The sequence below is a fragment of the Malaclemys terrapin genome, chromosome 13 (assembly GCF_027887155.1).
Source record: "Malaclemys terrapin pileata isolate rMalTer1 chromosome 13, rMalTer1.hap1, whole genome shotgun sequence".
NCBI classification, from domain to species: Eukaryota; Metazoa; Chordata; order Testudines; family Emydidae; genus Malaclemys; species Malaclemys terrapin.
In genome coordinates, this window is record NC_071517.1 from 19,259,575 (window position 1) to 20,413,007 (window position 1,153,433).

The 1,153,433-nt window shown below is 43.6% G+C and overlaps 8 protein-coding genes and 1 non-coding gene across 18 annotated transcripts; 6 read left to right on the forward strand and 3 right to left on the reverse strand.

Moving 5' to 3' along the window:
• Nucleotides 1–1,174: 1,174 nt before the first annotated feature.
• Nucleotides 1,175–48,652, reverse strand: RAB40B (RAB40B, member RAS oncogene family). Its single transcript, XM_054047728.1, has 6 exons — nt 47,667–48,652; nt 12,671–12,731; nt 11,292–11,352; nt 7,595–7,672; nt 5,204–5,426; nt 1,175–2,300 (listed from the first exon to the last, which is right to left on the reverse strand). Exons 1-6 carry the CDS (start codon nt 47,806–47,808, stop codon nt 2,029–2,031), a joined length of 837 nt encoding a protein of 278 aa, XP_053903703.1. The 5' UTR covers nt 47,809–48,652; the 3' UTR covers nt 1,175–2,028.
• Nucleotides 48,653–67,432: 18,780 nt separating this feature from the next.
• Nucleotides 67,433–81,850, forward strand: FN3KRP (fructosamine 3 kinase related protein). The gene is made up of 6 exons (XM_054047276.1): nt 67,433–67,649; nt 71,668–71,819; nt 77,173–77,264; nt 77,757–77,839; nt 78,657–78,779; nt 79,922–81,850. Exons 1-6 carry the CDS (start codon nt 67,509–67,511, stop codon nt 80,258–80,260), a joined length of 930 nt encoding a protein of 309 aa, XP_053903251.1. The 5' UTR covers nt 67,433–67,508; the 3' UTR covers nt 80,261–81,850.
• A 10,613-nt stretch (nt 81,851–92,463) lies between these two features.
• On the forward strand, nt 92,464–103,408 carry LOC128847693 (fructosamine-3-kinase-like). Its single transcript, XM_054047305.1, has 6 exons — nt 92,464–92,725; nt 95,795–95,946; nt 96,456–96,547; nt 97,927–98,009; nt 99,361–99,483; nt 100,166–103,408. Exons 1-6 carry the CDS (start codon nt 92,585–92,587, stop codon nt 100,502–100,504), a joined length of 930 nt encoding a protein of 309 aa, XP_053903280.1. The 5' UTR covers nt 92,464–92,584; the 3' UTR covers nt 100,505–103,408.
• Nucleotides 93,505–93,627, forward strand: LOC128848495 (U6atac minor spliceosomal RNA). The gene has a single exon (XR_008447055.1). It is a non-coding gene; the product is annotated as a U6atac minor spliceosomal RNA (small nuclear RNA).
• Nucleotides 99,466–355,617, forward strand: TBCD (tubulin folding cofactor D). 4 transcript variants are annotated; one of them, XM_054047295.1, is made up of 40 exons: nt 99,466–99,483; nt 107,208–107,426; nt 117,498–117,548; nt 117,772–117,869; nt 119,571–119,672; nt 122,981–123,127; nt 123,897–123,952; nt 126,827–126,959; nt 141,908–141,953; nt 145,411–145,543; nt 148,742–148,875; nt 154,928–154,988; nt 155,471–155,545; nt 158,670–158,764; nt 204,943–205,099; nt 221,857–221,914; nt 230,798–230,827; nt 236,818–236,903; nt 243,020–243,100; nt 245,981–246,054; nt 246,840–246,957; nt 248,575–248,635; nt 250,957–250,979; nt 264,426–264,457; nt 266,632–266,694; nt 267,723–267,799; nt 276,190–276,271; nt 281,550–281,668; nt 287,475–287,566; nt 288,916–289,056; nt 299,968–300,051; nt 305,703–305,861; nt 310,747–310,885; nt 324,265–324,386; nt 325,622–325,699; nt 332,194–332,283; nt 333,388–333,475; nt 346,524–346,633; nt 349,967–350,051; nt 354,967–355,617. In XM_054047295.1, the coding sequence occupies exons 2-40, from the start codon at nt 107,234–107,236 to the stop codon at nt 354,979–354,981; spliced, it is 3,588 nt and encodes a 1,195-aa protein (XP_053903270.1). In that variant the 5' UTR covers nt 99,466–99,483; nt 107,208–107,233; the 3' UTR covers nt 354,982–355,617. The 4 variants fall into 4 exon arrangements, with proteins under 4 accessions (XP_053903270.1, XP_053903268.1, XP_053903266.1 ...); XM_054047293.1 differs by lacking the exon at nt 99,466–99,483 and adding an exon at nt 106,315–106,399; XM_054047291.1 differs by lacking the exon at nt 99,466–99,483 and adding an exon at nt 106,393–106,479.
• ZNF750 (zinc finger protein 750) lies at nt 164,476–173,456 on the reverse strand. The gene is made up of 3 exons (XM_054047296.1): nt 173,365–173,456; nt 166,830–168,473; nt 164,476–166,392 (listed from the first exon to the last, which is right to left on the reverse strand). The coding sequence occupies exons 2-3, from the start codon at nt 168,266–168,268 to the stop codon at nt 165,675–165,677; spliced, it is 2,157 nt and encodes a 718-aa protein (XP_053903271.1). The 5' UTR covers nt 168,269–168,473; nt 173,365–173,456; the 3' UTR covers nt 164,476–165,674.
• B3GNTL1 (UDP-GlcNAc:betaGal beta-1,3-N-acetylglucosaminyltransferase like 1) lies at nt 354,993–714,539 on the reverse strand. 7 transcript variants are annotated; one of them, XM_054047297.1, is made up of 13 exons: nt 713,741–714,539; nt 704,606–704,722; nt 704,386–704,485; nt 690,683–690,747; nt 670,117–670,182; nt 613,460–613,555; nt 433,981–434,076; nt 418,877–419,001; nt 386,662–386,797; nt 373,532–373,600; nt 371,640–371,714; nt 360,274–360,362; nt 354,993–355,091 (listed from the first exon to the last, which is right to left on the reverse strand). In XM_054047297.1, the coding sequence occupies exons 1-12, from the start codon at nt 713,948–713,950 to the stop codon at nt 360,282–360,284; spliced, it is 1,236 nt and encodes a 411-aa protein (XP_053903272.1). In that variant the 5' UTR covers nt 713,951–714,539; the 3' UTR covers nt 354,993–355,091; nt 360,274–360,281. The 7 variants fall into 7 exon arrangements, with proteins under 7 accessions (XP_053903272.1, XP_053903274.1, XP_053903275.1 ...); XM_054047299.1 differs by lacking the exons at nt 704,386–704,485; nt 704,606–704,722 and having other exon boundaries at nt 713,741–713,781; XM_054047300.1 differs by lacking the exons at nt 690,683–690,747; nt 704,386–704,485; nt 704,606–704,722; nt 713,741–714,539 and adding an exon at nt 679,960–680,032.
• A 28,671-nt stretch (nt 714,540–743,210) lies between these two features.
• METRNL (meteorin like, glial cell differentiation regulator) lies at nt 743,211–776,257 on the forward strand. The gene is made up of 4 exons (XM_054047472.1): nt 743,211–743,565; nt 750,772–751,160; nt 774,495–774,554; nt 775,333–776,257. The coding sequence occupies exons 1-4, from the start codon at nt 743,456–743,458 to the stop codon at nt 775,647–775,649; spliced, it is 876 nt and encodes a 291-aa protein (XP_053903447.1). The 5' UTR covers nt 743,211–743,455; the 3' UTR covers nt 775,650–776,257.
• Nucleotides 776,258–968,075: 191,818 nt separating this feature from the next.
• On the forward strand, nt 968,076–982,251 carry TRIM16 (tripartite motif containing 16). The gene is made up of 6 exons (XM_054048419.1): nt 968,076–968,676; nt 971,898–971,993; nt 975,257–975,490; nt 976,378–976,549; nt 979,734–979,829; nt 980,188–982,251. The coding sequence occupies exons 1-6, from the start codon at nt 968,110–968,112 to the stop codon at nt 980,823–980,825; spliced, it is 1,803 nt and encodes a 600-aa protein (XP_053904394.1). The 5' UTR covers nt 968,076–968,109; the 3' UTR covers nt 980,826–982,251.
• Nucleotides 982,252–1,153,433: the final 171,182 nt, after the last annotated feature.

Here is a 1,153,433-nt window from a genome sequence, read left to right on the forward strand (position 1 = left end):
CTAACTTTTATTTCAGTTGCAGAATGCAACAGCACAAATTGCTTATGTACAGTAATTAAAAACTACAATGAGAGATGAGTGATCTATTATCAATTCAGATAATGCTTTAAACTGATCCCCTAAAATAAACATACTATTAAAGATACAAGTAGAAGTCAGTTGTACTGCTTACCATTTAGGGTTTGCTTTGGGCATTTGGCTTTACATATCAAATCTTATTCTGGAAAATGATCTCACAGTCCAAACTTTCCATTTCCCTCTTGTGCTTGTTTGTTTACCCCTTATTTATTCTGATGAGTAAGGGCAGAGACAGAGCAGTGTTTCAGGATCCAACTATAAATTCATTTGGTGTTTTTAAGAGAATGAAGATTTTACACTTTTACTATTGGACCACAAGTAACGAATGTCAACTTGAGGGAGTGTCAGAGCTAATAATAACCCAACTGACCTGCCTTGGTGTAAGAGTTCTAGCAAAACATGCTCTGCCCTTGCAAAATAGAGACTTTGCTTCTATCCACATGCCTGCTTTGGGGTGCTCTGTTTCTGGCTGCACCTGCAAGGATCATTCATTCATTCATTCATTCATTGATTCCCAAAAAGAAAAAAAGGGAGTGTGTGTTTTCCCTCACCCCAATTTAATCTTTATAACAGAGCCCCACTTTACTTGAGTGTTACCATCTGATCTTCTAACACATCTGCATCTTGTTATCATTTATTAATCTTTTTGTTGTGCATAACCTATTGGCTAGAATCCCAATATAGCCTTGGCATTTTGTACCTGATAGACTTGCACCACTAGTGGTCTATTGCTATGGAGATATAGGGACATCTATGATGATTCAGAACTACTGCTACTGCAAGATGTTACCAAATTACATTTCAACAGAGGCACTTGTAAATGCTGCAGTGAAGCTACATACCACTCTCACCAAGGGCGCTGGAAATTGGTGTTATCACTCCTCTGCGTGTCAATGAGCCCAGGTGCATGGTGTCACACCATTTCCATCATTTAGACACCTTTCCCCACAAACTGAGGATTTAACTCATACTGCTCTTCAAAACTTCTTATGCCACTTTTGAAGATTTATGCTGTAAGAAGAGCATCCCCATGATCTATGGAACAGCCTCGCCATAAAAGGAGGGCAAGCCACCTACTGAAGAATAAACAACAGGCTTTGTTTTTCCAGGAACATTTATTTTTAAATAATATTGTTCTTTCCCTATAAAGCAGCTCTTCAGTCACATTCTTCTTATGCTTGTTGCAACTATTGTCTTTGGCATTTTCTTCCTAGAACTACCTTGTAGAACATCTGGTACAAAAAGTGTAGATTTACAGAAAAATAAGAATATAAACCACAGATTAATCCCCAGAAGTATTAAATAACATAGCAAAAACGTTATCAAATCTGCTTCATACACGAATGGGACAAAAACATGTTGTGCATAATATTCTATATACACATTTGCAGCTTAGTTAAATTAGTGCTTCGAGGTTACCAAGGAAGTTGTACAAAAAATAATCATATCCACTACTTCAATAGTACTAGAATGTCTCACCATTTGTAAAATGTACAATGTATACAATACATTGCATTTAAAAAAAAATCTCTGCTTTAATCTACAAACTGACACACTAATTTTTGCCTATTTGTAAATGAAGTTTGTGATAAAACAGATTTTGATCTAGTGAATTACACAAGTCACTTCCAAGATCTCTTGTAATTAACAACTCAATAAAATGATAATTATTCCCTTTATAAAAAACACATCTCAAAACACAGGCATTGTGCACATCAAAAATTCCAATCTAAAAGTCCAAAAGCAAAGTGTCACATCCACTTCTGTTGCACAGAACACATCATTCATTCCAAAGCAGCATTGTTATGGTGAGCACACTGTAAAATAAGTCTTTCCTTATTTTTGTCAATGTCATGTGATACACGGAGCATGCTCAGCTATTCAACAGGACTCCTTGTGTTCAAGGTTCCATGTGAGGAAAGTCAACCTTGTTTTTCAGCCACATCAGGTTTAGGAAATTTTACAGCTGTTTCTCGTACAGTTTTTTGGTGGGCTCTGTGGGGGACGGATAATTTTAGCTTTCTTTAGGCTGTTCCTTTTGTTGTTGTTGCTGGCAGTGAGTGAGTAGGAGCGTCCATGCATCATCCTGGCATTAAGGCCATTGGCCATAGAGAAAGATTTGAGATGACTTCGTAAGGCAACAGGGAGCGGGAGCTTGTCAACAAGATGCACTGGGGTGCAGGAAACTATGGCACGGCAGCAGAGATCTTGCAGACTCAGTACTTAAAAAAAAAAAAACACAACATATTATAATACATAGTATGCTTTTGTAAGCCACCTGGTGGCAGCACACACAGTATCATGCGTGTCCATTGTACGTTTAAAACCAATCCTCTAGTTTTTCCTCTTTTTACAGTTCATTATACCCTTTCTCCAGTACTAGATACTTGCCCATAACTCTAACCTGCCCAATCTCGCAAGCCCTACACACATGGAACTTTCATTGGCTTCAATGAGAGATCTTGCAAAATTGTTCCCCTCTCACCCAAGTTGAATAGAACAAGGGTACCATTTTCAAAAACACCTCAGTGACTTAGAAGCTTAAGTGCCATTTTCAAAAATTACTTTCATTTCAGTCTCATGGAATGTCAAAGATTTTGAAAACTTTTACCCCAACTCTGCCTAACACTCATACTGAACTCTCATTACACTGCTTTCCAGTTAGCTGGAATCCCATCTGAATAATAAGACTATTCTTTGAAGCTTTGAATCTCTCACTCTAGTACCCTTATTTCATCCAGAACTGGAGGGAATCATTCAAGCTCATAAGTAAATGTTACTGGTTAAATTATACTTCAAACTCCAGCAAAAGACAATTTCAATCTATATTTTTTAAAAAATTAAATTAGCTGCATATTAATTGCTCAGAGCCAGGAAATACATTTAACTTGGATAAATCCCTTGTTGGCATTTGGCAAGGAAAGAATGAATGTTGGAAGTGATTAATATTTTTACTCCCCCCTCCTAAGACTTAAAGCTTAGGAAAGACAGCATCTAGTACAAACGCCTAAAAACGCCACTCCCTGCTGCTATAACCCATTCATACATCTCCAGACTTTTCTTCAGAGACTGGGATAATTTGGGATTCGGGATCTGGTGCTCTTGTAAGATTTTTGGGATGTCCAATTGTTTTTTTTTAAGTCTGTGAAGAATATTCTTGTCTTACTGCTTAAGTGAATAAGGAGTGTGATACTCCACAAATCAAAATAAACTTACACCGTTTGTTAATCTAGTTTCTGGTAGGGTACCTACTTAAGTTAAGGAAATATAAAGCTTCTTCAAAGCCAGTAAGTCCTTTTAAAAGACACTTACATTTTGCTACAATTTGTATCAAAAAACCCCATCCCATTTTTATTCCAATAGAAAAACCCTCTTTAGATATCCAACAATGAGGTCAACTGAGCCCATTTTCATTTAGAAAAACAGTTATTTGTACTCTATGATCCAGTTTTCATTAACCGTCTTAAAGGTTTTGAGACATTTATTATAGACATCAGTTATATGGTAGGTTGGTGGATATCCCTCACAGCAGTACAACCTGTGGGAAAAAAAGCATGACAATCTACCAGCCCAGGTACCAAGTCTGCTCTCTCACCTTTACAATGATAAAGAAAAAAATTCATCTGCTCCAGGTAAGAGAGCAAGGAGAATTTTCCAACACTGCAAGAATAGTTTACAACAAGTCAAACTAAAAAGATCCAGAACAAACCAGAACTAACATTTACTGACAGGTAACCTAAAGGAGTCATTTAGAGGGTGAGGACAGCACTGTATCAATATTTGCTCATATACTTCTTATATCCAAGAAACATATTGCTCTATTACCAATCTCTTATTTGTGTCAGAATAGTGAGAAGGTCCAGAGTATACATTTTGGGGAAACATTTTAACAACCTGAAAGAAAGAAAACCTTGGGGCAGATCCACAGATGGTGTAACTGTGTTAGGTGGGGTGTGGTTTTGTTTGTTTCTCTGCTCCTCCTTTTCCATGCTTTTTATCTTGGAATCAGCTGAGGTGAGCCATCTAACAATGTACCTGTTCCAGAAATTACTTTGTCAAAGCATAAATTGTAGTAATCCTCAGACAGAGTCCGATCCTGCGAAATGCCGAGCATCCTCAATTCCCGTCGACTTCAAATGGAAATAGGGAGTGCTCAGCACCTTGCAGGATCAGACCTCTACAGTCTGATTGCTATTAAAAATAAATCATATAAGCCAGTGACTCAATGAAATACTTAATAGACCCAAATGAATCAGTAGATGTCTGTCACTGCACAATTATTTTCAGATGCTTTTAAAAAAAGCTTGTAACACGAGAAGTTCATCATAACGAAGTAATGGGAATACAGAATTACCATACTTGATTAAACCAATGGGTCCCTCAAGTCCAGTAGTCTCTCAGCAACAGCTGCCACTACCAATGCTTCTCAGTAAAATGCAAGAAACCCTCCATTAAGTAAATATGGCATTATCTGTCTCCAAGGAACGTTTCCTCCTTACCTTCAATAAACGGAGGCTGGCTTAAGTCCTGAAGCATGCGAGTTTATATCTCTTCCAAAACATTTTTTGAAAGTATTTACTATAACAACTATGCATATTCCTATTGTTCCTAAATAATCTCTTCTTGAATCTTGCTCAGCCCTTGGTGATATCCTGTGGCAATGGGTTCCACAAGCTAATTATGCATTGTGTGGGGAAAGTATTTTCTTTCATCGGTACTGAATCTGTCACCTTTCAATTTATTGAATGTTCCCTTGTTGTGGAATTATGAAAGGGTGAACAGAAGCTCTCAGTTTAATCTTCCCTAAATGATTCATTATTTTGTACACTTATCACTTATTTAGGGTAAAAACAAGAAACAAAAAAACCCCAATTTTTTTCAGGTTCTATTCACCCTGTTTCACTGTCAGCATGTGTCATTTAAGGAAAGATCAGCTAATAACATTGTTAGCAAACCTAGTCTCTTTACATTTTTATTTAACAAAAATAAATTAATAAAGCATTTAAGGTACATGTCTCAATGTTTTCAGCTTTTCACTATTACTTTTAAGGCTTTAGGAGGTTCAGTCTGAAAGGTCTAAGAGTGATGAACTAGAATGAACAAATGCGTATTGTGTTTTGCCTACCCTTGTTTGGCCTCCAGAGCCGGTCCATCCCATGTCTCATTAACACTATTCTTGCCAGCTCAGTAAAAGACTCTGTGATGTTAAAGTTACAAAGTGGGCTAACTTCAAAAAAAGTCATGCCAAGTCTCTCGGCATAGGCTTGTGCTTGTTCAGTGGAGACTTGACGCTTGAAGGCTAAATGAAGGCGGTTTCCAACCAGGATTTTAGGTACACCGGGAGCATGCTGAGTGAAGAGAAGCAATAATAGATTAGTGTTATAACCCTTCACCCCATCTTCAAATAAAATTTGTAAGCTTTTCACAAAGATTCAGAAACAATGCTCTACTCATGAAGCATGTCAAGTGGCAAAAGGATATATGACATGATGGAAAAGGCAGCATCCTCATATCTACAAGAGACTGGGTTGGGATGAGAAATGAAGGGACTATGCTTAGTTCTTGGGAAATGGGGCAGTAATTATTTTCTCCCATCCTTGAAACCTGTCTTTTCCCAAAGCTTCCTCATTCAGTTTATTACAGAGAACAAACATTATAAATTTTCATTGTTAAGTTGCTTTTTTAAAAACATAAGTACTGTATCTTCATGGCTAAATTCAGGACAGAATTCTCTTTTGGGGGTATGTCGACATTGCAGAGAGGGTGTATGATTGCAGCACACGTACGCATACCCAAGCTAGTTTTAATTTAGCTAGCTCAGGTTCCAATAGCCGTGAAGCTTCTTCAAGCCCACCTGGGACTCTGGGGTGGCTGGCCTGCACTGAAACCTGTACTGCCACAGTTTCACTACTCTCAATATTCAAGCTAGCTAGTTTAAAGCTAGCTCAGATTAGTGGCATGCTGTGACATTTTTAGTCTGGCATGCAATTCTACACTTACATGGAAAATGGCATTTCCTCTATTCGGCACTGGTGAGGCCACAACTGGACTATTGCGTCCAGTTTTGGGCCCCCCACTACAGAAAGGATGTGGACAAACTGGAGAGAGTCCAATGGAGGGCAACGAAAATTATTAGAGGGCTAGGGCACATGATTTATGAGGAGAAGCTGAGGGAACTGGGTTTATTTAGTCTGCAGAAAAGAAGAGTGAGGGGGGGGGATTTGATAGCAGCCTTCAACTACCTGAATGGGGGGTTCTAAAGAGGATGGAACTAGGCTGTTCTCAGTGGTGGCAGATCACAGAATAAGAAGCAATGGTCTCAAGTTGCAGTGGGGGAGGTCTAGGTTGGATATGAGGAAAAACTATTTCACTAGGAGCGTGGTGAAGCACTGGAATGGATTACCTTGGGAGGTGGTGGAATCTCCATCCTTAGAGGTTTCTAAGGCCTGGCTTGACAAAGCCCTGGCTGGGATGATTTAGTTGATGTTGGTCCTGCTTTGAGCAAGTGGTTGGACTAGACCTCCTGACGTCTCTTCCAACCCTAATCGTCTATGATCTTCCATGTGGTGTGACCTTGCACAAAAGGTGTGTGCAAGATCATGATGTGCGGAGGATGCAATCTTGTTCTACAACATGGTGTCCTCCATGCGCATTTGGGGGCCAGAGAGAATCATCCCTTGGGCACACCACGTCCTGGGACATGCAGTGCATGCCTGGCATACACAGACAGCACGCCACCGGCTCAGATATGTGAGATTAGATATTTTTCTACAAGATATGCTCTAGTTCATACAGAAATTAACTCAGGGAAGTTCTATGACCTGTGTTATGCAGGAGGTCAAATGAGATGATCGAAGGGATCCCTTCTGGATTTATAATATGTAACTCTATGAACTAGGAGTGTTGACAAATAGCATTATTATTATAGTATCAAAATCCCACATCACATGTGCAGGATTTTAGGCCCATTTTCCTCTTTTACAGAATACATATTTTCACATTATACAAGTAAACTGCTTTTAATTTAAGACAGTTTGTATGCATCAGAGAAGTAGTCACTTGCATTCAAAAATCCAAGATAGTCTTTTGAGATCTTCGGATGAATGCACTATAACAGTGCTGAAGGCTTTATAAATAGTGACTTAAACCTCATAATCCCCATATGAGATGGGAAAGCATTTTTTTTTTCATAAGAGGAACCGAGTCAGAGGTAAAGTGATTTGCTGAAGTAACACAACAAATCTGTGGCAAAAGTGGTTATTGAACCTAGGAATCTTGATCTCCATCTCCATTTTCTTCATCTAGAATTGACACCTTTTTAAATAAGTGGGCAGTTCACTTGTTTGTTTCAGTCTAAAAGTATAACAAAAATACAAGACTGTCATCTTGGATTCCTGTAATGAATTCGGACTGCAGTTACATAGTATAAACCAGTAACTGGAAAACACCATGAGCAAAACACATGCTTAATCACTAGTCTTGTTATACATAAATGATGTTTTAGGATGCACCTTACCTCATCTATCTCCTTTATCCATCGATCAATACCATCAAATGACCAGCGATTTGTAATGTCATATACCAGTATCACCCCCTATGTGAAAAAATATTAACGTGAATTTCACTTAACATATACAAAATGCAGAACATATAGTACTATCTTACTCTAACATCATTCTATTATCTGTATCAGGATTATGGGGCTTACAATCCTGCCAGATGCTGCATGCTCCGAGTGGAGAGGAATCTCACAGCATCTTCCAGAATCAGCACCTTTGTCCCGATATAGAACTGGGAATGGAAGGACGCATGGAGAGTGGAAAGCACTCAGCAACTTGCAGGATCAGGCCCAGATTTAGCAGTTTGTGATCAATGTTAATTCAACTATAAAATCAAATTATGAACACGTTTGGGTGATGTATACATCACAAGTCACACAGACATATTGCTTTCAGTAACACTGTATAGTGTCCAATAGCTAAGGGCCTCAAATTCTATGGAGGTCCAAATACCTCACTACCAGAAGTAACCAATGCACATTATCATTGTTTACAGCAATACTTTTAGGAGCCTACCCCATGTTTTCAACCTGCAGCTAATAAACTGATGTGTCAGAATGCAAAAACACTAAATATAATGTAGCTGCACAAACATCTGAGACTGGATTTATAATTTCCCCCAATTCTTGACTAAGTTACATTAACTATTTATCCTTCTAGTTACACCCAATTTGAGAAAGTTTAACATATACAGTACACTTGGGAGTTTTAGTCAAGAAGCAAACGTCCATTATGCTTCTAGCTTTTACTGCAACCTCTATTCCAGAGGTTCTCAAACTGGGGGTCGGGACCCCTCAGGGAGTCGTGTGGTTATTACATGGGGGGTCACGAGATGTCAGCCTCCACCCCAAATCCTGCTTTGCCTCTATCATTTATAAGGGTGTTAAACACTTTTAAATATATTTTTAATTTATAAGGGGGGTTGCACTCAGAAGCTTGCTATGTGAAAGGGGTCACCAGTACAAAAGTTTGAGAGCCACTGCTCTATTCAGAGGTGTAATGATAAGAAGGACTGGATATGTCTGTAGAGCATATACATCCTGCTCTCTCTTTTGGTAGAGATGTAGTGGTTGCTAGAGGGCAGTATTAGGCATGTAATTCCTCTAAGGCAGGGGTCGGCAACCTTTCAGAAGTGGTGTGCTGAGTTTTCATTTATTCACTCTAATTTAAGGTTTCACGTGCCAGTAATACATTTTAACGTTTTGAGAAGCTCTCTTTCTATAAGTCTATAATATATAACTAAACTATTGTTGTATGTAAAGTAAATACGGTTAAAATGTTTAAGAAGCTTCATTTAAAATTAAATTAAAATGCAGAGCCCCCCGGACCGGTGGCCAGGACCCAGGCAGTGCGAGTGCCACTGAAAATCAGCTCGCGTGCTGCCTTTGGCATGCGTGCCATAGATTGCCTATCCCTGCTCTAAGGGCTCCTCCCTTTCTTACTGTAGCTTCAGATTGTGGCATCTTGTTAGGCCTGATACTCTCCCTCTCAATGAAGACAGCAAAATTATGACAAGTAGGACACCTACATGAACATGAAACTTACAAAAGTGCTTTATTTATACAGCATATTTATATGTACACCTCTACCCCGATATAACGCTGTCCTCGGGAGCCAAAAAATCTTACTGCATTATAGGTAAAATCATGTTATATCGAACTTGCTTTGATCCGCCGGAGTGCACAGCCCCGCCCCGCTCCCCCCAGAGCGCTGCTTTACCGCGTTATGTCCAAATTCGTGTTATATCGGGTCACGTTATATCGGGGTAGAGGTTTATTTTTATAGCAGCGAAAGGTGGATCTGGCATTTTAGATGAAACTCCCCTTCTTCTGAAATATACAGCTCCAACCTCAAAGAGTTTACAATCAAAGCCCTTAATCCTGCCAGGGGAACCATGTAGACAGAACCCTGCATCCAGATGGAGTCCCACTGATGTCAATGGGGGCTCATCTGCATGGGTCTTGCAGGATCAGGCCCAAGATTAGATTTTATTATCCTGGCTTGTTACATCAACACTATGGAGTGGGGAGGAAGGCCAGTGTTTACAGCAATATGATCAGGCAGTGACTCAGGTCAGGCATATAAAAATCATGATGTATTTTTTAAATTTATAATTATGATTTATTTGACTTGTGGCTATTGTGGAAGGAGTGAGCCTTGGGGGATTTAAATGAGGAAAAGGTAGCAGATTAGAAGACCAGAAATGGGAGGGCATTCTATGCATAGGGGCAGCACGGAGAGTATTGTGCAGGAAGCAGATGAATGGTGCATCAATACTGGCACTGAAGTTGGGGTAGGAGGGGCAATGTAGTTCAATAAAATATTTTAGACAGACGGACAGACAGCTCAGAGCTATAGAGGGCTTTCAAGGAGAAGACAAGAAGTTCAAACTTGCTGTGGGGGTGAAGGTAGGGCCCAGCGGAAGGAGTCAAAGACGGGGGTTGACACTGCCAGATCAAAAGGCAACCAAGACCATTTTAGTGACTGCATTTTGAATTGTCTGAAGGAGGCCACATGGGTGTCCTAGGGGCTGAAGAGGACCAGGCTACAATAATCAAGATGGGAGATTATCAGGGAATGGATGATAGTTTTGACTCTAGGAACACAGAGGAAGGACTGGAATTTAAATTAAGTTTAACTGATTCAAAGAAGCCCCGGGGGCAGTTCCGATCCTGAAGCGAGGCTAACACTAAACAGAGAGAGTCTGAGGAAAAAAACAAAGATAAATTAAAGCAGACTAAGGACCTGATTATCTCCTATAGCATAAAATTCTACGCAATATAATGACATTCTGCTACAGCAAGTCATACCTTCCCTTTTGGGATCAGTTTCCTCTCTTTTGGCATTAGCTAATCTTCTTGTTTTGCATGCTATGCAAATTTACAATCTTCTTATAATTTCCCCTCTTTTAAGCACATGCTTAAATCCATCCCTATTCAACAAAGCACTTAAGCATGTGGTTAACTTTAAGCACATGCTTTACTGAATAGGGATGGACTGTTGTAATAGGGTCTAAAAGTACAAGTCCCTAGTGCAGTGATTCTCAAACTTTTGTACTGGTGACCCCTTTCACATAGTAAGCCTCTGAGTGTGACCCCCCTAATAAATCAAAAACACTTTTTAATATATTTAACACCGTTACAAATGCTGGAGGCAAAGCCGGGTTTGGGGTGGAGGCTGACAGCTCGCAACCCCACATGTAATAACCTCGCAACCCCCTGAGGGATACCGACCCCCAGTTTGAGAACCCCTGCCCTACTGCTTGAGCTAAAGGGAAAGCTACTTTAGCTTTGGGCAATAACAGGCCGTTGTAGTCACTGGGGCCTCCTGGGAGGAGTAAGACATAAGATTATGCATCAAGTTAGTGTATTACACTACCATTTCCTAAGTTTAGTCTTTTTCTTCATTTATTTAATAAGAAAGTAAACGATACTGTCCTTTTGCTCTCATTTCTTTCCCCCCAAAAAACCCTGTGTTGTATTCAGGAATATTACAGTATCTGTGTGCAAATTTACTTTATACAGTGATCTTTAAGAGCCGGTGTAATAAGGTTCGCTACTCTTGTGATATATCTTTACCAGCTCTACACTACATTCATTCATCCATCCATCCACCAGCAATTACATATTAGAATGAAGATAGCTTTGAGCTTACCTGAGCACCTCTTGAATAGGAACGAAATATGGTGCAGAATCTCCCTTGTCCCGATGTATCCCTAAACAAAATAAGTTACAGGCTATTAAGAGAAGCAGGGCAACTTCTTATGTTAAGAGTTAGATATTAGCAACTCATACACACATCAGCTCATACTAACTGGACAGCATCAATCTCTTCCCATCTGTTAGGCAGTAGCAGCCACCAATGGTGGGAGGGATAGCTCAGTGGTTTGAGCATTGGCCTGCTAAACCCAGGGTTGTGAGTTCAATCCTTGAGGGGGCCACTTGGGGATCTGGGGCAAAATCAGTACTTGGTCCTGCTAGTGAAGGCAGGGGGCTGGACTCTATGACCTTTCAAGGTCCCTTCCAGTTCTAGGAGATGGGATATCTCCATTAAAAAAAAAAAAAAAAATACACAGAAGAGCTTTTCAGCGCTCTGCAGTTATTTACACACTAACTTGCTTTCTGTGTTAGCGTTCTACCCCTTGCTCTAAAACAGGGGTTCTCAATCTTCATGGCACCATGACCCCTTTCTGACATCAAAAATTACTACACAACCCTAGGACGGGGGGACTGAAGCCAGAGCCTGCCTGAGCCCCATTGCTCTGAATGGGAGGGCCAAAGACTTGCTGAGGCCTGTAACCTAAGCCCTGCTGCCTAGAGCTGTGGGGCTCGGGCTTTGGCTTTGGCCCCAGGCCCCAGCAAGTCTAAGCCAGCCCTGGCAACCCCATTAAAACAGGGTCGTGACCCACTTTGGGGTCCCGACCCACAGATTGAAAACTGCTGCTCTAAAAAGAGAGTTGCTCAGCTTAACCAAAATAAGAGGACAAGAACTTCCAAGCCTTACTCAAGCCACTGGCAGTGGAAAATAAGGAATATGAATATTATTAGTCAAATATATTTTACAGCACCATCCCTTGAGCTTACTTCATCTCAAAAGAAAGTGGTCTCCTGGTTTATGAAAGAAAAGCCCTTCTTTTGCAGCAAAAGAAAACAAAGCAAATGAGGGCTGTCTCCAGGGGAACTGAATGTGAATACAATAGGTTCTCAATGGGGGGCACTGAGCACCTAACAATCTTTTGTTTATTTATCCTCACAACACTTCATGAGGTAGGAAAGCATTATTATCCCCACTTCATAGATGGGGAAGTGAGACTAAGTGACCTGCTGAAGGTTATAAAGAAAGCCTCCGGTGGAACAGGAATTGAATCCAGATTTCCCAAGTCCTAAACTAGCATTCTAACCACTAGACCATTCTTCATCGCTTTGCTCGGTGCTTTCAGATTGCAGAACGCATTACCTGCCTTGAAGAGTTACAGTCCACTGACTAATACTGTTTAAAAAGCACTGAGGAAGAACAATGGAACAAACACTTACCACAGCTGTAATTTTATTCGACGGCCATCCAGAAGTATTGTTGTCGTCTTGTAATCAATACCTGGAAAATAAATTTTGTTTAGAGTTAGAATCTTAGACCTACTGCATTAAGTGCAGTGTCTAGATATTTATATCTTTAAAAGAAGTTAACAGGAAGGAAAAAATATTTCCATTAGTGCAATGTGCATGGGTCAAACATATTCTGTGGATTTGAAGTTATGGAGACCGCTCAAAGTATGAATGTGGTCTCCTCATTCAGGAGCACATTTTCCCAGCTCCGTCTGATGGGCCACCTCTCTTCCCATTCATGATTATACAACATTCTTGCAGCAATTATCTCCACTGTTCCATGTAAGCAACTGGTGTATGTTCAAAAGAGTTTCATCCTTTTTGAAAAACAGAAGATGACACTGTCCTCTTCCCTCATCCCCCTCCACAGACTTTGCTGCCACCTTATCCTCCTTACCAACTGCAGATACTGCCCAGCTAAATGCTATTCCTTTCCTTCTGTTCCCCTGGACATACTGCCTTGTTCATCTCTCCCCTGGAAATTACTCTCCCATGGTAGCTCTAGACCCACTGGCAGCTCTGGTTTCCAAGAACAGCTCCCACGTTCTCTCTTCTTATAAAGCAGCTGTAAGAAGCTGGGCTGGCAGCTTGTTTCCAGCTCTTTTCGCATTCTTATTGATACATTAAGGTCAGAAAGGACCTTTTTAATCAAGTCTAATTTCCTGCATAACACAGACCACGCAATTCCACCTAGCAAGTCCTGTATCAAGCCCTTAACTTTTGATTGAGTTCCAGCGTCTTTTAGAAAAAAGTGAGTTACCACTCTAGGGATTTAAGACATAGCTCTGTCTCCATCCCAATGGCACCTGAGACTACATTATGAATAGTACTTGTGGTGGTATGTTTACAATGCAGACACCAGTCTGCTATTAACTGGATCAAACGGGACCAAAACCATCAACCCCATTACACATGAACGACATAACAGGTTGTCAGATGTTCATTAATAACCTGAACTGAATGGCCTTGGGATAAAATTTGACCAAGTACAACAATATTAAGCCCTAGCTATATCACTTTCCGGGGGGGGGGGGGAAATGTAATAGTCATAATTCATTAGCTTAGAAAATAGTAGTCAGAAGTGGCTATGTGGTTGTGGGTGGCACTACAAAACCCCACCATAATGCTAGCTAGCATCAGTGCTCTGAAACACTGGGCTTGGGTACTACATCTACAAAGCATACAGTTAAGGACCTTAATAGACCCTAAAATTCAACAGATCTATCAAATTCAATTATTAAACATTTTTACAAATGTGCAACAGTCTGACCACTGAGCCAAACCATGCACTGGTAAATGCTCTTCAAGTGTTCTCTAAACATTTGGCTTTGTCGTAGGTCAGTCATTTCCTATTTAATTCAACATGCTTATTCAAGAATTCCCCCAAATCAGTGACAACGGTGGAGACTAGGTCTGAGAACTTACCCAAACGTGACTTGACTCATATTTATGAAGACTAAAGATGATATATTTTATTACCTGACGGCAAAGTACTAGATAAGCAAAACAAGATTGAAAAGAAGGGAAAATGTGTTGCTGTGGAAAAAACAAACATGCAAGGAATAGGGTTTATCACAGCTGAAATCTTCAATAAATCTTTATCTGAGGAAGAAAAAATGGTAGATATAGTATTGTTATCTGCCAGTTACTTAGACACACAGTTATAAAGCACTATTTTTGGGGGGGTTGGGGTAGGAATACTGCACATTGTACTTTTCTGTGAATGGGTAGAAGGAGGGAAATACCAGGCGTCACAAACAGCTAGTATGGGTAACACTTCTGTGAGATCAGTGCCATCTTGTCCCAACCTTGTCAACTGCACGAACATCAGAGCTGCTCTATGTGCTGGACAGCCGCTCCCCCCGCATATGGATCAACCAGTGCTCCCTTCTGCCTCCATCCTAACTGCAGAGAACTTGAGGGTGCAGGCAGGGGAGCAGTGGTTCCTCACCCATTCTGTTCCTTACCTAGTGTGTGTATCCATCTCCCAATGCTGCTGTCTACCCAGGCCTGAGAAGAAAGGGGTGTAACAATTTTATGTTGTCCTGTGGCAGGGAGGGGAGAGCCTTTTGTTGTGTTGTCTGTATCCCTGTGTGTATGTTGGGGGAGATCTGTGGAAAGGTCTGTAATCTGTATGGTGTTTATCAGATGCGTGTGTGGTGTCTGTATCGACTGAGTTGATGAACTGCAATGTGCAGGGATTGCATCAATTTTGCATGTTTTGGGTGGGATTTTCTTGATTTTTTAAAATTTATTTTTGTTTACATTGTGTATTATAGGGCAGCAGTGGGTGGGGAGGGAAGGAAAAAGCTGTTAGGTAAAATGAAAAGAAAAGAAAGAAGAGGGGACATTTAGGTGAGGGAGATAAGGACAGAAAAAAGCTTGGAAGGCAGATAGCATGAAACTGAAGTGAAGCGACTGTAAGAAGAGGCAGGAGAGAACTGGAGCAAACAGCTGCTACTCAGCAGAAGATAAAGTGCAGAATGTAAGAAAGGTAGAAAACAGTCTGACATTACCACTGTCCAAAGGATTGGTGAAGATAACAGGTCATAATAAATTAAAGCAATGATATCAGTTATCTTTCTATTTTCACACAGAAGGAAGAGAGAATATCTACTAAACTAATTCCAACTGCGATCTTGGCATTTGGTCACATCCAAGTACTCACTATGCTCAACACTACTTTTCCTATCAGATCTGATCAGATTCCAGCCAAGGCTGGAGTCATGCATCTGGGTTTGGGACATTAGGATATGTTGCTGTGAAAATGGAGAGATCTCTCTAAATTTGTTGTGCTATAGACTTCTTTCCAGTCTCCTTCCTGGAGTTCAACTGAGATGAAGTGCATTCTCTATGAAGTTATATTACATATTTCTGATTTATAAAAGCCTACCTAGATACCATTTTGACCTGCTCTAACAAGTCAGAACACTGGCTGTACAAGACTATGTAGGAAAAATAAACTAAGGTATGAATTTAGCTTGTATATACAAACAGCTAATAACAGAATCTGAACTTATCAGTTAGCATTAGTCACTGTGATGTGACTTTTAGAATGAAAGGCAAAGGCTTTTGCCATGAATCATCAGAAACAGCATGAAACCATAACAATGAGACCAAAAGATGTCAATTGTGTGGTTGTAGAAGTCTAATGTTCTTCTGAATGAATAATGTTCTTCTATGGAATAGCTCTGTCTGGCTTCAGCTTTAATATACACAACCTGAAATCTATTTCTATGGCGTAGAGGGAGATGAATGAGGCTGTTAGAGCAAAAGGTACAGTTCGTGTCAAGAGCCTACTGTAAGAGCAAGCAACAATAAGGTAATCTGTTTCTTCAGCTTCCTATTATACAATAAGGATTACAGAAGAGTTCTACAGAATTTCTACTGAACCAATCTGCATTTATTAGAAGACAAGAAAATAAACCCTTTAACTCTGCTGGGAGCAATATTTGAATTTTGGTTTTGCTTTTGTAAAGAACATTTTAATTTGTTGTAAGTTCTAAATTGTTACGGCTCTGGCCCAATTTGTGAAAGAATGTATTTGAACTCCAAGTCACACTTTGGAGTAATTATGCCTTATTATTATTTACATCTGCAAAACAGTAAAGAGAGTCTGGAACAGTAATTATAATATATCTACCATGGAAAATTCAAATGAAGCATATCATTCACAGATGTGGGCATCAGAGAGGGTCATTGACAGAGGGACAAATTAAGGACCCAATTTGGGAAGGTGCTTAATGTTAAGCATGTGCTTATATACACCTTGCTGAACTGGGACATCCAGCTGAACAATTTCTTTGAGGTAATTATTTGTGGGAAACACACCCCTTTCTTTTTGTAAATCATACTTGAACTGCTCCCAATTTCGATTAACATTTATTTGTAACTATTCACCAGATAGTTTGGAACAACATTTTTCAACCAATTGGTTGTTTGTGCTCAGCTTGAATACTATATTTACTATTTGTGGCCTATGAGAGATCACCTAATCTACACTGTACTGTTTCTGCTCCTTGGCTGGATGGCAAACTTTTAAATAAAAGGGAGAGGGGGAGAAAAAAATCAGATAACTAGTGAACACTCCTGTTTGCACACAAATGCCCTTGCTCACATACAGACATGGCTATCCATATATAGAGTAGCCATTTTTCTCCAAACAAGAGTCACGTGAATTATTTCAAAAGTGAACAAGGCAGAACAAACATAGTCAAAACAGCATTTCAGGACTGAAAATAAAATTTGACCTGCTCTAAAATCAATTATGGTTTGATAAATATGGCACAAAAGAGATGCATTAGTCCCTTCATATAAAGCTTCATTAAAGGTGCAGTTGTCTGAGAGTATATTACTTTTGAAGAATACTTTTTATTTTTATAAAACCAAGGAGAAGCAAAGTTAAGGCTTCACTTAAACAAGTATCTTAACTCCACTCCTGTAAGAGATACCTTTAGAAAAATCAGGTCACATTATTGTCTTCAACTATAACCTCATTTTATCCGTGATCATGAAGAACAGAATTCTTTAGTCTTACAATGCTTGTGCCACTTTACAGACTTATGAGCCTTTTGAAGGAAAAATTCTCTCCCATGCTTCACTGACAATCACCCTAGTGACTGGGTTACATTTTAAAGTCTACCTCTATGGAAAGGGGTTAAACTTTTTCCCTCTACAAAAACTGAATGTCAATCTCCAGCAATCATTGAATGTGCTAGACCAGAGGTCCCCAAACTTTTTTTTGCTGAGTCCCCTTTTGGAGATTCGTGTCCCGGGCACGGTCCCCTGGGCACAGGGCAAAGGGTGGGACCTTGATGGTGTCCAGTTTGGACCAACACACACTGGTTACCCTGAAGAAACAAGAAAAAACTCATAACCAGTCAAGTCCTTCAGCTTGTTGTGCCCCACCAGGGGGACCACCCCACAATTTGAAATGTTTGCTAGCTGACATTCCCTAGAGATGTTACAAATGCAAGAGTTAAACTTCTGAAGTTAGCACCGAAATTTAGTTGTCTTAAGGTCTATCTTCTAGATCACTGCTAGGGAAATCCAATAAAGCAAGTTTTATTTCTTGCCTGATTTCTGCTACAAAATGGCTAAAAAAAAAAAAAAAATAGTGCATATTTTTCTTTTTTTACTCCAAGGAACACCTTTAAGTTTAGGAACTTATAATTCAGGGACCCCTTGTCAATTTCACTTCAAATTTGGTAAAAAAGTTTTACCTTGGCCCCAGATCCAATCTACCAATGATGAGGCCACTGAGATTTTTGTGCTTTTAAAGGAGTGTAAGCCCCCCCACCCCTCAAAAAAACCCACCAGGCTTACAAATGTACAACCTCAGTTACTATTTTAACTACGGTGTGACTAACATTGCTTCATAAGCTAAACTAGCATTACTGCAGTCATTACCAGTGCCATAAGAAACATTTCCAAGTATAGAGCTATAAAAATATTTGTGGCTATTTCTGATGATATTTAATACTGGCCTCGTATATGTTTACCAGTGCAGCTGCTAATATTAATGTGTAGGAGTTGCTACTAGCAAGCTTTTTTTTATTTATTAAATAAAAGCATTATATAATATCTTTTGGGTCTCATTAACAAAGTAGTTTCCTAAAGATAATAAAAGGCATATTTACAAAAAACAAACAGCCAAGTAAAGAGAAATCGATCAATAAATGAAACATAAAAATACAGAATGCCATTCTGAGACACATCACTGTCTGTTAAATGATATCCTCATGTAAATCCGCCAAAGTCTATTCGTCAGCAGAATTGCTTAAGTACATTATTTGACTTTCTTCAATGAACATTTTCCACACAGAGTGGATTTAAAAAAATACTCACATTTCATTCATATAACATTACTAAGAAAGTTTAATTTATCATTTTCAAAAAATACTTTTAAGTCTTGTATTTCAAATAACAGCCCCACTCCATTACTGCTGGACAACACTACATAAACAAGTTCAGGAAATTGGTTATCATCTTGATGTTCACAAACAACAGAGAAAGATTGTGTGACTGTTTTCTTTTAAAGCTCATCTGTTTTGTTTTTATAGGCAAGACTGATTTATAATTTAAAATGTACAAGAAGCCTGCTAAGTATATATCCTCCTCATAGGAACAAAAGACAGAGTACAAGGCAAATAACTATCTATATCCTTATTGTACACATAACCAGTACCTTGTAGGACACAGGTTTGCAAGCTTTTTTTTTTTATCTGATGAAATGTTATGTAGGTGTATTAAAGTAAGTCACACAAAAACCCCAGTCAAGTAGTGTGAATGGAGAGGTTATTTGCATAAAAAACAGATTGCTACTTCCTTGAGCTTAAATCTTTGCATTTCAGTTTTTATGGCACAGCCACTAACTAATCTCAAATCAGTTCCGCGTTTTGAAAATGAACTTTGACACCTCCTGAATGAAGCTGATGTTGACAAGCCTGGACAGATTCTTAATTATCCTCACAGCTGCATTTTGATGAGAATGGCACAGAAAGTGTCTCAATTATGTCAAGATAAGAGACTTACAGCAATATCAAATGGATAAAAAGCTATGCATTAGGGTAAGTCAGGGATCGACAACCTTTGGCACACGGCTTGCCAGGGTAAGCACCTTGGTGGGCCAGGCCGGTTTGTTTACCTGCCGCGTCAGCACATCCCTCGGCCCGCGCTGCTTCCCGCAGCCCCCATTGGCTTGGAGCGGCGAACCGCGGCCAGTGAGAGCCCTGATCAGCCAAACCTGCGGACGCGGCAGGTAAACAAACCGGCCCAGCCCGCCAGGGTGCTTACCCTGGCGAGCCGCGTGCCAAAGGCTGCCGGTCCCTGAGGTAAGTATTGTGTCACCCTTGCTTGGATTTAGGTAGGTTATTAGGGAAAAAAAGTTAGCCACAACAAGAATATGCATGCTTTCAATAAAAAAGGTTTCAAAAGACAAAATCCGCTCACTTGCAGGATCACACACACACACACACACACACACACACACACACCTCTCAATATTCTGTTCTTCCACTTCACTAGGACCACTTCTTCCACTAGGAATGGTCTAGATAATACTTGAGTTGCCACGAGTGCAGGGGACTGGATTAGATGACCTCTCAAGGTCGCTTCAGTAGTGAAAGATTTTATTCAATGCCATATTTGGCCTTGACAAATCCAAAGAAACCAATTTTCTGTACTTTTTGAGATAAAAATTAATCCTTTAATCTTTGTACTTCTCACACAATAATATTTACATTTTACTTTTAAAAATAACTCCATTTTCATTAGCTTACTTATTTCTCTCTTCCTTTAACTGTATGCATATTGTGTCAGCTAAATTCACACACTGGTGTTTGTCAGACCCCAATCACCCATCACAGTACTGATCAGCAACTTTCATACTTACTACAGTTGATACAAGAGACCATCACCTAGTCAGTGAATTCAACATTAAGACTGAAAAAAATAAAATAGATTACCTAGAACAACTTTATCAGATGCTCTGCCCATCTTCCATAAGCTTCTGGATTCCAGCAAACCAAGCCCCACCCTAGCAGTGCACAACTCCATCAACTTGTACATCTTCAACAACCAGTGATAGCTGATTCCACCCACTAGCCAAAGCCTCTTCTCCTGTCACCACTACCACCACCCATTCCTCACACATACACACACTTACTTCTAGACATTTCAATGTTTTATTGTTTCCTAAAGAATATCAAGAACTTGATGTGCCCATCATTTCCATTCTAAAATAGCTGGAGTTTTTATTTACACATTGAAATTACAGTCTGTTTTTCATAAGAGAGGCTTTCATGTGTGTTTATGTATTTCAAAGTGACGCAGGAGTTCAAATTCCATCCATTACCCCTTACCCCTCCCTCCAAAAAAGACCACACCATGACAAAAGCCACTGATTCATAATTCAGTATTTTTTTATTTTAATAAGATGTTAAAAACCAAGTCCTATACTTATGAATATCATTCCACAGAGAGTTTATAGCAAAAAAAAAAAACAAAAATCAAATTAAAATAAAATAAAATTGGGCTGCATCTCTTAACGTTAATGTAAAACAAAGGTCCGGTTTAGTGTCAGAGCCATTTTTGCCTTCTGCTTACTTGTCATTCAGAATGATCATTCTCTAACTTTCAATCCCTTCTGTCAAACTTAATTACTGTACTAAAAACTATCTGTTTAAAGTGTACAGACTGTACACATACTGAGAAAAATATAGTCTTGGCTCCCAAGTTATTGGATATGTAAAATGAAGCCAGGAATTATAATACACTCTCTCACACTTTAAGGGAAGCTGTTGTTTCAGTCATCCCCCGACATGCTAAAGATCTGAGGCTGCATGGTAAATAAAGGTGAAGCTCACTCATCAACTGTGGCACCCAAATATTAGCTACTGCACTTTCAAAGGGCTTGATAAAATCCTATCCCAAATTATTCATGTAACTCAGGTGAGGTTCATCCATCACAGACATTGATCTGACAGTTGCGTCAAATGATTAGCATCAATGCAGTTTTGAGGGAGTCAAAGGATCTTCTTACTGCCACGTCCCTGGATGCAGAGAAGGCCTTTGACTGTGTATCCTGTCATTACCTTTTTTTACATACTTGCTACATTCAGATTTGATACTCAATTTATCTTCCAGATTAAACATCTTTATATGAATCCCTTTTCCAGGGAGGGTTACGAATAGCATTATCACAGAACCATTCCCAATTCACAGGAGTACAAGACAGGGTTGCAGTTTGACCTAGCCCTAGTACCATTAGCTATTGCTGTCTGTATAAAACAACATATACATGGAATCAAGGTAAGTCAAACAGAGCACAAGATCATGCTTTATGCTGACAACACTCTTGGCCTAGTATCCAAACTGAAGATTCTATTAAAACTAATAAATGCATTTGGACACCTCTTGGGACATAAAATCAATAGGGAAAAAGCAAATTCTGGGCATAAGCAAAATGCTAATAGGGAATCTCTGACAACTGGAATTTTAGGTGGTATCCCCAACATATGAAATATTTAGGGACACTTCCCCAATGACATCGAGAATCTGGTCAAAAATTATCTAGAGGCCATTTTAACCAAGACAGCAAGAGATCTGGGCAGATGGTAAACCCTAATCCTTTGAGGCACAATTCATATTATTAAAATGAATGTGTTTCCCAGAATATTGCATATCTTGAGAGGTTTCCCAGGTACTATTTGTCAGCTTTATTTTAGGAAAATTAATGACATTTAAAAAACATTTCTCTAGTGGATGGGAAGCCAAGAGTGGCTTTGTGTAAATTGCAACTCCCCAAAACACCCAAAAGCTTCCATTTCCCCAACTTGCAGCATTATCATACAGCCTTTATTCTTAGTCAGGCAGTCACTCCTGTGGTTCCAGAACATAACAGGATGATCACTATGATAATGGATACCTCCTTAAAACTAATTTCTCAAAACTGTGTTTTGAGATACAGCCCATCATCTTAGAAACTATCTAAGGGTATGTCTACACTACGGGATTAATCCGAATTTATATAATTCAAATTTTGGAAACAGATTGTATAAAGTCGAATGTATGCAGCCACACTAAGCACATTAATTTGGCGGTGTGTATCCATGTACCGGGGCTAGCGTCGATTTCCGGAGCGTTGCACTGTGGGTAGCTATCCCATAGTTCCCACAGTCTCCCCCGCCCATTGGAATTCTGGGTTGAGATCCCAGTGCCTGATGGGGCAAAAAACATTGTTGCAGGTGGTTCTGGGTACAGCCTCACCCCTCCCTCCATGAAAGCAACGGCAGACAACCATTTCACGCCTTTTTTCTTGGGTGAACACTGCAGACTCCATACCACGGCAAGCATGGAGCCCGCTCAGCTCAAGACAGCAGTCATGAACATTGTAAACACCTCGCTTATAGCCAACAATTCATATTCCTCAGCTGAAAGAGCAGGCTGGCTCCAGGCACAGAAGCTTGGCTCAGCAACTTGTCTGACATGACAGCTAAAAAGCGGGTAACGTTCCGGAGAAGAGGGACCACAGATAAATTTGAAATTTTTTTAGAAACCTTTTATTAATCTCTAGCAAATGGAAACTGCAATGTCGTTCTCCTTTTCCCTTCCAGCTTCCCTTACTTCCTTTACTTTTTTGTTCCTTTGCCCCCCCCCCCGCCCATTTTCCCCTTATTTTTGAAAAAAAATCAATACAATATAAACTAATAAAAAGAAAAACAGGGCCAATTGAAATTACAAACTAATCTACAATATTTTAAATCCTAAATGTATTCTTTGATTCATTAACTCAATCATAAAGCACAATTAAGAAAGTAATTATACACAATTTGCTGATTCCTGAATATGACAATTTTCTCATTTTGAAATCAACAGATGCTATTTGAAAAAGACAATGTTCTGGCTAGCAGGCACATGGATAGGTCTCTTTCTATCCTTTCACTCTGACTGCCTAGTTCCTTCTAAGTGGCCAGAATATTGAAATTTACAAGAATTCTACACTCACAGGGGGTGTTCTTCAGTCATTAGATAAAAGCTCCTTCATAGCTAGAGCTCCTTCTTACATAAATTTTAAGAATGTTGTTGGAGCCATGTTGGTCCCAGGAAATGAGAGAGACAAGGTAGGCAGACAATATCTTTTATTAGACCAACTTCTGGTGGTACAAGCTACAAACTTTCAAGCTTCACAGAGCTCTTCTTCAGGTCAAGTGAAGATCTGAAGAAGGGCTCAGTGAAGCTTGACAGCTGGTACCTTCCACCAACAGACATTTGTCCAGTAAAATATATTACCTCACCTACATTCCCTTTCTTATAAACTTTAAGAGTCAGGTTACTTAGACTTTGGCGACTCTTTCAGAAGACTTCCCGTCAGCTTTAACTCATATTATTGACTCCAATACTATATCAAACCAGTACTGTAAATAAAGTTTGTTGTGTATTTTCCATCAGTTGCCTCTCTTCATTAAAAACACAAAACAGAAAGCAACACGTACTAAACCAAAAAAGCCCCACTTGAAACAAACAGAGAAATAAGGGGATAAAACCTGTGTACTTAGAACTATTTTTGTTTTCCTCTCACTATTCGTGCCACTAGATGAAAAATGGAATCGTTGATAGTCATGTTGTACACCAAATCCAGACATTTTTGATGGATTTGGTATACATACTTCTTAAAATCCAGATTCAGTTTACAGTAATGTAATCTAAGATGACTAAATATACTAAACACATAGGAAAAATATTTGTTCAGAAAAGAAGGAAACTCCATTTGGCATCAGCTAGTGAATTGTCTTTTAACTGAAGTAACAGCCAGTGAACCATGCCTATCACTATAAATAGAAAGGAAGTAGAGAGCATAACTGAAATCATATTTAATTCTATCCTGTCCTAATATTTACTAGTAAGTGATGAAATAGTCTGTTTTTATCTGCATATCACTATAGACTTATCTTGCCATGGGAATTAGAATTAAAAAACTTTCCACTTCAAAAGGAAGCATCAATTACAAACTTCAGTTCATCATTTCCTCTCCTCCGTTCATCTCAAGGAAAGGATATCAGAGGCTGGCAGTAGCTCCTAAACAGAATGTTTACTACAGATTTCAGTTAGCATCCTCAGATGAAAGGTGCTATATATAACATGTTATTGTGTATAAGTATTATTAGTATTACCGGAGGAAAACATGCTTCCCCTATTTTGGTGCATTTTAGTCATGGCTTTCGGAAAAGCAGAAGGGAATATCACCCTGCAAGTTTCAGAAATCTCAGAAAACTCATCAAGATTTGTTTTTTAGACAGAGACAGGATACTATACAGAAATAGTATTTCTCTCTCCTCAAAGGGAATGTATGAAAGGTGGTCCTCCTTCAGTTTATTCTGTAGGAGGTTGGTCCTGTTTCCTCCTGGGGCCTGCTCCTGATTGGGAGATTTGCCATTGACTAGCATGGGAGCAGGAACAGACCTTAGATATTCCTACCTTCTACCCTGGGAAACCATTTGCTTATGGTTATTACCACAGGATTTTATACTACCCCTTCCCGCATGAGTGAGTGAGTGAGTGTGTGTGGCCAATCAACACCAACAGAGAATCTAACTCTTCACTAGTTATCTGCCTCTCCACACAAATGTGTTTTGCCAATCCCAAACCAGTTTACTTCAGCTACCCCTCTGGTCAGCAATGCTCAGAATTAAGTATATTTCAGAACATGTTACAAATTAGAGAAAATAATGTGATTTTTTATAAATCTAAGAATTTTTTTTAAATCCTATTATCTGGGATTTTTTAAATCTTTTTCAAACAGCAATTCTTCCCCTATACAAAACTGATAAAAGATCTAATATAAGAGAGTGTCAGTGTTGCCTTGGAATGGTTTTCTAACTAAGACTGTCAAGTATTTGTAGGTCTCAATCCTTTGCTCAATTTCACACTGGCATACCAATGGCTGGTTTTGCGCTCATTTTTGTTTTTATAAATTTACAGTCCTGTATTTGTTGCTATAGGCTGGGGGAGGGGAGCCTGGGAGAGGGTGAAGGAAGAAAAGAAAATTGTTTTACACAATAAGATATATGGAACTATATGGGCAAGTATAAAGAGAATTTGGAACTGTGTACACCCGCATGTATGCTTTTATGGTGTTCTGTTTTTTAAATCCTCCAGCAAAGTGAATGTATGTGACAGTTATTTGTAATGGCTTTGAACGCACAAAATGCTAAGGGGCTTATTCTCAGAGAGTCATTATTACATAACAGCAAACAAACAATAAGTGCACAATTTGCCAGCGCTAGACAGACTACTAAGTTTATTCCTGATCTGCAAGCAACTGAGCACAATAAGAGCGTCAAATACTGTACTGAAGTAGCAGTAGTTTGAAGGCCAATAGGTAGATTTTGTCTTTTTAACAGGCGGTCATGGGATTTTTAGTGATGGCATTTAAATAATAACAACAACTTCTCAAAACACAGTTCCTTGTTTTGCTTTATGTTGGTAGAACAACTAGCACAATGGGGTCTGTGTGTGATAGTGCAAAGTAACAACAACATTCTGAAGAGTAACAAAACAGAGGTGAAGTTATGGATCTTACCTACCTTCTGTACACCTCTACCCTGATATAACGCAACCCGATGTAACACGAATTCGGATATAACGCTGTAAAGCAGTGCTCCGGCGGGGCGGGGCTGCGCACTCCGGCAGACCAAAGCAAGTTCGATATAACGCGGTTTCACCTACAGTAAGATTTTTTGGCTCCCGAGGACAGCATTATATTGGGGTAGAGGTGTATCGCACTTTTCATCTAAATGTTCCTCTGCTATCGGTTTCCAAATGATGTTAGTCAAATGGTATTATGATGCTTTCACCATACACTTTGCCAAAGCACAAGGACATATGCACACTTACACAGGATTTGGTTGGGGAGAGAGAAAGAAAATCCTTAAGCCAACATAGTAACTCAGCCTACAAATACATTTTATACCCAGATGGTTCCAGTTAAAATCATTGTTACTTATAAAATAGTAACCACATTTTAGAGTAATACATGAAGTTAGTTCACATTGCCATTTATTTTTAAAAAAAATAATGCCAGCAGTTTGCTGGTGTGCCAAAACCACTGCCTTTAATGCTGACCAATACTGTCTTACTGTTTCCCTGTACTTCCTGTTGACCTGTCTGTAGCCATCTGTTGTCTCTTATCTTATATTTTGATTGCACCCTATTTGGGACAGAGACGATCTTTTTGTTCGGTATTTGAACAGTGCCTAGCACAACAGGGTCCTGGTCCATGACTAGGACTCTTAGGAGCTACAGTAATGTACACAAATAGTACATTTAATGGCAAAATTAAAGACAACTCCACTCCAGGGTTGCCAACTGTCTAATCACACAAACCCAAACACCCTTGCCCCAGCTCCATCTCTGAGGCCCCACCCTGCGCACTCCATCCCCCCTCCCTCTGTTGCAGGGGGTTGGGGTGCAGGAGGGAGTGTGGGCTCTGGGCTGGGGCTGAGGGGTTCAGAGTGTGGAAGGGGGCTCTGGGCTGAGCCTGGGGCAGGGGGTTGGGGTGTAGGAGGGGGTGCAGGGTGCAAGCTGTAGAAGGGAGTTTGGGTGTTGGAGGTGGCTCAAGGCTGGGGCACAGGATTGGGGTGTGGGAGGGGGTGAAGGGTGCGGGCTCTGGGAAGGAGTTTGGGTGTAGGAGGGGGCTCTGGGCTGGGGTAGGGGTGCAGGAAGCGATGTGGAGTGCAGGATCTGGGCGGGAGTTGGGGTGCAGGAGGGGATGAGTGGTGTAGGCTCTGGCCGGGAGGCGCTTACCTCAGGCAGCTCCCAGTCAGTGGCACAGAGGGGCTAAGGCAGGCTCCCTGCTTGTCCCGGCCCCGCCCCGCCCCTGGAAGTGGCCGGCACGACCCTGTGGCCCCCGGGGGTGGGGTGACACCTGGGGGCTCCGCACACTGCCCGCCCCCACAAGCGCCGGCCCCACAGCTCCCATTAGCTGCAGTTCCCGGCCAATGGGAGCTGTAGAGTAACTGCCCGGGGCAGGGTACCATGAAGAGATCCGCTCCCCGCCAGGGACAACAGGGTCGTGCCAGCCACTTCCAGGAGCGGCGTGGGGCCAGGGCAACCAGGGAGCCTGCCTGAGCCCTGCTGTGCCGCTGGATTTTTAGCATCTAAAATCTCCTGGTTTGGCTTCAGTAGCCTCCAGGAGATAGGATCTGACTCCAGGAGACTCCAGATGAAACCGGGATGGTTGTCAACCCTACTCCACTCTGAAGGAAAACAATTTGGTTTAGAAATTAAAGTGTTCTATCAGCTGAAAAGCCATTCCAACAGGATTACTCTGCTTTCTGCCTTCCCTACACCTTCTTCCATCTATTGCTGCCTTATGATCACAGTGGATGGTGGAATTATGACACCAGTGGAGAGTCAGTCCTCCCCTTTAGTTCATCTGCATACTTCAAGTCTGTTGGTAAAAGTGCCTTACAATTCTAAAACCTCAATTTAAAAAGAATATTAACTCTCCGGGGCAAAGTCTGTCTTCTTTGTGCTTCTATAGTGCCTAGCATGTTGTGGGTCTTACTGGAAATACACACAACTTCAACCTCCTTATCTTCTGCCCCCTTTTTTGTGGTATACACAATCTCTATGAACACAATTCAAGCAAACAATATAAGATCAGGCATTCTGTCCATCCAGGAAAGAACAGTAAATGGACGCTTGGCAGATCTGAAGTACTCTGACACCACAAAAAGTACCATGACTTTATGAAAAGTTGTCTTATCTAAGCTTCCCTAAGTATCTGCTTTTGGATTAATGTGCACACCCAGTTTAGGCGTAATAACCACTCATTTGCCTACTAACCGTAACCTAAGTTTCCTGTAAGCTGTGCAGCCGCATGGTCACATAACAGCCTATTTAGCACCGCTCAGGGAACTTGTCCGGCCTGGACCTGCCGCAGATGGGGCAGGGGCGCCCTTCCCCCAGCCCCAATTCAGCCCCAGACCTGCTGTGGCCAGGGGAGAGACAGCCCGAACCCAGATCCGGCCCAGACCAGCCGCAGCGTCCCTCCCCTGGCCTCAACTCAGACCTGGCCCAGCCCAGTCACAGCCGGTGGAGGGGCGCCTATCCCGCGGCCCCAGCCCCGGAGCTGCCGCGGTGGGGAGAGGCGCCTCTCCCCCCCAGCCCAGGTGCTGCTACAGGGAGAGAGCTGGGGGGAGTCCTCTCTCCCTGCCGTAGCCCCAGAGCACCCTCCTGTGTCCCAAATCACTCATTCCCGGCCCCACCGCAGAGCCCGTACCCCCACCTGGAACCCTCACACTCCATACACCCTGGTCCTGAGCCACTGGCCCTGAGCCACTCATCCCTGGCCCCACCCCAGAGCCCACACCCCAACCCTCTGCCCCTCAGCTCCACCCCAGAGCCTGCACCCTCAGCCAGAGCCCTCAAACCCCGGCACCCCAATCCTCTGCCCCAGCTCTGAGCCCCCTCCCACACTGCAAACCCCTCGGCCCCACCCCCGCCACATGAATTTTGTGATGTGCACCAATATGAAGGTTCTGTGTCACACATCCCCTCCATATTGATGCACATCACAACATTCATTCCGCACGGGTTGGGAAAATTAGAGGGAACTCTGACTGTAACTGTTCAGCTTCTCATTGTACATTTACACTAAGGCAAGGTTGGAAGGGATGTACACAGAGCGGTTACAATAACAATAAAAGACTCTGCTTTCCAGTTCTTACGAAACTTTAGTTTACTTACTTCTCAAAACACAAAGTTTAAACACAGTCAGAGTTTGTACTAGAGAATGGCTTCAAAACTCAAATAATATTGAAAACAGATGCAATACTTCACATTGTGCAACATATTCCAGAAGAAAAACACAATGGCCTCTCACATCTTGGCACTTAATAGTAAACAAGTTTAAAATATTTGGCTCAAGAGAATCATGTACTCTGAGTTACTGAAGTCAGCAAGAGTCTTTCCAGTGATTTCTTCAGGCTTTGGATCAGGCCTCATATGAAGAAGCTGATCCTAAAGGAAGAGACAAACCCATTTCAGTTAAAAAGATCAAGCTATGTTTATGAAATGGGACAAGATGCAGCCAAATTTCATAATTTGTATTTTGTAAATCTACACTGTGCTACCACAAGCACTCTCAGAGGTCGTGATGACCTTTGCTACAATGCAGCAAGCTTTGACAGAGCAAGGAGAGATCCAAAGTACAGCTGTAGTGTCAGAATGACAGCATTCTCCTGAAGCCTATATATTGTACATTCAAATGGAATAAAGAGAATATTTGAAAAATGTTTCTTCAACCTGAAAGAGCTGCACTTTAAGTTCATCCTCTATAGTAAAAGAAGAGGAAAGTTGGTATTCCCAGCCAGTGCATATATATACAATGGTCATTTAATTAAATACTAGCAAACAAATTCTTATTGATGAATTCATAATTCACTCATGTCCCATTCAGTAAGCCTTGTCATTAATTCAGTCTCCATTGAGGAGGTTTCTTTATGCCCTGAAGGTTTCATGACCCCGAGACAACACCTTTGCATCTAACCTTGGAACCATGACTCCCCAGGCTAAAAGCTACTGCCTGAAAAATCAGAGACACCACCTACGCAGCATTGGTACTTACAAAAACAGAGATTTCACCAGAAACTGTATGTTTCCAAGCACAGTAGAAAAACTACTTTGGCACTTCTAAAATGTGAGATTCTAAGTCACTTTACAAATATTAATGAATTCAAACACCCCATGAGGAATGTTATGGGGATAAAACTTGGCAGTCCCACCTTTACAGATGACAATCCTGCAAATCTCAGAGTTCAAAAATCATGAGACCCCCCTCAAAAACACACACATACATACATACAATAAATCCCATGCATTTGGGTTCTGGCTTCTGATTGAACTTTCAGCAGAAAGCACCAGTGTGTGCACTCATCTTTCAGGACAAAAACGCAACACAAAATGCATGCAAAAAATGGGGTTCTCCTTTTAACAAGGACTTCTATATCATAACCTATGGTGTGACAGCCTCTCTTTCATGGTCCCCTGTTCACACTCCAGTCCCTGGATCTCCCAGTTTCTCTTGTCCCTCTCCAGAAGTTCCAGCTTGCCAGCGAAACTGTTCTGCTCCTGGCAGAGTAAGCAAGATAGGTATCTTTTCCAATACTTCCTGACGTTCTACATGGATTACTTCCCAACCTTCCTTAGTACAATGGAGAAAGATCCAGCTCCCTTGTGCTCTCCCATACTGCTGTTTCTGCAAGATTCTGAGCACAAGAATCATAGTGAGCTGTCTGCTCAAGAAATGGAACCAAAGTCAGCAGCAGAAACTGCAGGCAAATGAGCCAGAAAATCCAAGTTGCTCACAACCCTTCAGGTGATCCTGGATAGTGTGGAAAAAAAGCTGCCCCAAAATTATGGTACAAATAATAGTCATGCAGTGCTGGCAACTCTGATGACACTGTCACACACAGGTTAGTTTACTTGTTCATGATACTGAAGAACCCATGGCAGAACCAGGAACACAATATGTAGATCTCTCAACCCCTTCCCAATACAACAAAATCATCCTTCCGATTAAGGACGGAACTCTCGGATCAACTGAGATCTACAGGGACATATTAACAAATAGGTGCATGAAATCAGGCCTAATGCACGGCAATTTTGGAGACTTTGGAGAGGATGCCAAGTGAGCAGAGAGGAGCAGCAGCAAAAAGCTGAGTCTTCAGATTCAGAGTTGCCAGCATTGAATGACTATTATTTGTACCCTAATTTTGAGGCAACTTTTTTGCAGCTGAATGGTGGTCATGCACAGTGAAGGAGCCACACGTCTTCTCTTGGAGTTAATGGGGGTAGGGAGGGCACGTATAATCGGGGAAAAGCCGCTCAGGGAAGATCTGCAGAGCTAGAGGAGGACATTTGGCGTTGTGGAAAGATCATCAGGATCTTGACATGCCACTTCAGAAGTGCATCAAAACTAAAAGGTTTAAAGACAGCAATGGAAAGTGAAAGAAAGCAGAAATATGAAAACATTTAATGCACTCAATGGGTTAATCTGGCCTGGTGGACTGAATGTATATCCCAGGGGTAGACAACCTATAGCACGCGTGCTGAAGGCAGCACGCAAGCTGATTTTCAGCGGCACTCACACTGCCCGGGTCCTGGCCACCAGTCCGGGGGGCTCTGCATTTTAATTTAATTTTAAATGAAGTTTCTTAAACATTTTAAAAACCTTATTTATTTACTTTACATACAACAATAATTTAGTTATATATTATAGACTTATAGAAAGAGACCTTCTAAAAACATTAAAATGTATTACTGGCACATGAAACCTTAAATTAGAGTGAATAAATGAAGACTCGGCACACCACTTCTGAAAGGTTGCCGACCCCTGGTATATCCTGTCATGACCCACCTAGTCGGAATAGGTTATAAACAGATTTATATATTTACCAAAGCAAATTGCATCACTTATCCACTACAAACCCTACAGTTGTTATTTCCATTTAATGTGTAGTGCAACGGCTGTCACTGCTATGTTTAACTTTGAAGGAAACATTGATGTCAGCACCCTAGCATTCACAAGTAATCCACAACAAAAGCATTGCTGCACAGAAATAGTGCTATATTTCTCTTACACCAGCTGAGATTTATTAGGAAGCAAAGAGCCAAAAAGATTTAAGTGAAACCATAATGCTGCCCAAGAGAATGTGCCTTTTCCAGGATGGGGAAAAAAGGTGAGATACAAGAGACATCTCAAAAAAGAGTACAGCAAACATTTACAAGTATTAGGAACTATATAGAGTGTGGTCTTTAAAGCAAGATAATAATTTCAGTGTAATTAGTTATGCGTTCAAGCCTTAATGCAAATTTCTATTAAAAATGCTTTACAAGCTAAGAAAAAAGTAACTCTAAAATCATGTATGGCTATCATTGCTACACGAGCACATACATTTCTAGAGCAAGTTAATGAAAATGGTCTACAACACCAATACACGATCTTAAAATTAATCACAACACAAATTCTGTATATCCATTCAAGCAATGAAGTCTGATGAAAGACAGTTACTTCATGAAAAAACAGATACTATCTTTAGCTACAAGTACTTGTTTAAATATTGTAATTTACTGGCAGAAAGCCTAAAGTTTCCCATTTACAGAGTATATATAAACACGTATAAACGATTTCTCACTACCAGTAAGAATCCTACTTTAGTGGGTTATGTAAAAGTAGACATTTTTCATATCCAAAATGGAGGTTTGTATTTTTATATTCAAAACATTTAAAAGAAAAAAAGGTTATGTATGTGTCAAAATGGATGAAAGCAGAGAAAACTGAAAATATCATAAAAGTAAACTTGCTCTTCTGCCATTCTCCCACCATCAAATAAAGCACTGCTTTTGAATAGAACCGAGATCTCTGGAGTGGAGAACACACTATGCAATATGCACACATTTGTTTTTCCTACTGTGATCTGTGTTGTCCTCTAGATGGCTAAACAAAACCTCTTATCAATCTGAAGGAGTAAAAAGAAAGAGCCTACACTTCTAGGCCAGTGGTTCCCAAACTTTAACAACCTGTGAACCCCTTTCACTAAAATGTCAATCTTGCAAACCCCCTCCTAAAAATGAATATTTCCAGGGATTTTCTCCTTTACCTGAGTATAAATTATAAAAGCAGCGATCTTGGAAATATAACATTTGTTTTTACGACATGCGTATTACACACTATTTATTATTAATTATTTATCATTACAGTATTTTTATTACATTATGAAAACAGCAACACTCTGCCAAGATCTCACTTTCGTAGCTTTGAATAAGCCTGTTATAAGACAAGGCTCCTATGTTTTTCATCAAAGAGTATCAGATGTGAAACAGCATGAAGGTATTTAAAAGGCCAACTCAAAGAGTTCCTCCTACACAAGCATTCAGGTCTTGAGCAGTCCAGGAAAACAACAACAAAGCTTAAACTTGTTCTTCATAATAATTTTAAAAACAATACTAGCTGCCTATTTAATTTTAAAAACAACAAAAAATATCCACCTCCCTTTCCATTTCTTATAAAAGGAGTCTTGAAGTTTAAATCGCCTCAGTGTGACAGATACACTTGCTTTGATCTGCTTAGCTCTTGGAAATCCAGGGGCTCCAGGGCTGCTGGCCCCGTGCTGTCCAGGGTTCCTAGGGACAGCTCTGTTCGCCATTAGGGAATTTTTTCCCGGGAACCCTCTGTAACATTTCACGAACCCCAGTTTGGGAACCACTGTTCTAGTGTAAATGTTTATAAAAAAAATGTGTGTCATTCCCCAATCAGTCTGCACCAAAGGATTTTTAATTACATTAAATACACTGGTTTCCAGTTGAATAGAAAGATGATGCAAGTCTGTGTTCTGCTGGACTTCAGTATAAGTTATTAGAATTGCAGCTTTTTAGTCAATCAAAGACCATATAATTATTTCCCATGTAATTTTCTACACTCAACTGTCTGGCTTGCAGATGTCAGAGAAAAATCCTATGTAGGCGGAAATGAGATAGTAGCTGTCAACTAAATTACACTTCTCTCAAATACTTTAAGGAAAAACACACCCTGCTTGGAGATAAAGACTAATATTTAAAAGAAAAATATTGCATTATAGAGTTTCACTAGCAATGCTATGGTTAAAGAGGTGTTTGTATTCTCAGCCTCTATTTAGAATATACAGGCTTTAAGTTGTTTTTTTAAAGACATTCTTCACGCTGAAATCTTTCATACTTTGTCTCAGTCCAGAGATGCACTTTTCCAGAGAGTGAAGAAAATCCATTTAAATTATTTGAGTCTTTAAATAAAAAAAAAAACAATTTTTCATGCTTTAATAAAAGTTATCCACATGCATTTTTTGCACACCAGTAACTCAAAAGTGGTTTGAAGAGACAAGGCTGGCCTGTATGCAGTCCTCAATAAGTATGTGTTAGTAAGTGTGAGGAAAGATTGGATAAGAATTAAGTCAAGAATGATTGAGATAATTATTGTGCACACTGAACATTTTTCCTTGCTGATGCAACTGTGCACTGAGTGTGGCTATCCAGATACCAACACACTGGGTCTTCATCCACAGGACTCTCTCCAGCCTGAATCAATCATTCCCTTCACTGCATAGCCCATTGTATCTCCCTTCCCAGATCTACCCTTAAAAGGCTGACAGACTTGTTGAGTCCCTTCTGGAGTTATGTGGCTGCGGCTTTCACATTTCATGCATGGGAAATTGTAGATTAGTTTGTGAAGACATATGGACACCTCTCCTTTCCCCTTTTGTTTAGGGACAAGGAAGTTACATTCATATAGTGTTGTCGCAGATTTTAAAGGGATATGGTCAATTTTAATTTTACATTTACTAATTAAAAAATTCAATTTTCTGATAAATCTACCTTTGACAAGCAAGTACAGAATTTCTGTTGTGGATTAAGTTTTGTAACACTTTTCTATTCTCATGCAGTTATTTAAGTTTTTTTTCCAGCAAGGATTTCTGGGCAGACCTAACCATATTACCACTAAAAATACTTTCAATAATTTTCCTTCTGTGCACATATGTACCTGCTGCCTTTTCAGTTCTACTGCTGCAGTTATTGGGAAACACTTATTTACAGAGCCTGGGGAATATCCTGCATGCAACCTGACTCCACAGCAGTGGATGAGGGTGATGCAACTGACCCTCAACAAAACAGTGAAACTGACTATACACCAAGTGCTGCTGACTTGCAAAGAAAGGTGAAAAAATAGAGAAGTGTTTCTCTGTTAATCTCAGATACTATTTGCAACAACGGATGGAAATGTGATGTTCAAGTTTATAGTGTCCTTTTAGAACTACAGAAAATTAGTTTGGCTTTCCCCACAGCAATCATAACTGAGCCACATTGCATATATTTAATCACACCTACCCAGAAACCAATGTTGCTAAAGTGACGGTTGATACAATAAATAACAATGTTAGGAAAAATACTGCGAAACTTACTTAGAAGAAATAAGTAAAGACAGTATACGTAAAGATGTAAAAACCCTTTGTTCAGGCATTTGCCAACTAACATCTAGACATGCAAAGGTTAAGTATAGGGACTCTGGAAACCAAAGCCATTTTTTCAAGTATGCAAGGGGTTAGTTAATTTAACTACTAACTTCAAAACCATCTAATTACTTCCTTTTTTACGATATATTCCATCCTAATGGTAATCACAAACATTTTTAGCAGAGTCTTTTCCGTCTCCTACAATAAACAAAGTGAAAGATTGGATTTAGAATACAGGCTTGGTTTCATCCTTATGACAGATGGACAAGGTTGTCTCTCCACAGATTTAAATTTTTTATTAAAGCTAATGTTAAAATTATATAATACACAGGTTGAGAAAAGAGTGTCTGTACATCTGGGTATAGTGCTTGAATTATCCACAAATACAAAGTTTGTTTAAAAAACTCATAGGATACATATAGTACATAATCTGCAATAACCCCAATTTAGATAAATTTAACAATATACTTTGGATATTAGAAACTAAAAACTCGGGTACATCACTCATGAAAAGTTATACAGACAGTTAGTTGTAGAAAGCAAATATAGGAATGAGTGTAGTCCCTTAGTAATTGAACATTTAAGATTGGGTTGTCCCTTAGTAGATACAATACGTCAGAGAAGTATGTTAGTTACTTGCACTTCAAGAGTGCATGGCATTTTTACAGAAGCTACTGTGGTTAACAGGCAGATTTAAGGCATTGAAGTTCACACTATATGAATAGGAATATACTGCATATGTGAAGAGAGACCCTAGTTACTGGTGCTATGGGAAACATAACTTTGAATCTTCTGACTTTGGGGTATTCAAAATCTCAATATTGAAGCTGCATTAATGTAGTGTGCATTTATGAATTAGGATCACAGGAACGGCTACACAAACTAACCAGTCATCCACTTACTCTGGTCAATGCTGAATGCTCCAGAATAAGTAATCAAATTCTGTTTTTTCTTGTATTAAAGAAACCAAAGTGGCTTTTTTATTTCATTATAATTTTATACTGCTCTTCCCTAAGAGAAAACAGACCTAGGTAAAACCTTCCAAAAGCACTTAAATTAATTAGGAGCCTAAGTCCACTTTCAAAAATGAACTAGCCACATAGTCACCCAAGTCCCATTGAAAGTCTATGAGGCTTAGAATCTCTAGTAATTTTTTACCCTGAGTCTTGTTACCCTCGTGTTGGATAGCAGCCCTCCCAACACAGGCACTCCATCCAACCCTAGTTGCTTGTTCGGAGAGCTTTTATATAAAATTTCTGCTAAAAGAATCACTCTGAGCTCACTCATTTCACCTCATGGAGTAGGTTACCAGTAGCCTTGAAACCAAGATTTCTTCATGCTCAGGCAAGATTTTGATGTTCACTTATGATTTTGAAGCAATATTATTTGTCCATCTAAACTGTGTACATTTTCTACCCTTGGCTCACCAATTATTGCTTAGTTACCATCCCCTTTTGAAATTGATTTATTACATTTATTTCAAACTTCTGTCACATTTGTTAATTATATGTAGGGTGAAAGAATTTGCTTCTACCATGTATTTCAACATCAAAAGCTGTGAACAACTCAAGTTGCAGCAAAGTGTTAAAGTCATACTATAACCAGCAAGCCAATTTCTCATGAGAAATAAATAGCTCTCCCATTTCCCGGTCCGCCCCAACAACAAAACTCAACGCCCTTTATCACAGCTGTGTCTCTGCCTACACAAAAAGAAGAACAGGAGTACTTGTGGCACCTTAGAGACTAACAAAGCAATCACAAATTACTGTGCTTGCAGAAGGTGCTTTTATATGGAAATTAGGGTATTTACATTTCTAAATCTTGCCCCTCCCTGTCACAGTTGCCAAAGACTCACCTTCTTCACCCTGCAGAGACTGCCCTACTGACCTCACCAATCTCCACATTACATGTACCTGAGAACTCACCAGTTCTCTAAGGATTTGCCTTTTTGGTTTAAAACCCATGTTTTAATGAAAGCGGCACAAATACGGTACTACTGGCTAAAGACAGCTGACAAATATAAGCCCATGACCAGTGTACAGACAGATTAACAGCCTAATTAACATGTCAGACAGGTATGTAATTATACCAAGAGTGGGTAGTACATGTTATAGCCCGGGGCCTTTATACTTCAGCACATTGGATCCAGCTTACATAGCCCCTCCAAATTCTGCTACCAACACAATTTTCTCTCTCCTCCCTATCCCAGTCCAGATGAGACACCATCTTCTTGTCCACTGCCACACGCTGTTGTAAAGTATTAAGACAGTTTAACTATGCATGAGATCTTAACTCTCCTCTCTTTCATGAGATATGGAAGAAAGGGAAAATTGTGACAGTGGGTGGGTGGAGCATTTTGTGAGTTAGCGTGTGTGGACTCTAGGTGAAAGTTTAAAGTCACTCATGTTTAAAGCCACAAGCCTCCAAATTAAAGGTGAGGCAGAGACTATGTCTACGCTAGCACTTGTGTCAGTAAAACTTTTGTTGGTCGGGGTGTAAAAAAAACAACACACCCCTGATCGACGTAAGTTTCACTGACAGATGCACCAGTGTAGACAGTGCTATGTCAGCAGGAGACACTCTCCCACCAATATAGTTACCGCCACGTATTAGGGGTGGTTTAATTATGCCAGTGGGAGAGCTCTCTCCCGTCAGCACAGAGTGGCTACATGGGAGACCTTGCATCTGCAGCAGTACAGCTGTGCTGCTGTAAGGTCTCTAGTGTAAACATAGCCAGAGATTGTCTTTTTGTTCTGTGTTCATACACTGTTTAACACAATGAGGTCCCGGTCCATCACTGAGGCTCCTAGGTACTATTATAATAAATAAAGGTTTAAAGGCTATCAATTCATATTCAAAACTATGCAGAGCCAATTTTGTAGATCTCATTTAAACAAGCCAAACATTAAAGTAGTATGTATTTGGTTATAATTTATGGCACTGAATGTAAGACTGGGCATTATGGGTTGTTGTATTATTACATTATACTACTTACAATTTTTCTTTCAATACTAATAAATAAGCCATAATTAAGATGTATGAATACGGGGCAAGTTAGTGTTAAACTTCAGTCTTAACTCTGGAACTGAGTGTTTTCTTCTCAGTCATAATTCTGCATTAACACTAGTTGGCTAGACTATGATACTTATGTATTACAACAGATGAAAACAGAAAAGAGAAAAAACTATTATTTACTTGTGTATAACCCACTTAATCACTAAACAGTTTTGGGTTCCCAATTGAAAAATTCAGCCATCTGGGTGGTTTTCACAATAGCCAACCAAAAAGAAACATGTTGGGACTATTATATAAGGAGATTCTCCACACCAGGTAAAAGTGCAAATGTTCTTTAAAAAAAAAAAAAAAAAAAAACTAAGGCAAACACACCCAGCTCATATTGGGTAAATATTTAACCCAGTATTATTTCTTCCTCACAATTCTCAACCTGAGTTCGAGAAAACAAACAATCCAGAGAATCCGAGTAAGAGCCTGACACAAATAAAACATTCTAAGGCCTTGTCTACACTGCCACTTTACAGCGCTGCAACTTTCTCACTCAGGGGGGTGAAAAAACACACCCCTGAGCACTGCAAGTTTCAGCACTGTAAAGTGACAGTGTAGATAGCGCACCAGCGCTGGCAGCCATGCTCCCAGCGCTGGTAGCTACTCCCCTCGTGGAGCTCTCCCAGCGCTGGTAGCTACTCCCCTCGTGGAGCTCTCCCAGCGCTGGTGCTGTGACTACACAGCCACATTAAAGTGCAGTCACGTTGCTAGTGAAGACGTAACATTAGTAAGTTGATTTCTGCTTTTCAAGCCAATGATCTCAGATATTTTGCATTCAGAGTTCAAATCAGAAAAGAAATGGGCTCCAGCAACACATTAAAAATTAGCCAATACACTGGCCCACATTCAGCCTGACTCAGAGTTCAGTCCTGGTTGGTTTAATGGGACATGGTTAGATTGAAGTCTGATTATTTTTGTAAAAGTTCAAGATACTTTCAAATAGTGTACCTGTTCTAAGCCCCTTGCCAATTTTGTGTTTTTACAGCTGCTTTTCCCCCATGTTTTTCGCTGTCTTGCAGCTGTGAAAAACCTACACAAGCAACAGGGAGACTGATTGCACATGACAAAAGCTGAAATTGGCTACATGCAGAGAGATGTTGAATGCACAAAGTAAACTAGGGAAAAAAAGAAAACTACTGTATTTTTCTTTAGTGTCTTTCAGTTAAAATAACCTTAGGTGCTACATGTAATAATAGCAAATTAAAGTCACTTGTGTGAATTTAGTAACAGAATCTGAGATAAGAAACACTACACCAGTGTCAGATTTTAGCACCTCAGATTTTAGCACCTAATTATTCTTCTAAAATACTAAATCATGTAGAATATATTTGATCAAAGACACATTTCATTTTGAAAAAGGTAAGTTAGGGGAAAAGTCAGTTAAGTCATAAAAACGATATTCGTGAAAATCAGGTATTTTAAAGGTTAATCATTTAAATTAAATGATCCACTTAAACAAACTACCATGTTTTTGAAGGGGGCACAGACAATATAAGCCTACTGATCAATTTGATTGAGAAGCATTCGTCTAAAGATCCTGTCCTATGCTGAAATATGGTGCTGTGGCATACATCTAATGTATGGAGGAATAGATACTATCACACCGACGTACCTGAGCTACACCATGTCAGGCCAGACAGATGATCAACAGAAGAGTCAAAGTGGAAAGAACGTGGTGTGCAGTGAAGCAACAAAAAAAACTAGTCTCTGCACAAGGCTGGAAGAGATATGGGTCCCTGTGACTACCTTGCCTAAGTAGGATGAAGGTCTGTCTTCTATTTCCTTTAGTAATGAAAGCTGAAGATACAGACATGATTCCGTTACAAGGTCTGTAAAGTCTATTGACCTCCATAACAGCTATAGATTCTCTGCTAATTGAAGTCTCTAAACCACAGGATTTGGGGACTTCAACAGCAGAGTCAAGGGAAAGGGTTGGGACGGCTTTGTGGCCTGCGTCATGCGGGAGGTCAGACTAGATGATCATAATGGTCCCTTCTGACCTTAAAGTCTATGAGTCTATGAGATTGTGTCATGTTGCTTGAAGCCTGGAATGAGGAAATGCCAAAGCCTTCTTTGCCACGTGGCTTAAGGAAGGTTCTGGGAATTGGGACATCTTGAGTTTTCTCTCTGTGTTGCTGCATATCAAATTTTGGAAAAGACCAATTAGGCTATATGCCTGAGAAATAAAAATTGAATTAGCAAAAAAGTCTGCAATCTTCAAAATATGACAAAAAAATTTCAAACTAGATTCCAGTCCTGTTTTGAGAGTAGAAAGAATTTGTAGCAACTAGTCTAGTTCCCCAACCCATGCAGGTGCCAACTGCTTGCACCCGATAATTTATTAATGGTAACGACACCTAAATGCTGGGCACTTTTCAAACATTTAGGAAGGATGGTCCCTGCTCCGAGGAGCCCATGATCTTAGGACAGATGGAGGTTATGGGAATAATAGACAATGTGATATGAAATTAAGGAGAAAGGAGACAGTGACTGAGGGAACAGAGCAAGAGGGAGAGACAGTCAAAACTCATAGATTTTAAATCTGATGTTCCATATAGAGAAGGATTTAGGAGGAACACAAGTTTCTATGAGAATTACATTAGCTTTTCATGCCAAGCAGTCTTAGTGCAAATTCAGTTTTCTCTTTTCTAGTATGAAAGCAAAACTAAAAATACAGTGGATAAAAACTAAATGCTAAACACCAAAATATTGGTCAACCCAATGACAGCAAATCTGAGATTTCATGTTTCAGTTTAAAGGCAATTCTCTCTCTTAAATTTAATTCTGAAGGATAATTTAATGACACTCAAAAGCAGATTTAAATTCCTATAAACCCAAATTTATAGAATTTCTCATAAGTTCTTTACTGGGTGAGACTGCTTTTTTGAATCTAGTTCAGAGTCAGTCTACTGGGAATTGCAATTCTGATTTCAAGGAGGATTTGGAAAATCTACCAGACATATATTACCCCAAGAATTAAACCTACTAACTAGCCCTCACTATCCCTGACTCTGGGAGAATGGGAGATTTTCTACCAAGGAGTTCTTCGTGGACCATACTTACATGTTCCATCTTTCATGCCAACCCTTTGCTAGTATGGTTCTGATAAAGCTCCCTTCTCTTTCCTTTCCAGAGCTCCCTGGTTGATATGAAGGTGCAGAATGAGGGCTTCTTCATTATTCTACCCCTTCCTCAGCCTCAGGGTTGCTGTGAGGGGAGGGGAGGAAAGGAAGGGGATTTTGCAATCCTGCCCCAACCCCAGCCTCCTCTACAGTGAACTAGAGCCTGCATGCACTAGTCTGTTTTCCCATATTGTAGCAACCATGTAAAATTGTTACATGGTTGCTACATGTCTCATTTCTTTTTTCTAGTTAATAAACTTTTAGAAAGTTTATTACAGGATTGGCTACAGGCATTGTTTTTGGTGTAAAATCTAGGATACCAATTGATCTGGGGTAAGTGACTAGTTTCTTGGGACTGGGAGCATAGGCGGTGCATGACTCCCGCATTTGGGGAGGTTAGGCGGGAGCGCCAGAAGCTTCCTAGAAGTGAGGTTTGTGCAGTTTGTCTGGGTGGCAAGATGGACTTGAGAGTCTAAAGGGACTGTCTGTGACTCCATGGTATGACTGTTATAATGACCCAGGAGTTGACATTTGTCACTGGGTTGGTGAAATCTAATTATAGAACACACCACTAGTTTTGGGTGTCTGCCCTGTTTTTGACAGTCTGTCCTGGGGTAGGCACTCACAGGCATGAACCACTCCAGACAGCATGACAGATATGTCTGCACATTTTGCATCTGTTCTCGCAGGATCTGGTGCTGCTTTGACTGATGTGTCCAGGTCTGTGTGGAGCTTGCTTCTGATGAGGAGTCTGACAATGTATTAGGGGTGGATAGGTGAAAAAACAACAACACCCTATCACCTGTGGGTGAACACTTTGCACAAAGTGACCACTCTATCAGTCCTCATCCTCAAAGGAAACCTGCACAGCACTTTCAAAAGATGATCCTAGAAGCTTAAATTCGTAACTTTGCTAGACATTAAAAATCATGTTCTTAATAAAGACACAAATTGTGGCTTATTACAACAATCTTTAACCCACTAATCCCACTTTTTTTGTCCTGTGACTGCACAGGTCTTAATGGCCTAATTCACCTTGAATGGTCCCTTAGAATATGCACTAACTATTTATGTGAAACTATCTGTTTGACCTAGTATTTAGCCATGACACTTTCACAGACCTGAGGAAGAATTCAATGTAGCTCAAAAGCTTGTCTCTCTCACCAACAGGAGTTGGTCCAATAAAAGGTATTACCTCACCCAGTTTGTATCTCTAATATGTTCATTTAACTCTGCCACTATGAGCAGCAGCAGAGGCGCCTGAGTCCTGCAAACTCAGAAAGACATCACTGCATTCATTTACATTTGGAAAGGGATCTATGCAACTATAGTGGCTAAGAACATCTTTTTAATAATGAAGATTTATGTTCTGTAGAAATTAAGGCTTAGGTCCACGTTAGTCTCTAAGGTGCCACAAGTACTCCTGTTCTTCTTTATTCATTCGTGAGTGGATTTCTCTCTTTGTGCCCTCCCTCATAAACCCTCATTTCAGATGCAAGGGTATTAGAGTCATACCTAAAATACCCATAATGCAACCTTTCATTTGTTTGTGAGTCGCTGAAAATGTCAGTCATGAAAACTGTCCAATTACAACATCAGCAACATATAATTTACACTAGTTCATGAGCAAGGCTCTGTGTCAGAACATTGATGTTTAGGCAACAACAGAGAAGCTCTCCTTTACATAAAAAGGGTAATAAAAAAAAAATAGAGACGTGGACTAAGATTTCTTTACAATGGTTTTAGTAGTTTCTTGCTCACAGACACACTCCTGGAAAAACTTTTAAACTCAACCCAGCAGGCTGCATCCACAACCCCGCTAAGCAATGCTCATAGGAATTCAGGAGCATAAACTGAAAGCTAGTTACATAAGTGGAAAACACTGCAGTTTTATTTACCAAAGATCGTTCTAATACAGCACAGGCAGAATCAGTAATGTATTGCCATTCAAACCATTTGCATTTATTCCCCCAGTTTTAGCAGCAAGTAGATCAGTTCTAATAGAGCTTTGCTTTCTTTCAGAGTACTGAGAAAGGAACAGCAACCATGACTTTTAGAATTGGTTTTAAGTTTGAAATTCCCCACTAATGAAGAGAGAAACATTTAGGATTGCACTGATGTAAACAAATGGAATGCCTGTTTAAACATACTGCTAAGGCAACTCAGAATCTCACAATACATCTGTCCTTCAGGACAAAGTCCAAAGACAGACCTCAGGGAAACTAAACTTACTATGACTACTTAACTACAGGTGCTCTAACTGACCTGTGGACCATGGGTGATCTGCAGAGAGCTGGCTGCTCACATAATGCCAATCTTCCCAATCCTTAAAGAAACCACCCTTCAGCCCACTTCTCTTGCCAACTATTGCCCCAACTCCCTTCACCTTTAAGCTTATCAAATGTGCCATTACAACCAATACCTCAACTTCCTTTCCTCCTGCTCACTCATGAATCCCTTTGACTTCTGTCCTCGCTACTACATTGAAACTGTTCTCAGAATTTCTATCTATTTTGCCCAATCTCAGAGCCTCTACTCCTACCCTCATCCTTTTAGACCTCACATCTGCTTTTGAAACTGCTAATCACATTTTTAAAACCTTGGTCTTCCCTCATCCATCATGACTTGTCCTCACTTGGTTCTTCTTCTTCTTCTACCTCTTTAATCATACCTTCAGTGTCCCATTTGGAGTCCCCTCCTCCTCTATCCATATGAGTCACATAGGACTTGATATATGACCCCTTCCTATTCTCATTTTACAAGCTCTCTGGGCAATCTCATCTGCCCATCTGGTTTTGACAATCTTATGTCAATGACTTACAGCTCTCCCCTGTATCTAGTGTTGGACTGCAGCCTGTCTCTCTGACATCTCTTGAAGATTACATGGTCAACTTAAACCTAACATGGCCAAGACAGAATTCTTGACCTTTCTTCCCACACCCTTCCCTTGCTTTTTGTTCTGTTACTTTTGCCATCAATGCCAGCCTCTTCCACCCATGTCATCTTCATGCAAACCTCTCCATGCCTTCGAGCACACCACCTTTACCCAAGGAACATCCTCTTTGAGCTGATCCATCAGCTAACCTCTCTTCCCTCAAATCCAATCTCAGGACTCACCTCTATAGTTATTGGACCCACCTCTATTACTTATCAGCCTATTATACTCCAGGTGCTTACAAACTGATTGTTTAATAATTTTTCCAATATCTTTCCATGTATCAAAGTTGCCTGACTGCTCTATAATTCCTTGGGTCCTCTTTGTTCTCCTTTTTAAAGACAGGTACTAAGTTTGCCCTTCTCCAGTTCTCTGGGACCTCACTCAACCTCTATTAGCTCTCAAAGATAACCATTAAAATAGTTCCACAGTTGCTTCAGCAAGTTTCTTAAGTACCATGCCATGAATTGCACTAGGCCTTGTTGACTTAAATACATCTAATTTATCTAAATATTCTTTAATATTTTCTTTCCCTATTCTGGTTTAAGTTCCTTCCCCCTTGTTGTTGCTAATAATCACCAACCACACTCCTTCTTCAGGCCCACCTCTTCAAGCATTCTCTCCTTCTTACATCCAATAATTCCTTCACTCTCCTTCTGATTTATTACCCTTTTGTGGGCACAAACCACTGTGTTTGTTTAATCTTTATAATTTAGAGTGTAATTTCTCTGTCAGGGTGTCTTATCTGTTTGTGAAGTGATATGTAAACTTACTGCCTTATATGCATTTGTGTATGATTATTATTAATCATAAACAACGGATTTCGAAATGTGTTCAGAGTGCTAGTGAAATGCTGCAAGAGAATATTTGTATTACTTGATTGCCAGGATCTCTACTCACAGGAAAGCTACGCTAGTTATATTATACAATTTAGAGAATTTTTACCAGCAAAACAAAATCAATGGAAGTTTTACATAAAACTGACTGATGCAAGATTGGCGACACTGGGAGCTATTTCAACATTCTCTCTTACTTACATTAAGATACATTCAGGGACGGAAGTGTTGGCCCAGTGTGGCCTTCTGTATGTAAAGACACAGTATACAATGAGTGCTCTTAGGAAAAAAAAATGCTGTTTTTGCCTTGGTTGAATAGGTATTATTATCTTAGTATTTAATATCCCAAATAATATGGGCCTGATTCAAAACCCACGGAAGCCAATGGAAAGATCCCTACAGACTTCAATGCTTGGTGTATCAGGCCCATACTAAGGGCTTGTCTTCATGTACAGCACTGTAGCAGTGAAGTGTGCCATTGTAGCACGTTAGTGAAGACACTCTTATGCCGATGGGAGAGCTTCTCTCGTTGACATAGTTACCTCCTCTCGTGCCGTGCCGGTGGATTAATGATGCTGACAGGAGAAGCTCTGCCACTGGTGTAGTAGCATCTTCACTGAAGAGCTAGAGCGGCACACTGCACTGGTGCAATGCTGTATAAGACGACAAGCCCTTAGTATGGGCCTGATACACCCACTGAGCATTGAAGTCTGTATGGATCTTTCCATTGGCTTCCATGGATTTTGGGTCAGGCACATATTATTTGGAATATTAAATACTCAGTTCTCCTCTTGTCATAGCACTGTCTACACCGGGGGTTAGGTCGGTATAACTGCATCACTCAGGGATGTGGATTTTTCACAAACAAAAAATCCACAAAGGACATCTCTTTTGCCTACACACAACCCATCAGAATTCAGTTTTGAATCAGTTTATGTAGCTCACAATTCTCTGCTTTGCAAATATATCTGGTATTGATGGGGGCTCTTCAGTCTCATTCCTTAAAAGGTTAAATGAAAGAACAAACTACAAATAGAAACTCCATCTTAGAGGGCCACTGTTCTGATGTCACAAATTTTTTATACACCAAAAATATAAAACTGACATATGGTAACATTTCATTGCAACTTATAAGTCTTACATTACCAATTTGAGTGATTTTAAAAGTAAGGGACAAGGGAAGAAAAGGGTAATCCACCTTTTTGGCTTTTTGCAATCAGTGCATCATTTGCTGACTACTCATTTTAGAATAAGTATTTTTGTATAAGAATTTAAAAAAAAAACCACTTTTGTGATGCACGAAAATTATAATGAGCACATCCTTGAATCTCTATTTAGCACACAATCCTAAAATATTGACTCTGTGTGTTTATTTCAACAGTTACTGGGTTTGCAGCTAAAAGAAATAATATATATCATCTTATTTAGTTATACTTTTTAAAAAATATATACCAAAATGCAACCATGTTAAATATGTAATGAATTTGTAAAAGGGAGGTTGGTTTAGAGTGTTATAGCCCATCCCTTAAAAATGGTTTGCTTTTAATGGCAACACTTCAACAGAGGAACAAACACCCCAAAAACATTCTGCTGCAAATGACTAATTTATAAATAAAGAAGACTCTACCAATGCTCAACGCCCCTCTTTACTTATTGGTCACAGGAAACATGGAACAGAATGTTATTAGGACAGCTTGGGTAGAGTGACAAGATGTCACGATTTTATAGGGACAGTCCCGATTTTTGGGTCTTTTTCTTATATAAGCTCCTATTACCCCCCACCCCCGTCCCGATTTTTCACATTTGCTGTCTGGTCACCCTAACATTGGGTAAGATGATCCCTACTTCTTTGACCAGTGATCTCTACTTGCTATTGACGAAGCATGTCTCTCAAGTCTTAGCTCCCAAAGTAGTTTCGAAGTAGAGACTTGCTGGCATGGGATTTGAAACCAAAATAAATAGTGATTCTACTCCCCTCTTCAAGAGTATAGGTGCAGGAAAACATCACACCTCATCACACCTCCTCTACTTTCCATGTACCCTTCCCATTCCAACTATGCCTGGGAACATCACAGTCATATCAGGAGAGATATGTGGAGGCGGCCGTTTGTCAGGCAACTGTCACTCTAAGGATTTAGGTGCACCAGATAGTACCTCTGCCTCCCATTCAATTGTGAGTTCTCTAATTCACAATGGAATTTGATTGCTGGAATCTGGAATAGCCTAATTGTGCCTTTGAGCACACACAGTTAAAAGGGAGGCAGCCAGCAGCAGACTGAGGCTCCAGAAGAGAAGTTCATCATTGTCATAGGGAGGGGAAGCCTAGCAGCACTGAACAACGGAGGCTGGGAAGGGAACTAGTGGGAAACGAGTTACCATCTCAAAAACCACTTGCAGGAGTGGTATAGCCTCTGTCCTACTTACCCATGTTGTACCCATAGGGTGATTCAGTGGCTCCATCCTGCAGGCTAGCCAGGATCTCTCCTTTGCCCACGTCGCTGTCCCCCACCAGCAGAAATTTCAGCAAGAAGTCATAGGCTTTCACTGGGCTGCCCACGTGGCTCATCCTCTTTTTCCCTTACCCCCCGAAAAAAATCTCTCCGGCGAATCAGCTCCCAGAGCCCATCACGGGAACCCAGGAGGAAAAAAGTCACCGTGGGAGCAGCAGCAGCAAACAGCAACAGGAGACAAACAGAGGCATGTTCAACAGCACCACCGCTCAGGGCAGGCTGCAATGGGGCAGGGGGCGCCAGCCACGCACGGAGGAGGTAACAGGTGGTGCAGGGCTATATACTGCGACATGAAAACGCATCTGGTGCCAGGGAACGGTCTCAGACTGCGTGACCCTGGGGACATTCGCTACAGCCCAACTTCGCACAGGCACGGGGGCTGGCTGCTGTGTCACAACACAGGCAGCAGCAGCAAGGGAGATGCGGACGCGCACTCTCTGGCGCTGGGGGTCCAGCACCCCCACTAGCGGGGGGTAGTTACTGAGCAACGGGGACACCCGTCATGTCATGACAGAGTAGAGGCAGGCGTCCATCGCTACAGGAGAGGGGGTGGCGAGCTATCAGGGAGACGGGCCGCTATCCCAGGGGGCAGCCGCGGGGGGGAGGCCTATGGAAGGGAGGAGGCTCCTGTTGTCGGAGGGGTCACGGGACAAGCCCGGGCCAGAGCGGGATCCAGTCGCGGGGCTCCAAAGTGCAAGTGCGCGACGCCCCGTCCCGGCACCACCGCCCTGGCTCCCCAGGGGATCGGGGGAGTCGGTGCCCAGCCCGGGCTGGAACTCGGTCCCTCCGGCCGCGAGCGAAGCGCGGGTCTGGGTCTCGCACTGCTCCTGGCCGCGATCCTAGGTCCCCGCTACCTCCCCTCAGCTCAGCGAGTTCGGCACTGCAGTGACCCAGACTCTCTACCCCCGCTTTGCCCCAGCACGCAGCACCGTGACAGCAGACCCGGCCCCACCCAACTCGGCTCCCATTGGTGCCTCAGGATCCTGGTCCCCGCCCATCTCTTCTTCTATTGCAGCACTACACTAAGGGCCACGCCCACCCCTTTTTCCATTGGGCAACGGATCTCCCAGCCTCGCCCGCCTCTTCTTCTATTGGGCTATCGAAACCCCCAGCCCCGCCTTGCTCTTTCTCCATTGGGGGCAGGGGATTCGGAATCCCGCCTCCTCTTGTTCCCAGGGGGGCACAGCGGCTCAGTTGCTAGGCTAGTTCTCCCGCGCTATTGATGCTGTCGCCCGTCAATCACGGATTTCCACGCCCCCTGCAGGAGCGGGGCGGCCTGTTTAATTGAAAGTAGAGTTTTGGGAGTATTTAAACTGGAGCAGAGGCCTTGGGTTCGAATCCAGACCCCGCCCCTGGGATCCCAGCCTACTCCCACGACAGCGATTTGAGGCTGTAGGGGGCTAAGCCAACTCCCAGCAAAGCTGGGCCTCATGCATCTGAAGGGTTTGTACCTGCAGCCATTGGCTTCAATAGAGCCCTACTCCCAGGGCTGGGCTGGGCAGTGCTGTGACCACATGGGCAGCTGGCCCTGGCCATTTGAAGTCTCCAAACAGCAACTGTGGCATGAGGCCTGGGCAGCCATTGGTCCTGTCAGCCCTGATCCTGTGGGTATAACTCCCGAAGGGCTGGGTACTGGCTGCTTTTCTGAGCGCCTCCCCCCAGTAGTGTGACATATTACCCCGTTCTCCCCTTGCGATCAGGTTGAGTAACCAGATGTCCCTATTTTATAGGACCATCCCAGTATTTGGGCCTTTTCTTAAATAGGCATCTATTACCCCCATCCTGATTTTTCACACTTGCTGTCTGATTCCTATCCTCAGGTCATTTGAATGAACAAGCCCTAAGAACAACATAACAAGGAGCCCACTGGTTTGGGGAGGCAGGAGACATAGGCTTTGATCTTGGCTCTGTTAACCCAGGCTGCTGGCCTGCTCACATCAGGACTGAATGAGACCCAATGGCTCTCCTGGCTCACACCTCAGAAAGCGCATGTGAGAATTCAGCGTGTTGGGATGTCAGCACAAGAGGCATTTCTACCTTTCTAGGGACATTGGAAGGGCTAATGAGCAGCAATGTAGCCAGGTCAGGCAGGAAGTCGGAGGAGAGGTAGCTTCAGGCCCATCTACAATTTCAAAGTAGACATTAAGAAAATTCATTTTTTTTCACTGACAGAGTTTGTCTAGAGATGGTTCCCCTGGAGGCTAGAATTATTAATTATTTATATAGTGCTATAGGTGATCCTGGCACAAATAAGCAAGGTCTCTCTGTACAACAAACGTCTATCTTTGGCTATAACTGATTGCTTGCTTATACACTCAAATATGAACACACCAGAAATGCATCACTAACTTAAATAGAATAGCTGGGATTCTATGTAAATTATTACAAATAATATTCGTTCTTAGACATAATGCTGTTTGTCAGTACACTAAGGTATTCAGTAGTTAGAAATCAATGGTTTCATGGAACAAAAATCTAAAATGGTGTTTAGCTCATTGCTATGGTCTGGCACTGAAGAGTCAGCACTAAACATAGATGAAAATGGGCACAAATGGAAATTGGAATGAGGATTTTTAAAAATGGAAGTTGTTTAAAGTTGCCTGTAGCCATATTCCTTTTAAGTGTGATTTTATCAGATCTCACAGGCTTAGGCTGGGCTGAGCCTAGGGTGACCAGACAGCAAGTGTGAAAAATCGGGACAGGGGCTGGGGGGTAATAGGAGCCTATATAAGCAAAAGACCCAAAAATCGGGACTGTCCCTATAAAAGCGGGACATCTGGTCACCCTAGCTGAGCCAATCATGAGCCAGGAGACTGCCAAGCAAAATCTCTATGTGGCTGAAAAGAGTGGTTGTAGTACTCATTTTGGTTCAGTACTGAACCAGTATCTCACCAAGGTACTACAAGACAGTATGGTATTGGAAGTGTCCTGCTGTGGAATGCGTGCTCATCCTCCTCCTTTCCCCATCAGTAATATAAACTCTGCACATCTACCATTAGAGGTTAGCATTAGTGCAGCTAGATTAGTGTCATTAGACCAATGCAAAAAAAAAAAAAAAAAAATCAGCAGTAGACCAAGCCTTACTGTTAAAATTGTAGTTTTATATGGTTTGTTTGCAGCATTTCATAGCAAATAAGTACAGTTTTGATAAATCACATGTTCATAAAAAATCCAGTAGCATTCAATATAAACATGTTTCTCTAACATGTAGGACAAATATAGAACTGCCTAGATGGCATAAATATATATTTTTAAAAGCAGGAAGACATACAGTAGCATTAGAGGTGACATTAAGATAATAAGGGCTTTAGTAAACACAACAGCATAATGCTGTGCAACTACAAAATATAACAGCATACAGGGCCCTTTGAACTGGAAAAACAAGCAAATCTTGTTTTGCTCTGTTTTGTTGGAAACCTAAGCATCATTACCAAGAGCATATTGCTGTTGGGAGCAGCAGCAAATACAGCCAGTCAGGGTTTACTCTGGGTCATCTCCCTTATCATACTTTTTATTGATAACAAAAGAACTTTCTTCACTGCTAAATCCTGTGCACATAGGTATAGCAGAAAGCCAGTCTATAGGAGTTGTATTTCAAAGCTTCACCCCAGTCCCATACCAAGCTATTTAATTGCTTGTTTAACCCCTTTGGATTAGATGCACCCAACCTTTGCAATGCATACATACACCTAAAACAGCAACTTGTCAAGAGCACAGGGTCTACATTTTGGCCTGTTTCTGGGCAGTGCTGAGTGCCTTCACCTTCCATTGATTAAGGTGGAAGTTGAAACTATCCAGCATCTTACAGGACTGGGCCCTTCATTTGTAAATACATAATAGGATTATACCATTATACTGATCATGTAAATAATTGGTTTAAATGGATTTTACTTCTAATTTACACCTTTTTAAATTAAAGAAAAATCTAAGCTACTTTGACAGGAGATAGGTGTGTGACACACTAAAACTGTCAGATATAAGTAACAGCAGAGCTCTGTAAGGTCTTGAAGACAAGGATGAGAAGTTTAAACTTGATGTGGTGAAAAAGATGGAGCTAATGGAAGGATTCAAAGGAGTGACATAGACCAATAGGTTTCAGGGTAGCAGTCGTGTTAGTCTGTATCCTCAAAAAGAACAGGAGTACTTGTAAATTTGTTAGTCTCTAAGGTGCCACAAATAGACCAATAGGTAAGTGAGAAAGTTTTAGCAGCCCCATTTGGAATAGAGGAGAGCATGTAGGTGTCGGGGAAAGGGGTGATTTACATTTGTATAGCACATATAGTCTAGTGAATGGTAAGGGTTACAGGTTAAAAATTAAACATGCAACTTTTTTTGTAATATTTACAAAGTACATGAAATTCACTGTGCATATACATATATCTTGCTGTGTGTATCCATGTCAATCTCTAGGTGCATACAAATGTGCAGCTGTGTTGCTTGATTTGCAGAAATAGGAATATTCAGAGGTATTTTACCAGCTTTCCAGTTAGTAACATTCAGTTAGAATTATTTAAAAGAGAGATGTTACTGTATAGCACTCTTTGCTCAAGTTTTAGCTATCAGCCCCAATCAGAGGAGCACAATTGGAAGCTGAGGTCTGAAAACTGGCCAACTTAAATTCACAGCAACTTTTGTTTTCGAACTTTTTTTTTTTTTTAAATATATGTATATCAAACTTCCATAGGAACTTCTAAGACTGTCAGGGAATGGTTCAGAGTCATTCACAATGTGAACATAGTACAACCAGAAACATTTGTGTTTGTAATATATGTACTTTATTTCTTTGACATGGCACAGAATACTGCACTCCTATCTTTCATTGTAAATCAGGAATTTGAATTTAGTGTAATCACTCAGATGATAGTTATTGCTCTGTGTGCTCCATTCATTACTTTATAGGCTCAAAGTCCTTCCGAGAGTATTGGAAATTTGTTTTCTGCAATAAATTCTAGTTTCAGTGGTGTGATAATGTGATCTTTGGCTTAATGCATGAGCTAACCGTGGAACTTCATCATAGAGTAGCATGTTGCTGGAACTACTGCTTATATATATATATATATATGTGTGTGAGAAGTGTACTTTTTTTCCCCCAGCTGCTCTCTGTGTCAAATCATGTATTTCTAATTTTTAAATTTGAGCTAACAGACATATACTGCTGTCTTGGTAGTTTTCAATCTTTTTGCTCTGCAGGCAACATTCGGTGCTGGCTAGAGCACAGCACTGGAGAGCAGGAGACTAGTGTTCTAATCCCACTACTAACACTAACTTGTCTTGTGATCTCAGGCAAGTCATTTTGGTTCTCTGTGCCTCAGCTTTCCCATCTTTAACATAAAGGAAAGAAATTACTCAGCTTCTTTACATAGGTATGGTCTGAGGTTTAAACCACAAATGGTTGTAGAGTGTTTTGAAATCCTCATATGGAGAGTGTTATACAAATGCTAAGTATTAATTATGATAAATTATATACATTACATGTAACAATTGTGCGTGTGTAGTTTTTTTTTTTCATATATAGTGGTAAAACCTTCATGCTGGTGGTAATCTGTTCATTCCTTACATTTCTTCAGGTTTCGTTATGGCAGACAGCTAAAGGAAGGACAGGAGCTAAATTCTTGAAGTGGTAGAACTGATGGTTAAATTGTACTTCACTGGATTTTTACTGTTTGTTGGGATTGTTTAGCTTATTATGAAACACTGTAAGAATATGAAAATAAAATATTAAAAATAATCATTTTTATAACAGGGAATGGGAAACATAGTGGGTGGGTTCTGTTAATCTGTTCTATTCCTTAAATTTGCAGTGGTTGTTTTTCAATTGTTTCTAAGTTATAGCAATAAAACTTACACTTTTCAAATGTTTATTTTGATATCAAACTATGAAGCACTGGAGTGTTTCCCTTTTCCTGAATATTTCCACTTACCTTTGACATTTACTTGTAATCATGTTAGGAACAAATGCTTGGGACGAGCCCAGGTTTGTTTTGCACAGCAGTTCATAGTTACACTTTATACAGGAACTAGTGGACTAGGAATACGCCCACAATTCCTTAACCCATAGATTGTTCAAGTAGATGTAAAAGTATCTGCTAATCCACTTTAAAGTATCATCATTGCCTGGTTAGTAACAGTTGAAAATAATGGTTTTAAAAACAGGAAAGGAAATAAAAAAATTCCCCAGATTATATATTGTTTTATATATAGATCAAGTCTGAGTTGCAAAAAATGAACTACCTACAGTTCAAGATAAAGGAATAACTCACAAACATTGGTTTCCAAAAGTGACAGCTTTGCAATAAATCCTTTGGTTTATTTTTTTCCTTTTGTTATGAAAAATTTAAACAACTGTCCTGTTAATTACCATGTGCAGTTTCAAAACAGCAGTCTCCCTATTAGAAGTGAGTCAGAACATGAAGATTTTATCTAAACTTCTCACCAAAATGTGATTTGGAAAGAATGGAACCTAATGGGGCAGGGTTTGCCACACATGAAATGGACCATGGGCCCAATGCCCAAACCAAACTACTCTAATTTAGACTGGGGGCCAGGGACTGAACACAAAGGGGTGGCAAGGTGATTTCTCCTCTCACCAGTTCCTGCACTGACTGCACCTCAGCGAGATAGGTCTTCTGACTTTAGTCCCACTTTCATTAACATTCTGCCTAAAGGATCTCTTTGGAAGGCTGTAGAGAGTTAGAGTGTTACTAAGGCCTGGATCCTGCAAACAGTTATGCATCTGCTTAACTTTACTACCATGAGTAGTATGTTTGCAGAATCAGGGTGTAAGTGCTGAGTCATTTGATTTTCTGCTTGTTTCATTTACTCTTGTTTGCTCATAGAGCTAGTCAGAATCTATAGCTACACTAGAGAGCTTACAGCAGTGCAGCTGCACTGGATCAGCTGCGCTGCTAGTGCAGAGGTTCTAAGCCAATGGGAAAGAGTCTCCTGTTGACTTAATCCACCCCCAATGAGTGGTGGTATCTATGTTGGCAGGAGGCAGGAGAAGCTCTCCCACTGATGTAATACTGGCCACACTGGTGCTTAGGTCAGTGTAACTTACATCAGTCAGAGGAGTGGCTTATTCACACCCCTGAGTGACATAAGTGGTAGTGTAGCTGTAGCCTTTTTTTAAAACCAGATTTTTCCTTTTTTTTTTTTTTTTTTTGGTGAGAGGTACACTTAAAGAATGATGAAAACAAGCATTAACAGCAAATCTGTGACCATGTTAAATAATTTATTTCTGGAATGGAAATTCCTACATCCTTCTGGAACCACCATCTATGGAGGGGGGAGGGGGGGAAGGGAGTGGAGCCCAAAGCGTATTTGCCTTACAATGTTTTTTCAGACTCCAAGTCTCTATTTGTGTGAATGTATGTGTGTGTGTACACAACCCAACCAATAAAAAGCTCCAAATGCCAATTACCTTTTCTTTTTTTGTACATACTGTCAAGCAGTAAATAGAAATTAGCAGCTGCTGCAGTGTTTTATTCAGGATGTATTAACTGATGACTCATCAAATAATTCACAGCCCAGGGTACCAGTTGTCTTCTCCTCTACAGAGGGAAACACTATTTTAAACAGAAAGTTAACCACCAAGGACATCACAGGAATGCCAACATGTATCAAAAAAAAGAGAGAAGCTTTGATGAAGAACTCCCTCCAGGGCTTAGAGAAGGGCAATGTTTATTTTTTAATGAAAGGTGCTGGAGCTGAATAAATTTGTTTACATTCATAACTGATGCAGGAAGCCCAGAGGTGCCAGGGCTATCAACTGCCAAGCCTAGAGGCGCTGTGGCTCAGCCCTGGCATCAATTAAGCACTGCAGATGGGTGTGGTCTCAAGAATCTACAGCAAACGTTTTTTTAAATGTTCAAAATCAGGAGCAAGCAATCTACAGAAGAGGAAAAAAATGATTATACACTATGTCAACCCACTCTTTTCCCTCCACAGCATGGCCTTGTGTATCATTAACTTCTTCTTTCTCATCAGGAAGAATCTGCATTGTATTACTTTAACATCAGTATTTGGTTAAGATTTATTTTGATACATCTTTATGAGAAGATTGGAGATATGGTCTGATGGTTTCTTTAGATTCTTTTCAAGATGTAATTAATGAGGCTACCACTACTGCTTTGGCCAATAGGCAAGCACTTGTTATACCCACAGCAACCCAGTTTGTCCCCCCAAATTTTGAGCTAACTGCACTCCAATCCCTTACGATTAAATATTGAACTATTCTTCAGTACAGCTTGCTATACAATTATTTACTGATGGCATTATGGAGGAGTGTATTGCAACTCCATAATTAAGACCGTCAGCAAAGTGACTCAACACCAGCTGGAGCACTACCTCCTGGTTAGGAGCAGCATTGAAGGGTTTTGTCCTACTGCTCAGGTCTACTAGTGGTCCTATTTTGCATTGTGTCTCAGCCTTCCAGCTGGGTCACCTTTGGTCTCACCACTTTTGGGTTTTCATCTAGTACTCCCAGGCCCTCACACACGTTGATAGACCTCATCCAAGCCCAATAATGCTTCTAGCCTCTTGTGCCTGGGATCTTCTGGCTAGTCTTCCCTGTGAAGAGGTAGGGGAACCCATCCCTCCCTCCCTCTACCGTGGGTTCAAGCCCAAGGATCCTTGTGGCAAGTGATTAAGGTCTGTTTGGTCAGACCTCTTGCTTCTTCCTGGGACTACTTCCTACAGTACATCTACTCTCTCTTCAGGGAACTCATATTCTCAGCAACAGCTCAGCCCCTAGTCTCAGTCCTCAAGGTAACAAGTGAAAATAAACTAAATTAACCCAAATAAAAAGCAGCTCCACCTTTTCTGTCCTACCTTGAGCCTCCAGCCATCTGTCCTAGTGTTTGGTTTTTGCATTCAACCTAAGCTAGCTTGGTGCTCTACTATATTCCTTCCTGAGAGCTGAGGATGAACACTCTGTTCCCCGCCCCACACTAGAGCTTTCTGAAGTGAGCTTCTTGCTTTTGAAGGCTCCTCTTCCAAGACTGGCATGTCTCACAGGTATGAGGTTGTCTGAGCCCAAAGCTATTCTGTAACCTCTTCATGCCTGGTGCAGGGTTGGTACACCTGTCACAAAACCAAATGGAATTTCCATTCTAAGATGCATTGTCTAGCTTCCATTAAATTTTGGTTGTAATAACCAATTTGTTTTCAAATTGCTTGGCTTAAAAGTCAGGCATGAGCGGAATTTTCCCTGAGAATTTAGGAAGTGCTACTTAAATAAAAATTACTCAAGGTTTAAGTTTTTCCCCAGTCTTGTAATTTTGCAGCCCATGTGTTCTCCAAGCTCCCAGTGTCAAACACAGAGGCAGCATCTCAGACACTTGACACTGGGCATTTCTCAGGTTAGTTTTATTGAGCGGTCATATGTCCTTATGGCTTGGAGCCATAGAGAATACGGAGAGATCAGACTGGACAAGTTAGTTTAAGTATCCTGGAAAGTGCCTTGCCTGTTTGGTACTATTCTTTATAATTCTGCAGAGGGGAAGCCAGGGAGGAGGGGAAGATGTGTGGATTGTGGAAGAGACACTTCCCCATGCCTCCTAGTGCTCCCTGCCTCTGTAGAGAAATTCCAGGGGAGTGAAGACTGATTCCATCCTCCATTCTTCCTGCTGTTTCCCAGGCTCCATGCAGGGGGTCCAGACTTCCTCCACATTATCTCTTCTCCTCTCCATAAGCCACAGTAGGCTCTTCAACCTACTGTGGCTTCTGGGGAGGAGAGGAGATAATGCAAGTTGTTGGGCTTGATAATGTCACTTACGTAACAGGGAAGCATAATTCTCTCCACTGCAGGAATCACCGAGAAATTCTCTGGTCTGTGATATACAGCAGGTCAGACTAGATGATCAAAGTGGTGTCACCAAATCTAGGAAAGCCATTCAACGTTCCACAATAGGCTCATCAAGGTTTATGATCCTAATTAGGCTCATGGGGTGGCCGACAAGTTGGGGGTAAGGTAAGAAGCAGATTCCTGGGGAGTGAAGTATTTCTACCCTTCAGGGGCAGCAGGTTTGTACAATTTTTGCTGGTGCCCAGAACGGGTCCAAGTCCCATCCCCCCACACCTGCCTTGTAAGCTGATACATATTTTTGTAAATAATGTAAAAATGGATTGGAAACAGTAAGTGTTTAACAATTCCTATATTGCACAATGTGGGGGGTGTAGGGGGATGAGGGCTCTGGCTGGGGGTGAGGGCAGTGACGGAGCTGAGGCCAGAAAGGAGGACTCCACAGTCCCCCCAGCCCTCTCCCCCGCAGCAGCACACTCACCCAGCACCGTCACTGCATGTGCTCCTAGGGGCTGGGCCCCTCTCAGGTCCAGGAAGCCCCTTCACCTCCCCTGTGGTGGGTGCCGGGGGAGGAGAAGGAAGACTGCTATCATGTGTGTGCGCCTCCTCCCAGGAGCGGCGCCAGGGCTTTGCCACCCTAGGCGGCAGCGCTCCTCCTCTGAGCATTCGGTGGCGGGGGTCCTTCCGCGCCGCGTCTTCGGGGCACTTCGGCGGCGGGTCTCGGAGCGAGTGAAGGACCCGCCGCTGAATTTCCGCTGAAGACCCGGAGCGGAAGGACCCCCCACCGCCAAATTTCCACCGAGGATGGCAAAATGCCACCCCCCAAATCCTGCCGCCCTAGGGTCACCTAGTGGAAGCGCCAGCCCTGCCTCCTCCCTCCACAGGTGGCGGCTATGCTGCCACCTCAGCCTGCTGCCGGCACCACTCCCTTTTGTAGCTGGTAGTGGCCGGCGAGGGAGCGCAGCATGGCCGCCCACTGCCTAGGGCACAGGCAGGGATGCTCCGGGGAAAGTGTGCAGAGAGAGACCCAGCCCCAAACATTGGTGGAGCTGGGCCCCTGTGTCCTGAATTTGCTGAAGCTCGGGCATTACGGGCCCATATAACTCACCACTCTGCTACCCTTCCAGGGGTGAAAGTAAGCCGGTACAGTGTACTAGTAAAAAGTGGCCACCAGTACCGGCCCGTACTCAGCTGATGTTAAAGCGCTGCCGCGGCAAAGGACCCTGCTTAAAATGCTTCCAGGGCAGTGCTTTAATGTCATTGCCCCTTTTGCCCTACCCCCACCCCATCCGCCAACTGGGGGCGGGGGAGGGATGGGACAAAAAGAGCATTTGCCCTGGGGCTGTAATTTAAAAGGTTCTGGGGCTCCGGCTGCAGCTGCCGCTAGTACAGCAGCAGCCAGAGCCCCAGGTCCTTTCAATCACCGCTGGAGCCCTGGGCAGCATGGGCCAGGCAGTGTGGATGGGCTGGCTGGATGACGCTGACCCACAGCCCTGCCCCTTCCCCCCGAGGCCCCGCTCTATCCGGGAGCCGGAGCCGGCCCCCGAACCAGTAAGTGTTGACTGTTACTTTCACCCCATATCCTTCCCATCTGCCAAGTACTCCCGCTGCCCCAGATCCTTGTTGCAGAGGGCCCCAAGCTGTGAAGAAACTATAGCACGCTCCCCCTACATTGGGCCCCAAGAGCATAAACATTTCCAAATTAAAAATAAAAGAAAAATTACGAGGATAAAAACATTGCTAAGGATGAGATTACATACCAGTAACTTTGAGGTTAAAAAAACATTAATTACATTCTGGCTTTAATGTAGGAAAGATTAAAAGAATTAAATATGCCTAGTTTAGCTAAGCTAGTCCAAAGCAAGAAGGTAAGTTTCTACAGATACTGTATCAGAAGAGTTTTCACACAAAGTAGGGAAGGATTTTTTTGTGTGTGGTGAACCAGGAATAATGGGGTTAAATTAAGAAAGGGAAAAATAGGCTGAATATCAACATGTCATCATGACAGTAAAATGTAGTCAAGTATGGAACACTCTCCCAAGGGAAGCAGTGGGAATACCATCACTTGAAATATTTAAGACTAAACAAAATACTAGAAAATAAATGGAAGGGTGCAATCCTGCACTGGCAGGGAGATGAATGGAAGATCTAAAGCAGTGGTTCTCAACCTTTTGGGGCTCATTACCCATTTGTAAATGTTTATGGCCTGTTGCAACACAGTAAACAGTGTGGGGGGTGGAGGCCCTTTCACTCCAATCCTGCTCCCGAGGGGATTGGGTGCTGCTTGGCACTCACCCCACAGTGGGCTCCTGCAGCTTCTGTGCTGTTGGGCTGGCTGGGTTTGTCTCTCCACTCCAGACAATGCAGCCTCCGAGGTTGCAGTGCCGCTCAGGTTTGTCCCTGCCCCCCTGACTGGACCAAATTTGTGTGATTGGAGTTGTGACCTGGCTCATGGGGTTGCAGTGCCACTTACTCAAATTCGGCCTATCTGGATTCCTGTCATCATGACAGCGAGGGTAAACCTGAGTGGCGCTAGACCCCAGAGGTTGCAGTGCCTTGGAGAAGGGAGGCAAGCCCAGCCATCCCCCTGGGACAGGAGCTGCCTATGACCCTTGGAAACAATCTGGTGACTGTGATGGGGTGAACAAACCCCAGACTGGGCAACAAGGGTTTAAGGGATTATTTTGGGCCCAGCCAGTCCCACCTCACCACACCTGAAGCAAATGCTCCATCTGGTGGAGGAATTAAAAAAATACCAGGAAACAGCTCATTTGGTGATAGACTTGCAGTGGGAAGGTTGAAGTCTCTAACAAAACTAGTCCAAAGGGCCATCCCTGAGGAAAGAGAGGACCTATTCCAGAAACAGTCAGAGAGGGAAGTATTCCCCTCTCCCTTATATATGGACATTGGCATGGACTATTTATTTTCATGGTTTCCCCAGCAGAGGAAAGTCTTGGACTGAGTTGGGGGGAGGTTGCCCTCTCTAGAAAGTGGCCTAGAGAGGGCAACCATAAGTAGCCTTGGTTGCCAGGCCACCCTGGGTCAGAGCCTGGTGGAGTTGGAGGTCCTGCACTCCCCTAACAACCACCCTTTCTCCCTCCCCTCCACTCCTGCTGGTCACGGGATTGTGGCCCTGACTGTTCGGCCATGCTTCCTGACCAACTGCTGAGTGAGGATTGTTATACCAATCTAATGTGGAGTCCTGGGTGGAGAAACTCTGATTTAAAGGATCTTTTCCACTTCTAAATTTGGCAATTCTTAGTTGCCATAGAAAATTCTTTGTGAAATAAATTAACGAAAACACTTTCAGTAGGAAAGGAACGTTATCATTCTGCATCATTTCAGACAACATATTGCTATAGCTGCTCTGGTTAGTTCCTACTATTAGCAAAATATTCTTGTTGGAGAAATCTAATATATTATTCTGTAATAACCAGAAAGCACTGAATCCAAATATTTTTAAAAGCACAGTATTTTGCTATTATCTTGTTTCACTGACATATTTCCCTACAAACTGTTTTCCTCTACATGTGCTTTCTTTGCACTTATATTAGGAAAGAATCTAAACACACCCTAGGGAAACAAGTTGAAAGAGAACCATTTTCACATTCTGTTTGTGAAATAACACTCCAAAAGAGGAACAACTGTTGGCAATATTAACTAGACTAGCGTGGGTACCTGCCCAGTGTGGACCAAACAATCAGGAAAAGATCCAAAATTATTTGGCCTAGTCATTACATTGATAAGGGGTGGGGGATGTGGAAAAACAGTGGCTCCCCTTTGGTCCTTATCTCCTGCTGGGCCACGATTCCCTCTCCCCTCCCTCTGCCCCACACGCAAAGCAGTGACTACTCTTTAGTTCACATTTTTTTCTGGGGTTCAGCTTTCTCCCCCATGCAGTCTGTAAAGCACAGGGCAAGGGTGTATCAGCACGAAACACAACCCTCCCCTTTTGCAACTGGGTGCGGTTTCTGCCACGCAACGTAGCAGTTTGGTAAACTGTTAACTTGCTACCGCCTGTCCATGGGGTTGCGAATTAGGAGGGGATGGGGTATGTGGTCAAAAACGATCCCGATCTGCTTCCTGACCAGAGTGGCTGCTTTCATTGAATTTGTGAAAGGGGAGGTAGGGTTTGTGGGTATGGAGCGTGCCCCTGACCCCAAGTTGAGACCATAGTGGCCCCTTTCATTTTTTCCACTGGCTTCTCTTTGCTTAGTTCCAATGACTGGGCTGCTCATGCACCTGTCACTGGTCCAGGGATGGTTGCAAAACGGGAGGGATGGGGTTTGTGGTTGAAAACACTCACAGTCTGCTTCCTCCTGGCTAATGTGCCAAATTGATCTATTGCATGATTGAGGCATGCTGTTTTACTTTTTTGTGTGTGAATCCGTGAAAAGGGAGGTAAGGTTTGAGGGAACGGAGCATGCCCCTGAGCCCAAGGTGAGACCAGAGTGGCCCCTTTCATTGAATTTGTGAAAGGGGAGGTAGGGTTTGTGGGTATGGAGCGTGCCCCTGAGCCCAAGTTGAGACCACAGTGGCCCCTTTTCATTTTTTCCACTGGCTTCTCCTTGCTTAGTTCCAATGACTGGGCTGCTCATGCACCTGTCACTGGTCCAGGGATGGTTGCAAAACGGGAGGGATGGGGTTTGTGGTCGAAAACACTCATGGTCTGCTTCCTCTGGGGGGGATGGTTGCAAAACGGGAGGGATGGGGTTGTGGTGGAAAACACTCACGGTCTGCTTCCTCTGGGGGATGGTTGCAAAACGGGAGGGATGGGGTTTGTGGTGGAAAACACTCACGGTCTGCTTCCTCTGGGGGATGGTTGCAAAACGGGAGGGATGGGGTTGTGGTGGAAAACACTCACAGTCTGCTTCCTCTGGGGAAGGTTGCAAAACGGGACGGATGGGGTTTGTGGTGGAAAACACTCACGGTCTGCTTCCTCCGGGGGATGGTTGCAAAACAGGAGGGATGGGATTTGTGGTGGAAAACACTCACGGTCTGCTTCCTCTGGGGGATGGTTGCAAAACGGGAGGGATGGGGTTTTGTTCAAGCAGGGTGTGTGTATGTGTGTGTCTTGCAGACTGGATACTGTGCCCTGATTCCCCAAGAAGACCGTTATTATCTGTGACTGCAGAGATCTTAACACAGCATTGAGCATAAAATGAGCTTTAACAATATGTTGTGACTACTTACATTAAAGAAATCCAGTCCACCTTGGTTTAGGAGAGAGACCACTGATTGACCAATAAGAATCGGCTGTTGCAGATCCCCACAGTGCAATTTTTTTTTCTTTTCCATTGTCAGTGCAGCTTTTATTTTGGTGAGTTTTGCACACAGATGCAGAAATGTGGACTTGCGCATCCAAAAGTTCTGCAGCCACTGGTTATGAGCCCAAGCCTTCATTGTTTCAGAAGATTTTTTGCCCTTGGGAAGGATGTAAGATGACACCATATAATACACTACACTGAATATTTGTGAATCAGCTTCTACACACAAGTCCAGCACACAGGTCTTGCTGTCTTTTCACTGCAGTCCTTGATCTTGGTGACAAATCTGTAGAGAATTACTGGAACCATAAACTCCCTGAACATTAAATCTCACCAAATGAGGGTCAATCCATCCTCATCATTATATCTACCCATTATACTCCACACCCGTACATAGCCACTATATGAACTTCATACCCTCATATCTCAATGCCTGTACTTTGACCCATCAACCTTTTACCCCCAATCGGGGATATTGCAGATTATGTATTCCTTATGCCACCTGATTTTAAACCAAACTGCACCATCGATAATTCTGTACAGTATTCCCTGATAACCATAAACTTCTATGCTCAAACTCTGTTCACTTTTTTTTTAAATCATCTTAATAAAAAATTTAAATCTGTTGAAACTGGTCTAGGTCTAGGCGAGAGAATGTCTCAGGGCCGCCCGGGGGGGGGGGGGAAGGGGAGTGGTGCAATTTGCCCCAGGCCCCGGGGGCCCCGCAGGGGCCGCCATGAATATGTCGGAGGCTCCCCCTGCATCCATCTTCCCCCATCCCCCGGCGTCTCAGTGCGCCATGTCCGGGAGCGGCCCTGGCGTGCTGCAGCTAAGCAGCTGGTATACATCCCATTAAAGCATTTAATGTTTTTAAATAATGTATTTAGTGTATTTTCAAATTATTACAAAGCAAAGCAATTTTTGGGGCCCCTTCCATAAAAAAAAAGTTGCAATACTATAGTAACGTGTATTTGGAAATGTAAAAAATAACCAGTGAAATACATTCAAAAATTAATTTGTAATAATTTGAAAATACACTAAATCCAGCATTTGAAAACATTAAATGCTTTAATGGGATGTAGACATTTGCAGTTACATAATGGGCTGTCGCTGGGTGATGGTGATGGTTGGTGCAAATGGACTGTCGCTGCCTGGGGGTGGTGCTGCTGTTGCCCAGGGCTCCGGGCGGAGCTGGGCTCTGGGTTGGGGGGCACCTGGCTCACAGGGGCTGGGCTCAGGGATGTGGGGAGATGGGGTCAGGGGGTGTCCAGCTCAGAGGGGCTGGGCTTGGAGCTGGGGGTCATGGCTGTGGGGGGATGGGGTCAGGGGGTTGTCCGGCCCCTCCCTTACCATGCCGCTTACCCCCTCTACCGGAGCCTCAGCGTGCCACATCCAGGACGCCGGGGGATGGGATGGGGGAAGACGGAAGTGTGGGGAGTCTTAGACATACTCCGGGCCTGGGGCAAATTGCCCCACTTGCCCCCCCTCTGGGCGGACCTGCTGAATAGTGGTGACTGGGAATGGGCGGGGGAGGGGGGGAGTGTAGCAGATGACAATTTGAGGTGAATATTCTCTTGGCCAGATTCTACTGGGTTTATGGTGCTGTGTGCTATGGACTTGAGCAAAGTGGCTGGTGAATAACCAAGAATCTGGTTAATAATTATTCTCTAAATTCAGCTTTCTTCTTTCGCTCTCTGTGAATTATCACTAATTCAAAATAGTGGGGTGCAAGTTGACTGGATAATGATAATAGCATAATCTCTTGTTAGAACATTGTAAACCCTACTACCTGATTTTTATATAATACACTCACTATACATAATACAAGAAATCCCTGATGTTAGAACCTGGCTATGCCGCTGCTGTAGGGGGCTCATCACCCAGCAGCTGGGGGCCACCATGTGGGCTCGGCAGGGCTGCTGGCCACGGGGCCAATGGGTGTGGGTGGGATCTTAGGAATCATGTCCCAGGGATATGCCCCACTCCCCAGCACTGCTCCAGCTCTGAGCTGTCTCCACTGCCACTGCCTGGGACTTGTGGGGCCCCACCTGCCTCCCCAGGGAAAGAGCCACCTGGGACTGGTGCAGAGGCTGGGCCAGTCTCAGCCAGTCCCAGAGGACAGCTGGGGGAGGGGGAGAGTGTGGGAGGCTCAGCTGGGTCCTGCCAGGCATGTGGGTCCTGAGGGAGCCTGGCCCGGATAGGCCCTGCTCCTGCTCCAGCCTGGCTGATTGCACCCCCAAGGGGCCGGAGTTATCCTGCCCCAGGACAAGCTCTGGCTGCGCTGCTGGCTCAGCCTGGCAGACACAGTCACCTCCCATCAGGGCCGGGTATTGTGGCTGGGGGTTAGGGTGTGGGAGAGTAGGTCTCTAGTGGGTCTGGGGGGGGTGCTGTGCAGTGGGGGGTGGGGAGATCTGTGTGTGTTGGGGCACTGGGAAGTGTGCAGGGGTCTGGGTGGGGCACTGTGCAGTTGTGGCAGTGGGGCGCTAGGGGGCACCGGGCAGTGAGAGGATCTGGGGGGGGGTTCGGAGTGGTCTGTGGGAGGGCACTGGGCATGGGGGCTTGTGGAGGTCTTTTCACGTATTCACACACAAAAACGTGAAACAGCGTGCCTCAATTGTCCAATAGATCAATTTGGCACATTAGCCAGGAGGAAGCAGACCGTGAGTGTTTTTGACCACAAACCCCATCCCTCCTCATTCGCAACCCCATGGAGCAGTGACAGGTGCATGAGCAGACAAGTCATTGGAAATAAGGAAGGCGGAAGCCAGTGGAAAAAATGAAAGGGACCACTCTGGTATGACCTTGGGCTCAGGGGCATGCTAGCCAGGAGGAAGCAGATCGATGAAAGGGGCCACTCTGGTCTCACCTTGGGCTCAGGGGCATGCTCCGTACCCCCAAAGCTTACCTCCCTTTTCACGTACTCACACACATAACGTGAAACAGCACGCCTCAATCATCCAATAGATCACTGTGTCACATTAGCCAAGAGGAAGCAGATCGATGAAAGGGGCCACTCTGGTCTCACCTTGGGCTCAGGGGCATGCTCCGTACCCCCAAAGCTTACCTCCCTTTTCACGGCCCTGGACAGCGTTGGAGCCACCGCGCTGCAGTGCGCCAGGGCCGCTCCCGGACGCGGCACACTGAGACACCGGGGGAAGACGGAGGCGGGGGGCAGCCTCCGACATATTCGTGGGGGCCCCTGCGGAAAATTGCCCCACTTGGCCCCCCCGTCTGGGCGGCCCTGGCCCTGCAACACTTGTATAGGATAGAGAGGAGCTGCGGTGATTAAGCTTTGACAGGCTAGGAATTGGAGGCCTATGCCTTTAAGACCCCAGTCCCAGGAACCCGCCCCCTGCTCCAGGGCTGACATGCAGTGTCCCTGTGAGAACAACAAAAACAGCCTCTGCCCCCCCCCCCCCCACCCCTAGATTAGCGAGCACAGTGGGTGGCTCATCCCACGGCGTCACTGTTCCCTCCCTCCCTAAACGGGGGTTTTGTACCCGCACGGGGTCTGGCAGTGTCTCTCTTCCCCCCCCCCCCCCCCCGCTTAACCCCGGCTCTCACCCCCCCCACCGATTTTTGCCCTTCAGCCCCTCTTCTGCCCCTAGCTAAGGTAGCTTGAACCCCCCCAGGCCAGTAAAATTCTGCCCCCTGCTCAGACCCTGACAGCCCCCCGCTGCGATTTGCCCCCCTTAATCCTTTTAAACCCCCCCCAAAGAGGAGGCAGCAAATCGTAAGTAGAAGTAAGGGCAGAGAGAGGGCAGTGGCTACAACGAAGGTTACTGAGCATGCTCAGCTCGAGTGAGCATGCTCAGTACACCCAAGGTAGCGAAACGGGAGCGAGAGCAGTTTGTGCTGACCTGCTCTGGCTTTTTGGCCACCCCAAGCAAAAAAAAACACACACCAAAAAAACGGGGCGGCCAGAACAGTAAAGCAATAAAAAAAAACCTGTGGCGTGTCCGGAGCGCGGGTTCAGGGGGACCGGCTGGGGGCGAGGAGCAGGCGGGAGAGAGAAGGGGGCTGCCAGGGCTACAGCAGGGACACTGCCGCCTGCCGCGAGGGCTCCGCTCCGGTTGGCAGGGAGGGAAGGAAGAGGACTGCCCTGCAGGGCGCTCTGGTTCTCCGCGCCGCCGCCCCTTACAGGGCGGCCGGAGCAGAACAAACAAACAAACAAAAAGCGGCCGTGCCGCCCTAGCATTGGGCAGAATGCCGCCTCCAACACTCTGCCGCCCCAAGCACCAGCTTGCTCAGCCGGCCCTGGGAAAGCAGCAACCCCTTCCCCCACCCACAGCACCTATCTGCCCTCCAAGTCACTGACCCCATCAGTCCCTAGCTGCCTGCCCCAATGCAAAGCCGTTTCCCCTCCCCCTCAGCCCTTCTCTTCTGCCCCACAGCAATGATTCCCCCTCGATCCCTCTCTACCGCCCCAATACAAAGCCGTGGTCCCCCGGCGCTGGCGGCTCCCCCAGAACAGGCAGCCTCGCGCCCTAATCCCCAGCGCCCCCCCCGGGGACTCAGATCCAGCCGGTGACTGCCTAGGCGGCTCAGGCGGTTGTCACTGCGCATGCCCAGTGACAGCAAGGGAGGAGGCGCCTGGCGCCCTAGCGGCCGGGCTGCTGCAGCTGCTCTGCTCTGCTCGGCGCGCGCCCCGCCCGCCCCGGCTCGTGAGGGCCGCCAGGGGAGCAGCATGGAGGCCGCGCTGAAGCGGGAGCTGGGCACCTCAGTGCTGCGGTCCACGGGCCACTCGGGCGGCGGCTGCATCAGCCAGGGCCAGAGCTACGACACCGACGGGGGCCGGGTCTATGTGAAGAGCAACTCCAAGGCGGAGGTGCAGGGGGGCTGCGTTAGCAGGGGGCCCGGGGCTCCCCTGGGCTGGGTTAGCGGCGGGCAATTGGGCAAAGGGGCAGGGGGGTTCCCTGGGGGTTTGCATACTGAGCAGGGGTTTCACTGGGAGCTTGGATGCTCTTGTAGTTCTTTTGGGTAATGGGACTAATTGGAGGGCTGTTGGTGCTAAAAATGAGCTGGCTTCACCTTTCAGGATTGGCTGGAGAGAGCATTGCTTAGGCTCGGGTGTAAGAGTGAGTAGTTGCACAGCTGGCTGTACCACGCAGGAGGTTGCTTAGGGGCAGCAAAATGCCTAGTAATTCCTGTGTGAAGGACCGTGCTGGGTGGATGTTTGCTAGCCTGCCTAAGGCAGTACTATTCCAAGAGCTGGTTTGGGGCATAGTTAGGCTTATGCCACATGCTTGGAGATACAGACTCCATCTTCTGGGTGGGATGGAATTAAGTATCTATCTTCATTGACCGCTAGGGTGGGTGGCAGCATCTGGTGGTCCTTGAGGTGAGCAGTTGTATCTGTATCAGGCACCTGGCAATATCAGCTAGCCATAGACTGCAGCACAGTGGTATTATTTAATATCCTTCATGATAACATGGCAATGGTAATGCTCGCTACAGATATTATTGTGCCCCATCACTTTACTACAAAGGTCTGAAATAGACTGCTTTATCCTTTCTAATGTATTGGGGATGTAATCATAGAATTATAGAACTGGAAGGGACCTCGAGAGGTCATCTAGTCCAGTCCCCTGCACTCAAGGCAGGACTAAGTATTATCTAGACCATCCCTGACAGGTGTTTGACTAACCTGCTCTTAAAAATCTCCAATGATGGAGATTCCACCACCTCCCTAGGCAATTTAATCCAGTGCTTAACCACTCTGACAATTAGGAAGTTTTTCCTAATGTCCAACCTAAACCACCCTTGCTGCAATTTAAGCCCATTGCTTCTTCTCCTATCCTCAGCAGTTAAGAAGAAAATTTTTTCTTCCTCCTTGTAACAACCTTTTATGTACTTGAAAACTGTTATCATGTCCCCTCTCGGTCTTCTCTTTTCCAGGCTAAACAAACCCAATTTTTTCAATCTTCCCTCATAAGTCATGTTTTCCAGACCTTTAATCTTTAATTTTTGTTGCTCTTCTCTGGACTTCCTCCAGTTTGTCCACATCTTTCCTGAAATGTGGCGCCCAGAACTGGACACAATGCTCCAGTTGAGGCCTAATCAGCGTGGAGTAGAGTGGAAGAATTACTTCTCGTGTCTTGCTTACAATAATCCTGGGTCCTGTACTAGTCAGTATTTTTGGATAATGGAGCAAGAGTATGCTTATAACGTTTGCAGATGACATTGAGCTGGGAGGAGTTGCAGGTACTTTTGAGGATAGGATTAGAATTCAAAACAACCATGACAAATTAGAGAACTGTTTTGAAATCAACAAGATGAAATTCAGTACTTCACTTAGGAAGTAAAAATCAAATGCACAACTACAAAATGGGGAATAATTGGCTAGTACTGGTTAAAAGGATCTGGGGGTTATAGTGGATCACAAATTAAATACGAGTCAACAATGATGCAGTTGTGAAAAAGTCTAATATCCTTCTGGGCTGTATTAACAGGAATGTCATATGTAAGATAGCGGTACTTGGCACTGGTGAGGCCTAAACTGGAGTATTGTGTCCAGTTCTGGGCGCCACATTTTAGGAAAGCTGTGGACAATTTGGACAGAGTCTAGGGGAGAACAACAACAATTATAAAAGCTTTAGAAAACCTGATGTGTGAGGAAAGGTAAAAAAACAACAACAACTTAGTCTTGAGAAAAGACCAAAGGGGACCTGATAACAATCTTCAAATATGTTAATGGCTATTATTAAGCAGATAGATGGTGGTTGATTGTTCTCCATGTCTGTTGGTTGAAGGTTGGACAAGGAGTAATCAGGTTAATCTGCAGCAAGGGAGATTTAGGTTCAATATTAGGAAAAACTTTCTAACTTCAAGGATAGTTAAGCTCTGGAATAGGCTTCCAAGGGAGGTTGTGAAATCCCAGTCTTTGGAAGCATTTAAGAACAGGCTAAACACCTGTCGTGGTGTTTGGTCCTGCCTCAGCGCAAGAGGCTGGATTAGATGATTTCTCTAGGTCCCTTCCAGTCCTACATTTCTATGTTTCCGTGATTCTTTAGGACGTAAGTCAGTCTGTAACTGCCTGCACTTAGGAAGAAACTTCCCTTATGGAGCAGGGTTTTCCATAATTGTGTTTGTGGGGTTTCTTGCATATTCTTTTGCAGTATCTGGTATAAGCCATTGTGTGAGACAGGATAGTGCATTAGATGAAACGTTGGTCTTATACAGAATGTTTGTTCTGTGTTTCTGTTGGAAGTGAGGAAAATTATAAGAGGAAGATATTCTAAGGGTACACTTGATTTAGGCCCTAGGTGGAAGGAGAACAATGGGCATATGCAAGAAAGCACGCACTATTTACCTGTAGTACAACAGCTGTCCACTATGTCTGTTCCCAGTCTTTCTACCCTTTCCTGCTTGGCTGTATGAGCAGCAGGGTAACAATGTCACTCAAGTATGCTGAGGTCCCAGCTGGAAAGGTGATGGAAGGGCTTGTTGTCTAGTAGTAGACTTAGAGCACCTAATAGTGATGGCAACCTAGTACTTCCATTTGGGCCTCAGTTAATACATACAACATTCTGTTTGGCAATAATTCTTTCAGCACATTTGGGAGTGCTTGAGAGAACTAGGAGCAGGATGGTGCTGAGTAATAAAGGAGAGGTGTTGTTTTCAACAAAAAAGTCAGAAGACCTGGATTAATTTGCTATTCAGTTGGCGACTGTTTTCTATGCTTTTGCATGTGTCTATAAATGCAGAGTGCTGATGAAAGCAAACTTCACCTGACTGTATTATAATGCTGTGCTGTGTATGCAGCAATGTGCTATATCAGCAGTTGTATTATAAATGTTTGTTTTTAGTTATTTACCCTATCAAAATTTGCAACTGGCTTAAGCCTGGCATAATATTTCTGGCAGAGATACAAATGTCTACATTGGTTAAATAAAATTGTAAATCATAAAGTATCAAACTCCTTAATAGATAATCCAAGAATTCTTACTTGCCTCCAGTCTGGGGAGTTTGTAATCAATGCCCACTGCAGTTTGTCCTGTGACTTTAATTCCTGTATCTGTCCCCAAACTGTTCTGTTGCTATTTTATTCACTAGGCAGTTATATTTAATTAGTTTCATTAATGCTTATAACATAGACTACAGCTTCTCTAAGAGACCTTTTGTCCAACCCTTTCTCTCTTTGAGTAGTATTTACTTATGTGATTAGTCCCATTGAAGTCAATGGAGAGTAAGTACTACTCAACATGTATGGCATTGGCAGAATAAGGACCTAAAGTTATAACTTGACGAGATTCTCACTTGAAAGAACATCACAGCTGCAGGTTAGCCACAAAGTCATTCTTTATATTTCAGCTGAGAACACAAACTTAAGGGATGGCAGCAGCTATTTTAATATTTATAGCTAGACTTTTAGGTAGACTGTTAATTTTGTGCAAAGCTACACAGAATACCAACACCTACCACCGTCCTTTTAATGTATTTATTGATTGTATCCATTTTTCTACTCGGATGCTGCACATCACGTTAACACAGTATTTTTGTCAGCAGTATGCATGTGAACTCTGTTCCATGAATGGAGATGGAGCCTCCGACGTGTGACCCAGGCTTTGATTCAATTGTTGAGTTATTTGCCTGACCCTATAAAATGCTAGAAGCCACACTGCTTCTATAGGGGCAGGTTTATGGATAGGAACTTCTGTAATTCTGAAATTATTATAGGTCAGACTTAGCAGTGTAGGTATCACAACTCTGGACCGCAGGTATCTTGTACCTGCTCTAGCAAAAAACAAGCTATTCTCTGTTTAAAATGTTTACTTGGGGAAAGACCCTTCATTTAGCCATAAGAGCTTTCAAGGGGAGTGACGCTTTTCCTTTGTATTTGACAGGCCAGAAGAATGTTTGAGGGAGAAATGGAAAGTTTGTCAGCCATCCTACAAACACAGACAGTAAAGGTGCCCAAACCGATCAAAGTTATAGATGTGCCAGGAGGCAGCACTCTATTTGTGATGGAGCATTTGGAAATGAGGAGTCTTAACAGGTAAATTCTAAATGTGTCATTGCTTATTGCTGTGACCAGAAATTTAGATTTAAGGGAAACCATTTAAATTACTTGTTTTGGGGATGACAATCCATTTTGATATGTTGTTTTTTTCGCTAGATCTGGGACAGGAGGGGAAGCTGCACTCTGTATATGGTGCCCCTTAGTATCTCACAATACTTTTATACCATGAATCAATCATAAACTGAAGAGACGCTCCAGTTATTGGGAAGAGACAGGTAATAGTTATGGGGGATTCAATCATTAGAAACATAGATAGCTGGGTTTGCGATGACCGGGAGAAACATATGGTGATTTGCCTGCCTTGTGCAAAGGTTGCGGATCTCTCGAGACATCTAGGTCAGGGGTTGACAAACTTTTTGGCCTGAGGGACACATTGGGGTTCTGAAACTATATGGAGGGCCAGGTAGGGCAGGCTGTGCCTCCCCAAACAGTCTGGCCACCACCCCCTATCCGCCCCCTCCCATTTCCTGCCCCCTGACTGCCCCCCTCAAAACCCCCGATCCATCCAACCCCCCTCCAGCTTCCTGTCCCCTGACTGCCCCAACCCCTATCCACACCCCTGCCCCCTGACAGGCCCCCCAGGACTCCCATGCATATCAAACCACTCCCTGTCCCCTGACTGCCCCCTGGGACCCTCTGCCCCTTATTCAACCCCCCCGCTCCCTGCCCCCTTACCATGCTTCTCAGAGCACCAGGACTGGCAGCCGCGCCGCCCGACCAGAACCAGCCACGCCGCCGCGCTGCCCGGCAGGAGCTCGCAGCCCTGCAGCCTGGAGCGCTAGCGGCACAGCGAGCTGAGGCTGCGGGGGAGGGGGGACAGCAGGGAAGAGGCCGGGGGCTGGCTAGCCTCCCCGGCCAGGAGCTCAAGGGCCGGGCCTTAGTTTGCCCACCTCTGACCTAGATAGACTTATGTGTAGTGCTGGGGAGGAGCCGGTGGTCGTGATACATGTAGGTACCAATCACATGGGGAAAGATAGGAGAGAGGTCCTGGAGGCAAAATTTAGGCTGTTAGGTAAGAGATTGAAGTCCAGGACCTCCATGATAGCATTCTCTGAAATGCTTCCAGTTCCATGTGCAGGGCCAGTTACATAGGCAGAACTGGAGGGTCTCAATGCGTGGATGAGACAATGGTCTAGGGAGGAGGGATTTAGATCTATTAGGACCTGGGGAAACTTTTGGGAAAGGGAGAGCCTATACAGAAAGAATGGGCTCCACCTTAACCAAAATGGAACCAGATTGCTGGCACTTATAATTAAAAAGGTCGTAGAGCAGTTTTAAAACTAAGGGTTGGGGGAAAGCTGACAGGTGCAGAAAAGCAGGTGGTTCAGACAAACACATCCCTTAGGGGAGGATCTATTAATGGAAATTCTCTGTCGTCATAAGGAGGAGAGGATGGAAGATGATAAAATACGGGTAGGATCTGATGAGAAACAGTCTATTGAAAGAGTCTCATTCAATTACATAATGTAATGACAGACAGCTAAAAAGTGACAAGTTTTAAAAATGCTTATATGGAAATGCTAGAAGTCTAAATAATAAGATGGGTGAACTAGAGTGCCTTGAATTAAATGAGAATTTTGATATAATAGGCATCACAGAAACTTGGTGGAATGAGGATAATCAATAGGATACAGTAATACCAGGGTACAAAATATATTGCAAGGACAGAACAGGTCATGCTGGTGGGGGAGTGGCACTATATGTGAAAGAAAGCATAGAATCAAATGAAGTAAAAATCTTAAATGAACTAAACTGTACCATAGAATCTCGATGGATAGTAATTCCATGCTCTAATAATAAGAATATAGCAGTAGGGATATATTACCGACCACCTGACCAGGATGGTGATAGTGACTATGAAATGCTCACTGAGATTAAAGAGGCTATAAAAGCCAAAGACTCAAAAAGTAATAGCAAAAAATTTTTTAAGTACATCAGAAGCAGGAAGCCTGCTTAACAACCATTGGGATCACTGGACGATTGAGCGGCTAAAGGAGCACTTTAGGCAGATAAGGCCATTGCGGAGAAAGTAATTGAATTCTTTGCATCAGTCTTCATGGCTGAGGAGTGAGAGAGATTCCCAAACCTGAGCCATTCTGTTCAGGTGACAAATCTGAGGAACTGTTCCAGATTGAGGTGTCATTACAGGAGGTTTTGGAACAAATTGATAAACTAAACAATAAAAAGTCACCAGGATCAGATGGTATTCACCCAGGAGTTCTGAAGGAACTCAAATGTGAAATTGCAGAACTACTAACAGTGGTTTGTAACCTATCATTTAAATCAGCTTCTGCACCAAATGACTGGAGGATAGGTAATGTGACTCCAATTTTTAAAAAGGGCTCCAGAGGTGATCCTGGCAATTACAGGCTGGTAAGCCTGACTTCAGTACTGGGCAAACTGGTTGAAACTATAGTAAAGAACAAAATTGTCAGACATATAGATGAACATAATTTGTTGGGGGAAAAGTCAACATGGTTTTTGTAGAGGAAAATCATGCCTCAGGAATCTACAAGAATTCTTTGAGGGGGTCAAGAAGCATGTGGACAAGGGGGATCCAGTGGATATAGTGTACTTAGATTTTCAGAAAGCCTTTGACAAGGTCCCTCACCAAAGACGCTTAAGCAAAGAAAGCTGTCATGGGATAAGAGGAAAGGTTCTCTCATGGATTGGTAACGGTTAAAAGATAGGAAACAAAGGGTAGGAATAAATGATCAGTTTTCAGAATGGAGAGAGGTGAATAGTGGTGTCCCCCAGGGGTCTGTACTGGGACCAGTTCTATTCAACATATTCATAAATGATGTGGAAAAAGGGGTGAACAGAGAGGTGGCAAAATTTGCAGATGATACAAAACTACTCAAGATAGTTAAGTCCCAAGCAGACTGCAAAGAGCTACAAAAGGATCTCACAAAACTGGGTGACCGGGCAACAGAATGGCAGATGAAATTCAATGTTGACAAATGCAAAGTAATGCACATTGGAAAACATAATCCCAACTATACATGTAAAATGATGGGGTCTAAATTAACTGTTACCACTTACAAAAGATATCTTGGAGTCATTGTGGATAGTTCTCTGCAAACATCCACTCAATATGCAGCAGCAGTCAAAAAATGAACAGAATGGGCATCATTAAGAAAGGGATTGATAATAAGACAGAAAATATCATATTGCCTATATATAAATCCATAATATGCCCACATCTTGAATATTGCGTGCAGATGTGGTCACCCCATCTCAAAAAATATATATTGGAATTGGAAAAGGTTCAGAAAAAGTCAACAAAAATTATTAGGGGTATGGAATGGTCGCCATATGAGTAGAGATTAACAAGACTGGGAATTTTCAGCTTGGAAAATAACTAAAGGGGGATATGATAGAGGTCTATAAAATCGTGACTGGTTTGGAGAAAGTAAATGAGGAAGTGTTATTTAATCCTTCTCATAACAGAAGAACTAGGGGGTCACTCAATGAAATTAATAGGCAGCAGGTTTAAAACAAACGGAAGTATTTTTTCACACAATGCACGGTCAACCTGTGGAACTCTTTGCCAGAGGATGTTGTGAAGGCAAAGACTATAACAGGTTTCAAAAAATAACTAGATAAGTTCATGGAGGATAGGTCCATCAGGGGCTATTAGCCAGGGTGGGCAGGGATGGTGTCCCTAGCCTCTGTTTGCCAGAAGCTGGGAATGGGTGACAAGGGATGGATCATTTGATGATTATCTGTTCTGTTCATTCCCTCTGGGGCACCTGGCATTGGCCACTGTCAGTAGACAGGATACTGGGCTAGATGGACCATTGGTCTAACCCAGTATGGCTGCTGTTATGAAGATTTCAGAGTAAGAATTGTGGGAGTTAGGGAAAAGAACTATGAGATCATCTTGCCGTGTGATTCTCACCTTTGGGGGATATGAAGCACTATTTATTGTTTCTTCTATAGCACAGGAGGGGTGTACATTGCACTTCCAGATAGATAAAGTTTGTGTCCTGAATATTGATAGCTTAAAATCTGAGGGTCTGATTGTCCCCTCTCCTGGAAGAAAACCCACTATGGAGGTTGTTCTCAGTTGTTCCATCAGGGAGCTGAGTTGCGCCCTCCTCACCCCTCTGGGCTTCTGCAGCTGGCTTAGAGAGCCCATCAAGTAGCTGGGCTGCAGAAATGTAATAGTGTTTGGTCGCGCTACAGATCCTCCTTGGTCTGTGCTGGGCTCAGGCGATAGAGATGCATGTCTGCTCAGTTTGCTCACTCCTCTTCCCCCCTGCTGTCTTGTTGGATGCTCAGGTTCATAGGGAGCCCGCCGTGAGGTCCAGGGAATCAAAGGGATCCTGCTGCAAAGGTGGCTGAACTCCCTTTCTGTGAAAGTTGGGGAGAGATGAGCATGAATATGACCCTTGATGTACTAATTTCAGAGGTATGATCAGGCCCCGTGTTAGAACAGGAACAACAAGAAGAGATGACCATGCACTGGATTCAGGGAGATGATGTGGCAGGTGAAGACTAAGAGAGTGAACATAAGGTAACTTGGGAGGCTAGTATCTTGAGTATTACATGGTAGGCTTCTATCTTGTGGGAGGAGTTGCAAAATTTTCTAGAGAATATGAGCTTGTACTTGGAAAAAGTCTAAGAATGGAGGGTTAGAATGAGAGGGCAGAGGAGACCGATATGAGCTCAGAAGTCAAGAGGAGCAAATTCATATGGAGTTTTAAGCAGAAGGATAACTTTCAATTCTGTTTGGAGATAGATAGGAAGCCAGTGAAGGTGCTACAGGAGATTTGGTCTTTCCTGGAGGGTGAGAGCAGTCTAGCTTTAGCATACTGGTCTCTGATGTTGAGAGCAGAGGTCTCGGAGAGCCTTAAAATTGCAATAAATGAGGCATGAAATGATGAAAAGAATAGACACTTTAGCAGAGGTAGAGCCCAGGAAAGAGTAAATCCAACTTATCCCCTGCCTCTAGAATGTATCTGGAGGTACAAAAACTAATAGGCTATATGATGCATGATCTTCTCATAGGCTGATTATTAAATGTACAGGCCTCATGTAGAGCTAATACATAGCAGAAATGTTGTATTGCAGTAATTACTTTGTATTAGGGTTTCTCTCACTTTCATTTCAATGTCACATTGTGAGAAATAGCCATTGTGTCCTAATAAATGCAATTTTCAGAACTTGCTTTTTCCCCTCCTCAAGAGGATGTGTTTGCTCCAGATAGAGCATGTGGAAAAGTTCTCAGCAAATGTACATGAGTAATTCCCTGCATATCAAGATGTGAATTCACTGCTTACTATATGATTCAGTGATGCTAAAAGAAATTATTTTGGTTTCTTAGGCATTCAGCGAAGCTTGGAACGCAGTTGGCTGATCTCCACCTTCACAACCAGAAACTTGGAGAGAAGTTGAAGAAAGAGGGGAACACTGTTGGTACAGTACATAGTTGTCTGTAAATTTAATGACATTAAGCTAGTTAACAGATAACCTGTAAAACAGGCAGTTGCTAAAATGACCTTGTTATTTCAGGAACATGTATTTGGCTCCAATAACACTGTCATGCAAATAAACTTGGAACAAATTCCTTTTTGTGTTTGAAACAAGATTCACAAATATCAAAAAGCTCTTTATCTCTTTCGTGGGCAAAATATTTCTTAGACTTGCTGTCCCCACTATTTATTCCAGATCATTACCTACAAAAGCTTTGTTTCAGAGGTGATCTATCACCAGATGGTGTGATTAAGATTAAAACTTAAACATTTCAATCTTGTCCTAAAGTTAACTGAAGGCAGTTGAATAAAGATACTGCAGGGTAAGCTGTCTGCTACCAGCAAACTACTATATCTCCATCTGATTTAAAGCCTACCTACACTGCAAATACTTCTAATCTTTGTAATCTATGTTTTTATTTTTTTGGTTTGCAAGGTAAAAGTGAGGGGCAAACAGACATCCAGTTCGTGGATCGATTTGGCTTTCATACAGTCACCTGTTGTGGCTATCTCCCACAAGTAGGTTCTGCTTAAGTCTTGGAACTTATTTAACCTATTGGCATTTCTGTTTTACGTTCTTAGGGATTTAAATGAAACACTTTAAGATTTTGCTATACATTTTTCTAATTGTGGAAGAGCAAATGTTTGGATTGTAAGAGATGAGTTTTTGCTTTGCTTTGGAAAACACAAAGGGCCAAGATTATTCTAGATGTAACTCCATTGATTTCAGTGGAGTTACACTAGGAATTAATATGTTCCAGATAGCTTGGAAAGCAAAAGCCCAAGAAAGGGTTTGGTGCTACAGGGTTTGGGTACCTGTGATATCTCTGCTGTTGCTTTTATTCAATGAATGAGATTTTAAAGGAGACTTGAACCTTTCCTGAACACTGGTTAGAATAGACAACTGAAATAGTAACACCTTGCACTAGACAGACATCAAGGGTATGTCTACACTACCCACCGGATCGGCAGGTAGTGATTGATCTATCGAGGATCGATTTATCGCCTCTAGTGTAGACGTGATAAATCGATCCCTGATCGCTCTGCTGTCGACTCCGGAACTCCACCATGGCGAGAGGCGGAAGCGGAGTGACGGGGGAGTGGCGGTCGTCGATCCCGCGCCACGAGGACGCGAAGTAAGTGATTCTAAGTCGATCTAAGATACGTATTCTCATAGCTGAAGTTGTGTATCTTAGATCGACACCCCCCCCCCCCCCCCCAGTGTAGACCAGGCCTAGGCACAAATTGTTTTATTTCCTCAAAGGCTATATTTAAAAAATACTACCCTGTCTTATGTTGTGTGTCCAATGCCTAACCTCTGCTCTTGCTTTTCCAGGTGAATGACTGGCAGAATGACTGGGTAACTTTCTATGCCAGGCAGCGAATCCAGCCCCAGATGGATATGGTTGAAAAGAATTCAGGAGACAGGGAGGCAAGAGAACTTTGGGCACAGCTTCAGGTAGAAGAGCTCCCTGTGACTCTTAATTTATTGATAGCTAGGTGTGGGTTAGTTGGTTTTTCTTTTAATAAAGAAATTAGCTCCAATCTTCTGTTGGAATGTTTTAGGATTTTGTGAGTTAGGAACATATATTCCCAAAGACCTACAACACCCTTTATGTGGAGGTAGAATGGCTTCATGCAGTGTCCCCCAATGCTACGCTCTAAAGCAAATCCGTATAGGCTAGCTCTTTGGGTAGTGCTTTGCATTGCCAGTCAAGAGATCTTAGTTCAAGTTCACAACTCCTATTCTCTGGACTGGGAGTGGTACATGCTTACTACCTGAAACACACATGGGGAATGCCATGGGTTACTCAAGAGCACCACCATTTCATGTAAGAGTTGCATTCAGTTTTTTGAGTGGATGCACTTTTAGCTATTTTCTCACTATTTTGTGGAACATAAGAATGGTCATACTGGGTCAGATCAAAGGTCCATCTAGCTCAGTATCCTGTCTTCCAACAGTGGCCAACGCCAGGTGCCCCAGAGAGAATGAACAGAACAGGTAATCATCAAGTGATCCATCCCCTGTCACCCATTCCCAGCTTCTGGCAAATAGAGGCTAGGGACACCATCCTCTACTCATGGATAATAGGAGGTTTCTTACCCCTTCTTCCAGTGGAGCAGTATCTTTGAATTTTGTTTGCAACTGGCTAAATTTGGCGTACTGAGTGAATTTTTAACTTTGGACTTTATAACACTGAAAAAGCAGTTATGACACATACTGAAGTTAGGAAGAAATGACAGAAATACAAGATGGAATCTTTAACTGAGACATTCCCCTGTATTGCAGGCTTGGGGATGGGATATATGATTGGATGACTATGGTCTTCAATCACTAGTATCTATGATTCTGTAAAAGTAGAAACCATGTTGATCTCCCTCTGAAGTTTTTTATTTTAAGTGTCAAAAGGCACCAGTCTGTTTTGATTGGCAGTTAACCAGCTAATTTTTAAGAATGTTTAATTCATATTTTGTAACCTGTGTGTGTATGTATGCTTACTCTGGTGATTTCAACATCTGCTGTCTAAAGTAACTCTCACCCCACCATTCTTCATCTTGAGGCATTTCACTGATAACTCTTGCTTTCTTTTCCCTCCCCAGCTGAAGATACCCAGTTTGTTCTGTGACATGGAGATCGTTCCTGCTCTCCTTCATGGGGATCTGTGGGGAGGAAATGTAGCCGAGGATGACTCTGGCCCCATTATTTTTGACCCTGCCTCCTTCTATGGTCATTCAGAATATGAACTTGCGATAGCCGGGATGTTTGGTGGCTTCAGCAACTCTTTTTACTCTGCTTACCACAGTAAAATTCCCAAAGGTCCAGGGTTTGAAAAACGACTCAAACTGTACCAACTTTTCCACTATATGAACCACTGGAACCATTTTGGATCAGGGTACAGAGGGTCTTCTCTAAACATCATGAGAAACCTGGTAAAATGACTTCACCCTCAAGCAGAGTATCTCACCCCCCACTTAGGAAAACCCACACTTGTTGGTGAGGCAATTACAATAATATTAAAACAGATACTTGACCCTCTCCCTCTTTGCACAGCTAAAGATCTAGAATCAGAGAGTCCTGCTGAATCCCAACTGTGGCATTTTCCATCCCTTTAAGATATAGTCACTTGTTGCAGGAATAATTTATTAGTTTGCTATCCAAGGTGGTGCTAATTCCAGAGTTACATGAAAGAACTTGCAGGGTCAGGGTGTTGTACAATTCTGTTTTGGCAGATTGAATCAGAGAAGAAAACTCTTGAGTGTAAATAACTTGGAAGAGGTCCTATGACCGAGACCAACTGTGCCACATATTGTTAAGTATTTGCACTTGCACATTGACTCAAAAATCAACACGAAAAGCTTGGTGAAATGGAAGGATGGCCTCATTGAGACTTTTCTTTCTGGTTGCTTGTTCGGGCAAATTCTTTTAAGCCATGCATTTCTAGGTACAGCTACCAAAGCAATAGCATGTTAACATGAAATCCAGAAAGGAATAAAAAGTGATCAGGGCTACCATGAACAATTTTAATATGGTTCAAATGGGTGAAGTCCTCTGCCCATCCTATTGCATAGTACTGTGTACAGACTTCTCAAATGTTTCATGTTTTGTGTGACACCATGTGTTTGGGTTTTGTTGTCTGTCCCATGTCTGCTAGTCAACCAGCTTCTAGCTAGAGCGTATTTAGAACTGATACCATCCTGCTTTTTGAATGGAGCTGTTTGATAGGGTTTCCTGTCCTGCTGGATGTCTTCAGGCAGGGCTAGCTGCATGTACACTTCCTCTGGGGAGGTACTGCTGACTGGCACACACAACTGACTATCATTTTTGTGGTTGCCATCTCCCACAAGTAAAGAGAGGGCAGTTCAGTGCCATTAGATCGGTGGGTAGTTTCCACATAATTTGTCCAGAATTCACACTGCAGGCGCCATGATGTCTCTTTTTGTATTTCCGAGAGCCCCACAAACTGCACTACTTAGCTGTTGGCACTCGGCATTCAAGACCAAGGGAAGTCAAACGTGGACTGTTGGTGCATGTAAGAGCATCTCACCACTTAATATCTGGGTCACTAAAATTTCTTCAAAGAATTAATGCAGGAAAACATTAGGTTGCAGGATAGTAGCTGTTCCATGTGTGCTTGCAGGACAGTAACACTAAAACAATAGCTCTGCTGTCTAGTTGTGGGCTTCTATGATGTTTTGACGAAAGGACCAGGTAGGTGAGAGAGATGCATGATTCCTTACATGCATGTTAAGTATATGGGAGTGATTTTTATTGAACTAAAATGTTTTTCACTGGATTTAAGTTGGTACTCTGATTTGCTGAATTTCTCTGACTGCTGGTTTTGCTGTGAGTACTGATATGAATTTTGGTGTCTACCAAATATATTTGCTGAATATTTCTCCTCCCCTAATCCTAGTAGTAGTTTCACTGGCTGTTAATTGTTGGCTGAAAAAAAAACCCCAACCTTGCTTGGCAGCATAGGTTTTTACTCATCTCCTGCTGTTTAAATAAAATATTAGTTTCCTAATTGATTATTGTTGTCTGTCTCTTGTCTGTATGAATAGCTTGCGGCTTACTTTCACGACTGGGAAGCTGCTCTAAACTCCTGCAAAATAGGTAGGTCCTATATCAGGGGTAGGCAACCTCTGGCACATGTGCTAAAGGCAGCACGTGAGCTGATTTTCAGTGGTACTCTCACTGCCCGGGTCCTGGCCACCGGTCCAGGGGGCTCTGCATTTTAATTAAATTTTAAATGAAGCTTCTTAAACATTTTAAAAACCTTCTTTACTTTATATACCACAATAGTTATAGAAAGAGACCTTCTAAAAACACTAACATGTATTACAAGCAGGAGCGCCACCAGCTTTTCTGCTGCCCTAGGCAGCGGAAGGTCCCGCCCCGAAATGCCACCCCCCACAGAGGCGGCGGAAGGTCTCGCTGCTGAAATACCGCTGCGGTCGCCACCCCAAATTGTAGTGCCCTAGGCGACCACCTAGGTTGCTGAATGGGTTGCACCGACCCTGATTACAGGCACGCGAAACCTTAAATTAGAGTGAATAAATGAAGACTCGGCACACCACTTCTGAAAGGGTGCCGACCCCTGTTCTATATCCTTCCCAATAAAAACCCAGTGTGATGGTTCTTGGGGCACCCCGGACAGTGAGTTAGTGTGTTACCTCCTTCCTTCAGCATTGAGGTAGTCTTGCATGTGCATGTAGGTGTCAGCTTCCTAACACCACCAGCTCTGTCATTCAGGCCCTTTCCTGTGGGCCTTGCCTTGCAGGTTAGCAAGAAGCACACCCCAATCTCTGAGTTTCTTTGAAGTGTTCCCCTATGGTATACAATCCCTGACACTGGTTACTCACAGAAATCACAGATCCTCTGCCCCAAAGGTGCAGTGTACCCCAGCTTTACCTTGTATACTGTTCCTGTATAGCACACCGCACTTGTAATGACACAAAAAGAGGTTTACTTAGGAAAGAGATTCTACTAGAAACAAGAGGGAATGATGGAAACAAATTGTTACAAAACAAAAGAATAAAACGTGAACCTGGGTATATACTTAACTGTTAAACCTTTCCTAGCTAATAAAGTAGGTTCTGCCCCTCTACTCCCAGTTCAGTCTGTTACAGAGCTAGCTGGCTGGCTTCATAGCAACCAGGATCGAATTTTTCACATGAACATCCCTGCTTCTCAAGATGTCTCCTCAATAAAAGGATCAAGAGTGCCTTTCCCCACCCTGTGTTGTACTGAAAGAGGCTTTTGTCTTATTCATAGGCAGGGTGATTCTTTGTTGGTTGTAATTTTCCTTTTTTTTACCCTGAATGGTTTTGATTGTTTGCAGTTGTCTCTGGGGGTTTTCCATTTAAAGCCTTGGGATGGATCAAAGCTAGACATCTGGTTCTGGCTACCCAGGGTAGGGTGACAACTTCTTCCTGCTTAAATGTGCCATCACAGAGACATTATTCCCTGATGACTAACTTTTATTTCAAGTCCATAAAGCATACTTTCAGTATATTATTACTCAATTATTACCTGTATGTAGATTTAACAATGATTATGAATCTTGACACATTGTGATGTGGCTGGTGTAGTGAGTTTGTCAGGTCTGAGATGTTGTTTGCACAGAACAGGGGACCCTTTGCCGATGATTCTGTGTCACACCCAGATCCTGCTTTTACTCAAGGACAAAACTCCCATTGACTTCAGCTGGAGCTGAAGTAAGCTCAAAGAGAGCATATTTGTGGAATCTGTCACTGAATAAATTAACCTAGTTAATAAATTAATTAGTTGGGGGAGTGCCTGTCCATGTTGCCAGATAGAAACAAACATGTCAATGTCACTTGCACTAAGGGGGTGATATGTTGTCATGCTATTACTCCAGCTGGTTTACAACATCCACACAAACTTGATGTTTGCTTCCTGGGTAGTGGTGGGGGGCAGTAATGATGATTGTTAGGCAGTGGCCAATGTGGCCGGAGCCCTTACTGTTCACTTCCAGACTTTCATGTTAAGGGTCATATTATTTCTGGGTGTTGTTGGGACTCAACCGCAACGCGTTTCTAACCTGAGCACTCTTTAACTTTTGTTTACAAATCTCTTCAGCAAATTGGGATTTTTTTTAAGAGTGTCTCAGACTGATAGCCTGCAACCAGAAGGTCAACTCTGATCTGAAAACAATGGCAGATTTTGGATCAGTCACTTTCCAGAGCGCTAAAACTCTCCAGAGCGAGTAGCCCTCCCACATGCAATAGAATTTTAGAAAAAAATGATTATAGTGTATCTAGGCACTGAACAAAGATTGCAAATATAAATGGAGATTGAGCAAATAGAAATAATCATGTTGAAAGCAATAAATTTTTTCTAGCATTTGGTTGCTTTTCTTTAATCTACATTTTGCTATAATTAAGGACCAAAGTATATTATACAAGAATATACATGACATGCAAAGTGGCATCAGGCTCTGCTGTACCACCAGGCCTTGGCTGCAGTGCTTCCTTCACCCTGTAAGTGACAGCAGAGTCCCAAAGGGTGGCTAGAGTCTCTTCTGTAGAGAGGCAGCCAGTGGGTTTTCTTAGGAATTGCTATGTCCTATAAGGTGAAAAAGTGTGATCAGATATTTTCTTCCCCAATGTGTAATTCTACATTACTGTGTTATAACTCTCCTCTCTCCTGCCCTCTTTTACTACCCTTTTCCTCCCACCCACCCCCCGTGCTCCTAAGTTCTCCTGTTGCCTCCTACATGCCTGATCGATGTCCTGCTCCTTCCATGCGTCCCTCAGCCTTTCTGCAGTCTGACACTAGGGAGCCTGGTTCATTTTGCCTTTACCCTCATGCCATGTTTCCTGGTTCTATACCCCCACTACTTCTGGGGCTGTTTCCAATCCGTGCCCTTGCCCACTTTGCTCAGCAGCTGGAGATAGAAAATCAGTTGAGATGTATAAAAGTTGCTCTTTATACTAGTACACTTCAAAATAACTTATCTTTTCACATCCACGCTCCATCTTTTTTTTTTTTTTTTTTTTTTGCAAGTAAAAGTTGCTTCTCAATAAGGTCACCACCCCCACAGAATCAGCATTTCTAGGCCAAGTCATTTTGGAAATTCACTGAGAAAAGTTTTTTAATTTTTTAAGAAGTGAACAAGTACATTTTCAAAAAACACAAAATTCAAAATGAATATTTGGAATTAAACTCCCTAGAACAATTCCACCCTGGGGTGAGATGTGATCTGCACAATTGCAGAAAATTAAGCTTCTCGAGGAGGAAGTTATAGTGGAGGAAAGAAGACTGGGCTTATAAAGAGAAGCTGGTTTCAACCATCAATCCTCCAGGATTACATGCTCCTCAGGTTACAAGCTGCTATCCCTTCGTGTTAATAACTGGAAGAAGGATAAAATGTGTTCTGCAGATCACAGCTGTGAGGGTGGAGTATATATATCTATATATAAAGTGTGTTAAAAATAGACCTATGATTTTGAATGTCAGGCTGAGATGCCCCATTACTGACATATCCACCTTGTGGAGTCATGCAGGAACCCTGGCAAACAGATGTGTGAAAAGCTTGTGGGCAGGGGGATGGCTTTTAACTGTATATAATAATTATCGAAATATAAGGCTAGAAGAGACCTCAAGAGGTGATCAAGTCCAGCCTCTGCATTGAGATAGGATCAAGTAAACCTAGACCATCCCTGACAGGTGTTTTTTCCAACCTGCTTTTAAAAACTTCCAATGATGGGGATTCCACAGCCTCATTGGGAAGCCTATTCCAAAATTTAACTACCATTAGAGTTAGAAAGTTTTTTTATAGTTGCTGTTTTAGAGTGGGATTTTCAAGAACTGATTGGAGTAGAGAAAGGCCAATGCTAAGTCAAAAGTAGAGAGAGGTCAGTAAAGAGTGTGTTTGAAAGTCCTGCCTATAATATCACTCCCTAATCCCAGGACTGCATCTCTCTTGGTCACTGACCTGTGGAGTCATCATTATCCCTGGTTTTCAGTTTGATATTTTCACTCACACAGACCTCAACCACCATCACAGTTGCAAAAACTGCCTGGGGAGGTAAATTTTGCAGTTCCATGCTGCTTTTCTTCATGTCCTTCATCTCTATTATTCTGGTTTCAGAATGGATCCCACTCAGTGATCTTGTTGGCCACTGGTTGTTCTCGTAGAAATAAGCAAGACTGGTTAAATCCAAGTTTAATGAGCTAGTCTGCCAGATGCTTTTCATGAGAGGAGGAAAAAAAACCTCTTCATGACACCAGACTGCCTGTATCCTGCCACCAGAATAACTTCTCTTTATTCTTTTACAAAGCAAAAATATAGTCTCTTACATTCAAGAGAGTTACCATGTTCCTGGTTTAAATCTTCCGTCTCTGAGCGGGGCCCAAATTATATGCTGAGCTATAGCCTACACATCTTCAAGTCCAGGGGGGTTACAGGATTAAAGGAGTGCTGATTTCTTTGGCCCTGAAAACTTAGATGAATAATTGTAAAGGCTCTCCAGCACAAGCATGGATTTTCTAATGAGAAATTGTTGCCTCATAGGCTCATACAGTTCTCAGTAGTGTGTTGATGGCTAGTCAACTTTCTTATGGTTCTAGAGATCTTTGTTATTCCCAGGAAGAAAAATGCATCCCTCTCAAATAGAAAGTAGAGGGGCCTCTGCATTTTTCTGAGTGGCCCTGAGACTTGTGCGAAGATAAAATCTTTTTGCAAACACTTCTAGAGCTGTCATTGCAACTAGAGCTGGCCAGGGGACAATTGTTCTGTTTTGTGGCTACTTTCAACTCGTTGAAATTTGTTGTTGTTTTGCATTGCAATGAAAATAAAACCTTTCAACTGTTTTTGCAAAACAGAATTGTTGAAACATCCATTTTCAGATCTAAAAGATCAGGTTTTTTATTTGGGTCTCTCTGTGGAGTCAGAGCACGCTGGAGCTCAGAAACTGTCCCATCAAAATTGATATTTCTCAATGAAACATTTCAGCTTTGATGAAATGACATATTTTGATTAAAATCTGTTTGGTTGGAAATGTTCTATCCAGCCCTAATTGTAACTAAGTAGAGGTTACTAGAGGTCAAAACCAGATTTCTAAATATGATCTCACTCACCTGTTTTACTAAGATTACAGTATGTACCTAATCTTCTGCTCCTTGATAGGACAAAAATGTCTTAAAATCAAATTGGCAGTTTTTTTTATTTACTTCAACTAGGTTAATGTTGCAAGGAAAATGGCTCTGCTAGGATGTGGATGAAAATAGTGAACATGAAAGACAGCTGGAAGAGTTGTTTTGGGCCTGTCATTTGAGCTTTGTTTTGGGAATACAACAAAATAGACAAACCCCCCATACCACAGTGAAAAAGGATCTGTGCAAACTCCAGTTGGGGGGGAGAGCATCAGTTCTTGAAACGTAACAACCTGTAGCAGTACTATATACATAGAAGTGGCTGAAAATAGAGAACAAAATATGTTTTCCTCCATGCCACACATTTATGCATAAACTCTATTCTCCCTTCCCAAAGACACCAAAGCATCAGAGGAAAGTATCTGTTGCTTATGCTGCTGAAGTACATTACTTGGTAGTGTGACATTTAATTTCCTGCAATTCAAACAGTGGCCATTCCTCTCCAATCAGTGATTTATTTTATTTTATTGTCCTAGTTTATGCAGGTGACTGGAAGATACTGTAGACTTGAAGACTGGATGTTTTCCTGGCTTCTCTATCCTACAAAACCAAATGGAAATCAGAAGCCCTTTCTTGGCAGGGGCTCCTTTTTAAATATAAACACAGACTATACATCCAGAGCAGTAGAGGTTTCAAGTTTTGATGGGCTAGAAATTATTTTTTTTTTTAAATGACAAGCATGGAGGGTTTGGGGCAAATCTGTTTATATTACAACTACCCCTGATCAGAGACAATACAAGTTCACAGCGATAGGGCATATCAGACCTGAAACGTGTTTTGTAAGTGGTTTAATGACTTGGATGTGTCCTGAGTTTCCTCTCACTCTTGCATCTACAGACTTGAATGGAATTACACCTGACTTTCACTGGTGTGAGATCAGAATCAGGCCCTATATCACTACCCATCACAGCCATGATAATACCTTTATTTGTTTCTTACAGTGGATTGTGTTCTGCCACCCTTACACTGAGCAGTGCCTTACTCCCCAGTGGGATTGCCTGACAATTAAAGTATTACTCTACCTTAGTAAGGGTAGCAGAATTTGGCCCTGAATTTGCTGCTTATTAGTGATAAGTTAGTGTAGTGATTTTCCCAACCAGAGAGGAAAAATAAAATGGTGACTATCTACAGTATATATCTAAATGCAAAGCAACACTTATGAGTTTCAAAAGCAGCCTTTAAGGAAAATATACTTTCTATATAAGCAAGCTATATTTTATGTTTTAAAGGGTCATTCAGCAAACTTCAAATCATTATTAATATTCAGTGCAGTCATTTGCTTTCTAACATTAAGTGATAGTCACTAGAAGGTGTTACTACAGTTGCTGTTTGCTGTTCTGTCTAGAGCTGGCCTATTCTGCACTCATTTATTGAGGTGCAACTCCACTCCGAGCAACTTCAGCTGGGCCCAGAGTCTGCAGTTTGGTCTTATGAAGTGTTGTGCCTCTGTTTTATCTCATAATTGTAATTCTATTTTAATTAATTAATAATCATACATCTTAATAAAAGAAAAAAGTCACCCATGCATTTAGAGGTATAAGTGAACAATATGGTATTAATCTATAATGTACAGCACAGAAAATACTTCTGACATCCACTCAACAACATTAAGAATATATTTCATGTATATTTTAGCTATACGTAAAATAAATTAACCTTGTTCTGTGACCTTGTAAGCCATATCAAAATCACCCTAACCTGCAAGGTTACTTTGTGTTTTAGAAGACACTATATATCCCAGTATATGAGATTATGACATATGCATCTGAGAAAGGTGGGCAAAATTAATTACATTGATCTGGTTTAGTTCTTTGGAAAATGTATTTTTGTATTCCTACTGAGCTCTTATTCCATTGGAACATCGCTGCTGTTACAGGCACTTACTCCCTGTTGTCAGATTTAATCCATTGGCAGAAATGGTCACCAGCACAAACTAATATTTCTCTCAATATGATAAGAAATGTAGTTCAGTGGAATCATCCCCAAGAGTGCTGATTCAACTGTCAGCTTGAATGGCTGTAGCCAATACCATTGAAAATAAGCACACTTCTGGGCAGCAGCCCAGGTCCCTGGGCTTTGCAGTCACTGAAACAGCTCCCTTTTCTGAGGGGGGGTCTTTTCCCCTTTGCCATGGCATGCCAATTTTAGCTTTATGCATCTAGCCATTTGCCTCGTTCCTCTCATCTGATTACCATACACTTATGAGGCATAATACTTACACGTAAGCTTGAAAATGTTTGTTTGAGGGTGGGGGGAACTAAACTACTTACGTAGAAGGCATTACATCTGAGCTGAGCCAAAATACAAGAGACAAAGTGTTACAAGTTCTATTCAAGTTCTTATACTGCCCTCATTATCACACTCAGCAGATGTACACACCACATGCCTATATAGAAAATTAAAACCTACAGCACTGGGGCCTCTCCAGATCTCAAACAAGTTAGTGTGTTTTAGTCTGTCGTTGTATGTGTGTACTGTCCAATAATAACCCCTCTTACCTGGCCTTTGTTTATAAATGCCAAACAAAGTGAAAAATGTAAATACATGTTGGGAGGGATTGAGAGAGGGAGGGGCGGTTTGCTTGCTTGAAGTAAAAGGGGTATGTATCACTGTTATGAATGTCATTCTTACAGTAGAAAGGCCTTTTTGAAGAGGAAGGTTCTGGAGTGTTTTCCTAAAACTGGTCTGACTCTGGAGTCACATAATCTCTTCAGGGAGTTTGTTCCATAGCCAGATCCTTTGAGTGAGACTGTCTTTCCCCAGCTCTCATGCACTTAGTCCTGGACTTTGTGAACTGGTGATGCTTTGCGATTTCAGTGTCTCTAACTTCCAGGTACATGGACAAGGTGCACCCTGGTGCAGCCACTGGAATGTCCCTTCTACATCCCTGTTGAACTCCCAATATGTAGAAGAATATTGCCATGTTCCACTGTACTACAAACAACAATGAAGGGGTTAAAGGAATGTGTTGTAATATACCTTGAGACTTTTTCCCTTCTCCCCATTGTCTGTCTCAGTTCTTTGTCCTGGAATAATGAACAGCTGGTATACATAGCTCCTGGCTGCTCTGACTGATGGATGCATGGCCCTTCTGGATCACTTCTCAGGAATTGCTGGAAAGCCTTTTTCCTTCGCTTGCTCAATACAAACAGGTTGCTTGGTGATTAATCATGAAGCATCATACCTTGCAGAGCAACCTTTAGATTTCTGTGTCTCAGGTAAGCTGAATGATATGATGTGACATCACATGTTTGTATCATAAACTGACTTTCAAGCTACTGAATAGAGCCAAGGCCCACCACCCTTGCTACAGCTCAGTTTTCTGTTCAGGGCCAGTTAGAACATCATAGGCAACAGCAATAGGCGACAAACAGAACTACAGCAAAAGAATAAATGGACACAAATCAGATGTCAAGAATTATAACATTCAAAAACCAGTCGGAGAACACTTCAACCTCCCTGGTCACTCAATTATAGACCTAAAAGTCGCAATTCTCCAACAAAAAACATTCAAAAACAGACTCCAATGAGCAACTGCAGAATTGGAATTAATTTGCAAACTGGACACCATTAAATTAGGCTTTAATAAAGATTCGGAGTGGATGGGTCATTACAGAAAGTAAAAACTATTTCCCCATGCTAATTTTCCCCTACTGTTACTCACACCTTCTTGTCAACTGTTGGAAATGGGCCATCCATTTTTTTTCTCCTGCTGATAATAGCCCATCTTAATTGATTAGTTTCGTTATAGTTGGTATGGCAACATCCATTTTTTCATGTTCTCTGTGTATATATATCTCCTACTGTATTTTCCGCTTCATGCATCCGATGAAGTGGGTTTTAGCCCGCGAAAGCTTATGCCCAAATAAATTTGTTAGTCTCTAAGATGCCACAAGTACTCCTCGTTCTTTTTGTAGAGCTACAGAACTTGCACGAAAACAAAACAGTTTGTACCTACCTGCAGCTAACTCCACTCCAATCTATGGCAGCATAATCCAGAGGATAGACTCTGAGCTTTGGAGTCCAGAAATGGTCCAATAAATAATCCCTTCTCCCAGCTCCTCACGGCTCCCCTTTAATTTCCCCCTCATATTTCATTGTTGTTTAAATGTTAGCCTTTGTGATCTGACCGTGGTGCTGAACTGCTGATGGGACAGGGCTGGGTTTACTCCAAGGTGGTTATTTTCAGGCACTTTTGTTATTAAAAACCCATCTGGGTCATTTCTGAGTTAGTTTGTTTCCAGTGTATTAAAGCAGGACGATTTAAACATGTTGATTTAAAAAAACAACACAACTTAATAATAGGTTGTGAAGCCTTTCACCTCTAGGTCATTAATTCAATTCCAGCCCAGGTCAATAGCAAATATCATCTCATGGATGTTCCATAACTTATGTGAAATAATTGGATTATCTCAGTCAAGTTCTGAGTGGATACAGGTCCACAGCACAAAAAGACACCACAATTGGTAGCAACTGGAAACCTTGTTAGAAATCTCACCAAAGAAGCCAAAGACTATTTGTATTGTGGAAACGGAAAGTGAAGTCCAGGGCAGGATTCAGGAACAGTCATTGCAGTGTGGGTGAAATGTGCCCAGCTGCATCCTTTGCTATACCTATTCAGTGGGTAGAGAGAGGATTTAAGTCTCCAGGCTTGACAATCTGGCACTTTTCACTGGCACCATTTGACGTTCTCTGCACTGGCATAGCAGAGGATGACATCTCTCACTCAGTACTGAAAGTTCAACTCTCACTTTGATGCCAGCCTCCATCACCCCCTTGTTAAATTTTCAAAAAAGAGTCTGATCCTGAGCATTGCCTGAAAAATGCTCAGTTCCATTAACCTCCATTGTCTATAAAAAGGTTTGGTGGCATTTGACTCCAATTGAGGGCAAAGGGAATCTTTCCATTTACTTTAATGGGAGCAGGGCCATGCCCTGAAGAAGACATGCGGTCTAATGTGTGACACAATGGTTCCTAGTCTATACAAAGCAAGTACGAGCAGGGAAAGATCATTGTTTTTTCCATATCCCAATTTGCTGATTTGTGGTTATATTGTGGCCTTTGAGTCTCCCGATCTTAAACATTTACATGTACAACACCACCACCACCAAACTCTGCCTCTTGTACAGTCTTTCATAAAACATAACCAGTTTATGTTATTGTGTGTAGTTTTCATTGCTGAGCTCCCTCTGGTGGTTGATGATTTAAACTTTATCTCTTTGGTACTCATGTGAGCAGGGGGGAGGCAAAGAAGAGGTCCATACTGATTACTCAGCGAGAGGAACTACAAATACCAGAAGCTCTCGGGACAGCCATCGAAGGACCCCAGGATATTCCAACAAATTAAATATTTCCTAAATATCTATTTTTAAAAAAACAAGTAAAGCTCTAATCTCCAGAAATAAACATTTTGGGGAATTATTGACTGATTTGATTTTTCTATCAGCTGTTATTTTTCTCTTTGGTGTGTGTCAATTTCTACCTCGTAGCAAAGACACACCAAAAAAGGAAGGACCCAGACCTTTAATCCTGTTTTGCAGTGGATTTAGGAAGAATCAATTGCAACAGGCTGGAATTAGCCAATGGAAAAGCTCCTGAAAACCGAATTGAAGACCTCCATTCTGAAGGCATTTGGGAGCTCAGGAGGAGGGTATATTAGCAGAGGGCAGAGCTATGAAACTGACAGCGGGCGAGTGTTTGTGAAAATCAATCACAAGCCTCAGGTTAATGCTGATACTATTGCTGCATGTTCACTGCAATGTGCTTAATTGTCTGGAGATGTTTGTTGATGATTGTAAATTGTGCGTTTTCAAGATTAATGTATTTTTCTCATTTTAAGAACTGAAATCTTTTTAAAGCACATTTTAGACAGCAGACCAAGTTAATGTTAATTTGTAATGCTGTTGTAAAGCAACTTGACATTCCTTCACAATACCAGGTGCAAAAGAACTTACATTGCTGCATAAAAAAGCATAGAGCAGAGCAGTTGCCCTTGTGCTTAGAATTTGTTATTGGGCCAAATACCATCCCAGAAATGGCTATTCCCACACAGGGCTGGGGAACAGCATGAGCTTCCAGTAGCAGAGAACATTCTTTTATTGGGGAAAGGGTTTTGTTGAGCATCTGCAGTGCTTCCTGGCACCATGGCAACATAACTCCTACAGGAGATATGCTCCCATCGGCTTCCGTATCCATCCTTGCTTCTCAATCCCCCTTAAGAAAGTGGTTTCACTTGATGTAGTGGAAACTGAAATATGTTAATGCTGACAGTATCAGGAATCCTTGAATGGTTGTGGGAGAAGAAGGGACTACTTCCTAAACTCCACTTCCACCCATTCTGATCTTACCCATAGAGTCTGTTCCCCATGGCATGGGGAGGAAGAAGGGAGTGTGCCATGGTGCTGGCGAGCCACCATCCTGGATCTTCTAATTTTTCCTACCCTCTGTTCACAGAAGCAAGGGAGCATGTGGGCCACTGTTATGTTGTATAATTATTTAAATTGTGTCATATGAAAGGAGAGGAGGTTAGCACTCACCTTGATAAGAGTGGGAGAGTTGTAGTGGCCTTTTCAACACACATATGGTTAAGGCATTCCCACTTACTCATAGCACCTAATCACTTTTGGGGAGGATGCCTAGAGCCCTGCATACGTATCCCTTCTTATGTTTTGTACAATTCCAAAATAATAAACAATTGTTTCATGTTAAGGCAAAACTAAAAAAAAAAAAAATACTTGAACTAAATCTCCAGCTCCAAACACCCTATAAGTTTGGGAATATTGTTATTCAACTGTAACGTTTGTGGATTGGGTCGTCTGCTAGTCAGAACAAGACTATCGGTCAATTTACAGTTGAGAAATGGGAGTTTAGGAGGAAATGTGTGGAATCCAGATGCACAGAGGAGCTGAGGGAGATCCAGGCTAGGGGCAACTGCTTGACCACTGTCTGCTGGCTGATTTTTAACACAGAGTTGCCATAGACTCCCCTGGAACCTGCTTTCAGGTAAGAGGTATCGGTGCCGCATTGGTGGAGTCTGCTTCAGAAAAATAGAAAGACTGCCTCAGCCAGGAGAAGAGAAAGAAATCAGTTTAAATGTGCATCTTGGGATTTTTGTTTCTATCACATTTAGGAGATTTTTTTAAGTGGTTGGTAACATTTGGCTGAGTTAGAATGTTTTAGCCAGGAGTCTGAGAAGGCTAAGTCATCAGATCCCAATTGTTTAGGTTTACCAGATGGTTCTGGGTGTGCATGAATTAAATCAGCTATCAGCTGATTGCTGTAAAAACCTTGATTAACACAGTACAACCCCGTAAGAGTTTAAAAATTCTTTAAAAGATAATTGATATATAATTGGAAAAAAGTCTCCAGGCTATCTAGAAACCTGTTTTATTCTTCATCTTCCTTTTTAGGAAAAGATTAATCTTTCCACAACCCAAGGAACTTAAACAAGAAACCCAAAATTATATTGCACATGCAATCTCTGTATTCCTTACTAATACCTGTACCTGCAGCTTGTTGCATGTAAATGGGTTCCTCCATCTGTGTGGAGCCCCACTGACCTCAATAAGGCAATCACAATAAGTAGTAGGATTGGGGGCTAAAGGCCTGATCCTGTCTATAATCCTTACTGAAGCAAAGTGTCCATTGACCTTAATGGGGGTTTATCTGTGTAAGGAGTGTAGGGTTGGGCACATAGGCATTTTACAATAAGGAAGAGACTGACTTTCTATACTGTTATTAAGGATGGTCCAATGCCTAGGGCAATAGTTTAGGGTTTATGAGACTTGGGTTCAAGTCTCTATTTTGCTACAGACTTCTTGTGTAACCATAGGCAAGTCACTTAATCTCTCAGTTCCCTATCTGTAAAATGGGGATATTAGCACACCCTTACCTCCCAGGAGTGTTGTGTGGATAAAGATTGTGAGCTGTTTAGCTACTACGGTAATAAGAGTATGTGAGAACCTAAGACAGACAAACCCTTTCCTTATCCTCCTAAAAGAGAATAAAAAGTAACATAAAAGTGCTCAGAGATTTCTATTCCTGAACCCAGCAATCAAGTATGCAGCAAACATCTACCAGAAAGGTAACATTTCCTTACAGAAGAAAACGTGGGGGCTGCAGTTTTCGCTCAGTGGGATATTTGAAGGAAAAGGCTTTAATTTTCCAGGACATACTCTTAGCTCTTCTGTTACTAAATAAAGGCAGAACAAAAAATTCAGCCATTAATTTGTATTTCAGTATATGGGAAACTGATAAGTCTGGGTTATTTCATTTAAAAATATACAATTAAAAATGGGTGGAAAGAGTAATACTGTCACTTTGAAGGTCAAACTGTTCAGCAGTACACAGACTTAATTAATATGATCATTCTCCATCTAGGGGCTTGCTGCTTGGTCACAGTCTAAGGATTTACTCCTTTATTTCAAGTGGCAGGGGTTTGTACTTTTGTTGTTGAAAGTTTTGGGTTTTAACCCCACTGATAACCCTGCTGTACCTAGGTAGGAGGCCTGGCCAGAGATTAACTACACATAGATGCTTTGAGCATTTACAGTGGTAAGTTGTGTAATGTGTTGTACTGTGCTGAACTTGCAAGAAAAGCAATAACAATACAATCAAACAAATCTATCCTGGCTGGGACTGAAGCCTTGCTAATTTGCTGCTACATTTTATTATGAAGGATGAATAGATTCACAGATTTATAAACAACAAATATTTTCCAATACACCTATTGCAGAAATCACATAATTTAGGCCAAGGATATTTGCCCCAGTGAAATTCTTGTTTCTGAACAGGCTAGAACAATGTTTGAAGGTGAAATAGCAAGTTTAGAGGCTATCCAGAAAACCAACACCCTGAGGGTGCCCCAGACCATTAAAGTGATTGATCTTCCAGGAGAGGGTGCAATGTTTGTCATGGAGTACCTGAAGATGAAAAATCTCAACAAGTATGTCTGAACTTCATACTTTGTTTGTTACTATGATTTTGAGAGAATCTGCTTATAATGCTCTTGTGTTGGTGAGAATCTCTGAAAGAGGCTATTGACTATCTTCTGCAAATGATATCACTCGTGAGTCTGATAATTGTAAAAGTGAAATTCAAATCAACAATCAAGCTTCTAGGCCAAATTCTCTGCTGAATTTGGCCCTTTATCTCTTTCAGCAATATGTAGTCTATACCTGACTGTTCACATTTGTCAGAGCAGCTTTATTGACAGATAGCAGCCATGTGATGTACATTTCTCAGACGATTAACTTGTCTTTGAGAGGTGCCTACTGTTGAGTTAACCTAGTCCATTGCTTTCTCTTTTTCCTGATTTTTAAATTGCCTCTTGCTGTAGAGTTGCTCCTTGCTTTCTCTTGTCTTTAATTCTTTCTTATGTAATAAATGGTGTTTAAAGGCATATTTTAAATGAACAGATAAAGAATGTATGGTTTTGTTTCTCTGATCTTACAGACACTCTGCAAAGCTTGGTGAGCAGATAGCAGATCTTCACCTTCACAACCAGAAACTTGGAGAGAAATTAAAAAAGGAAGGAAACACTGTTGGTAGAGTATAGATTTAAAGTACTAGTGCAACACTGATCATCTCTTCTGGATATCACACAATATTTAATACATGTAGCATTATAATCCTTATTAATGGAGAAAACCAGTCTAAAGGGCCACTGTCTGCTAAAATACCAAATATATATACAAAGTATCTTTTGATCTATAGAACACTAAACTGAAATAATTTGTAACTCTTTACTTTTCCGCTACGTTGCTAAATTAAAAAAACTGACAATAATAAAAAGATTTCTATTGGTTTTAGTTTGTGATTTTTTTTTAAACAAATAAAAAAATTGGGTCAGATTTACCTTTCAGTATCTCTGTAAGCCTTTCATCATCATGTACTATCAAGATATAATCCTCTGAAGGTTTTTGAACCAACAAAGTAAAAAAAGAACAACTATTAAACATGTCTATAGGTCAGGTACAGCTAACTTGTTATTATAACATGTAATACCATTTAATACAAAATATACAGAAATTCACATTTACTTACACTAGAGATATTTTACAACTCACACTTGCAGTAAAATACATAGCACTTTTTATTAAAATAATAAAGGAATGTATCCTTAGCTTACTAAAGAGACAAATTAGTTCTGCTGAGTATAACTGTTCTTCTTGAAGGCAAAGTTAATTCAGTAGGGTTCTGATCCAGTTTCCACTTAAGTCAATGGGAGTCTTTTCAATGACTTTTTCTACAGCTTGATCCAACTCCCACTGAACTACACATGAAGCAAAGCAAGATCATTTGCTATGTCAGGTTTAGTAGTATTCAAATCTAATGCCCAGATTTTGCACCTAGTTGGGTTTGCATGGTTTCAATTGATTTCTGGGGAGGACAGAATGTGCCCTATAGTGGTATGCCTATTACCAAGTAATTACAATATTTGTGAGTGAGGTGGTAGATTGCTGATCTGTCTGAAATAATGTACAGTATGAGACACAGAGTCAGAAGTTTTGGTTAGGAGGCAGCAGGGTAAAGTGGTTAGAAAATGGTGAGTACAAATCAAGAGACCTGGGTTTTGTTCCTGATTCTAACACTGACTTGCTCTGTGCCCTTCATCAAATCAATTAACCTAACTGTACCTCAGTTTCCCTAGTTGAAAAATATTGTAGGTTTATTACTTCCATCTTTAATAGGTCTGTGATCCCCCAAAGAAAAAAGCTATATATACACATGCACAGAATTAGTACTATTAGTGTTTTAAACTATTTAGTTAACCTATTGTTTAATTATGTTTTTTCCCAATTTTTTTCTGCCTAGTCATTATCAGAACTGGATTCATAAACCTATTGCTTTTGCAAAGTTCAGGATTGGAGGGGGAAAAAAGCTGGTTTGCCCTTTGGACATGATCAGTCTTTTTGTTTGCTAGGTAAAGGTGCAGAACATTCTGAATCTCAATATGTGGATACATTTGGATTCCATACAGTCACATGCTGTGGCTTTATACAGCAGGTAAGTCTCAGCTCTGTGAAAGTTATTATTACACATTAAAATCAAACACAAATTCTATATTCAGTGGCTTGTTTTAACCACCAGTTTTGTTCTCACTGTTTAATTTTCATCTTAAAAGTTTTTAAAGTATAAACAAAATATAAATTTTACCTCCGATGTGGGAAAAGATGGGGTTTGTTTTCCTGCACAGGACTGTTACTTTCCTGGACTGACAAGGTTTTGTTCCTATTTCAAAAATGTAAGAGTTCTGATAGACAAAAAACTTATTAATTACATAACCCTGTCTCAGTCACTGAGCAGTGCCTATTCTGTGCAATCAATAAAGTGGGAGTCCTGTGGAAAAAATAGTATATAATTTTTTACATGATCCTAATGCATATGCATAAGGAAGAAGAATTAAAGTTACATGGGCTTTCTTAGATTTGGCATTTCCCAACTTTTGTTTGAGCTTCCTAATATTTATGAGTGCTTAATTTTGCAACTGTAATAATACTCCTTTAAAGTAGTTTATTTGTCTGTGTATATATATACACATAAAAAAACTGGAATAATTTAACCATTACTGAAATATAGCCACTTCTGAGGTGGAACCTGGCAGCACAAAGCAAGCCTACACAGCAGTTTTGGACAGGAAGTGAAGACTACTCATTGATTCTCCACTTGCTAAGAAAAGGATCCCTTCACAAATTACTGTGCTTCCATCCTCTCCCAAAACCCACTACATAGTTCTCAAAAGGTGAAATTCCCCCCATCCAAAGGGCCAGTGGCAAAGTCTATGCAACACTTAAATTCCACTTAAAACCCTCAGAGCAGGCTTTATATGGTGCTTCGGCCTTCTTCTGGCTCTCTGCACGGGGTGAATTTCAACCAAAATATTTAACCGTGCAGACCATTGAGAAGGACTTTGTAGACTACTAGTTGTCCCTGAACCACAATTTGAGAACCATTATCTCACTGAAATGTCAGGGGGAATTTTGGCTATCCAGAGCTAATATAACTTGGATAAAGGGTTAAGAGATGTTTAATATCTGCAAGTGCCCAGAACCTTAAGTTTATTTCTCATATCAAAGATAGCTCCTCTGTAATATGGACTCAGAAGGAAGAATAGCCTTAAATGAATGATCAACAAAACATTTAACAGCATCCTAAATTTTTCTTGGTGGTCACCCATCCAAGAACTGACTAGGTCTTGATCCTCTTTGGTTTACAAGCACCCAGGTAGCAAGGCAACAGGCCATAGTATCAGTAATATACAGTTTAATTTTACAGATATATCAGCAGAAAATCTTTACAGTGCTGTTTCCTCTTCAACTGATCATGATCAGCTGAATCTTGATATCTTATTTTCCAGGTGAATGAATGGCAAAGTGATTGGCCTACTTTCTTTATACGTCACCGACTCCAAGCTCAAATGGATTTGATTGAGAAAGCTTATGGAGACAGAGAAGCAAGAGAACTGTGGTCACAGCTTAAGGTAGGTAAATAAATACACGAATGTGTCTCAGAGATAAAAGGTCCATTGTACTTATAAAAAATATACAAGAGAAATACTTCAGTGGAATTTTACACATTTTTTATGGCAAACTTTATATGGCTTTAGTAAACAGGTCTAATTTCACTTAAGGTCCAGATGCCAGAGTTAAGAAAAAAGGGTGTATGTCACTGTACTAGCCTTTTAAAATGAGAAAGTGAGTGTAATCATGTGGCTGCTTGCTTGGTTTTCAGAATCACTGTTCTGTTCTGACACTAAAGCAACAAATTTATAGTTATTTGTTCCATAATGGTACATCAGTGAGCACAGGAGACTCAGGATTTTGGTGCTAAAAGTTGTTTACTTCTTAGAACTGTTCTAATGAAAGGAAGTTGTTCTTTATTTATTGTGATAACCTGTATTGTCTATGCCTGCAAGCAATATGACAGTAGCGAATGTGGGTACTAGTAAATGATTAAACTCTGCGTGACGTGAATCAGAATTATTCTTGTTGATTAACACTTTTGACCTGCTTCTGCATCCATTGACTGTAGTTTTAATAGGGCTTCATAATGACTGAAAAGAGACAATGACTTTTATTTATTCTGTTATTTGTATTGTATTGACTTATTTTTTTTCCTTGGTCAAGTAATAGTTTTTGCTTGATTGGTCATGCTTTTTCCAGCTGAAGATTCCTGAGATGTTCTGCGATGTGGAGATTGTTCCCGCTCTTCTTCATGGGGATTTGTGGGCAGGAAATGTTGCTGAGGATGATTTTGGCCCAATTGTCTTTGATCCTGCTTCCTTCTATGGTCATTCTGAATTTGACTTAGCGATTGCTGGGATGTTTGGTGGCTTTAGCAGCTCTTTCTTCTCTGCCTACCACAGTAAAATCCCCAAAGCTCCAGGTTTTGAGAAACGAAACAAGTTGTACCAGCTCTTTAATTATATAAACCACTGGAACCATTTTGGGACAGAGTACAGGGGATCTACTCTAAATGTAATGAGAAAGCTCTTAAAATAACCATTTAGAGGGTGTTCCTCAAAGAGAATCTATCACAGCCTCTTACTAATTCACATGGCCTACTTGTTGATAGCAACACAAGCTAGAAAGAGTGAAACATTGATGAGAAACCCACATGGCAGATGTAAAAGACGAGGGGGCCTTTGTACACATTTGAGCCCACTAAATACTTGCAGTGGTTGTGTAATTCCTGCATCATGTTCTAGTTTACTAGCACATATCCACACTGGTGAGTTAGGAGATTGTGTACAGTCTGTTATTTAGTTGGTGAAACTCTACATGTTTGAAAAGCAGTCTGATGGACAGCCTAATCTCATTCTCCATGGGATAACCCAGTTTTTCCCACTCTTTGCCCTTCCTGCCCTATAAGGATTTTATTATGGGGTTGTGGTATTGGAAATAATCACTAATTTATCACTTCCTCCTCCTCCTCTGCTTTTCCATTTGACTTTTCTCCTCTTTCTCTATTCTCCTCTGTTCCCCTCTACCTACCTTCTAAAGGATCAGCTCCAACATCTGTTGAAGTCAGTGGGAGACATTTTTGGCTTTGAGGGCAGTTGAACTGTGTCATAATTCATTTGCATAGTGCAGTCTATGAGTTAGTATTTCTTAAATTTATTTTAAATTAAAATTTATGACTCTCCTTTCTAAAGGAAATATTCAGTTCAACTGATACCCCCTAAGAGTAGGTCTCTGCGCCTACTGGAGAATGAAATATATAGACAGAAAATGGATTGTCATGACATAAGATGTAGATAAAAAATATATTTTATTTAAAACAGCCTTTTAAAAAACATACTAAAAAACTCCCTGCAATGTAACAGACATAGCTGTTTGAGACGAAGAAATCAGCAATTCCAGATACTATATTGATTAGTACTCAATATATACACAAGTTATATAGAATTAATCTTAATAGATAGTTGCGGAAACTACCCTATTCCATCATTTGCTGATTTACTAAAGTAAAGGCACATTGTCAAAATGGTGAGGTCCAAAATTTAATTGTTTTATACTTGTTTGCAGAGTCCCTGTAATTATTTATGACAGGGCTGCCTTCTCCACCCTTTGCAGTACCGCAAACAGGCTGGATGCTTGTCAGATTTATAAGAACCAGAGTATTATTTATTAAGTCCCCTCCAACAGTTCATCAGTATATCCTTGTGCAGTAACATACATGTAAACATAAACTTCCCCCTTAGACTGCTTTCTAGGGAGGAAGGGGGAAAGATCTCTTAATTCTGTATCCTGTCCTTACCTGTCTCCTCTCCTTGTACTTCCTTCCTCTTCTTCTACTATTCCCTGATGATGGGTTGATTGTTCTCAGTAGCTCAGCATCCTCCTGCCTAATTAACAACCCTCTCCCAATTAAATCCACTCCAGGGGGAACAGCTAGCACCATAGTGACCAGAGTGCTGGGTTAGCTCTAGGTTCCTAGCACTCTTTCAAGTTGTTGAACAGCTTTTCTTTTAAAACAGATTCTGCTTGCTCTCTTTATTTTTAAAAACAGAATAGATGTAGGTTTCAGAGGGGTAGCTGTATTAGTCTGTATCAGCAAAAACAACGAGGAGTCCTTGTGGCACCTTAGAGACTAACACATTTATTTGGGCATAAGCTTTCGTAGGCTATAACCCACTTCATCAGATGCATGAATGAAAAATTCAGTAGGCAGGTATCAATATACAGCACATGAAAAGATGGGAGTTGCCTTATCAAGTGGGGGGGGTCAGTGCTAATGAGGCCAATTCAATTAGTGTGGATGTGGCCCATTCCTAACAGTTGACAAGAAGGGGTGAATATCAACAGAGGGAAAATTACTTTTTGTAGTGCTAATGAGGCCAATTCAATCATGGTGGATGTGGCCTATTCCCAACAGTTGACAAGAAGGTGTGAGTATCAGCAGAGGGGAAATTTATTTTTTGTAGTAACTCAGCCTCTCCCAGTCTTTATTCAGGCCTAATTTGATGGTGTCAAGTTTGCAAATTAATTTCCACTTCTGCAGTTTCTTGTTGAAGTCTGTTTTTGATTTTTGTTGTTGTTGAAGAATGACCACTTTTAAGTCTGTTATTGAGTGTCCAGGGAGATTGAAGTGCTCTCCTACTGGTTTTTGAATGTTGTAATTCTTGATGTCTGATTTGTGTCCAAATAGATGTAGTATTAGCAGCCCAGAATTGTGAGCAGCCATACAATAACAAACCTAATTAACCTTTTAATGGAAGAAAAGAAGTGGTAAATAAAGAAAGCAGTTATAATTAAAATCCTACAAACACATACATGAATAAGAATATATGTTTGGGCGGGATCATGCCTGTAATTGTAGGCTTCCAAAGATTTATAATTACCAATGAGTAAAACAGAGTTAAAATGGTCAAATTTACTTTGCCACTTTTCTTTTATTGTTAACACTGCTATTATGAATCACAACTTGAAAAACATCATTCTTCCAATGAAGTAAATCACAGCAGCTATTGAAACAATGTAGCTTTGTTTTATCTATTTTTGCATGCCTTTCATTTTGCTTAATTTATATAATTCACTTTAAAGTCTCAGAAACTTTGGACAGTAATCAAGTGGATTTTCTTTCATTGTTCACAGATATAATGGCAGAATCAGAAGGTTAGATTAAAAACCATACTGCTTTTGAATTCAGTTAAAATGATGCCAAATTATCACAAGTAATGAAAGTGATTATGCTTCTGTGATTGAAATGGAAAGGTGGAATAATCTTGTTTATAACTAAATTGATTGTGTAGTTATTAGATTGAGAATCCAGATCTGAGATAACAAAGTCCACGAGAGCTAATATGTATTACCTAAAATGTGAACTAAAATATATGTACAGCTTTGTAAAATGTGAAATTAAGATATGTGCACATCAAATAAAATCTAGATATTTGCACTGCATTAACAAGATCCTGATGTTTCTATATCTTGTGCTTACAGCTTTTCTGGGTTAGTGAAGTTGAAACTAATGATGGGACTGTTATTTGGGAAGGGGGTGGAATTGTTGGGTAATGGGACTCTCAACACCAGGAGGCATGGCAGAAGGAGAAAGTGGAAGATTGGATGCTGGGTTCTTGGAGGGAACACAGCAATGGATGGGAATAAGGTCCTGGAATAGAGCTGAAGTGTGGCTGGAGGGTGAGCTATTGGTCTGGAATTAACTGAGGTGGAGAGTTTCTGGGGATAGGTAATAGCCACTGGGAAGGGAAACATTCCTAACATAAGTGATCACTGTCATGGTAGCAGCCATTTTTAGTATCTGCACAGTGACACTTGTTAGAGAGCTTATTCCTTCATCCTCCCACTTCCCTGGTCCTTCTTGTGAGAACAGAGACCAATAATACCCAAAGTCTGAAGGTGCAAACAATTTTGATGTTTATTGGGGTGAACTTCCAGGAAGCTTAAATCCAAGTTCCTTTTTCCTTATTTGTGAATCCCAACTTGCTTCCTGTTTGCTCCTAATTTATATAGTAATAGTCTCAGCTATACATTAACCAATCATTTTACTGAAATTTACCTAACCAATCCTAACATATTGTAACATGATTAGTTAACCAATTATATCCCACCACCTTAATTAGTTTACACCCAGCAAAATTAATTATACAGCAGACAGAAACAATCACAGAACCAGACAGAGACCATGCAAATAAACAATAGCAAAAGTGGGAACTATAATGACAAAATAATACAGAAGTGAGGATTTCGCAACTGCATCTATAAAGATATAAGCAGGGCCTGCTCCAGGCATCAGCCCAGCAAGCAGGTGCTTGGGGCGGCCAACGGAGAGGGGTGGCATGTCTGGCTCTTCTGCGGCAATTTGGCGGCGGGTCCCTCACTCCCTCTGTGAACGAAGGACCCGCCGCCGAAGACTGAAGTGGCGGCGGTAGAGCAGATCGCGATTGTGGCTTTTTTTTTTTCCCCACTTTTTTTCTTTTTGCTGCTCGGGGTGGCAAAAATCCTGGAGCTGGCCCTGGATATAAGGGTTTCCAAACTATGTCTATTGATAACTGTGTTCTTACCAAACAGAAAACTATCAAACTAAATTTCCTTTTACATCTTCTAGGCTCTTCCCTTTATCTGAAGGTGATAGATTGGATCACCTTTCTAACAGTCCCAGATTGCCTTATTTCAATATGACTGGTTTGAAATGTGTCCGGACGTGACCGTACACTTTCCAGCTTATGGCTGCTCCCACTGCTTAGCCAAAGGCCTTGGCTTAAGAACAGGGCCTCAGACTGTCACAGTGAGAGAAGGCCCTTACACAGGCAGATGGTGATTTTGATTCTTTCTTTTATACTTTTATAACTAGCTAAATGATAAACATATACCTAAATTCTTAAAGTATATGCCTTTACAGACAGGCCTGAATATCTATATCCTACCACTCCACCCCCCTTTTTTTTAAAAATTTTCTTTTGGGATCCTCCTGCCCAGGTATCCCTGGAAAAGCATAGGACATATGGCGATACACTTCCTGATAGCACCAGGCATCAAGGTGGAAGGTGTCAAGGTTCCTAACATAGGTGATCACTGTCATGTGGTAGCAGCTGTTTTTAGTATCTGCACAGTGACACTTCTTTCCCTCCATCCCCCCTGGAATGACTGTATGAAAACAGTTCATCTTACTTCCAGGACTGAATATGATTTGGCTCAGGACTGGGCATTGTCTTATTCTGTGCTAAAGCATATACTGCATGTTTCTGTAGACAACATGCAACTGCTCATGAAATAGGATCATAAATGGAGTGATCTGATTGTCTGCTAGCCATTCTGCTTACAACCTATGCAGAGTGACTCCTGAGACAAACTCAGTGCAGCTCTTACTGGCATGAGCAGGGTTCTGCATTTGCTGAGCTGGACAAAGATGCTATCTTGGGACCACAGACATCCTAGTGTGAATTTTGATAGTCTAATAATGCATAGCAAACAGATCACATGCACCCAGAGCAAATCCAAGACTTGATAGGGAAGCTCTACAAGTAGGTTGACTTCCAGCTGACTACTAAGCTGGCAGACACTACAGTCTTTTTATTGGAGTGTAACAATATTAGTCAGAACTGATTAGCTCAATCACCTCATATAGCATGTGCACCCATTTCCAAAGGCTGTCAAGAAGGGTTCTCACTGATGAGTCTGCTTTCTAACACCTGCTGTAAGTGTTAAACTAGAGGCAGATGTCCCCCAGGGCTAGGGGCCAGAAACACCTGAGTTCTAATGCCTGCCTTGACAATGACCTCCTCTGGGCCCTTTGGCAAGTAATATAGGCCAAAATTTTCAAAAGGGTCAGTGAATGTTGGTGCCTCAGTTGTATAACACCCAGCGTTGAAATATGTAGGTCCTGATTTTCTGAGGTGCTCAGCGCTGGCAGCTCCCACTGACTTCAAATGGAGGTGGGGATGCATGATGTTTCTGAGAACAGGGTCTGAGGCATCTCAAACTGGGCATCTAGAACTAGCGAATGCTGGATGAAGGGGCCTGACCTTGCATGTGCTGAGGGGGGACACCTGCCTGGCACACAGACCCAGTGGGAGGACTACATAGCTAATGGGGGGCAGTGGAGTGGCTGCTAGCTCCCCAAAAGTCATCAAAATTTCAGACCCTGCAACTCTGATACAAAGGAAAGTTCACAGCATGAGGACACATTTAACACCTCCCCACAGTGCTTTTGTTTGGCAAGCCACTGGCTCTGAGGCTAACAGAGACAGACTGTTCCCACAACCCCACCTCCTCACCCTCCATGCTTGTGAGTGGAGCTCATGGAACTGGGTCTCTGCAAGGCCCGCCTACTCCCCGCCCTCTCGCCGCAGCAACAAGGAGAGGAGTGGCCGCGTTCAGAAACTGAGTCGTGCCTGCGTTCTTCTGTGCCGCGCGGCGCCCCGTAGCCGAGAGGCAAGTCGGGCAGGGCTGAGCACGGGACAGGCAGGTTCTGTCCGCTGAGAGGCCCCGGTAGCGGAGCAGCGGTTGCCAGGGTAACGCGGCAGCTCCTGGTTCTGCATTGCCCCAGCCAGTGGGGACGAAGAGCCCCGCCCGTGGCTCCGGGTGCAGCAGCTCCGCGTATGGACGGCGTGAGGGGTCCCCGGGGAATGGGGTAGCTGGAGATGGAGCTTCCTCTCCGGCAGTGATTCCCAGCCTTGGGGGGGAGCTGTGGGAGTTCGGGCCGCGGCGGGATGGGGCCTGGCGGTGCGGCATCTGCATCCCGCGTGTCGGGGCTGACGGGCGGGAGGGGCCCACGAGAGAGTGACCTGCAGCGTGGGAGTGGCTCCTGGTCTAAGATGGAGCGGGAGTCAGCTAGGAGAAGAATGGCCCCTGGAGAGGATGGCGTCTCTTTCAAACCCCCTTCCCCAGCTGTGGGATGCTGGGTCTTGGGAGAGTGGGGGTGGCATAGGTGCAGGAACTAGGGGTGCTGCCACACCCCTTGGCTTGAAGTACATTCCGTTATATCCGGTGTTTACAATTTGGTTCAGTGGCTCTCTGCACCAGATTGTTCCAGCACCCCAGAGTGGTGGCCTCTCTTTCAATGCCACCCACCCCTTGGCATGGGATGTTGAGTCTCAGGGGATGGTGGCCCCTCTTTCAGTCCTGCCCACTCCCTCGTGTGGGATGTTGGGTCTGGGGTGGTGGCAGCCCCTCTTTTATCTCACCCTGCCTCGTGGGGTTTAATTACATTGTAAATGCTTGTTTGCTCTTATGTTACCAGGGAAGAATTGGCTGCTGGCTTTGGAAATGGCTTTGAGTGAGATGAACGGGGATGGCTCTGAACAAGAGGAAGGCGGATGCCAGGAGCCAGATGTCATTGCCAGGGGAAATATACTGGAGAGTTTTGCAGAGAGTCAAGAAATCAGAGGGTTAATTAACAGCCTGAAAGGAGTGTATGGGGATCTGGGAACACGAGAGGTGACAATTGAAAAATTTATAGGTAAGATTTCTTGGTTTGAGGATGTACAATCTATAGGGAGTGTATTTTTATGTTGGTTGAAATAACCGCATAGGACAGGGGTAAACAAATGTTTTTAGACCAATTCTTGCTTTTACAATTATTCAGAGGAAGATTAGTTTTATTATTTATTCACTTTACCTTCCAGATAGCTATACCAAGCTTATTAGTTGTGATAATGGGAGACAGTGCTATCTTGGCTGTCTGAACTGTCATATAACACAAGATCCTCTCAGTGTATCAAGGAAACCGTTCCAGAATAAACAAGCAGTAGGTTTAGATATATTTTTTAATAATTGACTTTAAGGGTGAATTATCTATCCTTGGGCTCGGTCCTAGTCCCATTGAAATCAATGCAAGCAGGAAGTGGACCTTTTTAGTTAGTTCCTGTCCTTGTAATACTGCTGTTTGATTATTGGTTTCATGAAATGAAGTGTTGCTATCTAGCTGTTAAAGCACAGGTCTTGGAGTTGGAAGATCTGAGTTCTGATCCCAAGTTAGCTTCTTGTCTCCTGTGTGACTGTTGACAAGTAACTTAAGCTTAAATTATCCGATGTGTTTACTAGCTTTGTGTGCTCAAATTGTGACATGTAGGCCCTGATTTTTTTGGAGTAAGAACAGAGTAAAATTATGTTAAATAACTTCTCCCTTAGCTAAAGGTCACTTGCGGTTTTGTAGGGAGTTCTGGGTAAGTGGACAAAGGCAGGCAGTGGCCTGCTTAGAACTCTGGTCTTAAGTACAACTGTAACACAGTTACAGAAATCATGATAATGGTACATAGCAGACCAGAAATGGGCTGGTCACTTTAGGACTCCTGAGGGACCTCTCTCCTCTTTTTAGGAAGAGTTCTTTGAGAGCTGCTAACTGTGCCAGGAGTGGTGGGAGCTAATCAAGCAAGAACAGTCTGTAGACACCAACAGCTCAAAGACAGTGGCTGTTCACTGATTCCAGTTTCTAGACTATGCTGACTGAGTTGTATCATGATTGGATTATTCTTGTCTGCCAAATGCTGACAGCATGCTTGTGACTGTACAAGACAATTGACAACCTGTGCTTTGGAAAGCTTAGAGTATGTCTATACTACCCGCCGGATCAGCGGGCAGTGATCGATCCAGCGGGGGGTCGATTTATCGCATCTAGTCTAGACATGATAAATTGACCCCTGAGCGTTCTCCCGTTGACTCCTGTACTCCACCAGCATGAGAGGTGCAGGCCGAGTTGACGGGGGAGCAGCAGCAGTTGTCTCACTGTGGTGAAGACACCACGGTGAGTAGATCTAAGTACGTTGACTTCAGCTATGTTATTCACGTAGCTGAAGTTGCGTATCTTGGATCGATTTCCCCCCCAGTAGACCAGGCCTTCATCTAGGAGGGACATAGAAAGTAGGTAGTGTGAGGCCCTGAAGAATGAGTTGCTTAGGAAACTTTCCTCAAACTTTAAATTCTGTTCATTTGTTTTGGGGGCTGATTCCTAACAAAAGTAGGTCTCTCTGAGGGATTTGAGGAAAGGGTTATTGCCCTGGTATCTGGGGAGTGGGAGGGAATTCAGTGCATAGAGGAGATATAGATATAGATAAGAGAGAGAGAGAGAGATAAAATGATGAACAAGGAATAGAAGATCAGGGTGGAAAGAACATGGGAGTAAGAGTTCATGGTTGTGCTAAGCAAAAGGAAAAATATGCTTTAGAAAAGAGCCTTTAGAAATATCATATTGCCTCTATATAAATCCACGGTATGTCCATGTCTTGAATACTGTGTGCAGATGTGGTTGCCCTATCTCAAAAAAGATGTATTGGAATTGGAAAAGGGCAACAAAAATGATTAGGGGTATGGAATGGCTTCCGTATGAGGAGAGATTAATAAGACTGAAACTTTTTAGCTTGGAAAAGAGATGACTAAGGGGGGATATGATTGAGGTCTATAAAATCATGACTAGTGTGGAGAAAGTAAATTAGAGTTGCTGATCATCTGCAACTTCCATTGAAGTCAACAGGAATTGTAGGTGCTCAGCAATTCTGAAAATCAGAACCGTGTCTCAAATTAGACACCCCAAAATTAATGGATGTTTTCTGAAAACTTAGGCCTTAGGTCTTGTGTGCGTTTCCCCATATTATGACTAATATTTAAGTATGTCACGGGGTATTGTGAAGATTAAATCACTGTTATATGTGAAATGGTTTGAGATCCTTGTATAGAAGGTCCTGTAGGTGTACAGAGTATATTAGGCAGCTACTGTGATGAAGTTAAGAGAAGTATCACAGAGAAGTGACAGTTACCAAAGGTGATACCTGCAGCAAAGATACCTGAGGGAGATCTCAATTGGGTGGGCCAGATTGTCATGATACATATTCAGCTCTGTACAAATATGGAAATAGTGAAGAAGTGACTTATTTTCTCCAGCAATTATTTAAATAATGTCAAGAAAACATTATATTTTTGGCTTTTTGAAATATTATTCCTGAGGTTATGTTGTTTTGACATAATTACTATTGAACATACATTTCATGGAAGAGGACTTAATATTAGAATGTTAAGATTGTGTGATTAAGCACTCAAGTCAAGAAATATCCAAGTTAAGGTTGTGTGTGCACAATCTTAACTTGGCTTTCTATGGGTCACAGTAGTCTCTAATTATACAATTGCATTCTGTTTTTCAGATACCGTAGTACAGTGTATCATACAAAAAATCTAGGTCTACAACCTTAGATGCACATGTATTATAATGTGATATGTTCAGTTTTTTAAATCAACAAACATCAGTTTAATTTTTATAGTGTGCCAGTCTATCATCTTTTGTATTAATTTTATATAATGTTCTTTCTGATATTTTAGTTATTTTATCATTACCATGTCCTGTATATTTTCTTTTCACCAATAAGTGTTGCCTTCCCAGAGTGTAATTTTTAGGGGATGAGGCAGTAAGCTACAAAACTAATTTAATTATGTGTTAACAAATTTTCACAAGTACTTAGTATCAGAGGGGTAGCCGTGTTAGTCTGAATCTGTAAAAAGCAACAGAGGGTCCTGTGGCACCTTTGAGACTAACAAGTATTGGGAGCATAAGCTTTCGTGGGTAAGAACCTCACTTTTTCAGATGCAAGAAGAAGTGAGGTTCTTACCCACGAAAGCTTATGCTCCCAATACTTCTGTTAGTCTCAAAGGTGCCACAGGACCCTCTGTTGCTTTTCACAAGTACTTGTGAACTTTGTACAGTGTACTTGGGAGTAGGCACAATGTCCATAGATCCTTCAGGGTAGAAAGGACTGAGTAAGAGTTACTGCTTGCTTTGCGTGGTGCAGAGAGGGAAACCTCACTCTGCTGCTCTATAGAGTCCTGTGCACTTACAAATACTAAGTATGCAGCTAAGTGATCCATGTGTGAAAATGCAGCGAAACCTTACGCAGCTGTGTATTTCAAGAGGTTACAAAAAGTCTACCATGCATGTTCAATTTGTGATATTCAAAGATTGATAACTGTATCAAACTAAAGCCAGTTTTTCATCCATTAAAAGGGATAAAATGACACTAAACTTTAGAAAGGGAGACTTCAATAAAATGCAGACTAGTCAAAAAGGCCCTGAAGTTGAACGTAAAAGAAGTAAAATCTTTGAGATGACATGGATGCTACTTAAAAAACAAAACCAAACCAAGAAGAGCCTCAGAAGGTATGCATATTGCTGAACAGAATGGGAACCAGGCAGGCAAGTAGTAAAGCAGTGTGGCTAAATGACAAGGTTTGAGAGGCTATTCAAGCCAAACAAATCCTTTTAAACTTGGAAATGTGATCCAGGTGAAGCCCACAAGTAGGAACATAAATTACAGCATGTGGTATATGAGGGAAATTAAAGGACTGGAATGGATTTTGAAGAGCCAGTAGCTAAAGCTGTAAAAACAAAGATTCCCAAAGTATATCAGAAGCAGGAAGCCTGCAAAAGAATTGGTGGGTCCACCTGATAAAATTCAGCACTGCCAAATAAAAGGTAATGCGCTTTGGAAGGACTTAACTAGAACAACTCACGGATGCTTGCTGGGTTCTAAATTAACTGTAGCTGCTCAGGAAAAAACACTTGATCATCACTGTGTACAGCACACTGAAGAGATATTTTCAGTGTGCTTTGGTAGCCAGAAAACATACCACAAGAACAAGTGGTTGTCCTGTGAATCTGAAAGGTAACACACATAACACTGATAAAAGGAAATATCTTTTTTACACAGTGCATAACCTGTGGAATTTACTGTCAAAAGCTATCACCTAATCCAAGAATTCACCAGTTTTAAAAAATGGGTTAGACACCTTTATGTGTAAAATGAGAATTTTCTACAGTTACATTAGATCCTATATAATGTTTTTCCTACCTAAACCTTCGTGCTTCAGGGCATAAGCCAACCAATAACTGCCTAATAATAGGAAGAAATTTACCATATATGCCCGTTCATTTATAAGCCGACCCCCCGAGATGGTTAGGTAAAAATAGCAAAACCTGTATGACCCTTTCATAAGCCGACCCTATATTTCAGGGGTTGGCAAACTTTGGCTCCCGGCCCATCAGGGTAAGCCGTTGGCGGATCGGGACGCTTTGTTTACTTGGAGCGTCTCCAGGCACGGAGCCCCTTGGCTCCCAGTGTCTGCGGTTTGCCGTTCCCAGCCACTTCCCGCAGCTCCCATTGGCTGGGAACGGCAAACCGCGGACACTGGGAGCCGAGGGGCTCCGTGCCTGGAGACGCTCCAAGTAAACAAAGCGTCCCGATCCGCCAGCGGCTTACCCTGATGGGCCGAGAGCCAACGTTTGCTAATCCCTGCTATATTTTAAAAGCTGGCATCACATGAAACACTCAAAAGTTTTGTTGGAATTATTTTAATGAAAAACCTGTTGTTGTTATGATAACTGGACAAATATGTATTCACCTTCAAAATTACAGTCAATATTTAAAATCAGCAAATGGATATTTAAAACAAGTAACTTAGAACAATATGAGACTTTAAAAAGTCTTAAAATCCTTCAAAGTCTGAATCAGTCTCTGATTCACCAAACAGTTAATTAAACTCGGCCTCAGTCACAGCTGCACCTGCATTGTCATCGTAGATGTCGGCAGTGTCATCTTCAGAGTCGGATTCCTTCTCATCATCAGCCTCTGTTGTGGCATCATCTTCTGACCCGTCGAGTGCATTGCTGATAAAGCATTTTCTAAATGACTTCTCTACCATTTCCGAGGGAATGGACATCCACGCGTCCTTGATCCACTGGGCAACCAGATTGATTTTGGGCTTCATAAGATTCGCGCCTTTTTGTTAACTTTGCCAGGCCTGAGCACATCCATCCGGACCACATTTTGCGTAGCTTATCTTTAAAGGGTTTGTTCAGGCAGACATGAAGCGGTTGTAGAACTGAAGTTAAGTCTCCAGGTATTACAGCCAAAGTAGTTTTCATATTTTTGGACACATTGTTCACCTCATCCATCTTGTGTGCCCTGAACATGTCCCAAACGAGCATAGTAGGTTTCTTGAAAAGTGCTCCTGGTCTCTTATTCCACACTTTTTCCAGCCATTCAGTAGTCCCACTTTCATCCATCCATCCCTTTTCGTGTGCACGTACGATGACACCAGCAGGAAATTTCATGTTTTTAGGCAAGGTTTTTATTTTAAAAATAACAACGGGAGGGAGCTTTGATCCGTTTGCCAAACATGATAAAACCACCATAAAATGGATTTTTTCATGGCCAGTGGTCTTAATTAAAACTGTTTTTTCACCAACACCAGTTACTGTTCTGTTTGCTCGGGAGATCGAATGTCATTGATGTTTCGTCCATATTTCCTATTTGTGACAGTTCAAATGCATATTCCTTTTGATATTTTATAATAAACCTTTGGAAAGATTTGGTTTTTTTCTTCCCGATCTCTAGGCAGCTTTTGCGCTATCTTTGTTTGCCGACGAAGATCGAGACCATGAGGGTTCATGAAGCGAGTACACCAACCCACTGATGCGACAAACATTGATGGCTTTACTGACTTGTATTTGTCATCTTTCGACGTTTGCAGAGCACGCACACGAATTCAAGTTCTAGTTACAATGTACCCGTTTTGTTGACATTCAACAACACAATTATTGAGATCTTTCTCTAGCTCAGGAAATGACGCACACCTCGTTGGACATTTTTTCTTGTTTCTGGTGGGACGTTTTGTTTACCTGGAGCATCTGCAGGCATGGAGCCCCTCAGCTCCCTGCGGTCGCGGAATGGCGAACCGCAGTCACAGGAAACTGAGAGGCTCCATGCCTGCAGATGCTCCAGGTAAACAAAACGTCAATGTATTAGATATTCAATTCAATGATTCCATAGAGTTTAAAATCATCAGATTTTGGTGTAGACCCATTTATAAGCCGACCCCCACTCTCTGATGCGTCACATTTTTACCAAAAATATTCAGCTTATGAACGAGTATATACAGTAATACGTGGGCAGAATATTCCATAATTGTCCATTACAGGGTGTTTTGACACTGTCCTCGAAAGCAGTGGCTCTCAAACTTTCCAGACTACTGTACCCCTTTCAGGAATCTGATTTGTCTTTTCTACCCCCAAGTTTCACCTCACTTAAAAACTACTTGCTTACAAAATCAGACATAAAAATACCAAAGTGTCATAGCACACTATTACTGAAAAATTGCTTATTTTCTCATTTTTACCATATAACTATAAAATAAATCAATTTAAATTTTAATTTTGTACTTACGTTTCAGTGTATAGTATATTGAGCAGTATAAACAAGTCTTTGTCTGTATGAAATTTTTAGTTTGTACTGACTTCAGTAGTGCTTTTTATGTAGCCTATAGTCAAAGTAGGCAAATATCTAGATTAGTTGATGTACCCCCTGGAAGACCTCTGTGTACCCCCAGAAATACGTGTGCCCCTAGTTGAGAACCACTGCTCTAAAGTGTCTGGTACTGGGCATTGTCAGAAGCAGGGTACTCAATACATGGGCTACTAGTCTAATCTGGCGTGGGAATTCCTATGAAGATCTATCCAGTGGTACCAATTTAATTTATTGAACCCTAAAGAGTGAAATTTATAGCATGAAATAAAACTATTTTCCCAGTTCACTCTTTCTAACATTATGATCTTAGGGCTTGTTTCAAGTTGCTGGATAGTGATGGGCATGCAATTTGTCAGGGTACTGAGACTATGTACATGCTACCACTGTCTATAGTATAACTTACGTTGCTCAGGGGTGTGAATAAGTGTCTGCCCTCCCTCCCAGTGATGCAAGTTAGGGCTGGTGTGGACAGCGCCATGTCAATGGGAGGGCTTCTCCCACTGACATAGCTACTGCCGCTCATGGGACTGGAGTAATTAAGTCGACAGGAGAACTTTCGCCCTGTTGGTTTAGAGTGTCTGCACTAGCAGCGCTACCTGTAAGGTCTCTAGTGTAGCCATAACCTGAGTTGTAGTTAAACCCCCTGGGGGACTGCTTAGTTGCCTTCCTGATCCCCTCCTGGGGGAGTCAATAGAGTTCATCAGTTTGCAATTGCTTAGATCTAATTACACAGTCCCTTCACAGGTAAAGCTACCATTGACTTCAATAGGATATTGGCCTTTGTAAGAACTGGAGAATTGTGATTGTTGCTAATAGATAGCATTGTTTCAGAGTAGCAGCCGTGTTAGTCTGTATCTTCAAAAAGAACAGGAGTACTTGTGGCACCTTAGAGACTAACAAATTTATTAGAGCATAAGCTTTCGTAGGCTACAACCCACTTCTTCGGATGCATTGTGTTACCCATATCAGTGGAGTTATGGGGATGAACATAACAATATTAGTGAATTTGGTTTAAGTTTGTTCCATAGTGCCATCTAGTGGTATTTTTAGTACAATGCTGTTAAACTTGCATTGCATCTGGGTCCTAACAATTGGTATGGTGAAAAGAGGAAAAAACAAAAGTGGAGGAGCAAATGAATAAAGAGCAGAATGATTTGCATAGGAAAAGAAATGCAGAAAAAAGGAAGGGTTAGAAGGATGTTTTGGTTTTAAAGGACAAAAGAGTACGTTTTTCCTAAGAGAGATAAGGGATACATAGGAAGAAGAATAACCCGATGGGATGAGAAGGAAATAGACAAAAGAAGAAAGGATATGTTAGAGTGTAGTGAGGGGGGGAAAAACATCATCATTTAAGCTATAACGTGATTTCCCTGGCAGTTATGTCCTATAGTAATATCTATATGTTACACATCTCCATCTCAGCATGGTTCATTATTGCTGAGATGATGCAGTTTTACTTGGACTTGCTTTTCTGGGACTTGCTGTTGTTTAATTGCTTTTCTTGTCATTGTGGGCAAGACCTTTACTACTTAATCTTGATTTTTTTGGTCCATTGTTGATAGGACATTTTCCTACTTGAGTAAATTTCTAAAATGACGCAGGTTATCATTGATGCAACACTTTTTTTTGCTGCATGATCTTTTCTGAAATTTAATTCTTATTTCTCGAGATTCTTTAGATTGGTTTTTACTTCTTTAAATTAAAGGTGCTTTATTTGTAGAGGTTGTGGCAGGTTGCATTCCTGGCATTACAAATACTAAAATGTATAGTACAAGTTGTTTGGAGTCAGAATTTCCCTGAATAAAAAAATACATTGCTGTGACCACAATATAGTAGGTGACATGGAAATCTCTTGCAGGTGTACAGTATTTGACTGTAGAAAGGGTTTCTTTAGATTTTTTTTGCAGTGGTTTCAGTTTGTAGCTGTTCAGGCAGGGCATGAGAAATCCATTTGCCAACAGTGAGTAGGAAACTTCCCTGGCAAGTCGGGGTAGCGGCTTTACCTGTCAGTTTCTGAAAAATGCTAGCCCTTATACTGGTGAAGAATACCTTCCAAATGTGAAATGATGCAGTATTGTCTTCTGAAGTCTGCAGGCAGGCAGCTTGAAATAGTAGAGAGGTGTGAACTCTACAAGGCCCTACATCCTGGCTTCAGTGCATAGCCAGAGTAGCTGAGCTGTATGCTGAAGAGTTTCTCCAGTCCCGGAGAGAAGAAATGGTGGAGCTGCTTCATGGTTGCTTTCCTGTGTCCACTTCCCCAGCACTGGCGTAGCCTCTCTACTGTGATCCATTGATTGCTGTTGGATCTGCATGATAGTGGCTCCAGCAGCCTTTTTCCTACCCTGCTTGGACTCTAGAAGTCTGTTTGAGGATTTTCAGCTTGAATCAGCAGCTGTTGATGGTGAAGGACAGAATAGATTGCAATAGCTTGAAGATGGGTGGGGAAAAGGAGTATGTCAAAGGGACAAGCAATGGGAGGAGTGAAAGGGGAATAAGTCTGAGCTATTGGGGGTGCAGGATAAGGCTGGTCTACTTGCAGCAGCTACAGTCCACACTTACTATAATGGTGTCCTTCATTTGCAGTGCTGTATGAGACATATATGACTGACTGCTTGATCTTGGGAATGGAGAGCTACAGTGAGATCAGCAAGTGGAGCACAGCAGCACACAGGGTGGGGAGGTATAACAGTGGCCTCACTCACACCTCTTCATCTCTGTGCTTATAGGTTTTCCCTTAGCAATGTGGAAGAGGCCTAGAGGAAATTGAGTCTGTGGATGTCTTTACTATGAACCTCATACTACATTAATGGACAGGATGCATGATACACGGAACCTCTCTGAGAATTTTGTACTCTTTGGTACTCTGATATGCAGTGGAGGGCAGTGTCAGCATTTAGCCATTAAGGTGGAAAAACTTTAGTATAAGTTTTGTAGCAGGGAGTATATTTAAATAAAATTAACACTGTCTTCACTCTAAAGATACTGTCTACACTACAAGCTAAGGATAGGATTCCCAGCTCACCTACACATAGTAGCACAGGCAGGTGCTGAGTATGTATCCCAGGGGTTCAGGCAGGTTTGTACTCAGCAGAACTAAGCTGTGCCTCCGCTATCCATGCTACTGCGGCGACACTAGTATTTATACAGGTGTGTGTATGGAGGTGGAAGTCACACCCCTACCTCACAGTGTAGATTTAGCCTAATTAAGGACATCACACTTAAATAATTTAAATCTCTTTTTTCAGTTATTATGGACAAGTACCAGGAACAACCTCACTTGTTGGATTCACATCTAGGTAGGAACATTATCTCTGTATGTTTTTTGTGAATATTTTTTGACACAAGCTGCTAAACTTAAATGATTCATGTTTGCCTTGTAAGCCTGCTGTGGCTTGTGTTAAACAGTATGCTATGTACTGTTGTACAGCCACTTCCTAACTTTTCATGATTAGAAACATGCAAGCTAATTCTAATGCTTCCTGTGTTTTATTTCTCCCCCCTCCCCTCCTTCTTCTCTAGAGTGGATGATGCACTTATTGCTGGATATAGTGCGGGATAAAAGGTCTCCTTCTCCACTAGTACATCTGGCTTTTAAATTTCTTTACATCATTACAAAGGTATAAATGAGTTTTTTAAATAAATGTAAAAACTTTCATCAACTTATTTGTTGGTTAAGAATGACTTTCTTTTTAAAATATTTGGAGTGATTTTATATTTCAAAATATTGCAGTTGAGTTTTGAATTAAAAATAACACAATATAGCTTTCTGACTTACACTGTTGTATTTTAGAACACATTAAAATAGATTTTAAAATATTATAAGATATTCATCCTTTTTTTTTTTTTATAGTGTTTGATCACAGCTTAATAAAGAGCGATTATCTTATGGGCACCTCCTCTCCCATTTGTGGCCATGAGGATCACTTCCCCCATTTGCAGTCCCATAATGTATCTGTGGCTGCTGCAGCAGCAGTTGTCTACATGCAAAATATTTAGATACATTTAGCTGTCTTTTAAATGTGATAAGTGTTTAATCTCTCTTTGAAAAAAGATACATCTACTGTGTGCTTTTGTTCTTCATTTTTATCTCTTGTTCCCATCTGTTCTGTTTCTCTTTTTCCATCTCCACCCTTGCTCATGTTTTTTGCCGCATTCCCCTCCTCTTCTCTCCCTGCATATGTTTTTCTGCTGCTTGGACCCTTCTCTCATAGACATTCTAGTCCCATTGGTGGCTCTGGTCCCAGCATGTGAATTTTGTTTCCTCTCTTCCTCCTTTTACTTAGCTGTGGCCCCTAGTGCAGGGAACTAAATAGGCTATTCCTCCCCATTTCCTGCTACTTTGCCTGTTTTTACAGGCCTCTTGACTCTTCTTTGCATTGACGACACTGGACAACTGTAGAAGCAGTTGGAAACAACAAGTTGGTACCATGTGACCTATCACCTCTCAGTGTTGAACCATTCCAGTAAAAGATCTTAAAATCAGAGAAGATATAAAACCTTTGTTCAGCAAAAGTGTTAGTTGCTCATGAGGCTCAAAGTGGTAATTCATATGCTTTTCTCACCAGTAGGGTTGCAGACTAAGTTAATGCTGAAGCAGTCAGGGCCAAATCCTGGTCCTGTGGAGTTCACCTTTGACTTCAGTGGGGCTAGAATTTGGAGATTCTAGAATGGTGTCCATTTTGTGTCGCAGTGGCATGTCTCCCCATTACGTGAATTTAAGAGCCACCTTGAGACACCTACTCAGTGGGTGATATCATGTAGGTAGTGTTCTGACTGCTCATCTCTTTGGTTTGCCTGCTATCTTATTAGCAGAGGGGTAGTAATGGTATTCTCATAGTTCTGGATGGGAAGGGTGGGGTGGAGAAGAAATTTTGCCATAAAAGTCAAGCAAAAGAAGGGATGATGAAAAAAATGTTATGGATCTCACAATTACATGGTTGGTTTCGTCATATGGGGCTGGACTACTGAAGTACTAGTATCAACAGCAACATTAAATGCATTAGGAGGGTGCTGGGCATTTCTTGAGCAAATTATTAGAAGTTAATATTTTAAAGTTGAGCTAGTTAAATTCTGCTAATTTATCACCAACTCTAAATTAGTTGGTGATAAATCAAAAGACAAGATATCCCAGCTTGTCACCCAGTAACAGTTTTAGTTTGTGACGTGTAGTATTTTAAGATATTACCAGTTTATTTGAAAGTTAATTCATATCACTACTGTATGTACTGAACATCATATATAAGATGCTTCCAAAAGTCATTTTTGTATTATTTTCCTTGAACATGTTTTATTAAATTATGAAGTCATTTCTTTGGTAGGTACGAGGGTATAAAATTTTCCTCCGACTGTTTCCTCATGAAGTAGCTGATCTACAGCCTGTTTTGGATATGTTTGCAGATCAGAATCCTAAGGACTATGAGGTGAGATTCTCCTCCTCCCCCTTTTGTTTGTTTTAAAAGGGGGGAAAAAAAGCCAAAGAAGGTATTGTGTAGAAATGAAAATGGCGCAACATAGCTTGATGCAATTAATCTCAAACTGGATATAAAAGTATATATTATATGTCACTTCATATCATGAAACACTTAGAAATGTCAAACTGGATAGCTAGATTTAACATTCTGAAGTGTCCTTTTCAGAGGAAAAATGTAGTCTTACTAAAAGATGTTCTATTGGATTTTTCCATTTTTATTTTTGGGAGTAGGGAGGTGTATAGGGAGTTTTGAGTTTTAGTAAAATTGGTGTAAACACCAACAATAGAAGATGCAAGGGCTAAAAATAAACTATAATGGACAAGGGTTAAACTAAATTTAAAGGGAAAATAGGAAAGGGTTAAATACTGAAAAAAAATTAAGTAGAGGGGAGAGAACACATAGGCAAAGAACTAAGGAACAATTAAAAAAAAAAAAAAAAACAACAAGCTTTCTATCCCAGATCTCCCCAGACAAAGGGGGTTATATTATAGTTTGTTGCATCGAAATGGTGGAAAATTGTGAAAATAAAATCACAGAAGACAGGATAGTTCAGTCCTGTCAGATTTTAAGGCCTTAATTCCTGTCCAGACAACTTGGCATCAAGTGAGTATGTTTTAAGCCACGTGCGGATACAAAATGTATATCGGCAGATATAAAGTGGATATCCACGGAGCTGCAGGGCTCTGCCTGGAACGGCAGCAGCGAAAGCAGCAGCATGTTGGGCACTGCTGCCGCTCGCAGGAGCCAGTGTCTCGTGCGGGCAGCTCTTCCGGTGTGGCTGTACCGCCCTCAGCCCCACCTGCTGGAGTGGGCACCAGGCTCACTGGCAGCTGTCCCTTTTCACGCAGGTGTGTGCAAGTGCCTTGCACGCTCCTGGAAAGGAGACGCAGACCTCTCTGTGGAAAGGACTCTTGTCAGGGAAGGCGTGAGCCCCCCCCCCGGCAAAAACCAAGTTATATTTTGGGGACATTGAGGAAAATCATAAGGTATCTGGGCAAAACATATCAGTTACATTTTTCAACTGTTGAGTGCCCAGTCCTGAAAAAAACCCAAAACATTAAACTGTTTGTTTGCTGACACCTTTTGCCTTTTCACTGAGGAGTAAATTCAGGAGACTGAGTTATGAAACTGTATTATGAAAAGGCAAAAAATGATTTTGCCATGTAGCCAGCTGATGTAATGTTTGAGATGGCTGAGAATGTTCTAGGTAGGAGAGTCTGTTTGCTTAAATATTTTTTTTCTATCCAACAAGATGACATGGTGTGAACTGTAGTTCTTGAATTCCTGCTAAAGGTGGTGATTGAGTCCAAAATTTGTGGTGTTTGACTACTCAATGAGGAAAACTATACAAATGTCTTATTGAGATTGAATTAAAAAAATAAATACTTCCTTTATACTGCTCAAGCAACAAGGCTCATCAGTATCAAACAGTGAATTGCACTGCAGTTGGGGGCTCAAAATTTACATTAGCCAGTTGCTAATTATGAATACTCATTATTGTTCCTGCCTGTGCTATGATCCAATATACCATTGTTATTAATAACCAACACACAAATGATAAAACGTTCAAACATAGATGTGGGGTTTTTATTCTATCAATGTTTTGATTAAAATACAAGAAATATTTTCTCTCAAAATTGGCAATTTCTACTAAATTATTCAAAGATAATTTTCAACACTTTAATCTGTGAATAAGTATCTTTCCAGACTGTAGAAATGCATATATAAAGGATGAATTTGCTTGCACAGTGAAACTTTGATTTCTCAAGTGATTATATTGGGGAAGCATAGACATGAGAAGTTATGAAAAAGTTGCAGATGCTTTCTCTTGTTGTTAATTTAAAATGAGTATGTAGGAATTGCCCTTCAGTGTTTGAGGAGACGTATCAATTTAAACCACACTCCTGTCTGAAAATCTATTGTTGTTACAAGTAACATCTAAAAATACTGTTAAGAGATTAAAGTAGAACACATTTTTCTTTTTAGTTTTGTGCACGTGACAATGTCTACAGTAAGTTTCACTTTTACTCCTGTATAGTCAGTTTCCCCATGTTTGTGTTGGTCTTTCACACAACAAGAATAGAGAGAGAGATTTTTTTAAAAAGACCCAAACAAACAGGAAAATGGCAATAGCTGATTTTTTTTTTTTTTTTTTTTTTTTTTTTTTTTACAGAGACTCTCAGGACAGGTGTGGTACCTGACACTTCTTTTAAACTAATTTTTATAAGTTTGTTAGATTTCAAGTTGACGGGGCCACCCTGAGATTGCTTAATCAGGGCAGACGATCCCAAAAACTGGTGGTTATTCTAATACTTACCTTACCAGGTCAATGAATATTTCAGATCTTACCCAAATACACGCTTACAGCCAATTTCTTATTAACTAAACTACAATTTATTAAGAAAAGAGAGCGTATAGGTTAAAAGATCATTATACATACAGACATGAATAAAATTCTTAGGTCAGTTTCATTCTGAGGTCAAAGCTTAGGTAAGCTTTAGAGTTGCAAAGAGTTCTTTCAGAATTAGTTCCACAGGTTATAGTCCAATATCAGGGTGATCCAGACTGGAGCCGGAGACCTCAGTCTTGTGACTGAAACTTCCCCTGATAAAGCTTAAGTAGATCTGAGATAACAGGATCAGGGCCCCAGAGTTTGTTTTATAATTCTCTGGGAGCCTCTTGACAGCAGGCATTCCTTGGGTGAAGCATTGTGACTTTGAAGTAAGACTTCCTGTTTCATCTTCACCACCGGTAATTAGCTGCATGGATTAGCATAAGGCAACTTCCCATCTCCAGCCATTTACAGGTAGTTTACTACAGACTTCAAAGAGAAATAAAGGCAACGATATTGTTACACCCAAACTTCATCAAAATGTTAATATTCCCTTTTGATCTTTGAAATAATAGAACATAGTGACAGACAGGAACCATCTGATTACATTGTCAGTATCTAACAATATGAATGTAAACACACACAAAATTACAATCATTATCTGTTAATATGTCTCGAAAGGTTCAATCTGGGTACTTTTATCCTGCTAGTTGCTTAACCCCTTCTGGCTCAGTGTCACAGCAGCTCTTAGTATTTGGGTCCTGCCACTCTCCTATCTCCTGTGATATTCTAGGGCATCTCACATCTGAATGGCTTTCCCTGTATACTTAGGTTGCACACTCCTGAGAGCATGGGCTGTGTCTTTGCTCCAACAGCATACTTGGAGCAAACAAATAAAGTTTGTTTTATTATAATTTTTTCCTAGACGTGGGAGACTCGCTACATGCTCTTGTTGTGGCTCTCCATGACATGTCTGATACCTTTTGATTTGGCTCGTCTTGATGGAAATATCCTTTCTGAAGAAGGATGCACTCGGATGCCAATAATGGATCGCATACTCAATGTAGCAAAAGTAAGTGCTAATTGGATTTCTACACAAAGACCTCACTGTATTTTATTATGTATGATACATTTTGACCTCTTAATTTCCAGGCCTCATTTTGCTTGTGTAATACGAAAGGGTTTAGTCCACAGTTGTAAATCCTGCATAAAGTTTTTTCCATTCTTTAATGTTAGAAGGAAATTAAGTTTTTCATTCTTCTAAACTGGTAGACTATTTAATTTTAAGACACTATATGGTATAAATGCATATCTTGTTAGACTAGTTGATTTCAGAAGTAAATGGCTAGTGTTTTCATGCTATAAACCCAGGTTAGTCAACTTACAGTCCCAAAGGAAATTAGTTTCACTAGAGCGAACAATGATATATGAAATAGATGTGAAAAGGTGCTCAACAGATTACAGCCAGCTTGTCTGAAAAGTAGCATCTGTGCAGATGCTTTCCCACAAAGCTTAATCTGATGTAAAATGAAATGGTTAAATTATAAATCCCTTCAGGATGGTTTTATAATAGCATCAAAAATGAATAGCTGATGTTATGGACATTAGTCTGTATTGCTTTAATGCAACAGTACAGAAAAGATGATCCCACTTTGAAAGACATTGAGATTTCTGGCATGTGGCTTGCTAAATGGAAGATTGTTTAAACTTCTTACTTTCGTAGGCTTAGTCCAATGTTCATAAGAATAAAAATTAAGAAGTGCATATTTTCAAACCTGTTGTGTAGTTTTATTAACTGTGTCTCTGCAGACTCTGACAGTTAATTTTCTTTTTACCTTTAGTCTTACCTGGTTGTCAGTGATAAGGCTCGAGATGCAGCTGCTGTACTGGTTTCCAGGTAAGTCTTGTGCTGATCTTGGCAAAAAAAGAAATTTTAATTTCTTAGCTTGAAAAAATTTCTATTGGCAGTACTGGGTGGATTTACAGTATTGGCAATAGGACATGGAATACTTTACTTGTATGAATGTAGCCCCAATATATGGTGATGAAAAGTCATTGCCATCAGGCAGCTGTTTGGCCTATCTGAAATAAGCATATTACTTTCTCTTTATGAGAGGACTGGTGTCTATCACAGTTGATGCTTTTAGCAGTCTCCATCAGTACTGCCAAAAAAATGGAATTTGAATTTCATTTTCTTGCCTGTAAGGAGTGCTCTTTAATATAGGATTCAGAAAGGGTGGAAAATCATTCCCTACTGCTGCTGATCACATAATGTATTATATGGATTATGAGAAGATTTCTGTCATCAGTTCTGTTAATTGAGTATGTTCTTGGAACACTAAATTCATGCAGATGGACTAGTAATATTTAATTTCATTCTGTGTAACAGTCCTTTTGTCATCTTTCTTCTCCCCCCTCCCCTCCCCCCCCCCAAAAAGTAGTGCTGCTATTTTCTTTGTTTTTTATTATTGTCAAAGAAGCCGTAAAGTGAGTTAGACTTAGGATGTTGGAACATCCTAACCACTTATCCTACATTACATGTGTTCGAGCACCAAATAAACCTGCCTATAACAAAGGTACAATAATTCTCTGTCACAGAGCTGTAAGATCGAAAGTTTGTTTCTCTCACCAATAGAAGTTGGTCCAATAAAAGTTATTATCTCACCTACCTTGTCTTTCTAATAGGCCAGTGGATGTATATTTGGCGCTGACAGCAGCCTGTCATGTTTTCTTGTTCTAGTCCAGGGGGCGACAACCTTTAAAGAAGAAGGGCCATTTTTTTGTTTTTGTCTCTGACCAAAATGTTTTGAGAGCCGCATCACACACAAAGCTACTTGTGGAGTTAGAATTTATTAACTAATAATAACTGAACATATTAAAATTATTGCTACTCATCCATACTTGTAATGCAACTTCTGCAATTTGAATATAAACAGGATGGGGTAGGGGGCTGGGGTGTGGGGTCTGGGAAGGAGTTTGGGTGCAGGAGGGGGTTCTGACCTGGCACAGGGGGTTGGGGTGTGGGAGAGGGTGCGAGGTGTAGGCTCTGGCCAGGAGGCACTTACCACAGGCGGCTTCTGGCCGGCGGCACAGCAGGGCTCTGGCCCCATGCTGCCCCCGGAAGTGGCTGGCTGCTGGCATGTATCTGCATGCCCCTGGCGGGAGGGGAGGTGGCTCCGCGCGTTGCCCCCAGCACCGTCCTCACAGCTCCAATTGGCCGGGAACTGGCCAATGGGAGCTGCGGGGGCAGGCAGCGCACGGAGACCTGCTGCCCCGCTTCCTCCAAGGGGCATGCAGATATGTGCCACAGCCAGCCGTTTCCGGGAGCAGCATGGGGCCAGAGCCCTGCTGTGCTGCCGGCCCGGAGCTGCCTGTGGTAAGCACCTCCCGGCCAGAGCCTGCACCTTGCATTCCCTCAAAAAACGGCTCCCTGCAAGGGGGCAGCCAAAGAGCCGCATGCGGCTTCAGAGCTGCAGGTTGCCGACCCCTAGTCAATTTTTAATATGGGCTCCCACCCTGTCACTTCCCAAAAAAACAAACCTAACCAAACTCTTCAAAAGAGCTAATCTGCATCTTTTTTTATCATCCCCCCCCCAAATTAAAATTCCATCCACCACTTTGTACTGTAAATTCAATTACTATAAGGCATTCATAAAGATGAGTTATTCATGAAAAGAGAGAAGTTTAATAGTTGGACTGAAACTAATGTCCAATCTGACTCCCCAGTAATACTGTACATTAATGTAAGTTTCAAGCACTTGCTAACAGGATGACTTCACAAAGAAGCCCTGTGTTTCTGTGCAGGGTGCTATTCTGCCACCTTGTTGTCAGTCCCCCACCGCCTTTTTAGTTAAAATCTGATTTGCATATGGATATGTACTCATAACAAATACCAGATAATTGAACTGGAGAACATTCTGAAAATATTTTGATACACAATTGGATCTATTGATTCTTAATGTAAGGTTGTAACATTAGCAAAACTATCCTTTGGCGATAAATTCCAGTGACTCTTTAAGGCCTTACGTTTTACTTGGGAGGGAATTTGATCACATGATTAGTGTACAAATCAGGGAACCAGGACCCCTGGAATTAATCTCTTTGGGACTCTGGCTACTTTGCTGTGTGGCCTTAGGGAAATTGTTGTAAATTTTCTGAGTCTGTCTGTTTTCTCTGTAAAATGGGTATATTACTATATTTCTCAGGATGTGGTGAGGATTAAATAATATGTTTTTCATATGCTCAAATAAAGATGCAACAAATACGGATGATATATTCCTTGCAATATCTAAGACTAACATGACTATACTGCTGGTGATTAACACTGAGCAGTAGTGACACATCTTATAATTTTTGAGCAAATTCTTAAAATTTGCAGAGGTTGATCATTTTTATTTTTGTTTTGTTTGAGTGCAGTGGCTTCCCATAAAATTGAAACAGGAAAAATAATGGAAAGCATCTTTTTGGGGATTCCTGAAAAAGCTTAATAATTTGTAGTTCCCTACAGTTAAATTGATAAATTTCTTAAGATAAATTTCCAGTTACAGGACGCTGCATTTATAAATAAAATGAAATATTCTAGGCTAGGAGTTCATTTGGAAATAGCAGGGTTAAACATCTGACATTTGGAATGTCCCTACCAAAAATGTCTTGGAAAATGTCCATTTGACAGTTGCCTTTAGGAACTGAAACCAGTTTGGGTAACAAGCAAAAATAGTTGTTAATTGGATTGCTCTGAATGGGTAACTTGCAATGTGTTTTTCTGTGACAGGTTTATTATCCGCCCTGATGTCAAACAAAAAAGAATGGCAGACTTCCTGGACTGGGCCCTTTCAACATTATCTAAGTCCTCCTTCCAGACCATGGAGGGGACTATTGTAATGGATGGCATGCTTCAGGCCCTGGTAAACACCTGTTGATACTATAAAAGATAGTCCAAGTAAATTAATGTGTTTATGGTGTTTTGTTCCACAATGTGCTGGTACTAAGGCATGTTCCTGTTAAAATGTTCAGCCTTACAGAATTATGTTTGTATGATATGTCATTTGGGTTTTTACTAGAACACTTCTAAATTCGTGCAGGTTCTCTCATTGGAGAATTACTGTTTTTGCCATTGAAAGATAAAATATAAAAGTTGGTACCCATTGTAATTTTTAAAATATGCGTTTGAATACAAACTGGTCACTTCCTAATTCATCATTTATTTCCAGTTTGGTACAAAAAGCTGAATAAGTGGCATAATGGTGGTATTAACTGACAATGTCCAAAATGGAAAGGCCAAGATTTTCAAAAGTCTGTATCCCTTGTAAGATCATTCAGATTGGATACCTAAAATTGATAGTGATTTGTGAAAGTCTTGGCCCAGTGTTCTATTGAACTGGAATAATGATCTAACCATTTTTAACAGGCTATTTTATTTGGACTGTCTTTGTATAATCCAAAAAACCCCAAAACCAGCAACCCATGTTATGTAGTATTTTTGCATTAGTCTGTTTTTCAGCTGTTGCTTCCTCCAGTGACATTGCTTGCATTAAATAGTACTAATAGAGCCTATAAATCAAAGAGGTTTATTCCAAGATTGACATTAAAGACTAAAATAATTTTTCTCCTATGAATAGTATATTAATTTCATATCGTGTCTAACTGTAACCACTCTCCATCAATGATCTTTTGGGTGATTGCACTCCCCTTTCATACGTACAAATGTCCAAGATGTCATATGTAAATAAGATCGTGTTTGTGGTTTGTCCTTATTACATATAGATAACTTTAAGGGTGATAGGTTTCAGAGTAGCAGCCGTGTTAATCTGTATCCGCAAAAAGAACAGGAGTACTTGTGGCACCTTAGAGACTAACAAATTTATTAGAGCATAAGCTTTCGTGGGCTACAGCCCACTTCTTCGGATGCATATAGAATGGAACATATATTGAGGAGATATATATACACACATACAGAGAGCATGAACAGGTGGGAGTTGTCTTACCAACGCTGAGAGGCCAATTAAGTAAGAAGAAAAAAAACTTTTGAAGTGATAATCAAGATAGCCCAGTACAGACAGTTTGATAAGAAGTGTGAGAATACTTACAAGGGGAGGTAGATTCAATGTTTGTAATGGCTCAGCCATTCCCAGTCCTTATTCAATCCTAAATTGATTGTATCTAGTTTGCATATCAATTCCAGCTCAGCAGTCTCTCGTTGGAGTCTGTTTTTGAATTTTTCTGTTGTAAAATAGCCACCCGCAGGTCTGTCATTGAATGATCAGACAGGTTAAAATGTTCTCCCACTGGTTTTTGAGTATTATGATTCCTGATGTCAGATTTGTGTCCATTAATTCTTTTGCGTAGAGACTGTCTGGTTTGGCCAATGTACATGGCAGAGGGGCATTGCTGGCACATGATGGCATATATCACATTGCTAGATGTGCAGGTGAACGAGCCCCTGATGGTATGGCTGATGTGATTAGGTCCTATGATGATGTCACTTGAATAGATATGTGGACAGAGTTGGCATTGGGCTTTGTTATAAGGATAGGTTCCTGGGTCAGTGTTTTTGTTCAGTGATGTGTGGTTGCTGCTGGGTATTTGCTTTAGGTTGGGGGGTTGTCTGTAAGCAAGGACAGGTCTGTCTCCCAAGATCTGTGAGAGTGAGGGATCATCTTTCAGGATAGGTTGTAGATCTTTGATGATGCGCTGGAGGGGTTTTAGTTGGGGGCTGAAGGTGACAGCTAGTGGTGTTCTGTTATTTTCTTTGTTGGGCCTGTCTTGTAGGAGGTGACTTCTGGGTACTCATCTGGCTCTGTCAATCTGTTTTTTCACTTCAGCATTTGGGTATTGTAGTTTTAAGAATGCTTGATAGAGATCTTGTAGGTGCTTGTCTCTATCTAAAGGATTGGAGCAAATGCGGTTATATCTTAGAGCTTGGCTGTAGACAATGGATCGTGTGGTGTGTCCTGGATGGAAGCTGGAGGCATGTAGGTAAGTGTAGCGGTCAGTAGGTTTCCGGTATAGGGTGGTATTTATGTGACCATCGCTTATTAGCACAGTAGTGTCCAGGAAATGGACCGCTTGTGTGGCTTGATCTAGGCTGAGGTTGATGGTGGGATGGAAATTATTGAAATCATGGTGGAATTCCTCAAGGGCTTCTTTTCCCTGGGTCCAGATGATGAAGATGTCATCAATGTAGCGCAAGTAGAGTAGGGGCGTTGGGGGACGAGAGCTAAGGAAGCGTTGTTCTAAGTCCAGCATAAAAATGTTGGCATACTGTGGGGCCATGTGGGTAACCATAGCAGTGCCGCTGAGGTATATATTGTCCCCAAATGTGAAATAGTTGTGGGTGAGGACAAAGTCACAAAGTTCAGCCACCAGGTTAGCTGTGACATTATCGGGGATACTGTTCCTGATAGCTTGTAGTCCATCTTTGTTTGGAATATTGGTGTAGAGGGCTTCTACGTCCATAGTGGCCAGGATGGTGTTTTCTGGAAGATCACCGATGGATTGTAGTTTCCTCAGGAAGTCAGTGGTGTCTCGAAGATAGCTGGGAGTGCTGGTAGCGTAGGGTCTGAGGAGAGAGTCCACATAACCAGACAAGCCTGATGTTAGGGTGCCAATGTCTGAGATGATGGGGCGTCCAGGATTTCCAGGTTTATGGATCTTGGGTAGCAAATAGAATACCCCTGGTCGGGGTTCTAGGCATGTGTCTGTGCAGATTTGTTCCTGTGCTTTGTCAGGGAGTTTTTTTAGCAGATGGTGTAGTTTCTTTAGGTAATCCTCAGTGGGATCAGAGGATAATGGCCTGTAGAATGGCTGTGTACTCATAACAAATACCAGATAATTGAACTGGAGAACATTCTGAAAATATTTTGATACACAATTGGATCTATTGATTCTTAATGTAAGGTTGTAACATTAGCAAAATTATCCTTTGGCGATAAATTCCTGTGGTGTTAGAGAGCTGTCTAGCAGCCTCTTGGTCATATTCCAATTTATTCATGATGACGACAGCACCTCCTTTGTCAGCCTTTTTGATTATGATGTCAGAGTTGTTTCTGAGGCTGTAGATGGCGTTGTGTTCAGCATGGCTGAGGTTATGGGGCAAGTGATGTTGCTTTTCCGCAATTTCAGCCTTTGCACGTTGACAGAAGCAATCTATGTAGAAGTCCAGTCTGTTGTTTTGACCATCCGGAGGAGTCCACGCAGAATCTTTTTTTTTTTTTTTTTTTTGTAGTGCTGGTAGGGGGGATTCAACATCTGGTATTTATTGTGATGTTTTTAGTGCCTAAATATATCGGAGTGTGCTTTTGTTTTGGTTGGTTGTTTTTCATCAAAGCTGAAGTACCATAAGTGCCATTAAATAAAGTGTAGTCTTGCATAGTCTTATTGGATTCAGGATTTGCTAACATGCAGTGAGACTTTCCATAACTTGCATAAATTTGCCACTCCCAAATAACAGCGTTGTATGTTTGTTGTGGTGCATTACTAAACTTTGATGCAAGTTTCTGGGGCTGTAGTTGACTTTTTTTGGTCTTCACTAGCATCCCCAAATCAGAAAAAATGACCGTGAGCTACATTTAGAATAACTTGTCTTAAGCCTTGTTGTTCAAGAAAGAGGAAGTGTTGCTCCGTATGCATTGCAGTGCTTTTTCAAAAGAGTTAGAGAACAATGTTTCATCATCTCCTTGTCAGATCTCGAAAAGCAGACTGTAGACTGTTCTGAGGTGCATGATGAAACCTGCAGGGTGTATATTACATTAGTGTTTTGTCATTCCTTTGAGTTTGGCTTTGGTTTTATCCACCTGTTCATTAATGCGTGTTAAGCGAAACAGGTGAACACTTAACAAGTAGAATCGAAACCAGAGTGTGATTTAATCCCTGGAAGCAACAGGTTTGATATGATTTATTTTCTTCCCCTTGTGGGAAGGGAGCAACTGTTTGGCAAATTTATGTCACTTGTGTGTTCTACTGTTGGTAACTCACATTCAAGTCATTATTGGCATTAATTGTTTAAAATGCCCTTAAACCTTTACTTGCCCTCAATCCTGAAAGGTTTCATATCAATTGTAGAAATGAGAAACAAATGGACTCAAAAGGAAGAGAGGCTTTAAAAAAAAAAAAAAATCTTAAAAGTAGAGTAGAATATGAGTAAATGAGTAATTATTTCTTTCAGGAAATTCATTTTAGGAAGCTCTACTTTTTTTATACTGCACACCTGTTGAAGTAAAATCATTAGTCAAAATATAAATTATTTTTTTTCCCTTCTCCATGGGAGAGGCTATATGGATTACATCGTACTATTCACCCTAGTTAGAATTTTGAATAACTGATATTCAATAAATCATTGCTGGGTGGTGTGGAACAAAATGCAGCCTTGGCATGTGAGCACTGAGATTTAATAATCTCCAGAAATCTTTACGCTATCCTTTTTGACCCTTATAGTACCTATTTTGTGATGATAGCCCCACCTGCACAGTCTCCCTTGACTGTGCGTCTGTCCCATCACAAACAAATGAGCAAAGACCACACCCCAATCATGCTAAATTAGCATGATAGTAATTGATTCTGGTAAGGGATGGTCAGAAATTTATTACCCTCGTGGAGCAAGGGTGAGAAGAGACACAATTTCTTCCCTGGGCTGATTGAAATGCTTTCTGAGATTCATATTCAAAGAATGTACTTTGGAACTTGCTTTTAGTGAGCTTGGATATGGTAAGACTGTTTTGAATTAGAATGAAACTCACAAATTGTTTCAGTGCAAGTTTCAATTCTGGTTATAGTGGATCCTCCACCTACTGCAAAAACTTTCTCTTTGTGTGCCAGAAAACCTTGGCTATAAGAATATTCCACGGATCACACACAAATGCAGGAGTTCTACATTGCTTCTGGTTAGTCTGCCTCTTCCTCGGTTTAAATTTCAGTGACTGGTTATGTTACTGTTTAATCTAACTCAGCATTTTAAATGGAGCAGGTACTATTGTGTCATGATTCTTGTTGAAACATGCACTATGCATTACACATCTAAATTCCACTGAGGGGCTTGGTTTTTTTTACACCTGCTGACAGTAATACATCATTTCACAACAGGTGTGCCTTAGCAGGAAGCACTTCTTGTAGTATTTCAGACTCAGTTTTTAAAAGCTTTTTTCTTTTTCTGTAACTAAAAATGCAACATTTTAAAATGTACTGTGTATGTATATATGATTTTCTACTTCTATAGAATAGGCAAGGTCACAAAAACTGAATTATGAGGAAATGATTTATAAAATCTTAATTTATGGAAACATCTAACGTATTTCAAGGATCTGCATTCTAAATTATCTTGGTCTGAAGGTTTGCTTTTAAACCTGCCATTATATCAAGTAGCCTTTTAGTTATTGCTGCAGGGTATAGCACTCCCAGTTCTTGCGTGACAAAGATGACATAATGTTGAAGTAGCTTAGGGCATTGAAACTTATTAAACCTTATTTAATTTGCTTTATAAGTGACTCAGTATACAAACCTGAATAATAATTAAAAATAAAATGCCCTACACAGTGATTTGATGAAACTTGGGAACCTGAAGAACTACATTTATTTGTATCTAAGAACAGGGCATTTCCCTGAGCTGCCTCTGGTGTAAGGATTGCTTGGTAATAGTTTCACACTTATATGAATTGTGCCTCAGGGAAGAGTCAGCTCTTCTACACTGTCCTTTCTGACCCAGAGGCACAAAAATAAATATTTGGTGTAAACATTGCCTGAGTCTTTTTATATTTTTGGTGTTATCAGATAATTAGTGATTTTGGGGCTGTCTATTGCTCTTAAGGATTTTATCTTTTAAAAGAAAATTGCTTAGTTCAGGGCTATTTTAAAAAAAAAAAAAAAAAGCTGCACAAATGTAAGGAGAATGAAGCTGGGGGGGGAGGAGGGAGAGAAAGGCATATCTTTCCAAACCCTATAGATGGGGAGACCACTGGCCTCTTCACTGCAGTAATATCCCTGTCCCCTTCCTGATGGGCTTAAATGTTCCAATTTCCCATTGTGTCACCTTTGCAACTTTTCCCATTTCTCTTTCTCAAATAAACAATTCGTTTAAACTTTTTATAGGAGTTTTCATAGTGACTAGTTTGAAGTTCAGAATTTTAAGTATCAGAAGCCTGCTTCATTTCTTGCCAAGCCTTTATGCTGCCTGGGGCTGCTGATACTAAAGTTGTAGACGTTCAAATCTGTATGTGTTCAGTTAGTCTCATCCCTTGACCTCTGTGTAGTTAACATGGACGTGAGTTAGGCAGATAAATTTCCTCTGCCCCCAATGGTTTTAAAATGTTGCTTGTACCGTCAAACTTCTTGTGGGGGACAACACACTATAACTTCTGCTTTGCCCTGGATCTGTTTCGTGTGTTCCTATTAATGTGTGAAAAGCAGGTAGTTGCATACTTTATTACCACCCTTTGAATTAGTTGCTGTGCAGAGTTTCACACAAGAATAATTTGAATGCAATGTTGAGCGTGGTGCAGAGCCAGACGGTAGCAATTCCTGGTGGTAAAGTTTTGGTATTAAAATACTTTTATACTTCAAACCAAGAATCTTTAATAAAATATATTGCATGAGGACATGATTTTAAGGTTTGTCTTTTTTGCAAAAGGTTCTATTATTTTATTGCTTTACTGTCTGATATAGTTATGCTATTGGGAGGTAATGAGACAGCTCTAGCTCTTCCTTATGTACTTACGGAGTCTTTGTATAGGACCACGCAACTCAAAGATTTAAAAAACCACGAAGTCTGAAGTTTGAAAGTAGATGAATACAAACTTAGCTTTCAGTTGATCAAAATTTAGAGAACTTGTGGCAACTGAACTGTTTTGATCAATCTGCATAAAATTATGCTACATATTGAAGTTTGCATGACAATGTACTAAACAGCAAGTTCAAATATGCTACATATCGCTATATGTAGCATATAGAGATAAATGTGAATGCTCTACTGAAGGAACACATTTATGAAATATGCTAGTTTCCCATCTGATGTAAACAGAAATTTTATGAGGAATAAAATAATAAAGGGTCATAATTGAGTTACTTTACCATAAATTACATTAAATAATCTTTTCATTTCGGTGAGGTCCATTATTCTGATTGTTTTTCATCTTAATGTATTGTCTACATTATTGTACCTAGCCCAGAGGTTGACATAGCTGATAGTTTTCTGGATAATATTCATTTGACCTCTAGGGGTTGCTCCAGAGTGATAGAATATGCTGTTTTCTTGCCTCCCTCTGAAGGTTGGGATTATCCCTCCTCATCTTGGTTTATTACAGCCGGAGGATAGCTTCAAACTTGTGTCTCCTGTTTGACAGCAAGACATGCTTGTTGCCAAGCAGTCAGGCCACCCTTAATAGTGATGATTTGTATAGCTTGGGGAATGTGTCCCAGAGGTAGTACTGATTCATGCATCTCATAAAGGCCAGGCCTAAATGGGATATTTAGACAATTGGAAGGTGAGGGGTGTGTGTGTATGGTGGTTGGTTTTTTTTTTTCTTCATGATTACTAAAACTAGTTTTTGTTTGTACCTTACACCATGTTGTTTCTAAAACAACAAAACCAGACTTGACAGTCAGATCATTAGTTATATGGCAATGCTCTTCTCTAATTTATAGGTGGCCTAATTACTTAAAGGAGAGGGAGTTACATACCTTTCAACAGGTTAGTTAAGTTGGCATATATTTTATGTTCTTATTAAAGTGGAAGGAACATGGCGTAATTTTATGATTACCTGGTGCATCCAATAGGCAGCTTCCTTACGTTCAATATTATTTGTTGCTGACCTTAAAATTTTCTAAATAGGAGGAAAACAAAGAATATTAATTGTTTCCCTTGTATCATATTTTGATACAAGGGAAACTTGCTTAAAGGCAAGAAAACTGAATCTAAATAATCTTATTTGCTCTCTGTTTACTCTCTGACTTTTCTCCTTCTCTTTTCTTTTCCATTCTCCTTTCATTGGAGCAAAATTTAATGTGTTTTTTTTTTTTTTTTTTTTTTTAAATTTTTAAAACCATCCAGTGTGTGCTCTAGGATTGCGGAGTTGTTCTGAGTCCATCACTATATCTTGTACATATAAACAACCAATCCTGTATGCCAGGAAAAAATATCCATGCTACTTTTTTGAGACTATCATGCAATTAAAATGCCTTTTATTTTCCCTAGAAAATAAATCTTGTACATTTTGAAGTTATTTAGTGGTGATACAAAAAGGATTTCTTTAAAAATTGGGCCTATGCTTGGTTTTTGCTTTTTTTATAATGTATAAAGAAAGCATGAAATTTTGTTTTTTGTTGTGTTTTGAATGTCAGAAATATCTGGACTATCAAGTCAGATTTTCCCTAGCTCTTCTGGAAGATCTCTTGGGCATCTAAGAACACATTTATTTGGAGTTCTCACAACTTGATTACTACTTCACCTGGCATCTTAAAACCTAATTTGCTGGGAGAAAGTAATATGGGTGTTTGTCTACTTTGAGGAGACACGTTTATCTAAAACATCTTTTACAGGAGCATAATAATTTAGTGGACGGTTTTATCTGTCCCTGTATTGTATTTTTGGTTGTGCAAAAGAAGTCTTTTGATCTTTTTGACTTACTGCATCTCTTCAACCATGACCATTTTATCTCCTGGTGAAAACATGCTAGCTGTTAAGTTGAGGTTTCTTTAGGTGGACAGAGATTTTAAAAATGAATTGTCTGGTTGAACGTTTGCATTTATATAACACCTGCTCTAGTGTTAACTAGTTGTCTTGTAGTTATATTAAAAACAACAAATGTTTGTCAGCCTTGTGTTGGTGCCGTTAAGGGGTGGGAAGGAAGCCTTGCCTTGTGTCCGGAAGCTTGCTAAACTCAGAGCTGCTGTGGACCTCAAGGAAAGCTGATTCTGTAGGTATAGCACCCAATTTGAGTGCCCTACCACTGGTCCTAAAGACTTCAGGAACTGTTAGCAGTAGTGATCCACCCAGTATCAATACATGAAACAAGATATGGGCAGATAATCTCATCTATAACTAGTGCCAGGCCATTAGGTCTTCAAAGACCATAGCTAGTTCCTTTTAGACTGTTCCATGAAGTGAATAGGTCACCAATGCAAAGCATGGAGCTTGGTGTTATTTGCTCAAAGCCTCCAACCCTATTAAGCAGGTGAGTCACTGCCTTATGTACCAGCAGGAACTTTTGGATGCTTTTCAAACAGAGCCCTAAGTAGAGCACATAATTATGTGCAGTGTATATTGGAATATACATATATATATTAGAATATAGAAAGATCCACTCATAGGAGTCGACATGAAAAATATGTTCTTTATATAGCGCATTGTGCTGTAGACCCACTACAATGATTATTTCATTCTATTAATTGCTGGTAATTATAGTGAATTAACCTCCTATTACTAAATGATCCGATAACTCAATACTTAGAGTAGATGCAGGGTTATTCTTTTCAACATTCATGGTAATATTTGTGTGTATGGATATGTCTACACCGCAAGTAAAAACCAGCGGCTGGCCCGTGCCAGCTGGCTTGGGCTAAGGGGCTCTTTAATTGTGGTGTAGCCTGAGCTCTGGGATGCTGCAAGGTGGGAGGGTCCAGAGCTCAGACTCCAGTCTGAGCCTGAATGTGTGCACTGCAGTTAAGCAGCCCCTTAGCCCAAGCCCCATGAACCCAAGTCAGCTGGCACAGGCCAGCTGCAGGTATCTAACTGCAGTGTAGACATACCTTTAGTGTAATTTGCCTTTTGAAAAGAGGCAGCAGCCATCAGGTTTTCTAGTATAACTAACAGTTCTACAGCAGAGCTGTCTCAGTGATTTTATTAACACTTGAGTATATACTGTAAGTAGAAGCCTTCCTTCACTGCTGCAACTAGTGGTGGAGTGGTTCTCTACCGGAAAGTAGGGAATAAAGTAGTTCAGCTTATTTATGTAGCAAAATCTTTGTAGGAAAATTGTTGCATGTTTTATTCCACTGTTCACCTTTCAGAGAATATGATATGAAGGAAAGCATTACAGAGAAACTGTCAACTTTAATTTTTTAAAATTGGCTATAGGAAAATCAAAATAACTTTTAAAAAGTTTCCTTTAAATAGTATGTGCTGAATAGTTTTTAAAAATCCTCTAAAATATTTTGTTTCCCTGCTCTCCTTTTTATGTCTAGAAAGATTTTTTTTTTTTTTTTTTGGCCCTGAGAGCAATGTCCCCAAATATTATCTAACTTAAAATTGCTCACCTGTTAATTACTTGCTGCTGCTTGTTTATATAGGGGGAGGTACCTTCTAGTTGCGTTTCCTGAGGGGACAGGATAAAACTCTCACAGTGGCCATTGAGGATGTGAAACTTAAAGGCTGGTTCACTTTCTCTCATGGAGAAGCCTATAGGATGAGGCCAGAATGGAGGGACTACAAAATCCAAGTTTCAATTCAAGGACTTTTCAGAAAATTGTTCTAAATGGGAGGATTTAGGGGTGCTGTGGAGAAGCTGAGGGTGAAAGTAGGCTTCCAAAATCTAGACATCAAGGCGATCCATGGAAAAGGGCAACCCCAGAGTTTCATGAACAGCTGCCCATCTGTATTCCTGCAGGAATTCTACTGCCCTTGGCTTGAGTCCCCTTTGCTCACTATAACTCTGTAGGAGTTTATTGCTTGAAACAGCATTTGTTCTTGCCTGTATTTCCACACAGAAATAATGTATTTCTGTTATGGTAGTGTCCAGAAGCTGTAATCAGAATATAAGGACGTTGTGCTAAGATAATACAAAGATAGATGAGTTGCGTATTTTGGTGAGTAGAAGATGGTGCTGTGGTTAATGGTTGGTCTAGTAATCTACCCCAAATTCTGCAGAATGGCTTCCTCATGGTCTTGTGGACTTGGTGGTAGATGGCAGATGGTGTAGCAGAAGTGTCCACACAGGGTGGCGATGAAATAGGCCTAAGTAGCTTGCTGCAATGATCTTTCTTTAGTAAACATAGAGACAATCTAGACTAGTTTGTCGTGATAGGTGTTTGAGCAGAATTGGGCTGTATATTTGAAAATTAATTATTTTTTTATATAGATTTGGTACCTGTATTACAATGTTATTTATGATGGTAACTATATTGCTACTGACTACATTTTTGAGGGAGTTTGCACTTCATAGGTTATTTAGGGCTCAATCACGTGCTTGAAAATTTCCCTAGTACTAATGTAAGCTGTCTGGGACAGGATATTGGGAAAGATGGACCACAGTCTGACCCAGTATGGCAGCAATATGTTTAAATATAAAAAAAACCGATATAAATCTTCAAAGCCCACTGTGTTGCTTGTAATACAGTGATCAGAAATACTACTTTAGGATCCTAAAATGCAATTTAATAACAAACTAAAAGCAGGTGCCTAGCCTGAGGGTATTTTTGTTGCTTTTAAACTATACTTGAAATGACATAGGCATGTAAATAGAGTGTGTGTGTGTGTGTGTGTGTGTGTGTGTGTGTGTAAATATTTCTAGGGTAGGGCTGTGTTCCTATTACTTTAACTCCTCGCCATATTTACCTTGGAGATTTCTTTCCTTGTGAATGACAGAGGAAAAATAAGGTTCTCTATACAGTAGCTTTGCTGCATATTTAGAGGAGTGTTTACAGATTGTGCAGAAAAATTCTTTGGGTACCTTTGGTCATTTTTGTTTGGCTTAAATAGCTTTCTCTTGATTGTAATGCTAACTGAAGCCTAATCCTGTTGAGATTTTTAACAGTAGCTCTAAATATGCCTCAGCAAATTCTTTTTCCAGAATAGATTTCATTTTTATATGGGTCAGTGTTGTGTTCTGATTTTCAAAAGGTTTATCTACATTGTTGACTGGGTGGGCAAAAGGATAAGATAGGAAGGTGAATTGTGTATTTGTGAAGCGACTCAAGTTTTTGGTTACTCCATCATTTTCTAAGAGTTATAGATTATTAAAACCTTAACTAAATCCTTCATATATGGGAAATGCTATTTTTCTTCATTTTGGATCCTTGATTATTATGTATTGTTGCTGTAAGCTGCTAATAGCTGCTTCATATCACTCTAGTTGTACAGTAGCTGCATTTCAGTAGTGGGTAGAATCTTTCCTATAACTTGTTACATTATAGAGGATCCCAAAATAAAGCAATGAAGCTGAATAAATACAAGGTTGTTATATTCTTTTTTTTTTCTGTGCTACCATCCTAAAGGGCCCAGGACACAGCCACAGTTCTTGTGGCTGAAGGGGTGTGTGTGTGTGTGTGTGTGTGTGTGTGTGTGTATATATATATATATATATAATATATATATTCTTGTAGCTGTATATTGCACAACTCCTTGGGTGTAGCCACACATTTGAAATTAGTGTGCATGCTGGCCAGCTTTTCAGTTGTAATTTTCTCAAGCAGGTCTGCTATTCATCCAAAATGAACTGTAACACAGTGGAGGTTGTTACATAGAGATGACTGTTACATGTGATAAATGGCATAAACAGGCACCCCTCATCCACCCACAACTCTTGCTGTTCACTACAAGATAATCTTCCCCATAGAAATTAAAACTGAAATATGCAGCAAGTGGCATTTATTGTGAGAGACTCACGAATTTCAGTTGCTGAGCTTTAATATAGCAACAGTCTAAAACAGTAAGTGAAGGAAATTGTAGCTAATTGAAACTAGTTGGGTGCTTTTCTCCTGCATAGTTTTGATTTCTGAGGAAAAAAATAATCTGATTTAAAAAAAAAAAAAAGTTGGAGAAGTTCACTATTCTGACAAAAATTACTGTGCTTTGAATATACGTGTGGCTTTTGTTGTCATTATAAATTTGTAATGAGTTTAGATACTAAGGCTGGACATACAGAAATCTTATAGAATTGATTAATATGGTGTTAGTGAAAGTGTAAAGGGAACACATTTTAATAACTTTTACTAGCAAAAGAAGATGAAGAGCAAGAATGTTTTTTAAAAATATTAATGAGTGATGTAGGATTTTATATTTCAGTATCTCTTTCATAGATTCATAGATTCTAGGACTGGAAGGGACCTCGAGAGGTCATCGAGTCCAGTCCGCTGCTATTTGTAAGCTATTAAATGTACAACGTTGAGAAATGTAATTAGGCAGTGACCTTATGTCCTCCAGACACGCAGACTTTGCCCATCATTTGACATAGCACCTTGTTTTGAGATGTCTTTATTCTACTTGGCTGACCATAAGGGAGCCTCCTGTGCCAAATTCTGTCTTCTGATACCCATAACTTTAACGGGAGCCCCACATGCATATCAGATGGCATAATATGGACTGCACTATATTTTTATGGTGTCTTGTCTCATAACAGATTTTGTTTTCCTCTGTAGATTGTCCTCTGCCCTCAGCTCGCATTTCACCATTTCAGCTCATAGTATATGTCCAGGGAGAGAAGGTTCTATGATTGTCAAATTGTTTAGAAAAAAATGCATTTTGAGTGTGTGGGAATATATAGGCTGTGTTGCATTTTATGCAGAAAGATAGAGTATTTTTATAAATTACTCCAATAACGTATAATGTGCTTTGAATATATAGATGATGTGCTGCAGAACTAGATGGCAGTCTACATGTAACTTTTAATCTCCTAGGCATTCAGGATTACTGATATCTTTTGTTCACGCTAGGAAAGATATTGTGATTGAAATCTTCACCCTGGCTCTGGCCCATTTAAGCTGGGGAAAAGGGCCGGAGCGGTGTAAAGGGGTTCTAAATACCTTGGTTATGGTTGGAGAAGAATTCCTCTGATGCAGGAAATGTGAAAGCTAGTTGTAAGATTGCTTGTGAGAAACTGCCTTCAAGTCCTGACATAGGGGCTGGTAAGGGAAGGCTTGGGGTGGGGCTGCAGTACATAGACCAGCATAGATTCAGTGCAGCACTGTGTCACATTGAGTGACCTGGAGTGACTGGTGTAATTTAGACAGGCCCCCAGGGTATGTCTGCACTGCAATAAAACACCTGCAGTTGGCCTGTGTCAGCTGAGTCGGGGCTCTAATTGTAGATGCAGCCCATGCCTGAACATCTATACTGCAGTTTCATAGCCTCTCAGCCTGAGCCCCACAAGTCTGAGTCAGCTCCCATGGGCCAGCTGCAGGTGTTTTATTGCAGTGTAGACATACCCTAAGTTAGGTCATGGGTCTCTTCAGCCCCCATACCAGCCCAGTGTCAGAAGGGCACAGATGTGGCTTAAAGCTACATTAGGCCTCTCCTGTGTCTGCAAGATGTGTGCTTTGCCTCAGGGTACATCTACACTGCAATCTGGGTGTGTGATGGCTTCACTGCTATATGTGCTGCAGTGGCATCACTGGCTTCAGTATGGGCTATACAAAGCCCACCGGGGAATCTGAGTATGTACTTAGGAAGCTAGCCCACGCTGAAGTCTGTGCTGCTGCAGCTTCACTACTTCACCTCTACCTCGATATATTGCTGTCCTAGGGAGCCAAAAAATCTTACCGCGTTATAGGTGAAACCGCGTTATATTGAACTTGCTTTTATCCGCCGGCGTGCGCAGCCCCGCCCCCCCGGGAGCACTGCTTTACCGCGTTATATCATAATTCGTGTTATATTGGGGTAGAGGTGTATTTGTATCCAAGATACTTGACTTAGCTTTAATTTAACTATGTTTATATGTGCTGCATTCACACCTCCGATTGCAGTATAGACTTACCCTTTGAGGTGCATCACAGTATGTCATATTGTATGTTTATATATTATGGTGAAATATGTATTATTGCAAGAACATTGAGGAATGCTTTGGATCCATAGGTTGGTAAATTGTGCTTTATAAGTTTGTCAAGTTTATAAGTTACCATGTTTCACAAATATTTTTCTTTATTTTTTTCTTAGGCGCAGTTATTTAAACATGGCAAGAGAGATGATTGTTTACCATATGGTAAGGCATATATGCTCTGTGATATTTATTCTTAAGGGGAACTATTATCAGTTCAATTAGTTAAGAGAAATTGTTTTAAAAAAAGAAATGTGTTATAGTCAGCTTTCAGTGCTTTTTAGTGTGACACCTTGAATCTGCTTTTGGGCTCCTGTATTATGCAGGCTTACAGCAGCCTGGCTAAGAGACGTTCCTCTTAATTCAATATTAAATACTCTTCTTTTTGATCACTAATCCTGGACCAATGGTTGGGAAAATTTTTTTGGTCTTGAAAACATTTGTGTTGGGCTACTAAAGACTTGGTTAGATTCATCCTTAAAATTGTCATGAGTTTCCCAACTTGAATTTTGACACGGCTGACTTCAGTAGTCTCTCTCTCTCTAGAACTGATAGAGATGAATTGTTAATGCAATTGTAAAGCTGGAATGATCTCAGGCTTTCAGAAGGCATAAAGCATTAATTTCTATAACTGAAATAGGGGACCACTAAGACAGTGGTTCCCAAACTGGGGTTTGCAAAACGTTACAGGGGGTTCTCTGGAAAAAATTCCCTAATGGCGGACAGAACTGTCCTTAGGGACCCTGGACTGCATTGGGCCAGCAGCCCATAGCCCCTGGACTTCCAAGAGCTAAGCAGATCAAAGCAAGCATATCTATCACACTGTGGAGATTTAAACTTCAAGACTTCTTATAAGAAATGGAAAGGCAGGAGGATATTTTTTGCTGTTTTTAAAATTAAGTAGGCTAGTATTGTTTTTAAAATTATTATGAAGAACAAGTTTAAGCTTTGTTGTAACGTGCGTTGTTTGCCTGGACTGCTCAAGACCTGAATGCTTGTGTAGGAGGAACTCTTTGAGTTGGCTTCTTAAATACCTTCATGCTGTTTCACATCTGATACTCCTTGATGAAACATAGGAGCCTTGTCTTATAACAGGCTTATTCAAAGTGATACAAGCTACAAAAGTGAGATCTTGGCAGAGTGTTGCCATTTTCATAATGTAATAAAAATACTGTAATGATTAATAATAGTGTCTAATAAGCAGTCATAAAATAATTATATTTCCAAAATCACTGCTTTTATAATTTATACTCAGGTAAAGGATAAAATCCCTGGAAATATTCATTTTTAGGAGGAGGTTTGCGAGACTTGACATTTTAGTGAAAGGAGTTCACAGGTTGTTAAAGTTTGGGAACCACTGCACTAAGTCCGTGGTAGAATTAAAGATAGTGATCGGAAAGATGTGTTTTTTAAGACAAACTATTTTGAAATTTGCCAAGGCTAGAAAGAGATGCTTTATAGCATTTGAAAGTTAGGAACTTGTAGATGGCTTCCAAATTGGATTTTGAAACTGTTACTATTAGGTGAAGGGATTAGTATCTTTTTTTTTTTTTTTTTTTAAATCACTTTTATACAGGACTAGTTGCAGAACACTTAGGCCAGTGTAATGTTTAAATCTTTACACTTGTAGCACATTCTGTAAGAATTAGGGCTGTCAATTAATCACAGTTAATGCAAGCGATTAACTCAAAACTAATGTGTTTTTTTTTTTTTTTTTTTTTTTTTAACAAGCGTTAATTGCACACCAGGGTGTCATTCTCAGGGAGGCACTCCTGTGTGCCTCTGGGACAGGAGTGCCCCTCTTCCTGCTGCCTTGCTCCACTGCTGCTCCCACCGCCTCCTCTCCCCCTACTTTCTTCCCCCCCCACATGGAGCTTCCCCGGCCAAGCTATTCTGGACCGGGAGCCTGTCTGCTGTGCTGAGTGGGATGGGGGGCAGGAGGGCTGATGTCAGGGTGTCCTCCTCCCCCCGCCCAACGTCGCTGCTGAGTTGGGGTTGGGGTACGGGAAACCAGTCTGTTGTTGCTGCTGGCTCAGGAGTGAGTGCTGCCCGGCTCTAAAATGTTCAGGCTCCTGAGTGCTCTGCTTTAAAGAGACAGCTCACCCCCAGAACCCAAAATATTTCAGTAAATGGCTTTCTATTATTGTTTAACAGTATGTTTAAAACTGTGATTTAATCACAACTGTTTTTTCAGTCTTGTGATTAATTTTTTTTAATCGTTTGACAGCCCTATTAAGAATAAAATAAAAAAATATATGGGGATATACCTATCTCATAGAACTGGAAGGGACCCTGAAGGGTCATTGAGTCCTGTCCCCTGCCTTCACTAGCAGGAACAAGTACTGATTTTGCCCCAGATCCCTAAGTGGCCCCCTCAAGGATTGAACTCACCACCTGGGTTTAGCAGGCCAATGCTCAAACCACTGAGCTATCCCCCTCCATGATAACTGCATGGGTCATACATCAAAGCATTCAGTAATCATTTCAGGTTTCAAATATAAAACGCTTTGTTTTTATTTGTAATAAAAAATGGAGTCTCCATCTCGAGTACCTTTAATACTACAACTTTATACTGAGAGAGTTTTGAGTTACTCATTTATGACAAGTCTCCCTCAGCTCTCACTTTCCACCAGGTTTTGAAACTTGTGATACATGAATGTACTGTATGTCAGTGATTAAAGATAAACCTTGTAACAATACTTTTGGTCATATGTGTGTATGTGTGTGTGTGTGTGTGTGTGTATGTATATAATATGAGAGAGAGGGGAAAAAAAAAAAAAAAACTTGTCATGTTCAAAGTGCTTTACAAACATTAATCCTCACAAAACTCTCCTGGAGGAGAGGTAGGTAGGTATTCTCTCCAATTTATATATCGGGAAAACAGATGACTTGCTCAAGGACAGAGAGAGAGGCTGTGTTGGAGCCAGGATTAGAATTCCTGACTCTGTCCTGTTCTCAGATCACTCATCATAATATTTCGTGCTTTTCATGTTCAAAGCTCTTAACATATGTTTTTAAAATGAATCCTTCATGACATCCCTGTGAGGTACGTAAGTAATGTTACCCCCATTTTATCAATGGGGAAACTGTTGCAGTGTGGTTAAATAGTAATAATAAGTTATTTGCACTTCAATAACACTGTAAGATGAGGATCTCAAAGCACAAATATTCATGAATTTTGCTACCTGACTCTCCTGGGAGATAGGCATGATCCTTTTCTTTTGCAAATGAGGCACGTGAGCCACAGAGAGGTTAAGTGACCTGCTTAAAGTCAAATAGGAAATCGGTGGTGCAGCCAGGCATATAACTTAAATCTCGTAAGTGCAGTCCTGGCCCTTAACCAAAAAAACATTTTTTCCTCCTCTAAAACCAAAGTGAGTTAGTGATGGAACCAGGTTTTAGAACTTGGAGTTCCTGGTTTCAGATTCAGTTGCTCAAACCATTAGACCACCTTCTCTTAATTATAATTATGCTTATGTATTAAACATTTGTTGTTTCAGGATATTGATGGGTAGCAATATAAGACTGTAAGGTAGATGGATTAGATATAGACATTTTAAATAAGATTGAACTTTATTAACAGAAGCATTTTTGTTCATCACATTTCCTTTCTCTTTTACAGCTGCTACTGTACTTGAATGCCTTGATAATTGCAAGCTGTCAGAAAGTAACCAGACGCTTCTTCGTAAACTAGGGGTGAAACTTGTTCAACGACTTGGATTGACATTTCTAAAACCAAAGGTGGCAAAGTGGAGGTTAGTTTAAAAGAAGTAGAGTAAACTTACATGCATTAGTCCTTTAAACAACAGTATTGGATTTTGTGATTCAGATTTACTTATACAGTGGATGAGTAATAAAACTGTACATATTCATTTGGTTACAAGATTGTCTAGTTTAAATGTTCAGTTAGATATCCTTCATCGAAGTTACTTGAATACAGTAGATTTTTTTCTTTGTTGCACTGTGAATAACTTCTTGTCAGTGCCTGGAGTTAATGTGTTCTATATTTAACTTAGCAATTATATAGCAGGTTTCAGTGTAAATTAAAGTCCTGTGACGTACTATATGTAACAAAAAAAGGGCACAAGCATAAACATATTCATATACAGTGGAGAACTTTTTCTAACCTGTTGCAAAGATGGAAATGTAATGACCTCATCACCAAGTTTGATTTAGTTCAATGTACTATAAAAGTTACACCCAATACTGTATTACAGAATTTTTACTCTCTGATCAAGTGTAATGCCCATTTGGGGAAAAAAAAACTATTCATAAACTGACATAGTTTAGTCAAATTCTATTGTCACCTTTCCTCTAGTGCCTGATTTTATTTATTGCCATAGGGCAGACCCTTTTTCAGATTTCTCACACTGATATTTTAAAATTGCAGGCTCCCTTGTCAGCTATTTTTATCATTTTGGATTGTATCTTTCACCTTTGAGAAAGTCCCTAGGCTTAGGAAATTCTTTTTAGTTGTAGAATGTTCCCTCCTGCCTGCCAGAAACATATACTTGTTTATCAAGCTGAATACTTTCACTTCATTGCATATTGTGTTTTCTCTAAGTTGCACAAATGGTGGTAGTAGTGGCTTTGAGTAAATTGTCTTTTATTAAGGTTTTTTTTAGAATTGAACCATTTCAGTCTTGGCACTAGTGGAAAACTGTTTATATTCAGATTTATTTTAGTCTCTAATATATTTTGTAATCTTTCAGTTAATCAAATTCCCTTTCTTGTGTCTTTCCCTTTTACCATCTTAAGAGTTTGCTTTCAATGATAAGGGTCAAAAATTGCCTGCTCACCACACAATTTGAGTTTGATGGGAGCAGGGAATTTGCATGTAAGTGCAGAACTTATCCGTATTTTTTTTTTCATTTTAAACATGGACGTGTCAGATGTTGTAGCATTATTTACTTTTTGTGTACATAAGTTACAAACCTAGCTCTCGTGAAGAATAATATCATCTGTAATTGTTATGTTGTATATGTCTGAGTGTACAAAAAGTTAAATTGTCAGTCATGTAGTGTGTGTAATCATATTGGCCTTTGACAACTTCATTATTTAATATTACAGTTTAGCTCTTACCATGGCTAATTTCTATCTAATTAATCTTTCATAGTAATAAAATGCAGTGACTAAAATGGAAAAGTTCTAATATACATTTCTACAGTTCTATACCTTTTTCTCACATTTGGCATGATTTTCAAGCACCATGGAATACAAAACAAGCCAAGTTTTGAAGCTTCAGTTATTTGAGATATTGGAGTATAAAATTTCTCATTTAAAAAAAAAAATAAGAAAAGTATGTGTATATGCTTGAAAAAGTGAAGTTGCATTACAGCTAAGACCAAGCATGGAAAATTACTGTCCAAAAGAAACTTGTTTCAGAAAGTTGTGAGCAAGTGACAAAGATTAGAATTGAATTTGGAATTCAACTTTAACTATACTTAGTCTCTTTAGGTCTTTTATAATAATGATTTGCATTTGTTGAGTGACTTTCCTACCAAAGAAACTTTGATCACTTAATAAATGTAAACTGATAGACAAAACTCGTATAGGAATCACTTCACTTGCTGCTGAGTTACAGCTATCTCTGAGGTAGTATTTTGCAGTTGTTTTACAGTGCACAGCAATTTAGTGCAGGAAGTGCTGATAAACACGACGTCCATGTGAATTGAGATGGGGAATTTGAGGCAGAAAGTAGTCATTCAGCTTGTAATTTTTCCAGGATGCTGGAGTTAACTAACTATCTTGCTGTTGCTATAGGTGACATGGGATCTTAATTTTAATTGTTTGTTCTTTCTATGAATCAATTATCCTACACTATGGGTGTACACGGTGGTTAACGGGCAACAAAAAAGATATGGTCCCTTTCTCCAAGAGACTCGTAGTATAGCTGAGATAAATGTCTGAGTTAAAAAGTAAATGGAGGAGAAAAGGAGAGAAATTATAAACTCTCAAATTCTCTAGTCTTTGCATGTTAATTTTTTTTTTAAAATATACAAATGTATTTAAGTTGGCATGGAAGTGGAAAGAGGTGAAGGAGGTTGTATATATAGTTTCATTTCAGGGATTTGGAGAAATAGCTGATGACAGTTGTGAAGGAAAGCAGGGCTGGAGGAGTACAGGGTCCAGATGGGGAATAGTATATGCTGAGAGAGAAGCAGGGATTTGAGGAGTAATTAGAATTTGAAGATGGAAAATAATTACCACACTTAACCTGATACTTACATCTTGTCCAAAAGATGATACCTTCAGTAGCACCGTGCTTCCTGGTACTGTGCTGGAGTATTGATTTCTTGTTGTCTTAAGCTATGCCTACACTATGAGCTAGGGCTGTGATTCCCAGCTAGCATACAAGTTCTTAAGTTATTGTGGGTGTAAATAGTAGTATACCTGTGGTAGCATGGGCAGCGGTGACACGGCTTAGCTGTGCTGAATACAAATCCTTCCCGACCTGTGGATATGTATTCAGCAATCAACATTGCTAAGCTTTTCTGCTACTGCCTATGGTACCGTGGCTACGCTGCTATTTATACTTGTGCTAGTTCTCACTGAGCTACCGCTGGTACATGTATGCAAATTGGGAATCACACTCCAAGCTCATAGTGTATATAGCTGTAGAAGGAAGGATGCTACCTACTGAATCTCCAGCATATTTTCTGAGGGAATTAGGTGTTTAAGGAGGTCTTTCAAAGTGCATCTGTTTTGCTCGTGAAATCTGATAGCTCACAGCATAAGGTACTGTTAGAACACAAGTGCTATTATATGAACATACATATGGTGTTCTTTGCGTACTAGAACAGTGGTTTTTCCACAGTAGATAAAAAATACTACAGTGAAAATGTACTACACTGGGAGAAAGTTTTGAGGATGGCTTATGCTGTGTTCCAGGATCAACTTAGTAGGCACAAACTTAGACAAAAAATTGCAAATAAACTTTGTTTCTTGTACAGGTATCAACGTGGTTGCAGATCTTTGGCTGCCAATCTGCAGTTTTCTGCCCAGGTTCCAGTTGCGCAGAACCTAGTAATTGCTGCTGATGATGAAGAGGAATATGACATTCCAGGAGAGGTTGAGAATGTTATAGGTGTGTTGGATCCAAATAGAAATATTTTGTTTAGCCAGCAGGCATTACAACTGGCAACAACCTGGGTTGGGATTAAGAAGGAATTATGGTTACACAAACTGCTGGTAAAGTAATGGAGAAAATTATAACATAATGTGTCTGTATATAACTGGACAGGGTTTACCATATTTTGTAAAACTATGTCATGGTTTTCAGATTGTCACTTTTCCCACAAACAAAAATGAAAAACTCCCATGTAGGAAAAAACAATTATTTTACTTTGAAACACACTTTCCCAATCTTATCCACTAACATGATTCAGATCTTTCTGCTTTTGGAGTGGGACAGGATGAATTATATTATTAGTTTTTAAAAAAGATCCAAATTGTGTTCAAATAAAGTTAAAGATGTGGTAGGTCTGATGATTGACATTTAAAGCTGTGGTAGCACGAATGGGACAGCTTATTGTACCTAGGAATCCTAGCATATAGGGTATGGTCATAAACTTAGTGCTCAGTTCATTGATTGGTATTTTATAAATATCTAGGCATTAACAGCAATAAAGGGCTCACAGCACTGGGCAATGTAACAAGCCACTCAAAATACCAAATTTTGTTTAAAAATGTCTGTTTAAAAAATACCAGTACTTCTGCTTTGAGTATGTGTCAGCGTAGATCTCATTTTAGGTGCTTTTAAGCCTCTCACACAATTGGAGTCTTTCGAATAGCCATGTCTGAGCCTGTGCATGCTCCCTGTATCACCTTGTGCTCCTGTACAAGGACATAAAAGGTGGGACAGTTATGACTCCCTGTACAAGGCAGCTCAATCACTCCTGGTGTATTCAAAGCCTTTAGGCTTCAAACCTTGCACTTCCTCTGATGGGCTAATCCTGCAAACAGATGAGTATAGCATATGCTTGTTCTGCTTGGATGAGACTTGTATACCACAAAGATGCCCTAGGATGCTGATCATTTTCTTCTAGGACTTGAAAGCCACAGAATGCTCAACTGAAGCTTCACTTACTGGCACAGTCAGTGAAGGTTTCTTTGAACTGAAGAAGTCGGGTACCGGAGAAAACAATGTCTGCAAACACCCCCTCCAGCAGACAAGTGACACCCAAGGCTAGCACAGAGAAAATCCTGGAAATGAAAAAAGGCCTGGGGCCAGTACTGAAGTCCAACATGGAGAGAAATCTCTCTGAGCATAAGGACAGAAACTCTAAATGGAACTCAATGCCTTCCAATCGAGAAAGATCACATAAAGCCTCTGTGGGAAAAACTCACTGAGCCCCTCAGTGAATCCAGGGTTATTGAGAAGGTGCCATCTACTATCATGGCACCCATGAAGTTTACCATGATTCCATCTCCTCTGATCCAGATGACTGCAATCATCTGCGTCATCTTAATTGGCAGTTGCTAATGGTACCAATGTGCATGTCATTGGAGTCTCTCGCATGTCGTTCTGAGACTGTCGGAAATTACCCTGGCACCAAGACAACTACTGGTACACTGTGGACCTGATACCAGGAGTGCCATATGTATCAGTGCTGCCCTTAGAGGAAATCTGTTCTTCCTTCTTGTCACTGGGACATACTTTCTTGCCTTCCTTGAGCAGGGAGCCCTCTCCCCTGAGGTCAGCAGGTGAGACCATGGACAGACAAGGCAGTTCTCCCTATAAGGCCCTACTGCAATCCCTCTGGAACTGGTATTGGATTGGCAACCATCACACAAGCCAGCCGTACCCTTTTGGAATATCACCATAGTCCTATTGGACTCAGTGGGTGTTACAACCCAGTGGCCCCCACCCTTACGGGGTCCCCTGGGGAGGAAAATTAGCATTGTATGTTGCTAATGCTGTTGCAAGCATTACAAGGCATTTAGGGAAGGGTTAAAGGTGTGAATGTGGAGAAGGAAAATTTTTTTGCAGGTTGCAAGAGGCCGCAGGGGGAGGAAGGAAGAAGAGTGGGTTAATGTGATGCCTTAGCTTAGTTTGAAGATAAGACACTGGCTTTAGTTTGAGGTTACTGCGCTTGAATAGATTTTATGCAGCTAAGAAGCTTGCAGCTGCACTTGGAGCTTATTTAACCCCAGCCAATTGTGTTCTTAAAAAAAAAAAAAAAAAAAAAAAAAAAAAAAAGGGCAAGCTGGACTAGATTGCAGGGGATTGCAAAAAGATCGGGAGATGGTGAAGGCCAGTGAGGGGTGGGGGGGAAAACCAGCTTTAGGGACATAAAATGGTTGTGTTTTGGGAATACTAAGGAGGCCACAAAAAGCCGATCTGAACTGGTACAAGGAGCACGGGGGACAGAGGTCCCTGAATGAAATACCCCCAAAAGACCCCAGGACTTAAAACCCTCCCTAGAGCTAAAGCAAATCGAAGATCACCAGTGGACCCTGGACGGCCTGTGCACAGGACAGAATTCTCGTCCACCCTTCCCCCTCTTTTTCTTACATTACACCCAGGCTTGGCCAGCCTTGGATTGTCTGTATGTGAGTATGAAAGTGGGTTAGGGCACAGACACTAACGCTTTCTTCCTTCCTTTGAGTGATGTGGGGAGCCCCCGCACTCACCGCTGTAATTTTATTAATAAAGCTTTAAAACTTAGACCCTTGGTGTGCTCCTTCATCTCCTTCCCTAACAATCCTGCGGCCTCAGTCTATCACCTAACGCCTCAAGCAAATTAATAACAAAAATCTGCCACATGAGGTCCTCCTTCACATACTTCCAGGAGCATCCACATCTGGAGAAGGAGGTTGTGCTGCCTGGTGACGTCCATGGCCAGACCACTGTCGCTGGGCCATGAAAAATGCCAGGAAATACCAGACATGGGACCAGAGGAGCAACACAGTCCTCCTTCACCTTCCAAAGATTTGTTGTCCTTGTTACCAGATGAGGTAGTAGCCCCAGCACTGATACTGGTGCTGAACTAGTTTAAGATGTTCCAAGATCTGCTTATGAGAATAAAAGACAATCTAGAAATAGAGATGTCAGTTATCTAAAAAGATTCTCAGGTTGTTCAGTTACACTGATGACATCCATGACGAGGGCAGTGATGATGTGAGAGCCCTTGTGGCTTCACATTTCAGGCATTCCCAAGGAGGTGCAAGCCATGATAGAAGATCTACCCTTTGAAGGGAAGGAGTTGTTTAGTAAACACACAAAGCTCTGCATTCCTTGAACTCCAAAGCTATGCTGTGCTCCTTGGGAAACCATATCCAGCCCCCTTACTGAAAACTGTCAACAGTAACCATGGATGGTAGAGAGGAACCAGGCATGTCACACATGCTTGATTATCCTTCCAAGAAAAAGCTCAGAAATAGCAGGGATCTTCCTCCTTCCTCCTCTGGCACATGGTGCTAGCATCACATCAACAAATTTGATGGGACTGTCAGGAACCGCATCAGAACCAGTTCCAAGCATGTAATCGTCGGAAGCCACCTCATCCTATTCTGCTGGGTATGGTCCGCTATACCTTCAGACATACATCATTGTCCATGGCTACTCTATCCAATTTAATTCCTTACTACCCTCCATTCTTTCCCTTCCCTCTTCAGAGGCCCTTCTCACGAGAGTCTACCATAAGTAGAAGTGGCCTTGTTGCTTTGGCAAGGAGCCATAGAAGAGCTGCCACCTGAATATAAGGGAAGAGGCTTCTGTTTCTGCTATTTTCTTACCCTTTCTTCTTCAGAATATTTTTGTCCTGGGGAGACTCAACAAATACCTAACCCACCTCCGGTTCAGGATGGTAATGCTTGCCTCCATTACCCCATCTCTTCAAGTTCAGGACTGGTTTGTGGCTCTTGACGTGTGTGGCATGTACTTCCATATAGCCATCCTACCCAATCCAGAGGAAGTACCTAAGATTCATAGTGAGGCCCAACTATTACCAGTACAAGGTACTGCCATTTAGACTCTCAATGGCACTCAGATTCTTCATGAAATGGTTAGAGGTGGTAGCAGTATGCTTAAGGAAACAGGGCATCCATGTCTACCTGTACGTAGACGATTGGCTGGTCAGAGGCAGGTCTCTGCAGGAGACAGAGATAGCCCTAGAGTATGTCATCCTCTTGTTTGTCCAGTGGTCACTTGTTGTGAACTACAAGAAATCATCTCTGTCCCCATCACAGTCAGATGAGTTAATAGAGACTGTGATAGACTCTCAATTGGCAAAAGCCTACTGTGCATTATGTATATAAGCAGGAAGCAATCCTGTGGATGGGGAGTCATCATCCTGGGATAACCCCATTGGCTATGCACCTTCCATGAGTCAGCAACATCCTGGCAGACTTTTTGAGCAGACCTGCAGCAATCAACCATGAATGGTTAACTGTGGAAGTCCATCATAGAGCTGATACTGGCTCATTGGGGGACTCCCAGTATAGACCTTTTCACCATGAAAGACAATACCAAATGCCGGACCTTTTGCTCCAGAGAAGGCATGAGCCTGGGCTCATTGCCAAACTCCTTTCTGGTACAGTGGATTCAAGATGTCCTATATCCCTTTCCACAGACCCCCCTGAACTCCAGGGTGATATCCAAAGGACAGATGGGACAAGGCCACACCTTATTGACCAAGGCAGTTTTGGCTGTCAGACTTATTGTAGATATCAATCTGCTGTGATCGGCTTCCCTTCCCTCCTTCCAATGTCCCAACCTGTCTGAATATAATATCCCAGAATCATGGTCAGATACTGCACCTGGACCTACAGTGATTAAATCTGAGGGCTTGGATGTTGGCTGGTTCAGCACTACTCACAGAGACTGCTCCTGACAAGTTCAGGAAATTCTCGTGCAGAGCAGAAAGCAATTTATGAGAAAGACCTATTAACCAAAATGGAAAAGGTTCTCTATATGGGCAGTCCAATATGATCTAGATGCAACAGAGGACTGGATACTGAAAATAATTGACTGCTTGCTGCTATTGAAGCTTTTAGGAGTCCTCAGCAGCTAGGGTCTTTGAATTGCAAGGCAACTGACAGAGGGTTGCAGCCACCCTACCCTTTTTGCTTTCAGTGGGAGCACAGGAATATTGCGTGTGAGATCCAGAGCTCCCAGCTATTAAAATGTTTCTGAACTTGCACGATTGAGGTGCATGTGTGCCTATAATGGGATCCATGTTGACTACAACAACATCTCAGAGAACCACAGTTACTGTAGGATAAGTAACAGTTCTGTAAACATTGCCCCAGCCTAGTCCCCTGCATCCCAGGGACAATTAATTGCGTAAGAAGACAGGTGGCAGCACCACTGATTCCCCACTTTGGGAGATTGCACAGTGGGAGCTGCTTTAAATTATGGTCTGGGTTCTGTAATAGCCTAGACAGTATAGGCAAGAGAGATGTGCAGATTCATTGTATTCCCTGAGTCATTTGGCCATATTCTTCTCTGGCTAGTGCTGGAGAGTGAGTCTCTCTGGTGCTGACTGATTTGTAGGCTCTCTGGCAGGACATTGTAGCCTTCCATCTGAGTGCCTGTTCCCCCCTCCTCTCTGTCACCTTTGTCTCAGGGCCTCAGCCAAGATATGCAAAAGCAGACCTAGGGTTAAGTGTGCACTGCAAGCAGAACTATGGCTGTAGCACCTGTAGACATTTCCCAAGCTATCTTTGAACTATCTAGCTTGGGTAGCAATACCAGTGACACTGTGTGGTATCATGGGCTAGCTGATGGGGCTGTACCAGCCGGCCTGGGACTCCATCCTGGGTATGTACTCAAGAGCTAGCCTTTTGCTGCCCTGGCTTCACTGGTATTGTTATCCAAGCTAGCTAGATCAAAGCTATCTCAGGATGGCTGCACATGCTGCAGTCACACATCCTGAGTACAATGTAGATATATCCTTAGTCTTTGTACTAAATTACAGAGCTACCATCTATTCAGAAAGTACTTGTATCACCTATTTGATTTTTGTGTCTTCAAATTTCATTCCTGTCACAAACACAAGTAGTATGGATACAAATGTTTTGGTTTAAATTAAGAGCTGGTTTTGATAATCGGGAAATGAGTTTTGAACATTGTAGGAGAATTGCTCTAAAGAACTTAGAGTAATCTGCTTTGTTTAAAATAATACTCTCTACAGAACAATTGCTGATTGGATTGAAAGACAAAGACACCATTGTCAGATGGTCTGCTGCAAAAGGGTAGGTTTCTTCTATTTAATTTAAAACTAATATATTAACATAATAGCTGAATGTTTCCCAGGGTGAAATAATTGCATGTTGTTTTCTCAGTGTTATTAGTTACTTATGATGGTTGTAGCACAAGTGATGACATGGAGCCCATATCTGCTAGTGTTCTTGGATGGAGGTGGAAGTGGGGCAGCGAACTAGGAAATTGTAACTAGGGTTGAGATTGGAATGATGTGAAAGGATTTTACTTGGGGCTTTTTTGCAATAGTGTTTTTTCCCCAGTTGGCTAGTCCACGTTTTCTTCTTTTCCATTTGAAAATCTCATTTCTTTGTTAGGCACGTTATTTTGTCGCCTGACATTTGTGTCCTAGTGCGACACCATTGAAACAATGCATTGTGTCATCTGTAGTTTGAATCCTGTTATCTTAGTGTAAACTTGTATCTTAAATTACTGTAATTATACAACAAATCACTTTTCTTCTCTTTTTTTGCAGGATTGGTAGAATAACTGGAAGGCTTCCAAAAGAGTTAGCTGATGATGTGGTTGGGTCTCTGTTGGACTGCTTTAGGTAATGCTATTTTGTATTTATGCAATGGCTTGCATCCTTAGATCTCAATATGCTCCTGTGCTGTGTACATAATTTTACAGCTGCCATGTGGCCATTTCTGGAGCGGGAGGGCAACATTCAGGCAGGCACCTGGCCCAGAGCACATATAAAACGATAAGGAGAATTTGAATTTTGGCCAAGGGTATGGGGCAAACACCTACATGTGTGAAAAGTACTTTTGGAACTTTAACGTCCATGCAAGTTTGGACCTCATTGTTAGGGTCTCATAGAAAGAATAGAACAGAATTTTGTGGTGGTAGGTGGTGATTTGGATTAGTGCACTAACTTTTTCATGACAGATCTGTGTTCAAGTTGTGATATGCTATATGTGAAATTGAACTTGGTGGTCTTTCCTATCCTAGGTATCTAGTGAATATTTCTACACACAGCTATGATTTGCAATGTGGCATGGTTCAGGTCAGGGGTGAGGTGTATTGGCAGAGCAGTGTGGGAAAGTTTGAACAGTGTCCTCCTACACTGTTTGTGGCTCTGGCTAGTATTGATGTAGTTTTAATTAATTAATTAATTAATTAATGGAGATATCCTATCTCCTAGAACTGGAAGGGACCTTGAAAGATCATCGAGTCCAGCCCCCTGCCTTCACTAGCAGGACCAAGTACTGATTTTGCCCCAGATCCCTAAGTGGCCCCCTCAAGGATTGAACTCACAACCCTGGGTTTAGCTATCCCTCCCCCCTGAACACCGCAAAATTGATTCAAAAGTATAAAAAGAAAGATGGAATGTTTTCTTGTACATGTAATAGCAGAATTGTTGCATATGTGAAAACTAAATTGCTATGAAACCCTTTTTTTCCCATTTAAAGTTGCCTATTGTGTTTAAAATCAGCAGAAAAGCTGAGGAGTACATGTACGTTTGGTTTGCAGGTTACTTGTCCTAGAGTTAAACGTTCAGAAGTAATGCTTGGCTTCTTGATGTGGAAGTGTATGGTCATGGTTGTCTTGCTAAAAACTATATAAGCATATTGCATACAGGATCCATACCTACCTTTTGTTACTCAGTGTTGGCAACTTTGCAAGCATCTAGTCAGTATTAAATGTTCCGCCTTAGATGTGTTTTTTTTCTTGTATGTAGCCTCTAGCATGCCCAGGAACAATTTAAGGAGTGTAGTAACTGTGTGTCAGATATTGGCTTGCAGTTTATCATTTGTAACCTAAATAAAACATATGTAAGAATTTCTTATAATGGGAGTATTTAAATAAAGAAATGTCTAAGAATGAAACAGCAGTAGTTCAAAGTGGGGGAGGGATAGCTCAGTGGTTTGAGCATTGGCCTGCTAAATCCAGGGTTGTGAGTTCAATTCTTGCGGGGGCCATTTAGGGATTTGGGGCAAAAATCTGTCTGGGGTTGGTCCTGCTTTGAGAGGGGGTTGGACTAGATGACCTGCTGAGGTCCCTTCCAACTGTGATATTCTATGATTCTGTGAAAGGACACTACAGAACTTTTAGCGATGATAGGAGGGTATACGCAGCCAGTTAGTCTGCAACAGGCTAGCATTGTAGATTTACACCCCAGTTTGCTGCACACTAACTCACCAAGTAGACATTCCCTTTGTGTAGCAGGAAACTGAGTCTTATCTGCTTTATTTTTTGAATGTTGGAGTAGATTTGGAAATATTTTATATTCAGATAATCTCATTCTGGGGATGAAGAACTAGATGTACCTTTTTAAAAATCTCTGAGGATACTCAGAAACTGTTAGCAATAATGGTCTCATAGAATGTCAATCAAAATATGTAGAAAATGTATTTTTGTCTGGATCAAGAAGAGGGAAACCACATTATATATTACACCTCAGACCAGAGAGTAAGTGACTAAGAAGAAGAATAAAAAACAGGAGGGACTAATTAATACAAATGATTGATGCTGCTTTTTTCTATGGGAGTCACAAATTCTGTGATTCTTCTCCCCCCTCCCTCCATCAACATTTATTTTTAAACCACCATCATAGTTGATATTCTGTGAGACTCTTTTTGGCCTGTGGATTAATGTGATACTAAGCATGTGAACCAGTTTCACTTAGAATCTTGAGCTGCCCAATTAAAAAATTGTCCAGCTTAGGTGGCTAAGCAACCACACTGTGTCAGCACAAAGAACCAGACCAGTGAGATGTTTCATTGCTCCAGGGTTAGAAAGCTTTACCTTCCCTCAAGGTTTTTAAAAAAAAAAAAAAAATACAAAAAAAATACAAAAAACAATCTCAAAACATTTCAGAAATCAAATTCAGACAGAGATGGGCTTGGGTGCAGTGTTACAGCTGCCTGCTATTAACACAATACAAGTATGGTTAGTTAATTGTACTTAATTGTATAAATGTATTTTAGTTACTAATTTGCACTTTACTTTGACTTTTTTTCACAATTATTCTCCCATGGCTTCTCCCAAAATACTAGAATAAAAATGCCTTATTTCGGGTGGTTGACACAATGTTGGAATATTGACTTCAGTCAGCAATGGCAATAATTCTAGCATTCCTTGGCTGATCTCATCTGAAATTGGTGTAAAACGGACACATGGCAAACTCTTCCTCTGTTTTGTATTCTAGCAAGGAAAGTGCTATGGGGGAGCACCCAGTAGGTATGCATCCATTTTGTGCTGGAGGATATAACTAGACCTTATGCAGAGAGGCCAGGACTTGTAAATCAGCACTAGGTGTGGCAAACTGGTTAGCAAGTAGACCCAACAGAAAATTATTCAATAAATCCAACTTCAGGCTTAGTATCTTTAAGTTCTATTTCAGCACAGCCTGTTTGTATGTTTTAGATGTCTAGATGAATTCTAATTAACAACTAGATTTCATAATCTTAAGTGTACATTGAAATTCATAGAACTATCCAAAGTAATAAGTAGCTTCAGTTGCTTCCTTGGATTCTCTTTCACAGGATTGCCATCTTGGATTTTGTGATGAGCTAGCAATGGTGAATAAATTAAATTGGAGAAACATTTACTTGAATTGAAGAGTAAAGATGTGAATACAAACTGCAGTAGACAAACAATTATTTGGATTACACATGATAAAACCCAGAAAGCTCAAGTTATACTTAAGTGTTTCTGTGTTCTAAAATTAGTTTCCAGGAAACGGACAATTCTTGGCATGGCGGATGTCTGGCTCTGGCTGAATTAGGCAGGAGAGGATTGTTACTCCCTTCCCGAATCACAGATGGTAAGTTTCTTGAACCCCAATAAGTCTACACAGTAATACTATATAATAGCATGAGAGTTCTGTATTTGGCAACAGACTTGTATTCACTGACATAAGTGGGACCAGTAATGGCTGTAGCAACATATCCATGAAAGATATTTAAGACATCTTTGTCAATAGAATTCATTGTCTTGGGTGTTCTTTAAAACCAAATAAATTTGCTCTCCAAAATAATTATTAGGATTTTATTAATGTGACTGTATATAATAGTTTTATATACGATGTCTGTTAATGCATTTATTCTACTTTTAAATTATGTGTATACACAAGTTAACTAATTGATCGTTAACTTGCATATTTAGGTTGAGAGTTTGCATTAATCTGTACTACTTAATCAGAATTGAAAAACCTGGTGTAAATTAGAATTTTAGTAATTTATGTTAGTCATTATTTAACTTCTGCAATCAGTGACATTGGCATTGGTTATTTTGTAGAAATATCTTTGCATGCATTTCATACACAGTAATGGTTGCAAGAATTTTTTGGGCACCATGGGACAGGGCAGAGTACAAGAGTCTGTGTGTTTAAAATCTAATACCACAAGGGTATTAGATTGTAAGCACTTTGAGATAAGGATGCTCTTTTTGTTATGTGTATTTTAACTACTAAAAAGTGCCATATTCTTCTAATCTAGTGTTGTTGTAAAGAACTTTGGCAGTGTTTATATATAGGAAAATGTAAAATACAAATTGAAGCAACCTCCCCTCTCCAGAATTGGAGTCTTAGACCTTTTATTTCTGGAATGCCTGATAATGCAACATTTTTCAGTAATAATATGGAGAATGTCAACTGTAAATTAAGGGGTTCCAGGAAGTTTGGAATCAAATGTGGTTGGTTGGAATCCTGGCTCTGCCAGTAATTTGCTGTATGACATTGAGCCACATCACTTTACCTCTTAGCCTCAGCTTTCAACATGTATGAAGTGGGGATGACAGTTATACCTCCCCCACATAGATGTTAACAGTACAAACATCAGTAAATCTTATCTGAATATGCATGGGCTATATATGTATAATTTTTTTCATGGACATTCTGAGGGGTAAAGAAAGATGGGGGGAAAAAAAAACCCATTATGCTTTGCAGCAGCCTGTTTACTTTGATTGCACATCTACATTTTGTGATGTGAGAATGTAATGACTCTCCTGCAGAATTCCTGCTTATGATATAGTTGTCTTTATATCTCTGTCTATGATACTCTTATTTAAACAGTTGAATACCTATATCCTCAAAATGAACCTTGATAAAATAATATAGTGGTAATCTTTAACAGGGCCTTGTAACAGGTTCACAACAACACCAACCCCCTTTTTCCTCCCCTCCTTTCCATTTAGGGCTTTATAGATCAAAACCCACATTTTCAAACTCCACCCTGAAGGCAGCCAGTGCAGGATATGCAGCATAGAAGTCATGCTTTCTCACAAAAAATTATGCTTTAAAAGTGGGCTGCTCTGTCTTGCCACTTTGATGTAAGGTGTATCCCCGTATAAGAGTGCATTACAGTAATCCAGTCTTGAGGTGACAAAAGCATGGCTTATGGTAGCAAGGTCTACACCTGAAAGAAATGGTCACAATCTCTAGGTAGACCCAGATTAGAAAAAAAAAAAATTCCTGGACACTGCTGCTATTTGATCATTTAACAGCAACTAGGGCCCCAGTCCTACCCTCTGGGTTGCAAATATAAGTCCCAAATGAAGGGTATGTATCCTCAGTTAAAGGAGATGTTATTTCCATATGCTTCTCCCAACTAATCAGTGTCATAATCTCAGTCTTATCTGGATTAAGCTTCAGGCAGCTACCTCTCCTTGATGCCCCACTTTCCCCCAAACATTGGGCCAGGAACTCAACAGCACTAGATGTTTAGCAGCATACTGAAAATACCAGATTCTGTAACTTTTCAGTAACCCTTTAAGCAGCTCCCTGTATACACACTGCACAGGTGAGGGAGACAAGATGCACTGCATACAGATCCTTTAGGAGGAAGAAGCATCTGTCCTTTCCCACCTTCTGTGAATACTCATTGAATAAAGAGTGGAATTGCTCAAGAGTATCATCATCCACTCCTACTGTGATCTGTCTGTGCAACCATACTTCTGAACCAACTCCTGGGTGACTCAGTAAGTGCTCGTGTACAGATGCACTTAGTCTGCATGGCAAGCTGGGATATAAATCTACATTGCTTCAGTGTGCTATGCACTGACTCTCCATATGGACTGTTCTGTTGCCATATAAAAAGTTCCCCTAGTGTGCATTGACCTACTGCAGCTTCGAACAGCAGGATACAAAGCACACTTAAGAGCTGGTTGAAAAATTTGCCATGAAAAATCACCCAAGTGCTTTGTTTATATAAGGCTGAAGCACTTCATTTTGATTTTTTGTTTTGATATACTGTAAATGAAACACTTTGATCTTGTCAGAACAGCATTGTGGGAAATTTCAAAATTTTGACTTTTTTTGTTCTGATTTAGGATGAGAAAAAACTTCAAAATGTTAGAATTTGTCCTGGATTGGAAATCTTGAATTTCAACCAGCTCTAGTCAAGAGTAACCTCTCCTCTTTTAGGGCCCAGAACAAACTGTTCCAAGAAGCAATAGCTGATAGTATGGAGACATAACACCTCTAAACCATGTCCTGATATGACATTCAACAAGTTTATACCAGTAATTGAATTGCCCATTATTACTGTCTAGTAGGTTGTTGTCTTTCTCAACTTTCTGCAATCACCATCACTTATCTGATACAGAGGTTAGTAGCATGCATAAAATGTTCCTGTGTCTCACCCTCTGTGTGTTATGCTACACCAGGCTACCTTTAAAGAAAACTCCTTAAGGGACTGAAGATGAGGCACTATCTAGGGTGGGTGGATATTAAAGATGTAGAATAACTTGAGAAAATAAATTACACCACCCTGAGCTGAAGGGCATTTCATACAAGAGCTTTAATGATCTACGGAGCGAAATATCTGTTCTACTTACAAAAAACATATACCTTATCATTAGAAAAGAGCTTATCTTCAGGAAGGCGAGTCAACATTGTACCCATCTATTGTTAACGAAAGTGCTGAGGGTGGTTTGGGAAATTGTAGGTTGGTAAATCTTACTTTAAATAACAAGAAAAAAAAAGAAAAGTTTAGCTAGTAAGTTATAAAGCATCAGTCTGAATATAGTGGGCAAACTAGCATTTAACCTCCTACTATGAACCATGCCTCTTTTAACTCTGTTAGAACACTATTGAAAATTAAAACAGGTAAAGGAGAACTGGTGGGTGTAGTTTAAAATGGCCTTTGATGAAGTGCCTCACAGAAGGCCATTAAGCAAAATGAGTAATAGGTGGGTGGAAGATGAAGTCCTGCAATGGATTTTTTTTTTTTTTTTTTTTTTTAAGGCTTGGGATAAGAATAGATAGAGTAAGAATAGACTGTTTTCAGTGTGGAAGGAGATTCTGAGAAGGGCAGTGGGAATTTTGGAGGCATGGTGGTAAGAGAACATGTTTTTATAAAATAAGATTATGAAGTTTGGCTCTGAAAATATATAAAAGAGTTAGTAATGAATGGGATGGAGGAGATCAGCCAATTACTCAGGTCTGTCCTTTCCAATAGGTGGACTTGTGAAGAAAGCTGCAAGCAAGCTTGCACAAGCATGAAAATGGGTACAAGGAATCTTAAAAAGTATCTCTAGGTATGTCGACACAGCAATGTAAGCTGAGGGTTAGTGGGACTTGAGTCAGCTGCCTGTGTCAGGGAACAATGGGCTTGAGTGTCTACGTTGTATTTTAACCCTAGGTGTAGGGCTCTGGTGTCCACAGTGCAGTGCCCAGACTGAAGTCAAAGTAGTCCTATCTCAGAGTGCCTAGCAGCCTGTGTCTCACCCCCCACTGTGTCGACACTCTAGTCCTACGAATGTGTTGCACTGTGGGAAAATGCAGCTGCTATTGATGGGACTCAGGTGCCCATAAGGAGCACATGAGTACATAAACTGCATAATTGACTGTCTCAGTAGAATGACTGCAGTTTGAGAACACTTTAAACTGAATTACCATGTAATCTGAGAATTGGCTGTCCACCGTTAGGTTGAGTAACATTCTGCTGGAAACTCTGGGATACATCTGGAGAACTTCCAGGACCTGAGTCTAGCTGGGACCGCATGCACACAAGAAAGCAATAGGGCTCAGGATCCTAGGTCCCAGCTTAACATGGGCTTGGACCCTCCAGCCATACAGGGTCCCGGGACTCTAGGTCCAAACTCTAGATTAGCACAATTGGTGTGTGGATGCAAGGGTGGTTAGGCTTTAGCCTGGGCTCAAACCTTTGTAGACATACCTAATGTGTAGCTAATCTATGGAACTCCCTGCCTTGGTATATTACATCTCTACCCCAATATAATGCGACCTGATATAACACGAATTCTGATATAACGCGATAAAGCAGTGCTCGGGGGTGGGAGGGGTTGCGCAATCTGGCGGATCAAAACAAGTTCGATATACGTGGTTTCACCTATAACGCGGTAAGATTTTTTTGGCTCCCGTGGACAGCGTTATATCGAGGTAGAGGTGTATTGATGAAATTGGCTTAGTCCTGCTCAAAAAAAAAAAAAAAAAATTGGGCTCTAGTAACAATTGTATGTACAGTACTAAGGATAAAGTAACCCTTGTCTTTTATCTTCATACTTCAAGGAATTAAACTGAATACCAGCTGGAATCTGGGAGAAATTCTCCCTACTCTCTTCATCATTTGGTATTATACAGTTAGGTACATTATAGGTATCTTACACCATATTCAGAAAGAGCCAGAATTCATGACAGTTGGATTTCATTGGCCTCTTCTGCTTGGTCTGGTTGGCTTTCATTGGCCTAGTTCCTCAGTTCAAACTCAAATTGGTATTCTGTTTGAAAATCTGTGGGAAATCCCTTTTTTTTCCTCATGAAGGAATGTAAATTAGTAACCAAGTTATTAGTGTCGGTTGTTAGAATTATCAAACATCTAATTCCTGTAGTCTGCAGCTAATATTGTATCTAGCAGAACCTTGCCTAGCCAAATCCATCTTATCCCAAGATACCATATTATTTGGAAATTAGATTATGCCCCCAAAGTGCATCAGTTGCATTGAAAAAGCATCGTTCTTCTTTAAATGCATTTTATGGCAATTGATGTCTTTTGTATAAATGGGGATTTCCTGTATCTGAGTAATTAGTTGATGTGAAAGGTGTACATATGGTTTAAATTGGTTTATGATTGATCTTTCTTTGTTTTACTCAAACTGATTGGGCAGTTTCAATTTTTTAATACCAGTTACATTAGCAGCTGCTGTACAAGTCCAAACATGATGATGATTTATGAATCCTAAGTAGTACAGTTTTTTGTTAAACCTTTGGCAAAGCTTGTCTGGATAACATCTTTGTGGGATTTTAGGGAGTGCCTGTAATTTCCCAAATGGCTGGGATGTACAGTATGCAGATTCATTCACCTGTAGCTTTCCAGTGACGGAAACTCATCTTAATATAATAAGATAAGTGATTGATATGCTAGGCCATGATTTACTTTAATTGCTAGCTCAAAAGCCAATAGTTATGTTTAATCTGCTGTTGATTATATTTTGTGCAAAACATACTTTACCAACAATAACAACATAGACAATTTATTCCTTAATCATTAAAATATATGGAATTAGTAATTAAAGTACAGTACATAGCTTTATTTGAAAAATGAGAAGTTCTTATACACAATTATAGAATTAGAAAATAGTTTGTCTGCAAAAGCACATTAAGATACAGAATTAGTGATACATATTTACTGAAATTGAAACCTTCCCCAGCAGTGCTTTCCTCAAGTGAAATAAATTATTGGCATAACTATCCTTTTAGGCTGGGATTTCCAAAGGAGCTTAGGGGTGTTAGGTGCCCAAATCCTGTTGAACTTCAATGGAATTTAGACACTTAACTCCTTGGAAAATCCCAGCCTTAGGGCTTGTCTGCACACAGAGTTGTACTGGTTTAATTCTAGCTGTAAATTTAAACTGTTTCAGTTAAACTGGTGCAAACCCTGTGTGAGCATTTATATTTCAACTTGAGAACTTATTTTGGTTTAAATTTAAACCTGTTCTTAGCTGGCTAAATTGGTTTCTGGGCCTTTGCTATGTCTGTGTTCTCCTGCAGGACTAATTTGATGAAGAACAGGTTTAATTTAAACCAAAGTAAGCCTCTGAAGCTGGAATAAAAGTGCTCATGCAGAGATTTGCACTATTTTAACTGACTTGATTTAATTAAACTGGTGCAAGCTTGAGTGTACCCAAGATCTTAAATTTATGAATGTTTCGTCAGTACAACCATTGTGGTATATTCACATTCAAAACAGAGTTTTCAAACTGAGGTCTAAATAACAAATTTAAATTTTAAGCTGAATTTAAACTACCGCAGAATTAAAGAAAAATTATTTGCTAGGAACAAAAAAAATTAGATTAATTAAACAAAATTAAGTTAAATATGGTATGACAGCACATGATGAACAGTATATTGTTTCTAAAGTTTATAAGTCTTGTAGTAAAAGCAGATGTAATAGGTATTTTACCATATTGCAATTCCCCAAGACATTAAACATCCATCCCATGTACTTTGATTTGGCTTAAATTATGAATGCAAAAGGTTACTCATGAAAATCTGAGTTTACACATAGGACATTTCAATTACTTAAAAACATTAGTACAAAATTATAAACACATTCTATTTACATGGTAGTTTATACATAGCTTCTTATGTATAAAACAAAAAAGTCAGCCAAATGAACAAAAAAAGATGGTACAGAGAAACTGTGTAATCTAGCAGATAAGTTTAATAGTTGCTCCATGATGTAAAAGGAAATATATTAGCAAGTGAAATAATATTATGATACTCGTGTTCTCTTTCTCAGAGTAAACACTCTGCTGCAGTCATTGGGTCTTACTCTTTTAGACCCTTGCTGTGCTTTTGTGGATTCTTTTTGATTTGTCCTTTTTTGTCCTTTTGCTTTGTGATTGCGGTGATTATCCTGAGTATCTGAAGGACTGAGGGTAGGCTCTGTACATGGAGTACTACAGTCTTGAGAACTTTGCTCTTCCTTGTCCAGTCTCATTTTACTAGGACTATATGCAGCTAGCTGACAAAGAGCAACAGCTGCTGTTTGTTTTTGTTCATCAGAATTGTCAATTACTCTTAAATCTTGGACTTCAGTACTCTGTGCTGTGAAAGAAGGCTTGTCACAGGCACTGTTAGGATTCATTGTGTTGTATACATCTTCAGAATTTTCATTTTCATTGTTTGGAGTGGTGGCAGTCCCAGCATCATGTGATGAATGCTGAAATGAAGTTTTCAGGCTGACGGTGTTATAGGAATCTTTCACTGAGAGATTCAGAGGCATGTCTTGCAATTCAATAAAACTCTGAATTTCCATTTTGGAAGCATTTTTGTATAGGTGTTCATGAACAACTCTTGTGTGTGTGTCAGGCTTCTTTGAAAGATTAAGCGGAGTTATCCCTGTGTCGTCCTCTGTGTTGGACAGAGAGGCCTCATTCTTTGCTTGACATTCAGTCTGCACATGTGTATCTTCCCCAATGACGTGAATACTGAAAGAAATGGAAACAAAAAACATAATTCACTAAGTTTTTTATTTTCTGATGGGGGGTAGAAGGAGGAGAATAGTTTGACCAGAACTCTAACTACATTGGACACCCTTTAAATGTGAAAATCACTGTAGCTAATATCAGATTTGGTAGTGTTCTGGATATTTCTTTAGAGTAGGTATAGGGAAATGCAGATAGTAATGAAGTTATATATTTAAGGAAAGCTGGCAAGCTCAATTATGTAACCACTGTACTTACAGGTTTTATGGGAGCTGGTATTATACTTTGCATAGATATACATAGAATATTTTAAAACATTTTTTAAACATCCCGACAGTGTAATCTTTCATATACTAGACATTTAAAATATGAATAGAGTTGTCTTTGTTTTCCCCTAGTAAATCTTGAAAAAGCAATTTGCAAAGGTGTTTTTAAATTACCTGGTAGATGAATCTCTATCTTGCTGGTTCTGCACATTTTGAAGTAGAGTTGATTGATCTATGCTTTTCCTCGCAAGTCTGAGGGCTGAGAAATTTTCTTCCTGTTGGTCATACTTCTCAGTTACAGTGGAAGATGATTTGTTAGAGAGGTCAAACAGACCTTCACAAACATGGCTTGTCTGAGTGAAGTTAGTTGGGCTGGGTCTACCAGGTGAGCCTGTTGCTGCGCTCCCTGCACGGGGGCTCATTTTGGCATTCTCTCTTTCATTTGGGTCTTCTTTTGAATGGTTTTTGGCATGCAGCAGTGGAATTTCTTTTTCATAATCAGTCTGCTTTTTATGGGAGCTTAATGAGTATTGTTGAGATGGACTTGAAGAAGTTGGGTACAGCAAGGTAGTTTCCTCCATTAGATGAGAACTTGTATCTCTACTAATACCAGCTACATGTGGAAATCTATAAAATGGAGGATCTGTTGGTCTGCAAAATCCATATGGCACTGGGGGACTGGAATGATATTGAGGAAGTAATCGGTAGTGCTCATATGATGATGGATTTATTGGCTTTGGGAGTGGCCCTGGGTGGGGAAGAAAATGTCTTTGATCTTGGGTCCCATAGACAGACAGCACAGAGTTTTCACACTCTGGTGAGTTACTTGGAAGCAAGTAAGGTGCATAGATAGCCAGTCCATGCTCATAAAAAGGGGGTGAATACTCTGGAATCATTGGATGCATGTAAGGTGGAATGGGACCAAAACCTTTTGTGGGAGGAATTTTATGTGGAAACTCTGGTGGGATAAAAGTAGAACCTGATTTCCATGGATGGTTTGGAGCATGAAATGCAGACTTTGCATGAAAAGGCAAGCTTTTGTTGTTCGAATTAGACAGGGATATCATTTCAGCAACCTCATTAGTTTCTGGGCCTTTACTATGTCTGTGCTCTCCTACAGGAACAAAAGCTGAGGGCCTTACAATGCCATCCAAACCAGGCTGCATGTTGATTACACTTTCTGCGGTAGTACTGGCAGGAGTTAATTCCTTCTGTATTACAAGCTTTTGTCCTTGAGCTGATTTATTTGTTGTCTGATTTTGTAATTCTACATTTTCCTTGGCATCATCTTTTGAAAAAGCATATTGAGGCTTAGAATCAAGATTTGATAGACCATTTGTGATAGATTTAGAAGAAGTTGGTTTAGCTGTAGGTTCTATCTGATTGATCTGTTTGGGCTCCAAGGAACCAGACTTTGGGCACTTGATAACTCTATCCTGCTCTGATACTAAAGTAATTGAGTTTTTGCAGAGACCGTACTTCATATGGTTAAAAAGGTGGGATTTCTCATTGCAAGTAAAGGGGCACTGAAAACACTTATATTTAAATGGTTTTCCTGGAGGCCTTGGGATATAATGAGGTTTCTTTGGTTTGCGCTCTTTGAGGAGACTCATTTTTCTGCTTTAATGCTTATATTTAATGTTCCTTTTATAAAATATTTTTGCAGTTTTCTTCAGTTTCAAACTGTTGATGTTTTCAGTTTTTCAGGTTTCAAGAATCTCTTCTTCACATTAGAAAGGATAATTTGATTTGAAGCCAGCTCCTCTGTTGCAAGATGTCAGGGAAAAATCAACACTCCAGTAACTTATAGTACAGGAACTGTAACAGAAAAATTAAAATCAAATATGCTGGCTCACAAGAATTAAATAAAAAATGAATGCATTCTTCTGACCACATCTATCTGAAGTTTTTTCCCCATTGAAATGTGTCAAGCACATGTATTACCCATATGTAATATCAAGTGGGTGCATAGAAAGCTGAAGTCCAAGTTTTCAGACTTGGATGCCTAAAGGCATCCATGTGCATATTTAGGCATCTAAAGAAGTGGCCTGTTTGTTTTTTTTTTTTTTTTTTTTTTAAGAGATGCTCTTTTAAAAAAAAAAAAAAGTCTTCCGAAAGCTGAGGGAACATTCACTCAGAAGGTAAATGGGACAAAAAGAGTATAGGTAGGTGGAGCTGTAGGGAGGGATGAAAGAAGAGGGGGAAGAAGGCAAAGGGTAGGTTCTGGCAGCAGCAGGTGGTATGGGGCAAGCCTGCCAGGCCAGCTGGAATCCCTCCTCCTCTTTCCCTTGGCTGGGATGTTAGGGTGGAGAGTGGGATTGGCTCCACCCTTGAGAACTGATCCAGTCTTTCCAGAGACCGACCAACACTCCCTCCTGCCTGGCATAGCATCTCCCGGCAGTCTAAGCAAATGTCTGAAAGCTGGTCAGTCTGAATGTGTATGTTAGGACTGGCTAGTGTCTCAAGGATAAAACCAACTCCCATTTTGGGTCTGTCTTAATTCAATTAAAAGACATGGGCATTAGAATCTCTAGTTAATAGAAGAATGGTCTGCTTGACTAACATTTAACATTCTTCATCTGTGTAGGGGACTGTGGGGGCAAGGGGAGTGAGTATGTGTACAATATTTAATATTCAGGTAGAAACATGTGTCAGACAGCCATTGATTTATAGGGGTATGATCCACTTGCCTTCTTTCAGAAAACTAAAGAAGTGGATACTTTATATAGTCTGATGATTTTCGTGGTAGATAAGTCAGGAGGGCTTGTATCAGCTTGTTCCAGTATGTTCACTGATTCTGAAGGCGTGAGAACCTCTCAGAGTCAAGTTCTCATGATTTTATAGGATGTGTTATGGCAGAGATCTAAAAACTGATGATTTCATCACGAACTATAAGCATCATTATCAAAATGATGACTGTTGCAAAACCATGTACTGTATCTATTGTGTTACCCGAAACTTCAGGAATCCTAATTGTGAGTGACTAGTATAGTTTGATATTTTTCTAAAAGCTTTACTTACATAAAAGGTTGAATTAGAAGTATTAAAATATTAGATTTAGGAAAATAATTACTGGTAACTACATGCTGTTGAGATTTTATTTAAAGTATCAAGATGTCTTGCATTTCTCAAATCAGACACTTTATTAATAGAAAATGATGTGCAAGACATTAATATTGAAACCTGAAGGCACAGCTAGAAAATTGCTGCTTATTTGAACAGGTATAGTAATTCTAGAAAAATGTTCTTATATTTAATATATTTTGTGTTTTTGCTATCATAGAAATTTAAGTATTTACTGTTTTTAGTAGAATTGTAATCTTAAAGGCAGCTTGAATAAATTCAACAGCACTTTATGAAAAAAAAGCTACATTTAGATTTATCTATAAGAATAAGCCTGATTTTGATTCTTACAAACATTTTTAGTTAAGTATGTGATTTAAATATATAGCTTTACAACAATTTAAATAACTAGAAACCAATAACAGCATGGTAATATTTAATGTATTTCTCTACATCAGGAAAAAAAATTCAAAGCTCTTTCTGTTTTTTTCAGAAATAGATCCTAGTCATCTCAGCATGATGTTAGTAAAATACATGCCAGCATGTTAAGATTTTGTCAGTATCAGTCACTTGTTAGAATTATGATTCAGTACACAGAAAATAAATTGCCAGACAAATGAAATTTATCTAGAATCTCTATAAAATGTGCAAGCATTGCTCTTGCTAAAATAAGAAATGGAAAAAAAAGTTGTGTGATTTGCCCTTGTTTTGACTGAAATAAAGTTTGCTGCATTTTTGACTAATGTATAACTAAAGTGGAGAGCTTATAATAACTTGGTCAAGTCAGTTTGGACATGTTAATCTTTGTGCTTTCTTGAAAGTACCAGAAATAATTGTACTTGAAGATAGTGTTGTCAAAACAAACTACCCCGGGCATGCATACTTGAGCAGTTTACATCAACAGTTTGAGTTTGTATTTGAATTTCAGATGACAATATTTATTATCAAGAGAATGTTAATTAGTTTTTCTTGTTTAATAACGTAAATTCTCATACTTTCCTCTTTGTGTATGTGTTTTTTCCTGTTGTTGAACAGGAATATTTTGAATAATATTTTAACTATCCTTTCTTAATCATGTAAGTGGATTGCTGCACCTCTCAAAGCTAAAAATTCATATTGTAGGAGTTGGCAATGTCTTTGCAATCTGCGTATAAAAGGGCGAGAACTATAAAAACTTTATATATATTTTTTTAAAGTTTATTTTACCCTAGTGTGATTCTTACCTACCCAGCGTGATGCCAGTAATGCTTATAGAGGAAGATGCCCTGACACCTCAGGCAACGAATAAGTACATTGAGGGTTATTTTGAGGTTTTCACCCCTCTTAATTTTAGGCCAGAGTCTGCCTGTTGTATCTGTCCTCTCCTTATTTGCAGTGCTTCCCTGAGCACTAGCTAAACCTCTTCTGGTTGAAAATGCCAAGAATAAAATGCTTCTGGTCCCAGCAAAGACTGAGAAATCCAGTTCCATTCTCTTAAGTAAAACCCAAAAATATTTGCAGGGGAATATATTTCATAATTTAAAATAATATTCACAAAATAAATACAGCTAGGAAATATATTGGATGGTCTAAAATAGCTGTTAAATTTTTAAAGTTGCTGTATGCACAGTACATGAAAAAAATAATTACCTCATAGCTGCACTATATGTTGTTTGTGTACTGGGGAAATTAAAATGTAAACTGTTAATATTAGAATAGCATTGTCAATGTTTTCATGGGGGGGAAAAATCTAAAATTTATCATAATCTTCAGTAATAGTCATAATTTTAAAGTAACACTTTATTTCATTATTACTATGGTTATCTCATTTTTAAAATTCACATTGTTATAATAATTACATAATTATCCAAAGTTCCTATCCCTAGTTTCCAACCTCGCTGGTATTTTTAATGGAAAATACATTTGGTTATTGTTTGGTGAAACTAGAACAGAAAGGTTCATTGGCCTTTTATGAATTGCTTGTCTATGGTAGGTCTTTTAATGCAAACCGGGGTAGTCAATTATTTTTTTTGTCAAGATCCAAATTTCTTGGTCAAGGACCAGACTCCAGAGAAAATACAATACTACAATAACGATAATAAGTAAATAAAAAGGTTTTGAGGTCTGTTCAAAAGCATCTGGTGGTTCGGATTTGGCCCATGGTCTGCCTGTTGAATATCCCTGTACTAGATTGTCCTTTTGCATAACAGCCCCTTACTCCTACCCCTCAGCATAGATGTGTGTCATTTTGGGTGGCCACAAGTTTTTTGTCCTGGTTTTTAAAGAGACAAAACTGTTACCAGCCTCTTATTTTCATACTATGCTAGCAAATCCTACAAGAAAGAATATTGTGAATTTGTCACTATATAAATATAAATAGTTGGTATGGGGGTTCTAAATGGTAAAAGTTATTTTAAAAAGCCTAATCTACCAAAGGGGTAGTTCCAGAATTGCTTTTATTGCAAACAGTGGTGGTAATTATAATCTATCTTTGTAGGACATTGCTATGACAGGTTGCGTAACAGTTTGTCATACACATTAATATATATGTTCAATTGTTGTTGCAGTATTCCTTTTGCTGATGTTGATTTTACTGACCAGGAGTACTCATTGGGGTGGAACATTTTGAAGGGCATGCTATAATTAAAATATTGTGATGTGGCATTATTGCATAATTCAAGGACATGCCATTGTCACCTAACTTGTGTGTTGCAAGAACAAGATTTGTGAGTTTTATTCCAGTTGAGATTTTCCAGTGATTAACTGCCACTCCCTCCTAGACTTTCAGTTCTTTTTCAACTGAAAAATAAATGTTAGCACAACTATTAGTTGATTGGGAGGAAACATCGGGAAGAGGGGCGGTTTGGTGGGTAAATAGAATAGGACACAGGAGGTTGGGGAGAGAAGGATTTAAGGCTGTATGAATAGCTCAGCCAGGAAGCACAATATAGTACCCCAAATCTGTGGTGTAAATACAAGGTTAATAGCTTCAAACCTCAGTTATTCAGTAAACTGAGTTCAGTCATTTTTATAAATCAGTGATGCACATTTAAATAATTTAAAACTGAAGTTGTTACTTTGTATGTGCTTAATCATGATACATTTTAATTAACCAAAGAGACAGATGATTGTGACTAATAAAACTGCTGTATTCTCTCATACTGTGTAGAGTATACCTCCTAGAAGCTTAAAAAAAAATTGAAACAAGGACTCAAGATCTTATTTTGCACAAATTTTTCAATTGGTCAAAATATTAATATTTTATAGTTAGAGAATAATCAAAAGAATATCTGGTAACTAAGATATTTTTGTTGTCATAATTGTAAAACAGTTAAAATTGTTAATGTGCTTGGTAAGCAGGTGCTTTAAAATATTTTCATTGGAAAAATATAGTAATTAATGTAAAAAGTCAATGGGAGCTAAAATGAAGAAAAAATCCTTTCTTTCTCACAAAACAAAATCACTATTTCACTTAAAAAGTCTTGTTAAAGTTTTATCATAAAGCTTCTATGCAATAAGTGCACCTGCTAGAAGAGGAGTTATTTTGCTTACAGAGATAGTGAAATATAAATGCTAAAAGAATGATAAGGGAATACATTTTGATCACTTAGTATTGGGTGTCAGTCTGATTACAATTAATTGAATTTACGTTTAAAAAAGTACTCACCAGATACGTAGATGGCTGAAGTATTCAAGGTGTTCACTGTTGCTAAGCTGAAGCTGTCAGTGCGGAGAGAGAAGTACCTGTTCTGTGCTTGATGGCCAAGTGAAACTGAAGGAGGCTGTTTCAGTGGGAGGGATTTAAAAAGTGTAGGAGTTGAGCCCTCAGGGTGTAGAGATGCACCTGATATTACTCCAGCCTGAAGCTACGATTCATGTATTTGTATCCACTGCTTTCGTTCAGCATTACCTCAGCGTCTGAGCTATCAAACAAAACTCTTGTCACTTTTGTGCCCTCCAACAAGCACATTTCTCTGTTCCCACGGACTGTCATGTTTGTGCCACTGCGTAATGATCTACTGTATAAGTGGGGTGAAGCATGGTGTAGATATGTGTTTAGCTTATGATCTTTTAAATCCGTTTAGGTGGGACACAGATCATAATGATTAAGTGGTTGGTAAACTGTAGACAAAATTGCATGTAAAACACAGCAAGCTGCAACGAACAATATTTGGTTTTAGTTCTATAGAAACCATAGTTTTCTATGAATGCCTTTTGTATGGTCGGCTTTTTAACACACTTGCTTATTATCTTTTTTCTCTCCTTTTATTGAAATCGCTTTGTCCTTCCAGAGTCTCTTCTCTGGCGAAGGCGGGACTCAGCTAACCCCAAGCTTGCTTGCCACAGGAACCTGCCAAAGCTTGCTTATGATCGACAGCCAAATGCACAGATACTGTAAATGGAAAGGAGACTCCTCAGTAGGAAATTGATTATCACATCCACGCATTCACTCCTTTTGCAGTTTATGGTTGTTGAGCAAACCAAATTATAACCCTTTGCTAGCACTGACACTTGCTTTTAGTTAGATTTATAAATATGAAAAATTTATTACTGTGTTTACCAGAACTAAATTAGACACCTAAAAGTTAACTTTGCAAAGCTATTAATTGAGGGAATGTAGCTCTTATATTCTATCCCTTTAAAAGTCTTTATGATGATTCATACTTTCTCTGAAATAAATTCCTTAGTTTTTGAAAGTCAGAACTGGATATAGGCAGAGTCAAAGTTCATGTAAAAGAGGGCTATGAAACAGCTCTCCACATTTAGTTTAACAAATTCCTTCATTTATTTCCCCTGTGAATTCATAGTGTAGTCATGCAGTCAGCTTCAGACTGGGCACAAATTATTTTGTCTGATTTCCCCCCCCCCCCCCCCCCCCCAGCGTGAGAATCAGTTGTGGAATTTTGAAAGAGTTTCTGCTGATCTGAAAGGGAAGGGTGGGTTTTTCTCACTGGGTGTGTTACTTCAAGAAAGGAAAAACCAGAGGGAATGTTTCTGAATGAATATGAGTTTGATAATTTGCCATTGAGAGAGCTCTTTTGACAAGAGTGTTGTGTCAGGCCTCTACAACAGGAATATGGAGACCAATAGAGAATTAGTTCTGTAAATGCTGTTTCTTAGTGTGTAGGCCATATTCACTGCTGGCATAAACAGGCATAGTTCTGGGAGTTGTTTGTTTACACCAACAGTGATTTTTGCCTTCCATAGTTATTTAAAATCTATGTGCCAAATCCTGTTATCAGTCTGCACTAATGTTTCCTATGGACTAAAATTGGAATTGTGCATGTGCAAGTTAATTTCATATTAGGCAGTAAGGTGTTTGGTTCAGGTATGGGTCTGTCTTCGTTTGCACAGCATTTCACATGATAGAGTGCTGAGTCTCAGTGAGGTACTCAGGTGCTACTGCAATATAGATAAATAATAAATTTTAAGGCCCAGTGAGACAATAACGTTATGTTTGTATTACAAAAATCATACAAAACTATACTTGTCTAAAAAGGTATGATTTACTTGTACAAGTATTGCTAAGAAAAGGGACATAGTGTATCCTGTTTTGGCTTAATATGGGACGTAGGACCTTCTGCTCAAAGTAAAGGTCATTTAAAAAAAAATCTAAAACTGAAGTTTTCAAACTTTTTTTTCTAGTGGGACCCAAAATTTAATAGATGGATTGACTTGTGGATGTCTCCAGTTCTATTCACGGTTGCACAGATCACGTCCCTTCCCTTTTTTCAATTGCACAGCATCTCTGTGGCAGTTACAGTGGAGGAGTAACATTAGGAAAACGTATTTTTAGCAATTTAGCAGTTTGAAAAGGAGTACCATCAAGCTCTGCCTGCACCATTTGTCTGTAAGGACTGTTATTTCCCCCCCTCTACCCCCTTAGGTAGGTAGGAGAAGTCTTAGAAGATAGTCAGTCTGTTTGTACTCTTGAGAAAATTTTAATCACAGGGGAGTTTGTCATGTTCTAAAAACACTGTTCCTGAAAAAAGAGGTCCTTTGTTTCCTCAAATATTTGGGAGGTTTTCCTTTAGTATTCCTTTTCCCACTGTAGGAAACCTTTCTCTTGTGCTAGTGAGACTGAAATGCAACATGAACGATATACTTGCCAGTCTCCTTGTGTCTTCTCTAAAACTTGCAGCATTTGTTTGTTTTTTCCATCCCTTTTCCTTGGCATGAGAGGATACATTTTTTTTTGTCTTTCATTCGTTCCCTTAAGAGAGATGGGCCTGTTTGACTCTTGGGAAGCTGAGGTATGTTTTCCTGGATAGATTCTGATAAAATATTTGTAAGTACCTGAGAGAACTTTCCAGCTTCTGAGAGTTAAAGGAAACTTGGGAAGTTGAGGAAGTTTTTGGGTATTTTGTTAATACAGGGTGACATTTATTGAGCTGGGACAGAGAGGCAGTTAAGTTTTAGAAACTACTGATTTGTTTTGTTTTTCTGGTCCTGCTCTGGCAAGTGTGAGGGAGGCAGTGAAGTGCTGTCCTCCTGCTGCCTTGATCCAGATATAACATGGAGCCTATTAAACACTTAGCCACTCCCTAGAAATGGCTGTTGTTAGGCAGGCCGGCCCAGCTCAGCTGTGGCTGAAGTACAGCTGCAGCAGGGAACAGCTAAAAAAATTGGAGGTACTATTTGTATGTTAAAAGGGTATAAAAGACATGAAATCCAAAGCCTTAGGGAAATTCCAACTGGTAGAACCTATGTGATAGGATAGCTCCTGTATAACCTCTGCTAGGAATAATAAATTCCGGTAACACAAAGACCTAGTAAAAGCTGGTAACCAATATATATTTTATTGTATTTTGTTAATTCATTGTACTTGCAGCTTCTATCGTTATTAGATAAACCTAGCCAGTCACCTGATGGGTGACACCGCTTTAATATGACTGTTGTGCTCATCGTCTTTTGATAGTATAAACTCCAGGACTGATGTAACACTCTGGTGTTTATCACTGGGCTGTCCTTTTAGCATTGTTTTAAATAGCCTTTTATTTCTGCAGAGGTCTGTATCTATAGTTTAAGTCCTGCCCCTTCTGTAGGCCAGGAAATGATTCCTATGAATCTTAAATGGAATTTAGACCAGTGTTCCTAACAATCAAATAAGTGTTACCTAGTGGGCGTAGTTGGTTTCCTCTGACAATTGTACTGTAGCAAATAGCCTTTCTTTAAGATGCCTAAATACTAGAGTATTGGTGCTCTCTATGTAGTAAGGAAGGTAGCTAAAGATCTATGTTTAATTTATCCCTTTATTTCTGAGACTCAAAAGTGTAGTTGACTTGGTCAGAGAAAAGCTGTAGGGAATTTTTGTAACAGCCTATGATTTCCTCACCTAAAAACATGGAGGGTTTTTGGTCTGTCTTTGATATAAAGAGCTATTTTTAATACAGCAAATTGTTCACCTACATTTAATTTCCCTCACCAATTTTCTCTTATTTGATAACACCACCCTTCAAGGTCTGTGTAACAATGTCCACTACCCTGCTGATGGTTATTTTTCCCCACAGTCATTTTGGCCTTTGCCATTGTTGGGGATCCTCTGAAAGCAGGAATCTAAGTTCCCACCTCAGATGAAGCAGAGTCAAAAAGGGCGTAATAGTTTAGGCATCTTGTCCAGGGCAAAGGGAGTTGTGAATCCCCTCCCCAAACAGCTGCAAAAGAGATGACAATCTCCAGCATTAAATTTCTGCATCCTACTAAAGTTGTCTTAAAAGTATAAATATATTGAGCAGCTAGTACAGATAATGTAGAGAATCATAAAAGATAACTGTAATGTAACTCATCTGGTTGGATACTACAGATGCTTTCATTTAAGAAGGGAAATATTACCTGAAAACATAATCACATGTCCAGGAAGTCCCCGCTTTCCACTGCAGAACCTGTCGATGTAGTTAAGTGTTGACAGATCCAGTAACAATTAGCTTGCTTTGGATTACATTACCCTAGCCAATCCCAAAATAGCAGAATCTTCTTTGAATCTATTTGGTATGACTCCAGCGTTATGGTTCCTGCTGTGCCCCAAAACATGCATGGATTTTACACAATATCCTCTTAAGTATCCTCTTCCAGTTCCATATGGATAGTTATTAGTTTTAATGATTCTCCAGTAACACCTTTTGAGACATATCTTTGTTCTTCCTAACGACTTCGAGTTCCTGATTTTGGAGATATGTCTGGGCATGTTAGCTTCGCAATCTTTTATAAGCCATTTGTCCAAGCTCACTAGTTCCAACATATTCATACAGAAAATATATAAAAATTCTGAAGTTTAATACCAGACTACAAATGATATTTTCAGATGTTTATTGTGGCCTATATTGTAACTGCCTTTTTAGTATTGGAAACTAGGATGATTCTTGTGCTGGCTCCTAACATCTCCCCTGGGTAGTGAACCAGCATGGGGGAAGCAGGTTACTTTGGAAGTAGATGCTTGGGGCAGACTGTTTATAATGAGGGGTTTTAGTAGTCATTGTTTTCTTTGCGTATCAGTCCAGCAGAGAACCAAAATATGCCTTTCTTCTATTTGTGGTTGGCACTTGTGTTTTTTATTTTGCTCCAATTTCCATGTTTGCTTAGGATCGGTCGCACAAATCCATTTGCTGATATACTATCTAGTGTTTCATTTAGAATTAATTTGTACATACCTTAATTGTTCCATGTTCAGTCCTACTATACCTAAAATTGTTTTAGACACTGTCAGAATACTAAACTTGAGGGGCTAGTCTTATTAGTTATATGTGATCTATTCCAAGTACGATTCTAGGTATAGTTTATTTTGTGTTTTTCTCTTAGAAATTTGACTCCTGCTTCCTTGAAAGAAGATGTTAATAAGTTAAAAAATTTAGGTAGAATTTTTAAAGACTTTCCACTCGAGAGAGGAAATATTCCTTATGGTGTGTTTTCTTATCTGCCTTAGAAATCTGTAATAATAAAGCGCATAAATCAACAGCTAAAACATATTTAGTTGAATAAGATATTTGTCCTATTTCTGAAAAAGATTTTAAGAGTGAAATTCCTGTACTATTCTTACTAATTGATTATATTATGTTATCTATTCTAAATATTTAGGTATAGATAAACATTTCATGTTTGCAATTAGCCACATGACTTCCATTAACTTTAACTTTAGTTGTGAGGCTAAATTCTTGCACACTGAAAATTTACTCCTTCAAGCAAAATTACTAGAAGTCATTTAGGCAGATGAGGTGATTGAGGCAATGTCTTTTATTGGACCAACTTCTGTTGGTGAAAGAGACAAGCTTTTGAGCTCTCAGAGAGGTCTTCTTCAGGTCTGGTAAGGTAATCAGAGAGGCACAGCTAAATATATGGTGGAACAAATTAAGAAGTTAACTTGTTATAAGAGACCATTTGAGGAGAAGTGGGCAGTTAAGATGTCTGCAGTCATAGGATGAAGGAGGGTTAGTGGTTTACAGATTGTTGTAATGGGCCATAAATCCAGTGTTTTTACTGAATCTGTGGTTTTAATGTCTAGCAAAATTATGAATTTAAGCTCCCCGGCTTGTCTTGAAGGTGTTGTGCAGGTTTTCTTTGAGGATGAGGACTGATAGGTCAGATATGGAGTGATCATTTTGTGAAAAGTGTTCACCCAGAGGTGCTATGGTGTTTTTCATCTTTTATCATTCTTCTTTGTGAGGTCACTTGAGAGCACAGTGATTTTTTTTTTTTTTTTTTGGTCTGGTTTCACTCACATAGTTGTTATTGGGGCAGTTAGCGCACTGGAAGCGGTACACCCCATGTTGTGATAGGCATGTATAGAACCCCGGGATGTTGAAACTGTGTTGTGGGAGGTATTGATCATCATAACAGTTGGATGTATGTCTGCAGGTTTTGCGTCTGTTGTTCTGACAGAATTTGGTGCTACTTTGAGTTGGTGTAGCTGGTCTGTGGGGAGCTTGCTTCTGATGAGCATAGTGAGATTGGGGGTTGTTTGAATGCTAAAAGAGGAGGTTCAGGAATGGTTTCTTTCAGGATGTCATTTAAAATGTTAATACCAGGAATCATTGGAGAACTAGAATGAACTACTACACTGAGGATTGTAGCTCTCTTAAATGAAAAGCTTCTTACCGTACAGCATTTGGTAGGTGATGAAATCTTAATATGCGAACTTGGTTGCTGTATGATTTAACATCTCTTTGGTCTTGCTGCTGTCTTTGTAATTTTGTAGGCTTCAGCCTTTTTTTCTTTCTTTCTTTTTCTTTTTTTTAAGTTAATTGGGTGGGGATAAATACTAAACCAACAAGAGAATCCTCGTTTACTTGAATTTCCGGTTTGCTTCTGAAAGGACCTTATTAAAATTTCTCTTGATGACATTACAATATAAATTTTAAAATCCCAAGGGTTTCCTAATATGCCAGCAGTGAGATTAAAAGTGTTTATACTGAACTCTCCACAGCTTCTTGATCACTGCAAATAGTCAGAGCTATATCTAATTAGCAGCTGTAAAATTAGGGGGCTGATCTTGCTCCTATTAAAGTCAATGTTAATTTGTAATTGATTTCATGTTTGCAGGTAACTTAATTTTTGCATAGTTCACTGTATGCTCCAAGCACATTCTTACTCTTTTTTTTTTTTTTTTTAATTTAAACATACTAATTGTTAAAGTAAGATTGGAAGCAGTTGCTTCATGGAGATTAGAGGAAATGAAGCAGAGGGGAGATGAGAGGCGCAGCAGAATGACTTTGCATGGTTGAACATGAAACTGGATTGGTGTTAATTTGGCAGGATTCCAGTAAGGAAAACACTTTTGTTGTCAACCAGCCTACACATTCATACTCACTTATTCACTCGCAGAGGATGAATTTCATCTCTCTTCCTGTACTGCGTCTAACAGTGAAAGCTGCTTTTTATACAACATTTTATATGGAAAGCATTCACTTTGATGTACATAAAGAGTTGAATATGTGGTTGGCTCAGAGGCTACTGACAGTTCAGTGTAGGTGATCCAAGTTCAAAACTTGGTTTCTCACTCCCAAACTAGTGGGATCTGGGAACATTATGGATGCAGTAGAATCAGTTTCTGATATAGAAGGTGGAAGAGAATGGTTTGCATACCTCTTTAGCACTCAGTGCATAGTAGGAGGAGGGAAATAACTTACAAACGGAAGCAACTATTTTCAGGAGAGGGAGGGAGGTGGGGAAAAGGGGTAGAGGATAGAAGGAAGGAGGAGTGGAACGTGGAGGGCCGAGAGGAGAGGAACTATGAGAGATGGGGTGGGAAGCAATCAGAATAAACAGAGAGCACATAAAAGAAAAGTCCAGGGACTGAGAAGGACATTCAGCTGCTTCTGGGGAATGGCTTTTCCTCCGATGGCTTGCTCTGCCCCTGGGAGTGCCTGCTTTTACCTTTGTAATTCGATGTAGCTGGGATCAGGGGTCCAGGGGGCTTGATGTCTCTCTTGATCTCCTATAGGAGGAACCTTGGCTGACCTCATTTTTTGCCCTTGCTGTGGCTCAGGTTGCTGTTTGGAGGGAGTCTCTATAGCTTCCAGGGCTTGCTGCATCCCTGGGGCTCCTTGCTTTACTGCCTCCAAACAAGAGCATGGAATCTAATGCTGTCAGTACAGAAAAGACCAGTGTGCTGATTTAGTGGAATAAATTGACTGTACTGTTCCAGTGAATAGTAATCATGGCGTATTCTTTCTGTAAGAGGCATAGAGGTATACACTATGTAGAAGTACACTAATAAATATTTCTGAAAGATATTGAAAGAATGGTCTAGGTCCTCCGCCAGTATAAATTGGCATAGCACCATTAACTACATCAGTTTACACCAACTGAAGATCTAGGGTAGAATTATCAAAAAAACCTAAGAGACTTAGCCTGAGTCCCATTTTCAAAACATTTGGAAGCCTCAGTCTCACTGAAAGGCAATGGGACTTGTGCTTCTAAATTCCTTAGGTGCTCTTGAAAATTTTACCCTGGACCACTATTTCAGCAAAGATTTATGTAAATTAAGCAGCCTTTCAGTCCTTGCAGCCACCTTTCAGTTGTCATTTCTGTTCTATTCCCGAAATGTATGCCATATCCATCACCAATTAAATAGATACAGCTTTTTATGCTGCCATCATCGCTGTGCTGAGGTTTCACTAATCTCAATGGCAGACATTTATATTTATGCAAGGTCACTATCAGACTCTGTAGCCAAGGAGAGCAGGAGCCAAGAGTGAAATAATCCAAGAGAATTATAGTTTCTGTTGATAATGGTATACTTGTCTTTACAGGCAATTGAGTTGAATGTTAAAAAAAATTCTTAAAACTGTTTCATTGAGAAGGTCTAGCACCTTCATGGTTTGGAGCAAGGACTTGAAATCTTGTTAAGGGGATTGCATTTGTGTCAGGAATGTGCCTTTTGTTGTTCCTATGTAAAAACTGCCAGAATTTGCCAAGTTAGAAGTATTAGAAAAATCAGTTTGCACATGCGCAGTAGAGGCTTTAGAGTTTGGCAGCTAAATTCCTCAAAGATTCCATCTGTACTGAGCATGTTCCATCCTGGGTCTGGAGGGCTTGAGGAAGACTTTGCCTGTCCTTGTTCCTCCTGGCAGCCAGAGGCCAATGTGGTTCAAAATGCCAAAATTGAGAACAGAGTAGTGTCTGTGGTGCTCTCAATACTGCCCCCTGTTGGTGTCCACGCAGTGTGGAGGAAAAGTATCAGAGGGGTAGCGTGTTAGTCTGGATCTGTAAAAAGCAACAGAGTCCTGGGGCACCTTTAAGACTAACAGATGTATTGGAGCATAAGCTTTCGTGGGTGAATGCCCACTTCGTCGGATGCATGCAATGAAGTGGGCATTCACCCACGAAAGCTTATGCTCCAATACATCTGTTAGTCTTAAAGGTGCCCCAGGACTCTGTTGCTTTTCAGTATGGAGGAAGAAACTGGCTGTGGGGAGTTGGGCAGACTGGGACCCAGTTGGCGGAAGTGGGTAGGTGCAGGAAGACAAATTTGACAAAGAGGTGGCGTGGAAATTGAGACTGGCTGGGCAGTGAGACTGGAACAAGGAGGCTGGGGAAAGGGAGGAAGATGACAGGGATTCAGGTGAGGATCGTGGAGGGGGACATTGCTAGTGGTTTGGCAAGAAAACTAGAACTGGGATGAGAAGCCAAGAGTGGCGGTGATGTTATGGATTGGTATTCTGTTCTTATGGAAATTGATGATATGTTCTATATATGTATTGATTCCTTTCTCTTTTCTGCCTCTAGAGTAGGTTGTTTAATAGAGTAGGGGGTTTTTTGGAAAGAGAACCCATCAGGAAGTCAGGCTACTGAGGTGTATTATTATTCTGCTTTGTGGTGTTAGTTCATTGTGAGGCTTTTGGCAGGTGTCCAGATACTTTTAATCCTTTTCATCATTAGCAGGGTGGTGAAGCACTGGAATGGGTTACTTGGGAGGTGGTGGAATAGCTATCCTTCGAGGTTTTTAAGGCCCGACTTGACAAAGCCCTGGCTGGGATGATTTAGTTGGGATTGGTCCTGCTTTGAGCAGGGGGTTGGACAAGATGACCTCCTGAGGTCTCTTCCAACCCTAATCTTCTATGATTCTATGATAAAAGAAGAAATGGAAGATTGTTTTCCTAATTAAAATAATCTAAGAACACAAGGACTTACAAAGGCTAATTACAGAAGAGTAGCTTTCCTTTAACTCTTGGAGGGATTTTAAAAATGAAATAAGGTTTCAAAAATAATACATTGAGGAAAAATTATTGGGCATTGTGATGGGATGTACAAATCCCACACTGGAGAGCAAGGGGTTAAGGAACAGCTCTGGGCTTAGGTGGCCCTGCCTAGCCACACCTGCAAAGCCTGCACATGCTGGAGGCAGTACTTTAAAAAGGAAGCAGAGAAGCTCAGAGGCAGGCAGTGGAACAGAGCAGATGGCCTCTCTGAGCTCTTAGAGGAAAGAACTACCCAGGAGCTCATTGGTTGAGACTTGACAACACAGACCTGTACAGACCTACAAAGGAAAGGCAGGTGACTGAGTGTACGGGTCAGAGACTTGATTAAGTTTCTGTGATGCTAAAGGAGACTGGAGTAGGAAGTGGTCCGGGAGGCCTGCTGCTTTCATAGCTGTAGTATTTTTAACCCTACCCCCAAACCCTGTTTCAGGACAGCACTTAAGCACATAGTTAAATGTTATCCTGAGTAAGATGCTTTCCTAAATCTGGGCCAAAAATCCAAATATTCAAAAATAACCACAGCACATAAATATTAAATGCATTCTTTTGCTGGACACTAAAGTGAAAATTTCAAACCTAGGTGACTGAAATAAATATAAGTGGCCTGATTTTCACAGATGCTGAGCATCCACAAATCCCATCAAGGACACTGAGAGCTGCATACTCGCATCTGTGAAAATCAGGCCTCTTAATTTTAAATGTGTAAATATGTGTTTAGGAGCCTAATTTTAGGTACCTTGGTTTCAAAACTTTGGTCTTAATCTTGAAACTGCTTGTGATCGCAAAATTAAAATTGCTTATGATCTAAAATGAGAGAACTTTCTTTGACATTTGAGTAATGATGATGGATATGCCCTATGTAAAATGTGGCATGTTGACTTGCTGCACAGAGTGCATGATCTTTTCAGTCCTCATTATTGTTTTAGGCTCTTAAACAAGTTAAACCCACCTAAGGATACATCCACAATATGTTTGTTTTGGGGAGTAGTATTTTTGTGCTTCAAATGTATGAATTTAATATGTTTTTTGAACAAAATTAATTCTACCTACCTATGCTTACAACTTTGTTTTATACTTTGTGATTCATTAATAATCCTGACATGCTTAGTCTTTTTAAAAGTGTATTTTACACAGTACTTTACTAGTAGTAGCCACCTAACTTTTTGTTAGAAATAATTATATATCCGTTTACTATTTCCATCTTATTTATGATCCTAAAATACTAGGAACTTTGCTTACTATTCTTACACTAATTTGGGTTATCTGAATTACATAATCCCAAGTAAAGTAAGAGAAAAAGACCTGCCCAAGGAAGTTGCACCAGCTGAATTCAAGTTATTTTTTAAAGAGTGGTTTATTTTAGGTTAGCTTAAACCAGTTCCTAACTGACTTAAGCTAAACTGAAATAAACATGGGTTAAACCAAAATAGTGTCTGTCAACACAGGGGTTTGCACAAGTTTATAATCAGTTAAACCTTTGCAAGTTTCTCATGTAGATGAGCCCTAAGGCTAAAGGAGGTTTCTTTTTGTTAATTGCACTATCCCTGTGTCTTATATACTAAACATTGCAATGAATGGAAAGCACATCAATGTGTGATAGTGAGATCTAAGTGCATTTGTGATTCTTGATGATATTTGCTATATTCCATCTGCATGCAGAACACTTTTGGAAAAATCAGTTGATTTAAAGACTGAAGCTAGAAGTATTTTTTGTTCATTTAGATTGAAATGTCTGACTTGACAAATATTGCTTGTTAGTTTCATTAATTGTAAAGTGTTTTAAGATTTTCTGTGCAAGTTGTTGTTATAAGGTATTGTTTAAAACCTGTGTTAAAAAGCAAAATATTTTTTATATTCTTGTTTCCCTCCAGTCTTTGAGAGAATATTCTAATCTATGTAAAGATGGGAGGACAGAAGTTTTCTGTTTTTCACAGGACCTGAAGAAAATGCTGTGTTGCAACCTGCAGTTATGTTGTTAGGTTAGGTAGGGTGGAGTGTAACAGGTGCTTATTAATACCTCTAGGCTATAGCTAAAGGTGACTGTATTTTCTTGAATGTTCACAGAGCTCAGCAGGTGGATACTATTTTAATAACTGGATCGAGAGTGGATTCTGTTTCCTATCTGAACAAGATGATGTACATCCAATACATAGCAATTTTACAAATTCAAAAATTGTTCATTTCAACCACGTTTGTTCAGTTATTCAAAATAAAGTAGCATGTTCCCAGTTTTCTCAAAGTATGATGAAACACACTAGCTCCTGCATTTCTAGTCCCTTCTTGTTTTTTCTTTTGGAAGTTGATTTTAGCTACAAGTTAATGAAATTCTTTTGAATTTGTGAAAATTGGAAGTAATGTAGACATACATAGCAATGTAAAAATAGAGAATATTTGACAGTTGACTGCATAACAAATTAAAATTGCATCACTGATCAAATACAAAAGCTGATTGTAAAGCACTAGAGTCTTTTACTGCTCAACACGCCAAACAAAGCTGTAGGAGAGAATGAACCTAATCTGTTTACTCTTAGAAAAAGCTTAGGCAAGATTTAATTAATTTAAAAAAGTGTGTGCCTGTGAGGAAGTATGAATAATTTCCACATAATAACAAGCTGCACAATATCAAGAATGTTGGTGAACAGTATTATGAACAAAGGGCCAGATGCTGCAAATATTCTGCCCACACTACTCTCTATTAACTTCATATGGAATCTCATGTACGTAGCAGCTATAGCACCAGTCTTTTTGAGTGGTTTCTGTGTTGCTAGAACTGTGGGTTAAAAGGTACATCAGTATACTAAGAGTAGTTTTGATATTTATGGTACTTGAATACCAAGATAAACACTCTTCATGCAAGCTTTATAATTGATTCTAAAGTTTGATCGTGAACCTGCAAATGCTTAAGGCCCTGAATAATCCTGTTGAACTAAATCAGGTGGCATATGTTACCCACAGAAATGAAAGAATTTGTAGCATTGGGTCCTAAGCACTTAAGACTATCTAGTAATGTATTTATGTAATCTTGTGGGTATTTTTGTTCCATTTCATTGTCAAAATTATATAATATGTTTTTGTTGTACTAGTTTTGACATTGTCAAAATTATATAATTTTGACAATGTCAAAACTAGTACAACAAAAACATATTAAGCAGATGTAAAGGTGTGGGGGAACAAATCATGCCAAACAACCTAATTTCCTCATTTCACAGTGTTACTGGCCTAGTGATACAGCACTTCAGAGGACAAGGTTAGAATTCAAAATGACCTTGATAAATTGGAGGATTGGTCTGAAATCAATAAAATGAATTTCAGTAAAGACAAGTGCAAAGTACTTCACAGCTACAAAATGGGGAATAACTGATAGTACTGATGAAAAGGAGCTGGGGATTATGGCAGATCACAAACTGAATACAAGTCAACAATGTGATGCAGTTACAAATAGATTAATATTCTGGGGTGTATTAATAGGGCAGTTGTACATAAGACATGGGAGGTAATTTTTCTTATCTACTTGGGACTGGTGATGCCTCAGCTGGAAGATTATGTTAGGGTTTGAGTGCCATGCTTTAGAAAAGATATCAATTAATTAAAGAGGGTCCAGAGAGAGCAACAAAAATGCAGGGCTGGATTAACTCTGTGTGGGACCAGCACCAAACATATTTGTGGGTCCCCATGGGGAATGATTGTAGAATGAAAGGGTTGGGTGGGCAGAAGGCTCAGGGCTGCGGGTCGGGAGCGAGGGGCACCAGCAGAGTGTGTGGGGGAGTCCAGGGCATGGCCTGGCTGCAGGAGGCTGCCCAGATCAGTCCCCGAAGCGAGGCAGAGGCTGGGGGTAAAAGCACAGCGGGGCATGATGATGGGGAGAATTTGTCTCTGCTGGCTGGAGTGAGGCAGGGGCTGGAGGCAAGAGCACTGTGGGGCGTGGTAGGGAGGATTGAGCCCCAATCAGAGAAAGGCAGGGGCCAGGGGCAACCATAGGTGCTGGAACTAGGCGTGCGGGGGGTGCTGCAGCACCTCCTGGCGTGAAATGGTTTCCATTATATCCAGGGTTTACAGTTAGGTTCAAAGGCTCTCAGCAGGATGGTGGGGGGAGGGGACAGGAGACTGTGGGGATCAGCTGACAGCGTGTCCCAGCCCATGGCAGCACAGAGCAGGGATCCCCGTTCTCAGCACATTGTTGCACTTGATGCCCCCCCACCTCACACCCAGGGCTGGCTCCAGCTTTTTTGCCACTTGGCGGCGAAGAAAAGGAGAGGAAAAAAAAAAAAAAAAAAGCCTGATTTGAGCGGAGCGATTGAGCTGCCGCCAAAGAGGAGGCGAAGCACTGAAGGACCCACCACCCAATTGCCCCCGCAGACCCGGACGTGCCGCCCCAACAACAGATGGGCTGCCACCCCTTTCTATTGGCCGCCCTAGGCACCTGCTTCCTTCGCTGGTGCCTGGAGCTGGCCCTGCTCACACCTGACCCACCAACAAAGGGCGAGCGGGTTGGGAAAGCTTGGGTGCACAGAGTGGCCCCACCCCCTCAGCAGCCCCATTCCTGCCCCCCACGGCCACTGCCTGCGATGGAGTTGTGACGCAGGTGGAGGAGAAGATGTTTCAGGGAGCCTGCGGGGGGGGCCCCGTCCACCCACCGCTATTCCGCTGCAAAGCTGAGCAGCAGGCAGGGGGGCTGCCGGTGACGGTCCATGGCTTTCGGGCTCACTGGGAGAACCTGAAGTGGCAGACCATCTGTCACCGGCGGCCTGGAGGAGCGTCAGCAGCTGTGGGCTCCCTCCCTCCAGTCACTGGCAGGCAGCCTGTGGGTGCTGTCCGCTGGTGACGAAGGGTGGAGAGAGGAGCCCTCAGCTGATTGGCTGAGAGGAGCGAGTGGGCGGGGAAAAGCGCAGGGCTGGAGGGACTGGAGAGGAGAAGACCAGGAGAGGAGCCAGTGCTGCAGCCGCTGGGCTGCAGTGCAAGTGAAGTGAAGCCCCGGGCTGGGCTGGCGGGGCCCCTGCTGAGTGTGGGCATGGCGTCGTACTGCAAAAATTATAAAAAGTTTAGAAAACATGACCTATGGGAAAAGGTTATTTAAAAATAAGGTGGGAAAAGGTTATTTAAAAATAAAGTGGGGGGGGAGGGAGACTGGGCGGGGGGAATCTGATGATAGTTTTCAAATATAAAAGATTGTTATAAAGAGGATAATGATCAGTTACTTTCCATGTCCGCTGAAGGTAGGACTGGAAGTAATCAGCTTAATTTGCAGCAAGGGAAATTTATGTTGGATATTAGGAAAAACTTTCTAACTATAAGGATAGTTATGCACTGGAATAGGTTGCCAAGGGAAGTTGTGGAATACCTGTCATTGGGGATGTTTAAGAATGGGTTAGACAAACACTTGTCGGGGATGGACTACGTTTACTTGGTCATGTCTAGGCGCAGGGAACTGGAGTTGATGACCTCTCGATGGCTTTTTCAGTCCTACTTTTTTATGATTCTATAATCCTGATAACTTGGTACCACAGTGAATAGGTGTCTTAGGGACCGAATGTTGTCTATGGTGTATAAAAAGTAACACTAAATTTTGGAGTTATCAGATTTTGCAGATACCGACATCTTGAATGATTAAGTACAAATTGTTGTGAACTAAATACTGTTTACAGAGTAAAATAGATAAAGTGTACTGTATTTTATACTTTCAACAAGTATAGGCCTGTGAATAATTAATTGTTAAAAATTATAGGGTTTTATCTAATAATGGAATTATGTTATGACTTTATTCCAGAATAATTACTCACTTTCAAAAACCCATGATATATCTAGAGGCTTTGAAGAGAGGACAGAATCACTGTAGGTCCTCAGACATGAGAATGCAGTACTTGGTTCATCTGCTTTGGAAGGATAACTGGCTGAATTCACCCAGGCAGGAATAAAAATAGTAACTGTGGGTTTTTTTGTATAGTGACAAATGTGTCCTCAGCTGGCTTTAGGGAGTTTACATGATAATATCAGAAGATGACTCTCATTTTCTTTTAATATACTTGAGATGTATCTTATGTCTTTCTCCGCCAGGTTAAAGAGCTCTCTACTATCAGAAATGTTTTCTTCGTGAAGCTGCTTCTAGACTTGTAACAGTCCTTTTGACAAGTTTAAATAGCGTTCCCTTTGATAAGTCCTCAATTCTTTCACTGTAAGATGGGTTTTCCAGACCTCAGATCATTCATGTACCTCTTTTCTAAACACTTTCATGTTTTTCAGCATTCTTTTTGAATTGTGAACACCAGAACTGAACACAGTATTCCAGTGAAGGTTTCACCAGTGCATTATACAAAGATAATACCACCTCCTTATTCCTGTTCAGTATTTTCTTGCTTACTCATCCTAGGAATGCATTAGCCCTTTTAACCACAGCATGGCATTGGGAGTTCATGTTCAGATGGTTATCCCCCATGACCCCTAAATCCTTTTCCGAATCACAGCTTTATAGGATATAGTCCCCCTGTAACTGGGACATGTGTTCTTGTTTCCTAGATATTTGACCTTAACTACCACTCCATCTCCCTTCTCCATAAGCTCATTGAACATGCTTTTTACAATCACTGTTTGGAATTCTTCTCTTCCAAGTCTATCCTCTCCAGTCTGATTTTTGCCCCTTTCACTCCAGTGAAACCACTCTCACCAATGTCTCTAATGACCTCTTCCTAGCCAAATCTTAGAACCATACTCAATCCTCATCTTCCTTGATCTGTCAGCTGCCTTCAACACTGTTGACCATGTTGTTGTTCTGGAAATCTTAGCTTCCCTTGGCCTCTGTGGCTCCATTGTCTTCTGATTCTCTTCCTACCTCTCTAATCACTCCTGCAGCATATCCTTTAGCAGATCATTTCCCCCCCTCCAACTTTTGGAGGGGATTCTGCATGGCTCTGTCCTTGGCCCTCTTCTTTTCTCTCTACACCTAATCTCTGGGTTTTGTCATCCATGAACACAAGTTCAGCTACCGTCTCTATACTTATGACTTACAGACCTACCTCTCTACACCAGGCCTGTCTCCTGTCTAAACTAAAATCTCAGCCTGTCTCTGTCTCCTTGTGGATGTCTAGCCATCAGCTCAACCTCAACATGGCTGAAACACAGCTCTTAATCTTTTCTCCCCAAAGCCCTCTATGATACCTCCTTTCTCGATCAGTATGGACAATGGCACAAGCCTGTCTGTCACTCAGATTCTTAAGCTGGTCACCATCTTTTCATTCAGACCTTTCTCTAGGTCCTAACATCCATTTTGTCCAGGGATGATGTCAGGCTAACGGGCCTAGTTATCCTGGTTATTTTGTTTGCTCTTTTTAAAAGATTGGCACGATGTTAGCTTTTTTTCTGGTTCCATAGAACTTCCCCAGTATTCAGAGCTATTAAAAATCAATATCAATGGTTCAGAGAGCTTTTCTGTAAAACCCTGCAGGGTTACAAAAAATTCCACATCCAATCCGCAAAAATTGTCTGAAGATATCCCCAGGTATCCACAGATTTGCAGGGCTCTACAAAAAGCTCCATAGGACACTGTGCATCAGTGACACAGGGCTGCGCCAAACTCCCGCCCCCCACTTCTCCACAGAAACCTCTTGCCCCACCGCCCGCCCAGCCTCCACCATACTACCTTCCCTGCTCTAGGCAGGGAGGCTACATCCTGGGCCCTTGTGTGCATTGCCATCTTCCCAGTGGGGGAAGGGGGGACTCAGACACCCCAGTGCAGCCGCAGTGGCTCTAACGCACTCAGTGCTTGGCTCACTGCGCAGGAGCACACAGTTGTGCTCCCTTCTGGGAGGAGTTGTCCCCATCTTGCTCAGATGTAGGAGGTAAAACTATAACTCCCAGAATGCCCAGCGGGCTATTGCAACATATCACAGCCTACTGCTGTGTGATTCAGAGAACCGAGCTGGTGTCTGAGTGCTGGGTGACAGCTGGTTCATTTGGATTAGTGCAGTGGTTCCCAAACTGTGGGGTGCTCTCCTCTATGAGGTCGTGGAGGAACGTTCAGGGAGAGGATGCTGCAGGGCCCAGTGGCCAGCCCCCATGGAGGGTGGGGAGGGAGTGCTGCCCTGACTCTGCTCCTGCTCCCACTCTACCCTCAGCCCTTGGCCCCAGCCCCAATCTTGGCTCCTGACTATGGCTCTGTTACTGGCCCCATCCCCACTTCTGGCCTGGCCTGGCAATATTCTTAGATTCTCAATTATCTCTCTCCTTTTTCTATTAAAATTATTTCTTCCAGTCAGAGCTGCTCATGATTGTTTTCAGCTTTGGGAAATTGGCCCCAAGTATCTGTATTACTAGGTGCAATTGTATTGTCTTTGCACATAATTAATGTTAACAAGTCATAATAACTTATACCTAGGCAAGCACTGATTTTTTAGTTCAGTGATCAATTCATATTTATCCATTAGAATGAGGTTGTCTTATAGAATTTCCCCAAACTGGGAACACTTTTGTGTTAGGAAGCAGTTTTGTATTAGAAAATTCTCATCTCTAATCTGTAGAAACACTAGAAATGCTATTGGCATTATAAGACTTTCAGTACGTGTTCCCCAGTTTGAAATTGCACAGTTTTTCTTTCTACATATTCTAGATAGATGATTAAGGAGCTACTTTTTCCTTTCTCTAGTCTTGTTCAGTTAAAGGGGGAGGATAGCCATAAATGTCCAAAGTAGGTGGAGTAATCAGTCTTTGCTGAAGGAAATTTGTAGTAATTTTGTAAAAGTGCCTCTGGGAGCTGTTTCAGCGTTCTTGTAGAACCAGCTAATTCCATTTTTCCATCAGTTAATACAGCATTTTTCAAATCGAGTTGGACTGCATTTTTGAAGATGGTGGTATTGCTGTTTATTTCAGAAATGGAAAAGAAAATAGCAAAATATCAACTTTGCTGTGCCATTTTCCTTTGGAGAGGGGTTGTATGCCCCATATTTCTTTTATGTAATATTTGTCATCCTATTGGACCTTGAATATTTTTCTGATTATGACTATTTTATTTATCAGGCTAAAATCCATTTTAAAAGTTGTTTTGAATACATCCCTTTCCATTTGTTGTGGCTTTAGTGTTTTCCAACAGTTAGTGATTGAAATAAACGTCATAAACTGACCTTATGTATATTGACATTCAATTTTTTTCTTCTTGTGATCTAAGGGTAATTCACTAAGGGTAAGTCTACACTACAAAATTAAGTCGACCTAAGTTATGTTGACGTACAGCCACCACAGTAATCGGTTTTACATGTCCACACTGCGCTCCTTGTGTTGGCAACAACAGTCGATGTAAGCAATGCAGTGTCTACACTGACACTGCATTGACCTAACTACATCGACATCAGTGCTACACATCTCGCGGAGGTGGAGTTAAGTCGGTGTAGTGAGCAAGTTACATTTTAGTATAGACACTTACAAAGTTAGGTCCTTTGGACCCATGTATTATGAGAAACAGTGTGGTCTGCAAATCTGATATCTCAAAGAGAGGATTAAGAGTTAAATTACTTCTGTTTCCCCACCGGCTGTTGTTTCTCCAGGCGTTATTAGTTTATTAAATTACATGCTGTCTAGAGAGAAATGTATTTAAATTTTATTACTGGACTCATTGCCAAAAGGAAGCCCTCCAGGAAACTTAGTAGATGTGACAAACTTCGACAGTATGTTACAGGAACTGTGTAAAAAACTTCATTCAAAGGCATTCTGAAGCTTCCTCATTCTTGAAAGGAGTGAAATTAGGACCTGAGCGCTGTAAATTTATTTTTAAAAGCTGTTTTTTCCCATACATAACAGAGGCAGTACGGTTTAGAAAAACATGCATCATCTCTTTCAGTTTTGTTTGTGACGGGGACCCCCACAGACTTTGGAGCTGAGGTTTTCACTTGCCCATTGTCTCGACCATATTCTCACCACTTTACTGCTTGTGACTGCAGGATCATTTGGCCAGTCTGGTTAGGTTCTGGGGTTTTCATTTGACTTTCCCTTTGGTGATTTCTGTTTTACTTTTAACTCAGTAGTTACCACTTTTCCCATGTGACTAAGAAAGCAAAGTACTTTTCTGTGGCTGTTCTGCACGAAGTATATGATTTATTTTATTCAGATTGGGAATCAAGAATAGAAGCCAGAACACTTCAGCTCCTTATAGTAAACTGACACTTCACTGTTGATAGTTTTATTTATTTATTTTATGTTATAAAACAGACCAAAAAACCCCCACATATCATAAACTCTGAGCGAATATAACCGTTATCTAAAGCCACGAATAACTATGAAGATAAGACGAGCAGCAATTTTTACTATATCCAGGAATAGTTGGTACAACCTAACCGTGTGCATCTTTCTCAAAATTATGCCTTACGTAACTTCCCCATTCACAAAGCCCTGCAACAAGATGAACTTTTAAGTGTGCCCTGAAGGTCAACAAATTCTGGCTCTTTTAGACCAAATGCTGCGGCTGTTGGGTGTGGGGTAGGGTGGTGAGCTGCAAAGTTTATTTGGAGGGGTCTTATGGAGAATACTCTGGCTGTAGTGTCCCCATTTTTATATTGAGTGAGCTCTAGCTCGAGTGCCTTCGCAATATGGCAGAGGGAGAGAGGTGGTATAATAAGTAGTCAGATCCTATGTCTTTTAAGACTTTATAGGTCAAAACAAATACTTTCTGTTCAACCTGGAAACTCACAGACCGCAGTAAATCAGGAAGCCTTGGTTTAACTTCACAGTAAGCTGCTCCAGTTAACAAGCCCCTACAGGCAACCCCATCCCATTCTGCCCCCAGAGGTAAGGAAATAATATCCTGCAGAATACTTCTGGACCATAAATAGCTTTCTGAACCCAGGTTATCTCCCTCTACCCCCAGAACACAACTCACGCTGTCAGGAATCCTCTTATTCTTCTTCGAGTGCTTGCTCATATCGATTCCAATTAGGTGTGTGTGCGCCGCGTGCATGATCGTTGGGAGATTTTTACCCTAGCAACACTCGGTGGTGCCAGATATATGCCCTGGCCGACCCAGTGCCCCCTCAGTTCCTTCTTACCGCCTGTGACAGTCGTTGGAACTGTGGAGCGCGGCTTAGCTGATCTCCACTCTCCCTAGCATTCACTTTAGTACCTGTTAATAGTTCCTAATTAGTTATTTATAGTTGTTAGTAGTTAATAGTTAGATTTAGTTTTCTTAGTGGGGGGGAATGGGGTCTTCTCCCCTGTCCCGGTACCCAGGCCCATGCCTGGGTCTCCGGGCTTCAAACCCTGCTCAGCTTGCCTGAAGCCGATGCCAACAGGAGACTCCCACGACTCTTGCCTAAAGTGTCTGGGGGAATCCCACCAAGCGGACAACGCATTTGCAAAGCCTTCAAGCCAAGGATCAGAAAGGAGCGGGAGTTTAGACTGAAGCAACTTCTTATGGAGGCGTCTCTTAGCCCAGTCCCTTCCTCCGTGCGCTGGGACTTGGCACCGTCGTCTTCATTGCGGAGTGCCCCTGCAGCACCGACTGGTCCAGCACCATGTTCGGCCTCTGCTAAAAACCTGCGGCGCCAGATCCCCCTGGTACCTCCCTATCTCCGGGCCAGAAGAAGCAGCAGCCCAAGCAGGTGCCGGCTGCTGCTTGTTTGTTGGTTCAACAGCCACCGATGCTTCCCGCATCGCAGTTGGAGCCGCGTCCATTGCCTGAGTGTATAGGTCAAGTAACGGCTCCTGCACCGTCGACTCCGGTGCCGCAAGGACCGTCAAGTCCGGTGCATGTAAGCTCCCCGGTTCATACCGCGGTCGAGCTGAAACTGCCCTCCACACCAGAGACCTTTTCAATGGTGCGGGACTTGATCGCGCTCACAGAGCCGACTTCTCTGCAGCTGGCAGCACCTCCGGTGTGGGCGGTGCTGTCGAAGGGAAAACTGTCCCTGATGCGACCGCTGTTGCTGAACGAAGAAGGATGGCACCGGTCTCGGTCCTGATCTTGGTCCCAGCACCCATCATGGTGTCGCTCGCAGTCCCGGCACTGATCTCGTTCTCGGCGCTGGTCATACTCACGATACCGCTCCGGCTCGCGGAGATCCGAATTGTGTTACGGCCGGTACCGATAGGCCTCCCGGTACAGGTCAGAGCGGCACTCGACCCAGAGCTGCTCCTGGCGCCGATCTCGCCAGAGGTCGCCATCGAGATCCAGATCAGGTTCCCGGTACCGATACGACTGCAGGCACCGATAGACCTCTCGGTACCATTCTGCATCATGTCCCCGGCCCACGGCACCATACAGCACCGGGGGACTCGGCGCTGATGCTTATAGCCTGCATTGGCAGTCTCACTCTGCCTCTGTCTTGTCTCGCTCGCAAAGTGGCTACCACGCCCAGGACCAGGGTGAGGGCGGTACAGGCCAGTGGCTGGATGAAGGCCAGGACCTGGGCCAGGAACCTCCACAGTGGTCTTTTTGGGCCCCCTGGGCCTACCATCAGGCCCAGGGGGTTCCTTCAGGGGCTTCCCGTTCCGTGCCTTCGGAACCCTGAGTACCGGAGACCACTGTGTCTCTGCTCTCTCTCTCTCTCTCTCTCCCCCCCCATCCCCCCCCCCCCAGGAGGGCGCTGAGGCAACTGCTCCAGCGCCAATACAGGCCCACGCTCCTAGTGTGGTGGACCTTGATCAACAAGATCCTCCACAAGAGGACCTCATGCAGGATCCCTTAGTCCCGGGGTTATCTTCCGCGTCCTCTCCTGATGAGGCGGTGGTGGGGACTACGGTTTCAGGCCCTCCTCCTATGGACCTCCGCACCCACCAGGAACTGCTTTGCAGGGTGGCGCGCAATATGAACCTCCAGGTAGAGGAGGTGGTGGAGGTAGAGGACCCTGTGGTGGACCTTCTGTCCGCGGAGGCACCGTCCAGAGTGGCCCTCCCCATCATACGAACTATACAGGCCAATGCCAAGACAATCTGGCAATTGCCAGCCTCTATTCCACCTACGACCAAGGGGGTGGAAAGGAAGCACTTTGTCCCCTCAAAGGAATACTAGTACCTCTCTATGCACCCCCAACCATGCTCCCTTGCCATGGCTTTGGTCAATGAGAAGTAGCGGCACGGTCAGCAGGCCCCAGTGCCTAAATCAAAGGACGCTAGATGCCTAGACTTGTTTGGGCGCAAGGCGTACTTGGCCGGACGCTTGCAGCTGAGAGTGGCCAACCAGCAGGCACTCCTGAGCCGATATGACTATAATTCGTGGCACTCTATGGAAAAATTCAAAGAGTTGGTTCCACAGGAGTCCAGACAGGAATTTGGGGCTCTAGTAGAGGAGGGCAAGAAGGTGGCCAGAACTTCCCTACAAGCCTCTCTGGATGCGGCGGACTCGGCGGCTAGGACCCTGGCCTCGGGCATAGCCATGCGACGCATCTCGTGGCTGCAGGCCTCTGGCTTACTACCAGAGTTGCAGCAGACCCTCCAGGACCTGCCCTTTGATGGCCAGGGCCTATTCTCCGAAAAGACAGACTCAAGGCTGCAGAGTCTGAAGGACTCGAGAATTATCATGCGCTCTCTGGGAATGCATACCCCAGTAATGCAGAGAAGGCCCTTCAGACCACAGTCTCAGAGATCCTACCCTCCCCCTCGGCCAAGACAGGACTTGTTTAGAAGACGTGGCCGAGGTGGTTAAAGAAAACAAACTGGGCACCAAGCCAGCCAAGGCCAGGGCCTTCCCAAGCCATCGGCAGGGCCTAAGCAGAACTTTTGAAGGTGCACCTGAGGACGGAGCACCAGTCTCCCATTCAGGATCCTTCCCTGCCTTTCCAAAATCGTCTCTCCCATTTCTCCGTGCGTGGTCCCATATAACATCAGTCCGTTGGGTCCTATGCATGGTGGAAAGGGGATACTCCCTCCAATTTGCTCCCCCTCTCCCCCCTCCTTCCCCATCCCTCTTCAGGGACCCTTCTCACGAGCACCTCCTTCTACAGGAGGTCCAATGACTCCTAGCTTTGAGAGCGATAGAGGAGGTTCCGGGAGAGTCAAGAGGCAGGGGTTTTTACTCCCCCCTACTTCCTAATCCCCAAGGCCAAGGGCGGGCTTCGGCCCATCCTGGACCTACGTGGACTCAACAAATTCATGCTAAAGTTGAAGTTCTGCATGGTCTCACTAGGGACCATTATTCCTTCCCTAGGTCCTGGAGACTGGTACGCCGCCCTTGACATGAAGGACACATACTTCCACATTGTGATCTACCAAGCGCACAGATGCTTCCTTCGCTTTGTGGTCAATCAACAGCACTTTCAATTCACCATCCTTACTTTCGGCCTGTCCAGGGTGTTTACCAAGTGCATGGCTGTTGTGGCTGCCTCCCTTCATCGACAACAGAGCCAAGTGTTTCCATATCTCGACAACTGGCTTATTCGGGGTCGCTCCAGGGATCAGGTGCAGTCTCATGTTCAGCTCACCATGAACATGTTCAATCAACTGGGCCTCCTGCTCAGTGTCACGAAATCCACTCTGGTACCAATCCAGAGAATAGAATTCATAGGAGCAGTCTTAGACTCAGGCCTAGCCCAGGCACTTCTACCGGAAGCACGCTTCCAATCCTTGGCAAACACCGTCCACAGCCTGCAAAGCTTCCTGACCTCGACCGTGAAAACATGCCTATGCCTCCTGGGACACATGGCCTCTTGCATATAATTGACCAGGCATGCCAGGCTGTGACTACGTCCACACCAAGCCTGGCTATCAACAGTATACCGCCCAGGTCGGGACAGCTTGAACACGGTGGTTACCATCTTGCCAGGGATATTAGCCTTTCTAGGCTGCTGGCTGGTCTCCAAATCAGTGTGCGAAGGGGTGTCATTTCATGCCCCGCAGCCCTCCGTGTTCCTAGTCACGGATGCGTCATCCCTGGGATGGGGAGCCCACCTTGGGAACCTCCGTACACAGGGGCTATGGTCGGCAGGAGAGTTATCCCTGCACATCAACATACGGGAACTCAGAGCAGTGCGCCTGGCGTGTCAAGCATTCCGAGAGTGCGTTCAAGGCTGTTGTGTTGCAGTCCTCCCAGACAACACAACGGCCATGTTTTACATCAACAAGCAAGGGGGAGCCCAGTTGTCCCCCCTCTGTCAGGAGACCACTCGTCTGTGGGAATTCTGCATAGTCCACTTGATCCATCTGGTGGCGTCGTTTCTCCCAGGAGTCCAGAACACCTTAGCGGACCACCTCAGCAGATCATTCCAGTCTCACGAGTGGTCGGTTTGCCCGGACGTCATCCACTCCGTCTTCCTGAAGTGGGGCTTTCCCCTGATTAGACCTATTCGCCTCTCGCAAGAATCGGAAATGCCAGGTGTTCTGCTCTCTCCAAGGACGCTCTCCAGGTTCCCTGTCGGACGCCTTCCTCATACAGTGGAAGGATCACCTGTGCTACGCCTTTCCTCCATTCCCATTAGTCCACAGGGTCCTGATCAAGCTGCGCAGGGACAGAGCCCGTCTGATTTTGGTCACCCCGGCGTGGCCCAGACAGCACTGGTATACCACACTCCTAGAGCTGTCGATGGACACTCCGATTCCACTGACGCTGTGGCCAGACCTGATCACACAGGACCACGGATCCCGACCTGCAATCTCTTCACCTCACAGCTTGGATCAATCTGAGCTGTGCTGCTCTCGCTTGGTTCAGCAGATCCTTTTGGGTAGCAGGCAGCCCTCTACCAGGTTCATATACTTAGCCAAGTGAAAGCTTTTTTCCTGCTGTTGTGCTCAGTCATACAGCCCCCCTACAGGCGTCAGTACCTATAAACAGCAGGGCTTGGCAATATCATCCATCAGAGTGCACCTGGCAGCTATTTTGGCTTTCCACCTGGGTGAAAACGGGCGTTCGGTCTTCTCCAATCCCATGGTCAGCAGATTTCTCAAGGGGTTGGAGTGCCTGTTCCCACGAATTCGACAACCGGTCCCTAGGTGGGATCTTAATCTGGTCCTATCCAGACTCATGGGTGCCCCGTTTGAGCCGATGGCCACCTGCTCGCTCCTGTACCTTTCCTGGAAGACAGCCTTCCTCGTCGCTATCACCTCGGCGGGTATCTGAGCTCAGGGCACTCACATCAGAACCACCGTATACAGTGTTCCACAAGGACAAGGTACAGCTGCGACCCATCTGGCCTTTCTCCCTAAGGTGGTGTCTGCCTTCCATGTCAACCAGCACATCTTCCTCCCTGTCTTCTACCTGAGGCCGCACGCCTCTTGACGGGAACAGCAGCTGCACTCTCTGGACGTTCACAGGGCCCTGGCCTTCTACATCGAGCGAATGAAACCTTTCAGGAGATCGTCACAGCTGTTTGTTGCAGTGGCAGACCGAATGAAGGGCCTTCCGGTCTCCTCCCAGCGCATCTCATCCTGGATCACATCATGCATCCGTGCGTGCTATGACTTGGCTGGTGTCCCAACTATGCGCCTTACCGCCCACTCCACACGGGCTCAGGCTTCATTCTCTGCTTTCCTGGTGCACGTGCCCATACAGGAGATATGTAGGGCAGCGACTTGGTCATCGGTGCATACCTTCACCGCCCACTATGCGATAGTGCAGCAGTCCAGGGGTGATGCTGCATTTGGTTCAGCGGTCCTTCACTCTGTGACATCTCACTACGACCCCACCGCCTAGGTAAGGCTTGGGAGTCACCTAATTGGAATCGATATGAGCAAGCACTCGAAGAAGAAAAGACGGTTACCCACCTTTGTAACTGTTGTTGTTGGAGATGTGTTGCTCATATCCATTCCAAACCCGCCCTCCTTCCCCTCTGTCAGAGTAGCCGGCAAGAAGGAACTGAGGGGGTGCTGGGTCAGCCTGGGCATATATCCGGTGCCATGAAGGCGCCACTCCATTGAGTGTTGTTAGGGTAAAAATCTCCCAATGATCGTGCACACGGCGCGCGCACACACCTAATTGGAATGGATATGAGCAACACATCTCGAAGAACAACAGTTACAAAGGTGAGTAACCGTCTTTTTCACAGAAACCATTGCCTGCAATCAGCATGGCCTCATAAATGAAAAGAACAAGCTGAGAGCAGGACGAGAAACACAACCGGATCCTTTCAAGAATTTTGCCCAAAAATCAATTGCAGAAGCATTGATGGCAATAGGAGCCACTTACCTGTAACCTGCCCTTCCAGGAAAAAAAGAAAACATTTGGTACACTTTCTTTGATGATGGGACTCTACCACTCACTCTCTAAAGCATGCAGTAGTATGACCATACTAAGAAAACATAAACCCCATTGCTGAAACTCAGAGACTTTGCTAAATAATGCCTTGTGTCTAGATTCCATTTTCTAAGAAAGTCAACTGAGAAGTAGCAAAAGAGTCTCCAAAGACGACACGTAGCTGCTGGTGTCCTAAATTTCTCTGCCAGGCCTTATTGCAGGACATGCTGATGAGACAGCACTTAACCTTGTGGGTGACAAGGTAGGTATATTCATGCTCGTTCTTCTGGGCACCTCTGTGGCATTTGATAAGGTTGATCACCGAATACTCCTGTTTAGCTTCTGGCAAGCTGCATGGATGAAAAGAAACTGAAATGCCGGAGGTCGGTCCTCTGTGTCAGAATATAGAGATAGTTGTGGATAACTACACTCCACCTCCACAAGACTTAATCTTCAACATTGAAAATTTCTGTGAAGCCATTCTGAGAGCTGGGGGGACGTGGACTGAAGCACCAACAATGACAGACAACACCTGGCTCCACATTTTTCTTATGTCAAACATAAACAGGATTGTCTTTCATCTTTCTCAGTACCTGGCTGAAATCAATATTAGGATGAAAAATAGGTACTTAAAGTCTAACTGAGGCAAGATTGCTGGCAGGAAGAGAAAAATGCATTGAAGAATTTATCTCCTTTATAACATCTCTCTCTGTCAAGGGCCCCTGTCCTCACATTGTTACAGTGCAGCTTTAGGTGTCTTGTTAGATTCCGTAGTGCTCTTGGAAGCCCGAATAGCTATGACAGCAAAAAACCCCACCTGCTTCTATCTGCATTCTATCCTGTCAGACATATTCTGGTCATGGTTTAGTCCAGGTGATCTGTGCTTTCATGACAATGCTGTTTGTCGCAACTTCTTATATCTTGGAATGGAAAAGCTCCAAATGGTACAAAATGCAACTACTCACCAGGCTTCTGTTGTATGCAGAGGCTATCCACTCAATATAGTATCCAGTTCATGATCTGTGTTCTGATTGATCCAAAGCCCTTGTTAATTAAAAAGTGTCAGACTGTTGAGAACATGTGTTGCAACAGATACTGGCCAACCACAGGTGAACTGTGTTGTTTTTATTTTATAGTATTCACAAGCCAGTATTTATTTTTAGAATTAGCTATTACTTTGTAGTATGATAGACAGTGCTATAGCAAGAAATAAACAATTGTATCCTAATGTCTACTACTGCTAAATTGTGTTTAGACTTGATCTTAATAAAAGTAAAAATCCACTCTAAAATCTCATTTAAAAGAAAAAGTATGTGTCTGATGTTTGAATGCATCAGTTTTAAAACCCTGTATAGTTTAATCATTCTTAAAGCATGTTTTCTACTTCATAGCCATGATACTTTGTAACATCCAATTTCATTATTCTCTGCTGTAGAAGCAGCTTTGTGGCCACTGAAATTATAGAAGGGGGCAGAGTGTGAAATTCAGAAAACATCGAGGAAGGGGAAAATAGATGCACAGAAACTAGCAGAGGGAACATCAAGAGTATGAAGGAGACCTCAGATCCAGCAGGAATTGGAACTATGGGGAAGGGAGGATGAGAAGAGGGGGAAGGAGAAAATGCCAACTATGCTTCTTACTTAAAATGCTGAGAGAGAACTTGTGAGGGTAGATAGAGAATTTCATTTCTGTTTGGCAAATTAAATCCCAGAGTTAGTCGTAAGATTGTGTTTGGAACAACATGTCTGTCTGTGTCTTTGCTAATACTGTGTATTTTGTTTGAATGTTCATGATACTGGCAGCTGAAGAAACAACTTAAATGGATCACAGTATGCGCCTGCTCAGTAGTTAGTGTGTGTGTGTGTGTGTGTGTGTGTGTGTGTCTCTCTCTCTCTCTCTCTCTCTTTCTCTCATATGTCTGGCAGCTGCATAAATGACTTGGATGAAGATCTGTCAGTTTCACATGTCTGCTGTTGCCACAGAGAAATGTTATACAGGAATTACTTGCAATGTTAATATGTTCAGTTGTGGAATGTTTAATACATAATTCCCATAACAAATGGGATCATGGTAATTATTGGTTAAAAAGATCTCATTAACCCACCCTGAAATTGTACGATGTAGTCCTCCAACAAAGGGTACACAAGATACACTTGACCTTGGCTAAAAGGCCAAGAAGCAGAGAGAAATTGATCCTTAGTTGCTGAATGGAACTCTCCATTACCCAGAGTTGTCATGCAAACTGTTCAGAAACTGTTCTGTGGTTCTCAGTGGTATTGCACAATTTGTGGGGTTTCTGTGGGCAAATTAAATTTTCAGTGAATTTCCTTCCCCGTAATTGCAAGCTAGTCTGGGTTATTTAGAGAGGTTTAGATCATCTTCAATACTTCTAAAAGTTTAGGGGAATTAGGGACAATTTTATACATATGGTTCTAACTGTTCATTTGGATGGCAACTTGGAAATTGAATGTTAATAGGTAGATGTATTTTTAAAACATTAACTATTAAGTGTCACTCATCTCATAAAGATTACCATATATACTCATTCATAAGCCAAATTTTTTTAGTAAAAAAGGGAAGCACCAGAGAAGCGGGTCGGCTTATGAACAGGTATAGAGAGGGAGTGGTGGGACACAGCCCCTACCCCAAACAGAGGGAGCAAGGAGAGGCAGCAGAGCCAGAAGGCAAGAGGTGGGGCCAGAGTCTCTTCGCTTCTGGCCACAATGTTCCCCCCCCCAGCCTCTGAAGCAGCTGCAGTTCCAGGGCTGGCAGGCTGCAGCCGTGCTGCTCGGTCCTGCCCCCCAGAGCAGGCTGTGGATATGCCCCTCGGCCCACCGGAGCACGCTGTGGCTGTGCCGCCCAGCCTGCTGGAACATGCTGTGGCCGCGCCACCCGGTCTGGCCCGCTGGAGCAGGCTGCGGCTGCACTGCCCAGCCTGCTGGAGCAGCTCCAGCCAGGCCAGAGACATCCTACCCTGGCCCTCCCCAGATAAGGTGGGAAGGGATGGGATGGGGAGAATGTGGAGGTCCCAAGCTGGAGTGGGGGTCATGTGGGGGATGGTCACAGGGGTTACTCCCCTGACTCCCAGCTTCTCTCTTCCCCCCCCCCCCCCCAAAAAAAAAAAAAAAAATTCCCCACCAGTTGCTGTCCCGGCCCGTCAGGGTAAGCAGCTGGCGCGCTGAGACACTTTTTGTTTAGGCTCGAGGTAAATAAACCATCTTGGCCCACCAGCGGCTTATCCTGATGGCCCTGGAGCCAAAGTTTGCTGACCCCAGAATTATAGGGTCGGCTTATGAATGGGTTTTACTTATCCATCTTGGGGAGCGTGGGTGGGGTCGGCTTATAAACGAGCCGGCTTATGATTGAGTATATACAAATTTGCACTTTACTAAACTCAGTGGTAAATTAGAGAGACAAGGTGGGTGAAATAATAGCTTTTGAGCTTACCCTGAGTTCTTCAGTGTTAAATGTTAAGTCAATATTCTATATACAATTTAGGGCACGCTGTCAAATATGATAGGTCTAAAAATATACCTACAATACTTTGAAAATAGTGCCATTTTAGGCATCTGAAGGCAAAATGTCAGACATGCCATTTTTATAACAGGCAGTGCCTGCTGTAGTTCACAGGTGGTGGTGGAGTAGGTGCATTTAAATGATGTATAGTGCAACTCTGTCAAAGTGGAGCATGCATATTATTTTATATTCCATAAGTAAATCTTTTACCCCTCACCACACCTGTCTTTAATCTATGGTGTGTGTAGGTTGGGGAAAAAATATACACACTGTACTTTGAACCTTCAAAGGAAAGTCTAGGAAATAAGGTTATTTCCAAAACCGCATAGTGTGTCAATTTTAGGCCTACCAGTCTGAACATCCATTTTAATTTAATAAAACAAACCTGTAGAAATTTTATCAACTTTCTTTCAGCAATGTAAAAAGACTAGAGAGTCAAGCTTTTTATCATTTGAAGCAACTTTCTGTTGTACTTCCTTATTTTGTTAATATCCCCTTTCTAACAAGATACTTAGAACAGTGCAAGATACTCCTTATGTGGACTCACTAGTATTCAATCCATGTACTGTCTCTTAAATCTTTGCTAATCTAGGGTGTTGCCTTCTATGTACTTTTGAGTATGAGAACAATGAAATACAGTTGAAGGGGACGAGAAAAGAAACAGAGGTTATTAGTCAAGAAACAAAATGCCATGTTAAGTCAAAATCCTGCTTTTTTTAATTTAGTCCTAGAACCACAGCCTTTATCCCCTGAGAACAGCATTCAACTTGTTCTAGTGAACACAGGCAAATATGTACCTTTCCTTATGTCTTTTCATTTAAAACTTATTGAATGGCCTTGTATTTTTGTTATTTACTGTGTGTTCATATTCCTAATTCTTGTGAATTTCTTCACTCCACAGTTGTTCCTGTTATTTTAAAAGCATTGACATATGACGAGAAGCGGGGAGCCTGCAGCGTGGGTTCCAACGTAAGAGATGCAGCATGCTATGTTTGCTGGGCCTTTGCTCGTGCCTATGATCCCTTAGAACTGAAGCCATTTGTTAATCAAATTTCAAGGTGGGTTGCAATGGCGAGAAACTGAGAGAATTCATTTTTTTTCTTTAGGCTATTTACAGTACAGAAAATGGAAGACAGTTAATAGAGATTTCAGAGACTTAACACCTAGGTTAATGTTACAATTACTGCACATCTAAAAACTTTAAGGCAATCTTTTAAAAATGAAGTAAGGATAATTTGTTAATGTTGTTCAAGAGGAAAACATCTGTTCAGGGGAAGTATTCTCTCCATTAAAAAATTGCTTTGTTGTCACAGGTGATGTCAATGAGATTAGATGAGCTATGAAAATTCTCACTTTTTAATCTTTGTATTCTGTGGCTGTCCAGAAATTTGTTTAAAAAAAGGCATAAACATGATCTGCTCTTGGTGGTACTGACAATTATACTGGACATCTTAATCAAGGTACAGCAGCAGTGTAATGTTTGGCCCTTAGTTCTGGGAGGCCCTCCCTCCCTTTTTCCTTCAGATTTTCAGAGTTTAAGGATCATCACTGAAATCTAAATGTTGTTTGATTTTTTTTTCAGAGAACACTGTTAAATCAATTTTTAATAGACCTAAATGTTTTCTTATTGTGTGTGATGACTCATTTTCTTATATTTCCCTGTTGTTCCAAACAAAGATCAAATCTAAAGAAATCCACAAGCAAAAATTACTGAGTGACTGATGCTGCTTGGTGTGGAGGCTCCTCCCATCTCTTCTGCCCAGTCTTCAGCTCTAGGGCAGCGCCACTCTAAGGGACTGTGAAACCAGTGCTGCTTCCTCTGCCTCAGATCAAAGCGAAAGAGAGGTGGAACTGATATTCTGTTCTAGAATTGGGTTGCAGGTTTGCAGAGTGGTATGAGGTGGAAGCAGTAGCAAGGGGGAAGGCTAAGGCATAAAGCTGCTTCTTCCCCTTACTTTCTCAGACACTCACTGAGTTCTAGTGATCCAAGGATTTTGCTGCTTTCTCAGATGGTGAGGTGCAACCCACTAATCGCTCCCTCACAACCAACTTCTAGTTTGCAGCCTGCAGGTGGAGCAGCACTGGTCTAGAAGACCTGGACTCTTGCTCTCAATCTAGTGAGCCATTTTTAGATCCTTTGGGCTTTTATATACCAATATTTCTTTTGATTCTCCTTTGAGTGATCCAGTTAAAAAACTCCTGTGAAGAATAGCTGATGCAGGCTTCTTAAGTAGCCTTTATGGGATGATTTTTTGCTTTAGATACTAGACCTGGCTTAGTTTGGAAAAACTTGACTGGAAGATATTGTCAGAATATCTGATTGAATTACAGAATACTCTCCAGCAATATTTCACTCTTCTTTCATTGAAACTGGAGAAATGATAGTCTAGCCATAGTAAATCTTACTTATTTGCACTTCGTTTATCCATCCACTTCTTATATACTACATGTTTCAGCCGTAGTCTCTCCCCGTTTCTCAGAAAGGTTTAAGAACTGAGTGGTGTCTTGTGTTAGTAAAAAATCATTTATTTTGCAGAATATCCTGTAGAGTTTTACTACTGGTAACAGGAAGCTTTATCATAATTGAAACCAAACCAAAATTACAAATAAATGAGCAAAGTATGTTGTGCCTTCCAGTTCTTTTGTTTTCGTGGAATAGCCCTCTGCCAGTCCAGAGTCACTACAGGAGTAAACTCTGCTCTCTGTGGTTTGGCTGGAGAAATGTGCCACCTCCTGTTCCTTAGGGTATATCTGTGCTGCAGCTGGGAGTGAGCGTCCCGAAGTGTGGTGTATAGACATGCCAGTGGGGCTTGCGCTAGCGTGCTAAAAATAGCTTCATGGACATTGCAGCTCTGGCAGAGACTAGGCTAGTCAGCTGAGCTCAAGCCCACCCGGTCCCCTACGCTTGAGCTCAGGAGACTAGCCCAAGTCTCCACTGGAGCTGCAATAGTCATACATGTTTTTAGCATCCTAGCTCCGAACCCTGCTAGTGTGAGTCTGTCTTCCTGGACTGAGAGGCTCGCTCCCAGATGTAGTACAGACGTATCCGTAAAGACCCAGCCCTTGGTGAATAAAATAGACTAGAAACTTCTAGCAGTAGACTAGAAACTAATGCAGCTTTCCTCTTCCACTACTGGGACTGTTTTTCTGCTACAACTCTCGCCCTTCCTTCTTTTGCTTTTGTCTTCTTTCTGCCTGACTTATGAGATTCTCTCCTCTGGGATACAGGTTTTTTCTCCCTGTTGCCCCCTGACTGGTGGTTTAGGGGTTCTTTGATGGCTACTCTGCGTCATAAGCTTGTAGCGATAGCTCCTCTTGGCTTGCTGGCAAATTTCCAGTGCTCCTCATCTATAACAGCTCAAGCAGCTTTGTTTTTGTCTCCACTGAAATAGCTTTTGACCAGCTGGCATTGGTCTCCAAAAATAGTGTCTGTTTCTTTAATCCTAGGCTTCCCTTCTTGGCCCTGGCCTGCTACTACTTGATACCTTCTCCAGTCACATTAGTTCTTAGGGCTCTGAAGCAGTGGTGCCCAGTTGGGTTTCAGGTTGTCTTCCAGGATCCCTGTGGTTGCTATACTAATGTCCAACTGAAATGAACTATAGTTGTCATCTCCTCCAATTTATTTCCTATGCTGAAACACAAGGCAAAGAAAAAAAGCACTTGAAAATTCAGAGATCAAAGGGGTCATTGCCTTGGGATAAGGAAGTTTCATCTTGTTCTGATCTTCTGCTCCTTTAATTTGTAGGATGCTTTTGATGAGGGAAGAGTGCCTATGGGGAAGCCTGATAGACAGTCCAATTCTCATGGATGTTTTTCAGGAGGTGGTGAAAGTCATCTCCAACAGGCACTCTTTCAAGCTATGGAAATACATAGAGGAGCTGGTCTTTCCCATACCAGGCTCCCAGAGGGAAAACCTTGAGTCCAAGGGTGTCATATGTAGACCTACGAGGTCCAACTGGACCTGTCACAAATGGTATGTGGTCTAGAAAGACCAGTATGCCAAATTTGCCTCTTAGTCAAGACTAATTAAAAAGATGAGGATCCTGGTTAAAGGTGCTGCCTTCTTCAAAAACCTGGTCAACGTGGCCTGGGTGATCACATCTAGGATCTCTCTTACTTGATTCCAACTAACTCGTCCCTTGTCAAATCTAAAATCAATGATAGCAAAACTTCTGAGCGCTCCTCAGTCTTCCTTTTTATCATACTTTTCTTTTGTCTGTGATGTCACATGTACTTGCGCCATTTTCTCCTTTGCTCTATCATGGTACAACAATATCTGGGTCTATATGTGGGATGCAAATTCTCCATTAAGATTTTATCTGATTAATGCTCTATTTGATGACATGAAACTGTTTGGCAGAACCTTGGGGCTGAGTAAGCTCTAGTTGCCAGACTGGAAAAAAAAAATTTTTTTTTGGCTTTCAGGTCTCTGGGAACGGTTTCAGAAGGGATTGAAAGGTATCCCTTTTAATAAAAGGCCAGACTCAAATAGACCATCTTTTCTGCCTACAATACTAATACCAAGTAACAATGAGATTATGCTAGCCCAGGCTAACCTCAGCTGGGTGGGAGGAGGTTGAGGAAATTCCTGAGGGTCTGGATTGGTTTGAGCAGTGAGAGATTGTACACAAATAGCTATAGGCTGAGTTTGCTAGCATAGCTGACAAGTATACCATATATACTCATTCATAAGCTGAATTTTTTTTAGTAAAAAAGGGAAGCACCAGCGAAGGGCGTCGGCTTATAGACGGGTATACAGAGAGAGCAAGGAGAGGCAGCACAGCCAGCAGAGCCAGAAGGGAAGAGGCGGGGCCAGAGTCTGTCTGCTTCTGGCCACGCTGCTCTCCCCCCAGCCTCCGAAGCAGGTGCAGCTCCGAGGCTGGTAGGCTGCAGCCGTGCCACTCGGCCCCGCCCCCCAGAGCAGGCTGGTGTAGAGGCACAAATAGCAACTCTCCACTTTTGCAACTAGTTGCAGTTTCCGCCACGCAAAAGCGAAGGTTACTGGGCATGCTCAGTTCGGGTGAGCATGCTCAGTGCACCCAAAGTAAGGAATTGGGAGAAGGAGCTTTTTGTGTCATCACACCGGCCCGCTGGAGCACCGTGTGGCCGTGCCACTTGGCCCAGCTCGCTGGAACATGCTGTGGCCGCATTGCCTGGTCTGGCCCACCGGAGCAGGCTGCGGCCATGCTGCCCAGCTTGCCGGAGCAGCTCCAGCCAGGCCAGACACATCCTCCCCAGATAAGGTGGGAAGGGATGGGATGGGGAGAGTGTGGGGGTCTCGGGCTAGGGGTGAGGTCATGTGGGGGGTAGTCACGGGTTACTCCCCTGACTCCCAGCTTCTCCTCCGCAAAAACATTTTCTCACCAGTTGCTGTCCCAGCCTATCAGGGTAAGCAGCTAACATGCCGGGAAAGTTTGTTTACTTAAGTTTACCTCCGTGCCTGCGGATGCTCAAGTTAAACAAACCATCTCGGCCCACCAGCAGCTTATCCTGATGGCCCGGGAGCCAAAGTTTTCTGACCCCTGAATTATAGGGTTGGCTTATGAATGAGTCATAAACATTTTCCATTTTTACTTATCCATCTTAGGGGGGTTGTCTTATAAATGAACCGGCTTATGATTGAGTATATACAATACACTTTAGCTAGTGCTAGTCTCGTAATAAAGTTATATGAAAGGTTCTTGTAGTTAGATTTGTCAGTGTCTTTTCTGAATATATTAACTTAGTTTGCACTCTCTCAGAAGTAAAGTTGCCACTTTGAGTAGAAACAGGTAATAAGTATTCAAATACAGCATGACACACAGTTTCACCTACTGTGTCAGCACACTTTGGTTAGGGGCCAATGCAATGATCACACACATTTTTTTCTTTTGTTGTTTTAAATCTAGCCTTAGGTGTGTCGCTATTTCACTTTAAGAAGAGTTATACTTTTAGCCACAAGCAAATTGTTGGCTAACTTGAAAATGAGAAACTCAGCATCTTAGAACAAAGAACTTGATGTTCATTGTGGGTTCAGTTACACAGCAAAAACACGTTCTTTCTCTCTGTCTCTAAAAATAAGCAGCTAAATTGTTACAGAAAAAGAACACTGGCTAACTTTTTTTTTTTAAAAGCGCTCGCTTTAAAATGCTGTACTTGAATCTTTTCAAACATATGAGCCCTGCATCACAAATACTATCTGTCTGGATAACAAAGGTTGAAAGAGTTGTCCTTCATGGTCCTTTAAAACTATTTAACTGGATGGAGGTGCTCACGTACTACTGTACTGGGAGGAGTGTAGCAACATAGGTAGGTATCAGCCTTGAAGGACAAGGTGGTGGTCATAGAGTAGGTGCATTGAAAGGTTGGTAATAACCAAAAGTTAGTACTGTCTGACGGTTGTTGACTGGATATGCAAATTAAGTGATGATCCATTTCATGTCTACATCAATTTTGACATAAATTGATGTTCTTGTTGGGGGTCTCGGGAGAGAAGCAGCATGTGAACTGAACTACATTTTTGCCCATTACCAGTTCAGGTTGTGGTATTGAGATTACAGACCAAAAGTGTGGGTGTTTTTTTTTTTTTTTTTTTTTTTTTTTTTTTTCACCCGTCACTGATGCCTAAAGCATTACTGGTTCAAACAAGCATTCCCTTTACTTCTAATGAAGAGCATTGATAGAATTGATAACATCTTACCAGTTGGCAAAAAGGGAAAACTTTTTAATTGAGCCACTCTACATTGGTAGGGCAGCGTGCTCAGTCACTTCGTGTGCTGAACCTGGTCGGTAGTTAAATAGGGGACTTAGGTTTATCATCTTTCACAAGTGTTAATGTTATTTTAAACAAAAATATATAATAATCTTCCTTTATAATGAAGTATTCTGCTATACAGAAAAAATCCTTTGATTCACAAAATGGTGACTCGTCTCTGCCTTTTTGTGGGCCTAAGTGCTGTGTTATTAAAAAGTGTTGTTCAGCATACTGATGTGACAAACTTGTTAAGGTGCCAATAGGACCTAGACTACTTACTCCTACTCTGAGCTCTGTACTACTCCTCTTAACTAATCAAAATTGCAGATGAACAGTCTTTGCCTCAGAATTATAATACTTTTATCTTGATACTTATCTTGACTATTTTTATTTCTGTCCTTATTTTGGTATCTGAACCAACACAAATGCCCTTTGGAGTGTTTATTTTTTTAAAGTCCGGTTTAACTGGTTTCTAAAGGAACAGTAGTTCTAACCCTTCCCTGCACTATCCAAACTACGAGCCCACATGCAACACAAAAAGAAAATTGTTGGGAGCATAGATAATTTAAAAATTAAGTAACTGCTGAATTAATTGCAGGACTGCCTTACCTTCTTCTGGAATATTTGCATGTACCAAAAGTATCATATTGGGCGTATTTTTTAGGTAATTTACCATTTGTTTATAATGCTTGATTTAAACCCTCCCCCCACTATTTTACTCAAAACTAGTGAATGTTTCTTCTATACTAGGAGAGTGTAAATAATGTGTAGTTTAAGAACTGTGAGGCATGTAATGATAATTCTATTCTCATTCCCCCCAGAAAAAATCCAAAGAAATACATTCTAGACTAAGAAGCAGCTGTGCACTACGAAGTAGAGACGTTCTGCCAGTTTGTCTAAAGCCACTATGCAAAAAGAGAGTAGGGAAATGCATTTCTACTATTTGTATAGCATTTTTTGAGTAACTTCTAAATTGTGCTTCGGTTGTAACCTTCTAGATTTATTACATTGAGCAGTTGGAATGCCTTTTCATGTCCCTAACTAAAATGACACAAGTGATCAATAAATGAATTGTTCTTAGCATTTGTACCTCTTTTGTTAACTTATGAAGACTGACTACTCTCTCCCCTTCCGCCTCCCTCCCCAATTCAGCATAGCACTGTACTATACAAATAATGCGTGCAGTATAGGAGTGTAAGAAGTTTAGTTTTCCCTGCGGTAGTGTGTTGTTTGTGGTAAGAAGAAAAAGAGGGTGTGGCTATCTGATAAACTGAGGTAGCTTGCTCCAGGGCAAGATTGTCATATAGAATCAGGAAATTTGAAGCATTGCTCTGAGCTACATCTTGTGCCCGGATGAAACAAAGATGTACAAAAATCTATTTGTTGATTGAATACTGTCTTCAGAAGAGAGTTGTTGGATAAAATTTGCACTGTTTGATGGTTGGTCTTGCTTTTCTATAGTGTAAAGCTGTTTGCTAAAAGTTAATCTTGAATTTAAATGCTGTCGCCTTTTTTATTTTTTATTCATTTGCAGTGTGTTGTGTTTAAGGCCCATTACTATGATCTCTACTAATAGTATTCTTTCAAAAGATTTATTTACTGAAATACACACAGTTTTCACATAATATATCTGGCATTGCTATGGCCTCTTGAAATTTTTATTTAAGAAGTGATGCAAATTTCTTTACTTTTAATATTGAGGTGTCTCTTAAAAGTTAGACACTGCTAAATTCTGATTTCTAGTATGCTGCCACAACTGCCTGGGACTAAAGTATCATTAAAGATTCCAACACAGTTCTTTCTAATAGTTAAATTAAGTTAAGCTAAAGATAGTACAGTATTGTAACAAAAAGTTAAATATACTTGGAACTACAAAAGGTGTCTCCTGGAGACTCAAATGAGTGAGCCATTGTTTGCTCTACCTGTTAGAAATCAGGTGCGGTAAGTTCCAAACAAGTCAAGACAAGTTTCTTTACCTGTCTTAAAAAAAAAAAAATCCCATTTTGTTTTACATGAGCTGTTCCTTTACATTGTTTGTATCACATAAACTCCCACAATGAAAGCAAACAGGTGAAGACGCCTTAAAAATGTTTCATCTTAGAAAGACCATTCTCATTGCTAGTTGTATTGCATATCACAGCAGAGTGTCTGCATGCACTTATTTAAAATATGAAATGAACTTGAACAATTTATTAACACAGCTTGATGAGTTTTAAATGTTCTTAGTAAAAGGATTAACACACAACTATGATCATAGAGAAAAGGCTTGATTTGTGAATGTAACAGTTAAGGGGCAATAAACTCTGTTGTACTGCTGCTCAGAGTTATTCACTTCTAAGCATGTAAAATAGTATATAGTCTGCTTCATGGTTTCTCTTGTGTGGTCAGAAGATCAATTTCCCCTTTTGTTTGTGTGGGTCTTTCATACACTAACAGAGGAGAGAAAAAATGTGATTTGGTAAAGCTACAAAAATTGGCCACAGGGCCTCTGTTAGGTTTAGTAACCTGAAACTATTTTGAATTCAGTTTTTGGAATTGATTAGATTTCAAGTTTACATTTTCCCTTTTAATTACAAAGCAGAAAGAACAGGACTTGCTCTCAAGCTGGTAGCTGAAAACTTGTAATGTTTAATTCTAACCTTTAAGATCAGCATATTAATTATGAAGTCATTGGGAGAGAATAAAATGACGTGTCATATTTTTAATAGAAGCTGATTTTTGCATCTTAATCTCACCATTGTTACAAGAGAAACTGAGGATAGGGTAGATAACTAAAAGCTAAAACTGATACTTAGTGTGTAACTGTTGTTTTAGCAAAACTATCCCACAGTTGAGTTAAGGACAGCATATGTAATGCTGAACTGCCTGGCTTGGATAGTTCATGTCGCAAAAGAACACTGTCAAAATGTTTCATAATTTACAATTAATGTTTTCACCTTATGATGGTTCATATTTAACCCTTTGGAAACTTGAAACAGAAATCTGGTTCTTTTTCTTTACCAGCATAATATTTTCCTAATATTGTGTATACTCACTGTTTAAAGGGTTGCTGGCACCAAAAAACACATCCCTCAAATTCCCTTCTTTGTCCCCCAAATGGGGAAATGTTGTTTATCTATTCCAGGGATTTTCACACTGTTTTGTAGTGTAGACCACATTTTAATAGAGAGTATATTGTAGTCACCTATTCTCCCGCTCATCATTATACAGATCGTCACCCCTCCTAGTTCATAATCACATAAATTCTTGTGGTGACAGCAGTTTTGTGCACATGGAAAAGTAATATTAGGAAAGTATTTAATATACTTCTTTAGCTGTCTTCAGTGCAATAAGAGTTATATCCTCTTAGAAAAAAAGATTAACTACTCTGTATATTTTTGCAGATAACGATTAGTACTCTAAATACAGGTTGATTTGATGGCATCATGTAATTAATATCTTTATGCTGAAGCAAAGCCATTGTGAATTTACCTTTCAGCTAATATTTATTTCCTGTTTTGCCTAGAGTCAATAAATAATGTAATGAAGAATTTCAGAGTCCGAAAGAAATAATTTTCTGCTTAAATGATTCTGCTGAAATGGCTATTATTTGCCAAAGCAGTTAGTTAATTGCTGAAGGTAGGTTTCTAGAGATGTAGACTAGATCTTCTGGGATATACTTTACACCTCTCTTTATATGGCATGTTTAAACGCCAACTTCTGTTAATGTGAATGGATACTGAACTGTGCAAAATCACGATATATTGTGCATAATGATTCCTCTTTTGTTTTGTCTGCTAGTGCCATTGTAAATACTCTTCTTCGAGTGCTTGCTCATGTCCATTTCCTATTATGTGCGTGTGCTCACCACATACACCGGGGCCGGAAGTTTTTTCCTCAGTGGTATATGTAGGGGACTGTCTCTGGTGCCCCTTGAAGTAGTGTGCACATACTGCAGTATAAGGGTGCCACTGACTCCCCCACCCTCAGTTCCTTCTTGCCACCAGTGATGGTGCTGGAATGTCTGCTGTTTTAGCTAGCATAGCATTTCGTTCAGTGTTTCTTCCAAATGTTTCCTGTAAAATAATTGTAAAATAGTTGACAGTTAATCGTTCCCTTAGTGTTAGTTCTAGTTTTAGTTGGTCCTGGATGGGACTCAGCCTAGGGATGGGTCATGCCCCGGTCCCCAGGCTTTAAGCCCTGCGATCATTGTAAGCAGCCTATGCCCATCAGCGACCCGCACGCTAGTTGTTTGAGGTGTCTAGGCGAAGGACACATAAGCAACAAGTGTCGCTTCTGTAAATCCTTCAAACCCCAAAGAAAAAGGAGAGACACATCCGTCTCAGGGCACTCCTGATGGAGACGGCGCTGACCCCGGCACCGGAGCAGAGATCAGACTCAGCCCCAAGCACCGCAGTGTCTGTGTGGAGCACCCTGCTGGCGCCATCTTCAAGCCGGCACCGATCCTCCTCCCCATCTCCAACCAAGAAGCTGAAGAGAACCATGAGGGGATGATCCCCCACTTCCCGTAAGGGAAAGGACAGGGCTGGAGGAGAGCCAAGACCCATGCTGGGAAGCTCAACGCCTCCATCAGGTTGATGGAGGTCAAGTTGAGCTGTCTAGCCCATCCCATAGAATGCCTGCCACCCAGGACAGTAATGAGGGCCTCCGTCATTTAGCTGTCCCATCGACATCAGAGGCTCTGCAGGCAGTGCAGGAGATCCTGACGCTACTGGTGCTGCCCACACTGGTGAAACCCCGGTCGAAGGGCAAAGCTGCCTGATCTGTTTGAGCGAAAAATGTATTAGTCTTCTAGCCTTCAATTGAGAGTGGCCAACCACTAAGCTCTCCTCGGTCGCTACGATTACAGCATGTGGCAGGCCATGGCCAAGTTTCAGGTTTCGCTTCCTCAAGGTCCCAGGAAGGAATTCCGGGCGATCCTCGAGGAGGGCACTGTTGCGGCCAGGGTGGCCCTCCAGACAGCTTCAGACACAGCAGATTCTGCGGCTCGCACCATGGCCTCGGCCATCTCCATGCGGCGGGCATCCTGGCTGCTCCTCGCTGGCCTGTCGACAGAGGCTCAGCAATCAATGCAGGACCTTCCCTTCGACGACCAGGCCCTGTTTGCAGAACAGATGGACAGTAAGATGCATGGACTCAAGGACTCCCGCATTACCCTGAAAACTCTAGGACTGTACGTCCCTGGTCCAGCCTGTAAGCGGTTCACACCGCAGCCAGCTCAGAGCCAAGGGAGCCAACCTCATCAGGAGCTGCCCCACAAAAAAAGCAGGGGCTACAAACGCCACCCAAGCCACTTACCTCCGTCCAATCGGGCTTAACCCGCAATAAGCAGGGGAGCAAGTGGGCGTTTTGAGGGTGCACTTGAGGGCAACCTACCAGACTATACCCCGGATCTATCTTTCCTGCCTTTCTTTCTCCCAGCATGGACCACCATAACTTCGAACCACTGGGTCCTCAATACAGTGGCGCAGGCTTATACCCTCAGGTTTGTCTACCCCTCTCTACCCCATGTCCCCATCCCTCTGGAGAGACCCCTACCTCCTGCGTGAGGAGACTCTCGTGAGAGAAGGGTTGCTGCAGCTGGGTGTGGTGGAAGAGGTTCCTCACGAATACAGGAATAAGGGGTTCTATTCCTGGCCTTTCTTAATCCCAAAGGCTAAGGGCGGTCTACGGCCCATTCTGGACCTACGAGACCTCAACAAATACCTAAAGAAGTTAAAGTTCTGCATGGTCTGGTCTCCCTGACCTCCATCATCCCCTCCCTGGATCCGGGACACTGGTATGCCGCTCTTGACTTGAAGGACGTGTGCTTTCATATAGTGATCTTCCAAGGACACAGGTGGGATCAGAGCACCACCAATTTGCGGTCCTCCCTTTCGGCCTAGTGACATCACTGAGGGTGTTGACCAAGTGCATGTCAGTAATAGCAGCTTACCTCAGGGATTGGGGTATCCAGATCTACTCGTATAGTCACAACTGGCTGGTCAAAGATCCAAAGGGATGTCATGGTGTTGCAGGCCACGTGCTAATCCTTTGGCCTGCTGGTAAACAACAAAAAGTGGACGTTAGTTCCTGTGCAGAGGCTAGAGTTCATCAGAGTGGTGCTCGAGTCCACCTGCACCAGAGCAGTTTGTGCTGCAGGAAAGGTTCCAAGTGTTGGTGGACCTCATTGCGGGAGTCTCCACATTCCCCCTCACCACGGCCAGGATTTGTCTGCACCTGCTGGGACACATGGCAGCATGTATGTATGTTGTCTGCCATGCCAGGCTCCGGATGTGGCCTTTACAGCAGTGGCTGGTGATTGTCTATTCCCAGTCCAGAGATCACCTGGAAAAGGTCGTTACCATCCCACTGATGATACTTACTTCACTGCAATCGTGGACCGACCCCAAGGCAGTCCTGGAAGGAGTTCCATTCGACAGCCCTTGTCACTACATCGAGCTGATATCAGATGCTTTGGACCTAGGCTGGGGAGCGCATCTCTGTGACCTCCAGACCCAGGGCATGTAGTCCCCAGAGGAGATGCCATTGCACATAGATGTCAAAGAGCTCAGAATGGTACAGGGTCTTTCTACTGCACCTGGCGGGCAAGGTGGTGAGAGTGTTGACAGACAATACGGCCTTGATGTTCTACATCAACAGGCAAGGAGGAGCACGCTCATTGGCTCTGTCAAGAGCAGGGCCAGCTCCAAGTTTTTTTGCCGCCCCAAGCAAAAAAAACTTTCCTGTGCCCCCCCGCCCCAACTCTGCCCCTTCTCCGCCCCATTCCAACCCCATTCCCAAATCTCTGGACCTGCCTCCTCCCCTGGGCGTGCCACATTTTCCCTCCTACCTCTCCCTCCCAGGCTTGCCTGGGGGGGGGTGGGAGGGACGAGAAGCGGAGTGGCGGTGTGCTTGGGGGAGGAGGCAGAGGTGAGCTTGGGGGGGGGGGTGCGGTTCCTTTGCCCTCCCCAGGGTTACTTTCTGCGGCCCTCCCCGCACCCCCCACTGCTGCAGCTCACCTCCGCTCAGGGACGGCTCCTGGCTTTTTGCGCCCCAACCAAAAAAAAAATAAAGGAGCCGGAGTGCCGTCCCTTGGAAAGTGCCACCCCAAGCACATGCTTGGAGCGCTGGTGCCTAGAGCCAGCCCTGGTCAAGAGGCTCTCTGAATGTGGGATTTCTGCATCGAGCACGCAATCCATCTGGAGGCCAGTCACCTCCATGGTGTTAGGAACACGCTAGCAGATCCTTTTTCTCTCACCACAAATGGTCACTCCATCTGGAGGTAGCCCGGATGCTCTTCCAGAGGTGGGGAACTCCCCAAGTGGACCTGTTTGCCACCAGACAGAACAGGAATTGCTATTGCTTCTGTTCCCTGCAGGGTCTTGGGAGGGACTCCCTCTCCGACGCCTTCCTCTTGTCATGGTCGGGGGGCCTGATTATGTGTGTCCCCGCTCGTCAGCAGAGTCCTGTCGAAGATCAAGAGAGACAAGGCTCAGGTTGTCAGGCTTGCCCCGGCATGGCCGCACCAACATTGGTTCGGCACGCTGATGTACTTGACAGTGACCGCTCCCTGGCCCCTTCCCAACTGACCGGATCTGCTCTCGCAGGATCACGGGTGTCTCTTACACACTAGCCTTGCCCCCCTCCACCTCATGACGTGGATGCTGTGTGGTTGAACTCGAAAGAGCAGGCCTGCTCTAACGAGGTCCAGCAAATCCTCCTGGAGAGCAGGAAGCCTTCCACTAGAGCAACCTACCTGGCCAAGTGGACGAGGTTCTCCCACTGGGCGTCTGAGTGTAACGTTTCCCACAACACACTCCTCCTTACAATCTATCTTAGATTATCTGCTCCTTCTTAAGAACCAGTGGCTGGCCCAGTTTTCCATCAGGGTGCACCTTGCGGCGATCTCCGCTTTCCACCTGCCGATTCAAGGTCAGACGGTATTCTCGCATGACATGTTAGTCTGCTTCCTGAGAGGCCTCGAGAGAGACTTCCCATCAGCCCGAGACCCTGTCCCACAGTGAGAACTTGGTTCTTTCTAGGCTCATGGACCCGCCTTTTGAGCCTATGGGCTTCTGCTCCCTCTCCCACCTGTCATGGAAGGTTGCTTTCCTTGTGGCCATAACATCCATAAGAGGAGTGTCTAAGCTTAAAACCTTGACATCGGAGCCTCCATATACGGTGTTCTATAGGGACAAAGTTCAACTGCGATCCTATCTGGCTTTTCTGCCAAAGGTGGTGTCTTCCTTCATGTTAATCAGGACATCTTCCTCCTTTTGTCCCAAGCCACACACCATTAGTAGGAAAGGAAGCTACATGCCCTGGACGTCAGACATGCTCTGGAGTTTTACCTGAAGTGTACCAAGTCCTTCCGCAGGTTGACCCAGCTCTTCATCATGACAGCGGACAGGATGAAGTGCCTTCTGGTGTCCTCACAGAGGATTTCCAACTGGATCACCTCCTGCATCCGGGCCTGTTATGAGCTTGCACAGGTCCCACTGCCACCGATTGTGAGGGCCCACTCGACCAGAGCTCAGGCATCCTCTGTGGCCTTCTTGGCGCACGTCCCTGCCCACGACATTTGCACAGCCATGACGTGTCTTCAGTTCTCATATTCATGGCGCACTACACCATCACTCAGCAGGCCAGAGATGATGCTGGGTTCGGCAGAGCTGTGTTACGATCTATACGTCCGTGAATTCCTACCCACCTCCAGGGGTACTGCTTGGGAGTTACCTAATATGGAATGGACATGAGCAAGCACTCGAAGAAGAAAAGATAGTTACCTTTTCCTTAATTGGTGTTCTTCGAGATGTGTTGCTCATGTCCATTCCATAACTTGCCATTCTTCCTCACGGTTGGAGTTTCCGGCAAGAAGGAACTGAGGGTGGGGGGAGCTGGTGGCGCCCCTCATACCGCGCCATGCAGGTACCACACCAGAGGGCGCCAGAGCCGGTCCCCTACGGATACTGCTGAGGGAAATACTTGCGTCACTGGTGCATGAGCACACACACCTAATATGGAATGGACATGAGCAACACATCTCGAAGAACACCAGTTATGGAGAAGGTAACTGTCTTTTCAGATATTAAAAATTTGCATTGCAATTAATCTTTAGGAAGCATGGTTTACTCATGCTTTTTGTAGCAAAGTTTTTACGTCATCTTGTGGTTCTGTAATCCCTTCTAAGCTTCAAGGTGTAGTGTATGTTATTGCAATGTCTTGTATGGTTGTCATTACTTCGGTTTGTTTTACATATATCTTACATAATACATTTGACTTGCTGTGTTGACCCGTGGGGTAGTTCGTAACCTATTACTTTTTAATATTCTTTTAAAAAGGTGCTATGTTGATTCCAACTCCAGATAAGTTAGGCACTTGTGTGCAAACCTAATGTTCTGCTAAATTAAAAAACCGAAAACTTGTCAGAGAATCAGGGCATAATTTTAAGTGTTTGCCATTGACAGCTTAATACATGTATTTAAAACGAAAGTAAATCTAACATTTACTACAAAAAGGTATATATTCATAGACTATTCATCAAATATTTTGATACAATGTGACTTTATTCATTTGCATTGAGTGGGAGATCTATTGCATATTAGGGGAGTAAGTGAAAACACACACGGATAATGTATCAAAAGTTGTATTTTTGTCAATTGTAGTACAGTTTTCAGTGTTTGATACTACTAAATGGTATACTAGTAAGTGTACTGGACCATACTTTGTTTAAAAAAGTAATCTTAGTGACTTGAGACATCGGAACATTGTCTTCTATCAAATCATTACTGAAAGATGGGGATTAATCACCAATTGCTGAGCTCTATAATCTAAAACATAGCATAGTAGAGCAGAAAGTAATTATTTTATGTTCCAGACTTGTAATCTTGCCTATCACCATGTCTCAGTAGAGATACTACACTGAGAATGGTATCTGATTCTTTGTTCTAGAATTGACTATGAGATGCTATTGAACTGACACCAATGACTAGTAGAGCTTTGATTTTAATTGAATTTAAAAGTTAGTCTTTTTAAAATGTCTTGAAATCCTAATTTAGTTTTATTTTCATGTATGTCTAAATATTTTCGGCATAAATATATTTAAAGACGTGTTCATGTAATGTGAAGGTTATACATTAAAATACTGAAAAGTTTGGTATTGAAAAAGCAATGGGATAATATTAACAATGTTACAGTTCTTGTTGGTTGCTGGTCCATGATCCTTAAGCTACCCAGTGGATTCAAATAGACGGTATCTACTGTGGATGAGCATTAATCAGAATTGCCAGTGCAGGCCAGTTTCTGGCTTTTCCAATTTGTGTTCCCCTTAATTCCTGCTGTCCGTTGGCCAAGGTGGGATGAGAACTTGATTATTTTTGAACTGGGAAATATTTTATCCTATGCTGCAGAGAATTAAACTATGCCTAATCATGTCTCTGGATTGTTTTTCCCCTTAATGAGCTGTCTTAAATAAAATTCACTTGTGCATTTGTTCTTATTCAGTGTATCAAAAGGGGTAAGGAAGTTTGCTCTTTAAAATACAGTCCTGTCCATGTGTAACTTCCATTCATCTGAGAATCTCAAGACACTGTTAATGAAGCCTCATGAAACTCCAGAGATTACATGCTGCTAAAGTGTGTTTTTAATGCTCTAGTCTTCTGGCTGTCGGTAATGCAAATAGAAAGAACTCTGTACTGTGAATTGACTAGATATACTATTTATTGCCTTTAAGGTTTTCTACTTATCAGATATTCTTTTATGAATGTCTCCATTCTACAAATAATAACAAAAGTTTGCAAGACCTGTTTAATAATGTGTGCATATTGTGGATTGTGTCAATACTCTCTTTTGCCAACTCACTATAAAGTCATGTCAACTGTGCTTGAACCGGGCTTGCTGCTTGCACATTTCCTTAATTTCCAAAAATGTGGGAAACAATTCTATGAATACATAAACTATAACTCTGGTTTGCATTAACAAATTGTAACTTCTTTCCAGGGAATCCTGAGTATCCATATGGAAGGTTAAATGTTGGCATGCTGTTTGTAAATTGTTAATTTTTATATTTTATTACTTATACACTGTGTTTTTCTTTTCCAGTGCATTGGTAATAGCTGCAGTGTTTGACCGTGATATTAACTGCAGAAGAGCTGCCTCTGTAAGTTACTGGTTTTGTTTATGCCTTTCTTTTTTAAAAATTCCTTTATAGTTTGCTTGCAATACAAGCTAATTATGTAGAGCTAGAGTATTTGAACAAAATATTGTATGTCATGAACAGTAAGTACTTTGTTAAACCCCTAAAGAATATGGTCTGAGTGCATATTAAAAATACAAAAAACACAGCTTTACATTTCATATAATGGGTCCATAGTTAAAATCTGAGCTATTGTTACCACATTTCCATAGTGCAATATATGTCATGTCTCAGAAGAGCTATTTAGTAATACACTGTGACTATGTAATATACATAAGGGTCACTACTAATATATAAAACTCTACTGAATCTTAACTATGCTATGTGGCATCTAGTGTGAAGTTGTTCTGTTCTCATTGCGTGTCCATTCTCATTTTCTAACTGCAGTAAATTTTTTAAAAATTCATTTATGTAGAAGGAAAGAGGTTGACTTGTAAAGATTAAGCTCCTTTTGTAGAGCTAGGACATTTGTTAGTCACCTATGTAAGTATCTAGGCTAGGATAAGAAGGAAGGGCCAGGAACACCAAAGTGTGTCGTATAGAAACTCTATGCAGGACACTGATGGTGGCAAAAAGATAGGAAGAAAGCTTGACTGTCGAGGAGGAGGAAGTGTAGAAAGCTTGACTGTCGTGGAGGAGGAAGTGTATGGAGGGGAAGTTATGATATTCAAGTGGGGTGGGGGGAAAGGGAGGAGAGGAGAGGCTTGTTATGCCTGGGGATGTAATTCCATATGATGTAATGTATATGTAACTTGATTAGATTGGATTTTTTACTTATAAAGATCCTAGCCCTGAGGAAGGAGTCTCAACCTTACAACAACTAGAACAAACAATATCTCATGGAAAAGTTAAAAACCTATAACATATTTAATGAATAGTCTATATAAATAACACAAAAAACATAAAAATATCCATCAACAAACCCATGTGTCCCTATCACATGAACCATCTTTCCAGTGCCCAAAAAGAACAGTGGGCTCTGTAGCGTACCCAGAAAGTTAAGAAATCTAGTCTCTTAATTGGGTTAATGTATTCCAAAGCCAAGAAAGATTCCTCACAGAAAATGCTCTGATAGCATCTCTGTCTCTTACAGTCCCCTCTATTTAAAAGCTCAAGCTGCTGACTGAAGCTGCCGCATTACCACTTAGAGAGGGAGTCAGTTGTCTGTGTGACCAGATCCCAAACCATTTGTGGCTTTATAGGTTAAAACCAAAACCTTGCATTTCACCTAGAAGTTAATAGGAACAAGAGCAGAGCATAGACTACTGGTATAATATGATCCCTGCGTAATGTCTCTGTCAACAAATGGGTGGCAGCTACGCTTGCTGCCCTAGTTTCAGCTTCTGTATAGTCAGAACATGTTGCCCCATGTAGAGTGCATTGTACTAGACTAATTTCAAAATCACAAATTATTGCAGTAAGGTCTGTGTATGAAACTAAAGGTTTACACCCTCTTTATTCTAGGCATAGATGAAGAAAAAGCACTGAGAATGAAATTGTCTAGAAACTAATTACCAGAGTTAATTTTCATTTTTCAAACTGAGAAATATAGGGGAAAAAACGAGTAGTATAAATGGTGAAAAATGAATTAAATTTTAAAAACTTGTTTTAATAATCCAAATAACTTGTTGTAACATATGTATAAAAACATGATTTTCAACCTGACTGCACCTTTGAGTGCACTGCTAAAAAGAATTTTGTATGAATGCTCCATATACATTCTTTATTCATTGATGCAACAAATTAACTAATTTCAAGAGCAAAGTGATTCTCAGAATTCTTTTCTGAAAGAACATTTTGTACTAACTGATTGTAGATTGATTCCCAGTGCCATTTCTACATCTGAACTGGTTCACATAAGCCTTGGGTAAAGTGAAGCTGTTTAAATAATTTTTTTCCAGGGTGTGTACTCTGTCCTTGCAGATGATTTGCTTAGTACTCTAATGGGATTTTATTTGTCTCTAAGTTTTATGATTCTGTGTCTAAATAGTAAAACTGATAGTTTGACTATGAATAAGGTGTCAAAATTAATACTGATTAGAACAATACTTACTAATTAGGCTTAGTGTGGATTGCCATTCTGTATTTCAAATGGATACAAATTAAAATACAATGATTTGGTTGTTTTTGCTATTACTGTCCTTGTATACCTAGCAGACAGCTTGAAAACATGATTTTAACGTGGTTCATCACTAAAAAGTTAGTGTATTATATAAGGCTTTGGCACATTTTTATTGTGTGCTATTTATCTCCTTCCTTGGTTTAGGTGTGGTTTTTGTAGATGGGTATGGAAAGCAGGGCTACTGTCTATTGATGGTAAAATGTACCTTCTGTGCTGTGCTTTGGCTAGTTTCTGGATGGAAGCTTACACTATTTGAAGGAATCAAAGACTTTGGTAATTTAATCATACTGATCCTTCCCAGTTCAGATTGTGCTGTAATCATAGCTGCAGGGTAACGTTGCATACGGTATGTCTGTTAAGTCCCACCCTAACTGCACTCCTCATTGCACCAAAGAATTGCTTCTCGTAGAGAACTGAAACTATTTTAAGAGGAAGTCTGTAGAAAATAGTCACCCAGTGCGGTAAATGTTTTTATGAATATGCTCTAGTTGATATCAGGTAGATTCTTGAAACTCTTGCATTTTTATGTTTTTACAAAAAATAAACCAACAACAAAACAAATACATAAATAGAATTTGAATTTCTTTAAAAAACTGAGGGCAGAACCACAATTGCAAGGGATTTGTTTAGTATCTAAATTAGTGGGTTTAAAAAAGTATACAAATGTATCATTTTGAAAATGTGTATAAGGTGGGTTGTTTGATTTGTATATTACTAATGTCAATTCAAATTGGAAACCCTGTAAAGAATGTGGGAATATGATGAAGCATATTTCTCTCTCAAAACAAATTAAATTGTGTGCTCTGTAAATGTATTTCAATTTAAAAAATGGTATCTACAGAAAGTCATTCAGAATATTGTGTTGCGTTTATAGTTTGCTGAATTAAGAATTTTTTAAAAAAAAGTATGACCAATTCATAGTTGTATATTTCCACTTCCGTTATTTTCTTGCCAATTTTAACTTGGTGTAATTAAAAGGCCATTTCTTTTGCTTAACTTGGTGGCTTGATAATACCACCTGGCATAATGTTTTTTAAATTAGCCTCTCCTTCTCTTGTATCAGTGGTTGGTTTAAGGGAGGACTGGTACCACTGATTTCACTGTTTGGATTGCTCTATTGCATGAACTAGAAACGTATAGTTATAGCTTTTTAGTATATCTGTAATTAGATGTTTCTGTTAGCATTTTCTGCTTTGAATTTGGAAGCAGGGCTGAGAAATATTTTCTTGAGACGCAAGATGGGTGAGGTAATCTCTTTTATTGGACTAACTTCTGTTTGTGAGAGAGGTGTTGGTGTATGTTAAAAAGTGAGGTCAGCCCAGCTACATTACTCAGGGGTGTGAAAAATCCACACCTCTGAGCGGTGTAGTTAAGCTGACGTAACCCCCAGCGTAGACAGTGTAAATTGAAGGAAGAATTCTTCAGTTAGTGTAGCTATTGCCTCTTGGGAAGGTGTATTACCTATGCCTCATGGAAGAATCCCTCCTGTTGGCGTAGGAAGTGTCTACGCTGAAGCACTACTGTGGTGCAGCTCCCTTTCACCCACTAGATACCTGTAAATTCAGTTTCTTATATGAAGGATTTCATCCCTGATGTCCGTGACTTCAAGTCTGTTCATAAGAGAATTTAAAATTCTAGTGACTTGCAACAAATTATATTTTATAATGATAGTTACTTTGTGTTTGTCTTAAATTGTTTACACAGAGCTTAAGCAATCCTTCCAATCAGTGGCCGTGGAGCACCTTTAAAGTTTGGAGGCATGGAAGGAGGCAGGGCCGGCTCCAGGGTTTTTGCTGCCCCAGGCAGCCAAAAGAGGGAAAAAAAAAAAAAAAAAAAGAAAAGCTGTGATCACGATCTGCGGCAGCAATTTGGCGGGAGGTCCTTCGCTCTGAGCAGGAGTGAAGGACCGTCCGCCGAATTGCCGCCGAATAGCCCCCCTCCGGAGTGGTCGCCCCAAGCACCTGCTTGCCAAGCTGGTGCCTGGAGCCGGCCCTGGAAGGAGGTGTCAGTTCCAGCCCCTGGTGGGGGTCAGAGGTACCAGGATGGGGTTGAGTCTTGCTGTGGATGGGCAGGGGGATGGAGGGAGAGATGAAGAAGAAGCCTGCCTCAAACTCACCCTGCAGCATCTCCTGTTCTGCAGAGCTGGCTCAGCTCTCTACTCTAGCCCCTTGAGTCTCAACGCAGTGTGCAGGCAGGCAACCTCCCACCCCCACACACAGTGATTCTGGTGTCTCTGGATCCCTTGCCATGAGCTGGGCTAAAAATTTTTAAAAAAGCCTGTGGTTTGGGTGCCCTCCTATTCCCATCTCAGTTGCCTGTTCTTCCAATATTTTTCTAATACCTTTATGTCCATTCTTTGTCAGCACTTCACCATTCAGATTTATGAAGATACCTCTGTTTTTTATTTGAAGGGTACCAAAGCCCTTAATTCATCCCCTTTTGTCTCCCTTGAGATCAACACATTAGATCAAATTGTGTTCAAGAAGATTATGTGTAGAATGGTTGGCTGACTGCGTTTCCTACTGTTATTTCTTAGTGGAACCATTTCAAGGCCACGTTAAGGCTCATCATGCAGTTAGATGCATGCCAACAATCATTGCCAGCCTAAGGTCAGTATCCATCCTGGAGATTTGGAGAGTGGTCACATGGAGTATTAACTGTTGCTTAGAATCACTGTTGCATAAGGAATCCAATTTTTGTCTTAAATTGCTCTTCACTCCCCCTAACCTTCGGAGGAGGATGCAACAGGAGCTGATTTGAACTTAAAGAGAAGACCATATGGAGTCTGCTGCCTTCTAGGTCAGCCTAAAGATTCCCCACTGGATATTAGACGTTTAGAGCTTTAAAGCTTCTGTGGGGTTGATGGCAATTTGATTTCTTTTTTCAATTGTACGGGGATAAGAAAGCTGGAGGGGAAGAGATGGTAAAGATACCCAAGTTAGTTATTGGGAATGGGAATGGAAGAGTAAGTGAAAAAGCAAATGATAGGAATTTAAAAGGAATCAAACAATAATTAGGTATGGAGACAGGGATAGTTTTAAAAAAAATGAGGAATTGGATGATGTGCGTCCATTACTTTCCTTATGTGTACCGATACTATGTATGTTTTTCTCTCTGTAAGCCCTAGTCCTGCATGCTGATAGACATGTGTGGATCCTTGATGCTGTTGAGCACTGGGAAGGTGTGATTGAGTTAGAACATAAAAAAGCATCTAAAAGAATCTGACTTCTTTGACCCTTTAATATTGGTAAAAACAAATGAAAAAATAATTCCCAAGAGAGATGATTTATATCAAGTTTTAATTTTTAAGCCCAAATTTTGTAGAACTCCAGAAATCGGGCTATCTAATGGAAGTGCTGACACAATTTAACCAGAGTAATGTGAAAAATGAAGCTCATTTTAGAGGTACATGCAGTAATGTTGGTAGTAGCCAGGTGGTTTCTGAATATGAAGTTAAAATAAACTTCTGGAGACTATCGTTGTTTAACACGCCTTTCTTTCTTTTGGCTTTTTGTTTGAATTCTGTTGACAGTATTTTCTCATTAAAATGAGTCACATTTCACCGAGACTTAACAAAAGATAGTAGGTACGAAAGTATCCATTGGCTTTTTTGGATACTTACCAACAGTTCAAGCTAAGACAGGTTCAACTTGACACAAATACAAAAATAATAAAAATAAAAATTAATCCTAAACAACCACTCCCCGCAAATGAAATTGGCTGTCATAGTTTTAACCAAAATTAGCTTACAGTTATGGAAAGTTTCAAAGAGCTGTTGAATTGTGTTTGGCAAATAAAGCAAATGTTTAGATATTTTACAAATTGTAATCTGTATAGCGTCTAATGCTTGTACAATATATTGAAACATACATTTTTTTCAAAGTCTGTTGGACTGAAATGTTAGATTGTTTCATTGAACAATAAAAACTCTTAATGCCAACATCTAGACTAAGAAATATGAAAAGAAAACTTTTTGAAGTCCGTGGGAATTGTGCATGTTTACCTGAAGGCAGAACTGGTCCTTAGTAAGTCATTTATGAAGTTTAGTAGTCTCTTACTAAATTATCTTTTGTTGAGGGCATTTCTTTTCAGTTTACCTAATTAATATATTTAATGAAACCAATTTATTCATTATAGAAGGCATATTTTACTTGGTTAGACGAATGATGTTTCTACCATGTTTACTTTAGCGAATTCGGTTTAGATTTTCATCTGCATGTTGTTTTTTAAACTGATATAGAAAATGCAAAAGTAAAACAATAGCAGAATGTAAAAATATACAGTACATTAAGGATGGTTATTCTGTAAAGGCTTCACTTATAATAGCTATCTGGCTAACATGTTATATTCAGTGTAAAATTCCTCTTTCCATTAATGACTAGTTTATGGTTATACTACAATATATTACACTGAATGGAGACTTATCCAGACAGTCAGAATGCTGGTTGGCTGTTAATTGCAGATATTTTATAAATAAAACAAAAAAACTTCAGCCAGTCTGAAATCAGTACTGTAGAGCTTAAAAATACAGATGTCCAAACTCTGCTATTACTGAATTTGGTCCTGTATATTTATGGATAATCTGGCCACTTACTTGATTAAAACACTTCCTAAGCTAATCATAATGCAGCTGGTCAGTGATTGAATTGCTGAGTCACCTTAGGGGTATAGGCATTAAGGGTGAGAGCCATATCCCGTTGCAGCCCCTTTATGCCAGGGAAAAGGGCCTGAGCAGTGTGTAAAGGAGTCCTATGAAAGCCCTGTATCTGACCAGGAAGAATTACCCTGATTCAGGCACTGAGAGAGGCCACTGTCAGTTGTCTTCTGAGGACCTCCTTGCAGGTCATGGCATAGGGGTATGCTGGAGGATAGGGATGTAAAATAGTAAATGGTTTACAGATTAACCCAGGGGTCAGCAAACTTGGGGCCCCTGGGGTTCTCACCTCTGTCCCTGGCGGGGCCGGCTCCAGCCCGCCCGGCTGCGGCGGGCGGTTCGGCCAGGAGAGTGGGGCTGCCGTGGTCCAGCTGGGAGAGTGGGGTGGGGCTGCGAGGCTGCCGTGCTCCGGCCGGCGTCGCGGGGCGGGGCTGCCGCGCTCCGGCCGGCGCTCTGGCCTGCGGAGCGGGGCCCCCGAAGACGACCGCCGCCGGGGCGAATCGGCCTAAAGCCGGCCCTGCTGGCTGCCCCCCATCTCTCTCCTCCCCCCGCTCCCTCCCTCCCGCTAGCCAGAGCGCACACTCTGCTGCAAACTGAACACAAGTACAGTGGAACCCCACTATAACGTGACCCCTCATTTACCACGATTGAATTTTTTGGACCCCAATGATCGCGTTATATGGGGTTCCACTGTATATATGTAGTGCTCTAATTATATGTATTCTATTTTCTTTATGATCTGTTTATTGCCAGGCATAAGAAGTGTACATCAATTAAGATGCCTTCAAGTTTTACAAGCTCAGAGACTGATATTTTAACATGCTTTCATACCTGAATGTTTCAAATATCAGTGTTCAGTACTCAAGAATAAACAGCTAAAGCAGTAGGGTCCCAATCATGCTGCTCTCAACAGCCTCTAAGTATTGTATTTAACTAAGCTTGGCAGAATTAGATTTTTATTTTTTATAATTTTGATTGGATAATATTGGTTTATTTTTAAGCATTTTTTTCTATTTATATCTAGTTAAATTTTCAGTTGTGAAAAATTATGGGGTGTGTGTCAGGCAATGAGGGAGTTAGACAATTATTTAATGACAGTTGATGTTGTGATTAAAAGAATTAAACCTTTAATTGTTAAAACACAAATTGCCAACATCACATGTCAAAATATACGAAGTAAATATCCTTAAATCAAATTCTAAGTTCTCAAGCATCATTTTTCTTTCTTTGTCTATCTGTAAAATTCGATTATTATGGATGGAAATTTTTGTTGGTTTGTGTGACTGACATTTACCAACATATACTGATAAAACGAATCCTTCCAAGCCTATACATCACATGAACAAGGCATTATAACCGTGATATTATCTAAGGCTATGTCTACACTATCTGTTTTGTCAGTAAAACTGTTGTCAGTCAAGAGTGTGGGGGAAAAAGAACAAAGAAGACCATCTCCGTGACCAACATAATTTTTATCGACAAAAAGGTTGGTGCGGATAGCGCTATGTTAGCGGGAGGTGCTCTCCAGCCAACATAGCTACAGCTGCTTGTTGGGGGTGGTTTAATTGTGCCGACGAGAGAGCTCTCTACCATTGGCATAGAGCTGTGCTGCTGCAAGATCTGTAGTATAGACATAGCCTAAGATTCTTTATGGAAGATATCTGAAACTTTCCTAAAGCAGCTAAACAAGAAGAGCTGTCCTGATTCCTTTTGTCAAAGGGCACTGACTTTTGATTGTACTGTGAAGCCTTGTCTTAAGAATCAAAGGCTACTCTTATGGCTGTGATTGTTTTAGTCAACTTGCATTCTTAATCTGTTGTCCTGCAACAGACAGATTTGAAAGAGTATTGGAACAGAAAGCATCAGTGACCCCCCTCCACCCCCCAAAAAAACCCCAAAAAACAAAAAACCAACCCTTGAGGGCTTGTTCAAATAACAAAGCTGACTTTATTTTAAAAAGTAAAGCCATGGGTCATTTATATTGCTGTGTGTTTGTTTTGAATTCATCCTCTGGTGTTTATCAAAAAGCAAACTGACTCATTTTTGTATGTTTGTTCTCTCTGTTCTTTAGGCTGCCTTCCAGGAGAATGTTGGAAGACAGGTATAGTAACTTTTCTGATTCTTCATTAAACAAACTTCTTATATGTACATTGTAACATATAACTCCTAAAACCAAATGAGTAAAAGAACAACCAAATTTGGGGAACATTGTTTCAAAACAATCATGTAACATATTTTCATCATTTGAACCACAGGTTCTCATGTACTTTTTTCCCCTTTAAACTTAATTATGAGCTTTTAGGACATTAGTTCCAGAAAAAGCCTTTTAGCAAGTTGCTTCTAAAAAGCAAAACCTTGATGTAAAGTCACACAATATGCCTTAACTCGCATTAAGGTAAGTTAAGTGAACTACACAAGGCCTCACAGCAATTTGATCGCATAGTTAGGACTAGAACTCAGGAGTCCTCACTTCTGGTCCTGTGCTTTGTCCAGTAGGTCATGCTTTTTCTCAAACCATAATCTGAATTTTCCAATAAATTGGTTAGTTTTGAAGAAGTATGAGTTGCTCAAGTAGAAAAATCTGCTTTATTTCCATGTCACTTGGGAGGCAGATATTTCACAGCATAAAAGACTTAGAACAGTGGTTTTTCAACCTTTTCTCATTTGCGGACCCCTAAAAAATTTTGAATGGATAGACCCCGTTGGAAATCTTAGACATAGTCTGCGGACCCGTAGGGCTAAGTTTCCTCTAAGCTGCGCAGCTGGGTGGCCGTTAAGCAGGCTGTCAAGTGCCACGCGCTTCAGGTGTCCCTCCCCCAACTGCCATGCTGCTCCTGGGAGCCTCCTGCTTGCTGTGCAGAGTTGGGGTGCGGAGGGGGACACTGATGTCAGGGTGTCCCACTTGCCCCCTGCCCCTGTACCCCATCTCCACAGAGCAGGGTGTGGCACACAACAGGGCTCAGGACAGAGTAAGCTTTCTGGCAGTTGCTGTTGTGTCTGAACATGCTAATCTACTTAAAAGGGCAGCGTTCTCTCTCTCTGTCTTTCACACTCACCTCCCAACACATACTTGTATTATTATTGTTGTTGTTGTAACTTCTTGATACTACTTTCAAAGTGTGTTATTTTAGTTTTTTGACTGGTCTATGCATTTTATAATTTTTATTTCTCTCTTACGCTTAAATTTAATTCTTTGAGTAGTGAGTTCTAAAATGCCCAACCTCTCCTGGCTGGAGTAATTATCCCTATGGTAACTTCTTAAAAATATATATTATATCAAGTTTTTGGTTTCTCCTGGTGGCGCACATCCACACATTATCTCGATATGGTGTACATAACAAAATTCATTTCACACATGGATGGAAAAAATTAGAGGAAACACTGCCCCAGGGGTCCATGGACCCTAGGTTGAAAACTACTAATTAAAAACATCTTCATCTATGTGCTGAATACACTAACTGCTAAGGTTTCTAGAAGAAAGAAAAAAATTAGCCATGCAGTTATTTCCCATTCACAGTGCTAAAATAGTGTAAATACATTAACAAAATCTTTGAGATTGCAAATCAGGTGCATGACGTATAAAAAAACAAACAAGGACATTTAAGGTGATCTGAGAAGCTTCTCTGCAAGAGTCTGTGTTCAGGCACTCATGATGTTTTTTTTTCTCCTCTAAGAGCTGACATCACTGACACATACAGCAGAGCAGGAAGCTGTGTTCCATACACTAATATAGGTGTTAGTGATGTCATGTAGGTAAAGAAGCACAGAAGCTTCAAAACCTGATTTTAAACTATGCTGTAGTGCCAATATATTCCTGGCACTCTGCAATCTCACCATATCACATTTCCAGTATCTTGTTAAGGTTATCTGGGGTGTTCATTGGTATGGTATTTCCTCACTGCATGGTGTTATCTTGATTCTCATTTTACTAAGATTCTTTTATGCCACTTTGGCAGTGTAAAGAGGCCTTATAGTTTGTGTAAATGTGATACTGTACTGGGTATGTGTTGGCTGCTGTATTAAGGTCAAAACAAGATGTAGCTAATGATGGTCTCATCTTGCTTTCATCAGAAATAGGGGTGGGGGCAGGGGGCCATGGGCCCATTGCTTTTAAAAGTGGGAGGGGGAAAACCGTGATATGATAAAGTTTGCAGGCAATACAGAATTACTCAAAATAGTTAAGTCCAAAGCTGACTGCAAAGAGTTACAAAAGGATCTTGCAACTCGGGTGACTAGGCAACAAAATGGTAGATGCAATTCAGTGTTGATAAATGCAAAGCAATGCACATTGGAAAACATAATCCCAACTTTACGTAAAAAAATGATAGGTTCTAAAATTACTGCTACCACCCAAGAAAGATATCTTGGAGTCATTGTGGCTAGTTCCCTGAAAACATCTGCTGTGTGCAGCGGCAATAATAATAATAATAATAATAATATAATAAAAAGGTAATTTAAGAACCATTAGGAAAGGGATAGATAAGAGAGAAAATGTCATAATGACACTACATACATCCTTATTACACATATTATACTGTATTCTGGTCACCCTATCTGAAAAAAGTACAGAGAGGAGCAACAAAATAATTAGGGGTATGGAGCAGCTCTTTCCATATGAGGAAAGATTAAAAAGACTGGGACTGTTTAGCTTAAAAAAGAGACAGTTAAAGGGAGATATGATAGAAGTCTGTAAAATCATGAATGGTGTGAAGAAAGTGAATAAGGAAGTGTTGTTTCTCCTTCACATAACACAAGAACCAGGAGTCACACAATTAAATTAATAGGCAGTAGCAGGTTTAAAGCACACGTAAGGAAGTACTTCTTCGCACAACTCAAAGTCAATCTGTGGAACTTGTTGCCAAGGGATGTTGTGAAAGACAAAAGAATAACTAGGTTCAACGAAGAAATAGATAATTTTATGGAGGATAGGTTCATCAGTGACTATTAGCCAATATAGTCAGGGCTGCAAACCCATGTGACATGAGCTACTGTTGGATGACAGGATACTGGGCTAGATCAATTATGTTCTTATTCAAAAGGCCCCTATTCTAAGGTCAGTTTTCAGTGTTAGGCTTTCTGCACTCCAGCTGCCCCAAATTCTCTGTCATGCCAGCTGGGTGTTCACTCCTCTAGTGATGAGAGGGAGGCAATAAGGAATGTGTCCAGAACTGATGTGTTTTTCAGGATGAAGTTAGGATAATAGTGGAGGAAAGCTTCAAGGGTGGGTATCTTTTGTGATCGTGGCCTAACTAGGGCTGAGGTAAAACAGGAGGACATCCTGATTTCCTTGATACTCCAGAGTGTCTAGTCATTGCAGAGCAGTTCATACTGCCTCCACATCATGTGGTACTGGATAAAGCAATAAAACACCTCCCTATGATTTCAGCTTATACCAGATGGGGTGCAGCCCAAAGATGATGCAGGTTTTAAGCCAGCCCTACATATATATGAATGAGTCAGGTTTGTTTAAATGACTTCTCAAAAGTATCCAGGCAATTCCAACAAACTTTGGATGACTATGCTGCTTTAATTAAAAAAAAAAAAAAAAAAAAAAGTGTATGAACTGTCAACACCTGAAGCTAAGAAAATACATACTTGTCTTGGTGAGATGATAATTTTGATTATGCATACTTATTTTATAATGGAAGTGATTGTATAAATGGCTAAAATTATTTTTGCCTTATCCATAATATTGAGATTTCAGGATATTCTCTATCAGATCTAGATGTTTTCAATACATTATAACAGACTTCGGCTGAACAGATAGAACCACATATCCACGCAATTTGTTGTAGAATGGCCTGTGGGTTAAGTATTCATTTATGCTCTTCTTTTTCTGAAAATGTCAACTTTATTCCACCCTTTTACTAGGGAGGTCAAGAGAACTATACACAAGCTTACACTAACACTCTCATGTCCCTAGTACTAAATTTACTAAACCAGTTTCAGTTTCCCCTATGAGAGTTTATGCATTTTACATGTATGCCACATCCAGAAAATAAGAGTTCCCGTTGCAAATCTTAGCATTGTTTCTTTCGTTTTTAAAGATGTGGGCAAATTGAATGAATATTTGGCCACACATTTTCATTCAATGAAAGATTTATAGGGTTGTTTTTAGGTCAGTCAAAGAGGTTCAATCCCAAATTAACGTATAGGCAAAAAAGGTCATTGCCAGGCGTATGTTGATACATAAGGTCTGCATTTAAACTCATTACAGATTTAGCTAATGCACAGATAGACAACAGATACTGCATATGTTCTGGAGGGATCTACAACAAAATAGTAAATTAGCATGGCACAGATCTGACAGTGAAATGGAACAATATCTGTGACTCACCTCCTTCCTGTGGGAGGAGTAATGAACCATTTCTTGCTGCCTAGGAGAATGGCTACTTCAAACCATCAGATACACCCATTATATCTCTTTATCTCTGTATAATATGATGCAACAGACATCCTTTCTCTGAGTAGGTGGGAAGTAAAGTACTGATTCTACATCCAAAGCACTAATACCTTTAGTAATTAGATGAGGAAAAAAAGTGCTGTTTTGTTGCTTTCTTGTTCCTGACTGCATCAGCTCTGTAATGTGTCCTATCCTGGAGGTAAGAGAAGTATATGTGTCCGTGCCACAGCAAATATGTTGCTGTTCACTGTTACGGTGGATTTAAAGATTCCATGTAGGTGAAAGTTTTTTTTTTTTTTTTCTTTAAAAAGTCCCAGAATATATTTAAGAATAAATCAAAGTAGCACTCTTTTAAACAAAATTAATTTTAATATTGAAGTGCACTTTTTAAAAATCCTTTGACAGAATGGACACTTTCTAGATTATTTTGCATTCCTGTAGCCCCAGTGGAGAAGGAATGTAAACAAAAGAAATTCTCCAGTTTTCCTAGAACCTGTACTCCTGCACAGCATTCATTGTTTACATATCATGTGTCCTATCCCTTTTGTAACTGGGTGTAATGTGTTTGGTTATTGGCTAGTTTATGTTTGCCCTTAATTATGGGTCAAGTAGGCCATGCTATCTCCTCCATCAGGGAATATAACTTTGTATCAAAACATTATACTAAATGAAATCGGGGTCAGCCAATCAAAATTCTGAATATCTGAGCTATGTATGAGCAATTAGACATGACTGGCGGTGAATTTACAGCTGATGACTACGTGCATGATCATATGTTATGAGTGTTTTCTGAAAAGAGCAATAATACATTTGTATAGCACAATCAGAAGTGTGATTGCTGCTGTGGAATTAAATTTGTTGAAAAATTGCTGGGTTCTGTGAAAACTTTCTTTAGTTAAGGATAAACACATCATGAAATATATATAAACAGAGACTAGTAAGTAACTCTTATTTTTTTATATGTGGTGATTTTCTTTCCACTTGTCCCCTCCTACACAGTCGATACTGGGTGTTGTTCCTTTCATATGATCTGAAAACCTGATTCTGCTTATATGTAAAACTTGATAATATTTGTGTGATGTGTATATAGACAACATATAGTATGTGTGTATGTCTGTATATACAAGATTTATACAACATTATTTTCTGTAATAGTAACAATATTGCTAGTGTGGAACAAGTACACCTCTACGCCGATATAACATGACCCGATACAATACGAATTTGGATATAACGTGGTAAAGCAGTGCTCGGGGGGGCGGGGGCAGGGCTGCGCACTCCGGCGGTTCGATATAACACGGTTTCATCTATAACGCGGTAAGATTTTTTGGCTCCTGAGGACAGCGTTATATCGGGGTAGAGGTGTAATTGAAGGAAAAGCTCTTGTTTATAATGAAATTTGTCTTAAATGTAAATATCTACTCCAGCACATAGCTCGCCCGTGCCGCTTCTCGCCGCCCCCATTGGCCCGGGATGGCGAACCGCAGCCAGTGGGGGCTGCGATCGGCCGAACCTGCCGCGTCAGCAGGTAAATAAAACTGGCCCGGCCCGCCAAGGTAAGCACCCTGGCGAGCCGCGTGCCGAACGTTGCCGACCCCTGGTATAGGTGATATTTTAAACTGTTGTTGACCATTAATACAAAATTTGATCAGTCATAATAATTTTTTCTCTTCTATTAATATTGATAGGGGACTTTTCCACACGGCATTGACATTGTGACTGCAGCTGATTATTTTGCTGTTGGTAACAGAGTTAATTGTTTCCTTAATATAAGGTAAGTTCCCATGCATTAGTTTTCCTACACTTAAAGTGCCTGCTTCATTTAATAGAGATTTATCACCTTATTTTATGTTGTATTACCTTATAATATTATGTTTTTTAATAAAAAGAAAACTAATTTTTCTTATTCCTATCTGTGAACACAGATTATGTTTGGAACATGGCAAAAGTTTGAGTGAGGTGGCCCAAGGTTCTAAACTAGGTCTGATGTTTTTCAGTGTTAATTAACGATCAGTAAAAGGGGGTAACAAGCAAAGTGGTAAAATTTGCAGATGACCCAAAATTATTTAGTCAAGATTTGAGTAGATTCTGAGGGACTTAGAGGGAATCTAACACGACTAGGTGCACGGGCAGCATGATGGGAGAATAAATTTAATTGCTGACATATGCAAGGTAATGCCCGTTGAAAGGAGTAATTTGAACTACTTGTATCATTGCTGAGGTCTTGTCTATGTGGAAAGTTACAGTGAGGAAGCCAGGTGTGTGAATCTACAGCGCACCAGTTTCTTGTGTAGTAGTGTCCTGTGTGGACACTCCTTTAGTGCAGTGAAAGTCCTGGACTGCGGCTTAGTATGCTACTACTTCAAAGCACAGTAGTCTAAGCTGAATTCTGAGACTTTCACTGTGCTGTAGAAGTGTCCACATAGGAGATTACTGTGCAGCAAGCTGGTACTCTAGATTCACATGATGGCTTGCTGTGCAGTAGCTTGCCATATAGACAAGCCATAATTTCTATATTAACTGTAAACACTAATGATAAAGACCAGTGCATCATGATGGACAGCTCATTGAAAATCTTGACTCAATGTGCAGCAGTAGTTGAAAAAGCAAACAAAATGTTGTGTAGGCTGTATAAAGAGTTGGACAGAGAATAATAGTTAAATAATTAAAATGCTGTTGTAAATAAATGGTGTCTCTTTAGCTGGAATACTATGTTCAATTCTTGTAACCCATGTAAAAAACTGCTAACACAGAAATAGAGTGGTTTCAAAATCAGGTGATAAAAATGACTGGTAGCACAGAGACTTCCTTGTGAAGTGAGATTGAAAGACCAGGACTGTTTAGTTTAGAGAGATGGATTAGAGAGGGTCTCCTATTAATCTTCTCCTGATACAAGAGTAAGGGGACATTCAGTGAAACAGAAAACACATTTAAAACTGATACAAGGAAATATTAATTTCCCAATACAAACTTAATTTGTGGAACTTATTGCCAGAAGGTATCAAGACCAAGAGCTTAGCAAGATTCAGGGTATGTCTACACTGCAATGTAAGCCCTGGGTTAGTGGACTTGAGTCAGCTGACCCATGTTAGGGAGCCCTGGGCTTGCGCGTCTACATTGTATTTTAATCCTACATTAAGACTTTTCTAACCTGTATTTGAACCTAGGGCTTTGGCCTCCATGCTGCAATACACAGACCTGAGTTATAGTAACCATATCCCAGATTCGCTAGCGCCTCATCCCCTTTTTCCCCAGCCCCCCAATGTGGTCACTTTAGTTCTAGGACCATGGTGTACCGTGGGAAAACTTTGCTGCCCGCCCTGATGTTACAGGAAATTTGAAGTAACTTGCTTAGCAAAAGACTTGGTTGGTTCGCTCTCCATTGCAAACCCAGGAGGCTCTATGATAGTGTGCTTGTGGATTGGTGATCAAAAGAGAATGGGTTAATGCTGACCAGAGCTGCTGCCATTTGCAGAGTGAGGGTGGATTTCGTTTTCAATAGAGTGGATTGCAGATTGTTGGGATAGAGAGGACTAAGGAACTTTTCCCATGGAATTGTGGGATTTTTCCCGGCTGACTCCTGGGACTCAAGTCAGGTGGGGCTGCATCTACACTGCAAAGCAATAGGGCTTGGACCCTACATCCTGGCTTAACTCAAGTTCAGACCTTCCAGCCCTGCAGGGTCCACGCCCTGGGTTAGTGCAATTGCAGTGTAGACGCAAGTGGGGCTATGCTTGAGCCTGGGCTCAAGCACAGGCTTATGTTGCAGTGTAGACAATTAATTGCTTTATATTCAGCATATTTTTTTTTGTTTGCTTCAGGATGTGTTGCTCTGCTATGGGCACTGTATCTTGACTTGAGCCTACTCTGCTAGCAGCATAATGATTTAAGTATTCCCTTATCTCTGTGACTACACTTCTCTTTATTGTTGCATTATATGGAGTGCCATCTTAAAGTCAGAAGCATGTTCAGTTTTGGCCACCCTGTATTTCCCCCCTCTCTGTGTCAGTCTCCTGTTGCATTTGAGTAAGGGGAGGTGAAAAAGAATGGCTGTTGCACACATCATGCAAGGAATTATGCATTAAAAAATATAACAGATATCACACTGGGGTGTCGTGCCCACTCAGACAGTCAGGGCCGGCTCTGGCTTTTTTGCCGCCCTAGGCAAAAAAGCCCCCAGGGCCCACTGCTGCGGGCCCGCAATCCCCGACCTGCTGGAGCGCCGGGGGAAGGGCGGCGAGCCCGCTGCGGCTCCGCTCTCCCTGGCGGCCAGAATGCTGGGGGGAGGGCGGAGAGCCCCCGGCGGCCAGAGTCCCGGGAGGAGGGCGGAGAGCCTGGCCGGGGCTCTCCGCTCTCCCTGGCGGCCAGAGTGCCGGGAGCAGGGCGGAGAGCCTGGCTGGGGCTCTCCGCTCTCCCCGGCGGCCAGAACGCTGGGGGGAGGGCGGAGAGCCCCTGGCGGCCAGAGCGCCGGGAGGAGGGCGGAGAGCCCTGGCCGGGGCCCCGCTCTCCCCGACTGGCCGGAGCGCCGGGGGGAGGGCGGCGAGCCCGGTCGCGGCCCCGCTCTCGGGCCGGAGCGTCCTGCCGTGCCGCCCCCCTCCAGGCGCCGCCCCAAGCACATGCTTGGTGGGCTGGTGCCTGGAGCCGGCCCTGCAGACAGTATAGAGCTACAGACCAAATGCTAGGAAAACAAATGGGGAAACGGCACTCTCTGTACACGTACCTGCTTTTTAATTCCCACAAAGCAGAACAACAGGTTTAATGTTTTCCAGTCATCTTATTGTGATCCTATTCCCTTTGCTTGGGCTATATAGTGTTTTGTTTTGTTTTGTTTTCATTTAACTGATCTTTCTTTGTATTTGTACATAATTCCCAACTTATACCTCCTCTTTCCTTTCCCTACTCCACATGCTTTTTTTTACACATTGCTCATATCCCCCAACTAGCCTATCTTCAACCAAACCAAACTAGGGAAATGCAATTGGTCATATTCTCTGAAGTCTGTGGAACTGCACCAGTTTGCACCCGCAGAGCATATGGCCTACTACTTTTAAACTTTAAAAATGTACACAGCCTTAAAAGAAATAGTAGATTTTTCTGGCTTGGGAGTAGCGAGAAGTTTGTTTCTCTTCACTTTTTGTTTTATTTTGTTGATGCCTATGCTGTTATCTTTTCTTCCAAGCTCTCTGTTTCAGCTCTCTTTTTTTCATTGTGACTTTCAGTGTGATGTTACGCATTGGTGATAAAAATGTTTCTTTTGCTTAAGGGCAAAAATATTCTAAATTAAGAAGTCCTTTTTTATTTTGCCTGCTTACCAAGCTGATGATAAAGTATTTCACAGCTCACTCTAGATCCTATGGCTGTGCTTTTCTTTCCTTAATTGCTGCTGCACTGATCACTTTAAAAGGAATTTCACCTAGTTACTAAAGTGTGATTCCTTGAAACCATATTCACTATTCTTAATCAAGTTTTTGTTCATGAAGTGTGTTTGTCATCCCATCTGAGTTGTAATTAATTGGGTCAATACTTCATTAGTTCCTTAATTCTTTGTGTGAATGGCATCAAAACACAAGGGGATAGGTATATAGAAAATATGTACCATTACGTTATGGATGGAAGAATGGACCTCTCTGACAGGGCCTGTCTCCTTGATTGCTTGGGTATAATTGCTTAGGTAGTTTTAAAAAGCAGTAACATGGTGTACAGAGTCCATAGTTGTGATTTAGAATCTCAGCCCTTCCCAGAGGTCTGTCACATGACTCTTATGCCTGCATAGATTCCCATTAACTATAAAAGGACTGTGTCTAGGTGTAAAAGTCTGTACATAGCTTCCTTTTAGCAATCACAGCATTAATAAAGTTCTGACTCTGGATGTTTATTGTTCTATGCCTTTGAACTGATAGAAATAATTTTCTGCATTTGACTATTTTCATTAATGAAGGCATATTTCAGAGGTACAATAGCATATATAAAAAGTTGTATGGATATTGCCACATTATAATTTTTACTATATTATTAGATGGGCTGGTAGCCCTGCATATTATTAAAGTTGCCCAACAGTTCCAATAAAAACCCAGTTTTCAGTTTCTTATAACTTTGCTAAACTTAACTATTTGGGCTGAAATTTTCTATGCTGAATGTCTAAATTCAGTAGTAGTACTTCGGCCATTTCTCAGAACAATGAAAAACAGTGTTTTGTCCATTTTAAAAAAATCTGGTGACTTTGTCTTTGAGAAGCTCTTGATGTACCTATGCTTTAGAGCAGGCACTTAAAATTTGGCCGGGGGAGGGGTGGGGCTTTGTATCAGAGATGTACCTTTTGCCATTCCAGTGAAAATCTGCCCAAATTTGGCCAAGTTATAAGCCTTTACAAAATCACACCTCGTACATACTCAGTAAAGACTTAGATTTTAGCAGCTAATTCCCCAAACATTCTGTCAGCAGTGGGTGTGTTCCAGCCCAGGAGTGAGCAGTTGCAGCTGTGAAATGCAGGTCATGCTGGATCTGGGTATCTGAACTGGGTGTTGGGATAGATGGGAGTCTGAGACTGGCTAGGCAAGGAGGCTGAGATGGAAAGACTGAGATTATCTGAACAAGGAGATGGGGCCTGGTTGGTCAGGGAGAGTGGGACTGGGCAATGGGAGGTTGGGAATGGCTGGGCAAGGAGACTGGTAGCCAGGTAGGGGAACAGGGATTGGAGAATGGGATTCCGTAGGTAGGGCGGTCAGATGAGGAGCTTGGGGAACCGGAATTGACTGGGCAAAGGACTGGGACTGAAACCAGTGGAACGGAAATGGGGAGGTGGACAGACCTGAAGAGGTGTAGAGGTATGCGGGTGTCAACATGATGCCACATGATGGAGTTCGTGTTTTCAGTTTGCTTTTTTGACACCTATGTGGGTCAGCAGTAGAGTTGGAACCTTTAGATCCACTGCACAGATCTTGGTCACTTGAGCTAATGGAGTAACGCATAGTAATAATAGACTGTCCTCCATGTACACCAGCACTAGAGGGGGATGATGCACACACTATGCCAATATAGTATAATAATACTGTACTATGTACTTGCAAAAAAAGCACTTTTCCCCACTCTAATCTTGTAAATAATTATAAATGTAGAATGTATTAATCATTTTATTTAAACAGTAAAATCTATAAGCAGTTTATTTTTTCTAGTATTTATTGATCATATAATTCTTTATATGTGTGTACAATAGTTTTCACTGATAATCTCAAAATATTTTACAAAAGTGTTGTAAATATTAACATAATGAATTTTACATAATATGGAATATCCTGTTTTTATGCACCCCTTTAAATAGACAAATAGGTAGTACATTTTGAAGGTTTTTTTTGTTTATTGCATTAAAAGCAATTGGGTCAAAATCTTCAAAGCAGTACAGTAGAATCTCAGAGTTACGAACATCGGAGTTACCAACTGACCAGTCAACCACACACCTCATTTGGGACTGGAAATATGCAATCAGGCAGCACCAGTACCATATTTTACTGTGCTAAACGTAAACTGTTTAAAAAAATAAATGGATTTTTTTTTTAAATTGACAAGGTAATGAAGCTGTTTCTGTGCTTGTTTCATTTAAATGAAGATAGTTAAAAGCAGCATTTTTCTTCTGCATAGTAAAGTTTCAAAGCTGTATTAAGTCAATGTTTAAACTGTAAACTTTTGAAAAAACAACCATAGCATTTTGTTCAGTTATGAATATTTGAGTTACGAACCATCTCCATTCCTGAGGTGTTCATAACTCTGAGGTTCTACTGTATATGCCAAAATTCAAACTGATATACATTCTTTGTGTGTGTGTGTGTGTGTGTGTGTGTGTGTGTGTGTATATCTATTATAATAAAAATATGGATGTACTTATTTCTTTTTCAGTGTGTACATTGCTAGTTTTCCTGAGTATACACAATCAATGATTGACCACCTGGTTAACATGAAGATCAACCATTGGGATGGGTATGTTTCAAACATGTAACTTATATTATCTGGAAGTCAGATATTCTGTAAGTTTTACTTTTCGGAACTCTTTAGTTACCTTTCTTTAAAGGGAGAGGGTGGTTGTTGTCTATTTGTTCTTATCTGTATTGTGGTAGGAACTAGAAGCCTCGATCAGGATCAGATTCCATTGTGCTGGGATTTACAAATGCTAGTTATATTTTCCTGAATCAGGGATTAAGGGTCTGAATCATATTCCTTAGAACTTTTAAAAATCATATTATGGTAATTATTTTTTAAATAAAACAGGCCCCTTTGAAAGCTGTTTTTAAAAGTATTAGCAGATTTGTGCTCCTTTTTAATCTTGGAAATTTGTAATAACTCTTTTCCATGAATGATAACATTAAAAAAAAAGAAATGTTAACATATTAGTATTGCTAATGTATTTGATTGGGCAGGCAATGGTTTACCTCAGTGGTTCTCAATGTGGGGAAGGGCCTTAAAACTTTCTAGTGGGGCATGAAGTGCACTCCCACTTACTCATGGAGTCACAACAGCACTCAAATTTGGCCCCTCTGTAATGACATCATGGATTGCGTGGACATAATGAAATTATTCCAACACTTTCGATTTTTTCAACAGCAGGGAGGTGGATGTGGGCACTTCCCCACTGTTTGAAAGCTTCACTTAAAACATGTTTTTAGTTTTCGTGACATTTAAACCTAGTTTTAGGAGATGAATAATTATTTAATACATTACATAGTACATCTGAGTGTAAACATCATCACCATATAATTATCATTAATTAAGTAGACTTAATACGTGAAGATAAATGTTGCATTGTTGCATGAAGATTGAAATGTGTACGTATAACACAAATGTGATGAAACACTACTATAAGCTATTATTATTGCTCATGATGATCCTGGAAGATCTGGGATGAGCCCTGAGGTGCTACCATCCATATTTGTTTTGCTTTTCCTTTCCCTTTGTTTCTTTCAGCAGTAAGTTTTTATTCATGTAGCCAAGAGCTAACTGTAGGCTGCCTGGTTTGGGCCACTAGTATTTGGGAAAATGCCATATTCCGTAACATTGAGCGGTGTCTTTATTTGTGGTGTGGAAATACAGTCATACACTGTAGCCGTGCTTTTTTACATGACAACGCTCAACTGGATTGGATATTTGAATTAAGTATCAGAAACATTTTTTAATGGTAATTTACATTCAGGAATGCTAAACAGCGTTCTCCTTAAAATCTCTCATTTTGGCGTGGAGAAATGAAGGGGAAAAAAACAAAGCACCCATTTATCTCTTTGTGAGACTTATTGTCTTAGTCACAGTTTTGTTTAAGTTCACGTTGATTAAATGTTCATACATGTGTCTGTGTAGGACACTCAGAATTCAGAAGTTTGTCCTTTCTGTTGTAATTTCACTGTGTTGTAAGTGTTGCAGAATCAAGAAATGTTAGAGGTAGAATAAGAAGAATCTTCTGTTAGAGAATTGTGAGGGGGTATTTTAAGGCTTGATCTTAAGAAAAGCCTAAGAATTTTCAATTGGAGTTGGGCACGTAACTCTTCTAGGCTCCTTTTGAAATCCCAGTCTAAACCAATTCTGAGACGTAAACTAGTTGATTAATTTCCATTTAAAGTAGTATTTTTAAAAATAGGTGGCACAAAATATGTTGATTTGTTATGGAACCTTTGATACTTGGATCCAATGGATGATTTTTTTAATTAAGATTTCCAATATTTGACCTATTACGTTTAAAAAAAACAAACTCAAGTGTTTATTCGTCTAGAATGATTGCACAAAACAGTCTGCTAAATGTTCTTTTGCAAATAGAATGACACACATAAGTGAAGCCATAATAGTTTGTACATGTCTGGTGTATGTTGGATTTCCTTTGACTTCCCCCTCACCATTCATCAACTTGTAATAATTATTGGTATTGCGCGATGTGGTGAAAATGTATATTTAATAATATATAGGTTACACAGAGCTTTTGTGATTAATCTTATTGAGTTTGTGAGCTGTTAGATATACATATTTTAAAATGAGTCTAAGCTTATTTACTAGGTTTTTCAATATTCTTTCTTTTAAAAAAAAATAAATAAAAACCAACAACACTTGAAATAAGAATGAGGTACCTGTAAACTTAAATTTAAAAAGCTGTAACTATGGTCTTGCTGCTCCAGGACCACAATTATCCTTTTCTTTTGCTAGACCATGACACAAAACATCTGCAGCAACAAAATGTTTTTCTTTATTTCTGATTTCCTTACTCTTAAGAAAAAAACAATTTAGCCAGTATTCTGTATAAAAGGTAGTTTGACTCTCCCTGAATTAAGAGTAGTAATCAGCAAGGGAGAATAACAGCATTAAAAATGGAGGTAAAACATTTCTCATTATCTGTGGATTTTCTTAACATGGTTTCTCAGAGCATTTTTGTTTCTTACATAATTGTGTGGCCTATAGTTTAGTCAACATTTCTATCCTTTTGTGCCCTCTGAGGGTCTTTTAGTGTGTGTGTGGGCTAGTGTGGGATACAATATCTACTGAAGAGTGTCCCAATATATAGAATTCAAACAATATATATGAAGCGGATTCATTTTTCATTCCTCCATTTAATAACACAAATACATTTCTTCACTGGAAAAATGTTAAATTCTCTCACACGCAAAAAGATAGAGGAAGCTTGAGGTACTGAAACAAGGGTATACTACTAGGCCTGTATGGAACCTATTGAATTCAGCAGGATTCTGTGCTGTGCAGGGGTTGGTCTGTGCAGATCTAATTGGGGTCATAATATGTAACTGCTTTTGCTATGAAGAGCAGCAGTCAATAACTGATACTACAGTGATTTATGGAAGCTGAACAAAAAACTTACTTTAATCTCCACAGTGTTATTCGAGAACTGTCAACCAAGGCTCTGCATAACCTCACTCCACAGGTCCCTGAGTATATGACAAATGTGGGTAAGTAGCAATATATCTGTGTTTTATATAGCACCCCATATCAAGCGTCTCTGGGCACATAGCAAAAACATACCAATAAAACAAGACTTAGAAAAAAATACAAGTTAATATGGCTTAATAAGAGATTAAGCAAGGTTTTCCCCACAACTGGGTATAGTAGTGCTGTAATTCTGATGGTGTTAAAACTTTCTTTTCATGAATTACAGTGACATTTAGGAAATGGGGAGGGGAAAAGGCAGCAGAATTTTCAAGTTCAGCTTTAAGCCACTCCAAAATGTAAAGTGACTAATGTTTAAAACAACAGTCTAAAGCAACTGAAAAACTACTTTATGCATAAACTAAAAAAATCAAGAAATGACTGAGTATCTCGACTAGCACATGTAGCAGCTAGCAAGCCACAGATTTCTATAAATCTTTCCAACATGTGTGGTTAGGGTAGATAAATGAAATACATTGCATTTAATATGTGGCTAAGAGAGAACTAAAGGAAGTATTTGCTCGTAGTGTGTCTTTGGGCGGGGAACCATTTTTATTACACCAAATTGAAAAATCTAACTGTGGAAATGGAAATTCTTGCTGTATTTTGATAACACAGGAAAATCTTATTCCCATTTTTAAAACTGATTTTCATATTTAGGGATCTGAAAATGTTCTTGCTCTATATCTCTCTAAGATACAGCTCTGGGGAAGATGACTTTTCTAGAAATGATTTTTCCACATTAATTTCTAGACAGAAGTGTTTACATGTAATATGTAATTACTATTTTTTATCTCATTTCTTGCAGTTTTGCCAAGACTGCTACCATTAGCAGTGGGCACAGATTTACACACTCGCCATGGGGCCATTCTTGCCTGTGCTGAGATCACCCATGCACTGTACAAACTAGCAGCAGAGAATAATAGGTATAAAGACATTATCTAAATTAACATGTTTCTTTCTAATGTATAATCTTTCAGAAACCTCTCCAATATAATTATGAAAATCTCCATCTTAGAGAACTTCTCTTCTGTTGTGATTTGTTTTCATCAGTGCTGCCAAGCCTTCACACTTTACTTGATGAGGTTATATACCTCAGATCTAAATCCATGAGTAATCATGAAAGTGAGACCACCTGTTGTCACTCTCAAGCAAGAATAGGGAAGACATTGTCAAAAGTGTGGTTTAACCATGACAGTTTACCAGACTACTACTGAATGAAGCATGTTTCCTCCTTTGCTGTGAGACAAATAATCCCTCACATTGCTATTTGAGTGGATTGATGTAATTTTTCACTTATTTAATTTTGGTCCAGAAATGCAGTTTATAGATATTAAATTTAGCATATGTATCCAGCATGATTGCCATAAATTAGTTGGTGGAGTTACTTATTCTCTCTTCAACCTTCACTGGAATGGGTGGTGTTGTGTACACCTGTGCAAAACGATTGTAAAACACTACCAAATTGTAATTTGCCACTCACTCACACTAGTAGTAGCATTTTAAATTTACTCTGTACTGATAGGTATACATAATTACACAAGATCAAAGCAGCAGATAGTTAGGCCTTTGAATGTAAAGCTGAATAAAAGTAAAGAAACAAAATTCTGTAAAATTTTTAAGGTGTTTATTAATCAAATGCATTTACAGAATTTTGTTTTAGTTTGTCTCATTTCTTCCGAAGCTCTGATATCCAACCTAACTCTTGTATCCCAGGGGAGCTGAACTTAGGAAGGGGTAGGAAGAGGTAACTAGGTAGTAAATAAGTCTGCTTTTTTGATCCCTGAAGTTGTTCAGATGTACTGTTACGAAAAGTACTTGTGCATGTCAGCAGTATAACAGTGGTACTTAATGTAATTATTTTATTAATGTAATGATTGTACATAGAAGCTAAGTATGTTTTGTAAGAAAATCTATTAAAGGTAGTGAATTTGGATGAATTAAATAAAATAATAGGAATTAAAGGAGTAAGCAAAACTATCAGTCTTGAGCTGGCTTATGTTTGCCACCAATTAAAATGGGACGTGGCTGGTGAGTGGGGAAAAAAAATCCTCTTTCTGGAGGAATATGCTTTCTACTCAGAGATTCTGAGAAACCTGTCTCATGGTCTGTAACTAAAGTGAAAATCTAGAGAAAGTGTCATTTGGCAGTTGTGGTACTAGAAATTGAGGCAGACAATTTAAATATTACAATAGTGGGAATGCAAAAATGTTATTGCTTAAAGGTAAAACCAAATTGGAAAAATGTTAGAATTATGTCATTACGTATAGCCTTATTCTGTTACAAAAGTGTTATTTTATAATTCTGCAGAAATAATACTTCTAAGTGCTTGTAGGAAAATAGGCTGTTTGTATGTTTCCTAAACCCATTTAATGAACATGAATGAATGTTACACATTTGTTCCGAGAATCACTTAGTCATAAACTTAAGTTTTTTCTGTCACTTTAAAAGTACAACATATGTCTGTTAAGGCGAGGCTGTTTCTGAATATAAGTTCAGGAAATTGCCATGTTTGGACTTAAAATCATTTTGTAACATTGCAGATCAGTTACGAATTATTTCAATGAAAAATCGTTGGAGGGACTTAAGCAGATCCATTTGGAGGTTTGTGCCAAGTATAAATAGCTGTTGGACTCTTAAGTATGTTGTTTCATTTTTATACAAAGGATGCTGAAAGGTGGTTTTTTTTTTCCTTTTAAAAAAATTCCCCCAAATCCTGCATATGGTTGGCCTCCTCCTGACATCCTCTTTTTCCGCTTCTGCTCTCTTGCTGCTGAGTGTGTCTGGTGGGAATCCTGTGATCATGCTGACTGACTTCACTACAGATTTGTTCTCTCCACTTTGACTTCTGCCATCTTCCTAGTTAAGCAACTCTACTTCTTTATCCTAATTCAATCCCATATTTGAAATCTCAGCTGCCATTTCACCACCTTTGATTCCCTCCTTGCACCCTGGCACCCTTCTGCCCCCACTTCTCTCTCTGCAGATTCTCACTTCTTCAATAAGAAAATCTGCAAAATACCACATGAACTTCTCCCTTCCATCTCACCTCCTGCCCTTCCTCTCCAACTCTTCTTCTCTCTTGTTTATTTGCTCTCCTCCTCAACCCCCTTCATTTACTCCAATAACCCCATCCAATCTCCTCACCTCCCGTGCACCCACTCTCATCCCCTTCCTTGCCCTTCTCTTTAATCTCTCACTCTCTAGTCATTCTTTCCCCTCACAAGCATGCTTTAGTCTCTCCCATCTTTTATGGAAAACCCACCAGTGACCCCATTTGACTCTGCAACTATTGCCCCATCTACCTTCTTCCTTAAACTCACTGAATGAGTTCTTTTCTTCCACTTCCTTCTTAGACCCTCTCCAAACCTGGTTTCTGTCCCTTGCATTTAATTAAAATGGCTGTTACCAAAGTCTCTAATGACTTACTTTTCTTTAACCTGTCAACTGCTTTGACATAGTCAACCACACTCCTCCTCTTGAAATCTTATCCTCCCTTGCTTCCAGGACTCACTTTTTTCCTGGTTCTTCTCTTACCTCTCTAATTACTCCTCCAGCATCTTCTTCAGAGGATCCTCATCTGCTCTCCAACTTTCTGTGGGAGTTCCACAAGGCACTGCCCTTGGTTTACTTCTCTTCTCTTGCTACACCTTGTTTTTGGGTTATCTCCTTCACAAATACATTCAGCTATCATCCATAGGACAACTCACAGTTCTACATCTATTTTGGCCCTGTCTCTTTCTGTTCCAGACTAAAAACTTGGCCTGACTTTTTGATATCTCCTTGTGGATGTCCAGCCACTAGCTCAAGCTCAGCATGGCAAATAATCTTCCCTGCAAGCCCTCCCCCGGCACTCCTTTTTTGATCTTCAGTGTAGGCCTCTCTCTAGATTCTCATATCCAGGCTGTGTCTCAATGTTGCAGATTCTTTCTGTATGACATCTCTGGGATATGGCCTTTCCTGTCCATCCACACAGGGTTAATGTAATCTCTCATCATCTTGCAACATTTTCTTCCCTGGTCCTGACAAATGTCATTTTGTCCCACCCACATCCATTCGAAATGCTCCCTCAAAATCACTTTCCTGGCTCATCGCTTTCACCCTCTCTTTTCATCACTCCTCTTGCTACCCTTTCTCCATTGCATCAAATGTAAGCTGCTTGTTTTTACTTTAAGGACATTTCACAGCCTAATTACATGCTGTATATCATCTTTCATATGCTTTGAGGTGTCAACTCCTACTTCCGGTTGGCTAGTATGGCCAGCCTTCATTGCCTGCGTATTAAATTTTCAAACACCTTTGTGCTTTCTCGTATGCTGCCCCTCATGCATAGGAATTACTGCCCATAAACATCCATGAAGCTACCTCATTGTCCTCCTCCTGATCCTTCCTTAAAACTCTCTTTGCTGTGATGCCTACGGAAAAACTTGGCAGTGGTTAGGCAGCCGGTGTGATGAGACCACAGCCTGTCATGCTGTCTAGCATTGTTTTCTTGTGCATCCCGTCTGTTTCATTTGTCCCTTGTAAGCTCTTTGGAGCAGAGGTTTTTTTCTGTATTCTTTCAAACTCTGCAATGTAGAATCTTTATTTAAAAGGACCAAATTTTTGAAAGCAAATGTTTCAAAAAAGTGCACCTAGCTGCCAGTGTAAATACAGAAGCAAACAGGTTGTGGAATGATGGTAATAAAGAACTATATTTGTTTGCCTTGAGTATGAATTCTGACTAGATTTGTAAAGTTTATATGTTTTTGAAAATTAGTTCTGTGAAAGAACATCAACATTTTTTTTTTTCAAATTATGCCTTTGAATTCCCAAGTCCTAAAGAAACACTTTTGTTACATAATACGTATTACACAAGAATGACATTAGGCTGAGGGGAAAAGACTCAATTTATAAATCAAATGTTTTCATCTGTTTTATTGCAGCTTTGCAGTCGTCAATTGTACAGGTAAGAAATTTGAAACCAAAACAGTTGTTGTCTATTGTGGCAATTAATATTGTTTAAACCCAATAAATATTTGAAATTCAGCTTTTTAAAGTTGAGTAACATAGGTATGTTACATCTAATATACCTTAGAACCTCAATTCACGGAAGGGAAAACTCAAATTCTTTTTGACCCTGCCCAGACCTAGGACTTTGTTCTTATTAAACCAGTGTTGTTGAACTGGAATTAGGATTGTTGATGCATGTTATGTGGTCAATCCTAATTAAAAGGTGGTGAGAACTGCATTTGATGCTGTATTGTAGATGGGATTGGGATAGACAGAGCCAAAGAGTGAGGGGAAAAAACTCCAAATAAAGCAGCATATTTGCTAGTCCACAACTTCAGTAATTTGTAGTTTTTCTTCCTCATTACTATGCCTGAGCTCTGCATTCCTGAACTTAGTCTAGAGAAGTGATTTGTAATCTCTCCTTATCCTACAAAGTGCTAAAATGGCCAAAAGGTTGCCTTATGGTCAAATTATATTTTTACTTTCTCCATCCTCAAATCCTCAAACTTTTAATCAATACATTAGAAGCAAGAGGAAGACCAAAGACAGGGTAGGCCCACTGCTCAGTGAAGAGGGAGAAACAGTAACAGGAAACTTGGAAATGGCAGAGATGCTTAATGACTTCTTTGTTTCAGTCTTCACCGAGAAGTCTGAAGGAATGCCTAACATAGTGAATGCTAATGGGAAGGGGATAGGTTTAGCAGATAAAATAAAAAAAGAACAAGTTAAAAATCACTTAGAAAAGTTAGATGCCTGCAAATCACCAGGGCCTGATGAAATGCATCCTAGAATACTCAAGGAGCTAATAGAGGAAGTATCTGAGCCTCTAGCTATTGTCTTTGGAAAATCATGGGAGACGGAAGAGATTCCAGAAGACTGGAAAAGGGCAAATGTAGTGCCCATCTATAAAAAGGGAAATAAAAACAACCCAGGAAACTACAGACCAGTTAGTTTAACTTTTGTGCCAGGGAAGATAATGGAGCAAGTAATTAAGGAAATCGTCTGCAAACACTTGGAAGGAGGTAAGGTGATAGGGAATAGCCAGCATGGATTTGTAAAGAACAAATCATGTCAAACCAATCTAATAGCTTTCTTCGATAGGATAACGAGTCTTGTGGATGTGGTATGCCTAGACTTTAGTAAGGCATTTGATATGGTCTCGCATGATATTCTTATAGATAAACTAGGCAAATACAATTTAGATGGGGCTACTATAAGGTGGGTGCATAACTGGCTGGTTAATCATACGCAGAGTGTTGTTATTAATGGTTCCCAATCCTGCTGGAAAGGTATAACAAGTGGGGTTTCGCAGGGGTCTGTTTTGGGACCGGCTCTGTTCAATATCTTCATTAATGACTTAGATATTGGTATAGAAAGTATGCTTATTAAGTTTGCAGATGATACCAAACTGGGAGGGATTGCAACTGCTTTGGAGGATAGGGTAATAATTCAAAATGATCTGGACAAATTGGAGAAATGGTCTGAGGTAAACAGGATGAAGTTTAAAAAAGACAAATGCAACGTCCTCCACTTATGAAGGAAAAATCAGTTTCACACATACAGAATGGGAAGAGACTGTCTAGGAAGGAGTACGGCAGAAAAGGATCTAGGGGTTATAGTGGACCACAAGCTAAATATGAGTCAACAGTGTGATGCTGTTGCAAAAAAAGCAAACATGATTCTGGGATGTATTAACAGGTGTGTTGTGAGCAAGACACGAGAAGTCATTCTTCCGCTCTACTCTGCGCTGGTTAGGCCTCAACTAGAATATTGTGTCCAGTTCTGGGCACTGCATTTCAAGAAAGATGTGGAGAAATTGGAGAAGGTCCAGAGAAGAGCAACAAGAATGATTAAAGGTCTTGAGAACATGACCTATGAAGGAAGGCTGAAAGAATTGGGTTTGTTTAGTTTGGAAAAGAGAAGACTGAGAGGGGACATGATAGCAGTTTTCAGGTATCTAAAAGGGTGTCATAAGGAGGAGGGAGAAAACTTGTTCACCTTAGCCTCTAAGGATAGAACAAGAAGCAATGGGCTTAAACTGCAGCAAGGGAAGTATAGGTTAGACATTAGGAAAAAGTTCCTAACTGTCAGGGTGGTTAAACACTGGAATGAATTGCCTAGAGAGGTTGTGGAATCTCCATCTCTGGAGATATTTGAGAGTAGGTTAGATAAATGTCTATCAGGGATGGTCTAGACAGTATTTGGTCCTGACATGCGGGCAGGGGACTGGACTCAATGACCTCTCGAGGTCCCTTCCAGTTCTAGAATCTATGAATCCTTTTGTAACACTGGTCTACAATTTTTGAGAAGTCGTCTGCTTCAGAGATAAAATGTGCTATTTATTATGTATTTTGATGTGCTGAATTCAAATATGACAATTAAAACAATTGATTGGCTACTGTTTCTAAGATATTTAAGTTTTTACATTTTATGTATATGTATATTGTGTAGATAGTAGAGTTTTAATCATAAATTGTAAACCTAGGTCTTTTAATGTGTTTATGGTTGCTTTACATGATAATATTTCACCTGTCTTGTTTATGTAACACTTTAAAAATCAGCAAAAGGGTTATATAAACCAAATTTATTATGCAACAAAAGGCAAAAAACTATTCTGTACATAGTTTAGTCCTATTCAGTGTCTACTCGGCGCTTCTTGGCTTGTCTCTTGTATTCATTAAATGGAGCATCTCTTGTTACTGTCCAGCAATAGTCTGCAAGCATTGATGGGCTCCATTTGCCCTGATAGCGTTTCTCCATTGTTGCAATGTCCTGGTGAAATCGCTCGCCGTGCTCGTCGCTCACTGCTCCGCAGTTCGGTGGAAAAAAATCTAGATGAGAGTGCAAAAAAATGTATCTTTAGTGACATGTTGCAACCAAGGCTTTTGTATGCCTTGAGGAGCTTTTCCACCAACAACCTGTAGTTGTCTGCCTTGTTGTTTCCGAGAAAATTTATTGCCACTAACTGGAAGGCTTTCCATGCCGTCTTTTCCTTGCTACGCAGTGCGTGGTCAAATGCATCATCTCGAAGAAGTTCACGAATCTGAGGACCAACAAAGACACCTTCCTTTATCTTAGCTTCACTTAACCTTGGAAATTTTCCACGGAGGTACTTGAAAGCTGCTTGTGTTTTGTCAATGGCCTTGACAGAGTTCTTCATCAGACCCAGCTTGATGTGTAAGCATGGTAACAAAATCGTCCTTGATTCAACAAGTGGTGGATGCTGAACACTTTTCCTCCCAGGCTCCAATGACTGTCGGAGTGGCCAATCTTTCTTGATGTAGTGGGAATCTCTTGCACGACTATCCCATTCGCAGAGAAAACAGCAGTACTTTGTATCCAGTCTGCAGACCAAGCAAGAGAGCAACAATCTTCAAATCGCCACAAAGCTGCCACTGATGTTGGTCATAGTTTATCCACCTCAAAAGTTGTTTCATGTTGTCATAGGTTTCTTTCATATGGACTGCATGACCAACTGGAATTGATGGCAAAACATTGCCATTATGCAGTAAAACAGCTTTAAGACTCGTCTTCGATGACTCAACGAACAGCCTCCACTCATCTGGATTGTGAACGATGTTGCGGGCTGCCATCACACCATCGATGTTGTTGCAGGCTACAAGATCACCTTCCATGAAGAAGAATGGGACAAGATCCTTTTGATGGTCACGGAACATGGAAACCCTAACATCACCTGCCAGGCGATTTCACTGCTGTAGTCTGGAGCCCAACAGCTCTGCCTTACTCTTGGGTAGTTCCAAATCCCTGACAAGGTCATTCAGTTCACCTTGTGTTATGAGGTGTGGTTCAGAGGAGGAGGATGGGAGAAAATGTGGGTCCTGTGACATTGATGGTTCAGGACCAGAAGTTTCATCCTCTTCCTCTTCCTCGTCTGACTCAAGTGAGAATGATTCTGGTGCATCAGGAACCGGCAGTCCTTCTCCGTGGGGTACTGGGCGTATAGCTGATGGAATGTTTGGATAATGCACAGTCCACTTTTTCTTCTTTGACACACCTTTCCCAACTGGAGGCACCATGCAGAAGTAACAATTGCTGGTATGATCTGTTGGCTCTCTCCAAATCATTGGCACTGCAAAAGGCATAGATTTCCTTTTCCTGTTCAACCGCTGGCAAAGATTTGTTGCACAAGTGTTGCGGCATATGTGTGGGGCCCACCTCTTGTCCTGATCTCCAGTTTTGCAGCCAAAATAAAGGTGATAGGCTTTCTTAACCATAGTGATTATACTGTGCTTTTGTGATGCAAAAGTCACTTCACCACAAACATAGCAGAAGTTATCTGCACTGTTCACACAAGTACGAGGCATCTCGCTCACTTTGGCTAAACAGAAATGTGTCCCTTTGCAAAATCAAACACTGACAAATAAGAGAGCACAACACTGTATGATTTCTAGAGCTGATATAGGGCAATTTGTTCAGCAGAGTGATGTAAGCTTCATTATGACTGCATCATCCATGACTTCTAGGAATAACATGATGCAATTCATATCATGTATGATGCAATACCAGCTTCAGATTGCATCATTCATTGTTTTGCCTAAAAAGCAAGTACTGTCCAAACCTAGTCATAGATTTATTCATAGATCCAGTCAAAGATGTATTTTAGTCATTTCTGGTTTAAATTGAGATCCCTTCCCTTTATAACTCACTTATCCTCTGCCATTCCCAAGTCAAGGGTCGTATATACTGACCCAATAGCATATCTTGAAAACTAGAGCCAATCAACAATTTTAAGCATCATTTTGGTTCTCAGTGACCCAGAATTAGTAAAGTTTGACTACATTTATTTCAGAAGCATTTTGGCTGTAGAGCAGTGTAATCGATTGTCAGCAGTGCTACAAGAAGTTCAATTCTGTTTTTCAATTCTTGGGCCAGATAGAAGCTTTATTGAATTGTTTCTTTTTCATTCAGTTCTTATTCAGTAAATCCTCTAGTAAGTAAAGGGTAATTTGCGTGAGAATTTGGATAAAAAGTGAGTTAACACTGAAATCAGGCTTCAAGTTTTGGCCCTTTGATCTAAGGGAATCAATATCCAAATAAACAACTTGTGTTAAGTAAAACTGCGGTGTATGTTCTTGATGTTTGTGTTGCTGAGCTCTTTGGACATGGTGTATCTGACTGTAAGATGCTGTATTATTTCTGTTGGTGCATTTGTAGTGTAGAATTGAATATCTATGACAGTAACATTACTTAAAATTTTTCCCATTCCATGAAAACACATTAGGATTTGTCAAAGTTTCAAGATAATAAAATTTGCTTTTTAAAGGCCGTACTTGTTGATTTGAGCTAGCTTCTACTAGTTTATGGCTTAATGTGCCTTAGTTTATAACACTGATGCTACATGTTATAGTGGCTTTGTGGGTGGCTGTTTTGGCTGTTATAAATTCTTTAATGCCAGGGTGGAGCTTGGGTATAATTTTGTTTTTGTCACAAAGTGCACATCTTGCACTTACTGGTGTTCATAAGATGCCTACTAATGTTTTCATCACAGATAAGGCTTCTAAATTTAATTCTCTGTCAAGTAGCATACCGATTAACCATAATTTGCACTAAGCAATAGTTGTATACAAGACAGATATGCCTAATTTAATGCACATTTTAAAAATATTATTGTTATGGATAAAAAAATTCTTTAAAATTGCCTAAGAAAAATAAACCTTTGGTTCAGGTTCTAAAAGCAAACCAGCAATTTGACTTAGGTATGACTAGGCAAGCACTTGGTGGAACAAGTTGAACTTGTTTGATGATGAGTAATTACTGCACATAATGCTTTCCATTTGAGAAATGACTCCCTGGAATCTTCAGGGTATAACAAGACCCAGTAAGAATGTTGAAAATGAAATTGCTTCACCTGAGTAAATTTTATTTCCATCTTTCTGTTCTTAAACTTTAAACTACCTCAAAAGATTTTTTTTATGCATTCATGAATGTCATAAATGTATATTTAATACTGGACAAAAGTGAAACTATAATAAAGTATTTAGTTTTTCTGATGCTAATGAATTTTAACATGATGAATAAGCTAGTTTCACAATAAAACTTCAAAGGCCTGCCAGAAAATGAAGTTGAGGTAAAGTGTAAAGAGTTGCATGTTTAAAAAGTTGTAATTAACAAGTTTTAATAGCTGTAAAGTACATTTTGAGAGGCTATGAGCTTGCTAGTCAGCTATATCGCAAGGTCTTTTCATACACCTAATATCTCCCATCTAGGATTTAGTAAAAGTCTTAATGCTCTAAATGGGGTATTGATTTACCTCATACTACATGTAAATTAGCCTTTTATTAATGATTACCATTAGTGAAACTGACCTAATTATGAACTGTGGACTTAAGTTATGCCTGAAAGAATTATAGGGCAGATCATGTTTTTTAATATGCAAACAAGATTTTGCATTGTCTCAGAAATTGAGATATTGTGTAATACATTTGCTGTAATCAGATCTTTATTTTTATATGCTGTTAAGACAGATCTCCCTGCCCTCTGGTTCATTAATCATTTTTTCATACATTAGTTCCTCCCTTACCTCCTACTTAAATGTTTTTGTAGATTTACTATTGTCATGAAAAAGTTAGTCTACACAAATTCAGTATTTGCCTACATTCTCCTTTCCTTTAGACATGGTATTGACTAATTCTGTCCAAAAGCTTTCTTAAGAGTGCTGGTTGGCTGAAGAATTTTCATGTATGTTTTTAGTTAAGCATGAGATACTATGGGCTTGGTTTTGATTTCAATCTAATGTAAATCAGGAGTAATTCCAGGGAAAACAAATGAAGTTACATCAGTGTGAGCCGAGCATCAGGTCCAATCAGGGCTGACTCCAGGGTTTTTGCCGCCCCAAGCGGCGGGGGGAAAAAAAAAAAAAAAGCCGCGATCGGCAGCAGTTCCACCGTGCCGCTTTCTTCTTCGGCGGCAGGTCCTTCCCTCCAAGAGGGCCAGGGACCCTCTGCCGAATTGCCGTCGAAGAGCCCGACGTGCCGCCCCTTCCCCTTGGCCACCCCAAGCACCTGCTTGCTCAGCTGGTGCCTGGAGCCGGCCCTGGGTCCAGTATACCTTTTTGTGTGTGTATGATATTCTGTAGTTTGGGAAAAATTGACATGCCCATACCTACTTTAAGCATTACCTAGTGCAAACAAAAGCTTCAAACATGACACATGTGGAGAGTTATGTCTTAAGATATCTCATGTGGGAAACGAGGTCAATATCCCAGCCTAATTATATTTGAAGCACTTTAAATCCAGTCTGTGTGGTGGTGACCTTGAAACAAGTATGGTTGATGCCTTTTCTTGTTAGCTGGGACGTTATTGTAATGTACTTAAGGCATTGTAGTAGCATTCATTATCAAAGAAGCTTTGAATAAAGTTACATTTTAAATAATGATCCTTTTCTTTAAAAGGCATCTTTTTGCATATGATTGAGAAGGAAACATGAGGTTGAAGAGCGATTCTGAACATTAACTTGTATCTCGTTTCTTGACTCCAGTTCTGAAGCTGATATATATCTTGCCATAAAGACTGGGGTAACATGGTGATTTAGAGATGAGTAAAGTATTGATACAAGCTGAAGTTGCTGTGCCTCTTCCAGATAGTTGTCTCTGGCTTTTATACTACTAACAGTGGATTTATTAGGCCTTCAAGATTTCAGTCAGTGCTGAATATGCCATGATGCATAGTGTTAATCATAGAATTATAGAAATGTAGGGCTGGAAGGGACCTTGAGAGGTTACCAAGTCCAGCCCCCCGCACTTAGGCAGGACCAAGTAAACCTAGACCATCTCTGACTGGTGTTTGTCTAACCTGTTCTTAAATTCTCCCTTCCAAGGGAGCTTGTGGAATCCCCACCATTGGAGGTTTTTAACTACCTTTAGAGTTAAAGATTTTCCTTATATCTAACCTAAATCTCTCTTGCTGAAAATTAAGCCCATTACTATTTGTCCTATCTTCAGGGGACATATTTGAAGACTGTTACCAGGTTCTTCCTCAGTCTTCTTTTCTCAAGACTAGACATGCCCAGTTTTTTAATCTTTCCTCCTAGGTCAGGTTTTCTAAACCTTTCATCATTTTTGTTGTTCTCCTCTGGACTCTCTCCAGTTTGTCCACATCTTTCCTAAAGTGTGGCACCCAGAATTGGACATGGTACTCCAACTGAGACTTCATCAGTGCCGAATAGAACAGAAAAATTACAGAAAAATTACTTCCCATGCCTTACATATGACATTCCTGTTAATGCAGTCCAGAATACTAGCTTTTTTGCAACTGCATCATATTGTTGACACACATTCAATATTTGATCCACTGTAACCCCCAGATCCTTTTCACCAGTACTACCACCTAACCAGTTATTCCCCATTCTGTATTTGTGCATTTGATTTTTCCCTTCCTAAGTTAAGTACTTTGCGCTTATCTTTATTTAATTTCATCTTGTTGATTTCAAACAAATTGTCTGATTTGTCAAGGTCGTTTTGAATTCTAATCCTATTCTCCAAAGTACTTGCAACTGCTCTCAGCATGGTGTCCATATATATATATATATATATATTTTACCAGCATATTCACCACTACGTTATTCAAATAACTGAGACCCAACTAGATATGCCCTCCCAGTTTGACAGCAAACCTTTGAGTACAGTCTTTCAACCACTTGTGCACCCACCTTATAGTAATTTCATCTAGCCCACATTTCCTAGTTTAAAGCAACAGAGGGTCCTGTGGCACCTTTGAGACTAACAGAAGTACTGGGAGCATAAGCTTTTGTGGGTAAGAACCTCACTTCTTCAGATGCAAGAAGAAGTGACTTGCATCTGAAGAAGTGAGGTTCTTACCCACGAAAGCTTATGCTCCCAGTACTTCTGTTAGTCTCAAAGGTGCCACAGGACCCTCTGTTGCTTTTTACAGATTCAGACTAACACGGCTACCCCTCTGATACTTGATTTCCTAGTTTGCTTATGAAAATGTCACATGGATTGTGTCAAAAGTCTTACAGAAATCAAGATACGTCCTGTCTACTGCTTCCCCATTTCTCCTAGGCCAGTTAACTTTGTCAAAGAAGGAAATTAGGTTGGTTTGGCATGATTTGTTCCTGAGAAATCCATGTTGGTTATTCCTTACAACCCTAATATCCTTTAGGTGCTTACAAATTCATTGTTGAATAATTTGTTCCAGCATCTTTCCACGTATTGAAGTTAGGCTGACTGGTCTATAATTCTCTGGGTCCTCTTTGTTCCCTTTTTTAAAGATAGGTACTATGTTTGACTTTTCTCCAGTCCTTTGGAGCCTTACCTGTCCTCCATAAGTTTTCGAAGATAATTGATAATGGTTCTGAGATTGCCTTAACTAGTTCCTCAAGTACCCTAGGATGAATTTCATTGGGCTCTGTCTACTTGAATACATCTAACTTATTTCTGTATAATTTAACCTGTTCTTTCCCCATTTTGGCTTGCATTTCTTCCTCCTTGTTAATATTAATTGTGTTGAGTATCTGGCCACCATTAACCTTTTTAGTGAAGAGCAACTCCCACTTGCTTGAGTCATTTGTTGCCACATACTGCATGTTGTTTTGCTTTGATCTAATTGCTTTGAATTCAGAGACTGTCTGTATGTTGTAGATGGCTACATATATAAGAAGGTATTTCACATTTGTAATATGGTAAACATGGAACTTTGAGTTTAGACTATCGTGTTCTGTGTTGGGATCGTTCCTTGTGTGCTAACTAATGTGTTCAGCTGTTGTTGCAGCATCCTTATGCAACAAAATGTGATGACTTGCCTAACTTTTAAGAACTGGCTGATCAAGCACAGCTGTTTTGCAATGAGTTGAAATATAAGTATGTATCATGGCTCTGATTACTGGGGTGACAAAACTTCCAAATCAAGTATTCCAAATCCCACCCTTTTTTCCCTAACAAACCTCCTAGACATGGCTCAAGTGTTGCAAAAGCTTTGTGCTTCCAATGAAAAGTCTAGGATATTTCAACCTTGTTGAGAGGGTAAGACAGCCTGCAGGTATCTGCAAGTACCAGGCTAAGGATAATAAGCTTGCCTCATTGTTAACAACCTCAAAGGTCTTTGAAATCTCAGTAGTTTCAGGGCAAGCATGTCTCTTGGCATGCATCCCAGTGAAAGACTCTGAGGCATCTAAACTTAGTGGGAGGCAAATTCCAGTCTTGCGAAAAGATTGCTCTTTCAATTCCCACAAATCCAAATAATTTTCAAATAATTTTACACCCAGCAACACTGGTTCTTCCTTATGTCTTCAAGAACTGCTTTTTGTTTAAACTGATATTCAGATGGTGGTGATGTATTTTATATCTACAAGCAAAGTATTTTATATCAGCCTTCAAGTTTTGAAATCGGGTAATGTCTAATGAGACTTTAGTGGTTGCTAGAAGGAAGAATGATTGCAAATAGATTTAGTAGCTATGAAAGATAGGTCCCTCTACTAGCATGTAGATCAGCTAGTTCTCAGCTTCTTTGTGTTCAGGGAAACCTATTTTTTTGTCAGATGTCTGAAAAGGAGGCAAAAAGTGAGAACTCTGTTTACATCATTTTCAAAATTACTCTTGACTTCAGTTGAGTCAGGATTTCACCCATAGTCTTGTGTCTACAGGGGAAAAAAAAGTTTTTTTGTTTTTTTTCCCCCTATGATCCAAATTCTATGATTCAGTGACCTTTGGTTGGTTCCATGCTAGTTGAGCCTAATTTAGTTTCCACATCATTTGAAGATGAGCATAACAAATCCCATCAGATTTTTTTGCTGTAAGATGGCTACCTTTACATCTGCTATTGTGTGGCCAGGGAGGCTGAAGTGTTCTCCTACAGGTTTTTGTATATTGCCATTCCTGATATCTGACTTGTGTCCATTTATCCTCTTGTGTAGTGACTGTCCAGTTTGGCCAATGTACATAGCAGAGGGGCATTGCTGGGACATGATGGCATATATAACATTGGTGGACGTGCAGGTGTAAAGGTAGCCATCTTACAGCAAAAAAACTTCAGGACCAGACTCCAAAGAGAAACTGCTGAGCTCCAGTTCATTTGCAAAATTGAGACCATCAGATCAGGATTAAACAAAGACTGTGAATGGCTATCCAACTACAGAAGCAGTTTCTCCTCCCTTGGTGTTCACACCTCAACTGCTAGCAGAGCACCTCACCTTCCCTGATTGAACTAATCTCGTTATCTCCATACTGATTTATACCTGCCTCTGGAAATTTCCATTACTTGCATCTGAAGAAGTGAGGTTCTTACCCACGAAAGCTTATGCTCCCAATACTTCTGTTAGTCTTAAAGGTGCCACAGGACCCTCTGTTACTTCAGAGCTAAAATGTCCAAACTTGATTCCAGTCTTAATCTGGCTTGATAAGTCTCTTAATGTTTTTCAGTATAGAACATTTATGTTTTATAGGTAATGGTGACCATCATATATATTGGTAGTGTTTTTGTACCACTTGAGGAATTTGTGCACATGAGAATGCTACTAATGTTTTAATTCTTGTTATTTAAGTATGTTTAATTATCTTCAGTTGGCACTCTAGGTCTGTTAGCAAATAGGTGAGCTGCAAACTTCTCTGAAGAAATTCTTATATGTGTAACATGTGAAGAAAAGATTGTTAATGAACCTCTATGTGGAAAAGAATTTACAATCTAGCCTAAAGTCAAAACAGAATCAACAAATAATGTGAATATCAGTGAGCAGTTGCTTTATGTAATGAAAGTATGAAATGTTTTGGTATTGTGTATATGTGCATATAAAGTTGGAAATCAGATAGCAGGTTTTTAAGTTTTGGGAAGGGGGAAGCATACTCTTTGGGATTCTGGTGTTGTGAAAGCATGGCAGGACTTGTTTAATAGTTTCCATTCAACAAAGACCATGTAAATCACCATTAATCCAAGACTAATGCTAATATGGAATACTGTATGTCAGCAGAGGTTCTTGACTTTCTGGAAAGCTTCCAGATTGATGTATTCAGACACCTGAATAACACTTACTGCTTATGATGCCATAGAAGCTGTTCAGTTCTAAAACACTCCATGTAAGGTTATCCTTGTAATTTGAAAAGGAGATTCCGAACTTCTTTCAAAATTATGACTTTAAAAATAATTCTGTGAAAGTAATTTGAATTTGCATGTAAATTAAAAACAAAGTACTGTTACTTGGTTCTAATTGGGGTCTAAATAAAGTGGAAGTAAACATTCATGTTCAAATAAATATTAGGTCTGCGATCTGGAAGCTTTACCATTCCAACTCTCCTGCAAGGGATTTCCTACCCCAGTGAGTGAATTTCATTGAATTACACTGAGCTTCTATTAAAAAGTCATTTTCTGTAGAACTGAGTTAGCATTTTAAGGCTCCAGAATTGTATGGAAAGTAGTTGGTTAATGGAAACTGGTACTGCAGCAGTCAGTTTAAGGACTAAATTTGATCTATAAACCTTGAAGGAAGCACGTTCAGGTAGGTCATGAAATTTGCAGATAGTGTGTGGGTTTTTAGGGGAGTGGGGGAGGGAAATAGGGAGTGCCAACACTACAGTAACACTTAGAATATAAGTAGGTTGATACCTTGTGTCAGTTTAGTGAAATGCTGAATAATGGATTGATTGCCCTTCCTTAGGAGGCAGGGGTTATGAGGAACAGCAGCCAAACCCAGCAGATTTCCCCATAGAAAGGTCTGCAAATCCATAACTTATGGGAAAACCTGTAGGGTTGGCAGGTCTGCATTGCCTGGACTACCAGTGTAATTGTGTTGAGTGGTATATTGTAGGAGAGCTCTTCCAAAAATCCATCCTATGTAGAAGGCATGTATCTGTATTCTAAAGCTTTAAACTTAGTTTTTCTATTACCAGATAACACTAAGCAAAGAGGCTTTGAAGCTTTATGCTCTGATATAAAAGAATAAACTAGAGAATAAAGTTCTAATATCTTTTGAAAAGATTTTCAAACAATTGCTTCTCAAGTGGAAAGACTGTAGTATGGTGACAGATTTTTGTGACTGAAAAATCCTGTGGTAAATTCCACGAGGCCATAGTATTTCTAAAGTGAGGCTATTAGAAAAAAGCATGAACCTGAGTGCCTTTTATTTTTCAAATAGGATTAGAGAAATTAGGTCTGTGTTCTTTGGAAAAGAAAAGATGGAGTGTACAATAAGGTTTTGTATAGAGCATTTTGTAGTGAATTAAGGCAGTAGATGGGACAGTGCTGTTTGAGAGTTGGTCAAACATAAGGGATTGGAGGGATTACAAACCTAATCTTGGGAAGACTTGAGTGTTACTTGTTGAATTTCTGTGGATACTTTTCATCTAAAAACTTCTTGTGTTCCAGTAAGCAGCATACCTAATTGTATATAGTAATTGATCATCTGAAAATAATACCTTTTCATTTCTATTTTCCAGGGGTTTAGGTGGAGAACTAATGAGACCAGCCGGTAGGTGTCCCTCTGCACGTTCACTGGCTGGCGCTATTTTCATTGAATTAAAATAGCAAATATATGTTAGTTAATTTACTCTATTTACCTCAACTTTGCATCTCTCAGCATTCCATTGTTTTCTTGCAATATCAGTACTGTATATATAAGATCTCTCTCTCTCGAATGCACATCCCACCCACCCATCTATACAACTTACATTAAAAGAACGTTAAAATTGCAAAGTCAAGTATTCAGAATTAAAGAAATGCCAGTATTCAGATTGTTGATGCAATCTTAAATTTGGCCCCGGTATCATATGCATTATGACCGTGTCTAATTACATGATCACATACTATTTTTTTGCACAGGACCCCTACCTCATTCAGTGCACAGGATAGAACCACTCTGGAGATGAATCAGGGTAGTGTAGTGAAGGAGACATCATTGGTATTGGGGTGGCATCTGGCACTGAAGCTGGATCTGAGGCATTATCCTATGGCACTGCTATTCGAAAAGCTCCCAAACCACCTGGAGCTGATCTTATGCACTATGGCCAGATGCTTCATCCAGACTTGAAGTCATTGCACCTGAAGATGTGGCTATTGGGTGTTTAGTACCATTGACCAGGACTGCTCCCTACAGGTCCCGGAAATCTTGATACAGAGCAGGAAAACTTTATTCTTTTAAATGGAAGAGGTTCTTGATATGCAAAGTCCACTTTGACTACTGATTGCACTTATAGCAGGCTGGCCTTTTGTTCAACATGGATTAATATCCATGTCACAGCAATTTCAGCTTTGCATGCACCTGTGCAATTGTGTTTGGTCTTCTCTCACCCAATGTTACCAAATGTTAAGCCACCAGTATGAGAACCCACCCCTGCCTGGGACCTCAATAATACTCTAGATTTTCATGGAGCCCCAATTTGAACCTCTTGAATCAGAATGCCCCTTGCATCACCTCACTCTGAAAGATGATCTTCCTTGTGGCTATCACTTCAGCCAGAAGAGTGAGGGAGCTTCAGGCACTTATGGCTGAACCTTGCTATATGACATTACATAGGAACAAGGTGTTGCTGAGACCTCACCTGAAGCTCATTCCTAAGGTTGTCCTCAGAAGTTTACCTAAACCAGTTAATCAACCTGCCTGTCTTCTTCTTGAAGCCATGTTTGGCAATGGGGGAAAAGAAGTTACACACATTAGATTACATTGACAGGATGAAACCATTCAGATTTTTTCCCTATCTACTTTTAGCCCTAATCAGGTGTTCTAGAGATCTAACCATCTCATCACAAAAACTATGGAAATGGATAACACACTAAGTCTTGCTATGGCTTGTGTACTCTCTCACTGAACATCAAGTGCTCTCTCCACCAGAGCACAAGTAACATCTTCTGCCTGCTTCAGGCATGTGCTATCAGAAATCTATAAGGTGGCTATGTAGAGTAATACCCCTGGCCTTCATCAAACATTGCTCCTTGGTTTTAGTGGATAGGTTGGATGCCAGTTTTGGGAGAGCAGTACTACAATCACTGTTTGACCGATACAACTGAAACTCCTCATTCATTCCCAGTGTCCTATAGGGATACTGCTTGCCAGTCACCTACAATGAAGTCCACACTGACACCATACTCAAAGAAGAGAGAATGGTTACTTACCCTACAGTAACTGTCCTTCTCTGAGATATTGTAGTCAGCATAGATCCCATTTCCCGTCCTCCAGTCCCCACATTTTGGAGTCTTCAACCAAGATGGGCTTTGAGTTGTGAGGGAACTATGAGAGATTCTTGGCCACTCCGCTCTTTGTCTTCGCATGGGAGCATGAGGAGGCACAGAATGCATTTATGGCCCCAACAGACACAGCTATTAAAAATAAAATCTGATCTCACATGCCTAAGTATCTTCCAGTGGGACTACCACATCTGGAAAGACCCCAGTTACTGTAGCGTAAGATCTTTTTTGATGTTGGAACCACAAGCATAATTCCATTTCAGTTTCCTTGTTGCATATTTATTTTTGAGCTATAATGTTAGAATATTTTTATTTGCAACATTTTTTTGCTCTTCTGTTTTAAATACTCTTTTATAACCGTATTTATTACATCAGTATTGGTATGTGACTGCATTTTGTCAAAATTATTGCAAGTTACTATTTTCAGAAATGATATAATTGCCTTTTTTCCCCCCCTCACAGTCTGCACTTTAATTGAAAAGTTGTCACTTTCAAAAATGCCATTTAGAGAGGATCCCATAATCGGTATGTGATACTTACAATGGTCTTACATTATGACATAATTCTAATTATAATTCTCTAAGGTTACATAGTATGAGCCAGTGATGTTATCCAAGGAAACTAAGTTTTGATTACAAGATGTTAGTGTGTTAGGGTAGGTTAACAAATCTCAAAAAGGTACACAAATCTGTGGTTGAAGATATTGCATTTAGCAGTGTACTAAGAAAATTTTTGTTTGTGTCACCCCCAAACAAGCCTCTTTCTCTTAAAGTTGTCAAAAAGTATCTGAAAATCATAAAATTTAGCAGTGGGAAAATAAGCGTCTCCTTTTCAGCATTTCTTCTTGATTAAGGGTTGGTCAGTAACCTTTATTATTTTTTCTTCAAATAGAGGGTTCCTGATGAAATGCCCTTTTTTTTGTACTCCCCACCTACGAAATCCTGCATCATGGTGATTGTTTTTGACTGAGGGCTAGTCTACACTAGAAGCGCTACATCGGCACAGCTGCATTGATGTAGCACCTCTGATGAAGACACTCTATGCCAATGGGAGAGAGCTCTCTTGTCAGCATAATAAATCTACCTTTGCGAGAGGTGGTAGCTATTTGGGTAGGAGAAGCTCTCCCATTGACCCAGCACTCTCCAGACCAGAGCTTAGGTGGCGTAACTTACGCTGCTCGGGGAGGGTGGTCGCCACTTATTCACACCCCAGAACGACATAAGTTACCCCAAAGTAAATTGTAGTGTAGAGCTGGCCTGAGAAGGGCTGGATCCTTAGCAGCATCTGTCCTAAATAAGTTGTTACAAATTGTTTCTTCCTATGTGTTCCTCACATTACAGGCTCAGGAGAAGAACACAGAGCCCTATGGCTTGTGTATTCAGTGAATTGAAACAAAATAACTACATTCATTGTAATTCACACCTTCAGTTATTTTAGAAAGAGCAACGAAAAATAAGTAATTTTTAATGAATTGCTGACCACTATAAATAGATGTCAATATACCTAAGATTATGTCACTAAAATTATACTGAATATCTTTTCTACTGCTCCAGATGGCTGGCAATGGTTGATAAATGACAGTTTAAGAAGTCTGCCTCTTGTTTCAAGCACTGCAAGACAGCAAATAAAGGTACAGTAATTCTATCCTCTTTGGCTTTATTAAACAAATACTCTGAAGGTAAACATTCCTGATGATGTATTTTCTTTGTTGCTCTCAGCAGCATTGTAGCCTTTGTTATACTAGAAGTTCTCACTTCCTGATGCGGGATAGGAGAACTAATGGTTTTAAAAAAACAGAAATTAACAGTGGAGCTAAAAGGACTAGGAAGACAAATGGTTTTGTCCTTTTTGGAATTCTGTCTCCTCCTGCTGTAGAATGGTGTAACCTGACTGGATTGCCTTGTGTGGAGTTTATCAGAAATGCTTTCACAACTTTAAAACCAAGCAGTATCATCTTTGCTTTTGTAAATTTCCCCCTTTGTGATTATTTATTCTGTAGTTCTCCAGTCTCCTTTTCTCTTAATACTCTGTGTACTGTATTTGTTTGCATGCACACTTAAACAGACAACTCTTTTGTAGGCTCTTAAGTGGTCTGTGTGTTTTGCCTTGTGAAAGTTTCATTTTCTTTTCCTGAGGGATATGAGAGATTCCTGAATGTTCATCTCTTAAGTTGGCTAAAGGAGTTCCTTTCTTGTAATGATACAGTCTCCAGAATTCCAAAAATCATCTTTTGAGTGATACTTTCCACCTTCGACAGTTGATATTGTAAAGGTATTCTTATTAGCACATTTGAAGAGAGTAATACTCATGAGCTAACAATGGCAGTTACTGACAGTATTGCTTCATGCTGACGTCTCCTATCTGTCTGCCATTTGATGATTGCCTTTGAAGTTATCTTGCTTTGCTGATTTTATTTTATTTAAGGGGCTTCACTTTGCCTTTCCTGCTGTTTTATTTTGTATGTCTTAATTTTCATTATGGTAGTGGCAGTTTAATGCAATGTTGTTATGCATACAGTTATAAATAGTATGTGTTGAACTTGCTGCCCTGCTTTCCCAATGATTGGAGAAAGGATGACATTTCACATTTCATATGTCTTTCCCTCTTAATACCAGGAGACTCTGGTTTGAGATTGCTTTATCTATGCTATGTATAGAATAAAGTTTGCTGACTGGGGAATTATGGGGGCAGAGGGAGGGTTCTCAGGGAATTCCTTTAAAAGCTGCCACAATTATCCTCTCCTGATGACTTTTTCAAATCAGATTTAATGTGGTTGTCCAATTTACCAGGACTACCAACTCAGCGATGTAAAAATCCAGCTGTGTTCCTTCTACCTCTAACATCATTCTGAAAATGTTACTGATGTGTGAAGCAGAATAGTATCTAGCTTGCTGGAACATAGTTTTGTTGACTCCGTAGTGCTAACCTGAATTAAAAAAAAGTTTTTGTCAGTAAAGCAAGCAAATATAACTCAAAACACACACGTTACATTGAGTGGAAGGTAGCATTCTTCTTCGAGTGATTGCTCATGTATATTCCACAATAGGTGTGCATGCTCACCATGTGCACCGGTGCCGGAAGATTTCCCCCTAGCAGTACCCTTAGGAGAGCACACTAGCGACCCCTGGAGTGGCACCTCCATGGCATGGTATAAGGGGCGCTGTGAACTCCCCCCAACCCCCCCCCCCCCAGTTTCTTCTTGCCACCAGTGAAGGTGCTTCGGAACTGCTCTGCTCCTGCTTTGCTGTAGTTCATGCCCAAAACTGCTTGTTTGTTCAGTGTATGGTACATGTAGGTAGTTAGATGTTTAGTTAGTTTAGTTTAGCTAGAACACCCGGGCCAGGGCATGCCCCGTGCCCCGGATTTTAAATCGTGCGACACTTGTAGCGATCTATGCTAGTGAGTGATCTGCATGTGGACTGTTTACGCTGTTTGGGGGAAACCCGTCTCAGCGATCGCTGCAAGATTTGCAAGTCGTTTAAGCCTCGGATGAAGAGAGAAAGGGACATTAGGCTCTGGGCTATTCTGATGGAGTCAGTGCTAACCCTGGCTCCGGAGCGTCGCCCCGAGTCGGCACCGGGCACTGCAGTGTCGGTGTGCGGCGACCCTTCGGTGCCATCGACTAGTCGGCACTGCTCCCCGTCCACGGGGCATGCCAAGAAGGTTAGAAAGAGGGCTTCTTCCTTGCAGCACCGGAGTAAACCCGGGACAGAAGCTAGACCCATGTTGGGCAGCCCTCGATCCCCACGGGCCTCTAGGCCTCCGACTCAAGTCGAATGGAGTAGCCCGGCCCATTTGGAGCAGGCCTCCCCGGATGTCTGGATTCCTTCCACACTGGAGGCCCTGCAGGTGGCCCAGGACGTTATGTCCATGCCGGTACCAGGAGCACCGCCGATGTTGGTCCCGTGCTCCAGAGGCAAGCCGCCGCTGTGATCTCCGTAGTCACCCCCGGCTCGGTACCGGTCTCAGTTGAGGGAATGTTCCTGATGCTGTTTGCTGCCCAGCGTCCGTTCAGGTCAAAGTCCATGTGGATCGCCCTCGACGCCCACCAGGCTGTCTGGTTGGGTTCCGTCTGATAGAGACTCTCGGCACCACTCCGCCTCAAGGAGTGAACACCAATGGGACCAAGGCAGACGACGCCAAAGTTCCTCGTCTCGCTGGGGCTATTGCAGTTGGTCATGGCATGAACATTGACATCGTCCCAGTTCGTTGTCCCGCTCCAGGACCCTGCCATGGCACTGCCTCCGCAGCCCTGGATGTCGATCGTTGGCGTCTTGTCATCGCAGGTCTGCTTGCCGGAGCCAAATGAGGAGCAGCTGTTACCGATGGTACTGGTCCTCCATGTCGGGATCATGGTCCCGTGGTCCGCATTGCTCCCGGCACCACTGCTCCTCCTGGTCCAGGGACAGTGGCAGGTTGTATGTCAGCCCAACCTCCCTTGGTAGTTGTCCATCGATGGGCCAGGCCGAACAGCCAGCTCCGCCGGTGCCACAGCAGGTGCAGTGGCACCGGGTCCCGTGGCCAGCCCAATGGTACCAGTGGGCACCATGGCCCCCGACGGAGGCCCTGGTAGGGGCTAGCTCGGTGGCCGGAGCCTCAGAGGGACCATCAGCTTCCCTTTCCAGACCTCTGAGGAAGGAGTCGGTGGGACGTACATCCTTGGCACTGGGCCTGGAGACCAACCAGGTGGTTGCCAGTGGATACACACCATACCGCACTGGCCTCCTCACTCTCCCCGGATGAGGTGATTATGGCTCCTCCTCCCTCCGTCCCACAGGAGGACTTTAGGGCCCCCCAACAACTCTTAAAAAGGGTGGCATCAAGCCTCCACCTCCAAGCAGAGGAGATGGAAGAGCCCTTGGACTCTCTGTTTAATGTACTGTCCTCCTCGGCACCGGGCAGGGTGGCCTTGCCTCTCCACGAAGGGGTGGTGAAAATTTCAAATGCCCTGTGGCAAACCCCGGCCTCATTGTGCCCCCATCTCTAAGAGAGCGGAACGAAAGTATTTTGTAACCGCCAAGGGGCATGAATACTTATACACCCACCCTGCTCCTAACTCCCTGGTGGTCGAGTCGGTTAACCACAGGGAATGGCAGGGCCAACCAGCCCCTACCCCAAAAAATAAAGATTCAAAGAGGCTGGACTCATTTGGAAGAAAAATGTATTTGTCCTCAAGCTTCCAGTTATGGGTGGTGAACCACCAGGCTCTCCTGGGCCACTGTGAGTTCAATCTGTGGGGCTCCCTGCCCAAGTTTGAGGACTCCCTCCAGGAACGTGACAGGAAGGAGTTCAAAGCACTGGTGGAGGAGGGCACAGCGGCTGCCAGGGCAACCCTGCAGGCAGCTTCGGATGCAGCGGACACAGCCGCGCAGTCCAGGGCCTCCGCGGTGTCCATGAGAAGGGTGTCATGGCTCATGCTCTCTGGGCTGTCCAGCAAGGCACAGACCTCCCTGCAGGACCTCCCATTTGACGGCAAAGCTCTGTTTGCAGAACAAATGGATACAAAGCTGCATGGCCTGAAAGACTCCCACATGACTCTCCAGACTCTGGGTCTCTGTGTTCCAGCTCTGGCTAAACCAAAGTTCAAGCTGCAGCAGACTCCCGCTCAGGCAACCCATTCAAAATACGAGACCGCTTATAAGAATTATAAAGAATTATAATCGTGGGATTATAAAGGCGCCCACAGAGACAGTCTCGGCCTGCCCCCCAGCCTGGGTCTTCCAAGGGCAAGCAACCAGGAAAAAGGTGGTTTTGACGGGGTTTTCCAGGGGCACTCTGCCAGTTCTCATCAGGGATCCACCCTCAATAAAGTTTCCCTTCTCCAGTCGGTTGGGTGCTTTCCTCCTGGAGTGGTCGTGGCTGACCTGGGACCGGTGGGTCCTCAACATCATCTCCTGGGCTACATCCTCCAGTTTACTTCCACCCTGCCCAACCACCCCTTGCCCCCATTCCTTCTGGGGCACCCCTCGCACCAGGCTCTGCTCGAGCAGGAGGTGGGGCGGCTCTTGGGTCTAGGAGCGGTGGAAGCGATACCGGGGAAGTTCAAAGGCAAGGGGTACTACTCCCGCTATTTCCTTATCCCAAAGGCCAAAGAGGGGCTCAGGCCCATCTTGGACCTGCGAGGCCTGAACCAATACATGGTGAAGCTCAAGTTCCGCATGGTCTCCCTGGCCTCCATCATCCTCTCCCTGGATCCCGGGGACTGGTACGCTGCCCTCGATCTGCAGGACGCGTACTTCCACATTCATATATTCAAGGGGCACAGACGCTTCCTCTGTTTCATGGTGGGGCAGGAACACTACCAATTTATTGTCCTCCTGTTTGGCCTGTCCACTGCCCCCAGGATATTCATGAAATGTATGTCGGTGGTGGCCTACCTCAGGCGTCGGGGAGGTCCAGAACTTCCCCTATCTGGACGACTGGTTGGTCAAGGGCAGCTCCCGATCACAGGTGCGGGATCACGTGGCGCTCCTTCTGTCCACGTGCACCACTTTGGGCCTGTTGGTGAACAACACCAAGTCCATATTAGTCCCGGTACAACGCATAGAGTTTATTGGGGTGGTCCTGGATGCCTCGTTGGCCAGAGCCTCCCTCCCACCGGACAGGTTCGAGACCCTGAATGGGCTCATCGACACGGTCACAAGGTTTCCGGTGACAACAGCCAGAGCATGCCTTCAGCTCTTGGGTCACATATGTGGTCTGTCACGCCAGACTCAGGATGAGGTCCCTCCAGCTCTGGTTGGCCACGGAGTTCTCCCAGGCCAGGGACAGGATGGACAAAGTCCTCACGGTGCCCGAGCCGGTAATCACCTCCCTATGGTGGTGGTCCTCCACGAGAAACGTGCTCCAAGGAGTCCCGTTCAGGGGCAGGGCCCTGTCGCTGGAACTGGTGTCCGACATGTTGGACCTGGAATGGGGGGCCCGTATGGAGAACATTCAGACCCAAGGTCTGTGATCGGCTCAGGATCTGACCCTCCACATAACCATCAAGGAGCTCAGGGCGGTACGGCTGTCGTGCATGGCCTTCTGCTCGCACCTGGAGGGCCGGGTGGTCAGGGTCCTCACAGACAACATGGCCTCGATGTTCCACGTCAACAGGCAAGGCGGGGCACGATCCTCTGCCCTCTGCTGCGAAGGCCTCAGGCTGAGGGACTTCTGTATAGCCCATAACATCTGCCTACAGGCCTTCCATCTGCCGGGCATGCGGGACGCATGGATGGATCGCTTGAGCAGGGACGTCTCCTCTCCGCATGAGTGGCCTCTCCACCCAGAGGTGGTGCACAGGCTTTTGCAAGTGTGGGGAACTCCCTAGGTGGACCTGTTCGTGACTCGGCAGAACTGTCGCTGTCCCTGGTTCTGCTCCGGTGGGGGGCTAGGACAGGGCGCTATCTCTGATGCCTTTTTCCTGTCCTGGTCAAGTCAGTTACTCTATGCCTTTTTCCCCCCATTACCGCTGATCGGCAAGGTCCTGGAAAAGATAAAGATGGACAAGGCCGGTGTCCGTCTGATTGCCCCGGCATGGCTCTGGCAGCATTGGTACGGGACCCTCTCTCAGGACCAGGGCCGCCGCCTCCACCCCAACCTAGTGGCATGCCACCTCACGGCATGGCTGCTCAATGGTTAGGTAGAGAGGAAAGGACGTGCTCGGAAGGGGTTTAGCGCATCCTCCTAGAAAGCAGGCGCCTCCCCCTCCCCCCCCCGAGCCGAGCCTACTTGGCAAAGTGGTCTCTGTTTTCCAGATGGGCAGATGAGCGGGGCGTTTCCCCGGTGACTGCCCCGATCCAGCTTATTCTGGACTACCTCCTTCACCTTAGAGCCCAGGGCCTGGCGCCCTCGTCCGTCAAGGTACACCTGGCGGCATATCGGCCTTCCATCCGCCGGTGCAGGGCCACACGGTATTCTCCCATGTTATGACTGGCCGATTCCTCAAGGGGTTGGATCGTCTCTTCCCATATGTTAGGCCCCAGTCCCACAGTGGGATCTAAACCTGGTGTTGGCCTGTCTCACAGGGCCCCCGTTTGAGCCACTAGCCACGTGCTCTTGGTCACACGTCTCGTGGAAGGTGGCCTTCCTGGTCCCGATCACGTCAGCTAGGTGGGTCTCGGAACTCAGGGCCCTGACCTCCGAGCCCCTCTACACGGTATTTCATAAAGATAAGGTCCAGCTCTGCCCACACTCTTGGTTCCTCCCAAAGGTGGTCTTTGCCTATCACATGGGTCAGGACATTTTTCTGCCGCTCCTCTGCGCCAAGCCCCATGCGTCCAATGAGAAGCTCCGCCTCCACACATTGGATGTGAGATGGGCTCTGGCTTTTTACCTGGAGTGGATTAAGCCGTTCAGAAAGTCATCGCAACTGTTCATTGCCTCGGCCGAGTGCATGAAAGGTCGGCCAATCTCCACTCAGTGGCTTTCAAACTGGATCACCTTGTGCATCCGTACCTGTTATGACCTGGTGGGAATCCCTCCGCCACCAATTGTGAAGGCGCACTTGACTAGGGTGCAGGCTTCGTCGGCTGCCTTTTGATGTTTCAAGGACAGAGAGTTAATCTTTTTTCTTGGCATGCGAACATCTACTTTACTTATATAATGCAGTTTCATGCAAGTAAACAGTGAATAGCGATGGTTTTTACATCCAGGTATTTTATGTGATGCTAAGATATGGCTCCATGTTGGTGAGAAGATAATTTTTCATGTTTCCAAGTACCTGCCTAGTACGGCGTTTTAGAGTAATCAGCAATTTTAAAATAAATACGATTCCTTCTTCAAAATCTCTGGCTCAGCATAGGGATCAAATCTGATGAATATTTTTGAGGTGTTTGTAGTGTTATAGCTGTTTTGGGTCCAGGATACTTGAGAGAGCGGAGGTGAGGTCATATCTTTTATTGGACCAACTTCTGTTGGTGGAAGGTACACGCTTTCAGGATACACAGAGCTCTTCTTGACCTGAAGGCACAAGCTTTCATCCTTGAAAGCTTGTACCTTCCACCAACAGAAGTTAGTCCACTGAAAAGATGTTACCTGATCTGCTTCATATCTCAAATATTTTTTTTAGTAGAATTGCGAGATGACAGAGAAAACTCTTGTCTTACCAGTCCTTATTATTCACAGTTGAGAACACCTATGTTATTATGAAAGTATCATTATTATTATTATTATTAATAGGGAATGAAGAGTACATGCTTCTTTTCTTTTCATATGCTGTCAACTGTATTATTATGTTGGTCATCACTATTTTATTGGCTGAAAAAATGTAGCTCTACTGTGAATTTTATGAGAAAAGTTGCCATTCATTTCTCAAGCAATGTCTGTGTCAGAATTGTTTGCTGCACCTGTCACAGAGATAAGTCGTCTAAAGGTGTGGAAGTCGATGTGTACAGTACTGCTCCCCATCCCCATTCTAAACTGAAAATATGTAACCATGTTGAGGGACTTTCAGACAAAAGCTGTGCTTTATATTGGGTTCCAAGATTTTAAATATTTTATACCCCTTAGCATTTCTTAGATGTTATTTCTGAGTTCATTTTACATTTTTTGAGGAAATACAGTTGTTGCATATGAATCTGGAAATAATGTCGATTATAGAATAGAGAAAAAAGATTCCCATATCGTACACTTCTAGGTACAGCAAGAAAACTCTAAAATGAACTGAGAACGTGGTACACAGAAGTCAGTAATAATTTCTTAGATTTTAATCAGTATAATCTATTAGGATGCAATTTATATAATCAATATAATTCATAATGTCGTCTTAAGAAAACATGACAATTGTAAGGATACATTGGCTTAAAGATACTCTCAGAATAATGTACAAGCGGTTTAATCAAAATAAAAAAGAAGTTGATTTCAATAATTGTTATGGGGAATAGTATAAAGAAATAATTATAAGTAGGATTAATATAAAAATTCAGTTCTATTTTCTTATCCATTATCCTATCTCTGGACACAGTTATATTAGAGTAGACATTTAAAGAAATATTTTATCAAATATAAGTTGTATTAAAGCTTACAATTTTATTTCAGGAAGCTGCAGTCTCTGCACTTGCTGCATTGTGTAATGAATATTACATCAATGAACAGAGAGAAGCCAATCCAGCTCTTCAGGGTAATGATTCATATGTATTGTCTCTGTTTCCATTAACAAATGTCTTTTAATTATTCATGTTGGTTGTACAGGTAGAAGAGATTCATAGGAGGCAAAATAGGTTGTTTAAAAAGCACCACAGTGGATTAGCAAATTCTGAAGGCCCAGCCCAGTTCTGTACCATTTTAAGTACACTTAATTGGATGTACATATTTATATAATTAATATACACCATCCCTATGTTCCATATGGAAAAATGCCTTGGAGGGATGAAAGAAAAAAATTGCATGTGTATAGGACAATGTTGTTTATAATGTCTTGGTATTTACTTTTTGAATTGCTGCTCTCAGTATACATGCTCATCATTTGTGTGCACTCCTGAAAATACCCTTTCTTCTATTTAAATCCATGTAATTTGAACATTTTACCTTTAATAACCAAACCAAGGTGCTTAGAAATACCAATAATTTACAGTTCAGGGAGAGATTCATACATACCCAAGAACTAGTTTACATCTCTTTTTTTTTTTTTTTTTTTGGTCATAATCTTTCTAAAAAGAAATGATGGAATGTGACTATTTGTGATTCAAAGGACTTTAAAGAGACTCAGAGAAGAGCAATGAAAGTGATTAAGGGCTCTGAAAAACTCCCACATGAAGAGAGATTGAAAAGAGTGGAAATGTTTATTTTAGAAAGGAGGTGAATACAGGGGAACATAAGTGTACCAAATAATGACTGGAACAGAGAAGGCATATAGGTTTTGTTCTCTCTGTTGCAGACCACAAGAATAAGAGGACATTCTGTGAAATTGAAAGATGGCAAATTCAAAACTAATAAAAAGAAATACTTTTTCACATAACATTTAATTAGTCTTTGGAACTCATTGCCATAAGATGTTGAGGCCAAAAACTTAGCAAGATTCAAAGAAGGAATGGCGATTTGCAAGTTTAACAAGGTTAACCAGAGTTGTTATAGTTAATGCTTTATTTGTTTAATATAAAACCTCATGCTTTTAGGGTTTAAACCAATCACTTATTATTAGGGGTTTGGGTGAGACATTCATTGTGGGGCAAAGTATCCCATGGTTGCCTAATGTCAGGTTTCTTGCACCATCCTCCTAAGCATCTGGTGTTGACCATCATCAAAGACAGGCTGTTGGACTAGATAGATCACTGGTCTTATCCAGTATGGCAATTCCTACATTCCTGTATTTAAATAAGATAGTTAAATTGCATACATTTTGCACAGGAATTATGTGACTATTTCCCCATATTTATTTTCTTTGTCATTCCTATATCACATATGTAATAAATTGTTCATTATTTATTTCCATTCCAGTAGTTCCCAGAATGTGCTGTACTGCACACCTCTACAGGAAGATGCAATCCTTTCCCCAAAGAGCATACAATCTAAGCGTACATACAAGCAACATATAAAGGGTAGAGAAGAGAGATGCACTTAAGAAATGTACAGTTATTAAATATACTTTGGGGCTTTTGTTTTTGTTAAACAAATGCATGTCAACCATACTTTGTTGCCTCTCAAACAATTCATTATTAATTGACCGGTTACTTATAGGGGTCTTTTGGGCAATGTTGAAGGAGAGGAAGTGGTAGTCAGAGGGCAGAAATTGATAGATTAAAGAAGGAGTAATGTTTACTGATGACAATGTAGAGTGTTTTCATCATTTTGGAAAGTGGGAAGTTTGAATGTTGAAGGTCAAAAAAAGGAGAACTAATAGGTCAGACTAGACATAAACGTTGTTGTTGAAGTCTTGGTAGATGAGGGTAGGGGACTGTGTGAAGAAGAAGATAGGAAGGTGTCCAAATCAGAAAGGAGAATGGACATGGTAAAGTAAGAGGGCAGCAGATGACTTAGGCCTGGTCTACTCTGAAAAGCTATATTGCCATAGTTGCATGGGTCAGGGATGTGAAAAAAACACATCCCAACCAACATAGCTTGTGCCGACATAGCTGCGTCTACATTGGTGTTTAGTCAACGGAAGAGTGCTTCCATAGATGTAGGTAATGTCATTTGGGGAAGAGGTGTTCCTACACTGGCTGTGTCTACGCTAATACTTTTATCACTATAACTCTCCTTCTGACACAGCTACTGCCACGCGTTATAGTCTAATTATGCCAATAGAAGAGCTCTCTCCTGTTGACATAGAGTGGCTACATTGGAGATCTTACATTGGTGCAGCTGCATCGGAATACCTGTCATCTACCAAGGTTTTCTGGGCATCCATACACATGGTGATAAAAATTGCTCCAAGAATGTAAACAATTTTTAAAAATAAATGTCAGTATGCCTAGCTTTGTATATTTCTGTGGAAATTATCGTTTTCTCTGTACTACCCATAACATGTACATGCTATGTATCTGTAATCTATCTATTTTTAGGAACTTCCCCAGAATTCCTGAAAAAGTTATGTGAGCAGAGACTATATCCTACAGTGTATCCACTGAGCAGCATAGGTACCATGATAATAGATATTCCTATTAGGTACCATGATAATAGATATTCTTAAATCCAAGCAGCAGTGGAGGGGTTAAGCAAATGGGATTTTGATATATTGCGCCAGTGTTACATGACTGCGTGGTAGCTAAATAATACCATAAACTTTAGTGGATCAGAACCTAATTTTTTCACAGCAAGAAAGTCCCAACTAGCCTGTAATGTTGCTATCACATCACTTCTTTCATTTCTCTTTATTTTCTACTTTCTTTTCTCTGCACTCTCACTTCTCATCTGCTATATCTTTTCTTTCTTCTGTGTTTTTATTTTCACTCTGTTTCTCTTGTATGCCTGCAGCTCACTTTTGAGATTTTTCTCTTCTGATCTCCTCTCAGTAGCTGCAGGTCCTGTTTAATGAAAATTGTAGAAACTTCATGGGCTGTGCTATTTTACTAAGCACATATCCATAGGGGGCATGTAATGTCACATTGCTGGAGGTAGAGTAATTATTACTGCTTAGCAGTTATCAGTAAATAGCTACTGGTTTGCTTTCTGTCACTTCTGAATTTTCTATCATTCGGCTAAGACTGTCAGTTTGAAATAAACATCAATCATAGCAATGCTACTGCAACCCCATTGTCTGAGGAGATGTCACTGAGTGCCTACGCAAGCATGGTATCTGCATATGGCCTCAGGGCTCTCTATTATGGGCCTGTGGTTAGGAAGGTTTTAAAATAATAAATATGTCTATATGAAAATGTGTTAGCTCTTGAATAGGTAGCTAGTTTCCTGTTTCCTGATGAGATACAATAGTTAAGACCTGCTGACTGTATGGGGATTTAAAAAAAAAAAAAAAAAAAAAAAACAGAATGGAGTCATGAGTTGTGATTAAATGCATTCTTATGGCAAACTATCTTTCTTCCTCTAGCAAATATTGCCTAATCATTTAACCCTTAGATGACCGGTAGCAACTTCACTGTTTTGATCTTCATAGCCATTCTGATTTCTATGTCCCTTGCAAACACTTAAAAAAAAAAATACATATCTTGTAAAGCTACTTATTTTTGAGACCTAACTTTTTTTTAGAGATTATGTAAATTGCAACTCTTAATCAGAAGTATTTTAGTTGTGCATAGTTAAAGGTTACACAGGTTTTACTTGATCATATATTTTACTCTTCATTTAAGAAAAAGTTTGGTACAGTAGCTGAAATCTGGTCAGTCAAGAACATCTCATTTGGTCCACGATGTCTACAGTAAGAAATACATTGCCTACACATACAGTTTATTGTGGCAATAGGCTGTGTGCAGTACATTGTATTCTTTATGCATGGACAACATGCAATAAAAACACAGAGATGGAAGGTTCCACATACCTCCCTTCCCTATCTCCATTTTCTTTGTTCTCTTTTTTTTAGTCTATCCTCATTTTGATCTGCATGTTACTTCCCCCTCTGGTTGGATCCTATTTTTCTCCAAGTCAGTTTTTTCCCTCCCTTTCCTAGAATCTAGCCAGTTCCTCTTCTCAGTTTCTGGGTGCATCTTCTCATTCCTCTATTATCGTTAAGGCCACTGTCCCTGCCTCTTCAGACTGCAGTATAGAGATCCGGAGTTCTGGAGGATGAGGATTTCTGTCTTGAATGTACTCTGTGCCTCAAGGAAGCCCTATGGATTTTTAAAAATCTCGAGCACAAATTGTGGCTAGACAGTTACCATGATCAGAGCAGCAATGACAGAATCATGGAGAGGATTCAAAGAGACATGAAAATGAATAAAGGGTTAGAAAACTTGCCTTATAATGATAGGCTCAAGAAGCTCGATCTGTTTAGCTTAACAAAGAAAAGATTAAGGGGTGACCTGATTACAGTTCATAAGTACCTACATGGGAAACAAATATTTGATAACGGGCTCTTCAGTCTACCAGAGAAAGGTATAATACAATCCAGCAGCTGGAAGTTGAAGCTAGATAAATTCAAACTGGAAATTAGGCATAATTTTTTAAAAGTAAGAGTAATCAACCATTGGAACAATTTACCAAGGGTTGTGGTGGATTCTCCATCACTGGCAATTGGTAAATCAAGATTAGATGTTTTTCTAAAAGATATGTTCTGGGAATTATTTTAGGGAAGTCCTCTGGCCTATGTTGTTCAGGAAGTCAGATTGGATGATCACAGTGGTCCCTTCTAGTCTTGGAATCTATGGTACTGAAGCTGTGTTGGGTATAAGAGAATGTGTCCCTCCGTGCCTGCATTGAGTGTCCTGCTTTATTATAAGTTCTGTTTAAGCCCTTGGTTTTGGATAAAAAAACCAAAACACGCAGAAACGTTAATATTACATAAACTTAACCTGTGTCACTCTTTGGAAAGAGCAGGGTTAAAAATCAGTCTAAACTGACTTTGTTACATGAATAGTATTCAGAGAACTATAACTGACGACTCTTAAAATGTTTGTAAAATCAATACTTTTTCTGACAGAACAGACTATCTTCCATTTTAGGGTTATTGAATTGAAGAGAATCTTCATCAAGCCTCCCTGTTCTTCTATTGGTAGCCTAGCTCAGTGATCTCCAAACTTTTTTGATCGCGCACCCCTATCATTAAAAAAATTTTGAGCACACGCACCCTGCCGCGCCGAAGCAAATAAATAAATAAGCTGCTCAGACTCCTGCCCGAACTGCTGAAGCAAAAAAAAAAAAAAAAAAAAAAAAGTGCTCCTCCTGCCGCGCACCCCCAAGGATCCTCTTGCGCACCCCCTGGGGTGCGCGCACCCCACTTTGGAGACCACTGGCCTAGCTAATATAATGATGCAGTAGCTGGGTTACACTTTGCAATTATATTTTTCTAGGTGAACTGTTGCAGCAATATATTTCAGAACTTCAGAACACAGAGGAAATGATTCGTTGTGGGTTTTCGCTAGCCCTGGGGGCCCTTCCAAGATTTCTGTTAAAAGGCAAGCTCCAGCAGGTGAGAGAAAGTGTGGTCCTTACCACAAAAAAAAAAAGTGGGGGGTACAAGTTTTATCTGATTCAGGAAATAGTTTGAGTGATATCTGAATGCTTAATCAAATAAATAATAGAGGATCATTGCTATGGGTGTTGATGTGAAGGGGTTAGTTTATAATACAGTAACCCAGTCAATCTTAATGACTTTGGCTTAACATATATTCAGATAATTAAAATTGAGGCCTTTCTCCACACTCTTAGTATAGAAGCCAAAGACTGACTGGGCATGGAGAATGAGCTATCTTTTTGCTAAAGCCCTTTGTTTTCATTTTTTTAACAATTGTCCCTGAAAAATTCCTAGCTTTAAAACAAAACAAAACAACCCATTGTTCTTCTTCGATATGTCCATTCCATATTAGGTATGTGTGCTCGCCACATGCACCGGTGCTGGAAGTTTTTCCCTCAGCAATATCTGTAGGGGACCAGCTCTGGTATAAGGGGTGCCGCCGGTTCCACCCACCTTCAGTTCCTTCTTATCGCCAGTGACGGTGCTGGAATGTCTGATGCTTTGGCTAGCATTGATTCCTTTTCTGTTCTTGCGAACTTTGAAATCCTGTAAAATAGTTATACGTAGTTAGTAGTTTTCTTAGTTACTCTTAGTAGTAGTTCTCAAACTCTCCATTAGTCCCAAACGGCACCCCGCTGGGGGTCTGGGCATGCCCCAGTCCCCAGGCTTTAAGACCTGTGATCGCTGCAAACTGCCTATGCCCGTCCGCAATCCCCATACCAGCTGCCTCAGGTGTTTAGGCAAAGGGCACATAAGTGACAAGTGCCATATCTGCAAGTCCTTCAAATCTAGGACGAAGAAGGAGCGCAATATCCGACTAAGAGTGCTCCTAATGGAATCGGCACTTACTCCGGCACCGGAGCAGCGGTCCGACTCCACACCGAGCTTTGTTGCCTCTGTGCGCACTGCTCCCCCGGTGCTGGCCATGAGCCGACACTGATCTCCATCCATGACTCTGGGGAAGAAGCTGAAAAAGACTGTGAGGGGAAGCTCTCCTGCCTCCTTCAAGGGAAAGGAGAGGGCAGGGGGCAAGCCAACACCTGTGTCTGGCAGTTCAATATGCCCCTCGGGAAGTCGGGCCCCAGTTCAAGTCGAGCGGTGCAGCCTATCCTACACCTTGTCTGTGACTCCAGATAGCGATGCAGGTCCCAGCCAGCTTCAGGTGCCATCAATGCCCGAAGCCCTTCAAGTAGCTCAGGAGATTCTGACACTCCTGGTGCCACCCTCACCAGCTCCTGTGGTACTTCGGTCTCAGGGAAAACCCACATTGGGACCTATGCGTGTGTCCCCACCTCAGCGGTACTGTTCCCCATTGAGAGGGACATCCTGCCAGCGTTTGCCCATCTGCAGCCGTCACATCTCTGACGGAAGAGGCGGGCTCAGCTGAGCCCTCTTCGGTCCCCACACTGGGGGCACTGATGGAGGGACTTGAGGCGTACCTCGCCGGTAGATTGGCGAAGACCATCTGAGGCACGTGTGACCCGGCAAGAACTCCAGGACTGGCCCCGACCATCTTCAAGGGCCCGGTACCGATCGGGCACCAGAAACCACTGATTGCCAGGTATCTGATGCAGATCTGCCGAATGCTGTCGGTCCCTGAGAGCCCGACCAAGACAGTCTCGCTCAGACAGGTCAGCTTTGGGACGCAGCAACCGGCACTGGTCAGACAAGAGCCACTACTCAGCCCTATCCTGGTTGCCCGGGACCGACTGGTCTGCTGGTAGTTCTGGCTCGGAGTGAGGTTCCCTGACTGTGGGACAAGCCCCGGTACCGACGGTGCTGACTAAATCATCAGCACTGAAACCTGTCCCATGGCACCAAGCACAGTGGCCAGTGCTATGGTACCCATGGAACCCTTGGGGGTTCACCCAGCCTTCCTAGGCTGCCCAATCGATGTCGGGGGCCTCGGAGAGGCCAGCGGCCTCGGTATCCTGTCCCCCTCCGCTGCTGGAAACTTTGCGGGGTAAGACCCTTCCGGCCCAGGAGGACCCATGGGAGCAAGCTGCTGGACCACCAATGGACGTGGAGGTTCCCGCACTGTCTTCGTTGTTGCCAGGAGAGGCTATCATGGGGCCCCCTCACCCAGTTCGTCAGGATGATAACAGGGCGCACCAGGAACTTTTGAAGAGGGTCACTTCTAACCTGGGGCTTAAGGCAGAGGAATTGGAAGAGCCCTCGGACTCTCTGTTTGATGTCCTCTGCTCCTCGGCTCCTGCCAGAGTGGCTCTACCCCTTCATGAAGGGGTTTCCAAAATCACTAAAGCCCTGTGGCAGACCCCCTCTTCCCTGGCCCCTATCTCTAAAAGGGCTGAATGCAAGTACTTCGTGTCAACCAAAGGCCATGAGTACTTATACTCCCACCCAGCCCCCAATTCCCCTATGGTCAAGGCGGTTAACCACAAGGAGAGGTAGGGACAACACGGGGCCACCCCCAAAAATAAAGACTTGAGGAGGCTGGATCTTTTTGGGTGTAAGGTTGATTCATCTTCCAGCCTTCAGCTGGCCAACCACCACGCCCGCTTTGGCTGATATGACATCAATATGTGGCAAGCCATTGGCAAGCTCGAAGGGTCTCTCCCTGAGGCTTCCAAGAAGGAGTTCCGAGCGATCTTCAATGAGGGCATGAGTGCGGCCAAGGCGGCCCTCCAGGCAGCATCAAATGCTGCGGATGCTGCTGCCTGCACGATGGTTTCCACTATCTCCATGCGGTGAGCCTCTTGGCTGCTCCTCTTGGGGTTGTCCACCGAGGCTCAGCAGTCAATGCAGGACCTGCCCTTCGACGGCCGGGTCCTATTTGTGGAGCAAACAGACAGCAAATTGCATGGCCTCAAGGACTCCTGCAGCATCCTAAAAACCCTGGGTCTCTACCTCCCAGTCCCTGCGCGTAAGTGGTTCAAACTGCAGCAGCCGCAGGGCCAGGGGAGTCAGCATTGGCAGGACCAGTCTCATAAACGAGCCAAGGGTTATAAGCGCTGCCCGAGCCACCTGCCACTACCCTCTGCCCAGTTGGGCTCGACCCGTAATAAGCAGGGGCCAAACAATCATTTTGAGGGTGCAACCGAGGGCAACCTACCAGACTATTCCCTGGATCCATCCTTCCCTGTGTTCTCCAACCACCTTTCCCCCTTCCTCCCTGCCTGGATGGCTATAACCTCGGACTGCTGGGTCCTCAACACGGTGGAATGGGGTTATACCCTCCAGTTCCTTTCTACCCCCCCCATTCCCATCCGCCTTCCCATACCCTCTTCAGGGACCCCTCTCACAAGAGTCTCCTTGTGTAGGAGGTAAAGGGGTTACTACAGCTGGTTGCGGTGGAAGAAGTTCCTCTTGAGTACAGGAACAAGGGGTTCTATTCCCGATACTTTTTAATCCCGAAGGATAAGGGCGGTCTACGGCCCATCCTGGACCATAGACCTCAACAAGTACCTAAAGAAGTTAAAGTTCCGCATGGCGATACTTGCCTAACTGCAATGGTGGACCGACTGCAGGACAATTCTGGAGGCGGTTCTGTTCGACAACCCCCTTCATTTGTTCGAGTTGGTGTTGGACACCTCGGACCTCGGCTGGGGTGCGCATCTCAGTGACCTCCTGACACAGGGGATGTGGCCCCGGAGGAGGTGAAGTTGCACATAAACGTCAAAAAGCTCCGAGCAGTCCGGCTGGCGTACAGAGTCTTCCTGCCCCACCTGTCGGGCAAGGTGGTACAAGTACTGACGGACAACGCAGCCTCGATGTTCTACATCAACAGGCAAGGGGGAGCGCGCTCGTCGACTCTGTCAAGAGACACTTCGTCTATAGGACTCCTGCATCAGCCACGAAATCTACCTGGAAGCTTGTCAGCTTCCCGGTGTCAAGAATATGCTGGTGAACCAGCTCAGCAGGAACTTCTCCTCTCACCACTAGTAGTCGCTCTATCCAGGAGTAGCCTGCAGGATCTTCCAAAGGTGGGGACCTCCCAAAGTGGACCTGTTTGCTACCAGACAGAGCAGGAAATGCCACTGATTTTGGTCTCAGCAAGGTCTGAGCAAGGGCTCCCTCTCTGATGCCTTCCTCTTGTCCTGGTCAGGGACCCTGATGTACGTGTTTCCTCCAATTCTACTCATCGGCAGGGTCCTGGCAAGAGGGACAAAGTGCAGGTTGTCATGATCGCCCTGGCATGGCCTCGCCAATATTGGTTTGGCACGCTCATGAGCTTGTCAGCGGCCCCTCCCTGGCCCCTGCGCGACTGCCCAGACCTGGATTGGATTACCTTGTGCATAAGGACCTGTTACGACCTGGCGGGGGTTCCGCCGCTGTCGATGGTCAGAGCCCAGTTGAGAGCGCAGCCGTTTTTGGCGGCCTTCCTGGCACACATTCCTATCCAGGATATCTGTAGAGCCGCAACATGATCCTCTGTTCACACGTTTTACCGCTCATTATGCCATCACTCAGAGGCCAGAGACGACACTGGGTTTGGCAGAGCTGTGTTGCAATCTACACGTCTGTGAACAACTACCCATCTCCAGGGGTACTGCTTTGGAGTCACCTAATATGGAATGGACATGAGCAAGCACTTGCAGCGTCCCCTCTGAATGGCACAGTACACCTGTGCAGAGTAGGGTAGCTACTGGTTGATGGCTGCTGTTCTGCAGTGGGGGGGGGGGGGGGGGGGGGGGAGGAAGATGGGCAGGGAGCTGGGTCCTGGCAGCCAAGACTACATCTGACAGGCCTTCAGGAAGTGGAAGGCTTCTTCAGCTACTACATCATGGTGAGTACTGGGCATCCCTTACCCCCACCCATAGGTCCCAGTGAATGCTGGGCACACCCCATCCCCATCCCATTGCACCCTTTCCCTCCCAATCTGCTGCACTCCATCAGTACTGTTCTCTATGAATAGACCCTGTGAGTAGCTTCACCTTCAGCTCAGCCCTGGGGACGTGTCACCACCCAGAGAGGAGCCCCGGGGCACAGAGCCTAGTCAACTTCCCCTTCCAGACAGTGCTCCCTCCTAACCCTGGTTCTTCTGCCCCTGGGCTGGGAACTTGGCATCTCAATCCCCCTGCAACTCAGGGGAATGGAGCTGAGGAGCAGTGATGTCCGCCCATTTGCTGGTGGGTCTGTGTGTCAGCGTGACTGGGATCTGCGGGAGCAATGTTGGGTGTCAGTGGCAGGATTACTTCCTGTTCATTCGTTCCCTTCTCTGTCATGGCTCCCAACCTCCTGCTCTTCCTCTACCCTCTGCCCATTTTCCCCTGCGCTCTCCTGGCGCCCACTCCTGCATCCCAACTCTGTGACAGACTAGATGATGACTTGGAGATAGGGGTTCTGTTCAAGTAATATTTTTTGTCACCAACAGTAAATGATTTTAATGACACTTTGTTTTGTAATGGGGATTAGATATAATGGTTTCACAACCCTTACTTTTCTTTACTTGTTGTTTTTTCCTCCCCCGTCCTACCATCCCACAATATTAACTCCAGTATTTACCTGGAAAACTGTAGTTAATCTTTTGCACTGATTTTCATGCAAATTTTAATTTTTGTAATAAACACTGATAAATTTCTGGAAAATTTAAAAAAATGGAAATGAAACGCTTTACCCTTTGCCCAAAGAAGTTGTCTGTCCATGTGGGAGGTATAGCGTATTGAGGGGGCAGCGTGTAGAAGCTTGCGCTGCCTACTGCTTGTGCAGCACTTGTTATATGGATAACTTCATTCTCCAGTGTTTTTAAATCTAGTGTCCATCATGAACATATCGTAAGTATGTGTTTGTCTTTTTTCAGGTTTTAGAAGGTTTGAAAAAAGTTATCTGCATTTCCCGCAAAGATGTGAGCTTTGCAGAATCAAGAAGAGATGGCCTGAAAGCAACTGCAAAGTATGTTTTGTTGGCTTTATTTTTATCTGACTTTAAATCACTGTATGTAAGATTTTCAGTGTTCACGTAATTTTCTATTCTAATCTGGCGATGTTGGGTTACATTCACTCCCAGAGGGGTGATTATACATTCTTGATGGGGTCGTATGGATCCCCACTATTTTTCTCACTTAAATCCATCCTTGATGCTACATGTCATCCTTTTCTTCGGACTGAGGAGAACTGTGTGGAACTACTTTTGGAGGTTGTCAGCATTGTTTCTTAATCAGCCAAATGGATGTCTATTGCGTGTTGGGAAGCTCTTCCCTTCTCATGAACTGGAAGTTAGTGAGCTCAGTGGTACGAACCTGGGCTACTAGAAACCAGAATTAATTTGAGTTTCTTCATTTCACTTTCAATAATATATGAAGCCCCAAATAATACAAATATCCTGCATTTTCTTTCTTTCAAGGGATATTTTCAAGGTTGATGAGTCCAAAATGTTACCAGTTTTTAAAGTATCATCCACATATATTATATGTTCTTAACCTGTTGGTGTAATTCAGATAACTCTGTTACATCTTTCCTCAGTGTAAATTAGGTGTGCAGTGCATATAAAAACAAAGTTAGCTATTAATCTCAAATACATGGCCCTGGATTTATTTTGTGATCATATGTAAAGACATCACATTGGTCCTCTGCTCTACCTGTTTGATCCATTATAGTAAATAGTCAGGGTGATGAGATGTAAAATACTCCTGCTTCTTTTTGCATTTATCCTACAAATAAAAACCAATCTCTTAGGCCAGGTCTGCACTACAAACTTACATTGGTATAACTATGTCACTCAGGGGTGTGAAAAATCCACACCCCTGAGAGCTGCAGTTATATCACCCTAACCCCCAGCGTAGACAGCACTTTGTCGGCGGGAGAGCTTCTCCCATCAACATAGCTACAGCCTCTTGCAGAGGTGGATTAAGTATGCCAACTGGAGAAGCTTTCCCACCGGTGTAGTAGCATCTTCATTAAAGCACTACATCAGCACAGTTGCACCACTGCAGCACTGTATGTGTGGACAAGCCCTTAGTTTGTTTAGACATACAAGCCTTGATACCATGTCACTTTAAGTCCTCCAAATATATTGTTTATGTAACTATTTCAGTGTTGAATCAGAAATGATAAAATCAGAATGCAAAAGCCGCACACAGAGGATCATGTCTTTGTCCTTCTGTGATGGGTATTTTTAGACATTTTCTGAATTTGTATGGCAAGGAAGTTTGTATGTCCAAAATACTGAAGTGTAAACAAAACAAAACTTGGCATGATTTTGTCCTTTTTCTTTAGAATTTCTTCTGTATTTCTCTGTTACAGAGTTTGTCAGACAGTTGGTGTGAAGAGAAACGGACCACAGGATGAATTTGTCTGCAAAGATAATGTTGTTCAGATCTATACAATGTTACTTAATGGTATGAGTGACTATACCACAGACAGCCGAGGAGATGTTGGAGCATGGTAAGGCATCACATATTCTGAGACAAAGAAATGAAATTTCTTTCTATTGGTACTTGTTCCAACTGATGTGGTCTACTTTAAGTCTGTAATTAGGAGCCATTGAGACTCAGTGGTTTTCCAAAGGCTACAAAGGGAAAAATTGGATAGCCAGACACATGGAGATTCAAGTAAGGCTAGAAATAAATATTGTGTAGAAAATTAGGTCAGTAATTATTTCTCCTTTGCCTCAGAAAAAAACTAACCCCACACTGGGCCCTTCTCTGGCTTATACCATCCTCTGTTTCCAGGTGATGAAATAAAGCATCAAGGTAAATGAGAGTCACTTGTGAGGGTGTTATCAGATGCAGGAACAATTAAAGTCATGACATCTATCCAGTGTTCACTTTCTGCTTATAGTTACTTTAAAATATCATGTATGCTCTTAGTCATGCCTCTGACTAAAAGAAGAGCTGAATAGGAACTCTTCCTATCACAGTTTCATATGTGGCCGACTGACCAGCAGATGGCGCCATTGTATAATTTGTTAGGTGCTCCTATTTCATTATTGAGTTTAAAACACCCATTTAAAAAAAATTAAATAGTATATTTCTTAAAGGCATAGTAGTCTTTGGCTACACTGACTTTAGGGTTTCAATGGCTTCAGCTTTTGCGTCTAAAAATAATCAAAGTTTTGTGTTGATTGTGTGCTTTAGTCTTCAAATCGTAATATGTACAACATGAGTAACATGTTACCAGAGTAACAACATGGTGAGAAATTATTCAATACAGTGCAAATTTACATGACCGCTTCTGCTTGCAGACGGACATGTCCCTTTAGCTTAGTTTCTTTGAATGTGTGTCAGGATGGATTCCACTGTAAGTGTGCATGTTCCTCATGAGTAAGGCTACGAGTCTGTCTTGGAGGTTGTGGAAGTCACAGATTCCATGACTTTCCATGACCTCCGTGACTTCTGCAGCTGCAGTGGCGGGCCCAGGGGCCTGCCGCTCCGGCCGCTGCTGGGGCGGGCCCAGGGGACCATCGCAGCAGCGGTGGTCCTGGGACTGCCCCAGAGGCGGCCAGAGCAGTGGCCCCAGCTGCGCCCAGAGGCACTTAACTCCCACCGCCAGAGCAGGGGCGTGCCGGGGGCCCCGCAATGGCACCCTACGAGCAGCTAAGATTTAGTCAGGGGTATTTATAGTACGAGTCATGGACGGGTCATGGGCAGTGAATTTTTGTTTATTGTCTGTGACCTGTCTATGACTTGTACTAAAAATACCCATGACTAAATCTTAGCCTTTCTTATGGGAAGGGGTAAATGACACTTCCCTATTCACTTTTTCCACATCATTCATGATTTTATTGACCTCTATCAAATCCTCCCTTAGTTACCTCTTTTCCAAGCTGAACAGTCCCAGTTTTTTTAATCTCTCCTATATGGAAGCTGTTCCATACCCTAATCATTTTTGTTGCCCTTCTCTGTTCCTTTTCCAACCCGTATATCTTTTTGATGGGGTGACCAGAATTGCATGCAGTATTCAAAGTGGGGGCATACTATGGATTTATATAGTGGCAATATGGTATTTTCTGTCTTATTATCTATCCCTTTCCTAATCATTCCTAACATTCTGTTGACTGTCACTGCACATTGAGTGGATGTTTTCAGAGGACTATCCACAATGATTCCAAGATCTTTCTTGAATGGAAACAGATAATTTAGACCCCTCATTTTGTATGTATAGTTGGAATTATGTTTTCCAATGTGCATTACTTTGTATTCATCAACATTGAATTTCATCTGCCATTTTGTTGCCCTGTCACCCAGCTTTGTACTTAACTATCTTGAGTAATGTGTATCACCTGCAAAGTTTGCCATTTCCTGTTTACCTCTTTTTTTTCCCAGTTCATTTATGAATATGTTGAATAGTACAGATCATTCTGAAAATTGACCACTTATTCCTACCCTTTGTTTCCTGTCTTTTAAGTAGTTACTGATCCATGAGAGGACCTTCCCTCTTACCCCATGACTGCTTAGTTTGCTTACGAGCCTTTGGTGAAGGACATTGTCCAAGGCTTCCTGAAAGTTCAAATGCACTATATCCACTGGATCACCCTTGTCCACGTGTTTGTTGATCCCCTCAAAGAATTCTAATAGATTGGTGAAGCATGAGTTCTCTTTACAAAAGCAATGTTGATTCTTCTCTAACAAATTGTGTTCATTTATGTGTCGGGATAATTCTATACTTTATTTTAGGCCTGGTCTACACTGGGGGGCGTCAATCTAAGTTATGCAACTTTAGCTACGTAAATAGCTGTACTTAGATCGACTTACCGTGGTGTCTTCATCGCGGTGAGTCGACTGCTGCCCCTCCCCCATTGACTCCGCCTGCACCTCTCACGGCGGTGGAGTACAGGAGTTGACGGGAGAGCACTCGGGGATCAATTTATCATGTCTAGACTAGATGTGATAAATCGACCCCCGTTGGATCGATCGCTGCCCGCCGATCCGGCGGGTAGTGTAGACATACCCATAGTTTCAGCCAATTTACCTGGTACTGAAGTTAGGCTTAATGGTCAGTAACTGCTAAGATCATTGCTGGAGCCTTTTTAAAATTTTGGCATTATTTAGCTATCCTCCAGTCATCTGGTACAGAGGCTGATTTAAGTTAGCTACCACAGTTCTTCAATTTCATATTTGAGTGCCTTCAGAGACCTTGGGTGAATAATATTTGGTCCTGGTGACTTGTTACTGTTAAATTTATCAATTTGTTCCAAATCCTCTGCTGTCAAAACCTCAATCTGGGACAGTTCCTCAGATTTGTCACCTAAAAAGAATGGCCAAGTGTGGGAATCTCCCTCACATCCTCTACAGTGAAGACCAATGCAAAGAATTCATTTAGCTTCTCCACAATGGCCTTGTCTTCCTTGAGTGCTCCTTTAGCACCACAGTCGCCCAGCGGCCCCACTGGTAGTTCGGCAGGCTTCCTGCTTCTGATGTACTTAAAATAAATTTTGCTATTAGTTTTTGCCTTTTGCTAGTTGCTCTTCAAATTCTTTTTTTGTCCTGCCTAATTATACTTTTACACTTGATTTGCCAGAGTTTATGCATCTTTCTATTTTCCTCTGTAGGATTTGACTTCCAATTTTTAAAGGGTGCTTTTTTGCCTGTAACTGCCTCTTTTACTCTATTGTTTAGCCATAGTGGCATTTTATTGGTCCTCTTACTGTAATTTTTTATTTGGAGTATACATTTATTTTGAGCATCCACTATGGTGTTTATAAATTGTTTCTGTGCAGCTTTGTAGGCATTTCACTTTTGTGACTGTTCCTTTTAATTTCTGTTTAACTAGTTTCCTCACTTTTGTGTAGTTTCCCTTTTTGAAGTTAAGTGCTACTGTAGTGGGTTTCTTTGGTATTTCCCCATCCCCGCACAAGAATGTTAACTTGAATTACATTGTGGTCACTATTACTGAGAGGTTCAGCTATACTCGTCTCTTGGATCAGATCCGGTACACTATATAGGACTAAATCAAGAATTGTCTCTTCTCTTGTGGGTTCCAGGACTAGGTGCTCCAAGAAGCAGTCATTTATGGTGTCTAGGCATTTTATCACTGCATCCCGTCCTGAGGTGACATGTTCCCAGTCAATCTGGGGATAGCTGAAATCCCCCCTTATTATTGGTTTTTCTGTTTTTGTAGCCTTTCTAATCTCCCTGAGCATTTCACAATCATGTCACTGACTTGGTCAGGTGATCGATAGTATATTCCTCTGCTAAACTTTTATTATTCATGCATGGAATTTCTATCCATAGAGATTCTATGGTACAATTTGATTCATTTAAGATTTTTACTATGCTTTCTTTCAAATACAGAGCCACTACCCCACCAACAACTTGAGCTAAAATAACACAAAATGCTGCAATTCAACCTATTCCTTTTTTTAAAAATGTGGGTCAGCTATAAAACAGGACATAATAGTTCTGAAATACTTTTTTTCTTTTGCATTTTTGCATTTTATATACCTTCTGAAAAACAAAAAGGTACTTCAAAGGTTGTTTGAAAGCCTTACTTCTGACTGAGTGGGCGAGTGGCTCCCCCAAGACTGGTCCTTGGATTTATGCAACAACACTGATGATTGAGTTCTTGAAGACTGATGTCTGTGATGTGGTTGGCTTCTGCTGACCTTTAGCCCAGCAATGCCAGCCAATTTCTGAACTCAGTACTCATGTTGTTCAGTATTGTGTAAACCTTTGCTAGCTGCAATTTTAAAAGAGGGGAGAAAACTTCTGTTGCTTTTCTGCCATAAAAGCTTACTTCCTTTCTGTTTAAGTAACAAAGTTTTTATTAATAGATTTATTTGTGGTGTTCGTAAAGTTTTATACATGTCTGAAATAGTATGATACATTTATGGAAGTGTCTCCTGTCTTATATTGAATTGGAGGTATTTTTTAATAAGGTTAATGCTGTACGCAGCGAGTTGTATTTTCACTGTGGGTCTTTCTAATTCACAAAAAATTATTTTGGCTTATATGGATTCTTTATTATACTCTCAAATTATGCATACCTAAATCAGGATTGCTAATGTAATTGTCTGCTGGATTTCAGGTATACATGTCAGTTCTTAATCCATCTCTTCAGCTATTGCATCAAGGCACTACTACTGTCTACCTAAATATAACTAAAACAACCGAATTCTGTAGACAGGTAAGTGCTAAGCACTATCCTCAGAGGTCTGACAAGCTGTCTACAGAGTTCTGTTTCTTTGTTGTTATTCAGATTTGAAATTTAGTGTCATTCTGGTCCTGAGTGTCTTTTGGGGATCACCTTCTATTGTCCCCACCTTTAAAAGGTCTTGAGTAAGGCTAACCTGCACTTCTAGCCAGGGAGCTGGGTCAGCTGGAGTAGGTTGTTATGAAATATTGTAAGTTGCTCACTCCTGTTATGGACTGTTCATGATGCTTCCACAGTATTCAGTTCCAAGTAGGATATTTCTCTGTATGTCGGCAATTTTCAGTTTATTCAGTTATGGATACATTAATTAACTGACTCTAAATCTCCCTGTTCATTTAGTGGATTTGGGTGGCAAGACCCTATATACATTGTGCTGAGATGCACCCAAATAAAGCAGCAAGAGATGATTACAGGACCTGAGTGGCTCCAGGAGGAATGTTGTGACCATTAAACTTGAGCCCCACCCAGGTACCGAGAGTTCTAATCCAACTCTGTGCAGAAATCTGAAATAAAAAAGGAGGCTCGTTGCTCCAATCTGCTGTTTCATTTGCAAATGCTACAGCTGCAAAAACATGGAGTATACAGAATGCTGGTAGAATGCATGTTAAGCATGCTTTTAAAAAATATACCAAAAGTATGTAAATTTATATTGGCAATGATTAGGAATGAGGGGAAAGTAGTTTGAACATTTCAAACTATCTTTTTGCTCATCCATACTTCGCAACCTACAGTGCTACACTATCTAAATAAACAGTCTGTCTCCCATACTTTGTCAAGCAGCCAAGAATCTGTTGTGATTTAATAAAAATCAAATTCATCCTTAAGAACCTTAAACATGTTCGCTTGAACCCAAAGGCAGATGCTTTAAGCTAAATATGTAATTGCCATCATGAATGGTAGCACAGCCTATAACCAGCTACATAATCTAGATATGGAGAATGACAATCAAATTTTATTTGTAAGATTGTATATTATGATAGTGCTTTTCATCCCAGCAGATCACTGTACAGTTCAAAACAAGAACAAACCCACTCTCTTTTCCTCCTTCCCCTGCCATATACAAGCAGTGTACAGGGATCATATAATTTGCTGCTGAGATCTAGCCATCTCTGGGATGAACCTGCAGCAATTATTTAATAGTGTTCAATAACACTACACCTCTGTTTAGGACAAGAAGTGAAGAATAAGTCATCTAGCCTAAACTACAAGCAGAATTTTAGACAGACTATTTCCTTGAGAGCCATGATAATATGGAGTCAGTACGCTTTATTGTTAATTGACAGATCTAATTCTACAAGATGCTCTGTCACAATGCTTAGTAATCTCCTTCTTGTTGAAGTTCAGTTTTGTTTCCTTGTGTTTGTCAATACATGTTCTGAGGTGAGAGTGCCCAGCTCTCCTATCTCCTATATTCGCCTTCCAAACTGTTGTGAAAGCTTACCGTTGCAGACACAGTATGTGCTCCTTATGATGATGGAAAGGAGGGGAAAGAAAATAACTTGTGACCATAAAAAAAACAAAAACAAAAAAAGCGTTAAAGGGCAAGTAGACATTTGTAAGGCTGTCCTATATATGGTAAGGATTGTAAATATTTTAGTTGTGATATTTCTGTGTCATAGTTAGAAAACTATGCTTGCCTACCAGTGACTGATAACCTGCATTTGATAGTTTTTCCTTGTGGCTGGTGTTCATTTTACAATAGTGACCATCCCTGGAGCTTTTTAGTAATAACAGGTCTACACACTCCCAACCACCTTCTTGGCAAAGGTGGTGATGCATATTTGAACCTTTTGAGCAGAAAAGGAACTAACATACAGTAGAACCTCAGAATTACGGACACCTTGAGAATGGAGGTTGTTCGCAACTCTGAACAAAATGTTATAGTTCTTTCAAAAGTTTACAACTGAACATTGAGTTAATATAGCTTTGAAACTTTACTATGAAGAAGAAAAATGCTGCTTTCCTTTTTTTTTTTTTTTTTAGTAGTTTACATTTAACACAGTACTCTACTGTAGTTGCCTTTTTTTTGGTTGGTCTCTGTTGCTGTCTGATTGTGTACTTCTGGTTCCAAATGAGGTGTGTGGTTGACTGGTCAGTTCCTAACTCTGGTGTTCATAACTCTGGTTCTGCTATATGCTGGTGGTTATTACACTTTTTCTCACAGAGGTGAAATGTAGCACCTCCTGAGGGTATGGCATGAATAGCTGCCTTTAGAACTCTCTTCACTTCCTGCCACTTATGTGATGAGAGCATGATCCCAGAAATATGCATTTGCTAATGTTTCTTTTCTGAAGGTTTAAGAGTAAATACTTTTCTCATACACAATCCTCCCTTTGTCAGCATCTACCATTCAGCTGTTGATATGCTAGCCTTATGGCAAAAGTATTTACGACATGCCTCCTAATGTGCTGAAATTTTCAGAAGCCATTTTCAGTACATTCAATAGTAAATGCAGCTGCACAGACATTTTAATAGGAGTTTTACCAAACATTGCTATTTTAATTCAGTGCTATAAGTTTAGGACATGGGTTTTCACACCCAGAATGGAACATCTCTTCATAGCGATTGTCTTGTGAACCAGTTTATTTCTCATTCACAATCACATAACATCTGTGTGGCAACTACATTAATTGCTTATGTGGAGAAATTAATATTAGGGAATTATTTGATGATGATTTGTGCTGCATTAAATACGATACAGCACCTGGAAACAAACAAGAATCCTCCTTCCTACACCTCCTGAAGACTCACCACTGCTGTGATGTTACAAATCCCTGACTGGTAACCCATACTTAGGTTAGTAATAACCTGGGCCTGTCCCTTTTTCCTCCTACTTCCTTGGGCTTGTCTACATGGGGCAATTACTGGAATAGCTATTGCAGAATAAGCTATTCCAGAATAGCTCCTTGTGTGTGCAGCCTCTTCCGGGATAAGTGTGTCCATGTGGAGTAGTGTATTCTGCAGTAGCTATTCTGGTCAATTAACCCATCTAGATTCACCCTGATTAACTTTCTCATTCCTCCCTCTACTTTTGCCTTTAATTAAAAATAAAATCTTCAATAGAGCCTGGGATTTTCAAAGGATCCTAAGGGATGTAGCTGTCATTGAAATTCAAGTGAGATTTGGGTGCTGACCTCCCATAAAGCTCCTTTGACAATGCCAGCCAAAATCAACAATAACATGTAACTAAAGAAAGCAGTTCTCAGTGGGGACTGTTGAAAGCTGTGTACTTTTGAAAAACTGGCCCCTAAAGTGTGAATATTTCCAGTTTAGTTTCTTTCAAACAAATAGATTTAGGTGGAAGAACTGTAGGGAAAAAAAAAATCTCAATTTCTGCGTGAAAGAGACCTTTTCTTTAGTGTGTGATTTTTTTCTTTAAAGGATTTGTGGGAAAGTTAATCAACTTTACTTTTCATATGAAAACTTAACATTCCTTATGACAAGTTGTTTGCTGGGACTTGTCCAATCTGTCTACAGATGTTAATAATGAATATCTAATAGCAAGTTACTGTATGAACAAGAGAAAATACCCCACGATGAAAGATTTTCAAGCTGTTGTATTGAATTTCATCATTTGTTTTCCAAGGCCTGGTCTACACTGGGGGGGATCGATCTAAGTTATGCAACTTCAGCTACGTGAATAACGTAGCTGAAGTTGACGTACTTAGATCGACTTACTGTGGTGTCTTCACCACGTTGAGTCGACTGCTGCCGCTCCCCTGTTGACTCTGCCTGCGTCTCTTGCAACACTGGAGTACAGGAGTTGGCGGGAGAGCCCTCCGGGATCGATTTATCGCGTCTAGACTAGACACGATAAATTGACCCCCGCTCGATCGATCACTGCCCGCTAATCCAGCGGGTAGTGTAGACATATCCTTTGTAGTATAACTTTCTTACTAACACTTTAAGTGGATCACCCATTTTTAGACTTCATACACAATCACCTTGTATTGCTCTTGGAAATTCTACAGAACCACTAGACTATGTTGTCTTCACAATATACAGGTGCAATTCTCATAAAGTTTGAGGAATTATGATGGGTTTTGTATTGAGAAGGGAAGATGCTGCCAGGAGGGTTGATGTGGTAAATTTGATGGGGTAGTTGGTCCTTGAGAGCTTTTAAAATTTATACCAGCTGAGGATTTACCCCTGTATTTCCCATATGCTGGAAAGAAGTTAACTTTCAATACCTGTGAGTTTATAAGATGATGTGGCTTTTAGAGATGGTGACATTTTGTTCTTTAAAATTGTTACCTTATTCACCTTGTAGCCTTTATATTGAAATGATCATATTTAATCATTATGAAGACGAAGAACTTTTACAGCATATTCAATATACTTAAGATATAGAAAAGATAAATATTACAAGCACCTTGTAGTGTTACTGTACATAATAATCTGTTAAAAATATTTTCTGGTATTTATAATTAAGCCACAAAACTAAAGAGCTCTGCTCATATGCAGTTAACATGTTTTGAATTGTAGATTTTTTTTTTTTTGGTTGAGAAGATTAAAGTCAGAACTTTACACTTCTTTGAATCCTTTAAATACAAATGATAGTCCTATGTTTTGAAATGAGAATGTGCCTGTTAGTCTGTTTGCAGGAAGATGGTGAACTGAAACAGCCAAAATATTTCGGTTTAAAACAATTTACTAGGCCTATATTCTCACTAATTTCCATGAAGGTTACACTGGGTATTAGGGATGTATAATACACAGTAAATGATAGTGCAGACTGTATACTATATTTTATTACTGATACATAAACCCCACCTAAATCTTTAAATACTTGCATGATAAATAGAATCACAGAGGCTCACTTCCCTTTCCCTATTAGCAAGGATTTCAATAAAACATACACTGTCAAGACAACCATCACAAAAAGATGACAAAAGGAAATGATGCTTCAAAAATTACTTTACATTTCCTTGATTTTTTTTTTTTAAAGAAAGATTCTAAACAATTAATAATCAAGTTTAAAATACTTTCCCCCACTTCCTTCTGAAGGTGGGAAAGGTTTTATCTATAAATATTCCACAATATCTAGGCATGTGTGTATGTCAGATACTTCCAAATAGCTTAAGACAATTAAGTGGATTGGGCCAAAAAAAACCTGATGAAGTTCAACAAGGACAAGTGCAGAGTTTTGCACTTAGGATGGAAGAATCCCATGCACTGCTACAGACTAGGGACCGAATGGCTAGGTAGCAGTTCTGCAGAAAAGGACCTAGGGGTCACAGTGGACGAGAAGCTGGATATGAGTCAACAGTGTGCTCTTGTTGCCAAGAAGGCTAACTTCATTTTGGGCTGTATAAGTTGGGGCATTGCCAGTAGATCGAGGAACGTAATCGTTCCCCTTTATTCGACATTGGTGAGGCCTCATCTGGAGTACTGTGTCCAGTTTTGGGCCCCACACTACAAGAAGGATGTGGAAAAATTGGAAAGAGTCCAGCGGAGGGCAACAAAAATGATTAGGGGTCTGGAGCACATGACTTATGAGGAGAGGCTGAGGGAACTGGGATTGTTTAGTCTCCAGAAGAGAAGAATGAGGGGGGATTTGATAGCAGCCTTCAACTACCTGAAGGGGGGTTCCAAAGAGGATGGAGCTCGGCTGTTCTCAGTGGTGGCAGATGACAGAACAAGGAGCAATGGTCTCAAGTTGCAGTGGGGGAGGTCTAGGTTGGATATTAGGAAACACTATTTCACTAGGAGGGTGGTGAAGCACTGGAATGCGTTACCTAGGGAGGTGGTGGAGTCTCCTTCCTTGGAGGTTTTTAAGGCCCGGCTTGACAAAGCCCTGGCTGGGATGATTTAGTTGGGAATTGGTCCTGCTTTGAGCAGGGGGTTGGACTAGATGACCTCCTGAGGTCCCTTCCAACCCTGATATTCTATGATTCTAAGTGCTACTCATAGAAGTGACAAACATATATGAAGCTTACTGATATCAAACTAAACATTATAAATGGCCACAGTTTTTGACTTTGGGTGCCTAAAGCTAGGTATTTAAATCCATATTTTGGCAGAAGTCAATGGGAGAGCTCATCCTTTTGAATTGAGGGGTACTCAGCCATTTTGAATATCATACCATTTATTTAGGTGCCTACTTTCTGCACTCACACTTGAACTTTTTGCCAACATATCTGTTTGATTAGATGAATTGTATCTGTGTGTTTATTTTAAAATTGTTGTACTTCATTTCCACAGGGTACGAGAAGCTGCTATGACAAGTTTAATGGAGGTGACACTTTTGTTGGTACAGAATGAGCCAGAGTTGCTGGATGCTAACATGTAAGTAGCTTGTACATTTTGTATGCTGTTCTGAGAGTTCATGTTTAGTAACTTCCAGTCCCTACAAGAGAGTATGTGACCATACGTATAATATTGCCTGCATACTGTATGTAATACCTCTTACCAAGTATTACAAAGCTTTTCACAAAAATGTATGTATTCAGCTTCACAGATAGGGTGACCAGGTGTCTGATTTTCGATTGGAACATCCGGTTGAAACTGGACTCTGGTGGCTCCAGTCAGCACTGCTGACCGAGCTGTTAAAAGTCCGGTCGGCGGTGCTGCGGAGCTAAGGGGCGAGGGATAGCTCAGTGGTTTGAGCATTGGCCTGCTAAACCCAGGGTTGTGAGTTCAATCCTTGAGGGGGCCACATGGGGATCTGGGGCAAAATCAGTACTTGGTCCTGCTAGTGAAGGCAGTGGGCTGGACTCAATGACCTTTCAAGGTCCCTTCCAGTTCTAGGAGATAGGATATCTCCATTATTTTTTTATTTTATTTTTTTTAAGGCAGGCTAGTCCCTACCTGTCCTGGCTCCATGCTGCACCCCGGAGGTGGCCAGCAAGTATGGCTCCTAGGTGGGGGGGCATGGGGCTCCGCGCGCTGCCCCCACCCCAAGCACCAGCTCCGCTCTCCCATTGGCCAGGAACCACGGCCAATGGGAGCTGTGGGGGCAGTGCCTGCGGGCGAGAGCAGTGCATGGAGCTTCCTGGACCCCCTGCTTAGGAGCCGGTCCTGCTGCTGGCTGCTTCTGGGGCACAGCACGGTCCGCAGTCCTAGAACAGGTAGGAAGCCTGCCTTAGCCCCCCTGCTGCGCCACTGACCGGGAGCCCCCCAGCCCTGAGCCACCCCCAAACCCGTAGACCCTCCCATGTTCTGAACCTCTCATCTCCAGAGCCCGCATCCCCAGCCGGAGCCCTCACCCCCCCCCCCCCCCCAGCCCAGTCCCCTCCTGCACCCCAAACCCTTCATTTCTGGCCCCAACCCGGAGCCCATACCCCCAGTTAGAACCCTCATCTCCTCCTGCACCTCAACCCCATGCCCCAGCCCAGTGAAAGTGAGTGAGGGTGGGGGAGAGCAAGCCACCGAGTGGAGGGGGAATGTAGTGAGCCGGGGGCAGGGCCTTGGGTAAGGGGGCATGGCCTCCGGAAGACTGGTCCCCGAATATTTCCTTACAGAACTTCTCTGTTCCTATCCCCAGTTCTCTTTCCCTCAGAGAGACTTTCTTACCCTTTTATATTTCTGGTTTGGTGGCAATAAAACTCACCTGGTCTGACACTGGGATGAGCCAAAAGAACAGATTTGCATATCTGTGTAGTGTCTTAGAACCTAACTTGGTAGAAGGTTGTTAGAAGAGCATTGCATCTCTAACCAGGGTCCTAGAACTTGACAGAGAGCATAGCTGATTTCGTATTGGCCTAATTCTTCTTTTTTAATATAATGAAAAAGGAAACACAAACCAGAAACACAATTTCTCCATATTTTGATTTATTTTGTGTAGTAGTCTCAATAACCCACAGAATCCAGACATCGGAGCTGATGTAGGTTCACTTGCAGCAGAACCTACATAAGAACTTTAGAAATCAATATGGATCTACAGAATAGAGTGGATAAACCAGTCAGCTAAATATGTGCACTGTTTCCTTTCATATGCCTCAACCTGATTCTATGCAATAGTTCGTTGTCCCAGAAGTTAAATTTTAGATGAGACTTAAAACAATAAGCCTGATGGCTTGACAGAAGATGACAAAATCTTGTCATATTTGCTAAAATAGGTGTGTTAGCCCGGGTGTCCTGATTAAACTATAATGTGAGTAATTCTAGGTATATTTACTACTACTATTTGCAGTGGTATTGTAGCCGTATTGATCCTAGGATATGGGAGAGACAAGGTGGTGGGGGTAATATCTTCAATTGGACCAACTTCTGTTGGTGGAGGAGACAAGCTTTCAAGCTTCACAGAGCTCTTCTTCGGGTCGGAAAAGATAACCAGAATGTCACAGCTAAATATAGGGTGGGACAGATCCTTAAACATCAGGAGTTAACACGTGGCAGGAGTCTAAAATGAAGTGAGCAATTAATACCTCTGCAGTCAGTGTCTTTTTTGAGGTCATGATTTGTAGTGTTTAACAGAGTGATTCATTTATGTTCCGAGGCTCGTCTTTTGAAGGGGTTGTCCGGGTGTTTTTGTCTTTTATCATTTTTCTTTGAGAGTTCATTTGAGAGTGCAGTGATTGTCTGCTTTCACGCACATAGTTGTTGGGACATTTTGATGCCCGGGATGAGTTGTGCCACATGTTGTGATAAGCATTAGTAGGACCCATGGATCTTGAAAGGTCTTGTGGGGGATATTGATTAGTCTAGCAGTGGAGAAATGTCCACACATTTTGCATCTGTTGTTCTGGTAGGGTGTGGTGCTGCTTTGAGTGGTGTGTCCTGGTCTGTGGGGAGCTTGCTGCTGAGCTTAGTGAGGTTGGGGGGTTGTTTGAAAGCTAACAGAGGCGGTTCATGAAAGATTTCTTTCAGGATGTGGTCCATATCAAGTATGGGCTTTAATTTTTTGTTGATACCCCGTATGGCCAGTGTGGGATGGTAGGGGACAACTAGGGTTGTGCGGTTGGTTGGTCCCCCCCCCCCCCTTGAAGCAGGTTCTCTCAGGGCATTTGGGTGGCCCATTCCATGATGCAATCTACTTCTCTGGTGGAGTGTCCTTGTATGGTGAAAGTAGTTTTAAGAGCTAAGTGTATATCCCAGACTTTTTCCTGGGAGCATATTCTGTGACATCTGAGTGCCTAGCTGTAGATAACAGATTTCTTGGTGTGTCAGGGTTGTTACTGGATCTGTGGAGGTAAGTGTAGTGTGGGTTTCTTGTATATAGCTGTCTGTAGGGTTCCACTGTTGACGCTGATAGTGGCAGCCATTAAGTCAGTGGTGGTATGTGAGTGTTCTAGAGAGAATTTGATGGATGGGTCAGTGGTGGTTGAAGTTGTGGTGGAAATCTGAGGGAGTTTAGGTCACCTGCCCAGAAAATGGAAATATCTTCAATGTATCTCAGGCATATCATTGGTTTTGTGTTTTTTTTTTTTTTTTTTTTTTTCCCCCCCAGAAATTCTTCCTCAAGGTGGCCCATGAAGAGGTTGGCATATTGGAGAGCCGCCCTAGTGTAGCCATGGCTGTTCCCATAGTTTGGACAAAGTGTTTGTTGTTAAAAGTAAAATTGTTGTTGTAGATGGGGATGAAATGGAAGTGTGTGGCGATGTGTTTGAGTTGGATATATAAGTGTTGTCTATTGCCTTGTAGATATTTGAGACAATGCTGTCATGGTGAGGGATGCTGGTATATAGGGAGGGGACATCCGTGGTAGCAGTGTTCTGCTGGAGATGGTTAATGTTGTGGAGTTTCTGGAGATAGTAAGTTGTGTCCTGGAGGAAATTGGCCCTTTGTATGCTGAGTGGTTTGAGGATGGTTTCTGAGAGTCCTGATATTACTTCAGAGTGCCATGGACAGACATGATAGGTTTGCCTGGGTTCTCTTGTTTGTGTATCTTGGGAAGCATGTAGAAGGTCTTTTGGTGTGTCGGGGATGAGGTTGTAGAGTTTCTCTTGAAGTTTTGGGAAGGATTTGATAATATCCTTACATTCCTGGGTGAACTGAGGTATGAGGTGGTCTTTGAGTTTTTTATAGTAGGTGGTGTCTGACAGTTGTCAGTTGACCTCATTGATGTTGTCATAATTGAAGACTACAATGGGTTCCCTGCTTTGTGTGTTGTTTGATCACTATCAGGTGTCTGGATTTCAAGGACTGTATAGCTGTCCTGTCAACAGTGGAGAGATTGTGGTGGATGTGATGTTCTGTTAAGGATTTCAGTTGATTTTTCCCCCTAAGCAATTGATATAATGATCAGCTGTGTAGTTTTGTCCAGAAGGGGTGTCCAATGAGATTATTCTTTCTTATGATTGTTGGTGGGGGTCTGATAGTTGTGGGTGGTGGTATCTTTGTGGAATAATTCTTCTAATTCTCCACATTCGTTATGGTATCAGGTTTTGTGGCTCATTACAGCAATTTGTAACCCACTAACCCTCCTTTGTCCTACGACTGCACTGGTGTCAATTGCCCACTTTATTTGAAGTGGTCTCCTGCAACATGTTTTAACCGCTTGTGCTTAACAAGCTATCTCATCTTGTATTTAGCTGTAACACTCTGGTTACTATTTCCAGACCAGAAGAAGAGCTCTGTAAAGCTTGAAAGCTTGTCTCTTCCACTAACAGAAGCTGGCCCAATAAAGGATATTATCCTCACCCATCTTGTCTCTCTCATTTACTATTGTAATTTGTGCCATGCCCAAAGGTATGGTGGAGCCTCATAGAAGGGAGAGATCTTTTTCCTGAAGGACTTACAATCTAGATACATGAGTTAGGGGGGAGAAAAACAGGTGGGGTTGAACAGACACATTAAAAAGGTGAAGTAATTACTCAATGAAACACAGTTGTATCAGGGTTTTTTCTACATTCCCACCTTAATGGTGGCTAAATTTCATTGGTGATCCATATACAACATCCAGTCGATAAAAAGCATCTTGGTCTCTTTCTGGATGGAAGGTGCTACATGAGTCCAAGGTATTAGTAATATTACTATCATCTAGTTCAGAGGTGGGCAAACTATGGCCCGCAGGACCGTCCTGCCCGGCCCCCGAGCTCCTGGCCCGGGATGCTAGCCACGGCCCCTCCTCAGCAGCCTCAGCTTGCTCGCTCCGCCGCTGGCGCAATGCTCTGGGCGGTGTGGCTGTGAGCTCCTGGGGCAGTGCAGCTGCAGAGCCTGGCCTGACCTGGTGCTCTGTGCTGTGTGGTGGTGGTGGCGTGGCCCGGCTCCAGCCAGGTGGCACAGCTGTAGCGCCGCAAGCTACCTGTGCTCTAGGCAGCGCGGTAAGGGGGCACTGAGTAGGGGGGTTGGATAGAGGACGGGAGTTTCGGGTGGTGGTCAGGGGGTGGGGCTGTGGATAGGGGTTGGGGAAAGAACAGGGGTTGAATGGGGTAGGGGTCCCGGGGGGGGGCAGTCAGGGGCAGGGGTTCTGGGGGCAGTCAGGGGACAGGGAGAAGGGGTGGTTGGATGGAGCAGGGGTCCCGGGAGGGCCATCAGGAATGAGAGGAGGGGTTGGATGGGGCGGAAGGGGTCAGGGGACAGGGAGAGGGGTGTGTGTGGATGGGGCAGGGGTCCTGGGGGGGCCATCAGGGAACATGGTGGGTTGGATGGGGCAGGAGTCCCGGGGGTGGGGGAGAGGGCAGATAGGAGGTGGGGGCCAGGCCACGATCCCCTCCCCTAACCGGCCCTCCATACAATTTATGAAACCCGATGCGGCCCTCAGGCCAAAAAGTTTGCCCACCCCTGATCTAGCTGCTTGGATCTGGAGGTGTTTTACAAATTAACTTGTGGCTGTTCTTAAAGATTCTGTACCACAGTAGGTAATTCATGCATCATCTAAATGTTCACTATAAAAAGTCAAATAGAGTAAAACAGCAATCCCATTCCACAGTTCAGTGCGTGCAAGAAATTATTTTTAACCATTTCTTTAAGCAATTTCTGTTTAAAGTATGTACATTTAATTATGTATTGTGATGTGATGGATTGAAGTATTTTTTTTGTCTCTTAATTTGTAGCTGTAAACAGATTATGTGCTGCGTGGCCCAGCAATCGGCTGAAAAAATAGATAGATTTCGTGCTCATGCAGGATTTGTGTTCCTCACTCTTCTGAACTTTGACAACCCTCCGATTCCACACATACCCCACCGGGAAGAATTGGAGAGGATATTTCCAAGGTAATCTAGATCTTTATCACCTTCTTATTTATTAAGGAAGGCTTGTGGGTTGGATCCTGTCTGTTAAAATCCTTCCTGGTCTACATCAATGTAATGAATAAATCAGTGTGTAAAAACACCCAAGCAAACTAGGATTTCTTTCTAGTTAAATAGAATTAAGAACTAATTTTTTTTTCCAAAGAAGATATTGATGTAAATGCCAATAGAAAGATATATTCCAGATAATTAGGAATGTATTTATTGTAAATGTCTGTTAGAATCCATCAGCTATTTAATATCTCTAACGGGTGGTTAGGAGCGTTAGGGTATGGTTACACTTAAACTGCTACAGCAGCAGCGGTTCAAGTGTAGGTAATCCATTTCCCCAAGACACCAGGGGTTAGGTCAGCATAGCTACGTGTCTCAGGTGTGTATATTTTTCACACCCCTGAGAGATGTAGCTATGCTGATGTAAGTTCCCAATTGTAGACCAGCCTGTAGAAATTTCCATACTGGATTAGTTCAGTAGTCTGTCTAGAGTAGTATCCTGCTTCTGACAATAGTCGGCACCAGATCTTGCAGTGAACGGTTACTGGATAACCTACCCCAGGGAAAGTTTCCACCTAACCCACAATAGTTAGAGGTTGGTTATGCGTCAACAGTTGAGAGAGTATATCCTTTCCAAGTATATCCTTTGCAGTTTTTAACATTTAAATAAATTAATATTTGGTTTAGAGCAGTAAAAATCTTCCTCTCTATTCGTATAGTATGAAACTGGCCAATCATGACTGAATAATCTTATGCTATAATGTGGTTGGTTCTAAGATTGTTCAATATTTTGAAAGTTCTAAACTGAACTGTCCTGGACCAGCATTAAAATGAAATCCAGTTTACCTACTTGGTTCCTGTAGCTGTCAGCATATGTAATAGGGACAACACCAGTATGGTTTTTGGGATGCTTGTTACATATCCTGCTGTGTCTTTAAAGGCTTGGAGGTATGCCATACTGAAGGGGGAAGGAAAGGATATGATTAATTTCAAACATAGAGGAATTTTGTTGAAATAATATATCCTGTTCATTTTCCTGATTTTATTCTCTTCAATATGGCAAGTGGCAAACAAAAAATACAGTGAACCACATAATCTAGCTGGAATCAGGGGAGCAGATCCCTCTATTCCTGCATTTATATGTGTATGGGGGAAGGGATCAGCTGCCTATGTGGTGCCATTCTCACCCCACATTTTCTGTAATGATGCTATGAAAATAATTCAAGGGGATTCTTGCAGGGTTTTCCAGTCATTCAACCCCATCACCTCCCACGAGCAATTCCATTGGAGGAGGTGCTCTATGCCAATGGAAATTTAAAATATATATAGCAAAACTTACTTAATTTAGCTACTGTATGCAAATACACAATGAGATTTTATAGAGTATTTAAGGAGGAGTTGGAAATTGTGGCACGTGGCTGAATATATTGTAAGGATTGAAAGAATGTATAAAAATTATGAAATATAGACAAAATAAAATGAAATGGGCATTTAACTCAAAAAGTGTTAGTTTTGTCATATGATTTAATTTGTTGCACCCTTAATGATATTGCAGTGATTGAAGTTCTTCTTTTAATGCTGGTCCCTATGGGCATTCACTGTGGATGTACATGCACACCATGTGCTTGAAGCCAGAAGATGTTTTTCTGTAGCAATGTCCATTGGTCTGTGTCTGCACTGTCTGCCTTCCTTATGCTCCAAAGCAAGGGCATCAGGGGAGACACAGACTCTCCAGTTCCTTTCTACTGCTCATGGTTTGAGACCAAACCTTCCAGTGTCCCTAGTTTCTGCTAGCTTTTCTGCCCGAATTTCATGTATGTAAATATATTTTTTTCTTAGTTAGCTGTTGGAGTTAGGTAGTTTTCTTTATTGGTGGGGGGAAGGGGGATTTCACCCTTTTGTTACCCTCAGTCCAAATGAGACTTCACACCCAGGTATAGGTGTTTCTAGAGCTCACAGAGAACATGTGCCAGCACTGACAGTACCAAGAGCGGTGAACTACAAAAGCATCTACACAAGGGGCAGGACCAATCCCTGCACCATCTAAGGACAAAAGGAATTGTTCAGCTTCTGCAGCAGCGGTACTGCACTGCAAAAAGACTGCTGGACCCAAACCTGCAATGGCAGATCCACCTATATTACAAGCCCCTCTCATCCTCTGCCTGTTAAGCCTCGATATGCCCTGGTTGCAATCCACATGGATCCAGAATCATTGAGCCTTTCAGATCCCGTTTTGTCCAGAGACACCTGTACACTGATGTCATGTCATTCACCAGCCCCAAGTCGTGGAGTAGAGGTGCTGACATTGGTATGCTACTCGCCAGTTCCTTCCTGTAGTCCGAATGTTATAAGATGAATAGTACCATTGGCTCCATCAGTAGACTTAGGTGATTCTTATTGCTCCTATGATCACCATCGGCAATACCAGCAGCTTCCCTATCTGTCCAGAGACAAGAGTCATGCCCTGACAGGGCTTTCAGAGCCTTCCAGATGCTATCTCATCCCCATGGAGCACATTCGCCCAGGGACCAATGGTACCCCATGGGTCCGTCTGCCATACCCATACAATCCAACCCACTGGCGATACAGGGTCTCTGGGACCCTTGCAGTAGACCAGAGACCCCTGGATGATGAGGACCCTGGACAATACAAGGGATAGAGGTCCCCTTCCAGGGAGGAATCTAAGTGCATCTCCCCCTCCAGAGTACCTCAAGGAAGTAGAACAGCCAGTCCTGCCAGATCCATCATCAGCTCTTTCTTCCTCCTCTCTAGACGAGCAAATGACACTGGCCTCATCCTCACCACCAGATGATCATAGGCAGTATTAGGCCCTCTTAAGGAGGAAACCCTCGAGATCCCACTGTAGGACATTCAAGATGCTACACATAAGCTCCTGGACATCCTTCAGATTACAGGCCCTAACAAGGTAGCCCTCCCTATTAATGAGGCAATACTGGACCCTGCTAAGGTGGTTTGGCACACCCTAGCTACATGTGACCCAATCCTGAAAATGGCAGAAAAGTATTTTATTCCATCCAATGAGGTGGAATATTAATTTTCCCATTGTAATCTGAACTCTCTTGTGGCCCAGGTTGTCACAGAGTGTAACAGACTATGCCACCTAGCTCCACTTTTTTGGACAAGCATACCAAGAGGCTCTTTGGCAGAAAGAACTTCCCGTCTGTTAGCCTCCTTTTCCACATAGTGAATTACTAGGCATTAATGTCCAAGTATGACTTTACTAATTACAATAAACTGTCATAATTCGCTAATAAACTGCCACATGAATTTAGACCCCAGGCCATCCTTGATGAAAGGAAACTAGTTGCCAAACCGTCACTTCAAGCATCACTCAGTGCGGTGGATACAGCTCATGCTCCATGATGATTTCGGTTATCATGAGCAGACTTCATGGCTGCAATCCTCAGGATCCCCAGAGAGGTCTAGGCAACAGTGGAAAATCTCCCCTTCAGGGGTAAAAATCTGTTTAGTTAGAGAACCGGTGAATCACTCCATTGCCTTAAGGACTGTCCATGGCATGCTCAGCTCTTTGGGAATATATCCCCCTGAATCCTGGAGGAAATATTCTAGGCCACATTCTCATAGAAACCATCCTGCCTCTCAGCCCTTCTATCATCAAAGGGTCTTTGAACCATGTAAGATGTTCCGGAGGATGCCACACAGCAGGCAGAATTACTCCACCGCCATCCTCCTTTCACTCCTAGCCTCCCATCAAGAAGTCAATCTTTCTCCACTCAACAACTCACTGCACACTTTGGTGGCCATCTGGGCTGTTTCCGTCTGATGTGGCAGCATAACACATTGGACAAATAGGTTCTGGAGACCATTTTGGCAGAGTACACTGTAGAATTCCTTTCTGCCCCTTCTCCAAAACCCCTCTTCAGGGACCCTTTTCACGAGACATTTCTCAAACAAGAGGTGGACTCCCTAATTCACCTAAGGGTGATATAGCCTGTATCTCTGCAACACTGGGACAAGGGCTTTTACTCTAGATATTTCCTGGTTCCCAAAAAGAAGGGCTGGAAACCCATCCTGGACCTCAGATGGCTGAATGTCTTCATATGTCATTCAAGATTCAGGATAACCATCTTGGCCTGAGTCATCTCCCTAAATGAAGGCAACTGCTTTGCAGCCCTTGATTTAAAGGATGCCATATAGGCATTAATCTAGCACACCGGTGATTCCTGTGCTTTATGGTGGGGCTGGAACACTTTCAATACAGGGGTCTTCCTTTTGGCCTCCTGACAGCGTTTACAAAGGTACTCTCTCCTGTAGCATCCAGTGTACATCAACAAGGCAGTCTAATATTCCCTTACCTCAACGATTGGCTACACACAGGATGATTGAGAAATGATTGAGAAATTTATTCAAGCTTCATCCTTGGATGTGTCCTTTGGTTTAGTGATCCTGTGATTGGTGGTGCAGCATACATCCTCATACTCTCCTTAATGAGTATTGCCTAGGGATCACCCACAGTGAATGCCTGTAGGAACCAGCACTTGAAGAAGAAATGAAGGTTACTTACCTTACAGTAATGAGGTCTTTGAGATGTGTAGTCCTTATGGGTATTCCACGACCCACATTCCTTCTTCTCTGCTCAGATCACGCTTGATTTGTGGTAGAGCGGGAATTGCAGAGTCCCTGGGGCTGGTGGTGTAGGGTGCAGGCTTGGACCAGCGAACATGGCTCCTGAAAAATCTTCTGGTCTCAGGCACCTGGAGTGGATGTGCATCCCACAGTGAATACCCATAGGGACCTCACATCTCAAAGAACACCAAATACTATGCAGAGAGGTATAAAGATAAAAACATATGATTACTTTCTTTTCTCTGGACAGGTCAGAGGCTGTAACTTTAAACTGGAATGCTCCCTCACAAGCCTTCCCTCGAATCACACAGCTTTTGGGTTTGCCAACATATCAGTATTATGTACTACTGGGTCTCACGGTGTCTGTCGGTGGATTAACAGAGACAACGGTAAGATATCAGGCACAGGCTGTTTATTTGCTAGAGGTTGTATAATTCCCCTTTAACTACATGCTGATTAAAATCCATACTTTCAGTGGACATTGTAGACTTTAATTAGTGAATTCCAATTACAAGCTTTTAAAAGTTGTCTGGGAAGCATATTCAGTTTATAAATAAATATGTTCTTGGTCCATTGAGCATGCAGGAGACAAGGAGTGAGGACACCTGTGACTCACTCCTTCAACTCGCAGAAACTAGGAATGTCGCACAGGTAGGTAGTGCAGTCAGACCTAAAGGAGATTACTCAGTATCATCCGTCTCTATCTGACCAACAGCATTGAAGAGCATTGGAGGAAGTCCTCTCCTGCTCTTTGTGGCTGGGATGATAGATTCCATTGAAGTAAATGCTAAAACTCCCATAGACTTCAAAGGGGCCGAGATTCACCCTTAATGACACTGAAATGACAGTATGGTTGGGGTCTTTGATTGTTTCCGTTTTTGAGAGACATCCATGTCTGGGATTTCTTTAAAAAAGCATATTCTAGATACAGTGACCAGGAAAAAAAACATTCTATCTAGTTTGATGTTCTTTTTTGCGCTTGCTACATTATTCACATAGACTGTACATTTATCATTGCTTTTGGTAGTCTATTCCTCTGCCACTATCATTATGTTAACAATATTATTCTACCCTAAATTTACACTTTAGGCCATTACTACTTGTCTTATCTTCCAAATTCTTAATTAACAGGTAGAGGTGTGGTTTAAATGTGTGGTTTTTTTTTTTTTTTTTAGGGCATTTGTAATTATGATTTTATTATTTTCCTATTTTATTTTAGCACAACTTGGGCTTTCGGGGAGTTCTCCATGTCATGTTATGGGGTTCAACCCAGACCAGTGAGAGGTTGTCACTGCTTGTCCTGTAACCCTGAGTGCCTTAAAATGCTCTGCTCCTGTAGCTCTCTGTTTGGACACTCCCAGCCATCATACAAGCATGCACTGAGACTGTGTGTGTTAAGCAGCCCTGGTTCAGCTGGTTTGACTCCAGCAGCCTGCTTGTTACACCACAGCCACATACTCTGGTCACCACCAGCCTTGGTTACTCCTGGCCATGGTGACTCCAACACTTTCCCCAGTCCTGAATTTCCCCCAGTATCCCGAAATGTCTGCCCTGAAATCTTCAGCCCTTTCCTGGAACATCCAGAGAAGTTATAAGGCTTGTTGCTCCTTTAAAGAGATAAAAGCACAGCTGCTTGTTGCTTTAACGGGAGTTAATCATCAGTCCAGTTCAAACACAGCACTGGGTTGATTTAGATTAATAGTAAACAAATGTACCGACAAACAGAGAGAGGTTTTAATTGAATTCAAGTATAAGGGATAAAATCAGAAATGGTTACAAACAAATAAAAGTGAAAATAGACACAAAATTAATCTAGCAAGATGTTCAAGATGTTTTTTCTCTGACCCACCAGCTTTTTACTGTCTGGCCCGGCTAAGATCTGTTCACAGAGGTCAAATCGCTTGGTTTCTTTGTCTCCTTAAGGTTTAGGATAATGTAGGTGTTTGTTCCCCCTCTTTATAGTTCAATGAACCTTTTGAGATATATTCTCTGAAGGGTACTTCTAGATAAAGTGAATTAGTTCCTGCTTAGTAAAGGAGCCATGAGGTCTGGAAGATAAGGCTTCATGCTGGTTTGTCCTCTGTTGGCGGTTGCTACTATACAAATTATCTATTCCTACTGCAACCTCTGATACAAATGAATAGCACAGTGAATTTAGTACACACCTCATTTGAGGTGTCAGCATCTTTCCATGGTCTGAAGAAAACCTATTTATCAAATCCCCCTGATATATCTGGTTGAAACACTTTTTTTTTTTTAGTCACAGACTTTAAAGCGTAATACTAGTGAGAATCCATAATCTTACACACCGCATTGTTACGTATATTTTATAATGATGTTATTGCCAGTGTGGTGTTTGTCAAATGATACCTCACAAGGCATATTTTATATAAAAATCTCTGCAGTAGTGTATAGGGTGTGAGTGCGGGGGTGCCTAGAGTCATGCTCCATGCTTGCTTTTCACCTGCTCAGAGCCTAGGCTCCAGTTGATCTCTTTATCTGCAGCCTTTCCCATGGGATTATGCCCAAGAGCCCAGGCTTCAAACTCTGCCAGACCTGTCACAAGACCTTCCCCCTCAGCAATGGGCATTGTAGCTGCCTTGGAGAGACTCATGTCCTCTTCAAGTGCTAGGTCTACTCCAGATTCAAAAGCACACCCAGAAAACAGAGGACACACTGAAACTACTGCTTTATGGAGTGCTTTCTGAGATCTCCCTCCCCCCACCCCATGACATCAGCCTCAGCCATGCAGTCTGCTCCAGTGACTGCACAGAGCTTGACTCAGGTAAGCAAAAACCCTGGGGGCCTACAGAATCTTCAAGACCGAAAAAGAAGAGACCTCATTCTCCTGAAAGAGAGACCAAAAGAAGGGGAAAGCCACCTTCTTGACTTTGGAACAAGGAGAACTTGCACCCTGGTACCTCTTGTCACGTACCAAGAAACCTCACAGCAGGTAATCTCGAGTGGCATCAGTGGTGATACCAGAATTGGTACCTTCTAAGCATAAGGATTCCTCTAAGACCAAGGTCTCAAAGTAATCATCCTCTTGCCGTCCTTCTCAGGCTATGGTAAAGAGAGCATGGACTGCCCCTCTGTCCTGTCCCTGGTACCTCCCAACGTGCAGACTCCTGAGGAACGCTATCCAGGTTCCCTTCTCGGTGGGGCCTCCAAATCCTGAAAGAGCCTGAATCCCCTTCATTAAATGGTACCAAGAGAGGTTTCCCACTGGTACTGACTTTTCCTCCAGAGCAAGCTTACCCTCTGGTTCTTCTGCATCCTTGCACAAATGCTTGACCGCTAATTACTGATACCTCACTAACCTCTGGGTATTGACACTTCTTGCTCCTTTTCTGGATGTAGGTGAAGATGCTTCTTCTGACTCAGATGTGTCCGTACAGGATTCCACCTTTTCCCTTCCAGCCTCCCTCTCTTGAGGTGCATCCTGAAGAAAAGCCCCCCCAACAGCTGACTGACATGTCAGCCCGGCAAGAGCAGCCTTGGGGTCTTGCCCCCTTTCTTATGTCTCACCACAGTGAGTGTTTTGGAACCTTTGGGTCCTTTATGGTGAATAGTTCTACAGGGTGCCCTCACATAAGAGGTCCCACCAAGAACACCAGTACTGGCTCCCTTTCTGCAGAAAAATCCCCAAACAGTAGGAGCTAGGTGCAGAAGAGGAGACACCACCTCACAAAACCTCCTTCTCTCCAGATGAGGCTCTTATGCCCCCCTAGACCTACATGAATGATTTCAAGGCCTTTCAAGACCTCATGAAAAGGATCGGAGAGGCCTTACAGGTCCCTGATGGAGGAGATACAGGAATCTCAACTTTTTTTGCTGGACATTCTACACACTTTCCCCAGGGCAAAATTGTTTTGCCTATCAATGATGCTTTGTTGTTGCCAGCCCGTACGGTGTGGCAAACACCACCTGTAAGCAGGCGGATTAAAAACAACTATATCCTGGCCAGGGGTTCGGACTTTCTTTTCTCCCATCCTACCCCAACTCAGTTTTTCATACTGTCAGTGAAAGAAATAGACAGTATTGGTCTAGATCAACACCTTCTGATGAGGAACTTAAACACCTGGACCTTCTCGGCCACAAAATCTACTCCCTAGTTAGTCACTTTATAGTTATGAATGTCCAAGTATCAGGTCTTAATGGCAAAACATGACTCTACAAATTATTCAGGTTTTCTCATTTTATTGAACATGTGCCACAAGATCAGAGGAAACAGTTTCAGGTTCTCATTGCAAAAGGCCAGACGATTGCCAAGGCTTCCCATAAGGCCTCACTCGATATGACTGACATAGCTTTATCCTCTATGGCTATGTCGGCGTTCTGTTCAAAGGGATGTCATGGTAACAACTCCCTGGGAGACACCCTCCTTACCACTTGGCCTCATGCCCTACTGTATGCTTACCTCTCAATGCCGCTGCTTCTCAAGGTCATGAACAAATTGAAACAGGAGAGATTGGTGGCCATCCTCAGGGCTCCATCTTGGCCAAGATAGGTACAGTTCCCAGATCTGGTCTGCCTCTCTCTGTGATCGCCGCTTCACCTCCCTCTGACAATAGACCACCTGATCCAAGATCCACCCCAACCTCCTGTCGTTACACCTCAAGGCCTGGCTCCTTGATGGCATACTGACATAGAACAGGATTGCTCTGCAGAGTTACTTAAAATTCTGTGGAATCACAAGGACAATTTACCTGCAGAAGTGGAAGTGTTTCAAATCATAATGTGCCCAACAATTCATACCTTCTCTTGAGTCTCCTCATGCACTTTCTCGATTACCTGCTAAATTTAAAAAACATGGGTTTATCTATGAACTCAGTTAAGGTTCACCTGGCTGCCATTTCAAAGGTTTTCAGTCTTCACTCACTCCACCACTGAGAGATTAATTAAGGATTTGTTTAATCTTTTTCCTCCCATCAAAGAACATACTCCACCATGGGACTTCCATTTAGTCTTCAATGCCCTTGAGAACATCCCATTTGAACAATGGGGAATTGTTCCTTCTTCTTTGGTCCTTTAAGACCTTGTTGCTTATAGTCATCACTTTACCCAAAAGAGGAGGAGAACTAGGAGCTCTTATGGTTGACCCATTGTGCATGGTGTTCTATTGCAATAAGATGACATTGTGTCCCCATCCTTGCTTTCTACCTAAAGTTTTGTCAACATTTCATAATAATCAGGACATTCACCTACTGGTGAGTACTCCTTGAGAAAGGCAGCTAGTCTCCATACTGACTGTAAGAAGAGATCTTGCCTTTTACTTTAACATGACTAAGCCCATAAGAGCTTCTCCCAAAATCTTTATATCCATTGTAGAAAGAATGAAAGGTCAGCTCATTTCCACCAAAAGACTGTCAAAATGGGTTTCAGGATGCATCTTAACCTGATATGATGTCTTACGAGATGCATCCTCCACCTAGGGTGATTGCCCATTCCACCAGGGCTCAGTCTACCTCTTTGCTTTACTGAGGAACGTTATTCATCTCAGACATTTGTAAGGCTGCCACCTGGTCTTGGGTGCACATGTTTTCCCAAGACTGTTATTGTGTGTGCTTGTCGAGCAGACATGGCCTTTGGTGAGACTGTTCTGTGATCAATGCTGAATCCACCTCCTCAGCACCCTCCTCCATATTGAGGTACTGCTCAGGAATCTCCTGACGTGGAGGAGGAGGAGAGGTTATTTACCTGGACAGTAACTGGCGTAAAATGTTTTGTCCCTATGGGTGCTGCAATACCCACCATCATTCTCTCTGGACTTGGTGACTGAGAAGGAACTGAAGCAGTGGTGGGTCTGTCCCTCCCTATGTACTCTCATCCTGGATCACGAAGTGTTGGGTGTGCAGGTGCAGACTCATGGACACTGTTGACAAAGTCTCCACTCAAGAGGGCATGGGCACGGGCACACACGTTTGATGTGGAGCACACACAGGGACACAACATCTAGAAAAACTCCAGTTACTGTACAAAGTAACTAACCTTGCTTTCATCTGTATAGGCAGTAGAGGAGGATCATAGGGTTAGAAAGGACTGTAAGGATCATCTAGTCTAACCCCCTGCCAAGATGCACGATTTGTTGTGTCTAAACCTTCCAAGACAGATGGCTACCCAGCCTCTTTTGAAAACCTCCAGTGAAGGAGCTTCCACAACCTCCCTAGGCTGTACTAAAGGAGGATTGCCTACCAAGCAGAGACCGAGATGATGAGGATAATAGTAACATAACTGAGCAAAGAATGAGTTCATGAATGATAGTTAGAAAATATTGGGAATAGGTGATTTGGTTACATGAATGAAGCTGCTGCAGTAAGGTAACTGACTATAACCCAAATCTCTGCTTTTCATAAGGATGAAGTATGTACAAGGTTTCAGACAACCAGCAGCTACTTTTATATGAGTGAGCCAGTTATCTCAATGCTTAGTATACATTTCTGGGTGGCTTCCTTACTTGTGAAGGTGGGCAGCACTGTTTTATGTAGTCTTTGTGTTTGTTCACTCCATCTTTAAATGTAGTGGTAAGGGCATGTGCTTGCATTAGCTTTAGAGGTTGAGGGGAGAGGAGCTGAGCCTGAGTCTTCCTAGCATTGTTGCTATAAAGACCAGACAGCCACATTAAGAGGTGTTGTTCAGCAGCTGATAGGTTTGACAGGGAGCAGGTAATAAGAGAGAGAGGGCTTTCTAGGTAGAATGGCATATTACCAGGAAGGCTGAAGTTCTGGGATGACAAGGGGAAGAGGAAAAGAAATAACTTGGGTTTCTTCTTGTGTTTGGGTGTAAGGCAAACTAGGGAAAACTGAGGGTATGTCTGCACTACGAAATTAGGTTGATTTTATATAAGTTGATTTTTAGAAATCGATTTTATACAGTCGATTTGCGTATGTCCCCACTAAGCGCATTAAGTTGGTGGAGTGTGTCCTCACTACTATGGCTATCATCGACTTATGGAGCGCTGCACTGTGGGTAGCTATCCCACAGTTCCCGCAGTCTCCCCCGCCCATTGGAATTCTGGGTTAAGCTCCCAATGCCTGATGGGGCAAAAACATTGTCGCGGGTCATTTTGGGTACATGTCGTCAGTCTCCCCTCCCTCCGTGAAAGCAATGGCAGACAATCGTTTCGCGCCTTTTTTCCGCGCAGACGCCATACCACGGCAAGCGTGCAGCCCGCTCAGCTCACCGACAGCGCCGCTGTTGTGTCCTGGGTGCTGCCGTCAGCAGACGGTGCAGTAGGACTGCTAACCATCGTCATACACCACTTCTGCTACAACTCTGCTCTGCTGCTATTGCCTCGATAGCGAATTTCTCCATGTTGTCTGTCATGGGCTCCCGGGTATGTGTGTTCTTCCTCGGGAAATGTGTGTGGTGCTAACCGTCATCCTCCACCACTTCCACTGCAACTCTGCTCCCCTGATGTCATGAATCCATCTCGCAGGTCCTCTCGTTGTTCTGTATAAATATCTATTTTCATGGCATCCGTTGTCATCCACCGATTTCACTGCAACTCTGCTTTCCTTCAGACGCCATACCACGGCAAGCGTGGAGCCTGCTCAGCTCACCGCTGCTGTTGTATTATCCTGCAGTATGTGCAGAACCTGCAAAAGCAGGTGAGGAGGCGATGATAGCGCAATCACGATAGTGATGAGGACATGGATACAGAGTTCTCTCAAAGCATGGGCCCTGACAGTTTGGACATCATGGCGGTAATGGGGCAGGTTCATGCCATGGAACGCTGATTCTGGGCCTGGGAAACAAGCACAGACTGGTGGGACCGCATAGTGTTGCAGGTCTGGGATGATTCCCAGTGGCTGCAAAACTTTTGCATGCATAAGGGCACTTTCATGGAACTTTGTGACTTGCTTTCCCCCTGCCCTGAAGCGCAAGAATACCAAGATGAGAGCAGCCCTCACAGTTGAGAAGCGAGTGGCGATAGCCCTCTGGAAGCTTGCAACGCCAGACAGTTACCAGTCAGTTGGGAATCAATTTGGAGTGGGTAAATCTACTGTGGGGGCTGCTGTGATCCAAGTAGCCAGCTCAATCACTGATCTGCTGCTATCAAGAGTAGTGACCCTGGGAAATGTGCAGGTCATAGTGGATGGCTTTGCTGCAATGGAGTTCCCTAACTGTGGTGGGGTGATAGACGGAACGCATATCCCTATCTTGGGACCGGACTACCGTGGCAGCCAGTACGTAAACCACAAGGGGTACTTTTCAATGGTGCTGCAAGCACTGGTGGATCACAAGGGACGTTTCACCGACATCAGCGTGGGATGGCCGGGAAAGGTGCATGACGCTCGCATCTTCAGGAACTCTGGTCTGTTTGAACAGCTGCAGGAAGGGACTTACTTCCCAGACCAGAAAATTACCATTGGGGATATTGAAATGCCTATAGTTATCCTTGGGGACCCAACCTACCCATTAATGCCATGGCTCATGAAACCATACACAGACACTCTGGACAGTAGTAAGGAGCTGTTCAACTATAGGCTGAGCAAGTGCAGAATGGTGGTAGAATGTGCATTTGGACATTTAAAAGCTCGCTGGCGCAGTTTACTGACTAGGTTAGACCTCAGCGAAACCAATATTCTCATTGTTATTGCTGCTTGCTGTGTACTCCACAATATCTGTGAGAGTAAGGGGGAGACATTTATGGTGGGGTGGGAGGTTGAGGCAAATCGCCTGGCGCTGGATTGATCGCTGTCCGTTGATCCAGCGGGTAATGTAGACAAGCCCTCAGTGTTTCCTTTTAAATGCAAAAGAGAGTCAACATTTAGCTTTGGATCCTACATAAGATGATTACCCTTGACCCAGTCTAAAACTATATAGTCAATACCTTATTATTCCAGTTATGTGAAACAGTTTTAAATATTTTTCAATTTCAGGAATCCCTTATTGCAATTATGGGGCTAACTTTTTTCTATGTGTAGAATGAATAACTGCATTTGCAGTTATGTGTGATTCTCAAACTACTTTGTGACTGGAAGTTGTACCTAAATAACTTGAATGTGTTTGAAGTTTTGGTCCATGAGATTTTTTGAGATGAGAGAGCAGTCAGTGAAAATTTAGTTAATTCAGAGTATACCCTGTATAGCGGAGACTCCAGTCTTCCCAGAAATTGTTGCTATAAATACAATAGAATCCTGGTAGAACCATGAAACACCTGGAAACTCCTGCTGTAAAGCATTCAAACAACTGCACAGCTCATTATCAGAGCTATTAAATATTCAACCTGTGTAATGTTGCATGTACCACTTTTCCCTCTGTTTAAAGGGTCCAAGTGTAATAACTTCAGTATGCTGTGAATGAAGGTCACATTTCTAATGAGGGGGGTTCTGGCTTCAGAATGCCATATTTGAAAGGGTAAGAACATGCTTAATTTATCAGTAAGCTATATTTGTCAGGTAGACTCAGCTCATCCATGAGTTCTTTACACAAAGTTTTTAATATTTCTTATTAAGGTAGTGATTCCCAACCTGTGGGGTAGGTCCCTGGGATGAGACCATTTGAGGAGGGCATATTAATTCCTACTTATGCTACTCTGCCTGTAGCTCCAGAGATGAAAAAACTAAGCAAAGCAGAGCTCCAAGAAGCTCCCTACCTCCTGTGTCTAAATAACCTCTCTGTGATGGGGAGGAGATGGGGCAATGAGCAAAGCAGTAGAGAAATGAGAGGAGTGGTGGGGTGAGGTTGGGGAAACTACTGTAATCCTGTCTTCTCAGTAAAAGGGTGGTTGGTAACTATGGGAATGTGCTACTTTTTAGCTTCCGCCCTAGTTGGGAGAGAAGGCGGCAGCTCTTTAGAAGCCACCTGTTTGCCTCTTCTTGGTGCTTTTGTATTCCAATACAGCAAAGTCATTGGCAGGGGTGTTTCTGAAGCAGCCATTCACCTGGACTAGAGTAAACAGGCAGACAATGAATTTCTCACAGCAACTCAAGTGGCTCCTCCCAGGACTGTGTGTGTGTGTGTACACATACTGTGTGCTGTGTTCATATGTAGGTAGGGGTAGCAAAACTTCACTTAACTTCCATCAATTATTTGTGAGCACAAGTTGAGGAGACTCTTGATGGGAAAGGAAATAGGAAGTCTGTTTCTTATGAGTAATAGCTTTATAGAGAGTGAAGATGGGGATGTTTTGAGACTTTTGGTTGTGGTATTTTTACTTGATTTCCAAAAGAGAGTTTCTCTATCACATGCAGTTAAAATAAGACCGAAAAACGTTTGTTCTCTCTCTGTCAGTAACAGAAATGAGCACAATAAAATATGGCATCAGCATGTAACATTTGTCATATAGAGCAGACAGGCTACAGTTTCATTTTTTGAAAACTAAAGACAACGGCTTAGAGGAACTGTGTGGAATATGTCTCACTCAGAAGCATTTTGGTAGCAGATGTTTTCTTTTGAAATAATTTTAGCCCAAGTAATTTGAAAAAGTAATTGTCATTTGGGGTTTGAGTTTTGGCATTCTGCAGCATTCCTTTGGTTCAAAGGATATTTTGTATAAAAGAATCTTCTAATAGTATAACTGGCTTATGATAATGCATATTTCTTATGGCTATGTAACAGAAAACTTCCTGGTGTATGGGGTCTTGAGAACAAAATGGTGTACTCTGCAGTTCTCTAACGCTGTAATTTCAAGCATGTTGCATGATGATGTTACATGATTATCATCAGTCTCCACTAAATAACAGAATGTCCTCATGGGATTTGTTCAGTACTAATAAAAAAGTACAGTGTGAAATGTTATAGATGTTTAATAAGTAAAGACATATCTTCAAGAAGATACTATTTTGTAAGACAGTCTCATTGGAGAACTGCAGGTTTTTGCCTGGCCACAAATATAAAACAATTCTAGAGAGCTGTGCTGAAGTACAGCAACAAGATTTATACCAGCCATTGCCGGATCGGTCTAGCTATTAAGTGAGTTAATGAGTCAAATGACAAAACATAAAAATCGTAACTACACCAGATTTATGTCCGTGTTCTGTATGCACAGAATCTATTGTGTGTGAGCATTAATCTTTCTCGAAAGTAAAGTTCTGAAATAGACTCACAGCTTGCCAAACACTGTAGTGACTTCTTATGCTGCTTTGGAAAAACTGCTGCCTCTTTGAACAGTTTTGTCTTAGTTGCCTTACTAAATTAAAATACAAGGACATAGTTAGATGGTTTGAAATTTGAGAAAATAAATGTAGTTCTACAATATCCAATTAGCCTGCCTGACACTGCAATCCACAATCAGAAGATAATCCTTTACCCTGGCAAGCAGTCTACTGGTTTAGAAAAGTTTGCAGGAGTGGGTCCATGGGTCTATATTCTGAATTTACAAGTTTGTTATCAAGCAGAATGCATTTGAGACTGATTTCAGGCAACTTTAAAAGAAAGTATTGTGAATTGTTTATTACTTTATATTAAATGTCCCTGACATAGAACTTCAGAAGGGTTATTTGCCTTTGAAGATTGGGAGTATTAAAAGAAGTATTGTGAGCAGAACCATGCAGGCATGGGCTCACTTTTACTAACTACTAGACTTTATTATTTTTTAGTTCTAAGGAAAACACCCTGCTGCCACTTAAGTATAGTAAATATGTCAGGATTTGAAATGAGCCAGGAACAGTGCTATTTATTGAGCATAACATACCCTAATGTACATTTCATCTTTTTCCTGCACATGTGCGGGAATGTTCTGACTCTGTGAATAGGTCTTTATCTGTACAATGAAATGTATGTATATCAGTTATATGAAAATTGTAACTTGAAGCAACTCTGATAAAACTGTAAAAGGCTCATTTATTTTTAGATTCTTTTGGTATGTATGTGTATCCTGTTCCCTTTACCACTTTTGATGAAGACAGTCTTTTTAGTAGCCATTACATCAGCTCGAAGGGTAGGGGAGACTCAGGCTCTCGTGGCGAGTCCCTCTTACACAGTGTTTCATAAGGACAGTCACTCTCAGGCCTCATCCCAAATTCCTGCCCAGTTTTGTCTCCGGTCTGAGTTCCATGTGAATCATCACCTCCCAGTTTTCTTTTAATTGTTTAAAGGGGACTCCTCCTACCCATCTCCAAGCAAACACTTTACTGCTTGTTAGTCACCAAGAATGGAATCGATGAGGACAATCACTCAAAGAAGAAAGAATGTTACTTATCCTATAGCAGTGATTCTCAAACTTTTGTACTGGTGACCCCTTTCACATAGCAAGCCTCTGAGTGTGACCTCCCCCCCCCCCCCCGTTATAAATTAAAAACACTTTAAAAAATATATTTAACACCATTATAAATGCTGGAGGCAAAGCGGGGTTTGGGGTCGAGGCTGACAGCTCGTGACCCCCTGAGGGGTCCCAAACCCCAGTTTGAGAACCCCCGTCCTCTAGTAACTGTAGTTCTTTGAGATGTGTTGTCCATGTGGATTCCATAATCTGCCCTTCCCCATTTCTATGGAGTCCTATTCCATGCATTTCTCTGTTTTGTTATCTTATTCTACATGCTTATGTTGACTCTGCTCACTGTTGTCTTTTAATGACATTTCTGTGGCACTGCATTGTTAATTTTTTGAGACTTTCAGGGAAAAACATCTGGGGACTTGGCTCTCTTCAAAATTATGGTGGTAATCTGAGACAGCTGAAAATTAGTCAGTATGAAATATAAATTAGGAATGTGGCAAAAAAATGTATGGTTAGACACATGCTTTTTGAAATACTGTATTTCCATGAGTCTTTACAGATTTCTTCATGTCAACCTTCTGCAATATTTGGATAGGGAAAGTGCTTGATTTATTAAAACTTTATTTTACTCAAAGAAAGGGGAACTGTTTGCAATTGTGTATCATTTCTTTCCTTTGCAAAAAGTCAATGGAAATATTTCTTTATAATGTATAAAATAATTCCTTGGGTATTGAATTTTTCAGTAAATGTCTTGTACCTTTTTATATACTGTGAAGACCTTAAACATAAGCATGCAGCATAATTTCAGCATGTGCAGAAACTCCTTTAAATTACTTTTGACATATGAAAGAACAATATTTACTCAATTCAGTTCAAATTTTCTTTGAGGGCAATTGGCTTTTTCAAACATCTACACCTAGGTACTATCAAAGCTTGATTATTTGTTTTGAAACTCAGCATACCTCAGTAATTATCTACTTAATTTGAATGACCTCTAAATGTAGATAGCCCAACTTTTGCTAGTTTGGGGGAACTGCAGTATGCTATTTCTAATGTGTTTGTATACTACTGTTAAAACTTATTAAAATATATTATAGAAAAGTATTATTTACATATTGGCTTAGGTATTTGAAAACTAATTCTGTCGGATAAATATTTAAAACACTGTAGTCCTGATGCTCCAATGCACATGCATATCTGCCATTGATTTCTGTGCAGGTTATAGGCCGTGCACAAGTTTGAAGTGTAGAAGTACAATAATGGATTTTCTAGGTTATTTTTGGTCTAAATATGAATCCTTTACTGAATCTTTTTTTTCCCTTTTAGTTAAGCTACTACAGTGGCAAAACTTTAACTGGAAAAAACAATACAGCTTAAATGGAAAGTGAAATAGCTGTCTTCCTGTCAAATGCTGGCAGTGAATTTGTACACTCAATCACTGTTGGATATGATATAAAGGAGTATCTTTTCATGGTAAAAATGTGCAGCTAACATAGTCAGGGATGAACATTCATATCCAGTTCATGAATGTTATCTTTTTAATTTATTTCAGCCACAGCCAGGTGTTTTGCACACTGCTTCACTTGAAATATTGCTCTTTTGTAGGTCAGGTACTCTGCACAGAGTCTGTTTGACTATATGAAGAAAATCCAAAATGATCTAGGTGCCATGAATAACTTTTGTGAGACATTGCTACAGGTCTTTGAGGATAACCTGCTGAATGACAGGTAATCTTTCTCTCATAAAGGAGTTAGTTGAAACAATGTGCACTGAGCAGATCTTTCAGAGTATGAACAGTTGTCTAAAATTGTACCATATAAATGTTTTAAGATATTGGGGAAGAAAGAAAATACCTTCAACAAAACCCCCAGAAAAGATGGAATTATGGTATAGTATCGAATATAAAGAAGGAAGCATTTACCTTCGTGCAATACTGAACTTATTGTGATAAGCTGTAATATTTTCATGTAATGCAATATTCTGGGGAGCGGATTTTCACCTTGATCGATCGGTCCATCAGCCCTCACAGAGAGAGCGCTGATCACAACACGTCAGTCGTGTTGTTTTAGCCAGTCCTGTTGTTTTAGCCAGTCCTTCAGCCACTTGCTGGCCAGGCTGTCAGTGTTACTGGACATCCAATCAACGTAGCGCACTGCAGTCCAGAACCCCTGAGTGATCCACCAGCCTCAGCCTCCCAAGTAGCTGGGATTACAGGCGTGTGCCACCATGCCCGATGAAGCTGATATTGATGAGATAAAATAAATATATGTGCAATTTGTAGTGCAATCCACCATGTATTTATTTAGGAAGGGTTTCTTTAGGAATATGCAGATTGTAACTCTGTAACATAAAAACAGGCCAGTTGAAAGACCAGTTTTTTTACATAGCACGATTTATTCACCTAAACCCCTCTTACCAAACATGTTTGCAAGTTAGTTTATTTTCCTGGGGATTTTTTTCTGTTCATGACATTTAGCAGAATTTTCAGTCTTACTTTCAGAGTTAACTCAGCAGTGGTAGCTGGGAATATGTAGCTGTGTAGCTGTTTTGGCTGTCATACTACATGCTCTAATCCATTCAATAACTAGGCTAAATGAAAAGTTTTTGCAACTTTTAATAAACTCAGTGAAGTATGTTGTTCAGATTCATAAAAATTATCCTACAGGTTTTAGTTGGGTTTCCAGGCCCCTACAGGCTTACATCCACGCTAGCTGTTGACCAGCCTCTTCCCTTTGGCTGCAACAGAATGCAGCCGTGTCAGCCAACTAGAATGATTTAGCCAACTCACAGAAGTTACCTAGCAACCTTCCCCTAGGTGGAGTGGAATTCTAATTGAAATAGCTGTATGGAGATGGGAGGTGTTCCCCCCCCCCCCCCCCACCTTGCTTCCTATAAAAATAAGTGTATAAATGAAATCTGTGCCAAGAAATGTCTTTACGGTGTGTATTTTTTTTTACATTAGGGTGTCTGTGCCCTTGCTAAAGATGCTAGATCAGATGCTGGCCAATGGCTGCTTTGATATCTTCACTGCTGAAGAGAAGTAAGTGCTAATTATTCTGCTTTGAAATTGCTGTTTTATATCAGAGGACACTGAAGAGGATAGCTGCTGCTGTAGCTAATTTACGTTTGTGTTGTGTTACTAGTGAGAATGTTGTTAGCAGTTGAATATCAATGTTCTTAAAACATCTCTACCTTGACAGTGGTGCTTTCTCAGAAGATCTTTTCTTCTGTTGAAAAATGCATCAGAAAACCTGATAATTACAATTGCTGGGGGAGTTTTGGTTTCACAATATGCTATGTGCTTTTTTAAATCTTGCAACAGACTAATGTACATATAGTGGTAGTGCCAATGAACAGCTGCCTTAGACTGAGGTGCATGCTATGCTGTATATTAGGCAATTTAATAATTTTGTTTAATTTTCCCTGAAGTTACAATAATCCATTGAGCAGCTATCAAGAAAGGTCAAATCCAGAGGTCAAATATTGGGGCTAAGAGCCTTGGCAGTATATCCCTTTAACCCATTTTAGCTCTCTCTTTATCACTGTTTTATGACCTGCAAATGAACTAGATTCAATCTGCATATTTTCATCTGGAGAAGGTGTGGCAGTGACAGATTCATACAATTGCTGAGAATTGTTGTATAGCCATAACTAGCTGTACATATTCTTGGGAATAAATATATATTGGTCACCACGCGGTGTACATTTCACTGGCAGTGTTTCCCAATGTGACATGCTGAGGCAAAATGCCTCTGCTGGCCTATCATTTTTAAAAATACATTCTTCTGTGAGTTGCAAGGCAAGGCCCAAAGTTTCCAGTCAAGTTAAATATTCTGGAAGGACTGAATATTCTTGGGACTGAATAAATGTGAATAAGCATTCCATTTGAAGTCTGACAAACAGTATGTCTGCACATCTGCAGATACCCGGCAGAGTTGTACTGCAGTCAGTGCACTATATGCAATTTTATACTGGATTTGGCATCTATTTTTAAAAGTTTCTCTTTATTTTAATGTTAAAATCACTCACAGTGGATGCACTTTAAAAGTTTTAACTAATTATTCAAATATTTCCAATTATATGTATAGGGTACATTTCTTAAACTGGTAACATATTTCTAAATGGTAGAAATTGGAATATTAAAGATTAATAAATATCATCACTCTCAAACAAAATAAAACCATATATTAATCTGATGAATTCCACTCCCTTCCTTATTTAGAGGATTAAGACTCCAAGAACTTCATTTAGAAATCTTGCAATGCAGATCTAATTTATCTGGGAAGAGCGTAGAGGGTGCTATAGAAGACCCTAAGCTAGCTAGAAAGAGTTCCAGAGTGCAGCCCTATGTTTGCAGTAATTATAGTTTGTTCTGGGAAAATCTTCCTGGGATGGTTAAAAAATAGTTAAATACTGGACCTGGCTCACTGATGCCTGCTGCATGCAGTGTGAAAGAATATGGGAGTGTGTGACTGCTGGAGCGGATTGCTTGAGCAGAACCACTTGTATGCCCCCTCGGCCAAAGAAACGTGCCAAAAAGGATGCGAAAATACAATGCAGAATGAGTTGGACTGAATTGCAGACACACTACCCTATAACACGCAGCATGCAATTTCAGAGCTAGAATGTAAATAAAAAGTGCTGGGGGTTAGGTGGCGGGGAGACAGAGGTGAATGCTTTGTCTCATTTTTAATGTCAATATGTGTGTCCCACAAAAAATCAGCTATGAATTATAGTGCTGGTTGATGTTTTCTTTTTTTTAATAACATGAAAAATGTCCTGTTATACAGTACATTACATCTGATCTATAGAGTATGCAACTCTTGCTCAAAAGCCTGAAACATCAGCCTGTAAAATTATTTGTTGGGGTTTTTTCTTAATCTGGGCAACTATGTCTTGGCAAGATCCCCTTGGATTTAGAAAGTTCCAACACCTATGATTATGATGCCAATGACTGCTTAGCCTTCAGCTGACTATTATTAAATTCGTTATAAAAAAATGAGTATTTGCAAATGCAAATTTCTATTCTGTTACAGTAAAAAAAGGTTTGTATACAGTATACTAGACTTCCCTTTTTCCCAACAGCAGTTGCAAAAAATATTAGCTGTCCACAGCAGGTAAATAATAATTTGTTGCTGAATTCTATAGTTAAGTTATAGCTATTGGATTAATGGTTTGATACCCCTTGGGACATAAATACTTTGCATTAGCCTGAATTGCCACTGGATGTCATTCTTGCTTCACAGGAACAAAGCTTGGAGTGCATGTTCTTGCCTGTTCACAAGATGCCCCCCTAAAGCTGGGTTTGGAAAAGACAGTGGAAAGCATTCTCATAGCTCTGTCTAACTGACTTTTAGTGCTCATGAAATGTGCTGGGCTGACAATGCTAGGATTCTTTAGTATATACTGGACAAATACATCACTTGGCAGTTTCCCCAGAACTGTCCTGTCAGTATGCTTCAACCCTTACTAGATTGATAACCTATAAGGTTGAGAACGGAGCTGAATCTTCATAATCCATTAAGTCCTTTGCACCTCTGCTGAGGTTGCCAACAAGGAGGCCAATTACCTCCTTGGACACCTGCTTAATAGGAAATGGCATAACCCAACTCTTTCCCTAGGTGACCAAACTGCTGCCAGTAACAACTTTCATTTTCTGTTGCCCTTGGCCAGGTTTGAATCTGTGCTATTGAGGTGAAAAGTCTGTTTGCCATTTCTCATTCACCATCTAGTCTCCTTTTCCCCCCTCTGATAGCTGCAGTACTTTTCCATTGAAGTGTAATGGTTCCTCTGTGCAGGCACACACTGTTCCATAAAACTCTGAATTTTAACCTAATAAAAATTGTGAATTTGTATGGAATTCATATTCACCCATATGGCCTCTTCACCATTCCTCTTCATTTTAAAGAATAATGTAATTCTGGCTGGACCGTTAGTTGGTCAGGAATGGTGGCAGAGGCCAAGGCTAGCACATTTGAACAGTATTTTTAAAGTCCATCATAGTCTAGGCCCTGTGTGGCAGGGTTTTCAAAATGCTTGCTGAAGGCTGATCCTGCAAGATGCTTAGTGATTGATGTGAGTGGGAGATGGGGAGCATTTGGCATCTTGCAGGACTGGGCTGTAATACAACAGGCTCAGATTGTGAATCTCTTGCCCTCAGGAGTAGTTCCATTGAAGAAGTATCTAATTCCTGGAGTTAAAAATACTTAGACGTATTCTAGCATACAGTACCTACTAAGTTTGAACAGAATAGTCTCTAAATCATCATTCCATTGCTATAGTGTGCACCTGGCAACATCACATAAGTAGTATCTGTATAGTAACTCCTCACTTAAAGTCGCACAATGCTCCCTTATAATGTTTGTCCACTGCTTGGAGAAAAAGCAGCCCATTGGAGCTAGCTGGTGGGGGCTTGGAACCAGGGTGGACCGGCAGCCCACCATCCGCTCCCCGCTCCCCTAAGTTCCCTGTGCAGCAGCCGCCCAGCAGGCTATCAATTGCCAGCAGTTAGCTGTCTCTACCCCCACTGCCATGTACTGCTCCTGCCCTCTGCCTTGGAGCTGCTCCCGGGAGCCTCCTGCTTGCTGTGCAAGGGGGGAAAGAGGTGCTAATGGCAGGGTCTCCCCCTGCTCCTGCCCCCCGCTTACCCCATCTCCGTAGAGCAGGGGGGACACGACAGGGCTCAGGATGGAGGGAGCTTTCTGGCAGCAGCAGCTGTCTCAACTTGCTGATCTACTTAAAAAGGCAATATACCTAGAGTGGGGTCAGTGTACTTAAAGGGGCAATGTGCATCTCTCTCTATCTGCCATGCTGTTTCCCCTCTCTCCATTTGTGCTGCCTTGTAGAGTGTGAGGCTACATTAACAACAATGTGTTAACCCTTGAGGGCTCAGTCGAGTGCTAGTTCATCATTTAGCCAGTAAGGCATTCCCTGGGAAATATCCCACCCTCTTCCAATCCTCTGACTTCACCATCTCAGCCAAGCTTCACAATCATTGCTGTGCACAGTATTAAATTGTTTGTTTGTTTAAAACTTATACTGTGTGTGTGTGTAAGTGTAATATATATATAAATATATTCTTTTGTCTGGTGAAAAAAATTTCCCTGGAACCTAACTCCTCCCCCCCCCCCCAGCCCCCATTTACATCAATTCTTATGGGGAAATTGGATTTGCTTAACATCCTTTTACTTAGTCACATTTTTCAGGAACATAACTACAACATTAAGCGAGGAATTACTGTATGTGTTCAGCTATTAGGGCCTCTCATTTCTAAAACCATCGATATAACAGTTTGCAGAAGGTTTTATAAAGTGCCATAAGATGGCATGTGTCATTACTGATGTGGCTCTTAGATTTTAATACTACAGGCGATTCTTTAAGTAGTGGTAATTCCATTCCTTAATAGAGCCTAAGCTGAAAAGGGCACAGCATGGCTCTCCTCTGATTTCAAGACCACCCCAAGTAATGTCATGACTGATCTAATTGAAATGCAGCTCACCTTAAAACAAAAATTCTTTTTGCAGGAACACGTGTGCCCAATTTGCATAATGTAAAGACTTCAGACTGATCTCTTTTCCCCAGATACTGATTCTGTTTCTGCTGGAACCATGCCCACACAGAAGAAGGAATTTTCTCAATTTCCTTTAAAGAGGCCAAGCTATTTGAGTCATCTGAGATCACATATAGGTTAGGTTTAGTTATTACAAATGTGAAATTGGCAGATGACAGAAAGGAAAGTGGGTCTGTTTTAAACACCAAATGCTGCACATAAGGTTACATGTACTAAATTTTTTCCAGATGCTCTGTTCCAATTGGCCTCTTTGTTGCTGTGCTTTTCAGCAATGTCTATATTGTTGAATCAGTTTAAAATCTCACCTAATTCACCATATTGCTGTTATCCTGTGCTGAAAGGCAGGCACGCACTGCAGATACTGTAATTAAACTCCTGTAACTTTCAGCCAGGCTGGAAAATAGCCTTGTGTAATTTGCCAGCCCAGGAAAAGATACCTAGCCTTTTATTATTTAACAACACACACAGTTCATCCCACGCATACAGCCATACTCATGTAGTTAGGGATTAATACACACACCTACCTACCTACCTGCCTAAACATACACCCTTGGACATTGATACACATGAACTCTCAAATTCATGCATGCATGTACACCATCCCCCTCAAATGTCTCACACATGCACACTTCTCACCAACCTCACTCTCTTTGCAGGGTTGGAGCAGAGCTGATGTGACTTGTGGCTATGGTGGTGGCGCAGAACTTACCACTGCACGCCTCTGAGTTAGAGATCTTAGCCACTTCAACATAACTACACCAGTACTTTTTCTGAAATTACCTTTTAAAATAATGTAAAGCATACTGACGCCTGTTGTATGGAAATTATAACTTTATCATTCCTCTCACCTTTGTATTGTGCAAAATAGATAAATTATATTGTACACCTTAATCTTATTTTTAGATCCACAGTTTAAATCAACATAACAGAGAGAAATGTCTGGATTTTGCTTTATGCTTTTCATATGTAGTACAGTGGAGGTTTCCTAAATGCACAATCTAGGAATTTCTTTGCCAGTGTTACTTTTTACTAAACAAATATGAAATGGTTTCATGCTACATTTATGACACAGCAAATTACTCTGCTGTTTGTTTTTTTATCAGATGCCTAAGAGTATTGAGCAGAAGATTAAACAAGTTATGCTGCAAATATAAGGATATATTCTAAGGGCCCATGAAATATGAACAAACAGAATATTAAACAACACTGTTTGTGTAAGCATCTGGGAAAGAACTGTGAGAACCACATTTCCCATATGGTGTGTGGAAAAAACACACTTGCTAAATATATTTCAAGATGGTGTCAAACTGTACTGCATTTAGCAGTAAAGCTTTGGAGAACTGCAATCCGAGGAATCACTAAGAGATCATGACAGTACAATAGTTTAAAGTGCATTGATCATCACTTGATGCAAAAAAAAAAGTTTTCGATGAATTTTAAAACAGCAGGGGATGATTAAGGGCTAGGTAACAGCAATGCATAACATAAATAGATTTTTATGTGGCTATAGAATGTTTTCTCTCTTCCTTTGCATTTCTGATCCAACACAGGTTGGTAGTAATAACAAGACGTGGCATCTAATTGTTTGGTGGCATATGTGGAATGAATTTGGTTATAGTTCATTCCCCCAGTGGACAGGTAACCGCAGCACAAAACAATTAGCATTTATTTCTCTCTTGTCACTATAGAGGTCAGTGATTGAGTAAGCATTGAGGCTGAAGTAAATTCTCACCATTAGAAAGGAGGTCCTTCAAGAAAGGGGTGAATCAGATTGGCAGAGCATTGTGGGGGAAGCTTCCTATACTGCTGTCTGTTCTGTATTTGTTGTATGAATAATACTATTAATCTGGCACCCTCCACGACAACTATATTCATTTAGAAATAGAACTCTTTTAGGTTGACATTCTGTTAAAATCTGTGCGCCTTTTAAATTAATAACTAAAATAAACTTTTAAAAATTTCAGCCATCCGTTTTCTTTGAAGTTACTTACTCTATGCAAAGAAGAGATCAAGAAATCCAAAGACATTCAAAAACTTCGCTCCAGCATTGCAGTGTGAGTTTGTATAAAAAAATCTTCCTTTTTTAATTCAGGGAATGGAGATTTAACTTCTGAACATAGAGTGGTGGGGTGGAGTGATTGGAGAATTGTTCTCCTTTTTCTGTTTGTCATTAAATATATCTGAAAAAAACACATGTGAATGAATGTAACTGAAAGTTTCCATGATATTTATAAGTGTGTTTTAAGAAAAGCACACACAAAGAATCAGTAAAGATTTGATTCCAGGTGTCCCCAACCCAAATGATTAAACTGCTGGTGCCCTAAGGGGTGGGTTAAATCATTAGCTTTTTACTTCTGGAGAGCTTGATTCAAATGCTGGCTAGATAACAAACATAATTAAATAAATCACCCTAGATCCTATTTGTGAGTTAGAACACAAAATCAATTTGGATGTTTCTGCTCCAGAGAAAACCACAGCTGGAGTAGCAGGGAGAAGTTGCAAGTCAGGATTGAGGTGCTTCAGCAGCATTGTAGGTGGGTGGGTGAGATCATGGGGCTGGAAACAGTGATGTTAGTCTGGATTGACGTTCCTTGGCAGAAGTTGGTATGACACTGTCAGTTGTAACTCTACTGAAAGCAGAGGATACAGCTAAGGATATTCTTGACTCAATGTGTCAATGCTCTTAGTCTACCACTAGTTCACTTTTTCTACTCCAGTATTTGAAAGTGTTCTTGAAAGCTTAAAATGAGCAATAAACCATATATCCAAACTATCCTTTACTCCTAACTAAATCTTGCATTAGCTTACACTGTGTCCTTATTTCCCTATGTAAGAGCTTGTTTCACTTTGTGGTGATTTTCACACACATTCTTTGGTGCTGCCTGTCAGTAGTTTTAAAACCATATTTGTTTTTGGCATAGCTGTGTGGCACCCCAGACATTGTTTACTAACCCTTAATGATTTTTACTATACTTTTCTTCAGTTTGCTTTCCCACGGTGGTTGGAAAATAAAGTGATACTTTTTGAGGGAAGCAAAACTTTTATTTTATTTATACATATTTATACATCTTTATTATTAACCTCAACAATAAAATGTACTTTTGTGATTGACTAGTGAAAGGAAACCACTCAAGCTCTATACATTGTTATTTTTCTAGGTTTTGTGGCATGATTCAGTTTCAAGGTGACATGAGAAAGCAAGTTTTATTTCAGCTGTTTCTTCTTCTTTGCCATCCATTTCCTGTGGTAAGTATTGGAGGTTTTGGAGAAAAGAATATTATCTTTTTACCAAGAAATAATGTTGTTAAATACTACTTCAAGTGAAAAGGGATTAAAGTACATTTGACATGTACACATTTTTTAACAGATATTTAAAAACCATATACTTTTGGGTAGGTTTTTCTCTGGATGTTACTCATCTGAAATCTTAGTTCCTGCTAGTTCTTTACCTTATTGATTTGCTTGTATGTTGTTTCCATATCCTTTCCCCTTTGTCTGAGTCTTTACCCCAAAGCATTTACGATCTAGAAATTGCTGCTGTCCTGTTTGTACAGCCATAATAAATTCTTCCTTGAGTTACTGGCCCTACTGTTGCGCGCTGTGTGTGTGTGTGTGTGTGTGTGTGTGTGTGCTTTTTGTTAGCAGTGCTTTGGATCTGCACCAGCACCCTATGCCTTCTTGTGCTGTGGTATGAGGGAAATATATGGAAGAGTGGCCCACCACTGCTCCAGTTACTTCTCCGCCACCTGTGGTTTAAGATGGAGTATCATAGTTTCCACTTGCTAGCTGATGCAGATTTTTTTATTCTTTTATTCTATTTTATATTTCTTTATATTTTATTATAGCTCAGGCTTGTGGGGGAGGAGGTTACACCTTCCCCTTTTATTTCATGATCCTCCAGCCTTGCAGCCTTTCCTAGTGGGTTATGCCAAAAAAACCACAGGATTCAAGCCCTGCCAGACCTGCCATAGGTTTTCCCCCCTCAGTGATGGGCATTCCAGCTGTCTCTGCTGCCTTGGAGAGTCCCCTGTCCTGTCCATGTGTAAGGTCTGCTCCAGCTTCAAGGACAGATCAACAATACTGAGGAAAGATAGACTGAAACTGTTCCTTATGGAGCATTCCTTGAGAGATATGTGGGGTCCAACACCCTCCTCTCTCTTGATAAATCTGCCTGACCAGCTCAGAGCACTCCAGTAATTTCCTTGGCACCAGCTTTATTAAGCAGAGACCTCGGAACAACTTCAGGCTCTTCAATGCTTTTCTAAATGGAAAAGACCCACCTTCCCTGAGAGAGAGCTCAAGAGGGAAATGTCACCCTAAGACCAAGGAGTCAGGCGACTTCACGTCCTTGTGCGGGTCCTGTTGAGGCTTCTACCTTTCCCAGTACCGAGATACTGGGTCTACCAAGAAAGTAAGCCACATACTTAAGTCTTCCAACAAGCAGCCTCCACATGGCATCATTGTTGGTACCAGGATCGGAGCCCTCCAAACACACGGACTTTAGAAGAAATCCACTTCAGCTTCTTCTTCAATACCATCTCCCTAAGGCAACTGCCAACAAGAGCGCACAGCTCTACCATCTCCGGTACCTCTAGATGTGCTTCACCCTGAGGAACTATGCCAGGCCCTAGGCTCACCAGTACCGTTCAGGTTCTTCTCCCATAAGGATCTCCAGACTATGGAGGAGCCCAAATCCCCTCTGCTGAGGGATACCAGGAGGACTTCCAGCCAGTATTGACATACTCTTCAGAGCCCCTTTCAGCGCTGGTGCGTATTCATACAAATACTTAACTGAGGGTTCTGACATGGTCGCTAGTCTGCATTGGCTGCTGACACAAGCCCTGGTACGGGCACCTATAGCTCATCCACTGGATGTGGGAGATGACTCAGAATTCTCCATCCCAAGAGTCCACTGCCTTCCCTTTCCATTCCATTCCATCCTTTCTCCCTCCCTTCAGGTATTTCCTGAAGACAAGACCCCCAGGAACCAATTGACAGATGACCTGTCAGCCTTGACAGGAACATTCCTGAGGTCCCACTCCTTTCCGTTATGTCCCACTCCATTTGGCCTTTTGGAACCCTTGAGCGCCTTATGGTGACCAGTTTTACAGGTGCTCTAACACAGAAGGACCTGCCAAAATCAACTGCCACCTTGATCTTTTTCCCCAGGAAGACCCTCTGAAGAAACAGGAGTAAAGGATAGAAAGATGACATCACCATCCTCCTCCTCTCCATAGGAGGCAGTTATGCCCCTCTGCCTCCTACATGGATGACTTTGAGGCTTTTCAAAACCTAATGAAACACATAGTGCAGAAGCTTTACAGGTCCCTTTGGAGGAAGTATACAAACCTCAGCATTCTCTGGTGGACAGATTGCATACCTCCTCTCAAGGTAAGATCGCTTTAGACATAAATGAGGCCTTACTATCACCAGCCTATATGGTATGGCAGACACCAGCAACCATCCCTCCCACATGCAAAAAGGTTGATAAGTATTGTGTGCAGGCCAAGAGTTTGAAGTATGTATTCTCCCCCCCCTTACCCTAACTCTTTGGTGGTGGTTGTTGTCAATGAAAGAAATAGACTATTAATTCAGATCAACACACTCTGATAAAGAACTTAGGTGCCTGGATCTTCTTGGCTGTTCCTCAGGGTTGGCAAAATATTACACTACAAATTACAGCAACTTTTCACATTTTATTAATCATTTGCATCAAGGGAAGAAGGAGCAACTTCAAGCTCTCATTATGGAAGGACAGATGATCACAAAGGCTTCTCTACAGGCTTTTTCTGACATGGTGGACACAGCTTCATGTTCTGTGACAACTGCTGTAGTCATGCATCAAGTCTCCTGGCTGCAATCTTCTGCCCTTCCCAACAAGGTACACAGTACTGTGGAGAACCCGCCTTTTGATGAGCCTAAGCTCTTCAGTGATGACATAGATCTCTCCACTTGCTCAAAGACCGATTTCTTGGCATCTATATGCCTTCGAAAAGGAGACAATACAGCAAGGCCCAGACAGCACAGCAATCTCGACTAGTCCACTACCCAAACTTCTTAAGACCAGCTGAACTCCCACAATATGGTGCAGGTTCCACAAGAATGAGCAGTCGTCTACAATGACCTCTCAGTTGGCGACCTCTTCCAAATAACCATTTTGACCCATTGGTCGAGGGTCATGAACCGCTCCTTATACTGGATCTTCTGCTGCAGCAACCCATTCTCCATCCACCCTGTAGAGACCACCTCCCATTTTCACCTCAGACAGATGGAGCGAAAGGGTGGTATCAGTGGGCTATTCCATCCAGTTCAGCTCTATCCCTCCTTCCCATCACTAATCAGGGACTCTTCTCACAAGGATCTCTCAAAGCAAGAGATGAATCTCTCATGCTTTTGGGGGCAATTGAATCCCTTCCTCTGGTCTTCATTGTTAAGGGTTTCTGCTTCAGGTATTTTCTAATTCCCAAGAAAAAAGGAGGATGGAGACCAATCCTGGATCTTAAGACTCTGAACACCTTTATCCTTAAACAGTGATTCAGGATGGTCAAGCAGTGAGAATTCTATCTTTACATCCTGGGGACTGGTTCATCGCCCTCAACCTCCAGGATGCGTATTTTCATATAGCCATGCAGCCATTGCATGAGCACTTCTTTAAGATTCATTGTTTGCAAGAACTACTACCAGTACTGTGTTCTACCATTTGGCTTATCAACCACCCCGAGTCTTCACAAATGCCTTCTCAGTCTTTGCGGCCCACCTTTGTTGGATGGGAAATCTTCCATATCTGGCTGACTGGCTCCTCAAGGTACAATCAGCTATCAGAAAGGCCCTGGGCCTCTTACACTCTCTGGCCCTTTGTCTCAACATGGAAAAGTCTACTTTGATACCTATGCAGCCACTCTAGACTCCACAACAGCCAGAACATATCTGCCCACAGACAGGTTTGTCACCATGTCCAACCTCATTTCCACTCTGCAACGCAGCCCACAAAACACTGCAAGTTCAATTTTTGGGCCACTTGGTGGACTGTACATTTGTAAAACCCCATGGAAGACTACACTCCCGATGTCTTCAAGCCTGGCTCAGGTATGTCTGTACTTCCAACAAACACAACCTGTCCAAGTGAGTGTCTGCACCATAGAGAGTCCTCAACTCCCTCAGCTGGTGGAAGGATCCCCCAAAAGGTCTGTGTAGAAGTTCAATTCTTGCATCTTCCCCCCCCTCCCCCCCAGCAGAGATCATCACCACAGATGCCTCCCTGGTAGATTAGGGTGCTCATCTCCAGGACTTTACAGATGAAGGCAAATGGACTTCCCAGGAAACCTCTCTCCATATCAACCTTCTTGAACTCTGAGCAGACATGCACTATCATCACTTCCTGCCCAATATCAGGGTCCACTCAGTCAGAGTAATGATGGAAAAAGGAGCAGTCATAAATTGCCAAGGAGGAGCAAGATCCCAGTCCTTATGTGTGGAGTCAATAAACATATGGAATTGTTGCATATCCCATCAAATAGACATCTAAGTGGTTTACCTGCTGGACTCGCTGAGCAGGAATTCCATCAGGACCACAAGCGAAAGCTGAATGACTCAGTTTTTCAGAAGATTTGACTCCCCTTGTGTTCTCTGGCGATAGATCTTTGTGATGCTCTCCAGCATGAAATGCCATTGCTTCTACTCAATGGGAGAGAACAGTCACAACTTGTTGGGAGATATCCTCTTTCCCTCGGCCTCTCTTTCTGCTGTTTTCTTATCCTCAAACACCGCTACTCCTCAAAGTTCTGAACAAGCTGATACAAGAGAGAGCAGTGATCATTTTCATAGTGCTGTCATGGCCCATGTAGGTATGGTTCCCAGACCAGATATGCTACCTCTGTGTCCATGTCTTTTCTTTCTTCTGACAGCAGACCTTCTGACTCAGGAATTGAGCTCCATAATCCACTCCAACCTCTCATCACTGCATTTCAAGGTGTGATTCCTCTCAGTGGCTCTTGGATATAAAACAAGATTGTTCTCTTGATGACCAGACAGTACTGACGAGTAGTAGAAAGCTATCACAAGGAAAACTTACCTACAGAACATAAGAGTTTCCAAGTCTGGTGCGTCCATATCTCCTTCCAAGTGTCTTATCCTGAACATACTCAATTACCAGCTGAATCTGAGTACTCTGGGTTTGTCACTGAGTTCTGTTAAGGTTCACCCAGCCACTATGACAGCTTTTCACACACGAGTTGAAGGCTTCTCAGGTTTTCACACATCCTACAACTACGAGATTCCTTAATGATCTGTCTAACCTAATTCCTCCTGTAAAAGAGCAAACATCCACCATGTTAGAACCTTAATTTAATTCTTAATACCTTCTCTTAGGAAAAACCTCACTTAAGCCCACAGGGACCTGTTTGTTTCTTCATCTGTCCTTCAAAACCTCTTTCCTCATAGCTGTCATCTTGGCCAGGAGGATAGGAGACCTTAGAAGTGCTTATGGCTGATCCAGCACATATGGTGTACTACCACAATAATTATGCCCCCATTCTTGTTTCCTACTTAGTCTCATTGTGTTTCTATATCAATCAGGGCATTCAGTTACCAATGATTTATCCCAAGCCTCACTCTTCGAAAAAGGAAGCCAGTGTTCATACTCTGGATGTGAGAAATGCTCTTGCCTTCTACTAGATAGGACCAAACCCTTCCAGGTTTCTCCCAGACTCTTGGTTACTGTCACTGAGAGAATGAAGGGGACAGCCAGTCTCCTCCACCCAAAAATAGTCAAAATGGGTTTTAGGTTGCATTTTGGCACATTATGAGGATTCAGGGTGCATACCCCCTCCCCCAGATAATTGCCTATTCCACTAGGCTTAATCCACTTCTATAGCCCTACCTAAAAACATACCCTGCGTGGACATTTGTTTAAAGCCTCCAGCTGGGTGTTTGTACACACATTTTCCCAACGTTATTCTACAGCGTATGCTTCCAGAGAGGATGCATCCTTTAGCAAAGCTGTTCTTCAGTCTGTACCATACCTGCTCCTCAGCTCTCTCCTCTGTAACTGAGGCACTGCTTGGGAATCTCCTTACTAGCACCCATAGGGACAATAACTCGAAGAAGGAGAGGTTATTCAATTGGTACAATAACTATGATTCTTGGAGATTTTTTGTCTCTATGATGCTCCACTACCTTCCCTCCTCCTCTGCTTTGGAATCCTGCTAGGCTTTGAGGTTGAGAAGGAACTGTAGTGGTGGTGTGTCTGCCCGTCACCTATATGCCCTCATACTGGAGCACAAGAGGCACAGGGCAAAGAGACAGACCCATGGGCACTGTGGACAAAAAATTCTGATCAAAAGTGCCTGGGCGCGCACACATCCTCACGTGGAGGACCCATAGGGACGAAACATCACTAAGAACTCCAGTAAATATACAGGTAAGTAACCATATCCTTATTATTCATAATAATGATAGTTACTCAAATTAAACTAGGAAATCACAGGTTCTTAAGAGATTCTTAGTCCATTGAAGCCAAAAATGTGTTAGTCTCATAGGATTGGGCTCATGATTTAACTATCTTATTTTTGGTGAGTCACACAATATGCTGGCTTAGGTGGTTGGGGGTTACTTTTAATTTAAAATAAAATCCTTGGGATATATGGTAGAAGCAGATATTTAAGAATGTTTTTCCCAGAACACTATTAAGTAATGGCGCTGGTGTCCACATGGGAGTATAAAGGCAAGCTAGTCATGCTGGCTTTCTGGCCAAATGGAGAAGGGAAAAGTTAGAGTAGCAAGAATTCAGGTTTCAAAGAAGGTCTAATAATAACCCAAGGAAGGCAAAGAAGAAATTATAGGCTATTTAAAAAAAAAAAATCTGTGCCCATCTGTAAAAACAAAATATCCTTATGAAATAAGAGCGATAAAATATGAAATTGAAACAAACTCTCTAGTTTTTGCTCCATTTTTACCCACCACAATATAGTCTTAAACCAGTAAGTAAACACAAGTTGAAAATGTTGTTCCTAAAATGTAAGTATTTACTGTGCAGAGTATAGTATGATTTTAACCTTAGTTCAAAAGTAAGCAAAATTAGAAAAGAAAATGTTCATTTTTATTGGCTAAACAGAGCTAATCGATATGTTGTCAAAACATTTCAAGACCTCATTGGTTTTCAGGTTGTTTTTGGTATGCTCTCTTGCAGTCATTTCAGCTACTGTGGTGACCACTTCCTTTGCTCTACCCCACACTGCCCCACTTTAGAAACAGCTTTACAATTTATTATTTTACAGCAGAATATAGCTTTAGTTTACATAATAGCTGGCATTTTAATAATAAATACAGAGAGAGAGAGAATGCGTAGATTCAGCAAAATCTCCATAAACATTCCAAGGTGAATGTAGTTTTGTGGAACACAAGGGCCATACTTGTTTTATTGGTTAGGCCACTGGGAAAGCTGTTAACCTGGTCTTCTGGAATCTGGAAAGATTCCAGCTTTTTTACATCTAATACAGATCTTTCTCTCAAAAAACAAACACAAACAACACACTACAGAGTTGTGAAGGAATGCTAAGGGGCTAGAAAGTGAATATTCTAAAAATGGACTTTTGAATTCCTGAACTACAAATTAATCACTCTTCAGTCATTTTCCAGTGCTTTTTTCATTACATCCTAGAAACTCCTAACAGACATCCTTTAAAATTCTATATAATTATTTAATTCTGTAAAGATAATTTTCAAAATGTGTTGGAGAATCCAAGGTCTCTACCTCAGTCTAGCATTTAGATCTGGATCTGGACCCCACCCTCTGTTTGGGATATGTGTGTTGCACCTCCCTTCCCTCATGAAGGCTTCAGATCTTTGCCATGCTGTAGGCGGTCCCTCTCCAAATTTTGTCTTTGATCAGCTTCACAGAGCGGGGCCCAGCTCATCTTCCTGTCCTTCCCCCTCCACCCCCACAGTTGCTAAAGCCAATTTGGTGCAAGAATGAGCTGTCTGCCCCACCCCCCATCTGCTGCTTTCCTATATGTGGTCCTTCTTCTGTATGCTCTTCCTTGCTGGGTGAGGATGAGCAGTCCTCCCAGGAGCCCCCAAAAGAGAACTTGGCCACGATTACGCCCAGCCTGTGGGACAGTTGCTCAGCTAGGGGAAAGGGACTGTGTCTGCTGGGTTGTTGGGGCCTTTGCATCCCCCCACACACAGGGCTGGCTCTAACTTTTTTGCTGCCCCAAGCAGAAAAAAAAAGCGCCGCCCCCCGAACCCCCCCCCACCGAGCGCCGCACCGCCGGAGCCCGCCCGCCCCCCCCGCCGGAACCCCCCTCCCGAGTGCCGCGTCCCGTGCTGCCCTCCCGCAGAGCGCCGCTGAACCCACCCCCCGAGCACTGTGCCCTGCGCCGCCCCCCCCGCCGACCGCCGCCGGAACCCCCTCCTGAGCGCTGAGCCCCGTGCCGCCTCCCTGCCGACCGCCGCGCCGCCGGAGCCCGCCCCCGCCCCCCACCGAGCGCCACCGGAACCCCCCCCACACACCAGCGCCGCCCCCCCGCTGAGCGCTGCCGGAAACCCCCCCCCCCCGCTGAGCGCCGCTGGAGCCCGCCCCCGCCCCCCCACCGAGCGCCGCCGGAACCCCCCACACACCCACACCAGCGCCATGCCTGTGCCGCCGCCCCCCGCCCCCTGCTGAGCGCCGCGCCATGCTCCCCCCGCCGCCCCTTACCAGGTGCCGCCCCAAGCATGTGCTTGGTTGCCTGGTGCCTGGAGCTGGCCCTGCCCACACAACCTGAGGCTCCCTTGGGGCCTCTCTGCAAGAGCAGACAGGGCTATCTTCCAGGGTGGATTTGATTTAAATTACTAGTCAAGAAGACTTAAATTAATCATGATTTCTACATAAAAGTGCATTGTTGTTGGTTGTTATAACCTTAATACATATTCTTCACAACTCAGAGATAGATGTAGGTTTCATTTTTAGAAGGTACACACTATACATTTTTAAAGTGATTTATTTTGAAAACTTTTCAGATTAGTTTTACAGCAATATCAGAAAATGAATCATTGTTTGGTTATTTCATTTACCAAAGGTAATTGAAGCAGATATTTATGAAGTCATTGGGAGGTGAACTATCTCAATTCAACAGGTTAATCATTAATATTTGGAGGATTTTCTTGCAATGCAGTTTTAGGAGGAGAACATCACCAGACAGACATTTTAATTGTTTTATTTAACTAAAACAACAAAGTTATGTATTCTGGATTTTTTTCTTCAACAGCAAACATATAATATTTTAACAAAACAAGCCTATGGATTTTTGAATTTTTTAAAATCAGGTTTGTTTTTGTTAAAATTGTTTTTAACTAAAATAGTTAAACGAAATATTAAAAAAAAAAATTAAATTGACTATGTCAGCCAGGTCAACATGAGAAACTTAAAATATTGGCCTCTGCAGCTAAATCCATGGTCTTCACCTTATTTTCCTGTTTGTTCATAATCTGGAAAAGAAAAACAAGCTTTCCTGCTTTTTCAGGTCCCAAACGATTTCCTAATTTGGAATGAATTAGTCCAAAGGAAGAAAATATTCTTTCTACACCGGCAGAAGAAGCTACTGCTGTTAAAAGTGAGATTATCACTTCAACAGTCTCTGAATCCAAGTGCTTAAGTGACTTCCACCAGTTCACTGGTGTGACTTTCTTTAAAACATCATCAGCAAATATATATTTCTTGAATGGTTCTTATTCCCAAACTGGGTCTCTTTTACGGCTTGCTGTCATTATAGGTTTTCCCTTTTAGTGAGAGAATGGTATGGTAGATCTCAAATCAATGAAGGCTGCACTCAGAAAGACTTCTAGAATATGCTGCTCAAGCAGTTCCACTTTTGTTTCTACTGCCTGTCCCTCCCTTCTCACATTTATCTCCAGACTTCTTCTCCTTGTCCAGATCTATTCCGCCCCCAACAATCTTCTATTCATTGAACTTTTTGAAACTTTGCACTTTTAGAGAGAGGTAAGGGATTGTCTCTGTGTACACAAATTTGCAGAGAGACAATAGGGTTGAGGTCTGTTATTTCTTACCTCTATATATTATTTCTTTAATAACATGTTTGCTGTTAACAAGCATGTTATCTCTGGAGATACAAATCCACAGTTTGAGAACTGCAAAACTAAGCATCTCTGATAGTATCTGCTAGACTGAGCACTGAGTCCCATTGGGTAGATAAAAAGATTAACATAAATAATCTATACAGAAGCCCCTGGAATCCCATAAGATTGGGTCCCTAATCCATGAACTATTGGAACTCATTTACAAAACTTTTCTTAAACATTACATGAATATATTGTCTCATATTATAGAATTAGAATTTATAATCCCTATTCCATGATGAGATATCGTTGAGCTATAATGTATCTTAATTAAAACTATCTTTGGATAGGTTTTTCCCCTCAAAAAGCATTTTATCAAAAAAAAAAAAAAAAAAAATCATTGTTATCCACCCTGCTGCTGTCTTCTCCAATCAGACTTGGTAGGGGTAAGTCTGAATATTTCCCCCACCACTGTCTTGTCCCTTCACATCTGCTCAAATGGAAAATAGTCACTTGGCAAGGAGTCTGGTGTCCTCTCCAACCCCAACTCAGCCCACTCAGGAAGGTCCCCCTATATGTCCTCCACATTGGACATGACTTGCTCAGAAACCCCCTGTGGGTTAAGACTCAAAGGGGAGTACTGCCCTCAGAAAAAGGGACCAACATCCTGATCAAAGAAAACTAAATGAGAGGTGCAACTCCAATATCTCCAAGAGGGGAGAAGTCACTCCCAGAAAGGAAGTGATTGGGCTGCAAACTTTCTAATCAAGTTAATCGTCACATCTGTCATGACCTTTGTAATAAAAATAAATAAATAGACATAATTTTAATTCACCTCCTGAAAGTAAATTCATATGGCAACATTTCAGAAACAAATGCCTTTTTTTAAAATTGCAGATCTGCAACTATACAATAAAGACACTCATCCAAGGATCTTTGGTGTAACTTTAAAATCCAAATAGTCCATACTAAATCTAAGAATCTAAACCAACTCCAGTGAGAACTTTTAAATACAGCATAAGATGGGGATTTCAAAAGCACACACCTTTGGCCTAAGTCTGCTGCCATTGAAGATGATGGTCAAATTCTCATTGACTTCAATGGGAGCAGAGTTAAACCAACACTGAGAACTTCTGAAACTTGCTCACACAGCTTGTATGTCAGTATGTTCATTATAATCCCGTATTTTTAAATACCATATTAACATATTATCAATATCATCAGTAACTACCCAGGTATACCCATCTTACCTATTATCAGTTGCCTATTTATCTCTCTGCAGATTTAGGTCCCCATTCAGTATGGTGTATTCCAAATTTTAAGCATGTGAATAGTCCCATTGGAATTGAGTAGAACTACTCATGTGCTTACAGTTGAGTCCCTGCTTTAGTAATTTTTTGAATTGGGCTGCTATCTATGTATCTTCCTATAAAGACAAACTCCTTTTTAAACATAAATAAATGTTAAGAAAACAACAACCCTAAACAATACTTAGCAGTAAAAGTTGAATGTAGGCTGAAATTTAGCTTACAAAATCTTAAACCCAGGGTGATCTTAAAAAAAAAAAACAAAAAAAACAAAAAACAGTTTAGACTGTTTTAAATTGATGAGGTTAATAATATTCAAGTGTAATCTTGTCTCATAACTCCAAAGTGGCTTAAATTTTGAAAAAGAAATTTAATTACTGTTGCTGTTTTCAAAAATACAGTCATCTGAATCATTTAACATATGAAGTTTCCTACTGTGTTTGCACAGGAAGTAGTTTTCATAAGTAATATTACTACATATGCTTAATGTACCTTCCAAAATCCATATTTACAGTACACAGTATATGGTGATATAACAGTTGTAAAGGAGTCATTATAATCTGTTGTGTAAATAATATATGATTTTAAAATGTTTTAAACAGGTATTTACATGGTAAACCAGAGTAGCGTATTGTAATAACACTTTCATATTCCCACGAGACAGTATTTTGTGGCCTCTAGTTACTTGCTTATTTAAATATTGACTAAATGCAGAAATCCCTCTGCTTAAACAGTTGTTATGCAAGTCAAAAGTGAAGAAATTCAAAGTTCTTTCAAATTGCATCCTTCCGTTTTTGTTCTCTGCCCTGAGAGGTGCCAGAGTAGATGGATGAGGAACCATGCTGGCATAAAGGGAGTCACTTGGACCTTACATATACCAGGAGATAGGGACTAGCTGTTACAGGGATCTCCAGGTGCCTTGATCAATGCTTGGATTTCATTGATGAAGCAAGGCAGTGTGTGTTGAATAGATACTGGATGGAGCAGATTGGGAAGCATCACCTATTGCAATTAATTACTTCCAAACAAGCTGGGAGGTTCCCTGTCTTCTGTAGTAGAAAATAAGGTATTTATGGTTCTGAACAGTTAGATTATCTAAAAATGTGTTGTCTTCTAGACTGTTGGCTGTCTATTTGGCTAATTTGTCCACAACTAAGTATATACCAGCACAGAATAGAAGGCAAATAATATGAACCTTTTTTTTGGTGTCCTAAAAGTAAGTATATCTGTCTGTACAGTAGTGTTCTACAACATTGCATGAACATGCTAGAGAAGAACATGATATATTCTACAATGAATACGTGAGTATGCATCTATAGAATATAACTCTCAGAATTTTAAGCCACATTTTGGGGAACTACAGGAAATATTAAGGAGATTTTTTTATATGCAAATCCAAATTATATTGCTAGTTCTGCCAAAAAAAAATGCCTATCTGACTCTCTACCTTGGCATTCCTGTCTGTAAAATCAGGGATATACTTCTCTGCCTCATAGATTTGTTGTGAGGGTACTATTTGTAAAGCACATTGCAATTCTTTAGCATCTTCCGTCTGAGGAGTTCAAAGTATTAAAGTAGAACATAAATCATCAAATAGCCATCTCTGAATAAGTGATTTCATCTTAGGAGCTCCACACATTTAATAAACATTACACTCACAACCTTCTTTGAGATACAGAAGACATGCTAGAATATCAATGTGCAAATTACAGCAGGGAGGTGAAGTCACTTTCCCCAGGTTCCACAGCATATCACTGGCAGACTCAGGAATATCACTCCTAGTTCTGCATTCTGAACATTTATACAACTTTCTCCACTGAAGTATTCTGAAAATACTGTTAATAACAACTGTAACTAACACGTAGCTCTTATGTAGCAGTCTGGATAATTTCACTGTTTTCAGCAACTAAAAATTATCTCTGCCTTCTCTCTAGATAAGGAAAACAACAGCTAGTCAAGCATATGAAATGTTGATCACCTACAGTGATATTGTCGATCCTGATATTCTGGATGAGGTCATGACAGTACTTAGTGACACCAACTGGTAAGTGAATTCATTGTCAGAGAAATGTTTAATAATAAGGCCAATTTTAATAATTCTCATATCTATAAAATATTTGTTCATGAGGAAACGTGGAAAAGGAACTGTAAACGACGTGGTATCTGTAACAAGATCCACTTATCGCTTTATACATGTTTTTTAGGCCAAAAAGGATGTTGCTGAAAGGGACCTTCCTGCCCTGAAAGCTTGTATATTCTATATTGGTGGTAAATAAAGGTGTTATGAGTTTTATTTTTACTTGTCCAATGGTGTTTACTAAAATACCCATAATTTCGAATAAAGAAAAAGGGGAGGAAATCCTGGCAGTTCTTTGTGATACAAAAAAGAAAAGGATTGTGGAAACAGACAAACCTCAATTGCAGACCCATTTTCTTAGCATTTTTGAGCACTTGCAGTACTCTGAGAAAGGGGTGGTGTGTGGGCAAAGAGTTGAACAGTGTCATCATGAGAAGAATTACTCATATTTTCCTATGAAATATAGGCTTCAGAAATGTTGAAACCTCCTTCAAACAAATATTTTGAAATAGAGTCTGACATTCCCCAGTGGAACTTTCATATTGTAGTATCAATTAAGTAACTACATTAATAATATAATTTAAACTATCTTCTGTTGTCTTCGTCATTAAATCTCTTCTGGAAAGAAGACCTTGCATACAATCATGAATTAATATAGCTGAATGTACCACAACTACTTGCCAGGATTTTGAATCATTTCTGTTACTCTATTAGAACAACTCTTGTATCAAATGCTCTGCTGTAATGGCAACATTGTCTTGTCCATGCCAGGTGCAGTGGGTTATCACTGACCCAAAGGTAGTAAAAGTGTCAATCAGAGGTAGTGTGGGCTCAGTTTCTGGTTGTAGTCTTTCACTTGAAATTCACCTAGTGGTGAAAAAAGGGACTTCTAGCAGTCTTCTTACACACAAAAAAACCAGGGGTTCTCAAACTGGGGGTCGGGACCCCTCAGTGGGGTCACAAGGGTATTACAGGGGGGGGTCACGAGCTGTCAGTCTCCACCTCAAACCCTGCTTTGCCTCCAGCATTTATAATGGTGTTAAATATATAAAAAAGTGTTTTTCATTTATAAGGAGGGTCGCACTCAGAGGCTTCCTATGTGAAAGGGGTCACCAGTACAAAAGTTTGAGAACCACTGCAATAAAATAACAGAATAGAAACACATGACTATAGGGAAACTGAATGCTATAAGAACTGTTGATTATATTTATGCTTAAATATTCATTTTTTCACAGCTTTATGTAGCGTTGCATTATAATGAGCCTGAAATATTAATCATTAGGAGAGATAAAGACTCTGACTATATAGTTCTAGATCCACAGAGGGTGCAGGATAGGTGTTTTAAAGGTGTCACTGCTTAAAAGATAAATTAGTTCATTTGCTTTGAGTACCATTTGATGCCCTTTTCCTTAGTTCTGTGAATGCAACAAGTTATGTTCGCATCATTGTATTACAATAGATGTGTTCATGACTTAAACATTTCCAAACTCTCCCATTTTAGTGAATTTTGATGTCTTCAAGGAACAAGTAGACTTAGGGCACTCTTTCACAGTTTCTCTGAAGCCATGTAAAAACACATTGGCGTTAGTCACTGGTTTTGGATAATTGTTCTGCATGAACTTAAGTAGATTTTCAGTTTGCACAGCTTGTTTTTGGCAAGCTAAATGGTGCTGGATCTGAAACTCTGGGGAATTATTTTATGCCACAGTTTAATCTCATTCTGCTCTGAAATTCCTGACTGGTGATAGATTTTAAAATAAATGATGTGTCAGTGTTTAAAAGCTGTCAGTATAATGATTGGCTGCTACTACTTTTCTTAATCTTTCAGTGCAGAATTAGAACAACTATGTGAGCTTTTCTCAGATTTGCAGAATCTATTTCTTTTCAGTCTTCTATTTTGGTTAAATTACCACATGAACTCTACAGTTAAAATAATGTTTCCACAAACTTTTGAAATTGCTCCTCTTGTGTTAATATCTTTCAATATTCACTGAAAGTTAAAGATTGTTTAGCTATTTTGGCATTAAATCCCTCTTTCATCTCCATAAATTGTGAAGAAGGGAGGGAGCAGTGGCTGTTGCTACATCATATACAGAAATAATGCTGAGACAAGCAACTGGTTTGAGAACAATGTTGTTTGTATTGTAGATTCCCCTTTATTAATTTGTCACTGAAGTAATCAAACTAAAGCAGGAATATTAAAATCAAAATCATTACAGAAAATATGGTTGTTACAGGTCTGGTCTTAAATTAGTCAGCCATCAGAACCCTGCCTTGTACTCACTAAAATTATGTGGCTACCTGCCAGTTCTATTCTCTGTTGGTCCAGTACTTAGACTTCTATTTGAATTTGGCATGTATACTAATACTTTGAAATTTAAGACAGAGTTCTAGATTAGTTGGTGTGCGCTGGTTTCACCTGGGGAGACTTGGTAGATAAAGCAGTTGAAGAATGTACTGTCATGTTTATTAAAGAAGACTTATGACACCTTGCAGGGGATCATCAAGAGTATGTTAAAATTCTCAAACTCTCTGGGCACTACAGGAATGACTTTATACTTCTGAATTAAAATAAATCTGTGTTGACATCAGGAAGCTGAACCAGCCTCAAATATTTGGTAAAAAAGACAATAACCAGGATATGCATGTTTGAAATATTCTCCCTGTTAGAACTACCATGGGTTTAGGGTACAATTGTTACATTATAATATAACAAAATGTGCCTTTTGTTTTTGGCTCAAAGCAAGTTTGCAACTTGCCAAAGTTGTCAAGTATCTTTGAAAAAGGCCAGAGGTATTCAACATGTAGATTGTGTGCACCCTTTTCTGTAGTACTGGAATCAGTTTTGTCCTCCCTAGAGAATTAAGTCACTGGGTATGAGACTATATACCATAGCTACCTTTACAAAATCAAAATGATATACATGGTTGTGTCAGAGGTACCAAAGGTTTCCCTTTATTTTGGGCTCGGAAATACCTTCAGTATCGAATAATCGTTTAGGGACAATGACGCTTCTAGGAGACATACTGTTAAGAGTCCTCTGGTTTAATGCAGTGCAGTAAAAATGTTATACTTTTTTTGTATCAATCAAATCAGAATTTATTAAGAGTAAATATGTTTCACTATACTTTGAAAGGATACTGTATTAAGAATACAGTTAAACAGTAAATAGTATTGTCAAACTGTTCATTAAGCTTTTCTTTTCATTGCATGTTACAAATTGAGTTACAAAAATTATTTTCTTTTTAGATGGACTGAAAGCATGAACATTAAAAGGAATTCTCTTATCTTCCCTTGTAGGGATGCTGAATTACCACTAGTGAGAGAGAAGCGCAACTATCTCTGTGACCTAATGAAAGTGCCGAAACCGCAACTAGTGTCCAAGGTAGAGTGTGGAGTTTTTGCTATAGAATTTTCCTGAAGAAACAAAATTAGAAGCATCAGTTATTTTACTAAATATTCTGTACTTGTTAATGACATCTAGAAATCCGAGCCCCATGGGATTGTGCTACAAGCCTAAGACATAAGTACAGAATGTATGGAATTGTCTAAAACAGTTTTTATAAAACCCTCCAATCCAATTCCTTGAAAACATTCCAGACTTCTGGTGTAAAGCTCAACTTACTAAGACAATGCAAGCATGAAATAATGTAGCACAGATGCCTGTGTGTACAGTGTGTGTGTCTATGTTTTGTGGAAAAGAATGGTAAGAATTTCCCCTTCAAATTTAATAGCAAAACTAAAATTCCATGACTTATGTGACTTCCTATAAATTGATTCTGCATTTAGGACAAAAAAGGTATTGAAAGATTCAGGAAAGTTATATTCTAAAACCTAATAATAAATAAAGCACTCCTGAGAAGTGACGACATGTAACCTTAGGAAAGAATTTCCTTACTCAGTTTAATGTACATATGATGGGCCAGATTTGCAGAAGTATGCAGCATGAAGCCATAACAGTTTTGAGTACAGCTCATCTTCCACAGGAGGAGAACTCTGTTTTGATCACTGTGACCCTAAGCCAGAAAAGCATGAGAGAGGATCTTTTCCTTCAGATATGTCAGACAATGGGGAGGAAGATGTTGGCCACCAGGATAAGCAGGCTCAATAGAACCAAGGACGAATATTAAATACACTTGTCCTCCCCCTTCATGCAAATTGTTAGGGAGACATAGAAAATGGTTCAGGTGGCAGGCCCTGAAATTCTACAAGGTCACTCAAAGGTGCACTCTTCACTGTCTAAACTTGATGCAATAGATAATTCCTGCAGAGGGAGTTTTCTTACTAAAGGACCTTGCAGGCATAAAGATAGATGCTGTTCTTAGAACAGATTTCAGCAGCCCTACTGTCTCTAGGAAGCACATGCCTGCTAGTGCTACAGTGTCCTGCTGTGATGAATTAAAAACTTCTACCCTCAGACCAAAGAAGAACTCACTGATACCTAAAGAAATACCTTTAGCTGCTGCATTCATAAAAAGAGGATGCATGGACTCTCAGTTGTCCTGGCCCTAATTCTGGACTTAAGCCCTGATCAGTGTAAAATTTATCCGCATCTCAAAAGTCTTAGTTGGAATCCCATTCATGGAGAAGCTTGATAAGATGGTAACATATTATATGAACAAAGTATTAGTTTCCTATTCTTGTGAGATCAGAGACAGACGGGGCAGAATCTCATTTCAGTCCTATTCACAGCAAAAGTAAGAGTAGAGATTCTTCCTGTTCCAGGAGAAACACCTAGGCTCAGAGTTTGGATTTTATGTAACTTTTCTTCCAATCTGAACAGAGTGACTGCGATAGGGCCTGCTTCCCTTCAAAAATAGGACCCAGGTTAGGATATCCTGTGTTGCAGGCATCCGATTCCAATCCAGTTCAGAGAGATGATAGTGTAAGATGAATATTATCTGGAGCTTCAGGCTCTGCAGCTTCAACAGATGAGAAACAAACCACACCAAAAGCAATAGAGCTTGTCCCTTAAGGCACTTCCAGGGCTCTCTTCCATCATCATCATTGAAGAAAGGTATCAGGAAGAGTATTGGACTGCAAGAGTATGAACAGCCTGATGAAGAAAAATTTCAGGACTACTGTAGTCTTTCTGGAAGATCTAGCAGACATTTACCTCCATATTCCAGTGAGATTCTCAAATAGGGTGGAGCATGCACTGGGACATATACTTGAAGTATAGCTAATAATTCTGAACAAAAATAATCCAACCAAAATGTAAAGGCGAAGTTCTTCATCAGGGAAGCGGACCAAAAATTGCTGGGACTAGACTCTAGTTCACAGATGGTCAAATCTCTGCTCTCCCCACTTCAACTATTGAGAGGATCAAGGGACACCAAGAATGCTGGGATAGTTGAGCTTCCACAGAGGTCTCCACTCCATTTTCCCAATTGGTAGGATTTCCTACACCGGAGCTGTATGCTGCATCTCATTGTAGACAGCTAGGTTTTTAAGACTTGCAGGTTCTCCATCTCTTTTGCCCGTGTGAGACTTGAGACAACATGCTGTCACTTCAATATTGCAAAGTCAGAGCAGTGCTCTCAATCTTTCCAGACTACCATACCCCCTTCAGGAATCTGAGTTGTCTTGCGTGCTTAAAAATTACTTGTTTACAAAATCGTCACAGCCACTATTATTGAAAAATGGCTTACTTTATCATTTTTACCATATAATTATAAAATAAATCAATTGGAATATAAATATTGTACTTACATTTCAGTGTATATAGAGCAGTGTAAACAAGTCAGTGTGTCTCTGAAATTTTAGTTTGCACTGACTTCGCTAGTGCTTTTTATGTAGTCTGTTGTAAAACTAGGCAAATACCTAGATGAGTTGATGTACCTATCCCCTAGAAGACCTCTGTGTACCCCTGGTTGAGAACCGCTTTCTTAAAGGATGGCCTAGACTTGGCCTGCAATCACTTTGCATTCAACACACTAGCTCATCTACATTTCTAGGTACATCACCAAATGATATTGAGGTTCCATAGAGTAGCATATGTGGCCAACCAGCAGTCAAACCTCTTCCCTAGCTAGATTCGGTCTACAATGCAAAGACCCTCACATTCAAACTTATGGCATTTTATTCCTTTCCCATAACGATATGCTTCTTCATTGCAACCATGTGAGCTAGAAGAATTTTCAAAATCTTCATTCTCAGATACTACCCATAATGCATCTTCTGTGAGGACAAGACAGGTCTTAATCTTGAGTACAGATGACTCTAGGGTAATTCTTCTTTTGTTTTTCCCAAAGTCTCAACACCATGTGGCAGATCTGAGACGAGCAGTTCAAGTATTCCTTAGTAGACTCAATTAGCTTAGTAAAACTTCATTTTTATTCTTCTCCCTGTAAGTTACATGCATATGCTTGAAAGTATCTAAAATCATCCATTCTTAGCTAGATTAAATACTGTTGCTGAAGCACATTCATCAGCAGAAGAGGTTGGAACCTACTCAACGCTTCCACAGTCAGCAGCCAGAACAAAAATCTGTAAAATGGCTACCTGGTCATTCATCAACACCTCACATGCTTGACCCTTCATTCTTCTTCAGAAGAAAATGTCAGCAGGAGCATGCCCTCAGCTGTGGATTTAAAATAGATTAACACTACTTACTTTCAGGAAAGGGTAACATTCTTCTGTCCCATTTGTCATTCAATCCCTATTCATTCTTCTTTATTGCTCTCTATGCCCCAGACTGGGGGAAAGATTGTGATACAGAAATGTTAAAATGGGGCAAACTGTGGGAAGTAAGGATTTGCTGGTAATTTATACTTAAGCTCTTACTTAAAATGCAGAATTTCCCCCACAAATTTGGAGGTATTCATACTGGTGGAAGGGTTGTGGCCAAGCCCTGGAACATCAGATAAGATGCAACTGCCTCTGGTGTTTGTAAGTAGAGATACAACCCAACTGTGTTGAGCTGTAAGAAGTCAGGTTCAGAATGGAAATAATCATGTAACACATTAAGTCACAAAACCAGTTTTTGTTTTGTTCTGAAAACATTGATAGTAAAAGGGCCAAGAAAACCAGCTGCTGAAGCGATTCTTACTCCCCTGATATACAGTTAGTTAATTTGTACAGCAACTGGAACAGATAATTTTGTAAATTTGATAAAGAAACATTCTTAAAGTTCTCATCTAGTAAATCACTCTTGTTTAAAGTGAAAGCTAAACTTGTGAGAGCTGGTGTTTTAATGAAGTGGAAGATTAAGAAACTTGTTTTACTATCAGTGTTGACTGCTCTTTGCTTCATCAGTTTTATGATTAAGCATTTCAAAATGTAGAGGGTATAAATAATTGATAAGAAAATTGTCTTGAGAGCCGGGTGAGTTTTATTCTTAAAACTTGAAGACTTAGATGAAAGAGTAGAAAGAAAAGTGAATCCTTTGATATAAACAAGATATGATGCACCTGTGTGTGTGTGTGTGTGTGTGTGTGTGTGTGTGTGTGTGTGTGAGAGAAAATATTATTGCAAATACTGTAATGCAGATCTTTCCTTTGGTATCCCATCAAAGTCATTAAGGTTTCAGGGCAGAATTTGGTGCTTTACTATTTCCTACGCATGTTTTCTAGTAATGTTAATTAAACACTTGCTAGAACAAATAGAAGTTTTCAAGTAAACTGCAAGGTTATTTTCATTTTTGCTAGTACACCTCTACCCCCATATAACGCTTTCCTCGGGAGCCAAAAAATCTTACCGCGTTATATTGAACTTGCTTTGATCCGCCAGAGCACGCAGCACTGCCCCCCCCCCCCCCCTCCCCGAGCACTGCTTTACTGCATTATTTCGGGGTAGAGGTGTATTAAAGAATGACAATCCCACCTGCAACCTACTGTGTATTACTAGTGGACGAGTTTCACAGCAGTGAAATCCAGTGACACAAACACTTTTCAGTGGGGAGGGGGAGAGGGTGTATGAGAAAAGACACACCACCTTCTACCTTTCGCTGAGAGCTTGCTTCATAAAAGTAGAGGAAAATAACAAACTTGATTAGATAAAGCCAGGCATAACATTTGAATATTTTCATTTTACAAGCCACTTGAACTTTATTTATCTTTTTGAAAAACCTGTCAGATGAATAATATTTTAAAGGTTGATTCAACTTTTTTTTTTAAATCTAGCAGTTGTGATATTTACCCTCTGTTAAAATACAATTCACTTTTAAAACAAAGTCCTATTTTCCTTTAGTTTGCTCTAGTTGATAACATGCATTCAGTTATTAGCTGGATTAAAAGTAGCTGAGTACCCTACCTAAAAGGAATTTCATAAGTTCTTCTTTTTTTGTTTCCTGTATGTAGAGTGCAGCATCGTAATGCAGTCAGTCTTCTCTGTTGCTTTGAAAACTGAAGCTCTCTGGCACTTGCGTCATGAAGAAGGAAGTGATCTGTGCTGCAGCATCTTGATAAACTGGAGTTTGACTGAGCTACAAAATATGATTAACAAAATTAACGTAAAGAGTAAAAGCATGTGTTCAAAAGCATCACACAGAGAGATACCACTGAAAAAGCAGGCTGTTTATTTGTCAGTATCTCTGACCACACTATAAAGTAGGCAACAAAGGTCCATTATGTTTTCAATTCTTAAATTTATCTGTAGCCACAAGATGGCAGTTTGTCCTCATGATCTTTGTCTTAATTGAGCTGCTTTTGAATGCCAATGTCTTGCATTCCCCTCAGTAAACCTGAATTAGTGTGTCTCCTCTAAAATCATTGAGCTTGTACTTGTGTATTATACATTTACAGTTGTGGATAATGCTTGTGGTCAAGACAAATATTTAAGATGATAATGTAACAGTTCAGAGTGGCAATACTTAATGGTAATACCTCTCTCCATAAACTGTTCTTTCATTGCCTTCAACCCTGATATCTAGTCTGCAAGCGAAAGCAGACCATCTTCGTTCTGGGTAAGGTCAAAGCCTAAAATAAACAGAGACTGTCGACTCGTGTAAATGAATGGTGACTTTGTGTTATAAGGTAGAATTCAAGAGACATCAAGCAGAACCTCACTTTTCCAACGGCGGAGTACAGAGGTGACAGGTCAGTGCTTCAGCCACTGCCCTTACTGTTAGACATTTTTAAAAATCAATCATCCGCATTTTCAAAACCAAAATTGCACCCAGTCATTCTCCATAAAGAGGCACCTAATAAGAAATGATACAACACTGATTTTTTTCCCCCTACAGAAAGGCCAACTATAAAAAGCCATAACTTAACTGCATTTGATGTTGAGAAAACCTACCTCTACTGTATAGTAGAAGAAAAGTGAGTGACAGGGTAAGCACTTGCAGCATGCTCTGCTCTAACAGAGGGGTGTGTGGAAACTGATTTTTAAGCTTATGTGACATACAACAGTAGAAGGACAAACAAAAAGGTAGCACAGGCTCTTTTGACTGGGTTTATATAGCATACTAATTCTTTCTCTAGATTCACAAGGGAAGTTAAATATATGAATTATTTGTGACCAGTGTATTAAATTGTTCTCTTCCTGAAGCAGAAGGGAAGGAGAAATATTCAAATGCTAGTGTGGCATGATTTTCAATTTTGCACAAGTGAACAAGCCCAGAAAACTAGCTTTTATTAATATTCATACCAAAATGACTTTGCAATGTATATGTATTTGAGATCTATCCCAAAGAAGTGGCCCGTTACCCTTGAGGACCTACCTTCACAGGTGTAGGAATGGCTCACACCTCAAATGCCACTCCTAGAAGGTGGCTGTGTAGCTTGTAGAACAGAGGTTTTTTAAACTGGGGCGCATCCCCAGAGGAACATTGCAGCAGGTGAGCAGCCATGACATGCAGCTTGGGCTTCAGCCCAGCATAGCAGGGCTTGAGGAGGGAGCGCAACCTCCATCCCCTGACTCACCTCTTTTTGTCTGGGTTCGGGGTGGCGCAACCAAAAATTGTAATTCCAGGGGTGCATTTCAAAAAGTTTGGAAACTGCTGTTATAGTGGCATCTTGGTCCTAGCCCAGACATATATCAAATCCCCACTGATTAAGGGTGCAGATGTCAAGATCCCTTTAGATCATTACTGCTCATATAGCAACATTTGTTCCTTGCTTGGTGCAAAAACAGCACTGGGCCAAATCAAGACAGAACCTTCTCCCCCACAAAAGGGTGAACTCGTTCATTTAAAATCTATGAAAAATTAAGATGGATTGTAACACATCAATACAGACATGTCAAAATATGTTTAAATCAGAAAAATTAAACTAAAAACAAACTATTACTAAAATGTTTAGATTTGGCACTTTAGAGGTATCATTTCCACTGATAACAGAATTAGACAAAATCTTCAGCTGTATCATGTATTACTAACTAGTCCTTTAGAGAGCACTTTATTACTAGAATCTAGAAAAGACTTTTACAGAAATATTTCTTTTAAATTGTTGCCCGAGAATAATCAAGCAATTGACAATCTTATGAAGGGTTCATCATCGAGATGTAGCTTGGAAAATTCTAGGTTTCAGAAATACAGGAGTATATTCCTTCACAGTCTAGAATGGACATATCTCTTCTCTCATGCCTATCCTTGTGGGAAGTTGTGTACCAACCATTTTTTGCTCAATTTTACACTACCTGAATGGTTATGGGCACTACTGGAAACAAACAGCAAGTAGTATAACCACTGTTTGAATTGTACCAGCTGAAGATAATAGTTGGCTGTAAGAATAACTTTGCGGCCCAGTTTGGCAGCTGGCTATATAAACCTGACATGTTTCCTTTTCTTTCCAAGTAGACTCAAAAAACCCCTCTACTACTACTACTACTATTTCATTACCAACTCTCATCCTTGTACTCCCATTCTTAGCATGGGCCTTTTTTTTTTTTTTTTTTGGTGAAGATTTGCTATAGGGTATGTTCCGAAGTAGGAGTGTGAGCTGTGGATCAAGGTCAAAATGGATAAAGCTCCAATGGAATCCCCACACTATCAGAAGCTTTAGTTTTATAAAGATTGTGGTATAAAAATATTCAATCATCATTAAAAAACAGTCATATGAAACTCAAATGAGAAATACCCTCTGTGCTATGAACCTCAGCATTGGCTCTTAAAGGTAATACTCCCAAACTGGGGTTGGCTTCACAGCCATGCAGCACAAAACCCTGTATTAATTCACAGAACAGGTACGACATGGAAAATGACCGGACAAAGTACGCAATCCTGAACAGGACCCACCTACATGAGTGACAGACTTGGTCTCCATAGCTCTCACAATCTTTAGCTTTGCTGAGATTACCAAATCTGGTCTCAATTGAAATTCAATGAATAGATACCAATCTGCTGCAGCATAATAGTTAGGGATGCTGTTAATTGGAGTGAGATCAAAACAAAGCCACTACTAAAGCAGGCTGGATTTAAAATGGCCATTTAGAGCCAGATTTTCAAAAGCGCTTAGTACCCAATCTGGTTTTAAATAATATGCAGTAACAGAGATCTTTTGTGCAGTCACCTGTAGATCAGGGGGATGAGTATAAAAATTGAACCATTTCATCTCTCTACGAGAAACTGACAATGCAAAATTCTAGTGCAGGGATCACGCTCTCTTGAAAATCTGGGCCTTAGGGGTTTAGTTACCAATCCCGTGGTGTGAGAAGCCAAGAACACCTTTTTCTGTACTATTCTAGAAAAAAAGCTCCAGCCACTTTTTTCATGTAAATATTACATTCTGAGCAGCAAAGGATAAACACTGTGAATTTATAATAGCCTTTTCCTCAGCTTCTAGCTGGTAGGCATAGACTGCAATTTCAGGCTGTTTTACATGTAACTGGGAAATCAGAAATATTTACCAGAAGCACAGAACATGATCAGCAACTGGGGAGGGCAATGGAATGGGGGTCTCAATATTGATAATCTATACATGGAATTATAAACACTGAAGCAGGGGTGGAGTCCTGGGAACAAGAGTGAAGTGATGCACATGATTAATCAATTCAAAACAGGGTATGCACGGCAGTAGCAGGGAAATGGAGAGGCAGGCTCAAAGTTACAGGCCTCTTTTCTGAAAGGAACCATTATTAACCAGGAGTTTTGGAGGTGGGGAGGCACTCTTCTCCATACAGATTGTATAAATTAAATTCTGCACAGCTGGTCAAGGAAGCAAAGACAGCAGCACCCTTTTACTAAACAGAGTGACAGCACTTGCTGGAATTCTTTAGAATTTGAACTTAGTATATTTTTGTATTAAATTTGAGTATATTGATGGTATAACATACAGCCTGATAGGGAGTGGCTCTGGGTGCTGTGAGCCATTTCACCAGCTCAGACCAACTAACATTCAAGTAGGCAACACTTCTTGGCGTCCAGCCTTGTATCATGCAGACAGAGAAAAAAGTCAAAAGATAGTGTATACTATATGGCCCCTCAGTGCTATGCAATTCTCAGGCTGTCAGAATCACCCAACGAACAAGAAAGATGAACACAAAAGATAAAGATACTGATAAGGGAACAACAGTAACTAAGACAACCCTTTATTCTGTGATTAAATAAGTAGCGTAACTAGCAACAAAATATCTGTTACTTAACCAGAGTAGAGATTTTCCAAAATAATTAGTGATTTTAGGTGGCCTACTTAAGAAACCTTAAATGGGTCTAAGTTTTATAAAGTGCTATGCAATTAGAATCAGACCCAGCTAATGTGTCAAGCTCGGGTCCCGGAATCCCTAGGTAAAGTAAATTACCTCTTGATTATGTTAATTCACATATTATAAACCACAAAGTGGCATATTTCAGTTGAGAGATAGTCTAAAGCAGAAGCTGACCTGAGGTTTAGTTCCTTCTTGAGCAAAGGTATAACTTGAGGTCACCAGTGCAAGAAAAATGTTACTTCCATGTTAGAAAAATCTACTTATTTTTAAGCATACACAATAGGAGGCTGAGTGAAAGCTCTGAGCATCTATATACATTATCCTCTGGCTTCCAAATCACTTCCCATATACACTGTACTCCTAAAACGCCCGAATCACAGGGATGCCATAATTTAGGGCCTCTTTAATCCCTCAGCACTAGCAGTTCACATAGATACAAAGCAGTAATGCAAAGATTTTACCTCAGGAAACACCAGCTGCTGTTGTCAGTAGCAGGAGATTAACCAACTCCAGGGAACGGCTTGGGGCCCCTGACCACTCTGGACAGAACCTGAGTCACCAAGGTCTCAACACTTTCATTGTTGTGAACATTTAAACTGCTGTGTACATTGTTTGCTATGGCTTTAGTGTTTTCTTATGGTAGCAGCTTGCTCTGTAATCTAATGGATAATACTGGACGGGCCACTTACACCAAGAGTATAAGCAGCAGTAACAAATTTTGTACACTTAAAATTAGCAACAAAAATAGCACTTTCACTATTGTTTTTGTGATAATAAGCAGGAAGAATCACGATTATAAACTGACTGCTAAGCCAGTAATGTGGCATATTAACAACTGGTAAATATAGATATCAAAGGAATAACTTTATCCTGCCTTTAGAAAAGAATAAATGATTAGAAGAGATACATTGGGTGAAGTTCAAATTACTAACTACAAAACCTAACCCTCTCTGGACATAGTTTTGTTTTTAACATACACATCACTCAGGATACATAAAGCACCAATTTCACTGCTGTACCTCAGAGTTCAGTTGAAATGATGATAATCCAGTCCCTCTTTCAAGTGTAGTGTGGCCAAGTTTTCTTCAAATCCTCCACCTGTCAGATCCTGTGGGATGAGACACAGCATTAGTTCATTCAGGTAAAATGAAGAAAATGGGATCAGTTGTTGATCTAAAAATTAATAAAAAAAACAGTTGAGAAATCTATCTGTGCATACATCCCCCCACATCCTTCTAAAATGATTGCATTAGTTTAGAAACTCATGACCCTAGACAGCTTATTTCAAGAGAATAGAGAAAGCAAAAAAAAAGTTTTACTTCTATCTCTGAGTTCAAAGTCTGTTTTGTTCTTTCCTTCCCTAACTGGTCATGTTCTGGATCAACCCCCAACGCACCCCCCCTGCCAACCCCTGGAAACAAAAACCTTGTAACTCCAGAGAGAAATACTGGCAGCTTTCAGACTCTCTTTTCATCCTCAGCTCATGGGGTGAAAGCCGGCATGTTCAAGAACTTTTCCAAGATAGCCCAGGGGGGATAGTCACCAGTTCAGACTGCTGGCAAACAGCTCATTCTAACTGCTAAGCACAACACAGGATTTGCACTGAAACCAGCTCTGCAGAAGACTGTGTGTGTGCTTTTGTTTTGTTTTTTAAGAACACACACATTTTAAGAGACTGGAACGAGGATGCCATTTAACAAAATAGTAATAATTGTGGATTTTGCACAATGTGCTTGGCTGGTGAAATACACCTTTCAACAAGCAACTGGCATATTAACCATAGTTACAGGTGTTTCCTTCAAATCCTTTTTACTGTCTGGACAAGAAACTCTGTATTTTTGTTCCATGCACAATATTGCAAGACAGTGATGTCATTAAGTAAACACGCCAACCTCAGCATTTCTGATGTGATACTTCGCCCTCCTATAGTCTTTAATTTCACAAATCTTTAAGCTCTTCATAAATAATTTATTAATCATGACAATACCTTAAGATGTAAGTAAGGGATAAACCAGGATTGCTGCAGCATCCCTTTGAGTGAAACACAGCAGCTGTGTTAAGAGCTTTAACAACGCACACCACCACTATGAAATCATACAGGAAAGAAGTGAAGCATAATACGTACAACTGAAATGGCTGGAGGAATTCAGGGAGGCAGAATGTTCAACTGTCCTGGTCAAAATCTGATGAAAAAATTGCTGTGGGATCTTTAATGACCACAAACTGTCAGAACCTCAGCTTTACTTCTCACCCAGCTGAGGACATCTCCAACTTCCCATATCACCGAGGGGCAGTCAAGGAAGAGAGCCATCAACAGAATCTCTTACAAACACGACTTCCCTTAGCATCTGAGTGTTCCCTGGAGGTCTCCCATTCAAAAAATGAACTGCCCTAATCCTGCTTTAGCACATAAGATGTGAGAATGCTAACAAAAGTATCCAAGTAGTGCTAATGTCATGTCTATAACCTGGATCATTGCTGCCTTTGGGGAAATAAATGTTGGATTGTGTGAGCATCAGTAAAGCTGTGTTACTCCCTCCTTTCATGTTCCTCCACTTCTCAGAGGGTCAGGTTTGTGGTTCTGACTTTTTAAAGAACAACTCTTCATTCTTTCTCCTGCTTGAACTGACAGATGAAAGGAAACATCTGCAGGCACATTGCTTCAGACCTCAAACCCACCCCAGCGAGCTGTGCCTCAAAACCATATGGCTCTCATTACCTTTTTTCAGTTCTTCCACTTTAGTCTGCTCGGCAAAAAGTATTAAGAAAGCTGCTGCTGATGCTGTGCTATTTCAGCAACACGGTAACCACAAGCCCTAGTGCTTGTATTTATTGAACTCTGATGCTTTCTGTGCCTGAGAGTGATATAGTGGTAGCTAATACATAATTTACATAGCACCTTTCATCCCAAAAGAGTCTAAAGCAATTGACAAAGTGCTCAACAAAATACTTAAGTAGGGTATATGCCACTCACCACCCAAACACTGCTAGCTCTGGGGCAGAATGTGGCAGCTGGACACAGCAACACTAAACCGTTTAGGACAGGAAGTACAGATTATCACACCTAGCTGGAAGTGTGAAATAAAATGAAATGTGACTATTTACACATGGACACTAAACACAGAATCTGCAGACTTCAGAAGTGAGAAGCTTTTTTAAGGAAGTCCTTGCTTTACAAAACTAACGCCCAATTGCTCAAAACCGTTTGACAGGTTCATTATGTTTCTTTAGAGACTGCTGAGCTGGGGTGTTGGGAAGGTCCCTTTTTGTGTGTGATCTGTCCATCTCCCATTCCCTTGGAGAGACACCTCTCCCTCCCAACTACAGGGACTGCAAGTGTGCCTGTCCCTTGCACAAGGAGCCCAAGATGTGGGGGAAGCTGTGCCCTCTTCCCCCTGGCACACCTAGGTAAGAGCCAGGCACAGGATACACTTAATTCCCATGCCACCTTCCCCAGTCATTGCCACAGCACCTCTCCTCCCACTCAGGAGACAGGATAGTCCCCATATCCACAGTATGCGCTTTATAAACAGAGCGGACTCTTCCCCTTCACCACAAAACCCCACTTCTTTTTAGAAGACCAATAGCTTCAGGGCCCCAACTCTCTCATTTGCTGAGCACCCGCTTCACCTATTGCAATCAGTGGTAGTTGAGGGCATTCAGCAGTTTGATGGACTGGGCCCTTGTTTTGTGATTCACTTGCAACCACATACGTCAGTGATCTATGTGCAAGATTCCCCACTCAAGTTAATGTGGAATTCTACATAACAACGTATGGCTAAGTTATGACCCATGGTCTTCACCTCTCTCAAGGCCAGGACAGAGGGAGCTGGATGAGCCTCCCACTACATGGTCAGAATTCTGGGTGTAGGTTTATTTTCAAGTTTTGTTTTGTTCTTTAAAACTCAGATGCTAAATTAAGCCGTGTGGTTAAAAGGAATCCCATCATTCCCTGAGCAGCAGGCTGGGGAGCTGAAACGAGGCATGGCTTTACACAGCTGAACTAATGCAAGAAGCTGCCAGGAAAACCTACTGTATTTCTCACACACTAGCTTTTGGCTTCTTAATTGAGATTTGAAAGTAGAAAAGCCCTTTTCACTTCAAGCACTTGGAATCTAACCTGAGCCACAATACTCTGTGGAATAGAACTGGAACAAGAAAGAGCATGCTCCTCTCGCCTACTCTGGAGAAAGTGAGAAAACATAAAGAATGCAAAGCTGTAGGTGAAGCAGGTTTTAAGATTTTGGGATAGAATTTGGACCATCAAGAGCAAAGATTTTAGTCTCACAATGAGCAAAACACGCAACTGCACACACACCTCTTTTCTACCTCCACAGAATTGCAGCTGTAGCTCTTTGGCCTAAATGCACTGAAAGCTTTTTACAAATGGAGCAGGGACTGCATAGTGTAGCTTTTCCTTTCAAGAACTAATTTTAAACGTTAATGACAAATAATGCCAGCATAAGCCAGAAAGATGCTGCCTGCAAAATCCAGTGAGCAAGCAAGCACTATACTGAGTAAATGGCAGTCACGGAAGTTCCACAAAAACAATACATTTATTATCTAATCTTCTCAACAGAATAGGCACAAACCAGACTTGTTTCGCAACAGCTTTAAAATCTACACTGGAACTGAAAAGAAGCTCTTCTTGTCCTGGATCGCAAAAGAAAGGAAAATAAGCCTATGGAATGCATTCTTGGACAATATTTTAAATACTAGGACAAGTCTTCAGGAGAAATGCCATCTCATCCCAGAGCACAGGAATTGAAGCCCAGCATGGCAAGAGACCTTGCCATGATCAATTCTCTCAAACTGATACCACTTTAACACAGTCATTCGCCAGAACAAAACTGCTCTTTAGTTAGTGTGAGACCTCTCTTGCAAGAGCTACTGAAGGAATCATAGATAGGTAACATGCTTAGCTTCACAATGCTAAACAAGTAAGATGAATGGGTGATTAGTCCTGCCAAGTTTTTGATGTAGGGATAATTGTTTCATATTTGGTTCTGTAATTTATATTATGCCCACCCTGTACAGCAATATATGGGGGAGAATCCTGTCCATCAATGGGGATGTACGGGTGCAACAGCCCAGGATGTTTAGAAGTCTGTTAATGACTTTTATTTAAGAAGAACTTGTCTAAGAGCTGAGAGGATGTGCTGCTAATTCTGCCTTCCAGAAATCTCCGACAATTGCAGGTAACAAGTTCAGCAGGGATTAATTTGTGTCAAAAGGACTACAACGCCAAAGATATCCATGACTATGGAAAAGGCTTCTCATTTAATCAGCCTTAATATCAGTTTGTGTTAATTCCCCTCCCACTCCATGACTGATTATATCACTGTTTTTCTGGCTATTGCACCTAGTTTATTAGTTGTTTTTGATGAGCTGCATAACTGTGTCTACAGGCTGCTCTGCTACCTCCAACTCCTTTGTGATCATTAGCAGAGATGGGATTGTGAAAGCTCAGATCTGACAGCCCGTTCTGGGGGGAGGTGAATTAAATACATAGCAGTGAGGTAGGTTTGTTGTTCAGCTCATGTTTCGGATGTGGGCGGCACAGAAAACAAAGCAAGTTCAACCAGTCTAAAAATATAACAAAGACCGAATCCTCAGCTTTATACTTAGTCTGCACAATATCATCACAGATCAATGAAAGTTCAACATCTCTGCAGATTTCAATCAGTTTAGAAACCATTTCCTCTAGTGGTCAGGCCTAAAGTTTGAGGACTTCTCCACACAGGAGACCTAAATGTTTTAAACCACAGTCAGTTACAGGCTTGTTTTGTTTTTGGCGTAGGGCTGCTTTCCAGAGCAGATTAAAAATGACTACCGAAAGGTGTGGTCATTCAAGTCCAGCCACAATAGCACAGGCAGTAAGAATGAGATTTCAATTTAAACCAAGCTCATGCAGCCTCTGCGAGAAGGTGTCATACTAACATAAGTTATACTATGTGTATTGTTGGCAGAAAGGGGGACTGATGGAAGAACACTACATAAAGGTGACCTGCAAAGGCAAAAGGGGAGAGAGAGGAAACAAGAGAGGCAGAATGGTCCAGTGGACAGGGCCCTGGAGTGGGACTCAGGAAACCACTGAACCTGCTGGGTGATTTTAGGCAAGCCATTTCACCTCTCTGTCCCTCCCCCGCCCCCATCCTTTGTCTTGGCTGAGTAGACCGCAAGCTCTTTGGGGACAAACCCTTGCTGTATATTTGAACAGTGCTTAGCGTCAGGGCCTCTGGGCACTATTATACTACAAATCATAATAATTAATAATAAACATGGCTTGAGATCAGGTTTCAATTCCTGGATCTACCACAGACTTCCTATGTATCCTTGGACAGTCATTTAAGCTCTCAGTGCCCCATTGTTAATGTGTACAAATTGATTTGAGTTCCTTAGAAGAAAGAAATCTGAAAAGAAACCCTTTCCCTTTTCAATTTAGTCCTTGTCCACTTGGCCACTATTGTATTCTCTTATGTTTTTAATATTGCTAAAAGCCTGCGCAGTGGCCTCTTTCTCTGCTCTTTCTCTGAATAACAGAGACTTGGTGGGATAACTCACATGACTGGAGTACTGTCATGGATGGGTATAAACTGTTCAGGAAGGACAGGCAGGACAGAAAAGGTGGGGGAGTTGCATTGTGTGTAAGAGAGCAGTATGACTGCTCAGAGCTCCAGTATGAAACTGCAGAAAAACCTGAGAGTCTCCGGATTAAGTTTAGAAGTGTGAGCAACAAGGGTGATGTCGTGGTGGGAGTCTGCTATAGACCACCAGACCAAGGGGATGAGGTGGACGAGGCTTTCTTCAGGCAACTAACAGAAGTTACTAGATCACAGGCCCTGGTTCTCATGGGGACTTCCATCATCCCTATATCTGCTGGGAGAGCAATACAGCAGTGCACAGACAATCCAGGAAGTTTTTGGAAAGCGTAGGGGACAATTTCCTGGTGCAAGTGCTGGAGGAACCAACTAGGAGCAGAGCTCTTCTTGACCTGCTGCTCACAAACAGGGAAGAATTAGTAGGGGAAGCAAAAGTGGATGGGAACCTAGGGGGCAGTGACCATGAGATGGTCAAGTTCAGGATCCTGACACAAGGAAGAAAGGAGGGAAGAGAATACGGACCCTGGACTTCAGAAAAGCAGACTTTGACTCCCTCAGGGAACTGATGGGCAGGATCCCCTGGCAGAATAACATGAGGGGGAAAGGAGTCCAGGAGAGCTGGCTGTATTTTAAAGAATCCTTATTGAGGTTGCAGGAACAAACCATCCTGATGTGTAGAAAGAATAGTAAATATAGCAGGCGACCAGCTTGGCTTAACGGTGAAATCCTTGCTGATCTTAAACACAAAAAAGAAGCTTACAAGAAGCGGAAGATTGGACAAATGACCATGGGGGAGTATAAAAATATTGCTCAGGCATGCAGGAGTGAAATCAGGAAGGCCAAATCACACTTGGAGTTGCAGCCAGCAAGGGGATGTTAAGAGTAACAAGAAGGGTTTCTACAGGTATATTGGCAACAAGAAGGTGGTCAAGGAAAGTGTGGGCCCCCTACTGAATTGGGGAGGCAACCTAGTGACAAATATGTGGAAAAAGCTAATGTACTCAATGCTTTTTTTGCCTCTGTCTTCACGAACAAGGTCAGCTCCCATACTGCTGTATTGGACAGCACAGTATGGGGAGGAGGTGACCAGCCCTCTGTGGAGAAATAAGTGGTTCAGGACTATTTGGAAAAGCTGGACGAGCACAAGTCCATGGGGCCGGATGCAGTGCATCCGAGAGTGCTAAAGGAGTTGGCGGATGTGATTGCAGAGCCATTGGCCATTATCTTTGAAAACTCATGGTGATCGGGGGAGGTCCCGGATGACTGGAAAAAGGCTAATGTAGTGCCCATAGGAGGATCCGGGGAACTACAGGCCAGTCAGCCTCACCTCAGTCCCTGGAAAAATCATGGAGCATGTCCTCAAGGAATCAATTTTGAAGCACTTTGAGGAGAGGAAAGTGATCAGGAACAATCAGCACGGATTCACCAAGGGCAAGTCATGCCTGACTAACCTAATTGCCTTCTATGATGAGATAACTGGCTCTGTGGATGAGGGGAAAGCAGTGGATGTGTTATTCCTTGACTTTAGCAAAGCTTTTGATACAGTCTCCCACAGTATTCTTGCCAGCAAGTTAAAGAAATATGGGCTGGATGAATGGACTATAAGGTGGATAGAAAGCTGGCTGGATCGTCAGGCTCAACGGGTAGTGATCAATGGCTCCATGTCTAGTTGGCAGCCAGTATCAAGCGGAGTGCCCCAAGGGTCGGTCCTGGGGCTGGTTTTGTTCAATATCTTCATTAATGATCTGGAGGACGGCGTGGATTGCGCCCTCAGCAAGTTTGCAGATGACACTAAACTGGGAGGAGTGGTAGATATGCTGACAAGGTAGGGGTAGGATACAGAGGGACCTAGACAAATTGGGAGGATTGGGCCAAAAGAAATCTGATGAGCTTCAACAAGGACAAGTGCAGAGTCCTGCACTTAGGATGGAAGAATCCCATGCACTGCTACAGCCTAGGGATCGAGTGGCTAGGCAGCAGTTCTGCAGAAAAGGACTTAGGGGTTACAGTGGACAAGAAGCTGGATATGAGTCAACAATGTGCCCTTGTTGCCAAGAAGGCTAACGGGATTTTGGGCTGTATAAGTAGGAATATTGCCAGAGATCAAGGGACGTGATCATTCCCCTTTATTCGGCATTGGTGAGGCCTCATCTGGAGTACTGTGTCCAAATTTGGGTCCCACACTACAAGCAGAATGTGGAAAAATTGGAAAGAGTCCAGTGGAGGGCAACAAAAATGATTAGGGGTCTGGAGCACATGACTTACGAGGAGAGGCTGAGGGAACTGGGATTGTTTAGTCTGCAGAAGAGAAGAATGAAGAGGGGATTTGATAGCTGCTTTCAACTACCTGAAAGGGGGTTCCAAAGAGGATGGATCTAGACGGTTCTCAGTGGTACCAGATGACAGAACAAGGAGTAATAGTCTCAAGTTATAGTAGGGGAGGTTAGGTTGGATATTAGGAAAAACTTTTTCACTAAGAGGGTGGTGAAGCACTGGAATGGGTTACCTAGGGAGGTGGTGGAATCTCCTTCCTTAGATGTTTTTAAGGTCAAGCTTGACAAAGCCCTGGCTGGGATGATTTAGTTGGGGATTGGTCCTGCTTTGAGCAGGGGGTTGGACTAGATGACCTCCTGAGGTCCCTTCCAACCCTGATATTCTATGACTCTATGCTGCCTCACTAGCAGAATGTATGATCTCAGCTCCAGTAACATCAGTGTTACCATCAGCCAACAAGACACCTCAGACAGTAGGGTGCAAAAGTGTAAATGAGGATGTTACTTGGCCATGGTCTCTGGGTATTTGACACCAAAATTGTGACTATTTTCATTCTTAATTTTACAGCAACAGAAAGGTGATTAAAAGATATTGAGATTCCAGAGGCCATTCCACAAAGATTCCATCTAAGTAGACCGAATTGTGGCTCCAAAAACATTGTCTTTAAAGGTGCTATGCAGTATAATGTAGTCTGCACACAGAATACAGTCACTGATAGAGAAAAGTACTGTAAAATTACAGTTGAAATCATGGACCAGAGTTTTCAGAGCAGACAAGATATTGTATAATAGCTTCCTTGTCAGGGCTTCAGAAATTAGATGTACTTTATAATGGGTTATGCAGCTGTTTTGTCCTTGGTCTTCTATCCACCATTATGTTTCATATGAAAAATTAAATTAGTTGCAATATTACTAGCCAATGTCAGGCTTATTACCAACCTGTCTACATGATAATGCCCTGGGGTACTTGCAGCCTGGTTTTACAACTGTGAAGTACTTTGATCTCTGCGCTGACCCTAACCTTGGGGGTGCTAAGGTCAAAGGGGATTGTAGGGGATGAATTTCAGCTAAACAATCATAAAAACCGAATAGGTTTTAAATGTCTTTGTTTATATGAAGGAAACCTGCCAATATGGTTTTTAAATATGTAGCGTTAGTTGTAAGTTTCAGTAACTTTTAGTATTCACAGTGAGAGGGTATTTGCTATCATGCCTTTCAGCATCTGATCTGATGCTTTTGTTTTGTTCCTTATTTGTGTTGTGCTATGTTGTTATTTTAATGTAATAGCAGAATATCTGCTGCTCATCGTTTAGTAATTCAGGAGTCAACCGAATGAGTGAAAGAGAAAGCAGTTGCAATCTTTGACTCTCAGCAGTACTCAGACGCAGAAGAGGCTTAAGGATGGGCATGTTGCACACAATGACTTACGGGCCTGGTTTATAAAACAAAGTCTCTGTTTCTGCACCCACAGTTTCTGTGCCTGAACACAGTTATGGTTGCAATATTTTGGGTACAAACAAGGGCAAGTGACCAACCATGTCTGCAACATGCAAGGACATTTGTGCCCACAAAATGGTACGTCAAAAAGGGAGAACAGATTAAGGACCCTTTAAAGATATCCTTACTTTTATTACTCTTAATATTACTCCAACATTTCCATTCCCTCCCTGCAATAATCTCTAAAAACGATTTCACAAAATTGGCCTCTACATTTTAGGATGAGTTTTGACTAAAAACTAGGGCTGTCGATTAATCGCAATTAACTCATGCGATTAATTCAAAAAATTAATTGCGATAAAAAAAATTAATTGTGATTAATCACACTGTTAAACGATAGAATATCAATTGAAATTTATTAAATATTTGTGGATGCTTTTTTATATTTTCAAATATATTGATTTCAATTACAACACAGAATACAAAATGTACAGTGCTCACTTTATATTATTTTTTATTACAAATATTTGCACTGTAAAAATGATAAACAAATAGTGTTTTTCAATTCACCTCATACAAGTACCATAATGCAATATCTTTATCATGAAAGTGCAACTTACAAATGTAGATTTTTTTTTGTTACATAACTGCACTCAAAAAAAACAAAACAATGTAAAATTTTAGAGTCTACAAGCCCACTCAGTCCTATTTCTTGTTCAGCCAATCGCTAGGACAAACAAGTTAGTTTACATTTACGGGACATAATGCTGCCTGCTTCTTATTTACAATGTCACCTGAAAATGAGAACAGGAATTTACATGGCACTTTTGTAGCCAGCATTGCAAGGAATTTACGTGCCAGATAAACATTCATATGCCCGTTCATGCTTCCGCCACCATTCCAGCTTCCATGCTGATGACGCTCGTTTAAAAAAATGCACTAATTAAATTTGTGACTGAACTCCTTGGAGGAGAATTATATGTCTCCTGCTCTGTTTTACCTGCATTCTGCCATATATTTCATGTTATAGCAGTCTTGGATGATGACCCAACACGTTGTTCATTTTAAGAACACTTTCACTTCAGATTTGACAAAACACAAAGAAGCTACCAATGTGAGATTTCTAAAGATAGCTACAGCACTCAACCCAAGATTTAAGAATCTGAAGTGCCTTCCAAACACTGAGAGGGACGAGGTGTGGAAAATGCTTTCAGAAGTCTTAAAAGAGCAACACTCCAATGCGGAAACTACAGAACCCAAACCACCAAAAAAGAAAATCAACCTTCTGCTGGTGACATCTGACTCAGATGATGAAAATGAACATGCGTCGGTCCGCACTGCTCTGCATTGTTATCGAGCAGAACACCTCATCAGCATGGATGCATGTCATCTGGAAGGGTGGTTGAAGCTTATGGGGACATACGAATCTTTAGAGCATCTGGCACGTAATTATCTTGCGATGCTGGCTACAACTGTGCCATGCAAACACCGGCTGTCACTTTCAGGTGAAACTGTAAACAAGAAGCAGGCAGCATTATCTCCTGCAAATGTAAACAAACTTGTTTGTCTGAGTGATTGGCTGACCAAGAAGTAGGACTGAGTGGACATGCAGGCTCTAAAATTGTACATTATTTTATTTTTGAGTGCAGTTATTTTTTGTACATAATTCTACATTTGTAATTTCAACTTTCACGATAAAGAGATTGCACTACAGTACCTGTATTAGGTGAACTGAAAAATACTATTTCTTTTGTTTTTTATTGTGCAAATATTTGTAATAAAAATAATATAAAGTGAGCACTGTACACTTTGTATTCTGTGTGGTAACTGAAATCAATATATTTGAAAATGTAGAAAACATCCAAACATATTTAAATAAATGGTATTCTATTATTCTTTAACAGTGCAATTAATCACAATTTTTTTTTAAATCACTTGACAGTCCTACTAAAAACACTTCTGTAAACCACTGGAAAATGAGTTTTATAATAAAACAAAAGCACATCCTTAATTAGGGTGATGCTAGCAGATACAGATGTGGTTCATTTAGCTTATGCCAAAAACTGTACTCACCAACTTTACACAGATAATGAAAGGTGGGGTTGCGTCTCTGAAATGTTGTATGGGAATTTGGGGTTTTGGTCTCTCCTGCAAACAGTGAAATTTCATTAGAAGACATAAAGAGTTATTTTTAGCTCAATAATGGGGGTTATTTGGCATTAAAGAGTGAAATTGTATTCAAAGATCATGTATTAGAATGGCTCATTACTTTGCCTTTCACTTCAAATACAATGTAGTTTCTGGGTCACCATAAACAACTACTTTCTGTAACACCCAATAACTAATTTCATCTGACCATTACTCTTTTGTACAATCAGTTTTCTTAACTCCAATCTACAGAATGTTGTTTCCAGTGCACTTTTTTATATGACCACTGATTTGAGATGTGTACATGCCTTAGATAGATGCACACATGATTTCAGGCCAGAGCTTATTACACAAATATTTCAACTGGATCATCAAGAATGAAGACCCTGGATACTACAAAGTTACTAAACACCCTCAATTCCCATTGCCTTCAGCAGGAGCTGATGGCATACATCAGCTTCTCAGAGTCCTGAGCTCCAAGGGTCTGACTGCCCAGTGAAATCAAGAGCACTGAATCTGGCCTTATGCTTACAGTAGAATCTCATGAATGGCGCTAAATTGTTTTATTACCATAAAAATCAATATTGCTCCAGGACTGTGACACTTTCTTTTTAGATGGTTCATTTACTGCCATTTAAATATCTTCTTCCTTTATCTTGAGTAACACAAAAACCTACTGCCTACATTTGTCCAGGTGATTCCCAGCTGGGCTAGTGAGAGACATGTCACCTAGGGAGCATGTTACAATCTATCCTTTGGACTCTTCTTCAAAGAGAAACACTGTGCTAGGTTGAATATAGCTCTATAAATAACCACTAAACTTTTCTCTCTTTCTTTCTTCCTTCCTTTCTTTCACCATAGATTTTAGCTTTTATGCAACATGGGCCAAATCCTGCTCCCACTAAAGTCGGTAGTAAAACTCACTTCAACAGGAGTTTGGCCCCATACACAGAATACATTAAAAAGACATTTGTTTTTCTTCCCCTCTAAACTGACCACATTTTCAGTGACTGCAGTGTGCTCCTGGCTCCCTCTCAACTACAGTACAAAGAACTTCCCTTACCTTAGATCTAGAAACTGACCTCTCTCCCACACAGACTTGCTCTGATCATGCTTTTTATTGGTATAATTTATTGACGCAGGAGATGCTAAGTCATGAAACCCCACATCATTCCATTTCCCCTCTCCTACTAAAGAGCAGTTGAATCTTCATGGAAAACAGTCTTCAGGGAAATAATTTTGCTTCTATAAATCTCTCCCCCTGCCCCCTCCCTCCAACTCAACCCACGTAATTCCCTTTCTTATTCTGCATTTCTAGAGATATCTACATGAAAACAGGATCCTTGTTCCTGAAGAGCCTCTGTTCCTGCCTGCTTATTCCCCACATGTAGCAATATCTATTGGTGAGGAGACTGGAGGGTGCAGGATTGCTAACATAAGAGAGGCCAATGGTTTCATTCTAGCAGGGGTTGGAACTGACCAAAACTTACCACCATCTGTTCTATGCAGTATGTGAAATGAGTTGCTGCTCTCATTTGGTTCTCATATTACAAAAAACCACAATCACAATTGGTGCTAAATGTCACTCTGGCTCCCTACTGTATAGGAAGACAAATTCCACACATTCCATTACCCATCCCCAGCCATCTAGACCCCTAATTAAATAAATATAGTATGGACTGCATACTATAATTCTTCACTATATTTAAAATTAGTGACACTCTTTTTGTTGTTGTTTGTCTAATGAGCTTAGAATGTCACTTCTCACAAGATAATTCCAGATGACAGTAATGGAAGTGACACTAATTGTTACTAACCTTGGATTCTTGGTAAGTGTAGAAACCTTTTGCTATTTTATTTTCATCAACATCACAAAATGCAGCTACCTGGTGAAAACAGAAAAAGGAGACAAAGGATTTAATAAAGCTCAGTACTACCAGCAGACGTCTCACTTGCTATCATATCCCCACTAACCTTGCCCCTCTATTCCCTTTCTCACCTTCACAAAGCCCTCAAAAGGAATCTGATCTTCAGCTCCTCACAAGCCATTCTGAAAAGAGTGCAGGATGGTGGATTTCAAACTGTCTATGAATCACACAGCGAATGCTGGTACGTGGAGGAGTGCAGGCTGGTTACATGGGCCTTTATCCTGAAAATGCTTATTCCTATGAGTAAAGTTGAGCACATGTGTGAGTGAGTGTAAGATTGGGCCGATGGTTCTGGCTCTCCTACTTGCTTGGAGCTGCTGAATCACATTAAAGACAGCTTTCCCCACACTATTCTTGAGGCAGACAGTTGCTGTAGTTTGCCACAGGGGTGTAATGCGCCTCGGAATGGGAAAGCAGGTGCTTTGTGTGATTGCCAGTAGGAGGGAAGGTATCCATGAGACGTGCACTCTACTTACATGATGAGTAGGGCTAATCAAATTATTTCTGTTTGAAACTTTTCTCCAGTGGAAAGCTGGATTTTCTACTGAATGAAAAACCATCCCATTATGAAAAAGTTTGAGAACTCCTGATATAAGCATTGTCAAGTTCTAACAGGTTGTCCTTTCTAAAGTTCTAGAATAACCAAAGGGGGGAGGGATAGCTCAGTGGTTTGAGCATTGGCCTGCTAAACCCAGGGTTGTGAGTTCAATCCTTGAGGGGGCCACTTGGGGATCTGGGGCAAAATCAGTACTTGGTCCTGCTAGTGAAGGCAGGGGGCTGGACTCGATGACCTTTCAAGGTCCCTTCCAGTTCTAGGAGATGGGATATCTCCTATGTAGGCACGTGGTGAAAGGAAAAACTTAAATGTCCCCTGAGAGATGTCAGTTAACAAGAAGCGTGTTGAATCTCGCTGATAACAAATCCATCATTCTAGCCCATTCCTTGAAAAAATGTTTAAATATTAAAGACTATTAAAGATTACTTTAATGTGATTTAGTAGTTCACTGCACACACATTTTCTGGGACAGATTTCAAACATTTTGCTCATATACAGAAAAAAGCTACAGAAAATCTTTGACATACGTCTGAATTAAAAAAAAAAAAAAAATCCAGCCTAGGAGACTTCCTGCTGCTAAACACACACGCAGAGCCACAAGACAACTAAGAATATTAATAGCAGCATCAAGTGAACTCATCACAACCTTATGGCTCAGAATAGGAAAGCTTGTTGCTATTGTTGGCTCAACAATAGACCAGAACTACAAAACATAGAACAGACCATAGTTCGGATTGGACAGTCTCAATTCTAGGTGGGAAGTGTTGTGCCTTATAGTCACTTGTAATGCACAAGGAACAAAAGCAAAACAAGAGGACCTTGAGCTAAAATTACACTATAACACCCCTACACAAATGTACTTCTCATTTACATTCTGGATAACCAATACCTGCACATTTACCTGAGTATCACAATTCTGAACTAAATATCCATTAACCTACAGATGTTAAAACACTACAGAAACTACCTGTGGAGCTAGTATATTTCACCAGATACCTGTGTATAACATGGCTGCAATAATACGTGCGAACATTTCTGTAACAGTACAATACATTCTTAACCACAGTGCACCAAAATTTGGGGAGCCTGTATTCTTACCTGTATTTTATATTACACCTAAATTCTACGTGTGTGTTTTGTACATACACATCTATGTACTTGTAAACTGCCTTACAAAATGCAAACAGATTTTTAAAAAATGGCCGAGTTAAACAGATTTAAGGAACATTGTAAATTACCACAGAAATACTTTGGTTTCTCTTATTGTATGCTGTAATGAAGCATTATTTCTGGATGCAAACTTGCCAAATATTTCAAATGTTTACTTATTTGCATTCCTCACAAATATGCCTGTGATCCCAGTTATATGGTGGCTCCAAAATAAAGCATGGGTTGCCAATAACATTTTCCAGAGAATTTTACAAATGCAGCCTGTTTTCCTTTGGTTTCCATTGCCCTGTTCATGTTACCCTCTCAGGCCTGTCAGAATGAAGCAGAGCATTTGTTTGTAGATATTTAGTTAAGGTCTCATAAAAATCAATTATTCTGTGGAGGGATGGGTGGCATTTTTCTACCCTTTTTATTTTTGCATTAAAAATTGATTAACAAGACTTAAAAACTAGAAAACTTGAAAATTCAGACAGCTGGGTTTTTATTTCTTAAAGTCACATAATGTTACAAAAGGCTGGATCCTTTTCATAGCAGCAGCCACCTCATTTTCTTCCTATGATTAAGATAATCATTTCCCTTAACCTAGTGATCCCCACTCCCTCTGAAGACAATGAAAGTCTTTTCATTAATGTCAGTGGGAGTTACATCAGTCCCATCAGCTATGGCTACACTAGAGAGCTTACAGGGGCGCAGGTGCACCGATACAGCTGCGCCCCTGTAAGCACTCTAGTGTAGCCGCTCTAAGCGGACAGGAGAGAACTCTCTCATTGGCTTAATTACTCCAGCTCCCGCGAGTGTCAGCAGCTACATTGGCGGGAGAAACTCTCCCATCAACATAGGACTGTCCATACTAGTGCTTAAATCAGCATAAATTATGTCACTCAGCAGAGTGGCTAATTCACATCTGAGTGACGTAAATGACATAGAGTAAATTAGTCAATCTCCCATTGTTAATCTACTCTTGGTCTGAAGGCTAAAAGTGATATGGAATTGCCAGCCCTCTGCCCTTCCAAGCCAGGGCAAAATTCCTTAGCAATAGAATTAGGCCCTCAGTGCCGTCAGGCAATTCTCAGACCGAGCTTTTTTTCAGTTACAAAATAAAGACTGTCTAGTGCAAAAAACCTTTGGGGTGAAGGCCGGGTACTATCAGTTGGGGCTCTTTTCAAGCCCTAGGTATAATCAGTCTTGTATCAGCCCTTCTAGTATAGGCCAATCCGTGAACAACAGAGACAAAAGATAAATAATAAAGGAACACAGAGTGACTAGAAACATGAGCAGAAAATAACAAACGGAGACTCAATGGGGAAAAATATAGCTATTAAAATCTGGAGGAAACTAATCAAACACACCAGGGGAGGCAGATGTTTGTGCTTGGAAAGCAGGACTGCTGGAAGAGCGTGAGGATGACAATGGACTGCTAATTAGATGAGAATTGAAAATCAAATTAATGGCGTTTCGGTCTGCAAGTACAGAGGCATCACATCACAGACCAACAAGATGAGAGTCCCCCACCAATGCTGGTTGTGAGATCACACTGAGAATATTGTATTGCAGTACAAGAGAAAGATCAACCAACTGGACGGAACTCACAGTAAAGTAGAAGTGATTAAGGAGCTAGTGGAATCGATGTCTGCAAAAAGAATTTACCCAGTGACTGACGGGGTGGGTAGGACATTGGCATGTGATAACCACGATCAATTATTTGAAGCCAAAACACTAAGATTTTAGCTCTTTGGGTTACTCTCTCAAATGGCACAAATTAACATGTTTTTCATTCCTGTGAGTTCTGACCCAAACACTCCTCCATATTTCAACATGTAAAGAGCCTATGGCATGTCAATTACATGTTATAGGGGAGCCAGGATTGGGCATGGTAGTGGCATCCTAAACTTTCCCTCTGTGCCTCTCTTCTGACATATACATGTGCGGACAAACCATGGGATGGGAGTCATCTGACTGTGCAATAATCTTCTAAGGTTCCCCATTACAAGAGTCATTTAAAATGGAAGTGTACAAACCAATGGAGAATACTTGTAGGGAACAATTATGTGTTTCCCATCTCAGTTTGTGTGGCAACAGGCTAATGTTTCCTTTTAGGATGCACATTTTTTGTATCAGTACTTTGCATGCTGCATTTACCTGCTTTCAAACTCTTCACTTCCCTGCAAGAGTTAAGTTTCCCCACCAATGACTTTTTTGCACTATCCATGGCAATGATGAATGGTAAAACAGCATTTAACAAACATAAAAGATGTTCCATTACTAGCAGCAGATCATATTTGCTAAACTTTGCTTTACTATTATCCCATTATTGTTTCCACTCCTAGTGCAAAAAAGTCATTGGTGGAGGAACTTAATTCTTGCAGGGAATATAAAACAATACCTTGGATTTCTGTTCCAAGGATCTGAGCTATCTTTTTAGCAATATCAATGCTGTTATGGATAATTTATTTAATTATTTTTCCAACTTTGTGACCAAAGAATAAACTGTTCACCTTTCAGCTAAGATAAAAGGGAAAGCTTTATCCAGGCTTCATTCCCAAGGAATTAAGTTGAAAATTCAATTCCAGGCCCTGAGATGAAGAACATTATTGTGCTGAGCATCAGCATGATTTTTTTCTTAAATAACTAAGAAAAAGTCTTGATCTGTCCATGGACTGTATTTATAGCCACTCAATGTTGTGTACCCAACAACCTTTCCTGTATGACTAGGTCCTTGACCACCATATTACCTCCCCCATGTACCAACTACGGCCACTACCTGCTGCAAAGTATAAACACCATGTGTTGGCCACCCTACACATCCAGTCCTGAGGTCATCTGACATATGAAACTCCCAGTAAAGGCAATAAAAAAAAGCATGAAAGAATCAAGCAAATACAACATATGATTTTACATAGCAGGTAAGTATATGAAACAAATTTCCCTTGGAAGATGGGGTTGATTCAATCTGAGTTTAAGTTTTCTTATCAGAAAGATGAATGCCTAACACAGAGGTATCTTTATATGTAACTTCCAATGGTTTTAGGCAGTTTAAACCCGATAATTATAGTACTGTAAAACACATTAGCCTAGAATAGGTAATTCTTCCACTGGATTATAGGCCATGTGGGTGGTCCAAGAGACAGTTGATTATTTTTCTGCCACCACTATTTATTTTTTAATTTTAAAAAATGTGTGTCCGGAAACTGGATACAGAACTTGCACCCAATTGTTTATGCAATAAGCAGAACTCAGAGCATCAGGCTTACATGACCTGTTTACTTTAGACTAATAGGCTTAACACAGTCTCTCTTATTTATTTTCCTCCACCAATTAATTCCAATCTTGTGTCTTTTATGAAGACTATCCATGTCTGAAGTACTGTGTATCCTGGGGTGAAACCTATGAATTATAAAATAATGTAATGACTGAAAAATACTCTCAAGATTCCTTGCTGCAACTAGAACTACACGCTGGATCATAAATAAATGAGTTAGTAACTCTAAGTCTTATTTACTGCTTTCAGTTGGCTCGAAAGCCAAAATAGTCACTATTAGGAAACAACAGAATGCAATATTGCAACGGCGTCTGAGTATGTGTGATTGATACATCAGATCACTTTTTGGTTGTAAAAAAATGAATAAGTGGCAAAATATTTTTTGTTTTGATACTGTTTTACTGAAATCTTCACAATGCCGAAAGAAAAAAGAAAAAAAGATTGCTACTTTTCCAAGCTAAAATACAGCAAGGGAAAAGCACAATTCCAGCAGCTACCCATAAGTCATCAGTTATACAGTTATTATGAGAAATAGTGCTTTATTGGCATGGCTCACATAATATGTAAACAAATGTAGCATTAAAACCAAACCAAAACAACACAACACAACACTCTTTCACAACAAAAAGTCTCTCTGGACCAAATTCCAAAATCCTAACTCTGACAAATCTCCCTCTGGGGGAGATATTCCACATTTGGGGAAGAAGAAAATATTTTTCTGGCAGGTTGTTTTTAACAAAAACGGAAGCTGTTTGAAGACGGTTAGAGACTAGAAATGTTAGATAGTGCTGCGCACTCAACTTCTGAAAATTAGGCCTCTTTAAAGTCTCTCGATTTGGGGACCCCAAAATTGAGGAACTCCAAATCACTAGCCGCTTTTGAAAATCCATATTGGGTGGGAGTTTCCCGTGAAGTCAATGCTTAATTCTGCTGCCAATGAAGTCAGTGGAAGTTTTACCATTGATTTCAATGGGAGCAGAGTTAGGCTAACACTGAGCACTTCCTGGAACCCCCAATACTAATATACAGTACAGGAAATCAAGAGGATTCACCTTGGAATATATTATTATTATTTTTCCAAAACTAGTTTTTTGAAAGTGTCTAATAGTTGTAACAAGAGGAACAGTAGCTCATTTTATACTTGATGTGCCTTCTGATTTCTTGTTCACTACAGGAAATGGCTTTTTACACTTTCTCCTCTGCTCATCATTAGGGTTACCATACGTCCGGATTTTCCCGGACATGTCCGGATTTTTGGGCTCCAAATCCCCATCCGGGGGGAAATCCCAAAAAGCTGGACATGTCTGGGAAAATCGGACATGCGGTGCCGGGCCGGCGGAGCGGGGCCTGGCCAGGCCGGGGGCTCGGGGGCTTGGCCGGCGGTGCCGGGCCGGGTGCTCGGGGGCCGGGCCGGGGGCTCGGGTGCCGGGCCGGGAGCTCGGGGGCTCGGCCGGCGGTGCCGGGCCGGGGGCTCGGGTGCCGGGCCGGCGGTGCCGGGCTCGGGGGCTTGGGGGCTCGGCCGGCGGTGCCGGGCCGGGGGCTCGGGGGACGGGCCGGGGGCCAGGCTGGGGACCTGCGGTGCCGGGGGTGGGCCGCGCCTCCTCCCCCCACGCCCCCCCTTACCTGCTTCAGGCTTCCCGCGACTCAAATGTTCGCGGGAAGCAGGGGAGGGGGCGGAGACTTTGGGGAGGGGGCGGAGTTGGGGCAGGGGCGGGGCTGGGGGTGGGGGCGGGGCCCCGTGGAGTGTCCTCCTTTCGGAGGCACTAAATATGGTAACCCTACTCATCATTGTATTAGAATTTCCAGTGGTAAGGCCTATGCAGAGTTTAGCAACCTAAGAATACTACTTTTGATAGCAGGGTCTTCTTCACAGTATTTTTTTCCCTCAAAATTATATTTCACCTTGAAAATGAGCTTGATATCAGTTGCAATGTGCTTTACATGTAGGCTGATGATTTATAGCATGCTGTGGAACCTGATTCTAGCAAACTGAGAAAGTGACTTCTACAATGAAGTACAATGACTCTGCTACTTGATTTTCTCTACCACCTCCCTAAACACTGTGATGCACAAAATGCAATGCTAGCTATAATGAACCTCTACATATAGTGAAGCTGTTATTTGAAAAAGCATACTTTACTGTAAGCTAGTCCTATGTGAATAAGCCTTAGAAAACTGTACAAAACACCTACCAAGTCCTCTCTAGCACATTTTCCCTAGACCATATATTGCAGAATTATGATAGGGGATTTTATTGCCTGGGCTCATGTATCCTTCATATATTTTAAATCTCTGATGAGCTTCACGATCCTTCTCTTTGTTCCAACTTTTTACATTGATAGTTGCTTGAAGGCCTAGGGATTATTTTAATATACGTTTCTGGAAAGTTAAAATCTATTCTTTCAAAGCACCTCAGAAAAAAATAACTCAGAGTGTAAGCATCATAGTGTAATAAAAGAAAGTGAAGTTAATGTCAAACAAAAAGAGACACCACGTCAGATGTACAGGCCTTCCAGTCTGTCTCAACTGGAACCACAACGCTAATGAGCATGACCATTCTTACACAAGATCCAAAGATCATAATCAGCATCAAAGTGCCAATCTCATTCCACCTGTTCATCTTTACTGCTGAACCACAGGAAGTGGGTGTGCCTTTTAATTCCAAGCATGTGCTTCATTGAGGTCCCTTCCAACTCTGATATTCTATGATTCTATCAGATCTGAGACACTGCTCAGTTAGAGACAGCATTACTTTCCCTCAATACACATTGAATGCCAGAATCCAGTGCCTATGTTATAGCCAGCATACAATGTAAACACCTCTAATCATACACACAATCCCTTATTACATGCAACAAATAGCTCCATTCACGGAAAAACAGCTTGGGACCCATTTGTAAGTTTCTCTTCTCTAGAAATGGAGGATGGCCTTTGGTCATTTCTTTAGCAGCCAATTCCTATTAAAAATATTGAGATTGCTTCTTGTGCCTCTGTCCGTCATCTCCTCTAGTTTGTTTTAATTGATTCAATAGCTTGAAAACCGAAGCCTGACATGTGATGGCCAAAATCATTAAAATGCTTTGAAACAGATGTAATACCTTCTCTAAAATTACACTCTTGTGGTCTGGTATTAATCACTAGACTACACAGGCATGTTACCCTATACAGGAAGGGTCTGTCCAGCATAAAAGTTGTACCAGTATAGTACAGTTAAAGTGGTAAAACTCCCCTAGTGTGAGTGCAGTTATACAGGCATAAAAGTGCTTATTCCATAAGGGATGGGAAATAAGCTACACAAGGTATCTTTCTACAATTATAACTGCATCCAGATTACGAGGGGCTTGTACAAGGATAACTAGTTCAATAAAAGAATCAGACCCCAAAACAAGAGTTATGCCAGTAATATTTTCAATTGCAGATTAGGTGTAAACTGCAGTCACTGTGCTGCAGCATCTGTACTGCAAGTGCTTAAGGTACTGAGCATCATAATAGCTTTCAGAACGGGAATGGCGAAGAGATTTCCTTGCTATCTTTAATTCATAAGTCATATTTCTGTTAAGTCAATAACGGGGCTGTTGGAGGCAGGGAGTCTCCATTTACAGGCTCTCTACATCTGGGTTTTACTGAAACTTGTACTTCTTCCCCACTCTTATTTCCTTGTTGCCTTCTCTCTTTGAGCTCTCCTGTAAAACAGGTTCATAACAGCGTGATTTGTTGCTTCACTAAAAGCAGGGGTGTAAGATTGGTTTCCTTTACTTATATCTCTAGAGTCTCAGTTCTCCCATCTTCACTCCCTGAGGCCCTTCACATATTTTATTAAGTATTTTGAAACCACTGCAAAAGTTAGAAGTTTTCTGAACTTGTAGAACAGGTACAGGACTGTAGTCTCAGCACAGACAAATGACCCTGTTACTGATAAACCATAGTACCTTGTAGATACAAAAGGTCAGTATCAGACTCAAGCATTTGATTTAAAACTATTAAATGGAAAGGATTGTCATTCAGAGGCTTTTATGGGGTTGGGTTAACCATGGCATTATGGGCGCACTTCTAGAGATGCTATCCCCTAGTAGCTTAATTACATAACTAGAGCTAGAGCTTATTCATTGCGTCTCTCACTGTTTTTCAGTTAGCTGCTTATGTGCTGTTCTCTTTGGAGCACTATTTCCAGCTGTGGCTTTAGGGGAAGGGTACAGAAACAGAGCAAAAGTATTCCTTTTAGCTGAGGTTTGACAAACAACAATAGAATAGACAAGACAGCACCAAAAAATCCCTGAAGGCATACATAGCATCCCTGAAACATTTGGTTTCCATCTTCAACTGCACATTACAGACAAAACGGATGTGTTTTAAACAAAAAAAGGTCTGTTTAGTTTCACTCTTGCAGAAATGCTAACACTACCCCACTGTCAACTGTTTGAATCAAGAAGGGTACAGTCAGGAAGCAGCATTTCCTTAAGAATACTGAGATACTGGCAATCAATTCATTAAAAAAATACTAGTTAAACAAGTATTGTTCCTGCTAGGTTACTATCAGGCTAGCATAAACACTGAACTCGGAATTCATGCCTGGACTCTTTGGAGACAAAACATTATTTCTTTTAATCACCATCACATTCTTAGGGAGGAGAGGAGGATATTAGCTAGGTGTCCTTTTTCTTTAGAACATAGTCTGAAATGGCATTGTGGCAATTTTCAAAACACACTTGGATAACATTTTGCAAGTATCTCTGAACAAAGGAAGACTGATGTTTCCAGAAAATGCCAAGTTCTGTTTCTGAAGCAGTAGTGCTATTAAGTACACAATTAGTATACTTTTCAAATACTTCATATACATCTAATAAATATAGGATATCCCGCTCCTAAGTATATCAGACACATCCAGTGTTTCAAAAGGGTCAACAGCTCAGGAGAGGCTGCATTATGCTTTCCACTGGACAGTCCAAACCGATTAATCCCCATAATGAAATTCAGACACATTTAGATTTTCGCATAGCTCCAACCGGAATCTAATCTATAAATAAAATGTTCACAAGTGCCTACATGACTAAGGAGTCTGAGTCCCATTTTCAACATTGAATTATGTACTACAGAGACTAATTTTTACTGAGGCACTAATACTTTGATAGTAATAGGATACAGCAGTAATAAAGTTGAATATGGGTACAATTTTCAAAAGCATCTAAGGCCTTAGGCCCTAAGCATATATATCTAAAAGTCATTAGCATAGAAGTGATGTACCAGATTCTACACCAGTTTATGCTAACACAACTTCATTGAAGAAAATGGTGTTGCATTGGTCTAGTATAACAGATTTTGTTGTTAATTTCCATACTAAAGTAGGCTATTTTCAATAGGTGACACATTTTCATTTGGGTCCTTGGGCCTTCACTTAGTATTGCGGTTCAGTACCTGACTACTTGTAGATTCAAGAACATGGAATACCACTTTCATGTTTTTAATCTAAACCATACTAAAACTTTCAGATTACCCTGTAAAGATAACTTCCCTATATCACCCTGAAAAGATCATTTTATGATTTTAGGCTGTAAAAGGTGAAGCAAGAATTATTTAAAACCTCTGAGCATGTGGAATTTTGTTGTTTCAAGTCTTTGGCACCAGTTAGAGATGAGTCATACAATACTTGACAGATTTCTGAGGAAAAGTAAAGATCAGATACTTTGGGTATTTTTCTCTGTTGATTTAGACAGAATTTGATCTGCTTTGAGTCAGATATAGCAAACTATAGTAACTTGTTTTTTTAAAGGCAGGCAGTATGAACTCGTATGGTATGAATTGCTTGGTACTGGGAGTCAGGAGACTTTGGCTTTGTTCCAAAGCTTTGCCATTGACTTGCTGTGTGATCCTGAGCAAATCACTTAGACCCGAAGTTTGAAAAGCATCCACTGATTTTGGGTACCCAGTCTGAGACACCTAGGGCTTGATTTTTAAACATGCTGAGAATCTACAATGACAACGGAAACCAACTGAGATAGCTACAGAGACTTTGTTTTAATCATTAGTTGACATTCCCTCTTAAAAACGGCCGTGATATGCCTATATTTTACCAGAATTTTTCTGCAGAACACCACTGAAATGAATCATACAGCGGTGTGCATTTGGCATGTACACCTGCAACAGGCAAGTGTGTTTCCCAGATGTAGCTGGTACAGCATTTAGTAACCAATGGGTTAATGGCTAAAGCCATGTTTCAGTACCCAAGTACTGCATACTGAAATATGCTTAATTACAACCTTGACAGAAGCAAAATAATATCATGGTCTGAAGCATTGCCAAAGCAAACATTATACAAAGGTCAGATGGAAAGAATGTCAGGATCCCAGTTAATTTGAAGCACATCATCAGTGCTAGAGTATTGCTGAAGCAGGGCTGCTCCATATTGCACAAGGGATAAGTCTGACCCTCTCAGCAGCAAAACAGCTCATACAATACCATGACACTTTTCTTGCCCTTTTCATCTACTTTGTGATGGCATCCTCAGTTATCGCTGTTTACTACAGCACAGGATATTAACTAGGTGTCACTTGCATCACAGAATTAGAGAATTATTCTATCTTAAATCCAGCTGCATTTTAGATTGGTGTATATATACATATTTAATAAAGCTAAGGAGGTGATGGGTTGCAACACAAAAACCACAGACTGTTTTCTGGTTTTCATTTCAGAAGTTCTTGCCTGTGTAGTGTCACCAAACACCCTCCCATCTCTTATCGATGAAATTATTTCCTAATTCATACAGGGCCATCAGCTGGAAAGTGTGGTGAACTTGAGAGAGTTAGGGGAATTCACACAGCACTTCGCAAAATACTGACTACATACAGAGTGCCTTTTTATAGAAATCTCACAGACTCATGCACACTGCATCGAGGGGCCAAGATGACTCAACACTTTGAGGCAAATTGTTCTGTCCTTTTTACTGAAGTAATTTTTCTTATGTGTCCAGCAATAAACTTCTCATTCCTTGCAGTTACTTTACCCACTGCCTCATTCACAGATAAAGAAGGATGGCACTCGAAGGACATTCAAGAGATTGCGGTTCAATACCCGCTACCACAGACTCCTTATGTGGCTGTCTCCCATTTCCACCCAATGAATTCTACCGTGGGTGTATTCATTTGTTTTACTTTCTTACTGGACGTATGTAGTCTGAGGCCCACTGGATTAATCAGGTTATCGTATCTTCATTCTCCTGCCTTCCTCCCATATTTTTCATAAAAAGACATTAAAATGGATGTTTCAAGACTATTTATAGGAAACAGACATATGACATTAACCCTGGAGCCTTTATCTCACAAAGTTATAAGACAAGAAGAAAATGATATGAGAGCAAAGTATTTTAATTCCCATACAAATCTCTTCTGAGCAAAATTCTCTCATTGCCAATTCTAAGTAACTACCATGTTCAGAAAGAAATGCGTTATAAATTAAATCCTATATTCATGTACAACATTTTCTCCTCTATGTTTAACAGTCATGATTTCTACTGGGGGATATAAGGTGTCTATTCCATATAACACAAACCAGATTACTTAGCATGTCACGAGGACCTTGTCCAGTATTCATTTACGTCATAAGGACTTTGTCCAGTCTTCACTTCAAGACAGAGATGAATGTTATGCACATATGAAAAATTTCAAGCCAACATATTTTAGTGCTGTCCCATCCAGAGAATCCTTTTTCTTTAGTTCACCTGGACCTGCTAGGTGGTGTGAGGCTTATACAGCAGCAAGGCCATGAGTTGTGACATACGGTATTTATTACATGCAGTCACCAGCAGGCAAACACAATATAACAGTACATCGGTTGGAATAGAGATGAATACCATGATTTAAAAAAAGATAGCAGCACAGCTGACACACAGACTTGGAAACTAAGAACATTTTTGAAAAATGCTAGGGACACACGTTATGCTACAATGACCTTAACTATCAAGGAGCTAGTGTGCGTAGGAAGGAGAGAAGAAACTGCTCTTTTTACAGCTTTTACCCACACTTGATTTTCTTGACATCTCACCTTTTTCTGATTAGCTGTTGATAAGCTTCTATAGAGCTTCCTGCCCTGTTTGCCAGCATTCCAAATGGTGAAAGATGTCCAGTGCTTGAGGGCTCTGTCTTCCAGAAACCTGACTCGGTGATTCCAGATGGTTCCCCTGGGGAATTGGAAAAGAGGTGAGTCCGTCCCCTAAATGCATTAACAATGTAAGAAATAGCACTGTCAACACAGACCACTCTTGATGCAAAAAGCACACAAAGATCACACTAGCAACAATTCCAGTGGAAATTAATGCCGTGGCTGGAAAAAACATCTCTTGTTTAAACATTAAACTTGTTGGGTCTGCCTCTGCGGGTGGGAGACTATGTTCTATTTACAGTATTCAGTTCATATGACATGCTCTTTCAATTAACAGTGAAAGATTTTGAACAAACTAGAGTCACAACCTACATTTCTTCTTCTCCATCTGCTAGCTCCGACGAGCTGCTCTTCCAGTGAATCCTACAAGTAGTGGACAAAGTATTGTACTAGCAGACGGCGGACAGACGTTATAAGCAAACATTGTGCAACTTTAAATGAGTATGTTCTCTAATAGATCAGTGATGTAACAATGAAACGACGTTAACCAGGACGACGTTAAGTGAGGAGTTACTGTAGTAGGAAAAACATTGCCATAAAATTCCTATAAGGGTTACATTTTCAAAAGCACCTCAGTGATTTAGGAGCCTATGACCCATTTTCGTTAATGACTTAGGCACTTAGAAGCCTAAGACCCATTGAAAGACAATGAGATTTAGGCTCCTAAATTGCTTAGGCGCTTTTGAAAATTTTACCCTAGGTGATTTATCCCTATGTGATTTAAGAGCCTAAATCCGATTCACTTTCAATGAGACTTAGGCTCCTAAGCATCTAAGTCACTTTTGAAAATGTCATCCTAAATAATTTGTAGCTTTTCCCAATCAGGGTCTCAACAATTCACTACACTAGCGTTCTCTTACATGGCTACAATTTAGGATACATTTTGTAAAGGCTGAATTACTGGATACTATAAGGGACTCAAAAGATGGATATTTATGTTACTAGAGAGAGTGTGCATGTGCATACACATGTATATACACCCCCCCCCACACACACACCTTTATCTGGATGGTACACACATATAAAGTTGTTATTGACAGGTTTTGACTACCATGATCTCAAACTCCTGCAATCATGTCATTCTTATCCCCTTGTTCTTAGGCCTGTACAGCCTCCCTATTTGCGCCACACCCCAACCCCTTTTTTGGCAATTTCCTTCAATAACTGAGGGTGGAACATGCAGGCTGTGTCCTGAAAGATATTGTTAATTGATCTTCCAAAAATGCCTCCCACTTCTCCCAAGAAATTAACTCAGGGCCCAACCTGTGAGATTCTGAGCACCTTCAACTGCACTTGAGAGAGCTCAGTGCCTCATGGCAATGGACAGTAAAATGAAACAGGTCTACCATGGTCCAAAGCTTTTTGAACTAGGTCTCAAAACATCCAGTAGTGGAGCCTACTGTCATTCTATGCTCAGTCTATGCAGCATGAATGTTACAATTTTAGGAGTAATATAGGGTTATACGTCCGGTTTTTCCTGGACATGTCTGGCTTTTCGGCAATCAAACCCCCGTCCGGGGGGAATTGCCAAAAAGCCGAACATGTCCGGGAAAATGCCGGCCGGGCATTTCCCCTCCCGCGGCTGCTCTGCTCCTCCCCTGACTCTTCGGCTTTGTTTAAGAGCCGAGCTGCCCCAGCGCTATGGGCTTCAGGCAGCCCCCTTGCCTCTGGACCCCAGCCGCCGGCCGGGCACTTCCCCTCCCGGGCTCCGGCGGCGCAGGGTCCGGAGGCACGGGGGCTGCCCGAAGCCTGTAGCGCTGGGGCAGCTCAGCTCTTAAACAGAGCTGAAGAGTCAGGGGAGGAGCAGAGCCTCCGGCCGCGGCGGCTCTGCTCCTCCCCGACTCTTCGGCTCTGTTTAAGAGCCGAGCGCTATGGGCTTTGGGCAGCCCCCATACCTCCGGACCCTGCGCCGCCGGAGCCCGGGAGCGGAAGTGCCCAGCCGGGGGCGCAGGGTCCAGAGGCATGGGGGCTGCCCGAAGCCGGTAGCACTCGGGCAGCCCAGCTCTTAAACAGAGCCGAAGAGTCAGGGGAGGAGCAGAGCCTCCGGCCGCGGCGGCTCTGCTCCTCCCCTGACTCTTCGGCTCTGTTTAAGAGCCGGGCTGCCCCAGCACTTGGGCAGCCTCCAGACCCTGCGCCCCCGGCTGGGCGCTTCCCCTCCCGGGCTCCAGCTGCGCTGGGGAAGCGCCGGCCAGGGGCGCAGGGTCTGGGGGCTGCCCGGCAAACCGTGAAGCCGGTAGCGCTCGGGCAGCCCTTTCCGCATGGCTGGGAGTGGGAGGGAGGAGGGGTCGGAGTTAGGGCGGGGTTGGGGCAGGGAAGGGGCGGAATTGGGGCGGGGCTGGGGGTGGGAAATGGGCAGGGCCAGGACCCCGTGGAGGGTCCTCTTTTTTTATTTGTTAAGTATGGTAACCCTAAGTAATAACAAGAGACACTGACTTGAGGTAATTCTTTTATAAGATGATTTTTTTAAGATAGCTCACAAAGATGTTAGTATCTTTAAAAAACATACTATTATAACTAGGAATACTTAAGTTTGAAACCATACTGCTGAGCTGAATCCAGAGGTGAAAGTGGGCCGGTACGGTATACCAGTAAGAAGTGGCCACTGGTACGGGCCCATACGCAGCTGATGTTAAAGCTGTATGGGCCACCGAGAGGGGGGGCAAAAGGGGCAGCTGCGATTTATAAGGGTCTGGGGCTCCCAGCCTCTGCCGCCGTGGCAGGAGCCCTGGGCCCTTTGAATTGCGGCCGGAGCCCCAGGCGACGTGGGCTGGGTAGCGCTGAAGGGCTGGCTGGAGGAGGCTGACTTCCAGCCCCACCCGTTTTGCCCTGCCCCTTTCAGGGGCCCAGAGCGTGGCCCCCACACTGGTAAGACTTTTAAGTTACTTTCACCCCTGGCTGAATCAAAATAATTCAAGAGACATCTGGATAGTGAAAAGCTATATTTAGAAAACTGAAATGTTGATAGCTCTCCTGAATATTACAGTATATAAAACTCCTTCTAAATAATAAACTTCTACATTTCCCTTGACTAGTTTCCTAAAACCCTAAAATGTTCTAATTGAAAACATGACTTGGATGTCAAATATTCTGGTTATATATAGGTTTTCCAGCTATCTATAATTTCTTTCCATGTTACTTAAATATAAAACCACTCCTTAGCCCTGACCGTATCCTTGGTATTTTTTTAAAATATAAGAACCTCAACTTTCCCTTTCAAGATGTTGTGCCTCTTAGCAGTGCTAAAATATAGAAGAACTAATCGCACTATATAAATACACCATCTTTCCAAGTACTAGTTTCCCACAAATTAGCACCATGGACATTTTCTAGGGCTTTTAACGGATTTATATTTTAGAGTTTTAGATATGTTAACCGTAAGAAGTCCAAAAATATCTCAAAGTGCAGAACTGAGGGATAAAGGAGCTTTTAGTGCTTGTACTCTGCTCTTTATCTGAAAAGATGGACCTAGGCCTGTCATTCCCAAAATGCAAGTGAGTAAGGCCGGGGAAGGGGGGTGCGGGGGGAGGGGTGAGAGAGAGAGAGAGTGTGTGTGTGTGTGATACTCCTAACAGAACATGTTCTGTGTCATAAAAAACAGTTCCCTGTTACTAGACTGTTTCAACGAGTGAGTTGCTGTGGTAGAGTATTAAATATCTTGAGAGTCACAGTAACTTCTTGCATTAAAATGGTTTCTTTAAAATTATCTACAATGAAGAGTTGAGCTATACCATAATCCTTCCTGAGTTAAGAGTGTGACTCACTTTCTGTTTTAAGTGCAATTTTGAACTACACCCAACTTTGCCAAAACCAAATTGATTGACCAAATTTCTCAGGTGTGTAACTGCCTCAGGAGAGTGGATTGTTGTTTGTTGAGGGAAGATGAATTTTGATATTTACTGGACAATGAATTTGTGACTTGTTCTTTTGGGGGGGAGGAGACAATGAGGGACAGGGCCAACATAGCTTAAAATGGCCTGGCCTAGAAACCGCAGATGTGATTTGTTCATTTATTCTCAATGAGAATTCATGCCCTGGAGTTTGTTTTTTTGGGGTAGGCTGGGTGATTAATTCTCAAATTATTCATTATAGGATTTTGTGGACATCTGGGAACTATGAATTATCTACAGACTCTGCCAGGCATATGCTTAACTAGAAGTGCTCTGATAAACCTGCAGGATCAGCCTGACAATGATTCCTTAAAGTCGAAAGCCAAACCTGTCAGGTTGCAGGACGTGAAGTTCAGCTTGAAGCAAGCTTTGAGTAAAAAATGGTTACTTATCTTCTCATAACTGTTGTTTCTGAGCTGTGTTGCATATATCCATTACACTGTAGTTGTAATGTGCACAGGTGCCAGAGAGTTTTCCCAAGCAATACTGGTAAGGGAGGGTCCTCCACACACCACCAACCTCCTTGTGTCTCAAAGTGAGGGAAATAAAAGGTGGTGTCGCCCTGCCCTTCTTTCAGTTTCTTCACACTGGAAACCAACAGCCTCTGTGGTGTTAGGGAAGGAGAATGGGTGTATAATGGACATATGCAACACATTTTGAAGAACAGCAGTAACAAGAAGGTAAGTAACTATTTTTTTCTTTGAGTGCTAGCGTGTATCTATTACACTGTAGGTGACTCCTAAGCCATTACCCCAGGCGGTGGGTCTCAGTATCTCATCAGAAGAGGGACTGTAGGACTACCCTGCCAACACTGGCATCTTCCATTGATGCGGTAGACAAGGTGTAATGTCTGGTGAATGCATGACTCGAAGGCCAGGTTGCTGCTCTACAAATGTTCCTGATTGGGATGTTTGCCACAAATGCTTCTAAGGTCGAATGTGCTCTGGCTGAGCGTGCCATAAACTTGCCAAAAGGCATTAACGGTATTCGTTTGGCAGCATAACACACTGTAATGCAGCTGGTGATCCATTTTGAGAGTCCCCAAGTTGTGATTGGACGACCTCTCATGTTCTGCGTAAGAAACAAAGAGCTGGAAAGAAACCCTAAAAGGCTTTGTCCTATCTAGGTATCAAGCTAATGCGCGACGAACATGTGAAGTCTTCACTCGTCCTTATACATATGTGGCTTCAAGAAGAAAACTGGGAGGCAGATGGACTGATTCAGGTAGAAATCAGAGACCATCTTCAAGAGAAATTTAAGATATGGTCTAAGCTGAACCTTGTCCTTGTACAAAACTCCATCTAGTGGATGAAGGACCAATGCATTCAGTTCTTTCAACCTTCTGGCAGAGGTGATGACCACTAAAAAGGCTATCTTGGCTGACAGGTGTAGAAAGGCACATGATGCTAAGAGCTTGAAAGGAGGATCCATAAGCACAAACACCACCAAATTCAAATCCCAGGAAGATGGTGAGTCTTTGACAGGTGGGAACAATCAATCTAAACCTTTCAAGGACCTGGCCATGATTGGGTGAGTGAAAATATTTCTCCCCTCTATGCAAGGGTGCCGCCAGATGCACTGTAACCGCCAAGATGGCCGCCAGATGCACTGTAACAGAATGCCCCTCTGTCATGTACATTGGCCAAACCGGACAGTCTCTATGTAAAAGAATAAATGGACACAAATCAGACGTCAAGAATTATAACATTCAAAAACTAGTTGGAAAACACTTCAATCTCCCTGGCCACTCGATTACAGACCAAAAGTTGCAACATTACAAAAAAACTTCAAAAACAGACTCCAATGAGAGACTGCTGAATTGGAATTGATTTGCAAATTGGACACCATTAAATTAGGCTTGAACAAAGACTGAGAGTGGATAGGCCATTACACCAAGTAAAACTATTTCCCCATGCTTATTCCCTCCCGCCCTCCAGTTCCTCATATCTCCATGTCAATTGCTGGAAATGGGCCATTTTCATTACCACTACAAACAGTTCTTTTTCTCTCCTGCTGATAAAAGCTCACTTTAACTGATCACTCTCCTTATAGTGTGTATAGTAACACCCATTGTTTCATTTTCTCTGTGTATATCTATCTATCTTCCTACTGTATTTTCCACTACATGCATCCGATGAAGTAGGCTGTAGCCCACGAAAGCTTATGCTCAAATAAATTTGTTAGTCTCTAAGGTGCCACAAGTACTCCTGTTCTTCTTGTAACAGAACTGAAGACTAGACCTAACTCTAAGTTGCAAAACGATAGTCCAGAATTCTTTGAATATTAGACTGGGTGGGGAAGACACTGTGAGAGCCCATCCAGATGGAAAAATGTCTCCACTAAGATAAGAAGTCTTTGTTGAAGATTTTCTGCTATTAAGGAGAACATTCTGGACTGCCACCAAGCAGTGTGCCTCTTTTGCATTCAACCACTAATGAATCACGCCATAAGGTGCAGCATTTGTGGATTTAGGTGCAGCACCCGGCCCTGGTTCTGTATTTGGAGGTCTCTGGTTATTGGTAACAGCGTTCTTCAGTGGACAGTTTATGGACATCTGAATACTACATTTGTCTCAGTCAGGTGGGAGCTATAAGGATCATTCTGCCACGATCTTGCTTGAGCTTGATAATAACCCTGGGAATCAGGGGAACTGGTGGGTATGCATGGAGGAGGTCTTTGTTTAATGGAAACAGGAAAGTGTTTGATAAAGATCAGGGGCTCTGATACTCTGGTACAGGACCGGGAACACTTCCTGTTCTGCCAAGTTGCAGACACATCTATTTATCGATAATCTCCTATGCAGAATACCCAAAGTAGGATATCCCTGTTGAGGGACCAGTCATAGGCGGCGCGTGACTCTTACATTTGAGGAAGCTGGGTGCGAGTGTGGGAAGCTCCCTATAAGTGGGAAGAACCACTGGTGCCTGGCCCGGGCCTTGCCCCTGCTCGGCTTCCTCAAGCAGAGGCCAAGCCCACGTTCCACTCTGGGGCCCCACTCCACCTCTTCCCCTGAGGCCTCCCTGCCTGCTGCTTCCTCCTCTTGGCCCCCTCCCTCTTCCCCTCCACTGTGCTTAGTACCCATTTGTGCAGGGTGATGGATTGCCCCGCACATGGGAAATGGGATAGCATGTTCCAGAAAGGTGGGGAATGGGCAGTGAGAGCCAAGTTGGGTAGCGAGTTGTCCTTTACATAAGAGGAAATCTGCTGCTTTGAGGCCTGGAGATGCCTTGAGACCAACAAGGCCCTTGTCTTCTCCTCTGTGACCTTTGCCTCCTCTTAGAATGGTAAGCCTTATGGAAGAGTTAGTATTGTTCTCTAGGCTGGTACTGAAGATAATATTTTGTCCTCTTCATCACTGGGGTGTAGAGGCTCAAAGACTTCAGAACCTCCTTAAAGCTGGGGAAGATTCATCCATTTTGGCTGAAAACAAGGCACATCCCTCAAAAGGGGGAACACCCCTAAGGGTACTGCTACGGAAAACTCTCTGGCACTAGTGCACAAGATGCTCACACACTTACTGTGTAATGGACATATGCATGCACTCGAAGAAAAAACTCTGTTACAATTCCAGCATGCAGAAGAACAAGTTTAACTATTTAGCACAGTTAACCTATCTAATGTATATTCTTGAGAATAAGTAGATTTAAATAGCAGGGATGCTGCTACTTTTATCTTGACAAATGTATTAAAAACACTAATGAAATTCCCAGACAAAAGTTCGTTAAGTCAGAATTAAGGTTATATTTAAAAATCATTTATTTAAGAAAAGCCTGATTAGAAAATTGCAGTTATAAAAACAAAGAAAAGATTCAAAATCATGGAATTCTGAATCAATGCCAGCACTCTACCTAGCCATCAACAACCCATTTATACCCAGCCACTATACAAACATAATACTGGACCACAAACTCACAGCTCAAATACTGTAAATACATAACTGCAAACTGCCTCCCACCCATTACATATAGGCCACCAACCCTGAGACAAGTCCTCCCTTCTCCCAACTTCATCTGCTCATACATCCACACACTGACATAGCATCACTTTTAACTCTTTATAGCCTTCCTTCAGCCCTTTCTTCCTCAACCTACACAATTATTTCCATGTCCCTTTTTCCATTAAATTACAAAACCACACACATTTACAATGCAACAAACCAGTGTGCATAGCCCAGTGACACAAGAAAAGTCAGTTTGCACCCTGGTGCTCATGAGCTTGCCTACAACAACAAACCAAGTAAGCAAAGCTTAGAACTTATGAGCAGCCCTGCAACAAAAAACAGTCTGCCATGACAAACAGTAACAAGTAACCCCTAACCACAAATCGGTATGTGTAACCCAACATTCATGATCAATCAGACAATAACAAAACAGTGTGCCTGTGCATTCACACCAGAAAAAAGGAAATTGATCCAGAGAGTGACAACTTTGAAACTTCCTATGGATTATTTAAGAGTAACACCAAGAAATCAACTGTTTTCTCTTTTTTTTTTGCTTGGTTTTTGGTTGGGTTTTTTCTGTTTGTTTTTTTCTGAAGGAAACATTTATAACAAACAACATAAAGAAAAGAAAAGAAGCAGTGGAAGAAATCATTGGAAAAACAATCCTTTCAAATAAAGTTGTAAGGATGACAAAATGACTAAAAAATGTGCTCTAAAATAAAATCAGCAAGCTAGCAGATGTCTGTGTGTCCGAGTGCATTTTTGTGTCTGCACATTTGAAATAAATTCCACAATGTAATTTATACAAATCAGACAATGTAAACAAATGTTAGACTGATACTAAATGTTGAGTCCACACGGCTGTGGGACCGTAACAAGGAAACATCTGTAAATGCTGAGGATTGGGTGGGATTATCAATTTCAGCAAATTCAAAGGGTATTCTCAACAAGAAAAGGCGATCCAAGGCAGGCGTTTTGTTCTTGATCCCTTCATCCCGATTTGGCTGAATCACTTCTGTTTCGTGCTTGCAACAATTTCTTTTATTTTTTCATTTGTTCTCATTTCCTACTGTCTTCATTTTACTTAGATTTTTCAAATAACTATTCCCACTGTATAGTGTAATATTAAAGATTGTATCATTTACAGTGGTTTAAAGAAAATTTACTGTGCTGAAAAGATTGGTTTATGTTCAGGATTCTTTTAGTATTTAAAGTAGGATTCCACTTCACATTTAAAAATAACTACTCTACTAGGTACAATACAGGTAAGTCTCATCTTACGCGGGGGTTCTGTTCCGTGGTTAGCGCGTAAAGCGAAAACCGCGTATAGTGAAACACTCATTGAGTTCAATGGCGGGCAGAATCGCCCGCACTACAGATGCAGTTTTTATATTGTTGTTTTTCTTTTTTTGCCGACTGCGCAAAGCTGAATTCGCACATGTTAAATGCGCCTAAGATGCAACTTGCCTGTAAATTGATTTCCAATGAATTTATGTCTCAAGTATAAAGGTAGTTGAAAACTGGCACATTAAAGATGCACTACTTTAATGCTACTCACACAATTAAAAAAAAAAACGTGGTCCCTGTCTAAGAGGCCTTATCCAAAGACCACTGAAGACAATGGAAAGACTCCTATTGATTTCATTGGGCTTTGAATCAGGTCTTAGGCTAACATATTCTGGAGCACCATAAGTGTACAATGTTTGTACATGGTGTTGTGTTCATACACAACAGCCCTGCCAGGAATTTTACAAGCATTAGTGATGCAGATTGGTTGCAACACTTGAGTATGGTCTTTAGCTGAGGACTGTCTGACCTGATATGGGAAACAATGACTTTCTCCCGAGTGTGGATGGGGAGTCAAAAGCACTGTAGTCTCAGCAGTTCAATTGGTCCTCTTAACTCCATTCTACAGTGTAGCACACAGCATTTGGGAACTTACAATAGTTCTCTATTCCCAGCAGCAGTGCTTGGTAATCGGGGGTAGGTGCTTTAAGAGTCCCAGAATACAGTGTTACAAACATGTTTGTAAGGTTCACAGCATGTGGGTGTGCCAGAATAGTTGTCAGAAACACTGTTGCTGTATGCAAGTGGTAAAGCACTGCATTTAACAAGCAAAACCACCATCCATTTTGTAAAAAGAAGAACAGGAGTACTTGTGGCACCTTAGAGACTAACAAATTTATTAGAGCATAAGCTTTCGTGGACTACAGCCCACTTCTTCGGATGCATATAGAATGGAACATATATTGAGGAGATATATATACACACATACAGAGAGCATAAACAGGTGGGAGTTGTCTTACCAACTCTGAGAGGCCAATTAATTAAGAGAAAAAAAACTTTTGAAGTGATAATCTCATGAGGACTCCTCAAGAATCTCCCAAATTCTTAAAATGCTAAATTTACATACAAGTGAAAGTAAATGATTTCACTAGCACACCCTGCAGATTTAACCCTGAAAAAGCCAAACTAGTTATTTTTTCACATCAGTCAGCCTGACTAAGCACCAGCACCTCTATCAAGTTACACAGACCTGACAAATCAACATGTTACATGGTCAATGCTTCTATCTGCCTGAGTTTTGGATTAATGTTTATACTGATTCACATGCACGAGGCAAATTATATGTGGGGAATATGTGCTGGGGATTGTATCCCAGAGATCAGAAATGTTTTAAACAAATGTGTGGGAAAACATTTGTGCCTAAATATACAGTGAACTGTAACAACCCCCCCCCCCAAAATGAATATTACCATAATTTTTACTATATATTTATGAGAAATCCAGATTGTTTTAATTTACAGTATTTGTAATACACTCATCATCAGATTATACATGTATGAAATGTCAGATCTTCCTCTGGAATTGTAGTTAAGAGTAATGGTACAATAAGTAATTTGCTCACCGTATCCCCAAGCTGCCTGTTGTTTTCCCTGCATACCTAATGGAATCTTGGGAAGAACCTGCTTTTCCTCGCAAGAAATGGTCCTTACCTCTCATCTTTGGAACCTCATATTTTCAACCATCCTTCTGAACCCTGTTCACTTGGTGTGTAAGTGCCAAATATGCCAAAGATCTGGAAGAGGAGATACATTTCTCATCCTATTTTAACTTAGATTTTTTTTTATTCCTTATTCTGCTTCTCGGTGTGTGTTATAGTAATTCAGATTCACTTATAAATCTGTAAATGGTGTCAGTAGGTCTACAAGAATGTGTGTGGGGATAGAACTTTAACCTCATTTCTGAATTTGGCATAACATTTCTAACTTTTCCTCCATATAGTGGGATATCAATGACAAAAAATATGAACTGAGTTGTTCCAAATTATTTTTATAAAGTGGGTAATGTTAAACTATATGCAAAAAAATCTCAAAAGTTTTAATGTACAGAGGCTAAACTGAACCTACTATTTTCCTTAATCTGGTACTGGCATTTTGTTTTTATAAACTTTTCTAAACTTTAATACTGGGGAAATCTGTATTTTTATTAGAGTCTTGATCATGTACCAGCCCTGTGATTTGAGAAACTTAAAACCGGAAGTAATACATGTAGCACTGAGGCGTGAGGATTTCAGCTGGGGATTATTAGATGGCTTCAGAGACCTCAGTTAACATTAGCATCTATGAGTTTTTGAGCACAGCCAATCCCATATATGGCTACTTAGCACTTCATCACTGGTGGTGGTGTCATAACTTGGAAACACTTCATACCCATAAATAAATGAACCCACTAGGAATAGCCATTCCATGTGAAATTTCAGCAATGTCTTGAAGGCCAAGGGGTATACTCCCAACAGCCATGCCAGCAAATGAAAAGAATCTTGGATTTGGCACAAAGTATCTTTTAATGCAATCACAAAGGCACATTCCTGACGCAGGGCTTTAGCTGTTGCTGTCATCCTTTGACATTTGCCTTTTTCGTATTCTTCATAGCATGCTATATTCCCAGAAGGAAAGTTAATGGCAAGAAATATGAAGGTTAAGTATTTTTCCAGAATTAGATGTTAGTGGAAATTCTAGACTTCTGCTAGTTTCTCAAAAAGAGAGGTTAAGTGAAAAGTTTTTTTTTTTAAATGATTCTACGCTGAAAAGTGACTGTGTAGAAATGGCCCCTTAACTCATCAGATCTGCTCTCTGTAAGTATTCAGAATCAGACGTCACTTTAGTGATACAGAAAATTTTTTACTTGTATCAGAAGTGAAGAATCAACACAGCTAAAGAGAACGCAAGCCAGAGTAATGCTGGTTTACACAGCACCAACAGAATTGTTAATTATCTTCCAACTGCAGGGTCAAATTCTGCCTCCTTTTGGATCATCACACCACCAGTGAAGATGCAGCAGTTATAGGGCTGCTGTGAGGGCAGAATATGTTGCAGAATCATTACTACAAGAGCCAGGCCCAGAAAGAATCCAGCATGACTCTCAGAACTGAGGTAGTATGCATGGCTGGCAGTTAGGGAAAAAACCCTCAAAAACATCCATTTGGTTCAACTGCCAGTTTCTGCTAAAAAGAACCCTAAGCACTGTATCAGAAGGTGATACAGGTCAAGACTGAAAGGCAGTCACTTGCACTGTGGAGAAGTCACTTTAGTGATACCCAATATTCTAATTTGATAAGATTTGCTCTGTAGAAGACACCCTGAAACATAAAAATGCTAAGAGCTAAAATGATAGTAATGGTTTCTTTAGTAACAAGAATTACAACTAACCATATCCTAGTATATTTTCTGTCCATGTACCACATTGCCAGGCTATTCTGAATGCACAAAAACCCCGTTACTGTGATTCAATGTTAATAACATGCATAGTAACATGTAATTTGTGGGATAAAACATCTCAGGACTGTCAAAGTAGAATACCAATTTTATTTTTGTGTTTAAAATTCTTCATAGTAAAATAAAAAGAGTGATGTTACGATCTGGCAAGCAGATACATGGCTTATTTCTGCACACTTGATATAAAACAGAATTTATACAACATATAAAAAGCAAAAAGTCAGCAATGATCATAAAGGAACAGTGCATATATCTATATACAAACACAGTTTTATGCAGTTTTGTAGCTGTGTTGGTCCCAGAATATTGAAAAGACAAGGTGGGTGAGGTACTATCTTTTATTGGACCAACTTCTTGAAACTTTGTCTCTTTCACCAACAGAAGTTGGTCACATAAAATATATTACCTCACTTTCTTTCTCTACCTACAAAGTATATACATATTATACATACAAACAATACATTAAAAGAATGTTATTTAGGTGATGGCAGGTAGAGGGAATATAGGAGTTTTAGATGGGGACAGGATTTGCAGGGGGAACAGATAGCATGGAGAGGAATGGACGAGAGAGGAACTGGGACTGGAAATATGGGATGCCAAGGGGTTGTGGAATGAGGGAAACAGGAGAGGCAAGGAGGGCAGCAGGAAATTTTGGTGGTATGTGGGAAAGTAGTAGAATTAGGCAGGGAATATAGGGTTGGTGGGGAATATAATGAGTCAGGATGGGAAAGAAGAGGAGCAGAGACAGGGCATGAGGAAACAGGTAGATCGGTAGCTCAAGGAAGCACCACTCTCTATTGGGCAACATTCTCCTGTGCTGAGGAATCCTCATCCATATTTGGTGGGGATCACCCTGCACAGAGAAAGCACACCCAACAGCATGCTCAGTCTGCACCAGCTGTCCCAATGCCCCACCAGTGAGAGAAAGGCAAATGGCCCTATTCCTAAAGACTTTGATGACTGTCATGGAATAGTGCTTGGGCTCATTTAGTGACCATTCCCAAAGACAGATGATCGGAGTGGTCTCAGTGGCCAGCCTCAGAAGACATGGGAGGGGATGGGGAACATCTGCCAGGTTGCATCTCTCAAAAGACAACTCCAGGGATGTCCTTTTCTTTTAATTTCATGCTTGTTATGAACTGCCCTACATCAGTGTTGTGTTCAGGATTGACAAGTGTGGAAAGTTCAAAGTATGTGAATAGCACCATTTACTAAATCAAGTAGATCCCAAAATGCATTAGATTCCCAACTAAGTGGATCATTGTCCTGGACACAAGAAAACTGATAACTAGCTTCAGTGACAATAAGATGTTTTCTCAAATACCTATTTTAGGCTATATAAATAAGGTGAATAAATATTAAAACTATAATCCCCTTTGTCTGTATCATAGTTTATGAGAGATCACTTTTATGGCATCTTTTGAAGATTCATTACCAAAGAACAACTATTATGGGCAGATCCACTGATCCTCAAAAGACAAGGCAAACAGGTAAATGTTTGCATGGCATCACCATATCCTACATGCTCATTTGTAGAAAATTTAAAATAAGCCAGAGAGTTTGCATTGTGTGGTGTAACCTTGAGATTCCTTTAATAGTTTCAGGCCACATCATATGAACGAATACTAAGTGAATGTGGGATTGAAGGGGAGAAAAATGTGAATGACTTCTAATCAATATGATAATTAAAGATTTAGTCTGTGTGAACCAGCAATGAACACATAATGTAGCTCACCTATTTTAGCAAAATGTAACTTAAGGAGTGTCAAAAGAGATAATTTCAGTTATACCCCTTAGGTTTCCGGTTCACCTAGGATGCCCCTTATGATGGGATGTTCCCAGAACAAGTACCCTGTTTCCCCGAAAATAAGACATCCTCCGAAAATAAGGCCTACTTACAGTTTTGCCTCTCGTTGTAATATAAGGCATCCCCCCAATAATAAGACCTCCCCGATAATAAGGCATCCACCGATAATAAGGCATTTTTCATTTCTGAAAAATAAGACATCCCCTGAAAATAAGACCTAGCGCATCTTTGGGAGCAAAAATTAATATAAGACACTGTCTTATTTTCGGGGAAACAGGGTAGCTGGGATTCCTGCCTTGGGGGATAAAGGAATGCCATTTTCCCAGACTTCAAGAGCCAGTGCAGGTGCAAAAGAAGGGAACTGTAGCAACTTGCAAACAGCAATTAAAGGAAGTGCCTGAAACAAATAAGACTAAAAGCAATTATTTTAGCTATACAAACCACCTCCCAAAAAAGATTCTCACACAGTTATTTTCAGTCTTTGCATTACTACATGTTCATAGCCATCAGCAATAACTACAAGGTATGATTATGCTCAGTTACTGCCAAATTGTGGTTCCCGTGATGGAAAGGATTAAGCTGCACTAGCAAAATAGCTACTGCTTTCCCAGTGGCATTGAGTTGCATTTCCTACCTTTTGTTCAATTTGTGAAAGATGGGCCTGAACAGAAAAGCTGGATCCAAATATCCCTGAATGTGAAGAAGTTCAGATCTGGATTCTAACTTGCCATCTTGGGCCAAACTCTTGAACTAGATTTTATTTCTGTTTCTTTCATTTTCTGGTGACTTTCTTGTACTCAAAATCTGTTGGTAGTGTACATTTTTCCATTTGGAAAATTATTCCTAAGTCTTTCATAATTTCCCCAAGATCTTTCTTGCTATGTCTCCTATGCACCCACCAGTCATTAGGGATGGACGGAAGTACAGGAGCCAAAATTTTGCAGGAGTGAAGTGGGGGCATTCATGCAGAGTGGTAATGTAGCTATGTAGTATGTTCCTCTGCTCCTGAACAGCTATAACTATCCCATCCACACCAATAATGCAACAATGGAACTCTGTGTTAAAATGCGCAGTGACCGGCTGGGTGAATGCAGAAATCAGGGAACATCTGCTCTATGCAGCATATTTCTAGTCTGAAATGGCAGACAGAGTGACAATAAAAGCCATATGATTTAAGTTTTCTCTGAGCAGGATTAACTTCTCCTCCATGTTGTTTGAGCCCCACACTAACCCCTTGGATGGGGTTACAAAAGTGAATCAACAGAGCAATACCACCAGATGCACAGACATAAATCCCACATTTGGCCTGAGAGTCTACCCATGGATGCCTGGCTTTTTATGCAGAAGAGAATCATAGAGGCCTATAACAGAGACGAATCCAAAAGTGTAAAGAATTCAATGAGGGCTGGAGAGAGACCTTTTCAAATATAAGGTTTTGAAAGAAAAAAGTAACAACTTTCAATCTAAACTACAGATGGACTCTATCTCGGACTCAGGATCCAAGCACCCCAGGATTTGCAGTAAGTTCAGAACCTGATCTTAACCTCGCAGAAAGGCCCATTTCTCAGTTGAATCCTACGACTGTATTGGTGGATGAACTGATTTGTTTTTGTTTATTTGTTCTGTTGAACTTTGTGTGAACTTCATTTAATTGCTGGATTCTAATGTCCCACTGAGTTACTACATTTATACTGTTAAAAGGTTCTATTACTGTCTGAGTTCACCATCAGGTCACGGGTCATTGAGACAGAGTTTGTAGTGCGGCCTCTTTTTCATGAAAGACTTATTAAGCAAAGACACAGACCATCAAATGTTAGAGTCGTCTACTTTTCAAGACACTAATGAGGTCATTAGTTCCTATGGTATTTAAAATGCCAAATGCAGAAGTGGAAGTGAAAGTTAAAAACGTAACTGACCTCAACTTTGTTTCAGTTCTACAAATATATGTTACACTATTATTTTTGTATGTTTATTTTAGGATGAATATAGTATTGTAAGAAATGAGCTAACTAACTACTCCTATGATCATCACTTAAATGAGGTCCCTTCCTCAGAAAACCACTAAAACTACCCAATCATGGCTGTTTGGTACTGAATATTCTCTTTTCCTTTGCTTGGATAGCACTGCAAGTCTATGGGCTCTGAATCCACGTGATGTCTGTGAGCTATTATTTGTTTATACCTATTTCTTTTCAAGGGTGCAGAATCAGGATCTATAAAGCTAATTTCATTTTCAACATGCAATATATCATGAAAATTCTTTGATATTACTGTAAACCATTTGCTTTGGTCTGTCTCATTGTTTCTGGATAAAAATTCTGACTTGTCATTTTTCAGTGCAAAAAAGGTAATGAAATTTCTCTTAATCAAAATTTGCAGACTGGTAAAAAACAATGACACCTTACATATAAATATCAGTCTTCATGTGTAATACTGCAGAAAAGGAAAATTGTAAGGCTTTATTACTGCTCTCTTTTACTAAGCTGATTTTATTCCACAATGAATTCAATGGTTTAAGGTATGGCTCATTTTTCTCCCCTTTGGCATGCTAAAAATCAGTGCTTTTTACAAACTGCCTTAACTGCCTTACTAGATAGAATACATCTCATTAATAAACTACCTCTGATATTCCATGAGATTGGAGAATCCTGGCTCTGTAGCACAAAGCATACGTAACCAAAGAATATATGTCAATGAGAGCTAAAACTGTTTGGATCCCAGAGATGCAGTTTGTGGGATTTTAATACATTGTATGTATTAAACTTTGCAGAAACATTGAAGAACAATTTTGTGAAACTTATGCTGCTTGCAGGGCCGTCCCTAGCCATTTGGGTGCCCTACGCAGCCCCCCCCCATGGATGGGCTGTGTGGGGCCCCAGGCCTCCGCCCACCCAGGGCCTGGGAGGCAGGAGCTGTGGGAGGCCACTTTTGGGGGCCCCACAGGCCCAGAGTGGCCCGGGGGATTAGTGGGGGGCCGGGAGCAGCCCGCTCCATTTCCCTCGCCCCGGCCCCAGCCATGTTGCTTGGGGGAGGGGGTTTGGGGGAAGGGATCCCCCCACACCCACCGGCAGTGGTGGGAAGCGGAGCAGCCCGGCCCCAGCCCGCTCTAATCCGCCAGCTCCCAGCCGCGGCGCTCCGCTTCCCGCTGCCGGTGAGAACCTGGGGCAGTCCTTTTCCCAACCCGCATGACATGGCTGGGGCCGGGGCAAGGGAAGCAGAGAGGGCTGGGGCTGCGTCTCTCTGCTTCTCACTGCCGGTGAGTGCGGGGGGCGATCCTTTCCCTGCACTCACCGGCGGCGGGAAGCCGAGCGCCGCAGCTGGGAGCTGGCAGAGTACAATGGGCTGGGGCCGGGTTGCTCCACTTCCCGCTGCTGCCGGTGAGAGCGGGTTGCTGGGGGAAGAGGTGGAATGGGGGCAGGCCGGGGGCAGAGCAGGGGGGAAGGGTAAGAGGCAGGGCAGAGGGAGTTGTCTGGGGCCCCACACCTCCCTAGGGACGACCCTGCCCCTTGGTGCCCTATGCAGCTGCATATGCCTAAGGATGGCCCTGGCTGCTTGTTCCTACAAATAGCATGTGTTTGCCATATCTTTTAGCTGATAGTATGATGAGAACATTTATAACCATGTATCAAAGGGGAAGTCCTGTTAGTCTGGATCTGTAAAAGCAGCAAAGAGTCATTTATAACCATGTTACTATTTTTGTATGAAATGGAATAACATATTTTAAGTGCATATTGCACTTCACTCAGACTCTATCCTTACACAAAGAAAGTTACATTTCTGTAGCTGTACTGTAACTGTGGTTCTTTGAGATGTGATGCAGATGTGTATTCTACTGGGGTGTGCATGCCCAGCGCACCAGAGCTGGAGACATTTGCCTAACAGTACCCATAGAGCAGCATTCATGTCTCATGGCCATAGCCCCGCCCCTGGCTATATGAGGCAGCACTGCCTCGACCCCTCTCAGTTCCTTCACATTGAATGCCCAGAAACTAGGCTCTGATGTGGAGGGGATAGAGGGTGGGTTGTGGTATACACGTCTGCATCACATCTCGAAGAACCACAGTTACAATAAGTAACTTTGTATTCCACTTAGACTCCAAATCCTGCCTCCTAGGGTGGGTACTGCATGTGAATCACCTATCTAAACTAGGATTGCAGGACCACCCCACCAAAACCTATATCTGCTCTGGAAGATGCAGTAACAGTATAATGGTTCGTAAACGTATGTATGGACAACCATGTAGTTGCCCTGCAAATGTCCAGTACTGAGATGTCACCAAACACCGCAATTGATGTTGCTTGCATTCATGGGCGCCGACTCCATGAGTGCTCCGGGGCTGGAGCACCCACCGACAGCCCCCCTATCAGCTCCCCCACAACCCCACCCCAGCACCTTCCACCTGCCGGCGGGCCCAGTGGATCAGGACCGCCCTCTCCCTCCCTGCTGTTTTGTGGTGCGCAGGAGGCTAGGAGGGAGGGGGAGGAGCAAGGACGCGGCACACTCCGGGGAGGGGCACTACTGAGCAGGAAGAGGCGGGGTGGGGGTGGAGCGAGATGAGGCAGGGCGGTAATGGAGCGGGACAGGAAGAGGCGGGCAGGTGAGGTCCTGGGGAAAGGGGTGGAGAGGGGGCAGGGCCTGGGTCAGAGCCAGGGGTCAAGTACCCCCCAGCAGTTTGGAAAGTCGGTGCCTCTGCTTGCATTCTCATAGAATGAGCTCGCACCAACTGAGGAGGTGTAGCCAAAGCTATTTCATATGCAGTCTTGTCATAACTATAAAGGGAAGGGTAACAGCTGTCCTGTGTACAGTACTATAAAATCCCTCCTGGCCAGAGACTCCAAAATCCTTTTCCCTGTAAAGGGTTAAGAAGCTCAGGTAACCTGGCTGGCATCTGACCTAAAGGACCAATAAGGGGACAAGATACTTTCAAATCTTGGGAGGGGAAGGCTTTTGTTTGTGTTCTTTGTTTGGTTGTGTGTTCGTTCTCGGGACTGAGAGGGACCAGACATCAATCCAGGTTCTCCACATCTTTCTAAACAAATCTCTCCTATTTCAAACTTGTAAATAAATAGCCAGGCAAGGCGTGTTAGTTTTCCTTTGTTTTCTCAACCTGTAAATGTACCTTTTACTTGAGTGTTTATCTTTGTTTGCTGTACTTTGAAGCTAAGACTAGAGGGGAGTCCTCTGAGCTCTTTAAGTTTGATTACCCTGTAAGGTTAATTTCCATACTGATTTTACAGAGATGATTTTTACCTTTTTCTTTAATTAAAAGCCTTCTTTTTAAGAACCTGATTGATTTTTCCTTGTTTTAAGATCCAAGGGGTTTGGATCTTGATTCACCAGGAGTTGGTGGGAGGAAGGAGGGGGGATGGTTAATTTCTCCTTGTTTTAGATCCCAGGGGGATTGGAACTGTATTCACCAGGAGTTGGTGGGAGGAAGGAGGGGGAATGGTTAATTTCTCCTTGTTTTAAGATCCAAGGGGTTTGGATCTTGATTCACCAGGAGTTGGTGGGAGGAAGGAGGGGGGATGGTTAATTTCTCCTTGTTTTAGATCCCAGGGGGGTTGGAACTGTATTCACCAGGAGTTGGTGGGAGGAAGGAGGGGGAATGGTTAATTTCTCCTTGTTTTAAAATCCAAGGGGTTTGGATCTGTATTCACCAGGGAATTGGTGAAGGTTTTTCAAGGCTTCCCAGGAAGGGAATCCATTGAAATGGTGGCAGCGGAACCAGAGCTAAGCTGGTAGTTAAGCTTAGAAGTTTTCATGCAGGCCCCTACATTTGTACCCTAAAGTTCAAAGTGGGGATCCAGCCTTGACAAGTCTCGATACAGGATGTTATCCATTTAGAGACAGTCTGTGAAAAGACTGCTTAACCCTTCATACAATTGGCATATGACACAAACAGGTGAGGCAATGCACAACATGGTTTAGTCCTGTCCAGGTAGAAGGCTAGACATCCCTCAGCCATACCAGAGCAATGAAAATGAGCTTTGTCTGATCCGCCTTCAGCTTGAGGATGACCTGTGGGATGATCAGGATCTGGGGAAAGACATACAGGAGAGCCAAAGGCCAGCTGAGATGGAAAGCTTTGGACAAGGAGCCGGGACTGAGGCCCTCTCAAGACCAGGACAAGATTTCCTGTTGTCCCTCATAGCAAGAAGGTTGAACATCAGAATGCCCCAAACTGTGAAAATGACCTGGAGGACACTTGTCTTCAGACATCACTCATGACTAAGGGAGAAATTCCGGCTGAGATGGTCAGTGACGTGATTCTGGAAACTGGGCAAGTGGGTCAGCTAATGGAGTGATGTTCTCCTCGATGCATAACTGCCACAACTTGATTGCCTCCTGGCAGAACATCGTGGAGTGTGGTTCCCCCTTGCTTGTTCACATCGTGGTGGTATTGTCAGTAAGTATGTGAACCACTGAGCTCCTGTTATGGTCCACAAAAGTGTGACATGCATTGCATATAGCCCAAATCTCCAACACATCGATATGCAGTGTGGATTCCTGCTCTGACCACATACCTTGAAATTTCAGTGACCCCAGATGTGGTCCTTAACCCATGAGGGAGGTGTCGGTGACAACAGACCTGGTTGGTAAGGGCCAGATGAAGGAAATGCCCTGGAAAACCTTCTCTGGATATGTCCACCACTGCAAAGTGTCCAAGACCAAGTGAGGAAGATGGACTAGTCTGTCCAGGGGGTGAAGAGTCAACAGTAAATCATGCTGAGCCACATCTGTAAAAGGGTGAAGGTGCCACCTTGCAAACTGGGCCACATGTTTGCAAGCAGACATGTGATCCAAGAGCCTCAGGCACATCCGAACTGTCATGGAAGGCTGAGAATGCAGACTGAGGCAAAGGTAGTGAACTGCCTGAAAATGGTTGGTCAGCAGAAACACTCTTGAACTCGTGGAGTTTATTAGGGCCCTGCTGAACTTGATTTTCTGAGTGGGAACCAAAGCGGACTTCCTGGTATTTAGGATGAGACCCAGATGGTCAAGTGAAGAGTAGTGCAGCACAGAGTCAACATGAGCAAGAACTTCATCTTGGACCTATCCTTCAGTCACCAGTCATCCAGTTACAGGAAGGTATGGATTCCTTTCTTTCTGAGATATGCGGTGATGATGACCATGCATTTCGTAAAAACCCGAGAGGCTGAATGGAAGCACCGTACACTGAAAATGGCGCTCCACTATGACAAATCGAAGAAATTTTCTGTGAGCTGGCAAAATTGCCACATGACAGTAGGTGTCCTGAAGGTCCAGAGTAGCAAACCAGTCATTCTGAGACAATGCGGGGAGGATAGCCCCAGAGCCTCATGTATCTGATATATTTGTTGAGACTACGAAGGTCAAGAATGGATCTTAATGCTCCCTTGGATTTGGGCACCAGAAAGCTCTGGGAATAGAAGTCGTGACCCAGTGTTCTGGAGGAACCTCCTGTCATGCTGTCTGGAGTGGTTCATGACCCTGAGTGCCAACCTCAGGGCAGACTGTCAAAAAGCTGAGCTGATACCCCAAACAGGAACGTTCTATAATTAGATTTCACCAACCCAGTAACAAATGTGAACTCCTACAGCATTATACCAATCTTACCATGGAGTCACAGACAGTGCCCTTGGGCACTCCAGTCTATTTTGCCACCCAGGGAAAGCTGGACTTAGTGATAAATGGTCACTTACAGGAAAGATCACAAAATATTCAGGTTGCTCCCAGATCCAAGAGACCAGTCACTTACCCCAGATCAATTTGTACCTTAGATCTCATAACAAAGACAATGCTGGTAGCCAGTCCTATAGTAAACTAACTAAGAATTTACTAACTAGGAGAAAGAAACGAGAGAGTTATTTACAGGTTAAAGCAGGCAACATATATGCACAAATGAGGAGACAGAGATGTAGTAAGCTGTCAATTCAAAGTGTCTTTCAGGACAGACCCAGAAGTAACCCTTGGGATCTCTGCTCCAGTTTAATGTCTCTAGATCTGAGAGAGTTCAAACAACAAACAGATAGCTATTTCTTCTTATGAGCATCTATACGCTTCCCCCAGAGTCAAATCAATTGGACGAGTGCCCCTGCACATAACTTCTTCATAGGCAGATGGGGCAATCAACAAAGTTTTTGTCTTAGAATGGCCCATTTAGTTTTGATAGTCCTTCTTGACGGGCAGGGGAACCACTCTTCCTCCCAAGGTTCATAAGTAGAGCAGGCACTTTTACAGTTATAAAGCAAACTTATATTTTACCTTGAAGCATAGGATATAGACATTACAAGTCAGACTAATGCATGCAACAACTTACAAGCATTTTAGAGTCTGAACACTACACACATTCTTACAAGTCTAATACCTATCATGAACAATACTAATATATAGATGAGCTGATCTGGCTTCCAGCTATGAATTTGTCAGTGCTCAGCTGATGCCTACAGCCTTGGCCAAAGCTGGCACCTGGTCTGCCGGTGTCACACCTCCTCCATTGCTCCCAAAGCCAGTAGAGAGTGAACCTGTTTGAGGAGCAGTTTCTCGGGAGAGGGGTCCCTGAAGAGGGATAGTGGGAGGAGGGATGGAGAGAAATCAGATAGCATAGCCTGATCTGATGGTGTTTGGAACCCAGCTGCCGCTAGTGATCGAGCCCCAAGCATTGTGAAAGTAGGCTAGCCTGTCCACAAATGGAGGGGATAGAAAGAAAGGACTGGAATACTGCTCAGGATGAAGGAGTCAGATGGGCTCTTGTGAGGCACCGGGGAAGTTTGTATAGACTGGCTGAACCCCGGACACAACTGCTTCCGCCTCTCGGATCTATGCCCCTTTCTGGGATAGTCCAGCTGTCATAGGTTTCACCCCCACTCTGGACTTCAGAGTACAGATATGGGGACTTTCATGTGAACCCCTAAGCTCAATTAACAGCTTAGATCTGGTCTGGCTGCCACCACCCAAATGATTTATGAATTATTTGGGAAACTCTGTCTCCCCCCGCCCCAAAACCTTTCCCTCCCTGGGTAGCCTTGAGAGACTCCTCCACCAATTCCCTGGTGAACACCAATCCAAACCCCTTGGATCTTAACGCAAGGAGAATTTAACCATCCCCCCACTAATTCCTGGTGAGTTCAGACCCAATCCCCTTGGATCTTAAAAACAGGGAAAAATCAATCAGGTTCTTAAAAAGAAGGCTTTTAATTAAAGAAAAGAAAGGTAAAAGAAAACCCTCTGGGAGAGATTAGCATACCAGCTACTCTCACAGACAACAGATTCAAAACACAGAGGATGTTCCCCTGGGCAAAAACTTAGTACACAAAAGAATACCCAATTTGATTATTCCCTAATTACACAAGACAAGTTACAAAAGAAAATAAACATAAACCTATTTATTCCCTTCACTAATACTCCCTACTTGATAAAAGGCTGAGTTCTGGAGCTTTCCCACTCCGGTCAAAAGTGAAACTGACTCAGACAAAGGGAACTTCCCTCCTTCCTTTTGAACCATCTTGTCCTCCCATTGGTTCCTCTGGTCAGGTGTCAGCTAGTCTAGGTGAACTTCTTAACCCTTTACAGGTAAAAAAGGCATTAACCGTTAACTATCTGTTTATGACACCAGCTGTCTCAGGATAGAAAAAGGCTGCCCAAACATATGTTGTGGATGATACTGCTACTGCTGCTGTTGAACATGGTAGTGGCGCCTTTGCACCGCGACATGCACTGCAGACGTCTATACCCCCAAGGATACCCATTAAGTCTTTGAAGTAGTGCAGAGTCTCATCCGTCTTGACTGAAAACAGTGCTTGCCCATCGAAGAGCAAATCATCTATGGCCTGCTGCACATCAGGAACAATGCCCTAATTCTGCAGCCAGGAAGCCCTTCTCATGGTCACCGCCAAAGCCATCACTCTGGCCAAAGCATCTGTGACGTCCAGTGTGAACTGCAACAAAGTATTAGCCACCAAGCAGTCTTTGGTAACAAATACCCAAAATTCCTGTGTTGAGACTTCAGGCAGCTGGTCTAACAAACTCAGACATAGCCAACCAGTTCACAAAGTTGTTTCTGGACAGCAATGCCTGCTGGTTGGCAATCTGCATTTGGAAAGGAAGAGGACATGTAAATCTTCCTACTCATCAGCTCCATTAGTTTAGAGTCCTTATCCTTGGGAGTGGACTTAAACCTGCCCTGACAGGCTCTATCATTCACTGCAGTTGAGACCAGGGAATTTGGGACTGGATGGGAGTAAAAACCCTCAAATCCCTTCACCGGAATGAAGTAGCACTTCTCCACATGTTTTGCTGCAAGTGGAGTGAGCGTGCTCCAGAGGACCTTAGCAGACTCAAGAAGTGCATCATTAATAGGGAGGGTAACTCTCCTGGGGGCAGATGGCTGCAGGATATCCACTAACTTGTGGGTGTTGTTCTGCAGGAACTCTGCTTAAATACCTAGAGAAGCAGCCACATGCCACAAAAGGTCCTGGTATGCCTTATAACCATCCAATACCAAAAGGGAGAAAGAGCCAGGGACCGTGGAATCATCCAAGGATGAAAATGAAGCAGTCAACTGTGCCAGACCTGGATGCTGGTGCCAATACGGCACTGGTGGTCAGCAGGCATTGGGCCAGGGGCCCCTATCCTGACCATGAGATGATTGCCAATCCTGGCATCCATAGAGCTCCATGAACGATCTCTGATGTGGGTCAGGTGATGGAGAGTGAGAGGAGAAAGATCCCTACCTGGATGCCAATGAGTCCCAGGCTTCAGGGGATAAAAGTGGAGCCAGCCAGTCTGACTCGTCCTCAGCCCAGAATGACAAGCGAGCTGGCACCAACATTGGAAATAATACTGGTGGTGCTGAGTATGCCTCCCTCATTTCTCTATGCTGGAAGCTGTGTTGACCTCAAAGTTGGCAGTGGTACCAAGGTAACTGACGGTGCCGAAGTGGAGGGTAACATCAGTGGCACCGGTCACAGGGGTGCTGAAGACACTCCTGATGCTGGGAAGGTCTTTTGCGCTGAGCCCGGCACCAGTCCCACTTCCACTGACTGCAAAAAGGAAATATTGGGGTATGCTGATGACAGACTCAGCAGCCCACCCAGCCAATGGGGCTATAAAAGACATAGCCCTGGCAAAGCCCTGGACCAAGGGCAAAGTTGGAACAGAAAGGCAAAGGAGATCTGTTGCTGTCTAATATCACCCTCAATGGACACCCCGGGGCCAGAATCAGAGTGTGACGGGTTGGACCCCCCTTATGGGATGCCACCTGATGTACTGTGATTTCATTGAGCCTGCCTCCTCCACTAGCCTGGGCTCCCTCTCGATGTTTTGCTGAATTAGGCTCTCCGGCCTCTGGCAGCACGCACGCGCACACACACACGCACACACACACACACACACACACAGAGGTAGGGATGCACCAGCTGTAGAATAACACAGAATCTGCAAATAGCTCTCTATGAGAAGACTCAGCTAGGAAATCTCCCAGCACTCAAATGCAGCTCCCCTCTGGAAAGTACACCCAAAATAATATTCTCTTGCGCTGTAGAGAAATCTATACAATGTAAGCTCATAAATTCACCCCCTCCCTCAATGTGGAGGAAGATATGCACAACTTCTTGCCCCCCCCCACAGTTAGAAATTGCACAAACTGGGTTTAATAATAAACAAAACAAGTTTATTAACTATAGAAGGCAGATTTTAAGTGATTATAAGGGATAGCAAACAGAACAAAGCAGATTACCAAGCAAATAAAACAAAACACGCATACTAAGTTTAAGATCTTAAAGAGACTGGTTTCAAGAAGTAATTCCTTGCCCTAAATGTTGTTTTAGGCAAGTTGCCGAGTTTCTGTAGCTTAGAGTTCCAGTTATTTCTCTTTCCAGACTAGTATCTTAGTCTGGACCTAGCCCTCGCCTTTACCACTGCTCTTTTGTCTCTTCAGGTACCTTCAGCAGTCTTTCTTCTTGGGCAGGAAGGCAATGGAGACCTGTTTGCGTTACTCCCCAGCCTTAAATAAGATTTACATAAGGCAGGAATCTTTTGTTTTCCAATCTTGACCTCCCCCTCCTTTTGGTGGAAAATTACTAGAAGTCCAAGATGGTGTTTAGTACCAGGTGACAGGTAGTGTCACAGCTACGTTCCAGAATGCCTCTCAGTAAGGAGAGAGATTAGTATCTTCAAAGTCTTATTGTTTCTTCCTAATGGCCCATCAAGGCTGATGGCCTGTTGTCTGGTGGGTGTCTCCCAAATACACACACAGTTGTTATTGTTATATAGTCAATATTCCTAACTTTAGCTACAGAAATGATACATGCATACAAATTGGATAATCAAATTCTGTAAATTATAACCTTTCTAGTGATATCTTACAAGACTCATCTTGCATAAAATATATCTCAGTTATGCCATATCCATATCTCAACCATATTTCCATAAAGAATATGGGGTGTAACATCACACAGAGTCAATGGTACAGGATCTCTGACCTCCCTGTGTGGTACCGGGGAGTGGTTGAAGGGATCTGCTCCATCCCAAGCACCGGCAGTCCTCGCAGAACCTGGAATGGCCTCGGTCAGTCTTATGCAACCTTTTCCTCTATGCACTTGATGGGAATGACTCCTCGGTCTCTTCAGAGAGGCACCAGCTCCAGCAGGTGAAGTAGCAATTCTCTCAGAACCCCAGGGCAACCTCGGATCTGACGAGGGACTTGGTGCCGAAGAAGGCTGCATGGCCTGTTCGACCAAGTGCAGTTTCAAATGAAGTTCCCTCGCCTCCCGGGTCCATTAGATGAACAATCTGCAAATCGAACATCGCTCCTTGATGTGGGCTTTACCTAGACACAGCAAGTACCACGTATAGGGATTGTTGTTGGGGATCGCTCAACGGATGGTAAAAAGAAACTGAGGCGGGCTGGGGCAGGGCCGCCTCATATAGCCAGGGGAGAGGTGTGGCCACGAGGTGCATGTGCCACCCCCATATGAGTACTGCTAGGCCAAATTCTCCAGCTCCGATGCGCTGGGCACATGCACACCGAAGTGGAATACATGGCTGCCTCTACTCAAAGAAGAACCAAAACATCTAATAATGTAGTCTGATGCCTCTAGTATAGAAGAGGGTAAGAGTTTTTTTTCCCAACTTCGCAGCTACTTCCACCCTCTAGTCATCTGGACTATAAAGTATATTAATAATTGAAAGTGACAAAAGATCATCAATGTCTACAGTTAAACATCATCAAATGTTTGGCTAACTGCCATTGGCCAGTTGCTTTTTTTTTTTTCTCTGTGTAATAAATAGGGAGCTGCAAAAGTCAGCAAATGCTGCTTTTTTCCCCCCGAAGGGTAAAAAGGGGCCTCACACACTCTGTGATCAGCCCCATGGAAGATTCAGAGTGATTGCTACCTTTGTTGAAAGATTGGATGATACACCTTTACATAAACAAACCATATTCTTCATCTTACTGAAGAATTATTTCTTCTTCTTGAAGTCTGGGACTACTCTTGTAAATAACTTTTTGCTCTCAGACAAAAAATATATTCTTGTTTTGTTGCTTACTGCTTCAAAATTCATGCCAACTCAGATATCCATAGACAATTCCTGCAAGCCAATTTTAAAATTTGAGTCACTTGGTTTCTTTGCTCATAATTTAATTGTACACATTTATTTCTTTGGAATCTGAAAACCACTAAAAAAATGGAGGGATGGATAGTATTATGGAGAACCTGGGAAATTTCTGTATTAATGTTATGTGTAATTCAGTTACCACACTCACTTAATGTCTTGCTATCCACTGCGTATGAGTGGTTAATTTCTTTCCAGAAACAGAGGAACAAGCGATGAATTGACTGCATGTTGGTCACACAGACATGTCAAGTTTGGTGTGAATAGACTATCCAGAACTGTCTGACACGTGAATGGAGATACTCTGGAGACACAATGGAGACCAATGACCAGAATATTAACTTTTAATGACTCCAGCCAAGGGGACTTTTTGGATGTGGATGGGCAAATTACCTGTTTGACCACAAACCCTCCCCTACCTGAATACCTGGGGAGAGCAGTACATGTGAAAACAGCATGGCTGGAACTTGGGACAAAGGACTGAGGTGTTAGGAGAGAGGGATAGGAATCCTGCTCTCTTAGGGGATGACACAATTCAATCCAGAATGGTTGGGCAAGGCCAGGGAAGTTGGGTGCAAGGCAAGTCCTGCCTACTTAAACAAGGAAAAGCTGGCAAGTTAGGCAAGACACATTTGTTCAGGCTTTGCTTTATCATTTTAACCCTAAATAGTGTGTGTGACAGATATTGCAACCCCATGCAATATCTTTGGGGACCATATAGTATTAAGTTTACAAATGGTTTATATATCACAATGGGCCTGGGACTTTATGCAACTCTGGACAGGTGTGTGGGATAGTTGCCACAACTCCTCCAAGAACCAAAAACTGTGGGTGGGGTGATTAAGGTTGTAAGTTGTAAACACCTCCAGAGAGGTAGCTACACCCCAGAGAGGCTTAAATATGCTGGTTTCACACTAGGTTATTCAGAGACCAACAGACAAAGAAAGGGCTTTTGATATAAAAACGGTAGGTTTAAACTTTAAACTGACTCAGGACCTTATTTCTGATCCAGAGAACAGAGGGCCTTCTAGCCAAAGGGGGATCCCAACCCTTGCGGAAGGGTTGGAATGGCTATGGCCTGCTAAGACCTCAGTAGACTGATGGATGTCTCCAGGTATGTTTAGTGTGCGTTTAAATCTGTTTATTGTTTTTATGATGTTTTGTCTGTAATGCTTTTACCTTAAGAATAAATGAGCTTGTCTAGAAGGAGCTGTGTGGTTACTTGTAACTGCCGGCAATACACTGTTCATAGCCCTAGAAGAGAAAGCAATGCACAGATACTGGCTGTTATCTCCAGCAAGCCAGTCTCCCTGTCACAGTGTAAGGCAGGGACCTGTGCAGCCTAAAAACTCTGGGTCAGAAAGGAATGGGACAAGGGTTGCTGCCTAGAGACAGGTGATGCTGGAGACCTGAGATCTGACTGGGGCACTCCTGGAGTGGACCGTGGGGGATACAGGTGCAATTAACCTGAAACTGGGTCACTATGTTCCAGTTGACTAACAAATAAAGTCTTGTTTTGAAAAGGCTGTCCTTTGCCTCTGAAAACATCTGCTGGTTGCGGAGCTTCTAAGAGGGTAAATCTCAACGGTAGTCTAAGCTCATCAGGACCTGCTGAAGGAGCCACAGTGAGAAAGAGCCACAGACCCAGTCTGGATATAACATAGCCAAGAGGATCCCCTTTAGCAAAGTGGAGGCCCAGGGTTGTCATTAAGAAAGGTACCCCAGAAAGACAGTATATAGGATGGAGGCATAGCACACCCTATGGATCTAGGAAACTACTCAGATGGAACATGGAGGGATAGGCTTCTTGAAGAGGTGGAGGATACTGTGAGGCAACTTATGAAGACCTGATGTTACTAATAAGGTTAGGCTTTTGCGCAGGTGACAATGAACTTCTGTTTTTCACTGTTTCCGCAACAACACACCTTGAGGTCATCCGCATCAAGTGGTTCCCAAAGTTATTTACAACTTTGGCACAGCATAGTGTAGGCATCCAAGAAAAAAGATATTACACAACTTCATGTTAAAAAAAAAATCACATAAAATAATACTAATAGCAACAATAATAATAATGGGATGGGGAAGCCAACAGGAAAAACAGCAAGACAGAAAAATGAGACAAGGAAGGTGCCAATTTGGATGCCTAAAACTGCACATCTGAAACAGTTTATAGAAGTTCCACATTCTCAGTAAATGTTGTAATCCAGGATGCTTATGCCGTACAACCTTGCACATTTGAATAAGCAATAGCTTGCAATAAATTCAGAACATGCTCATTTCCAAAAATAAGATGCTTTCCCACAGAAACAAGCAACAATCTTCCAAGAAGATTTAGCATCCTGTGGTGCATGGCTGAGAAGTCTGTAACTAGCTGCCAAATTGGTCATACATATGAACAGAAAGAAAAGCCCTTATATTTAAATAATAGTAAAAGGGAAGTAATTCACATTATATTTATTTGCAAAACTAACATTTTTTCTATCTGATTTAAACAAATGCTTCAGAGTTTATTATCTATATTAAAAAATAGCATATAGTTGCACCCTACAGCTTACCATCAGCAACTCTTTAAGAACTAACCAATGTATGGAGACAAAACCAGGTTTTTAGTTTTACTAATTAACCCTGTAGAGCCCATACAGCTAAGACTGAGGGTATGTTTAGACTGCCATAAACAAAGAAACAAAAACCCTTGGGTTAGCTACCTGCATTAGCTAATTCAGGTTAAAATCATAGTGAAGACATGCAACTCAGCTTTTAACTTTGGTTAGTAGCTTGAGTTAAAGCTTATAGGAGAGCCTGGGGCTGAATTCAAGCTGCTAACCCTAGTTAAAAGCTGAATTGCTACATCTTCACTCCTATTTTAACCCAAGTTAGCTAAAGTGGGTTAGCTAACCCAAGTTAGGAACATACTTTTTTTTCCAGTATAGACATACCCCAAGTGAGTGAAAATCCTATTCTATTTCATGCATCTACAACAAAATGATTTAGAGTACTGCTGCAACTGCAATGAAGGAACAGGTCTCTCTGAAGAAATAACTTGGCTCACAGAGCCCTTTATTAGTAGGTATGGATTATTACTAGTCAAGATGTACAAGAAGGAAACAGCCCAGTTTGCTTCTCAGATCCCAGGCTGAGCTTACCTGACTGCCAATTAGGAAGATCATCTTTTGATGGGTAAGATGATATAGGGAATTACCAATAGCATTTTACAGAATTTCTTTTCAGGATACAATAGCACTCTAAATGCAGTGACTGATGAGAAAGGTCTTGAAATAATTATTTTGCAACATCATGTGTTTTTCAAACTTCAGAAACTGAATCAGTTTTTTAAGTTGTTTGAGGGAGGGAAAGAAAATAGACCAGTAACAATGAAATTATCAGATGAGAAGTTCACTGCCAGCTCAATTTTTTACTTTTTTAAATCATCTTTTTTGTTAACATGTGACAAAACTCAATACTAAGTATGGTAGTTCTTTTTTAAATTAAAATTTCAATTACTCCTTATTCGTTTCCTATTTCAGGACTCTCGTACCAACTTTTTATCTGAAGCAAATTAAAGAAGATTAGTCATAAAAGACTAATACTAACTTGCAATTACAGAGCACCTTTTGTTAGAGGATCTCAAAAACACATTACAATGATTAAGTAATTAAGTATCATTTCGTATGGTTAGGTATAATTGTCCCCCTTTTACAAATTGGAAAACTGAGGCACAGAGCGATTAAATGAATTGGCCAAAGTTAAGCAGTGAATGAGTGAAAGCATTAGAACCCAAGAAGTCCTAAGTGTTTGAACACCAAGATCCCACTACTTCTCTCAAACTGGGATTATAGTGAGAAAAGAAAAGGTAAGCAGCCTGCCACTGTTAGAAGATTCCATTACCGGTATACTAAGTTATACTCTCCATATCATTGCAACATTGATGCATAGTTATAGTTAATTATCCCGTCACTAAGGCCCCTTATAAAAGTGCTAAAAGGAACAAGTGTCTTGACCATCTACACTTGGGAAAGTGATTAACCACTTCACTTTCACTGCCAACAACCCAAGAAACAAGCAAGTTTTATCTATTACAAAAATACAACTTACTCTAGAACAGAATGAGTTGCTGCCTGTGGATGGTAGCGATACTGGAGGAGGCACTGGTCAACTCGAAAGACTCCACCACCCTTTCGGATATGTTCATAAAAGAACAGCAAGTCTTCTGGAACACCCTGTAGAGAGAGAGCTCATTCAATACAAAAGCCGCTGGCATTCCTCATTAAAATATTACAAGTGACAGAGTGCATATTTCATTGTTTTGCCAAATAGATAATTTTAAAATTTGTCTCCTAAATCTCTTTTTGTGTAGACCCAAAAGTTGTCTAATGGGTCTTTAAAGAAATTTACCCAAATATAAGATAATGCTAGTTGAAAACCAGTCAACACTGCTTGAAACTGAAGCACTGTCAGCCAATGCTGACCATGGGAACAAGAATGGCAAAAGAAAGGTCTTTTCATTTTGACCAGGCTTGTAAAGCTTTATGCATGATAGCCCCCAAAGAGGCAAACCTAACTGCTTAAAAGTTCATAGATTCATAGATTCATAGATTATAGGACTGGAAGGGACCTCGAGAGGTCATCGAGTCCAGTCCCCTGCCCGCATGGCAGGACCAAATACTGTCTAGACCATCCCTGATAGACATTTATCTAACCTACTCTTAAATATCTCCAGAGACGGAGATTCCACAACCTCCCTAGGCAATTTGTTCCAGTGTTTAACCACCCTGACAGTTAGGAACTTTTTCCTAATGTCCAACCTAGACCTCCCTTGCTGCAGTTTAAACCCATTGTTTCTGGTTCTATCCTTAGAGGCTAAGGTGAACAAGTTCTCTCCCTCCTCCTTATGACACCCTTTTAGATACCTGAAAACTGCTATCATGTCCCCTCTCAGTCTTCTCTTTTCCAAACTAAACAAACCCAGTTCTTTCAGCCTTCCTTCATAGGTCATGTTCTCAAGACCTTTAATCATTCTTGTTGCTCTTCTTTGGACCCTTTCCAATTTCTCCACATCTTTTTTAAAATGCGGCGCCCAGAACTGGACACAATACTCCAGCTGAGGCCTAACCAGAGCAGAGTAGAGCGGAAGAATGACTTCTCGTGTCTTGCTCACAACACACCTGTTAATGCATCCCAGAATCATGTTTGCTTTTTTTGCAACAGCATCACACTGTTGACTCATATTTAGCTTGTGGTCCACTATAACCCCTAGATCCCTTTCTGCCGTACTCCTTCCTAGACAGTCTTTTCCCATTCTGTATGTGTGAAATTGATTTTTCCTTCCTAAGTGGAGCACTTTGCATTTGTCTTTGTTAAACTTCATCCTGTTTAACTCAGACCATTTCTCCAATTTGTCCAGATCATTTTGAATTATGACCCTGAACTAAACGTTTTAGTTTCATGAAACTAAAACGTTAAGTAATCAAATAACTTATTTAATGGAATCTGTGACTTTATAATAGTGTTATTTACAAAGTTACAGTTCTTTCGTTGGCTGCCATTCAAACTTTCATACTGGTCCCCACTAGGGACAGGTTAACCAGGTCCAATAAAATGAGAACCAAACCTTTACTCAAACCTTAGACTGATTTAAGGTTTGAAGAAGTTCAGTGTTGTTTTCTTTCCTTTTAATTTTCATGAACTGGTCTCTGCTTCTGACTAGGATTGGAAGCAGCAGTGTTGAAGCAATGCAAGAAAAGTTGTTTTCCCAGAATTCCTGAACCAACACAATCTAAGAAGTATCAGAAGTCTTATGAATAAGGCTATGATTATGTCACGGAGGTCACGGAAGTCATGGAATCTGTGACTTTTATTGACCTCCACGACATTTTCTGCCCCTGGGCTGGAGCTCCCAGCCAGCTTCTCCTTCCCCGCAGCCCCTAACCCCCGCACTGGTGGGGGCACCCCACAGCTGTCCAGCCGGAGATGACGAAGACTCCCTGCAGCTGGTGGTGGGGGGACTCCCTGCAGCTGCCCAGGTGTGGCGGGCGGCTGATGGTCCCCACAGCTGCCCAGCCATAGTGGGCGGGGAGGGGACCCCCCGCAGCTGACCAGCCGTGGTGGGCAGCTGGGGGACCCTACAGCTCCCAGCCACGGTGGCTGGCGGGGGACTCCCATGAGTGCCCAGCTGCCCCAGGAGCGAGGGTACCCTGCAGCAGCCCAGCCCCGCAGGCAGGATGACCCCGCAGCTTCCACTCCCCACAATGACAGGGGACCCCAGAGCTCCCAGTGACCGCAGCGGTGGGGGATCCAGGAGCCCCAGTAGCAGTGGGTGCTGAACCCACCTCCCCATTTTGTCAGGGATATTTTTAGTGAAAGTCAGAGACAGGTCACGGGCTGCCATGAATTTTTGGTTATTGTCCATGAGTTTTACTAAAAATATCCATGACAAAAACTTTGCTTTACTTATGAATAGCTGCAATATTTCTAACCTGCTTTGTAGAGCAATGAATTTGGGATAAGCAATCCAACCATACTCCAGTGATTGAATTAGAACCTCAAACATGACCAATGAGACAACCTTGAATCAGACTTAAAAAAAGTAAATGCCTTAGGGCAGGTCTTCACTACGGGGGGGAGAGGGAGGGGATCGATTTAAGATACGCACATTCAGCTACGCAAATAGTGTAGCTGAATTCGATGTATCGGAGCCGACTTACCCTGCTGTGAGGATGGCGGCAAAATCGACCTCCGCAGCTCCCCGTCGACGGCGCTTACTCCTACCTCTGCTGGTGGAGTAAGCGCGTCGATTCGGGGATTGATTGTCGCGTCCCGATGAGACGCGATAATTCGATCCCCGAGAGATCGATTTCTACCCGCCGATTCAGGCAGGCAGTGTAGACCTAGCCTTAGACAAAGTGTAAAAGGGGCAGTGATATGGCCAATGGTTCTGTATTACATGTCAGCCATACCTTGGATTATAAAACCACCTTGAATAGCATGGCCCTATTCTATATGCCATTATAAAAGATGGGAAGAAGAGTATGTGTTTGTACTTAGCAATGGTGCAACCACTTGAAAAAATTAAAGTAAAACATGGTTTAAAATATATAATTGCCACACACATTTTCAAACACTGTTTTTCTCTCCTCCCACTCATTGTTTCTGAGAGATCATGTGACTACCATGCAAATAAACATATAATACAAAGAGTATTCATTCAGTATTTGAGTGTGGCACCTAATAAAAGCTGAAGAGGCAATATAACAATGACAAGCACAAAGAAGAGAAAGAAAAAAATTTACATTAACTATCTCAGGTGGTGACAGTAGGCAGAAAGAGCCTAAAGCTTATGTATTTATTGCAGGTATTTTATTTCTACAGAAAAAATTATAAATACACTAACTAAATAAAATGATAAAAAATATTGTGGCTATTGCCATAGCTTGTGTGCACCTCAAAGCATTAAGAAAATACAATTAAAATAAAAAATTTCTACAACCTCGGACCCTACCCTTCACTCAAGTTCACATTATTGGTAGTATGTGGGGAAAGAGGTGTAAAGTTATGATTAGAGATGGAACTGCAGTGTCTGTTGTAGCAGAGAAGAGACAATTTGGTTGAAATGAGTAAAAAAGGGGTTCCTGGTGAAGGCTGCTGGACACAGACTCACTCTGTGGTCCTCAGCCATGGGTGGAACAGCTTACTGCAGTAGAGGCTTTCTAGCTCCCAAAGTGACTAACACAGTTTAATGTGTTAATGTCACCACATTTAGAGTATCCCTAAGAACTGGCCTGGACTAAGCAGCCATGGAAGAACAGTTTAGTACACTAAAGGATGACTCCAGAACACCCAATGCAACCCTCTCTGCATTCTGGGAGAGTTCAGAACTAGAACTATACCTCTACCCCAATCTAACGCAACCCGATATAACATGAATTCGGATATAATGCAGTAAAGCAGCGCTCCGGGGGGATGGGGCTGTGCACTCCGGTGGATCAAAGCAAGTTCGATATAACGCGGTTTCACCTATAACGCAGTAAGAATTGTTGGCTCCCGAGGACAGCGTTATAACGGGGTAGAGGTGTAGTTCTAAATTTTGCAACTCTATAATTGGTTGAGCTGGAACACTGAATCTGATCCCACTCCTAAACTCTGGGGAAGTGTGGATTCAAATCCAATTGCTGGGTGACAATGGCCCATCTCTAATTGGTATGTTTATATTATGAGACACTTGTCCAGTTTTCTCATCCCAGTGCTCAGATGCCGGAGCAAGCTTTCACAGAGTTTTGTGCAGTTTGCAATTTACATGGATATCTAATGCTTCAGAGGTCACTAAAGGAATCTGGGTGAGGGTGCAGGAAGAGAAAGCAGCTGTTCCCATCAGAAAGAAAATAAAATACCATTTATACTGAAATTCTTTGTTCCCCAAATCACACACTAAGTTGAGTTAGGCTGAGTGCATGGTGTTATTAAATATCAGCCTACTGCACTTGTCAAATTCTAGTTTGGAAATATCATTACACCACTTACAAGTACTGGTAAATCATTTTCATGTGGAGTCTCATTTTCATGCTTAAAATTGCTACGGCTGAAACATTTAGCAACATATTTCAGCATAAACTGATTAAAAACAGTTATTGTCAAAATAAAATGATCCCTCTAAAACTGGGATTTGATTCACGGACCTTATTTATTTTCTATTTCTTCTGCTGAAAGGAGCATTTCAGAGCAATATGCCCAGTTCCCAGGGGCGAGCAGATGCCTTGCATTGCTCAGCAGTGACCTCTCAGCTAACGAAGGAGCAGCATTGCCGAAGGAAATGCATACATTTTGCAAGGGATGGAAAGATGTTGACTATGCCATGGGTCCTGCCGGGATAGGACTACTTAGGGCTCTGGCATACGTACGGTGCTTTCACTGCGGCAGTTTCTTCCATTTTGAGATATTATCAGTTCCAGCTGTATTTCCCATTTTAATCACCAGACATCCATCTCACACTCGTACCACCTTTCAAAATAGAAGAATCTGCAACCACTCTAGGGATATTTTTTTAATGCTTTTTGAAAACTGATGGCTAGATATAAGTACAGTATAACAAGATATAGAGTAATGCAGCTAAAATGCATCTTGCAAATAATTTTCATGCTCTACAAAGACAGTTGAATAGCACAGTATCACAAGTCAGTGAAATATGTAACAGCAACCCAGAAAATAAGCAAAAAAATAACTTCAGATGCTCTCTAGAATAGTTTGTTACTACTAATATTCTACCTGGACTTACACAAACCATGGCCCTTTCTTCTTCTACTAGGGTTTTGTTTTGTTATAATTCTACTACTGCTACTCAAAATGATCGCCACATTTTTTTCAAAAATTGCTCAAGACTCCAGATCACTATAGAAAAGCCTTAAATTCTATAAAAAAAACTAGTGCAGAATTCTCTCCTTTGCCTCAGAAACTGCAACTGGAGGGCCCTGGCTAAGAGAGATATAATGCATTATCCTAGGATTTTCATTTCAATAGCATGCTTCACAAATTTCACTCATAATGGATCATCAGCAAGGAAACGTCACATGCTTTATAAAAGGTGTTCAGCGTATTTTTTTTAATTACATAAAAGACAAAATAAAAACACTTTTTTCATGTATTAAATAAACCAACAACTAGTTGAAAAGGCAAACGAGGGGTACTTGTGGCACCCACAAGTACTCCTTGTTCTTTTGGCTGATACAGACTAACATGGCTACCACTCTGAAACCTGTCACCATGCTAGTTCAAAAGGGGTTTTCAAGTGACAGAATCATGCAGCTAGTAAAATATATTAGCTTGCCCACTTTACCTCTATCCTGGTATTTAACATCAGGAAGAGCATTTTGGGGGGCAATTTTCCAACAGCAAATAGAAAATAAACCCTCTATAGCTAACAATCTAGACTCTTGCAGAATTTGTAACTACTCAAAATAAACGTAAACAAAAACAAACAGAATTTTGGCTGCAGAACTCATGGTACCTATAGCCTGTCTGAATAGCAGTTACCGTACTTTCTTTTTCTTGTGCAGTTGCTCAAAACAGATTATCCAAATTTCTATTATTCCATACAAAACAAAAACTACATTAAAAAACCATTAAGGTTGCAAAGTGAGGCTCTCAAAAGTTAGGTAATGTCAAAATTACAGTAGAAACTTTAATTCTGTCTCTATGTGTATGCATTATGATACAATCTTTACTTACATAATCACAAGAGAGTTTTTTCCTCAAAGGACCTCAGACTCATTAAATGAGGCATCTGTTCAATATTTCTTATTATTCTCATCATTTGCTGTATGACCCTATCAAGTTACTAGAACATAGGAATTGCCAGACTGAATCAGATCTGTGGTCCAAAGTCCAGCATCCTATCTCCAACAATGGCCAGCAGCAGAGGCTTCAGATAGTACATGAAATCCAAAAGTAGGTAAATGTGTTGCCATAATGCACCCCATCTTAAACCTGAACTGAAACAATAATGTTTTTATTTCTTCAGAGGTTTCTCTATGGCATTCATCACAATAGTATTTCAAGTGTCTCAGAAACATTAATGAATTTATCTTTACCAACACCTGTGAGAAGTATTCATATCCACATTTTACAGATGGGGAACTGAGACAGGGAAAAAGAACAATATTTTCAATAGTGTCAACCAATTTTGGAAGTCCCAATTTCCAGATGCCCAACTTGAGATACCTGGGGCTGATTTTTCACATATAAAGTACCTATTCCTAGACCTATGTCACAAGACATACCAATGGTTCAGGATGGAACACCTCACACCACTGAGCAATATACTTTGGGGGCTATTTGAAGGGGAACAGAAGGGACTATTTTTCTGGCAGGCTGTTTTTGTTTAAAATGGTTGGCATTCAGTTGCTTGAGGTGTTCCAGGCTCTACTGTGGAAGAGATGGATCAGTGGGTATAGGGCAGGTGAGGCAGACAAAGTTGCATGAAGAAGGCAATAAATCACTTAATTCTGTAATTTATCACATATCTCTACATATGTACTATAGGCACATCACACATACACTGGCTAATATTTTCAAAGTCAACTGGGGAGTTAGCCACACAACTCCCGTTAAAATTAATGGAAGTAATGTAGCTAAATTTCCTAGCTGGCTTTGAAAATCTCAACCACACTTCACATTTTCTGCTCCTCCATTTTTATAAAATGAAGAAATAAAAATTGAGACCTTTCCCTAAGAATGATGGTGCTTGCCATTAAAAAGAAGCTTGCATTACCACAGTATTAAGTATTACCTTTATTTGAGAGGAAATGCAACAGAGGGTAATACTGAGTATAGGTCTGACGCTCTCCTAAACGCTCTTAAGAGAACTACCCATCTTGCATTTTGGGCTCAATTCTCCATTATTCCTGAGCTAAACATAGGTATAGTGAACAGCAGGGAGAGGTGCTACTGACAATTACTCCCTAATTCTTAGCTGCTTGGCTCCAGTATAAGCTAAAGCTGGCAAGAAAGCTGCTTTAAATTAAGGTGCTGGTGGATCTTCTGCCAGCTGAGAATCAGGCCAACATGCTCCCTCCTTCCCTGATGCATCCACACCCTTCCGTAACTTTGACATATGCCCCGCTTCTTCTGACTATGTCTTCTTCCTTTCCTCTTTACACCGAGCAGTATAGTTCCAGTGTAGGAGGTGGTGGTGGAAAGTTGGTGTGGGAGGCAGTGGAGCTGCGTCGTCTGTTAGCCTTGTGCCGATGAAAATTTGCCCTATATTATGGAATCTCCAGCTGGCGAAACTGGAGAATCCAGCCCTATAGATTTTATAATTAGGTTTTACATGCCTTGTTTAAAAAAACAGGACAAGAAAGGCAAATCTACCATTACAACTACGCTATTAAGGTAATATATTACGAAAATCTGAATTGTGGGGGAGAAGAGCTAGCCAAGTCTCTTGATCAGAACTCTCAAGAGAAATCAGGCTGTAATTGGGAACACTTTTTTTTCTTACCGATAAGCATATGATGGAAAAGGCTGGAACCAGAGGGAGCCAAATTTATCTCAGTCCTCAGAGGAATCTCAAAGTGCTGAGAGAAAGAGTGAGTGGAAGAGGAAATAACTTTTGTCTCCATACTTACCTGATTAATGAAGTATTTTAGCAGGATTCTGTTGCCAAAGTTTTAAAGCCTATTCATTCCATACTTTGTACCGTGGGCCATGCCTTTAAAAACAACAACCCCAAAACACTGCAATAGTAATATTACATTGGAGTTGCACTAAAAGCCGTTCAAGTGATTAAATGGAAATAACATAGTACAAAACATTTATAGAATGAACTTCCAAATCCTTATTCCTAGAAAGACCCAAGAGTATCTCATAGAAGGTTCTGAGCTAAATTTTAAACTTACAGCAGCAGCATGTGCTGTGGTGTTAGCCACATGTTGCTGGATATACATCTGGCACAAGAGACATCCTGGTTACATCTTCACTACGGGGGGGGGGGGGGGGGGGGGGGTCGATTTAAGATACGCGTAGCTGAATTCGACGTATCGCAGCCGACTTACCCCACTGTAGGGACGGCAGTAAAATCGACCTCTACGGCTTCCCGTCGACGGCGCTTACTCCCACCTCCGCTGGTGGAGTAAGAGCGTCGATTCGGGGATCGATTGTCGCATCCATCGATCCCCGAGAGGTCGATTTCTACCCGCCGATTCAGGCGGGTAGTGTAGACCCAGCCCCTGTCTCAAAGAAAGTTCTCTCACTTCAGGCCAACACACTGTATTGAAAGGGATTTTTTATGGCTCATATCAGCAACAGGAACATGCTGGCTAAAACTGCTGCCTTCTAGAGCAGTGGCTCTCAACCTTTGCAGACTACTGTACCTCTGTCAGGAGTCTGATTTGTCTTGTGTACCCTCAAGTTACACCTCACTTAAAAACTACTTGCTTACAAAACAGACATAAAAATACAAGTGTCACAGCACAGTATTACTGAAAAATTGCTTATTTTCTCATTTTACCATATAATTATAAAGTAAATCTATTGGAATATAAATATTGTACTTACATTTCAGTGTATAGTATATAGAGCAGTATAAACAAGTTGTCTGTATGAAATTTTAGTTTGTACTGATTTCATTAGTGCTTTTTATGTAGCCTGTTGTAAAACTATGCAAATATCTAAATGAGATGCTGTACCCCCTGGAAGACCTACGCGTACCCCTGGTTGAGAACCACTGTTCTAAAGTTTACTGCTGATGAGAGCGCACGTGCTTGTGGACTGCTATCCAATGGCTGGAAGTTGAAGCTAGATAAAAAATTGCACCTTGCCTAAATGTAGCCGTTAGGGTAATTAACAATTGGAACAATTTACCAAGGGATGTGATGGATTTCCCAACACTTGAAGTCTTCAAATCAAGATTGCCTGTCTTTCTAAAATATAAGATCTAGCTCAACCACTAAATACGGCCTTGAGACAGAAATTATTGGGTGAAATTCTATGATCTGGGGTATACAGCAGGTCAGTCTAGATAATCACACGGCTCCTTTCTGGATTTAGAATCTATGGAATTATGTCCCATTTGTAGCTAACCATGGATCTACAGCTACACTGCATTCCACAGTATGTCTGGTGGGCCTAACAGCTGGCACCACATGCACTGCGGCAGACTGCCATCCGTTATTTCATGCCAGCTCGGGTAATTCCATCTTGCACACCTGGCTGTAGCTTCTTATGGCATGTCTACACTGCAAAGCGAAGGTGTGAATGTAGCATGGGTAGGCAGATCCATGTTAGCTTTAATCTAGCTAGCACAGATGACACAATAGACACAATAGCATTGCAGATGTGATATCATGGGCTTCAGTATGGGCTACACCAGTCTGGTTGCTAGCCTGTGCTGAAGCCCGTGCCACCATGTCTGCACTAAAGCTAACACAGGTATGCAATCCCATGCTACAATCGCATCTTAACTTTGCAGTGTAAGACATAGCCTTAGATGTTTTAAGCAAGCTAGATTTGTGGCTGTGGGTGTGCACTGAAATTTTTTTTCCAACACTGAGCATTGACTCACAGAACATAATCTGAAATCTCTAGGATCTTACAGGTTTGGTACTCTATCTTTGCAAATTTTACATTAAATTTTTCTGTCTTAAGGAAATCTTGTTAATTTTACATCATTAAACTGTTTTTTAATCGCCATTAGTTTGACTTCCATTAGGACAGTCACCAGAAATAGGCTGGAGGACCCATTAGAAGCCACCCCATTAAATTATTGCACTGAGTAATATTTGAATTGGCTTCTCTTCAAAATTATCCAAAACACTCTTAAGCCTCTTAATCTTTCTTTAAATCTGTGACTCTGTCCCTTTGCTCATACCCTGATAAGGCCTTTAAATCATTTTGCCCTGATTATAAAACAGGAAACCTGTGACAATGTTATATTTGCTTCAGTGTTTGTGAAATAATGTTAAAGGGTTACTAGAGACTCTGCACATTTTCTTTTTTCTAAAAGAGAAATGTTTCTGCTCTTCTGGCAAAGAGCAACTAAATTAAACAAGGAAAAGGTGAAAGCCAAAGGGTCAGGGCGGGGTGAATTCTAAAGGGCGCTTAATAATACACTAGCAAGAAATGTCTTTAGAAGTGGGGGAGGAGGTGGGTTTTCAAATACTATGTAAGTATAATTTATCATTGGCTCCAGCACTTTCTTGTCTTCCTGGATACTACTCAAATACTGATCTCTGTTCAGCTTTAACTGTACCATGCCAAGAATATCAGAGCCTGTGTTTTGTCCTCATTTTTCCCCAGAGCACCTTGACAGGTCATTTGACAATATTCTAATTCATGTTCCAAAACCCCACAAATTTCTCCTTAACCTTTCAGCTTCCGGGGCTTATTATAAATGCTTGTCAAGTATCAGAGGGGGTAGCCGTGTTATTCTGAATCTGTAAAAAGCAACAGAGGGTCCTGTGGCTAAGACTAACAGAAGTATTGGAGCATAAGCTTTTCGTGGGTGAATGCCCACTTCATCAGACGCAAGTAATGGAAATTTCCAGAGGCAGGTAAATGCTTTGTTTCTTGAGGGAATTCTGACAGCTCTCTTCTGGCCCAGAGAAATGGAGAAAGGTATTAGCGAGCCCCACAAAGGCTATAAAGCTCCTTTAGACATTTGGAGTACTCACTGCATTCTCCTGTGCACCAAGATGTATATCAACACCACCTCAGTTCCTTCTTTCCATGACCCTTTATCACAGGAACAGATCAGAGCTGAGAGTCAGCCACTGCATTCTAAACTGCAGTTTGTATTCAGAAATGCTAGCTGCTCACACTACATGATTACACCTGGGGCTCATTAAAAATAATTTCCCTTTGTTTGCACTTTTAGATACATTTTAAAAAGTAGCAAGACTTATGTAAAATTCTAGTCTGGATACACTTAAAAAGGAATGTTAAGGTTGGGAGTGGGGTTAGGGGGGCAGGATAGACAGAGAATTTAGTTAGAACAGAAAATATTTTACACTGATCTGCCCTGGGAATCAGGGATAAAATGATTGTGGTGTTTCTCATTCTAATCTTATGGTGAAGTTAGTCTATATAAAAGCACAATTATGCAAACTGCCATTTTTGATTCTCCTTTGTTCAGTAGAAGTTTGAAGAAAGAAGAGGAGTTTGCTGGTTAGGCAGGCCAGAAAAGATGTTGGTGTTACCTATGGCTTATGTGCTTTAAGTATCTCAAAATTATTTACCAAGCAGTAAATTAGGGTATCTTAGTGTAGTAATTGTGTAGCCATTACACACTTACAAATAGTTCACACAAGACATTAGAATTAAGAAAATGTTGGCCAGAATGCAGGTTATTTGTTTTTTCCAAAAACACCATGGGAACTTTTACTTGGATGTCCACAAGAGACAGAGCAAAGCTCTGTAGTCTAATGTTTCATCTGAAGGAGGGAGGATATGTTTAGGCACAGCTACGTGCAGACCCATAACTAGAATAGCAAAAGATGTTGTTGGCCAAAGGTTGAGGTGCTCTGATAAAGATATATAGTGGAAACTTCACATAGCACCAGCCTCCACTATATCTGTCCCTGGCCAAGGCTATCAGTCCCCCACTCTCATGGGGGATCAAGTTTTGAAATGTACCAGTCATTTAATGATACACTGAAACTGTACATAAGGCTGGAACCCTTCATTCTCTGTGTGTGATATATGTGAAGCCAGTGATGGCTTTTTAATAACATTTCTATGTGTTGGAATAAACGTAAAGCAAGGTGCCACAAACTTGATCAAATAAATTAGATGGCGTCACACACACAAGTTTCCCAAAGAGAAAACTTTCACATACTAAGCTCACAAAGTGTAAATAAAATTTTGCCACTCATTCCAATAACAGAGGTCTCTACATTTAATTTGTGTGGGATGGATGCACTCCAGGAAGAGTCTCTCTCTTCAGTTTTCTGATAAAGTTCCTCAAAAATACGTTCATTATATCACCATCCTTCTACCTCTGGATGTACTGTAGAAAGGACACTATCCTAGATAAAGTGGTTGTCATTAAAATCTTTACACTCTTGCCTAGATTTCAGTGGTATTCCATATAACTCAGTATACCATGAACACATTAAAATCAGTTACTTGCAAGGCAATTATATAAAAGTTAGTAGCGATAGCTTTACTATCTATTTCAAAATATTTCAATCCTGGCTCTTATAATTAAATAACTAAATATTCTCCTCACTTATATATAATTGAAGTGAACAAACATAATTAAAAACATATCACGGTGACAGCCATTCTGCTCTCCTTATTTACATTGGGTAATAGGATTTTTATCATTGTACTTGGATAGTGCACAAAGTATATTTGTAATTCTGGCCTTTGAAGTACAGTCAAGATTTTTAATCACAAGTAGACAAGTCCCATTTCAGAAGAAGTCATTTATAATTCTGTTTGGATATTGCAATAATGCTAATGCAGAGAAAATATGTCTTCCTAGTGAACGAACATCTTGAAGGAGAGGAATTTTGTTAATAAAATGGAGTCTTTGTAAACAAATGCTTTAAATCTCCCATGAAGTATTGGGACAATTACATATATTTTACCAATAAGAAGGATTTACACATTGGTTAACATTTGATTATGTTCCATCATTCCATGTGCTCTGTTTACTTAGTTCTTCAAATCACAACCTCTCCAACATTTGACATATGAAGAACAGGTGTTCAGATTTAATTCCAAGTGAGAAATGCAGCTTTTTGGTATGGAAACAGTTTTGCAAATGGAAAGACTAGAATCTAGAGATTTCTTGATCTATTTCTGTTTATTGGCAGCATCATGACACCTGTAGGGGCATAATTAATACTAACTCAAGAAGGTGGAGGGATGTGATTAACAAGTCAGATGATGAGTCAAGTCAACATATACACACACAAAGAGAACCCAGAGTTGACCAATAACACTGTTCCCATTGATGTGTATAGCAAATCTCCCATTTATTCCAAAATGAGGAGCTAAGCCAATGCTGTGCACTTCTGAAAATCCCACCTCAGAAGTGATTAAGGATGAGATGACTTGGAAAATTGGTGCTTTCCTCCCTTGTCACATCCTGCAGTTGTGGGCAGTGGAACTGTTTGAACGAGAGACTCCTGGGTTTAGAGATGAGGAGGCTATTAGCAGGGCATTTTCTTTGAAGGTCCCTGGCCTCCAGAACTCAATCCCCTCTGTCTGCCAGAGCCTGGATTTATTGACCTCCTGGACACCCCAACAAAGCTACTCTTGTCCCGCCAGGAATTTGGGGAGGGAGTAGACTGTGGGAAATGAGGCCAAATTTAAGGATTTTTTTATTATTGATTGGCAGGTAATTATTAGAGCTATATGTGCATGACCTATATTATAAATCCAAAACCCCTTACACTTGGCATTGATGCCATTTAAGCAGATCACATTTTACTCACAGGAGGCACATATGCTGTAAAATAAAATTTAAAAAAAGTAGGAAGGCACAAAACCCAAACCAAACCAAACCATATGGTTACATGGCAAAGTTCAAGAGGCGATTTAAGTCAAATGGGTATTCTTCAGAAAATGGAAAGTCAACCCCAGGGTAAAGCGAGTGAGTGAGTGAGAGAGAAAAAAAAAAAAGTCAGTATGTTCTGTCTATTGGATAGAGCATTGGATTGACTCAGGAGACCTGGGTCTTATTCCAAGCTCTGCCACTGACCTGCTGTGTGACCTTAGGCAAAACATTTCACCACTCTGTCTTTGTTTCCCCTCCCACCCTTCTCCGTCTTTTCTATTTGGACTATAAACTCTTTGGGATAGCGATTCTCTCTCACCATATATTTTTACAGTGCTTAGCACAACGGGGCCTCACTGTCAGTTGGGGTCAGTAGGTGGTACTGTAAATTCAATAACAGCAATGATAATAATCTAGTATTGTAATAAGTAGTATATAAATTAGATTAGGAATTACCTTCAGGAGTACTGCAATGCTACGTCTGGCAGTATTAGATAGAAGAATTCAGAAACAAAGTGGGATATAAGTGTGCTTGTTAATTACCAGAATGTCCTTCCATCACACAGGATAGATCTACATAGCAGCTAGGAAGTGTGACTCCCAGCTCGGTTATACGTACATTGCAAGTTCTGTTTGAGCTAACACCTAAAAATAGCAGTGTGTTCGCAGTGGCATAGGCAGTAGCTCAGGTTAACTGCCCAAGTTGTACCAAGGAGGTTGGGCAGGATTATACTCAGGTGGCTGGCCTGAGCTGCTCTCTGTGCCACTGTGGCCACACTGCTATTTTTAGGCCCTACTTCGAGCACAGTTAGTGCATGTATGTCTATCCAAGCTAGGAATCACACCCCTCAGCTGTTGCATAGACAAAACCAAAGTGGTTTCAGCGCTGTGCGCCAAAGCCTTAACTCTAGAAACATACCAAAAAACCGGAGGAGTGTTTGTTGATGAACTGAAGACTTTTCTGAAATTTGCAAGCCAGAAGAGGAAATGCTTTTCCTCGGTTTTATCCCCTATAGTATTTCAGTTTAGTTATCCACACATGAACTAGCATTCTAATTGTAAACACTTTTCACTGTGGCCCATTTAATAGCAATAGGAAAAGACCACTTGAGAGCATAACACTACCAATTGTCCTGCTAACTAACACTTCTTAACAAAAAGGAATCTAGAATGGAGTATCAATTTTGTTTCTATCAGTTGCACTCACCTTTCCACCCTCATCAAATTTGCCCACGTGACAAAACCATTCTCGGGAGCAGAACCAGGTAGGCATGATCACAGTGGGTCCATGGGAGGTAAACACCTAGGGAAAAAAGGTGATAAGAAACAACCTTAGTGAAAAGGACGAATAGTTCCTAACAGATATACTCTTTGATAATAAAGTTTATTTTCATTTATTAACTTATGCCCTGGTCCTGCAAACACTTAGCCTTATCTTGGACTTAAAACACATCAGAAGCCCCATTAAATTCACTGAGACTACTCATGTACTTAAAGTTCAGCACAAGTCTTTGCAGAATCATGGCCTAAGAGATTAAATCTAGTATTTCCTACTTCATATACTGTAGCACTGTGACTGTTCCTATTAGTAATAGCAAGTTTTATAGCAAATCCAAAGATCTTGAAACTATAATTCAAGTTTTGAGAGATCCACCACAACTGAAAGTTCTACTAGTTTTACTAAAAATACTAATCTCAATAATGAAAGTACATATATAATGGAAAGTCTGTGTCCAACTCTAGGGCTCCAGTGTGCATTCAGAAAGCACAAAATTACAAACTTTGATCTATCTTCTATGATTTTCTGTGGAAAATTGGGGAAAGTGAAGTACAGCTTGATTTTAAACCAGAACAATATGTATACAGTATTTAATGCTACCTGGTTAAACTAAAAGTCTTGGAAAGAAACATATGATTTGACAGACAACATGAATGTAGTTATTTTAAATTTTTGAATGCTCACAGCTTCAGTGACTAGCACCAACACAGCCAGGAACTGTACATAATCAACCTTTGCTGCCTTAAACAAACCTGCCATAATCACAACTATGAAATAAACCAGAATATCCGGATTATGTCAGATAAACAAATTATCACTTTTATTACAAGGAAAAATATCTAGCAAATCAGGAAACTGAACTTGTCAAACAGAAATCTGAAGTTAAAAAGGCATATTGTGTCCAACTCCAAAGAAAGCTACCTGTACAAGCAGGTTTATGGAAACAGAAAAATAAAAAACAAATGTATTGCCAGTTTCAATCACTAATTAAAATATATTGGTCTCCAGAAGATCATTTCAAAGTATGCTATAGATGAAATAATTAATATTACTCTGCAGCTAAAATTCTCCAACTCAGTTGCATAAATTTAGCCTTCTGAAACCATAGTTAGATACCTGTTGCTCTTATTAACTTCAATATGAGCTGGGGTTGCTCAGTTCCTCAGGCCACTTTTCTTTTTAGATGGATAAATAGGGATTTAGGATCTTAACTTTAGGCCCACAGATTCAAATCTTTTAAATTTAATTCCGTATTGAGGCACCTAGGGATGATATTTTCAAAAACATCTAAGTGACTTTGTAACACAAGTCCCACTTTAAGGGCTTGCCTTCACTACTGGGGTAAGTTGACCTAAATTATGCTACTCCAGCTCTGTGAATAACATAGCTGGAGTTGATGTAGCTTAGATCGACTTACCCCGGTATCTTCACTGCGCTGCATTGACGGGAGACACTCTCCGGTCAATTTCCTTTACTCTTCTCAGAGAGGTGGAGTACTGGGGTCGACCGCAGAGTGCTCTGCAATCGATTTAGTGGGTCTTCACTAGACATGCTAAATCGACCCCTGCTGCATCAATTGCAGCAGCATCGATCTCCCCATAGTGAAGACCAGCCCTAAGTCAATAGTCTTCTGCTGAGACTTGTGCTGCTAAGTCACTGAAGCATATTTGAAAATCCCATCACTAAACAGAAATGGCCTGCCTTTCAGAGGGGCTAAGCACCAGACACTCCCAGTGAAGACACCGGGAGCTGAAGGGCACTCAGCATCTCTGAAAAATCAGACCACTTTTATTTAGGTGCTTAAATATGGATTTAGGTGCCTAACTTTAGGCACCTAAGTCGGAAAATCATGGCTTATATGTATAAGAGTGTAGTATGCTGCCAGTATTTTCCTGTGAAACAATCTGTTAGCAGGTGTTGATTTTGATGGGAGATGCTGAGCCTGGCAACTGATTAGCAGGTGTTGATCAGCTGACTCATTATTGCAAGTACTCATTAGCTTCACCATAGATACCAAGGAAGTGGGAGTACTCACAGTGGAACTGTAGGATGAAAAAAAGCTTAGGAAGAAAAGTTGGACGGCAACTGAGTGGAAACTTCTTTGTCAATAAAGCAAAATTCCAGAAGGGGGACAAGTCCTGAGCCTGTTTGGGGTATGCCAAATGTATTTGAAGGTGAAGGAGACTGGAAAAGCCACTTGCTCATTAAGGCCCTGATTCAACAGAGCACTTAAGCATGTGCTTAACTTTAAGCAATGCAAGTAGTCCAATTAACTCCAATGAGACTAATCAGATACTTAAATGCTCTGTAAAGAACACACTCTCCTAAGGGTTAATGCTGATATTTTGGACAAGTTTTATTTCACCACACAACATATAGAACACCTAATGAAACTGGTTATAAGTAAGGCTATGTTTTAGTCATGGATATTTTTAGTAAAGGTAATGGATGGGTCACAGGCAGTAAACAAAAATTCACAGCCCATGACTTGTCCTATATACCCCTGAATAAATCTTGGGTGCTCTGGGGCAGGGGTGGCCCAGAGGCACCGCCGCAGGCGCTCGTGTGTGTGTGTGTGTGTGTGTGTGGTCTGGGGACCCCTGCTGCTGCTGCTGGGGCGGGAGGGCGTTGGTGGGGCTGACAGGTTCCCTACCTGGTTCCACAAGGCTCCCCGGAAGCGGCGGCATTTCCCTCGGTTTCAAGGTGGATGTGCGGACAGGGGGCTCTGCACACTCTCCACGCCCTGAGCGCTGGCTCCGTATCTCCCATTGGCCAGGAACCACGGCCAATGGGAGCGGTGCCTGCAGGCAGAGGGACCGCGCAGAGCCGCCTGGCCGCACCTCCATCTAAGAGCCGAGGCACATGTTGCTGCTTCCGGGGAGCCCCCCAAGGTAAGCACTGCCCGGAGCCCTCACCCCGTCCTGTGCCGCAACCCTCTGCCCCAGCACTGAGCTCCCTTCCACATCTAAACTCCTGCTGCTGCTGGGGAAAGGGGCACGGTGGCTCGAGATTGCCCCAGAAGCAGCCAGTGCGGCTGGCCCCAGGCCGCCCCAGCTGCTCAGGTGGCTCCTGGGCCAGCAGAACCGGCTGCTGCAGAAGTCCCGGAAGGTCATGGAATCCATGATTTCCGTGACGGACTCGCAGCCTTATTTATAAGCCAAAATAAATCCCTTATGTGTATGGACAGAGCATGAAAATGTTCTTTGCATCTCTTGCAAGGATTTGTTCTCACATATGCACAGTAATACAGATATTTTTATGCAATTTCTATACACTAAACTGTAAAAGTACAGTACTGTCAATGTACATGGGCATTCAAGCAACATTTTAAGGACAAACCAATGTTCTGTATTTTTCTTTGGAGATGCAAATAATTTTTACAGGGTTAGGTTGAGAACAGGACTAAAATTAATCTAATGATAGATGTATTAACTTGAGCAACACCTGGTCATGCCAGTAAAGTTATTCATAGTGAAAACAATGGGGAGTGAGTTGGATGACGACTATGGAAAAGGAGACAAAGAATTTTATTATTATCCTGAAGGAAACTGTCCCAAGCAATCACTTCATGGAAGCTGTACAGTTACTGATGCATAACTATTTTTTGTTCTTAGTTCTTTAATTCTCTGCATCATTGCTCCATAAGAATGGCCATACTGTGTCAGACCAAGGTCCATTTAGCCCAGTATCCTGTATTTCGACAGTGGCCAATGCCAGGTGCTTCACAGGGAATGAACAAAACAGGTGATATATCCCTTGTCGCCCATTCCCATCTTCTGTCAAACAGAGGATAGTGATACCATCCCTACCCATCCTGGCTAATAGCCATTGATGGACCTATTCTCCATGAACTTATTTAGTTCTTTTTTGAACCCTGTTATAGTATTGGCCTTCACAACATCCTCTGGCAAAGAGTTCCACAGGTTGACTATGCATTGTGGGAAGAAATACTTCCTTTTTTTGGTTTTAAACCTGCTGCCTATTAATTTCACTGAGTGACCCCTAGTTCTTCTGTTATGAGGAGTAAATAACACTTCCTTATTTACTTTCTCCACACCAGTCAAGATTTTATAGACTGCTATCATATCCCCCTTTATTCATTTATTTTCCAAGCTGAAAATTCCCAGTCTTATTAATCTCTCCTCATATGGCAGCTATTCCATATTCCTAAAATTATTTTCGTTGCCCTTTTCTGTACCTTATCCAATTCCAATGTATCTTTTTTGAGATGGGGCGATCACATCTGCATGCAGTATTCAAGACGTGGGCATAGCATGGATATATAGAGAGGCAATATTATATTTCCTGTCTTATTATCTATCCATTTCTTAATGATGCCCAAAATTCTGTTAGCTTTTGGGACTGCTGCTACATTGAGTGGATGTTTTCAGAGAACTATTGACAATGACTCCAAGATCTCTTTCTTGAGTGGTAACAACTAATTTAGACCCCATCATTTTATATGTATAGTTGGGATTATGTTTTTGCAATGTGTATTACTTTGCATTTATCAACATTGAACTTCATCTACAATTTGATTGCCCGCTCACCCAGTTTTGTGAGGTCCCTTTATAACTCTTCACAGTGTGCTTTGCACTTAACTATCTTGAGTAGTTCTGTATCATCTGCAAATTTTGCCACCTCACTGTTTACCCCTTTTTCCAGATCATTTATGAATATGTTGAATAGTACTGGTCCAAGTACAAAACCCTGAGGGACACCACTATTTACCTCGCTCCATTCTGAAAACTGACCATTTGTTCCTACCCTTTTTTTTCTATCTTTTAACCAGTTACCGATCCATGAGACAACTTTCCCTTTTATCTCAAGATACCTCTTTTGCTTAAGAACCTTTGGTGAGGAACCTTGTCAAAGGCTTTTTGAAAATCTAAGTACACTATATCCACTGGATCACCCTTGTGCACATGCTTGTTGACCTTTTCAAAGAATTCTAGTGGATTGGTGAGGCATGATTTCCCTTTACAAAAACCATGTTGTCTCTTCCCCAACAAATCATGTTCACCTATGTGTCTGACAGTTCTGTTCTTTACTATACAGTAACTTCTCACTTAACATTGTAGTTATGTTCATGAAAAATGCTACTTTAAGTGAAACGATGTTAAGCGAATCCAATTTCCCCATAAGAATTAATGTAAATAGGGAGGGTTAGGTTCCAGGGAAATTTTTTTTGCCAGACAAAAGACTATATTATATATATACATACATACACACACACAATAAGTTTTAAACAATTTAATACTGTACATAGCAATGATGATTGTGAAGCTTGGTTGAAGTGGTGAAGTCAGAGAGTGGGATATTTCCCAGGGAATGCCTTACTGCTAAATGATGAACTAGCACTTGACTGAGCCCTCAAGGGTTAACCCATTGTTGTTAATGTAGCCTCACACTCTACAAGGCAGTACGAATGGAGGGAGGGGAGACAGCATGGCAGAGAGAGACAGAGACACACACCCTGTGTGTGAGAGAGATGCGCATTGCCCCTTTAAGTACACTGACCCCACTCTAAGTACATTGCCTTTTTAATAAATAGATTAGCAAATTGAGACAGCAGCTGCTGCCAGCAAGCTCCCTCCATCTTGAGCCCTGTCGTGTCTCCTCCGACCCCCCGGAGATAAGGTACAGAAGCGGGATGGGGCAGGAGTCGGGGGAGAGGGACATCCTGACATTAGCACCCCTCTTCCCCTCCCATCCCCCCGCACAGCAAGCAGGATGCTCCTGTGAGCAGCTCCAAGGCAGAGGGCAGGAGCAGCACAGAGCAGTGGGGGGAGGGACAGCTGACTGCCCAGCAATTGATAGCCTGCTGGGTGGCTGCCGCACAGGGAACTTCGAGCGGGGAGCTGATGGGGGGCTGCCGGTCCATCCTAGTTCCAAGCCCCCACCAGCTAGCTTCAAAAGGCTGCTCTTTCTGTAAGCAGTGGACAAAGCAGACGGCTGCCAAACAACGTTATAAGGGAGCATTGCGCAACTTTAAACGAGCATGTTCTCTAATTGATTAGCAAGGTAACAACGAAACAGCGTTAACCGGGACAACTTTAAGTGAGGAGTTACTGAAGTTTCAACCAATTTGCCCTGTATTGAAGTTAGGCTTGCCAGCCTGTAGTTGCCGGGATTGCCTCTGGAGCCTTTTTTTTTTTTTTTTTTTTTAAAGTGGCATCACATTAGCTGTCCTCCAATCATCTTGTACAGAAGCTGATTAAAATGATAGGTTACAGACCACAGTTGGTAGCTCCATGTTGTAGAACAGATTTTGACACAGATATATAATCAGCTTGATGAAAATAAAGTTAGTTTAACTGCTAAAACTTATAGAGCACACAAAGTTTAAATAAAAATGATATAAACAAAAAGAACAGTTACCCGTTCCGTAACTGGCATTCTTTGAGATGTGTTGCTCAGGTGTATTCCACTCTAGGTGTACGTGCTCGCCACGTGCACTGGTGCTGGAAGTTTTTCCCTTAGCAGTACCCATACTGGGGGAGCACCGCTGCGACCCCTGGAGTGGCGCCGGTACATCGCGCCATAAAGGGGGCTGCGTGCTCCTCCCACCCTCAGTTCCTTCTTGCCAGACAACTCTGACAAAGGAGAAGGAGGGCGGGATGTGGAATACACCTGAGCAACACATCTCGAAGAACGCCAGTTATGGAACAGGTAACTGTCCTTTCTTCTTCGAGTGATTGCTCATGTGTATTCCACTCTAGGTGACTCCAAGCTATACCTGATGGAGGTGGGTAGGAGTTTAAGTCTAAAGTTTTAAGGGTTACCCGGGCGGAGTACCGCCCTACCAAACCCAGTGTCATCCTTTGTTTGGGAGACGATCGCATAATGCGAGGAGAAGGTGTGGACCGAGGACCACGTAGCAGCCCTACATATGTCCTGAATAGGGCCATGAGCCACATAGGCCACTGACAAGGCCTGAGCTCTTGTCGAATGAGCCTTCAAGATAGAAGGCGGGGGTACCCCTGCCAGGTCGTAACAGGTGCAAATGCACGAGGTGATCCAGTGGAAGATCCGCTGGGTGGAGACTGGTCGTCCCCTCATGCACTCAGCCGATGAATGAACAGCTGGGGGGATTTCCTAAAAGGCCTGGTTCTGTCTAAGTAAAAAGCCAGAGCTCTATGCACATCTAACATGTGCAGGCGTCGTTCCTCACTTGAGGAATGGGGCTTCGGACAGAGGACCGGGAGGAATATATCCTGATCCATGTGGAAAACCGAGACTACCTTCGGCAAAAAGGCGGGGTGAGGGCGGAGCTGAACCTTCTCCTTATGGAAGACCATATAGGGCGGTTCAGAGGTCAGTGCCTTAAGCTCGGAGACCCTGCGGGCTGAGGTGATAGCCACTAGGAATGCCACTTTCCACAATAAGCGGGACCACGAACATGTGGCTAAAGGCTTGAAAGGAGGCCCTGTGAGGCGGGAGAGCACTAGGTTCAGATCCCAGAGCGGGACCGGGGGTCTGGCATAAGGGAATGCCCGATCTAACCCCTTTAGAAACTGGGACGTCATATCATGTGAAAACACTGAAAAGCCTTGCACCGGGGGTGGAAAGCTGAAATGGCCGCTAGGTGTACCTGGATTGAGGAGGGAGCCAGCCCCTGGGTTCTAAGGGACAGGAAGTAATCAAGGACAAGCTGGATAGATGCAGAAGAGGGAGAGGAACCTCTATCCCTGGCCCACATAGAGAACCGATACCACTTGGCCAGGTAGGTTCAACGCGTGGAGGGTTACCTACTTTCCAGCAGGACCCGCCTCACATCCTCAGAGTACCTCCCTTCCTCCTCATTCAACCACGGAGGAGCCATGCTGTCAAGTGGAGTGGGGCCAGGTTGGGGTGGAGGAGATGATCTTCCTCCTGGGAGAGGAGGTCTGGGCGGAGCGGCAGCCTGCGCGGGGGGCCACTAAGAGCTGCAGTATTGTCCCGTACCAATGTTGACAGGCCCAGTCCGGGGCTATGAGGATATCTCGCGCCCCGTCTGACTTCACCTTCTGTAGGACCCTGGCGATCAGGCGGAAGGGCGGGAAGGCGTATAACAGGGGCCCCGACCATGGGAGCAGGAATGCATCTGATATCGCCCCATCGCCCTTTCCTGCTCTGGAGCAGAATCGGGGACACTGGTGATTCTGGGCGATGGCGAGCAAGTCTACCTGGGGAATACCCCACTGTAGGAAGATCCACCTGACCACCTCCCTGTGCAGTGACCACTCGTGCTGTTGGGAGAAAACCCTGCTCAGGCGGTCCGCGAGTGTGTTGCTCTTTCCGGGCAGGTAAAACGCCCGCAGGAGTATGTTGTGGGCTATACAGAACTCCCACGGGAGCTGGGCTTCCTGGCATAAGGTCCAGGAACGCGTGCCCCCCGGTTGTTGACATAATACATGGCGGTCTTATTGTCCGTGAGGACTCTGACCACCTTCCCCTCTATATTCTAGCAAAAGCCCACGCACGCCAGGCGTATGGCCCTGAGCTCCCTGACATTTATGTGCAGGGTCAGTTCCTCGGGTGACCACATACCCTGGGTCCTGAAGGCCCCCATGTGGGCTCCCCAGCCCAGGTCCAAGGCATCCGACACTAGATCTGGTGAGGGAGGGGGCTTTCGGAAGGGGATACCCTCGAGCATGTTGCTCGGGAGGGACCACCATTGCAGGTCTGCCACCACCGTTGGCGGCACTGTGACTACCTTGTCCAGGCCGTCCCTGGCCTGGGAGTACCAGGAGGCCAACCAAAGCTGAAGGGGCCTCATCCGGAGCCTGGCATGTCGCACCACGTAGATGCATTCTGCCATGTGGCCTAGGATTTGAAGGCACACCTGTGCGTAGTTACCGGAAAGGCAGTGACTGAGTCGATGAGAGCTTTGAGCGTCTCGAATCTGTCCCATGGGAGGGAGGCCGTGGCCACCCGGGAATCTAACAGCGCTCCTATGAAACTTATGCGCTGAACGGGACTAATGTGGATTTCTCCTCGTTCACCACTAGGCCCAGAGCTGCGCAGGTGTTTAGCAGAAAGGTCGTCTGCTCCTGCACCTGAGAGGGCCGCCACCACCGCCATACACTTTGTGAAGACCCTGGGGGCAGTAGAAAGGCCAAAGGGGAGGACCGTAAACTGGTAATGGTCCTGACCCACTGGGTAACGGAGGAAGCGCCTGTGATCTTCGAAAATGTGGATGTGAAAATACGCATCCTGGAGATCCAGAGCCGTAAACCAATCCCCCTGTCTAGGGAGGGAATAATAGAGGCCAGGGACGCCATGCAGAACTTGCAGCGAATCAGGAACTGGTTGAGATTCCACAGGTCGAGGATAGGCCGAAGCCCTCCCTTCATCTTGGGGATAAGGAAATACCTGGGCTAAAAACCTTTGCCCTGGAATTCCCGAGGTACCCTCTCCACAGCTCCCAGGGAGAGGAGGCGCTCTACCTCTTGGCTGAGGAGGAGGGCATGCTCCGGGTCCCCGGCAGGCTCCCGAGATGGAGGATGGTGGGGAGGGAGCAAAATGAACTGCAACCTGTACCCTTGGGAGATGGTGCTGAGGACCCATCGGTCCGACGTTATACGGGACCATTGCAGTCGGAAAGCCGATAAATGGTTGGCAAAACTCAACTTTATTAACTGGGGGGAGGGGTACACTGGCAACAGGCCCGGTGACCCCCCGCAATGAGTCAAAAATGCCGTTTCCCAGGCCTCTTGGCCTTGGAGGGGCCAGGTTGTGGGGACGAACGGGATTGGCGTTGGGATCGACGCCTCTGTTCTCTCTGCCTTTTCGGCGGGGGCTCGTATCTGCCCCGAGCCGGAGGAGCGGCGGTCTGAGCCCTGGGCTTGTCCTTGGCAGGCGGGACATACAGGCCTAGCATCTGCAAGGTCGTACGGGAATCCTTCATCCCGTGCAACTGCGTGTCCGTTTTTTCCGCAAACAGAGCCCTGACGTTGAATGGTAGGTCCTGCATAATGGACTGGGACTCCACTGACAGGCCCGAGAGCACGAGCCACAATGCCCTCCGCATGGAGACGGCCGCAGCCATCGAATGGGCGGCTGTGTCTGCTGCATCCGAAGCCGTCTGAAGTGCCGCCTTTGCCGCCGCAGCACCTTCGTCCACCAAGGCCCGGAACTCCTTGCCCCGAGCCAGGCAATAACGAAAGAAAAGTTCACCGAACTGGATACTACTAAAGGCTATAAACGCTGCAGCCAAGGCTGGAGCAAGTTCCAACTACCTTCACTGGCGGCAAGAAGGAACTGAGGGTGGGGGGTTCACGCAGCCCCCTTTATGGTGCGATATACCGGCGCCACTCCAGGGGTCGCAGCAATGCTCCCCCAGCACGGGTACTGCTAAGGGAAAAACTTCCGGCACCGGTGTACGTGGCGAGCACACACACTTAGAGTGGAATACACATGAGCAATCACTCGAAGAAGAAAAAAATGTTAGCACAATATGAAGCAAAAAAAGTCTCCCATAACCCAAAACATTCTGTTCCAGTGCTTTTAAAAGCTAGAAGCTGAATACCTGACATCAAACCAAATGACAGACTGAAATATTTTGTTTCTCAAACTCCTAAAATTATAGTGTAGCAATTTCAAACAAAAGATATGATGTGCAACAGAAAGGATGCATTGTAATTTACAACATGTTATTACCAGGATCACATCACTACTGATTGACACACTGTATCTGCTTTTAAAAAGAAATCCAAAACTAACAAACAAAATCAAATCACTCACTTAAATCAAACAAGCCGACTTTTTGTTCCATATGGTGCCATTTAGAAAAGTCTAGCTCTATGATGGAACAGATGTCTAGCAAGTTGAAGGGCACACATTTCAATGCAATGTTTTTAAAACTTACTATTGCCATATATAAGAAAAATATGAAAACTATTCAGATGCTCGCCTGTCCCCCACAGGAACTTTATCAGGATGATATACAGCAAATGTAAAGAACCGTGACAAAAAATGACCTTGGTAGTTCTAGATCAAAATTTTACATGGGTAATGTAAACCCTTCCACTCATGGATGTGTACTTATTAATGAAAGAATACTCAGTACCTTGCAAGATCAGAATCTATGATTCTCTGTGCAAGCCAGCTGCATTAGCTAGAGATAGTATGTACAACCCTCACAGGTAAGGAAAGCACCATTGCCTAGTGAATAGGGCACTGGAGTGAGACTCAAGAGACCTGGGTTCAATTCCCAGCTCTGCCACTTCAATTCCCAACTCTGCCACTAGTTTGCTGGGTGACCTTGGCCAAAGTCACTTCCCTCCCTGTGGCCTCAGTTTATCTATCTATAAAATGGAGATAACATCTCTCCTTTGTAAAGTACTTTCAGATCAGTGGGTGTAAAGCACTATGTAAGAGCTAAATATTATTAGGTCCAGATGATATATTACAGCACACAAAGGTTAGAGTTGCTGCAAAGCATCCTACATTGGATCAGAGACATGTAGCTATGGAATCAATTATAAAACCAGTGCTTGCAGGTGTACATTTTTAATGCTACACCTGTAAAGAAGGGAAGATATAGGAGGCTGCTGTCTCCTTGGAGGGCAACTGAAAGTAGGTTGGGTACTTTATCTTGGAATTTCCATATTTTCAAATGTTGGGCGTTTTAAGTTTAGTGCTAATTTTTTAAGATGTTTTTTGAAAACAACATTTTTGCTTTCCCTGCCTTGGTCTCATAAACCAATTCCACACTCTAAAGTCCTTCCCCTAAGCAGTGCTCTAGAATTAGAGTTGGTCGGGAATTGTGCCAGTTACTCAAAAGAAACTTTTTGTGGGCATGTACCAGTTTCAACAAAGCTTTTATCGGGAAGGATTCTCAGGTCCAGGATGGAATTTTGGGCAGGCAGGCACACATACACACATTCCTACCTCACCTTAGAATAGCCAATTACCTGATGGTTATGGCACTCACCTAAGATATGGGAGACTCAGGTTCAAATCCTTGCTCCAAAACAGGCAGAATGGGGACCTGAAACTGGGTTTCCCACATCCAAGGTGAGTGCTCTAACCCCTTTGTCTAAGCTAGGGTTTCTCTCTCTCTCTCTGCTTTTTTTTTTTTTTAAGTGAACATTTTGTCCCAATGCAGAAAAGAAAAAATATCTGAAATTTTTGAAAATTTTTGTGGAATGAGAAAACGGTTTCCCATCCAGCTTTAACTAGAATCCACTGCACATGTCAGGAAAGCAGTGCTGAGTGAAAGATCACAGAACAAACTCAGAGAAAGTAATAAGACTTTGACATCTGACTTCAGGCTCAAGGATTTCCTTCAAAAACAGGACCAAGGGAGAGAAAGGGACATTGGCTGGAAATCATAGAAGATTAGGATTGGAAGAAACCTCAGGAAGTCATCTAGTTCAACCCCCTACTCAAAGCAGGACTAACCTCAACTAAATCATCCCAGCCAGGGCTTTGTCAAACCAGGCCTTTAAAATCTCTAAGGATGGAGACTCCACCTCCCTAGGTAACCCATTCCAGTGCTTCATCAAATCAAGGAAGAGGAGAAGGGATGAGACAGCTCTTTAAGTAGCAGTGACAGAACATTCAGACTGCAAGTACTGGCAATGATGGGAAGGAGAGTTGGGTGGGGAAAAAGCCTTTTAAAGCACAGTAGCACTTATAATTACTGTAGCCCCTGCAAGCCCTAGTTATGGACCAGGACTCCACTGACCATTACAATGGTTCTAACAGTGTTTCTCAAAGTTTTGAAAGCTGAGCCTGTGTCAGGAAATAAAAATCTATCATGAAATCCCACCATGTGCAGTTAAAGACCTACCCATTCACATATACATCTCCTGTAGCATTGGAACACTGGGTTATGATTTGGTTCAGACAGATGTGAGAGCCTTTGTTTGGCCTGCTCTGGATTTTTTCCAAACTATTTTTCATATCCCCGGTCATTGTACATTTGTTGAAACACTGCAAAGTTGGTAGAATGGATTAATAGGGTCTGCAACAAAAACATTCAGCAAGTTACCTGGTCCAGGTTTTATTGCTGAATTGTTGTTTTATTTCTTTTAGACTGCAATGGTTGCAACCAGAGAAACAAACAAGACAGTCTCACCATAACCAGAATGTTAACCAAAAAAAAATCTCCACAGCCTGCATTACAGCCATACTAACCAACACATTATAAAATTAATGTCAGAGAGATTTGTGACCCCCTTGGTCCCAACCCAAGGCTGCAGCATAGCACCCTCTCCAGGAGCTGTCCACTCCTCCTTGGCTCTGTTCCCCCACTCCTTACACATCTGCCACCCAACAGGTCTCATGCCACTTGCTACTGTGCCTCCTCCTGGGGTGCTTCTCCTGACTCTTTCCCCTGGGCACCACTTGCTGAGCAGCAGCCACAGCCCGGCATCCCTGCCCACTTCTGCTTGCAATGGAGAAAGCACAGGTGGGGTCTCCTGTGGGATTGATTGCTCGCAGAAACCCTGATGGCAGGGAGAATTTACTCAGCACGGATTGTCCAGGGTTACTGTGCTTCTGCCACCCCTGTGGTATCAGGAATGCAAGTACTAGGAACAGAGGCCCAGCAGCTCAGCGCACACCAAGTGCCTGTGCTGCGGTCAAACACAATGATATAACAGCAGCACCTGTGCAGGGAAGAAAGGGGCAGGGCTCAAGGGAAAAGGAACTGGATGGGTTGACAGGGGGTTGGGACTCTGGGGAGAGAGGAGATTTGGTGCTACCTCTGCCAGTAAATAACAATTACAAACACAGGAGGCGAGAGTTTTTTGGTTGTAAACAGGAGTAGTCTCTCTGGTATATTGGGAGACTTGGTCAGTCTTGTTAAAGCAGAGCTATATAATAACTAGGTTTGGTTTTCTGAGAGACCTGCCTACTTTTGCTTACCAAACAGCTTTTTTATAATTTCCTGTATTCTCTCAGTTTCCAGTCCTGCCTCCCTAATGGACCCTGCACATCTGTGTGAGGTCTACATAAGGAGTTAATTCCCTGCTTACAGGAAAGCAAGCAGAGCCTTTGTGTTCTATCACAAACATCGTCAAAAGTCTTGTCATGTTTATACTCTATATCAGCTAAAGTTGCTGTTATTTATACTGTATTAGTTATAAACTGGCCAAAAGAAAGCAATAATTTGTTAAAAACAATGGTACAGGTTAATTATCAGTGAAGGTATAGATCTTAACCAGATTTTAGAATTCCTAAACAATATCTTCAAGATTCTGCATGCACCATTGTCATAATCAAATTGTAATCCAGTTACATAAAGTTCCAAACAGAAAATGACATAATTGTACAGCAATCTTCACAATTTAATGAAGTAATCTGTTAAACTATCTACACCTAACAATCTTGTATTGTCAACAGGTTTTGTTCTTAGTGGTAAGTTTCTGGGTTTAGTTTAATCAGATCTGTGCTCACTAATTATTCTTAGTTGAATCACTCTAAATTCCAAAAGAAAATGTTAGGAACAAGGGCTGAAAATGTCAAATTGTTTTACTCCTCAAAACCAGATTGAGGACATAGGTCAGCTGATATTTTTTAATTACATTAACACTGTCAATAAAATCACATGTGATTTTAGGCCCACAGAGGCGTGTGCTTCAGGTGATGTCAGTGTCTGATGAGAAACAAATTCATGTTCTCTGAGTGATGTTCATCTGTTTACGGTGGTCTTCAAGGAAAGGATTATCTGCTTAACCAGTGGATCAGAATCCAACACATAAGTGTCAAATGGATAAATGCAGCTGGTGGGATACTTTATCATATTCTCTCATGCAGGAGCAAAACAGGAAACAGGAGGATAGTTCACAAGTTCACATGAGTAAGATATTGAGTCAGCAACTCTACCTGCCATCCAGCATTTGTGAAAAATATATAGGTTTAGACAAAATAAAGTGATCTTCTCTGATACTTTAAGAGGTTAAGGCACTACTCCAGCTTGTGAGCGTACTAGCCTTTCACTTCTGGTGTTCATGTCCACAATCAGACACGCATCATCATCCTGCCCCGAAGTAGGGAGGAGAACAAAGATTTATCAAACAAAACCATAACACAGTTCACTGAAGCTTTAAAAACCTAAAAATTGATTCTAGTTTGGTTTGGCTTGTGCAGAATGAGGCCTGAATTGGTTCTTATGGTATCTGAACTGATTTTGCCCATTCCTATTCCCTTACAGACATTTGTCAGTATCACCAAACCAATGCTTGCTTCACTTTGGCTGTTAATCCCTGTTCCAGAAAAGCCACAGACTGGAACAAGGCCTGCTGAAATGTATATGGAAAGCTGTTGCTTGTACTGCATATAGCAACTGCCTGATACAGGTTTGATGCAAGTCAGCACTACTAATCCTTCAGTCTCAAGACTATGTGCACCTGAAAACAAATTGGGGGGGGGGGGTGGAATTCTCTCTTTTAGGCACTAGAAAATTAAGTGATTTGTCATGAGATAGTGACAGATAAATAAGATACATCTATTACAGGCAAAGTCAGCCAAACTAATACAAAAATTCAAGAGACGACAGCAAAAAGATGGGTCCTGTCCTGAGAGACACAGAAGCCAGTGAAAAGTTAAGAGCACTCCACCCCTTCCAGAAACCAATTTGGGTCAGATCCTGGAAGACTTGATCACTCACACTGACTTCTTCACCAATTGTGGACGGACTTCATCAGGAGTTGACGGTGCTCAGTACCCCAATGGAGGCATTTAGTATCTTGCCGGTAATGCCCAACTTTAGCAGTAGATTAATTGTGCACTGTGTTGTCAAGGTGATAACTTGAAAAGTTATTGTGTGGTGTTTCACACAAGATATAACTTGCTTTTAGTTTTGTTTATTAAACAAGCTTTTGAAAAGCACGGTACTTGCCAGTCATCAGTTTTACCTTCAGTAAAACCAGTGTTTTAATTTATCATTGTATAAAGCTTATTGTCTTGAACACTCCAGTATAGTCACCATGCCAAGACGTGTAGTATTTCTTACTCAACAGCAAATGCACAGATCCAGTTTTCACTCTGCATACAGGTGTGCCAGTCCTTTTCTCCAATATAAGCAAATAAGCAACTTATCGTAGACTTTAATAGCTAGTTCTTGTTGAATATTTCCAGTTCACATGCTGTGTGTGAATACTCACAAGTCCCAGGTATTTCAATTAAATCAAAGCAAACTATTCTCAATTTGTAAGCAACTCCCCCTACCCTCTTGCAACTCAGAGGCAGAGGCCAGGCATAATAGCAGTCCCCATCCTCTCCCAAGGGCAGGCACTGCTCCCTGATGCAATAGCCACTCCAGAGAGGCCAGAAGAGGAGAGTGGGGTCATAGCTGCCCAAATACAAGCCTGCCTGATCTACAACCCATGCTATTATCCATGCCACAATGTCAACACTACTATTTTTAGTGCACTAGCACAAGTGGAGAAAACAGGTGCCTATCTACTCAGGCTGAGAGGCATGCTCCCAACTGCAGTGTAGACACATCCTTTGTGAATCAAGCCCCCTCTCCATGGAGACCACTGAAACCAGTTTGAAGAAACCCTCAGATATAAGATGATTTGGGCTTGCTAGAAGAATTTAAGTTGGTTTCTTTTCTGTTCCTGCAACTTAAGAGGAAAGCATGTCTAACTTAGCCTGTAGTGAAGTACAAGATAAGATAAGATTAAATATGCAAGTAGGCTGTTTGTTTTAAAGTCTCCTTTTCTCTCATTCTTACTTCCAACTTCTAAATAAAAATCCTTTGTTTTAAGGAGGCTGATGGCCAATATCACTGGTCCCAGGTTCCCAAACCCCAGTCAGAATTGCAGTTTGATAAGCACTGGGTACAGAATAGCATACTTGGGTCCTGGTCTAAGAGTGGAAGAATTGAGATTCCAGTCTGAGACAGGTAAGAGCAAGAGGCCAAACACCTGTGATGAGAAACCAGACAGGGGACAAAGATGCAGTTAGCCCCATAGCCAAGACACTTATCAGTCCTAAGTAAGCTGCTTCCTTTTTCCTTGCTGTAGTAGTGTTTTTCTACTTTAAGTGAAGATGAACGACTTCACATGACAACAACAACCCAGCCAATAAAATATTTTTATTTCTACAGCCAAACCCTAGATCGGTGGGAACTCTCTTTATTTGGTGATCATGGGATGAGAAAAGGATCATATACACATATTAATGCCAAGATTTGAAATTTACTGGACAAACTGGTAAAACCTCATCAAGAACTGGTTCAAAAATTAAGCTGTAAGTGCAGATCTGGCTTCTCAGATGAGATAATGAGTTTATTCTTCATTTTCTGGCTTGCCTTAGGGAAGCTTAAGTCATACTTTTAGCAATCTGTGGCTTTTGAGTCAGTCACATCAGCTTGATTTCCAAAAGCTGTGGGGAGAAAATGCCAACTGACAGGGTGTTTCAGAGCATTCTTACCTAAATGGATAAATTGCCTCGTGTCTCTAAAAGACTTGCGTGGGTGTCTTTATTCAGTGGCACAGTGCAGCATGCATCAGTCTATTGAGTAAGTTCACATTGCTATGCAAAAATGTTTATGGAACAAAGCTCCTTCTGTCACTACTCACTGATGCCTCTTCAGTTCATTTGATTCTGTTGCTTTAAGTTACTGATGTTGAGAACGAGATAGCACCATGTTTTTTATGCTGAATTTCTCAAAAACTGAGCACTCCTTTACGGGCAGCTTTCTTTGGTAGCCTCTAGGATAGGGTTGACAACTCTGACTGAAGCTATTCCGTGAGATTCCCCTGCCCCCCCCCCCCCCAACATGACAATGTCATTTTCTTAAAATATCCTATTAAAATCTCCAGGATTGCTTTCAGTAGTCACCAGGAGATTGATGGGGATTCTGGGAGACTCCAGGCCAATCCTGAAAGGTTGGCAACCTACTCTAGGACAGAAACCTTCTGAACAGCAAACTAGTAAGGTTGTGAAGGCTTCTGCTATATTGGGAACAACACTGTGACGCTGTAGTCTCAGCCTGATGCTCAGGCTGTAGTCTTTCCCTTAGTTAGTGTAACACTATTTGAATGTTTTCCCAGATGAGTCTCTACATAAGCTTTGGCATATGCAGAAAGGTGCAGTCAAATTCTTTATCCTTACTAAGATCATATGTGAATCCCATGCTTCAGTTAATAGTTTGGATGCTGTTTAACCTGATTTGCACAAAATTTACCACTACCTAGGATATTTTCCATAAACCCATTTTGATTTCCTAGTGACACAAATTTCTTTTCTCCACCATGTCGTGTCATGCAGTTTGAAGATGTAGCATTCTCATGTGCTCCTCCTGTTTTTGTCTTTATTACTTTTGCTACTAAATGGAAAAGTGAGTCAAGGCGACCTATACCTGTACCGTCCTGTGACCTCAGTAATAGGGCTTATTGCCAGTGCTTGGCATAGATGGAGGGGTGTCCTCCTTCTGGCCATCGTTGGTGTTTGTCCAGATTAAAGTTAAAAGATCTCATAGCACTGTGTCAGTGATAAGTGATGTTCTAGACCCGGGATTCTCAAACTTTTCATTGCACTGCAACCCCTTTCTAACAACAAAAATTACTACACGACCCCAGGAGGAGGGAATGAAGCCTGAGCCTGCCCGTGCTGGCAGGGCTTCAGCCCCAGGTGGGGGGCTGTAACCTAAACCCCACTAGCCCTGGCGACCCCATTAAAACGGGGTCATGACCCACTTTGGGGTCCAGACCCACAGTTTGAGAACCGTTGTTCTAGACAATTTTCCCCTTGTCAGTAAAATACGCTTGAATGTCCAAAGCTGTATGTGAGCTATAGCTGAGAATTTTACAGCTGATGTTTTTGCTTACACAGTATTGTTGGCATTTCTTTGTAAAGTACTTGGGGATAGGTATAAAAGGTACTCTATAAAACAAAACTTTAACTATTCACAGGTTCAGCCACATGATATCTCTGCATTGGATAAAATATCATCCTCATCGCTGATTATTTACAGAGTGCCATAGATGTCCATTAATAAACAAAAGACAGGGTCGCTGCCTCAAGTTGGTTACAATCCCAGTTAGATACTATTTACAATAGCACATAGGAATTTGCAAGCTGCGGTGAATTTATTATATTTCATACATGGACTTTTTTCTGCAAGCATATATAGTAACTTTGGTTAATCTTAGCAGTAAATATTGTGACATAAAAAGCTGATCTTTGGTTTTTATTTTATCTTGATGTGCAATGTAAACTATAAGTTTAAAAAGAAAAATGATCACTAAATTTTTAAGTACATTTTAACACTTAAGTATATCTAACCCAACTGCCTTGAGGGACACGTTGCATGAATCATTCACATAAATCCCTGTCTCTCTCCTCTCCCACCCTCCCAACACTTCCCATTGTAATTATGTGACTAGAGGAATTGGTAGGAGGGTAAAGCAGAGAGAAATTTGCTTGTATCAGTTGGTGTAATAAACTCCCTTACTGTTTATTACCTTCTTGGTATGCCAACCCAGGACACCAATTTTAAGGACAGCAAACACTGTGGTCCTTTGTATGATGATTCTTAAATATGAAATATTACATAAATAGAAGTTTCCATCCAGTAAAAATGTTGGATATCAAACCCCAACATTTGGGGTGTGGGGAGGGTGAAATAGTAAGTTTATTTCCCTAAATTAGTCAATTGCTGACTATCCAAATAATTAGTTCCATGTTCCCAGTATGAGCTAACAGCAGATGCCTTTCCTTCCCCCTCCTCTTTCCCTAATAAAGCCGGCTTCTAATGATGATAACATATTAACCTACTGCTTAGTGCTGAAATTAAGAGAATCTCAGCTAGCAAAAGGAATTGTGTGTATAGTTTCAGGAAGTTATCACAGGTCTGGTACCCTGTTATTTTCCTGAATAAACTGTTAAAAAGTCATCTTTTAGCATTCATGCCTCAACAAGTGTCTCCGATTCTTGGAAAGGTTCCAGTGCTTAAAGAGTCAAGTGTTTATAAAACAGGAATTATTCCATCCAGTAGAATGAAACACTCAGTACCTAAAGGTTATCTACACAACTTCTAGAAGTTTTGCGGTTTATGCTGGACTTGTGCCTCAGAAAGGAAAGAAAAGAACCAGTTTAAAGTCATATTAACAGACAAACTGTAAAGGAGAACAAAACAAAAATCTGTATGTTAAGACATCACACAGACCAATGTTTATGTAATCAATCTTTAAGAATGGCCTTAATATTTGACTTGCTTTCATTTTATGCAAGATGGCCACATAGTTATTTACAACCTTAGAATGATGAAAAATAGATAGACAGAATCCCTTTCATAACTGAAATAGCAAGTAATCTCAAGCTATTCTAGATCACATAGAGTTAGATTTACAAAAGGATGCACCTCTGATGAAAGGCTATGTAAAAATGGCAATTGGACAGGCAACTGACTTTCACATACTTAAAAAGAACAGGAGTACTTGTGGCACCTTAGAGACTAACAAATTTAGTTTCTCAACAGGTGGTGCTAAGGAGTGCCACAGTGCAGGGCAACTGCACCTCTATTTCCCCTCAAAGGTCCAGCAAGGCCACTCACTCTCGGGCTTCCAGCTCTCCAGCCATTGCCTTTCTGAGCAGAGGCCTACATCTCTCTCCCTTCTGAATGGGGTTTTTCCAGGCGACACAGTTCCCTGCCTTTGTTGTGTCATTCCCAGCAGAGGAAGGCTGCCCAAGCACACCTGTTTTCTTTCTCTTCAGAGACTGATAACAGAGTGATTGTCAACAGTTATAAATTACCGCACAGCTCTTTTTATGGAAGCCTATTTTATTCTTAAGGTAAAAAAAGCACTACAGAGAAAACATATTAAAATCAATACAAGAACCTAGACGCATGCTAATAAGCTTACCAGAATTAACTCCGAATTAACATGGGCTCTGGCAGCAGCAGTCCTTCAAACCCCCCACCCAAGAGGGATTCTTTGTGGTTACAAGTTCATCTGAGCTTCAGCTCAGAACAAGCACTTAATCTTATGGGACCTCAGGAAACATGGACTGGCCGCTGTCCATTTGCTGGAGGAGGAAAAAGGCCACAAGCCAGTTTAAAACCAGGCTATTTATCCAAGAATCCTTTCTTTGTCTGCTGGTCCCTGGAGAATCCAGTTTGGACTAGTACAAATATCAGGGGGTAGCCGTGTTAGTCTGTATCTACAAAAACAACAAGGAGTCTGGTGGCACCTTAAAGACTAACAGATTTATTTGGGCATAAGCTTTCGTGAGTAAAAACCTCACTTCTTCGGATGCATAGAGTGAAAGTTACAGATGCAGGCATTATATACTGACACATGGAGAGCAGGGAGTTACTTCACAAGTGGAGAACCAGTGTTGACAGGGCCAATTCAATCAGGGTGGATGTAGTCCACTCCCAATAATAGATGAGGAGGTGTCAATTCCAGGAGAGGAAAAGCTGCTTCTGTAGTGAGCCAGCCACTCCCAGTCCCTATTCAAGCCCAGATTAATGGTGTTGAATTTGCAAATGAATTTTAGTTCTGCTGTTTCTCTTTGAAGTCTGTTTCTGAAGTTTTTTGATAGTGACTTTTAAATCTGTAATAGAATGACCAGGGAGATTGAAGTGTTCACTTACTGGCTTATGTATGTTACCATTCCTGATGTCCGATTTGTGTCCATTTATTCTTTTGCGGAGGGACTGTCCGGTTTGGCCAATGTACATGGCAGAGGGGCATTGCTGGCACATGATGGCATATATGACATTAGTGGATGTGCAGGTGAATGAGCCCCTGATGGTGTGGCTGATGTGGTTGGGTCCTCTGATGCTGTTGCCAGAGTAGATATGGGGACAGAGTAGGCAACGAGGTTTGCTACAGGGATAGGTTCCTGGGTTGGTGTTTCTGTGGTGTGGTGTGTAGTTGCTGGTGAGTATTTGCTTCAGGTTGGGGGGTTGTCTGTAAGCAAGGACTGGCCTGCCTCCCAAGGTCTGTGAGAGTGAGGGATCATTTTCCAGGATAGGTTGTAGATCGTGGATAATGCGCTGGAGAGGTTTTAGCTGGGGGCTGTATGTGATGGCCAGTGGTGTTCTGTTATTGTCCTTGTTGGGCCTGTCCTGCAGTAGGCGATTTCTGGGTACCCGTCTTGCTCTGTCAATCTGTTTCCTCACTTCCCCAGGTGGGTATTATAGTTTTACGAATGCTTGATAAAGATCTTGTAGGTGTTTGTCTCTGTCTGAGGGGTTGGAGCAAATTCGGTTGTATCTTAGGGCTTGGCTGTAGACAATGGATCGTGTGATGTGTCTTGGATGGAAGCTGGAGGCATGTAGGTACGTATAGCGGTCAGTAGGTTTCCGGTATAGGGTGGTGTTTATGTGACCATCAATTATTTGTACTGTAGTGTCCAGGAAGTGGATCTCTTGTGTGGACTGGTCCAGGCTGAGGTTGATGGTGGGGTGGAAATTGTTGAAAGTCCAGGTGGAATTCTTCAAGGGCCTCCTTTCCGTGGGTCCATATGATGAAGATGTCATCAATATAGCGCAAGTAGAGGAGGGGCATTAGGGGACTACATCCACCCTGATTGAATTGGCCCTGTCAACACTGGTTCTCCACTTGTGAAGTAACTCCCTGCTCTCCATGTGTCAGTATATAATGCCTGCATCTGTAACTTTCACTCTATGCATCCAAAGAAGTGAGGTTTTTACTCACGAAAGCTTATGCCCAAATAAATCTGTTAGTCTTTAAGGTGCCACCAGACTCCTTGTTGTTTTTGGACTAGTACAGTGGTTCTCAATCTATGAATCGGGACCCCAAAGTGGGGTGTTAGACTTGCTGAGTCCCTGGACCAAAGCCAAAGCCTGACCCACACCACCCGGGGCCGAAGCCCAAGAACTTCAGCCCTGGGAAGCAGGGCTCAGGTTACAGGCCCCCCACCATAGGGCTGAAGCCCTTAGGCTTGGGCTTTGCCCCCTCCCACAGCCTAGGGTGGCAGGGCTCCAGTGGGCTCAGGCTTTGGTCCCTGTTCCTGGGATCGTATAGTAATTTTGTTGTCAGAAGGTGGTCGCAGTGCAATTAAGTTTGATAACCCTTGGACTAGTATATGTGCACCTCTCTAGGGAATGGCTTCACAGGATTGAGAACCAGAGGAATTAAAGTAGCATATACCCCCTTCCTCCTAGACTAGAGAAAGGTCCTTTGAAGGTTCTTGCAATCCCACAATAGTATATAACCATTTGCATTTTTAATACAATAAACTCCAAAGATGTTAAACTTAATTCAATAAGGTTTAATTTAATTCACTGAAATTTGTCCAGGATCTTACAGGATATTGTCCGTCTGTCACAAGAAGTACATAAACTCTTGTGTGCTTAAATAAGCCATGGGGGGGAAGGATAGCATCCAGTAGTTAAAAGGGAAGTTTGTTTTGCACTGCAACAGAATAAGATGCCAACCTACCTGTGCTAATATAATTAATATATTTCTACATATAATTAAGATTTATTTAAAGGAACGGTATAAGTCTTTGAATGCTGCTGCCCTGAAACCACATTACTGAGCAATGTATTTTATTTTTAAGTGACTTTTAAAATGTTTATTTTTTTATTTATTTTGCATTACATTTTTAGTGTTAAAATGACTGGCTCCCCCATATCCCTACACAGGCCATCAAGGACAAGCACAAAGTATAAAAACACCAGTAGAAGAAAATAGATACACATAGGTCAGACCTAGCAGTTATACTCAATGCATCATATTCCTGTCTGATCAAGTAATAAACAGATATGCATATGTCCAATCATTTAAATTCTGATTTTTACAGAAATAATCAAATTGCAACTAAACTTTGGAATCCGAGAACATATGAATCCCGCCTATCTCTTATTTGTTCATGGCATATATTGAACGAGAGGAAAGAAGGAATTTCTAAACAAAGAGTTGTTTTGTTAAGCCCTTCAGAGCCAATGACATAATAACTGTTCTCTGTTTTACATGGGATTTCTTCAAACACCAGGCCTCTCAATGCAAGGAGCTCAACCTTTCATGTATAGATAGCATAGTTGCAGTGACAACATTAGATAACTTCCAAAACCTGAGGCCATTCAAATGGTTTGGAAGAGACAATACATTTCTTTCACCTGCACCAGCCTATACAGAAAAAATATCATGTGATTTACTTGTAATATATCAAAGAGGAAAGAAAGAAAAGTCACTCAAATTTATGAGAATAAGCCATTTAAAAGTAAACTATAGCAAATTCTGAAGGAGTTCAATCACAGCTTTGCCATCACTTCCACATATATTTGCTTGCACTCCTAAATCATTGTAATCCCTTCCTATATGTCTCAATAAAAGTAGCAAAACTATATCCTGATGTATCAGAAATTTGAATATCCACCACTATTAAGTGTAATACACAAGGGTAATGGGAATTTTATGTAATGAAAGAATTTTCAAAGACCTTGCAGATCCAGTATGTGGCCAGGTTCATGTTTTCATCTGAACTGAACGATACATAACTAGTTAACAGACTGCTTCAGTGTGCCAAGACATAACCCAGAGACCAAGGAAGTTCAGGAAACAAAAGGGATTCAACTCTCACTCTGAGATTCAAGTTAAAATAACTCATTTTACATTGGAAAGTTGGTATTTTTAAAAACTGTTTCATGAAAAGGAAAATGCTTAAATTCCTCCAGCCCACCTCAAATCAACACACTTTTCATTGTAGTAAGTGTAAGTGTAGATTATTTGGTAGCACTTTCATCTCTGGGGCAAATTGTCTCAGGATCTTCTATTATAATAATCCATTGAAGTACTGTCTTTCAAAATGACAGGTTTCAGAGTAGCAGCCGTGTTAGTCTGTATCCGCAAAAAGAACAGGAGTACTTGTGGCACCACAAGTACTCCTGTTCTTTTTGTCTTTCAAAAGATATCTTAAACCAAGATTCCTCCTTTTCCATCTCTGGTGACTGTTTACATTAAAGTTAAAGTTAAAGATCCTTTGATATCTTGTCTAGAAAAAATAAGAGATAACTCAGGATTCCTGGTACACAATCCTTCTGTCTGTAAAAGAGATTGTAATGTTCAAGGTTGTGCACAATGTTAAATATCTGTATTAATTATTCTGCAATAACCTAAAAAAAAGACAACCTTTTAGTGTAGCAAAACTGAGATGTAGTTCAAAATAAAGTGCCATCACTGATGTCTCCTGGGCTAAGCATAACAACTGGTAATTTCAGATGTGGCAAATGATGATTTTTCAGTGGCAACCATTGCTGCTAAGCATAACCCAATAAACTGTGTAACCTTCATTTATACTGATCAAAAGTATTTTTATTGGCTGGGTATGCCAGGAAAAGGTTTCATAACATTCAAGAATAGAGAAAATAGTGAAGAAAAATAATTGATTTTTAAGTCACCATTTCTCTCCATATTTCAATTTTCTGAGAGTTCTGAGTAACCACCCAACATATAGGCATACATTTGAGAGATCAGAATTAAGATGCTCATGGAACACTGCTAAACAAGTAGAAAATGAGAGGAGGTGATATCTAGAAAAAAGCAATCATCATACATGATCTGAGAGACTATATCTAAGGAAAAAACAGCATTTTATGCTTTGGTCTTAATCAGTGTTTTCAGTTACTGATGTTAATCTGTAAAAGCACGAGGAACTCTTTATACATGAAACTCATAATATATTTCTTTAGAATTTATTTGCAAGGCGAGCAAAGCAATACTTGCCAACTTTGGTCATTCTGCTTTAATTTATATAATTTGTATTCAGAATTTTTTTATAGTCTTAGTATGACTACAATACAATTTGCATTTAATGCATCATGAATATTAAAAAAAAATCATATTTTGCTGATTTTTTAAACTTAAGAATTATGTAACCGTTATACCTGTTAAAAAAAATGATAGTGACCAACAGAAACCGAGACTGGAGCTCACTGTAGGTAACTTTTTACTGACTCTCTAGTCCTGGTCAATCCAACACAAACCTAGAGACAGTACTGCAAAAACAGTCAGGAACGAAAAGTATGAAAAAATAAATACAAAACCTCTATACTTCCACCAGGAGCAAGTCTCTGGCAGGTTCAAGCTTGGTAGCATGGTTGGCTGGGGACTAGAATTGGCTAACTACTATCTTTCTCCTGTCCCCTTTTGCCAAATCACATTGGCCTTTCAGCTAGATTCTACACCCTGAGGAGAGTTGCAACAAGGGGGCTCAAAATGTCCTCAGATGGAATAACACTGCTGATAAGGATGGATAACAATAGATTTCAGGTCAATTATTCTATAGCTTCATTTTTATTCTCTCTGTTTATGGATAAATCTTATACCAGTCTTTTCACAAAAAGTAACTGACCTATTGTAAAAGGAAGCTATGACCCTTTCAATAGTTCAAATGCCAACAAAATAAAAAAATCAGCAGAACAGCCAACTGATACAAAATAAATTTCCTGTCCACACATGATTAGACAGCTCTCAGTCTGTTTTTCATTTACCCTAATATAAATCCTATTCTTCGCAAGAACACCCACTTTTATGACATCACATGCAACATATTAAGTAGCTTTCAGACTGCAAAGCTGCATAACAACATATAGTAACTTTCCTTTACAGAGCCCACAACAAAACAAATCTCTGAATTATGCTAATAAAATCTACAGATTCAGTAAATTCTAACAAAGCTTATGATCCCCCTGCTGACAGAACCTTCATGGGAATAACAATAGCAAGATCTTGCTAGGTCTGAGTTTCATATATTGAGTCTGCAATATTTTTAAAATCTGCCACAATAGGTTCATAATAACTCATGAGCTAATTTGGTTGCCTGTCCTATCTGAACTGGTCAATTTGGTTAGCAGCATACAACAATAAAATAACAGAAGTATTGGGAGCATAAGCTTTCGTGGGTAAGAACTCACTTCTTCAGATGCAATAAGCATAAGCTTTCGTGGGTAAGAACCTCACTTCTTCCTCTTGCATCTGAAGAAGTGAGGTTCTTACCCATGAAAGCTTATGCTCCCAATACTTCTGTTAGTCTTAAAGGTGCCACAGGACCCTCTGTTGCTTTTTACAGATTCAGACTAACAAGGCTACCCCTCTGATACTTAACAATAAAATAGTGAACAAGCTGTCACTGCTTCAATTCTTGCTCAAACAGTGACCCCCTATTTACTGACCTCTATAAACTTAGCCTGGCTAAAGAGCAACTGTAACAGCCTCTTCTTGTAGAAAAATGGTAGTTACAACACGGGACGGAAGGGAGGTCTCTACAGTTAGTGAAACTCAAGGGAAAGTGGAAAATGCTTTTAGGGTGTGATAGGAATGCTGAGAAACCCAGAAGGTAGAAAAGGAAAGGTAAAGAAGATCTTCTAAAAATGAAGTCCCAGGTGTATAGGTGTATTCACATAAATGGCAGGCCACAAAGTTTCTAATGTGAGACTTCCTGAGGACAAGTCATTCACATTTTAAGATAATCCTTCTGACACTGACCGGGAGAAAGTAAGTGAAGCTGAAAGGAGAGCTTGTTGCTATATTGTATTTTACATTTATATAGCATCGTTCATTCCAAGGAGCTTTACAAGAAACCCAAAACCAAAGAACAAAACCCAGCCCCCCAACAACATAGAAGCTCTAGGAGAACAAAACTCAACTCTTATCAAAAGACTGATGGGGTCTTTAATGTTCATACAAGGCAGGTAAGGATTATTTTTTAAGGTGTCAATGATTAAGCTGTTTCATTTTGTGACTTAAAGCTTTTGAATTATTTTCCCCCCAGGTAGTATATCTCTGAAGAGGACACTTGTTTTGAAACATCAGCTATATTTGTTCGGTATTAATTTTATTTATTAAATATTTATTAAATTTAATAAATATTTAATAAAGTATTACATATTCTGAATTTAAATACTTCTGAGTATTTCTTCTTTTTGGAGTTGTGAGCCAGAGTCTGGCTTTTGATAACTTATTCAATATAAAAAATCATAAAACCCCATCATCCTGTATTCCACATGAAATTTAACCCTGGTCCACAATACAGGGTAGGTTGAAGTTAGCCGCATTAGGTCGATTTTATAATGAATGCGTGTACACAAGCAATCTCGTTCCGTAGACCTAAAGGGCTCTTAAAATCGACTTCTGTACTCCTCCCCGGTGAGGGCAGTAGCGCTAAAATCGACCTTGCTGGGTCGAATTTTGGGTAGTGCGGATGCAAATTGACGTTATTGGCCTCCGGGAGCTATCCCAGAGTGCTCCAATGTGACTGCTCTAGACAGCACTTTCAACTCCGATGCACTAGCCAGGTACAAAGGAAAAGCCCCGGGAAGTTTTGAATTTCATTTCCTGTTTGGTCAGCATAGTGTGATCAGCAGCACAGATGACCATGCAGTCCCCCAAGAATTGCAAACGAGCTCTAGCATGGAGCGAATGGGAGACACTGGATCTGATTGTTGTATGGGGAAAAGAATCTGTGCAGGCAGAAACTTGGATCAAAAAGAAGAAATGCTAATATATATGCCAAAATCGCACAGGACATGATGGACAGAGGCTACAACAGGGACACAGAGCAGTGCGGCGTGAAAGTCAAAGAGCTCAGGCAAGCCTACCAAAAGACAAAGGAGGCAAACGGTCGCTCTGGGTCAGAGCTACATACATGCCACTTCTATGATTAGCTGCCTGGCATTCTGGGGGGGGACGCTACCACTACCCCACCACTGTCCGTGGACACCTGAAAGGGGGGAGTTTCACGCAACAAGGAGAGGATTTTGTGGATGAGGAAGAGGAGGAGGAGGAGGAGGAGGAGAACGCACAGCAGGCAAGCGGTGAATCTGTTCTCCCAGGCAGCCAGGACCTTTTCATCACCTGGAGCCAATACCCTCCCAAGGCAGGATCCCCGACCCTGAAGGCAGAGAAGGCACCTCTGGTGAGTACACATTTGTAACTACAGTACAGGGTTTAAAAGCAATAGTGTTTAATGTTTGATTTGCCCTGAAGACTTGGGATGTATTTGCGAACAGTACAGCTACTGGAAAAGTCTGTTAACGTGTCTGGGGATGGAGCGGGAATCCTCCAGGGACATCTCCATGAAGCTCTCCTGGAGGTACTCTGAAAGCCTTTCCAGAAGGTTTCTGTGGAGGGCTGCCTTATTTCGTCCTCCACGGTAGGACACTTTACTATGCCAAGCCAGTAGCAGGTAGTCTGGAATCACTGCAGCACAAAGCATCGTAGCGAATGGTCCTGGGTTTTGATCACATTCAAGCAACATTCGATCTATATCTTTCTGTGTTAGCCTCAGGAGAGTGATATCTTTCATGGTCACCTGGTTGAAATAGGGGAATTTTTGTAAGGGAACAGTAAAAGGACCCCGTTCATGCTGGGCTGTTTGCGCTTGGCTAAAAGAGATCATCCCTGAGAATAGCCACGCGTGGGGAGGGGTGAAGGGATCATCCCAAATAGCGACGGGGTGGGGAGGGGTGTGTGCTGCACATCCACCTGAAAACTGCAGCCCCTCCTTTTAAATGGCAAACACAATCGGCATTGCTTGCTATGGGAAAGGAGGGCGCCGCAGTTTGAAAACATTCCCACATGTTATGAAGGTGTTAGAAGCCAAACCTGCTTACCCTTTGGCTTACCATGGCTGCCTGGAAACCGAATTCTGATGTCCAGCCGTGTATGATGTGTCACCATACCGGCAGGCACTCAATATAAAAGGCAAAATGCGACCTTGTACCTAAAGCACATGTGCTGTCTGCTGTGAATTGTTTGATTCACTGTGAAAGAGGCTCCCTTTTGTTCTCAGAAATGTATCATCTTAAATTTTACTCTCCCTTTTTATCCCCCTGGAGGTGCAAACGTTTCTATGCTCCCCCTATCATCTCCGTTCCTGAGGCTATCGCAGATTAGAAGGCGAAAAAAAACGCACTCACGAGGACATGTTTTCCGAGCTTATGCAGTCCTCCCGCACTGATAGGGCACAGCTGAATGCATGGAGGCATTCAGTATCAGAGTCCAGGAAAGCAGTAAGTGAGCGCGATGAGAAGAGGCATGATGCAATGCTGAAGTTAATGGGGGAGCAAACGGACATGCTCAGGCATCTGGTGAAACTGCAGGAAAGCCAACAAGAGCACAGACTGCTGCTGCATCCACTGTACAACCGCCTGCCCTCCTCCCCAAGTTCCATATCCTCCTCACCCAGATGTCCAAGAACACGGCGGGGGGGGGGGTAGGTGGGATTCCGGGCACCCAGCCGCTCCACTCCAGAGGATGGCCCAAGCAACAGAAGGCTGTCATTCAAACTGTTTTGATTTGTAGTGTGGCTACAATAAGCAATGGGGCCTTGTCCTTCCCTCCTCCCCCACCGCATCCTACCCCACACAGGCTATCAGTTATCTCCCTTTGGTTTTTTAATTAATAATGAAAGAATGCATAGTTTCAAAACAATAGTGACTTTATTTCCTTTACCAGCTGTGATTGAAGGGGAAGGGTGGTTGGCTTACAGGGAATTAAAATCAACAAATGGGGCAGGTTTGCATCAAGGAGAAACACATACAACCACAGGCGCCAACTTTTTTCTGCGCTGGTGGGTGCTCGCACCCCTGGCCCCGCCCTGACTCCACCCATGCCCTAAAGTCCCCGCCCTAACCCCACCCCTCCCTACCTCTATTGGACCCCTCCCCAAATCCCCACCTCCTCCCCCAAGCACGCCACGTTCCCCCTTCTCCCCTCTCCCTCCCAGGCTTGCCACGTGAAACAGCTGTTTTGCGGCGCAAGCATTGGGAGGGAGCGGGGAGAAGCAGGCGCGCTCAAGGGAGGAGGCAGAGCTGAGCTGGGGTGCGGGGGCAGGCGGGGAGCTGCCTGTGGGTGCAGACCACCCACCAATTTTTCCCCATGGGTGCTCCAGCCCCAGAGCACCCACGGAGTTGACGCCTATGCACACTACTGTCACACCGTAGCGTGGCCAGTCACGAATCTGGTTTTCAAAGCCTCTCTGATGCGCAGTGCGCCTGCCTGTGCTCTTCTAATCGCCCTGGTGTCTGGCTGTTCAAAATTGGCCACCAGGCGATTTGCCTCAACCTCCCATCCCGCCATAAACGTCTCCTCCTTACTCTCACAGATATTATGGAGCACCCAGCAAGCAGTAATGAGAATGGGAATATTGGTTGCACTGAGGTCTAATTTAGTCAGCAAACAGTACCAGCGAGCTTTTAAATGTCCAAAGGCACATTCTACCACCATTCTGCACTTGCTCAGCCTATAGTTGAACTGCTCCTTACTACTGTTAAGGCTGCCTGCATATGGCTTCATGAGCCATGGGAGCAAGGGGTAGGCTAGGTCGCCAAGGATAACTATTGGCATTTCAACATCCCCAACTGTAATTTTCTGGTCTGGGAAATAAGTCCCTTCTTGCAGCTGCTCAAACAGCCCGGAGTTCCTAAAGATGCGAGCGTCATGCACCTTTCCCGGCCATCCCACGTTGATGTTCGTGAAGCGTCCTTTGTGATCCACTAGTGCTTGCAGCACCATTGAGAAGTACCCCTTGCAGTTTATGTACCGGTTAGCAAGGTGGTCTGGTGCCAAGATAGGGATATGTGTTCTGTCTATCGCCCCACCACAGTTAGGGAAACCCATTGCAGCAAAGCCATCCACTATGACCTGCCCATTTCCCAGAGTCACTACCCTTGATAGCAGAACGTCAGTGGTTGCATTGACTACTTGAATCACAGCAGTCTCCACAGTAGATTTGCCCACTCCAAATTTATTCCCGACTGACCGGTAGCAGTCAGGCATTGCAAGCTTCCACAGGGCTATCACCACTTGCTTCTCAACTGTCAGGGCAGGTCTCATCTTGGTATTACTGCTTCAGGGCGGGGGAAAGCAACTCAGAGTTCTAGGAAAGTGGCCTTATGCATGCAAAAGTTTCGCAGCCACTGGGAATCATCCCATTCCTGCACCACTATGCGGTCCCACCAGTCTGTGCTTGTTTGCCAGGCCCAGAATCGGCGTTCCACTGTATCAACCAGCCCCATTGCTACCATGATGTCCCAATTGCCACATCCCGTGCTTTCAGAAACGTCTGTGTCCATGTCCTCCTCACAATCGTCCTCGTGCTGCCGTCGATTAGCCAGGTTCTGCACATACTGCAGTATAATGCGCGAGGTGTTTACAATGCTTGCAACAGCAGCGGTGAGCTGAGTGGGCTCCATGCTTGCTATGGCGTCTCCAAGGGTAACCCAGGAAAAAAGGTGCAAAATGATTGTCTGCAGCTGCTTTCACGGAGGGAGGGAGGGGAGACTGACAACATGTACCCAAATTGACCCATGATAATGTTTTTGCCCCATCAGGCATTGGGAGCTTAACCCAGAATTCCAATGGGCAGCGGAGACTGCTGGAACTGTGGGATAGCTTCCCACAGTGCACCACTCCGTGAGTCGATGCTAGCCACGGTAGTGAGGACATGCTCCACTGACTTAATGCGCTTAGTGGGGACATACACAATAAACGGTATAAAATCAATTTCTAAAAATCGACTTCTATAAAATCAATCTAATTTCATAATATAGACATACCCTTAATTTATTTACCGCATAGGACTGAAAGGCTTAGATTTGAACCTATGGCCCCGTTTGTCACATTCAGTGTTTGTACAACACGCAGCACAATGAAGTCCTAGTCCATGAATGGAGCTCCGAGACATTACTTCAATACAAATAATTATAATATGAAGGTTTGAAAAATCCATAATATATGTTTCTCCTAACTGAAACGTAGCATGGGTTCAAAAACTGTGCAAACAAAAAAGCCGTCTATTATCAATAGGTTTTTAACAGATCAACATGATGTGATTTGAATAGTAAAAAAGGAACAGCATATAAAGTAATCTTTCTCAAATCATTTAGAATTTAATGAATATATATTAAGCTTAATCTCCATGCTCAGTACACTTCAGGCTTTCTCCCCAGTGACTGAGTCACAGTACACACATTTTCTCCACCATCTGGAGCTACCAACAGCATTTACAAGAGGTATTTCACCCTTTGAGAGTCACTTAGTCTGATACTCATCTGTTATCCCTCCTTTGGAATGTATAACTGACAGTCATCACTGAAGATTCTGGTCCTCCCATCAATACCATATGTACTACTGATTCATTGTCTGAAGCCTACCAAATCTGACAGAAGTGTCTCATTTCCCTATACAGCAATCTGCCAATGATATGTGAAGTTATGGAGGGGCTGATGATAAGAAATTCTAATAGAGAGGGGGGCTCTTTTCCTGGCTGACTCACAAGTTCATTTCTGCCATTCATCTAGATTTGGAGATGTGCTTCTACTAATGCTAGGACTAGTGCAAACTTTTATTTAAAAGTTAGGCTTGGGGAAGAAAAAAATAAACAGTTCAGCCAGAAGGGGGAAAACCACCTTCTACGGTGTACTGTTAAAATGACAAGTTATCACTTTAAAAATAAGGGGTTTACTGGCCCTGTTTGCAGGGAGAAGGATCTGTAGGGAAGTCTGAAATCATCTGAGTCACTCTGCAAATCAGCAAGTTGGGCTGAGTTGTGTATCGCTGCCTTAGGGAGCAGACTGCTTTGTCTCTCTCTGTTTTTGGTTCTTGTCTGTTAGGATTCTGGATTCTAAGAAACAATTTTTGGAAGGTTCACTACAGAGTATTTTATGTTTTTGTCTAATTTTTCTGTGTGAATGCTGTGAACATAACACTATCCACCTCTGGCAAGGTAAAAAGATATTTTATCAGCACTGGTTTTCTGAGCTGGGAGCATTTTAAAAATGAGAAGCTTCTCAGACATCCAAAAAATTCAAATGTGCAGTTTCAGAAGGACAAAAACTTTTAATCAATCAGATGCTGTGAGCTACAGAAATCAGATGATTCATGCACAAGTTGACCACCTTGGGGACCGTTCTATGATTGCCACTTCAAGAAATTGCTTTGTTTTTAAACAGAGCTCTAAAACATATTCAAAAATGAAATTTCAATACGAACATTCCCATTTCACCTATCTTAACCTATTTACCCTGGGCCTGAAATACTGGGAAGCATGTTCTCCAATTGTGAGATTTAATCATCGCCTCTTGAAGTTACAAAAGAGAAGTCGAAATCAAAGGCAAATATTTACACATTAACAATTTAATTTCACTTAAATGCTGTGCCTGTGCTAGAAGTATGTAATTAACTTTGTTTAAATTTGTTTTGTGCTTCTTCATAGAGAGCTTCACAGTCAAATGCAAGTTTCATGAGGAAGTGTAAAGACAAATACATCCAAGTTCTGAAATCACACACTTGACTTCAAACAGCTCCAAGTTAAGACAAGATGCATTAAGTTAAATCTGTTCTGGCCCATTCCATTTATTTTGAGTGTTTCTATGTGTTCTAGATTTATAGCTGAAGATTCATTGTAGCAATTCATGAATTTATATTCTGCAGCACAATGTGATTCAGAAGGCACATTCCTTACACAAAGCCACCTATATTGCACCTCAACAATACTGTATTTTATTGGCATCAACACATTCCTGATTTAAATTTAAATGTATCTGATTGGAAAACAAAATGTTTTTAATCTTTTATGGTGGACATTTTCGGGGTTCTTCAGTAAATTATCCATCCCTACTTCCTGTATGCCACACCTTTAACATGCATCAAAGATATAGCTCAAAAATAATCATGGGAATTTCACAATCATTTTTTTAAATCTTCAAATGAAGGTGAAGACAAGAAAAATCTCACACTGTCACCCAAAATATAATGTACTAATACAAAACATATAGTTTCACTAAGGGAAGTTAACGGTACTTCTCAGAACAAAACTCTCTTATATAATTTATGTGATGGAACACATTGTCTGATGGGACTACAGGGGGAAAAAACACATCCTCTGGATTTCTGCACAAAATCAACAGTACATGGTAGCACTGAGGTCTGGATATGAACCATGGCAATGGCCTTATGTTTTATTATATGTGGAACATGAAAAATCTGATGGGACTTAAAAATATCCATCCCTTGATGGAGAAGTCAGCATGGTAAGCACTGAACTCTGGATAGGTGCCATAACAAGCAATGTTATTGCAACATATTGCAGCAAGAAGAAGCTAGTGTTTCAGTTGAACTACATTGTATCGCCTTCAGGCTAACAAAATAAAGTATGGTTTTTGTCCTTTTCCTGGATTAGAACATTGGCATTAACTCCTCAGAAATGCTTCAAAATTCTTAATTCTCTGAGACCACAAAAGCACCCCCCCACACACCAACTCTTTCTTAATGCACTGCTTTTTAAACATTTTTTAAGCATGGCTTCTTTCCTAGAAAGAGGGAAATGCACAATTATCATAAATCATTATATTGAAGGACATATTATTGTTTATTATTTATATTGCAGTAACACCTAGAACCCCAAGCAGAAATCAGTGTCCCATTGTTCCAGTCACTGCACATACATATAATGAAAAGACATTCCGTGTCTCAAAGTGCTTATACTTTATCTTCCCTGCATCACATTATGAAGTAGTGTACAAGAAAAATAAAGGGGGGTGAGATAACATCTTTTATTGGATCAACTTCTGTTAGTGAGAGACAAGCTTACGAACCCCACAGACAGAGCTCTTCTTCAGGTCTGGGAAACTTACTCAGAGTGTTACAGCTAAATACAAGTTGTTCCACCTTGTATTTCGCTGTGACACTCTACGTTTCCCAGACTTGAAGAAGAGCTCCATGTAAGGTCGAAAGCTTGTCTCTCACCAACAGAAGTTGATCCAATAAAAGATGTTTCCTCACCCACCTTGTCTCTCTAATGTCCTGGGACCGACACGGCTACACCACTACTACATATTACAAGATGAAAGTTCCATCTCAAGCCACGAACACCAATCTCAGTGTAGGTGAAAGAAAGGTATGATCCAAAGACTTAGTGCCGCAGGGATTTAAAAATAACATTATTAACCTTGACTCTTTGCATATAACTAGATAAGATTTCTCTATAGATAATCTTTTCTCCACAATCCATGTCTTTCCACATACATGGCAGCTGACCTAGCTTGGCCTAGACTAGTGACATCTGTATCCATATTGGAACAAAATCTGCCTATAAGAACAAGATAAACTAAATTTTCTTCATTAATGAATAGATTTATATGTTTTTTTGTTCAGTCATGTTTTATATACCATTGGACCTAACTGCTGTAGGATGCAACACTTCTGTTGACCTTTACAATTTACAGATGCCTTAACTTAGTCACTCTTATTTTGAGGTTACAGCCATATGTTTTTCTTTAAACTACTGTTATTCTTGAAGCTGTGCTTAATTATAAAAAAAACCCAACCCCAGAGCTTCATACTTATCCTGTTACATACATGCTATCCCCTTTCATAGCATATGTGCTCTGGTGTTCCTAGAGTGAATCGTGCTGTCAGATATTTATTATTTATGTAATAGTGTACTATTGTAAGGCCAGTCCAGTACAAAACACTGGGGGTAAAAACACAGTCCTTCTCTCAAGGAGCATACAATCAGTATCAGACACACCGTATGTCTACACTGTAATCAGAGATTGCAGCTTTGATCCACCTAGCTCGAGTAACAAAGCTGTGGCAGCACGAGCTGTCCAACCCTGCCCAGGATCCTGGGTACGTACTTGAGCAGCTATCCTGTGTTGCCACGGCCTCACTGCTATTGTTACTCAAGCTAGCTAAATCAAAGCAAACTTGGGTATCTCTACACATGCTGCAATCACACCAGAGATGTCAGAGTCGAAATAAAACTCTGTACAGACATTTTAAAAGGGACTATATCAATCTTAAATTTAGTCATTTAAAGGTACCATACCTCTTCTTCAATTCATCCTGTTAATTTCTGGGATGTATAATCACAGTATCCAATTTCTTAAAAATGTCTCACTCTCTCTCTCCTGCTGCTGTGCGAAAGACCCACACAATCAGCAGTGGAAACTGAAGGACTGCGGGGGAAACAATGAAACTAACAAGGTAAAGTTCTGTCACATTAACTGAGTAAAATGAAAGAACAGAGAAAAATACTTTTTCAATTATCTTTGGTGTCGACTGTAACTATAATAAGTAAAACATTTTCGAACAGAAGTGTAATTTTTTAAGTTGATAGCTTGCTCCCCTTTCAACAGTCTTACATAAAGCACACATGATGCAGAAGATAAAATGTGGAATGCCATGATTCAGTACTAGGTGGGAAACCACTGAAAGGCCTCATGGAAGAAGGGTGTTTTAAGGAAAGATTTGAATGTGGACAGGGAGACTGTCTAGTGAGCAATAAAAAGGAGTACATTCCAAGTGGAGGGTGATGTTATAGAAGATGACAAGAGGCAGTAGGAAACAAAAGGAATGGTAGTACGGTTTTGTACGACACAGTCCCTGCTCTAGAATAATTGATAGTTATCACTAACTGCACAAAGTGTTGTCAATGTACTTATACTAGTGTATGTATTTGTATAGTGCAAAGCCAATGGGATCCTGATCTTAGCTGGGACCTGTTGGCAGTAAGCACTGACATAATACCAAGAAGAAGAACAGCACATCTGTCAAGATGGGAGCAGGAAGAATTAAGAGCAGATATATTGGCAGGAGCAGTTACATACTGCCTTGAAGATAAGGACAAGAAGCTTGAATTTGATGTGATGGAGAGTGGAAGCAAGTGATGGGGTTTAAAGAGGGAAGGGGACGCAGTCAGAGTGCCAGGAGCGGAAAATAAGTTTAGCTGCAGTTCTTACCAAGACTGGAGAAGAGCAAATTAAAAAGCAGGAAGACCAAGAAGGAAGTCACAGTACTAAAAGCAAGAGATGCCCAGTGCAGAAATATATAGATAAGAAAGGACTGATTTTGGTCTTATTTTAGAGGGAGAATTGATAGTATTAGGTGACACTCTGAAGGGGTAGGGAGGGACAAAGTTGAAAATAATTGCCTTAAATGACTGCTTATTGGAACAGCTAGTTCTACAGTACACAAGAAAAGAGGATATACTCAACTTAGTCCAAGTTAACACACAAGAGTTAGTTCAAGAAGTAACTTCAGTTGTACCACTTGTAAGTGGTCACAATATAATTAAACTCAACATCCTTGGGGAAGGAAAAGTACCAGAAACTAGCATGATGACACTAAACTGTAGAAAGGGAGATTTTTTTGAGTGGGGTGGTGGTGAGGAAGTTGAGAGAGAGAGAAAAAAAAAGCTTGTCAAAAAGGCCCTAAAGTATAAAGCAAAGAAATAAAAATCCTTAGATATGGCATGGATACTGCTTAAGAAAACAGTAACAGTTTAAAAAGTAATGCATACTTCTCAACACAAAGGGAAGCAGGCAGGCAAGAAGTAAACTAACTTGCAAGGTTCAAAAATTTACTCAAGCCTTCAGAAAATGGAAATCCAACCCCAAAATAAGCACAAGCTACAGAAGGCAACATAGATGAAGGAATTAGGAGGGCTAAGATGGAATTTGGAGAACAAATAGCTAAGGGTATAAAAATAAATAAGAAATTCTTTAACTATATGAAAAACAAAGATGGAGATAAATCGTGGGTTTGCTGGATCACCAGGGGGCACAGGGAGCAATTAAGGAAGAGAAAGACATGACTGAGAAGCTAAACAATTACTTTGCATCGGTCATCACCACAAAGGATGGTGAAGAGATATCTACCTTAGGGCTTTTCTTTTCTAGTGATCTAAATGAGGGACTAAAAGTAATTGATGTGACAAAAGTGTGACGGGAAGAGGGGCTGGAACGAATTAAAAATAATGGTGAATGGGCAACACAATGGCAGATGAAATTCATTGCTGACCAGTGCAAACTAATGCAAATTGGAGAGAACAACTTGAATTACTCATAGACTGGGTTCTAAACTAAGGCCATCTCTACAGTACAAAATTATGTAGACTTAAGTTATGTCGGCATACAGCCACCACAGTTATTATATCACTTGTGCGTGTGCACACTTGGCTCCTTGTGTTGGCGATGCACATCCTCACCAGAAGCACTCGTATCGATGCAGAGTGCAGCGCATTGTGGATTAGTATCCCACTGTGACACTCGTCACCCTCCAGGACAGGGTGTTTGGGGAAGTTTTTGCTATGCCTAATGAGGCCGAAACAAGTTCTGCAGGAGTGACTGGGAGCATGGGGTCAACATCCCATAATGCAGTGTTCTCCATCCATAATTTAATCTGCATCCAATAATATTTTACACCTTCTTTCAAAATCCCCATAAATCTATACATCCCTCCTCACTGTTTGCTATCTTTGACAGAAGCATGGCGCTTGCACAGTGCTGCACTATTGTCATGAGCATTGAACGCACAAGGCACATGATCCTGAAGTATATGTAGTGCCACAAAAGGAGCCACAGAGAACATGATGATTCTTTGGAGGCTAGATTGCTGTGGTACAGAGAAAAACAATTTGAGGTTGTTGTTGGCATTCATGAAGCACCTGGAGATAGTGGAATGCCAGTACTTGGCCCCAGAAACAAGCACTGGCTGGTAGGATTGTATTATCGTGCACGTTTGGGATGCCGAGCAGTGGCTTCAAAACTTTCAGATGAGGAATGTGTAATGGGCCAGGTCATAGGTGCTTTTGCCTAGCAGTGACAACTGGGCTGAGGTTTACCCACCAGGGACGGGAGTAGGGTGACAAGATAGCAAGTGTGAAAAATCGGGACGGGGTGGGGAGATAATAGGAGCCCATATTAAAAAAAGCCCCAAATAAAATCGGGACATCTGGTCACCCTAGACAGGCAGTACCAGGTGAAAATTGAGAGGCAGAAATTGGGGTCAAAGTCAGGCTGGAGTCAGAGACCAGAGATCAGGTGATGAGGTGAAGTCTGGCATCGCAGGAGGCCAAGGTCTGTGTAGTGGCCCAGATAACTTCCTGAGACAATCCCTGGGGTTTACTAGGGGCACTTAGCAAATCAGAGGGCCGTAAGGTACTGTCACTCAGGGTCTTGTGGGCGGCACTTCCTGCGGTGCATATTCTGTACAGTGCTCCCTGGCTGTGCCACTGTATAGCCTCCTGGTGGCAGTGTGGGAATATCAGCTGCCCCAGGCTCTGTAGACCTGGATTCTAGTCCTTGGGTCTTTACACAAGGCCACGTTTCTGGATCTGTGCGCCAAACTCACCCTAGGCCTCCAGTGCAGGGACACCAAAATGAGATCTGTACTGACAATTAAGAAACAAATGGCAATTACACTGTAGAAACTTGCAATACCAGATTGATTCCCGGGGGGAGGGATAGCTCAGTGGTTTGAGCATTGGCCTACTAAACCCAGGGTTGTGAGTTCAATCCTTGAGGAGGCCACTTAGGGATCTGGGGCAAAATCAGTACTTGGTCCTGCTAGTGAAGGCAGGGGGCTAGACTCAATGACCTTTCAAGGTCCCTTCCAGTTCTAGGAGATGGGATATCTCCATTAATTTATTTATTTACTGACCAGTAGTGATTGGAGTAAGGAAATCCTCAGCAGGGACTGTTGTTATGCAAGTCTGCAGAGCCATTAATTGCATCCTGCATAGCACTATTTTAGCACCAGACTACGTTGCCATCAAATATATCAACAGAAAGGGCTACTTTTCTATTGTAATGCAAGAGCTTGTGGATCGCCAGGAGCGCTTGATCGACATCGATGTGGGACAATCAGGAAATATACATGACGTGTACATCTTTAAGCAAACCTGACCGTTCAGAAAGCTGCAAGCAGGGACTTTCTTTCACAACCTGCATATTACACTGGGAATATTGAAATGCCAAGAGTAATGCTCTGAAACCCAGCCTACCCCTACTCCCACGGATCACAAAGCCGTATACCAGCCAGCTTGACAGCACCAATGAGCACTTCAACTATAAGCACAGCAGATGCAGAATGACAGTTGAATGTGCCTTTGGTTATGTGAAGGGTTGCTGGCATGGTTTACTTACTAAATTGGACCTCACTGAGAAAAATATCCCAGTGGTTATAACTGTCTGCTGTGTCCTGCAGAATATCTGTGAAGCAAAGGGGGAAAAGTTTCTGCTGGGGTGAGGGTGGAGGTGGAGTGTCTGTCTGCTGAATTTAAACAGCTGATACAAAGGCTATTAGAAAAGTTCAGCATGGAGCTATACAGCTCAGGGAGGCTTTGAAAGAACATTTTAATGGTGAGCCAGAGTAGTGTGTGTTGCTGTATTGTGATCTACCGGGCCTTGCTCTTTTGCATGAATCTTTTGAATGAATCTTGTAGTGATTGCTGTGTATGTAGGAATATAACATTCTCAATGCATCTATTAATATTGTCTGTGAATGATATTATGGGTTCTGTGTCAGACCTGCTCAGCATTAGACAGTGTATATTCTGAACTAATAAAGATTAATTCTGTTCCAAAACATAGAATTTTATTCTGTAACATGAACCAGGCAATTAAAAAATAATTTAAAAACTTTATAAATTAAGAGAACTGATCTTATGGAGGAGAAAGAACATTCATTTCCATTTCAGGTATACAGACACCAACTGTGGCTTTCACAGGTCAGTTATGTGACGCTGTGATTGTCTTTAATGTCTCGTCTCCTCTCCTCTCTCTCTCCCCCCCCCCCAGTGGAGTGGTAAGGGTAGTGTGCCGACCCCGGATGCCACATAGAATGTTGGGGGGGGGGGGGGATAAGGACATCCCGATATTGAGTTCTCTATGAGCTGCAGAGGTAGGTGAGCATGGGATGGTTGAATCTGCAGGCTCTACCAGACATCTGCAGCAGGTCTGTTTGCTGTCTGAGAAGTGCTAGCGTTTCCTGCTGCATGTCCCTCTCCTTTTCCTGCATCTGTCTCCTCTCCACTCTATCATTCTCCATGTTCTCTATAAGGGTGGTCGTCCAAGCCCTGTGCTCATTCTCTGATGCAGCACTGGCTTGCAGGATCTCCTGGAACATGTCATCCTGAGTCCTTGTCTTTCTCCTCCTTATCTGGCTCAGGCATTCCACTTGTGGGGAGGGGGAGACCCTGAAGGCCACAATGGCAGCAACTTCAGATACAACACACAGAAGTACCACTGTCAGTGTATTCATGATGGAAACTGAAACTTAAGATATTGAACTCACTCCCCTTGGTCCCCAAAAGTTGTAAAGCATTACATTCTCATTTCTTCTTGGGATGATAGAGCACAGTGCCACGGGGAGTATGGCCCTCATGGGGGTTGGGGAAATGAGGGGGGGGAATAGCTCGCTGGCATCATTATAGGCGTATATGGCAATGGAACTGAATACAGGCACAGTTTTCCACAGATAATGGTGATTGTAGCTGATATCTCACTCCGGAGGGCAACAGAGGCAGAGAGCACAACTGCTGCTGTTGTCCAGGTGCTGATCGTGCGCTGCTAGCCTGTGTACTGCAGCGGTGCCAGCCAAAGTAACTGCTGAATGGTGTGGGAGAGTGTCCTAATTCAGCGTAAGAAATAAGACAGCTCTCTTCAGAAATCTTCAGCAGAGTACCTCCATGAAAGTTTCATCAACATGTCTACAGATGGGACATCGTGGTGCATATAAACAAGCTGCTCTGCGTGGCCCCCTTTGTCTAACTCTAGAGGGGAATGAAAAGCAGATAGCAACTCTACCTCTCTTGGTTGTTCCACTACCTCTGCTAGCACAAGTAAAAAAGAGTAACTAAAACACATGTCCTGCTACTTGGGGGTTCCATCCCTGTAATTTCAAAAGCAAACTGCGTACTTACCAGAGGTTCCTTCCCCTGCATCAGGCTACCCGTGCTTGACTGTTGGGACTGGCTGGACTGAGGTGGAATCAGAAACACATGCTGGCTCACCACGCAGCTGGATTCCCTGGTCGCCTCTCCCCATTACTAGTCCTCCTCGCTGTTTACGGCAGGGGCCTGTGACTCAATCTCAACGGAAATATCTATGGTGCTCTTGGGGGGGGTGGTGAGGTCTCCGCCAAAAATGGCCTGTAGCTTTTTGTAAAAATGGCAGGTCTGTGGCTCTGCAGCAAATTGATTGTTGGCCTCCCTGGCCTTCTGCCCACTGCAGCTCCTTGTCTTTCATGCAACACTGCTAGTTGTCCCTGTTGTGGCCCTTTTCTTACATTCCCCCAAACAATCTGTTGGAAGATATCTACATTTCTACAGCTGGCTCGGAACTGTGCCTGCACAGTCTCTTCCCCCCATAGGCACAGGAGATCCAATACCTCCTGCGTACTCCAGGCAGGAGCATGTCTGCAATGTATAGCTGGCACAGTCAGCTGGGCCGTGATACTGAACAATGGAGAGCTGCTAGGTGTGCTTGCCAAGCTGGACAATCAGGAAAAGAAATGTCAGAAATTTGAGGGGCTTTAAAGGGGAGGGATGGCTTCCTGGCTACCTGACCCTTGGGCAGTGGAGTTCACAACGTTGATCAGAGCAGTCAGCATGGGGCAGTGTGGAGCAGACAGCTCCTGGAGGTCAGTAACAGTCGATGTAAGTTATGCAATGTTTATATTATTACTGTGTCACCTAAATACATTGACCATGATTCTACGCTGCTTGGGGAGGTGGTGTTATTAATTTGGCATAGTGGGGCACGTATATCGGTGGGAGCCAAATTTATGTAAAAAGACATCCACAGCTAGCTTGAAGTAAGCTGTCTTGCATCTATATAATCATTTAGCATAGACCAGGCCTAATTGTATCAACAGGAAAAAGTTCTGGGCATCCATGTAGACAGCTCAATGAAGACCTCTACTAAGTGGTTAAAAAGGAAAGAATGGAGAATAATATGGAAAATGTTATATTACCCTTATTAGAAAGTCTCTCTAATATCCTGGGACCAACACGACTACAACAGCACTGCAAACAACATATTACCCTTATATAAAGTAAAGGTATAACATCAAAATATTGCATTCAGTTCTGGTAACCCCATTTCAAAAAGGATTTAGCAGAAACAGAGAGGATTCAGAGACAGGCAACCAGAATGATTACAGGCATGAAATTTTTTTTTATATGAAGACAGACTGAAAGACTGGGACTTTTTACCCTAGAGAGGAGAGGAATAAAATTTACCAAATTAGAAATTAATCAAAGTTAGAAATAAGGCACAAGTTTTTAACAGTGTGGGTGACTAACCATTGGAACAAAATATCAAGGGAAGTGGTGGATTCTCCATCTCGATGTCTTCAAATCAAGACTGGAAGTCCTTCTGGAAGATATGCTTTAGTCAAGCACAAGTTATCAGGCTCAGTACAGGGGTAACTGGATGAAATTTAATGCCCTCTGATATACATGAGTTCAGATTAGATGATCTAATGGTCCCTTCAGGCTTAAAAGCTATGAATCTGTAACAGGGCGAGATGATGAAAGTATTCAAAATAATGAATGAATGAATGAAATAAAGATGGCAAATAGGGTGAGTAGAAGTTCTCAATCTCATAATACACAAATTGTGGGACATTCAATGACACTGAAAGGTGACAAATTCAGCACTGATAAAAAGAAATGCGTTTTCACACAATCCACAATTGGTCTGTGGAACTCACTGCTATGAGATATGATTGAGGCCAAGAGCTTAGTAAGATTAAAAAAAGACTTAAATATCTACATCAATAATAAAAATATCCAGAGTTATAACAGTATTCTTTCTACAGTAAGTGTTTTGGAAAGGATATAAGCCTTCATGCATAAAGGCATATGCCAAGCTCTAACTAGAGGGGTACAAGATTAAAATTTTCTTGGGGACTGGTTCTCCCCTAACTGCTTATTGCAGGTTTTTCTTGTATTGTCCTCTAAAGCAGACAGTACCACCCACTACTGCAACAAGATCTTGGATTAACTGGACCACTGGCTTGATCCAGCGAAGTAATTCTTACATTACTATGTGAAGTTTAGAGCTTCTGTGATGAGGATTGGGGAATCTTCAATGCAGATGGATAAAGAAGGGAAAGGAGTAGAAATTAGCAAACAAGAAACCTACTTGGTCATGCAGGACATCTTTGGCTAGTGCAGGGTCATTTCCAACTGTGTATTTCCTATTATTGTTAATTATTCATATTATCATAGCACATAAGAGCCCCAGTCATGAACCACATCCCCATTGTGCTAGGTACTGTATAAAAGAGCATAAAAAGACTGTCCCTGCCCCAAAGAAAGCATTACTTAGATTGTAAATTATCTTGCTGCTGAAAGGAGTCATTAGAAAAAGATTAAGATAATTAAAACACGAGTAAACAGGACAACTATCTGGTACTTTAGATTAATGTTAAGGGCCAACAAGCTTGACAATTAAGAAAGGAGCTCAGTGGTTTCAAAGGTAATGCGAAGTTTTCTTTTATAGGAGTTTGCTTACCTTCTTTCTTGGATTTCCCTTTATTATTCCTTTTATATTCTGTCACTCTTTTTTATAATGTGTGTATATATTTATATAAAGTCCTTCCCACAGTGCAGCTTCCATAATCAGGCCTAGATCAAACACTTATGAAAATATTTCCTCATTTATTCTGGTCTCCCCTCAACTCCCTTCTGAAGCCGGTTTATGCCACATGAAAATTAAACGCATGTTGCCAACTTCTGCATGTGTTCATTTTTGTGGTCAGGCTGTCCTGTTATTTTAAAGGTGTAGTCATGCAACAAAAACAAAGAAAATCTCTTCCTTAGTCTCCTATTCCTTTCTAGCATTTGCCATCTGGCCACAGAAGAAAAAAAATGAAAGTAATTTAAAGCATTTAATAATAAATATTACATTGTTTTCCCATTCAGCCATATTTAGCTTGCAGCCCAGAGTAAAGACTCTAGAGAACAATTTGCTACCGTTAGCTGAGCACTTTATTAATCAGAGTACTATGTGCTATCAAGGATGATTGTTTTCCCACCTTTCTGCATTCTTCAACTCACACAATGTCATCGCTCTAGGAGGTATGAAGCAATGAACTGGAATTACTTTGGTGTTAAAAGTGGATGCCACCATTTATGCATTTCATGGAGTACTCAACTGTACCATGTTTCAAAACCTGCCTGTTACAATGAAAACCCACTAGACAGAATACAAGATGCTTTCCACGTGAAATAAAATAAACAACACCTCAACATAAAAATAGACATGGGGCATATTCTGGTCTTTATTACATTACTGTAGGTCTGAAGATTCTCTCTATTTAGACCAATGTATGAGAGATCAGAATCTGGCCAACTTATTATTTTCCAGAGTACACAGCTAATTTTGACCATTTTGAGTCAACTATCATTTTATGAGACCATTAATTGTGCTGCTCAGTAAAGCCATTTAATCACACATAGAGAGTAATAAGAGGTTGACCAAACACAAATGGTTATTTTAAAGGTAACAAATACAGGTTGTGAATAAGATTTGTTAAAACTAGTATGGGAAGTTCATGAATTTTAATAATGATAAAATAGTTATAAAGGACAACAAAAATCTCACAATAATATTAACCCTAACTGTCCCTCATTTGGCAAATACATAACCTCTTGAATATATCTGGCAGTACACTGTGGAAATTAACACAAAAGAACATAAGAATGCCCATACGGAGTCAGACCAATATCCTGTCTTCCGACAGTGGCTAATTCCAGATTCTTCAGAAAGAATGACCAAATCAGGGCAATCCATCCTCTGTCATCCAGTTCCAGCATCTGGCAATCAAAGGTTTACGGACATCCAGAGCGTGGAGTTATGTCCCTGACCACCGTGGTTAACAGGCATTGATGGACCTATCTTCCATGAACTTTTCTAATTAGTATTTGAATCTAACTGTACTTTTGGCCTTCTCAACATCCCATGGCAATGAGTTCCATGGGTTGACTGTGTGTTGTGTGAACAAGTACATCTTTTTGTTTGTTTTAAACATGCTGCCTATTAATTTCATTGGGCGACCCCTGGTTCTTGTGTTATGTGAAAGGGTAAACACCACTTCCTTATTTACTTTCTCCACACCAGGCATGATTTTCAAGACCACTATCATATCCCTCCATAGCCGTCTGTTTTCTGAGCTGAACAGTTCGTCTTTTTAATCTCTCCTCATACGGAAGTTGTTCCATAACCCTAATCTCTCCTCTGTACCCTTTCCATTTCCAATATTTATTTTTTTAAATCAGGCAACCATAACTGCAGGCAGTATTCAAAGTGTCGGTGTACCATGGCTATGTATAGTAGCATTATGATATTTACTGTTTTATTATGTATCCCTTTTCTAATAGGCCCTAACATTGTTATCTTTTTTGATTGAAAACATCTGCTTAATGTGCAATGGCAGAGGACTCTCCACAATGACTCCAAGATCTTTTTCTTGATTGGGAACAGTTAAGTTAGACCTCATCATTTTGTATATATAGTTGGGATGTTTTCCAATGTGCATTACTTTGCTATTATAAACACTGAATTTCATTGCAATTTTGTTGCCCAGTCACCGTTTTGTAACATCCCTCTGTAACCCTTTGCAGACTGCTTTCAGTTTAACTACCTTGATTAATTTTATATTATCTGCAAACTTTGCCACCTCACTGTTTACCTCTTTTCCAGATCATTTATGAATTCATTGAACAGCACTGGTCCCAGTACAGATCCTCGGGGGATCCTGCTATTTATCTCTGTCCAATATTAAAACTGACCATTTATTCCTATCCTTTGTTTCCTGTCTTTTAATTAGGTACATGAGAGGTCCTTCCCTCTTATCCCATGACTGCTTATTTTGCTTAAGAGCCTTTGGTGAGGGACCTTGTCAAAGGCTCTCTTACATTCCAAGTACACTATATCAACTGAATCACCTTTGTCCAAATGCTTGTTGACCATCCCAGAGAATTCTAATAGATTAGTGAGGCATGATTTTCCTTTACAAAAGCCATGTTGACTCTTCCCCAACATATTGTGTTAATCTGTGTGTCTGATAATTCTGTTCTTTACTATAGTTTCAACAAATTTGCCTGATACTGCAGTTTGGCTTACCGGCCTGCAATTGTCAGGATAGCCTCTAGAGCTTTTTTAAAAAATAGGTGTTACATTTACTACCTTCCAGTCATGTAGTAGAGAGGCTAATTTAAGTGATAGGTTATATACCACTGCTAGTAGTTCTGCCATTTCATATTTGAGTTCTTTCAGAATCGGTCCCCGTAACTTCTTATTGTTTAATTTATCCATTTGTTCCAAAACCACCTCTATCAACAACTGAATCTGGGACAGTCCCACAGACTGTTCCTGATATAGATATTCATACAAATAGGATGAGATATTAAAAGCAACATAGGGGATTTAGACATACATATTCCTCTAAAATGAATGATCAACTGACGTGTACCTAAATCCCCTGCACTGCTTGGGAAAATCTCAGACTTTGTTAACTTCTGTAGATTATCAAATCAACAGACTGGATTTTAACTAGCCTGTGGAGTCAGGTTAACACTTTACATCATATGTAACGTGTTTAATTGGTTCTGAATTTTAAATTATTTTTGGTATTGTTACATCAGTTGCAATATAGAAATAGGGGAGAGAGGGGAAGTACTAGAGTGATTCATGGAGGGTAAGGGGAAATGTTAAAGGGAAGCGATTTAATTTTTTTTAAATTGGTGCTAATAGAAACAAACTCTAATGCAAGGTAACACAAACTGAACAACAGCCGCTAGCCACACTCAAGGTACATGCAAGATTTATATGTCCCAAAATTCCCACTTCCTTGAATTTAGCTCTAAAGGATCCTTTTATTATATCTAGCTCATTGTAAGGGAACTTTCAAAGTCTACAGATACAGATATAAATACATATTACCTATCCTGAGTAAGAACAAAGTTAACAGAACAGTGAACTAATGTCTTTAGGGAATGAAGACAAGAAAAGTAAGTAGCAGCAATGAACAATGTTTTCATTTTCTAGTGTTAAGGGAAAAGGTTTGGTTTTCTGCAAATAAATATTTGCACATCTTTGGCCCAATTCAGTTTAAAGAAAAAGATCACAATGTGGCATCTGTAAGTGCTTTGGGAGCTATGGAAAATTGGCTTTTTGCACCACTGAAGCCCATGCCAGGCTATAAGAGCCAAGTTAAACCATACAATTTAAAAAAATGACCTAGGCTTGAATGCTTATATTTCAGACAAATATAGAACTAGAACTCTGGACATATGCACTTGTGAAATTGAATTGGCCAACTAAACAGTACTTGCAAATTTCATGCAAAAGATCCACAGCAGAATCATTAAACATTCATGTAACCTGGCTGAATTTATTTTAATATATATAGCATTACATTTCATTTTCTCTCAAAGGCCTTTAGGATTTACAGAAGATAAATAAATTAGGATCAGATCTGAGTCTCTAGATTCTGAGTATTTGACTAGTAACCTCACCAGTAGAATGTTTTCTTTAGGAAATCAAACCAACCTTTAATTTAATCTTTCCCTGATGTCTTTCTATCACAAGTCTTTGGGGGATGCCAGAGTACTGTGTGCATTACAGTGACCTGAGGGAGTTTAATTTACTTTCTATGATCACTTCAAAATCAGAACAGCAAGAACAAAGAAAAGATTGAAAATAAAAACAAGAGTCGCTTAAATTTTTCTAAATGACATAGTTGGCTCACAATAACAAAAAGTAGCAGGTTTCATGTAAAAGACAAATACTTCCCCCCCCAACAGACACTATCATTGTATGCAATTGGGAAAAGCTCAATACTTCTGCAGTTTATGTTTCAAATTGTTTCCCTTGAAATATACATACAATGATGATTAAAAAGTTGGGAAAGGAGACATCAGCATCTTAAGAAAGGTAGGAGAGTGTGTCTGCATGCGTGATATAACATGCCAGAATGCTCTGATGTCTTACAGTAATTTGTTCTGCAACAGAGCAGAAGAAGTTTCCCAAGTCCTCAAACAATGATGTGAATGTACAGGAAATAAAAATAAAGAGTCCATTAAATTGTAAAGTTCTGCAAAAACACAGGGCTAAGAGGAATAAAAGGTTTTTCTCTTCTATTAACACTTGCCTGCGTTAGCTTCCCAAGTAACAGGTTGATAGGTTTACACATAAGATTAAACTTTGCAGCTTCATTCACTAATATTCGCCCAGTACCCTGATTAAGAATCCTGCTATTTATATTTGTTTACTCCACCACAAAAACTCTCATAGCATCAGGACAGAAATTGGAAGACACCACCTACTCCAATAAAATCAGCTCAAGTCTACATACACCTCTACCTCGATAGAACGCTGTCCTCCGGAGCCAAAAAATCTTACCGCGTTATAGGTGAAACCGCGTTATACCGAACTTGCTTTGATCCACCGGAGTGTGCAGCCCCTCCTTCCCCCGGAGCGCTGCTTTACTGCATTATATCCAAATTCGTGTTATATCGGGTCGCATTATATTGGGGTAGAGGTGTACTATGACCAGTCTTTGTTCCTGCTTTAATCCTGTTTGCACTTGGTGCTCCTTATCACTGGCTTGAATTATTTACTATCCACCTATCAACTGAGTGTGTTAAAAACATTTCAGAAGTCTTAAAATCCTGATATCGGAAAGAAGATATCCATACTTTGAGATCATCAAAAGGATGCTCATAACCATTAGTTTTAGGATCCTCCTACTCCAATTTGATCAAACAGACCATTAAAATTCAATCATTAGAATTTAACAACATGAAGAAAGGGTTAAATGTCATTTGTCTAAACTTTATAGATATCTGTGGACTACAACGTCTGCAAGTGTGGATTTATCAAATGAAATTCTGTATAGTGTGCCTGCACTCTAGGGGCTGACAAAACTACTTGCCCAGTGGTGAGTAGGGAGCTTTGTTTAGTGAGCCCATCAGTCCTTAGAGAATGTAAGATTTAATTTAAAAAACGTGCCCCTCCAAATGTGAACTACTGTTGCAATGCATTCCCGAGTCTGCAAACAACCACTGCTGCTGCTTGTAGTTTTCGGGAGCAGCGGAAGACTCTAAATCCTGTGCAAAGCAGTGAAACGACAAGAAGAAGATAGATGCGGTTGATTGGGAAAGCCTTGAACAGCAGGGGCAGTTGGCACTGGAGTTTTTCATGAGGAGGGTACCGAAGCATATAGTTTTGGCAGGTTCTTTGTATGAAGTGACGTGGCTAAGACTTGGGGCTGTCATATTAAAGGCTTAGATTCTATTCCCAGTTTAAACATAAATAACCTTCTAGAACATCCTCAGTTACTCCTGTAAAATAGGGAGTCTGGATGCTAGCCTCCATTGTAGGATACTGATTACTGAGCTGTGCCTCATACCACTAAGTGAAGTACACAGAGTTATTAACACCAGTCAACAAAGAAGTGAGACTTGAATTCATCCCCTGGTTCTCAGTCTACTGCAGGGGTAGGCAACCTTTCAGAAGTGGTGTGCTGAGTCTTCTTCATTTATTCACTTTCATTTAAGGTTACGCGTGCCGGTAATACATTTTAACGTTTTTTAGAAGGTCTCTCGCTATAAGTCTATATTATATAACTAAACTATTGTTGTATGTAAAGTAAACAAGGTTTTCAAAATGTTTAAGAAGCTTCATTTAAAATTAAATTAAAATGCTGATCTTACACTGCCTGCCTGCTCAGCCCGCTTCCAGCCTGGGGTTCTGTTCACCTAGGCCTGCTGCAGGTTGAGCGGGGCCTGCGGCTGGGACGCCAGCTGGCAAGGGACCGGCAGCCAGGACCCCAGACCTGGGGGGGGGGTTTCAGGGGTCAGGGCAGAGGGCTGGGTGTGTGTGTGGGGGGGGTTCAGGGCAGAAGGCTGTGTGTGGCGGGGGGTTCTGGGATCAGGGCAGAGGGCAGTGGGGATGTGGGGGGGTTCAAGGCAGAAGGCTGGGGGTGTGAAGGGGTTCAGGGGTCAGGGCAGTGGGGATGTGGGGGTACAGGGCAGAAGGCTGCATGTGGGGAGGTTCAGGGGTCAGGGCAGAGGGCTGGGATGTGTGTGGAAGTGCAGGGCAGAAGGCTGGGGGGGGGGGTTCAGGGCAGAGGGCTGGGCTGCTCAGCTCGTGGGGGTGCTCCCAGCCCCCTGCCCTGAGCAGCTCATGGCAGGGGGCTGGAAGGGATATGCCCTGTTCCACCCCCTTCTCCAAGGCCCCATCCCTACCTCTTCTCTGCCTCCTCTACGGAGCAGGGAGCATGCTGCCACTCCTCTCCCTCCCCCTCGCAAGGGCCATCAGCTGATTGGCACAGGGAAGGAGGAGGAGGAGGGGCAGGAAAGCACCACGCTGGGGGAAGAAGCGGGGGGAGGGGGGAAGCTTGGCTGCTGCAGGACCAAGCTTCTGCCTCCTACCCCCGCAGGGGAGAGCGGTGGGCGGGGGGGACTGAGTGAGGCTGGGGGCCAGGACCCCCCCCACACCACTCTCCCCTGCAGGGGCAGGAGGCAGAAGCTTGGTCCTGCGGCAGCCAAGCTTCCCCACTCCCCCCGCTTCTTCCCCCAGCGTGGTGCTTTCCTGCCCCTCCTCCCCACCTCCTCCTCCTCTCACCGGGCAGGCAGCAGTGTGCCACTCAAAATCGGCTTGCGTGCCGTGTTTGGCACGCGTGCCGTAGGTTGCCGACCCCTGGTCTACTGCATCTTCCCATAGGCCAAAACATATTTTAATGGGGAAATGAAGCAAATGTTATTTTGTCTGTGTCCTGTCCAGAAGTTCTGGTCCATGTGGTTGCTTCAGCAGGCTCTATGGAGCATGACAGCAAGTGCAGTGCAGATGGAACATCCAGAGAATTGGAGAACAAGTTTCTAAGACCTTATACTGTGGATATGCAAATCATACACATTTTCCCATCAGACCACTATCTCACTCTGTCACAGATAATATATATGCTCAACATGATGCAGTTAACTACCACTATACTGACACCATGCTAATATCATCAGTGATGATGTTGCACAAACATGGAAGTAAACAAAAAGAGCTGTAATAATAATTCCAACTCCTTCAGAAACATAAATGAAAAAGCTTCAATGTATGTCAAATGGAAGATAATTGAGTTAAAAGGGAAAATGCTATTTTTTTAATCTCCTTTAAAAAGCTGAAGGACAGTAGGGAAAATATACAGTAGACCTGTATTTAATTTTAATACTAGAAACAAAACAGCAGTTTTGGTTGCATTTAAACTCAACTACACTCAGAGCAACAGCTGGCAAGAATCTGCTAAACAGTCCTTCTGATTTACAGCTTCAGAACTTTCATGGGTCATTCAACACAAACACCTTTGTCACACACAACCTACTAAAAAAAAAAATGATTACCATTTAAATGAGGCTTTAAATCTCTAAATGACATGTTCTGAAAGCTAGGACATTGTTCGTACTGCTCCCTCTCTTAAAAGTAAAAACGCAACCGTTTATGCAAACTTTATTATCAATATTTTTGGAAAGAAATAACAATTTAAGCTATTCCATTACAATCTGGGGCAATTATGACTTACCTTGTTACATTTAGCTAGAAACTAAGCTTTGCTAACTTTCAACCCATCAAAACTCATTTGGTGAAAATCTAAGTACAGGAAAATAAGGTGAATTTTGATAGGATGTTCCCATAGATTATCTGGAAAAGTAAAACTAGAAACCCATATTTAAGATAATTATATAGTCATATACACCTCTACCCCGATACAATGCGACCCGATATAATATGAATTCGGATATAACGTGGTAAAGCAGTGCTCCGGGGGGGGAGGGGGAGAACGGGGCTGCGCACTCTGGTCGATCAAAGCAAGTTCGATATAACACGGTTTCACCTATAACGCGGTGAGATTTTTTTGGCTCCTGAGGACAGCGTTGTATTGGGGTAGAGGTGTATAAGGTAATTATTATTTGTTTCTAGAAGCACCTGTAATATTCTTGGGGCTGTTCAAATACAAAAAGGCATGTAAATAACTATTTAAACTATAATCTCTTTAAATAGTTATTATGATATATAGATATCCTGTTTCCTGTCTTTTAACCAGGTACTGATCCATGAGAAGTCCTTCCCTCTTATCCCATGACTGCTTATTTTGCTTAAGAGCCTTTGGGCATCTAGGCATGAGTGAAGGCATACATTGCTGATAGAAGGCTTGTTTTATGGATCACAATTCTAACCTGATACTTTTCTACTAGTTTGACATTATAAAAACAAATGAGAGTTTCCCCTTGCATCGCTCATCAGTGGTGTCACTATAGTCTCAAATGCAAAGTCCTGGAAACTGTAATACTCACGGCGACTCGGGGCAACTGTAATAATAAATTCAGTGCTAGTGAAGGTCAGACTGCCAACAACAAAGAGAAAATCCTTCTCTATACATACTTTTAAGCTTCCTGTTTCCGGAAGTTTAAAAAATCAACAGTACTGTTCTTTGTGCAATATGTTCTGTATAGAGACACACAATCCCCCACAGAGGCATAACATCCATGAAATACATTGTTTTCTTTCTGTTGTCTTCATCTATATATTCTAATACATATTTCCTCCAAAATTCCTATTTTATTATAAAAAATTGGAAGATAATATTTTTCAAATGGGGAGACAATATTTACTTTTAACATCTTGTTATACTTAAAACAGAATCTCAGTAGAATTAAATATTGTCATCAAAAATGGCCTTGTTGCTTGATAAATGCTGAAGCAAAATCAACAAAGAGGAAGGATTGTCTTGTGGCTGGGGTGCTAACATGGGACTCAGGAGACCCAGGTCCAATTTTCTGCTCTGCCACAGACTACATGTGGGATCTTGAGAAAATCTTTTAGTGTCTCTTTGTGCCTTACTTCTCCATCTGTAAAATAGGAATAATAGTACTTCTCTATCTTACAAGGGTATGCTGAAGATAAATACGCTAAAGACTGTGAAGTGCTCCAATACCACAGTAGCAGCGGCCATACCATAGATAAATTAGATACAACAGATTAATATAACAGAAGGCCAACGGATAATCTCTTTGACACTGATTCAGGAAGCCATTCTTATATAGCAGAGCGCTTAACCACTTGAATAGGGATAGACTTAAGCACATGTCGAGTTTTTAGGTGAATTGGGATATCTATGAACAGTTGTAACCTGCCACAGGAAGTCCTGTCCTGCACCAACAAAATCCTCCTGAGACTTCAAAATCAAGAGGTTGGAAGGGTACAGGACAGGATCAGAAACGCAGTGGGATCTACAAAAGTAGCTTTCTTAAAATAAGGTGATTGATCTATAAAAGCTACAGTTGTGTTATGTTGTTTACTTGGGTCTTCTTTGTTGATTACAGGTCACTGTTGTTAATCTGAATGTGGAGGAACAGAAATTTGTAAACTTTCAAAAGCAGCTGAAAAATTTTAGTCATGCACAGAGTGCCATGATAGCAAACATGTTCCTCCCCCTCAAAAACTTCAAATACTGCCCCAAAGGCTGTAAAACTAATCAGGTATGATGCCTTTAGGACTTGTTATTCTGGCACACTTCACCCAATACCCTATGAAAAAATGACAGACATGCTGGACCAGTGAAATATAACCTACTCTAGCTCAATACTGCTGCTGAAATATCAGTCAAGGAAGAAAGGAATGCCATGCAGTAATTTTCTGGATTCAAAATTTCAAACTAAGCAATGTTTTTTTATTTGCAAATATACACAATTACAGGGTGGCAAAGCTTTCCAGCCTGCCAATGACAATGGTTAAAGGAATTTGTTCTTTAAAGGTCACATTGGAAAAGGAAAATGATCCTATAGAATCTTTTGAATTAGGTTCCACTTCTTTTTCTTCTTTATGTCAGAAATTTTAATTTTGGTGAGAGGTGAAGAATGTAGTAATGTACCTCCTTGCTACTATTTGTACTGTACTGTACTTTTGCCTTTTAGGACAAAGTAAGAAAACACCCACTTGGCTGAGGAAAGGCTCCATTTAATGCAAGTATTGGAGGCATTCAGTGAAATGCACTTATTTTAAATCCACATGTATGCTCCAGCTGCATCCCTGCCCCTGGTGTGTCAGCTTGATAATGTTGAAGCAAGTGCGACTTTCAGACACTTTAATTTCAATTTTGTTGCTTCTAATACCCTTTATTTCTAAGGAGAACTTCTCACATATTTCATTCCATGTGATTATTCCATGTTTATTCCATCTGCCCTTAAAAGAGACATAAGCCAGGTTTATGTACAGTATCTGCAAAATGTAAAGTTAAAAAATTTCATCGAGATGTACAAGTACTCCGTTCTTTTTAAAGTTAAAAGGGGAATGTGTGTTTTCATTTAGACCAATGAAAATACAGAGTAACTCCATAGACTTCAGTAGTTATTCTGGTGCATGTGAGAACAGTCCAGTATTTGTATTTCCTGATCTATAGTGCATTTAGTTAAAAAAATACTGTAGAAGGACTCATAAAATGACCTACCCTACTGACACTGGCATCAAAAAAGGGGGGAGGGATAGCTCAGTGGTTTGAGCATTGGCCTGCTACACCCAGGGTTGTGAGTTCAATCCTTGAGGGGGCCACTTAGGAATCTGGGGCAAAATCAGTACTTGGTCCTGCTAGTGAAGGCAGGAGGCTGGACTCAATGACCTTTCAAGGTCCCTTCCAGTTCTAGGAGAGAGGATATCTCAATTAATTAAAAAGGTCTTGCGTGAAAGACTTCAAGCTTCTATATTATTTTGAATCTTTGTTGCAACAGGAAATTTAATACACATACACAGCACGTGAATTTTCATGCCACTCACTGTAACAAACCAAGACAGATGAGTTACAGTATGACAAGAAACTGAACGCAGCCCAGTTTTGTGTTTTGAGTAATAAAAAGTTAATTATAGGGCTTTCCTGATACAACAAAAGATTAGGCAAGAGACTTCCTGCCTTCCATGACATTCACACAAGGCAAAGATGATAAGTTTCAGGCCTTACAATGTTAATTTAATCACCACCAAAAATGATGTAGGTAATTTTCTTCCTAATCATCATTGTGATCTTTGTATGTCAGACTGAAGGTCTGGCCTCAATTCCCAATCATAATAAAATTAAGCCATCAAGCCACTCAATTACTGTTACCGCCCAGGGCAAGTGTACCAGTATTTATCCTCAGTGGGCCAGCAAGGGCACCCACTCTCAGGCTTCCAGCTCCCCTGGCCGTCACCTCTCTTGGGTGAAGACATACGCTTCTCTCCCTTCTGACTGGGGTATCTCCAAGCTGAACAATTCCCTGCCTTCACTATATTATTCCCAGCAGAGACAGGCTGCCCAAGCAGACCTGCTTGCTTTCTCTTCAGACTGTTAATAGTGTAACTGCCCATGGCCATAGACACAATACAGCTCTTTTTATGCAAGCCTATTTTATTCTTAAGGTAAAAGCACTACAGAGAAAATCTATTTAACACTAAAAAACCCTACATGCATTCTAATAAGTTTACCAGAGATCACTCCAACCCTAATATGGCGTATGGCAGGAGCAGTCCTTCAGCATGCCACCTAAAGGGTTTCCTTGTGGGGTTACCATTTGTCTGTATTTTCCCGGACATGTCTGGCTTTTGCGTCTTTAAATAGCCATCCGGGAGGAATTGGTAACAAGGTTAAAAGGTCCGGGATTTTTCCCCCTCCCTTCCCCCCCTCCCTCCCATACAGAGTGTGGCGCGGCTGAATGGGTGGCTGGGCTTGATTGAGCCGCTCCCATTGGCCTTCAGCAGCCAGAGCCCCTCCCCTGCTCCCCGCAGCCCAGTGTAACACCACAAACAGCCCCGCCGGCAGCGTGTTTTGCCTACATGTGGAGCCAGCATCTGACCAGCATGGGCATGGTAAGGGGAGTCCCGGGGGGCAGTCAGGGAGCAAGGGGAGGGTTGGATGGGTCCCCGGCCTCCACCTGCCACCCCCCCTCCATGCGCCCCCCCCCCCACGGGTCCCTCCCCCACACCTCTCCCGTGCCTGCTTGTGCTACCCACATTCCTATGCCCTCCCGCCAGCAACTGCTGTCTGCTGCTCCAGGGTCCTAGTGCCCCCCATCCACTAATGGCAAGGCAGGCTGCCCTTACCCTACCCTTCCACCTTAGCCCTGAGCCTCTCCAACGCCCCAAACCCCTCATCCCCAGCACCCTAATCCTCTGCCCCAGCCCTGAGCCCCCTCCTGCATCATGAACCCCTTATTCTCAGACCCACAACCCTCACCCCAGCACCCCCTCCTATCCCCAAACTCCCTCCCAAACCCCCTCCCCACATGCCCTCTCCTGCCCTCAAACTCCCTCCCAAAGCCTGCACCCCCTCCCTTTGCACCGCCTTCCACTCCCAAACTCCATCCCAGAGCCTGCACCTCTCACCTCCTCCTGCATACCCACCCCCTTCCCCTGCACCCCTCCTGCACCCTAATCCCAGCCCAGGACCTGTACCCCAGACCTCCTCCTCCCACCCAACCCCCCTCCCAGAGCGTTAGGCGGGAGGGGGGGGCGCGGCGGGTTCTGGGCACCACCAAAATTTCTACAAACCTGCCACCCATGCGAGTGGATAAGGGTTGGGGCAGTCAGGGGCAGTAAGGTTTGTCCACAATATTGCCAGTCTTGCCACAATCACTATTTACCTTTCAAAACAATCAACAGACTTGCACTGATACCAGGCTTTATTGGATTTCCTTGGGAAAGTGTTTACACATGCTTTTCTATCTGCAATACCACTATACATTTGCATTCTCACTTCTATCAGTTAAGATACACTGGACTAAGCTGAAAGCAAAATCTGACTTTCTTCTAACTACCTTCAACTTTATATTGAAATGGTGTGATGGGTGCCTTTTATTTTCTTTCACCTACAGGAAGTCATTACCCTTCTGGATGAAACGTTTAGCTAGAATCACAAAAATACAGAAGTAGAAGATGTTGTATCCCCCTCTTAAAAATGTGCTAGTAGTTATCCTAGACATTACAGATCAACAAGACTTGCGTTAGTATCCCAAGCTGGTTGAAATGTTAATGTAAAGCAATTTTAAAAACACATATTCATCAGAAATGCATACAATATCCTTCATCTGTAGTGAAAAGCAAAAATGGTCAGGTCCATGAACACTTAATCTGACTCAGACCTGTTCCTTTTCCCCCCATATGATCCTCTGACCACTGAAAATTATGAAGGAGAAAGGTATATGCAGAGAGGCTGTGAGATTCAGCCTCTCGCAGTATCCTGCTCCTATATTTCCATTGGCTCTCTTCAGAGCAATATGTACCCTCTGGGTCCATTCACGCACACTTGCTCTTACAATTACCCAGCACCGGGATTACTGATTCAGTGCCAGCAGATAGTATTTTGCCTTTCATGCCTGCAACTCAGAATAAAAAAAAAGGAAAAATGTGGCTCTCGGCTTTGTTTTTGGGGACATAAAATAAATAAGTAAAAGAAAAAGGATAAGAACTTACAGATACAAAGAGAAAACATTAAACTTCTCAAACTGCCCAGCTGTCATCACAGCTCTAGTTTTGCTGCTTGCATTCTGTTTGAATATTTTTATTCATTTGTTTACATAACCGTCAAACAGTTCCGGATAACATAATGCATATGCTCTAAAACTACTATAGTTGTTGCTCCACAGCAGCAACTAAACCTGCCTGAACCTGTCATTCAAACAAAGTGAATTAAATAATAATAATTTATAGTTAAAAGAAAAACTGTCTTTCAGACCAGTTCCTTGACATACGATTCAGATCTCACCCCTCTTCTTGCCAAATTTCAGAAAGCTAATTGTTTCTTTTGATTGCAAAATGTTTGTTGTAGCTCAAGGAAAATATTGTACTTATGATCTAACATTTTTGGCAGAAGGATGCTTGTACATATTGGAACATGTGACAAAGTTCCTCCTCTATCTTGGTGGATCCTGCACTTATTGGCGGATTTTCTTGCCTCAGAGATTCACCATGTGGGTTGGGGAACAGCCCAGAAACCTTCCCTTCTGGGAGAACCCACAGTCCAGGTCAATTGGTAGGTTCCAGCCCAGGGCCCTGTGGACTGCAGCTGTCTATAGTGCCTCCTGTAACAGCTGCATGACAGCTACAACTCCCTGGCCTACTTCCCCATGGCCTCCTCCAAACATCTTCCCTAGTCTCACCACAGGACCTTCCTCCTGGTGTCTGATAATGCTTGTGCTCCTCAGTCCTCCAGCAGCACACTCTCAGCTCCTTGCGCCTCTTACTCCCAGCTCCTCACACTCACACCACAAACTGAAGTGAGTGCCTTTGAAAACCCAGGTGCCCTGATTAGCCTGCCTTAATTGATTCTAGCAGCTTCTTAATTGGCTCCAGGTGTCCTAATTAGCCTGCCTGCCTTGACTGGTTCTAGCAGGTTTCTGATTACTCTAGTGCAGCCCCTGCTCTGGTCACTCAGGGAACAGAAAACTACTCATCCAGTGACCAGTATATTTGCCCTCTACCAGACTCCTGTACCCCACTGGTCTGGGTCTGTCTCAAACAGTATGATGCCAGTACACATTACAGTAAGTGTGTATGTTTTAAATAAAACAACACTATTATTCTTGGGGGATTATTTGTATTTTTATATTTTTTCAGCTAGAAACAAAACATCAAGTAGATAGCTATCAGGGACTTAGACTGTAGTTAATTTATATGAAAGACCACAAGTTTCAAAATACCAACTCCTCTTCTCTTTCCACAAACGCATACCCATATTTACTAAAAATGACACTTGAACTAAATTCCAGTTTTTATTTAATCATTACCATTAGTAGTTCACTAAAGAGAAGGTAAGGCAAAGTTTGTCATAATGTACTGACAAACAAACCCTATCATAAATCAAAAGTGTTAGGAAACAAGAATGGACACCAAAAACATCACACAGCTGATATTTTCATGAGTTCCTAACATTCTGAATGTTGAGTTACGTTTATTAGTGAATAAAATTCACACAAAGGTTTCCCCTTTTAAGTAAATTCTTTCTGTTCCTAATAAAATGGTTCACTGTTCCTGTTTTTAAATCAAACTGTACAGAGCATTAACAAGATCTTACAGTTTAACTAACTTTTCCAAGCATACCATCTGTTGTCACAAGACACATTTGTAACTGTTTCTAGACACAATTTGTTTTTTTTTTAGCTTAGCAAGAATCATCCATACTTGTTTTAAGATAAACAGTTAGCCCCCTACATTTAAACATCATTTCTCCCCTGCCAGCTGTAGTGAGAAAACACCCTCAGTGCTGCAGCTGCTTACCAAAACTAACAAAGATTTTAGCTGGAAATATTTAACAGGACAATTGAAGTTTACATCCAAAACTTGACCTACATAAAAATCATCATCTGCTGAGCAACATCCTCTGGGCTCTGTATATATATATTTGTTTAAAAGAAATTAATCTGTCAGCAAAAATGTAAAAAATAACCATGCTTTTGTAAGACCTACGAAATTTTGTGTCTTGCATTTGCAAAACACAGACAGAGCATAAATCAACTAACAAATGCTAACAGAAATTTACTGCTGGGCCCACCCAAGAAAGTAAACAGAAGTGCCATGTTGATTTCAAATTCTAGCAGAAACAAGGGGGATAAGTGTGTAAAATGAGAAAATAAAAAGTGTTGAGGGCCTGATTTTCTGCTGCCTGGCACACACACATCATTTATACCTTTGCAAAGATGTAGAACTCTGCTACCGGTAGCAACAAAGGAAGTTTATGATTTGGTAATGTTTTTTTGCACTAATTCTGCACAATTATAAATGAAGACAGAGTAGAATCAGGACCTTAATTTTCAAACTTCCTTGACGAGACAATGGATGCATTTTTTAAAAAAATTAATCGTTATAGACAGTTCCCTTTAAAAACGTGCATAGAATGTATGGTATAATGTTAGGTATTGCTACTATTAGGGCCTCATGTATCATATGCACATGATTTTTGTGGCTGCTTAAATTGACACACTTGTGCTTCATTTTAAAAAAAATTAAGCTGTAGGCTTTTGTTTGCGAACATAACCTTCAGAATATAAATGATGAGATGATATCTGAGTATGCCAAAGGCTCAGAGAAGAGTGAATTGGCCTGTTCTCAATGTGATGTTAGCAATGAATTATAATAAAAATACTTTAAATGTTAAGTATTCCACTGCTGATAATTTTATACGTAATGTACTTATTCATCATTGTTGGACAAACTGGCATTTATTAGAATTCAGTGCAGTGGGGCGGCTAGCTGAGGTTGAGGTTATGCTGGAGTGGAGAAATAAGTAATTCAACCATCTCCCAAAATTTAAAGTCAGCTGCAGGGCTGCCAAAAAGAGAAAGGGAAAGGGAACATGCATTCCTTTCTCAGAGCCAAAATTATCAATGTATTGTATTTTCAATACAAAATCTTGCAGCACATTGAAAATTGAGAATTTGGAGGCAGTGTCAAATAAACTGAATTTAATATCAAAATAAACAAGGGATAAAGTGCTGATTGTCAGACTGAACTTGAGGGATTAAGTGACATGGAGAAGGACTAGGGAGGTTAATGCTTCTTAATTCTGGGGCTCCTGCTACATAGCTCAGGGGTCCCTGGACCAGGTGTGCGCAAACTTTTTGGCCCAAGGGCCACATCTGGGTGGGGAAATTGCATTTAGGGCCATGAATGTAGGGCTGGGGCAGGGGGTTGGGGTGCAGGAGGGAGTGCAGGGTGTAGGAAGGGGTGTGGTGTGCAGGAAGGGGCTCAGGGCAAGGGGTTGGGGCACAGGAGGGATGCGGGGTGCAGCAGGGGGCTCAGGGCAGGGGGTTGAGGTGCGGGGTGCAGGGGGGTTTGGGGTGCAGGCTCCCTGCCTGCCCTGGCCCCATGCCGCTCCCGGAAGCAGCCGGCACCACGTTCCTGCGGTCCCTGGGGGAGAGATGGGGCAGAGGACTCCGTGCACTGCCCTTACCTGCAGGTACCTCCCCTGAAGCTCCCATTGGCCACTGTTCCCTGTTCCCGGCCAATGGACGCCGCCGGGGGCGGTGCCTGCAGTTGAGGGCAGCACGCAGAGCCCTCTGCCTGCCCCCATCTGCCAGCAGCTGCAGGGATGTGGTGCCGGCCACTTCTGGGAGTGGCGTGGGGCCAGGGCAGGCAGGGAGCCTGCCTTAGCCCCACGGCACCATGGGGGTGGCAATCCCACGGGCTGGATCCAGCGAGCATGCCATAGTTTGCCCACCCTTTCCCTAGACTCATATTATGCAGCAATGTGTAACACTGGCCACAAAACCTTGGCAACTTTCAATTCTCTCCTTTGCATACAACATAGATTGGGTCCTTCACAATGCCTCACTAACTAGAATTTGGGGAAAGTTTTATTTTCCACTGCAATGTCACACATGTAGAATATTTCCATTTTATTCACCTACCTTTAATAAATACGAGGCACCTTGATACTATGGCCACCGGAGAAATATCCAATATAGGTAAGTTTGTTTTATCTTTCAAACTATCATCTTTACAGACTACATTTAAAGAAGTGAAATCTGTTGTCACGTTGCTTAAACCAAATCCTGCAGTCCTTATTTCTGCAAAATTTCCATTGAAGTTTATGTACCTAAGGAATCAGAATTCGGTCCTTAATTTGTAAGAGTTAAAGTATCTGAAATCCCTTCTAAGTTCAGTGTCAGTTGGAAACAGAACTATGAATATCAAACAATAGTATTTTTCACGGGGGAAAAAGCCCTGTGTTTTTCTTGGCCACTTGACTATCTTAGGATGGAAAACATCCCTGTAAAGGGGCATCCATATATAAGTACGTTATACATATTGTCATTCTAATGCTGTTCATTTGGAACTGACATCATAACCCTGGAAAGACATGCATCTAGAGGTACACAGAGCTTTGGTGTGCCAAGCATACACTACTCTACATTTCTGTTCCTGTTATGCAACGATACTTAGTTGGGATTTTTCTGAATTTTAGCTACAAAATTATTTTAGCCTACTGCCTCTTCATTAGTCACTGTTTCAAGAACTACAGCTCTATAAGCAACCACTTAATATATAGAAAGAATGTGAAAAGCAACTATCTAAGGACACAAAAATTAACAGCAAAAAAAAAAAATTAAGTAAATCAGAAGCAGGAAGTCTGCCAAAGAGTCAGTGGGGTCACTGGATGACCGACGTGCTAAAGGAGCATTCAAGAAAGACAAGAACATAGTGGAGAAGCCAAATTAATTCTTTGCATCGGTCTTCACTGCAGAGGATATGGGGAAGATCCCCACATCAGAGCCAATTTTTTTGGTGACAGATCTGAGGAACTGTTCCAAAATGAGGTGTCAAATAAGGGAGGTTTATGGACAAATTGGTAAATTAAACAGTAATAAAGTCATTAAATGGTATTCACCAAAGACTTCTGAAGGGACTCACACATGAAATTGCAGAACTACTAACTGTATCATGGAACCTATCACTTGAATCAGCCTCTGTACCACCTGACTGGAGGATGGCAAATGTAACATCTATTTTTAAAAAACGCTCTGGAAATGATCCTGGCAATTACAAGCCGGTAAGCCTACCTTCATTACCAGGTAAACTGATTGAAACTATAGTAAAGAACACAATTATCATACATAAATTAACATGATATATTGAGGAAGAGTCAATATGGCTTTTGTAGAGGGAAATCATGCCTCACCGATCTATTAGAACTCCTTGGGGGAGTCAACAAGCCTCTGGACAAGGGTGATCCAGTCGATATAGTGTACTTGCACTTTCAGAAAACCTTTGACAAGGTCCCTCAACAAAGGACTCTTAAGCAAAGTAAGCTGTCATGGGATAAGAGGGAAGGTCTTCTCATGAATCAGTAACTGGTTAAAAGATACCAAACAAACTGGGGAATTACCAGTTGGAAGCGACAGAGGAGGAGAAAAATCTAAGTGTACTGATTAATCACAGGATCACTATGAGCCACCAATGTAATGGAGCCATGAAAAAGATTAATGCAGTCCTAGGATGCATTAGATGAGCTATTTCTAGTAGAGATAGGGAAGTGTTATTCACCATTGTACAGCGCTGGTGAGACACTGGCCTTGTCTTCACTACCGGGATAAGTCGACCTAAGTTACACTACTCCAGCTATGTGAATAATGTCGCTGGAGTCGATGTAGCTTAAGTCGACTTACCCTGGTATCTTCACTGCGCTGCGTCGATGGGAGACGCTTTCTGGTCAACTTCTCTTACTCTTCTCGGGGAGCTGGAATACTGGGGTCGACTGGAGAGTGCTCTGCCCTCAATTTAGCAGGTCTTCACTAGACCTGCTAAATCAATCGCTGCTGCATCGATTGCAGCAGTGTCGATCTCCCTGTAGTGAAGACAATAGTGGAATACTATGTGCAATTCTGGTCTTCCATGTTTAATTGAAACTGGAATAGGTGCAGAGAAAGGCTACTAGGATGATCAGAGGAATGAAAAACCTGCCTTACAAGAGGAGATTTAAGTAGCTTAGCTTGTTTAGCCTGACAAAATGAAGGCTATGGGGAGATATGATTGCTCTTTATAATTACATTAGAGAGATAAACACCAGGAAGAGAGAGGCATGATTTAAGTTAAGGGCCAATGATGGCACAAGAACAAATGGATATAAATTGGCCATCAAGGAGTTTAGGCTTGAAATTAGATGAAAGTTCCTAGCCAATAGACGAGTGAAGTTCTGAAACAGCCTTTCTAGGAAAATAGTGGGGGCAAAAACACCTAACTTGTTTTAAGACAGAGCCTGATAAGTTTATTGCAGAGATGGTATGATGAGATTGCCTATAATGGCATATGGCCCATTCCCATTTGCTATTAGCAAATATCTCCAATGGCTGGAGATGAGAGGTGTCTGGCTGGTGGGTCTCACCTACATCCTAAGAGCCTAACTGACTGCCATATTTGGAGTTGGAAAGGAATTTCCCCCCAGGTCAGATTGGCAGAGATTCTAGTTTGTTTGTTTTTTGCCTTTTTCTGCAGTGTGGGGCATGAATCACTTGTTGGTTTGGATTAGAGTGAAAGTTACAGAGAATCCACCATCTAGTCTTTAAATCAAGATTTGAGGGCTTCAGTAACTCAGCCAAAGGTTTTGGCACTACTGCAGGAGTAGGAGGGTGAGGTTCTGCGATCTGCAATATGCAGGAGGTCAGACTAGATGACCATGATGGTCTCTTCTGGCCTTAAAATCTATGAAACAAAGCATAGGAATAAATGGTCATCCTTCACCAACAGAGAGAGGTTCCCCAAGAATCTATACTGGGACCAGTGCTGTTCAACATATCCATAAATGATCTGGAAAAAGGGATAAACAATGTGGTGGCAAAATTTGAAGATGATACAAAATTATTGAAGATAGTTAAGTACAAAGCTAACTATGAAGAATTACAAAGGGACCTCACTAAACTAGGGTTACCATTCGTCCGGATTTACCCGGACATGTCCTCCTTTTTGTGCTAAAAATAGCGTCCGGGGGGAATTTGTAAATAACTCAAAATGTCCGGGATTTCCCCCCTCCCCCGGCAGAGCAGAGCGAGCGGCTGGGAGGGCTGCAGGAAAGTCCCGGGCTGGACTCCGGAGCAGCTGTAGAGGAGCTCGCCCTGCATTCTGAGCCAGTAGCTCTCCCCTGCAGCCCGGCTCCGGCAGCACTGTGCAGGGCCAGGGACCGGGTTTTGTTGTGCTGGGGAGCGCAGCCACGTGTCCGGCTCGCACAGAGCCCAACACCCTGTTCTGAGCAGCAGGGTAAGGGGGCCAGGGGGCAGGAGAAGGGGCAGGGAGGTTCTGGAGGGGGCAGTCAAGAAATGGGGGGGGTCGGGAGTTCATGGGGGGGCTTTTTGGGGGGAGTGGAGAAAGTTTTGGGCAGTCAGGGTACAGGTAGGGGGTAGGGTCCTGGGGGGCAGTTGGGGGGGGTCTTAGGAGGGGGCAGTTAGGGGACAAGGAACAGGGAGTCTTAGGTAGGGGGTGGGGTTCTGGAGGGCAGTTAGGAGCAGGGGTCCCAGGAGGGGGCAGTCAGGGGACAAGGAGCGGGGGGTGTGGGGGGTTGAGAGTTCTGGGGGGGAGCTGTCAGGGGGCAGGAGTGGGGAGAGGGATCGGAGCAGTCAGGGGACAGGGAGCAGAGGGGTTTAAATGGGTTGGGAGTTCTGGGGGGGGCTGTCAGGGGGTGGGGAGTGGTTGGATGGGGCGTGGGAGTCCCAGGCGTCTGTCTGGGGGTGGGGGTGTGGATAAGGGTTGGGGCAGTCAGGGGACAAGAGACAGGGAGGCTTAGATAGGGGGTGGAGTCCTGGGGGGCAGTTAGGGGCAGGGGTCCCAGGAGGGGGCAGTCAGGGGACAAGGAACGGGGGGAGGGTTGGGGGTTCTGGGGGGGCGGGAAGTGGGAGGGGCAGGGGCGGGGCTAGGGCGGGGCTCCTCCCGTCCTCTTTTTTGCTTGCTGAAATATGGTAACCCTAGATCTGCAAATATGGTCCGCGGATATCTGCAGATTTGCAGGGCTCTATAAACAAGCCCTTAGACTGGCAACCCTTCAGGACAGGGACAGTCTCTTCTCATCTGTCTGAAAAGCATCCAGCCCACCATGAGTGTTACCAAAGACAAATAATAATAAACTTGAATTAGCATATTACTTTAAATGCGACCTGATGTTTAGCTCCCATGTCCTAGATAGCTAAAAATAGTGAATCCCTCACTTAGAGCCTAATCCAAAACCCACTGAAGACATTACAAAGACTCCCCTTGATTTTAGTGAGTTTTGAATCAGGCCCACAGTAAAGTGCATTTTAATCTACACAAGACACTACAAGCAGAGCTTCACTATCCTGGAGTCCCTTCCACTCTTTGCCCCTTGTGTAGTGCTGTCTTCACCCCCTTTAGTAGCACAGGGTACCATCAGCTGGGTAGTCTCTCTCTGTTCCCCCTATTACCCACAGAGCGGTGGACACTCCAGGTCCATTCCTGTCCTAACCAATGCTCTGCAACCTGCCCTTTCACGTGACATCCTCAGGGCCATACAGGTATTATATATATTGTATGGATGTGGCCCACATAACACATATGCAGCCCGCAATGGTAATTAGATTGAGAACCTCTGCCTTAGAGGTACAGGTAAGAAGTGTTATGTTAGGGTTACCATACGTCCGGATTTTCCCGGACATGTCCGGCTTTTTGGGCTCCAAATCCCCGTCCGGGGGGAAATCCCCAAAAGCCGGACATGTCCGGGAAAATCGGGACATGCGGGCGGCGGTGCTGGGCTGGGGGCCGGCGGGGCCGAGCGCCGGGGTGCCGGGGACCAGGTGGGTCGGGGGCCGGCAGGGCCGAGCGCCGGCAGTGCCGGGGACCGGGGGCCGGGAGCCAGCGGAGCTGAGCGCCGGGGGTGCCGGGGACCGGGAGCACCGAGCGCCGGTGGGGCCGGGGACCAGGGGGGCTGGGGCCGGCGGGGCCGAGTGCCGGGGACTGGGGGCGCTGAGCGCCGGGGGCCAGCGGGGCTGAGCGCCGGCGGGGCCGGGGACTGGGGGCCGGCGGGGCCGAGCGCTGGCGGAGCCGGGGGGGTGATCAGCCAGGGGTCCGGGGGCCGGGGGGGTGCTGAGCGGGCCAGGGGCCCGGCGGGGCTGGGGGGTGCTCGGCCGGAGGTCCGGGGGCCGGGCCAGGGGGTGCTGAGCGGGCCAGAGGTGTTCGGCCGGGGGCCGGCGGGGCCAGGGGGTGCTCGGCCGGGGGTCTGGGGGCCGGGCCAGGGACCGGCAGTGCTGGGCGGGCCGGGGGTGCTCGGCCGGGGGCTGGGCCCGGGCCCGGGGCCGGCACCCCAGGGCCCGAGCCGACCCAGGCTGGAAACGCCGGGGGGGCCAGCCTGGGCCGCGCCTCCTCCCCCCACACGCCCCCTTACCTGCTTCAGGCTTCCCGCGAATCAAATGTTCGTGGGAAGCAGGGGAGGGGGCGGAGTTGGGGCGGGGACTTTGGGGAAGGGGAGGAGTTGGGGCGGGGGTGGGGCCCCGTGGAGTGTCCTCCTTTTGGAGGCTCAAAATATGGTAACCCTAACTAAACTAGATGAATTTCATCTGCCATTTTGTTGCCCAGTCAAGGTTGGTAAATGCCAAGCCATGCACATTGGACAACATATTCTCAACTCCACATATAAAATGATGGTGTCTAAATTAGCTGTTACCACTCAAGGAAGAGGAGATCTTGGATAGTTCTCTGAAAACATCTCCTCAATATGCAGCAGCAGTCCAACAAGCTAACAGAATCTTAGGAATGATTAGGAAAGGGGCAGATGATAAAACAGGAAATATCATAATGCCTTTATATAAATCCATGATATGCCCACATCTTAAATACTGCCTGCAGTTCTGGTCACCTCATCTTCAAAAAGATATAATTGGAAAAAGTAAAGAGAAGGGCAACAAAAATAGTTAGGTATCTGGAACAGCTTCCATATGAGGAGAGATTAAAAAGAACTTGTTGCCATGGGATTCTCTGAAGGTCAAAGGTATACAGTTTAAAAAAAGATTTAGACAAGTTCATGGAGGATTGATTTTGCTTCCTTCTTCATGTTGTGGAGTTTACATTTCAGACCAATACAAAATATTACCTCACCCACCTTGTCTCTCCAATATCTTGGGACCGATACAGCTACAACAACGCTGTATATGTTGAGGATAGGTCCATCAATGGCTATTAGTCAAGATTGTCAGGGATGCAACCCTATGTTCCAGGTGTCACTAAGTCTCCAACTGTCAGAAGCTGGGACTAGATGACAGGGGATAGGTCACTCAATAAATTGCCCTGTTCTGTTCATTCCTTTTGAAGCATCTGGCTCTGGTCACTGTCATAGACATGATAGTAAGCTAGATGGACCGTTGGTCTGACCCAGTATGGCTGTTTTTGTGTTATGTTCTTATGAGAAGGATACTTCATGCTTCTGCCAAGACTTACAGAAATGATGATTAAGGCTAAAAGTTGGTCACGGATTCCATGATTTTTCATAACTGCTGCGACTTCAGCTGTGGGTGGCAGGGCTTGGGCAGTCAGTTCAAGAAATACGGAATTCCTTTTAGTTAAAATCACTGCTTTTTGACTGTATATATGAACAAAAACTGGGAACGAAGCCTCAAAGCACCTTTTCTGAATGCAGTGTATGCAACATGCACTGCATATCTTCTCAACTTAGTGGGCAAAACCTGGAGAAAAACATTTGGAAAAGTAAATGAACTTGTCATTGCTGTAAAACATGCATTCACTGCTTCCCCTGTCCGCAAAGCATGGTTCTGTCAATTGATGCAGGAAAATGGGAAAGTGCCTGCAATTCCACCTTTCCCAGTAATCACATGGTGGAACAGCTAGTTTGAAGGTATACATTTTCATACCAACCACCTGCAGGATTATGTGGATTTGTTTGATGAGGAGTGGGAGCGAAGCTGTAGTTCATCTGTTGAAGATGTTGTAACATTAAGTAAATCAATAGAAATAAAAGCAGATATTGCAGCAATTGAAGCGTTTGTACCAAGAATAATGGCAATTTTCACTGCTTATAAAAAAACAGAAATCAGATTGCATAAGGTGGCAAATGATTTGGCCGATCTTGCCAGTTGTGCAAAGTCGTTCAGTGGCATGACTGACAACCTGTTACCTTAGAAAGCCCTTTGCAAAAACGATAAAATCAAAGTCTACATGACTGGTTTTGAATGGTTTTGTCAACCCACTGCCATTTTTTTTTAAAAGCTTGCCAAGTGTTTTATCCCAATCAGGCCAAACTTCATGATCTTGCATCATTAAATGTATCTGAGTCTATTCCCATGTTTGAAGACAATGAGTTAGCAAAAGCCCAGTTTTGTATCTACAGCAGTGCACTTTCTAAAATGAAGTGCCTTGACATTCTGGAATTTTGGTGCAACTTAAAAGAATGCTTTCCAAGTCTGGCATGATAGCTCTGAGGTTTTTATCAGTGCCGGTTAACATTGCAGACTGCTAGAGATCATTTTTGTCTTACAAAGATATCTTGCAAGATGACAGATGCTCTATCAAAGATGACAATCTGGCAATGTACAACATGCTGTTTCAGAATCATGGAAAGCTTTGTTAGTAAATGACTATTTTACGCTGTAACAATTAATCTTGTTAGTAGTCAAAATTATATAAGGTTTAATAGGCAATTTAAAAGCTTCTGTACTGATGTAGTTTCAGAGTAACAGCCGTGTTAGTCTGTATCCGCATGTTCTTCTTTGTACTGATGTAGCGAAAACTGCGTTACTGTGTCACATTTCCATGCTCTTATTGTTTATTGCCCATGTCCTGTCTGTGACTTTTAATAAAAAAATACCCATGACAAAATCTGAGCCTTAATGATGCTGTATATTTAAAGACATAATTTGTCCTTTCTGGCAAAGGACCACTGGGTCAGTTGCTTCGAGGCTAAAAGATGACAAGACTAATGTGACTGGGTGCAAGGACACTTAACGGTTCTAGACGAAGAATGGATTGACTTCAACTTGTTGCACCATGTCCTGTGTACAGGTATTCAGGGGAAGATTGACAAGTAGTGGCTGTTTGAGGAGACAGAAGAATAAAACACAATATTTTAGGCAAGTTTGGCTCCACACCAGATGTTATAGGACTGGCTGTGAACTCCACACTGGAGACTTTGTCTACTTACATTCTAGTAACGTTAACTTATTTTACTTTATCAGAAACATTAACTCTTGAGCAAAGACCTTGCTGACTACAATTGATTTTTTTTTTCTTGTTGAGTTATTCCACTGTCTTACAAAACAACACTCAGGCTATCAAAAATGGGGCCCAATGGCACCTGCAAAGTTTTCAAAAGTGTTGCTTTCATTACTGATAATATTGTTAAGTGTAATTGGAATCTAAGTTATCTATTGTGAGTTTTCATTTATATATCATTAAAAACTCATTATTTAACCAAACATTACCAGTTATATCTGAAATACTAATTCTTCAGTAGCCACTGAACAGTAACGATTAGTGAATACTGACTTTTTAGTGGCGTCTGTATACTTTTTGCCACATTAATCAAGAGATTGTGTCTTACTCTGCCAGAACGTTAGGCTGCAATTAAGGCAGTTATACTTCTATGTTCAACTTGCATACTACTCAGCTATTTATTACTACTGCTCAAGAAGGTAGGAAGAATGCCTTCATGAAAAGTCAGTGTCAGTATTGTTAAAAGTCTAGACTAGAAAATATCATGACTTGAGTCGTTGTAGACAAATTGGTATTGCTAATAGCATGATCACACCATCTCTGAACTGAGTTCAATCCTCTCCATCACATCTCCCAAAGAGCAGTATATTACTGCAGACACAGACGCACACAAAACTGGGCCAACCCTTAGTTACCATTTGATTAAAGACCTTTGGCCTGTATTACATCTGAGTCAAAAAAGAAATGGAAAGATGTCTCTAAACATGTGAGACTACTCATTAGAAGGACAGCACATCAAGTTACATATAAATCCTAAGGAAATCTGGAAAAACCCTGTGAATGGCAGTGAAGGAGAAATTTAATTCTGTAAAACACTAGTAAGAATTGAGAAAAATATGCAAGTACTCACTACTTGAAAACATGCCCCAAAAAGAATAAAATAGCAAAGAGATTTATGAAACTTCACACAGAGTTTTAACTCCCAAATCCTAGCGGATTGATCATCCAAGCCCTTGACCTTGGTGTCATGTGTCAGAAAAGACATCCCTCATTCAAAAATATTGGTCTTCCCTTGCTAATAGAATAAATATGTTTTACTTAAGCATATTACATATACAATATATAGGCACTTGTGCAAACATGCACATATAAAATCCTCAGAAACAACTTTGTTAACTTGGAGTTTAGACTGTGCACCTTTTCCCCCCCTCCTTTTAATATGAACATTAAAAATCTAGGAAACCACTAGTTAAGGCATCACTAGCAACCAGACAAACCTTAATTCGTGGGCCTTGCCGCCCAAGTGCTCTCACCCACTCCTCTCTCCACAACAAATTCCCTTTCTCCTCCAACAACCACTCAAAATGGAGCAGAGTGGGTAGTATGTTCAAGGGCAATAGTAGTGTTGAGCATGGGAAGCACAGAGCTAGTAGGGGGTGTGACGGGTTCACCCCAGGGTGCCACCTGGAACTTTTTCTCACACTGTACTGCTGTAACAAGCTACAACACCCTCCAGCCTGCACTTTCACTAGCATACATACAGGTAGGGACACTCCCAGCTGCAGTTATAAGCAGGCTCTCTGACCAGCCCCTGCAAGGAAAGGCAACTCCTAACTCCTCAGGCATGCACCTCCTCTGGAGTATAAACCCAAAATTATACTGTCTTGTGCTGCATAGGGAACTGCACAGTGTAAGCTTATACAATTTGCCCCCTCCCTCAATGTGGAGAGAATATGCAACAGTTTTTTGTCCCTGAGTTATGATTCCCATACACTTCACTCCAACTCACTGGTTTAGATAAAGCAAAACCAAGTTTATTAACTACAAAAGTTAGATTTTAAGTGATTATTAGTGATAGCAAACAGGTCAAAGCAGATTACCTAGCAAAAAATGCAAATTAAACTTAATATACTAAATAGATTGGTTATGAATAGCAGATTCTCACGCTAAGAAATGATACAAGCACACTGCAGATTCTTAAGAGGCAAAATGCACTTGCTTTACAGCTTGGAATCCCCAGGTGTTTCATTCACAGGCTAAAATCCCTTTAGCCTGGATCCAGCACTTCCCAGTTCAGTCTTTGCTTCTCAGGTATTTCCAGGACTCTTCTTGTGTGGGAAGCGAAGAACACCAGATGATGTCACTCCCTGCCTTATATAGCTTTTGCATATGGCGGGAACCCTTTGTTCCCAAAGCTTGGTTCCCAGACTGGTCTGTGGAAAAATACTGACTTCCCAAGATGAAGTCTAGAGACATGTGGTCTCATCACATGTCCTTGTAGAGTCATAGCAGCCATCACTCACAGGCTGTTTGGAGTGTTCACAGGAAGGCTCACCAGGTGGGAGATAAGCTTCTCCTAACGCCTATTGTTTTTTCCTAATGGCCCATTGCTCTGAATAGGCCCTTCACCACCCACTATCTAGACTGACAGGTTTCAGAGTAGTAGCCTGTGTTAGCCTGTATCAGCAAAAACAACGAGGAGTCCTTGTGGCACTTTAGAGACTAACACATTTATTTGGGCATAAGCTTTCATTGGCTAGAACCCACTTCATCAGATGCATGAAGTGAAAAATACAGGAGCAGGTATAAATACATGAAAGGATGGGGGTTGCTTTACCAAGTGTGAGGTCAGTTTAACGAGATAAATTAATTAACAGCAGGATACCAAGGGAGGAAAAATAACTTTTGAAGTGGTAAGAGAGTGGCCCATTACAGACAGTTGACAAGAAGGTGTGAGTAACAGTAGGGAGAAATTAGTATTGGGGAAATTAAGTTTAGGTTTTGTAATGATTCAACCACTCCCAGTCTTTATTCAGGCCTAATCTGATGGTATCTAGTTTGCAAATTAATTCCAGTTCTTCAGCTTCACGTTGAAGTCTGTTTTTGAAGTTTTTTTGTTGAAGAATTGTCACTTTGAGGTCTGTTATTGAATGACCAGAGAGATTGAAGTATTCTTCTACTGGTTTTTGAATGTTATGATTCCTGATGCCAGATTTGTGTCCATTTATTCTTTTGCGTAGAGACTGTCCAGTTTGGCCAATGTACATGGCAGAGGGGCATTGCTGGCACATGATGGCATATATCGCATTGGTAGATGTGCTGGTGAACAAGCCCCAGATGGTGTGGCTGATGTGGTTAGGTCCAGGATAGATTGTAGATCCTTGATGATGCACTGGAGATGTTTTAGTTGGGGGGCAGTAGGTGACGGCTAGTGGAGTTCTGTTACTTTCTTTGTTGGGCCTGTTTTGTAGTAGGTGACTTCTCAGTACCCTTCTGGCTCTGTCAATCTGTTTCTTCACTTCACCAGGTGGGTATTGCAGTTTTAAGAATGCTTGATAGAGATTCTGTAGGTGTTTGTCTCTGTCTGGGGGATCGGAGCAAATGCGGTTGTATCTTAGAGCTTGGCTGCAGACAATGGATTGTGTGATGTGGTCTGGATGAAAGCTGGAGGCATGTAGGTAAGTATAGAGGTCAGTAGGTTTCCGGTATAGGGTGGTGTTTATGTGTCCATCACTTATTAGCACTGTAGTGTCTAGGAAGTAGACCTCTTGTGTGGACTGGTCCAGACTGAGGTTGATGGTAGGGTGGAAATCATTGAAATCTTGGTGGAATTCCTCAAGGGCCTCTTTCCCATGGGTACAGATGATGAAAATGACATCAGTGTAGCACAAGTAGAGTAGGGGCGTAAGAGGACGAGAGCTGAGGAAACGTTGTTCTAAGTCAGCCATTATCTAGACTGAAAGCATCTTGTCTAGTGGGTGTTACCCAGGTGTAACTACATTTGAAATAGTTACATAGTCAATATTCATAACTTCAGATATAAAAACGATACATGCATACAAATAGGATAATCATATTCAGCAAATCATAACTTTTCCAACGACATCTCACATGACCCATCTTGCATAAAATACATTATTATGTCAATCATATCATAATAATATCACTGTGAAGAATATGGGGTGCAGTGTCACGAAGGAATCAGGGGTTGCTGGGGAGACAGTGGGGCATGTCAAAACAGGGATAAGGAAAGATGGCAGTCCTGGATATTTGGTAGGGATACTGGAAGCCTCATCCCTCTATGGGCAGGGTTTCCCTGTACCAAGGGAACAGACTCCTTCTTGAAGGAAGTGAAAAAATAGGAACATCACATCAAAACAGAACAGTAACCAGTACTTCTATTTTGAGATCTGAGGAACTACATGAAGAAAAACACCAATGGCATAATAAACAAAATGTATAGCAACTGTGGGGATTTCAGGGCTCCTAGTGAGAATCCTTAAGGTGGGCTCAAAGACAGCAAAGTTTTAGCAGGGATTTTCAGACAAGATTAAGCTTTAGGATCTCATCTCACTTTTGTGTATTTGGAGAGTTTATGATTTTTTAAATAATGATTACTACAACTGTCAATGCACCTTTGCCAGGCCACAAGTGTATGAGCAGACTACAGAATTGCAGAGTATTATTATTGTAAATTAAGATCTGTTCCCAATGGATTTAAATCAGGCTCATTCAGCGGTGGTGCAAGAAGGCACAACACTGTTGACTCTAGGATTGAACTCGTCTCTTACAAGAAAATTCCATGTACTTAATGTAATATCTGGCATTCTCTTCTAAGCGTGTTCATATGACAGAAAGTAATGGGCTTAATCTGCAGCAAGGGAGATTTTTGTTAGATATTAGGAAAAACTTTCTAACTATAAGGGCTGGTCTACACTCGGGGGGGGCGGGGAGGTCAATGTAAGATACACAACTTCAGCTATGGGAATAGCGTAGCTGAAGTCAACATATCTTATTTCGACTTACCTCGAGTCCTCATGGCACGGGATCGATGGCCGCGGCTCCCCAGTCGACTCCGCTACCGCCGCTCGCCCTGGTGGAGTTCCGGAATAGACGGGAGTGCGTTCAGGGATCGATATATCGTGTCTAGACGAGATGCGATATATCGAACCCTGATAGATCGATTACTACCTGCCGATTCGGCGGGTAGTCTGGACGTACCCTCAGAGTAGTTAAACTCTGGAATAAGCTTCCAGGGGAGGCTGTGGAAACCCCATCATTGGAGGTTTTTAAGAACAATTTAGATAACACCTATTAGGAATAGACTAGATTTAGTTGGTCCTGCCTCAGTGCAGTGGGCTGGACTTGATGACTTCTTAAGGTCCCTTCCAGCCTTATATGTCTATGATTCTATGACATTACTAATGTGCAAGCACTGTAAGGCAGAAAGCAAAAGACTCTGCCTCCATCTGGTTTAAAATATACAAAAGATCCAAATTTAACTCTCAGGGAGAAAACAGATCCCACTGACTACACTTAGGAGCAGAATTTGGTGCTTAAATCTCTAATAAGTAACAAGCCGTCATCTACTGCTGATAGATTTCCCACATCTCAATCCTCAAAAGAGAAAATCACAACTAACATTGTTTGCAATAAAGAGTAGCCTCTTACATCACTGTGTAAGTAATTTTCTTAATGAAAGAAGAGAACTATTAGCACAATCACGTAATGAAAGGTACTAAGACTATGTCTATACTAAAAGCTCTATAATGACACAGCTGCAGCACTGCAGCTACCCCACTGTGTTGCCATACAGTAGACACTTACCATAGCAATGGAAGAAGTTTTTCTCATCACTGTAGTAAAGAGGTGGTAGCTAGATTGGCAGAATTCTTCACACCCCTGAGCAATATAGCTAGGTCAACCTAAGTTTTAGGTATAGACCAGATCTAAATCATCTTCAAACAGAATACAAATTTTACCCCTTCCATTGAAAAGAAAGATAAAATATCAGTATCTTTTGAATGTATCAAACTAGTCTGAATTATAAATTAAAAGATTGGCGGATGAAGGAGGATTAAAATGTAACATAACTGATAGACACCCTCTGTCAGCCCTCCATGCACATGCTATACATTATACAGTACACACGCACAGATCTAAATATGTTTATACATGTGTAGACCGAATACCCTTCAACATGTTCCAACACATCTCATTATTCTACCGTTGAGTCTAATTCACATGAAGTCATCTTAAAGAACAACAAAAGTAACAGGATATGCTGATGTAATTTATAGCTGTCTGTTTTTACAGACTAAAACATATGGATTTAATTTTAATCTATACATTTTTACTGTTGGGTTTACTTTTTCCACCCAAAAATCACCGTCCATCACATAGATAAACAAAACCAAATTTTCCTAAGGTTTCTCACTCTTTTGCTTATCTGCAATAAATATTGAAGATGATCATAAAATCCCTTTTACAGTTTTTGTGTTCTATTTGCTGCACGGATGGGATCATTTTAAAAACTTATCCTTCTCCAAAAATTAATCCCTTGTCATTAAAGCTTTTACTCTGTTTTTCCTGACAATTTTCGAGTTTGAAAAAATTTTCAAGAGTTAATGAGCAAGGTACAGAACCACACTGAATAAAAGGACTGACTAGTGAAAGCTCCAAGACAGAAACTTTTCAAAAAAGAAGACTCATTGCTTGCCTTGCACAAAATATCTTTGTCTCCCAATTCAACATCCCGTTGTGATTTTAGTTGCATAAAACATTTACTCTTTTGAGATATTTGAAAATATAACCCCCTAACCTTTCTGAAATCCACACTAAAGTCTGCACTGTGAAAAACACAAATGCTAAGCAAACCCTCCAACTGTTACTTTTCCTTGTTCTCTAACCACAAGAGAACCAAGAAAAACACGATGGTTTTAAAACTTTTCTTCCTCAAAATAAGGATAGGCATTATTTTAATCACGCCATATTTATTATGCACAATGCATTGTTTTTGTATTGTATTTGCTCTCCTACAGCACTGAAGACAAAGGACTGTTCTATAGTGCTTCTGTGGCAAGTATTCACAATGAAATGTCACAGGCATGTGACTTTCACTGAGTTGTCCCAACACTGAAGGTCCAAGTTTATCTCCCTTCTATGCAAATATAATTTAATCTCCCTTTTTATTACACATTATTTAAATCATTAAAACAAGATTACTGAAAAAGATAGTTTAAAAATATTCCAGCATAGTTCCTCACATCTTCGGACACTATTATTGTTGAGTTCCTTATTTCACATTGATCCCATAAGTTTGGGCCTTGACAGGCTGAAGGCCATATACATGAAAATGTATGAGTTGTGCCAGAAAGATTTGCTTTAGGAACCGTTTACATCCTGGCCCTTTAAAATTCTTCCTGCTCCTTGGGCTGAATTACCTACCCCTCCTTATCCCTGCTCAGCTACTGTTTTCTATTCCTTCTTCCCATTATGCTCCTCCACCTGAGCCAAATCTTTTCTCTCAGTTCCTAATCCTTCTCATATACTCCACCTATTCCTCCCATACTTGTCTGTTGACCTACTCATTGTTGCTTTCCTTTACAATCTCACTTTTGTCATTTATTCACTATTTCTGCCTTTAGACTCTCTAGTCCCCAAAATTTACCCTTTCCCTCTAACCTAACCTTACTCATCCATCAACCTCACTTCCTTCTCCCATCTCACTGACTTCAACAAGTTTACATCTACGCCTTTCCTGCTACCTGTGTCCTCTCCCTCATCCAATTCTCACCCTCATAATACTTCTACCATCATCCATCACCATTGTGCCTTTCACTCTACATACTTATTTCTCTCACATCCTCCCTCTTTATTTCCATGCTATCCCTTCCTTTTCCTCCTTTTCTAACTCCCTCAAAGTTTCTTCTTTCCTTCCATTAGAAAAATCATTTCAGCCTGTGATACATGAGTCCAAATACACAGGCAGCAACACACAATGGACAGTCAGTCACATGGTATCACTGCATTGCAAGAACAGTGGCACAGCTAATCTATTTCAGATAGTGGGAAAAAGGAATACAATCCAAAACCATGTCTACAGTGAATGGTGCATTTAAAGAATCAGAAATAAAATTTAAACTTTACAGAATATTTGTTCTTTCTTGGAGTCTCTTCTCTATAACTCCTATCTCCTCTTTAACCTGCCAGCAGTTTCCCTATTACTCACTTCCTAGGTAGCACATGATCACTATTCTGTAGGGACAGGAGACATCACAATGAAGCAATATTAACAAAGAGATATGTCAGTAATTACATCAGCACTGGAACCACTCCTACATGTAGTGTTACTAAGGCTATCTTCCGCTTAACAGAGGAAGCAATAGTGAAGCTGTTTTATTAACTGATTCTTCTACAAGTGCAGCACAATAACAGAACCATAGTACTACACATCACATGAAATCTAGATATGGCAGCAGTTCTTCCTTAAGGAAATCCCTAAGCATCTCCTACCTTTCTCCATCTTTATACCACCCATCCACCAACTTTGCAAGCTTAGGCTGAACATGACTCCCTTCCAAATCCATCAATTCTACTTACTAACGGAGGAGAAGTGATGGTGTTGCTATTGAGACACAGTCCTGGTCCACACTAACCCCCCACTTCGGACTAAGGTATGCAAATTCAGCTACGTTAATAACGTAGCTGAATTCGAAGTACCTTAGTCCGAACTTACCGCGGGTCCAGACGCGGCAGGCAGGCTCCCCCGTCGATGCCGCATACTCCTCTCGCTGAGCTGGAGTACCGGCGTCGACGGCAAGCACTTCCGGGATCGATCCCAGAAGATCGATCGCTTACATCCGGACCAGGAAGTAAGTATAGACGTACCCACAGAAGCATCACCTCCTGCCCATACTTGTGAGTATGCTGCCTCCATACCACTCCTAATTCCTGATTAAGGGTTGCTGACGGTCCTGTTTTATCCAGAAATATCCTGATTATGAGATGGAGGTGCTTTATTCTGCATTGTATTGGAACTTGATACAACTTAATCACACAAAACCATATTGCCAAGAGTGCATGAGTTAGTCCCATTCAACACAATCATGCAAGTTATAACCTGGACCTCCTGGCCTGAGAAGCATGATTGAAAATTGATTACAGGTCTCCTCCACAGCAATGAAAAACAAACTTCACTGTCCTGTTATTTTAGATATCTACAGCACACAGTACTACTAGTATTATAGAGAGGATCTAGGATCATTAGAATTACAGATAGGAAATCCTGTTGAGTCTACCAACTTGATACAAACGGATGTATCAAATATTAAACTTCTACTACATTTATTCATCAGACACAAGAGTAGATACATAGGGAGCAGAAAACTGAGTTAAAGCTTTAATTAAAAAATCATACTGAAGCTGTTTGTCTCTTCATGAATGCAACCAATGGATGGAATTATTCTGAAGCTCAAGGCTCAGACCCTTTATGGCGTACCCCTACTAAAGAGGAGGTATACTACACTAACCAATAGGCCATTGTTCTGACTCAGAAGCCTGCATTAGCAACCTACCAAGAGGGCTACACATAAGCATATATTACCAAAATAAATGCATACAACCATACTGTCTGCTCACAATTGTACCTTGCTTCATAGATTAATATAAGTAGATGTTTGAGTTCACCAACTTTGTCCTAACTCTGCATCTGCGGTGAGAAGATAATGTAACAACGGACTTGAAAACTATCAACTATTTCACATAGCACGGATTGCACATGAGAACTCATAGTTATCAGTTGAGAAAGAGCCTGGTAACTTCTGCTCTCAAACTCAGAGCTAAAGAAGAATCTCTTCTGGCCTGTACCCTCTGTCAGAAAGCCACAAGCTGCCGACATGATCACACTTGCTTAAGTCAACATTCCATTCAATGGGAAGAAGTGGTGCACATACAGTTACAGACTACAGAGGCCACAAGCTTCATGTCATGACTCTGTATGCCACAGCTGAATGTCAAGCATCCCTGTTTTAAATTAGCATTTCTTAACCAGATAATTTTAATTCGACATATTTTACCATGGAAATGAACTTACAAAAACATCTCATTTGCATGTTGTCATCCTAGTATGTGATTTTATTGTTGCCGACTAAGTTATGCTTCACCAGACACCAGGCAGACCTGTGTGGAGGAAACAGCCTGCCAAATCTAGAATTACAGTTTAAAAAACAGACAACACAAAAATGAACAGGACAGGATTCATAAATCTCAGGTACCATTAAACTAAATAAGGTTTATTATTCCTTTTGATCTCAGTCTTCAGAGCAGCCAGACCTTTCCATCTATCGGTACCTGACACACTGAGAGAAGACATACAGAAAACTGGTCACTTTTGTAATTTATTTCCAATACTTACACTTCTTTATTGGTCTTTCAAAGAACTGATATTTAGAAGCAACTGCAGAGGAATTTAGAGGAGTTGGATAGTTAATCTACAAGGACCCCAAAGAAACCGATTGTTCTTTGCCCTTAAATTAATGTAAGAAAAAAATATTTACAAATGCAAATTGTACACTGATTTACAATAGTGGGAGTAAAAAGCCGTATCTACTAAGAAATGTTTTAATCCACTCTTCTAACCCATGCAAAGCAAGAAACAAGCCAATTGTGTCCTAGTATTTTGGCAACGATCTTTGTGTAGGATTATGTTTAGCTCTGAAGCAAGTACCATAACATCATTTACACTGGTTTCCATTTCACCTTAACAAATAAAATAATAAATAAAGCAAGAACAGTTGTAAAACGAGCTTTAAAAATAAGTGAAGGAGAACTTTTACATCTAAATTTCTTCTGGGGACTCATTTACATGCTTGGTGGTCTTGCCCTCAGGTCAAAGTTTTTGGAAATGGTTTGAATAAATTTCCTATCTATCTCAAACTCCAGTGGAACTTCATCACAGGTTGTTCCTATTAAAACAGCAAACTAGTTAGAAGCATAGCAGCCCAGTTTGATCAACAACTGGCAGGCACCATTATGGTCAGTAGTGTTGATATGTACCATTAAGGACGTTTATACATGAATTACTGAAATTCTGTTGTTTGAAGCAGATGAGGGTCTGATTCTCCAGGGGTGAATGTAAAACACTACCATTCTGATTTGGGAGTACTTTACACATACTTGGTGTAAACAGCTATACAAGGTGTAAGGCATTTACATTCTTGCCAATTTCTCAGCTGAGAACGTCACCAACAACCAACGCAAGAAAATGAGTTTTAACAGATTCTCGTCAGTGTCAATATCCCACATGCTGAAAAGAACTGTGAAAGAAAATGAAAAAACAGCATGACAACGTATCCTATTGATTATGACTAGGTCACTGGAGTGAGGAACTGGGATTTTAACAATGTTGCAGTGCTCCATTTGGTTAACCTACTGAAAAATAGTTTATGAGGATGCATTTCAAAATGAATTTTTTGGAAGTTACATTTTGGGTTTATTTATTTTGATTTAATAAAAAATCCATCCATCCAGTGCCTTAGGTATATATTCAATATTTATTAACAAAAAAAAGAAAAGAAACACCACACCCATATCAGTTAGGCCCAATGACCAAAAACTGGGTTTGACACCAGAGAGAGCATGCCTATACGCTGTTTAAATATATTTTTACAATTTCTCTTTTTAATACCATATAAAAGTAGTGATTGGGATGGAGGAACAATATTCACTATAAATACATTTGCAAACTTACAGTATGTGAAAATACTCAGATGCACCTTACTGTATAAAAATACAACGTCTATGACAAAGACTCCTATTTCATGTAAATTTCATTTATTTCATGGAGAGCACTGGGAAATGTGCATTTTTATGGTAAGGAATGAAATCCCATAGAATTCCTGCTTGAGAGAGAAAGTAATATGACCACACAGTTCTAAAATGTTTTTGTCATTTTACTGGTTTTGCAGAGTTAATTTCAAAATAATAATTAAAATTTTGTCAGATAAATAAAAGATCCTACCCATTGATATACAGAAAACAAGAACATTATACAGTAATTTAAATCTGTATTAGAAGCTAGAGACAGTGTTTTAAAAAGCAGTATAGTATTTCTATTGTTCTAGGCATTCTTTGTGTAAAGTAGAAAAATCACATCCAGACGTTCCATTCTGGCCATAATCTAGCTGCCTTTGCCTATTTCCTAATTATCTAGAGGAAAAGTGCCATTTTTGAATTTTCGGAAACAATTAATATGAGCCAACTTACAAAACTGTTTATCCTTTGTGGTTTTGTTTTGTTTTTTGTTTCCAAAAAATTGTGAATCAATGTCATGCTCAAGAAAATGAGAGGCATGGGGCCAGCTCCAGCTCCTACTGAGGTCAATGGGAGCTTTGCCATTGACTCCAACAGGAGTAAGAGCAGGCCCATAATGGGGATAGATACTATGCAAGTTTTATAGGTCGTAGCTTGAGCCATCAAAAATGCTGATTGTGACGAGTGCAACAGCACCAGTTTGATAAGAGTGACTGACATACCATTTGGTAATCTGCCCTCCCTTGACTTTCTCTCTCATTTTATCTGTCCATATCTCCTGTTTCCCCTGGCCCCTTTATGTCTCCCTGACAATTACACTTCTAGTTTTTCTGTGAAGACCTGGCCTAGATAAAGTTACTCAAAAATCAATGTCTTTTTAAGAGCAATTAAATAATATATTTTTTTCATTTTTAAATGCATAATATTTCTCGCTGTTTAAGGTGTTTCTAGACTAGAAAGCCCCCTTGTGAGATTGCATTACAGCAACTGGACACATATCCTTCAGTTTAATTAAAACACAGTACAAATCCAGACTGGGAGTGGTTGGGTCATTACAAAACCTAAACAATTTCCCCAATACTAATTTCTCCCTACTGTTACTCACACCTTCTTGTCAACTGTCTGTAATGGGCCACTCTCTTACCACTTCAAAAGTTATTTTTCCTCCCTTGGTATCCTGCTGCTAATTGATTTATCTCGTTAGACCGGCCTCACACTTGGTAAAAAGAACAGGAGTACTTGTGGCACCTTAGAGACTAACAAATTTATTTGAGCATAAGCTTTCGTGGGCTACAGCCCACTTCTTCAGATGCACTTGGTAAAGCAACCCTCATCCTTTCATGTATATATACCTGCTCCTGTATTTTTCACTTCATTCATCTGATGAAGTGGGTTCTAGCCAACAAAAGCTTATGCCTAAATAAATTTGTTAGTCTCTAAGGTGCCACAAGGACTTCTCGTCGTTAGTACAAATCCAAATAATCATGTATGCTGAATTGCCTTGGCAATTATTCTTACACAAAAAAGTAATGGTTGCAGAATCTAGCTCAAAATTAGTGATAATGCTTATAAATGAGGATAACTAGTTGTCTAGTGCAGGCTCCCCACATTTAAATCCTGTGGATAGCCACTCATAATTGAATTGTAATAGTTTTATGATGTCTCAGTGGACCAGCAGCGGAAAACAGGTAAGGTGATCAAATATTCATGATAAAATGTATCACTCGCATGGATATCTCTTCCATACATGATGTGGGGTGTATATATACCCACCTGTACACTTTCCCCAGGATTATCAATCAACATTTTTCAAGTAAGAACAAGGCCAAGAGAGTCTTACTATCATTTTTATGAAAAGGAGACAGCATATTTTAAAACAGCTAATTGTTCTTTGGCTTAAATTCAGCTTGAAATACATGCTTTATCTTGAAAAGGCAATTTCACTTCAAAAAATTAGATATATGATGTATTATTTACCACAAAGCACACAAGTTGAATAGTTCATATACAACTGTGCCCAGGTCAACTCAAAAGTATGGCTCCCCTTCATAACCAATCCAATGTTATGATTACGGACTGTAGACTTTGGCAGCTTCTCTATGTCACACTGTTGCAAGCATGATTTGAAAGCACTGCATATAGCTCAGTACTGAGACAGGAAAAGAGATTAGAAATGAAAATCTTGTTCAAAGTTGTTACTTATGCCAGACCTACCAAGTTGCCTAGAGAGAGCATTATTCAGAGAGTTAAAGCCCCTTTGTTATGCAGCTTTGGCGATATTTGTTGAGCTGTGGGAACTCTCCCCTACACCATGAGTACTTTCATGACCCAGAAGCCAATTCCAAATGCCTGAAAGCTTACAAGAATGTTGAGTTGTCTGCAATACAATATTTAATTTATATGCTTTCATTTTGTAAAGTAAATTTCTCCATGCTACAGCAATCTGGACCTCCTACACAATGAAAATGATTACTTTTGGTGTAATTAATTGATCCCAGACAAAAACTTTACTTACTGTGTCAATGTTTACTTCTGCCATAACATGGAACCAAAAAAGAATCACTAAATAATTGACTAAACTAAAGTGAACACAAGTTAGAAAGAAGAAGCTCCAGGGAGACGAAAGAGGTTCGCATTCATTTTTGGCATGTGATGGGAAGGAACTGAGGTGGTGAAGGCACTCTGTTCCTTTATAGCCTTGCCCTCAAAATGGCAATCACATGGAGGGGAGGGGTTGGGGGTATGAGAGCACTCTAGCAGACACTGCTGGGAGAAGGTTCTACCACAAGGCACCACAAACTGGTGCAATATCTCATAAGTAGGAATAGGCAGAGCCTCTCAAAGAAGTAGTTGTGGGGGTTTTTCAGCCAGAGGAAAGGTGTCCATCAGACATCCCAACATAAGGACATACAATAACAAGTTGCCCTTTAATCTTAGAGTAATTATTTTACACAGATAGGTCATTCAACTTTTGACTGTCTTATGCAATTTCTTTTTCTGAAGCCACAATATAGTCCTAGAAAAAATGAGTCCCAGCAGTCCCAAGAAATGTAACAGTTGTAAGAAATACTAGTTTCAAATATATGTTTATTTATCCTGGTTCTAGCTGAAAATTGGACAGGATTTAATTTAAAATTAGACACATTTCAAGGGACAAATTGCAAAATTCTTCAGATCAGCTTCCAAACAAAAGCCCCTTTAGCAAGCAAGGCACATTCACTCTCTGAATGATTCACAATGGTTTTGTTTCTGCGGCTGTTTTCCACATGTTTTTTTGGAACTAAAGCTTGTACAAAAACTCTGTAACTCCAGTGTTTAAAATGAATTTATGTAAAAAGCCCCAAATCAATATTGGTTGAAACCAATCTCCTCACACTAAAAATTTACTTGTTTGTCAGTTTTACCACATTATTTTACCTATGTTGGTAAATTGCTCTCAACTTTCAACCTCCCTTCCCTTTCTTCTATAAATGCAGATGGGAATGCAGAACTCCCTAAATCAAAATCTTTATCCTTCCTTTCTTTCAGCTTCTTTAGCTAGAAGTTATGCATGTTCCTAGTTCACTTTTCACCACAAACCCAAGTTTAACGTATTTTTAGGGCTTGCCTTAACACTTATTATGCAAAATGAAGAGTTGATAAAACACAGGTATATAACATACTCTTTTCAGACTGCAGTCTCTCACACTGCTAATTTCTTGAAATTACTTAGATATAATTCGGAGTTTTCTTTCCCCCAGATACTTACACGCAGCTTTCAATGGAAGATTTCATGGCAGAAACCCATTGGAGTACAGCAATTAGAATGAAACACAACCACCACCAATAATAAAACAGTTACAACTTAAAAATTATCACATGGGAATTATGGCAGGGCATAGATGTTTTCAAACCTTTAGAAATGCTGTCAGATTTAATTTATATATAGCAAGATTTTGACTAATGCAATAATGAATGTACAGCAAAAGCTGAAACTACAGTATAATTAAACTTTTTTCCAACACAAAATATTTCTTGGCAAAAGAGCTAAAATAATTCTCCAGTGTAATCATAGTGAAAGCATCTGGATTTTTGGGCTGGTCATTTGTGCTTTCAATCATCTTTATTGTAGATGTTTAACTGTAATGGTTTTATACATGTATTTATTTCTTTTTTATACAAATGATTAATTATATTTCATTTGTGATAGATTTGCCCTTTCTTTCCCTCTACATTTTTCAATCAGAAGTACTTCATTTTATTCCAGCAAGGTCAAGTATTAAACTAGACATAACACACTTTTAACTCAGTACTATACAAGCTTTATTGTATCTCATATTTAGTTCAAAACACAGAGTATCCTAGTAGAGGTAATTAGAGTAATTTCTTACTTGTTTTATTCTGTGCATTAGATGCAGCAATCCCTATGGATTAATGTAAACTTTGAGCAAAAGTAAATTATTACATATTTATAATTTGTATTCTGGTGGTGATAGAAACCTTCAAACCAGCTTGTGTCCCAAATGGCTTCCAATCTAAAGAGACAAGACAAACTGCATGAGGAAACACATCAACTGTCATCCAAACTGAGTAATCAGAGTGATGGTGTCACCGAGTGTGGGTGAGTCAGGGCCCTGCAACCCCCCTTCCCCCCCACACACACACTTCCTACGATTCACCATGACTCTCAGCCAGCCAGTAAAACAGAAGGTTTATTAGTCTACAGGAACACAGTCCCAAGCAAGGCTTGTAGGTACAACCAAGACCCCTCAGCCAGGTCCCTCTGGGGGCAAGGATCTTAGACCCCAGACTTGGGGTTCCCTGCTTCTTCCCAGCCAGCCCAAAACTGAAACCAAAAACCCCTCCAGCAGGCTCTCTCCCCCTCCTTCTCTCCTCCTCTCCCTTTGTCCAGTTTCCCCAGCAAAGGTGTCGACTCGCCCCACCCCCCTTCCTGGCTCAGGTTACAGGCTCAGGTACCGTCCCACACCTAAAGTCATCCCCTGCTCTCCCATCCCCCATGCAGACAGTCCCAGTAAAACTAAACGACAGTCCCAGGTCAATCCATCCCGCTCCCTACTGCATCACAGATGGATAGCAAGCATCACATGATTTCTACTTCCGCTAAAGAAGAAAGGGTAGAAAGTTTAGGTCTCCTAGCTGGCATACAGACACAAGGTATATTCTGAAAGGGAAGAATCTTCTATCCTCTTTTTCTGATTCTCCCTCTACTGCTTCCTACTTCTACAAGAAGGACTTAGGAGCCTGAAAATGAGCCGCTTTGTACAGTCCCATTTATATAGTTCAGTAGAGCTAACTTTGTCCTTGCCAGAGCCAAGGTCCTGTGCCACCTCCTTGTGTGAGCCACGGCCTCTCAGATCAGGTTCACGATCATCAGGTGCTGCCAACACTCGGGTTTTTTCATTTTTTGTGTGGTCTATGGCAGCGTGCTTCTCTCTAGCACACTGGGAAAAGGCTCATCAAAACAGCGGCCACTGAGGATGCCTTCCTCCTTGGTTAGAAGCAGGACACAAACTGGGGATGAGAAGAGGGTCTCCCTGCTTAGCATGAAAAACCTTTAAATTCAATCAATCATCATCCAGTTTGCAACACAAGAAGGATTCTTTTGCACAAGTTGTTACAGAACAATCCACAGAAACAACATTTTTATATAAACAATTACCCCTCCTGTACACTAAAATCACTAACACTGAATTCAAATCAGTGAGCAACACTAGGCATAACATTTGGGTGGAAAACAACTAGGGTCACCAGATTAGTAGTATAAAATATCGGGATGGGGGCGGAACAAAAAGAAAAGGGGGGGGGGGCGGAGCAAAAAAAAAAGAGTTTTAAAGGGGCCTGGGGCATTAGCAGGCCCCGCGCGCTGCCCTCCCCGCGGAACCTCCCGCCCCCTGGCCCGCCACGGGCATATGCGGGGTGTGCTGGGTCCGGGCAGGGGCAGCGCGGAGCGGGCAGGAGCCGGGTGAGCGTCAGGGGCCAAATCCCCGCTGCTGCCAGGGAGCCCCACGCCTCTCCCTCCCGCTCGCGGCTGTGGCTCCTTCCCGGCGGGACGCGCCTCCCGCTGCCCCGGGCATATGCGGTGCGCATCCCCCGCACCTAGTCTCCCTCCCGCCGGGAAGGAGCAACTGGACGCGCGCCGCATGTGCGCGGGGCAGGCCGGGGGGCGCGTCCCGCCGGGAAGGAGCCGCAGCCGCGAGCGGGAGGGAGAGGCACGGGGCTCCCCAGCAGCAGCGGGGATTCAGCCCACGCCCCCGCACCACCCACCCAGCCCCTGCCCGCTCCGCGCTGCCCCCGACCAGACCCACCGCGCTGCCCTGCGGGCTGCAGGGCTGGAGCAGCCTCCAGGCTGCGCTCCCAGCCCCGGGTGCAGAAGCCTCTGGTGCGGCGGGAGGGTTCACAGCTGAGCCCCCCATCTCCCTCCCTTGCCAGCCCCCCTTTGCCGGCCCGGGTGCTGGAGCTGACTCACCAGCTCCAGGATCCAGGCACCGCCGCCACCCCCTCCCTCCAGGCTTGCGCCGCCATGCTGCAAGCCTGGGAGGGAGGAGGAATGCTGTGTGGTTGGGGAAGAGGCGGGGCCAGGGCGGGGATTTGGGGAGGGAGCCAATGGGGGAAGGAGAGAGAGGAGCCGGGGCGGGGGGGACGCGAGCGCCAGAGCGGAGGGCAAAATTTCTTTTTTGTCCAGTGTCCCGACCAAACACTGGTCGGGACGCGGGACAAAGAAGCAAATATCGGGACAGTCCCGATAAAATCTGGACGTCTGGTCACCCTAAAAACAACACAGGGCTTGATCACAAACACCAGCACCTCCAGGGACCAAAAGTCACACTTGACGCATTCCCAAGCATAATAAAATAAAGCCTTGTCCCCTTCAAACTGAACCAATGATTTCAGATTGATACAGCTAGGATAATAAAAGATGGAACTTGGCTATTTGCTGAGACAAGGATTCAGAAGATGGGCATTCTATTTTCTTTTGAATGATAATTTCTGACCTGTTACAGACTTTACAGCTTGCATTTCACAGATACAAACAATAGAGCTTCAGTACACCACCACAATTTGCAAATAGTTTGAAAAACAAAGGATTACTGATAGATTTCATTCAATGAGGATGACATTAACTGTCAACAAACTGAAGACTAAGAATGAATTGGGATTCCTTTACTAGATTAAAAGCCCCTAATTACACAATTGCTGCTTGTTAGGACAAGTCCTCTGTACAGTCCTTCTGTCAACAACAGATAATCTGCTTCACCCACCTGAAAATTATGATGCCCTATCTGAAAAAAGGAGGGAGACCCACATGAGTCTGCTCTTTGTCTTCAACCAACACAACACTGCTAAGACATGTGAAAAGCATAGATCAATTTGCCTAGTTCTGAGTGGGAGTACTCCCTCACAGATTGCTCAATTATGGCTCCAGGAGTCTGAGATGTTTTGGGTGGGCCCCCGGGGCACCGGCCCAGCAACACTGGAGCTGTAGGAACACTAATAGCATAATTACTTCTGTAGAACAAGTGTAGCATGTACTTCCTCAGAGAAGCCTTAAAGCAAATAGCCACAGTGGGATGGGGCCATGGCCAGTGCTGAATTAAGCCTAAATGGAGTCTAGTTCCAATACAATAAAGGGATCCCAACAAACCAAAGTGTCTGTGGTACTCCTGGACCCTTATCTTGGCAAGGCCGTTTCCTTCTCCCCAGCCTTCATGGTAGTTTCCAACAATTTCTGGTGGCAGAACCTGCTGACCCTGGATTCTTGGATAGTCTGCATAGTCTGACTCATTGGATACAATGGTGGTTGCAGTTCAGATGGTGGAACCTTACCATAACAGCACCCGTTAGAGAAAAGACGGGTTACCTTTTCCATAACTGGTGTTCTTCGAGATGTGTTGCTCATGTCCATTCTATATTAGGTGTGTGTGTGCTTGCCATGTGCACCAGTGCCAGAAGTTTTTCCCCTCAGCAGTATCCGTAGGGGACTGGCTCTGGTGCCCCCTGGAGAACAAAACTGATGGCATTTCTTGTCCTGTCTGGTAGCGAACAGGTCCACTTGAGGAGTTCCCCATCTTTGAAAAATTATGCAGGCTACCTCTGTATGGAGCAACCACTCGTGGTGAGAAGAGAAGTCCCTACTGAGCTGGTGTGCCAGCGTATTCCTGATGCTGGGAAGGTGACAAGCTTCCAGGTGGATTTTGTGGCGGATGCAGAAGTCCCACAGATGGAGCATCTCCTGACAGAGACAACAAGCATGTTTCCCCTTGCCTGTTGATGTAGAACATTGAGGCTGCATTGTCCTCAGGACTCGTACCATCTTGCCCAACAGATGGGGCAAGAAGACTCCACACGCCAGCCAGACTGCACGGAGCTCTTTGACGTTTATATGTAACCACGCCTCCTTTAGGGACCACATCCCCCGTGTCTGGAGGTTTCAGAGATATGCCCTCCAGCCAAGGTCCGAGGCATTTGACACCAACTCGATAGAGTGAGGGTTGTCGAATGGAACCCCTTCCAGGACTGTCCTGCGATTGGTTGTTCCACCATCTCAGTGAGGTAAGTATCACCTGGGGAACAGTAACGATCTTCTCCAGGGGATCTTGGGACTGGAAATAGACTGTCCCCAGCCCTTGTTGCAGGGGCCGCAGCCAAAGCCTGGCATGGCGGACCACATAAATGCATGCTGCCATGTGGCCCAGCAGACGCAGGCAGACCCTGGCTGCAGTCAGAGGGAACGCGGAGACTTCTGCGATGAGGTTCGCCATCGTGTGGAACCTTTCCAGTGGCAGGACCGCTCTGGCACAGGTAGAGTCAAGGACCACTCTGATTAACTCTATCCTCTGCACTGGCACTAACATCAACTTTTTGTCGTTCACTAGTAGGGCCAGAGAGCAGCTTGAAGCACTGCAATATCCCTTCGGACTTGAGACCTGGAGCTGCCCTTGACAAGCAGGTACGGGTAGACTTGGATACCCCGGCACCTGAGTTAAGCCGCCACCACCGACATGCACTTGGCATACACCCTTGGTGCTGTCGCCAGGCCGAACGGGAGGACCTTAAACTGCTAGTGGTGGGGCCCACCATAAACCGGAGAAAGCATATGTGTCCTTGAAAGATGGCTATGTGGAAGTATGCGTCCTTCAAATCAAGGGTGGCATACCAGTCTCCCGGATCCAGGGAGGGGATAATAGAAGCCAGAGACCATGTGGAACTTTAGCTTCTGTAGGTACTTGTTGAGGTCTCGCAGGTCCAAGATGGGCTGTAGAATCCCCTTGGCCTTTGCGATTAAAAAGTACCAGGAATAGAACCCCTTGTTCCTCTATTCAAGGGGAACGTCTTCCACCGCACCCAACTGTAATAAGCCCTTTTGCGCCTGCGCAAGGAGACTCTTGTGAGAGGGGTCCCTGAAGAGGGATGAAGAAGGCGGGTGGGAAGGGGGGCTAGAAAGGAACAGGATGGTATAACCCCATTCCACTGTCCTGAGGACCCTCCCACGCCAGGAGGAAAGGCGGCCAGAGAACACTGGGAAAGATGGATTCGGGGAATAGTCTGGTAGGTTGCCTGCAGGCGCACCCTCAAAACGACTGTTTGGCCCCCTGCTTATTACAGGTCGAGCCTGACCAGGCTGAGGGTGGAGGCGGGTGGCTCGGATGGCGCTAGTTACCCTTGGCCCGTTTATGGGGCTGGTCCTGCCAAGGCTGGCTCCCCTGGCCCTGAGGCTGCTGCGATTTGAACTGCTTACACGCTGGGGCTGGGATGTAGACACCCAGGGTCTTCAGGGTGGTGTGGGAGTCCTTGAGGCCATGCAACTTGCTGTCTGTTTGCTCCTCAAATAGGGCCCCGCCGTCGAAGGGCAGGTCCTTCAATGCCTGCTGGGCCTCGGTGGACAACCCAGAGAGGAGCAGCCAAGAGCCATGGTGTGAGCAGCAGCAGCATCTGATGCTGCCTTGAGAGCCACCCTGGCTGCAGTCGTGCCTTCATCAAGGATCGTTCGGAACTCCTTGGTAGCCTCGGGGAGCGACCCTTCAAACTTGTCCATGGCTTGCCACATACTGAAGTTATAACAGCCAAGGAGGGCTTGGCGGTTGGCCACTCTCAACTGAAGACTGGAAGACGAATAAACCTTACGTCCAAAGAGATCCAGCCTCCTCGAGTCTTTATTTTTGGGGGTGGCCCCGGGTTGCTCTTGCTTCTCCTTGTGGTTAACCGCCTCAACCACAAGGGAATTAGGGGCTGGGTGGGAGTATAACTACTCGTGTCCTTTGGTCAGCATGAAGTACTTGCTTTCGGACCTTTTAGAGATGGGGGCCAGGAAAGAGGGGGTCTGCCACAGGGCATTAGTGATTTTGGAAACCCCTTCATGAAAGGGTAGAGCCACCCTAGCAGGAACCGAGTAGCAGAGAACATTAAACAGAGAGTCTTCCAATTCCCCTGCCTTAAGCCCCAGGTTAGAAGTGACCCTCTTCAAAAGTTCCTGGTGCGCTTTGGTATCATCCTGGGGAACTGGGTGAGGAGGCCCCGTGATAGCCTCATTCGGTGATGACAAGGATGATGCCGGTGCCGCAGGAACTTCCACGGCTATTGGTGGTCCAGCAGCTTGCTCCCCTGGGTCCTCCTGGACCTTTGGGGTCTTACTCCCCAATGCCTTGAGCACCGGAGGGGACAGGATACTGAGGTCACTGGCCTCTCCGCGGCTTCCGATACCTATCGGGCAGCCTGGGAAGGCTGGGTGAAACCCCAAGGGTTCCACGGATACCACGGTGCAACCCACTGCGCTTGGAGCCATGGGACAGGTTTTGATGCTGATAATGTAGACAGTAACGCTGGTACCAGGGCTTATCCCGCAGGCAGGGAACCTCACTCCGAGCCAGAGCTACCAGTGGAGTGGTTGGTCCCAGATGACCAGGATCAGGCTGGGCGGTGGCTCTTGTCCAACCAGTGCCGATCACTGCACCCCGAAGTTGATCTGTCCAAGCGAGACGGTCTTGGAGGGCTCTTGGGGACCGATGGCGTTCGGCAAATCTGCGTCAAATACCTGGCAATCGATGCCTCACGCTACTCGACTAGTACCGGGACGTGGAATGGGACCAGAAGCTACTACGGGCCGGTGGCTGGGAGGATCGTCCTGAATAGGGTGACCTCCTTCTTGGAGACAGGTGATGACAGCCCAGCGATCAGCAGTCTCTGGTGTCCGATTGGTCCCAGGCCCTTGGAGATGGTTGGGGCCAGTCCCAGAGTTCTTGCCGGGTGGCACAAGCCTCAAAGGGTCTGTGTCAATCTACCAGCGAGGTACGCCTCGAGTCCCTCAATTGGTGCCCCAGGAGCGGGGACCGAAGAGGGCTCTGCAGAGCCTGCCTCTCCAGTCCTGAGGCATGATGGCTTCAGACAGGCAAATACTGGTGGGATGTCCCTCTTAATGGGGATTGGTACCGCTGAGGTGGGGACAGGCGCAGTCCCAACACAGGTTTTCCCTGAGACTGGAGTACCACAGGAGCCGGTGAGGACGGCACCGGGAGCGTCAGGATCTCTTGAGCTACTCAAAGAGCTTTGGGCGTCGACGGCACCTGAAGCTGGCTCGGGCCTGCACTTCTATCCGGGGTTGCAGGCAAAGCATGGGATGGGCTGCACCACTTGACTTGAGCTGGGGCCCAACTTCCCAAAGGGTGTGTTGAGCTGCCCAGCATGGGTCGTGGCTCACCCCCAGCCCTCTCCTGTCCCTTACGGGAGATAGGAGATCTTCCCTTTACAGTCTTTTTTGGCTTCTTTCCTGGAGCTAAGGTCCGGGTGCTGGATCATGGATGGCGCCAGCGGAGCGCTGCTATGGTGTCTGGTGCAGAGTCGGACTGCTGCTCCAGTGCTGGAGTGAGTGCAGACTCCATTAGGAGCACTTTCAGACGGATATTGCGTTCCTTCTTCATCCTAGGTTTAAAGTACTTGCAGATACGGCACCTGTCACTTATGTGCCCTTCGCCTAAGAACCTTAGGTAGCTGGTATGTGGATCGCTGATGGGCATAGGCCGTTTGCAACAATCGCAGGGCTTAAAGCCTGGGGACCGGAGCATGCACCATCCCCCAGCTGAGTCCGAAGACTCAGAAAACAAGATTTACAGTCAAATCCCAAAAATGGGATTACAGCAGTGGTTCTCAAATATTTACCATTGTGGGCCGCACATGCAGCTCTCTGTGTGTTATGTGGGCCACATCCATGTTGAGATGAGTTCCTGTCTGCATCCTGTAAAACTTGCCCATACCGGTATTGCCCTGGCCTCTTCTTTTGTCATTCAGTGTTGCACGCATTCTAAAACAATATGCATTTCCACACTGTTTGGGGGCGAAGCCAGACTTTGAGGCACCTGCTCCCCTACTTGGTGTAAACTTTGCTTTGCTTGTGCCAATCAGAAACGAACACAAACAGGTTTTGGGCCCCGTCCCCTATGACACTTCTATGATGTCATAATTGGTACTTTATGGGCCTGCCTGCCATGTGCAGGCAGGGAGAGGAGAAAGAAAAACGAATCCTGTGTATCCTGTGTACACCCGTAACCGAGCCTGATCACCTCGAAGCCTCTCTCTCAGCTCACGTGTTTCAAACAGAGTTTCTACGTTTGCCGGTCGTTATGCGTTGGTTTGTATTTGTAAGTATCAGTTATTACTAAATGCTGCATCTTTGTTTATAAATATTGTTAGTAGATATTTTAGTCATTGTGTGTTTTAAGTTTCATTAACTCTATTAGCTATCAAATCAAACGCTGCTCCTTTACCCCTTGTAATTATCCCCAATAAAACTTTAAATTGATTAATTTTAGTTGTGTGTGTGTGTGTGTGTGTGTGTGTGTCTGCAGTTTGCATCGTGACCCATACTCTCCTTGCATCCCTTACCAATATAGTCTATTGCCATGTGCAGCCTGGTAAATAACAGGCCTGCATTTTCTTTCGCCCCTGCGTGCCCGTGGCAATCCACAATCCACACTATATATATACTACCTGAATGACCCTCAGGATGTCCCATGGGCTGCAGCTGTGTACTGACTGGGCTACAAGTGGCCCACCAGCTGAGAACTACTGGATTACAGTTATCATGCAATTGTTTTATGAAAGTCTTCAATCCAACCTGTTGTCAAGGTTGTTTAAGCAAATGTGACTCAAATGATCCTGCTACCTTTTATACAATAGCATTAACACCATTTAGTATTTATTGTATATAGCACTTCATGTCTTCCAAATGCTTTACAAACATTGATTAATTCTCACAACAACCTTGGAACTATTTTTGCAATTTTAACACATGGAGAAACAGACAGAGCATAAGTGAGTTGCCCGAGATGTCACAGTGAGTTTGTGGCAGATTTAGGCATTAGAACTTCGGAGGTTGTCCCAGTTCCTTGGTCAGTCCACTAGGATCCTCCTCCAATACCCATAGTTTTATGTGAGGGATAGAAAAACGAGCAAATAAATTTTTAAAAAATCCATGAAGAAATTAGTGGGATTTTTTTTTTCAGTTAACTAGCCAACATTGTCTCATACAATGTCCATGTCTACAGTGCTCACCAAAAAAAGGCATTAATTGAAATTTGTTTATCTTGCCAAAATGTGAAGTCAGGTCTTTGCACAACCACATCACTGTCTGTGCTGCTAGTAACATTTTATCAAACTTTCTGTTATGTTTTTTTCTCTAAGCTATTCAATGTCTTATCCAAATCAGAATATTATGAATATTAGTTTTCCTAGGACTTTTATAAAAACTATATGAAGTTTGGGATTCCAGAGCAAGAAATATGATGCAAGATTTCAGTCATACAACAAATATTCTGAAAAAACCCAAGTCTGCAGGTGCAAAATTATACCTGCTGTGGATTATTTTTATTATTAAACATCAGCAATGCTGAGCTGTATAGACCACTATATTATGAGTATTTATTATTTGTATTACCATAGTGGCTAGGAGCCCCAGTCATGGACCAAGACCCCATGGTACTAGGCACTTTACAAACACAGAGCAAAAAGACAGTCACTCCCCAAAGAGCATACAATCTAATAATAAAACAAGAGCTAATAGATGGATACAGAGAGATGGCAGAGTACAAGGAAAACAGTAAGACAATATCAGTCAGCATGATATGCAGTGGTCTCAGCACAGCAGAAACCTAACCTATCATGCAGAGAGATAATCTATGCCTTGAGGAATTTAGGCTGTGATTTCAAAGGTGCCTGAGAGTTAGGCACCCAATTCCCATAGAATTTGAATGGTATTTGAGTGCCTAACTCCTTTAGGCACCTTACAGAGGTAATTTGTATTTTGTTTCATTTTCTTGATTTAATTCTCCTCTTACCTAAAGTAACACTGGAGTGAGGAAAGCTTCACATAGGTCAGTGTTTGCAAGTGCCACAGGAAAAGTATGCCATTGAGATTGGTGTAATTGGTGGAGTATAAGAATAAAGGGGACACGATAAGAGATCAGGGATAACATTTTTAAAACTGCCTAACTGAATTAGAAGTAGAGCTGGGTGAAATTTTTTTGGCCAAAACATTTTTTTGCCCAAAAATGCAGATTTGGGTTGACTGAAACATTTTGTGAATTCAAGTCATTTCAGAAAATTCTTTTGTTTGAACTTTTTCTTTTTCTAAATGATTGTTTTGCTGGTATAAGCTGTGTCTCCTCTAGTGAGGCTTGCTGATATAGTTCTACCAGAACATATATACTTAAGTGTAGACAAGGCCAGAAACTCTTAGGGTATGTCTACACTACGAAATTAGGTCGAATTTATAGAAGTCGGTTTTATAGAAATCGGTTTTATACAGTCGATTGTGTGTGTCCCCACATAAAATGCTCTAAGTGCATTAAGTCGGCGGACTGCGACCACAGTACCGAGACTAGTGTCGACTTCCGGAGCATTGCACTGTGGGTAGCTATCCCAGAGTTCCCGCAGATTCCACCGCCCATTGGAATTCTGGGTTGAGATCCCAAAGCCTGATGATGCAAAAACAGTGTTGCGGGGGGTTCTGGGTACATGTCGTCAGGCCCCTCCCCCTCCATCAGAGCAACGGCAGACAATTGATTCACGCCTTTTTACCTGGGTTACCTGTGCAGACAACATACCACGGCAAGCATGGAGCCCGCTCAGCTCAGCTCAGCTCACTGTCACCATACGTCATCTGGGTGCCGGCAGACGTGGTACTGCATTGCTACACAGTACCAGCTAATTGCCTTTTGGCAGTAGACAGTGCAGTATCATTGGCAGCCGTCATCGGCTATCCGGGTGCTGGCAGACGTGGGGCTGCATTGCTACACAGCAGCAGCTCCTTGCCTTTTGGCAGGGGATGGTGTATTACGACTGGTATCCGTCATCGTCGTATTCCTCAGTGAGTTCAATCAGAGGCACCTGGGCAGACATGTTTTGTCTCCTGGCCTATTGAACCGTCTTGACGATGATGGCTAGCAGTTGTAGTACATCATTTTCTGCCAAGCACCCAGAAGATGCCGATGGCTATCAGTCATGCTGCACCGTCTGCTGCCAGCTTAAGACAGAAAAAATAAATGGAACAGATTTGTTTTGTATTCATTTGCTTCCCCCTCCCTCCGTGAAATCAATGGTCTGCTAAACCCAGGGTTTTGAGTTCAATCTTTAGGGGGGCCATTCTGTGTAACAGGTGTTTGTGTTTCTCCCTGATGCACAGCCACCTTTGTTGATTTTAATTCCCTGTACCTGTAAACCATGTCGTCATTCGCCCCTCCGTCAAACAATAGTTTCGCGCCTTTTTTCAGCCCAGACGCCATAGCACTGGGATCATGGGGCCCGCTCAGATCACCGCGGCAATTATTAGCACTATGAACACCACGCGCATTGTCCTGGAGTATATGCAGAGCCAGAACATGCCAAAGCAAAACCAGGTGAGGAGGCGATTGCAGCGCGGTGCCGAGAGTGATGAGGAAATTGACATGGACATAGACCTCTCACAAAGTACAGGCCCCAGCAATGTGCAAATCATGGTGTTACTGGGGCAGGTTCATGCCGTGGAACGCCGATTCTGGGCCCAGGAAACAAGCACAGACTGGTGGGACCACATCATGTTGCAGGTGTGGGACGATTCCCAGTGGCTGCGAAACTTTCGCATGCATATGGGCACTTTCATGGAACTTTGTGACTTGCTTTCCCCTGCCCTGAAGCACCAGAATACCAGCATGAGAGCAGCCCTCACAGTTCAGAAGTGAGTGGCGATAGCCCTGTGGAAGCTTGCAACGCCAGACAGCTATCGGTCACTCGGGAATCAATTTGGAGTGGGCAAATCTACTGTGGGGGCTGCTGTGATCCAAGCAGCCAACGCAAACAAAGTCCTGCTGATATCAAGGGTAGTGACTCTGGGAAACGTGCAGGTCATAGTGGATGGCTTTGCTGCAATGCGATTCCCAAACTGTGGTAGGGCGATAGAGGGAAACAATATCCCTATCTTGTCACCGGAGTACCAAGCCACTGAGTACATAAACTGCAAGGGGTACTTTTCAATGCTGCTGCAAGCCCTGGTGGATCACAAGGGACGTTTCACTAACATCAATGTGGGATGGCCGGGAAAGGTACATGATGCTCGCGTCTTCAGGAACTCTGGTCTGTTTCAAAAGCTGGAGGAATGGACTTTCTTCCCCGACCAGAAAATAACCGTTGAGGATGTTGAAATGCCTATCGTTATCCTTGGGGACCCAGCCTACCCCTTAATGCCATGGATCATGAAGCCGTACACAGGCAGCCTAGATAGGAGTCAGGACCTGTTCAACTATATGCTGAGCAAGTGCCGAATGGTGGTGGAATGTGCATTTGGACGTTTAAAAGCGCGCTGGCGCAGTTTACTGACTCGGATAGACCTCAGCGAAGCCAATATTCCAATTGTTATTGCTGCTTCCTGTGCACTCCACAATATCAGTGAGAGTAAGGGGGAGACATTTATGGTGGGGTGGGTGGTTGAGGCAAATCGCCTGGCCGCTGATTATGTGCAGCCAGACATCAGGGCGGTTAGAAGAGTACACCAGGGCGCGGTGCGCATCAGAGAAGCTTTGAAAACCAGTTTTGTGACTGGCCAGGCTACGGTGTGAAACTTCTGTTTGTTTCTCCTTGATGAACCCTCCCCGCCCCCCCGGTTCACTCTACTTCCCTGTAAGCTAACCACCCGCCCCTCCCCCCTTCGAGCACCGCTTGCCGAGGCAATAAAGTCATTGTTACTTCACATTCATGCGTTCTTTATTAATTCATCACACAACTAGGGGGATAACTGCCAAGGTAGCCCGGGAGGGGTGGGGGAGGAGGGAAGAACAAGGACACACTGCAGTTTAAAACTTTAACTCTTATTGAAGGCCAGCCTTCTGATGCTTGGGCAATCATCTGGGGTGGAGTGGCTGGGTGGCCGGAGGCCCCCTCACCGTGTTCTTGGACGTCTGGGTGAGGAGGCTATGGAACTTGGGGAGGAGGGCTGTTGGTTACACAGGGGCTGTAGCGGCGGTCTCTGCTTCTGCTGCCTTTCCTGCAGCTCAACCATACACTGGAGCATTTCAGTTTGATGCTCCAGCAGCCGGAGCATCGACTCTTGCCTTCTGTCAGCAGGCTGACGCCACCTATCCTCTTCAGCCCGCCACTTGCTCTCTTCAGCCTGCAATTCAGCCCACCACCTCTCATCTCGTTCATATTGTTCTTTTTTGCACTCTGACACCAACTGCCTCCACGCATTCTGCTGTGCTCTGTCAGCATGGGAGGACATCTGGAGCTCCAAGAACATATCATCCCGAGTCCGCCGTTTTCTCCTTCTAATCTTCACTAGCCTCTGCGAAGGAGAAACATTTGCAGCTGGTGAAGGAGAAGGGAGAGGTGGTTAAAAAAGACACATTTTAGAGAACAATGGGTACACTCTTTCACGTTAAATTTTGCTGTTCACATTACACAGCACATGTGCTTTCGTTACAAGGTCGCATTTTTCCTCTTATATTGAGAGCCTGCCGGTTTGGTGTGAGAGATCACTCACGCAGTGCCAGGCAACAGAATTTGGCTTGCAGGCAGCCATGGTAAGCCACAGTCTTTTGGCTTTTTTAACCTTCATAACATGTGGGAATGGTTTCAAACAGCAGCGCCCTCATTTCCCATACCAAGGACCCGTTGGGTTGGCCATTTAAAATGGGTTTGCAATGTACAAGGAGGGGCTGCGGTTTCCGGGTTAACATGCAGCACAAACCCAACTACCCACACACCCAATTCTCTGGGATGATCACTTCACCCCTTCCCCCCACCGTGTGGCTAACAGCGGGAACATTTCTGTTCAGCCAAGCAGGAACAGGCACCTCTGAATGTCCCCTTAATAAAATCACCCCATTTCAACCAGGTGACCGTTAATGATATCACTCTCCTGAGGATAACAAAGAGAGATAAGGAATGGATGTTGTCTGCATGCCAGCAAACACCGGGACCATACGCTGCCATGCTTTGTTATGCAATGATTCCAGACTACGTGCTACTGGCCTGGCGTGGTAAAGTGTCCTACCATGGTGGACGGGATAAGGCAGCCCTCCCCAGAAACCTTTTGCAAAGGCTTTGGGACTACATGAAGGAGAGCTTTCTGGAAATGTCCCTGGAGGATTTCCGCTCCATCTCCATACACATTAACAGACTTTGCCAGGGCAAATTAAACATTAATCGTTAAACATGCTTGCTTTTAAACCATGTGTAATATTTACAAAGGTACACTCACCAGAGGTCCCTTGTGTGCCCTCAGGGTCTGGGAGCACACCTTGGGTGAGTTCGGGGGTTACTGGTTCCAGGTCCAGGGTGATAAACATATCCTGGCTGTTGGGGAAACCGGTTTCTCCGCTTCCTTGCTGTGAGCTATCTTCATTGTCTTCATCATCATCATCTTCCGCGTACCCCGAACCCGCTTCCCTGTTGCGTGATTCTCCATTGATGGAGTCAAAGCACACGGTTGGGTAGTGGTGGCTGCACCCCCTAGAATGGCATGCAGCTCCGCGTAGAAGCGGCATGTTTGCGGCTCTGCCCCAGACCTTCCGTTTGCCTCTCTAGCTTTGTGGTAGGCTTGCCTTAGCTCCTTAATTTTCACGCGGCACTGCTGTGCATCCCTGTTATGGCCTCTGTCCTTCATGGCCTTTAAGACTTTTTCTAATATTTTGCCATTTCGTTTACTGCTACCGAGTTCAGCTAGCACTGATTCGTCTCCCCATATGGCAAGCAGATCCCGTACCTCCCATTCGGTCCATGCTAGAGCTCTTTTGCGATCCTGGGACTCCATCATGGTTACCTGTGCTGATGAGCTCTGCGTGGTCACCTGTGCTCTCCACGCTGGGCAAACAGGAAATTAAATTCAAAAGTTCGCGGGGCTTTTCCTGTCTACCTGGTCAGTGCATCTGAGTTGAGAGCGCTGTCCAGAGCAGTCACAATGAATCACTGTGGGATAGCTCCCGGAGGCCAATAACGTCGAATTCCATCCACACTACCCCAAATCCGACCCACAAAGGCCAATTTTAGCGCTAATCCCCTCGTCGGAGGTGGAGTAAAGAAACCGGTTTAAAGGGCCCTTTAAGTCGATAAAAAGGGCTTTGTCGTGTGGACGCGTCCAGGCTTAATTCAATTTAACGCTGCTAAAGTCGACCTAAACTCGTAGTGTAGACCAGGCCTCAGGAGCCAAAGTCTCACTGAAAATAATGGGACCCCCTGCTGCAAAGACATTTTGAAAACGTATTTCCTTCCCTTACATCTTTATATATTCTCCTTATAAATCTGCATAATACAAGTATTTGTAATACAATAATTAAGAACACTTCACATGAATGCAAACTGTAGTGTTTCTGCTACTTTCTGCTCTCTCTCAAAGTCTAACTTTTCCTCCTTTATTTTCCAAATACAGCCTTTTCTTCAGAAAGTTGTTTTCCTGCCCTTGACTTTAACAGAATTTTATGGTATCTACTGCACAAAATAAACAAACTAAAAATAATTCATAGCACATGGGGACTTTGGGGTAAGCCTTTCCAATACTTTTAAAGTTATTTCAATTAACTTTTGCTTTTTATCTAATGGCTTGGCTATTTGAAATGATAAAAGTATTCTATTCACAGATATGTATCGCAGAGTACTGTAACATATTTGTTAATTCTATAACCTCTTTGTTTCAATCACTTCACATTTTGGCAAGCAACAACCATGGTTTAGTTTAAATATTGAATCATGATTGTACAAAGTGAAGTCTTGAAGCTTGCTAAAACCGACATTTAATTTCTCATTGACACACTAACGTAGGCAAGCCAATTCAGTAGCTCAGCCACAGCATTAAAAGTGGCAGTCAGCTGTTTAATAAAGGCTGGTTATAGTCAGTAGCCTCTTGGAAGTGACCCAGCGTGCAGCATGAATAAGGGCCCGAGCCCTTCAAAATCCCACCTTCTGTATGTACTTCATAACTTCTTCACAGATCATACCTGGTATCTAGAGGCCCCTCAAATTCCTGGTGTGTCCTGGTGGCCTAGGAGAACTTTTATTGTTTAAGGCTTCATCTTAAGGCAGGAGTCCAGGTTCGGGGCTGCCAGTGAGTCCCACCAGATCGGGGCTCTTGGCCAGCCCTGTGGGGTCGGGGCTCAGGGCAGCCGCCCGGCCCTGTGAGCTCCGGGGTCTGGGGCAGCCACCTGGCACACTGGGTACAGGGTTGTACAACAAGGGTCAGGCTGTCGCTGCCCTGCCACCTGGCCCATCACTGCCCTGCCATCTGGCCCCTGCAGCCCACAATGTGTAATCAGTTGTGAATCACTCATCTAAGACAACTCTATCCCATCCCGCCACCAGTCCAAGAAGATTAGAAACATTGTAGGAAGTAACTAGAGCAACTAATTGGAATCTAGCAGAGGTGTAGGACTGGGGGAGATGCACAAAATGACACACCAGGAGGTACAGGGTTCATGGCCTCATTCATAGAAAGTTTCAACTTACTGTTATGATGAAAGATTATACTGACTGCCACTAAGGGCTGATCTACACTGGGCGGGGGGGAAGAATCGATCTAAGATACGCAACTTATTTGCGTAGCTGAAGTCGAAGTATCTTAGATTGAACTACCTGAGGTCCACACGGCGCGGGATCGACGGCCGCGGCTCCCCGGTCGACTGCGCTACCACCGCTCGCTCTGGTGGAGTTCCGGAGTCGACAGTGAGCGCGTTCGGGGATCGATATAGTGCGTCTTAACGAAATGCGATATATCGATCCCGGATAAATCGATTGCTACCCGCCGATACGGCCGGTAGCGAAGACGTACCCTAAGTGAGTCTTTGATCCAGCAACAATCACAGACCTCATTAAAGCCAATGGGTGTATCAAGTACAGTACTCACTTTCAGGCACATTGGAATGAGCAATTAAGCCCTTTTATGTAGTAATGACAACTGGAAACAAGGGCGGGCAGGGGAGAGACTGCCCAAGGCAATGGGCCACATGGCAGGTTAGAGTTAAGCCATGTAGGCTGAGGGGTATGCCAGCTCAAAAATACAGGGGAGCTAGGAGTTTTGAGTTTACAGGCTGAATGCGTTAGAGGCAGAAGGCCTGGGGAAGGAGGTCTGAGTGGGAACCTGAGATGAAGCAAGGGTGGAGCTTCTTGGCTACAAAGCTTGCTGGAGTGGCAGAGTTGGGGATTTGATACAGACATAGTCATAGAATCATAGGACTGGAAGGGACCTCAAGAGGTCTTCTAGTCCAGTGCCCTGCACTCAAGGCAGGACTAAGTATTAGCTAGACCATCCCTGACAGGTGTTTGTCTAACCTGCCTTTTAAAACCTCCAATGGTGGAGATTCCACAACTTCCTTAGGCAATTTATTGCAATCCTTAACCACCCTGACAGTTAGAAATTTTTTCCTAATGTCCAACCTAAACCGCCGTTTCTGCAAGTTAAGCCCGTTGCTTGTTGTCCTAGCCGCAGAGGTTAAGGAGAACAATTTTTCTCCCTCTGATTCGTAACAACTTTTTATGTACTTGAAAACTGTTATGTCCCCCTCCTCAGTCTTCTCTTCTCCAAACTAAACACATCCAATTTTTTCAATCTTTCCTCATAGGTCACGTTTTCTAGACTTTTAATAATTTGTGTTGCTCTCCTCTGGACTTTCTCCTATGTGTCCACGTTTCCTGAAATGTGGCACCTAGAACTGTGCACAATACTCCAGTTGAGGCTTTATTAGTGCACAGTAGAGCAGAAGAATTATTATATCTTGCTTATAACACTCTGGCTAATACATCCCAGAATGATGTATCCTTTTTTTGCAACAGCGTTACATTGTTGACTCATATTTAGTTTGTGATCCACTATGACCCCCATAGACTTTCCATAGTACTCCTTCCTAGGCAGTCATTTCCCATTTTGTATGTATGCAACTGATTATTCTCTCGTAAGTGAAATACTTTTCATTGTCCTTAATGAATTTCATCCTATTTACTTCAGACCATTTCTCCAGTTTGTCCAGATCATTTTCAATTTTAATTCTATCCTCCAAAGCACTTACAACCCCTCCCAGCTTGGTCTTGTCTGCAAACATTATAAACTGTCTAGGCCATCATCTAAATCATTTATGAAAATATTGAACAGAACCAGACTCAGGACCAATCCCTGCAGCACCCCACTCAATATGCCCTTCCAGTTTGACTGTGATGCACTGATAACTATTCTCTGGGAATGGTTTTCCAACAAGTTATGCACCCTCCATCTAGATTATATTTCCCTAGTTTGTTTATGAGAAAGTCATGGAAGACAGTATCAAAAGCATTATTAAAGTCACGATATACCACATCTACTGCTTCTCCCCTCCCCTATCCACAAGGCTTGCTACCCTGTCAAAGAAAGCTATTAGGTTGGTTTGACACAATTTGTTCTTGACAAATCCATGCTGATTGTTACTTATCAACTTATTATCTTCTAGGTGTTTGCAAATTGATTGCTTAATTCTTTGCTGCATTATTTTTCCGGGTACTGAAGTTAATATGTCTGGTCTGTAATTCCTCGGGTTGCCTTTATTCCCATTTTTAGGGATTAGATTTCTGACCAAGGAAACTGCCTGCAGTTTCTTTATACTGTGTTCAGGGAAATAGGATTTTGTGACATTTTTGGTAAATAAATAATATTACACCAAGAACATACCTGACCCATATTATCAATTTCCCCTTCTAACATGAACAACCCTGCAAGATCCCAAATACTGAATAACTATTCAGGCCAGAGGGACAACATTATTTTCAACAGTCTGGACCTGTGAGGCAGAACTACAGACTGATAGGAAATATTGGTGACTCAAGTAACTTCTGGACACCAGAGAGGCCTTAGGATTTACAAAGTGCCCCACTAGGTTGGAAAGACATTCTAAGAGGCCTATCACTCACTGCCATTTCATAATATTTTCCATCAGGATTTGATTCAGATACATGTTTTCACAAATTTGTGGGAGATGGCTGAAATCCCCAGGCTTCTTCCTATTTGGTCCAAACATCAATCTAATCTCTAATGTGCAAGAAATCATATTCTGGAGAAGGGTTGTTTTTTTGTTTTGGTTTTGGTTTTTTGGGAGGGCAAAGGGGGGATTACTTACTTGTAAGATACAGAATTTTGCTAATAGAAAAAATTCTTCTCATGGCAAACATAGCATATTTCACTACAGCTCAAGTCACAAAAATGACCTTTCCAGGTACATTCAATGGAAATGAGCTATAGAGAAAACAAAATAAATAAAAACCAAACAGGCCAAGAAGAAGGATAAACTATATTGTAAAGTAATCGTGTTTTCCCTCCTGGGCTTTAAAATACTGCAGCAAGAATTCCAACATTTAGAGAGCTAAATGAAGTAAGAATGACAACAAATAAAACATTACACAATGCAAAGAAAGATGGATTAAGAAGATCCAACTCCCTTTTACATCTAAATAGTGCTTAAAATGAAGTTATAAAAATGAAGCAAGCAGCATTTTGCTTTCTGTTCTGCTGACACGCCAGGCTTGTGAGATTACTCTGTAAACAGGGCCAACAATACAAATAATGGCTCTTTTGACACAGTCATCTGGAATTGGATTTAGCCTCTGAAAATAAATTTTCCAAAGGATTGACTCAGTTGCTTAGGAATTCCCCTCTTAATTTTTATAAACGTACATTTGAAACTAAACTATACAAGTTCCCTAAGAGAAGTTTGTTAAAAGAGAGGGCTTTTGTTATCAAGGAATACCATATTGAATGGAGACCAAATCTAATGTATATTATTCTATCTTTCAGAACTTTAGCTCCTATTGTAATTTATTGCCCTTCTAGGAAAAATCAAAGAAATTGTCTGTATTGTTCAGATTTACTATTTTATTCCCCAGTAACTGACAATAAGAGTCCTTCTGAGTCAGATTAGTATGAGGGTTGTTAAATGCTGGAAGACGATAGAAGACCCGCAACATGGCCGCGGCTGGCCGACATCAGCTGACTGGGGCTCATGGGGCTAAAAATTGCAATGTAGTTGTTTGGGCCTGGGGTGGAGCCCGGGCTCTGAGACCCCGTGAGATGGTGGGGAGTGAGGAGACAATTTTGATGATAAAATGTAGCAGAATAATATCTGAGCAAACTAGTCTGATGGCCTGGTTCACAATGACCTTAAGATTCTTACTCTTCATGCTGGCAGGAACTTGGTGCAATGTGAAGGTGATACGTTTATGTTCTACAGGGGTGTTCATATCCTGCATATCAGCAACAATCTCTGCTGCTAATTAGTGGAGCAGGGTGTCTCTGATTTCACAAGACAGCAGCAGCCTTGCGTTTCTTTCTTTCTTTTTTTTTCTTTTTTTTTTTTTAATATGGAGATATACCTATCTCACAGAACTGGAAGGGACCTTGAAAGGTCATCGAGTCGAGTCGAGTCAAGTCCAGTCCCCTGCCTTCACTAGCAGGACCATGTACCAATTTTGCCCCAGATCCCTAAATAGCCCCCTCAAGGATTGAACTCACAACCCTCGGTTTAGCAGGCCAATGGTCAAACCACTGAGCTATCCCTCCGTCTCCCAAGCTTTCCTAATCAAGGATGAACAGAATCAGCAACTACACTTGGAAGAAACTGTCTGAGTTTCCTAAAAGGTAGAAACTGAGCTCAAAATAAAAATAAAGTAAAAAAAACAAACAAACAAGGAAGCCATTTGGACTAGACTGGATTTTTTCCCCTGAATTCTTGCATCAGGTAGATGGACATCTACATTGTAGACAAGGACTACACATTACCCAAGAGAAAAACAGTTCATCTTAAAAAGATCTCAGCACTGGCTGCTGCTCTTAATACCGATGGAAAGCTATCAGCAGGACAGCTAAATTTATATTTAGTCAGCATTAATCATACATGCATGTATTATTCCCACATGTTTTCCAGGGATATAAAGATAGTTCCCAGTAGTTTTTTTTCCTTTCAGGTTCATTTAATTTGTCATGTAAACTGCCATTAATAGCATCATTCCCACTAGCAATATTACTTCCTTCAAAGAAACCTCTTTTCGCATTGTCATACTGTCTTTCTGAACAGGAAAACTCCTATAACTTATATTGCAAGATCTCATGTCTCCTCATTTCTATATGTACCCATACAGAATTTAGAGTACATCTAATTAGAATACCCTGACAATGTATAGAACATAGTATTTTACATGCTTTCTCTGAGTATCCAAAACAGACCCAAGTATCAGGCACTCTCCAAATTTTCAGATCATATAGAAAGTTTATGTTTGGTTAAAATTAGTTTTTAATATAATATTCCAAGACAGGGATTTCTAAGAAACACCACCATTAGTTGCTGTGACATTAATCTGAAATACTATGTATTTAAAAAACAGTTTTTACTTAACACTTTGTTGAGCTTTAAAGCAGCTAATATTGCAGACCCCCAGGACTGAATTTTTCAGAGAGGTTCACAGTATTCTGAAAGGACCTCCTTTGAGCAGGTCTGCAAGCAAAGGCAGAATGACTGAGTGATATTAAAATTTGAATGTAGCATGCATAGCTGTCTATAGAATCTGCTAAATGGAGCTCTCTCCATTTTCCCATATTGGCTTTAGAAGAGGGGTTTTAGCTTTCATGGCATGTATTCTATTAGTAATGAGCACCCCTGACAAAATTCTTGCCCAAACTTTTACATAATGTACATGGGACCTCTTGCGTGAGTAAAGTTGAACATCCAAGTTTTAATAGTGTTTTACTTTATCAATTACAGCAATCTAAGTAAAAATCCAGTCCGCTGAGAAAAGTGCAATCCCCCCATAGCCTGTTAAGTCTGGATTTGTGTTTCTCCAGCTTCAATATTTTTGCATTGTTTTGGCTTACTGCGAATGCAGTCTGCAATAAGCAGATTGTCTCAGCTTCATTAATGTAACCTCTTTCAGTCTGACCTCCCAGACTGTATTGTACTCAAACTCTACAACCTTACTTCAAGACTCTACCATAAATTGTGCCCTCACTTATACATTCTTCTCTTATTTCCTCTATACTCCTCGTGATTATGCCCCTTGCCATGCTTCCTCACATTCTTGGCTTTGCATCTTTTCTCATGCTAACCTCTATACCTGGCCCAGTATTCAAGCAATATCTTTTATCTTATTTGTCCTTATAAACAATCCCACATGCTCCCTCTCATGAACTCCTTGTGCTTTGTCCTACTTAGACTGCAAACTCTTTGGGGCAGAGAACATATGAAGCTTTGTAAAGCACTGGGTAAACTTATGGGACTATGTTGTTATGTTCAAAGATAATATAGTATTACTTACCGTATCAAATAACGCTGAACAATTTCCTCCCATATTAAAAATATGTGGAACTTATATGGAGAAGGGCTCTGTCAACTGTAAAAAGCATTTGCTGAAAAGCAATTAGACTATTTGTGCATTGATCCATAATTCCAGCCTGAAGCCCCTTCACCACAAATCATTTTCATCAGTGTGACCTCATTGATTTTTATCTGGAGACACTGACATGTTGCCAACAAAGCTCTCTCTGTGGAGTTTTCTATCATCTCTTTCTACTTGACAAAAGTATAGGCTTGGTGTTTAAATAGTATAATTTAGTATCTTGAATACTTGCATTAATAGAATTAATTTCTTATTTCTATCTTTGAAAAGCATTTGCTAATTTGATACATAGCCACTCTATGTAACCACAGTTCAATCAACTTTACCCATGTCCTTCTCTCTCAACCCCTCCAATCATTGTTTACACCAGTTTGTCGTCTCTTTGTGTTAAACTAGTTATAACCTCTTTGGTGCAGGAACTGTCTCCTATGTGTTTGTAAAGTGCTTAATACAATAGGGGACCAATTATGTAATAATAATAGTAACTGTAATAGTAATTAGGTGTTTTCTACAAAATAAATGCTATGGTGATAAGGGCATTGTAAATTATCGAGCTAGCTAAAGAGCTACTCGAAAATATGGTATAATAAAAAATAACTGATACAATATTTTCAACAAAATAGGTCTGTTGTGCACATGTGAAAAAAAAATTACAACTCTAAATAGGAATTCAGTTGTACATGTTTTACAATTTTCAGCAGATGGCACTTAATAGAAATAATTGGGCATATTAAAAAGAGAAAAGTAACAGCAGAACAGGCCTGACAATATAGTAACTGTCTAATCATACAATTGCTTTTTCAAAGCAGTCACCTAAATGTTGGTGTGCAATTAGTCAATGTATTTGCAAACACTTTATATTTGCTTTGTTCTCCATTCCTTCCAAATGAAATCAATGAGAGAAGTATTTCATTTTGAAGTTTGTTTAAATGTCCTTTGGATTAATCTTTACCGAGAAGAAAGACAATCATTGGAAAATACTGTCAACAAGATAAAAGAAAAGAAAATACAAATTAAGGGGAAAATGACAAATAGATTACTAAAGAACACTGTAAATCACAACTAATGAACCAATATAAACACATTTTCAAATAGTGAGACACAAACAGCAAATATTTATTAATTTTTCCACCTACAGATGAATTACCATTCTTGTGATGACTTTGGTGTATCTGTGAGGAATCAGATGTACAGACAAGTACCATCAGTGTATCATTGGCTTTGGAACCTGTAATGTCTCTCCTCTGCTCCAAATGGTCTCATGCAAAAATTGAGTGGGACCCAATGGCGTGACTGGAGCCATGGTAATGCTGTCCCATCAATACCTGCTATGTCATTTAAATGGGTCAGTATCACCTTCAGGATAACTGTATTAAAAGCCACATAATGGTATGAGCACTGAGATGTATTAGAGCTGGTCAACATATTTTCAACTAAACTTTTTCCTTCAAAAATGCTCTTATTTATTGAAACCTAATATGATGGGTTGGATCACAGAAACCCTCTTGGAGCTGCCAACTGATGAGCCAAGACTACTTCTGCCCCTGCTTTCTCTGACAGCTTAGGACTCCAGCACCCTGTCTTGTTGAGCCAGACACGCCAGTCTGCTCCAGCACAGACCCAGGGTCTGAACCACGTGCCCCAAAACTGCAGACTTAACTGAAAGCAACTTAAGACGTGTTCCTGTCTTTAACACTCAGATGCCCAACTCTCAATGGGTCCAAACCCCAAATAAATCCATTTTACCCTGTATAAAGCTTAGACAGGGTAAACTCATAAATTGTTCGCCCTCTATAACACTGATAGAGAGACATGCACAGCTGTTTGCCCCCTCCACCAGGTATTAATACATACTCTGGGTTAATTAATAAGTAAAAAGTGATTTTATTAAATACAGAAAGTAGGATTTAAGTGGTTCCAAGTAATAGCAGACAGAACAAAGTGAATTACCAAGCAAAATAAAACAAAACCTGCAAGTCTAAGCCTAGTACAGTAATAAAACTGAATACAGATAAAATCTCACCCTCAGAGATGTTTCAATAAGTTTCTTTCACAGACTGGACACCTTCCTAGTCTGGGCACAATCCTTTCCCCTGGTACAGCCCTTGTTCCAGCTCAGGTGATGGCTAGAGGATTTCTCATGATGGCCGCCCCCTTTGTTCTGTTCCACCCACTTATATATTTTTTGCATAAGGCGGGAATCTTTTGTCCCTCTCTGGGTTCCCACCCTTCCTTCTCAATGGAACAGCACCAGGTTAAAGATGGATTCCAGTTCAGGTGACATGATCACATGCAAGGGTTCTCAAACTGGGGGTCGGGACCCCTCAGGGGATCGTGAGGTTATTACAAGGGGGGTCGCGAGCTGTCAGCCTCCACCCCAAACCCTGCTTTGCCTCCAGCATTTATAATGGTGTTAAATATATTTAAAACTGTTTTTAATTTATGGGGGGGGGGTCGCACTCAGAGGCTTGCTTTGTGAAAGGGGTCACCAGTACAAAAGTTTGAGAATCACTGATTACGTCACTGTAAGGCTTCATTACCCACTTGCCAGCACACAGGTATACAGGAAGACTTACAAGTAAAACAGAGCCTTCTACAGTCATTGTCCTGGTTAATGGGAGCCATCAAGATTCCAAACCACCACTAATGGCCCATGCTTTGCGTAACTACAATAGGACCTCACAGTTATATTTCATATTTCTAGTTTCAGATACTAGAGTGATACATTTATAGAAATAGGATGACCACACTCAGTAGATTATAAGCTCTGTAATGATACTTTACAAGACCTTTTGCATGAAGCATATTTTAGTTACATTATAGTCACACTCATCAGCATACTTTCATAAAATCATATAGAGTGCAACGTCACACCTAAATTTTCACTGACAATTCTGTTGGGAAGGCTTCTCAAGTGCAGGATCAAATCTGATTTTGAGCAGGGACTTGAACCATCAGTCTAGGGCACACACATTCTCTCTCTCTATGCAGCATAATAAAAACAATTCTGAATCCTTGAAACGTTTCCAGAAACAAAAGCATTTTCTGGCCAGCCCTAGATGTGTCTGATATCCACTGCCGTGAGGGTGTAACTTTTTAGTGTTACTAGGGCTGTCCCTATACTGTGCCCCAGCCTAAAGCCCAACTGTGAAGTAGCATGAATGTTGGCAGGAGTCACAAGTGTGAAGGAAAGAATTTAAAATGCTCATTTGCCCATGGATAGGTATGTGTAAAATCTGTATTTTTGTTATTTCATCCCTTATTTTCGTGTCTCATCTTCATTCTGCACTTGGATTTTTTTCTAATCACATGCTAGAGGGAAATTCTATTGCACAGCCATCAATACACTTAGTTGAATAATGACTGCATATAAACTGGCGCTACTCTGAAAACTGATTATGGAAATATGGTACCTTCTTAGTCCATAGATCTTCTCTTTGTGTAAACTGAATGATATCTGCTTACTTAAGTGACAAAACTAGTGATTTTACCACTTTATTCTCCTTTCATTGTTTAATTGCTTACAAAATTCCAATCAGAAACACCTGTGAAAATCTACTAAAGGCAAACGGGTTTGCATGGGTGTCACTAAGGGAACAATTTGAAGAAAATGGTATTGCAAAGTTGTAACTAAGCACTGAATTGTGCTGCGGAACCTTTATTACTGTTTATGGTGTCTGAGACAGAAAGCTAACTTGATTCTTACAGGTTTCAGAGTAGCAACCGTGTTAGTCTCTAAGGTGCCACAAGTACTCCTGTTCTTTTTGATTCTTACCGCGTATAGGATCAGTTCACAGTTCTGGGTTTTACAAAAACCATGAGGAAAGAGAGCACAGTTGATCTGGAGTCATCGAGAGACAACAGACATGGAGCACAACTACCGGTATGTCTTTTTTATTAAGTCAATTTTTGGAGTGGAACTGTACTTTAAAAGGACATTGGTAGGTCCAAAATTAGATAGCTCTTGAACAGTCTGCTCTTCACTCTCTGCCAGCTCCATTCATGTGATTTGCTATACATTCCTACTTTGGGAATTTTGTGCTAGAGCAGGGGTAGGCAACCTACGGCACGCGTGCCAAAGGCGGCACGCGAGCTGATTTTCAGTGGCACTCACACTGCTTGGGTCCTGGCCACCGGTCCGGGGGACTCAGCATTTTAATTTAATTTTAAATTAAGCTTCTTAAACATTTTTAAAACCTTATTTACTTTACATACAACAATAGTTTAGTTATGTATTATAGACTTATAGAAAGAGACCTTCTAAAAACGTTAAAATGTATTACTGGCACACAAAACCTTAAATTAAAGTGAATAAATGAAGATTCGGCACACCACTTCTGAAAGGTTGCCGACCCCTGTGCTAGAGCAAAGGATTCTTGCAGCTCTTGTTGTGATACCACCTTACAAGAATGGAAGTAACTGACAGAAGCTTGGTGTAATGTGAACAGTATGTATTTATGATTTGTATAACACCCACAAACCTAAACAAATCTGGTTTCATATACACTTCTAACTGCCATTATCCTTTAATTAAGTGTTTTTAAAGTATATTTAAAAACTGGCTGGCAATATCAAAATTGTTCAGGTAATTTTATTTGCAAAAATGAACTGAACAAAGTTAGCCCTTCAATATCGTAGCTCAGCCATGTCCATGCTGCCTGGCAAGATATATATGCTAAGGTTATCTCCTTTGAAACTGGTGGTAGAGGATTTGGAGACTGTGGAAAAAATAAAAATAAGCCACGAGGATGTGGGTCAGTCTTTTCAGGTATTATAGAGCTCGGCATGATCTCCTATAACTGTTGTTGATGCCTTACTTGTTAAATGTTAAAATTTTATTTTAAAAGTTAATAATCTTGAAATTGGCTTGATTTGGACTTGCTGTAAATATAGCATTTTGTTCTGTAATTGAAAGTACCTCAGCCATGCAGAGATTACTCTTCACCCTAGCTACCCGCCCACACATATCAATATACCAAGATAAGGCAAGAAGAAAAGCAGAACTTTCCATACAATCATAAGACAATGAGTCAAAATCTATATTTAAATATATTAGTCATTTTTTGCACAAGGGCCGTATAGACAATATCAAATACAAAACAGGAAAGTCAAAATGCAATTATCAGGTCAACCCCAGTTTATCGATCCGATCTTGATGTCCATTTAGGACAGACAGATTCTTTCTAAAGGGGTGGGGAGAGAGAGGGAGAAGTTGGAGAAACCATCAAAAGGGAAAGCAACCTGTTGAGGCAGCTGTAATGGCACTCCGACAGTTTGATGAGTCATCAGGGAAAAGAGGGGTTTGCACAAACTTGGATAACTAAAATGGGGTGTGTCAGATTGTCTGGACATCTCTGATCTGTCTTCAGTGGAGGCTTAAAAGCAACAATTAGCTTAAAAGCAACAATTAAAGTAACAGACTCTAGATTTCACTGAAGTCAGCTGGAAAACTATATTCGCTGCAAAGACACTAACATGCTGAATGATGCTTCTTAAAAATAAAAACATGTTGCCTGGTTTGAGTAATAGAAGGCAAAACCAAAAAGACAACAGTCACACCCACAATATTCACACTTACTCAACTGTGAAGATTGGAATATTTTCTGCGTGTTTGTTTCAATATTACCATTTACTGGAAATCTTCTGAGCATCCTCCCCCGTGTCTTTCACTTTATTGTTAAAACAGGTAAAGAAGTCACACACATCTATAGACTAAAAGGGATCTGAAACACAGGCAAAGTATACTGGAGCAATAATGCTAATTATCTTCTGGGTAGCAGATGCACAGATGACAGCCATTAGCTTTTTTGAAGACATTAAATGTCATATAGTTTTTGTACACCATGACTTGTCAGTTGACAGCAGCTAGAGATAGTTTCCACAGTTAGTGAAAGTTCCCAATAATTCACTACACCACAATGATACTACCCAATAACATGCAGAAATATCATATTTCACTGCTGTATTTTGGCCAAGTTGTAAAGAACAAAGGACTCCGGGATCATGTCTTCAATTTCCAATGTTCAGATGTTACCTAAGAACAGTGGTGACTGTGCTCAAACTATGTGGCAGGGTAAGGCTGGCAAATAGGTGTAACACAATCATTTCTGACCTCCCAAATAAAATCTAATAACTAAATAGCATGGGGCTCTTCCTCCTTCCTTTACCCAATATTTCCTTTACTAAAATTCCTAACACTGTTCCCCAACTGCTCCTGAAAATGATCACGCAGTTGGGCAGACCCATTCTGCTCTGTTCCCTCCCATTCCTCCCTGACTTGGGCACAGAATCTCCTTGCTCCCCATTTCAATCTCCCCTCTCCAGTCAGAAACCCCCCACACCTCTTTGTAAGGTCACAGGCTGACAAGTCTCTACAGAGCATGTGCAAACAGTTTTTTCAAAGGCATATAACTTGGTCAAATGTGGGCAGTCTTTCATGGGAACAACAAAAGGCATATCCCTGACACCAAGGCAATTTCCTCCTTTCCCCCTCTGCTAAATTTCAAGTTCCTGCTCCAAAGCATCCAGGCACTACAATGTCTCAATGGAATGTCACAGGGACCACCTGTGTGTGTCCCCTTATGGCCCAATGGAGCACTATTCACTTGTCACAGGGCCTCTGACATTTGGTTACCGCCTCTCACAGGGTGCAGTGCAATAGTTCTTTAGCCCTCTAAGGTATTGTAGTGGGTATTGTGTTAAAAGCAGCCCTGGAAAGGGCTGCGGCTGGAAATAAGGGGAGTTAGAACAGCTGGGGGAAGCTGACTATGTTGCTGACCACAGGTGTGGCCAGTTCAATCAGGGCCCAGCTGGCCCTGATAAGAGGGCTGTGGAACAGGAGCTGGAGGAGATACTCTCTAGTAGGGTTACCATATCTCATAAATAAAAAAAGAGGACCCTCCACGGGCCATGGCCCCGCCCATTTCCCCACCCCTAGCCCCGCCCCAACTCCACCCCTTCCCCCACCCTAACTCCGCCCCCTCCTCCCTCCCACTCCCAGCCAGGGGGAAAGGGCTGCCCCAGTGCTACCAGCTTCACGGTTTGCCGGGCAGCCCCCAGACCCTGCGCCCCCGGCCGGCGCTTCCCCAGCGCAGCTGGAGCCCCAGCGCGCAGGGTCTGGAGGCTGCCCAGCAAACCGTGAAGCTGGTAGCGCTCGGGCTTTGGGCAGCCCCTATGCCTCCGGACCCTGCGCCCCCAGCCGGGCACTTCCCCTCCAGGGCTCCGGCGGCTCTGCGTAACTTACACTGTATAAGTTACACAGAGCCGAAGAGGAGCAGAGCCCCCGCAGCTGGAAGCTCTGCTCCTCTTAGGCTCTAAGAGCCGGGCTGCCCCAGCGCTACCGGCTTCGGGCAGCCCCCGTGCCTCCGGACCCTGCGCCGCCGGAGCCCGGGAGGGGAAGTGCCCGGCTGGCGGCGCAGGGTCCGGAGGCAAGGGGGCTGCCTGAAGCCGGTAGCTCTCGGGCAGCCCGGTTCTTAAACAGAGCCTCTGTGTCAGTTACACACAGCCCAGGGGGCTGGAGGCTTTGCTCCTCTTTGGCTCTGTGTAACTGACACTGTGTCAGTTACACACAGCCCCAGGGGCTGGAGGCTCCAGCCGCCCCCGCTCTGTTTAAGAGCCGGGCTGCCCGAGCGCTACCGGCTTCGGGCAGCCCCGTGCCTCCAGATCCTGCGCCCCCAGCCGGGCACTTCCCCTCCCGGGCTCCGGCGGCGCAGGGTCTGGAGGCACGGGGCTGCCCGAAGCCGGTAGCGCTTGGGCAGCCCGGCTCTTAAACAGAGCGGGGGCGGCTGGAGCCTCCAGCTGCGGGGGCTGTGTGTAACTGACACAGTGTCAGTTACACAGAGCCGCAGCCGCTGGAGGCTCTGTTTAAGAACCGGGCTGCCCAAGCGCTACCGACTTCGGGCAGCCCCCTTGCCTCCAGACCCTGCGCTCCCAGCCGGGCACTTCCCCTCCCGGGCTCCGGCGGTGCAGGGTCTGGAGGCACGGGGCTGCCCAAAGCCGGTAGCGTTCAGGCAGCCCGGCTCTTAAACAGAGCCGCCATTTTCCCGGACATGTTCGGCTTTTTGGCAATTCCCCCCGGACGGGGGTTTGACTGCCGAAAAGCCGGACATGTCCGGGAAAAAGAGGATGTATGGTAACCCTACTCTCTAGCTTTCTTGAGAGAGAAGGACCTGGCTGCCTAGGAAGCTGAGGTGGGTACCTAGGGTGGAGCAGTACTGGGGAAGGGCAGAGGGAGCTGGGGAGCTCCAGCCTAGCAAACGCCAGGCTGCAGGCCAAGCTAAGGCCCCACAAAAGAGTACTAGGGCTGCAGAGGGGCAGCCCAGATACAGGAAGAGGCAGCTGGTCCAACCCTCCCTTGCCGATGATGAGTGGTTTACAGACTGCAGTCTGCCCCAGAAAGCGGGGGCTAGACGATGACTGGCAGTAGCCACTGAGGCAAGGGGAGGATAGGGGGTTGGTGGTTCCCCTGGGAGGGGAGAGCCAGACAGAGGGGGTACTGCAGAGAGCAGAACCCTGAGAGAAAGGGTACCGGGGTCCGGGAGGGACACGGGGGCCAACAGCAGGCAAGACATCAGCTGGCAGAGGGCGCTCCAGAGCTGGAAAAGAGCTAATTCCCTGGACAACCAGCAGGAGGTGCCATGCCGGTGAGTCATTGCCCTGCCACAGGTATGTTTATGTTCCATCCCTTATAAGGTATTCAAGTCTAAAAATACAGGAATGCTACAAATGCAAAAGCAGGTTTGTCTGATCAGACTTTGACAGGACCTTGGCCAGTCTCCCTAGGCCCAGCCACTTGGAGGTTGGTCCTGGAGCAAGCGGTCTCTAACTCTTGGCTAAAACCAGGCTTCCCGGACCGAGCTGGGACTTCTCCTCTTAACTTCCCTCTCCATATCAGATATCTGTTGCAGGTGTAACAGGGTGGAGCTAATTGGGTTCAGAAGCCTTCATTAGACCCCTCCTTGCCAGCCTGGGACTTGTATGCCCTATTTCAGGGATAGTTGTAAAAATATTATTTTAATCACAGGCAAAACAATGTTTTTTTTCCTAGCCTCGTTCTCAGAAATGCCTGAACAATTTTTCCTGAAACTTACTGGCATGGAAAATTTAACCTAAATGGTTAAAGTTTGGTAAAGTTATAAGCAACAGAAAACAGGGTATTATAATGGGACATGACAGACAACCTTAAGTAGGCATTGCTACCTCTGCCACTTATAATACATTAAAAAAAAAAAGAGAGAGAGTTTATGTTGGATAACAACGTAAAGGGAACACTGTAGTGCATCTGAACAATCCTTCATTATTCAGCCTTTGGTGTACACTACAAAATAATGGTTAACTTGTATGATCCACATTTGGCTCTATAGTGATGTCACTGGCACTCATCCCATACTATGTATGTACAGTAGCAAAGAAAATAAAAAACAAATGTAGTGATACTATGGACAAAATATAATGGATAAATGGTACTTTAAAGAACAAGTTTGCATTCATAGTCAAAGCCACTTAAGGAAACCATAATGAACTGCATCAAATTCATTCTGAAGGCAAGGTTTTTGCTCTAGTGTTACACTTAGTTGAACATATCTCAGAACTGCAGGTACTTTTCATGCTTTTCTGATCTTCACTTAATATGCCTCAAAAAAACCCTCCATTCTGAAGTCAAATTCTGAGCCATTTCCTGAAGACAAAACTTTATCCTTAATTTTAAGCAAATATCAGCCAGCAAACCACAAGTAACTGCACTGTGCCTTCAGCAACGCTGAATGTATACCGAGAACAGTCGCTTGCAAAGGGCAATGTTTCTAACTACAAAACAATTTCATTGTGAGTTTTCACATTAATTCCATATTAATTGAATACCATCCCAGTACTTCTGCACACTTCCAAACAAGGTAACCTGCTTTCTGTAGTGTAGCATAATGTCAACTCAGTGCTTGGTGCTATACAAATAGCAAAGAAATACTTAGGCAGTTAGAGCACAGAGACAACCAATTTGCTTTGCAATAGAATAAATGATGGATACTTCTCTCTCCTGGAATTTCATGAGTAAAGGGTTGCCTTTACTGTATCTTCTGTTTCTCTTCCACTGTAGAACTGGTTCCAACAACACAACTTTGCTAGAGAATTACTTTTAAAGTGAAATAAAATTAGTTCTTTATTCCACTTTTCAACATCATATTCCTCATTTTTACTTACTTTTTATTTTTTGGGAAATTTAAATTATAGTTTGAAGAGTGTAAGCATCTTGAACATTTAGGACAAAATGGCTAAAAGAAAAACCTTCATGGTTTAACACATTGGCCCCAATCCTTACTCAAACAAAATTACTATTGACTGTAAGTAATGGGATGAAATTCTGGCTTCCCTGAAGTCAATGCGAGTTTTACCAGTGCCAGGAGTGCACTACATACCGATGCTGAGGTGCTCACCAATTCTTGGCGGGAGGGTTCGGACACCAGGCGAGGGGCCTATTCCATTAGGAGAGCTCAGAGATGGATATCCTGCTCCTTCTGAGTTTGTGACAGAAACTTCTTACAAATACAGCACGTCTCCTTGACGTGCGAGTCGCCGAAGCACTTGAGACAGCTGCTGTGGGGCCTGCTAACAGCCATAGGCCTGTTACAGTCTGTGCAGGACTTGAACCGGGGCATGCCCTGCCTGGGGCAAAGTCCCACTGGGACTCTAACTACTAACTATCTACAACTATAGCTAACTATTAAGAACAATTAAAATATTTACAAAGCCCTAAGGCTGAATGGCTCTTAACGAGGCAAGAAAAACCACTAACCACTTGGGAAGCAAGGGAAAGAGGTGCTGAGACTAGACACCCTGGGCGGTAAGAAGGAACTGAGAGGGCGCAAGGCCGGCAGTGCCTGATATACCTCGGCATGAGCGCAGCACTCCAGAGGGCACCACAGGCGGCCCTACAGATACCGCTAAGGCAAAAGTACCTGACAGCTGCACATGTGGGCGCACACACACCTAGAATGGACTCTACATGAGCAAGCACTCAAAGAACTATGCATCCTCCATAACAGAGGAAATCCCTCTTTCCTGCTTTAAAGAAATGAGGGATGGTCTTGTAGCACAGAGAGGCAGAAGTTAAGCCAGAATCCACCCTGGTCAAACCAGTGCCCTGATTCTCATAGACTCTAAGGTCAGAAGGGACCATTATGATCATCTAGTCTGACCTCCTGCATGATGCAGGCCACAAAAGCTGACCCACCCCCTTTACCTTAACTCAGCTGTTGAAGTCCCCAAATCCTGTGATTTAAAGACTTCAAGTCGCAGAGTATCCCCCAGCTACCGACCCCCGCCCCATGCTGTGGAGGAAGGCGAAAAACCTCCAGGGCCTCTGCCAATCTACCCTGGAGGAAAATTCCTTCCCGACCCCAAATATGGCGATCAGTAGAACCCCGAGCATGCAGGCAAGATTCTCCAGCCAGACCCTCATTGACCACTGATACTATTTACCAGCGATGCCACGTTGTTGACCAATTGACTAAAATCACGTTATCCCATCAAACCATGATGAGCTAGCCAAGGTGTGATGGACTCCATCCCTTGTTCCCTCTCTCTAATCCTTGTATAGTGGTGGTGCTGAGAGTCATTGAACCAAACTGTAAACCCTGTCTATGATGGAAACCCCTTCAAGTCAGGGGGTGCAGCAGCACTCCCAGTGCCCCTAGTTCAGTACCTATGCTCCCTTACCTGTCTTCCCAGAGTTTTCTGCTGTTAGGTGTTGATTGTTTAGTCACTGGGCATCACTTTGCCTTGCTGGATGCTCTCTTGATTTGAGTCAGTTCAGCCAGTTGTTTAACGGCTCTATTCACTCCACCCAAACTGCCAGGTGACACCTATATCCCATGCTCCAGCTGTGTTTTAGCAGGAAACAAACTTTTTTTTTTTTTTAAACAATTCAAAGTGTAGAGGGATACTGATACACACTTTGGATTCATAAAAATATGACAGAAAATTCCACTTCACCACAAGATACTATAATATCAAACTGTAATGTCAAGTGCCTCAAAATTTATGATATGTTTAGCATCATGACACCCCTGTGAGGTTGGGAAGTACTTTTATCTCCATTTTACAGATGGGGAACTGAGGTACAGAGAAACTAAGAGACATCTCCAAGGTCACACAGGAAGTCTGTGGCAGAGCAGGCAACTGAACCCAGGTCTCCTAAATGTCAGGCTAGCACTCTCTCCCTCCAGGCTAGCATACTTCCGCTCTTTTAAAAAAAACATACCTAAAACACTGCCTTATTTTATCCCCTGGTTGTATGTGAAGGTACAGACCAAATTGATCTTGATTCACTATTCACTGATTGACCATGGAAGTCGCTTAACCAGTAAAATGTCCAGTAGATGGTCTTGATAATGCCCTGACAAGTAGCACCTGAATGACATAAATATAAAAATCATTAGTACATGACCCCTGAGTGAGTACATTGCAGGAAATCACAATAAAAAAATTATGAAAGTTTTAACAAAATATGTACCAAACAAGGGACCCCAACGCTGAGCTAAAAGCTCCTTTTTTCCCTTCCTAATTATAGATACAAGTATTTTACCCACAAACCAATGCCCACTATTGTCAGTTTCCTCTGGAGGCAACAGAAGTGTAACAGCAGATCCCTAGGTATGAAAAGCCAAAACATTTAGAAGTTCATTATATTTGTCAGTACACCGGAAACTTCCTTATAGTTATTGTCTATGCTATAAAAGTATGATCTCAATAATTTTTCAACTGAAAGTCATTTTGGAAAAAAAAACACAAATCACATTTGCTTTCTGTCAGATAAAGTAAAGGATAGAAGAAGTCCAAATGAAATTCTTGCATACTTTCCAGTGTTCATTACATAGTGTACAGTAACTGGCTTGGTGCCATTGCCAGAAACAAAATCTTAATCAACGTACTTCATAATTACTATCGTGCCTGAATGTGGCTAAAGCTTACTGTTGAACTCCATGTTAATACAAGCTTTCCAATATTACCCCTTTTCTGAACTGCTGGTAAAACAGGAATGAAGCAGGGTACCCAACATTTATCAGAAAACCTGATCCCAAGATAGAACAAACTCACTGTAGTCTTAAAATTCATTGTATCTTTAATTTGGCTTTGAATTCTATGCAGCTGGCAGAATTAAGAATAAACATGACTACTTGTAGAACACTGACACCGAAATACTAAACATTGAGCAGCTGATTTTATGTGCATGCATAATAGTGCATTCCCTGATGTAGTTTTCAACTTGGAAAACCCTGAGAGTCTTTTATTTTAGATTCCCTTTAACAGTTAACTACTGAAGGCCTTATTCATGAGGGAAATTTATCTTGGGAAATGCCCTGAAAGCACAGACTGTACTCTTCCTATGTACAATAGTTACTATTTTCTGCAGATTTAGCACACATTTCCCCAAACAGATTACCTCTTAATTGATACATGATTAGGTATCTCCGGAACAGAGAATAAACTCAGGTAAGGGAGGGCACAAAGGGAAGAATAAAACACAAAATGGACAGCAAGTATAACCGTTTTTTTTTTTTCTACTTCAGTATTTCCAAAATTTAAGGTTAGAATATTTTATCCACTGCTTTAGTTAAAGATGTTCACTTTTTCAATTAACCTTTTATTTTGGACAGATTTACCTGGCTAAATTTATTGTTTCATTAAAGAATTTATGGCAAATCATTTTTTCTCTTTGTTGTCTTGCTTTTTATTTATTGGTACAGTGGTAGCTGAAAGTAAAGATCCCATAAGGTACAAAATTCCTGTTGACTTTGACACTATACGTGTCCAGCCAACCTCTCCATGATCACATGAGTAGTGAACTATGGTGAGCCATTTTTAATTTATTACAAGATTTCTTTTCTTGGCAACATTAGATCTCTATTCAGAGAATCATGTCCAAAGTCTAGATGGCACTGGATTCTGGTTTAAAGTTCATTCTTTACTTTCGCTAAGATGAAAACAAATAAATAAAGTGGCCATATAATGGAGTACAGTTGTTGTCTACAAAGATTTCTCTGATACTGAGAAGGCAGGGATCTGACGGAAGAAAGTCAAACAGGAAAAATGAAAGGATACATACTGAATATGTGTAAGAGAATTAAATTTTATGTACTATTCTTCTCTTTTGCTGCTAAGGAGGTAAACTACAGCTAGACGTCTCCTGAGAAGACATCCTGTTCATGAATGGATCACAAAAGTAACAAATTACAATGGTCTCTGCGCTAGAAAATGTAACAATGGGAAGTTATATATAATCACATGCATTGTATATCGTATACAATAAATGCTCTGGCTGTATTTAGGGTTACCATACGTCCTCTTTTTCCCGGACATGTCCGGCTTTTCAGCAGTCAAACCCCCGTCCGGGGGGAATTGCCAAAAAGCCGAACATGTCCGGGAAAATGGCGGCTCTGCTCCTCCCCGACTCTTCGGCTCTGTTTAAGAGCCGGGCTGCCCGAACACTACCGGCTTCGGGCAGCCCCGTGCCTCCAGACCCTGCGCCGCCGGAGCCCGGGAGGGGAAGTGCCCGGCTGGGGGCGCAGGGTCTGGAGGCAGGGGGCTGCCCGAATCCGGTAGCGCTCGGGCAGCCCGGCTCTTAAACAGAGCCGAAGAGTCGGGGAGGAGCAGAGCCACGGCGGCTGGAGGCTCTGCTCCTCTTCGGCTCTGTTTAAGAGCCGGGCTGCCCGAGAGCTACCGGCTTCGGGCAGCCCCCTGCCTCCAGACCCTGCGCCCCCAGCCGGGCCCTTCCCCTCCCGGGCTCCGGCGGCGCAGGGTCCGGAGGCACGGGGGCTGCCCGAAGCCGGTAGCTCTCGGGCAGCCCGGCTCTTAAACAGAGCCGAAGAGGAGCAGAGCCTCCAGCCGCGGGGGCTCTGCTCCTCTTCGGCTCTGTAACTTATACAGTGTAAGTTACGCAGAGCCGCCGGAGCCCCGGAGGGGAAGTGCCCGGCTGGGGGCGCAGGGTCCGGAGGCATAGGGGCTGCCCAAAGCCCGAGCGCTACCGGATTCACAGTTTGCTGGGCAGCCTCCAGACCCTGCGCCCCCGGCTGGGCGCTTCCCCTCCCGGGCTCCAGCTGCGCTGGGGAAGAGCCAGCTGGGGGTGCAGGGTGTGGGGGCTGCCCGGGAAACCGTGAAGCTGGTAGCACTGGGGCAGCCCTTTCCCCCGGCTGGGAGTGGGAGGGAGGAGGGGGCGGAGTTAGGGTGGGGAAGGGGCGGAGTTGGGGCGGGGCTAGGGTGGGGAAATGGGCAGGGCCAGGGCCCATGGAGGGTCCTCTTTTTTTTTTATTTATGAGATATGGTAACCCTAGCTGTATTGTACTCTGGGCCATATATCCTCTCAGGAAATGACCAAAATTAAATATGTTGTTGTGATGCTGGCAAACCGGGTGACAGCTCATCACTTAGAGCTTGTCTACACTGGCACTTTACAATGCTGCAACTGACTCGCTCAGGGGTGTGAAAAAACACCCCCTGAGCACTGCAAGTTTCAGTGCTGTAACGTGCCAGTATAGACAGTTCACCAGTGCTGGTAGCTACACCTCTCGTGGAGGTGGCTTTTTTTAATGCTTTAACATTGCCAGTGAAGACGTGCCTTTATAATATCTATATCCTACTTAATAAGTAATATTTAAGTATTTGCTCTATAACTAGAAAAATGTTTGCTATGAAACTGGAAACCCCCAGTCAGGAGAGAAGCATTACGAATATGAAATACTAGTTTACCACAAGAAGTGTAATCTCCTCCCAAAAAAAGGTGGTCTACAAACATCAGACAAGCCATTGTGTAACACCAGAGAACAAAAGACGTTGTTGATTGCTCCCCCCACGCCCATGAAGAGGATATATGCACAAATGCTGGGTCCATCAGTTTGAACTCTGAGGGAAGGGAATAAAAAATGTCTCACTGGGAAGAACTTTATCTTTATGCTGTTTGGACTCTAGGTTTAGGAGTCTTTGCCCCTTAAAGAACCCAGTTGCTTAGCTTGGGTTAGCCCTAAAGGACATAAAAGCTTGCTTATTATAGAAGCTTTTATTACCTTCTGAAATTAAGATTGTATCTCATTGGAGTGTGTATGTTTACCTGCTTTAACCTTGTAAATGACTCATTTCTTTTTCCTAGGTAATAAACCTTTAGTTAGTTTATTATAGGATTGGCTACAAGCGTTGTCTTTGGTTTGAGATCTGAGGTGCAATTAAACTGGGGTAAGTGATTGGGACTGGGAGCAACCTGAATATTATTGTGATCTGTGGTGTAAGGGACCATCTATCAAAGGCAGGTTTGCCCAGGTGACAAGATAGACCTGAGTGCCCAAGGGGATTGTCCATGTTAAGGCTCTTATAGTGCTTGAGGAGTTCACACTTGTTACTTGGTTGGTGAAATCTAAGTAGAGAACACATAAGCAATTTGGGGTTTGTAGCAATCTGCTCTGATGTTGGCACCCATGTTTGTGAGGCACTCAACACAGCTTGACAGTTGTATGCAACAATGAAGGTAAGAAAGTTAGGAAATTCTCAGGATCTCTTACTGGTTATAATGCATGAATTAATGTCCTTACCTAGAAGTATTTTATTTGCTTTAGGATTTGACATTTTCTAACAGATATGTAAGGAAACATATCAAGTACACCAACCTTTACAAAGTACCTTTTGTTTAGATAGGTTCTTCAGAATTAACCCCACATGCAAATCACAGCACAATCAATCCTATGTGGCTTCCTGCGCAGCAGTGACAATAGATAGTTTAAAACCAATTCTCTCTCTCTCTCTGCCTCTCCATCCCCCACTCTCCCACCTTGTGAAAGATAACTTGCAAAGGAATTTAACAGAATTCCAACACCCTTTACCAACAGCTAGCCAGAGAGGCATTCATTCATTATTATATGTGATTAAATTTAAACAGCCTTTTCTTCTTAAAGTTCTGCAAGGTCCAACCCCACCACAGATCAGCAGCTCCCACTTGAATTGCACTATGCTGGTAATGTCACCATGTAACCCACTCAACCAATGCTGGCTTGCTGCTATTTTATGCTGTATTTGGCCAGATCTGAGAAGTTGCTTTTCTGTTTCCATTTAGATTAGCCTAAAATAATGACAGCTTTCCAAAGCCAAACGCACCCAAAGTAACTTTTAGCAGATTTAGATATCCCAGACCTGACCTCGTTTTGCACTTACTTCAACCTATATTTCATACAAATGTCCAATTTTGAGGCAAAAATTAATCTTTAAAATGTTCTTCCTACTTAAGTGTTTATATTTTATTCTATCTTTATGCACTTTTAACAGGTGCCCTGATTAAACCTTATGCTGAGGCCCCTTTTACACCACTCCAGTCACTTAAGGGGACCATAACGGGGGTATAGATTGACGCACTATATGGGGTTTTCTATCTAGCATAGAGGCTGTATGCCAGAGTAGGGGATATACTGGGGACAGGCTGGAATGCACTGTACTGAAGCTATTTTGTGCTAGTGTAACAGCCCACAGAAAGCCATTGCAAACTGGTGCTACTTGATGCAGCTTTGGAGCTGCTCCAAGTTGTGCACGGTCCAGGCAGGTGCCTGGCCTGGGCCACAATGAAGAAGGTTGCAAGATGCCTTAAAGCAGTGGTGGGTAAACTTTTTGGCCCGAGGGCCACATCTGGGTATGGAATGCTCATGAAATTGGGGGTGAGGGCTCTGGGGTGAGGCCAGAAATGAGGATTTCAGGGTGTGGGAGGGGGCTGTGGGCTGGGGCAGGGGGTTGGAGTGCGGGGGGGAGGGCTCCAGCTGGGAGTGAGGGCTCTGGGCTGGGGCTGCTGGGAGGGAGATCAGGGCTGGGGAAGGGGATTGGGGTGCTGGAGGGGGTCAGGGCAGCGCTTATCTCAAGCAGCTCCCAGAAGCAGCAGCATGTCCCCCGTCCAGCTCCTATGCAGAGCCGCGGCCAGGCAACTCTACACGCTGCCCTGTCCACCGGCGCTGCCCCTGCAGCTCCCACTGGTTGCAGTTCCCAGCCAATGGGAGCTGTGGGGGCAGCATGCAGAGGCCCCCGTCTGCCCCTACGTGTAGGAGCTGGAGGGGGGACATGCCTCTGCTTCTGGGAGCTGCACAGAGTGGGGAAAGCCCCTGACCCCGCTCCCCAGCTGGAGTGCCAGAGTGGGGCAAGTCCTAGATCCCACTGCCCAGCAGGAGCTTGAGGGCCGGATTAAAACCTCTGGAGGCCCAGATGTGGCCCCCGGACCGTAGTTTGCCCACCCCGGCTTAAAGCCACCTTTGCCTGAAGGAAAGGAGTTATGGAGAATCTAGCTCTTAGTGAGAATTTTTATTATTGATTTAAGATGTTCTTATTAACAATATTTTTTGCTAACTGTAACAGGTTTCTGGTCTTTGATATACACATGCATTGCGAAGTGCCCATGTTCAGGCCCTTGACTGTTTGATACCAAGAATGCTGGAATGGTAGAGCATATGATCAGAGAAGATCATGTGGCTAGGAGATCATGTGACAGTATAAAACTAAGGAATGTTATAAGTTTAGTCTCTAGGACCCCAAAGTCAAAGCAAGACAACGTATGGGTGCTCCTTAGCGTACATCTACACTGCAGTTAGACACCTGTGGCTGGCCCATGCCAGATGGCTCAGGTTAAGGGGCTGTTTAACTGTGGTGTAGACATTTGGATCAGGCTTCAATCGAACCTCTGGAACCCTCCAACTTCCAAGGGTCCTAGAGGCCAGAATCTAGCCCGAGCCCAAATGTTTACACTGCAATTAAGCAGCCCCATAGCCCAAGTCAGCTGGCGTGGGCCAACTGTGGATTTTTAATTGCAGTAGACATACCCTTAGTGACCAGGAAGCGGGTGAATGAAATAGGCAGAAAATAGCCCAAGGAAAGATAACCACTGCATATTGAGGGTCTTTAGGCTGGAACCTACAATAGACAAAGGGCCTGGATCTGTCCCCCCAATGTCTCTCAAAGGTTCCTGGATGATCCCTGAAAGAGGAACTACAGAGTGATAGAATCTGGAGAAGGGTGGAAAAGTGCACTAGAATCCAGAGAGAGGCCTAAAAGATGACAGGTTTCAGAGTAGCAGCCGTATTAGTCTGTATCCACAAAAAGAACAGGAGTACTTGTGGCACCTTAGAGACTAACAAATTTATTAGAGCATAAGCTTTTGTGGACTACAGCCCACTTCTTCGGATGCATCCGAAGCTTATGCTCTAATAAATTTGTTAGTCTCTAAGGTGCCACAAGTACTCCTGTTCTTTTTGCCTAAAAGATGGGCGGCTGGATACAGAAGCAGGCTGGGAGAAAGACTGGTTCTGTTGAATTTTTATTACATCAGAAAGGGACAGACTCTGTTAAGACTAGCTGCTAAGGCCTACCTGTTGGATATTTCTTTTATCACATCCAGATCTGCTAACTTGGACACATACATTTTGCAGAGATTTACAATAAATTACCTGCAGAGAATTCCTCTGATCACCAGTACAACCAGCTGTTAACCACAGCGTAGCATTCTGTGGGTGAAATCCTGTTTTCTTTTTAAACAAACATTTGAAAGGAAAAGGTTTCCTTTGGAAATCATTTGATATAACCTCTGACAAACAGTTTGTTTCAAGCATCGAGATTATTCTATCTGGCCTTCATCAGCTCGAAATGGGAAAACATGCCCTTTGCCAATTATAAATATTTCCAACTAAGCATTTTCTGGTGGGAGGAGGAGAGGGAAGAGGATTCAAAGAAAACTGATTCATGCTGAGAAAGTAGGGCAATCGGCTAGTTATCTTAGGTGCCTGTACATGAACGCAAGAAGCCTGGGAAAAAGGCAGGAAGAATTGGAAGTCCTGGCACAGTCAAGGAACTATGATGCAATTGGAATAACAGAGACTTAGTGGAGTAACTCACATGACTGGAGCACTGTCGTGGATGGGTATAAACAGTTCAGGAAGGACAGGCGGGGAAGAAAAAGTGGAGGAGTTGCACTGTATGTAAGAGCAGTATGATTGCTCAGAGCTCCAGTATGAAACTGGAGAAAAGCCTATTGAGAGTCTTTGGGTTAAGTTTAGAGGCGAGAGCAACAAGGATGATGTCGTGGTGGGCGTCTGCTACAGACCACCAGACCAGGAGGATGAGGTAGACGAGGCTTTCTTTGGACAACCAATAGAAGTTTCCAGTTCACAGACCGTGGTTCTCATGGGGGACTTCAATCACCTTGACATCTACTGGGAGAGCAATACAGCAGTGCACAGATAATCCAGGAAGTTTTTGGAGAGTGGTGGGAACAACTTCCTGGTGCAAGTGCTGGAGGAACCAACTAGGGGCCGTGCGCCTCTTGACCTGCTGCTCACAAACAGGGAAGAATTAGTAGGGGAAGTAGAAGTAGGTGGCAACCTGGACAGCAGTGACCATGAGATGGTCAAGTTCAGGATCCTGACAAAAGGAAGAAAGGAGAGCAGCAGAATACAGACCCTGGATTTCAGAAAAGCAGGCATTGACTCCCTCAGGGAACTGATAGGCAGGATCCCCCGGGAGGCTAATATGAGGGGGAAAGGAGTCCAGGAGAGCTGGCTGTATTTTAAAGAAGCCTTATTGAGGACGCAAGAACAAACCATCCCAATGTGCAGAAAGAATAGCAAATATGGCAGGTGACCAGCTTGGCTTAACAGAAAAATCTTCAGTGAACTTCAACACAAAAAGGAAGCTTACAAGAAGTGGAAACTTGGACAGATAACTAGGGAGTATAAAAATACTGCTAGAGCATGCAGGGGTGTAATCAGGAAGGCCAAAGCACAACTGGAGTGAAGGGTAATAAGTAGGGTTTCTACAGGTATATTAGCAAGAAGAAGGTGGTCAGGGAGTGTGGGACCCTTACTGAATGGGGGAGGCAACCTAGTGACAGATGATGTGAAAAAAGCTGAAGTACTCAATGCTTTTTTTGCCTCGGTCTTCACAGACAAGGTCAGCTCCCAGACTGCTGCACTGGGCAGCACAGTATGGGGAGGAGGCGAGCGGCCCTCAGTGGTGAAAGAACAGGTTAAGGACTATTTAGAAAAGCTGGACATGCACAAGTCCATGGGCCCGGATCTAATGTATCCGAGGGTGCTGAGGGAGTTGGCTGATGTGATTGCAGAGCCACTAGCCATTATCTTTGAAAACTCGTGGCAATCGGGGGAGGTCCTGGATGATTGGAAAAAGGCAAATATAGTGCCCATCTTTAAAAAAAGGAAGAAGGAGAATCTGAGAAACCACAGACCTGTCAGCCACACCTCAGTCCCCAGAAAAATCATGGAGCAGGTCCTCAAGGAAGCCATTTGAAGCACGTGGAGGAGAGGAAGGTGATCAGGAACAGTCAACATGGATTCACCAAGGGCAAGTCATGCCTGACCAACCCAATTGCCTTCTATGATGAGATAACTGGCTCTGTGGATATGGGGAAAGCAGTGGACATGATATATCTTGACTTTAGCAAAGCATTTGATAAGGTCTCCCACAGTATTTTTGCCGGCAAGTTAAAAAAGTATGGATTGGATGAATGGACTATAAGGTGGATAGAAAGCTGGCTAGATAGTCGGACTCAACGGGTAGCTCGATGTCTAGTTGGCAGCTGGGGCCAGTTTTGTTCTACGTCTTCTTCATTAATGATTTGGATGATGGGATGGACTGCACCCTCAGCAAGTTCGCAGATGACACTAAGCTGGGGGGAAAGGTAGATACCCTGGAGGGTAGGGATAGGGTCCAGAATGACCTAGACAAATTGGAGGATTGGGCCAAAAGAAATCTGATGAGGTTCAACAAGGACAAGTGCAGAATCCTGCACTTAGGACAGAAGAATCACATGCACTGCTACAGGCTGGGGACTGACTGGCTAAGCAGCAGTTCTGCAGAAAAGGACCTGGGGATTACAGTGAACAAGAAGCTGGATACGAGTCAACAGTGTGCCCTTGTTGCCAAGAAGGCTAACGGCATATTGGGCTGCATTAGTAGGAACATTGCCAGCAGATCAAGGGAAGTGATTATTCCCCTCTATTCGGCACTGATGAGGCAACATCAGGAGCACTGCATCCAGTTTTGGGTCCCCCACTACAGAAAGGATGTGGACAAATTGGAAAGAGTCCAGCAGAGGGCAATGAAAATGATTAGGGGGCACATGACTTAGGAGAGGCTGAGGGAACTGGGCTTACTTAGTTTGCAGAAGAGAAGAGTGAAGGGGGATTTGATAGCGGCCTTCAACTACCTGAAAGGGGGGGGGGGTTCCAAAGAGGATGGAGCTAGGCTGTTCTCAGTGGTGGCAGAGACAGAACAAGGTGCAATGGTCTAAAGTTGCTGGTGGCAGAGACAGAACAAGGAGCAATGGTCTAAAGTTGCATGGGGCGAGGTCTAGGTTGGATATTAGGAAAAACTATTTCACTAGGAGGGTGGTGAAGCACTGGAATGGGTTACCTCGAGAAAAGGTGGAATCTCCATCCTTAGAGGTTTTTAAGTCCTGGCTTGACAAAGCTCTGGCTGGGATGATTTAGTTGGGGTTGGTCCTGCTTCGAGCAGGGGGTTGGACTAGATGACCTCCTGAGATCTCTTCCAACCCTAATCTTCTATGATTCTATGAAAACTAGTTGTAGGATTCTGTGGTTTCAGCTGTCATTCTATAACTTGTCTACAAAGTTACACTAGAGCATTCTAACACCATACAGTGAAAATAGAAGCTTATGAAAGGCAGTATGGAACTAAATTCATGAAGTTCACTGAAATCTCACATCACTCATGTTTTCCCATCAGACCAAACTGCAAGCAACATAGTCTAATGATTGAAGTAAGCGCATCAGTAGCATTAGTGAAGCAAGAGTACTGGACATATCTATAGCTCAGAAGAGGTGTTTTTAAAAAATGTGTCCCAGGGCAAGGCTTTTTGAAAGAAAATATACAAGGTATAGAGAGCAGAGTACTAAAAACAGCCCTATGAGTATTAACTCATTTCAGAAATGGGTAAATAGAGCCACAAAGTGTTTTGCTCAAGGTCAAACAGTCAACAATAGCAGACCCAGGAGTCCTGATTACCATGATAATCCCATATTCCAGCCACTAGACCATATTACTGTACTGTTCTATTCTAGCATGTAGAATAGAATATTGTGTCATTTGCCTTATTCTTACCATTGCTTTACTCATACCATTAAGAACAAAAACACATAAGAACAGCCATAATAGGTCAGACCAATGGCCCATCTCACCCAGTATCCTGTCTTCTGACAGTGGCCGGTACCAGATGCTTCTGTGGGAGTGAACAGAACAGGGCAATTTATCCAGTGATCTATTCCCTGTCATCTACTCCCAGCTGCTAGCACTTAGAGGTTTAGGGACACCAGAGCATGGACCATTGAGGTTTGACTTTGCAGTGTGGCTACTCACACCAAAGCTAGCTAACCCAGGGTTCTGATCACCCAGGTTAACTCTGCAGTGAAGATATGCCCGCAAAAGATAAAGATACAGAGACTCCATACAACATATTGTACCAGCAGCCCCCGACTAGGAGATTCAGCTACATGAGTTAATTTAGCCTATCAAAAGCATCTTTGGATAAATACAGAAACTCATTAAACTGTAGAAGGTATCCATGAATTCAATCTCACCACATTGAAATGGGTAAATGTAGATCTTGTTTTCTGTTCAAACAAATATAGTTGGATTGTTTAAAACCCCAAAGGTTTGGCCTCTCTTATTTTCCTGTTTAACGGTTCCTGGATAATATCACTGATCGTTTAACAAAGAGATACATGACAAAGCAAAAAAACTATATTTATATACACATACATAGAGAGCGAGCGCGTGTGCATGTGCGGACACATCATACATGAAGGTAAACAAAAATACAGAAACACACACTTTTAGGTAAATTTTATTCAAACCAGGTTGATGTATGTTAACTCTAATGTTCATCCTTAATGAGAAAGATACAGATAAGCAGGAATTTAAAACAATATGACTTTTATCCTGTTCCGTTGTTCCTCCTTCCTATCCACAAATCCTCCATCAGCATATATTTAGTTCCCCTTTATAAAGGGATGGTTTCAAATAAAATAAGCCCATAATCTGGCACACTGCACCTTCAAAAGTCGCCACAGTTTTTTTCCAAATATACTGATGCTGAAAATTCTTATTTAAATAAAAAAGCAAAAACAAAAAAAAAACACCCCAGCAGTGAGAGAATGAGAGTTTCAAAGCCAACTATATAGTAAAAATAAATAGACTGGGAACTGGATTCAGCCCTACAATAACAAAACAATGTACAGTGAATGCAGACAGATGCTATATACACAACATGAACTGGGGTATGTCCATGTCCTATCATGATGATATTTTTGTGCAGTCAGTAATATGAAATATATCTAAGATCATGATTCCTCTGAGCATTTCAGAAAACAAAAGCATTCTAATTTTCTCTTTGCTGCCTATAGATAAGAACAGGGGTCTCAAACACAGCCCGTGGGGTTCTTTCGTGCGGCCTGCCAAGCTCCCTCCACCCACCCCCCCGCCTACCCCACTCCCACACCCCAACTCTCTGCCCTGAGCCCCCTGCCGCACCCTACACCCCTCCTGCACTCCCTGCCCTGAACCCCCGCCACATCCCACACCCCTCCTGCACCCCCTGGGGGCAGGGAGGGGGCAGAGTTGGGGTGAGGACTTCAGGGAAGGGGTTGGAATGGGGGCAGGGAAGGGGCGAGAAGAGATGAGGCGGGGCGGGGCCTCATGGAAGGGGTGGAGTGGGGGCGGGGCCAGGGGCAGCAAGTGGGGGGTGTAGTGATGCGGCCCTCGGGCCAATGCACTAGTCCTCATGCAGCCCTCGAGGTCATCTGAGTTTGAGACCCCTGGATAAGAATGTGGCAGAGAAGCACAATAGAGAAAACAGGTGATCAAGCGCACTATACATTTGGCCAACCAACCTCAATAATGTTCCTCTAAAATACAGTAGTTTTCCCTGGGAGAACAGAACAAACACAGCTCAAAGTCTCTGCCAGAATTACGTTACCATATCTTCCTACACTGCCACACACTGCCTCATTTGGATTCTTCTGTAAATATACATCATGTTTTTTTTTTTTTTTTTAATAAACATCACTTTCACATCCATTTTGAGGAGCTGTCTCCTGGGAGAAGATGTTTACTTAGCAGAAACATCAGTTCTCTATGTTGTCTCTGCATAAAAGCTCTTGCCTCCGTTCCAGTTGTCAGCTTCTCATTCCCTCCTAATGAATGTTTAAAGACTCAGAAGAAGGGAGCCAGAGGGAGAGTGAATGTAAAAGCAACAGAGAAGTCCAGCTAGTGACAGTGGAAAAATGGTCTTGCAGTTAAGCAGGATGGACAAAAATCATGATTTAAAAACTTTTAAATTGATATTTCTGTAAATTATTTTTAAAATTTATATTTTTTCATTTACCTCTTGCTAGTGCTTTATTTTCTTCCCCAAATTGATGATGTAGATATTTTGAACTTGTTTCTTTAATTAGTTTCTTAACTGCAACTAGTATTTCAGATTTTACCCAGAGATTCTTTTAGATTAACAAATTTCATACTTAAAATGCCCATCCTATGCTGAAAAGACATTCAGGGCCTCATTAACACCACAAACTCCTACAAAAAACAGACCACACTATCATTGCAACCAAAACAACCTTCCAATATACTGACCCTCCACAAGTCAAAAAAAATTAAAATGCTTCAGCCAAACTATACTTCGTCATCAGGGTTTGTAGGATGGAATCAATGGGACACGTGCTCCCCAGTTCCTTAGGTGCTTACGAAAATCCCACTCTAAGGTGTCTAAATATGGGTTTGGGAAGCTAACTTTAGGCTCCTATTTTTGAGAGTGTTATCCCGTACATATAAAAAGTTCACAGTACCTTTGTTAAGACTTTTCACTGTTAACATGGAAGCAATTTTGTTTTGAAGTGACAAAAATTTTATGTCACTAAGAGAAAAGTTTTTATTAAAAATATTTTAGCCCATGGTGCTGCCCCATTTGCTGTGCTTTCCCTAGGAATAAAGGTGTGTTCTTAATTAGAGTTAGCTAACTTGTGTGAAAACTACAAACTGTCTTGGCTACACTAGGATTTTACCTTGAGTTAGTTAATTCAAGTTAAGAACAAACCTTTATTCCTAGGGAAGGCACAGCAAATGGGGCAGCAGACAAGGCCATTGAAGAGATCGTGAATTCAAGGCCATTCGGTTCCTAGCTCTATCACTTCCTATATGACATTGGTTCGGCAAGTCACTCAATCTATGCCACAATTTTCTATCTGCCATATGGGTTAATAATACTTCTTTTCTCCAATTCTTTGTCTGTTTTGTCTGTTTAGAATGTAAGCTCTTTGGGGCTGGAAGTGTTTCTTATTATGTGTTTGTTGACCCCATTGTGCTAGCAGTGTACAATCTTACTTTCTCCTTCATTAAATTACTTTAAGACATCCCCACTGTGGTAGAGTAGCAAATGGCAGTAATCTCTGGTAGGTGACGAGAAACTGAAGCACTATATCAAGCATCCAATCTGGTGCTGGAGAGTAATAGTGTGGATTAAACTCCCAATGGTAGCTGTACAAATTTCAGAGATCTAACTGTTTTGGGCACAAAGAGCAGAGGCTGCTGCAACCCAGTAGAGTGAACTCCAAGCCTTTCTGGGAATGCACATTTAGCTAGTTCATAACAGGTTTGAATGTACATTTTAATCCATGCAAATAGTCTCTGAACTGAAATAACCTGTTTAAGAAGTGGGCTGTAGTTCACGAAAGCTTATGCTCTAATAAATTTGTTAGTCTCTAAGGTGCCACAAGTACTCCTATTTTTTTGTGTTATTCGCCATAAACCACAAGTTATCAGAAGAATGTATGGAATATCTTGGTTCTAACCAGGTAACAACTAAGCATCCTTTTTTACAAACATAACCTGGCTTCTCTTGACAGGTCATGAAATCTATGATTAAAAAGACTGGGGATGACATCTGGGCCTCACTGAAGTCAATGGGAGTTTTGCCACTGACTTCAATAGAGACAGGATTTCACCTAAGGACTGTTAAAGATTGGTTCAAATGAAATTCTTAAAATTCATAAAAATCTGGAAAAAATTCTGAAAAACTTTCCAAAGACACTGGAAAGGTAAGTGGACCATCCACCAAAGATTCCAAGAGTGTGTAGCAGAATACTAGTCCTTCTCCACAAAACACCACCACCAAGCACGGGTGTGGAGAAGAATTCTGTGGGGTCAGTGGGCCATATGGCCAGGTTGGCATCCCCATATTATTATGTAATATATGTAACTCTTATGGTTCTACAATCACATTTTGGTTATACTGAGGCTAGTTTACATCATATTTTTATGTGCAGTGTAGCTTAATTGAGGCTGGTTTAAAGTGTGTTTTTACACGTAGTTTGACAATAATTCTGGGGTTTCCAATCTGAGGTTTTTTATTTTAGTCTTCTTGTCCTCACATTATACATGTCACAAAATCAGTGAAGACTGGGCTCCCAGTAGAAAGCAGGCAGTTTTAGCTGCTATCATACCACCAAGCTTTCCCCCAGTTGTGGAATTTCTTCTTCAAAATTACTTAATCTAGTGCTAATAAAACCTTTATACCACATGCTAAAGGGACTACTCTACTTGCAGTATGAGAATGGATTTAAAAGCATGCACTCTTATATTTTGTAATGGTTTATTTTTAAAAGTATTTCAGCATCTTCAAATAAAAATAAATAGAAAGCAAATAATTAAACTTTCTCTATATTATGTCTTTAACATGCAACATACATACATTAATCTTACATAGCATAAAAAAATAAAATAGACTTAACTAAGCTTGGCATGTGCAATATAATACCATACTAGACTCCTCGGACTCATTATAATTATTTCTAAATGTTATTTTATGAGATGACAATTTTTGAAGTTTATTAGAAATTTTCTAGAATTATAATATTCTTAGTACTCACATAACAAGCAGGACTGGCTCCAGGGTTTTCGCCGCCTCAAGCGGGGGGGCGGGGGGGGAAAGAAAGAAAAAAAGCCACAATCGCAATTGCGATTGGTGGCACTCCGGCGGCAGCTCCACCGCTTTCTTCTTCGGCAGGAATTTGGCAGCAGGTGCTTCCCTCCGAGAGGGACTTGCCCCGAATTGCCACCGAACAGCCCAATGTGCCGCCCCTTCCCTTTGGCCGCTCCAAGCACCTGCTTGCTGGGCTGGTGCCTGGAGCTGTCCCTGATAACAAGGACAACATATAAAATCAAAATTAAAAACTACTGGCTTCAGCAAACTAAGCCACATAATATAAATATTTCTCTTTAAATAGCTCATAAGAAATTAAGTAAATGCAATGCCTAATAAAAAATGCATGTTTCAACAGTCAAAAGTAGCTATTCAGTTTTTTTCCCTGCTGATCTAAATCATAAAGGCTGGTCTATAAAGAGCAGTTTTGCCAAAGGAATGGACACCAGTTTGCAAACTCAGGAGTAGATAGAACAGGCAACAGCTGTGCAAATTTGTTTTTATAAGGGCTCAAATTCATGGGAAAAAAACCTAAAACTCAACCAGCTTTACTAAAAAAATTATTCAGCTTAGTTTTTTGGCCTGAACAAAACAAAAAATTACAATACTATATATACAGAATTCTGAAATAAAGGCCACTACTTATGGTAGGGTTACCATATTTCCACAAGCAAAAAAGAGGACACGGGGGGGGGGGAGGGAGCCCCGCTCTAGCCCCGCCCCCATCCACTCCCTCCCACTTCCCACCCCCTGATTGCCCCCCTCAGAACCCCCAAGCCCCCCCCCCGCTCCTTGTCCCCTGACTGCTCCCTCCTGGGACCCCTGCCACTAACTGCCCCCTACGACCCCACTCCCTATCTAAGCTGCCCTTCTTCTTGTCCAGACTGCCCCCTCCTGAGAACCCCCCACCCTCACTGTCCCCCTACACCCCTACCTGTCCCCTGACTGCCCTGACCCTTATCCACACCCCCACCCCATATTCACACCCCGCCCCCAGACAGACCCCCGGGACTCCCATGCCCTATCCAACTGCTCCCCACCCCGACAGGACCCCCGAACTGCCGACCCATCCAACCCCCTCTGCTCCCTGCCTGCCTCGACCCCTCTCCACACCCCTGTCCCCCTGACAGCCCCTCCCCGAACTCCCGACCCATCCAACCCCCCTCCCCCTCGGTCCCCTGACCAGGGCCTGCTTTAAAGAGCCCAGGAATCGGGCTGCTCTCCAGCCAGAGCTCTGGCTGGCGCTGCTGGGGCCCGAGCCGGGGTGCTCGGCTGGCGCCGGGCTGGCGCGCTCGGCCGGAACTGGGGCTGCTGCCCTGGGGCCCGAGCCGGACCGGAACCACTGGGCACCGCTCGTCCTGGGCCGGAGGGAGCTGCTCGGCCAGGGCCGCGCCTCCCCGGAGCTCTCCTCCTCGCGCCCCCCCGCCCCAGCTTATCTGCTGCTGCCTCCCACCTGCCCCTGCTTCTTTTCAGACTTCCCGCGAAGATCTGATTCGCGGGAAGCAGGGGAGGTGGAGGAGCAGGTGGGCGGCGCGTTCAGGGGAGGGGAGGAGGGGGAAGACAGCTGCGGGGCCGGACTGAGTGGTAAGGCTGCAGGGGATGGGGGGAGCCGGGAAGGGGCTTTGGCTGCCCAGCAGCGCTTGGCCGCCGCTTTTCTGTTTATAAATAGCCGATCGGGGGGAAATCCCGGATATTTTTAGATTTTTAAAAATCCCCCACGGACGGCTATTTATAGACCGAAAAGCCAGACATGTCCGGGGAAATCCGGACATATGGTAGCCCTAATTTATGATCTCCATCCACAAACCAGTGTATTCCACCATAACTCAATGACTGCAATAATCTCTCTTTCATGCACAAGTCCTTTGGTCCAAATTCTCAAGAAGTTCATGAAGGAAAGAATCACAGAGACTGGAAATTTAAATGCATCCTTGGGAGGTGGTGGCATCTCCATCCTTAGAGGTTTTTAAGGCCCGGCTTGACGAAGCCCCAGCTGGGATGATTTAGTTGGGGTTGGTACTGCTTTGAGCAGGAGGTTGGACTAGATGACCTCCTGAGGTCTCTTCCCACCCTAATCTTCTATTATTCTTCTATGATTCTATGAAACAGTCTTATAGTTTCTTCTCTTGATTGGAGGCAACTGACATTCTTCAAAAACAACAGGAGTACTTGTGGCACCTTAGAGACTAACAAATTTGGCTGTAGCCCACAAAAGCTTATGCTCAAATACATTTGTTAGTCTCTAAGGTGCCACAAGTACTCCTGTTCTTTTTGCGGATACAGACTAACACGGCTGCTACTCTAAAACCTGACATTCTTCAGCTACAGTCCAATGCACTTTCCCATTTATTACACATATTCTTTGAGTACTAACATGGCTGTAATGCCATTTTAACCAGTCCTTGTAAGTCATGGTAGACAAACCTTAATGGGGTGGAAAAGCTCTGATGATTTCAAAGATTAAACTAAACTATCTAGTACACTGGGAGATCTTTCCCCTTCATCCTGTTGCATTCATGTTCCCTTTTTTATCCTTTTTTTTTTCCTCCCTCCCAACATGATTCTTAACTTCCAGAACTCCCAACATGACATGCAAACCTGTGCAAATTCCTCAGGAGGCTCCCCCAACCCTTTCCCTTTTTCTGACCTTCCCAATATACACACTTTTTTATCCTAGTCTGGCACCTGGCAGTTTCTCTGCAGTCTGATGGATGTAAGGAACTGTTCCATTCAAATCTGACATGCTTTGAGGATTCCACTATAAGTATCTGAGCACGTCTGTGTGCCTATGGTAGGTCTAATGCAGGGGATTTGAAACAGCATGCTGGGCCCAGCAGAGAGACTGCTAGACCTCGCAATTGCATCAACCAAGCTAGGGAGGGAGGGAAGGAAGCCCGTTAATGCTTACAGAGAACGATTAAAATATTTAGCCTTAAAAATGTTGTTTTAATTCCAACACTGAAAGACTGCGGTTCGGCCACTCCATTGCCTAACTGTAACCCAAATTCTGTTAAAAAAAAGGATCTACTGATCGTAAAGTATTTTAAAGTTATCAGTCCTATGCCTTACCATATCTTGTTGAAATGCTTAACTTGTCACCAGTGTTGAAAAGACTGCTGAAACGCTGACATGTAAACTCTTCTGCCATTACTTACGGAGGAAAAGAATCGGCCAGCAAAGAGGGAAATTGGATGCACAACAAGGAGAGAGAGAGAGAGAGGTCAGTAGTAAGCACAGGAAAGGTGACAGACAGGAAGGACTGTGAATCATATGGAAAAGAACCAACAGGAGTGGCCTGGGTATTGGGAAGAAAATAGGAGTCAGAACTAGGAAGCACTAGGCATCAAGAAAGAGAAGCATCAGGGCAGGGGGAACAAACCTATCTGCTATTACCACTAATTCAAGAGAAGAACAAAGGAAAGAGAGAAAAGGAAAGGCAAGAAAAGGTCCAAAGGCACTCCTGCAGGAGTGCAGCTTTTGGGGGGTTAAAGAGCTACCGATACTAATTATACTACATTTGCAAGGCTGGAGTATGTCACCTAAGCTGCTTTCTGGTAGGTGTAAAGGTCAGCTGCTTGTGTGAACTCAGTGCCAGGTGACATCAGGAACATCCCTATTTTGTCTCTATTTAAGTCACAAGTTACACTTTGTTTTCAATGATTTGCAACAAAGCATCATCTGCAGGATTCTCTGAGGCACTAGAAGGGTAATCAGGTAGTTATTAATCCAGTGCTGATTGGCTAAACAAATGTAATTTGAAATGCAGGAAAAGGCTGTATAAGAAATCCATTTTGCTTTATGTAAAAAAAAATCTTCCTTCACTTGAGACCTAGAGGTTCTCAGTCCTTCCACTACTGCTTCCAGGTGATCCACCGCTGTTTGGCATCTGTTGCAATATTCACCAGTATACTCATTTTCTTACTGGCATTATACAGCTACTCCAACATGCTCATTGGAGTCCCATAATCATCAATGTTATCCAGAGTGTTCTTTCTATAGCCAGAGCATTGCAGCTCACAGTTCTGTATGGGTACAACTGTGCAGAAAGCTGGAACCAGAGATCTACAGGTGTGATAAATGAACTATTTTGCTTCCTACAACAAAATTGTGTGTTATATTACGGAGCAAAATATCTGCTTAACAGAGCCGTAGAACAGACATTTTCACCTTGTACCATATCTAGCATTGAGAGAATATAAATATATTATCTTTTAAAATAAACGAAACATGCTTGCACTAATTGCCTTTTTTCAGTAACCAATGAACCTGCATGCAATTAAAAAGGCAGCAGAGTAGCAGTGCTTTCAATTCATGACTAGATAAGCTTCTTGTTTACACTGTGATTCAGAGAATACATTTGTGACTCAGCTAGGTTATTTTGCAAGCACAGGATGAGCCAAACATTTGGTTGCTTTGTTTTTAAATGAAAAAGTCTTTCAGCATCTGAAACTGATTATATGTTCTCAATTAATTTTAACAGGCTAGAGAAATAAAAAATGTTTTAAAGATTACTTCTGGCATCAGTTTGTTACATAGGACTGTATGGGCAACAGATCTCACTTGAAACAGCTGTGTAAAGTTACTCAAGTTAGCTTGCTTTTTCTCTCTTTGATAAGTGTCTAGGCTGCATGGGAATTCCAATTTATTCCAAATCTCATTCTGGTAGAGTTTATTTGCCAACCCTTTCCCCTTCACAGGCAGACTCTCTCATTTTCAAGCAGCTGCTGACATGTGAACTTCTATAAATTCCACCCACACAGACATATAAGCCACCTCAACATTCTGATACACTTAGAAAACTGGACTCGAAAACTTTAAATTCATGAAAACAGAAGAAGGGGGGGAGGGGCTGTGGGAGAAGTAGTACAGGTTGAATTTAATTAAATGAATTGCAAAAAGACAGCAAAACAGCTACATTTATTTCAGTGATCATAGACCTCACTGCGGGAAAAGGAGCTGTGAAAGTTTTTGAGATAGAACATCTATCAAGATTTCCTCTGATATCTGTACAAATAATATGTGCCTGTTCTGTAATGGAGTCTTAATAGCATCATAAAGATTTATTTATGTTCACCATGATGTCATAAAATAAACAATATGAACACTAACCTCACGGTCAAAAAAAGGAACATAAAAATAGAATAGACATGATAATATACCTGTAAGAACAATATGTAAGATTGTGTGGGTGGATCCAGTACTATGTGCATCTGTAAATAAAATAACCTTGAGCTCTCATCACTTGCAAATCCCTGCCATTCACAATCTCTAAAGCAGGGAATAGCAAATGTTGAATTCCATACAGTAAACCTATGCACTCTGTCCAATTGGGTATGGATTAAGGCAATCCTGAGCTCTACACACTGTGCAACTGGAGCACATATGGCCCCACCCTCAAATAGCAACAGAGGTGCCTGCCTTTCATCCTGGGTGGGTGGTGTTGGCAGGGCACACCACGCTAGTAAGCTCCCCATTAAAATTAATGGGGTAGTCCACACCTTTCAGAGCTATAGTTTCACACTTTTTGCAAATTCAGGCAGACATCACAGAAGTACTTACACTTGGGTAACATTTTCAAATTTTTCTTCATAACTTTTTAAAATGGAAGCTTAGATTCTGATAGAATCACATGATTCTAGGATACAAAGCCCTAAGCACTCACCTATAGCTACTATGCCTTTTTTGGCCTTGTTATCAATATCCTGATCTCTCCTAGGCACTGACAATTATGGTTTCTACTAGCAGACCTAACCGTACAACTCACTGATACCAGTATTTACAAGTTAAGGCAGGCAGAAAGAAAACATATTTTAAGAGACAGTCCTGGAAAGCATGTTTCACTGGCAGTGACTCAACATACGTGATGCTCAAACTTTTCTGGAAAGCCCGTCCAACCAGCGTACCAAATTCGGTGATGAATCCTGGTCACATGCTCCCTGAAGCATGTTGCGCCTATGCTAAGAAGAAGATGGTACAGAAGGTGGTAAATTACATAGTGTGTTAAGGAAGAAAAGTAGCAACTCTGCTTACTATTACCACAGGCTCTGCAGCTCAGAGGAACAGTCCTTAGATTTTCACAAAGGAACTGTATGTACGACAAAATTAATCTTCAACAAAATATTGATAGACGCTGCAGAACTGGAATTAATTTGCAAACTGGACACCATCAAATTAGGCCTGAATAAAGACTGGGAGTGGATGGATCACTACAAAAACTAATTCCCCCCTGCTGATACTCACATCTTCTTGTCAACTGTTTGAAATGGGCCATCTTGATTACATGCGTCTGACGAAGTGGGTATTCACCCACGAAAGCTTATGCTCCAATACATCTGTTAGTCTTAAAGGTGCCATAGGACTCTCTGTTGCTTTTTACTTGATTACATTGGCCTCATTAGCACTACAAAAGTGACTTCCACCCCTTCTTGTCAACTGTTGAGAATAGCCCACTTCCACCTTAATAGCCCACTTCCACCCAGGCAGCCACTGAAAGACCCACACATACCAATATTAAGTCAAGTGACACAAACTCTCTCTCAAAGTCGGCACAGCTATCAATCTTCTTGCACAGATGCCAGAATCCTTATAAAAAGAACAGGAGTACTTGTGTCACCTTAGAGACTAACAAATTTATTTGAACATAAGCTTTCATGGGCTACATCCCACTTCATCAGATGCTTATGCTCAAATAAATTTGTTAGTCTCCAAGGTGACACAAGTACTCCTGTTCTTTTTGCGGATACAGACTAACACGGCTGCTACTCAGAATCCTTATAATGTCCCACTGACATTTCAGAGCAGCTTTCCAAAGTTATGCATTTCATTCTAAGATTAACTCTATTAGCAGACAAATATCCTGAGCTACCATTTAAAAAATGTAAATACAGATTCTCTCTCTTTTTCCTACAAACCGTTTACATCAGGGGTGGCCAACCAGTGGGCTCCAGAGCCACATGCGGCTCTTCAGAAGTTACTATGCAGCTCCTTGTATAGGTACCAACTCCGGGGCTGGAGCTACAGGCGCCAACTTTCCAATGTACCGGGGGGGTGTGCTCACTGCTCAACCCCTGGCTCTGCCCCAGGCCCTGCCCCCATTCCACCCTTCCTGCACCCTCCCCTGAGCCTGCCATGCCCTCACTCCTCCGCCTTCCCCCCAGAGCCTCCTGCACACCACGAAACAGCTGATCGGGAGGTGCGGGGAGGGAGAGGGAGGCGCTGATCGGAGGGCTGTCAGTGGGTGGTAGGCACTCAGAGCAGGGTGCGGGAACTAATGGGGGGCTGCTGACATATTACTGTGGCTCTTTGGCAATGGACATTGGTAAATTCTGGCTCCTTCTCAGGCTCAGGTTGGCCACCTCTGGTATACATCATCTATTGCAAAACCGAAAACATTTCCTAAAGTACACCTCTACCGCAATAAAACGCTGTCCTCGGGAGCCAAAAAATCTTACCGCGTTATAGGTGAAACCGCATTATATCGAACTTGCTTTGATCCACCGGAGTACGCAGCCCTCCCCCCCCCCCCCCCCCCCCCCCCGGAGCACTATATCCAAATTCATGTTCTATCGGGTCGCGTTATATCGAGGTAGAGGTGAATCTCAGGATATATATTTTAATAGTGGGATTAGCAATCAGTTTATAAAGACAGATGCTTGTTTGGAACCCTTACCTTAAGGCTTCAGGCCTTGACATCAATAACGCTAAATAATTTATTAAACAATACCTTCATTAGTTACCTGCATAACTTATGTGCATAGTTATTTAAATCCCAGCAAATATACATTTAGATTTAAAATACATACCTTGAGAATATCCATTCACTTTACTTACTGGATTTTTTGTTTCTATTTTGTTACTGGAATATCACTTGTAATTGCTGACTTGTACAAAGTTTAAGGAGTAAAAGTTAAGTCTACAAAGTGCTATTCCTGTTGCCCCACTGAGTGGTAGTTTATTGTTGGGTAAATCACCTCACTTCTCTGTACTGCAGTTTGTCTTTCTGTAAGATTGGTATAATAATATGATTGCCTCAAATTCATCACAGCAGTATTAGAAGAGTTACTTAATTCCTGTTTGTAACATGTTTTGAGATCCTCAAATGAAGTACATGATATTGCTATATTGATAGAACACAATAATGAAGCATTTTAACATAAATAAATACTTGGAGTTTGAAATTTTGGAATTTGAATTTTAAAAATTGTGTAGAAATGTTTTGCCTTAACAAAAATTAATAGTGTCACTAAAAATAAAATAGTATTATTCCACAGGCATTCTTTCATCATTTCTAGTGGTACCCTTCATTTTAAATTCACATGCTACAGATTTATCAAAAAAAGCAGCCAAAATTACCAACTATTTTAAAGAAAACTGTCCTGTAGTTCATTATGCAAATTCATTATAAAGAAACAAAAAAGTGCAACAGGGAGCCAGAAACATGATTTTTAATTAATTTAACAAATGTTAAAAATGTAATCTATAGAGTTTGATCAATATAGCCCCGAAGGACAAAAACATGACATCTGGCCTACTGTTCTCAGAGGCCAAAAATTTAAATGTGTAATTCGCAGCAGGTTGATGCTGGAGCAGAATCTAAACTGAGATACACAGATCTGTATTGCCATTGCTTACTGTATTGGTGCAGCTTTCAGCCGATCCCTACGTGTCAGAAGGAAAAACAGAGGACTGGGAATCAAGTAACTTGAGGATGTTCCAGCTCTGCCACTGATTTGCTTTATGACCTTGGCAAGCCTCTGTTAGCTTTTACAGATGAGGAAAATAAGGTATCACATAATCCAGACACAACCTTCCCTCTATTATTGACTGTCCATACTGGATACATACAATTAAATTTAAAAACGTTATTTAAAATCTGGGATTGAGGGGGGTAACAGAAGGGATCTGGCTTTTATATTTGTTTGGGGCATACAATTGGGGAGTTGTGGACTGCTTTATCTCTTATGATTACTGAGAAATTACTGTACTGCCTTTATACAAATGAGAATGCTGGTACAAGGAACTGCATAACTAAGAAAAGAGTGTACAGCTATGACCAGAAACCCTATCATATATTGTTGACTGGTGGAGATAATTTCATTTCAGTCTAATATACTAAATGGGATAATTTAGAAATTAAAAAGATAGGCTACACAGACAAAAAATATTTCAGCCTCACTGTGTGTAACACTGAAGTGTCAGCTATCACTTAAAAATGGTCAACAAGAATGCAGGTAAAGAAACTAAATTTTCCGGAAAAATGTTTTGGCTAAGTGCTGTCTTCACTGTTAACTCATCAGAATATTTATCCACAAGTTTATAACTCTTGTTTTAGTCAGCTATAACATACAACAATATGGTCTAATATTTAGCTCTGCTTATACCTACACATATGGAATGACACCATTTTTCAGCAGGCTTATAGGTAAGCATTCCAGCGTAAGCTCTTCCAACTTTGTACTCCAGCACATGCATCTGTGTATTTACACGGTAAGTTACATTAACATTTCCTGTCCTTTGTTCCTGACAATTTAGTACAAACCTTGTAACAACAATGGCAATTTGCCATAATGGCTGTAGCCATTCAATCATTTTGACTTAAAAGGAAGTTCATTTGTGCCCCTATCTAGCACCTTAAATCTAATACAAAATGAGTCTTTCTTCTGCACTGCATCTTTCATAGGCTAAACCATTGAGTGTAGAACCTGAAGCTCAGGAGTTGAGGGAAGTGAGACAAATAAATTATACCCGCCACTGAATATGTAATTTTTTTTTGCCCCCTGTTCCATTACATAGCTCCCAAAATGATTCACACTTATTAACCAAAGCATAAAATCCCAAACACAGAGATATATCTAGCACCTGGTGGATGCTACCCAGAATACTGGGAGGCTGTCCATGCTATTGCAACACCATCATACACGGGCACTGCATACCCTACCAGTTATTTAAAATGACAAGAAATCTTTTTATATTGCACTAGATTTTATCAGTACTGTTTCCTGCCCTATATGATACCTTATTCTGCACAACTGTAAAGATGCAGAGCCTAATATAATTATTAGACAGAAGTTAATTGTCTCAGATACCATGGTTATAGGTTTGGTGCAAAAATCTAGGTAAACTGATCAAACAGTTCAATTTCAGAACAAAATATCAACATTTCCTGCAGAGCCGAAATTCCAATTTTTTTGTTTGAACAAGTCATTTAGCTCTTTTCTGACATGTTTCCAAGGCTTCCTGAGTTGCCCAGAGTGCCAGCAGCCCCATTAGTCTCTGGGAGCCTTGCCTCTGGGGCAGACCACCTGGCAGGATGCCAAGGAGCCCAGAGGCTGGAACTGCTGGGAGCCATGACTGATGTGGTCTGCCTTGCCTACTGCCCTGGAGGGAGGGATAGCTCAGTGTTTTGAGCATTGGCCTGCTAAACCCAGGGTTGTGAGTTCAATCCTTGAGGGGGCCACTTAGGGATCTGGGGCCAAATCAGTACTTGGTCCTGCAAGTGAAGGCAGGGAGCTGGACTTGATGACCTTTCAAGGTCCCTTCCAGTTCTAGAAGATAGGATATCTCCATTTATATTTAAAAAAAAAAAGGGGGGGGGGGAGCCGGGAGTCAGGACTGGTGAAGAGCGGCAGAGCCAGAGAACTGGAAATGGTTTTTCCAATGGGGAAAAAAAAAAAAATCAGAATTTTCCAGCAAATCTGAAATTTTGTAGAAAGTCAATTTTCCATCTGAATGGTTTTCCACTGGGAAATTCCCAACCAGTTCTACAGAACATACTTTCTGAATCTCAAAATATCCCAACCCAGGAACTCTTTTCTTTTAGAGGTACTACCTTTTAAAAGCAACAAAACAGAATGAGGGGGAAAACTGCCAAAGTTAACCAAGCATATCACTAAAAAACAGTACCCTAGCTGGAGGTCACAGCAGAAAGAATAGGCCAAGAAGACTGAACTATCCTCTCATTCCACTCCACTGAACTAACCTTTTCCCACTCTACTCTTCTCCATGTGAAGGCCATGGCAGTAGGGTGACCAGACAGCAAGTGTGAAAAATCAGGACGGGGGTGGGGGGTAATAGGAGCCTATATAAGAAAAAGAGCCAAAAATCGGGACTGTCCCTATAAAATCGGGACATCTGGTCACTCTACATGGCAGGGTTGCGGTGTGTGAGGGAAGCTTCCTCCATCACTACTTGTACTTGTTGTTAAAGGACTTCAGCCTCTAAAGCTCTGTCTACACTAGTAATTATCATAACATCTCCCACCATTATACCACCAGCCATGCAGAACTACCAAGGGCAGAAACCAAAGTAGGAATTATAGTGTAGACAATGCACTGACATTTCTAAACACCAGACCATCTAACTCTGCTTTCAACACTACGTGGTGGTTAAAGTGCAGTTGAGGGTAGTGGTGGGGAGGTGCTGCCTATACTAGCACCCCTGCCTTTGCTGCTAGCTGTTCAGCTGTACCAGTTATGTGCAATAGTGGGAATTTTTAAGAAAACTGATAACATAGACAAGGTCAAAGGCCATGTCAATCCATCACCTTCAATCAGCACTAAGTTCACAGAAAATAATCATTGTTTGAGCTATTGCTTAAAAACATGTTTTTTCCCATTTTAGATTGTGCTCTGAATATGGATTAAATCAAAGCAATTAAAGAGGAGTCTCAGAGGGGAGGCACTTAATTAGGCAGGGAATCACTTGGGCACGATAAAAGGCTAAGGAACATAGTTAGAGGGAGACACTTGAGAAGAAAGGAAACTCCAGAGGAGGGGAGCTCCCAGAGAGCCTGAAACAGGCAAAAGCCATGTTCCTAGGATGTAGAGCCTGAATTTGACGAAGCTGTACTCCCAAGGGAGGGAGACTGAGCTAGGCAGAATCTGTGCTCCTGAGGCAGGGAGCCTGAGTCCAAGAGAAGCTGCACTCTTAGGGCAGGACTCTTGGGTTAAGCAGAACACAATCTCCTAGGGCAGAGAGCCTAAAGGAGGATCCTGGAAAGACAGAGCTCTCTGGGGAGCCTACCATACCACAGAACCTGGAAGAAATGCTTCAGAGAATGGGAGTCACTGTCAACAAAAAGCCCTCAGTGCTTGCCTAGTATTTGGAAAAGCCCTTGAGAGACCTCAATGGACCCCAAGTCAGAGGAAGCCTCTACCCAGATGGCATTAGGAGACCTGAGGTGAGAGCAACCAGATGGAGAGCCTCAATGGAAACGAATACTGAACTCAATACAAGTGACCGATAGACTGAGTGACTGAGTCCCTCGGCCAGGAAGTCGAGATAGAAAGCTGTCCTGTATGCCTGTGTGATGTTTTCTGTTAAACATTTTCTGTTCAATAAAGCAGACCATCTAGGGAGGGTGGTCTTTATTACCTGAAGCTGGTCTGGCCTTGTTTATACTCTGGTGGAGGGAACTTGGGGCAGCCGCACCATCTTCAACCAAAAGAAGGTACTCTGGCTTTTACTCTGAATTTAAATTAGCACAGTAATGAAAGGATGGTATGCTCCCTCTTTGTGAAGGCATACCACAGTCCTCTTGCAAAGAAACACAAAAATGTACACAGTAAGAGGAAAGCAATAATATTTTATGCACCAGTTGGCATACACCTTTTAAAAGGAGATACTGAACCTTCAAGCATTATTATCCTCTCAGCTATGAACTAGAACCAGACCCTCACAAAAGTGACTTTGTACAAGTTAACTGGGGTATAACCCACTAAAGCTGCTATTGCTGTCACCCAGCGTGCTGACAGGAAATAGTTGCTGCCTTGAGCCTTGATCTACCCACGTGAAACAGAGCTTGCTGGCTGACCACAGACCGGCCTCTGTTCCCTTTACAATTGTCAACATCTGCTGTGCAGATCTATGAATAATTTTATGACAAAAAAAAATTCTCTCCTACTGACTCCAAAGCTTTTTTACACACGTGTAATCTGAGGCAGACTTTAAAAGAGACCCCATTTTGTTCACAGGTTAGGATTTACATTCTTTTAAAAACACCATAAAAATGGAATTCATGGTGGGACAAGACGCTTTGTTGGCTGCTAGCTTTTAAAATCAGGCGGCTGGATAAATGTTGGCAGTGGCTATAATCACCATTTTCAAACACTGTATGTGCGGGGGCAGCTCATTTGTGGTGGGGCGCCATGGTAGCAGAAGCCACTGGCTGCAGTTCCACGGGTTACTGCAATTGATCCATGCTCAACTAAAGCAATGTTGAACTCAGAAACATCTTACTCTTGAAGGGCGAGCATGTAGAACTGCAGGTAGCAGGCATCTAGCATGGGAATGGTGATTCTACTTTAAGTTACAAGAAATAATAAACTGGAAAACTGATTGCCAGAGTTATCACTTGGGAGCTATACTGTTTCTCTAATTTCAAGTGTGCTGTCAGACTGAGATACTCTAAGATTATAAATTTTAAGTCATCAAATCTAATCAATTTCATTATTTACATTTGTGGTCCTCCCAGAAGAAGTGGGTCATTAGCAGAGAGGTGGATGGAAGTGTGGGGATTCTGTTGCACTGAGATCACAAATGCATTCCATGCTTAAGAGAGCTTTATGAAAGGAGGAAATGAAATAGGCACTGAGACTGCTGTCATTGGCTGAGCAAATGATACTAGAGTGGGAAACATGAAAGACAAGATTCAAGAAGTATGCCAAAGCACATTTATGTTAGGCCCTTAAGGTTAAGGGTGAGAAATTTAAATGTGATATGGAGGGCAAAGTGAAGTCAGTGCAAGTCTAGCGTCCCATACTTAGCACAACAGCAAAAATTAGGGAACGGAACTGTTGTCAAAGAAGGTTAATTACAAAGGGTAAAATTTTCAAATGTGCTTAAGTTGTTTATGAGCTTAAGTTCCATTTTCAAAAATGAGTTACTTTTGGGGACTACCCAGATCAGTAAGGGGTTCTCTCATGGCTAGCCTTATAACTTTGGGGGCCTTAATGCTATGCTGCTATGGCTCACAGTCTTGACACCAGTAGCCAGTCTACAGACATAAAGCTCTCACCCCTGGCTTTCACCAGCCTAGTTACTTTTTGCAGAGTGAAATCAACAGCCCTTCTGGTCCCAAGTCTCTTCAAACCAGTCTAGCCCAAGTACTGAACTACCAGAAGCCTGGACTTTCCCCTCCCCCCTCCCACACCTTTCATCACCCCCAAAGGAGTGAAACCTGTTCCCCAGTTATCAGTTCATTTTGGGACACATGCACCGCACAGTTTGAATAACAGAGTCCTGTTGGGAGTAAAAATAAACAAAAGGTTTATTTAACAGAAAAGCCAGATTCAAAATGAAATGGCTAAGGGGAAGCAAACACACACAAGCTATACAGAAAATAAATAAAAATGCAACCTCAGATTTTACACTTATATTGGAAAAGGGATTTTTATCTAATATATAAAGTACCTATTGCCTTTGCTCAGTTTCCCAGTGTGCCCTGTGTCAGAGGGGATCCAGTGTTTCACAGATAATATCCCACCTAGATGCTGCCCTTCAGTTTCTGGGTAGCCTTCACTTCAGTGCAATCAAATTTCTGTTCCTCATTTAGGTAATTATAGACTATCAAGTCACCCTTTAAGCCTCTCTTTATTAAGTTAAGGAGTTTGTGGACTTTCTCACTGTAAGGCATGTTTCCCAATCTTCCATCAACTTTTAGCTCTTCTCTGAACCCTCTCCATTTTTTCAGCATCCTTCTTGAATTGTAGACATCAGACTTGGACACTGTATTCAAGCAGTGGTGACACGGTGCCAATTACAGAGGTAAACGACTTAGAAGATGCTATCTAATACTAGTATAAGAGCAAGAGAGAGAGAGAGGGAAAAATACAGGACAGCTGAGATGCACAGTGGCACTGACTGGCTACCTAGTTGTGGGGTTTGTGTTAGCAGCTCTCCACAGCAATAGCATTAGAAAACAGAGAGAAAATGAATCAAAGAACAGATCAAGACTGGGAGTGGTAATGTCAGAGAAAATTTTGTTTGGAATTTTTCCAAGACTGGAACATAAAGTGGTGTGAAACTTGGCTGAGGGGGTTTTCCTCACCCAGTCCTAACCACAGCACAGGTGGAATATTATCTTTTGTAATTGCTGCACAGTAGACAGTTATCAACCTCTGTTTAACCATAAAAGCCTAGGAAATTAACTAGCCTCACTGTTATTTCTCTCTTCACTATCTTTTCTGATTAAAAATTTAGTTGTTTAAATTTAAGTATTTCCCAAGATATTCCAGCTGCTAATTCTCTTGCAGTAAGCCGTTGCTCCTCCTGGCTTGAGACCAGAATTCAGAGCACAATTGCCAGGAAAATATTTGCCCTAATAAGCCCATTATCAATGGAAGACTGAGATAGCACAGATATTAATCTTTTAGCCTGGGTGCATTCTATATAAAGGGAGTCAAAGCCCACCTTTAGTACAACAGAATGATTTTTGCTTCTGGCGCTTTTCAGAAAGACATTTGTCCTCAGCAGGAAAGCCCTCTGCAATCTGGTTACCTGCCACCTGATAACCAATTTACCATTGATGATTTTGGTGTCTCCCAAAATATTAAGGAGACACCTCAAGAATCTCAACCATTATGATACAGAGGCAGAGAGCTTCATAGATACTAAATATTCAGGAGAAAGGAATTAAATCTGAAATTCTCTACCATCCGCAGAGTGTGCCTTATTAGAAACTGCCACACAATTTGCTCCTTGCAGAATGAATGCTGAGTTAAATTAGTGGTAATCTGTGGCTGATTTGTGGGATATGGGGGGAAGACACTGAGACACTCTGTACCTCAAAGTAGCACTCTGGAACCCCCATATTCTCAAATCTCACATGATTATGATGTGTTTTGTACAACATATGCATTGTGAGGTATCATTTAAGAAGTCTAGATCTGTTGAACCTTAATATCCTGTTGAATTGTATGTGTTATAATTGTATGTGAACTTAGGAAGTATGATATGTGTGTTACTGAAATATGTTGTGAGTTTGGGAAATGCCCACAGCCAGCCTTTCAGTAGGGACAAAGGAGCAGCCATCAATGGCCAGACAGGCATTAATGGCTCATCAAGACCCATTCCACCATCCCAGAGGTTTCTCAGGACTTGTCTACACTGGAAATTTACAGCGCTGCAACTTTCTTGCTCAGCGGTGTGAAAAAACACCCCCCTGAGCGCAGCAAGTTTCAGTGCTGTAAAGCGCCAGTGTAGACAGTGCACCTATGCCACTTGTGGAGGTGGGTTTTTTTAGAGTGCTGGGAGAGCTGTTTCCCAGCACTCTGCAGCAACCACACAAGCCACGTTAAAGCACTACCACGGCAGCGCTTTAGCATTGCCAGTGTAGACTAGCCCTCAGAGAAGGCACCTATGCCATGGGGGCAGATCAGCCCACATCACTGCAAGGATCTTTCTAGCAGCTGGAAGAAGGTATAAAAAGAGTGAATGACATCATCACTTGGCTTCTTTCCCCCACCCACATCTCAATACCTAGAAGAATGTCTGGAGGACAAAGACTTTGAACTGGGGAAGATTGGTCCCAGGCTGGAAGGGGGTCCAGTCTGTGTATTGAGGAACTGTAAGCTGACTGTACTATCCTGTTAGGGTGAGAAACTGTTTGATTCAAATCTTGCTTAGTCTAAGTTAGAATTTGGACTACACATTTATTTTTGTTTCTTAGATAACCAACTTTGATCTCTATGTTTGCTACTTATAATCACTTAAAATCTTTTTCTGTGGTTAATAAATCTGTTTTATATTTTACCTAAAACAGTGTGGTTCTGGTTGAAGTGCTTGGGAAATCTCACCTCAGACTACAAAGGCTAACATATGTCCATTCCACACTGAGGGAATGGCAAACTAATTAATGAACGTGCACTGCCAAAGGAAGCCTTGAGCAGGGTAAGACGGCACAGTTCTGAGGTGTAGGGCTGGAGCTGGGAGGAACTGGCTGGAGCCTCTCTATTTGCTGGTTCATGAGCGGCTAGGAGATCATTCATGTAACTCAGTTGGGTGTGTCCCTGCCTGTGAATGGCTGTGTAAGTACAGTGCCTGTCAGAGGTTTGTAACTTGACATTAGCATCACAGTGTGAGAGACAACTCAGGCTGGTGGATTTGGAACACTCAGCAGTCCCACAGTCCAAGTTGCATGCTGGGGACCCCATCACGGACACACAATCCTGTGAGGGAATAAAGGTGAAACCTGAAAGGAAAGGTGGGAGTGAAATCTGATAACTGTTGTCGTAATCCTAACAAATGGCATAAAAGACTACTGTGGAATACACTGACAATGATTCAACACCACAAAGGAGAACACACAGTACAAAACCTGAGGCCAAATTGTTGAAAAATAAATAAATAAAATAAATAAAATGCAAACAATAAAAAAATAAAAAAAATAGCATAATAATCATACAGACGGTTAGGCAGAAGTGTCTCCTGCAGATGAAAGAGTTCAGTTTTGTGGGTTTGGCATGTATTACTTTTTAAAGTAAATTTCAATTAAGCTGTGAGCAAGTAGGTTTTCATATTAACCAAGACATTTCTCACTGTTCATCTAGTGAGTGAAGGTGTGAAAAAGTATCAGTGGATATGATGCAAATTTTCCAGTCATTGGCTCAGAGTTGCACCTAACTAGTGTTTAAAAAAAAAAAAGGAATTCCTTTGGGAAGTAACATAAATCTCCTATTCTGAGCCACAGTACAGGTGGGAACTGAGATAGGGAACTAGGACCTACATTTCAGTGCATCACCTTGCAATATTCCTAATTCTGACATAACCTGAATCCTCTAATCATTTCACCAAGCATCTATTTTGATGCAACACCTCTGCTCAGTAAACATTTATCACATCTTCTGAATCCCCCTGGCAACAGGATTGTTGTTGCTTAGTATCCAAGCTGATGAACAAAGCTAGGCCACAAAGAAAATTAGGCCCTGCTTGAAGAGAGTCAGAGATTGAGTTCTGCAGAACACCAAGCTGAGTACATCTTCTGAACCTTGGTTGGGATTTTCAAAGGAACCTAAGGGAATTAAGTGCCCAACTCTCACTGGCTTTCAATGGGAGCGGGGCACCTAACTCCCTTAGGCCCCTTTGAAAATTCCAGCCCCTATGTCTTCATCCAGCTGAAGGTTCAGAAAGGTTTCTATTTTGTCATACTTGAGTCTCTGGGATTCAGGGTGTTGGAAACTCTTTCATGGAAAAGGAATCAGCATTGAATCTTCAATTCTAGCAACCTCAATAGCTAGATTCCTGACTTAGATTTGTGGTGCATAGTTCTGGCTGACCAACAACTGACTTTCTAGTCCCCGGCCACTCCTGATGCCCCTTCATTTTTGACCAAATACTACAGCTCAACTGTCATTGTAGACAGACTATCCTATGAAAATAGTCCCTTAGTTAATTACTCAAGTAAAAGATAAAAGGATTGATGCCACATTTCCTCATTGCATGGAGACCACAGTCCTTGAAATGTTAAATGCCCACTGGTAGTGGTACTCACCAATGCCAGCAACAGGTGGAGTAAAACAAAAGGCAGCTTGGACCCACCTCATTAATTATAAGTGTCAACAATCTATTTGGTGTTGCACAATACACAAAAAAAAAGACAAGAACCTGTCCCAAAGAGTTTATAGTTAACAAATGTCTCCAGTCTTTCAGAAATGGAGACAAAACATGACAAAAGGGAATGGGGTGAAGATCTGTATGGAATGCCATTATATGGGTGCCCAAATCTCAGCATAATAGCCCTTCTTCGTAAAGTTGTAGAAAAATTGCGTTCCACATGTGATGCAGTAGGAAACGAGAGATGTGACGCAGTAGGGAGCGGGGTGGATTGACGGGGATGTCGTCTAGTTTTACTGGGACTGTCTGCATTGGGGATGGGATAACAGGAGATGAGTCTGTAACCTGAGCCAGGAAGGGGGTGGGGCCAGGTGACACCTTTACCCGGGTAACTGGACAAAGGCTAGAGGAGGAGCTGGGGGGAGGGGGAAGAGAGCCTGCTGGAGGGTTTTTGGTTTCAGTTTTGTGCTGGGTGGTGGAACGCAGGGAACCCCAAGCCTGGGGTCTAAGCTCCTTGCCCCCCAGAAGGACTCAACTGAGGGGTCCTGGTTGTACCTACAAGCTCTGTTTTAGACTGTGTTCCTATTGTCCAGTTTTACTGGGACCGTCTACAATAAACCTTCCGTTTTACTGGCTGGCTGAGAGTCACAGTGAATCCCAGGAAGAGGGGTGCAGGGCCCTGACTCCGTGACAACTGTAGGGAACGAGAAATGTGACACAGTAGGGAGCGGGGTGGATTAACCGGGAAATATCGTCTAGTTTTACTGGGACTGTCTGCAATAAACCTTCCGTTTTACTGGCTGGCTGACAGTCACGGTGAATCCCAGGAAGGGGGGAGCAGGTGCAGGGCCTTGACTCCCCCACACTCTGTGGCAACTGGTGGTAGCAGTGGGATCTACTGCACCTTGTGGACAGCGCTTCCTGCAATAAGTGACTGGGGAGCAATAAAACGAAGGGGGATTGACGGGGACCAGGTGTGCTGAAGATTCAGAGAGAGACCGTTTCAAGGGGCGATTAATCCCTGGGAGTGTGTGATCAGAGAGAAGGACTTTTGCAGTAACAGGGTCCCCCTGGGGATTGCAGTGAGCGGTCCCAGGGGCGGAGGAATCTACAGCTCGACCCTGGCAAAGAAGTGGTGACCTCAAGAAGGGCTGGCACATTAGGGGAAACTGTGGAAAGCTGAGAGCACAGGCCTGCGAGTGGCCAGCAGGAAGATGTATGCTGTGCAGGCAGAGCGACCTGGTGGAGCTGTGCAGGCAGAGGGGCTGCGCATTGGGAGGTCCACCAAAGAACAGCTGATTGCCCAGTTGGAGGAGAAGGATCGCTTGGATGAACCGATCCCTGTCCCTAAGAGAAGCCGCCCGGCGGACGCAGCGTGGGCCCCGAGTCCTGATCTGTCTGGGAGGAGTCAGACTGCTGCTGAGGACATTCCGAGACCCTTCCTATCTATGCCTAGGGGAGGGGTTGGGGGAAGCCCAGCGAATACCGAGGGCACCCTGACGCCGGCAGCCAGCAGGGGATCCTCCCGGCGGAGCTCCCCATCCCTGGAGCGGAGGCGGCTGGAATGGGAGAGGGAGATTAAATTGATGGAGCTGGAGGATCACGAAAAGCAGCGGCAGCATGAGGAGAAGCAGCGTCAGCATGAGCTGGAGCTGGCCAGGCTGAGGAGCAGTGGGGCCACAGCTGCGGTGAGTGAGGGGGGACCCAACACTGCAAGAAGCTTTGATAAGTGCTTCCTGGCCCAGCGTAAGGAGGGGGAGGACATAGATAGCTTCCTGATGGCCTTTGAAAATGCCTGCGAGATGCACAGGGTTGACCCTGCAGACAGTTTCTCTCCCCCTTACTGGACTCCAAAGCCGTGAAGGTGTACAGCTGAATGAAAGAGGCGGAGGCAGGGGACTACGAACTGTTCAAAAAGGCCCTGCTCCGCGAGTTGGGGCTGACTCCCGAGATGTACCAGAAAAGGTTCCGGAGTCAGCGTTAAACCCCTGAGGTCACATACCTACAACTGGTCAACTGGATGCAGGGATGCCCGCAAGTGGACAGCTGGGGCCCACGCTAAAGAGGACCTGCTTGACTAATCGTACTGGAGCAACTGTATGAACAGTGCCCATCCGAGCTGAGGCTACGGTTGGTGGACAAAAAGTCAGAGAACCCGCAGCACGCGGGGTAGCTGGCTAACGAGTTTGTGAACAGTCGGTTAGGGGGTAGCAGGGAGGAGTCCCAAAAGAACAGGCCCACCACGATGCAGAGAGAGAGTCACCATTTGACCTCCCAGCGGGGAAATATAGAGAACCCCCTCCAAAGGGGAACACCTAGCGTCAGGACCATCCGACCCGCTCAAGGGGACCAACGGGACATGAGCAGCTATTACTGTGGCCAGAGAGGCCACATACAGTCCCAGTGCCCCAAGCTCAAGGACAGACTGAGCAGACCCAACCCACACTGGGTTAACTGGGTAGGGACCCAGCCAGACGAGGGGCAGACGGCCCAGGCAAAGGGGGCTGACAGCTTACCACCTGCTCAGGAGGGAGGAGTGCTCCAGGCCAGCTCCTCTGGATGGCTGGATGCTCCAGACTCAGGGTTCTCGGTTTACAGGGTGAGTGTGGGGCTGTCCCTCTGGAGACAGTGCCTTGTTCCCCTGAAGGTAGATGGGAGGAAGGTCAATGGATACTGGGATATGGGCGCGGAGGTGACGCTGGCCCGGCCCGAGGTGGTGGCCCCAGCTCGGGTGGTGCCCGACACCTACCTGACCCTGACGGGGGTGGGCACAACCCCATTCAAGGTGCCCATGGCGAGGGTACACCTGAAATGGGGGGCCAAGGAGGGCCCCAAGGATGTGGGGGTGCACCACCATTTGCCCACTGAGGTGTTGATGGGGGGGTACTTAGAGGAGTGGCCAAGCAACCCCCAGAACACCCTGGTCATGACCCGTAGCCAGAGCTGGTGAGGGGCACGATGCCCTGACCTCGGGAAGGGTATCACACCGGAGGCGCAGGACCCTACTCCGGGGAGGAGGGAGCACCTAGGGACATGGCTTAGAGAGGCTGCGGCTTCACAGCCGGCGAGCGAGAGGGAGCAGGCCCCCATCCTTTTCCCAGCCACTGAGTTCCAGGCCAAGTTGCAGAAAGATCCCTCCTTGCGGAAGCTAAGGGAACTGGCCGACCTCAGTGTGGTACAGACAATGGGGAGAGGTTGCCAGGAGAGGTTCCTGTGGGAGCAGTGGTTCCTGTACTGAGAATGGGCGCCCCCAAGGGACATGGAGTCCTGGGGGATCAGGAGTCAGCTGGTTGTGCCCCAGAAGTATCGCCGCAAGCTACTGTACCTGGCCCATGACATCCCGCTCGCAGGACAGCAGGGAATCCGGTGCACCAGGCAATCCGGCGCACCAGGCAGAGGCTGCTACAGAACTTTTACTGGCCTGGGGTCTTTACTACTGTCCAACAGTATTGCCGATCCTGTGACCCCTGTCAGAGGGTGGGGAAGGCCCAGAACAAGGGGAAAGCAGCTTTGAGACCTTTGCCCATCATAGGAGCATCTTAAACAGAACGTGGCCATGGACATAGTGGGACCTCTCAGCAAGACGACCCAGTCAGGGAAGAAATACATTCTGGTGGTGGTAGATTTCGCCACCCGCTACCCTGAGGCAGTGCCCTTAGCTTCCATTGAAGCAAACAACATGGCAGATGTGCTCTTGACCATTTTCAGCCGAGTGGGGTTCCCCAAGGAAGTCTTGACAGACCAAGGGTCCAACTTCATGTCGGCCCTGCTCAGGTGCTTGTGGGAGAAATGTGGGTGATGGGTCTCATCCCCGTGAGGAAAAACAAACTACAGGCCACCTGGGAAGGTCCTTTCAAGGTTGTCAAGCAGCTAAACTAGGTAAACTATGTGGTGGAGCTGTCTAACCGGGCACTCCACCGCCGGGTGTACCACGTGAATATGATGAAGCCATATTATGACAGGGGGAATGTGGTGTTGGGCATTTGTGGACATTGGAAGGAGCAGGGAGATGACCCTTTAGTACACCTATTCCCTGGACAAGAGCTGGCACCCCCCTGGAAATAATTCCCCTCTCCGATCGGCTAACCCCTGCCCAGCAAGCTGAGATCAGAGGGGTGCTGCATCTGTACCGACAGCTGTTTTCCAAACAGCCTGGACACACTAATCTGACTGTCCACCGGGTGGAGACAGGAACACATCCTCCTATAAGATGCTCCGCCTTCCAAGTCACAAGGAAAACTGCTCAGGACCTGAAAAGAAAGGTCAGGGACATGGTGGCTTTGGGGGTGATCTGGCCATCTTCCAGCCCTTGGGTCTCGCCGGTGGTGCTGGTCCCAAAAAGGATGGGACGATCCAGTTCTGTGTGGATTATTGGAAGCTCAATGCCATCACTGTATCTGATGCCTTCCCCATGCCCAGGCCTGATGAGCTCCTAGACAAATTGGGAGGAGCTCGATACCTTACCATCATGGATCTTACAAAGGGCTACTGGCAAGTGCCGCTGGATGCAGATGCCAGGCTGAAATCAGCCTTTAATCACCCCTCTGGGGCTCTATGAGTTCCTGACCCTGCCTTTCAGCCTCAAGGGAGCACCAGCCACCTTCCAGCGTCTGGTGGATCAGCTACTAAGGGGGATGGAGAGTTTTGCCGTGGCGTACATTGATGACATCTGTGTCTTTAGCCAGACCTGGGAGGACCATGTGTCCCAGCTTGGACAAGTGCTAGACCGACTCCAGGAGGCAGGGCTGACTGTAAAAGATGAGAAGTGCAAGGTGGGGATGGCTGAAGTAGCTTACCTGGGCCATCGGGTGGGGAGCAGCTGCCTAAAGCCGGAACCAGCCAAAGTGGAGATAATCAGAGACTGGCCCGCCCCCCAAACCAAAAAACAGGTCCAAGACTTTATTGGGATGGCGGGGTATTATCGAAGATTTGTGCCCCACCTCAGCGCCATAGCCGCCCCCATCACTGGACTATGCAAGAAGGGGAAGCCAGACAAGGTGGTCTGGACCAAGGAATGCCAGGAGGCTCTCTGGGCACTGAAGGAGGCTCTGGTCAGTGGCCCAGTTCTGGCAAAACCAGACTCTGACAAGCCCTTTTTGGAGTTCACCAATGCCTCAGACATGGGACTGGGGGCAGTGTTAATGCAGGATGATGAAAAGGGGGAGAGACACCCCATCATGTACCTGAGCAAGAAGTTGCTACCCTGGGAGCAACACTACGCGGCCATCGAGAAGGAATGCCTGGCCATGGTGTGGGCCCTCAAGAAACAAGAACCACATCTATTTGAGTGACACTTCACTGTGTACACCGACCACTCTCCCCTGATTTGGCTACACCAGATGAAAGGAGCCAATGCCAAGCTCCAGAGGTGGAGTCTGCTCCTGCAGGATTAAGATATGGACATGGTCTATGTGAAAGGAAGTGCCAACATAACAGAGGATGCTTTGTCCCGGAGAGGGGGCCCTGAACTTCCCCAGGTCACTGGTCAGAGTGACCCCACTCAGTTCAGTCTCGAATGGGGGAGAGATGTGACGCAGTAGGAAATGAGAGATGTGACGCAGTAGGGAGCAGGGTGGATTAACCAGGGAATGTTGTCTAGTTTTACTGGGACTTTTTGCATTGGGGGTGGGATAGCAGGGGATGAGCTGTAACCTGAGCCAGAAAGGGGGTGGGGCCAGGTGACACCTTTGCCCGGGTAACTGGACAAAGACTAGAGGAGAGAGCCTGCTGGAGGGTTTTTGGTTTCAGTTTTGTGCTGGGTGGTGGAATGCAGGGAACCCCAAGCCTGGGGTCTAAGCTCCCTGCCCCCGAGAAGGACTCGACTGAGGGGTCCTGGTTGTACCTACAAGCTCTGTTTTAGACTGCGTTCCTATTGTCCAATAAACCTTCTGTTTTACTGGCTGGCTGAGAGTCACGGTGAATCCCAGGAAGAGGGATGCAGGGCCCTGACTCTCCCACACTCCGTAACACCACAATATTAGCTTTCATTGTTTTAAAATTGATGGGTCATTGGCTATAGCTACAGTTTGAGCTGGGAGTGCAATTCCCAGCTCGAGACACCATATTAACACTAGCTCTCATTGAGATAGCACACTAAAAATAGAACATAGCCATGGCAGCGCAAGTGGCAGGAGAGACTAGCTGCCTCGAGTGTGTGCCAATCCAAGACCAGAAGCACGCACTGGGAATGGCTAGCTCCTCCCTCCATAGTGCTGCCGTGGCTACAATCTATTTTAGCATGCTAGCTCAATGAGAGCTAGCACAAGTATGTCTCGTCAAGCTGTGAATCACAATCCCAGCTCCAAGTGTAAATGTACCCTGTGTCTCAGTTACACCACTCTGGCAATATAAAGAGGCCAAGTGGGTATAACTGGCTGAGTCATGTAAAGGGGTCTTGTTATAATTGAGAAACCCATTCCCATAGCTTCTTGTGTCCCAAAAGTGCCAGCTGTCCCCTGCCCGGTTGCCATAACCGCCAACTTCCTCATCTCCCCAACATTTTCTACAATGCATTTATGCATTTTCAATGCAAAACTTTGTGACACACTGAAAATTGATATTTTGGAACCAATAAAATATGAATGGAATTTAATATCAAAATAAATAACACAATGGAGACTGCACTGATTGCATTTGCTATTCATTTTCAAATTTCTCTCTCTAAATACACTTTTTATACTAATACATGTTATAAAAAAATCACACCCCTAACTCAAATAGTTATACTAGGAAAGCTTTTAAGAGTAGATCAGGCCCAAGTGACAGAGAACAAACTTGAAGTAAAAATTTTAATATTCATCAGTACTCAAACACTAGGATTCCTTTTTTTTAAAATTTGTTTTACTGGTCTAAGAAACCTAACAACCATTCCATCTTGAAAACGACCACTACTATAATTTTAATGTTTTAACATCACATTTTAAGGCCTTCAGCTGGTTAGTGAATAATGAAGAGTGAAGAAAATCCTGTGAGCAAGCTGGGGTGTACACACCACTAGAAGAAATAATACTTTGCACTCATACAAAGCCTTCCATAGGCTCTTACAAATATTCATTCTTTATGTTAACAGGTGCACTTTATGGCCAGTCCAGTAAGCTGAACAGGTCCTAGAGCCATAAAGCATGGGAAATTATTTAAAACACTTTAAATCTGTCAATTAAAAAACAAACTCTCAACATTTTGCAGAGTTTCTATTTCACTAGATCTTTAACAAAACAAAAAAACACAACTGCAGCTAGCAACAGCAACTAACGTGTGATACTTCATTTAGCATAGTCAAAATTAGCCATTTTGGTAAGATTTTTTTTAAATAAGTTCATGAAACATGCCGGTTGTACACTTCTCTCCCCACTTCCTTTTTTTAAACTTTGTAGGCGTTAGGCATTGAAAGTGATGTAAAGGTTAAATCCACCCACATCATAGCTAGCGAGGTGGCAAAGGACCAAGAGTTAGACTAGCAGCCAGATGCAAGACCATTTCCTTCCTCGTTATACACCCCATGCACTGCAACTGCTCAGATTTCCGTTTGGGCCATGGCTTGGCTATCCTTCTGCTAACCACATGCCTGCCCCACCTCCTCTGACATCCTTGTTCTCAAAATGTGATCTGCATATGCAGACTGTACTTTAGATGAACTAAATGTATGCTAATCCATCCTTAAGATCAAGCTATCTACATATTTTAACACACACAAATATCTACTACCTTGGAAAAAGGACACAGCATTCACAGCTGCATTTAACCAGAAATTTAACTATTAACCTTGATCCAAGCCCTGCATGGTACTGATCACATTCACATTGAAAGAAATTAGAGTTGCTGAAAAAACACCCCACAGGACCAGGCTTTTGTGCCCAAAAATTTTAAGACTGGGTCAGAACTTGTTTTCTTTACCACAGGCAAAAAAAATTTACATTTTTTAAAAACTGCATTGAACTCTTAGTACTGATGAAAGGAACAGGTTGATGTAACTGTGCCTTAAAAGAAAGCAACCCTGACTAGCCAAGCAATTAAAACAGTGAGAACTTCAAAGACAGGTATCAAATCTGTTAAACTGAGGCTACTTTAAAGGATTGAATATGAAACTAAAATACTGTTTGCTACAAATCAACTCAACAACTTCAGGTGTCCCTGCTTTTTTGACTTACTGTCCAATTTGGCAAGTGATGCTCTCTACTCTCAGATATTATAGTGATTGACACCACAGTTCAAGCTAGAAATCTATGAAGACAAGCTGAGACAAAGGTCTCTATATACCAAATTTGTTTTCAACAGGAAAGTAGTTTGGTGATTCTAATTTAATTTAAAACAGTGAGCTTTGCTGAAAAGCACTGTGCAGCAACATAGCAGGAGCTGATAAAATCATCAGAACAGTTTTTCAACTGCACTCAGTGACTCCAATGAAAAATACAGGGAGTACTGGGCACTGAGCTCTTTTGAAAATCTGGTCCACTGATTTTTATCCAACAGAAGCTGAAATGCAGACTAAACAAGCATGGAAAATGAGTTATCTTCCACTAAGGAGTTAACCATCACTAAACAACTCTTAGGTGTCTGAGCTCCTGAAATGCAGAAACCTTGAAAAAAAAAAAAGAAAAAGCTTTGAAACTAGACCAATTTTTTGGCTGATATTTTTCATAAAATCGAATTATTTTAAATATTCATGCATATTATTCAATGTGAGAAAATGCACTTTACTGTGCCTGGTTGCAACAGGTAGAATGAAGTATTTTTCCTCTTAGTCAAATTAAAATAGAGAGCTTCAGTAAAATTAAAAATAGTGAACTCATGGCTGAAGCTAGCATTTTTCATTAAAATTAACTGTGATGCTGTTTCTGTTATCTGTGGAATCAGCATTTTGACTTTCAAACTCATGATGAAAGAAAATTACAGGAAGCTTAGGGTGTATCTGTACTGGGCTCTCATAGGAGAACTGACTGAAAAACAAACAGCATCAGTTTATTTGGCAACTTTTGGATTTACAATAGCTTTATCTTTTGAAGATAAAAATGTTAGGATCGCTTTATTATTCCAGCTATCATTTGAAGACAAACTTATTTTTAAGTCATTCCTTATCTGTTAGGCAAAATCCTCAAGCTACAGAGGCAATGGGATAAGAGCTCAAAAATAAGATTAAAGTCCGTTTACTTGTAAGTAGCCCTGTCAATTAATTGCAGTTAACTCATGCAATTAACACAAAAAAATTAATCGTGATTAATCTCAGTTTTAATCGCACTGTTAAACAATAGAATACCAATTGAAATATATTAAATATTTTGGATGCTTTTCTACATTTTCATATATATTGTAGTCTGTGTTGTAACTGAAATCAAAGTATATATTATTTTATTACAAATATTTGCACTAAAACGATAAACAAAAGAAATAATTTTTTCAATTCACCTCATTCAAGTACTGTAGTACAATCTTGTTGTCAAGAAAGTGCAACTTACAAAAAAAATTTTTTTTGTTACATAACTGCACTCAAAAACAAAACAATGTAAAACTTCAGAGCCTACAAGTCCTCTGGAATGGTGGCTGAAACATGAAGGGGCATACAAATGTTTAGCATATCTGACATGTAAATACCTTGCAATGCCAGCTACAAAAGTGCCATGCAAATACCTGTTCTCACTTTCTGGTGACATTGTAAATAAGGAGAGGGCAGCATTATCTCTTGTAAATAAAAACAAACTTATTTGTCTTAGCAATTGGCTGAACAAGAAGTAGGACTGGGTGGACTTGCAGGCTCTACAATTTTACATTGTTTTATTTTTGAATGCAGTTTTTTTCTACATAATTCTACATTTGTAAATTCAACTTTCATGATAAAGAGATTGCACTATAGTACTTGTATTAGGTGAACTGTAAAATACTATTTATTTTGGGGGTTTTTACAGTGCAAATACTTGTAATCAAAAATAAATATAAAGTGAGCACTGTAAACTTTGTATTCTGTGTTGTAATTGAAATCAATGTATTTGAAAATGTAGAAAACATTCAAAAATATTTAAATAAATGGTATTCTATTATTGTTTAACAGTGCGATTAATTGCGTGATTAATCGAGATTAATTTTTTAATCACTTGACAGCCCTATTTGTAAGGTAACATATCAACAAAATAACTTTGAAAGATCAAACAACCATAAATGAACACTCAGTAACATTTAACATTTCAAAAGCTGTAATTTATTTAGTTCAGTTCACAAAACATCCAAGGTGTAATGCATTCCTAGATCTAGGCCAATTAGAAGGTGATGTTCAGAGTAGTTTAGCTTGTTGCAGTTTTTGAAACATTTATAGTTACATTTTCAAAACCACATAAGTGAATTTGGAGCCTAAATCCCATTTCCTAAAAGAATTTAGGCACTTAGGCTCCCAAGTCCCACCAACTTTCAATGAGACTGAGGCTAAGCACCCACATCATTTAGGCAAATGAGATGTAGATACTTTTGAAAAGTTTACAATTGGTCTGTTTCTCCTTACTTTTAGCATCTGCTGCCCCAGAACACAGCTCCGAAAGATTCACCAAAATATTTTTTTTTTTGGGGGGGGGGGGGGCTACAAAATGTAAACCTATTTGGTTCAATACTGTGTAAGATTAACATTTGAAGATACCAGGGCAGACACTCAGCTGGTATAAACTGATCCATAGACTCCAAGCATTTCAGTGTCCATCAGGTTCATTTCATAATCCTTTGAAACTTCACATCATGCATCACGCCAATATGTCACCTCTACCAAGAACCTTTCGGAACAGGGAGACAATCTAAAGGGATTATATTGAGTTGTTTTCATAGTATATTGCAATGTTTCTATTATGAACATTTAAATATTAAATTATAGATCAAATTCAAAGCTGGTTTAAGAACTGATAGCTAATTGAAGTTAATGGATCTGCAAATGGTTGAAAATGACTTGATTTTTTTTTAAACGATAAACAAAGAAACCTTACAAAGGCAAAAGATTTTGCAATACCCATATTTTCTCTGTAGAGCATCTTTAGGTCCAAGCAAAAATGTTGAAACACTAAGTGAAAATTTGAATAATGTTGACAATTGCCGATCTCTTTCTAAAAGTTCAAGAATATTTAACCCAGAGATGCCTTTATACAGCACCTCAGTAAGAAGCTCCAATTATGCTTTCAGCCCACAGATGTGGGTAAGTACTTCTCATTAGGTGCTCTGCACTCACTAGGACTCCTTAGAGCCCCTTGGACATATTGTTTCTGAAGTAAATATAAAAGCACTGACAATCCTGTGCACTTTTTTTCATGCTGCTCTGCAGGTGAGAATAAAAGTGAAGCTCCTAAGGGCTTGGCTACACTTGCGAGTTACAGCACATTAAAGTAGCCCCAGGCGCACTAGCTCACTCCCTGTCCACACTGGTGAAGCACGTAGAGTGCTCTGACTCCGCGGCTAACAGGGCTGGCTCCAGGCACCAGCTTAACAAGCAGGTGCTTGGGGCGGCCAAGGGAGAGGGGCGGCATCTGCGGCAATTCAGGGGCGGCAGGTCCCTCACTCCCTCTAGGAGCGAATGACCTGCCGCTGAACTGCCGCCGCCGATCACGGCTTTTTTTTTTCCCCCTAATCGCCACTGCTGTTCGCAATCGCGGCTTTTTTTTTTTGCTTGGGGCGGCAGAAATGCCACCTCGGCGAGTGGAATAACATTTGCTGCGCCCCCGCTGGAGCGCCGCAGCGCCAGTGTGGATGAGGTGTTGCATTACTGCGCTCTGATCAGCCTCAGGAAACATCCCATAATCCCCTTACATCAAGTGGCCACTCTTCTCATTGTTTTGAACTCGCTGTAGGAATGCGGATATGCCATTTGAAAGCTCCGTTTCTGACACACCGCTGCTTATCTGCTCCGAAACAGATAAGTGTGCTCCAAGACAGATTACTATGGAATGCTGTGTGAGAGAGAGGGAGGCAGGGAGGAGGGGGGAGTCTGCTGCTGTCCGAATTTACAAGACAGCATGCTGACACACTCTCACCCCCCCCGAACCCATTCTCTCTCCCCCCCCATACACACAACACACTCCCTGTCATACTCCACCCCACCCCCCTCATTTGAAAAGCACGTTGCAGTCACTTGCATGCTGGGATAGCTGTCCATAATGCACTGCTCCCAATGCCGCTGCAAGTGCCACAAATGTGGCCACGCCAGTGCGCAAGCAGCTGTCAGTGTGGACAGACCGCAGAGCTTTCCCTACTGTGGTCTCTGAAGGTGGGTTTAGCTCACAGCGCTCTACATCTGCAAGTGTAGCCACGCCCTAAATAACTGTCTTTTATTGTACATGTTTAGTTAGGCCCAGACAGTTTAATGCAATGCATTCTAACCATACAGTTTGTAACTTCAGCTGTATTTGCCCAGGCCAAAACTCATAGGACTTCACTATAAACTTAGTTTTTGGATACATCAGAGAACGGAGAGGGCAGAGGGGAACAAAATAAAAACAAACAAAACCTTAGCTGACCAAACATAGTAGTTGTCTGAAAGCCAATGTTAATCGTTTCTGCTTAATGTATACCTTCTCCTGAGAAAGTCCACAGTGGTCTAATTTTCAACAATAGTGCCATTGTTAATCTACAATCAGAAAGTCTCTTTCTCAGCCCCATTTCAGTCTTTACTAGCAATGATGAGCAACACCTACTGTGAATGGCTATATGTTTTCTTTCAAGCTTTCAACTCATTTGCTTCAATTCTGGCTCTAAAGACATACCTGTGATCATTCCTCATCATTAATAAAGCCACTACTTGGCCTCCATAACATATTTAAGACAGACACAATGGCTTAAATAAATAAAGGCACCATGTTTTAATTCAACCCAATATCAAAGTTAATTACAAATATGTCACACTATGACTTTTATTCAATAGTAATTCAGAACTCCCTAGGATCTATAGCAGGATGATGCACAAAAAGGTTCTGGATTCAGATTGGCAGCTTTAGTAACCTGTTGGATGAATCCTGCAGTTGGCTCTAATAGAACAAAGTTGCATGTTAAGGAATCCCAATGTGCAACATCCTTCCCCTCTGTCAGATGATCCAGAGACCAGAAAACTACTAAATTGTACCCACGGGTGTGGTATGAATATACTGTTAAAAGTTACAATCCACGAGTCATCTCTGAAAAGATTCTGAATCCAGCCAACTCAGAAAGAATTTTCTAAGATAAGCAGCCATATGCATTATGTTCCAGGGAGCAATACTGAGATGTTAGGGTCCATGTAGAGATAGAGCCACTATAACTTGTTCTGTCAAAGATCTAACTGGGCAATTGTTGAACAGGCTTGGATTTGAGTTAAACTATATTGCTCATAGTCAAAAACAAACTTTTAAAAACTACTTAGACTATTTGCATACTTTAAACTAACAGTAAAAAACACTCAGATAGGTGTTTTGACTTATAAGGTTCAGTAAAGTTTTTAGTTTATGTTCCTCCAGATCAGACTGCAACAAAATTTCATAAATGGATCAGATTTAGAGGTCCTGTAGGATACTTTTTAATCTGCAATTTCTTCTGGTTATCAAAGCAGCATATTAAAACAACCAAGTCCCTTTAATATTAATTTATTTATGTGTTTTGTCCTGTTGCTGTTAGTGTGAGGCAATTACATATATGACCATAACAGTTTAAAAACTTGGCATGGATTGGGTCAGAAGGAAACATTACAAAAACCTTCTATAAATGTTTATAATCCATGTAATAATGTGTCTGAAAATGCATATCTACAGTATACTATTTAATCCCTTAATTACCATCTCCATCCTTAAATTACACTAAAAATAGTGTACAAATCTCTTTTAAACAGAAGTAAATGCTGATCTACAAAAAAAGAAATGAAAACTAAATTAATCCCAGATTTCTGTGATGACTACCCCCACTAAAGAGGCAGTGGGGGCAATTAGCAAAGAAATAAATATTAACTAACCTTTTAAAAGGTGTTTTCACCATCGATTGTGCTCTCTTGGTACTCTCTGGTTCCCTGAAAGTAGCCCAGAACATATATTCTGTGACATTATAAATACCATGAAGTATATTGGGATTCAATTACATTTATGGTATTTGGAATGTCACAAAATGATGCACTGTGGGATATATTTAGTGAATCAAGAGTACATCACAAAGGGGAAAACAAAAATTAAAATGGAAAAGCATTTTTGTACTGAATGCCTCCATCAGACTGAAAAGAGAGGGCACTCAACCCAGAAATCTGGGATTAACTCACATGATACAAAATGAAAACAGCTGACACTCGTGCACAAGAGAGAGGTGAAGTTTGAATTTCAGCTTGCATCCTGAATTCCTTGGCTTATGTCCGTTTAAAAATCAGACCTTTAACATAAACATATGAATTTAGAATGCTATTTGATTCATTTCTTTAATGGGCAAAGCTTGCATGGCTCATAAACATATTTCAGAATTCCCATCACAAAACAAATCTATTAAAATTGCAACTCTCTCATCATGAGTATGACTGGAGAAACCATTTATCTGAACCACCCAGGTCAGATTCTCCTAATAAAACATCTACAATCTATTTGCAATGGGACTCAGATCATTGTGGAGCACTGGAGTAGATAAAGCAATTGCTTTCAAAGAGGAAGTTAAGTTTGTTTTTTCAAAATCATGAATGCTATACAGACAACTACATGGTAGTGACAGCATGGACCTCCACTTTGCAGTTCAGTGGTTTAATTTCCCAATATATGGCATAATTAGTTCATCTCCATAAAATACAGTAGTGTAGCGGAAACAGCTGAAAAGTGCTAGCACTGAGCGCAGACACAGATGAAAAGAGCCCCTCAGTACAGGAAATTGCTGGAGACTGTGACGGAGCAGGGAGCAGGGCAGATTTGACCTGGGAATGTTGCAGGGGGGTTGCAGTGGGGATGTGGGACTTCCCTTGAAGGAAGCTACCTGAGCTGTAACCTGAGCCAGGAATGGAGGTGGGGAGAATTAACACCTTCTGCCCGGGAGACTGAACAAAGGAGAGGAGGAGCTGGGGGGAGGGGGAAGAGAGGAGCAGCAGGAGGAGTTTTGGGTTTAGTTTTCAGTTTGGGCTGGGTGGTGCAACGCAGGGAACCCCAAGCTGGGGTCTAAGCTCCCTGAACCTCCCAGAGGGACCTAATTGAGGGGGTCTGGTCGTACCTACACGCTCTGCTTGAGACTGTGTTCCTGTCCTTAAATAAAACCTTCTGCTTTACTGGCTGGTTGAGAGTCGCAGTGAATCTCAGGAAGAGGGGTGCAGGGCCCTGACTCCCCCACACTCCGCAACAACTGGTGGCAGCGGCGGGATCTACTGCACCTCGTGGACGGCACTTCCTGCAGTAAGTGACTGGGGAGCAGTAAAACGAAGGGGGATTGACGGGGACCAGGCGTGCTGAAGAGTGAGAGAGAGACGGTTATTACCCCTGGGAGTGTGTGACCAGCGAGAAGGACTTTTGCAGTAACAGGGTCCCCCGGGGGGATCGCAGCGAGTGGTCCCAGGGGCGGAGGAGTCTGCAGCTCGACCCTGGAAAGAGAGGTGGTGACCTCGAGAAGGGCTGGCACACTAGGGGTCCCCCTGGGAACTGTGGGGAGCTGTGAGCACACAGGCCGGTGAGTGGCCAGCAGGAAGATGTATGCCAAGCGGCTTAAGAGCGACCTGGTGGAGCTGTGCAAGCAGAGGGGGCTGAGCATTGGGAGGCTCACCAAAGAACAGCTCATTGCCCGGCTGGAGGCGGAAGATCGCGCGAATGAACTGATCCCTGTGTCTCAGGGAAGCAGCCTGGCAAATGCAGCGCAGGCACCAGTGTCTGTCCCAGCTGGGAGTGGTCAGCCGGCTGCTGAGGGCTTCCCGAGACCCCTCCTTCCTATGCCTAGGGGAAGGGTGGGGAGGAGCCCAGCAAACACCGAGGGCGCCGTGACCCCCCCGGCCAGCAGGGGATCCTCCCGGCGAAGCTCGCCGGCCAGCAGAGGATCCTCCCGGCGACGTTCGGCATCCGTGGAGCGGAATTGGCTGGAATGGGAGAAAGAGCTGAAACTGAGAGAGCTGGAGGATCGTGAACAACAGAGACAGCATGAAGAGAGACAGCATCAGCATGAACGGGAGGAGAAAGAGAAACGGAGACAGCATGAAGAGAGACAGCGTCAGCATGAATGGGAGGAGAATGAGAGACAGCGTCAGCATGAACTGGAACTGGCGAGATTGAAGGGCAGCGAACCCCCGGCTGTGGTGAGTGAGGGGGGACCCAGGACTGCACGGAGCTTTGATAAGTGCATCCTGGCCCCACGCAAGGAGGGGGAGGACATGGATGACTTCCTGGAGGCCTTTGAGACGGCCTGCGAGCTGCACCGGGTTGATCCCGCGGACAGACTCCGGGTCCTTACCCCGTTACTGGACCCCAAAGCCGTGGCATTGTACCGTCAACTGGGAGAGGCAGAGAAAGGGGACTACGAACTATTCAAAAAGGCCCTGCTACGAGAGTTTGGGCTGACTCCTGAGATGTACCGGGAAAGGTTCCGGAGTCAGGATAAAACCCCTGAGATCTCATATCTGCAACTAGCCGTCCGCATGGAAAGATACGCCAGCAAGTGGGCTGATGGGGCCCAGACGAAGGAGGACCTGATTAAACTGCTGGTACTGGAGCAACTGTATGAGCGGTGCCCATCCGACCTGAGGCTGTGGTTGGTGGACAGAAAGCCAGAGAACCCGCGACACGCAGGGCAGCTGGCCGATGAGTTTGTAAAGAGCCGGTCAGGGGGTGGCAGGGAGGAGCCCCAAAGGAACAGGCCCGCCGCGATGCAGAGAGAGAGTCACCCTGGGACCTCCCAAAGGGGGAATATGGGGAATCCCCTCCCACGGGAAATGCCCAGCGTCAGGGACAACTGACCGGCTCGAGGGGACCCACGGGACATGAGCTGCTATTACTGCGGCCGAAGAGGCCACGTTCGGGCCCAGTGCCCCAAGCTCAAGGACAGACTGAGCAGACCGAACCCGCACCGGGTTAACTTGGTAGAGGCCCGGACGGACGAGGGGCAGGCTTCTCACGCAAGAGGGGCTGGCAGCTTATCAACTGCTCAAGAGAGAGAAGGGCCCCAGGCCAGCTTCTCTGGGGGGCCAGATGCTCCGGATTCAAAGTTCTCCGTTTACAGGGTTGGCGCGGGGCTGTCCCTGCGGAGCGAGTGCCTTGTTCCCCTGGAGGTGGATGGGAAGAAAGTTTATGGATACTGGGACACGGGCGCAGAGGTGACACTGGCCCGGCCTGAGGTGGTGGCCCCAGATCGGGTGGTGCCCAACACCTTCCTGACCCTGACCGGGGTGGGCGGGACCCCATTCAAGGTTCCCGTAGCGAGGGTACACCTGAAATGGGGGGCCAAGGAGGGCCCCAAGGACGTGGGAGTGCACCACCATTTGCCCACTGAGGTGTTGATGGGGGGGGACCTAGAGGACTGGCCAAGCAGCCCCCAGACCGCCTTAGTCGTGACCCGTAGCCAGAGCCGGCGAGGGGCACTACACCCTGACCTTGGGAAGGATGTCACACCGGAGGCACCGAACCCTACCCGGGTGGGGAGGGAACACCCAAGGACAAGGCTCGGGGTGGCTGGGGCTTCCGACCCAGCCGACGAGAGGGAGCAGGTCCCCATCCCTTCCCCAGCCGCTGAGTTCCAGGCCGAGTTGCAGAAGGACCCCTCCCTGCGGAAGCTAAGGGGCCTGGCTGACCTCAGTGTGGTACAGACCATGATGAGAGGATGCAAGGAGAGGTTCCTGTGGGAGAAGGGGTTCCTGTACCGAGAGTGGGCTCCCCCAGGGGAAGTGGAGTCGTGGGGGATCAGGAGGCAGCTGGTGGTTCCCCAGAAGTTTCGCCACAAGCTACTGTACCTGGCCCATGACATCCCTCTCGCAGGGCACCAGGGGATCCGGCGCACCAGGCAGAGGTTGCTACAGAACTTTTACTGGCCCGGGGTCTTCACCAACGTCCGGCAGTACTGCCGATCCTGTGACCCCTGCCAGAGGGTGGGGAAGGCCCGGGACAAGGGGAAAGCAGCGTTGAGACCTTTGCCCATCATAGAGGAGCCTTTCCAGAAGGTGGCCATCGACATAGTGGGACCTCTCAGCAAGATGACCCGGTCTGGGAAGAAATACATCCTGGTGGTGGTAGATTTCGCCACCCGCTACCCCGAGGCAGTGCCCTTATCGTCCATCGAAGCAGACACTGTGGCAGATGCGCTGCTGACCATTTTCAGCCGAGTGGGGTTTCCCAAGGAAGTCTTGACGGACCAAGGGTCCAACTTCATGTCGGCCCTACTCCGGTGCTTGTGGGAGAGATGTGGGGTCCAGCACAACTGGGCCTCAGCATATCACCCCCAATCCAATGGGCTGGTGGAGAGGTTCAATGGGACGCTAAAAATGATGCTGAAAACATTTATGAATCAGCACCCGCAGGACTGGGACAAGTACTTACCTCACCTGCTATTTGCGTACAGGGAGGTACCCCAGGAGTCTACCGGGTTTTCGCCTTTTGAACTGCTATATGGAAGGCGGGTAAGGGGGCCCCTGGACCTGATGAGAGACGAATGGGAGGGGAAGGCCACTCCTGATGGAGAGTCAGTGGTGGAGTATGTCCTGACCTTCCGGGAACGACTTGCCGAGCTCATGGACCTGGCCAGGGAGAGTCTGGCCAGAGCCCAGAGGAAGCAGAAGGTCTGGTATGACCGCACAGCACGGGCCCGCGCCTTCGCCACTGGGGATCAGGTGATGGTCCTCATCCCCGTGAGGAAAAACAAACTCCAGGCCGCCTGCGAAGGGCCCTTCAAGGTTGTCAAGCAACTAAACGAGGTAAACTATGTGGTGGAGCTGTCGAACCGGGCACACCACCACCGGGTGTACCATGTGAATATGATGAAGCCATATTATGACAGGGGGAATGTGGTGTTGGCCGTGTGTGGACATTGGGAGGGGCAGGGAGATGACCCTTTACTAGATCTATTCCCTGGGACAAGAGCTGGCTTCCCCCTGGAAGCAATTCCCCTCTCTGATCGGCTAACCCCTGCCCAGCGAGCTGAGATCGGAGGGGTGCTGCATCTGTACCAACAGCTGTTTTCCAACCAGCCTGGACGCACTAATCTGACTGTCCACCGGGTGCAGACAGGATCGCACCCGCCTATAAAATGCTCCCCCTTCCAAGCCACAGGGTTAAACTGCTTAGGACCTGGAAAGAGAGGTCAATGACATGCTGACTTTGGGGGTGATCCAGCCGTCTTCCAGCCCTTGGGCCTCGCCGGTGGTGCTGGTCCCCAAAAAGGACGGGTCGATCCAGTTCTGTGTGGACTATCGGAAGCTCAATGCCATCACTGTAGCCGATGCCTACCCCATGCCCAGGCCTGACGAGCTCCTAGACAAGCTGGGAGGTGCTCGGTACCTTACCACCATGGATCTTACAAAGGGCTATTGGCAAGTGCCGCTGGATGCAGATGCCAGGCTGAAATCGGCCTTTATCACCCCTCTGGGGCTCTATGAGTTCCTGACCCTGCCCTTCGGCCTCAAGGGAGCGCCGACCACCTTCCAGCGCCTGGTGGATCAGCTACTGAGGGGGATGGAGAGTTTTGCCGTGGCGTATATCGATGACATCTGTGTCTTTAGCCAGACCTGGGAGGACCACATGTCCCAGGTTAGACAAGTGCTGGACCGACTCCAGGAGGCTGGGCTGACCGTAAAACCGGAGAAGTGCAAGGTGGGGATGGCTGAGGTATCCTACCTAGGCCACCGGGTGGGAAGCGGCTGCCTAAAGCCAGAACCAGCCAAAGTGGAGGTGATCAGAGACTGGCCCGCTCCTCAAACCAAAAAGCAGGTCCAAGCCTTTATTGGGATGGCAGGGTACTATCGGAGGTTCGTGCCCCACTTTAGTGCCATAGCCGCCCCCATCACTGAGCTGTGCAAGAAGGGGAAGCCAGACAAGGTGGTCTGGACCGAGGAGTGCCAGGAGGCTCTCCGGGCGCTGAAGGAGGCTCGGGTCAGTGGCCCAGTTCTGGCAAACCCAGACTTTGACAAGCCCTTTATGGTGTTCACCGACGCCTCAGACACAGGACTGGGGGCGGTGTTAATGCAGGAGGATGAAAAGGGGGAGAGACACCCCATCGTGTACCTGAGCAAGAAGTTGCTACCCCGGGAGCAGAACTACGCGGCCATCGAGAAGGAATGCCTGGCCATGGTGTGGGCCCTCAAGAAACTAGAGCCATATCTCTTTGGGCGACACTTCACCGTGCACACCGACCACTCTCCCCTGACCTGGCTGCACCAGATGAAAGGAGCCAACGCCAAGCTCCTGAGATGGAGCCTGCTCCTGCAGGATTATGACATGGACGTGGTCCATGTGAAGGGACGTGACATCCTGATAGCGGACGCATTGTCCCGGAGAGGGAGCCCTGAACTTCCCCAGGTCACTGGTCAGAGTGACCCCGCTCAGTTCAGTCTTGAAGGGGGGAGAGATGTGACGGAGCAGGGAGCAGGGCAGATTTGACCTGGGAATGTTGCAGGGGGGTTGCAGTGGGGATGTGGGACTTCCCTTGAAGGAAGCTACCTGAGCTGTAACCTGAGCCAGGAATGGAGGTGGGGAGAATTAACACCTTCTGCCCGGGAGACTGAACAAAGGAGAGGAGGAGCTGGGGGGAGGGGGAAGAGAGGAGCAGCAGGAGGAGTTTTGGGTTTAGTTTTCAGTTTGGGCTGGGTGGTGCAACGCAGGGAACCCCAAGCTGGGGTCTAAGCTCCCTGAACCTCCCAGAGGGACCTAATTGAGGGGGTCTGGTCGTACCTACACGCTCTGCTTGAGACTGTGTTCCTGTCCTTAAATAAAACCTTCTGCTTTACTGGCTGGTTGAGAGTCGCAGTGAATCTCAGGAAGAGGGGTGCAGGGCCCTGACTCCCCCACACTCCGCAACAGAGACAATATACTGTAAATTAAAGCCAATTTTCCTGAATTCCCTGAAGGATTGCTCATCTCAGAGATTCAACAAATCTCTTACTAAAGGCCCAGAAGTGAAACTATAATTTTCTTGACGTTTATTTACTTTTTCAAAGAAAATAAAAACAAAAAACAGACAAGGCATGCATAACAAACTAAATCCCATAATAAATAACAGAATCATACTGTGAATATTAGAAAAGCGCTGGCTTGCTTTTCCCATTTCTTTTTCCAACTTATAAACGGATGTAAAAACAATACGAAGAGAGAAAATGTTGAGGCCCTAATTCTACTCTAATTGAAATCAATGGCAAAAATTTCAGTCATGTCAATGGTGCGATATCAGGGCCTGAGATAAAAGGAAATTTGACACAATTTTCAATAATCATCATCTAGTTACAAAATCGATCAGCACAATCATACCTTGAAAAAAAATGATGGTACTGTATACACCCCTTAGGCTGTTGCAGTGGGCTTAACTTTTTTACCAATTCATTAAGGGTTCAATCCAAAATTCATGGAAAGATTTCAGTGGGTGTGGAATCAGTCCTTAAACCATGAGCCTTTTTCCCCCCATCATTCTCAACTGTGTGTTGTGAACATGCATCCCGTGGCTGAACTGTCAGAGGCATACGGTATTTCTCAACCCATAAGCCTCTTCTACTGCCAAACCCAACGTCAACACCAAATACTCCATTGGTAACTGTTTTTCTTTTACCATTTTTACTAGATTAACAATCTGAGACTAAGATTTTATTGTTGCAGGACAGGACCACCAAACATGTATGAATGATCCCTATAACCACATCCCTTCCGACACAGAGTTGAGCAATCCACATGCATCTTTTTTTCAGACAAGCTGATGTATGATACCATTGGCATTTTACTTCGTAGTTCTTTATAATAAAATTATTGTCCTTCAGAATAAAATACTCTGTTTCATATTTCAAACCTATGATTATCTGTTATTGTGCATTTCAACTGTTTCCACTGCAGATCTTAAAGGAGCTCTATGGATTCCTCTTTGTGTTATGCTTACCACTCCAGAGGCTGTATGTCTGTCTTTAGGTTTATGGCAGTGGGGAATGCAATTGAGTTTACAATATGAAATCTAACAAACAAGAGAGTATTCATCTCTTGAGCCATTTAAACCTAGCAAAATTAAAAACAAATGTCTTCCTGCTATAACACCACAAAAACCAAGCCTAAAATATGTGCTTTTTAATGCACGCTAAGACAATCTTTCGCTAACCACCCATTAGACTTCTTATAATACTCAGCACACACATTCTTCTACAGACTGGACTGATTTCTTCCACAGTTTAACTTGTTTTTGCCAAAGACTCTTTTAGTTCAGTGTTGGCCACCTGCCTAATGAAACAATCTCTTTTAAAGCCAAGTCTGCTGTCTTCAGTTGCACAAGATGCGTCGTACTTAAAAACAAGGATAATGCAACCTGTGTTTAAGCCTTCAAAAAATACTATTTTAAAAATATCTCCAGCAAGAGTTAACTAAATATATACATATATACATATATACACACACATTATTTATATTATCAGGGTGTAACGTTTACAACTAAAATCTCCTCAGGATAGAGGATTATTTTCTCTTACTTAAATATGTTTGCTAAAAAATTCCTTATTTAAGTACTAGGACATGACAAGGTATGAAGTTAACCACAGTGTAACTACCATGCGTATAGGAAAAATATGAAGCATACTGGAAAGGAAAAGTGAAATAGCTTCAACCTTCTCAAGAGTAAGGTCATCACTATGCAATAACCATATGCTCCAAAAGGCATTTTTTCCAATTACAGGCACTAATATTATACTTTAAATGGGTATATTAAAAGAGATTTAATAATATATTTCTATTATTTACATTCAGTCAAATATCTGGTGGAGTTTTTAAAAGTATTTTTTCCTTTAGTTTCTCAAAGAACAACTCTGATCAGCACCAAGTATGATTAGTGAATGGGAAAACATAACTAAACAAGCCTCTCTGACTACTGCTTTAGCATCACAGATTGAATCACAATTGAAACAAGAATACCTGTGTAAGAAGTTGTCCAGGTGTCAGATTATTGATCCAACGAGTATATCGTTCAGTAGAATCCAATGGCTCTCTCCTGACTTGGCAACCTATAATCTAAAGCAAAATAAAAATCACGAACTGTCAAACCTTAGACATTCAAGCATCAGTAAAAGCGTCTGAAGTTAAATAATTACACACAAAAATCCCTCCATTACACATTATTAAGGTTGCAAGGTCAGGCACTCAAAAGTTAGGAAATGCCAAAATTACAGTTACCTACAACCCCATGTGTGTAAGCATTATGATACAGTCTTTAATTTACATTAACACATACTATTTTTCTCAGTCCCAGTCCCAGCTTCCACCCCATCTCCTTCCCAGGCTCTTTGTCCCAATCTATTCCCCACCCACCCATGCCCGGCTCTTGTCCCCTCTGCCTTTGACTCAAGCAGCTTCTTCCTACAGGCTGCCTGAGCTTGGCCGGGGGGGGGGGGGGGGGGGGGTCATGGAGAGCACAGGACAGGCAGTCTCCATGTTCCCAGTCCAGGTGCCCAGACCAAGCATGGCCTGCAGCAGCCCAAAACTGCAATTGCAAGGAAAGTCCTGCGCCATATGGACAGAATCTTTGGGGAATATAGCTGTTAAAATCTAAGATGTCTTTACTGAGCACGTGCACACTGATTTTTCAAAGGCCGATAAGTAGGGCCCTACCAAATTCACAGCCATGAAAAACATATCACGGACCATGAAATCTGGTCTTTTGTGTGCTTTTACTCTGTACTATACAGATTTCACAGGGGAGATCAACATTTCTCAAATTGGGGGTCCTGACCAAAAGGGAGCTGCGGGGGAGGTGGGGGTCACAAGGTTATTTGGGGGGGGGGGGTTGCAGCATTGCCACCCTTACTTCTGTGCTGCCTTCAGATCTGGGCTGCTGGAGAGCAGCGGCAGTCAGCTGGGCACCCAGCTCCGAAGGCAGTGGTTCGCCAGTAGCAGTGCAGAAAGGATGGCAATACTGTACCATGTCATCCTTACTTCTGTGGTGCTGCTGGCGGCGGCTCTGCCTTCAGAATGGGGCTCCCGGTCAGCAGCCATTGCTCTCCAACTGCCCAGCTCTGAAGGCAGCACCGCTGCCAGCAGCAGCGCAGATAAGGGTAGCAGTACTGCAAGCACCCCTACAATAAGCTTGCAGACCACACACACACACACACACACACACACACACAACTCCTTTATGGGTCAGGACCCCTAAAATGACAACACCATGAAATTTCAGATTTAAATAGCTGAAATCATGAAATTTACTAATTGTAAAATCCTATGAGTGTGAAATTGACCAAAGTGGACTGTATATTTGGAAGGGCCCTACTTATAAGTTGACCAAATAGAGGTGGATTTTCACAGGAATGGCAAAAGACAGCTCTTCCACAAAGGTCATCCCCTGCTACATTTTAACTTCCTGCTCCAGTGCATGGGAGTACTTGAGCTTTTCAAAGAAAAAGTCACCAAAAATTTTTTACATGAGCAAAACAATGTAGTTTTCCCTAGCCTCATTCTTGGACGTCTCTGAATAATTTTGGCTGAAATTTTTCAAAGAAAACTCTGCCAGATGCAAACATCTGGCATGTAAAATTTCAGCCCAAACAGTTAAAGTCTTACAAAGCTATAGGCAACTGAAAAGAGAGTCTTATAATGGAGAGTATTGGGCAACCTTAATAATAGGGTGTGCTATTAGCCCTGCCTATATACTGTAATGTAGAGTGGTTTATATCAAATGAAGGACTATTCTCTGTGAATTTAACAAGACAAATCAAAGCACCAATATAGTAAAAAAAAAAATCTAGATACTGTATTTTAATAAATTAAAACTGGTAATTCAGGCAAGTATAATATTCCCATAGCATTAGAACAACATTCTCTTCTCTGATTCCCACTACGTCGTTCTATTGCAGGGGTCGGCAACCTTTCAGAAGTGATGTGCCAAGTCTTCATTTATTCACTCTGATTTAAGGTTTTGTGTGCCAGTAATACATTTTAACATTTTTAGAGGGTCTCTTCCTATAAGTCTAGAATATATAACTAAACTATTGTATGTAAATAAGGTTTTTAAAATGTTTAAGAAGCTTCATTTAAAATTAAATTAAAATGCAGAGCCCCCCAGACCAGTGGCCAGGACCTAGGCAGTGTGAGTGCCACTGAAAATCAGCTCGCGTGCCGCCTTTGGCACGCGTGCCATAGGTTGCCTACCCCTGTTCTATTGCATACTATAAGTTTGTTAAGTATGCAGAATTCTTTGATATCAAGAAAATTTTTGCTTTGAGTGCGCAGGTAAAGGGCAGAATTTACAGGCACTTTTTAGTTTTTATTATCTTCACATGCATTAATGTTTATCCCATGGAATTTCATGTGATCATTTAATTGTTTATTTGAACAAGGATTTCTAAAGCAAAGACAGTGAGAGAACCTGACAAAATCAAGTAGGTTGGAGAAGTAGAGACAGACAGACAGACCTCTCAGTTTACTAATCTGTGTAGGCCTCTGAGCCCCCAAAAATGTTCTCATTACCCCACTAATTAATTATATATCCAACAATGTTGCTGACATTCCACATCTGCTGCACCATTCCTTTTCCAGATTTTGACATACTTGTCACTGTGGACGTGATCATTATTTGCACCAGAAATTAATACCAACATTGCTGTAGTAGGAATTCTGAGCATTGAGTTGGGATGATAGGATTTTGTTTGTTTTAGTCTGGGAATATTTTTAAGTTGCTTCTAGAAGGAGCTATAGCTGCACATATTGAGGACTGATGCCATATTAAACACTCAGTACTCTTGTATTCATGTAAACGTCTTTAAATTCACACATGCGAGTGGTTGGGTTGGAATTGCTTGTGTGCACAGCCAGAACAGAAATAATACCATGTGATTTATCTGGCCAATCTTAACTAATCAACACTGTTTGATCACAGAAAACTTTCAGAGGGCTGTTGGCGATCACCCAACAGTTAATAAAATTCACAGAAGAATGTGATGAATCAATTTTTTTAAGTAACAAAATCATGATTTATGTACCCCACAGAAAGAGAAGCCAGAAGCTCAGATAAACTATTTGAATTATTTGTTCAACTCTACTTTTGACTTATCACAATAAAGCTTAAAACCTCCTGTCAGCTTTCCCCTGAATCACAATCAAATAAAGAGTCCAAAGCTACAATTTAATAGATATTTTAATAATGCTAATCCCAATTTTTTGTAAATTAATATTGAATGGAAGTTTCCTAACTTCCAATTTTTTTGGAATTTAACATTCCACATTTTTAAATGTTTCACAAAATTTGATTAGAAGTACATTCACACTATTTTTCTATAGAGGGGGTTAATTTTAAGCAAACTATTTTAAAGCTAATGATTTACAGAGGCTTTTGCTAGTATATATTAAGGCAAGATAGACTATCTTTCTTGCATTGTAAGAACTGTGTGTGGAAGTTCAGAAGAAAGCTGACAAAATGCAAAGTGCTGTGCTAACACAATCCTGCCTTTCTGAAAGGTATTCCATAACAGAAAGATAAGGAAGCTTAGCTTATATACACAAATACCCTGACCCTAAGCTCTACAAATACAAGTTAATGAACAGCTGTCATGAGGTGAGAGATTAGTATGGGAGCCCAAACTTGTTTTCTAAAAGATTGGTTTCCAATTAGAGGAAAAATTGGTCATCCCCCCATCCAGCCTGAAACCTCAGAGAGGAGCAGGGCAGGTTTTTGTTTTTATTATTTCTACTTTGGACTGCTTCCAGCCCACCCGGACCATTACCAGCAGCACTCAAATGTGCCGTCTGTTTAAGGCTGCTTCTTAAATCTGGAACACTGTTGGGTACAGGCCCTCAGATAAAGGTGAGAGGTTAACATGTAAACCCCTAAGCTACACAGAACTACTGGCTCAACTCTCAGCAGGACTGTGTCAGCCCTTTATTCTTCCAAGACAGATAAAATGAGTTCCATGAACTTTACTCTGTGTGTGTGTATGTGATGGAGGGGTGGGGGAGGTATCATAGATTGAAACCTTTAAAAATGAGGTTCCACTTGCTCGTCTCTTGAATGTATGTCATTTTTCATAAAATGAAAGTTTGGCTCTGTGTCCCTGGCTAAAATTTCCCCTTCTTTCCATGCTGCTATACAGGGTGCTGTACAATGGTTGGTTGCTGCTGTCCCTCCCACCCCAATGCTGGTTGCATTTCAGTGGTACATACTGTATACTAGGGTTACCATATTAAAACATTTAAAAAAGAGGACACTCCAGGGGCCCCCGGCCCCACCCCTTCCCCACCCCAACTCCGCCCCAACTCTGCCCCTTCCCTAGCCCCGCCCCAACTCCACTCCCATTCCAACCCCTTCCCCAAAGTCCCCGCCCCAACTTCACCCCCTCCCCTGAGCGCCCCGCATTCCCCCTCCTCCTCCCTCCCAGCCGGGGGCACAGGGTCTGGAGGTCTGGGGGCTGCCCGGCAAACCGTGAAGCTGGTAGCACTCGGGCAGCTTGGCTCTTCAGCTACACAGAGCTGAGGTGCCTGGAGGAAGCAGCAGCAGCCGCCGCCGGAGCCGCTCTAAGGTAAGTAGGGGACAGGGATGCCAGCAAAGCATTTTCCCGGACATGTTCGGCTTTTTGGCAATTCCCCCCGGATGGGGATTTGAGGACCAAATATCCGGACATGTCCGGAAAAATCCGGACGTATGGTAACCCTACTGTATACAGTTTGTAAAATGTTTTGGATCCTTTTGGACGAAAAGAATCATATTAGCGTAGAATATTCTTTATCCCCCAACAAACAGAACAAGGTTTCAAGAATTGCTCACTATTTCTTATTGTAACAAAGCAAAGATAGTTGCCAAAGCAAATTACTTTATTCCTGATGGGCAAGAGAGGTGTACTTAACAGAACATTTTGAACTTTCATTTGAAAATAGTTTGGTTCAGGTAGGGTTACCATACGTCCGTTTTTTCCTGGACATGTCTGGCTTTTCGGCACTCAAACCCCTGGCCAGAGGGAATTGCCAAAAAGCCGAACATGTCCAGGAAAATGCCAGCTGGGCACTTCCCCTCCCGCGGCTGCTCTGCTCCTCCCCTGACTCTTTGGCTCTGTTTAAGAGCCGAGCTGCCCGAGCGCTATGGGCTTCAGGCAGCCCCCTTGCCTCTGGACCCCAGCCGCCGGCCGGGCACTTCCCCTCCCGGGCTCCGGTAGCGCAGGGTCCGGAGGCATGGGGGCTGCCCGAAGCCGGTAGCGCTCGGGCAGCTCAGCTCTTAAACAGAGCCAAAGAGTCAGGGGAGGAGCAGAGCCTCCGGCCACGGCGGCTCTGCTCCTCCCCGACTCTTCGGCTCTGTTTAAGAGCTGAGCGCTATGGGCTTTGGGCAGCCCCCATGCCTCCGGACCCTGCGCCACCGGAGCCCGGGAGAGGAAGTGCCCGGCTGGGGGTGCAGGGTCCGGAGGCAAGGGGGCTGCCCGAAGCCCAAGCGCTACCGGCTTCACGGTTTGCCGGGCAGCCTCCAGACCCTGCGCCCCCGGCTGGGCGCTTCCCCTCCTGGGCTCCAGCTGCGCTGGGGAAGCGCTGGCCGGGGGCGCAGGGTCTGGGGGCTGCCCGGCAAACCGTGAAGCCGGTAGCACTCGGGCAGCCCTTTTCACGTGGCTGGGAGTGGGAGGGAGGAGGGGGCGGAGTTAGGGCGGGGTTGGACTGGGAAGGGGAGGGGTTGGGTGGGACTGGGGTGGGAAATGGGCGGGGCCAGGACCCCCTGGAGGGTCCTCTTTTTTTATTTTTTAAGTATGGTAACCCTAGTTCAGGTATGGTTCTAGGGATTGGCAAAGTCTGGCTGAGGAATCTAGGCCAAGTCAGGCTTCTGAACCCTGTTAACTTATCCCACCTACATACCAAGATGGATGGTACCAGGACCCGCCCCGGAATATGAAATTCATCCTCTGCCACATGTTCTGCTCACTCCTCGCTTAACATTGCAGTTATGTTCCTGAAAAATGCTACTTTAAGCAAAACAATGTTAAGCAAATCCAATTTCCCCATAAGAATTAATGTAAATGGAGGGGTTGGGTTCCAGGGAATTTTTTTTCGCCAGAAAAAAGACATATATATATATTGTTTGTGTGTGTGTGTGTGTGTGTGTGTGTGTGTGTGTGAGAGAGAGAGAGAGAGAAACGCGCATTGCCCCATTAAGTACACTGACCCCACTCTAAGCACATTGCCTTTTTAAGTAGATCAGCAAGTTAAGACAGCAGCTGCTGCCAGCAAGCACTCTCCATCCTGAGCCTGTTGTGTCCCCCCTGCTCTGTGGAGATGAGGTAAAGGAGTGGGGGGCAGGAGCAGGGTACAGAGAGACCACCTGACATTAGCACCCTTATTCCCCCTTCCCCCCTGCACAGCAAGCAGGAGGCTCCCAGGAGCAGCTCTAAGGCAGACGGCAGGATCAGAACATGGCAGTGGGGGGAGGGATAGCTGAACTGCCCAGCAATTGATAGCCTGCTGGGCGGCTGCTGCACAGGGAACTTAGGGGAGCAGGGAGCTGATGGGGGGCTGCTGGTCCACCCTGGTTCCAAGCCCCCACCAGCTAGCTCCAACGAGGTGCTCTTCCTGCAAGCGGTGAAAAAAGCAGGTGGCTGCTAAACAACATTATAAGGGAGCATTGCGCAACTTTAAACAAGCATGTTCTCTAATTGATCAGCAACGTATAAACGAAACAAAGTTAACCGGGATGACTTTAAGTGAGGAGTTACTGTAATTGCAAGAGATGGAGGAATGGGAATAGTTTAGAGCCTTGCATATAAAAAACAAAGAAAAGAGAAAACTATGCTGCAGGTAGTCGTTAAACCTTATCCATAGCAAAGCACGACACCTAACAAAACGACTGTAAAAACAGGGCATGCATTATGCTATCTCAATATGTTTATGTTAATCCAAAAGAAAATGTAAACTAACAAATATAAACTAGATAGTGTAGCGGGTCCTGTGTGTACGTTTAAGATTTAGATGTGGTAATAATTCAGTATTCCAACAACCAATTCTCATCTCTAACCTAACCCCAATAAAAACCTCAAAGCCAAACCCAAGAAAATATCCTCTCTCCAGCCTGACACATAGACCACTGAAACCTTAATAGCAATCTTACTGATATAGATTCCAGTACCATGAACATCTATGTTTTTTCAAGAAGTTGGGAAGAAAGGTTAGAACAAAAAACTATGCATGTCCGAAGCAGAAGGAAGGTTTTGCCACCTCACTTCCATAAATACAGAGGAAAAGGTTAATGACACTTCAGCTCCCTGAACTTTCAAACCAAGTGCTTGAAAAACATTTATATTCTGTGTTCATTAATCTATATAACTTGGTTATCTCTGCCCAATCTTTCACCTTCTGGCTCAGTTTGAGTTCCCACCCCTTCCCATCCACCATGTACCAGGAATATGTCCCATACGCAATGCAATATCTATATAAGAAATTAGCATCTTGGCATATATTTGATGGAATACTAGCATTCTGAGATTTTTCATCCAGAATTATATAAAAACAGAAACTTAATACTGAACTTTACTGCCCTCAGAGTAAGGCATTTACTTATTTCATCTTAATAATAATATTTTTAAATATTTAAAAACAACCCTATGCATAAAGACAGGTTTCAGAGTAGCAGCCATGTTAGTCTGTATCCACAAAAAGAACAGGAGTACTTGTGGCACCTTAGAGACTAAAAAATTTATTTGAGCATAAGCTTTCGTGGGCTACAGCCCACTTCTTCGGATGCATAGAATGGAACATATATTGAGGAGATATATATACACATACAGAGAGCATGAAAAGGTGGGAGTCGTCTTACCAACTCTGAGAGGCCAATTAAGTAAGAGAGAAAGGAAAAAAAAAAACTTAATTGGCCTCTCAGAGTTGGTAAGACGACTCCCACCTTTTCATGCTCTCTGTATGTGTATATATATCTCCTCAATATATGTTCCATTCTATGCATCCGAAGAAGTGGGCTGTAGCCCACGAAAGCTTATGCTCAAATAAATTTTTTAGTCTCTAAGGTGCCACAAGTACTCCTGTTCCCTATGCATAAAGAAATCTAACACATCACAGAGGTTATAAAATCAAAAGAATGGTCCACAGTTTCTTTGACATTTTACGGAAACATGGACAAGATTTTCAAAAATGACTAGTAGATTAGAGTGCTTCAACTTTTGGTGACAATCTTCTCAAGGCCTTGATTTCAGAAAGTATTGATCACTCATCCTCTGAAAAATCAAGCCTCTTTAAATTGTCAAGTTGGGCACCTAAAATGGAGGCATCCAAAATCACTGTCACTTGAAAGTTTTGGCCCATATTTTTAGCAGGAACCTGCCCATGCCACAGTTTGTGAACTAAATATTTGTACTTTGCAATGCTGAAGTTGAACAAGAAACAGGAACCAGTTTTTGCAGCTTTAGCCAAGTAAAGGAGAGGTGACAGTTTGCAGCTGTCAGTCTTTTCCAGTATAAATGACTTAATTTCTCCATTTCACACATTTGTTTCAACTTGTGTTTCTTCTTTGCTTCCATTGTGCCCATGGAGAAAAATCTGAAACTATTAATCCACAAAGAGAATACATGGCCTTTGAGCTCAGCTACATTCAGTTTTTAAAAATGTTTGTTTCAAAATCAAATACACACACAAAACAGTATGAGACTTTTTAAAAGTCCAACATACTAAAAAGAGAGTTTACTACTCTGATCATTTAGACAAAACAGACCCTCAGATATCTAGGATGGACTCGCTTATCTTACAGTCTTTTCACTGTCATATATGCCCACAATATATACCTTCCGAGTCAGAAGCCTTGTCTCCACAAACAAATAGACCCCTGCAAATCTACCCTGTATTAGCCTGCCGTGGTCTAACGGTTCACATGGACCCTGCTGATGCCTGCTAACACTTCATTAAGTCACTTTGATCTAGTCCTCTTTGAAAGGGAACTAGCTCAAAGTGCTCTAACAAACTGTTAACATGTATCAGCTGGATCCACATGGACAGTTAGACCCAGGCAGGGGTAGTCTCACCCCCCACTTGCCACAGCAGACTAGCTTGGAGTCTCTCTAGAATCTCTTAGAAGATGACTCCCTCGGTACACATCCTAACATAAAATCAGTAACCTTCCACATAGCAGGCTCAATCTGGCACCATGTAAGTGAACAGGAGTGAGAAGTTGTAGTATCTCTTGGAGATGAGCAGATAATCAAAATAAACCCTATTTAGCAGACTCTGGAAATCTTACAAAACAACAAAATAAATTTAATTTCCAGCAATTAAGTTCATATAGGAAAAGCACAGAGAAACAAAAGAAAACTAGGTGACTAGGCAACAAAATGGCAGATGAAATTCAATGCTGATAAATGCAAAGTTATGCACATTGGAAAACAGAATCCCAACTATACATATAAATTTATGGGGTTTAATTAGCTGTTACCACTCAAGAAAGATCTTGGAGTCACTGTGGATAGTTCACTGAAAACATCCACTCAATGTTCAGTGGCAGTCAAAAAAGCAAACAGAATGTTGGGCATCATTAAGAAAGGGATGGATAGTTCAGTGGTTTGAATGTTGGCCTGCTAAACCCAGGGTTGTGAGTTCAATCCTTGAGGGGGCCACTTGGGGATCTGGGGCCAAATCAGTACTTGGTCCTGCTAGTGAAGGCAGGGGGCTGGACTCGATGACCTTTCAAGGTCCCTTCCAGCTCTAGGAGATGGGATATCTCCATTAATTATTTTTTTATTAAAAAGAAGAACAGGAGTACTTGTGGCACCTTAGAGACTAACAAATTTATTAGAGCATAAGCTTTCGTGGACTACAGCCCACTTCTTCGGATGCATATTTTTTTATTATAGATTATATCATATTGCCTCTATATAAATCCATGGTACACCCACATCTTGAATACTGCATGCAGATCTGGTTGTCCCATCTCAAAAAGGATATATTGGAATTGGAAAAGGTATAGAAAAGGGCAACAAAAATGATTAGGGGTATGGAACAGCTTCTCCATATGAGGAGAAATTAGTAAGCCTGGGACTTTTCAGCTTGGAAAAGAGACAACTAAGGAGGGATATGATAGAGGTTTATAAAATCATGATGGGTGTGGAGAAAGTAAATAAGGAAGTGTTATTTACTCCTTCTCATAACACGAGAACTAGGGGTCACCCAATGAAATTAATCGGCAGTAGGTTTTAAACAAGCAAAATGAAGTATTTCTTCACACAACGCACAGTCAACCTGTGGAACTCTTTGCCAGAGTATGTTGTGAAGGCCAAGACTATAACAGGGTTCAAAAAAGAATTAGATAAGTTAATGGAGGATAGGTCCATCAGGAGAATAGCCAACTACAAAAGCAGTTTCTCCTCCCTTGGTGTTCACACCTCAACTGCTAGAAGAGGGCCTGATCCTCCCTGATTGAACTACCCTCATTATCTCTAGACTGATTCTTGCCTGCATATTTATACCTGCCTCTGGAAACTTCCACTACATGCCTCTGAAGAAGTGGGTATTCACCCACGAAAGCTTATGCTCCAATACGTCTGTTAATCTATAAGGTGCCACAGGACTCTGTCACTTTCTAATTAAACAGCTTTTCAAAGCTGGATTCTGCAGGTCATTGTTATCTAAAGTCTTGATAAGTGTTTGTATGTGTCTATATTTTCTTCCTGCCCTCTTTGTGATTATGAGTGCTTAGTCAATCCCTATTTCTAGTAATGTAATATGGGTCAACATAGCAGAATGTTTCCTTGGTGACCAGAATGTAGGGATAAAAAAGCTATGATAGAAATGAAGTTAAATTTAGTATCCGATCCCAAATGTCCTAAAAACACCAACATACATACACACAGAAAAGACACACTGGAGATCATTCCAATGCACACATTAATTTAGTGGCTGAAATGTGGTTCAAATTCACCATGGCATTTTGAGAAAAAAGGTGAGACACTGATCCAGACCCTGTAAAACAAAAAATTCTGATGCAGCCTTAACTGTGGTATCATTACTGCAAGACCATAATAAACCAACATAATAAATACTTACCAATCCTTTATTTATATTGACTTACCTGATATTTCTGTAACACATAAGTAGAATGCACAACCCTATAAAGTGGTGCCTTTTAGACTCTGTTACTTTAAATTGTTTAAATATTGAAATTTAATTTAAAAAATTTAATCACATCTCTGAGAATTCCTGTGATACTTGGGGAGGTAACAATAGATGTGCACAGAGTGTTTTTCCTTCCTGGTGGATACTCTAATTGCCACTAAGACCTGCCCTCCCATAGAATTTCTTCAATTTCAGCCTCTGTCCTTCTGGAAGAAGATGACATAACTCCTTTCTGAGCCCATGCGTGCCACTCCTTCACTGAACAAAAAAGCTCAGCTATCATTTCACTACCAGTTACCTACCAGACCAGCAGAAGACAGTGTTTTAAATGTGAAATGTTACAGGTTTAACGATAGTCTTCAAATTATAAATGAAATTATCATGACGAGTTTATGTATTTATCGACAAATGTAAACTCATGTTGTTGAGTATGGCCTCTTTGTTCACAGATGTCTTGCAATATACAATAGAATGGAAATGTTCAGAAGAATTAGGATTACAACCAATTCATAACAAGGTTAATATTTTGTAAGAAGTGAAATATTCATGCATCTCTCTGCACTGACATGACAGAAATGCTTTGCACACACAACTTCCTGCTTTCTTCTCATTTTCAGAACCAGCACCACTCAAGATATATTTTAGCAACGTCTTACAAGATGCATTTTCCAATATATGTGTCTTGGGGTATGTCTACACTATGAAATTAGGTCGAATTTGTAGAAGTCGGTTGTTTAGAAATCATTTTTATAAGGTCGAATGTGTGTGTCCCCACACAAAATGCTCTAAGTGCATTAAGTCGGCGGACTGCGTCCACAGTACCGAGGCTAGCGTCAACTTCCGGAGCACTGCACTGTGGGTAGCTATGCCACAGTTCCCGCAGTCTCCGCTGCCCATTGGAATTCTGGGTTGAGATCCCAATGCCTGATGGGGCAAAAACAGTGTCGCGGGGGATTCTGGGTACATGTCGTCAGGCCCCCCCCTCCCATGAAAGCAACAGCAGACAATCGTTTCGCGCCTTTTTTCCTGGGTTACCTGTGCAGACGACATACCACGGCAAGCATGGAGCCCGCTCAGCTCACCATCACCATATGTCATCTGGGTGCCGGCAGACATGGTACTGCATTGCTACACAACAGCAGCTAATTGCCTTTTGGCAGTAGACGGTGCAGTATGACTGGTAGCCGTCATCGGCTATCTGGGTGCTGGCAGATGTGGGACTGCATTGCTATACAGCAGCAGCTCCTTGCCTTTTGGCAGCAGATGCTGTATTACGACTGAATCATAGAATCATAGAATATCAGGGTTGGAAGGGACCCCAGGAGGTCATCTAGTCCAACCCCCTGCTCAAAGCAGTACCAATTCCCACCTAAATCATCCCAGCCAGGGCTTTATCAAGCCTGACCTTAAAAACCTCTAAGGAAGGAGATTCCAGCACCTCCCTAGGTAACCCATTCCAGTGCTTCACCACCCTCCTAGTGAAAAAGTTTTTCCTAATATCCAACCTAAACCTCCCCAACTGCAACTTGAGACCATTACTCCTTGTTCTGTCATCAGGTACCACTGAGAACAGTCTAGATCCATCCTCTTTGGAACCCCCTTTCAGGTAGTTGAAAGCAGCTATCAAATCCCCCCTCATTCTTCTCTTCTGCAGACTAAACAATCCCAGTTCCCTCAGCCTCTCCTCATAAGTCATGTGCTCCAGACCCCTAATCATTTTTGTTGCCCTCCGCTGGACTCTTTCCAATTTTTCCACATCCTTCTTGTAGTGTGGGGCCCAAAACTGGACACAGTACTCCAGACGAGGCCTCACCAATGTCGAATAGAGGGGAACGATCACTTCCCTCGATCTGCTGGCAATGCCCCTGCTTATACAGCCCAAAATGCCATTAGCCTTCTTGGCAACAAGGGCACACTGTCGACTCTTATCCAGCTTCTCGTCCACTGTAACCCCTAGGTCCTTTTCTGCAGAACTGCTTCCTAGCCACTCGGTCCCTAGTCTGTAACAGTGCATGGGATTCTTCCGTCCTAAGTGCAGGTTTCTTTTGGCCCAATCCTCTAATTTGTCTAGGTCCCTCTGTATTCTGTCCCTACCCTCCAGCGTATCTACCACTCCTCCCAGTTTAGTGTCATCTGCAAACTTGCTGAGAGCGTAGTCCACGCCATCCTCCAGATCATTAATGAAGATATTGAACAAAACCGGCCCCAGGACCGACCCCTGGGGCACTCCACTTGAAACCGGCTGCCACCTAGACTTGGAGCCGTTGATCACTACCTGTTGAGCCCGACGATCTAGCCAGCTTTCTATCCACCTTATAGTCCATTCATCCAGCCCATACTTCTTTAACTTGCTGGCAAGAATACTGTGGGAGACTATCAAAAGCTTTGCTAAAGTCAAGGAATAACACATCCACTGCTTTCCCCTCATCCACAGACCCAGTTATCGCCTCATAGAAGGCAATTAGGTTAGTCAGGCATAACCTGCCGTTGGTGAATCCATGCTGACTGTTCCTGATCACTTTCCTCTCCTCTAAGTGCTTAAGAATTGATTCCTTGAGGACCTGCTCCATGATTTTTCCAGGGACTGAGATGAGGCTGACTGGCCTGTAGTTCCCCGGATCCTCTTTCTTCCCTTTTTTAAAGATGGGCACTACATTAGCCTTTTTCCAGTCATCCGGGACCTTCCCCGATCACCATGAGTTTTCAAAGATAATGGTCAATGGCTCTGCAATCACATCCGCCAACTCCTTTAGCACCCTCGGATGCAGCCCATCTGGCCCCATCCAGTTTTTCTAAATAGTCCTGAACCACTTCTTTCTCCACAGAGGGCTGGTCACCTTCTCCCCATACTGTGCTGACCAGTGCAGCAGTCTGGGAGCTGACCTTGTTCGTGAAGACAGAGGGAAAAAAATCACTGAGTACATCAGCTTTTTCCACATCCTCTGTTACTAGGTTGCCTCCCTCATTCAATAAGGGGCCCACACTTTCCTTGACTTTCTTCTTGTTGCTAACATACCTGAAGAAACCCTTCTTGTTACTCTTAATATCTCTTGCTAGCTGCAACTCCAAGTGTGATTTGGCCTTCCTGATTTCACTCCTGCACGCCTGAGCGATATTTTTATACTCCTCCATGGTCATTTGTCCAATCTTCCACTTCTTGTAAGCTTCTTTTTTGCGTTTAAGGTCAGCAAGGATTTCACTGTTAAGCCAAGTTGGTCGAAGGCCATATTTACTGTTCTTTCTACACATTGGGATGTTTGTTTCCTGCAACCTCAATAAGTATTCTTTAAAATACAGCCAGCTCTCCTAGACTCCTTTCCCCCTCATGTTATTCTCGCAGGGGATCCTGCCCATCAGTTCCCGGAGGGAGTCAAAGTCTACTTTTCTGAAGTCCAGGGTCCGTATTCTGCTGAAAATTAATTAATGGAGATATCCTAGAACTGGAAGGGACCTTGAGATCATTGAGTCCAGCCCCCTGCCTTCACTAGCAGAACCAAGTACTGATTTTGCCCCAGATCCCTAAGAGGCCCTCTCAAGGATTGAACTCACAACCCTGGGTTTAGCAGGCCAATGCTCCTCCCTGACATCCGTCACTGTCGTCGTATTCAGTGAGTTCGGTCAGAGATGCCTGGGCAGACATGTTTTGTCTCCTGGAGACTCAGTCCTGCCGGCAGTCCTATTGAACTGTCTTGACGATGATGGCTAGCAATCGTAATGCAGCATCTTCTGCCAAGCACCCAGAAGACGCCAATGACTATCAGTCATGCTCCACCGTCTGCTGCCAGCCTAAGATGTAAAAGATAGATGGAGTGGATCCAAACAGTAAATGGACCAGATTTGTTCTGTATTCATTTGCTTCTCCCTCCCCCCATGAAATCAACGGCCTGCTAAACCCAGGGTTTTGAGTTCTATCTTTGGTGGGGCCATTCTGTATGACAGTTGTTTGTGTTTCTCCCTGATGCACAGCCACCTTTGTTGATTTTAATTCCCCGTAGGCCATGTCATCACTCACCCCTCCCTTCCTCCCTCCGTCAGACAATAGTTTCGCGCCTTTTTTCAGCCCAGACGCCATAGCACTGGGATCATGGAGCCTGCTCAGATCACCGCGGCAATTATGAGCACTATGAACACCACACACATTGTCCTGGAGTATATGCAGAGCCAGAACATGCCAAAGCAAAACCAGGCGAGGAGGTGATTGCAGCGTGGCGACGAGAGTGATGAAGAAATTGACATGGACACAGACCTCTCACAAAGTATGGGCCCCAGCAATGTGCAAATTATGGTGTTACTAGGGCAGGTTCATGCCGTGGAACGCCGATTCTGCGCCTGGGAAACAAGCACAGAATGGTGGGACCACATCATGTTACAGGTGTGGGACGTTCCCAGTGGCTGCGAAACTTTTGCATGCGTACAGGCACTTTCATGGAACTTTGTGACTTGCATTCCCCTGCCCTGAAGCGCCAGAATACCAGGATGAGAGCAGCCCTCACAGTTGAGAGGCGAGTGGCGATAGCCCTGTGGAAGCTTGCAACGCCAGTTAGCTACCAGTCAGTCGGGAATCAATTTGGAGTGGGCAAATCTACTGTGGGGGCTGCTGTGATCCAAGTAGCCAACGCAATCAAAGACCTGCTGATATCAAGGGTAGTGACTCTGGGAAACGTGCAGGTCATAGTGGATGGCTTTGCTGCAATGGGATTCCCTAACTGTGGTGGGGCGATAGACGAAACCCATATCCATATCTTGTCACCGGAGCACCAAGCCACCGAGTACATAAACCGAAAAGGGTACTTTTCAATGCTGCTGCAAGCCCTGGTGGATCACAAGGGATGTTTCACTAACATCAACGTGGGATGGCCGGGAAAGGTACATGATGCTCGCATCTTCGGGAACTCTGGTCTGTTTCAAAAGCTGGAGGAAGGGACTTTCTTCCCGGACCAGAAAATAACCGTTGGGGATGTTGAAATGCCTATAGTTATCCTTGGGGACCCAGCCTACCCCTTAATGCCATGGTTCATGAAGCCGTACACAGGCAGCCTGGACAGTAGTCAGGACCTGTTCAACTATAGGCTGAGCAAGTGCAGAATGGTGGTAGAATGTGCATTTGGATGTTTAAAAGTGCGCTGGCGCAGTTTACTGACTTGGACAGACCTCAGCAAAACCAATATTCCAATTGTTATTGCTGCTTGCTGTGCGCTCCACAATATCTGTGAGAGTAAGGGGAAGACATTTATGGTGGGGTGGGAAGTTGAGGCAAATCGGCTGGTCACTGTTTACACACAGCCAGAGACCAGGGCGGTTAGAAGAGTACAGCAGGACGCGGTGCGCATCAGAGAAGCTTTGAAAACCAGTTTTGTGACTGGCCAGGTTATGGTGTGAAACATCTGTTTGTTTCTTCTTGATAAACACGCCCCCCCCCAGTTCGCTCTACTTCCCTGTAAGCTAACCACCCTCCCCTTCCCCTTCAAGCATCGCTTGCAGAGGCAATAAAGTCAGTTACTTCACATTCATGCATTCTTTATTAATTCATCACACAACTAGGGGGATAACTGCCAAGGTAGCCTGGGAGGGGTGGGGGGAGGAGGGAAGCGCCGGGTGGGGTGGGGGAGGAGGGAAGGACAAGGACACACTGCAGTTTAAAACTTTAACTCTTATTGAAGGCCAGCCTTCTGATGCTTGGGCAATCATCTGGGGTGGAGTGGCTGGGTGGCCAGAGGCCCCCCCACCACGTTCTTGGGCATTTGGGTGAGGAGGCTATGGAATTTGGGGAGGAGGGCTGTTGGTTACACAGGGGCTGTAGCGGCGGTCTCTGCTCCTGCTGCCTTTCCTGCAGTTCAACCATACGATGCAGCATATCAGTTTGATGCTCCAGCAGCCAGAGCATCGACTCTTGCCTTTTGTCAGCAATCTGACGCCACCTATCCTCCTCAGCCTGCCACTTGCTTTCTTCAGCCCGCCACCTCTCCTCTCGTTCATATTGTGCTTTTTTGCACTCTGACATTGACTGCCTCCACACATTCTGCTGTGCTCTGTCAGTGTGGGAGGACATCTGGAGCTCCAAGAACATATCATCCCGAGTCCGCCGTTTTCTCCTTCTAATCTTCACTAGCCTCTGCGAAGGAGAAACATTTGCAGCTGGTGGAGGAGAAGCGAGAGGTTGTTAAAAAAAAAGACACATTTTAGAGAACAATGGGTACACTCTTTCATGTTAAATTTTGCTGTTTACATTACACAGCACATGTGCTTTCGTTACAAGGTCGCATTTTTCCTCTTATATTGAGGGCCTGCCGGTTTGGTGTGAGAGATCACTCACGCAGTGCCAGGCAACAGAATTCGGCTTGCAGGCAGCCATGGTAAGCCACAGTCTTTTGGCTTTTTTAACCTTCATAACATGTGGGAATGGTTTCAAACAGCAGCACCCTCCAAGCACCCGTTGGGTTGGCCATTTAAAATGGGTTTGCAATGTAAAAGGAGGGGCTGCGGTTTCCGGGTTAACATGCAGCACAAACCCAACTAATCCCGCTCCCCACCCCCCAATTCTCCAGGATGATCACTTCACCCCTCCCCCCCACGTGGCTAACAGCGGGGAATATTTCTGTTCAGCCGAGCAGGAACGGGCACCTCTGAATGTCCCCTTAATAAAATCACCCCATTTCAACCAGGTGACCGTGAATGATATCACTCTCCTGAGGATAACAAAGAGCGATAAGGAATGGATGTTGTCTGCATGCCAGCAAACACCGGGACCATACGCTGCCATGCTTTGTTATGCAATGATTCCAGACTACGTGCTACTGGCCTGGCGTGGTAAAGTGTCCTACCATGGCGGACGGGATAAGGCAGCTCTCCCCAGAAACCTTTTGCAAAGGCTTTGGGAGTACATGAAGGAGAGCTTTCTGGAGATGTCCCTGGAGGATTTCCACTCCATCCCCATACACGTTAACAGACTTTTCCAGTAGCTGTACTAGTCGCGATTGCCAGGGCAAATTAATCATTAACCATTAAACACACTTGCTTTTAAACCATGTAATATTTACAAAGGTACACTCACCTTGTGCGCCCTCAGGGTCTGGGAGCACGCCTTGGGTGAGTTCGGGGGTTACTGGTTTCAGGTCCAGGGTGATAAACAGATCCTGGCTATTGGGGAAACCGGTTTCTCCGCTTCCTTGCTGTGAGCTATCTTCATTGTCTTCATCATCATCTTCCTTGTACCCCAAACCCGCTTCCCTGTTGCGTGCTTCTCCATTGATGGAGTCAAAGCACACAGTTGTGGTAGTGGTGGCTGCACCCCCTACCATGGCATGCAGCTCCGCGTAGAAGCGGCATGTCTGCAGCTCTGCCCCGGACCTTCCGTTTGCCTCTCTGGCTTTGTGGTAGGCTTGCCTTAGCTCCTTAATTTTCATGCAGCACTGCTGTGCGTCCCTGTTATGGCCTCTGTCCTTCATGGCCGTTGAGACTTTTTCTAATATTTTGCCATTTCGTTTACTGCTACGGAGTTCAGCTAGCACTGATTCGTCTCCCCCATATGGCAAGCAGATCCCGTACCTCCTGTGCGGTCCATGCTGGAGCTCTTTTGCAATCCTGGGACTCCAGCATGGTTACCTGTGCTGATGAGCTCTGCGTGGTCACCTGTGCTCTCCACGCTGGGCAAATAGGAAATGAAATTCAAAAGTTCGCGGGGCTTTTCCTGTCTACCTGGTCAGTGCATCTGAGTTGAGAATGCTGTCCAGAGCGGTCACAATGAAGCTCTCTGGGATAGCTCCCAGAGGTCAATACCGTCGAATTCCGTCCACACTACCCCAAATCCGACCCGGAAAGGCAAATTTCAGCACTACTCCCCTCGTTGGAGGTGGAGTAAAGAAACCAGTTTAAAGGGTCCTTTAAGTCGAAAAAAGGGCTTCGTCGTGTGGACGTGTCCAGGCTTAATTCGATTTAACACTGTAAATTCAACCTAAACTCGTAGTGTAGCCCAGGCCTGAGAGTGTTAATTCTGACTGTTCAGCTCTAAAATGTATGTCTGGGGCTTGAGTCTGCTACCTGAATCCCCCGCATTTGTCCTTTCCCCATTATACCTGTCAGGATCCTCAAAGGGCTTGGGGCTGCCATTTACACTAAGGCTTTTTTATATCACGCTCTGGCAGTGTAAAGGGACCTTAAAGTGGGTGTAATGTAATTTACAGTGCCAGAATGAGAATCAGGTAGAAAAATCTCTCTTACCTAAAACACAAATTGTTCAACATCACATGTCAAAATACTTGAAGTAAATATCCTTAAAGCAACAAATCACACCTGCTTTTACTATACCTTCACTAGCCTATTTGTAACAATCCTAATTCACAAGTCTGAAACACTGGATTTTCACTCTAAATAAAGTTCGAAAGCAGCATTTTTCTAACTTTACCTATCTATAAATTTTGATCATTACAGATTAATATATTTTTTCATCGGTTTGTGTGTGTATGGTTAATTGGACATTTACTGATAAAAAACCTAATTCTTTCAAGCTTAATTATGATCTGCAAATCAGATTATAAGAACTGTTATCTGAAGAAGATTAAGATGAACACCTCAAATTGTGAGAGGCAAGGGTCATTCAGCATATTCATTTGTTTTTAAAGTTATTTTGTACTTTTGGGTTCCTTGAAGTTTAGTATCTCTGGTGCCAGCTGAAAATGGCCCCCTGGAATACTCTGCTGTCATCACCACCTACTACAATACCAGGCTCACGACCAAAACCAACCTATAGGGAGGGTGAATTGTTAGGTATTTGCCATTCATACCTCCTTCTCAACTTTGTAATATGCACTGAACTAATCTCAATTCCATCCCCTCAACACCAGGCAGCTCCATGTTCCACCAAGTTTCCTTAGTGGGGGTGAAGTCATCAGCAGAGTATGGTGAAGCCCTTAGCACTTCAGAGCCTTCTACCCTGACTTTGGTAAAGGTAAAATGAATCTATGACCTCCCTCACTGCTCGTTCATGCTTTTTTCCCCTTAAAAGCCAGAGGCAATCAATTTTTCCCTCTTCTTATCAAGGATGGTGTCAGATTAATAACAATAATTTTTGATTGATGGTAATAAATGTGGATCTAAATGAAACTGTCTCACTTTTACAGTTAATACTAGCAGTTCCATGTCAAACTAAGCCACAGAATACAATGAAATGTGTGGGGGGAAAACAATAACAGCCATAAATGTAAAACAAATGGATGTCATACAAGGAACCATGTCTAGTTTATTGTGAAGTTAGGAAATTTATACCAGCTTCCATTCAGTTTTCCCTCTGCTAGAGTGTAAATAAACCCTCAAAAACAATAAAATTAACACACACAACTCAGATTTGCTTCCCACAGGCTGCAACCGTGGTACTGCAAGCCACAATGACTTTTATTGGTGTTGCTAGTGATCACAGCAGTTAGTTTTGCACACAAAGTTGACTGCCTGATTTGAAAATGGGACTTGCGTAGTTTTGAAAATTTGATCCCTGAGCTTCAACACTGTCATAGTGAATTTCAAAAAGCAAAGGGAAAAGAGGGGAAACAACAAATAAATTTGTTTTTATCATCTCTCCCCTTTTGCTCTAAGAGAGAATTGATAAAAAAGACTTCTTTCAAAATATGACGTGATACAATTCTGTGGAACATGAATGATGCTGCAAGTTTAGCAATGAATTTTCATGTTGCATTTTTTCTGCTTATGAACTTAAAGTCAACCAAAATGTGAGTCACATTTTTAAATATGACATAGGGTCACTTAATTTCTAACTTAATGAAACATTGCTGCCAGCACAAATCTCCTGCATAAATTCAATCTCTGCAAGCACTCAAAAATCAATATTTGGTTTCCTGTTTAAAAAATTAAACAAGCACTGTGAGGAAGTTTAAGAAAATACACAAAGTAGCCTCCTCAGAAGTAATTCAGCAAAAGCCTACACATAACAGCAAATTTCAATATATTTTGCCTTTCCATTGCCAGAAAATTTGCAAACCCAATATATGAAGTTACTATGATAAATTTATCTCTGATTTTACAGACTGCTTTTTCCCCCCTACTTAATGTTTTCTTGGTGTAACAAGAAAAACTTAACTGAAGTACTGCTGATTCACAAAGAGATGGAAATGGCAAGTTAACCACTAAAAGCTAGGCTATGAAACATCCTATCTGACCATTTGGGACAACCAGAATTCCAGTCCAGGCAGACAAGATGTACTTACTTACTCCCTAGATAGTCTGCTGTCTTCCATTTAAAAATCCTGGATAGGCTGACTGACCAAGAAGTCCAGTCTGAGGCTAAAAATTAAATGATTCTCTTTGTAAGTTCTATAAGGTTTATTTGCTTTGTACCTGATACTTCAATGGTTAAGCAGAGGCAATAGAATAAATTAGGGGAGTCCAGTACTGTACATTGGGAAGAGTGCATATTCATAATTGTTTACGGCTTAAAATAATGGGACAACCATTTTTAGACAAACAGAACTTAAATTCTCGCAAAAATCACCTTTAAATAATTTTTCCAAGCTTGCAGGTTACAGCACAGTAATACACAGGGCCACCAAAAAACAACCATTATTTTGAGTTTGGATATTTATTTAATAAAGGGATTTTCGAGTAAAGAATACTTCTCTAGATTTCTTTTCACAATTCATGATTACCAGTTGGTAGATTCGTGGATTTTAAAGCCTTATAAAGGCAAGTCACCGCTTAGTCTTATAACATTCTGGCCTACCAATGTGTTTTCATCTGGACACATCAGTACAACTCTACTGGCCAGAAGACTAAATACAGAGACCTGGAAGCTGAGAGAGTTTAAAAAGAAAACTTCACTTGAGACTTGGTCATCTCAGTAGCACAACACACATGCGCTGAAGGATTGCAGGTTTGTGGCAGGACTTCTCTCCCAGAGTCAGCATGTCATATTATTTATATAATGCCACCAGTGTGCACATGCTCTACAATAAATGGTTTATGCCAGACAAATAACAGGTTCCGCATAAGCTTTTCGGGGCAGGACACCTGTTATTATCTGGCACAGCCCTCCATTTGTACACCCAAGGTGAGCAGTGTGTCTGTCAGTAAAATGCACAGAGTATTATTATACAAAAGAATCCATTCAGCTAGAGAACCTTGGAATGTTTTCATGATTAGTAATTTTTTCTCTCTGACAAAGCATCGATTGTTTTACTTTTAATTCATAAAGATTCTATTTTCTATTGCCATTATTGGCAGTAGGACATCGCAATGACAGTGTGCCACTGCCCTATCTGTCCCAGCCATTAGTTCTAGGCTGACAAAATATGATGCGACCTTCACCCCTCCTCCAACTCTATCCTCCTCTTCCTCTGTTTCTTGTTTGTTCTCCTCCTCTAATCCCTCCACTTGCCCAATCCCATTTCATTTCCTGATTTCTCTCTCTCTCCCTCACACACACACCCTCCTTTACTCTTCTTAATCTTTAATTCTCCTCTGGCTCCTTCCCCACACAATACAAACATGACTTAGTCTCTCCCATCTTTAAAAAAACAAAAAAACACTTGACCCCTATTTGCCCCTCTAACTACTGCCACATTTCCCTTTTCCCTGTCATCTCTAAGCTTATTGAATATGCTGTTTACAATGTCTGTCTGGAGCTCCTCTGCTCCAATCCCATCCTAAATCCTCTCCAATCTGTTTTCTGCCCCTTGAATTCCACTCAAATCATGCTTCCAAAGTCTCTTATGATCTCTTCCTAGCCAAAGCTCAGAACGAGTACTCCATCCTTCTCATCCTTGAGCTATCAGCCGCCTTTGACACCATCAGCCATGCTCCTCTTCTTGAAATCTTGTCCTCCCTCGGCTTCTATAATTCTGTCCTCTTCTCATTCTCCACTTAACTCTCCAATCACTCCTCTGGTGTATCTTTTGGAAAATCCTCCTCATCTGCCCTCCAACTTTCTGTGGGGTTTGACAGGGCTCTGCCCTTGATCCCCTTCTCTTTCTAGTCTCATATCCAGGCTATATCTAAATCATGCTGATTCTTTCTGTGCAATATCTATAATATAAGACCTTTCCTATTTATCTACACAGCTTTTTAAAACTCTCATCCAGGCTCCCATCATCTCACATTTCAATTACTGTAACATCCTTTTCTTTGGCCTTGAAAAATACAATCGTGCCCTGCTCATATCCATTCAGAAAGCTCCCCAAAGATCATTTTCCTATCCTATTGCTTTACCCATGTCACCCTTCTTTTTGTATCTCTCCACAAGCTCCCCCTTCTCTATCATATCAAACGTAAGCTACTTGTCTTCACTTTCAAGGACCTTCACTGCCTATCTCCACCTTGCCTACAATCCATCATTCACTGTCAAAAAATTGACTCCTGGCTCCGATCAGCCTGTGAAGCCAGCCTCCATTGCCAATTGTTAAATATTCAAACATGCACTTTTCTACTTTCTCCCGTGCTGCTACTCATGCTTCGCACTCCGTAAACATCTACAAAGCTATTTCATTATCTTCCTTCAAAGCCCTCTTTAAAACTCTCCTTTCCCACGCCAAGAAAAAATTTCACAATGGTAAGGCCCGGGGTATGCTGAGAAAGCCTACCATACTGACCAATACTGTTTCATTATGCTCCTTCGTCTGTCTGAATCCATCTGTTGTTTCTTGTTTCATAATTAGACTGTAAGCTCTTTGGGGGAGGGACTGTCTTTTTGTTCTGTGTTTGTACAGCATCTAGCACAATGGCATCCTGGTCCATAGTTGTGCTTCTAGGTGCTATGACGAACACAAATAATAAATAAAATAATAATATAAACCACGAGTTAAACAATACTGATATCGACAAACCAACCCTGCCATTCTATTTTGCCTGCTAAAAAGTGTGGCCCATTTAACCATTTTCTCTCATTCAATCAAAATGAGCTAATTTAAAGCAAAATATAAGTTGTTCCTTTTACATCCTCAACATATTGCACAGCATCAAATACAAGTATTTTGTGGTTGATATTCTCCACCCCCACCCTCGGCATTCCCCAAGGTTCTTCTACTTTCACTTCCCTGAATATTTACTCAGTTTGTTAAATTCAAGTCAAATCCTGCTTCACTACAGCTGCTTTCACTACTTAGGCCTGGTCTACACTAGGCGTTTATGTCGAAGTTAGCGCCGTTACATCGAATTAACCCTGCACCCGTCCACACCGCGAAGGTATTTAGTTCGACATAGAGGTCTCTTTAATTCGACTTCTGTACTCCTCCCCGACGAGGGGAGTAGCGCTAAATTCGACATGGCCATGTCGAATTAGGCTAGGTGTGGATGGAAATCGACGCTAATAGCTCCGGGAGCTATCCCACAGTGCACCACTCTGTTGACGCTCTGGACAGCAGTACGAGCTCGGATGCTCTGAACTGCCACACAGGAAAAGCCCCAGGAAAATTTGAATTTGAATTCCTTTTCCTGTCTGGCCAGTTTGAATCTCATTTCCTGTCTGGACATCGTGGCGAGCTCAGCAGCACTGGCAACGATGCAGAGCTCTCCAGCAGTGATGGCCGTGCAATCTCAGAATAGAAAGAGGGCCCCAGCATGGACTGATCGGGAAGTCTTGGATCTCATCGCTGTGTGGGGCGATGAGTCCGTGCTTTCCGAGCTGCGATCCAAAAGACGGAATGCAAAGATCTACGAGAAGATCTCTAAAGACATGGCAGAGAGAGGATACAGCCGGGATGTAACGCAGTGCCGCGTGAAAATCAAGGAGCTGAGACAAGGCTACCAGAAGACCAAAGAGGCAAACGGACGCTCCGGATCCCATCCCCAGACATCCCGTTTCTACGAGGCACTGCATTCCATCCTCGGTGCGGCCGCCACCACTACCCCACCAGTGACCGTGGACTCTGAGGATGGGATAGTGTCCACGGCTGGATCCTCGGACATGTTAGCGGACGGGGAAGATGAGGAAGGAGATGAGGAGGACGAGGCAGTCGACAGCGCTCACAACGCTGATTTCCCCGACAGCCAGGATCTCTTCATCACCCTTACAGAGATCCCCTACCAACCCTCCCCAGCCGTTACCCCGGACACAGAATCTGAGGAAGGATCAGCCAGTAAGTGTTGTAAAAATCTAAACATTTATTTGTAACAGAACAGGAATATTAACAATTTAAAAAATGGGTTTCTCATGATTAGTTTGATTAGCTTAACGGTTCAGTCATGGGCAGTGCAACTATTGAAAAAAAATCTAGCAATGTCCGGTTTTGCATGATTGTCCTGCCCAAGCCGCTCTACTGGTTAGTCACTGCTACAGCAGCTACAGTAAAATGCGGTCTATATGTCCGGGGATGGAGCAGAAATCCTCCTGTGACATCTCGAGGAAGCTCTCCTGGAGGTAATTGGAAATCCGCTGCATTAGGTTCTTGGGGAGAGCGGCCTTATTGGGTCCTCCGTAGTAGGACACGTTGCCACGCCACGAGACAAGCAAGTACTCTGGAATCATTGCTCTGCACAGCATGGCGGCATACGGCCCTGGTCTTTGGAGGCTTTCCCGGAGCATTCGCTCTTTCTCGCTGTCAGAGATCCTCATGAGGGTGATGTCGCTCATGATGACCTGCTTTGAATGAGGTAGGGGAATGTTAGTGTTGGGACTGCTTTGCCGTTCCTTTACAGAACTGTAACCGCTGGTTTGCAGCCACGCGGTGGAGGCGGGAGAGGGGCAGCCGAAAGGGATCGTTCCCGGGGACAGCCGCGAGGGTGTGGGACAGGAGCAGACTTCCTGCTTGCCGAATTGCTGGCAGCAGGGACCGACATTGATTTCAATGTGAAATGAGGCCATTGCTAATATTAAAGTTTTAAGCTGCCACAAGTCTACGGCTTACCATGTCTGCCTGCAACAGAAATTCCGTTCTCCTGAGAGGCTTCTCAAATGTGCTGTAGAAGACCCCAGGCACTGAATGCGAAGGCCGAGAATTCGACCTTGTGCTGAGTGCGCATGTGATAGGTGCTGTGCATGGTCTTGTTCACAGAGAAAGACTATGTTCTTTGTTCACAACTACATTTATCTTTCTGAGGAATTCACTCCCTTTTTCCCATTCCCACAGCCCCATCTGCGACTGTCTCACAACCTAGCCTGTCATCACACTCCCAGAGGCTAGCGCGGATTAGGCATAAGAAGGAGAGGACACGGGAGGACATGTTCTCGGAGCTTATAGCCTGCTCCAGAGCCCAGGCAGCACAGCAGACCCAGTGGCGGGAGAACTTGACCCGAATGCACCAAGCCAACATGGATCGGGAGGAGAGGTGGCGTCAGGAAGACCAGCAGGCGACTCAAACCCTGCTTGGACTAATGAGGGAGCAAACGGACACGCTCCGGCGCCTTGTGGATGTTCTGCAGGAACGGAGGCAGGAGGACAGAGCCCCGCTGCAGTCCATCTCTAACCGCCCTCCCCCGCCACCAAGTCCCATACTCCCCTCACCCAAAGTGCACAGAAGGAGAGGCGGCAGAGTCCCTGCTAACTCTCACTCCACCCCTGCAGAGAGCTCGAGCAGCAGAAGGCTCTCATTCCCCAAAATTTGACAAGTTCTTTCCTTCCCGCCTGACACAAGCCCCCGTCCAAGTTTCACTTTCCCAGTTCCATGTTTGGTTGATAATAAAAAATACGTTTCTGTTAACTACTGTTTCCATCATGTTCTTTTGGAGGAGGGGGGGATAGGGGGTTGGTAATTCGACAGGACAGTCACCTTTGGCAGGGTATATAGTCGGGGGCAGGCACAGCAGCAGGGCACATACATAGTGCAGTGATGCAGTGACTAGTTACCCTGGTTAGTCTGGGAGGTTGTTTTCATGTTATGTGGTGGGGGGTGGGTTGCTCTGTGACTTTGTGGCAGGGGAGGGCAGTTACAGATCTTAAGCGGCGGTCCTTAGGCAGGATCACAGAGCCACACAGCAGGGGATCTGTAACCGTCCTCCCCCTGCCACAAAGTCACATAGACCCCCCCATACACACAGTCCCTATCAGGAGGGGTGACAGGCTCCGTTGAAACAACCATCCCACCGCAGCGGAGCCTGTCAATCCTTGAGTTTAGAAGCTGCATTCGCGCCACTACAGTACACCCGCTCCGCACCACAGTCTGCGTCCCAGTTTTAAAAAATTCCCGCGAATACAGTATTAAAGAAAACGGTGTGCTTTAACAAAGTAGAACTATTTTTATTTTGAAACGTGTGTTGGAAGTGGGGTGAAGGGGGTATGTAACTGGATAGGATAGTCAACATTAACTGGGTAAAGAAACGGGGGCAGGTTTAGCTTCTCAATACACAAACTTTAAAGTCACAGGTTACCCTGCTCACTCAGGAACTTTGCTTTCAAAGCCTTCCGGATGCACAGCGCTTCCCGCTGGTCTCTTCTAATCGCCCGGCTGTCTGGCTGTGAGTAATCAGCAGCCAGGCTATTTTCCTCAACCTCCCACCCCGCCATAAAGGTCTCCCCCTTGCTCTCACAGAGATTGTGGAGCACACAGCAAGCTGCAATAACAATGGGGATATTGGTTTCGCTGAGATCACAGCGAGTCAGTAAGCTTCTCCATCTCCCCTTGAGACGTCCAAAAGCACACTCCACCACCATTCTGCACTTGCTCAGCCGGTAGTTGAAGAGTTCTTTTTCAGTGTCCAGGGCGCCAGTATAGGGCTTCATGAGCCAGGGCATTAGCGGGTAGGCTGGGTCCCCGAGGATGACTATAGGCATCTCCACATCCCCAAGAGTTATTTTGTGGTCCGGGAAGTAAATACCTTGCTGCAGCCGTCTAAACAGACCAGAGTTCCTGAAAACACGAGCGTCATGAACCTTGCCCGGCCATCCCACGTAGATGTTGGTAAAACGTCCCCTGTGGTCCACCAGTGCTTGCAGCACCATGGAAAAGTAGCCCTTTCTGTTAATGTACTGGCTGGCCTGGTGTTCCGGTGCCAGGATAGGGATGTGAGTTCCATCTATGGCCCCACCGCAGTTTGGGAATCCCATCGCTGCGAAGCCATCTATGATGGCCTCCACGTTTCCCAGGGTCACTACCTTTGGCAGCAGTACATCAACGATTGCCTTGGCTACTTGCATCACAACAACCCCCACGGTAGATTTGCCCACCCCAAACTGGTTCGCGACTGACCGGTAGCTGTCTGGCGTTGCAAGCTTCCACAGGGCTATGGCCACTCGCTTCTGGACAGTCAGGGCTGCTCGCATCCGGGTGTCATTGCGCTTCAGGGCAGGGGACAGCAACTCACAAAGTTCCAGGGAAGTTCCCTTCCGCATGCGAAAGTTTCGCAGCCACTGGGATTCATCCCAGACCTGCAGCACTATGCGGTCCCACCACTCAGTGCTTGTTTCCCGTGCCCAGAATCTCCTTTCCACGGCATCAACATGACCCATTGCCACCGTGATGTTCTCGGCGCTGGGTCCCCTGCTTTCTGAGAGGTCTGTGCTACTCTCAGACTTCAGGCCATCACCGCGTTGACGTAGCCTCCTCGCCTGACTTTTCTGCATCTGCCTCAGGGAAAGGTGTATGATAAGTTGCGAGGCGTTGAGAGCGGCCACAACTGCAGTGATGGTTGCAGCAGGCTCCATGCTCGCAGTGCTGTGGCGTCCGCGCTGTCACTGACTAGAAAAGTGCGCGAACTGATTTCCCGCCGGCGCTTTCAGGGAGGGAGGGCGGGAGTGATGGACGGATGACGACAGTTACCCAAAAGCACCCTGGACACATTTTTTTTACCCAGAAGGCATTTGCGGCTCCACCCAGAATTCCAATGGGCAGCGGGGACTCCGGGAACTGTGGGATAGCTGACCACAGTGCACCACTTCCAATGTCGACGCTTTCCCCGTTAGTGTGGACTCACAAAGTCGAATTACTGTCCTTAGTGTGGACACACACGTTCGACTTTGCAATATCGATTCCAAAAATTCGATTTAAGTAAAATCGAACTACTCTCGTAGTGTAGACAAGGCCTAAGTGTTAAAAAGGCACCTTCCATTAAAACCTCACTATCCCTTGTTTGCCTCCAACTAGACTCCCAGCAAGTAAGAGACATAACCCATTATTACGAACAGTCTCAGAACTTAAAGTCCTAATTCCACTAAGTATTGTCAGAGCACATACTTCCTTTCCTTTCTGCTTGAAATGGTTTGATTCATATGAGAGTTTCAACAACCTAAACTTTTAAATACAAGCTTTAATTCAACTGACTAAGCATTTTATTTGTTTAGTTATTTACCATTTCAATGGTAACTTTATGTTCCAGTGGCTTGCCAGTGAAGTGGAGAATGAATTAGACACAACAGATGCAATGTACTACAGATCCCGGGTGGAAACTTACTAGACTGCACAAATTATTTGACTTCCCAAAGAGGTAGTAATGTTGGCTGCAAAAGGAACAAATCATTTATCTGGCTGGCTGACATTAAAAGGCTATGGAAATTCATGGGGAAAAGGAGTTGAAGAGAGAAGATACATTGGGCCGGAAAGGAAAATACAGGAATCTTTTCTGTTGCTGTACAGCCCAGATCCATCATTTTACAGCAGAAACACTTGCATCTATGTTGTACTTTAACTCTTAAACATCAAAGTGGCAGATGCCAGCTCAGAAAGATACCAAAGATCATTTATAATTTAGAGCAACAGGAGGAACTGATGGGTGAGAAATGTTAAATACACAAAATATTTATTCAGTTCTATCTTAAATACCAATTCATGCTACAAAAACACAACAGCAACATATTTTATGGAAAAGACACTAGCCTACTGATTACATGGTCTGATGTAATCATGCATTTCAGGGTAACAGAGTGGAGTCTGGACAAGTATTTTAATTGGGATAATAAAAATTTAAGTCACAGATATGATTCTCCATTGCATTACACCTAGTTTTATGGCACTGCAACTCCATTTACTTCAGTGGTGTTAAAACAGATGTAATGGAGTAGAGAATCAGGTGTTTCGTATACTAACATTCTAAAATGGTCACAGTACATTGTTCTAAAGTCACAGCAGTGAATTATGTATCTAACTATGGCTTAGTAAACACAGTCCATGTATTATAAATTCTTAACTTGCTGCTAACACACATCAGTTCAAGATAGTACCCAGGCTAACTCAAAACTGGTGGTTAAAGTGATCTGCCTCCACTAACTCAGTGACCTCCACTTTAAATAAAAATTGGTTAAAACAGGGAATGAAGAAGTGTTGCCTATGTAAGGTTGCTTAAAAACAAAATGCACAGCACACAGTATAAGCCGGAAATTTATTCTACTGAAATACAGGGGTATATCTACATCACTTCCTCACAAATTTGGTTTGCATAAAGGTGAATGTGCCATTTAAGCAGTGACAGTTAAAGCTTTATGTGCCATAACCTTTTTCAATAGTTAACTAAGAAATTTTTAAAATATGATACATAGTGGGAGTAACTTCTGATTTTCATCGTATCAGCTCTTATAATTTTCCCTTGCACATTCAAGTGGAAAAAAAACAGGGTGGGAGGAAGTATAGATTAAATCATTTGAGAACTTTTGAGCAATTAAAAATAACACAAATTATGCCGATGTGGCACTTCTTATTGCTCCACTTCTCTTTAGCACAAACATGTTTCTCTCTCTCTCTCATTCTTTCATGAATCAACTTATGGGCCAAATCATTCCTTCTTACAAAAAAACCCACAGACCAGGAAAATCAGTTTTAGATACTCAATGGCCCCCCATTACTGTAGCATCTGAGCACTTCACAATCTTTAATGCATTTATCCTCAATACTCAACCGTGAGGCAGGGCAACTCTATCATCCACATTTTATAGAGGGGCGAAACTGAGGTTCAGAAATACTAAGTGACTAACTCAAGGTCACACAGCAAGTCTGTGGTGGAGCAGGGACTTGAACCCAGGTGTACCAAGTCCTAGGCTAATTACTCCTGAGGGAATTCTGCACCAAAAAATTAAAAATTCTGTGCCAAAAATTAAAAATTCTGCGCACAATATTTTAAAATTCTGCAAGTTTTATTTGTCAATAAATAAATGCAGAGACTCCAGCACGGCAGTGGGGAGCACAGGCCACTGGCTACATGAAGGTGGGAGATCATCCTCCAGCCTCCCCACCTCCCACCCCAAGGAAACGGACTCAGTGGTGAGGCTGCACCCGACCCTGACATAGCACAAGGCTGGGCTGCCCCAGAAACACCCTGGGGCCCTGCCACTCTGTGCCAGGCGTACCAGGTGTGGGGCAGGCAGCTCGCTCAACCAGGCAGGATCCAAGTGAGGAGAGGCTTATTGTCGAGGGAGCCAGATGTGGGGTGAGGGGAATCTGTGTGGGACAATCTGGGTGAAGGCAGCTCAGTGGGGGGGGGGTCTAGGTGTTAGGGATCCGGATGCACAGAGACTCGTTGGGGGGGAGGTGCAGGAGCAATGGTGCTCTGCAGGGGCTTCCAGGTGAAAGTAGTTGGGGCTCAGCAGGATGGTCTGGGTACTGGGGTAGTGGGGCTTGATGGGGTGGGGGTCTGGGTGAAGCTAATTGGGGGTCAGTGGCATGGGGGTTTGGATGTGGAGACTCAGCATGGTGCAGGGGGTGGGGTTCATCAGGATTGGGGTTTGAGTGCAGGGAGCTCAGTGGGGGGTGGTCTGAGTGCAGGGGTGGGAGGCCCAGAGACAGGGTTTGGGTATGGAGAGCTAGGGGGGTTCTGGGTGTACAGGGTGAGGCTTGATGGGGTGTCTGGGTATGGGAGGTCCAGATGCACGGGGGTTGGGCGGACGGAGGAGCAGCTCCCTGTACAGTGACACCTCCCCCTGCAGCTGAGGAGCTATGGGGGCAGAAAGCAGGGGAGGATGCTGAGCTTCCTGCAGCTGGGAGAGGTTTCTGGGGGTGGGACTGACAGCCCCAGCTACTCCTTGCAGGGGAAGAGGAAGTCCTATCCTCTCCTGCCTCCAGCCCAGCTGGGATTAGCAGCTGATCCTGGCTCAGGATAGGAGCCACTGGCTGGGGTGTCCCCAGCCCTGCAGTGATTTGCCTCTGCCGGCTGCTCCGGGTACCTGAAATGATGTACCTGCGCAGCTAGGGAGTGGTGTGTGACTGTTCTTGCAGTTTTCCTTTGCTTCTCTATCAGAAAGTCATTTTTCTACCAGGAGGCAAATAAATCTGTGGGAGACATGAATTCTGTGCACGCACAGTGACGCAGAATTCCCCCAGAAGTAACTAATGCACAAACTATGAGACTATCCTTCCTCACTCAGGAAGCATGGCCTTCAAATCCCAGAACCCAAGATTCCTAGGAAATCAGTTTCTAAATCCTACTCCCCAGGATCCCTCTGTGATGCACCCAAATCCCTCCACTGCCTCTCTTAGGAGCCATTCTGCCACTCTCCTGAAGATTTTCACTAAGATAGCTATGCTTTATATTTCAAAAGCCTTTACATGCACTTGTAGAAGTCTATCATGTTGACATGGGAGCATGCTGTGTACAGCAGGGGTCCTTCAGGCTCTCCCCTTCCCTCATCATACTTCATATCCCAGAGCCTGTGATACACCAGATGAATGATGGTCACTAGAAGGGGCTTTTTGTGGATTCACAACAAAGATAAGGAGAGTTGTGACTGGCTGTCATTTCCCCTTCATGAGCTCTGGGATCTTTGAGCTTGTGTTCCAGTTCTGAAGCAGACAGAAGCACCTGGCTCTATTCAACAGGCACTTAGAAATAACTGTGGCCATACTACTCTGCCACAGACTTCCTGTGTGACCACTTAGCGTTTCTGGGCCTCAGTTCTCCATCTGTAAAACAAGGATAATAGTACTTTACAGGGCGTGTTGAGAGAATAAATACTTTAAAGATTGTGAGGCACTCAGATACAGTGATAGGGGTCAGTTAAGTACCATAGAGATAGACAGACTACATCAGCTCTATCAAACTATTTGTACTTTATTGCTTATGGTCATGTCATATGCCAGCATTCTCTACCCAACCACCTGGCAGCTGCAGTGGGATTTCTATGCATGGAACAGCAGCAGCATTAGGCTCATGGAACCAGATTGTCAAGAGATAAGGTCAGACTTTCAAGTGTTCAGCACTCACAACTGGGGCCAGATTGCAAAAAGGCTCAGTTCCCAACATACTGAACTTTTTTGAAAGACTGGCCACTTATTTTGGTGCTTAAGTGGGAGCTGAGCCCTTTGAAAAATCTGACCCTGATTTAGGGTGGTGAGCTCTTTTGAAAATCTGGCCCTTAGTGTCCAACTCATTCATAAAACAGCTGCAAAGATGAAAAGCAGGGCAGCTCTATAGTATTCTTGTTTGAGATAGAAATAAACAAACTTGCATCTTTCCATTTGTTCCCAGAGCTTGAAAAGGCTGTGAGAAATAGATATGAATTTTGGATAATATGCAGACGACTATACAAAAATTTCTATTTTGTTTATAGCATTTCTATATCCAGTGTTGCCACAGCACCTAGCTTTTAAGGTGAAATGAAAAAAAGCACCCAAAAAAATCTAAAGTTTGCATCTTTTACCATTTACGAAAAAACATGAAGGTTTTTTGAAAACAAAAAAAATTAAAAACCTCCTATTTCCCTTACTAGAAAACTAGATCTTTGATTTACCTGAATAGTGAGATCACATGAGGCAATAGCCTGTGCTACAGGTCTCCCTCCTTCCTAAATAGGGCAGAAGGAAATCCATTTTGTGGACTGTAAGAAGCAAGAAGGAAAAGGAGCCGCTCATGTGACTAAGTATTTAGGTCTGAAGATAAGTAAAAATGAGCAAGACAGTAAGCATCAAAAGTGAAACTGTAAAGGGACAAACCAAAACTGAGTCATATCGCTTTACAGTTCAGCTTTAAATCAGAGTTGTGTGCTTTGTAAGCATTAATAGCGGAAGTCTCTCTCCATTTGGAGCCATTGTGCCTTTAAGAACATAAGAACGGCCATACTGAGTCAGACCAAAGGTCCATCTAGCCCAGTATCCTGTCTTCCAACAGTGGCCAATGCCAGGTTCCACAGAGGGAATGAACAGAACAGGTAATCATCAAGTGACCCTTCCCGTCACCCATTCCCAGTTTCTGGCAAACAGAGGCTAGGGACACCATCCCTGCCCATCCTGGCTAATAGCAAATGATGGACCTATCCTCCATGAATTTATCTAGTTCTTTTTTGAACCCTGTTATAGTCTTGGTCTTCACAACATCCTCTGGCAAAGAGGATTTGTAAGTAAAGCATTGACTCCAGACCCAAATAACTATTCTAACCCACATTTGTGTGTTGTGTAGCTGAACTCCTACAGGGTGAAAAATGCAGACAGCCCGGGAAAACCCTCCTTTAGTTTCAAGAGCCATGGGTCATGACCTTATTGGACACTGAAATTCCAGAAGCAAAGTGGGATACATGTTGCACATCCAAGTAGCAGAAAACCTTACTGTTCACAGCTATTTCATTGGGGCATTGGAATCAGAGCTCTGGGAAGAAACCTAAACAACTGGATGTAATGTGCACTGAGCTCGTCTGCAGTGTCTGATTCTGTCTCCCAAGCCACCATGGTCTTTTCATTCAAGAATGTATAGCTTCACTTAATTTAAAAACCAAGATGCAGATGCACAGTTATCCCTCCACCTCTGCATTTCCTGCTGTCCTGGCTCTTGTGTTTCTGCCCTTTAGACTGTTAGTGCTGTGAGATGGGGACTGGATTTTAGGGTAGTACACAGTGCCAAGCACAGTGTTGGCACTACCCAAATAACATTTTAAATTATTTATATTTAAAAATGTAAGTTGGAAATGCATATCTTTATCTGATAAGAGGTTCTTTTACTTAGGAGACACTACAGTCAATAGAGAGAAATGGACACGTTGATGTTCTTCTTGAACTTGATATCTGAATCCTACAAGAACACCTTAATGCATTTTCACTACATGTGTGGCTTTAAAAGACAGTCTCTAAGCACTCCTCTCATTAGAGGACAGCATGCAGTTGAGTACCTGGCCACATTTCAGTTGTTTGGCAAGTAAAAACTTTCTGAGCAGCTCCTCTGCCAGAGTTTACCTCTGATCAAGGGCTAGTCTACACTGGAAACATTAAATTGCTGCCGCGGCAGCGCTTTAATGTGGCTTGTGTAGTCGCGGCAGAGCACTGGGAGAGAGCTCTCCCAGTGCTCTGAAAAAACACCTCCACGAGGGGCGTAGCTACCAGCACTGGGGGCGCGGCTCCCAGCGCTGGTGCACTGTCTACACTGGCGCTTTACAGCGCTGAAACTTGCTGCGCTCAGGGGGGTGTTTTTTCACTCCCCTGAGCAAGAAAGTTGCAGCGCTGTAAAGTGCCAGTGTAGACAAGCCCTAAGAGAAGTAATGTACATGGTTGGGTTGCCAACTTTAATTTGGACCAAAGGTTACCTATTGGAGTCCCACCCCTTTCCATTTGGACACACACTTTTTCCATGTCAGTAGAATAGGAACTGTCAAATTACAAGGTTCCACTGAGTTAAAATATAGCTGGGAGGAGTGGGGGGAGGGGTGGGACTACTTCAAGTAAATGATTAAATTATTGTCACATATAATAAAACAAGCTAAATTAAGATACTGAAAACCTACAGCACTGCTAGGCTTTCAGGATATAGATTTATTTATTCCATTCATTAAACTTGGCATTGTCCATTCATGATGAATGAGAAACAAACAAAACAAAAAATAAATAAAACACCTATTACACAAAACAGTAACTTATACTTATATAGTCACTCCAAAGTCCACAGAAACTGGGAATGGATTCACAGACTAAGATAACTTTTGTGTTGTTGATATACATATACACACCTAATACTTGTGTGCTACTGGGTGAAACACAATATGTTTTTCTGGCATGATCACACCAGTTTGGCAACTTGTGTTTTTTGGCTGACTTTATTTTTTAAATAAGCAGATCATGACAGATAAAAGAGTGAAATCAATTCTTCTCTCAAATGGCTCTTGATATCCCCTTTTTCTGTATTTTTTTTTTTAATTGATACTAAGAGCAGGGAAGGGGAGAAAATTTACTCCTACTTTAAAAAAAAAAAAAAAAAAAAAAAAAAAGCTTACAACTCCTGTACAAAACCGAATGCTTACACTAATCTACACTGTTAAGTGATCTGCAAAATTAGAAACTAGGGCTTTTATATAAGAGCAAAGCTTCCCACAGTGTATGTGCCAAGCTTGTAGCGTAATTAACTGAAAACGTGTACTGGTGTGTTGAGCCTGAAAATAGGCATAAGAATGGAAATTTGTGCACATTTACGACAAGGGTATATGATTAACTCTCTCAATCATACGCCAGGTAAGTGCATGTAGTGTTTAACAAACAGAATCATGAGGCCTGATCCCAGGTTGTTGAGTGTCTTATAGGGAGTAAGACTAGGCAAATGTAAACACACATTAAGTAAATAATGTAGAGGAATACATCAGTGTTACTCTGCAGATCTTTTCTGATGCATGTTTGTTCACACAAGACATCTTCTCATTTTATGTTCTAATACAGACAGACAGCAGGGAATTTGCAAGGTTAGAAAGGCCATAGGCCACGTTGGTTACCTTCTATGCTACATGTTCAAATCCAGGATTGACTAGTTCTGACTAAAACTTGATGTACGAGGGAGAAAAATAAAGCCTGGTTGGCTGATGGGTCATCTCTGTGCTGTCGTCAAACCCTATTTCTATTATTTTTGGTGTATTCCAAGTGTTCTGAACTTCTTTTACCGATGTGCAGTTGCCAGTTATGGTACAGGATTTTGGAATTTAGTGAAGCAAAAAGCGAAAATAGTAAGAACAAAAATAAAAAAATATTTTTCTCTCCTCACAATTTATACCTATATCATATTTTATGTACCACAGATGTTTTGTTCAAAGGATTTCCTATAGTTATTTTCTTTTATAATGTTAGTGGGTGGGAAACCCCCGTCATATCTTTTTCTTTTTCCTTCCTTATTTTCTTATCTTACTCATTCTGAATTATTACTATTGAGTCTTTGTTTACTTACACAAATGATATCTGAATTTTCCCACCCCCACCTCATACAATGTTTTTAAATCAAAAGAATCAATAAAAAAAATAAATTGCTCACTAATACATGTGTTGCAGATGGTGGTTTTTTACTGTATATGATGCAATGGTTTTCTGCATTCATTTGGAAAAATATAAGATGGAAGTGAAGAAACTGTAGATGATACTTGAATAGTAGAATAACTTTTCCTGGGCATTTTTAGTAGCAATCTCAATCTATACATGATAATCTTGTCCAATAAGCAAGAGGTGAAGATCAGGTGCACACTGAACCGAAGCAGCTGGACAGGTGGAGAAGCATGAGGATAATGTTCAGGCTTCAAGTGAGCAATGAGAATCTGCATGATGGTGCAACAGTTCTACAGAGCAGACTGGAAGCTCAAGACAGAGGACTATGATTCAGGCCCAGCAGCATCCCAATGTGTTTTATTGTGATTATAAAGTGGATCTATGTCATTATAAAAGGAAAAACACTCAGACAAATGGAATTTTTGATGGATGATAAACTCTTTTCAGATAAATTTATGATATAAAACTTGTACAATTACCTTACTATAACAGCACAGCTGTGACTCAGCATAAATTGGTCAGATCACTCAATTTTCATATGAAACATTATAATTACCTCTAAGTCTTCTGCAGGCCTTTACATGTACATTTATAATTTAACCAGAAATTGGTTAAAACTTAATTATGTTAATTAGCATGATTACAGAACTAAGATGCTGTCATTTATGATTTCTTTGTATAGGGCCATATGTCTTGATGATGTAAATCAGCACTTCTCCATTGGTCCATTTCTGTGTTTTATTAAAGCTGCACAATGATCAGAACCAACTTTACTACACAGAAGATTTGGCTTCAGTTGATTAAGAAAAAAAATCATGTAAGGATAAGAGGGAGTTATTTGTTCAAATATGTTGCAGAATTAAAACAGCCTCACGCACTGAGTACAAGTCTGAAAGGAAGGAACTCGTGAGTCGTATTTCCACCTCTGTTACTGACTCTGCCTGTTTTGGGGCAAGTCTTGGCGGCTAAGTTCCCATTTTCATAAACTGGAGGTATTACTTAATGGCCTTCTTCACAGATGTGCTATGGGATGTAAGGGAATTAACTGATTGCAAAACACTAACTATTAAATAAATACAATTGTGTCAATCATCTTTTGTTTATGCATAATCTAATTCTGTATCATTTAAGTAATTTACATTATGTATAATGAGACACAAGACATCTTCTCATTTCAGGTTCTAATACAAAACAGACAGCACGGAATTTTGAAGGTTAGAAAGGCCATAGGCCATGTCGGTTACCTTTTATGCTACATTGAGCACTGGGACTTTTGCACTGACACACTATGAGCATTTTGGGCTGTGCCTTCACTAGGCACAAACTCAGAATCTAGTTACAAACATATTTAAAATCTGTTTATACAGTCAATGGCTAAAGGGTTTGTTTTTTGTGTGGGAGAGAGAATTTTGGTAGTGGTTAAAGGTATAGTAAAGTGGCTTTAAACAGGATCCTACTGACCTAAGTTCCCTGAAAGTTGCACGCCACGCAGGCACTCAGGGAACCTGCCGCGGCCAGAGAAGGGGCGACCCGAACGCAGCCCCGTCTGGATCTGCTGCGGCTGGGGGCTGGGCACCTATCCCGCAGCCCCATCCCTGAGCTGCCACAGCGGGGACAGGCGCCTCCCGCCCCCCCCAGCCCAGGTGCTGCTTCGAGGAGAGAGAGCGCTGGGGGGAGTCCTCTCTCTCCATTGTAGCCCCGGAGCACCCTCCTGTACCCCAAACCCCTCATCCCGCACCCCCAGCCGGAACCCTCACCCCCTGCACCCCAACCCTCTGCCCCTCTGCCCCAGCCCCATCCGAGCCCGCACCCACAGCCGGAGTCCTCATTCACACACACACACACACACACCCCAACCCTCTCCCCCTGCTCAGAGCCCCTCATCTCCAGCCCCAGCCCCAGCCTTGAGCCCTTCATCCCCAGCCGGAGCCTTCACCTCCCGACACCCCAACCCTCTGCCCCAGCCCTGAACCCCCTCCCACACTCTGAACCCCTCGGGCCACCCCCGCCACATGAATTTTGTTATGCGCACCAATATGGAGGTGATGTGTCACACATCACTTCCATATTGGTGCGCATAACAAAATTCATTCCACACATGTGTGGGAAAAATTAGAGGGAACATTGCATACTGAACATCACTTAATGCAATTTAAATAAAAAAAGATGAATGGAAGGAATATATTCAACAAAACAAGTTCACAATCCCCCCCCTGCAGATAGCTTTGGTTGTAAGGGAGGACTGCACACAGTTCCTCTTCTTTCCACTTCAATAGGAGAACAAGTACTCATTGGAAAACACCACATGAACTTAAGCATTTCGCACCTAACAAAAGCATGTAGTCTCCAGTTCAACCCTTCACTATTTAGCAATAATAAGTGTATCATATTTTACACACACACACACACACACACACAAGCAAACGTGGATATTTTCTAATAATATATTTGCTGTGAATATTTGAAGATATTTGCAAATTCATAAGAAAATGTTGCAGCAGAGACCTCTAAGAAGTCTTTCAACACCAATCAATGCCCAACTCTGCAGATTTTTTCAACGTGGGATAATCCTTGCTTTAATTAAAAGAAGTCTCTGTTAAAAATTCAGTTGACAGTAGAAATAATAATGAGCCATTACAAGATTTCGTATCTTCAGTAAATAAAAAGGAAACAAAAAATGAAAAATTAAGAAACACTGAATTGCGTACTCTAATTTGATGAAACCTTGTGAAAACATGTAAAACCATAAAATTGTAACTCAAAAGTGCACAGTGGGGCATTTGGCCTTCAAGTGTGTCTAAAAAACAGAACATTGCACTACAAAAAAATAATGAATCAGGAACACCCCCTACTTATTGGAACCATAGTAAAGTAACATCACTGAAGAGGCAACACAACGAGTCTCAATGGGGAAGTATGAAATTGCAAGCTGTATTAGAATATCATGGACTGCAAATTAAATGAGTTTCAGAAGTACTGCTTGAAGATAAAACAAAAGAAAAACTAAAGGAAGCTCTAAAATTTCCACATACTAGCTTCCCTTCCGAGACCATTTTGAATAATGCTTTGTGTTCACGAATGTAGAGCTGGGACTGAACCAAAACCATATATTATGAATATCCAAAACTTTGGGGAGGTTTGGAGGCAGATCCACACTTTATAGCTGTCACTGAAGCCACCTCTGTATTCACACCTACACACTACTGTAATAATCTTTGTGCAAAATATACCTTGTATCACTAAAAAAAATAGTAACACACTGATCAATATGCTCATGTATGTACAAAGTGCATATTAAGAGTTATGAGCATAAGCCTAAATTATTACTACAATGTGCTTATCAGACAAGTCTGGGGACGGAGTAAACTGGTTTCTCAAACACAAAGTACAAGCTAATACCTCTAGCCGGGTGCCATCAAAGTTGATTGGCAATCACCCGTCAAGTGGTCATTCTTTGGCAACGAAGGTGAGGCAGGAATAGATCAATCTGCATTTTAGCAAAAAACAACATGGACCCTCTTTCACCATGAGACTCCATGTCTCCTTCCTCACAGCTGGAATGAACTTTATCTAGGAGTAACGCTCAGGAAAATGTATTTCAAAAGGTGACTGGACTACAAAAGTGAGGGGCAAAAACACCACAGGTTTTCTCTCTCTCTTTCACCTAAGATGACAAAGGGAACCAGCCCTTTGACTCTGGGGGGAGATCCTGACCTGAGAATCTGGTCAGTCCTGTTGCTGGGAATAGGTCTAACTTGTTAAGTTTTAGCTACTAGAAAGTGTTTATCTATTTCTCTTGTAACCATTTCCGACTTTAATACCTTGTTACTTGTACTCACTTAAAACCTCTCTCTTTGTAGTTAAACAAACTTGTTTTATTTTTAATCTAAACTAATCCAGTTTATGGTTTGAACTGAACTGTTTGGTGACTCCAGTTAAAGTAGCAGACTGTTGAATATTAACGCTTTACAGGGGCAATGGACCTCTAATATCTGAACTGTCCAGGAAAGAGCTGGACAGTGCAGAACACATATTTTTGAGAAAATTCAGGACTGGGAGTGTGCTGGAGTCATCCTGCAAGGCTGGTGGAAGGAAGCCAGAGTGTGACTGAAATGTTGCTGAAAGGCTGCTGGGATCAAAGTAGCTGGACCAGGGCTATAGCTATACACAGACACTCAGGGTGGACTTGCATGTTGTTTGGCTGTTTGTGAGCCCAAGTTGGGACCTCAAACAGAAAAGCATTGTGAGGCACCCCAGGTTGCAGGGCAGTGGTGACAATGTCTCGCTGGTCTGGATTGCATCCCAGAATGTGACAATAGCTCAATCCCTACTTGTGAATATGGTTATTTCAGCATCTCTGTTTGTTGCAATTAGGAATTTGATCTAACAACTGCTTTAAATAAATATGAATAAACTCCTCTTCTCTTTGTATATGATTCCTCAAACATATTGGTATAGCTCATGATATAGGGCTTGCTTCACATCTTTCTGAGTGGTAAGAGTATAATTACCCCCAATGGTTTTCACTATATAACTGAGCTGACACTTAAATGTTATTGTATTCAGCCCTTTTTACAGTAGAAGTTAAGTAGATATGAACTGGAGGAAGGCAGGGCATGAGAACCAACCTTGGAAAGCCCATGGCTTCACAGGAATTTACAGAGCTCATGAGATGTTTTCAGTTAACTCTAAGAAATTTTTAACATACCCAATTTTGCACACACACTTGCAATTATGCATCACCACAGATGCTCTCAATATGATTCTTCCCTATAAAAGTACTAGAGAAGCATGCTAAAGCCTGAATTCTGTAGAAAAAAAGATGAACCAAGAGTAAAAACCAAACTGACAGTTCTTCATAGCAGGCACTAACCTCATTCTCCCTTGCTGTAAACACTGAAAGCTCAACATAGAACTAAAGAGACAATGTATCCCAAATTTCCAAGTGGACAGCCCAATTACCTGAACTCCTTTCTGCTCTGGAAATACATTATTGGGGGTTTAGGTTTCCACTTTTCAGTAAATGTGAACTTTCAATAACCTTTTCGATAAGGAGGGAAAATAAATTAATGAGAAACTTTGAAGACAAAGAATGGTTCAATTTCAGATTGTGCTAAATAAAATCAAAGTTGAAATTTCTCAGGGGACTAATTTTTCATTTTTCAGTCAGCTCTAGTCTAAAATATGCTGCTGCAGCCACTAACAGATACATTTCTAAAGAAGTTTCTTTTCTTTTCTTTTTTTTGCTACTGTTTATCACACAGTTTCTACTCTAAATCCTCGGCTAAAAACAACAGGCATATGGATTTAACTATACCAGTATAGAAAGGGGAATCAGTTAGACTGGCATAAAGCACTTTTATATGAGTATAATTGCATCCACAATAGGCGGGTTGTACTGGTAGCACTACTTCAATAACAAAAATCATACCCCTAATCAAAAAAAGTATACCAGTACAAGATCTGTGTGGAGACCAGGCCTAATACACGGAGTAAGAGCTGCCAGTATGGACTAGAAGCTTCAGCTGCCAATCTCTCTCTCCATTAGATTTCATTACTTAGTAACATTTCAAAATTTTCAAAATTCTTGCAGCTATATCCTCTATTACTCAGCTATTCATTGTTTTCCAGGAGTGGAGGATTGAAAGTGGTTTATTTTGCAACCTTACACATAGCCAAAGAAAATGCATTCAGGAGAGCCTTGAATTGGTCTATGAATTTCAGCATATGCTGAGCACCGCATTCATACCATAAATCAGAAACCATAGGAAACTCACACACAGTAATAATCTAACCAAGATCTTTAAACAGATTTGATCCCTCATACATTAAGGGTAATTGAACAAACCACTGCTCAAGACAAAACTTCTCCCAAATATTTCCTTTACTTATCCCCTCTCCATTTCAATTTAATGTAGGGCCTTTAGCCTTTAATCCTTTTGGGGAAAGCTGCCTACCCCCAAAGTGCATGTATGATTGACTCAAATTCAATGTTAAATACACATGCAGAAATGAAGGCCTCCTTGCTGCCTGCTCATACAGAACCGCCCTCACTATGGGGCTGGGGAGCTGCCATTCTCTCTCCATCCTTTCCTTACCATTAACCTGTTTAATTCTCTTTCCCATCTCCCTCCCTACCCTACCCAACTCAGTCTCCCCCCACCACACTTTTATTCTCCCTTGATACTCTCCCACAGTCTCCTGTTCCCAGCCCACTGCTTACAACCACCTGCTCACACTTTTCTCCTCATTTACAGTTGTCTACAGCTCACAAATATCCTCTGACACTTTCTGTTCCACTGAAACCACTCACTACCTTCCTGAACCTCTTCAGTCTTCCACCTTCTCCCAACCACTGCACTCCCTGTCTCCTGATGTATCTCTTCAGCCTCAATGTTCCCTATTCAGTCCCTAACTCTGGACAGGCAGCCTGGATTCTGTCCAATTTAAAAACAGTGGGAGATGGCAGCCATCTTTACTAGGGGCAGCTTCAAGCTGCATTCAAATACTGTATGGAAATCGTAGCCATCTCAACTGTGGGCAGGTTTGCTTCAGCTCAGTACCCTGAATAAAGGAAAAATTGTGATTTTGAAGCCAGGACTCATGAGACCATGTGAAACTTTAAAAATAAACTAAATATTAGTATTGCAAGATTTGTGGTAAAATTGCAAAAGCTGGCATCATGTATGACATCTTACACATTTCAGCAAATGGATGAATCTTTCACACATAAAGGCTGCAAAGACTTTAGATCCCAAAATGTGATTCTCTAACTTGACCAGAGAAGCCTTCACTCTGAACAAGACAGATTGTGGCATGCTGGGACCAGCAGTATCTAAAGGCTATACTTATATGTTAAAAATAAGGACAAATGCAATCTCAATTTTATGCAAATTATACGTGGTTTTGGAGTCCCTAACAAAATACCAATATAACTCTCAGTTGCACAAGGTAGGGGAGGCCCCTCAAGTGAGCAATGGGGCAAGACAATTCATTATTAAAAATAGGTATTACTGTTTCTCCTCTCTCGCGCGTCCATGTGTGTGTACTAAACACACACTACACACACATTGTTTCAGCAAAATATATCACATTACCAACATGGTTCATGGCTAATTGTCTGGCATATGAGAAAGAGAAACTGATTTTCAAATATTTAACACTGTGACTAGAGTTATTATGCATAAAGTATAAAATATGACTACAGTCTATATAACAACCATACTGTGGATCCATAAATATCATGCCACAATAACAGAGTGATTGTTAGATGTGGTTGTTGACATGTGGAGGCCATACTGAACATGCATTTACTTACAAAGCTGTATAAGTAGGGATGTTTTTCATTTGTGATGTTTGATTAAATGTAGAACAGACTTAAGCTAACACTATAGCTTCGAAAATCTACTGTGGTTTTTCAAAAACACTAAATTGAAAAGAAAATATAAGGGAGCTGGCTTAATGGAAAGCAAAGCACAGCTGAACTCCGGTATATCCAGAGTGATTTATGTATAAATGCCCAATTGATGAAAGCTGTCATAAGAACAGTGCTTTCATCATCAATGAGAGTATTTCCTTCTCTGCCCTACAGAATATAAAAAGGAATCAGTCTGTTTCTTACGGATTTCCACTCATCATTTTGGAACAACACATTTACATAACCACTGCTTCATTCTCCAACCACCAACTCCATTAGGATTTTTGAAACCTCAGATTATTTAAAAATCTCTAATATTCAATTGCCTGGTCAGACACAGTTATTTATTACTTATGATGCTTCACAAACTGGATATCCACCAGAAACATTCTCTGTATACCTGTGGCTGGATAAAGAGAAAGAAGGTCAAAGAAGCGTGGTCTGTCAGTATAGCAGAAGTGATTACTGAATATCAAGTACATTTAATTAAGGTTCTAGTAGCCAGAATGCTAAACGAGACAACTTAAATATACCAGCTCTACTGAACTTAGACCAAGGACAACTGAGAGCATTAACTTCACTTCTGAAGCTGATTATCCTTAGTCTTTTAAAAAAAAACCCACCCTTATGGCTTGAAAGAGTCATATAAGCACTTGTTTACACTAGTTTAACAGTGATGGTGCCAGGCATAAGCAGACTAAGCAATTGCTTAGAGCCCCAAGCAGCTCCAGGGGACCCCAATTTAGTATTACCACTTAACTTATTTAACATGGGCTTTTTTAACAAGTGTGTTAGTATGTATTATGCTGGTTTGTTTTCTGATTTGTGGAAATAATGCAATTAGTATTTTAGGGGGTGGGTCGGGGTAAGGAGGGCCCTCCAAATATTCCTGCTTAGGGCCCCAATGGGCTAGTACCACCTCTAAAACCTTGTCTGGATGCAGGCCTTCTCTACATTAGAAAGAGTTTGCCAGTACTGTATAGCTATCCAGGAAAACCTTCCTAGTGGAGACCCTTTACCAGGAGTTTCTTTGCCAGTTTATACAATTCTCCAAATGAAATAAGCTATTCCAGCAAAATAACTTTTTGCCACTATAACTGCATCTACACTGGGGCTTTTGCTGGCATAGCTATGTTGGGTAGAGGTTTTTCTTCACACTCCTAACCCACATAACTATGCCAGAAAAACTTAAGTGTAAACCAGGCTGTAGTTATATCATGATATAAGTGTTTATACCAATATAGCTTATTCTGGTTCAGTAAGTGAAATAAGCAATATTGGTATAAATGAAGCATTTGTATTAGCATAATTACTGCCTCAAAAATTCACACCCCTAACTGATATAGTTATACTGGGTGTAAAACTTTTTCAGAGTACACTAGGCCATAATCTCTGAAATAGCCAGAAAGCACATAATTTATACTACCTATAATGTTTTTTTTTTAATACATACTGCATTCAAACTCTGTGTAGCTCAGATTTTATAGTAGCTTGAAAAGTGGGGCTTCTGTACAAACAGCTTTCATTCTACACCCTGATAAACAATTTGGGCAACTTTCCAGTTTCACAAGGGATAATGCGCATCTCTAGTTTAAGGTAGAAAAGGGAGAGTACTGGTTCAAACAAGCAACTTATGGAATTTTCTTTTTTTAATTGAAGTGTTGGAAAAATTAGTTGCATCACTTAAAGTTATCTTGAGGGTTGGCACTTACTCGTCTGATTCCTATATTTATACATTTATCCTTGGCATCATTACTGAGCAACATTTTCACACAAATTAACTATTCTTGAGTAATACTTTTTATTAAGTATTAAGCATGAAAACAGGATTTTCTGCAAGCTGAGAAATGTGCATATTTTCAGTCTAAGCCATATTCTCTGACATCCCAATTAGTAAAATCCGGGATTCTCCCACTAAAATAAATGCATTTTGTGCTCTCCTCCCCTCATCAATGAAATTTGAGCTCACCCCACAGCCTATCAATGGATTCTGGGCTCTTTCTCCTTTTCCTAAATAGGCAAATACCAGATCATGCTGTTCTTTACAGAGCCCCTCCAGGAAAAACAGAGGCTTTAGCCACTCTGCTTCTCCCTTTCTCTCTCCTCCCTCTTGAAGTGGTAACTGCATCACTGCTCCTCCCCTCCTGCAAAAGCACACTGACTCCTGCCATTCTGCTACTTTCTTCTCATCAGAGAAGAAGCCAGTGGCTCCTCAGGTCCACTTAGTCTATTCACTTGGACAAAGTTTCTGCTCATGGTGGTTAAGCAGACAAGTGAGTTTTTTCAAGCCCTTTTATTATCTAGCTCATGTCTATTCAATATCTATTATATGAATAAGTCTTACCGGTAATTTTTAGTATGTTACTTTACATCAGTGCCTGCCAGGACATGTCCAGATAACATGTTCAGGTCTGTCTCAAACATGCTGAGGAGAGGAGACAAAAGGGCAACTGACAGAATAATTCAAATGGAAACAAAGATTACCTCATGGTTTAGCCCATGAAGATTTATAATTGTGTTTGTTTCTAAACAGAGGTTGCAAAAAGAAAATCCGCTTACGTGTATGCACTCACTAGAGGATGACATAATAAGTGCCAGGGGAGACCTGGGACATTTGGACTTCAATATACAAAAAAACAGAGTTACAAATGAAGGAGATTTACCCACAGCCAAACATTTTGCGCCACAGAAAAGATGGACAAGTTTAGGAGGTAGGAGAGTAAGGACTTTTCTACCATGCTGCAAATGCAGATATTTCAGTACTCCATAACTATACTTAATGGCACTCTAGCAATGCTTTCCATAGTATTTGCATAGACTTAATTATTTCTATCCATCTTCCATTTTTAATTTCTATAAAGTTATTCATAAGATACTGCATTCTTTCAGTTAGGCCAAACAAAAGAGATCTGGCTTATCTAGGGCACAGAAAAGTGAGTAACTGCTTGGGAATAAGGAAATCAGGCTTGGAGGAAACGGATGTCTCATTACTTATATAACGAGGAGTTCGGTGGCATCTTAAAGACTAACAGATTTATTTGGGCATAAGCTTTCGTGGGTAAAAAAACACTTCTTCAGAAACCCACAAAAGCTTATGCCCAAATAAATCTGTTAGTCTTTAAGGTGCCACTGGACTCCTTGTTGTTTTTGCGGACACAGACTAAGACGGCTACCCCTTTAATACATTACTTATATAATGACAGATGAAGAATGGCAAAGGCCAGTGGAGAAATGGAAAGAATCAGATGGCATACAGGATACCATTTGTTACAGGTGTATTGTCAGATACAAAATATTGAAGTTCATCTATTATTTTCCAAAATAAAAGGCTGAAACAATCCTTTGATCTAGCAGTATTTGAAAATGTTTCTTTTACATGATTCTAAAAAGTCAGCCACATTACAATATAGTCATGGTAGCTATCCGATAAACACATTACAGTAGAACCTCAAAGATACAAAAACCAAAGTTACGGACTGACCGGTGACCCAGACACCATGTGAAAACAGAATAACCAATCTGGCAGCAGCAGAGAGCTCCCCCCACCCCAACCAAATACTATACCGTGCCTGTATTGCATCTTAAAGGTAGGCACGTCTGGGCTACCTGTCCCCACCCACACGCACGAGGCAACTACTTATAGAAAGACGCTCGGGCTGCCAGCCCAAGGCAGCCAGAGCCAGCCAGCACAGCAGGAGCAGCGCTGGGGTCTGCACCGCTTTCACCCCTTCTCTACTATAACCTCCGCCCCGCCCCTGAGAGGAGGATGCGCTGTTTTTACCCCCCACCCCCAGGAAGGGGGACACGCTGTTTTCACACACACCCCTGCAAGGAGGGGGACAAACTTGCAAACTCATGCAGGGGCTGAGTAGGGAGCTCAGGGACTGCTGAAGCCTGGCGTGGAGCGTCAGCTGCTGGATCTGGAGCCCAAACTGCACTTTGTTCAGTTACGAATATTTCAGAGTTACGGACAACCTCCATTACCGAGGTGTACATAAATATGGGGTTCTACTGGAACTTGTCCATAGTAAGCATCAACTATATCTTGTATTTCAATTTGCATGCAGCCTGTGGTGTTTCTCCTTTTCAAGGTATGGCAATTATGTTTTGGCAACCAAAATTAGATAATTACCCTGAAATTCAATGGAAGTTGCATGTACAGTTTGGTATTAGCATAACTCTTGTCTTAGCACCTATGTGGCACATCTCATCCATAGATCTCAAAACATTCTTCAAATGGGGATAATTATACTTATCCTCATTTTACAGATAAGCCAACTGAGTCACAAAATGATTAAATGAGTCATCTAAGGTTATTCACAGTGTTGTTGTAGCCTGAAAAAGAGCATTGTGTAGCCTGAAAGCGTTTCTCTTTCACCAACCGAAGTTGGTCCAATAAAAGATATTACTTCATCCACCTTAGGTTACACAGAAGATCGGTCACAGCGCTGGGAATAGAACTTACATCTACTGATTCCTAGTCTAGGTCCCTATCCACTGGACCATGCTACCTCCAATAAATGAGAGCTGGTCTAAGCTTTTAAGCCATTTCATACAAAATAGAGACAAGTTGTGCTCCTATTTGAGGCCATATGGAAATCCAAGCATGTTGAACAGAAGTTCATCAAAATGTTTAGATTTCAAAGTAGTCCCGCTTTTCAGTAAGTTTTACTTAAGTCTTGTAACTCCAATAAAACACTAGAACATCTAATAAACTGCCATTTTATATGCTTTCTGGTAAGAAGAAGTGTGACTTCAATTTTCAAACGAGTCTCCAGCTGTGTGGAATTTCATATGGTCACATGTTCTAAAGCTATTCTTGCTTCCAACTCAGTATTAAGAACAAACAGGAGAAGGATATTTTTAAAAACAGGACATAGCTACGGTAGACAAATTCTCAATTTTGCCAACTCTAACGACACTGCAACAAGGCTACCTTGCTCAGAAAACTGTTAGAGCAAATCCATGTCTAAGAGTAATGTAATTAGCAGACTATGTAATAACTGTTTCAGCTCCGAAGACAAAGTATATGGATGAGGTGTAGTGTGTGGTTTTGAAGGGCAGACAGAAGAGAGTCTTAAATGGCAATCTGTATTTACTGCCCTACTCTAGCGCTAGAGTAGTAATAATATGACACAGCAAACAAAAGCCTTTTAGTCGTACACTGGAGTGACCAAACTGTTGGCATGTGGAATGCAATCATTAAAAATGGAGGTTCTGGGCTGCAAATGCCCCAAGTTTATTACTATTTGCTGTCAGCACATCAGGTGGCCTGACTCTCTGCTTCTCTACCTATTTTTATCTCACACTCCATTTCACCATGAAGCTGTCTGCCTGGCTCAAGGCAGATAAAACAATCTCCTGACTCCATTCCAATTAACTTGCAATAACAACAGAAGCAAATGGAAGCAGGTTATACCACATTCATCTGATACAATGTGGCACAGCTGCTGAGCAGAAGGCTGCACTGAGAAAGTTTCTGTGGTACTGCTCAGTATTCTACTGTGTGATTGTAGTATTAGGATAATATCATGACAGTTTCCAAATGCTTGGAATCTTGTCTGTCTCAGATTAAATGGATGTAGCAGTCAGACAAATGCAGCTCTCCTGATGCTTATTTCACATCTCTCTAGCAGTGCAAAAGAAATGCAGTCTTCTTGCCCATTCAATCTTTAGTCCATGAGATCAGTCTGTCAACAAGGCTGCTAATTTTTTTAAAACAGTTCAGGAACTCTGAAATATATGAAGTTGTCAGAAGTGTTCTGTTTTGTTTTGTTGTTCTAATTGGGACCAGTTAAGGAGAATCAAAATGCTTTCAGGGGACCACTGAACTGCCATGCCAGTTCTATCTCCTAGTCTTTGAAGCCACCAAACTCTTCTGTTTGGGCTCTAAGTGTAGGCAGGAGTGAAAAGAAATGCCTCTCCAGACTTCTGAGCCACTGCCGCAGATGTGGGGTCCTGCAAGCCTCAAATCTTCCTCCCTTCATGAAACCATTGGGACAGCTGGTGAGAGACATTACCCAAAACACAGGTATATTTAAAACACCCAGTTCTATATCGCCTTTACGTCAACTGAAAACACCTCCATCTCCAACGCTTTCTGAGTGCCTTTTGGAGATCTTCAGCTGAATGAAGAACAACAGGCTGAAGATGAATCTGGATGAGAATGAACTGCTAGTGCAGGGGTGGGCAAACTTTTTGGCCTGAGGGCAACATCTGGGTATGGAAATTTTATGGGGGGGCCATGAATGCTCATGAAACTGGGGGTTGGGGTGCAGGAGGGAGTGAGGTCTCCAGCTGGGGGTGCGGGCTCTGTGGTGGTGCCAGAAATGAGGAGTTCAGGGTGTGGGAAGGGGCTCCGGGCTGGGGCCAGGGTGCAAGTGTGTGTATGTGTGTGTGAGGGCTCCGGCTGGGGGTGCGGGCTCTGGGGTGGGAATGAGGGGCTGGGGGTACAGGAGGGTGCTCTGGGCTGGGACTGAGGGTTTTGGAGGGCAGGAGGGGGATCAGGGCTGGGACAGGGAGTGGGGGCACAGGAGGTGGTCAGGGGTGCAGGCTCCGGGCGGTGCTTACCTCACGCAGTGCCTGGAAGCAGTGGTATGCCCCCCTCCATCTCCTACGTGGAGGCACAGCCAGACAGCTCTGCGCGCTGCTCCTTCTGCAGGCACCATCCCTGCAACTCCCATTGGCTGTGGTCCCTGGTCAATGAGAGCTGCAGGGGCGGTGCTTGGGGCGGGGACAGAATGTGGAGCCCCCTGGCTGACCCTACGCATAGGAGCCAGAGGGGAGACATGTCAGGAGCCATGTGGAGCCACGGCAGGTGCAGAGCAGGGCAAGCCCCCAACCCCATTCCCTGGCTGGAGCACCGGAGCGGGGCAAGCCCTGGATCCTGATCCCTGGCAGAAGCTCGAGGGCCGGATTAAAATGTGTGAAGAGCCAGATGTGGCCCCCGGGCTGTAGTTTGCCTATCCCTGTGCTAGTGGGAAGAGAGAAATGGTTTGATGAACTCTTCCCCTCCATAACAATCACTTTTATCAAAGATTTCCTCTGTAATATTGGTCACAGCCTGGGTTTCCCCCTTGACTCTGCATGGTTCTAGGATAACCAAGTAGCTAATGCAGCAAGACACTAACAACCCATCTGTGACTGGCCAGAAAATGGTGCCTATTGAACGCAGACCTGACCACAGTGATTCACACATTTGTAACATCTGGGCTGAACTAATGCAATTCTTGATATCATGGATCTCAGCCTACGGATTGCAACGTCCCTCCTTTTCTTTATTTGGCTAGTAGGAACAGGGTCTTGAAACTCTGTCAGGGAGGCACTGGAACTTTTTTCTATTGTCCCATGCGATCATAGTAAAGAAAAGGCCTCATTCCCTTTCTTTACATGCCTATTGGGAACAGGGTCTTGAAACTATGGCAGGGAGATATTGAAATTTTTTTCTACTGTAACATGCAGTCACAGTAAAGCAAAGGTTGAGAATCACTGCTCTATATCTGGAAAGCAAACTACATGCCCTGGGACAGTTCCAGCTTGTTCAGAACGCAGCAGCTTGACTATTCAGCAGGAACACATGACTCTAACAAACCATTCTCTGGATTGGCTCCCCACTGTACACCGTTCAAAGTCACTGTTCTGATTTTCAAAACCTTGCATAGAATTGATCCTGGCTATCTGAGAGCACATCTCTCCATCTATGACCATGTCCCCCCACAACAGCTGAGTTTCACTAGAATGATGATGTTGCCAACCAAAAGGAATAGGTTTGTGTTTGCAGAAGACAGAACCTGCACAAGAGCTGCATCAAGAATATGGAACTCACTGCCAAATGAATAAGAATGACCCTTAATATTGCTGCATTCAGGGCAAAATGTAAACCCCACCTGTTTGCCCCGTATTTCACACAATAGTATCCTCATCCTCATAAATTCATTAATTATAAAATAAAATATAAAAACTCCAATCCTGCTTCTAGAGGCAGGGAAAGGAGGAAGAAAACACCATCATATTTTAAGCAATTAGATGAGATCAGTTCCTACAGTGATGAGCATCATATAAATACAGTGGAACCCCGATTATCTGATCTAATTGGGATCAGGGTCAGATCTGATAACCAAAAATCTGGATAAACCGAAAAATGGGTGGCTGGGTTCTCGCTTTCAGCCCCAGGCAGTGGGAGCCCCCGCTGCTGTCAGCCCTGGGCGGCTGGAGGTTCAGTTAATATGGAGAGCTGGATAATGGAGGCTCAGTTAAACAAAGTTCTACTGTATCCAGATTGAAAGTTGGGCTTTTAAATGCTAACTTATATTAATATCTACTGGCACATCACTAAGTTGCTCTAATATTAATTATCTCCAAAGAAGCAGCATTCAGTTAGCTTCTTTTACTCTTTCCTTCCTGCCTTCATTCACTCACCCTCAGTTCTCACTTGAAATCTCAGGTGTGGGGTCAAATTAATTTAATGGATACTTGTGAGGGGTGTGTACCCCACAAAGGCCCTGAATGGGTTAATGTGGGCCTGAGAGGCCAATTATGTTACCTGGCTGCACCTGGAGTCAGAGCCAGGCTTAACTGACAATGAAGCTCAGCTGGGCAGGAACAGGCTGGTTAGTATAAAGAGACAAAGTTTGTAGCAGAAGAGGGGCTGCAGGGAGAGTGTCTGCAGTCACTTGCTGGGAACAGAGAGGTGGTGAGGAGGAAACCCAAGGGGACAAATAAGCTCTGGGACCCTACCTTGACTGGAGAAGCTGGAAAACTGCCAGGGAAACATAAAGCAGCTACTGGGGTGCAGCAGGCCTCGTGGTGTGCCCTAAAAGAAGGGAAGGATTTGGACTGCCAGGGACAGAGAGACCTGGAAGATGTTCTGTGGAGGAACAGAGTAAAGGGAACTTAAGAAGCTTGAAAGGGCAAGCCTGAGAAAGATTGGGTAAGAAGGAGCCAAGGGAAACAGCAACAAGGAGAAGGACTGTGCGGACCTTGGCTGCTGGTTATAGGTTCCCTGGGCTGAAATCTGGTGTAGTGTATGGGCCCAGGTTCCCCTACCAGACACTGCGAAGGTGGCCTGAGTCCAGAGAATGGTACAAGGACATTGGAAAGCCCTAAGGCAAGGGTGTGAGGACCAGGGGCCTGGAGATGGGGAGTTTGAAGAAATCTGACTGTCTTATGTTGGGTTTCTGTTATCTTGAAAGGGGCAACTAAATCTTGCCCTAGTGAGAAGGCCAAGTTACAGGGAGAGACACCACGGCAGCGACAGAGCAAGCATCAGCATATGGTGCCATGCGGGGGAGAGAGATGCTACGCCACAACTAGCCAGATGGAGGTTCTCCTGCAGTGTGAACATCCTTTACATGCTCAACTGATCAACATCAGCAGCAATGGAATCCAGTAATTCTACCCACAGATAAGGAATGAAAAAAGTTGCTGCAGTAGGCGAGAGAGATGCTTTAAATCAGCCATGGATTATTCAAACTACACGCACACTGCTGACTAAGGAGTAGGTGAGGGCACATCCAAGGTCATGAAAAAAAAATCTTTCCTTTGTGCCAATCCCATCCTTACTGACATATATCACTATTACACAACAGGTCCAGACAAGCAAAATTAGACAGAGCAAAACATGAACACACATTTATCTACTACACAATATATTTTCTATTAGGAAGAAATGTATGCATTGAAACTTGCCAACACTGAATAAAAAACAATAATTCACTTTTGAGCTCAGTTGTTAGTGGGCCTCTTTTGAACAAAGATGCTTTGCCAAATTGTGCATGGTAATGTTGCAGTGTGGAGTCATGCCTGAAGGAATTAAACTCAGACAACTCTGTTCTATAAACAAATATTGTTCAAGCATCAAATGAACTGTTTTCCCAGAGGTAAATGAACAGTACTATGAACTAATGCATTACTCTAATTCACCCAATCCACTAGCTACTTGAAGGTTACATCAATCGTCAAAGATGCATATAACCAATCAAGCTGGAGTTCACTCACATTCATAGAGTGAAATAATATTGTGTAAAAATGGCTTTAGGCATTACAACTTTTGATCTAAATCCAAACTACAGTATTAGGCAAATTTTTGCTTTTAGAGCTGGAAAATACTTTGCAAACCTTGCTGAGGAAATAAAAATGATAACAATATATTCAATTTTGCCACCTGATAAGTAATGTCAAATATACCATACACACATCTGAGAAAAGGCAAGTAACTGTGCTACAAAGACAGGCTATGACTGACATTGGCACATATTAACAGCCCTTGCTCAGCCGTGGAAACACTGGGGAGCAAAGCCCTTTTACTCCCCTGTCCAGATTGTACTCCAGCCTCAGGTGAGGGAGAGCAGAGTCTACCTGCTAGATACTAATCCCTGAGAGCAAGTGGCTGGGAAGTGGAAAGGACCAGAAATGAGAAGCCCGGTCTCTTCTGTCCCAACTCATTTTTGAGCCCTGTTGCACCTCCCTACTCTAGAGACTTTGATGCTTTCAGACACTGATTTTTCTTGATGTGACTTGTTTTCCTAATTTGTGTTGTGACTATAAAAACAGTTAGGTTACAAGCTACTATTTAGCAGTAATCATGCTAATAAAGATCAATGTCTAAACACGCACAAGTCTATTCAGTAGAGGATCAGGACAGTTCTCATAAGTCTTTGCCCGGAACAAATTTACAGGTGCCACTTATCTTTCAATTTCTGGTATCTTAATATAAAATTATATTGATTTCTACATATCAGAACACAAATCCCCCACACAATCTTCCACTTATCTCTATTCAAGTAAAACTACTACTCAATAGTAGTCCCACCAATCACATAAATTATATAGAAAGGAATATCATATTTCACAAGAAAGCTAACAGCATGAAGCTTTGGAACACACAGGTGTGGAGAAGAGCAGGTGCACATCCCAGCACTGAACAACAGGTTGTTTAGCAGACATTCCTTAACTGAAAGAACCACAATGCTCTCTATTCTGGACTGTGTGTGTTTGGGAGGGAAGGTTCAAAGGTGATTAACTCTCAAAGTGGTAATTTTAAGAATGTCTATTTTGTTCCCAGACCTCCTCTAGTAAATACCTTTTTGACAGATAAAGTCAATTGACCTTCACTTTACAGAAATCCCTTGAACGCTCCGCTCCCTTCGAAGCTTTAACATTTTCTCTTGGGAGGTTTATTGCACTGTGAAATCTATTTTTACCAAAAATTTTTGACAGAGATACAACTAGTTTTTAGAGGCAGAATTCTTCATGTCAACAGAATTCTTCATGTTATTTATGGACAAATAAAATTGATATTACACATCAACATGTTCATCAAGTTTATCATTTTCAGGAAGCTAAGTGGAACATATATAAGAACTTCAAATGGCCCTCTATTGCTGGTCCTAACCATTGAAATATACTTAAAATTCTGCTTCTAACAACCACACTGTTCATAAAACCTTAATTTCACTGAATAAACACATTTTATATCACAGGAATAAAGAACAGTTGTTCTACAGACTACTTTATTTTAGAGCCAGTATTGGGAAAAAACAAATTTCAATATAACTATAGGTTTGTGCAACAATTTATATAATAAACCTTACATTCCGATTGTTTGAGGACATGTAAACATTAACCACAGTTGTTTAAATCATTGTTGTAAATGCTCCTTTGTAGTTTTTCATATTACATAGTGTGCGACATTAAAAAGTGTTCTAGTTTAAAAGACATTCTATTCTAATACTGGTTTGGAGAAACCTTTCTAAACTATTTGAAACTAGTATATTACTGTCAAAAAACGGGTTTGGTTTGTCTAACAGCAAACAAGTATAAGAAAAAAATTCAAAGTAACTATTACATACAAGGCTCTAGCTAAAGGAAAACTGTATGTTGAGAATGCTTAGCCACCACCAGCCCAGTGAAATTTTCCCATCCTGTTAAAGAAATTTATCCGGTCACACAGTTTTATGGTGTTTTTTTGTTTTGTTTTTGTTTTGTTTTTTTAAATGAGAGTGAAAGTAGTACTCACACTATTTGGGTGCTGGATGGCAGCTTCATGCTGCAGTCTCACCCTCTGTGGCATCATCACATCATCCTGTAACAAATAGCACACTGTTACTGAACAAAAAAAGGGTCACAGTACAGTTCTCAAACACACACTAGAACAATCATTTCACCAGCCTGCAGACAAAACCTTTTTTTTAAATACAAAGGCAGCAAATATTAAAACCACTTTGATCACTGTTTGGTTTCTTTTTAACTGGACTATAACATAGAGATTAAAGGTATTTTAAAAGGAACCAAATTAAATTTTGCAGAACTAAAAATTAGACTTTAGGCATTATCCCACTCTTGGGGGTCTCTAGGAACATGCTTGAGTGAAGATCCTCTATCTACCACCCCCTCCTGAGCATTTAGACCATTCAGCCCACTAACCAGCTCCTCCAAACAGTTCTGAGCCCTCAGACTCCAGCCATAGCTTAAACATGCCATCTCCCAGAACACTACCTGAAAGTGAGTGTCTTCTGGTTTACCTCTTCAAGGGGCACTTGGTAGGTATAATGCATTAAATGCACAGACACTTTGCATAGGATTCTAGCACACTATTGCTCTTTACTTACGCATGAGAAATACAAAGAGTACAGATGGTATAAGGGAAAAAAAAACAAATATCCTAAATGTAATGCCCCTCACTCAAGTCTAGCTCATCCATCCATTGGGAATCCTTGGGGGAAGTAATCTGTGTTCAGGTAGGCAGATGTTCTCCCCTGCCTCATCAGGCTCTGGCAGCAGCTTCCCTTAGAACAGCAGTTCTCAAACTGTGGGTCGGGACTCCAAAGGGGGTTGCAACAGGTCACCAGGGCTGGCTTAGACTTGCTGGAGCCCAAAGCCAAAGCCCAAACCCCACCGCCTGGGGCCAAAGCCCAAGCCCCACAGCCTGGGGTCAAAGCTGAAGCCTGAGGGCTTCAGCCCTGCTTGGTGGGGCTCAGGTTACAGGGCTCCTGCTTGGGTCTGAAGCCTTTGGGCTTTGGCCCTCCAGCTCAGGGTGGTGTAGCTTAAGCTTTGCCCCCCCTCTCCCCCAGCTCAGGGCTGTGTAGCTCAGGCTTTGCCCCCCTCTCCCCCCGGGGCAGCAGGGCTCGGGCAGGCTCACGCTTCGGTCCCTCCTCCTGGGGTCGTGTAGTAATTTCTGTTGTCAGAAGGGGGTCGCGGTGCAATGAAGTTTGAGAACCCCAGCCTTAGAGAGAGTCAGTGAAAGTGGCTGAAGACCTAGTTCTTCGGGGCGGGGGTGGGGGGGGCAGAGGTAAAGGGGAGGAGATCACCCGGTCTAGGACATTGGTAGTTGAATAGAGGGACATCCCTAGTTAATGAGTCTCTTTGGAATTTTAGTCCAATATGGAGGCAAAGAGACCTCAGAGAGGCAGTTAGCTCCCTCATTCAAAATGGAGTTTGCATCTTGGTAAAGATACAGAGTTCACAGTCTCACACAGAATTCATAAGTTGTACACACAAATCTCCCCAATTCCCACAAGACCTCTAAAGGTACAGAACAAGGAGTTATAATGTTCACTGTTTTGTGAAGTCAGAGAAATAATCTGAATAAAATGTTATGGTACCTGCAGTCTACAGTTCCCTGGTCATTCATTTGGACATTTACTTTGTTATTTTTAAGTAGATTTTTGAGAGGTGACAAGCCTTGTAATTGAAGATTGTACACTAGGTGCACAGTATGACAGAGATCATGACACATATGTATAAAAAAAGCCATGTATAGAAGAGCTCCTCAACTCCACAGGCTAACTACAAATAAAATAGATATTGTTGATAAAGTTAAAGTTATAGCTGATAAAGTCCTTCTCTCAAAAGTTCTTCATCAAGAGGTCTATAGAGTGGAGTATTGGAAAGTAATAGGACAGAATTAAGGCTGCTCGGGTTACCTTAGCTGAACATTTCCTTACTTTCCATTGTTTTATTTCATTTTGTTATTAAAATGTAACTTTAACATTGAAATTCCAGACTAACTACAAGATTCTCTCAAGTAACTGATGAGTATTTTCAACCCTTTTTTATGGTATACAGAGTTAATAAATGCCTAGGACAAATTCTGGCTCTAAAGCTCTGACCAAGAAGGAATTCCAGAATGCAGCAGTGGTGTCCAATCTGGCTCCCACCAAACAAACAGAGCTGATAGTCCATAAGCCTGTCCAGGAGTGAGTGCTCTGTGTGGTAGGGTGAAGAGATCAAAGTTCATGTTTTTTGGCATGAACCATCTGATTCCTTATGCATCCTTCACTTCTTGAATTATTTGTGCTCCTGGCATAAGTATTCTGCACAGACAGATGTGAAAGGATGGCGTGGGTTCTCTCAGGCTGGCCAAAATGCGGGGGCAAATCAGCACTGCTTTTGTAGAAGAAAAGAAGTCTAGAATTTGGCCTTTGATATTTTTGTAAATGCCTTTAGCTATAGCAACTATTTTGCAATTGGTGGTTTTATTTGTTTAATTTTTCAAATCAATAATATCAAACTTTTCAAACCTTTATGAAGTTTATTAGCAAACCCAACTCAGCTTTCTTTTGAAACAAGCTTTTTGAAAAAATTCCTTTCAACTCCCATGATCAGCTTAGTAAGCAGGTATACTAGGAATATTTGTACAATAGATAGCTACAGTAGACCCCCAGATATATGGCGAGTAGCATCAAACAGTCTAGAGCAGGGGTAGGCAACCTTTCAGAAGCGGTGTGCCGAGTCTTAATTTATTCTCTTTAATTTAAGGTTTCGCGTGCCGGTAATACATGTTAACGTTTTTTAGAAGGTCTCTCTCTCTAAGTCTATATTATATAACTAAACTATTGTTGTATGTAAAGTAAATAAGGTTTTCAAAATGTTTAAGAAGATTCATTTAAAATTAAATTGAAATGCTGATCTTACGCAGTCAGCCTGCTCAGCCCGCTTCCAGCCTGGGGTTCTGTTCACCTAGGCCTGCAGTGGGCTGAGCGGGGCAACTCGAGGTCAGGGCAGAGGGCTGGGGTGTGTGGACGTGCAGGGCAGAAGGCTGGGTGTTGGGGGGAGATCAGGGCAGAGGGCTGAGGGGGCTGGGGGTGCAGGGCAGAAGGCTGGGTGTTGGGGGGCGACTCAAGGTCAGAGCAGAGGGCTGGGGGTGTGTGGAGGCGCAGGACAAAAGGTTGGTGTGGGGAGGGTTCAGGGCAGAGGGCTGGGGGGGGCTGGGGGTGCAGGGCAGAAGGCTGGGTGTTGGGGGGCAACTCAAGGTCAGAGCAGAGGGCTAGGGGTGTGTGGAGGGGCAGGACAAAAGGCTGGTGTGGGGGAGGGTTCAGGGCAGACGGCTGGGGGTGTGTGGAGGTGCAAGGCAGAAGGCTCGGTGTGGGGGGGTGGAGGGTGCAGGGCAGAAGGCTGGGGGGAGGTCAGGGCAGAGGGCTGGTGAGGTGTGGGGGTGCAGGAGAGAAGGCTGGGTATTGGGGGCGACTCGAGGTCAGGGCAGAGGGCTGGGGTATGTGTGGAGGTGCAGGGCAGAAGGCTGGGTGTTGGGGGGAGGTCAGGGCAGAGGGCTTGGGGGGTGTGGGGGTGCAGGGCAGAAGGCTGGGTATTGGGGGCGACTCGAGGTCAGGGCAGTGGGCTGGAAGGTGTGTGGGGGGTGCAGGGCAGAAGGCTGGGGTGCTCAGCTCGTGGGGGTGCTCCCAGCCCCCTGCCCTGAGCGGCTCATGGCAGGGAGCTGGGAGGGATATGCCCTGTTCCACCCCCTTCCCCCAGGCCCGTCCCTACCTCTCTCTGCGTCCTCTATGGAGCTGTGTGCACGCTGCCGCCCTTCCCCTCTCCCTCGCAAGGGCCATTGCGGGCAGGGAGAGGGAGGAGGAGGGGCAGAGGGGCCGGAATGCACCAAGCTGTGGGAAGAAGCGGGGGAAGAGGGAAACTTGGCTGCCGCAGGACCAAGCTTCTGCCTCCTGCCCCGCAGGGGAGAGCGGTGGGCGGGAGGGCTGAGTGGGGCCTCCTCCTCCTTCTCTCACCGGGCAGGCAGCGTGCCACTCAGAATCGGCTCACATGCCGTGTTTGGCACGCATGCCGTAGGTTGCCGATCTCTGGTCTAGAACCCATGCAGAAAACAGCAATATAAAATGCCCACGGTTTACAAGAATCCATGAATAAAAGTAAAATGCTGCCTTCCTGCTCAACCCGTGAGGTGCCCTAGCTGTTGATGTCACTCCATGGCAGATGCAATGAGGGGGAAAAGGCTAAATTATCATTGAGTGTTACTAAAAAAATAGTAATCTCAGAGCTATAATTCCACCTGGAGGGTATGGTGAGTACACAAGCCTCTTGACCTTTGGTTTCAAGATTTGAAGATAACAACAGAACCCCTTGTTGAAAGTGTAGTCCCATGACTCATAGGAGCTTGTTTTTTAAAAATTTTGTATATATAATGCATGCACCTGTCAATCTTCGTATAAAAAATAGAAAACCCATTACAAAATTTTTTTAATTCTACAGTATTTACAGCATGCAAGTCAGTAACCCAGTGAGCTAAGAATTGTTACCAAATAAATACAAAGAACAGGGCTTTTGTTTTCTTAGTATTAGAAGTATGAGAGTCTATTCTCCCATCAACTTATGGGGGGAGTATCACAGAAAACATGTGTGTATGAATAATTACAGGTACAATGCATCCCACATATCAGGGATGGAAATACAAACTGCGCACAGTGTAATCAAACAAAGGATATTCCACTGGAACACTAGAGCAATCTAATTCTGAAAGAAAAATCCAAAAAACTGTGAAGAGGTTACACAGAGTCTGTAAGCTCCCTCAGAAAGACACAAAACCCAACAAAAAACAAACATTCAGGAATGTGGTAATAATGTGATATAAAGCTATTTACTTCTAGGTCAGTAGTTTGAATACCAGGTCAGTAGTGACCAAAAGTTACTGTCTGAAAACTGTCTTTTCACTTCAGTATAATTCCTGTAGATAGCCTACACATCTTAGACCCCTAAAAATACCCACCACCACCACAACTGGAAACCTCATTAGGAATATCAGCAGAGAGGCAGAGGACTGAATAGGAGAATAAGCTAACCTCTCATCTTGGGAGGCTCTCACTGCACGTCAGAATTAAGAAATGCTGACAGCATGAGGAAGTGTTCTTTGCTGCCTGTTTGTTCTTTACTTGTTTTGTTGGTAAGTAAAAGACTTCAGTCTTCAGGCTTGTCATGCAGTAAGCTTTCATGATCACAAAAAATCATGTTTGTAAAAAGATTGAAGAAAACTAAAAAGAAACCCAAACAGAGTCTGTAAAACATCAAACATTCCATATACTCTAACATTATTTTACAAAAATATTACTCCTAGCAGGACTTTTAAAACAGAATGCATCAGCAATTAGACTGTACTTAAAACATACTCCATAAATTTAGATTTTGAATTCATTCTTCTTTTCACTCTAGCATAAAGAGACAGTGCTTTCTTAAACAAGATAGGCAGTCTTGTAAAACTAGGGTAATTCCCTTCTGAATAGAGTACAAATACCTCTTACATAGTCCAAACTTACCCTCTTGCTGGGGTATGGTATTAATGTTTTAAAAATATTAATAAAATCAAACTTTAGCCCGAGCTTTCTCTCCAAGATAAGCTGTTCTATAGAGTTTCTTCTGTTCCAGCCCCTTGTTCCCTTTACTTCATAGAAACATTCCAACTTTTCTCATATGTTGGTTGGAGCTAAGAGATCAGTCACCTATCACCCTGAATGAGCAGTATCTACTTCACTTGTCTATGTGAAGTTCTAGCAACTGAGCTAAGTGTGAATCAACAGAGGAGCCCTGAATCCCTATACTGTGTCCTAGACGCTGCCATTAGAGCTGGTTGGAAATTTTCTGATTAAGTTGAGTTTTGTCGGAAATGCTGGTTTGTCAAACCAGAAGTGTCTCCTGAAAGCAAGCCTCCTCAAATTGCAGGCAGGCTTCAGCAGTGAAACTGACAAAAATGTCAGTTTCAGTCAGCAGCTGCCTATCTCAGGTGGCATATTTTGTTTCCCAAACACCATGTATCAGTCAGTGTTTCCTAAGCTCAATTTGGGCAGGGGGTTTCCAGTTCGTGGGAAATTTTTAAAAGTTTGATTTGGGGCTGTTTCAGACCTACTCAATTGAAATATTGAAATATCATGCGAACATAAATTTGTAATCTCAAGTTTTGGCCATCTCTAATTGCTATCCTCTTGCATTTCTATACAGCAATGTTATTTTTCAGAGATCTCTACTAAGAACAAGTAACAAATATTCAACCAACCTTTCTTCCTTGCTTATTAAAAGTTTAAGTCAGACCAATGCCAGTAGGAGTGATCTAATTAACACCCAAGGAGTTGAATAACCTTGGTGCAAGGGTGACGCCATACTTTATCAAAAATGAAAACAAGAATTGAAAAGTTCCTGGAAGTGGATCCAACTAATTAATGCACTTCAAGGTTAAAGATAAACGAATGAAATAATAACAGAAGCTGTTTCTTATCACATGCACACAAGTTTCTAAAAAATATGAGATATATAGTCACAAGTATTTCTTTGTATTTAGTCGCTAGGCAACATTTTACAACAACATGTAGGAAACATGACTGATTTGAAAAGACATTGGGGGAAAAACTCTTACTCATTAATCCTCTAAGTACAGTCCAAGTGGTACAAAATATACTTCTGAGGGCATTCTGCGTCAAAAAATTAAAAATTCTGCACCAAAAAAATAAAAATTCTGTGCACAATATTTTAAAATTCTGCCAAATTCTGCCAATTTTATTTGTCAAATAAATGTGGAGGCTGCAGCGTGGCATTGGGGAACACAGGTCACTGGCTGCACAGAGGTGGGAGATCACTGTGCAGCTTCCCCCTGGGACACGGATTCAGCGGTGAGACTGCACCCAACCCTGACACTGCGCAAGGACCGGGCCTGCCCCAGAAACACCCCAGGGCCCTGGCTCTCTGTGCCAGATGCACCCGGTGTGCATAGGCAGGCTCAGCAAGGCAGGATCCAAGTGTGTAGGGGCTTAAGTTTGGGGGGATCCAGGTGTGGGTTGAGAGGGATCTGTGTCGGGCAATCTGGGTGCGGGTGGCTCAGTAGGGGATCTGGTTGCAGGGGGGATCTGGATGCACAGGGGCTTGTTAGGAGGTTCTGGGTGCAACAGTAATGGGACTCTGCAGGGGGGTCCAAGTGATGGTGGTTGGGGCTCAGAGGGGAGGGGTCTGTTTGTGGGAGGATAGAGTTCGGCAGGGAGGTCTGGATGTGGGGGTCCAGATGCTGGGGAAGTGGGACTCAGTGGGGTGGGGATCCAGGTACAGCTGGTTGGGGCTCAGTAAGGTGGGGATCCAGGTGCATATGGCTCATTGGGGTGGTCCAGGTGCAGGGGGAGTGGGGCTCATTGTGGGGGGTTCTGGTAGCGGGAGCGGTGAGGCTCGGCAGGAGGGTCTGGGTGTGAGGGGGTCTGGATGCATGGGGGTTGGGTGGATGGGGGAGCAGCTCCCCAAACAGTGATCCCTCCCCCTGCAACTGAGGAGCCATGGGTGCAGGAAGCACGGGGGTGGGGAGGGCGGAGGGGAAGGGCAGTTTGCAGAGCTTCCTACAGCCAGGGGAGAAATCTGAGGGTGGGTCTGACACGGTCACAGATGCCGTCCAGGGGAAGAGGAAGTCCTGTCCTCCCCAGCCCAGCCGGGACTAGCAGCTGATCCTGGCGCAGGATAGTAGCCACCAACTGGGTCTTCCCCAGTCCCACCCCATGCCCCACAGTGATTTACCTCTGTGCCCTGGACACCCAAAACTGCAGGACAGGGTTGCATGACCGCACTTGTGGCTTCCCTTTTCTTCCCCATCAGAAAGTCATTTTTCTGCGGGGAAGCAAAGAAATCTGCAGGGGGTACAGATTCTGCACAAGCGCAGTGGCGCAGAATTCCTCCAGGAGTAAAAATAGGGAAGACTAGAAACTCCATAGATCATAAATACTTCGAAAGTATGACAGCTCTATATACCACCTAGTCCACAGGTATTAATATAGCATGGTCCCAGTGAATCCAGGTACACTATTGCGCAAGTGTTCCAGTAAAATTTTACTCTACTGTCCTGACTAAAAAGGTATAAATTGGGGAGGAGGAGAGAGGAAACAGGCACATTAACAAATGTAGGCTCAAGCCTGAAACAAAGCTTGGTAAATCACAAGGCAAACTATATGGATGACAGAACGGGGTTCACTCTTCAGTTAGATTGTTCATTTCATCTGCTAAAGAACCATCACCTTAATTCTTTATCCCAAGAAGAGAGATGGGTCTTAATACAAAATTTTACTTTATAGAGGCTTCAGAAGATATTTTTAAAATATTAATCTTTAAATCTACTGCTTATTGGAATTATATAGGGCTTATTAACTGAGTACTTGTTAAACACAAAAGAAAACAAGAGTGGTAAGAGACAAACCCACTAAAAAGCAAGGAATTTTAGTGCTGTCTTTCTCTCTCTGAGCCCTTCAACAAATACTCTTGTTCTAAACAATTTCAGTGCTTGTGACTCCTTATATATGGATCCTGCACAATTAATATTCTGGGAGCATAATTAACAGAAATTGATTGATTTATGTTCAAATTAAAAAGAAAAAATGGGCTACCTGAATAAAATAAACACGATTAAACCAAAAGGACAAAACCATTCAGATAAACATTGCATGGCCTTGTGCACATATATCAACTATGACTAGATTTAACTTTTTATAATCAGACTGATAACTTGACAGCTAAAGTCTACATAGTGAGATTTGGTTTCAATACCAAAAACATTTTGGAATCTAAATGCAGGTCTAAAATTAGTTAAACTGCCAAGTGTCTTTACATGAATAATCTGATTATATTCAGCAGGGAGGGACCAATAAATAATTCAGCTACTATTAGATTTGAAACTAATACTATTACTGCTGGGACACATCAGTCTAAATTGCTAACTGCACTGAATTAATGTCAATTTCATGCCAGAGATGGGGAAAAAATACAGTGCAATAAGTGGAAAGGTAACAAGCTGCAACTTTATTAGCACTGTTGACAAGACAATACTCACAGACACATACATCTTATATAAAGAGATAGGTTAGTTTCTGTTGGGCTAATGCCTCACTTGATTCCCTTATGGCCTCTATTTTCCACTAAAGTGCCAATCACCAATTATGCCATTAAACAGTCTCCAGTCAAGCCACACATGCCATTCTGTCAGTGAAATACTCTCACTGTGTCCCCACCATGCCCATTTCCATGCTAGAATTGGACCAATCAACCCAAGTATAGCATTCCCCTGCATACACTTCTAACTCAACAGTTGTATGAAGTGGGTGTACATCATATCTGTATCCTTACTGTATTCTCCACTACTCTTCATGGTAGCAATAATTATTCATTAACATTACAACAATGCACAATTACAGATATAGAGCTGGATTTTCAAAATCACTCAACGGTGGCCTCTCTCTACTCCGATTGAAGTCAATAATAAAATTCCTATTGACTTTAAAAGGAGCAGAGTTAGGCCAACACTGACTGCTTCTGAAAACCCCATCCATAGTACCCAAATGTTACATGCTATGAGCTAAATTTCAACCATATGAATGTAGTTACAGTCTGAGCATTTGTGTCTGTAGCAACTAGAGTATTACCCAAGAGACAAATACAATGAAAATCCATACCTCTACCTGACCTGATATATTCCTTCCAGTTTGATATTTGAAAAATAAATACATGGTTTGCATAAGAAGAATGGGTCCGTCCCAACTAATCACTTCAAATCCAACAGGAATATACGGTATTAGCATGGTTTAACAAGTGGCAGAACAAGAAATTACTGGTTCCTCACCTGATAGCTGTGTCATTCAGGTGCCTCTTTCCCCACTGGCAGAGGAACCAGGTTGCAGATTTTTTCTTATGCCTTCACAGAGGTCAGCAACATTCTTAATTAAAGTGCCTATGTTAGCTTGTTTAAAAGGGGCAGTATCCAGGGTATTCAGTTCTCCCCTCCTGCTCTGTTCTTGTGAACAGGAGATAGGTACAGAAATGTAGCATTACACCAGAAAACAATGATACCAAGAGGCTTTTACGTGTCACTATCTTGCCTGTTCAAAAGAATGGAGCAGACAGGAAAAAGCAAAAGAACATGACGACGTACATCTATTTGTAACCACAAACCAAACCCCAAACCAGAACCATCAGTATTCTCTGTAAATTCACCTCTTCAGACTGTATTTGGCCAGACAGAGAAGGAAACTAACCCAGCTGCTCATCTTCAACACTTAGATATTTACTGTGTACAATCTTTTGTTCGTAAAACATGCAGAGAGAAGTACAAAATAAAACAGTACAAGAAAGCCTTTGGATCATTTTGGTAGCCTTGTGCTGTGGTTGGTCGGTACCAATCTTTTTATTTATTTCTTTAAACAAGTTATTGTCCAAATAATACCTAAAGTACTCAAAAAGAACAGGAGTACTTGTGGCACCTTAGAGACTAACAAATTTATTAGTCTCTAAGGTGCCACAAGTACTCCTGTTCTTTTTGCGGAAACAGACTAACACGGCTGCTACTCTGAAACCTAAAGTACTCAGTACTACATACATGAGATTTCTCTTACTATTCCACAGTTCATATGCATTCAATTTTTTTCCACTATCCAGTCAAACAACAGAAATCATTGTGTACCACACACTATAATAGTGAAACTAAACTGAAGTTCTGAGAATTTTCAGCAACTTTGGAAATTCTAGTTATCTAATACTAATGATTTTCTTTCTGCAAAAATAGTTATTGTACATTCACAGAATTGCTATGGGGCAATCCTATAAAAATATAGTAATTAAGATAATGAATATAACAGATGTGCTGTTTAAGATTGGTTTCTATAACTACAAACACTAGATTTTATTTTATTTTTGGCTTAAAACTTGGAACAAAAAGGCAGTGACTGGACAAACATATTTTAAAGAAAATATTTCACTTATGTTAGGCGCATTTTGTTTAAAAATCACATCACTAAATAGGGAGGCCTTAATTTTTCCCTTTAACTTCATATTTCATGGGGGCATTTTATAAATGACATTGAGAAACATAATTTTATGTGTAATTTAGAAATAATGTTTTATTTTAAAAACTAGATCACATTATTCAATCCACATTACTAAACAGGTTTCAATTAAAAACAAAGACAATGCATCCAGACTAATTTTTCAGAAAAAAGTAAACCAATTTTTTTCTGATTTAATCCATAGACCAAGTTCAATTGAAAATTGAATGTAGTTTAGTTTCACTAGTCTACGTAGTCACTAGACTACGATATCTATGCGATTCTCAGAGTACAACTAAAGCAGCCAAGAGCTTGTGATCATGTCCAAATTTGCTTTCAAAGGATCAGAAAGTAGAGATGGGAAAGACTCATCAGTGCATCTTGTAAATCCATCAACCACTGCAAGATTGTTCTCTACAGTACATTTCAGTTTGTCCAGTTTAGATTTAAATGACTTAAGTGATGGGGCTTCGACCACTCCCTTAAGAGATTATTGCACAGTCTGAGATCTCATTTTCAGAAATATTTTCTTTACAGCCAATTTAACATTTCCTTTGCTCAGTTTCATCCCATTACTCCTATTTATATCCCTAGATCACTCCAAACAATTCCTCTTCCTCATCACTGTTTTCAAACTTCAAATACTGGTTTTCATGTCCTTCCAATAACATTACTGCATCCATCACTGATGGTCCATTTTTTATTTTCTAAGTCAATCCTGTAGCCCAGGGGTGGGCAAACTACAGCCCACGGGCTGGATCTGGCCCGTGGGATTGCCACCACCATGGCACTGCAGGGTTAAGGCAGGCTCCCTGCCTGCCCTGGCCCCACGCTGCTCCCAGAAGCAGCAGACACCACATCCCTGCGGCCCCTGGGGGAGGAGGTGGGGCAGAGGGCTCCGCACACTGCCTCGCCTGCAGGCACCGCCCCCCACAGCTCCCATTGGCTGGGAATGGGGAGAGGGATAGCTCAGTGGTTTGAGCATTGGCCTGCTAATTCCAGGATTGTGAGTTCAATCCTTGAGGGGGCCACTTAGGGATCTGGGGCAAAATCAGTACTTGGTCCTGCTTGTGTTGGCAGGGTGCTGGACTCGATGACCTTTCAGGGTCACTTCCAGTTCTATGAGATAGGTATATCTCCATATAAATATATATAACCATGGCCAATGGGAGCTTTGGGGGAGGTACCCGCATGGAAGCTTGCCTTAACCCCACTGCACACTGCTGCCACCCCAGAGCCCCTCAAGGTAAGCGGTGCCAGGCCGAAGCCCGCACCCCGAACCGCTCCTGCACCCCAACCTCCTGCTCTGAGCCCCTTCCTGCACACCATACCACATCCCACACTCCCTCCCACAACGCAAGCCCCTGCCCCAGCCCTGCATGGAATTTCCCCACCCAGATGTGACCCTCAGGCCACAAAGTTTGCCCACCCGCGCTGTAGCCCCTTCAGTTGCATATTTCTCTGAATTCCCTCCAATTTGCTGACATTTTTCAGTTCTGAGGTACCCTGAATTATATGCAATACTCTCAGTGATTCAGTTCTAATTGTTGACAGGATAACTAGTTTCAAGGCTACCCCTCTGGAGTTGCCATTGAAAACTGTTTTTCAACAACAGTTTTAACCTAGGTTATATGGTTATGCCAGAAGATTTTAAATTGACTTGTGCACATCAAACTAATTCAACAATGGACAGAAGCACCTTCATCCTCTCCAGGACAATAGTTTGCTACAAGTCTCACTGCCCTTTCCAAATGTATGTGTTTACATTCCATATTCAAGTCACTGCATTCCTCTCACCTGCTCTCTGCTGATACTGGCCCAGATTGTGGCCCCTCCTGTGCAGGAGTGCAAGGGAGTACAGAGGGTATAAAGCACCCCTTTACTTCCTTGTATCAGCCAGCATGTCAAAGAGTGGTGGGGAGTCTGGGAGAGAGATTGTGACTCTCCAAACTGCTCTAGGAGCACTGCAAAATGCTCCTCATTGCTATGGACTGGATCATAAACTGATACACAGATCACAGTAAACAATTAAATTAGTCCTTAGAATATGTTACGGATTCAAAACAGTAAGGGCTCACAAGGAGTAGATTAACCATGAGAAAAATCTCACAGCAAATATGGCAGTCATATTTTACTTCAGCAAAGCGATATGTGATGCTCAATGTGATCAAATCCATCAATATCATTGGTGGGCCTTAAGCATCTCAAGCCACATTTTTCCAAAATGGAACTAGTGTCATAGTCAAAGTTAGTATTAAGATTCTACCCATTTAAATTTTCCCTGCACTTTCAACCAGATGTGAAATTCCTCATTTCCTGTCCTAAAAACTCTTACGTGCTGTTAACCAACTGCCCCGTTTTACTTGAATGGGTCTGAATTTAAGTTAAATGACTCCAATTTGCACGCACCATGGAATCTTTTGGGATGAAATGTATATTTCTAATGTAAGCTCTTAGTCATAACATTCTAATCGTGCTTTTCATACCCTTTAGAAAAAAGTTCACAAATTAATTTTCCCTGCTAAAAGGGAAATATTTATACATTGCTTCTTAACAAATAAAATGGAAACAATAGAAAAAGAAAAGTTTCCAGCCCTGAGGGACATTGCACTTTCAATTATGTCAATAGTGTACACCTCGATTTATTACATATTCACAAAATGGTTGCTACAAGTTAATAAAAGTCTCACATAAATATCTGAAAATGTTATTAAAAATAATCACATATAACAAACTGACAAATTCAATGAAAAGATGTCAGATAATATGTGGTTTATTGTAAATGTAAATATATATAGGTATAATATAAATGCTGTCAAATAACTATTTAAGTAGCAATAAGCAAGGCATCAAACCAAAAATAGAATCCTTTAATAGGTGCTCAAAATAACCCAGAATTTATATGAATTTTGTTGATTACAAACATGCTTCCTGTTCTCCATAGTCCATTTTAAGCAGAGAAGCAATTTGCTGAAAGATGGGAGAATGAAAAGGTCTTTATTCCACATGAAAAGCCAACAGGGATTTCTAAACAAGCCCAGATGTGTTTCTGCCTTTGGGGGGCCCGTGATCTCCATCACCTTTCAGACAGACAGGCACTCTGCTTGCTCGTGCTCATATCAGCTATATCCCTTCCGCAGAAGGTTGGCTTGCTTCAGTGAAGTTCCACAAGTTCTTACACTTGGAATACTTACAGATGCTGCTAAATATCCAAAGCGAATTATAGCAGATAACTGTTTTCCTTACAGCAAAAGACACTGCACTTAAAAACAAAACAAACATTGCTGACTGAGAAAATTATTTGTTTTTATTTCACTGTTTGGTAGAAAAAAGAAAAACTTCAGAAGAAAAAGTCTGAATTTCAGGACATTATTTAAAGTTGTCTCTTTTTAAGTATTTTTTTCTTAAATCAGTCTGGACAAATTCAAAATGACAAGCATTTATTAGCCACATCGATACATAATCTGCCTGGACTGCACTAAACTACAGAGTGCTAACCCGCTGAAGAATTTAATTTTTCTCCACTTTTTTGATTGAACATAGCAATTCAACATGTAAAATATATTCTGTTTTGTAATACAAGGTCAATCTTAAAGAAGAAGGAACAATTTCATTTTAAGTGCTAAATTAAGAATGAAACAAAAGGTTAATGCTAAAATAGTCACTTACAAATTCCACTACTTTCATTTGTTTAATTAATGTATTTTATATTTTGCCTCCTACATTTATTTTAGTATTTAGGATAAGGTTTGAATTTGCCTAATTAGCATATGGGAAAATCAACTACACCCTCCTCATAGTATGTACTTAAAAATAAACTCAACTTCCTATAGGCACTGAAAAACATCTATAAACCTATGAGATTATTAGAAAGTATTTTAAATAGTTGAACTAAATGTCTGCTTTTTTTATTGTTTTAAATTATATGGTTAACCTCTCACATTCTAAACCGGGGCGGACAAACTTTTTGGCCTGAGGGCCACATCGGGCTTCAGAAATTGTATGGAGGGCCCATTAGGTGAGGGGGTTGTGGCCCGGCTCCCATCCGCTATCCGCCCCCCACCCCGGGACTCCTGCCCCACCCAACCACCCTTTCTCCCTTTTCCCCTGACTGCCTCCGGAACCCCTGCCCCTGACTGCCCCCCGTCACCCCATCCAACCCCTCCTCTCATTCCTGATAGGCCCCCTGGAACCCCTGCCCCCAACCCCCCCGTTCCCTGCTCTCTGACCGCCCCAACCCCTATCTACACCCCCGCCCCCTGCCCACACCCCCAAACTCCCCTGCCCTCTATCCAACCCCCCCTGCTCCCTAACCGCGCTGCCTGGAACACTGGTGGCAGGTGGCACTACAGCCACACCGCCCGGCTGAAGTCGGGCACACCATTGCCACTGTGCAGCACAGAGCACTGGGTCAGGCTGGGCTCTTCAGCTGTGCTGCCCCAGGAGCTCGCATCCCCGCTGCCCAGAGCATTGCGCCGGTGGCGGAGCGAGCTGAGGCTGCGGGGGAGGGGGAACTACAGGGGAGAGACCGGGGGCTAGTCTCCCCAGCCGGAAGCTGAGGGGCCGGGCAGGAGGGTCCCGCGGGCTGGATGTGGCCCACGGGCCATAGTTTGCCCACCTCTGTTCTAAACAAAAGTATTCCAATTTTAAAAACATTTGAAAAGTTTTAGTAAAAAGTTTATTCTTTTATAGATCATTGAACGCATAATGTGTCCTCAATTGACCTTTCTTTCTTAATGCTTATGAGTAGTGGCAACAGTGTACAGCTCACTCCATATCACTGCACAGGTAATGGAGATTAAAATTGCTTCCACCCTGTTTTCTGTCTATTTTGAAATGTAGCTTGCCTTAGCACGTGTCAAAGTTTTGTTGGGTTTTTTTGGTGGAGGGAGAGTGAATAGATTACAAAACCCCAAAATATAAATGAATCTACAACAGAAGTCTGATCATTGCTTCTTTACCTAAGCTTTAGAGCACTGATTTGACAGAGCAAAAATACTTACTCCTGAGGGAATTCTGCACTAAAAAAGTTAAAAATTCTGCACACAATTTTATAAAATTCTGCAAAATTCTGCATATTTTATTTGTCAAAATAACACAATATAATCACTCTGGTTTATATTATTTTGGTAATTTGTTTAAATTACAATACAATGGATGGAGAATGGGAGTGGAGAGCATTGGAGGAAATCCCCAAACACCCTCTGTCTAATAGTAATGTAGCTAGTATTGACCCTTTACTGCTAGTTAGTCAACAAATATATGCAGCCATATGCTCAGTGTTACATGGAGTCCTGCCATCATGGCACTGCATAGAGGGCCCTGCCAAACCGCCACCTCTTCAGTTTCTTCTTGCTGTCTGGCCCCGACAGAGGAGTAGGTGGGTGGGTCTTGGAATGGACACGAGCAACACATCTCAAAGAACAATAGTTACAAAAAGGCAGGTAACCATTTTTTCTTCAAGTTCTTGCTCATGTCCATTCCAAGTAGGTGACTCCCAAGCATTTCCTAGAAGGAGGGGTCGGAGTTCATTGATTCACAGATTGTAGTACCACTCCGCCAAATGCTGCATCATCTCTGGCCCACTGTATGATGGCGGCCTGCAGATCTCCTGGGATCTTACAGGGTACTGGAGAATGGGAGCGGTGCCAGACTGAGCCGTGGATGGAGTCCCTCTGTATCGGAGAACCCTGATGTTGATACGCTGGGTGCTAGTTCAGCCGAACTCAGCTCCAAGTGAGGGCAAAGGGCTGCCTCCATCAGGAGAAATTTTAATCTTTGGTCCCTCTCCTTCTGGGTTCTGGGGCAAAATCCCCTGCAGATCTTACAGCACTCTTTTTGATGGGATTCCCTCAGACACTTCAGACAAGAAGTGTGAGGGTAGCTCCTTGGTATAGGCTTATTACAAGCCACGCACTGTTTAAACCCCGAGACATACCTCAGTTCTGGGCTGTAAGTAATCTAACAAGTACACTAAGACTAAATAAGAAACTAACTATTTTAACTATTTACAGGTAACTACAAGTCAACCACTAGGGAAACCCTTGCAGAAGCAAGAGAGAAACAACGTTCCAGCTAACCGTCAGTGGCAGTAAGAAGAAATTGAAAAGGCAGCAGGTCAGCAGTGCTATATATGCGGCGCCATGACGGCATGACTCCAGGGAATGCCTGGACTAACCCGACAGATATCGTTAAGGGAAAAAAACGCAAAAAAAAAAAAAGCAAGCACTCAAAGAAGAACAACGGTTACAGCAGAAAACAAAAACATATTAGTTTTTAGTCAAATAACCAGCACTTAACACAAGAATGGGCTGATCAAATTCTGAAAATTTTGAGCCTTGTATCCTCTTTTGTCATGTTTCTTCCCAATTCACTGTCATCACAAAGCTACTGGTGCTTCAAGATATAAGCAGCTTGACTCCAGCTGAGATAGCAAGTGAACAGTTCTCTCTGGAGTCAATACTTCCTCAAAGATACACAAGCAAGAAGTCCTAAAAAACACAATACATTCTCTCTTCACATACACTAAATGCATAATGAATTATGTAACCTGCTCTGTATTAACCCAGAACCTGCAACTATGAATGCAAATCTGAAAATCAATTTCTTGGCAATAATGCAGCTCATTCCACATGCCTGATATCAACATTCTTTTCTAAATAACTTGATACTGGGCTGGTGAACTGAACCTAAGAAGTGAGGGGGCATATGGAAGCAGACACAGACAGCTCAGTCACACAGCTGGAAACATCTGTGTTTGTATCTAGTAACTACTGTCAGACAGAATACTGATCAATTCCTAGTTTTGTAGCAGTTATTGCAATTATTTTATCCCCTCTACATTAATCTTTTTTAGCCAACAATAGCAGCCACAAAGAAAAATAGCAGAACATTATCTTTAATAACACATTTGATGTATAACTTCTAGGATACAGGGACATGAGTTTTGCTAGCTCAGAATGATTTCACCTTTGAAACATCTAGTTGTTAGTGCAAATATGTAGAAATTAAACAAAGAACCAATATTCTCTACCTATTTTCAATTATTTTTCAAGCTGGGACCATAAAACTTTTGTTTGGAACCACTTCAAATGGTCCTAAATGTATACAGCACACATTCATTTCAAAATTAATCTTTCGCCAAATCTGAACCATCCATTACAACATCTGGGGGAAAAAAAATATTATTCATCCTTAATATTTGTGAATGATTGCTACAGATTACTTTACCCTCTAGAGCAGGGGTTGGCAACGTTTGGCACGCGGCTTGCCAGGGTAAGCACCCTAGCGGGCCGGGCCAGTTTATTTACCTGTTGACGTGGCAGGTTTGGCCGATCGCGGCCCCCACTGGCCGCGGTTCGCCATCCCGGGCCAATGGGGGCGGCGGGAAGCGGCGCGGGCGAGGGATGTGCTGGCCACGGCTTCCCGCCGCCCCCATTGGCCCGGGATGGCGAACCGCGGCCAGTGGGGGCCGCGATCAGCCAAACCTGCCGCGTCAGCAGGTAAATAAACTGGCCCGGCCCACCAGGGTGCTTACCCTGGCGAGCTGCGTGCCAAACATTGCCGACCCCTGCTCTAGAGCTAACCAGTGAAGGGAAATTATGCAGCAGTGTAAAGGTACATGACATACATGCAATCATGTAAATAATAATTCATACATTTAAAAGAGATTTTTTACACACACACACACACACACACACACTTTCTCTCCTCTTCAATGTCAAATAAAAAATATAAGTAATTACCTGATTTATAATCGTCTGATTTATAACCATGTTTGTCTGAACTGGAAGAGGCAGAATAATCCTCTCTGATATTTACCTCAATGAATCACATATATATGTATTTTGCACCTAAGTGACATTGCACTACATGGTGGAACAGACTTTTTATTTCTGGAGACGTGGGCTTTTGCTGGCTAAGCTCACAAGAAAAATTGGTGCGGTGGTTTCATCCTAAATCCCCAGCATTAACCACGCTACACACTGTGGAGCAACTGTCTAAGGCTGGAATACCTAGGGGTTTGCAAATAACTGATTTTGGGTCACATCTTGCTTGCTTCACTCATGCAAGCAGTGCCATTGAACCCCAAAAGTCAGTAGGACTCAAATTCATGGAACTATTCACAGAAGTTAAGATGGGTAAGATTTGGTTATGCATGGAGCAGTTTGCATTGAACCTGCCCACATTCAGACAAATGGAGCCTGATCCTAAGCCCACTAAAGTCAACTGGAAAACTCCCATTGACTGCAATCGTGCAGGATGAAGGCCTTAATCAGTCACTTCATGAGTACAATTTACATGAAACACCTATAACCTGATTAAAAAACAATGTTGTTTAGCTAGTGAACAAAATCTAGAACAATTAACTTATCTCCTCAGACTTACTTTTTTAACATTTGCTTCCTAATGAAACTGTAAGGAAACTAACACTGAGATCTGGTAAACACACTTTTGCACTGTACTTGGGTACAAGCTACTGAAATGAATAATTCTGTGCTATGTGAATGAAGTGAGATCTCCAAACACCCAAGGATTCGTATAAGATCTGTAACTCCGACTCCTCAAACTGTCCCTTCTGGAATACATGTGTGATATTTGACATGCACATTCTGAAAAGTCACTTTCCACAACCCTCCTCAGGTACCAAACTCGCTTTAAAAAAAAATCTATTTAGGCGGGAAATTGGAACAAACCTTAATATAATGAAATTAAATAAAAAAGGCAACATGTAACTATGTCACTAAATATGGTACTAAATGGCATTAGCAATATTTCAACTAGTCAAGCAGGCTACTGCCAGCAAAACATATTCCACACTTAGTTCTTGAATGGAAAGGCAGAGAGAGGAAATCACTGGCAGACTCCTTGGACCATAAACAGATGTAAAACATATCAGCTGTTTAATAATATTTAGCATCAAGAGTTCAATATAGGATACTTTTTTAAAATACTGCATCCAATTGACATTGCAAGAGGAATTTATAGAATCAGAATGTGATTACCTGAGTTAAAAATCTAGCCAGGACTCTAGCATGAACATCTCCATTCTTAAAAGATCTCATGACACTTTTTATAAAGACCACAAGCAATCAGGACTTTGATTTTACATTGTATCAAAAAAACTGCATTTCCAGCAGTAGCATAGTGCCCCTATTACTACACAAAGGCCTGGTTCAGTTCCAACTCAAATTCAATCAAATGCAACCTTGACTACATTCAATCTGAATCATCAACACCATCTCTCCTGCAGCACATAGGAACACCTAAAGAATGCCTAAATATTGACCTGACCCAGCCTTGGGATTTAATGGGATCAGAGCTGAAGGTAAAAAAGTCTGCAGCCATATACAAGGTTGAAAGATTAATACAAAGTTGTAATTAGGACTTAACATGTGTGAAACAACTTGACTTAAGAAAACATTTAAACATCTTGACTTAAGAAAAATCAACCACCATATTAAAAACAATCTACGGTAAGTGTTTTGTTGACAAAACTAAATAAAATGTAAAGAGTCAACTTACAGAATCCAGAAAGCAGAGGTAGGTCCCAGAGCTCTGTATTACTGCTTGGTTTTTAGCAAAGCCAACTGAAGAGAAAGTAAAGAGATAATGTTACACATATCTTTAGAATTATTTTTATCACAACATATTTTTTAAATTATACTGTAGTCAAGATTAAATGAGACACACAAGTGGAGATCTACGTTATTATGAAAAATGTTTTGTTTTACATGCCTTAAACAGGAATTTTTGAAGTATTGTGGCTACCTGGTCCAGTCCTGCTCTCTCAACAGACACCAGTCTGTTGTAATGTGATCCAAATACTGCATCTCACATGCTGCTAAGATCTCTGGGTCTGGGCAGTGACTGATCACTGTTCCTGATTCTGGGTCCTTCAGGTGTACTCCCCAGGCACAGGCCCCATGTCTGACATCCTTCTTGAGCAGTGGAATCCTGCAGTCTGGTCACCTAGACACTGGAAGCCTGGGCTCAGCTCCCAGCCCACCCAAGCCCCCAACTGCTTGAATGCATTCCCCTGAGACTACCTGGCTGTGAGTGCTCAGGTTTCTAGTTAATCCCACTATGGACCATGTGGCATAAAGCAAGGAGACAAAAAGCAAAGCAAAGGAATTTCTTAAACACACACAACTTTACTCTTTAAAAACACAAAACATCTATGAAAAACAATCTCCTGAATGCAATCCCCCTCATTTTGATCTTTCCACCTTTAATGAGCCCACAGTTTGGTCCAAGTCCTTCATGCCTGCACCTCCTTCTGGGCCTTCTGTTTCTGGTGATGGAATGGCTTCCTTTGCTTAGAGAAGCATCCCATTTTAAAATAGATTTCGTCCCTCTTTAGTCTGATGGAGAAAACTGCAGCTCTACTAGTGTTAACAATATGGCTCCATAATTACAAGCCACAGGCACTCAAGTAGTAACAGTGGGGCAATCTTTTTTTCCCACCTGTAAATTACATATTTTATAGTGTTTATATGACCAAATGCTAGACCATCAACCAATGTGTGTAAAAATATATTTCTCCAGGATAAGGCAACTAAAGGAAGAAAAATATTTGACACTCCACTCTTTGCCTTTATGGGTGTAAGTGATTTCCTCAGGATTTGGTGAGGATATTCTGTACAGTAATTTGCAGTTCTGAATAGCAAATGGACAGCCAGGAATTTAACTCTTTGAGGGGTTTGGATTTCCTTGGGGGTAGGGGTGGGGAGATGTTATTCAAGTTGAAGACCAAGTGGACTGCAGAGAAACATTTATTTGTACATGATAAACTTTGGATGCAAACTTGACTACATATTTTACATGGGTGCTTCCTTTTTGCCTATGTACACTCTGCTCTAGAGCAGAAGTTCTCAACCTTTTTCCTTATGAGGTACCCCCCCACACACACACACACACTTACACAAAACATGCTATAAAAATTCCATGGCCCACTAATGCTAAAACAACTGTTTTTCAGTAGATTACTAGCCAGGGCCAGTGTTAGGGGTAGCAAGCAAAGCAATTGTCCAGTGTTTCACATCACTGGGAGCCTCCCGAAGCTAAATTGCTCGGGCTTTGGCTTCAGCCCGGAGCAGTGGGGCTCGGGCTTCAGCTTTCTGCCCTGAGCCCCAGTGAGTCTAATGCTGGCCCTGCTCTATGGTTTATTTCAGTGGATGCCCTAAAACCTGCTCGCAGTCTTTCCTCCTCCCTCCCCCCTCCCCCCCCCCCCCAGGGATTCCCAGACCCCTGTTTGAGAACCACTGCTCTAGTTGTCTTTACCCTAAGACAATAAAAATTGACACACAGGAAAAGATTATTAATCCATCTAGGCCAGTAATCTGCCTCCAACAACAGCCAATGGCAAATGCTTAAAAAGAAGGCATATACAGTAGCATACCATGAGGAACATTTCTTACTGACTCCAACTGGTGATCATCTTATGCTCTGAAGAAAAAGATAACATATTTTTTTCCTAACTAGTGTAACTGTTGGTGCTGTTCTCTCTGGATTCTTCAGTAAAGCGTTAAAATAATGCTCAGGGATTTTTTAACTTAAACTACAGTTGTATTGATTAGAAATTTAAAAATTCAATAGTCACAGTTTTCATAATCTTCCTTGTCTTAAATAGGATTGAGCATGGATAGTGTACTCTCTACCTATGGGGACTGTAATGGACTTTCACAATACTAGTTTAAAACACTGGTCAATCTACAATTCTAGTTCAAACCCAGAAGCAAATTAATAATGAATACATATAACCATTTTATGCTGGCCTACATGAAATAGGTTGGTAGGCTCGGTCCAGTTCTTAGGCCTTGTCTTCACTTACCGGAGGGTCCGGCGGCACGCAATCGATGTTTTGGGATCGATTTATCGCGTCTGGTTAAGACGCGATAAATCGATCCCGGATCGATCCCGGAAGTGCTCGCAGTCGGCGCCCGGAAGCGCTCGCAGTCCAGCTCGCCGAGAGGAGTACGCAGCATCGACGGGGGGAGCCTTCCTTTTCTGGACCGCGGTAAGTTCGGACTAAGGTACTTCGAATTCAGCTACGTTATTAACGTAGCTGAATTTGCGTACCTTAGTCCGAAGTAGGGACTTAGTGGGGACCAGGCCTTAGTGTACACATCACCCTTATTTAGCAATTTCACCAGTTGATCACAACTAGGCAAATACTGAACTACTTCAAGTGTACACTGTATGCACATCTAGTCTATGGTAGAACACTCTGGTATTATTGTTACATTGTCCTCCCTCCCGCATTCCCACCTATTGTTTCATCATCCTTTTGTCATTAACCAATACTGCAAGTTCTTTAGACCAGGGACTGACTTTTACTGTGTTTCTAGAAACCTACAAAAAACAGGGCCTCAATCCACATCTGGGCCCTCTAGATGCTATTCTAATATAAATCATAGACAAAAAAAACCCCAAAAGGGCAAGAATGTGCAGATCAGCCAATCTTTTTGGCCTGTGGTATTGGCCCTTTAGAGGATTCCAGCAAGGCATAAGAGAAAAAAAGCGTGCCTGTTCTGTAATAAATAGAAAAATTTCCTGTGCTGCAAAGACTATTTCAGACAGATTGCCTCTCTCTCTTTCTCTCTCAACAGGAAATAATATAATATTGGTTATTCTCTTTATCTAGGGCAACATGGAGTGCTGAGGGGAGCAAATCAAAAGGCATATAGTAACAATGAGCATAAATATGGAATGCTTACATGGAAACCTCTCCACAGAAACACGAGACACACAAAAAAGTGTAGTCAAATTATAATGCTGATATCATGGATCCATTGTGCCCACCTTAACAGTGCAGCTGTAAGAGAGGAGACCCAGGCTCTTTCTAAAAGCATACAATGATTTTTACTAAGGCCCTGTCAACACAAAAACTTTCAGAAGTTTAGTTAATCCACTGAAAAATACTCTTATTTCTGGTTATGAGCGTCTTATTTCAGTTTAGCTTAAATCTATTCCTAATGGAATGAAATTAAAGCAAAATAAGCCTGTCTTAAACTGAATTAAAAGTATCCACCCAATCTATTGCACCAGATTAACTAAATCTGTTTAAAAGTCACTTGTACATGAAGACAGTCCTACTAATAAGCAAAACTATTTCAAAAAAGATGTGAAGCCAAGAAGCAGCTACACCAAATAGCTGGTGTAGTCATTCTTAACTCCCCCTCCCCCAATTCTATCATCCCCTGGAAAAGAAGAGAGAGAAGAAAAAAGGACAGCATGGCTTTTCAGTGCGTTCTCTCTTAGGTGGAAGAGGGAGGATGAGGAACAGCGCAGGAGTGCTTAACATGTATACCCTGAAAGATACAAGAATAGCACTGGAGCTTCCATAGACCACTAGAGTCCATAGGGTTTCAAAGTTGCATGCCTGTCTCTGAGCATTTGCAAACCTTTTCCCCAAAGGGCCAAATGGAGTTAACATCTAAGATGTTGTCTACATGAGAAAGTTGTACTGGTTTAACTTAAAGTGTGATTTTAACCAAGTCAATTAAACTGGTATGACTTTCCAGTGTAGACGAGGCTTAAGTTAACAGCCTGGTACCTGTAATTTTCCTCCTCCTACAGATTGTACTACAGGAGGCAAGCACAAGGGCACCTAATTTAACCTGAAAAACCTTTAGCGTCCCATTTAATACTGTACCTGTCATTTAGGCCTTGTCTATGCCACAAGTGCAGCTAAGTCAGGAATCTTGTTATAAGATGGTTGTCATCTGACCTAGTTACAAGATTATTCCACTGTATAGTCTAGAGGATATGTGTAGTATATCTTTAAATCTACAGCAGGTAGACAGTAATGGCTTTAAAGTGAAGCACAGACACAGAGTATCATCTTATTCTAATAAAGTTCCTTGATCAATGTTTACAGAAATTACTTTCTATGGGACCTTAAGCATGTTCCCTAACCAGGCTAGAGCTCTGAACTAGTAATACAGACAGATTGATACTGAAAGTCAATCAAGGAATAACTGTGCTTTTACAAGCTTCCATGAGTCAATTCTAGTACAGTACAGCTGTCTGCATTTTCCACTACCTCCTGGGAGCATGTTGGCCCACCCACCAACAGTACAGTAGCACTCAAGGTTACACCTAAATGAGTTGTTTTTAACACCTTATATATGTAATTGTAACTCATAAGACAAAACCAGTTGGTGAATTCAACAGCTCTCATAAGACTAGAGTTAAATTTCTGGCATCTGCAACTTCAGTAAGAAACAGCTAAAGCAAATTAGCAAGTCTGGACATGCCAAACAGGAGAATCCATAGTTTTTAACAGTTCTCTCCTAAGGGAAAGGGAAAAAGAGTAGGATGGAGTTAACCTTGCACTCTTAATCCCCGCACTGGATCAATACCTATTCTACCAGGATCAGCTGTAACTAACCCTATATACATATTTCATTAATTATTCATATGGTATTTCAACAATCATCACTGTAAAATGATTGAAGTCGAAGGAAGCAGTGATCAAGGAAAAAAAGGAAAGGTGACTCAACTTCAAGATGAAAGTTAAAAGATTCAAAGATAAGGAACTTTCTGAAATCTTTAAGATTCTGCTTTTAAATCAAATCTTTTAGGGAAAAATTTGAAGTATAAAATGTTATGTCAAAAAAGGTATAAAATATTTTTTCTAGATTAAAACACGTCTGGAATTTTATTAAACAGTTACTTATAACAACAGTGTCTTAAGAATAAAAAAGGTATGTTAATTTTGTGATTTAAGAAGAGATTTAACTCCCTGGGGAAACTAGATATTGAAAATTGGTTTCCCACAATGAATCCTGTGTTTGGCATAAGCAAAGAATTTGCTTTAATATTACAGTACTGAAGAAAATCAAATGTTTGTGCCAGAACTCTCTTTTGTAATGCCTGCTTACTTGGTGAAAAGAGCCTGTTACTATGGTCACAACAGTAAAAACTTAAGCCTCAGTGAGATATTAACATTCCTTGCTCTTGGAAAGAAAAAGGATTTTTTTTTTAAGCCAGTGACCCTTTTTTTTAGTTTTTTTTCCCCCCCTCTTTTTCTTTTACATGATAGAAAAGAATCAGAAATGAATTTTAATCCCATATAAATAGCCCAAGACTTGAATATCGACTGCCACATTGTTTCTATTTTGGGGCTTTAACCAGGAAATATTCCTTCCAGTTGTAACTACTCATAAACATACCGAAATAAATCACTGAAGACAAAAGGATAATAAAGATTTCAAACTATCCTGGCTCCCCAAATGTAACAACCTCTAAAACAAGAGAGGTCCTTATTTGAATAGTGATCTAACATTGATTCCTACATAATACACTTGGTTTTAAAAAACAGGTTACTTTGTTTTATTATTATTTAATGTGATGTACATGAACACACCTTTTGCTTACATTTTGTTTGCTAAAACTAGAGGAGTTTTTGTCATTCATAGATTAATTCAGTGCACAAACAAAATTTTAATTTATTTACATATACTGGTACCAAAACTGTTTGGGAATTAAAAATTACCTGAAATAAAATCGGGCCTTTCTTGAATGGGACTATACCACCTAGAATGAGTAAAGGTTTCTTTTGGGCTGCAAACAGGTTGCTTCATCAAAGGAAGTAGAAACGGTTCCAAAATGTTCCAAAATTATGCCTCTCAAATTATTGGCAAACAAATGTCCTGCAATATATGGTCAATTTTCTGTCCCCAGCCCTCTATCCATCCAGTGTCACTAAATCCTGCCTTACAGGGGTGCTGCCTATTCAGCTCCCACAGAGACTATCAGCACACCATCCTCCTCCCTGTTCTTCTGACCAGTCTTCCACTTTGTTCTCTGCTCTTGTGTGTTAGTCAAACTGAAGAAGAGATCAGAAAGAGAAGTGAACTGCCAAGTGTGGGAACAGCATGAGCAAAGTTATACATAGTTGGGTGGAACACAGAAGAGGGAATGGACAGAGAAAAGTGAGGGGGAAGACAAGAAGAGTAACAGTGATGTGAACTGCATTGCAGGGATCAATGTCTCATTCTACAATGCTGGAGGGCTGAGCGGTACATCTGCAGGTGATATGATTAAGGTTTACATTTAAATACAGCATAATTAGATGGGATTACTTTGCTTCTTTCTTAAGCAGTGTCTGCATCTCTTCCAAACAGAGCACACAAATTGCAACACTAATAAAGTATCCAGATGCAATGAAATAGGGATGTTTTAAAAACTCTACTCAGTAACAACAATCTTTCTTTGGAGGGTAGTGTGGCTAACTCATCACACATGAGAATGGAAAGGGAAGAAAACCCAATTAAGAATTATATTAAATGGAGGAGGAAGGCATTACTGCTTGCCATGCAAACCACCAATGGCAATTTTTACCAACTCAATAGAGTTGGATGCTGACTGCGGACCTAGATTGCCCCCGTACAAAAGGAATGAATTATATATCTATTGAGTACTTTCACTACCGGCGTAAATGCTCTATTAAAAAACCTTGTAAAACATCAGTCTGTGGTAAATAAAGCTACAGCCTTTTAATTTCCAACCGTGATGTAACCTGGGAGCATATGGGTAACAGGGAAGGGGGTGGATACCAATGTTAGGATTTTAACACCACATACTAAGCAATACAGAACCTCTTCAGCAAATGTGAAAATTAGAGATGTATCTTGAAAATATTATCAACAAACTGGAATCCTAAGGAGGATTTAATTCTTAACTTTTATTACAAATTATTAGTCAAAAATTTTAAAAAACTGTATTTGATAAGCTAAGCAAACTTTGATTCTACTGTACACCAAAAGCCTCACACAGCAACATGCTTAAAATATAAGAATTGGACAAAAAGTAAGATTGTGTGCAAAAAATGAACTGTGACAAAACAGTATGAGTAAAAGAAAAACAAAGTACTAGGAGACTGCTTCCCCACCTATAATGTGTACATTTAATTCATGTTAACAATGATGACAGATAGATATGCAGATCAAGCAGAGAATACACAGTACCCCTATAAACATTTACACTACAGACTATAGATGTACAGTTAGTAAAATTAGATGGAATTCCTAACAAATTAAAACTTTCTTAATGAACAAATCAACAGATACATTTTAGAAGACATTTATTAAAAGGTATTTTGTTCTGTTCCTCCTCATGAAAGCAACTACTCTGTCTTTTCTTCCACATCATAGAAAAAGAAAGCTAGGTTTAAAACTCAACTCAAAAGCTTTATAGTTCATACCCTAAGGGTATGTCTACGCTACGAAATTAAGTCAATTTTATAGAAGTCCATTTTTAGAAATCGATTTTATACAGTCAATTGTGTATGTCCCCACTAAGCGCATTAAGTCGGTGGAGTGTGTCCTCTCTACCGTGGCTAGCATCGACTCACAGAGCGGTGCACTGTGGGAAGCTATCCCACAGTTCCCGCAGTCTCTGCTGCCCATTAGAATTCTGGGTTAAGCGCCCAATGCCTGATGGGGCAAAAACATTGTCGTGGTGGTTTTGGGTACATGCCGTCAGTCTCCCCTCCCTCCCTCCGTGAAAGCAACTGCAAACAATCATTTTGCGCCTTTTTTCCTGGGTTACCCGTGTAGACGCCATAGCACGGCAAGCACGGAGCCCACTCAGCTCACCGCTGCTGTTGCGAGCATTGTAAACACCTCGCGCATTATACTGCAGTATGTGCAGAACCTGGCTAAGAGATGGCAGCACGAGGATGATTGTGAGAAGGACATGGACACAGACGTTCCTGAAAGCACAGGATGTGGCAATTGGGACATCAGCAGCAGTGGGGCTGGTTGATACAGTGGAACGCTGATTCTGGGCCTGGCAAACAAGCACAGATTGGTGGGACCGCACAATATTGCAGGTATGGAATGATTCCCAGTGGCTGTGAAACTTTCACATGCATAAGGCCACTTTCCTGGAACTCTGTGAGTTGCTTTACCCCGCCCTGAAGCACAGGAATACCAAGATGAGACCTGCCCTGACAGTTGAGAAGCGAGTGGTGATAGCCCTGTGGAAGCTTGCAATGCCTGATTGCTACCGGTCAGTCAGGAATCAATTTGGAGTGGGCAAATCTACTGTGGGGACTGCTGTGATCCAAGTAGCCAATGCAATCACTGACATTCTGCTATCACGGGTAGTGACTCTGGGAAATGTGCAGGTCATAGTGGATGGCTTTGCTGCAATAGGTTTCCCTAACTTAGGTGCGGCAATAGACGGAACGCATATCCCTATCTTGGCACCGGACCACCTTGCCAACCGGTACATAAACCGCAAGGGGTACTTCTCAATGGTACTGCAAACACAGATGGATCACAAGGGACGTTTCACCAACATCAACGTGGAATGGCCGGGAAAGGTGCATGACACTCACATCTTTAGTAACTCCAGGCTGTTTGAGCAGCTGTAAGAAGGGACTTACTTCCCAGACCATAAAATTACTGTTGGGGATGTTGAAATGCCAATAGTTATCCTTGGAGACCCAGCCTACACCTTGCTCCCATGGCTCATGAAGCCATACACAGGCAGCCTGGACAGTAGTAAGGAGCAGTTCAACTATAGGCTGAGCAAGTGCAGAATGGTGGTAGAATGTGCCTTTGGACGGTTAAAAGCTCGCTGGCGCTGTTTGCTGACTAGGTTAGACCTCAGCGCAACCAATATTCCCATTGTTATTGCTGCTTGCTGTGTGTTCCATAATATATGTGAGAGTAAGGGGGAGATGTTTATGGCAGGGTGGAAGGTTGATTCAAATTGCCTGGCTGCCAATTTTGAACAGTCAGACACCAGGGCGATTAGAAGAGCACAGGTAGGCATGCTGCACATCAGAGAAGCGTTGAAAACCAGTTTCATGACTGGCCAGGCTACGGTGTGACAGTTGTGTGTTCTCCTTGATGCAAACCCATCCCCTTTGTTGATTTTAATTCACTGTAAGACAACCACCCTCCCCACTTTGATCACAGCTGGCAAAGGAAATAAAGTCACTATTGTTTTCAAGCATTCTTTATTAATTTTAAAAAAAGGGAGATAACTGATAAGGTAGCCCAGGTGGAGTGGGGAAGAAGGGGAGTAGGGAAGGACAAGGCCACATTGCTTATTATAGCCACACTACAAATCAAAACTGTTTGAATGACAGCCTTGTGTTGCTTGGGCCATCCTCTGGAGTGGAGTGGCTGGGTGCCTGGAGGGTCCCCCCCGTGTTCTTGGGCATCTGGGTGAGGAGAATATGGAACTTGGGGAGGAGGCCAGGCGGTTGTACAGTGGATGCAGCGGCGGTCTGTGCTCTTGTTGGCTTTCCTGCAGCTCCACCAGACGCCTGAGCATGTCCATTTGCTCCCCCATTAGCCTCAGCATTGGATCCTGCCTCTTCTCATCATGCTCACTTAATGCTTTCCTGGACTCTGCCACTGAATGCCTCCATGCATTCAGCTGTGCTCTATCAGTGCGGAAGGACTGCATGAGCTCAGAAAACATGTCATCATGAGTGCATTTTTTTCACCTTCTAATCTGCAATAACCTCAGGGACGGAGATGATAGGGGGAGCATAGAAACATTTGCACCTGAGGGGGGATAAAAAGGGAGAGTAAAATTTAAGATGATACATTTCTGAGAACAAAAGGGGGACTCTTTCACAGTGAATCAAACAATTCACAGCAGACAGCACATGTGCTTTAGGTACAAGGTTGCATTTTGCCTTTTATATTGAGCGCCTGCCAGTATGGTGACAGATCACACATAGCTGGGCAATTCGGTTTCCAGGCAGCCATGGTACGCAGGTTTCGGGGCGGCAACAGGCACCAGTGCAGCAAGCGCATGCCTGGGGCAGCAAACGGCGGGGGGTGGCCTGCCAATCGCCATGAAGCGGCAGTCAGGCTGCCTTCGACAGCATGCCTGCAGGAGGTCTGCCGGTCCCGCCGTTTTGGCAGCAATTCGGCAGCAGGTACGCTGAAGGCGCGGGTCCGGCAGATAACCTGTAGAAACGCCGCTGAATCCGCGTGACCGCGGACCGCCCGCAGGCATGCCACTGAAGGCCGCCTGACTGCTGTGCTTGGGGTGGCAAAAAACAGAGCCACCCCTGGTGGGTATGGCTTCTAATGCCTTCATAACATGTGGGAATGGTTTCAAACTGCAGCGCCCTCCTTTCCCATAGCAAGCAATGCCGGTTGGGTTTGCCATTTAAAAGGAGGGGCTGTGGTTTTCGGTTGGATGTGCAACACACACTTCCCCCCCACCCGTCCACGTGGCTATTTGGGATGATCCCTTCACCCCTCCCCCCACCAAGTGGCTAGTCTCAGGGATGATCCCTTTTAGCCAAGCTCAAACAGCCCAGCATGAACGGGGTCCTTTTACTCTTCCCTTACAAAAATTCCCAGGTGACCATGAATGATATTACTCTCCTGAGGCTAACACAGAAAGATATAGACCGAATGTTGCTTGAATGCGACCAAAACCCAGGACCATTCACTGCCATGCTTTGTGCTGCAATGATTCCAGACTACTTGCTACTGGCTCGGCGTGGTAAAGTGTCCTACCGTGGAGGACGAAATAAGGCAGCCCTCCCCAGAAACCTTCTGGAAAGGCTTTCAGAGTACTTCCAGGAGAGCTTCATGGAGATGTCCCTGGAGGATTCCCGCTCCATCCCCAGACACGTTAACAGACTTTTCCAGTAGCTATGCTGGCCGCGAATGCACCCCAAGTGTTCAGGGCAAATCAAACATTAAACACTATTGCTTTTAAACCCTGTACTGTAGTTACAAATGTGCACTCACCAGAGGTGCCTTCTCCGCCTTCAGGGTCGGGGATCCCACCTTGGGAGGGTATTGGCTCCAGGGTGATGAAAGGGTCCTGACTGCCGGGGAGAACAGATTCTCCGCTTGCCTGCTGCGCATTCTTCTCCTCCTCATCATCATCATCCACAAAATCCTCCTCTGTGTTGCATGAGACTCCCCTCTTGCAGGTGTCCACGGACAGTGGTGGGGTAGTGGTAGGGTCCCTCCCCCCCCCGAGAATGCCATGCAGCTGATCATAGAAGTGGCATGTATGGGGCTCTGACCCAGAGTGACCATTTGCCTCCTTTGTCTTTTGGTAGGCTTGCCTGAGCTCCTTGACTTTCACGCGGCACTGCTGTATGTCCCTGTTGTAGCCTCTGTCCATCATGCCCTGTGCAAGTTTGGCATATATATATATAGCATTTCTTCTTTTTAATCGGAGTTCTGCCTGCACAGATTCTTCTCTCCATACAGCAATCAGATCCAGTGTCTCCCATTCGCTCCATGCTGGAGCTCGTTTGCGATTCTGGGGGGACTGCATGGTCACCTGTGCTGCTGAGCGCACCATGCTGACCAAACAGGAAATGAAATTCAAAAGTTCCCAGGGCTTTTCCTGTGTACCTGGTTAGTGCACTGGTGTTGAAAGTGCTGTCCAGAACGGTCACATTGGAGCACTCTGGGATAGCTCCCGGAGGCCAATAACGTCGATTTGCGTCTGCACTACCCCAAATTCGACCCAGCAGGGTCGATTTTAGCACTACTCCCCTCGCCGGGGAGGAATACAGAAGTTGATTTTAAGAGCCCTTTGGGTCGAAGGAACAGGGTTACTTGTTTAGACACATTCATTATAAAATCGACCTAATGCGGCTAAATTCAACCTAACCCTGTAGTGTAGACCAGGGCTCAGCCTATCTTCATTCTATAGTAGTTGACCTTGGTAATACAACTTGAATGTGTTATTTACCAGCCAATGATGACTCCACTTCAGAGCCACTTCTTTATTTCTGACTTGGATCCAAATGTAACCATATATTACAGTCATTCAAGTACTGGAACTAATACACAAAATAGGCCTAGCATCTTCATGCTCTGCAACAAAGGCTGTGGAAAAGGACAAATCCCTCCCATAACAAAGCCTTTAAATTAAATTACATTATACATGAAAATAGACTTTGTTCCCAAGAACACATACTGAAAAAATAAATTAGTTCAACTAACTAACTAAAGGTTTCAGAGTAACAGCCGTGTTAGTCTGTATCCGCAAAAAGAAGAACAGGAGTACTTGTGGCACCTTAGAGACTAACAAATTTATTAGAGCATAAGCTTTCGTGGACTACAGCCCACTTCTTCGGATGCATATAGAATGGAACATATATTGAGGAGATATATATACACACATACAGAGAGCATAAACAGGTGGGAGTTGTCTTACCAACTCTGAGAGGCCAATTAATTAAGAGAAAAAAAAACTTTTGAAGTGGGCTAGCTTGATTATCACTTCAAAAGTTTTTTTTCTCTTAATTAGTTGGCCTCTCAGAGTTGGTAAGACAACTCCCACCTGTTTATGCTCTCTGTATGTGTGTATATATATCTCCTCAATATATGTTCCATTCTATATGCATCCGAAGAAGTGGGCTGTAGTCCACGAAAGCTTATGCTCTAATAAATTTGTTAGTCTCTAAGGTGCCACAAGTACTCCTGTTCTTCTTTTAACTAACTAAAAGAACTGTATTACTGCCCAGCATTATAAGATCCAATGCATCTGACTAAATGTATACGGTACTGCAAATACCAAGTGTTTAAAAATCATGAGTCTGGCTGCAAAACAACATGAGATAGGTTTAAAAATCATGATATTTTAAAAACTAATAAATTTGCAGTTCTTTTTACTTTTGCCTTCTGCTTTCTAAATCTTTTGGGTACACTCAGTTCACATATTCAGGGTTTTCTCTGCAACTCTGCAGCCTAGAAACTTACTTTTTTTTTTTTAAATGAAAGCTGAGATACTCATGTAATCATCTCCATGCATCTGAAGAAGTGGTGTTTTTTACCCACGAAAGCTTATGCCCAAATAAATCTGTTAGTCTTTAAGGAGCCACCGGACTCATTGTTGTTTTCATGTAATCATTTGTATCCAGGACCAAGGGTGTTAAGAACACCACCAGGTATCTCCAGATTTATAAAAAATTGCAGGAGTTGGCAACATTGTTAATACATTATAAACAAAAAACTTTTGCTGAGTAAAGTATAAATAATTAAGCCATATTCCATCTTCCTGCATGTACAGACAACTTCCACTAACATCAAAAAGTAGGGCCAAATTCTGTCTTTATTTGGGCTGTCTCTCTGAATGTGGATCTCCAGAAAATGATTTTCTATAGCAATTCCAGCTTACTGCAGAGACCATTCTTAAACTAACAATAAAGTGTGCCCGCCAAACCAAATTATTTAGCCATTCTTTAAAATCACTATTCAACAACATACCTCCTTGGGGTTGAGGTGAATCATGACCACCAATGACAACCCGAATACCCACATCTTCTAACTTGAACTTCCATTTTTCAATTATATTAATTGAATTGTCCTGAGAAAGTGATGACATAGAGGCATCAATTTTAACTTATAGGGTAAGTTAAAGTAAATAAAAATTCTTACAAGAATTAGGTTAGATAATATTTTAAAACTAAATATAAAATATACATACCTTACTAGCATCATTAAACACAGACAACTCCATGGTACCTTCAAAATCTTGCTCCACAACTGACTTCAAGCATTCATCCAACCAACATTCAGTATTGTGAACAGGCAGAATAACAGACTACAATGAACAGAGAACACACAAACATTATAAAACATGAAAGCATCCATTCTCCTTGTTTATTTGCTGTTTATCCAAAGAATATTCATTTAAAAAAGGAAAGGGCCTGATCCTTTCATACCCTTTCACCAAATATGTACATTGGCCATAAAAAAGAAAACTGCTCTTTCCTTCACAAGTAAATGGTATTTCTTCTCCACCAAGCTTTATTCTTTTTTTACTCCACAAAACCCATTATGTGTTAGTTTCTGTGGTTGTATTTCTTTGAAAATTCTTCGAACAAAAAGCAAACAAAATGTCTACACCACCAGTTATTTACTCGCAGCACTACTTATTGTCGTCTCCAGTCTCTTAACTTATCCTCAACCTCACCATTTTACCTCCATCCTCTCTCAGTTCAGAGGGGTCCTCTATTTTTCTCTATCCCAGCTCTCCAGTTTGAATTTTTATCTGTAAAGTAGGCAACTCACATATCTCATCTCAGAAATCCTTGTAATACTTGGCCAATGTACTGTTGAGAGAGGCTACTTTTAAGTACATATCAAAGAGACTTCTTCACTCCACCAGTTACAAAATTGCCTCTCTCATTGCATTAACTATTATATGTGTGAGCCATATATGTATAAAATGTAGAACTTATTTACATTTTTTTAAAATTATCTGTGAATTACAAATGATGAGAAGTAAATTGTATAGGTGTATAATGATGAGGCAGAGGATTGCAGGAAGAGAAAGGAGATGAAGATAGTTGAATGCTGCCCTGGAGAACTGGATTCTATTCCTGCCTTTACCATAGAGTTCCTGCGTCATACTGGCAAGCACTCAATATAAAAGGCAAAATGCGACCTTGTACCTAAAGCATGTGGGCTGTCTGCTGTGAATTGCTTGATTCACTGTGAAAGAGTCCCCCTTTTGTTCTCAGAAATGTATCATCTTAAATTTTACTCTCCCTTTTTATCCCCCCTCAGGTGCAAATGTTTCTATGCTCCCCCTATCATCTCCGTCCCTGAGGTTATCGCAATGACATGTTTTCCGAGCTCATGCAGTCCTCCCACACTGATAGGGCACAGCTGAATGCATGGAGTGCTAACTTAAAGCTTTCCTGGACTCTGCCACTCTGAGACACCTAGGACCTGATTTTTCAGAGTACTTAACATCATAGAAAAGTCTACGAGGAAATTAATAATTCTGTCTTCAAAGCATGGTTTGAATAGTGTGCAGTAAATAAGATCTGGGGCCATACTTTCAACATTTGAACAAATTACTGAATAGCTACTCATTAAGTGACTACCATTCACTCTGTGCACTGAATGAGACAGGGGTCCTGTGGAAAAAAACGGTATGTGATCATGTAATTAAGGACTGTATTGTAATGCAATACACACAAGAGCACTGAATAAACTCTGGCATTTCCTAACTTCTGAGTAGTTTTTTTGAGTAATGTAATATATGTCTACACAACAATCATGTGCATTATAACTTCGCACTTCACTAGCACGTTCCCTCCACAGACCTAACAAAAATTACTGAACTTTACCACATAAGTGAATTAATCCTCTCATCATTCCTGGGAAATAAGTATTGTCACCATTTTATCATTCTATAGATGGGGAAACTGAAACAAAGAGGTTGAATGACTTGTCCAAGGTCCCACAGGAAATATGTGGAAGAATCCAGGAACAGAATCCAGATCTCCAGATTCCTGTGATTTAACTGCAAGACCATGTTTCTTTCAAATATTAATTCATGTCATCACTATATTAGAATTCAGAAGAAAGCAAAAACATTAGAAAAATGTTAAAATGGAATTAGCAATGGTCTGGGTTATGTGTATGGGGGGGTGTTTATCTATACACACATCTCTATATGCACAAAATGCATCTACTTTAGGCTTGATAAAGCATATGGCCTGATATTATGATTGGCAAATATGAAGTTGTCCAGTATTTCATAGCAAAATACAAAGTGATATTCATTTCAGACTTTATATTCTGAACCTAATTCTAAATTCCCAGATGCCAGGGAATCAAGCTCTATGAATGAACTCACCTCCTAGTTTTCAACAGGGTGTTTTACTAGGGAATAGTGGTATTTCAAACAGGTGGGAGGGCTGTGTTTGCACAATAATGCCTTCTCTGCTTTTCTTAAATTTAAAAAAAAATAAGTTTGGTCCTCTGCTTTGATAAAATTATTAATAATATCAAATAGAAGACAAAGAATCATATGGCATGCAAATTAAGAAACGAAGTTTTGAGATTAAAGAGCTTTGCTTCACATTAGTACTTTGAGACTGCCAAGCACATAAGCAGAAACCTGAGATTGTTTCAAAAGCAACTGCTAATGCTACACTACACAGTCTGACTCAGTCAATACATCCAATTCACTAAGGATTTTAGTACTCCCAAACTGGCAATTAGAATAAAACTTCATAGTTTGACACCACATTAACCCATTGTTGTTATATTTTTTAAAAAGGAAAAGTACTTGCCACAAGTCTTCTGATAGGCTTAGTGGTAGCATTAACTAGCCGCAATACATCCATGCAAATCAGTGGTTCTCAAAACATTTTCTAACCAACCTCAACACAAAATTTTTTGGCTGACTACTCTATCACCACTAATTTGACTATTTAAAAAAATACACATAAAATGCATTAGCTGAATCTGTCTATATTTTTCTTGGATTTTATGTTTAAACAAAAGTAGAAAGGCAAGGTGTTATATTACCCAAACACTCTTACATTCAATATGAACAGGCAAAAATTGCAAAAGCAGCACTTTCATGGTGAGGCCTGTATTACAAAATTTGTAAACAACCACCAGCACCATCAAGGTGCTTGGCGCTCTGCACAATAGTTTATGTTTATTTTTTAAATAATATTTTAAAAACAAATCACTGTGATCAAGTTTCCTGTCCTCAGAACCACCACAGCAAAAGTGAGATAGATGCCTGCCAAACTAAGTGCAGTAGTGGAATCCCTGAGGATACCTCTGAGCAAAAGGCTCAAGAAAGAAGTATTAAATGTATGTATATAAAAAAAAACAGTACATACATGATTATGAACCAGTTCACAGTGACTACTGACTTTGGGGTTTGTGCCATTGCTTCAGGTCCTATCATCCCTACTCAGTTAGCGGGTTTTCTGTGGTTGCCAGGACCCACTCAAGTCCAGAGACAGAGGTTACAAATATCACAATCCAGCGCTTTCATTTTTCCCTCAGATCATTTTTCCTCACTTTTTAACTTGGTTTACAAGTTGCATTTGGCAATGACCCCATACTACAAATGCTAAAGCAGGTGTTCCAGTTAAAGTGCTTCAGTTAAAGTGAGAAAATAACCATGCAAAGCAGCAAATTTCATTCAGAGGCTCTAACATTTCTCACTATTTGAAAGTGCATGTAATGTATTCCAAGTAATTATGTGGGAACATCTCTCCAGGGGCACATACAGGAGTCTTGCAAATAGCTTATACATTCATTGTCATCTCAAAAACAACAAGGAGTCTGGTGGCACCTTAAAGACTAACAGATTTATTTGGGCATAAGCTTTCGTGGGTAAAAACCTCACTTCTTCGGATGCATCTGAAGAAGTGAGGTTTTTACCCACGAAAGCTTATGCCCAAATAAATCTGTTAGTCTTTAAGGTGCCACCAGACTCCTTGTTGTTTTTGTAGATACAGACTAACACAACTACCCCCTGATAATTGTCATTTCAAGTTCAGTTCACAAGTGTTTAAATTGCGCAGCAGGGACAGAAGGATTGTGAGGAGGTTTGGCAGCATGTGACCTCCAGAAGAAGAAAGAGGAGCGTCCATGCACCAGCAATGGAGATACAGGTGAGGAATCGTTTCCATGTTCTCTCTACAGGTGCTAATGCGGAGAGTGGACTAGATGGCCCATCTGAGGGAAGGGAGCAGAAGGAGACTCCACCGATTGGAAGGCAAAAGATGCACTGTCCTAGGGATGGGGGTTCCACAACCACCACTCCCAAGAGGAGGAGGAGGGTGGTGGTGGTCGGGGACTCCCTCCTCAGGGGGACTGAGTCATCTATCTGCCACCCTGACCGGGAAAACCGAGAGGTCTGCTGCTTGCCAGGAGCTAGGATACACGATGTGACGGAGAGACTGCCGAGACTCATCAAGCCCTCGGATCGCTACCCCTTCCTGCTTCTCCACGTGGGCACCAATGATACTGCCAAGAATGACCTTGAGCGGATCACTGCAGACTACGTGGCTCTGGGAAGAAGGATAAAGGAGTTTGAGGCGCAAGTGGTGTTCTCGTCCATCCTCCCTGTGCAAGGAAAAGGCCGGGGTAGAGACCGTCGAATCGTGGAAGTCAACGAATGGCTACGCAGGTGGTGTCGGAGAGAAGGCTTTGGATTCTTCGACCATGGGATGGTGTTCCAAGAAGAAGGAGTGCTAGGCAGAGACGGGCTCCACCTAACGAAGAGAGGGAAGAGCATCTTCGCCAGCAGGCTGGCTAACCTAGTGAGGAGGGCTTTAAACTAGGTTCACCGGGGGAAGGAGACCAAAGCCCTGAGGTAAGTGGGGAAATGGGATCCTGGGAGGAAGCACAAGCAGGAGAGCGCAAGAGGGGAGGACTCCTGTCTCATGCTGAGAAAGAGGGACGATCGTTGAGTTATCTTAAGTGCCTATACACAAATGCAAGAAGCCTGGGAAACAAGCAGGGAGAACTGGAAGTCCTGGCACAGTCAGGGAACTATGATGTGATTGGAATAACAGAGACTTGGTGGGATAACTCACATGACTGGAGTACGGTCATGGATGGATATAAACTGTTCAGGAAGGACAGGCAGGGCAGAAAAGGTGGGGGAGTTGCGTTGTATGTAAGAGAGGAGTATGACTGCTCAGAGCTCCGGTATGATACTGCAGAAAAACCTGAGAGTCTCTGGATAAAGTTGAGAAGTGTGAGCAACAAGGGTGATGTCGTGGTTGGAGTCTGCTATAGACCACCAGACCAGGGGGATGAGGTGGACGAGGCTTTCTTCTGGCAACTAGCAGAAGTTGCTAGATCACAGGCCCTGGTTCTCATGGGAGACTTTAATCACCCTGATATCTGCTGGGAGAGCAATACAGCGGTGCACAGGCAATCCAGGAAATTTTTGGAAAGTGTAGGGGACAATTTCCTGGTGCAAGTGCTGGAGGAACCAACTAGGGGCAAAGCTTTTCTTGACCTGCTGCTCACAAACAGGGAAGAACTAGTAGGGGAAGCAAAAGTGGATGGGAACCTGGGAGGCAGTGACCATGAGATGGTCGAGTTCAGGATCCTGACACAAGGAAGAAAGGAGAGCAGCAGAATACGGACCCTGGACTTCAGAAAAGCAGACTTTGACTCCCTCAGGGAACAGATGGGCAGGATCCCCTGGGAGAATAACATGAAGGGCAAAGGGGTCCAGGAGAGCTGGCTGTATTTTAAAGAATCCTTATTGAGGTTGCAGGAACAAACCATCCCGATGTGTAGAAAGAATAGTAAATATGGCAGGCGACCAGCTTGGCTAAACAGTGAAATCCTTGCTGATCTTAAACGCAAAAAAGAGGCTTATAAGGAGTGGAAGATTGGACAAATGACCAGGGAGGAGTATAAAAATATTGCTCAGGCGTGCAGGAGTGAAATCAGGAAGGCCAAATCACACTTGGAGTTGCAGTTAGCAAGAGATGTTAAGAGTAACAAGAAGGGTTTCTTCAGGTATGTTAGCAACAAGAAGAAAATCAAGGAAAGTGTGGGCCCCTTACTGAATGAGGGAGGCAACCTAGTGACCCAGGATGTGGAAAAAGCTAATGTACTCAATGATTTTTTTGCCTCTGTCTTCACGCACAAGGTCAGCTCCCAGATTGCTGCACTGGGCAGTACAGCATGGGGAGAAGGTGACCAACCCTCTGTGGAGAAAGAAGTGGTTCGGGACTATTTAGAAAAACTGGACGTGCACAAGTCCATGGGGCCGGATGCGCTGCATCCGAGGGTGCTAAAGGAGTTGGCGGGTGAGATTGCAGAGCCATTAGCCATTATTTTTGAAAACTCATGGCGATCGGGGGAGGTCCCAGATGACTGGAAAAAGGCTAATGTAGTGCCCATCTTTAAAAAAGGGAAGAAGGAGGATCCGGGGAACTACAGGCCAGTCAGCCTCACCTCAGTCCCTGGAAAAATCATGGAGCAGGTCCTCAAGGAATCAATTATGAAACATTTAGAGGAGAGGAAAGTGATCAGGAACAGTCAGCATGGATTCACGAAGGGGAAGTCGTGCCTGACTAACCTAATTGCCTTCTATGATGAGATAACTGGCTCTGTGGATGAGGGGAAAGCAGTGGATGTGTTATTTCTTGACTTTAGCAAAGCTTTTGATACTGTCTCCCACAGTATTCTTGCCACCAAGTTAAAGAAGTATGGGCTGGATGAATGGACTGTAAGGTGGATAGAAAGCTGGCTAGATCGTCGGGCTCAACGGGTAGTGATCAATGGCTCCATGTCTAGTTGGCAGCCGGTTTCAAGTGGAGTGCCCCAAGGGTCGGTCCTGGGGCCGGTTTTGTTTAATATCTTTATTAATGATCTGGAGGATGGTGTTGACTGCACTCTCAGCAAGTTTGCAGATGACACTAAACTAGGAGGCGTGGTAGATACACTAGAGGGTAGGGATCGGATACAGAGGGACCTAGACAAATTAGAGGATTGGGCAGAAAAAAAACCTGATGAGGTTCAACAAGGACAAGTGCAGAGTCCTGCACTTGGGACGGAAGAATCCCATGCACTGCTACAGACTAGGGACCGAATGGCTAGGTAGCAGTTCTGCTGAAAAGGACCTAGGGGTCACAGTGGATAAGAAGCTGGATATGAGTCAACAGTGTGCTCTTGTTGCCAAGAAGGCTAACGGCATTTTGGGCTGTATAAGTAGGGGCATTGCCAGCAGATCGAGGAACGTGATCGTTCCCCTTTATTCGACATTGGTGAGGCCTCATCTGGAATACTGTGTCCAGTTTTGGTCCCCACACTACAAGAAGGATGTGGAAAAATTGGAAAGAGTCCAGCGGAGGGCAACAAAAATGATTAGGGGTCTGGAGCACATGACTTATGAGGAGAGGCTGAGAGAACTGGGATTGTTTAGTCTCCAGAAGAGAAGAATGAGGGGGGATTTGATAGCAGCCTTCAACTACCTGAAGGGGGGTTCCAAAGAGGATGGAGCTCGGCTGTTCTCAGTGGTGGCAGATGACAGAACAAGGAGCAATGGTCTCAAGTTGCAGTGGGGGAGGTCCAGGTTGGATATCAGGAAAAACTATTTCACTAGGAGGGTGGTGAAACACTGGAATGCGTTACCTAGGGAGGTGGTGGAGTCTCCTTCCTTGGAGGTTTTTAAGGCCCGGCTTGACAAAGCCCTGGCTGGGATGATTTAGCTGGGAATTGGTCCTGCTTTGAGCAGGGGGTTGGACTAGATGACCTCTTGAGGTCCCTTCCAACTCTGATATTCTATGATTCTATGTAATCAGCCATATCATCATTAGTTGGCATTGATTTGTAGCAGAATCCAACAAGAGAGTATTTTAAGGACCTGTGAGCTTGAAGAAACTTCACACCACATCCAGAGGATAGGACACAAGACTGGGAGTCAAGAGACCTGAGTTTCACACCCAACTCTGCCACTTATACAATGTGGAACTTATCCAGAGCCTTTTAAGACAATATGAGTTTTTCCATTGACTTAATAAGCTTTGAAAAAGGACCTGTGTGGTTTTGGGTTCTAACTGCTCTAAACCTCAGTTTCCCATCCCTGAAATGAGAATAATGAAACTTAACTCCTTGTAAAATGCATTTTGATCTATGGATGAAAAACACTAAATGATTATTACATGATAAGTCCCTAGTACTTCTACAAATGTCACTAACAAGTCATGTATCAGGGGGTAGCCGTGTTAGTCTGTATCTACAAAAACAACAAGGAGTCTGGTGGCACCTTAAAGACTAACAGATTTATTTGGGCATAAGCTTTCGTGAGTAAAAACTAAGTGAGGTTTTTACTCACGAAAGCTTATGCCCAAATAAATCTGTTAGTCTTTAAGGTGCCACCAGACTAACAAGTCATGTTTTCATGAATTAGAATACTGAAAATAATACACCTCTTACAAAACCAAAGAAAAGCAAAGGAACTGAAAAAATGGCAGTCTTTTCAAGTGCCCCTGATTCTGCATTAAAAAAGCCTTATTTTCCTGTCCCTATCCTCTCTTTAAAAGTTGAGATTTAAAAACAGAGAGTAACAGTTCAAAAGTGCCTAGCTGACTTAGGAGCCTAAGTCCCATTGACTTTCAATGACACTTAGGCGCTTTTGAAAATTTTACCAAACAGAAACAAATGTCAATTTTTGAAAACAAGCATGGGTTTTCTTTAACACATCATTCTGTATTCCAAGCCATTTCAGTCCTTCACCCTTGGAAAGAATGCATGAGTTGTGGCAATTGTCTTCCACAGGATGGCCATTTATTTCAAATTAAGTTAGTAAGGTTTTTAGGCCTCAACATTTGATCTGACTTTATATTGTTAGAATCAGTGGGGAGAAGAGCTTTTAGATGTCTAAAGATCTTTGTTTTTTTTTTTTTTTCTAGTGCACTGTTTTGTTTCAGTAGAGCAAAATACAAACTACTGTTATTTTTGAACCGAAACAGCTATGTCAATAAAAGAAAACACTTCTCCCACCCTCAAAACAAACACCTTACAAAGAGTACAGAATACAAAATAAACAATTGCTATAGAAACTTTGTGCAAAGTCCTTTCATATTCAGTGATGAGACAGGGGTATGTCCAGCCATAACAGAGCAATTCCTTTTCTCTATAAGTACAAATGTTCTAAAAAGAGAGGGCCAAAATCCTGCTTGCTTTCCATAAGTGAGTACTCTCCCCTTCAAAGGGACAACTGGTGTAACTATGCAAAGAATGATCTGGACACAAAGGGAATAATTCTTTACAAATTCTTAGGATGGAAGACTCAAGAGTGTAAGTGTAAGAATGAGAAACATACCACTTGAATTCTACATCCTTCCCCGATTATAGAGTCCAATGATGCTCTGGACTGCAGCTGGGGATTGTCTGGTACAGGAGGTGATGGAGCTGCTGGCCATTTACACTTGGCAGGTACAGAATCACGGTCACACAGTTCTTTGTGCAGAAAGGGGACATGACCTCCAGCTGCTGAGACGGGGCTCATGGGAGCCCCAACTTCTTCTGACATTTCTAGCTTTCTCACCCCTTAGACACACATAAGGCAAGCTCTGGGGAGAGGAATGAAGTATACCACCAAGGGGGTACAACCGGTTAACTATAAAAGAGGCCCTCACACTGCACCAGAGCATGAGAACAACAGTTTCATTCCTGCTTCCATGGAGTGGCTCCTAAGTGAGAGCAAAGGGAACACAAGTCCAGTTCTAGCCTATGTTCCAGAAGGGATGGAAGACCCCATTCCAGGCAGCTGCCAATGTGAGAAAACTACAGAGTTTACTGCTAAATGCCTCTGAACCAGTCAAAATGTTCAGGTCTCAGGCTGAAAGTACCAGGGGTTGGGTGGGTTAAGGCCATGATTAGCATTAATACACCCACTACGCCCATGAAATGCACAATCACTGCCACTTAGGGGGTTGCTCCCCCTCTCTCCCCTCAGGGTGCTGTTTTCCTCTCCCCACCTTGGGGTGTCCTGCTTCCCCACCACACACACACACACACACACACACACACACTCGCCCTCAAGGTGCTGCTCCCCCCACCCCTTCAAAGTGCTGCTCTCCTGCCCCTCCGGGTGCTTCAGCTGCCTGCTCTCTCTCTCTCCCCCCCTCCCCCGCCTCAGGGTGGTGCCGCTTCACAGAACCTTTCTCCCCCCGTTCGGCTCGCCCCCACGCGCGCGCGCGGCCCCCTAGGCGTTCGCGGCTCAGCGCTAACTAGCGCCAGGCCCCCTGCCCCAGAGCCGACACGCCCCCAGCGCTCTCCGCCGCGCGATGGAACTCCCCGCCCCGGCCAACCAGGGAGAGGAGCGCACACAGCGGCTAGAGGGGCCGGAAGTGAAGATGAAGAGGCGAGAAGGTGACAGTCTAGGGAGTTAGAGGAACCATAGAGCAGGAGGATTTTTTTTTTTTTTTTTTTTTTTGAAGGTGAGGGGGAGGGAGCTGTGATTAGAGTCAAGGACAAGGCTGGAATGATGGGGGGACCTGGGGTGGTTGAGGATGGAGGCTTAGGTGCTGGAACTGGGGGTCCTGCTGCACCCTGGCTTGAAGTGGTTTCCATCATATGCAGGGTTTACAGTTTGGACATTCTACAACAGATTTAAAGGTCACTATTCTCAAACAAAAAAAACTAAAGAAACAGACTTCAAAGAGAAACAGCAGAACTAAAATTCATTTGCAAATTTAACACCATTAATTTGGGCTTGAATAGGGACTGGGAGTGGCTGGCTCATTACAAAAGCAGCTTGGCCTCTCCTGAAATTGACACCTCCTCATCTATTATTGGGAGTGGACTACATCCACCCTGATCGAATTGGCCCTGTCAACATTGGTACTCCACTTGTGAGGTAACTCTCTTCCCTTCATGTGACATTATATATTGCCTGCATCTGTAACTTTCACTCCATGTATCTGAAGAGGTGAGGTTTTTTACCCACAAAAGCTTTTGTCCAAATAAAACTGTTAGTCTTTAAGGTGCCACTGGACTCCTTGTTAGTTTGGTTCAATGGCTCTCAAACCCGCCTCCCCCACACACACACAAATTGTTCCAGCGCCCCGGATGGTTTTAGACCTAGGGAGGGGGTGGAGGAACTGTGGTTCAGATTAATGGCAGCAGAGGTGGGTCTTGGATTTAGGGGTGGGGGAGAGGGATGGGTGGTGTTTGGGGTTTTGACAGAAGGGGTGATTGTCTCTAGCTTGATTTTCAAGTTGCCTTTGGTATCTGGCAGGGGACTTGTTTGTTTGTGTAAGGAAAGCTGTTTCCACTGTATACTGCTTTAATTTCATGGAAACTTTCTCTTGTTTTCATTAGCCCCAGGCTTTGTTAAACACTGTTTTTACAATATCTAAATTTGCGACCCTATTTCACCCGACAATGCGCCTTTAAATATACCAATCATATTACTTTCCATGATGTAATGAAGCTTAGGTGGCTGTGCATGTAAATGTTCTTTGTTTTAATAGTAACATTGGTTCCTATAGTTAATCATCCTACAGCTTATCTAGTTTTGACACTTTGAAACTTCTAATTTTTTAAAATTAAAAAATACTCCCTGTGTCTCTTTAGTCTATTATTGTGTTACTCTGAAACTTGTCATTAAGGACTGGTATTTCAAATGCAACCAGTATCACATTTTAAAAATAATAATTAAACTGGCTTTAAAAACGACCCAACAACTGTATTTTCTTAATGATATCATCACTAAAGATAACTTATTGATGAAAGCAATGATCCTGCAAACATTTATGCAGTAGGATAGCTCACAATTATAAGTGATTGCAAGGTTGGGACCTATATGGCAAGCTGTTTAGAATATAAAATATTTATACAAAGTAGGGATGTAAATAACATGTAAAAACAATAACGTGTAACTGATTAAAATTTTATTGGTTAGACAGTTAAACATTTATCCGGGGAACTAAGGGGTGCGGGGGGTGCTGCAGCACCCCCACCTTTAAGGTGGGATCCCTGCTGCTGGCCCTGCGCCCAGGAATCCCCACTGCCAGCCCCACGCCCAGCACACCCGGGGTCCCCACTGTCAGCCCCCTGTGCCCAGGGACCCAGCTGCTGGCCCCATGCCCGGGGCTCTGCTGCCCACACCAGGGGTCCTGACTGCCAGCCCTGTACCACAGGTCCTAGCTGCCGGCCCGGCCCCGGTGCTCTGCACAGGGCACCAGCTGGGACGCCAGCCCGTCAGGATGCCGGGTGCTGGCAGCAGCAGAGCCCCAGGCATGGCAGCAGCCGGGACCCTAGGCGCGGGGGCTGGCAGCCAGGTCCCCGGGCATGCAGTTCGGCAGCCGGGAACCTGGGCAGAGTTGAATCGTTAATAGAAATCGATAAGCATCAAGCTTATCGGTTAGCCGGTTAAACTTTTACATCCCTAATACAAAGTCATCTTTGGCAACCTAAATCTTCCAATTGTCCCTGGATTATTTAAAGACTCTATTAAACAGTCAGTTCAACAAGCAAACAGATCAAAGTTATCTTAAAATGTTTGTTGGCATGCAAATATGGAGGGGTGGAGGATGTGGGGAAGACAGCCAAACAATAATAATTCATCATCGGAATTCATTTAAAATTATCTGTCCAACTTCCCCCCACCCACTCTGTGGGCAATGTTGGGAAATGTAATATTTTTTCATCTGATAACATAGACTAACTTTATACTTCCTTGTTGCCTTCATGACTTTTTTTAATCCAAAATAGATGTAGCAGTTTGTTATTTATTTATATGTATTGCAGTGGTACCTAGGAGTCCCAATCGTGGACCAGGACACCCTTGTGCTAGATGCTGTGCAAATATGGACCAGATTGTTCCTCCCCCAAAGAGCTTACAATCTAATGGCTTTTCTGCACTACAGACACTATGGTGCCACAGCTATGGCACTGCAGTAGTGCCACTGTAGCACTGTGGTGTAGACATTTGCTACAACTACGGAAGGGGTTTTTCCCATCCCTGTAGTTAATCCAACCCTCTGAGAGGCAGTAGTTAGGCTGGTGGAAGAATTCTTCCATTGCCCTAGTGGTATCTACACTGGGGTTTAGTTTGGATTCACTACTCATCTCAGGTGTATGAATTTTTTCACACCACCAAGTGAGGTAGCTAGGTCAATGTAAATTTTAGGTATACACCAGGTCTAAGTAATTGAAGACCCAAACAAGGCAACCGGAGATGCATTTTGAGTTATATTCCACAGGTAGCTACAGAGGGCAGCTAAACTAACTTCCTTTCTAAATATATAATAAAAGCTTTTATTTTATTAAATTATTATAATTACTGTTGGAAGGTTGGGCCAGATTTGTAAAGGTATTTAGGTACCTAAAGATGCAGGGAGAGGCCTACATACTTCTCTGAATCTTTAGACACCTAATTATCTTTACAAATCTGGCCCTTTGTTACATAGTTTTGACTCTATCCTTGTTTTATTATTTTATTTTAATGTATCACAGTGGAGAGAGGTATAATAATGAACTGTATCAAGTTCTTCTTTCAAGTACATAGTGTGCCCAGCTTTAACACAATTGATAGTGAAGGAACTGTTTTACTTTAAACACTGTCTCAGAAAACCGTGGGAGCAGTAACATTGTACTGAAGCAGTGTTGCACATAACAACAATTACAGTTTCTTAGAGGAGTCATGTCGTGTTGGTATAACTCTTACTTTGTATTATATTAACTTTCAAGGCTGGCAGGTAAAATAAATCATATTTTTACTTGTAATGTGAGCACATTTAATTTGGATGAAATCACTCAAAGACAGTGTCACATTTTAAAGTAGAACCACACTTGAATATGTTTATAATTTTAATATGTTACATTGTCATAATAGAATACATCACGGTTACATGTTTCTTTTTTTTTTTTTAAATGACTCAATCCTGAAAAGATTGAGGTTGCTTTTATGAGCTGATAAAAGTCACGAATGTGCTGTTATCAGCAGTGCTGACCTTAGGCCCCTGTGTGGGTGGAGAGGACCCCACTCATTCCAGTACCTGTATTCACGCTCTTCTTGACACACCAACTACCATCCCACTAATAGTACTCTTTCATTTCTTGTTGTCCTTCTCTGAATATATGTTGCACAACTATCATTTTAGGTAGCTCTCCTTTGTCACACTTCAGCTGTTGTCTTAGCTGGTTGTTGTTTAAGAAGTTGAATATATTTCCTTGCTGTTGCCTTTTCCCTTTATAATGTTTTAGATGCATCCATATAGGAGCTGGTTCAAAGCCTTACAAGCAAATTAAGAGAGTTACCTCCTCACCAAGGCCATGGCATCGGAGGCAGGCAAAGAACTGGGATTTTAAAGTTTGATTAAGATATATTGAGGGAGTTACACTGGGGCATCACAGGTCTTTCTTTGTATAGGGTCCTCCATAGTGGGGGAGTCTTACGCATAGTCAAATGATCAGACTTAGTTGATCTCTTCCAGATGGAAGGTACATGTCTTCACAATAGCTTAGTTAATCTTTTTTTAAAAGAAAAACAGTGACATTAAGGAGACAATTTTTTACTGGAGAATTTTGTGCAGTTTATTGATAGCACTTTATGGGATATCCATCTGGGGTAGTGCAGTATAGTTTTGTTCTTAAGTAATTAGTCCTGAATCCACTAAACTAAAAATAGTGTTTCCCCAATTTACCAAAAATCCTTTAATGGTTGAATTATTTGGAAAGATGTTATTTACAAAAGACTTCAATATTCAGCTGGTGGAGACAGCTGAAAGTTAGCCTTTAAATCCCATTTCCCTATTCTCAACAAATATCCCGTATGCCACAAGTGGTAACCCTTGAGAATCAAAGCTGCTCCTTGAGTAAGAATAAATCTTTAGAAAATTCAGTTTGCGTTCTTTGTTTTTCAAAGTCATGCATCCTTTTGATCTTCTTAATGACCTCAGTGCAAAGCACTCATAAAATAGAGTTATGCTGGAGAGCTGAGGAGAGTGGGTGGAGTTGAATACCTTTCAAAAAGTCATTGGCAAATGTGTAGTGTATACAGTCAGAATTTTCCTGAACTTCAGTACCTTTTGGAAGTTAAACATTTTTGTGTATAAGTGCAGGAAACAGCTGACATTTTAAGATGGGAGAGTGCTTAAAGAAATAAATCATACTCTTACAAAGGAATGTAGATGTAACAGGAACTGGAACATCTATAATATATAATGATCCACAAGACAATGTATTTGATGCCACATCTTTTTATGACACATGAACAGGAAGGAAAATGAATAACATTTTGAGTTATAGGTTAGTCATAGACCTCTAAAGAAGAGACTTCAAAAACTGTCTCACCCCAGAGACCAATACAACCTTCTCTTGATCCACCTTCCTTGGAAAGGAACACAGTAAGTTGTTTAAATCTTTCCACTTCAGTATATATAGCTTATCTATTCTATTATTATTAAAGTGTGGTTCTGCCCTAAAAAGGGACTTTAAACAGTGGCATAATTGGTGCTTGTGTCTGACTCCATATCAGATCTGCCCAGTCTTAAAGGTTTTGTTCCTTAAACTCATCCTGGGATCTGACAGTCAAACCCTCTTCTTTCAGGTTTGTGGATAATCAGTAATAAAGATTTTGCAACTAAACCTAAATTAACAATTCTGTTGATAATGCATGAGCCAGAATAAAATGTAGCTCATTCTCTTGTAGCTGTATTGGCTCTGCATTGTTAACAGGAGTAAAGAGTTATTTTTTTTTTTGCCACAAAAGTAAGCAGATATGAGCAGAACAGAGACAAAAAACTGTTTTGTTTCAGTAAAAAGATGCTATTCCATTTTTACATATTTTCCTTTCTAGCCATAACTGATCTTAAAGAAGCTCTTTGAGTACTCTGACAAATGCAGTGGCATCTAATGTATGGCCATCTAATGTGCTGCTCTAATCTGTGAGTCTCCAGCTCCATATGAAAATAAGCAAACAATCTGGGTAAATGGGTATTTGTAGGGTTACCATATTCAAACATTTAAAAAAGAGAACATTCCATGGGGTCCCAGTCCCGCCCCCGCCCCAACTCCGCCCCTTCCCCGCCCCCAGCCCTGCCCCCAGCCCCGCCCCAACCCCATCCCTTCCCCGCCCCCATTCCAAGCCCTTCCCCAAAGTCCCTGCCCCAACTCTGCCCCCTCCTCTGAGAACTCCGCATTCCCCCTCCTCCCTCCCGCTCTGATCTTGGTTGGGGGTTGCTAAGTGCTTCCCTGCTCCCCACTCGCCCTGCAGCCCCTGCACCCCCCCGCCCCTGCAGCCTCTGTGCCCCCTGCTCCCCACTGGCCCTGCAGCCCCTGCACCCCCCCACCCCTGCAGCCTCTGCGCCCCCTGCCTTCCCTGCCCCTGCACCCTCTATGCCCCTGCCTGCCCTGCTCCTCCTCACCCTGCAGCCTCTGCACCCCACCGCCTGCCCTGCTCCCCCGCTCCCCTGCTCCTCCTTGCCCTGCAGCCCCTGCACCCCCCTGCCCCTGCAGCCTCTATGCCCCTGCCTGCCCTGCTCCTCCTCGCCCTGCAGCCTCTGCACCCCACTGCCTGCCCTGCCCCTGCGCCCCCCTGCCTGCCCTGCTCCTCCTCGCCCTGCAGCCTGTGCACGCCCCTACCCCAGCAGCCTCTGTGCCCCCTGCTCCCCACTCACCCTGCAGCCCCTGCACCCCCCCTGCCCCTGCAGCCTCTGCGCCCCCTGCTCCTCCTCACCCTGCAGCCTCTGCACCCCCCCCGCCTGCCCTGCTCCCCCGCTCCCCTGGCAGCCTCTGCCTGGTGGGGGCTTTGGATGCTCAGCGGCGACCGGGGCAGCGCGGGTCCCTGCAGCCCCGGCACACGCCGCACTCCCTGCCCCGCGCCACAGCCTCCTTCCTGCCGCGCGGGGTGACTGGGCCGCAGGAAGGGTCCCCCAGTGGCCGGGGAGTCCCCGCCCGTGAGGGAAGCCGGAGCTGCTGGCTGGGCCCGGCCTCCCCATGGTCATGCGGGCTCGGCTGGGGCGCGTGGTCCGCCCAGCCTCCAGGGGTAGCAGCAGCCCCTTCGCCGCCTTCTGCGGCTGCACCTCTCCTTCCCCCGCCCGAGCTCGCTACAATGTAGCCGGGCGGCTGGGCTGCGCTGCGGACCCAGCGGGTCGTGCTGGGGCCGGGGGGACCCTGGCTTATGCTGCCTCCCTATTTCCCCGGACATGTCCGGCTTTTTGGCAATTCCCCCCGGACGGGGATTTGAGTACCAAAAAGCCGGACATGTCCGGGGAAATCCGGACATATGGTAACCCTAGTATTTGGTCATAATTGGGTAAATAATATTTATTATTACTTCACACAACACAGTCAACCTGTGGAATTCATTGCCGGGGGATGTTGTGAAGGCCTAAAGCAGTGGCTCTCAAACTTTTGTACTGGTGACCCCTTTCACATAGTAAGCTTCTGAGTGCGACCCCCCCCCCCTATAAATTAAAAACACTTTTTTATATATTTAACACCATTATAAATGCTGGAGGCACAGCAGGGTTTGGGGTGGAAGCTGACAGCTCGTGACCCCCATGTAATAACCTCATGACCCCCTGCAGGGTCCCGACCCTCAATTTGAGAACCCCTGGCCTAAAGTATGAGCAGATTCAAAAAAGAATTAGATAAGTTCATGCAGAGTAGTTCTATCAATGGTTTTAGCCAAAATGGTCTGGGATGCAACCCCATGCTCTGTTTGTGTCTAAGCCCCTGATTGCCTGATGCTAGACCTGGGTGATAGGGGATAGATCACTTCATAATTGCCCTGTTCTATGCATTCCCTTTGAACTTCTTGCATTGGCCACTGTCGGAAGACAGGATACTGGACTAAATGGACCATGGGTCTGACCCAGTATGTCTTATGTTCTTAATATATCTTAACTATTTCAAAGATCAGTTGAAAGTTGGTACACATCAGTTTGCAATAGCTGTATTATTTTTTTAATACATATTTCACTCTATGACATGAAGAAACAGTGGCAAAATTGCTTTAACGCAAGCTTTATCTGACACGATTAAGGGCCACTTTTAGGCTAGTACTAAGTGAAATTTAGTTAGCAAAACTATTTCAATGCAGGTCCATGGAGAATACAGTAAAATGATTGAATTATGTAGATACTCCATGGTTATATAGTTCTGAAACCTTTAGGATATGAGACATGGTAAAACAAGATATGCATGAGGCTTTTCTGCTCCCTCACTGCTCCTACTTAGATGAGCCCCTGCCTGTGACAAACTATCTGCTCGTCTACTCCCACTGTGACTGTCTAATCCTCCCATAATCAATCCAGCTACTCTACTTCCACTGAGACACCTTTTTCTCAAGCAAACTCCCCAATAAAGTTTTTCTTATTTTCTACTACAAAAGATATATTTAATTTCACCATCTAAGGGTATGGAAGCCTCATTTTAACTTCAAGTAAAATAAACTATAAATAATATATAGCTTAGATCAGGGGTTCTCAACCACAGGTATGTGTACCCCTGGGTGTATGCAGAGGTCTTCCAGGGGGTACATCAAGTCATCTAGATATTTGCCTAGTTTTAAAACAGGCTATCTGAAAAGTACTAGAGAGATCAGTGCAAACAAAAATTTCATACAGACAATGATTTGTTTATACTGCTCTATATACTATACACTGAAATGTAAGTACAAATATTTATATTCCAATTGATTTATTTTATAATTATGTGGTAAAAATGAGAAAGTCAGCAATCTTTCAGTAAGAGCATACTGTGACACTTTTGTATTTTTATGTCTGATTTTGTAAGCACATAGTTTTTAAGTGAGGTGAAACTTGAAGTACACAAGACAAATCAAACTCCTGACAAGTACAGTAGTTTGGAAACGTTGAGAGCCACTGGCTTAGACTGCAAGTCCCTTGACTTCCTGTGTTTTGTCCAATGACCAGCTCTTTGAGACAGATTTTCAGCTGGTGTAAGGGGACTTGATTCCACAGACTTCAGTGGAGCTCTATCTCATTACAGCAGCTGAGGATTTGGCCCACAGGGGTCAATAATTATGATTAATGGAGATTTATTCTGTTTTAACATTCACTTTGTTGTATAATAGACACTCAACTAGGCTTTGATCCTGCAAACATTTGCACCCATGAGTAACTGTATAGGCATGTGAATAATCCCATTGAGTTAAATATGACTCCACATGTGTAAATTACATTTGTAGGTGTTTCCAGCACTGGGGCCTAGCTGAGTTATAGGTATAATCAATAACCCACGTGCCAGTTGTAGTTATTCTGCATATTAAATTGAACTTTGACAATTCAGACTGAGAGCATTGATGTGTGCATTCTTGTACCTTTCCACGTCCTCAGCCATGATTTGTGTGTTGTTTTTATTGCTTAGTAATTGTGAGACGATTGAATTACATCTGGTTTGGCCAAAGAAAGGAATGGAGTGAGGAATTTAACTGAAAACCCCAACTCATTAAACACCACCTGCCACCGTCTAAGGCTTTGCTTAGGAAACCTGAACTCAGGTGAAATCTGCAAAGTAAACAAACTGTCTTTCCCCAGTTGACCAACTTAAAAAACTAAAAGCAGTACTGACTGACCTCTTCAGAGCATGAGTGTTCAGTTGGTGTATGGCACGTGCAAATTGGTTCACTAGAAAAAGCATTTCATTATGCAGCCAGATAAATCAATGTTGTAATAGGGATTATTACTACATTTGCACTTCATGTATATATATGTCATTTATTTAGGACTGTATCTTTCTAGATATGATGGACGAAGAATACCAACAGAGGAAGCAGTCCTTGTGCTGCTTCAGTATTGTGACTTGCAGCCTGTCTGAAAGCATAACAAAGGCTTAATTGTGTGACTGCCCAGCTGAGCCAACAAGCAATGAATAAGCGAGTGATGGTCAACAGTGCAAGTACTGGATAATCACTGAGGGCAATTCAAAGGGTATATAACTGTGAAATGAGTGAGGAAGGTGTAAAGCAAAATACAGTAGAACTAGAGAAGCATTTGTAGCAAGAAAAGGTAGCGTCTCTTTTATTGAAATGGCTAGTTTTTCATGGGGAACAGGAAGAAATTACAAAGAGATTGATAACTTGGTGGAGAGGCAGGGATAACCCTGACATAGCACTTCTTCAAACATGTGGAGCTACAAGAAAACAGTCCTCTGCAGTCTGAAAGGAGGGAGATGTAAAACTAGTGTCTGATCTAAGTGATGAATGAGAGGTACTCTCTGTGCTAATCAGGGTCGGCTCCAGGCAACAGCTTGGCAAGCAGGTGCTTGGGGCGGCCACTTTGGGGAGGGGCGGCACGTCCAGCTATTTGGCGGCAATTCGGCGGACAGTCCCTCACTCCCACTCGGAGCAAAGGACCTCCCGCCGAATTGCCGCCGTCAGATCGTGATCACGGCTTTTTTTTTTTTTTTTTTTTTGGCTGTTTAGGGCGGCCAAAACCCTGGCGCCGGCCCTGGTGCTAATCAGAAGATTTGTAAGCTGAGATCTAAGTAACATCAGATAGAGAGTTAGTTCACTGAGGGAGAAGGAAAATATTAAAGCCTGTGGGGAGATATTATCCAAGTAGTTTTGCTAGTGTACAGTAGTAACGAATGAGCCAAATTCTGCTTTCTAATAATAATACACAGCACATACATAGAACTCATAGAACTATAGGATTTGAAGGGACCTTGATAGGTCATCTAGTCCAGTGCCCTGCACTGAGGCAGGACTCTATATTATCTAGACCAGTGGTTCTCAATAAGGGGTTATGCAGAGGTCTTCTGTGGGTACATCAACTCATCTAGATATTTGCCTAGTTTTACAACAGGCTACATAAAAAGCACTAGTGAAGTCAGCACAAACAAAAATTTCATACGGACAATTATTTGTTTATACTGCTCTATATACTATACTCTGAAATGTAAGTACAATATTTATATTCCAGTTGATTTATTTTATAATTGTATGGTAAAAATGAGAAAGTAAGCAATCTTTCAGTAAGAGTGTGCTCTGACACTTTTGCATTTCCATGTCTGATTTTTGTAAGCAAGTAGTTTTGAAGTGAGGTGAAACTTGGGGGTATGCAAGACAAATCAAACTCCTGAAAGGGGTACCGTAGTTTGGAAAGATTGAGAGCCACTGATCTAGACCAGTGCTCCTCAAAGCCGGTCCGCTGCTTGTGCAGGGAAAGCCCCTGGCGGTCCGGGCCGGTTGGTTTACCTGCCACATCTGCAGTTTCGGCCGATCGCAGCTCCCACTGGCCGTGGTTTGCCGTCCCAGGCCAATGGTGGCTGCGGGAAACGGCGCGGGCTGAGGGATGTGCTAGTCGCCCTTCCCGCAGCCCCCCTTGGCCTGGGACGGTGAACTGCGGCCAGTGGGAGCCGCGATCGGCTGAACCTGCGGACACGGCAGGTAAACAAACCGGCCCGGACTGCCAGGGGCTTTCCCTGAACAAGCGGCAGCCCGACGTTGAGAATCACTAATCTAGACCACCCCTGACAGTGTTTGTCTAACCCAGGGGTCGGAAACCTTTCAGAAGTGGGGTGCCAAGTCTTCATTTATTCACTGTAATTTAAGGTTTTGCGTGCCAGTAATACATTTTAACCTTTTTAGAAGGTCTGTCTCTATAAGTCTATATTATATAACTAAACTATTGTTGTATGTAAAGTAAATAATAGTGCAGAGGTGAGTGGGGCCAGCGGCTGGTATCCTAGGTCGGCAGCGGGCTGAGCAGGGCCAGTGGCCGGGACCCCGGCTGGCAGCAGAGTGCCACTAAAAATTGGCACCCTCCTTTCTATAAAAACCTTTTACATTCTTGAAAACAGTTATCATGTTCCTCCTTAGGCTTCTCTTCTCCAGTCTAAACAAACCCATTTTTTCAATCTTTTCTCATAGGTCATGTTTTCTAGACCTATAATAATTTGTGTTGCTCTCTGCTGGACTTTCTCCAATTTGTCCACATCTTTCCAAAAGTGTGGTGCCAGAACTGGATACAGTATTCCACCTGAGGCCTTATCAGTCCTGAGTAGAGTGGAAGAATTACTTCTTGTGTGTTGCTTACAACATTACTGCTAATATGTCCCAGAATGATGTTTATTTTTTTTTGCAACCGTATTGCATTGTTGACTCATATTTAGTTTGTGATCCATTATAACCCCCAGAGCCTTTTCTACAGTACTCCTTCTTAGGCAGTCATTTCCCATTTTGTATTTGTGCAGTTGATTATTCGTTCCTAAGTTCCTAAGTAGTATTTTGCATTTGTCCTTATTGAATTTCATCCTGTTTATTTGAGACTATTTTTTTTCTAGTTTTTCAAGATCATTTTGAATTCTAATCCTGTGCTCTGAAACACTTGTAACCCCTCCTAGCTTGGTATCATCTGCAAACTTTATAAGTGTCCTTTCTATGCCGCTATCAAAATCATTTATGAAGACATTGAATAGACTCAGAAGCAGGACAGATCCCTGTGGGATTCCATTTGATATGCCTTTCCAGCTTAACTGTGAACCACTGATAACTATTCTCTGAGTATGGTTTTTCAACCAGTTGTGCATCCATCTTATAGTAGGGTAGTTTAGATTATATTTGTCATAAACAAACTAGGGATACTCATGTGAGAGAGTGTCAAATGGCTTACTAAAACATAAAACTTTTCATCCATAAACAGCACTCTTTACAATGGTGGCAATCATCTCATTTTAAAGTTAGGAAGCAGAGATATTGTTGTAATTCAGTATAAAGGATGGAACTTGAAGATATTTTTCCTTTTTAAAAAAATCCCTCAATAATAAGCAATTATATATAATTTTGTTGTTGTTGGATTATAGTATTCTGAAGGGATCTGAGCCCATCTCTGTAAGCACTTGAGGAAAGCTGAAGACAGAAAAACTTTGAGACAGATTAAAAAAACTTGTATGTATTTTATAGGGCTGTCCATTAATCACAGTTAACTCACACGATTAACTCAAAAAACTTAATCGCGATTAAAAAAATTAATCGCAATTAATAGCACTTATAACAATAGAATGCCAATTGAAATTTATTAAATATTTTTGGATATTTTTCTCCATTTTCAATATTGATTTCATTTACATCACAGAATACAAAGTGCACAGTATTCACTTTATATTATTATTTTTATTACAAATATATGCATGGTAAAAATGATAAACAAAAGAAATAGTATTTTTCAATTCACCTCATACAAGCAGGGCCGCCCAGAGGATTCAGGGAACCTGGGGCAAAGCAATTTCGGGGCCCCTTCCATAAAAAAAAGTTGCAATACTATAGAATACTATATTCTCGTGTGGGGCCCGGGGCAAATTGCCCCACTTGCCCCCCTCCCCCCCCCCCCGGGCAGCCCTGCATACAAGTACTGAAGTGCAATCTCTTTATCGTGAAATTGTAACTTACAAATGCAGATTTTTTTTTTTGGTTACATAACTGCACTCAAAAACAAAACTGTAAAACTTTATAGCCTACAAGTCCACTCAGTCCTACGTCTTATTCTGCTAATCAGTAAGACAAACAAGTTTGTTTACATTGACAGGAGATACTGCTGCCTGCTTCTTATTTACAATGTCACCTGAAAGAGAGAACAGGTGTTTGCATGGCACTTTTGTAGCCGGCATTGCAAGGTATGTACATGGCAGATATGCTAAACATTCGTATGCCCCTTCCATGCTTCGGCCACCATTCCAGAAGACATGCTTCCATGCTGATGATGCGTGTTAAAAAAATAATGCATCAATTAAATTTGTGACTGAATTCCTTGGGGGAGAACTGTATGTCTCCTGCTCTGTTTTACCTGCATTCTGCCATATATTTCATGTTATAGCAGTCTCAGATGATGACCCAGCACGTGTTCGTTTTAAGAACACTTTCACAGCAGATTTGACAAAACACAAAGAAGGTACCAATGTGAGATTTCTAAAAATAGTTACAGCACTCGACTCAAGGTTTAAGAATCTGAAGTGCCGTCCAAAATCTTAGAGGGACGAAGTGTGGAGCATGCATTCAGAAGTCTTAAAAGAGCAACACTCTGATGTGGAAACTACAGAACCCAAACCACCTAAAAAGAAAAACAACCTTCTGCTGGTGGCATCTGACTCAGATTATGAAAATGAACATGCGTCGGTCTGCTCTGCTTTGGATCATTATTGAGCAAAACCCATTACCATCATGGAAGCATGTCTTCTAGAATGGTGGTTGAAGCATGAAGGGACATATGAATCTTTAGCACATCTGGCACGTAAATATCTTAGGGTTACCATACGTCCTCTTTTTCCCGGACATGTCCGGCTTTTCGGCAGTCAAACCCCCGTCCGGGGGGAATTGCCAAAAAGCCGAACATGTCCGGGAAAATGGCGGCTCTGTTTAAGAGCCGGGCTGCCTGAACGCTACCGGCTTCGGGCAGCCCCGTGCCTCCAGACCCTGCGCCGCCGGAGCCCGGGAGGGGAAGTGCCCGGCTGGGGGCGCAGGGTCTGGAGGCACGGGGCTGCCCGAAGCCGGTAGCGCTCGGGCAGCCCGGTTCTTAAACAGAGCCTCCAGCGGCTGCGGCTCTGTGTAACTGACACTGTGTCAGTTACACAGAGCCCCGGGGGCTGGAGGCTCCAGCCGCCCCCGCTCTGTTTAAGAGCCGGGCTGCCCAAGCGCTACCGGCTTCGGGCAGCCCCGTGCCTCCAGATCCTGCGCCCCCAGCCGGGCACTTCCCGTCCCGGGCTCCGGCGGCGCAGGGTCTCCAGGCACGGGGCTGCCCAAAGCCGGTAGCTCTGGGGCAGCCCGGCTCTTAAACAGAGCCTCCAGCGGCTGGGGCTCTGTGTAACTGACACTGTGTCAGTTACACACAGCCCCGGCGGCTGGAGGCTCCAGCCGACCCCGCTCTATTTAAGAGCCGGGCTGCCCGAGCGCTACCGGCTTCGGGCAGCCCCGTGCCTCCAGACCCTGCGCCGCCGGAGCCCGGGAGGGGAAGTGCCCGGCTGGGGGTGCAGGATCTGGAGGCACGGGGGCTGCCCGAAGCCGGTAGCGCTCGGGCAGCCCGGCTCTTAAACAGAGCGGGGGCGGCTGGAGCCTCCAGCCCCCGGGGCTCTGTGTAACTGATCCAGTGTCAGTTACACAGAGCCAAAGAGGAGCAAAGCCTCCAGCCCCCTGGGCTGTGTGTAACTGACACAGAGGCTCTGTTTAAGAACCGGGCTGCCCGAGAGCTACCGGCTTCAGGCAGCCCCCTTGCCTCTGGACCCTGCGCCGCCAGCCAGGCACTTCCCCTCCCGGGCTCTGGCGGCACAGGGTCCGGAGGCACGGGGGCTGCCCGAAGCCGGTAGCGCTGGGGCAGCCCGGCTCTTAGAGCCTAAGAGGAGCAGAGCCTCCAGCTGCGGGGGCTCTGCTCCTCTTCGGCTCTGTGTAACTTATACAGGGTAAGTTACGCAGAGCCGCCGGAGCCCCGGAGGGGAAGTGCCCGGCTGGGGGCGCAGGGTCCGGAGGCATAGGGGCTGCCCAAAGCCCGAGCGCTACCAGCTTCACGGTTTGCTGGGCAGCCTCCAGACCCTGCGCGCTGGGGCTCCAGCTGCGCTGGGGAAGCGCCGGCCGGGGGCGCAGGGTCTGGGGGCTGCCCGGCAAACCGTGAAGCTGGTAGCACTGGGGCAGCCCTTTCCCCCTGGCTGGGAGTGGGAGGGAGGAGGGGGCGGAGTTAGGGTGGGGGAAGGGGCGGAGTTGGGGCGGGGCTAGGGGTGGGGAAATGGGCGGGGCCATGGCCCGTGGAGGGTCCTCTTTTTTTATTTATGAGATATGGTAACCCTAAAATATCTTGCAACACCAGCTACAACGGTGCCATGCAAACACCCGTTCTCACTTTCAGGTGACATTGTAAACTAGAAGCAAGCAGCATTATATCCTGCAAATTGTAACCAACCTTGTTTGTCTGAGTGATTGGCTGACCAAGCTCAAGGACTGAGTGGACCTGTAGGCGCTAAAATTTTACATTGTTTTATTTTTGAATGCAGTTTTTTTTGTACATAATTCAAAATTTGTAAGTTGAACTTTCATGATAAAGAGATTGCACTACAGTACTACACTACAGAGGTGAATTGAAAAATACAATTTTTTTTACAATGCAAATATTTGTAATCAAAAATAGATATAAAGTGAGCAATGTACACTTTGTATTCTGTGTTGTAATTGAAATTACTATATTTGAAAATGTAGTAAACATCCAAAAATATTTAATATAAATGGTATTCTATTGTTGTTTAACAACGCAATTAATCGTGATTAAGTTTTTTAATCGCTTAACAGCCCTTTTAATCAATACTTTTGACAGTATTTTAATAAACCTTCTAAATTTCTTTTACTCTTCTGTTTATTCAGAGTCTCTTTTTTAATGAATCTTTTGCTTAAGTGTTTTACTAACATGTCTCTTTTTGATCAGAGTCCTAGTTAACCTACTTGTAATCAGAGGGCTCTCTATGCAAGTATTAAAGGAATGCAGACAGAAGGGTGCAGAGGGAGTGAGAAATGGGAAAGGAGGATGACTTCTTGGTTTTGAAAACAGAAGGCTAAGGATACTGGGTTCTGAGGCTCACCAATGCTTCTTCCTGTCTAAGTCAGTATCAGGCATGTCTCAATTGTTCATGGCACCTTGGGTTTCTAACTAGAACCCCAGCATTTTTTTTCCCTCTCCCCTGCCCTTTTTCACATGCCAGCTTCAATGTGGACATATCTATTTTGGCTGCCAGTTCTTTAGTCATTTGGAGCATTAAGGACCTCAAGGTGAGGCTTGGAATCCAGTGGGAGTTGAACTGGAAAAAAAAATAGGATATTGTGTGTTTGATGCACACCAGGAAAGGTTCTCCATTTTTTTGCCAGAACCCAGAATGTACTATTGCCCTCAACAAGTAACATGATTTGTCCTTTTCCCCGTGATCTAGTCTTGTCAGACTTTCATCCAGAATCCAAGCTGAGGAAGCAGAAGAAGCATGGTAAGAATGACTTCCCTTTCTCTTTAGGTACTTCCAGAGTGCCTGTTGACCTGGTATCTAAGCACTGCCCCAGAGACTGTTCCCAAAAAATGTCAAAAAGGAGGGAGTTTAGGTGATTCTATGCATTCTATGACTTAGTTACAGTCCTTGGGACCTCATTATCATTTCAACTAATGCTCTTTTAGCCTCAACAAGGCCTGATATAATCTATCCAGGTTTCCATGTTGCCTTGTCTTTACCACTGTTCGCACAATATACTGGCAAGTCACCATAATGTTGCACCACTCTTTTCTAGACAAGAATTTTGAAATTTCTTGTATCAGCCAGATTCAATATCATAACACGAACAATAAGTTACTTGCCCAAGGTCACATAATGAGTTGGCGGAAGAGTTGGGCATAGTGCCCCGGTTGGCTGATTCTCAGTCCCATGCTTAATCATTGGACCACTATCTGTAGTGGGAGTTGCATCTATGTAACTAAGATCTTAATTTGGCCTAATAAAGATATTATAGGTAAGATAAGGTTTAAAACAAATCAAAATGATTGAAAGTCACATCCATTTCCCAGCAGATGTACTGCTTATGGCCAGGCAGGAGGAAAATATGTAGTCTCTAATTTTGGCCCCCACCCTCTTCCTCACCAGACATGAGGTTCCAGACCAGGGTCCCTCTGCAAGCTCTGAGGGAAGGGGGTAGATTACCATAAACATGACCCACATATTCTTACTTACATGGACAGGTGTGGAGTGGCCTCTCCATGCACAGCTCTGAGGCACATTGTTACGTGATCTGGACCATTGTTTTTCTACAAGTTTCTCCATAAATATCCAACAGACTTAGGACACGTGGGTTCATTAGAAAATCCATAAAAGAATTGGCTGGTCATACAGTTCCTAAACCTGCTTTAACCATAATTAATTGCATTAATCCCAATATTTCCCTTGAGATGAATGTTATCACATCCCCTAGAGATTGGATTGTAGATGTAAAATGTATTTATGAATCTTTAATCTCTCACTCTGTGTTAATGGTATGTTGTTTGTTAATAGGTCACCAGTAAAAGCACCACCACCCTCCACCCACAAGCCTACATTTAGTAAATGGATTTTAAATGAGTCTCTGAGATTAATAAGAAATGAAAATCCAAGTACAACTGATAACATTCTAGAAAGAGCTGGCCAGACCCTGCTGTCCTTACTCAAGCATAACTTCCACGGAACTCAATGGGAGTTTTGCCAAACAGAGATTGTGTAAAGATTTCAGGACCAGGTTCACTGTGTTTACACACGGTTGCAGAATCCTTGGAGGACAAAGACAGAGGAGAGAGGCCATTTGTATATTAGTTGTATGGAGGTGCTGGCCCAACTCCACAATTAAGGTTGAGTTCTATTTTGCACTGAACATAGGGATCCAACGTTATATATACAAAAGTACAGCAAAATCAATTTAATCTATTCTGGAACCACAGCCACTAATATGCCTTAATTCTGATCATATTGTTATTGTATGGTGTCACTACAGGACAACGTTAAGGTTATTTGGGTGCCTTAACCGTGCATTTCTGTACTTTAACATGTTTGGATTTCCATTAAGTGTAACTTTAACTGAATTTCCCAGGTTTGCAATTCTTGGTTTTAGAACAACTACAATATCCTCTTAATGCATTTACCCTATAAATTACTGATGTACTCTCAACTTTAAGTCCATCTTAACATAGTTTTTGTCTAAGAATGGCCTATAGACTTGATATTTTTGAACATGAAAATTAAGAATCTGATTAAGACTCCATGGAACTGAATCTATAGTAAAGTACTGAGGTGAAATGGCACCTTGTAAAGAAAGAGGATGTTGAGAGTAAGATTTTATATGTTTTGAAGTCCCAGTGAGAGAATAAGGGCTGGTCTACACCCACAGTTGCACTAGTTTAACTAAGGCATAATAGTAAACCAGCTTAGTTAAGAAGGTGCAGTTTTGTAGATGCTTTTAAATTAGTTTGAGTGTCTGTGCTGGGTGGGGAGTGGAGCTCCAATTTAACTAAATCAGTGTATAAATTGTGTATAGACAAGCCCTTATAAAAAAGCCCAGAGAAAAGTTGCACAGTAAATGACAGCACTGAACTCCCCTTATACTAGTGTTCAATGGAATGACAAGAAACAAGAGTTGACAATATTTGAAAAGCAGGAACCAAAGAAGTTTCCTGTTACTATGAACACATTTTAATACTTGGGTCACTTTGTACACAAACACACCTTGTATTATAAAGGTCATGTTTTCCTCAGGTTGGTGATCATCATATTACATTTTAAAATATCGTATCATTAACTAATTCTGGGTAACAAAATTACTTAAAAATACTGATACTTCCTGAAAGCTACACATCTGTTAGCTCTCCAGCTGCCTATAAAGAATGAGATTCTCATCTGAGTAACACTGGTGTCCATCCAAGTTCTCCATTAACGTCAGTTGAATTACTCTTGAAATACTCCAGTATTACTCAGATCAGAATCTCATCCTAGCTCTCAAAAAGACTTGCTGTTGAAAATTACATATGAAATTTGAAAACTATTGAGCTGATTTATTTACCATGTTAGCTCACCATGTCTGCAAAAAATATCTTCTTCCCTCCCAGTAACCTAGCAACGAATACACAGTACAAGATTATTTTTTCACAATTTATAGTAAAGATGCATTAAAATGCATTGCCTGGCCTTAGTTCCATGACAAACATGTAGCAAACAACACTGCAAATGTTTGTTTATACTGGCAAGGGTTGCATTTGTTCAGTGTAGTGTGACATTTATTTTGTCTAAATATTGAAGCAGAAAAGAAAATAGAACTGTTATAAATATTGTGCTTAGCTTTGTTTTTATGTGAAGTGACTATGGATGGCTTTGGACCTGTCTTTTGCTGTCATATGCTCATGCTGTGTATTAGAACCTTTGAATAATATTTAAAGTATTGCTGTTTCCACATGTTGAGTCCACAGGTTGCAATGTGCGTGCAGGCTGGAGGAACTGGAGAAAATGAAAAAGTAAGCCAGCCAAGAGGATATACATGAAGATAAATATCAGCTTTACCAATGGCATAAATTAAAAGTTTTCTAAAACAGGAAATTAATGTTTTAGATGGTAGAAATAAACAAGTGTTCCTCTTCAGAAGTTCAGATTAAATAGAATTTTTCCTGAAAGCTGTGTTTCTGAGAACTTTTTGGCAAATGTATTAAAGACCTAGGTTATTGTGAAAGGAAAGGAAACACTAAAAGTCACGGATGAAATGCATAGAACTACCTCCCAAATAACAATATACTGAGATCTCTTCTCAAAAATTCCTTTTCTGCTTTAATGGTACAAGGTCCCAGACATCTGAGCATGTTTTCATTTGTGCAACCCCTGGAGGGTTAGGCACCAAGTCTTCTGCCTGGGTCCCCAGTTCCCTGCGGCAGTGTCATTGTGTGGGAGGGGAAGTGCTCTAGGTTTTTCACCCATCCATTGAACTTTGGGTCACTTTTTTGATCCATTCAGTAGAAGCTGCAATCAACTGTGAGTATATAGGTCCAACCGCCACTATCTTTCCCGTTCCTTCATGCTGAGTGTGATTGGGGAATGCAAGTTCTGTGCTCGCCTATACCTCTGATGCTGCAGAGCAGCTCAGCAACCTAATGTGTGTGGGGGGAGCAGAACAGTAGAGTTTCATGACCCCAAGCCTGGCTTCTCAGACTTGGCTGGAGATAGGGTTTGTCCCATGTTACCATTTTAATCACTTTTTAACTGTCACTCTCCCTTCACTCCAATACCATAGTGATGGAGACCATTCTCTGAGGTCTGGAAGGATGGATGGTCCAGTGGTTAGGGCACTAAGATGGGACTAGGGAGATCTGGTTTCAATTCCCTGCTCCTCCACAGACTTCTTTATCACCTAGGCCAAGTAATGAAACCTCTCTTTGTCACAACTCTCCATTTGTAAAATGGGGATAATATAAGAATGGCTATACAAACCAATGGTCCATCTAGCCCAGTATCTGTCTTCCGACCGTGGCTGGTGTCAGATGCTTCATAGGAAATTAACCGAACAAGGCAATTATCGAGTGATCCATCCTCTCATCCAGTCCCAGCTTTTGGCAATCAGAGGTTTAGGGATAACCAGAGTATGGGGATGCATCCCTGACCATCTTGGCTAACAGTCAATATCCTCCATGAATTTAGCCTTTTTTTTTTATCCAGTTATGCTTTTGGCCATTACAACATCCCATGGCAACAGGTTCTACAGGTTGTGTCTCTTTTCTAAGATGAACAGTCCCAGTCTTTTTAATCTCTCCTCATATGGAAGTTGTTCCATATCCCTAATCATTTTTATTATCCTTCTCTGTACCTTTTCCAATTCTAATACACCTCTACCCCGATATAACATGACCCAATATAACATGAATTCGGATATAATGCGGTAAAGCAGCGCTCCGGGGCGGGAGGGGGGCGGGACTGTGCACTCCGGCGGATCAAAGCAAGTTCGATGTAACGCGGTTTCACCTATAACGCGGTAAGATTTTTTGGCTCCCGAGGACAGCGTTATATCGGGGTAGAGGTGTATAACTTTTTTGAGACGGTATAACTAGAACTACACACCGCATTCGATGTATATGGATGTACCATGGATTTATATAGTATCATTACGATATTTTCTGTTTTATTTTCTATCCCTTTCTTAATGGTTCTAACATTCTTTTTAGGTTGTATGTTTGGTAGCTGATGTATGTTTTAAGATACATCTGGTTTTATTACATCCCAAGTCTAGGTGTCTCCATTGTTTTTGGTGTGTTACCTGTCGTAACTTGCTTGCCCAAACATTGAAATTTCAAGGGGTTTCTGTTTATTGGAGAATTGGATTTTAAAACTCAAGTTTCACTCTTGTGTCCTCAGCAAAATCCATTGATTCTAGAGGTAGCTGATTGCGATCCTAATTCAAACATCCAGAGACGGAAGTTCAATTGTGCTTGTAGCATGGGCTGCCAGTTCAGTGGGTAGTTGTTTGTTTATCTAAGAATGCTGCCTGTGTGTTCTGGGGGACAAGGCAGCACAGCTCAAAGCAGTTTTTCCCTTGGCCTCAACACTTAGTGAATACCATCTTACTCTTGTTAAACAGCAGAGTCCGAACTGACTGCCTTGCACTAAAAACCGTGATGCCTGTAACTAGAGTTCAGTATAAACTCAGACACTCAGTCGAGATATCCTCCCCTGAGAAAGTTTGGGGTGTTTTTTGTTTGTTTTATTTTTTAAATACAAGGCCTGTCATCTGCTGCAGTCTGGTACATTCCAAAAGCAAAAAGTTTGCTCTAACAAACACCTTTGAGCCAAGGTAAAAGTCAGCCATGAGCAGTGATGGCTTAGGAGTGACCAGATCTATACTCAGATCCCTGGTGATGCGATCTTCTAATAGACATGGACAGATAGAAGTAATCCAAGAGATGTGTTTCTGGCTGAGTTCATTCCCACGACTCAGATTAACTCTTTCAGAGGCAAGGATGTGCTCTGCCCCAAATCCCTCATTCAAACACTGACTCTCCCACCTACTCCATTATCTCAGACCCTCTCCTGTCTTCATATATGTCAAGTCTCACTCACTGGGTGTGAGACTCGCTCATTAGCATGATATCTCACTCTCTCACACACATTCCTAAGCTTATCCCTCATTTTGAGTAAATATATATAGATTTAAAATATTTTTACTCAGGCACTGCAAGAGACAACAATAGATCCGAGGCCTGAGGTATGGGGCTTAGAGCCTGGAAAGCTGCTTTCCAGGCTTGTGTACTGTCTGACTCTGTGGTAACCATGGAGCTACAGGCCAGCATTTTATATGCTTGCGAGAAGATGCTCTGCGGGGTAGGGGTGAATATTTGAAGGTCAAAAAAATATGAGTTTGCCCCAAAAATGAGCAGAATTTGATTGAAAGTTTGCAGGTTCTGCAAAATACAGTTCAAAATTTAAGGTTTCAGAGTAGAAGCCGTGTTAGTCTGTATCCGCAATCTTTTTTCAAAATTTAAACCACACTGGACAAATTCATGTTCTTTTTTCACAAGTAACCTGAGGATTCATAGAACATCAGGGTTGGAAGGGACCTCAGGAGGTCATCTAGTCCAACCCCCTGCTCAAAGCAGGACCAATCACCAGACAGATTTTTACCCCAGTTCCCTAAATGGCCCCCCTCAAGGATTGAGCTCACAATGCTGGGTTTAGCAGGCCAATGCTCAAACCACTGAGCTATCCCTCTTCCCCCCTCCCCCTCATTAGGGATCTCTGGGATCTCCAATTATCCAGGTTTTTGTTCCAACCAGCAAATAATTGTTTTAATTAAAATCCATTGGTTTGCATTGCATATATAGTTCTCACATGCCCTAGACTTTAATATGAATTAGGACTTTTAAGTGTTTCATTTCAAAACAAGCTATTAAGTGCTGGCTGGATTAAAACTCTGGACTACTGGATGTTGCCAAGCACCAAAGATGAGTCTCTGTCTTAAGCAATGACCTAACATAACACCTGGAAAGTCTCACTCTTTGGCCTTGAATTTCACTCTTTGGGGCTGTAAATCTCACTCTTAAGGACAGACAACTCTTGGCATCTCAGTGTCTGCCCATTGGTGCACTGTATGTAGCCTCTCCAAGTCCTACTTGTTTAATATTTATCTTCTTTTATTTATGTCCTCCTTCTAGCTTTTATATCATTTCTTCTTCTTATGTTATCTGCACTTTCCTCTCTTGCTTTCTCTCCATGCCATTATGTGCTGGCCTTGACCCTCCATAAAATGTTCTTTCCTCTTTCCTTGAAAAATATGCCCCCGTTTATGTCACCCCTTCCGGTCTCCTCCTGTGTCACACCAATCTAGGACTGAAGATTATCCACAGTGGCTAGAGAGGATCTGGTAGGTTAGCACAAGGGTCCCCCTGCGGTGGGGGAGGCTGGATTTACCTCCTCCAATGAGAATAGCATGACTTGTCTGAGATTGAAACAAATCAGCAGAGCAAGATCTGGTTGTGGGGGTTGCAAAACACATGGTCACAGGCCCCAAGGAGCCCACTGGTTACATAATCAGTAGTATGGCTCTCAAGGATTTTCCTACATATGTATTTCCTTCAGAATAACAGTGTTGAATGAGGCCTTTCAATGCATTCACTCTGTCACGCTGTTTACACCAGCTTTGTATGTTCATCTGAGATGCACTTAAACCAAAATCCTGGATCTGAATGTGCCCTTATTATGGTTTCTGTCCGCTAGTACACAGACATCCTTTGGAGAAAGTTTAAATCCAGATCTGAGTGTAATCCCATCACCAATATTCAATCAATCAATTGAACCGTCGATTTTTTTTTTTTTTTTTTTTAGTATTGAAACAAATTGCTTATCTTCCTCCCAGATAATCCCCCTTTCTGCAGCTTCATATTCTCTGAATCTTTTAAAAATATAATCCTTTGTTGGCATGGATACATAACTGAACATTCAAGCAAGTTCATCTAAATGACAATGTAGTAGCATCCAGTCAATAACTAGGCCTCAATCCTTTTACTTGCTCTGCATACATGGACCCCCAGTGGAAGGCAATAGAGTTGACATCCGCTCAAGTGCCTGACTGCAGGGAGTAATATGCAGCACTGGAGACTATAGTTCTGTTTTACAGAAATTTCGCTTATTAACTTCTGTTTTCAGGGTTTTATAAATCAGTCCCAAAAATAAAATGGCTCCTGCTAAAAACTTGGTATGCTGTGCATAGGAATTATTTTATATGTATAGCTCATTATTATATTGTATAAAGTATCTTATTTATAAGAAAAATTTCCCCTGGGAATTTTTTTTTTTTTTTTTGCTGTTTCTGAATAAGTGCAAAAATGAGTGTTCAGAATGTTTTCTCTTGAAACGATATTTGCTTTTCACAGCTCAAACAAAAAAGCTCAGTGCATCCAAAAACTGCCTCACCCATTGAGTGTGTTCCCAGATCTCAGCCAACAGCACTACTATGGACTAGCTGTGAGTAGCCGGAAGAGCATTCTGGGTTTTGATATGCAAATGAACACACCAAGCATCCCACTTTGTTACAGAATTTCTATATCTCGTACTGCCAGTCACTTTTGAACTGGGAAAATCTTAACTTAGGCGTGGCTTGCAATAGTGGATCCTTGGTTTGCCCATTTTTGATGTCCATCAGCATGCAGTAGTGCTTTGGTCTGGCGGAGGTGAAGTTGGTAATAGGGGACAACACAAAAACCATAGAGACATGGAGGTTAGAAGTGGGGCTTTGGGCCTCCATGTCTTTATTGTGTGATTGAGTCTGTTGAACTAATTGCCACTGGAATTTTTGAAGTAAGCAAAGATAGAAAGCTAAAGCTAATGGTCATTTCAAAATAGCACTCATTACTCCAGGTTCTTATGTTACAGGCTACCTGATCTTATTTCTTTTTTCCTCAACACACTGGGTTGAAATGAATGTATTACAAAGGAACTCATGCATTATAGTGATGGCCTGATGGGGTTATGTAAGAAGGTACACAGAGGGACAAATTTAAGACTAAAAGAATACAATGCTATTTTTGTATGCTTTCCTTTCCAGTACTATTTGCAATCAAAATGTCCTCACAAACAAAAACTTCTTATAAAGAAGGAATTGAGGTTCTGAACTTTAAAGTCTGTGCAACTGCACATGCTCAGTAGAATAAAGAATTTTTTATTGACATGTTTTATTACATTGCTCAATGTTGCCCCGCATGTAAATTACATATTTACATGCATTGCATCATTTGATGTAATTACAATAATTTTGTTAATACTTATAATGAACAATAAATACCCCTAATTTACAAAACAAAAACTACATGGAATGGAAATGGAAGGGAATGCACTGTTAAAGATTCTACCTTTCATACATAGGCAGAATGGAAGCACCACCTCAAAACTATAATATATTGGTTTGTGTCTGATGTTCCCTTACATAGCACCCTTACACTTGTGAAGGGTGCTTTATAAAGCAATTGCAATAATGATATACCACATTGCAAATAAGATTTGAATGTTTAATGCTTATCTGTGAACTGTTGCCTAGAAAAACTGGTGTAGTGCCCTTCACAAAATCTGTGTGACTGATAATTTAAAGGACACAGTAGACCAAGAAGCTCAATGATCTGGAAATATTTTAACCCCTTTCTTATCTATAGAAGTACCTTATAATTCTGCGATTCCGCAGCTGTTTCATTCAAGAGAAATGCAGTGCCTCAAGAATGAAAGAATGGTTTGTGTAGCACCCCACTGCTGCTAGACCCAGTTTTCTCCCCCCAATCATTTGCATTCATTTCTCCTCTTGTCTCGGTTGTTTTTCTCTCAGGCCTGGTTCTTCTCTTGCCACCCTGTTCAAATTCTTGAATGTATTTCCCTGCTGCTGGCTTCTTTCTCAGTCACTTGCCAAATATTAACTGGGTATCTATCAGAAAGGGTTTACAATCTAAAATCACCACAGGTAGGGACATTACAAACAAGACAAGAAGGTATCCAGAGTGTGGTCTGCTCATTAGAGTTTGAAAGTTTTACAAATGAGGTGGGATTTGAGTACTTCCTTGAAAGTGGAGACAAAGGGAATGTTGCTGCAGAAAGATAGGGCCTATCTCTATTAAGGAAACTTGCCCTGGCCCAAATAAATCCCTAATGTAAACCATGTGACTTACTCTAATAAGTTACCACAGTAAGTTGCACTGGGACACATAGGTGCCAACTCCGTGGGTGCTCCAAGGCTGGGAAAAATTGGTGGGTGCGAAGCTCCCCTCCCCACCTTGCCTCTGCCTCCTCCCGAGCACGCTGCATCCCCGTTTCTCCACCTACCTCCCAGTGCTTGCCGCCGCAAAACAGCTGTTTCGTGGCGTAACAAGCTCTGAGAGGGAGGGGGGAGGAGTGGGAATACGGCACGCTCAGGGGAGGGGGCTGGGGCAGGGATTTGGGGAAGGGGTTGGAATAGGGGCAGGGAGGTGGTGGAGTTGGGGCGGGGACTTTGGGGAAGGGGTTGGAATCGGGTCAGGAGGGGGAGGGGCCAGGGGCAGAGGGGGGTTGAGCACCTCCTGCATGTGGTGTTCTGTCCCATCTAGTGCCACTGAGGGTACATCTATACTTACCTCCGGGTTCGGCGGTAAGCAATCGCTCTTCTGGGATCGATTTATCATGTCTTGTCTAGACGCGATAAATCGATCCCGGAAGTGCTCGCCGTCGACACTGGTATTCCTGCTCCGCGAGAGGAGTACGCGGAGTCAACGGGGGAGCTTGCCTGCCGCATGTGGACCCGCGGTAAGTACCTTGTAGTTCGAACTAAGATACTTCGACTTCAGCTATGTTATTCACATAGCTGAAGTTGCGTATCTTAGTTCGAACTGGGGGGGTTAGTGTGGACCAGCCCTGAGACCACTTAGAGCAGGGATTCTCAAACTGAGAGTCAGGACCCCTCAGGGGGTTGCAAGGTTATTACATGGGGGGGTTGTGAGCTGCCAGCCTCCCCACCAAACTCCGCTTTGCCTCCAGCATTTATTATGGGGTTAAATATATAAAAAAGTGTTTTTAATTTATAAGGGGGGTTGCACTCAGAGGCTTGCTATGTGAATGGGGTCACCAGTATAAAAGTTTGAGAACCACTGACTTAGAGAGAAAGAGAAAATGAGTTTGCTCTACAGCCTTAGCTAACGGCCAGTTGGCTTTTAGCTCGTGTGGTAGAGGCTCATGCACTGAGCTCCAGAGGTCCTTGGTTCAAGCCAACAACTGGGATCTGTTGACGTTACACTTTTACCAGTGTAGCTGCACGTGGCCCAACTTCCACAATGTAGACAGGCCCTTAGAGTGACAACAAACCTCTTGTCTTTCCAACAGAAATGTAAACTTTGCTGCTTTAACTTTGCTTTCCTGCTAAGCAACATGGAATGTATTAACCTCATACACACCCACAGTTGAAAGGGGGTGGCAGGAAGAAGAGAAAACACACTGAATGTAACTTTTCCCTCTCCGGAGAGGAACAGAGAGGAAACCTCAGATGATAGATGCTGGTCTCTGCGTTTGTTCTTAACTCTTTAAGGTGTTCTAATACCACCAGTTTTTAAAGAGAGGAGGGGAGGGGCAGGGCAAGGGGTTGCAGACCCAACAGCAATGCTTTTGTTTAAATCAAGCTGGGTAACTGAGGGGTGCATGCTAAGTGCTGTTTTACCACCACTGCTGCTCCCAGATTCTGAAAGAGACCCCCACTTTTTTCAGACCACTTCAAGCATTGAATACCAGTTGATGGGTGTGGCATAAGGATTTAAGTAGAGTAAAGGCTCCTATTAATGGGGTGGTGATGTGGGGGAATGGGTAATAGGAAAGCCAGGACAGAGATGGACATGGACAAAACAGAAAAAAGGGGTAATGAGGCTTATGCTGGTGGGTGCCAGTGGAGATGAGGGAAGAGATCAGCAGGGGCAGCATCTGAAGGTGATGCTTTACACTTTTTGTATTCCTTTTTGGTACTTTTGAAGTGGCTGCTCTTTGTCCTGTGGTTTTTCAACAGGAGGGCGAATGGGATACTGAAGGAGGGTTACCTTGCCTGGCATATGCCCTATTAGGGGAAGGGAACAAATCTGTAGCACTGGGGGGGGGGGGGGCACACGACGCCACACAATGAAAACTAGACCAGTTCATGTGCTGCAAGGCCTCGAACTGTGCCAGGAGAGTGCAAGGGAAGCAATCCGGTGCCGGGTTTTGCTAGGTCTTAACAGCAGGCTCCCGTTCGGGAGGAGCCGAGTTTTGTGGGTGGCTCCGGGAGGCAAGGCAGCTCCCCGCCCCTCAGCTGGGAGTCTGGAGAGCTGGGGGAAGGAAACTTCAGAGTAGAGCCGAGCGGCTGAGCGAGGAGCAGCTCGCCGGGATGGGTACGGGGTAGCAGCTCTGCCGGCATCTGCGCTTCCTTTCCCAGTGGCAGGCTGCCCGTGCAATCCCCCCCCTGTGGCCCCACCATGTAGGGAAGCCTCCTTGCACGCCGCGGATTCCTCCCCTCCACCCCTCCCATCGCATCGCGCCGTGTCTCGCTGGGGTTCGCACCAGAGCAGAGGGGCTGCTGCGAGGGACCATGCTGAGCGCTCCAGCGCCCGGGCTGCTGCCGCTGCTCCTGGGGCTGCTGGTGCTGTGCCGGGGGGGCGCCGGGCAGTACTCCAGCGACCTGTGCAACTGGAAGGGGAGGTAAGGACGGAGCCATCCCCCCTGCCCCGCCAGCCGTTTGGGGAGAGGAGGAGGAGCCCGAGCGGGACATGTCCCGAGCCCCAGCGGGGCATGTTCCGAGCTCCGGGGGAGGGAGACAGTCAGCGCTGCCGTGTCTCCCCCGGATTTGGATTAAATTCTTAACGCGCTTTCGTTCAGTTTCTCCGTTTGTTCCGGGGCAGCTCGGTGTCCAGCCCGGCCATGCAATGTGCGGCTCTTCTTTAACATTCCGGCATCCGAGGGAGGGAGCGGGGGGGCTCTTTGCGGGATGTCTGCCCCGCTTTTTAAATCTGGTTGAAATCGTCACAATTTGGCAGCCCCCGACCATAGCAGATTTAACCTCCCGGATGGGATCTGTTCCATCTGTGGCAGGATTTCACCCTTTCACCTTCTCTTCTTCCCTTTCTCTCCCCCCCTCCCCCGCCTGGCTGAAGGAGAGAAAAGGGACAACTTGATTTTGAACAGTGTCTTTCCTTTTAATGATATCCCCCTCGGTTCCCCCTCCAAATAATTTTTCATTCCTTCTGTGTCGATAGAATGCCTCTGCCTCTCTGCAGTTGTTTAAGAGCTACGAGGCCAAGGGTTACGTTTTCGGGCTTGATTCTCCTTTCCTTGTCTCAGTTTTGCCCCCATGTCACTTTCTGATTTCAGTGGACCGATTCCTTATTTACGCTATTTCTTTGGGGGGTTCTCCTTCCGGACCCCCACCCCCTGTCTCTCTGCCATTCAATATCTGTGTTTTGTCAGCAGTTTAATATTGAAACTAAAAGGCACGAAGGTCTTGATCAGATATAGTGAGGTGGATCTATAAAATGGATTTACATGTCCCTAGTCACTTTCTCAGTGCCTCTCTCCATAGGCTTATGTGAAATTTTACGGAGTAGAGGCCCCGATCCTTCTTCCTTTGACAACAGTGAGAGTTTTGTCCGTGATAGAGGGAGGAGGAAGGAGTTGGCCCAGATATCTGTGTGTATGTGGAATTTGGATTTGGGTGTAGCCAAAAATCTTTCCCCTCTTTTGGTCTGTTTTTTTGAGGCGGGATAGAGAGAAGGGGGTTGATTAACATTCCAGGAGTAACTATCAGCATTACCAAAGACGTGCCATGGGGAGATGAGGGGGAGGTAGTCTTAGCAGGCATAGGAAGGGTATTTCTATTGACCACAACACCTTCCACATCTGTGCAACCTAACACCGAAATAACCCGTTTTGTAACTCATGTCTGGTGACCTCCTACACTTGGCATTAACTTTGTTGTAATGCAATACACCTGCAAGTCATTTTTGTGATGAAAGTTGACTGTGTGTGTGTATACCATACACGCACAGAGAGAGAGGTAATTAAGGAATTGTCTGGCTCAGATATTTTGTTTTAATTGTTGGTGGTTACCTTGTTTATTTTTCATGTTTATTTCAAAGCACCTGGATAGTTTTGTAATAGGGTAAAGATTTTAGGCCCAATTCTCCACTTACTTTGGTGAAAATCAGGAATATTTCTGCTAAAGTCAATAGAGTTACACTGGTGTAAGTGAGAGGAGAATCAGGCTCTTTGTGTGTTCCCATTAACAGTTTACCTAGCTTCATTCAGATTTCACCTGTATGGAACTCACTGCTTTACCAGACTGATATATAAAGCTATTGGGCCAGATTCTGTTCTTAATTACACTGGTGGGGTAACTTCAATGCAGTAGCTCTGGATTACACCAAAGTCATTTAAGGCAAATTCTAGTCAATTGTTCTTTGGCTGCCATAACTATGCTAATCACCCTAGTTGTGAAACCTCTTGAACGCTCAAAGTGTTTGGCTCCTAAACTTTAATCCTCTGTAATAACTTTACTTTGTCTTCATGGTTTTGCAACCTCTTCTACTGTTTATAATCTAAAAAATCTCTCATTTATATTCACAATCAAAATTGTTGCTAAATTAAGTACACATGTAGCATATATTTGGTTTTTGGTTTGGCTAAACCTGTTTTTAATGGGGTACCAATGTAATACAGTTAATGTAATAAATTCATGTGTTTAATCTGAATTGATTAAAATAAGAGTTTAGTTTAACTTGAAATGGAAGGATGTTTTGGAATGGAGTTTGTTCAAAGCAGTGAAATGTGGATTTATTATGCTATATACTCTTGGTCCAGATTATTCTGTACAATCTGAAAGATGCATACAGTTGGCAACTATTTATGAACTTCTAGTGACTCATGACAATTGGTAAAATGTTGAACTATAAATCCAGTTGGGGGTGTGTGTGTTTGCAATGTACAACTGATATGGGACAAAGCCTACAGTTGTCAATTTCAGTAGCAAATTCCTAACAATCTGCTTTTCATACATAGCTCTGTGGTTCTATAGTTTGGGGGCAGAGCCTGTCATCTCTACTCCACCACCCTGAGCATTTCAACTTTGCATAAACAAGGCCTAGAACATGGATGGCAATGTCATCTGTGCACCCATACAAATCCAGTTTGGTGTTTTTTTTAGGGCTCTTGCCCTCCTCCTCCTATCTGAGCCAGTGACCCTCCCACTGACAAGGCAGGGTTGGACATGGCTGTGTCCTGAGCCACTCAGTTTTTTGACTACCAGCCAAAGGGGATAGTTGAGAGAAATGTGAGTCATTCTTTGCTACAGAGAGTTTGGAGCTGAATTGGTGACCCAGGCTTGGAATTTCCCATTGTCACCGGTCAGCCCCATTTTTGCTTATTAAGGAAATGACACATCCTTGGTGATCCTTCCAGTTGCACAAGAGCAGAAGGGCTGACTTCTTAAAAATAGGTGGAACTGCCCATATTGAGCAGCTTATGTGTCACTACTATATCCAGAATGCAAATGAATTTGGAGCTCAGGGTGAGACAAAGGCAATTACATATAGATTGAAGCTGACCTCTTACCTCTTCTGAAAAGAAGTAGTGACCCCAGGACTGATAATTGAAGGGTATCATCTAATTGTCACTTTATGGGTACTGTTTGTGTGTCATCCACTCTATCCATAAAAGTGATTTTGCTTCTTAAGAATAAATACTGTAACTAACTTTTATTTACACAGGGCAATCAAATCCCATGCTTAAAGGGCACAAGCTGTGTTTGCTCCCTGGGGTCAGGAAGGAATTCTTTGTTTAAAGTATAGCATTTTTGCAATCAATTAGTTGTCTTTATAGCTGTCTGTCTACATTAGCAATTTATAAGGTGCCTATCATCTTGGTGTCTAAGTGCCATTGGAGGTTCAGTCTTCTTCTTACAGACTAGTAATAGGATATTGCCAGATGCAAGTAAGCAGACCCGATAGGTCAAGGAGTTTTTGGAATCGGTGAGATTATACACTTAATGTTTTGGGCACCCATTTTCCATTAATGAAAATTGCCTGGTCCATATAACTTAGGCATCTTTGAAAATCTCAGCTATGATTTCTTTCAGTGTCTCAGATTTGCCAGGGAAAGTTTGCCATAATGTACGATCTGATTACTTACTGCAGGTGTCTTTAGCAAGGTCTTGCACTGTCTTAAAAGGCCTAATGGAGAACCCCAAGCCCCTGAGGAAATTAGAAACCATACCATGGTGTGGTCCAATCAGAATTCATAATTATTTTGTTTATTCTAAAGATGTCCCATTTTCTTTGAGTGAAAAGTGCTGCTTTGACTCCACTGAAACCTAACCAGTGTAGCCTTTAACTCAGACTGTGGGCTTGTCTACATGAACATTTAGTTTGTGACAAGTGGGGTGTAAATCTACTCCACACTAACCTGCTGTGCTTTAAGTGTCTGCATGAAGCCTGCAGCCATGCACTAACAGTTCCCTAGCGTGCTTTGATCTACTCCCATTTCAAAGCGGGGTATTTCAAAGTGCACTAGGGAACAAGTAGTGTGCTGCAGCATGCTTCGCAGATACACTGTATGGCAGGGTTGTGTGAGGTCCATTTTTACACCTTGGCTTGCCACTAAATAAGTGTTTGTTTAGACAAACCCTAGGAGTAAAGACACCTCCGTCCAGCCCAGTTCTTCCATGGACTGGCTGTGTGACCTTGGGCAAATCACATTGCCTCTCTGGGCATCTGTTTACCCGTCTGTAAAACGGGGATAATGTTGCTTTCTCCTGTTTTTAAAACTGCTTTGAGAGCTACAGATGAAGATCGTTGTATAAGAGCTAAGTGTTCCTATTACAGTCATCTTTCCCGCAGCTATGGTGGACACATTCTCATCTTATAAACATCGCCTGTTGCATTGTCATATATAATAATTGGTTTCACAAATGGCAGTAATGGATCTTTCAAGACATGCAGTTATATGGCCCTTTGAGACTTCAGGAAGGCTAAACATCAGGCAGACAAGTTCAGTGGAGCAACATATCTCTCTTGGGATCTGTAGGAGGAAGTATTGTTTATTAGGACCTACTCCTAGAACAAACAGTACAACGGGGGTGCCTTATTCATTAACACACCCATAAAACAACTGACCTCTTGCTATGTCATATATTTAAAAAATAAAAACCTCAAGTTAAATTAAAAATAGCTTTTATGGCCTCTGCATTATGTGCCTGTGGGACAGTTTATTACTGGGTACTGAGATGTAAAAATGAAATTGAACAAACTTTCAATATGGTGATAGATGGCAGCATTATAAAAGTTCCATTTCATTTGGACTAGGTCTTTAATATTCTGCAGGTTTACCTCAAGTTTTGAAATCTGCTCAATTTCTGAGTCCTCCATTATAATAGAGCTTGATGTATACAGCAGGTACCTGTACATAAGAACGGCCATACTGGTTCAGACCAATGGTCCATCTAGCCCAGCATCCTGTCTTCCAACAGTGGCCAATGCCAGGTGCTTTAGGGCAGACAGTACTCACTGTATCTGTCTAACAGCATCACTTTGTTGCCTGTGGGATATAATTGGCTACATGTAAGAATTTTAGAATCAATTTTCTTTCATTTGAACAATAGCATGAATGTGTGTATATATATTTTTGCCATGCAAAAATTCACAGTCTCAATATTGGGATCATCTGCAGCAACAGTTTTATTGTGTTTGAGCTCCCTATTCAGTCCCTCACCTTTCCCCATATGTTTTAACAGTATCCTTCTAGGGCAGTGGCTCTCAAACTTTTTTACTGGTGACCCCTTTCACATAGCAAGTCTCTGAGTGTGACCCCCCCCTTATAAATTAAAAACACTTCTTAATATATTTAACACCATTATAAATGCTGGAGGCAAAGCGGGGTTTGGGGTTGAGGTTGACAACTCACGACCCCCCCATGTAATAACCTCCTGACCCCCAGTTTGAGAACCCCGTTCTAGGGTGAAATTCACGCCGGTGCAGAGGACCAGCACAAGTCCTATGCATCACCTAAGTCTTAGTTTGAGGGTTTATTTGATATCTCTGTGATGCATAAGCCTTCTGCCCAAAAGACCAACTTCTTCATTTCTGGTTTTGGCTGAGTGTCATCGCACAAAACCAGTATTGAAAAATTGATTTTTGTGGACAAGATGTAAATAGGCAGTCAATATGAGATATCCCATTGAAACTTCTGTTTCTTGAATATGTCAAGTACTACCGTGTGTCTGAGGGCAAGAGAATAAAGGTCAGGAACTGGTCGCTCTCCCCCATCCTTTGTGCTCTTGATGTGGCTTTCAAGATTATTCAAAAGCACATGTTTGCAGACAGTATTATTAAAACTGAGTTTTTCTGAGCTTCCTTGTGTAACCTCTATCAAGTGGGTTACATTGACACTAACAATAATGAGTCACATCAACAGTAAATGCAAACCATATGTTGGTTTGTTTTTTTCCTTTTTTATACACGGCTTCTTGTAACTCGTCTAAATGCTGACTGAGTTTAAATCCAGCATCATTTGTTCTGTACCTAAATATACTGAAGAAGTGGGGAAGAGGGAGATGTGTGTTGGAGATGTGTTGAGAGACCAGAATTTCATGTTCATAATTTATGCCACGTTAAAATGAGTTCTGTGTCTGACTCTGCCACAGACTTCCTGTGTGACCTTGGACAAGTCTCTGTGCCTCAGTTTACACATCTAGAAAATGGAGATGTTATGAGGCTTAATTACTTAATATTTGTAAAATACTCTTGAGATTCTCTCATGGAATGTGCTGCAGAAATTGACTTTTTTTTAAGGTTTCCAAGGAGGAACCTTTACAGGCAAGTTGAAGCTCTTAAACTTTATTTTTCAATACCAGATCTCCACTATAATGTTTCATGATCTTGCCTATTCAGAATCGTTCACTGTATTTTTCTGCCTATACAGTACTGCCTTAGAATAAACATTATTAAACACCGTTGTTGGTTTTTGTTCTTAAATCTCACTGCCAAACTTTTAATTATTTCTATTAGAGGAGAGCCTTGGGGCCCCAGCTGAGATCAGGGGCCCACTGTGCTTATAGGCTGCTTAGCACAGAGGGAGAGACAGTTTCTGAGCATGGGAGGGGAAACATAGGCACAGAGTCAAAGTGACTTGCCCATATCTGTATAAGTTAGTGGCAGGGCTGGGACTAGAACCTACATTTTCTGATTACCCGTCCAGTGCTTTTCCCACTAGACCTCACACTTCCTTTGCAACCATTTTGAATGTTGAAAAATTTGGAAATGTGCTGTATATTTTGGACCATATCTTACAAAACCTTTAGTTACTCACATATGTACAGGTTTTCAGGATTGTGCACTATATCCAGTAATACCAAGTGACTATACATCGTAACATAGGGTAGATATCTTTTAGGGCTGTCCTTAGTTTAGGCCTCATTCAGGCCGTTGAGGCTCCACAGATCATACAGTTTAGGCTTTGCCTACTCGCAAGTGAGATACTAGTCTGTTGTTTACCTTTCACTGGAAATTAACTCTAGGTTTTCACCTTTTGTCTACCCTCTTTCCGATGTCACTAGATTCTGCTGCAGTTCTTGTGGGGTGTTTTGCATAGGCAATGGAAAAAGTTAAGGTTTAATTCTGAATTCATTTTGAATTGTGATTTAACTTCTTTGGATTTGTCTGGAGCTGTTTTAAAGCCCATCCCAAAATATTAACACATTTCACAGTCTTGATCTGCAAGATGATCTCTCTCAACCACGACAATGGATCAGGCCCGTAGTGCTATAAAGCGTTTTGCTGACTTACCTGTTTTCTGAGAATTATGACCAATGTTTAAATAGTTCTGCTACTCATCTAATTTCCCTGTTCTCTTTATCCCTAGTGGCTTAACTCATGAGTCTCACAAGAAGGATGTTGAACAGGTCTACCTCCGCTGTTCTGAAGGATCAATAAAATGGATGTATCCCACAGGAGCACTCATAGTCAATCTGCGACCCAATACATTATCTGCCTCTTACAAACACTTAACTGTTTGCATAAAGCCTTTCAAGGACTCCGCAGGAGCAAATATTTATTTGGAAAAAACTGGAGAACTGAAAATGTTGGTCCGAGATGGAGATCGCAGCCGCAATAAAGTGTATTGCTTTGGTTATGATCAAGGGGGCTTGTTTATTGAGGCTACCCCTCAGCAGGACATTAGCCGGAAAATTACAGGATTCCAATATGAATTGATAAACAAGGGGACGGCATCTGATTTGCACACAGTTTCTGGTGAGTTTTGAGCAGTTGGCTGCATTTTCATAGATTGTGTTGGATATATGACAGATGGTAAAGTTAATAAGTGGGAACACATCAAGATCTGAATTTCATCCACTTTTAGGGCATGCTAATAAATTCTTCTTTATGTAGAAGAATAGTTTTGTGTGAAAGCTAGTAACATGGATTGAATTCCAAAGAACTGACCCAGAACAGCACGGAGTGACTGATTCTCCCCTCACATACCGTCTACACTATGGGCACTGCAGTGGGACAGCTGTGGTGTTGCCACTGTATCTGTAGGGTAGATGCTTCATACAATGACGGAAGTGGTTTTTCCATCCCTGTAGTTAATCCATCTATCTGACTGGCAGTGGCAGCTGGGTCAATGGAAGAATTCTGACCTAGCTGCCTCTAAACTAGGGAGGGAGGTTAGGTCAGTTTAACATAATGTTTGGGGGGTGTGAATTTTTCACACCCTGAGTGACATAACAAGGTTGATCTAAATTTTAAATGTAGCCCAGGTCATAGTGGTAAACAAAGTCAATGAAGTTACACCCATTTAAAGCCAGTGTGAGTCAGAATCAGGCTCCAGGATTCTTGCTTAAAACTATTTCCCAGCTTTTATTGTTTTAAAAGACCCCAGTGCTGCATGTTTTGAATAGTAAACATTTTAACAAGGAGAAATGCCTTGTTTTTGTTTTGTTTTCTCTCTGCAGACACTCCTACTCTGCTGACCTAATTACGCTTTACAGAGACAGAAAGTGGGTACGGTAATATCTTTTATTGGACCAACTTCTGTTGGTGAAAGAGACAAGTTTTCAAGCTTACACAGAGCACTTGAAGCTTATCTCGTTCACCAGCAGAAGTTGGTCTACTAAATAAAAGATATTACCTCGCCCATCTTGTCTTTCTAATATCCTAGGATCAACTAGTCCTGTATTTCTTGTCCACTGAGACCACTCATTGCAGCTCCCTGTCCTTCTAAAACCTATGAGATGAGATTTGCAGTGTATCCTGGAGAACAACAGGTATAGGTTATTTTGTACCAAATGAGGGAGTAAGTTCCAAAGTTAAGACCTTCATGGGGAATATCCTGCTGGTGGCCCCCTCTCTTTTAAACTGATCTCTACTGTGGCAGTATCACAGGAAAAGAGTGGTGTCTCTGAAGTAGTCAGGTCTCAAATCACTTAGGGCGAGTTAAAACTCGCATCTTAAACTTACTAAACCCTGAGAGCAATATGCAGTCAGTACAGATTCTGAGGCACTGGTGTCGTGTGCTCCCAGTGAAGGACACCACTCAACAAGTGGTAGCATAGCTGATGATATTCCATTTTCTTATTCTCCATATTTCTTAGATTGCATATATAATTTATTCCTGCAGTGATTTATGCCAAATAGGAAAAACCTCTAAGAAAAGACTCCTGCTTTCCTTTTGTGTGTAAATACTTTCTATACTGTCAAGTAATTCTAATATTTGTATGTCAGTTCACATATTGCATCTCTGAATACAGCTGTTAGTTTATGACTGTATTCATGAGGTAGTGAATTGTTAGCTTAGTGATATAGTAAGGTTATAAATCATGCAACACCCATAAGAACTGATAGGTGGCGCATTTGCCATTAAAACCAAAAAAGTTAAAGCAATTTTATTAATGATGTTTTTATTTCATTATGTTACTTGTGCAATTTTATAGCTGGATGTCTAGGCTTCATTGTGTCTACAGAGAATTATCTAATGAGTCTTGATTGCGAAAAGTGACACAAAAGAAGTCACTTAAATATACACAGAGGAGCTGTTTCCATTAAGATCACCTCTGCAAAGAATGATATACTGAAAACAGCATATGTTAACTGCATAGTAAAATCCCCCTGTGGAAAACATTAACTTTAAATACTCTTTAAATCTGGTGTTTGAAAACCATTGAATCTGAGAATTTTTCTCTCTTTATTGGGGGTGTGGGAAATATAATCAAAATTGTAACAAACCACTCCATGCATTTTATGCCTTTTTTTTTTAAGCTAATTTTTCTGGTACGCAAAGTTAGAACATGAAAAATAATTGCCCTGATCCTGCCATTTACAATTCACTATCAGAGTGCTGAACCTGTGTGAAGTCGGGCTTCCTGTCTGTGTAGCAGTTCACCCACATATTGTAAACTGCAGAATCAGGACCAAATATACTAAATGCATAAACTTCTACATTTTTGGAGAATTAGCTATATTAGTGCTATTAGTTCTTAATAAAAATATTTTGTTTGTTAAAATCTTGGAGATATTTTGGAATTCGGAGTTGATCTCATTTTGAGCCTTCCAGAAGCCAAACCAGTGACTGTATGTGATCATATTCTTTTCCTTTGATAAGGATATTAACAGTCACTTTTTCTAAGACTACTCCATCTTTAATTGCTATAGCCACTGGTTGAATCCCAGTGCTGTTTTCCAGAACAATCTGATACGTATGTGTTTTAGGCCATGTCTACACTTACAAGCTTATAGTGACACAGCTGTACGATCGCTTGTGTAGCCGTGTTATGCCAATGGGAGAGAGCTCTTCCATCGACATAATAAAACCAGCTCAGCAAGTGGCAATAGCTTCTCCTGCTGACATAGCACTGTGCACACGAGTGCTTACGCTGGTAAAACTAATGTCGCTCGGAGAGGCGGGATGTTTTTCACACCCCGAGTGACAAAAGTTTTGCCGACAGAAATGCTAGTGTAGACATGGCCTATGTGCGTGCATGCATCAGATCGGCCATAAAGTGTCTGTGTGATTTGGAAGAACTTTTTTCCCTTGGTGCTAATCCCACAACAAAATCTTCAGATCAAACTCAAGGGATCTTCAAGTTATATTTTAAATTATCGTTGTCTGGTTTTGGAACCCCTAGCTCCTGGAGGCATTCTACTCATGTGTGTTCATCCTGTGTGGCTCCTGCCAACAGTCAAATGAACCTGATTTAAATTCTGTGAATACCTATATATCTGGTGGAGCTGCCAAATAAGTAGCTGTCTACCCCTGTAACAGATCAATATGTATTGGGTATCTTGACAGATCCTGGACCAGCCATTCTTCTGTAGCTGATTCTGTTTTTCTATAAAATCATTGATTGAATGCTTGCTAACTGGATTGCAAACTTATCTCCAGACAAACAGAAACCTAATAAGCAATCAGTTGATTTCTCAACTACTGTTTCTTCAGCTGAGAAAAAAGGCCCAACCACAGAGCCTTTACCTTACATAAATTGAAAGCCTGATGTGAGGGACTGTTTGTTACTTTGGCACATGCTTGGATTCTGATTGTGCGACTGTTGCAAATGGAAAAGTGAATCTGATCTTCTGCTAGTTACAGTCTGGCAGAGTTCAACTTAGTTGGAAAGTATCTACTTGAAGAGTAGGTTGAGGTGCTGTTGCAGATCAAGGCTGAGATGCACTGGCAAAACTGTACAGGGAAACTTTCCCTTTTCCTGGACCCAGCCAGTGCACTTTCAGGTGCTCTAAACCAGGGGTTCTCAAACTGGGGGTCAGGACCCCTCAGGGGGTCGCGAGGTTATTACATAGAGGGTCGCGAGCTGTCAGCCTCCACCCCAAACCCCACTTTGTCCAGTATTTATAATGGTGTTAAATATATAAACAAGTGTTTTTAATGTATAAAGGGGGTCACACTCACAGGCTTGGTACGTGAAAGGGATCACCAGTATAAAAGTCTGAGAACCCCTGCTCTAAACTAAGTAGTGTATTTTAAAAGATTAAGAATAACAAAATAAAACAAAAAAAAAGACTTAAGTGACAAATACCCAGGTGCAGTTATTCTGCACTTTCCGTTCCTCAAGCTAGAATATTTAATGAAATCAGGTAGTCTAAAATTTCTGTGCACTGTTTCCCTACATAGTGGTGGTGGTGTTTACTGGTGATATTATTGTACTCTGCCCTTGAATTTATTCTCTCTTCCTAACCTGGCATCCCAGCACTGATTAAAGAGCACAAGTCATCTGTTTAATACTTTAGTGACCTATTGTGCCCCCAGAATCCTGACATTGCAGGGTGCATCAATAAATCAGCAGTACTTGGCAGGCTGCCAGTGATTTAATTAGAGGATCCAGAGTTTTATTAGTTTACCATCATTCTTTCTCATTTAATTGGAATTTAGCAAATAATACAGTGAAAAATGTAGATTCTGAACAGGCTTCTTAATGTGCTTAGAGCAGTCAAAAAACATTCTCATAGCAACTTGAATCTTTCTCATAGACTTTAAGGTCAGAAGGGACCATTATGATCATCTAGTCCGACCTCCCGCATGATGCAGGCCACAAAGCCGTCTTAAAGCTAAAACATTGTGCTTTAAGATTTCCTAAATCTAAGTTCAACCCTTTCCTTGGCTGTAAATCTGCGATAGCTTCATTCATCATATTTTCTAAGGCTGCTCTGGAGAGCTGTAGAGTCTCCATGTTGTACAGAGACATGTTGTAATCCAGATTATATTAATTCAATACTGGATGATTTATAGCATGGCCTTTATTGTTTTAGTGATTTTTATTATGTGCCCACTTGTAAAAATACCATAGTGCTTTTAACTAATTGGAAAAAAGTAGCACACAAGAGGCCAAATGCATCCATGGTGTAAATCAACCTGACTTGAGTGCATGTATGCCGGGGATGAATTTGGGCCCACATTTCTAGTGGGGAAAACAGGTTTTCCAAGATTGGCCACCCCAAGTTTCTAATTTAGCATTGACTAAAAGTGAGGACTATCTTATTAAACAATGCATCCCACAATCGTCTGTAATATGTGGATGCAGTCTACATAAACTACAGGCCCCACAGTGCTATGCTCCAGGCTGTGTTGAGAGGCCATAGTTTAGATCAGGCCAGAGCTGATCATTACACACTGGGACCTGTAGGCTCTGCAGGTTGTACCTAATATTAACGAGGAGGATAGCTACAACAAGTGGCTCCATCTGATGCAAATTAGCTATGCCCAAGAAAGGTTACCTTGGCCCTTGTAGTTTGTTAAAGTTTGGCGACCTTCGTTTCATACATTCTCCTCTAGATAGATAAAGTAGTAGCCTAGTGTATTGCTGATTCTCCTAGTCTAAAGGAGCAGATGTATTATGCATTTTTGCTCGCTAGCAGTTGGCAGTGAAGCAGCATTGCTGCCTTGAGCCCCTAGATACGCAATTTTCATCCATTTTACACTGGGATCATTGAGTCTGATCCAAAGCTCAGGTAAGTCAATGGGAGTCCTTCCATTAACTTTAATGGACTTTGGATGAGGCCCTATGTTCTTAGAAGGTTGTTTGCTCAACTGCAGAATTGATTCACTGTGACTTTCTGGCCAATGGCCTTTGAGAAGCAGGAGAAATCTCGTTTGCTTGGGTTGTTAAATGAGATTCTTTTAATATTTACACTTACCCCGATAGCCACAGGCGCCGACTTGCTCAAAGCCCCACTCCCACTCCTCCCCTTATCCCAAAGTCCCACCCCTGATCCATCCCCTCCCTGCAGTGCCTCCCACCCACTGCTGAAAAGCTGATCAGTTGGGCTCACTGAGCAGCTAATCGCGGGTGGCTGGTGGGTGTTGAGCATCCACTTTTTTTTTTTTCCTGTGGGTGCTCCAGCATCGATCGCCCTACAATAGATGCCTTGACTACATTAGAAAGGATTTTCCAGTATAGCTATACTGACAAAGCTTCCTAATGGAGATGCAGCCTATACTAGCAAAAGGATTTCTGTGACTGTTATAACCCCTTCTACATTAGGGCTTTTGCTGGCACAGCAGTGTCAGTTAGGCCATAGGACTTTTTTTCCCCCGCCATACTCCTAACTGACATTGCTATGCTGGCCCACGTTTTTAAGTATAGTAAAACTAAATTTTCTACCATAACAACATCATACGTTCAGTTTGTAAAAGCCCGGAGGTCTATTTTAGGACATTTTACTTCTCAGGACTCTGATTCTTAGTAAATAATCCAAAGTAAGAAATTACAGTGATAAAATGTACAGAACTTACTTATCTTGGATCTTTTTTGGGGGGGACAGGGGGAATGGAGGTATTTTCAGCTGAAAAAAAATTGCTATTACAGCTGTCGAGTAAGGACCAGGTTTGGATTCACTTACTCATGTTGAGAAGCACCTCACTTAAACTATTGGTGTCTAGCACAATGTCAGCTGTATAGTCAAACTTGAATAAGGAAGTGTTTACCACTTCACATAACACAAGAACCAGGGGAGGTTACCCAATAAAATTAGTGGGAAGCAGGTTTAAAACAAACCAAAGGAAGTACTGCTTCACACAAGACACAGTCAACCTGTGAAACTCGTTGCCATAGGATGTTGTGTTGGCCAGAAATATAACTGGGTTGAAAAAAGAATTAAGTTCATGGACGGTAGCTCCATCAATGGCTATTAGCCAAAATAGACAGGGAGGCAACCCCATGTTCTGGGTTTCCTAAGTCTCTGGCTGCCAGATGCCGGGACTGGAAAACGGGATGGGTCACTTGATAATTGCCCTGTTCTGTTCATTCTTTCTGAAGCATCTGGCATTAGCCACTGTTGGAAGACAGGATACTTGGCTAGATGGATGATTGGTTTGACCCAGTGTGATCACTGCTTGTTTGTATGTTATGTTCTTGTAACTTGATTGCTGGAGTTCACTGAAAATATTCATGTGACTGAGAGTTCTGTGCTACCGAAGTCAAACTTTAACAGAAATGTTCTTTATCTTGATGACATCTATCCATTATAATGCAGGTTCTGCTACCCATTTTATGAGTTTCCTTTATTAATGCCCGGTGGCTAGCTGAGAATGTTTATAGATAACTGAGGTGCAACACTCAAATGTTTAAAAAAAAAAAAATTGGATAAATCCAGTTTTCTAATTGAGAACAATATCCAGCTACTTCCTGTAAGCTGTTAATTCACTGGCTCGAGCTGGTAGAAAGTGTTGGTACAGTGCAAATATTTAGAAGCTTTCTTAACTCCGAGTCAGCTGTTTCCTGTGCCTCCCTTGAGCACTATAAGGGGTACAACAAGACCCTAGAAGTGTGTCACCCTTCAACCCCAGCATTATGAAAATGCTAATAGCCTTCAGTTACTGCAGCACCCTAGGGCACATCTTCACTGGCAACGTTAAAGCGCTGCCAACATGGCTTGTATAGTTGTGGCACTCTAAAAAACCCACCTCCAAGAGGGGCATAGCTCCCAGTGCAAGGGGCGAAGCTCCCAGCACTGGTGCACTGTCTATACTGGCAGGTTATAGCGCTGAAACTTGCTGTGCTCCGGGGGGTGTTTTTTCACACCCCTGAGTGAAAAAGTTGCAGTGCTGTAAAGTGCCAGTGTAGACAAGCCCCGACTCTGGTCTGTATTTGGGAGCAATCGTGCCTTCTGCTTCTTGAACTAGTGGTGTTGCTGATTCTCATTGCCTAAAAGGGCAGGTGCATTTTGCATTGTTCACTGCCTAGCAGTTGGCGGTGAAGCAACATTGCTCTGTTGGGCATTAATCCTGCAAACACTTAGGCCTTGGCTACACTGGCAATTCACAGCGCTGCACTTGCTGCGCTCAGGGGTGTGAAACCCCCCCCCCCCCCCCCGAGCGCAGCGAGTGCAGCGCTGTAACACGCCAGTGTAATCCGCGCCTGCAGCGCTGCACGCTCGCTCGCAGTGCTGCAAGCTACTCCCCTCAGAGAGGTGGAGTACTTGCAGCGCTGCAAGAGAGCTCTCGCAGCGCTGGCGGCGCGACTACACTTGCGCGGCAGTGCTATGAATCCACAAGTGTAGCCAAGGCCTTAGGGATGTGAGTAACTTTAGGCTGTATTTCTCATGTGCATAAGAATTTGTGGGATCAGAGTATTGGCGTTGGATTACTTTCCCATCCACAGTGTGCGTGCTTATTGGCTATATTGGCAAAAAAGATGGTGGAAATGAGCACGGCTCCAGTGCATTTTAACTAAAAGCTCAGTGATCTATGCATTTTACAGGTCCTGGCTTCTGAGTCACTGTCATCGTTGAGAACCATTGGTGAGGAAAGTTATGGGGTCTGCTCTTTAATTTCCAGTAGGGCTGTCGATTAGTTGCAGTTAACTCATGCGATTAACAGTGCAATTAATCGCGATTCATTTTTTTGAGTTAAACAATAGAATACCGTTGAAATTTATTAAATATTTTTGGATGTATTTCTACATTTTCAAATATATTGATTTCTGTTACAACACAGAATACAAAGTGTACAGTGCTTACTTTATATTGTTTTTGATTACAGATATTTGCACTGTAAAAATGATAAAAAGAAATAGTATTTTTCAATTCACCTCATACAAGTACTGTAGTGCAGTCTCTTTATTGGGAAAGTGTAGCTTACAAATGTAGATTTTGTTTTGTTACATAACTGCACTCAAAAACAAAACAATGTAAAACTTTAGAGCCAGAAGTCCACTCAGTCCTACTTCTTGTTCAGCCAATTGCTAAGACAAACAAGTTTGTTTACATTTACGGGACATAATGCTGCCTGCTTGTTATTTACAGTGTCCCATGAAGGTGAGAACAGACATTCGTTCACATGGCACTTTTGTAGCTGGCATTGCCAGGTATTTACATGCCAGATATGCTAAACATTCGTATGCTCCTTCATGCTTCAGCCACCATTCCAGAAGACATGCTTCCATGCTGATGATACTCGTTAAAAAAAAATAGTGTGTTTAATTAAATTTGTGACACAATTCTCCCCCAAGGAGTTCAATGTCTTTTGTTTTGTTTTACCCGCATTCTGCTGTATATTTCATGTTCTAGCAGTCTCGGATGATGACCCAGCACATGTTGTTCATTATAAGAACACTTTCACAGCAGATTTGACAAAACGCAAAGAAGGTACCAATGTGAGATTTCTAAAAATAGCTACAGCACTCAACCACAGGTTTAAGAATCTGAAGTGACTTCCAAAATCTGAGAGGGATGAGGCTTGGAGCATGCTTTCAGAAGTCTTAAAAGAGCAACACTCCGATGCGGAAACTACAGAACCCGAACCACCAAACAAAAAAGGAAAATCAACCTGCTGGTGGCATCTGACTCATGATGAAAATGAACATACGTCAGTCCGCTCTGCTTTGGATCGTTATCGAGCAAAACCCGTCATCAGCATGGATGCATGTCATCTAGAATGGTGGTTTGAAGCATGAAGGGACATGTGAATCTTTAGCGCATCTGGCATGTAAATATCTTGTGATGCCGCTACAACAGTGCCATGCAAATGACTGTTCTCACTTTCAGGTGATATTGTAAACAAGAAGTGGGCAACATTATCTCCTGTAAATTGTAACCAAACTTGTTTGTCTGAGCGATTGGCTGAAGTAGGACTGAGTGGACTTGTAGGCTCTAAAGTTTTACATTGTTTTGTTTTGAATGCAGTTTTTTTTATATAATTCTAAATTTGTAAGTTCAATTTTCATAATAAAGAGATTTCACTACAGTTTTTGTATTAGATGAATTGAAAAATACTATTTCTTTTTTTTACTGTGAAAATATTTGTAATCAAAAATAAATATAAAGTGAGCTCTGTACACTTTGTATTCTGTGTTGTAATTGAAATCAATATATTTGAAAATGTAGAAAACATTCCAAAATATTTAAATAAATGGTATTCTATTATTGCTTAAGAGCGTGATTAATCGCAATTAATTTTTTTAATCGCTTGACAGCCCTAATTTCCAGTGAACATCAGAAGCTTATGAAGCTACCATAATAGGTCCAATAGAAATATGTTCTGGAATTCAGTAGGTTAGCAACCAAATCCTTTGGTGAGATTTCCTAGCTCTCCGCACAGGATTAATTCCAGTGAGGAATCATTCAAATTTCAAAGCATTCACTATTGTAAATCAATCATTTCTTTTCTTTTCTTTTCTTTTAATTATTATTTCTTCTTTCCTAGAATCATCTGTTTGTCAGATCTGTTAATTTTTACTAAATAACCCTCAGAATAGAAGCATTAAAAAAAATTCTCTATCTCTGGGATTAAGGCCATGTCTACGCTAGCACGTTTACAGCAGCACAGCTGCACCGATGCAGTGGTGCCCTGAGATCGCTCGTGTAGCTAGCTATGTTGGCAGGAGAGCATTTTCTGCCGACATAGCGCTGTGCATGCTACCACTTAGGCCAGTGAAATTTATGTCGTTCAGTGGTGTGTTTTTTTTTGTCCACCCCCCATCTCTGAGCAACGTAAGTGGTAGTGTAGACATGGCCTCAGGTTTGTCAAGAAAAAAGAACCACTTGCTGTGGTATATTTGTGTCCACACAAAGCAGTGGAATATGTTTCATAGCACTTCATCAGCCAGTATTCATTTGTTGATTGCATAATTGGCTTCAAACAAAGAAAGCTGCATGTCAAGCCAAACCAAGGCTACACCCAGAAACAATTGCTTGTGAGTGAGCTGCCTCCAGCTGTGAGGCTTTTGAGGCAGATTTTCTGATAAGAGTAATAGGTTATTAGGAAAACAAAACTGTGCTTTCTTCCCTTGGTTCATCCCCTTCGCACACATACTCTTAAATAAAACTAGTTTTTGTTACCTGTGCCCAAAAGATGAGATCCACCAGCCAGATGCAAATTAATGGCTAAAGAACAAAGCAAAATCCAATACCACATACTTTAAAAAAAAAAAAAAAAAAAAAGTCAAACAAAAATTGAAAGATGGAGGATTTAGTGTGAGCTGCAGTGAAGCTGTTGTTACTGGCAAGCATCTAGTTTGGCTTGATTGGTCATTTGTAAAGTACATGCTCATCTAAGCAAGGAAGCTACAATGGGATTAGATTTGAGAATCCAGAAACTTGTTTGAACCATTTATGTGACTCTGGAAATTTGGGACAAATTTGCAGTAGTTGGCAGAGATGGTGAGATTGAACACACAAGAACCCCTTGCTGAGCACTGATCTCCCCCAAAGTAGTGGTAACCTATACAATCTTAAACTATTTAAACTGGGTGGTGGGGAGGAAAGCTTGCAAGGCCTGAGTGAAAGGTAGAAAACGGAACGTTGTTTGCATCAACACCTTTAAAACTTTGGAGAGGAGACCCTGGGTTTCAAAAAGGACTGTTGTGTAACATTTTTTATTAACAAAGTCCCATAGAATGCTTCACCCCATTACCTGCTTTCATGTTTCCTGAGTAATATATAGGGAATTTGGTACTGGATCCCCTTTCTTCTTTACTCCCCATACTCCAGTGTAGTATACAGCTGTGGCTTCCCTTTGATGTCGCCAGCGCAATACAGTCTGCTTCTTCAGTGAGCGGAGGAGGTGACAATAGAGTTGTAATGATAAATACACAGCTGCAGGGGGAGAGGGTAGAAGAAAATCGCTTATTTTTGCTAGACTCACCATGAATGTACTTAACTTATTTCTCAACTCAGTGGGCAGTCAAAACCAATAAGCAATCAGGTATATTATGTAGGCAGCTGGGGTTCTGTTTGCTCTGACCCTTCTGTATAGCAGAAGATAGCCTCACAAACAGATTGGCGATCCAGCGGAGTTGCTTGGCAGTCTCTAATAACGCTCCTTGCTTGCTCTACAAAACTGTTTAGTTTGCTAATTCCTGAGGCTGTAGTAAAAGAAAGGACTGGTGATGGGGGGTGAGGAGGGGGATTGCATTTCCCCCCCCCCCCCCCGGAAGGAACTCTGTTACTACTGAAATGTGGGCCAGGTTTTCACATGTGGGGACCTGGTTTTAATAAATTGCAGTGTAGAAAACTTCTTAAGCGTTAATCTGCTACATTATTTACAGTAAACACAAAATATATAATGTAATACAGTACAAATACTTGGAATTTGTTTAGGGCCTGACTTTCACTGCCTTAAACCTTCTAGAGTCACTTGTGCAGTTAATGGTAGCAGTTTATACCCATATTGCCCAGGTGTAAATGCCTGTAAGTGGTGCAAGGTAGCATGGAAAGTCTAGCCCAGCTGGCACAGAAGCATGATCTTATTGCACAGAAGAATCCTGTATTGTTTTCCAGTATATGAATCTGTCAAGCCCTGCAATCAGAAATGAGCACGTAACTTTGAATGGGAAAATAAATGTGGCCCTCAAGACCAATTACGTTTCAGAAAATGTCTTAAAAATTAGTTGTTGGTTTTTGTTTTTATCATTCCATACACAGACCCTAGAGTTCTCCCTCACATAGAGGAATTCCACTGCTAGAAATAGGACTTAAAAAGGGCTCTTATGTCTTTTTTTTTTTTTAAGGCTCACTTAATCTTTGATCTTTCACTACCTCACTTTCAGGTTTAACTTTAACCAGCTTCTTGTCAATTAATTTCATTCCACTCAGATCCATGCTGCATATGGGGGACAGGAGGGTGGTTGAAAAATTCCTGGCAAGCATCCAAATTGTGTTAATAGGTACCAGCTCTCTTATTTTTTATTATACTGATACCAGAGAGCAACGGGGAAATTCTGAAACTAGAGCAGAGCATCTGATTTACCGTATAGTTTCATTAACACAGGAGCATGAAATGGGCGACCTATTGGGGAACGTCTACCCTACAGAGCCTATACTAGCATAGCTATGATGGCATAGGTCCTAGTGTAGATGCAGCCTATCCTGATAAATGGAGTTTTTCAGTTGATGTAGGAACACCCCTCTCCTGATACAGCATTAGCTGTGTCGACAAAAGCCCTCTTCCATAGACATACCAGTATTTACACTGAGGGTATTGTTATCATAAGTGTTTCAGTCAGAGCTGTGGTTTTTTTCACAGCCCTGACCAATGTAGCTACGCCGATATACCTTGGAAGTGTAGACCAACCCTTAGTCATATCTTGTCAACTGTAGATTAATATCCTATATGAGGATTTCTTTCTTTAAAAAAATATTGTATGCATAATTTCATGTTCCCCTCAGCCTGTAGCTAGCACATCATTCAGGGGAACTGAAATGTGAAACGTATTGCTACTACCAAGACGTTCCAACACCTACTCATTAGGGGAGGGAAGTGGCTGAATCATCAATTTCTGCTGAATTTAATCTTGTTTTAAAATAAGTTTTCCAGTCCTTCTGATGATAAAGATAACTTTGTGAGCTGTCTTCCTGAGTGTGCAGCCACACCGCTCCAATGCCACTGATACTGCTCATGGCTATTTTATGCAGCAAGGAAGAGCGAAGTTAATACTCTGGTCAGTTTCACTATTACTGTTCAGAAATCTGTAGAACAGACAAGATTTGTGTCCGTATCACACTGCTGCTGCTCAGGGAAGATAAGAGTAGTGGTGGAGCTTGTTATAGGAAAGCAAGAAAGAAAACTGGATGCTATGCTATGGGCAGAATGTTCCTTTTCCCTTCCAGCAGCTAAAAGATGGGAGGAGCTTCAAATGTCTCAGAGTCTTACTAGCCAGAGGCTGATATAAAAGATGGAATTGCTCATTTGGGTCCAGGGGTAACACTCTGTAGAAGTCCCAGCACCCTTCTGTTTTCCAGTATCAGGGGGTAGCCGTGTTAGTCTGTATCCACAAAAACTGCAAGGAGTCCAGTGGCACCTTAAAGACTATCAGATTTTGCCCAAATAAATGTTAGTCTTTAAGGTGCCACCGGACTCCTTGTTCCTTCTGTTTTCCAGCAGCTGGAAGATTAGCTGGGCTACTCAGCAGGGCACTGCCTGTGTATCTCACTGGTGGTAGGAGCACCCCCTCTTCAATTTTTATAGACTTCAGGCAAGTACTGCCTTTTGACTGGTAAAAGCTCTACAAGCTCTGTCCATTCAATTGGTAGATGCCTGGGCTGCTCTAGGTCACTTGTGTGGAGATGATGCTTTTACAAGGGGGCAGCTGCTATGCACAGGGGAGCAGAGAGGCTTGAACTGTGGGATAAATAAACACGGTTTCTTTTTTTTCTTTTTCTTTTTTTTTATGGCTTCATATCAGTGTTTTGTGTACATACAGACACAACAATTCCCACCAGCTTGCGTTCACTTTTTTTTAATGGAGTTGTGGGGAAAAGCAGAGAAATAGCTGTTAACAATTTGCCTGTACAGCAAAATGAAACAAAATAGTGTCGGTTTTGTGGAAAAAAGCTCCTGCTAAGACCTGCCCTCTGGGGTAGGAACAATGCAAGGGATTTAGCTAAAAATTCAGTCTGCACAAGTGATTTTAAGCACAGAAAATATTCATTATGTGCAGCCAGCTCTGCTCCAAAGGGCTCATTGCAGGCAGGTTTAATAGGAGTTACAGGAATGGTGGTGGTGCAACGGCTGATTCGCAAGAGTGCTGATCTGAATGAGTGCCCCTGCTGTAGTTCAGCCTGGCTGAGGCAGGAAAGCCCTGCCCTTGCTTGGCTGAGTCAGGCCTGCCTGGGTCTGAGGCTGGCGCACAGCACAGCCCCTGCTCTTTGAAGGTTCCCCTGGGAATAGGTGGGCAGAGAGGAACAGGGAATGAGTCGAGTTTCGTCTCTGCCCTCCTTCCCTGGTGTGTGTACAATCTCTTGGTGTGGGTGTGTACAACCCCTTGCTCAGGGCTGAGCCTGAAGGTGCAATTTAGCCCTATACAAAGCTGCTTGAATAAAAGAGCTGTTCTGCATTTTCTAAATAAATGCATGTTTGTGCATCTAGCTGGCCTTTGATCTGTTTTAATGGAGTGAGTGCTGTGGCTATGAACAGCAGAATGAGGTTAGCTTGCCAATTTTAAAAATAAATACTACTGAAGATTCATAGTGTCTTCTGCCAAGTGAAGTTTCATTTTGAAAATGATGTTTAAAAACCAGGCTCATCTAACACTAAATCCCTTTGTCAGGAACTGTTGATGTAAACCTGCTTCTTCAGTATTTAGAACTTTAATGCTCTCTTGGAAGAAGTTTCTGTTAAAAGTTAAATTCTGATTTAGGAGCTCGCATGGATTTTATATTTCTCAGAGTGCAGAGGTCATTGTGTCTCCAACAATAAGGTTTAGATTGTGCCCCCCCAACCCCTTCTCTCTTTACCGGGAAGGAAGTGGAATGAACTCAGGCCTCTGGGCACAATCCATGACACAGCATCTTAAAGTCTGAATTTCATTAAATGTATTTGCAGGTTAAATTACTCTTGGAAAATTAAATACCATAGTTCCAGTCCCTGCCTAAGGCTTGTAGATTTGTGTATGTTGAACTGAACATTGAAAGCGAGCTAAGCCAGGGAATCAGAGCTGATTTTTTTTAACCTCGTCTTGCTGTACTTTTGTTGTTATAGAAGATAGGTGCCCTCATTTTCATTCTGTTAATGCAAGGCTAGATATTGTCTTATTTTGCTTTATTGGCAGTGATCCCTTTGTGTAGACAGCATTCTGGAACCGTAACACCCAAGTTTCAGCAAAAGGCTCATGTAGGCTCTTTATGTATGCTTTAGTGCAGGGGTGGGCAAACTACGGCCCGGGGGCCACATCCGGCCCCTCCGACGTTTTAATCCGGCCCTCGAGCTCCTGCTGGGGAGCGGGGTCCAGGGCTTGCCATGCTCCATGTGTTCCATGGCTCCACGCAGCTCCCAGAAGCAGCAGCACGTCCCCCCTCCGGCTCCTACTTGTAGGGGAAGCCAGGAAGGTCCACACACTGCCCCTGCCCCAAGTGCTGCCCCTGCAGCTTCCATTGGCCGGCAACCACAGCCAATGGGAGCTGCAGGGGCAGCATCTGCAGATGGGGCACTGCGCAGAGCTGCCTGGCTGTGCCTCCGTGTAGGAGCTGGAGGGGGGACATGCCACTGCTTCCAGGAGCTGTTTGAGGTAAGTGCCGCTTGGAGCCTGCACCCCTGACCCCCTCCAGTGCCCCAATTCCCTGCCCCAGCCCTGATCCCCCTCCCGCTCTCCGAACCCCTTGGTCCCACCCTCCTGCATCCCAGAGCCCACACCCCCAGCCGGAGCCCTCACCCCCTCCCGCACCCCAACCCCCAATTTTGTGAACATTCATGGCCCGCCATACAATTTCCATATCCAGATGTGGCCCTCGGGCCAAAAAGTTTACCCACTCCTGCTTTAGTGTCATGATTGACAAGATTCAGGCCCCAACCATTGGTTCATTGACCTGCTGTGTGTGCCAACTATTAGATTATCATAGGTCAGCTGTAGAAGGGAGGCATAGTGTTTAGTATCCTCACTCATGATCTTTGTTCTGGGCTGCCATTTATATCCGCTCTGAGGTTACCTGTTCTGTTCAGCTTCGCCCTGCTTAATGACACTAATACCTCCCAACAAAGACTGTGAGCTGAATTTATCCCACATGTGACTCCATCAACTGCAGTACAGTTCTGTATGCAAGAGTTTTTCCCAGTATGTCAAATGCATGATTCTTCTCTTCTGCTGGTCAAAGAAGCAAAGTCCTTCTCAAACCTGCATCCTGATGTTATTTAGCTGAGCACGTGTTCCGCTGCTGTATGTTTGTTATACAGTTTGGAACTTTCATAGTAAAACATTAGTATAGGAAAGTTGCAGTGGTTGCAGAGAGTCATGTAATACTATCCAAATAAGAGACAGGAAAATGCCATAAAGCAAGGAAGTGAGGAGATGCTCCTTTGTGTCATGTGGTCAGGAGTCATTAACTTCCGCCACAGCTGTAGAGAAGCTCTCTGCATTAGACCTCCATATTTTCTCCATCATCTGATTGAAATGTGATATTTTTTTTATTTTGTGGCTGGAGGTATTGTCTATAGTGCAGGTGGCTTGGATGTAGTTCTGTTGACATGAGGTCACAGCTAGCCTGTTTACGTCAGATTTAAGATGACTGTCCTTTCACAATTCAGGTCCAGGTGCATTGATACCATTTCAGGCTGCATTTTGGGATGGGGTCAGGCGGGTCTTAGAATCCAGATCCAGAATGCTGATGGGAGGAGAAGAATTGAAGGCTTATCTAGAGCAGCACTTCAGATTTCTGTGATAAGTGATGCAGATTTCCCCTCCTTGTGTGTTCCTGCTCCACCACCCCTCAAGCTACATGGTGGGTGTTAGAGCTCCCCAAACTGAATGAAAGGTAGGTGGTGTACTGGTTGATGCAGGCACAGTCATAGTCTGGTAAATGGAACACTTGTCCAGAAACCTCAGCTACCACTGGTGCAGAATAGTGGCTTTTTGGACTGAAATTCATTTCCTGGGGAGATGTTGAACTCTTCCAAAAGGAAGCCTAAGAAGGCCTTGGGAAAATTAACTTATAAGGAAGGGCCTGCTCTGACTCGAGGCAGCAAGAGTGGGATTGGGCCATGGAATAGGAATATTTTGTTTCTCAAATACTCCACCGCCAGCAGAATCACTGGGACAAAACTCATTTTGCTGAATCTTAAGTAGAAATGACTCTGTGAGAAATGCATATTAATCAGTGGCCACATCTGTGCATTTTAAAATTAAGTTTAGATCACAGGAATCATTGATGATTAATATTTTGAAGCAGTTTATTCCATGTGAATTTGGTGCTGACATTCCCTGGAGACTGAAGCCCTCTGGTGGGGCCCCAAAATAAGCACAGTGCGTATTACTGCTGTGCAGAATTGCACTAACCCTTCCCTGGAAGGAACACCGCTAGGCGTATAAGGGACAGTTCAATCTCCCGGGCCCCTTCAGTCCTTGCTCTGTCGGCTGAGACTGCCAACAATCAGGATTTGGGGACTTCAACAGCAGAGTCAAGGGGAAGGATTGGGACGGCTTTGTGGCCTGCATCATGAGGGAGGTCAGACTAGATGATCATAATGGTCCTTTCTGACCTTAAAGTCTATGAGTCTATGAGACAGTGTTTTCCTGGGCTGAGCTTAACTAGTAGGCATTATTAGGAATCATGTTTATTGTGGTAGCACATAAGGACCAACAAAGAATGGGACCCCATTGTGCTAGGCACTTCACAAACACAGAGCAGAAAAGTCCCTACCCTGAAGAGTTTGTGAACTAAATAGACCAGAAAGACACAAGATGGGGAAACAGGCTGTTAACACAAAAGCAGAGTGATGACTAATGTGATGGCAGCAAGTGTTTGGTTAGTTCCATAGTTTTTGGGGGGTCTGTATTTAGTTAGGAGGGATAAGAGCTTCAACCAGGCTCAGGTTCTCCCAATGGGTTTTAAAGTTAAAGCTAGTGTTCATCTGATTTATAAATAATCCTCTGAAGGATTGTAATGTGAGAGAATGGCATCTTCTCTGGGGAATGGGAAGTACAAACAAACCACCATTGCCCCCCCACTGCACCGCAGGCACGCACTCCTACTTCTTGAAACCAAAGGATATGCCTCAGTAAAGTGGTTTTCTGCAAACACTTTGCATTAAGCCTTTCTATTTCTGCCTAAAGGGGAACCCTGTCTGCCTGCTGTTTACCAGGAAGGTTCTTGTACATTTCAACATGTAGGCTGCTGATGGTAATAGGGCAGAGGGATGGCAGGAGGTGGGCTCAGTAAACCAGACATCTTGGGCTTGTTGAGGGGATGTCTCATGAGAAGCTGGAATTTTTCACTACTGGACACCTGGCCTTGGCAAGATGTTTAAAGATGCATGGTTGGACAAAAATACAAGTGTGGCTGAAGATTCTGCTTATTCATGGTGGTTTGGAAATTCCTGACATCGGACTGATTTTGCCTCTTGTGTAGTTATTTGCCTCTATATTGAAGGGGTATGAAACAGTCATTCTGATCTGGTAGCATTTGACACCTACTTTGCCCAGGTGTAAACAATGAGTTATGGTGCAAGACATGGGAGAGTCGAGATGGCTGAGGATAGTTACTTATAAAACTTATGGTACATTATTGTAGGTAACATGGGTTGTATGTGCTCTGAAGGGCCAGTGTGAGGATTCTGGAGGAAAGCAAGTTATTAGGGATTTCATCTTAAAATGTAATCTCTTCTGAACCATCTCCTCCCTCAATTTCAGGTGGTAGCAGCAGCTCACATATGGCCATATGCATTTTGGAACTGTGCTACACATCAGGGGAAGAGGGACAGCCTCCGCTGTAGATTTGGAAGATCCCAAAAGCTGGCTTTGGGATTCATCTAGGTTGTTCCCCAGCATCTACCCTTGACTCCTTGGCTCCCTTATCACAAGATGGTGGATTAAAATTGCACTTTAATCTAGTCTCTGTGTCGAATGATATCTCTTCCAAACCCATTCATCTTTACTTCCTTTCCAGCACATGCTTTGAGCTTAGAAACACCAAGCAGTGATCACCTGGATTTGCAGTTTATCAGCAGTCTCTCTCTAACCCTGTCTATTTCCTCTCTCCTCCTCCCCCCCCCCCCTCCTCCCCATGGGAAGGACAGAGAGACAGGTTCAACAAGTCTGCTGGCCAACAAGTGCAGTCTATTGTTAGTATCACCATGTCCTCCTCAGTAACATCAGGTTCAGAGGGCAAATCGCTCAAAGCAGCTGGGACATGACTGCTAGCTTGTGAGGAATGATGTAATTACATCCCCCTCTGCAGTGAATTGAATAGAGAGGCCTTCAGAGGCACTGGCTGGGGGGGCTACCTCAGGTTACTTCAGGTCAGGATACTGTCAAAATCCATCAGAGGAATTCCCAATAGATTTGGCAGCCGACATGCACAATGCAGGCATTATGCCATGAGCGCTATAGTTGAGTTACAGGCATCTGGGCTTTGGAAGGAACTAATAAAATGTTGCTTTTTTCTTCTGCTGCTGCATGAATTAAGGCTTGTTGAATTAATGAGTTTTAAAAAATCAAACTGGTTGAAGTTTGGGGTTTCTTTTGTCTCTAGTTCCGATAGCTCAGTGTTGAAAGTGAGAGAACCTGGTAAGCCACAAAACTTAGTCAGCAAGCAGGGGATGCAATGTGGAGTGTGGGGAGAATATCATCCTGCTGTGAATTTGATGCTCTTCTCTAATAACTGTGCAGGTTTCTTCATAAAATAACTTCAATCAGATCCTAATTCCCCTGGGACAAAATAAATGTTGAACATTTTTGGTGTAAATAAATATGCTGTCCACATTGTAGGATGGGGCCAGGGTGTGCATGGCATTCTGGCCTTGGATGGAGAAAACATATCCAGCCAACAACCTGGATCAGATGTTAAGTATTGTAATATGTGTAAATCAGCACTAATTTAACACATCATATGTGTTATACCGGGGTGGGCAAACTTTTTGGCCCGAGGGCCACATCTGGGTATTGAAATTGTATGACGGCCAATGCTCACGAAATTGGAGTTGGGGTGCAGGAGGGGGTGAGGGCTCTGGCTGGGGTTGTGGGGTGGGGCCAGAAATGATGAGTTCAGGGTGCGGGAGGGGGCTCTGGCTGGGGGTGCGGGCTCTGGGGTGGGGCTGGGAATGAGGTGTTTGGGGTGCAGGAGGGTGCTCTGGGCTGCGATCAAGGGGTGCAGGAGGGCGAGAGGGGGATCAGGGCTGGGGCAGGGGGTTGGGGCACAGGGGGGTGGCTCAGGGATGCAGGATCCGGGGGGCGCTTCCCTCAAGTGGCTCTCGGAAGCAGCTGTATGTCCACCCTCTAGCTCCTACATGGAGGTGCGGCCAGGCGGCTCTGCTGTGCACAGCCCCGTCCACAGGCTTCGCCCCTGCAGCTCCCATTGGCCACAGTTCCTGGCCAATGGGAGCTGCAAGGGCAGCGCTTGGGGCAGGGGCAGAGTGCCAAGCAGAGCCTGCTGGCTGCCCCTATGCATAGGAGCCAAAGCAGGGACATGCTGCTGTTTCCAGGAGCCGCGCAGAGTGGCCCCCAACCCTGCTCCCCAGCTGGAGCAGGGCAAGCCCTAGATCCCCCTCCCCAGCGGGATCTCGAGGGCTGGATTAAAATGGGTGGCGGGCCATAGTTGGCCCACCCCAGTGTTATACCATAATAAAGCACATGTTTTTTAAAAAATCCCTGGGATTTGTTGCTCTTCATGAGACTGTATAAAACTGAACTTTCCATTTTAATGACTTTGAATGTATTCTGCCTTTTATGGTCAGTTGGCCTCAGCAAGGATCAGTATTTCTCTCTCCCCACCCTCACCCACTCACGCACACTCATTGCACAGTATACTTGGTGGTCTGAATGCAAGTGACAAAAGGATGGTAGGTATACTGTGAAGGGAGGTGTTCTAGAATATGCTTTGTGTTCCACCATTGGAGGTGCTGCAAGTAGTTCTGAATGTGCTTCAGCACCACTAAACTACTATGAGTCAGCTTGGAACCGGAAAGGACTTCTGAGTAATGGTTTAGTGAGAGATGTACTAAGCACTCCATTTTTACCTAGAATCAGAGGCGGATTAGGGGTTTGTGGGGCCCCTGGGCCAGAGCAAGTGGGGGCCCCTCCCCATCCCTTCCACCTGCAGTCCCCCTGCCCCATCCCCCTTGTTCCTGCTGGGAAATGGGGTCGGGACATGGGCCCTTGTCCGGCACCCCAATTGTCTCAGTGGCTAATCCGCCACTGCCTAGAATTTGAAAGGAAAAAGTTAATATAGTGTTCTCACTTTAGTATCAATGTTTCTGAGAGCCCACTGTTATAGGGACCTGGTTCCATATTTCAAATATACTAACAAATGTCCTTATCTGTTCTCTACCATTAGACTATTAAAATGAAAAGAACCTTTAATGTATCATTTGCTTTTCAGGTCTAATGCTGTTATTTGTATTGCACTCTGTTTTGAGAACTAAAATGGGCTGGTTGTTCTCATGTGCAGATATTTTGTTTGGGTTTGTAAGAGCTACAGAGAGATACTGGATCTAAACACACACAACTGTTTTCATTGACATTTTAAAAAAATCATCAGAACTTTTCCATTATTAGGTTTTACAAAACCTCATACAAGAAAATGTGTTTTTTTGGTCTGGACTTCCTAACTTTGTCACATGCACTGAATTGGGGCCATAGAGGACTGTGTAAGTTCTATTAAAATCAACGGAATTAAAGTACATGCATAAGTTCTTTGCTAAATCAGCCTATGTTAGTTTTGCTAGCTATCAGAAGGTTTGAAAGTTTGGCCTGGATACCAATCAAAAGAAATTGTGTTAGAAATCTCCCATTCAAGCTTTCTTGTGAGACTTCAACTATTTCTTGGTTCTGGCTGGGTTCGGTACAGTGCTTCCAAACTTGACTGAAAAGTGGAATGGTATAAAATAGCACAAAAATGCTGGGTAAGGGAAAGTGTGTGTGTGGGTTTGATTGTTTTAATTGTAATCCTCAGAAGTTCTGTTTTGGTTCATGTCTTTGGGTAAAGGTTCAGGTCAGGGCCATTTTACCAAAACCACTTTGCCTATTTTCTTAGTCTGTAGCTCTCAAGAATTTCACAGCCTGTTTTGAGTTATTCTCTCAAATCTCTCCTGCCCAGAAATGTGCATTTTGTGTTCCAGTTAATCCTATTAAGCTGTGTATTACATGATGTATTAATCATCTGACTGGTAGTAGTAATTATTCTCTTTGGATCACTGCTTTGATGGGACCTTTGAAAACAAGACAGATTTGCTGTGTCTTATGTTGAAGAACGGTTATGTTGTCTAAAATAAAAAGGATAAAAGTTAAGCATTGAGGAAATAGCTAAGCTAAGGAGCCTTGTTCATATTTGTCTAAATTTACCTCTTAGTGCAATGGATGAATTTGCCATCAGGGTTGAAAGTTGGCAAATCTGCTTATTCAGTGTTTCAGATGATGATTTTGGGTGACTTTAATTTGCCTTAATCTCGGATTGTCTGATCAACTAAACTTTGCTTTTTAACACTTAGCCTTGTCCCCATTGTGTGATCTCCATTTAGCTGTTTCAGCAGTTGTGATAATCCACTGAGAATAGCACAGTTGATATTTTTTCATTTTTCTTATTCAAGTGCAACCTTAAGATAATATCAAGCAACAAGAACATGCTCTGATCCTCAAGCATTCAACAAACAGACTTAATTAGTATTGCTAGATAGTGTAGACCCTGATAGTAAGCAAATTCCTTCACTCAATAGGGTATTATAGAAACATCTGTACTGCTACTACAGTACCTTCTCTTCAGAAGTAGCTGGCTGAGTACAAAGAGGAGCCACATTCTTGCATTGATTAGATTAGTGTAGATACTCAGATATTTCTAGCAGTACAGGAAATGGTCTTTGTACTACTTAAGTTTTAACAGATATGGGCTTGAGTTTCCATTCTGTCTTGATGTCCTCAAACATATGCTCCCTCCCCCCAACACACTGGATCTTTATCTGTTGTTAGGCTAAATTGCTTGAGAAGTAACTCAACTACACTTATATAAATTATAGAAAGGAAGTTTTGCCCTAATAGTTTAAATCCAATGTGATCTTCAAAGCTTTTACAAGGGCTTGGTTGTTGAGCATTCTCAGCCAGTTGGGTTACTGGACCCCGAGTGTTTAGTCATTTGAATGCAAGCCACTTGTTTACTAACACAAACAATCCCACAACTTGTCTTCCAGTCTCTCATTATCTCTCCCCCCTTTCTTTCTAGCTCCCTGCCGTCCCTGCAGTGATACAGAAGTCCTCTTGGCTGTCTGCACTAGTGATTTTGGTGAGTTTTTTTTTTTTTTTCTTCTCTGCTGCTGCTCCCCCATTCTCTCCCCCTTACTATGGTGTTTGCTGGATTTGGCTACAGACACCGCTGCAAACAATGATTAAATTTAAACACCAAATTGCAACAAACAGGGAACTTTCACTGGTTTCTGTAAACAAACTGTGGGCAAGGGACACACAAAGAACCAAGAGAGAACATTTTTATGGGAGGAGACATGAAGGGCCTCAATTAAAGCCATTGTACTTGGCTAGCTCTTTCTATAGAGGACAAAGAGAGACCTAGCAACAATAATAGAGGTAGAAGTTCAAAGGTTTCTTGGGGGCATGCAATAGGATTTTCCCCTTGATGTCCTAAAATGGGCCACTAACAAAAGACCAAAGCTGTTTTCTTGTCAGATTTCTGAAGGGGGAAGTTAATGTTCAGCTAATAGTTGTAATGGCAGCAACAAGCAAAATGTATAGACCAAGAGAAACACAAATATTCTGAACATGCTTTTGACTGTGGTGTAACTTTTTTTCTTATAATTATTACATTACTATTTTAATGCAACTTTCTCATGCTTGAATTTAAAGTAATAGAAACAAGTGGGCCTGTGTAGTCTAGGAGATGGGCTGTAAAGATTATAAATATCCCTCTTAGTCATTTGAACTTACTAGGTCACATTCAGAGGTGATGTAAGTGGATATATCACTCCTGCTTATATCTGCACTGAACTTGGATCCAAGCCTTCAAAGCAGTTTCATGTAACCCTCCCTTTATTTTGTTTGTGTCCTAGTTGTCAGGGGTTCCATCCAAGATGTAACAAATGAGGCAGAGCAGCAAGAATCTGTAATAGATATCCACGCAAACAAACTCTACAGGCAGAAGAGCAAAGTCTTTCAGCCCACAGAGGAAAATGGGAGCTGGCGGGGACAAATAAAGACCCCACTGGAATGTGGGGTGAGACCAGGAGATGGAGACTTCCTCTTCACGGGACGCATGCAATTTGGGGAGGCCAGGTTAGGCTGTGCCCCTCGTTTTAAAGACTTCCAAAGGATGTACAAAGAGGCAAAGGACAAAGGGCTAAACCCATGTGAAATTGGCCCAGACTGACGCCCCCTATTTGGCTGAAGATTGCTCTTAGCGCTTGGCCGGAACTAATTCCTGGCCCTGGTGAACGTTCTGAACAAAACGGTAATTAACTAAAAGCATGGAGAAATCTGGTGTGCAGAGTGAGAGCCACGCGGAACGTGTCATGGAAGCAACAGAGGTACGAGCTCAGAAGGCTGCCAAGCAACCAAGGCTGGATTTTTAACCCATCTTGTCCCTATGAACTAAGTTATTATATTTTTTTAGCAATTTCCTTAGGAAAACAAGCAAACAGAAAACTCCAATGTCTTAAAAAAACCCAATGAAAACCAACCTGCCTTTGTATCTTTTTAATACTAATGTTTAAAATGTCTTAAGCTGATGTAGCACATTTGATATGGCGTATTCTGTATAAATGGTTGAGAATGTGATAGAACATGGTAAAATCATCTTAACATTGATGCTTTGTAAAAAGCTTGGTGTACAATTCGAAGATGTTTCTTATGACAGAAATTTATGGAGCCAAATTCATCTTCTTTTTTATTTGAAAGAATGTACAATCACCGCCTGCAATTTTTCGTTCAGGCTGGCGAATAGTTTCCATTCCAGAGAATAAAGGTCCCTGGATTTGACCCACATTGTTACGACTTTTATTCTCCTTCTCCATAATTGTAGCCTTCATAGGTCCAGATGTGCATGTGGATCAAGCATCCATATGCTATAGATTACTGTTTGCATATTTTGTGGCTGCTGAAGCCCAAGTGCCTATGTGGGGTTGGGAACTGCAGTGGTTTTCAAAGGGGGAGTAGGATCTATTTTTGGAGATTTCTTAAAGAAACATATCCCAGGCAAGAAGCTTTGAATGACTCTAGCTTTTCCCCTGGTAGGTCACTTGGGAAACCAGTCCAAAACAAGTATTTCCTCCACCTGGGGCACGTTCTAGCTGTAGGCAAACTGGGCAGCTGCCCAGGTCAGCGGATTCTGCCTAGAGTGGCAGAGGCAGTGAGGCCAAGCCTGAGTGGTACTTGACCCACTCATGATAGAGGGGGCAGCTGAGCCAAACCTGATGGAGTGGCGCTACAACCTGGAGCTTCCCCCATCCTGCCACCCCTTCTGCCATAACTACTGAACCATCAGAAGGCTCATCGTGTTCCTCCAGAAACCCCTCCATTCCAGGGTATAGCAGGGGGGCAGCACGATGAAGTTTTGTCTAGGGCAGCAGATTGTTTTGAGTGGCCTCTGCCCCCTCTCCACTCTTTCCATTCTCTAGGAGACTCAACTGGTCTGTGGTAGCTCTCTCTGACATGGGCACTTTCACCTGAAGATGATTCGCCAAGGCAGGTTCATCCCCTCCTATTCAATTTCACCTGGAAAATAAAACCCTTTTAAAATGAACAAGAGGTTGGTTCTTTTGCAGTGAGGTGGTGTCTGAATGACAATACAGTAGCTCTCTCTGAAGCAGCGATGACATTCCACATAACCTGTTTCTACATATCTGCTTCAACTCTTTTTTTCTGGTGTTTACAGTGGGCAATAGTGATTCTCTTTCCCCTCCCCCTCCCCCCATTGAGGTTCTAAAATAGGCCACTATCGTTATGGAAAAGTCCTGTAGGGTTTAATAGGAATAAAGTCATTGGGGTTCTATTGAAATTATTTGCCAGGGTATGGAGGGGATTCTGGGAAAGGAAATCCCCACTAGGATCCTCTTGCAGAGATCTCCCCATGTCACAGGCTTTATCTCCCTTTACCTGTTGAGAAAGTCATGGGGCCCACCCCACAACTCACACTTGGAAGACCCCAGCAAGAGATCCTCTGGAGGCTGTGGCTAGTCACACAAAGGCCCTGTACCTCTTCACAGCCTCTGGCGGTAGACAGTCTTACCTGCTTGGCTGTATGAGACCTGCACTGATCCCTGCATGTGGGGGTCCCAGGCAGTGAGGAAAAAAAAATTTGTTCTGTGCTGTTACCTTTTTCTGACATATCCGTGAGCTTGAGGGAGGGCAGGGGATGATGTGCTGATCAGCCTAACCCATCTCTTCCCCCTCCTCCAGTACAGATGCTGGATCATGTGGATGAGTCTCTACACAGTGCCTGAAGGTGAAACAGTGTTGAAAAGGGCAGCTGAGCCTCACCCCGTTTCCACATATGGGGGGGGGTTCCTCTCCAGGTACAGATTGATGGTTTGATCTAATCCACAGAATATATGGAATTTTATCCTTTCTTTAGTTCTTAACCTATAAAATTCTACGGTGGGATAATCATTCTCTACTAAATCCTGCAGGATATTTCACAAACTCTATAGAAAGTCTATCCCTTTCTATTCATTTCTGTGGGGTTTTTCCAGAAGGGTAACAACAAGTCAATAGATATTTTTTTATGGCAGCTTGTTAGAGAGAAAAAATTGGATCGAATGTTCAGCCAGCATTTGTAAGAACAGCAACAATAAATAAACTCTATACCAAAGGATGGACACTTTATTATTCAAAACATGGCTTTGACTGTGGTTTAATTTTTGCGACCAATCCCCTGCACTTCCCTCTTCCTCCCACTACAATGCTTGGAATTAAGCCCAGATTGTTCCCTTTCGCTTCCCTTGCACTTCATTCCTCAAGCTGGGAGCATAGGGGGCAGAGTGCGTCACCTTTTGATATTGCAGCTCTGCTATCAGCGGAGTTAAAACCTCTTAGTGCATTCTCCGGAAAGCTCCTTGCACCTTCTGCTACTGACAGGTGTCAGGGGAAATCACAGCGCTCCCTGCCCCTGCTGCTGTGCTGTGCCTCACCTCTCCTGGAAACTGCTGACACACTTTGTTAGAAAAAGCCTTTTGAGTTGGCACATGCTCATCACACTACTGGGAATTGCTTAACTGAAATTACAAGGGAGTGAAGGGAGTGGTTGAATGGGCAATAACTTAGTACAAAGCCCAGCTCTTTGGGAGTAACACCTTTCTATGCAGTGTTTCGGTCTTAAACCCAGGTTAGACGGCCAGTCATGCTGCAGCCTTTCCAGCATACCATGTGTAATTGCAGCCTGCTCCACCTGCAGGTTGGCCTGCTGCCACTGACATACGTATATAGGCGTGTGTAATAGGTATGGATTCTCTTCAGTGAAGACTGAGTAAAGGTTTTTTTGGGAGGAGTCCACTCACAAACTGAAATTACAGTTCTAATGTTCTTACCATTTAGGTTCTGAATCTGCTGAATTAACCCCAAATAGGCCAAATTGTAATGTAGAGAGGTACATTTGTTGCCACCTAATGGGGATGATTTGGACGAAGATGATCCAGGTTATTAGATCAACATGGACAAATTAGGTAGTTGCAAAGTATTTTTTTCCAACCAGTCTATTTTGCTGGAGAAGACACAGGGCCCCTTGTTCCCTAGACCTAGTACAGTAATGAATCAATTGTGCATGGTGATGCAGTAAAGTGGTGATCATGGGGTTAATTGGGTTACCCAGAGTACTTGGGGATGGAGCCAAGCTGCACCCCTCCCCTACTTCCTGTTTTATCAGGGGGAGTTTTCCCACCAGCTCAGTTTGTTGTGAGGCAGCTGAATAGAGCAGCGAGTTCCCCAGCCTCAGTCCTGTGAGTAAAGGGTTATTTTTGTTGCACTGAGTGGGCCCCTAAAAAAGTCCATTGCTGCTGTTTGAAGTGAAGCATGGGGGAAGGGAGGAGCATGCGGGGTCTCCGTGCCCCCCAGATTTGCTGCTTGGCTTGTACTGAGTATGCTCAGTGACACTGCTGAAGCTGGTTGCCTGTCTCTCTTCCCTCTCCCCTTCTCCCCCTCCGCCCCTTATTGGCAGGCCCAGATCATCCCTGGCTGCTTTCCCAGTAATAAATGAATGCTGAATGTGAGTTTCTTTGCTGAGAGCCTTCTAGCTTGATGGCACCCACAATATATAAGACTAGTGATGGGGGGGTGGGGATTGTGCATTTGCATCTTAACTCTGGGACCTACATTTAAATCATGGTTCAGGTTGCAAGTGAAAATTAAGTCAATGGCTTCCCTCACAGTTCCTGATTTTTATCCTCAAAGGGGTGTGGTGAGGAGGTGTGACGCTCCCCAAGGGAACCAGGGTTGTGAGGCACCTCATTACCACCTGCTCCTAGTGGGGAGTGGCTTTGTCTGTGCCTGCTGCAGATCAGCTCCCTGAATCCACAAGCATTGGCTTCCAGGCCTCACTCTCTCTTTGCAAAACCCCTGAGTCCTCAGAGCATGGCCTGTTGTGTCCAGACCAGGGCAGGCACCCAAGCACATGCTTGGGGCAGCACCTGATAAGGGGCGGCGGGGGGAGCGTGGCGCGGCATTCCGTGGGGGGGCGCTCCGGTGGCGCGGCGCTCGGCGGGGGGGCGGCGTGGGGCTCGGCGCTCGGGGGGGGGGGTTCCAGCGGCGCTTGGCGGGGGGGGCTGGGCGGGGGGGTGGACTCTGGCAGCGCGGCGGCAGGGGGTGGTGCTGGGGGGGGGTGGCTCGGCGGGAGGCTTGGGGTGGGCGGCGCTTTTTTTTGCTGCTTGGGGCAGCAAAAAAGTTAGAGATGGCCCTGGTCCAGACCGTTATCCACCGAACACTCTCAGAACTACTAGGACTGCTGTTCCCAAAGGAACAATGCACACCAGCTTGTAAGATCCAGCTCAAGACCAGCCCTTTGCTTAATACCACAGCACTGAGATATGTCTAGTGAAAACAAGAATATGTTTATTATCAAAGATTCAAGATGCAAGCAATAGTGAGTAAGAATATTGGAACCAAATGGTTACATATAACACAAAATTGTAACATTCTCTCTAGAGACTAAACTAACAGGTTAACCTCCTGTCTAAAGAAGTTTTATCTTACCCAACATTCTCCTCAGTGTTTTCAACCAAGCCTGACTGAGACCACTTTTTCATGAGGTAAAAGCCCTCTCCAGTTATTCCCTCAGTTGGGGGGGTGGGGGGGAGAGAGAGGCTGGATGCCTTCTCTGCCCCTAGATATAGTCAAGCAAATCTTTGAAGTGTTCCCTCCAGAGTGGGTTATTCCCTCCACTTGCTTCTTCCTGTTAAGTTTTTTTTTCTCTGAAGTCCTCTGCAATCCTTCATCTTCATTCAGTTCAGATAGATGATAAGCAGCCCATTGTGAATGAGACAATGCTCCGTTTACATGTAAACAGATAGATGAATAAACATCTCATATGACAGAAAACCTGTTTTTTTGCCTTGGCAAGGGACTAGAACCTATAGACTGAAAACATATTTTCTGTATATACACATATCTCCTTACATAGTCTTTGTACATAAATTATATGACGATTATGGTGACCAGAGTGACACCAGCTTTTATTTAAGATCTCACATGACATTGGTGAACAAGAATGTACGCACCAGACCCGTGAGAGGCTGTAACCCTCTACAGCCCTTTACCAGTTGTCACTGGGGATCTGGGGGGTCACAGGAGCTTATTACCCAACATAGTAAAACTCTAGACAGGACATGAGGAGCTTATTGCAGTAGGTGGGCTGGCAGATTTGTGTGGGTGCCCTTAACTGGAGTATTATGGCATAGCAGAACATATGGGCTAGCGGGAAAGTTTGCACTGCCCCAGCCTGCTGTAGACATGGCAATTGTTCTTTATTTTAAGTAGCAAGTACTTTGGAAGGCAAAGGAATGCTATTGTGACTGGTGTGCCTGCAAACTCTGATTGAAATGCCTGTTGAGCCTAGCTAGATACCAATAAGAAAACTCAACAGCTTTCATCTAAGTAACATTTACATTTTGTCTCTCAGTTCTTGGCTATGCTAGACTAAGGCCTGGTGTACGCTGGAAAGTTGTACCGATATAACTATTTCAGTTAGGGGATAGGGTTTCTTACCAATATACCAATACAAGCGCCAGTGGGGAGGCAAGGATATAAAGGTGCCTTATTCCCTGTCCTATATGGAAATGAGTATAGTGCTATCAAGCACCTTTATACCAATATAACTGCATCCGCACTAGAAGGGTTGTTGTACTGATATAACTATACCAGGATAGTCAAAGTGATACAACTTTCTTGTGTAGACAAGGCCTTGTTTCCTAAAACCGCACCCTGTTGCTACTTCCCATGCAGCTTCACTTGTAGCAGTGACAGCAGCAGTACTAGTGTAGACAGGCCGCTGGTGTTTTCAGCAGTATCCTCATTTTCCCATTGGAAGCATAAACTTACTCAAACCCACTTTCACGGGCGAAGGAGAAAGGATTAAAAGTAAGCCTCGTTGATCAGAGCCAACGTGTGATCTGTTTTCTTCCATGCAGCTCCTATGACTGCTTATGGGAGTTACCCCTGCAAGGTAAAAGTTCCCCCAGGAATTGCTACATTCTGGTGGGTGGCCTTCTCCTGCCACTAGTAGCCTTTTAAATGTACCATTCAGTTGCTGAATTGTTGTAAAAACCAAAACACTGACCAACCGTGTTGCTGTGATACCCTCTAAAATAATGGGGGAGTTCCTCTCCCTGCCCATGATGTACTTTTCTTGGGGACTTTTGTCAATGATGCAGGTTGTACAAAGTAGTAAACAAAAGGCAGATGCTGGCTCCAGCTGCTGAGGTAGAAATCAAACTAAAGCCACGTTTGTCAAATAGAGAATGACAAAATCCGCAAGAAAGGCCCTTTCGAGCTTCTAAGAGGGGAGATGGTAACAACAGAGAGCCAAAATAAACATATAGAAAAAGCGGACAGCCGTGACTGGCAAGCTGGGGGTGGGGGTGAGTGAGGAAGTAAGATGTGATGGAAACTTTCATCTCTAGCTCACTGGTCAGAAGCCAGCACAGGTTGGTAGCAACTGAAAGTTATCTCCATTGCCAGTCCACCAGCTCAGCATCTGGCCCATTGTTTTTTTCCAGGTACACCTCTACCTCGATATAACGCTGTCCTCGGGAGCCAAAAAATCTTACCGCGTTATAGGTGAAACCCGTTATATCGAACTTGCTTTGATCCACTGGAGTGTGCGGCCCTGCTCTCCCGGAGCACTGCTTTACCGCGTTATATCCGAATTTGTGTTATATCGGGTCGTGTTATATCTAGGTAGAGGTGTAACTCTCTTTTCAGTAACTCCTTGTCTCATCAGATACCATATGCTGAGTAGCAGCTGAGGTCTGTACTATGATAGACCAGGTGCTGGAGCAAAGGTGGCTCTGTAAACCCTCTTTTACCCTTCCTACAAGGAAAAAGTCTAACTCCCAGCTTGACTGGAAGATCTCAGGGTGGAGCGCCAATGAGATACAACGACCCCCCGATCCAAGCATTGGCTGGATATGGAACGGTGATGAAAACGAAACAGCTGTGTGAAAAACATTTTGCTTTTTCGCATCCACCTGGCTGCCAGGGACTCATCTACCTTGATCGTACACCGAGCGGCATTCAGCAACCTTTGCCAAAGGGGCTGCAGAATGGCAGAAAGTTAAATGAGGTTGCTCATAAATAGCTCCTCTTCCCACATAGCCCTTTTTCTCCTGTGCCCCAACATGGTAGTGTTTTGCGTGGGTGAGGCAGAGGCCGAAACGCCCAGCACCTCCTGTCGTTAATCTGTGTGTCAGGCAGCAAAACGTGGAGGTACAGGTTGGGCAGAATGGTGTCAACACTGTTCTGCATTTTACTGGCAGGGCTGTGGAATTTGTCCCCAGGCTTGCTTGTTTTGTAATGTTGACAATGCCTCAGTAATTCTACTGAGACCAATCAGTGATTTTTAAAGAGATGGCTCTTCTCAGCCACATCGGGTGTGGAACATGGCTCCCCACCCATGCTCATGGGATGCTGATCATGGGCTAATTTTAAGAACCACACCTATTCATCAATTGGTTAAAAGAAATCTCTCCTGTTTCCCCCCAACCTCCCCCCCCCCCCCCCCCCCCGTGGGAGAGATACAGGGCCTTTATCTATGTAATAATCTGGCAAACAGCCTTGGCATATGTGGGGATTTGCAAACCTCTAGAGGAGAGCACAACTATCATGATGTTATAGAGAGACAGAGAGGCAGCTCCTATGACAGGCGGGCCCCTGCCGATTGATGTGCTTGAACTTTAAGATCAGAAATAAGCACTCATTGTGGATGAGGTTCTGGATGGGAAGCCAGTGTAGCAGACGGAGTGATATGTTCTCTTTGACTAATATAACCAAGCAGCAGGGTTGCTGTGGGTTGAATTAGCGGGAGGCTCTTTGTGGTATTCCCTTCCTTCCCACATTAAAATGTGTTGCAGCAGATATTAAAGGGGAAATATCTGCTGTGTATAAGTAAGGTCACACTCAGTTAAGAACATAAGAATGGCCATACTGGGTCAGACCTTATCTAGCCCAGTTCCAGTATCCAGTCTTCCAATATTGGCCAATGGCAGGTGCTCCAAAGGGAATGAACAGAACAGGTAATCATCAAGTGATCCATCCCCCCGTCACCCATTCCCAGCTTTTGGCAAAGAGAGGCTAGGAATACCATCCCTGCCCATTCTGGCTAATAGCCATTGATGGATCTATCCTCTATGAATTTATCTAGTTCTTTTTTGAACCCTGTTATAGTTTGGCCTTCACAACATCCTCTGGCAAGGAGTTCCACAGGTTGACTATGTGTGAAGAAATACTTCCTTTTGTTTGTTTTAAACCTGCTGCCTATTAATTTCATTTGGTGACCCCTAATTCCTGTGTTATGAGGAGTAAAGAACACTTCCTTAGTTACTTTCTCCACTCTAGTCATGTGGAGTAAGTAAATAAGGAAGACATTATCTAATATCTGTTCTTATCAGTTTACTCCTTCTCATTGAGGATGCTACAGCAAAATAAAATGTACTCTGCTACACATATGGAACCTGCACCTGTTTCCTATTGAATTCAAAAGAGCAGCATAGTTCCTTTCCATAGGCCTGGTCAGGGCCAGCTCCAAGCACCAGCCTGGCAAGCAGGTGCTTGGGGCGGCCGCTCCGGAGAGGGGCGGCACGTCCAGCTATTCGGCGGCAATTCGGCGGACGGTCCCTCACTCCCGCTCGGAGCGAAGGACCTCCCGCCGAATTGCCGCCGCAGATCGCCATCGCGGCTTTTTTTTTTGGCTGCTTGGGGCGGCCAAAACCCTGGAGCTGGCCCTGGGCCTGGTATGTTGCTGTGTTAGCAAGTGTTGCCATTCTGATGGATTCCCAAGCCGCCAAGAGTTTCGTGCATGTTCCCCTGTGTCCCCATTTTCATTGGCACATCATGGCTCACAGCTATGGGCTCTCTTTGGTGTCCAAGGGTTTTTGATTTATGGAGAGCCCAGGAAGCGGGGACACTCCACTCACCTTGGTACTCTCTATGTGCTGACCAAAATGGCGATGTTATTTAAAAAGATACCGGAGTCAGGGAGGAGGCTGCCTGCAAGTGCTCAAAGGGGAGAAAGTGAGGAAGAGGAGCAGCAGCTTGCACTCCTGGGGCAGCTGACTAAACATTTTCTCCTGCTGTTGCCAAGCGCTGACTCAGGCGTTCTGCCGGTTACTAGCTCCTTCTAAAGAAACAAGAAAAACCTGCAATCAGCATCAGATTCAGAGGCCATGGAGCTGCAGTGGGGATGAGCCAAAGATCCTTTCCTGGCTGGCTGCCTCCTGCACGCCTCAAGGGAGCAGGCGAGAAACAAAATGAAGGTCTCAGGGCTGCTTCTTTATGCAGATGTTACAATCTGGTTGTGGAACACATGCCGTCCGCCTGAGTGTAATTATTGGGGCAGGCCAGGTGTTACAGCAAGACAGCCTATGTAGTAACCTCCCCCAGCAAATGGGTGAATCAGTGCGTTAGGTTCTCCCTCTGATTTACAATGCATCTCTGACCCAACAAGAGAGTTTCCAGTATAACTAGTCACGCATGTGTTATAGCAAAACGACAGGGTTGTAGGAATACCTGAGTTCGAGCCACTGAGCGTGTTGTGAGAGGATGACTGGCCTAGGAATAAACACACTCCTGGGCCTTGTCTCTTACTGGAGATGGATCCAAGCCACAACATTCAGATCCGGTTCTGCATTGCAAAGCTCAGGGGTGCTGATCATTGCAAAGATCTGGGATTTTGGTTCTTCCTGTTATAAAAATAAGAGCCATTTGAGATTAGGAGCTTGGTTTGGTTTTGGAAACGCTCCTTGCACAAATTTTGAGGGTGTTCAGATCAAGGGATCAGTCAGTCGGTCTACCTGTCCAATCTATCTGGCCACTCTCCCTGTGGTATCTGAGCATGGGTTTTGGTTGAGGCTTTCTGCCAGGGTTCCTCTGAGACAACATCAGACTTCCCAGGTCTCCTCACAATGCAATACTAATGGGCTGCTCTGTTTTCTGTTGCAAATACCAATCTATCTTTTATCCCAATGAAGCGCAGGCTTGGTGCAATTTGTAACATGAGTCTGCAAAGTATTGGATGCCTGAGCAATGGAAGTGGGGGGTGGGGAGGCAGCCTCTCAGAAACCCCTCATAGCTGCTGTATCTCAAGTAAGAGAAAGTGGCTCCCAAAATGATCTGCTTCAGGAAGGAAGGGATTTCTTAGCCTGGAGCCCAGGACAATGTTAGAACCAAGCAAAAGTCCTTAGATAAATCAGTGGGGCATCCCAGGCAATATTCCCACTTGACTGGAGAGTGTCAGAAAGATGATCTTCCCTTGGAGGAGGAAGTGGGAGGAGAGGAGTAGACACAGCTTATGACAGTGAACACAAGACTGGCCATACTGGGTCAGACCAATGGTCCATCTAGCCCGGTATCCTGTCTTCTGACAGTTGCCAGCGACAGGTGCTTCAAAGAGAGTGAACAGAACAGGGCAGTTTCAAGTGATCCACCCTCTGTTGTCCAGTCCCAGCTTCTGGCAGTTGAAGGTTTAGGGAAACTAAAGATTTGGCAAAATGTTCTGAATCCTGCACAAACAATAATCACAAACATCCAGCATGTAGAGCTTATTGTTACAAATATAACGGGAATCAAGCTGGCCTACCCTGTGCTGCTCTTTTGGATTCAATAGGAAACAGGCGCAGGTTTCATATTTCCACATGTGTAGCACAGTACATTTTATTTGCTGTAGCATCCCCAATATGTGGTAGTGCAAAATTGGTGGAGGCGGGGGATATCTGAGAGGCAAAATGGAAGCGTGTTCCTGAGCCATCTTACAGCACCAGAGGCAGCCCATCCTCCATGTAATGATGAACAGGGCAGGCAGTGACCAGCCTGTCTCCTGTGAGCCTCCTGTTCACAAAAGGCCAAATCCCAGTCTCTCTGATGGCAATGGCAGCTTTGCAATGAAGGAAGAGGAAGAAGAGGCTTTCTCTTACCCTTTGCCCTGTGTATTTAGATTGTAAGCTGTTTGTGAGAGGAAATGTCTATGACTTTCTGTACAATGCCTGGCACAAAGGGTCCCTGATCTCGACTGGTCCTAGGCACTACCGCAATAAACATGGTTCATAATCATAAGTTAAGAGAAAGGGAAGGTTTTAGTACATGACCGAAAGAGGGAGAGGGACCGTGCAGCTCGGAGGAAAGGGGAGACTTGGCCACTTTGTCTCAGATGAAACCTTCCTTTTCTCTTTCGCTTATTGAACAGCAGGCGGAAGATCTCCAGCCAGATGTGGCAATGACCCCACCCAAGGGGAGGGACAGGCAAGCAGGCCAGAATTGTGGAGGGGTTGGAACAAGTGTGTGAGGGTGGAGGCAGATATGAGGTCAGAGAGGAAGGGTGGCAAGAGTCCCTGCTGATGTAGGGGATTGCTAAAGAGTTCAGAATAGCTGCCATCCGTGTCACAATAGGACTCACACGCCTCTGCACTAAACACAGAAGAGCAAGACTGGGCATAAGGGAAGTTGTTGGGTCATATGTCCATCAGCTTCCCTGTGTGGTCATGTATGTTGAGAACTGTCTAACCGATGTGTGTTTGTGTGTGGAGGGGAAGGGGGGCATGGCGAATGGCCGCAGACTCACCAACCACTTTCTCCGGTTAATTAGGAAAGCACTGAATCAAATCAAAGTCCAGCTGGTTTGTACCCATGCTCTATTTGCATGGAAAGCAAAAGAAAAAGTAAGATCAAGTTCCTCATCCTGGAGTAGTGATTGGGAAGTGTTTTCCATTTGGAAATGGATTTAGAGCTCACCCAAGTCAGAGTCCGGCAGCTCTGGCACTCTGCACATGGGCACTATGCAATCGCTCCTCTGCCAGTGCCCCTCAGTCCATTCTTGCCCTTCCTTTGCTCAAAAGGCGAAATCCTGGTCCCACTGATATCAATGGGATCTTTGCCATGAACTTGCATCCCTATAGCAGCCCCCACTGACAGTCCACATTATTCTTGTCCTGTCCTTTCCTTTAGCAGATATTAATTATATTGTGGTTTGAAGCAGAGGACAAATACTTAGATGAGATGCAAACAAACTTATTTTTTAATTATAGTCTAAGCTAACGATTTTCCTAGAAACTTGTCAAAACTTTGCACAGAGGCTGTCTATTGTACAGACAACAGAAAGCCAGTGTTGGATTCTGTGTATGCATTGTCTGTTCTGCAACCCACACAGGGAGACATCATTCTGACACAAACAAGCCCTAGTACCAGCATTAGGCCCTGTGCACTTGCCCTAGCATCAGGGATGAATATAGGTGTGGTTTCCAAGATCACATGGAAAGTGCAAAGTCCCCTGTAGCAAGGATCTTGGGGCAGCTCTGCCTAGATGAGGGAATGTTTTTCCTTTTGACTATCAAGTGTTATTGGTTTTCCATGGAATTTTTTTCCTTAGGACTCATCCTGAATCAGTCAGTATTCAGTTCAATTCTAATGCTGCTGAGTCTTAAATTCAAAAATGCCAGCAAAAGAACAAGCCATTGACCTATCTAATGAAAATTGTCCTGTCGAAGTCTGGCCCACGTGCACCTTTCCTGAAATTGTTTTCTTCCCCCTCAGGTGGACACTTCAGTCTGTGATTCCCTTTCACCATGAAAGGCATCTTGAACCATTATTGGTACTGTGCCATGTTTTGACTCTGTACATAGGTGTGTCTTGTAGACTCTCCTCCTGTACATGTCGGGTGATAGATGACAGATACTGGAGTATTGGGTGGGAGAGCTGGAAAGGCAGGAAAGAATAACAATAAAGAGAACAGTGAAGGAACCTGACACCACTGAGCTATTCAAACAGAGAGAGAGCCAAACTCAACCCCAGTGTAAGTGGATGTGTATGCGGCTGCTGTGTTTGCCTGAAATACATACTCTGTTAGAAGGTGTTGATCGTACTGGGAAAAAGTTAAGTGGGTTCTGCTGATGCACCAAGGCAGATGTCTTATTACTCCACCTGGATATAAGGGAGGTGGGCGTTTTTCTCCCAGGAGAGGATCTAGGGTGTGGGCTGAGCAGGCCTAACAGAAGAACAGAGGAGAAAGCTTGATCTTTATTTTATTTTGTTGTTTTGTTTGTTAAATCCAAAACCCAGCAAAAGGGAGAGTTTGCACACTACAGAGCAGATTAGAAAAGGTACCTACTTAGAGAATTAACTTCTACTGAGGTCAGATGAGCTTTCCCCCTCTTCTCATCAGGGCTGAAGTTGGCTCTAGCTGCTGAATCTTAACATAAGGACATATTATGAGTGGGGAAGGGAAGCTGATGTTAAGCAATGCTTGTGTAACTAGCCCATTTTGGGGAAGTTACTGCAGAAGTAGTAGAAGTAAACTAAAGAGAAAAGCTGCTCTTTATATTGCACTTCAAAGAACAAAACACTCATGAGACTAGCTTTCAAAATTAAGCCTTCACTTGACTCACCTTCCACGCACCTATGGTCTTTTGAGAGATGAGGGCATTGCATTTAGCAAAGCAGGACAAGCTGAGGTATCCATTTCTTAAAATACTGCAAAATCTGCAGAATGTGTGATGTTTATGAAGATTTGTGATTGAGGCTAACAGGGGTGACAAAGAATTCAAACTGACACATTATTCGCTGAGTAGAGAGATATATCCATGGAAGGCTGGGAACAAGGAGAGTAAAACCCTTGTCCGTATGGCCTCATGACTGCCCTATACGGGGTTGATATATATATATACAATATATATATATTGTACAATATATATGTCTGGCTTTGCAGGGAACTGATAGAGACTAGCGGGCAATACTGCCCCAGACTAGCAGCACTCATGCACACAGCAGAAAGATGCTCACCCAAACTCCCTGCTCTCTACTCTCAGTGGTGCTTCTTTATACATACTTCTTTTCCTTACATAAGAGAAGTTTCCCTTGAAATGTCATGGCTCAGCCATGCCTCCTGGAAACACTAGAGAAAGCTCCCGGAATCCAGAGGGAGTGTTAAAACAACCCCCCTGACTCATTCCCTCCTGTAACTAAGGATGTAGATGCAGCATCAAGATAAATAGACACCATGTGTGTCAGCTGACTGCATCCCTGCAGAGAGAACTCAGGTTGATCAGCTGTAAAGTGGGAGGCTGCCCCTAGGTGAGAGCTGAAGGAGCAGCAGCTCCAGCAGAAATAAATGATATGTATGTACAAGCAGGACTACCACATCTTACCCCACAGAGAGGTAGCAACCTTTAGATTCATCTGCTTATTCACAAAACAGGATCTGTACAGCCCTCAGGAGTGTCCAGCACTGCCCCTGAGCCAGAGAGCTGTGTCTCTCTTGGAGTAAATTGTGCATACTGCAAACACTTGCTGTTATTTAGATGGATGAGAGATAGCTCACCCTGGACCTGAGTTCAGCTACTTAACTCTGTAAACTCAGTGTACACAAATGCTGCAGAAGAGTTGATGGAAAACAGAGAGGGGGAGGAAAATAAAGAAAGACCCTTCGAGGTCTGAGCTGCATGGAGTAATATTTGGGTTTGGTGACTCCCTGTATCTTAGTGATGGGAATGCAGGAAAGCTTTCAGAGTCCAGAATATACATGGAAGCTGGCAAGACCATGGACTAATATCAACAAACCTGTTGGAAGAGCAGATCCTGTCCCTTCCCACAAAGCCACAGTGTTATTTTTCTTTCAGCAAACGTATTGAGACAATGATAATGCTGTGCAGCTTGGCCGTCCAGGATGACTTGATTTATTAGGAATCAGAAACAATTGCAGCTGCTGAAAAATATGAGCCTTGGACACAGAAGGTTTTTTTAATTTTTTTAAATCCTCAATCTTCCCGCATGAACTAAAAAGAAAAGAAAAGAAAAAAAAAAGGCCCCTTTGCCTGGTCCCTGAGGAGGTTCTCCCTCGCCCAGCTCACGATTCATGGGAGGCTACCAGGCACAGTTGGGCTTTCTGTTTGCTTTTTAAATACTTTAATATTTGTCGGAGGAAGAAAAGAAGCAGGGAGGGAATGGGGAGAGGAGGCTACACAAACAGCTGGTTAACATTCATAACATTCAAGGATGGGGGGAAATTCCTCTGCCACAGGTACTGAGTACAGCTCCTGTCAATGGGCACTCTAGGCCCTATTGACAGTCCAGAACTGGAAGGTGCAAAGTGGCTCAGAACCTTTCCACCTGGTGTGTCTTCTGTATTGGGCCTTCTGGGGGTTCCCAGGCTTGATAACAGGATGTGCTCAGCAGGAGGGCCGCACCTCTGGGACAGGCCAATTTTGATGCACTTCAGAGCATAGTGTAAAGTCCCTTGTTTGACCGGATGTTTATAAAAGGGAATCAGGGTTTTTTTTCAAATAAGCAGGGGGCTCCATTACACTCTGCTGATGTGTCACTGATTGTTTTATTGATGCAGAGGGCCCATGTGCCCTGGCAATGGGCTTCGATATGGATTTCTACATCAATGACTAACATCGCGTTTCTGTGTTAAAGGGTTAAACAGCTTGTCTCTAGTTTCCAGCTGACTTTGTGAGCCAAGTTTCACTGGGAAGCACACTGTTTACATCAAGATGTTATTGCTGTTCCACTCACTCTGTGAAAACTGGAGGTTTCTTCTACAGGTAAAGGAGCAGAAGGCCTCCTTGATGCCACTCAGTTTTGCTGTTATTAAATCAGAACTTTATGGGAATCTTTTATGTAGGACTATCAGTTACTCGCAGTTAACTCACTCGCGATTAACTCAAAAAATTAATCATGATTAAAAAAAGTAATCGTGATTAATCATAGGTTTAATCGTTAAACAATCACTACCAATTGAAATTTGTTAAATATTTTTGGATTTCTATTGCAACATAGAATACAAAGTGTACAGTGCTCACTTTATATTATTATTTTTGATTACAAATATTTGCACTGTAAAAATGATAAACCAAAAAAATAGTATTTTTCAATTCACCTCCTATAAGTATTGTAGGGCAATCTCTTTATCGTGAAAGTGCAATTTACAAATGTAAATTTTTTTTGTTACATAATTGCACTAAAAAAACAAAACAATGTAAAACTTTAGAGCCAACAAGTCCACTCAGTCCTACTTCTTGTTTAGCCAGTCACTAAGAAAAACAAATTTATTTACATTTACGGAAGATATGCTGCCCACTTCTTATATCCAGTGTCACCTGAAAGTGAGAACAGGCATTCGCATGGCACTTTTGTACCCAGCATTGCAAGGTATTTACATGCCGGATACGCTAAATATTCATATGTCCCTTCATGCTTTGGCCACCATTTCAGAGGACATGCTTCCACACTGATGACACTTTTAAAAAAAAAATGCGTTAAATAATTTGTGACTGAACTCCTTGGGGGAGAATTGTATGTCTCCTGCTCTGTTTTACCCGCATTCTGCCATATATTTCATGTTATAGCAGTCTCGGGTGATGACCCAGCACATGTTCATTTTACGAACACTTTCACTGCAGATTTGACAAAACACAAAGAAGGTACCAATGTGAGATTTCTAAAGATAGCTACAGCACTCAACCCAAGGTTTAAGAATCTGAAGTGCCTTCGAAAATCTGAGAGGGATGAGATGTGGAACATGCTTTCAGAAGTCTTAAAAGAGCAACACTCCGATGCGGAAACTACAGAACCCGAACCACCAAAAAAGAAAATCAACCTTCTGCTGGTGTAGAGTGACCAGATGTCCTGTTTTTAAAGGGAAAGTCCTGTTTTTTGGGACTTTTTCTTATATCGATACCTATTACTCCCCACCCCATCCCGTTTTTTTACAGTTGCTATCTGGTAACCCTATGCTGGTTGCATCTGACTCAGATGGTGAAAATGAACTTGCGTAAGGCCGCACTGCTTTGGATTGTTATCGAGCAGAACTGCATGGACGCATGTCCCCTGGAATGGTGGTTGAAGCATGAATCTTTAGTGCATCTGGCATGTAAATATCTTGCAACTCTGGCTACAACAGTTCCATTCAAAGACCTGTTCTCACTTTCAGGTGACATTGTAAACAATAAGTGGGCAGCATTATCTCCTGAAAATGTAAATAAATTTGTTTGTCTTAGCGATTGGCTGAACAAGAAGTAGGACTGAGTGGACCTGTAGGCTTTAAAGTTTTACATTGTTTTGTTCATGAATGTAGTTATTTTTTGTACATAATTCTACATTTGTAAGTTTAACTTTAATGATAAAGAGAGTGCCCTGCAGTACTTGTATGAGGTGAATTGAAAAATACTATTTCTTTTGTTTTATACAGTGTAAATTATTTGTAAATAAAGATAAAGTGAGCGCTGTACACTTTGTATTCTGTGTTGTAATTGAAATCAATATATTTGAAAATGTAAAAAACCACCCAAAATATTTAAATAAATGGTATTCTATTATTATTTAACAATGTGATTAATTGTGCTTAATTTGTTGAATTGCGCAATTAATTGCGATTTTTAATCACTTGATAGCCCTATTTTTGTGATTCATTCTCCAGATGAAACATGAGTGTGTTGTATTTGCCTGTAATGATGGAGCTGTTCTAATTCCTGCTCTTTTGGCTAGATTCTTCCTCAAATGGCGCTGGGTTTTTTCTCCGCTTGAAGAACAGGATCATGTGGGATGATGTTTTTCCCCTTGCTTTCATTACATTTCTATTCCATTAGCATGAAAAGGCTGCAATGAATCAGTGCAAATTAGCTACATTCAATTACTGCAGCAGGGGCTATGCAAGGTCTATGGAATGGCTGTATTCAGTTCCTTTCCTCCTGGGTTTCACTGACATTTCAGATAGTAAATTAACAATTCCTTCTCTCCACAGATGTTTTCTGTTGGTCACAGTTGGGAAGAGTCCTTAGATTCGAAATCCATGTGCTTTATTTGTGGTTTCCTTGGCTTGTCAGAATCAGACTAATGTACAGAATAAGTTCAGCATTGGCTGCTTCTGCAAAATAGGCAGTTGAGCAGTGGAACTCAAAAAAAGAAAGGGAACAGAAACAGATCCTCTCCAGTCCAGGAGCCTATGGTGCTTAAGGGTACCTGGCACACTATCTTCATATTATCTCCCTGTCCTTGAAAAGGAACAATGAGAGAAAAAGTGACTAACAATGGCCACACCTCTGCAGGTGTTTTTAAACGTCTCTTCTCTGGAAGATACCAGGTTTTTCCTTCCTGAGCATTTCCTGAGCCGGTGCCAAAGCCACTAAAATACAGACCAATTGGAACAACACAGTAGGTTCAAGCCACAGTGAGGTCACAGGAGGAATGAGCTGGATCCTGCTGTAACTGCTCCACTTGCTTTCATCATAAACCACTTTCTGTCAGCGTTGGAAAACTGCAGGCGCCGGGCCATGTAATTACGATGAAAATGAAAACGTTCACAGGTGCAAACGGCCCTCCTCCAGCCTGCAGAGGAGACAGAGGCGCCCCTGGGCTTTATTTGAAGTTAAGAACTTGAACCTGAAATGGAACAGGCTGTTTTGCTAGAGCACTATGGGTATTTTTACTTTGATTGCAAGTGTGGAATTTGCATGTCTTCCACTGGGGCTTTGTGCGTCACGTTACCTTCTGAAATGCTATACTGCAATATTAGATTAGTGGTCCTTGAAAGGATTGGGAATCTGGATCTGATTATTCTGGTTCTGGCTCATCTGTGTGTGTATACACACACACGCATGCATGCATACGCATATGAGCACACACGCATATGAGCACACACACAATCAACAGTCAGTGTCAGTTTTAAGTAAGGTACTTTTCTTTTCCAATTTGCATTCTTTCAGGGCTAGGCATGTGTGACCTACTGTGATGGTTCTCTGAGCTCCAAGAACTGTGAGTCACATTGTTACCCCCTGCCTCCAGCATGAGGGAGTCTTGCTTGCGGTACCTGGAGGTTAGCTCCCAAACACCAGCAGTCTTTCAGCCACTCCAGCACTCTTCTCTGGGCGGTGCCAACCCTGTCTGCCTTGCAGTTTAACAATAGGTGCTCCACAGTACCTGATCCACTCGAATTATTCCCCTATGATATCCAGCCCCTGGCACTGGTAATTACAGAAATCCCAGATCCTCTGCCCCCACTGGTGCAGTGTATCCTGGTTTACCAGGTTTACCTTAAACCACTGCTCCTGTATAACACACCACACTTGTAATAACACAGAAGAAGGCTTATTTAAGAACAAATAAAGGTTTCACTAGAAATAAGGAGTGATGGAAACACATTATTACAGTGCAAGACAACACCATAAAATGCGAACTAGGGCCTACATTTATTGATAGTCACCTTTCCTACTCAGTAAAGTAGGTTCTCTCTTCCCCCAAGTTCAATGTGTTGCAGATCTGGCTGGCTTCCCAGAAAACAGGATGGATCCAATCTTTCTTGCAAAACACACTGCTCACAAGACAGTCTTCTCAGTAAATGGATGCAGAGGGTCTTTCTCTGCCCTCTCATACACTGAATCAGTCTTTTGGCTATTCACAGGCAGGGCGATCCCCGGTTGGTTACATCGTTCCTTTTTACCTCCAAGGTGTTTTGGTTGTTCCCAGTTGTCTTTGATGGTTTTCTATGAATTGTTCTGTGATGGGGCAATGATCGACAATTGAGCCTCACATTACCTTTTTACTGACCGGGGCGTTGAGTGGGGAAGCATGGCAAAGCCCTCCTGTATGAATAGACCATCATCAAGTAGTATTACTCCCTGGTGATTCCAGGGTCATACATTATTCCTTAAGTATCATCCGTACACACATCATGCCAGGATTATGAACAGCGACAAGTTGCAAGCTTTCAGTAGAGACCTTACACGTTGCTCTTTATGGACAAATGCCCTGTAAGCAATGTATTTGATGTAGTGAGTTTGTCAGGTCTGAGACAAGAGATGTTTGCAAAGAACAGGGGACCTTTTGCCAAGGGGCCTTTGTGTCATACTTGCTCTTCTGAGCTCATTCTGTTGCACTCTATGTGATTCCAAGGTCTTTAAAGCTAAATTACAAGGTGTCTTGCAATGGCCCCATATGCTGGATACCAATCAGGGGAGAGAGTGCTCAGTCTCTTTGGTGGATGGATCAGGAATCAGGCATCTTATAGTTCAATTCTAAATACCTCCAGAGCTGGTTGGAGACTGGAATTCCCATTCCAAGGAAATTGTGAAATTAAAAAAAAATCATTCTGAAAAAGAAAAAACCTCGAACTTTCCTGTGACATGGGAATTCACAATTTTCACTTAGAAAAATATCTGAGGCTCCCTGAGCTTCCCAGAGCCCCAGTAGCCTGCAAGGTGGGGAGCCGGGCAGCTCGGGGAGCCTGAGAGCTGGGCTGTCAAGGAGCCAGGGAGGCAAGGTGGCAGAAAACCTTCCTTGTTTCCACTGGAATTTTGTCAACATTGACACAGTCCTGCAAAACATTCTGATTTTGATGAACTGGCATTTTCTGACAGAAAAAAATTCTGCCTGAAAATTTCTGACCAGCTCTACCTATTACAGTTTAATAAAAAAGAATGTGATCTAAGTTCAAAGTTTGGTGTTAAAGAATCGTAGTCTAACCAGTGGGAGGTTTTGCTTTCGGGATGGATGGGAGAAGGAAGTTATTAGACTGGGGATGATGAAAGTAAAAAGAAAATTGACATATCTTCATGCCTGCAGAAGCCACTCAATTGCAGTATATTACAAATTTAGTTTTCTGTCTTATAGTAGCAGAGTCCCAGCTTCCCAGTATGAAGCAACTTAACAGTGCTGTGATTGGCTGAACGATCTCTATCATTAGACACATGAAAAATCCTGGCCTGTGATTGGCTGATGTGTGTGTGTGTGCATGATGTGCAGTTTTTAAGGCCTGGAACAAAGTTAACCAGAAGCAGAAGTGAACCAAGGCAGACTCTCTGATTAAGAGCCATTTGGCTTTTTGTTTAGGGGCATGACATAGCTCATGGGAGTTTAACCCCTCCCGTGAGGTGTGTCTCAAGCCTACTCCCTGGGGCTTCTACTTCTTTCTGGCTTCTGCCCTTTCTCCATGGGTTGGGGTCTGGGTTCTTTTGGGGGATGCCTCATGCCTCCACCCAAGGTGACTCCTCACTGTGCCCAAGACATACGGGGGTGCTGACCCTTGGGAAAATGAATAATGCTACCACCGCTGGCAAGGAGGATATAGCCCGGTACACAAGAAACAATAAAATACATCAGTACAAGCCCCACCCAAGAAATGAAACACTCAGAAATGACAAGGACGATACTTATTGGGAGTAGGATAATAGGATCTGGGGAAGGAAAGGGTTAGCATTAACTAAGAGGTACTAGTCCCATCAACAAATCAACCAATCCTCCGCTTCCCACCACTCACAACTCTTCCCAACCCCCAGCTCCTTCCTCGGCCTCTTCCCAGGCAGATGGTTCCCCGAGGATGAGTCCAGAGATGAGTAGTGCAGAGCTGTGAATGCTGACTTTCTTGCACAAACAAACAAACAGGGTCATCTTACAGTGTCACTTCTCTGGGTGGGGCAGGGTCCACTCCTGGCTCCCTGGTCTGGAGTCTTGTGCGGGTCTCAGCTGGCTCTCAGTAGCCGATGCTGGGTCAGATCTCTGGTCTCTGCAGGGCTGGAACTGCCTGACCCATGCAGTAGATCCCACAACAGTGTAAAGACTCCCTTTGTGGGAAGGGGAAGTTAATCAGAGTCTCCTGGAGCTGTTCTGCTCAGATCCCAAGCCAAACTCAAAGCTCAAAACTGAAACTAAAATGAGTCTCTTTGCCTCCAAGTCAGGCTGTCCCCTCCCACTGAGGGGCTGAGCAGCACCAGCTCATCATTGGCCCAGCAAACCGGTAGTCCACTTTACATCATGCAGAATCCTCCTCACTGGCTTCAGCAGGAGTTTCTAATCCGTTCTGTATCCACTCCTGACTCCAAACCTACTGGGAAATGTTGTCAGGGGGCTTTGGTGGCCATTATTGTTGTAGTCCATAGGGTGGTCCTAGAGGCTCAGTTCAGAGGTTCATGAATTGGCAAACTCCAAGTGGTTATAGGAGCATAATTCAGTTCTGTGCTATCTCAATTTCTGACAGTGGAAGCTTCTCTCCAAAAACTCAAGCTTGCTGTATAGCATCATGAAATGTTTGTGCCTTCAGGCTTCCATGTTGTTTCTTGAACTGCCATGCTCCATCTTTACAAGACTGAGACTGGGGAATGCTCCATACAAAGCGGCTCTGTAGAGATCTTTGGATCGCAAGAAAAGCACCTAGCATCCTGTGGGCACTGCCAGGAATAAATAATAAATAATTATATCAGGTGCAGAGGGGTCAGCACAGGCCCAGGCACCACTTACATCCTACTTATGTCCTCAAACTAGGGTTTAAGTGGAACTTAAGTTGGAATAGGCCTTGCCATTCATCTGGTTTTAAACCAAACAGTCCTCTTATTGGGTGTTTTGTCCCCTGTCTGGTACTGCGACAAAATCAGATGTGGGGGCACTCTTTTGAAAAGTGCACCACTCCATCCCTGTTAGAATGCGAAGTCACACTGGCAGGGGACAGAGTGGCTCTTCAAAATGGCGTCCTCTGTATGGTGTGATATCACACGCACCATACGTGCAAGGTCATGCTGGTGAGAGTCGGGTCACTCTGGTAGAGTGGGCCCATGCCCTTCCTGAAAGTACCGGAATGTCTAGTATTCTGGAAATGTGTCGGTGGCCACCCTAGGCCTTTCCTTGGCTCTCTACACTGTGGTGAATTTCATCCATTGTGAGGCTCATATCGGGGTGAGGACTGCAAAGATATCAAGGGAGCCACAGGTCAGAAGCCGCATGGCCTGAACAGCTTCAATGTACCCAAAGCAGTTTAACAGAGGAAAGAAGGACTAGGATAGCATAGAAATCCAGAGGATCTAAAAGTGTGGTAACAACAACAACAATAATAAAGTTATTTGTATTGTACTACAGTAGCTCATGGCCCAGGCCCCATTATGCTAGGTGCTGTACAAACACAGAACAAAAAGATGGTCCCTACCCCAAAGAACTTACAATCTAAGTAAAAATACATAAATAAGTGTGACATTACCCAGGGTACAATCGGGACTGCTGAACAGCTGTGTCCCTTCAGTTCTCCAATCTGGGATGCCTTTTACACTGCTTTGCTTTGAGAGCAACCACTCCTGGTCCTGCTCACACAGCCTCTAGCATGCAAAATCACTCCCAACTGAATTATAGTAATGCTTCTAGCAAGCCACTCCTGAATTATACTGCAGAGCGACACCAGCCAACTCCCAGTCCCAGATTTATCCCCAGAAGTGTGCCTTGTACTGCCCAGCTCTCTCCTTTTGGACAATACAAGCTCATAGAAAGTCTGTCATTTCAGCAAAGAAAAATAATATGCACAAACCCTGTCAACTCAAGTGGTGGTTCCCAAACATTTCAATCCAAACATATACTGGTTTAGATAAAATAATAAAACAAGTTTATTAACTACAAAATACAGATTTTAAGGGATTGCCATTAATGAGGCATAAAAGTCAGGATTGGTTACAAAGAAAATAAAGAGATAAAACACAAGATAATACCTAACGTAACAAGTTAAGTGAATTTAAAAGCAAAAGGGGTTTTCTCACCATAAGCTTACAGCTGTCTGTCAGGATTGCTTCAGCCAAGACCTCCCCACACACAGCTCAATGATGCTTCCTTTTTCTTTCAAGTGTTGTAGCTGCCGTGATTAGAGATTAGAGGAGAGAGGTGATTTGGGAGCCTCTTTTTCTCACTCTTATATCCTTCTCCCCTCTCTGAGGATTATCTCCAGCTGGGGTTCAGGCAAGAGCCAGTCTGTTTATATAGAAACCCCCAGTTGTTCAATTGTCAGTATGTAAAGTTCTCTCTCACACCCTTTTCCCAAAGAATGGCTGCTTAACTAGGTGATTGTCCCTGATAGTCTATTTGATTATGCTGGTACCTAGGGTGGGTATCAGTATGTCTTTTGTCTCTGAAGAACTTGTTTAGACCTGCTTTTCTAACTCTGGAACATGTTACAGCAATGTTATACAGTAGTGCCATATAAGTTTACATACAATGTTGCCCCACATATTTTACTAGGGCAATAATATTCAGCAAATTATGAGTTTTTAAATTATACCTCACAAGGAATACAAAATTCATCATAGTCTTGTAAAAAGGGTGAACATAATGGTGCAGACTGTCACAATAAGTAAATAAATAAAACATGGAATTAATTAACCTAGTTTTACGGACCAAGTTCACCTTTGTTCAATACTAGTACAAAGTGAATGCAAAGTAGTGGTAAGATGCTACCATTCTGATTAGGTGAATCAGCCCCCAAGTTTCTGAATGTTCTCATCCTGGTCAGTAAGTTCAAACATATTATTAATATTTTGATTTGGATTCCAGTAGCACACAGAGCCCCCAACCAGGATCAGGGACCCAGTGTCCTGGGTACTGCATGTCTTTAAGATCCCCCAGCTAGATCTCTGGGAGCGTAAACACAAAACCAGACCGTGTAAAGATGACAAGACTTTCCAGCTACTTCAGTCCATCCAGAGGACAAGTAAGACATGGATTAAGGCTATGAACTTGTTATTCTCTGCGAGAATGTTGCTTTTACAATTAAAACCCACACAACCCCCTGGCTCTGGCTGTAGCTTGTGTTACCCCAACAAGAAATCTGACATTTGACACAGAATGGGAAGTCAAAGAATGCAAGGAATTTGGTGACTCAACATAGGATTTATTATACCAGTCCTGCCGCTTAAGCCCATGTAACGTAAGATTGTTTTACTGCATGTGGTGCAGTTCTGTGGAGCTAATTTATAAGAAAACAATAATTATTCAAATGGGAATTTTTTCTGAGCCTACATAAACTTGTTATCTGCTTGGCAGTGGGAGATGCTGCAGAGAAATGCACATTTAAATTTTTTTTGCATTGATGAGAGTTACTTTTTCAGGAGCAAGCCAAAGTGCATACACACTATGATGCTTGCCATTGAATTTGAGCACCAAATGTTAAGAGAAAATGAGGCTTTTGTGAAATGATGCCAGTATATGAGGTCACACTATTGGTCAAACACTAGTTAAGAATTCACTCAAATAGATTGATTCTTCTGCTGAAATGTAATGACGTTTATTAAAACCTGGGGTTGTAAACTGGCACACAATTATTTGTCAAGAGACCATGGAGACAGGACTGTGCAAGGGAAGGTTGTCAGGCAAAGTGGATTTTCTGTACAGCAATGGCTGCATTAACATGGCCTGTGAGTTGTTTGCAAAACTCTCCAGCAAATATGACAGGACAGAGAGATCCTTGCACGGAGGCAAAGACACATACATTGCAGAAACAATCACCAGAACTCGAGCACATGTCTGTCTTGATCCTCAGTCCAATAAATCCAACCAACAGAACAGAGCAGTTGGCAGCAACACCATTTTTGCCGGAAGGTGCAGCCCAGGATTCATCAACATTCCTATAGCTCAGTTTAAGCCATTATCCAGAGTTTATGTGTTTCTGAGAATGTCCATCTGCTCTCCACAGGGTCGGAGATGCCTGGTGTTCTCAACATGGGGGTCATGAACAGGTGTCAGAGGGTTGTGACCACATTGTGCTCCCCACATTATTAAATGGAGGAGTGTCCCAGCTTGATCCTGTCTAGAATGAAGGGGTCCCAAGGTGGTCCCATTGTTATGCTGGCCGACCAGGTGCCAGCTGTTGCCAAGGCTTTAAGCCTCTGCCAGGCATTGACAAATTCATTGCTGGAAAACAGTGTGTTTCACCTGTGTGTCAGAACGGTTAAGCTGGGTATTGATCTTATAACAATGTGTTTGACTTTATGAAATGCTTGTAAATTGCTGCATGTATTAATCCCAAGTATAATATCTTTGTCCCATGCTACAAGGCAATATTTAAGTTTTTGCTTTATAACTGTAAAAAATGTTTGCTCTGAAACTGTAAACCCAGTTAGGAGGGATCATCTCTTGCTCATCCAGAAGGCCTTTCAAAACTAAATGTGCCATTTTGGGACATCACAATACAAAGACTTTATCAATTTCCTCTTCGCACCCATGAAGAAGCCTACGTGCAAAAGGGTTCATCCCATCAGCCTGAATTCTGGAAGAAGGAAATAAAAATAGCAGACAAGAAAATTTGTCATCTCTTTTGCTGTTTGGACTCGCAAGGCTGGAGCTACATAACAGAATCAGAGATCCCCAGGGTCAACCTGGGTTAGCCCTAAAAGACATTCAGAGCTCAGATTACTACAACTCTGTCATCTTTTAAAACCATAGACTGTAATGCATGTGTAAATATATGTTTGCCTACTTTAACCTTGTAATAACTCTCTCATTTCTTTTTTAATAAATCATTAGTTAGTTTATTACAGGATTGGCTACAAGTGTTGTCTTTGGTGAGAGATCTGAGGTACAAATTGACCTGGAGTAAGTGACTGTCTCTTGGGTCTGGAAGCAACCTGAATATTTTGTGATCTTTGGTGGATAACAACCAACTATCACTAAGTCCAGCTTGCCTGGGTGGCAAGATAGACTGGAATGCACAAGTGGATTGTCTGTGACTCCATGGCAAGCTATTGTAATGCTTTAGGAGTTCACATTTGTTACTGGGTCGGTGAAATCTAATTGTAGAACCTTCAGTCAGTTTGGGGTCTCTGCCCTGCTTCAGGTGGGTTGACACTCACAGTTGTGAGCCACTCTAGACAGCATGACAGTCATAATATGGAAATGGTTAAAAATTCCTGCTCTTACTCTACTTATTCATAGATAACCTTCACTCTCTGGCTTCTTGAATTCTTTGTTGCCTGGCCTCTACCTAGACACATTTTATATCTCATCAGCTGAGTGGGGAATTCTGAAACTGACATGCAGATCTTCAATTAAAAGAGAATTTTCCTATGCTCTGCATTCTGAATACCTTGGAGAACAAAACTCTTTTGTGGTTTTGAAATTCTTCCAGGTGCCTTATATATATTTATGTAGGAATTCCATATGACAAATGTTTCTGCCAGAATGCTGAAGTCATTGAGTCAGATTCACCCCTCCATTGACTTTGGGGGTATCACAGCAGGATGAATTTGGCTCATTTTGTTGAGCAACCCTCAGAGAGAATGGCTTGGTAGCATTCTTAAATTTAGGCCAGAAGGCTGAGGGATTCAAATCTCACACCAGAATTTACACTCATGCCCGATGCTGATGGATCAGTGAAGTTCCAGGAGTGATGGTGGCGAGATCGTTCAAAATGGGCTGTTAAGCTGATGATGGATATCTAATGGAAGTTAAAGATCCCACATGGTACTTTTAAAAAATAAAGGGATAAACCCAGTGGCCTGGTCAACATTTATTTTTTAACTATTTTTATTGAGAGCTTTTATGCAAAGCTGGGCATGCGCCATTACTGAGTGATCAAAGTCTGACTGAGGGTCCTAGAGAATTTAATCTTTTATTTATCTACAGAACAGTTGGCATCATCTGCCCTGATACTTTGATACTCAGGGTTTCCCCGAGCACTTTATGAAAGCTTGATTTAAACTCACGTTCTATTATATTATTCCATGGCTTTTTTTTTTACCTCTAATGTCAAATGACTCTTTTATATTTTAAAAAGCTTGTTTTCCTTAAAATGAATTGGAATCCATACTGGTGTGATTGCAGGGTAGCAGTGTGACCTAATAGTTAGGGCACTTGACTGGCACTCAGGAAATAGTGTTTTAATCCCATTGCTATCACTGACTAGTTGTATGAAGTTGGGCAAGTCACTTAAGGTTTCTTTTCCGCAGTTTTCCCATCTGTAAAATGTGGGTAAAGAGACTTTGTGATCTGCTTGTGAACAGTGTTAAACATTGTTATTTGTATTAGTTTACTCCTTTGAAATCCTGTGTCTATGGTTGGAAGAAGTATCTGAGCTAATCCCTTGCCTATTCTTATCCCCTCCCGCCATCTGTCCATCTGTACCAAGAACTTCCTTGTAAATGTTATTGTAAAGACAGAAAATAACCTTCTCTCTTCCTTTTATCCAAAAACAGTGAGGCCTCCTGCCTTCATGTCTTTTCAGACCTGTCCACAGTGGGGAGATTTGCCCCTCCCCCCGAAATGTAACTGGTGTAACAACTGGTTCAGTTAAATCAATTTTAAAAGCGGTCGGAGACTTAGTGTAGACCAGGGTTGAGCAGCCTGAACCATTTTTACTGCAACAGTTTCAGATCCAGCTCAGCAAAAATGGTTTGGGCCACCCAAGCCTGGTCTACGCTATGGCTCCAATCAGTTTTCAGATCATTTTAGCTGAACCAGTTTTAAAACCAGTTAGAACTTCAGGGGGAGGGGAATTCCCCAAGTAAAGACAGGCCTCATGTGTCTGAGTTTGGCCTCTTTTGACAGTGTCTCCACTGGTTCCACCACCACCTGGGAGGGAAGTTCAGTTCCTGTGTCCATTCATTTGCTGGTCTATCAAGCTGAGCCTTCCATCTCAGGTGGAATTTGCCCTTCCGAAGACAGTTTTAGGTTTATATCAAACAAAGCCTAGACAGAATACCTACAGGCAGACAAACCAAAAGGATCCAAAGTGATCTGGATATTTCCTTAAACACATAAAAAATTCCAACTGTTTTTTGATCAGTGTCTCTGTACCAGATACAGGAAGTCACAGAAAACTTTACTGAGCTACAGTCAAGCTTCTGACCAATTCAGTGGCCATTGAGACCACTGGCCTGTCTCATTTAAGGCCCATCCTACTAGTTTAACTGGGTAATATGTTAGATACTCCATGCTGCAGCCACTGGCTTTTTGATTTGGAGCTTGGATCAAGGATGGAGAAGGCAATTCTGAGTCCTGCCCTGTCCCTGAAGGATTTAATATATTTCACTGCCAAAAGAAAACAACATAAATCATCCTTATGAGCCCAAAACTGTCTGGCTGCCTTGGAGGAAAAGTGCAGAGTCAGGGTGGGGCATGAGGACACAAGGGTGAATGCTGTTTTTAATTGGTGGTGTATAAAAATCCCTCTCAAGCTGCCTTAAATGCAGTACAAACTTGGGAGGTGGATGGCTCTCTCTGGTCGCATCTGTCACAGATGTGCCAACCCATTTCTCAGAAATGCAGAAGTCCAGGGACCAGTGCTGGAGTGCAGGCTGCATGTCCTTTCAAGGAGACCTGTGTGTGTCTTTATAAAATCCACTGCACTGGGTGACGTCATGGCATGTTGAGACACCAGGTCATTAATTTCAGGAGGAGAAAAGACCCCACTGTGAGTCAGATGCTGGCAGTAAATTCAGATAAACAGCTCATTAGTGAATCTTCCCAAGGAGTTTTTGATTTTTAAGTGGGAGAATAGCTGGTGAAATGCAGCTGTTTTTCATCTGTTCTCCATTTGCATGAGCCAACATATCTGATTAGATAGCACTGCCTCACTTCTCTAGACATGGCTGAGGATTCTCCCAACCCCTTGGCTCTCTCTCTGTGTCTCGGGTGTCAATATGTTCAAGGTCTGTCTGTGCTTTGTTTCGTGAGCTGACATCATTATCTTCAGACGCTCTGAATGGATGGCACACAGAACTCCTTCATTATTGTCTACGTAGCGCAGAGTCCCATCTGGATCCCTCCTCTGAGTGCAAGGGGAGGGCCCCAGACAGTGCAAAACTGATGTGGTTTCACTCTGGGGTCTGGGGGTTGGCAGGATCCGGGTTGCCGTGCACACCCTTGTACTGCTGGAGGCCACCTCTGCATGGTTGGGGGCAATGAGGGTGGGGGCAGAGATCCTTTAGGCCTATTCCCTGCAGAACAAGGGAGCAAGAGACCCATGAGTTGTCATGGCCTAGGGCCATGAGGCGGCTTTGCAGCCAGGGAGCAGGATTCCTTCTGCGTTCGATTCCTGGCTCTACCAAACGCTCCCTGCGCAATCTTCTTGGGGAAGTCACTGACTTGTTTTGTGCCTCAGTTCCCCCTTTGTAAAATGGGGCTAATAACGCTTCCCTACCTCCTGGGGTGTCATGAGGATACACACATTACAGATTTTGAGGTGCTACAGTAATGGGAGGAGTCATATAAATACTTAAGATATGTAGCCTGCCAGATGCTTAGCAAACAACATTAAAGACAAAGGCTTCATTTATGTCATTGAGAAAACTCCCACTGACATCAATGGGCTTTGGATCAAGCCCTTATAGTGTAAACCTACAGTGTTCTGACTGGCTCCTTTACATAGTGATATTAATGGAGGGATTCTCATGTTCAGGGCATTCAGAAGGCAGATGTCTTCTTTCAGGAAACAGGAACAAACACTGTGTTCAGGGCAAGCAGACCCCTCTGATCCTGTCTCTCTCATTCCTTCCCATTGATATATGCGTTGGCCACAAGATTCATATGTCTCTTCCTTCTCTTTCCCTCCTGCTACCGCAGCCAATTGGTCACCACATGCTTAGAGCAGACTTAACACATTAGCAATGTTGGCTGGCCAGTGAATGGACAAGGCTCATGCTGAAACTAGGCTCTCATGGTCAGCAGCTCTACCAAGTGAACTTTACAAGCCTGTCTGATCAAGCCGATAGGAACATTACAGCTAAGCTTGTCTCAGCTGGAGGACATTTTTTGACATATCCTCCACATCCAGGAAAGGAGGGGGAGGCAGGGAAGTTTCCATTACAAAACAGTTTTCTCAGGGTAGGCTCACTGTAGAGGACTAGATGACTCCAGGACTTGCTAACAGGTTACATCATCTTTCACCATTAGACTTTTGGCTTGAATCCAACCCAGACTGGTAGCCACCAGAAATCACCATCGGAGCAGCTGTTCAGTGGCCTGTGTGAAATGATTTGTAGCGGACGGATATCCCTGTTACAGTTGGCATCTTTTATTGCTGTCTCAGTGAAGAAAATTAGTTCCCTTCTCACTCCTACAGTTGATCCCTCTAAGTAATGAGTGAGACATATGGACGTGGTTGGATGGGGGAGGTTTGCACGGGTGTTGCCCAGACTGTGCTTTTTTGTGTTAACCCAAAAGACTTCACTTCTCCATCTGGTACATTTTGCAAGCACTAAATGACTGATAAACATTAAAAAAAAAAAAAAAAAGCTTCCAACATTTTGGCTACTTTGGTGTCTGATTGCAGCTGGTGAACAATAAACGTGTTCCCTCGTATGATGAATGTCTTCTGAGTAGGAGGCGTTGGGCTTTTTAGGCAGTGGATTGCTATGCATTTGCCTTGTCTAGCCATGACTAGACTGTCCCTCACAATCATGTTATACAAGTCTAGTTGCAGATCATGTGACTTTTAGTAGACTAGTGTGGATGTCATGTGACTTTCATTTATTTTCTCAGGTTAGTTTCTGGGCACCAGGGGGGATAGTTTGCTATGGGGCAAGGGGAGCAGTTGGCCCTGACTTTTAATAGGTCTATATGCTCCATTATGTCTCCAGCCCGGAGCCCCCCTCACACTCCAAACCCCTTGTTTCTGGCCCCACTTTGGAGCCCTCACCCCCTCCTGCACCCCAACCCTCTGCCCAGCCTGGTGAAAATGAGCGAGGGTGCGGGAGAGCGAGTGACAGAGGGAGGGGGGGATGGAGTGAGCAGGGATGGAGCCGCAGAGAAGGGCTATGGCAAGGGCAGGGCCTCGGGAAAGGGTGGGGCAGGAGGTGGGGCAGGGGTGTTCGGTTTTCTGCAATCGGAAAATTTGCAACCCTATTCCTGACTCTGGCTGTGACCATTGGTTCTGGCACTTGGCCGCTGACTCCCCCTTTGACCATGGACCTAGCCTCTGACTCTGGCTCTGACTCCTGACCTCGCTGTGACTCTTGACTCTGACAATGAACTCTGATTCCTTGCTCCCACCACTAGGCATTTAGCACCCATGTCCTGGTCTTGTGACACTTGTTACTTACATGGATCAGAGATCACAGTACAGGACATTGCTCCTTGGAGAAGAGAGAGAGAGGGATGCAACCCTCCTATACCTCAAAGGCAAACATGGAAAATAATATGGGGAAAATATGTGCACTTTTCTCAAAAACAATCTTTCTTTGGATCAGTTCAAGTTTTTGGGAAAAGTTCAGCTTAGATTTTATCCCACCTGGTTTATCTATCCTGATTGAATGCTAAACAAAATGGATGAAATTAACCCTTGTGCAGTTAAGGACAGTACAATGTATATGTGTCACTTAAATCCAATTTAAGCTCTGTGGATTTCAGTGGGTCTTGTGTGATGCAGAGGCCATGAGCCGGATGTTTGTACCAGGGTGGATTTCAGCCTGCATGAATGGATAACAATGAGGAGTGAATCACTTGCGCCTTGTGCAGCTTGTATAGACTGCAGTGTGCTATGTCAATGCAAAATCCATTTGAATCTATAGCAACAAGTTTGGATTTGAGAACGAGGATACTTTGTCTTGTTTTACCAAAGCTTTGCAAAAAGATAGACGTTACCAGATGGGATCTGCAGCTCTCAGGTTCATGTATCAGTTGCATAATTTCCTGTGTTATTCCACCACTGTAATCTTTTTTTCCCCCCAAGTCATCTTCTTTGCATACTAGGTAAGGCTTATATAAGCATATGTTGGAATATACATAACAAAAAATGTATTTTCCTTAGCACCTGATTTCTGGCACATGAATCAGCACTCAGAGCCATCAACTGTAGCTGTGATACAGATGTGCAGTGCCTATATAATTTTTCATTCCCATATCAAATAATTACATCAAGCCAATTTCTTTATCTCAAGCACCTTGTTGTGGGAACAGAGATCGGAATGCATGAACTGCTGAGTTCCCGTACAGTTTTTACAACAGACGTTTAAAAAAAAATCAACAAGGTTCCTAAATGCAAAACAAATATGCAGAATGCTTTAGATAAGTAAGGAGAACCACTTGCACATAGTAAAAAAACCGAAAGAGATACATTGGAGGAAAGCCAATAGCATATAGTCATACTGGGACTGAACAAAACCAGGTGAGCTTCCTGCTATGGTAGAATGTAAAATGTGATTTCCTTTGAGATGCATGTGGTATTTGCTTCATGATCATCCAGAGATTTTCATTCTTGCTGTATGTATTTTTGTTGGCTTGGCAAAAGGTGACAGAACAGTGTTGTCTCTGAGTGACTAAAGGGGACATTGCAGCAACAATGACATTCACAATCTGAGAGCAATAAGTCTATTAGATCTGTGGGGATGATCTCTCTCTCAGAGGACTTTGCCCTATGGAAAGTGAAGGTTACAGTATTGTATCAAATTAAAAACAAACATAAAATGGGAGTGTCTCACTTGAGAAAATAATTTGATGGGGCCTAATGCTACAAATAATTATTCCATACGAAAATAATCTGTATTATTCCCCAAATACGTTCAGGTATGGGGCCATGGCATCAGCATTCCCCCAAAGCACTAAGGATGGGACCCAGCTCTGGCTGCTTTATACTTCTGAAGCTGTGAAAAGTAGCGGTAAAATTGCCTTAAAAGGGCAGGCAAGGATTCTTCCTATCACAAAGGAATCGTTGGGTGACACAAAGCTGGTATAGATGGCTATAATGTCACCCACCCTTCCTTGCACCAAGTGGCATGTCAGAGGCAGGAGGGAGCATTGCAGAGCATATGATGCTCTTGCAGACATTCAGCCGCTCCAGTTGCTGGTTTCAAATGGTATAATTTAGAGCAGCCCTGGAGCTGCTCTAAGCTAGGCCAGTGTCCATTTCATCTCCTGGCTGGCCCAGGACTGGGGCATCAGAAACTTGGTGTATCTGACAATGGAGCCCAGACTGTCTTTGCTCCCAGTAAATTATGCTCCCAGAGAAATCAGTGAGAAGATTTCCACTGATTTCACCTGGTCAGTTTGTGGGGTAAGGGCTAAGTGAGTAAATAACTAGAATGTGGGTTGAGAGGCCCTTTATGGAGGTTTTAAGTATACTGAGAGCCATTTTAAGCAACTACTCATGGGACTAGTCTTAGCAAGATTCAAAAAGAGGTTGGACATTTATGTGGATAAAAAGAATATCAAGAGGGATGATAGTTAATGCTAGAAAAAATTTGGAAGGGATATTAAATCTCCTGCTTCAGGGCTTCAGCCAGTCTCTAACTATTAGAGAATAGGATGAGACCCAATGTAGAATGCAGATTATCTCCCATCTGCTACTGCAGCATTCTTACATCTTCCTTTGGAATGTCTGCTGTTGGCCAGTGTGGAAAACAAGATACTGGACTAGATGGATCTCAGGTCCGATCCAGTCTGGCATTTCCTGTGTTTCTATAGATGGACTCAAACTGGTTGAACAGAGATGCTCTACTAGAAAAGATGGAACATAATTGTAACCCATATGTCAAGGATACTTTGGAGAAGTCTCTTAAGCCAGGAGCTTGAGAGTAAGCATGGCCTCTAGTCCAATGTCCATTGTAATTGAGAAGCTACTTTGAAACAGGCATATGTAGTTACCTCTTGATAGCTCCCTTTCCAGATGCATGAGGCATTGCTTATATTAGAAAGAGATAAGTCACTAAAGTCTTTTTTTCAACATCCATTGACTTAAAAAAGGGGGAGCTCCTGAGAAGAGTGTAAAATTCCACAGAATCCTCCCAAATTACTATCATTTGTTTTCTTGCCATGGAGCAGGCTACAGCCACTAATAAATAATCTGATAGGGGAGTGCACCTGTAGATTATAACAGTAGCAAAATGGGTTGGTGGAAAGGAGGAATCTGCCTGGCCTATAAAAGCACTAGTACGTGCAGGTGTCTGTTAGAACCACATAGCTCTGTAGCCATCTCATTCCCCAGCCGTGTTGGTACTCAAACCAATAATAATGCATCCTAGGAGGCAAGGTGACTTGGGAACACTTGCCATTCTTGGGTGGATGAAGGCTTTTGTCCTTTGAGCTCATGCCTCACTACACACTTGATGCACGTTAGCTAAAACTGGCCACATTCCCTTCAGTTATTACTTACACGTAAGCTTTTATGACTCAGTCGATTTGTGCCATAGGGCACAGCCCCAAGGCATGCGAGGTGTGGAGGCGCGCAACCTTGTGCTGCCTCTTGCACCCTTTTATAGGGTACCGCAAGTGCTCATGTTGCTTGGGGCCAGTACTCACAGTGGTGCAGAAGGGGACAAGTCCATGGCTCTGCCCTCAACACTAAGGCCTGGTCTACACTACGACTTTAATTCGGATTTATCAGCTTTAATTCGAATTAACCCTGTAACCGTCCACACAACGACGCCATTTAATTCGATGTAAAGGGCCCTTTAAATCGATTTCTGTACTCCACCCCAACGAGCGGAGTAGCGCCAAAATCGATTTTAGCAATTCGAATTAGGGTTAGTGTGGCCGCAATTCGATGGTATTGGCCTCCGGGAGCTATCCCACAGTGCATCATTGTGACCGCTCTGGACAGCAATCCGAACTCGGATGCACTGGCCAGGTAGACAGGAAAAGCCCCGCGAACATTTGAACTTCATTTCCTGTTTGCCCAGCGTGGAGAGCACAGGTGACCACAGATACCTCATCAGCACAGGTAACCATGCAGGCTGATAATCGAAAAAGAGCACCAGCATGGACCGTGAGGGAGGTACTGGATCTGATCGCTGTATGGGGAGAGGATTCAGTTCTAAAAGACGAAATGCAAAAACTTTTGAAAAAATTTCCAAGGGCATGATGGAGAGAGGCCACAATAGGGACTCTGAGCAGTGCCGCGTGAAGGTCAAGGAGCTCAGACAAGCCTATCAAAAAACAAAGGAGGCAAACGGTCGCTCTGGGTCAGAGCCGCGGACATGCCGCTACTACGCCGAGCTGCATGCAATTCTAGGGGGGGCTGCCACCACTACCCCACCTTTGTTCGTGGATTCTGGGTCGGGGATAGTCTCGACGCCTGAGGATTCTGCCGATGGGGTAGAGGAGGAGGAGGAGGAGGATGAGCTTGCAGAGAGCACACAGCACTCCATTCTCCCCAACAGCCAGGATCTTTTTATCACCCTGACTGAAGTACCCTCCCAAGCCTCCCAAGCCAGTACCCAAGACTCTGACCCCATGGAAGGGACCTCAGGTGAGTTTACCTTTTAAAATATAAAACTTGTTTTAAAAGCAAACGGTTTTTAATGATTACTTTGCCTGACTTTGCATTCGCGGTCAGTTCAGCTACTGGAAAAGTCTGTAGCTACTGGAAAAGTCTGTTAACGTGTCTGGGGATGGAGCGGAAATCCTCCAGGGACATCTCCATGAAGCTCTCCTGGAGGTACTCCGAAAGCCTTGCCAGAAGGTTTCTGGGCAGTGCATCCTTATTCCCTCCTCCATGGTAGGACACTTGACCACGCCATGCTTGCAGCAAGTAATCTGGTATCATTGCCTGACAAAGCCTGGCAGCGTATGGTCCCGGTGTTTGCTGGCATTCAAGCAACATCCGTTCTTTATCTTGTTGTGTAATCCTCAGGAGAGTGATATCACTCCTGGTAACCTGGTTGAAATACGGGAACTTAATTAAGGGGACAGAGGTGGCCGTTCCTACTGGGCTGTTTGCCTGTGGCGGAAAATAAATCCTTCCCTGCAGTTAGCCAAGCGCAGATGGGAAATTGGCCCTGAAGTTTTCCGCGTTTGGCTAGCAGGGATCTTCCCTGTTACCAGCCACGCGGTGGGGGGAGGGTACCGTGATCATCCCAGAGAATTCATGGCGAGGGGGGGGGTCGGCGGCGGGGGGGGTAGTTTGGTGCCTGCAGGGATCTTCCCTGATACCAGCCATGCGGTGGGGGGAGGGGTACCGTGATCATCCCAGAGAATTCATGGCGAAGGGGGGGGTCGGCGGCGGGGGGGGGGTAGTTTGGTGCCTGCAGGGATCTTCCCTGATACCAGCCATGCGGTGGGGGGAGGGGTACCGTGATCATCCCAGAGAATTCATGGCGGGGGGGGGGGTTAGTTTGTTTTCTGGTGCTGCTGAATGTTAACAGAAAAACCGCAGCACTCTACTTGCCTGAAGGGGCCCAGACAAGCCCCCCCACACTGCCCCCCCCCCCAACTGGCTGAGATTGGCCAGGCTTCTGCAGCACTCTACAGGCTATGCTTGGTATGTGGGAAAGGAGGGTGCAGAAGCTGTAAAACAATGGCTTACCATGGCCGCATGCAAGCCGAATTCTGTTGCCCAGACCTGTGATCTCTAGCAGCAAAGCCACAAGCACTCAGCATTAAGAGGCAAAATGCGACCTTGCACAGAAATCACATGTGCTATGTAATGTGAACAGTGTTGGTCACCGTGAAAGAGTATAAGCATTGTTCTGCAAAATGTAGCTTTTAAAACAATTCTCTCTTTTTTCCCCTCCCTACAGCAGCTGCAAATTCCTCAAGCCTCCCTCCTCCATCCCGAAGGTTATCACAGATAAGGCGTCGTAAGAAGAAGACGCGGGAGGACATGTTTTCTGAAATTATGCAATCCAGCAGGAGTGACAGAGCTCATCTGAATGAGTGGAAGGAAACAGTTTCAAAGTATAGGAAAGAAGTCAGTGAACGTGAGGAGAGGAGGGACCAACGTGAGGAGAGGAGGGACCAACGTGAGGAGAGGAGAGACGATCGAGATGAGAGATGGTGGCAGGAAGACCAGAGGATGAAGGATGCAACGCTGGGGCTGCTCCGGCGTCTGGTGGAGGTTCAGGAACGGCTGCTGGAAAACAGACTGCCACTTCAGCCCCTGTTCCACCCTCCACCCTCCCCATGTTCCGTATCCTCCTCACCCAGACGTGTAAGAACGCGGGGGGGGAGGCTCCGTACACCTTCCCATTCCACCCCAGTAGACAGCCCAAGCAAAAGGCTGTCATTTTTTTAACCTTTTCTTTGTGGCTTTTTCCTTCCCAGCAATCCTCCTCCCAAATACCACCCGGGTTCCCTCCCTCTTTTTCTAATCTATTAATAAAGAATAAATGATTTTTAAATGATAGTGACTTTATTTGGTTTGAAAGAAAGCTGGGGGAAGGGGCAGGGTGGGTTCCTTACAGAAAATCAGTCAGTAAAGGGGGAGGGTTTTCATGAAGGAGAAACAAACAGATATTTCACACGGTAGCCTGGCCAGCCATGAAACTGGTTTTCAAAGCTTCTCTGATGCACAGCGCTTCATGGTGTGATCTTCTAATCGCCCTGGTGTCTGGCTGCGCGTAATCAGCAGCCAGGCGATTTGCCTCAGCCTCCCACCCCGCCATAAAGGTCTCCCCCTTACTTTCACAGAGATTGTGGAGCACGCAGCAAGCAGAAATAACAATGGGGAGATTTCTTTGGCTGAGGTCAGAGCGAGTCAATAATGAACGCCAGCGACCTTTTAAACGGCCAAATGCACATTCTACCACCATTCTGCACTTGCTTAGCCTGTAGTTAAACAGCTCCTGACTCCTGTCCAGGCTGCCTGTGTATGGCTTCATAAGCCATGGCATTAAGGGGTAGGCTGGGTCCCCAAGAATAACTATGGGCATTTCAACATCCCCAACGGTTATTTTCTGGTCCGGAAAGTAAGTCCCTTGCTGCAGCCCTTTAAACAGAGTAGTGTTCCTGAAGACGCGAGAGTCATGAACCCTTCCCGCCCAGCCCGCGTTGATGTTGGTGAAATGTCCCTTGTGATCCACAAGTGCTTGCAGCACCATTGAAAAGTACCCCTTGCGGTTTATGTACTCGGTGGCTTGGTGCTCCGGTGCCAAGATAGGGATATGGGTTCCGTCTATTGCCCCACCACAGTTAGGGAATCCCATTGCAGCAAAACCATCCACTATAGCCTGCACATTTCCCAGAGTCACTAACTTTCGTAGCAGCACCTGAGTGATTGCTTTGGCTACTTGCATCACAGCAGCCCCCACCGTAGATTTGCCCACTCCAAATTGATTCCCGACTGACCGGTAGCTGTCTGGCATTGCAAGCTTCCACAGGGCTATCGCCACGCGCTTCTCAACTGTGAGGGCTGCTCTCATCTTGGTATTCTGGCGTTTCAGGGCAGGAGACAGCAAGTCACAAAGTTCCATGAAAGTGCCCTTACGCATGCGAAAGTTCTGCAGCCACTGGGAATCGTCCCAGACCTGCAACACTATGCGGTCCCACCAGTCTGTGCTTGTTTCCCTTGCCCAGAATCGGCGTTCCATGGATAGAATCTGCCCCATTAACAACATGATCTCCAAAGCACCGGGGCCTGTGGTTTCACTGAATTCTGTGTCCGTGTCCGTGTCCATGTCCTCATCATGCTTGTCGCTGCGCTGCCGCCGCCGCTGCCTCCTCGCCTCGTTTTTCTGGTCCTGGCTGAGCATAAACTCCACGAGAACGCGCGAGGTGTTTGCAATATTCATGAGTGCTGTCTTGACCTCAGCGGGCTCCATGCTTGCCGTGGTATGGAGTCTGCAGTGTTCACCCACCCAGGAAAAAAGGCGCGAAAATGGTTGTCTGCCGTCCATTGCTTTCATGCAGGGAGGGAGGGAGGGAGGAAGTGAGGCTGTACCCAGAACCACCTGCGACGATGTTTTTTGTCCCATCAGGCACTGGGATCTTAACCCACAATCCCAATGGGCGCAGGAGACTGCGGGAACTATGGGATAGCTATGGAATTGCTACCCACAGTGCAACGGTGCAGAAATCGACGCTAGCCCCGGTACTTGGACGCACACCACCGAATTACTGTGCTAGTGTGGCCGCACTCATTTCGACTTTATACAACCTGTTTCTCAAATCCGAATTATCTAAATTCGGATTAATCCCGTAGTGTAGACATACCCTAAGGAAGCAGTGAAGCACTAAGGATGAGCAGGGATGAATGTTGTCATGTCATTCTCTCTATTGGATACACGGATTCTCTGTCTGTTATGACCAACGTCAGTGCATGTAATGATAACCCTGACACTGCTGCAGGTGGACAGTTTCTTTTGCTTTGGGCTTACTATGAAAGAAATTGCCTTCTGTGCTAAGGACCAAATTCCTCCCTGGCTGCAGAACAACGGAGTCTCTGATCCAGAGGTGCCAGTGTGAGCCCATTGAAGAAGAACGGCAGGATTGGTGAAGCCTGCTAAGGGTTCCTCACCTCCTGGTGGGAGATGCAGCTCTGCTCTGCTGGGGCTCCCAGTGCCACAGCGTGTTGCTGAGGGTAAGGATAGGATAGGGGCATCAGCTAATGAGGGGCAGGGCCAATGAAACTGCATTATGTGGGTCAAACAAGCATCCCCCCATGGAGGGAAGACTACCAGCTACTGGGGCTAGTGCAGCACTGTAGCTCATTCTTTAGCTACCTTGTCTCTATCCATTGGCATTTGGAGTCTCAGCGTCAGCCATTCTGGCTGCCTGCTGGTCCCAGGAATAAGAGATTTGTAAAGATCCAACATGTAGCTGTCAGGGCCTGAATTCCCCCCGTCCCTTTTGAAGTGATTTAATTGTCTCTGGAACATCGAGTCTGAACTCAGGCGTCTGAGAGATTCTGCTGGAGCATCTGTAACAGAGAGAAGTTATTCACTCCACAGAAATTCTCCCGGACTGATTGTCGAGGGCAGGTTCACCAGTATGCAATTGTTGGTTGTGTTTGATAAACAATTGCCTCTTTTTCCTCTCGTTTGGTAGATCACTTTATTCAGTTTCAGGGATTTCATTTACATGACTCGTCTGGCAGCCTGCTTCTTGCTAGATAGAAAAGCCAAAAAATAGTCTGCTTCTTCTACCAAGTTCACCATTGCTTCATAGACGTGACCTCATTTATTGCTCAATCTCTTTATACATTTGTTAAGCTTTCCCCCAGTTTCTCATATGGCTTTGTTGTTTTTAAGACGTGTTAAGACTGACCTGTTTGTATATTTTGTCCAAAAGGATCATTTAGTGTTCTGTGCCTTCTGAACTGTGATTCTGATTTTTTGTTTTGTTTTTAAGAAAAGGACTAAAGGCAGCTGCCCCTCCATGTCTGGAAGAGTTTGGTGGCTCCTCTGCCATCTTTATTCTTTAAATTTGGGGGGAAGGGAGGAATTAATCTCAGATGGGAAGTAGAGCTACACCATGGGTGAATTTAGGCCTTTGTGCAATAGTAGTGCAAAGACTCCCCCAGAACAAAACAACACCTAAACTAAACAAACCCAAAGAAAGCTAAACCAAGAGACACTGCTGGCAAAAGGCCTTGCGTCCTACCTTTATTACATCCCTCCCAAACCCCACCACATGCACTATTTGTGCCATATTGGCAGAGAAGTGATTGATTACATGGACAGGAAGAATAGACGCCTTTCCCAGTCCTAAACATGGTCCCTCCAGGACATGGTCAAGGCTCAGTGGTGGGGCCATCTGGGGTGTATTTGTCTTGCTACTGCCGATGTTGTGTCTGTTCCAGGGATAAATAGAAGACTTGAGTCTCTGGAGCTAGTAACTGGCTCCTTTATGAGCACTGATTCACACACATTTTAGTTTTGGAAAAATAGCCCTTTCAGCTGGTTATTCGATGGGAGACTGATTTATGGGATGCTAGAATCCTGATTGGCTAAACTTGCAGAGCTGTGAAACTTAACCAGGTGTAGCTTGGTATGAACATCTGGTTCACCTGAAGTTGTGGACACAAGAGCATCGGCACACTTGGTCTTTACCATTGCAATCTCCTTTAATGCATCTTTCAAAGGACATTTTGGATAAAATGTAAGGGGTTTCATTAACTAAGTGAAATTCAAAATGAGAATATTTGAAAACAAACTTCCTGGAGCCCTCTATTTCCCGGTGCAAGTGCCTTGTCAATGACAATCAGTGTTATTCAAGTAATTTGGCAACATGCCGCCGAGCCGCTGAAGCCCAGTGTTTTCTTTGATCTTTCATACCTGGTGTAGACATAAATTGATGAGGGCAACTGAATAAACTAGTGAAAGGCAAATTTTGTTCCACATCCACATGCAGAACAAACAAGAGGGCACAAATGATTTTAGAAAAGTGAGCAATTTGCAAGGGTGAAAGGGAGGGGCAAAAAGCAGAAGGGGAGAATTTAATGATCTGATGGTGGAATGAGGAAGGGCCATATTTTTAAAGGTATGTAACAATGCAGAGAGGCACCTACTGGAATTTTAAAAAGCATGTAGATGAGCAAGGCACCTAAATCTCACTGACTTCCAATGGGTGTTAGGCACCTCACTCACTTAGATGCTTTTGAAAATTCCACCCTAGCTGCCTAATTCACTTTTGAAAATCGGACTTTACATTAAGATTCCATTGATAAATGGTTTACAAAGGGCTAATAAATTATCAAGAAATCTGATAAGCATGCCACTGACATCAGTAGAATGTGTTGTTGAGGGTTATAGACACTTGAATAGAAGGTGTTAGGGATGGTTATAAGCCATGGTTATAAGCAATCCACTAAGCTGCTGGACTCTGTAACAATTGATTAATCATTTATTTAAACATATAGTAATCATTTATTAATCGTTAACCATTTAGAAATGGGATCTTAAGATAAAGTGTAACTGAAGAGTCACTATGCAAAAATGACACCTTAATCAATATCCACAATCAAACTTTTGGATATTTAGTGTCAGTCCTGCTGACTTCACTGGCTAAAATAAGTTTTAGTAAGTAGCTCAGAGCCAGTACATCCCTAGGAGAGGGGGCTAGATTCCACTCCAGCTTGAGCATCATCAGTAGAATATTTAAATAAGCAGCAACCAAATCTTTATTGCTGGTGATGTGTGAGCCTGAAGGAATGCTGCTTGGTTTTCAGATTCCAGGAGGAGTTTGCAGGGCAGGAGATTAGAATCACTCTCTTTTTACTTTTAAGATGAACAACTTTGCTCTGGAGTAAGGGGGGGGGACCATAAATATGGCTCCTTAAGGTGCCAGTTCTACAAAGTCACTTTTTAGAGCCGAACAGCATGAAGTGTGAAATGCGTCTCAGTGCAGAGGTCCAGCAGAAAGGCTTATCATGGGCAAACTACTTCACCCCTCTATGCCGCTGTTCCTCCCACTTTGTCTTGCCTATGTAGATAGTCCTTGGTGTGAACATCTTACAGTCTCTCACTAAGTGTTTGTACAGCACCCAGTACTATGAGGCCACGTTCTCATTCAGGGTGTCTAGAAACTTCTGTAATTCTAATAATAAATTGTGGATAATTACACTGTTTCCTTTTAGAAGCCAATCAGACCACAGCTTAGTAGGCTGAGTGTGATGAGAAAGATCCTGTTTTGGTAGAGCTGCATGGGATATGGTTTTCTCCTCCCGCGAGAGTTTTGGAATTTGTTCCCAGCCCCAATTGAGTTGAAAAGTCAAAACCTCGGAAAAGTTTCACAAACCAATCATCATAAAGAAAAAAAAGATGGATTGGATCAATCAGCACATTTTGTCTCAATAATTTTGAAACTTTTCGTTTTGATTTTGACATCTGTTTTTTTTAATCTTTAGAAGGAATTAACTAACAATTTTAAACAAGAAGTCATTGTGAACCAAACTCTGAAACTTTTCTTTCTGAAAATGTCAAAACATCCCATTTCTACAAATTCAAAACCTAAGAAAAATCATTTTTAGAATCAGGAGGTTTGTTGAAACACAACCATCCCAGAAACAGTATCTGTTTAGACTAACCAGCATTTTCTGATTAAAAAAAACAACAACACTGTTGGAATATTCCCACCTAACTCTATTTTTCAGTTCTGCTGAGATTGGTCCTGCTGGTGGTTCATTTGTCATGCATGGCCAGGCCTCAAAGAAATAATTTAGTCTGCTAGATCAGGAAAGCCATTGGATATGCAGTTCTCACATAAGGTGAATTGGATCCTATCATAACCCACAGTATACCATCCAGGCATAGGGTTTTCGGGTTGTGACCATATGCATTCTTTGTTAATAAAAGCAAATGTCTATGAGGGATGTGGCACTTCAAACATAAACTTTTATAACCTGCAAAGAGTTGAGAGTGAAAATAATCTGTTGATGTTCAAGATGTTTTATACCCCCAAGTCTGGGGTCAATAGCCAACTCACCCACTGAGACTATTCCAAAAAAGTCCCCACTGAGTCACAAGAAAGGATCAACTTTTAATTCCCAGAGACCAAAGCAAGACACAGCACTCACATTACTTGTTCAAATACCCAGATTCTTAAAAGCTTCCTCAGTTCACTTTACAGTCTTGCTCTCTCCATACCTTGAAGCTTCCAGCTCTCCAATTCCTCCACTTCTTGGATCATGCAGGCCTCACGTCCTTGTATTTAGAGCTTCTCAGTCAAAACCTTGGATGCTTTACAGTCTCTAGGTGTGACTCCTTGTCATGCTGTAACCCGGCACAAAGGGCCCATGGAACTGGTGGATCCAGCTGCAGTGGAAGTCCCCTGATGAAGTGGGAGCCTTTGCTTGGTATAGAACTTGTGTAACATCTCTGTAGAATGTCCCCTGAATTGCAGCATGGCCTAGAAAATGGGGCGTGGCGCTCTGCTGTGCTGCAGCTCTTCCCAGCTGCCATCATGTCCCCATTGGGGCCATAGGCAGTTGTGCCTAAGTCATGAGGCAGAACAGGAGAGCTTCAGAGGTGTCATAAAGTGACTTTTGCTCTCTCCTGCTTCCGTCTTGTGCTGGCCATTTGTGAGAATTAGGCCCTCTGTATGAAACAGAAAGGGAAGGGTACCCAGCCAGTGCTTCAGACAGTACAGTGAACTGCTTTTTTTCATAATCCTCTTCTCTGTTCATGCCATGCTTCTTTTACCCTCCAAAGACACAGAAAATTCCAATTTAATTGGCCAGGTATAAAACTGTAAACCAAGTGTGATGGGGTGTCTACCCCACACAGGCAGTGGAAGGGTTAATGTAGGCATGAGAGGCCAGTTAACCCACCTGGTTGCACTTGGATGGTGGGCCAGGCCTAATTAGAGACGAAACCCAGCAGGGGAGGAGCTGGGTGATGCTGTAAAGAGAGGAAGTTGGGAGCAGAAGCCGGCTGCAGCGGGAGAGGTAAGAACTTTGCAGTTATTCTCTTGGCACTAAAGAATGGAGAGAATTGTGGGTAACAGAATGGCTCCTGCCGGGGCTGGGGGGAAGAAGACCTGGAACATACAGGAGTGGAGCAAGCTCTTGTGGCTGACCCTGACACAAAGGTAGGAACTGAACCTCTGGGGAGAAGCCCTGGGTGGTGTTGCTTGTTACAAAGCGCCAGGAAGGGGCTGGGGAAAAGGCCCGAAGAAAGACTAATGGTAGGAAGGAGTCCAGGTAAGCAGGGGCAAGGTTACTAATGAAGCAGATGGTGGCTGCTCATCCTAGGGTACTGGATTGGAATGGGGTTTTGTGGATTGCAGTGGAACCTATAAAAACTGGGCTTAGTGCCTTTGTGGATCCATGCCTCAGATGCCATGGAGATGAGGACCATATAAGTGCCCTGATTGATAACTGAATAAATAGAATATACTTTTTCTCTGATTAGATGCCCAGTACCCCCTCTATCTTTCTGATCCTCTCCTTGTGCTGTCCTGTATACTGTATATGAACTGAGATTACTAGGCCAGATTCTTAGCTGGTCTAAATTGCCATAGTTCTTTTGACTTCAATAGAGTGTTTGCTGATTTACAACAGTTGAGGATCTGGCCTGTTATTTATAGAGGAAAAACATGAATAAAATTGTAAGTGGAGAAAAGTGAGAAAACTAAGTATTTCTTAGGACTTGTGTCATTAAAAGAAATCATGTTGTTCTGATGTGATTAGAGAATAGAAAAGTGAAAAAATGATAGACATCACCAGGTTTGAACCAACAGAGAAGCGGTTATGTTTTAGGGGAATCAAAATCATTTCTTGCAATAATAAGATAAATTACCATAAAACACTCCGTCTCTGAGCCTGTGTATCACAGGCTGGCGTGGTAAGCACTTATCAGCAGGGAAGCAGCCAACACACGCTGAATTGCTGGGCTGAATGTTATTTTGGTTTGGCTAAAGTAAATTGCAGTTTCCCTTCTCCATGCAATTTTTAAAACACAGGTTATCATCTTAAGGAAATAGTATATGAAGTTGATGAATGGTTGTTAAAATAACTTATTTGCCAGAAATATTTATGGACTCTGCAATTTAGTTGCAAATTGCAGGAAACCAAATCTGGATCCTGGATTTGGGATCAAAACTAACTAACTAACCTTCCCTTGATACTATAATGGGAATTTCTTTCTTTCTTTCTTTCTTTCTTTGTCAATTTTCAGGTCCCAACTTGAGTCATGTCAAAGGGAGATTTTCAGAAAATGTTGAGCATCAGCTGAGGATTTGGCACCAGGCCCTCTTCAAGGTGTTTCAAGATGGGCAAGAATGGAGTCGCTCAAAATCGCTAGTCACTTTTGCAAATCTTGGCTATCGTGCTGGATGATGCTGAAGTAGGCATAGCGACAGGAAAAGAATGTTCCTTGTAAAAAGATAATCATGCTTTTTTGAGAACATGGAACAGTGAAGTTTGTTAAAGCAATCAGTAAGTGTCATAATGTTTATTTAACCGAGAGCAAGGACGATGGAAAAGCATTGCAGCTGGGGAGAAGCCCAAGAGTGTTAAGGAGTGGAAGGGAGTTTAGATTTAGTAGCTGTCTCCCTTTGAAAAGAAAAACAAGCCATTCTAGAGTTGGGGAGGACACAAAGTAGCAGTTGACTGCTGGCTTTTATAAAGGAGCAAGGTTAGGGTTTTATTATCTGAAGTTCAGCTCCAGGTTAACAGCTTGGAAGATGTGGTTGCAACCATAAAGGGAACAAAATTTAACTCTTTTCTAAACATACACTAATTTCGTTTGAAGGCAGATAATCTTTTTGGCTGTGTTTTTACCAGTGGTGGATTGCCTTATCGCAGCAGAGGAGCAATGTCTGAATTCTTTCAACAAATGAAAGGAGAGAATTTGACACCACACAGACAGTATGGGGCCAAATTCTCTTCTAGCTGGCATCTTGGGGAGTCCCACTGAAGTGATGTTATGGGGACAACTTGATTTCTTCTGTGGGAGGCCAAGACAAGGAAGGAACGGAGCATATTGTAATTAGGTGAAATCAGATACGCAGACCTGACTCTGACAGTGCAATCTGATTGACTCCCAAGGGAAGTGATTAGAATTGGTCAGAAAATGTTCTTTTTCTGCAGAAAATTTTGCTGAAAATGATTTTTATTTGTTTTTGTTAAAATTTTCAGTGGATAATTTCAACTGTGTTGAAAGACAGAAAACCCCCAAACCTAAAATGTATGGCTATACACAGGTCATTTTTGACCAGAACCAGAAAAACTTTTGGCCGAAAATAAATGTTTTTGGTTTCCTGATGAAAAATTGGAAATTTCTGAGGCAAGCAGACACTTTCTGTGAAAATATTCATTTGATTGAAAATCCAATTTTCCATTGACAAAACTTCAGACAGAATATTTCCAACTGGCCCTAGTTGGGATATTTAAAACTAGCTAGGCACTAGAAAAATGTGGAATAAAAAACAGGTCTGCATGGGCTGCAATCAACTATATGAGGTAATTGATCTTTTCCTAGTTCTGATTTCTATATTTCTGCTTTATGACTGAATCCGAGCAAATCACTTAATGTTTCAGAATCAGGAAAGCAGTTACCTCCTAACCCATTCACTCCTCCTCTGAAAATGTACAGACCCTCTTAAATCTTACCTGCAAAGCTATAGAAATCCTACTTTAATGGCTTAAAAGGAGGCATTAGATTTTCTATAAGAGACCTGCCACCAGTTTCAGAGCTGCTCTTCAGTCTGTTTCACTGCTTCTGGACTGGTATCTTTGCAACAGACATCCCAGGCATCCCAGTCCCTCTGCAAACATTTCAAACCCCATAAAGCCTATATCAGAGACCTAATTGCCCATAATTTACATGCCTCTCCTCACTTTGAAACACAAGAAGACTGATGATAACATCTCGAGTGACAGATCTGGTATCTGTTGCTAATTACAAGCTGACATTATGGTCAAGCAAAGCCATGGGGACCATAAAAAGCTTATTCAAGGTCTTCTACCATTTCAAACACAGGCTGGACACAATGCCATACATTTTCTATCTTTCCAAGGCGTGCTCCTTCTGAATTATGCCAGCAGTTCATTCTTTAGGAGGAGGAGATGATTAAAGAAACTGAAGAAGCTGCAACAGTGTGTTCTTGTTTGTGGGAAACTGTGAAAGTGTAGTAAAGAAGTTTCTGTACCTTTCACTGAAGAAGAAGAAAAAGAATTTCCCCTTCTATAACAGCTTTCACCCAAGAATCTCTGAACACTTTCCAAACATTTATTGACTCAGAACACTCCTGTGAGACAGGTAAGTATGATCATAGCCATTGTACAGACTGGTAAACTGAGGCACAGAGAGTTTCAAGTGGCTTGCCCAAGGTCACACAGTGAGTCATAGCAAGATCAGGGAATGGAACCCAGGAGTCAGTTTACTTACTCTGACCACTAGGTAGGAATAGGGCCCCAAACCTGGAGGCTCTCATTTCTCCTACTACCATGCTCAGGTTGGGGAAAACAACAGCCTTTCCTCACGTGTTTTTCAAGTGTTACTATCCCCTGTGCAATTGCTGCTCTCCATGTGGTACCTGGCCTGTTGCTACATACAGAGCTTCTGTTTCCAACGCTGTCAACTTCTATGAGCACAGACCTTTTTATAAAAATGCGTTCCCCACGAGAAGTTATTGGGAGTTAGAAATAGAAACCTTCAGGAAATGACCCCAGAAGAACAACAGATAGGGTAACTTCCCTTCTACAAAAGTTCAGTGAAGAAGGTCCCAAATGCATTGATCCTTCTTTAGGGTGAAATTCACCCCTTTGCAGAGGGCCTGCACGAGGCCTATGCACTTCCTAAGGCCTGGTCTATGCACAGAACTGCACCAGTTTAACTAAAGAGATGATTTTAAACTGATTTAGTTTAACTGGTACAACTTTGTGAGTGGATGGTAATGACAGTTTAAACCCGTCTTATATTGGTTTAGACTATGTCTACACTACAGCCTATGTCAGCAAAGCTTGTGTCGCTCCAGGATGTGAATATTCCACTCCTCTGAGTGTTATAAGTTACACCAACATAAGCGTTTGTGTGCACAGCGCTATGTCGGCGGGAGAGTTCTACCGCCGACATAGCTTATGCTGCTCCTGTCAGCATAGAGCATCTTCGCCAGATGGGCTGCAGCAGCACAGCTGTATCAGTACAGCTGTGCCGCTGCAGTGCTGTACGTATAGACATACCCTTCGTTTGCACCTGTGAGGGTGTGTCTCCATGGTCACTGGAAGTGAACTAACTACTCCATGGGTTGTGATTCACACCTGTAGTTATTCTGGGGAAAGCCTGTGGATGCATATGTCAATGTAATTGAAGTTGATATTTTAATGATTTCTGTTATATTGCAATAGCGTGATCCTTATCTGAAATGAGAGTGTCCACGCAAACTAACCAAGTAACCAAAGGTGTGAGTTAAAACGGATGTAGTTCTTTCTGTTCCAGTTACTGTATAGGATAGAGTATAGTTCCACTACTGTGCACTATACTTAGGGACAACCTAACCTGATCTAAGCCAAATTTACACTGATGTAAGAGTGTGTGCACACACAGGGGTTTGCACCAGTTTAGGTACATTGGTTCTTAAAATAGTTTAATTTAAATTGGTGCAGCTTCTGCATGTAGACAAGCCAAAGCCCCACTGGGCAGATTCAGCATTATGCTATGGCCTGTGCAAGCACAAACAGCCACAGGGCAGGTGCAAAGCCACTTGCTGAATAGTCAATTTCACCAGCGCTGCACCACGCCTGCTGAAACACCCAGAGAGTGCTCTGGGGTGGGAGCAGACCAGGTGTGGGAGAAGGTGTGACTGTCAGGAGCGGCGCCAGGCTTTTTGCCGCCTTAGGTGGCAGTGCTCCTCCTCTGAGCATTCGGTGGCGGGGGTCCTTCCGCTCCGCGTCTTTAGGGCACTTCGGTGGTGGGTCCTGGAACGAGTGAAGGACCCGCCGCCGAATTTCCGCCGAAGACCTGGAGCGGAAGGACCCCCGCCACCGAATTTCTGCTGAGGACGGCAAAATGCTGCCCCCAAATCCTGCCGCCCTAGGCGACCGCCTAGGGTCGCCTAGTGAAAGCGCCGGCCCTGCCTGTTGTCCTGCAACTCCCTGCTGCTGCAAGCCTGATACAGACTGTGTCAGTAAGGGCACAAGTTAGGACAACTCTCCGCATTACCCTAGCCTGTTCCAAGGGCTGATCCAGCCACTGGGAGACTCTGAATGGAGCATGTACCAGCAGCTTGCCTGCTGCCCTGTGTTGATGCTAGTATCAGCACAGGAGCAAGCTCTGCTGGGAGATGGGTAGTAAATGGCTCATCGGCTCCATGCTGGCCCTCCGCACCAGGCTGAACCCAGCCTTGGGGTTGTCAGATCTGCCCACTTGTTTGTCTATGGCCTCCATCTATCCCCGTCAGTCCCTACTGCCATGTTGCCTGAGATGGACGGAAGGGGGCCATAGTCTGCTCTCAGTTACACAGATGCTTCTGTGCTGAGGTCAGGTGTCAGACAAACAGACTGGCCAATGTGTGGATGATGAATTACAATTGGTGGGGTCACCTGCATATCACCAAGAGCAGAATTGGGCACATGGCCATTTCTAAAGCCCAGTGATGCAAACTGAATGAGAGAAGGGCTTAGATCAGCTTTCTAGTCCCTCCACCGTTCCCCATGCCCAAGGAATGGACAGTTACCACCCAGGTCTCCGAGTTACCACCCATCACTCACACTGGTGAGCCTCCCATATCATCCCAATTTAAGACTCCCAGTGACTACTGTGGGCTTTGGATCTGGCCCTAGGTGAGTTTCTTCTTTTGTCCTTTCAGGCAACATAAATACTGTGTTCCCAAATTGCTCGGTGGATCTTACATCTGCAGTGTAAACTTCTATTTCATTCCACAGTCTTTGGGCTCCTTGGAATTCTGCAACCTCAGCAGGAAATTTGATCCCAAGCACATTTACATGGATGAAGGTGGCGTTATGTGGAGCTTCAAAGAGGCAGGCAGGTGGGCTTAGGAGATGTGATAGCTGATTAGGAGGTCATAGACTAAGTCTGGTTTATGTAACAAATAAAATAAAATGTTTTCAACCAAAACTCATGAATTTTACACATACAGAATGGTGGGAAATGTCTGTATCTTATGCAAAGAGCTTTAATTCCATTTCTGCACCCCGCTATGTGCAAGGTTAATCAGACTGCTATACAAGGCTGCTGGCCCAAATTTTAATGCATTCATTGTGTTTCAGAGACTTGGAATGGCTAATTATGGATAACAAGCTCCTGGATTATAATAGTCACCCCAGCCCACAAGTACACCTCTACCCCGATATAACGCGGTCCTCGGGAGCCAAAAAATCTCACCGCCTTATAGGTGAGACCGCGTTATATCAGGCATGGTGCCAGACTGGACAGGCTTTCCTGGCAGTGATTTAAAGGGCCCGGTGCTCCAGCTGCTGTGGGGAGCCGCAGGCCCTTTAAATCACCACTGGAGCTTCAGCAGCCAGGCTCGGGCAGGGATTTAAAGGGCCTGGGGCTCCCCGCAGTGGCTGAAGCCTCTGGCCCTTTAAATCACCACTTGAGCCTGGCTGCCAGAGCCCCAGTGGGGATTTAAAGGGCCCGGTGCTCCAGCTGCTGCGGGGAGCCCTGGTCCCTTTAAATCCCCGCCGGAGCTCTGGCAACGGGGCTCAGGTGGGGATTTAAAGGGCCTGGGGCTCCCCGCAGCGGCCAGAGTCTCTAGCCCTTTAAATCCCCGCCTGAGCCTGGCTGCCGGAGACCCGGGGCTCTGGCAGCGGGGCTTGGGCGGGGATTTAAAGGGCCTGGGGCTCCACACGAATTCAGATATAACGTGGAAAAGCAGCGGGGCTCGGGTGGCGCTTTAAAGGGCCCGGGGCTCCCCGCTGCTTTACCGTGTTATATCCGAATTTGTGTTCTATTGGGTCGTGTTCGATTGGGGTAGAGGTGTATGCATTTGAGTTAGTATTAGGAAGAGTATAATTCTACAGCAATAGCTCATTATCTTTCAGTGGTTTGAGCAGTTCTGGCTGCAATTAAGACTACAGTAACCTATAAAGGGCATTCAGATCTTTTGCATCTCCTCTTCAGAGGCGTGCAATACAAATAGTCATGGCAGAATTCAATTTTTTAGAATAATTTTGACAGCTAATATCAATGTTTATTTTTTAGCAGTTTTTTCAATCATTATAGATTTTACATTTTCACAGTTGCAGGAAATTATGGGGGGGAGGAATCAGACAATTATTTAATGACAGTAGACATGAGATTCAAAAAGTTAGAGCTTTGCAAACCATTGAAACACAAATTGTCAACTTCACATGTCAAAATATCCAGAGCAAATATCCTTAAGTCAATATATCATACCTGTTTTTATTATTTGTTCGCTAGCCCATTTGCAACAAGCCTAATTTAAAAGTCTAAATCCCTGGGTTTTGACTCTTAAGTTCTCAAGCAGCATTTTTCTCACTTTGCCTAACTATAAATTTTGATCATTATCAATGGAAAGATATTTTTGATGGTTTATGTGTGTACGGTGAAATCAATGTTTACCAACATTTACCAATAATCTAATCATTCCAAGCCTAAATACAGGCTTGGGAGAAGGATATTGTGATGGGAAATTTGAAAGAAGCCAGTGCAAAGCCCAGCAAATGTCCTGCTAGGCTTTGCCACTAATTGTCAAATGTAAGGGTTTGGAAAATTTGGGGGACCTTGGTAATAGTGGAGAAGAGGCTTGCCCAAGGATTAACAGGACTTGAACACAGGTCTGGAGAGCCATCAGGTAATAGACACCACCACACCACCAGCTGTAACCCAGTTATTTCCTGTGATCTGCGCACTGCAGCAGATGTACACTATGGGAAGTCACGCCAGAGAGACCTGATTGGCTGCTGCCCTGGAGGTTCCCAGTTGACCATTTGATCCCATATAAGTCAACTGGACATAGCAGGAAGTGTTCAGGCAACAATGTGGATCCCCAGCGAACTGCCATGACTGATTCTGGTCCTGAGCTCACAGCATTAACTTTGGCTCTGACTTGGATTCTTCTGACTTTTTCTCCATACCCAGAACCCTGACACAAATTCAGACCTTGAGCTGTTTGAGCCTTGCCGTAGCACACTGACTGCTTGTCAAGGAGCTGCCCGGGGAGGAGCTAATTCCACGGGTTCAAATCAGCGTCCAAACCAGACAATGAAACTGTGATTGCCTATCATGATAGGGAAGAGCATAATGCAAGTGGCTTTATCTCACAATGGCAGAACCACTCATGAGGCTTTCTCAAGTTCCAACACAGGCAACCTTAGAAGCATTTAGGAGGAATGCTCTACAGCTCTGAGCGTTTTGGTTTACATAATTAATTGCCAATAACTGTTTGAATTACAAGGAAAGGCCTGACAGGTACCAAATAGGAATAATTAGCCTGAGCCTGCTGCTTTGGATTTAGCTGCCACGAATAATATTAGTTCAAAATTATCTTCTAGCACTCACATATGAGAAGGTTATGACATGGGCCAGGGTCTACACTTAGAGACTTTTGACAGTATAGTAATGTTGGTTAGGGGTGTGACTTGTGGGGGTTGGGGGGATCAACATTTCTATACCAGCAAAAGTGCTCGTCTAGATGCAATAAAAGTGCTTTTGCCAGGATAGTTTATTTTGCTCAGTGAACCATGATAAGCTGCATCTACACTTGGAGGTAGACCTGGCTTAAGTCTATCAAAGTCACTATATAATGATAGTGTCACTAGAGCTGAACAAATGATTGATTGATTGGTCTCCTCTTCCTCCCCCCTCCCCCCCCCCCGTTTGGTGGCTAAACGGAAAAAAAATTGTGTTTTTTTTTTTTTTTTTTTTCCCTTCCTAAAATGAAAACCAGAAAAAAACTCATTCCGGTTGATCTGAAATGTCGATTTGAATCCATGCTCTCTAATTTTTGTGTTCTTTTTATTTTCCAGCCAAAACTAGTTGCCATATCCACTGATAATTTTGCTGCCTCCCAAAATGAATTTTTTTGGGGAGCAAAATTACTATTTGCTGAAAAAATATCATCCATCTCCCAGTGTCACTACATAGGGTAATAGATTCCACAAATGGAGGAGCTGGAGAGTCAATGAATTCCAGCTGGAGAGTGTGGAAGACAGAAAGAGTGCTGTCTCCATGGCATGGACCTTCTCTACCTTCCTTTGACACACCCAGAGTCTTTTCTGTGAGGTTCGAAACCTGCTCAGATGGAGGGGGAAGGCTGGGATCGTGTCTTGGGGTGCATGGTGGGATGGCTGCTCTCTGCAGCTTCATATCCCCTGGAAACCTTCTGGACTCAAGTAGGTAAATTAAACCTGAACCTGTCTGCAATAACTTTCCTGCTTTCTGTGTACTGTCCTCCTGAGGAGAAAGGGATATTTCGAGGGAGTATAGGTGCGCCCCTGGCAGCAGTGACTGGAGGCACTGGGATAGCAGAGGGGGCCAGGAAGCACAGTGGAAGCCCAATCCCTTTGGGGATCCATTGGTTTTTGGGTGGGATGTCTAATAGCCACTTCCAGGACGGGAAGAAGGGAGTCAAATCCTGAGAGGAGAATTTGTAGAGAATTCTGCAAGTGGAAACTCTCAACATTTCCCCTCCCTTGTGGGACAGCAGCCCTTGCAGAGGTTACTAGGGCCTATGGGAATTAAATGTTCTTTGCAAAATAAAGTGAGGAGACTGACGTAGTGTGAAAGGACTCATCACAATTACTTAGCTTGAGAGCATGCCGAGGCCTGGCACGGGAGTCTTGGGGCTGCTTCCTTGGCGTGTATTTTATTTCCAAAGAGAGTGGTTAATATACGTTAGATCTGGCTGAAAAGATGCCAACTGAGGCTGTGCCACGGGCTGAGGAATTGGAGAAGACCAAGAGGTGGAGTCACAGTGTTGTTTGCCTTTGTGTGCAGAGTTATATCTCTATCCCAGTCTGTTTTGGATAAAAGTGAAATCCAGACAAGCTAATTGGCAGTGTTGGCTTCCCTTTGAATTTTTGTTTATTGCCTTAATTTGTGGTGCATCAAATGCTGCAAAACCCCGGGAAGTTTATGAGTAGAATGGTTTCATAAAGCGAGGCGGACACAAGCAGCCCACATCAGTACAGCTCCCATCAGTACCTCTGTGTAACGGGATAACTCAAGGGCAGCAGGGTTAAGGCCCTTGGTTTGTGCGCTATTAATGGCTCACATGATACCAACATTTGACTCCTATCAAGCAATTTGGCTTCTGTCAGAAAATGCTCTTGCTTTCCCTGTGCAACTCCCAGCCAATGAATGGGAGTCTGAGAGACACATGGTACAGACAAGAGAAAGGCCGAGGGAGCAAATCCTCCTCTGTCAGGGCTGCTAAAAGCCTCAAGTGTGGTGGCTTTCAAACAGGGGTATGTGTACTCATGGGGGAACACAGAGGTCTTCTAGGGGGACTCAACTCATCTAGATCAGTATTTCTCAACCTGGAGGTTGTGACTTCTAGGGGGGTCACAAGTGAAGGGCCAGCATTAGGGGGTGGCAAGCAGGGCAATTGCCTTGGCCACAGGGAGCCCCACAAAGGTAAATTACATGCTTCAGCCCCATGTGATAGGACTCAGGCTTCAACTCTACCATCCAGAGCTCTGGCTTCAGACAAGGCTCACAAGTGAAAATCAGGCTCAAGTATCACACTGAAATGTAAGCACAATAGTTATATTCCAATCAATTTATTATATAATTATATGGTCAAAATGAGAAAGTAAGCAACTTTTCCTGTAATAGTGTGCTGGGATATTTGTATTTTTGTGTCTGATTTTGTAAGCAAGTAGTTTTTAAGTGAGATGAAACTTGGGGTATGCAAGACAAATCAGACTCCTGAAAGGGGTACAGTAGTCTGGAAAGGTTGAGAACCATTGCCCAAGTGCAGCAGAAATAGCAAGTAGGGTATAGGCAGGGGAGGTGCAGGCTAGCAGTTGAGTGTGGATCAAGTGCTCTGTAGATCTGCTGGCCATTGCCCTCTAAGGGTATGTCTACACTGGCAGAGTTACAGGGCTGGCAATTACAGCACCGCTCAGAAAGCACTGAAGGGAAACTGCTGTTGTGTGTTCACACTCTCAGCTGCCTGCACAATAACGTGTTCACACTTGGGTGGGTGCGGAGCTGCTCAGTTTGCAGTGCTAGTATCGCTTGGAGCGTGTCCGCTTGGCGCTCCATAATGTTTAAGAGCCGCTCCGTGACTTTGTTCTGGAGCGCCACAGTCTCCTTTCGGTCCCTCTTCTCGCTGTCCCACCACTCCTTCAATTTTTGTTTTTCGCCCGCGGCATGCATCATGACATCACACAGAAAGTCCTCCTTAGTTCTTCGTGGCTGCTTTCTAATTCTGCACAGCCGTTCAGCCGGCGATAACAAAGAGGGAGGCTGGGCTCCCAAGGTCAGATTTGTGGAGCCAAAATGCAACATTTTACAGAAGCAGTATTGTTTGCAACACACAGACCACTGATTCAGTGATTTAAAACACAGCCACTATTCACATACCTGTTACTACCTGGCTGACCCCAGGCAAGCACACATGAGCCACAAGACCCCCAAAATGGTGAGTACTGCAGGGGCAGGGGAAATCAGTGTTCCAGGACTGTACTGTACACGGGCATGTGGCTGTTGGGGAGAGCCAGCACTGTAGTGGGGGCATTATGATCATTACTGTCCCCACATTTTCTACAGGCTGTGTTCATTATGGAAGATATATCACTGCTGAGGATGAGTAGGGAATCCAGGGAGGGTCTTCTCCAAGATTGCGGCTTCCGCCCTGGCCCTTATGCGGCTCACCTGTGTGCGGCAATGGTCCCCCCAGTGACGGCAGAGTGGCACGGGAAAGCTACCCTTAATGGGGCAAGAAACAAAGCAGCTCTGCCAAAGAACCTGCGGCAGTGGATTGCCCAGTATCTCCATGAGAATTTCCTGGAGATCTCTGAGGCAGATTCCCGTGAAGTGAGGGAGTCAATCAACACCCTGTTCCGCCGCTCAGACTAGGCATGTGGAGGCAGGGCCGGCTCCAGGCACCAGCTTGTCAAGCAGGTGCTTGGGGTGGCCACTCCAGAGAGGGGCGGCACGTCCGGCAATTTGGCGGACGGTCCCTCACTCCGGCTCGGAGCGAACGACCTCCTGCCGAATTGCCGCCGCAGATCGCGATTGCGGCTTTTTTTTTTTTTTTTTGGTGGCTGCTTGGGGCGGCCAAAACCCTAGAGCCGGCCCTGTGTGGAGGTACACGCATCATACAGACACAATCTTGCTTTCTGCAACCCTCTTGCCCCCAACATCTCACTTCAGCGATTCCCCAAAGCAAAGCCACTTATCAGGGGCCTCCTCTCCTGTTTATGCTTCACCAAGCTCTGAAAGCTGTGACTGGCTAGCCTCCTCCGGGGTAGAGAAAAGCTCCTGGCTGCACGCATCTCTGATCTCTGAGTTGTCCTCTGCCTCTGGGTCCCCCTCCACATCCTCGTCCAAGAATTCCTCCTCCTGATTCAGTCCACTCTCCACTGGCACGCAAGCAACTGAAGTGTCCAGTGGCCTTCACAGTGGAGGTGGATTGCCACCGAGTATCACGTCCAGCTCTTTGTAGAACCAGCAGCTTGTGGGCGCAGCACTGGAGCAGCAGTTTGCCTCCCGCGCTTGTGGTAGGTGTTCTGCAGCTCCTTCACTTTGACCCCGCACTGCAGTGTGTTCTGGTCATGTCCCTTTCTATCATGCATTGTGAAATCTGTCCGTAGGTATCATAATTCCTACAGCTGGAGTGCAGCTGGGACTGGACAGCCTCCTCTCCCCAAATGCTAATGAGGTCCAGCAGCTCGGCATTACTCCAAGCAGGGGATTGTCTGGTGCGTGGAGCAGGCATAGCCACCTGGAAAGATGCGCTGAGACCACTGCATGCATCGCCGAGCAAACAGGAAGGGGACTTTCAAAATTCCCCTGGAATTTAAGGGGTGGGGCTGACAGTTGGTCACCTGGGGGCAGGGCAGTAGAGTTCAAACTGTTGACCAGAGAGGCGAGAACAGGCATTGTGGGACATTGTGGGACAAGCATTGTGGCCTCCCGGAGGCCAATTGGAGCGCTGTAATCGACCAGGGTGTCTACACTCACACTGTGGCATTGTACCCTTGGTGCAGAAAGCTGTACGCTTCTCGGAGAGTTTTTTTTACAGCGCTGCAACTGTGCAGTTTCTGCGCACTAAGTGGCTTGACAGCGTGTACACCTTGGGAGTTACAACGCAGAAAGCTGTTTTACTGCGCAGAAACTTGCCAGTGTAGAGAAGGCCTAAGACGGAGAGTGCAGGAGCAGCAGGGTTTCCCTAAGGCTACAGTAGCAATTGTTCAGTAGCCTGGAGAAAGGGCAGTGAATTCCTTCTTTCCAGCCCCTGAGTTTCTCAGGCGTGTCCCAGGGGACAAGGAGTAGTCCTTACCCTCTAATTTATCTGGCTCCCTTGAATTAGCTGCATAGAAACATCCAGGTGCATGTTCAGAGGCTGAGAAGCCTAGCAAGGCCTCGGGCTGCTACTCCCCATTCACAACCACCACAGAATAGCATCTGTTAATGGAGCTGCTCCCCCAGTCGTATCAAATGATACTATATATGCATGACTGAGCTCTTCACACTATGTCTCTGCAGGCTAGGGCTGTGAAGCCATGGTCTTTGGAATAATGGGACTACATTGTGTGGAGCAGGGAGAGTCAGACACCTTCTTGGATCAGATACCATGGGCCAACCCAGTGCCAGGTACGGAGAACACAAACACTCAGCTGTGTGCCGATGTTCGGTTCCAAAGACCCACGTTCAGCATGTTGCATAGAGTCAGCGCTGCCACAGTGCAAGGAGATTTAACATCCTTTTCAAGGAAGCAACAAGAGATGCGTTGAACCGTGAATGTTTTACTGAGGGCTTGGAGGAAGAGCTGGTTACCGGTTTGCATACATCTGCATTTGGTCCTCTGTTCCCCCAGGCAGCTGCTTCAGTCTGGTAGGGAACTGGGAGTCAGAAGACCTATTACCAGCGCTGATACTGACTTGCTGGGTGACCTTGAGCAGGACTCTTAACTTACCTAGACCTCAGTTTTCCCCATTAGTAAAACAGGGAAAATTACACCAACCCATTGGTTAAAGCACTTTGAGCTCTTTGGATCAAAGGCGCCATGGGAGTGTGAAGGGTATTATTCTAATCAAACTCTGGAGTGGATTATGTAGTTCATTGGGCTGGCGTTGCTGTTACAGAAGTTGGTCCAGGAGAGTTCCCTTCCAGCCCAGATGATTCTACAATTAGGGTGACTTTAGGTTTTTTTTCGTGAGCTGTGATGGTTTATAGATTCATAGATTCATAGGACTGGAAGGGACCTCGAGAGGTCATCGAGTCCAGTCCCCTGCCCGCATGGCAGGACCAAATACTGCCTAGACCATCCCTAATAGACATTTATCTAACCTACTCTTAAATATCTCCAGAGACGGAGATTCCACAACCTCCCTAGGCAATTTGTTCCAGTGTTTAACCACCCTGACAGTTAGGAACTTTTTCCTAATGTCCAACCTAGACCTCCCTTGCTGCAGTTTAAACCCATTGTTTCTGGTTCTATCCTTAGAGGCTAAGGTGAACAAGTTCTCTCCCTCCTCCTTATGACACCCTTTTAGATACCTGAAAACTGCTATCATGTCCCCTCTCAGTCTTCTCTTTTCCAAACTAAACAAACCCAGTTCTTTCAGCCTTCCTTCATAGGTCATGTTCTCAAGACCTTTAATCATTCTTGTCGCTCTTCTTTGGACCCTTTCCAATTTCTCCACATCTTTTTTAAAATGCGGCGCCCAGAACTGGACACAATACTCCAGCTGAGGCCTAACCAGAGCAGAGTAGAGCGGAAGAATGACTTCTCGTGTCTTGCTCACAACACACCTGTTAATGCACCCCAGAATCATGTTTGCTTTTTTTGCAACAGCATCACACTGTTGACTCATATTTAGCTTGTGGTCCACTATAACCCCTAGATCCCTTTCTGCCGTACTCCTTCCTAGACAGTCTTTTCCCATTCTGTATGTGTGAAATTGATTTTTCCTTCCTAAGTGGAGCACTTTGCATTTGTCTTTGTTAAACTTCATCCTGTTTAACTCAGACCATTTCTCCAATTTGTCCAGATCATTTTGAATTATGACCCTGTCCTCCAAAGTAGTTGCAATCCCTCCCAGTTTGGTATCATCCGCAAACTTAATAAGCGTACTGTGGTGGTTTAAAACATTTCCTTAACCTTGGTTTCAGCTTTCTCTGCTTTAACCCCACACAGCTCTCTAGGGTGGGGATTTAATTCTTGTATGCTGTGACCCTGAGTACTTGTGAAAGTGTATTAAGTGCTGAGATATCAGACTGACTCTGGGTGCCTCTTCTTTCTTCTCCAGGAAGGCTGCGATGTGTCTCATGGTAAAGGCAAAGGAATGCAAATTTCTGCCGCAGCTAAAAAAAGACTATTAGACCTAATAAGCCTGTGCACGCTTTCATGCAGTGTTCAGCTGTAAATATGACCCATGTTTATAACACTGTTCTGCTCAAAAGCATGAAAGACCATCTACCTCCACTTACTTTTTTTTTAGCTGGTTAAGAAATATATACACACATGTCTAATATGTTTACGTTAGCAGGAAGCAGGCAAATAGTTTTAGAGATAATGTTTCAGCCCATTGTGAGTTACATGCTCTGCAAAGATTGTTTCTTTTGTATCATAATTTACAATGGGGGAGGGCGGGAGAAGCTGAAAAAATCTCTCCAAACCCCTTTGGTCCTAGGAATGATCCACAGGAATTTCCATTATCCTCCCCTCACCCAAAGAAACTTGAGATTGTTTGCAAAGGGAAAAGGAGATGAAACACTCCTGATCCTTTCCATATATTATGGGGATTAATTCTTTTAATCTTCTTGCAGTCATCACTCAATTATGGTAGGCTGAGCGTATGTAGCTTATTTCCACCACTTGTGGGGAGAACTGTGGGGTGATGAGAGGTTGAAAGTCCAAGGAAGGAAGGGATCGGTTTAGAGGAGAAAACTTTTTAAGCTAAAGACAAATCCTATTCCCGGTTTAGGGTCCAGGGAAAAGCTGCGTCTGCACTGGCCTATTCCCCCCTAAAATTTCCCATCATCCATGGAACCAGTGTAGTTCCTTCATTGTCCCAATGGCGGCAGAGCTAGAATAGAGCACCCACTGGTGTTCTGATCACTGTGTCAGAGCAGGTCTAGACGACCTGGTATTTGGAATGTCAGCAGCCACCACTGCCTTGTCTACACTAGTGCTCCTGCTCTTGCTACTCATTGAGGCTGCACAGTCAAAGCAACTAAAAAGGCTAGTATAGACCAATTATTTCATACAGGCCAACAAACAGGAACCCAATGGTAATGACTTCCAGCTGCTGTCAACCTGGTCTGGAATTGAACTGGTGAGCAAATGGGATGCCATATTCCTCTTATGTTAATATAATAGAAACCTTTATTTGTTATCATAATGCTCTGGTATTGAGCTCTGCAGGTTCAGTGTTTATCTCATCCCTGTTCATCTGAGGCTCTGACCAATCACTCTAGAGAGTAAAGTCTCCAGGGCTTTGGTGAGCTTCTTAGCAGGAATGAATATAGCTTCCTTTGCCAGTACGGTAGCTAGATTTATCCATAAAAACAACAAGGAGTCTGGTGGCACCTTAAAGACTAACAGATTTATTTGGGCATAAGCTTTCATGGGTAAAAACCTCACTTCTTCAGATGCATAGAGTGAAAGTTACAGATGCAGGCATTATATACTGACACATGGAGAGCAGGGAGTTACTTCGCAAGTGGAGAACCAGTGTTGACAGGGCCAATTCGATCAGGGTGGATGTAGTCCACTCCCAATAATAGATGAGGAGGTGTCAATTCCAGGAGAGGAAAAGCTGCTTCTGTAATGAGCCAGCCACTCCCAGTCCCTATTCAAGCCCAGATTAATGGTGTTAAATTTGCAAATGAATTAATGCTTACACACTGAGAGTGGCCATCTAATGCTTTAGTGCACACCCCTTTCCACTATTTCAAGTACATAAAAGGTTGTTACAAGGAGAAGGGAGCGAAATTTGTTCTTCTTAACCTCTGAGGATAGGACAAAGAGCAATGGGCTTAAATTGCAGCACAGGCGGTTTAGGTTGGACATTAGGAAAAACTTCCTAACTGTCAGGGTGGTTAAGCACTGAAATAAATTGTCTAGGGAGGTGGTGGAATTTCCATCATTGGTGATTTTTAAGAGCAGGTTGGACAAACACCAGCCAGGGATGGTCTAGATAACACTTAGTCCTGCTATGAGTGCAGGGGACTGGACTAGATGACCTCTCGAGATCCCTTCCAGTCTTATGAGTCAAAACAACACAAAAAATAGCAATTATCTTAGACCTTCAAAAACCCACCTCCAACCATCCATACACTAACAACTCACTCCCACCCCCTGATCCCGCCTTCATCCATTCCGACCTCAAATACTTGTATACAAAGGAAAGCCCTGCAACATGGCTGGAAGGTGAACAATTCTGAGCAACGAGGGACCCTAGGGGAAGTATATTCCAGAGGATGCCCTGCCAGCAGCTCCCTCCTCTCTATATTGAGACAGTTGCTCAGATTGCTGCTGTGGTAGTATGGAGCGAGGAGTGAGGCTGACTTGCAGGTGACGGGGGTACAAACCGTTTAGAACTTTAAAGGTCAGAACCAACACCTGGAATTCTACCCATAGACCCATTGGCTACTATTACACCTCACAGAACCCCATGCCGGAGAGGAGATTAAAGACAATCTAGGCATGGCGCAATATCTCAATGAATATTTTGCATCGGTGTTTAATGAGGCCAATGAAGGTATTAGGGATACTAGCACCACTACAGAGGGGCATTCAGGATGGGGGATTACCCTATCCGAGGTAGAAACAAAACTTGAATGCCTTAATGGGGCTAAGTCGGGAGGACCGGACGATCTTCATCCGAGAATATTGAAGGAATTGGCGCGGGAAATAGCAGGCCCATTAGCGATAATATTTAATGAATCTGTAAACTCGGGGGTGGTCCCGTTAGACTGGAAAATAGCTAATGTGGTTCCTATTTTCAAGAAAGGGAAAAAAAGTGATCCGGGTAACTACAGGCCTGTTAGTTTAACATCTGTAGTGTGCAAGCTGTTAGAGAAAATTCTGAAAGAGAAACTAGTTGAGGACCTGGAGGTTAGTGGCAATTGCGATAAATTACAACATGGTTTTACGAAGGGCAGATCGTGCCAAACGAATCTGATCTCCTTCTTTGAGAAAGTAACGGATTTATTAGATAAGGGAAATGCGGTGGACCTAATATACCTGGATTTCAGTAAAGCGTTTGATACTGTACCCCATGAGGAATTATTGGTTAAACTGAAAAACATGGGGATCGATATGAAAATCCAGGGGTGGATAAGAAATTGGTTAATGGGGAGAATGCAGCGGGTCGTATTAAAGGGTGAACTGTCAGGTTGGAGGGAGGTTACTAGTGGAGTGCCTCAAGGTTCGGTTTTGGGACCCATTTTATTTAATCTATTTATAACTGACCTCGGAACCGATTGCAGGAGTGGGCTGATAAAGTTTGCGGATGATACGAAGGTGGGAGGCGTTGTAAATTCGGAGGAGGATAGGGATATCCTGCAGGGAGACTTGAATGAGCTTGTGAATTGGAGTATCAGAAATAGGATGAAATTTAATAGTAAAAAGTGTAAGGTGATGCATTTGGGGATGACTAATAACAATTTTAGTTACAAGCTGGGGACGCATTGGTTAGAAGTAACGGAAGAGGAGAAGGACCTAGGGGTCCTCGTAGACCGCAGGATGACTATGAGTCGACAATGCGACGTGGCGGTGAAAAAAGCCAATGCTGTCTTGGGATGCATTAGGCGAGGTATATCTAGTAGGGATAAGGAGGTCCTGCTTCCGTTGTACAAGGCGCTGGTGAGACCTCAATTGGAGTACTGTGTGCAGTTCTGGTCTCCCATGTTTAAAAAAGATGAACTCAAACTGGAACGGGTGCAGAGAAGGGCCACTAGGATGATCAGAGGAATGGAAAACCTGTCGTATGAAAAGAGACTAGAGGAGCTTGGGTTGTTTAGTCTGACAAAGCGAAGGCTGAGGGGGGATATGATTGCTATCTTTAAATATATTAGAGGGATTAATACAAGGGAGGGAGAAGAATTATTCCAGCTTAGTACTAATGTGGATACGAGAACGAATGGATATAAACTGGCTGTGGGGAAGTTCAGGCTTGAAATTAGATGAAGGTTTCTGACCGTCAGAGGGGTGAAATATTGGAACGGCCTTCCGAGGGAAACGGTGGGGGCGACGGACCTGTCTGGTTTTAAGATTAAGTTAGATAAGTTTATGGAGGGAATGGTTTAATGATAAAACATAGTAGTCAAGGAAAACCAAGCAATGGTAGGTAAATAGTATAATGGCTGACAGGGGTCAGGCTGGAGACTCTTGCCTATATGCTCGGGGTCTTACTGATCGCCATATTTGGGGTCGGGAAGGAATTTTCCTCCAGGGCAGATTGGCTGAGCCTCTGGAGGTTTTTCGCCTTCCTCCGCAGTATGGGGCAGGGATCTCTAGCAGGAGGGTCTCTGCCGATTGAAGTCACCTAAAACAGGATTGGGGACTTCAACAGCAGAGTCCAGGGAAGGGGTAGGGACGGTTTTATGGCCTGCAGCATGCAGGGGGTCAGACCAGATGATCATAATGGTCCCTTCTGACCTTAAAGTCTATGAGTCTATGAGTCTATGAAAAGTTCAGCTTCTTAAACAGACTGCTGCATTCTGGAAACACTTCAGCTTCTGAATCGTCCAAGGTGCAGCCCATTACATTACTCGAATGCATGGTAACTTCTCAGACTACAGGAGCCAGGCATGCACTGCCAGGAGACAGTGTTGTTAAATTCTTGGTCTAGCTGGCAGGGCTAAAGGGAGTCCCTTTAGGTTCAAATTCTGCCCTGGGCCACACCTGAGCAACTCTAGTGAATTCATTAAGTCTTCAGCAGGGTTGGTCAGGACAGAATTATTCAGCTCTTTGTCCATAGCCAAGTGCTGGTACAGCAAAGCACTGGGAAGAAAGGATCCTTCAGTCCACTGGTTCTGCTAGCTCATCTGTGTCCGTTACACTCTGAAAATACAGGGAATAAAGGCAAACTGTTTAACTTCTAAGATGATTATATGGGATACAAATAGCCTGGCGGGTGTGTATTCTTCACACCAGTGCATGTCTTAACCAGTGCCATGGGAACCAGTAATGACCACTGTCTGTCTCCGTGGAAACTGCTTCTCATGATGTAATCCCTCCCCCCCCCCATTAGTGCAAGCAAAGCCATGGAGGGCTGTTGCAGTGGTCAGAGTCCACAGTGAGGGTAAGATGAGAAGCTTAAGACTCCTGGTGTCAGAAGTAAATTAAACTGGATAAAGAATGAGGATATGATTGTGGTCTTCCCAGCCTGGGATCCTGCCCTGAATCAATGGGGACTCTCAAAGCCTCAGGAACCAGTTTGAGGGGAATCTGAAATCTGACAGTCAGCTCTCTGATGGGCAAATAAAAGGCAAGGATACATAAAGAAATAACAGATGAGCCCAGTCAAACTAGAACAGGGGATTGTTGGCCAAAAAGTGAAAAGAGCTCTGTCTAAGAAAAGGCAAAGAAAAGCACAGAATGAACTCTGACCCTGCTGCAGCAAGAATGAGAGAGAGATCCAGTTCTGCTGCCTTACATGGGTCGGTTAGGCTGGTAAAACCAAAGAGTATGGTGGGCTTAAGAGCCAGGTTAATGCTGCAAGGGATATGAGACTAAGATAGAATTGAACGATTCCTCAACTTGCACTTTCCTAGCTCTGCTCCACTTTGAGACCTCAATTGAGCAAAACAATAAAGCATCAACTAAAATCCATCTCTATTTAGCGAAGCTTTTAAGCATGTTCTCATGTCAATGGGACTTCAGCATGGCAATTGGATATGCTTAAGAGCCTTGGTGTATGGTGGGACTGCTGAACTGGGCCCTGAGAGCTTCTCTCTCTCTCTCTCTCCTCTCTCTCTTCTCTTTCTTATTATCCTTATAACTTTCTGAATGTTTCCTGTGGGTAATAACAGATGAGGACTCCAAGTTACTAAAACTAAACTGGCTATTTATTAAGAGAACTATAGACAGAGATGCTGCAGCTAGCATTCTAGCCATGTGCACACAGACTGAGTTCCTGATGCTTTCTCCACCTCTTCCCTCCTGCCACCTGTGCTCATCCTTCCAAGTTCCATGCAGGTTGCTACAGTTAAGGCTTCTAAAACAGAGACGTGCATCTGAGGCCCTTTGGGACAGATCCTGTTTTTGCATGCATGAGTCCTGTAGTCTTCTCTGAAAGCAGCGCACTTCTGTCTGAGAGCAGGATTTTTGCTGTCTGATTGTGAATGGAATAAAGGTCACTTGAGAGCCTGATTTGCTATCATGTTTCTCCAATTTTACATCAGTCTATGTAAACTCTTTGAGATCAGTGAAATTACACTGGTGTATAACTGGAGGTATGCAGTGGTGAATCTGGTCCTTTCTTAAATGAACAGCAGGGAAAGAAGCTGAACAGTTAGTGGGGTTTTTCCAGGTCCACTTCTGATGATTCTACACTGCCTCCCTAATACTACTAATGTCTATGTATCCCAGAATTGACTTGGTCATGGGGTGTCATTTCATGAAGTTGCTGTTTCCTCCCTGGGACCCCATGCGGTAGGGCAGTGCTTTATCTCCATTTTGAAGGTGGGACACAGAAAGGCTAAGTGACTTGCCTAAGGTCACACAGGCAAGTCTATAGTGCAGTAGGGACTTGAACCTGGGTCTCCTTCAGCCTTGCCCAATGCCGTAACCTCCTGGCCAACCTTCCTCCCATGAACTCTCCTAAGAAAGACAAAAAGGGACCGTGTACCCTAGATGGCCTTAACACTTAAAATGAGAACATAACAAAGGCTTGTCCAGTTACGATAATAAGTCATTGCTGGGTCCTAGTGGAAAGGGGGCCACAGCACAAAAGCCATGATCAGAACTGGCCTCCTTGTTGGCAGATGCAGCAGTGAGGCCAAGGAATGAATGGGGCCTGGAGGCTGCACTCCTCTCACACCCGTGGGAGGGTTGCGAAGCTATTTGGATTAGTCTGTCCATTGAAGCCATTTGTGTCAGGGATGGTTCAGAGAAAACAAGAACTGCTCCCCGCTTTCCTCACCCAACATTGGCCCAAAACTCAAATGCAACCCAAAATAGAACATGTGGTGGGATTTGAGAAAGTTTGGTTAACTATTTTTTCATTAGTTTTTGGTTTAGCTGCTGAGCTCTCTCACTCTTGCATTCCAATGTGCCAAAATACAGCCAGAAAGTCTTCTCTCCTGCTTTTTCTGGCATCGCTAGACACCAGGCACACTGCATGTGACTGTTCCCATGGCATTTCCAGCCTGTTTCTGCACATTTGGAGAGTCCAGCTAAACCTTGGTGGATCGACATACAACCTTTGAGTGGTGATAAGAACCAAGCTCAAACACGGAACAATTCCTAGGTCATCTCTCACCAGTTTGTCTTACTGAAGGTCAGGGCTGCAGGGGATATTGGAGGCACAGGAGAGCACTCTATACTGATCTCAGATCTTAATGTTCTTACATCCTGAGCTTTCAGTCACTTCCAAACATCAACCAGGTTTGGAAAACAGGGTTTTATCTGGACCAGATCTGTGCTGTTGTTTCAGGTGTAAAGACATCAGGCCTGATTCTGATCCCATTTGCTCTAGTGTAAATGCAGAAGTCATTGGAGTTACACCAGTGTAAAACTTGATGTAAGTGACATCAGAGTGAGTCCCTTACTGTGTAAAAGTAATTGCAGGGTTTGTGCAGAAATTATAGGCTCAATAAGGACAATTTGCTACTGATGTGGGAGTAAACTATGAGCAACAAAGGAAGCATCCTGATTCAAGTTGCCCTTTAAACACTGACCTTCCAGAGTGGGGTTTGGATTAGTTGAAGGAGCCAAGTAACTGACACTGGGTACAACAGCTGTGAAAGTGTTCTCATTAGGGCTGGTTGTTTCTTGCAGTGAACTGTGTGTCACATTGAAAACTGATACCGTGAAAGAAAATAGTCCCCGTCCTCCTTGTGTCCTCCTCCTCTGGAAATCCATGGGGTGATGTGTATTTATTTCTAAAGATATATGATCAAACACATGAAATACCAAAGGAGCAATTAAGAAAACAAATGAATAATAAAATAAAAAATTCCAAGGTTCTCTTTTTCTGTTTTAGCTGAAGCTCAGATGTAAACCAAATGGTTAAGGACAGCAACTCTCCCTGTGCCATATAATATGCAGTTCTAGGTTCCTGGAGGTACTCATAACTGAGTTATAAGGTGCCACGTAACATTCTGGCTGGCATGTATGAAACCACAATGTGAAGCCAAGCCATAGCTCTTAGTGGCTGGAAGGTGAACAAGTCACCTAATCATTCAGTTGTTAATCATTGACTATGTTATAATCCCACTGAAATCTGCAATGAGTGAACCTAAATATGTGGAGGTGCAATTTGGATAAGCACCCAGAATCCCTGGTCCTTATGGGATTGGAGTCTGCAAAATCTGAAGCCTCGCAAGAAACAGGGCCTCAAAAGATTTCTGGAACTTCCTGCTTCTGCTCAGATCACAGTTAGAAAAGTTCAGAGGTCACCAAAATGAAAACGGCTGGGGAGAGGAAATGTGACCCAAACATCCTTCAGTCTCAGGTTTGAGTTTTGGGCAAAAGATTTTACTGTATCCAGACCAATTTCTCCATCTGTAATTAAAAGCCCTGTCCCTTATCAAAAAATAATTGCTCCAATAATAGCTTATTGCAAACTGTAGTGTTTGATGCTATTGAGCTAGGATTTTTCAAAGGTGTCAAAGGGAATTAGTTGTCCAACTCTTAGTGAAATTCACCCAATGCAGTATTATTTTTATATATAAACAGTAATAATTATTATTTGTACTACCACTGATTGTATGGAGCTCTGATTATGGTTGGGTTTCCTTGTGGTAGGCACTGTACAAACATAGAATAAGGCAGTCTCTGCTCCAAAGAGCTTGTGCTTTAAACTGACAAAACAGAAGAAGGGTTGGGGAGAAGTGTGTGTGTGTGTGTGTGCGTGCGTGCGTGCGTGTATTCATAAAGGTTTCTAGTTCTACTTCACAGCCAAATTTTCCTTTCACTCCTGTGGAACCTTATTGAAATCAATGGAGTTGCACAGCTGTAAGTGAACACAATTTGGCCTTCACTCATTATTCAGGCAAAATTGCTATTGGGTCAGCACTCAGTTACACTGAAGTCAATTAAGTTACTCTGGTTGACACCAGCATGACTGAGCAGAATTCGGCCCAGTGATTGCGATGGGAGTTCTGAGTGAGTAATGATTTACCCTGCACTGCTTTTGCTTTTAAGACTTGTTTTTTTAATACAAACCCCTCATTCTTGTTCAGTTCTTCCCCTTCCTCAGCCCCAGCCTTTTCTCCTTTCTCTGATGGTTGAGTCTGTCAGCCTTTGCCTGAGGCATCTCATATTCTGTTTTAGAAGAGGTGGACTTAGCCGGTCTAGGGCTGTGATGAATTAGCTTGTGTTTGTTCAGCACAAAGCACTATATAATTGCTTAGCATTATTATTATTGGCTGAATGTTTCTTGCTGCTTGCTAATGCTAACCTAACCCAGTGGTTACAAGACTAATCCAATGGTCTCTTTGTGGAAAGTTCTGCACACAGGACAAAAATACTGGTTCCAGGCCTTGGCTTCCCTTTGGTTTTGCAAAGTGCCATTTTTCACTTTTAAAGGATAGATTCCTTGCCATGGAAAGGACATTGATTACTTGCATTACAAGACATGGGTGCACACAGAGCAAGAATAGCTTTGTGGTTAAGCACTGGAGTGGGAGTCAAAAGAGATCCCAGATTATATTCCTGGCTCTGCCAACTACTGGCATCCTGTGTGACTTTGGGAAAGTCCCTTCCTTTTCTTGTGTCTACATTTTGACTCTGGAAAATGGGGATGAAAATTCTTACCTACCGCAGAGGGATATTGCGAGACTAAGAGAATTAAATGTTTGTGCTGAGATCCTCTGATGGGGGTTGCCATATAAGAGCAATGTATGGATTGTTAGTATGAGATCCCTGCTGAAATAGGGCAAGTGTACTCCTGTTTGTTCCTGACCTCAGTTTCACAGAGATATCAGTAGTGAGGGGTAGGCGTCTGCCTGGGTTGCTTTTCACCTGCACTGGGAAGGAGAGAAGAGGGCAGATTGTTGAGTTTAAGGGGACTTGGCTTCAGGGGACTTGGTGCCAGATCTTGCATTTCTTGAGCACTCAAAACTTCCTGCAATTTCAAAGAAAGTCAGGACCCTTGTGGCGGAGGAGGAAGCAATGATGTAGGATTATGCCAATAGACAGCAGAAGAAAAGCTCAAATACTTTATTGACCATGGGCCAAATCCTGGTACCTGGGCACAGCCCAAGTGAATGGATTATGACCTGATCCATGGTGAAGGAGGGGTAGGAGTCTCCCTCTGCGATCACAGAGGGGCAGCAGAGCCTTACACTAATCATGGCTAAAATGGAGCCTCTTCTCTTTCCTCACTTTGTTTTGCCCCAATCCTGTGTGCTGGGGTGAAGCCCTCCAAACAGAGGTGTGGGAACCCCCATGCACTGGGAATACACGAGAGCCACTGCATTTGAATCTTCCTGCTGCCGCACTTTGGTCCAAGGATTCTGCCCTCACCATTTGTCTAGAGTGGAGATTAAAGTTCCCTTGTATGAATTCTTTCATAGGTGTCATGTAGTATGCATCGTGTTTTCTCTCTGCCTTAAAAACAGAGGAAAAAGATGACTTTTTGGCTTTACACCAATCGTCAAAGCTCTTATATATTACATTTAAAAAGCGCATTAAACTTGGCTTCTGCAGCTCTGAAAACATAAACTATAAATCCACGCCTTGACGTGGAATCAATAATCGAGTCATGTCAGCTGGATTTTAAACATAGTTCTAAGCCTAATAAAGGAACAAGATTATAGTAAAAATGTGCTGCCCTCAGCAGGAAGCACCTGCCAGGCTGTGGGCTGCTTACGCCAGTATTTAGCAGCAGTAAATCTTTGCATATGGAGAGGCTCAAGCAATGAAAACTATTTGATTTCTTGCACTCACCATCTGAAATGGTACTTGATACAGTTTTCCTACCGGCCTTTAACAGCTGCAGGAGTGAATGCCTAAGTGTGAAGAACATCAGGAGTGAATGATTTCTACTTGGGATAGGCCAAGGAAAATAAACCTCTAAGAATCAGAAAGGGAAGGCAAGCAAGAAAGTGGTGATTGTACTCTCCTTGTGGCTGCCCAAGGGGAACTGCCAGTTCTGTGTGTTGTTAAGGAGTGACTCAGGAGCCTGGTTGTTAAAACTGTGGCTTTTCCATGGAAACCCTGTTGCCATAGAGGGTCCACACACAGTTCATTTATTTAAATCATTTGACAGCATTCTGAGTAATAAAGGGGGGAAAAAAAAGATCAGCCCAAGTTTTCTTTAACAGTTGCACAGATGAGGTTGGATAAATGCTCCTCCAGGTGATGTAGTGTGACATAATGAGTTTTGCCTAAATCAAGGAAATCAGCATTTAGATCTGTATGGGCCAGTTTTGCAAAATCGCTCTGCTCCATTTAGACACCAAACTAAGTATGGGCAGCTTTTCAAAGAAGCTCAAATGTTGGGTGCTAAACAATTTTGTGGATGAAAATCATATTTTGCTTCCACTGAGAAATGAGACAGGAGTTTGTTTTCATTTTGACCTTTTTACTGCAAAGAACTCTCATATTCCATTTTTGAAACTTGACTGTCCCCTATAGCCTTGTGTGAAGCTCTTGTCTTTAACCAATAATTACTGATACCTGCTTACCTCATGGCATTTGCAAGTCTAAAACAAACAGCATCCCCCCTCTAAGACGTTCCTTAAGGAGTGGGTTTACATGTCGGATTTTATGTGTAAATTGCAATCCGGAGTCACGGTTTGTCAGAGTGAAAGAGAAATGTTTCAGGAAATGCAAAGGTGTGATAGTGTCCAATACGAATGTGATTTATCTGTTGAGGAGTAGCATCTAGATTTGAAGAGTCAAATTCTGCCCTATTGGGCTAAATTCATTGTGGGGGTATCTCTCTTGGTGACAATGGAGTTAACTCTGGATTTACAGCAGGAAGATGAATTTGATCCTTTGATTTCATTTGGGGTGTAAATCAGAGCAGACTTTAAAGCTAAACACGGGACCAGATCCTTGCTGGGTGTGAATCAGCAGAGCTCCGCCCACTTCAGTGAAGCTATGCCAGTTTGCACTAGCTCAGGATCCAGCCCATATAAGCTGGTTTTAGAGTCCATTTCTTCAGCACTAGCAGTTTTGGAAAAGACGGAAAAAAAATTAAAAAAACAATGTTCATGTAGAACCTACATAAACCAGAGATGTTGCTTTCTTAGGGTTCTGCAGGAGCAATTAATTGCCTGACCCTATTTCCACAGCTGTGTTGTCATCATTGCTACTGCACATATAAGGACAAAAACCAGAAGCAATGTTCATTTCAAACTCCATTAACAAATCAGAAAAAGACCAATGCTTGGCAAATGGAACAGGGTGAAATCAGTACAGAAATATTTTATGTTCTAGCTTCTAACAGTGTCCCAAGCAAAGGTGAGCAAAATGAAAATATGAAAACTAGTTGAAAAGAGTACTTTTTAAATGACAGTGGGTTTGGTTCCAAAGACCAGAGTGTGGTTAAAATAATACATTTTCTAATTCAAATCTATACTAGTGGTGATTGGCTTTTTTGAAGGGCTTTTTTTGAAGGGCTTGTTTATCTGTGGATTTGATCATGAACAACAGGACTGGGTGAACCCCACAAACAAACAGGTGAAGCACTGTGAAGGCTGAATCTTTGGATTTACTCCATCTGCTCATGGACTTTCTGTGAGCAGGGAAAAAAAAAACTAAATTGGGATATACTACTTACTGCAAATTATTCACTCATTTCTAGTATGGTAGGTTTCATAGACATTTTTTTTTTAATGGCAAGAAGGGACTATTAAATCATCTAGCCTGACTGCCTGTATAACACAAGCTGGGGAATTTCATTCAGAGGATGTCCTGTATTGAACCCAAAAACTTGTGTTTGACAAAAGCACCCCCTTCCAGAAAGGCATCCAGTCTTGATTGAAAGAATCCACCTCTTTCCTTGTGGGTTTGTTCCACTTGTTGATTAGCCCCATTGTTAACATTTTGTGCCTAACTCTAATCTGAATTTGTCCGATTTTAACTTCCAGTAACTGGTTCTTGTTCTCACTTTCTCCACTAGATTAAAGAGCCTTTTAGTAGCTGGTATCCCCCCCCCCCCCTTTTAAAATACTTATCTACTGCCAGCAACTCACCTCTTGATCTCCTTTTTGATAAGATAAACAGGTGTGCTTTAGTGCAGGTTATGTATATTCTCACCACCGTCTGGCAAGGAGCATCACTTTGTGACTAAGGATGCTGATAAACTCACAACCCTCTACAATGAGAATGAAATATGCAAGGATGCTAGTGTGCGGGGGGGGGGGGGTGGCCAAATTGATGGAGTGCAAGGTCCACCTTTTACCAGTGTAATGGACGTGCTCCATGCATCGCTTTACTCCGCCTAATTGGAGTGGCAATTTCAACTGCTGTGCCTGTTTATCATCATAACTGATTAGTTGACAACATAGCCAGCAGGAAGTGCAGAAGCAGGTACACAACACTGTTAAGCTGTGCCTAACTCTCTTAAACTTGTTTGAAAATTCTAGTGGAATGTGGTTCTGAGGTGGTTCTTCATCTTTCTCATGCAGGCTTGTCTACGTTGGAAGTTTAGGGGCAGAGCCTCATCTGGTGCAGATTGTCATAGGTCCACTGGAACTGTCCAGCTGAGGAGCTGCAAAAAATACCTTTGCTGTTCCTTGGGCAGCCCCACTGGTGGCAGCAGCAGCATTGGGACAGCTAGAAAAGACAAGGCTCTGGCAGCTGCTAGGATTTTTAAAGGCTGTTATTAAGACGTGGTCTATACTAGAAAGCCAAGGTCTCTCTTTCAAAGAGCTTGGTGTCTGTAGTTCAAGACATCATGCTACTAGTGCCATAACCGAAAGCTTTATCATTATAAATCCTGGGTTTGTGTGTTTATTTTCAGGCATTTAAAAATTCTGGGGCCTGAAAATTAAGAAGTAGTGTAGTCAGGCTAAGCGGAATGTCTGAAGAGTGAATTGAGAAAGGTGTCACGTTGATAGACCTTAAAGCCACGGTTCACAGCAGATGCAGTTCAAGCATCTCCAGTCTGCTGGGGACCAGAACACTTCAATCCTGGCCTGCAGGAATCATCGCTAAGGTCCACAAGGTGGTCCAGGCTCTGTGCTCTTAAGAAGTACTTCAAACTCTCCGCCAGGCTGCCAGTTATGATGTATGACTCCTATATACTAGGATCTGTGTAAATGGACTGGGATGCCAAACTCAATGTAAAGCTGAATTCCTGTGAATCCATGAGTTCTATGGAGTTAGGAGGCTGATCTGATGATCCCCTCTCTCTCATGGCAGAAAGTCAGTGGTTATCTGTAGCTTTTAGAGCCACAGATATGAGGAAGGGGGAAGCATAAGGCAACATATTTTTATACAGAAGGGTATTTTTTAGATTCTTCTTGCATATAAACAAAGTTACACACCGCATCACTTGTTTGGTTCTTTGTTGATTCCCGAGCTGGCAACGCCTTGGAAGCAGGAGAACAATACCTCAACAATAGGCCTGTGATTAATGATGCCATATTCTTTTTGTCCCAATTTCAAATATAAGGATGTCTTGCCCAACAACCTGTAAGAAGCCCATGAGTCAAGGCATGCTAATCTCAAATGATTCCACAGGAAACAGACAGAGGGTTTGTTCCTATGCAACTGAGGTGTGGAGCATTGTGCATAAAGGCAAAAGAGCCAAGGAGGACCGGGAGTGCAGAGGAACTTGATCCTGAGTCAAGAGGGATGCCGAACAGCTGGAAAGTTATTCCTGCCTGCTAGTAGGATTAAAATGGGAGTGCCTAGCTAAGCACCTAATTGGCATGCTAAACTCATTTTTCCTGGGACCTGCCCATTCTCCATGCACACCCCACAGCTCTTTAACTCTGCACTTCTGAGAATAAGCTCGCAACGTACTAGCATGCAGTGCAGATTATACCTGGTACTTTATTGTGTGCTTTGACATTGCTGACAAAAGAGCTAAAATACTGGATTTTAAATGCAGGTTCTGAAAATTCATAGCTGTCAATTTTTACAACACTTTCTAACCTGACAAAGGCTAACGCTAATGAACCTTGTCTCTGGCAGTTGTACCAAAATCCAGTTGTCTAAACCAAACACTGTGCAGGGATGCTGTACTGTTATTGACATAGAACTGGGCATTTAGGGCCTGATTCACTGCCCATTGAAGTCAACACAAAGATTCCCATTGACTTCAAAGGAGATTGGATTGGATCTTCCATTCTCATTTATGCAATCTTCTATACCCTGATTGACTGATGGGATTGATGATTGATTGTTGCCCTTTATCACTGTTCAGCAGTTGGATGACAGGATAAGCCATTAACAGAGGAAGTATTTAATTATTCGTTTCATGATTGAGATATCAGTAAGTATCAGCCTTACAGATTCAATCCATTTAGGTAGCCTGTCCTGATCTTTGTGGTATCTGAATCTTCCCATATCATATGTTTGTACAATCCAACCATTTTGTCACCCTTCCAACACTTGTTTATTTCTCTTATTCCCTCTCTGATGTCACTAACTATTAAATATCCAGTTCCCATGGTGTTCAGATACCATGGTGATGGGTGCCTAGAACAGAACTGAATACACTTGCTGAGAATTGTTACCTATTGACCTGGACCTTTAAGAAGAGGTGAAACTAATAAGTGGTATTTTCTTCTTCCCAAAAGTACAAGGATTTGAAGCTATTGAGCAGGAAAATGTGCAAGTCTGAGTCAGGTTAATACACTTCTGCTTTGTTGCTTAATTAGCCACATGCAACATGCCAGTGTGTTTGTTTTTTCTTTTCTACATCTCCCTGCGCTATCCTTACATCATGTTCTATTATAGCAAACTTGTCTTTAGGGGATAGACAGGCATAGTCATGCTTAGCCTCATGACCTCACCGAAACCAGACACCACCTGATTACTAAGCAGTGTATGGTACTCAGAGTCAAAAGCCACAAACCAGTTCTACATGAGGAGTTAATATCTTTCCCTCTCAACAAGGGAACTGACATTCAACTTTCCATCTAGTTTAAACCTATTAGGCCCCATTTTGCTCTCAGTATAACTTCATTGGAATGACTCCAGGTTTATGTAGGAGAATTTGGGTCACTGTTTCTGGAAAGATACTTGATCGACCTATTGCCCTTGTCAGTTCTAGTGATGAATAAAGCTTTAAAGGTTCAGGGTGATATTTTCAAAGGATCATAAAGGTGTGATGTCCCCAACTCCCACTGAATTTCATGGGCACCTAACTCCTTTAGATCCTGGGACTTTCAAAGGAGACTACCTTTTGCTTCTGACAAAGTGGGCATTCCCCCACAAAAGCTTATGCTCCAATACATCTGCTAGTCTTTAACATGCCACAGGACTCTTTGTTGCTTTTTACAGATCCAGACTAACATGGCTACCCCTCTGCTACTTTTGCTTCCGGTTTACTGATGCACTTGAAGGTTCAAAGGGTTATCCAGAGTTTATCCAAACTCATCAGAAGCTCTTACTATGAAGAGAGATCTGGAAATGTCACAAAATTAGATTCCTCTCGTGTCAGGTTTCCACTACTCCTTTGGTTTGGCCAGAGTGGAAATATGATGAGAACCGCTTCTCTTGTGGTTTTACTACTTCAGGTACTGTCCAAAAACAAAGAAATGCAGAAACATGCAAAAATGTTGAAATAGAACAAGGCCAGAAATGTTCACTTGACATTTTCAAACCTCAGAAAAGGGTTGGGTTGAGCCTGGTTCAACTTTGGACAGGTTATTTCATCTGATCTAGCCAGAAGCAGATGCTTTTGTCCATACCAGGAACCGAACATTGATCACAAAGCGCGAGTGGCATTAGCAATAGCATTGGTTTGCTGAGCTGCTGTCAGAATCATCTGTTCCTCTCCACATGGGTGTAATGGGAAATTGCTTGAATTCTATCCAAATCATAAAAACAAAGCCAAATATGGGGTTTCGTTTGGTATTTGTGCTTCCAATCTTCGATCAAAACAATGGTGTTTGGAACCTGAGCCCTGGATTATTTCACAGAGCACAAAAAGTATTTGCATTGGCTCATCAGTGTGAGTTATATGCACACACCACACTAGCTATTTCATATATTTTAATCCACTGATTTGGAGCTGCAAAAGCAGTGCGCCGGGGCACCAGGCAACATTCGTTGTGCCCAAATAGGATGGATATTTGAGTTACCTCAGAGTTTCCCTCTTCATTTCCAAATGCCTCAGCTGTTTCTGTAACCGTGCGAGGAATGTGCATGCTGATAATTTGATCTAATTATCACCCTTTAGCCTATGGCTGTCACGTCAAGAGCTCTGCTTACTTGCCCCATTCCCTACATGCTTGGAGTGACTGCAAGACAAGTTGCAGTGGAAAGGTGAACACAAGAGAACTTTCTCTGGGACAATTAAGCTCTGGAATCTATGGCAGGCTGAAGACTAATTTGGGTTCTTTATCCCAACCTAACAATGTCAGAGAAAGCTTGTTAACCCATCAGCCCTTAGCTTACATTGATAAGTGTAAAATAATCATCCCTCCCTCCTCCCTAAGATATGATAAAGTCATTTGGAATTAACCATTTACAGCTGAGAGGACACCATTTGCTGGAGATGGGGACAGAAGAGTCATTCACTCTGTTGACTTGATGTTATTTTTAACAGTGCAATGCAATTTGATTCTCTTATCTATGGGAGGGCAGTGTTGGGGATTATGTAACTATAACTGATTTCATTCAGTTTCTTCTCTGGCCACTGTAAATCCATTTGATTCCAGTTTGGAATGGTCAGGGGTCTTACCCAGGGCAAATACCGCAGGACTGGGTGATCCAGGGAAAGGAGTATCAGAATGGACCAGCCATCTGCTGGCGCTGATCGGGACACAGAGGAAATATAGCCATTAATACAGGATATTCCACTTTCCTGCCTCCTACCATACAAGGATCTCACAGGATTTTACCAAACGATAATCAGTCCTGTGAGATACGTAAATATTGTTGTCAGTTTCAGAGATGGGGAAACTGAGGCAAAGAGAGGTGAAGCAACTTGCCCAAGGCTACACAGTGAATGAATCATAGAATATCAGGGTTGGAAGAGACCTCAGGAGATCATCTAGTCCAACCCCCTGCTCAAAGCAGGACCAATCCGCAATTAAATCATCCCAGCCAGGGCTTTGTCAAGCCAGGATTTAAAAACCTCTAAGGAAGGAGATTCCATCACCTCCCTAAGTAACCCATTTCAGTGCTTCACCACCCTCCTAGTGAAAAAGTTTTTCTTAATATCCAACCTAAACCTCCCCCACTGCAACTTGAGACCATTACTTCTTGTTCTGTCATCTGGTACCACTGAGAACAGTCTAGATCCATCCTCTTTGGAACCCCCTTTCAGATAGTTGAAAGCAGCTATCAAACCCTCCCCTCATTTTTCTCTTCTGCAGACCAACAATCCCAGTTCCCTCAGCCTCTCCTCATATGTCATGTGCTCCAGCCCCCTAATTATTTTTGTTGCCCTCCTCTGGACTCTTTCCAATTTTTCCACATCCTTCTTGTAGTGTGGGGCCCAAAACTGGACACAGTACTCCAGATGAGGCCTCACCAATGTCGAATAGAGGGGAATGATCATGTCCCTCGATCTGCTGACAATGCCCCTATTTATACAGCCCAGGAGGGCTGAGAATAGAATCCAGGAGTCCTCTGAGATGAAGGGCAAAAGACTAGGGTATAGGAATCACCAGGAAGTGGGAGAAAGCATCAAGGAATGGAAACCTAATTTTAAAAAGCATAACAGCATAATAATGGGTGTGCAATCTTTAGGAAGGCAAAGTACCTATTAAAGTCAATGGGAGTTTTGCTTGAGTAAAAGACTGCCAAATCTGGCCCAGTAAATGTGAATATTGTAGGTTTTGTGGTTTTTTTAACCATGAGCCCTTTTTAAAATAAAATATCCTTTTAAACCTCCCTCTAAAACCAAACCAAACCAAAAAACACCAAACCCACAATCCCCAGCCCCCTTTCGCTGCCTCATCTTTTCAGTTTCAGTGAATAGTTTCCAGGCTTCCTTTCCCTTTCTTCCGAACTGCTGTATAGCATGAATCCTCCATCAGCAGCACATTGTTCTCATTGACATTTATTACTCTGTGGGCTAAATGACTGTGTACTTTGATCTCATGTTGAATTCTTTCTTCAGAAAGGGGAGAAATCAACTTCTTTCGTTTGTTCCTCATTTCGGCAGAAAAGTCACAATATGAGGGGGCGGAAGTGGTAAGGAAAGGCTGAGAAAAGGAGTGTGTGAGCGCCCTGGTGGAGAGAGAGGCCAGCCAGCCCAGGTCCGCAAAGGACGATATAACCCCTCCTCCCCGCCCCCCACCAAAGTAAGGTGAAGTCTCCAGGATAGAGCGGACTTATTTTTTCCTGCCAAAAACTTAGATAAACTTAGATTTTCTTCAAAATCTTCTAGTTTTTAAATCAAAACTCAACAGTTTGGGGTGAAATGTGCCATTTAGCAAATAGGTCAGTTTTTGTAGGAAAAAAAAATTTTGGACTAAAAATTTTCAGCCAGCTCTACTCAGGGCTTAGTACAGCTCAACAGAGCCCCAAAGCAAATCTCACTGACTTCTTGCTTGTGCTAAGAGGGGCTTGCAGGGCTTACAGTGCTACAGATGTCATAGTTCATCCTCTTGTTGCTTTTCAAGGAGGGGTTTCACTTTTAAAATTCCTCTCCCTGAAGGATTCCATTGAGCTGAAGCTCAGCAGTGGCTCTTCTGTTGTCTGCCTACAAATCGTCAGCTACTCTACCACTTGAGAGGATGGGAAGAAACCAAATCTTTTACTCCTTTCATCTGCATCCGAAGAAGTGGGTTGTAGCCCACGAAAGCTTATGCTCTAATAAATTTGTTAGTCTCTAAGGTGCCACAAGTACTCCTGTTCCTTTCATCTGCTTTCTAAAGTTGCACACTTTTTTCTCTTTCTCTCTCTTTTCAGGCTTCAGTGCAAGTCTAAAAAATCCCAAAGACCGTGCCAGGAGTCAAGCCTCTTGAACAACCCTACAATAAAAAACCACCGTGAACAGCACAGAAGCAACCCTACAATAACAAACCAGTGTGAAAATTCCACCATCCAGGACCAGGTTGCCAGGACTTAAAAAAGTGCTCTAGGTGTTGCAGATATAGGTTCTGTTTGCAGATTTGATGATTTCTGGAAGAACTGAAGATCATTAAAAATCTAAAGCTTCTAGCCCATCTGGTTGGGAAGAGAACTATCACTGTGTGTAGTACAAATTGATTGCTGTCATGTTTGCCCTACATCCAGGCAAATGGAACCAGTGACTTTATTCACAGCGGGCCTGGCTTCTCACAGTGAAGCTTCAACAAATGAAGAGAGAGGGAACCCAGAAGCAGGACCTTGGATTTAATGTCAAGATTCCAACACTCAGTAAGTTCAGCTACAGAGCTAGCCAAGGTTTGACTGTTTTCCCCATTCATCTCAGTTGAAAAAAATATATCACCCTAGTGCTGGAGATGGAAGAGGGACTTTCACACTTACCAAACCCACATGTCATGGCCAGGTGCCTGTTCCCTGAACGCAAAATCTCTTACCCTTAACTTTGTGGCTTAACCTTGTTGTCTTGTAACTTTGTGGCACCTCAACTATTGACGGCACTTTGAATTTTATACCATGGTGTACTTAGAAATCATTCTTTCTGCCTCTCTTAACTTACTCCTTGGTGAATAATCCCGTACTTTCCTCCAAAAGCCTGAATAACTGTCCTGATGAAGGCAGAAATTCATAAGCTGTTTTGATCTTATTTGTCTTGCAATAGCATCAGGATCGCAGCCCCATAAGGTGAGACACTGTACACATGTAAGAAGAAACAGTCCCTGCCTTGAACACCTAAGGTCCTGATTCAGCAAAGCACTTAAACACATGCATTTGTAAGTCCTATTGAAGTGGGATTTACAAATAAGCCTAACTTTAAGTAAGTGCTCTGCTGAACAAGAGGTAAGCAACTAACAGCTCTTGTAAAAAATAGAAATGTATACCCACTTTCCTATGGTCTAAGTTGCTCTGTTACTCCAGTGAAATCCCATTGCAGTCAATGGGATTGCATTGATGAAAGTGAAAATATTTTAGCTCTCTCTATATAGGGTCCATGATCCCTTTATATATCTCTGAGCAGTTTTCTGGTTGCTATTTCTGTCTGGTAAGGGAATCAAAGGTATAATGTAATCCAAATCCTGCATTTAAGTCCATGAAACCCTCTAGTGAATTTTTTTTCTGCATTTCATGGTATCTCCTCAGTTTATTTTCCTGTTTTGATTTTGATCTTATTCTTTTCCTGGATGAACTCTGCTCAATGGACTCTCAGTGCTGTGTAGCTGGAGCAGATGGCGAAGGAAGTAACACTGATGTTATTCTTAACCTCTAACAATATAAAAATAGCCAGGGTGAAATGCTGCCCTTGTCAGTAACACTTGTCCCGGCTTAGTTCACCCTAATTGCTGGGATAAGAAATTTACTAACAATAACAAAAATAAATAAAAATGTTTTTCTAGACTTTGAGAACTTTGGCTTAAGAAAAGAATGTTCCATTTGTAACAGCAGGGTTGTATATTTTTAAAAGCCGAAAGATACACAAGTGTGGCAAGGAATCAGAGATACTCTGCAATTCAATCCAAGTTCTTTTTTTGACCTCCATTGGATTTGTGGAGATATAATTTACAACATGACCCCCGGCCTCAAATGTTGCTTATATTTTTACAGACTTCAGAAATGACCTCGCTAGAGTTTAAGGTGATGGATATACGGAAAAAGAAATCCATCAACCTCAGCTTTTTTTTTTTATATATTTTTTTAATTATTATTATTTTTTTTTTTTTGCAACACAGAATTTATGCACAGAATCATAGACTGTAGAATTGTTTGGCTCATGGCTAGTTCAGAAAGCTACAAAAGGAATGAGGAGTATGCTATGGGCCTTGGAATACAAGTACTGGACATTGGATCAATGTATAGCTAAGTTAGAACTATGCAAAAAGGCCCCATTTCAGAAAAGCATTCATCACATGCGTAGTGTAAGCACATGGTTACGTGTTTTCATAAATAAGGCTGAAAATGACCATTATAATCATCTAATTCTATCTCGTGCATAACACAGGCCCCAGAACCTCACTTAATAATTTCTGTATTTTCTGCTTGAGCTATAGCATATATTTTTACAATCCTATCCAAATCCAGGAAGTTTTTGGAGAGTGTTGGGGATAACTTCCTGGTGCAAGTGCTGGAGGAAACTAGGGGCTGTGCTCCTCTTGATCTGCTGCTCACAAACAGGGAGGAATTGGTAGGGGAAGTAGAAGTGGGTGGCAACCTGGGCAGCAGTGATCCTGAGATGGTCAAGTTCAGGATCCTGACAAAAGGAAGAAAGGAGAGCAGCAGAATACGCACCCTGGACTTCAGAAAAGCAGACTTTGACTCCCTCAGGGAACTGATGGTCAGGACCCCCTGGGAGGCTAATATGAGGGGGAAAGGAAACCAGGAGAGCTGGCTGTATTGTAAAGAAGCCTTATTGAGGACGCAGAAACAAACCATCCCTATGTGCAGAAAGAATAGCAAATATGGCAGGCGACCAGCTTGGCTTAACAGAAAAATCTTCAGTGAACTTCAACACAAAAAGGAAGCTTACAAGAAGTGGAAACTTGGACAGATGACTAGGGAGGAGTACAAAAATATTGCTTGAGCATGCAGGCATGTAATCAGGAAGGCCAAAGCACAATTGGAGTTGCAGCTAGCAAGGGATGTGAAAGGTAACAAGTAGGGTTTCTACAGGTATATTCACAAGAAGAAGAAGGTGTGGGTTCCTTACTGAATGGGGGAGGGAACCTAGTGACAGATGATGTGAAAAAAGCTGAAGTACGCAATGCTTTTTTTTTTTTTTTTGCCTCGGTCTTCACAGACAAGTTCAACTCCCAGACTGATGCACTGGGCAGGACAGTATGGGGAGGTGAGCAGCCCTCAGTGGTGAAAGAACAGGATAAGGACTATTTAGAAAAGCTGTGTGATGGGTTTGGGCCCTTTGGGATGTCACCTGATGTGCTGGGATGCCACTGAATCAGCCTGGGTCCCCTTTACCTGGCCTTGCTGGGTTAGGCTCACAAACCTCTTCCAGCCAAGCACACAGGCAGGGCTACCCCAGCACTCTGGTGCCCATTCCCTTTAAGGGGTACAAACCCAAATGTTTTATGAAATTTGCCTTCCCCCTCAATGTGGAGGGAGATATGCACAACTTCTTGCCCTCACAGTCAGAAATTACATAAACTGGGTTATATTATAAACAAGAAATAAGGTTATTAACTAGAAAAGGTGAATTTTAAGTGAATATAAGAGATAACAGACAGAGCAAAGCAGATTACTGACCAAAAAAAAAAAAAAAAAAAAAGCCGCAAGCTAAGCTCAATATACTTATGAAACAGGTTACAAAATGTCATTTCTTACCCTAAATATTATTTTAGGCAGGTTGCAAAGTTTCTGTGGTTCAGAGTTCCAGTAATACTTCTTTTCAGACCGGACCCCTGTTGCAGTCTGGACTCCCCCGCTTTTCCTTCAGGTGGCTTTAGCAGTCTTTCTTCTTGGGCAGACAGGCCCTGGAGAGGAGGAATCCCGTTTGCCTTCAGCGCTCCTCCCCCCTTAAATAGCATTTACATAAGGCAGGAATCCTTTTGTTTCCCAAATTTGACCCTCCTTCCCTTCCAGTGGAAAGTTGCAAGAAGTCCCAGGTAATGTTTAGTATCAGGTGACAAGACCACCTGACTCTGTAGTATCACAGCGTCCATGAGTCAGTGGCAGTATGGCGTTTCTGCAGGAAGCCCAAGCCTTTTCACAGTGCATTGTCCTCACTGATGGGCCATAAGCCCCGTCTGGCTTTTTCATTGTGGTACCTGAAATGTTAGCAGTGGGCGTCACCTAAAGTGGCATAGTTGAAATACAGATACATAGTCAATATTCCTAACTTCAGATACAGAAATGATACAGGCATACACACTGGATAATCACATTCAGGAAATTATAACCTTTCCAATGAAATTTTACAAGACCCATCTTGCATAAAGTACATTTCAGTTATGTCATTCATATCATGAACATATTTTCATAAAGACTATGGAGGGAAATGTCACAAGCTGGACATGCACAAGTCCATGGGGCCGGATGCAATGCATCCAAGGGTGCTGATGGAGTTGGCTGATGTGATTGCTGAGCCATTGGCCGTTATCTTTGAAAACTTGTGGCGATCGGGGAAGGTCCTGGATGATTGGAAAAAGGCAAATATAGTGCCCATCTTTAAAAAAGGGAAGAAGGAGAATCCAGGGAACTACAGACCAGTGAGCCTCACCTCAGTCCCCAGAAAAATCATGGAGCAGGTCCTTAAGGAATCCATATTGAAGCACTTGGAGGAGAGGAAGGTGATCAGGAACAGTCAACATGGATTCACCAAAGGCAAGTCATGCTTGACCAACCTGATTGCCTTCTATGATGAGATAACTGGCTCTGTGTATATGGGGAAAGTGGTGGACGTGATATACCTTGACTGTAGCAAAGCTTTTGATACAGTCTCCCACCGTATTCTTGCCAGCAAGTTAAAAAAGTACGGATTGGATGAATGGACTATAAGGTGGATAGAAAGCTGGCTAGATCATCAGGCTCAATGAGTAGTGATCAATGGCTTGATGTCTAGTTAGCAGCTGGTATCAAGCAGAGTGCCCCAGGGGTCCTGGGGCTGGTTTTGTTCAACATCTTCATTAATAATCTGGATGATAGGATTGACTGCACTCTAAGTAAGTTTGCGGATGACACTAAGCTTGGGGGAGAGGTAGATACGCTGGAGGGTAGGGATAGGGTCTAGAGTGACCTAGACAAATTGGAGGATTAGGCCAAAAGAAATCTGATGAGGTTCAACAAGGACAAGTGCAGAGTCCTGCACTTAGGACGAAAGAATCCCATGCACTGCTACAGGCTGGGGACCAATTGGCTAAGTGGCAGTTCTGCAGAAAAGGACCTGGGGATTACAGTGGACAAGAAGCTGAATATGAGTCAACAGTGTGCCCTTGTTGCCAAGAAGGCTAACGGCATATTGGGCTGCATTAGTACAAGCATTGCCAGCAGACTGAGGGAAGTGATTGTTCCCCTCTATTCGGCACTGGTGAGGCCACATCTGGAGTATTGCATCCAGTTTTGGGCCCCCCACTACAGAAAGGATGTGGACAAATTGGAGAGAGTCCAGCGGAGGCCAATGAAAATGATTAGGGTGCTGGGGCACATGACTTATGAGGAGAGGCTGAGAGGACAGGGTTTATTTAGTCTGCAGAAGAGAAGAATGAGGGGGGATTTGATAGCAGCCTTCAACTACCTGAAGGGAGGTTCCAAAGAGGATGGAGCTTGGCTGTTCTTAGTAGTGGCAGATGACATAACAAGGAGCAATGGTCTCAAGTTGCAGTGGGGGAGGTCTAGGTTGGATATTGAGGGGGGGAAAAACTATTTCACTAGAAGGGTGGTGAAGCACTGGAATGGATTACCTAGGGAGCTGGTGGAATCTCCATCCTTAGAGGTTTTTAAGGCCCAGCTTGACAAAGCCCTGGCTGGGATGATTTAGTTGGGGTTGGTCCTGCTTTGAGCAAGGGGTTGGACTAGATGACCTCCTGAGGTCTCTTCCAACTCTAATATTCTATGATCTCCAGTTTTGCTGAATAAGGATGGCATAGTGTTTTGCCACATCAGGACCATGTCCCCTTTAAAAAATGATTACTCTTTTGTGTGAGAGGGGAAAAGATCCTACTCAGCTTTTGTTCGATAATTTGAATTATTTTGTGGTGCAGGGAAAATGATTATCTCCTGACTTCTCCTTTCAGCTCCCCCCCCCCGGCCCCCCCAGAGAGCCACTATGAGGCATGTGCACCACTTAAAACCCTCTAATGCCTCAAATTAGGATTTGGCTGGGACTTAAATGGTTCACGGGCCTTGTACTGACGTGCAATACAGTCAGGAGTTTTATCCAAAATGAGTAGAAGAATAAAATTCAGCTCATCTGTATCACGTTTTTATGCTGGGATGGTACACGTGCCTTTTAGAGTAAGACCATCCAAAGCATCATGGGAAAGCATGCAATCCAAACAGGAGAACCTGAGTTTTATAAACTGAAGCCACAGTGCAAAACAATTGCCAAGTATGTTATCTCTACTGATTATCTCACTAATATACGCCACCTGACTCACTGCCAGCATTTACTTCCGTCTCTTACTAAACAACCCCCTTTCCCCACACATTGGGAATAAAATGTGTTGATATAACTTGCAAACCGGACCTTTGGGACAGCTCCTGAAACCTAGGCAGTAAATCGCCCTTGATTGATGCAGATGGCCTTTGACTGCTTTGGAATTAGTTTAAATTTTTTAAAAAGGCCACTTCATAAAGCAAGAAATTAATGGTTTTATGTCTGCCATGGAGTGCAGAGACAAAAGGTAGCTGTTTCCTATTCCTTTCCCATACGCACTACCCCTAATCTGTCTCAGAAGCTAACATTGACCCATAAAAGAAATCTCAGTTTCTGTAATTTGGCTGCACGTTGAGGGATAAGATGTGTTTAAAGCATTGGACTAGGATTCTGGAGATCTGGGTTTAATTTCCAACTTTGCCACAGACTCCCTTGTGACTGCAGGCAAGCCACTTCATCTCTCTGTGCCTCAGTTCCCCATGTATAAAATGAAACTAATAATCTGTGACAGACTGTGTCTCATTACCTGTATGTACATTAGGGTATGTATCAAGCACATTAGGGTCCCAGTCTTGGTTGGAATCTCTAGGTGCCACTGAAATGCAAATAAGTCAAATTTTGAAACATTTTTGCTTGTTTTAAAAAACACTGTATAAAAAGTATGATTTTTTTTTTTTTTTGGTGACCCCCTATGTCTCTCCTACATAGGTGGTGGAAGAGTTAATGTAGGCCTGAGAGGCCAGTTAACCCATCTGGTTGCACCTGGAGGGTGGGCCAGGCCTAATTAAAGATGAAGCCCAGCTGGGTGGTGTTACAAAGAGAGGAATTGGGGAGCAGAAAGGAGTTGCAGTGAGAGAGAGGGAAGAACTCTGCAGCCACTGTGACTGACCCTTGACCCAAAGGGAAGAACTAGAGTTTTGGGGAGGAACCTGAGGAGGTGCTGATCCTTATAAAGAGCCCAGGAAGAGGCTGGGGGACAGGCCTGTGGTAGGGGAAGGAGTATAGGGAGGCAGCAGCAAGGGGTCTGATGAAGCAGACCTTGGCTGCTCTTTAGAGGGTCTCTGGCTTGGAACTGAGTGGAGAGGGACAGCCTGGGTTCCCCCACAGTGACAGGATGCCGGGAAAAGCAGTATGGACATACTATTGCACAAAGGAAAGAAAAGTACTATTGAGTTTGGATAGGGTTACCATATTTTGTGCCTCCGAATGGAGGACACTCCACAGGACCCCGGCCCCGCCCACAGCCACGCCCCCACCCCCGCCCCAACTCCGCCCCCTCCCCAAAGTCTCCGCCCCCTCCCCTGCTTCCCGCGAACATTTAATTCGCGGGAAGCCTGAAGCAGGTAAGGGGGGGTGTGGGGGGAGGAGGCGCGACCCAGGCTGGGTCGGCTCGGGCCCTGGGGTGCCGGCCCCGGCCGACCACCCCCGGCCCGCCCAGCACTGCCGGCCCCCGGCGGCCCGGCGCACCCCCCGGCGGCCCGGCTCCGGCCCGGCTCGGCCTCCCGGCCCCGCGCACCCCCCGGATCCCGGCCCCGCGGCCCAGCGCACCCCCCGGCCCAGCGCACCCCGCGACCCCGGACCGGCTCCCAGCGCACCCCCCGGCGGCCCGGCTCCCAGCCCCGCGACCCTGGACCGGCTCCCAGCCCCGCGACCCTGGACCGGCTCCCAGCCCCGCGACCCTGGACCGGCTCCCAGCCCCGCGACCCTGGACCGGCTCCCAGCCCCGCGACCCTGGACCGGCTCCCAGCGCACCCCCCGGCGGCCCGGCTCCCAGCCCCGCGGGCCCGGCCCGGCTCCTGGCCCCGCGGCCCAGCGCACCCCCCGGCGGCCCCGCGGCCCAGCGCACCCCCCGGCGGCCCCGCGGCCCAGCGCACCCCCCGGCGGCCCCGCGGCCCAGCGCACCCCCCGGCGGCCCCGCGGCCCAGCGCACCCCCCGGCGGCCCGGCTCCCAGCCCCGCGGGCCCGGCCCGGCTCCTGGCCCCGCGGCCCAGCGCACCCCCCGGCTCCCAGCGCACCCCCCGGCTCCCAGCGCACCCCCCGGCTCCCAGCGCACCCCCCGGCGGCCCCGCGGCCCAGCGCACCCCCCGGCGGCCCGGCTCCCAGCGCACCCCCCGGCGGCCCGGCTCCCAGCCCCGCGGGCCCGGCCCCAGGCTCCCCGCCCGGCCCCGCACCCAGCCCGGCCCGGCACCGCGCGCCTGGCCCGGCACCATGCCCCCGGCCCCACACCGGCCCCGGCCAAAGAGGCCCCGCCGAGCCCTCCCTCCCTCCCTCCCGATTTTCCCGGACATGCCCGGCTTTTGGGGATTTCCCCCCGGACGGGGATTTGAGCCCCCAAAAGCCAGACATGTCCGGGAAAATCCGGACGTATGGTAACCCTAGTTTGGAGCCAGGCCTCCGGGGAGAAAGCCCTGGGAGGCATTGCCCTGCACAAAAGCAGAAGGAAAACCCCAGAGCGCTCAGGAAGGAGTGAAGAATCAGTAGAGGAGTGAGCCCACATAGGAGCAAGGAGCTATGCTCATTTGAGTTTAGGTCACTGGACCCTTTCTTTACCCCACAAGGGGAAAGACTTTAAAGTGACCTGGCTGGAGGGCTGAGTCACAAGAAGAGGCATACCACTGCAGGACTGGAACCACTGTCAGCAGGGGGCACTAGAGACGAAAGCACTGCTAGGCCATACCTGACCACGAGGAAGCACCATGGTGGGGAGTCCAACATCTGTGCCCACTCCCCAGAATGTTGAAAAATGGAGTACTTGTGAAAGTTTTGAAGGGGGAAAAAGTTTTAAACAAGAAAAACTTCGGCCAGCTCTAGAAACGGGCTAGGAGCAGAGAGGCAGTCATTGGGCTAGTGGACAGTCATTGTTAGGTGAAGGCACGTGAGTGGATGAGATCACTCAGAGACTGGGTGTAAGAGGAGGGGGTCCAAACACAGGATCCTAGCAGTGCAAGTTCTTCAGCACACAACCATCAGGCGCTTCCCCCTAGTATGATGGTTAGAACAGAATTTGGTTCACACTTGCATGCTCAAGTTTTCCCATTGTGCTTTACAAAGCTATTTTATTCCAAATAAGTTTTTATACTAGCCTCATCACTGTAGTAACTGTGTGCCTTTGCAGTAGTGCATGAAGTGACTAAAGGTGTTAAACTTTCTTTCCTCCACTCTCCAGCAGAGGTGTGTGTGTGTGTGTGTGTGTGTGTGTGCAGTGGAGTGTTTTGCCTTGTGGGATTATTCTTATTTTGTTTTGGTTTTGAAAAGCACAAATTTATATCTATGAGTTAGATCCTGGCTTTGCAGTGACGGTGTAGGCAAACAGAATAGCCATAGTGCGCTCAGAAATAGCTCCCACACAGCTTGGCTCCTGAGACTAGCTTTATTGACAGAAGGAATGTTGGCCAGGATGCCCCATTCTTAAAAACAAACGGTAATGTTATGGCTTTTTGACTTGCCACCTGGACAGCAAAGAGATGAGCAGATAGAATCTAAATTTAACAACTCCTATGACTGTATAACACACAGCTCCTCTCTAGCAGTGCATTGGATATGAGCCCAAATGCTGGTGAAGCACACTAGCATTCATGACCTCTACCCCGAGAAGGGAGGTGCCTGAAACCAACAGAGTTATATTAATGCATCAGGAATTCTGTGTAGCATCATGCCTTTGTTAGTCTTTGTGTGCTAGTCATGTCTCGGGGGGAAGGGGGGAGAGGGAAGGTGAGGAATGTGCAGAAAGAGAGGCATGTTGCTAAAATGAATAAGGGCCATGATCATACTGAATAGAACTAAAGTCTACAGGTAAAAAACAAACCTATATCATGATTACATGTATAAAGCCAAAAGCTTGTCTTGCCCAGGCCCCAGCCTAGTTCTACAAAAAGCTGCCTGTTCTTACATTGTCCTAGCAGCATTTAGCATCCCTGCTAAATGCCATGGAGGAGTAAATGACTAACCCCAGAAAGGGAAAGCCTGGCAGTTGTCCTTCCCCATGATGACCATCTGCATCACTCTGCTTCCCCAGAGGCAGCAGCAGGGCCGGCTCCAGGCACCAGCCTAGCAAGCAGATGCCTGGGGCGGCCAATGAAGGGGGGGGGGGCGGCACGTCCGGCCCTTTCGGCAGCAATTCGGCGGCGGGGTCGTCACTCCCTCTGGGAGCAAAGGACCTGCCGCCGAATTGCCGCCGTAGAATGAAGCGGTGGTAGAGCTGCTGCCGCGATCGCAGCTTTTTTTTTTTTTTTTTTGCGCTGCTTCGGGCGGCAAAAATGCTAGAGCCGGCGCTGGGCAGCAGCCTTTTGCAGAGAGCAGGTGTCTACAAATTTAAAGGTGCACTACACAGAGAGCAATCTCAGAACAGTTGCAGCAAAAAGACATGATCCATCTCCAGTCCAGACTCAATGCAGGAATCACGGGGTGAAATTCTCTGGCCTGTGTTGTGCAGGAAGTCAGACTAGATCATAATGGTCCCTTCTGGCCAATTTCTCACTATGAACCACAGCCACATATGCTACAGGAAGCAGCTCTAAGTGTTAATGTTGCTGTATGAAAATTTTCATAAATCAAACCTGAGATCTGACAGTGTTAATCACAAATCCAACAGAGAGTTCTGTGGCACCTTTAAGACTAACAGATGTATTGGAGCATAAGCTTTCGTGGGATGCATGCATCTGACGAAGTGGGCATTCATCCACGAAAGCTTATGCTCCAATACATCTATTAGTCTTAAAGGTGCCACTGTTGCTTTTTTACAGATCCAGACTAACACGGCTACCCCTCTGATATTAATCACAAATCCAAAACTCGTGCCAGGTCTCTGAACCTTTCAGCGAAACTGAGGTGCTGGCAGAGTGAAGCGGAGGCTGATGGATAGTGTCAGGAGGAAAACAGGCAGAACTTGCCAATTTTGATTTCAAATCAAGGAAAATATGGTGGTTTTGGCTAAAGTGGACTTTTGTGGTTTTTGTGAATCAGAAGCTGTGTGGGTGTGTGTACCAATATGGAATCAAACAAAAGTTTGTGTCATGTTTCTCATTGCTCTGATAGAGAAGAGGTTGTTTATCTCAGTGTTATGTCCCTTTGCTACTAAAGAGCTCGGAAAGAGACACATGCGTGTAGAGGAGCCGGCTCATTCTTTAGGGTCATACTGGCTTTCCTCGCCCAAACTCCCTCCCTACCGATGCTCTCTGCTAAAAGAAACCAGATCAGATCAGCTACAACATCACCGGTTCATTCACCTGCACGTCCACGAATGTTATATATGTCATCATGTGCCAACAATGCCCCTCTGCTATGTACATTGGCCAAACTGGACAGTCCCTACGTAAAAGGATAAATGGACACAAGTCAGATATCAGGAATGGCAATATACAAAAACCTGTAGGAGAACACTTCAACCTCCCTGGCCACACAATAGCAGATGTAAAGGTACCCATCTTACAGCAAAAAAACTTCAGGACCAGACTTCAAAGAGAAACTGCTGAGCTTCAGTTCATTTGCAAATTTGACACCATCAGATCAGGATTAAACAAAGACTGTGAATGGCTAGCCAACTACAAAACTACAAAACTACAGTTTCTCCTCCCTTGGTGTTCACACCTCAACTGCTAGTAGATGACCTCACCCTCCCTGATTGAACTAACCTCGTTATCTCCAGACTGATTCTGGCCTGCATATTTATACCTGCCTCTGGAAATTTCCATTACATGCTTCTGACGAAGTGGGTATTCACCCACGAAAGCTTATGCTCCAATACATCTGTTGGTCTTAAAGGTGCCACTGGACTCTCTGTTGCTTTTTGCTAAAATAAAGTGACTCATTAGCTGTTTGGTATCAAGGGTGGATAAGTCAGGATCTGTGTGACCCCTGCTAGCATTGGAGTCTGTGAATGATATTGTAATGAAATGGAAAAGCAGGGAATATGGGCAGTGTTGTGTGCAGGCACCAGCTGTTGACTCTCAGGCCTCATGTGGAACCCACTGAGAAATGCAGCCCTCACATCCCCACCAGACCCAGAACTTAGTGGACAACAAAAAGCAATCCCCCAAACTAAAACAGCAAGAGCCCCTGGCTGTGCCCTCAAATATTCAATTTATTAAAAAAAAAAATCTTTCCCTTGTTTATCTTTTGCCATCCCTCAGTGGAACCCCATTCCTGCCAGGGAGCATCCATAGGCAGCTAGCTTACTGCATTCTACTGTAACCTTGCTAACAGCAGTCAATAGAACCACTGCTCCACCCAAACCCCATTCAAAGTACTTTAGTGACTGTGCTCCTGTCTGTTTTGTTATCCTTGCATTAAGATTGCTTGTGGAAGAATGTAGAGGAAAACCCTGCATATAGCATCATTGATCTGGAGAAGGCTTGTGACCGTGTTCTGAGAGAAGTCATCTGGTGGCGTATGCGAATGAAACAGATACCTGAAGGTTATATCAGACTCATCCAGGCACAGGCGCTGACTTTTTTCTCATTTCCCCGGGGGTGCTCGACCCCTTGCTCTGCCCTAGGCCCCGTCCCCTTCCACCCTTCCCCCAAGGCCCCACCTCTGCCCTGGTTCTTTCCTCCCTGTTCTGCCCCCTCCCCTGAGCCTGCCCTGCTCTCACTCCACCTCTTCCTGCCCCCGCTCCTGTCCCTCCCCTCCCAGCACCTCCTACTCACCACTGAACAGCTGATCAACAGTGGGCAGGGGGTGCTGAGGGGAAGAGGGCGGAGCCGATCGGCAGGGCCCACTGGTGGGTGCTGAGCACCCACTTTTTTTTCCCTGGGTGCTCCAGTCCCGGAGCACCCCTGGAGTCGGTGCCTATGCATCCAGGACATGTTCAAGGGTTCTGCTATCACAGTTAGAAGGCTATGTGGGAAAAATGAACCGTATCTAGAAATAGCTAGAGTATGTCCAGGCTCTGTACTTAGCCCTTCTTGTTCACACTGGTGCTCAAGGAACTCCTAGGAAAACATGCAGAGGATAGCACCCCTCAGGTGCATGCTTTTTGCAGATCAAGAACTTGTGGTGGAAAGCAAAGAGGAAGTGGAACAAGTTTTAGAGCAATGGCGCACACTTGAAAGAAATGGCATGAAAACAAACAGTATATCGTCTTTAGATTCAATGGTATCTTGAAGGAAGACAATGAGATTTGTAAGTCTGGGAGGCCAGCCACTACCAAGGTATGGAAGTTCAAGTATCCAGGTTTGATAGTACAGGATAATGGTGAACTCAATGATGAACTTATAAGCAGAAGAGGAAAGGCATGAACTAAGTGGAGGTAAGTGAGTGGAGCATGCCATTCAAACTGAAAAGTAAAACCTACAAGACGGTAATTAGTCCTGCACTTTTGAATAGGTCCGAATGCTGGGCACTGAGAAAGAGATAAGAGAAGATCTTCAATACAGTGGAAATTAAAATGTTAAGATGGATGCTTGGAGTTACAAAGATGGACCCTGTTCAGAATGAATGAATGAGGGCAAGTGTGAAGGTGGCACCAATTATAGAAAAGCAGAGAGGAATTCAGGCTTAGATGGTTTGGGCATGTGAAAAGGAGATCAGAAGAATATGTAGAAAACAGGGGATTCACCTCCACTTCAAAGTTTAAGAGAAGGACTGGAAAAAGATGGATGGATGTCGTACAAAAGGATTTGATTCGTTGTGGAGCTTCTGAAGAACTGCTTCAAGTCAGACTGGAATGAAGAAGGACTTGAAGAGCTGACCCCATATAAATGGGACTAGGACTAGAAGAATATGATTATTATAAAAATAAAGACATGAGCAAATGTGCACAAAAATATCAGTCACCTGGGATTCAAGTTCGGGCTCAGGTCGGGTGAGGAACTCCTCTTTTGAGGACAGTGGCATGACTGAGGCATCCAAATTGCTGCTTTTTTTTGTTGAATTGTTTCCTGATTAGATACAGAAGTGGGATAAGGAGGCATCCTGCTCTCTGAACTTTTGTAGGGAGCCAGCTATGATCAAAGACTAGAGTTCAAATTCTGCCCTCAGTCACACCAGTACAAATCTGTTGTAACCCCACTGATTCCAATGGAATTACACCAGATTAGACCAGTGTGATTAAAGGCAGAATTAGGCCTGCTGACACCAAGGAGGTTGACATCCTGGCATGATGAATCTGTCCAAGTCAAATATTCCTTGCGGGCCAGCAAACAAGTCTTTGATCAGTGCTGAGGAAGGGAGTAGACAGAAGGGAAGGGATTTCAATACTTTGGGGTAGACTCTTTGGGTATGTCTACATTGCAATTAAAAAACCACAGCTGGGCTGGCCCGTGCCAGATGCAGGGCTGCCCAGAGGATTCAGGGGTCTGGGGTCTTCGGCGGCAGGGAGCCCCCGCCGCCGAATTGCCACCGAAGACCCGGCACTTCGGCGGTGGGTCCCGGGGTGGAAGGACCCCCCACCGTGGGTCAGAGCACTTCGGCGGCGGGTCCCGGGGTGGAAGGACCCCCCCGCCGCTGAACTGCCGCCAAAGACCCGGAGAGGAAGAAGCTCCAGGGGCCTGGGCCCCGCGAGAGTTTTCCGGGGCCCCTGGAGCGAGTGAAGGACCCCGCTCCAGGGGCCCCGAAAAACTCTCATGGGGGTCCCTGCAGGGCCCGGGGCCTGGGGCAAATTGCCCCACTTGCCCCCCCGCCCCTTCTGGGTGGCCCTGGCCAGATGACTTGAGCTTGCGGGCCTCAGACTAAGGGGCTGTTTAATTTACAGTGTAGATGTCCGGGCTTGGGCTGGAACCTGGATTCTAGGACCCTGTGCATAAGGGCTATCAGAGAAAATAACAAAGATATCAGATAATTATCCAACACCTCAAGTGAAATTATTACAAACATGCAAGGGCTAATGGATCTGTATTTCCAGAAGAGATGTATGTGTCTGAAAGCCTTCCCCAGCATGACCATCCTTCTTCAATAATGAGTTGACACTGAACACAGAACAACCCCTACATGGCAAAAACCCATGTAAGCTCCTGGAAACTCTGTGAGGTTCCCCTTTGCATTCACCACTTTTGGATCACCCCTCCATGGGGGAACCCTGTGACCCAGAGTGGTGCAAAGCAGCCAGCGCCGACCCAAGACTTGGAATATTAGTATCAAAAATAAGATCAAGCCCCAAAATTTGGATGCAGGCCCAAATTGTGAATGCCCCGAAAGTGCAGGGTGTTTGTTTGGCTGGGCCCCTTTTCATGGTTAGTATAAGGGTGGAAAATATGTATATTAACAGATTGTGAGCAGCTGTTTTAATGAAGCATTCATGGATTATGCAAACTTTAAATCACCCCAAATGGGATACATATGTTTTATAACTAACCAATATGAAGAATCAGAAAGTATGGTATTCTGGATCCAGAAAGCTAATCTTCTTGCATGACTCAATTTAATAATGAGTTTATATGCTGGAAAGCAACAATGATGCAAACAACAGAGTGGGGCTTTCCAGAGAGTAACCGCATTTTAAAACTGAAGAATTGGGAGAATTACCCTCCTGGATCTAAAATATCTTCCTTCCCAATTCTGCTTATCAGAGGATAGCCTCCTTTTTTGTGTGTGATTAAAATGTGGGATGCTTAGCCTATAAAGGTCACTTGGAAGACAATTTTGCTGTGGATCAGAATCAATTCACAATTGTTTCAGAACCTGAGGGTTTTAACGCTTATTATAATCACCCAGGATGAAAGTAATGAAATGAATATAAATTATAGGCCTGACTCTCCATAATGGAATGGAGAACCAGGCCTTATGTGCCAAACCCGCAATGCTTCTCCCAGGCAGAACTCCCCACTGAGCAATTTCAGTGGGAGTTTGCCCGAGTGAGAGCTGAGTAAGGGCTTCTGGAACTGGCCCCCTGTCTCAGTGTAACTTGGTGCTTACATGTTAGCCCTACCTCCGGATTGAACACCAAATGCCATTTTTAAAACGTTCTCCCCTTCTCCGCACCTGAAGAAAATGTTTTCATTCATAAAAATAGTGACAGGAGTAGAGGCAAAATGTCTGGGAACACAGACAGAGCCATTTCTGCCAATTAAAGCCTGAGGCCCTGCCCAAAACTTGTTGAGAATTAAACTTTGCTTACTTATTCAAACAACACGTTGTGGGCCTGCTGATCTCGAGACGGTTGTCATGGTGATTCTGCACTAGCTGATGTCATCCCTCTTTTGTAGAAGCAAGGGCTTTTCAGCTGACCAGCTCTGGGGAGAGCTGCTTAAAATGCTAAGGCATCCCGGGGAACTCACTAGGGCCTCTGCATCAGAGAATACATAAAAGATGTGAATGAGATGGCACCACTAATGTTGCACAGGAATTGATGGGAACCGAGCATGGACATGCCTGTATGGGGCAGACACCAAAGGTATTGTGGGTAAACAATGGTGGCACTGATAGGAGCAACAGAGATTGGAATCAATGAAGAAACTAATTGAGGCCGTTGAATAGATGGAAAGAGAAAGGCAGTCAAAAATGTACAAAAGCATGGAAAAATGAACCAATAAGTTGTTTGCATTGGGCCTTAGGAATTTAAAAGCATGATAAGGGTGCTGAGTGATAAATGTCTTCAGGATGTTCAGTGTCAGATCTAAGGGTCTATGGCTGGCATCTTTATGGCCAGTGTTTCAGCCATGCATGAATAATGGCATTTTGCTAATAAGGTGCATTTCTGTATTCAGGGCCAGATTCTGACACACTTATTCACATTAAGTAGAACCTTATTTGCTCAATGAGTCAGATAGTACTCACCATGAGTCAGGGTATCCAAATCTGGCACCTCCTAATTCTTTATTTGAAAAGTTAATATGAGGTTTGGTGTTTGGTTTTTTTTGTGGGGGCTTGGGGGAGCTTACACAACTCATGGAACTCACTGCTACAGGGTATCACTGAGGCCAACAGTTTATAGCAGGGTTCAAAAAATGATACACACTTTTATATGGATAATAAGAAAAACAAAGGTATATGAGAGGATAAAAAGTACAGGAGATACAATTCCTATGCTTCAGGTTGTTGCCCCATAATTGGTGCATGAATACCTCATAATATACATTCTCTGAAGCAGCTGTTACTGGCTACACTTTGAACAGGATAAAGGTCTAGATAGTCAGGCAATTCCTGTGTTTCTATGTAGATTGATTTATTTTACTTGCTGTCTCTCTGTGTGGCCACTCCCCCCCTCCGTCCCCGCTTCGTTTCCAAATTATACTTGGTTATCTGTTTTCCCCCAAAGAATAAAGTGTAAGCAATTTTATTAAGGTTCCATTTATGAAGGGTTGATAAATGATTAATATGTTATAGACATGAGCAGGGGATGTTACAGATGGTTATAAACACTTCAATAAGGAAGTGTTATAAGGTTATAAGCAACTTATTGGACTCCATAACAATAAGTAAGTTGATTAAACCTCTTATTAAAAACATCTACTAATTGGTTATTAACCCTTTAAAAACTATTTATAAATGGAACCTGATCATAAGGTGAGATCAATCTTGCTGAGGACACAAAGGATTAGATTTATGTTCTCATTTACCCTACTGTAAATCTAGACCTCAAAGGAATTGCTCCAGATCTATACTGGCATAAATGAGAGAAGAATCTGCAATGTTTTTCCTTTCCATCGGAAATGGAGACCTATGTGTAAACTTGCTCATTCAGGCTGGGAGGTAGGAGATTTTCTCTGGCTGGTACAGAAACTAGACCTGACCCCCTAGAGGAAACATGATCACGCAAACAGTCTGACCTGCTCATGTGTGCACACATCCACACATGCATGCTCTCTGCTCTTAAGTTATAGAAACAGTGTCTGCCAGCAAGGCCCAGCTCACGGTTATTAAACTCTCTGGCAGAGATGATTTTTCTCTTTTCCCTCCCTGGAGTCCCCAAATCCACAGACTTCAGACAATACCTTCAGCAATTGCTCCTTGAGTGTGTCCTTAAATGATATTAGGATTCTTATGATCATGAAGGGATTGCACAAATGTAACCGCAAGCGGAAAATGGCCACATAGGTCTGATGTTCAGGCCCAGATCACATACTCTTTACAATGAAAGTCTAATCTGCAGCCTGTTACATTATCATACCTCTCTATTGCCTTGCAAAAGAAAGGAGAAGCATCTTTTCAACCGTCGGATCAGTAATCCATTGAGGAAATTTTACCACGTTGGGTCAAATCCTGAGTGGAGCTGAGCCCCCACAACTCATTGATTTCAGTGGGGCTTAGGATTGCTCAGGACCTCTCAAGGTTTTGCCTTTTCTCAGTAAAGTTCTGATCCTCTCCCAGAGGGAATCTTGCAATTCACTTCCAATTCCACACCACACTTCAAAGTTCTTAGAATTCTTACAGGGGACATATGGACTTTATGCTGCAGATTGAAAATTTGCCCCTAACATTTTAAAACCAGCCTCCATGTTCTGGTTTGCAGTTGGATCCATCCAGTGTTGCTAAACCCACACAGCTTCATAAGCAATCATGCCAGCTGGGTAACTGTGTGTCTAATGACCTGATTTGCATGTGTCTGCCCAAAGAGGATTCTTGCATACACAAATGGGTGCATTAGTGGAGGCCAGTTGACCCTTGCTATAATACCTATCACTTATCATCTATGGATCTGAAATTGCTTTACAAAAGAGGTCCGTGGCCGTGACTGAGTCATGGCTGGTCTGGCCTAGTGGTTGGAGCAATAGTCCAGCCTACCAGTTAGAGCTGAATCCAGTCAGGGCAGGTCCTGGAGTGAAGGCAAAGGTCAGAGCCAAGAGTCTGAAGCCAAAGGGTTATCCAGGGTCACAGTCAGGAGATCTAGCTGAGGATCTAAGCTGGGAGTCAAAATGGAGCTGGATGCTGGGGCAGGAGCAGATACAGGCTGGGACTGGAGCAGGACTAGAGATAGCAGAGGCAGGGACAAGACCATGCACAGTTGCAGGCAAGAAGCATATTGAGCTGTCACTGAACTGCTGCTTAAATATTAGCTTGCTGTTTCCTGCAGCCAGTCAGGTGGTGTAGTCAATCAGACAGCTTCTATCAGGGCCAACTGCACTTATTAGGTTGCCAGGATATTGGCTCTGCTACAAGCTGGCCCCTGACGGTCAATATTATTATTAGTTCCATTTTCAGATGGGGAAACTGAGGTACAGAGAGGGGAAGTGACTTGCCTAAGGTCACCCATCAGGCCAGAGTTGGGACTAGGTCTCATGAGTCCCAATCCAGTGCTCTATCTAATACGCAACTCAGTAGTTTTCCTTTTGATTTTCCTCTTCTATGGCAAAAATAAAAATGAAATCAGAACAAAGGATCTGCATATGAAGGGAGTGGATTTCATTTTGCTAGATATCTTTCAGCCATGTCTTCACTGAGATTCCCTCAAAGAGTACTGAAACTCCCAGCAGGAAACATCAACAAGGACTCGGTCCTGTAGTTAATACTCAGGCAAAATTGCCAATGACATTAACAGCTCAAGCTTTCTCCTGAGCATAGGAAGGATTCCTAGGTGGTAGAATGGAATGTAACAGCCTTACATGGCTCTCAGCTATATTAATGACCATGTTAATTTTCCTCATGATAAAAAGCAATAACGCATGTATTCCTTTATTCTGCCAAGATGCCTAAGATGGGCCAAAAAAAAAGGGGGGGGGGAGTGCTAAATGGTTGAGACAATGCTGTCCAGTGTGTACACTAGCATTAAAGGACTTCAGCTACCACTTGGGGCAGTAAGGGATGAGAATGAGCAGATTAGAGAGACAATTTGGATTTAAAGGACCAGATCCTCAGCTGGTGTAAACCTGCACAGTTCCATTGAAATCATAGTCATAGAAGTGTAGGGCTGGAGGGGACCTCAAAGACATCCAGTCCAGCCTCCAGTGCTGAAGCAGCACCATGTGAACCTAGAACATCCCTGATGGGTGTTTGTGTAACCTGTTCTTTAAAACCTCCGATGACGGGGATTCCACAACCACACTTGGGAGCTACACAATCAATACGGAGCTACCCTGGCTCTCACAGCTGAGGGTCTGATGTGGGTTCTGTAAGTTAAGAACCCCACCCTGGAATGGAAATGTGTACGCAAGTTTGAGTTACAGTTCCATCAGATCTGAACTGAGCCCCCTACAGATTGTGCCGGTAAGACTCTCGGTGACAGCAGAGGCAGCAGCACCCTGTACTCTGGGAGTATAAAAACAATCAGGCGTGTTTGTCTTGAATTTCTACTTTACATTGGGTCACATCCAAGAAGCTGACAGAACTATCCCTGCCGCTGTGACTCTCTCACACTTGGATCTCAAAATAGAACATTTGTGGTTGGTTGTTTTTGTTTGCTTGCAGGATGCTCCTTGCACCTTTACTTTGTGTGCTGTTGATCTGTATTAATAGCCTTAGTATTTATATATCTTTGCAGAGCTAGAGGGTCTTATTTCAGAAATGCAATCGTGAATCCAAAAAAGCAATCTATCATAACATTGAGCTGGAGCCCGGATGGCCTTTGCAGAAGTTTAGCATAACTATTGAGTGGCATGACATTGTTTGTTTTCTTTTCATTTCCCACATTACCAGGATGCCTTAGAAAAGTTTCCATGAGTCATTCCTGGGTCCTGCTTTGTGCTCATGGATCATGTGTGGTTGCAAAAGTAACACTCCTGGAGTTCTATTTGCCTTGAAAAAACTCAACAGACAATACAGCAAGTCATTAGACTCAAGCTATTCTTGGTCCTGCTTTCATCCTTGTTCTCAAGTCACTTTCCTACTTGTTTTCCTGCATGACACACCAAGAGGGAATCAACAAAAGGAATCCCCACAGCACATTAGTACACAATGGCTTTTGGGCTGTGGCTTAGCCAGGGGTTTGCTTGAATAAATTTGGTGCTGTGTCTCCAGAACAGGTATAGGATGGAAGCTATGCCCACACCATCCTGTCCCTTAAGGATACACCATGTGTGATAGTCACTTACTTCACAGCTGTAAAAAAAAAAAAACCTCCTTTGTTACAAACCTACATGCCATGTTAAAGTCACCAGATTTTGGCACAAACTTTAACTCATCCCAGGTTCAATGGAAGCTTCCTTGGGGATTGCAAACCTTCTGAGGAAATCTGGGCCCAGTTTGGAGTGAACCTCTGGGACTCACTTTTGTGTAGAAACCAGGTTCAATGCTGAGCTGTTGATGGAATTTTCCAATGAGTTTTGGGTTGCAACCCAAACAAGCCAGAATTGAAGAAAAGATTAATCCAAGCCGTTGTGAGCCCAACACCTTGAGTCCCAGCCATGTCTATCCTAGGGTTACCATACGTCCGGATTTTCCCGGACATGTCCGGCTTTTGGGGGCTCAAATCCCCGTCCGGGGGGAAATCCCCCAAAAGCCGGGCATGTCCGGGAAAATCGGGAGGGAGGGCTGGGCCGGGGTCGCGGTGCCGGGCGCGCGGTGCCGGGCCGGGGCCGCGGGGTCGGGCCGCCGAGGGGGTGCGCTGGGCCGCGGGGCTGGGAGCCGGGGGGTCGGGCCGGGAGCCGGGCCGCCGAGGGGTGCGCGGGGCCGGGCCGGGAGCCGGGCCACTGGGGGGGTGCGCTGGGCCGCGGGGCCGGGAGCCGGGCCGCCGGGGGGGTGCGCGGGGCCGGGAGCCGGGCCGCCGGGGGGGTGCGCGGGGCCGGGCCGGGAGCCGGGGGGTCGGGCCGGGAGCCGGGCCGCCGGGGGGGTTCGCCGGGCCGGGAGCCGGGCCGGGGCCGCGGGGCCGGGCCGCCGGGGGGGTCCGCGGGGCCGGGAGCCGGGCCGCTGGGGGGTGCGCTGGGCCGCAGGGCCGGGAGCCGGGGGGTCGGGCCGGGAGCCGGGCCGCCGGGGGGGTGCATTGGGCCTCGGGGTCGGGCCGCCGGGGGGGTGCGCTGGGCCGCGGGGCCGGGAGCCAGGCCGCCGGGGGGGTGTGCTGGGCCGCGGGGCCGGGAGCCGGGGGGCCGGCCGGCAGTGCTGGGCGGGCCGGGGGTGGTCGGCCGGGGGCCAGGGCCGGCACCCGAGGGCCCGAGCCGACCCAGGCTGGCGCCGCCGGGGGGGCCAGCCTGGGCCGCACCTCCTCCCCCCATACCCCCCCTTACCTGCCCAGGCTTCCCGCGAATTAAATGTTCGCGGGAAGCAGGGGAGGGGGCGGAGACTTTGGGGAGGGGGCGGAGTTGGGGAGGGGGCGGGGCTGGGGGCGGGGCCAGGGCCCCGTGGAGTGTCCTCCTTTTGGAGGCACAAAATATGGTAACCCTAGTCTATCCTGTTGTGGCTTCTGTCAACAAAACTGCCATTGCAATAGTTGTTTGTATGGTGTAGGCACCTGTCCACTAGGAACTGGGCTGGGATCACCAAGTTTCAGTCCCTATTAACTAGGGTCTGGTGACCTAGAAGCACAAGGCTCTGTGTTATGTGCAGTCCCCTGAACAGTCTAGTTCCCAAGGTCTGTGTTGGCTTTTGTAGCTCAAAACCCAGGCCTAATTTGTATTACATCTGGCCTCTGGTTTGAAAAGCTCCTGCTTTTGGCTGCCTTTCATTTGCTACCTCTTCAGACAAAATATGGGAATTTTTTTGTCCGATAACTTTACACTCTGAAACTCCCAATACGATTTTTCTTTCATTTGCCTAAAATATTCCAATTAGATACAATCAGTTCCTTGGCACAACACCACTTTCTTGAAACTGTAATCCCTCCATTTAGCTAAATTCTCTCATTGGGTTACCTAATTGGTGCAACACCCTCTCCCCCCCTTGCCCTGCAGATTGTGTCAAAGTGCCTTTTCTATACATTGTTCTGTAGTGTCCCTGGAACTTGTTAAATTACTGAGCTATGTGGACTGTGTTCAAGTCCCCTGGGTCTCCCTTGAACTTGCCAAAGCATCTCCTGTTTCTGGGAGATCAAATATATGTTCTCCTGATCTACTGCCTTGTTAATTCGAGGCTCCTTCAACCTTGTAATAAATGTTTCTGATGTATGTTGTTACTTCTCAATTCTTGTTCTGCCCTCTGAAGAAATTCAATCTACGATGTAGGGCAATCTTCCCCATTCCTCCTGCGTGCACACGTGTACAGTACTCAGTGGTATTTCTGTCACTCTCTGGATATGCAGGCTGCCACTGAGTGTTCACTTTCTCTTAATGACTATAGAGTTTTTTCTCCTCTTTTTAAATTCCTCCTTGATGGCATAGAATGCAAATGTGTACTTACTTTGAGTTAAATTGCTTTGGTTTTTATTATTTTGTAACTGTAGTGTGAATTTAGTGCTCGTGAAAGCAAAGGACTAGTAGCACTGCAGATAAAGGAGCATGGCCAGAGGATACAGCCTCTGGTTTCTATTCCTCGCTCTGCCACTGACCAGTTGTGTAACTTTCAACAAGTCATGTCAACCCTCTGTTTCCCCTCATGCTTCTTTATAGAGCTATTTAGATTGTAAGATCTTTGGGGCAGGGATTGTCTCTTACTATGCATTTCTAAAGTGTCTAGCACAATTGGGCCCTGATTTTGATTGTAGTCTGTGCACTCTACTGTAATAAAATGTAATTATTAATCTGTGCAACAAGCTTTCCATATCCAGCTCTGGCAATGCTCCTCATTCTAGCCTTGCAGCACATCCCTGCTATTCAATGCCAGAGCTCTAGCAAATTACAGCAGTCTTGATCTATAGCAACCCACTGCTGTTTCAGTTCTGGCTCTGCTCTGGACAGAGACTTTTCCTGTCTGGAGACTTTGTTTTGCAACATTTTGAGGCATATGAGGAAATCATCAGGACCCTCCATTTTAATTGAGATTTATCATTAATTAAGTTGCCATAAAAGAATGTTTTAAAATCCTCTCAGTTTGACTTATGTTATAATATTCTCTGGGATTTTGAGCTGATGGGCTCCTTCCTTCTGAGTTCCACAGGACTACTCACACAAGCAAAATTACTCCCTGGCATGTTTGTTTGCAGGATTTTGCCCAAGATCAGTAATGACCCAGACTCATCACCATCTGGGATCTGTTTGATCGCCTTTATAAAACAAATCTGGCGAGATTCGGTGCAGTTGCCAGTACAGAAGTGTCCGTATCCCCACAATTAGCATTAAGTGCCTTCTTGGCAGGCTATGCAGAAGACCCAAGGATTGAATTATCCATGGAAATTGGTGTTCAGTCCCACTCCTATAAGCACTCTGGCTGGATCAAAGCAGTAGCACATGGGAAGAGCAGCACAGCAGTCTCAACCATGGGTAAAATGCCTCATTCCCCTGAGTTGACAGGCCAGCCCCTTATAAATATAAAATTCACTGAAAAAAGGGGAAAAAAATGGGCCAGATCTAAAGTGGCCTAGCTGGTGTAAAGTGTCGTAGCTCTCTCGAAGTGTAAAATAAGACTCCATTGACTTCAATGGAGCTATTCTGCTTTACACCAGCTGAGAATCTGGCCCTATGTATTTTTAAAGTATCTAGAGTCTGATCCCTGTGGATATTTTCCACCAGATGAGCATTTAAAACAGCGGTCCCCAACCTTTTTCGTCTGGTGGGTGCCAGATGACGAGCCATGGAGGATCGTGGCAGTGGACAAGCATCCGCCGAAATGCTGCTGACAAGCAGCGTCATCCAGAGGCGTCGCCACCGAAACGGCGCCGATTTTTGGCGGCATTTCGGTGGCGATGCCTCTGGATGCTGCTGCTTGTTGGTGGCATTTCGGCAGATGCTCGTCCACCGGCCAGTACGCAGGCGCACCTAGACGCCCCGGCAGGCACCATGGCGCCCACGGGCACCGCATTGGGGACCGCTGATTTAAAATATAGGCAGTTGTCAGTGTCTGACTATGCTCCATGTCATTTTCTGTAGACTTTACATCCTCTAATTATTCATATATATTTCTGTTATGAAGTTTCAATCTATTCCCTGGCACTAGAAGCAGCATTTCCTAGCTGGATCAAATGTCAATGCGCCTCGCTTGCATGCTGGGTATTGTGTATAGCTCTGTCCCCAGAGACCCCTACATTTCTAAGCAAAATTTCAGACGTGGATGGCTGGGGCCTCTAGACACTACTGTAATACCAGTAAACACACATTTATTGTGAATATCACTATTGTTATCCCCATAGCACCTAGGAACCCTCATTATGTGGTCCATAAATAATAATTGGTAAGCATATTGCACTGTTGTAGAGCAATACTTGCCATTTATTTGCACCTATTGTCAAGGGGAGCAAAATTAAGAGTTACCCTAGGCACACAGTGGATCAGAATAAGGGCCCATGTAGTCCATCTATTTCTCACAGTGGCCAGATGCCTCAGAGGAAGGTGAAAGAAACCACATCTGCCAGCTGTGGAATATTCTTCCATTTGGGGAAGGTTCTTCCTAATCCTGAGTACTTTAGAGGCTGGTTTATGCCTTGAGGCCAGGAGGGTTTACAACCCTCATAAATTTGGATCCTATCGAGTGTTACCCTAGATGTTCTTATTATCCATATAAATTCCTTTCTGAATCCTGATAAGCATTAGTCTCAATAAAATCATGTAGCAATGAGTACCAGAGGTTCATTACATGTTGTGTAAAAATGCTCTGCCTACTAATTAAACGGCGCGTGGGTTTCAGCAAGCAAGATTCTGAATAGATGTTAATTAGCATTTAGAACTTGTTTGTTGATGGAGATTAGGATCACAAGATAGGCTGCTATTTCACAGCACATGGCACAGGAATTGTTTATACAAATATAGCGGAGGCCCACAGACACAACGTATGTATTTATAGATTGCAGGGCCTGTAAGCTACTTGGGAGGTCAGCTGTGACTCTGGTCATAATCCTCCACTGTAGCTGGTAGGCCAGTGATACTGCAACATTATTGTTCCTGTGAGCTCTTTGAGGCAGGGACTGACTTAATATGTTTATACAGCACCTAGCACAGTGGAGGCCTGGTCTTGGTTGGGGCTTACGGTAGCCCAAATAATTAGTTAAGTGCCAATAGTCCTGGAGCAGAGGCCAGAGTGACAAGTTAAACTTGACTCACTGGTGACTAAGTAATTTGAAGATAAAAGACCCGAGTCATAAGCACAATTACTATTAATGCTTTACCAGCTATGCCCAATTATAGAGTCATAGACTTTAAGGTCAGAAGGGACCATCATGATTGTCTAGTCTGACCTCCTGCACAACGCAGACTGCAGAATCTCACCCACCCATTCCCGCAAAAAAACCCTAACCTATGTCTGAGCCATTGAAGTCTTCAAATCATGGTTTAAAGACTTCAGGGTGCAGAGAATCCTCCAGAAAGTGACCTGCGCCCTACACTGTAGAGGAAGGTGAAAAACCCCCAGGGCCTCTGCCAATCTGCCCTGGAGGAAAATTCCTTCCCAATCCCTAATATGACGATCAGCTAAACCCTGAGCATGTGAGCAAGACTCACCAGCCAGACACTCAAGAAAGAATTCTCTATAGTTATTCAGATCCCACTCCATCTAACATCCCATCACAGACCATTGGGCATATTTACTGCTAATAGTCAAAGATCAATTAATTGTCAAAATTAGGCTATCCCATCATACCATCCCCTCCATAAACTTATCAAACTTAGTCTTGAAGCCAGATATGTCTTTTGCCCCCACTGCTTTCCTGAAGGCTGTTCCAGAACTTCACTCCTCTGATGGTTAGACTCCTTTGTCTAATTTCAAGTCTAAACTTCCTGATGGCCAGATTATATCCATGTGTTCTTGTGTCCACATTGGTACTGAGTTTAAATAATTCCTCTCCCTCACTGGTATTTATCCCTCTAATATATTTATAGGGCACAATCATATCTCCCCTCTGTCTTCTTTTGGTTAGGCTAAACAAGCCGAGCATTTTGAGTTTCCTTTCATAAGACAAGTTTTCCATTCCTCGGATCATCCTAGTAGCCCTTCTCTGTACCTGTTCCAGTTTGAATTCATCCTTCTTAAACATGGGAGACCAGAACTGCACACAGCATTCCAGATGAGGTCTCACCAGTGCCTCGTATAACGGTACTAACACCTCCCTATCTCTACTGGAAATATCTCACTTAATGCATCCCACGACCGCATTAGCTTTTTTCACGGCCATATCATATTGGCGGCTCATAGTCATCCTGTGATCAACCAATACTCCGAGGTCCTTCTGCTCTTCTGTTACTTCTAACTGATAAGTCCCCAGCTTATAACAAAAATTCTTGTTATTAATCCCTAAATGCATGACCTTGCACTTTTCACTATTAAATTTCATTCTATTACTATTACTCCAGTTTACAAGGTCATCGAGATCTTCCTGTATGATATCCCAGTCCTTCTCTGTATTGGCAATACCTCCCAGCTTTGTGTCATCCCCAAACTTTATTAGCACACTCCCACTTTTTGTGCCAAGGTCAGTAATAAAAAGATTACCGGTAAATAAGACTGGTCCGAAAACTGATCCCTGAGGAACTCCACTAGTAACCTTCCTCTAAAGCAGTCCATGCATCTTCTGCATACGATGTGGCTTTAGCAGACCCCAATCCTTGCAGCACACTCTGCACCATACCCTGCCCTCAGTCTGGCTGCAGAGTGTCCACTGGTGTCAGTGGAAGTTGCATGTCTGGTTCAGGAGCAGCATATGGGGACATGGCCCTCGGGGCACAGCTCAAAAAAAAACAAAAAAAAAAAAAACAAAAAACGCATTGAGAAATAGACTGAGGGAAAAACCTGGAAGTCAAGAGCTCCTACTTCTAACTCTGCCACTGCCTCCCTCTGTGTCTAAGGGCTGGCAGCCTGTGTCTTTAAGTCACCACTTTGCAGGAGGGAAGAAGGGGTTGGGCTGCAGTGGGAACCCCAGAAGGTATTTGGGTGGGAGCTCGTCCTTGAGGCTCCAGAGGAGAACAAGCAGCAGTGTCAGCTCTGTCGCCCTAGCAGAGAGCTCAGCCTACGCTCCCCTCCCTTCTGGTTTGTGAAGAGGGGTGTGTGTGTGTGTGTGTGTGTGTGTGTGTGTGTGTGTGTGTGTGTGTGTGTGTGTGTGTGTGGCCCTGGCCCTGGCCCTGCCTGTGGAGACGTTAGCACTCCTGGAGCGTGTTAACCAAGAGCAGTGCCTTCTCTCCCAAGCCATATTGTGCCTAGCCTCTGGGCAGGGGTGGAAGTGGATAGGAAATCAATGTCTTTGACCCTCTCACCATGCAACAGGGTAAAACATGTCTCATTTGCTCTTCGGGGTACTGATTCTCTTGGGGTATCTACACTGCAATGAAACACCCACGGCTGGCCTGGGTCAGCGGACTCAGGCTCACAGAACTTGGGCTGCGGGCCTATAAAATTGGGGTGTAGATTCTCGGGCTGAAGCACAAGCTCTGGGACCCTGCAGGAGGGGAGGGTCCCAGAGCCCGGGCTCCCGCCATAATGTCTACACCGCGGTTTTACAACCCTGCCCTCCATCAGAGCCCCATGAGCCTGAGTCAGCTGACCCAGGCCAGCAGTGGGTGTTTCATTGCAGAGTAGACGTACCCTTACAGACGGTTGTGGAAAGACAGACAGGGAAGCACAGAGATTATCATTAGCTCCATCTCCAGCTCCATCTAATTCCACAATGTTTTCCCACTGTTGCTAGCGGTGAGAGGCTAACAGGACAAAGGCAATACACTAGAGAATGGGGCATCAAAAGACAGGCACAATAATAGAGTGGGAGTGATGAATGGAGATTTCCTACACATGTTTACAAGGGCTGACACTGATACCCCCCCTTCCTGGGTGACTCCAGGGTCACTGACACAGAGGTATTAGATAAAAAAGGGACTGTGATGCTAACCAAGCTCTGGGACAGAAGGAATTTCCACTAGGGGGACCTCAGAACAAGGGACTTGCAAACGCTTACAAAAGATATCAGCCCTTGCTAACTAGCAAGCAAAGTCCCAAAGACCCCAACAGCATCCCACCGCCCATGGCAGTGGGAGTCTGATGGAGCTGGAGACAAAGCTAAAGTGCCTGCCTTCTCACTGCTGTCTGTAAGGACAGTGCTGTAAGCAATGAATGAAAGAAACTGGAGGTTGTTACAGTTGGCCAATCCCTAAAAATGGCAGTAAGTGTAAAACAAGAAACAGGTGCTGTTTGCTTTTTGATTCCAAAATCAGCACCTATCCCATGAAACTCTTGAGTACCCAGGAGATGAGACTTCAGTGGGACTCCTCATGGGGGAGAGCACTCTGCTGGGTATTAAGCATTTTCAGGCTCTGGCTGTACGACAATGCCAGGCAGAGTGCTCAATAAAAACAAGGGATCAATTATGGCCTGTCATAGGCACTTACTTACATGCTGACCAGTGACATAGGTGGCCTGTAAATGAGCTGCAGACAGGGCAGGATTTAGGGGCAGGCAAGCCAGGCAACCACCTGGGGTGCTGGGAGACAGGCTGCGGGGTGCTGTTTTCGTTATTAGGGACAAAAGGGAAAATAGAATGTTTGAAGTAACATGTTTCAAGTATTCGGTATGTAGATTCATTTTTCACTAGCCTCCTAGAACGTTCTGGACCTTTGTAGATCTCATGAAGCCTTCCAGGCTTTCTGAGATCTACATTTTCCCCGAACCTCCTAGAATGTTGTCAGCCATGCCCTCGTGTCGCCAGTCATTCAGTGAGATATAAGAATGAAGTAAAGTGAAAGCCCAGCTGTGATATTGTGAACCTTGTTTTATTGTGTAAATTGTGGAAGTGTACTTGTGTTTTAAGACTTGACGAGTGTAAGGGGTGACTAATAAAGGACATATTTAAGGAGATACTAGAGATATCTATTGAGCCCCTAGCTATGCAACAATTTAAAATAAATATTGTTACTTCTTTTGCCATGCTTAACGTGTAAAGTTTGATGACTTTGTAAGACTGCTGAACATAGCTTTTGTTCTCCCTAATACTGTCTGTTTTCCCCCATAGAAAATAAGATGCCCCAGAAAAAGTCTTCAGGAGCTCAAGTTTCAGAGTAACAGCCGTGTTAGTCTGTATCCGCAAAAAGAAGAACAGGAGTACTTGTGGCACCTTAGAGACTAACAAATTTATTAGAGCATAAGCTTTCGTGGACTACAGCCCACTTCTTGCATCCGAAGAAGTGGGCTGTAGTCCACGAAAGCTTATGCTCTAATAAATTTGTTAGTCTCTAAGGTGCCACAAGTACTCCTGTTCTTCTTTTTTCAGGAGCTCAGTATACGAAGTGAAAAGCTGAGTTGCAATCTAGTTTGCAGCAAGGGGCAAATTTGATGGGAAACAAATGGATGGGGGGTGCCATTTGGTCTAGAGCCGGCCCTTGCTGCAAAAGCCTGAGGGAGAACAGCCCTTGTTAAGGAGCAGTAGAGGGCCAACGTAAGTGGCTGCATGCTGCCCTCTTGTAAGCCTGGGTATAGGGGACCAGGTGGAGGTGGAGCTACAGAAGGGGAGTAGCCATAGTGCTTGGTGCTACGGAGACTCTAGGCGGGGGTTCTCAAACTGGGGGGTCGGGACCCCTCAGGGGGTCATGAGGTTCTTACATGGGGGGTCGCAAGCAGTCAGCCTCCACTCCAAATCCCGCTTTGCCTCCAGCATTTATAATGGTGTTAAATATATTAAAAGTGTTTTTAATTTATAAGGAGGGGTCGCGCTCAGAGGCTATCTATGTGAAAGGGGTCATCAGTACAAAAGTCTGAGAACCACTGCTCTGGGCCACATCTCAGCCCCTAGGCAGCCTAGGATAGACTGCTGTAAGTTGGAGCAGCCCCTCTGCCTTCCCTGCACTGTGTCTTTTAGGAGATGCAGTGCAGAATCTGGCCCATGGTCCCTTAAGCCTAGTGTCAATGTTGTGAATGATACATACAACTAACAGCATTTAGGGCTTATCCTCTTTGTAAACCTCAACTGATTTTTTTTTTTTTTTTTTGCCACCACCCAGGTAGATATTATTACTCTCATTCCACAAAGGAGAAACTGAGGCAGCAAATCCTCTCCACTGGGCTAAGCCTGTTCGTGCTGTGGCACTGCCATTGGTGCCTGCATGCAGACCGAACTGAGCAAACAAGTGGAACTGCAAGCACTTGGCTTCAGCTCTATTAGAAACCCAGCGAGAAAATGGTCAGGCTCACCTGCTAAATGGAAAGGGCCAAAAAGAGGAGGCAGAAAACTTGGATCGATCCAAGATACGCAACTTCAGCTACGCGAATAGTGTAGCTGAAGTCGAAGTATCTTGGATCGAATTACCTGGGGTCCAGACGGCGCGGGATTGATGGCTGCAGCTCCCCCGTCGAGTGCGCTACCGCCGCTCGCTCTGGTGGAGTTCCGGGGTCGATGGTAAGCGCGTTCGGGGATCGATATATCGCGTCTTAACGAAGCGCGATATATCGATCCTGGATAAATCGATTGCTACCCGCCGATACGGCAGGTAGTGAAGACGTACCCTTTGTGACTCGTCTAAGGTCACACAGGGAGTCTGTGGCAGAGATGGGGTCTCTAGAGGTACATCTACACAGCAATTAAATACCTGTGGCTGTCCTGTGTCATCTGACTTGGGCTTGCAGGGCTCTGGCTGTGGGGTTGTAACATTGCTGTGTAGACATTTGGGCTTGAGTTGGAGCCTGAGCTCTGGGACTCGCAAGGGGAAAGGGTCCCAGAGCTGGCTCTAGCCTGAGCCCAAACATCTACACTGCAGTTTTTAAGCCCGACAAACCTGATTCAGCTGACCCGGGCCAGCCATAGTTGTGCTGCAGGTCTTTTATTCCAGTGTAGTTGTATCCCTGGTGCGCTGTTCATTCCCCAGAACCAGAAGTGATTTCGCATGGGCATTTGAAACCACCTTTCACTGATTTACCTTATCCCTGACCCTGAGGGATCAAACCCTAGAAATAAGAGAGTAGATTGGGCTCCTCTGTTATGGCTGCACAAATCTTTAGTTTACAAAATCCAAAGCCCAGATAGCTTAGCCTGATTTCAGCTCATGGTATGAACTTTAAACTCAGCGAAGGGGCTATGAAAGCATCGCTGGGCTTTGTCAAACCCCTTTGGAGAACCTGGGTCCAGTTTATGGCTGAACCTTCTCTACTAATTGATGGCTCTGCGCAGAAACTAGAGGGAAGATCCTCACCTAGTATAAATTGTCATAGCTCCATTGAAATCAGTGGAGCAGCAGCAGATCTGCCCCCTACTTTCTTGTGAGCAAAACTTGGCCCAAATCCAAACAGTGAAGGGCAAACTTTGATGGGGGTGAAAACAAATAGCCGTTTGAACAGGTTCTATTTTTGGTAATATTTTAAAATATTTCCCCTTTCTGTTATAGTGTAACTCCTTAGATAGAGCTTAGCTTGATCAGGGTCATGTTAGGTATTTGGCTCCAGGATGGAGAAGGAAGATAATTTTTGGCTTAAAGCAACTGGTTACATGGCTGATTAACAGCCTTCTATAACTTGCAGTGCAAATGTATTTGCTTTGGCTGCTGTGCAATCTAAACACTTCTCTGGGAGCCTCAGCTCCGTAGCTCATTGTGGCTTTATCTCCATTTGTTTCAAAGGTATTTCAGAGTAAGGCCCAGCGGCTCCTGGAACATTGTCTCATTTCTATCTGTACTAATGTGAAGTGATATTCATCTGAGAACAGAGGGCCGGTTAAGCCCACCATGGGTCCTGATCCTGCGAAAACTTTTATTACACTCATACTTCACTAGCTATGTCTAGGCACACTGTCTTCATTGGGAGTAGCAGTAAGTCCTAAGGCCATATTTGGATTTGGTCTAACTAGGCCCAGCTTCATTGAAGCCACCTGGCTAAATGCACTCCTGAGGAATTCAGGGCTCCCAGCAGTGGTATATGTTCTGGGGAAGGGTGGGAGCCAGAATTGAAGCTCCGTGAGGGAGGGGAAAGGAACTATAACAGGTGGCCAGAACTCCTGAGTATGCTCCTGCTTCCCTCTTCTCCGCAATCCTCCTTAAGGGTGTTGCTAGAAATGCCACTTGTCCTGCTTTTGGGACAAGCACATGGGGTCATATTACATCTCCATATACCTGTATTACATCTATCCCTGTAGGATCTGAGGCCAAGATTCTCAAAAGTATTTAGGCACCCAACTCCCATTGAATCTGTCCCTGAATATCTAAGTGTCTGATACAAAGTACACATCCCTGCAGCAGTGCCAGGTGACTCTAGGCCAGGGGTAGGCAACCTATGGTATGCGTGCCAAAGGCGGCACATGAGCGGATTTTCAGTGGCACTCACACTGCCCGGGTCCTGGCCACTGGTCCGGGGGGCTCTGCATTTTAATGTAATTTTAAATGAATCTTCTTAAACATTTTAAAAACCTTATTTACTTTACATATAACAATAGTTTAGTTATATATTATAGACTTATAGAAAGAGACCTTCTAAAAACGTTAAAATGTATTACTGGCACGCGAAACCTTAAATTAGAGTGAATAAATGAAGATTCGGCACACCACTTCTGAAAGGTCGCCGACCTCTGCTCTAGGCCAATGGAGTCCCACCTGCTTACACCAGGTCTGAATTTGCCCCCAAGCATTTAAACGTCCCCTAAAGAAATCCCAGCTGACCCAAGCCATGCTGGAAGAGCTAAGAAGGCCTCTGACTATTTTTATTCCTTGAATTTCATGTATTTCTTCCTTTTACAAATCATATCTCTAGTGAATCTTTAATTTTCTTATTTCTAGATATGGATAACTATGGAGTCTGTTCCAGTGGCATGAAACTTTCAAAGCCATGGCCAGCCAGTCTGTTCCTTTTAGCCTGCCCTTGAGGGTAAAAAAGACCATATCTGTTGCACTGTTGATTCAGTTGAACTGTTGCTTCAGTTCCTTTCCACTTCCTGTTTAGGGTAAGAAAGTCCATCTCTTTAGAGCGATGATGGCTGCCGGGCCCATTAGCAGTGTTCCACGTCAAACACAGGCACACCTCCCTCGCTTGCCCTTCTCCCCCCAGAATTCACAGCACATGACTCAGAGCAAAGAAACAGACAATACAAAATACCAAAATAATTATTTCACTTCGTCAGCTTGGTAAAAACACTGTTATTTTGGGAGGAGGCCATGTTTTCTTAAAGAAAAGCTCTGAGAAAACAAACAGAAAAATCCCCCTCCTCAGCACCCTGACCTTGCTCCACTTCAGGACTGTTGAGTCATCAAATGCACAGGTGCAGTTAGAATCCTCCCACCTACAGCCCACAGAGTTTGGCTGGAGTTTTACTCCTTCATCTTCGACTGGGTTAGAATTAGGAGCACTCCCAGGTTCAATGCCTTGCTTTTCACCACAAATAGGACTTCAGGCCAGATCCTCTGCTGGTGTAAATTGATGCAGCTGCATTGACTTCACCAGAGCTGTCTCTTTTCATTGTGTGTTCCTTCTCTGTACCAAAGGAAGTGACATTTTAGAAGATCCTTATTTGTTAGCTAGTCCACTAGATCTTGTCAGCATTCATACATTTCCTGCCTTCCTTTACAAACATCAGGGGAAAGCAAAATACTTCAGTGCTGGATTGTTTCTAGGTTTTGTTCCCTATCTGTGTTGATTTCCATTGTTTGCCTTGCTTCTCTCATACACAAAGCTAACAGTGTGGTCAACTCTCAAGATTATATCACGAACCTTGCAATGTTTGGTGGTTTTCTTAAAGCCTAGCTTCTAGAGGCATGTGATTAGTTGAGAATCGGAACTTAAAAAAAAGTGTTTCTAGCCCTTACGGCTGTGGAGAAAAGCTTGAAAATATGACACCCTAAATACTCGAATACTAGAAGACAAATAAAAAGGACTGCAAAAAAAAATTTTTTTTACATCTCATAATGTTGTGACAAATAATGCTTCAAATGCAAACAACTCCCACTCAAGTCAATGAGACAGATTCTGATCTCATTTGCCCCAAAATAAACCTGGAGTAACTCCACTGGAGTTAAATTCTGCCTGTTACAGGATTATAAATATGGCATAGTACCACTCACTGGAGCATATAGCAGCAGGACATAGGTTGGCTTGATGCGTAACTTACAACACTTAAAGCCACAGCTGAATTTGGCCAAGATAATTTAATGGAAGCTTCACTAGGTCCACCAGGAGTTGTACCTATGTATCTGAGGGTACATCTACACAGGAGCTGGAGATGTAGTTGATTGAGTGTGCTAAAAATAGAAGTGTAGCCACTGCAGTGGCATAGCCTAGCCACCAAGACTACTCACCTGAGGTTTGGGATGGGCTTGTACTCGTGGAGGCTGTTACACTGTTATTTTTAGTGCGCTAGCTGGATTGCAGCTAGTGTGGGAAATTATACGTCCTGCTCCAGTGTAGATATACTTACCCTGAAAGTAGATTTCAGTCTTAAATTAGCACTACATCCATTTGTGTGAGCTGCCACTAGGAGCAGAACAGTTCCAGTGAGAAGCTTCAGCTTTTCTTTGTAATTACCAAGGAATTTCAGGAATTGAAAGATTCATGACCCCATTCTGGAATTCAGGTTGAGCCTACCTTATTGAGACAAGTGGTTCAATGGAGGGTTTACTCACATAGTAAGATGCTACTCTGTGTGAGTAAGGGCAGCAGAACTGAGCCACGTAGTGACAGCTTCTGTCCAGGAGCTCAGTTAACTGGCTTCTGTTTGATGCTTGCCTTGACCCATTAACAAAATGATCTTCCATAATGGGAGTGAACGATCCAAAACTCCAAGTGGTGATCAGCTGCTGGGTGGAGAAAGAACTACATAGGTCAATCAATTCATTGCCTTGTTCTGCAAGAAACAAGGATGGGGTACCAAGCTAGAGACTGGTTTCTGTATTCTGTGAAGGGCCAGAAAGCTATGAAGCCTTCTGACCTGACATGCAGCATTGTAAATCAGAAGTAGCACCACCGAGTCAATGGAGCTAAACTACAGTAAAACTGGTCTACATAAACAGAGAATAAGGGCTCTGGCTCTATTTTAAATATGTTCCGGACCCACGCCCATCCTTATTAAATCATAGTGCTACAGCCAGGTGTCTTATAAAAGAAAAATGAGTTGTGAGGGGGAGGGGAATAAGCAATTTCAGGCTGACTTTCTTGATGTAAAATGGCAAATGAACTGCCAACAACATCACCAATAAAGCAGGTCATTAAATCAAGTTTAATGGGGATCTGGATACAATTTTGGAGGAGGAAGAAATCTGGAGGTCCAGCTGTGAGCTAGATTTTTTTTCTTAGTTTAGAGATGAGGTAATATGGTCAAAAATTTAGCTATACAAATGATCTTCGTTATTTATTCTCTTCAAGAGCTTTTGTCTCACATTTCCTCAGTTTAAAGATTTTTTTCTTAATAGCAACAAAGCCAACCTGGCATAAGCCAACCAGCCGTTTTCCTTCTGCTGAGTACCTCATCGTTACCAAGAGTAATGAAACGGATAGACCTGCAATACAACTGCAGAGCCCTTTGATCAATGGCATTCCCACTGCCCCAGAGGAAGTTGTGATTGCAAATTGTCTCATACATTGCTATGTGCCCTTTATCAGGCAGTTTAGCTGAGAATGCATGAAACAGCCTAAAATGTAGCTGGGTTTATGCTGCAGTGCTTGGTTTTATCAGTAAACTAAGCTGCCAAGGATGGGAAAACACACAGGGCTACATTGTGCTTATTAGCTGCAGTCCCACATTGGGGGATGGAAACAGGGTGTGTTAGGGATGGACTGTACTTGAGAGATGCACAGACTCTACGTGACCATCCTGGCAAGCAGTCTGCACTATCTTTTCGGATTCTTCTTCCACAGTGCAGCCAGCTTTCTCTGCAGGCCAGTGGAGAGAAGGGTCCGGACACAGTCCCTATTTTCTCCTCACTCTTCTCTAAGGTGGTGTGAGTCCCTGCAGTGCATGGAAGGAGCTGTCTGCGCCCTCTCCCAAGTGCAATGGCTGCAATAATTCCTGGCCAGCTATGGGATGTGGAGTGGGGGTGGGGAAAGTCTCTTTGCATCCTAGCCCCCCATACAAGGAGGTCATGGACAGTCTGACCCATAGGGAGTAAATGTGTGTGGCAACACTAGGCTATTTTCAGTCACTTTTCTGACCCCATCTGTGTTGGAAGATGGTGATATGGATAGCAGGTAGCTTTTTATTTGTCTAGGCAGGTAACAGCCAGGTCTTGCTGGGTGGACAGTACTGAGCTGGACAAATTCTTCACCTACCAACTCAGGCTGTGTGATTATGTACCTTCTAAATGTTGAATTTTGGGAGACTGGAAGGTTTTCCACATGGAAGCGTGTGAAAAATAACTTTGGATTGAAAAAAGAACAGGAGTACTTGTGGCACCTTAGAGACTAACAAATTTGTTAGTCTCTAAGGTGCCACAAGTACTCCTGTTCTTTTTGCGGATACAGACTAACACGGCTTCTACTCTGAAACCTTTGGATTGAAAGTAAGAGAGAGTTGGGAACCCAGGCTCACTTACAAGCTTTGGGTAAGTCCATTTGGGCCCAAGCCTTCAAAAATGTCCTCTAATTTTAAGCACCTACATTTTTGGGTGACATATAAGTCAAGTACACCTGTGCAAAGCAGGTTAAAATGCTACCACATCACAGTGGCTGCATTTTATACCTACCTTGCACTCACTTTGTAGAGGAGTAAATGATGACCCCAGGGGCATGACAATGGAGAATTACCCCACTTGAGTCTGATCTTAAGTTTGCATGTTAGAAAGTCAGGGACAGAAAACCAAAATGCATTCCTAGTCATTTTTTTTTTCTGCAAAAGAATTTGCTTTGTGATATCAGGGAACAAGCTAAAAAATGCCAAATTAGCCCTTAAAATCTCTTATAGCAAATTTCAAACTTAAATAGCATGAAAGGAGAAATCTGACAAATGTGGACTTAAAAAAAAAATAAATAAAAAAGAGAGAGAAATACTTGCCTGGAATTCTATTTTGTGAAAGACTCAGGGATATTTGGATTTTGGTAATGTGAATTAGAAGAGAAGTCAGACAAACAGAAGAGGTCTTTGAAATATTTTATGCAAGGGCTATTTCTTAAAACACACAAATCACTCTGATTTCCTATAAAATTTACCCCACACTGAGCCTGGAATCCAGAGTTAGAAAAACCAGCGGAGTGCTCAAGTTTCTAAGCAGTTGGCTTGTCTGGCTTGGAATCTCTGCTGGCTCTGGAGTCACATCAAAGTCATAAGAACATCAGAACGGCCATACTGGGTCAGATCAAAGGTCCATCTAGCTCAGTAGCCTGTCTTCCGACAGTGGTCAATGCCAGGTGCCCCAGAGGGAATGAACAGAACAGGTGTAATCATCAAGTGATCCATTCCCTGTCACCCATTCCCAGCTTCTGGCAAACAGAGGCTAGGGACACCATCCCTGCCCATCCTGGCTAATAGCCATTGATGGATCTATCCTCCATGAATTTATTTAGTTCTTTTTTGAACCCTGTGAAGGCCAAGACTATAACAACATCCTCTGGCAAGGAGTTCCACAGGTTGACTGTGCATTGTATGAAGAAATACTTCCTTTTGTTAGTTTTAAACCTGCTGCCTATTAACTTAGCTCCCTCTTCCCAATACTTCTGATGTCCTTGCTGTCAGGAATGGCCTCCTCCCACCTGCTCCCTGCTTAAACTGACTGATATGTGCATTGGCTGACCTGATGGACTCCACATTTGGGCTCATAAACCCAACCCCATCTCCCATCCTTGCTGGACCCTTGATGGTGAAGTCTTCTCCATAAAAGGTCCCCAGCAGAGGAGACTGCACCCTACTCAGCAACTTCCTGCTCCATTCCCTGATCCTTTCTACTGGTACATTCACCAGCCAGTCTCCCCTCCTACTGCCTGCCTGCTGGGACATGGAATCCCCAACCATCTTCCTGGATTTTTAGGGCTGCATGAATGGGTGATTTCCATTACTATAATAAACGCTCTGCATGGCAGCTTGAAAAATGAAACAGAAATTATTTAGGAAACATTTGAATTGTTTTCTTTCTCTTTTAAACTGCCCCTAACAAGAACCTAGATGGATACAAATTGACAGACAGACCAATGCAGTGACTAAGAAGGAATTTTTTTTTTTTAAAAGGATTTACTGTAAAACCCACCACCTGTTCAGACAAGGCCTTGATTGTAGTGGACAGAGGGGGAGGAACAAGTATCCGTGTTCTCCTCCATAAACCACAATTCCCTAGCTCCTGGGATTATTTTTAGCAGTTTTGCACTCCCCTGTTTATTTTCTTTACACCAGTGCCCATACTTCATTCCCTGCCTGTAACTTCCTTATTAGCACAACGGCAGATGGAGAGCTGAGAGAAGGACATTTCAGTGACTGAATGGCACTTGCAGAAAGGAAAGTTTAGACCTCGGTTCTAATAATGTGGAATATATACGGCATATAAATCCCAGTTCCTATTGAGAATTGTCCTCTCTCACAGATTCCACATCATGCTGCCTTTCACATGCCTTTCTGAATGTATTTGATGCTTAGGAAGGCTGTAGCTTCATCTGCTTTTCATTTCCTCAGATGCTCTCGGCATCAGATTCTTTTTTTTTTTTATGGTGAGCCTGTTGCAGCACTCAGTCTCTGTGACTAAGGAGGTGTTTAGTCTGTTGCAGGTTTTTTTCCCCTGTGGTTAAAAGATAAGGAGGATGATAAAAATTGAGGTCATGGGGGCGTAAGAGGAAGGGACTTTACTGATGCAGAGAATCTGTCCAAACTGAAGGCATCTCATTAGATATGGGCAATCCTTCAAAGTAATCAAATCAACAGTGTAACACAAAATGTCCATGAACTTTCACATCCTTCTCATATCTTAGGTACTTATGTGGTCCCCATTACTGCAGTAGCTGAGTGCCTCACAGTCTTTAATATATTTATCCTCACAACACCCCTGTGAGATAGAGAAGTGTTGTTATCCCCTTTTTTCAGATGGAAAACTTGGGCCCAGAGAGGCTAAAGGGGAGATTCACATAGGTGCTAACTCCCATTGATTTCAATGGGAGTTAAGTGCCTAAGTGACTTGTCTAAGGTCACAAAGGAAGTCTGTGCCAAGGCAGTGACTTGAACCCAGGTTTACTGAAGTTTACTAGGGTAGTGCTTTAACCACTGGACAATCTTTCTTTCTTAGTTCCTACCTTCTGATGCTCTCTGTGGAGCTACTGTTGATTTGCTCATTGGTTCTTTTCTTCATCTCTCTGTTTTCCAGTATCAATTATTCATTTGCTCAGGAAGACGGGCTGTTTGATAGTTTATAATTTTGTTCTCCTCCATTGTGCGTTCTTCTTCTATATTGGCATTAACACTTGAACTAATGCATTTTCAGTTTGAGGCCCAATATTCCTTACTCTTAGTGTCTGGTTCTCTGATCACTGCAGCAAGGTCACTTGGGAAGCGTTAGTGGCCCCAGTATCAGCTTTGAAATATTAGATTCCTTAGCAAAACAGCAAACTGGACCAGCCCTTTCAGTCTTTAATGGGGCCTGATTCTGCTCTGAGTTACACTGGTACTTTATAAGGGCTTAATCTTGAACTATTAAAACTAATGTGAGTTTTGTCATTGTCATTAGGATCATGCTGTGAATCCATATTAACTCCACTGGAGTCAGTGGGGTCACCCCAGATTTACACTGTAAGAATCTGGTCCATTGGTCTTTTTGGAGGAGATCTTAGAAACTGAGGCACTGTCTTCTCTGCATGACATTAAAGACTCTGGTGCTTTTCATACATTTTTGCCCCAGTGTCTAAGGCTGAAATGTCCTCTCTCCTTCACTGTTGTGCCATGGTATCAACCGGTATGTCTCTTGGATGGGACCTACAATTCAGTGGTTATATGGTCCAAGTGCTTTGGGATGAAAGGTACTATATAAGATCTATATGTAAAAATAATAATCATGATGCTATAGACATCTGTGGCTTGCATCACTTTGTCCTGCTTCCAGAAGGGAACTATGCCACCTAGAACTTGCAGTGTCCTGGAAGCGTAGTAGGAAGTTATATTAATAAATTCCACATACTGCTTTAATATTGTTGGGCCATGAAACAATTTGCAGTCTAACCAGTTTGCATTATGTTAAACAAACACGGAGGTTCCTAGTTCTAAGCAAGAGCAGCGTGTATTAATCACATTGTTTATAATGTGCTTATTTGCTGATTTTGAGGGGAAGCGTGTTTGACATTCCCAGTGTTCACTTAGCAGTGAACTTTGCTTTACACGGGACACATCTCTCTTTTTCTGCAAACCGCAGTTGCGTTTTCCAGAGAAATGTTTACTGCTTGCGGGTCGCTGACATAATTTTAAACAGCTGCCTGAGCTCAGGAAAGGGGACAATTTTAATTGTTTTCCTTGTGGCCTTTTAAAGCTTTGGTTACTCTTTTTACACTCTGAGCCATGTCACACTTTTGCTTAACTCAAGAATCTTGAAATGCACAAAAAAAGCAGTTATTTCAGACCAAGTGAATGTAAACAGTGCAGAACCTGCCACTCTCATGCTGTCACTTTGCTTTTACAACAGACATTGGAAATTGATTTGAGTGCTCATGAAAAGTTGACAGCCTTTGAAATAGAAATCTTGTAGAAGTACAGTCAAGGCAGTGACAGGGCAAACTTTGCACACACCATTTCAACCACCCACCAAAATGCTTCATACCTGTTCTGAAGGGTTGGGAGGTGAGTGGGCCTTTATATTTGGGGGAGATTTCCCACTGTTTCACCAGCAATGGAACTACTGGTCAGTGGCTGGAGAGCTAATATAGTTAGAGCACTGGCAAACACTTGTCATCTATGCCTGCTCTGAGCATATGCACATGGAGCTCTAGGATCCAGGTTTCATGCTTGGCTCTGCAGGACTGTGGGTCATTTGGTAGCTGTTGAGGGCTGAGTTTGTTTTCTTTTGTGACTCCAGAAATTGCCAACTACAACACTGTTCTGAAAATTTTGATTAGCTTGAATAAACTAAAAGGCTTGAAAATGGGCTTGTCTTTGAAATGCTTGCGAAGAGTCTCACATGGCTTCATGTCCCTCTGTCTGCTAAAGGAACTGGCTTACGCCGCAAAACCTGAAAGTGAGATAGATTTTGATGTTGTCTCATGAAAGAGGCTGTGGGATAGGGTGGATGTACCCTACACTAGGCAGGAAGGGGTTAATGAGAGCCTATGGAGCCCTGCTCCAAATTACAAGCTTGGAGGGAGGGGCTAAAAAGGGAAAAACCCAGCTCTCTTGGGGGCTGGCTGGGAGGAGAGGAGCTTTTCTTATGCCAGGTATATCCCAGGACTGCCTGAAGGAATGCCTCACTGGAGCTGGAGGATGACTAGATCCTGGAGCCTCCCTAAGGACAGGTAGGCCTGGCATGGGACTCCTAAATATACTTTGTTCCCTGGGATTATGGGGGCTTTCCTTTTGGAATCTGTGGAGGAGTGTGCCCAGCCCCAGGAAGGGGCTGGTAAAAGGCCTAGAGACAGGCTGTGGTAGGAAGCAGTGGGGGCAGCACTTAGCTGCTTATTACAGGGTAGCTGGGCTAGAATCCAGAGAGAGGGAGGACAAAGGTGATGTTGAGGCCATGGAAATAAAGGCTGGAAAGGATTTAAGTCTGTAGTTTAGCTGAAGACCCTGTGTGAAGCTGCTGGGTAATAAACAAGTTTCGGTTATCCTGGAATGGGGGGCCATAGGTGCCTGGCCAGAGGCAGGGCCAGCTCCAGGGTTTTGGCTGCCCCAAGCAGCCAAAACCAAAAAAAAAACAAAAAAAAAAGTTGCGATCTAAAAAAAGCTGCGATCGCGATCTGCGGCGGCAATTCGGCGGGAGGTCCTTCACTCCCAGGCGGAGTGACGGACCCTCTGCCGAATTGCCGCCGAATACCTGGAACTGCCGCCCCTGTCCGGAACGGCCGCCCCAAGCACCTGCTTGAGAAGTTGGTGCCTGGAGCCGGCCCTGGCCAGAGGGCTCAGTCATGAGGAGAAGTAGATCACCACTGAACTGGAGCGGCTGTTGGTGGGTGGTGCCAAAGGAAAAGCACCAGGCTATGCCACACCCACCCATGAGAGCATGCGCCAGAGGTGAGTCCACTCTTCAACAGGTTGATTTCAAGGGCAGGGATAGTGATTTGTTTTAAAAAACTGCTGCTATTTGAAAACTAGACCTGATTCTGTACCCGTAACGCCATCAAGCAGACAAGGCAAGAGAGGGGAATATTTTCACTATCAACCTTTGAAACAACCTGGGCAGCTTTTCAAAAGTGAAAAAGAACGCCAAGGCCTGGCAAAACAACTCATGCTCTTGCATTCCTTGCCAAAATGCCCCCTTAGCCTAGGGGAATGTATACAGTCTTCTGAGCTCTAGGTCCACTTTTTCTAGAGAAGAGCCTGAATAAATGTCTCCGTGGGTAGGTCTATGCTGCAATAAAAAAACCACAGCAATGAGTCTCAGAGCCCAGGCCAGCTGACTCATGCGTGGGCTGCAGGGCTAAAAATTGCAGTGTAGATGTTCGGGTTCGGGCTGGAGCCCAGGCTCTGAAACACCATCATGGGGGAGGGTCTCTAATCCAGGGCTCTAGCCTGAGCCTGAACCTCTACACTCCAATTTTATAGCCCCGCTACCCAAGTCTGCTGACCCAGGCTAGCCATGGCCTTGCCGTGGAGCTTTTATTGCAGATTAGATGTATCCTGTTTTGCAATCCTTATTTAATGAGAGCTTATACCACGCCCAAAGGGAAGGAGCAAAATCACTACGCCCATTATCCAAATGGTCTGATGGAGCAACATAGGGTCAATTTTTCAAAAGAGCTCGGGGGGGCGGGGGACAAACTTTCAAGTACTGAGAAACCACAATTCAAGCCAGACTTTCAAAACAGCTCAGCTCTTAGGCACCTAAATAAGGGCCAGATTTGCAAAAGGGCTCAGAAGTGCATGTTGGGTGCTGGCCCTAGTTGTGGGTGCTGCTGACCTCTGTTTAAATTCTTTCCATAAAATATAGAAAGTCACACAGGAAGGTAACATACCTGGCTAAAGATCACATAGGGGGCTGGCAGCAGAGCGGGGAATATACCCCCATCTTGTCCATAAGGCTAATAGATTGTCATCCTAAAAAAATAGGAAAAGATGCATTTTAATCATGGCAAACATTCATGGGTTCAAAAATGTAATTTCTTTTAAAGAAGGAGAAGCCATTGGACATAATATATCATTACTGTAATCTTGTTTGTCCTAGGAAATCATGAGAAGTCAAATGAATACTCTTTTACAGCAAAAATTGTTTACAACTATTTCAAGTCTATACTCTACTTTGCGGGTTATATAGAGCCCAATTAACAAAAAAACCCATAGAGGCATGTTGAGTAGTGTGCTGGGCTGGGTGGGGAAGACCATGACTTCATACGACTACAAGATTCTAAAAAGGATTGCCTATTTCTAGATCAAGAGCTGTCATAATTAACTACAACAAATTCTGGAAGGGATATTAAACCTTGTGCTTCAGAGCTTTAGCTGATCTCTGACGATTAGAAGCCAGGCTGACACCTAAGTCGGGGCCAGATCCCTGCATAGGACTATTATGGTGTTCTGACACTTTTCTCTAAAGCGTCTGGTGTCAGCCACTGTCAGAGACAAGACACGAGGCTGGACGGACCTTGGGTCTGATGCAGTCTGACAATTCCTGTGTTCCTATGAAAAAAAGCAGCAGAAGCCATGATTTCTGTCTTAGTGCTGACAAACTCAGCGTTACCGTGGTATGCTGTGATGACTTTTCAAAAGTGCTCAGTGTTCGGTCAATTCTGCTCCCAGTGAAATCAGCTGGAATTTTACCTGACTCCAATGGGAGCCAGAGATAGGCCAAGCACCGGGTCCTTTCGAAGTCCTACTCCCGTGAGAATCATCTGCTGCTGTTGACTATGTGGGCAGTGTAAGATTTTTGGCATACTCAGATATTTATTTCCTTGTTTTTTATGTGCTGGTGTTTTGTAAATGATGGGATTACTAAATGCACTGCTGTCCTAAGTAACCTTAGCTGCTTCTTGAAATGGAGATTTTGGTTTTTGGAGTTACGATCAAAGTACAGTTTTCTCCTGACATATTAGCAGAACACAGCAGCAGCCTCTAATTTTCCTGTTTGTCATGTCCACATTTATAACTATTTGTACTTTTATGGATGCGCTGAGTGTGTCTAACATATTTTCACTGTTTCTATTATTTATGACTGTTAAATGCAATTTATGAAACCTGGAAAAAATATCCAGCTATGTTGGCTGATTGCAACTAACAATTCCCTTTCTTGGTTGGAGCTGGGGAGGTGATGGAAAGATTGACAATTCACACCTGTTTTTGTCATAAAAGATGCCTTTAACTTCAGACAGGCTCAGTAATACTTCTGCTGAAATCTTCAGTTGTTATAAATTCCCTTTCGCTTTGCTCTGTGCAATTGTTTATTTTATGGTTCAGACTACTTTGTATTGTCAGGATATCATCAAATCCAGTATTTTACTTGGCAATGGCTCTTGGTCACAAGCTCAGAATTTCTCATCACTAGCAATCAGCAAAACCCAGGCAGACTCTTACCATCTGCTAATGGACTTATGTGGAGAAGAGGAGGATTAACAAAGAGGTGATCTCAGCCGCTCACGCTTTGCGTGAAGCATGCATGGTAATGTAACATCAGAACTTCAAGAGCTGCAGGCTGATGATCAAAAATCCTAACCAGTGGTTACAGCTGTAGATTACTAACTCACTGTTCTATTAGAAGCTTGATCCTGAAGGCCATTAGCGACTTGAAATGAAAACCTATTCCTTATCTAAATTATTTTCCATCCAATGGGTGTGAACGAAAACACACACACACACTTTTGTTATTTCAGGGGTTTAGGGGGAAGGGAATGCTTGTGGGTGTTGGACTGTACACATTAGTTTGATATACCTCTACCCTGATATAACGCGAGCCGATATAACACTAATTTGGATATAATGCAGTATAGCAGTGCTCTGGGGGGCGGGGCTGCACACTCCAGTGGATCAAAGCAAGTTTGATATAATGTGGTTTCACCTATAATGCGGTAAAAATTTTTGGCTCCCGAGGACAGCGTTATATCGAGGTAGAAGTGTACTATGAGGTTCCTCATTCCTTTATTAGGAAATACTAAAGTGTTGGTCTAGACACTATGGCCTAGATTCTCCAGCCTGGCAGAGGAGTCATCAAGTCTGGAGTGGTGGATCCAGGAGGCCCCTGACCAATGGGGCAGTTGCCCTGTGTAAATTAGAGCAGCCTGAAGGCTACTCTGACCTATACTGGGTGCCAATGATACCCAGGAACCATTCTGGCAGCTGAGCACTAGTTGGATGCAGGGATATCTTGCTCAGACCTTCTTTTCTTTGGCCAACCCCTGCCCCCTGGTCACGTGGTGGTGTAGGAGTTGCCATCATGATTCAGTGCATCCTGGGAATTCCCCTATCCTGGGAGCATCCTGTGGTGGCTGGCCCCACTCACTTTAGGAAGCTTTTCCCACAGGTGTTGTGCAAAGCAGCCACAGAGCACTGGCAAATAGAGTGGGTCTTACAGAAGCTATATGGCAGTGTCTAGTCAATTACTGTAGCAAATTGTAGTATCTTTTCTCAGGGATCTGAAGGCTGGGCTGCTGACATTGAAGGGCTTAATATAAAGAAGGCCCATAGAGAGTTAGATGGATTTTGCAAAGAGCGATGTGGAAATCTGTCACATTTTTGTCTTCCCAGCTATTTTGGTACCTGGTGACCCAGTGTTCCATCCAAGAACTACACCTCAAAGCCCTACATCATGATGCTTCAGCTAGAAGCAGCCTAACTGTGGCTCCCCTCCTCCCTGAGAATTTCTCCAAGTTGATGTCACTCTATCACATTCATACTTGGTCTCTATTTTTTTTTAAAGGGCAATAAGAATTCATGGAGAGATTGTACGTAGGGGGATGATGTATAGGGAATTGGATGGCTCAGGAATTTATTAATGGGCTATGGAGCCTTTGGCTACTAGGTCATTTGTTCCAATAAAGCCAAGATCAGTGTTGACAGAACATCATCTTTTGATGGACAGTCAATGTTCTAGGTGGAATGGGTTTATTGTTTTAATAAGGCTCCTAGTCAGCGGGTATCACAGAAAGGAGAACCTCACTAATTTGGCCCCATTGCTGGGAGTCTGGGCAAAAAAGCCAGGGACTGAAGATGGTCCCTTGAATCTAAATTCCCCTGTTGCCTCAACTGGTTGTCCCATCAGGGGTCAAGCACAATGGGCCTGATTCTCTACTGCTTTGTACCTCGTGTCGTCATTTAGACCTGTCCAACATACTACCAAATCAGAATGGAGGCCTTGCACTCATTTGGCACAGGTGTGAATGACAACACAAATGCCAGGTAGTAGGGAATCCAGCCAAGGAGGCTTGCATTGCCATGGCTATTCTGTGAAGCTACACTGTGAACACTGCAGGGGCATCCATGTGGCACCTTTCAGTAGCACTTGGTTCCCTTAAACCCATGAAAACCCACATCCCTTCAGTAAAATGCTGCATTGTCGTGTGCTCCCAACACCTCTCCTACTTATCAGAAACTCAGCCAATCAATCTGTCTCTGGCCTCTCAACTTCCTTTCACCATCTCTGCCTTATTCAGCAGTTTTTAAAGGGCACCATCCACTGCTTCTTTTGCTGCACCGGGTTGATAACTGTGCTAACAGAACGAACACCAACATCAGGGTGATTATGCTGGAAGAAGCTGAGTCCAGCATTGTGCCATGGTGCATTTAGTCCCCTGGCCAGTAGGGAGACTTGCAAATTAAAAACACTGCACAGATGGGCTACCTCTGGGAAGTTGAGTGGGGTTAGGCCTAAGTTTTAAGAGGCTTGTGGATTAGAGACTAAACCAACCAGATCAGCCCTAATTACCTTGGAATGATTCATTGCTGGTCACCGTTTTTTGGGGGGAAAAGCAAAGACCTATAATGGAGCTGCTGTAGTGGGAAGATTGGATTGTGCCTCATCTCTAGAGAGTACTATGGGGTATTTTAGCAGAGCGCAATGGAAAAAACATGGACTATGGCTGTCTTCACAGCTCTTGGCCATGTGGATAACTTAGCTTGTTTCCAGCCCTGCCAGACCCCTTTGCCTTTATTAGCACAAACAGCAGCCCAGAGAAAAGAAAAGAAATGTCTCCCTCTGGCTTCTCCCTGTTCCATAGTCTACACGGATCTGAGCATCCAGCAGATTCTGGCATTAGTGAACTAGAAGGAGATGGTGCAAATTACAACTTATGTCAGCTCTGGCTTGGCATTTCAGAGCTCTGGAGTCAGCTTTGAATTATCCCTGCAGTACTGATTTTTGTTTTATTCATTAAGTGGCTTGGCTCACAATTGTTTGATTTTTCCAAATGGCATAAATCTGTAGACGTTTGCCTTTGGCTCAGAAAGTTCCTCAATTGGAAGTCAAGACAAATGAGTTTCCCAGAGCCAAGGTCAGCATCTGGACTCAAATAATGAGATAACGTCCCGACCCCGCCCTCCCAGAAACCCCCTAGTCAAACAAAAAACCACTTTCATTATTTTTCACATGCATTGAAATTGCTGTTATCCATCCCATGCCCCCAACCACATTCCAGCCCGATCCTGTGAACCCAGGCACACCATTCTCCAGTAAGTCTGCCATTGCCACTAAAGATGAAAACCTCCTGTAGAGCTACACATGTGACCCCCTGGAAGGATTCCCCTACCTTCCCTTCCAGCTTCCTGAGCTAGGCTTTGGAACAACCTGAGCTGTTAGCCCTTGGATAAACCCGTGTCTTGAGTGCAGGCTGGGAGTCCTCCGCCAGTGCTATCCAGACCTCCAGTCAGGATGGATGTAGTCATAAAGAACTAGCAAGCATTATCCTCTATTCCCAGCAACCAGGGGTGCACCTAGTGATGGGACATGCTGGGTTAGGGTGGAATGGGGCATGACCAGAACGCTTTGGGCTCTGCCTATTACTCTGGGCTATGGCCAGCAATCTGGGCTGTTCCAAGGGATAAAATAAGAGGGGAGGGAGGCGGGATGGGGTGAGTACAGCTTTTCCTCATCTGCTAGAGTCCGAGGTAGAGCTGCCCCTCCCACCTGGTGCGGTGAGAGCTCCCTCTCCCGGTCAATCTGTTTAGCCATCAGATTGGTCTCATTTACATTGGGTGCCATGTTGATCCCTCAGAGCAGCTCAGAGGCCTAGAGCTGCAACCCTTCCTCTTGTGAGATGAAGCATGGAGTTGAGCCCCCTGTACCTCACTCTGTGTGTGGAGGTTCCTTGGGTTGGGTGTGGGGAGGGGAGAAAGTTCCCCTATCTCTGGGCGGGTAGCTGGCTAGTTGAAAGCACTGTACTGGCTATGATATTTGTGTTCTAAACTAGTTCTGCAGCAGATTCTCCCTCTCCGGGATGTTGAAATGAAAGCATTATTACTTTGTATTGCTTCTCCCCTCTGCTATTCAAAGCCGATTAGCAGGGAAAACAAACCTGCCTCCCTCCCAGAATAGGATTCTCCGGGGCCCTACCAGCTTATCACACCGATAGAACTCAAAACCCAGTAGGAAACGCTTGACTGACATTCTGCTGCCAAAAATATTAAAGGTTAAAATAATTCCTGGCAGGACAGCTCTCCCCTGCTGCTCCCAGGTGGAGGATACAGTGACTCCAGCTCTGCCTTTGTTTCTTGTGCCTCTTTTAAATTAGTGAGTCAATTTAGCGCACAAAAAAGTGAGGGACAAGTAGCCCTGGCTAGAGCCAGACATGACATGGCAGGTGGTGTGCAAATTTCCTTTTCAACACACCTCTGTCAGCACACTCTAGTCTGATTAGAATTCATTATAATGTATCTATATTATCATAGCGCCTGAGAGCCCGAGTCATGGCCCAGGACCCCATTGTGTTAGGGGCTGTACAAACACAGAACCATACGATGGTCCTCGCCCTGAAGAGCTTACAATCTAAATCATAGTGTTGACTTGAAACATTTCCTAGTAGTCCCAATCTTGGGCCTCTCTTGAATTGAAATTGCCAGGTGTTTGGGGCTATAGTGGGATAGAGCTGAGCTCAAATTTGGGTGAAACAGATGGTTCGTCTGTGACATTCTAGGAGGGGGAGTAATTCACGCACAGGCCAGGGAGTTGCAGACTGAGGTAAACAGGGTGAGGTAAAATATCCGGCAAATAATATACTGCAAACCACAGAAAAGTAGAGAAAGGAGCAGGGAGAATTGCCTTTCGATTGCAGCCACATTTTTGAGCTCTGGGCTGACGCACCTTTTCTTTTTCACTACGTGTAAGTCAATACTGAAGCTGTCTTTTGTAATCTTTAATTTGATTAATGTATTTCCCCCTCCAACTGCCTGGGTGCTGAGTTACATTTCATGGATAAACAATGGGCCCCATTCTGCTCTCATCTACCTTGCCTAAAAATAGGTCAGCAAAGTTACCGCCATGTAAAATCAGAGAGAGAGAGAGAGAGTTTGTGTGTGCGCGAGAGAAAGTGGTTAGGGTGCTAGTTTGAGAGGTCCCTGCTCTACACAGACTCTGTGACTTTGGGCAAGTTACGTAGTTTCTCTCGGCCTCAGTAAAATAGGGATAATAGTTTCCACCTCACAGGGTGCAAGGGAGTGCTCAGATAATGGTAACGGGGGCCATATAAGTACCTTAGCAAGACAGAGTAACAGGCCCAATTTTTTGGACACTGCCATGTCTTCAGCTGGTGTACATTGGTATAGTTCAGTGATTCTCAAACTTTTCTACTGGTGACCCCTTTCAAATAGCAAGCCTCTGACAGCGACCCCCTTTATAAATTAAAAATGCTTTTTTATATATTTAACCCCATTATAAATGCTGGAGGCAAAGCTGGGTTTGGGGTGAAAGCTGACAGCTCGCCACTCCCCATGTAATAACCTCATGACCCCCTGAGGGGTCCCGACCCCCAATTTGAGAACCCCTAGTATAATTCCTTTGAGATCCATGGAGTGATACTTCTGTTTTACACTGGAGACCTGGCCCCACAGTGTTTGTTTTGCATTTTGATGTTTATATGCTCAGTTATGTAGCATATTAATATAGTGTTAGATACATAGCTTAAACCTCTTGGGTCTTCTCACCAAGAAGTCTTGCGCATCATGTTTCAATTTAACACATAATAAAACTTTTCCTCTTCAAAACACTGTGTAAGCACTGGCTGATAAATCCTCAAAGTAACTCTCTGAGAAGCAGGCAAGCCTGATTATCCACATTTTACTTAATCTCTTTCATTGGGTTCCCCTTAAGGCCAAACTTCTCAAGAGTGGTCTCTAATTCTGGGTGCCTCTGTTTTTAAGTTTGATTTTTCTGGTGGGCTGAGCACCTGCCACTCGAGTTGAAGTCAGTAAGATCTGGCACCTTTGAATATCAGGCCCAAATATGTTGAGCTGGGTGCCCAAAAACTGAGGATACCAAAATCACAGGTCATTGCTGAATATTCGTGTTTGCTGAGGAGAGGCCCAAGAATGGGAGAACAAGGTCTGGATTAAGACAGATGGATTGGCAGAACAGTAAGGGGCAAGCTGGTAGACCAGTGGTCAGGTGGGTCAACCATGTCCATCTTAGTTTCAGTCAGCGATGTCAATTACCCATACCCAGGAGTACCCAGCTCTCCTCAGATCAATTTTAAGACATACTTACTGAGGAATGTTGAGTAAAAGTTGCACAGACAATCTGAGCAGCCTCCTTTGGATCCAGTGTCAAACTTCCAAACATCAGATTGTTTTTCTTAACGTCATAGTGCCCTACTGAAAACTAGCTTGAGAGGCAGGGAATTTGGTATCCTTGGCATCTTGTGTGGTCACTTATGCCATTGCCACTGGGTGCAAGATGCTTCCCTTCTGATCAGGAGGCCTTTCACGCTCTCTTCATGCTGGTATAAATGTTGACAGAAGGTACAGGGCAATGGAGGATCAGGCCCAGGAAGTTTACAGGATCCTATCAACTAGGGTTGCCAGTTTTGGTCGGACATATTCCTGGAGGTTTCATCACAGGATATAATCTTTAATTAAAGATCAATCTTTAATTCCTGGAGACTCCCGGACAATCCCGGAGGGTTGGCAACCCTGTCATCAACACATACTTTGAACCCATGGATCATCCCCTACCTGCATATCCCTGGAGAGTTTGATTGTTTTGTGCAGCTAATGTAATAGTGTCATGCACTAATGACTCTGGTAAATACTTAGCCAAAGAGAAGCTCTATCTTTCATTTTCTTAAAGGCTTATGACACACAGATTTGCTTAAGAGGGTGGGATATATACATCTTTTCTAAATATTAAGTTAGGAGCTCACAAGGTTTGCTTACTTCAGTCTGCCTAAGGTGTGCTTATTTACAGACAATGTGACTCCACAAGGAGCAGGTCATTGGACTCAATTTGTTTCAGATCAGAAACACAGAGAGTATTCTGCAAACTGTGAAGAGCAGTACCTTACTTTAAATCTGAGTTTTGTAGGATTTCTTGAGAGGGTAATCTCTTGGCAAAGTTTGGCTACCTTTTGATTCCTTTTAGGCTTTACACACATTTTGTACTATAAGTAGTAAAAAGGGAGAGAGCTATGAATTCACAATAGTCTATAGCTTCAATAAAGCTGGAATTCACCCCATCCAGAGGTCTATTCAACACTTAGGTCCCACTTAAACTGTCCTTTGAAGACTTACGTAGTGCATAAAGTTTATGTTGGCTTTCAGCGCATGGATACATTTTACTCAAGGTGCATTGAGTTGTGCATAGGACTCACAACTGGAATAGCATGCAGCACAGCGTGTGCACCAACAAAGTAGTGTTGGAGCCTGGGGCTATTGTAACAGAAGCCACTCCAGGTTAGGAGTCATTGACAAAGTAGGAGCCTAGTTCTAGGCAGAGGGTAATCTGGATTAGGAATTAGACACATTGGCAGAGGTCTGCTGGGCCCAAGAATAGACTCACAGGAAATACCACGGGTGACAAGTGATGTGAATTGGCAAAGCTATAAGTCAGGAGGGTAAAGTTGGAATAGTAGGGATGCTTTGGTTCATGGTTGAGGAGCATTGGCACCACCAGGATTGCAAGTTTGCCTTGTTCTAGTCGGTGCTATCTGCCCTACACATTCACAGAGGCACCAAGTTCATGCAAGTCAAATTAGCATGAAAGAATAATTCTCTACAAATAGTCTAGCATGCACTCAGTATTGGATCTGAAATAACTGTTGCTCTGTTAACTGAGTTCAGGTATTCTCCATCCTGTAAAGGACCGTGACTGTGCACACTCATCTCTTGTGAGCGCCTCCCATGGGTGTGTGTGAACCTGCACTCTTTCTTTCTCTGCTCACGGTGCCCCCAGTGGCAGCTACCCTCATCAGGTGGTTCTTCAGTGGCTCGGCCCTCTGGCCAAGTCTCACACAGTCTCATCACAAGGGGTAACAAAAGTCCAATAGGACCTATCACTGTGTCCCTTGTTGGCATCTTTAGCCCTGTCTTTGGGCTCAGTTCTTAGTCCCTTCTGGGCTAGCTTGAAGTCTGTGTCTGTCCTGGTATAGAGCACCGCCCCCAGTGCTTTCTCCCTGGAGACTATGTCCTGCCCTTAATTTGGGCTTCTAAACAAGTCTTATTCCCTTCTCGGGGCTTAGGCCACCCTGCCACTACTCTGGGTCCCAACTCAGGGACCCTACAAATAGTAGCCACATGCTGCTTCCTTTAATAATTGCTACTGCTGTTCCCTGGGCCATTTCCCACATAGCCCTTTCCTCCTCACCCTGACCTCAGAGCTGAAGTTCTTCCTCATGGAATGCCAATGTCACCAGAACCCATCTTTTGGTTCTCCCTGGGGCTCCAGCAAGGAGCATCTTCCTTGTTCCTCTGGTTCCTGCCAGCAACTGACTAGCTCAGGCCCTGCAGCTCCTTTTATCTGAGCCTGCTGAATTCTGATTGGCTGCTTCCCTGCAGCCTTTATAGGCAGGCCTGAAGGACCTACCTTAACTGCTCCTTTTCTGGGGCACAAGCACATAGCAAAGTTGTAGGGCCTTTTGAATCATCCTATATGCCTCTTATCTGTCCATTAAAGGATGGACCCTAAGCTTAGATGCATAGTGCCCAGCACCACTTATCTCAGAACACCTGAGGTCCACTAACAGGACTCTAGGACTGGGCCCCTGCTAATGTGCCATGTCCGATTCTTTCAGGGCACCTGTGGTTAGATTCTACCTCTAAAAGCCATTACACTCACTTCCTGTTGTTTTTCTCTGTAGTGTCCTCTCTCGGTTTCCTGTCCAACATAAGATCCTGAATATTACCTAGTCTCTAGAGTCACAATGCAACCTGAGAACCATCATCAAAAATACTAGCAAGAAGGTGGAAGGATTATACTTTTTTTAGGAAATCTGTCTTCTCTGCCATGGTGAATACTCAAATACACTTGTTTCATGCAAAAGAAGCCAAAGCAGCACACACATGGTCCACAGGCTGAAAGGGTATGAGAAGTCAGTCCTTCCCAGAAATTGAGCTGGGGGGTGGGGTTCACTTTTTGGGTGAAATCCTGGCCCCACTGAAGTCAATGGCAACATTCTACTTTCCACAGCTCACAAATTCTCTTTTCCAGGCTTTAGGGCAAGTCCAATGGTGGGGTGGTTTATGGTAGTCCAACTGAAGTCAATTGCAAAAGTCCCATTGACTTTAGAGGATTCAAAATTTGGCCCTAACACGTTGTCTTTTGGGCAAGACAAGCATAGAATAAATCTAATGTCTGATTAATCTTTTTCTTTGGGTAGTATTTTCTACCCTTGCAGGAGGATGTATTTGACAATCTAATAGACTTCTTCTTCCTCTGACTGCTATGATACTATCCATTGTTGTATGCAGTGTTATTGTAGCCATTTTGGCCTCAGGGTATTAGGGAGACAAGGAGGGTGAGGTAATTTCTTTTATTGGATCAACTTATGTGGGTGAGAGAAACAAGCTTTCGAGCTACACAGAGGTACATATCCCAGACCTGAGGAAGAGCTCTGTAGAAACTTGAAAGCTTGTCTCTGTCACCAACAGAAGTTAGTCCAACAAAAGAGATTACTTCACTCACCTTGTCTCTCTACTCCGATATCCATCTAAACCTGGCAGCAAAGCTCAGAAAGGTGCTCTAAACTGTCATGCCCTGAGTGGCACTGCCATGTAAAAATAGCTGTATGCAGAAATGTTATTTTATTGCAGCAGTTGCTATGGTTTCTCTTCTGGCAGGGATTCCCTTCCAATAAACTCTGGCTTTCGAGGGGGTGTTAGAAGTCAGCTGTTTCAATTCACATCAGGCTGAAATTTGGCATGAAGACATGCATATGTAAAACTCATCCCCCTTAGCGTGCTCAGAACATTCTTGATGCACATGCTGCTGTTGCACAAGAGTTATCGGCTCAGATACAAAGTTCGTCTTAAATCGCTCTTTATTGAGTTTCCAGTACAATGGGACATTATTACAATGCAGAGGCAGCCAAAGGAAAAGCCAAGCACAGTAACGATTCAGCCACCCAGGTACAATAAAATGAGCTCCAGTACGAACGTAAAGGTCGTACCTTGTATTGTTCCTTATTTTTTTTTATACCATGTTTTATTCTTTCCAAGGACTGGACAGAAAATGAGAAACATCTTGTGGGCTCATCTACCACAGTGCAACGTACATCTGTTCTGAGCAGCAAGTGCTGAATGAACTTGAATGCGAAGTTAGCGATTTAACAGGCTCTTACCCTGTGACACTCCTCCTTGACTTGCAGTTTGGATGGCCGGTGTTATAACGTTGCATAGAGGTTACACAACAAATTGAAAAGGAGCTTGACATGGGAAATTCACCCCTGTACAGAGAGCCAGCTCCAAGTGTTATGCCTCACTTTTATCCCACTTAAGCCATCAGGGTTGCAGTGGTGCATAAATCTTGTGTCTGCACAGGGATGAATATCCCCTATGGGGCTTACACATCAGTAGAGCTGGCTGAGAAACTGGAAAAAAAATTCCCCAAAACGTTGGCACCTCTTGAAGTTATTTTCATGCTCCAGAGTTTGAAAATGAACGTTTTGTTATTTGTTCGAATGTTTTCACAAAAAACTCTTATAGAAAATTTGGGGTTTAAATCTTTTTTGCTTCCCCCGTTTGTTTTTTCCTTTTTCCATTCTACCATTGAAAAGAGGTGTGTGTGAAAACGAGAGGACAAACCCATTAGTTGTAGAGTTTCTTTGTTTTTGAAGGAAAACCCCCTTGGTTTGACAGTCTTAGATTTGGTATCAAAGATAATTGTCCTTTTTGGGGGAAAAGAGAAGTGTTAAAGTCCAATCCTGTTTCATCCCAGGTGGTGGTTGGGATTTGGCTGGAGCCAGTGAAAGTGGCAATGCCATTAGGGTCCCTCTCTGGCCCTGTCTGGTCAGGACATATCTCGGGGTCATGGTGGCGAAGGCTCTGGGCCCTAGGAGATGGATGAAGTTTGCTCCAGTAACCAATTTTTCTCCCAAAATTTCTTTAAGGACCCCAAAAGGAAGTGATGGGCAGAATAGCCCATCCCATGATTATTTTGTCCACGAATTTTGATTAATTGATTCTGGTGCTCTACTCCTTTTGTTTACTGGGCATGATTTTAACACAGTACTTGAGTTACATCAGTAGGCCTTTTTGTTTGGACTAATTCAGTTCTTCTGTCTCACTTGTGCACCTTTTCCTATTAACGTATTATAGGTTAATGTGACATCTTATGAACTTACATTTATTCTTTACAGTTGAGCTCACAATTAGGGTAAACTTGGAGGCCGAATTATTACAACTCCTTTCCGACATGCAACTTGCAGTGTTCCTGAAGCTCCTTCTGTCCTCAGTATAAAAACGGCCTGTGCTGGCTTTCTGGCATCCCTGTAGAAAGTTGTCAATGATGTATGAGATGAAAAATCCCCTCTCAGGGGACATGGAATCTGTAGACAGTTCTTTGAAATCCCCAACTAGGATAGTCTCAGAGCAGCTCACCATGCCAGAGCCTCAGATAAGGGAAAGGACAGGGATCTATTTAAAAAATAAGTGTTTTCCCCTCCCTCAGTCCTCCCTTTCTTGTACCCTCTCTGTTCCTCCCCTATAGGAGCCTTTGTTGGGGTGCACACAGCCAGGAACTTTTTAACTTTCCCTGTACACGCATTCCCATTCAGACCCTCACCATGCCAAGTACTGGCCCTTTTAAATAATACTGTTTTAGGCTGGACAAGAAGGGAGCTGAGACGTGTTCTTTCATGCTGTTTTATTATCTCAGCCTCACTCCCATTTGCCTCTCGTCCATCTGCTTCCTCCTGTCTAATACCTAGGTTGTGAACTCTCTGGGGTGAGGGCCCTCTTTGTTACTTGACCATACCTAGCTCAATGGGGTTCTGATCTTTGACTGGAGCTCCTAGGGCCGACCATTATAGAAGTAATGTCTCCCCATCAAACTCTGTGCTTTATTTTCCAAGTAATTTTGCTGCCTTAAACAAGGGTCAGAGTGAAATAGTGTCCTGTCCTTCTATTTAAAAAAGAGCTACCAATCAGAATCCAAACAGCAGTCAGGCACCATGTTCCGGAACAGCAAAGCTGGGGGATGAGGTGGACGAGGGGGATGAGGTGGACGAGGCTTTCTTCTGGCAACTAGCAGAAGTTGCTAGATCACAGGCCCTGGTTCTCATGGGAGACTTTAATCACCCTGATATCTGCTGGGAGAGCAATACAGCGGTGCACAGGCAATCCAGGAAATTTTTGGAAAGTGTAGGGGACAATTTCCTGGTGCAAGTGCTGGAGGAACCAACTAGGGGCAAAGCTTTTCTTGACCTGCTGCTCACAAACAGGGAAGAACTAGTAGGGGAAGCAAAAGTGGATGGGAACCTGGGAGGCAGTGACCATGAGATGGTCGAGTTCAGGATCCTGACACAAGGAAGAAAGGAGAGCAGCAGAATACGGACCCTGGACTTCAGAAAAGCAGACTTTGACTCCCTCAGGGAACAGATGGGCAGGATCCCCTGGGAGAATAACATGAAGGGCAAAGGGGTCCAGGAGAGCTGGCTGTATTTTAAAGAATCCTTATTGAGGTTGCAGGAACAAACCATCCCGATGTGTAGAAAGAATAGTAAATATGGCAGGCGACCAGCTTGGCTAAACAGTGAAATCCTTGCTGATCTTAAACGCAAAAAAGAGGCTTATAAGGAGTGGAAGATTGGACAAATGACCAGGGAGGAGTATAAAAATATTGCTCAGGCGTGCAGGAGTGAAATCAGGAAGGCCAAATCACACTTGGAGTTGCAGTTAGCAAGAGATGTTAAGAGTAACAAGAAGGGTTTCTTCAGGTATGTTAGCAACAAGAAGAAAATCAAGGAAAGTGTGGGCCCCTTACTGAATGAGGGAGGCAACCTAGTGACCCAGGATGTGGAAAAAGCTAATGTACTCAATGATTTTTTTGCCTCTGTCTTCACGCACAAGGTCAGCTCCCAGATTGCTGCACTGGGCAGTACAGCATGGGGAGAAGGTGACCAACCCTCTGTGGAGAAAGAAGTGGTTCGGGACTATTTAGAAAAACTGGACGTGCACAAGTCCATGGGGCCGGATGCGCTGCATCCGAGGGTGCTAAAGGAGTTGGCGGGTGAGATTGCAGAGCCATTAGCCATTATTTTTGAAAACTCATGGCGATCGGGGGAGGTCCCAGATGACTGGAAAAAGGCTAATGTAGTGCCCATCTTTAAAAAAGGGAAGGAGGAGGATCCGGGGAACTACAGGCCAGTCAGCCTCACCTCAGTCCCTGGAAAAATCATGGAGCAGGTCCTCAAGGAATCAATTATGAAACATTTAGAGGAGAGGAAAGTGATCAGGAACAGTCAGCATGGATTCACGAAGGGGAAGTCATGCCTGACTAACCTAATTGCCTTCTATGATGAGATAACTGGCTCTGTGGATGAGGGGAAAGCAGTGGATGTGTTATTTCTTGACTTTAGCAAAGCTTTTGATACTGTCTCCCACAGTATTCTTGCCACCAAGTTAAAGAAGTATGGGCTGGATGAATGGACTGTAAGGTGGATAGAAAGCTGGCTAGATCGTCGGGCTCAACGGGTAGTGATCAATGGCTCCATGTCTAGTTGGCAGCCGGTTTCAAGTGGAGTGCCCCAAGGGTCGGTCCTGGGGCCGGTTTTGTTTAATATCTTTATTAATGATCTGGAGGATGGTGTGGACTGCACTCTCAGCAAGTTTGCAGATGACACTAAACTAGGAGGCGTGGTAGATACACTAGAGGGTAGGGATCGGATACAGAGGGACCTAGACAAATTAGAGGATTGGACAGAAAAAAACCTGATGAGGTTCAACAAGGACAAGTGCAGAGTCCTGCACTTGGGACGGAAGAATCCCATGCACTGCTACAGACTAGGGACCGAATGGCTAGGTAGCAGTTCTGCTGAAAAGGACCTAGGGGTCACAGTGGATAAGAAGCTGGATATGAGTCAACAGTGTGCTCTTGTTGCCAAGAAGGCTAACGGCATTTTGGGCTGTATAAGTAGGGGCATTGCCAGCAGATCGAGGAACGTGATCGTTCCCCTTTATTCGACATTGGTGAGGCCTCATCTGGAATACTGTGTCCAGTTTTGGTCCCCACACTACAAGAAGGATGTGGAAAAATTGGAAAGAGTCCAGCGGAGGGCAACAAAAATGATTAGGGGTCTGGAGCACATGACTTATGAGGAGAGGCTGAGAGAACTGGGATTGTTTAGTCTCCAGAAGAGAAGAATGAGGGGGGATTTGATAGCAGCCTTCAACTACCTGAAGGGGGGTTCCAAAGAGGATGGAGCTCGGCTGTTCTCAGTGGTGGCAGATGACAGAACAAGGAGCAATGGTCTCAAGTTGCAGTGGGGGAGGTCCAGGTTGGATATCAGGAAAAACTATTTCACTAGGAGGGTGGTGAAACACTGGAATGCGTTACCTAGGGAGGTGGTGGAGTCTCCTTCCTTGGAGGTTTTTAAGGCCCGGCTTGACAAAGCCCTGGCTGGGATGATTTAGCTGGGAATTGGTCCTGCTTTGAGCAGGGGGTTGGACTAGATGACCTCTTGAGGTCCCTTCCAACTCTGATATTCTATGATTCTATGATTCTAAAGCAGTTAGTTCTTTACATTACATTGTAAATACACCTCTGCTGGGGTCTCGGTTACAGCACAGTCATTCCTGATGCAGGTAAAGCATGGCTTAATTTTGTCATGTAGACAGGACCTTAACCATGTCCCTGAACCACAATAGAGCCTTTGACCTCCAAGGCTTTAGGATGGGTCAGGGACATAGTCAAGATCCCATGTACGCTACAAAGATGGTGCCACATTTGGCCCGTGTCTGGGGACAGCCATGTTGTAGACGGGTCACAAACATGCTTTTATTTGTAGTTTAAGCAGGGCTCGAGTGTATTAATTCTTGGCTCCTTGTGACAACTACATACCGGTTGTCTCCTACCCAGCTGCATTTCTACCCAAACCATGTATTCCTGCTAGAGCATTGTCAGCTGATACCAGTCACTGGCCAACTCACGCCATGACGACTCAGTTGTACAGAAAGAGACAACTGAAGAACCCTGAGGCTCTGTTCCTGCCCACTTGCTGTTTCTGTAGAAGATTTGATGCCCCTAATGAAGCACCAAAGCCAAGCTGGGTCCACACTTGTACTGGTGCCATTTCAGGATATCATCCGGGGGGAGCCATCACAGCCCGAGTCTGAGAATAACTGTGCAGCTCATGCCTCCAGTGTTTGAGCCATTCAGAAAGGGTGAGTGGACAAGATAGCCATTGAGAGAAATCTGGAATTGCTTGGGGGGGATAATAACCTGCTGCTTGCTCCTTCAGGATCCAAGGTAGTGAGTGGGGAGAGTAGGTGGCTTTCTTCCTCCTAGGCCATTGTTTATGAAAAATGAATTACCAGCTCCGATTCCTGCCACTGACTCCACTCCTTCGGGGTTTCTGTGCTTTGCGGTTGCATTTTGCAGACATCTGGATTCAATAACCCAGTTGATACAGCCCATAAAATTAGAAGAAACTGAACACTCCAGAAGGCAGAGGTCAGTGAGTGATTCATCCCCATGTAATGTGTTGGGGGCCGAAGTGCTCTGTGATTAGCTAACAGACTGCGTGGGGTTCCGGAGGGTGTAATGGTGCTGAGGAGGCGCTAGCCCTGCCCATGTCTCTGAGCTCAGTGAGGAGAAATGGGAAAGGAGGGGGAGGCCATCATCTCTTTAAGAGTTTCCCTGACCTCAGAGAGTACCAATGGGGACCAGCATAGTTATAATTGTAACTCTCAGCACTTCTATAGTATTCTTTATCCAAAGATCTCTATATAAGCTTGAGGAATGAAGATCCAGTGGTTAAGATGCTAGCCTGCGACTCAGGAAACCTGAGTTTGCTTCCTCTGCCACAGTCTACTTGTGTGACCTTTGGGCAAGTCATTTAGGGTGGGATCCACAAAGGGACTTAGCTGTTGCAACATTGAATGTCCTGGTGCCTAGAAAATCACAGGGGACAACAGCACAATCCACAGAGCTGAGTTAAGGCCCTAGGTGCTCTATACAATGGCTGGGGGGTGGGGAGGGAGAGAGGCGCTTAAGAATGTGATCCACCCAAGCCAGCGTGCTAGGCGGGGAGCCACCTGAGCTAGCCAATGGGAGATGCCAATGACAGGTGTGTGCGCTAACCCCGGCCCCTATCTCAGACAGGCACCTAAGTCCAGGCTGCAGAGAGGTGGCCCTCTCTCCTTAGCGATCCATGAATGGGAACCTGGAGCAAGGCAGCTTAGGCACCTAAGCCACTTCTGGAGGGAATGAGTTTGGCACCAGCTTCATTCCACAAGAAGAGCCTGGGGAGCAGGAGGAGGTGGTGGTGCTGCCACCACCCACCTTGTAACTTTGAGCCTAGTGGTTAGAGCCTTCACCTGGGAGACTCAGGTTCAATTTCCTCCCTGCCCCCGCCAGAGAGGGAGAAAGGATTTGAACAGGGGTCTCTCACTTCTCAGGAGAGTGCTCTCACCACAGACTATGGGATAGTCTGATGTGGGGGTCCCTCAACCTCTCCTATTGAAGCTGTCCCACTGCGGATAAATAATGGAAAAGTGATTGGAGCAGGGAGACTGAACCCTGGGTCTCCCATGTTGGTGCCCTAACCGCTGGACTGCAGAGTCCTCTCTGCCATGGCAAGTGAGTTTAGGTGTCTATAGGGTTTGTTGGCAGTTTTGTGGATCATAGTGCCTAAGACCCTTTGTGGATCTGGGCCTTAGTTTCTCTGTGCCTCAGTTATCCATCTGCAAAATGGGGATAATAGCACTGCTCAGATAATCTCTGTGGATTGACTGAACCCAGTGCCCCTGGACTGGAGCAGATGAGCCCAATCAAGAGGGCTGGCCCAACCCCCTGAATCCCTCATCCCCAACCCCATCCTGGGGCCCACACCCCCAGCCCTGAGACCGTACTCCCTCCTGCAACCCAGAGCCTCCTCCCACACCCTGAACCCCTCATCCCCAGCCCTCTTGAGCTGAACCCAATCCTGCAGCCCAACCCCATACCCCAGCCCAGAGCCTGCTGAGTGTAAGAGGAGGGTACGGGCTCTGGGCTGGGGGTGCAGGCTCTGGGCTAGGGCTGGGGGTTGGGGTGCAGGAGGGGATGAGGGCTCCGGCTGGGGGTGCAGGCTCTGGGGTGGGGCTGGGAATGAGGGGTTTGGAGTACAGGAGGGGGTTTGGGCACGGGCTTACCTCGGGCGGCTCCTAGTTAGCGATGCAGTGGGGCTAAGGCAGGCTCGCTACCTGTCCTGACTCTGAGCTGCACCTTGGAAGCAGCCAGCAGGTGGCCCTGAAGGCTGGGGCCAAGAACTGAATTAGGACTGTGTTCTGTTTTGTTGGCTGACCTCTGTTATGAAAACAAACCTACTTGGCTGAGACTGGGCATGGCGGTGCATGCTCTGGAGCTGGGGAGAAGCTACAGCCCTGGTGACAGGGCCACGTAAATACTATTGTTAGTTTGCAAGTTAACTAATCCTCAGCCCATGCTGGTGTGAAGCAGGAGCAAAATGAGGTATTATCTGCTCTTAGATCCAGCTCCATCCCTTCCATTTGCCAGGGCCGCCCAGAGGATTCAGGGGGCCTGGGGCAAAGCGGGGGAGCTTGTACTCACCGGGTGGCGCTCCGAAGCTGCGGTGGCGGCAGTGGCATTTTGGCGGCGGGGGGGGGGGGGGTGTCTTTAGTCGCTCTTCGTCTTCGGCAGCACTGAAGGACCCATCGCCGAAATGCCGCTGAAGACCTGGAGCGACTGAAGGGCCCCCCCGCCGCCGAAATGCCGCTGAAGACCCGGACCGCTGCCGGAAAGGGATTCTCGGCCAGGGCTCACGGGGCCCTTGCGGGGCCTGGGGCCTGGGGCAGATTGCCCCACTTGCTCCCCTTCTGGGCGGCCCTGCCATTTGCCACTTCTGTCCTGGCTTGATGCCTCCTGCAATGCCATCACCGTCACTCTGGGGAGCTACCTTTCCCATCCTCCATTTAGCCAGGTAACTTCCTGAGTGGGGGGACAGGAGAGCGCAGTAATGGAATTCAAGTACAGTGCAAGCTCCCTAGCCGCTTGTGTGCTTGATCCCTACCCTGAATGGATGATCCCTGGCTGGCTAGAGGGTGGTTCAACTTTCATGCTCATTTATGCTGAGGTTGCCAGCTGTGATGGTGGATTCGGTGGCATGGAGGCTTGATTGTTAAGAATGGTTCTGTAGCTCCCAAACTCTTTTTGCGGACTGGGGCCAGATTGGAATAGGTGACTCAGAGGTGAGAGCTTCCATCTACAGCACGCTGTTGTCAATCCTCCCACTTGACCTACTGAGTAGACTCCATTTCATGTTTCCATGTGATGTTCAGTTGCTTTTTGGGCTTCTAAGGACATCATCTTCATGCCCATGGTGCTCAAAAACACAGTGAAACTCAGGAGGAGGGTGTAAACCTGCACAAGCAGAAATTAAACAAAATTCACCCAAGCCTTTGTTCATGAAAGCTAGCAAGCTTTGCATGGCTTTAACCACACTGATGAAGTCAAACCCAGCAGCAATATTGCCAATGCCAAGTGTTCAAAGAGCATCAGTCACCTTTTTCTTCCCATCCAATCCTGATATTTAGCTTAAAAAATCATGAGACTTAAAACGTGGTTCTTTTTAATTACCTTCTGTTTATTAAGTGTTTAGGGTACTCTCTCGGGTCCCATTTTCAAGCTTTTTCTCTGCAAGCAAGAGGGCTGGTGGGAGTTGTAGTCCTGCACATTGCGGATCTGTCACAATTTTGTAAACGTCTGCAGTATCTTTGGGGGAACGTATTGTATAAAGTTTACATATCACTGTGGGCTTGTATGTATTATTGTGTTCTACCCATGTGGGAGGGTAACCATAGCTCTGACATGAGTTAAAACAGTGGGGAGTGATTAAGTCAATCCCTCACATTGTAAACACCTCCGGAGAAGTACCATCCTCTGGGGAAGTTTGCATATTCTGGTTCAAACTGGATTGCCAGTGACTACAAAGACCAAGAAAGGGCTGTTGGCATTAGAAGGCTGCATTTAAACTGACTCGGCACCTTTTTTCGGATCCAGCAAATGGACAGTAGCTGCTGTCCAAGGGCCCCAACCCTTGCGGAAGTGCTGGAAAGTCTTTCACCTAGTGGGGCCCCATCTGACTGACTGGTCACCTCTAATAAGTTTTAGCATGCGCATAGGAATGGCTATTGATTTTTTTACATGTTTTCTCTGTAAAGCTTTCACCTTAGGAATAAATGTGCTTGCTTAGAAAAAGCTGGCTGGTAGCTTGTAGCTGCTGGCCTATGCTGTTGGTAGCCCTCAGAGAGAAAGCAAAGAGCAGGCACTGGGAATATCACAGTGTAAGGCAGTATACAGCCTTAAAGCCCCCAGTCAGGAGTGAGAGAGATGTGCATCTCTACCCAAGGGAGGTGACAGTTGAGGATTTGGAAGTCTTAAGTAGGTGTCCTCAAGGGCCTATGGAGGGGGAGTACTGTGCAGTTACTCTGAAACTGTGACAACAAAAGGAGTGCAAACTAAATTGATGCACATGGTCCACTGTGAAGAACTAGGGTAGCACCCCCGTTCCAACGTAGCCAAAGTTGAAATCAAACACAGCACTATCATCATGGCAAATCCCAAAGGGACACAGCCTCCGTGCAGATCGAGTGCCACCCAGATAAATCTCTAAGTCCTGAAGGTGTTATAAGTGCAAACAAATATAAAAGGAGAGCCGGCTGAGAGTTGTGATCAATGGGAATATGATTGTTTGTACGTGTATAACTCTCTGAGGCCCCAGTTGAGAGCAGGTTTCACCCTGTGAGGTGCTATTCATTCGCATTGGAGGAGATTGCACTTCTCCCAAAGAGTGTATAGCCTAAATGGACGGGGGGAGGAGGAAGGAAGTATTATTTCCATTTTGTAGATGGGAACTGATGCCCGCAGAGAGACAGGGTATGTCTACACAGCACTCAGGAGATGTGATGGCAGCGTGGGTAGCCGTACTAACTAACTCGTTCACAATAGCTGCCTGCAGCAACTCAGGCTAGCCACTCAGTGACAGTCCTGCCCGGGGCCCCAGTGGCTTGTCTTGGCTACACTGCTATTTTTAAGTGAGTGAACTCGAGCAGGCCTACCTGTGCTGTACTGAGTGCAGTGCAGTCAGACCCTCAGTGGCTCGCCCCAGTCACATTGAAAGTTGGTGTCTGAGCAAGGAGTTGAACCCAGCCCTCCTGAGTCCCAGTGCAGTCAGTGTCTTAACCCCAGAGCGAAGGCTACTCCACCCACGTGTATGTTGGGCATGCCTGGAGGGCAGGACCAGTTATGATGCCCTGGAATGGCTTCGTTTTCTGCACCGAATGCCTGCCCTGGTCACTGATGCTAATTAAATCGGCTATGTACAGGACAGTCCAGCCCACCTACCCAGATGTACGGGCTTTACCGCAACATGGTCACCTGATCAGAAATCCATTATGAAGCCTCTGGGAGCTGAGCTGATGCAGGAGCATAGGCATCTAATGCAACAGACTAGAAATAATGATCCTTTGAACTGGGTCTTTCTGCCTGAATGAATTTGGCCTCTCAGTGGACGAGTCCTTGCCCCATCCTTTCATCTTTCATCTCATTATCAAATGGAAATAATTGACCTGGGCCAGAGATCGCTGGGGTGAGCGAAAGGGGACTGACCAAGGTGCTTTAAGTCAGCGTCTCTCAACCTTTCCAGACTACCGTATCCCTTTCAGGAGTCTGATTTGTCTTGCGTACCCCCAAGTTTCACCTCACTTAAAAACGACTTGCTTACAAAATCAGACATAAAAATACAAAAGTGTCCCAGCACAGTATTATTGACAAATTGCTTATGTTCTCATTTTTACCATATCATTCCAAAATAAATCAATAGGAATATAAATATTGTACTTGCATTTCAGTGTATAGTATGCAGTATAAACAAGTCATGGTCTGTATGAAATTTTAGTTTGTACTGACTTCGATAGTGCTTTTTATGTAGCCTGTTGTAAAACTAGGCAACTATCTAGATGAGTTGATGTACCCCCTGGAAGACCGCTGTGTACTCCCCCAGGGATACGTGTACCCCTGGTTGAGAACCACTTCTCCGAGTTACTTCCTGCTCATTGTGTTCAACATGGCTCTCCACTTTGGCCTGATCTACACTGGGGGGGGTGTCGATGTAAGATACGCAACTTCAGCTATGGGAATACAGTAGCTGAAGTCGACATATCTTATTCCGACTTACCTCCCGTCCTCACGGCGTGGGATCGACGGCTGCAGCTCCCCCATCGACTCCGCTACTGCCGCTCACTCCGGTGGAGTTCCGGAGTCGACGGGGAGCGCGTTCGGGGATCGATATATCGCGTCTTAACAAGATGCGATATATCAATCCCTGATAAATCGATCGCTACCCGCCGATACGGTGGGTAGTCTGGACGGACCCTTTGTGTCTGGCAAACCCCTCCCTCTTCCCAGTGCCTCCAGCACAGTGAATCTACAGCCACTGATGCTGCCAGCTGACTAGGGCAGTGAAAAGGGGTGTTTAGCTTCTGTGTGGCTGGCCTGCAATGAAGGCACTTATGTTGCAAAGACGCAGCTGCCTTGTCTTAGCTTTCAAAAAGTGCCCTGCCTGACTTCCTGTTATATTTAGAATAGCAGGTATTGGGTAGGAAAGGGAGGCAGTCAAAGCTGGGTCTGATGACGTGTACTGCTGTTGGTAAAGCCATTAGCAAGGGAATGCAGGCTTAAAAGTATGATGCTGCAGCTTAGGGCTGGTTTCTCCTTGCAGTTTGTCTCTGGGTTATTGTCATGGGAAGGCTACTGGAAAGGAGTGAGGTTTGGAAGGTATTCTGGTCCACTTGATTCCTGGAAGGAGTTCTGGATCCTTCTGCCAAGAATGTCAGTGCCCCACCCCCATGCCTGCAAGTTTCACCATGGTCACTGGCAGAACCATACAGCCCGTGATGAATGCAGCTTTCGGGGTAGGTGATGGAGAGAGAGAGCCTGGACTCTGAGCTAGCAAGGCTCCAGTCCTTTGAGGTGTCTGAAGGCAAACACCAGACAACTGGGGTGCATACGTTTAAAAGCAAAGGGTTGGCTGGGCAGCCTCGAAGCTCTGTGCCCTGACCAAATAGGAGAGCCGTGCTTGGAATCCCAGACCTTGCTTTGAGTTCTCTGAGCTGCTACGTCGGGGTTGGGAATTCTGCAGCGGTGGCAATTTCTGTTCATGCTCAGTGATGATGCCTCTTAGCTGCTGGGAAAGGGGAATCCATACAACCCTTCCAGCAGGGGGACAGTCCTGGTGACAATGATTGTTAGAACTGGGCAAAAAATATCCAGTGAATAGTAAGCTTGCCAGCAATGCATTTCTCAAGACACCGAAACTGTTTGTGAATTCGGGTTGAAGTCAGTAAATCATAAAGCCTCTTCCATATTTATTTCCCCACCAAACACGCTACATGCAATATCAAACAACCGAATTCTTTGCTGATGCAGTAATGTTTTTCTATTGCCCCGTGTCTGAGATAAGGATCCCTACAGCCAGGCCAGGACTTCCTGGGTGAGTTGTTTTATGGATAATAGTATGTGGTTCCCTAGTGAACGCAGCTATTTATAGCTCTTACAGCAAGGATTGACTGAACGCTGCTGTTAGAAACAGGCATCTAGTCGTGCTCACCAAGCCCTAATAAATCAGAGACCTTTCCTCCCCTCAAATCTCTAGCCTAGGTGAAGTTGTTAATCTCACGGCCTGCGACACACTCTTTCACACCCACCTGGCCAAATCCCTTGCTTTGCTGCTAGGCAGTTTGCTGACAGCTTGCAGTGTTTACACTGGAACACCTGAGAACTGTAAACAGCACTGGCTCCAGTTCTCTCACAGGAATCTAGGGTGACCAGATGTCCCGATTTTATAGGGACAGTCCTGATTTTTGGGTCTTTTTCTTATATAGGCTCCTATTACCCCCCCCACCCTTGTCCCGATTTTTCACATTTGCTGTCTGGTCACCCTACAGGAATCTAGCTTCTTTGGCTGGGTCTACACTGAGCTTGTGGTGAAAATCTTCCACCTGGACCATTGCACCAGTGCAGCTATGCTGGGGCTGCCTGTGTCATCTAGACAGCAGGCTGGTGGGTGTACTATGCTAGCACTCCCTGTGTTGCTAGGATTAGTGAGATGGCCCTTGTGCTACAACAATGGTGGGAGACTTTCACGAAACCCTAAGTGTAGATAGGGCCCTAGAGAGTTGGAACCAATGGAAAGAGAGTCTTTTGCAGTGAGTGTTGCAAAGGGGACCCTCCCAATCGTAATGTGATGGAGGGTGTTGGGGAGAGGGTTCTATAATCTGATCGTGATTTTTAGCACTGGTGCATGCTGTTGGGCTGAGCACTCTTGAACCAGTAATCTTCTACACGCAGAACGCTGCTAGAGCAGACAGGCACTGCCTTGGCAAGGACCCCCTCAGCCCGGGCCTGGAGGTGCCCCATTGTGCTGGGGGCTGCACAAACAAGAGTGAGAAGCAGGCCTTGCCCCACAGTTGTTATGATCTAAATACACAAGATGGATAAAGAGTGAGAGGGGAAACAGAAGATCACATAGTAGGTGAGTGGGGATGGAGTGGACCCCAGCTCTGAGCCCCAGTTCAGTGCTAAATCCACTGGCCTGTGCTATAGGGTGACCAGATGTCCCGATTTTATAGGGACAGTCCCGATTTTATAGGGACAGTCCCGATTTTATAGGGACAGTCCCGATTTTGGGGTCTTTTTCTTATATAGGCTCCTATTATCCCCCACCCTCTGTCCCGATTTTTTCACATTTGCTGTCCAGTCACCCTACTGTGCTGCCTCTGAGCAGCGTGGTTCCCTAATTCAGCCCTTTGCCTGCTAAGAAGGGTTGCCTACTCCTGGTGATGGTTTTTGTGATGTGGGATCCTCCTCCTCCCCTGGGAACAGTGCTCAGGCCAGGTTATCCAGCCACCAGCAGATGGGAACAGCTTCAGGTTATTATTGACCAGGGCTGGATTCAAACCGGTGCCTACCATGTGTTTGTGAGGATGAAATGTTGGCTTTCCATAAAGCTGATTAAAAACAACATGCCTGGAATGTTTCTCATACTGCATCACCACCCTCTAACACCATTCAAATCCTCAGGACATACCAGTGGGTCCTGTTCAGTGCATATATAGTCTCTCTGTAGCTTGCTTCCCTTCGTAAAATGGATTTTGATCCTCGCCAATGTTGCCAAAAGCAAACTGACAAGTGTGATCAAAGCCAAGGCTGGATATTTTCTGGAAGGTTTGGTGTGAACTGGACCGGGCATTTAGGAGGCTTGTGAGGCCGGTCACTGAGGTGGGTTTCATTTCTGGGATACCTTTTGTTTGGCTCATCAGGTCTCCAAGGTGACTTTGCTTTGCAACTCCAAACTCTTAGTAGGTTAGATTTGGTGAGTTCTTGTGCTTGCAACTAGTTTGGAGAGTCTTGTTTTGTTATTAATAGCGTTTCACATACTCAAAGTCTGCATTGGGGCCATGAATGACTTTTGAAGCATGCACCTAGGCCATGAGTGCATGCATCTGCCATGCAAACTTAAATACGGCTGCACACAGAGGAGCTCCCCAGGGAGGAGAAACAGTCTGGGGAGCTCCCAAGGAGTACATGGTTCTGATATAATGGTTGGGGGTCTCTACTAAAATGCCTCCTACTCTTATTCTCCTTCTCCTGGCCTACAGCAATGAGTACTAGAAGGGCTGGATTTTTGTTTGCTCCTTTTTCACTGCCCTGCATATGGTATTTAGTTAGACCTCTTGAGGTGATCAGATATCCTGATCCTCATTTCAGTGGAGAGAAAACTGATGCACAGGGATGTTAAGTGACTTGCCCAGGGCTCCATATTGAGTTAGGCCCAGATCCTCAAAGGTGTTTTGGTGCCTAACTCCCATTTATTTCAGTGGAAGTTAGGAACCTAAATACCTTTGAGGATTTGGGCCTAGATGTCTAAATCAGCGCTGCAACCCAGGTCTCCTGCCTGCTAGCCATGTGCTTCGTGTTCTAAACCGAAGTGCTCCCCAAGCAAGTCACTCAGATCCAAATCGTAAAATGCGGCTGCTGATTTTGGGTGCATACCCTGAGATAACTTGGGCCTGACTTTTCGGAGCCGCTGCATACCTGCAGCTCCCACTGACTACTGCTGGCGTCAGGGGCGTTTAGCGCTGTTGAAGCACCAGGCCCAAGGGGTCCGATGCTGGGCATCCCAAATCAACGGCTGACAATGAAAATGTTGGCCTTATGTTCTTTTGACTCGGTTTCCCCATCTGTAGAGTCTGGCGAGTTGCAAATACTTTAGAGGATGCACAACAGCAACAGGGGTAATAGCAGCCATGCTGAGTGAGGCACAGAAAGGAGAGACACCCACTAAAGCAGGGGGAGGGAAAGCAAATCAGATGGAAAACGCTTTGTTTCCATAATTAATATTGTTAAAAGTAAAACACAACAACCGACAAACCTCTACAAAGTTCTTGGAGGGGCAAGAGTTCAATTTTGCCGTTCTCTCAGTTTCCCATATGCTGGGTTTTATCAGCCCTGATCTCAATGGAGGGGCAGAGCTCTGTGTTGTTAATGCCCATTTGTCCTGTAGGGAACTTGGGCAGATAAGCTGTCCCACCCTTCTGCAAAGGGGCACGGTGCCGTTCTTGCGCAAGAGAAGATGGCCCCTCAAACAGACCGTTCTGTGGCAAGCTCAGTAAATCAGAGGAGCCTTTTGTATCTTGGGTCATGGAGGAAATCAGCCCTGGGGGGAAGGAGAAGTTAATTAGGCTGAATAAATCACATAGCAGGGCTTGCTGGTAACTAGCTCAAACAGAAAGCAGCAGCTGTGTGATGCTGTACTCCGCAGGACTCCAACAAGATGCCTTCCTCCGGTTCTCACTGGGCAGTGGAAAGGTTAGAGGTATTTGGAAGATAGTGCTGGGGTGCTCTGACTTAGCACTGAGGACCCTTTAAACAGAACACAGGGGCGGGATGGCCTTTGCATTCAGGGGGTTTGAATTGTTTCTTTGCCAAGTCAGGACCAGGGGACTCCCAGCAGGTACCAATCTACTGCGGGGAGACTAACCAGACTGGTACGGAATGGACGAAGGGAGGACCAAAGAGAAACTGAGGCTGCAAAGATTTGCAATATCTAAAGGAACATGAACAGTGTAGCTTTAAGGATAGCTCCCTGAAGGTTTAGCTACAGCATCATATGCCAGGCAAATGTCACTTAACCTTGTCCTGAGCTTTCAGGAAGTGCTCAGCGTCTGGCAGGATCAGGCCCTTGGTTCTCAGATATTTTGTTTGCATCTGTATTCATCCCCACGTGACCCCCATTCACTACCAGTGTGATTAGTGCCATGGGGGTGACTGGCCTCTGACACCATGAGTAGGAGCCATGTGTGGCCCTTTAATAACTGCAAGAGAGAGAAACATCAAGGTGCTTTGGAGAGTCCTCCCCGTTGTGTGCAAAGGCCTGGTGCTTTCTGCACAGGCTGAGTCACTAGGACATCATGCCTGTGGGCTAACTCCCCTACAGAGACACATGGGAGATGTGGTTTTGTGCCCTGGGTCTGATCCAAGGGCTCTGGCCCAATTCTAGCTTCTGAGCTCCGAGGGTGTGGTGCGGAGACAGAGGCTGTCAGCTTCTGAATCACACTTTGGCTTCGTGCAGCTGAACCACAATGCACCCCAGAGCTGTGCAACTGGCACTTGCAGCAGAATTAAAAATATATATATTCACTATCTTTGTCACCCCCGCCCCCGCCCGGAGCTCTGAAAGCAAAGGGGAGATCAAGAGTTTCACACAGCATCCAGTTTCAAGCAAATGTTTTCTGCAAAGCTAACTTAAAATACTGCCTGTTACTGTGTCCACTCAAATGAGTGTGTTAGAAGTCAGGGCTATTGTGAAACACCAGAAAATCACTGAAATTGGAGCTCAGGAGGCATCTATCTATCTATCTATCTATCTATCAAGTAATCAGAGTCTACAGCCTAGGTGCTGGACCTCAAGAGTGCTACCACACCATTGGCTTGAAGTGGTTTCCATCATGTATAGGGTTTACAGTTTGGTTCAATGGCTCTCAGTATCCCCACTATAAACATTGTTCCAGCACCCTGGGTCTACAGAGAGAGTCCACGGAAGCCCAGTGGTTACAGCAAGAGCCTTGGGATCTTGTCAGGACTCTTGGAAAGAGTGGATTGAACTTTTTTTTTTTTTTCCAACCAAAACTTTTTTTGGTGAAAAATGCAGATTCAGCAACACCAAAATGTTTAATGAATTTGTGCCAGTTTTTCTGAGTCGTTTGTCGGAAACCCCCCTCCCTCCACCAATCTGAAAAAGTTCCAATGTTTTGTTTTGACATTTTTGAAATGAAACATTGTCATTTTTTTTGGTTCAAAATGACTTTTCCTTTTGAAAATTCCTTCAATTTTTTAAAAATTTGTTAAAAATGCTCAAAATCCAAATAAAACGTTTTGTTTGACCCAAAACGAATTCCTTCTGACTTTTCAATTCACCAAAATTTTTGGAAAATGTTGTTTGATTCAACCTAAAGCAATTTTTTTTTAATTTAATTTTTTGGAACTGCCGGCAAACTGAAACATCTGTTGTTTGTACAACTCTGTTCTTGGATTCTATTCCCAACTCTTCTACAAACTCCCTGTGACATTGTGCAAATTGCTTAAACCTGTCAGAATGTTGGTCCCTGGCCCAAAGAACTTACACTCTAAAAGTTGTTTTCAGCTTTTCAGAGGCCTTTGTGAAATGGCTTTGAGGGGACCCAAAGGGGTCCACAAACAACCTCTTGAACTGCTTGGGAATTTTTTTCCCTCTGGAAAAAAAAATCAGGTTTTTTTGTTAATTGTTTGTCAACATTTTTCTTAGAAATTTTTTTTCAAACACAAAACTCCAATAAATCTCAAATGTTTGATTTGAAAACCAGAATTATTCTGGTTGAAATTTGGGTAGAGACCGACTTATTATGTTTGCAAGTGCCTGGCACAAGGGGATCCAATCTGGTCGTGGCCTTTAGGAGCTACTGCAATACAAATATTAATAACAATTTTTGTTAATGAAAGAGCTAGTCTGGACTTGAACTGATGGGATGGAGGAGGGAGATTCTGCAGGCCCCCCGACAAGCCTCCCAGCCAGCCAGCCAGCAGCCAGCCAGCCCTCCCATGCTGTTATAAGATTAGAACCTTTTGGCTGCTGTCTTCAATAGTTTTGTTGCTCTCAAGTTGCGAATATGTTGAGAATGTGGTGAGCAGCGAAAGTTCCAGGGAACATTCCTTCTCTGAACTGTTCCATTTGTGTCTAGGGACATGGAGGTTTCATCTTGCATATTAAATCCCAAAGCTGAGCGTATGAGAGGGCGATGCACCACAGCCGTTCTCAGCGCTCTGCATATTTCAGGCCTTGTTGGAGGTTTTTAAACGTTCAGTGTCTGAATGGACACAAACCCGTAAATCACAGGGTATTGTTTCTGTTTCTTGTTTGGATGAGTGTTCGCTCTAGTTCTAGGCCATGGCTACATCAGAGATTTCTGCACTGGTGTAACTACACTACAGTGGTGTAGCTGAACCAGTGCAAGGCAAACTAAGCTGTTGTGAAAAGTGGTGTGCACTTGTTGAGTTCAGCTTGATTTCAAACTGGGGTGCGTTGCACCAGGGCAAGTCACTTTTTACCCATGTGCAGTGTGCCTAACCCCAAGGTTTTCACTTTGCATAAGGGTAGCTATGTCACTGTAGTCATGCTGGTGCAGACAAGGCCTAGGAGTCAGGCTTCTGGTGTGAATGCTCATGCTAGTGCTGTGTGTTTTTGTTACTGTACCGTTGTTTTCATGAGAGCTTTATGGTCCGGTATAATGAGGGTTCCTGACATTGCAAAGCTCGGGGACAGAGTAACACTCAGCGTCCTTTCTTCATTCATATTTCTTTGCTTGCCTTACACTACCAAAAGCAAATCAGCTTCTGAGTGTGTTTTGAGTTCCCACTGAGGAGCCATTGTATGCTGTTAATGTGGTCAGAAACCACCAATACTTTTGCAGAAATTAAAGTCCCTTGGTTAGTTGAAAGTTTCATGGCCTAGCCCCAGTGGCTAGCTGTTCTTATCCACTGATTCATGGTAATTATCCAAGTAAGAACATCAGGTGGGAATTTGTCACAGCAAATCATCAATGGCAGAGAAGCCCTCAGTTCAGGAGAGATGTTTGACGCTGCAGAAGTTGTCACTGCTGCCTCAGATGTGCCAGGTCTGAATCTTTCCTTCTGGGCCAGATTATGTGCCCACCATTTTGGGCCTTCTCCCAATGAGACAGGTGAAGATAGAAGTGGTAGAGACCACCTTTGGGAAGTCTGCATTACTATAAAGTCCTGTTCCAGTGGCAATCCGTGCACCCCAGTGGTAGAAGGGAGGTTGGGGGGCAGGCGGGGTGAGCTGGGGGATCTGTGACTAGCTGGATCCATTGGCCATTCTCTTCAGCGGGGGAGAACACCCTGGCCATGGCGGACACTGCAGCAGCAGCTCTGCAACTGATCTGCAGCAAGAGGACTCCTTCCCCAGCTCCCACAGTGATCCCTACATACAGGCCACTCAAGCTGCAGACTGGTTCCAGGATTTAACCTTTTGAGTCTCATTAGACCTGGATTGGCAGGAGGATTGAGATATGGACCACAGGATAACCTGATAAAACTAGTTCAGAGTCTACCACCTATGATTCAGTGCCCTACGGATGGAGACCTGAGGCCCTGTTGTCTTTAAGCCATGCCCAGGCTCTTGGATTGTCAGATGATACCTAGGCAGCCGGAGAAACGGGATTATGGGGGGAGGGATAGCTCAGTGGTTTGAGCATTGGCCTGCTAAACCCAGGGTTGTGAGTTCAATCCTTGAGGGGGCCATTTAGGGAACTGGGGTAAAAATCTGTCTGGGGATTGGTCCTGCTTTGAGCAGGGGGTTGGACTAGATGACCTCCTGAGGTCCCTTCCAATCCTGATATTCTATGATTCTATGATTCTAACTCCTGAAAGGTCTGATCCATTGTGTGGGAGACCAGAGGAGAGCCAGATTGTATTGAGATAATCTCTGCTTGGTCAAGTACTTGGGCTGTTCTTTCATCCCCACCTACTGGCTGGTTTGGGGAAGATCATTCTGGGGAAATGTCCTACAGCTAGCTTTGCAAACAGGCATCTCGGGAACAGCTCAGTAACACAAGCTCAAGTACAGTCCTTCCTGCATTTGGGAATGCACAGTGGAGGTGGAATCCAGTCTGTGTCTTGCAGTGGTGGTGGAAAATGCTGATAGATTAGCTGGGGGAGCTTTCCAGATTCTTACAAAGCCCCCTGCACAGGGGTGCTGGAACAATTTATGTAGTGGGGGTGCTGAGAGCCATCGAACCAAACTGTAAATTCTGCATATGATGGAAACCACTTCAAGCCAGCACCCCTAGTTCCAGCACCTGTGCCCTTGTAGTCTGTATGTTAAAGGATGGTGGAAAAAAATCACTGTGCTCATTGAGCTGATGTGTTACTGGGGTGATAATTAGGCAATCTCACTTTGACGTCAGGTCTTTATCAACTTGTTGAATCCAGTCCAGTGCATCACAGAAGGGAGAACAGGCAGTCTAATGCTGCTGCTGTAGTTAGGACTGCTGGGTTTTCTTCCTGGCTCTCCTGCTGATTCTCTGTGTGGCCTGGGGCAGATCACAAGCTATCTGTGCTCTCCTGTGTAGAACAGGTGCTATGGAGCTGTGCCTGCCTCAGAGGTGTTGTGAGGTTTAATTGCTGGTAAAGCAGGTTGTACTGGATTCTCCTGTGTGTGTCATCACCGGCACCTGTTCAGAGTGGGTGTAAAATGTTAGCCAATCAGAATGGTTGTATTTTACACCTAGCTTTTGCACAGATGTAAATGACACCACACGGTGCAGGGGCCGTGGAGAATCAGGTACTGTGGGCTGGTCTAATGCACAGGTTTTGTACTACTGCAGCGAAACTGGCTTAGCAGCTGACTAAGGGCATGTCTTCACTAGCAACATTAAAGCGCTGGCAGTGCTTTAACATGGCTGCGTAGTCACGGCACCAGCGCTGGGAGAGAGCTCTCCCAGCTCTATAAAAACACCTCCACCAGGGGAATAGCTACCAGCGCTGGGAGCGCTGTCTACACTGGAACTTTACAGCGCTGAAACTTGCAGTGCTCGGGGGTGTTTTTTCACACCCCTGAGCGAGAAAGTTACAGCGCTGTAAAGTGCCAGTGTAGACAAGCCCTACCCCTTAATGTGGATGCAGTGCAGTTATTACTGGGATAAAGGTGCTTATTGCTTATTCCCAGAACTAGGAACTAAACCGAGATAATGGTACAAAAATTGTGTGTAGACCAGACTGTGGAGCTCTGTGGCTAAAGGTTCTCTCGCATACATACAGGGTAAGGGTTGTTCCTGCTGGGTGCCTTGAACTGCCTCAGACTTTTCCAGGAAGTAGGTTGTACACAAGGGAAGGGCATCTATCCTAGGGCTGCCAGCCATGCCAGAGCTTAATGAACAGGAGGCTGCTGAGGAATTGACTTGTAAATTCTTAGGTGAGTCACAAACTTCAGGTATTTAGGTTCCTGACTGAAAGGGGACCTGACTGACTGAAAAATCTACATACCCTGTCCCTGTCCTCTGGCGGGTCTCAGGTCCCTAGCTGTGGCTCTGGGAGCACCGACCACTCTCCATTTCTAAGACATCCACTTTTGCAATTCGTTTTTTCATTCTTTTCTTTTTTTTCCCCCTCCTCATCATTTGAAGGTAGAAAGGCAAAAGGGTAGAAAACCTTAAAGAAAGAGTACACCGGGGCTAAGCCAAAACCAACAAATGCCCTGCACCAGAGAGGAGAATTTTTGGAATTAAAATAAGCCCCTAAAAACCAAACCCAAAAGGAAGCTTGAATCTGTTTTGTAGGCAGCATTAGAGCCTCGTTGCCTGATTACCCTGCAGTGTTTGTTGTAGTAAATAAATTGTCCTGTGATTCAAATGGGTAATTGCCTCTGTCCTAGCTGGGTGATGCCTACCCACCCATCTCCTGTTGAAGAAGCAGGTGTTTTGTCTTCAGTGCTCAGACAGATGCTGCAGTTTCCAAGTTGTTCCTCTTAATACCGGAGAAGCAGCTAGTTCCAGGGGCCCAATTTTCACCCTGTGTGCTGTGCTCTTTGAAAATCTGGTCATCACTCTCACCATCAGAGCTGCGGGACTGAAATCACCTGAAAATCTGGCCCATAATTAGATCCTAAATGGAGGCTGAACTCTTTGAAAATTTGGCCTTGATAGTTCAGTCATTTGGCCAGATTCTCTACAGCCCCATTGTGCTGCTCAGTTGATGTAAAGAGGCTTTAATCTGGTTGAAAATGCCCACAATAGAATTCCCATGGCCCAGAGGAACTCACTTGTGGGGAACACTGTGCCACTGCTGGGTCTCTGTGTCTGCCCCCATCTTGACATCCTGGCATAGGGGCCTGTTGAGGACGGGAGGAGGCAATGTCTAGAGCCAGAGGGGGTCTGCTCTGCTAAAACAGTCCTCCACTGGTCCAGGGTCAAGGACCCTGCATCAGCAGCACAGTTTAGAGCAGCCAGGCAGCAGCTTTTCAGTCACTGGGACCAGGACTGGCTCTCAGAATTGGCTCTCTGATGCCTTGCTGCTCTTCTGCACCGAGCAGGAGAGAATATTACGCATTGAGCAACTATATTAGCTTCCCTGTGAAAGGAAGCACTGGAGAAAACACAACATAAGGGAAGAACCATGGGGGAATGAGAGTCAAGGTTCCTTGGCTTTCTTCCACACTCTGCTATTGATTAGCTGCGTGAAACTGGGCAAGTCTGTTAGGCCTAAATTTTCAAGTGTCCACTGACTCAGCACATCCAATTTGAGACATTGTGGGCCTGATTTTCAGAACATCTGCAGCCTCCATTGAGTTCACCTGGAGTTGGGGGAGCTCAGCCCATGCTCAAGTCTGGCCCAACTTTGGCTGGTCAAAAATGTTCCACCAAAAATCTTTTTAGCTGGAAAATTTGGTTTTTGACTAAACAAACTTTTTCACGAACAGCGTTTGCTTTCTGTGGCAAGCTTGGACTTTTCGATGACAAGCCGAACATCTAAAAAATGAAAAGTGTCAATTTGGAAATGCCATCCTAGTGCCCCTGGGGAGCTGAAGGAGGCTTGAGGGATGCAAACATTCTGCTCTGTGGGCAAGGTTCCTCAACTGGACTGCATCTCCCATGGCACACTGTGGACAAGGGCTTGCATGATGCACCACAGCAGTTCAGCAAGAGGAGAAGCATTACCCTGGTTTACTCCAGCTGAGGCTCTGGCCCAGAGACAAGCACTGAAAAACAAGGTCAGGTTCTCCTCTCACTTCTATCAATGTCATTTACTGACTTCAATCAGATTCTGCCTGACTTACTTTCCTCTCTCTGACCCTAGTGTATGTCCCACGAAGGAAGAGATTTCAACCCCTCACAAACTGAACTGTGTGATCATTTTCATTGTGATTTTTTTTTAATACTAAGAAATTGTATATTTATCTACCCAAAAATATGCTACTGTTTCTGGCACAAAACTCTTGTGCATTAAAAATAATCCCAGCTGCTTCAGTCATTTCTACTTCAGACCAAAAACTAATATTGCCCTTGGCTGTTGCCAAGGAAAATCACTAATCTGATTGGAACTGGGGCTAACATGCTCTTTGGTGAGTTAGTCACTTGCTCGCTGCATTAGCATCAAATGGTTGAGCAGCTGGAGCCAGAGATGTCCCTTGGGTCCTTACTATCTAACCTTAATCTTACGGTTCCTTTAGACCAGCCTGGCATTCACATCCTCTCACAGACACAGCTCTGACAAGACAAGCGATCTCTGTGGTTTTATAGAATGGAACCCTGTATAGTTCTCCTCCCCCACCCCCCCCCCGAGACTCTCCTGATGTGCAAGGCCTAGTGCCATGGTGTCCAAGACTTAGTGTATGTGTGTGTCCACACACTGCATGTCCACCCACACTCTCACTAGCTTAGTTATTGGAATCATCACAACAAGCTGAGCGCAACCATGATTAATTGCACGGTATTATTTCATCACCCTTGTACTATTTCCCCTCCCACTGTTTTCATCCCATCTGTCTGTCTGCCATTGTGCAAGATGTCTTGTCTAAAGCCTGGCCTGTAAATTCTTTGGGGGAGGGGCCATGTCTTTCTGATGTGTCCGTGTTGGTGTCTAACGTGTTTTGTGCTTGAGTAACTAGCAACAACAAAAACAATAACCCTATAAAACCCCTATGCTAATTCTTAAGTTACCTTGTACCTGATTTTTCAGCCACCTGTCGGCTCCTCCAGTCCTGGGCTGTCCAGGGGCTACACTGGTCCCAAGGTTAACAAGAATATTAATAATAAGAATAAGAATAACATGGCCCCAGGGATCTGATCCAGCAGCTGAAGGTGCTGGGGGTCCCTGGACAAGCCCCCTTGTCTAGTCATGCCCCCTCCACTAACCAAGAGAGGATGGTATAGGAGGCACTGAAGGATTCCTCTTCACAGGGGGAATTCCCCAGAGGAGTTAAGCTGAGTTCACAGCAGCTTTATGCTTTTTTGGATTGCTTAGTAACCCAAGTCTCGGGCTTGAAATGTTTGGACGCTCGGGAACCATAGGTTCAAATTACAGTGGCGTTGACAGATAAACTGAGTTCCATGTCAAGTAACTCTATGCAGGGCATGTAGATGAATGCTAAGAAACAAAGATTTCCTCCTCTCCACGTGTGTGGACATTAAATATCCTACAGCATTTTCTGTAACAGCACATTTTTGCCCCACTGCACTTGGTGAAAATTTCCCCTTTCCTCTTTCCCTTGGCCTTGCAGTGTGCTGTGTGCCGGGTGTCTGCCTGGGGGAGGGGAGTGAAGATGTCCTGGTACCTGATTCTGCTTCTGTTCAATAACAGCAAAACTCCCATTGACTTCAGTTGGAGCAGGGTTGGCTCCTTGTAGCACTGCACATATGCATGATGCACAAGTAACTGACCTGAATTACTAATAGGGATAGACAAATCATTTCACAACATATATCCCCCCCAGACACCAATTTCTCTTCCCGCTGCAGCTTCTTTCATTTCTAGAGCCAAATTCAAGCCTAAACGTGAAGGATACTGCTTTGTATCAGCATGGATCTTGGTCTCCATTATTGGGTGTATTTGTACTTCTGGGTTAGGGTTACCACATTTCAACAATCAAAAAAGAGGATGGGAGGAGCCCCGCCCTAGCCCCGCCCCCGTCATGTCCTAGCCCCGCCCCTGCCCCTTCCACTCCCTCCCACTTCCTGCCCCCTCAGAACCCCCAACCCTCCCCCCCACTCCTTGTCCCCTGACTGCCACCCAGGACTCCACCCCCTCCCTAAGCCTCCCTGCCTCTTGTCCCCTGACTGCCTCCTCCTGAGACCTTCCCCACATCCTAACTGGCCCCCTAGGATCCTATCCCCTACCTGTCCCCTGACTGCCCCAACCCTTATCCACACCTGCACCCCCTGACAGCCCCCCCCAGAACTCCTGACCCATCTAAACCCCTCTGCTCCCTGTCCCCTGACTGCCCCCTCCTGGGACCCCTGCTCCTAACTGCCCTCCAGAACCCCAACCCCTACCTAAGCCTCCCTGTTCCTTATCCCCTAACTGCCCCTTCCTAAGACCCCCCCTCCACTGTCCCCCAGGACCCTACCTCCTACCTGTACCCTGACTGCCCAAAACCTTATCCACCCTCCCCCAGAAAGCCTGCCCCGAACTCCCGACCCCCCCCCCCGCTCTTTGTCCCCTGACTGCCCCCTCCTGGGACCCCTGCTCCTAACTGCCCTCCAGAACCCCACCCCCTACCTAAGCCTCCCTGTTTCTTGTCCCCTAACTGCCCCCTCCTGAGACCCCCCCACCTGTACCCTGACTGCCCAAAACCTTACACCCCCAACCCCCAGACAGCCCCCCCCGAACTCCCTGACCCATCCAACCCTCCCCCCTGCTCCCTGTCTCTTGACTACCCCCCCCAGAACCTCCCTGCCGCTTCTCTGGCCCCCGGACCCCTTACTGTGCTGCAGAGCAGCGCGCTCGGCAGCGGGGGAGGGCAGCAGGGTCGGAGCTCCAGACGAGCGATCTGTGAATGCAGGGAGGGAGGGGGAGGAGGGGAGTGGTGTCAAGTTTCAGGAGAGAGGAGGGGGGGAAGTGCAGGAAGGGCTCTGGCTCTGGCTGTGGGAGCCCCGGCTGCTCTGTAAGCCGCGCGCACGCTCTGCATGGGGGGAGGGGGGAAGGAGGGGAAGTCCGGACATTGACAAATTCCCCCCGGACGCTATTTTTAACCCGAAAAAGCTGGACATGTCCGGGGGAATCCGGACGAATGGTAACCCTATTCTGGGTAAGACCACAGAATTGGTGATGATGTGTGAGAGGCTATTCCCAAGTGAAAGTGAACCTGTGCCTGTGAGGTTTCCAGAAGTTTGCATCCCCAAGAGGTCAGATAATCAGGTTTAACATTAAGGCCTGGTCTACGGGGGGGGGGGAGGGGGGGGAGTGTTTCGATCTAAGTTACGCAACTTCAGCTAAGTGAATAACGTAGCGGAAGACGATGTACTTAGATCTACTCACTGTGGTGAGTCGACAGCTGACGCTCCCCCGTCAACTCCGCCGGTGCCTTTTGCTCTGGTGGAGTACCTTATTTCATTAGACTGAAATTTGACCTCAGTAAACCCATTGATTGCACAGCTTTAAAACAACGCCCCCTCTAACCTCTAATCCCACTTCAGTTTCTAAGCTTTTGATCTTTAAGAAAAAAAGGAAAACCCTTCTAAAACCATAGCCAGACCAGGGGTGATATAGTCCCTGGGCATTTGGCAGTGAGAGTATTGACTGGGAAATCTTTGCAGATTCACTAATTATCCCTAAAGGATTACATGCAGTTGCAGATGGGTTACTAATTGGTTGCTTCAGTACCAGGTATTTACTATCACCGGGAAAGTTAATCAGAAAGTAAGTTGTGTTGGTACCCATATGGTGTTCTTCAAACCTCAGGTAGGCAGCTGAGCTTAGATTTTGTTCCAACAGTTTGTTGTTGTTTGCTAAAGAATACTATACTCTAAAGAGCAAACTCCAGCAAAATAGATGTACAGGAAGAAACACAGGAAGCACTGGGACTCTGACTGAGCAAAGCATTTAAGCCAATACTCAAGCCCATCTCTGTTCAGCAGAGCATTTTAAAAACATGTTTAAAGTTAAGTGCTTTGCTAAATATGGATGGATTGCTGAATTGGCACCTGGATTCTGATCCCCAACATACCTTATACACCTCTACCCCGATATAACGCTGTCCTCGGGAGCCAAAAAATCTTACTGCGTTATAGGTGAAACTGCGTTATATCGAACTTGCTTTGATCCGCCGGAGTGCGCAGTCCGCCCCCCCCCCCCCGGAGCGCTGCTTTACCGTGTTATATCCGAATTCGTGTTATATCGGGTCGCGTTATATTGAGGTAGAGGTGTAGTTTGCATCACTATTAATCTCAACGACACTTGCTGTGGTGCGTGTGGTGGAATAGTGGAGTTATGGGACAGATCATCGGTTGAGGTAAATTAGTGTAGCACCATTCACTTCAGTGCCTCAATTTACACCACGTGAGAATCTGTCATGGGAGAATGAAACTATTGCTGCCAGTGACTCCTATGCAAGGTTGATCAGCTAATCTGGCCAAATGGCTTTAGACTAAATGTCTAAAAATGTCTCTTGACCCTTCTTGTAGCATCACTGTGAGATGTTCCATCCTAGAAACCCACTTCAATTAATATTGTACCATAATAACCCCCACTATCATACCATCACATCTCTAGACTGTCGACCCTTGGGTCAACTTTGTAGAATTCTGCAGCATTTATTTTTATAAGAGCAGGTTCCGCATGCAGGCAAAAAAGCCTTCAACTTCAACGAGTTCAAAGCAGTGTTTCCTCATTTGCAAGGCAATTACTGGAAGGCATTACCCACTGAGAAGTTTACCATGGTGCCAAACACCAGTGAGCTCAGCTTAACTGAGCATTGCAGAGAGCATGAAGACAAATATAATGATTATTCTCGATGACCTGGAAACTTCAATATGGAGATCTTACCTTCACACCAGCTTCAGGAAAAGAGAGAAAGGGGAATGAAGGCAAACAGAGAGCAGTGCAGCACTTTGCTGTGAAGTGTGTCTGAGCAGAAAGCTAGCGGACAGTCCAGATCTTAGATAAGTAACAACACTCATGAAGAAGGAAGCATCCATAATCTACTCTACTAGAATGGAAACATGATCATCCTTCTAAGACATGATCTAAACTCTGTATGTAATTGTAACAGGTCAGGTTTGCATGAAGGTGCAAATGCCCAACTAGCTTCTTATCCAGCACCCATCATGTCTGAGTGCCTCACAAAATGATGTGTACTGTCCACATAATGATAGAGTTCACTCTTTCTCTCCCCTCTACTCTCCTGGGACTAGAATTTTTGTTGGCATTATTGTGGAAAGGGCAAGTCAAGAAAGTGGGTTTGCGTTTTGCTCTGCAGGTGCTGAGGTCTGTGGTCAGCCTAGGAACACAGGCAATGCCAGACTGGATCTGACAAATCCATCTAGTCCAGTATCTTCTCTCCAACAGTGATCAGTATCTGCTGCTTCAGAGGAAGTTGCCAGAAATCCTTCAGTAAAGTTTCTTCCCACCCCCATTCCTTAGAGCAGGGGTCAGCAACCTGTCAGAAACGGTGTGCCGAGTCTTCATTTATTCACTCTAATTTAAGGTTTCACGTGCCGGTAATACATTTTAACGTTTTTAGGTGGTCTCTTTCTATGAGTCTATATTATATAACTAAACTATTGTTATATGTAAAGTAAATAAGGTTTTTAAAATGTTTAAGAAGCGTCATTTAAAATTAAATTAAAATGCTGATCTTACGCCACCAGCCTACTCAGCTCGCTGCCAGCCTGGGGTTCTGTTCACCTAGGCCAGCAGCGGCCTGAGTAGGGCCTGCGGCCGGGACCCCAGACCTGGGGGTGGGTGTTTCAGGGGTCAGGGCAGAGGGCTGGGGGTGCAGGGCAGAAGGCTGGGCTGTGTGTGTGGGGGGGATTCAGGGATCAGGGCAGAGGGCTGGGGGTGTGTGAGGGTGCAGGGCAGAAGGCTGTGTGTGGGGGGGTTCAGGGCAGAGGGCTGGGGGTATGGGGGTGCAGGGCAGAAAGCTGTGTGTGGGGGGGTTCAGGGCAGAGGGCTGGGGGTATGGGGGTGCAGGGCAGAAGGCTGTGTGTGTGGTTCAGGGCAGAGGAATGGGGCTGTGTTGGGGTGCAGGACAGAAGGCTGTGTGTGTGTGGGGTTCAGGGCAGAAGGCTGGGGGTATGGGGGTGCAGAGCAGAAGCTGAGTGTGTGTGGGGTGGTCAGGGCAGAGGGCTGAGTGTGTGTTGGGGTGTGGGGGGTTCAGGGCAGAAGGCTGGGGGTGTGTGGGGGTGCAAGACAGAAGGCTGTGTGTGTGTGGGGGGGTGTTCAGGGCAGAGGGCTGGGGGTATGGGGGTGCAGAGCAGAAGCTGAGTGTGTGTGGGGTGGTCAGGGCAGAGGGCTGGGGGTATGGGAGTTCAGGGCAGAGGGCTGACTGGGGGGGTTCAGGGAAGAGGGATGGGGCTGTGGAGGTGCAGGGCAGAGGGATGGGTGTGTGTTGGGGTGGGGGGGTTCAGGGCAGAGGTGTGGGGGGTGCAGGGCAGAAGGCTGGGGTGCTCACCTCGTGGGGGTGCTCCCAGCCCCCTGCCCTGAGCAGCTCAGGCCAGGGGGCTGGAAGGGATATGCCCTGTTCCACCCCCTTCCCCCAGGCTCCGTCTCTACCTTTCTCTGCGTCCCCTACGGAGCTGTGTGCACGCTGCCACTCTTCCCCCGCCCCCTCGCTAGGGCCATCAGCTGATTGGCCAGGGACGGAGAGGAGGTGGGGCAGGAAAGCACCGCTGAGGGAAGAAGCGGGGATGGGGGGAAAGCTTGGCTGCCGCAGAACCAAGCTTCTGCCTCCTGCCCCTGCAGGGGAGAGTGGTGGGCGGGGGGGCTGAGTGGGGCTGGGGGCCGGGACCGCGGCAGGGAGCTGCGTGCCACTCAGAATCGGCTCACGTGCCATGTTTGGCACGCGTGCCATAGGTTGCCGACCCCTGCCTTAGAGGAATCTCATTTCTTCTGGTAGCAAGTTCTGTTTTCGTGAGCTAGCTGCTGAGAAAATTCTGTCCAGCTTTTCTGGCTGACCGTTCCAGTGGAATATAGCTGTTGTGGAAGATCAACTTGAAAGACCTTCATAGGACTGGCTTGAACTGACCTCCTCACCTTGCATGAGCACAAAGACTGAAATCTTCAGCATCCTGACACCATGCCAGGTCTCAGGCTACAGGTTCTTGACTCTCCCTGTGTTTTTTCTGTCCTTCTCCCATACTATCAGACAGCACATGACATTACCACTACCTTGGCACTTTGGTTCTTGGTGACCTTCCAGAGTTTAGCTCACCTCACTCTACTGAAAGATCTTTTTACTGACAGATCTTAATGTTCAGTTCCTCCAGAGGTGGTTTGTTGTATTTCTGGGGTCATTCCCCATTACTCAGCTGCTGAATAATTCCAGGGCTCTTATCCTTCAGTGGGCTATTTCTTTGAGTTCCAAGATTATGTAGCGTGTGGCAAGCTACTAAACTGGCATGGATTTCCCACTGTCCATCTGCCAAGCACCTCCTTGTGTAGCATCTACTTGGAAACTTCTTCCTAAGGATGGCAAATGTTATTTCAATAACAGAGTGTGGAGATTTATGGGCTTCGTCAGATTATATTTCAAGCAGGTGTTGAGAGGTTAATAAAAGGTGTCATTTAATATGGCCTTAAAGGATATTTACTATCATCCATGTGCCAACAGACATAAATATAATCAGATCCATCTGCAGATCTGCCGTGCTGAAATTATGCATGCAACAGAATCTACTGACTGACTCACAGGCTAAGCAACCTTGTATAGGAGTCAATGGTTTTAATAGCCTTAAATTCTGCCATAGGTAGGATCAATTTAGTGTGTGAATCTGGGTCCTGTGCGTGTTCATATGGCTAACTATACCCATGCCACTACCCTGCATGTCTGTAATACAGTTGACACTCACACGTGAGATAGGTAGGTACCTCTGGGTGACAACCACCAAAATGAAGCTGAGTGGATACGAGATACTCTGAAGGGATCTATTGGTTACCGTTAATTTGGTTACTATTATTCATCTTTTGTACATCAAGAGGGATTTTCACATGCTCTCAGGATTGGCCTACTCTTCCCCCCACTCCACTATGACCATTCACTCCACTGTGGGCAGAGTTAGGCCAATGTTGAGCGCTTTTGAAAGTCCCACTCATGCGCTTTATTTTTCAGAGGAGACACTCTGCTGGGTGGCACTGTCATAGTGGATCATTGTCCAGCATCAACTTGGCCAATCAGGGACCCTGTCAGGTAGAAAGCTGCAGGAGGAGAGCTCTGAAAGCAGGACAAGAGTGTGTCTGAATGCTGGTAGTGGTGATGTTACCCGTCTGACCCGAGTGATCACCCCAAGTGAAATCCAGGGTGTTATGGGTTGTTCCAGTTAGGAGGAAAACTTGATGATAGTCAGGCATGTTCTGCAGTGCAATCTTGTGTGTTTAAAAAGAATGTACATGCCGTCCTGTTTCCCTGCATACAGGAGGAACCAAAGAACAGGAGAAAGTTTCTTGGCTTACAGCCCCATGACTCTTCAGCCAGCACCAGACCCAGAAGCCTCATTTCTGGCTTCTCCCAGGGTCACGTACCATGCTTGTCTGTCTCAGGGTATGTCTACATGGCAATGAAAAGCCTCATGGCACTGAGTCTCAGAACCAGGGTCAGCTGATTCAGGCTCGGGCTGCGGGGCTAAAAATAGCAATGTGAATACTTGGGCTGGAGCCTGGGCTCTAGGATCCTCCCTGCTTGCAGGGTCCCAGAGATCAGGCTCCAGCCCCGAGCCTGACTGTTTACACTACACCACAGCCTGAGCCCCGCAAGTCCGAGTCAGCTGAGCAGGGCCAGCCACGGTCATGCCCCGAGTCTTGTATCACAGTGTAAACGTGCCATCTGTGTTCCGGCTTCTGCTTCTCTTACACAGCCCCTCCTGCCAGTAATTCACTACCCAGCAAAATCTTCCCCAGGCAGCTGGCATTTCTGGGCACCCTTGGGTTTGTCTTTGTTTTGGGCAGGGACATGTGCCTGTGTTTTGGGTGTGGAGACTGTTATTTCAGTCACTTCTTTACATTCATCCTGACTGAAAGGTGGAATTTACATCCAACTTCAAAGAACAAGGTTTAACCCAAGCCACAACTTAATTTATTATTTGCACTGGGACCGTGCCCACAATGCATGGGAGAATTCTGGATGTCAACTGCCCAGTGAGGAGATCATGGTTCATAATAAACTGTTTCTGGCTCTACCTAGACCCCTTCCTAGCCCACACAGGATTGTCTGCCAGTTTTACAAAGTGGCCTATCTGTTCAGTTATCCATGATCCCTGGTGCTAGAAGAAGTTTAATCGGTGTTTCCTGATTTCTGTTCACATTAATTATCATCAGGGATGTATTTTCTATGATTCTCTTAGGACTATAGTCATGGGATAGCTCGGTATTTCTCTGTGGCTTGCAGACAAAGGGAATGGCATATGACGTAGGTGTGTGGCATCACTTTACCTCAGGGCTACGTGACCTTAAGGGCTGTGCAAAGGGCTGGTGCATGGATACCCAGCAGATCGGTCATGCAGTTCTAACATGGTTCTGTTTTTAGCAAATAACATCAGTCGGGGCATTGCTCACTCACATGCTTATATTCTGCTTCTCAGGACGACTCCCCCCCCTTTAACATGGCCAGTGGAATCAGGAAAACGAGCTGTCCACACCTCGCGATTACTTTCCATGCTTCTTTCATCCACAAGTCTTGCTGGGGCTAATGTATTCCTTAGAGCTACACTAAAAATTAAAACTTGTACTTTGGACTAATTGCTTCCAAAAATGAATTTCGTTCCAGACAGGATACTTGGGTTCAAATGTCAGTTGCAGCCTTTGATTACTGAGGACAAAGTGATGGGCTGGGAGTGTTGCAGAAATGGAGCGCCCAGCCCTCAGCGCCTTGCTGCACACCTGGACAATGAAGGATGAGTGCAGGGGTCACAGAGGTTTGTCTTTTCATCCAGTCCTCCAATAGCAAGAGGCAGGATAGCCAGCATGGAAGTGTAACTATGTGGGGGCCTTCGGTCTCAGTAGGAAACATGAGCCAGCGGTCAGGGTGCTAGCCTCAGACCCAGGAAATGTAGGGTCAGTTCCTTGCTGTGCCACAGACTTCCCGTGGGACCTTGGGCAAAGTCATTTAGCCATTCTGTGCCTCAGTTTCCCTGTCTGCATAATGGGAATAATAGCCCTGCCCTGCCTCACAGGAGTGGTGTGAGGATAAATACACTAAAGGCTGTGAGATGCTATGGTAATGGGGGCATATAAGGGCCTTAGGCCTGGTCTACACTAGAGTTAGGTCGATTGTAAGCTGCCTTACGTCGACCTAACTATGGGAGTGTCCACGCTTACATTTCTCTCCCACCAATGTAGCTGCCCCACTATGCCAATTTAGCTCCTCCACGAGAGGCACATCCCATAATGGAATTAAAGTTGTTGCATTGAGGGCAGCAGTCTTAATGATTTTCATTGTCCCTTAACCTCATTTCGGAAGTGGTATGGACCTCCTGTGTTTCCTGTTAATGTGCTGTTTTGCTGGCAGCCGGATGAGCTGGAGCTGCAGCAGAGCCAGGCGGGTTCCTGCACGTGCTCCTTTTAGATGGAATTTAAATCAATCATACGGGGCAGATTAGTTCATCCCCGGCTCAGTCCCTGCAGACATGATGAAATCCAGCAGCAGATATCCCAGAGGGTGATACTCTGGTTAAAGGTATTTCTGACCAAAAATAAAGGAGTAAAACCAGACCCTTCCTCTGAGGGTGAGGAGACTTCCCAGGATGTAACACTGCCATGGTTCTGCTGCACCAGGGGGCATTTGTTTGGGCGGGGGGGGGGGGGAATAGAGGGGTGCATATATGTGGTGTGACACTGTCTCGGGGGCAGAGCTCAGCTTGGTGTGGAGGGAGGAGGCATGGGCTGTGTATGGGGGAGGGGAACGACGGGGGAATGGGGTTGAGGCATGGGCAGGATGGGAGAGGGGGAAGGCTCAGAGAATCAGCTGCTCCATGTATCTTCCTGTTCTAGCCTGCAGGAGGGCTGGCTGCATAAGGCTCATGCAGGTTATCCCAGTGATTGGGCTGAAGTAACCTCCCTAGCTCTCTGTGCTCAGGGCGGATTCCTTATCTCCTGGGCATCTGCCCAGTCCTGCTGCTCAGGCTTGTGTCCTGCTCTGGATCTGAGAAGAGGATCAGGAAGTTTAATGATCAGCCCAAGAAGTGATGGCAGTGGTTATCCCAAATGTGGATGACTGCTTCCCAGTTTTCTCCTCTGCAAATTAAATGTGACATTCAGCAACATGCTACTGATACCAAATTTAAACTGTACGGGTGATGCAGCATGAGTGCTACTCAGCACTGGGTGCCTAGCACGAGCAGGGATTCTGCATGTGCAAACACCGTGGGCAAAATGGGAAAACATGACGCTGTGGAGAGCAGCAAAGCAAGATGAGGAGGAATGCTCCAGGGGGCCTTGTTCCCCTAGCTGCCTCCAGTTTGGAACCTGAGGCTGCTACCTGCCCAAACATCAGCAGAGAGTCACTTCCGTGGCTCTCATCAGCCTAATATTTACATGATATTCTTGTTTTGATCAGTGGACCTTTCTCAGAGGAGTGTTTTTATTACCTCTGCGTGACATGCTGCTGCATCGCTTGATTTCACTCTCACAACCTCTACGTGCCCTGCAGCGAGAAGGACACAAAATCCTGCACTTTTCTTCCATGCAACGTCAGGGAAATGTTGACATGGAAATTAACTCTAGCATGGAGATTAGTGTGGAAATATGTTCCTGTGATTGTTACAGCACCAACCTGCCAGCATGGGGAGAATAAACTGAGGCTCTCTAAAGACTTGTGCAAGCGGAGGCTATGCCCCAATTATCCTTACTCGAGATGGACAAGAGACTTGGAATTCATCAGAATTAATCCAAACCATAAGAAGCAGCATGGTCCAGGGAAGAGGCTAAGTCCTTGGACCGTAGACTCTTCGGAGAGGGCATTGCTAATATATAAGGCTGCCTTCCACATAACTCTTCCAGGAATACGTTTTTCAATCCTCAGTATTGTGGAGTGATAGGAGATATTTGCTGGTTTTGCAGAAGGAATCAATGATCTACAAGGTTCCCTACATGTTCCAGTACAATTGTGTTGCCATGGATTTAAATAGACCTTTGAAAGCATGGCTGGAGAAGGGTTTACTGGCTCTTCAGGTTCTGCTGTGCCAGCAGTATTCTGCCTTTTGAACACTTTCCTTCCCTCAGGGCAGGCACCAGCCATTCCACGCCTGCCCTCTCCCTTCATTTCACCTGCTGGGAAGGATGTTTCAGGGGCATAGAGCTGTCTGGAAAAGGGTTTTCTCTCCCCTGCTCCCCCCTGTGAAAAATTGACAAAAACATAAAAATTGTGATTCTTTTAAAGATTTGGGATTTAAATGAAAAACCAGCTGAACATTTTGACTTTTGGTTGCTAGCCCTCCCCTTCCCCTTTTTATTTTAGCCTTTTTTCCAATGTAAAGCAGGAAAAAACAAACAAACAAACAAACCTGGAAACTTTTCTTGAATATTTCCATTTGGTCAAAAAGCTTTTTCTGGCCAAAATAAAGAGAACGTCCTGCTCTGTCCTGGCCCAGATACCTGGCCAGCTTCACCTTGTGCCTCCCTCCCTGCCCCCCCTTCATGTTATTGTCCCCACCCCCCGGGGCACATCCCATAGCTTGAACACCAGTGCTCTAGTATAAGTATGTGGGTTACACCATCTTGACTCTTAGCCCACTTGAGACTCACAGACCAACCGTTTCTGCAGTTCAGTCAAGCAAGTTACCTACAATATGCCATGCAAGAGCCAACGCGCTATGAGATAAACCGGCCTTTATTCCTGCTATTGAAATTCAATACGTCCACCAAGCAGAAATACTGTACTACCATGTTCTAATTAAAACCAAGGCATTGTCCTTGGAGCTGGTCAGTGGCTGGAAAAGCAACTCAAGAATAGTGGCCTGAGCCTTTCAAAGGAGCTCCGCTACCCCTCCCCAAATATATAAAACGTTCTCCCAGAACTCTCCCTCTCACCAGGCCGGTTGCAGGTGAGCAGCGCTGAGGGGCTGGCAAATACAAACCCCTTGGGAGCCACTGTGGGATACAAATGTGTAGCACAGGGCATGTTTACAGTATTTGCCATTCTGGGCTCTTCAGTAGCTGTAATAAAGTGACTCTGTTAATCTTTAACCCCCGGCACAGTGGGGTGGTGAGAATAGATCACGCTAAAGGGTATTTTTACAAAGCCTTTCAGCTGAACACCAGGTCCATTTACTAGGGTTTCAATAAAACTTTTTAAAATAAATTGCCTTTAAAAACCTCTCTCCGTCTCTGCAATAATAATCCCCAGCTGCCCTTCTCGGACAGCAGCTGGGAGTGACAGGTTACCCTGTAAACCAGCTGAGGTTTGGCTCAGATAAGAGCCCAGAGGCTCAGATTAGGCATGGGTCCGTGTGAACACCAGATTCAGTATCTCTCCCCACCCCTGCCCCATCTGACATGGAGGGCTTTTAATCCAGCAAAGCCAGATCCCCTTCCTGTAAAACCAGGGCTCGAATGTGTATGTCCTGGGGCCGGCTAGCCCCTCCTGCTGCTCACCCTGCTGCAGCTAGGCTCTATTTTTAGTGCGCTGACTTGATCATTGCTAGTGTGGGAATGTTTGCTCCAGCTGGAATTGACGCCTCCAGTGCAAAGTGCAGACAGCCTTAGTCTGGCAGGCTAATACCATGAAAATAGCCTTTCCTGGCCCCTTTAGCAGCTCTAGCTTAAGTACTTACGGGGCTCCCATTCCTGTAGTAGCTGAGCACCTGACACTTTAATGTGAAGTAGGGCAGTGCTGTTCTCCCCATTGTACAGCTGGGGAACTGAGGCACACAGAGCAAGTGTCTTGCCTGGGGTCACACAGGAAGTCTGTGACAGAACAAGGAAATCAGCCAGGGCCTTTCCAGGTCTCAAGGTAATGCCTGCCCCTAGCTACTGTGAAATGAGTGAATGGATTTTGTTTAAAGTCTTCAGCACTATGTTTTGGTTTCAGTTCTTGTTTGGGGTGGAGTGTGAGTTTAATCCCACTGAAATTACCAGTTTGGTAGCTGGGCTGCTTAGCGGCAGACAGTGATGAGAACCAGGAGATAGGTGTGTTTACTCTACTGTTAATGCCCCATCTTTTTTTGTTTAAATTTAATTTCATTTTATTGCATTCAAGATAAACAAAATGAGGACACGTTCCCATGGGAATCAGAAACTAGCCATTGCGAATGTCACTTTATGACCGACAGAACAGCACAGCCAGCTAGTGAATTCCTTCTTGGCACCCTGCTGCTAAAAGGAGGCCACAGGTTGGTAAAGATCATGGTGTTGTCCTGCTGCACCCTGCAGAGGGAGGCTGTCTGCACCAGTGGAGCTGGCCTCGAGTTGGGGTGCGTTGAGGAGGAAGCAGAGGGGGTCCCCACTTTTTTTTGAGCTCACTCCTAAGTGGATGACATGACGAGGTGTGGGCATGACCAGAAAGCTGGACTTGAGCATAGGAGCACCAAGAGGGCACAAAGTATGGGGAGAAAACACCAGGGTGATATGCCAGAGTGCCAAGGCTGAGCATTGAAGCACTTAAGGGGCAACCCAGGGCACCAAAGAAAAAATGCGCCCCTGAACTGAGGCAAGGGCCTCACACTTTGAGCACCCACAGAGCCACTTAATAGAGTGAGGACACAGAAATGAGAAGTGGGGAAGAGCTGCTAGGGCTAAAGTCATGGGAGATCTGGACTTTTGCCCCCCGCAGCCAAGAAGGAGCCGACTAGAACATTGAGAGGGTGGAATTTGTACCTGGTAGACAGGTAGGGTGTGGCATGCACCAGCCTCAGCAGTAAGGAGCCTAACTTGCACCCTATTCCACACTACATCTGCCCTCAGGAATTAAAATCTTAGCACTCAGGGAGTTTCCCTGTTGTGGGCTAGAAAGCTAAGAACCAAGAGTGAGAATCCTGCCAGACGAGGTGGTTAGAGAAAATCTTTTCTGTGGTTTAGTCTGTGGGGAGCCAAAAATTAGTACTTAGATTGAAGCTCTTCAAAGGCACTTCTCGAGCCATTCTGCTCAGCAGCTGTGCTGGGTCACGTGCCCTGCAGAGCGCCCATCTCTAATTAGCACAAGCTGGGTCCTTGTGGCTAAGACTGAAGATGCCTTGTGTAAGTGACAGCAGGATGGGATCTCGTGCTGAGTGTATTAGGGAGGGACTGGCGCTGGTCTTTAGAGGTCAGGCTGAGCAGTAGAGTTAAGTGAGTTCAAGGAGACTGGTTGGGATTCAGCGGTGGTGGTGGTGGGGGGTAACTACTGTGTACTGTAGCTGGTTTCCTTTTCAAAAGGTGAGTGGGTGGGACAGGTACTAGGAGACAGTTCATCACCTCTAGGTCTCAGCTCCAGGGGTTGGCTCCGACTGGCAGCAAGTGGGGATTGTTACAGTGTTCAATGACACAGTCAGAGGGGCTGGTGGTCTCAGTCCCCCTTTAATTAATAGGGCAATGTGAAGGTAGTGGGGACGCCGGCCCTTACTGTCCCTGTTCTGGGGGATAAACAGGGGCTCCAGATCCATCATGCTGGCACCTTTCACCAGCACAAAATTCACAGTGAAGCTATAATGCTGGGAGCTGAGCTATTTGGGACGCCCTCAATGAGTCCGTAGGAATGGCTTGGTATGGTCAGTGCCACTCCCCTCATAGCTTCCCTCACACCCAGTTGCAGTTCAACCACTTGTCACGTAGTTCTTGCAAAATCCAAATGAGTGTAAACACCAGCTCCCCTCCCCCTGTGTTCCTTCTACAGGTGTTTGGGGAGGACACTGCCCCACACATTCCAGCAAGTCAATGCCTCAGGGACATACACAGGGCAGCCCCAACCTGTTCAGTGTGAAATAATCTCCTTTCATCTGGGGATAACTTGCTCTCCCACCTCTTGGCCTGAGGCCTGGGTGGGGCTGCAGGAGGTTAATAGACTGTTACTGCTGACAGTAATGAAGAGATGTCTGAAATCATCATTCTCCTGGGTGGTGACAGACCTGGTTTGGGAGCAAGAGGTGGGGGGAGGGGGGGAAAGGATAGAAACAGGTTTCCAAATCAAAGCACAGACACAATCTGTTGGGAGAAGCAACATGGGGCTGTTCTCACTGTCCTACTCCAGTTTATCTCCATATTCTCAGTACTGGTGAATTACATCTTATCTGCTTCGCTGCCATTGGTGTGGCTGAGGCTGTCTGATACAGCTCCTTCTGCTGCCATTGGTGGGGTAGTCTGGAACGGCACCTCCACAGTGCAACTGGTGGGTGCAGCTCAGTGTCCCTTCTAGGTGATATTATTAGTATGAACAGTACTGGAGACATATATGGAGCTTTCCAGTGCTCCAGAGACCTATGTCACAGATCCCCTGGCATCCCAGCTAGGTGCTGCAGTGTTCAGCCTTGGCATTCAGGACTCTCTGGCACACAGTCCTCGCATTTCCTCCAGCCCTTTCTCAGTGCTCCTCTGCTTGCATCCAGCTTTCTGGGGTTTTGGCACCCAGGCTTGGCTCTTGGCTGCGGCTCAGCGTCCAGTTCCTCAGCACACCTAGCCTCATCACCTGCTTGACCCAGCCGTTCTTTCCTCCACCCACAGGAGAGAGCTGGCAGCGGGGCATTCTTTGTGCGTGCTCATTTCGCCCTGCTGCGCCCTACAAGGTCTGCCATAGCTTGGCTGTTTGAATGTGCTGGACCACTTTTCTTGGGGCATGCTGGGTGGTGGCTGAGAGGAAAGTTGAGGTGACTGCTCGAGTGTGGGGTGCTCCGGGAGCTAGGCTACCAGATGGGAAAGATGGTGAAATTGGGTAGGGCTTTGAGGAGCGATACCAACGACAGGCACGCTGTCCAGAGCAGAGGAGGGGGCACAGAATAGGCCTGGGTTCAGCAGTGGGGGAGGGGCATAATGGGATCCATGTGGAGAAGGACTTGGGCAGAGCTCAGGAAGTACCAGCTAAGTTCCAATCTTCCAGTGTTGCCCTCATAGGATTTCAGTAGCACACAGCAGCCCAAACAGAAGGTTAGAGACCATCTAAGGCAGTGTCCTCTTGCAGATCATTCCCCCCCCCCCCCCCCGGCGTGGGGCTCCATTACCCATCCCCCTCTCAAGGATCCCAGCATCCTCAATACATATTCTACACTCCTTCCTTAAACCTCACATTGGTCTAGCTGCAGATGGTCTGCTCTCAAGTCTGCTGGAGGGGCTCATCACCTACAAGATGAGGCCTCTGCTGCCACAGCACCCTGAAGGAACAAGGAACTGGGGATCCTGAATCCCAGAGGGCCCCCACCCCAACCTGAGTAGGGTTGCCAAATTTGGTTGGATGAATGCCTGGAGATTTCATCACATGACATAATCTTTAATTCTTGGGAGACTCCAGGACAATCCTGGAGGGTTGGCAACCCTACCCAGAGACCATCAGGTCAGATCCCCTCCTGACAGGCCATTTAAAATGGGGATGCTCTCATGGCTTCAGTGCTCACTCAGCACTTGGACTGGGAGTGTGCCAGTGTAGCAATGCAGGCCTCTGGCTTATACATCTTGCCTTACAGAGAGGGCCTGGTTCAAGGAACAATGCTGGGGGCCTTTGTAGGTGAAGCTGAGCATGACAGGGCTGCTTGCTTTCCTAAGCACTGATGTGCCGGCTGGTCTGAGTCATTATATCCTGGCCCTAAATCCCAGGAGATATTTCTGTTTCACCCCCTGAATCCCCTGGTGTTTGCTTGCTGTTACCTTGGCAGTCAGCTGCAACAATACCAAAATCAATTGAAACATGGAATTTGCCTTAGATAGCTCCTTTCTCCCAGGGAGAGGGATGGTGCCCTCTAACCTAGCCTGGCAGTGATTTACCATTGGACGCAGGGATGTAAGCTGGTCTCAGTCTCCAGAATAACAGAAAAGGGTTGTTTGCCATGAAGGCCACACCTGAACATCTCAGAGGCTTTCCTTCCTCTCGTTCCCTCCCGGGGCCCCTCAGCAGCTGCAGCAGCCAGCACATGGGGCCTGTAAATTGCTGGCGAGGTGAATACCTTCTTTGACACCAAGAACTAGACCGAAACTATGTCAACGGAGGGAGAGCCGGGGCAGCTTTTCCTGCTTATCCTGTTTTGAGGCTTTGAACTGCATCCTGGAGGGTCAGTGTGTGGAGGAGACACCTTGGATTGGATAGAAAGGGAGCCTGAAATCCAAGAGCCTGGGAAAGAAGAAACCCCTTGCCTGGGAGAAGTATCGGTTATGATGCACTTCAGAAACCATCACTCTTAAAGGGATTAGTCAGGAGGGAATAGGAATTTTTGGCCACTAGTTCCAGACTGGGGGTGATTTGGAGCGCAAGGGGAGAGGCTGGGGGGCAGGGATGGAGGAGATGTTCTGGTGGCCCATCTCTGAAATGGTGGCTGGTATCTCGTACCGTGCACAAGTATTTGTTAGGCCTCTTACTGAAAGGAACATCTGTCACAGGCCTTGGCTACACTCGCGGATTCACAGCGCTGCCGCGGCAGCGCTGTGAAGCGTGAGTGTAGTCGCGCCTGTAGAGCTCTCTCGCAGCGCTGCAAGTACTCCACCTCTCCGAGGGGAATAGCTTGCAGTGCTGCGAGCGAGCGTGCAGCGCTGCAGGCGCTGATTACACTGGCGCTTTACAGCGCTGCACTCGCTGCGCTCAGGGGGGGTGTTTTTTCACACCCCTGAGCACAGCAAGTGCAGCGCTGTGAATTGCCAGTGTAGTCAAAGTGACAGACCTTTACTCTCTCCAGCGCCAGAGATCTCAAAGCATTCACCAGCCTGTGCAAACTGACACACAGGGCCCAGAGCAGCCACCTTTGGATTTTGAAACATAGCTGCTGTTTAACAGTGATACTACACCCAATGGGCCAGATCCTCCACTGGTGCAAATTGGTGTAACTTTATTGATTTCAATGGAGCCATGTCAGTTACACCAGCAGAAGATCTGGCCCTACAGAGATCCGATTGAAACTGCAAGGTAGCAGTTTCAGGGAGACAGAATTGGAATTTTCCCAGGACATCATGATGCCCACTCCTGCTCTGGTAGAAAGGGGCCTTCAGTGAGCAGGGGGGCCTTGGCTGTACATCTGAAAGGTGGAGGTGCGGGCAGGGTAACACCTTGGCACAGGAGCACACCTCTTTGAAGTCTTAGGCCTGCTCCGTGCTCAGTGTCTGTATCACTAAAACTATGTGGGTTAGGAATGTAATTTTTTTTTACCAATATTAGTTATACTGGAACAGCCCCTAACGTGGGCACAATTATACTGGTATAAAGGTGCTTTATGCTAGGAGCGTTTATGCCTTTTCCTGCACAGGAATAAGCTATCCTGCTATCAGCACCTTTCTATGGTATCGCTGTGCCCCCAGGAGGGAGGCTGTACTGCTTCAGCTCTATTGGTATAGTTAAAACAGCACAACTTTTGTGTACACACAAGGTATCTGCCATGCTGTAAGGAAGGCCTCCCTGCTACAAAGAGAAACTTTGCTTTGTGTTTCCTCCATGCAGTTTCCTGCTGCCCTCTGCTGTCTAATGTGCTTGTGTGCAACTGCAAATTGATCAGCATCTGGTTCCCTAGCTGAGAATTTTACTAGAACAATGGAACCTGCCAGGTCAAACTTGCCCAAAAGTTTTTCCTTTCTGTCCCTTTCTTGTCCTTGTAGTGGCACCTAGTGATCGCTGGCACCCAACACATCACTCCGAGCTGTTAAAGAAGACACTAAGGATGTGTCTACACTGCAGCTGGGGGCGAGCCTCCCAGCCTGGGTAGACAGACTTGCACTAGCAGGGCTCAAGCTAGCACACTAAGAGTAACTGGGCAGATGCTGTGGCTCTGGCAGAGGTTCGGGTTAGTCACCCGAACTCAGACCCAGGGGGTTGGGTGGGCTTGAGAGCCCGAGCTGCCACATCCATGCTATTTTTATTAGTGCACTAGCTGGAGCCTTGCTAATGTGAGGCTGTCTACCTGGCCTGCAGGCTTGCTCCCAGCTGCTGTGTAGACATACCCCAGGGCTTATCTACATGGGGATCCTCAGGAAAGTTAATGCAAATTAACTCTTAAAGTAGATTTGTTAAACAGCGTTAAACCCCTATGCGGATGCTCTCAGTTAGAATTAAAGTGTCCTTAATTTGGTTTCACTTAATTCACTCTGGTTGGCCCTAGTAGGCTCTTGTCCTTTCATATGATGCAGTCACTAGAAGGAACAATGACCCACAGCCTCCTAATGCGGGTCTCACAGGCAGTGGGTTAGCTGTATTTTCACATCTGGAAAAGCATTTGCTATGAACTTTGCAGTGATCTCCCCACTCTGCTGGCTGCATCTGAGCCCTTTTCCCTTCCAGCAGCACGGCAGGTGATACTAGATGCTCCAATTCGTTAGCTCCCTGTCTAGGTGACACTTGTAACATCAGGTGGGCACGAGGATGGTGGCACTGCCAAGGCAGTGGGAGAACCGGGCCAGATTTGGGGTCTCGTGAGACCTTCAGTGGAGACAGGACAAGCTCCACCCAAGGAGAAGTGCCTCTTTGAGCAATGAAACCAGCGTAGCTAGTACAGGGCATTGTAATGGGAGGGGCTACACCATCAGTTTCCAGTCAAAATGAAGGTTAAAAGCTCACTCCACCCATTGCCTTGTTTCAAATACAGTGTAGCTTCCTCAGACGCCTGCGGGAGCTGAGAAAGGAACAGACCGGTTTATATTGGCAGTGGGATGTGATTTTTGGGAAGGGTGGGGTGGCTACTTTGAAGACAAACATGTCCTAAGAGAACTGTGTGTGTGTGTATGTTAATGTGAGAGGTTAATGCCAGGGTTGTGGAAACATTGCAGGGCTTGGTTTGCAGTGGGTATTGTGAATTAATTGCATCTTGCAGTGCAGTTGGCTTCGCATGGATCAGAAGTGACCTCATTTTTGCAAACCAGTTTGACAAACATCTCTCCCCCCTCCACTGTAGTGAGCCCTGGCCTCCTTCCTGAAGGGATGTGAGATATGGGAGAGCACATGAGGCCTAGGAGAGAGGCCAGCTGGAGGGAGTGTTGTTTGAAGATCTGGCTGTGTGACTCGGTCTGGGCACATACTAAATCTCAAACCATGGCTTAATCTGATGCAAATATTGTGCCCAGCGCTGGCTGCAACCCCCTAGCTCCGCCAGTCATGAGTTAAAACGTGAGCCTTTCAAAGGAATGCCCTGCAAAGGAGTTGACCTGGGAAAAGGTCATGATCTTGGCTCCATGAGGATCTCAAACTCAAGTTACAGAACATTCCGACACAGACTGGGCCAGAGCCTCCCCTGGTGCTAGTGGGCATAGTGCCATTGATTTCAGTGGAGCTGTGATGATTTACACCAGCTGAGGATCTGGCTGATGAGAAGCAGTGGGGCCTACTGGCTAAAGCAGAGATGGATTCCCTTCCTGACAGTTACTGATTGCTACGTGGCCTTGGACAAGTCACTTTCCCTGTTTCCCCATCCGTAAAACCATTTCCCCCCGTGTAAAGCACACTGAGATCACTGGATAAACGGAGCTCTAGGAGTGGGTCTATCATCATCCAGCATGGGGCTGAGTGCTTGAGTTTAGTTCAGTTTTCCATACACCCTCCAAAGATCTCCACCTCCTCTGGGGCTGTGCTGTCACAGAGGTGACACCTGGAGGCTATCAGGCATGAACGTACAACACATGCATGCATGAGACTATGCTAGTGTACAGTGGGAGGAGGAGAAACTACAATGGCATCCTCCCTGTGACTGTAACTTACCACAGGTAGGAGACAGGAAACTTCCACCTCCAAACTTTGCATGGCAGGCAATACTACATAATGCCAAATGTGTTGCTATGCTGACACCTAGTGGTACGAATGAAGAAGAGGAATAAATGTATCTTCACGAGGCTGCAAGCATGAAGGATTTTCATAATTATGTTGACCAACTACTCCTGAACCCGTTCTTTTGCTCTGGCATGTGAACCAAAACATATGAAAAGTACATAGGGGAAAAAGTAAAACAATATGGTGTTTTAAAAAGAGAGTTGCATGTGAGTGCTGGGCTGTGTTCACGGGTTGAAGGGAAGAAGCATGGTCTAATAGTTAGAACTGGCGACTGGGATTCCCAGCTTCTATTCCTGGCTCTGCCATTGACTTGTTGTATACTCTCAAGCAAGTCACTTGCGTGCTGTACCTCAGCTTACCCATCAGTAAAATGAGTGTTGCCATACTCATCTGCCTCAGAGGGGAGTTGCAAGGGTTAATTAATTCAGGTTTGTAAAGTACACCGAACTTTCCCTCTGCAGTAAGTGTGAAGGGCTATTATATATTAGCCAGAGCTCTGTGGGCTATTTGAGAGCCTGAGTTTCCAGTGGAAATAATAGGAACTTGTGGACAGTTGCAAGGTTCAGGGCTGAGCGTGGAGCATGCTGCAATGCTCATTCCAGGTTTCACACCATACCTGCTGTTAGGTAAGAAATGTAAATGAAATCCCAAGTGGCAGCTAAATCAGAATTAAAATCCTCTTGAAAGTTATCTATAAAGAGTGGTAGGGCACTTAGGAGGGCCTGTGTGCTGGACATGTCCTCCCCCTTCCCAAATGTGTGCGTGGACTGGGCAACATGGTGTGGAGGAGCTGACCAGGGATATGGCTTTCTCATTTGCAAACAAGGGGTAACATATTCTGAAATGAAGCACAAGCAGGAGGTTTGTGATAGATTTTCCCCTTGTGTTCTACAGATCCCATCCCTCTCCCATCGCCTTCCCCTCCTGGACGCTGCACCTGCCTAACGGAGAGTTGTGAAACTGAATGGGCAGGTGCCCTGGAATCTTCTGTTGATTGTCTGGGGAAACTCAGGCTGCATATTCTAGAAGCACTCTTTAGCTCTTTGCCCTACTCCCAATAAAGTTAATAGCAAAACTCCCATAGGGCCCCTAGAGTTAAGGTCACTGACCTATTTCAGATTGTTGGATAGACGAGAATGAGGGGGACTAGATGTTAAGAGAGTACATATGTAATGAGAATTTTAGAAAGAGTCATTTCACAGAGAGGAGAGAGTAGATAGAATGAACTCCCAGATGAGCGGTGGAGTGAAATACAGGATGAGCCAAACCTGGATGACCATCTGCTATGTACTAAATGAATGGGGTATTAGTCCATTTTGTGCTTGGGGAATATCAGACCATGTGTAAGGGAAGTTTTCGTTGATCGTACCCTTTGCACCATTTGGTTTGCTTTGCATGGGAAAGTTTTCCTTTTCCCTAGCACAAGGTATTTGTGGAAAAGTTTACGGATGTAGAGGATGGAGTTGGCAGAGTTTCCATCCAAACATTTCAAGTATGAAGGTTGTGCAGCCTGTTTGTGGACCTTCAACACTATCCATCTTAGGGACAAATGCCATCTGCAAATGGATAATGTTCATGTATCTTTTTATGGTGTTCTTATGACACCTCTGGCTGGGTCATCAGGAGACTGAACTCAATCTCTGGAGCTAAAACATGAACCTCCCCTACCTGAGTCAAAGAACAGAGCTGGTCAGAAATTTTCCAGTGGGACAGTTTTCTTTAGCAAAATGCTGATTGGATGAAATTGAAACATTTCACAGGAACATACTGATTTCATCAACATTTTCAATGAACAATTATTGAAACATTTTGTTTTGATACAGTCGAAGCACTTTGGTTTGACATTGTTTAGATTTTATCACTTTGACTTTTATATGACATGCTTATAATATAATAAATATAATATACAAAGTGCTTTGGCCTCACTGAAACGAAACATTTTGCTAAAGTCATTCAGCTATTTCTGAAATTCGCTTGGTTTGGAAATCGCGTTAATCAGGAAATGTTGATTTTTATTTTGTTCCAGTTTGGGGCAAATAGAAATTTCAAAATGTCAAGATTTCCTGTGGAAGTGAAATTCTGTGTGTCGCCCAGCTCTACTAAAGAACCAGATCCCTTAGCTTAAAGGCAGGAGCAGACACGTCAACTATCCACGTGGCCTAGGCACTGGAGCTGGACAAGGACACATTTGCCGAGTGTGTTATAGTGATATTATTGATTCCTTCTTGCATTCTATCTGTAGATATTGGCTAATAGCAATTGCCAGGCCTGGTACGCCAGAACAAATAATAATTGTGAGAGCCATCAGCAGCCCTTTATGGGGCAGCAGGGATAGTGCAAAGGAGAAAGGGCCTGCTGGTTTCTTTAGGAGGGATTCAGAACTTCTCTCTCATGCTGCTTGATCCAGGAACAAATAATCACAAAAATATTTCTTCTTGTCTTTATCAAATGGCTCCTGGGCATCTGTAGCACATGGGCCAGAGACTGGTGAAGCCAATGGAGCTACAGCGATTTATCCCGGTAGAAAGGATCTGTCTCTATGTATCTACAACAAGTGAGGAGAGTAATGAACAGAGATCACACCTGAGCTTTCACAAACATGCCCACTCTGTTTGAACTTAGCTTCTGCTCTATCCTGTGTAAAGGTCATGGAGTATATGGGCAAACCCTCCAGCTGGAGCCTCTGGAGAACCCCACTGCTGAGAAATGAGACAGAACTGCCTATGTTATTCAGGGCTTCTTTTTTCCCTAATTAAACAACCATGTATCTGGCAGGCTCTAAAGCTAACACAGCTGGCAAGAAATTGGAATTCCTTCCAGCACAAGCCTTAGCCAAATATCTCTGTCATCTGCCTTAATGGATGAGAGTGGGTGGGGACTGCGCAATTCCCTGGGAATGGTTCAGATTTGAAGATAGAAATCCTGGCTGCCCCCTCTTCACCTCCCAATGCTGAACTGAATGCACGAGCTGGAATAGGCTATGAGTAGAATAGGCTAGTCACTGGAGGTTTGGGGTGATGCTCTGGAGGTCTCTGGAGGTGAAAAATGAGTAATTCACCTATTTGCAACTGACCTCAGCTTTTTCCAGCATTATATTTTCCCCTTGGTTGTTCGTACTTGCTCTTCTGATTGCGGTTCTCATAGATTGTAATAATCATAATCATGGTTTTGAAACACTCATACCCAGAGGATTCTGAGTGCCACACAATAAGTAATCTGAAACGTAGGCAGTTAGGAAAAAATGATGCCTTTTTGTCTCCTGTGTACTGCATCCTTCAAATTACTGAGTGCTCTCTGTGTGCAGAGTTCAGCAGCCATCTTGTTCTCAGCGCTCATGGCACTTGGTTTCGGAGGAGACAACCCTCCACCCCCCATGTGCTTTCATGGAGACTTTGCTTTTGTGCTTTTCACATTGTTTTCCTTAATCTAGAAGAGAGCTCATAGCAGATGTGGGTATGCACCTTCCTCTTTCTGTGGGGAGTAAGGACATAGACAATGCATCGCATTTTCTTGCTGTGGCACTCACTGGTCCCTGAAACCAAATCCTAGGTCTTCTGTATGTTGCTTGTAGAATCTTTGAGGACTCTTCCTTCCATTGCTCTGCAGCCAGCTGCAGAATTGAAAAGCTGGTGAGGTAATTTATAGCACCTTTGGCTGCATGGAAGAGGGAGTGAGCTGCCTTGCTGTCTCTGATTCTAGCCTCAGGGCATGTCTACACTATGAAATTAGGTCGATTTTATAGAAGTCGATCTTTAGTAAGCGATTTTAGACAGTTGATCATGCATGTCCCCACTAAGCGCATTAGGTCGGAGGAGTGTGTCCTCAATACCGTGGCTAGCATTGACTCATGGAGTGGTGCACTGTGGGTACTATCCCACAGTCCCCACTGCCCATTGGAATTCTGGGTTAAGCTCCCAATGCCTGATGGGGCAAAAACATTGTCGTGGGTGATTTTGGGTACATGTCGTCAGTCTCCCCTCCTTCCCTCCCTCCTTGAAAGCACTGGCAAATGATCGTTTTGCGCCTTTTTTCCTGGATTTGGCATCTGCATGGATTAGTATGGCAAGCATGGAGCCCGCTCACCTGCACACTATTTTTGTGATCAGTAAAACACCTTGTGCATTATCCTGCATTATGTGCAGAGCCTAGCTAGGAGTCGCCAGCACGAGGAAGATTGTGAGGAGGACATGGACACAGACGTTCCTGAAAGCATGGGATGTGGCAATTGGGATATCATGGTGGCATTGGGGCATGCTGTTACAGTGGAACGCCGATTCTGGGCCCGGCAAACAAGCACAGACTGGTGGGACCGCATAGTGTTGCAGGTATGGGATGACTCCCGGTGGCTGCAAAACTTTCGCATGCGGAAGGCCACTTTCCTGGTACTCTGTGAGTTGCTTTCCCCCACCCTGAAGCGCAGGAATACCAAGATGAGACCTGCCCTGACAGTTGAGAAGCGAGTGGCGATAGCCCTGTGGAAGCTTGCAATGCCTGATTGCTACCGGTCAGTCAGGAATTAATTTGGAGTGGGCAAATCTACCGTGGGGGCTGCTGTGATCCAAGTAGCCAGGGCAATCAATAACTTTCCGCTAACAAGGGTAGTGACTCTTGGAAATGTGCAGGTCATAGTGGATGGCTTTGCTGCAATGGGGTTCCCTAACTGTGGTGGGGCAATAGACGGAAATCATATCCCTATCTTGGCAGTGGACCACCTTGCCAAACAGTACATAAACCGCAAGGGGTACTTCTCAATGGTGTTGCAAGCACTGGTGGATCACAAGGGACGTTTCACCGACATCAATGTGGGATAGTTGGGAAAGGTGCATGACGCTCGCATCTTTTGGAACTCCGGGCTATTCAAAAAGTTGCAAGAAGGGACTTTCTTCCCAGACCAGAAAAATACCGTTGGAGATGTTGAAATGCCAATAGTTATCCTGGGGGACCCAGCCTACCCCTTACTCCCATGGCTCATAAAGCTGTATACAGGCAGCCTGGACAGCAGTAAGGAGCAGTTCAACTAGGCTGAGCAAGTGCAGAATGGTGGTAGAATGTGCCTTTGGATGTTTAAAAGGGCGCTGGCGCTCTTTGCTGAGTAGGTTAGACCTCAGCCAAAGCAGTAGTCCCATTGTTATTGCTGCTTGCTGTGTGCTCCATAATATCTGTGAGAATAAGGAGGAGATGTTTATGGTGGGGTCGGAGGTTGAGGCAAATTGCCTGGTGGCCAATTTTGAACTGCCAAACACCAGGGCAATTAGAAGAGCACATCGAGGCGCACTGTGCATCAGAGAGGCTTTGAAAAACAGTTTAATGACTGACCAGGCTACAGTGTGACAGTTGTGTGTTTGTCCTTGATGCAAAGCTGCCCCCTTTGGTGAATGTACTTCCCTGTAAACCAATCCCCCTCCTCCCCTTCGACCACAGCTGGCACAGGAAATAAAGTCCCTATTGTTCTCAATCCATTCATTCTTTATTTGTTAAAAAAAACTTGAGATCGCTGACAATGCTAACTAGTGAAAGGTAGCTTAGGTGGGAGGAGAGACGGACAAGGCCACATTGCTTATTGTAGCCACACTACAAATCAAAGCTGTTTGAATGACAGCCTTCTGTTGCTTGGGCCATCCCCTGGAGTTGAGTGGCTGCGTGCCTGGAGCCTCCCCCCATCCCCGTCCCCCATGTTCTTGGGCATCTGGGTGAGGAGGATATGGAACTTGGTGATGAGGGCAGGCGGTTACACAATGGACGCAGCGGGGGTCTGTACTCTAGTTGCCTTTCCTGCAGCTCCACGGGATGCCTTTTATATTGAGTGCCTGCCGGTATGGTGACACGTCACACACGGCTGGGCAACGAAATTCGGTTTCCAGGCAGCCATGGTAAGCCAAAGGCTACCCGGGGTTAGCTTCTTCCGTGTTCATAACATGTGGGAATGGTTTCAAACTGCAGCACCCTCCTTTCCCATAGCAAGCAATGCCGGTTGGGTTTGCCATTTAAAAGGAGGGGCTGCCGTTTTGGGGTGGATGTGTAGCACACCCCTCCTTCCCCGCATGGCTATTCTCTGGGATGATCCCTTTTAGCCAAGCGCAAACAGCCCAGCATGACCGGGGTCTAATGTGCCAGGCATCACCAAACAGAGGGGATTACTGTTCCCTTACAAAAATTCCCCTATTTCAGCCAGGTGACCATGAATGATCTCACTTTCCTGAGGCTGACACAGAAAGATAAAGACTGAATGTGACCAAAACCCAGGACCATTCGCTGCCATGCTTTGTGCTGCAATGATTCCCGACTACTTGCTACTGGCTTGGTGTGGTAAAGTGTCCTACCGTGGAGGACGAAATAAGGCAGCCCTCCCCAGAAACCTTCTGTAAAGGCTTTCAGAGTACCTCCAGGAGAGCTTCATGGAGATGTCCCTGGAGGATTCCCCCTCCATCCCCAGACACGTTAACAGACTTTTCCAGTAGCTATACTGGCCGCGAATGCATCCCAATTGTTCAGGGAAAATCAAATATTAAACACAATTGCTTTTAACCCTTGTAGTGTAGTTACAAATTGCACTCACCAGAGGTGCTTTCTCCACCTTTAGGGTCTGGGAACAATATGCTCTGGGAGAGTATTGGCTCCAGGGTGATGAAAAGGTCCTGGCTGCCGGGGAGAACGGATTCTCTGCTTGCCTGCTGCGCATTCTCCTCCCCCTCCTCTTTCTCATCCACAAAATCCTCCTCCGTGTTGCAGGTGTCCACAGACAGTGGTGGGGTAGTGGTAGGGTCCCCCCCTAGAATGCCATGCAGCTGATCATAGAAGCGGCATATCTGGGGCTCTGACCTGGAGCGACCATTTGCCTCCTTTGTCTTTTGGTAGGCTTGCTTGAGCTCCTTAATTTTCACGTGGCACCGCTGTGTGTCCCTGGTGTAGCCTCTGAACACCATGCCCTGTGTGATTTTGGCATATATATATATATATATATATAGCATTTCTTCTGCTGGATTGGAGTTCTGCCTGCAAAGATTCTTCTCCCCATACAGCAATCAGATCCAGTGTCTCCTGTTCGCTCCATGCAGGAGCTCGTTTGCGATTCTGGGACTGCCTGGTCACCTGTTCTGCTGAGCTCGCCAGGCTGATCAAACAGGAAATGAAATTCAAAAGTTCCCAGGGCTTTTCCTGTGTACCTGGCTAGTGCATCGGAGTTGAAAGTGCTGTCCAGAGTGGTCACATTGGAGTACTCTGTGATAGCTCCCAGAGGCCAATACCATAGATTTGCACAGCGCTGTGTCTACAGTACCCCAAATTTGTCCCAGGAAGGTCAATTTTAGCTCCTCTCCCGTCGTCGAGGAGTACAGCAGTTGATTTTAAGAGCCTATTTCTTCATCCCTTCCTGTCTTAGCCTGCAGCTGTTAAACAGCTGCTGTGCTTCACCTAAGAGGTGGCTGCATGTTGGTGATGGATGAATGATCCCTATGTATAAGTTTAATATAGAATATTTACAAGCCACAACGAAAGGCATCATATTATATCTTAGCACTCGCACCTATATTCACACTACATTATCTTAATATCCTTTTAAAAAATCTCTAAAACCTTGAAAAGAACAGGTTGCACACCATAATGATTTCCCCTTCCCAAGAGAGTTTGCCCCTCATCACTAGATGGGGAGGGCTCTGAGTTACTACAGAGAATTCTTTCCCAGATGTCTGGCTGGTCAGTCTTACCCACATGCTCAGGGTCTATCTGCTCACCATATTTGCGGTCGGGAAGGAATTTTCCCCCAGGTCAGATTGGCAGAAATTCTGGGGTTTTTTTCACCGTGCTCTGCAGCATCGGGCACAGGTCACTTGCAGGTTTAAACTAGTGTAAATGGTGGATTCTCTGTAACTGGAAGTCTTTAAACCATGATTAAACCATAACTCAGCCAGAGGTTAGGGATCTATTACAGGAGTGGGTGGGTGAGCAGCGCCAGATTAACTTTTTGTGCGCCCAGCGCCAAACTCTGGAGTACAGATGTGGGGACCCGCATGAAAGACCCCCTATGCTTATTTTTACCAGCTTAGGTTAAAAACTTCCCCAAGGCACAAATCCCACCTTGCCTTGAACAGAATGCTGCCACCACCAAGTGATTTAGACAAAGAATCAGGGAAAGGACCACTTGGAGTCCTAATCCCCCAAAATATTCCCCCAAGCCCTGCACCCCCCTTTCCTAGGGAAGGCTTGAGAATAATATCCTCACCAATTGGTACAGGTGAACATAGACCCAAACTCTTGGATCTTAAGAACAATGAAAAATCAATCGGGTTCTTAGAAGAATTTTAATTAAAGAAAATGTAAAAGAATCACCTCTGTAAAATTAGGAGGGTAAGTACTTTACAGAATAACAAAAGTCTTAAACACAGAGGATTTCCCCTCTAGGCAAAACTTTAAAGTTACAAAAACAGGGATAAACCTCCCTCTTAGCACAGGGAAAATTCACAAGATAAAACAAAGGTAATCTAATGCATTTCTTTGCTATTACTTACTATCTTTGCAAGACTTGATGCTTAGTTTAGTTACAGGAGGAGGGATAGCTCAGTGGTTTGAGCATTGGCCTGCTAAACTAGGGTTGTGAGTTCAATCCTTGAGGGGACCATTTAGTGATGTGGGGCAAAAATCTGTCTGGGGATTAGTCCTGCTTTGAGCAGCAGGTTGGACTAGATAACCTCCTGAGGTCCCTTCCAAACCTGAAATTCTATGGCTTAGGGAGATGTATTTTCCCTGCCCTGTTTCCGTGTTGACTCTAGGAAACACAGACAAAAAACCTTCCCCCACAGGTTTGAAAGTATCTTCTCTCCTTATTGGTCCTTTTGGTCAGGTGCCACCCAGGTTATCTGAGCTTCTTATCCCTTTACAGGTAAAAGAGGAATTAACCCTTTACAGGGTAAAGAGGGATTTTATGCTACCCTTAGCTGTATGTTTATGACACCAGATATGGGCAGGGAGGCTCAGCCCGGCAGCAGGATCCAAGTACAGAGGGACTTAGTGTGGGGGGATCCAGGTGGGGGTAAGAGAGTTCTCTGTGGGGCAATCTGGGCGCGGGCGGCTCAGTGGGAGATCTGGATGCACAGAACCTCATTGGGCGGTTTCAAGTGCGGGGGCAATGGGACTCTGCAGGAGATCAAGGTGAAGGTGTTTGGGGCTCAGCAGGGGGTGTCTAGGTGCAGGGGAGGTGGGGTTCATTTGGGTGGGGGTCCAGGTGCAGGTGGTTGGGGCTCAGTGGGGAGGGTGTCTGGGGGGGCTCATCGGGGTGGTACAGATGCAGGGGAGGAGGGTTCGATGAGCCTGCTTAACAGGGAAGCCCCAGCTTCTGCCAAGGGGATGCTACATGCTGGGCTCCAGCTTCCCCCCTGCCCCTGCTTCCTCTGCCCCCTTCTTTTCCCCATCCCATGCCCCTTCCCCACTGCCCCATCTCCTCCCCACCCCACCCCACCCCCTTCGTCCCCACTGTCTCTTTCCCCCTGCCCCCTTCTCTTCACCATCCCATGCCCTTTCCCCACCGCTCCATCTCCTCCCCAGGCTTGAGGGGCAGGGGGGGAAACCAACCCCCAGCACTCACCGGCAGAGCGGGCTGGGGCCGGGTCGCTCCACTTCCTGCCGCCTGGTGATTGCAGGGCGGGCCGACTGCTGCTGCAGTTCCCCGGGATGCGTAGCTCAGGGGAGGGGACTTGGGGGGAAGGGGTGGAGTGGATGCGGGGCTGGGACGGAGCAGGGGTGGGCAAGGGTGGGGGCCATCGGGAAGAAGCAGGGCAGAGGCAGCTTTCCTGGCCAGCTCAGCCGGCCGGGGGATCGGGCTGGCCGGGGCCCCTTCTGATTGTGGGCCTGGTGCCACTGGTGCCATGGTAAACCCAGTACTGTGGGTGAGGTGCTGTGGCCTGCAATGTGCAGATCAAACTAGATGATCATGATGGTCTCTTCTGACCTTAAACTCTATGAGTCTTTTACAATAGCAAAGGATAACCCCACAACCCCCTAAATAGTTTTGCCTCAGATATAGAGGCATGATGCTAACCATTCTGGAGTCACCAAAGATGCCTATCACCATCTTCTTCCTCCATGCCAAAAAAGAGATGACACCTGAGTGGAAGTTCCCTTATTTCACAACTCCACCATCGACTGGAAGAACCAGTTTCACTTTTTTCAGCCTTGCCTTTCTGAACAGAGGAAGGGGAACACAGGAAAAAACCTTCATTTAGTGCAGCAAATTCCTCCAGTGCTCACATGATAAAACTGGGACTTAAACTTTATTGGCTGTGTTGCCCATGAGCAAAGGAGGGTCTAAAAGCCAAAATGAAGGACACGAGCTAATATTTTGTGCAGAAAGATTCTAAAGGGCATGTGGATTTAAATAATCTCTGCCCGATAACTCAGCCTCTCAGAAAGTAGTAGTTCAGTGGTTGCAAGATGAAAAGCGTGCCTACCTACAAGTATTAAATATAATTAATGGGCCGAATCCTGGCAGTCTCACTCAGATTTTAGTCAGTCCTGGCTCGGTCACAATTCCATTTGAATAAAAAACTCATCAGGGCATCAAGATTTAGACCCTTCAACAGTTGTGCCATGGAGTAACACTAGGGTTTGGCTCACTATTAATAGTACATTTTGTCAGGCTACAGGGAGGGCTGGTTGAAAATTTTCCATCAACACTTCTTTTCATTGGGAATCGGGGTATGTGACAAAATGAAAGTTTCTGCAGAAAGGGTCTCCTTTGCTTGAAAATCTTTGATTTTTTGTTGGAAACCCCAAAACCAATTTTTTGTTTATTTTCAGTTGAATTTTTCTTGGTTCCTGATGAAAATTTGAAATTTCCATTTGGGTGAAAAAAACCAACAACTTTCCAGCCACCTCCAGCTGGACGTACAGAGGACAGCAAGTCCGGGTGGAAGGTTGTAGATATGAGACAGAGGGACAGAGACAAGATTGACAGCTGTAAAGAGCAGCATTTATCTACAGCTCACACAGCCTGTCATTCACAGAACAAACTCACTCGCTGTTTGCTTCTTGGCTCTGATTGCACTCCTACTTCCTGAAAGGCTGGAAAGAGTTAACGGCTGCAGGCAGTTGGGTGAGTTCAGGTGTGTCACTTTCTTTCATTCCCCCTTGCGCTGTGCAGTTACAGTGTGTGTTCCTTGGAAGGCAGAGGAGCTCAGAAATGGCTGACTGTGGCCCCGCTGCTCCAGAAGGGCTGCCCCAGGAATTGTTACTAGGTGGCTCTGTCACTAAGGCAAAAGGGCACAAGGTCTGTGAGGGCAATGACCTCCCAGGTGAGAAAACTGAGGGTGAAGAGTTGAATGGCTGTGAAAGCCCAGAAGCCACTAGCCCAGGACCTGACGTGCAGGGCAGTTTGATTGTAAATGGCTCTGAGATGGCAATGGGCCAGCCTGGCCTTCTGGAGCAGGGGAACATTCTGGAGGATGGGCAAGAGATCCTGTGTGACTTCTGCATGGCCCAGAAGGTCCTGGCAGTGAAGTCCTGTTTGACCTGCATGGTGAATTATTGCGAGGACCACCTCCGGCCTCACCTGGAGAACAGCAAGCTGCGGAGCCACAAGCTGATGAACCCCGCAAAGGACATTGACCTACAGACCTGTGAGACTCACAAAGGCCACTTGGGGTGGTTCTGCCAGACCGACCTGGTGTGTGTCTGTGAGGAGTGCCTGGCCGAAGAGCACAAGGGGCACAACTCACTCACCTGTGAGGCAGCCAGGAAGGACAATGAGGTGTGTCACTGCCTGGTATTTATTGGTGTTCTTTGGGGTACAGAGTGATCCAGGTTGCAGAGGGGCATAGAGGCAGCGTGGGGCCCAGGGCCTTCTCACTCACAGCCTTTATACACTGGTCTTATGCTGTTGGCCTCAGTGGGTTTACTCCTGATTGAAGCTGCGATAAGGGAGAGGAATCCTGGGACCTGTCTGATTTGTAGCCCTGTAGGGCTCTTGGTTTCATTAATAAGTTACTTGTACTTTATAGCAAAGAGGGATTTGTTGTCCCTGGCTGTGGGCCAAATCCTCAAGTCTTTACTCAGGTTCTGCCCTGTCAAAACCACCATTCACTCTGGTGTAAAGCAGGAGTAACCCCATTAACATCAATGGGCCTGATTCTCTAGGGCTTGAGATCATGTGTCATCACTTCTCCCTGTGCCAAGTGGGTAGAAATCGCTACTGTTCTGATTCTGAGCTCAGAATTGGGCTCAACAGAATCACAAAGGAGTGAAACCTGGTGAGGGGATGAGTCGGGCCCACTGACTTGGTAAGGACTGAGCAAAGGCTCCAGGATTTGACCCTAGAGCGCACCACTGTGTAGTGTGTAGCAGTGAAAGACTCTGGTTTGGGGAGTACATAGCTGTGTATGGGCTTACAGTATTTGCACTGCACATGGAGTTTTTCTTTCTATACTGAGTGAGATACAAATCTGTGCCCTTTGCAGCTTGTGTTTACCTTCCCTTCCCACTCCCAGCTGGGGGGAAATGGGCTCCATTCCAGGAGCAGTAGCTGTTGCCAGTACCTGTACTGGAAGGTTTGTTAAAAATGCTGTTGATTTATCTGTGAATGGGCTAAAGGTTTCCTGGTTTAAAATGAGCCAGTGGTGTGTCTCAGTGGTTTAAGCTTTATAAAGGGAATTCTAGTTGTGCCTATAACCTGTCCCCCCTGCCCCCAACAACCCGGCTTTGGTATGGTATGTGAGAATCAAATGGGCGATTTCATGTTAGTACTCTGGTCTTTTTGTTATGGATAACATTTTCTAAAGGACCTACAGGATTCAGGAGCCCAAGTCCCATTTGCAAAAGTGACTTTTGAAAGGTTTCTAGAGGCCTAAAGATGCAGTTAGGTGTTTGGGGGGATTTCAGTGGGAGTTCAGTGCCTGGGTGCTTTTGAAAATTCCACTAAGCACCTACCTGTCTCTTTAGGTGCCTGAATCCCTTTCAAAACCTGGCCACGAGTCACTTTTGAAACTGTGACCTAGGGCCCCAAGTTACTTAGGTGCTTTTGATAAATTTACCCTATGACACATTTAGGTGGATAAGGCGGGGAAGGCATTGGGGGAAGGGGCATGATCCTGCAGTCCCTACTTGTAGGTGTCATCCTTACTAATACAAGACGGCTTGCATGAGGAAGGATTGGACTTGTGGGTAAGGGAACCCATTTTCCCGTTTGATTCTCCCCGAGGAGCCTCTCTCCTCTCCCGCTTTGTATCCACATTTGGTGACTAGGCCGTTGCTGTGAGTAAAGTATATGTCCTGGCAGCTGCAGTGAATCATAGCTTGGATACTGGGTGGAGACGTGGTTCCCGGTTGTCCTTACCACATCTATGAAGTAACCTTTCTTCTTGTTCTGACATGCTATCCTGGGATCTGACAGCCAGAGTCTATTTTTGAAGTTAGAGGTTTCCGGTTAACATCCCGAAGTCCCAACCCCCTTCTCCTGCTCCCCTTTTCCACCATTGACTTCAAAGGGTTCAGAGCCAGTCTGAATTTAACCCCTTTTCTGTTATCCTGCAGTCAGCAGGTTCTTTCCCCGCTCTTCCTTTATCTAAAACCTCCCAAATCTCAATACCATTCACACACTCAATACCATTCCTCCTGGGGATTGGTTGCAACAAAGACAAAATATGTGGCCTGGAATGTGCTGTGGAATATATTTCTCTTTTGATGCATAGGGCCTGGCAGACACTCAAAGGACCAAAGGCTAGGATGCTTTGGTGAATAATCCCTATTGCTTATTTTATTGGGGTACCAAATTCTGAGTCACCCAGGGTACTCTTTGAGGAACAGTCAGCTTTGTTGCAGGCATATCAGCTTTGTTGCAGGATCAGATTTCCAATGGAGTTCAAATCCCATCTAGGCACCTAAGTGAAGCGGTCACACTTTCAAAAGTGCCTAACACCTCCCATTGGAACCAATGGGAACTGCTGGGTGCTGAGTAATCTCACACAACTGCACACAGTCTTATTTATAGATGTCTAATACTCTTTTGAATTTAACTAAGCTTTTGTCTTTGGTATCTTGTGGCAGAGAGTTCCACAGGTAATTATACATTTCATTAAAATAATCAGACTCTCTTGTTTTTGTTACTCCTGGCTGAAACACAGAAGATTTGGAGTTTAGAATTGGTCTGGATAAACCAAATTTTGGCTCCTTCTCTGAATCTATGGGGTCTTCAAAATTGCTCTGGAAAAGTCATGAGAACAGCCTTTCTTGTGAGATTTTTAGCATTCTGACTCATGTGTGGAACCAAGGGTCTTGGTTCTTCTCTCACCTACTTGGATGTAAATCTGGAGTAACTCCATTGAAGTCAATGGGGTTAAACAAGTGTGAAGACCAGTATAAATGAGAGCAGACTCAGACCCTAGAAGTGAGAGGGAAACTTCTTTCAGAACCTTGAAAATTTTTGCTTCAAATTTGGGTCTAGAAATGTTCCGAGATTTGGGTGGGATGGAGGGATTGGTTTTACGTTTGTTAACCATTCCATCTGTTCCTAGTCTTTGTATGAAAGATCAAGGCAAAATCCAGACCCCAGGCTCTTGTATTTTCCCCACTCATTGATTTGGATTCTGACTTTCCCTTCCACTGCTCTGGATGACTAACCTTCTTAGGGCTTAGTTACTGCAGCCATGTGTGACCAAGGATGTTTTATTTGCTGTTTCTGTTACTGTCATAGGCTTTCCCAGGCACTGAAGGTAGCAGGAGCTGCAGAGACAGCATTTTCTAATTTATTGTGTTGCTGGAGAAAATGACACACTCCCCAGATCAGACAGAAGCTAATAAAACTGTCCAGAGTATTGTGAGTCCGTGGACTGCTCTTGTCTGTGGGAAGTGGCATGGGTTCCAGCTGGCTGCTTTGGGTAACCAAAAATCAGTTATAGAGTTTCACAACCCCCTCTCTGCTATTCTGTCTGATCACTGAGAGAGTGGATTGTTAACACCTGCTTCATCCATTCACAGAGTGAACTTCTGCAGACCCAAGCAGAGTACGACTGGAAACTGAAGTCTGCTGAAAACGCAATTGTCAAGTTGCAGAATAATACACAGTCTATAGTGGTAAGGACAGAACTTGGGTTATTTCTCCTCCGCAGATTAAATTGAACCCATAATAATGGCATGAAAATGGATGGATGATATTTAAATGGGAGCCTGGATAATGGTCTTACGCTCCTGTATGTATGAAGTGTATGCAGCCTAAATGTCTCTGTCATCCGCAGACATCTCCAGGCCTGTTCCATGCCGCTGGCCTGCTCTCCCCTCTCTGGTCACAAGCTGCTACTCACGTTCCATTAAAAACCCTGAGAAGCAGGACAATAACATGCCAATGGGGCAGGTTGGATGGAAGGGTGGGTAGGACACGCACCCGAGACGTGGGTGCAATTCCCTGCTCTGCCACAGTCTTCCTGTGTGACCTTGGGCAAATCACTTAGTCTCCCTCTGGCTCCGCTTCCCACTTGTACAATAGGGAGAATTGCACTGTCCTGCCTCTCAGGTGTTGTGAGGAGCAATATGTTAAAAATTGTGAGGTGCTCAGACATGATAGTAATGGGGGCCAGATATATACCTCAGATAGAGAGATTTACACCACTGAGAATTGAGCCCACTAATTATTACATAAAAAACAGCTTGACACCAAAGATTGAACTGGGAGCTCAGAGAGCTGCAATAGCTCAACTAAAGCTCCCTACATGGGGCTGTAACTAACACATTTCCTCTGTGTATTGCACACAGAAGGGGACCTGTAACAAACATTCACCTGGCAGTTATGCTGAGATACTGAATTCCAAATTCTTTGGACAAACTCAGATCACATCTCAACGTCACAGCTCAAACTCCCCTCCAGCCTTGAAGGGCAGTTCTACCCTGAAAAATGACTATAAAAAGACAGTGGGGGTCCTAGCCTGGGTAGAATCACGACGTCCAGCGGCTCCGTGACAATTAAAATGCACCACTGTCAAAAGCTGAAAAACTCCACCGAATTTCAGGCTTCTTTTGAATTGAGGGGGAGATTTTGGGGCTGCTTTGCCTTTGATCTGAATGGGTTTGCTCATCTTGTGAGGGAACACTTGCAAGTGCCAAAAGATTTAGTATTTCAGGGCAGGATCAGCTTTGTGCCGGCTTCTGTTGTGGAGAATCCACCCAGAACCGTTGTTTGATGATACATACAATCCAGCTGCCTGTGTGAGGCATCTTTGGTGAGTCACATCTTCACAGGGCTTCCAAAGACCAGTGTCATGTTTAAACGGTTAGAAAAGGTGACTAATCATATTAATTGTTACCCTGTTGAAATTGTCCTGTGCTGGTGCCGTAATACTCACGTAAACCCACAGACTTCACTCCATGGGACAGCCTCCACAGCTGCTTTCCCGGATAGCACTGCTCTGATGTTTCTTTTCTGCATGACAATTCATGGTAATTCCAGGACCAATCCTCAGGACATGGCTGATGAGATATGAAGCCCTTCATTTCTAGGTGGCTGGTTCAAATCTAGAGGAAAGTTGTTACCTCCTGTTAGCCTCTGTGAGATAATTTGCTGGTCTGAGTCCAGTTTCTATTTCTGGATGAATTTTCAGATCAACCTGCCACTGCCACTGGTTCTGACTCACCTCTTTGTAGGCAGTCTGAGCAGAAATGGGAGTTAGGTGCTTAAATACTTTGAGGATCTGGTCCTCAACTCTGATAATCTGGGAGAATGAGGGTTTTTTGTTTGATTTACAAGGAAGTGTGGAGTGGATCCAAGTCAGCCTGGTTGTAGCCATCTTGCTAGAAAGATCCTGTAACCTCTTTTGAGTAGAAATCAGGGCAGAATTTTACCCTGTGATTCATTGAAGTTCTGCCTTATTTCCATTTCCAGCAGCAGGGCTCCAGCCCCAGAGCAGGTGGGGCTGCATCCTCTGTGCTTGTGCCATACAATACCTGTCCTACTTCAAGAATGAGAAGGGATCCTGTTTGTTTTCTCACTGTGTTACCTTCTGAGTTATCCATTGGAAGTGCTTCCATGTCTGTTTCTGTGTGTACTGTGCTTTGTCACATGGGAAGCTCATTGTGGGAACAGAGGTATTCCGCCTGTGGATTTTCTCCCCTCTCTGTTGGTACTTCGAGAGCGCCCCCCCCCCCAACTCCCCAATCCTCCACAGCAAGTCTCAATGCTTTGCAACTTGGCCACCAGCCTTATAAATAGGCTTGGCAGAATTTTATTTTTATTTTATAATTTCAGCCAACTGTGTTCATATTTATTTTTAAGCATTTTTATTTTTTTATTAATTTAAACGTTTACAGTTGTGGGAAGTTATGGGGGTGTCAGTCAATGGGGAGGGTCAAACAATAATTATTTCATGGCAGTGGATGTTGAGATTCAAAAAATGAAAGCTTGATAACCATTACAACACAAATTGTCAGCATCACATGTCAAAATAGCCAAAGTCACTATCCTCAAATCAAACTCTGCCAAGTGCTCAGGCAGCATGTTTCTTCCTGTGCCTGTCTATGAATTTTGATTATTGTTGATGGAAATACTTGTTTCGCCGGTTTGGGTGTGTATGGCGAAATTGATCTTTACTGACACCTACCAATAAAAATCTAATCCTTCCATGCTGACTTATAAAGAAATGATGGGGATTAACTGGGGTGTCAGCACTGCGCCTTACTCATTCAGAAGGCTTGCTGTTGGGTTGTTGGTGTCAAACCCCCCCATAGCCAGGTGCTGAGCTAGCTGGTGGTCTTATGTATGGGCAATGCATAACTGGTTCAGGCCTATGGTCCACTGTGATCTAACCCCATAACACAATGAAGGGGAAGACACAGTGCTACATGGGCATGCTTCCTTCGTCCTTCCAATTCTCTGTTCTGAAAAGAAATGTCATCCCCTTCCTGGGTCAGCTCGCCACCTGCTGCAACTTTGATTGGGATTACAGGTTGCCCTTTTAACAGCATCCAGTGGTTCCACAGGTCGAGTTCACTTAACCCTTCTGTCACAGACAGGGATTTCCCTGGCTATGACCCTCAGTCAGTCAAAACCCAATGCCCTTAACTGCTCTCAGGGTGTGTGTATGTGCGTGTGTGGAGGTGTGTTGGGGCATAAGGAAAGAGACCAGGATCTGCTGGAAATGTGGCCGTGGGTTCCAGTCCCTTGGGTTCCAGTCCCTTGGTTTGGATTCACTGATTAGCTGTTGCTGCCACTGCCTTTGTGCTACAGAGGCATCTCCACAGTGATTAGAAAATGTTGTTTGCCACATCCTGATGCATTTGCCAGGAAGGTGCAATGGTGACACAGCGAGGCTGGTTGGAAAAGGCAACAGTGGTGGCTTTTGTCCCTGTAGAGTTCTATCTCCGAAGTGAAAAGCCTGGTGTCCAGGCAGTTTGGGGAGCTTTTGGAAGCCGTCAAGATGGCCCATTCGGATGTACTGGCATTTCTAGAGGAGAAGGAGCGTGTGGCGGTGAATCAAGCCAACGGGATAAAGATCCATCTGGAGCACAAGCGTGCTGCCATGGAAGAGAATAAACTCAGGCTGGAGAAGATGGCCCTCTACACCAGTGACATCCTGTTCCTTAAGGTACCATGATGGACAAGGTCTTTCCATTATAAAGACCCGGGGGATGGTGTGTTTGTAGATTAGTGTCTGGTTTGAGGTGTTCAGGTCAAGTGTGCAGTACGATCAGACTGCATTGCGCCATTTTATAATTGAAAAATGGTGCCAGGCCTTCTTAGAACATCTCCTGTAATCTGAAATGGAGATTCTGACACCAAATTCAGAACTGATTGGCCCTCCTTAGGCTGTGGAGTGTAAGACTGGGATTGTCAAAAGCGCCTCCCAGCCCTAAAGTGCTCTGAAATCTTCTAGGAGGAGAGAAAAGGAGAGATTTTTTTCACCTTTGCTTTTAAAGAAGGAAAATGTTTCAGACGTCTAAAGGCCACCTTGTTTGAGTCTAAACTGTGCAAAGCTCCTGGGTGAAGATGATAGAACTTTGCCCTACACCTTTATCTCTAGAAGTTGCTAAGACTTCTCTTCGTTCTCCCTGGAACTGGCTTAGATACATTATTAGCCTACAGCCAATAACATTGTCATTTCATTATAAATGCTGGGTGTGTTGTTTCCTTCATTATTTTATGACCATGGTCGTCTTTTTCTAATGCCCTCAGAGTACAGGGAAGCTTGTAGTGAAGTCCAGAGATTGCTGTTCCTTGGCTTTAGCTTTACAATCATGAAGTTTATCTGGTGAACTTCATATTCAGCTGATCTTAAATATCTCCCATAATATAGGTTCCTGTATCAGCTGAGTTTAAGTTCTTCAGGGCTGCAATGGAATGGAAAGGGTCAGAGTCTGCTCTCACTAAAGTCCATTGGGATTTTGCTAGTAACTTTATGGTGAGATGGATCTGGTACAAAATCAGCCAAATATATGAGGAAAATGAGCAAAAATAGAATTGTTTTTTTGGCAGGAGTATTGTGAGCTCAAGAAGAACACGGGGGATGACGCGCTTCCCAGTGTTTATATTGGACTCAAAGATAAACTGTCAGGGATCAGAAGGGTCATCTCAGAGTCAACAGAACACTTGCTACAGCTTGTACAAACCACCTATAAGGAAAAGCTCCAGGAGTTTGCAAAGGAAGGTGAGTCTCACCCTCTGCCTTGCAGCTGTTTAAATGCACATTTGCGGTGTGTGGGTTTGTATGAACACTTTAGTCCTCTCACCAGATGGCAAAAGTGAGGCCCTGATAAAATGCATGTTTCCTGGGTCCCCAGGAATTGACAATCCCAAGGTCACAGTGGCAGAGTCAGGAATAGAACCCACCAGACGATCCTTCCTGTCTGCAATGAGATCATCATGCTGGATTTGCAACATCACACACTGATTCCGATGGTAACAGATTGTGATGTAGAGCTTGCAATTTTACTGGATGTCCAAGCATGAGGGAAATGTGGGTTGATTAAGGGGTATGCGTGTTGGGGGTGATGTTTATATTTAAGCACAATACTGTGCTTAGAAAAGAGAGCAAGCAGAATGTATAAACCTTCCAGGTATTTCCCCCTCCCCTCACTATTTAACTTTGTCCCAGTTTTTCTTTCAAATGATCAACCCACTGCAATCAGCAGTTAATGATTTACTATGTGAAAAGGCCTGGATATTACCTAGGTTGCATCCTAACACCTTTTAAGTCCACAATAGAAATCTGATAAGCAATATGAGGATCTAGCTGAATTCCTCACCCTCCAATGCATTAACGTTATCAGCTGGCGCTCGTCAATTACACTTGTTTATATGTAGTCACTCCTGTTTTCCCCAGCAAAGCAAAGGCTATTAGGTGCTAGTGCTTTATGGAGGCCACAGCATCAATCCTGCCTTGCTGGCAGTTTTGACTAGGGTGACCAGATGTTCTGATTTTATAGGGACAGTCCCGATTTTGGGGTCTTTTTCTTATATAGGCTCCTATTACCTCCCACCCCCGGCCCGATTTTTCACACTTGCTGTCTGAAGAAAGAAGAACAGGAGTACTTGTGGCACCTTAGAGACTAACAAATTTATTAGAGCATAAGCTTTCGTGGACTACAGCCCACTTCTTCGGATGCATATAAGTGGGCTGTAGTCCACGAAAGCTTATGCTCTAATAAATTTGTTAGTCTCTAAGGTGCCACAAGTACTCCTGTTCTTCTTTTTGCGGATACAGACTAACACGGCTGTTACTCTGAAACTTGCTGTCTGGTCACCCTAGTCTTGACACAAAGTCAGGTATGGGCTGGAGGTGACAGCAAGGAAACCAGGCTCTTTCCCAGTGTGAATCAATTCCGCCACCTGGGGACTGAAGTTATTTCCTTGAGAAACATACGGACAGGGGAGGGAGCTGTGGAATCCATGGTGATTTAGCAGGTTTTAACTCCATATGAGTTGTGGCATTTATAGCAAATGTGGTGTTTTTTTTTTTTTTCTGGAATAAACGAGTACTGCAATTTAATAATAATAATACGCTGTCCATCCAGGGATCTCCAAAAGCTCTATAAACATTGCCCACAATTATCCTCCATGAGCTGGCTGTTTGGTGACACTCCGGCAGTGCAAAGCAGCCAGAAAGGCAGCTTAACCAGTCACATGGGGATTCCCTTCGTACCAGTGGCATAGCGCTGGTGACGCCCATCCTAGCCCCAGCATAGAAATTTACCTTTGTCATCTCAAGCTATTGCTTCTCCCATTCCCCCGTAATTTCAGTCCTGCCCTTTAGTGGGTACAATGTGATAGCTGTTGCTGATTTCTTATAGTCTCACCTCTCCTGTTTTCTATCTTGCTGTTTATTGACTCTCCCTGAATGAAGGACTTTACTTTTATTGGGAGTGACCTGCAGCCCTCACTGCTCTCAACGCCACCTGTTGCTTTGCAGTTTGATTCTGTTCTCCTCTGGGTTTACTCTCCCTCCCATTTCTCCACGCTTGAGTATGATTGGGTTTATGCCAGAGAAACACCAAGCAAGGAAGGACATGAAGCAGCTGCCTAGGGTACAGAGTGGGTCTTGTGTTTTGAGTTTAGCTGATCAGAGAAACATCACGAAGCCCTAAAAATGTCCTGGACTGTGCTACACCAGCCAAGAGTGCCCTTCCTAGGGTGGTGTGCAGCAGGAACTGTGAGGCTGTAGCACTCTGCTGTACATGTGCCTGCACAAATACAATCAAGCAGCAGGTATTGTCCATTGCACTGAATAAGTCTCAACCGCACCTCACCCCTACTCCCTAACACTTGAGTGCAAGAGGCAAGGCAGGCACCAAGACTAGGCATGTCTGAAGAGATGTGGGGTTAAGTGCAGCCCTTTTCATGCGTTTGAGGCACAAAGCTACCCAACCAGCTCTTCTACTGCCTTTAGGCTGGAAAAACAACAAAGAGTCTGGTGGCACCTTAAAGACTAACAGATTTATTTGGGCATAAGCTTTCGTGAGTAAAAACCTCACTTCTTCGGATGCATCAGCGGGCCTCATCCTGATCTCACTCATGCCAGCTTCACACTGATGATATTATTGATTGTCTTACAGCAGTGCAATGGTTTTCAACCTGTGGCCTGTGGACCTCGGGGATCAGGCTGTCTAAGATTTCCAAAGGGGTCCGCACCTCCATTTGAAAATGTTTAGGGGTCTGCAAATGAAAACCACTGCAGTAGTGCCTAGAAGCTCCATTCCAGGTCCTGTTCTGGTAGGGGCTGTTCCACTGCTCTGACCCCAAAGTGCAGAGAGTCGAAGGATGGAGTAAGCAGTGAGAGATCAGAATCGGGCCCAATGTTTGTGTGCACTCACAAAACTATTTGTTCAAATTAAATGTCCGTGGAACCAGACTGCTGGTTCTTAATCCTGATAACAATGTAATAGAACAGGTCTTCACACAACACGCAGTCCACCTGTGGAACTCATTGCCAGGGGATGTTGTGAAGGCCAAAAGTATGACTGGACTCAAAAAAGAATGAAATAGCCATGAAGTTATTAGCCAAGATAGTCAGGGACACAACACCATGCTCTGGGTGTCCCTAAACCTCTGACTGCCAGAAGCTGGGACTGGATGAGGGGGATGGATCACTTGCTAATTCCCCTGTTCTGTTCACTCCCTCTGAAACATCTGACACCAGCCACTGCTGGAAGACAGGAAACTGGGCTAGAAGGACCATTGGTTTGCCCCAGTATGGCCATTCTTATATTCTATCCCTCTGTCAGACAGCAATGGCATGGAGCATATGCTCCATTCCCCTATGCTATTGGTATCCCACCTCGAACAAACTCACAGGGTTAGTTCTGGGAATGCTAATTGTCTTTTTGTTGTTGAAGAGGACTGTGGGATCAAAACGATGGTGTCTGCAATTGTACCATCCAGGCACCGCATATCAGCGCCAGATCCAGAGACTAGGAGTGACTTTCTCAAGTGTAAGTATTGGAATTAATGACTCTAAAGCAGATGAGGCTCTGGGGGAGAGGGGAATGGGAGTTTGGAAGAAGTTTCTAGAGAGTGATCTGGTTATGTAGTTAATCTTGGATTATCTGTATCTTAGTTGTCTTAATTGTTATCAGCTGAAACATGAGCATGGCCATAGCTTCTTTCAATCCCGGTGAAAATCGCCTGGGCTATACAAAGGTATTCAGTTGCCCAGTGATGCTCAGGTAATGGAGTGTGTATAATAGTGGAATAGGGTCCATAGCTCATATCTTGGGCTAACCAACATGGAGAGTGCCCACTGGAGAGGCCATGTTAGCCATTTCAGTAACAATTTTCTTTTCTATTTAGACTCGTGCCCATTAACGTTTGACTCAGTCACAGCCCACAGATATCTCAGGCTCTTGGAGGACAACCACAAAGTGACTAACACCACACCCTGGGAACACTCCTACCCAGATCACCCTGAAAGATTTGAGCACTGGCGCCAGGTGCTGTCAGACAACAGCTTGTACATGGGTCGCTACTACTTTGAGGCTGAAATAAGCGGAGCCGGCATTTACATTGGTATGACGTACAAAAGCATTGACCGGAAGGGGTCAGAAAGCAACAGCTGCATCTCGGGGAATAACTTCTCCTGGAGCATCCAGTGGCATGGCAAGGGGTTCTCTGCATGGCACAGTGATGTGGAGACGCCACTGAAAACAGACACGTTCAACAGGATAGGGGTCTATCTGGACTACCCCAAGGGCACTTTGTCCTTCTATGGTGTCACCTTGGACACCATGACTCTGATACACAAGTTTGAGTGTGAATTTGCTGAGCCGCTCTACCCTGCTTTCTGGCTTTCGAAGAAAGAAAACTCCATCAGAATAATCAAAGCAGGGGATGCTGATGAGAAGACTCCTGCCTCTTCTGCTTCCTCAGAGGAAGCTGCTCCTTCCAACACATGTTTAGTGTCTGAGGTAGAAGCATTGGCCAGTACTTAGGTTGTAGATCAATATTAGTATTGGGGCAGCAGAGGCAGCAAGGGGATACATGCTACTGGGGTTTTAATAAGAGGTTCCATAAACTAAGCTGGTTCTCGGCTTCCTATGCCTTAGAGATGGAAAAGTCCTTTTAGGTCATGTAATCCAACTCCCAGGGGTCAGTGCAAATTGTTTCCTGCTATATATTCTTGAATGCTTTGTTCAGTAGGATTTTACCTTATTTCAACATGATGGGTATTCCTCCAGTTCCCTTAGAAAATTTTTCCAGCTTCAAGAGACCTGATTCTTCACTCGCTTACAGTGGCATAAACCAGGTGTAACTCTATGGAAGTTGGCCTTGGGGCCAAATCTGCAGGTCGTGTAGCTCTGCATAGCTCTGTTGAACTCAATGAAGCTATGATGATTTATCCCAGCTGGAGATCTAGAGTGGAGTTACACCGGTGTACAACCTGTGTGAGAGGAGGAACAGGCACTAATAGGTCAAGATCTCACTGTAAGGAAAATATTCCTAATGTTCAGCCTACATTTCTTTTACTCAGTTTCATTCTGTTACACCTGGTCTGATTGGAGGCAGAGTAGGTCAGTGGACAGGCAGGCTGGTCCAGCAGCTAGGGTGTTATCATGGGTGTGGGGGGACCAGTGTTCACTTGCCTACACCACCACAGTCTCCTTGTGTGATGCTGGGCAAGTCGCTCAGTCTCTCTGTGTCTCAGTTCCCCGCCTGTACTACGGGGATAATAGCCTTGCCCTGCCTCTCAGGGGTGTTGTTAGGATAAACACACAAAAGATGATGAGATGCTCAGAGACTACAGTGATGAGTGCTTAAGCACCTTAGGTAGAACACTGGACTGGCAGGGAGGAGTTCTGTTCCTGAGTGGATGGGTGACCTTGGGCATCTTCATCTTTGTGCCTACATTAATTGATCTGTAAAATGGGGATAAAGATGCTTGCCCACCATTGTTAAGGGGGGGGCAGTGCTGCAGTGCACATTGCTATATAACTAAATATTATTATTCTTTTCCTCTCTGTCCCTCAAGTCTTCCCTACCTAATCTAGCCTTCTACTGAAACCACCTTTCTCTTTTTACACTTCAGCCCATCACCGCCCGCCCCGAACACATGTGCGCTGCCTTCCTATTTCATACTGCATCTAATCCAAACTCTGTCTTTGCCTTCATGCCTTTAAATAATCCTATTCCTGTCTAAATCTCTGAATTTCTAACCCCCACCCTTCTACTCCCTATCCTGTCTTTTCCTTGCTCCTTTTCTCTCTGTCTCGCTGGCAGCTTTGTACCTTCGGTCATGCTCTCTCCTACATTTGGAACAAATCTCCACTTCCTGTCCTCCAAATACCTCCTCCCAACAATACTTGAAACCCTCTTCTTCCTGAAACCTTGTTGTCCTCATTAAAAATCTCTCCACCTGAACTGTTGTCCTGTCTTTATTCTATTGGTGAGTGTAAGCACTCTGTGTTTGCAGGGTGCCATGCAAGTGTATGGTGCTTTATACACAGTAATTCCAGAACTCCCTTAGAATGCCACTACTTCAATAAGGCTGCACCAGTACACAGGCCAGCACCATGATGTGTTTTCTTCCATGAACCTGATACTGTATGAAGCCCTGTGTGATGGGGTGTGTACCCCACACAGGTAATGAAAGGATTAACAGGAGCCTGAGCCCAATTAGGCCACTGGTTAGCACCTGAGTGGGTGGTAGGCCTAGTTGGTGAGCAAGCCCAGCTGGCAGGGAGCTGGGTCTTCATAAAGGAAGGAGCTCAGGGTAGTGGGAAGGGAGGTGACTCAGCAGAGGAGTAGCTGGATGTTTCCTCTCTTGGGCTAAAGGCAGAAAGAGGCCTGGGGCTAGAATTAGAGAGTTCTGAGTCAGGAGGAAGCCTGGGTATCTGGGGGCAGGTTGTTCTGAGCCAGAAGGAAGCTGGAGGCAGTGAAGCCTAAGGTGTATCTGGGACTGGAGTGTGAAGGGCTGCAGCGGATGAGGGAAGAATTCTCCAGCCACTCTCTGGGCCCTAGAGAGGGGAGAGTGCTGTGGGGAACAGGGAGGCCTGCAGGGCAAGGAGGAAGATCAAGGAGGGAAGATACCTAGAAGACAGAGGATTGGGGCAAGCTCCTGTGGTTGATCCTGACACAAGGGCAAGAACCAGGACTCTAGGGGAAAGCCCTGGGAGGTTGTTGCTTGTTACAAAGAGCCCAGGAAGTGGCTGGCGAAAAAGACCCAAAGAAAAGCTAATGGTAGGAAGGAGTCCTGAGAGACGGCAGCAAGTGTCTGATGGAGGCAGACCTTGGCCGCTTGTCCTAGGGTCCCTGGACTGGAACCCAGCGTGGGACTGGATTCCCCTACCAGCTAGTGGGAGGGTGGGGTGATTCCCCTCTGATGTAGGGGGAATAAGGATAGGTCAGAGTCTGGAGAGGAGTATGCCCAAACCACTGGGCCAAGAGTCAGGAGCCAGAGACCTGACAAGGAATTATTTGTTGGACTCTATTAGCCCAGAAGAGGTGAGACTAACCATGACCATGCTGCAGTGCTGAGTTACGAGAAGAGGAGGACCACTTGTGGGGACACTACAGAGCTGCTTTCCCATGCCCAGCTGTGAGGGGCAGCCCCAGTGGTGAGTCCACTGTTGCACACATACTGATATAGACAAAGCCATTTTACAAGACACACCCTCCCTCCACTAATGCTAGTGAACCCAAGGCACGGTGCTCCCACATATGCCGTGATACCATCTGAGTTGGCCTTCCAGCAGCAAGCTGTAAGACTGCCTTTGATCTCCCTTCCTGTCCTGCCCCTATTCCAGACAAAGGGGTGGGGGAGAGGTCAGGTCTATACAGGGATATTGGGGTGTAATTGTAAATTAGGGGAAATGTGGGGTTTCCTTATTCTGCCAATTACAAACCTTCAAAAATCAGGAGTCTGGCTTAAAAAAAAATCATGTTTTTAAAGTTGGGTTCTTTTCATTTACCTCCTGGTTTCTGAATGCTTCAGGTACAGTTGCTTCACATCTTCAAGCTTTGCTCTGCTAACCACAGGGCTAGACGCTTCTTTATTTGTATATGAAAGCTGAGGCTTTCATGCAAATCATGCTTCCAGTAGCTGGGGCTTTAAGAGAAACATTAAAAATCACAAGAGTCACAATGAAATCACGAGAGTTGGCAATACTGGCTTCCACACGTGGAGCCTAGGACGTGCCCCGGCCAGGACCATGGCAAAGAGGAAGCCATCTTGATTTCTCTAGGGGGCCTCGCACTCAGCACAAAGTAACTTGCCCCACGTAGCATAGGGGCACGAATGGTAAATACCACACTACTTGTCTCTGGTGGGGTGAGCACCTATGGCCTTACCAGTGAAGCATTCACCGCACAGTGCGAGGAACAAAGGGCCTGCATATAAAAACCAAGGTATGAGCTCTGGAAATACAGAGACTGAGAGAGGTTGGTTCCTGGGATAAACACCACTGAACAGAGAAAGAGTTTCGAGGATGACTCACATCCTGGGTGTGAGATTTATTTCTTAATCCCCTCCTGTTGAGGGCCTGGATCTTCCAGGTGACTGTAGTGGAATCTATAGCCTTCCTCTCCTAGGCTGCAAGCCTGAATCTAGTGACTGCTTGGTGGTCTATGGGGGGAGATGAGTGTCTGGGTCTCTGTACTATCCCTATGGGCAAGTGTCCATTTCACAAAGCCAGCACTACATCCTGGTTGACAGGCCAGGACTGAATGAAACTGGAGTGCTGAACTACCTGCTCTCACAGCTCAAGCAGTGGTCCTTGCAGCTGTAGCTGGAGGCAGAAAGAGAGCCAGTGCAGATGAGACCTGTACTAAACTTCCTCTGCTGCACCTGTTCTTTAGATAGGGGTCTTGGGACCCCCAGACCTAGGGGATCAATCCAGTGCTTGGAGTCTGGGAGCAGAAAGGCTGCCCTCACCTCTCAAACTCCTGTACCAAGTGCAGCTCAGCAGAAGCAAGGCTTGGGGCTGATGGAGTGATGATGGTGCAAAGGAGGGGAGAATCCAGAAGCAGCACAAAGAAGTGAATTTGATGTGCAGCGGGAATTGGAGAGGTTAAAAAGCAGGGGGAGAAGGTTTTGGGTGAGCAGAGTGGGTGGGTGGGGAAACAAAAGAGAAAATGAGATTGGAACAGAGTGAAAATGTGGGGAAGGAAATACAAGAGAATTTCGAAGGGAAAAGGATCCAAGTGATAAAATCATGACCATACATAGATTTTGGAAAGCAGTATAAATAAACAATAAAAGCAAGGATGATAGAAAAGCCTGGTGAGGGAAAAGGAAAGCCTACCCCTTGCCGCAGGGAAATGACAAACAAGAGCAGGGAGTGCAAAGGAGAGCCTGACTAATAAGGGAAGAGCGGAGAGTGGAAAAGAGGAATTAGAATGAAATTGGTGCCACAAGAGGGCACTCTTCTCCCACAGCAAAGCTGCCATTGCTGCTGTGGGAGCAAGTAAGTTACTGTGTGGATTATAAATAAATAAATAAATCCACCAGAAAGCCTGTGACTGTTGAAGGAATTTGTATGGAAGCACTTCCCAGTACTGGGTCAGTGAGTTTGCCTGTGGAGGCCGAGGTTCCTATCTGGGTCACATTCCCACATGAAAAGCAGGCCTCCTGCGAGTTATGGGGTATCACAGCACATCAAGGAAAAAAGGTAGTAAACTTTGATACCACTGGGGATTCCTGCTCATTAGAAGAGCAGGGCCTGGAGAGGAAGTGAAGTACTGTAGATGCATCCGCAGAGTGGCGTGGAAGCTCAGGGCTAGCGTATCAGGAGGTGGGGCATGTCACAAGTGAGGTGCTTCAGCAGAGCTGTGCGGGCCCCCAGAATGGGACTAGCAGGGGTGCTGCAGGTCAGGATTGAGAAGCACTGGCAGAGTGGTGGAGGGAAGCCCAGAAAAAGAATTGTTTTATTTGTACGCTGTTCCCATTGAATGAAATACGTTCATGTCCCACCAGGAGGTTGCTGCACCATCAGACCAGTGATGGTAATACTGTACATTTGCAATACTGCAGGGCCTGATGCTGCAGTCCTTGGAGTCCCTGCAAGACCCCCTGGGGCCAAATTTATCTGTGGAGTCACGCCAAGGCTGAATGTGGGCCATATTGACTCTGTTGTGAGGGCTACCTCAGCAGGAAGCCTAGGTGCTGTCTCCAGTAATGGAATAAGACAACCAGGTCAAAGTGCCACATGAAAAACACACTGTTTATCATTTGCTTTGTGCCTCCCTCCCTCTTCAAAGCATCCAGTTCTTGCTGGCGTTTTCTCCATTTCTGTCAGATTTTTCATTAGCAAAAGAGCTTCATTTTAGCAGAAATAGATTGTGTGTGTGGGGGGTGGGGTGGGGGGGGAATCACGGCATTTATAATCAGAGGGGTAGCCGTGTTAGTCTGGATCTGTAAAAAGCAACAGGGAGTCCTGTGGCACCTTTACGACTAACAGATGTATTGGAGCATAAGCTTTCGTGGGTGAATGCCCACTTCATCGGATGCATCCGAAGTGGGCATTCACCCACAAAAGCTTATGCTCCAATACATCTGTTAGTCTTAAAGGTGCCACAGGACTCTCTGTGGCATTTATAACGAGGCCCCTAACCTCATCACGCAGCTCCACAGCAAAGCAACAGCTGGGTTGTCCTGCTGTGACTTTACTTCACTCCCTGCCCAGGGAATGTAGAGGCATTTGAGAACTAGGGGAGAGGAAGGAAGGATGAACAAAGAGCATGAAAGGAGGAGGCAGGGGCAAGGAAAGCAGGAAGAAATGAAGGCTGGATTCTTCTCTTTTGTGTTGGTTGCACAGGGGCTATAATTGCTGTCAGAGAGAACTGAGGGCATATTCATTAAATAAAACCATCTCCAAGGCATACTCAGCACCAGCCCAGTGACCAGGCAACGTTGCTGCCATGCAGAGGGTCAGAGGCTGGATACCCACTCTCTGGGGTGGCAGGTCTGTGGAGTTAACATGTTTCCTCCCTCAGGAATCGAGCATTTTATGTCACACCCCGGCAGTCCTCTTTGGCTGCACTAGCAGAGTTAGTGGGCACAGAAGGGATCAGCCCTACAGGATCGGGGAGAGGGAATTGCATAGAAACCTTCCTCCTACAACAACAGAAAAAGGTCTTGAAATGCTCCTGGGAAGAGAAAACCCTTCACAAAAAGATGGAGAGAAAACAGCCTACTAATTTGACTTGATAAAGGCAGCAAGGCTGGGAACTAGAAGGGAGCACTTCAAAGTCAGTGATGGAGATAAGCAGGTCTCAGATTTCTGGGGATAACCCAGTTGCCTCTCTCGATGTGGGGGGAACATGGGCTATGCATTGCCCAATTTGTCAAGTGGATATCATGAAGGCCACTCCTGGAGATCTGATACCAGACTAGATAGACCAATATAAATCCTCATGCTTCAGGTAATAAGCAAACCATTAACTACCTGGGGTCAGGAAGAAAATTCTCCTGGGCCTGGGTTATTTCATCACTGCCTTAGGCAGGGTTCTTACACCTTCCTCTGAAGACGCAGGTAGTGGGTACTGTTGGAGACAGAATACTGAACTAGATGGGCCATTGATCCAGTTGGGCAAGTCCTATGCAGCTGTCTGACCTGGTGAGGGGAAATTCTACAGTATCTTCTCACATATTCCACGCAGGGCTTCCCATGGGGCAACAGAGTCCCTCACTACATATCTGACAAGGGCTGAACACAAAGGCCTGCTGAGCATGAAGGCCATCAGCGGGGGAGAGCAGGCACACCAAGCCACTGAGAATGTCCCCTGGCTGCCTTCTAATGCCCCCAGAGGCTGTCTGAGCAGCTGCCAGTTCTCCGAGCCCCAAGCCCTCGGTGCCATGATACAATCCCTTTAAAGTGTGCGACGACAGGAAGAAACCTGCTAGGAAAGGGGCTTCCTAACTGCCCCCTGTCCTCACACTCAGCCTCTTTAGAACCAAGGGGGGGGGAGGTGTTACCATAAACCTCCCAGGAGAAAAAGACATCAGCTCCTAATTATACAGCAAGCCTGGCACCTCCCCTCCCTCTGTGGCTAATTGAACCTGTTCTCCTGACAGGCTGCTCGACTGAGGCACACTGGCCCGCCCACCTAGCAGGAGGCCCTATGCTAATTAGCAGCCGGGCTGACAGCTTTCTCCACTTCAGTGATATCTTTCAACCTGCCACCTGTCACCTAGCCTCCCCCCTCCACTTCCCTTTGCCTTAAGGAATCATTACTGAGCACAGCTTTCGGAGCATAGAGATAAGAAGCCATATGGGGCAGGTGTGTGTGGGGAGGACCCCTGCAAAGACGGCCTTTTCCAGGAGCAGCTGTGTGCTAATTTGGCCTTGTCTTTTGTAAAGCGAGCTTGGCAAAGGCCCCTTGTTCCTGTGGCCAAAACCATTCACTAATGGTTGGGAAGGGCAGTGAGAATTCCCCCCCCACCCCCGCCGCCTGCTTTTCAGAATGGATGGGCCTGATCCATAGCTGGAGTAAATCTTTAGAGCCCCATTGACATCAGTGCTGACAGATTTACCCCACCTGAGCATGTGGCCTGACAAGCAGAGCAGGAATACTTAGCTGTTATCTAATGCTTTTCATCCCTTTATCTCAAAGGAGGTCAGTATCATCTCCATTTTACAGATGGGGAAACCGAGGCACAGAAAGGGGAAGTGACTTGCCCAATGGCACCCAGCAGGCAAGGGGCAGAGCCAAAAATAGAACTCAGGGCTCCTGAGTCCCAGTCCAGTGCCTTATCCTCTAGGTCACACTGCCTAAAAGAAGGAAAAGGGTTCTGCTCCTCTTTGGATTGAAGACATCCAGTTGGGAGCTGACCTGCTAAGTCACCTCACTGAGTAAGATGTGTGTCAAAACCTAAGGTGGAAAGGCAAGGACAAGAATGGAAAGCTAGCTGGCTGGGGGTGGGGGTAGTTGAACACAAACTCCGGGGTCTTTTCTCCGTGGCAATTCCTTGATTTCAGATCCTTTTAACAGCAGGGCCGGTCAAAAACCAGAATTTAATTTAAAAGGCATAATGAGATCCAGAGGTTGGAAGCTCGATACATTCAGAGTAGAAATAAGGTGCCTGTTTTTAACACTGAGGTTAACTAACAACTGGAACAACTTATAAGCGACATGGTAGATTCTCCATCTCTTGAAATCTGTCTTTGTAAAAAAAAAAAAAAAAGAGGCTCTAGCTCAGGTGAGGTGGCTTGGCCTGTGGATGCAGGAAACTGGACACTAGATAATCGTTGTCGAGCTGTCCTGCAGTGGCTCAAAGGCACGAGTAGCAGCCTCAGGGCAGACTGTTAAGAAGCAGGGCACAGACCTGAATTGTCCGTGTGTTCTATACTTACATTTCATCCACCAAGTAACAAGTGTGAACTCCTCAAGCGTTATAACAGCCTTAACATGGAGTCACAGACAGTCCCCTTGATTACTCCCGTCTATCTTGTCACCCAGGCAAGCCTGCCTGTAAGATGGTCTCTTACACCAAAAATCACAATAATATTTGACAGGTTTCAGAGTAGCAGCCGTGTTAGTCTGTATCCGCAAAAAGAACAGGAGTACTTGTGGCACCTTAGAGACTAACACATTTATTAGAGCATAAGCTTTCGTGGGCTACTGCATCCGGAGAAGTGGGCAGTAGCCCACGAAAGCTTATGCTCTAATAAATTGTTAGTCTCTAAAGTGCCACAAGTACTCCTGTTCTTTTTAATAATATTTGAGTTATTTGCAGTCCCAAAGGACCAGTCACTTACCCCAGTCAATTGCACCTTAGATCTCACACCAAAGACAATGCTTGTAGCTAATCCTATAATTAACTAAATATGTTTCAACTTGGAAAAGGACATGAGAGTTATTTACAAGATTAAAGCAGGTAAACAGCCACACCAATGAGTTACAGTCTTAAGCTTCAAAAGGTAATAGAAGCTTCTATAGTAAGCAAGCTCTATATGTCCTGTAGGGCTAACCCAGGCTAAGCACTGGGGATCATTTTCTTAGTAATCCTTGCCCCTCAGAGTCCAAGCAGCATAAAAAATACAGATTCTCCTGCTGCTTCAAGTTGCAAGTTCAGCTCTTGGGAGGAATTCAGTTGCACATCTCCTCTTCGGGGAGGGGGGCACAATCCACAAATCCATTCATCTTCTGATGTTCCACAGTGGTGCGTCTGGTGTTGATGTGATTTATAGTTACCGAAGCAAACACTTAAATATTGCCTTATAACATGGGATACAGGTATTATAAGTGAGATTATTGCAGGCAGCAATTTACAAGCATTTCATGAAGTCTAAACACAAAACACATTTTTATAACTTTAATACCTGTTTTAAGAATACTAACACACAGGTGGGCCAGACTGGTTCCAGCTCTGTATTTGTCAGTGTTCAGTTGACACCTAGGGGCTCTGGCATGAGCTGGCACCTGGTTTGCCAGCATCACAATCATAATGGTCCTTTCTGACCTTAAAATCTATGAATCCTCAGGATTTGATTGACTGACTGGTATTTCTGTGATGTTCATCACCATAGTATCTCAGAACGATTCACTCCTAGCATGTATCAGAGGGGTAGCCGTGTTAGTCTGAATCTGTAAAAAGTAACAGAGGGTCCTGTGGCACCTTTGAGACTAACAGAAGTACTGGGAGCATAAGCTTTCGTGGGTAAGAACCTCACTTCTTCAGATGCAAGTAATGCACTCCTAGCATAGCTATCACAAAGGGACTGCAAATCCCATCCAGGGATTGACCCCAACACAGGATTCCCAGTTCAGGGAGCATCCAACAAAGGCGAGGCCGTGGTCAAAGCATTTCAATGCCCCATCTGTTCCCCAAGCGCCATAAAACCTATAGGGGCTATGGAAGGGCAGAACCAGCACTGGGATTGAACTGGTCTCCCGTAACTTTAGAATTAGAAAGTTGCAAACTGCCTCCTCTCTGGCCCTGGATGAAGTCCCTCTATTCCTGTACCACACAGGGATTAGTTCCCCCTCAGTTTCCAGATGGGCAACATCATTGGTTTTAACCCTGTTGGGGCTCAGCCTCCCCATCAGAGAAGCGAGATTTCATTTAGTTGATGATGGAATGAAGGTTCCACTCAGACACTGAGAAGAAGGTGTGACAACTGAGCTGGAGCAAATCCTTCCCTGCTACTTCAGCAATGGAAAGTGCTATTGCAGCGAGAGGCCCAAATCCAGTTAGGCCAGAACTTGGGTTAAAACCTAGACCTGAACCCAGATCTAGACCTGAGCCCAGGATTTATGGGCTCGGTTGTGTCCCCACTTTATCCCAGCGTGCAGTCCCACTGAGCTCAATGGAGCTGTGTTTCTATAATGGAATCTTGACTCTGAACATCTCTGACTTTGTGGAGTCAAATCCACACCCTAGACTGGATCTGAATGTCTTGGCTTGGCACTCATCTAATTTCTGCTCTGCCACCTGTGCATAGAAATCTCTTTATTCCCAGAATGCAAGGACAGTGTATCCCTGCTATGTGTTCACAAAAAGCATTCTGGGTATCACCATGCAACTGAGTCTATCACTGTGGCAGATTGTAATTATTTAAAGTTAAATTATAAAACAAACCACCTCAGTTTCACTGCACATCTCCTGCAAATACCACACTATTGGACTGAGAGGGGAAGCATTTTCAGCGAAACTCCTAAGGCCTGGAGAGAATACCAGGGAATTCAGCTTGTGCAGTGATTTCAGCCGTCTAAACAAGTTTTGTAGGTAATATAAAACTATTTGGACCTTGCATTTTTAATTAAGGCTTTTAATTATCCCAGTGTATTTTATTAGCTTTTATGAAGACAGCTGCTTTTTAATGCCGTATAAGCCAAATCTCTGCTCTGAAGCACAACTTGGCCAAATCAGGATTTTGGTCCCCAACAGCCTTCATCAGTGGTTGACTCGGTCATTTAATTTAAACTGTAATTTACCATCCCAGCTTGATTGAAACACCCTTGGCTGGAGTGTTTGTGCTATTATATGATGGACTGGGGCAATGTTCCAGTTACAGGATGATGAGCTTGTTGCTGAAGGTAGCTAGTCGCCCCCCAGGGACAAACACCAGGCAATCCTTGACAGGCCAGCAACAGCCCCCCCCCTCCCTCCTCCTACTTTTCCCCCTTTTTTCTTTTATTGTTTTGCTTTTATTCACTAGCGTTGGGTCTAACTCACACTCCTGGGTGTGAAGTCCCTTGAACCTTGGGTGAATCCGAACCCGCATGCAAATCCAAACGTCACAGCTGCCGCATCTCTCTGTAGTGGGAATTATAGCCCTCTCCTATGGAGGTGGAATGGTATGCGCTCTGTTAGGCAGGAGGTCCAAGCAAATTCTATGCTATACAGGTTCTTGTACGATCCTCGTTACTGTAATATCTGAACAATGTGGTGATAATGGTTCCTGTCAGCTTTAAAATCTGGGTCTTGCATTTCTATGCTCCCTTAATCACAGTACCTGATCGCGTCATACGTTTTAGTGTATTTATCCACACAACACCCCAGGGAGGTAGGGCATGGGGAACCCAGGCTCTAAGACCCAGATCCACAAAGGTATTTAGGAAATCAATGGAAGTTAGGAACCTAAGTGCCTTTGTGGGTCTGGGCCAGAGACTTCGGGCATGTCTACACTGCAATTAAAAGCCTGTGGCTGACCTGTGCCAGTTGACTTAGGCTTGCAAGGCTCAGGCTAAGAGGCTGTTCAATTGCCTGAGCTGCAGACTGAGCCCTGGGACCCTCCCACCTCACCGGATCCTATTCACAACTAACCACAAGGTGGAAGAGATTGTTTAGCATAGGGTTACCATTCGTCCGGATTTACCCGGACATGTCCTCCTTTTGTGTGCTAAAAATAGCGTCGGGGGGAATTTGTAAAGCACTCACAATGTCCGGGATTTCCCCCTCCCCTGGCAGAGCAGAGCGAGCGGCTGGGAGGGCTGCAGGAAAGTCCCGGGCTGGACTCCGGAGCAGCTTCCTCCTCCCACCCCCCCCTCCCTGCATTCTGAGCCGGCCGGCAGCTCCTCCTCCTGCAGCCCGCTCCGGCAGCCCTGTGCAGGGCCAGGGACCGGGTTTTGTGTTGTGCTGGGGAGCTCAGCCATGTGTCCGGCTGGCACAGAGCCCAACACCCTGTTCTGAGCAGCAGGGTAAGGGGGGGCAGGAGAAGGGACAGGGAGGTTCTGGATGGGGCAGTCAAGAAACGGGAGGGGGGCTTTTGGAGGGGAGTGGAGAAAGTTTTGGGCAGTCAGGGTACAGGTAGGGGGTAGGGTCCTGGGGGGCAGTTGGGGGGGGTCTTAGGAGGGGGCAGTTAGGGGACAAGGAACAGGGAGTCTTAGGTAGGGGGTGGGGTTCTGGAGGGCAGTTAGGAGCAGGGGTCCCAGGAGGGGGCAGTCAGGTGACAAGGAGCGGGGGGATGGGGGGCTGGGAGTTCTGGGGGGGAGCTGTCAGGGGGCAGGAGTGGGGAGAGGGATCGGAGCAGTCAGGGGACAGGGAGCAGAGGGGTTTAGATGGGTTGGGCGTTCTGGGGGGGGCTGTCAGGGGGCAGGGGTGGGGAGAGGGATCGGAGCAGTCAGGGGACAGGGAGCAGAGGGGTTTAGATGGGTTGGGAGTTCTGGGGGGGGCTGTCAGGGGGTGGGGAGTGGTTGGATGGGGCGTGGGAGTCCCAGGGGTCTGTCTGGGGGTGGGGGTGTGGATAAGGGTTGGGGCAGTCAGGGGACAAGAGGCAAGGAGGCTTAGATAGGGAGTGGAGTCCCGGGGGGCAGTTAGGGGCAGGGGTCCCAGGAGGGGGCAGTCAGGGGACAAGGAACGGGGGGAGGGTTGGGGGTTCTGGGGGGGCGGGAAGTGGGAGGGGCAGGGGCGGGGCTAGGGCGGGGCTCCTCCCGTCCTCTTTTTTGCTTGTTGAAATATGGTAACCCTAGTTTAGCATCAGTAGGTTTTGAAGGTCTTGTGCAGGTTTCTTTTGAGGATGAGGACTGAGAGGTCAGATGTGGAGAGATCGCTTTGTGAAAAGTGTGCGCTCACAGATGATAGGGTGTTTTGGTCTTTTATCATATTTCTGTGCGAGTTCATTTGAGAGCATAGTGATTGTCTGGTTTCACCCCCATCATTGTTATTGGGGCATTTAGTGACTGGATGAGGTACACCCCATGTAGTGATAGGTGTGCGTAGGACCTGTGGATCTTGAAAGGTGTGTTGGGGGGGGTGTTGATCATTGTAGCATTGGAGCTATGTCTGCAGGTTTTGCATCTGTTGTTCTGACAGGGTCTGGTGCCACTTTGAGTTGGTGTGTCCTCGTCCGGGGGGGCGCTTGCTTCTGATGATGAGCTTGGCGAGGTTGGGGGTTGTTTGAAGGCCAGAAGAGGGGGTTCAGGGAAGATTTCTTTCAGGATGTGGTCCCCTTTGAGAATGGGTTGTAATTATTTGATGGTACCCCATATGGGTTCCAGTGTGGGGTGACAGGTGACAACTAGGGCTGTGTGGTTAGAAGGTTTTCCCCCCCATTGAAGCAGGACTTTTTGGGTCACATAGGCAGGCTGTGATGGAGTGTTGAGTTGAAATGAGGTCTCCTAAGTCTCAGGCTAGTTCCCTAACTACCAGCCTGTCCTTTCATACAGGCTAAACTGAACCTCTGGATCTGCACACCACCAAATGCCTTTGAGGGGGTCATAATTCCACTCTAGGGCTAAAATCAAACTTGGCTGCTTTAGGCCGGTGATGGGTTGTTGTGCCCCACATCAACCCTGAGAGGTTTAACAAGGACCTGGGAGGCCAGTTAGGACACCTGGCATCACCTGACAGAAGGCGGGCCAAGGTTAATTGAGAATGAAGTCCAGCTGGGGGAGGGTTGGGACAGCTCTATAAAACCGGGAAGCTGCAAGCTAAAGGAATGGCAGGGGAAGGAGTCTACTGTTATTTCCTAGGAAGGTGGGAACCCAGGGGGAGAGTAAGCCTTGGGACCCTGACCTGGAGTGTGGTAAGAGGATAGCTCTGGGGTGAAGTTGCTATGGGAAGTAGAGTAGGCACCCATAGTAACCCCAGAAGCAGGTAAGAAAAGATAGAAAGGCTGGGTGGGAAAGAGCTCAGGAAAACTGCAACAGGGACCGGACAGACCGGGATTGCTGGTTATAAGGTCCCTGAGATAGAACCTGGTGTAGAGGGTGGGCCCATTGCCCCTGCCAGCCACTGGTCTAGGGGCACAGGGCCTGAGCTGGGGCCGAACATTGTCTGGCAACAGCAATTGGAGAAGTGTCCCATTGGACTCTGCATCCCTGGAAGGGGTGGTCTAAATGGTGACCTGGCTAGAGGCTAAGTTACCAGAAGAAAGACTATTGCAGAGCAAGCAGCGAGAGGGTGCTCGATGCAGTGAGAATGAATTCCCAGACACAAGGAGGTGTGCTAGTGGTGAGTGGCACCCCCATTACAGGGCCCATTTTGATTTCTTACCACTTCAGTGAGGTTTTATTTTGTAACCATTTCCCCCCCCCATCCCAGCAACCCCTTCCTTTCCCAGCTTCTTTGCTTCAGGTGGTGTGGGAGCAGACTCGTGGCTTGCCAAATGTGCCATCAACAGGATTGCCACCTGTGTCATACACACGGAGTAAAGGAGGCTTATGTCTGGAGGTCACTTCTCTGATTTTTGAAGAATGCATGCCCTATTCAGGCAGAAAGGGGATAAAGCAGCTGTTAGTGCTATGGCTGCTGTTCAGTAGCATGATAAAGTCATCCTAGAATAGCTCACATTTGATATGGTCCTTCATGGATGCCATGGGATCACTTAACTCACCTCTGAAAGGCAGCTTGCTCTGGGATGGAATGCTGATTGTTTCTGAGTCCACCAGAAGCTCTCACCTCCTGGCCTGGTTAACAAGCTAGGGCAGAAAGTGAAGAATACTGCCCCCAGGTGAAAGTGCAGGGGGGAGATTGCCTTGTTGGAATGTGGCCTCAACATTGAGGTTAATAATACCCTGTCCCTTTTGCAGGGCCGGCTCTGGCTTTTTGGCTGCCCCAAGCGCCCAAAAAAAAACCCCTGTGGTGTGGCTGGAGCGCGGGTGCAGGGGAACCGGTAGGGGGAGGGAGCGGGTGGGGGGGGGAGAGAGAGAGAATGGGGCGGCCAGGGCTACAGCAGGGGTGCTGCCTACCGCGAGGGCTCCGCTCCAGTTGGCGGGGAGGGAAGGAAGAGGACTGCCCTGCAGGGCGCTCTGGTTCTCCGCGCCGCTGCCCCCTACAGGGCGGCCGGAGCCGAATAAGAACAAAAAAAAAAAAAAAAAAAGGCGGCCGTGCCGCCTTAGGATTGGGCAGAATGCCTCCTCCAACAATCTGCCGCCCCAAGCACCAGCTTGCTCAGCTGGTGCCTGGAGCTGGCCCTGCCTTTTGAAAAGTGCTGTGGGATCTTTAATGAGCACAAGTGGTTGTGGGTCTTAGGCATCGCAACACTCAGCATCACGGCACCGACAAAAATCACAGGGACATCACTGCAATCCACAAGGCCTGGGTTAGGTACAATGAACAGGGGGAGAGAGGTGCTTAAGAATGCCAGGTGGGGAACTGCCTAAACTAGCCCAGGGGAGATGCTGATGACCAGGGGTGTGTGCTAAGCCCTGTCCTTCTCTTGGAAGTAGGCACCCAAGTCTGGGCTGCAGGGAGGTGCCTGTCCCTGCTAGTGATCCATAAACGGGGACCTGCAACCAGGTGGCTTAGGCACCTAAAATGTTTCTTGCCGGAGAGAGAGAGACTCCAGATCCAGTTGTTAGGGCACCCACCAGGGAGATGCAGATCTAGGCTCCAGTCCCCCAGTTACCTGAGGTTTTTAGAATCCCCAACTGGGGTAACTTAACTATTTTACTTTAGGCGGTGTCAGGAATAAATTAATAGGAACACAGCAATTTTGTTTAATCAAGGATTAAATGCAAGTAAGTGTGCTCTTGTCTAATATTGTAGTTTTAGATTTAAGCACATGCATACATAAGCAATAGGTTTAGAACATTTCAGATATTTACCTAACATGTGGAACAGTATTAAGTAATTAACAGCAGGTTCGCAGTGGCCAGTTGCTCATCTGCCGAGGAGAAAAGGTGTCAGGAAAAAGTCTCTTAAGATGACTTGAGAGGACTGCTTCAAAGTGCACTTTATTAGCTAATTTTTTAACTCATTTTTATGAAACACATAGGTTATGACCTCTACAGGATTATTACTTAAACATTTATTAAAAATTAATATTGGAGGAGTCCAGACTTAAGGTCTTCCCTCCACCAAGGTTTTAGTCTTGTTTACTTGTTTGTTCCCTCCTCCCATTCTGATTAGCAGAAACTGCCATCTAGATTTTGACCTTGCTTCTGAAAGCCTGTCTCCAAATTAACTCTTAATGATGTGGTGTTCTATTTTATTAATTTATGGTGGCTGAATGCACATAATATGGCTGCAATTTGCATGATCACTTTCTGGGGTACACATACCCCTCAAAGAGGGCAACACCCCTGCTCCAATGACTTTCATTATTTAACCACAGTGGCCTGAAGAGCTATTACTCAGCTACAGGGTACAACAACACAGGCACACCCTTACATGGTATAATGAGGCTTAAACCCTGCTTAAAAAGCTGTCAATGGCCCTGATCCTCTCCTGCCCTGAGTTCTGCCCAGCACAGGAAAGGGGAGGGCATTGGGGCATGGTTACAGCTCTTCCATTCTTTGCTCAGCCCCACTGCAATTTAGAGCAGCCCAGGGCTGCTTTAACAGGGTGACCAGAGATCCCGATTTTATAGGGACTGTCCTGAGATTTGGGGGCTTTGTCTTATGTAGGCACCAATTACCCCCCATCCCAATTTTTCTCACTTGCTGTCTGGGCACCCTACTTTTAACCTGTGCCAGCTGGAAATTACCTTGCCTCTGGGTATTCCTCCTTGCACCAGTGTGCCCCCTGCAATGGGGGGAAGGTGGTGTAGGAGCCAGCTATGCTGGTTCAAGACTACCAGCTTTTAGCTTCCTTTGACTAGGTCCTAACACCATTTTTTGATGTACCAATGGGGCACCAAACCATGTCTGTGCACTGTTTCACTAGGATGCCTTCCTACTTGCTGTCTGTACATTAGGATGTCCCAGAGTGCATTGCATGCCCCCTGTGCACACTCTACCCTGCTGAAGCACTATGGGAAAACTGTCCAGTTTTTCCCAGAATGCACTGCTGCAATCAAGGTTAGGCAATGCAATAGATGCAGACACAGTTGACAAAGGATTGTGTTGTGCAAAAAAAGAACGCTGTATTTGCTGCACCTGGCCAGATTAGCATTTGCAGCAGTTTCACAAGGGAAATGAAAATGACAGGATCGATCATTCCTAATGATTCAAGGCATAAGATGATCAGCAGTAGCAGTCAGGAAGAAATCTCCTCCAAGCTAATATAGAATAATGTACCTAGGTGCTTTGGCAGGGGGGTGGGAGGGTATGTCGTCTTCTGCATCTTATGTACCTGGCCAAAGTTGCAATCCCAGACCAGATGGAACATTGGTCCATTTTAAGGTGGGATTTGTGGCTTGTCTCTATTGAGAAAAAGAATGGTCTTGTAGCCACAGCCCTTAGGAGCGGTGGGATCAATTCCTGGCTCTGTCACCGTCTTCTTATGTAACCTTGGGCAAATCACTTTATCCCTCTTTGACTCAGTTCTCCATCTGTAAAATGGGGATGACACTTCCTTTCTTTGTTCAGTCTGTAAACTCTTTGGGACAAGCACTGCCTCTTACAATGTGTGTGCACACACCTAACATGATGGGGCTTTGATCTCCCTTGGGATCTGTAAGTACAACTAATTAATAATAATCTTATAGACAGAGAGCCAGAGGTATGGAGCAGTGTGTGGCAGTGATTTTTTTTCTCCCCCCCCATCCCCATCTGATTAGAAGATGGGGCACAACTGTCTCTGTTTTACAGAACTAGGGAGATATCTCTGAAGTCATTTTGATCCTTCTAAGGAAATGATTGTGCTGTATTCTCCAAACAGTGCTGTTAACATCTGATAGAAACACCAGGGTGAAAACACATGCTACTCCATATGTGGGCATCTTAAAAGCAGCCAGTGTTGTGCTTGGGAGGGAAGCATGGTTTGGATAGCGTACTGCAGCAGATAAATAGTAACAAGGATTTAACCTGCCATCCAGGTTTCTAGCAAGGAATGCAAGACAGGCAGACTGAGCACTTACTATATGCCAGGCTGAAAAATGGAGATAAGAAGGAACCACATTAGATATACAGCTTGGGTGGGGTGGAGGAGGTGGAAACTGGTGACTTAATTCCTGCGGAGCATCAGCAGTTTAGGACTGACAGCTCCGTGACTCAGACCTTATGTCCACGTGCATGTTGGGTTTAAGGCCCCAGGGAACCATGATGTTCTTGACCAAAGCTGTGACAATCCTTAAAGGAACAGGACTGTGTTAAGCACTGTACAGAACAGACAGGAGAATACTATCTGTTAACTCAGGGTGGTACTGGGGCCTAGTGCACTGGACTGGGACTCAGAAGATGGGGGTTCTATTCCCAGCTCTGCTACTAGCCTCCTGAGTGACCTTAGGCAAGTCACTTCCCTACTCTGTGCCTCCGTTTCCCCACCTGTAAAACAGGGGTTTTGATTATCCTTACCTCCTTTGTAAAGTGCGTTTAGAGGTACTGATGAAAAATGATATACATGAGTGCAGTATTAATATTTATAGCAAAAAATGCCCAAATTATTTTCCCAGCTCCCCTTGATATCTTCAGCTTCCTACTGTAGTCAGCAGAGATGCTCCTGCTTCATCCTGATGTAGTGAGGATGGAATTTGGGCCCATCAGCAATAGGTGTACCGAGGAGGAACAGCTAGCCCTCGAGGTACGTACATCTTCTCAGCGGAGGTTGAGCCATGAAGGTGAGCTGTGAAGTGAACTCTTGGTGGGGTAACCTCATAAACCTTGCAGCGAGTCCCCCACTAAACCAGGCAGTTATAGGTTTAGTAATGAGGAGAGAGTGGCTGAAAACCACCCCATAGGTCTGATCCGGGGCCAATGGGGTTCTCCTATTGACTGCAGTACAGGCTATTAGTAGACAGAAGAAACCCATGACTTTCCTGGGGCCCTATGGGTGTTATGGGCTACAGCAGAATTTCCCAGTGGTTGTGATGTCCCAGAACAATAGCCCAACAAACCTAGCATGGGGCAACAATCATGGGGAGGGAGGGGGAAGGGGAGCCTGGACCCTTTAAGGGGTGGTTCCTTCCAAGGCATGCTGGCAAGTCCCAGGCAGCTCACCTGCAGTGGTGCTGCAATGGGGTGGGAGCACAGCTGGTGCAGAGCATGAGCCCTTTAAGAAATGCTCCCCTGGGAGGGAAGTAAATTTTATTATTCAGATGAGGAAACTGAGGCATAGAGCACTTACTGCCATAGACAGAGTTAGCACCCACACCAGGATTAGAACTCATTAGTTGCTGGTGCTGCAGCTTGTGCTTGGACCACTAGACCACACTGCCCTGCAGAGCTTGATAATACAGGGAGTAATGTATGGTACAAATTGCTGTCAGGGGATGTGGTATTGGGGCATGGGGGAAGTCTGTGCCTTTAAGGGGTGAGCTTCCCAGATCTCAGACAGAGTCTAGGTGGGGTATGAAGGTCTTGCTGTTACAAACAGTCAGTTGGAATCAGACACAAAATAAAGCAGCTCTCTTGTAAGCACTGACTGATGCCTAAACACTACAGGAGACATAACCAGGCTTCAGTTACAGAGTTACAGGGAACTAGAGATCAGGTCGGTGGGTACTCTACTGCATTTATTAAGGATGGACACCGGAAAAAAATAGCCACTTAAGATTTTTCAGAGCCAAGTTCAGCTAAGCACAGACAACAGTACAAATATCAGACACAAACTGCAGTTAGCTTTAGAGCTGATTTTAAAAACAAAGACTTGTATTTGCCAAAAAAAGTCAACATTTTGAATGCTTTCACATTGCAGTGTTTGAAACGGACCCATTTCACAATTTCTCACCAACTTTATTTTGGATTTATTTTTTCAATGGAAAATGTTATTGAAGTAGCAAATCAATATTTTTGGAGAAGCATGTCAATAACACTTCCATATAATGTCTTCAATAAAAATGTAAACGAGAAGGGTTTAAAAGCCACCACCTGCTTCATGCAAAATGAAGCATTTTGACAAGTCCACAATATTTTTTGGGGAAAAATTCTTTTCCATTTTTTGACACACACAAAACCAACCCCCCAAAAACCTTTATATTCAAACAATTTTGACTTGTTCTCATTTGAACACTAAAGTTAGGTGAGGAAAAAGCACCAGAAGGATATGAATTCTTAAGAAGCTGCAGTGATCCTGTGTCCATGCAGAAGTCTTTGTCCAGAAAGAAAGTCACAGAACAAAATCCCTTCTGAAGAGAAGGGATGTGTCACCGAGATTTCTGCATTGCCTCAGCAGCTCTTTAAAGTGCTACCAGATGTTCTTATTGGGTTACATATGGAAGAAGCAGAGCCAAGAGTTTGGTTTAAAATGTTTACACTTGAGCATCAATTTGCCACTCTGCTGTGAATGGCACAACATGGCTATTTGCTGTCAGCACAGCTGCAGCCAAGCTGGTGTCACCAGACCAGAATTCACTTAGTGATGATTAATTACTAGTTAAAGGACACATGTTGCAAACCCAGGTGCTACAGATCCCTCCTCCCAAATGCTCCCAGTCTCCAAAGGTTAAAGCAACGGTGTAATTTGAATTTGGGCTGGGCATTTAGTCATGTCAGCCATCCCCACTTGACCCCTCCTGGTGCTCAGTCTTGTTCCCGAGTTTGAAGTTACATGGAATGGTCAGTTTGTGGAAGAGTGAGGCCATCAGGCTCTGCACTGTCTTATTGCAACAGTGAACAGCTCCCAGAGAGAGTCACAGGACTTCAGCCCGTGGCTGTTTTGGTTAGCAAACACATGGTACTGTGATTGATTGATTGCTGTCCATGCGAGGGAAATTCATGGCCCTTTGGCTCCTACTCTTTTGTTTTTGTTTTGATTTGCCTTGTAATCTATAGTGGGAGATTCCCAGAACAGATGCTGTAGTCCATGTCAGTATCTGGGCCTCCTGGCTGGCACTGATAGCTTTTAACATTGAGGATTTAGTGCAAATCAAATGGAATTTTCCTCTTAGCAGAAAAGTGTTTACATTATTTGCCTGTTAAATAGAAGGGAAAACCTGTAATTTTTTCCCCCTCCCACCGCCACTCCACTGCTACATAAAATGTGATTGCAGAAGACTTTTATTCAGACATTTATCAGCCTTTGGGATGGAAACTTCACTATTTATATATAAAAATATATTGCTTTTAATTACACACAGCCAGCTTCAGTTTTACTCATCAGCTGAGTGCCCTGCCCTGCCAAGTCATATAGTCCTGAGCCAGCTGAAATATTTTTTTGTGGAATGACACACTGGATAAGGAAAAAAAATCTGCACATAGCTTAAGAGGCTTTTGTTTTGCTATGTTGGAGGTAAGGAGAGTGGATAAGGAAGAAGAGCTAAAGGAGGAGAGAGAGGGTGCTGATGGTAACAGACCTAGGATGGATTCATAACAACATTACAGATTACATGTCATCAAACTGCAAACCAGGATCTTGGGGAAAATCAAGAACTGCTGAGTAAGCCAAGATGAGCCAGAATATAAATAGGCCTCAATCAACCAGCGCTGCTGTTCTTAGTTGCCCTGACCAGGCAGGTGAACAGACTTTATTATTCATGGAAGGTAGATTGTTTTAATACAAGGTGACATAGCACTAGAGCTGGTTGGGAATTTTTTCAAAAACATTTTTTCATTGGAAAATGCAGATTCATCTGAACCAACACTTTTTGGGACTTGAAAAAAGTTGGAAATGAAAGTATCATAAAACGTTTCATCTTGACGATTGACATTTTCAAAACAAAATTCTGGTTTTCTGCTTTGAAATGACTTTTCTTTTGAAGAGTAAGCTAACTAGTAAAAGAATTGTTTTTAAAATTAAAACGATCGTAATCAAAATGAAATCTTTCAAAATTATTGAAATGAAACATTTCAATTGGTCCAAACTGGGTTTTTTTTTCCTTCTGTTTTTTGGTTCATGAAAAATCTTTGAGATTTTGACTTTTTGTCCCGATTTGGGACAGGAATGATTTAGAAATCTTGAAAATTTTCATGGGATGAGAAAACTGTTTCCAGCTCAGCTCTACATAACACAAACCTGTTGGTCCAGGGCTGGCTCCAGGGTTTTTGCCGCCCCAAGAAGTGCAAAAAAAAAAAAGCCGCGATCATGATCTGTGGCACTTCGGAGGCAGCTCTGCCGCCACCGCTTCAGTCTTCGGCAGGAATTCGGCAGCTGGTGCTTTGCTCTGAGAGGGACTGAGGGACCCACTGCTGAATTGCTGCCGAAGAGCCGGATGCGCTGCCCCAAGCACCTGCTTGCTGGGCTGGTGCCTAGAGCCGGCCCTGGCTTCTGCAGCCTCGTGTGGTGCTATAATACACAACGAGACAGTAATTAGCCATAGATGTGATGTCACAAACTGGATGATATCCCAGGCTATTGGTAATAGAAAGTTTGGGACAAAGAGCGAATATGTGACGCTGTAACACCATCCATCACAGTCAGTGAAGTTACACTGTAAAAAGCAACAGAGGGTCCTGTGGCACCTTTAAGACTAACAGAAATATTGGAGCATAAACTTTCGTGAGTGAATGCCCACTTCATCAGACACAAGTAATGGAAATTTCCAGAGGCAGGTATAAATCAGTATGGAGACAACGAGGTTAGTTCAATCAGGGAGGGTGAGGTGCTCTGCTAGCAGTTGAGGTGTGAACACCAAGGGAGGAGAAACTGCTTCTGTAGTTGGATAGCCATTCACGGTCTTTGTTTAATCCTGATCTGATGGTGTCAAATTTGCAAATGAACTGGAGCTCAGCAGTTTCTCTTTGGAGTCTGGTCCTGAAGTTTTTTTGCTGTAAGATGGCTACCTTTACATCTGCTACTGTGTGGCCAGGGAGGTTGAAGTGTTCTCCTACAGATTTTTGTATATTGCCATTCCTGATATCTGACTTGTGTCCATTTATCCTTTTGCGTAGTGACTGTCCAGTTTGGCCAATGTACATAGCAGAGGGGCATTGCTGGCACATGATGGCATATATAGCATTGGTGGACGTGCAGGTGAATGAGTCGGTGATGATGTAACTGATCTGGTTAGGTCCTGTGATGGTGTTGCTGGTGTAGATATGTGGGCAGAGTTGGCATTGAGGTTTGTTGCATGGGTTGGTTCCTGAGTTAGAGTTGTTATGGTGCGGTGCATGGTTGCTGGTGAGAATATGCTTAAGGTTGGTGGGTTGTCTGTGGGCGAGGACTGGCCTGCCTCCCAAGGTCTGTGAAAGTGAGGGATCATTGTCCAGGATGGGTTGTAGATCACTGATGATGCGTTGAAGAGGTTTACGCTGAGGACTGTAGGTGATGGCCACAGGGCCGGCTCTAGCATTTTTGCTGCCCCAAGCAGCAAAAAAAAGCGCCGCCTCCCGAGCCCCCCAGCCGAGTGCCGCCTCCCGAGCCCCCCAGCCGAGCGCCGCATGCCGGAGCCTGCCCCCCCCCATGCCGAGCGCCGCCAGAACCCCCCCCCCCCCGAGCGCCGAGCCCCGCGCTGCCCCCCCCGTGCCGAGCGCTGTACCGTGCCGCCGGAGCCCGCCCCCGCCCCCCACCGAGCGCCGCCAGAATGCCCCACCCCGCGCCGCCAGAGCCTGCCCCCCGCCGACTGCCGTGCCACCGGAGCACCCCCCCTCCCTGCGGAATGCCGCTCCGTGCTCCCCCCGCCGCCCCTTACCAGGTGCCGCCCCAAGCATGTGCTTGGGTGCCTGGTGCCTGGAGCCAGCCCTGGATGGCCAGTGGAGTTCTGTTGGTTTCTTTTTTGGGCCTGTCTTGTAGCAGGAGGTTTCTGGGTACATGTCTGGCTCTGTTGATTTGTTTCTTTGTTTCCTTGTGTGGGTATCGTAGTTTTGAGAATGCTTCGTGAAGATCTTGTAGGTGTTGGTCTCTGTCTGAGGGGTTGGAGCAGATGCGGTTGTACCTCAGCACTTGGCTGTAGACGATGGATTGTGTGGTGTGTCCGGGGTGGAAGCTGGAGACATGAAGGTAGGCATAGCGGTCGGTGGGTTTTCGGTATAGGGTGGTGTTAACGTGGTCATTGTAGGGGAGTCGCAGTATTACCAGTTTTGCACTGCTGCTGGCAGTGGCGCTGCCTTCAGAGCTGGGCTCCCAGCCAGTAGCTGTGGAGCTACCTGGAGATGGGGGAGGTTTCTGGAGATGGGTCTGACCGAGCGCTAGGAACGGCCCCTGTGGGGAAAGAGGAAGTCCTGTCCCTCCCCAGTCCAGTTGGGATGAGCATCTGGAGACCAGCACACGGTAAGAGCCCCCAGCCCTGCACTTCCCCTACACTAGCCAGATTTCACAGGGGAGATGGTCCTGCCATGCGGGCAGGGGACTGGACTTGATGACCTCTCAAGGTCCCTTCCAGTCCTAGAATCTGTGAATCTATGAGATTGGATTTCACGGTCTGTGACATGATTTTCATTGCTATGAATTTGGTAAGGCCCTATATATGAGATTTAAAAAAAAAAGATTCAGCTAGCAGCCCTACTGTAGGCTTTAAAGGGCAAATGGTCTATATGAAAGAGAACATGGAATCTAGCTGTCAGGGCTGCCCAAGGCCTGTTTTAGGTCATTTAATCTGACCCCCTTCCTCGGACATTTCCCTACATCCTTCCCACTAATGCACATCTCCTCTTCAAATACCTGCACTGATAAGGCCTTACCTGCTCCAGTGCCTAATCTCCCTTATTGCTAAAATACTCGTTCTTAATGTCTTGCCTGAAAATTTCCATTCATAGCTTCAGGCCACAGTGCTCCTTGTTTTACCATTTACAGATCATTTGAATAATCCCCATTCCTCCTTTGATGGGATTTCCTTGAAGGTATTTATAGAGTTATCAGGCCACCCACTTAATCTTCTCTTTTTCCAGGCAGTATAAATTAAGCCCTTCTTCTGTGCCTGCCATGCCCTATGAGCTTGGTGGCTTTCGAGTGGCTTGCTTTTCTGTGATTTTTGTTGTTTTGCTGATTTTTTGTGATCCTTATAGGAGGGAAAATGAAATGCCGTGCTCTGCTCCCAGGGCAATTCGATCAGGCCTATGCAAAGCAGAAGCGTTACTAGAACTGCCTGAAGATAACAGACCCACATGTGCGTGGAGGTTTGGGGATTCATTTCATGCCCCCAGAATCAGGACAGGTTCATAGTAAGGTCCATAGTCTATTCAGTGAGCCGGGGCTGGTTTTGTTGCAGGAGATCACACAGCTATCTGACTCCCCCAGTGTGGACTTGAAGTAGGAGGGGATTTAGCTTTGAGCTTTTGGGTTTGTCTAAACCAGTGATTCTCAACCTGTGGCCCATGGGCCACTTGCAGCTCAATCAGCACACAGCTGCAGCCCATGTGACGACCTCAGGGCCATACAGATAGTATCTCTATTGTGTGGATGCGGCGCACATAACACAGAGAGAGCTGCATATGCAACCCACAACGGTAAATAGGATGAGAACCGCTGAGCTAAACCCAAAAACTAGCTGGTGTGAACCCACCTGAGCTGAAACCTATTAAATTCCTGCAAATGGAAACCTCAAAGTCTGGCACAGAACTAATGATGATAGCACCTAGAAGCCCCAAATGAGGTCAGAGTCCCCTTGCGCTAAGGACTGTAAATTAAGACAGTCCCTGTTCCAAAATTCTTGCACCCTAGATAGTGCCTTTTATTTATACCTGTTTACAGGTAACACCTAGCTCTTCAACAGAAGATCTCAACGCACTTTACAACAGAGCTAAATAATTAGTATCATTGCCATTTAATGGGTGGGGAAACTGAGGCACAAGTATAGTGACTTGCTCAAGGTCACCTAGGAGGCTAAGGACAGAGAGGGGAATAGAACAGAGGTTTCCTGAAGTCCCAGTGCAGGGGCCTGCCCATTAGGCCACACTGCTTCTTGGCCTTGGGATAGGCGGAGGAGAGGGGAATTGTAACATAGCGAGAGGAAGTGATCTAGCCAAAGTCACATACTGAGTGTGTAGCAGAACTAGGATGTGAACACAGATTTCCGGAGGCCTAATCCAGTCCCACCAATCTTCCTCTGCTAAATCTTTCTTCTATCATATTAGAGGCAGTTCCATGATGTATCCTATACCCTGATAATGATGTTGGTTTTTCTCACAATGGTGCAGCAAGGTGCTCTCATATTCATTGTTTAATCCCTGTGGCCCCAAGGTCTTTTTTGTGTGTGTGACTCTTGTCCCCTTCTCGATGTTGGCATGATGGTTATTTCTCCACCAACTGATTAATTTCCATGTATTCAGATTCAATCTCCTTTCTGTTCTCTAATCTCTCCAGGTTACGGTGCAATTCCCTTCTTTTTTTACTAGAGAGATAGGAGCTGTCAGTTCTAGTGACTGACATGGTACACAACCTCTGTGGGAGCACGTTCCTGAGGAAGATTTTGATTAATTTCCTGCTGATGCGTTATTATTTGACTGGTACTGGGGGGTTCCCTTGGTTCTGTGCGGGGCCAGGTCTTCTGCTGGTGTAAATCAGTGTGGCTCCCTTGACTTAATTGGAGCAAAATTGATTTGTGCCCAGTTGAGGGGCTGGCCCTAGGCCTGTATGCTTCACTGGGATGGTGCAGTGCTGTCCACTGCAAATGTAGCTGGAAGAATGTTTCCTATGGGCCTCAATATGCACTGCCCATTTGGGAGGGTTCAGGTGCAGCCATCCCACTGGGACATGTGGATCATAGAACTGGAAGGGACCTCGAGAGGTCATCTAGTCCAGTCCCCTGCACTCGTGGCAGGACTAATTATCTAGACCTTCCCTGACAGGTGTTTGTCTAACCTGTTCTTAAAAATCTCCAATAATGGAGATTCCACAATCTCCCTAGGAAATTTATTCCAGTGCTTAACAACCCTGACAGGAAGTTTTTCCTAATGTCCAACCTAAATCTCCCTTGCTGCAATTTAAGCCCATTGCTTGTTGTCCTATCCTCAGAGGTTAAGAAAAACAATTTTTCTTCCCCCTCCTTGTAACAACTTGTTACATACTTGAAAACTGTCGTCATGTCCCCTCTCAGTCTTCTCTTTTCCAAACTAAACAAACCCAATTTTTTCAATCTTCCCTCATAGGTCATGTTTTCTAGACCAGTGGTTCTCAAAGCTGGTCCGCCGCTTGTTCAAGGAAAGCCCCTGGCAGGCCGGGCTGGTTTGTTTACCTGCCATGTCCACAGGTTTGGCCGATCGCGGCTCCCACTGGCCGCGGTTCGCCGTTCCAGGCCAATGGGGGCTACGGGAAGCAGCGCGGGCTGAGGGATGTGCTGGCCGGCCTTCCTGCATTATATTGAGGTCTGTCCCACAGAGACTACAATTCCCAGCACGCACTGCTCCAGTTTTATGAGGGAGCATGGCCCTTGTAGTCCATGACGCTACATTTCTTGGTAATATTGCATTTGCTTGTGTCATCAATAGAAAATGACTTTAACAAATCCCCTGACCTCCTACTAATTACCATTAGACTGTACATCATGAACTCTTTTGAAACTATAAGGTATAAGGCAATGGGGATAGAAATTAGATCCTCCCTGTCTTAAAAGCACAGGCCCTTACTCTTGATCAAAAGGTAAATTGTCATTAGCTAGTAGCCCTTCACGTAGAGCTGAACAGTTTCTAGTCCATCAATAAAAGAGAAGTGGTTGCATATACACCCACCTACCCCAACTCATTACAATAGTATCCATATTTGTACCGAAGGTGTGCATATGGTTAGTTGTTTGCCAAGGGAGACTCCTGTGATGTGTAATTTACCAGGCTATTGTAATACAGTACTTAACATCCTTCCATCTTCAAAGTGCTTTACAAATAATAATGAATATTTAGGGTCTGACTTTTAGGCTGACCTTATCTGAACCTCCCTTTATACACCTGCAAAGTTCTGGATGCAGTTTTTTGCCTGCAATTATTTTCATCCACAGTTCAGGCCATTTAGATGCCCAAGTACCTAACTTGAGGATTCAATTGAGTGATTCTACATGAGGATATACGGATATAATTATACTGGTATCCCATATGGACACTCTTATTCCAGAATAAAAATGTCAACACTGGGGAGTTGTACTGATATAACTCCAGAGGTATAACTACACCTGCTTTTTAACCTAGCAGAGAAAGGCATAATAAGAATAAGTGGCTGGAGGCTGAAATCAGGCACATTCAAATTAGAAATAAAGCACACATTTGTAACTGGGAGGTTGATTAACCATTGGAACAAACTACCAAGGGAAGTGGCGGAGTCTTTGTCTTTTGAAATTGGAAATCAAGACTGGATGCATTTGTGGAAGGTATGCTTTAGTCAGACACAAGTTACTGGGCCCAGTGTAGGGTAAGTAGGTAGAATTCTGCAGCCTGTGGTAGACAGGAGGTCAGACCATATGATCTAATCAGCCCTTCAAGTCTATGACCTAAACTCAATCTTTCCCTGGCCTACAAAAAACGAGCCTCCCAGTCTGGGTCCACAGATTTGTGCTAGCAGGGCTTGCACTAGCGTGCTAAAAATAGCTGTGTGGGTGTTGTTTGATGTTGTGGCTCAGGCTGGAGACAAGGCTCTCAAGCAGGCAATCTCCAACCCTTCTACCTGACTTTTCCCTGTTTATTTCTTGTTTATTTAGGCCTTGGTACTGCACCATTTAATCCAGTGGTAGGTTTGGCCACTGACTTCAATGACAGCAGGATCAGGTCATTAAAGAGCTACCGGGGAGTCTCCAAAGGTGTTCATAAGAATGCTGGAAATAGAGGTAGTGGAAAATTTTCTGTCAAAACTCTTTTCCAATGGAAAATTGGGCTTCCAGTTCAATGAAAGTGTTAACAGGAAATGTCTGCTTCCCTCAGAAATTTTCTGCTTTTCTTCAGAAAACCCAATCCCCCTCAGATTTTGGGGTTTTCAACAAAGAGTCAAAAATTTCCAGTGCAAATGAAAAATGGTGTTTTTTTTGTAGGAAGTTACCATAAAGAGCCACACCCAGTTCTCACTTTCTGACCAGCTTTAGTTACAAACTCCCCATTGAAGCTGTGTCGTTGAAGTCTGCCCCTGTAGTCAGCTTCTGCATTGGATGACTGAGGCTTTACCTCCTTGCAATGACAACTGCAAAGATGTCGTATTCTTTTGGTCTGCTTGTGACTGACATAATATCTAAAGAGGCCATCTGAAGCAGATGGGAAATAGCAGAGAGTAGGATTTCAAGCATACCTAATCACTTTGCAGTTTTGTGAAGTTATTATTTTTTAAGATCTAAGCAGAGAGCAGGGCAGGGTTATTGGAGCGTTCTGTGGACGAGGCCTGCATCCAAATAGGATTGCCAAATAAGATTGTAATCCACAAGATGCACAAAATCATTGGGGGAGGGGAAGCCCCTCTATAACATTTGTGTTTAATCAGTAACTTTGAAAATATGGCATCATCATACTGCCTGATGGGAGGAAAACTGAACTGGGGGTCGCAGCTAAGAGAATGCAGTCTGCGCATGGTCATGTCTTCAAGAAAGTGACAAAGCTGCAGGCTCAGTACCTGTGAGTGACTTCTAGCCCAGAGAAGCTTAGCCTGTTCCTTACCTGGCCTGGTTAGAATGACTACTTCAATACCGGGAGGGGTCTCATTTGACTCTTGGTTGTGGCTATGTGAGCAAGTCCTATATTAGTTAGACTAAACTTCATCTCCTCCTCCCGGGCAGTGTCCCCTCACAAAAATTGGGCTGGCTACAGCTCTGCAGCCAAGCTGTAAGCTGTTTTTGGTTCCTGTTTAAGAGAGAACAGAAGGCAAAGGAATAAACCACTGAAGGGGGGGGTTCTTAGAATAATCCATAATTGAAAATTATAGGGAAAGTATGTGTGTGAGTTTGAATATCAGGAGAGTAGCCTGAGAGATCAGATCACAGCCCGTTTGTGGCTCCCGAAGCTGAGCCTCAGAGAGAAGTTGCCTGGCTGTGCCAGTAGATGTCTCTCTTACTCTCACCTAGATTTTCATCAGTAGGCAAAGCTGATGTCTGTCCCATCATTAATGATAATAGCAGAGCGTGGGCAGCTCTGCCTTGTGAAGGAGGTGTACATGTGCAGGGCGGGAGCTCAGAAAGCACGGCCCCTTCTTTCTGGTTCATAGCACCCAACACCTCATGTCACCCAGCAATCTGTAATTAATGAGCCGGGTTCATAGTAGCATCATTGTTTGGCATGTGTGGGATATTTAAAGAGCTGCCCTCCCTTCTGCAGTTACCTCATTGACAAGAAAGCAAGTGACACTCAGAGCGAAATGAGGCTTCAGTCAAAACTTGGGGCATTTGACTGAGCAGTAAATAATGATCCAGTGACCTAGACCTGCAAATATTTACATTCCCTTGGCTTTGCCGATAGCAGGGGCTTGTTTTACCACCTCTCACCTAATCAGCAGAAGGCTGCAGTAATCCAGTGAAAGACTCTTTGGCTCTTTTTTCACCTCATTTGTAACGCATGCCTCTCTGCTGACATGTCTTTGTGGCAGTGGTACAGGGCAGCAATAACACATGGCAAGGTGTGTGATTATACCAGGGGGACCAGTAGGATTCAAAAGCAGGAGCTAGGAGGCCAAAGTTCAGGTCCCTACAACCACCCAAGAAGAGGGTTATTTTATCCCTCTTGTATGTCCACTGTTGAACATCCAGAGCACTGCCGGAAATGTAAAATTCAGAGTGGATTGTGCACACTCCAAAGTTATTGTTTACATGACTAGTGCTTAAAGGTCCCAATTGAAATCAGGGTCCCATTGTGCTAGAGACTGTGCAAACACATAGTAAAAGACAGTGCTGGGGCCAAAGAGTTTCCAGGTTAATAGGCAGGATAGGATGAAGGTGGAACAGTCTCAGAGAGGTGAAGTGACATGCCCAAGGTCACAGAGGAGGTCAGTGGCAGAGACAAGACTAAAGCCTAGGTCTCTTGACTTAAGAGCTGATCAAATATTTTGAATAAATCATATTTTAAGACAGAAAAATACCTTTTCAATCAAAATTAAATTTTCACAAAAAATTGTTTTGGTCATTTTTTTTAATGAAAATTTTCAAATTGATTTTCAAAGTTTCCTTTTGGTGGAGGAAAAAAATCCACATTCTCTAACTTAAAAAATAAACTTTTGTCCACTTTGATCCTGTAACAAAAGACTGTATCAGAATGTACATACACAGTGGGGCAGAATTGAGGTTGCACAAGTGATTCTAATTCTGGCATTTCCTAATTTTTGAGTGCTTAAGTTTGCAACCTTAACATTCTTATAACATAGTTTTTTTCCTCTCTCTCTCTCTTTCTCTCTCAGGTCAATTGTTCTATACCCTATCCCAACAGCAGAGTGAGTAGTAAAAGATGTTGTGAAGGCCAAGGCTATAACAGGGTTCAAAAAAAAGAACTAGATAAGTTCATGGAGGATAGATCCATTAAAGGCTATTAGCCAGTATGGGCAGGGATGGTGTCCCCAGCCTTTGTTTGCCAGAAGCTGAGAATGGGCAACAGGGGATGGATCACTTAGTGATTGCCTGTTCTGTTCATTCATGGCAGGCGAGAGATCACTTGATCATTACCTGTTAGGTTCACTCCCTCTGGGACACCTGGCATTGGCCACTGTCAGAAGACAGGATACTGGGCTAGATGGACCCTTGGTCTGACCCAGCATGATTGTTCTTATGGTAAACCCATAGGAGGCTTTGTATGGTTCATCAGAGACTCATCAGCTGTAGTGTGGGATCTGTTGAAACTCCACATGTAGGATGTTGTCTGTCTGTGGCCCCTTGTTGATAGACCAGAACTCTAGCTGCCTCTCCTCCCATGTGTCTTGCAAAGTAAAAGGATGTCTGCATGACTGGTGCTGGCTGTACATATCCCACAGATAGACTGATCTTTGTTCATCTCTGAAGCTTGCCAAATCTTGGTTTCCATGCTTCAGAGGGTGTTGAACACTGGGGCTTCTTGCTCTCTGCAGTGGAATTCAGTTGTCTAGCTGCCATTTTTTGAACTGCTCATTTCACAAGTTGTTAAAATCCCTTAGCCTCTGCTAGCAAAGCACAGTTTCTGTTCCCTGCCTGCCAGCATCTTAGCAAAATACATCCTGCTTGGAAGGCTGTAGGACATATGGCTTTGTTGCAGGACAATTATCTGCTGCAAAGTGCAAAGGGGTTCTCTGGAGCCCCTTAGATTATGATTTTGGGTGCTCTAAGAAGTAGTCTGAGCAATTTCCTGGATGTCTAAAAATCGACTTAATAAATTGCTGCTTGGGGCAGTTTTTCCTGAGGGACACATGATTGGGGCTCAGAGAGCATCACTGTCCTGGTGGTGGGGAGCAGGTGACAACTCTGCTGTTACCCTTTCACGTACTCCTTCCATCCTTGAACAGCTTGTGCCACCTAATGGACAGTTTGCCCATGTGCCATCCTGTACCAGCCTTGTTACTAACACACTGCGATGGCAGGGAGAGGACAACCTAAGAGTGTGTCTACACTGCAATTAGACACCTGCTGACTTAGGCTTGGGGGGCTCGGGCTAAGGGGCTTTTTAACTGCTGTGTAGAAATTTGGGCTCAGGCTGAAGCCTGATCTCTGGGACCTGCCTACCTTGCAGGGTCTTAGAGCTTGAGTTGGAGGGTCCTAGAACCTGGACTCCAGCTGGAGCCTGAAGGTCTGTATCGCAATCAAATAGCCCCTTAACCCGAGCGCAAGTCAGCTGGCACAGGCCCGCCAGGGGGTTTTAATTGTGATGTAGACGTACTCAGTGCCATAAGATAATGGTCACCCATTCGCCTTCCCAGTATCTTTCCAATGTCCTTCCTCCCCTCCTCTGCTGCACCCACATTCCTTCAATCACCATTAAACTCATGTTTTCCTCCTACTTGGGCATGGTTAGCTCCTTAAATGTATCCTTGGAGCGAATGCTTCCAATATGCAGCTCCGTCTTCCCTGCACAGAACCTTTGCCAAGCAGCTGAGCTCCATACAGGTGACTGCGGACGGAGGGCCACTGGGGAGGGCTGGAGCCCTGGGACCCCTTAGGTATTTTGTTAACGTCTTCCTTCACATTAAAATTTAAAAGCCACCTATCAAGGGCTCTAAGCACTTTACAAACCCTAAGATGCTCATTGTCATAACACTCAGTATGAAGACAGCCCCAAATAACATCTCACAGCCTCTGTCTTTTAAATAAACACTAAGGGTTTGTCTACACTGGCACTTGGTCTGCAAAACTTTTGTTGTTCAGGGGTGTTAAAAAAACACACATACCCCGAATGCAAAAGCGCCAGTGTGAACAGCGCTTTGTTGCAGGAGCATTCTCCTGCCATCAAACCCCCTGCCGCTCGTGGAGGGTGGAATTTTTTTTTGTCAGCCGGAGAGCTCTCTCCGGCCGACAAGCCGCAGCTACACTGTGCGCCTTTTAGTGGCCCGGCTGTAGCGGCACAGCCGGGTTGCTAAAAGCCTCGTCGTGTAGCCATAACCTAAAAGTACCCATTCCTCCAACAACCACCATGAAATTCCTGTCATCTTAGTCCATCTGTGCATCACCCCCCTCCACCAACAGTGCCTGAGGAAAAAAGGGGGGCACAGGCAGTGTGTATACACACACACACACACATATTAACATGCATATGCCCGCCCACACGTGTGAACTCACACACTACTTTTTTTTTTTTCTTAATCCTGGTCTCCATGTATTTTATTTTAACTTCTTCTCTATATTCCCTTTCCCAAAGTCTCTCACGTGAAACAAATGTTTTTCACAGCTAATTGGATCTGAGCTCAGGGACATAATACACAAGGAGAGAACTTGGAGACACACAGATGGGCAATTTTCATCTATTTGCAGCAAATTGTCTGTGGTGCTTTTCTTCTGATTTGTCTCCTGACATCTGTGTGACCTTCTGCTCCCTACCACGGCGCCCCCTATTGGGATATGAAGTGCCCCCGAGGATCTTGTGGACAACACTCAGTGTGAGACTATAGGGATGCAATGAGCTGTGTGTCAAATCTGACCTCCAGCTGCCCCTTCATTCTTGTTACAACCCCAGTTGTCCTTATGCTCACAGAAAGGCAAAGAACCATTTTCTTTCCAATGGGTAAACTAATAAAAATAAAATTCATTTAAACTGTGACATGAACAGCACAATGACCTGGGCTGAAACAAGGATCATGTCCACCTGGCACTGGACATGGCTGATGTTATGGCAGGTGCTGAAGATCTCCCCCCAATCTTTAACTAGACTCTGAGCTCTAACCTTCCAGGGACCCTGTGGTGGGGCATATACCCACACTGGCAGTAAAAGGGTTAACTGGAGCTCAGTTAAGGCACCTGGATGTACCTGGAGGGTAGGAGAGGCCCAACTGAAGATGAAGCCCAGCTGGGGGAGGAGCTGGATGGTGAGTATAAAGGGAGGAAGTCCTGAGGTGAAGGGGCTGCAGGGAGAAGAACTCTGCACAGGGCCGACTCCAGCATTTCTGCCGCCCCAAGCGAAAAAAAAAAAAAGTCGTGATCGGCGGCGGCAGTTCAGCGGCAGGTCCTTCGCTCCTAGAGGGAGTGAGGGACCTGCCGCCCCGAATTGCCGCAGGTGCCGCCCCTCTCCTTTGGCCGCCCCAAGCACCTGCTTGTTAAGCTGGTGCCTGGAGACGGCCCTGACTCTGCAGTCCCTCTCTGGTTGTTGGAGAGTGGAGGAAAGGCCCAAAGAGAGGCAGGCATATCGTAAGCCCAGGGTGGGGCTGGGGGAAGGGCTTGAAGGAAAGCCAACGTGGGGAGAAGTGCACAGAGACAGTGAGGAGCCTGAGGAGCAGATCTGAGCTGCTCACTAAATGGTTGCTGGACTGGAGCTCAGAGGAGTGGGAGGGCTCTGGGTTCCTCCACTGGCAAATGTGGTGAGGAAACCCCCTGAAATGAGGGGGAGAAGGACTATTGAGTTTAGAGCCAGGTCTCCAGGGAGAAAGCCCTAAGAACTGTCACCCTGTACGAGAACAGGAGGACAACCCTGCAGAGCACAAGTAGGGGTGATGAGTTATGTTTGATTGAGTTTAGTGTATTGGACCCTCCGTTACTCTGGGAGGGGTGGGACTAAACGTGACCTGGCTGCAGGGCTGAGCTACGAGATGAGGCAGACCACTGCAGGGCCGGATCAGCTGTCAGCAGGGGGCACTAGACAAAGAGAGCTGCTATGCCATGCCCAGCCACAAAGCATGCACCAGCTGGTGTCTTCTTTTACAAGTCTGCTGACTTGACTGGAAAGGTTCCCATTGCTTTGGATCCAACTGCTAGAGAGCAGCTGTGCTGGCCTGGGGAGGGAGTGCACTCTGAAGTGTCACTTGTGAAAGTTTTGGTTTGCTTTATTTTACAGGGGAGTTCGGTGCTGGCAAAAGTGCTGGATGGAGAACTCCAGACAGCGACCTCTGCTGAGCCACAGGAAGCAACGCCTCACACTGTGAATCACCTAGCCTAGAAGCACCACCTCCTGTGAGAGGGTGAGTCTCCTTGCCCTCTGCACTGATGACGATGCCAGTTGGTGGCTATAGGAGAGGGCGTGAGGGTGGTGATGTCCACTGGTAACTGGGCTGAAACCAACTCATCTGAAGAGCCATCAGATGGTAACAATGGGCATGATCCTGCAAGGTGCTGAGCACCTTCATCTCCCCTTGCCTTTAGATGATCCCTCCAGGGCAGGGTCAAGAATGCTACAATGCCCCTCCCACCCCAGTGTAAGGCCGTGACTCTGCAATGAACTCTGTATAGATGCCCCACATGGAGTCTCATTGACTTCAGTGAGGTTGTTGGAGTCCTCCCATTGTGGAACTGGGGTCCAAGGCCCAAGTAATTGACTTCAGTGGATGTTGGACAGGGCCTAGGTTTGCACAGTGTGTGCTCATATTTACCCCTTCACTGGCCAAGCAGGCTTTTCTTCTGGGGGGGTGGGGAGAATGGGGGAGTTGATGTGGCACTTTTATGAGCACAAATTAATATTTACATTAAAAAACAAAAGTCAGGAATGCAAGGCTGGCTCTGCAATGTGCCCATTGGATTCAGAACGACTCTGCTAGAAAGAGTGTCCTTACTGTACTTCCTATAACTCCCAGGATGCAATACACCAGCTCCCCCTTTGAGTTACGTTATTAAACTGGTGGTGATAAGAACGTCATGTCCAATTTGCCAGCATTCTGCTAAACTGTCATGTATATGATTTATCTGTAGGAAGAAATAAAGAAGGGGGCACAATTACAAGCCTGACCCTCCATAAATTAAAAAAGAAAAGTTGTTTGTGCTGGCGGAGATTGAGTTACCAGAACAATGTGCTGTATGTAGAAATGTCGACCAATGGGAAAGTGAGCAGCAAGGATTTAAAGGGGCAGGTCAGATCTTAAAGATGCAGTTGCAGGAGCTGAAATAATGAATCCCAGAGAGAGAAATGCAGGCTAATGTACTGCACAGTTATAAACCAGCAGCACCTCTGCCTAACTAGAGCTGGTGTAGGAGCCAGGTCAGTTCGCATAACAAAAAAATCAGATCTTTTTCTTACTAAATTGCTAAGCAAAATTTGATTGGGGAGAGGGGGAAAGTGTATGTGTGGGGGGAAGTCACTTCCTGACCAGCTCTCTAAACACCCAGGCCCAGCTGAATTAGCAATGCCCTGATTTCTTTATCTTGGGGAGGGAAAGGGCTTACTATAATGTCGAGGGAAGGGGAAATAATAACTCAGAGGGCAGAATATGTGACTGACCTGGCTCATGCATGTGATGTGGTAGAGAACTGGGCCACCCCAGGGAGAGTTCCAGAGGGGATAATTGTGGGATGAACAGGAAGTGCTAGCCACTCTCCCTGTGCACTGGGAGGTGCATGTTTCATTGTCCCTTAGGAAGCCAGACTATTGGAGTGAGAGCTAGAAACCCCTGAGTTCTAATCCTGGTTCTGACTAACTCTCTGGCCTTGGAGCAGGTCACATGGAGCAAAGTTTGATGGCACTGACCGGCCTTCCACAGGAACTGGGGATGCTCTGCATCTCTGGAAAGAAACAGTCCACATATAGGTGCTGTTATACAGATGCAGGTACCTCACACTAGGCATCCCAGTTTGGAAATGTTGGCCTTCCTCTTTCTGGGATAACGCTACTCACCTCCTTCATCCTCGCTGGCTCAGAGACCAGTAGATTGGTATAGCTGAGTATTTAGGGCTCTGTAACCCATTTATTTTCTGCATCTGGTCGATGCTGGGAGTGGCAGGAGGTGCCGCTCTACACTCCGCCCAGAGCTCTGTGCTCCCCAGCAATCTCTCCTACACCAAAATGACATGACCTAAAGGTCATCATGCTTAACATGGGCTGCAGCAGCACCAGGGGCAATTCCAGGGGCTTCTCATTGTTCAAAAGTCCTCTCCTAGCTCAAATCTAGGCTTCAGTTTCCAGTCAGTTTAGCACTGCGTTTCTGCTCTGCTTGAACCATTTGCCTCCCCATCCATATTTTAGTCAAGGCTTCTGTCTCTCCAATAAAAAACTAAGTTCCATTTCCCAGTATTTGCATATGCAGAGCCCTAATGTGCTCTGTATCCAATTTGCAATGAAAGCAGCTGTAACCGTCCCAGTAAATCACTTTTTTAGGGCTTGTGCTCTTTCGGCCAACGAGGTTCCGTGCTTGGAATTTTTGCTCATGCAGCAGCTACAAGTGATAGTATGCAGAACCAGAGGAGAAAAATGAGAAGACGTTATTAACCAGGCACACTTATGCTCATCTTTATTTATGGTCTTACCCCCCCGCTTCCTGTGAGTGCGTAGTCACCCTTTCCCTACCCTATTTGCTGCTGGGGTGAAAGATGTGCTGCTTTTCTAATAGCTCCTACTGTACACAGCAGAGAAACACTAGGAGTGCTCTGGTAGTTGCCTGCTTAGCCCATGGGGCTAATGGGGAGATGGAGATCCTTGTGTTGCTCAGTAGAAACCCTTGCATCTGAGTAATTGCATTGGAAAATCTCCGAAGAAGTCTTGGTCAGTCCTCTCACAGCTCTGCCTATATGCCTCACTTCCTTATCCATAAAAAAACAAAGGCAGGGTAGACGTGTTGCTGGGCCTTGGTTAGGAGAGGAGTGTGTCGTGGGGGGAATAGGACACTCTCTTGTAGTGGTCTAATAGGGCCACGCAGGACCTCCTTGGGGGGCGGGGGGAAGGAATATTTCTGGAATAAATGGAATGCTGGTGTGATGGGTTCCCCCCCGAGGTACCACCTGGAAGTGGGGTACCACTGAGCCCCCATGACCCATCGGCCTGGGCTCCCTTTCACACTGTACTGCTGTGACAAGCTGCAAAGCCCTCTCTTGCCAGCACTTTCACCAGCATACATACAGGTAGGGACATACCCAGCTGCATTTACATTCAGGCAGGCTCTCTGACCACCCCCTGCATGGGAAGGTTTCAGCTAGGGCACCTCCCAGCTCTTCAGACAAGCACCCCCTCTGGAGTGTAAACCAAAATTATACTATCTTGTGCTGCACAGGGAACTGTACAGCATAAGCTCATAAAATTCACCCTCTCCCTCAATGTGGAGAGGTATATGCAACAGCTTTCTGCCCCAGAGCTATGATTCTCACACACTGGTTTAGTCAAAGCAAAAATAAATTTATTAACAAAAGATGGATTTTAAGTGACTATAAGGGATCGCAAACAGATCAAAGCAGATTATCTAGCAAATAAACAAAAACACAAACTAAACTTAATATACTAAATAGATTGGGTATGAATAGCTGATTCTCACCCTAAGTGATGATACAAGCAAGCTGCAGATTCTTAAGGGGCAAGCTGCACTTGCTTACCACTTGGAATCCCCAGGTGTTCCATTCACTGTTAAAAATCCCTTTAGCCTGGGTCCAGCACTTCCCCCAGTTCAGTCTTTGTTCCTCAGGTGTTTCCAGGAATCTTTTCCGGTGGGGTGTCAGTGAAGAACCCAGATTGTCACTCCCCTGCCTTATATAGCTTTTGCATATGGTGGGAACCCTTTGTTTCAAAGCTTGGTTCCCAGACCAGTCTGTGGAAAATATACTGACATCTCAAGATGGAGTCCAGTACCAGGTGACCTGGTCATGTGTCCCTATAGTATAGAGTCACAGCAGCCACCCCCCATGGGCTGTTTGGAACGTTCACAGGAAGGCTCACCAGGTGGGAGCTAAGCTTCTCCTAAGGCCTATTGTTTCTTCCTAATGGCTCTTTAACCTGAATTGGCCCTTCCCAGCCAGCCATCTAGATCGAGATCATTTTGCCTAGTGGGTGTTGCCCAGGAATAGCTACATGTGAAATAGTTACACAGTCAATATTCATAACTTCGGAAATAAAAATGATACATGCATACAAATAGGATAGCCATATTCAGCAAACCGTGACCTTTCCAATGACACCTCACATGCCTTATCTTGCATGAGATACATCATAATTATGATATAATTATATCATACTAATATCACTATGAAGAATATGGGGTGCAGTGTCACACTTCTGCCCATGGAGTGTCCTGTGATTCTCTATATGAAGGCTTCGGCTAGATTTCTCTGCATTTAGCACAGAGATTGAGTGCTAAATTAATCATTGGTGTAAGTGGAGGCAGTTCACCTGAAGTCTGCCTAGTAACAGCTGCTTACTCTGGCAATGAATTGGGCCTTGGTGCACTTGTCGGCACCGGACATAGCAATGTATACATTTACTTGACTGCAGGTGTCCTTGGTCTCAAGAACTGGGAAGATCCCAGCCTGAGGTAGCTAACTTGGCAACAGGGCTGGCATGGAATGAGAGTGCCTGTCAGTACTGATGGGTTTTGTGGGTCCCAGAAAGGGCTCCATGGCACACAGGTGGTCAATGGACCATGACTGAGAAACACTGTGTTGAACATTTGTAAATTGCCATCAAAACTCACATTGTCCAACACACAATCTTTGAAGAAAGCTGCAATTAATTTACCCTATTGACCTACATGTTCCGGGCATTCAGCCACGAAAGCTTATGCTCCAATACATCTGTTAGTCTTAAAGGTGCCACAGGACTCTCTGTTGCTTCTTTCATCCCATTGACGCTTGGGCAGCTTAATTTAGAAGCTGACTGTTGACAAGGAAGTGCGTGGCTTGGAAACTCAGGAAGGCTGTATGGGCAAGGGAGAACCCTGGAGGAGCTATAAGCCTAACTGTGGACAATCAAAGGGCCCTCTGGATGAATGCTAGCAGTCTCAGGAGACTAGTGGCAGGAAAGGAACAGGCAAGGGATGCACAGAAAAATAGCAGGTACTGGGAGGATACATGGAGCTGGGAGACTCAAAGTGGGAGATGATTTAGCTTTGCCTATATCGAGCTTGGGAATGTGACAAGACATTGTGGCTCTTTCCTTCATGAATTGGCCTGTTGGAGGCTTTACTCTCCAGTGTGATTGGTTTCTCCTCCACGAAGCATAGTGTCTGATTTTCTGCTGATGAGGCAGGTAGATTTACTGCTCTTGGAGTTGTTTGGTGACGCTAACCCATGCAGCTCCAGTAATGCTCCTCAAACTTGACTTGGAGGGCTCTTAGCTGTTGCAGGCTTGGACCTCACATAGATGCACTAACACTCCTCAATCCTAACCTGCAGTGCTTCTCGCTTTCCCATGCTGGGTCCTCATGCCATTCTGACAATGCACCTCAGTCCTCATGGCTGGCTGTGAAGCAACCATACAGGAGGCTCCTGTCCCCTACTATGGTATGTTCAGAACATGTGGCGCATGTGTAGCCAGGGAGATGCAATTCTCCGAGGACGGCAGCAATAGGTGACTGAGAACAATCAGGTAAATAAAGTCCATAATGACTCTAATGATCCCCCCTTCACCATGTTCACTTGGGCATATTATCCTGACTGTGGGTGGCTGAGGACACAGAGACCTTATGTTCAGAGGCCTAGTGCTCCTCTGTCTTAACAATCCAAAATCAGAGTTGGAGGGACCTGAATTCTCCTGCATCTCATCCAGATCTGTTTGGCTCCAACAGCTTCAGCCCCACCAAAAAGCAAGGCAGCATCAGGCCCATTAGAATCCTCATTGAAAATGCAACTCATCTTTTCCCCTCGATTTGCAAGTCTGGTTTTATGTCTTTTAATAGTGAGTAAATTAGACTGAGGGGTAGGACTTGTTGGATCAGTGATAGATGATGTGCCCAGAGATCCTTTACAGGCCATTGTGGGGTACTTTATTTGATGCCATTTTGAAGCAGCCAAGTGATTTCTTACTTACGTTCAGTATTTATTTTTTATTGATTCTCTCCCTCATTCCCCCAACAACATGAAATTACAAAAGAACAAACAAAGCCAGTGCCAGGTGAATGGGAGACAGGATAGCTCAAGGGAGCATGATTTAGAACTAGCATTTCACCCCCAGGTCACTGGTTCACATCTAGTAGTGGCTGAAAGTCATTACTGGCAGGTGGCTGTTTGGTGACCTGTGTGAAATGAGTTGGTGTTCCAGGTCCAGTCCCTACCAGACAAGTATCCACATTGCATAAACCATCACCCCCACTGAGAGCCTCAGCAGAGAAGCCAAGAATTGGATGAACATCTCTGGAGAATGAGGAGTTCAAACACGGTCACAAGTGAAAATAAATGTGGCAGTTTCAAAGCTGGTCCCCATTAGTCCATGTCACCAAAGGGCCTGTGATTGCAGGAGCAAAGGGTGCTGGGAATCAGCAGAGCGATATGGGAGAAGCTTGACTGACAAGTCTCTGCATATACATGATTTAAGACAATGCTCACAGCCTTGTGTGCTGTGAGCACACGGGACGTGTTGCACATTTAAAGAAAAGTTGAAATAGGTCTAAAAACCCTTTGATTTCTCAAAAGAAAAAGATTCCCAAATTAGCTCAGACCTGACTGCCAGGGGCAATTAGAAATTGTTCTAATCCTAAAATTGGCTTCTCATTCTGCCACCGTGAAAATCAATGACACTTGTGCTCCCGAATCCTGCAGGTGCTTCGAAAATCTCCCTAAAACAAAAAACATCCAATGACAGGGCTCCTTCCTACTGCCACTGGCTCCCAAACTGCAGGGAATGCATCTGTCAAAGAGACACAGGGGAGGTTCCAGGGGAGATTTGCCATTGCCCAAAGCGATGCTGGCAGCTGAGTGCCACTCACAGCTGTATTTGTTTGTGGCCTTCTATGAAGGGCAGATCAGTTTGGGTCAAATGAGCACTGACCCAAACCCCATTCCTGCCAGTACCACCTGGGACAGATCCTCCCACCCATCCCTTTGGATGGACACTTGGCTATTTGTTGTTCCTGCACATCCTTGGCCTGTCTCCCACGTCTGACAAATCCAAGCCCATCCTATGAGTCTGCCTGCAGCAATCAGCTATGTGGCATGCTGCAGCCTGTGTGCACCTGTAACAGCTGCCACTTTGGCTGGCACACCAGGAATTAAACCAGAGACCTCCAGAGCTTAAATAAATAAAAAGCACAAACTGTTACAGCTGGAGCTACCAAGCCCGGCTCTCTCGCTGGGTCTGTAACAGCTGTAATACTCCCAGTACATCAGGCGCAGGGCCACTGGCTGGTTTATGAGTCCTCTGCATCATTTCGGTTGCAGGGCCCAAGAGAAGGGTCTGGGGACCGGTGTTTCCGCTCCAGTGTGATACTCTTTGGATTGGCTGCCACAGCCATGCTCCTTATGACTTGTAAGCTCCTAAATCCCTTTGTGTGGGCATGGTTTTGTCTCCTGAGATTGTGTTTTTCAATTGAACAGCAAGCTTGAAATGGAAGCATGGCAGGCACAACAGGCAGTTTGCAGGGATTGGGTTGAATGAGTGTGTATCCGTGTGACACGCGACAGCGGGGCTCTTACTGCTGATGCCTCGCCAGATGCCACCCCCAGTGCCACCTTTTTAGATAATTGATGGGAGGGCACACAAAGAATCGTGGCAATTAACCTCCATTTCATTGACTAATCAGTTGGCGGGGGCTCCAAACACAGCTTCTTTTGAGTCAGGCGAATGAAGTGGGAGAAGAAAGCGGGCACTTGAGAATGCTATAAGTGCCCCCTCTCTGCCCTCCCCCTACTAGGGATACACTTGTATTCGAGAGCTTGGGCTTTTTAATTTTTCTAAACCACTTTGAAGTTGAAAACCAAATTGTGTTTCTTCTCCCCGCACCCCTTGGAGCCCACCTAGTTTTAATTGGTTCCATCTGATGTTCAGAGGCTTCTGAGGAACAAATGTATTTTTTTTAAACAAGTTAAAAAAAAAAAAAGCAGTCGCAAAGCACAAGGAGCTCTTTCATCAGCGTGCTGGGCTGATGATAAGGAGTCTAGAGGGAATGAAATGGTCTGCTTGCAGACATCCGTGCCCAGTCTAAGTGGGGATTTCCCATACCTGCTTTGCTGCCGAAAACATCCTCAGTACAAGTTTATTCCAGCTGGAAACTCCTGTAAATTGAATTTTAGGGTCACCCCCTTTCTCCGTCCTTTGTGCCACATGACAATGGTCAAGAATCACAAAAAGGTTGCTTTCTTCTAATACTGAACAAGGAGATTTTTTACTACATGGAGAACAGCCAGTGTTCCCCCTAGAAACTACTCTGTCTCTCCCTGCTTCGCTGTACAACTTCTTCCCAGCAACCTTCAGTCTAGCTTTTTGTTAGATTTAAAGAAACATTACACACATCCTCACACTAATCACACACATTTCGCTCCTTGCATAAACAATGCATCGCAAGAGCCAAGAGAAGGTAATTCTCCAAAATTGGTGCCTATTTTCATGGATTGCATGAGTCACATAAAGACTGACAATAGATGGCTTAAGGGCTTGGTCTAAATCCCACTGGAGTTGATTGGACTGTTTCCATGTTTGGATCAGGTTTCAATAACATAAAATAAACATTAGTGCTTTTGAACTGGGAGCAAGGCTGTCCCAATGGTTAGAGCATTGGACCCAAGAGACCTGGATTCAGTTCCCTGCTCTGACACAGGCTTCTTGTGCATTCTTGGGCAAATCACTTCATCCCTCTGTGCCTTAGCTCCCTATGGGGATAACAGCATTGTCCTACTATGTAGGGGCATTGCGAGGATAAATAAAGATTGTGAGATGCTCAGTTATGAGGGTAACGGGGGCCAGATAAGTACCTTAGATGAACATCCCATCAATGCCATGGGAAGCTGAGTTTCTTCATGAAAAGCAGGGTGTGCGTGGTATGTTGTCTCTTAACCTGGCACAGAGATCTCATGTGATCTTCCTTCTTTCACCTGTTAAAGCTTCATTTCTCTTTTGAATGCATCCTTCAGAACTGGGAGCCACAGAACAGTTGAATTCCTACAAAGGGTTACACTTCAGCTCTGCTTTCATTGTCTCTCCAGGCAAGCAGTGCCAATAATCTCCATGGCATTTGCTCTCTCAAATCAGGGAATGGTGAGTTACAGCAGGGCCTTTCCCTGAAGCCAGGTTCTCTTGTCTTCACCATGCATTTGCTCTCTTCTGCTGTAGCTGCCATTGTGTTGCATCCTGGCTTGGCTACAGCCATCACAATACGGATTAGGTGAATGTTCTGATTGCTACCTCACCTTCCTATCCCTTTTGTTCTTGAACAAATTGCTGTGCCTGGGGTTGTCTCTTGGTGGGAGAAGTGGAATCTGTTTTCACAGAGGCCAACACTTCAAATCATCATAATACAATATTTAGGCAGATTCTTTTTTCTGATGTCATTGGAACAGTTTAAAATAAGCATATAAGTATAGTTTTGTGCATGTGTGTGTGCAGGTTATACATAATTCTGGACCCTAACCTAAACCATAGAACCATATTTTGATATGATAGTCTATATTCATAGATTTTTAGGCCTGAAGGAACCATTATGGTCATCTAGTCTGACCTCCTGTATAACACAGGCCAGAGAATGTCCCCGAAATAATTCCTAGAGCAGAGCTGATAGAAAAACATCCCATCTTGATTAAAAATTGTCAGTGACGGAGACTCCACCACACCCTGGGTAAAATTATTCCAATGGTTAATTACTCTCCCTGTTAAAAATGTACGCCTTATTTCCAGTCTGAATTTGTTTAACTTCAACTTCCAGCCATTGGATTGTATTAGACTTTTCTCTGCTAGATTGAAGAGCCCATTATTAAATGTATGTTCCCCATGTACGTATTTATATAACAACTTTACATAATGGTTGACACCCAGAAGGACATCTCCAAGTACTCCCCAAATCTGGGAAAATTCAGACATAGATCTAAACTTTGCAGCTGAGGTCATCTCTGTTAGGGAAGACAGCCCCCCGAAGAGAGGGATACCTGGGGTGACCAGACAACAAATGTGAAAAATCAGGATGAGGGTGGGAGGTAACAGAAGCCTATATAAGAAAAAGACCCAAAAATCAGGACTGTCCCTATAAAATTGGGACATCTGGTCACCCTAGGGATACCAAAACGGGGGTCTGAGATCCAAATGCAGAGTCTCTAAAATGCAGGCCACTGGTGCATGCTCTCCCTGTAAGTGCAGAATGAGGACAAAATTGTCAAAAGCACATTTATTTATTGTTGGTAAAGTCTAACAACAAGCAATTTCTATCCAAGGAACAAGCAAGTACAAGTAAAGAGGATGGTTATATGCCTTTTCTTTGTCAGGGAATTATTTATGTAAATTATATGCACGTTGTACCTTTCCCTCAGGCTCCTGGGAAGTTGCCATTGCAGCCCTGATGCAGTGAAGTTTGGACCTAGGCCTGCTCTGAGATCAGTGTTTCTATTTTAGTGGCTCTTGCACATGAGCTGGTCTCATTCTAACACATAAACAATGGACAAAATGGAGTCCCATGGAGCTTCACCCATTTACATAAGCTGCACATTTGTTCTTTTAATGTCTGGGCTTCCAGGACTCTCCAGTCTTTTAAAGGGTCTTCCCATCATGTTAATTTATTTATCTGGATGAAAGAGTTTGCTTTCAGTTCTCAGCAGTACCTCACCAAATAAAAGCGTATGAAGAGGAAGAAGCTCTCAGTGAATGCTAGAAATCTGGAAGCGCTGAGCCCCACTCAATTAGGACACATCTCCCAAAATGATTTCTTTCTCCAAAGAATACTTCTGATATCAACTATGATTATGCGGAGTCACATGAACGAAGCTTTGCAGCTGGGTTTCCAGCTGTTCTTCCCTGGCCGGTGTCCTTGCTGCGAATGATAAAAATTCAAAGGATTATAAAGCACCAAGCAGATTTGATTATTTGGTCCAGACTGCATCTGTAGACCGCAGACCTGAGGTGAGACCTTGAAGAGAGCAGGTGTTTGGGGGTATACTTCAGAGGTGTGGAAGGAAGATGTATGAATGAGTTAAGTGGGCTGCTGGGCTTAGCATACAGCTTGCCTGAGTTCCTGTCTCCGTGCTTATTTTCAGTGTAACAGTCCATGGAGTGGTAACTTTCCTGACTGAGATCTGACTGAGGTATCCGAGGAAAAGCCTTTACAGTCCACATGGGGAACAGGTGGTACTGCAACTTTTGTTTTAGAAAACCTCAAATAACGATGTTTTACTGAAACTGGATCAGAGACACACCACAACTTCTTTCAAGCTGCCCTTTGTGACAGACTGGCGACATCCTGTAATATACTGAACAAACGTTAGGGAAGTAAGATAAACTTTACTGACTTAAGTTAACCCTGTTGAATTAGGGTTAATACCTTTGGGGGTACATTGTATTAAAATGTGTATTTTGTACATTGTATGCGTTATTATGGAATTTTATGTGGCCTTTTCTAGTGGGCAGGGGATGTTAATGAACTTCCTCCATTATTAGCCTTTGAAGTTCCCTGGAACGATACACAAACTCTAGTTCAAACTGGAGTCTCCAGACACCAGCAGACAAAGAAAATACTTTTGCATAAAAGTCTGGGGTTGAACCTGCCTCAGGGCCTTCTTCCTGGTGCAGCGAATGGACAGGTCTCCTGTCCCATGGAGGGTCCCAGAACTTGGCCTACTGGGGGTTTGTTTGTTCTGAGCTGAAGTTTTGATGAACTTGTAACCATAAGGATGCCCCAAGGGTAGGGTATTAAAATACTGCTCCTGCCAGAGCCCATGGGAGAATTGGGATGAACTCTGGTAAGTTTATTAGCATGTGTGCAGGTTCTTTTATTGTTTTTAATATTTTCTCTGTGATGCTTAGGAATAAAGTCAGCTTGCTTAGAAAAAGTTGTATGGTAACTTCTGTCTGTAGCAATTGCACTGTAATCTGACTCTGAAGAGGTAGCAAGCAGGTGTCCTGGGCAACCTGGGTATGCTGGGAATGACACAGTGAAGGAAAGGCTGCTGTCCAGCCTGGGAATACCCAGGTCAGAAGGAAGAGAGACGTGTGAGAGAGGCAACATCTGGGCAGCTGGAAGCTGAGTGTGGGTCCCCTGGCTGTATCACTGAGGGGAAATACAGGTGCAGTTGCCCTGAACTATGACACCCTTACTCAATGATGCATTAACCCCTGGATAGAATGGGCCAAAGCCATGACAAGAGTAAACCAGAGACTGCATCTGTGCTTTACAAAGGAAGAGAAACATCCCTTTCAGGCAGGGAGAAACTGATGCCCAATGGTGACGTGATCTGTCTGGGGCCACACAATATATTGGGGACAGAGCTGGGAATAGACCCAAGGACTCCTGATGCTCAATCAAGTACCCTCTCCCTTGGAAAACACCACTGCTGAGAGCCATGCTTTATGAACTCCAGACTATTGCAATACACTCTACATGGAGTTACACTTGAAGACCCACACAGATGCACCGGCTGGGATAGGATTCAGCAGCCCTGCCTGTTAGGTAGGTTAGCCACTGGAGTTACGCTTGGACAATGCCTAGAAAAGTTAGACAGGAATGTAATGTAAATAATATAAGTATGATGAATTAATCTCAGTGAACAAATTATACCAGTTCTTTAGTGAATGAACAAGTTTCCTTTTCACTTCCCGGTGTGACTCAAGATGTTGACTTTGATCTACGAAGTCCTGGATGGTTTGGGACCAGGCTGTCTGAGAACTTGGAGTCAAGGTCAGCTGGGGTATAGAGTGTGAGATTTTTCTTAAAAGTTTTTCGATTGGCTGGTGCGGGTTGTCATGGGGACATTTCAATTGAGTCAGAGCAATCAAATGGTTAATCTATCGCTGCCTGAGTTAGGGGTCAAAAATACAATCTCCTAGCATGCCAGAGCAGTAGCTGCTTCTCTCCTTTATTGTTGGGTTTTGTTTTAATCACCCCAGCACTGTGATGTCATGAAGAAGTTATTGTTTCTTGCCATTCTCACTTTGAGCTCTTCTCTTGGATTCAGGAGTGGGGAGCAGCGCCATGGCGAAACGAGGTACAACACGTGCTTGGTTCTCTTTGTTTCATCAGAATGCTGCTTCCCCCCTCTTTGCTTCTTTCCTTTTTTTAAATTACCAGCTCAGTTAAGCAAGCAAGTCAAATTAATCCCTGGTGCAACTCCGATGGAATCACAGTGCCCCAGGTAGGGCCCAACTGATTGGCTGAAGAACCTAAGTCCTATTGTCAAAAGAGACGTAGGCATTCAGGAGCCTGGGTCCCATGAAAATCCATGGGACTTAAGCTCCTAAGCCAAGTAGGTGCTTTTAAAAATGTTACCCTATGCCAGAGGAGTTAGACCAGGGGGGACTGGAGCCCAGTGCATTTTCCTCCTGCTTTTCCCATTCCCAAATTATTATTATTACCAATATGTATTTGCAGTTAGCACCTAGAGGCCTCACTGAGGGTAGGGTTCTATTGTGTTAGGTGCTCTACAGACACATCATAAAAGTCTATTCCTGCCCCTAAGAGTCTATTGTCTCAACAGAGAAAGGGAAGTAGAGGTGAAATTACTTGCCCAGTGTCACACAACTGATCAGTGGCAGAGGGAAGAATAGATCCCAGGTCTTAAGTGTCTGCATAAATTGCAGCTGCCAACCTGTCCATATGGCCAACCTGTCCATCCCCTATAGCTGCCCATTTCCCGCCCCCCTTGAGACATCTCCTGGTTGGTTTCCAAGTCTCATCTTGTTCCATTTGCTTGTTTTCATTGCTGTGTATCATCTTTCTGCAACCAGAAGCTGCAGCTGAGCTCCTTCTGGTTAGAATGGAGCCAGCTCTTTGATTTTCATTAGACATTCCCTTCATATAGCAGAGCTTTGGTCACCTGTGCAGACTCTTGTCTTCATCTGAGAAAGTATTTCCTTGTAGTTAAACAAGGCCATGCAGTGTTTTGTAAAACCATAGGTCTCACTCAACCAAAGAGGGAGTGTGGAGACGTGGCTCGAGCACACAACGCGGTATCAGCTCTCCTTGGTTCTGTTCCCAGTTCTGCTAGTGACTTCCTGTTTGGTCTCAGGTACGTCACTTATCTTTTTGTGTCTCAATTCCGCCCATCTCTAGAATGGAGATTAATACTGCTCTACCTAACAGGTGTATTGCAAAGAGCTTTGCAGTCCTCATATGAAAGGCACAAACAGCTGTTACTTTGCTGCACTGGGGAACAAGGGACAGCAAGATCTTCCCTGCTTGGATTGTGGCTCTGGTTATGTTGGCCAGAGCAGGGACTACTTCCTGCTATGAGAAAATGTGTAGGGCATACAGGGAGTGGGAGGAGCCCTGGCTTTAGGAGGAAGCACAGCAGGGCTTGTGATACAGGCACAACTCAGTCTACTGTCTGGGCAGTGCAGCTCCATGCTGTCCCTACTCAGAGCAGATTGCAAAGATACAATCTCGCTGTACAAGGGCCAAGTATTTTTATTTATGCAGCTTGTGCCTGGAGCAGGCATCTTTGATTCTTGTCTCAGTGGCATGGATGTTATTGTGCCCCATGGTGGGATAGAAGAACGGGAGGAGGGCAAGTGCAAATAGAAGAGACTGTCTAGGAAGGAGTACGGCAGAAAGGGATCTAGGGGTTATAGTGGACCACAAGCTAAATATGAGTCAACAGTGTGATGCTGTTGCAAAAAAAGCAAACATGATTCTGGGATGTATTAACAGGTGTGTTGTGAGCAAGACACAAGAAGTCATTCTTCTGCTCTACTCTGCTCTGGTTAGGCCTCAGCTGGAGTATTGTGTCCAGTTCTGGGCACCACATTTCAAGAAAGATGTGGAGAAATTGGAAAGGGTCCAGAGAAGAGCAACAAGAATGATTAAAGGTCTTGAGAACATGACTTATGAAAGAAGGCTGAAAGAATTGGGTTTGTTTAGTTCGGAAAAGAGAAGACTGAGAGGGGACATGATAGCAGTTTTCAGGCATCTAAAAGGGTGTCATAAGGAGGAGGGAGAAAACTTGTTCACCTTAGCCTCTAAGGATAGAACAAGAAGCAATGAGCTTAAACTGCAGCAAGGGAGGTCTAGGTTGGACATTAGGAAAAAGTTCCTAACTGTCAGGGTGGTTAAACACTGGAATAAATTGCCTAGAGAGGTAGTGGAATCTCCATCTCTGGAGATATTTAAGAGTAGGTTAGATAAATGTCTACCAGGGATGGTCTAGACAGTATTTGGTCCTGCCATGCGGGCAGGGGACTGGACTCGATGACCTCTCGAGGTCCCTTCCAGTCCTAGAATCTATGAATCTATCAACTTGCAGAGAATGTAGGACTGCAGGCCGGGGCAGCTGGCAACACTGATGGGAGTGACAGTAGCAGTGCCTGCAAGAAGCGTCAGCAGCACCGTGTAGGAAAGGGACACAGTGCATGAAAGAAGAGGGGATGGAGTCCTCCCGAAAAGTCCTGTTTCTTTGCCTTGCCGTGCACCAAGCAATCCAAGTTGCAGGATCTGCCATTCAGAAGAGCAGGGCCAGGGAAGTTAGTGCAGGCCAGCAAGGCACAGAAGTGTCAACAAGCATATGGGCTGGCAGCTATGCCTCTGTGTTTCTGGTCTGCAGCCATCATGGGGTGTGGCAGTGCTAGCAACTCCAGATGATCCTACCTATGCTGCAGGCCCACGCTGGGTGAGCATCAGGAGAAAACCACTGAGCTGGGTCCAGCAGCTGGTGACATTTGCTTAGCAGATGATTCAGCAAAGAGTGTTCCAGGAGACGGTTGGACATCACAGGGCAGACTGGGAGAAATCGGGAGAGGGAGAGTGTTGGAGTCATGCTGCAAAAAAACTCAACAAAGTAACTGGGCAGTGGGTGCAGGGTGTGACATGCATGGTAGGCTGGCTGTTGATGTCAGGGCTATGAGCTACAGCCACATAGCATTAAAGGCACCCAGAGTTGCAGGGCAGGTGGTAACACAACCCTGGCATGGGTTGAACCCCAAAGTGTCACCAGGACAGTCAGATCTCATGCTTTGAGGCATCAGCTGATTACGCATTGATGGTCAGGAAGAAATATCCCCCTTTCCCAGCATTGCTCAATTGGCTAGGTACATGTTTTTTCTTCTGAAGCACCAGGAGTATGGCCACTGTTGCAAGAAGGGTTCTGATCTTGATGACCAATGGTCTAATCTAGGAGAGCAACATCCCATGTTTCTTATCTTCCTAAAAGGCCTGATGGAAAAACAAAAAGAACCTGTCAGACACCATAAGGAATATGGGAAATTTAATCATTGGACATAGTGATGCAGGAGGCCTGTGTGGATTGATATCCCTGGGTCTGACCATAATGCAGAAGCTTAGTCTAGTTGGGGATACTTTTGCTCAGAAATACTTTGTCTCATTTGTGGCCACTGAGGAAGTCTCCAAGTTCCAGGTCAGTGCATGAGGAAAACGAAGCTACCGCCCAAAGCAATGTAAAGGCAAAAATGAAGAAGAGCCTAATTTTATGCTGCTGGGGAAGACTGATTTCAACGGAGTTATGCCAGCAGAGAGTTGAGCCTCAGGTACGGTGGGATCATCATTTTGCAGAGTGCCCCCCCCAGTGAGAGAATCCCTTGGCCGTAGAGATACTAACACCACCACGGGGAAGTGCAGCATTTCTGAAGAGAACAGTGAAACATATTGTTGATGGGTTTTAATGACTGAGCTCAGAGGCCTTTGCATAGATTGGACAGGGCCTGCCTGCTTTTGGATGCTAACAAAGTTTACCAGCAGCGTGATTTCTCTCTTGAATTCTCTTTATGTCTCTCTGGCTGGCTGAACTATCCACATGTTCCCAGCTCCTGCAACAATTTTAGCAGATTAGTCTGGAAGTACTGGTGAGGGCAAAATGCTAATCAGCTGCAAGGTGCCATGCTCCAAATGCAACCGAAAAAGGTTCAAGTTTGCTTTAACTACTTCACTCCTGTTGGTGCATGCAGCAAATAAAGACCTGCCCACTGTGACCTGGCATCTTTGTACTTCTATAGTGCTTTCTGCCCATGGAACTCAGAGGACTTGCCTTCACTAGTGAATTACCATGTCTTATAGCCATTACCTTGAACCCATCCCCACACAAAGCCCCCTTACTCATGTGTGGGGGTAGGAAGGCGAGTAGGCCAGCATGAAGGGGGATAGCACAGACGTGAAGTCAGCTCACCTTGTCAGCTGCTAACAGGACCATGCTGTGGTGTGGATGCCGGCTAGTGCCTTAACACAACAATTGAGGGCTAGTAGTCTGCATCGCAAGGGAAGTGACTTGAGTGTGGATCGCTTGAGTTAATTCTGCAGTGAAGATGCACCTGAACAGCTTTACAAACTATGAATTAACCCAGAGTCACAACTTCCCTAGGAGATAGGAGTTGTTATATTAATTTTACCGTACTGCAAAACTGAGGCAAAGAGAGATTGAGAGCTGAACCAGTTAGTCAGTGGCAGAGAATAGAGAATAGAATGAAAATAGAACCGAGGAGCCAAGGCTGCTGCTCACTGCTCAAACCATTTGACCACGCCACTGATTGGGCACACACTGGATTAGATTTCTGTGATGGGGTGTATACCCTATCCTGGCTCTGAAAGAGCTAACTAGAGTGGGAGAGGTCAATTCATTCACCTGGTTGAACCTGGAGGATGAGCCATGCCCAATTAAAGAGTAGGCCCAGTTGGGTGGTTGCTATAAAGAGAGGTAGTTGGGAGCAGAAGGGGGCTGCTGAGAGAGAGGGAAGAACTCTGCAATCCCTCTCTTGGCACTGGGGAACTGAGAGGCTTGAAGCATCAAGGAGGAGATCCAGAGGGAGAGTTGGCCCTGGGGTCCTCTTCTGAGGAGAGGAATCTGGCAGAAGACCAGGAGAGACAAGAAGTAAGTGCAGATGGTGAGCCCTGATAAAAGGGTAGCATCTAAACTTCCAGGGGGAGAGCCCTGAGAGGCATTCAGTGGAGGAACAAAGCAGGATGAAAGGTCAGGCCTGAAGAGGGCAGAAGTTGGATTCAATTTGTTCTTTTAATTAGGGATTTTGACAGGGGATCCCAGGGGACAGCCCCTGTGAGTCCTGGCCCTGAGTGAAGGATGAACTTTGAGAGGCTGTGGGAGAGGCCTGCTGACAGGCTATGGTAGGAAGTAGTTCAGGGAGGCAGCAGCAAGGAGTCTGATGGAGCAGCCTGTGGCTGGTGGTTATAGGATCCCTGGAACACATTGTAGTGGATGGGCTGGGTTCCCCTACCAGCCACTAGGGAGAGTGATGGTGAGCCCCCTGCAAAGGGGATAAAGGTGACTTAAAAGCCTGAGAGAAGGGTATGAAGACCATGGGACCCAGAGTTACAAAAGGACACTGAACTTTTGTTGTGTAGGACTTTGTTACCCTGGAAAGGGTGGGACTAAAACATGACCTGAACAGAAGTCTGAGTTGTGAGAAGAGGTAGATGATGGTGGGAGTCAACTCTTCTACAACTTTCTTATGTCCTCTTTTTTTTTTTTTTTGGAGAGAAGAATTCCAGCAATGTTGTGGTATACCACTAAAATATAGGGCCACATACCTGTATTAAAATTGGGCATAGTTCCATTGATTGACTTTGTTTAAAACAGGACAGGTTGGGCCTGGCTGGCATCTGTCAGGCTAGGTCAGGAATAGGAGCAGTGGGAATTGAAAGGCACTGTTGACTATGAATAAGGCTATGATTTTTTCACAGAGGTCGCAGAAATCATAGAATCTGTGACTTCCGTGAATTCAGCCCTGTTGGGCAGGAGCTGAAGGGTCTCCCTGCCACCTGCTCCCAGCTGTCGCAGGCAGTGGGGGCTTCCCACAGCTCTGAGCTGCGGTGGGTGGTGGGACCCCCTCCTGCAGCTCCTGGGCAATGCAGGCGGTGGGGCCACAGTTCCCAGCTGCCTCAGACAGCGGGAGCCCCCTGCAGCTCTGAGCTGCTGTGGGCAGCAGGTGCCCCCTGGAGCTCCTGGCCACCGTGAGAAGCGGGGGCCCCCTGGAGCTCCTGGCTGCCATGGGGGCTGGGGGACCTGGGAGCACCCAGCCGCCACGGGCGGCGGGGGTACCCTGGAGCACTGAGCCGCCAAGCACAGCAGGGCCCCCGGAGTTCTGAGCTGCCGCGGGACCGGAGGTCCTTCAAAGCTCCCGGGCACCGCGGCTGGTGGGGGTATCCCAGAGCTCTGAGCCAGGGGACCACGGAGCTCCAAGCCCCTGCAGGCAGTGGGAGGGGTCCCCGGAGCTCAGAGTCGCCCCTGCAGCTGCCCAACCTCTGCAGGCGGTGTGGGGACCCGTAGCTGAGCTGCCTATTTTGTCAGGGATCTTTTTAGTAAAAGTCAGGGACAGGTCCTGGCCTCCGTGAATTTTTCATTATTGCCCATGACCTGTCCCTGACTTTTACTAAAAAGATCCCTGACAAAATCTTGGCCTTAACGATGAGCTTCTGGCCACCATGTGTAGCTATTGCGGTAATTCTTGAAGGGATACTTGGCTAAAATCTCTTATACCATTGCAAATCAGGACTCTCTTCACTGATGTCAATAGAGTTACACCAGCGTAAGTGTTAGGAGAACCAAGCTCGCTGTATTTTTGAAGCTATATTCCTTGTGCAGACCATTGGTTTGGTCAGGGAAATCAGGCTCATGTTTCCCAATGTCTCGGGAACCATCTAGTGACTTTTTGTTCCATGTGGATGGCCCCGTGAATCCATTGGCTTTGGGGGTTAACTTCACACGCCGACTCAATCGACGCATTTGCTGTGTCATTCAATCTACACTACACATTTTCCAGTTTTTCCCAGTGGACTCCAGTTAGCTCTCTCTCCCAGTCTCTGGTTGTGTCCTGGCATGTCGGGCCCCCTAACTATAGTCCTATTGCTACATTGTGTTTGAGACAATTTAGCTGTTTGGACTGTGTTCATGCTGCGCCTTATCCTGCCAGGTGCTGAGTGCACCTATGAAGCGCCAAGGAGCCTCAGCTGTCATTAACTTCAGTGGCCCTCAGCACTTCACTGGGTCATGCCCATTGTGATTTCTGTAACTATTAAAAGAATAAACGTGTGTGATACTATGCAACCCACCGAGCTTCCACTCTTGCTCTGCCTGTGATCTCTCGCAGCCTGAGACACTGATTAAGTGAGCTGGATCTGGGCATGTGGCCTCAATGGGCTTTTCTCTGACCTTTTGCCCCTGCTGGTATTTGTCTTGGTCTCTTTTTCTTCTAAGCTCACCAGCCTGTCCCTTCTTCCATCACCCCTTGACCAGCAGTCTTCTTCTCTCACCTCTCCGCTCAGTAAACACGTTTGCTCAGATGTGGGATCACAAACTGCTCAGCGGGATTTTGGAGGGTGTTTTCATTAGAGCTGATTGAAAATTTTCCAATGGGACAGTGTTCTGGAAAATGCTGATTCTGCCAAATCAAAACGTTTCAGGGGAACGTATTGATGATGTTGAAATTTTCTATGGGAAATTATTGTAGTGTTTTAGTTTTGACTTTGTTATTTTGGATGTACCAAAAATAATATAACATAAAAATTGAAATGATAAAGTCAAAATGAGATATTTGGGATATTTGCAAAAAATTCTGAGATTTTGACTTTCTAAATTGGAATGAAACCAACATTTAAAATCTTGGATTTACCATGAGACAGATCTTCAATTTTTTGACCAGGCTTAGTTTTGATAGAGTTCAGGCCAAACAGCTCACCTCGCTGATGGTAGCAGGAATCTGGTGCCTTCGCACACAATTCATAGAATCATAGAAGATTAGGGTTGGAAGAGATATCAGGAGGTCATCTAGTCCAACCCCCTGCTCAAAGCAGGACCAACCCCAACTAAATCATCCCAGACAGGGCTTTGTCAAGCCAGGACTTAAAAACCTCTAAGGATGGAGATTTCACCATCCTCCTAGTGAAATAGTTTTTCCTAATATCCAACCTAGACCTCCCCCACTGCAACTTGAGACCATTGCTCCTTGTTCTGTCATTTGCCACAACTGAGAACAGCGGAGCTCCATCCTCTTTGGAACCCCCCTTCAGGTAGTTGAAGGCTGCTATCAAATCCCCCTTACGCTTCTCTTCTGCAGACTAAATAAGCCCAGTTCCCTCAGCCTCTCCTCATAAGTCATGTGCCCCAGCCCCCTAATCAATTTTTGTTGCCCTCTGCTGGACTCTCTCCAGTAGTAGGGGGCCCCAAACTCGATGCAATGCTCCAGATGTGGCCTCACGAGTACAGAATTGAGAGGAATTGTCACATCTACCTGAAGTTTGCAAGAACAGATTCAAGATCCTCTTTTTTTTTAAATAATTAAGTTAATTTAAAGAGATACCATCATCTTGAAATCCAGACAATTAAATGACAAAATGAATTTAAAGTTATTTTAGGTCATATGTCTGCCCCTGAGTCTGCACTGCCAATTCTTATGTTTTACAATCACATTTCGCTGTTTTTAAAAAAAAACGTTTCTCTCCCTGTTTGTCCCATGGAACATGCATACAAATTGACGAGCTAGTCAAGGAAACCATGAATTGATTATTCATAAAGCACTCTCAAATGCCCCAAAGAAACACTAGAAATAAAGAAAAAAATCTTTTTCAATTTAATTTCTTTAAGAGATAATACTCTTAAGTGTTGCCTTTAACAATAGTGGGCAACCATTTTTAGACACAGATGAGATTTTGAGGTGGATGATGCCCCTTTAATGCTGAAGAAGGCTTTTAAGACTCTGGTGCTTTGGCCTTTCCTGGCATGGAAGGTTTTGACCAAATTTTTGCATCTATGATTTAAAAAACCGACCCACCCGTGTGAAATCTGTTATGTATCCGGGAACAAACTGATTGATACATGTGATACAGCAACATATGAGACACTCTAAATCACAGCAATAGTGCAATGCTATGAGGAGAAGAGCCCGCGCAGCATTCCCTCTTTGTGGACCAATCTAGCAAAGCCCTTAAGAATGTGCTTAACTTTAACCCTATGAGCAGGCTCATTGATTTCGATGGGAGTATTTATTTGCTTAAAGTCAAGGAAGTGCTTATGTGCTTTGCTGGATTGGGGCTTGTAATCGTCCCCTAGAACTAAAGCTACTGCATTCCACGCTCCAGCTCCACAGAAGTCCAGTCTAAAGCCTGTAGTAGTACATGTACTTTACTTTGCTATATCATGCATATCGCTGGGCTCCCAACAACAGCCTTATGGAGAGCCTTGTAACTCTACAGTTGAGCAGAGAGATGCTGATTAAGCAGCATGGTAAGGTTCAAGTTAATCTTACATTATGCTTTTCCAGGTCATATGTCTATATGAAACCTCCACACTGCCTGGAAATTAAAGCACTAAGGAAGGGGATGTGATGGACTGAAATGGTCTTCTCAAAGGGCGATGCCTTGTGCTGCCTCAACACAACTCCATGTTTTCCTGTTTCTAGAAGTGATTATAAAAACTTTTCTCACATATTTTTGTAAGTTGGGTTGGGAGATCTGAAAGCCTTTTTCTTTTCATGAAGAGAAATTGACCAGAGGGAGCAGGCGGTAACCAGTTAGCTTTGCAGCTCAGCTGGTAGACCATCTGGAAGTTAATCAAGGCGCCTGGGTTCAATCCTCTGATAAGTCATCAATTTCTTTCTCACCAAAAACATCTGGTTTTGGATGCTGAGTTATGAGCTAATATTAAATACAAAAGTTTATAGCATCACATATATAATATTGTTGATTAGAAGCATCAAGTAAAGTAATTGACCAGAGGGGACTTGGTGTGAGCAGCTGGTAGAACATCTGGAGGAGAGCCAAGGGGCCTGGGTTTAATTCCCAGGTCATCTATTTCTTTCTCACCAAAAACATCTGGATTTGGATGCTGCAAAGCTATGGACTATTGTCTTTTGCAAACATTTCTAGGATCACACCTTTTCATATTGACCTACATGGAAATATGCAATCCCAGGAACGTTTCTGTCCAGTGTTTACACCGGAGAATCCCTGAAGAGCAACCATCAAGAGAAACCGAGACAGAGAGGATGAAATCCTAGCCCCATGAAAGTCAGTGAAGAAACTCTCATTGACTTCCATGGAGCCAGGATTTCATGCAGAGTATAGAGTAAAAGCTCTGCCAAAACACTCTGAGCATCTCGAAATGTGCCTCTAACCTCTTATGATGACCCAGGAATGTTCCTAAGTTTGGGACACAAACCCATGATAGCAAAGACACTCCTTTCTAATGAATCTACACCCATCTCATTGGGAGACACTACTGGGCACGGGAGAAGGGCCTAGCATACTTGAAATCAAACTCAATTATCCTATGCATATTCACCACAAGATGTCAGCAGAGTCACATTTACATCAGCCAAAGCTATGTTGCCTGTGGCAGCTGCTCTGCTCCTCCACAGAGAGGGCAGCCATCATCCAAATGGATTGCAGATGACGACGCTCTCCGTTTAATATGGGCACGGTGGGAGAGGGGTAGTTATCAGTGTGGGGCTTTATTCTCAATGGCTTTCACAGGAGATGCATTTCCCAGCCTTCCGGAAAATACCTTTGTAGATGCTATAATGCTTGATAAATGGGAAGGGAGCAAACTTTTAGTGCACAGTTCTGTGTACTGTGCGGATTGAGTTTCACTGATTCCCTCACCTCCATGGGCCTTCCCCCTTCCTGTTAAAGGCAGGGTGACCACCTGCATCTCAAAGAAAGGGCAAATCCATGAAAAAGGAAGGGAGCGAGCTGATTTCTAGCAACGCTTGACCTGTGCTACCAAATCCTGCCTTTGTTCTGCAGCACGCGATCCCATGCAATGTTGCCCTAAAGCCTGGGGCCAGATCCTCAGTAGGTATAAACTGATTTTGCTCTGTGGATTTGAATAGAATGACAGCAATTTACATCAGCATAGGATCTGGCCCTCCACTTTTTCTGATCCAGTGCTTAATAGTTCCTTACTGGGTATGAACCACAACTTACCAAACACGGCATAAAGGACAACCCTTAAAAGGCAGGATGAGTGGTACCAGACTCAGAACCCAGAAGACCCCCTGTTTGCACACTCAGCTCTCCCCCTTTGCAGTTGCTATCTTATGGGCCTAGGAGATCTGTACATGGTTCCTTTGGAACCTGTTAGTGCCTCTGATCATTGATCCAGTCCATTCCCTCCAGTGGTTGAGGGTCTTTGTCCAGCTCATTCCCTTACTGTGGGCCAGATCATCAGCTGGTGTAAATCAGTTTAGCTGTATGCCATGCGTATTTAGGGATGCTAAACTAAGGATACACCAAAAGCTTGTTGTAGTGGTGCGGCGACTCACCGGCACGGCGCTTCCTGCTGCTTGTCCAGGGAATTAGCTTTTCCAGCTCCGGAGTGCCCTCTGCTGGCCGATATCCCGCTTGCTGCTGGCCCCTGTGTCCCTCCTGGACCCCAGTGCCCCTTTTCGTTGGGTACTGCCCCCACCTCGCCTCAATATATGGCTACTGTCAGTCACCGTCTAGCCCCTGCTCACTGGGGTGGACTGCAGTGTACACACCATTCCTCACTGGCAAAGGTGGGTTTGGACCTGCTGCCTTTGCCTACCCCAGGCTACCGCTCTGTAGCCCCAGTACCTGTTCTGGCCTTTATCAAGGCCTGCAGCCTGGGGGTTCTCCAGGCTGGAGCTCCCCAGCTCCTCTAGCCTCTCCCCAGCCCTGCTCCACTCTAGGTACCTTTGTCAGCTCCCAGGTAGGCAGCCAGGCCCTTCTCCCTCAAGATAGGGTTACCATACTTCCGGATTTTCCCGGACATGTCCGGCTTTTTGGGCCTCAAATCCCCGTCTGGGAGGAAATCCCAAAAAGCCGGACATGTCCAGGAAAATAGGGAGGGAGGGGCCGGCGGTGCTCGGCTGGGGGCCGGGGACCGGCGGTGCGGGGCAGGCGGTGCTCGGCCGGGGGCTGGCGCCCCAGGGCCCGAGCCAAGCCGGGCGGGAGACACCGGGGCCAGAGCCTCTTGGCCTGGGCCGGCCGGCTGCCAGAGGGAGCCGCTCGGCTGCGAGGACTGGACTGGGCCGCGCCTCCTCATGCCCCCCAGCCCCAGCTTACCTGCTGCCTGCCTGCCTGCCTGCTTCAGGCTTCGCGCGAATCAAATGTTCGCGGGAAGCAGCGGAGTTGGGGCGGGGCTGCGGCAGAGCCGGGGCCCTGTGGAGTGTTCTCTTTTTGGACACTTAAAATATGGTAACCCTACTCAAGAGCTAGAGGGAGAGTCCTTCCAGCTCCTGGCTTCCCTGGCCTTTATAAGGCCAGCTACGGTCTGATTGGGGCGTGGCCCCAGCGGTGGCTGTTTCCCCAATCAGCCAAGGCTTGCTGCTCTCCCTAGCAGCAGCCCTCACGCAGCCTCAGCCCTGTCCCAGGGCTGATTTCAAGCCCTTCAGGGCAGGAGCGGGTGACCACCCCGCTACACTCCCATTGAAGTCAGTTGAAGTTTTGCCTTTGATTGATTACAATGGGAAGAGGATCAATTAACCCAGGTTGCCTTTTTTGCAAATTTTTCACAAAAATCTAAATTCTGGCTACCAAAAAAAAAAAAGGTAAGCAAAGTGAAAAATAAAATATTAGCCCCGACTCAGGTTGCCAGCTGAGACGATTATCTCATTAGTAGGCTACATTTTTTTTCCTCCAGAAAAAAGTACTATTTTTTTTTCATGAAGCAAAATAGCAAATTTCAGAGTAATTTTCAAATACATGCCTATGAGATGGAATCACCAATATCATGCAAGCAATGCATTGCATGGTGCTAGAAACCAATAACTACAACCTTGCAGAAAGAAACAGAATTCCCGCTCACTTGATAACTTCTTGGAACGCTAAACTGAAAAATTCCAAGACCCAAAGGATATCTTATTGGACTATAGAAATTCCCAGTCTGGATCAGACCAGATGCCCATATATTTTATCCTCATTACACAAGCTGTAGATGCAGGGGCTCCCCCATCTATGTTCCCATCCTCCTGATCTATTTAGCTTCAGTTACAGTCAGATAGACTTTGGGAGATCTACGTTCAATTCCTTGCTGCACCATAGACTTCCTGTGTGACTTGGGGCGTCACTTGGTTGCTTTGTGCTTCACTTCTGCATCTTACAGCTGGGGATAATAGCACAGCCCTACCTCTTGGGGGCACGGTGAGGATAAATATGCTAAGGATTGTGAGGTGCTCAGATACGATGGAAATGGGAGGCCATCAAGTATCTAAGGTACACAGAAGGCATCTTGTGGCAGTAGGTTCCAAAGGTTAATTATGAAATAGCTGTGTCACAACAGTATTTCCTTTGGCCATTTGTTCTGCAGTTGTTGCATTTCATTCATTGGACACCCCCTTTTGCCCTTGTTCTATGAGAAGAGATAAATAGGATCATCTGATTTAGCTTCTCTATGCCATTCATTATTTCATATGCCTGTCACAAATCTGTCTGTGTGTGTAGGGCTCCACTGGACTAAGTGGGGAGTCCATGCTTGTGAGTCCAATTATGCAGGTGCTTTGAGGGGCATCTTTTTAGTGGGTTGGTGTTCGCTTGCTGGCCAGGGCCTCTAGACTGTCTTGTCCTCTCTCTGTGTCCCAGGTCATGGCACCAAACCACCCAGAGTCAGCCAAAGTGGTGAAACAAATGAAAGATAAAGAAGAACCTATAAGCAGCTCACTCCAGGACAGGGGTTCTCACAAGAATTTTTTTGGTGGCCTTAGAATGCGGCCACCAACTCTTGCTGGTGGCCGCTCTGACAATTTTTCCTAAAATACTTAACTTTAGGAAAAACAAATATGCACATATCCATGTCCAAATCATTGTAATTTATTTAAGTAGGGTTTTTTGCTGACTCAGTAATAAAAATAATGTACAATTATCTCTATTCTTTACTGGACGTAAACAGAATAGAAACAAAATAAGGTGCTTTGCCTGGTCTTGTCTTTTTTGTTTCTTTTGCTTTTTTGATTCCTTTTTTTTAGACTTGCTATCTACTAAGTCTACTGCTGTGAAAACTGATATTTGTATGTTTGTTAAGATCACTTTAAACAGCAGACTTACTATCTAGCTGGGAGGCAGTGAAAAGTGATCTTAACAAACATACAAATATCAGTTTTCACAGCAGACTTACTCAACCCCGGCACAAGCCGGGTGCCAAATTAAGTCCTGGATAGAGAGGTGGGTAGGGAGGCAGCGGGGGTTAGGAGTGATGGAGGACTGAGGGAAGTGGTGGGGTCCAGGGACAGTGTGTGTGTGGGTGTGGGGGGAGAGGGGTTGGGTTGGTGAGTCTGCAGCCCTGCAGCTGGGGAAATGGAGCCCCACAGCCAGAGCCTGCCTTTTTCAGGGTGGCATGTGCAGAACTGAGCACTCCAGGACAGACATACCATCAGCATATACAACCATTTTATACTCATTTCAGTGATATTCTCTGTCTATTCTTTATATGTCTTCGCACTGTGCTATTTTTGTTTTTTTACCACTGCTGCACACTGAACAGAGATTTTCATTGCACTGTCCCCGTGACACCCAGGTTTTCAGGTGGTTACAGTTCATTTAGACCTCAGATATGTGTGTGTTTAAGTTATTCCCTCCATTGTGTATTTCTTTGCATTTGTCAGCATGGAATTTGCTGCTTGGGGAAGACGTATTATTCTTTTCCCTCGACCTACCATTCTTAGTAATTATCTCGCGTTGCCCTCCCTGGGGCTGTGTATGATCTCTGTGTTGTTATGTTTAGCACTCCCCCATCATCGTCATGGACATTGCTGCCCTGCATATGCCATGGCCAGCCATGAACTCTAGGGGAGGACTTGAGTAAAGTTATGCATACGATTTAAATGTGTGCAGGAGCTAAAGTTAAGATTTTCAGAAGCAATTAGTGATCTCGGGCACCTCTGTTTTGGGATGCCTCCTTTGACATATCTTAAAAGGGGTTATTTATCAAAGTGCTCAGCACCACCCTCTGAAAATCCGGTCCTGTTAAGATGTCAGGTTGGGCATCCAAAAGTTGAGGAACACAAAATTACTAGATACTTGGAAAATCTTGGCATAGTATTTCAGGGAAGGGGCTTGTTATATTATGTCTGTAAATTTCTTGGTACATGCTGTGTGCTACGTAAATTGTGATATGCATAACCCCTCCGCCCCAGGAAAATCCACTCAGACTAGGTTACTAGCAAGAGAGTCCTCCAGAGGCCTAGAAGGGCCAGGAGAAAATACTGACCAATCGGGAGCCCGCAGGCCAGTTAAGAAGGCTTGCTTGCTTCTTCTTAGGGCAGTGCGGGATGAAAGTGGAACAGAGGAGGTGTGCCTCAGTGATAGCCCAGAACCCTAGGGCTGTGATTTGAGGACTTCAATAACTCAGCCAGAGGTTAGGGGTCTATTTCAGGAGTGGGTGAGGTTCTGTGGCCTGCAAAATGTAGGTGGTCAGACTAGATAATCGTCACCGTCCCTTCTGACCTTAAAGTCTATGAGTTTGAGGCCCTCAAGCACTGCAGGTAGGCATTTGCCTTGGAGGTTTTGTTTATGTATTTAAAGGTGCCGGCTGCCAAAGTTTGAGTCTGTCATAGTCACTGAGCTGAGTATAGATGGACATCAAGCTTACACCTACAACTGATGCACAGAGGCAGGGAGCACCTACAGTATCATGCTTGGCCCCACAACGGGTGCTATGGAGTGGCCCCCCTGCCAGAGTGCATATATATGCATTATGAAGCAAGCTTGAATTACATGATCACATACATTTCCACAGGAACCTGCCTCATTTAGTGCATAGGATGGCGTCTTTTCCTTTTATTTATAACAGTAATTATTCAATTTTTTATATCCTTGGACTGTAAAACTATATTTATATATGTTACATATTTATGTATTTTTAAAAGCCCTTGGATGCAAAAAATTGAGTGAGTTAAAACTAATTCAATACCTGTCAACTTATGATGCAAAAGCACCACCTAATTCATCCTTGCAAAATTCAACTCACTCATTCATCTGGAGTGTGTATATTGTTTTCACAGGTAAGAGAAAATATATTTCCTTTCACTGTCATCAAGGTAAAGGGCAGATGAATTAATGTGTATCTAGGCAGGTAAATTTTCAGGATAATGTTGCAAGGCTCAGCTGAGTTTGTGGTATGAACTGAGAATGAGAATGTGATTCTAAGGCCTGGTCTACACTGGGGAGGGAGGGAGGGGAATCGATCTAAGTTATGCAACTTCAGCTATGTGAATAACGTAGCTGAAGTCGACATACTTAGATCTACGTACCATGGTGTCTTCACTGAGGTAAATCGACGGCTGATGCTCTCCCATCGACTCCGCCAGCGCCTCTCGCCCTGGTGGAGTACCCATAGGCGTGCCCAGCACATTTCATTAGGGTGTGCACCCAGGTATTTTTTTTTTTTTTTTAAGGTGAACATTTATTGAATACTCAATCATAAAGGACGTTATTTTTATTCAACTAAAACTTAACTAAACTTAATTTTTTTTAAATTAACAACTAAACTTAACTTAAAAAATGAGACACAAAATATTAAATTTTTGCTGTAGTTATAACCAGATATACAAAGATACAGTCAGTTTTCATGATCTTTATCTTTAACCAGATAATGAGCTAACCCAAATTGACCAAAACAGATTAAGGTTTCTTCATCTTCCTGTCCTAGAGAATGAGACGTCACTCACCAGGTTTTATGGACTTAAATTCCTCAATCACATCATTGTAATTAACTGACGAAGCCAATTCTTGTTCAATGTACAAAATCATGAGTGAGTCGAGGCGCTGTTGGGACATTGTACTTCTTAGTTTGTTTTTTACATGTGCTAGTTTCGAAAAGGTTCTTTCACGTGAACAGCTTGTCTACTCCTTTTCTTAATTTAACAACGAACCGATCCATATTTTAAAATTAAAAGGGGGTATCATACGATTGAATTAAAATGTAAAGCCACGGGCTTGTTATGCTATTTCAGTAGAGTACACGTGCCAAAGATTACGAACACTGTAGACACTGCGCTGGGCACGCCTCATGCGGCCGCTTAGATAGGTCAAAGAATTTTATAGAATAGTAGTCAGAGGCGGAGGGGAGGACCAATGGTAATGCGGCACCGCAGTAGTGGGGACGCATGCTGCGAGCGAACGCGTGCTTTCTATATAGAGCGTATCATGCTATTAAATTAAAACGCAAAGCCCCCCCTAGAACCTCTGCTCCATCCAACCCCCCCCCCCGTCCCCTGACTGCCCCCGGGACTCCCTGCCCCTTATCCAACCCCCCCAGCCCTGGCCCCCTTACCATGCCACTTACCCCCACCTCTCCCCTCTCCCGGAGCCTCAGCCCGCTGCGTCCAGGAGTGGTCCTGGACAGCGCTGCAGCAGCGTGGCTCCAGCGGGACCTGAGCTCCTGCCACTGGGCCTGCCAGAGCTCGCAGCCCCGCCCCCTTACCAAGCCACTATGAGCGGCAGGAGCTCGGCCACTGCAGCTCTGTCCAGGGCTGCTCCTGGACGCGGCGTGCTGAGGCTCCGGGGGATGGGGGAAGGCAGAGGTGGGGCCGGGGGGAGCCTCCCTGGCTGGGAGCTCAGGTGGGCCGGGCGGGACGAGCTTGCCCACCCCTGCATTAGGATGTGGATGGGCACACCCGGCACACCCCGTACGCACGCCAATGGGAGTACCGGAGTTGACGGGAGAGCGCTTGGCGGTCAATTTATCGCGTCTAGACTAGACACAATAAATTGACCCCTGCTGGATCGATCGCTGCCCATCGATCCTGCGGGTAATGTAGACAGGCCCTAATGACAGTATGGACTTAGCACTCAAGTCTGCCATCCTTTTAAATAGGCAAGTCTTCCGTTGTCCTCCAAAATTGGGAGTCCCAATGAGAACTGCATGAGCTTGGATGAAGGCATTCTGTGTTTCAGTGGTCAATGTAAAAAATAGAGCTGGGACTGAACTGCAAAACTTGGTTCTAGAGCTCAGAGAACCCAAAGTTTGAGTGTGCTTGGGGCAGTGAGCACCATCATGGTTGTAAAGGGGAATTGAACTGGGCCGATGCAGACTTGAAAGCATAAGCCACTACAGAGCTTGAGCTAAGGGAGAAAGTCTTGTGACAGGTACTTGTAAGAGACTCATATCCTCTGTGGTTCGGGATCAGTGGGGGACCAGTAATACGCAATGACCCATGGGTTCCATTTGGATCCAAAGCTAGCTTGGGCTGATAATGCAACACCTGTTACATTCCACCACTGGTGAAACTCGGCTTGACACCTGTCTGCCCTTCGCCTTAAGGCAGCTTTTCATTTAAAAGTAAATACTCTGCACTATCTAACGTCTCTGGAAAATAGAAGGGCCTTTGGTTCAGAGTTGGCTTTCCCATTAATACCCAACAGGCGTGTTATGAAGTATGTATAAGTGCTGTTATTTTGAACTTTCACAAGTAGCTGACAGATTTATGCAGGAAATTAAACTGACATAATCTCTTGGAGAGATTTCGAAGGTGGCTGCTAGATGAACGCTGAAAAAATAAAACATCAACAAGTGAGGGGTATATGTTAGCTGCTGGGACAGGGTACGGAGAGGACTGGAAGATGTGCTGGCTTGTAGATTGAATATGCTGCCTATTAAGAGCGACTCTTCTTTACAGAGGAGCGGAGCTTTGTAATGTTCGTAGTTATTGGGGATTGCAGGAATCACCAGAAACATGGAGTAGCAAGGAGGGAAGGTAGAAAGGCACACTAGGGATATTAAAGGAGGGATTGGGGAAAGGGCTAGAGCAAAGGAGGTGGTAAGGACTGGAAAGGAATAGAGAAAAGAGTGGGAGGAGTTGAAAGGAGGGAGGTGGGTGCATGGGTGTTTGTGTGTAAAGGATGGGCATAAGAGTAAAGGGGATAGTGCGTGAATATATGTGGAGAAAGCAATGCTTAGTGGTGAGGCTGTTCTCTCCCCTCTACATTTCCAGGACATTTCCAGCTGTATCTCACCCAATTTAGCAAAGTACTTCAGCACACGCTTAAAGCTAAGCGTATGCTTAAGTGCTGTGTTAAATAAAGGTCCTGGGTAGTGCTTGCTGTGTCAGATTTCTGTGGATTAGCTGGTGGGACTCTGCAGCCATAGGAAATGTGTGGAACCCCACCAGTGTCATATGGAGGTGGCCCCAAACCCGAAACTCAAACCCAAATCCTCCTGAGTTGAGCTGGTTGAAATTTTTTCAAATGAAAAGGGTTTTTTATGTTGGGGAAAAAAGGCCTTTAAAAATGTCACCAATTTTATGTTTTTACATGTAAAATGTACCTTTTAAAATAATGCTTCACAATTAAAAAAATAAAATAAAATAAAAACAGTATCAAAATGGTTATTGAAATTTCACAGTTTTGGAAAAACAGGATTCAGTCCTTTCAAAATTTGCAATCATTTAAAATAAAACTGATTTTTTTTTTTAAAAATGGTCCATTTCAAAAACTTTAATTAAAACAATATTGAAACCCCCCATGCCTCCTCCCCTGTAAAAATGTATTTTCATTTTTTGACCAGCTCTACTCCCTGATTTTAAAAAGTTCAGAATTTGATCTAGGGCTCTGCAGGTTGTGCCCATTTCGATCACTTATTGTTATGTTGTCAGGCCTGGTCCTTGTCCCCCAGTGTAACTGCCTTTAAAACTCCATTGGCTTCAATAGTTACTTCTGATTTATCCTGATGTAAGTGGTAGAAGAACCAGGCTCATGGGCTTGGCAGGATTAGATTTTTATTGCTAAAGGTTGGCAAACACTGATTTCACCATATATGCAAAAACCCATGAAAATATTTCCATCAATAATAATTGAAATTTACAAATAGACAACAGAAGAAAAATGATGCTTGAGAGCTTACTAGGACTGATTTAAGGATATTTACTTTGTGTAATTTGACAAGTGATGTTAATGATTTGTGGTGTTATGCTTATAAAGCTGTAATTTTTGAATGTCAACGTCTTCGGTCATTAAATAATTATTGTCTGACCCCACATTGCCTGATTCCCCCCTGCCCCCCATAATTTCCTGCAACTGGGAAAATTTAAATGGGATAATTTAAAAAAAGTTTAAAAAGAAACGTAGATATTAGCTGGTGAATTTATATCTCTATAAAAAGAATTTTGCCAAGCCTACCTATAGAATACATGGTATTTCCTGAAACACAGAACTGATCCATAGGATATACTGTACATTTTATTTTTAAGAAGGATCATATAAAAATGTGTTTTCTTCCTTGCTGGGAATACCCTTCTTGACCATCTGTTTTACGTTTGCTTTACTCCTGCCGACGAGGAGAGGAACATTTTGAAAGGAGGGTGGGGAAAAAAAAACAATTTTAGCTGGCAGTGTCTTGAGTGCAGATTCTCTTGTAAATTGAACCCAATCAGTAACAAGCCAGGGGACCTGGAAGCACTTCCTGTTAACCCTGCTTGGCCTCTATTAGCAGAAGCAACATGGCATCCAAAGCGGGGAGGATTGCAGCAGCAACAGAGCTGCTGCGACAGAACATCTGTTGATAGCATGGTCTGTATCATAACGACTAGCACTTTAATAACATAATGAAAGCCACATTCCTATAATTGTATAATATATGGGCTCAGCATTGTAACATCACTTGTCTAAATGTGATACAAATTGGTTGCAGAAGCTTAGCTGCTTTGGCAACAGCTTATTCAAGGATTATTATTTTCATATATATGTTTCAGTTGACTTCAGCCTCATTTGATGCCAGCAAGTATTATATTTACCGTGTCATGTACTCAGAATTAACCCTTTAAAGCGCTATTAGTCCACACAGTAAGTAACACTCTGGTGTTTGGTGTATAATTAATAAGGCTGAATGGTAATATGAACCACAACTTAACATGATCCACATCTGGATGGATAATAAGGATATCCACAGTTAAATTAGATAGGATAAAGCTCTATCACCTTCTTCTGAAGTGTCTAGTGTTAGCCAAGAAAGAACAAAAGCTAAGTCTCACTGAGAAAGCACAGTGTGTGTGTCTTCTCTCTTAACAGATTGCGGCAACTCTGTGGCAAATTGCTAACTGCTGTCAGAGGATCTGCCCCTGCTGTGCACTAGGAATTTAAAGGTGCAGTACATGAAAACCCAAAAGGCAGCACACTCACCTTTCCCCAGGGCCCCCACAACCTCAGCCATGATAAGAAAAGCCCCTTTAAAGGTAACATGCCACAGAAGGACTATTACTTCTATCTTCTCCATACAATTCGGGTGAATATCTCAAGTCCTTATATGGCCCATGACCATGGTTCTGTGTGTTTCACAATGCTACTGTGAACTAGCAAAGTGCTAGCCTTCCCACTTTACAGCTGAGCCCCAGAGAAGCATGGCAGACCAGGGAATCAACCCCATGCCGGTCATGTCTCTAACCACTGAACTATCCTTCCTCTCAAAAAAAAAAAAACAATCAACCAGCAAGCCTTGCAAGAAAACCAAACAAAAATTACGCCCGTTTCCTCTACAAAGTGATTTATAAATGAGCTAATTCATCCTAGAACAAAAACGGAACAGAAAATGGTTTGGTACAAAGGCAAATACTTGGGGCTTTGGAGCTGTGATGTAGAATCCGTTTGAAGCTGGTTCTTCCAGTAGTAAATTTTTCCATTGGATGGCAGGTTTGGCTTTTAAACCGATTTTGCTTCCCCTGAATGCCCTATAAGAAGCTTTTCTTGTTGTAGGGGCCCAACATAACTGGAGCTGGGCACATCCATTGGCACTGGGAGTGCTCCCAGTATAACATGAGTCAGTTTGGCAGTGGGACTTTCCTGCTGTGGCAAACTTGTAAAGAAGGGAACATTCTGTTCAAACAAGAATCAATTTCCTTTGCTTCTAATCCTGGGGATTGCTTTCCAGATCTGTGTTTATGGGTTAATTGGGGATTTTCCCACCCGAAGCTAGAGCAGGTTGAAAACCAGGGTACATTTTTTTTTTTTTTTTTGGTCTCACGTAGCTTTAGTTCAGTCTTTTCACGGCATTGTTGTGAGTGGTTGCTCATCTGCCCTCTGAATCTCACTTTGCTCTGAGATGTGATGAAATGGCTGCTTTTACACTGGACTTCGAAGCCACCTCTTGGGTTGGGCCCATATTGGAACTGTGCTGAATCTGGGGTGGAACTGTTCCATTTTCCACTTTGCAATGAAAGGAGAAAAAGCTTGATGCTGCAGATTGTGCTGCCAATATTTTGCCCGTCGCTGCTGCTAATGATACTTTGGGAATGTTTTTCCTCCATAGATCTCAAAACACTTTACAAGGACTGGCGAGCCTCACTGTCTCCATCTCACAGACAGGGAACTGAGGCACAGAGTGTTTAAGTGATTTGTCTAAGATCACAAGGTTGAACAGTAAGTCATTATGTGTCCTAATTCCCAGCCAGAGCCCTATCCATTAGGCCACATGGCTCAGATCTTAGCTGTTCCTCCTGCTCGAGAGCCTACTGGTGAAGTGAGAGGGCATGACTCTGCTCTCACTTATGCCAGTGTAACTCCGAGGTAAATCCACTGAAGTCACTAGCGCTGCACTGGTGTGAAGCAGGCCTAAGTGAGAGATGAATCAGGTCCTCAAAGGCCAAACTCAGTCATCACAGTCCATTGCCCTGAGCACGCTTGGTGTATTGCAAAGTCAGCCCTGAAGGCCTGATCCTGTGCAGCCTTAGAGGCCTACTGTGAGATGAGGAATGCTGGTTTCATTCAGATGACATGTAAACATCCCTAAATGCTCTGGTCTAAATTATCTGACTCTTGAGGGAGGGTGAGACAGTGTGGTCTAGTGGATAGCGCGCTGGGCCTCGTGAGACCTGCAATCTACTCCAGGCTCAGCCACTGGCCTGCTGGGTGACCGTGGGCAAGTCATTTCCCCTCTTGGTGCCTCAGTTTCCTCATCTGTGCAATGGGGATAATGATACTGACCGCCTTTGTAAAACTGCAGATGAAAAGTGCTATGTAAGAGCTAGGTATTACTGAGTCTGCATGTTGGTTTCGGGGTCTTCTGCTTCTGGGCCTAGCCATCAGTATCCTTGCTTGTCCTAGCTGGTGAAATAAAGAACATCATCCTGCCATTTCGAAGCCTTAAAACAAAGTCTGGGTTCCAACTGCTTTCTATCAGTAGGTGAGGGAGCAAGATAAAGATTTGCCTTCCTTATTGCAGATAAAGGAGAAGCTGGTGTGTGTGTGTGTGTGGGAGGGGGGGGAGCATGAGAGGAGGTAGTGAGGGGAAATCCCTTGTTTCAACCCAAATGTGAATGATGATCAGGATAAGTGTCAAAGAAACTTAAACCAAACTGAAAGGATGCCCAAATTACATGATTTTTGTTTGTTAGAATTCAGTTTTCCCCTTGCAGAACACATCCCTTTTGAAGATTTTGTGCCCTTAAGTGCTTAAGCATGTCATTTCCAGGGAAGACTGGGATGTCTGAAGTGGGGTAATAAAGAGTGATGCATAAAGGTGCTGCTCAGAACCAGCTTACAGCAGCGGGTAGAAAGCACCTTGTATCTGACTCAAATGTGGGAGGCTACACAGTGACTCTGCGCGTGTGCGCACGTTTGTGGGTTTGCTCAGTAGGTATGTGTGCATGGGTGTGTGGGACATCTGTGCCTGTGAATGTGTATGTATGCGTGTGCATATCTGTCTGCATGTATTCATATATACACACAGGTATGCATGCCTTTATGTATACAGATACGTGTGTATGTGTGTGCATGTGGCGGTGGGGCGGGGGGGGGGGGATGTGTGTGTTGTTGCTTCCCAAATTAGTTGCAAGAGTTGAGATGGAACTGCACTGAGGATGCAATTCCCACCCTTCGCAGTGAAAGCCTTGGGTGGACAGGAACCAGGAATATTCCAACTGCAGAGCTTTTTGAAGTCAGCTGCCTGGCTGGCTCACAAACTTTTGGTTCTGCTGCCTGTCTCATGTGGGATACTCCACTGAAGTCTGGAGAGAAGACACCGCAAGCCAGACTCCTTTCACACTGGAATCCCTCCGACACACCCCGTGGGTGGCATTTGTTGGGCGCCTGAGATGATGGCAGTATTTGCCAAGAGGCAGCAGCCTGTTTGTTGAGGGGGCTAAGTGATACTAGACACCCCTGAAATGCAGGCAAGTTGGCTGTGTCTGCCACCTGGGCAGCAGATGCTTCTGTTGCACTGCAGGCATCCCCAATTAGCCAAGTCTCCCATCCGCTGAGCAGTCTGGCTGCATGCTCACCCCACACATCAGTGCAGCTGAGACCCAAGCGAGGAGCCCACAGCCTGTGGGTGGCAGCTGTACCGGCCGAGCCAGGAGGAGCTGTGCTGAGCCACTGTCAGCTGGAAGTCCCACTTGGCATGTCTTACAGCTAACAGATCCTTAGCTGCATCGGCCCTGGCCAATTTCAAATATAAATAGATTCTCCTCTTTGTAATCGTGTCAGTTAACAGGGTAGCCCAGCCAGTGCTGCACAGCGTCTCCAGCAAGAGCGCCCGTTTGATCTCCCTGAGGTCCCAACATGGGATTTGCTGACATTCAAAGGCCCACAAGATACCTGCTGGGCCCTGTGCAGAGTCACACCTGCTCCCCATCAAGGGCACAGCAGACCAGGGATAATATCCTTTTATCCTGAATGAATGTAAAGGAGCTTAGGCTGGACGGGGACAGCTTTTATAGATTCCTCTTGGTGCACTACCTGCCGAGAGCTGGGTCCATGTCTGCTGCAGGATCAGTGCCATGTGGAGGGATGTGTGTTAGACGAGACGGATTGTCCCCTTCCCTTCTGAACTGACAGCATGCTGCCAGGTCTGGCAGGGGGTGAGTGGCATAGGCGGCAGATCCCCCCCCCCCAATTGTTTCTCTCTCTGAGGTTTGGTACAGATGGCAATTACGGGTCAATCAAGCAACCGGCCCACCAACCAGTTGAACAGTCGCTCAGCTGGTCCACAGCAAGAGGACTGTCATTGTCACAGTCTCATTATTACAGCTCAGCGGCCCATGTGCAATGAGATTGGTGGTCTGTTCTATATAGGTTCTTAGACTATGTTAATCACCCTAGTATCTGAGCGCCTTTCAGTCGCACATTGAGCGACATGACTGACATCTGTCATGTGGTGTTTGTTCTCTCATCCTCTACCTGGGGGAAAACTAGGCCCAGTGGCATCTTTAGTTATGGTAGGGTTTACTTTTTTTTTTTTTTTTTTAAATATACATGTTGCTGTGTATGTATGTTAAAGGAGGCAAGGGAAAAGAAAAGTCCCTGGCACTTGGAGTGGAAGGTGCTGGTGATTGGGATGGTCCTTAGCTCCTGGGAGAATTCATTCCACAGCGTCAGCAATCAGGCCTGCAGCAGGGCCACTCTCTGGGCAACCTAACAAGTGCAGCTGGTTTGCAGAGGGCTTCCTGATTGGCAACAGAGCCTGATTGGTTGGAAGAGTCAGCAGACTGGCTCTTAAGATGAGCAGCAGCAGCAGTTTGACAGCTGCTCATATTGTTGACCCCTGGTTGCTGTAGCTCTTGCTTTGCCCCCAGCCTTATCACTGCGTCGTCCCATGTCAGGTAACCTGGTCCTGAACCTCAGCTCCGATTCCTGACTTGACTCTAACCCTTGGCTCTGGCACCTGGCCTCTGCCCCCTGGCTACCGACTCCTGCTCCAGCCACTGGGTATGACACGTTCCTCCCCACCCCCCATGTCCCGGTCACTGACACACAGACACACACAGACAAATCCCTGAGAAAGTTCTGGCTCCTGCACAGATGAGCTCTACCCTTACTGGCAGATGCCCGCATCACCAGAAGTGCTCACATAATTGACACTAATTGGCAACTCAGACAATTGGACTCTTCTCCGGCCTTTACGGGTGGTCCCTCTAGGTTCCTTCTGAAGCATGTTGGTGGTGTTCCTGTGCTGCCATTTCCTATGCTGTCCTGTGCCTATGCCGAGGATTTGGGTCTCCAAATTCACAAACCTTTCGTTCACATTAACCCACTCTGCCCTCAAAATGCACCAGTGTGGATCTGCTCTGGCACCATCTAGCTAACACCCAGGATAACTCATGTCACTATAACTTTCTAGCATCAGTTCAGAGAGAGAGAAATTCGTCCTCTCACTGGATCCTGCCAAGTGCTGAGAACCCGCGGTGAGGTGCGGAACATCTCAGCTCCCAAGGGCTTCAGGAGGAGTCGAGGGCAGTCAGCACAGTGCAAGGGATGCCGAGCACTTTTCAGGATCAGGCCCATTATTTGTTCTGACCATTAGAAGAGAGACAGGCTGGCATCCTTCCCTAACCATGCCAGCTCAAAACGAAGGTCATCTGCCTTGCTCAGATATTTCTGCTGGATTTCCCAGCATTCTCTGGGTAATTTTTCAACAGTCCTCCTTGAAACATAGGGACATCATGCATGAATTTGTCAGAGCATGGGAAATCCTACATAACTGGGGAGGCCAGTTCATCCTTCAGTATAAGACCACATTATAGTAGGGGTGCTGCAGTATAGGTCCTCTCACCTGCACCGCCTACAAGGTGGGCCTTTTATAAGAAGTGCCCTGCGTGGCGGGTGCTGTTTTATGAGTGCTCAATGCCCACAGCATGGGGATGGCTGCTAGCATATGATCCTGTTACAGTGAATGCAAATTACTTGCTTTCCTCTATATACAGTACTCTACTGTATGTGGCTGGAGGAAGGTGCGGGGGGAAGGGGAACCAAGGTGGAGATTTTTAAAGCTCCCTAGCTTGTGTGCAAGAGGTACTGTGGTCTAGAGGATAAGGCACAGGACTCCAGCAGCAGAGGTTCTATTCCTAGCTCTTTCGCTGATCTGCTATGTGTTCACTGCCTCTTCTGCCTGCCCGCCTGCCCGCCCGCCCTTGGTCTATTTAGAATGGAAGCCTTTTGGGGCAGGGAGGGCCTCTCTCTTTGTTTATGCAGTGTCGTGCACAACCATCTTGGTGTTACTGGAATGCAAATCATCATTACTATTTGACTGCCCAGTGCTCATCCAAATTTATGGGAGCTGAGTACCCAAAAGTTTTGAGCGGCTTTGAAAAAATCAGCCCAAAAAGTTGGCAAGTTTCCCCCCCTCCCTCCCCCCCCAGGCTGCTGAAAGTGTTCGTATTCTAGTCCATGGCAAAGGGAAGGGTGGGTTTTGCAAACGCTTGAGAAGAAAGAGACCACATGGGTTTAAATTCGAATGTGGGGATTTGGCTACAGAGTGCCAGAGTGAATACAATCCAATTAGTTTCATTAAGGTTACACCTCGTTCTGTTAATTAACTTCTTGTTCTTGTCCTTGGCGAAGTAGTAATTATTTTTTAATCAGCCCCACACTGCGTATTGAGGAGCAAGCCAACCTTAGCCTCATCTCGCAGAGAGGTGTCATAAGAATTAACTTAATTAGCTTGTCACTGTCTGTGTAAAATATGGCTCTATTTGGCAAAAAGACCCTTCTTTGCTGTTCCAAGGTTAATTAAAAACACAGTGCAGGAGAGGGTCAAGCTCTCACGGAGTGAGGCAGATCCTGGGATCTGGCCAGTACCATGATTAGCATTGTGTGTGGACTCAGAAGCAGAGAACACGTGTACCAATGGCATAATGCAACGGTCCCGAGGGCTCTGTGTCTTAGGAGTTGGGACGTGACAAAACCCTGCAGTTGGACTGCGGGAATGCTGTGTGTGAGCCACTTCGTGTAGGTCAGCCGTGCCGGCCGTCGGCATGCAGAGTTCCTGTCACGTAATGTGGATGGATTAAATGGCTAATGCAAAGTTAGCATCAGCCTGAATAGGGAAGCAAAGGCCTCCCCTTCTAATAGGCACGCTGGAGGTACTCACAGTGGAGAGCCAGGGCATAAAGTTAAAGGAGCAGTGCAAGGTCGGAAGGGCTGATGTTTAACAGCTTACTGACATTTTTGCCAATGCTGTGGAACAGACAGAGCATAAGGGGTGCGGACAAGGTCTGAGGACCTTGGGACTGGAGTTAAAAGGGGCCTGATTTAACTTGGGGGCCAATAATAATATTTGCAGGTATGCCAAAGGGTAATCAAATCTAATGCTTTGGAGAGTGAGCTTTTTTCCAAGGGGTCTGGGAAGAATTTTCCTCGAAGCATAGCACCATACGACAGGCAAGAAGTGTCTAGCAGCCCCATATTCAAAAAGATATATTAGAATTGTAAAAGGTACCAAGATGGGTAATTAAAATGATAAGGGGGATGGAACAGCTTCCATATCAGGACAGAATAAAACTGGGAATATTCAGCTTAGACCAGAGATGACTAGGGGGGTCTATAAAGTGGTGAATGGTGTGGAGAAAGTGACTAGGGAAGTGGTATTTACCCCTTCACATAACACCCGAACCAGGGGTTACCCAATGAAATTAATAGGCCTTTGTGTTTATAACAAACAAAAGGAAGTACTTCTTCACACAGCGCACAGTCAACCTGTGGAACTCATTGTCAGGGGATGTTGTGAAAGCCAAAACTGTGTATAACCGGGTTCAAAGAAGAATTAGATAAGTTCATGGAGGAGAGGTCCATCAATGGCTATTAACCAAGATGGTCATGGATGCAACCCCATGTTCCTGGTGTCCCTAAACAAGCAACGGCCAGAAGCTAGGCCTGGATGACTGGGGATAGATCACTCAGAATCACCCTGTTCTGTTCATTCTCTCTGAAGTGTTTAGCACTGGCCACTGTCAGAGATAGAACACTTGGTTAGATGGACTATTGGTCTGACCCAGGATGGCTGTTGTTATCTTCTTTGTGCCCTTCTCTAAAGCATCAGGTGCTGGCCAATGCCAAAGGCAGGATGCTGTTCTGATCTGCTGTGGCACATCCTGGGTTTCTGTGCACTCACCCTTCCCCAGATGCTAATAGCTATCTCTGGTGCTGTATATGCAAAGGTGAGGTCCTGAGATATGGGCACTGTGATCTGAGGCAGCTTGCCATATCAGCGAGAAACCCAGGCTCCGTGGGTTGGGGGTGACACAAGGTGTCCACAAGGTGAAGAGGAACAGGGGGAAGAAGTGTGAGGGGGCTGGAGGAGGAAGATTCAGAAATCAGTCAGGGCTTGCTGATGTCTTTGGGAGGGGAATAAAGTCTCAGTGAATTGGGGCCCATTGACCCCTAGAGCGTGTCAGAAAATAATATTTTTTTAATCCCGTGAAAAATTTTGATTAAAAACATTTCCCCCCCCATTTTTCTTCAAAATTATTTTGGGTTTTTCATCAATAAAGAATTTTTTTTTTAAATCCCAGCAACCAAAATATTTTCAGTTTTTTGGGCAATAGAAAACCAACATTTTGGGGTTTTCAGATGTCAAGAATTGACATTTTTTCAGCTGTTGGTTTTTCAATGAAAAAAATAGAAAATTTCTACAAAAATTGACTCTTTTTAAACTGAAATTTTCATTTTCTTTCCAAAACTGTTTCAACATAAATTTTTCAGAAAGCTCTCATCCAGCTCAGTCTATTTTACACCATAAACCCACCCTGGGATTCTAGTCCTCTGGGCTTGTCTACACTGTGGAGTAATGCGGACTACAGTAATGCTTCACTTTAATTGGTCTGTGTAAACCCTACTGGTGTATACTTTTAACATAGTGCTTTTGGAAACAACAGGACATTAAAATGTACTACGGCACCTTTAGTGTGCACCAGCGGGGTCTACCTGGACCAATTAATGCACAGCACGGTAGTGCACTTCAGAAATCATACCCCTTCAGAGTGCATTACTGTGTCTTGTAGACAAGCCCTCTGTCTTCACTCCACATTAGGCTGGTGGGAGTAGAGTCAGAAGTGATGCTGTCTAGAACTGCGTCTGTCCCTCTTCATTCTGGTCAGTGTCAGGGACTGGTGTGCCCATCTGAGAGTCACAGCTGGTGGATTTCCCCTGCAGCCATGCTAGCTCTTTTGCTGATTTTTCACCACAATGGAGGAGAGTTTCCCTCTCAGTGCCTGGCTTTGAGCTCCCTGTGGGATTAACAAGCAGCAGATCCCCCGGGGGAACTCTGCACATGATGTGGCAAAAATACTTTGGTCTGGGTGAGATAAGTGCTGAGTAGAAGCATGTGCCAGCTGATCCTATAACTCACAAGGCTGGGTCTATCAGGGCATGTCTTAGTCCTCTGCCTGCTTCCAAGGTTATGTCTACCCTGCAATAAAACACCTGCGGCTGGCCTGTGTCAGTCGGCTAGGGCTGTGGCTGTGGGGCTACACTGTGATTTTATCGCTCTGCAGCCTGAGCCAGCTGACATGGTCCAGTCGTGGGTGTTTTATTGCAGTGTAGACAGGAAAGCAGGAGAGGACTAAGAAAGGGTCCAATCCTGGTCCAATTTAGCTCAAAGTAGCAAAGCTTCCACTGACAGCAACAGGAGCAGGACTGGTCCCTGTCTTAGCAAATCCCCAGCTTGATTTGATTTGGGGTCTTTGCTTTTTGCTTGCCCATTAGACACAGGAACTGCTATAAAACGTAAACGTTCCAGTGCTACATAGGGCTCAACCCAACTGCAGCAGAGGTGGTGACAGCAAATAGAACCAGGAAAGGACACAAATTAAATAGCGCCTGGTCCCCTCTTGTTCTGGGGCTGAGTTATCAGACAGCACTCCTGGCACTTGGGAACCAGGGGGAAACCTTCTTTCTCAGAGTGCCGGATGCACACAAACGGTGTTGCCAACTCTTGCAATTTTGTTATGACTCTTGAGATATTTGGCATTTTTCTTAAAGCCCCACCTACCGGAGTCATGTGATTATATGGGAATTCCAGCTCTCTTAAAAAAAAAAAAAAGTTTCTAGCCCTCTAACCCAGCATTTATTATTTTGTAGCCAATCTCATAACTTTCAGGGGGCCTGACTCAGGATTTTTGAAAGCTTGGGAGAGTGGCTTTACTGGAGAGCTTTGCAAAACATACACCCAGCTTCCAGAGAGCTAGAAATCATCCGAACCCAAAGGTGGGAGCTCAGCTGAGCCCGAGTGTTTCTGGGTTCCCACTGATGACAGCAGGAGTTGGGGGGTTGGGCTCATGTGGGTACAGCAACATTACAAGTGGTATATGTGGGTACAGCAACATTACAAGTGATGTATGTTTGTAGCAGAGGGTAGGCATACCCACTCTAGCTTTAATCTAGCTAGCAGGGGTAATAATAGCAGTGTAGAGGTGGTGGTACAGGCTTCAGCACAGGCTATCAATCTGAATACATACCCAGGATTTCCAGCAAGTGTGCATGGGGTGGCTGGCGGCCCATTCTGGAGAGAATCTGGCCCACTGATGATTAGGTTGCCAATTTTGGTTGGACGTGTTCTTGGAGGATTCATTACCTGACGTAATCTTTAATTGATCTTTAATTTCCTTGAGACTCCAGGACAATCGCAGAGGGTTGGCAACCCTACAATGATCAGAGCCCCTTGTGGAGCAGTCCCTCCCCATTATACACACAGGGAAAATGATTGCAAGACAGGCCTGAACCAGCCACTTGTTGTTGGGATTGTGATTTAAGTCAACTCAGCCAGTTGGCATAGAGACTACTTAGCTGTCTGGGTAACTTTTTACCAACAGGGTAAAATAAATAAATAAATAAAATAGAGAACATCTGCTCTAAGTAGCTCTGAGCTATTCTTGTACTCACCTCAGTAAATGCTGGAGGTGGAAGGAGGGACTAGTGGTTAAAGCATAGGCCTTGGCACCATAAGGTGTGGGTTCTAGTCCAAGATCTGCAGTTGACTCACTGGGCAAGTCGTTTTACCTCACTGTTGCCTCAGTTTCCCCATCTGTGAAATGACGCTCATAATGCTAATTTACTTCTCAGAGGGGGTTGGGATTTTCAAAGGAACATAAGGGAGTTATTTGGGAGCATAACTTCCTTAGGCTTCTTTGAAAATCCAAGCCTACATCCATCAATGGACTTTGAGGAGCTGCACAAAAGTGAAGGGCTATAAAAACAGAGCTGTTTCCATGGCTGAGATAGCACAGCTGTAAAACAACAGCACCCAGATTGGATCATAGCCCTGAAACATGACTAATTTCACTGGCTGGCAGTGGGACTTTTGCTACATCACAAAAAAATATGGTGTTTCTGTGGTAGGAAGCACTCACGGCTGGCAGCTTCTAAAATGAGTGGGCCATTTGCCGGTCTCACTGACATCAGCGGAGTTACTTGTGGTTCACACCAGTGTAAATGAGACCAGAATTTGACCCAATTTAGCATCCTAATTTAATCACTAGGCTGTTATGTATGGTCAGAGGGGAGAGAAGCCAAGAGATCCCTCTAGGAATTCTCTGAGTGAGTACTGAAAGCTTCTGTACTCAGTGGGACTTTGAAAGTAATGGTTCATTTCACTGATTTTTTTTCAAACACACACAAAAAATCCTCATCTTTTATAACGGTGGAGACTGGAGTAAAATAACAATCCAAAATCATAAATGAGAGAGGTGAATCCAGTAGGATGCAAGGTAAAATTTGGGAAACGTATGGTCTGTTTGCATAGGATTGTGAGGAAAAAAAGAAATAGAGTGACAAGGGAGAGAGCTGAAAATACTACAAGAGCAGCAGAGAATTAGCTGTTAATGTGTGTCTGTAATAGCCCCCGAATGCTCACAAACTTGCCCTCATTATTCTGAAGTGCCTCTGAACTGGTTTCCATACCAGAGAGGCAGTGTCAGAGACTCAGTCCATTCCTTTTCTGTTGGCAGAGCCCCTGCTTTGCAGTGTCTGCCAATCTCAGCCTTCTATCACTCTGCTAACAGCCATCCACAATTCCTTTTCCTTCCGTGCCTTCAAGAGTGCAACAGAGCTCCAGCCAAACAAGTGCATAGCTCCACATCCAAGCTATTTCCTCCAATGCTTTCTCCTGACCTGGTGCAGACTTTGTACAAGAGCAGAGAGACTCTCTATTTGTCCTCAGACATTTCTTAGCCCTCAGCAGCTGCAGATTGCCAGCGCTCTGGTCTGGCTTGGAAACGGCCTGTGCATTTGTCTTTTTTTTGGGAGTGGGGGAAGGAATCTAATGAGAAGGCTGTAGATGGAATATGGGGCTTGGAGGGAGGAGGTCTGCACAGGTGGAAGTGTGTCGCTAGTGGCATGTGTTTGTAGCACAGTTTGACTTTTCACCAAAAAACAAATACAAAAATAAATTTGTTGGTTTTTTATTAAAACGGAATGTTTTTGACTGAAAACTGAAAACTTTTCAGGGTGGAGACTTTTGTTTTTTCCAATGAAAAGTCAAAAGTTCCTGTGGAAAGCAGACACTTTTTGCAAAAATTTTCTTATAATCAAAAAACAAATTTACTGTCACAAAAGCAGTTTTGACAGAACATTTATGACAAGTTCTATTTGAAAGCACCTAGCTGCTGTCTAAGACAGGATACTGAATTAGATGGACTATGGCTCTGATGTGGGATGGCAATTCTCATATTCCTATGTTAACTATTTGGGGCTCAACAACCTGTCAGAGATGGCCAGCTGTTTGCGATGGCTGTGTTCCTAACTGTGCAGATATGGTTCTTCAGAAGAAAGACAAGGGGAAAAAGGAAAACCAACATCCGCAGCAGCCTCCTTTAGCAAATAAAGATATTAACTTGGGCTTTAATAAAACCATAGTGTTAACTAATCTACTGTGAAGAGCCTCAACTGTAAACCACAGCAATTTACCACGGAAAAATTGGAGTGGGACTGAGAATTGGAAAGAACCTACAGTCATTAGCTGAAGATTAAATATGAATTAAATTACATTTGATTGAGTCAATCCATCCATTGCAAGGATTGAGTCTTTTAAACATTCTTGGGGGGAAAAGACTGCAGGCCGGTTTGATATTTTAGTGTGATGAAGATGAGCATTAGGGATGTATGCAGATCACTCGACCAATGTAACAATCCAAAGGTATCCCCAAAATACTCACCAGTTACTTTGCAGCCAAGGCTGCTGTTTTCTCTGGTATAGAATCATAGAAGGTTAGGGTTGGAAGAGACCTTTACTGCAGAATTGCTGTTTAGCCAGTCGGTCCCCTGCCTGTAGCAGTGCATGGGAATTCTTCCGACCTAAGTGCAGGACTCTGCACTCGTGTTTGTTGAACTAGGGTTACCATACGTCCGGATTTTCCCGGACATGTCCGGCTTTTGGGGGCTCAAATCCCCGTCCGGGGGGAAATCCCCCAAAGCCGGGCATGTCCGGGAAAATCGGGAGGCTCGGCCGGGGCCTCTTTGTGCGGGGCCGGGGGCATGGTGCCCGGCCGGGAGCCGGGCCGGGGGCCAGGCCGGGCCAGGGTCGCAGTGCCGGGCCGGTCCGGGCCCACGGGGCCGGGCCCGCGGGGCTGGGAGCCGGGAGCCGGGCCCGCGGGGCTGGGAGCCGGGAGCCGGGCCCGCGGGGCTGGGAGCCGGGAGCCGGGCCCGCGGGGCTGGGAGCCGGGAGCCGGGCCCGCGGGGCTGGGAGCCGGGAGCCGGGCCCGCGGGGCTGGGAGCCGGGAGCCGGGGTCGGGGAGCCGGGAGCCGGGCCGCGGGTCGGGGAGCCGGGCCGGGGTCGGGGAGCCGGGAGCCGGGCCGGGGTCGGGGAGCCGGGAGCCGGGAGCCGGGCCGCGGGAGCCGGGCCGGGGTCGGGGAGCCGGGCCGGGGTCGGGGAGCCGGGAGCCGGGCCAGGGCTGGGAGCCGGGCCGGGCCGGGGTCGGGGAGCCGGGAGCCGGGCCGCGGGGCTGGGAGCCGGGGGGTGCGCCGGGGGTGGTCGGCCAGGGCCCGAGCCGACCCAGGCTGGAGCCGCCGGGGGCCAGCCTGGGCCGCGCCACGCCTCCTTCTCCCTCCCCCCCCCCTTCCCTTCCCTTCCCTTCCCTTACCTGCTTCAGGCTTCAAGCAGGGGAGGGGGCGGAGACTTTGGGAGGGGGCGGAGTTGGGGCGGGGGCGTGGGCGGGGCTGGGGGCGGGGCCGGGCCCCCCGGGAGTGTCCTCCATTAGGAGGCACAAAATATGGTAACCCTAGTTGAACCTTGTATCACTTGTAGAAACACTGCCTGGAGGAATGACATCACTGTACCAGACTACCAGTATATTCAGCGCATCAGTGTGTCTCCTGGATGCGCTGCCATTGGGAGTGTGAGGAGTGTTTCCAGCAGTGGAATGGGACAAAACTGGTCCCCAGTGCTATGCAGGAGACAATGATCAGTTAATGCTGGAATCATGCCTAGTTAAGAAGACTTTGGAGAATTTAATGTCTTATCCTTGCATGTCTGCATCTAGCATGCGTGCAATCTTGCATTTTTGCTGGGATAGTTTGAGTAACACAAATATCCTTGTGACCTGTGAGCCGGCTGATCGCTCCATTTTTCTTGGGGCTCCTCTCAAGTAACAACCACCACAACAGCTCCCTGAACAGCTGCATTTATTTGGCATCTTATAAAAGTAAATGCATGTCTTTGCTGTAATTGGATATAATTAATCAGTTCATAAGGGCTCTGTTGCAAGGCATCTAAATGCTGTGCCAAAATCACAGGACTTCATCGGAGAGATCCTGAACCAAGACCCTGGATTCATGTTCTTTTGGATGTTGATGACATGTGCATCTGGACTTTGCTGTGTCTGTGTGTGGGGATGGAGGGACTGTACTAGTATCTCTATAATGGGCCCAATGAAAATCCTAAATTGGAATTTTCCCCTCCTCTGAACTCGGGGGAAGTTTAGATCCAGATCCAGTCCTGCTTTCTCCTATGCACCCACATCTAAGCCCAGCTAGCCCATTCAGGGTTTAAATATAGTCATTGTTTTCCCATGTGGATGTGCAGTCGCAGACACAATCTAGCCCTAAGGAAAGAATGCAAAAAAATGTCAGGTACCAGTAAACATTCAAGGGATCATCTCAAATTATGCAAACAATAAGTGAAATGTAAACTCCTAATTGCATGGCATGTGGCTCATCCCTAAAGACCTGCACTTTAAAGAAGTGTGTGTGTGGGGGGGGGCAGAGTGTGCATAATAACTATTCAAACAAAGTGAAGAACATGTTGAGGCAATGCCTGCTTGTTATCAAACCTCATTGCTTGCAAGAATCACATAATCCCCTTTAATCTCATTCCTCACATTCCAAGTAGCTGTAAGGCAGGGGTATCAGCAAAACTGATTTTCTAGTTGATGAGTTGAATTGTAAAGGAGCTCAGAAGATATTTACGAGGCATTAGGAGGGCACAACATGATCACTGCAGTGCCTGCTGCTGGAGTCACTGATGTGCAAAGAACTGTGCTGGGGCTGGGGAACAGAGCCGATGTTGCTTGAGCAGGATGCTGATGGCTCTTTTCAGGTTGTTTAAAGAATTGAATTTCAACCTGTAAAGGAACAGAAGTCTCACATCTCTATGGGATTAGACAAAGGCTGTACAGATAGCCTTATGGCATGTCACAATGTGAGACAGTGCTGGGTGTGTTGCATTGCTGTAAGCCAGGTGACCCTCTCTCATCAGCTAATCAGAACATAGAATTTACCAAAGTCCTCAAGCACTCTTACCTTACCAAGAGAGTTGTCTCCTGCAGCCTTCAGAGCACTGGGCAGTATGACTGTCTGGTGAGGAGGCTAGGTCTGTGATATAGACTGTTGTTGTGGTGGAGTGTATACAACCCACACTGGTTAACCATGGGTTAACAGGTATCTGAGCTCAATTAGGTCATTGGGGGGCACCTGGAGGGGTGTTAGGCATAATTAGTGACCAACCCCAGCTGGGCAGAAGTGGAGTCTAAAAAGCTCAGGGCAGTGGAAAGGGAGAAGACCCAGGTGAGAGGTAGGTGGGTGTGTCCTCTCTGATTAAAGCTGAGACAGGCTTGCAAAGCCTGAAGTTGGAGCAGAACAGGAGGGTCCTGAGTCAGGATGAAGCCTGGGTGCAATGATCCCGAGGGCTAAAGGCAGGTTGTCCTGAGCCAGGAGAAAGCTGAGGCAGTGAAGCCCAAGATGCAATGAGGGTAAATCCTAAGGGATGTTTGGTACTGGAGTTTGAGGGGTGCAGGCAGAGAGGGAAGAGCTCTGCAGCTGCTCTCTGGGCAGTAGAAAGTGCTGACACTGGAAGACCTGGGACTGGACCATGGTCCTGTGGCTGACCTTGACACACAAGCAGGAGCCCTGTTTCATTCACAAAGAGCGAAGATGAATATGCAGGCTAGGTGAAACTTTATTAAGCCCTGTGCACTGCTCTGTCTGCCCCAATGAGTTGCTTCAAGCCTAACTCACCATGTTCCCTGTTCCACTCATGTCTGGTCAGTAACAGTCCCTTTAGGGAACATGGACCCTCTGATTCCATTTCCACTGAGCATGATGCAAACTGGGCAGCTGGGGAGAACTCTGGGAAGTGCTAATCATCACAAAGAGCCCAAGAAGGGGCTGGGGGAAAAGGCCTGTGGTGGGGAGGAGTCCAGGGAGGCAGTGGCAAGGGGTCTGATGGAGCAGACCTTGGCTGCTCATCTTAGGGTCGCTGGACTGGAAACCACTGTAGAGGGTGGGCCTGGGTTCCCCTCCCAGACACTGGGAGAGTGGCATGAAGCCCCCCAATGGCTCTGCCAGTAGGGATTTCACTGTCTTCTTCAGCCTTCACATCCTCCTCTTCTATTGCTCAGCAAACAATTTCTGATGCCGTCAGTGGGATTACATTGTAATACCACTTATTATGGTAATACAGGGGCAACTAGAGGCTCCACTGTGCTAGGTGCTGTACATATACATAGGGAGAGATGGCTCTGTGACGGGTTGGATCACAGAAACCCCCTTGGGAGCTGCCACCCGATGTGCTAAGACTACCCCTGCTTCTGTTTTCCCTGCCAGCTCAGGACTCCAGCACCCTGTCTTGCTGAGCCAGACACTCCCATCTGGCTCCAGACACAGACCCAGGGTCTGAATCACTTGTCCCAAAGCTGCAAGTTTACCTGAAAACAGCTCGCAGTAGCGCGCTTGTCTTTAGCACTCAGATGCCCAACTCCCAATGGGGTCTAAACCCAGATAAATCCGTTTTACCCTGCATAAAGCTTATGCAGGGCAAACTCATAAATTGTTCGCCCTCTATAACACTGATAGAGAGATATGCACAGTTGTTTGCTCCCCCAGGTATTAATACATACTCTGAGTAAATTACTAAACAAAAAGTGATTTTATTAAATACAGACAGTAGGATTTAAGTGGTTCAAAGTAGTAACAGACAGAACAAAGTAAGTCACCAAGCAAAATAAAATAAAATGCGCAAATCTATGCCTAATCAAACTAAATACAGATAATCTCACCCTCAGAGATGTTTCAGTAAGTTTTTCTCAGACTGGACACCTTCCAGGCCTGGGCACAATTCTTTCCCCTGGTACAGCTCTTGTTGCAGCTCAGGTGGTAGCTAGGGGATTCTTCATGATGGCTTCTCCCCCTCTCTGTTCTCTTCCCCCCCTTTATATATCTTTTGCATAAGGCGGGAACTCTTTGTCTCTCTGGGTTTCCACCCCCCTCACTGGAAAAGCACCAGGTTAAAGATGGATTCCAGTTCAGGTGACATGATCACATGTCACTGCAAGACTTCATTACTCACTTGCCAGCACACACACATACAGGAAGACTCACAGGTAAATACAGCCATCTGCAGACAATGGGAGTCATCAAGATTCCAAACCATCATTAATGGTTCACACTTTACACAATTACAATAGGCCCTCAGAGTTACATTTTATATTTCTAGTTTTAGATACAAGAGTGGTACATTTATACAAATCAGATGATCATACTCAGTAGATTATAAGCTTTGTAATGATACCTTACAAGAGACCTTTTGCATGAAGCATATCCCAGTTACGTTACATTCACTTATTACCGTATTTTCTCTAAAACTATCCCAGTTACATTATATTGACTTGATAATAAGTTTTTATAAAACCATATAGACTGCACAACGTCACAGGCTCCTACCTCCAGGAGTTTAGAGTTTAATTAATAATCCCTAGTTATTGTATACCATGCTTCATCTCTAGATCTCAAAGTGCTTTACTAAGAAGGTCAGTATCTTTATTCCCACTTTACAGATTGGAAAACTGAGGCACAGAGAGGCTCAAGGCCACCCAGCAGGCTGCTGGCTAAACCAGAAATAGAACCCAAATTTCTTAAGTCACAGTCCAGTGCTCTACTCATCACAGAACACTGCCTCCAGCGAAGTATGGGATGGAAACAGCGGTGACATGACTTGCCCAGGTTCATAGAAGAGGTCAGAGGCAAAACTGGAACTAAACCACAGGTTTCTTGAACCCCAGGTGGATGCTCTATCCATTAGACAACACTATCTCTTCAAGTTATACTATCCTTGACAACTGTCAATACCTGACACCCCAACTCCTGAATGACAATCTGGACAAGATGCGTGCCTCTCTTTATTTCTCCATTCATAAAATCTTAAATGAGATAAGATACAGATAAGAGTCAGCCCTTTATGTGCCAGTCCTTCTGGGACAACGGGATTCCTGTGCATGCCTCCAAGGGCAGAGTTAGGCTATGTGAGTCCAGTTCAGGCACTAAACGCACCCACTGGAACATAATGCCCCATGTGGTCCACCAAATAACAACTATACACTAGAGCTGTTTGAAAAATGGAATCCTCCTTTCATGGCAAATCTTGAAATTAGCTTCCATTCTGAATCAGAACAAAACGTCGACATATAGACAATTTTTGCAAAATGGAAACTTCCAAAATGTTTTGAATTGGAAATGTCAAAGTGGAAAATTGCAATGTTTTCAATAAAAAACAACCACCAAATTAGTTGAACTTGTCAAAGTGACATTTCATTTCAATTTACCTGATCAGAATATTGAAAATTTTGGTTGAAACCACATTTTCCAATGGGAAAAAATTGTCCTGTGACAAATTCCCACCCTCTCAACTCTGCATGTGTACTAGTTGCATATAGGAGCATGGGTCCTATGTCTCTAAGGTTACCTAGTCTGGAGCCATATGACTAGGGAGGTGGCAGCTTATTCATCAAGTTATGCTGAATTTACTTTAGTAGGACTTACTCATGAGTAATTGGAGCTGCATACATAAGTAAAGAGGTCTGGATTTGACCCTATAGTTCTCCCCCTCCCCTTTTTAGGGGAAAATACTATTTGTTGTAGCATATGGTATAAAATAAGAGACAGCTAGGTGGGTACAGAGGAGAAATGTTCCAAATCCTGAGATTTACTGCTATTAAACAAGCTTCCGGTGCAGTTTATCACATAAGAATGATACCCAGAATGCAATGCGAACCTGTAGTCACAAAGATCAAAACCAGCCACTAGAAGGCACTTTGAATAAAACATACTAACGTTGCAATAAACTGATACACATTCTGGTGCCTCCATTGTCATGCCCTAGCCTTGCAAAATGTGTGAGGGAACTGCGATGGGTGATGCTTTGTCTCTCTGCATTCTTCTAAGAGCTGATCGGACGCAAGCGGGATTTTTATTACAGCTTTGATAGTTATCAGTTTGCTAGTCTGTGGGATTTGAAACTTCCTGTCTGGGTTGCTCCCAATGAGGCAGTATTGGGGCTGTATTCTCTTCTCAGTTAAACCAGTACATACCCAGAGTAACTGCATCAACTTCAGTGGAGCCACTTCAAATTTACACCAGAGTAACTGCAATTCGAATCAGGCCCTAGCTTTTCAAGAAACCTTTTGAGACCAAAGCAGTATCAAGCCCCATACAGGCGATAATTCACCCACACAGTATTGGGCCTCCTGCATGCAGGCCCTTAGTTCAGCAAAGCATTTCAGAACATGCTTAACTTTAAGCACAAACTGTAGAATGCTCTGTTGAATAGGGATGATTTTCTGAACTGGGGTCACATTTAGTAAAGCACTTGGGGGTTTACCCCAAAGAAACACCTGGTAACTGAATGGGTTTTCTTGTGTGTTTTCTATCTGGTTAGCAGGATCAGAGATGAAGTAAAAGTACCCCCCGAAAGGGGGACCTGCTGGCCTTGGGAGAACCAGTTTTGTAATAGAAAGGAGCTCTGTTGCATGTTGGAATGTGCAGTCTCCTTTCTCTACACTCCAGACGTGCAGTTTCCCCACTCAGCCTTTGTGTCTGCTGCAGGCTCCAAGTCCCTTTAAAAGACAGGGCCCTCTGTTACCAGCTGTAGCAGAAAGATTTTTCCTTCCAACACCTGTGCAGCAAACTGGAAACAGAACCACAGGACAGTCACACTGAGCCCGGCAGTGACCGTGGTGCAGTGGGGTGAACATCACCTCCAGGACAACTGTCTCCTGCCTTACATGAATGGGAACAGATCCTTAGCTGGCATAAACCAGCATAATTCCCTTGATTTCAACTGAGGACCTGGTCCATTGAGTTTTATTCCTTTTAGAGAGAGTTTGACTTGGGAGACATAAATCACAAACACATGATATTTTATTAGTGAATCTCCTGCTCTATTTTCATAGGAGGATGGGAGGAGGGTTTTTTGTTTTGTTTATAAAATATTCCAGCAGACGTCATTGACAAGGCTAGATGGGGAGAACAAAATGAAGATAATGACACTTCTCTCCCCCCTCCCTTTCTTTCTTCGCTTCCCCCTTTGTCTCATGTTTCTGAGTTAAGAGGATTTTTAAAGAACAGTAACGAGCTCTTGCTTTGAACTCAGAATATGTATGCTGCAAAAAAGCCCCTGGACCATCCTTGCTTAATATGCCCAAATATGATTAGTGTCAGACTGTGAAATATCACTTCCTTATCTCTGGGAGCCAGCAGACAGGAACATTTCTAGGGATCAGGGTCTTTTTTATTTTGTTGGCAAAATGCAGACTTTGAGAACAAGATGGTTTGTGTATGGTCCTTTCGCTGACGTTTCTTTCTTAAGCCTTTGGAGAATTTCTCTCTCTCTCAGCTCATTCTTCACTTCATCATCTGGCTTGACATTAATTCATGATCAAGAGACATCATTTTCAAAAATGGCAGATGACTTAAAGTCAGGTTTCATTCTCAGCCATGTCACTGTCTTTCCTCCGTCTCATGACCAACAATCCTCTCTTTTCCTGAGCTAAACTTGAGCTAAACAAAGGATGCCCCAGCTGAGGAAACTAATTATTTGGGCCATTGCATAAATGAAATTGTTGCTGTTTATCTGCCAAGAAATGCTGTTTTGGCATAAAAAAAATACCCATCCTGGTTTATTTACTTATTAAGGGTCTTGCATGTCAACAACTGCAAACTGTGGATAAAGGATTTGCATCTCCTGTAATTTCATGGATCTGTGCAATGGTTCTGTCAAGCAGAAAAGGGGGGGGGGGGAACTATTATTAAAATGTGTTTCCATACTACTTCCTTAACTCGGTGCACAAAAAAAGAGAGAAATGGAGAAACTCGTTGCAAATTTAGTATTTCAGCTCCTTGGAATGCTTTGTGTACAGTGTAGTTTGATCTGTAGAATGCCATAGATATAAAATTCAGACCTGGATCCAGATCTCCAATCCAGATCGGGGTAGTCAGATCTGGAGTTCTGCCTTAGCCCATTATAGCCAAAGGTGATAATTGTGAAACTGGAATCTGGGTTTTGAGCCCATTAAAGTTCAGGGGTGACTGAATCTCAGGGTTTGGTTGAGAACCATTTGCACTTAGAAGCCATGAAATGTTTAGAATGTTTAAAATATAACGAATTGGATGTCTAGTATGTATGTGCACCAGTGCCTTCTACTGGAGGGGATCAGAACTGCTCACCTGAGCTGTAGATCCTATAATGTTAACAGTCTTTAGTTAGCTGAAACTGTAGAGATCAGTGTTTTTGGAGGATGTGTCTTTGATCTCCACTGTCACCATGAAGTTCTGAGTAGGCACCCTGTATGACATAGCGACAACTAAGAAGCCTTGTGAGGCTGTGAATATGTTACAATTATTACATGAACTAGAGATGGGTGCAATAGTACAGTTGTAATAAGAACTGATCCGACATTTCACACGACATTCCTAATGGACCCATACCCTGGTGCTTTGAAAGACTTCCATCAACTTTGCATATCTTTGTTCCTTGGTTTTGACCAGGACGGGAAGTGGAAAGATTGAGGTGCAGGGAGAGGGCTGTATATAAAGTTCAGCCAAAAAGTCAAGCTGTCCAGCGGCTCTCGTGAGCGCCTGATATCAAGAATCCGCAGACTGCCTTCAGAGAAGCATCTAAACATTCAGATGCCTATCTGAACAAGGTTCAACATTCAGGGCTCCCAGTGACTAATCAGAAGTGTTTTTTTCCTAATAGTGTCACATACCAACTGGCTAGAATAGCTCAGTGCATTCAAAACAAACCAGCGCAGTCTCAAAGGAGCAATTTTGCACATTGTTTGCCATTGCACCGCAACTTTTCCAGTTTTTCTTTAGGGATTATTTACCCTATTTCCTAGTTTTTGGCTGATCTCTTGTTTGCTTTATGCATTGATAAGGAAAATGCTATTATCAGTGATTTGAAAATGCCTTGTTTGAGGCTGGGATCTTCAGACATATTCATCACTGGCCCTTCTCTTTTCCCGTTGAAGTCAATGTCAGGACTCCCATGGAGCCTGTTTGAAAATCCCACTCAGACTATCCTGTGGCACTGAGAACAGCAGAATCCAGTCAGTTAACCTGGCAACTAAGGGTGCTCCAAAATTTGTCATAAAAGCTAATGTATTAAACTGAGGCCTTACCAAGAAACCTGAGTGGAAAAGTTAGCTGCACTTAGAATCATAGAATATCAGAGTTGGAAGGGACCTCAAGAGGTCATCTAGTCCAACCCCCCTGCTCAAAGCAGGACCAATTCCCAGTTAAATCATCCCAGCCAGGGCTTTGTCAAGCCGGGCCTTAAAAACCTCCAAGGAAGGAGACTCCACCACCTCCCTAGGTAACTTCTGTTACCTTTCTCTGAGTGCACCCCTCAAATGTCAGGCCTTGAGCTTCTACCTAACCTAGAATGTCTCAGTTCTCTCATGCTCAGGCTGGGCCTTGGCCTACAGTACGTAGTGTATTAATCATTTGTACTCCATAGGTCTGTCTGAGTTTGGGCACCTGCTCTTCTTCCCTTTGGGAATCCGTGACCAGAGGTATTTAGTGACCAAACCATTTTTTTTTTAAAACCAAGGCACTGTTTATTTTAACAGGAGGAACAAAGCTTTTAGAGCAAAGGGATTAAAAACCAAAAGTCTGCCTACATATCTGTCCTACCAGTGATGGCGACATATGCAGGCCTATGCATTCCCAGTGGGTCCCTGTGTCTCTATCTGGTTCACTGCTTCTTTCATGAGGGAGTGTGTCTCTTTAAACCCTGCTATAGTTCTTTGTTCTTCAGCATTCTTGGACCTTTTCCTTTTCTGGTCCAAATCATAGGTAAGATCAGCAAAGCTAATAGAGCTGGCATTGTACCTTTACAACTAATAAGTGTTTGCCAAGAGATGGCCATTCTTTCTCCTCCTTGTTTCTTTTTCCAGACACCCTCCTATTGAGCTACACTAACATTCAAACATTAAACGTCCCCAAACCAGGCCAACATAGAGTTTTCATAAATTATCACAGTGGACATCGAAAATACTGGCATCTCTGACTCTGATTTATAGCCACAAAGAGCTAGCTAGAGGCTTAAGTCCTCGGATTCATGGTTGCAATTCATTTTGTCATGCAAAAATGCAGGTTCAAATTTTGAGTGTAAGTCACGCCCATAATATATGTCCTGACTCAAAATATAGACCTAAACACCAGCACATGCCAGACTGAATGCAGTTTCTGTAATTCCCCATTTCCATTTCAGTTCAACAAAGATGCCTAGATATTTCAACCTTGCCAGTGCTAGTATACTCTAGCAAAATAATACGAGGTAATAGCTGTCCAATACGAGTTCTTGCAGTTCTACCCTGTTGGGCAGATTCTGAATTCATTGGTTCTTATCCACCTCCTATGGTGGAGTATATAAACCATGTCCCAGCCTGGAAAGGGTTAACTTGCAGCCAGAGGCTCAATTAGCACCTCCTTGGGTCCACCTGTCTTAGCTGTTAGGCCAGGTGCAAGATTTAAAAAGGAGGATGGCCAGTAGTTGAAAGGGCAGACATGATTATCCAGGCCTGAGCTGGGGAAACCTGACTGTAGACAGGGGACCTGAGGAGTTGTAGCCAGCCTAAATCCCTGAGGAAGGGGAAGAGTGCGCCAGCTCCTAAGCCGGGGGATTGATTGAGGCACGGGAGCCTCTGGCTAGACAGGAGGAGAGTCTAGAGCAGTGGAGGAACGCGTGCAACAAGGTGGCAGCCAGCAGAACTCAGCCAGGCTGAAGGTTTGGTTGTCTTCATGTTATTGTTGGATTTTTGGTAAGAGTGCAGCCCCTTCCGGGATGTCAGAAGCTATAAAGTGGTTGGAGCAGGCCGAAGGACAGAAAGGGGAAACTGAGGCAGAGTGGCAGCATCACTACATCTGGCCACCAGGGAGCATGCTGGAGCAGTAACTTTACTACAGCTTCAAAGATGAGTTTTGCAGGGTTTCGTTAAAGTTTTGCCCAGTTCTAGGTAGGAGCTCTGGATGCTATTCTGGGCTCCAGCCCAGACTTCCTGTGCAACTTTAGGCAAGTCACTTAACCCCTCTGGGTCTGTTTGTAAAATGGGGACAATAACACTTACCTTTCTTATCTGGCTTGTGAGGCTTAATTGGTTGGGATGAGATTTTTCAGCAGCAAACTCCAATGTTCTCAATGGGAGTTGCTGGATACTAAGTATTTTTGAAAATCTGCCCCCTATTTAGGTACCTGAATTGGGGAGGGACAGGGTTGAGCTCTTCTGAAAATCTGGCAATTCTTGTTTGTCCTGATTCATTTAGATTTATACAAAAATATACAGAGATGCCTATCCAAGGCCATACGTGCCCCTGCCATGAATTACAAAAATAACTGCAGCATTTTGCAAATATAAAGTGCCATGTACGTGCTAAGCGAATGTGCTTATGTGCTGATTAAAATTGCTTTAGAAGTGCAAGGTATTCCAGTGTAAAAGAGAGAGCTGGTGATTGAGGAGTTTAGCAACCATTTTATTTAATGCAACTTTATGTGAGGAATGAGTTCTTAATAGGAACAAAAGGGGAAAAAAATGCCAAAGTTAAACATTCCCATGCTAGCAGGTGGGAGGGACATGAATTTATGGGCATTGATTTTGAAATCCAGTATGGACATTGGAAACATTGCTGTTTGCCAATGGATGGTCCAACCACATAGCCGACCGTTAGGATTTTATGTGTGGGAAATGTTATGAGCTACTGGGCTTGGGTTGCTTTCTGACAGCAGAAACAATTTAAAACTGCCACATACATTCTGTCTCCAGCTGTCCCTTTGCACTAACTGCTCCCTCCTCATCCTTGTAAATGTGTCCCTTTGGCTTCGAGCGAATTTGCAAAATGCATCCAGAGGAACAAAAGGGGAAGAGAAATGGAGAGAATCACTGATACAGGCACAGGCCAAAATTATATACACACAAGGCAAATGCCAGGAAAAAGGAGGCTTCTTCCAAGGGAGCTTTTAGCTCCTTGAAATCAGGGAAGAAAAAAATTGGGCCCAGAAGTTCACAAGCGCAGAGCTCCTGTATATGTGAGTGTAGTTAAGAAACTGCTGTGTCTTTCGGAAGGCACATGCAGGGCCACATTTATTCTTGGTACAATTGCAGAAGAGTTACACTGTGGTTGAATTTGGCCCATATTGTATCAAGCAAATCCCATTTTCCGCCTAGCTCCGTGGTGACGCAAGGTATGTACGCAGTTATTGGGAAGTGTCCTCGTGGTGGTGAGATGAGTTATTGCTTAGTTTTACTCATTATTTCCAATAGAATTATCATGTTGTTAACACATGGTTTGTGTGAAATTCCATGTGGTATTCTGTAGTAGTCATGCAAATAACTCCTGTTGCTGGCATAAGAACACTTCTCCTGGGAAGTAACTATAAACATGTTGCTATGACACAGTGGTAGGGCTTAATGCTGGAATCATGGTCCTTCTGAACCCCCTCCTTCACTGTGCTGTGTGCGTTGACCGGTCGCGTCCATGGAACCAGGCAGCTGTGTCCAAAGGAGCAAGGAATTTGATCCCCACCAGCTTTAAGTGTCTGTTTGGTTGGCTTTGGCATTTTTCTAAATGTCCTGGGTTTTTATAGAAAAACCATTAAAAACATAAAGGCTTTAAAAGAGTTCAGTGATAGACACAGGCTCAATCTTCTGTTGCCCCTCAGCCAGGCTCTATTAGATAAGTTCAACAGCATTCTGCACCCATGACCCTCAGGTGGTGCAAATCAGTGCACTTCTCTTGGCTTCAATGGAGCAATGCCAATTTACATTGGCTGAAGACTTGGCTTCCATGTTTATCCTGGGCAGGTTGTCCAGGGTCTGACACAAGTGGGCAGCTCTTTCTCTCTCCATGGCCTAGCCATTAAAGTTGAATCTCTTGGAGACCTGCCAGCACCACGTACTGCTTCATCATTAGATTTGCCAGCTTGCTACAGCAGTGTTTAGATTCTGGGTCACGGTATGTTTGAAGCATGGTCAGTGTATGCTAGCATGGTCTAGTTAGCAGGGTAATAGGTTAACCCTTCAAACATATAGTGGCACCCAACTCACCGTGTGGCTACAAGTGGACAACTACAGGACCAGTTGGAAATGGTGTCCTTGCTGAAGGTATGCAACAGAGCTTGTTTGAAAGGTCGCAGATGATTTATCACTTGCTGTTTCTAATGTGTTCCATTTTTCAGCCTGTTAGACTGACATTTTTGAATTAAGTCCCCTTTATAGCCTTAGGGCAGGTGGCTAGCTAAATCCAAATAGTTACTTTTAATGAATAGGACTCTTGCTTCTTTGGACAGGTGGTTAACATTGGAGCCTACAGCCTTACTTTGAGGCCAAGAATGCACTTTAGCTATATGTCAAATCAACAACCATTTTATACCAAAGGAATCTGAATTCACCATTCAGGCATTTTGGTAGGTGTCCTTTCTCCTGGGGGAGATAAACAGAACAGTGAAAGGCTTGGTCGTGAAAAGTGGCTGGCGTTTAATGAGGTGTGTTTGGGGTCTAGAATTTGTGTCTCAAACACTTGCATTTATTTTTATTTGTGGGTTCAGGTTTTTCCAAGGTTCTCATGGACTTTTAAAATTCCTCAGGGTTTAAATCAGTCATGTTGTATATTTTTTTAAAAAAATCACTAAAAGCCATTCAGGTCCCCAGGTGGCATCTTTGCTTTCAGAGGAACCTATAAACTCAGAGATTCTAGGTTCCAGAATGCTGTGATTGTGGGGTGTTATCTGCATTCCCACACAATCCTGATGCTTAAGAAATGACTTAGTTAATCATTGCTATTTTGCCAGGCCTCTGTGTCTCAAAGATAAATTATCATCAGAACTCAGGACTTCATATTACAGCACTGGCAGGCGCGGGTTGTTCAGATTACAAATAATGAGGTCCCATTATATATATATATCCCATTATATCTGTGTTAAGAATGAAGCCAGAGCATCTGCCATGGTAGGCATGCCATTGGGCAGCTGGAGGGACATGTAAAAGGGGCCTACTGAATGAATCGTTCTGTCAAACAGTACTTAGACTTAACAACATTGAAGACGTGTGAAGAATGGCCCAGGATAGACAGGGTGGTGGAGTCTTGTTTGTGCCCTAAGTGATGTTTGATAGCATGGGAAGAATTCAGATTATATATTCTTTTTGAAGTTCTTCTATCTGCTTGTGTCTTTCAATCCCCAAATAATGACCCCAAATGAGGCTACAAGGAAGATAATAGGAAGGACATGGACATGAAACTCAGTGGAGGAAGTCTGAAGTATTGATGGATTTATTTCTCCAGTATGGATAGTCTATAGCTTGACTCCAGTTCATGATTTTGCATGTCTCATATAAACTATGCCAAATAACCAGAGCGAGAGAATGCCAGCTTCACTGGGGACAGAGGGAAATTTGGGTCTAAAATGAACCTAGCACACTTGCAAGGCACCATATGATATACGTGATAACTGACCTACTAGGATCTAACTCACTACTGTGAAGGTCTTTGAGATGCATCTGGTGATATGTTACTATTTGAAATGGCGGAGCTGATCCAAAAAAAGGCCTTGATCTTTTTCTTATTGAAATCCCTGGCCATGCTTGTGCTAAGGCCTAGAATAAGAACTGACATGAAAATTCACTAACCTCTTGAACTGAACCTGAACTCCACCTTGTATGAAGCTTGAAAAAGTTCAGTTAACTTTTCTCCTTCATTGCTTTTGGACTTCCTAGTTTTGGCCATACTACAGTGCCAAATTACTATAATAAAAAATCTTGTGATATTTTCACACTAGGAAGTCCCAGAATCTCACGAGAACAGGCTCTCTTTGCAGATTGCTGGCCCCATTTTGCAGAACCAAGGAGCTTGGAGGAGGTTCAGAGAAGCAGCCAACCTTTTGGGCACATATTCAGACTGAACCTTTGGAAGGTCCCCCACTCCTCATGACTGGTTGTATCTGTACTCATCAGATGCTCAGCGTGTTTTCCTCACAGTGAGCATGACTCAGCCTTCCTCCTCCATCCATTGCTGCCTTTTCCCATTCCCTTTTAAAAATCGCCTTTGTAGAAAAGTTACTTGCCGACACAGAATTTTCTCTAGGAATGATGTTACAGCTTCTAAATCAAGGCTAGGTCAGCAATATCACATGGATAAGATACTCTTTCCTGCTCATGTGATACCGTTTTAGTAGAAGATTAAGCTTTTAACCTTGAAATAAAAGCAGCTTTCTCTCTCTCTCCCCCCTCCCTCCACCATCTTTTAGATACAACATCAATTCCTTTCTGCTTGTCTGGGGAGCAATCCATCCTGAGACTTGATCCTATGACTTAATCATCTTCAATTAAATGTGAAATTGAAGAGACATTCAGAACCAGAAACGAAGGGGAAGTTGGGAGGCAGATATTTTATAAGTTGCTAAGAAGTGCAGGTGGATATATTCTCCAAGATGCCAAGGAGTTATTGATTGTTATTGCTAGATGCGCTGAGGATGGGCGATAGATAGATAGGAAGGACCATATGGGGCTAGATATTTTGGTGGGAGTACCCTGGATTCGTTAGGTGGATCCCAAATACTTAGCCTTTTGCCAGAGAGAACCCTGCTTGCTTCCCACTAGGCCTGAACCTCTTGATTCCTTCCACAACCCTTGAGGAGGCAGGAATTAACCCCAGAAAAAAATGCTGCACTCCGCTATAAACCGACCCTTTTATTTGGGCAGAGACAAACTCTTGATTAGTACAAGGGACTGATCCCTGTGGGGAGTCACCCATATCTTCCACCCTGGCAATAGTATAGCTTACTGAGTGCCCAGAGTCTGTGTATGCAGAGAAAGCCCTCTTGCCCAGCTAAGAGTATTATCTCCAATGGCTAGAGATGGGATACTAGATGGGGAGGGCTCTGAGTTACTACAGAGAATTCATTTCCAGGTGTCCGGCTGGTGGGTCTCACCCACAAGTTCAGGTTCGAACTAATTGCCGTATTTGGGGGTCAGGAAGGAACTTTCTCCCAACTCAGATTGGCAGAGACCCTGGAGTTTTTTGCCTTCCTATGCAGCATGGGGCACAGGTTTAAACTAATGTAAACGGTGGTTTAAACTAGTGTAAATGGTGGATTCTCTGTAACTTGAAGTCTTTAAACCATGATTTGAGGACTTCAGTAACTCAGCCAGAAGTTAGGGGTCTGTTACAGGAGTGGGTGGGCGAGGTTCTGTGGCCTGCGATGTGCAGGAGGTCAGACTAGATGATCATGATGGTCCCTTCTGGCCTTAAAGTCTGAGTCAAAACTGACCCCAGCCCCAATCTCTTAGTTCCAGATGCAGGGCCAGCTCCAGGCACCAGCCTGGCAAGCAGGTGCTTGGGGTGGCCGCTCCAGAGAGGGGCGGCACGTCCAGGTATTCGGCGGCAATTCGGCGGACGGTCCCTCACTCCCACTTTGAGTGACAGACCTCCCGCCGAATTGCCGCCGCAGATTGCGATCGTGGCTTTTTTTTTTTTTTTTTTTTGGACTGCTTGGGACAGCCAAAACCCTGGAGCCGGCCCTGTCCAGATGGGAACATCCTGCCCCTGTGGTGTGAGCTCAGCGTTGAAGTGGTGAGGCTTGGTCTCTCCTGTCTTGCCTGGTGCCCAGTCCTGTGGTCGCCATGCTGGTCAAGGCTCCTCTGCTGCATCTGGGCTGCTCTCCCTAAGCCTATTCCTAAGGCCAGTTCCCTAGCTCCAGGTCCAGGCTGTGTTTGGGCCTATTCCTCCCAGTGGCAACACCTGTAACATATGCTCTCACCTAGGAGCCAGACGGCTTCTCTGCAGCCCTGCTCCTGTGCAGGCCAATTGGCCCAGGGCCAACCAGGTGGCCTCCATCTAATCCCCTGCCCCTACTTGGTCAGGGCAGAGCTTTGGAGAGGCATTTCTCTTCTCCAGGGAGAGGCAGGCTGGGAGCAGAGAGTCAGGGCTGGCATTTCCTGCCACTCCTCTACCCAGCGAGGGCTCTGGGGCCAGCTCTCTGCCAGCCCCACTAATCAATTGGGGCTTATAAGGGTAGCACTGGCCATTTCACACAATGACCATGGAGTGGGGAAGGAGGGCTTGACAGATAGGAATAGATCTCCCAACTGACCAGCTCTGAGCAGAGGCTAACCCCCGACATGCCCTCACTTTCAGAGGGGGACCAAAGAACACAGGTTGCTGGGATGGGGCTCTGCTCTCACTCAAAGATGTGGAAGAGGAGTTCATCCTATGGCAGCCTAGAATCCTGCAGTCCATAGACCTGGCCCAGCTTTCATCTTGATAACATCCCATCTCCAGCCTTGGCCCATTGGCACCTTTGCTTATCTTCTCTGTCGCTGAGTGGGCACAGTCATGGGTTTTGCCCTGCAGTCTGGAAGGAAGGCCGGGGGCTGCTCAGAAATGAGATGAGCAATTTGGCCCTCCACTGCAGCAGCAAAAGAACTACTGCTGAATTAAATCCCTCCCCCTACCATAATTAATTTTGGATGATAAGATAGGTCCACCCCCCGATCTATTATCTTAGCAAAAGACAGGGTAAGACAAAATAGTTTGCAATTACTTATATGCCCCTACCCCATCACCTACTAAATTTGCAACTCTAATGTCATTTCTCTTGAGATTCCACAAACTCATGATTCAGTTGCTGCTGGTGGCAAAGTGCTGTTTTAAGCTCCATGAATCATTAGATCTTCCTTCTCAGGTAATAACACCTAGCTCTTATCTGATACTTTTTCTTGGTAGCTCTCAAAGCACTTTACAGAGGAGGTCGGTACCATCATCTCCACTGGGGAAACTAGAGGCACATACCGGTTAAAGTGACTAGCCTAAGGGCACCCAGCAGGCCAGTGGCAGAGCCAGAAATAGAATCCAGGTCTCCTGAATCCCTGTCCACAGTTCTATCCAAAAGGACACACTTCCTCTCAAATAAAAGCAGTTCCAACCCATGAGGCTGCCAGTCACCTAACAAGCAACAGCATCCACTCTTTGGCCCTACTTTCTGTAGGGCTATCCCACCTCCTGGAGTCTTCAGTATCCGTTTCCACTTGTTCACTTTGTCTCACACTAAATACCTTGTAATCCCACACCATTAATACACAACGAGTATTTATTCCTTCCCTCTGTTCCTCCTTCATCACTACCAACTAAAGAGCTTATTTCTACCACGTTAAGCTTCTCTTCTACCTGCCGCGGTGGCAATTCCCCTCCTGCTTTCAGAGCTGATGGCTCATTTGGCAAAGGGCGGGTTAAGCGCCAGGAGGGCGTTAAACATTTCCGCCCGGCAGGGGTGCCACTCAGACACGCTTAGCTGAGAGCCTGCAACTTAATCACGTCGCGGCAGGCTCTCTCCTCCCTCCCTGTGACCTCTAGGGCACACAGGCAGGGCATTAGTGCTTCCAGCCCATTGGAAAGGAGGCCTCCCTTCATCAAACTTATCCCCCACCACCCCCAGGAGTGGAGCCACCATTATTGGCAGTTGCTCCAAAGGGGCCTGTGTAATATGCCGTAATCAAACATCCCTTAAGATAATATGGTGTTCAAAGGCAGCCATTTCCCATAGAGAGCATCCATCCCTGGTGACCTTTCATTTCACTTGCTTTCCTCTACCCACTAGCCCCTCTGGAAGCCACAGGGCACACTTGCAGACCTGGAAGGTGTCAGACTGCTCCATGGATCTCCAGGTGGCCAGCAAAGCAAAGGTGGGGGGAGACAAGACTTTAAATTATGTGTGGTGATGGTGATGGGACCTGGGTTTTGCTGAGGGCTGTTTGGAAGGTGCATTTCGCCTGAGAGAACAGCACTGGGAAAGGTTCTCCTCCCAGCAGGGCATCTTCCTATTCTCTCTCTCCCTGCTCCTCCCCCGCAACAACAGGCAGCTAAATGAAAAAGAGAAAGTGAATATAAACAAACGAATAACTGAGCCTGCCTGGTGGTGCCAGCAGGGTCACGGAGCCAGGAGTTTAATCTTGAATGGAGGCCAAGGTTAATATTTGACTGAGATGCTCAGTCGAGTGTGGAAGGCAAAGTGATAATAGCAGTGAATCAGCGGGTCCCCACTGATCTTAGCGAAACGCAATCAGCCTCCGTCTGTTTCCGCAAGTGCAGGCTCTGGAGGAGCCGAAAGCTCAGTAAAACCTGTCAACGTTTTTTTGAGGATGGAGAGTTACAGCCCGGCTAAGGCCTAGACAAAGCCCTGCATTGGTCTTTAGAAAGCCGTGGCCTGTCCAATGCTCTGCATTGAGTCTGGGCCATTCTCAAAAGTTGCCTTGATTTCTGGAACCCTCTTAATTGTTTGTTAAGGAGAAAATCCTAGGGCACAGACTGTCATGTTGATGCAGATCAGTTTCATGATAGTTTGAGGCATAATAGCAAGGCCATGCTGTATATGGAGTGTCTGGACTTCAGTAAACTCCCTAATGCTGAACTGTGAAATCATATGTATTCCTGTTGACTTGGGCAAAAGCACTTTCACATGAATTGAAAACTGGGTAAAAATAGCGTAATCAAAGGAGCCATGGTGAGTTACACCAGCTGAAGAGCTGGCCCAGGGTATGGATAGGTGTCAATGTGGAGAGCTGGGAGAAGGGGTCTGGTGGGGTGACACAGAGATCTGTATTAAGACTCAATTTTATGCCCTATTTATGTACAGGAGAAGCTTGCAAAGCCACATCTGCACTTCTTATAATCGGTGATGTGGTGATCTTTCCACGCTTCTCGGAAAAGATTTAATAGCAGATGCTGTAGCTAGGTCTCACATTAGGAAGATTTCATTAGTTTTCCACAATAGTCTTCCCATATATTTCTATATATACTTCACCGTAAAGCATGTTTAGAATAGTTAAAACAAAACTACTGTTGCAAGGGTGGTGCCAGCCTCTTCCCAGTGCAGGGGAGAGGGGCTGAGGTGGGCCAGATAGAAAATTGGTGGAGGGAGGGGCAGTGCTATACATAACACATAGCTAGCTCAAGGGCATTCACCCCCCCCCCCCGTTACCCAGGATACCATTTCCCCTAAGGCCAGCCCTGGACATCATCAACGATCAGAGCTGGGCGGCCGGAGAGTGGCGACTGCTGGCCTGGCGCCCAGCTCTGAAGGCAGCGCTGCCAGCAGCAGCAGTGCAGAATTGCTTTAATCATAAAATATCAGGGTTGGAAGGGACCTCAGGAGGTCATCTAGTCCAACCCCCTGCTCAAAGCAGGACCAATTCCCAGACAGATTTTTGCCCCAAATCCCTAAATGGCCCCTCAAGGATTGAACTCACAACCCTAGGTTTAGCAGGCCAATGCTCCAACCACTGAGCTATCCCTCCCCAGCATGAAGGGTGGTATGATATGGTATGGCAATGCCATCCTTACTTCTGGGCTGCTGCTGACAGTGGCATTGCCTTCAGAGCTGGGTGCCTGGCCAGCAGCCACTGTTGTCTCCACTCTGCCCTCAAAGCTGGGTGGCTGGCAGGGCCGGCTCCAGGCACCATCTTGCCAAGCAGGTGCTTGGGGCAGCCACTCCGGAGAGGGGTGGCACGTCCAGCTATTCGGCGGCAATTCAGCGGATGGTCCCTCACTCCAGGTTGGAGCGAAAGACCTCCCACCGAATTGCTGCCACAGATCGCGATCGCGGCTTTTTTTTTTTTTTTTGTGCCGCTTGGGGCGGCAAAAACCCTGGAGCCGGCCCTGGTGGCTGGACAGCAGCAGCTGCTGGCCAGGCACCCAGCTCTGAAGGCAGCTCTGCCGCCAGCAACAGTGCAGAAGTAAGGGTGGTGATGCCATACCATACCACCCTTACTTTTGCTCAGTGTTTGACCTTTGTGCTGGGAGGGGTGACTATGGGGAGTGGGGGCAGCTAAGGCAGATTTTGGGTTGGCCATAGCCCCCGCAAGCTCCCCCTAGCACCGACCCAGTACACTTACAAATAAAATAAACTCCACAGTGATAATGCATCACAACATGGATTTTACTCACTGTGATTGTTCACTCACTCGCTAATCTGCAATATTCAACATTGTTTTCTGGTCCTTAGTGAGTTCCTGCTGTATGTATTTACTTAGGGCTAGATTCCAGTACTCTTACTCGCAGTGAGTAGTGCCTTACTCCAGGAGTGGTCCCTCCCATTGTCCTCCATGGCATCACTTTTAGAGTAAGACACCCTTACATGGAATAGTATCATAAACCAGCCTTTGTTGTTTTATATAGTGACTATGACAAAAGTATGTAGACTTTTCTATTCTATTCTATAGATATTCTATTCTGAATCTTCTCTAATGTTTTGTAAGAGGGGTTAAACAGCATGTTAATTTCATTTGTAGATGATAAACTGGGAGATCTTGCAAATAATAGGATGAGAGAGAAATGTATATATTATAAATGTGATAATTATCCACTGTGGAGTTTCTTGCATCTTCTTCTGAAGCATCTGTCACTTGCCACTGCTAGAGACAGGATACTGGGCTAAATGGACCATGGGATCCAGTCTGGAATTTCCTTTGCTCCTATGTAAAATGTACTAGTGGATCTAAAAGGAGGTTGGAAACATACACTGGAAATAACAAAATAAGATGGAAACTGGAAAAATGGAGCTAACACATCTGGGGAAAAATAATCCGCAACACCGATGTGGGAGAAAGATGTAGGAGGTGATAGTCAGGAGCAAATTAGGAAGAAATTTGCAGTGTAATATACAGCTTTGTTTTATTTTTAAGACCATGCTTTTCTGGACTGCCTATGCAGATAGCATATCACAGACCAAGCAGGTGACAGCTTCTTTCTATGTAGCAAGCATGAGGCTGCACTTAGAATACTGCATTCTTGTCTTCTGGGTACCTTGACAGCAGAAATGTGAACAAATTGGAGGGAAACTGGAAAAGAGCAACAACAATACAATGATTAAAGGCCTGAAGGGGCTGAGTCATGCAGAGAAAAATAATTACTACTAACTTGTTCTAATAATTAAGCCCTTGATCCAGTAATCTGATCCCCCAGGCCCACCCTGCACCTGTGTGGAGTACCACTGAGTACTGCGAGTTAACTTGCATGCTACCCCATTCCCTCTACATGGACAGGGTTAGAGGGAATGGGGTAGCATGCACCCATCTAGATGTAGCTGAAGTGTAATCTCGAAAAAGGGAGAAGGATTCTTTTGGGGGCGGTCAAGTGGGGTTAAAATTTGGGAGTAACAGAATTAAATTAAGAAGAGGAAAGCTTAGGCTGAATACTAGGCCAAGTTCCTTACCAATGGGTTCAGTTAGAGGAGCAGTGTGCATGAGGGAAGTGGAGCAATAATATGTCTGAGGCATTTATACCTGGGCTAGGCAAAGGTGCAGGGCATACTATCCTGTCCTGGCCAGTGGAGTGGACTAGGTGACCCATTCTAGTTCCTATTGAAGTCAATAGGGGTTTTGCCATTAAGTTGAGTAGAGGCAGCACTGGGCTCCCAACATGTCTTTTCCAGCTCTGATTTCTTCACTTCAGAACTTAAAATAAAAACCCTCAAACTTTTCAAAGGTTTGATAAAGTTCATTCAACCACCGGGCTTCGTAGAAAGCTTCTGAACTTCTTCCAATCACATAAGCAGAGGCCTAGGAATCCTACCACAATGGAAACAGTTGTTCTAATAGCATTTGCCACTATGCCCAAACCAGTACATACTGGGGTTCTGGAGGGGAAAGTCGGCTTTCCGGCGATTTCCAGAGCCAGGAGTTTCATATACTTTCAAATAAACATCTAGATTATTGGGGGTTATTCGAGCTGAAGCTTCAGGGTCTTTTGAGCTGAACCTACTACTAGCCTCTGGCCTGGTTTCCCCACCATCTGCCATCTTGTGTAGTCGCTGGCCCCAGTCGGAATGTTTTGTGCTCAGTTTGCAGTGATGTCAATGACTGACTGCACAAGCTGCTGGGCAGCGTTGAATCAGCCCTTAAGGGTCTAATCCTCCTCTCACTTATGCTGGTGTGAATCATGAATAACTCCTTTGACATAAGTGGCCTAAGTTTTCACGCTGATGAAAATTCAGTGCAAGCTCATTGAAGTCAGCAGGATTATGCTGGTGTAAAACTGAGCATGAAAAGAGAATCTTTCCCCTCTCCCCGAAACAATAGAGATAGGTCCTCAGCACTTCATCATTGTTTCTTTTTCAGTTCAGTGGGTTTTGATCAAACATATTTAACATGCACAAATATTTGCCAAGCTAAGAAAAAAGACCAGTCCTACCAAGGTGTGATAATGACAACACCAGCCAAGTCTGCAAAGGGTTCCCTGTTCAAATAGCCAAGTTAAACAAGACACAATTAGGGCTAACGTGCCCCCCGCAGCTCCAAAATGTGGGTTAATGGATCCTGAGAGGGTCAGCGTTGGACCTAGCTGTGTCTTGTTTAACTTGGCCACATACACAGGTAACCCTTTTCCCTCTCACTTGGCGCTCTCTGCACATCTCACACCTGCAGGAGGTTCTAGGACTGAAGTTTTGTGTTTTTTTGTTTTTTTTTTTTCTCTCCATCTACGTTACTTAGTTTTGACAAACAGCAGTATATTCCTGATTTCATTATGCTGACATTTCAATGAAAGGAGGAATCGGAGGGACTGATGAAGGCTCCGAGTTTCTGGTGTAACCTCACAGGTTGCAACGCTGCCAATTATTATGTAACGAGAACTTTTCTGAAAGCAGTCTTTTTCTTGCGATGTTCCAGACTGGGTTTTAGCTGGTTACTGCTTTTAACTCTGTCTCTTATCCCCACCTTTAGAAATCCATAGAGATAAACAGATACATTGCACAAGTGGCTTCTATGGGGGCTTTTCTAGCTTTCTCTGAAGCATCTTGTCATGGCCATTACTGGAAACGGGACGCTGGGCTACTGTCAAAGGACCATTGATTTAGTTTGGAATGGAAATGCATGTGTAACCCACTGGTGAGAGTGTGTTACATGTTCCCCTTCCTGCCCAATCGAGGAGGATATGAGTCTATTACAGCCCAAACAAGGGAGTTTTGGCTCTTTAGTTCAAGCTGTTGCAGCTCAAGCTTTTAAGCTCTGGAAGTCCTAAATTGTGTGTCAGCCAAGATGGCAGCCATCACACATGTTCTCATAGAAGCTGCTCTTTCATAAAGCTCACCTGGGTAGATCTCCTTTGTCAGACCCAGTCAGGTCTCCCCATCAATGAGGCCAATATATGCTTTTAACTGACCCTTTCCTCCTTTGTTAAAAGGTTTTATCTTTTTTTTTCTTATTTATTTGAATTACAGTAGGACCTAGAGACCCCAACTGAGATTGGGCCTTCATTATCCTAGGTGCTGTACGAACACAGAGTAAAAGACAGGCCCTGCCCTGCAGATCTTACCGTCTAAATAGACAGAAGGTGGGAGGAGAAACCCAGCCACAGAGAGTTACCCAAGGTCACACAAGACTAGAACCCAGGTCTTTTGATTCCCCATCCAATACACTTGCTCTTGTGACTTGTTTGCTACCAAGAAGAATCTACATGGAGGAATCAGTTATTTTTAAGCTGGAGATAGCATCAGAAGGCCAGGAACTTGCATTTGATTTTTTGCAATTCCATCGCTGCAAATGTACAGAAACCTGAATTTGTTTGGGGAACTATAAAGGAAACTATAATCCAGATCTTATCACCAGAGAGTCATCATCTGCTCATATGGCCAAGGCCAGATGACACTCAGGACCGGCTCCAGGGTTTTTGCCACCCCAACTGGCGGGGGGAAAAAAAAGCTGCGATTGCAATTGCGATCGGCGGCACTCCGGCGGCAGCTCCACTGCGCCGCTTTCTTCTTTGGCGGGAATTTGGCGGCAGATGCTTCCCTCCCAGAGTGACCCGCCGCCGAATTGTCACCGAACAGCCCAACATGCCGCTCCTTCCCCTTGGCCCCCCCAAGCACCTGCTTGCTGGGCTGGTGCCTGGAGCCGGCCCTGATGACACTGCATCATGGAACACATGCTCTCAGTAGTTTAGGGTTAAAAACATTCATCTAGGTGGGGAAGGAGTCCAATCAGTTAGCACCATCATTCAGCAGCCTAAGATGTGACAAAATTTATTCTTGTCAGCCCAAGAGAAAACAAACAATATAGAGAGAGGTTCCAAAGGAGACACCCCTTCCCTCTGCAACATTATTGTCTGAGCCTCTTGCACGCTGCCCTCGTCAGAAGCTGGTTTGAGGGATTAGGTCTTATATCTACTACATAGTTCCCATGAGTCCTTGCTTCTTTAAAGGCACAATGTTGAATTTCCATTTTGAGCCCTTTTCTTCTGTATGAACTATAGTAAAAAAAACCTCTACTGCGTGTTCCAAGAGGCTTTTCCAACCATCATATAGAAAAAGGAAAGAGAAGAAGGAAGGATGCTTGGACCAATAGAAAGATAAAGATACTCGCCCGTGCACAGCCAATGATCAGGCACTCCTGACTTGATGTCATTTACTACAAACCCCATCACAGTCACCCTTCCCAAGGAAAGGATCTGGAGAGGCAGAAGGAGCTCCCATACACCCTGATCTCAGAGTGCCCATTCAGAGACAATTCACAAACACCTGTGGCTGTTCTCGGGCTACAGAGTCCTGTCTAAATCCGGAATGGTCACACTTCTCCTTCATCCTCCTGCTTTATTAGTAGTAGAGGTGTTCCCCTTCTCTCCATTGGCTGCCAAAAAGCATCCAAGCAACTCCCAAGTCAGGAAGCTCTCATCTCAGAGGTATACTCTCCTTTTGGGGAGTTGGGGCACATAGCTTTAATTAGAATAAATGCTTTGAGAGGAGCATGTACTGTCTGTGGAGAAGAGTTGGGATTAGTCTTGTCCTTAGTGCAGCTTTACTGTATCCTCTGGCTGGTGCCAGTGCTTCTCAGCCTAGCCAAACAGGGAGGCAGTATAACCTGATGGATAGAACACCGACCTGGGATTTCAGACACTTGGTTTCTAGTCCTGGCTTTCTCACTGATTTACTGGCTGTCTGGGCAAATCGCTTCCCTCCAGGTACTTCAGTTTCCCCATCTGTAAAATGGAGATAATGATACTGACCTCTTTTGTAAAGAGCTTTGAGATCTAAAGATGAAAGTAGCTATATCAGAGCTAGATATTATTATTTATTACCAATTGGAGAGGAATCCAGTTGTCAACAATAAGAAAAGGGGGAGGTTTGGTAGCAAGACAGATGCTTCACCAGAGAGATGCAGGAGACTGAAAAACCTGAGACCAGAATAGCAAGAAGTGTTTTATGAAAGGATTAAAGTGCAATGGCAGAGCCCAGGGCATTGATTTAGGGCCCAGAACTGGATTAGCAATGAATGCTGCAGGCTGGGATTGAGGTGCATTGGTAGAGTTGTGGTGGATATGGTGGGGATCAGGAATGGAAGGGATGCACTCAAAGGGTGATCCAGCAGTTAGGGTGCTAATTTAGGGCCGAGGAGTCCTAGATTCAGTTCCCTGCTCTGCTACAGATTCTCCTGTGACCTTAGTCTTAGTCTCTCTGTTCTTCAGTTCCCCATCATTACAATGGGAGTAATGGTATTTTCCTACCTCACATGGGTATTGTGAGGTGCTCAGATATTATGGTAATGGGGCCAGATAAGCACCTAAGAGACGACAGAGGAGCATCTGTAGGGTTAGATGAGGGCTTAGAACTGAATTAGCTGAGATTTTGCAAGTTAGCGTTGACATGCGGGGAGGAGATGCTTGCTGTTAGCGTTCTGTGTAAGCTGTGTTGTCCGTCCCTGAGACGATCATTAAACTCACCCGCAAATTTTAAAAGAACCAGAAAAATAAACATTTAATGGCCCATCATTTATAGCTACCAGAGGCAAAAGCACTTTTTTGTTTTTTTTTTATAGTTTTCTTGTGCTCTATTGTCCCCCGGGAAGGCACTGGGTGCCTTGTTCATTTCAAAGAAACATACAGGGAACTTTTAAAGAGACGTTGTTGCATATTAAAACCTCAATGGGGACATTAGTGTTTCTCACAGACTTTCCCACTGAGCAAGTTTTCCTGGAGACTCAAACGTAAGGACAATATCTGAAAATTACAAAAATGTTTCCCTTTGTACATTGGCTCCAGCACCGGGGTCGGCGTGAGCAGCCCTCCTGCCCCCTGGCCCCATGCTTGCCAACGGAAGGCTCCGAGGCGTGAACAGAAAGTTGTTATTAGCCCTTGGAGATTAGCCGACAGAGAGCACAGGTTGGGTTGGCTCCTGTGAATGAATGAATTCATTGTGTCTTCACTGTGTTCGATAAAAGTTGTGAATCTTAATTAAAAGCTTGATCGTTTGCATTTATGGAGACATTGTTGGGGCTGTTTCTTTAGCTGTTAACAGGTTGTAAAACATTTTAAGAGTCTTTTTTTTGTTGCATTTATATTTGGCTCATTTAAAAAGAGGCAATTTTTATAAAAAATTTGAGAGCAGCTTAAGTGATCATGAAAGCGAAGGAATAGTACTAAACTAAAATAGGCACAGACTTCTTTTCTGAGGCTTTGCATTTTCTTTGGTCCAAACAGCTTTTTGTCATTTTTTGACTAAACTGAACTTGGCAAAATTGTATCGATTTTTGATGAAATTTTGTTTTGGAAAAAATTTTGAGGAAAAAAAACATTTCAAAATCATCAGAATGTCCTGTTTCTACATGTTAGGAAAGGAGGGTTTCGATTTTTGTTTGTTTGCTTTAAAATGACTTTGCATTTTGAAATATATTTTACTTTATATTTAAAATTGGTCAAAATCGAAACAAACCATTTCAGATTACCCAAAACGTGCCTTTTTTTAAATTTTGTTTTGTAAAAATAAAATTGAAATTTTGGCTTCTCATCCTGATTTGCGGTGGGGGAAAAAAATCAAAAATTTGTAATGGAATGGAAAATCTATTTTCCCATCAGTTCGTATAACAAACCTCTGATTCTGGCCAGTGGCAGCCTTGTTATTCTAGAGAAGAAATGTTCACATAGCTCTACAACTACGACTCTTTCTAGATCAACTGCATTCTCTGCTAATATGTCCCAACTCTGCCACATGCAGTCTATTCCTGCCCTGTATTCAAGTCCCCACGCAGCTCTGCCAATGCACCTCATGTCTGAACTATGTCGAAATTCATGGAGGATAGGTCCATCAATGGCTGTTAGAATGCTCTGAGTATCCCTAAATCTCAGACTGCCAGAAGCTGGGACTGGACAACAGGGGATGGATCACTTGACAAATTGCCTTGTTCTGTTCATTCCCTCTGAAGCATCTGGAACCGGCTACTGTTGGAAGACAGGATACTGAGCTAAATGGACCATTGGTCTGACCCAGTACAGGCATTCTTATACTCTTAACTGCAGGACCATCTGCGATTCCTGGCTTGGGCATATCTTGAGACGAGGATGCCATTCATGCCCAGTTGTGCCAGACTGTGTGGTAGTTCAACGGGGCTAGGATGGGACACCATTCTCTCTCTCTCAAGTTCTCCATGAGACGCACAGAAAAACAGATGACTCCAATCCCCAGGGCAGTGAAAATAGAAAACACAGCGAAACTCTAAATTCACTTAAAACCAAAGCGCTGTTTTGGGTTCAGCCTGATTCTTATTTCCCCTGCCACTGGTTCTCCCATGTCTGATTGCTTCCTTCACTGTCTGGGAAAGGTGGGTTTGCTTTTCATTCATTGTCCTTTAGGGTCTCATTTCCAAATCTGGGGAGTCTGGGGGAAGTCAGCACATAGCTGGGACCAAATGCTACTCGGTTATGTGCGTGCAGCTCTCCTGAGCATCATTCAAAATTGCAGCCACGTCAGCAATAGCAAAACGTGGCTCTCCGGAGTCTTTAATCACTGGAGGGGGGCCTGGAGTTCTGAATATATGGTGTAACATTTTGGACAGAGCTATTTTTGCAGGACACACAAAAATTAGTAGAGTTGGTTGGGAAATTATTTTTTCCTGCTTAAAAAAATCAGCAACAATGAAAATGTTGCTTTCATTTTTGTCAAAGTGTTTATGTGAAATTGGAATTTTTTTGCCAACTCCTCCCTGTAACGTTTCAGTTTTCAAATTTTTAGTTACTAAAAAAATTTTTTTTTGCTTGTTTTCCAATAAAAAGCTACAAAATGTGGGCATTTTTTCACAGAAATTCCCCGTTGGTGAAAAGCCTTTTTCTGCTTGAAAAAAACATGTTGATGGAACATTTGGGACCAGCTCTAGTAATTAGCCATTATTAACAAAATCACAGGGCTGTGTGCAGGTTTCTGAGTGGAGTGACCTTTGCTCAAAGCTGCGGTCCGAATGTGTTACACTGAAGCAGCATAACAGTATGATCTTATAACAACTGAATGTTCACTCAGGGTGAAATTTCATGACAGGTGATATTTCCTCCACAACAATACCATCTGCAATTATTTCCCTACATCTCATGTCAGGGAAAGGTCTGTCCCAGGGAAAGTCTCAGTGGTCTGTTTTCACTTTCGACACTCAGCCTTTCACTTGGAGGTGAAAGTTCACTGGAACCACGTCTTGGTGAAATGTCATAATATCCAATTCCATGGCAGCTTCAGAGAGTGTTTCATAACATTTTTGAACCAGACGTCAGCCTGATCTAAGAGAGAAAACGGGGCATCTTTAGTGTGTCACCGTACTTTATCTTAGAACAAATAAACCTTCTAATTCTGAAAGGGGAGGCAGAGGAACCCAACCCCCTTGTTTGAACGTTCCACTGACATCAGTCTTCCAAGGAAGTCAAAACATCTGCAGCCAAATCCTGAAGCCCTTACTCAGGCAAAACTCCCAATGACCTTAACAAGAGTTTTGCTGGAATAAGTACTAACAATTGACTAAGGACATGAGGATTTGGCCTCAGTATTTTATCGGCAGGCCATTCTCGGAAGGATAGAGTGGTAACTAAAATAACACTTTTTTGCTTGTAAGATGCAGGTGTAGCTGCTTGTATAACAGCTTGGGGGTGCTGCAGGTACTGTGTCGAAGCAACGCTCCCATTGGGGTCAGTGGTCTGATATTGGAAAATTAATGTCGTTGTAGTGTATGTACCTATGTAACAATAATGCCTTATTTTCCCCTCTATGTACTGCCGCTTTAAGTCGCTAAGGACACTGCTGTTTACAGAGCTGGACTCCCATTTTGTGTTCAGCTGAGTGCAGACTGTTACTGAGAAGCTACACTTCTCTGCTCTCACTTTACTTTTGTTCTTTCTTGTTTTGTTCTCTTTATGTAAAGAAAAGGTCATTCAAATTAAAATGATCCGTGTGCTCTAACTTGTGGCACAACATAAAGAGGAGGCATGTTAATTTTGCAAACCACTTATAGATCTCTGCGTTATGTCCTGGTTTTATGCATGGTCTGATCCCATGCCAGACTAGGTCACCTGTGACTTCTCTTTGCTTGATTCAATATTTTTAATTCTATATCAGTCCAACACAAGTGGTGATCGGGGCATGTAACCTCTGCCTGGTGCTATGCAAAAGCATTCTATGATCGCACTCTGTTACATTGTGAGGGCCAAAGCTGTGTAGAAGTTAATATAATCTGCACCCTGGCCAGTTGCATGCAGGCAGAACTACCACTGTCTTACCAACAAGCATACATCCTCCTTTCTTCTCCCTTGAAAAGAATACTATATGTGTATTGTACACACACACTATAAGCAAACAATGCCTAACTTGGTACTCATGTTGTGGTGTGTTTATTGCTACTCTAAGGAAAAGGTATCAAGGGTGGCCAGCTTCCCCGCTATGCCCTGGTTCCAAGAGTGTCCATAAATGGAGACCAGGCCATGCTAGAATAGTTCATATAAGAGTCTTTTCTCAGTGAGTTAGCATCTCCCAAAGTGAGCTTTTTCAGATCTCCTGCATCCTCTGTTTTTTCCATCCTGACACATCAGGGCAAAGACAAGATGCTGTTTGAACATATAGAAGCCAAAAGCACTGGTCTGGATCCAGCTAGTGCTGATAGCATGATGCACCTACTAGTGCAGCCTGAGAGTGCTGAGCTAGATTCTCTCCCTCAAGCCCACTCCTCCAGTGGCACAAAGGAGCTGGAATCTGGCTGTAGTTGGCCATCGGAGAATTCTTCCAGTGAGGGAGAGCTCTCGGCTGGTGGGCCTGGCTCCTGTGCCAACTGCTTTCCTCCGCCCCAGGATATGGGATGGGAAGGGGTATGGTGGGGACGAAGAACAGCTGGGCTCTGCAGATTTTCAGTCGGTGTTTGGACTTTCAAGGACCATAGCCAGCTGAGCAGGGGTGCTCTAACTCACAGTAAAGCTGGGGCATGGGCTGGTGCAAACTAGCCCATGGAATCAGGGAGCCGTAACTAGCTGACAGTCCCCTCCCATGTGACTCTCCAATGCAGCGCTGATCTGTGCACAGGAGACTCTCTGGCCCATTGGGCGCACTAACAAAGCTGTGCTCCACACCCCGCTCAGGGATTAGGGCTGGGGGGAAAACTAACATTTTAGTCCAGGTTTCATTTCCGAGGCTTTGAGGAGAGCTGGTTGTCTCTCCACATTTTTCTGCAGACAGATGGGGACAGACCCAAATGGAACAAGCCATCTAGGAGGCAGCACAGTCCAGTGAGCAGGGCACCAGGTAGGGAATCCAAAGCCCTGACTTCTCTTCCCAGCTCTTTCTGGAAGTACTTGCTGAGTCTCTTGGGCCAGAAGTTGCAAAAGCAGATTCTGATTCGGGTGCATCAATTTGGGGCGCGTCCAATTTCAGACACCTGGTGTCTAGTTTTCAGAGGGGCAAAAAGCAGCCACAGTTGCCTCAGTTTTCCCATCTGCAAAATGGGGATGATAGTGTTTCCTTGTCTTTTGAGATCTGTGGCTGAAAAGTACTAGGCAAATGTTCAGTGTGATCCATCTCCTAAGCTCCTTTCACTGTAGGTACTGGACATATAAATAAGGAGCACAAATCTTACCCCACAGAACCAGACTCTCTATCTGAAGTCAGGAGCGATGGAAGCTCCCTAAAAAGGGGGGGGCACGGGTGCCCAAACTGTGACCCCACCCCCTGCACTGCCTCTTCCCCCCAAGACCTTGCCCCCCGCTTGCTCCTCTCTGCCCCTTTCCCCCCCAATTGCTCATCCATACATCCAGTATAAAGTGATGAGGCCATTGGCCCCTAGTCTCCCCTGTTCCGACACCCCTTTCTTAGGTACTTAGGTGCCACATTACAGTAGCTGAGTATCTCAGTCTTTAATACCTTTACTCTCACAACACTCTCTGAGGTGGGCAATGCTAGGTTCCCCATTTTACAGATGGGCAACTGAGGCACAGAGAGCCTGATTTTAAAGGTATTTAGGCACTTGAAGCAGATTGAAAATCTCACTAGGTGCCTACATACCTTTAAAGTCTGGCGTCTGTGCTTTGGCTTCCCATCTGTAAAATCTGGACTAGAGAGACTAAGTGATTTGCGCCAGGTCACACAGGTATGACTTGAACCCAGTCAACCAAGTTCTAGGCTAATGCCCTGCCTACAGGAGCAACTCATAGCTAGCATTGCTGGCTTTTTAGCTAGCCCCCAGCACAGTCGCTCTAGGGCTGGTGGCTGAGCCAGCGTCTTCACTGCCATTCACCCTCTCTTGGGCCCATCTCATCCAGGCTGTGGGCATCATCCCTGGACAAGTCTCCTCTGCCCTTTTTGAAAGAGAGGGTTCTTTCCTCTCCCCGTACCGGGATTTGCAGGGGCAATTAAACCCGACGCAGAAATCTGCAGTCACCTCATCTGTGATTAAGAGAATAAAAGGGCTGGCTGGAATAACTCAAATTCTTAACAACTTGGGCCTGAGGCAGGGTTAGCTGAGAAGCCCGGCCTCACATCTGTAGAGAGATGACGGGAGCCTTTGCTTCTGAATGTCAGTTTAGAGCAATTTATCCTAATCCGATTACCAGCTAATTCAGTGCCAGTCTGTATTACGGAGGCCTGGCTTAATGGAGGCTAAAGAGGCCGTGTTTACCCTTCAAGTGTGGGGGATTATCCTCTCAAGGGGGCCAGCTTGAGGAATCCGCCTGCTTTTGGCAGGGTGGAATAATGCCAGTTCAAAGAACTCGAGCAGTGAGGCTGGAGGCTCCAGGGCTGAGCTGCCACTGAGCCCTTTGTTCCTCTGGGGCTTTGTGTGAGCTGTCAGCTCTGTCTTTGCTGCAGAGAGAACTCTTAGAAGGGCTTCCTTCTTCCCGGGATCTGGGGTGGGGGTGGGAAACAGTCAGTGCTGAGCGAGCTGCATGTTCCATTTTGATGTTCCCCTTTGGAGTCATTATACGTGAAACAAGTTTGCTGCCCTCCGTTTAACCCCCTGGTTAAGATCTATTCTTCTCCTTAAAGCGCCCTTTGGGATTTAGCATGTAGGGGAAGGGCAGGGGCGAAGCTAGGTGGTACAGAGGTTTAATTCACTTACCTTTTGTCTCCAGAGACTCATGTTTCAGTTCTGGCTTCGGCTACAAGTTAGTGTGACTCCTGGTGGTTTCAGTCCCCGTTTGTTCACACCATTAACCCTGCCACCCCCCATGGCTATTGGTAGTCGCTGCTCGACAGAGGCCCAGGATTGTATTGCAGGGGTATGACGGGTCAGGACTGATGGATGTGTAGCGGCAGAGCAGTGTGTCTGTGGGAAGCTCGTGTAGTCTCTGGGTTAGGCAAATGCTCTGATGCCTCCTTTTCATGGCACCTAGCAGGCTGTAGGCACTAAAGAAAAAATGAGTAAGTGCAGCATGGTGATCCCGTGGTTGGGACACTGACTGAGGAGAGCTGGGTTCTCCTTATAGTTCTGTCAGTGACCTAAGGCAAGTCTCTGCACCTCTGTCTTGTGTATTTAGCTCTGTCTCAGTTGGAAAAAGGGTGTTTTTCAAATGGGATAGCTAACTCATTTCCAACCCTCCTGTGGATGGGGAAAGCTGTAGTTTTAACACCTGCTAGCTGGTCAGAATGAATCCCTAGATGTCACAGTATGGTTCACCGCAGCCAGCTAACAGCTGTTAAAAGTACAACTTGCCCTGGCTACACCAGGGTTTTCAGACGTGTTTGCTGTCACATTTGAAAAATGCCCCTTTTTCCTAGTGAGCGTTAGCTGTTGCGTTAAAAAACCAAAACCAAAACCACACCTTTGTTCCTAATCTAGACAGGCTAAGTGTTGAAGCAGACAGCACAATGGTTTCTAGCATGGAGTTTATATGTTCCGATCAAGGGCCCGATCCTGCATCCCTTTCTGGCAAGTCATCCCACTGAAGTTACTGGTTGGTGAGCAAAGAGTATTTGCATAAATGTTATGGGGTTGGACTCTTAACTGATAAGCAGCTGGGACATTGTGAGACATGTCGCTGGAGAGTTATGATATATGGACCTGATTCACTCCTCACTTACACTGATGTAAATTAGGAATAACTCCACTGAAGCCAACGGAGTACCACTGATATAAATGAAATTGGGCCCCATAGCTTGACATGCATTATGCAGTATTCTAAAGGGCCCTCAACTATTGCTACTTATAGGTTTTTATGACTGCACCGCTGCAGCTTTTTCAATAAATCCTATGATTAAAATAAAACCAACAAAAAGCCCTTCAAAATTTTGTCATGTCCGTTTTTCTTAATAATTCAGTAAATAATTACATTGATTTTTAAAGATGCGATTAGCTAGAGGAGGAGGAAAGAATCATGTGCAGCTTAACTCAGTTAAAATGATGACCTTTAGATGTCAGTATAATCAAAGAATAACACGAAACTCTGTGCTGACTCACAGATTCTTCCGAGTGATGGCATAGGGGTGAGTCTATTTACTGGGTGTAGCTAATTCATCTGGATTTGGCTGTTCCCTCTCTGCTCTCATCTCTGTAGTTTCTCATCCCCAATGGGTGCTCCCAACACACAGCTTGGCATTTGCATATCAAAGTGACACAGGAATTTCCCCAGTGCTCCTTGATGGCAGGTTGACATTGAGCACCTCAGCTGTGCTCCCGCCTGTAACAGATCAATACCTAGGATCAGTCATTCAAGGTGAGTGTGGGAAGCTACAAAGTTCCCCTGTCTTTTACTCCCTGCTAACTACTTGAGAAAGAAAATGGATCCATCCAAATAAGATTTTCAGAAAGGATCATATTAAATGTTTACAAGGAAACTGAAGACAGTTTTCCCCATCTGTGAAAGCCTTCCTCCACTACCACTGTTTTGATATGATTCCTTGGAAGCCTGAAAATTAAACAAAATTCTTTAGCCAATTTTTTCCCTCCTAGCCAACTGGTTTGTTGTTACAGGTTTGGTGGCATGCCGCACATATTGCAAAGTTGCTTATGAATGTTGCATTGTGTGCGCGCACACACACACATTTGCTATTGGAGAGTTGTTGAGCTGGGTTACACACAGTGGCTTGTTATAGTTGGAGTGCTCGTGAGTCTGAATTGCCCAAGCTAGTTTGTTATTGTAGGGTTGTTCTTGAGTACCAGATAGCATAAAATGTTTTGTTATTTAAGGGTTGTTCATGGGACAGGGTGTCTGGGAATTAGTTATGTTGGTTTTGCTTTATTTTACTTAGAGAAAAGGATACTCAAAAGTATGTGGATTTTGCAAAGAGAAAAACATTGCACTTAGATCATTTCTGGTGGACTTCATCCTTGACAGTGCCCATCTACAATAGTTCCAAATTGCTTATTATTTCATATTTGAGAGACATTATTTCAAGGGGTTGACAGGACCCCGTAAAGTCAACCTTGGTCTCCAAATTATATTTTGTGTTGTTTTTTTTTTAAAATACAACCAAAAATACTCTTCCTCCCCAAATACTTCTACAAAATTGAAGACTAATAGAAAATTCCCTTTTAAAAAATTCCAGTGAAAACAGGCTTTTAAAAAAATCAAATATATGCTCCCTACTTTGTTTCCCTTCAGATTTTGCAGGTTGCACTAGTGCATAAGGGCCAGAAAGTGAAATGGACTTGAAACAGACTTGAAATTGACATGAATGATAGGAAAGTCAACAAAGGAAAAGGTGGAGCCAGAAAATTTTGATCTGGAGGTGGGTCTAGATTTTGAAAAAAACATGCTCCACTTTTAGGATTGGGATTAGATACAGGGTTCTAGTTTGAGCCTGAACTGAAACATCAATCATGATGAATTAATGAGATTTCAAAGATTCACTATTAATAATCTGAGGTGTAACTAGAGACAGAGCTAAGGAATATTTACTGCGGCTCCATCCTGACAGTGTCCCCTGAAATTCATAATCCTCTTCCTTCCTCCTTAGCCACATCTACAAAGATTTTGGTGAACTCCGATGCGCAATGACTACTTCAAGATTTCCCTCTGTCTCATTTCAAATGTCCTCTTTTTAAGAACAGAAGCCACTGACCTTTTGACTCCACCAGTGATATCACAGCTAGAGTCAGGAAATGGCCTTATCCAAATGGATTTTAATTCGTGTCAAGGTTTGGGGTTAAATGAAGAGCATCTTCCGTCGGACGTCATACTTTCTGCTCCAGTGTGGTGTCCGGAAGCAAAGAGATTGATATGAACGGCTGGTTATTATATCAATTGTGAGATAAGAAGGGTCTTTGCTGAGGGAATGGGTGGTGGGGGTGGGGGCGGACCCTCCCTCCCTTTAGTTATAAGATTTAACTGCTTCACTGCTGATGGGCAGGACAGGCGTGCCCCCTCTGTGCTATTGCACCTCGCATCTATGCTTTAGGCTGCCATATGCTTCCTGTGCCACTGAACATTCCCTGCCTGCCAGGTGGGCAAAATACAGGCAATTCTGACAGCCCCCTGTCTCTCTGCAGTTACCTGCTGGCCTTGGGAATGAGCAGCTGCTGAGGAGCACAGACCCAGAAGCGACCTATGTGCAAGTGAGTGGTGGCTGCTGCCACGGTGCCTCCACGGAGTGCGCAGGCACAATGGCTCCCAGCACCTGCTATATCCATCTGGCGCCTTCTCTTCCCTGTCCCCGGAGCTACTGTGCCCTCCCGGGTACCTGGTGGGCAGTACCTCAGCATCCTTGGCTGCCCCATGAGGTGATGGCAACAGCCAACTTCGGAAAGATCCAGATATGTGGAGGTCAAGCACAGCAATGGTGAGGGAGAGGCTGAGTAGCCACGGCTTCTGGGCCCGGCTCTGCCTCCTCCTCTGTATGGGGCAGGAGACTGCACATAGGGCCAGGATAGGGGCCAGACCTGAAATGTTGCCGGCCCCAGGGATTTTGGAGTTATTTTTCACATGACTGGCGAAAACTGGAGCCTTGAGGTTGGCAACACCACTGCTGCTTAAAGCCTGGCTCTTTGTGTCAATGTCCTCACACTCTGGGGTGTCGGCAGTGAGGGAATCCCTCTGACTAAAGAAGGAATAAGGGAAAGAAGAGAGACCCCTAAAGTGATGAATGAGTGGGGAAAATGGTGAATCAGAGAGGAGACCTGTGAATGCTGCAGCAGCAAAGAGGCAGAGCCGTGTCTCAGCGCAGCAATGGAGTCCACAGTGCAAGTGGCTCTGCTAGAGAAGTTTGATTCTGGCAATTCAGGCAGCTGGCCTTGCTGGATCTTCTTTCAACACTGAACACATACCAGGGAAAGCACCCACAGCAAACGCTCTGTCTAGAGCCCCAGTTAAGCTGCCACCAACAGGAAGGCTTTAAAGAAAGATGTCGAAGTCTTCATTGGCCTTGTTCTGGCAGCAATTCCAGCATCTGCCAACCAACTTCAGCAAATTAGAGATGTACAACTAAAGGTTCGGACTTGCCAGAAACTTACTGAACTCTGCCAAAAAGGGTGGGGTCGAAGGAGTCAACTTCCAACAGATCTACTACCACATTGGCGGGACCCAAATCAGCTTCACGTGGTTGATGGACAGAGCATTCTTATCCCTATGGTACGTCTGAAAGAGATGCTCTCCAAAATCCATTAGGGACATCAGTGTGTAAACAATGCAGTGTACAAGCACAACAATCCCTGTGGGGTAGCCCAGTCTGAGTAGGCAAATTCAGGTTTTAGTCAAGAGCTGCAGTTATGTAACAAGGGAAAAAACAAAACATGAAACATTCACCAGAACCGTTCCTCTCTACAGAACTAGCTGACAGACCTTGGCATCAGGTAGCCACAGATTTGTTTTTCTGGAAAGAATACTCCTAAATTATAGTAGTCAATTACTTCCTCAGGTATATCAACTTGAGTATACTTCCACAGACATCATCAGCACAGGTCATTCAGAAACTGAAGTCGAAATTTGCAAGACATGGAGTTCCTGATGTCCTTGTATTGGACAATGGGTCTCAATTTACCTCTAAAATATTTTATTTGCCCAGGACTTTGATTTTGAACATTGTAGTTCATGTTTCCCCCCAAGCAATGGGGTGGTCGAGAGAGCAGTGCAGACTTTAAAAAGTCTTCTACAAGATCAGTGGACCTGTATAAAGCACTCCTAGCATATCAAACAACACTGCTTGCATTTGGACTATCTCCAGCAGAACTTCTGATGAGAAGATGACTAAGGACGCCTTTACCTGTGGCACCAATACAGCTTCAACCTAAGTGTCCCAATCTGAAAGAACTTAGAAAACAGGAAGCTGAAATAAAAATTTGGCAGCAACATAACTTCAGTGTTGGGCACAGAATGAAAGCACTACCCAAACTGAGACCAGGGAACAAAGTTTGGCTGTAAAGCTTCCAGATGTTTGGAACTGTTCGAAACCAGGCAGAAACTCCCAGGCCCTAACTAGTGGAGTCTCCAAGAGGACTTCTCCAGACTCCAGAAGAATTGGGTTCATCTTCAGTATTTCCCAACACAACAAGAGAGGATCTGAGGCCTGTAGATACACTGTCAGAAAGTGAGACTCCTCCACAGGGAACTCCACATGCAAACTCAGAAGAAGTGAGAACACTCTCTGGAGCACTGATCAGACCCTCTCAAAGACTTGATCCTATGAATACTGCTGAGGACTGGTTAAATGGAATTGATAAGGAGACATAGTAGCGTAAATAGTTTTCAGGAATTTGAAAGAATTGTTGGTAGATACATTGGTTTATAATTTGTTTTACTCTTTTATTATAAAGAAAGAGAGACGCAGAGTGGTTATAGAGTTCCTGTTATCCAAGAGGATCAGGAGGTGTTGCATCAGGGAGCTTGACAACTGTGGAAACTTCCGGGTCAGGGAGTTCTCTAGTTGCTGCTTTTAAAGCATGGCTATTTGTGCTTATGTCCTCACACTATGAAAAGGGTTAGCTCCATATCTGATCTCAGGATATTGGGAGCATTTGGGTCTTGGTTACACTAGCCTTTTTCTCAAAGTCTCCCCCGTCTCCAGCCAGTTGTACTGCTCCACCAGTACAACTCCACCAGTGTTAGAAACTGTGGGAGCTTCAGTATAAACAGGCTGCTGGTGTTATAGAGGAAGATTCTCAAAGGAATGAATAGGAGCTTGGGGCCCGACTCCCAGTGACTTTTGGTGAGAGTTAGGTGCCGAAGTCCCATTTGCACCTTTGAACCTTTGACCTCCAAGTAGCAGCAGAATCCAGCTCTAAATAGGGGTGTAATGCCCAATTGTGTGATTACAATTTGTCCAGACTTAAAAGGTGACCCCTTTAGTTTAATTCATTATTTACTTCCAAATATAGAATTTCTCTCTCTCCTAATCTTAAACTTTATTTAAATGCCTAGTTCTGCCATTCGTTTTTCTAGCATAGATTTGTTTTTTCTCCTGTTATTTTTCTCTGCTTTCCCTGCAGTTTCAGCTTCTCACCAGTAGTCCCAACAGAGGCCAAAGGTAGGTGGGACATTTGATCAAAGTTGAATGATACCTTGCGGATCCATGTGCTACATTTGATTTCATCACATGGTTCTACAATGTATCACACAACTGTTACTACCATGTCGATGGTATCTCTCTCTCTTCTGTCGTGTGTGTGTGTGGCAGGGTCCATCCCAGTCAGTGGTAACGTCACTGCATGTAGGAGGAAGGATGGGCTTATAGTTAAGGCACTGGATGTGACTCCTGGAAATCTGGGTTAAATTGCTGCCACAGACTTCCTCTGTGGCTCCTGGGACTTAACCTCTGGCCTCAGTTCCCCATCTGTAAAATAGGGATAATAATTCTCCCTGTTTTTTTCTTGTTGATTTAGATTTTCTCTTACTACTCGTATGTATGGAGCCTGGCACAATGGGGCCTTGAGCCTGGTTAGGTCAGTACAATAATGCAAAGAAATGATCATGGCAGTAAGGGTGGCAAAATTCTGCCTTTAAAGATGGAGGTGCTTTGGCTAGGGAAGTTTTTACTGCCTCTGCTCTCTGCTTTAATAGTTCTATGGTCAGAAGATTTCAGTTCCCAGGGCTGTTAGCCTGGTGTCTTGCACGCCTGTGGAGTTCAGTAATAGTTTGTCTCTACTATGTGATATCAAGTATTTAATTGACTTGGAATCATTAAATTCTTCCATATGCTTATATATCCACTTAGATCTTAAGCATTTGGGGGGCAGGGGCTATCTTTTGGTTAGATGTATGTATAGTACCAAGCACAATGAGGACCTGATTGGGACATCTACTGCAGTGCAAATAAGAAACAATGGTAACAGAATTAATGATGATACTGGGTGAAGTGTTATGGAGTGTCTTTTGTCAGATGGGCATGGGTAGTGTGACAGAGTACCCAGGACAGGAGATATTGCCAATACAGAGAAGGACTGGGATATCATACAGGACGATGTGGATGACCTTGTAAACTGGAGTAATAGTAATAGGATCAAATTTAATAGTGAAAAGTGCAAGGTCATGCATTTAGGGATTAATAACAAGAATTTTGGTTATAAGCTGGGGACGCATCACTTCGAAGTAACAGAGGAGGAGAAGGATGACTATGAGCTGCCAATGTGATATGGCTGTGAAAAAAGCTAATGCGGTCAGGCGAGGTATTTCCAGTAGAGATAAGGAGGTGTTAGTACCGTTATACAAGGCACTGGTGAGACCTCATCTGGAATATTGTGTGCAGTTCATGTTTATGAAGGATGAATTCAAACTGGAACAGGTACAGAGAAGGGCTACTAGGATGATCCGAGGAATGGAAAACCTGTCTTATGAAAGGAGACTCAAAGAGCTTGGCTTGTTTAGCCTAACCAAAAGAAGGCTGAGGGGAGATATGACTGCTCTTTATAAATATATCAGAGGGATAAATACCAGGGAGGGAGAGGAATTATTTAAGCTCAGTACCAATGTGGACACAAGAACAAATGGATATAAACTGGCCATCAGAAAGTTTAGACTTGAAATTAGACAAAGGTTTCTAACCATCAGAGGAGTGAAGTTCTGGAACTGCTCCAAGGGGAGCAGTGGGGGCAAAAGACATATCTGGCTTCAAGACTAAGCTTGATAAGTTTATGGAGAGGATGGTATGATGGGATAGCCTAATTTTGGCAATTAATTGGTCTTTGACTATTAGCGGTAAATATGCCCAATGGCCTGTGATAGGATGTTAGATGGGGTGGGATGGGATCTGAGTTACTACAGAGAATTCTTTCATGGGTGTCTGGCTGGTGAGTCTTGCCTACATGCTCAGGGTTTAGCTGATCGCCATATTTGGGGTCGGGAAGGAATTTTCCTCCAGGGCAGATTGGCAGAGGCCCTGGGGGTTTTTCGCCTTCCTCTGCAGCGTGGGGCACAGGTCACTTGCTGGAGGATTCTCTGCACCTTGAAGTCTTTAAACCATAATTTGAGGACTTCAATAGCTCAGACATAGGTTTGGGGTTTGTTACAGGAGTGGGTGGGTGAAATTCTGTGGCCTGCGTTGTGCAGGAGGTCAGACTTGACGATCATAATGGTCCCTTCTGACCTTAAAGTCTATGATTCTATGACAGTAACACCGGCCAAGCCAGCTAAAAAAATGAAGAGGTACCAGCCAACCTCTGCCCCAAACAACAATACAATGAGTCTTCCCACAACTCCGTAACAGAGAGGATTCCCCAAGGGCTAGAGCACTGAGCAAAGAACTGGGTTCAAGTCCATGCTGTGCCACAAACTTCCTGGGTGACCTCATGCTAATCATATAGCCTGTGTATGCCTCTGTTCCCCCTCTGTACAATAGGGATAACAACACTGCCCTACCTCACATTGGTTATTGTAAGGATAAATACATTAGATATAATATAAAGATATAATATATATTGTCATTAATATTATAATTAATATAATATTATAGTTATAATAATATTATTAATATATCTATACTATCTAGATTATATAATAGATAGAACAGTGGTCTCTTGAGTTTACCTTTCCTCAAGAAATGCTGAAACCCCTTGCGATTTACCATCCTGTGATGAGCAGACAGAGCATGTTGCCTTGAGGCAGCAAGGATGTTCTAACTTGTAATAACAACATCCCTTACCTGTATCCCTGTGAATATATCTCTGAGATGTATATGTTCTCAGATGGTTGAAGGATCCAATAAACTTTTGGAAGGCCCCCTCCCTCAAAAAGAGTTTAGAAAATCCCCCCCTGTTGCTTTTCTTCTGCAATTCTGGGTTCCAGTCAGGACCAGAAGCAAAATAACAATCAAAATCCCCAAACAGCATCGGAAAAGCTGCTCTTGTGTTATTTCTGATTTGCCCAGAAGCAGGAAATTCCAGAAATCTCCTAAGAAAGCCTTTTCCTATGAGATTTTCAGCCTGTTTTGGCAGCCGCGTGGGGTTTGGATCAACTTTTTATTTAAAAATAATTACACTTCTAGCCTTTGCTCTAGCAATAATGTAACTCAGTGCACAGCTGTCCCGTTAATCCAGCCTCAGAGGAAACTCTCTACAGCTAGTGATGGGAAGTCTATAATGAGAGGCGACCGCACGGTATAGTGTCTAGGGTAATGGCCTGGAGTCTAAAGAGCTGTTGTGTGACTTTGGCCAAGTCACTTGAACTCTCTGTGCTTGTTTCCCCTTCTTGCCCATTTAGATTGAAAGCTACTGGGGGCAGGGGCTATCTCTTCTTATGTGTTTGTACTGTGTGATGGAGCCCTGATCTCAGAGGGGAACTATAGGTCCTACTCTGATACAAATAATAATAATGACAAAGCAGTGTACTTATGAGTGGCTCAGAAAAACAAACCATGTGTGTTGACCAGTGCTCATAAATGCCTTGAGAACAAACCAATGTGTGTAGTCTAGGGCTTATGAGTAACCCTACAGTAACAGTCCAGTGCACACGCACGACATTAAGAAAAAGGGCAGAATGAGAAAACATTTTAAAAAATTACCAATTCTACTTTGATCCTGTCCTTTTCATTAACACGTGGCGTTTAGTCCTCTTCAAATCTCTTTTCAAGTGTTAACAGTTATTGTGAGTGAAAATGATTGTAGTCTCAAAATTTGTCCACAATTTTTGTGCCCACCCACCTTGACAGCATCCCTTTAAAATTTAAAACCCACTCCCTGTACTCGCTTTTATCTCTGTGGGGCCTCCCTGGCAGAGGTGGTTCACACACTTAGCATTTAGCAACAAAAGCCTCAAACTGAAAGCATGACTCAAGCAATAATTTCCAGCAATTCCAATAGCGATGGTACTGTATTTTTCTGATTTCTAGTAACCTCCTTTCTCTAATCAAAGGGTTGTTTCCACTCGCTGATGTGATCCCTGCCCTCTGAAAATCATTTCCTTATTTAAGCAAAGGGGATTGAATCAAACCACGTGTATTAGATCCAAACCCAAGAGTTTTCAGATCATTCGCAGCATACCAAATGCAAGCTATTGCAGGCAGAGTCGCTTCTAGATGAAACCAATTCAGCATGGCTTCTGGATCAACTACAGTTCTATTTATCCATCCATCTCTCTATTCATCCCCACACAGTCCCCACTATTCACCTATCTATTCATCCCTATACACAGCTATTGATCTATCTTAAGTTTTCTATAACTCTCATAACCATAGTGGCAAGGGCTGGGATTTTCAAAGGATCCCAGCAATTCAATGGGATTTGGGCTCCTAAATGTTTAAACACTTTAGTTTCCCGTTTGGCTTGTATAGAAAGGTTGCAGCCTGTGAAAACACTTCAGTAAATTTGGCTACAAGATAATGTCATGCTAATGTCTAGCCATCAACTGCTAGACACATCTCAATCTTTGTCAGTCATGTCAACCATCTTTACTGCCTAGGGAAAGAACACTGGCTGTTTCTTCATAAAAATCTAGATTGAAGCAGGGACGAATTTGGTCTTGTAATACATGGGTGTGTCTATGTGAGAGTGCTGTGGGTGTGGGCATTTCACAATGGATGTGTGCAAGTGGGAGAGTGTGGTGTACATGTTGTGTGGTGTGTGGAAAGAAAGGGGAGGATATTTTGTTATTTTAACAACATTTTTATTTTTCCCCTGGAAGAATCCTGGAGAATGTTAGAACCTGCGCTAATAATCATACTGGTTTCAATTCATTCCATAACTTGTTGAAGTAAGATAAGGATTGGGCCCATGCCAGTGTAAATCCAGTGTAGGTGAGAGGAGAATCAGGCCCTGAATCTCTACTAAATCCGTTACAGATGAGCTCGATCCTAAACTGATGTCAATAGACAGAGCTCCACCGGAGTCAATGGAGTGACACTGATTTATGCCAGCTGAAGATCTGACCCTGTGTTTTCAGTATGTTGCTAAAATTTGGAAGATTAAAGGCTCGCTGACCAATGGAATTACTTTAGTGTACTGTAGATTACTTTAGTTACTCTGGTGTTTACAGCAAAAAGTGCCTTTTTTTGTTGTGATACAGGCGAATTGTATCTAAATACTTTGTCCACTAATAAAGGACTCCTATTGCAGTGACATTAGCGAGGATCTGTCCACAAGACCATACATGTTCCCCTAAACACAGATGGAAATTGTTTTAAGTAAACCTGTAGCAAACAGGTCTATTCAACTGACTGGCATAGGGGATTCTGTACAGCTGGGAGTACCTTGGCTTTGGGGTTGTTACTAACTAGTTTTAGAGGTGCCACAACACTAACTGAAAGAAACAATATGTTTAAGGTATATTCTCCTGGGAATTATTAGTCAGTGGGGGAAAATATGTTCCCAGATGATCTTGGGTTGTCGACGCTCTTACTGAAATCTCTGAATTATCAGCACAGTGACAAGTAGCCACATATGAAATGGATGAGACATGATTGGAGTCCTCCATGTATTACAGGGATTTGGTATAACGCTGCTTATCTTAAGGGCATTATGCAAATCTGGTTCTTATTCAAATCTTGACACGCTCATCTGGAGCAGGTGCATTAGAAACTCAACAGAGGGTCCTGTGGTACCTTTAAGACTAACAGAAGTATTGGGAGCATAAGCTTTCGTGGGTAAGAACCTCACTTCTTCAGATGCAAGAAGAAGTGACTTGCATCTGAAGAAGTGAGGTTCTTACCCACGAAAGCTTATGCTCCCAATACTTCTGTTAGTCTTAAGGTGCCACAGGACCCTCTGTTCCTTTTTACAGATTCAGACTAACACGGCTACCCCTCTGATATTAGAAACTCAGTTTCCACTGAGGTTAATCTGTCAAATGTTGACTACTGGTTTCATCTCCAGTGACACATCGCTCCCATGAGTTACAGTCCAACTTCTGGGCTTTTTCCCGCCAGCTTTTGGGTCACTTTTGAGCCAAGCTTCAATTATTAAGTGCGCACAGAGAGATGAGGATGCAGCTTTTCCCAGCGTGAAAGCAGCTAGAGGGGAACCTTTCCCAGGGATGTAATATGCAATGGGAGACTTCAGGAGGGCACAAGCATAGCCTAAGTGCTGTTAGCTCAGCCAGAAGAAAGCTCACCTTGTGTAGAGCATCTGTCTAACACACCAGAAGGGCACAGTTTGGAGTTGCATCTGGGGGGTGTGCATGGCTCATATCATGCATGACTTGTTAACAAGCCTCAGACAACAGTTAATTTTGCTCTAGAGTATAGCCCCCAATTGGTGGGAGGGAGACATTTCCGTGATGATTTGGTTGGCCATTCACCTGGCTGCTCTGTATCCCGCAGTCCCCATGCATTTGTTACGCAGACAAAACTTCCATTGCGTTCTATCGGATCTGTTAGTGTGTTAGCAAGACAATGGTGGTGAATGTTAGTCTCCCCTTTCCCAATGGAACCTGCCTTCAATTCCAAACACCCATTTAATCTGATCATGTCTCTGTCTTCTTATTTGTGAGCATTTATGTAAATAGCTTCTCCTATGCAGGCATGTTTTGGGAACAGCTGTTCTTGTACCAATACCCATATTCACGCACAAACAAGGCTACTTATGCATGACCAAGAGCATCAACATTCTGCTATTATCCCATTAAAAACACTTCTGTTATCCAATAAGGGAATGAAAATGATACCACGTGACTTTGGTGACCAGCCACACACCATGGATGACGAGTAGCAAACAGCTGAAATGAACAATCTATAGCATGAAAACTGTCCATTCCAGCTCTCAGATGAGTAGCTCTGAATAATGAAATCAGGGATCAATTCACAAATGCAGAAGACTAAATTCACTATGAACATTATTTGCAATTGATCATTTGACTAAGTCTATGTAGTATATTGAGTAATGGCAACAGGGTTTATTTTTCCTGGTTTCCCTGGTATTCATGAAAAAAGGAGAGAAACTGATTTCCTTTAACTGTTCTCCAAGCAGCCCGCTTAATAAAATGTTCCTTCAGATATTTTTAACAGCTAGGTTGGACTGGTTGCAAATTTCCCATTCAAACTGTTTTTCAGCAGAAAATTGGGGTTTTGAGTAAATGAAGGCTTCTCCCTTGCTAACGATATCCATTCTACTTCAGAGGCTGATGAGACTTATCCGTGAACATATTAATACTATCTACTCTGCTGCAGGCTCTCCACACCAGTGACTGTGCTCCGATGTTCAGATTCCCTTTATCTTAGACCCATAGAATCATAGAAATGTAGGACTGGAAGGATCTTGAGAGGTCACCTAGTCCAGTTCCTGTACTCAAATCAGGACTAAGTAATAACTGGACAGTTCCCGACTGGTGTTTGTCCAATCTGTTCTTAGCAGCCTCCAGTGATGGAGATTACCTAGGCAATTTGTTCCAGTCCTTAACTGCCTTGACAATTAGGAAGTTTTTCCTAATGTCCAATCTAAACCATCCTTGCTGCAATTTAAGCCTATTGCTTGTCCTATCCTCAGAGGTTAACGAAAACCGTTTTCTCCCTCTTCCTTGTAACAACCTTCCAACATTCTGCATCAATTGCAATAGAACTTTGTGGCACATGGGGCTTCACTGGGTCTGCACTCTTTTACATGATGTACCTGGAATGCTTAGGTATTAGCAATGCAGTTAAACTAATCCACAACTAGAGTCCATTTGTATTAGAAATGCCCTGGAGATCACCGGTATGGCTTCCTTAGCCTAGGATTGATATCTTCCGCTAGGTGTGCTTGTTAGAACGGGGGAAGAAATCATTTTCTTCTTTCATAAAAAAAAAAGTTTTCCCAAAAATATCCCATTCCACACTGGGATGAAAGAGAGACTTTTTGAAATTTTCCATGGAAACACAAAGCAAGAGAGTGAGCAAGAGTGCTTCTCTCCCCTGACCCTGCAGATAGCCCAATGGTTTGGGCACTCCCTTGCTGTGTGGGAAACCCACGTTCAAGCCCCCTGAATCAGGCAGAGCAGGAACTTGAATGCAAGTCTTCCAGATGAGAGCCATAACCATTGGGGTACAGGTTGGGGTGTGTGTGTGTCTTCCTTTCTGGTTTTGACCAGAATCCTGGATCTTCCTGCTGCAAGTTTGTCTAAACAGAGACATGTCCATGAACATTTCAGTTTTAACAAATAGGTATTTTCCAATGAAAACATTATTTGTGGAAAATTCCTGACCAGATCTACCCCCTAATACTTCACAGCCAGCTGAGCAGAGAACTTTTCATTTTATTTTGGCAGTGGGTTCCATGGAATACGGTATTCTGCAGAAGTCTTGAACAGTTGCTTAAGATTCATTCGCTTCTCCATGCAGGAGGCAAGGAGGAAAGGCTGCAGAACCATGGAGACTGCAGTTACTTTGCTACCATCTCTGTTACATGAGGGTGTGCCCCACACCATACTGTAGAGACATTTTCCCCCAAGCAGCATCTTCTCAGGAAGCATTAGATCCTGGTATGCTAACAAAAGTCATTCTGGAAGTGACATGGGCTAGCTTAAACTGAACATGAGGGGTACAAAGCATAGTATATGTGACCACCATGTCCTGCAGCAAGCAGTATATTTATCTAGCTTGCTTATTTCATTTTTCAGGCCTTTAGTCAGCAAAGCACTTAAGCATATGCTTAATTTTAGCCTTTGAGTAGTCTTCTAGTGACTTTGAATGGAATCACTCATGTTTAAAATTAAGCATACATTTAAGTGCTTTGCTGAATCAGCATCTGCCATGGGGCGTTCACGCCACACCTCATCTGAAAGGGTTAAGGTAGCTTGGAAGGGGCTAATTAACCTAGTAACCTGAGGGAGAATAAGGCTGGATAGACAAACCCTAATGGAAGATGGAGCTCAGCTGAGCAAGTGTAGGCTGGGCTGGTACAAAGCTAGGAAATTAAGAACAGAAGGGGCTGTAGGGGAAGTAGACTGCAGTCACTCCCTGGGAGTTGGGACTGTGAGTTGGACCCCATGGGTGGACCAGAATACTGAGAAAGAGAAGGGAAGTAGAAAGGAACACAGGGAAATAGCAACAAGGTCTGGGAGTAAGCAAACCATGGTTGCTGGATAGAGGGTTCCTGTGCTGGAATCCAGAGTAATGGTTTTCAGCACAGGAAAAGTGGCCTATTCTTGATTTAAAGGATGGTCTGGAAAGACAACCAGACAATCAATTCAAGGAGACTTTGATACCCCCACAAAGGGAAAAACATCAGGTGACCTGGCCAGAGGGCCAATCACAAAGCAGGAGTGCGCTGAGTCCCAGACAGCGAGAGGGGCTGTGGCGAGAGCAAATGACGGAAGGGGGCATCCTCTGAGCAGCCAGGAGGAGGTATCCTGCTGGTGAGTGAACCCTGTTACAGGATCTTATTGCATATCTTTACTCTAAGGACTTGTTTATATAGGGGGTTACTATGCACTAACTTTGATTTGTGTGCATTAAAATGACTTATGTACACTGAATACAATTCTTAAAGAATACTAACTTGCCAGTTAATACATCATCTATAATCCACTTTTAAAATGCATTAAGTTCTCTGTGTATTGTTAGTGTGGACTAATGCTTGTGTTAAGGTGACCAGACAGCAAGTGTGAAAAATCGGGACTGGGGTAATAGGAGTCTATATAAGAAAAAGACCCAAAAATGAGGACTGTCCCTATAAAATCGGGACATCTGGTCACCCTAGCTTGTGTGTGCACATAGCTCATTTGCACTAGTCTGGCAGTCCTCCGGGTGCTATCCCACGCTGCTTTGCATGATGCCAGAACTGACCTGTCTGTTTACCCATGTGCCTTCCACTGCTCTGGGGTCATTTCACAACAGCCTTTCAACTGACTATATTCTAAAATTAACCCAATTCAACAGTTCTCATAGAACCACCAATATGGCAATACACAGCCTCTCAATAAATGATGAAATAATAAAACAGCAGCAACTACAACTGCTCCAAATGAAGTGAGTTTTACCCCCGTCTATCTCACCAAGAATGCCCAGGGATAAAAGGCCAGTATTGCAGCATGCCAAGAAGGTTAACAAATCTAAGCTCTGGAGGATCAAGTTGGATGGAAATTCCAAAGCTGAGTATTGAACACCTTGCAGGGAGCCCCCTTTGGCAGGTTACACCATAGACACTGTTTAAAAATATAAGATAATTCAGAAAAGCAACAGTGTTACGGTTAGATGTGGGACGTTAATTATTCTGGCCAGCCTACTAACTGGTAGTAGGTTCTCTACTAGCTAATAGTAAATCATAATGCCCTTGAATTAATAGATCCCCTCTTACATACTAGCTAATAGTAAAGCATGCCATTATAATGCTCATACATTCCCCCCCCTTCCCCCTCCCACCCGTATATTGTAGTTCTGGCCAATCTACTAGCCACTATCAACTCCCCTTTGTTTTTGCTTTGTGGAAAAGAAATGGACTCGATTAGAGAAGACATGCTTCTATGAAATGCTCTTAAACCCCAAACATTGCAGCATTGTGTTGTTGACACACTTTCGGCTGGTCGTTTTGGAGGTATTTCCTTTTCTAAATCTAACCTACACCCTAGCGCACAAAGCCCTTCAGACCCACTGCAGTCCCAGCTGTTATCAGCCACTAAACCACCGTGGTGCAGGTCCTAGTCCTGCCAGAGCCATCACCTCTAACAGTGAGTGCAGCTGAGTCAACAATCTGAGATGGAAGGGAAAATTGACTAAGAGGGCCTTTGAAAAAATCCAAACGAAGCAGCCGGCAAGATGGGCTGCTGACTTGTATTTGTGTTATTTTTCCAAATGGCCAAGCCAGAGTGTGAAATCCCCCTCCGTTCCCTGAGCACGAGCCTGTTCAAGGAAGCGCTTTAGAGAAAGGCGGTTAAGACGGCGCGGTTAACCATTGTTCCACCTCAAAAAATAATTCTTATTAGGGGGAAGTGAGCTCTGGTGAGCGGAGAGAATATCATACAGTGCAATAGGGGGGAAGGGAGGAGAATAGTTTTTAAGCAGACCATATGGCGTGCTGGTGCATTTTGTTACATCATATGGGAAGATTGATGGGCCCGGAATACTCTGGGTAGGTTCCAAGCAAACCAGAGACCTGCTCGCCTCCTGTCTCCTAATAAAGGCTTTGCTGTGTGAGAACAGCTATTCCTCCCTCTCTTCCTCTCCTAATGAATCACTCCTTTGTAGTCTTACATGGCTCTTGTACTTAATGTGAACCAAGTGGCTAGTGCAGGAAGAAGGAGGAATGCGCTCTCTTTCCATCTGACATGGATATACATAGCCTGATCCAAAATCTAGAGAAGCCAATAGGGGCCTTCCCATTAACTTCAATGGCTTTTGGATTAGGCCTAGACTGGGCCCAAGGAAGGCAACGCCTCCTGTTTTCCACTGCACCAAAAACCTAGCACCTTCCTTACATTTCTCTACTCGGTTCTGGGCTGGGGTAAACTGGCATTGGTGTCAATGCTGATGTACAGCCACCAAGGCTTTGACCTTTAGTCTTTGGAACAGGCAGACATCTTTGGTTATAATTGGCCGTGTCTGTTTTTTTTTTCATCAGAGGATGTTATAAAATCTCTGAAGTTGAGAAGCGGTGCAAGAACCCTGCAATAGCAGATGTGGGATAATCTGCCCGCTGCATAGGTCTCATCCTGATCTCTAATAGTTAGAGATTGGTTTATACCAAGAAGTGCAAGGTTTAATATCGCTTCCAAATTTTTTGTTGTCATATGACGCCTACTACTATGAAAATTCTCACTAGGAATTTACAATGGGACCAAATAGTCTGAGTAGCTATATAAATGTCCAATCCCTTTTTGAGTCTTGCTAAATTCTTAGCTTCAGCCAATTCTTGTGGCAATGAGTTCCCTGGTAGTATGAAAAAACATTTCCTTGCATTCTTTTGAATTCCCCATCTTTTAATTTTATCGACTGTCACCTATGAGAATTGATTGGAAGGGGAGGTAACAGTTCCATTTGATAGAGTGCATACATCCTTTGATAATTACATCATTTTATGACTGTTCCCTTTGTCCTTTCTCTCCATGGAAGTTTTGTTAACTGTATCCCAGAAGCATCTTGTTGGGAGCCTTGCCATGATACGTCATGGGAGAGGGAGTCCAGCCAGGGAGCCTGGCCTAGAAAGGAGAGTGGATGAGATGAGGCACTGAACGACAGCTCCCACGAGGCACTAGGGCAGTATTTACAAATTGAAATATTTAGGTTTTTGGCTAAAATATTTTGGTTTCTGGATTTATTTATTTATTTTTTAAAAAAATAATCATTTTTTTCCCACCAAAAGCAGACACTTTTTGTGAAAAAAATTTTGTTCATGGAAAAAACATTTTTGATGGAAAATTTTCAACCAGCTTTAATAGCAATGTTGGTGCAGAAGAGCATTGGCAGCAAAACTCCATGGGAAAACTGGTACAGTGCCTCTCCCTCCTATTCCTGGCTTGTGTGACTGAGTCCCGCATTTGCATGGACATTAAAATCAGTTTGAGAGTGAGAAACAAGGTAGCTTCATATTCAATATGATTCAGTATCTAATAAGCAGGATAGCCAGCAGCTTAAGGCTTATGTGAGTGACATTACTTGCCTCTGGCAATCTATGGTTAGGATCATACAGGTACTGAACTTGTATCTAACGCTGATTTTTGAAGCAGAATTCACCACAAGCCTTTGCATCCTTGAGGTTTTAAAGACCTCCACAAAAGCGGGACTTCCTGGATGACTTTTCAGCCTAATGAACCTCCCTCCCCAAGCTTTTTCTATGAGTTAAAAGTTAAGAGGTCAATTTCATATCCAGAATTTATTTACCCAAGAGAGCTGGGTGATTTCATAGACCATAAAAACAAAACTTCAAAAGTCATATTTTATTTCACAGCGGAGGTCTTTGCAGTGAGGTAAGGTCAGGTCAGGAATTCCAGGCCTGGGGGAGAGACACCAGTCCTTAAAGAACTGATTTGAGGTCTGCATGGGAACATTGCAGTGTTTCTGAATTTTCCCCATGTGGCAGCAGAAACAGTAAAATCCGAGTCTGAAGAAGTAGCAGAGTGAAACTGGACAGAGAGTCTTCCTGGCATAAGGTGCAGCCACAGGGAAAAACCAAAGCTGAGGCTGGAAGCAAGTTGTAGGTTTCATTCTAGGAACCCCCTGAGTTGTACCTTTGGGGAGGGAGGGCTTCTCCCCTCTGCTGCAGCCCTCTGGCAGCAGCTAAGTACCCCTGGGAGGTCTCCTATGCTAGATCAGCCTAGATCACACAGGTCAGGTGATGCAGGAAGCAGAGGAGAAGTGATGGGACAGTAGCACATACCTGCCAAGCCTGGAGAGTTATAGGGACACTGCATGGAAAAAGAATGGATTAGGAATTGCCTTCTGGAGGGATTCACTGGGCAAATGGTAATTATTTTGCTAAAAAATATAGGGCCTGTCAGTGGGGAGAGTGGACAGGTTTGACTTGGGGGGGAGGGGAGAGCCCCAAAGGACTGTGCTAAGCTGTGCTAGGATACTTCAGTATCCCAAAAGGCACATATGGCCAAATCCTGCTTTCTGAGTTGATGGCAGTGGGGTGTCCAGGGGTGAATGAGAGAAGAGTTTGCATTAGGCTAAATTCAGTGTGGCTCAAGAAATGGGAGATGTAACTCTGGTGGAGTCATCACTTGTTCCTACTGTGAGGGCACTGGCGGTGTTGCTCACCAGTGTAATAGCAGGCTTTGGTAAACCACAAGCATTTGGGTCCTGGAGCAAATGTTTGCGGAGTGTCTGGATTGACGTTTATAATCATGTTGGCTCCAGTGAGCGGGCAGTCAGAGATAATGAACGGTACCAGGAGCACGTCACAAGTTTCTGCAGGTATAGATCTGGTTTTTCCTCACCTACAGCCACCCCTGCTATTCCCGTCCTGGGGCCTAACACAGCTCTTCTACTATACATCAGTCCTGACCTATTGTAGCTCCTGCTGGTGCAGTCCTGAACTTAGCACAGCTCTCCCAAGGAACCTCAGTTCCAACCTGCAAAAGCTGCTCCTATTGCATTGCCAATGCACCTCTCTCATTACCAGGGTGGGATAGAGCAGATTGAACCAGGTAAGGGAGCTCTCAACAGGGAGCTGTGGGGCTGTGTTGCTTACCCAAGCTAGGGAGAGGAGAGAGAACTCCCTCTTCGCTCTCTAGCAGGGATGGGGAGTTGTGCTGCATGGTCCTCTTCCTCTCCATTAACTCCTGCTCATTACTTCCTCTTCTAGAGCTAGGTTGCTGGTGAGCTGTGCAGTGCATTTGTGACACTTGTATATGGGGCTAGGATGAGCTTGCCAAACTTAGTGTTGATTGTCACCTAAACTTCCTCCCCCTTGTCTTTTACGACCAGAATAAGTGTTTCTAGACTTCTGATTTACTCTTCTACTCCTGCTTATGTAGCCAGGTCACAGTCCAGAGAAGAAACCCTGCTCCAAGTCCTGCAGCTGAGCGCCATTGCATTGCTCCTCTGCATTTTCCCTTTGGTATATATCTGTGCTCTTGAAAACTAAGGCGCAGTCTGCCTTAAACGACAATATCTTATTTATACATGGGCCACATGCAGCAGCGACTCAGACTGTCTTTAGGGTTGAGGTCTCCACACTAACTAGGCAAAACCAATCCATGGGCTTTGCGGAGACCTTTCAGCTCCATGCTAGATCAGGCCGGGATCCCCTGGGCAGATTGGTGAAGATGAACCTAAAAAAGGAATGATTGTTCCAACCGGGTTCTTTAAACAGGGGAAGTGGGAGGTAATGGTTAATTATCTTAGCAGCCAGCACTGCTGCCGCCCCATGAAATAATTATAATGAACCCCTGCAGCATTGGCTTTGGCCTGGTATTGAGAAGAAACCCATTGTAAATGAGAAGGCAAACGAGAAGAAAATCACACCGTGAGAAAAATAGGCTGGAGCAAAGAAAAAGTTGCAAAAAGAACAGGTAGCGGTGGCTGGTGTATATAACTGGAAGTCCAATGGTCTCATTATCCATTACCCTGCACCTTGTGCTGTGATTGACACCAGTCAAAGCAAGAGCTAAGAGAGTGTAAACTGCTCCCTTTCTGTCTGGGAGTGTTCCTACAGTTATTTTGCATGGTGTAATTGATGGAGCTGGCTGGGAAAAAAAGGGGGAGAAATTGTAATGGAATCTCTTGCATTCTTAATTTTTTTGAAAAATTTGCCCCTCTGTATAATTGGTCAGAAAACAGGTGTGTGGTTTGGGGGTGGGGGGAGAATTGTGGGGAAAATGTTATGAACACTTTTCTTTATTTTATTCAATTTATGAAATTTCATCGGAAAGTAGACATTTGAAAAATATCCCAGCAGCTCTCATAACCGAGTACACAATTGGTCAAGAAGGAGGAGAGATTCTGGCCCCAGGTGCAGGGCAGGTGAGTCAGGTTCTGGTTTCTACTTCTGCATTCACATCTATCGAGTGGGTGTAAAACAGGACAGTTCAGGATGGTAGCATTTCACACCCACCTTGCACAGATGTGAGTGGCTGAGCAAGTTACACAAACTGTGGAGAATTGGAGCCCTGAGTTTGTGCTCAGACTAATAAACAAATGACAAATGCTGGTTCACAATAGTAAGTGGAGCTGGTCAGGAATTTTTCAATGAAACATTTTTTGTCAGAAAATGCTGATTCCACAAAACTGTTTGTGGGAAAGGATCGGTTTCCAAATATTTCCCGTTTCAACAACTTTCTGGGGGAAAAAAAAGTTTAGAAATTGTCAAAATGCCCCATTTCCACATTTTGAAAATGTGGAAGTTCCATTTTTTGTTTCAAATTTTCAGTTATAATTACATAAAAGGGTAAAGAGGCAGTGCAGACAAGACCTTCAGGTCTCTTTGCCTTGCATACATCGCAGGAGTGAAATGTAGTGTTGTTTTTAGAGTTGCAGTGGAAACAGCATCACACACCTAATCTTAAATATCCCAAGTCCACACTCCCTTTAAAGAATCTGATCCTGAAAAGTGGATGGTATATTTTGTTTTTCACATTTGCCAAAAAATGTTCTCCAAAGCCAAGCCAAGGTTTATGTGCCAAGTTTCGGCACGAAGGGAACTTTTATAGCCATTATAAACCATGAAAATATGTTTTTTATAAAGCAAGTGCCAACATAACCTTAAATATGGCCTGGCAAATGTAAGGTTTCAGTAACGATCCTACCTGATTTCCAGTGCACATCTAATGAGAAGTTCCCAAACAGGGAAAGGAAAACAACTGAATTTACAGTGTAAAGCCAGCCTGGTGATTGTATTAACAGTCCCTTATAAGCAGAATCAGGCTGTAGCTGAAACCCATAAAAAGCACGCCATTAATTTTATTAAGAGAAGTAGCCATTTTAGTCGTCTGAAAGCTCTGGAGTCTGTAAAGATAAGGTGATGGACTTTTCTCACAGCTGAAATAGCTACATCTGGAAAACAGGTCTACCATTATACATTGAATCTTCAGGAAGCCCAGCAGAAATGTATTCCAGCGAAATATATTAACCACAACTGCAGCCCTTGGCCACAAGCCTACCTGCGTTAACATATGCACTTGGCATGGGAAGGACTGCATATTTTCTCATCGGTGTCAACATTTTCTCCAGGTTCATCAGAAAGATCAAAACTATGGTCACTTTGTGGGTTGGGTCAGTGCAGGTAAATCTCTACATTGCGTTCACATTGCCAATGAAGAGTTTTTTTTTAAAAAAAACAGCCACCTCCAATACCTCCCACTGTAATTTAGTTATTACCCAGCCTTGAGTTTTGGCTTTCCTGGCTGGCTAAGTGGTCATATATTTCATAAGCCCTGCTAATTTGCTGTTAAATTTGCTATTTATATGATCCTAGACGATTTGTTAGGCTTTATTGAATAGAATATATAATATAAATTTTTTTACTAGGAGCAAGTTCTTTAAAGGAGATGGTTTTTCACACCATCAAGGCCACTTTCTCAACTTATTGACAGCTTTATGAGCACTGCTGGAACAGGACCAGCTCCCTTTCTTCCCCAGCACTCTGGCTTTCCCTAGAACGAAAAAGCAGTTTTTAAATTAGGGCCTGGGAGCCTTCATTTCACTCCAACATTCCCCAGGTACAAAGCAACACACTGGCCTTTCTATAGTTAATCACTTTTCCAGACTTCAGCCCACTAAAATTAGGTGGGCCCTTAGGTCAAATGTTTATTGGCCCATGGCCATCTCAGGAGTTTTATTTACATCTACACATCTGTATTCGGAATGCATCTGCATTCTGGTTTTGCTCTGCAATTAACCAGGGTTGTTTAGAGTATTGAAAAAAACAAACAAGCTTGTACTTTTTATAAAAAAAAAAAGTCCTAATTCCTGTCTTTAAAAAATAAAGTGGAAAGCTTCCAGTTATTCTCCTTCCCCCAGTCTATAGACGTATCTTTATTATTACTTTGTACTGGGGTAGCTCATATTCTCAGCAGCCCCCAGCTCACTTTCAAATCTGTTTATGGGAGTTTTAAAGTTTTGAATTTTTGTGGTCACATTTAAACTCCTCCTTATCGTTATGGCATAGGAAGCCAATTCCTTCTTCTTTAAAGGGACAGTTGCTGCTTTATTCCTTTTAACATAAAAAGCAAAGGTATTCCAATGGTACTATGGGTTTGGCTGTTGTTCTGCACGGTGGAGTTGCCTTGTCTTTTTCTTTTGCTCTTTTAATTGTACTTTGCTAGTGAGCTAAAACTGGGTTTTTAGAACCTTGGGGAGTTAGGTGCTCACATCCCACTAAAATCCTGCAGGAGTTGGGTGAAAAGTGCTGCATAGAAGTTGCCTGCCCACAGGCCAGGTACACAATCCACGCTCCCACACGCCTTGATGGTGTGCCGACCTGGAGGGGCAGCCTCTAAGAGTGAGAGGGAAGATCAGTCTCCGTGGACCATTCTGATCTTGGCCTTTCTGTTGATGCTGCTAATGAGGGGGCCAATTATAGTGGGTGGGGCTTGTCATGCAGATGATTTTCATGGGGACGTAGGAATTGCCAGACTGGAGCGGACCTGGAGTCCGTCTACTCCTGTTTCTAACAATGGCCAGAGTCAGCTGCTTCAGAGCAGGGAACAAGAAAGAAGGTTCACGGAGGATGTGGGATAATCTACCCCCAAAGGAATCTCTTCCTAACCTCTCACGGGTAGATATTGGGGTAAGCCCTGGAGCATGAGGTTTTAGCTGCCTTCCAAAACCCTTCTTTTACGGTATTTATTTTATAATTCTGGAATTGGACTGAGACCTGCCAGAGTGATGGATAGTCTGAGAACTTGCACAGAACTCATTTCACAGGGAGGTCACTGCACAATGATCAGATGGTAAGGCACTCTGATTACTGCTGTGGGCCTGGGCCACCCTTAACCCAGTCACCTTGCTTGTGGTAAAGCCTAGATGTGCATGCCAGTTCAGTGCCTTAACCACAAGCTAATCCATGGTCCAGGAGCATCTTCTCCTTTGCCTCTTTCCTCTGCCAGTCTCTGCAAATGGGATGACAGTCCCTTCTGGTGTGCTGTAGGCATGATGGAAGATGGTTTTGAGAAAGGAAGAGAGGTGAACAGGGGTGCCTGTAGAGGGAATCGGAAGGAAGGAAGGTGCACAGGCATATTAGTTGCACAGATTTTTACCAAAATAATTCAAGTGTGCACCCTTTCAATTTTTTCAGTTCTCTGGCTGTGCAATTCATTTGCTTAAAAAGTTGCTGATGACATTCTCCACCCGCCCAAATAATGAGCAGAGCCCATTTATAGTGTGTCTGGGCCATGAAGTGATCACTCTTTCTCATCTCTTTGATGCATACAACTTGAGCGCGATGGACACAGTTCAGTAATTGCAACAGGCTGTCAGTGACACCAAATGTATTTTGTTTTAGGGATTAGAGCAAAAATCCCACCAACTTCCAGTAGGTGGCAAGCATATTTTTTCTTTATTTCTTGCTTTTATACATGGTATGCTAGAGTCAAATGAGCAAGCCATCAGCTGCGCTCCAGCCTCCCTAGGGAAACCCACCCTGTTGCTTTATTTATTTTTTTTTAAAATCAATAGCATGGTCAAATGGAGTTTTGATAGCCACATTTTCAGTCCCCTTGTTGCTGACAATAATGTCTGTCTGTCTGTCTCTCTCTTTTCCCGCCCCTACAGGACCAGATGGTTGCTCTTTATTCAGCTTCTGGCTACCTGTTTTCTTTGCTGCTGAACAACCCTCCACCATTCCCTCCCTTCAGCCTTTAACATTTCTAGGATGCTTTGGAATGGACTATGCTGAAAACCACCATAGCTCATTCCTGTCACAGGGCAACTGCGCCTTTAAGAGGGAGTGGGGTCCAGTGGACTTGTGACTGGCCAACTCCCTCTCAATGGGGCTTAAGAGAAGGCATCTGGGCTATAAAGGAGAGCTGCCTGGGAACAGATTGAAGGGGTCAGGAAGAGAGTTGTCCGAGAACAGACAAGGAGTTGGGAAGGGGCTGGCAAAGACAGAGAGCGCAGGTGTGAGGCTCTCCCTGGGAGAGAATGCTGGTTAGAGTGGAAGACCGGTGCCTGGCAGATCTCCCGGAAGAAAGGGAAGAGATTAAGTTTGTGTTGCTTCATGCTTCTTTTGGACTTTGAGTGCCTGGCAGGAGTAGGACTGTAAGTGACCTCGCCGGAGGGCTAAGTTGGGCAGAGCAATGGAAGAGCGGCTGGGAAATTGAGGCGCTGAGTGGCTGCTGCACAGTGCAATGCTGCCAGGAAGCACTTTGGTAAGGCCGGGCTATAGCAATTCCCTACAAGAATGGGCTTATTCTCAGGGCAGTTCGGAACATTGCAGTTAGCCGGAGGGGAAGTATACTTGCCAGCAAGGACTGAGGCAGCTGCTTTGCTGAAAAGCCCAGCCTGGTTTCTGGCTAAAGGCAATTCTTGTCTTCTAGATCCAGTTGAAATATACAGAGGGAAACGCTTTTGCCCCTTGCCTCCCTCTCTGTAAACAGTGAGCTCCCAGCCTGCCCAGAGGTGTGGGGCAAATTCTTCCTTACTGTGGCAGTGGCAGCAGTGTGGGCTGACTGCTCACAGCAGACAATGGTAACAGTTTTAAGGGATGCTCTCTGGTTTTATGGAGATGCTCTCTGATAAAGCCTGTATCACTCTGGTCTGAAATGTGCAGGAGGGACACCAGAAGGAAATATTTCCCTCTCTGTGAGTTGTCTAGATGCAAAGGGCAGTATTAGTCAGGCAACATGACCCAATCCGCCCATAGGTTTAGGGGCCATAGATTTAGGAGGGTGAGTGGGCCAGTCCATGGGTGGGGGCAAAGGCATGCCTGGGTTTTGTCCTGATCTGGGAGATTTTTTTTTCAAAATCTCAAAATGGTTGTGAGATGGAAAAATCTATTTTTTGACTGGTCTTGTAGCAAGACCCTACTTATACACCCCAGTTCATCTATGTTGTAATGGAGAAGCACTCTGGACTCTGAATCCAGTGATCCGACTTCAAAGCTCGGTGGAACCTAAAAGTATAACTGGATTTAAAAAATAATTCGATAAATTCATGGAGGATAGGTCCATCAATGGCTATTGGCCAAGACAGTCAGGGATCACACTCTAGGTGTTCCTAAGCCTCTGACTGCCAGAAACTGGAACTGGATAAAAGGAGATTGATCGCTGACTAATTGCCCTGTTTTGTTCATTCCCCCTGAAGCATCTGGCACCAGCCACTGTCAGAAGACAGGATGCTGGGCTAGATGGACCATTGGCCTGACCCAGAATGGCCGTTCTTCTCCACATTCATGCTCTTTGCATTGTGGTGTGGATGCAGCTAGGAGAGTGGGAGACGCTCCTGATAGCCCCCCCCCGCCCTCCTCCCACCAATCTGGTATGCTGAGATGGGGCAGAGATAGGTGGGAAGGGGAGGGGGGAGAAGGGAAGGTGGAGCTGAGCTGGTGTGAGGAGAGAAGTAAGATGAACCCTCTTTGGGCTGTATTAAATTACTTCCCCCTGCAGTTGGGACTTCCTGAGTCACAGTTCCTTCCCAGAGTCCCTTCTGGGGCAGGGTGGCTATGCCTTGGTCCATGCGCAGGGCTAGGAATTATCTCCATCACAACCCAAATGGCTTGTAACTCAGAAACGATTCAACAATTGTTTTTCAGACTTTGCAGAAACATCCTCCTTTGCCAGCAGCGTAAATTTGGAAATCTACAGGGCAAAACTATTCTCCAAGCCACGGTTACAGGGGGCCAAAGATACAACCTTAATATGAAGAGGCTACTGTCTCTTCAAAATAATAGGCCAACAACCCAAACTCCTGGGTCCAAACGCTCTGGATTCTTGAGAGGTTCAAATCCCGATCTAATGTGGATCGAACTTCTACCTCACAGAAATACAAAAGCGGACATTTATGACCAATCCTGGCAAAGCTTCCTACTCCGAATGGGAGCTAATTAGATTCAATTTCAAAATGCTGGGCTGTAATTGTTGCGTGCAGAAAAGAGAGGAGTCTCGTTTTACTTCCAGCATAATATTAACGCAAAAGGGGTTTTCTGTTGTTTTTTGTTTCACTGCCACCACTAATGAATGTGTAAACACCTCCTGGCATAGATTTTCCAGTTTACTGGGGTTGGAGTTCACATCAATAACATGTGTCCCTGAATGAAGCGCTCCTTTCGTTAACCTTGTGCATCCACTAATTAGCAGGTCACTTGCAGGTCAGAGGTGTGCTTATGCTCTTCTTCTTGGATGTCTATTGTGTTATTACAACAACTGTAAATGCCACATGCAGCAGACTTGTCGAGTGTGTTTGGAAGGCTGTCCGTATAATTAGGGTACATTATCCCAAGGCGGAGCATGCCAGCTGACATTCAAGAGGCAATAATAACTTAATTTTTTTTCTCCCCACCCTGAAACAAATTGATCGTCAAGGAGAAAGTGTAGGATTGCCCTGCATTTTGCAACTGTCTGGGTAGACGTCTGTTCCAGGGCAGGCGGCCCAGCAGCACAAATAAATAACCCTCCCCACCATGCAAGCTGGCCACAATTGCACAGCGCATGGGGTTGAACCTTCCTCAGTGATGGTATTGCCGACTGCATGCGTTCAACAGGTATGAGTCAGACCCTCCCACTCCTCTCAAAATCATGAGACTAGTGTAGCAATCATAAGATTTTTTTTTTTAAGATACCTGTTGGCTTCTGTGTTTTTTTGAGCATTTAGGGTTCCTGTTTTCAAGTTTTGCTCAACAACCATGAGGAGGAGTTTTTTTGCCTTTTTTGTTTTTTTAAAGAAAGCTGAGATTCTTACATTCTCACATGACTCCAGGAGCTGGGGCTTTAAGAAAATCACTAACCATTGTAAGTGGTGTGTCTGCTCCCTACATAATGTTACGTAGATTGCAAGCCCCCTGCGGGCAGGGACTGTCTTTTTGTTCTGTGTTTATACAATGCTTAGTGCACCAGGGTCTGGTCTGTGACGAGGGATCGTAGCTGCTGTGGTAGTGCAAGGAATAAATTAAGAATATGAGGAAGCCATATGGATACAGCTGGGTTCCCATTAACCATATTTACTAACTATATACAAACATACAAAGCCTAGCTACATATGTGTGCACAGCTGCTCTGGCAGGGTTCTGGTGGCTTCTGCAATAGAAGACAATGTCTAACAATCTATTTAAAGGAATATTAATCAATTCTTATCCACTACAGCGAAATGCAGGATAAACTTACAAGATTTGACAGTACTGCAGTTGAGTGATCTTTTTGGGCCTGGTTTTCCTTGTATCCATATTTACCCCACTGCAAACCATTAACGTTATGATGTGGTAGAGTTTTACAGTCCCGCAAATGGCTGGACAACGGAGAATTGGGCCCTTTTGCATTTCATCTGCAGCAGCTACTGTGCTTGTAAATGGAGTGGGGGGAAACTGGGAACAGAGGAAAGTGGGAATTCAAATTTTGTAGAGGAAAAATGCATAAAATGCAGGCAGACAGGAGGCTAAAATGTGAATATTTGAGGCTCCCTAAGGTAGCAAAGCAAAGCTGTAGATCCTGTTTGGCTTATAAAATGAATGAGAAAAGGAAAGAGGTTTATATTCTGTGCTCTCCCACAGGATCCTACTATTAACAATATACATTTCAAAACAAAACCGAACCCCCCCCCCCCCCCCCCCCCCCCCCGAGAGGAACCAAAACTCCCCACTCAAGCCTGGCCGGAGGCCTCAACCCAGAGCAAGCCTCAACCCAGAGCCATCCAAACCGCGCAGGGCATGCTGCTGGAGAGCTGGCCTGTGCAGAGGGAAAGGGGCAGCCCATTGTGAATCCCAAAGGGGAGAACTTGTCTCCTGTGCAACCAGGAGCTGCGGAGCAGCTTGAACCGGCTGGGAAGTGAGAGGGAAGTGAACGGCTCAGAGAGCAAGGAGATTTGCTCCGTTATTTTCATTTACATTTTGTGTTGCCAGCAAGGCCCTGGAGCCAACGTGGCGAAATGACGTGTTTTCACGGCAGGCAGGAAGTGCGGAAATCCTGTGAGAAAGCTTGCTCGTTAATGAGTTCCAGCCCGGATTGTACCCCAAAGCATTGTCGGTCCCCCAAACTTGGGGATGCTTCTGCAAGCTGGTTGAGGATCGCTCTCTCAAGCTGTGCTGTGGCTCACTATGGAAAGCAGTAGCGAGTTCACACACTTTCTTACAGCCAAGAAAGGTTTATTAAATAGAGGAGACAGATCTATTCTCCCCCGGGAAGCCCAAACCTCTGTAGCTCTTTCTAATGAACAGGAAGTTCTGTACTTCTAGCTGGAAAGGCAGCATGATCCAGTGATTAGGGAGCAGGCCTAGGAGGCAGAGATATGGATTCACCCTTCCCTAGTCTGCTGCAGACATCCTGCATGACAAAGCAAGTCACTTAGTCTCTCTGTGTCCAATTTCCTCACCTATATAATGGAGATAGCAGCAGATGTATTGTGAGGATAAATTCATCCAAGACTGAAGTGCTGGGATATTAAGCATATGGAGGCTACATAAGAAACTTTAGCTAGCTGCTCTTGATTGGCAGCTCGTGAAACCAGTCAGTTCTTAAAGGTGCAGTACTAAAATCTCAGGTGTTACCTAGAACATTACACTCTCCATACTGGGAAAACGCATGGACAGGTAGCTTCTCCAGTATATTTACCTGTCTCTAAATGCAAGCATTTATTATTAGACATGTACCTGGTTAGCAAGCTGACAGGTACAGGTTTGTTTGGCTCCCATTTGGATTTCACTAGCATTCACATCTTCCAATTTCCCAGGGGTATTTCTGACGTTTAGCACATTTCATCCAGCTGATGTGTCAGCTTTTTTTTAGCTGTGAATTCAGAACTGCGTAAGCCAAAGTAGTTAACAGGGAAGTGGTTGTACCACAAATAAGTATTTTGTACATGGTCCTATAGCACTAGTGACTCAGATGATGCAACACCCTCCACAGAGCAGCAAGGTGTTCGTTTTTTCCAAGTGGAGTGTGACTCCACGGATGGGGTCACCAAATAGGTGAAACTGTTTGAGGTTTATGGCTTTGAGTTGCACAAAATATTGGAGTTGAACTTTTCCGAAGTCTGGAGAAAGATCTGGGTCCATGGTTTTTGTTCTGCTAGGGAACAGCTGCCAAATCCAGATCAGGATTCAGATCCTCTTATCCAAACAGAATCAGGAAGGTTTGATCTGTTGGAGCGCTGAGAGGTGGGGTGGACAGATGAGGTTCAGGGCCTGTTTCTGCCCATCATTTTTCTAGATTGATTGTGTTGAATATCTCCTCTCATCCATACCTCTGAGCAATGTTGATCTTCAAAATAGGGCAGAGCTTCCCATACAAAGCAATTCACTGAGAAAAATAAATGACAACATCTGGAAGGAAGAAGGAAGGAAGTGGACAGCACATTCCCGAGGAGTAGTCAGGCAGTACACTTCATCCCAAGCTGTTACTGTAGCTGTGTTTTATGTGTGGGTTTCTAGCCCAATTCCATAAGAATATAAGGTATATGATATATATCACTGCCTCTTGTATGCTCTCCAGTATAGCCTGTTTCATGAGTTCAGCACCTGTCTGAGCACCATGGAGACACATCAGCCCACATCAGCTTTTTCTACATGGTGAAATGTGTCAGCCAAAGCCAAATATTCAAATGTGGGTCCCAAAGAGACAAAAGGAAGCTACATTGCATCTCCAGCTGTCCTAGTAGTGATCACAGCAAATGCCTAAATGGAAATCTAGGGCTAGAAGCATCCTTCATTTTTCTAGAAGTGAACTGCGGATGCCAGTCCATGGCTTATTGTTATTAGCAGCCAGGTAAGGGTGAGACCCTGTCAGGGGTTTATTCTTCAAGTCACCGCAGTTCACTTTCTCCTCCCAAAAGACATGTTAGCTTCAATTCAGATCTAAGGAATGTATCTCTTTAGTATCTAGACTCTGATCGGGGTTCAAGAGAACCCTCTATTTTAACAGCTGCACAGACCATTAGATCCTGGAGCCTTCTAACCTAAGCCTAGTGGATCTGAGTCAAAGCCACTCACCTCTAAGGCCCCAATTCAGCAAAGTATTTAAGCATGTCAGCTGCTAGAAATCTCCCATGGCTTGGATCTTCTGGGAGGCAGAGGGGGCAAGTTGTGAGCACACTGAACTGTGACAATCTTTGCTGCCCTAATGATAGGGGCTCCCTAGGCTGCCTTAACTTGTGCTACAGGCTAGTTTGGGCCCAGGCCACCCCCAGCATTGGGGATGATGGAAAGTTGATTTAGAGCCCACTGGACTGGGCCCATTTTATCTAACCTTCCAAGGTGAGGCAGAAAATAGAGACAAAAGAAAATATGTAACAATTTAGTGGAAAGTCAATGTCCTTTTAAATAAATCCACCCCAAGAAGATGACTCAAGACATCCTAACTTTGCTAGGGTCAATTCAAACAACCCCAAACTTCAGATCTTCGGTCCTTTCTGTGGCTCAGATGCCACGTCTCCAGACAGTCAAACAGCCTCATCAGTCTCTCAGTAGGGTGTCTTCACAGCTGGAGAAGATCAGATGTCCTAATGTTAATTGACTGTAAAATCAAAGTAAAAACTGCCTTTGACTCTGGCGAGGCTTGCAAATTTGAACGGCAACTGGCCGGGGAATGCGGCAGGAGAAGGATCCCCCCTCCCCCAGAAGGATCTTGCTCATGAGGGCTCGAGAAACAACTAAAACAAACCTCTACACACAGTAGTAGTTTTTATGCATGAAACCCCGTATTTGAATGCCTTAGCCCTCCCTCTGCATCTCACCCCATCTACTGCTCTCTCTGCAGTACACCATTTACTGGAGTTGAGCATGCATCCCCAGGCTCGGGCAGGAAACTTTTGGGGACAGATCCTTAGCTGGTGTAAATTAGCTTAGTTGCACTGAAGCCAATGGACCTCGGCCACTTTATGTCAGCGGAGGAGCTAGCCCTCGGGCTCTGAGTTAATATGTCTGTCTAATTACACAGGCGCACGCACACACACAAACTGTTAATGCACCATAGCAAAGCTGCACGAGCATTCATGTCAGTAGACATGACAGGGAAGGCTGATCTTGCAACTTTAACTCAGCCCCTTGTGCATACATTATTATATCCTGTGTAATGACAGAATCACATTTTATTTTTCAAATCATGCAGTGCAGTTTACGAAAGTCAAGGATGCAGGCCTGCAGAGTGTTGAGCATAGGTGCTGAGTTGTAATTTTCCCTGGGGGTGCTCCGCCCCCACTCTGTCCGAGGCTCCGCCCCCACTCTGCCCCTTTCACGAGGCCCCACCCCTGTTCTGCCTCTTCCAGCCTGTGCTCCGCCTCCTCTCCCAGGGCCCCATTCTCGTTCTGCTTTTTCCCACCCCTGCTCAACCCCTCTCCCAATGTTCCTGCCCGTTCACTCGCTGCTCTCTGCCCTCCCTCAAGTGCCTCCCCAAGCCACCAAACAGATGATTGGCAGCACTTCTGAACATCTTTGTCTGGTGGATGCTGAGCACCCACTATTTTTTTGCCTTGGGTGCTTCAGCCCTGGAGCACCCGCAGAGTTGGCGCCTATGGTGTTGAGTTCCTTCAGTTCCCATGGAATTCCTACAAGAATCACACACATGCACAATGCATCTGCCTTTTGTTGTGTTAAAGGACTATTTGAAATTCTTGTAATAGAAGCAGCTCAAATTATATTGTGTGTGTGTGTGTGTGTGTGTGTGTGTGTGTGTGTGTATGTGTATAATGTGTGTGGTTTGTAAACCATCACACCTTCAGCCTGGCTCTGAACAAGGGCTAAATTTTCATAGAATCATAAAAATGTAGAAGTCAAGTCCAGCCATCTGCACTGTGGACCAAGTATGGAATGAAGGAAAGTGTAGGTCCTCTACTTACCAAGTAAACCTAGTCCATCACTGACTGGTGTTTTTGTCCAACTTATTTTTAAAAGCCTGCAATGATGGGGATTCCACTACCTCCTTTGGAAGCCTATTCTAGAGCTTAACTACCCTTAGAGTTAGAAAGATTTTCTTAAGATCTAACCTAAATCTCTCTTGCTGCAGATTGAACCCAGTACTTCTTGTCCTATCTTCAGTGGACATGGAGAAGAAGTGACCACCATCCTCTTTGTAACAGACCTTAATTTATTTGACTGTTATCAGTTTCCCCCTCAGTCTTCTTTTCTCAAGGCTAAACAGGCCCAGTTTTTTAAACTTTTCCTCCTATCATTTTTGTTACTCTCTCCAGTTTGTCCACATCCTTCCTAAGTGCACAGAATTAGACATAGTACTCCAGCCTCACCAGTGCCGAGTACAGTGGGACAATTATTTCCCCTGTCTTGCATATGATATTCCTGTTAATACACCCCCAAATGGGATTTAGCCTTTTTTCCATCTGCATAACATTGTAGACTCATTCAATTTGTGGTCCGCTATAACCCCCAGATCCATTTCAGCAGTACTGAAACCACCTAGCCAGTTATTCCCCATTTTGTAGTTTGTGTATCTGATTTTTTTCCCTTCTTCAGTGAAATACTTTACACTTGTCTTTATTGTATTTCATCTTGTTGATTTCAGACCAGTTCTCCAATTTGTCAAGGTAGTTTTGAATTCTAATTCTGTCCTCCAAAATGCTTGCAACACCGCCCAGCTTGGTGTCATCTGCAAATTTTATAAACACTCTCCAGTCCATTATCTGAGGGTACGTCTTCACTACCCGCCAGATCTGGAACTCCACCAGAGCGAGAGGCAGAAGCGGAGTCGACGGGGGAGCTGCGGCTGTCAATCCCACGCTGTGAGGACCCGAGGTAAATCGATCTAAGATACGTCGACTTCAGTTACATTATTCTCGTAGCTGAAGTTGCGTATCTTAGATCGATTCCCCCCTTCCCCAGTGTAGACCAGCCCTAAGTCATTAATCAAAATATTGAGTAGTACCAGACCCAGGACTGTCCCCTCTGGGACCCCACTAGATATAGCTTCCCAGTTTGACAGTGAACCATTGAGAACTACTCTTTGATTATGGTCTTTCAAACAGTTGTGCACCCACCTTATAGTAATTTCACTGAGACCACATTTCCCTAGTTTGGTTATGAGAGTGTCATGTTTGACTGTGTCAAAATCTTTATTAAAATCAAGATATAGTACATCTACTGCTTTCTTATCAACTAGGCCAGTAACCCTGTCAAAGAAGGATATTAGATTGGTTTGGTATGATTTGTTCTTGACAAATCCGTGCTGACTTTTCCTTATAATCCTATTATCCTCCAGATGTTTACAAATTGATTGTTTAACAATCTGTTCCAGTATCTTTCCAGGTATCAAAGTTAGGCTGACTGGTCTATAATTCCGTGGTCCTCTTCCCCACCCCGCTTTTAAAGATAGGCACCTAATCCTTCCAAGATTACTTCAAATAGTTCCTTAAGTACCCTAGGATGAATTTCATCAGGCCCTGCTGATTTGAATACATCTAAGTTTATCTAAATATTCTTTAACCTCTTTCCCTATTTTGGCTTGTGTTTCTTCCCCCTTGTTATTAACACTGATTGTGTTGAGTATCTGGTAACCGTTAACCTTTTTATTAAAGTCTGAAGCAAAATAGGCATTAAACACTTCGGCTTGCTTGATATCATTAGCTATTAGCTCTCCTTCCCTGCTCAGAAGAGGACCTACACTTTCCTTCATTCCATTCTTTTTTTGTGCCTCAGATCACTTGTGGGTGTTGATAGGCTGGGCCTTTATCAGGTCCCACTTGGGAGTAACTCCATGGTAGTTCATCATGTTATATGGGCAGGGGCGGCTCTATGTCTTTTGCCGCCCCAAGCACGGCAGTCAGGCGGCTTTCAGTGGCGCGCCTGCGGGCGGTCCGCTGGTCACGCTGATTCAGCGGTGTGCCTGCGGGAGGTCCGCCGATGCCACGCCTTCGGCATCCCCACCACCGAATTACCGCCGAATCCGCGGGACCGGGGGACCTCCCACAGGCATGCCACCGAAGGCGGCCTCACTACCACTCTCACAGCGACCAAGAGGCCGCCCCCCATGGCTTGCCGCCCCAGGCACGAGCTTGCTGCGCTGGTGCCTGGAGCCGGCCTTGTATACGGGTGTAAATGAAAGGAGAATCAGGCTCTGCATTTGTAGGCCTGAAATGATGACCGAGATATCAAACCTTAACACTGTCATTCTTGTGTAAAGAAAAGCTATTTTAGGTAATTTTCATGGATTTCTCATTTTTCTTTCCTTGTGAGACCTGTACAGTTGGACTCATGTAACGGAAGGAACTTAAGTTTATCACTGGATGGATACAGCAGTGAGTGGGAGGGTCCAGTTGCCAATGCTGAGGTTGGTGGTGGGGCGAACATGCAGCATGCAGGGCCGGCTGCTCCCCCTGCTGGTCCGTCAGTGCAGTCCCAGCTGCATGCCAGTTCTTGGCCAGCAGGGCCCCAGCCCCCGTTCCATTTCCGGAGGGCACTGGCTGCACGCTGCGAGCAGCAGTGGATGGTGAGTGCGGGCAGGTGTCAGGCAGTGGCCAGTTATGTGTCACCTCTGCTGTCCACCCATTGGCCCTTTACCTGTTGTGGAAGCAAATGGGAAGGTACAGAGCCATGTGATAAATTGCTCTTATCATGCATCTTTCACCACTTCACTGGCCATCTGCCCACTAAGCCCTTTCTACCAGGATCACTTATAACAGCCAAACCACGAAGCAGCTTCAAACAGCCACCATTTTGAAAACAAAACCTGCCGGGGAAGCCGGCTTCCATTATGGCCCCGATGTGAAATTTCTTCCCAGTGTTAGTGATCTGAGCCACAAGCAAAATCTAGCCCTTATTCAGTGCCAGGCTAACGGTCTGATACTTTAAAAAAATATAGATATAGGAGCTGCTTATAGCACCCAAAATTTCAAATAGCCCTTTAACAAAATAACAGTTCCCTAGGCAGTTATATTGGCAGCAGGTTTCCCAGCCCTATGGAATTATGGAAACAGAGCTCCCAAACAGTTTCTGCCCCCTCTCCCCTCCCCTCCCCCCCCGGGCTGATTTTCCACTATGGACAGTTAAATTGCAAAACATCCTGGATCCTTGTTGCATGAAAGGATGAAATCCTGTCTTTCCCCCACCCCCACTCACCAAATATGACAGAAGTCATTTGTAGCTGAAATGGAAACTGCTTAAAGAGAATGTGAAATGTGCTTAATATCTCTTTGCCAGATCACTGGCCACAGGATGACTAACTCCACTGCAGCAATTCCAAATGAGAAGAGAGCAACTGCTCAAGCGCATGTTGGAAATCTCTCATTTGTAGGTTCCTGGCTTCTTTTACAAGGGCCTGGACATTAGATGCAATTGGCAGATTCACAGCTTTTAAGTGTGAAATATCATTTCTGTGTGGAGATGTCATTTCAGCTGTGGGACCACCTGGCTGACCTTTCGCTAGATAATATGTCACTCTGACACCCGCTGATTGAGAGGAGATTGAGATGGCAGCCCAGCCAATGAGCTGCATTATTCAGAAAGTTAACAGATGTTGTTGGGGGCAATACATGCTGTAACAATTCTGGGCAGCTAACTCCTGGGATGGAGAAGGGGATGATGGGAGGAATGTGTCAGCTTTCACATGGTGGCTTATAAATAGGGTGGCTACTGATGCATCCCCAGAATCCAGGACATCCCCTTGGTTACATGAACTTCCCGAATGTGGACCCTTCCCGACCTGTGTGGCCCTGCCCCCTGGCATGACCTTGCATGCACAGTGCATGCAGGATCACACCACATGTGGGACACCATTTTGCAGAGTGCCTGTGTGAGTTCAGTTCACGCTGTTAGGGGCAGAGCAGCACACTCTGTAAAATGGCGTTCTCTGTGCATCCACAATGACACCAGACAAAACCATGTCTGGTTTTATATTAGTACTGGACAGGGACAAACCTTAAAAAAACAGGACAGTCTGGCTTAAAACTGGACGACCGGCCTGCCTACTTATGACTCGAGGCCATGGTTGGCATCTATAGGGAACTGCTCAGTAAAGAGAGGGATTTTCTAGGCACAATTAACAATAGCCTGATTCAAATGAATTCCACTGAGTGCAATAGGAATTGGGTGAGGTCTAACTGGCTATTTGCTATAATCAATACTAGGACAGTTGGAAATAAAGGGGGAAATCCACATGCTAGTGCCCAAGCCTGCTAAGAGAGCTGAGTGATGTGGAGACCTGCAAAGATGAGGAATTCTCCTATCAGCGCTGTGGAGCAGTTTGCAGAGTTGTTCCATAGAGGCTTATCTGGCCTAATGCCTACCATGAAGCTTCTCTGACCCTAATGTATCCCCTCTGCAGTGGAAAAGGACCAGGGAATCCTCATAGCAGCAGCCTCTTCAATCCTGTTTTCCCCAAGTTTGCCCTTTACAGTGACTCTCCTGCAGGCAGTTATCTCGGAGCTGGGCTTCATGTTGTATTGAGTGTGTGCATGCTTAGCAGACATAGCCCCCCACCTCTGAAATCCCTGGGGAACAGAACTTTGCACTAGTTTCCCCTGGAGAGGCTCTCTGCACTGATAGAAATGAACGCAGGTTTTGCTCCAGATTGCACCTTGGTTTATATCTACCTTGCACCACACTGGGAAATATTTCATTCTTTTCCATGCAAAGTAGCTTATGAAAACAGAGGCCCAAACTCTCTTTAATTAGCATGATCCTATTCCAGAACTGCTCCAGAAATGTGATCAGGTGACATGGAAAGGGGCTCAGAAGAGCCCTTCCCCGCCCATGAAGTCCACCTTTTCCCTTTCAATAAGTAAGACCAAAGATTGACTAGTTCCGGCACAACAAGTGAGAACAAAGAAATATCTACTGGATCGCCATGCTGTCAGCACAACCCTGTCCCCCAACTTCATTCTTCATTCTCCCTTCATTTATTATTTGACGTTAACTTAATTTGTGTTGCGCCACCCTAAAGAAAAAGCCCTAAGACTCCATGAAAAATAATCTATTTTTAATTATTTGTGATGTAGATTGCTAGCCCATAAATATTCCACTAGTACCTGGTGGGTTTTGCCATCAGAACTGTCCTGCTGGAATCAATAAACAGTTGATTAAAAACCTTGTTATTTAATATATTCAGTAACCCTAATTTATTCATTAGAAACTTAATCACTTTCATGTCACCAGCTGCTGTGATGGAGAAAAGAGCTGTAGCTAATTATTAGCCATTTTATAAAGCTAATATTGAATTTCCAATGCGTCCCTGGTGGCCTTTACTCCAAGCAGTTTGTGTATCCCACAAACATGTGTTCTGGCACTAGGCAGAGCCAGGCATCCCGAACTCACAGCCTTTTGGGTAAACTTGAAACTTTAGTTATATTGCAAAAGAAACACGTGCATACGGAGCTGGCTCCCAGCCAGCTTCACCAATGAAACTTCTTGATATTCAACAATTGCTGGCTAACGGACAACCAATCACATCACTCCGTTCCACCTGCTGTTCTTACCAAGATGGCAGGCTCCCAGCTGCTGAGAGAGAATGTGATCTAGCAAGAGGGGAGTTGTGTCCTTTGCAGGAGAAAAGAGTCAAAGCTTATGCAATAAAGTAATGCTGATGCAGTGGAGATGGGACAAAGTGCACCGTGAAAAAGTTCAGTGTGACTGGACTTCAAGGGTGAGGTCACTCGGGTCTCTATGGTATTTTTCTGCCCAGGTGCCACTTTCACCCTCTACTGGTGGGGGCTGTTGGTCCTAAGTGAGTTATAAGCTTTGCCTCGGAAGGCATTCTCTCTGAGCTAAAGTCTGCAGTCCTTAAAGAGACACCATTAGCTTCAAAGCCACCTTTCCCCACTGATTTTTGTAATAGTAAGTATACAAGTATTAGTATTCCTTATTTGTATGATGGTAGTGCCTATAGGCTAGGACCCCATTGTGCTAACTGTTATACAAACTTATAACAAAGAGACAACTCCTGTCCTGAAGATCTTACAATCTAAGTACAATGGATGGATACAACGGGGGGGAGCACAGGGAAGCAATGAAATTATACGGGTCAGTGTGAAAAGCAGGGATCACAGCACACCAGCTGCCTAGCCGTTGTTGAATTTTTGTAAGCGTCACGGCACAGAAGAGTTTTAGCATTTCTAAGAGTGTTTGAATAATACCTGAGACCCTGTTCCTTCAACGTGAGTAACTTTGAGTGTGAGTGGTGCCATTAAACTCAAGACTGCATGCAGGCATGATGTCACTCCTTTGCATAAGAGTGGCCACTTCCCAGTTTAGACTCAGTTGATAGAAGTAGGCTTCGCAGAATTCAATGTTTATTTGTTGATAATTTTAATGGATAATATTAATGTTTCTTTTTAAACTGTTTTCTGATTTTTATTGATTTAAATTTTCCAAGTTGCGGGAAATTTTGGGACAGGGACCAGACTATAATTATTTAATGACAGTTGACACTGAGATTCAAAAAGTTTAACTTTACAACTGTTAAAATACAAGTTGTCAACATCTCATGTCAAAACATACAAATATCCATAAATCAAACTCTAATAATTTCTCAAGCAGCATTTTTATTACTTTGCTTTTCTGTAAATTTCAGTTATTATCAATGGAAATATTTCTGTTGATTTGTGTATGTATGGTGAAATTGGCATTTATTGACATTGACTGATAAAAATCTTATCCTTTCAAGCCTATAAGCCAGGTGTACACCTGTTGAAGTGTGTCTATGTGAATGGTTGGCAAAGGTTTAACTACATTGTTGTGTAAAATATTTTCCTAAATCTGGTGCTCAGTGGTTTGAGCATTGGACTGCTAAACCCAGGGTTGTGAGTTCAATCCTTGAGGGGGCCATTTAGGGATCTGGGGCAAAAATCTGTCTGGGGATTGGTCCTGCTTTGAGCAGGGAGTTGGACTAAATGATCTCCTGAGGTCCCTTCCAACCCAGATATTTTATGAAAGTCTAGGAGTCACATAAATGAGCTAAGGAAGTAATTGGCTTGGACATTTATAAGAAGAACATCCAGATTCCAGTGCTATATAGTAAATTCTAACAGCAAGAGTCTGGGAAGGCATAGCAAACCTCATGCTCTAGGGTTTAAACCAATCTCTGACTACTAGGGAAGAGACTCCGATGGGGGACAGATTACCCTGTATCTACCTACTGTGAAGTTTCTTGCACCTTATAGAATCATTGAAATGTAGGGCTGGAAGGGCCTTCAAGAGGTCATCATATCCAGCCCCCTGCACAAAGGCAGGACCAAGTAAACCTAGACCATCCCTTGTCTAATCTGTTCTCAAAATCCTCCAAAGATGGCAATTCCACAATCTCTTTTGGAAGCGTATTGCAGAGTTTAACTACCCTTAGCATTAAATTTTCCCTAATCTCTAATTTAAATCTTCTTTGCTGCAGATTAATCTGATTACTTCTTGTCCTACCTTGAATAGATATGGAAAATAACTGATCACTCTCCTCTTTGTAACAGCCCTTTATGTATTTGAAGACTGTTATCAGATCCCTCCTCTTTCTTCTTGTCTCAAGACTAAACATGCCCAGTTATTTTAACCTTTCCTCACAAATTAGGTTTTCGAAACCTTTGATCACTTTTGTTTCCCTCCTCTGGACTCTCTCCAGTTTGTCCACATCTTCCCTGAAGTGTGGTGCTCTAAACTGGACACAGTATTCCATCTGACGCCACACCAGTGCAGAATGGAGCGGAACAATGACCTCCTGTGTCTTACATACAATGCTCCTGTTAACACACCCCAGGATGATATTAGCCTTTTTTGCAACTGCATCACATGGTTGACTCATATTCAATATGTGATCCACTCTAACCCCCAGATGCTATTCAGCAGTACTACCGCCCAGCCAGTTATTCCCCATTTTGTAGTTGTGCCTTTGATTTTTCCTTCCTAAGTGAAGTATTTTGCACTTATCTGCTTTCGAAGCAGCTGGTGCTGGGCCGCTATTGGAGCCTGCATGCTGACTAGATGGGCCGCGGGACTCATCTAGTCAGGCAATTCCAATGTCAAATATTTTCCCTTTATGTTTGTCCATTTTGTGCCTTTCACAGCACTCGGTGACTTATTTACACCTGCAAACACTCAGGCATTTAGTCCCTCTCCCCTCATGAGTCATTCCATTGAACTCAGTGGGACAGCTCCCAGGGGTAAAGCTGCTCATGTGCCTAAGGGCTGGTCCACACTAACCCCCCACTTCGAACTAAGATACGCAACTTCAGCTACGTGAATAACGTAGCTAAAGTCGAAGTATCTTAGTTCGAACTTACCGCGGGTCCACACGCAGCAGGCAGGCTCCCCCGTCGACTCCGCGTACTCCTCTCGCAGAGCAGGAGTACCGGTGTCGACGGCGAGCACTTCCGGGATTGATCCCAGAAGATTGATTGCTTACCGCCGGACCCGGAGGTAAGTATAGACGTACCCTAAGTGTCTGTAGGATCGGAGCCTTTGGCGCTTCCCTTATTTGTGTAGGGTTTTCACACAGCAATGGGGGTGAGAGAGAAACATTTTAAACCATAGGAGAAGGGGATTTTAGCTTCACTAAAGCTAGAGGGACTCAAAAGCAGCGGTACAATACCTGACACCACTTTTAACTTCTTTAAATTGACCAAATTTCAAGGTGACCATGTCTCTTTAAATCAAGCGAAATGCCCATTTCCTATTGAAGTCAATGAGAGTTCTGCTTGATTCAGGATGGTAGAATCTAGCCCTCTATGATCCACCTTTAAAGTCTTTGGGGCTAGAGCCAGCCTCCCTATATGATTTGTCCCCAGGTGATAGGACAGAACCTTGTTTTCATGGACATATTGTGCAAAACAACAAATCGCAATCTCGGTTCGTTCTTCAGTTAGAAAGGATTAAAATGTATTCTGGAAAATGGAGGGTGAAGGGCTGGTTTGTTTCCAGAGAGGGGCATGGTGGAGGAAGGCAAAATGGGAGTTGGGTGCATGAAAAGGCTTTCTCCTATATGCTCCAGCTCTCTGACTGTCTGAAAGGGAGGCTGCCAGATGGAAAGGAACAAATCCTTAGATATTAAAAAAACAAACAGCCCCTGCTCCCTCCACCCCCCCCCAAACTCTTAGAAAATAGACTCGTCTGCTCATTTTCAAAAATATGTTATTGAACTTGTTTTATGGGCTTGGCAAACTTCTGGCGGCATCTGGCTCAGCTGAATATTATACCTAATAGCCCAGGACAGCAGCGATTGCCCAGAGTGCTGTCTGCATTTATGCTGCGTGTGCCGTATTGGAGGGTTTTCATTTCATGCTGTGTGTCTACAAATTTGCTGCAGTAATTCCACCAAAATTAGCATAGATCCTTCACAAAAAATGCCAGGGAGAATAAAGAGAAGTCTCTCTCTTATATGTGTGCCTATACCCACATCTATCTACATTTTTTTTGCCTTCCTCTTAAGATCCTCTTACAGTTATTGACCACTACCAGAGGCAGTGTGCTAGTTAAGCTGGACAAATGGCCTTCTCTGATTTATCCTGTGTTCTCCTTGAACTTGAGTTTCTTGACACTGCTGTATCACGTTGCAGTCAATGGGGTTATATGGATGTAAGACTCATGTAATGGAGAATGAGGGCCAATGTTGCAAGATGATATTGGGCCAGATTCTCCACTGGTGTAAACTGCCATAGCTCCATCGACTTCAGTGGCTTGGAGGATCTGGTCCACTTTGTACAGGTGTAAATGGCAACCAAGGTGTTGGGCAGTTGAGAATTAGACACTTGCAGTACGCCCTACAGCAGGTGGGCTGGGGCTGTGAGAAGAGATCCATGAAGGGATCCCTTTTCTTATGCTGCGATCCATGTTTAGAAATAGTGGGCCAGATCCATCTCTACGTTACTCTAATTTTAGGCTGGTGTGACTTCATTGAAACTGGCAGAGTCTCACCCACATAAAACTGGAGTGACCCAATGGATGGTCTAACTCAGTGCAAGACTTTTATAAGTGAGAACCAGATTGTGCTCTGCCCTGTACAGATGTTCGAGGGAGTATAAGGGCACTTTGAGACATAGCCTGGCTTCTTGTTTCATTGGCTTCCTGCTGCCCTGGTAGCACAAAGCAGATGGACAGCCATCTTAACCTGTTAGAGTGGGATTTTGCCAGCATGGGAGAATCCTATGATGTCATACAGCTGGCAAAGCTGGCTCCACCCCTACTCAGGTGACCCCCCCGGTGGAGGAAGTGTGTCCGTGGTATTGCTAAGGAAAGGTGCTACTGTGCACCACAATCCCCAGCTGGGAAAATAGCCCCTTGCAGGCTGTTACCACCTGCTGCAATTTACAGCAGCCCCAAGACTGCTCTAAATTGTGCTGGAGGCCAACCTAGATCTCAGCCAGCCCCAGACTGGGGAGGAGGGGCCTAAGCAATGGAGTTACACTGGCATGAAACCATGCCTGGTATTTCTTTGAACACTTCTGACCATATCATCAGTGGGGTAATAGGCCTAGTTCCATGGAGCTCTCACGAAGTTCTGCCTAGTTACCCGACCTGAGGATCTGGCTCATCTATTATTGACTTATGCTGGACTAGCTGTTTTTCTGTTGTTTAACAGAGAGCACATCTCCCTGTAAATGCGATTAGCATGAGCCCTGCATGTGTGCCGATTCTCGTTCCCAAGAACTTAACACACTTCAGAGATTGATTTCTTAAAGTGGGGAGGCTCCTGTTTCATTTGTCAGATCATCTGAACATTAAATTAAGTGAGTGTGGAAGTTCCCGGTGTCGCTGCTCTACCCCATGTGCTGGCATTGGCATTAGAATATCCATAATCCCCCCTGACAGAAAATGAACTACTTACTTTCGTTACCCTGCATATCTTTCCCTGTCTCCCAGCCAAGCTGCCACTGTGGATTAAAAACCCCAGTTAGCAGCTCTGTTTATCTCATTATCTTGAGCAGCACTAATTGCTCAGCCTGGGACATGTTACTTAGAGACAGTGTCCGCCTGAGGAGCTCAGAAGCTCCCCTGCGTCGTTGCTTCATCTAATACTATTGAGTAGCGTGAGACGGATCCCGTGAAATGCTGAACACCTCCAGCAACAGGCTGAGTGTGCAGAGCACCCACAGTGTACAAAGAGAGCTACCACGTCAATGGACCAGCTTCTGGGTAGCGCTGTGGCTGATCTGCATTGCTGTAGCAGCACAAAGCAGCCCCGGGGCAGGCTAGCTGGCTGTCCAGTCATAAAGGGAAGCCTCAGGTGGGAGAGGGACAGCGTTTTTGGCTCTGCACCAGCCTCCTCCCAGACCTCAGTGCAGCAGCACTCCCTAGATAAAGGAGGTGTGGCTGGGTTGCCTTTACACCCAGGGATCCCAGATGCTGGAAAAGCCCTTTGGTGCTGTGGGCAGCTGGGCATAGCTTAGATCCCATTAATAGGCCCATGTGTTATTTAATCCCTTTCCTTTAGTTGTGTCCGAGCTAAACATGAATAAGGACTCTAGAATCTGGCCTTCTGAATGGAGCTAGTCTGCAGTCTATGACACCGGGCTCCCATACCTTGTGAACCCATTGAAGCCAATGGGAGTTATGTGGGGTAAGGACTGAGGAAAAGGTGAGTCAGGTTTATTGTAGGTGGCCATGAGGCTGTGATACCTATCGCACCTTTAAATATCTAAGCCCCTCATCCATGCACAGAGATCAGCAGCCATCTTAGGCTCCGAGCTCAGTGCAGGTCATTATTGAGGAGACACCCAACATGTGCTCTCTCTTGTGGTAATTTTCTACCCTCATTCTTTTTTCTTTTCATAGATTAATTGATTGTGAGGCCAGGGAGAGATGGGCTACAGTCCACCTGTGATACACCCAATTTGTCTCTGCAGGTGGAGGAATTGAATTGGGCCATGTGAATAAACCCAGGTCTCTAGGGTTTAGCAGAAGAGAGGCTTGTCAGTCAGGCTGAAGCGGAGAAAAGATGCTTTGGAAAGATGCTACAGAAAGTGGCAAAGTTCCTGCAGGGGCCCTGAGTAACCAGGGGAGAGATGTGGTCTGCTGACCTCTTGGAGCCACAGAGAGTTGGACAAGGTGGGGAGAGGCTTTTGGAAGGAGTGCAGGTAGGAGAGGCCTAGGAATGCTCGCTTGGATTAGTTTGGGACTTTGAGGACAGTCCCAAACTATTTTTTTTTAATTATTTTGAGCTTTATGTTGTTAAACCAGACCCAAAAAGAGCTGTTATTGGGGAATAGAAGGGGAAACTGAGGCAGGGTGCAGCAGAGCCACCCCTGACAATGAGGGAAGCAGCCACTCTATTACAGGCCAGAAAGGACCATTGTGATCATCTAGTCTGGCCTCCCGTATAACACAGGCCGTAGGACTTCCCTGAATTAATTCTTTGTTGACGCTGAGTTCTTGTTGTTCTTGTAATCTACAAGAAACACTATTCTCAGTTCACGTAACTGTTTTTAGTTTGTGCTTGGAGGAAACATAACTAAAGATTTTGGCCCAGATTTACACAGGCATTTTGGGTGACTCAAAATGCAGCTAGGTGCCAAGTGTGAATGATAAAAGCCCCTAAGTGAGTTAGGCACCTGAGTGAGGAGCCTAACCTGCAAAGGTGTCTTTCTCATTCCCAAGAGGCACATATCTGCATCTTTAGGTGCCTAAATACCTTTGTAAATCAGGACCTTCTGCATTTTTTCTCGTATAAGGAAACAAAGAGCATAAACAAAGCAAAGTTCAGCTGATCCAGTATTAAACCACAATAGAACTGATCTCACGGTCTTCCCAAATAATATCACTCCTCAGCCAGAGACTGTCACCAGGAGCAGAATGAGATATGCCAGTTGTAATGAACAAACTATGGGCCAGATCCTCATCTGATGTAAACCGGAGTCACTCCTTTGAAGATAAGAGATCTATACCAACATATGCCAGCTGAGGGTCTGGCCCTTTATCTTCAGATACATTTTTATGGCTGATCCAGAATGAGAGGAGATTATCCATTGTCAGATCATTGTGTTGCTGGGTAAAAGTGAGGCAGCTGCCTTGTAATATGTGGGTTGGTCTCAGTAGATTATACTGCATCTCAGAGCACGTGACTGATAAGGTGATTGGACTCTTTAATAACAAGCTGCTCATGGGCAGTGGGTAGCATAGGCAAGGGAAGGCTGTGCCTCCCCAAACAGCATGGCATAGCCCTTCCCACGCTCTGCTCATGCTCCGTCCCCAGGCCTCCTCCTGCCTGCTTCCAATTCCCTTCCTGCTGTTCTATGGCCAAGAGTTTGAGGCAGGCAGGCTGGGGCCAGTGCACATAAGGCCCAGGGCTGGGGGCTCTGGGACCGCGCTGCATGCCCAGCGCTTCCAGGCTGGGGGCACTCTGGCTGCACCGCCCGGCCAATGCTGGGGGCTAGAGGCATGCTCTGGCTGGTGGCCATGGAGGTGTGTGTATGTGCTCTGGTCTCAGGTGGAGCAGGGGTGGTTGTGGAAGGGGAGGGGCGGGGCCTCAGGCAGAGGGAGAGGGGCCAGGGGCTAGCCTCCCCCAACGGCACATTCACCCGCCGCCCATGGAGCTACTAAACTGGATGCAATTGCTGTGGCTCATCATTGGTATAGAAATATTTTGCTTTATAGGTACATTACCCCACTGTAATTTTAGTAGGCTGTTAAGATTGCGCACTTTCCCTTGCAGTAAATGTCAGTAAGGTTACAATAAAATTTAACACAATATTATGAAAGTTGAAGTGCATCAGTATGGAATGATCATGTACATACACTAAAAATTCTTTATGATTGCTTCCTTAACCTTCTTTAGGAACTGCTTGTTTTAAAATACAACCATTAAAAGGATCAAAGCGTAGAAGTCACCGTGCCTGCCCAGAGGTTCATTAGTATTTTCAGTTTAGATGGGAATCCTGTGACCCATTAGTTCAAGTAAATTAAACATTAACATTTCAACTTTGCCAGGAAAATTTCAATACAGCTGTGTATTATAATACAGGTGGTGAGGTCTCCTCGCGTTCACCTTAGCTTTCACGGAGCGGAACTGATTGGCAGATTGCTGGCCTCCTAAAACAAGGCATGCCCCATAGGGGTGCAGTTAGCATCAAGGGGTGGTGCACCTCACAACAAGCCCCAGTCCTTTCAGGGGTCTACTATTAACATGACAATCCCAATCTCACTTCTCTTGAAAGCAAATCAATAGGTCCTGGCTCTTTCAGAACAATTTCCTTGACCTCCCAAGGTCACACATAACAAGGTCAAGCAGCAAAGATCAAAGGCCCAGCTGAAAGATGCATCCCCTTGCTGACCTGGTTGCAGGGAGAGAAATCAGTCTTACCTTGAATTATTTCCCTAATTTAAGAAACTGCCATTATTTACACACGCTCCAGTCACAGCTAAATCAAAATTAATCCTAAAAAAAGTTGAATCATCATGTTCCACATCATTCAGTTCTGTAAGATGTTTTGGGGGGCAGTTTTCATGGAAAACTCGATACAGAACAGAGCTGGATCCAAAAGGCAAGTAGATTTGGGTTAGACATTCTTCAAAGATCAAAGCTGTTTGGATCCAGGCATTGGATTAGGTCAAAAGAAAGCGGTATTATATTTAGTGGTTTTTGTTGTATGCAGTATTTTTCTAGCCCTGTTGGTCCCAGGATATTAGAGAGACAAGATGGGTGAGGTAATAGCTTTTATTGGACCAACTTCTGTTGGTGAGAGACAGTTTATGCAGAGCATTGCTTCAGGTTTGGGATTATTCTCCCAGGTGCACTCAAAACTGGCATCAAGTATTTAGGAGTAACAGAATCAGAGTTTACCAGTTTATCATGAGTTTACCAGCTCAATTCTGCAGGTTTTCTGAGCCAGATCCGATGGAAGTAGTCATTGCAAACAACTTATCAACAAATTTAGTCCTATTTCTGATCCTGAACTTCTTGTTAACAGATCATGATTTTTTTCTGGTTCTTAAATCGTTTGTGAACTATTCATAATGAGAACTGAGGTGATTATGTGATATTAGGAATATAAACTCTGACTAGTCATTTCAATCAATAGGTATTTTTTCTTTTTTCTGATTGAGCATCCTCCGTATTACAAACTACTTCTGATTTTGTTTCATCTTGAAATTAATTTTGATTTGTGATCAATCAGATCTCTGCTAGGAGCTTGCAAATTAATGTTTGCAAACATTTGTATGGCCAGAAATTGACCATCCAGTGTTTTGTGAACAGCAGATAACAAAGTGGGGTGGATAAGCCAAATCGTAAGCTAGATCCTGATTTGGCAATCTGTTCATTAACAGGTTTTAATGCTCTTTGACCAGCTCTATGCAGTTCAGATCAGCATCCCAATGGTTGGGCTTGTATCTGAAAATATCCTTTTAAGGTGGGTGTCCATTACTAATATATTAACCTTGCAAAAATATACCACTGTATTGTGCAGTAAAGACCCAGTACATGGAGTATCAATACTCTACGTTGTTTGCTTGGGAGTGTTTCTGCACAATATAGTAGTATTTTTTAAGGCATTGTGTGAGTTAGTGTGAGCACAGACACACACAACATCAGTGTCCTGAAAGACACATCTTTCACACCTTGTACTTGTGTTGTCATAAACCAGGGACAGTATTTCCATTGGGTGTTTGCAGAGTCACGGCCCATTGTAAGATCTGACAAGAAGTATGGAATTCAGGCATTTCTCATTCTGTTGAAAGCCCCAGCTGTGCTCTCTGTTTGAGGGGTGGGAGGGCAGTGGACCTCCTGGGGGCAGAGACTGGAGCCATTCTGCCTGCAGGGAGTGATATGGGACAGAACTCCTCAGGCTCATGTGGGGAGCACACCAAGGAGTGGTAACTGTGACACAGGGGTCTGACCCAGCTTCTTTCCAGCACTGGCCCTAGTCCTGCAGCTTGCATGGAAAGGGCAGGGTATGGCCATGTTCTCCTTCCTGCCCTTTTTGAAATGACTGTTTGATTTACTGCGTGCTGGATGATAACAAGAGAGGACTCCGTGTTTCTAAAAACCAACCTGGCTCTTTGTTAAAAGAACTATTTACAGAGATGCTGCTGCTAGCATTCCAGCTATGTACACACAGACTGACTTCCCAGTGCCTCCTCCACATTCTTCCCTCCTGCAATTTGTGCTCCTCCACCCAACTTCCATGCAGGTTGCTACAATGGCTCGCTCTGTTAGCCATGCTGATGCTCCCTCCGTGCTTATACTCACAGAGTTCAGGCAACAGGATGCTGACTGCTCCCTGTGCGAGTGTGCAGGATGGGCTAGGAAAAATGTCTCTGCATCTGTTCATCCCACACCCTTGCACATCCATAGAGCATGAGCTACAGTCTGTTGCTACATACAGCAACCGTTTAGCAACAGGTACCAAGTGCTTTCTATGGCAGCTTTTGTGTAACGAGAATAGTCTGTGAGTGCCGACTTAAACTATTCATCCCCCTCGTTCATTACAGATGCACTGACAATGTGCTCAGCACCATACTAAAAATGAAGGGAGGCATAGCCCTTGCTTTGGGGGTCAGGGAGGGGCTGTGACAGACTTCCCCGGGGTGCAACCTGGAACTGGGGTACCACTGAGCCCTCTGGCATACCAACCTGGGCTCTCTCTCATACTGTGAGGCTGTGACAAGCAGCAGACCCGCGCCTGGTCCTGCACTCTCTCAAACATTTACACAGGCAGGGACACACCCAGCTGCAGTTGCATGAAGGCTTCATCTCAGCCACTCATGAACTAACAATAGAGAGGCTTCAGCCAGCTCCCCCCAAGCTCCCTTGCTGAGGACCCCAGAGTTGTATTGTCCTGCCCTAGTCAAAAGCCTGACCAGTATGAATTTATTACCCAGTCCGCCCCTCCCTCAATGTGGAGAGGACATGCACCAGTTTTTGTTCACTGCGTAGATTTCTCATGTACTTCAAACAGTACACTGTTTTAGGTAAGAAATATAAAACAAATTTATTAGCTACAGAAAGATAGATTTTAAGTGATTAAAGTAATAACCTACAGATCAAAGTTGGTTACCTAAAAAATAAACAAAACCGTAATCTACATTCTATAAACTAGATATGGTTTGAATGAAGCAGCATCTCACCCTGATAGTACAAACAGTTCACCAATCTTCTTTCCTGCCTGGGTCTCCCTTCCCCAGTTCAGTCTTTGTTCCTAAGGTGTTTCCAGGTGATTTGTAAGGGGGTGATGTCACTTCCCCCTTTTATAGCTTCTTCCATGTGGAGGGAACTTAATTATCCCAAGCAAAGTTCCCAGCACATTTTGTGGAAACACACAGGCACAAGATGGAGTTCAGGATCATGTCATCTGGTCAACTGCCCTTGCGTGCTTCAATGAGTCTTAGCAGCCATTACCCATAGATTGGCTGAAGTGTCCACAGGAAAGCTCATCAGATGAGGCTAAGCTTTTCCTGTGGCCCATTGTTTTCGCTGATGGGCCATTACCTTGGATAATCCCTTTTACAATGTGCTGGCTAGACTGGATGTAAACAAACTTGTGGGAGTTACCCAGGAGCAAGCACATTTGAAATACAGATGCAAAGTCCATATTCATAACTCCCGATACAAAAATGATACATGCACAAATGGAGGATAATTATATTCAGCAAACCCTAACTTTTCCATTGACGCCTCACATGACATCTTTTGTACAAGATGCATCATAATTATATCACAGTCATATCGTAATCATATCACCATGGTGACTATGGGGTGCAGAGTGTCACCGGGGCTTTCGGTTGGGCCTGTTATGCTCTAAGGTCTGTGTATAATGTGGTGGCTTTGGAGCCAAGGTTGACTAGTGACCTTGGGTACCCAACTTGAGACACCTCAAAGGGGCCTGCTTTCCCAAGAGCAGGGGGTCAGCACTTCCAGAGAATCAGGCCCCTTAAAGGTGTCTCTGGTTGGGCCCCCAAAATCGCTGTTCATTCTTGAAATCTTGGTGGCTGCTGATGGATTCTTCCCTTTTTTCCCCAAGCACAGGTCAGGCCCAAACTGCTGTGAATGGCAGTTTGCTTGGATGAATCAGGTTCTCATTTCTGTCATTTCTGCTTTTGGCTGTGCTTCTAAATCACAGTTTAAGAGCCTGTGTCAGGGATTTCATCTCTGGTAATTTACGAGGGGCTGCTGCATTTTCTGTGGTATGATATCACAAATAGAGTTCAAAGTACCTGTTCCCCTGGCCAGCCACTTAGTGCAGCGATGGGGGCTGCTTTTGTTTCCAGGAAGCCAGACAATGGGGCTAGGAACAGCAGCCCGAGGAAATGGAAGAAAGAGGGAAAGTTCAAAGGAAGGTGAAGGGATGTAGGATTCCACTGGGGTGCACTGAAAATACAGCAGATAGAAGGTGAGGCTGGTGTAAGGAAAAACAGATGGCAATGAGGCCATTTCATTGTGCATTTCACACCTGTGGCATTCCAATCAGAGCATCTTGTATGTGCACACACAGAAACACACGTGAGTTCACACACACACAAACACACACACACGCTCATATGCGCATGCACACACATGAACACACAAATGTGTGCCTACACGTGCCCGCACAGAAACATACATGTCTGAGTTCACGTATTTGTGCTCAGAAACATACATATATGTGTGCGCACATGTGCGTGCACAAACATACTAACGCACAGAGAAAAACACACACACACACACACATATATATAAAATGACATCTGCTTTGCATTCTTCTCCAAATGAAATGGCTGTTTAAATACCTGCAAAGCCTGATCTCAAACAGAAATGAATGACAAAGTGTGAGATGTCCTGTAGATGTTGCTCCCAATAATTGTTGTAATTGAAAGGCCTTGTTGTGTTTGTCCTTTTCAGCCCACGTTTTCTGTTGTTTCCGAGGGTGCAAGGCTTGAGACAGCACAGGGTAGTGCTGCGATACGTTAACAGCAGTGGGGCTATTGCTTCTGTGATTTCCACCTTGCAAAGCACCAGAAAGGGTGTAGGTATGAGGGAGCCTCAAAAAGGCCAATGGCATATTTGGATTAGATAAGTGCCCTAATATTTATGTGTTGAACCTTGAAGTCCTTACTTTAAATGGCTAAAGGTGAGTAAGAACTTCAGGAGCTGGCCACAGATACTTATAAGACTTATCTAAACCTCTTGGCTGAGATTTTCAAAGAGCCCGAAGGTATGTAGAAGCTAAATTTCTATTAGTTTTAATGGAACCTGGGCATCCAAATGCCTTGGATACTTGGATTGTCTTAGCCCTTGTGTCTGTGAAACTGTTCTCTGTCTCATGAGGAAAGGCCAGCTCTGGAGTTTGCTGCTACATCTTGCTTCTGGCTGGACTTGAGAACAGGTCTTGCTTTCTATTTAAATAATAAAAAGACTCTATGCACTCAGCCAGCTATCTACAAGAACCTCATTTCCACTGCTTCATCATTGTGGGAAGTATACTCTTAGCTCTCTCCAAAACCACTCTCAAACCCATTTGCAATGTGTCTGGAAAGTCACCGAATTTGGGATGTTTTGGACCATCGGGGAAGCAAGTTCTAGAGCCCTCAGAGAAGGATCCAGCCTGAGAGCTGCTGCTGACCACAGTTGTGACATGGGGAGAGCAACAGGTCAGTCCCAAGCCATACTTCTGCTCCTGGCCCCATCTGGAACCCAGGAGTGCAGAGGGAACGAGAAATTATGAGAGGAACAGGTAATTCAGTCGAGCTTTGGCTGGAGGTTTTCTCATCTTACCTGCCCCAGTTCCCCTCTCCCCATTCAACTGTCCCTTTCTGTAAATCATCGGCATTTTCTGTATCTGTGTCCTGGATTTGGCCTGGTCCACCCTAGAAAATAGAACCTCTCCAGCCACCTGCATTAGAGGCCAGCACAGGAAGTGGAGTAGGAGCTGCTACAGTGGCTCAATTCCACTTGGGGATTCCCATAGGCAATGGCACTCCTCCACTGGCTGGCAGAGCCAACCGTATGTTCTGCCATTGGCCAAAGAGGGACCAGGATCTGGCTCACTGTCTTAAGCGGAGTCACGACTCATTACTGCTGCTGAGAGGTGGCTGGAGTTTTCTGAATTGAGTTGGCAATGCATTTTTTTCCTTCAAAGATTCAATTTTTGAACAAAGCAAAACACCCTGAAAAATCGGTGGAAACTTTTGTTGATGAAGTATTGGAGTTTTGACCAGCTAATAGATCTGGCTGAAATGTTTTGATTGGAAGATGTCTCCAACATTTTGGAAAAAAACAAAATATTATTTAAAAAAACGAGCAAAAGGTTGTTCTGGTGTTTTTCCACCCACTCTAATACCAGTGTAAGTGGGAGGAGGGTTGGGCCCCTCTTTCCTATAGGGGGACTCAAACGCAATACCCCTAAACTGTGGAAGAGTTTGGATCCGGAACCATTTGCAAAGTCTGCAACTCAGACTTGTCTCTAGTTGTCCCATGAGCGTGTTGGGGAAGAGCAAAGCCACAAACTGCTGCCTTTGGAAACACTTTATGTTTCGCTGCATGAGGAGTGCACTACCTCTCCCCCCAATCACCAGCATGTTGACTTTTGAGACTTTTCTCTGCTCTCAGAGAGATCACAGTACTCTTGTTCCCCATGCCCTCACTCAGCCCTGTGGGGAATGTTTGCTATGTGAGCGTTAACCAGCACTGCACAACAGTGTAAGGTGAGAGCTTTGAAACAAGGCACGGATGTCTTCTGTTACCAATGCTAATGGCTTGAAAGTGATTACACACAGGTCCCCATGTGAAGCCCAAAGGTAACATCTGACAGAAGCAGATGAAGGTGCATATGGCTTGTTCAGATGCTTTTCTGACACAGTAAATCAAACCAGAGCCTTTCAGTACTGATAAGGATTCTGCTTATCGTAGGAAAGCCACGGTGGACACAAGGCTAGCATCCTTTCCTCTGCCTTTGTAAAAAATATAATAATAATAAATGGAGACATCCCATCTCCTAGAACTGGAAGGGACCTTGAAAGGTCATTGAGTCCAGCCCCCTGTCTTCACTAGCAGGACCAAGTAACTGATTTTGCCCTAGATCCCTAAGTGGCCCCCTCAAGGATTAACTCACCACCCTGGGTTTAGCAGGCCAATGCTCAAACCACTGAGCTATCCCTCCCCCCCTGTTTGTCCTGTGACCTGATGGCATGTTACAAAGCTACAGGCACAACAGAGCTGGTCAACATTTTCTGGGTTTCAAAACTTTGATTTTTTTTTTAATCAAAATTTCAAATTTTACTGGGAAAAAGGGGTGACTTCTTTGCATCTAGGCACAGCCAAGATCAATGATTTTCAGTGCCTCTGTTTTAGGTTTGCCAACCTGATTGATCTGAAGATGGCCTGGGTTTCAGAGGGTGCTGAACAGCTATGCTCTGACAAGCCGGGTTCTCATCAATGTCTGAAGTAAGACATCCAAAATCGCTAATCACTTTTTAAAATCCTGGCCTTTTACCTGTAGATCATTCAAATGGGCTTCTGCGGGGAATATTCACCTCAATAAAGAGTGCTATAATTGTGGAAGAAACCTGCTCTCCTTTATTCAGGGAACGTAACTGCTGGATAAATAAAGAGTGAGAGCAAGTTTTAAGTGGTTACCCCATGAAGGTTAAAAGGGCCACTTGCATTTGTGAAACTTACAATGCCGGTTGTCCTCTTTACAGCCAACAGATGGAAATCATTTCAGCTCATGGTGGATGTGAACTGAAGTCAGCTTAAAGTAACAACTCATTAATGCCGGTGGGCCGGGAACCCTTTTCCTAAACTGCTTTGATTGGGCATGTATAAGATGCGAAGGTTAGGAGACAGAGCCATTGGTTATAAATGTTTTAATCAATACGACAAATCCACAATTACACAGAGACCTGTGAAGCGAGGACATTATTGACTGTGCAAAACAACAACAACAACAAAAACAACAAAAACCAAAACCCCAAACTACTGCAAGGGTCAAAGATTTTATTGATATGAAATTAGGATTTGTATTCATTTTGGATATTCGGTATATGTGTGTTTCTATAGAATGACTGATCCATCAGCCTAATTCATAAATCATAAACTTCCAGACAGCAGTTGCAATAAGACTAGGTGATCGTTAAAGTGGTATGCACTGGATATATTTTCCTCTTCCTGTTTTGGTCTGAGAGCTCATTAAAAGTCCACGTGTTCTTGAAGTGTCTTGACACGAAAGGTGATGATGAATACAGCGACAAAGGTTGCTAATCATTTCAAACACGTTGTCAGAATGAGATGGTGACAGTTTAGGAACTTGTTAGAATGTAGTTATCTGTATTTATCGTATTCAGTTACTCCATAATGGACTTTGAGTGGAAACAGAGCATTAAGCTGAGCAAGTATTTATTTTCTTTTTGGAAGTACATTTTAATTAAAAATGAGCTCTTTAAAAATAAAGGTCTGGGCAGCTGAAAATTGCTCAGTTGACACCTCATGGCGCCAGTTCAGCAAAGCATGCTTAATTTTAATCACATGCTTGTGTCTCCTTTACTTCACATGCATTAGTGCTTTGCTGAATAGGGACGGAATTACTTACATACTCAAAGTCAAGCGCATTCTTAAGTGCAATGCTAACTCAGGGCCTTCAAGACTGAAGGTTTCTCTCTGTCTGTAGCACTGGGTAGGGGCCGGGCGAGCTTCCTTCCCCCACCCTGCTGCCCTAACAGGTCTCAACCTTGACTTAGAAGGACTCTTTCTGCTGGGGAGATGTTCGTTCACTCTCCATGGCCCATACAATCCCTACTGACACTGCTAATGCAAGGCCAAATTAGTGCTGGCTGCAATGGGATTACTTGCCCTCTAGAGTGAAACCTGCCAGCTAATGGTGGAATTTCAAAGGCCCCAATGTGAACTA

Coding starts and splice junctions, on each gene's coding strand:
- RAB40B (XM_054047728.1), bottom strand. CDS start 47,808: ATGAGCCACGTGGGCAGCCCAGTGAAAGCCTATGACTTCTTGCTGAAA. Junction 12,732..47,666: donor ACCCTATGGGTACAACATGG/GTAAGTAGGACA, acceptor TTTATTTTCCAG/GTATTGATTACAAGACGACA. Junction 2,301..5,203: donor GCTCTGGAGGCCAAACAAGG/GTAGGCAAAACA, acceptor TTTTTTTTTAAG/TACTGAGTCTGCAAGATCTC.
- FN3KRP (XM_054047276.1), top strand. CDS start 67,509: ATGGAGGCCGCGCTGAAGCGGGAGCTGGGCACCTCAGTGCTGCGGTCC. Junction 67,650..71,667: donor AGAGCAACTCCAAGGCGGAG/GTGCAGGGGGGC, acceptor TGTATTTGACAG/GCCAGAAGAATGTTTGAGGG. Junction 78,780..79,921: donor AACTTTGGGCACAGCTTCAG/GTAGAAGAGCTC, acceptor TTCCCTCCCCAG/CTGAAGATACCCAGTTTGTT.
- LOC128847693 (XM_054047305.1), top strand. CDS start 92,585: ATGGAAAAGCTCCTGAAAACCGAATTGAAGACCTCCATTCTGAAGGCA. Junction 96,548..97,926: donor AAAGGAAGGAAACACTGTTG/GTAGAGTATAGA, acceptor TTTGTTTGCTAG/GTAAAGGTGCAGAACATTCT. Junction 98,010..99,360: donor GCTGTGGCTTTATACAGCAG/GTAAGTCTCAGC, acceptor CTTATTTTCCAG/GTGAATGAATGGCAAAGTGA.
- TBCD (XM_054047295.1), top strand. CDS start 107,234: ATGGCTTTGAGTGAGATGAACGGGGATGGCTCTGAACAAGAGGAAGGC. Junction 281,669..287,474: donor TAAAAGGCAAGCTCCAGCAG/GTGAGAGAAAGT, acceptor GTCTTTTTTCAG/GTTTTAGAAGGTTTGAAAAA. Junction 305,862..310,746: donor TTGGAGAGGATATTTCCAAG/GTAATCTAGATC, acceptor TTCTCTGGACAG/GTCAGAGGCTGTAACTTTAA.
- ZNF750 (XM_054047296.1), bottom strand. CDS start 168,268: ATGAGTCTCCTCAAAGAGCGCAAACCAAAGAAACCTCATTATATCCCA. Junction 166,393..166,829: donor GATAGAGATTCATCTACCAG/GTAATTTAAAAA, acceptor CATTTCTTTCAG/TATTCACGTCATTGGGGAAG.
- B3GNTL1 (XM_054047297.1), bottom strand. CDS start 713,950: ATGTCAGAAGAAGTTGGGGCTCCCATGAGCCCCGTCTCAGCAGCTGGA. Junction 434,077..613,459: donor CTGGACAACTTCTTACACAG/GTATTCTTGTTT, acceptor TTTTTTCCCTAG/GTGTTTACCTCCCATGGACC. Junction 360,363..371,639: donor TCATTATCTGTGTAAAGTTG/GTGAGTACAGTT, acceptor CTCATCCCACAG/GATCTGACAGGTGGAGGATT.
- METRNL (XM_054047472.1), top strand. CDS start 743,456: ATGCTGAGCGCTCCAGCGCCCGGGCTGCTGCCGCTGCTCCTGGGGCTG. Junction 751,161..774,494: donor TGATTTGCACACAGTTTCTG/GTGAGTTTTGAG, acceptor CTTTCTTTCTAG/CTCCCTGCCGTCCCTGCAGT. Junction 774,555..775,332: donor TGTCTGCACTAGTGATTTTG/GTGAGTTTTTTT, acceptor TTTGTGTCCTAG/TTGTCAGGGGTTCCATCCAA.
- TRIM16 (XM_054048419.1), top strand. CDS start 968,110: ATGGCTGACTGTGGCCCCGCTGCTCCAGAAGGGCTGCCCCAGGAATTG. Junction 971,994..975,256: donor ATAATACACAGTCTATAGTG/GTAAGGACAGAA, acceptor TTGTCCCTGTAG/AGTTCTATCTCCGAAGTGAA. Junction 976,550..979,733: donor CCAGGAGTTTGCAAAGGAAG/GTGAGTCTCACC, acceptor TTGTTGTTGAAG/AGGACTGTGGGATCAAAACG.